At 34.1% G+C, this 1,153,433-nt stretch overlaps 1 protein-coding gene and 1 non-coding gene across 2 annotated transcripts; both read right to left on the reverse strand.

Annotated features, from left to right (window-relative positions):
• Positions 1 to 42,151: 42,151 nt before the first annotated feature.
• Positions 42,152 to 941,243, reverse strand: NAALADL2 (N-acetylated alpha-linked acidic dipeptidase like 2). The gene is made up of 14 exons (XM_069471997.1): positions 941,201 to 941,243; positions 722,987 to 723,488; positions 589,504 to 589,777; positions 568,865 to 568,984; positions 504,699 to 504,849; positions 379,727 to 379,870; positions 358,836 to 358,928; positions 355,988 to 356,193; positions 351,059 to 351,178; positions 267,917 to 268,063; positions 220,608 to 220,703; positions 106,713 to 106,806; positions 89,970 to 90,168; positions 42,152 to 42,426 (listed from the first exon to the last, which is right to left on the reverse strand). Exons 1-14 carry the CDS (start codon positions 941,241 to 941,243, stop codon positions 42,228 to 42,230), a joined length of 2,388 nt encoding a protein of 795 aa, XP_069328098.1. The 3' UTR covers positions 42,152 to 42,227.
• Positions 104,375 to 104,476, reverse strand: LOC138388634 (small nucleolar RNA U13). Its single transcript, XR_011234168.1, has one exon. It is a non-coding gene; the product is annotated as a small nucleolar RNA U13 (small nucleolar RNA).
• Positions 941,244 to 1,153,433: the final 212,190 nt, after the last annotated feature.

Below are 1,153,433 nucleotides of genomic sequence, written 5' to 3' on the forward strand. Positions count from 1 at the left end.
ATGTTTCTTGTATGGCCTGCAGACTACAAATAAATCTCTTTTCTTTATAAATCACCCAGCCTCAGGTATTCCTTTACAGCAACACAAACAGATTAAGACAGTTATCTTGCCTGTTTGGGCCTGAAGCTAAACAAAATCCTACTGGTGTTCAGAAATATGATTCTAGTACACTGTGACTTGCAACAACAAATTTTCTAATTGAATTATCAACTGTGGTCTCCTGGAGTAAAGCATCCTTTGAAAGGAAGGCTTTATAAAACTGAGTTGCCTCTGTTTTAGAACAATGAGAAAGAAAAGAGGAATTCAGAACAATGGAATTGGTTGACTATTTTTTAGGACAATGGACAGTTTAAAAGATGAGCATGGCAAGCTTAAAAATTCTCAGTGTGCAGCCTAAAATCCCCAAATTTTCTATGATCATGCTACAGCTACATTTGTAGGCCTGCAGAAGCCAAGAAGCAAACGCAGCATTTGAATCTCCAGTCTGTCAAATTATAAAAACAGTTGAATTCACTTAATTACCAGATCTCTCTGGGAAAGTTAAAGCTTTGATTAGAATAGATGATTACAAGAACTAGTATTTCCTAGATGGAAAGATTCAGAGGACGTGTCAAATCCTGAACCTTAAACTCCACAGAACCTCCCTTGCTATTTGAAGAAGTTCTTCTTCCCTGTCTTGTCTGATGTGGCTGTTCATCCCTAAGATGAATAAATTATTTTTTACAAAAAAGAGAGAAAGTCGTCTTTATTTCCTACCTCTTATCTCTAATTATCAAGATTTTAAATTTTTATCTACTTAATTTTAAATATGATAGGACAAACAATATTCTAGAAAAATTGTGCTCATTCTAACACCTGGACATATTTTAATTATATAGCTTGCCTACCAACACCTGAACTCAGTAGTAATACACACTAAATAAAGTTGAAATAAGATATTTTTCTTAGCATTATAGAATTAAAATATTTAGTAGTTCAAAATGATAGGGAACAGCTATCATTTGTGACCTACCCTTTTACTATATTCCCCAAGATTGCCCATAAAAGACAATGAAGTGTACACCAGAATTTTTGAAAAGTGCTTTCACAGCTCGTTTTTGTTTTGTTTCTGCCTTTTTAATAAATAAACACTATAAGATAGTGGGAGAAAAGGCAGTTGGAAATAAGCTCCCTGATAGGAATCAGAGACAAAATAGTCATGTTTACGATGGGATGAAGACAGTAATTGTGATGATTGGAACAGTCTGAGATCTATGATGGTCCCGGCTAGAAGTTGAAGGATAGGGATGGAAGATGCCAGAAATCCACTGAGTGATCCAGGCTTATGGAGTCTCTGTCAGCTTCCACAAGCAGCTTTCATAGGGGGTATCCTGGATTACTGTGGAAGGGGAAAGAATATTAAGGAGGCCATTGGAGAGGTTTAATGGGCCAGACCTGGAAGTGGCACACATAACTTGAGATACCATTCAGTTGGTTAGACTTCAGTCATGTGGCCACATGCAATTGTGGAGAAGGTTGGAACTGTAACTTTGCCACAGTCCAAGGGAGAAAAGTAAATCTATTTTGGTGAGAAGCTAGCAGTTTAAAAAAAGAGAGAGATTTAATGAGAGAAATCTGATTTGAAGCATAATGTTAGATTATTGCAGACATTCATCCCATTCCCATATCTGAATGAATACTAAAACCAAAGTCCCTTCCTGTAAGAAGAAGCCAGAACACTTTGGGAAATATTCTGAAATCACATCAAATACGTGCTTGGTTAATTTTTTCCCTATTCTTCTTTAAAGATCTGTGATAATTTACAAGGGAAACTCTGTACCAGCAAACAGAATATATCCAAACCTTTTGGAGATTACTGATCACTAGCTATGAACTAACAGAATTTTCCTGGAGATATAGAATTCCACTGTGATTATCCAGCACAGTGGGTGCTCACGAAGTTAAGTGATGAAAGGAGTGTGGCTCAGCGAGACCCTGAACACTTTTAAAAAATATTTCACCAGAGTAGCTAGTCAAGATAGATATCTTTAGGAAATACTTTAGGGGATTAGAAAAATCCCCACTTTGGCTCCCTGAGCTACGTGGTATATGGGGGTTAATTTGGTAGAAAAGATGACATGGGAATATTTTGCAGAAAATATCAAGTGGATACCCTCTTCTTACAAAAGTATAGTAAATCAAAAGCAATTTTACATTCCTACAATCTTATGTGTTACATCACATTAATTACATTAGTACTTAACACTATTATTAAATGACTACACAAAATAATGATTTCTATCACAATTATACTTTACTTAGACTTTGGGCTGAGTACAAAAGTGTATAATGAAAAATAACCTTGATTATAGTTACTTCATCAGAAAGTGAATCTGACTGTAGCTGCTATTTCAGGGTTTATTTCCTAATTAATACAACTTTAGATAAATTGTGCCCAGCTGTTCATTTGAAATTCATTTTTATCCCATAAGTAAAACATGCTATTATTTTTAAAAGCATTGTGCTTTTACCTGGAAAAAATCTTCATTATCCTTTTACCACCCTGCCTCAATGCTGTTTCAAATCCTCAACTTTGCAGAAAGCTCCGTCTTCTAATAATTTCACAATTGAATATAATGATCTCTACATTAATGCTATTACTCTGATAGTAACAGTAAAGCAGGTCATAAAAGTAGTATCCTGGGTGACTTGACATGACCTATACACAGGAGATGAAATTCTATGAAATCACAGGGCCCTTCAAAAACAGTGGAGTGATGGGAGAAATATGGAGACTATCAGAGTCCCCACAAAATGGAAGGACCAATTCATGTACTTTGCATATTTCACTATTTTTTTAGAAGAAATGATATTATAATATTTTAACTATGAGCTTCCAACTTTGAATATGTGGCAACCTACACCTCACTTGTGCTGATATGTCTTGCAAGGCCATCTGTAAATTAAGCTCAATTTTGTGTTTCTTTCTTAATCACCTGAGAATAGGTCTTCCCAGGAATAGTGCTACAATATTTTGGTGTGATTCTGAAAGATAAGGGATAAAGTTAATCTTTACAGTATTTTTTTTTTTTAAGTTTTGAGTTTTGCCTTTGGTTTTTGTTTTGGTTTTTACCAACTTTTTTCTAGAAGGAGGAATGGCCTGAATTAAGGATTCTGAACAGTTCATAAGCAATGGCTAAAGGTTTGGCCAAAGTCTAGGGACTTGGAAGAATTAAGGTAGATGGATTATTTACAAAAATGTGTGGAAATAGGTACATGGCTTTACCTTTTAGAGCAAGCCCAGAGTGTAAGAATATTTGGTCCCATGAAAATATTTTATTAAAAATATCTAAACCTCAGAAAATCTTGTTCATAATCAGAGTGAAAGTATAAGTTGTGTGTGGATATCAATAGGCTTCCTTCTCATCTCCAGGTTGGCCTCTATCTTCACTCGACAGGCACATGAACAGATAGCCACAGATAGCAAGGACAAGATCAGGGATGACATTGTTCCCACCAGCAAGTGTTCTCTGAAAGCAGCAGGAAACAACTCTGAATCTCTAAGGCAGTGCCATTCCCCATAGGAACACCTGGTGATGATAATGTGATAATTTGATCCTACTGGACTCATGGTTCAGTAAAATATTTTTTCTTTACTGACATAGGCACTGGGTTTAGATTTACTTTCCCTGCCCATCACGCTTCTGGCAGCCTTGCAATATGTAGACTGATTGAATGTCCTTATACATTATCCAATATGAAGAAAAATATTTCTTCTACGAAATAAATTTTAGCCATGAAATAAATAAAGCATTGTTTTGGTACTCATGGAAGCCACTGCTCTTTTCTTATATATTTCCTAGATTTCTCTCACATCGTATTTCCTAAACTTACAGAATGATAGAATAGCTTATTGCAGTCCTGTCACTAGCTTTGAGATTCTTATGTGAATTACTGTCGTGACAAATAAGACATATGTTCTTAATCAAGGAATAATACATGTTGTTTCTTCCAAAGCCATAATACCTATATCCGGAACCAAAGAATGTAAGTAGGGGTGTTGCTTGCCATAATTATAACTAATTTAGTATTCAACATCCTTGCATAATCCCTTTCCCTTGAGTGTGTACTGGACCTAATGAGTTGCTTCTAATGAATAAAATATGATGAAAGTGATGACATGCCATTTGCTACCTTAGGTTTCAAAATGACTCTGGCTTTAATCTTGTTTACCTTTCTTGCTCTCTCACTTGCTTCTGATGGAAGGTGGATGTCATGTTTTGAGCTGCTCTATTGAGGGGCCCGCATGGAAAGGAACTGAGCCTCTCAGTACAGCAGCCCATACAGAATCGAATTCTGCCAACAACCACATAAGTTAGCTTCAAAAAGGTCTTCCCCCACTAGAGCCTTCAGATGAGACCACAATCTAGTCAATACTTTGATTGCAGCCTTGTGAGACACTCTAAGTCAAAGTACTCAGATACGCTGTGCATGAATCCCTGTGAGATATGAGATAATAAATGTTATTGTTCAAAATAGCTACCTTATAGGATAATTTTTATGTAGCAATAGATAACTAATAATATTCAAAAGATATGCTTTCCCTGGGGCATATAACAATGGTTATTGGAAACCATTGTGCTCCCTCTTGCCCCTCATTCCTCTTCAGGGAAAAAAAAAAAAAAGAGAAAAGAAAACCATCTTGAGTTTGACATGACTTGAGACAAGCAGATGAAAAGAAGATTAGGTTTTGGCCAGGGTGATGTGAACATGGAACTGGTAATACAGAAAGAAAATTATAAATACTAACCATGATTAATAATTATACTATGACATGAATATACAAAATAAAACTATAGCACCAAACCATATTTTCTTTCTTACTAAAATATGCACATTTACATTTATTTATATAGGTAATTTTACTTTTCTCTTCCTCTCTGCCACTATAGAAGGTTTGTAGTGGTTAGTTTTACAGTTCTCCCCCCCACCCCACACACACACCCAGGCTTCAGAATATTGAGATGAGATCCCAACAGAGGTAGGGAAAGAATGGGGATCAAACTGGATGAAACATCAGGTGTCTCCCTTTGGGAAGAGTATAAATATTAATATAAATAAGATATGGTTACAGTATGCTGGAGTATAGAATTCTTTTTTGAATCATAATGTGAGATAAAAGTTATGGATATTGAGCAACAAAAAGAGCATATTACAGTAGGCATTTATTTTAATCTTCCCAGCATCCAAACATCCTTCTTATTTGATTGAGATTCTAAGAAAGTTTAAAGGCAGGTCCAGGCTTTCTGGAAATCAGAAAGGGGCAGACTGTCCCTCTTCCAGTTCTCTGGTAGCTGCAATGGGGCTTTTTGACCTACGCTCAGTCAGTCAGATATTCCTGCATAGGGTTTGAATCTTGAGCATGGACATGAGGCTCAGAGGAGATTTAAAAATTATTCACAAGCATCAACAATGCAGTCAAGAGCCTTTGAGTTTAATCAATGTTATTAGAGATTGTTTCTGATGTGATTTTGCTATATATTTCTGCCTTTATTTTCTACTTATTTTCTGACTTTGGCTCTGCGACATTTTTGTCAGTTCTGTATTTCAATATTCTCTGAATAAATTTATTTTCTGTTTAAATTGGCCAGAGATAGCTTCTGTTTTTTAAAACCACAAAATCTCATTGATAAAAACAACAAAGATGCTTACTCATCAGTCAGTATGAAGTATTGGTGGGAAATTTTATGTTTTAGAGAATGAATGTTATTGAAGAAGATTACCAAATACCTTTAATATCATGAAAAAAAAACAGTATAATGATGATATGTAGAGGTAAATAAAGAAAAAATCTGAGAGACTAGTTATTGAATGTTATAAAGAAATCTAATGGACACAACAACCCCTTATACACACACACACACACACACACGCACACATACACATTTACCATTTGCCAGGCATGATGATAGGTGCTGAAGGGGGTAGAGGCAGATGGCTGAATAGAAACCTCCAGCGATTATTTCTCCCCAAGAACACCACATTTAAAAACTATCCACGCAAGAAAGCACCTTCAGAAGAACCAAAAATCAGGCGAGTGATCACAGTACCTGCTGTTCACACTATAGCAATGAAAGAGGCACTGAAGAGGGCAGATAAGCCAGTCTTGCATTGCTCACACCCCCCCCTCCCCCACCCCCCCAGCAATGTCGCACCAACGCTCTGCTGTGGAGAGAATCTGCAGGACCCGGGTAGGAAGAGTGAAGTGATTGTGGGACTTTGCATTGGAAGTCAGGGCTGCCCTGTCACAGGAACACAGCACATGGCAGAACTCTGCCAGCACCCATCGAGGAAACATTTAGACCAGCCTACCCAGAGGGAAATTCTCTGCCTTGAAACCCACATTATGGCTAGCCCCACCACTGGCTGAGAAAAAGCAGCCTGGGGACTAGAATAAATTCATAAGGCAGTCAGATCACAAAGGCTGCACTCCTTGGACAATTCCTGTGGCCATATGGCTGTGCTGGCTGGGTGGACTTGGGGTGCAGGTGAGCCAGTGAGACGCCAATGGTGGCAGCCAAGCTAGTGCCTGTGTCACCCCTTCCCCAACTCCAGGCAGCATAGCTCAGGAAGAATCTTCTTCCTCTCAAGGAAAGGAAAGGGAAGAATTCAGAGGACTTTGTTTTGCAACTTGGAAACCAGCTCAGTCACAGTAAAATAAAGTATCAAGCAGACTCCTGAAGCCCCTGATTCCAGGAATTATTTCCTGGGTGGCATTTCTAGACCCACCCTGGGCCACAAGAAAATCCATTGCCCTAAAGGGAAGGGCCCAGTCTTGGCAGGATTCACCACCTGCCAACTAAAGAGCCCCTGGGCTTTGAATAAACATCAGGAGTAGCCAGGTAGCAGTCACCACCGGCTTTGGGTGAGACTGGGCTGGCTTCAGGTGTGACCTGGTACAGTCCTAGCTGCAGTGGTAATGAGGGGGTGCACACATCATTCCTCCCCCAACTCCAGCACCCCAGCACAGAGAGTGAAGGAAGAGAGTAAGAGAATATGCCTGGTAATATGGGAAATTCTCCCATATCTTGCCCAAGTCCACCAACAGTGTATCACCAGGAGTCTGCAAGAGTCACAGCATCACTGGGGTTGGGGCACCACCAGTGCTGATACGGCTACAGTGACCAAAGACTTGGATCACAACACTCAATTCCCTTTGAATACCTGGAAAGTCTTCTCAAAATGACTTCAAACAAGCACAGACTATGAAGATTAAAATAAATACCTCACTCTTCAATGCCCGGACATTGACAAACATCCACAAGCACCAAGAACATCCAGGAAAACATGATCTCATTAAATAAACTAAATAAGGTACCAGTGACCAATCCCAGAGTGGTGGAGATAGATGACCTTTCAGACAAAGAATTCAAAATAGCTGTCCTGAAGAAGCACAATGGTGGGTGCTTACTGATATATAATAATATTAATAACCATATGAGATTTATGCTATCACAATTTTAAAGATGCACAAATGGTTGTCTGAAAGTTTTCATGGCTTCCTTATAACCATCTGGGTGATAATAGAGTCCAACTATGTGATTTTGACCTTAGCACAGAATCTAATTTTTTTTAATATAAATTCCAGAAAACTCAAAAAGTGAGGTATTTTGCCACGATTAACATGATAGATTGATTGCATTGACAGTCCGAAATAATAGTCTCATGGTATTCTTTACGATAAAACTTTTTAGCAACTGCCATCAAAAGATGAAGTATATTTTTCATTTATTATGTTTAAGCTAAATTTGTAACTCATTTTGACACATAAAATGTGGCAAAAATGACATTGTGTTAGTTCCATACCTAGGTTAAGAGGCCTTGCGTGCATCTTTTCTCCCTTGGAGTCCTATGACCGCCATTTTAACAAACCTGTGACAGCCTCCTATAGGGTGAGACAAACCATGCCAGCTGAGACAATACTAGGGTAGCTAAACCATCTCCCAGTAACCCTACAGCTGACCACAAATACATGAATGAGCGCAGCCAAGTTCAGCCTAACTGACACTATCCAGCCAACTCACAGATACATGAGAAATAATAAACGGTGGTTGTTTTAAGCCACTCAGTTATGGAGTGGTTTGTTACAAAACAATAGCTAACTAATACAAGCAGTAATATTTAGTATTCATAAAAGTATTCTTAAAAGCATTAATATGCCTATTGGATCATCAAAGCAAGTTTATGGCCCTTGTAATTTTAATATTGTCCATTAAGCACATTGAGTTTTAGCATTCTATATAAAACATCTATACATCCATAATATTGTAATTAATCAAAACTAATTTAAGCAGCCTAACTAGCTTATTTTCATATTTCCGAGAATTAAGTTTAAAAGGAGGAAGAAGAATACTATATGCTGTCCATTGAACAACAGAAATATCACTAATTGGTAATATTTGTTGAGTGCTTTTTCTCTGCCAGGATCTTTGATAAGCACTAAGTCTTCATTCTCATTTTAAACCCTGAGTGACACTCAATCTGTACTTTCCACAGGGAATCCATACATCCTCAGGGGCTAGTCTGATTAAGGATAAACCCACAGAGCATGAGCTGTCACACCTCATCAGAGTCAGTTTGCAGACTGCCAATACCCAGAGCTGTTCAAGGATTTAGCAGTGGCTGCTTCTGCAGCACCTGTGAACCAGAAATTCAGAGAGCATATAGGCAGAGAATCTGCAGGATGAAGCTTCTGCAGTGACTTGTGCATGGGGGAAGTAGTATGGAGTATCAGAGAGTACATTGTAGGGATTTCTAATTTCCCTAAAAGCCCAAGGAAACAGCTCCAGGAAAGACATTTGACTGAGAGGCTTCTTCCCAGATTAGAGGAAGTTGAACTATTACTTAACAAGGTCCCAAGCTAAGACGAGTGGCCACTGTATGAAGCAGTTGTCCCCAAATCGGTGAAACAATCCTGCTTTACCCTCTATTCATGTTGTTCTCATTTACCTTCTTCAAAATCATCTGAGGAACATGTTTAAAATGCAGATTACTTGTGCTGATTTCCTGCACTTTCATATTCATAGGTTTGAGGTTGCTCTTAAGAGTTTGTATTTTTAATAAGCACCCTAGTTGAGCTTTATCGTTAAGCAAGTTTGGGAAACACTGCTTTAGAGCATCAGGATGTCTTGCAGCAGGCAGAAAGGGGGTATAACTAACTAGCAGAAAGGGAGTTATAACTAACTAGCAGGTTTGCAAGGCTGAAGTAGCATAAACACAGGCAAAACAGAACAAACTAGGAAGGGGGTGTTGTTTGAAAGAAGGGGTAAGTATTTCCAGGGCCAAGGTGTACTACTGTGAAACAACTGGTCTCGTACTTCCCTGTGTGACCTAAGTTAATGGTTTCCTTCCTTCCTTTCCCTTTCTTTCCCTCCCTCCCTCCCTTCCTTCTTTCCTTCTTCCTCCCTCCGTTCCTCCCCTGCCCTCCCTCTCTCTTTCTTTCTTTCTTTCTCTCTTTCTCTTTCTTTCTTTCTATATTGAGCATTATTGTGTAGCAGGAAGATTTATGAGTTTACCAAATTCAAATGTTTCTTTTTAGAAATTACCCCTGCCCTCAAGGGAATCGTAGTCTAATTATGAAAGATAGATATATAACCAAGTAACAGCCAAACTCATGGCTTTAATGTTGTAATGGAAGTATGAACAGAATGGGATAGAACTAGAGAAAGGAGTAATTAACTCCATTGAAAGAAAAGAAAGGTCAGGAATAATTTCAATGGGACTGGGTCTTGAAGGACGAATAAGGGTTGGAAGGTTTTCTCAATGAAAAGAGGTGGAAGGACATCTTGGGCAGAAGGAATGGTATGTGCAAAGGAATAGAAAAGATCAGACATTTTGAGTGTAGGGAAAAAAACACATTGTGGCTAGAGAGTAGAGTAATAGAGGGGAGGGGAGTATAAAAATTAAGTAAATTAGGGTCAAGTAGTAAAACTATCTTGTGTTCTTATGTTAAGAAATTTGGAAATTATCTAGAACTCTATAAAAATTCAATTCAGTCCCCAACACTTTTTAACAGAAAACAAGTTGTCAGATGTATTTGTGGGAATATTTTCTATACTTAATGCAATATCTGAGCCATATGACTGTGAGTATGTGCTATAGAAAGATTTGTATCCCTTCAAAATTTATATATTGAAACCATAACCCCTGATGAGATGGCATTTAGAGGTGAAGCCTTTGGGAATTAATTAGGTTTTCATGAGGTCATGCAGTTGGGCCCCCCCCATGATAGGGTTAGTGTCCTTATAAGAAGAAGAAGAGAAAACAGAGTTCCCTCTCTCTCCACCCTGTGAGGACACCATGAAAAGACTGTTATCTGCAAACCAGGAAGAATGCCCTCACCAGGAACCAAACTGGCCAGCATCTTGGCCTTGAACTTCCCAGCCTCCAGAACTGCAAAATATAAATGACTGTAAACAACAAAGTCACCCAATCTATGGTATTTTCTTATAGCAGCCCAAGCTGACTAATGTAGTATTCAAGTTTACTCTGTTTATATCTCCATGTTTGAAATAAATGCAAAAGTTAGGTAGGGAATCAGGAAAAAAATTAAGGAAGCCAAAGAGTGCCCTGACCTTGGTAGTCAGGGCTGGAAGCCTATTATTACTGCCTATCTGATTCTAGATCATAGAGGCATCACATTGGGAGATTTAAAAGATGCTACCATTTTCTCACCCCTCACTTTATCTAATTCATAGAAACATCATTACATGAATGAAAGAAGGTATGTGAAAAATTAGGATGCCACAGAATAGGGGAGTAGAAAGAAATAAAGCTGCAAAAGCCATGAATTAAAGTGGAAAAATATTAAAAATAAATACCAATAAGAATAAGTAGTTTCATGTTAGGTGAATAAGATTGTCCCATTGTGAGGATCAGGATAGCTGTGACAAACCCATCATAGTTTCATCTTTAATTCTTCCACTCTCTATTTCATTCTTACACAGATATTCCCATTTGAAGGGTGACCTATAAGGGCTATTTCTGTTCTTATAGTATTTCCAGTGTCAAGATTCATGAAGTCAGATGTGAAGATGAATTTGTTGGTTAAGCTGTTCTCTCCTAAGGACAAGAAGCTTAATCATTATTTTTTGGTACTGACCTTGTCCTATCTGGAGATGAATCAGTGACTCAAACTAAGAATGGTAAATTATGAATAAATGATTTATGCTTGTCTTGATCAAATATGATAGATTGCTTGGATTCCTGACTATTACTGTATATAAAGATTTATATAATGTACAAGTGACTGAAGTGGAGAAAGAACTGAGAGTTTTCTCCACAGATATAGTCCTGTGTAACACTATAAATGTTATTCCTAGTGAGTTAGTCAATGAGAGAATAGTGATTGAATATGATCAATTCAATATGATATTTTTCAATTTTTTCAATACCTTCTTATTTATTCCCTCCTTTTCTTTTTTGCCCATCTTTTTATCAGTTATTTTTCTTCAGCAGTCATACCAAAACCCTATAAATAGCCTATAATTCAAAATCCATTAGTAACAGTTAATTTTAACTAATCATCTCACCCTAATTTCTGGAAAGTTCTGTAGGGTCCTTGACCAGCAGTGAGCTAAGGGGAAATTCACTATAGTCACAAATGCCAACAGAGAAACCAGAGCTAAACCATTGAATTTACTCTGAATAAGATCTCATATGCCATTTGTATCTATTTATATTTGGGGTATAGCAGGGAGGGATGGAAAGGAGAGGCCAGGCCAAGAAAGCAAAGCTAATTCAACTTTTCAGCTTGAACTCTTCTGGAGATGATCCGACTTATGACCCAATCTCTTTTGCATAGTTTTTCACATTTTTATTTAAAAGAATAAATTAAGAAACTGATGCAGGGGGTCAGGCAGGAAAGGCAGGAAAGCCCCCCAAACTCGCCAAGTGGTTTCTTGGCTTCAAGGTGAAAGAATTCAAGTGCCAGTCAACTAGTGACAGAAAGCTTATTGAGACAGAGACAGACAGTAGATCCCACTCCAAAGACAGAGCGTGGGTAGAAGGGGTGCCTTATAGGGCAATGGTAATGTTTTTAAATGTGAAAAACCCCTGTTGGAAAACAGCCCCGTGTGACCAGCATTGTCTTGTTGTCAAGGAATAAAGGTTAATCATCATAAAAAGCTATCACGGTAAGGTAAGCGCAGTTTGTAAGGCATCCAGTTTAGTAATTCATTCATTTTCGAGGGGTCACAGGCCAGCAACTTGCTGGTGGCTTCCTTGTTCAGGTTGTTTAGAATCTGGTATCTGTCAAAATGGCTGTGCTCAGGCTCTCTCAGCGTTTCTTTTTTTGCCTTATCCCTGCATTAAGTCAATTGCTGAAATGATTATTTTACTCTGGAATTGAAAATGTATGTCATACAGGATATGTTGGAAGCAGAGGCTTAGAATGGGAAATATTTTGCTTTCCCTAATAATAGAAACAACTATCGTTCCTCATAAACATTTTTTTTTAAATTCAGTTATATTTTATTTTATTTTATTTTTTTTATTTCATCTTATTGTTATGGGGGATACAGAATTGCAGGTTACATACGTTGCCCATGTACCGCCTTTCCCCCCAAGTCAGAGCTCCAGGTGTGTCTGTTCCCCAGATAGTGTGCGTTGCACCCATCATGTAGGTATATATCCCTCCCTTCCCCACCCCCCCTTCCCGAGTCAGCACCTTCAAGTGTTACCATTCCCCAAAGGGTGCGCAATGCACTCATTGGTAGGCATACCCCCATCCCCTCCCCCACCCCCACCTCAGTCTGATATCTGATTGGTGTCGTTCCCAGATGTGTATTTAGGTGATGATCAGGGAAACCAATTTTCTGGTGAGTACATGTGATGCTTGTTTTTCCATTCTTGGGATACTTCACTTAATAGAATGGGTTCCAACTCTCTCCAGGAGAACCATAGAGATGTCGTATCTTCATCATTCCTTATAGCTGAGTAATATTCCATGGTATACATATACCACAGCTTACTAATCCAATCATGTATTGATGGGCATTTAGGTTGTTTCCACATCTTTGCTATTGTGAATTGTGCTGCTATAAACATTTGGGTACATGTGTCTTTGTTACAGAATGACCTTTTTTCCTTTGGGTATATGCCCAATAATGGGATTGCTGGGTCAAATGGCAGGTCTACTTGAATCTGTTTAAGATACCTCCATAATGCTTTCCACAGGGGTTGCACTAGTTTCCAGTCCCACCAGCAGTGTATGAGTGTTCCTGTCTCTCCACACCCACGCCAACATGTGTTGTTTTGGGTTTTTTTGATAAAGGCCATTCTCACTGGGGTTAAGTGATATCTCATTGTGGTTTTGATTTGCATTTTTCTGATGATTAGGGATGTTGAGCATTTTTTCATATGTTTGTTAGCCATTCTTATATTTTCTTTTGAAAAGTTTCTATTCATGTCATTTGGCCACTTTTTGATAGGGTTGTTTGATTTTTTCTTGCTGATTTTCCTGAGTTCTAAATAGATTCTTGTTATCAGTCCTTTATCTGATGTGTAGTATGCAAATATTTTTTCCCATTCTGTAGGTGGTCTGTTTATTCTCTTGACTGTTTCTTTGGCTGTGCAGAAGCTTTTTAATTTAATCATGTCCCATTCATGAATTTTTGTTGCTGCTGTGATTGCCTTGGGGGTCTTCTTCATAAAATCTTTACCTAGGCCAATGTCTGTAAGAGTCTTTCCTACATTTTCTTCTAGAATTCTGATTGTATCACATCTAAGGTTTAAGTCTGTTATCCACCGTGATTTGATTTTTGTGAGAGGTGAAAGCTGTGGGTCCTGTTTCAGTCTTCTACAAGTGGCTAACCAATTCTCCCAGCACCATTTATTGAATAGGGATTCTTGTCCCCAGAGTATATTCTTTCCTGCTTTGTCAAAAATTAGGTGACTCTATGAGGATGGTTCTATATTTGGATTTTCTGTTGTGTTCCACTGGTCTGTGTCCCTGTACTTGTGCCAGTACCAGGCTGTTTTAAGAACCACGGTCTTGTAGTATAGTTTGAGGTCTGGCAAATTAATACCTCCCATTTTGTTTTTGTTGCTTAAAATTGCTTTTGCTATACGGGGTCTTCTCTGGTTCCATACAAAGTGTATAATTATTTTCTCTACATCTGTGAAGAATGATGTTGGTAATTTAATAGGGATTGCATTGAATCTGTAGATCACTTTGGGTAGTATAGACATTTTAACAATGTTGATTCTTCCAATCCACAAGCATGGTATATTTTTCCATCTATTTGCAAGTTCTGCTATTTCTTTTCTCAGTGTTTCATAGTTTTCCTTATAGAGGTCCTTTACCTCTTTAGTTAGGTATATACCTAGATATTTTATTTTCTTTGTTGCTATTTTGAAGGATAAACATTATTATATGATAGAAAATACTACATGCCATGAAAGTTACTGTCATCAACAAAGTAGAGGTCATGGTGATGGTTTTTATTATATGAGTGGCAACCTGAGTACCCTGTAAAATCATCTCTCTCTCATTTTTTTTATCTCTCTCCGTCTTAAGAAATGTGAATGGTGTTCATTGGGAGATAGAAACCTATATACTACACCATTTCTTTTCATTCAACATTATAAAGAATGAAAGGATAAATACTTATTTTTAATGTATTAACCACCCCTTTACATTTTTAAAGGAGAATTAATTTGACAGGATATATTAAATGTATTCTGTACTGTATATCCAAAGGAGATTAAAAAACAAAACAAAACAGGAAAAAGTAGATTCACAGGGATTTGAGAGTATGTCATCTTGATGAAACCCTGAGGCTTCATTAGAAAATCACTGGGATAGTTGTAGCCCATTCCAAAGGAGAACATCTTGAACCCACTCTACACAGATCATAGAAACACTCTTTGCTCTAATAAATAGTTAAGAAGGAAAGATTTTTTTATTTCAGTCTTTTACAGAGTTTTATTTTATTTCTGATATTCTTATATTTCAAGTTCCATTCTGAGTATTTGTAAAGATCTCAAACTTTTGAGAGCCATTTTATTTTTGAAGCTCTCAGGCTTTCCAAAGTTTTAGTATCAGTGAGTCTTAAGACAGTAAAAGCAAAGAAGATGCACAGGACATATCAGAGAGGATCTAAAACAATTAATAGGGTTAAATAAGCAAAATTCTAAGATGGCCCAAAATATTGTCACTGTCTGAGGTAGAGAGTGGCTTGCTTCATAGTGGCTTGCTTCTTCAAGGCCAGCAGGAAAATGTCTCTGATGCCACGGAAAGGCTCACCGATCTTTTAAAAAGGCTCATCTGATTTGGTAAGGCCCACTAAGGATAATCTTCCTTTTAATTAAATCAATATAAAACTGCTTAGGGGCTTTAATTACATCTGCAAAATCCCTTCACCTTTGCCATATCATGTAACCGAATCATTGGGGTGACTTTAATCTTGTTCCAGGTAGTGTCTACAATCAAGGAGACAAATATATGTATAGAGTGATACATATGTATATATGTATACATATGTATATATATGTATAGAGTCATATGTATACATATATTTGTATAAATATGTACAAATATATGTATAGAGTGATACATATGTATATATGTATACATATGTATATATATGTATAGAGTGATACATATGTATATATGTATACATATGTATATATATATGTATAGAGTGATATGTATACATATATTTGTCTCCTTGATTGTAGGCACTACCTGGAACAAGATTAAAGTCACCCCAATGATTCGGTTACATGATATGGCAAAGGTGAAGGGATTTTGCAGATGTAATTAAAGCCCCTAAGCAGTTTTATATTGATTTAATTAAAAGGAAGATTATCCTTAGTGGGCCTTACCAAATCAGATGAGCCTTTTTAAAAGATCGGTGAGCCTTTCCGTGGCATCAGAGACATTTTCCTGCTGGCCTTGAAGAAGCAAGCCACTATGAATTATTCAACTATAAGAAAGTGAGTTCTACCAACAACCACAGGGGCTTGGAAAAAGACTCCAAGCTCAAATGAGACTGCAGGCCTGGTTTATGCCTTTTCAGAGCCTTTTGAGAGCCTGAGCAGTGGGAGTCAGTGTGTGTTTTATATACAGTGTGTGAACATATATATACACACACATATCTGTTCTGTTTCTCTAGAAAATATATCTGTTCTATTTCTCTAGAAAACATAGCTGGTTTTCTACATATATAGTAAGAGGACAAGGGATGTATCATCAGGAACTGGCTCATGTGGTCATGGAGACTGAGAAGTCCCAAAACCGGCTGTCACCAAGCTGGACACCCAGGACAGCAAGTAGTAATAAGTTCCAGTCTAAGTCCAACTCCTAAGACAAGAGGCCAGTGTCCCAGCTCAAAGATAGTCCAGCAGGGAGAGAATTCTCTCTTAGCCTTTGTAATTCTATTCTATTCAGGCCTCCAAGAAATTGGATGAGGTCCACCCACATTGGGGAGGGCACTCTGCTTTACTCAGTCTATGATGCAAATGTTAATCTCATCCAGAAGCATGCTTCCAGATGCATAGAATAATATTTAATCAAATATCTGGACACCACATGGTCCAGTCAAGTTGATGTGTAAAAGTAACCCTTTCAAGGAATAACAAACAGGATGACTTTGTGCAGTCATCCTGTGGATCTACTTTAGGACAATGTCCAATTCGTGGTAGAGAATGAGTGAGCAGTTCTCAAGTTTGTCTAAAAGTCTACATAGTTTACTCCATGCTTTCTTATATTAATAATTTTATTCTTTTACTAATTTTAGTATCCCTTAACACTTAATACTCATTCATTCTTTCAGATAAATAAATTACTGAACAACTATCTCTATAAGACTCTGTGGGTCAAACAAGGATTAGTCACTCAATAACCTCATTCTTCAAGATACTTAAAATACTCCATGTATAATATAATTTAAACAAATCTGAGTGCTTACTAGGTGTAAAATAATGTACTACGTGCTATTAACAACATAAAGAATTACTGCACTAAGACTTTATTCCTAAGAAGCTTGCTATCTAATGGGAACAGAGCAGACACAAATACAATAACACAAGAAGGCTAGAACAAAAGTCTTATAAAATTCTGTGAGATAACTGGAGAGGAAGAAATCAATTCTATAGGCGGAGATCAGTTCTAACTGGGTAACTGCAGGTTTCAGAAAAGAAGTAATATTTAAAATCAATATTGAGGTACAGAGAGGATTTTGAAATGTGGAGATATGGTAGAAGTTTATTATGTTAGTAGATAAAGGACATGAATGGGCCATATTGATTCTAAGTATTCTTCAAGGCACATGAACAGTAAAATAGCATGACATTTGAACTTGGAAAGTCATTTGTATATCACCCAGATTACTTATAAATAAGCTTAATTTTTCTAAGTCCAAGATATCTCAACCATAAAGTGGGGCTATCAATACCTACCTTCCTGTTCTGAAAATAAAATGAGGTCATGTGACCGATTTGATTAAAGTAAGATATTTATTTTTTGCAATTACTTCTTGTCACTGTGCTCTGTCATATCCCTATCAACAGCTGTCTTAGGGGCTTCCTAGAGAACATCTCTGTGTGACTTCATTTCTTTTACTTTTATTAAAACAATCTCATTTCAGTCAAGACTTTGTTTTCAACTTTTAAAAATTTCAATCTTACATTTGATTCAAAGATTTTCTCCTCTCCCCCAGCACATAAGCATTTGGCTCCAATAACATGGAGGAGAAGTTGGAGAGGGGAGGAAGTTTTGTGTTATCTCCTGGTCTCCTGTCCTCTATCTTCGTTCCTCTTCTTCCTCTCTTGGTACGGGTCCTGGGACAAGGACGATAGATTGATCAATAGATCAGCCCATAGATAGAGAACATGGGTTGTTTTCTACCAAATTTTCATAATCTGTTGGAAAATTGTAGTGTTTTTTGGTTCTTTTCCCTTCTTTTTATTTTTAATTAGAGTGTCTTTGTGTGCATATTCCTTTTTGTTCTTGTAAATACATCAGTTAGACTTTCTTGAATTCTTAGCAGATGCATTCTGGAAAGAAGCAGGGAGGAACAAGAATGGTTTTTCAGACTTCAAGCTCAAAGTCTCCCTGCTAACCATCTGTATTAATGGACAGTTTCTTTCTGATACCATGGCACCAATGTGTATACCCACTCTGATTCTCAGAACCTGTCTTGGTTCAGAAGGGCTTATCCCTCCAGTGCTTTTCTTTCTTGACTTTCTCACAAGCTGCCATCAACAAGTGACCCACATCTTGTCACATTTTTCTGATGTTTTCTGAGATCTACCTCCTCTAGGCCCCCTGAGCCATCTCTACACCAACTCTTTCTTCCTACCCACTGCTTAAACTGTCCCGCCTTGGCTGAGCTCACAGAACTCACCTCTTAAAATGGGTCTTCCTATTCTTTTGGGTATGAATATTTTCCAGATATTTCTGAGATCTTTCATTGATTAGCTCCCTTTGCAGTCCCCTTTTCCTCATAGTATCATTTCAATCTGTTGTGTAGGCTTCCTCCCAGCCTCTGACTTTGTACATGTAATTTGGAGCTTCTAAACTTTCTTGAAGTCTTACTAAACTACAATTTGGGAATACTTTCTTTTATTCTTTTCCTTTAGGTCAGATGGAAATGTGGGATTATTAAAATCTAAGCTTCTAACATGTTCCTACTAAAGGACACATCTGAATTTTATGACTGCAATATCCTCATATAACTCACAAATTTTAAAATGTATTTCTCACTCCAATAGTTTTGGTAGTTGATATTTCCTTTAATCCCTTCTGCCTCTAATAATTAATACATATAGACTGGGGTGGCAGAGTGAACAAAAAGGTGAGTTTGTAAGAATGGCAAAATACCAACATATGGAGGTACAGACCACATTAGTTTTCTGGGTACTCCCCATGTGTCCTTGGTATGGCCTATCTTCCAGAGCAATCTTCTGTCTCTCTGAAAAAATATGCGTCTTCCACTGCTTACACATGGAGGCACATCTCTCAGTTGGACCACGTGGGAAAATGTGGTTGTGTGGAGATCATGATCCTCCTAGAGGCTACTGCAGTTGAGTCCCAATTTTCACCCCCGTGGTTATTCTTGACTCTCCTCCAGCTCTGGTAGGGACTGTAGTGACCACATTTTTTGATACTGCTCCTCTCTGTGCAACCTTGGATTTCTCGAATTTCTCATGGTTTCTGACCCACTCAGGGATCCTCTTCCAGCCTAAGTAATTTTCACTTTTACTTTTGTTTTGTTATTCATTTCTTTTCTTACATTTTCGGGAATACAAAATGGTTATGAAAGACTATAATGTGACTTTAGATCTCTGTCTTTAGCTGGAAAATGACATGCCTCCTTCACGTCTCAACATTCTGGTTATGTTTCTTTGGATAAAGTCTGGTTTACCAGTGTTCTTTTTTTAAATTGGTGCACAGTGCTGAATAAAACATTCTATTTGTTCTGTTATGAAAAATGCGTGGACCACCACCTCCCTTGCCCTGCATTGTACTTCTATGAATACAGTATAAGATTGAATTAACACATTTTGACAGACTTATCACATTTGTTCTTACAGAAAAAATCGACTAACACCAGTAGGTAATTTTTTTTTGTAAATATAGTAATACTAAGTTAGTATCTTTTACCTGTGCAGTTGAATTTTTGTCTCATTTTACTTTTTTATTCCAGTCTTTTGGAATTTTGTTTCTTTTTTTTTTTTTTTTTTTTTTTGAGACAGAGTCTCACTTTGTTGCCCAGGCTAGAGTGAGTGCCGTGGCGGCAGCCTAGCTCACAGCAACCTCAAACTCCTGGGCTCAAGCGATCCTCCTGCCTCAGCCTCCCGAGTAGCTGGGACTACAGGCATGTGCCACTATGCCCGGCTAATTTTTCTCTATATATATTTTTTTAGTTGTCCATATAATTTCTTTCTATTTTTAGTAGAGACGGGGTCTCGCTCTTGCTCAGGCTGGTCTCGAACTCCTGACCTTGAGTGATCCACCCGCCTCGGCCTCCCAGAGTGCTAGGATTACAGGCGTGAGCCACCGCGCCCGGCCGGAATTTTGTTTCTTATTCAGCTTATTAACCATCACTCCTTGCTTTTATATAAATTATGATGAGTGTGACCAAAGGTAAAAATTTCTTCAAATATCTCTAGCAAAGGAACCCCTAGGTAACTGAATGAAGTGAGAATTCTACTTTGAAAATAAGCTAATGGCATTATGTACATCATAAATTGAGTTGCACTGACTAAGCAAATAGATCCAGTATGTTTTGTGCTTACTTTGATTCTGATCAAAACACCTGCTGACTGTTTTATCATGGATAAGCCAAATAATTTCATATTAGAGAAATTGAGGCAATGGTATAGATAGATAGGTGCTAATAGGCAGATATTAATAGATAGATTTAGTTGTCATTCCTGCAAATAATTACTTTGCCTTAGCAAAATTTGAAGAGAGTTCATAGTTTCAAAGCTATTTCCTTCATATTTGTTTCAAGTTCTAATGTTTTTTCAGATTTTGTTACCCAAGAATTATGGACAGGTGGTCTTTTCTTTAGAATCCCTTATTTGTAATATTCTTCTTCTAATCTAATACTTGCATGCTTCTTAGTATCCCTGTAAAATCTCTCCCCTTCCATAATTTTTCATTCATTGTCAGGTATGAGAAAAAATAAAGCATTTTTATTCACTCTCAGTTGCAGTAAAAATTGGTATTTTCTTTGTAAAGAAATTCAAAACTATTGAAATTTAGAATTCATGGAGATCTTTCATTTTGGATGGAAGATTAAACATAACATTTTTCTCCTTACCATTTTAAGACCTCATTAAAATGATGAAAACAAGTTAGAAGAAGGTGAAAATTCATAGCAATAAATAGATTAGGAACAGTACATTTCTGGACAAGAGCTTTCCACATGTTTCTTAAAGTAGAAAATGAAGTGGTTTCCAAGGAAAAGGTGCAGAGTCATCTAGCTCTAAGGATGGAAGTGATACTGGTGAAGATTAGAAAACATAGATACTCCTCCCTCTTACCTGTTACCTCTCTCCACCTCTCCCATGAAGAAGAGCACTACTGTAATGCCCAGTCTAACTGACACTTTACCTACTGTACAGGATAGAGCTTTCCCTGGGCTTTAGTGTTCAAGTACATAGAGGTGAGTTGCTCTCTTTCTCTTCCCTTCATCAGGTAGGGATAGTAGGGCAACCCAGACTGCTCCAAGAAAATTTTTTTTTCATGTTTCTGTTTCTTTTGACTGTTCATCAAACAAATATATATTGAACACCTACTTAGTGCCAGATTCATTAGTCATGTAGAATAAAATGGTGAGTAAATAGGAAATTGATACCACATTATGAAACCTACATTCTAGTGGGGGAATTAATTACCAAAAAGTGCAAAATAACAGCTACAATGAAAATAATTTGTGATGGAAAAGTACATGTTGCTATGAGAACAAACAATGGGGATAGTTAATATATCCTGGCACGATTTCATGAAAAGATGAGAATTTAACTGCAGCTTCTCTATTTGTTAGTTAGTAGGAGCTCTTGTCTTCTCTGTTTGCTAGTTAGCCTGCATCCCCAGTATCGGGAATGGCATGTGGAAAGCACTGTGCCAGGAAGTTGTTGGGAAAGTTCAAGATTATGACAGAAGTCCAATGAGATTAGAACACAGAAAACCAGAAATGTAGGCAAGGCCAAAATACATTGGGCAGCACAGGGAACATGTTAAGAGTTAATGGGTCATAGAATTATAAGATTAAATCATTTTTCCTTAAAACTGGGAAGAGATCATTAATAAATTTGATGCTGCGTTAGTGCTCCTTCCTTTGCAGAAAACCTGGTGTAATTTGACTTCTTCAAGTTTTGTTTTATTTTGCTTTACTTTCTGGAATTTTTAGCATGATCTAAACTTGGTGCTTTAAAATGTTACAGTATGTTGGCAATGACAAAGTGTTCACTCATTTGGCTGGGAAATCCACGGGACCTTAAAGTGACTGTCCTTTCACCATAGTAATTTAGTCCTCCATCATTTTTCTTTTCCCTCTGCTTATCTGTTCTTTCTTTCAAACCCTTGGTTGATGGTTTTAATTAGCTGTATTGAATTAAATTTTACATGGAATAAAATTCACCAATCTTAAACATACAATTTAATGAAGTCTGACAAATTTAAACAATCATGTAGCCATCACCAGAATCAAGATATAAAACATGCTCATCACCTCAAAAGTTTCCCTTGACCATGGTGCAATAAAACTCTTACCCCTTGTTTAGGGAAAATCCCAGGACAGTATATAAAAACCACTCCCCAAACTGAGATGGATCCTGGAGACCAAAGAATGACTCAGATAAGTTCAGCTTGGTAAAATTAGATGAGTTTATTAGAGGTTAATTATAAGGGCACTTGCTGCTGGGTGGCACTGGAATTTCTTCTGCAGGAGCTTTCTTGTATGCAAAATCCACATCTGCCCACCCTGTGTGGTGTTGCCTTAAATCCCTTCCCAGTAAATGACACAGGACTTTTACATTGTGTCATTGCTTGTTCACAGTGAAACAAACCAAGCATGTGTAATACCATCATCATGCTGTCATACAACCCCTACTATGTTATTGATATTCCAGTTTTCCACCAGGCAGGGATTTTAGTATTACAGTTAGCTAAAGGGCACTGTAAGACAACCAAAGCAGCTCTAAAGCAGTCAGGGCTGGTTTGATTTGTCTTTTTCAAGGCAGGAAACTGCTTAGACACCCAAGAAAGCACTGAGCACTTTTTCTGGGCCCAGTAGTTATCTTGCTACCTGATAGTCTACTTTGTAACAATTTTTCTGAGCACTCCAGGTTAGTACAGTGTTTCTGTTAAGTGGTAGTGCAGCGGTCCCCAACCTTTGTGGCAGCAGGGACCAGTTTCATGGAAGACAATTTTTCCACTGAGGGGGTTGGGGGCGGAGGGGTGGGGGCGAGTAGGCCGAGCTCAGGCAGAAATACCAGTGAGTGATGGGGAGAGTGGGGAAAGGCTGTAAATACAGATGAAGCTTTGCTCCCCCGCCTAACTCACCTCCTGCTGTGCCCCTTCCCCTGCCCCCATTGCCTAAGTTTCATAGTTTCATGGATGACAATTTTTCTGGAGGCAGGGTGATGGGGACGCGTAGGGGAGCCCTGTAGCAGATCCCTAACAGACTACAGATCAGTACACGGGTCCGCAGCCAGAAGATTGGGGACCTTCCTGGTAGGGAACCTGCATTTTTCCCTCACCCCTACAGCCAGCCCCTAGCACATTCTGATCAGGTTCTGTCACTACAATTTTTTCCTTTTCTAGAGTTTAATATAAATGCAATATTACATGATATAATTGTCAAGCAGTTCCTAAGTAGCATCAGCACGGTGGTTGAAGCTGCTACATTGGCTTGCCATACGCTCATAAATTTAACCAGTTAGCAGAGTGTCCCAATTGAATTTTGAAAGTTTATTACACATAGTACAGCAGGCAGTATAAGGTTCATGTTCTTGTCCGTTCACCTCGTCCCCTCAAGTCTCATGTGGGTGGTACAAAGCAGGCCCAGGAGGGTGCTACGCATCAGTGGTTCTGTGTAAAGCTGAGGAACCCTGAGCTTAGCATACCTCTAGTATTTTAAATGGGCTGTTAGCAACCTGCCCAACCTTTGCCCTGTGTGTGAGACAATATCTTTATTACAGTGCTTAGTAAACAAATCTCTTCCTTTCATGGGAGATACTATCTCTTCCTTCTGAGAGCTGTGCCACAGCAAACATCCTTGAAAAGAGTGTCTTCAATAAAAGCTGTCACAGTATGTAGAAATGCCATTGTGAATTGTCTGCCAAAAACAGACTTTTGCATATGGCTTGCTTCACTTAGTATACTTTTGAGATTCACTCTTCTTAGCATATATATCAGTAATTTCATCCTTTTTATTCCTAGATAATACAAGCATACCTTGTTTTATTGCTCTTCTCTTTATTGAACTCCAGAGATATTGCATTTTTTGTGTGTGTTTTTTTTTTTTGTTTTTTTTTTTTTACAAATTGAAGGTTTATGGTAACTGCATCAAGCGAATCTATGGGAGTGCCACTTTTCCAACAGTATGTGCTCACTTCGTGTCTCTGTGTCACATTTTGGTAATTTTTGCAGTATTTCAAACTTTTTCATGATTATTATATTGTTATGGTGATCTGTGATCAGTTATCTTTAATGCTACTATAAAAATTATTTTGCAGTGCCATGAACCATGTCCATATAAGATGGCAAACTTAATCAGTAAATGTTTTTTTATTTTTTATTTATTTATTTATTTATTTTGAGACAAAGTCTCTCTCTGTCACCTGGGCTAGAGTGCTCTGGCATCAGCTTCGCTCACAGCGCCCTCCAACTCCCGGGCTCAAGTGATCCTCCTGCCTCAGCCTCCCAAGTCTCTGGGACTACAGGCATGCACCACCACATCCAGTTACATTTTTCTATTTTTAATTGTCTGACTAATTTCTTTCTATTTTTAGTAGAGATGGGGTCTTGCTGTTGCTGAGGGTGGTTTTGATTTCCTGACCTCAAGTAATCCTCCTGCCTCGGCCTCCCAGAGTGCTAGGATTATAGGCGTGAGCCACCGCACCCGGCCAACTAAATGTTGTATGTGGTCTGACTGCTCCCCCAACTGGCCAACCCCTGTCTTTCTCCCTCTTCTGGACCTCCCTATTCCCTAAGACACAATATTCAAATTAGGGCAATTAATAACCCTACAGTGGCCTTTAAGTGCTCAAGTGAAATGAAGAGTCCCACATTTCACATTTTAAATAAAAAGCTAGAAATGATTAAACTTAGGCATGTCAGAAGTCAAAATAGGCTGAAAGTTAGTCCTCTTGTGTCAACCACTCAGCCAGATTGTGAATGCAAAGGAAAAGATCTTGAAGGAAATTAAAAGTGATACTCCAACAAACACACAAAGAATAAAAAGAGTGAAACAGCTTTATTGTGCATATGGAGAAAATTTTAGCAGTCTGAATAGATCACAGGAACCACAACATTTCCTTGAGCCAAAGACTAGTTCAGAGAAAGGTCTTAAAGTCTGTTCAATTCAACGAAGGCTAAGAGAAGTGAGGAAACTGCAGAAGAAGTTTGAAGCTAACTGAGGTTGATTCATGAGGTTTAAGGAAATCAGCCAACTCCACAACATACAAGTACAAGGTGAAGCAACAAGTACTGATGTAGAAGCTGCAATAAGTTACCCAGAAGATCTAGCTAAGATAATTGATGAAGGTAGCTACACTAAACAACAGATTTTCTATATAGACAAAAAAGCTGTCTATTGGACAAAGTTGCCATCTAGGACTTTCATAGTTACAGAGGAGAAATCAATTCCTGGTTTTAAATCTTCAAAGGACAGGCTGACTCTCTTGTTTGTGGTTAATGAAGCTGGCAACTTGAGGTTGAAGGTATTGCTCATTTACCGTTCTGAAAACTCTAGGGCCCTTGGGAATTACACTAAATCTACTCCGCCTGTGCTCTATAAATGGAAAAACAAAGCCTAGATGACAGCACATCTGTTTATATCATGGTAAACCCATTTTTGAGACCTACTGCTCGAAAGAAAAGATTCCTTTCGAAGTATTACTGCTCATTGACAATGCACCTTGTCAGCCAGGAGATCTGAAGGAGATGTACAAGGAAATTAATGTTGTTTCCATGTCTTCTAACACAATTTCTATTCTGCAGCCTATGGATTAAGGAGTAATTTTGACTTTCAAGTATTATTATATAAGAAATACATTTCATAGGCTATAGCTTCCAGAGATAGTGATTCTTCTGATGGATTTGGGCAAAGTAAATTAAGTTTCTGGAAAGGACTCACCATTATAGATGCCACTAGAAACATTTGTGATTCATGGGAGAAGATCAAAATATTAACATTAACAGGAGTTTGAAAGAAGTTGATTTTATCTTTCATAAATTACTTGGAGGAGTTCAAGACTTCAGTGGAGGAAGTAACTGCAGATGTGGTAGATCAAGAGAACTAGAATTAGAAGTGGAGCCCGAAGATGTGAATTAATTGCTGCAATCTTATGATAAAAATTGAATGAATGAGGAGTTGCTTCTCATGAATGAGCAAAGACAGTGGTTTCTTGATATGAAATCTACTCCTGGTGAAGATGCTATGAACATTGCTGAAATGACAAGAAAGGATTTAGAATATTACATACACTTCCTTGATAAAGCAGTGGCAGGGTTTGAGAGGATTAACTTCAATTTTGAAAGAAGTTCTACTATAGGTAAAATGGCATCAAACAGCATCACATGCTACAGAGAAATCTTTTGTGAAAGGCAGAGTCGATCAATGCAGCAAATTTCATTGTTGTCTTATTTTAAGAAATTGCCACAGCCACCCCAACCTTCAGTAGCCACCACCCTTATCAGTCAGTAGCCATCCACACTGAGGCAAGATGCCCAACCAGCAAAATACTATGACTCCATGAACATTCAGATGATTGTTAGCATATTTTAGCAATAAAGAATTTTTAATTAGGGTATGTACATTGTTTTAGACATAATGCTATTGCACACTTAATACACTACAGTATAGTATAAGCATAGCTTTTGTTTGTAGTAGGAAACAAAAAAAGAATTTGTGTAACTCATTTTATGTCAATATTAACATGGCGTGTGTGGATCCATACCTACAATTTCTCTGAGATATGCCTATAATCCATTATATGGATATACTACCATTTGTATATCATTTCTATAGTTTATGGACTTTTGGTTTATCTACAGTTTATAAAATCTGTTATAAATATGTACACATATGTTTTTTCTTTAGAAATATGCTTTTATTTATTTTGAGTAACTAGCTTAGGGTGGAATTGTTGGGTCACATTGTATGTATGTTTCAATTTATAAGAGACTATCAAATTGCTTTGCTGAGTGGCTGCACCATTTTGCTTTCCCACCAACAATGTATGAGAGTTTCAGTTGTTCCATAATCTTGCAAAAATTTGTTGTTGTTATTCTTTGTGCAGTAGTAACAGTATAGCCTATTTGGATATATTTTGTCATTTATACCTCTTCTTTAATAAAGTATTCATTTGAATTTTTACTTATTGAATTCTTTGAGTCATTATTGAAATGTAAGAGTTCTGTTTTTATTTTGGATATGGTAACTTTATTAGACATTCTTTGCAAATAATTTCTACCAATTTTTGTATTGCTTTTTCTTTCCCTTAAAAATGTCTTTTAAAGAGCAAAGTTTTAAATATTGGTAAGGCCTACTTAATTGATTTTTAAAGTTTTATGGCTTGTGCTTTCTGTTTCTTATCAAATAAATCATTGCGTAACTTATGCTTATAAAGATTTTTAGTATGTTTCTTCTATATCTTTCATAGTCACTGCTCTTATATTCAAGTCTATGATCCATTTAAGTTAATTTTTGTACAAGATGTGAGATATAGTTCAAGGTTCACTTTTTTCTATAGGTATAATATTTTTCATTTCTGGTCTGTTAACATAATGAACCACATTAATTGATTTTTTTTAAAATACTAAACAACTTTGGGAGTGACCTCAGCCATGATATACAGACCAAAATACTTTTAAAACAAGTCCAGAATCTAAAAGAAGTTGCAGTACTGCAGAAGAGCGCAAAATAGAGAACAGCCATAAAGAAACAGCCATAAAGAAACAGATAAGAATAGCAATTTCACTTTATCTATGTCAGCCCTTCCCCCAAGTGGCACTGCTCAGTGCTGAGAGTGATTTATTTGGTCCGTGATTTTATCTTAGGGCAAGGGAGAAGGTGGAATGTGTATCCAATACACTCATCTTCTCAAGATGCTGCCTGAGGGATTGGCTTCTATCTCACCTAACATAGAACACAGATGGCACCATAGTTCTGATGCCTCAGGGCAACCGTGAACAAAGGAAAGGGGTAAGAGATTTGTTGTAGCCAGCGTATCTTTAAGATTAGGGGAAGGTGCAGAATCTGTTGTTTCTCCCATAAGGAGAAGAGTGGAATGTGCTTCCAACATGCCAGCCTTTCAGAACACTGCCCAAGTGATCAGTTTTTGTCCTCAAGTCTGCTGTTGAACCCCTCTAGTGAATTTTCCCATTCAGTTATTACACTTTTCAGCTCTAGAATTTTTTTTTCTTTTTTATATGTTCTATATCTTTTCTTTTTGTTGTTGACGTTGTTGTTTTTTATTTTTTTTTTATTTCAGCTTATTATGGGGGTACAGAAGTTCAGATTACATACGTTGCCCATGTACCGCCTATCCCCCCGAGTCAGAGCTCCAAGCATGCCCATTCCCCAGACAGTGCGCACTGCACTCATCATGTAGGTATACACCCAACCCCTCCTCCCACCCCCATCCCCGAGTCAGCACCTTCAAGCTTGACTATTCCCCAGACAGTGCACAACACACTCGTCATGTAGGCATACATCCATCCCCTCCCCCCAGCCCCCACCTCAGTCTGATATCCAATTGGTATAATTCCCAAATGTGCATTTAGGTGATGATCAGGGAAACCAATTTTCTGGTGAGTACATGTGATGCTTGTTTTTCCATTCTTGGGATACTTCATTTAATATAATGGGTTCCAACTCTCTCCAGGAGAACCATAGAGATGTCGTCTCTCTGTTATTTCTTATAGCTGAGTAATACTCCATGCTATACATATACCACAATTTACTAATCCATTCATGAATTGATGGGCATTTGGATTGTTTCCACATCTTTGCAATTGTGAATTGTGCTGCTATAAACATTCAGGTACAGGTGTCTTTGTCATAGAATGACCTTTGTTCCTTTGGGTAGATGCCCAATAATGGGATTGCTGGATCGAATGGTAGGTCTATTTGAATCTGTTTAAGGTATCTCCATAATGCTTTCCACAGGGGTTGCACTAGCCTGCAGTCCCACCGGCAGTGTATGAGTGTTCCTGTCTCTCCACATCTCATGTATCATTTTCCTGATTTTGTTTAGTTGTCTATGTGTGTTCTGTTGTAACTCACTGAGTTTCTTTAAAACAAATATTTTTAATTCCTTGTCAGGTAATTCATAGATATCCCTTTTTTTAGGGTCAATTACTGGAGATTTGTTTTATTCCTCTGATTAGGTCATATTTCCCTAACTCTTCTTTTTCCTTGTAGCTTTGCACTGGTTTGAAGAAGTAGCTACCCTTCCCACTCCTTATGGACTGGATTCAATGAGAAAATGCCTTCACCAATCTGCCCAGCTAAAGATTCTGGGAGCCTCTCAAACTTTTTCTCTGCATGTGTCTTCTTTAATTTTTGTGCCTGTCAATTCCTAATTAGAAGGATTTAGTGTTTTTGTTTGTTTTGTTTCATTTTCAGGATCCTATATTCTCTTGTTCCCTCTGGTGTTTCACTGCTATTTCAGGAGTCATGACCTTTGCAGTATACTCCACTTCTCTCCCTGCATCCCTGGGAGAAGCTTTCAGTTATATGTCTTCTCCCAATGTCACTGAGCCATGCAGGTCAGAGTAAACTGCACTGCCCTTTTTTCTTTGTTCTTAGCTGCCTTTAGGCATCCAAACTATGTCAGTTCAATGAGCACTTCAGGTGAGAAAAACTAGGCTAATTAATACTATTCAGTGGGGTCCAAGACAAAATATTATTTTAAGGAAGTAGAAATGTCAAAAGACTTGAATGTCATTGAAGTAATGTAAGATGAGAATTGAAATATATTCATTACATTTAGTACCTTAGAGATAAAAGGGTGACCACACTTCCTAAGCCAGGATGATATTGACTCCTGATTTCCCAGAATAATTATTAATAATGTTTCCTTTTACTTCAAAAACTCATCCTAATTTGTACAATAAATTATAGTTTACCTTGCTTAGAGAGGTCATATAGCAATTATTTAAAATTGCATTGGATGGAATACTGAGAGCACAATTCAGATTGTCAAGGAATGAATGGGGCTTTAGTGGGAGATGAAGGAAGAACATCTGAATATTTAGTAAATCTGAAAAAAGTTTAATTATGAGGGAAGGCAAAAGATAAGTGCTTAAATGGAGATGTTGAATTGAGAAAGGCCATTGATTTTGTTATTGCTGTTGTGGTTGATATTCTTTTCCTAAATGGGATTAAATACGGTTATATTTTTATGATTAAAGGAGGAAGAAGTAAGATGATCTACTGAAAGTAAAGCAGAAAGGAGGAAAATGATTACCACATATATGAAGCAAACCAAGAAAGACTCAAATAGTCAATGAATTTGGGGTTTTAATGTTAAATAGGCAGAGCAAAATTTCAGTCTCCCCATCATTCAGGCCAAACAATGTGAAGTGAAGAATATTTCCACGGAGTCTAGCTGGTATGTTTAAATGAAAAAAGGATTTGGGGCTGAAGCCCCAGATACCAATACAGTGTTGATTTGCCTTGCTTTTTTTCTCAGCTTGTTATTTATTTTTCCAAGAAATCTGGTGGGATTTTACTTTTTCTTCTCTTTTCTTTTTGATTTTGAGAAAAAGAAAAACAAACCCAAGTAGCTTAATCAAAGACAAACCTACATACATGATTTATGGTGGCTCACAGAATCAATAAAGAATTAACTCTTCACATCTCAGGAAATACAGAACCCCATGCAATAAACTTGTGTGTTATTATGAATAATTTTGAATAATCTTCCACAAAAGTTTGAAATGTCCTTATTAATAAGATTTATTTTGTAAAAAAAGGGATGTATTTGATATATAAGTAATGGAGGGTTGTTCCACTGAAATAGTGAAAGCAGTCACAAAGGTATTGAGACATAAGAAAGCATGGCACATTTATGGAAAACTAGGGCCCTTCAGTTTGGTTAGGGTATAAGATGTGAGTGGGACAAGAGGTAAGCACTGAGGAAAGGCAAGAGTTGGAATCAGATATGAAAGGTCTTGGAATCATTCTAAGGCACATGGGTTTTATCTTGAAAATGGTGGTAAACCACTAATGTTGTGACTTTTACATTATGATGAAAGTTTGTTCTGTATGTTCTGTTAAGTTATTAATAGTTACCTTAAATATTTTATATTATCACTTATAATATCAAGTGGTGTCTAACTATAATACAAAATAAGCAGCCTGTAGCTTGCTCTTCCCACAAAAAAACATAAAAATCACAATCTTTGCTGAGGCTGAGAAAAAAGAAACAGAAATTTCAAAACAGAAGGAAATGCAAATCAAAACCACAATGAGATATCACTTAACCCCAGTGAGAATGGCCTTTATCAAAAAATCCCAAAACAACACATGTTGGCGTGGATGTGGAGAGACAGGAACATTCATACACTGCTGGTGGGACTGCAAACTAGTGCAACCCCTGTGGAAAGCATTATGGAGGTATCTTAAACAGATTCAAGTAGACCTGCCATTTGATCTAGCAATCCCATTATTGGGCATATACCCAAAGGAAAAAAGGTCATTCTGTAACAAAGACACATGTACCCGAATGTTTATAGCAGCACAATTCACAATAGCAAAGATGTGGAAACAACCCAAATGCCCATCAATACATGATTGGATTAGTAAGCTGTGGTATATGTATACCATGGAATATTACTCAGCTATAAGGAATAATGAAGATACGACATCTCTATGGTTCTCCTAGAGAGAGTTGGAACCCATTCTATTAAGTGAAGTATCCCAAGAATGGAAAAACAAGCATCACATGTACTCACCAGAAAATTGGTTTCCCTGATCATCACCTAAATACACATCTGGGAACGATACCAACTGGATATCAGACTGAGGTGGGGGATGGGGGGAGGGGATGGATGTATGCCCACATAATGAGTGCATTGCGCACCGTTTGGGGAATGGTCACGCTTGAAGGTGCTGACTCGGGAAGGGGGGGTGGGGAGGGGAGGGATATATACCTACATGATGGGTGCAACGCGCACTGTCTGGGGAAGGGACACGCTTGGAGCTTTGACTTGGGGGCACAGGTGGTACATGGGCAACGTATGTAACCTGAAATTCTGTATCCCCCATAATAATAAGATGAAATAAAAAAAACAACAACAAAAAAAAAAAAAACAGAAAACTATGGGACTGTTCTGTCCTGACTATCCTGTGTGATTTACATATGCCGTTCCTTTTTTTCTGGAATGCCTTTCTTCTCCTTTTGCCCCTGAAGAGCTTCTATTCACTCTTCAGGCTCAACTCAAATATTTTTGCCTCTGAGAAACCTTTCTTGGCTTCTACATTATTTAATTGTATTTACTGTTATGTCACCTTGTATAGCTCTCCATGCTAAGACTTAAGGCTAGGTGTTTACATGTCTTTTGCTCTCTCTTAGCTCTGCATTGAAGCTAGTTTCGTTGGCTAGAAAGTGATGTGGAAAATTACACCAAAGCCATTTAAAACTATTTTTTATTATACATTATATGGTTAAGTGACCTACATAGAATCAGGGAAAAAAATTCAAGGTATCTTGATATGTGTGGATGTATGAGTTAGGTATGTTCATTCATTCATTCATTTATAGTAAAAATGAGACACATTTGGAGATTGTGGTAGCCATGCTCAGCCCCACGTCCACCACATACATTCTCCCCCATCATGCCAGGGCTGGGAATATGAACATACATTTCACAGACTCTCATGTCAGCTGGATTCCAGTTGGGTCTGCCAACAGGAGGCACTTGCAAGAAATCAAAAGGCAAAAAAGTGTAGAAGATTTTTGTTTTGTTTTGTTTTCCCTACATCTGGTAAGGGAGTCTGAGGGAGTGGAGACTCCCAGACTTCTAATAATCACTGTGGTGGTTCTTTCAGCCTTGTGTAACAGTGGGTCCACCAGCAAGAGCAACAGTTTCCAGGAGTTTCAGTAGAATGCCAGCCCCTGGATTATTGCACATTTCTTCCTTTATGCTTCTCCAACCCTAAGGTCAGTAGCCATTTCTCTGAGAAACAGCAGTTTCACCTTTTTGTTACTCTAGCAGTTTCAATAATTTTGTGATCATTTTCCTGTGTTAAAATCCGTTTTGCTTGAAATACTTATAAAGGCTACTGTAATGTGAGAGAGGATGGTGGCATTGAGTAGGATGGGGTAGCAGTGGCGATAGAGAAATGTACAGATTGGAGCTATATTTTGCAGAAAGCCAATACAACTAGCCAATGGATTGGATGGAAGGAATGAGGTAAATAAAATGATCATGGATGATATTTATTTTTTGCCGGAGAATCCAGTGTATTTACTGAGATAGAGAGTAATTGAAGAGGAACAAATTGGGCCAGAAATATAACCACACTGAAATTATATCTACAAGAATTTAGAATGTCAGAAAATGCCATATAGAAAGTACCTTTATAAGATTAGCATAGTTGAAGAAAGGGAGAGGAAAGGGATCATGCTTATGAAATTGTGTCATTTAGAAAGAGAAATTAGGTTAATGGCTATAAGTGTGGGCTCCAGAATCAGACCATCTTATTAGGATTTTATGTTACTTTGAGGATTTTATTTTTAATTCAGAAAAGTAGTGAGAATTACATAACAAACACACAGGTGCCCACCACTCAAATTGACAAGGGAGGATATAAATAATCATGAACAATAACTAATCTTACCACCCCGCTGTTTTGTTGCATATACTTCCTTTTTGTGTATAAAAGAAATGAAGCATTGCAGTTAAAGTTGTACTCTATAGCCCATCTTAAGCACTTGTTCCTATCCCACTATCATGAATTAAATTAGGTATATTTAGTATTTTGAATACATATTTACACATTAATAAATAATATATAATTTTGTATATTGTTTTAATTTTACTGAGTGCAATTTTTTATACACATATATATTTTCCTCCCAAATGATTTTTTGAGTTTTCTTATATCTATGTGGGTATATGTGTACAGCAGCATAACTGTCACAGTTATTAATCTCCCTAACCCTTAGTTTTCTCATCCATCAAATGGGATGGATAATACCTATCTCATAGCCTACTGTAAAGATTAAAAGATATCATCCAAGTGACACTCAGCAACCAGAGTCTGACACAATGGTAAGCCTATAATAAATGCTGGTTATTGCACAGTAGGACAGTTGGAGAAGGAACACTATTCTTTAGTCTTAAAGAGCCTAAGAAAGGCCCAGTGAGATAGTCATGTGGTCTGGGCATATGGTTCCTTTAAGTTCTCTGCTCTGTCAATACGTTTACAATAAATTGCACTATCTGTGGGAATTACTACTAGTTAAACCTGAAGTGTTACATCCTATTTGACTATGAAGTCCTAAGGTAAAACAATGCTAATTATCTTTGTATCTCTAGCATCTAATACAGTGCCTGGCCTAGAAGACGCTCTTAGCAAATGTTTGCTAAATGAAAAAATGGATGATAGCTGCTATATCATGCAAATAGTGATCTCTTTCTGTGTGAAAAATAAATGACAGCATTTTTTAGAGCAAATTTGAGGACACAAAACTTTTCCTTCCTGGAGGTGATATAGATGCTGTTACTTGATGCTAGAACTTGTCACAAACGGCAAACCTAAATGGCCCAATATGAGATTAATGTTCAAGAAAAGAATGGAAGACAAAGATGATAAAACCTTTTAAAATGTTCCTTAAACAAGAAAACATTCTGTTTGAGTGTGGTGCACATTATGTAAAGATAATCCACTAATAAAATATACTAACAACTAATTCATTTTGCATATTTAAAATATACATCTTGTCATAAAAACACAGTATAACAATGATTTTTACCTGTATTTAATATTTTTGAAATGAATATTTTAAACATCACCATATCACTGTACATACTCATTGCATTAATGGTCAGAACATGTTTTTTAAAAGATGCCTTCATTTCATAGTACTAATGTTTTCAGTTATGTGCAAATATTTAAGGAACTGAAATATAAAATATTAACTCATATTATTAATGGATGTAGTGTCCCAATCCATTTTTGTCATTCCAGATCACAACATACTTTCATAAGTAAGCTGCATTTTAAGTCATGTAAAACACATAAAAAGTTATAAAATAAATTGAGATCACACAAGCTAAATATAGAAGGCACTAAAATTCTGATGGGCATCCACATATTATAGAAATGAGACATTCAGCCATACATAGTAATTAGAAAACAACAGGCACAAGCCTCTAAATCAATATCATTAAAAATCAATTACAGCAAAGACAATGACAAGGAAAATTTCTGTACAATGAAAAGATTTTTGAATCACAGGTAATAATGAAATTATTTTGAACAAAACACAAACAGATCAGTGCAATTAAGTAATTGGGACACTTCTTGAGATATATTTGTTTTTAATCAAAGCAAATTTATTTGGAGAAATTATCCTTCAAATTTTATCCCAAATCAATTTATAAATCTTCCCCTGCTCATCTCCATTCTTCATTGTGGGATATTTTTTAATATACACCACTGAGAAATTTTACTTATAAAATCTTAAAACCTAAATGTTGCTACATTGCAGACGTGATTAAAATATTAAATGCATGATGTATATTAACATTCAAAACACATATAAAACTATTATCAAAATGACATGCTGATTATCTAGATGTCTATAAAAACAAGTTAGCCCTTCAAAGTGTTCTAGAAAGGATTTTTTTTCCTTTTATGAATACTTTTCTACTTGTATTCTCCAAGCAGCAAGTTAGAATGTATGGGATGTGTTTACCACTAAACCTTTCTGTTTGAAATGTAAACACTAAATCACCTAATAGAGTCTTATCTCAGCTTCTAAATAGAATTATTTATAACATCTTCAGGATATAATTATGTGAGCTATACTTAACCATCTGGGCATTTTGCTTCCTGCAGACAACTTGCAACGGTATAGTAAAATATTTTTTATCTGTGTTTGTTTCTCATTAAACAGATATGCTAAATCGTCTTTATAGAGTGATGGCATTTTATTCTAACTTTCAAAGTAAGGTAGTCTATTTGCAGCAGCTTGATATAAAAGTAAACAAAAAATTATTAGTATTAATAAAATACTACTGCATACATTGAAAGCATCTAAGAAATTAAAAAGATAAAACACACACCAAATAGTGGTAACATATTGAATAAAGTTTCTTTGAAGAAGTTGGAGAACCATAATTACTGAGCAGGCTAGATAATTAAATAATTACACATTTTGATTGAAAAATATACGTAGTCCATTAAAATAGGGACTCTAACTCCACTTCTGTAGCTAAGCTTCTATTCAGATGCCAAGTTTGTACTTTAATTAGAACAAAAGACCGACATTAACTTCATTGCAACATAATAATTCATAATAATTGTATATTAATCTCTTGAGCTTGCAGGAATATAGCACATGACATATGGCATAGTACAGGCACCTGTGTGGTCCTTAGGGGACTGAGGTGGTGCATATTAATTAGCCCCTGGAAAATAAAATCTGTTTCCCTCTGAGAAAAGCTACCTTAGTGCTTATTGGCTTAAAACATCAGAGAAATTAGATGAAATACTGTTAGGCTCTGTCCACACTCATTAAAGCTCTGTGTAGATGTAGGCACTTAATCAGCTGCTTATGAGTTCATCCTTGACCGGAATCCTGCATAAGAAATTAGAGTAACCATACATTTCTTTGGCCTTGATGATTGGGTTTTGGCTGAAAATATCAAAATTACCATTTTGGTTACAGAAAACTATACAATTGTATAATTCAAACACAAACTAATCTAACCAGAAACATTAAAATTTGAAGCAGCGTTTTTTTCTTAAATGCTACCTGAAACTGGTTCAATTTAACCCTTTGCTGTGTAGATTCAGATCCAATCTGAATATGAGATTATAAATGTCTTTAAGAAATATGTCATCTTGCAACAAGGAAGGTATCAAGATTCTTGACAGTCTCACGTATGCTAAGGGCACTTTAGTGTACATCTTTGAAAGATAATGGAAAGGTATTATGGAGCTAAACCTCTGGCCGATTAACAGATATATTTGTACTGAGACAGGTAGGTCTTAAAATTACTTCTCAGGGGAAAATTTCCAATGTCAGAGTGTATCTAGAAAGAGAAAACAGAAAATTGAGAAGACATAGTGATGACCAGAAAAGGGTACATTTTACGAATTCTGTTTGCTACTCTTCTTCAAGTTCATGTCACTTAAAATTCTGAATTATATAAAATATTAAAATTCTTAATTACATAAAACAAACCCACTTAAATGAGAAGTATTTTTACTTAATGAGTTGCTTAGGACTTTGAAGTTTTTTAAGATCTGTCAGAATAACAGGTTCTTCTAATGAGGGAATATAAACTCATAAAAGAAATACAAATTCACTAATATGACTGGGCAGAATATTTCTTTTCTCAAATACCACATTATTTGTTTATCTCCTGCATCGCATCCATGGTCCTGTAATAAAACTGTCATATTGCTTATGTGTTTATTGGAATATGTGGACCCACTTCCCTTCCACTCAACATATGGATTGGCAGTTTAAAATAATTCCTTTCTGTTAAGCAAATGTGCGGCTAAGGCACATTTATTTAAATAGTCTATTAAACCAATGAGATGACAATGTGTTACCCTCAGAGAAAACTTAATTTTTGGAGTAATTAATTACACATATCACAGAATGTCTCATGAGAACATTTTTGGCTAGGTCTACCACTTTATTGTGCAAATAATTATAGTTTTTCATATGAGGCAAACATGTTGGTTCATTATTAGTAAGATGGTAACAAATCATCATTTATCTTATTTTTGTAACACTTAGTTTTCCAGTGGGGAAGCTTACTATATACTATATATTTATTTAATTGAAAAAGTCATTTAGTTATTCTGAGTTTTTAAGAATAATATAAAACTTTGGTTTTAAACCACAGCACCTATTGAACTGTTGGTTGTTATGAGAAAAATTAAAAAAAGAATAATAAAAAGAATAAGTTAAATCACAGCACCTGCTTTTTTCTCCCCCCAGGAAAATTACACAGGCATTTAGAGAAGGAAATTGTGACACTTGTGGCTTCTGGTATCTTTTTACTATTTGTAATCTAGTTGTCATGCTATTCCACAATGGTGCACTTACTTTTAATGCTCTTACAGATATCTTTAAAACTTACCTACACACGTACACCATTGCTAGAGTGAGCTACCATTACCAACAATGATATAATTTATTTCTTCAAACTCCTTCATTATACCAAAGGAGTGACACACTGCACAGTCTGACCAGTTTTGGAGAAATATATGAAAATTTTCAATTACATCACTTTCTAGAATCAAAAGATTGTTCTGCTGTTCTTTGCAGCACTCTGTGAAGAACACAGAACTGAACACCAGGGGGCCAGCAAAGAACTGTGCCTCACTTTTTGCACAAGTCTCCCAAACAAGGTTCCTCAGTTTTAAAATAAGTTGTTGTGTGGATTGAATTAGACAAAAACAAACAAACAAAAAACTACACGAAAAAAGTTTAGAACAGTGCCTGGCATGTAGCAGGCATAGATATTAGCTGGAACTGAGTCCTTTTCTGAGAGATTAAATAGGTCCTATTTTTTCCTTTTAATGGTTCCATTAATAGCAAAGCTTTAAGTCTTTCTTTTAGTTGTGATCCCTCAATTTATTTAGATATCTTGTCAACTAATGTTTTCTTGGGAGCTAGGATTAACGTAGATTGGAAATTCTTAAACTTCACCATGCATAAGAATCATCTGGAAATCTTGCTGAAGGCCTTTCCCCAAATTTCATGTTTTGAGAAACATTGATTTAGATTATTGACTTAATCTTGGGCTCCCTTGTCCTCTTATAAAACATTTTGCTTCGTGTCTTCTTCCTGACTTGGGATGTCATGTAGACACTCTTCCCATTTCCCCCCAAGGGTCCAGTCTTTTTGTCCTTTGTCTGGATTCCCTGGGACAGTTGTGTTTGTAAGGTATAGTCAATGAATGAGCTAGCCTTGAATTAAACGCAGTGTTTCCAGTCCATACAACATCTGATAGAATGGTTGGTTACTGCCAGGCGCGGTGGCTCACGCCTGTAATCCTAGCACTCTGGGAGGCCGAGGCGGGTGGATCACTGGAGGTCAGGAGTTCGAGACCAGCCTGAGCAAGAGTGAGACCCCGTCTCTACTAAAAATAGAAAGAAATTATCTGGCCAACTAAAATATATGTATACAAAAAATTAGCCGGGCATGGTGGCGCATGCCTGTAGTCCCAGCTACTTGGGAGGCTGAGGCAGTAGGATGGCTTAGCCCAGGAGTTTGAGGTTGCTGTGAACTAGGCTGATGCCACGGCACTCACTGTAGCCCGGACAACAAAGCGAGACTCTGTCTCAAAAAAAAAAAAAAAAAAAAAAAAAAATGGTTGGTTACACAGAATGCCCTGGAAAAGATAATTTGTAAACCTGTCTCTTCAGGGAGAGAGCAGGATATATTGCATGAGAAAGCAGAGAAGCTTAAGTTCCAGCTTTTGTTATTAACTAAATACATGACTATGGCCAAGTTTCTAAGTCACTTTGGTTCAGTTACTATATCTCACAGGGGTGAGAATGTCTTTTCTGGCTGCAGACAAGGTCCTAGGGTTTAGACCAGAATGTCCCTTAGACTTTCTTTCGACTCTAAGATCTATGCTTTTCCTTAAACGGCAGTATTCTATTTGTGAACTGCAGTATTCCTGCCTGAACACAAATGATGGGTCCACATTTGCCACATTTTCTTGGGAAAATAATCATTTATGATTCATTATTTCTTGACAAAATTCTACATATGAAGAGTTGTGAGACATAGCAGGCACATGATGTCTCAGCAATAATTTAAACCCACTACCAATTTCTGTAACACTTGCTATTAACTTGCTCAGGATATTATTTACTTGGATCAATTGGGGAGAAAAGTAATATAAATTTGGAGGAATCCCAAGGTAATAATGCCATAGCAGTAATGTTGCTAGTCAAGAGGTTTGTTGCAGTCAAAGATCTAGAGCAGCATCTATAGGATGATTGGACATCTGCTTGAATTATAATGTAGTTTCTTCACATAATCTCTTAACTAGACTAATACAAACATATTAGTCCATAGTCAACAGCAGCTTTCAAATAGCAAATACCATATAATTTGGACGTGAGGAATACAGAATAAGATTTTGCAATGTGATTTACCGGGGTACAGAATCTTTAAACAAAAATGAAGAAGAAAAATATTTTCTGCTCTCAATGCTATTTTAGGTTATGGGGGGGTGAATATATTTTAGGATCCTCTTCTAAAATGATAAAGTATCAAACTGATAATAGTCTGCCTTTCTTTGTTTTAAATTCAACTCCAAATAAAGAACTGGAATGAACATATTGACCTTTGATTAAATATTTAAGATCCTTTGGGCTAAGACATTCTACTATTCGGCCCACATGGGCCTGTATGTGTATTCTCACCTCTTTTCTGCTCCATCTCTGCAGAGCAAGAAAGAGCATTCGTGTCAAGGCAGGCAGGAGCCTGATCTTTTTAGACCTTTTCTATACACATTCTTCAACATGGCAAATATTTTCAAACAAGTACATTGGTTAAAAAAATAAAATTATAAGGTGGTTTCATTTCTCATGTAAAAATATGTCCACATGGGCAATTTAGATGAAAATGGATTTCTGCTTGAATTATCTAGCTAATTGCCTCAATTCTCTATTTTGCCTTGAGCATATAAACATTACTTGTGGTAGGAACAGTTGACCTTTATAAATCAATTAATCAATACTGATTAATTCTTTCCCCTCAACTTTAGCTTTTCTTTAAACTGCTATTAGGTTTGTGGTCATCCATAAAAAGTGAAGATTTAGACATATAGCAATTGTCTGCAATGTTGCTCTAGCAGTGTGTAATGGGGAAGTATGTTTGAGTATTGAGTCAGGTAGAGAAAATTTATATGAAACATTTGGAGAATGTTTCCTAAGGGGAATTGCTTTATCTAATATTAGAAGAACATTTTTCAAATCAATTTCTAAAGGTAAAATAAAAGTTTAACCTGTCACCCAATAAGCAGAATTTTAGGGTTTCAGGGAACAATGGATGCTAGTGCTACTCAATGACAATGTCAATATGAAAAGCTTAATTTTCCACATGAGAGAACTGAAGTGTGGAAGAGATACTCTCTCACGGCAACACTGCATAAAACTAGAAGCATGAGTATTTGCTACATTTCCATCAGAGTCACAATTAAGGATAAAGAAGAAAAAAATTTTAAAAGTTTCCTCACAGAATTAAGGAACTTTTGTTGATAAAAACAACTACTTCTTTCATAGTAACTCCTTTTTGTCAGAGACAGAAGTAGCAGTGTGAGGCTTTATGAGATATTGTGAGTTTTCAAAGAAAAACTTTGCTACTTTCCTGTGGATATCATACAGTATTCTGTGAAAACTGCCTCATAGCAAGGAGCTTCAGAAAAGATACAAGAAGAAAAAGCAATGTGAGATGCTTTCATTTTAGAGTAGCTTCTGTTTCAATGGTTCCAACACAAAAAAAAATATGAAAATTTTTTCGCCCTCATGAGTCATACATCACTTCTAAAATTCTTACAAAATCAACGGAGGCAAATTAGGGGTTTCAAAGCTAGTCACTTTATAAGTTGTTAGGAAAGAAATTTGCATTTAAATTGTTCTGTGCAGCTACCTTGAGATTTTTCCCTGGAATGTTTATGGCTCTTTTTTTCATTAATACTTAAAAAATACAATTTCATAACCAGTGTATTACTACATCTAGTTGTGTTAAGAATAGGAACTTCATTTCATAAAATAGAAACATTCAAAGTACTTTGGTCAATGAATCACTCAGAATACTTGAATTCTTCATATTGAACACTTAATAGTGAAGTTAACCTGAAACCATATCAACTCTCCATTTCTATTACAGAAACTAGGTCATTAATAGCTCTATCAAAGGGAATAACTTTTACTCCTATGTATTCTGCACATAGGAGCAAAGATTGTCCAGAACTTCTTGCAACTTTCCCCAAAAATAGTTTTTATATATATATATAAAAATACAGCAGATTTCTTTTCAATAGATAAATCTTAAGTATTATTTCAGTAACTTGCTTTTATATATTCAGAAATGTAGATATCAGAAAAATATTAAATGTGCAAAATGCTTTTTTTATATGTACATTTAAAAAATACAATGTAATAATATCTTTACACTTGTCAAAAAGCCATTGGGGGAAACAAGACTTCAATGTTAGAAAATCTGGTCAGATTAGAGCTTTTGCTTGTGGAATTGTAAACACAGTTTTTAAAATGCTGAGAGTTTTCTCAGTTCTTTCCAACCAAGACACTCTCGAACACATTAAGTCCTGCTTTGAAGTAAACCTGAGCAGAATTAATGCTGTTCAACACTTCTGATACGGCTTCTTTAAGGGTCTCATTTGATGCAAGTGGCTTGCAGTGCTCCCAAGCCTCCACAAGTATTGAAAATTGGCTTGTCTTCTCATCAAGGTGGTACAGGATATTTCTGAAAATAAATATAGAGTGTGTAAATTTTATGCACAATGCCATTTTTATATCAAACATCATAATGAATATTTTTAAGAAGCTGTGACATTTGCAATAAATGAAGAAGAAATTACAAAAATGCAGTATCACTATTTTTCAATCCCTAAGGAATGAATGGATTTAGATATTGATCATCAGTAGTTTTCCATCTTGATGAAAAAAAGAGAGAGAAGCACACATTATGTACCTCCTGATGGAAGTACACAACAGTATCTATGAAATAGAGTAAGTAATTTTGCTAAAAAAAATGTTGGATCTGAATCTGATGAAGATTCTAGATCCAACTGTTAATAAATACAAAATACAGAGAAATATGTTAAATGATACCATGGTATATCATCAGCAAAATACTGACTGTGGGAAATTTTACAGGACAAATGACTCAGTTTATCTAACAAATAAATTGCAATGAAAAATAGATGAAGGAAGAAAACCTATAGACCCTGGTTTCTCAACCTTGCCCTATTGATAGTTTGGGAAGAAGAGTTTTCTATTATGGTGGCCATCTTATGCATTATATGATGTTTTGCAGTATCCCTGGCCTTCACACACCAGATATCAGTAGCACACCTTTGTTAGTTGTAAAAACCTAAAACGTCTCCAGACATTGACAAAATATCCCTAACAGGGCAAAATTGCCGCCAATTAAGAACCACTGGTTTATACTAAAAAAAAAAAAAAAAAATCAGGCCGGGCGTGGTGGTTCATGCCTGTAATCCTAGCACTCTGGAAGGCAGAGGTGGGCGGATTGCTTGAGCTCAGGAGTTCTAGACCAGCCTGAGCAAGAGTGAGACCCCGTCTCTACTAAAAAAATAGAAAGAAATTAGATGGACAACTAAAACTATATAGAAAAAATTAGCTGAGCATGGTGGCGCATGCCTGCAGTGCCAGCTACTCGGGAGGCTGAGGCAGTAGGATTACTTGAGCCCAGGAGTTTGAAGTTGCTGTGAGCTAGGCTGATACCAGGGCACTCATGCTAGCCCGGGCAACAGAGTGAGACTTTGTCTCAAAAAAAAAAAAAAATCAACCAGTCACAAAATATAGAATTTACTGGCCCTTTATTCAAACAAACCATTTAAAATATTAAAAGTAGTGGAAAACTGAATACTGATTATTGGGTGACATTAAGATGTCGTTAAAGTTTTAGGTGTAATAGTAGTATCATCAATATGTTTTCTAAAAGTGTTCTTACCTTCTAGAAATACATACAGTGATATTTGCAAATTAAATGTTATTATATCTCAGATTTGCTTCAAAATATTTGGAAGGAAGAAAAAAGAATGGAGTTACAGACGGTGTAGATGGAACACAAATTGACCATTAGTTAATAATTATTGAAACCAGATAATGGAATTCATTATACTATTCTCTCTTTTTTTGTGTGTGTATGTTTGACATCTAGAATACCATCTTCCTACAAGTGTGGAACATGTAATAAGATAACTTAGCCAAACTGCTGAGAAAGGAATTTAGTCTGGGAAAGTCTAAGACCACCTTATTAATTGATAGAAAGTGATGCATTTTGAAATTCATGAAAGCTATGAATTATTGCATCCTTGGCTTATTCCCAACCCAAAATAGCTGAAATTCCATTTTCTAATAAAAGAAGCATGTATGTAAATAATTGAAATACATTTGTCTAATTGTCATAGTAGAGATTTAAGGTCTAGTGTTAACAGATGATGGATTGCTACTGAGAAAAGTCAGAAAAAGTTTGATAATGGAGAATATTTGAACTACATTTTGAAGGATGATGGGAGGTACCAGTTACAAAGATTTACGAAAGGAAAGGAGCTAGCAGAAGTGAAGACAGTTCCTACATGGTAGGAATGGCATATGCAAAGACATGAAATTATAAAACGGCATGATGTTCTTAATGAAATCAATATCAGCATTTCTGTATGACCAGAGTGTAGGGCAACTATAGAAGAGATGAGAGAGCAAATCATAGTTATATCATACAAGGCCTGGTAAACCAAGGTAAGGAGATTAAGCTTGTTCTTATGGGCAATACAAAACCAGTGAAAGGTTCTAAGCAAGAAAGAAAGGTGATTAGATTTTATTTTGGAATAATCACTTTGGTTGTAATATAAAGCCTGGAGAATGGAAGACCATTTAGTCCAGATGAAAAGTGACAAAGACCTATGTTACACAAAGATAGCTGAATTTCAGAAGATGGAGTGAGGTCCACAGCACAGAATTTAATTTACAATTTTCCCTAGCACTCACCTCAACTTTGCAGAGTCCTGGATCACTGTTTTCTCTGTTTCACTGCCCCTTAAGCACTACTCAGTATGTAGTGCTACACTACACACTACATATATTGTGTAGAATGAAATCTACCTAATCATTCAATCCAGAACCCTGCAAGTCATCCCTTTTCTGACATATCCAACTGGTCTCTGATATTCACTTCTCCATTTTGTCTGTATTTTTCCTGTCGTGGTACCCTGATCTGATTGCTTTACTGTTCATGGTAAAGAATATGTTACTTCTTTATCAAGCCGAATTCACTGCTGTGAACATAGGAGGTCTTCAATCATGGTTATTATTTACTTAAATTTTTATCAGGCTTAGTTCACTGCTGGGAACTTAGCAGATCCTCAATAATGTTGGTATAAATTACATCAACTTATTTTGCGTCAATTTATTAGTACATAAGTTTATTTTGCCTTTTAATCTTAACTAACTTAAGAACAGCAGATATTGCATCTTTGGAGAGAAATTTCAGTTGACAATGAGTACATGGTAAGTGGCAGTGGAAAGAGAAGATCCCTGAACAGAGATATCATTTCAATGATTTTTTTCAAAACAGATCATTTGAATGAAAACTATCCCTAATAATCCAATATCCTTGTATTAATTAAATAGAGCAGTGCAAGAATGATATTCTCTATTAATAGATTCTGAATATTCTTGAATTCAGGTTTAAACTTTGTATGAAGAAAAATATATTTTCTAGATATGGGAGGGAGAAAAATACTTTCCAAGGGGAGTAGCAAGTGGGTTGTGAGCAATGCTCTGACATGATCCTAATGGAGTGTAGAAGCTCTGTAGCCCATAGAAGCACAAAATGAACAAGACAAAACTGCCCCTGGCATTGGGGACAACATCTGCTTCATCATCAAGCCTGCTGGCTTGCCCCTATTTTGGTCACCTGGCCTGGGAAATGCACAGTCTGTGTCCATACACATAACTGGTCCAGGCCTCTGTTCCAGATGAAAAAAACATGTCAATCTTGGAAGAAAGTACATGCTCAAAAAGTACAAAATTGATTCACTATCGAGCACCAGAAAATGTCAGACTTCTTTACTCAGAAAATGTTGGCTGTACTTCCAGAAGTAGAACAATCTTTAGAGATTTTCTTTTTGCCATTCTCACAGTATTTACAAAATTAAAGAGATATTCAGAAGAAGCCATTCAACCAGGCAAAAGTAATCACATAAGCAATTATTTATGTATGTACATATACATATGTATACATGCATTTTTATGAATAAAAGTTTTAAAGGTGTTTTGATATCAAAATAACTGAAACTAAATAGGGAGAATTAATGAGATACCTTATGGAAATTTCCCTAAATATTAGTTTTATTTCATAAAAGTGAGATATTAAAGGGAAGACAAAGAAAATAATCCAAATAATCCAGAGAAAACTTGACTGGACTATAGAATTGTCCAAAATGGAAATGGAACTGCCTGAGAATATATTCTCATGTATTCTACTACATGACAGAACCTATACAAAAGCTTGTTTTTTCACGCTAACATAACCTTTCTTAATTGCCATTTAGGAAAGAGTAGATTTTTACTGCTAGGATATCTATCAAACACATTCATATTCATAGTCAACTATTTAAACAAATACATATAAGTACACAAATATTTATAAATTTATACAAATATATATAAGTATATATGTGATGAAGAAAAATGGTTTAATAAGATATTTTGGAGCTAAAAACATTAAAATATGTTTTAATTATTCAGTCATTTAAAAAGTACTTCTTTATAGACAACTTATACTGCTTTACCAATAAGAACAACTAAATTAGTACAATAAAAAATTTAATCATTTTTAGAATGTTTATAGTTTTTAATTCTCTTCACTTTATCAGTTTCATGTTTAATTATGAATCATTACATGGCATATATATTTCCAGAATTTAGGAGTGCAATAGATACTCTCAAAGGTATGCCAAATATTTTTATTCCTTCAGGACATAATGCTTAGTATTCTGACAAACAAAAATATTATAATCATCGTTACCAAGAACTACCTCTTTAATGAGTTATATCACTGTAATTAGGATACTATGGGGACCATGTTTAATTATTCTTAGACTGTTATAGTGACTTTTCTACATTTTCAAAATCCACTGGCATGAAGTACATTCCCACGTATACATTCTATGCTTATTAAATGTTAAATATTAATATTCAATTTAATGATAAGATGATATTAATAAAACATGCTCATAAAGGTTACAGATTAATCCCTGGATAGCAATTCATTTAAGCCTGAGCAGTCTTTAATATATTTATGTAAAACTTTAGCCATAAGTACTATAAAATATCTAGAGCGATAATGTGAAAGAATAAAAATACATCCTAAAAAGAATGTTCAGGTCTAAAGCACAAGAAATACAATGATTATTATTATTTCATTAAACTGAAAAGCAATACATATATTTCTTAAAGACCAATGCAATGGAGTCTGCAGTATGCCAACATTTGCTTCTCCTAACTAGTAAGCAACACAGTAGCATGCTTTTATAATCATTGTAAACAAGCCATGTGAATAGAAATGGATCTTTTTTTGGTTTGTGAAATTCTACAAGGAGCTAAACACATTTTCCATATGCTACATGATTTAAGTAGTAGGCTTGTGGCAAGCTATTATGGAAGATAAACACTCATATCCATTTCTACTCAAATTGGATACAAATCAGCATAAAACTGCAAATACTGAGATTCTAGTTGAATACAAGTGACTAGGATTCTTTCATCATAATTTGAGAGAAAAACCTTCATTTTGGGTAGCTGCTAGTGTAACTTAAATTAGCTGATCTTTATTATAATAGTAGATATACATTTTTCACCTTGATAAATCGCATTACCCTAAAAATATGTTGAGAATAACAAACATATCTTCTTTAAATTTTCATAAGAAAGATCACTTCTCCTGAATTTTAGAAGTAGCTCATCTTTTCCAATTTCTCTTTTGTGTACAGAAAATCATTTAGCTTCCCGCTTACATAAAATAAATTTCTGTATTTGGAACATTTTCTGAAAAAGTAGCAACATATTATTTTACTTTTAATATTTAAATGGAAGACTAAAACAAAACCCAGCCCATGTTTGTACATTTCATCACATATATTCCCATGTATTTTTTAGTTCTAAGAACTTACATATTCAACCATTAAATCTAAATATACCAGGGTCATCTCTGGAAAGGAAAAACTATTATTGTATCATTTTTAATATGCAAATGCCTCTTGCCTTTGAAATATTTCAATTAGATCAATGCTTCTGATGGAAGCTTCTAAGCCAAAAGCTCTTTGACTTCCCATGTAGTGTCACCAAAATTGAACCTTAGTCAAATGGGGCTAAAGGATTTCAACAACATATACTATATCAGAGTGCTCAAATGTGTTTCTCCTTATCAATTATTGACCCATGTTTTTCCGATTAGGGAAGACTGGTATCGACCAATACCTAGTCAAAAAGCATATATCTGGCAGGAAAGAAAGTGAGAAAATACATTTGAGTAGTTTCCATGTGGAGAGTCTGTCCTATGCAACCAGAAGGTCTTATATTCCTTAGTGAGCCATTTCTGCTCTTATATACACCTGCTTTGGTCCAATTTAGAAGAGTTTCCCTACAGAAAGAATGAACTGTTAGCATAGCTCTAATTCAATAAATCATCAACCTATTTGCATACATGCAACATGTATCTTAGTATGGCATGTAGAGACATCAGACCTAATTAAAACATTATTTAATTGAAATCATTTTTGTAGTTATTGTGTTTAAAATAACATTAATTCCACCCTCATACCTATCTTCCCTCATCTGTAATAATTTGGATATTATAAATGTAATTCATACAGTTATCCTGACCGACACACAACACAAAGAGACTACTAAAAGGAAAGTGTAATATATTATTGATGACACTAATGAAATTACAACACACATCACTCATTTTAATGGGTCTGTTTCAATGACACATCACGGTGACCAGGAAAGAGCAGCACCAAATTCAGAAACCTAATTAATAACTCCTGGCAGTATCAGTGAAGGAGATGAAGTATCTTTACTCAACTGACAAATCTTTCCCACTCAACTATGGCAAAAGAAAACTGAAAAAAAAAAAAAAGAATTTTGAAACAAAAGCATCTCAAATCTTCATGAGTCATTTCCATGTGTGTGAATTAGCAAATTAATGATGGAAATGATGACTCTCTTTCAAGTGTTCCTTCTTATAGTCATAAATGAGCACAGGGACGCCACCCATTGTAAATCTGAATTAACATTCATTATACCCCATGTTGAAAAACTCCTAAATGAAATCACACTAATAATAAGTCATATCTTTCAAAACGGATTCGGTATAAATGCTGAATGCATGGAGAAAAGGCCAGCTCAATTTCTTACAATTGTTACTAATTCTTTTAGGGATTATGCTAACTGTACTCCATAGTTAACAATAGATTACTGTATTTATATCCACACTGACAAAGTACAGTGTATGATTTGGATTTGACAGTTCTTTAAATGACTAGCAAAATTCAGAAGACACTGTTAGTAAATTGTACCAAATCTTCCTTACGAGGTCCGTGTTACAAAGTTAGCATATCCGTGCTGATACATTAAAATTTTTTAAATCTGCTTACAGAGTGACAGGAGGGATTTTTTGCATTACACAAAAAACAAAGTTAACTATTTTTATGGACTGAATGTTTGTGTCTCCTGAAATTCTTATGTTAAAACCTAACCCCTCCAAATGTGATAGTATTAAAAAGTCAGGGCTTTAGGGGGTAATTAAATTTAGATGAGGTCATAAGGTTGGAGCCACCATGATGAAATTAGTGCTTTTGTAAGAAAAGGATGAGAGGGCTGGGTGTGGTCGCTCACAGCTTGTAATCCTAGCACTCTGGGAGGCTGAGGTGGGAAGATCACTTGAGCTCAGGAGGTCAAGACCAGCTCAAGCAAGAACAAGACCTCCTCTCTACTAAAAATAGAAAAAATTAGCCGGTGTGGTGGCACGTGCCTGTAGTCCCAGCTACTTGGGAGGCTGAGGCAGGAGGATCACTTGAGCCCAGGAGTTTGAGGTTGCAGTGAGTTATGATGATGCCATGGCACTCCAGCCTGGGTGACAGAGCAAGTGTCTCAAAAAAAAAAAAAAAAAAAGAAAGAAAGAAAGAAAGAAAGAAAGAAAAAGATGAGATACCACAGCTTCCTCTCTCCACCATATGAAGTTGCAGCAAGAAGGCAGCCATTTGCAAGCCAAGAATTGTCCTCACCAGAATCCAACCAGGGTTAGCACCCTGATCTTGAACATCCCAGCCAGAAGAACTGTGAGAAATAAATGTCTGTTATTTAATTCAACCACTCTATGGTATTTTGTTTTAGGTAGCCTGACCTGACTAAGAAACCCATCACAGCATACTTTCCTTAAAAACATGGATGGATCACCTTGCTACAGTATAGCCCAAGAAATGGACAACAGTGATTCTGTTTTGTTTCCATTATGATTAAATATACAATAAAGCAGAGAACCGTAGGGAGAGTACACACTGTGCTCTATGTAGTTATTGGCGAGACTTCTGAGTCCATCTAACTACATTGTCTGTCAAGAGAAGTAAGAGAATATCTTTTAGGATATTCAAGGAAAACTCCCTTTCCACTGCACAGTGCTTTATAGTTTACCAACAAATAAAACTTGTATTTCTGCATTCAAAAACTTTCTACTAAATCAAAAGGAGAGACAGAAATCAGACAAAGGTTAACACAATCCTTAGTGCCTTCCAGAATTTGGGGAAGATGGTGATATAGTTGACTACTTTTTTTCCACACTCATTTAATTGGTTTCCTGTTCTTATTTATATTTTATCACTACGATTTTCTTTTTATCTTACCTCTAACTACACACATAAACTAAAATTAAATAGCTAGATAATTCTACTTTTCTCTCTTTATTAGGTACTCATTATCTCTTAGTATTTCAGCTCCCACTCATTAGGTAGGACCTGTCATCCTCCAAGGACAATTTTATTTGAACACCCTACATGCTCTTGGCAATTAATATAAGGAGGCATTCTCTTTCATCTCGACTCCAAATATTTGCATTTGCCCTTTCTCCATTGTTCTTTAGTTACCTCCATTACCTTTGGTAAACAGTAGTGCTCAGGCCACAGGATCAAACAAAATAGGTAATTCAAATTTTTTTTTTCATTTATTTTCTGTTTCCAAACATGAGAAGGATGTGAACTACTTCTTTTGGAAGTTCACTCTAAAGACAAAAGTTAATAATTTAGGAAGTATCTGCTTAAGCAAAGTGAGTAATTGAGCCAATATTGATTTTTTTTATTCTACTGAACAGTCCTTAATAAACATCTAGTATGAGTAAGTCACTGTGTTAAGAACTCAGGGATAGAAAAGAGAAGTTTTCAGTTTATGTTGGAAGCCAAGCATGTGATGAATAAATTTTTTTTAACTTGTCCATATAATACGTTTAAAATATTATACAGTATGAAGTTATTTAATTTTATATTTTATACATTTTAAATTGTATTCTATGTATATATAGACTGCTAGAAAATACTGCTTTGTTATAAATGTTTTTGTACACCTTATCTCTCTAACTATATCATACATTTTGTATCATCATGTAGTACAAAGTCTATAAATATTCTATGCAATGTTCACTGTGTACCTTATGGTTTGAGATAAAAGTTCCAGGGGTAGTTTCTGATGGTAACAATTTAACTTGGATCATATTCCAATTGCCACAATATTAATTCAGATAACACAATCCTAATTAAGCATAAGGTGCTTAATCTATTTAATCAAATGGATTATTTCAGAAATATACATATGACACTATCTTCTCAATTAAATATGAAGGGAGGTTTTCTGCAGGATTCTAAGAGCAGTGCTTCCTTGAATTTCTGAAAGAACCAGAAAAAGTTAATCCTTTTTCTCCTTTGGAATGGCATGGGTTATGAATATGAAACCTGTAAATACTGTATCTCTTTTTCCCACCTGAAGGAAAATCAGCCCTGAGATGAAGCTGATACCATGGAAGGTAGAGCTGAAAGATAGAAAGAAATTTATTCCTTAATGATATGATTTCAGTGCTTGTCCATACCAACCTAAAATCTGCTCTTCCTTTTGACTTTCAATTATGTGACTCAAGGTACTTTACCCATTAAGCCAATTTGAGTAGGGTTTTATGTTACTTTCAATCAAATTCATTCAGATATACAATATCAATTAGTTAGTATAGTTATTAAAACACAGATATATTTTCTTTAATAACTATAGATATGATTTTATTTTGACCTAAAGAATTTAAATAATTCATTTAGTTGACATCTAAAAATGACTGCTTTGGGATCAAAAATTCACGGTTTCTCTTGAATAGTGAGTATATCATTCAAGATGATTTGAACATTTCACAATCAACAGAACATTATAATGTTTGCTTAATTTTAGCTAGAAGGAAAAGTAAGTACAGAGTGGAGTAATTGACCTACTGAAGCTATGAACGTTGATCACAAAGGGTGAAGGTATTTAATGAAGGAATGTTTTAATGTAAAATTACTCAAAAACTGGAAAGATTACATTTCATATTACAAATAATTGTTACAGATGTTAACACAATAAATATTCATTTTGGAAATGTGACAAAAATTAATATTTTAAAGGAACATTCTGGTTGTTTTCTTTAGCTGAGTAAATTTGCCAACAATTTATTGGTGTATCCCACCTGTAACTATTTTTGCTACCATAAGGAAATGGAAATTTTGTGGTTTTAATCTATAAACAAAAGGATGCATAAACAGTTTACTGTACAAATATTTTAAAAAGGAAAATCATCTGATTTTGAAATGCCATTTTCTTAAAATGTAAATACCAGATAAGCAAATTGCTATCAATTATGTTGGCATTAATATTAAAAAAATTATTTCAGATTGTGAGTAAATAGTTGAAATGTCAGTTTTTTGCTTTGCAACTATAAAAAGAGATTCATTCACTCATTCATTCACACTCTCATCCATGAGAGTCAGAGGTCCTCAGGTACCCCACACAAAGTAGATGTGCAGTTGGTTATACCAGTCAGAAACTAATCATGTCTAATTTAAGAATAAAATAAATCTCTCTATATATACTGTATTCATAGTTTCTGTAAACTATGTACTAGGTTACAGAAGTGATGGAAAACATCGAGAACCAGGCAGTAACCACGGGAAGCTGGGTATCAGAGTACTGCCAAGACACTGTTAGAGGAATCGCCTGTCTAGAGCATTGGCGTTTGAGACACCACCACTGTCACAGCTGCACTGAGAACACGCCTCACCATGGCAGTATTGCTGTCTCTCCACATCTGCTATGCCACTGACAAAGTCTTGATTCACAATCTTGAACTGCCCTGACATCTTGCCTTCACTTTTTTCAGATTTAAAGTCCTGGGAGGGGCCATCCTATTGGCTAAGCTTAGGGCACATGCCTGGACCCTAGCTCAAGTACAAGATATCTGGACCCATTCATCTTCTGTGAGGAGACAGGGGACTTCCCCATGAGAAAAGAGGTTCTGATATCAGGCACTCAAGAATAAAATTGAAAACAGCAATATCCACTGCACTGGTGATGGGAAAGGAAAGTGTATTTCAACAGCATTCTTTTAAAATTATCCCGTAGGTTGCTGTCCTACTGCATAACACTATTATCTCCTTATATTATCTGCTAGTAAGTTCTCTATAATATTCTAGGAGTGGTTATCAAATTTAATGAGCGTAAGAATAACTTGAGAAACTTTTAAAACTGCTTAAGAGTTTCAGATGCAATGGATCTGAGATGCCTTATATGAGTCTGCATTGTTCCCCTGTTCCCTAACTTAAACGTAATGGGTAACACCCACATACACTCAGCAATTCCTCCAGTGAGCTTTACATCTACCAAGAGGTCTTGTTTTGTTCCCAAACTAGTTTCCTCCAGTGACTTGTGTAATTAAATACAAAAGTTACATGATTTAATTAACATTAGGTAAATAAGAACACATTAAGTGTGAAAGAAAGAATTATTTCTGTGAAAATGAATCTGAATGCTTTGGAAAGACTCATAAAGATTAATTGATAACATGAAGGGGTTGTTGAATTATATGTGGAGAGATAACTGAAAAGATTATTAGCAAGGGGAGGGAGGAGTATAGTGACAATGTAGAAAAAAATCTGCACTCAGATTGTTTTAAAAGTCTTGCTCCAAGGGGAGGAAACTGAAACTGGAAATCTTAGGTGATTCATCATATATGTGGTTTAAACAAGAAAGTAAATCTAGAATTCCAATTTCCAGAACAATACTCAAAGAAAAATCCTTTGTCCTATATCAAAAGGTTGGTGATGAATGTTTCAGTTAAAATAAACTGCTTTTGCAGCCATCTCAATATCTACTGGCTCTGCATGGGACATATAAAAGGGTATTTGCCCTTCAGACAATATTTAGCCAAAGCTTTACTCCTCAAAACTGGGAAGACAAATGGGCATCATCTTGAGTTCTAACTCTCATGGACTCGTGATGGTAGCCTGAAGTACTCAGTGGACACTGGATCTGGGGCTGTTAGGGGGCCCAAAAGAAAAGAGGTCTGTACTACTTAGGCTACTATTTACAGATCCCTGTTTCATTTAAGATTGCCTAGCCAATTTTCATGGTTATAATGCATAAGTTTCTTGAAGTAATCAATAAATGTATAAACCAAATTATCAGAATGAAGGGATAAAGTCATAATTATTTGGTTTTGATAAAGAAGTTAGTCAAAACAATAAATGTTGGCATGGATGGGGAGATATAGGAACACCCATATACTGCTGGTAGGTATGCAAACTAGTATAACCTCTGTGGAAAGTAAAATGGAGATATCTCAAAGAGCTACAAGTAGAACTACCATTGTATCCAGCAATTCCATTATTGGGCATCTACCCAAAGGAAAAACAGACATTCTATAAAAAAGACATCTGCACTAGAATGTTTATAGCAGCACAATTCACAATTGCAAATATATGGAAAGAACCCAAGTGCCCATCAACACATGAGTGGATTAATAAAACGTGGTACATGTATACCATGGAATACTTCTCAATTATAAAAAACGGTGGTGATCTAGCACCTCTTGTATTATCCTGGATAGAGCTGGAGCCCATTCTACTAAGTGAAGTATCACAAGAATGGAAAAACAAGCACCACAGGTACTCACCATCAAATTGGTTTTAAATGATCAATACTCATGTGCACATATACTAGTAACATTCATCAGGTGTCAGACAGGTGGAAGTGGGGAGGAGGGGATGGATATATTCACACCTAATGGGTGTGGTGCACACTGTCTGGGGGATGGACGTGCTTCAAGCTCTGACTCAGGTGGGGCAAAGGCAATATATGTAACCTAAACATTTGTACCCCCATAATATGCTGAAATAAAAAAAAATGAAGGTAGTCAATACCAGTAATTCCTATGAAATTTTATATTCTAAATCCCCTGGTTCTTCTGTTTATGAAATCTGAATTGACTGAATAATTGCTAAATTTCCCCTTTACTAGGCACTCTAGACTCTGTGGTCACTGTTTATTTAAATAATTTCCCATCTATTGTTAATCAGTTAAATTATACTTAGAGAAAACAATGAAAATTTAGTTGTATTTTTAATTAATAACTGTTTCATGGATGTTTAACTCTTTTGCAAGATATGTGTCACTATCTGAAATACAGGCTAGTTTTTAAAGTACTTGACTTTATTCAGTGGGCTCAGTTCTATTAATCTATAGCCTCCTTTTTTCTTGAAGCCTAATATTTAATATATGCAAAAAATGATACATGCAGTTCTTAACTGTACCCTTTGGAACTGTGGCCCTAAATAGAGAGGAAGAAAAGTAATGGGTTCTTTGCACTAGACATCTTGATACAAGTCACCTTGACATTTTGTTTCATGATTAATGAATGTTCTGGCAGACATGTTAATCCAATATCCTAAAAACAACATCACTCAGTGAATTCTGAGCCATACAAAAGCCAAGACCTCTAATAGTAGAATATGCTCTCAGTGAAAATTATGCAAATTTCAAGTAGTCTGTGCAATGATTCTTCAATTTTATAAAACACATTAAGATGATTAAGTCATATGTGATGATTAGATGATAGAATTTTGATATTAACACTTCACAAAGACATATTCAAAAGAGTCTACATTTTTATAGAAATGGAAGAAAGTGGTAACAACCATACTACTCTCATATCTATGAAAATTTAGAAAGAATTTTAAAGCAGTTGAGAGAAATTAAGGAAAAGTAATTACCTTGAGAGGTCACTCATCAAGTATTTATTAAGTGTCAACTGCTATGTGGGATACAAAAGAATTAGAAAAGTGATCTCAGTTCCAAGAGGATTTTTGAGCTGTAAGTTAATTTAAGTGGGAGAGACTGGATAGTTTCAGAGCTATTGTCTTCTGCATATTTGGCTAATATACGTACAATAAAATAAACCCTGATGTTAAAGAATTCTACCAGTTTTTCTTGCTCACAAAGAACTCAAAATGGAATTTAAATTTTGAATCATTTTGGATGTTTTATCTTCCCCCCCTCAGAAAGAGACAATTTAGAGATGTTGCAGATCATTTGTCTACAATGTAAAAATACTGAAAAGTGATAGGCTGATAAATATTTGAATGGACATAATAGCCTATTAGATAATTTTATATTGTTCTATTTTTCACAATTGAATTACATTTGATAATTCTTTGCCTTCATATAATTATTTTAGATGTCAATATTTTTTTCCAAGAAATATATTTCTATGAACAACTAGCCATAACTATTAGTACTAATGGCTAATAGCTTAAAATTCAACTACAGTCATTTGTCACTTATTGACAGGAATTTGTCCTGACAAATAAAATTGTTAGGTGATTTTGTCATTGTGTAAACATAAAGTGTAATTACACAAACCTAATTAGTATAACCTACTACACACCTAGGCTATAAAGTATAAACTATTTCTCCTAGGTTACAAACCTGTACAGTACATTGCTGTACTGCATACTGTAGGCAATTGTAACACAATGGGAACTCTCTGTGTATCTAAACAGAAAAAGTACCGTAAAAATAAAAAGATAAAAAGTGGTACATTTACATTGGGCACTTACTGTTAGCAGATCTTGCAGGGCTGGAAGTTGTTCTGGGTGAGGCAGTGAGCGAGTGGTGAGTGAATGTGAAGGCCTAGGATATTACTGTACTCTACTGTAGATTTTGTAAACACTGTTCACTTAGGCTGCACTAAATTTAATACAAAAAATAGTTTTCTTTTTTCAAGATCAAATTATCCTGAGCTTACTGTAATGTTTTTACTTATAAATTTTTAAAAACTTTCAACTCTTTTGTAACACTTAGCTTAAAACATGTATTGTAGAGCTGTACAAAAAATATTTTCTTTCTTTATATCCTAGTTCTATGAGCTTTTTTATTGTTAACATTTTTTTATTATTTTTTACTTTTTAAACTTTTTGGCTAAAAACTAAGACACAAAACACACATTAGCCTGGGCCTACACAGGGTCAGGATGATCAATCTGTCTTCTACCTCCATATCTCATCTCACTGGAAAGTCTTCAGGAGCAATAACATGCATGGAGCTGTCATCTCCTATGGTGACAATGCTTTCTTCTGGAATACCTCCTGAAGGACCTGCCTGAGGCTATTTTCCAGTTAACTTTTTTTTTTTAAGTAGAAAGAGTACACTCTAAAATAATGATAAAAATATAATATAGAAAATGTCTAAACCAGTGAAAAAGTCATGTATTATCATTAAATATTAGATACTGTGCATAATTGTATGTGACAGACTTTTAAATGAATGGCCATGCAGTAGCTTGTTTATACTATCATCACTACAAATACACGAGTTACGCATTACACTATGACGTTACAGAGGCTAAAAAGTCACTAGGCAAGAAGAATTTTTCAGCTTCATTATAATCTTATGGTACCATCATTGTATGTGCAGTTTGTAGTTGACTGAAACATCGTTATGCAGCACATAATTTTATGACATATATTTCCTTTTTTATATTATTTTAGAAACTCTTATAAAAATCCAACCAAAACCAAGTGGGAATAGTTTTTCTTTTTTTTTTTTTTTTTTTTTTATTTTTTTTTTTTTTTTTTTATTTTACAGAATCAAAGAGTCTAACAGTATATCTTGTTAGATACAGTATGTCCTCATAATGTATACATTATTTCTTGTACAATGATATGAAATAATATGGGAAATATTCATGATAAATTATTAAGTGAACAGTGCAAGTTAAAAACAATAGTTTCATATTTTTTTCCCCACCCCCCCTTTCCCGAGTCAGCACCTTCAAATGTTACCTCTCCCCAAACGGTGCGCAATGCACTCATTGTGTAGGCATACCCCCATCCCCTCCCCCACCCCCCACCTCAGTCTGATGTCCAATTGGTGTCGTTTCCAGATTTGTATTTAGGTGATGATCAAGGAAACCAATTTTCTGGTGAGTACATGTGATGCTTGTTTTTCCATTCTTGGGATACTTCACTTAATATAATGGGTTCCAACTCTCTCCAGGAGAACCATAGAGATGTTGTATCTTCATCATTCCTTATAGCTGAGTAATATTCCATGGTATACATATACCACAGTTTACTAATCCAATCATGTATTGATGGGCATTTGGGTTGTTTCCACATCTTTGCTATTGTGAATTGTGCTGCTATAAACATTTGGGTACACGTGCCTTTGTTACAGAATGACCTTTTTTCCTTTGGGTATATGCCCAGTAATGGGATTGCTGGGTCAAATGGCAGGTCTACTTGAATCTGTATAAGATACCTCCATAATGCTTTCCACAGAGGTTGCACTAGTTTGCAGTCCCACCAGCAGTGTATTAGTGTTCCTGTCTCTCCACACCCACGCCAACATGTGTTGTTTTGGGTTTTTTTGATAAAGGCCATTCTCACTGGGGTTAAGTGATATCTCATTGTGGTTTTGATTTGCATTTCCCTGATGATTAGAGATGTTGAACACTTTTTCATATGTTTGTTAGCCATTTTTATATCTTCTTTTGAAAAATTTCTATTCATGTCCTTTGCCCACTTTTTGATAGGGTTGCTTGATTTTTTCTTGCTGATTTTCCTGAGTTCTAAATAGATTCTTGTTATCAGTCCTTTATCTGATGTGTAGTATGCAAAAATTTTTTCCCATTCTGTAGGTGGTCTGTTTATTCTCTGGACTGTTTCTTTGGCTGTGCAGAAGCTTTTTAATTTAATCATGTCCCATTCATTTATTTTTGTTGCTGCTGTGATTGCCTTGGGGGTCTTCTTCATAAATTCTTTGCCTAGGCCAATGTCTGTAAGAGTCTTTCCTACATTTTCTTCTAGAATTCTGATTGTATCACGCCTAAGGTTTAAGTCTGTTATCCACCGTGATTTGATTTTTGTGAGAGGTGAAAGCTGTGGGTCCTGTTTCAGTCTTCTACAAGTGGCTAACCAATTCTCCCAGCACCATTTGTTGAATAGGGATTCTTGTCCCCAGAGTATATTCTTTCCCGCTTTGTCGAAAATTAGGTGACTATATGAGGATGGTTCTATATTTGGATTTTCTGTTGTGTTCCACTGGTCTGTGTCCCTGCACTTGTGCCAATACCAGGCTGTTTTAAGAACCACGGCCTTGTAGTATAGTTTGAGGTCTGGCAAATTAATACCTCCCATTTTGTTTTTGTTGCTTAAAATTGCTTTTGCTATACGGGGTCTTCTTTGATTCCATACAAAGTGTATAATTATTTTCTCTATGTCTGTAAAGAATGATGTTGGTAATTTAATAGGGATTGCATTGAATCTGTAGATCACTTTGGGTAGTATAGACATTTTAACAATGTTGATTCTTCCGATCCACGAGCATGGTATATTTTTCCATCTGTTTGCAAGTTCTGCTATTTCTTTTCTCAGTGTTTCATAGTTTTCCTTATAGAGGTCCTTTACCTCTTTAGTTAGGTATATACCTAGATATTTTATTTTCTTTGTTGCTATTTTGAAGGGTATTGAGTCTTTAATTTGGTTTTCCGATTGACTGTTATTGGCATATATAAATGCCTCTGATTTGTGTATATTAATTTTGTAGCCTGAGACTTTGCTGTATTCGTTAATCAATTCCAGGAGTCTCTTGGTTGAATCCTGGGGGTTTTCCAGATATAACATCATATCATCAGCAAAAAGTGAGAGTTTGATCTCTTCCTTCCCTATTTGGACTCCCTTGATTCTGTTCTCTTGCCTGATAGCTCTCGCAAGGACTTCCAATACTATGTTGAAAAGTAATGGAGACAATGGGCAGCCCTGTCTGGTTCCAGTTCTAAGTGGGAGTGCTTTCAGTTTTTCCCCATTCAGTATGATGTTGGCTGTGGGTTTGTCATATATGGCTTGTATCATTTTTAGGTAGGTTCCATCAATGCCTATTTTGTTAAGCGTTTTTATCATAAAAGGGTGTTGAATTTTGTCAAATGCTTTTTCTGCATCTAATGAGAGTATCATATGGTTTTTGTTTTTGCTTCTATTTATGTGGTGAATTACATTTATAGATTTACGTATGTTGAACCACCCCTGCATCTCGGGGATGAAGCCCACTTGGTCGTGGTGGATGACTTTTTTGATAAGTACTTGGATTCGATTTGCTAGTATTTTATTGAAAATTTTTGCATCTATATTCATGAGGGAAATTGGTCTGTAGTTCTCTATTTTTGTTGTGTCCTTTCCAGGTTTTGGTATTAATGTTATATTGGCTTGGTAGAACGTGTTGGGGAGAACTCCATCCTTCTCAATATTGGAGAATAGTTTATGTAGGATGGGCACCAGTTCTTCTTTGTATGTATGGTAAAATTCAGGTGTGAACCCATCTGGACCAGGGCTTTTCTTTTTGGGAAGGTTTTTTATTGCTGTTTCGATTTCATTTCTTGATATTGGTCTGTTCAGGTACTCTATTTCTTCCTGGTTGAGCCTGGGAAGACTATGTGTTTCTAAAAATTTGTCCATTTCCTCCACGTTCTCCAGTTTGTGTGCATAAAGATTTTTGTAGAATTCATAGATGATATCTTGTATCTCTGTAGCATCGGTTGTGATTTCTCCTTTCATGTTCCTAATGGAGGTTATTAGAGATTTTACTTTTGTGCTCTTGGTTAGTCTAGCCAGAGGTGTGTCTATTTTGTTTATCTTTTCAAAGAACCAACTTTTTGTTTTATTAATTTCCCTTATAGTTTCTTTGTTGTCCTTTTCATTTAGTTCTGATTTGATCTTAGTAATTTCTCGCCTTCTGCTGGGTTTGGGATCGTTCTGTTCTTCTTTCTCCAGTTCTTTGAGTCTATTCGTTAGGTTGTCTATTTGCATGTTTTCTGTCTTTTTGATATAGGCATTTATGGATATGAATTTTCCTCTCAGGACTGCTTTAGCTGCATCCCATAGATTTTGATAAGTTGTATCTCCATTGTCATTTAATTCAAAGAAATTTTTGATTTCCATCTTGATTTCTTCTTTTATAGAATAATTATTCAGGAGAAGGTTATTTAGCTTCCATGACTTTGAGTAAGAGTGAGGGTTTCTGTTTGTGATCATTGTTACTTTTATTCCGCTGTGATCTGAGAAGATGCATGGTATAATTTCTATTTTTTTGAATTTTTGAAGACATGATTTATGTCCTAGGACATGGTCAATCTTAGAGAATGTCCCGTGAGCTGATGAGAAGAATGTATATTCTGTGGACTTTGGGTAGAATGTCCTATAGATGTCAGCCATGCCCATTTGTTCTAGCATTCTATTGAGGTCCATTATGTCTTTGTTTATTTTCTGTTTAGAGGATCTGTCCTGTACTGTCAGTGGGGTGTTAAAGTCTCCAGCTATTACAGTATTGTTATCTATCATTTGGTTGAGATCTAGTAGGGTTTGCTTTATGAATCTAGGTGCACCTAGGTTGGGTGCATATATATTGAGTATAGTCATGGCTTCTTGATGAATTGTGCCTTTAATCAGTATGTAGTAGCCATCTTTGTCTTTTATTATTTTTGTTGGTTTGAAAGGTAAGTTATTGGAAATTAAGATTGCCACACCAGCTTTCTTTTGGTTACCATTTGCTTGAAATATCGATTTCCATCCTTTTATTTTCAGTCTAAATGCATCTTTGCAGGTTAGGTGAGTTTCTTGAAGACAGCAGATACTTGGATTGTATTTTTTTATCCATTGGGCCAGTCTATGTCTCTTGAGTGGGGAGTTCAAGCCATTCACATTTATTGAGAAAACTGATAGGTGAGACAGTTTTTTGTTCAGCTTGTTGGGTAGAACTTCATTGTGATGTTTTCTCTCCTGGGCCATTGTGGTATCTGGAATTTCATCTTTAGCTCTTGAGTAGTTTTACATTCGTGGATCTTTCTTGTGCTGATCCGTGTATAATTCTCTTTTGAGTACTTCTTGGAGGGCTGGTCTTGTCTTGGTGAATTCCCTCAACCTTTGTTTATCTGAGAATGTCTTGATTTCTCCTTCGTATAGAAAACTTAGCTTAGCTGGGTACAAGATTCTAGGCTGGGCATTATTCTGTTTCAGAAGCGTGAAAATGGGGCCCCAACCTCTTCTTGCTTGTAAGGTTTCAGCTGAGAAATCTGGCGTAATTCTGATGGGTTTTCCTTTGTAAGTTACTTGTTTCTTTCTCCTTACAGCTCGGAGAAGTGACTCTTTAGTGGATATTTTGGTCAGCCTGATGACTACGTGGCGTGGTGTTTTCCTATTTGCTATGAATCTCCCAGGGGTCCTTTGAGCTTCTTGAATCTGTATGTCTAGAGTATTGGCAAGGCCTGGAAAATTTTCCTCGATTATGTCTTCAAATAGCTTGTCCAACCCTTGCTTGTTATCTTCTTCAGCCTCAGGAATGCCAATAACTCTCAAGTTAGGTTTCTTCACATAATCCCACATTTCTTGAAGTCTCAGATCATTTCTCTTACTTTTTTGATCTATCTCTGTGACTGACTTATTTAGTTGGAAGGAGTTATCTTCAATTTCTGAGATTCTTTCCTCTGTTTGATCTACCCTGCTCTTGAGACTTTCCACAGTGTTTTGTAGCTCTCTGAGTGAATTCTTCACTTCTAGGAGTTCAGTTTGGTTTTTCTTCAATATTTCAATTTCTTTAGTGAATTTTTCCTCCAAATCCTGTATTTTTTGTGTGTTTTCCTTGTGTTGTTTATCCATTGATTCTTGTATATTATTCAGCTTGTTTATAATCCATAATTGGAATTCTTCCTGTGACATGTTGGTGTTTTGAGTCTGGTTTGTGTCAAATGGTTGGGAGCTGGTATTTCTCTTTGGGGATGAGCTTTCCATTTGATTCTTTTTGCTCTCCGTGTTTTTTCGCTGGGTCCTTCCCATCTAGATTTGTCAATGGATCTTTACTTATAGGTTTAGTCTGGTTAACAGGACTCTTTGTGCTCTATTCTTAGGCTGTGAAACAGTCTAGGTATGTTGCTTCTTTTGGCAAGAGGGGGAGACTGTTGTGTATTGTTCAGAGATTTTTCTGTTTCCGTTGGGGGACTGCTTCCGATGGGTCCAATCCTAGAGGATTGGAGTGATCCAGGACCGCTTTGGTGAGTTAGGACACTGTGTTGTGGTCTTTCAGAAGGCAGGCAGGGTCCACACTAATAGTAGACTGAAATTCTCTTTGTTTGTTTGTTTGTTTGTTTCCCTTTGGTTCTTCCTCTATAGGGGAGGTTTCTGACTCTATCTGCCGGCAAGATACTAGCTATGGGGAGAGGACGGTGACTTTGCTTGCTCAGCGCCCCAGTTGCTGTAGCTCCCACGGGCAAAAGTTTGTCTTGGCCCAATGTCCCCAGGGATCAGGTTCCACACTCTCGCTTCTGGAGAAGTATTCAGTGTTTACACTTGGGCAGGGATCCTATATAAGGTCCGTGGACCAGGGGAGAGGGCCGTCCGGGGAGCCTCTTGGTACCCTATTGCTCCGCAGTGACTTGGCTGTGGGCCCTAGAGTGGCAATTGCGTGCCCGCAGATCTCCGGCCCTGGGGGTGACTACTCAGGATCCGGTATGTACCAGAGCCAGGGACCTGGCCCGTTCCGAAGCTCACCGTGGGTCCCCAGTTAGAAGGCGAAAAGAGAGGAGAAAGAGAAGAGAAAAAAAAGAAAAAAGAAAAGGAAAGAAAGAAAAGAAAGAGGAGAAAACGAAAGAGAAAAGAAAAAAAAGAAGAAAAAGAAAGAAAGAAAAAGAAAAAAAAGAAAAAAAAAGAAAAAAAAAAAAAAAAAAAGAAAACGCAAAAAGCCAAACCAAAAAACACCAAAAACGCCAACAAAAATGAACAAAAACAAACTACATAGCACTTCGCCACACTGCAAGGCAGAAAGATACACAAATCTGAAGTATATAATTCAGCGACTCAATGTTTTTTTGTTTGTTTGTTTGTTTTACGCCTTAGCACAGCTCTGCCCCTTCACTTCCGCTCGGCTGGGTCCGGAGCGGCCATTAGATGTTTTTGTTTTTACGCCTTAGCACAGCTCCGCCCCTTCACGCCCGCCCGGCTGGGTCCCGGGCGGTTTCGCAGTGGATTTCAAGATGGCGTCTGCGCGCCCGCACAGCTCCGAGGGTGGTGGGGATCCAACCTCCGCGCTCAAAAAGGCGTGGCAGCCAGAGGCCCAGAGGGCAAAGGTGCCCGCCGAGGCTGTCCGCCGCCGGAAAAAAAAAGAAAAAGAAAAGAAAAGGAAAGAAAAAAAAAGAAAAAACCCCAAAAAAACCAAAAACAAACACAAACACAAACAAACAAAACCCAGAAGAAATTTACCAAGAATAAAATATACAGTTCGGCGAGCCTATTCTTCTTGTTCGTGTTGTTTTTTTTTTTTTTGCCTTAGCGCAGCTCTGCCCCTTCACCCCGAGCGCGGCCCCGGCATATCCCGCACTCCTGGCGTTGGTTCAGAGACCAGCGGAGGGCGCCGGGCAGAGAGAGCCGCTCGGCACTTTATGGCTCCCGAGCGGTTTCGCCCTCGCTTTCAAGATGGCGCCTGCAGAGCTCCGGGGCTGGAGGAGACCGGCTCCTCGGCAGGCAGAGACCACCACTGCCCGGGGGCTGGCGAGTAAGAACGTGCACCGGGGGGTCACCGGCTGGAGAACTGCCGAAAAAGGCAGCACGGGCAGAAAGAGCCGCTGGGCACTTTTTGGCTCCCGAGCGGTTTTGCCTTTGCTTTCAAGATGGCGCCTGCCGAGCTCCGGGCCGGAGGGGGCCGGCTCCCCGGCAGGCGGAGACCGCCACTGCCCGGGGGCTGGCGAGCAAGGACGCGCACCGGGGCGTCACCGGCTGGAGAACCGCCGAAAAAGGCAGCACGGGCAGAAAGAGCCGCTGGGCACTTTTTGGCTCCCGATCGGTTTTGCCTTCGCTTTCAAGATGGCGCCTGCCGAGCTCCGGGGCTGGAGGGGACCGGCTCCCTGGCAGGCAGAGACCGCCACTGCCCAGGGGCTGGCCAGCAAGGACGCGCACCGGGGGTGACCGGCTGGAGAACTGCCGAAAAAGTCAGCACGGGCAGAAAGAGCCGCTGGGCACTTTTTGGCTCCCGAGCCGTTTCGCTCTCGCTTTCAAGATGGCGCCTGCCAAGCTCCGGGGCTGGAGGGGACCGGCTCCCCGGCAGGCAGAGACCGCCACTGCCCAGGGGCTGGCCAGCAAGGACACGCACCGGGGGTGACCGGCTGGAGAACCGCCGAAAAAGGCAGCACGGGCAGAAAGAGCCGCTGGGCACTTTTTGGCTCCCGATCGGTTTTGCCTTCGCTTTCAAGATGGCGCCTGCCGCGCTCCGGGGCTGGAGGGGACCGGCTCCCCGGCAGGCAGAGACCGCCACTGCCCGGGGGCTGGCCAGCAAGGACACGCACCGGGGGTGACCGGCTGGAGAACTGCCGAAAAAGGCAGCACGGGGTACAACGCTATTTGCTGTCCGGGAGTCTTTTGTGTTTTTCTGCCCTGGGGCAGATCCGTCCCTCCTCGCCAAGCACTGTCTCAGCTGAGATCCCCCAGGTTCTAAGGTAATTTCTCAAAAAAAGCCTCCTGTCTCCAATGCGCCACGTATCCCTCAGTGATTCTGTGCTGGCCTGGGTCAGGGCTCTGTTCAATTGGGAGCGGAGGGCTAGCCGCTTTCCCGAGAGGCTGCACCCGCCCCGGCTGGGGGCGGGAGTATCCGACCCGCGCTCCGCTGGCTAGTGTCTGTCCCGCGTTCCCAATTTTCGTTCACCTCAGACCTCACTCGCTCTGTTTGTCCCACGCTGATTCTCTGTGGATTCACACCGCTGTTCCTGTGTGGGAGCGGTCTTCTAGCGTTGTGGCAGGTCCGGATCGATGCCTTCCTTCCCGGGAGCGCAGATTCAGGCCGTCACCACCACTCCGCCATCTTTGATCTCTCTCGGAATAGTTTTTCTAAAATATATTTTCTGCCATTTTGAGCAATAACTTGAAGGTATGAATATGTAAATTTCAAACAAGTGAATATTCAAGGTTATTTAGGTTTGCATTTTAACTGAACTGTCAGGTATTTAATCCCTAAAAAATCAGTGTTGATTACAAATTCACCTTACATATTTCAAAGTAAAAAAAAAATTACTCATCAGAACAAAGCATGCTAGATACTTGCAATAAGTAAGTAACTCCACCACTAATCTCTCACATATCCATTGAAAAGAATAAAGATTATTGAACAGTCGAACCCAAAGGCAAGGTAAACACATGGCCAGTAGGGAGCAAACATAATGATATTTTAATCCTTAAATTAAATAAAATAATTGTCGTGTAGATATATTTATCACATGATCTATTTAATGATGTCTAGTCTTAATCTGATAAAATCCTGACACGTTACATTTTTTAAAAAAGATTTCATTGAATTTCTCCACCCTGTCCCATACAGCTAGGTAAACTTTACTTTACCTTTTTTAATGGAATTCGAAAGTTGTTTTTTGCTTTCCAAATGGAGATGAGATACAGTGATAACAATTGTCATTGCTACTACTGAACAGCTGTGAATAAATAAAGGCTTTGAGGATAAACCATACCAGCTTTGCCCTCCTGTGGTTTTATTAACACATAAAGCATCAGCTCAGAGGAAAATCTTATGTCTGACAGTATTTTGGACCGTTTCTTTTTCATTCTTGATATTTTAGTATTTGTCACTTGTCTATATCTTTTTAAGATACATGTGCATACACATGTATGTTTGTATAAATACATGTATATATAAATGTATGTATGTGATGTATGTACATGTGTATATGAATATATATGTATACATTCATAAATAAATGTGTGTGTCAAATACAAAATGCTACATTTTGTACTAATACAAATCAATATGAATAAAAGACATTCCAAACCAAACAAATGCAATATATTTCAACAGACAAAGGACTGATTATATTGTTTATAGGCACCAAAGTAAACATGTGAAGATAGAAATACTTGTACCACTTACAGGCTCTAGAACATTTCCTGTCTTGGTATTTATTGTCAGATCACCCATAGTCTTCTTTTCATTCCAAGAATAATCTTCAAACATTAATTTTGATGATACTTGCTTTATCAAAATAGGACTTTATTTACAGAAATGCCAATTATGCCACTAATCATCCTACTTGGTTGCATAATATGAAGTTCACCTGGATACCTAAGTTTATATGCTTAATGCTATAAAGGAACCATTATGATCTTTTTCCTATTGAGGGAGGAAGAACAATTTAAAGAAGGAAAAACAATTTGAAAAGAAAATATCAATTACATCTAAAAAGTAATATCAACAAGAGAGATGGAAAAACAAGAAGGAAATACTAAATGGTCAGTATCAAAATCATGTCCATCTGAGACCAAAATTCATGCTCTTTCCCCTGTAGGATATCAAAATATGCCACCTAAAAATATGCTGCTTTGCTATATTGGTTACTTTGAGTTAAAAGCATTGAAAAATGCCACACACAAGAAGGACACTCTGACCTTCCTATTTCTTCCTGAAGGCAGGAGATAAAACCCCCAATGTGAAAGATGCCCTCCTTGTGCAGGAGGAAGAAGAAAGACATTCTTGTCACCAGAGATTAGGCAGTGGAGGCCAAAAACGTTTGTACCCCCATGCTGTCTTGAAATTAAAAAAAAAAAAAAAAAAGAAATCTATACAACCAAATCCTGTTAAATCAACTAACCCACTAACCCTATCTTCTTAGTAACTTTTCCAGAATTAACTGCTCTTGCCCATGTTCCTTTGTCTTGTCACATTTTCACTATTTACTATTCTTTGCTCAGTCTAGTATGCAAGCATTTAGCTCTAACTGTTTAAGTCTTCATTTTCCTTCTGAAGACGTCTATGTACAAAAAAAAATTTAATAAGTAAAATGTGTGTGTTTTTCTCTTGCTAATCTCTCATGTAGGTTTAGTTCTTAGGCCCAGCCAGAAACCCTAAGAGGGTGGAAGATAAATTTTACCTTCCCTTTCCCCACAGAAGAGGCTTCCTGATGCATCATTACCACTTTCTCATTCCACGATGTGGAGCACACTGAAGTTATTTAAGTTCTCTGACACTCTTTTACCTTGCCTGTAAAATGGGAACTATTAATCCTTACATTCTAGAGTTTTTATAACCACCGAATGAGATGAAACATGTAAAGTGCTTAGCACGGTTCTTGGCATATACAAAACAGCACTTTGTAAATGTTACTTGATTATTTGTTATTGTTATTATTTGATAATTCTGGGTTTTTCTTTCTTGGGCACAAACTCTAATACCTTCCTCCTTAATTCTCAATTTATTTTGCCCTTATTATCACTCAGCTGTGAGATCACCGGACAACTTTTCCTGCCCAGGAAAGAGCTATTATTTTAAAAGGAACTTCCAGGGAATAAGGGAGAGACCACTTCTGTGGAGTTGCCAAGGTATGTATAATGTCCTTCAAGAGGCTGTACAAATAAAATTACCTTTCCTTTTATGTTTGACCATACCATTAATATTAGTACCATGAGGTACTAATGAAGGGAAAGGTTTTTGTGGTCTAGATAATCTGGAGTATGAATTTGATGTAGTTCAGAGTCCAGCTACTCAAGTTTTGCCCACAAATCTAGGCAAAGTTTGCTGATTTCTCCTTCAGGCAACCATGGTGGCTGATAGTTGTATCATAGCACTGATCGCACACCACTGCAACTCTTCGATGGACACTTGTCTGTCCTCGGCAGAGCTCCTCAAGAACAGAAAGAGTTCCTTGTTTATTGTGTATCTCCCCAGGTTTCCAAGAAGTATATACTGAATAAATTTGATTACATAAATTAATAATGGTAATAGTAATAATTGCTGATACTTGTTGAGAATTTAGTATATGCTTGGCAATATTTCAATCATTTTGCATATTTTAACTTATATAATTCTAAAAATAACTTAATGCTATAGATACTATTATCATATCCATTTTACAGAGAAAGAAATTGGGCACAGAGAGAGTAAGTTGTCCAACATCACACAGCTCTTGAGTAGCAGAGCCAAGATTTAGAAAAGTACATGGTTGAAAGGGTGTTAATTTCAATATTTTATCTGCTTTTGGATTTATGTTAAAACATTATTCCAACAAGTACTAAACTTAAAACTCATGGCTGACAGACAGAAAGAGCTTCCAAAGGAAATAATAAAGTAGACCTTTTCCAAACTGTAAGAGTTTAGGAAACCCTAAACCTACGGTAATTCACAGCTTCATCAATAAAAGACAGCAAATAAATTTTCCTCCTTACTCCATGACAGTGGTTCCCTTTCAAAATCAAGTTAGAGATACTTGCCTGAAGATGTTTTCTAACAAAGGAGTCAGTTTATCACAGATATTAAGCACTTGTCCACCCACTCTAAACACTTAAAATCTTTATCTCTTTTAATGTAACAATATAGGGTTGAAACAGCAGGTATGTTTCTAGCATAATAAAGACATTGTTCTAAACGCAAGACAAAAACATAAAGGGTATAACCTTCAGTCATGTGCTTCATAATCCCTGGCTCTGTTCCCTTCTTACTTATTGTATCTCTGTAAATGCCTGCCTCTTTTCACAGAAGAAAAAAAATCACTAGCTGAAATTTTATCATTGAGAGGCTTTATATAAAATTTCTCGAAGAATTTATCTTAAGCAAATTGGGATATAAGACCAATCTTTGGGATGTAGATTTTGGGATAAGTATTTGTCAATTTAAAGGGAATGCAACAGGTAAATTGAAGGGAAAATCTGCTAAAATAAAAGTAAGCAATTGAACGTAGAATGGGAAACTGAAACAAAGTTGTGTCCACTTTACTAAGGATGATAATGGATAGTTTCTAAAAGAGAAATTTTCAACATCGTACAAATAAATAATAAATAAGGACTGGAAAAAAAAAAGATTGTGTGTTCTGAGTGGTAGTCATTGGTAATATGGAGACAATAACAGAAGTAGCAGGTTGCATGGGGGAAAAGGAGCCAATGTTACATAATAAATGGTGATGCAGAACAAAAGACAGCAAGTGAATAGGACTTTGGGAAAGTATGTCTAATATAGGAGAGTGTGGTAGTGCAGAAAAATTGAAGGAGAATGGTTTGTTTTAAGATAGGACTTGGGAGTATGTTTACAAAGCAGAAGGCAGAAATCACTGCAGCAACCAAAACTAATTATAAATGTGTAGAAATGAAGGTGGGAGCACTCATGAAAATCGATGGAGTAAGGCCAGGAGGCAGGAGAGGAAGGAATCAAGAAAGGCCATCTTTTTATCTTAGACAGAAGGCAGGGAGAAGAGGATACATACAGTAAAGAATAACTAAGGAATGAACAAAGAGTTTGACAGCTCCTGTGTTAGCACAGTTAAAGCATTTTTAACATTTACTCCCTCTTGTTCACTACCACTCCAGGTGTGGTAATGTCCTGCTCAACCACAGCTACAGCTCTTCTAGCTCACAGGGCCCCCTGGGATTGCTAACCACTGTTATTTCTCCATTGACTTTTGTGGTATCTGTGTATGATAACACATTAGGGTTAGGTTTCTGCGATTCCTTCTGATGGGGTGCCCAAAACGATTCCATGCATGATCACAGATTTAGATGAATTCAGGCTAACACGTTGCAAATTAGCAAAAGAATGTGAAATAACTTCTAAAGAGGTGAAAATGTTTTATCTTTGGATCGTCTAGTTCCAAGCAATAATGCCTAGAACAGAATAAACACATAAATGCTTGCTGAATTAATGAATTTATTAATGAAGCAAATAGCCAGTTTGTTTCAGTGAGGTTCTAGAGAAATCAGGTTACAATTGCAGAAGTTAAGGAGATATGAGATGAATTTTGAGTAATTTCCTAACCATTAACACTACTACAAGTAATTTGACCTGAATATATGTTTATATTATTCAAGGATAAACACAATATTCTTTCATAGATTAGCAATTTACACTTGAAAGAGCAAAGGATGTGACATTCTAAAATATACTAGATTCGTACATTGATTATTTTGGTTGGAAACGTTGCAGAAATTACAGTTTCAGAAAGAGCTACCTGACTTGTCTCTTCTTGCACTTGGCAAGAAGCCATAAAAATTTCTCTGGGAGGGGGACCTTCCAGTACCAACACAAGAAAAGAACCCTTATCACCAGAGACTGGAAGCTGGGGGCAGCAATGGAGCCGAATAAATATACTTAACGAAGTAACCCTTATCTTTCATTAGTTTTACATCCCCACCATATATCTCCCAGGGACTTCCCTAAAATTAACTACTTCCAGCTGGATTTTCTTTGTCCTGCCATTTCTTCTCAAATTTATCATCCTTTGTTTAAAAACTATAAAAGCATCTTACTTTGGCCACTTTGGACTTCACTGTCTTGGGAAGATCCCCATGTATATGTAAAAAAATAAAATTTGTGTACTTTTCTCTTGTTAATCTGCCTGGTGCTAATTTGGTTTCTAAATCCAGTCAAAAAGTCTACTTAAGAGCTAATGGGGGGTTGGAGGTGATCACTCACTTCCCTATACATTCAACAAATATTTTGAATATGAGTTTTGTTTTGCTTTGTTTTGCTTAATGCCTCACATATTCACTCCTATGAACCCTGGTATTTAATTTTTCTTTTAAAGTGCCCCTCTTTCCTTATTTGCTATTCATTATTACAGATACTCAACAACAGCGTCATCTACCATAGTTGGGGGGAAGAGGAATTTCTAAAAAAAAAAAAAAAAAAAAACGAAAAGGCCTCACTACTCTCTGATCATATCTTAGAAATATCATAGACAAAACACCCTGCTTTGAGTCAAATCAGTTGGGTGTTTTATCTATAAGAAAAGATGTGAGGCCAGACACTATAGCCATAATCCCAGCACTTTGAGAAGCTAAGGCCGGGAGCCCAAGATCAGCCTGAGCAACACAATGAGAACCCATCTCTACAAAAAGTAAATTTAAAAAAATGAGGTACGATTTTTAGGAACATCTAAAGTAACCCTATACAGTGGAACTATAATGTGAGTTGCATGTATAATTTTAAATGTTCTAGTAACTACAGTAAACTAAGCAAAAAAGAAACAGGTGAAGTAATTTTATTATATTTACTTAATATTATAAGTTCAACATGTATCAATATAAAAATTATTGTTATAATTTTCACTTCATTCTCGTCTTTTGTAGTAAATCTTAAAATCCAGTGTGTATTTTATACTTTTAATTTCTAAATTTGGACTAACTACATTTCACATTATCAATAGCCACATATTGGCTGAGGCTCCCATATTAAACAGCACAGAGCTAGAGGTTCAGATTACATAGCACAAGCTATTTTTAAACTAAACAGCTAATTGTTTGAGTCCCTGAAAAAAAACAAAAATTTCATTCAGGATATTTTTGTTTTCCTATGAACAACAAACCAATGAGTCAAGCTTACATCTACTTTACTGTATTCTTAGGTTCCATGTAGACATCTGATAAGGGAATATGAAGCAGCCAGGCATTTAAAAATATATATTACTTGAAAAATTTTTTGCTAGCTTTTTCTTTTAAAATGAATACAAGTAACAAAACTGAAATTTGAAATAACAGTTTAATTCTTAACATTCATATAAGTCAAGCATTTTTGGCTGCAATATATGTTGCCTATACATAGGTGCTCTTTATGAGACTGCTGAAGACTAGCTTACCCTAAATCTTATTGTTTAGCATTTAAATAGCAAAGAAAGCAAATAAATATCTTACAATCTTGTTAAAAGAACCTGAAGATGCTCTTCCACAGCTGAGGCCTTGTGTCACATAATTCAAGAAAGAGTAAAGATAAGTGACCATGTTGTCAAACCCTAAAATAATAGTGTATATTAGAAATGCTGACAGATCTTTAATTGTAGCAGCACAAAGTGTACCGCTAAATGTACCATACATCATCAATAAATAGAAATTTAGGATGCAGTTTGCTTCCTTGACCTTCAAGCTCCAACTGTGTTTCGATCATCAAGAGTCCATAAATAATATAATTTACAATCTCTGAAAAGAGACTGTGTGGACACAATAAACCACAATTGTTATATGGATGGGGAAGAGGGATATCTAGCTGGCCTCATAGTTTCAAATTCAGTCAACCTTCGTGACAAAATTCACTTACGTTAACATATTGCTTTTCAATCAGTGGCAAACAGTTAATGTTTATTGTTAGTTCTCTTATTTATGATCTTATAATGTGGGTTCATTTAGAAAACCTTAGATATTGGTCTAGTAAGTCTAAAATGTTTAGTTCTCAAAGGCCTCTCAGCAAACTTCTGATTATCACTCTAAGATGAATACCCCCGAACTACATGAAAAGTTAAAACTTCATTCTCCTGTACCAGCAAGAGAGCTAAGACAGAGGTGAGTTTATTTATGTACAATAACAGTCTTGCTTACTCTGAGGTCATGCTTCCAGCACACAGCAATCAAATTAAAATAACCTTAAATAGCACTTGGGTGGGTAAATAACTGTCACAAAGCGCAACAGACTAGCCTTTAAGAGAGGTGAAATAATACTGAATAATTGAGGCAATCACCAGCAGATTCTAGCAGCTAGACACAATGACATCAATTAGAAGTAACCAATAAAAAGAAAGAACTGAAAAAGGGAAACAACAAAATACTAAGCTATTCACTTATTTTTCTAGTCCTCAGCAGCACACTAGTTGTTTAGTCACAGGAGCAAACCACTCAACACTTTGAGGGCTTTATTGTACTACAAGACAATGCATAACATCGATGACCTTCAATCAACAAGAGAATGTTAAAGATTAAGTAGATTTTGAGAAACATAAAAACTGTGATCCTTTTTAGAATTTTTTTTTTTTTTTTTTTTTTTTTTTTTTTAGAAATGCCCTTCTCTCCATTTCCATTCCTGTTTCTTAAAGACCAAGGTCTACTAATGTACAAGATGCTGCTTAAGTACCACCTCCCCCGTGATGGTTGCCTAAATCCTAGTAGCTGAAGAAAACAATAACAAAAACCTCTCACTTCTCTGTAACTCTGTTTCTTTCACCTTATTTGGCAGTTATTTTTGAAGATATCTTATATCCATTTTAGATTATAAGGCACAGAGAAAACACTAACATAGCACAGAGGTTACAACAGCAGGAAGGGGCTACTATCTCTAGGGTTGGAGAACAGAAAGTTTGGAATTATTAAAACTTAGATGCTTAAAGGATGTGTCCTACTCAGTTAAAACTCAGACCTCTGAATAGGGACCACTGTTTAGCCATAATTAATGTCTCCTAACTCAGAGATGGGCCCTGTAAAGCGGGGACCCAGACCAATGAGGAAGAGACTCGAGTCAGCTGATGTTGCTATCTCTGATGAGTATCACGAGTCTGATTTAGCAAATGTTGGAAAGATTGCAAATCCAAATTCACTGTTACTACTACAATAAACTGTCAACTCTTGGGTGAAGAAGCATTGCTAGGGTGGCAGTAATAGAAAAAGGAAACAAAAAACAGGAACAAAATGCAAACAGGAGGAAGCATCTCTTTTTCCTCCTCCAGGCTTCCAATTTTCTTTATTGCTCCCTGTTAAAGAGCCTGGTAGCAAGTCATCTGGCAAAGCAGAAATGGAGTTTGTGGAGTCCCGGTCCTGGGTTCACATAACATAGTATACAGGATGGGATTGCAATAGAAAGACTAAAGCTTAATACCTGGTACATCTACGAAAATAAAACTTGTCTAATCCATACTCAAATCCCTTACATTAACTGGTGTAGTGGGCTTAATGATGGTCCCAAAGTCCCCATCTCTGGGACCTATAAATATTACCTTATTTGGAAAGTGTGCCTTTGCAAATGTGATTAAGTTTAGGATCTTGTTATAGGATATTAGCCTATACTATGTGAATGGTCCCTACATCCAATCACAAATCTCCATCTCCATCTAAAAGAGAGGCAGAGAAGATTATATAGATACACAAACGAGAGGAGAAGGCAATGCAAAGACTGGCTGAGAGGGATTGAAAACGGGGAATGTGCAACAGCCTGCAGAGAGGACACTTAGCATTTGGAGCCTAAATTACCTCCTCTCCTCTAAAACTTTTGTGTCTGACAAGGTTACTTTTATTGGCTTTTCAATGATATTGTGTAAAATTAGATTGAATTAGCATATCTTCCAAACTCCCTTGTGCAGCATATGTAAGCTTTGATTAGAAAATGAGACCTACTATGATTAGCAATAAAAAAATTGGAGACACTTTAGAACATTTGAAGCCTATTCCTTCCAAAAATATTTGGCCATGTTTCCTCCAATTTCACATTATTGCATAAAAAGTCGATAACTATTTGCAAGTAATTATTTCTGGATGAGAAAGAGAAGGCAAGGTGAATTTTTAGTCTACATTAGGATTAGCCAAATATAACCAGACAGATACAAACAGAATTTCTTGTCAAGACTATTTAGCCATTTAAGGTGCTTAACAAACGTAATCTGACATTGTCAATCACATTATTTTAGCTGAAATCAGCAGAATCCCTTTTTTTAAAAAGACTCTGTCTTCATCATAGCTGTTAAAATCCATTGCTCATAAGAAAGACCTCTTATTCTTGATTTCTCCCCTCTTCTTAAATGCACATCTAGTCCATCACTAAGTTTTGTAGATTGTACCTCCAAAATGTTACACATTCATCTTCTTCTCTCCATTTCCATTCCCACCAACATAATCTCTGTGATGGTTAATTTTATATGTTAACTTAGTGAGTCTATGCTTCCCAGTTGTTTGGTCAAATACTAGTTTATATGTTGCTATCAAAATATTTTATAGATGCAATTGACATTTATATTCAGTTTACTTTATGTAAAAGAGATTTTCCTTGATAATGTCAATAGGCCTCATCTAATCAGTTGAAGGCCTCAAGAGAAAAAAAACCAAGGTTTCCTGGAGAAAAAAGAATTCTGTCTTACGATTGTAATATAGAAATTCTAACTGAATTTATGGCCTGCCAGCTGCCTGCCCTATAGATTTCAGACTCAAAATAGTAACATCAACCCTTCTCTGAGTTTCCAGCCTTTTTACCTTATGAATTTCAGACTAGCTAAGCTTCTCAGTTACATGAGCTAATTTCTTAAGATAATATTTATGTGTGTGTGAGTGTGTGTATATAATAAAATCTCCTATTGTTCTATTTTTTCTGGAGAACCCTGACCGATAGACTTAGATTATTAAAAGAGCACATTTCTAATTTCTCCATTTCTTCTATTACCCTAAAATTCTTTCTCCACATAGTAGTCAGAGATATATAGGATACATGAGGAAAGATAGATTGATTAATAAATAGACAGATAAATTACGGTACTATCTGCTTAGAATCAGAAATTTAAAGCACTGAAAATGACATCTAACCCCCTCTCTGTGGCCTCTATGCCCTTGCCTAATTATCCAATCTCAGCCCCAGTAGAAGGTAAAGTCCACAAGAATAGGGTCGGTATTTCTATTTTTGAGCATTGTATTCTCAGTGCCTGGGATAGTTCTGCATATGGGGACAGTAAGTATTTGCTGAGTTAATAGATGTAATGAAATCAGTAGTAATCCTAGATAAGTACTTTGAAAAAGTGGTACCAATTTCTAACTCAGGTAAGAAAGATAATAAGATTAAAAAGAGAATCAGAGGAAATGCAAGAAACAAAATGTCACCCAAGGCATAGGCATTAATCTTACTGTGTAGGTTGGAATAGTGGCCAAGTGTTAAATATTTAGTTTTTATGAGATAAAATATATTCTGCTTCTCTTTATTTGTTCAAAATATGACCATTTTATTCACACTCGCCTTTTTTAAAATCTCCATTTTAATCCCACTCCTGTCTGTGAAGTTACTACAAAAGTAGTCACAAATTTGGTTAAAAAATAAAAGTCAGAATGGCTGCATCTAGGCTGTTATTATTAAACTATTTATACCATTTACCATCTCTGGTAACTTTGGAGAAAAAATTTAATTTTTCTGACTTTCAGAGCTCTTACCTACATAATGAGGAAAACATCTACCTGGATGAGTGATCTGACAGATCAGAAAAGGTGTATAGAGAAACTCGGGGGAAAAAATCAGAACTTCCATAAAGACCCTTGGAGAGCATGGCAGAGTAAAAGAAGAGAACATAGCTTTGAAGCAGGAAAGCCCTGGGTAAAACTACCAGCTCCAACAATTATAATGTATGCTGTTGTGAAGACTGGAGATAAGCATCACATGTATTAAGTGCCTGGCATATAATTATTATTTCATTTTTTAAAAATCTTATAGGTAGTATCCTGATTTCTAACCTTTGCTTGATATGGAAATGTATTATAGATTGAACATCCCCAATGAAACCTGGTCTGGGCTATTCCTCCACCAACCACCCCTGCAGTACCGGGCAGAACCCAGTTCTTTCCAGATCCAAGAAGAACAGCATCAAGGACCAAGGAAATTTTTCTGTATAAAGTAGTCAACCAATGTTTTTCAAAGCACAGAAAAAGGATACACAGCTTGCATCAGTCATCATGTAGGATTTAGAAGGCAGAAGAGGAAATGAATCTGTATTCTTTAGCAATGGTTGCATACGGACAGGGAGGCAGATGGCAGAAGGAAAGTCAGAGCATTGCTCAGAGAGCTCCTGGAAATTCCCTTTTTGAGAGCTATAGGCAGCTGGTACTGTCACTGAGATTTTCTTTCAGTCCTAGTAGTTCTTGATTCCATGGAATTTAGCCAAAGCTTCCTTGACCTTTATATCTCCAACAGTTCCAGTGCACATACTAACTTCCGATTCTGTTAAAACTATTCCTACTTTGAATATCAGATTGCCTTCTAGTTTTATCACTGAAATTTATCTGATAAATATAAATTTGAAAGAAAAACTAGAACCCCACCATGTGTAATTTGAGGGTTTGTTGTATTTTTTATTAGAACTACATCAATTATATATTAAATTTGGTTCTAATTATAGAGTATAGGCGAGTACTTCCTATTTCATCTTATATTGTCCCTATAAGTTTCCAAGTTGATGTCATCTCAATATGATTATTGGACCATGTTTTTTTTTTTCATTAGTTGAAGATGCTGGCGTGTTGTGCTTTTAGTTAGCAGACTGCATAAGCAACACAACCAAGAGTAGTGGTTAGCAAACCATGAAGGCCTTTCAGGTGACTATGAGGAAACGAGACATTTATGTCCCTTTGCTCCTCAACTAGCATAGCTTATGTAAGCCTTCATTTGAACAAAGGATGCTGCTGGGGGTGGTGTATAGGAATAAATATGTGTTGACTCAGTCATGCCTATTGGCTCTCGTTCCTTTCCATGAGCACCATCTTAATACACTGTAACCACTCCATAATTTTTTGTGCAGTAGAAAGACCTACTTTCTTATTGTAAGAAGAAAATGTTGCTACTAATAATCTAGATGTTGTCTAGTACAAAATAACTCCTGAGCATTTAATCTACTAAACATATGATTTATACAACAATCAAGTACTTTAGTTTCATTATGTAACAAAATGAAGTGTTAGGAGCTTCAGTTGGTAAAAAGGAAATACTGAGTGAGCATGATCCCTTCTCTTGATTTTCTTTGGGTCATATCAAATTGGAAAGATATTTATATACATGAAAATGTTAAAATATGTGGTTCTGATGAGAGATAAAATAGCAGTTATGATAAAGATGAGAGAAATAGTAAAATGTTTAACATGATTTCATGGAGAATTTAGATTTTATATTTTTTCTTCCCTCTTTGAAACGATTTCCTTGGCTTGCATTTTTAAAAGAACTCAGGTCAATTGGTGTTAGTTATAAATACTTTCTCAATTAATATTTTCTTTTTTCTTGTTTTTTTAATTTCAGCTCATTATGGGGGTACAAAACTTCAGATTATATATATTGCCCATGCCCCCCATCCCCCCGAGTCTGAGCTTAATTATCATAGAGATTCACTGTTAGTCATTTCTAAATTGATTAAAAGAAAGAAAGTTATAGAAGTTAAGTGACTTGTTCTAGAATGAGTTAATTAGTACCCCTTTTGGGTCTTAAGCCCACATCTCTACATTTCCCAGGCTAGTGATCCCTCATCTATACCAGACTGTTGTTTATGTAAAAATATTTTTATTCTAAGATATAAGATTTAGCAGAAGAATGTATGTCTACTTTTAATTACATTTAAGATTTATGAAAACTTGAAAGGGAAGGTAATATTTTGAGACAAGATAATTTTATTGATTCAGGACCATAGGGAGTATCGTTTTTTCCAGAAGTAGGGATAGATGCACAAATGCATTTTTGCAACCATCAGAGTTAGGACATGTAATTCTGCAAATATGAAAAATTGAATCTACATAATATTAACACCAAACAAGATTAATACCAAAATCTAACTAAATTTATCGGTAACTTCTGAGCAAACTAGAGATACTTTGGGTCGAATGTATACAGCACTGTCTAGTAGAAAGAGCAGTGGTTTTACAGAAAATAAAAACATTCAAACCCCAATTTGACACATATTAGCTTTTTCAGTTTTCTAATCTGTGTAAAGACCAATCTGACAGGACTGTCAGAAGGGTTATAGATTAACATATGGGAAATGTGCAACATGATGCCTATTACAAAGTAAATCCTTCTCTGTGACAAATATTGATATTATTATTAGACTTAATTATTAAATACACTATTAAATCACATCTTATCCTCAGAATGGCAATGTATCTTGACTTGCAAATATGACAAAGGTATTTTTTCTCACTTTAAATTGAAAGAAACCTTAAACCTGAAAGAAGTATTTTTATAAAATCTAAACAGTTGTGCACACATGAATTTCTATTTTTTACCAGCAGATTGAATTTCAGACGAATTAGCCTTATAAAATGTTCATTGTCAATTGAAATTTTTAAAACAAGTTTTTAAATGTCTAATTAAATTGCATGTGAATGCTATCTGACGCAATGGGATACGCTCTTTGTTTTAATATTAAAAAAATGAGTGATTGAAAAAAATGAGGCTTGAATTTTAGCATATTATTTGGTTTCTCTTAAAATTTGAGGGCTTTTCTGGCTCATTTTAGAGGAGGAAACTTTAAAAATATGAAAGGGATACATAATTATAAAGCTAATGTATGTATTTATTTATCAAAGCATAAAAGGGAATGTATATCATGGTCAACATTATAAAGATTTTTTGTATGAACCAGCTCTTCAACTCTCTTTTGGAAATTTTACATTGTGTAGATTATAAAATTCTATATTCATACGTAGATTCTTTTGTACAAGTGGCCATTATTAAAAATATTTTAAAAGCATTATGTTAATTCTTAATCACTAGTTATTTTTCATAGTCGGAAGAAATCAAAAGGATTGCTCATAGAATTAATGACAATAGAAACAATGGTGGGATTTTAGCTCCATTCAGACCACCCACACCTCGCTAAAAGAAAAAGTACAACCCGAACAAAGTAGTCATTATCCCAATCAAACACCGAACATGAGGTTCTATTAGTACTTATATAACTAACTCTAATTAAAACACCAGGAAAACTGTATAATGAGATCACTGTTATTCTGAAATGATTTGGGAGGTTTGGGTTTCACTCTCTTAAAATTCTTAAAATCAAATGTATATACTGAACATGTAGCTGGAAATGTGATCATAGTGTTATCTGAGAAATGTATTTTTTAATAGTTCTGTCTCATGTCATTGCTTGCCTAAATGTAAACTAGTTCTAACATCTTTGAAAATCAAAGTTGTGGGAGCTTATGTAGTTGAAAAGTACTCTTTAATGGATCGCTTGTTTTGTTTATTCTTGGTTTGAGGCAGAAGCATCTTGACATTTACATTGCTACTTTCCTGCATTCAAGGATGCTAACAAAAAAAATTGTCTTGGCTTCGATTAGCTTGAAATGGTCTTCTGAACTTCCACAGGGTCATTCCAGCAATCTCTGGAAGAACTTCCTTTACCATAAACCTGCCAATACATCTTTTATGAGGACACAAAGCCAGAGACACACTCATGCATATTCCAGCATGTACATATACATATACTGTCCCTCAACTTACAAATGGGCTGTGCTCCCTAAACTACTGATTATGGCCATTGTTTTGAATTCAGAAGTATTTTGCCAAAGAAATAATATTATAAATATAGTGGCTTAGATGGCATCTACAGTCTACTTAATCAAGATGTAGCTGAAATACCATATATTTTTAAAAGGACAATATTGGAGTACAATCAATGGTTTTCTTTTGATGATAATAATGGCCTTTAATTCCTCTCTAATGGTGGTACTTGATGATATTCACATTCTGAGAGTTCCATTTCTCTCTAGCAGCTGGCATTAGACACTGGTTCATGTTTGCCTCTTTCTCAATTCCCCACACCCTTCAAGTCAATACAAATGCAGTGTGAATCTCTGATTCTCCTTCCCAGAGCCACATCAAATTTCCTATCCTTTGGTAAAATTCCTGTATAATCTCATCTAACCACATTTAGTAATGCAGCAATGTGTGTGTGTGTGTGTGTGTGTGTGTGTATGTATGTACACAAATGGGGAGGAAGGGAAACTCTTATTAGCTTTTGCTGTTTGACTGCCATCTCTTTAATTGTATAGAGAAACTAAACATGGGATTTTATGCAGATATTCTATCCCAATGTATAAATGTGAGGTAATGTTGATATATTTTTCACTCATATTAGAGTTGCCTATTAATAGAAAACTTTTGCCAATTATATCTTTGATGAGAGCAATTTTGAAGTCTCATGGTTGTCTATTTGTACACTAAAGATTTAAACAAAGATCTTTCTATGTCTGTGCAGTTTAGTCCAATCATCTTAAATAGAAGAGATGGCAATAATTAGTGCTCGCCCATTTTTAAGACTATGTGGCCTGGTATATGGTGAGTGAAGAAAGAAGATAATAAAGACACAACAGCAGCTTCAAGAAATCATGCCCTTAACCATTGCAATAATTTGTGACAAGGCTGGGAATCTTGCTGAAATTTGCTAAAATAAGTTAGGAAGGATCCATTTTAAGAAGACATAAATTTCAATCACAAAATGGTTAGTGCTAAAATCTAAAAAGTGTTGCAAATGTCAAATCTTAAAACATGCTGGAGAATCTGCCCCAGAAGACTGTGATGCTTATAACAGAACTCCCTGAACACCTAAAGAAAGTGATTTGAGGGAAGCCTTTTCTACTGGAAAAGATTTGTCATTTAGAGTGCGTAGATTTATTTTGGAAACTAGTGCTATTTAGATATTTTATTTACTCTCTTTGAAACTGCATATTTAATTCCACACCCCCAAACTCTTTATTGTCTGTGGGATACTGCAACCCCCTCAGTTAGCAAGCAATTAGCAAATGTGTAATGAGGAAACAATCTATATGTTGAAATTGAAAATGAAATAACTCACTGAAGTGATCCTGAGGAAAGAGAACATGTTGTATCACTTATTTTTTAAATATTTCTCCATTGGTTAAGAGTGATATTGGGGGAGAGGTTTTGGAAATGAGAACACTATCAGAATCTAAAGTAAAAACAGCAGAACTGTATAAAAATATTATTTTGTAATGTTTGTATAGGACTTTATAAATTATCTTCTTATATTTTACAGTCATTTATTCTAATTTTATCCTAATATTAATAGTCCTTTGAGATTTTCTATTTTATAGATGAGACATGGATGTTCAGACATGCTAATTATCTTGCTGCAGATCATCCAAAGAGTAGAAGACAAATTTTCCTACTCAAACATCTTCTCACTTTTAAAAATCCTATGTCCAGTGCTCCTCCTACAATATCATTGTTACATGATCTTCTTAATTCTGAAAGCTATTCTACTGTAGGCAAGTGAGATTCTGATAATATAATAAAAGGAAATTTTATTAAAAGCATATTGTATGACAAAATAGAAAACAACGGAGAAAGGATAGTCTTTTTAACAAACAATGCTTCAAAAACTGGACATCCCGTATGCAAAAAAAAAAAAAAAAAAAATCTAGACATAGACCTTACACTTTTCACCAAAATTAACTCAAAATGGATCATAGATCTACATGTAAAACACAAAACTATTTAACTCCTAGAAGATAAAAGGAGAAAATTTAGGTGACCTTGGGTTTGACAATGACTTTTAAAATACAACACAAAAAGCACAACACAAAAAAGAAAAATCGGTAAACAGGATTTCATTAAAATTAAAAACATCTGCTTTATAAAAGACACTCTTAAGACAATGAAAAGACTAGCCATAGACTGGGAGAAAATCTTTTGCAAAACACATATCTAATAAAGAACTATTATCCAAAAAATAAAAAGAACCCTTAAAACTCAACAGTAAGAAAACAACCAAGTTTAAAAAATGGGCCAAATATCTGAACAGATATCTCATCAAAGAATGTATACAGATGGAAAATAAGCATATGAAAATATGCTTAACATCATATGCCATTAGGGAATTGCAAATTCAAATGAGATATAAACATACATCTATGAGAATAGCTAAAATCCAAAACACTGACAACAATAAATGCTGGTGAGGATATGGAGCAACAGAAAGTCTCATTCACTGTTGGTGGAAATGAAAAATGGTACAGCCACTTTGGAAGACAGTTTGGCAGCCTCTTATAAAGCTAAACATAGGCTTAGCATATATAGGATCCAGCAATTGTGCTCTTTAGTATTTATCCAATTGAATTGAAATGTATGTCCACATAAAATCCTGCAAACAGATTTACATAGCAACTTTATTCACAACCGCCAAAACTTGAAAGCAACAAAAATGTCCTTCAGTAGATGAATGGATAAACAAACTGGTATAGCTACACAATGGAATATTATTCACTGATAAAAAGAAATGAACATGCAGGAAATGTAATGAATATTGGCAAGTAAAAGAAACCAATCTGAAAAGGTTGCATGCAGTACTATTCCAATTATACGACATTCTGGAAAAGGCAAAACTGTGGAGACAGTAAAAAAGATCAGTGATTGCTAGAGGCTTTTTGGGGAGGGAGGAAGACGAATAGGTGGAACACAAGAGATTTTTAGGGAAGTAAAACTATTCTGTATGCTACTGTAATGGTGGATACACATCATTACATATTTGTCAAAGCCCATAGAATGTAAAGCTTAAAGAGTAAACCCTAATATAAACTATGGACTTTAGTTAATAATAGTGTATTAATATTGGCTCATCAATTGGCTTGTCAAGACAGCTCATTGTAACAAATCTATTAATATATTACAGTAGAGAATGCATGGTTCACCAGGTCAATCTCCTTCCTCTTCTTTCACAGAATAGTAACCATAAGGAGTAAAAAGGAATTCAACAACAATACACAGATGCTGAGAGAGCTCCTCTCCAGACACACTCAGTCCCCAAGAGTGGTAGAGCTGTGCCTCTCGGAATCACAGGAAAGGAAGGAGCGAGAGAGAAGGTTGAGAATTCTTAAGAGAATATATAATCCCCTCCCTACTCAGGGACGAGTCAAATTTTACATTGTTGGATCTGATAGTAGCGATATTTTTGCGATGCTTTGTACTTTTCAGCATAATTTCATTTACATGGTCCCTGACCATAGATGTTGTTTCACCTGCTCCCCACTGCCAACCAACCTCAGTACTCGTGGGGCACCTGCAGCTTTTTCATTTATGCCGTCACAGTCTATTATTGTGTTGCAATCTATTACTGTGTTCTCTCCCTCTCTCTTACTCAGGCTTAGAATAAGTCTCCTTGAAGATAGAGGTTATGGGGCTGAATAAAGTGAGTGTCTATTGAATCATCGTTTTAGAGATGGAAATGATTTTGGAAATTACCCACAGATTTTCATATAATGATGTGGAAACACTGCATAGCTTGCCTAACTGGCTGGAGAAATGGGACAGAGAGGAGGTTCTTTCCAATACTCAACCTTTCTTTGCCCACCTAACCCCAGGGGAATCCTAAAAACAACCTGAAATAAGACTCTCACAGTCACTGAATCCCTAAATCAATCAATTCTTCCCTAACATCCTGTCCCAAATTGGCTCTTTCCTCTTCATTTCTGATAGCAACATGTCAAACCATGTTCTTAGCATCCCATGCCTTTCTTATCCCAGAATCTTCCTGAAGTTTTCTGCTCTCTCCTGACTCCAGTGCACCCTGTCAAGAGCACCACACAAATCTTTCTAAAAACACAAATGTCTACATGGCTTTCTCTGTGTGTGAAAAACAAAGCCCATCCCTCTCAACAGAGCCTTTAAGGGACTCCATAATTTGATCCTACCTACCTTTCCATAACCATGAACCCAATAACCATTCAAACTATTCTACTTCTTCTTCTCCACTCTGCAGCATACCCCGCAACAACCACTCCTTTGTGTCTTGTCTTTCTTCACACTGTCCTCCTAGAAATACTCCCTAATTTAATGGGCACACTACCATTCCCTCAAGCCCAGATAATTCTCTCTCTTTCCCTATGAAGTATTTCCTGATTGCCACAGGATAATTCTCTATCTCTTCACTGAATTCCAAAAGCACTTCTTGGCAGTAGCATTTATAGGGTACTTTGCATTAGTAGTCTGCATTTTTATTTAATTTGTGATTTATGTATTTTACCTCTTGAATTAGAGAGAGATTAAGCTCCTTGTAGGTAGGGATCTTATATTGCAGTTTCCAGCAGTCTTGCACAGAGCAATGTTCAATGAGGGTTTGTTTATAACAATCGCAGTCAGCTTTAGATGTAACATCATAGGATTAAAAATCTTTGAATCATTTGGTGCAAAATTGTGGGGAAAATTCTTCTGCATGGTCCAAAAGTAATAATATATTTAATATTTAGTGGCACATTCATTGAGACAGTGTCATTTGGGAAATGATCCAAATAACAAATGCAGCAGTTGGCTTTATACAGTAAATTTCTGTTAACAACTTTCTTAAAAGGCAAATCACTTTTGACTTCTTTCTTATATATTTGATGAGAACTCTCATAATACCAATGAGATTCTTATGTGAATAACATCTCCAAAGACTGTTTAACATAAAAAAAATTGAACCCTGTTCACCAAATGTTCTTGTACAATGTAACAATTTTATCTTTTCTCTATAAAATTGTAGTTATAAATAATCAATCCACTTTTCATTTTCTTAAACTGCACATCATTTTTTCACACCCAAATTTTTTACTTTGAACATTCTACCCCCAAAGAATTGAGAGTAAAATTGCATTGTAGTTTTGAAATGAAGTGGGATGGTTTGTCATATATTTCATAAATGAAGTAAAAATTTGTAACAATTTTGAGACAATCTTCAGATACATCAAAATGAAATTACTTAATCTATTTACATTGCTTGACATGTATAAATTAATAAAGCTAAGGAAAAGAATGGCAGACATGTATCCCTTCAATAAAAATAGTAATAATTTAGTAAAATGGCAAGATATTGAGCCAAAAACTTTCATTCTAAAGTTTATTATGAGTTAGAACATTATTGTAATCAACATTTTGAAGCTTGCACAGCAAGAAAACAGTATCGCTAACAGGAAAAAAAAATCATTTATTTAATCACTATGTTGGGGACAGACAAATATTTACTTTTCCACTCAAAATATATAATAAAGTAAATTGAATTCATAAATATTATTGATGGGATAATAAAAAGTTTACTAGATGCAGAATTCAGACCATAAAGGATTTTCCATACCTAGTGCAAGTGCCAAGAAAGGCAAATGGGAAAAGTTTATTATATCATAATATATAAATGATTTTTATTAATTTCTGATGTTTTCTTAAATTAGAAGTAAAGGAAATAGAATAATTTACTAAATATATTTTAGAAACATGATTTACCTACTTTAAAACTTAATGCTTAATGGATTTAATAATGTTTGATTATTCTCTTTAGCAGCTATTACATGTGCCATCACTATATTTACTTAATTATCTTGTTCATTCTGTTTCCTCATTTCTATTACTAGAATATACCTCATCAGAGAATATGTTTTTAATGTCAGGTGACTACAGGTGACTACTATGTCTCTGATGCTTAAAAGAATATGTGGATCAATTAGTTCCAATTTAATGGTGAGTACAAGTGATGTTTGTTTTTCCATTCTTGTGATACTTCACTTAGAAGAATGGGCTTCAGTTCCATCCAGGTGTACAAGAGGTATTAATTCACTATTTTTGTTTTATAGCTGAGTAGTACTCCACAGTATACATATACCACATTTTATTAATCCACTCATGTATTGATGGGCACTTGGGTTGTTTCCACATTTTACGATTGTGAATTGTGCTGCTATAAACATTTGAGTGCAGGTGTCATTTTTATAGAATGTCTTTTTTTCCTTTGGGTAAATACCCAGTAGTGGGATTGCTGGATCACATGGTAGTTCTACTTTTAGTTCTCTGAGGTGTCTCCATACTACTTTCCACAGAGGTTGTACTAGTTTGCAGTCCCACTAGCAGTGTATGAGTGTTCCCATCTCTCCACATCCCTGTCAACATTTGTTGTTTTGGGACTTTTTGAGAAAAAGCCATTCTCACTAGAGTTAAGTGGTATCTCATTGTGGTTTTGATTTGCATTTCCCTGATGATTAGAGATGTTGAACATTTTTTCATGTTTGTTGGCTATTAGTCTATCTTCTTTTGAAAACTTTCTGTTCATGTCTTTTGCCCACTTTTTAGTGGGGTTGTGTGATTTTTTCTTGCTGATTGCTTGAGTTCTTTATAGATTCTAGCTATCAGCCCTTTATCGGATATAGAGCATGCAAATATTTTCTCCCATTCTGTAGGTTGCCTATTCACTCTAATGATTATTTCCTTGGCTATGCAGAAGCTTTTTAATTTGATCAGGTCCCATTTATTTATTTTTGTTGTTGCTGTTATGTGCACATACGGAAATAACATTCATTGGAAATCAAGCAGGTGGGAGGGAGGGGGAGGGGATGGGTAAATTCACACCTAATGGGTACAATACACACTATCTGGGGGATGGTCACATTTGTAACCTTAACTCAAATGGTACCAAAGCAATTTACATAACCAAAGTGTTTGTACCCCTGTAATATTCTGAAATATAAAAAAAGGAAATTAATCAAGAGAGTGGAAGTGAGGAGCAGAGGGGAATAAATCAACCTAAGAGGTAAAATGAAAACTATTTGGGGGACAAGCATACCTATAGCCATGACTCAAACATTATAAAAACAATTCATATAACCTAAAGCATTGGTACCCACTTAACATTTTGAAATTTAAAAAAAGTGGAAAAAAAAAATACATGGAGTATACAAAGTGCCTTAAAAAAAATCTACTCTAGTAAATGAATATTTTTCAAAGTCTTATAATACCGAATCAAAGAGTTAAAATATGTAAAATTTAGACTTTAAATGTGAATTTGAGTTTAAAATCATAAAGGAAAATCACCAAATATCAGATGTGAAAAAGGCCTTCTTACTAGGGTCATCTCATTTCATAGATGTAGACATTAAGAGATTATGTGACTTGTCAGATCACAGAACTTTGGTACTAGAAATCACCTTTAACCTCATGCAGTCCAAATATTCAGGTGTTTAGGGTTACTCAATCCATGTTTTAATATCTGCAGTGACAGTGCTTTCATTGCCTTGTAAAAGCATGTTAGTCTTTTAGGAACACTATTTGTTAGAACTTCTTTCTCATATGCAATTAGGATTTCTAGACCTATGCAACAGTTCGTATGTCCTAGTTATATCCTTTGGTCAAACACAGTATGTCTAGTCCAGGGTTTATCATGAGAAAAGGCAGGGGACAAACAGGTGTTTTTTCCTGTTTTGTGAAAGCAAGAGAATTGTTTTACCCACAACTCTCATTCATAAAAGGCCACAAATTTAGAATTTTACACTACATTAAAATTATATATATACATATATACATATTGAAATATATGAATACCTATACATGTATAAAATATGTATATATACAAGCACTTATATATTAAATTGTTACAGACATATACACACTATAGATACATATACAGGAAGGCGTATGTATTTATATTTTGTATCTTATAGAAGAATCAGTTAAAGAAAAACATTTAAAATATGTTATATTCTTTTCAACTCCATTTTCCCTTTGTTTATTTTCTACTATATCAGGAAATTCAAAACCAAAACCATGTTGTACTTGCCTCATCTTCCAAGAGTCTAAATGTAATCCCCCTTACATTACTAAATGTAATCCTCCCATGTGATAATTGTTAAAATGTTTTCAGAAAGCACTCCATTGTGACTCTTCAACCAAATACCCCTAATCCCTCAGTTGTTTCAAGATGCATCTAAATTACACCCTCTCTAAAATATTAAACTTATTTAATTCCTTCATAAAATTTAGTGAATTAAACACAACAATCTAGATGTGATCTTACTAGGACAAAATAGCATGGGCCTGTCTCCTGATCCATTCAAGAAAAGACATTTCTCTCAGTGCAACCTATAATTCCATTTGCTTTTTCATTAGCCAAATCACATTTGACTCATATTGAAATTAACGTAAAAAAAAGCTTAGCCATTTTCTGTATGCTAGTGCTAAACCAAGTTTCCTTTATTCTATATTTATGCAGCTGAATTTTTCTTTGGGGGAGTGAGATAGTCCACTATTGTAGACAAAACTTCTTTACAGTTTCCTTTTAAACAGTGTTATGTTCACAGAAGGTACACATTCTGAAAATTAAACATAGAAATGTAATTAAGGGCAAAAATATAAATTTTGAACAAAGTATCCTACCTATAAAAACCAGGTGGCACCTGCTGCACCAGGAAGCTTTTCTCCATGTCTTGGAGAATGTCATTCAGCATCCGGACACGGACAGGAGCTCTCTCCTTGGGATCATTAGCAGGTCGCATCTCATCTGACTGAAAGAGTTCCGCACTCTCCCGCAGGCGTGATGCCAGTGCTAGTAGTTGACGAGTGTTGGGTTGATCACCTTGAGAAGATAAATGAGCCCATTTCAAAGGAAACATTCTTAAAGGAGCAAAATAAGCATTTTATAATTATGACTCTAAATTATAAGCCAGACAGACCACTGAAGACAGAGGGGATTTTCACTGACAGTTCTCTTCTTTCTGTCACTTGAAAAAAACAAGAGGATAAGTATTTGAATCTTACCAGGAAAAAGATTCAACATCAACTAAACTTTAATAATATATTTATTCTGCTCAAAGTATTCATTCTAAACTTATTTTTTATATTCTACTGAATTCAGTTTACTGCTACTACTAATTATAATGTTAAATATGTACAATACTTATTGTAGAGAGATTGTTGTTCCAGGCACTATATAATAATGATTAACCTTGTATTGTCATGTCCATTTCATAGAAGCTGAGAATAAAGTAAGGTAAACCAATTGCCGTAAGTCATCAAACAAATAACAGGCCAGAATTAGAAGACTTGTCTTTCTGAATCAAAAATTCATGCTCACCATGGAGTATCCTGTATTTCAGAAAAAATAATGTAAATAGAGTTTTAAATTTTTTCTTCTGAGAACATAAAATATGTTACTACGTGTTGTTATGTGTCTATGGGCTCTTTGTTATTTACTAGAAATTTCCTGTAATGTGAAGTTAAATACATCTTTGACTTAATACACTGAAAACTATTCCAGGTAATGTTTGTATTGTTTTGTTTTGCTCTTGAAAACATTTTTGCTTGTTTTTGTTTCTTTTCCTTTTGTTTCTTGGTATAACTTACTGAAAGTCATTCTGATATGGTCACAAAAGTTCTACAGGATATTTTTTTGACTAAGAAAAAGGCAACGTTAGTGTAGCAGTCCACTGGACCCTGGAGCGAGTCCACCCAAGTTCAAATCGCTGCTCTGCTACTTTGCCTCTGTGTGATATTGGTAAAGTGACTGAGCCTCCATGTCGTCATCTGTAAAATGAATATAATAATGGCACCTACTTCATAGATTTGTTATTAGGATTAAATGATTAATATTCATAAAGCAGTTCCCAGCTAATGTGATTTGAGACCTTGCTTAACAACTATTCTTTCATCATACCATGAGAGGGGTATTCCCTCATCATCTTTTTCCACATATCCTACCATTAGAATCAGTCTTTAAGTGAGACAACATTTAGTGGTGGCATCAAGAAACCAGGTACAACTGGCTCCCACAAGGTCAGCACATCGCTACAGAAAATTACTTCAAGTCAAGGTAATGAATGAACACGGAGCTGGAAAACCTAAGTTGGCAGTCCTGAGAGGATAGCAGCGAGACAGGCAGATGGAGGAATGAAAGAAGGCCTTATGGGGCCTTCACTGGGGAGAGTCTTAGGCAAAAAGGAAAGATCACCAAAGGATGAAGTCCAAGAGTTCCGGGTTCCCAGTTTTCCATTATGAAAATACAGATTCCTAGACCTGCTAAATCTCTCTAGGGGTACAGCTCAAGGATCTTTATTTCAATATGCTACTCAGATTATTCTATACTTTTTAAAGTATAAGAAATACTATAGAAAGACAGTATGCTAAGAAAAGAAACACTAGATTATGTGGATGCATACCTATGCATTAAATGTGTCTGTCATCAAATTACCAAACTCTAATATAATGATCTTTATTATTTCTCACCTTCATTTGATGAAGACTGTTTTACATATCAATTTCATTAGATCTCAGCACAGTGCTGACCCTCAATAATTTTTTACTAAATAAATAAAGCAGATTTAATAAAGTATGATTAGAGAAAAAATCCAATAGCAAAAGAAAATTATGTAAAGTGATAAGTGCTTTATGAGGGCTACAAAGAGATGCACAGGTAGGCTTACACAGAGTGTTCTTAGAAAACATAATAATTTTTTCTAATTTCACATATCGACAAATCAAGTTAAACACTGTGGTAGAAAAAGAAATAATACTTGAAGTTAATATGTAGCTCCCTGGTCACTGAACTTCTTGTTTTTTAAATAATTTTAGAGATAGAGTCTCACTGTCACCCAGGCTGGTGCAGAGTAGCATGAGCGTAGCTCACCACAGCCTCCAACTCCTGATCTCAAGCAATCTTCCTGCCTTGGCCTCCCAAAGTGCTAGGATTACAGGTGTGAGCCAATGAGCCCAGCCCTGAACTTAACAACATGAAAAAAATCAACTGTAGAAATTCACAAGGTTTTGGCATTTGATGTTTCCAAAGTGCATTCCACGTTCATTAATTATCTTATTTGACAAGAAGAGGTATTTTTGTTCATTTTGAAAATCTAGCCCTTAAATAACATACTCAATGCCATTTTATGAAAATATGGTTTATCTTAAATTATGATGGTTCTCCAAAGTTAATGTATAGCGAACTTTGAGGGAATATCTTTACACAAGGAAAGAATAAGATGGATAAGGCACATTTAGATTACACTAAAATTGAAAGACTGAACAACAGAAAAAACGAGTTCGACATCCTTGAGAGTCTTCTATTTAAGAAAGAAAAATCTGTTCTGATCTAAAGTACACTACAGAATTGAACACATTACTACTGAATCAAGTGAGACAAATTGTACCATTCTACCTTATTTATCTTTAAATGAATTTATCTTTCATGGTAGTGCAGATGTAGAGAATTGACAGCTTTAGGAACCGGTTAGTTACAGAAAGGACCCTGATAGTGGAAACCTGCCACCCACCACAAACCATGTGCATTATTTCCAGGGTATGAGGTTAGAAATTGAAAAGTGGCTCCATTTTCAATGTTCACGCAATCATTTTGATATATAAATGATACTCCAAAGATTCCTATCAGCCATTTCTCTGCCAATTAGAGCTTGCTGGGCCCTTTAAATAAGACCCAGAATGAAATGCTACCTTCTCTACTTAAGCTTTGTGACTCCAAATGATCGATCCTTCATGCTTCTTAGGATCCCTAGAATATCAGCTTTGTGAGAGAATGGATTTTTGGCTGTTTTGTTCACCGCCATTTCCCTAGCACCTAAAAGTGCCAGGCATATCATGTAATCAATGAATGACTGAATTATGTATTTTTATCTCATAGCATCTGTAATATTTTTACCCAAATCTGTCTTGTCTCTCTTCTCTTCTTTACTGAAAAGAACCTCACAAGACCAGCAAATATGTTTTTATCTGTCTTTGTAACTTCAGATTCTATTACTAGCACAGTATCTGTTCTATGGCAGTTATTTACCAAAAAAATTGGCCGGGCGCGGTGGCTCACGCCTGTAATCCTAGCACTCTGGGAGGCCGAGGTGGGCGGATCGTTTGAGCTCAGGAGTTCGAGACCAGCCTGAGCAAGAGCGAGACCCCACCTCTACTAAAAATAGAAAGAAATTATATGGACAGCTAAAAATATATATAGAAAAAATTAGCCGGGCATGGTGGCGCATGCCTGTAGTCCCAGCTACTCGGGAGGCTGAGACAGGAGGATCGCTTGAGCTCAGGAGTCTGAGGTTGCTGTGAGCTAGGCTGATGCCACGGCACTCACTCTAGCCTGGGCAACAGAGTGAGACTCTGTCTCAAAAAAAAAAAAAAAAAAAAAAAAAAAATTGTTGAGTGAATGTTGAATTATACGATAATGTCTTTTTTGAGATGCATTATTACATTAAACAATGTCCACAAAATCATTCAGGGAGATATTTGGTGCATAATGAGCATCAGCAAATACTATTTCCTTTACTTTCTTGCTTAAAATCAATTATAATTGCAAACAAAAAAACTAAGAAAAAAGATTATTGTAGGGTAATAAGTTAAATTAAACTAAATTGTTAAAATATGCCCTACAAATCCATAAAATATAAGGATATATAAAATTTTACTCAAGTATAGAAAATATCAGAGAACAGAGGACTAACTGAGGCTGCTCACAGTTCAGGTTTAAAAAATAAGTCTATTTGACCAAAATAATTAACTGGAAACTAGAGACTTCTCTCATAGGGTTAATATAATTACCTTTAAGTTAAATACATGGAGTCCAAAGACAAGGACCTAATATCAAAAGATATATAAGAGCCTGTTCTACTTAATTACTATTAATGAATTCTTGAATAAGTTACTTAATACTACTGTTCTTCAGCTTCTTTGGAGGAAATAGTTACTTCATTTTCTAAGTGCACAAATTACTATAAATGCAAGTTACTATTAGAGTACACAAACTAAACACAAGTTACTACTAACTCATTTTTAAAGGGCATGGAAAAACTACTGTAGCAGGTTTACAGATGAGTTTATTCTCAGAGATGTCATTCCATATCATGTTCCCAATCTATGACCCCAAATATTTCACACTCCTCCCCATATATGCTTTAATAAGGATTTTCAATTTTATTTTGCAGTGCCTATGAATTTGGAGCTATTTGTCTTTCCATTGGCTGGTATCTCAAACCTCTGAAGAACAAGGAAAGGAATAATATAAAGGGTAAAGGTTTAAAACAGACAACTTTTAAAAATGAGTCCTTTATATCTCTGCTCCTGGTAAAAAGCTAACCATTAATAAATTTTTTATAGTACAGTAGAGCATACTGCTTTATCATAAATATTGAAAATCAAGCTTAATATTATACAAAATAATTGAGACTCCCTACTGAAATTATCTTAATATTATTTAAGAGACAATTGAAATGTACTTCTAAATTTTAAACAGAGTTTGTGTTTATTTTTTTCTATTCCCTTCATCTCAACGTTAAAAGCATTTATTCAGTAAGCACTTATTGAGCCCTATTTTGTGCATTATTCTGTAAAGTACTGAGAAAGAAGCAAAGACATATAAGATTAAATCTCTGATCTTACAAAGTTCCTGATGTAGTTAGAAATGTATATAATACAGCTAAATATACAATAAATGTCACATGAGATAAATGTTCGTGAAGATGACTTAAGAGTTCATTGTGTATAAAAACGTTCTGAGTAGAACCCATGGAAGAAGTAAAACTTTAGAGATAGATCACGGAATTGCCTAAAAATCAAGGGGATCTCAAGTGAGCTCTTAAAAATTCTGGCACTATCTACCCAAAGCACTTGAGTAAGAGTATTCCATTTGTAAACAACAATATTGATGTCTTCTCTTCCTCTTCCCTCAGTCCTCACCCTTCTGGAGGATGAATCTACCTCTAACCCAAACCTTTTCATTTTTCTAGATTGTTATGGAAAGAATCAAGGCAGATATTCTAAGAAGCATTAATGTTTTTTTGTGTGTGTTTGTTTTTGTTTTTTTTTTAATGGTCATTTCTTTTTTTATTCTTATTTCAGCATATTGTGGGAGTACAAAAGTTTAGATTACGTATATCGCCCTTGCCAACCCCCACCCCAAGTCAGAGCTTCAAACCTGTCCATCCCCTAGACAGTGCGCATCGCACTCATTATGTATATATACACCCATCCCCTCCCCCCCACATCTGCCGGACACCTGATCAATGTAAGAAACAATGGTGATATAGCACCTCTTGTATTTTCCTGGAAAGAGTTGGAACCCATTCTACTAAGTGAAGTATCCCAAGAATGGAAAAATAAGCACCACATATACTCACCATCAAATTGGTTTCACTGATCATCACCTAAGAGCACATTTAAGCATTAATGTTCATTGAATAGGAGGAAGGAAGGAAGGAAGGGAGGGAGGGAGGGAGGGAGGGAGGGAGGGGAAGGGAGGAAGGGAGAGAGAGAGGGTTGTTAGTCAATTGATATTGAAATGCATATTGAAATCTAGGCAGGACAATTCATGAAAGATTCTAAGATTTAGTAGAGAAAACAAATCCCTACCACTCAGGTAATTTCCTGCCTTCTAGCTAGCTAACCATCACCCTGCATCATCCTCCCCTCAAGACAGTTCATGAGGCAGTGTGGTGTAGCAGAAAGCATGGGGGCTTTGGAATCTGACAAATCTAGATTCAGATCCTGTTATAATAAATATATACACCTCGGTAAGACACAAAACCCCTCTGACATTCAGTTTATGAATCTCTAAATTGGACTTAATCTCCAGCTCAGGGCATGGAGGTAGAGTAAGGTAAAATATTACAACAAATGTAAGGCACTTAGCACCATAACTGGGGCTTGGGGGAGTGACTTCTAAAATGCCAAATTGCTTCCAGAAACTGTATTCCTCCTGAAAATTCTCAATGTAGGATCCCCACACACCTTCCAGTGGTAGCTCAGAAGCTCAAAATTACTTTGTATATGTCATATCTACTTAAGGACGCTAAGATTTCTGAGCAAGACCATTAACTACAATGCTGACTGCACTCACTGAATCTGTACATATTCGAACCTGTGAGTACCTGGGATCTACACAAACTACATTTTACTTGAGGTACTTCAAAACTTGATAAGTGCTGTGCTTTGAATGTTTGCACCGTCAAAAACTCATATTGAAATGTAATTGTCAACGTAATGGAATTGGAAGGTGGGGCCTTTAAGAGGTGGTTAGGCCATGAGGGCTCTGCCCTCATGGGTGGGTTTAACACCTTTTAAAAAGGATTTTTGGGAGTGGGTTATCTCTCTTTGCTCTTCTGTTCTTCTGCCACGTGAGGAACAGTGTTCCTCCCTTCCAGAGATGCAGCCATCCTGCAAGCAGAGGATGGGCCCTCAACAGACATCAAACCTGCTAACACCTTGACCTTGAACTTTCCAACCTCCAGAACTGTGGGAAATACATTTCCATTGTTTATAAATTAGGTAGTCTCAGGTATTCTGTTATAGTAGCACAAAACACACTAAGACAATGAGTTTCAACTTGGCATACACTCCTGTGTATTAAGTCTGTTCTACAACTTCCTGGACAAATTTATAACTTTCCTATTTTAAAGAGTGATTTTATTGCCTACTATTGCAATCTCTTCAGAGTTTCACATTCCAAAAACTTTTAAATGTTTTTGGTTTATTTCCATTTTTCTATCTTTTAGTTCTATTTTGTGGCTGTATTTTTAAAGACCCACTCAATTTTATTTTAAATGAAAAGAGAAATGTACTGGTCATACTCTGAAAGTACATTTTTGTATCAAACAAACATAGCATTTTTATTTAATAGTGTTTCACAGAACCTATTCTTCTATGGATGAGCTTATCACAGTATTAAAGGTGCTAACAATTGCATAATCACATCTTAGACTTCACTGATTTATGGTGACAAGAAAAAGTGTGATTTATGTTCCACATAATACTATGGTTAAAAGAAGAATAGAAGATTATTTTGGGGGGAAAATGTATGTTACCTAATGTCATCTTAAAAATATCTTGTGGTATCACTAAAGAGAAAAAGGAAATTGCTAATATGATTTCAGCCAGGGGAAACAGCATTCCTCTATGATCCTACATTTTCTATTCTTCATGCTGCCTTCTTTAGTACAAATCACAACCACTCATCTCAGCTGGCTATTTAAAAATATTAAACAAACAGAACTCAGGTAGAAAAAGAAATATGGGAGCTAGTTCATTATTGATACTCACATAATCTAACATTGATTTTATAATGCATAGATAGAAGTATATTACTTAAAGATGAAATATGCCAGAAGACAATGGAGAATTAGGGCTAAACTGAATGCAATAGAAACCCTATTACAAAGATGCCAAAGTGCTATGTTTACAGGTATTAGGTTAGCCACTTTTTAAAAATAGGCAACATATTTCTGCATTCTAAAGATTATCCAATAATCCAAGTAGCCAAGGCCTTTCAACAGGTTGCATGGAGTGGATTCTCCCTACAGTGTCTGTCTGCCTATTGCAGAAATAGAACCAAGGGCTCTTTTTATGACCTGCAGATACTCTCACTGCATTATGTTTCTAACCACAAGATCTGGCTACTGGCTGCTTTGAAGGGTAAGCCAAAGCATTCTTGAATGAAATAAATTCGCATAGAATTCATTTTTATCATTCCCCTAAAGCAGAAATTGGAACTATATACTTAATGACACACATGGTATTAACTATATATTGGCTAAACCAGGAAACTGAAAAAAAAAAGGGCTTAACTAAATTTAATCAAAATGAAGTCAAGGGTACTTTATGTTCTATTATAAGCCAAGATTAAAAATTATCTTTATAATTCAAACAAGCAAACAACTTTGAAAGTGTGTCAGTGAAGCAACACTCACAGAATAATGGATTGTGGCCCTATCCTGTCATGGGCTAAGGCTTTATCCTGAAAATACACCGCAGGAAAAAAAATTACAATACAATAGACTGTTACTATGATAGGAGAGCAGGAAAATGAGAAGTCACTAATAGATTTCAATCAATGTAGTGTCACAATAAGATGTAGGAAACAGAAAAGAAACCTCCAAAGGAATTTGAATAAAGAACTAGGAGTAGAGAAGGAAAGATTCACAAAGAGAGCCTATAAGAATAGCAACAAACTGTGAGACAGAATATAAACCAATAAAAACATACAATTCTGAGGAATACAAAAGGGACAATAATTAAGGGATATTATGCGATAAAATGAGAATTCAAAGAGAAATAGTGGGAAAGAAAAACTAGTTTTGGGAAGCAAACACTGACAATGTGGGACAATCAGATTTTCTTACAGGCCCAGCTACCCCAAATCCTTTCTTAAACTAGGTATGGATAATCAATAAATGAAATACAATCTTTAATATAGTTATGCAGTCAGAATCCATACAAAAATATAATGGAGACTGAGACTCAACATATTTTTAGGAATCTGCCCCCAGTAGATGGCCAGTCTCTTATCAAAGTACTCTATTCTAGCAAACAAGGTAAAGCATTTTTCAGAGAATGCTTTTGAGTTTAAGTCTTCGTTACACTAAAAAGATAAGTTTCAGAAATGCCGATTGAGGTCAAACATCTACAAATGTAGCATGTACATATTTCCCATGGGAACAAAATCTTCCCTTGGATTTGCTTAGATTTAGGCAGGCTGCCTTGGACTTCTCAGAGAGGGCATAGGACTGAGTGAGTATCCTTTGTACTTCATTCACTACCTGTAGGGCCAGCCCACAGATGGAATTGGCAGTAATTAAAGTAAAGATTGCAGACAGATGGGCTGAGAACTAGAATCATGCTATTTATATGCTCATAACTTAATTTTGGTAATTGGGAAATTCATTTTTTATTTCTCAGAAAAAAATCTCACACATTAGAGGAGTGTCAATCACTTATAATTGTACAAAAGAACCAAGTAACATTTAAAATTGAAACTACAAATCTAACAGGACACAGTAGTAGTGCCCTAGTAGTATCACCACCTTGAAATACTATCCCTCCTTCTAAAATGAAGTGATTGACACTAATGAATTATCAGAGCTAATAAAAAAAGGAAAAAAAAGATCAAATCCACATTGTCAGTTATTCAAAGAAGAGGAGGAAATGCTGCCAACAACTACTTTACATTTAGTGAGACAATGTGTGTGGCAACAAGCCACATAGTTCAAAATTGTATTTCCTGCTGAGTCTGGCTTGCACTAAATAAATGTACATAGGTAGATCAAGTGAAAATTACTTTTACTTTATTTGATCATATGAGGTCTTTACAATAATGCTAAATAATTAACATTCAGAATTCTGACAAAGAAAAATAGCAGACATGAAACACAAAGCATCAGAATTATATAGTCAGTTATTTTAAAGTGCTATTTTATACATAAAGAAGTGGATAAAGTGAGAACAGTAAACTGGTAAGACTATTAAGTGCTCACTCTTTAGTTTGCCTCCAGGTTCAAGGGTGTGGTAGTTCTTTATTTATTTTTGATACCTCCCTCTGCCCCTGCAAACTAGTACAACTGCATTATAAATGCAGTTTTGGGACATACAGTGAGACCTCCATATCTGTGGGTTCTGCGTCCATGGATTCAACCAACCATGGATGGAAAATATTCAGGAAAAAAAATTGATGGTTGCACTTGTACTCAATACGTGCAGACTTTTTCTCATCATTATTTCCTAAACAATACAGTATAACAACTATGCACACAGCATTTACATAGGATTAGATGTTATAAGTAATCTAGAGATGATTTGAAGTATAAGGGAGGATGTGGATAGGTTATATGCACATACTAGGCAGTTTTATATAAGGAACTTGAGCATCTGTAATGTTTAGTATCCATGGGGGGTCCTGGAATCAATCCCCCAAGGATACTGAGGGACAACTGTATTTTTCTTTGTCACAAGTACATCTGAAGTATATAAGCTATCTTATCAGTCACTATTTACACTAGATCTCCATACACCACAAATAAATATTCATTCTCTATTATGTGTTTGGCATTGGCCAAATATTAAGAGCCAAGGTCACTCAGTCAAAATGAGCTTTCAAGAACTATTCAATAAATCAACTCAAAAAAATTATTCACTGGTAAATTATCCTTCTTTCTGGTGGTTGTGAGAACGGCAGAGAATGGTCTGCTGCTACCATAAACTAGTGTAATAAATAAACAAGATGGCCGGTTGTCAAGTGGTAAAAATTACACCATTGAAAATGCAATTGGGTTTCAGAGACCTTCACACTTATACTGTTTGCAGTAAGGAGAAACAGTATTTTATAGTTCAGCCTTGAAGGTCAATTTTTTTTTTTTTACTGTAATTGAGAATTTAAGAATTAATCACTGCTAGCTGTCATAAAAAATAAGAAAATATATCAACAATTTAAGCTTAAATTAAGCAGTAAAATTATATGTTTTCACTTAATACGTACAGGAACTCTGTTTAGCTAATGAAATCATCTAGCATTGTAGCTAAAATTGAAACTGAAATATTTATTTAGGTGTTGAAAAGTGGTATCCATTATTCACACATTAGCAATTTATTTTATTTTAGAAATAAATTTACAACCAAAGTAGTCAAAATAGAACAGGTGCTTACCATTTAGAAAACATTTGAATAATCTTTGACCATGGTAATTTTAAGTCATGATGATTACAAGACAAAAATGTATGGTTTAAAGGTGACAAGTCCTATCACTTGTTCAAATATTTATACCCAGGATATAGTAAAAGAAACGGTTTTGGGGCCAAGTTTTCATTACATTTTGTTTTGCTTTGTTTTATTAATATGGATATATCATAAATCTGGCCTCATCTTTCTTGTGAAAGCGACAGGGAGAACCATGGAAACAAAATAAAATGAAGCACACACAAAAATCAACAACTATAGAAAAGGTTCTTCATTTATAGCAGAAGCAGTCTGTTATAGTCACAAGAAGCCAACATGCTCCTAGCTCACTCAACTGAGAACCTTGGATTTTGGGGACATATTCATCTAGACATAGCAGGGTCGGGCCTGGAGTAGAAATGTTTGTAGAATGAGTGAAGTTTTGTTTTGTTTTTTCCTCCTGTGATGACACATTCAGATATAACTATTAAAGAAAGAATTACTAATCTGTCCTGGTCTCAAAATATTTTCTTCACCTTTTTGCTTTAACTGAAACCTGGCTTTCCTCTAACGATATGGCTTCCACTGTAGTCCCCTGAGGCAGTAGCACTGTTTTCTTCCACATCCTTTGTACCATCACTGCTCATTCTTTGAAGATTTTAGCTCCTAACTCATAGTCACTCCCTCTTATACGACGCTTGTCTGAGTTCTTGGCAATTTTAATACCCACATGGACGTATTCTGGCTCTCTTTTCATTAGCATCTTTTCCTCCACTGACCACTTACCACACTTCTATGATTATATACTGGCCCAGACACTGTCAGTACCAATATCTGTACTCTTCTATGACCTTACTTTCAAGAATTCCATTTGTTGACCACTACCTCCTGCCTTTTCAGCTCATGCACTCTCAATTCTTTTATCCCACCAAGACATAATAAAATCTTTTGGTCTTACTTCCTTTTCACTTGTCTCATTCCCTTCATATCTTCATTTTATTCCATTCCTAGTTAAGATATTTTGGTCCATCATAATGCGTGCTCCTTTGCATACACACAGTTTTCTTTATTTTACCCAGTTCATTGACTCTTCCCAGAAAAGCCCTGGCCCTTCTTGAACTCAACTCTGCTTGTACTATGCCTCTGATGATGTTCAGGACAGTCTACCCCAAAATATGGCACACTGACATTTGATAGAAGCAAGAAGGTCTCTCTGACTTTCTCCTGCCCTGAAGCAAACCATAAAAGAGTGTATCATAAAAACCTTAATTTCTATACCTACAGGAAAGGAACATCTTATTCTCAAAGACACCAAGACATAGAGAATAATCTGAACAAAGAGGCCTTACAAAATTTGCCCCAGTTTATTAACATTAGATCATACCTTTTTGCCCTCCAATCATATTTCTGTTCTCTTCATCAAACTTAGCATAAAAATACACAGATTTCCCTGTTTCTTTGGGTGTTCTTTTCTGACGGCTCCTGTGTCATGTAAAATGTATACTAAATAAACAAATTTGAATGCCTTTCTCTTATTAATCTGTCTTTCATTATAGGGGCCTCAACCATCAACCTAGCAACAGGTGAAATCTTTTTTCCCCTATACCTGCATCCTCAGCATAGAAATAGACAATTATGCAGAATTATCTCATTTAAATTATACATTTCGTCTGGGCTCTTAATGCTGCCCAAGAAACTTATCACATTTTCATAGTTCTTCCCTTTCCCACCCTCCTAAACAATTATTTTACTGCTTTTCCAATCTAAAGGGACTTGCCAAGAGCTCCCACCATCACATGTACCCGTCTGCTATATGTTCTGCCTTCCTTCACATTTTTATGGATGGAATACTGTGTTCCTACTCTGGTCTGAATGTTTGAGTCTCCCCAAAATTCATATATTGAAATCCTAACCCTTGGGGTGATTGTATTAGGAGGTTGACTCTTTGAGAATTGATTAGGTCATAAGGCCAGAGTCCTTAAAAAATGGAATTAGTGCCCTTTTACAGGAAGCCCAAGACAGCTTCCTTAACCCTTCTGCCATGTGAAGCTGTAGCAAAAAGATGGCCATCTATGAACAAGGAAGTCACCAGACATGAAATCTGCCAGTATCTTGATCTTGGATTTCCCAGCCTCTAGACTATAAAAAATAAATGTCTTTTGTTTATAAACCACCCAGTCTATGGCATTTTATTATAGCAGCCTGAATGGACTAAGACAATTTCTAACTAAGGCAGAGTCCTCTACCCTAGTGTTTCTTCAACTCAAGAAAATTAGTCTAGCAATTCTCCATTTACTGTCTTATCAAATTTTATCTCTCCACTAGGTCAAGATAAAAACATGATCAAGATTCCTGACTCCATACTTCTTACCATCTACAATCACATTTCCCTAATTTATCACCTCCCATTCTTTTTTGAATCCTTCCAATCAAGCTTTTGCTTGTACCACTCCGCTAAAACTATTTTTTGCTGAGATCGCCAATGACTTCAACATTGCTAAAACCAGTAGTCGGTTCTCAGTCCTCATTTTTCTAGACCCATCTGTAGCATTGGACACAGTTGATCACTTCCTCTTCATTGAAAGGTTATATTCACTTGGCTTTGGGATATCACGTTCACTTGTTTTTCTATTACTCTTTGGACACTCCTTGGTCTCCTTCTCTGATTGTACCTCTTTTCTCAATTTCCAAATGTAGGTGTGCCACAGAAATCTTAGATCTTTTCCATCCTCTACACTCAATCCTTTAGTAATCTTACCTAGGACAACTCCCAAATTTATATTCCCAGGTCAGATCTCTCTATTCTCTGGATACAACTGCTAAGTTCTGCTATAACACTTGTTTTGAGAATGTAAATTTGTTCCAAAGTGACTGATATTAGGGTACAGTTTGAGCATAATGTTAATTTCAAATTTTTTTTTAATTATGCCAATTTTGTTTCACTATGGGAATGTATTTACATATGTTTCCTAAGAGCAGGGATTTTAATTTTATTTATTTAGCTGCTGTTTGATTTTGTCTTGTTTCTTTTGGTAATAGAACTATACCAGGCATGCCATAGATGTTTAATAAATATTTGTTAAATTAATGAATAAATGGATTCAGGAGACCCTGTGAAGTACATGGAGATTACATGCAAATTTTTTTGTATATACTTCACTTTCTGGGGAGAGAGACCATTGTTCTCTTCAGATTTTGAAAGTAATCACCCACCTTAATCACCCACAAAAACCATATTAATAATATAATTCTAGCAATGACCCAATAGGTCCTTTTTTGAGCTTCAGTAGTAGACCGTGTTACTTAAAATGTTCATACAGCAGTAATAATACTATAATATTGTGCCTATTTACGGATTTTTTTTTCCACATCAGACAGGTAATGTGCCAACATCCTAACAAAGTTTGAGGAGGAACATCTTACATATTGCAGGAAACCCCAGTAATCACACTTATGAACCACAAAAGCATCATATTTATGGATTTTTAATAATAAATTTGATTGTTTAGAAAAATAGAACTTAGCCTGTTAAATGACAGTATTGCTAACACTTCTGTTTTTGCTGGCTTTATTTCTTTAATCTATTAACATATAACTTCTCATATCTTTATTATAAAGATATATTTTTATCATAGAAAACTTGGACTCAGAAAAGTAATTTGTCTGTCATTTATAATTGTATTACACAATATTTGCATTTTACAGTATATTCTTTGAGGCTTCTTTCTGTGCATAATAGTTATTCCTTTATAGATGTGTTAGGTAGTTAGGTAGGGATTCTGGGTCTCCGAGGGACTAAAGTGAGTGCTGTTGCCCCATCTTGGTCCTGCCCTACCTTAATCTCCAGAGCGACTACCCTACCTGAGAGAGGAGGAAATACCCTATGAATCTGCTAATCAGAACTTAGTGATCCAGGTGCAAAGGAATCCAGAGGATTCTCTAGCCCAAGGGCCAAGCCTAATAGGTACCACAGAGTCTGGAAATTGACCTAGAACAACCCACATGAGTAGTAATGCAAGTCCCAACTATCCAATCAAAGTGGTTTTGTGGTTATGTCTGAGCCACCAGGGGGTTTCAATCTGGGCACTATAAAACAAGATGCAGACCATAACCAAACCCCTTTTTGCACTCTTTCTTTTGCTCTTCATTTGCTGCGACAACTCTCTGGTCGTCATCTGTGGTGTATGTATCGTGCTCCGTAAACCTGTATCTTGCTCTTGCCCTGTGATCCTATGCTCAATAAACCTCATTTTCATCCTTACCTTACTTTTGTGTGTCTGGTCATTCTTTGGCTATGAGTGCACTAAGAACTGACATTTTCAGACTGAAACCTGACATATTGACAAGTATTTACATAATGTAAAAAATAACCTCCTCCTCTGGCTCTCTGAAAGTTTAAAGTACTGTGTACAATACCGGTGGAATTTCTAGATGAAAATGAGAACTATAGAAAAACCAAAAGAGTCTACAGAACAAATAAAATAGATGTTTTATAAAATCTTCGAAGAAAAGATAGTTATAATTCACAGAACTATGTAGTCCTGTATTTATACCTGATCCATTCTTATTTTGTACAAGGTCATATGCTTGGTTACTCAGAGTGACTGCTACAGGTAGCCACACTGACAACAGTGAAATGAAAGTCTGATGAAAACAGGAAAGAAGAAAACTATATAAGCAGAGCAATATGAGGCCATTTTGTGTGGGAACAAATAGCCCCATGTGGCTCAATTATTCACAAGGTCATGGCTTTACAGCCACATAATAAAAATCATAAGAAACAATTAGGAAAAAAACTTGTGGAGTAGTCTCTAATCCAGGTAGTAAGAAACAATCTGGATAGTTAAAGGAAAAAAAAAAGTATTAAATTTTCAGCTACCAGAAACATTTGGCTTTTTAGAAGGATCTATTTTTGAAGGATTACTGTTTAAGCTTTATAGTTAAAATAATGGCATTTGTATTGAGAAGTAGTTGTCTACAAGTGACTCATTAAAGATCTGATAGGAACATCAAAGAGTGACTCAAAGAGAAGGAGGGTGGAATCTTTAATCACAATACTGCCCTTTGTATTTGATTAATGAAGACAAATTAGGAGCCTAACTGAAAGATTGATATGTAGATAAAGGGGAAATGAAGGTAATTATTAGGGTGGGGTCAGAATTCCACAAAAAGAAATATATTCAAACTTGAAGGAATTGAAACAGAAACTATAAAATGATTGCCTGGTTTCCTCCTTGTCATCTTTCATCTAGGATCTGAGCCAGTAGTTCAATCAAATAGGGTGGAGCCTATACCCCATAGAAACCAACCCCAAAAGAGAAACTTCTCTAGGCCAGTCTTATTTGGACTGAGTGGGTATTAGGTACAATGTTAAAAAGAAATGAGATCCTTGAACTATGTTATTCTATATAAAACTTATAAATAATAACAGAAACTTAGAATTATAAATCTCTTTAATAAAAGAAAGTAGGTGGGTCATCCTTCAAAATCTGATATTTTGCCTTATGTTCACATATAAATACATCTCATTTTTGTTGACTGGCAGCTAAAATTTTTCCAGGCCCTTCTCACAGTCACGCTCTAGAGGAAGAGAGGCATGGCATTGCCACAGCTAGTAAGATAGTAGATGATTTCATCCATTCCTTGTGCAAATTAGTTGCACAATTTTTTATTAGCTAACATTACCATAACTCAAAGAAAAATTACCTTTAAGGCTGTTTTGAACTTCTAAAGCTATATCGAGAGCACTATAGGGCAGAACTGGTTCGTTGGCAATTTGCAAAATCACTTCTCCTGAGAGCTGAAAGAAAACAGAAAAAAATGCTAGAATTCCATAATCAAGGGTTTTTGTTTTTCATTATTACACTTTATACATAGAAAGTAATAAAAATAGAGAGGAAAAACATATTATAAAATATTTTTCAAACCCCTTTTTCATTTTATCTTTCTATAAAGAAAAAAGCTTCAGTTTCTTTTTAATATCTCAAAATAATATAAAGAAATATAATATTTTGCTCTTCTTTTGAGCTAAATATTTAAATATTAACAAATGGGTTCCCTAGTTGAATGAACTGTTATATTTAGACTTTAAAACAATCCCTTAGAGTTCAGAACATCACATGATGAAACAGTAGAGAACTAAAAATCAATATCTGATTATTGAACTAAGTAATCAATCAAGACAAAATTAATAGTTGATTTATTTCATTTCAAATATAATTTAATCTAAAATTTCTTTAAAATCTTATGTACTATTTTCTTAATGATTTACTCTATTCCTAATCATCAAAATTCAAAGTTTAACAAATTTTGACAAATGATATTAACAAACTAATATCATTTATATATCTTTGAGATCAGTGCTTAAATTAAAAAATAAATAAAATTGTAAATGGCATCTCCAAAGCTCATACTTGGGATTTTTTTAGATGAACATCTCCCCACCACTCCACTCTAAAACTGTGTCTGAAAACCAACATATGCACTACAGCTGAACTAGCATCTGCTTAATGGGCTGAACAAGTTACATGCATTCACACACATCTCAAAGGACCCTAGGGATGGTATCAAATGCCATTGTTATCTCTCTCTCTCTCTCACAGTTGATATTTAATATTTACCTAGGCTTAACAAATGTCCCTACATCTCTTATAACCCTGAAGCCAGCAAACAAGAAAATGTGACTGTGTTGATATTATTAATGCACTATGAAATGTGGTTAGTGAATGAAAACATTGTCTTGTGAAACTACACAAGGGAAATTAGCACACTAACTTGAGACAATGTAATTTATGAGGAAATTATAGTGTTAAATATTCAAATCTAAATATTCAGGGGCCAAATTCCATTCAATATGTAAAAGGTATATTTCCCAATTGTTTGAACAATTCATACTATAATAAAAATATAATTCGTTTTGGTCTTCCATATGCTTGGGAAAATGTATCCCTTGAAATAAACAGGAGGAAGAATCACCTTTGATACCCCTTTATTACTTTGAGATATTTTTCTTCCAAATGTAGCAACCAATTCTGCCCCAATACCTAAGGTATTTTTGCAGAGTTTTATCCCCATTGTTGGGGCTCAGAAAACAAAGCCCCCAAATAAGTTGCTTTGATATACTGAGTTAAAGAAGCAGCCTCAAAGTCTCTCTTACCTTCTCTGCCTTCCTCAACCCTTTTGTCTCTCTCAGAGCACAGGATGAGGCTGTCTTCTGAAGTTCCATTATCTACCCCAAAACTCCAAATCCCCAAAGAGGAACACAATTGCCTTCCACCCCCTCCCTAAAATCTCATTATCTATCACAGAAAAGAAGATTGAGGAATGCAACCCCACTTGGATAGACTTTTTCAGATAGTGTCTGTCTCTTGGGCTAATTCAAATTATAAAGAGAATCATTTATGAGTTAACTTCTGTCTCCCAGGTCCATTCATTCTCCCCAACAATCATTTCCTGATTCTTTTCATTTCTGAAAAAAAAAAAATTATCTACATTCTACATCTTCCCCCTCCCCATGAAAAAGGCAATATAAGTTTCTGTACCCCACTGAGTTATTAGGTAACCATTCTCCTGGTGTTCCCCCATGCTATGCACATTAAAAGAAATATTTATGCCTTTTTCTTTTACTGATCTTCCTTTTGTCATTTCATTTTCTGGGAACCTTCAGAGGGCCGAGGGGGAAGTTTTTCCTTTGCCCCTACACCAGCATAGCATCCACAGAAAATACTCGGAAACTTCTTACTCTGATGATGCTATACTTCAAGAAAAGAAGGTTGTCTGCAATAAATGGATATCAATCTTCTTTCTATTCCCTCCTACCCCTTCTAAATCATGCAAAGAACCCTGATATTTGGAAATAAATTATTTGTAAAAAGGAATTTTGAAAGAAGATTAAGAAACATTATGGTTTCTTTTTCTAATTTGCACTGGATAATAGAAACTACAGAACAGACATGTTTTGTTTACACTTTTGGAATCTGAAAACCACACATTATAAAAGATTAAAATGAAAGAACTGGGAGGTAGGAAAAAGGCGACTTCTCTGTGTACTGCTGGAGAAAGCTGTTTTGTTCTGTTTTTTTTTTTTTTTAAGAGTCAGTTGGCAGCTCAAACAACTGGAACATAAGCCAAACTACCTTGCTATTTATTTCAAAAAGAACCTGGCAACCAAGATTGGGACTTCCAAGGCACCTGGCCCAGGATAGAATGCTTAGACTAAATCGGCTTCATTTGCAGCTTTATAAGCAAGAGTGAGATGTGTATACTCTTTGCCATACAGTGAGAAGAGAGGAGCCATACTACATATTCTTCTTACCCACTCTGAAATTGTCTTCCTCAAGCATGCCGGAAAAGCTTTCTCTTAAATTTGTATGAGACCTTCCTTTTTTAAAAATGCTTTATACCTACATATCTGACAACCCTAGAGACAGGTTGTGGAGAAATTAATATTCTGTATTTAAAACATTAAGAATCAGCCTCACTGAGAATACATAGTTAACAATAATGGCAAAGCTAAAATATCAATAACCAAAATTTCTTAATCACCTACTGGGTATCAGATGCTGTTCGGAAGTTTTCAAACATCATTCTCATTCATTCTCACAGCAGCTCAGCTAGGCAGACATTATTATGTTCATGTTATAGATAAATAAATTTAGGCTTACAGAGATTAGTAACTTGCTCAAGTCACATACCTGAGTATAACTGATTTGAAGGCCTATCCTATTCTTTTGCTATAACATGAGGTACATGTCAGAATCTAGCAAAAGTATCTCAGCTGGTTATTTGTAGAGAACTAAAGCTAGACTCTAAATCCTTTACTTCTAGTCTACTGTTCTTTCCACTACATTACAATATTTCCTGGTGGGAAAAAAAACCTATGTTTCTTGTAATACTGGCCAGTACTTATAATATCTTATCCCAACCCTGGATGACTATGATATTTAGATCCCTGTAGCACATAGCATCAACAAATAGCTAGTTTTAACATCTGTAAAATTCCATCACAATAACTTTAGAAGCACATAATCTGCCTCAGGACCCCTGTGTCCTCCCTTCTCCTCTCTTCGCTGACCATCTTACCCCTGATCAGAAGATAAAGGAAGAATGAATTATAAAGAAAAATTTATTGTATAGAACTAAAAATATTTTTAAAATATAAAAGGATTATTATACTGAAAAAATGAGTTTATGAACACCATATTACAAAGGCTTTCCTCCCTCACTAAATAATACTGATGTCCCTAGAGTTAGTGGTTTCACGGTGTTAGGCAAGTTCAGATTGTCAAAAGATAAAAACAATACATAAAACTTTTTTCTAAATTTTGAGAGTAATAAATACAAATTATATAATAATCGTTCCATATAAAAGTTTCTCTTTTTCTGGCTTGAAATAATTTTAGTTTTATTTAAAGTTTCGAAAGAGTATTTTAAGGAAACTTAAACTTAGTGTAGGGAGATATATACATATATATTTTTTTTTCTTAAATTTAGTAAATAGTCTGTTGCCTTGTTGCATTATAAGGGGGTATTTAAATTCTCTGACTTTGTCACAAATCTTTTTCTTACTCACCAGACCAGTTTAGAAAGAAAACAAAAAAGATTTATTTACTAAACTGTAAATATCTAGAGAGTAAGGTGATTTTTCTCCCCTTATTTATTGTAGCCCATTGTCCAGTACGGTGACTGTATTTGTAATAAATGATTTGAATAAATATATATGCTCACTAAAGCAGTACCAGTTCCATGGGTTTATAATGCAATTTCTCTTTAGTTGCAGGCAGAGTTGAACATAGTGTGGTTTGTTCCATTTTTATAAACCTACTAATACATTAAAGTAACCATAGTTGGCACCTTTTGCTTAAGCTGTAAGTTAAACTATCATTGTGGGACTGTTTTTATGTTCTCAAATTTAAAATGCAATAGAGCTCTACCATAGAAGTTGATGCTGTGAGATAATCATAAGATCTCTTTTATAGGTTGGCATGAGAGAGAAATTGAAAAAGACTGGATCACGATGGCATGGTGTGACGTAATACAACAAACAGGAGATGAATCATGAGCCACCCTATTGATAGTATTTATTGAGCCTTCATTGTATGACCGAACATTACTCTGCTATGGAGGAGAGAAGGGAGCTAAAATTTAGTAAAAGATAGTTTCTCCCCTTATAATGAACTTTCCTGTTACAGATAAGTCATATCACTTTTAAACAATTGGAAAAAAAGTTAACAGTATAAAATTGGTAAACATAAATCTTTAATTTCTCCAAAAGCACCATTTTCTATTCTACTTTAAACATACCATGTAATTATACCACTATAGTGTGTGTGTATGTGTGTGCATGTGTGTTTGTGTGTGTGTGTTAGGCTCAGGAATCTAGAGCGTAAAAGCAGAAAGGTATTCCAGACTAGAGGAATATAATGAGTAAAAACCTTGGGGTAGAAAGAAGCACTGACTTTTTAGAGAAACATGAAGAAACCAGTGTGACTGAAATGGAGTTCTTCTTACTGGGAAGTAAGTTTGTGTGTGGAGTGTGGGGCCAGAAGTCAGAAAACGCTGAAACTCAATCAAGCCATATGGCCATCATTCAGTGATCTGCAGGGAGTCCTTTCCACTTGTCTTAACTTCCAGAGCAGAGGCATTATCTGATAAATTATGGCCTGGTGAGAGTCTTCATAACAGGATTTTGTGGTGCATGGTGCCCTTCAGGCTGTTATGTTCTTCCTGACGTGACCGGACTCTGATTTATGTTACCTTATAGCAGAAAACCCCCGATTTGGCAACAAACACCCTGTGGATAACAAACCTCAGAGCAGCCAGCCATGGGCAAGGGGACTGGGGGCAGCTCCCTGAAGAGGAGAAGAACAAGAAGCAGCCTCCAGTCCTCATGATCCCTTTCCAAAGCGATGACATCAATAGAGGAGAGGGAGTGAGGATGTACTCCTGACACACTCAATCTATTTTCTCAGCAATATGAGAAATTAAACAGTACTATACAAAATTAGCACACAAAACATGTACCCCTAACATGGCTAAAATCTAGCGTTAAGACTCTCATTATCTCTCATTTGTAATAATCCACAAACTCCCTAATTGATCTAAATGTCTGCGTCCAACCCATTCATTCTCCACATTATAGCCTGAGTTATGCAGTTACTTATCCAAAATGTTTCTTGTGCACCCGCCAAAGACAGACCTGTTTGTCCCACTTCATTTCTATTGCTTCCCTTGACCTATAGGAAAATTGATGCCATCCAATGTTCAACTAAAAAGCCTATGATCTGGCAAGTCTATATATGAAAAAATTACTTGAAAGTAAAACTATCTTAGAAAATCAAAACCTTATATAATTCCCAGAGCTACCAAAAAGGATACTACAGACACAACCCATATCACAGAAACCAGTGAGAAAAATCTTAAATGCCACACCTGCTCCCTCAGCTCCCAAAAGAACTGCCATGTGAGCGTTGCATGTGGAAGTAGAGACATCCAGTCACCCCAAGAGAGCACCTACTTTGCCAATGGATGACTCGAGGATTTCTTTCTGCAGAAAGGTTTTGATGGGACACTTAGAAGTTCTTGTCAAAGACCTTATTTCCACTGCTTACATTTGCAAAAGCCAATAGGAAGAGGAAAAAGAGATAGGAAAATTGTTATGGAACGTGTAAACTTCCAGGAAAGAAATGGTTCAAAACTCCACCTTTCCTTGTTAAGGTTTAAAAAGTATTAGAATACTTTTGATGGACTAAGGTAATCTCCAATGAAAACTATCTTACCTGGTAGCAAAGATTACAAAAATCATCGAGGAATTCCAATGCCTCTGAGAGGGCCATTCATTTTAAGGAGAAGGGTTTTAACCAGGGAAATATACAGGATATCTGGTTCCCCAAACTCATGGTTGTTATTAAGAACTCCTGTGACCTCACCTGTCTGACCATGGGACTACCACAAGGAAAGTACATGTGAACTTAAAGACCTGTTTAAGCGAACAGTGGTAAATGTGGGAACGCATCAATCTTGGGCAGGGGAACAGCCATAGCTGTGGATACCTCTAGAGGAAAGAGAGATTTTTTTCTCTCCTGCATCCCGAGAAAATGCTGTTTCAGTCATCACTGTGCCTCCAACAGTTGCCAAGGGCTGAATAAAAACCCTGGGACACCTGGTTTGGGGGCGAGCACATGCTTTCACTACAGAGTTGTTGCAGCTGACAGATCATGCATAGGCTCTCTGGACCCTTTGGTAATAGTGGGAAATCCAAGGGCTATGAAGGGAAGAAAGGAGACATAAACAGGGTATAGCTCCACAAAAGTTTTTTGGATTATGAAAGAGATGGGCCCTTAATTTGTCCCCTAAACTGATAGAGATTATTTTTTTTTATAAATATACACTAATACCTGCCACAGCCAGGGCATTAAGGAAAAAGAAGACAACCCATGTTGTCAGGAAACTAATGTAGGAATACAAACGCCCTGCTTCCAATGCTTCTTTCTGGCTTCTGTTTTTGCTGTAAGCCCCATTTCCTCTCTATGTTCTCAGCCTAAACTCTAACTGTACAACCTGCAGTTTACCATGAGTCTTAGTCTGGCTTCCCCTCAAACTAGACCTTGAGACAAAATTTGAACACAAGCAGTTCATTGAGAGGTTAGGGCAGTGGAATAGGGAGGAAAGACAAGAAAGGGAAGACAGCCCACTAAAATATATTTGGATTTGGTAGTAGATTTTAGAAATCTACTACTAAAATGTAATGCTCACTTCCTATTCCCAGACCACAGAAAAGATAACTGGTGTAATTTTTTTCAATTTTGAGGTATCTTTCCTCTTTTGGTGACTGCCAGCACCCATCTGTTATTAAATTGTAGCAAAGAAAATATATTTACAGATTAAATGGGAAATAATCAAGTAGTTCATTGGTATTTTTTAATGACTATTTTTAGTGACGTCATGTTTTGACTTTTTAACAATAGCTGTATCTTCTGCTAGTCATATTGTTCCTAGAGAGGGACCACAGTATGTTACTACTTCTTAGTGCTCTGGAAAAAGAAACTTCAAGATACCAAATTTTCTTTTTTACTATGTTTAGTAGTAATTTGCGTGTGCTGATTAACAAATTAAAAATTAAGTATCTTCATTGTATTTCACTAAGAACCAACTTTAACATGATATTATTACTAATATAATATTACTAATAATTACCAATAATAGCAGCTAACATTTATTGAGCTCTTATCACGTGCCAGGCATTATTCTAAATTCCTTGCAAGAATTAATTCATTTGATTCTTACAATAGCCTTATTCTATTGTTCATGAGAACACAGAAGCGTTGCTCAGTTAATTAAATTTCTCAAGGCCACTTAGCTAGTGCACGGTAATTTTGAGATTTGAACCCAAGCATTCTGACTGCAGAATCTAGACTCTTAATTATTACACTAATTAGCAACTTTCTAAAAATTTTCCAACCTCTTTCCTAATTTTAATAATCAGGAATACCAATGGCCACTTAGACAACATTTATCAAGTGTGAAATTATGATTCTAAGGAATAATCAAAGGCTGATTACACCTGTTTAAAATAAAAACCTGAGCAAAAAGTGATCCTATCAGGGTTATAACTTTTGATACTTGCCATTGTTAATTTTTATGTTTGTAGATCCTGAGCCTATAAAAGTGGACATAGAGAGTTATGAATTAAAGCAATTCTCTAAGGTGCCCTAGTGAATATTTTTCACATTTTTCTAAAAATAAATAGCATTGATTAAACAGATATCAAATACACCAGAAGGGTGAGGACAATAAACAAGTGAGGTAAGTTGGTATGCATAATAATTGGTATTTATATATTTTAGTAGACTGTAAGTTATTAATTACTACTCCAACCTTAGGTTCTTTGAACAAAGTTCAGGGAAATATCTCTAAAAACTAGCACAAACACTTATCAAATGATTATCAGTAATCACCCATTCATCCACATTCATATTATTAAAAGGAATTTCTAGTATTAAATAAATAATTTTGGGGCAACAGTTATATGTCAGGGACTATGTTAAGTGCTAGGATTTTGAAGCTTTTCTCAAGAGAGGTGATAGGTATTGACTATGATTATAAAATGATTAAATTCTACAAGGTGCTATGAAAATATATACAGGGGTTCTAATTCATTTGAAAGCATCACAAAAGGCTTCCTTGAAAACTTTCCTTCTATGAGGAAGATGCTGTGCTAGGCTGCATAACATACAGGAAAAAATCAGAAGTAGATTTAATGCAAAAAAACAACCTCTTATATCAGTTTACACAAGGTTGCTTAGTTGAATTTTATGTATTTTTACACAACAATAAAATTTTAGAGTTAAATGTGTTTTATTTTTTATCTAACATATATTTCTTGAGAGCTCCTTGTAAAGGAAAATTCATGTCTTTGGATAGTTAGAACTAGCTGTTCTCACTACCCCCACAATCCACCCCCATCACTAGCAGCAACAGGAATCTAGTTCTCAGTAGCCGCAGATACTACCATAGCTGTGGTGTGACTAACAGGTAGAGGTTTTTATGTTTTTAAAAGGGTAATTGTATGTTTATTAAATCATTAATCAATTAATCATAGAGGGAAAGATTAGAGAATTGATTTAGCAGAGTTTGCAATAATGCTAAAGAAACATTCATCAAGTATACATAATACAGCAAGACATAAAAGGCCTTTTATAAAGAGCCATAAAGAGGATATATAGCTCTGTATTATCAGTTTTTAAGGATTATATTTTCTGACCATAATTCTGGGTACTTGTACATGCAAACTAATGTGGTTTTAGTTTGCTCTTTAGGAATTGAATAAAGGAGTGTTTTAGTAAAGGATAAAGATGGCATTTCTTCCTAACACCAAATCACTAAACAAAGGACCTTTTGGTAATAATGGATTAAATCACATAGAGAGTCAGTTGTTTAGTTGATAGATCAATATTATCATCTTGAAATAAATTGTTTGGTTTTGGTTTTTTTTTTTTTTTTGAGACAGAGTCTCGCTCTGTTGCCCAGGCTAGAGTGAGTGCCGTGGCATCAGCCTAGCTCACAGCAACCTCAAACTCCTGGACTTAAGCGATCCTACTGCCTCAGCTTGCCGAGTAGCTGGGACTACAGGCATGCGCCACTATGCCCGGCTAATTTTTTCTATATATATTTTAGTTGGCCAGATAATTTCTTTCTATTTTTAGTAGAGACGGGGTCTCGCTCTTGCTCAGGCTGGTCTTGAACTCCTGACCTCGAGCTCTCCACCCGCCTCGGCCTTCCAGAGTGCTAGGATTACAGGCGTGAGCCACCGCGCCCGGCCTAAATTGTTAATATAATTATTTCCTTCTATATATCCTAATTGAAAAACCAACAAAAACACCTTTATTTTATTATAGAGTTGGACAGCTAGTAAAATTCTATTTTTGTAAGAAGAATTTCCTCAGAATATTATTCCATTTTTTCACAAAAATATTAACACTGAAAAATAATGAAATCATGTTTCTATATTACAGAGGCAATAAAGGCAATAGAGGAGGTGGAGATATAGGAATGAAAAAAAATAAACATATTGTTCTTTTTTAAACTTGCTGCTTCTAACTAAAGAGACTTTGAATAATGGTCAAAATATATTGACCCTTTCTGTATGCAGTTATGGTATTAATACAGTTTCTTTTCTACCTATAAATGCAATAAATATTGTTGTAGACTGCATCCTACAGAGTGAGACTTGACATTTTAAAAATAGTAAAAGAATCACAAGGACTTTAGATTCTTTGATGAGTGATTACATTTATGGCAAGTTTCTTACAACAACTTTCTCTAAACTATTAATAGATGTTATTGTTTAGGTGAATCCAAAATATATGTATGTAAATAAAGAATTGCACAAACTGAGCATATTGTCAAGCTCTAGAATTTCTATGATGTATTGTTTTTTTAACATGTTGCCCAGTGATAGACAGGACTCTCATGGCTCCTTGCTTCTCAAACACCACAGAATGTCTCACAGAACAACACAAACCAGCAATACACGAATTTTTAGATCTTATTATAGTTGACCAGTTAAACTATGTGATATGACCCTATGCTTTTATTAGAACACTTTATCTTAGAGACATTTATCTTGATGAAATGTTTATAAAGCACCTACAATTCAAGAGTCCCCAATTAAATGCTAAAACTGTGAAGCTGTTCCCATGGTAAAGGAGCCTATAAGTTGAAAGCTAAGATATTCACAAAGAAAAAGAAAAAGAACATATAAAATGGTGCATCCAAAGAATTAAATGAGTAGGGAAACAGTGGTTACTATGGATAGCAATTGACCAAGAACACTTTTTGGAGGAGATTTCACTTCTCTTGGACATTAAAGAATGGATATATACAATTTAGAAAGATGGGGAAAGTTGAGGACAGCACTCTTAGTAAGGGCAACAGGTAACTGCAAATTCTGATTCCAACATTGAGTAAGTTGGTTTTGATGGAAGAAGAATTCTTTTAAGGGAGAAAAAGAAAATAAAGTTGGAAAAGATGAATATATTGTAAGGGATCTCTTTCCTTGTCAACAAAACCCTTGTTCATTTTATTTCATTATATTTAAGCAGAATTTTTGAATGACTCACAAAATCTGTTATTAAATTGGACTTTAGGACTTTCCAAAAAAAAAACCTTGTAAAGGATAAACATATTCCATTTATATTGGAATGTCTCGACTAGTCAGAAAAAAATTGTAAAGCAACACTATGTGATTACTAATATATTAATCTGGGAAAAGGTTTAAGCCATTCTATATATCATGTCAAAGCAAATCCTGATCTTGAAAAGTGAAGATAGGAATGTTTTCATGTCTTCATTTCATCTGATAATTGGTAATTCATGTTTCCATGTTATCACTATCACCAAAAAGTATAATATCTAAATGTACATTGTTGAAAACACAATGGCCTTTAATTTGAATATGTAGATTTAGTCCTTGAACCTGTATGAGCCTCAGTTTCTTTATCCTGAATCCTTACTCTCTAAAACCCAATCATAATATTCTCTTGAATGTTTAGCTTGTGATTGGTTATTGAGGGGCACTAAGAGTATTGAAGGATTCAGTCTAATAAGAAAAGTTTAGTACTATATAAAGAGCTTACTAATGTGACTATTTTCTGGAACCTGACATGGATTTTAACCAACTGCTGGAGCCCTGACAAACTCCATGTTTCTTATGCAGTTTGCTTGTATAGATGCTATGAACTGAGTAGTCTCCTCTATGTCCGGGGAAGCTTGTTGAAAGGCCAGAGCCCAGCAGAACCTGCCTCTAGGAGGACATCTGTCCACAAGCTTCACGAATCCTGCTTTCCTTTGCTGTCTGAAGTTTGTGATCTTTGTAATTTTAAGACCTTAGAGAAATTAGGAACATTACATTATCCATCATCGTATCATATGGCTGTTCACACACTTTTTGCAAAGAAACTAGCCCACCACTCCAGTGAAAAGGTTGTACGGTACATCTGTGGTTTTCGTATGTTTGAAAGGAGGATAGAGGAAAGAAACAAATATGAATTGAAAATCTATTATGTGTCAGACCTTTCACTGGAACTGTGAATACAAGATTTCATTTAATCCTACTAACAAACCTGTCAGATTATGTTAAGCAATGCTGGTATTAATGTAGATTGAGGCCAGTCTGTGAAGGGTCTACTAGGTTACAATTAATAGCTTATTTCATTTAAAATATAGTTTACTTAGTGGAAAACACCAAAAGAGACTATATTTAGTAATTTTCATGTTTTAGTTTCCCCCTCATCTATGGTAAGTTGCTAACTGTGTTCTTTGTTTTTAAAGGTGTCAGAGAGCTCATTGCTCTATTCAATTTATTTAGAAGACTGGGAATACATACCAGGGTGAGGCTCTAGTGAACCATCTCAATTATTTAGGCAGATTAAAAGGTGCCTGGATTTTATTACCTCAGATATGCATTATGCCATTCATTGAATAAATAACTATTTATCCTCATTTCTTAGTGGAAAAATTAATTCTTAGACAATAAACCCTTGTGAAATATATAATTTAAATATATATTAATAAGTAATGCCCAAAATGTCAAACATTTTTACATAAACTTATGGAGAAGCAAATGATAAAAGAAATCTAGCCTGTCTGATCTTATCACCTCAATTTGAAGATAAGGAAATAAGGGTTGAAAACTGAAATGACTTTCCAAACTTTGCATAACTGTTTAGAGGCAAAATCAGAACTGGGATTAATGTCTTCAAGCTCTCAAGACACTGCTTTTATAGACAAAAGAATGCTTGGAGTAGAGTCCAAATAGACTGTGTGTGTGTGTGGGTGTGTGTGTGTGTGAGTGAGATATGAATGTATGGAGTAAGAATGGAAAATTTGGTAAACACACCATATACACAAAAAACACACCAATGGAGGGGGCTATAAAATTTGTCCCTTGTATTATCACAGCACACCTATTATAATAAATTAAAAATAATTTCCTGAGTCCAGTATCTTCTCTCTAACTCCTCTAGGAGTAACTCAATCCCTCTCTATGACACCAACATGTCTCTTCTAGGTAAATTCTCTTACCTAGTTACCCCATCTCCCATCCCAGCTCTAGTCTTAAACCAATTTATCATTAGTTTCTCTGTAACTCTGGGTAATCTTCTATTTATCACTTTATGAGAGAAATGTATTAATAATCCTACATTATTATTGTGGATGTATTGATTCATTCCTATAATTTGATCAATTTTTAATTTGTGTACATGTTAGTTGGTATCTATATGTCCAGAATTGCTATAACTTCCTGAATAATTATTCCTTTTATCCTTATAAGATAATCCTCTAATTGGATAAGCCTGGGTTTGTACTTTGCCTTAAAGTTTACTTTGTCTGATGATGATTGGCACATTAGCTTTCTTTGGTTAGTGCATATCTGATACATCATTTTTTTCTATCTCTTTACTTTCAAGATTTCTGTCTCATAAGATTTAGTATGACTTGAAATTAATACATAACTGAATTTCTTAAAGGTCAAAACTCCAGCCTGAGAAATTTTTTTCAACTGATTTACACTATTTATAGTTATTATAATTGTAGACATAGTTGCATTTATTCTATCATTTTGTGTTTTCTAGACAACGAGCTCTCTGTTTTCTTCCTTTCTCTCTTTTGAATTCCATTAGCTTGACTGGTTTCTTTTTTCCCTCTTCTATCTTTTCTTTCTCTATAGATTTAGGAATTACATATTTTATATTTTTATAGGTACATTAAATTTTGGACAAGCTCACTTTTACAGCAATTTGAATGGAATTGGAGGACATTATCCTAAGTGAAGTAATGCAGGAATGGAAAACCAAATACTACATATTCTCACTTATAGGTAGGACCTAAGCTACAGATACCCAGGGACATACAGAATGGTACAATGGCCATTGGAGACTCAGGAGGGGGGAGGGTGGGATGGAGGTGAGGGAAGAAAAACTACCTATCAGGTACAATGTATGCTATTCAGGTGGCAGGTACGCTAAAAACCCAGACATCACTGCAATACAATTCACCCATGTAACCAAAAACCACTTTTCCCCCTAATCTACTGAAATATAAATTAAACAAATACATGATTAAGATCTTCAATAAATAAATAAATAAGTAAATAAATTTTATAGAAGCGTAGTTTACTAACAAAGTCTAAAGTTAACCAATCTGTCTCTCCATCTCCCAACTACACAGTACACAAAGTCCTTAGGATGAATTAAAGCCCTCCTTACTTCTCCCTCTTACATTACTGTTATCTGATATTTTTGAACTATCTCTAGTTAGTTATTCTTATTAGTGTGGTTTTCTTGATCATTGACAGTTATTTTTATTTGTCTACATCTTCATCATTTTTTAATAACATTGTTTCTTTTATACTATACCATACTTCAGGATTTAATTTCCTTCTTATTAAACTATAAACATCAGTAGTTATTTCAGCAAAGGCCTGTAAGTGGCAAACTTTTCTCAGCCTTTTCCTGAAAATATATTCATTTCTCTCTCACTTTTGAATAATTCTTTAGATGAATACAGAATTCTGGATTGAGAGTTTTTTTCTTTAACATTTTGCAGTTATTCCATTATGGTTTCTAAGTTTTTATTTTTTAATAATTTCAAAAAATTATTATATCATAGTTTATTCCAGAGTTAGTTGCTGTGTTCAGATTCATTGTTGTGTATGCTTATCATAGAGCTTTTTTAGTGTATGCATGTTTCCTGTCTATTAAATATCAGGTCCTTTGAGTGTGGCTGTCTTGTCTATTTGTTTATGGCTATATACCTAGCACCTATCCACAGTTCATGCCTCAAAGTGGGTACTAAATGAACATTTACTGAATGAATAAATAAAAGATCTGTAAAGCTAGTCATTTCTATATCTTCAGATATTTCAGTGTTTATCTTTTAGTCATTTGCTGAATTTTTTGACCCCCTAAAATTCTTTGAACAATTATCACCCAATTATAAGGATTTTGAAAAACTAATAAAGACATCTAATAATAATATTTGCAATGTCTATGCAAAAAATATTCAAGGTATATTATATTGATAATTTTGGTATTTTATAAATTCATGTACCAATTAGAGATAGTTCAAGGAAAGAATATGAGATTTTAAAGACACTACTATTGTTTCAAGTATTTTAAACATCCCCTAAAGAGGATCCATATATGACTGCACAAAATAGAGTAAAATGAACATTGCAGCAGCAGCCAGTGAATCTGTATGTTAACCTTGGCTCTGTCACTGTGCGTGTGGCCTTGGACACAAAACTATTCTAGACTTCTGTTCTTTTACTCCATGAAGAATGATGTGAGAGTAATTTACATAATACCAGAGATATGTTCTACATATATTTAAGACATTATTGCTGTTAACAATAATGTAAAGAATATTGGGGAAAATCTGATATACCTTAGACATTTGTAGTTGTTTTAAATGTGAATAGAGAATTTAAGAAAGAAAAAATACTGATTTTTTAAAAAGTCTGATTTGAACAGAATGTCAAAGTTGTTTAGGAACTGCTTTATCAATTATTAAATAATATCATATGTACATGATATTCTAAAACTTTACACTCTTCCTCAAAGCACTGTATATTAGAAGTCACAGAATTATTTTAGATATATTTCAGCTTTCAATTCCCCGGGAACACTATCATACTGGCTGTATTTCAGGGCAGTGGAAGGCATTCTGAAGAATTAATGGAGTTAGCTACTTCTCAGTAACAAAAATGTGTGAATCATCACAGACTATCATGAATATTTTATTCTTTTTCCTAAACAAAACAGCATAAACACTTAAAATGAATTGAATTCAGAATTGTTGATGAAAAATAAGTGTTGGGTGGGCAAGTAAAAACTGGCAAGGCCAGCTGACTTTAAGTTGTTGTATTTACTGTAATTACTAGGCATTTTATCAATCAATCCACTATAACATTGTGATTATTTATCTATGAATCTTAACCTTGTTATTACCACCTTGCAGTCAAATCTACTAATTCAGAGTTTATATATGAAAATGAAGTCAATGTTTGACTTCCAATTTCAGGCTGTAGGAGTAATGAAATCACTATTGTGTCTGGATTTTTTTTTCCTATTAAATCATAGCCACTATTACAGCATTTAGATTAAAAGCACAGACTTTGAGACTTTATTAGTTAGGTTGTGAGCTAGAGTTATGAACTCCATTATAACAAATAATCTTTGCTGCAATAACAAATGAATCCTTAAATCTTAGTGGCCTAACACAATATTGGTCTACTGAGTTTCTAACCCACATGGTCATCTGGGGTCTGAAGATACTTTAGGGTCCATGTCTTAGACTATTTTGGCTACTTATCACAAAAATACCATAAACTGGGTGGCTTAAAATGACAAACATCTCTTTCTCATAGTCCTGGAGGCTGAGAAGTCTAAGATCAAGGCACTGACAGATTTGCTGTATGGTGAGGCCCCATACTTCCTAGATAGCACCTTCTTGATGCATCTGCACATGGTGGAAGTGGCAAACGACTTCGCTCAGATGTATTTTACAAGGACATTAATACCATTCATGAGGATTCTGCCCTCGTGTCCTAGTCACCTCTCAAAGGCCTTTCCTCTTAATATTATCACATTGGAAATTCAGTTTCAACCTATGCATTTTGGGGACATCCAAACATTCAGACCATAGCAACCCACCATTGGAAGTGTTTTTGGTTTCCATGATTCCATGACAGGTAAAGCAAAGAGCTGGACTCACTGACTCTTAAGTGCTTTGGCTAAGAATTGGCATAGGTATTAGTATTACTTAGAACTAGCCACGTTTCTCTAACTAATTGCCAAAGGCCTGTGAGCAGTTGAGGAACACACAGGTATTTGATCAGCTGTAAATGTTTCCACCACATAGATCTATGTTTAAGTTCCAGCTATGTTCATTATCACCTATGCCAGAGTTAGATAACTTTCAACAAATTACATAACCTCTCCAAACTCCAACATTGTGGCGGATGATTAGAATGTATGTGTGTTTTTGTTTTGTAAAATGTGTTTGAATGAAACAATACACAATATCTAATTTTGTATCTAGTATTATTTAGCATTTGGGGGAAATGCACTATATTTTTCCTTAAAATTTTAAAAAGTAGAAAAATAGATTAGATAGATAAATAGAGATAGATAGAGACAGACGATAGAAAGAGCATTCAAGAAACGTGCTTGCATGAGAATCAGTGAAAGACCGATTCTTTGTCTAGACTATGAGCGCCTAAAGGTATGCACCATGTCTTCTCTTTATTGTTTCCTCAGAAGTTAGTATAGTACTTGAAATAGTGACTTTTGAACACATTTGTTGAACTTAAAGCTTTATACTTCATAATATGATAGGCAAATGCTGGTTATGATGTAAAGGAATTATAGTAGGCACTAGTACCCGTATCTTTAAAACTGTATTAAGCAGATAACGACCATCTTTGGCCTGAGTCTTTCTTGGTGGGCCCAGAGACCAATGGTTCTTTTGTCTTTATTGTAGTTACTAGGCTTTCAAGTTGTACAAAACCCATACTGATGCTGTTTGTTTATATGTACAAGAGGTATTCCTTCCTTCCCAACTCTTTTTAAAGTTTACCTTCTTGCCTCATGCTTGGATTTCCTGCTTTCAAATCCTGACTTCACTTCAGAAAGGAAGAGACAAGGAATATAGTTTAATATTTTGTGTATCCCTTTTATATTGCTTACATGGAAGATTGAATGTGTGTTTTTATATTGCCTTGCAGATTGATGACATAAATGTAACTTTTTTTTTCTTTCTTTTTTGAGACAGGGTCTTACTCTGTCATCCAGCCTGGAGTGCAGTTGCACAATCATAGCTCACTATAACCTCAAACTTCTGGGTTCAAATGATCCTCCTGCCTCAGCCTCCCAAGTATTTAATAGCTAGGACCACAGGCATGGGCCACTATACCCAGCTAATTTTCTTTTATTTTTTGTAGAGACAGAGGTTTCACTATGTTGCCTAGATTGGTCTTGAACTCCTGGTCTCAAGCAATCCTCCTGCCTCAGCCTTCCAAAGTTCTAGGATTAGAGGCACGAACACTACACTCAGCCTCAAATGTAACTTAATGATCACATTGAGTCGTAAATCAACAGGGAAGGAAGGAAACATTTTAAATTAAACCTTTCGACTAGCTTTTATATATTTATAATGTAATGATTTGATAGCATTGAGTAAATATTGTTTTTATCTCTTAACTCTACCTTCTGTTCTAGGCATACTGTATTTTTATATATTTTTTTTTTTTTTTTTTTTTTTGAGACAGAGTCTCGCTCTGTTCCCCGGGCTAGAGTGAGTGCCATGGCGTCAGCCTTGCTCACAGCAACCTCAAACTCCTGGGCTCAAGCAATCCTACTGCCTCAGCCTCCCGAGTAGCTGGGACTACAGGCATGTGCCACCATGCCCGGCTAATTTTTTCTATATATATATTTAGCTGTCTATATAATTTCTTTCTATTTTTTTAGTAGAGATGGGGTCTCGCTCTTGCTCAGGCTGGTCTCGAACTCCTGAGCTCAAACAATCCGCCCACCTCGGCCTCCCAGAGTGCTAGGATTACAGGCGTGAGCCACCGCGCCCGGCCTGTATTTTTATATTTATTCTAGCAAAAAAGTTGGCATTTCTCTGCAAATTCAAATGATGTTGCAATATAATACCCTTATCATTATGACAAATAGATCATATCATACGCTTCTCCTGAAAAAACATACATATAGTGCAACTTCTCAAGAAGTAAACCCTTTGTGAATGTAAATTTCTCTATTATGAAAGACACTTTGATAAAGTTGAATACTATATCTTACCTGCCTAGAGATAAATGCATAATGAAATTGTATTTAAAATAGATTTAAAAATAAATGCTAACCTCAATTTTTTTTAAAACTAGAAGCGTTTTGTTCTTGATGACAAATAAGTATATAGCATTTCATCCTGTAATACTTTATATCCCCTCACAACTAATCACCCTAGTTTAGTCTGGACTAGAAAACAAGAACAACAATAATCTCATTGAAATACCATGCAGTTGAATGCCTTAAACTAAACTAAAAATGAATTTTATAAAAAATGGAAAGATCAAGGTAAATAGGTTATGGATGATTTGGGCAAGTTTTTCTCTGCTTATGAGATACACACTAACTTCTGAGGCTCATTTCTCACTAATTATAAGGTTGACTGGCAGAGATGGTTGTCTTTTGTGAATAAATGAAAATTCTTTAAATCCACCAGTAATATTAAATCATAGACTGATTAAAACATATAATTTAATCACTCTTAAATGTCTTCCATTAATTTTAAGCTCTGTAGTCATTACATAGTAAACCACATTGCAGAATTTTTAAAAAACAAAATAGATTCTTTGATGATTCAAAGTATGATTCTGATAAAAATTTCTCTAATCATTCACCATTATTGAAATGAAGTTGATTTAATTGAACCTGTAAAAGAGATTGCATTTGCTAAAAATGCCTTATCTGTAGATGCTTGTTATTCAAAGAAAGCCATATGTATTTTCAAGCACCCTTAATTAAAATAATGCATATAATCTTAGGTGACTTTCTCCCTTGGTGATTATTCTGGAGTGATTCTAGTCTCTCTATTATTTCTTATGTATAGAAAATATTTTCTTTTTAGCATTGAGCAAAGACAAATGAAAATAATTAACACCTACACCAGTAATCTCTTGAGTAATATCTTCGTATGTTAGAGGTAAACATCAAAATTCAACATCAGGATGGAATTTTATGAAGGTTCGTAGAATTCATAGCAACACCAAGAATAATTCTGGGCTACAGTCATTCTCAAACAACAAAAATAACAAATCATGATATAATTTTCCTGATCAACTATATATAGATCAAGCCTATTTTTAAGAGATTACAACTCTACAAAGTGGGCAATAAATAATATACTTCAAAAGAATGGTGAGAGTACAGAAGAAAATATATGAATACATCTCATGATTTTTCATATATGTGTTTAAATATATACACACATCTCTCTACATAGATACATATATATAAAAAATAAAATATACATATTCTTGCATACTCTCACCATTCTTTTAAAGTATCTATATATGTTTATTATCTATATATGTATCTGTATAAATATGTATACCTGAGTACACATTTTTATACATTTTTACATATATGGACATTTATATATAATAGAAACTACTCACTCATCCTGTAGAAATATTTACAGAGAACATAGTAGTTGCCGGACACTTGTGCTAGGGACTGAATTACCTTAGAGGCAAGCAGATTTAATGCCCCTATTAATTCATGATCACCAATGTCTACCTGGCCTTTTTCTGTCTGACATCCTGTTGTCCAAAATGATTATCTAAATACTAAAACCTCGACTATCCTATTCCTTCACCGTACATTTTAGCTACTTCACAATAAAAATTTTCAGAGGGAAATATCTCAACTGCCTGACATCTAGCCTTTGTGTATATATACAATGCATTCATACTTTCCTACTTCCCTGTTGTTTCAAGGTAAGCAAAGGGTATTGTTTTTAACATAGACCCTCTGTTTCTTTCTTAGATTTCTTCCCCTCCTGCTTTTCCAGTGATCTCTATCATATTTCCTTCTCTCCCTGAATCTTCAAAATCTCTTCCTATTGGCTCTTTCATTTTCTTTTTCTTTTCTTTTTTTAAACAACATAATGGGTTTATATTTAATATAGTACTTCTTATCATGGGGTTTTACTCAATTAATGTAAAGGTTTTTTTTTCACATTAAATCTCTTGGAGATTTCAATGTCAATAGAAAGTTGGGTTTTTCTTTACATTAAATCTTTTCTCCATTTCAGTATTAGATTCACTAAATACATTTTTCTAAATGTTTTTTCCCCAGACATAAAGTCTCAATTTTTGGCTGCTTATTTGCTATCTAAATATAATATTAACTTTAGAGATAACAAAGCAACAACCTATTAAAGTATGAAGAAAAGACTCCTCAATGATTCAGGAGACAGGGATTATAACTAAACAGTGGCAATTTCCTAGGTTTCTGGGCAAGAGCTTTCTTCTTCCTATTTTAGGTGCTGTGAAAATTCTAAAACTATGAAATATTATTTTTGTAAACTTCAGCCATCTTACTTCTTTTACCCCCTTTCTAACCAATGAATAAAAATTTTAGGCTGCATTTTTCAGTGTATTGTTTGTCGTAAAGAAAACATTTTTTCTCACTCTTATATCAATTTGTTCCCACTAAGAGTGTGAAACTTCCCTATTTACTGTTTCTTGGAGAAACTTTCAAACACCAAAGCTTGGTTTAGCCTCGATAGCACAAAAGTTTTTAGAGCAAGCTCACTAGGAGCTCAGGGCTTCATAGACACTTCCACTTCAGGAGACCTTTCATAGTCACATTTGTCTCTTTCTTTATCGTGCATACACCCCAAGCAAGCCAAATGCTGAGAACCACACCTCACAGGAGAGCGATTGCATCTCCAGCTTCTACTGCTTCAATAACTGGCGGCATTGAAAGCAGTGAAATGAAAACTATGCAATTGTGTTGAAACTGAGGACACGATGTTGAAATCTTGAGGCTGAAGTTTCCAGAGAAGTGGTGTATATATAATTCTATCTGACTTGAAATTTTCCCTTCTCAGAGCTCTGAGGTTCCATGTGACAATGCCTTCCAGGAACCAGCCACTACCGGAATCTCTACTGGCTATTTTCTGTCACTACTGGAACATATTTGGTTCTCCTTCACTTAGACAAAAAAAAAAAAAAAAATACAGGAAAATAAGTAATAATTCCTTTGTCTCTTCCCTATTCCCTGTGGGCCTAAATTCTTGAAAGAGCTCTTGGACTCACAGTCTTGATTTCCTCACATCACACTTACTCTTGTATCCACTGCATCAGACTTCCAACCTCAGTATTGACACCATTTTGGTCAAGATCATGATTAACTCTGTTTTGCTAAACCAATTAGCCCTTTATGGAGCCTTTTGGTACAATATACCGTTGTGAAACAGTTCGTCCTTGGCTTCAGAGACTGCCAGCTCTAGACTTACCTCCTACTTCTTAGCTGCTCTTTCCCAGTTTCTTTTGCTGAGGTATTACTTTCACATCTCTCAAATGCTAACACTTTTCAAGACAGCTTCACTAGGTAATTCCATTTCAAATATCATATACAAACAGAATGATTGTCAAGTCTATTATCCACAGTCCAATACTCTTTCTTTAGGTTCAGACGAATATATACAACTGGTGAACATGTCCATTGGGGCTGAAGGCTTCATAGACACTTCCAACTTAATATGCCAAGAATTAAACTTAATGGTTTTACTCTCTATACTTTGTTTTTATGAAGATCTCTATTTGCTAAGTTTCTCCATTCACCTTACTAGAATACTTTGTAATGACCTCACCTCCTGCTCTGGAGTATTCTGGAAATACCAGTTATGAATACAGGTTTATTGTATGTAAAGAATATAACATACAAATTGTTAGTCCATCTACATATACACACACACAACATGGTATATTTACCTCTGGAAGTCATTTAAATTAAAAGCAGAATAATCATTAGCTAAAAATATTCTGAAATTGAACTATACCAATGAGTAATATATACTTCTGAGGAAAATTATTTGTGGTATTAACCATTTTCAAGGTTAGATTATAGAAAAAGGAGGTAGGATGGTGCCCTGTAGAACTGATAGAGATCTTGGTATCTTGATAAAAATCACCTTGGATGAAGAGCGTCACCCTAAGAACCCAACCAACTGACCATCAATGATATACTCAATTACTATAATATATAAAGTTCCAGGTACATTATTTTAAACTAGAGAATCTTCTACCTTTAAGAAAATGTCTATTATGGGAAGTTCGGGTGAAGCAGAGTACATGAGTAATTTTCCTTTGATATCTGTTTGTATCAGTGATTTCTGTACTTAATCTGTAGCTCCAGTCATATATTCCTTCTCTTCCATTTTTTTCTTTATTCTCTGGGTATAAAATGCAGAAGAAAGCTGAAAGAATAGTAAAACTGTTTTAGAGAGCCATAAACTTACTGTCTCTTTTTATTTTAGGCTCTGGCCCTAAATGTCTTTAGGGGGGAAATGTGCTAAGGAAGAGCTATAAGGAATTTTAGTCAGAGTTTTTAATCAACACACACCAAATATGTTTCTCTTGCTGTTTTTTTTCTCATTTCAGTTCATGTTACCACCATCCAAACAGCCGTTAAAAGCAAACACCTGGAAATAATCTTTTACTCTACATTGTCCATCATTTTGACACAAGGGCAGAGACGTTGGTCTGTTTTGTTGATTATTATATACCCAGAACAGTGGATGGCTAAGTAGACATACAATAAATATTTTTAAATGAATCCAATAACTTAGTATCTTTAATCTATTTCTCTTTATTACTTCTGCCACAACTGTAATCAGAGCCACTATCATTATTCATCAGTATCATAGCATCTACTTTTGAAATGGTCTCCCTGGACTATACTTGTCACTCTCTAATCCATTCTTCATATTGCAGTAGAATGACCTTTTCAAAATGCAAGTCTAATAATAGGTCCTCATTGCTCAAAACTCTTCAGGAGGTTTTCTTTGTTCTTAAGAACATATCTAGACTTAACATGTCTTTGTATGTCATCTTACTTCTCTAGCATTATCCCTGGAATTCTGTTTTATTTATGTCTTGAATTCTATGTCCTAGTACCATGTACTTCTTTGACTTTCTTAATTGGACAACTATTTCTCACCTCTGTAATTTATCTATAGCATTGCTTTTGCTTTAAATATACTTTTGTACCACCTTTTCACATCAGCAGATTGTGTCACAGCTCCATATGACACCATTGTTTTCCAAGAGGCTTTTCTTGAATCTGGGATATGCACTTGTGCTGTATTCTCCCTTAGGCCTCATTTATTTTTCCCATCAGAACTTCTATCACATTTATTATAACTTCTTAATTACTGAATATCTTAACAAACTTGATCATAAGATTCATGTGGCAGAGTCAAGATTTGCCTTATACACATTTCCTGAATGCTAGTACTTGGAAGAATCTGCAATTAGGAAGAACTTAATAGTAATTGAATAAATGAATTGTTTAATTTAATTTCCATAATATCTCTATAAATATATTTCTTCCCAGTGGACAAATCAAGCAACTGAGATTCAGAGAGGTCAAGAAAAACTCAAAGGTTTGCAATCACTTACTTTGTGATATTCAAGTCAGTTTAATGTCCCTGTATTCAGTTTCATCACATATGCAATAGGTATGATAAATCTTACATTGAAATAGATGACAGTTGGTGATGAGAAAGGTAAATGTCTAGAACAGAGGTTGGAAAACTATGGCCCATAGGTTTATCTAGTCCACTTCTTGTTTTTGTAAGGCCCATGAGTTAAGAATGTGTTTAAAGTTTCTAAATAGTTAAAAAAAATCAAAAAAAGATACATGTGGTTTTTATTTTTGAAAATTTGCTGAGAGTTATTTTATGGCCAACATAAGACCTATCTTAGAATATGTTCCATGTGCTAATGAGAAGAATGTATCTTCTGAAGTTTGGGGGTAGAATGTTCTGTAAATGTCTGTTAGGTCCATTTGTTCTAGAGTCCCTTTTAAATCTAGTGTTTCTTTGTTGATTTTCTGCTTCAATGATCTGTCTAGTTTTGTCAGTGGATGTTGAAATTCCCGACTATTATTATGTCACTATTTATTTCTTTTCCTAGGTCTAGTAGTATTTGTTTTATGAATCTGGGATCTCCTTTGTTAGGTGCATATATGTTTAGGATTGTTATATACCATGTATCTTCTCAGACCACAGTGGAATAAAATTGAAAATCAATTCCAAGAGGACATCCCAAAATTATACAGATTACATGGAAATTAAACAACCTGCTGCCGAATGATCTTTGGGTCAATGACAAAATCAAGAAGGAAATCGAAAATTTTCTGAATTGAATGACAGTGGCAACATAAGCTACCAAAATCTCTGGTAATATAGTAAAATCAGTGCTAAAAGGGAAGTTCATAGCATGCCTACATAGCATACCTACATTAAAAAGACAGAAAGATCACAAATTAACAACCTAAAGTCACACCTCAAGGAATTAGAGTAAGAAGGAATCAAACCCACAGCTAGCAGAAGAAAAAAAATAACAAAAATCAGAGCAGAACTAAATGTAATTGAAACGAAAAACACAATGCAAAGGATCAACAAAACAATAAATTGGTTCTTTGAAAAGATAAACAGTATCAATAGACCACTGACTGGACTAACCAAGAAGAGAGAGGATTCAAATAAGCTCAATCTGAAATGAAAAAGGAGACATTACAACTGATATCACAGAAATAAAAAAGATCATGTAAGACTAATATAAACACCTCTGTGCACACAAACTATAAAATATAGAGGAAATGGACACATTTTTGGAAACACACAACCTCCCAAACTTAAATCAAGAAGAAATAGAAATAGAACAGACCAATAATGAGTGGAAGCTAAACAATAGGTATATATGGTCATATAAAGTGGTGTAATGGACATTGGAAACTAAGAAGGTGGCAGAGTGGCAGGGCGGTGATGAATCAATAATTACCTATGGTAAAATGTATACTGTTTGGGTGATGGGTACACTAAAAGCCCTGACTTCACCACTATGCAATTCACCCATGTAATAAAAAATACTTGTACTCCTAAGTCTATTGAAATTAAAAAAAAATTTCATGACACGTGAAAATTATGTGAAATCTAAATTTCATGGTTCATAAATAAAGTCTTATTGGAACACAGCCATGTTCATTCACTGATGTATTATTGTCTGATTGCTTTTGTGTCAGCAGAGTTGAGTAGTTGCTACAGATAGAATGTGGCCCACAAAGCCAAAATATTTACCATCCGTCCCAGGTCTGGAACAATGCCTTTAGGCATTCAATAAGTTATAATTTTTACTACTGTTTCTAATTATAAAAATTATCACAGATGACATCCCAATATAAGCAACTTATAGCTCATTTACCAGTAAAATTTCTGGCCAATAAGGAACTATAATAACAACTTTGTTCTTGTTCCAAGTAATACATTACATACATATAATCAAGTAATTTAACTGTTTTGCCTTCAGCAAGATAAATCATTTATAATATAAATACATAGAATTGCATATCATCATTATTATGAGTGCCCTGGAGATGGAACTAAATTTTCTTTTCTTTTTCTTTTTTAGCTTATTTCACTTTCCACCTTTGTACAAGCTACTCAAAAGAATCCATAAATATTGATTACTCAAAGATATTCCTCCAAGATCAGGATCTTCAAGAAAGGTAGCTAAACACTGAAAAGCTAACTTGAGTATCCAAAATTTGTGAAGATGGCTAGAAAGACAGATATTGAAACCCTCTTCTCTTGATGGTGAGCAGTCTCTCAAAAACTAATGTTTTCCAGCCCAGGAGCTTGAATTAATTGCCCTCCCCTGCTGAAGTATCCATGTGTTCTAGAGTTCAGCTTGATCAGTAACCGTAATTTTGAATGTTTAGCTATTTGGGATTCTGGGACACAATGTGACCACATGGGACACTGATCCTTTGGTAAATACGGTAGTTCCCCCTAATCTGCAGTTTTGCTTTCCATGGTTTCAGTTCCCCACGGTCAACCACAGTCTGAAAATTGTTGATTACAGTACAATAAGATAATTTAAAAAGAAAGAGAGATCATGTTCACATAAATTTTATTACTGTATATTGTTATAATTGCTCTATTTTATTATTAGTTATTGTTGTTAATCTCTTACTATGTCTAATTTATAAATTAGACTTTATCATATTTATGTATGTATAGAAAAAACAAAGTATATTTAAAGTTAGGTACTATCCACGGTTTCAGGCATCCACTGGGAGTCTTGGAACATATCTCCATGGATAAAGGAGACTACTATATGGAGTAGTAGGTTTTGGGTGCATTTACAAATTCAATATAATTGGAGCAGGTAAATGAAGCCCTTGAGAACCAGATATTTGATATCCCCCTCTTATGTAGTGTATCTGTTTCAGTTTACTCATTGTTTCCTCTTCATACTGCCTCATGGCCTATTTTGTCATCCATATAGTCCCCTGATCTCATCATTCTCTGCAAATTTGGAGTCCAAAAGCTATTTAAAATGCCATGTTATTTATATGAGTAAGTTGAAAATGTATTTTTATTTTCTTTGTCAATGTATATCCTTTCTTAAAGACATTATCCTAAAATCTTTCCTTCATCAATGTTTAAGTTTACTGATTGGCCTTGTTTTGAGCCTAATGAACACACTCATGAGGATCACAGTTGGATAAGGTGATGAGATGCTTTTGGTCTGGGTCAAGCAAACCAAGATTCTAATGGTAAACTTGCTACTTAACTGGCTGCATGCCTGTGGACAAATTAATTGGGTAAGATTTTTATATCTGAATATCACGGTCCTCATCCTTAAAAGTGCATAATAATATCTAATTCACAAAACTCTTGGAGCATTCAAATAATATAACATACAAAATATCTATAAAAATGTAAATACATACAAAATAGTATAAAATCTGTGGCTGACAATATACATCCAATCAATGTTAGAATTTTTTTTGTTTTTGTTATTTGTTTGTTTTCCTTTCTTCCCTTTCTCCTCACCTCCAATTGCCTTAGGGTGGGAAAAGCACTGGCATACACTCAGGAAAACACTTCTTTATGTGTAAATGGAATATTGACTCACCTGTAAAAGGAACTCTGCCTAAAAGATCCCTTCAGTATCTGTTGCACTACAGGCAATGTCTTGTAAAATGAGGGATTCCATACTTCCGTTAAGGAAATCATAACTAGACATATACTGCAGCAGAAAGTGTGCAAGATAGGATTTGGGAGATCTGGCTCTGAATTTGGGCTCTGCTGTTTATTTCCTATGTCATTTATACTCAGTGGGCCTCATTTTCCTCTTCTGCAAAATGAGGATAAAATCAGCCTCTCCTGCTGGCAGGTTGATGTGAACTGCTGCCATGACCCCATCTCCTCTCTCCTTTCCAGCATCTTTCCTATTCCTCCTTCTCTCCAGCCATGCCAGACACAGTTCTCCACTAGTGTGGTTTCTGATCAAATGTCTCTGAAAATGTTATTAATATTTCCTCCATCTGAGATATCTTTCCATAGAAGGCTCTGATTCATTTTTCTTACATGGGGGCAAATAATCCTCATCTGGAAAATGGTTTTAGCACTAATTTCCTGAGGTTAGAGTTGCTCTTCCTTTCTTTGTTCCTGTAGTCATTTGTGCACAATGCTTTCACATGTTTCATCATAGTTAAATGAAATTATTAGTTCATCACAGACTCCAGACTTCAAGGACAGATTCTAGTGCTCATTCAACTTTGATACTTTGATATCTATGTAAGTTTTTATACACAAATTGCTGTGCAAGTAAGACAGGTGGAAATGTGAACATGGTTGGTAATCTTTAAAGTCATCAAAACATCTAATTTTAAAGATTGGGAGTAACAAAAGTATAGATCAATGCAGAGCATGTGCCTGTATGAGGAAAGATTCTGGATAGAGAGTGTGTAGTGAGGACATAGCTGGGATTTAGATGAAGAAAAGAGTCAGGACCAAGTAAAGGAACACAGAGGGTAAAGGAAAAAAAAAAAACCAAACTTTACTTAGCTGCCTGGTTTATAATTTTATTGTGTTGGCAAAACACTATCTGTCAAAGAATTTATAATGAGTTCATTTTTATGTACAAAGGTAAGTTAAATAGCCCTAAGAAAAGGGATTTGGTCAGAAGTACTATTGTAAGCATGGCCTTGAAGTAACTGTTACTGGAATTCATAGAATAGGAATGAACCTCACAGATTATATCTCCCAGGGCCTTTCAAATATTTATACCTAATGACGGAGGACAGGAAACTTCTTTTCCCACAGCCCTACTTTCTAGTATAATAGCTAATATTTATGTAGTCTTTAGTGTATTGTAAGCACGGTACTAAGCTTTTTACATATATTAACTATTTTAATCCTCAAATTATATTGTATAAGAGACCAAAGGAATTCTAGAGAGTCTTAGAAAGAAGGTATTTGGACAAAGAATAGAATAAAAGCAATTTTTCTTCATAGAAGAAAATTATTTTTTCTCTAAGCCAAGAATCCAAACCCATTTAGTTTTATGTCTTCAGTGATAACAAGATCATAATCTCATTTACTCCTGGAATCAATTAAGTTTTTAGATCAACTCATATCATAATAGTCAATATGAATAGATACATTTTGAGAAAACTAATGTAAAAATAAAAATATATTCATCATGTCAGAGAGATAAAAAGAAAAAGGAAAAATGTATGCAGGTTGATTTATTTGGCTCAAAGTTAACAACGTAGGTTAAATAATAAGGAAAAGAAGGTACTTAAAGAAAACATTAATTATAGTACATGTATTGAGGACTGTCCGGTTTCTCCTCAGACTAGTAAAATATGCCAACTCTGTCAGAATTACAGCACCTCGGGGAATCTCTAGACAGTTTGATGGACCTCCTGAAGTATTTTATAATTACTCTGCTTGTTCCCAATGTTTAATAATTCACTTGCAAAAGAAATTTCTCTCTACTTAAAAGAAAAATTTGTTCATGATTTGGGAAAAGAAGAGTCCAAGAATGCTTTATATTTAGGGTTATTTACAAGAGAAATGGTGTGAGTGCTAGTGCAATTTGATTAAGTGTTATTCTAACCCTAGATTAGATCTCCAGGGGAATGTTTTTCTAAGCTTTCAGAGGACATGTGAATGCTGGGACTACATTCAATTAAAATAATTTATATAGCAGGTAAAACACAGCAAAGCTACTTTGTAGCACGTTGGTGGAATTCCCATTCTCTTTTAGTTAAGAGAAACATCTCGATCCACTTTTATTTTGTTTTATTTTCTTTTCTTCAAGTGTATTTCTTTTTTTTCCTTTCTTTATTTCTATATTTATTTTTTTATTTCAGCAGATTACAGGGGTACAAATGTTTAGGTTACATATATTAAATTGCCTTTGCCCCACCCGGGTCAGAGCTTCAAGCCTGTCCATCCCTTAGACAGTGTACACTGCACCCATTAGGTGTGAATATACCCATCTCCTCCTCCACCCTCCCACCTGCCCAACACCCGATGAATGTTACTACTATATGTGCACATAATTGCTGATCAGTTAATACCAATTTGATGGTGAGTACATGTGGTACTTGTTTTCCCATTCTTGTGATACTTCGCTTAGTACAATGGGCTCCAGCTCTATCCAGGATAATACAAGAGGTGCTAGATCACCATTGTTTTTTGTGTCTGAGTAGAACTCCCTGGTATACATATACCACATTTTATTAATTCACTCATGGATTGATGGGCACTTGTGTTTTTTCCACATCTTTGCAATTGTGAATTGTGCTGCTATAAACACTTGAGTGCAGATGTCTTTTTTATATTAAAGGAAAAAAGTGTATTTCTTTTCAGATTTAAATATATGGCTTTTCTGCTGATAATTTAATTTGCTTAGCAGGTGAAGGGCGTTTTGGTGTTTAAGTACCTGAAATACAGATGAAGATGTTGCTTTTCTTTTCTTAGTTTCATTCCTAGAAAAGCTTTATTCTTAGAAGCTTTGAGTTCTAAAGTTAGGAACATTTTGATGACTTTCATCAGGATCTTGCATGGGTTGGAGAACAAATTTTATTATGTGTCTTAATAATAGACTATAACTTATATGCAATGGTTGCGTTTATTGGACATTTTTAATATAGTGCTATTTTTCCTTTTATTCAAGTATGTTTTGTTATTCTGTAACTTTGTGGGCAATGATTCTGTTTTAGGTTTTTTCCTGCTTTCTATAAAGCCTAGTAAGTCTTCCATAGTAAGTTCTCTGTAAAGATGTTTCGATTGAGTGACTTGGTAAAGAAAGTAAAATCAACATTTTTAAGGGAACCTGCTTTGAAGGAGACCCTAATGTTAATCCCATCTTCCAGATTCATCAGTGAGAATTTCTTTTAAAGATATATGGACAGACTGCCATTTTTGAATGACAGCGTCCTTAGTGCTTTGTGATCTGCAAAAAGAGAACACCAAAACTTTGGCTCCAGATCTCTGTAAACTACTGTTAGAACAGAATTACGAGATTAGCTTTGTATTTCTTTTCTTTAGTGCCATTTTATAAAGCCATTTGTTATCTCATTAAATGTTAGAACTAGCATTGTTGGCGTAGTCGTAATTTATTTTCTCAAGAAAAAGAACCTTAGAGGAAACTGTAAATAAATATTGGAGATAGGGGGGTCTGGCAAATTTAGACAAATATATTAGCTCTCATGGTAGCCAAAGTTCATTATTCAGCAAATTGAAATTTAGATAAATTAGTGTGGTATTCATCTAGTTTCTAAAAATAGAAGCACATAATAAAATTGAAGAACATGCGATTCAAAACAAAAGACAGAAAAATTGAATGTGGTGTTAAATATTACCTAAATGGAAAACGTAATTCAATTATAATAATGCCGTCATGTTAAATACATTTTCAGAAATATGAAACACAAATGGAGATATTACTTACAAGAAAAATTGGGCTTAAGAAATAGTTTTTTTTTTCTTTTTTAAAGCAAGCAGGCATGATATTAATATCATTGTTACCTATACAGTTCACTGGTATCGGCTTCTGCTGCTGTTTCATCCTGCTTGATACGTCTAACATGGTAAAATCATAGCCAACTAGCCAGTTGGTGCAGTGTTTCCTCCTATGCCCACAAGTGCAACTTTACAATGGAAAGCGTGATAGTTCTGGGTAAATACATGTGTGAAATCAGCTGCTGATTACATGCACACATAGGCACATCAGAGTCATGAGTCTGTAGTGAGAGACTGAATACAAAAATAGACAATGGCCAGATCCTGTATAAAAGTAGAAGTCTGACCCACAATCTGCAACAACCAATCCAAGAAGCCAAACCAAAACTTCTGTGGTTTGGCTGAAAAACAAGTTATTGATCAAGACTGAAAACAGCCAGTCTTAACCAATAACTGACAGCTTCTCCAATTTTCACCCTGATTTCCAACATAGGACCAACTAGAAAAAAATCATATATGCTCCCCTAACCTAGATAGGGTGCCTCACTTGCAGTTAGCCTGCCTCCAACGTCCCCCAGCCTACAGCCTCCAATCAGGGCAGACCTGAAACCTTCCCTTGTTTTCACTACAAAACTATTCCACTCCTCTACCCGCCTTTGAGTTTCTGCCAAATGCAAGTGATGGTGGGTGTCTCCCTAGCTATAGCGAGCTCTAAATAAATAGCCTTTGCTTGTTCTAATTTGGGTGTTCTTCATTTATTTCCATAGTAGTAAGCTTTCATCACCAGTATTCCTGAGCATGAAGCACCATAAAAGTCTCATGATGGCTCTTCTGTGATGCTCCCTTTGGCCTTTCTCCTGCCAGGTCAAACAGTATTGCTTGTTAGACTGATACAGCAAACACCACAATTTAAGACTCAGTAAACTCCATAGGTTTTATATACTTTTTCCTAGGTAAATATGCATTTCACATAAAAATAGAATATTAATAAACCATAATGGAGTTAAATATAAAAATACAAACCAAGGTAAGTTTAGAAAAAAATAATAAAAAGCAGACATTCCATCATTTATAATAACTTCCTCATCTAGGAAGTCAGGAGAGTTGAGAGATTTTTAAGGTTGCTCTAAAAAACAATAATCCTATACATTCACTTCACCTTTTCATACAGCCTTCTGTAAGGAACTTTAGATAGTAAAAGTTTTAACTTTAAAAATGCTATATATATTGCAAATCATATAGCCATTGAAAAGAGCAACAAGATCTTTAATACTTATTATCAGATCCTTCCATGAGTTTCAGAATAGCCAGTTACCTTTGTTAGAACAGCTTTGGTAACTCTCTTCCTAAGGAATACCTCTGTTTTTTAATTAAATTTTCTGCAGTAGTCTTTTTCTCTCAACATATAAGATTTTATGATCTCATATTTGATTCACAAAAAAGAAGTTTCCTAAGCTTTTCCTGAACTCATTATCCTGTTGGCCTGATGACAATATTGTTCCTTGTCAGTTTGTTCCAATCAGCTGCCTCAATTGAAGCTGGAAAAAAACTTGGCACTTAGTGTTTTTCAAAAGCCAAACTTATTTTTACATACAAAGATAAGTTTGCATAAACATAATTTAATATATAATATTTACAATCAAATACTTTCACTTCTGCTGTCAAATGAGCACTGTAGCACATAGTTGATTGCAAATATAAGGGAAGTAAATCCTTCTGGATGCAGAAAATTAGTATGACAAACTTTATCTTTAAAAGCAAAACTCAAAAATACAACTTGGAAATCATAAAACTTTATTATCTCTGGTATTCTAACTGGACTACAGAGAATGCCCTTAGACATTCTGCCCAGTCTTTGAATCTCCTGTCCCCTGACATTACAAGTAAAATATTGTTTAAAATGTCTTGAAAGTAAGTACTAAAGGATTTGGCATTTATCAATTATTTAAAAGGACCTATTACAATAATGACTATGCTGAGAAAAAAAATCCTATGATATGTATTATAGCATATAAAAATATCTTTCTAATTGTCAGTTAATAAATAGACTGATATTTTGTATGTGCATTCTATCATAACCTTGTTCTTAATTTGTCACGTTTTATAAAGGGTATACACAGTGGGTGTTTAATAAATGCTTGCTGAATAGAATTTATTGTGATAGACCAAGGTTTAGAAGTGTTAGTCTCATGTCAGATAACTGCAGTAGAATTGAATTTCTAGCCTCTCACGTAACATGAAAGGTAAAGGGTGAGTAGGATAGGAACACCTCATGGAATCTCAGAGGGGGTTCCAGACATGTTCGAGAATTAATGTCCTACATTGCTCCTGGAGAAAGATCAAGGTAAGAACTAGTGAATGTTTCATGTATGTTAGCAAACTTAAGACAGAGGATTACTCCTGAAAATAATGTACTTTATTTTTAAGCCCTTGCTGCCTGACATCTATATGGATAATATGAATAATAAAACAAGACTCAATTTAAAACAATTATGTATGTAGTGCTTTATGTTAACAATTATTGTCCTCAATATAGTTTTTGTAGATCGTTTATTTTCCTGAACTTGTAAGATAACAGATTCAAATCAGATATTTCCACCAAAAATTGGCACAGCTGGAACCTGTACACTTTGCCACAACTTTCCTTTGTTTATATAACCTGCTTTTAATCACATAGTTTAAAAATATCATTATTGTAAAAAATTAAAAATTTAAGAGAAAATATACTTTAGGATAATCTTTTTGGAATGCTTTTCTGTAAGACAGTGTTGGGGTCCAGAACCAGATGGTTCTGAATCTAACAATTCAAAATTTGAGCCTCACGTGTTGTCATATATTTTTGAACTCATGCCAGCTAATTTTATATGCATTTAGTACTCTTCTTAGAGTTTGGATTTCTTCCTTGCTGCAGGACTGTAAGTGTGTCTATGAAATAATATTCAAATCAATGGAATTTCAGTGTTTTATGGTCTTTGAGATCAAATTATTTGACTGAATTCTCTATTCTAAGATTATGAATCATATTCATGTGGCTAAAGGGTTATAATGTCTGTATCTTAAATAACTGGAACCTGTGGTACCTGACACAAAGACTTTAAAATTCCATGTGTTTTACTGGATCTGTCTACCCTTAATATATAATATCAGAAAAATGGGCTGTATTTAACTCCTAAAGGATATAGCAATCTTCCTCCTCTTTGCAGATCCCAAGTCATTAAAATTAAAATCAGTCTTCCTGCACTTTATTTTACATAGGTGTTTGCTTGGAGGTGTGTGTGTGTGTGTGTGTGTGTGTGTGCAGTTCTGCTTGGTTTTATTGTCTTATATATCAGTGAGAATTTCCTGTTGTTTTTTAATTCAGTTGACAACTTGGCTTTCAGACAATTATGATTTATGGAATTGGAATTGTTAAATTAGAATTATGGCCAGGTTAGCAGGTTAGCTTTGGGTCAAATCTTACTTTGAATTCCAAAGTTATCCTACTACTCTAACTCAATTACTACATCTCAAAAAAAAAAAAATAACAATGTACCCTCACAGATATTTTTTTGTGTGCAACTTTAGCACTAGCACACTGTAAGTAGTCATTCAGCAGAAAGGGGTTGGTAAGCCCTACCCATAAAACACAAATTGTGTGAAAATAGCATTCTCTATATTCTCCCTTAAGGCATGGGATGAATCAAATCTATTAGCATTCTACTGCTCTTACATTCTAGCTGCAGAAGTTCACGAGGGCAGGCAAAGTTACGAGCTACTGAGACCTAGTTTAAACCTCACCATAAGATCTAAATTTTGAGGCTTTTCTGGATGCTATTGGCTTCAAGTTGACTGACATATCCAAAATGTTCCTAGACAGGTTAAAATTGATTGGTGAAAGCTATAGTTTGAATGTCCCCTCTAAACTCATGTTGAAATTTAAATGCCATTATAATAGTATTAAGAGGTAGGGGAGGAGAGGCAAGATGGCTAACCAGAGACATCAGCTGCCAGATCATCTCAGAAAGAAGGAAAAGTTTTAGATGAAAAAGGGGGAAAAACATACATCGGGTATAATTCCAAAGGATAAGTGCCAGAACCTACCAGAGAGTCCATGGGAAGAAGTTGCAGAGCAGAACAAGAAGGAGCAAGATATCAGCAGCAATCAACCTGTGAGAGTCTTGAAGGCTGGCGAAAAGGGTAGATAGGGGGTTGTTTCTCCCTTCCTCACATCTCTGGCAGTCAACAGGCTCCCAAGATGCTGGAGAGCCTTTTTACCCTCATGAGCCCAAAAATGGCTGCCACCAGTGAACTGGTATCTTCTTGAGGACAAAGCACCAGGCTGTCAGCCCAATTACTGTCACTTCCCATAGCCGCAGACCTGAATCCAGACAGCAGGTACCATATTGCTTCTCCACCCACTGTGTGCCTTTGTCCTCCCTGGTGAGCTTCAGCCCCTCTGTTTATGTCTCACTCATTCTCACACAAACATTTCCCAACTCCAGCTCAGACTGCAGGAACCACAGGGTTCCAGGGGGATCTGTGTGACCCCAGAGCTTGGACATTCCAGGCAGGCTGCCTTTCAGAGAGAGGGACAGACATGATCAGAGTGCTAGCATTCCTCCATTCAGACTCTTTTCCTCCCCTTCCCCTCCCCCACCTGCAGCTGCTGAGGAGACTACTGAGCCAGGACTTTCAGGAGTAGAGCAGCTGCTTCCTCTCTATTGATGTGTACACCACAATGAGGCTTCCACAGAGTGTCAGGCTCAAACCTTTCCTCTTAAAAACCTACAGCAAACTAAGGGATACTTGTACCGTGAACTAACTCCCTGCTCACCGGCCCTCCTGATGCTGCTTGCCTGGCTGCTCCATCACAGGAGGGCATACCCCAAAGCAGAGGGACATCAAACCTGCTTGACCACCCCATAGGCAACTCAGAACCAGCACCCTTCTGTGCTTCTGCACAGATAAGGAAATAATCAGCAGAGAAAATACAAAACCTACAAAATGGGAGAAAATATTGGCACATATACATCCAATAAAGAATGAATAACTAGAATCTACAAAGAACACAAGCAAATCAACAAGAAAAAAACAAACAACCCCATTAAAGAGTGGGCAAAAGACATGAACAGAAACTTTTCATAAAAGATAGACATATGGTCAATAAACATATGAAAAAATCCTCAACATCACTAATCATCAGAGAAATATAAATTAAAACCACAAGGAGATATTACCTTACCCCTGTCAGAATGGCTTTTATTAAATAGTCCATAAACAACAGATGCTGGCATGGATGCAGAGAGAAACATTTATACACTTTTGGTGGGACTGAAAATTAGTAAAATCTCTATGGAAAACAGTATAGAAATTCCTCAAAGAACTAAAAGGAGACCTACCATTCAATCTAACATTCCCACTGCTGGGTATCTACCCAAAGGAAAAGAAGTCATTTTATCAAAAAGACACCTGCACTTGAATGTTTATTGCAGCACAATTCACAATTGTAAAGATGTAGAATCAACCCCAGTGCCCACTGATTCATGAGTGGATTAACAAAATGTGGTGTATGTGTATATGTGTGTGTTTGTATATATATATGCACACATATGTATATCATGACATACTATTCAGCCATATAAAAGGATGAATAATGCCTTTTGCAACAATTTGGATAGAACTGGAGACCATCATCCTAAGTGAAGTATCTACAGAATGAAAAAACAAATACCACATGTACTCGGTATTAAATTGGAACTAACCTATGAACACACATGTGCACAGAGGGAAGTAAAACTCAGTGGAAATCAAGCAGGGGGAGGGGATGGGCAAAAATCTAACAGGAACAATGAAAATTATTTGGATGATGGACACACTTACTGCCACAACTCAAGCATTATAAAAATGATCCATGCAACCAAAAACATTTGTACTCTCTTAATATTTTGAAATTAAAAAAACCAGAGATAGTGTCTTTAAGAGGTTATTATGTCATGAGAGCTTCACACTTATGAGTAAATTAATGCCATCATTGTGGGAGTGGGTTAGTTATCTTGGATGTGGGCAAAAAGGATATGTTCAGCCCCTATTTTCTCTCTGTCTCACATGAACACTCACCATATCCTTCCACCGTGGGATGACCCTTGCCAAATGCTGGTGCCATGCTGTTGGACTTCCCAGCCACCAGAACTGTGAGCCAAATAAACTTCTTTTCTTTATAGATTTCCCAGTTTGTGGTATTCTGTTATAGCAGCAGAAAATGGACTAAGACAGTGAGTGACCTCTAGGTCACCATGTTAAATGAGTATATTGAGCAAATAATCTGGCCCTAGCCAACACACCTTTTCAATATTACCTCCAGTTTTCCCCTTGATGTCCCTTACAATACAATGAAACAGCTTTTCATGTCCCACAAACATATCTCATGTGCTCACTTTTCTGGACTTTGGTTCACTCTATTATCTCTATCTAGAATGTCTATGTCAATTGTTCCCTAAATCTTTTCTCTCTAGCATTGGCTAAGTGGACTTACAAATGATCTCCCTCCCTAACTAGAGGGAATAAAGGCTTTCTCCCTGGAAGTTTCATTTATTTATATTTCTTTCATAATAATTAACTTGTTACTGTATTCTAGTTTGCTCTGTATACCTCATCTTTCTTCATGGATACTAACCTCCTCAAGGGAAGGATGGCCAATGTCTGGGTCATTTTTATCTTCACAGCATCAAGCAGGATGTTTTGTATGTGCTAGATGCTCACTAATATGTATTAAATAAATACTTTAGGATAAAAATATTTTCTGAGAACTCTGTAAATTGAATTAGTGTTCTAACAATGTTGGAATTAATCTGAATATTTGTCACTCTTGCTATAAAAATTAATGGCCAAACTAGAAAATGCTTCAGATCCTTCTTTCAGAGACAGATATAGGAAGATCAAGATCAGGGAATAACAAGAGCAGTACAAGGCCATTTGTTTTCTCTTTCTCATATTCACTGACATGGCCAGTTATTAACTTCATTTTTTTTTTATTTGTTAAGTAGGACATTGTATTACCACTCTAATTTCAGTAGGAATAGCCAGAATAATTATTACTAATAAAGTGTATCAGCAACTATGGAGTATTGGATACTAAATATTATTAAGTTTAATGATTATAAATTTGAGACACATAATTGTTTATTCCTCAAAGGATATTCCCCCAAATATCTCATATACAATGAAATCTATTTTTGGAAGCATTATGTCATTCTAAGGAAACATTTTGTTAACTTATTTAACCATTTTTTAGTACTATCACCTGAAAAAGATGGTTTCTGCTCATTACAGTAGATTTGACACTAAAAGAATAAATAGCACTAATTGCACCTATACAGGTAAAGAGGGTGATAACTGTGCCTACAGAAGCTCAGCATATGTCACTAGATAAAGAATGTAGCACATTTTTTCAAGAAGTATTCTTTTAAATATCACTTTGAAAATCACTTCAACAGATGCTGGAAAGTAAACAACAAAATTGCAATGTGGAGTCTACAATTTGAGAGTATTTGGATGGAAAGAGTAGGAAAACAGAAATGTCCCTATTCAAAATCTGAAGGGATCTTGTTGGAAACCACAATTTATGTACAATTGAAAAAAGAAAAACTACTCTACATAAAATTGCAAGTGTGTATTGTACAACAACGTCCAATTATCTTAGGGATTGGATTTTTTTTCAGGCACCTATATGGATCTCACCAGAAACAAATTAAATTAGGCAATGCAAACACACAAAGCACAAAAAGTCTAACAACAAAGAAGCTGAAACTGAGCATTAATAACTGAATACTGAATTTAATTTTCTGTTTGCCAATTATATTGTTGGAAGCCCACAAAAGCTTCACTGCCACACTACTGGCAAAGGCCTGTCATAGGATAAAATAACTTATTTACCTGAATTTCTATTTCTATAGCCTTAAAAAACTGATAGGAGAAATGGCAGATTGAAAAGCACTACTTTTATTAAATACTCACAACAGACAAAGGACCCAGAAATGATACCAAAAGAGAATCCCTAAAGTCAGAATTTCACTTTGCGTTTTTAAAATGGAGATGTCATAGAGGTGTCTTAAAAGTTCTTTCCCATCACTTTTCAATGTTAATTCCTTATTTATGTCCTGGAGATCATTATAACATTCTTTTTAGTCAATACTGTGACTAAGGGTGTCTGTGTGACATTGGAGTTTCTGTATAATTCATTGGCTATGAATGTCCACCAAAATTAATTTTTCCAAGAGGGCAACAAAAATTAAAAACTATACCCTATAGTTGTATTCTTTACCAATCTTCAGTCAGTATCTTCATACCAAAGATTCACTATTGTCATCTAGAACACACCTTATACATACTCAGTGTGATTTATTTTTTGACATCTTAGACACGCTTCCATTGCTGGAAATAAAATAATTTCCCTATTAAAAAAGGAACAGATGTTTTTAAAAATTTGATAAACTGTGCAAGTGTATTAACTTATAATTTTGGATCATGTTTGCTATGTCTACTGGACATTATGTTAATTTCACCTATTTCGGAAAGTTATAATAATGTCAATTATTTAATATCTGTTGTAGAACAACCCATATTCTGATCAGGTTCTTCTGGGTACAGAGGAAATATCCGATACCATAAAAAAAATTAATGCAGTACAAAAACATGACTCTACTATAAAGAAATACATTTTATACAGGGGTTTGTAGAAATTTTAATAACTTATAAGAAACATATGTCTAGACATTCTCTTGGTGATTTAAACAAAATAAATTGAAGTGAAATCTGTCACTTTCCTGAGAATGTTTCTTCTTTTGTATTTTCATAAATCAATATTTCAATTCTAGATAGAAGTACCCACAAAAAGAGTCAAATATAACAATTAATCTTATCAGTCTCTTCCCTAATATATATTTCAGTAAGGGCATATAACTTCTCACATTTCAAGAACTAGAACCCCACTTGTGCCAACCATGTAGTAAAAAATTTAACTTTGCCTAAAGAGATATCTGCCCTTCGCCCTTGAGTCCTGGTAGGTAATATCTAAGCCCTTGGAATGACATTCCTGATAGAGTATCTTTGTTCACCTGAGTGTGTTGGGTTATACCAGATTATCTAAAAATGTGATTTAGGGTAGGGCTTAGCCCTGTCAAATAGTTTAACAATGTGACTTGGGTCAGGAGGTTCAGGTCCATGGCATCAGTTGGACCTCTGGAGGGACTCGAGATGAAGTTCAACTACATGGGCAGTCAACTCTGCCTATGTGATGGAGCCCCCATAAAATCTCTGGATACCAAAGCTTAGTGAACTTCCCTCATTGACAATACTTCACATGTGTTCTCACACATCATTGTTGGGGAAAAATAGTAACACACATGATTCCGATGGAAGAGAAAATCTAGAGGCTTCACACTTCACTTAAAAATTTCCTGGACTTTGCTTCATGCATCTATTCCCTTGGCTGATTTTTAATATGTATTCTTTCACTGTAAAAAACTGTAACTGTATGTATAACAGTTCTGGAAGTTCTACTAGCAAATTATTGAACATGAGGTTGGTCGTGGGGACCTCCAGGCTTGTAATTGGTGTCAGAATAAATGTGGTCTTGCATACAACTCCCTAACTTTATATCCCTCTCCAAAAATAAACTGACTTAAACAAGAGTTATTAGCTAAAATTGATGAAAAAAAATAAAAATAAGGAGCACCTTACAGTTTGTACCCATAGTTCAATGTTGGCACCAAAAGCTTATTTTCTTTACATATTTCCACTTTTGCTCCAAGTTCTCAGCTCCATTATAAGCCTGACTTCTCCTTGTGGCTGTGAAATGGATGAAAACGTTATAAAAAAATTCTAGAAAGAGAGAAAATCACCTTCTCCACCACTAGATTCCCAACTACAAATAAAAAATATAATTGTATCTACTTAGGTCACATATTTTTCCTTTGGGAAAAAAATCACTATGGCCAGGAAAATGCTGTACCCTGACTAGTTTAGGCCAATTAGATCTGTGGGATCTAACTGGGATCTAATTGTGGGATCAGTCTATGGAAACTTCAGGATTGCTTCATAATGGGTAAAGGGTATAATGAATACTGAAGAAGTGACCACATATTCACTACATAATGCCATTGTTTATTGAAATTCATTTATGCACAGAGATGGTCAGCATTTATTCTAGTAAACTTCCACCTCTAGGCCCAAGCTGTACAATAAATCAAGACACAATTTAAAACTATTTATGAATGATTATGAATTAAGGATTAATCAATTTAAGAATGATTTATAGTTTTTATAAAAATGGAAAAAAAAAAACAAAAAAACCAAGGTGAATCTTGTATGAGCATGATAGTAAGTCCTGTAAATCACAGAAATGTAACAGTGAGGAAAAGCAAACAACCTGTGAAAATGTTTTTCAAAAGAATTCTGGAGACAAAATTTCAGATTCTAAAAATTCATATAAAAGGCATAAAATCTAAGATCAGGCAGAAGTTATACACACACACACACACACACACACACACACACACACAAAAGACAAGAGAATTAGGGACAGTAGTGAAAGATTCCAGCAGCATCTTATCTCAGAAAGTAGCAGCAAACCATAACTGCAAACCATAACTACTGTTTGCACCTTAAAATGCAAACACTATATCCTTTAAATGGCAGAAAAGTCCAGTATTGATAAACTGTCGGCACAGATAAAGAAAGAAAACTTCTAAATTATTTTTATGATACAAGTTTAACATTGATCCTAAACTTTAAAAAGATTAAATTATAAAATGCAAACCACTCTGATTCATGAATCTTATTGCAAAAACCTTAAGTAACATACTATAAAGCAGTGCCATATTTAATGGAGATACCCTGGAGGCATTCACGCTCAAGTCAGAAACAGGTCAAAATGCTTAGTATCAGCACTCTTATGTTTATATTCCTATAGCCATTAGGCTATACAATTAAGAAAGATATAAATTAGGTACATAAAAATTGACAAGGAAGAGGGAAATAGATGATAAAATCTTAAACCTGAAAAATCCAATATCAATTGAAAACATAGTACAAACAGTAAGAATTTCAATGATACCTTTAGGTACTAAATTAATAGTTTCATAAGATGAAATTCTGTAGAGACAGAAATTATATTTTTATATATACATTTCTATACATAAAACTAATCAGAAATTAAAAGCTATAACTAAAAAGCAAAGAAAACATAGCTATGACTAAAATTAATAAGAAATATGCAATATCTATATGCAGAAAACCTTAAAATACTGCTGAAAGACACAAAAGACAACTTGAACACACTGAAAGACCATGTTCTTGGAAAGAAAGATTAAAATAACAAAAACAACTGTTCACTCTAAGGTAACTTAACAGATTTCCTTTGATATCAAAAAAACTAATAAAAAGTTGGTTCTGTTTTTGCTTTTATACAACTAGATGTGCTGTGTTTTAAAAGTAGCCAGGAAAACATTTAAAATGCCATATTTTTAGACACACACATAATAATAGGAATTTATTAAACAATAAAGAGAGCACCTTAATCCAGTGTGTTAAATTTGATATTTAATTAGCAAAATTAGGCAGTCTTTTTTTTTAAACTCCCTAGTGTTCTCTTCTCTAGATAAGTATGGGTTTGTAAGACTGGTAGCATTTTAGAATAATGTGGAAATTAAAGAGAGGGACAGAGAAATTCCTACAAAACTTTGGAAGTAGGTCTGAGGTATGTTTCAGAAAGTGAAATTGAAAGTCTCTCCATGGAAACTGCATTCTTCACAGGGTTGGGGAAGGGAATACAGAAACAGAACTGTATATCTGTAAGATACAGCTAAATAATTCAGATAAAAATAATGCTCATTTTCTGAGTTCCATGTCACTGATCCAATTCATTCTCTGTATTAGAGGACCTGAAATTATACAGCTTAAGTTTTAGAGATTTCAGGGCCTCATGTTTCTCTTCAACAAGTTGAAATATTCAGCTCTTCCATTTGATGATTACCTCAAAGTTATTCAGTTAATTTCCCCAAGATTTGCCATCCTTATCTGCAACAACTGGTATAAGAAAAGGTAACATTAAAATCCCCATTCTGTAGAAGAGAACACAGAAATACATTGAAACCAAATAGTACTTGTAATTCATCCACTGAAACCTTCTCACAAGGTAGAGATTTTCCAAATAAACTACATGACTTTAGTCTAGAATATGTATTTCTACCCACTTCGCATTGCTTATCTAGTTATTCTGAATTGTAATAGACAGAGGAAAAGTGTACCACTGTGGTATAAGCAAGATTTGGAGTCAGTTTGGCTTGAGTATCAATTCTATTCTATGCATATGTAACATGTGATCAAGTACCTAAACTCCACTGACCCTTGATTTCCTCATTTGTTAAATGTGGAAAATAGTATTTATTACAGAATTGCTTTAGAGATTAAATAAAATAATGTGTCTAAAGTACCTAATTCATAGCAGTAACTCAATAAGTATAATTATTTCAAAGTGATTCAAGTTCAAATATAAAATCATGTTTCACAGGCAACTTATGGATCAATAATAGGCTTTTTCCAAATATGAAAAAGGGTTAGGATCTTGAAAAATTACTAACATAGGAGAACTGACAGTAGAGGTATTTAAGATTTTACAGAGAAAACAGAATTTGAGGTTTATGTGATGAACAAATCTATAAAAAGTCTAACACTATTTTTACACTAAAATAAAACAATAAGGACAGCTTGTTAAATAAAATACCGTGAATGACACTTTTATACACCTTAAATTATTATTAATATAATTAATTCTCAATTATCATACCTCAATTTCTAGAAAATGTTCTTAATTTCCTCCCTCTGTAGGTCCAAAAAGATTCTTAAACATCCATTTTCTGCAGATTCAGAGAATGTGCACATGAGGAGACTGCCCCCAGCACCACAACCCCACTCCCTGTGTTTGGCTCTCTATCCAGTTGTTCACAATCTTTCCGATTTTATGACTCAGGGTTATTGACTTCTGTCTCTTAGGCCCTATCGTAATCCAGGAAGCAATGTAATTGCAATGGTTGAGATGAAACAAAATATAAAACCAGCAACAGTAACAACTTGGGATGACTTTTGGCATGTTTGGCATAGCCAATAGATTTTTCTCAAGTTTGCTTTATGATGGTGGAATGATGTTACATGCCTTTGACCCTCTTACCATGCATTTCATCTCCCTCCACTCTTAACTGATGTGGGAATATAGTACAAAGGCCCTGGATATTTCCCCTCCACTTCCTGTATCCCCCTAAAGGCACATTACTCCTGTTCTGTCTGTGTTTTACCTTTTATATTCATAACCACATTTTTAATTTGGCCCAACATGAGTAATCCAGTCATCGAAGGAATTCTTGAATAAAAATTCTCCCAGGTGCCATGAAGGACTACAGAATTAAACCTTCTAGGCATATTTTTATAATATATATTTTTTTTCTATTAATATATATGTTTTGTGTATATACTAAAATTCCTCCTAAGCATAATGCTCAGTGCAGGAAATATGATGAAATCTCAAAGGTTTTTTTTAAGGGCATTTCAATATATTTGCTTAATAATGTAATTAAACTCAGTTAGTAATAGTTCCAAAGATGGAATTTACAGTTGGAAAGAGAAAAGGGAGTTAAAGGTGATAGGAAAAGAGGGTGGTATGAATACTGTTGGAAAGTAGCTAACAATGCCCACTGGGCAAAAGAGCATTTCAAAGTTGCTGGTTCTTTTAACTTGAAGCTGGTGGAAATTTTAAAGAAAGCCAGAGCAAAGAGTATGAATTTTCAAATAACGATTCTCTAAATATCAGGGATCAGTACAATTCTCCTCATCAAAAAGAAAGGAAACATTTAAGTCAGCTTATCTTACAAAATTACATTATTTGAGGTACAACAGGGTTCACTGGGAATATTTACAGTGGCTGAGGAGGAAAAATCCTGCATTTAGCAGATAACCATGTGATAGACACAGTCTGACCAAGCTTATATTTGAAATCATATGCGAGGAGTCAAGCTCCTGGTTAAAACCAATGTGTATTATCTTTCATCAATTATAGGAATTATTAGCAATTTTCACTTTCTTCCCTTTTTTCTGTTATTATAGAATTCCAATTATCTCTAGGTTGGAGCTTCCCAGTTTATCTAGCACATCTCTTAACTCTACTTTCATTTATAAAAATCTCTTTGTCTTCCTGAGATAAAATTTGTATGCTTCTCAGTTGTATATTTCAAATGATAAATCATTTTAATTGATTCCTGGCAAGACATTTTCTATATTGGAGATTTTAAGTTTTTTTTATAATGATCTATTTCACATTTAACCCTTGTATTAATTATTTTTTATATTCACCTATGCTAGTTTATTATTTTGTTTTCTAATGAAAGCCATTTTTTCACTTTTCTTGAAGTACCCAACATACACTTATATTAAAGCCTTTGTCAGGCATTTCAATAAAATTAACTTCATCCAAAAAGAACAAACAAAACCACAAAAATCTGTGTGATGTTTTAGGACTTATCATAAGCAATTATGAAGGCTTTACCTGGCAGACACTGGGGGCTAACTGCCCACTCTACACCACAGGTGGTGCACAGCCGGTGCATTGTAGTCTCTGAAGGGAATACAGCCAAGGACTCAGGCCCATGCAGCAGGTCAAGCTCTTTGCATAATTGCATTGTCAGCCCAGATCCCTTCATTCCTAGGTCTCTTTATCTGGGGCCTTGGGCAGAGGTCCTCTTCAGGTGCCTCTGCTGAGGCCACCTTATGGGAGATGGGGAAGAAGGAGTACACCTTGAAGACACATTTCCCCACTCTGACTCCATGCCCTGCATTTTCCACCCCTAGCCCCTCCCCTTCACTCTCCTCTCCGTGCCAGAGTCTATAAACTGCCTGAGGCTTTTTGAAGTTGGAGCCTTCCTCAACAGAGAGATGACCCCCATGTCTGTGCTGATCCACCTGACCCCTGACTGTGCACCATTCCATGAAGGAGAAAGGAAGAGGGGAAGTTGACATTTTCTTCCATTTTATACTCTTGCTTACATCATCACAGTAAGTGATTAAGGGCTAAATCTTTCCTTTTGGTCCTGTGGCTATAATGGGCTACTCTGACACTTGCCAGCCCAGCTCTTTCTCTCCCAGCTCACCTGAGCTCCTGACAATACGTTGTCATAAGATTCTACAATATTACTCAATAATTTTCTCCTTTTTTCAAAACAAAAATATAGTTAACCTCTTGAAATGATGTCTAATTCCTCTTAGAAAATGTATCAAATATTGAGAAAATAAATATGAAGAAAAACTATTATTTGGATCACTTTTCAGCACCAGCAAGAAGTCTTCACAAAGCTTTCATATAGGATCTTAACTTTAGGATTCCTAAATATGCAGAACACTAATTGGCACTCTGAGAATATTTGCTACTCTTCAGAGATACAGGTATTAAGGCAGTGTGGTGCATGGAAAGAGTGCATGCTCTGAACCCAATCTTGTGACTCTGCTATTTGCTAGGCACATAACCCAGGACCAGTCACTGATCACCACTGACTCTTTTCTACAACAAAAGATTCTTCTATATAAACTACTAGATGTTCTCATCAGAATTTCTTATACTCATAAAGCTGTACATAAACAATAACATATATAATGGATATTAGCAATAGTACATTTGCTCACCCTAGGCAAGGCTCACCAATGGCAGGATACCTACATCTATAACACTGGTATTGTTCAGAATACTTTTGGAACATACTACTTTGAAAATGCCTTCATAAGCTATGTAAGAAAAAGTTATTTTTATTAATTTATAATCACATTCTCACTCTTAAATATTTAATTTGCAATACCCAACTTTATTACCTGTTTTATTTACCAAAATTTATTCCAGATTATTTGTTATTGATTTCAAAGCTAGCCTCATTACCTAAGGATACCAATTTGCCAGTATTTAGGAGTTTATGGCAGCTTTATTAAAGAAAGATTTTCTCTGTCTCAGAGCAAATCATTTGTCTAGAACTTGATACAAATTCTGGCTCTGCCCCCTCATAACTTGTACCTTAGACAAGTTACTAAACATCTAAGATTTGACTTCCTCATCTGAAAATAGGATTAATAATAGGATAAACACCATAGGGTGATATTAAATAAGATAATATTGGGAGGCCAAGGTGGGTGGATCATTTGAGCTCAGGAGTTCGAGACCAGCCTGAGCAAGAGTGAGACACTGTCTCTACTAAAAAATAGAAACAAATTAGCTGGACAACTAAAAATATATAGAGGAAATTAGCCAGGCATGGTGGTGCACGCCTGTAGTCCCAGCTACTCAGGAGGCTGAGGCAGAAGGACTGCTTAAGCCCAGGAGTTTGAGGTTGCTGTGAGCACTCTAGCCCAGGCAACAGAGTGAGACTCTGTTTCAAAATAATTAATTAATTAATCAATTAAATAAGATAATATGTGCAGAAAACATAAAGGAGAACTTGCTCATAGGAAATGCCATGTAATTGAATTGTAGCAATTTTCCACCACTTCTGTTTTATTTTGACCTCTCTCTGACATTAAGCATCCTTCAAATTAGTATGTTTGAATAGCATAGTTTGCAAGTAATCACGGAAACACTGACATTTAATATTTTTAAGGAGCAAACATGACCAGGGCAGCCATTTGAAATCATTTTTTATGTAAATCTTTATGACCAAAATCTAAGCTAAGAAAGTAATCATATTATTTAATCAAAGTTAGACTTTTAACATTTTACCTGAAATAGTATTTAATATGTATATATGTAAATATTCACTAATATTCACAGCAGGGAGGTTTCATTAAAACATACATTAGAAATCTCTTTACTTGCTTGCTGAATTACTTATTTGTGTGTTTATAAATATTTGAATATTTAGTGTCCAATTGAAAATGGAAAACTTCTGAAGTCTGCAGGTAAATTTGATCAGGGTTTCGATTCTATTTTACAATATGGTCTTGAATTGAGGCATAATGTTATTCTTCAAGCTAAACTGTTAATAGCCTTCCCAATTAAAGAATGCGCATAACCCTACTTAAATATTTTTTATGGTTACTTTTGTAAACATCATCTAATCTCCACAACTACTTGTCACTTTATTATAGAATGACAACACCAAAAATATTTTTAAATCAATCCTCAGTAAGGTTCATGGATGAAGAACCACTAAACGTCTAAGAACAATGAGGGAGAATCTCATGGAGGAACAGTAGCTAAATCCAAGGAATACAGAAATGGTACTTGGGACAATTGTTTATGCATTATGATAGTTAATTTTCTGTGTCAACTTGACTGGGCCACACGGTGCCCAATATTTAGCCAAACATCATTTGCAGTGTTTTTGGATGAGATGATTTAAATGTTAATATATGTAGACTGAGTAAAGCAGAGTGCCTTTCCTAATGTGGGTGGGCCTCGTGCAATCAGTTGAAGGCCTTCACAGAACAAAAAGGCTGACCCTCCTCCAAGTATTTATTGCTAGTATTTTTATATATTTTGTATTTATAAAATAATATTATATGATGTAATTTTGGAGATTAGATTCCTTATAGTCATTACAAAAGTAATAATGACAGAAATGTAACTAGGATTATAATTATACTTGTATTGTGAAGGGTATTAATGACTGAATTACAAGCCTTGATAATTAATCTGATGTAACATGATACTGAAAATCCTCCATTTTGATATTTAAAAAAAATGACAAAAAAAGAAACTAGATGGTTTTCCTTCCCTTACAACACAGTATTCCTTTTTTTATTTTTGCTATTGTTTAATTTTTCTTTTTTAGTGATCATAATTTCCTAAAAGTCAGCTGACTCTTTAACTTTCAGTGTAATGCCTCTCCTTTACAAAAGTACTTTAAAGAATAGTTCATCATAAAATTGTTACTACTATAAAATGATCCATTCTGATTTCTAAGCTCCCAGTATTACAATAAACGGCTATACATCTTAGTTCTGTGGTCTCTGGGAATGTGAAAAATTATATTACCCACATTGCATACTACCATTTTATCATCCACTCTGTTTTCTTTCTTTTTTTTTCACCATTTTTGTTCATTTGTATGCTAAACTTTACAGTATTTGTTAAATTTTGAAAAAAAGTGGGAGGGAGAAAAACTACAATTTTATATATTTTAAATTTAACAGAATATTTCAACATGATAAAATAACAGAGATTCAGAAACCAAAACAAAGCCTCATTTGTAAATATCAAAATTTAGTTCATTTAGTAAAACAATATATAGTGGGTTTCCTATACATAAGGCATGGATCTGAATGTTTTATATTCTTATATATTTATTAAAAATACTTTTAATGGACACATGTATGTATCAATTACCAAATACCCACTCATTTGCTAATTGCTTCTTAATGCTCCTTACAATTTATTAATATTTAAAAAATTATGGCCTGTGTCTTTAAGTAACAGGAAGGCTTTGAATAGTTACTGAGCTACTGACCATTAATGGTATAAAAGATTTATAGCTTTATTAAGTTTCCCAATATTTATTAATGCAATTTTAGAGCTTGTTTTATAAATAGGTATTATAAATGTCCCTTAATCAGCATGATTGCAACATAAATCTCAGAATTGTAATTGTCTTTTATGGTTTTTGTCATATTAAAACCATAAGAATCTGAATAGGGATTAGTTTTGACAGAGCAAGTTCTAACCTGAAAGAACAAAAGATAGGTTATGTCTTACATCCCATCTGGGAGATGGACATGCTTGAAGCTCTGACTCTGGTGGGGCAAAGGCAATATATGTAACTTAAACATTTGTATCCCTGTAATATGCTGGAATAAAAAAAAGAAGATAAATAATATCTTTACCAATGTGCCAAATTTGAACAGAAATAATCAATTTTCTGGAAAAATACTATTGAATAGCAATCTAACACAAAATATTAAGAATTCATTTAGAAATTAAATTCTTCTGATAAATAAGCATTCAATATAAACTTTTGATAAATTATTGGATTATTGTTTCCTTTGAAAATTTGTGGCTATGTAGACATAGTCATTGGTTATAACTCATGATTTCAGTTATGTTTTCTAAAGACCTATTTATTCACTTCTCATAATTCTCTGGTCTTCCTATCAACATTTTATCCAGCTGTGTTCCAGCAAACACAAGGGCATTATGCTCAGCTTGTTGACTTTTATACTGATTTACTTTGACATCTCTCCTTTTGATTTTGTTATATGTTTTCCCGAGGGTATTACAAATTCAGCTCATACGGTAATATCAAATAGGCTAAATAAACTATAGGATTTTTTCTCATAAAAGAGTAAGAAATGTACCCTGGAATTTTAAGGATAAGAGTTATAACAAGCAATTGAAAATTATGGTAATATGAAACAATGCATTTCTAATTTGTACCTCTCTAGTTCATAGACAGATATAAATATGCCTATAAAAATTTTTAAGAAAACAAAATTAATGAATCCTGTCTTTTAAAGAAATTCTTTAAGGAGCTATGCATTGATTTCAAAATGTCATTTTTATATTATTTTTGTGTTATGTTTTCTGCCATTGTCTCCATTCTTTTTTTTGAAACTTGTTTGGTTAGATAATAGAGTTCCTCAATCTATTCTACAATCTTCTGTAAATGCTCTTTTATATTTATTATGTCTTCATCTCTCAGTTCTAACCTCTAATTCATTAATTCTTTCTGCAACTGTGCATACTCAAATGCAAAATTACTACATTTTTAAAATTTTAATGACTATTTTCATTCCAAGGTGTTTAAGTATTTTCTTTTTTAAATTTTTATCTACTTTTAATCCATTTTTATTTCTTAAATTCAGAATAAATGCATGTATTATTAAATTCCATAACAATTTTTCTATATAGAATTTATATTCTAAATGTTTTTTATCTGTCTTTCTCATAATTAGATTTCCTCTCATTTGAAATTTGTGTTTGCAGGTGGAAGTTCATTTCTGTGAACGTTTTCTCTCTCTCTCTCTCTCTTTCTCTCTCTCTCTTTGCATTGTCTACTCTCTAGACTCATCCAGTGGTAATATGGTTGGTGACACATAGCCCTGACCTGAAGTTTAATGGCATTTGGGCACTTTTGCCCCATGAAGGTATTAGAAAGGACATTCTTAGAAAAATTCAAACTCTCAGCCAACAGATAATTTGGTTCATTTACTAACTTCTTTATGCTTACAGTTTATGAAAAGCTATAGCTACAGGAGGGAATTGGTAACAGAGCTTGATTTTTTAAACCTACTTTTACTTTGAGCAGAGCTCCACGTCAGCCCTTCTTCAAGCCTTGAGTCAGATTTTGATTCCCAGGAAGAGAGCTGCATTTTCAGACTTTTACACTGCACAGGAGATAAACTCCTCCTTGTCAATACCTGTATTGGCAAGATTTTTAGTTTTCTATTGCAGTTTATGTGTTGTATGTTTGGTATAAAGAGTGTTCTTCAAAACAACAAAATGGCCATTTTGAACAAAAGTATGAAGTATTTTTGTAACACTTCTTTGAGAGTCATCTAAGAAAGCACAAGAATATATCTGTACAGTCTTAAGACTTTATAATAAAAGTTTTTACAAGTTTCAGATAAGGAAATATTATAGATCATTTGTTAGCTTATGATGGTGTTAAAACTATCACTTTTAAATTCTAATATTTAGAAAGTGTTGTGGAGGTTTGAACTAAACCAGTTATTTAGTTAAAATTAGAAATGCTATGAAGAATATAATAAAAAAGATATCTGAGATTGTAAGAAACTGGCTTTAAATACCCAGAGTAAATTATACTGTACTTATTTTGTAAATATTCTGTATCTATTTTAAAAATCTTGTAAATAAACATTTCTTGAATATATTGTACCATAACATATTAATAAAATGTAAGAAAGCAGATGACACAAATTGAAAATGAAAAGTAAATTTAGATGAGGATTATTAAGAATATTTTTATTGAATATTTACTCATACTTGTATTTGACATAATATGATTTTTCCATAAAGAAGAAATTTAAGCTAGTGATTAAGAACTTGAGCTCTGGAATCCAACAGGCCTGAATTGAGGCTTGGACAAACACTGGCTGCATGCATGGCCCTGTCTCAGAAATGCCACCATTTTTATCTTCAATTTGCATATCATAATATGAAGATACTAATGATATCTATCTCGTAAGAGTGTCATGAGAACCAAATGGGATCAAGTATCTGAAGTACGTAGTACCTCCTGAAGCTAGGTGAAGGCTCAAAAAATATTTTTTTGAAAAATGAAACAATAGTAAACAATTTGTTCTCCTTACCTCTACTAATATTTACATTTCTGAGTTTTAATAAGTATATACGCATTTATCACTGGCACTAGACCACAAGTTCCACAAGGAAAGAACATTTTTGAATCTTCAGTGCTCACACAGTGTCTAGGACAGATAAATAAATCAATGGAAAGCACATACACATTCCTTAAGAGAGCTCCCAAATAGGAAAGAAAATCTATTCACTGAAACATTAGACATTTCCCATGCAGTCAAAATAACCATGGGACGTTTTTATGTGTAACAGTGAAAGGCATTTTAAAAATACTAAACAATCCAAAAGCAAGACTTTCCTGAAATGGGATGTTAGGATTAAAATTCCTCTGAGCTTGTACCATCTCAAAGGAATTGCCATTAATATAAACTTCAGGGCACTCTAAGTTATTCAAAGCTGTCAGAGATTTGGTACCAGTAATGATAATTCCATCCAAAGAGAATCCTTTTTCCTCACCATTTTCTTTTTCTTTTTCAGGCAGGTGAAAATGTGTGAAGTCGTCTTTTTTTCCTCACATTTTCTCTCCTATCAACTTTATTCTATACTGTACTGTCCTGGGTTGTCTGAGCTCAAGTTCCAAATTCTATTTCTGCTTATTTGTTATACTCTTCACTGATAAATTTTTGCCCAAATTGAGTCTCTGAAATGCATGCCATAAGTAATTTTCATGGTAAGAAAATCACTAGCAAATATAACCTTCTCTCACTTCTCAGGCACAGCAGTTGCTGATGTTAATAAAAGCGAGTCATTTGTTTCTCACAGGTAAAATAGATTTCATATTGATTGATTTGACTCAGGATTATGGTATTCTAAGATTGCTAAAAAGAACTGTAGAATTAAACCTCAAGTTAAAACAAGCAGAGATGCAATGGCACACAGATATCTATACTCCGCTCCAATTCACAAATAATTCAACACTATAGACAATGTTTCAAGTTCATTCTTCAGAAGACTGTATAGAAGATTGAAAATGGGCTTTAGATTATAAAAATCACATTTTACTGCTGTAATTTTCTTTCTTTAGAATCATTCATTTATCAGCCATTAGCCTATACTGCAAATCTCACTTCTTTTTCTAGAAGCAATTTTATTTTATTAAGTGCATTCCTCCAAAAACAATAACTAGGACCCATGGCAGCAGATATTGAGCACAAAACTCTCTTAGTGCTGACTCTGAAGGCCTCCTTCTATAGCTCCTGTTGTGTTTCCCACTGTCAAATGATATCACAGGGTAGTAAATATGCAATTCCTGGGGTCCTGGATTCAGGGGACAGGAGAAGGCAATAAGCCATTATTTTTCACTTTAACTCATTTCTATTTTGATAGGTATCAAGTTTAGGCAGAGTATGGTGCTCCCTACTAAAAAAGATTCTTTTCTTATGTTTTCAATTATAAAATGTGCATCTTCAAGAGAAAAATACAAAAGAAAACACCCTAAACCCCTCAGGTAAGAATATACACTGTATTTGAAACCACAACAATCTTGTCATTTTGTTCTTTAGTGGCCCAGCTGCAAGGCTCTAACTCCTCAAATCTTCTAAATTCCCCATAAAGTCACTGAGAGGCTGACTCTTTCAGTCAAGTCTAATTTAAGTATGGACATATAGAGACAGTTGAAGACCGCCTACTAAAGTAAAGTGGAGACGTGAGGCAATTATCAGAGTAATTCAAGCAGAAAAATTTCCCACTAAGAAAGAGAGAATGTTTGCTTGAACTATTCAGATTGGCCATCTATAACAATTAAATTCATTGGCTCGCTCCTTCACTTCATTTTGACTATGAAGACACATCTTGTTGCAATTAAAAATATACACACAAAGCACCTCAAATATTTATTTATGTGTTTACAAAACATTCTATTGATTACTTGTAAAATAAGTTCACAGGTTTAATGAGCTATAGTTCCCAGTGAATAAGATGAATGAGTCCTTGATGAGGGTCAGGAAGATTAGGAAATGAAGGATAAGTCATCGATGAGCTGTTTTTGATTCTCTTAGGATCCATCCAAGTGGCCCAGATATAGATGAATCATGGACACACACACTCCATTATACTATATATCAGCCACCAAAAATCTATAATCAAATTTTAATTTAATAATAATAATGATAGCGAAAGGGGCAGCAATCCTTTATCCTTTAAGGCAACAAACAGACTTCTTTAAGCATGCAAGGATTTAAAGACAAATATACCTATAAACCCTTCTTTAAAAAATAATGTAACCTCATTTATTTCCACTGTCTGGTTTTGTCCTTGCTATTCTTCAGCTGTTTCCATCCCTTAAAACTTCACTATTTCTGAATCTACTTCCAAGGACTCATTACTTAATTCTCTCCAACTTTTTCCTCAGCAACCATAACCATTGACTTCATGTTTGCTTGCTTCAGTGAGATTTTGGCCAGGATATAGGTTTTGATGCACTTTGATTAGGAGGGAGTCAGAAAGGGCTCCTCACCAGAAACAAGTTTGGAAACTCTGGAGATAAACTGGTTAAAAAGAAGTGGAATCTTAGGATAACAGTCTCCAGTTCCATTCAAGTTGCTGCGAATAACATTATTGCATTCCTTTTCATGGCTGAGTAGTACTCCATGATGTGTGTGTATGTATGTACGTATACAACACGTTTTCTACACACAGGCACAAACAGGTGTTCAGGATATTGGAAACCCAAAAAAGGGGACGGTGAGGAGGATGAAGGATAAAAACTTAACCTGTTGGGAACAATGAGCACTCTTCTAGTGACAGGAACACTAAAAGTCCTGACTTCAGCATTATATAATTCACCCATGTAACAAAAACACTTGTACCTCCTTAATATTTTGATTTTTTTTTCCTTTTTGATGTCATTTTATTGACATTTGAGAAGTAATCTTTATATTATATGAAGCAAAGGACAGGCCAGGATAAGTGTACAGTCTTGGCTACACAGTTAAGAGCCTGGTGCATTTGGAAAGGATTCAGAAAAGAGGTATAAATTTTATCAAAAAGTAAATAAAAATCTATGGTGGAATAGTTAAAATGCAACATTAATATTGTTTTTTAAGGACAGTCAACAAGTATGTGCATTATGGTGACATTTTACTTGGAATTTATTCTTATCTACCATCATTCAAAGGTATTAAACAGGAAAGTTCTTTAGTCAAAAAACTTGAGTCTGGCCGGGCACGATGGCTCACGCCTGTAATCCTAGCACTCTGGGAGGCCGAGGTGGAAGGATCTGTCAAGGTCCGGAGTTCGAGACCAGCCTGAGCAAGAGCGAGACCCCGTCTCTACTAAAAATAGAAAGAAATGATTTGGACAACTAAAAATATATATAGAAAAAATTAGCCAGGCATGGTGGCACATGCCTGTAGTCCCAGCTACTCGGGAGGCTGAGGCAGTAGGATTGCTTAAGCCCAGGAGTTTGAGGTTGCTGTGAGCTAGGCTGATGCCATGGCACTCTAGCCCATGCAACAAAGCAAGACTCTGTCTCAAAAAAAAAAAAACAACAACAAAAAGAAAACCCAAAAAACTTGAGTCTGGACTTTATTCATCTTCTCTCACAATAACCCTTCTGGGTCTTGGACTCACTAAGTCAACAACTAGATTTGAAAGTATGATGTGAGGGAATTTGAGTGAACAATTTCTAATCAGAACCAATTGCAGTAAATTATAAATACTACCTTAGAGTATAACTCTGCTTTTTAAACTAGAACATTTTTCTAATTCCCAAGCCTTGTGGGTTGGGATGGACACGTTTGAAGCTCTGACTCGGGGAGGGGGGTGGGGGGCAAGGGCAATATACGTAACCTAAACTTTTGTACTCCCACAATATGCTGAAATAAGAAAAGAAAGAAAGAAAGAAAGAAAGAAAGAAAGAAAGAAAGGAAGGAAGGAAGGAACCAAACTGGTCTATTCCTAAGGTCCAAATGTGACAAGTTTTTACTCTTCCAGGACTAATATTAGTATCTTCCATTGAAACTGGAAAGTGAGAGCAAGATAAATTAATGAAATTTTAAAAAAGAAAAATACTTTAAAAAGTGGAATCTTGATGAGATGCTCAATTTAAGAAGAATTTTTTATCAAGAACACACTGGCTAGCAGCACAAGAGATGGAAGCACACAGAAGTAAGGATATTACAGTCAGAGGGCAAAACTATTTAAAGTCTGTTCTAAATTTTCATGAAGCAAACTACTCTGTAAATGTTAGGGATATAATTGCAAAATAGAACTTTACTGAACTGACTGTTGTTCAAGCTCAGGGGTAGCCAGTCGCTCCAAATGATTAGAGATTCTGATTCTGTAAGATCTATCCTCTACTTAGATATGATTGGAGTAGTTCAGACTGGATCTGGAAAATGTCTTATTTACTATCTACCATCATCCACATTAATCATCAGACATTTTTAGAGAGGGAGGGTGGTCCTATCTGCTTGGTATTGGTACCAACTCAGGAACTAGTCAACAGGTAAAGCTGCTGAATGCTATAAAGCATATCGCTTGTAGTCTACTTGTATCTATGATTGGTACCCCCAGGAGACCACAAATGTCATTAATATTTGGAGAAAGGTGTGGCAATCTGTATTGCCACCCGGAAGACTGATGGACTTTCAGTGTGTGAGAAAATCAATCTGAGCAACACAACCTACTTTGTCCTTGAAGTATCTAGATTATTGGATATGGGCTTTTGACCTATATAAGATTATGTATTACATAAGACTTGATAGGCAAACCCTAGAGGAGAGTGTAACTTGGCCAGAAGAACCAAGATAACTTGCTGAGTACTTTCTGAAAGACTATATTCATATAAACAATAGTACACTAGAACTAAAGAAAACCAAAATATTCTCCAATTGTGGATGTGTATAATGACAAGAATGGCTGAAAAAGTTAAATGTTTAATAGAAGAGATCTTGAGTGAAGAAAATGAAACTGTTGTTTTAGTTGAAAACAGAAGATGTGATGAGCTTATCAGTAAAATGAAAACAGACAGGCAGCCTTCATCAGTATTCATGGTGACAAGAGTCAACAGGAACATGACTGAGGTTGAAATTAACTCAAACATGGAAAAGTTCTTATTCTGATTGCTACAGATAATGGCTTTCAGAGGACTAGATGGGGAAATGTAAAATTTGTCGTGAATTGTGACTGCCTAACTCTTCAGGGGTTATATTCATCTAATTGGAAGAACTGCTCACAGTTCTAAAATAGGCACAGCATACACTTTCTTTACATCTAATAACAAAAAGTAAGTCAATAGCTTTATCTCTGCTTCATGAAGCCAATCAAGCAATGAATCCCAACTTGCTCCAGTTGGTCAGAGATAGAGGTTCAAGTCATTCCAGAGGCAGAGGAGAGAAGAAGGATGACTAATTGTACCGTTATTCACACAAAAGGGTAAAAATTATTTAATACCTTTAGAGACCAGGAAAAATATAACAGAGGTTACAATAGTCTTCTTAAGAGAGGTTTGAGAGCAAAAGTTTGGAATGGTTATATAATCAATAAGTACTTTGAAAGCACTTTTGTGTCTGTTGCTAAATAGACCAGTTTTAGAACTTAGAATGGTAATGACAGCACTTAGTAGCATGAAATCAATCTTCCAAATATGCACAGGGTATGCACCAACAGGCATATGTATATCCTGCTAACTGTGGCTGCAAGTATGATCAGTACCTGGTGCCAACAGGATAGTCTCAGGAAACATCGGTAGTACATGTAGACATCTGTTTTTCATAACTGCTCTTTACATTTGGTGTTATCACACAAAATAGTTATTTAGAAAACATGGCAAAAGCAAAAATAATGACATAGAGCACTAATATAGTTTGTTTTTAGGTTAAGTTGGGCATTTCTTTAAATTCCTAAAACAATTTTTAGTGTTTGTTTTTTTTTTGTACTAGAAAATACAGGTAGTGTTTTCACAAAAGTACATACACTTTTTGTTGTGTTTTGAACTAAAACAATTCAGTGAAATGCCTGGCCTTCTCATAAAAAATAGTTAAAGACTGATTTAAGTGTAATTTGTACTTTATTTTATAGATATGATGTCATATGAAACTCAAAAGATCTGCATTTTTAAACAAAAACTAAAGTGATTTTTAAAAAATAATTTTAAAAATCCAGAGAAATAAGAGATTACTTAAAATAAAACACTCAAAAATGTGCTAATAAAACTGGTGGTAAACATTGAATCCATTTCAATTTAAAAAAACAAACTATCAAAGAGTTGGTTGGAAGTTACTCTTACAAAACAAAATGTAAGGATTTTAATCATTGATAATATCAATAACAAAAATTAGCAAATATTAGCAATCAGAGTTTGGGGCTCAGATGAGGATATAGTAAGTATGCTATCTTTAACATCTTCCAACACAGCGATTAATTGGATTTTATCTTATATTGGAACAGGTAACAAAAGGAGCATAATAAATCCAAGCTCTCAAACTTTTTTAGGACTTTTTTTCTCATAATAGGGATCTTTGAAAACTGATATATCTTATAATGAAACAAAATAAAAAATAACTCTTTTCTTGATATAACATTTAAGTAATTATATTATTAAAATTTCTACTCATCTATCTCTATTTTACAATTGTATATATGCATTGAGAGATTATTAAAGTAATGTTCATAAATATTAATCATGGTTATTGGGAAGTTTTGATTAACTTTTTAAAATTTTAATCTTTATATTCCTTTGTGTTGATTGAAATTTTTATGATAAGAATCTATCAGAGGGTATCAGGAATACTGGTTTCCATAAGGAAAGGAACTGTGTGATTAGGGAACATGAATATGAGGAATCTGTTCACAGTCTTCCTATTGGTAACTTTAGAATTCTGAAGCTTGTGATATCTTACTAATTGATAAAAGCAAATTAAGTTAAAATTATTTTAGTGATTTAATCTAATTTACACACCAAAAAGATTTTAAACTGTCCTTAATATTTAAAGCCAGTTGAAATTTAAGGCCTAATTCTACTTCAAAGACTATGATTGTATTGATATGTGGATCTATCAACATAAAGCCCTTGTTTTATATGTTGTGTACTTTTGTGAAAACACTGCTTGTATTTTCTAGTACAGAAAAAATCCAAAAACTAAAAATTTGAAAAAAATGAATTGAAAATAAATTCTTATGACTAATAAAGGGCAGAAACTTTTTTTTTACATGAATAATGCTATATAGTTATCGATCTCCATTTAATTTGAAGATGATGCCTTGACTTGCTCTTTATTTAGCAGGCAAAGAATATCCACTTCAAAATAAGATGATTTTGGCAACCGGAGATGCTATAAATTTTTTAAGGACTTGTACAAAAGTCTTACTCTTAGAAGAGAGACTATAAATGAGTCTGTCTGCTAAAGGAATACTTTGTATAGGTAAGATAAACTTGGAAGGTCATAACAGAAGTAAGTCAGCTGGACATATAGTAGACAATAAGAGGTATTAAAGGCAAATAATCTTGTAAGATCAGATCTATGCTCAATATGAAATATTACATATGTTCCTACAAAACTCATTAACATTCGTCATGAAAGAACTATGGCTTGAGGTACCAACATAACATACAGTTGAGGAGATCAAAGATGACAACTCTCCAGTTTGAATCTGAGAATTTTAGGAAAATAATCTATAAACTAAATAGCTTATATATATTAGAATAGCTATATATATGTATATACTTAAAATAATCTTTTAAACATTTTGCTATATTTACAAGGCCATGATCAGATTTACAAAATCTAAGCATCACTAATTATGTTAATAAATTCTAAATTAAAAATATTTTTGATTTACAAATCTTTCCTAAGCACCTTACAAATAAAAGTGACAGATTTACATATCAGTGTTTTGTCACTTGCCATTATGATTGAATTTATATATCTTATTCATTGTTTTCGTTCAAACTCTTGATTTATCAATCCTAACTGGCTCTTTCTTCTATTGCTAGTTCCGTCTTTTGAAGTTCAGATTTTGTAATGAGCTCCAGAAAAGGTTATGCAATTTACTTTCCCTGTCTTTTTCTAAAGCTAACAAAACAAAACACCCTATTCCCTTTGCCCAGCTGCCAAGCGTAAGCAGTCTTGATCAGTGGTATTTTCATTTAACAGCACTAACAGCTGAGTTTCCTCCATAGACTCCACAGGATAAGAGGATCAACTTCCCATTATTGGAAAGATATCTCTGCAGAAGAATAGCAAAGTAAAGCCAGAATTGATGTTTATGCATACTACTCATTATCTGGCACTTATGATTTAGTCATAAACCAATGTTCCTGGATGGGGTTAAGATGGAAATGTGCTTCAGGCAGTTTCAACCAAGCACCATTAAAAAGCCAGCACAATTTCTAAAAATGATTAACTCTTGATTCCAGTTCAAGTTCTAATTCAGCAACATTTCCCTCCCTCAGCAATTCCTGCCCAGGCAGGAATTAAAGTTATTAATTAAAGTTATGTTTAAATTTTGAAATAGCAGCGTTTCAAAGGTGGGAAAAAAAATGATCTCTTTTACTAACACTTTAATAAAAGAAATCAAGGATTAAAAACTTAGAATTATTAAACATTGTTAAACATTGTCTTAGAAATTAATAAAACAATTTCATAAGAAATTTCATCGGAACAAATTTTTTGCATTGTAACAATACTGGAATGAATTGTAATAGTAATGAATTGTAATAGCAATGAATTGAAATAGCTTAAACTCATTATATAATCATTGATATTTTCAATAATTCATTCCAGAAGAAAATGAAAAAAAAAAATTTTTAAAAAATAGAAAATTACTCCTGTTATAGATGAGATCTTACAGTAATCAAAATTTGGTGACACAATTTTTGGTGTACATAATTTGACTTTTCTAATACGAAATTCTCTTTCTTTTTAAGTAATTCTAAAGGAATTTAGATATTTATTTCTAGCAAGCTGCCTACTTTTTTAGAGCCTTCTCTGAAATGGTTTAAAAAATTGAGGAGCAAATTTCCAGGGGATAGGCTACTCTTGAATTTCTAATGATTAATTAATTTGAGTAAATAAGAAACCAAGCTGAAACAACTAAACATTAATCATAATGGAATCTAAATATATAAAAGATATTGCCTTCATTATCTCAACATGTAACAATAGATATCACAAAGATTACTTTAACTACAAATTCCCAAATTGGAAAAGAGGAAGTCAAATTATCCCTATTTGCTGATGATCTTACATCTAGAAAACCCTAAAGACTGCACCAAAAAACTCTTAGATTTGATAAATGAATTCAGTAAAGTTTCAGGATACAAAATCAATGTACAAAAATCAGTAGCATTTCTATACACCAATAACAATATAGCCAAGAACAAAATCAAGAAGGCAATCCCATTAACAATAACTACAAAAACAAACAAACAAACATATTTAACCAAGGAGTTGAAAGATCTCTACGAGGAAAACTACAAAATGCTGATGAAAGAAATTGCAGATGACACAAACAAATGGAAAAACATCCCATGCTCATGGATTGGAAGAACTAATATCATTAAAATGACCATATTGTCCAAATCAATCTATAGATCAATGTAATTCATATCAAAATATCAATATTATTTTTCACAGAATTAGAAAAAACAATTCTAAAGTTCATCTGGAACCATAAAAGAGTCCAAATAGCCAAAGCAATCTTGAGCAAAAAAAAAAAAAAAAGTTGGAGGCATTATATTGCCTGACTTAAAATTATATTACAAGGCTATAGTAAACAAAACAGTGTGATAATAGTATAAAAATAGACACATAGATTATTGATTATTGGAACAGAATAGAGAACCCAGAAATAAAGCCACATGTTTAGCTAACTAATCTTTGACAAAGTTGACAAGAACATACACTGAGGAAAAAACACCCTCTTCAATAAATGATGCTGGGAAAATTGGATTGCCATTTGCGGAAGAATGAAATCGGACACATATCTCTTACCATATACAAAAATCAATGCAAGGTGGATTAACACATTGATTGCCACATTAGGAAAAAGAAATTTTTCCCTGGGGCCACAGTGTTTTATTAAAACAAAACAATCCTTCCTAATTTGTTATTTTTTATTGTTTTCTGTGCATGAGTTATATGTAACACAATCCACATTTTTAGAATTAAATTGTCAATATTAATTGTACAAATAAGAACATCAACAAGTAAGATTTTCATGAAACAATTGCAGGGTTTTGCTTCATGTGGCCCCCAGCTCAAAACTAGCCTGAGTTAAATACAACTCACGTGGAGGTCAATGTGTTAAAGACGTAAATGTAAGACCTAAAACCATAATAATACTAGAAGAAAACTTAGGGAAATCTCTTCTGGATCTTGTCCTAGGCAAAGAATTCATGACTAAAACCTCAAAAGCACAGGCCAAAAATCCAAAAATAGACAAATCAGACAAACTACAAAACTTCTGTAAAACAAAAATCAACAGCATGAACAGACAACCTGAAGAATAGAAGAAAATGTTTGTAAGCTCTATGTCAGACAGGGGACTGATATAAAGAATTTATAAGAAACTCAACCAACTCAACAACAAAAAAAAAACAAATAACCACATTAAAAAGTGGGATAAGGACATGAATAGATTTTTTTCAAAAGAAGATAAACAAATGGATAACCATATGAAAAAATGTTCAACATCACTAATCATCACAGAAATGCAAATTAAAACCACAATAAAATACCATCTTATGCCAATCAGAATGCCTATTATTAAAAAGACAAAATAACATACTGACAAGGATGCAGAGAAAAGGGAACTCTTATACACTGTTGGTAGAAATGTAAATTAATATAAACTCTATGGAAAACAGTATGCAGATTTCTCAAAAAACTAAAAATAGAATTACCATACAATTCAGAAATCCTATTATTGGGTATCTATCCAAAGTGAAATAAATCAATATATAAAATGATACCTGTACTGGTATGTTTATTGCAGCACCATTCACAATAGTAAAGATATGGAATCAACCTAAGTGTCTATTAACAGAGTATTGGATAAAGAAAATGTTGTGTGTGACACACACACACACACACAAACACACAATGGAATACTACTCAGCCATTACAAAGAATGAAATAATGTCTTTTGTAGCAACTTGGATAGAACTGGAGGTCATTATTCTAAGTGAAGTATCTAAGGAATGGAAAAACAAATACCTCATGTACTCATTTGTAAGTGGGAGCTAAATGATGGGTAGACATGGTCATATAGAATGATATGACAGATTTTGGAGACTCAAATGGGGGAAGGGTGGGAGGTGGGTAAGGGATCAAAAATTACCTATCAGGTACAATGTACAGTATTTGGGCGATGGGTAAACTAAAAGCCCTGACTTCACCACTATACAATTTACCTATGTAATATAAAAACCACTTGTACCCCCTAAATCTATTGAAATGAAGAAAAATTAACAAAATTTAATTTTTTAAAAGAAAGAATGAAATCATGTCTTTTGCAGCAACATGGATGGAACTCAAGGCCATTATCTTAAATGAAGCAACTCAGACACAGAAAGATATATACCACATGTTCTCATTTATAATTGGGAGCTAAATAACGTGTTCACATGAGAGCAGAGTGTGGAATGATGGATAATGGAGACTTAAGGAGGTGGGGGTTGAATGGGGCGATAAGTGTTTGATTGGTGGATACAATGTACTTTTCTCCAGTGACAGATGTACTAAAGGCTCTGACTTCACCACAACGCAATATTTCAATGTAGCAAAATGCAGTTGTACCCCATGAATATATACAAATAAAAAATAAATTTAAAAAATAAAGCAACAATAGTATTAAAAAAGTAAATCCCAAGATATCTGAAATTATCATTAAGAGGTAAGATAGCAGATGCTATCTAACAACTTAAAGAGAAAAGCAATGGGTTAAATTCATACAAATAAATACCATTGCTATAGCAACTATAAAATTTTTTCTTCCAATAAGGTAGAAGGCTATATAATGAACATCTAAATTTCAGTTATATCCAGGAATATAGTTCAGAGGATATTTTAATTTTAAAAAATTAACATTTTGCTGACATTTATAGAATACATGCAATTAAAAATAGTTCAAACTATTTTTTTCGCTTCCTCAATAAAAATTTCAAATTCATAAATTATAAGTCATAAAAAAACTGTCTACAACAAAATTAAAATAATATTTCCCCTGGGAGACACACTGAAAACATCCTTCTATTGGTTAGGTTTTAAAATTTCTGTTTTTGTTTTTTGCTTTCTAAATTTTTTACAACTAGAGGTCACTCACCATTCACAAGATCAAAAGAAGCTAATTTATATATGTACTAAGAATATTCAAAATTTTTCTCTAATTGAATTAAATTGCAATTCAATTAGAGTGACCAGTGACCTGAAAATTAATATGTGTCTTTCTAATTGATTTTTTAAATGGTACAGAAACACTTTTTATTTATAATATTCTTCATGTATGTTGTTCTTGAAAGAAATAAAGCTTATAAGGAAATGAAATTTGCCAAAATGTTGAACAATTTTGTGTGGCAATTTTAAAGTGCCTTGGGTCAAGAACAGCCAGATGTTCCTCCATTGTTTCACTTAAACAAAATTTGTAGGTTTTACAGGACTGAAAATTCCTGTAAATGGGAAAAAAAAATATTATATGCATTTAAAAATCTAATTGTGTCACTAATTTTGATTAAAATATAAAAATAGTTTTAAAGTCAATTTAATTAAGTTCATTTAATTATTCTTAAACTGTATTTCACAATCTTTATAAGGACAGTTAATGTACTTCCTACTTTACGAGGTTATTGTTGACTGTCCCAAGACATGGCTATGCACATAGACACTGGAACCAGATTGCTTGGGTTCAGATCCTAGCTTTGTTACTTTCTGGCTCACCACTATCTTGGGCAAGTTACCTTTTAGCCACACACCTTTACTTCTTCATCTGTAAAATGAAAGGATGATAATAAAACTTACCTCATAAAGTTGTTATGTATAGTAAATAAATTGATGTAAAGTGAATACTACTCAATAAGCTCTAAATAAAGTATTTGCTATTATTGTATTTTTATATTATTGATTATGAAATTATCAAGTACTCACAAGGGTGTTTTAAACAATGAACTAGGCCTAATCATTCAAATGAGTGGTGCCTGTCATTGCATCACTAGAGAAATTATTCGCTTACCTCAGATTGCTACTAATCAAAGAAATTTTGGATATTTTTCCTTTGGAGCTGCCTTTAGGGTCATTCCAAAGGCAAATATGGAACTCGGTCTCATTATTATCAGTGCTGCAAACAGTATTTCCCAATTTGGTCATTCAATGTAGTTATCAGGCATGGCTTTAATACATTAATATTAACAACAATAATAACAAAACCCAAATTTACTAAATATTTGTCTGCCAGGTATAGCTCTAGGATTTTATGTTATAATCTCAGTTGATTAACAGTTTGAAAAAAATGTTTTCATCCTCAATGAATAAAGATTGCATATCATTGGGACATTCTAAAGACTGTGATGAAAGCTTTGAGGGTGATTCCAAAACAAGAGAGCAGAAAAGGTTCTTCATAATGATACAACTCAGGTCATAATGATCACTGGGGCTAGGAAAGGAACACAACTCTGGATCTTGTATATTATGTATTTGCTTAAAATAGATTGTCATGTGATTTCAAAGTCAGAAGTCATCAGTACCTTTAACACATATGAAAATCATAATTAATAATGAATCAAAAACTGAAATAACTTGTATTTTGTTTAAGATACACATTTTCTTTTTGTTTATTTTCTTTGGGAAGTTAGAAGAGCATGTGGGAATATGCCGATAAATATGCTTTGGTACTAAAGACTATCAATGGCCCATAATAGAATAATCTGTTCTCTACAATGTTGGTTAACCCTATTGAGGTAGAATCTTCAAGGCTTTGTTGCCCATTGGTTAAATGGGGATAACAACTGCCAAAAAATAATGAATATAAAACACATGATACAGTGCCTGGCATATAGTAAATGCCTAATAAGTAACAGTTGCTATTAATAAATGTTGTTTAAGTCACAAAATTTGCAACTGAAAAAAATATCAAAGCACAAAGATGTATGACTGTTTCCCTATGCTCTTCAACTTTTTTGATTCTTAACTATTTGTCATGTCCAGTGAAAAACCTAAGCAATCTGATAATTTTGTTAAAGAAAAAAAAATTATGTACTAATACTACTAATATTGCCACCAAGGCAAAAGCTAAAAACTGATTAGGAGATAGTAATTGTTGCAAAGGGGGCAGCAATCACGAGAAAGAAGCAGAAATCATATTAAGATTTGGATACAAAAACAAACAACCCAAACTAACAAGAATGGCTTGAGGTATAATTTTCTTTCCTTTCATTATTGTTTCCTGGTACTATATGATTGCTGTTATTTATTCTGTGGTCATGTAAACAAGACCAAACTCATTCATATGTAGTACAGCTGCAGTTTTTAGACAGTCTCATTTTTGTGCTTGAAAAATGAAAACATCTGAAAATGCAGTAAGAGTTATCTGCAATACTAAAGTTAAATTACAATGCTATTCTTAAGGTTATTGTAATACAGCAAACAATAGCTTATAAAACAGAATCTGTGGCCATGGCATAAAACTTGTAAAATGCCACAGTGATTCGTCTTCTGATAGCTACATGGGCCAAACTTAAGGGATATTATGGCATTTTAGTAACTCTAGCAGCTACAAAAGTTCATTGTAAAAAATAAAGGTACTAAAAATACCAAGGTAATCAGTTTTCTCCATCTCTCCGAGTAATTATTAGAATAATAAACTCCAAGAAGAGGTCACATATTGCCTAATGAAATAGCTCCTCTGAAGAAGAAATGCAGTAATTCTTGCCAGTTGAAGGAGAATGTAGTATTAAACCAATGTAATTACTTGAAACCTATCAGTGCTGTGTGATGATGGGAATACTTTCCACGCTGCAAGCTGGACAGTCCATTATGCAGTGAATACCCAATGAATTAGTCAAATGATAAATGAGCTATATTAATAAGAATCATCTTTGAATAGAAACTATGGTATATTTCAAATATTAATACAACACTAAATATTAATTCAACACTAAAATAACAGATATTCTGAGTGTCCCCTCATGATAAACTCACAGGTAGAAGAAAAAACACATCCTTTGATCTAACTTCATCCTTTTGTAATAAAAAAACAGATATCTGAGGTTATATGAGTATCTAAGGATAGCAAGTAATTTCAAGGCCAAGTGAAAACCAAGGTGTATATTTCCTAACTTCCAGTTTAGTGTTCTGGTTACTAAATCTGATGCTATTTATACTACAGTTATGATACTGGATCTCAGTGGTCTACTCTCTCTGTGCCAGCATCAATAAAAGCAGTATTCTAAGAAACAAAGAGAATGATAGATACCACAGCAACAGAACACAACCTCATCCTGAAATTTCGCCACCGTCTCCATCTCCTAACCTCTAACCCACAGAAACAATAAAACAGTTTCTATAGATGACAAGATCCATTGAGATTTTAAAATATAGGACAATTTGGCTCTTTGCTTATATTGTCATGTTCTGAAATATTTGAGCTGGGGGTCAGTTTTGAGGTTTGAAGAATCTGACCCAGACGTTTGAGAAATTAATCAATTTAATCCCTTCAGATGCTCAACTATCTTCTTTATTGCCAGCACAGATTTAAGTTCCACAAATTTTTACATAAAAAGGAGCATTTGAAAAACTGGAATTTAGGATATTTACCACACAAAGCCATATTCATTAGTCAAAAATGTACTATGTACCAACTACATATGTCTGAAATCTACAGATGGCTATAGTAGAAATAAATAGATCAATTTACTCAAGTTCTATTATTTGAATTAAGTGCTAACATATTTAAGATCTTTGTAGTACTTAAACTTTAATTTTCTAAGCCTATCTAAAAACAAGATTTATTTTTAATTTACTTACGCATTTGATTTAAAATGTAATCTATACTACCAAGGTGCTAAAACTTCCAAATATAAGCTGAAACCAATATTTAAGGATTTCATATTCACCTGATGTAATAATATTGCTATGATAGTATAGTTATGCTCCAGGGACTAATTCTGCTATCTGCAAAGCTAAAGTAAAGAATAAAACAAAATTTGAACTTTTTCAGTGCTCATAGAGCATAATAATGATAATTTTCACTTAAATTTTAAACCATAAATTTTTCATGTTAGGTTGTTGCATGGATATGCACAAATTTTGAGAATGGGCCACTTTTTAATAAAAAGATCCATAATATCCCAATTAGTGGAACAGTTCTTTTAGAAAAATGTTGTCTCTATATTATGAGTGATAAAATAGAGAAAATGAATTCACATGCTCTAACATATGCAAGTATTAGACTGAATATTTGAAGAGAAGCATGGTATTCTAGAAAAGAATTTGACTGATGAATCAAAGAGCCTGAGTTCTCTTTTTAGCTCTGTTGCCTTATTCTGAACATCATGTTCTTATCTATAAAGCCAAATGATTTCCAAGTTCCATTTAAACTCTGAAAATCTGACGCTCCACTTCTTGCTATACAACAATATGTTCTGAAACATGTAAGTATCACAGGAGGTTGAATTGTGGAAGAAAGTCTTGGATTCTGAATATCTACATTTCTACTTTTGGAATTTTCAGTAGCCAGTTTTGTGATTTTGAACAAGTTTCTTAATCTCTCCAATTTTCAGTTATCTCATGTATAAAATGCAGATATGATCATCTGTATTCCCAGCGCTAATTCTGAGAAGTAAAATTGTGAAACTGGGATAATATACTAAAATACTTTTAAAATGTTAAGATGCTATCATAATAAATTAGAAAGATATTAATGTTTATTGTGTTAGGATTGAATAATATCAAAATTTATTCCAGCATTTACATTTTTTAAGGTCATGAACATGTGATGGGAATATAGAAACAATATAGAGATTTCTATTTGTAATTCACATTTCTATGTATCTAGGACTTAAAAATCACCTAGCCTATCATTCTATTAAGTCCAAGATTTTTTAAATGTTTCCCTCTAATTTAACTCACGTTTGTATGTTTAGAAATTATTATATTGAAAATCCATAAAATGTTGATTTGAAGCTATAATGTGAAAAAATATACTGAAAAGATATCTATTTTCAGCCTAACTTTAATAGTTAGATGTTGACAAATAATTGTTTTAAAATATGGCTTTGTAAGTATTTGTTCTATGTCACCTTGCATATAATCTTGATTACAGCAATCTCATTTTCTTATTGTAAGTTTCAAATTCCACTGAGCTTACATCATGAACTTTGATGGATGAGCTAGACTGTTGTGTCTGTCTGGGCAGGTGTGAGATAAATTGCTGGGCAGGCTATGATCTTTGGGCAAATTACTCTCCTTCACTACAATATATATCGATGAGATGTGTCAGTGTTCATATACACACTTGTCAGTTGCATTTCCCAGGTGATGAAAATACAAGTTAAGGGACCATCAAAATGAAGAGGGAGAAATTCACTGTCATAAGAAATTAGTAAAATAACCATCACCTTAAGCTGGAAATATGATGAGGTAAAAACCTTTGGTAGGATTTCATAGAAAAAAAAATTCAAACTCCTTAGTCAAATATAAATAATTATATTTTTTCCTCTCCATCCAAAATTAGTTTTACTCAATACAAGTGAAAGTGAACATGACAACAATTTAGGGTTTTTATGTGGGAAGGTGCAGATAAAAGGCTTATAATATCAATTCAATAAATTTTGACCACACATTCAAATTAAGAAATGTTTTGTTATTAATTTTGATTTAATAAAAAAAGAAATATTGCTCTATGAAAGGGATCTTTAGAATATATGAATAGATTATCTAGAATCTGTTCAGCAGATGTTCAAACTATGTGCTCTGAAGTCAAGCACTGTTCTAAGACTACAGATACAGGAGAGTTTTTGAAATTTAGTCAAGAATGGCTTTCCTAATGAAAATTACTTTTTATAAAATAGTCCTTGCATGTTTCTGCCCCTTAACAAAAACATGAATTTTGACTTCAAGAGATAAAGTTTTAGACATACCATACACACACACACACACACACACACACACATCTATAACTAAGCAATGAATCTTGGAAGGAAGGCAGCTGATTGCCAATAATTTTGTGTTTTACCAAACTAACTCCTAATCAATATTGTTGTATTCCTACAGCCTAAAAAGGTATTACTATGCCTCCACTACATTAGGCTATTTAGGACTAGCAAATTGATTTAGATAGACAAAGACATAACTATTTACGAGCATGAGTATTTAGGAGAAGGAATTGGAAAATACTATACCAAAAATATTATAACATACTTAGGAGTAGAAAAATATTCTAAATTCTTCAAGAATGCTCTTCCTATCCTCGTTGTTGTTCAACAAATTGTGCACTTCCATATCCCTAATTTGTTTCTCCCAGATAGACCCTATTCCTAAACCCTGGTGAACTATCTAGTCTCAAAAGAATCCTCACTGTCCCACAAAATTGCATATGCAAATATCCCCCCTAATGTCCAGTGCAAGATTAACAGGTGAGATCTATAGGAGGTGATTAGGTCATATAGGTAGAGGCCTCAAGAACAGAGTTAGTGTCCTTATAAAAGAGGCCCAAGGGAATTTGTTTGCCCGTTCCACCATGTGAGTATGCAGCAAGAAGATGTCATCTTTGAAACAGAGATGTGAGGCCTTATCAGACACCAAATCTGTTGTTGCCTTGATCTTGGACTTCCCAGCCTCCATAACTGTGAGCAATAAATTTCTGTTGTTTGTAAATTACTGGGTCCAAGGTATTTTCATATAGCAGTCTGAACAGACTAAGACAGATAGTATCCGGTTGAAAACTGAATGCAGTTTCCTTGGAAACATGCTGACTAACAAAGCATTAAAAGACAAAAAACCCAAATGATATATACAGAAATACAGCTTCTTTTTGACTAGGTAGCTGGGTGTGATACAGCAATTTCAAAACCAAATTAAATTTTACAAAATGATGAATTCATCTAATTTATTTTTAATAGTAAGAAAGATCTTGCTAATGGGATACTTTAAATCGAATACTGAATTTAATCAATTCAATTATACAAAGTTGAATTTTTTAATCATAAAATACTGAATTTATCAGAAAGACTTACTGATGTTCATTCTGTTTGCTCTATGGTAATCCAACATTTCAATAACTAGAAAAGCAAATAATAGTAAGTCATAGAAATTTGAGCAAATATAAAATAGACTGCGGTGTTGCTACTAATTACCAAGAATAATAAACACTTTGCATAGCATACTGCAATAATATCCAGGGATGTAATTACTTGATTGTAAAAATCTAAACACAATTCTGAATTTTCCTTAAAATACTATGAAAAATCCGATGACCCATTCATAAGAATTATCCTATAATCACTGAGAAGAATAGGGTCTTTATATTCATTGTCAAATTTGGGAGGAGTAAAAATGTTAAAGGCAAAAAAATGTTAAAGGCTTTATTGATAAATATAAAGAAATACAGTATACTGACATTTATTGTGTTTTTACTATATGTGAGGCATATGATCTTCCCAACACTATTTGGTAAATATTATCACTAATTTACAGATGAAGCAGCAAATATTTTGAGAGTTTAAATATCTCAAAGTGACTCGGTTAATAAACTGAGGACCTAGAATTCAAGATCACATCTGTGATCTGTGTCTAGACCATTAAGATATACACTCTTCACTCTTAGTATTGTAAATCCAGAATATAGCAAACACAAGTGTGTGTGTGTGTGTGTGTTGTGCCTAGTATCTCTACGCAAGTAGAATAATAAAAATTATAAGACCTACTAAAAATAATTATTTGTGAGATACCCTGGGAAACATTGCTTTGAAAAATGTAAAGTTAATGGAGGCAAATGTGCAACTTTACTTTAAAAAATAATAAAATCTGTTGGATTCAAGGTACAATGAACTTTAAAAATCAAGGTTGTGTGGATGTGTCCATAAATTTCCTAGTGGCTATATATATTTTATTTCTGCATACTAGAAATAGTGTATATTCAAATCAACTATGAAAACATACAAAACATTTCTGAATTCTGAGAACTTCTGATTGTATGTTCTTTGTTTTTCAAGAAAGAAGCAAAGCTATCGTATTCAATTTGTACCCTATTGTATATTTTATCCATTAACCTATTAAATGTTTCCATATTCCTTAATACCAGCAAATTACAACTTCTATTTAATACAAGAAAGAAAGCCAGTCAAGGGAGCCTCAGAGTATCAAGATAAAAATTAATATATCATTTTTAATGAACAATAAATAAATTTATCAGATAAAGTTCCCTCAGACTAGACAATTTCCCTATAGAGTAATAAAGCTGCACCTGATAGAGTCCTTTGATAATCTGAGGAGACTACATTGCAGGCCTTGTCATTTGAGTTGCATAACCCATAGCAACCACTACATCTGGATTACATAATCCATAGCAACTACAGCAAGTGTGGAATGCATACACAAAAAATATCTCCGAGGTCATGCTAAAATAATAAAATGTTAATTTCATTCCATCTAGCTATCCAACTACAGAAAGTAGTTTCATATTGTAGAATGCTAAGATATTTATGAACGGTCACATTCTTCCATAAAATCACAACTTTTACCTGTAAGGAATGAGTACTACATATATATATATATATATATATATATATGGATATATGTGGAGAGATATATATATCTCACATATCTATTAGATTGAGTTCTTTGGCAGATTGTAACCTGGCAACACTGGTAAAGAAAAAAATTCTAAAGGACTCACTAAAACCAGTAATATGAGTATTTCTTTCTGACTTGCTTGCCAGTTTCTCTTTTTATCCAAGCCTTAATTAGTAAACAAGTAGAAACATTATTCTGTTTAGTTGAAATCTTCACATTTTATTTTAATATTTTCATTATAAAAATTAGGTAAATATGGTAATAAACAATAGGAAAATAAGACTTCTATGGTTTTACAAAAAATAGAATGCTGGTTTTAGCTTTAATTCCCCTGACATTTATTTTACCTTTGGAGCCCTACAGTGGATTTTAGTACACAATGCATAGTGATTAAACCTTTGACTTAGATAGCTTTTTAGAATTCCATTATTATTTGTTCACTTAAATAATTATATAAATAGTGTATTCATACAAACAAGTACTTAGAATTCTAGTAGCACTTAGAATGAGGAAATAAGAGAGGGCTTGACACCCACAAGGAAAAAAAAATACTGGCATTGTAACACAAATTTTCTGAAGTCACCTGGAATCACTAGTTTGGGAGAACTTGACTAAATTACTCAATCTTATTGAGTCTTTAGTTTTTTCTATATTCAAGATGGCAAATCAACACTCATTCCTCAAGGTTAGTGAGATGGTTAAATAAAAATGATACATGAAGTTTCCTGGTCCAATATCTGGCACACAGTAGCTGCTCAGTTATGGTGGCCATTATTATGGTAACAACAAGATGCATTCATTTAAAATACCAATTCTTTTTATCTGATGCAAAAATAAGTAATGGGCATGTCCCAGGAAAATATTTGCTATTACAATATCAATTTTTATTAATATAAGAGTGATAATTAATGAATTTGGTTACCCTAGACTACTAATCATTCAGCTTTCTTTCTCTGGAAAACTGTGGGAAAAGAGTTCAAATTGCCATCTAGGTGTACTCTATTTAGTAGTTCTCTAGAGAGACGTTTTTTAAACATTACTTTCTAAATATAGTGCTATATGGTTAGTAAAACTTGGATATCAAACTATATATTTTTGGCAAATGAATATTGGTCTAAAAATAAAAAATAATTTTGAGAGATTAGTTAAATTTTATGACAGTGGATTCCCAAGAGGCATATGCCTTTTTTTTTTTCAAGGCTATTTATCTTAAGAAGATTTCAAAGCATAAATGAATTATACCTTAGTTAAATTGAAAGTTCTATTTACCAAAAATGTTCATTCATTTAAACTGAGAGACAATTTTACATGGACTCACATATCAAGTAACTACATAGATTTTTTAAAAAATCTTGAATTCTGAGACACATGTACCTGAAATTCACATAACTTGGAATAGTGGGACTATGACTGTTTCTCTCAAACTCTCAGATAGTTATTACTGTTAAAGAAAGCTTTGTTATCTAATATTTAAGTGGAAAGAGGCATAGCATACTAAATAGTAAATAGTGTAATAAACTAAAAGTCAGCATTTTGGGAGTTGCAGTTCAGCTACAGTATTGGCTAGCTTTGAGATGTCAGCCAAATGACTTTAGACAAGCCATTTCCAAACTTTGTGAGTCAGCCACCTCGTGTAAAATTAGGGGGCTGAATTGGACAGTTTTAAAGCTACTTTCAATGGACATAAGAATGCTAGTATCAGATATTTAAGACACACAAAGGACATATTATTTGCTTTCCTTTTTATATTAATTTTCCTTCCACAGAAAACCAACTGTAAATTCTAGCATCTATAGCAGGCATCTACCAAACTGTGAAAATGGAAAATAGAAAATAAAGAGGGGTAGTCTAAGCAATATAGCAACCTGATGTGACACTTTGAAGTACTTTAAAGTGGCTTTTTTTCATTAAGTACAACTACAGTGCTCTTTGTTTCATAATATTTAACTGCAAAGTATTGCTACATATTGTTGGGGTAAGAGGAAATCTCTCTTTCTGATGAATGTTTCTGTGATTTTCAAAAGTGATTTTCTAGTGATTTTTCAAAAGCACTTTCTTTCAGCAATCACAAAGTGCACACTACGTGATCCAAGACTGTAGCAGCATATGTGCTCTTCACTATTTAGGAAGAAATACACAAACACATTATAATAATTTTGCATTGTTTGACAGGTAACAAAGACATTTGGAGAGGGGGGTGTGTGTGTGTGCGTGTTGAACGCGCACATAAATATATGTATGTATATAAACACATATATACACACATTTTATATGTATGTGTGTGTATATATATATATATATATATATATATTTTTGACCCTTGAACAAGACAGGTTTGGACTGCAGTGGTTCACTTATACTCAGATTTTTTGCAATAAATATATTGAAAAATTTTTTGGATATCTGCAGCAATTTGAAAAAAATGTGTAGCATAGAAATATCAAAAAAATTAATTAAAAAGTATGTCAAGAATGCATAAAATATATGTAGATCCTAGTCTATTTTATTATTTACTAAATAAAATATACACAAATATTTTATAAAAAGGTAAAATTTAACAAAACTTACACACACTTACAGACCATACATGTCACCATTCACAGCTGAAACAAATGTAAACAAATGTAAAGACGCAGTATTAAATCTTAAGTGTATAAAATTAGTGCATACTGTAATATCATAATAATTTTGTAGCCATCTTTTGTTGCTATTTTGGTGAGTTCAGGTATTGCCAGTATCCATTTAAAAGGCAGTGTGATGCTAATCATTTTCAGATAAGCAGTTCATCTCTCCAGTAAATTGTACCTCATAGTAAAAAGTGATCTTTCACAGTTCTCATGTACTTTTCATTGTTTTTAGTGCAATACAGTAAATCTTGACTAACACCATGAGACCCATTCAAAGTGCCACTAGAAATGCTAGGTCAGAAGTGCTCCCAAGTAGCAGCAAAAAGTCATGAAATTACAAGAAAATCTTGAATTACTTGATATGCACCATAGAGTGAGGTCTGCAACTGTGGTTGCCTGCCATTTCAAAATAAATGAATCCAGTGTATCAACCATCATTTGAAAAATAAGAGGACATTTGTGAAGCTGTCACTACAGCTATGTCAGAAGTTGTGAAAACCTCGCTCTTTTGTGAAGTTTTCTTTTTTATCTCATATTGAAAATGAAGCTTTTTAAATGGGTGCAGGATCACTATTAGGAGGGCTTACCTATAGGCTCTAATATGATCTAAGAAAAAACAAAGTCATTACATGATCACTTAAAGCAAAAGGAAGATAAAGGATCTAAAGCCGGAGAATTTAATGCCAGCAAAGGATGGTTTGATAATTTTAGAAAGAGGATTGGCTTAAGAAAATGTCAAGATAATAGGAGAAGCAGCTTCTGCCCAACCAATAGGCAATAGATGAGTTCCCAGATGTCATTAAGAAAATCATTGAGAAAAAAGAGCTATCTGCCTAAATAGCTTTTCAATGCAGACAAAAGTGTCCCATATTGGAAAAAAATAACAAAAAGGATATTTATTAGTAAGGAAGAAAAGCGAGCACCAGGATTTAAGGCAGGATAACTATTTTTGTACAAATACTGTCAGATTTATGATCAGGATTACCCTTTTCTATAAAGCTGCTAACTCTGAAATAAATAGGTTAGCATTTATTTAGCCTTGAAGGGAAATGAAAAACACCAGCTGCAAATCTTTTGCTTGTACTACAAGAAGGCCTGGATGAGATCCTTTTTTTTTGGATTTAATTCATTAGTGCTTTGTCTTTAAAGTCAGGAAGTACCTTGTCAGTAAGAGATTGCCTTTTAAAGTTCTTTTTACATTGGTCAATGCACTTGGCCATCCAGAGCCCCATGTTGAACCCCCTGAGTTCAACACCAAAGGCATCAAAATGGTCTACTTGCTCCCAACACAACAGGGAGAAGCTCCTTGATGCAGGGAAACAGAAAGAGAGAAGCCCCAATGCTCCACTCTCTAAGACAAGCTTTTACGATCTTGACCACAAGAAAACCCTCTGACCCATGAGGTCTCGGGCCTAACACAGGGAGTTACTTGGAGATTGCACAGAAATGTTGCTCCAGACAGGAAACGTATATGGAATCCTACCAGCATCCAAGCCAGGAGCAGCCTAAGTCAGGTGCCATTATAAAAGTCTAGATACCAGGGAACTGCAGGCATCCTTGCAGCCACTGTGAAGCTCTGAGAAGGGATGGAGAAATCCAGGCTCAACCAGGCACACCTGGGAAGGTCCCCAGAACCCTGCTTCACGCTGCTGTTGAGACTGAGACATGAACTGACAGCATTTTTCATAGTTTCTTACCCATGCTGCTTAACTGGGTGGGGCCCCAACCTTTCTCAATGCAGGTCCAATTTACTACTGGGTTCAGTTTGAGCTGATGTGGCTGCAAGTCCTCACTGCTGGGGAGGGGCAGGGAAACCACACTCTCTAGCACACATCTGGGGTGTTGCCTACCATCCTGCAGGTGGCTGCTGTGGAACTGAGTCTTGAATGACTGCACTCCCTGCCAGTGGGAGTTTCCTGCCAGTGTACCCTACCTGAGAAAGGTCCTGTTCCCTCTGATCACAGGCCCAAGGTGACATTTTGTGAGTTTAGAGCTAAATGATGGCCCACACTCAGGCTGAGTTTGGGCTGATGCAGCTAAGGCCCACCCAGAGGAGGTACAGGGGAGCTCTCCCATGTACTCCTAGGACAATCCCCACTGTCCTTCTCCAGACTGCAGTGAAAACAAGACACAGGCAGACGGCACTGCCCCCAGCATCTTCTCCAAGCTATTTGTGTTGAAGGGGCCCCATCCTCTCTGGTCACAGGCCCAAGGTGACATTTTTTGAATTTAAAAAAGCTTGGTGGTGCTGCACTCTTGGGCTGACTTCAGACTAAAGCAGCTGCAGGTCTATACATCTGAATAAGGACAGAAGAGTCCAAGGTCTCTTATGCATACCTGGGACAATTACTACAGCCCTGTTACAGGCTCCTGTAAGTCTGAGACATGAACAGAGTGCACTCCCCATAGTTTCTTGTCCATGCCACTTGCACAAAAGGGGCCCTGCCCTCTTTGATTATAAGCTGTGGTGGGCACCATTTTGAAATTTTAACACTGGGATATACCGTACCCTCAGGCTGAGTTTAAGATGATATGGCTGCAATCACCACTTAGCCAGGAAGAGGCAGGGGTGAACAAGCTCTTCTAAGCACACTTAGGACAATACCCATCACCTTGTTATAGGCAACTATGGGACTGGGGAATAGCCTTCCTAGTCCATTACAGCTACCAGTAACATCAACATAGACCACTTGTGTTTTTGTAGGTGGCTCCACCAGTGCTACTACCATCCTCACATCGCATCAGCTGCTGAGGGGCCTGAGATTCCACCCAGATACCTACTCCAACAACTAGCTTGTGAGCAAGCTAGCTGAAGGCCCAAGACTTGCCCCCCAACCCCTTGACACATTAACACCACTACCAGCATAAGCTGCTCTGGGATCTAAAATGATGTATACCCAGCTCACTGCTGCCACAACTGCAGCCCAAAGACTGGTTCAGCTGGTGTTCAAATCCCAAGCAAGACTTTACCACAGCCTCAACTAATAGCTGTTTCCTAAACCACTGAGGAAATCAAAGATACTGTTGACTATGGGTACTACCTAAGAAATCACACAAAGATCATACTACCACAGGCACCCAAAATCAAAGTCAAAGTGTCCTAGACAACCAAAAACACATATACATATTAAGGAAAAAATTCTCTCTTTTGAAAGCAACACTACATGTTTTCTGAAAAAAACAAACTTCACCTATAAAGACACACACAGACTGAAAATAAAGGGATAGAAAAAGACATTTAATGAAAATGAAAACTAAAATAGGGCAGTGGTAGCTATACTTCTATCAGAAAAAATGGATTTCAAGGCAAAAACTGTACAAAGAGACAAAGTAGGTTATTATATAATGACAAAGTAGTCAATTTAGCAAGAGGATATAACAATTTTAAATATATATGCAACACTGGAACACTTAGATACATAAAGCAAATATTATTAGACCTAAAGAGAGAGATAGACCCCAATACAATAATCATTGAAGACCTCAACACTTAACTTTCAGCACTGGACAGATCACCCAGACAGAAAATCAACAAAGAAACATTGGATGTAATCTGTACTATAGATACAGTGGATCTAATAAATATTTACAGAACATTTCATCCAACTGCTGCAGAATACGCATTCTTCTTCTCAGCTCATAGATCATTCTCAAAGATATACCATATGGCAGGCCACAAAACAAGTCTTTAAAAATCCCCCAAAATTGAAATCATACCAAGTATTTTCTCTGATCACAATGGAATAGAACTAGAAATCAAAAGCAAAAGGAATATTGGAACATATACAAACATATGGAAATCAAACAATATGCTCTTGAATGACAGTGGGTCAATGAAGAGATTAAGAAGAAAATTTTAAAAATTCTCAAAGCAGATGAAAGTGAAAACACAACATATAAAACCTATGGAATGCAGAAAAAGCAGTAAGAAAGAGAAAGTTTATAGCAATAAGTGCCAACATCAAAAACATAGAAAAGCTTCAAATAAACAATCTAACAATGTATTACAAAAAACAAGAAAAACAAGAGCCAATCAAACCCAAAATGAGTAGAAGAAAAGAAATAATAAAGATCAGAGCAAGAATAAATGAAATTAAAAACAAAAAAATCAATGCAAAAGATCAACAAAATGAAAAGTTGGTTTTTTCAAAAAGAAACAAAATGTACAAACCTTTAGCCAGAATAACTAAGAAAAACAGATAGAAGACATAAATATATACAATCAGAGATGAAAAACGAGACATTACAACTGATACCGCAGAAATCAAAAGGATCATTAGAATGTACTATGAGCAACTATATGCCAAACAAGTTGGAAAACCTAGAAGAAATGGATAAATTTCTAGCAACCTACCAATATTGAACCAGGAATAAATCCAAAACCTGAATAAACCAATAACAAACAATGAGATAGAGGTAGTAATACAAAGTCTCCATCAAAGAACAGTCCAGGACTCAATGGCTTCACTGTTGAATTCTACCAGTCATTCAGAGAACTATTATCAATCCTACTTAAACTATTCCAAAAAATCCAGAAGGAGGGCATACTTCTAAACTCATTCTACAAGGCCTATCTCACTCTAATACCAAAACCAGACAAAGGCACAACAAAAAAAGAAAACTATAGGCCAATATCTCTGATGAACATAAATGCAAAAATCCTTGACAAAATACTAGCAAACTGAATTCAACAACACATTAAAAAAGATTATTTATCATTATCAGGTGGGATTCATCCCAGAGATACAAGGATGTTTCAACATACACAGATCAATCAATGTGACATAGTATATCAACAGAAGAAAGGACAAAAACCATATGTTCATTCCAATTGATGCTGAAAAAGCACTTAATAAAATTCAACATTCCTTAATGATAAAAACTAAAAACTGTGTATAGAAGAAACTTACCTGAACACAATAAAAGCCAAGTATCACAGACACAGCTAGTATTATACTGAATGGGGAAAACTGAAAGCATTTCCTCTAAGATTTGGAACAAAATAAGGATGCCTACTTTCACCACTGTTATTCAACATGCTACTAAAAGTTCTAGCTGGAGCAATCAGACAAGAGAAAGAGATAAAGGGTATAAAAATTGAAAAAGAAGAAGTCAAATTACCTGTGTTTGCAGATGATATGATTTTATATCTAGAGAAACCTAAAGACTTAACACACACAAAAATTAGAACTGATAAACAAATTCAGTAAAGTTGCAGGATACAAAATCAACATATAAAAATTAGTAACATTTCTCTGTAGCAACAATAAACAATCTGAAAAAAAGAAACCAAGAAATAAATCTCATTTACAACAGCTACAAATAAAATAAAATACTTAGGAACTTTAACTAACCAAAGAAGTGAAAGATCTCTGTAATGAAAACTATAAAACATTGATGAAAGAAATTGAAGAGGACATACAAAAAATGGAAAGATATTCCATGCTCATAGATTGGAAGAATCAATATTGTCAAAATGTCCATATTATTCAAAGCAATCTACATATTCAATGCAATCCTCATCAAAATACTAATGACATTCTTCACAGAAATACAAAAAACAATCCTAGCATTTATATGGAGCCACAAAAGACTCAAAAATAGCCAAAGCCATCCTGAGCAAAAAGAAAAAAACTGGAGGAATCACATTACCCAACTTCAAATTATACTGCAGAGCTGTAATAACCAAAAGATCATGGCACCAGCATAAAAACAGACATGTAGACCAATAGAACAGACTAGAGAACCTAGAAATAAATCCACTCATTTATATTGAACTTATCTTTGACAAAGGTGTCAAGACCACACAGTGAGGAAAGGACAGTCTCCTTAATAAATGGTTCTGGAAAATCTAGACATTCATATGTAAAAGAATGAAACTAGACATTATTCTCTTGCCATATACAAAAACAAATTAAAATGGATTAAAGACTTAAATCTGAGACTTGAAACTATAAAACTACTTAAACATTGGGAAAATGCTTCAGGACAGAAAATGCTTCAGGACATTGGTCTGAGCAAGGACCTCTTGAGTAATACCCCCAAAGCACAGGCAACCAAAGCAAAATTGGACAAATAGCACAATATCAGGCTAAAAATCTTCTGCACAGCAAAAGAAACAATGAATAATTTGAAGAGACAACCCATAGAATGGGAGGAAATATTTGAAAACTACCCATCTGACAAGGGATTAATAAGTAGAATATATAAGGAGCTCCAACAACTCAACAGGAAAAAATCAAATAATCTAATTAAAAATTGAACAAAGGATTTGAATAGATATTTCTCAAAAGAAGACATACAAACAGCCAACAGGTATGTTCAAAATGCTGAACAGCATTAGTAGAAAAATGCAAATCAAAAGTACAGTAAGATATCATCTCAACCCAGTTCAAATGGATTTGATCAAAAAGACAGGCAATAGCAAATGCTGGCAAGGATGTGGAGAAAGGGGAATCTTTGTATACTGCTGGTAAGGATGTAAATCAATGCATCCACTATAGAGAATAATATGAAGGTTCCTCAAAAACTAAAAATATAAAGTACCATATGATTCAGCAATCTCACTGCAGGGTATATATGCAGAGGAGAGGAATTCAATAAATCGAAAATATCTGCACTCCCATGTTTCTTGAAGCACTATTCACAATAGCTAAGATTGGTAATCAACCTAAGTGCCCATGAACAGATGAATCAATAATGAAACTGTGGTGTATTTATACAATGGACTATTATACAACCACAAAAGTAATGAAATCCTGTCATTTGCAACAACATGGAAAGAACTAGCGGACATTATGTTAAGTAAAAGAAGCCAAGCACAGAAAGACAAATCTCACATATTCTTACTCATACGTGGGATCTAAATATTAAAAACAATTGTTCTCATGGAGACAGAAAGTAGAATGATGGTTACCAGAGGCTAGGAAGTGTAGCAGGGAGGGGGAATAAAGTGGGGATGGTTAATGAGTATAAAAATATAGTTAGAATATTAGACAGAATGAACAATATTTGATAGCATGACAAAGTGACTACAGTCAATAGTAAGTTAGGGTATACATTAAAATAAAAGAATGGAATTGGAATATTCCTAACACAAAAAAATGATAAATGCCTGAGGTGCTAGATTTCCCAATTACCCTGATTTGATTAATTCACATTGTATGCTTTTATCAAAACATCACATAAACCTTATAAAGTTATACAACTATGATGTACCCATAATTAAAAATTTAAAAATAAATTAATTTTAAAAAAGATACCTTCATCTGTATACTTATCACAGCACAAATTCACAATAGCAAAAATATGTAATCAATCTAAGTGGCCATCAACTGATGTGTGGATTAATAAAGTATGGTATACATTTACCATGAAGTACTACTCAGTGATCAGAAAGAAAGAAAAAATTCCTTTTGCAGCAACTTGGATGGACCTGGAGGCCATTATCCTAAGTGGGTAACTCAAGAACACAAAAGTAAATGCCACATGATTTCAGTTCTCACTTATGAGTAGGAGTTAAACTATGGCTACACAAGCGCACACAAAGTGGTGTAATGGACATTGGAGACTCACAAAGGGTAAGGATGGGAGGGGCTGAGGGATAGAAAATTATCTATGTGGTACACCTTACACTACTCGGGTGATGGATACACCAAAATCCAGACTCCATCATTATATATACAGATAATGAAATTCAAGTCATAAGCCCTAAATGGATTAAAATTTAAAAAAAGAGAGAGAACGTCATGATAATCTGGAAGGATTGCACCATCAAAGATGCCATCATTGTTATAGAAAAAGCTATGAAAGCCATCAAGCTCAAAACAGTAAATTCCTGCTGGAGAAAACTGTGCCCAGATGTTGCACATGAATTCACAGGATTTACAACAGAGCCAATCAAGGAAATCACGAAAGAGATTGTGGGTATGGCAAAAGAAAGTTGGGGGGTGGATAAAGGATTTCAAGATATGGATCTTAGAGAAATTCAAGAGCTAACAGACACCACACCAGAGAAATTAACAGAAGACGACTTGATGGAGATGAGTGTTTCTGAACTAGCGCCAGAGGATGAGGAATAAGATATAGAAGCAGTTCCAGGAAACAAATTGCCATCAGACAATCTGGCAGAAGGGTTTCAATTATTTGAGCCTGCTTTTGACGTCTATTATGACATGGTCTCTTCTATGACATGAGAACTGAAACTAAAGCAAATAGTAGAGTAAGGATTAGTCCCATATAGAAACATTTTTAGAGAAATGAAAAAGCAAAAATCGGACAGAAATTATAATATATTTCTGTAAAGTTATACAAAGCGAGCCTGTCTCTTCTGCCTCCCCTACCGTCCTCCTTTACCTCTTTCACCTCAGCCACCCCTGAAACAGAAAGATCAACTCTTCCTCTCCTCCTCCTCCGCAGACTACTCAATGTGAAGGCTGTGAGGATGAAGACCTATATGGTGATGACTTCCACTTAATGAGTAGTAAATATATTTTCTCTTCCTTATGATTTTCCTTAACAACATTTTCTTTTCTCTAGCTTATTTTATAAGAATATATAATATGCATAGCATACAAAATATGTGCTAATTGCCTATTTATGTTATTAGGAAGGCTTTGAGTCAACAGTAGCCTATTAGTAGTTAGTTTTAGGAGAGTCAGTTTATGTGGCTTTTCAATTGCTCAGGGTGGTCAATGCCCCTAACCCCTGCTTTGTTCAAGGGTCAACTGTATATTGTATCTTTATAATCACATATACAGTCATAGTCTAGAGCTTATTTTTGTTATTTTGAAAGATAGTATGAACAATGATATATTGTTACTAGGACACACTTTAACAGCTCATTTCAACTGTGAAGCCCAAGGCTTCTACCTATATGGGATGTGTATTTATGTAGTCGTGAGGGCTTGCTGCCAACAAATCTTAAAAATATTTCTTAATTTAAGCTCATATACAAAATAAAAAACATCTTGAACATTTCATTCAACCTGGCATCTGCTTTTTCCTTCACAGCCTCCTCATGTAAATAAAGTCTATGTTGATGTCTAAAAAAGGGATATTAGAGAAACTAGGCTTTACTGCTCATGACAGTGGATACTCACTGAAAATAGTTAACGTTTTCAAAATGCTTTAGGTACAAGAGAAGCTATATAATTATCTCCATTTCATTACTTTAGAATTTTGGTGAAAGATAAACAAGCCAGCACCACATTGAAATTTGAGGTACAGTGTCTCACTGTTTCTGCTCATGAACCCTGCACTTTGATAGAATTAAGGCTTTTATGTCATGAGCAAACAGTAGTCAAAATCCAGAAAGAAGTTTTGCTTCTCAAGAGCAAGCTTCTCTTTTGGTTTTCTGTGTTTCTTTGCTTTGCTTTGTACAAAACATTTAAAAATCTATTACATAGAAAATGAGTAGCACACATTGGTTGTGCAGAGCCATATGACCCTTTGCTTGCTGAAGGATTCATATTTAATATTTTTGTACTAATACAAAATTAAGTCTGTGATAAACAAAACCCTGCACATGTTAAAAAATCTTAGCAAAATGCTAAGAAATGGATTGAAAACATTTCAAATATAAGTAGTATGTCAAGGTTAGTCTACATTATTGAATGGATAAAAACAAATTCAGACCTTACAAAATCTAGCGGATTGTGGGGAAAGACTTGTATAAACTCTTAATATTTGGATCCCTATTTCTGTTATGTTGTTCCTATAAATCCCAAGTGACTGAGGCTGTCCTATCTTTAAATAATACGAATCCTCTGAACTCTCTTTTCCTCAGGATTAGCTGTGTTAAAAACCTCTCTAAAATGAATTAGAGTGAAACCAACCAGTCATTTCCCAAAGGCTCACGTTATTAGATTGTATCATTTAATCATTAAATTCTATATGTTCGTTCAAGCTCATAACATTGAGTAAAAAGACAAAGCATACCACAGATATTTGACATGTACTGCCTTCTTATATTGCCCTTGAAAAGTTATTTTGATGTGCTCATTATGCTCAAAGTAACAGTTTTGTTGTTGATTATGTCACTATACTTTTGTCACTGGTTCAATAATTTTTTCCAACTATGCAGGGAAATATCATTAAGTTAAAGGCAATGTAAATTTGAATTAGTGAAATGTATGAATTACACACTGTCTTAAAGAAATATTTTCCAAGAATGAAAAAAGAAAATACATTTAATGCTCATAGGCTGTATAAACAATCCTACAGACATTGTAGTAAAAAATTATACTAATATTTTTTCATTTGTATTCCCAACAATCCTCCTGATGTCATCCCTATTTTAGAGATGAGGAGATAAGCTCATGAAGTTATGTATCTTAGATAATTTCACACAGCATGAAGTGGAGACAGGATTTGAATCCAGGATTTTCTGATCCCAAGGAACAGCCCAGGCAATTAGAGCTATGTCATGTTGCAGCACCCAGACTCTCAGAAATGTTCCCTTCCCTAGTGTGTCTGTCAGGCGGTCTGGATATCAAGGATCTTTAATAAAAGAAAAGAAAAAATGTTTCATGGAAAGAAAGGCTAAGAAATATAAGCTTGGATGCATGTTAAAATATCCTTTAGGGCAAAGAGATAGAGAGGAGACTTCTTCACTGGAAGCAGGATAGTTAGAGACAACACTGAGATGAGTTCCAGAAATCAAATATCATTTCAGGGGAATAATATGACTGACTCTTAGTGAAAACTGCAGGAATTTCATTTGATAGTACTAAAATGATATAGGATAACATACTTTATATGAGGGGGCTTTAGTTTTTTAACAGCTTTATTGAGGTATAACTATACAACATAAAATTCTTCCATTACAATTATGCAATTCTATTAAGTAAATTTATAGAGTTGTGCATTTAACTGCACAATCTAGTTTTAGAATATTTTGATCACCCCCCCCCAAAAAAATTCCCTTGAATTGCATTTGTAATCAATCCAGTGACAGTCTCACAGGCTCCCAAACCCAGCCCTAGGCAACCGCTGCTTTCTATCTCTATAAATTTATCTTCTCTGGACTCTTTATGTAAATACAATCATACAATATAAAGCCTTTTGCATTTGGTTTCTCTCTCTTAGCTTAATGTCTTTGGGTTCAGCCATGTTGAAGCACGTATCAATGAGTATTTCATTCTTTTTACTACTGAATAGCATTTATTTGTATGGCTATTCCATATTTTATTTATCCATTTGCAAAATTGATAGAAATATGGATTGTTTTTAGTGTAAAGCTATTCTGAATGATGCTGCTATGAATATTTGAGCTCATGTATTTCTGTGGATGTAGTTTATGTCGTTGTATAGATTTTTAGCAGTAGAATTGTTGGGTCAAAATAATAAGCTTATGTTTAACTTCTTTTTTTAAAAACTGCCAAATTGTTTTCCAAAGTAGCTGTACTATTTTACACTGAGAGAACTTTAATTTTTATTTTAGAATTAAATATACAAAACTCTTGTGTGAATATGAATAGTAAATGCCCTTTAAAAATCTAAAATTTAGGTGCTAAGCACACTGTTATGGACTAAATGTTTGTGTTCCCCCAAATTTACATGTTGAATCCCTCCGCTAGAGTGTGCTTGTATTTGGAGGTGGAGTTACTAAGGAAGAAATTATGGTTAAATGGGGTCAGAAGGGTGGGGCCTTGATGTGACAGGATTAGTGTCCTTATAAGGAGAGATACCAGAGACTTCTGTCTCTCTCTCTCTCTCTCTCTCTTCCTATGCACTGAGTGAAGGTCATGTAAGTACTCAGTGCCAAGGCAGCCATCTGCGGCCCAAGGGGAGAGCCCTTATCAGAGACCAACCCTCCTGGCACCCTGGTCTCCTAAACAGTGAGAAAATTAATTTCTGTTGTTTAAGCCACCTAGTCTGTGGTATTTTGTTATAGTGGCCAAGCAGACTAATGCCTGTGCCAACAATTTTTTTCAGAGCCACTTAAGGAACACTTGAGAGCTTGGCAGGAATCAGAGGGCCAGGAAAGAGTCTGTCTTCATTGCAAGTCTCTGATAAATCCAGTGGAGGCTTGGAGTCTAGAACTTCAACTGAAATGTGAGTAACTAGACTATTTCCTATGTTTCCTTTGTCATACTTCTTTCACAAAACTGTCTTTATTGTAATGAATAACAAGCAGTATTGGATTGAAGAGTTGATGGTCCTGAGGTTGGAGAACAGAATAAAGTGAGTTAAAATACTATGAAATAAATTGCTGATGCCATTATCTGCAGTTGTGGTCCATCTGTAGATTTTGTAAATAAATTATCTTTTCCTCACAGGCATCCAAGTCACTAATTACATGCAAACAGTAAGAATTAAACTTCTGCCAAAAGAATTATCTCTGTAGCCAATAGCAACTTCCTTTGGCAGGACAAATGTATTCACCAGCATTAAAAATACTTTATTTTTTATTTCGGAATTAAATACTTATAACTAGTTTCCAAAAGGGACAACTGAAGATATGAAGAGAGAAGACAAATGACCCTAGGCAAAGTATTTGATTTTTTTTATTGTAAAAGTAAAGCTTAACCTTATTATTTTTTCAGTTGAGATTTATAAGAGGAAAAGAACACCTTTTAAAAAAAGCTGTACTGCTTTCACGACATGCAATAAGGCTTAGTAATAATATTTTTGAAATAGAAAGTGCTTGGATCTAAGGAAAGTTCTGCAGAGTATACATGGATTGGACTTGATATCTAAGAGTGAAATTAAAAGAATCAATTGAAGCAAATACTCTGAAAGCATTTGCTGGCAAAGTATAAAAGTCTAAAACATATATGATATTGGCACATATTCAAAAGTAAGCTATCCTTTATAATTCAATAATGATTAAAATATGGAAGAAAACAAAAACAAAGAAAATTATCTGAATTTTAGAATGTTTCATTTGAATTGTTGCCAATAAGAATATAACAGCTCTAAATTCTCATTTAGTTTGTGTATTTTAAATATGAATCATATCCAGTTTTTTATATATTGGGCACAATCATGCCATAAACTTTCACATATATTATTTAATTTAATTATCTAATAAATCCTCCCCAAAGAATCCTTCTATGTCTCTATTTTATGCCCGTTTCTTACAGATGAGAAAATGAAGGGAAAATAGTGAAATAAGAGAAACTATCACCTGTTCTCTAGTCATAAAACAACAAAAGTGAAGTGAATATACAGTGGAAACTATTATAAGTGTTTACAGCTCTTATTACCCCCACCCCAAGGGTTCAATTGTGCTATCTTCCAGAAAAGTACCTAAAGCAAATCTCCAGTCATGTGAATTGGGACATGACAAGCTAGCATGAGACAGAATGGAAAGACAAAACATGGCCTTAGTGCTCACCACTTTGTGCTGAATGTTATTACAAAGCTCTACTGGGGGTACACCACATCTAGACCAAATCAACCTTGTAAAGTAATTGCTTTGCCTCTGATTGCTCTAAGGGAAATCCACAGACAATAAATACAGAACACTAACAAGTACAAAAAATGAGAGCTGCTGGCTAGAGACTTTCTTTTTGCCATGATGCCATAGTAACTGTCAAAGAAGTCCTCTGTGGACACTAATCTAAGTGCTGCACAGGCTCGTCTTACGCAGATAGTTCTTACATTTATACAGGGCTCCAGGTGCAAAGCACTTCACAAGCATTACCTGAAATCATTCCACTTCCCAGTAAATTGTGCTTCCTTCTGAAGCTTAAATAGAAGATACATCAACCAAAAACTTCCCATTAGATCTTAATCCTTATAAACTATTCATGGTTGTATCTAAGAGATTCCTTTGAAAATTATAGCATATGAAATCTATAATCAGATATTCAAACTGAATTTAATTGTCAAGACAAAATAATGGGAGAATAATCTGAATGTACTAATTATGGTCTGAAAGAAAGTTATAAGCATTGATATTTTAATGAAGAAGAATTCTCAACTGGAAAATTAAATTAATTTATATTCCTGTCTTTTGGCATAGAGTTTATTTTTGAGAGCTTAAATAATAGTCTAAAGAAAGGTACCTCCTTTCTCTTATGTCACACATGCCAGATATATGGGAACAATTCCCAATTTGCACATGCTATGTCACAGTTAGTGATAACACATAGGTAAGTTTGCATTTTTGAATTTTCAATAATTTATATGAAAAACTAATATTCATATTCAAAATAGCCTTAAGTGCCAGTTGCCTTGAAGAATAAAACTTATCAATATATCAGTTTTGAATCTTTTCAATAAATATTTTATAGCACTAAATGGTTAGTATTTTTGTAAATTATTATGTGTTGTATTAACATACATATTTTAATAATTAGAGCTAAGATTATTATTTAAAATATATTATCAAGAATATTTATTATACTTTCTACGTAGAAGTACAAATATTCATTTTATGTGGATGTATGTGTACAACTATATCTCCTTCAGAAAATATTTCTTTAATAAGAGAATAGAATCACACATTATTGGAAGTATGGGAAACCAAATTATTTCATGCGAGAGTAAATCCACAGCTATAGACTAGAAATTTATTACACTGCAAGAACTTTTCTCTAGACAAAATTACAAATTATTTACTTTCAGCTATCTTTTAAAAGATCTGTCCAAAGATACAGAAAACAATACTAACAACTATTTATAGTTTTCTTTTTTTTACTGCAGAGTTCAAAAAGCCTTATTGCATATTAGTTCATTCATTCTAACAGAATTTTTATTGCTTTTTTTCCTGTAATATAAAAAGTTCCTAAAAATCATTAGGTTTAAGATTTCATTTTTATGTGTTTATAAGACATCCAAGCTTATGTATAATAATAGAAACTCTTAACTCCAATGTATTCACTAAATTATGAAGGAGAGCCTTATCCTTAAACCTTATTTTACCTTGTATTTACCAAAATATATCCCATATCTATTTGGAAAATACTGATCTAAACAAAGTTAAACAGGCATCTTTACTTCACAGCTTTTGAAGGTCTCTGATTTAATAATGTGCTTTGTTACTATCTAGTAGTACATGTGATATGCAGCCTTCTCAAAAAAATTTTGACTCTAGATTCTCCTTCTTTTCCCCCTAGAGAAGCTTATATGCTCACTGTGTTACAGGGTCCACTTTGAGAATGCAACTGTAGGCTTTTGTGACTGGGAATCTAAAACATCATTACAGTAATGTTACCATGAATCATAATTTTTAGTGTAAAAAAGATAAAATTATTTTAAAAGTTAAGTAAAACATTGTGATGTTGAAACTGAGCTATGTGAATTTTTAAAATACATATTTTTTTAGGTCTGCCCATATAAATTTTAAAAGTAACATTACTCGACCAGCAACGATCACCTCAACTGGTCAGGAATTGCTCTCTACTACCATTCTCCACTGAAAGGAACCAGAGATCATTGAAAAAATGGTTGATTCATTTTGGGCAGGGAAAGTACAAGGTAGGTCAGAAAATCTTATGTCACGAAGCAAAGAAGCTGCTGATGATTAATGTGGGCAGGTCAAAAAATCTTAGGACAAAATTTAAAAGAGTTTTCTCTTATCAAAGTTAGGACAGCCTGAGTGTCTAATAGAAATGATTTTAATTAATGAAGACAGATTAAGTCTGTGAAAATGGAGATTGCAACTATAGGCTTTCAGATTGGGAATTTAAATATATAAAAACACTTAAAGAAAACCAAAAACATTTATTTTCTTACCACTTGTGGCAGCTGTTAAACTAACACCATGAAAATTTGTTATTAGAGAAAAATAATAAAACGTTTAACCTGCCTTTCCATAGAAACTGTATTTCAGGATCCTAAAAGAGTTTGATTTTAAAGAAGAATATCAGCTAACAAAGGCAGAATAAATGATAGAATTAGAAAATAATCATTTTACAATCTTTAGTAAAACTAGTGATTCTAGCAAGAATTATCAATTAGCATTAAATCTCCAGGGAAATGGATAATAGATGTGATTTGAGCTGATCAACACTATTTCTGCTTCTCCTCTGTCAGGACTGCATAGTAATAATGCATTTCCCTGTCCTTTGAAGTTAGGCAGAGCCACATGACTTGTTTTGTTCAACGATACATGAATAGAAGCAATATGTGCCACTTACAGGCAGAAACATTTAAGAGACACTGCATACTTGTCCATTTTGCCCTTTCCCTGCCTTGGTGATGATAAAGAGTATGTTTATATGGAGATATAATTCTGAGTCATCATATGCAGACTTTGAATCAATAAAAAATAAATTTTTGTTATTTTAAGCCACTGAAATGTTGAAACTTTTAGTTACTTCAGCATAACCTAGTCTTTTCTGACTATTATAATCATGATTGAACACTTGATTGTAATAGAGAAACACCACAGATATGATTTTCTGGTAACAAAGGAAAAAAAATATAACTGTATAACAGAGATCAGAATGTTATCACCTTCATCAAAGAGTCAGCTTTGGAATTACTGATGATGTGGCAACCAGGTAAGATGTGTCTCTGACGGAATGTGAAATGACATATATATACATCGTCTATTGTATTCTAACCAAAAATGCTTAAGATTAACATAATCAGATTTTTACCTCTAACTTCCAGTTTATAGAATATCATAGAGGAATAAGCTAAATGACTCTACAAATCCAGAAGGTAAAACTAATGACAGGACAATTAGCCTGGTCTCTTAAACACATCAGTTGTCATTAAAAAAAAAAATACAGAAAGAAGAGAAGCTTGGTCAAAAGCAATATGTATGTAAGCCCAAATTGCACCTGAGTTCGGATAAACTAGCCACAAAAAGTATATGGAAAACAGACAATTGGGGAAATTTTAATATGAACTAGATATTAATATTAGATAATATTGAATAATTGTTAGTAATTCCATTACATGTGATAATATTATTTTGAGTACTTAGGAACATGTTCTTACTGCTCAAATATTAATTCTGATATCTAGAAGTGAAATGTCACTTTTAAATATGTCAACATACTAAAGATAAGTCTTTAAAATGTCTACTATGAGTTACATACTTTGTGACAGAAATATCATTTTAAGCCTCTAAATGTAACAAATGTGAAATGAATTAAAACAAAGCTGAAAAGAAAAATATGGAGATTTAAACAATTTATATTTATGCTTTTAATTACATAAAAATTAATTTTAAGCTGGACCTCTAAAGGTTCTTCAAATTAACAAATATTACTTACTTTATACTGGATTTTCTTCACATCCTTTTCTTACTTTTTTAAATTTAATCATTGTCAGATCATTGAACCAATTACCACTCAGACAAGTCAGCTTTATAGTCTGCTGCTGTTTACTGCCAAATGAAAATCAATAGAATCAGTCATGATCATCGATTCTAAAGAGACTTTGAAAGCACCCAATTCATTGAGTTTTGGAAACCTTTTCATACTGTCTTGGAAACTTCCTTTCTTTCTCAAACAAAATGATATATCATGAGGTCCTATTGTGTCCCCTAACTCTCGTCTCCCTCTTCAGTCTGACTCATACCACCACTACCCTTGCTGTCTAGTTTCCGGTGACATGGACTTCTTTCATTTCCTAGAATAAACTGTACTCTTTATCTTCCCTCAAAGACCTCAGTCATGCAGATTTCTCTGCCTGACTCTTTTTCTTCTCTCTCTTTAAATAGATAATTTTTATATATATTTTAGATAAAAACTCAAAAATCACTTTTTAAGGAAAAATTTCCCAGACACCTCAGACTTGGTATAACTTCCCAAAGCTCTGCTCATATTCCAATGGTATTCTGTACTTTCTCTCAGAGCCTTAGCATAGTTTGTATTTATACATATATTTTTGTGCTATTTCTGTAGACGCTCAGCTCCATGAGAAAAATAATCATTCCTCTTTCGTTTACTGCTGTATCTTCTGCAACTAACACACAGCATCAAGCACTTGGAATGTATTTAATAAAGATTTGCCTCATGGCTATTTTGAATTTGGGGATGTGAGGCAGTATGAGATAAGGAAACACCGGGCAAGTATAGTTTCTTATCTTGTTCATTGTCATATCCCTGGATATACAGAGGTGCTAAATAAATATTTTTTGCATAAATAAAAGGGATTAGAGAAAAAACATTTTTATTGAGTCCTATTTCAGCTACGTACCATCTGTAATCATGATCCTCACTTCTGTGGGTATCAGTTAATTATCTATAAAATGAATTGTTTAAAGAATGACTTCTAAGGATACTTTGTGCTTAATGACTTTAAAACTAGGATTTTCAATTATTCACTTTGCTATTGCAATCACTGAATTTGATGCTAGTAATGAGAACAATCAACAGCCCTGGAATAAACAAGCATTTATTGGACAATTATATGTTGACTTTAATTCAAACCAATATCTCAGCAATGCTTTTGTGGAATTTGACAAGCTGATTTTTACATTTATATGGAAGTACAAATGACAAGAATAGTCAAGATACTCTTAAAAAAGAATTAGGTAGGGAACCATAAACTATCAGATAGGAAATCTTATTTTAGAATTATAAGGCTAAAACAATAGTACAGTTGTACAAAGATAGACAGAGGAATAGAATGGAAAGCCCAGAAACAAGCTCATACATACATGTAAACTTGATACATAATGCAGTTTTATTGTATAATCATTGGCATGATTATTCTCAATAAATTATGCTGAAAAGTGGAAATTGTAACCCTAACTAAATCACCACAATCATTATTATCTTCATGATCATGGTAGATTAAATATTTAAATGTGAAAAGAAAAATTATAAAGATTTATAAGAAACTATAACAATATTTTCTCAGAGTAGGTAAGAATTTAAGACACTCTGAGAACTAATCATAAAGGAAGAGTTTGGTAAACTAGATTATACTGAAATGAAGAACTGTTCATTAAAAAATATGAGGAACAAAAAAAGTAAAAACAAAAGTAAAAATCTAAGAGAAGATATTTGCAACACATGCAACTGACAAAAAGCTCATGGCCAGAATATATAAATGTTTCCTACAAATCAATAAAAAATGACAATCCAATTAAAAAATTGACAATGATTTTAATAGGCCCTTAGAAACATCCAGAAAACCCAAATTTCCAATACGCATATGTAAAGGCACTCAACTTCATTAACAATCAGAGAAAGATACATAATTCAAGACACAATTAGGCAGCCCTTACACATAGCAGATTGGCATAAACGAAAGAACAAAACAAAATCAAGTTTGGTAGAGGATCATACCAAAGAAAATTGTCATATGTGGGTTTCAAAAATTAAGACTACCTGCATCCCTTTAGCTCAATTATCAGGACTAAAAACTAAGATCCCCTCTGTGTCCATAACTATTTATTCCAGGAAATACTTACTTATGAAGACAAGAAAGGAAAGGAAAGGAAAGAAAGCGGGGAGGGAAGAAGGAAGAAAAAGAAAAAAGAGAATTTTCTAAGTGACAATAGGTAAGAGCTTTGAAGAAAAAGCTAGGTGAGAAGGTAGGGCTGAGGACTACTTTACATAGGGTCTCCAGGAAAAACCTCAGAGCAAAGTAACAATTGAATAGAGAGCTGAAAGAAGCCCAGGAGTGAGCCACCTGGATATTCAAGAAGGGAGTGTTCTAGAGAAAACTAGCCCTGAGACAGGAGGAAATTTACTGTGTCTGAAGAACAATGAAGAGTCCAGTGGGGCTGGAATAGAATGAGTGAACAAGAGGAGAAGTGGTAGCTAGAGTCAGAAAGGCCTTGGGTTTGAAACTTTGTCCAATGAAGTATGGGAGCCAATGAATAAATACATTCCTATTTCTTCCCCTGACTTTTGTAGGACCTGTCAGTCAGTTGCAAGGAATTGAGAAAGTAGTTGCCCACTGAAATGGCCAACTCAATGATGCATCTATGGATTGGCTCTCGCTGGTCCTGCTTAAAGGCCTCTGCAACACCACTACATGGCCTTTATTGTGACATTACTTAAACCATATTGTAATTTTTCTGGTTATATTTCCCATTAGATTTTAAATTTTGTGATATCAAAAACTATATACATATCTTCTTAAGTATTACATTATCATTAATTAGCACATAGTATGCATATTTATTTATTAAACATTTAATGTGTGATAGAATTAATATATTCTTCAAATAAATGATGGATAAGACAGTTAATGCTACTGTAAATAGAGAAAATTTTTCTATCTACTGTAACTATTTATGAAAAAAACAATATGGAGTAAAATGGTGACACTTCCTGAAAATCTGAATTAACCACTTATAATCTATGCATATCTCACCAAGTTACTTAATCTCTCTGAAACTCAGTTTTCACCTCTGTACAGTGGGAATAATAATGTTTTCTTCACAGACTTATTATGAGAATAAAGTGAGAATACATATATAACCAACAAATATTAGTCCTTTTCTCATAATTTTTAACATGAGGCAAAAACACCACCACTGAATACTTGCAATTTTTCACAGTTAAGGGTGCTGATAAATTAATATCATTGACATTTTTCTCTGATGGTTAAATCACCTTTCTACATCATTTGTGGTCTGTCACTTTTTTTCTTTACAATAATATATTGTTTTTTATTGTCCATCTATGGGTAATCTAGATGAAGAATGTTTTCTATATTTGACTTAAAAAAAAATGTGACCTGCAGAGGTTTAATAAAGCCCATATTGTTACAAAAAAGCAATAACCTTTCTTTGTTTTAAAATGCTTTTATTATTTCCTCAAGCCATATAACATAAAAACTATGGGTTTTTTTCTTTTCTTTTCAAACATATTTCCGCTTTCTAAGATTCTCATTAATCTCATGTTCATGCACTTACTACTTGGTCCCATGCTCCCAGCCATTCAGTATATCCATTCTGGCATATCCGTCTGTCTTCACACCCTCCTCCCACCGAGTAATCACTCCCCTTGATTAGTCAAGATTACTAATCACCATGAACAGACTTAATGAACAATAATTACTTGATCTGCCTTAGTCTCATTTCCAAACCAAGAGGTTTTAAAACATCCACTGTAAGCCTCAGCAAATGTTCATAGGGTGGGACAAAGGCAATATATGTAACCTAAACATTTGTACCCCCATAATATTCCAAAATAAAAATAAATAAATAAATAAATAAGTAAAAAGATTTTAAATGGAGAGGGCTTAAAAAATATTCAAGAACTGGTATATTAAAGAAAAAAAGACAGTAAGTAAAGGTATGGAGAAAATAATTCAGTTTATTAACCACAAAAATGTTCACTATTCTCTGAATAATTAAAAATAGGTTACATTTAAGAATAACGCTTTTGGGAAAACTGCCATGAGCAGAAGCCAGTTTGATAGTTCAGCCAGTGTGAACAGGTGAAGTAGTTAGTTACCAGGTCTAACTGTTTGCTAGAGAAGCTTTATGCAGGGCTTAATTCCTGTTACTTAACTGTGACTCCCAACTCCAGCTGCATGAGTGCAAACATGATGCTTGATCTGTAGCTGAAATATGGGCAAAGTACCTTCAAAGAAAAAGAGATTCTAGTTATTTAGCAATCACTGTAACCTCGAACTCCCGGGCTCAAGCAATCCTCCCTCCTCAGCCCCTTGAATAGCTAGCACTACAAGTGCATGCCACCATGCCTAGATAATTTACTTTCTATTTTTTTTTTTTTTTATTTTTTTATTTTTTTATTATATATATATTTTTTTTCAATTTAGTTTTACAGAATCAAAGAGTCTAACAGTATATCTTGTTAGATACAGTATGTCCTCATAATGTATACATTATTTCTTGTACAATGATATGAAATAATATGGAAAATATTCATGATAAATTATTAAGTGAACAGTGCAAGTTAAAAACAATAGTTTCATATTTTTTTCCCCACCCCCCCTTTCCCGAGTCAGCACCTTCAAGTGTCACCACTCCCCAAACGGTGTGCAATGCACTCGTTGTGCAGGCATACCCCCATCCCCTCCCCCACCCCCCACCCCAGTCTGATGTCCAATTGGTGTCATTCCCAGATTTGTATTTAGGTGATGATCAGGGAAACCAATTTTCTGGTGAGTACATGTGATGCTTGTTTTTCCATTCTTGGGATACTTCACTTAATATAATGGGTTCCAACTCTCTCCAGGAGAACCATAGAGATGTCGTATCTTCATCATTCCTTATAGCTGAGTAATATTCCATGGTATACATATACCACAGCTTACTAATCCAATCATGTATTGATGGGCATTTGGGTTGTTTCCACATCTTTGCTATTGTGAATTGTGCTGCTATAAACATTTGGGTACACGTGCCTTTGTTATAGAATGACCTTTTTTCCTTTGGGTATATGCCCAGTAATGAGATTGCTGGGTCAAATGGCAGGTCTACTTGAATCTGTTTAAGATACCTCCATAATGCTTTCCACAGGGGTTGCACTAGTTTGCAGTCCCACCAGCAGTGTATTAGTGTTCCTGTCTCTCCACACCCACGCCAACATGTGTTGTTTTGGGTTTTTTTGATAAAGGCCATTCTCACTGGGGTTAAGTGATATCTCATTGTGGTTTTGATTTGCATTTCCCTGATGATTAGAGATGTTGAACACTTTTTCATATGTTTGTTAGCCATTTTTATATCTTCTTTTGAAAAATTTCTATTCATGTCCTTTGCCCACTTTTTGATAGGGTTGCTTGATTTTTTCTTGCTGATTTTCCTGAGTTCTAAATAGATTCTTGTTATCAGTCCTTTATCTGATGTGTAGTATGCAAAAATTTTTTCCCATTCTGTAGGTGATCTGTTTATTCTCTGGACTGTTTCTTTGGCTGTGCAGAAGCTTTTTAGTTTAATCATGTCCCATTCATTTATTTTTGTTGCTGCTGTGATTGCCTTGGGGGTCTTCTTCATAAATTCTCTGCCTAGGCCAATGTCTGTAAGAGTCTTTCCTACATTTTCTTCTAGAATTCTGATTGTATCACGCCTAAGGTTTAAGTCTGTTATCCACCGTGATTTGATTTTTGTGAGAGGTGAAAGCTGTGGGTCCTGTTTCAGTCTTCTACAGGTGGCTAACCAATTCTCCCAGCACCATTTGTTGAATAGGGATTCTTGTCCCCGGAGTATATTCTTTCCCGCTTTGTCAAAAATTAGGTGACTATATGAGGATGGTTCTATATTTGGATTTTCTGTTGTGTTCCACTGGTCTGTGTCCCTGCACTTGTGCCAATACCAGGCTGTTTTAAGAACCACGGCCTTGTAGTATAGTTTGAGGTCTGGCAAATTAATACCTCCCATTTTGTTTTTATTGCTTAAAATTGCTTTTGCTATACGGGGTCTTCTTTGATTCCATACAAATTGTATAATTATTTTCTCTATGTCTGTAAAGAATGATGTTGGTAATTTAATAGGGATTGCATTGAATTTGTAGATCACTTTGGGTAGTATAGACATTTTAACAATGTTGATTCTTCCGATCCACGAGCATGGTATATTTTTCCATCTATTTGCAAGTTCTGCTATTTCTTTTCTCAGTGTTTCATAGTTTTCCTTATAGAGGTCCTTTACCTCTTTAGTTAGATATATACCTAGATATTTTATTTTCTTTGTTGCTATTTTGAAGGGTATTGAGTCTTTAATTTGGTTTTCCGATTGACTGTTACTGGCATATATAAATGCCTCTGATTTGTGTATATTAATTTTGTAGCCTGAGACTTTGCTGTATTCGTTAATCAATTCCAGGAGTCTCTTGGTTGAATCCTGGGGGTTTTCCAGATATAACATCATATCATCAGCAAAAAGTGAGAGTTTGATCTCTTCCTTCCCTATTTGGACTCCCTTGATTTTGCTCTCTTGCCTGATAGCTCTCGCAAGGACTTCCAATACTATGTTGAAAAGTAATGGAGACAATGGGCAGCCCTGTCTGGTTCCAGTTCTAAGTGGGAGTGCTTTCAGTTTTTCCCCATTCAGTATGATGTTGGCTGTGGGTTTGTCATATATGGCTTGTATCATTTTTAGGTAGGTTCCATCAATGCCTATTTTGTTAAGCGTTTTTATCATAAAAGGGTGTTGAATTTTGTCAAATGCTTTTTCTGCATCTAATGAGAGTATCATATGATTTTTGTTTTTGCTTCTATTTATGTGGTGAATTACATTTATAGATTTACGTATGTTGAACCACCCCTGCATCTCGGGGATGAAGCCCACTTGGTCGTGGTGGATTACTTTTTTGATAAGTACTTGGATTCGATTTGCTAGTATTTTATTGAAAATTTTTGCATCTATATTCATGAGGGAAATTGGTCTGTAGTTCTCTATTTTTGTTGAGTCCTTTCCAGGCTTTGGTATTAATGTTATATTGGCTTGGTAGAACGTGTTGGGGAGAACTCCATCCTTCTCAATATTGGAGAATAGTTTATGTAGGATGGGCACCAGTTCTTCTTTGTATGTATGGTAAAATTCAGGTGTGAACCCATCTGGACCAGGGCTTTTCTTTTTGGGAAGGTTTTTTATTGCTGTTTCGATTTCAGTTCTTGATATTGGTCTGTTCAGGTACTCTATTTCTTCCTGGTTGAGCCTGGGAAGACTATGTGTCTCTAAAAATTTGTCCATTTCCTCCACGTTCTCCAGTTTGTGTGCATAAAGATTTTTGTAGAATTCATAGATGATATCTTGTATGTCTGTAGCATCGGTTGTGATTTCTCCTTTCATGTTCCTAATGGAGGTTATTAGAGATTTTACTTTTGTGCTCTTGGTTAGTCTAGCCAGAGGTGTGTCTTTGAAAAGATAAACAAAATAGATACTTTCTATTTTTTATAGAGGTGAGTCATCACTATGTTGCGCAGGCTCATCTCAAACTCCTGGTCTCAAGTGATCCTTCCCTCTTGGCCTCCTAAAACAGACATGAGCCACCATCGTGCCTGGCATCCAAATGATAGATTTTAATCTGTTCAGGTTTCATGAAAATACGGATATCATTTATTTTAAAAGTAAAATATTTTGAATTTAATTGTGTAAGTAGCAATATTAAAAGATAAAGTGGCTGGGCACACTGGCTCACTCCAGTAATCCTAGCAATTTTGGAAACTGAGGCAGGAGACTCACTTAAGGCCAGAAGTTTAAGACCAGCCTGAGCAAAAGTGAGACCCCCGTCTCTACAAAACATAGAAAAATTAGCCAGTCATGGTGTGTGCACCTGTAGCCCCAGCTACTTAGGAGGCTGAGGCAGGAGGATCACTGGAGCCCAGGAGTTTGAGGTTGCAGTGAGCTATGATGACACCACTGCACTCTAGCCCAGGAGAGACAGCAAAACCCTGTCTCAAAAAGCTAATTCACTTGGATCCCTGTAACTAGTACCAAGAGAAGCTGTACCTGTGTAATCCATGTTGCCAATTGAGAGGATACAGCCATCCATCTATGGCAACTCTTAAAACTTAAAACACAAGATCTATGCAATGTGGCCACATTTTTTAAACACAACTTGGAATCAGTTTAATTTTGTGATAACTCACTGACATCAGGAAAATCTCCTAAAAATGGCAGCTTGATTGTCCCTAGGGTCCTCTGAAGGATGTGACTAAAATAGATGATGAACCATTTCAGTAAGCACATCTGAGTCTTCATTCTGGCTCTTTTTTATTTTATTTTTAATTTTTTTTAAAATTTCAAAATATTAAAGGGGTATAAATATTTTTGTTACATGGATACCTTGTATAATGCTTGAGTTGGAGGTTTTAGTGTGCCCATCACCAGAATAGTGTTCTTTGTACCTGATCTCTTTCTGGCTCTTTGCTGAGGAAATAAATGGCTAATAAAATGTGGAAAGGAATCACAGAATCCATCTTTTCTTTCCCTTGCCTTATAAATCAGTCAGTTATTTGGAGCAAATAACTATGGCATATAAATTGACTGACATTCAGGAGTTATGACTAATGTTTAATTTATTGTGTTCAGATAAGATTTATTATTACTTGAGGTAATAATCATATACTAATGGTTTAAATATTTTTTATTCATGTATTTTATAAAACTTTTTTTCATGTTTGCCACATATTCTTAATTTATCTGGAATGTATTTTTTCTCTTCTCAATTATTCTAAATGTCACACATTTCTTTTGTCTCTTCCTCCATTCTTCATATATGAAACTTATTGTTAACAGTCAAAACAAATAGCAACTAATGTAGTATCTCTATAGGTCCTAAATATACATCTATAATATTTCAATCCCTAACTCCATAAAATGTATTGTTACTAACATTTCAAGCACCTAACGAAAAGTGTATATTAAACTGCTAAATATAATGTCAACATCTTTGCTTTGTCTATGTATGACAAGAACTTTTAGGCTTTATAGAAGCTCTTATAAACTTCAACCAACATAGTAGTGGAAGTCCTAGCCAGGGCAATCACACAAGAGAAGGAAATCAAGGGCATCCAAAGGGGCAGAAAAGGTCTAACTATTGCTCTTTGCTGATGCTAGGATCTTATTTCTAGAAAACCCCAAAGATTCTGCCATGAGACTACTGGAATTGATAATAAATTCATCAAAGTCTCATGTTACAAAATCAATACACACAAATCAGTAGCATTCCTATACACTAACAATAATCAAACTGAGAACCAAATCAGAGACTCAAAACCCTTTACAACAGCAACAACAACAAAAAATACCTAGGAATATATTTAACTAAGGAGATGGGAGACCTCTACAGGGAGAACTATGAAACACTGAGGAAGGAAATAGCAGCAGTTGTAAAAAGATGGAAAACCATATCATGCTCATAGATCAGGAAAATCAACATTGTTAAAATGTCCGTACTACCCAAAGTGATGTACAGATTCAATGCAATCCCTATTAAAATACAAACCTCATTTTTCACAGATCTAGAAAAAAATAATTCTACGCTTCATATGGAATCAGAGAAGACCCCGAGTAGCCAAAGGAACCTTAAGCAAAAAGGACAAATTGGGAGGCATCAATTTACTAGACTTCAAGCTATACTACAAAACTATAGTCACCAAAACAACATGATACTGGCACAAGAACAGAGACATAGACCAATGGAACAGGACTGAGAACCCAGATATAAAACCATCTTTATATAACCATCTAATCTTTGACAAATCAGACAAAAATATACACTGGGGAAAAGAATCCCTATTCAATAAATGATGCTGGGAAAATTGGATAGCCACACATAGAAGACTGAAACAGGATTCGCACCTCTTACCTCTCACAAAAATCCACTTGTAATGAATAACAGAACTAAACCTAAGGCTTGAAACCTAGAATTCTAAGAATTCTAGAAAAAAACGTTGGAAAACTCTTATAGACATCAGCCTAGGCAAAGAATTTATGAAGACCCCCAAAGCAATCACAGCAACAATGAAAATAAATAATCAAATTAAAAAGCTTCTGCACAGTCAAAGAAATTATCATTAGCATGAATAGATATCCTATAGAATAAAAGAAAATATTTGCATGCTATACATCCAATAAAGGGCTGATAACTAGAATCTATATAGAACTCAGGAAAATCAGGAAGAAGAAAATTAAACAACTCCATCAAAAAGTGGGCAAAGGACATGAACAGAAACTTTTCAAAAGAAGATAGACTTATGGCCAACAAACATATGAAAAAATGCTCAACATCTCTAATCATCAGGGAAATGCAAATCAAAACCACAGTGAGATATTAAAGTCCTAAAACAAAAAATGCTGGCATGAATGCAGAGAGATAAGAATACTCACTCATACACTGCTGGTGGAACTGCAAACTAGTACAACCTCTATGGAAAGTAGTATGAAAATACCTCAAAGAACCAAAAGTAGAACTACCATTTGATCCAGTAATCCCACACCACTGGGTATATACCCAGAGGAAAAAAAAGACATTCTATAAAAAAGACACCTGCACTCAAATGTTTATAGCAGCACAATTCACAGTTGCAAAGATGTGGAAACAACCCAAGTGCCCATGAATACATGACTGGATTAATAAAATGTAGTATATGTATACCACAGAGTACTACTCGGCCATAAAAAAAATGGCGAACTATTGTATTAGCCTATTGTATTATCCTGGATAGAGCTGGAGCCCATTCTTCTAAGTGAAGTATCACAAGAATTGAAAAACAAACACTACATGTACCATTAAATTGGTACTATTCAATCAGTAATGTGCACATATGGGAAGTAACATTTATAGGGTGTCGGGGAGGTGGGAGTAGGGAGTAGGGGCTGGGTAAATTCACAAATGAGTGCACTTTTAGCTCTGACTCGGGTGGTGTAAAGGCAATTTATTTAACCATAGTGTTTGTACCCCCGTGATACTCTGAAATTAAAAAATAAATAAAAAATAAAAATAAAATAAAAAAATAAAAAGAAATTTGAAACTTTCATTTGGTAGACTTATCACTGATATGACCATGCCATGTATCAAGTACAAACATCTCTCAGACTGGGACATGAGAAATCTAATTGGGGCATGAGTAAATGCTGACAGCCAAGTTGAAGAATATTTAGAGTGCATAATGTCACAATATCTGTATGCTTATTTCATTACATTGGCAATTATGGATTATTAGTTAAAATATGGATCAATGTTGCAATGGAGAAATAGTAATAAGTGCAAATGAATTAATGATCACTTGTTCTGTAAACAAAATCTGTTAAATGTAAAGTCCTTGGGTAATCACTGAAATGAAACATTTAAATATCCTGCTATTATACTCTGGTTTCTCTTCAGAGCGTATAAATTTTTCACTTTAAATATACTGCTGTATACAGAGGCATACATTCAAACACTGATGAGAATACTAGCCTTTTAAGATCAGAAGGAACTGTGTCTTACAATATTTTATGTTTTTAGCAATGCCTCATATTTTGAATATATTGCTGTCCAAAAAATTGGTCATTTGTTAGGTACTTCAGTTAGCACGTAGGCTTCCTCACCATAGTGGAGCCTCTTAAATCAATGATTTCTTGAAGGTTCTAAGGGCAATCCACCTCTTTAAAGATAAAGGGTTATAACTAATGAGCATTTTAGATCCAGGTTGGCAAAAGGTTTTTCTCATCTGTCAAATCCAATCAATTTGTAGTGGCAGCATAAGGTGATACACTGAGCATGACTCAGTCTCAGAGTGAGTATTGTCATTACATGCAGATGGGCAGGAAAAGAGATTTACTTCATGAATATGGTGAGGTTTTCTTTAACCCTTCTTATTAAGCCCATTTCATACTCCACAGGATGCAATGAAACTCTGGGAATAAATGTAATTACCAAACTCATTTTATAAATACTTCCCATATTGTATTTTACTCGCTTTTTTCCATCTCCTGTTCCATTTCAAGTGGTTATGATGGCTAGATATAACAGTATATAGCAACCTATTAGAAATGTCTCCATTGTTTAGCACTGGTTTTGCATTTTCCAAAATACTAATTCTTACTCCTTTGTGGACAACAGCATTGCTATAATTTTTGGAAGATTTGGTGGTTGTCTCTGCAACACTATTGCTACTGTGCAACTCATGCTATTTTGCAGCAGCCACCTGTTAGGAAGGAATGAGGTTAACACAGAAAAGAATGATTGTCCTAAATTAATCAGGGTAACTTTAATTTCTTTTCCACAGTGATCACTTTATATAAACCAGGCCTAATTCAATTAGCATAATTATTTCCCTGGTCATAAGGAATGGTTTAAAATAGAACATGAGACAATTCAGACCACTAAGATGGAGGCCAATTTTGCTGGGGCTTTCTAGAAATCAGCATCATTGCTGTTCTGAAAAAGTCACCAGAAGAGGCTCTCTCTTGCTTTGACAGTATTAGGTACAGATGTGGTTCTAGGAACTGCTGACAGCATTCTTCTACTATGAAGAAATTCCACTGGAAAAATATCCAACATAGTGAAGGGCAGAACTGAGAGGATAACGGATATATGAATCTGGAGCTGAGTTTGGACCCTCCTGAAGCATGCTTCCTCTAGACTTTTTGGTTACATGACTCAATAAAATTCCTCTATTTTTATTAAACAAGATTGCATGTGGACCTTTACTAATAGCAAACAAAAACATTCTATTTACTTGTTTTTAATTTTTAAAGGAAATGTCTCTAAAGTGCACTACTCTCTTTTTTGCTTTCTTAGAAATCAGTAATTATGAGGATCATAGGTCTTTTTCTTAAAGACTTGGGAATATAACTTAAAGACAATTGTTCATTACTGTTTTATTGTAGAATGCAGAAATATTACTATTTGAACCTCCACTATGTGGTGTAAAGCCACTGTAATTTCAAATGTAATGAAATTCAAGGCTTTAATTTTATAAAATTAAATGCACATATTAATAAATAAACCCTAATTGGGCCAAAATAGATATTGTTTCTCTATCACATTTAAACACAAATATGCTTGATTTCTTCAAATTTAATTCTTGCTCAGTTCCTAAAATTCTATGCAATATCATAAAATGTCCATAGTTTGGGAATACATTAAATCAATCCTAAAATACCAATTTCTGTGAACTCTTCAAGAGACATTTCATTATTGAAATTTAGCATCTAATACATGCTAAAAGAAATATGCAATTTTGAACATTTTCTGCATTACACCAACAATAGGAGAATATACAGTACCAAAGTTTAGTAAAGAAAACCAAAGAAGAACAGTATGGTATTCAGAATTTCTTGGAAAAGAAGACAGCTAGATATAGAGATATGTAGATACAGCTATGGATATCGATACAGATATACATCTTCTCTGGCTTTACCTATGTCACACATACACACACACAGTTTAGGATTTTCCAAGGAACAATACTGAAAGTAATTAGCACTGAAAATCTGTATCATTAATTAGTTCATATCATATGGGGGGTGTGTGTGTGCATGCACGTGCATGTAGGGGAATCTTTTATTACAGTTACCATGGTGGCAATAGGTACTGTGTCCAGGACACTTAATATCAAGATCAAAGTCTATTATAACACGCTCCAACAGCCTTCTCATATACTTCTGTTATGTTGTTATATTAGATTTTTTTTTTAAAAGAAGTAGATATTGCCTGAAGCTTTAAAATTTTTTATTATCCCAAAAGTTTGTTTCAACAGCATTTTTTGGAAGGACATTTGACCTTTCTACCTGGAGTTAATCTGCTGTCCATTCACTATTCTGCCTTTTGCCTCTGTACTTCTATACTGCTTTGAGAATGGTATTATCCAAGAATGGCATGAAAAGATGGTCTTTTCTTCAAAATGATGGAATAATACACAAATTAACATCAATATTCTATTTCAAGTTATTGACAGAACCTTAAAATAGGAAGGACTTATATTTAGAGCATATAAAATTCAATTATCACCAAAAATGTTACTTTATGGAATGAGACTAATACTCCCTGAATTAGATGTGAAAATTTCTTTGAAGTAGTTTTACTGTATTTGTAAAAGATTGTCACATTATTTATAGGCGATCACAGAAATTTCTGTTGATTTATACAACTAGTATATTTATATTATGTAACAAATATATGTTAAAATAAGTCTTTATGTATATATAAAAGAAAAAATGTATGGTCAGAGAATAACCGCCTTTCTACTTTTTCCTATCTTAATATGCACTAATAACTCTTCGTATAAAGTAGCATTTGGCAAAATATCTACTTTGATGATTAACTTCAGTTTAAAAAGAGTCAAATTTTGACAATTACTTATTGGGTAATAATTCACTTTTGAGTAATAAAAACAAAGATAAACTGACAGTATAAAGCATGCATTTAGAAAGTATAATATTTGTGCAGTATAATGAAAAACAATAAACCAAACCTCTCTAGGCAAGAGAAAATATAGTCAGTACAATCTTCAATTTCAGTAAATGAAGATATTGAGTTTAATTATGCATTTATGAAGAAAATACACACCTATAATATTTCCTGTTCGAAGCATAAGGGGTTGGTTTTAATATACAGTTACCTCCCTTGAGTAGCTTCAACAAATATTCTTTATTACAAAATACAATCTCTGCATTGAAAATACATATTTGGGATATATTTTGGTTTAGCTCATGTCATGAAAATATAAAGTATAGATCTCTATGGAGACATTTGCATCTAGTAACAATAATTTGACATAGTGGGAAAAATTGCAAATTAAAAAAAAAGGCTTTAAATCCACAGCTTCAGAATAACCTCAAATGTGCACATATGCAGACTAAAGAACATCCTTAAACTTGCTTTCCTAAATAGAATACAATATTTTCATATTTTGCCCAAATAATATATCAACATTAGAGATACTTGGAAGACACTCAGATTTGCTCCTTCATATTACAAATTATAGCCAGATTTTCTAAGCATTAAAAAAAAAAAAAAAAAAAAAAACTGTATCAGAAATTCTAACCTAATGAATACAATTTGCCTTTGAAACTCAAAAAAATAAATAAAAGATATTTGGCCTTTTCTTTTTTCTCTTACTTTATATAAGGCTACAGAGATATATTTTTCAAAGCTATAGCTTAGAATGGCATTTCAAGGGAAACTAAATAATTCTATTTTTTAGTCTGCCTCTCTATTTTATAGTTATAAAATGAGTAAATTGTATTAAGTTTTCCTTTGTCACATTCTATGAATCTTAATATAACTGGTACAAACATTTTTTTAAATAATGTTTTAAAATAATTGCAAGTTTATATTTCACAAGTCATGTATTTAAAATGGTATATTAGCAAATATGATTCTATTAATCAAAGTGATCAAGGTTAATTAACTCTAAAGGATGATTGACAGCCAAATGCAATTAATATTAACTGAAATGGTTAAGAATTAAAATTATTTAAATTTTTTTATCATTGAAGACACCATCAATAACCTTTATTCATACCACTGTGAAATTGAGTTAAAATTTATAGCTATAAAGTAAGGGCAAATATAACTATTTTGCTAGAATACAAACTATATAAGAATTACTAATCTTGATTCCTAGGCTTTACATAAATATTGCCTTATTCTGAAATTTCATATCACTGTTACACTTTCTCCTCATTTATAATGAGAATCAATATATAGTATTCCTACTACTTTCTCTTTGTGATATTGTAATACTCAAACAATTTTAATAAAAAATTCTGTTTACATATTCCATAAGACAGGAAAAATGTATATCCATTTAAGAACAATATTTTTGAAAGCTTTATATTATTAATAGTGTATGTCCCATACAATTTAAAAATAAGGAATTTTTTTTCTTAAACAAGGTGGGAAAAGGAATGAAAGGATGAATAAACATATTTCTTGAAGAAATTCACAAGCAGAATTAGGTCATTTGCTGGTTTCCATGGTACCACACATATAAAGCATTTTTGTTTCAATGGATGTACCATTCATATTCAGAGATTTTTATATATAATATAGAGCATTTGAGGTGCCATATGAAAGGTACTATTAATCCAATAACATAATAGATAGAATCTTCCTCTGGCACCCTAAATGTCCTATATTCACATTTTATTTTAAAATCTTTTTCATCTTAAATGTAGCTATAGGATTTTGTTTAGTTTGTTTAGATACAAGTTATCAGTCATCATTAATTGAGTGTCTATTATGGACAGAATTTTAGCAAGAATATACTAATAAAATATATTAAATACAAAACAAATATAAAATAAATATAGGACATTACATTTGTTAAAAGTAAAGAAATAGGTAACAAGCCATGTGGAGCTTTTTATTGAATACAGCAAAAATCTGAAGATAAGGCATAAATGAAGAGGAAAATAGTCAAGAATTCCAAGTAATTGGTTCAAAAGTTATAGTGAGTGAGCAATTGATTGGGTGAATATACTTTTGAACATTTTCTCCTTATAATGTTTTTTTCTTGTGGATTGCATGAAACACCTTATCCTGAGTCTGTTCTCCTCTTTCTTTCTCTTCCTCTTCATGATTGTTGCCAGGGTAACGTCATCTACATCATCAGCGATGATGAAAATATTCTATAATCTATACTGTCAAATACAATAGCCACTAGCATACATGGTGTAAATTGTGTCTAATGCTACTGAGGAATTGAACTTCTAATTTTATTTAATCTAAATTTCTTTTTAATTTAAAACCACACATGACTAGTGGTTACTATATTTAACAGTGCATTTCTAGAACCTACTTATTTCTGAGTGCCAACCTCATATATCCCACTGCCTCCTCAATGTATCTGCTTAGATACCCTAGAGCACTCCAAAAGTCCACCGTCCAATGTCAAATTCAGTATCACTTTCTCCAAACCAGCCCCTAATTTAGTTAATAATTACTCAATAATATCAACTTTGCCTAAGATAGAACTATTGAAATTATCCTTCACTCTTCACTGTATTTCACATCCTATTTGTGGTATAACCTGTCATTCAGTGTTAAAATGGTCTCTCAAATGTCTTCTGTTTTCTAAAATACATATAATTATTTTTCACACACCATCACCAACTACCTGATCTTTAAATACTGTCAAAAGAAACTCATTGACATTAAGATAAAGTTGAAATTCCTTAAATTCCTCAAATGTCACCTCTCCAGTGAATTCTTCAAATCTCTTAGAGGCAAAGTTCCATTTTCCTTCCTTCCACACTTTGTTCACATTAATATCATCTCTTTTAGCATACTATATGATAATGATTTACTTACTTAGTTTATTCCCTTGAACCTACTCCTGTGTATTAATTGTCTTTGTATTTCAAGTGTTTTGCTGCATATTTGGCTTATATTAGACTACTAGGATGCTTAAACAACTAATAACAATTTATAAGCTAAATGCTGAAGATTTAAAACATAACAGAAAATTCCTGGGTGTAGAAGGAGAAATAAGCCTATTACAGAACATGAATCCATGGTGATTTTTATTCATTTATTAAAGGATTAAGCAGCTAGAACTGATATTGGTATTTAATTCATGTTTAGTCTTTGAAGAAATTATTATGCCTTCTATGATAATTAAAAAAAAAAACCAGATGCTACTTTTTAAAGGTAATTATGGAGGCTAAAAAAAAAAGAATCTTCAACATTGATACAGCATATGTCACCCTTGGGCAACTTTATATTGTATCACCTGTCATTGGAGCCATGATGAATTACACATTTTGACATCGATATTGAGCCTCATTCATTACTTTCTTAGGTTCTATGCTTTCTTTCAAAAAGACAAATGCCAAGACAAATTCAAACTTTGCAAAGTAAAACAAAAAGAACTATAGGACAACACTGAAAAACTACCTTCAAGGACTCACAGTTAATATCCTCCCTATGAAGATAGTTCATTTATTTATTATTTTTTATTTCAAAATATTAAGGGAGTACAAGATTTTCGGTGACATGGATGAATTGTATAATAATTTAAATTCAGCAAAGCCCCAATCACAAATTATTAACTTTCTAATACATAGGAATTATAATTTAATTTGACATAAAGACATACTTGTGATCCATAGCAAAGGCCTAGAATGCAAAGAGTGACTGACGTGGAAAGGACGATATATTGCATCACATGTATATACTTATATTAACTATGTATTTATTATATTTATTTAATTAGATAATATAAAATATGCGATTGTGCAATGGTGGTATGCCAAATACAAACTTTTATTGGGAGAAATAAAATCACTTCTAGTTTCTTAAAAATGATTTAATATTAGTATAATAATAATTTTGCTTCATAATTTTACCAAGTGTCTCTCATAATTCATATCATCTTGTTATAATTGAGAATTGAGAATTCATATCTAGCCAGGCTTTTTTATTCAAAGTTGAATGTTAATTCTGTAATATCACACTACTATACAGAATAGAAGTGTACTAAATGTGATATTCTGTGATAATACCACTATTATCCTTACTGAAACAAAGTATTCTAAAGATCTCAACTCTTCACAAATTAAGTGTTATTCTCCATCTGTACACACTATCTTAGTGTATTCTCAACACTTAATTAGTTTCATTAAATGTTTTTATATCTATGTTATAGATATAAATATATATGTAAAGTAAAAACAAAATTCAGAAAATGCAAGTAAGGGCCTACTTTAAAGATTTTAGCACTAGTATTTTTTAATGTGTCAATAATACCTAATTAAATACATACTATATTTCTAGAGAAAATGTATACATACATCTCTTTTAACTTCACAGAATCCTAGTGAGGAAGGGCATTATCAATGAGTTCTTTTTTGATGTAGAAAATAAAATAAAGTTCTACCAAATAAAATAACAATTTGGTAGCACAGATAAAACTAAAATCCATGCTCCTTATTTCCTAGTTATGCATTCGACCCCTGTATATTTAATAGGTGATTTTATTTTGCTGTTGGTAAAAGAAAATTTGACAGTAAAATGAAGTAAATACTTTGTTTTATGGTTCCTCAGTTCTGCAATTGGTGAAACAAGACTGAACTTATGAAGCCCAATTTCTTCCTTTGGCCTGTGTCTGCACCTTGAGTGCAGGTAGACATGATGATTGAGGACCAGAATCAACATTATATAAATGTATAGGGTTATAAAAAATCTCACAGAACTCTTCCTTCTGCACTTAAGCAACTTTTATTTTTTTTATTTTTTTTTTATTTTTTCATAGACATAGAATTCTTCCCAACATCTACTTAATGAGTTAACTAAATATCTGCTTATGCATCAAATATATTTGAAAACATATGTAAAATATGTACCAATATCTATGAATGAATTTGTTATCTTTTCTGTAACGGTCCCTTATTTTCTGTCTGCTTCACACTAATTTTTTTTTAATTGTGTATGTTTAATTGTGTATGTTTAATTGTGTATGTTTTTTTAATTGTGTATGTTGTGTACGTTCTATGCTCCATTATTCCATCCCTGCTTCCCATTCCTGCTTCCCAACATGTTCTCAGGAGTTATGGTTCTTAAATGTGGTCAAGACCTCAGGCATCTAAAGTCAGTGTGTGTTTATATCTCTGAAATCAAAAGCCTAGCATTTTCTCTGGCTGGAGATTTCACATGCTAGACACTATCATCTCATTAAATATTTGATGTCAGCACAGTCTCAAATTGCCCCTTCCACAAAAATCCTTGATTTGCCCAATCCACAGGACAGCAAAAAAAATGGAGAAAATATTACTATTCCATTGCTCTAAAATTCTGATATGCTTTGTTTAAAAATAAATAAATATAGACTTTAAGTATCAAGAATATTTGAATGAATATATATATTTATTGTGTATATATATTCATTTAAATGTATATTTATCATACATATATAGTCATCTGTATATATTCACATATATATAATCTCCAGGTGTTAGGAATGCAGCTAAGATTTTGAATACTAAAAAGGTATTTTGGGTCCACTTCTATCTTGCTACATCCAAATAATAATGGACGGTGGAGATATTAAAAACTAAATTAAGTGACAGGGATAAGCTTTGTGTTAGATGATTTTGCCAAGAATAATAAATGTATAGTTAAGATTCAGTTATTTTGAACTTAGAAGAATTTTAAGCAAAATGTAATTCAAGCTCCTCTTATTTTAAAGTTGAGAAAAAAGGCAAGCGGCTGGGGGGTGGAAAGTTCAGAAAGCGGCTTCTCTCATTACTCCGCCCTTTCAAGGGCAGGGTTTGACCAGCCTACTAGAAAGAATTTGAAGATACCTCAAAGAGCTACAAATGGAACTGCGATTTGATCCAGCAATAGCACTATTGGGCATCTACCCAAAGGAACAAAAGTCATTCTATAATAAAGACATCTGCACTTGAATGTTTATGGCAGCACAATTCACTATGGCAAGGATGTGGAAACAACCCAAGTGCAAAGAACAAAACTTTCCCAACCTGTTTATGAATGCATTTGTCCCCTACCTTGGTAATAGTTTCATGAAGTTTGAAAAAAGGATCCATTTCTTCAATTTTTGTTGCATGTCTAGGAAAAAGAGCCTCGGAGAGAAAACTTGGAGCCTGTAGCAAATCAAAAAAGAAACATTTAAAACTCCTTATTGATTTTGTTTTTTAAGTGCTTATTGAATTTTCTTTGAAGAGTCAAAAGGACTCTAAATTGCTTTAAAGGTTCTGTTGATTGTTGGACTTCATTCTACTGATCTAATTACCCATCACAGAATATTTATCAATTCAAATGAATAGAATTCTATAACACATTTGACATTATATGTATTTACAAAAGAATGTTTTCTTACCAAAAGAGATAATTCTTGACATTTCCCCTACTTTTTTTCCCAAAGTGCAGACTTAAATGTAGACACCTTGACTACAAAACTTGTATCTGAACTCCCTTCTGTATTTTAAATATTGTATTATTACAGCTAATAGAATAGAATGTTTTTGATAAACATGATCACCTAGAAAACCCTAGACAAAATGCTTATGATATTATAAATATTGACAAAATAACTTCAAAACAATAGTAAGATATATTATGGATAGAACTATCACATGGTTTTATATGCTGCCAACAAAATGGTAACACATTGTATCAAAACTTGTGTTAAGATAGTCGAAATGAATCAAAGATACTCTAATTAATTCATTTTGTACTTGCAAGTATAGCCAAGTCTCAGAATGCAAGAAGACATGGGATGCTAATAATGTTATTATCTAAAACAATATTATTGGAGTTATCAACATTATTGACATCAGAGAAAATAATTACTGTTTGCAGTATAAATATAGCTTGTATTCAAAAACCTGAAGGAGCTAGGTTATTTGTATTGAAAACAGAAGACTTGGAACAGGATATATATTAATATGTGTGTGGACAGATAGACTTATAGAAAGATAGGTAATCTTTTTGAAGACTCTCATGGGGAAGAGAGATGTAACTCAATCTTCACCAACAGTGATTGCAACAGGGTAAAAAATTTAATCTAAATTGATTTCAACCTGTTTATTAGAGTTATTGAAAAGCATAACAGACTACTTTAGGATATATCAATGATGGAAAAGAAAGTTCTGTTTTTTTCTTCTTCTTTCCTTTGTCTTGTCAGAGAAGAAAGTTAGAATGATGTAGTTGAAAGGCTTTGAAGTTATACAAATGAAGATGAAACCAACACAATTCCAATTTTTTTATAGTAAATAATTCTGTGACAAGATATACTCTTCCCTCCCTATTTTGAACAATTCTGAGATCAAGCAAAAGTAACCTAGCTGTTTGATTCAACATATGCCCAAATTTTGAATAAGACCATGAATCAACCAAAGGGCATACCTACCAAGACTAACAATTTGTTTATCATCACAAACATGTTTTGTGTACGTCTCTTCATTTTACCAACCAATGTAAAACTAATTTTTTAGAAACCCTGCTCAGGCCCAACCAGTACTCCACTTTGTAAGAGTCGCTATAAAAGTTATACAACCTAGGTTTAAAATCTTATAAATACTCTTTCCTAATTTTTTTTCATTTTGAGGACTTGCTAAGACTTGGTGTTATGGGTTGAATTGTCTCCCTCAAAAATTAGTTAGGTTATTGTCATACATAGGTATCCACGTTAGGTGTTGGGAGTCAGAACTTGAAAAATAAGTTGAAAATTTCAAAGATATTTTTGAAAGTATGTTGAAATCCTAACCCCTGCTACTTCAGAATGTGACCTTATTTGGAAATGTTCCATAGCAGATGTAACTATGTAAGTAAGGTCATACTGCATTAGCATGGGTCCCTAATCCAATACAACAGGTGTCCTTATAAAAAGGGGAAATAAACATAGACACAGGGAGTATGCCATGTGAACATGAAGTCAGAGAGTAAGGTAATGCGTCTCCAAGCCAAGGGACACCAGAGATTATGAGAAAACTACCAGAATCTAGGCAAGAGGCATGGAACAGATTCTCTCCCAAAGCCCTTAGAAGGAACTAATCCTGACAACACAACGAAAGATGAGATAAATTTCTGTTGAAGTTACCCAGCTTGTAGTGCTTTCTTATAGAGTTTCTACCAAACTAATACATTCTGTCAAGGTGGTATTCTCCCTTATTGCAATATGCCCAATAAACTTATTTTTACATATCAAGTGAAAATATCAGGTTTTTATGGAGGTATTTTTGTGCAGTCAACATAGACATAGGTAAAAATTTTGGGTTTACCCCTTAATAATCTGAAGTATATTATTCTCCAACGGATTAGTTACTTTATCTAAGAAACTTGGATAATACATTCTTCACAGAGATGTAGTGAACTATCCAATGTCTTACACATAGGAGACACTATGTCAATGGCATTGTTGATGTTGCTAAAAAAAATATCATAAATGATGATATGGCAATGATAGTGATGGTAATGTAAGTAATTTAGGCTTGTCAAGAATATTATACAGAAGGTTTCTGATTATGGTAGGATGTTGAATTAGAGACAATTGATGATTCTATAAGAAACAATAAACAGTTTGCACCAAGATATGTTTATTTTTCCAAATAGAGATAACTTTAAATCTACTTTAGTAAAAGTATAACATGAATAATTTGTTGCATTCATTTTAATTTAATAATTAATCTTTGAAGTCTTTAAAAGTTTGCTTTACAAGTAGTTTTAAATAAACTTCTTGGAGTAGTTTTACCTTATTAGTATACTCAGAAAAACAAAACTTCATAAATAGTGCAGAGGTAAAATATCAGCTAGCTTCAAATTGAATGATCCCATAAAAATGTAAGTTGGAAGTTATAATTAATGATATTTTAATTGAACTTTCAATAATTTAGTGGCAGAACATATTAAATTATAAATACGTTCCTTATTCTCCAATGTAATCCCCTTCCTTTTCTTGCTCCTTTAATGTATCTCTTGACATACAAGTCTTTGTTTTCAGTGCCTCATTTAATTCACCATTAAAAAATGCTCATTTAACACTATGTGACAGGTGCTTCACTAAATGCAGGACATGGTCCTTAAGCATATAAAGTTTAATCTAATTTGATTTGGACACATAAAGATCAAATATCACTTCTTTCAAAAATTTAAGACAACACACCACTCTTTTTCATATACATATGAATACAACAATCATGCTTAATAAACAGGTATTTATATAGCCTAATGTAAAAAATAATGAAAAGATTTAAAGAAAGAATATCTGTTTTCTGAAAGTTTTCTACTGCTATTATGCTGACTATAAATGATGGCTGTTTAATCATGTCTTAAGTATGTAGATGAAGAAAGGGAAGTAAAGCAATATTAAACATTTAGAAAGTGCTTTTGTTTAAAAAAATTATTGATAGGCCAGATGTGGTGGCTCACACCTGTAATCCTAGCACTCTGGGAGGCCAAAGCAGGAGGATCACTTGTGGTCAGAGTTTGAGACCATCCTGAGCAAGAGCAAGAGCAAGAGCAAGTCCCTACTAAAAAAAGAAAAAAATAGCCTGGGCTAGTGGCATGTGCCTGTAGTCCCAGCTACTCAGGAGGCTGAGGCAGGAAGATCACTTGAGCTCAGGTATTTTAGGTTGCTGCAAGCTAAGCTGATGCCACTGCACTCTATCCCAACCAATAGAGCAAGACTCTGTCTCAAAAAAAATTATTGATATATCAAAATTAAGCAATTCTTATATAAGCCAAGATATAGAAAACGTAACACTGAATGTCTGCCACTTGGAGATCATAAGAATATTACAGAAGAAGGGATATTGATAATAAACATTTATCCAGAATCTGTTATGAAATTCAACTTGGCTCCCACAGTTTCTAACTTACTGGTTTTTTGTGTGACATTAAACAGTGTTTACCACACTTTTCTTCTTTTAACTCTGTTGCCTGAAACCCATGATTTGACCCTCCTGGTTCTTCATGTGCATGTTATTATTATTTACCTGTAACTGGATTTTTTTTTCTTTTTTGAACTTTTACATTGTTTCTGGGTGGTCTAACCTCAACGTTCTTTTCACAGGCTTCCTAGGTGGTTTTGTCTGCTTTTTCTGGTTTCAACCACCAACTTCAGATTGATAACTTGCAAATCTGTATCTCTGGTCATGATCCCTGTTCTCAGTTTACCATTTTTGTTTGTCTACGAGACCTTTCAGACGCATCAATTTGTCATGTCCCAAACCATGATAATGTGTTCCTTCATTGTTGTCTTCTTTTACTATCTTGGATGATAGCATATCTCTATTTTGCCTAACTGTGAAATTTTAGGTCATCCTTGACTCCAGTTTCCTTCACCCTCTGTACCCTATAATGCACTAGCCAATTTCCTTCCAATCTAGTCAGTTGGGTAACTCTCCACAAGTTCTTATCTGTTGCCATAGTCCACTTACTTATTAATTTCACCCAAACTATGGTCACTATTGTCTAAAGGCCAAAGCTCACACTTATTAGTATGACACATTACAATAAAATCCCAATCCTTCTTTCTTCTTTGGGCTTTAAACAATTATTTCTTTCCCATCAACTCATCTGTACCATTTCCGTATAGTCTCTGCATATGTCACGGCAGGGTATTCACCAAATCTTGAATCTCATGTACATTTAACATCTCTTTCACTTTATTTATGCTATTTCTTTTTCTGCCTGTAATGTCCTACTCCTACCTATTTACCAGGATTCTTAATATAATTGTTTTCTCTCATCCTCACCAATCCATTAGACTAATTGCTCTCTTGTCAACGTGCCCTCATCACTTTATATTTACTTTTACTCACCACTTATTGCATTGTGTTTGTATTATATTTCTGTTTTTCTCACTATACTGTGAACTTTTTAAGATCTGGAATAATTTTCTTATTAAAATAATCTAAAATTGCCAGACAACCTTGGATAAGTCATTTAATTTTTCAACCTTAGTGTCATTATCCATAAAGTTGAAATGCAGATATACCTGTCCTTCCCACCTCAGAGAGTTCATATTAAGAACAAGCAAACAAAAATGCATACACAAATACTCTGAAAGAAGGAAAGGACTACTCTAAGAATAAATGTGTTAGACTTTTATCACACTTGTCAGGAATTACTTTTCTATGTGACAGAGAGTTACAATTATGAAATTGAAATTACTAGAAATGTCTTTTTATTTTGAACTCTCTGTGAAATTTCACTTTTAAAATGTATAACTCTTAAAATAAAATTTGAGAATCATTTTTATAGGTGGCAGAAATTTTTTGGAGGGTTTTATGTGGAGCAAGTGATATTTTCAGGTGTACATTGAGTTTAGCACATACTGATACATACATGGGGGATAAACTTCAGAAATATGATGGAAAGTGGCAGTTTAGACAGAAAGGAGACTAAGCTAAGACAGTGGGATTAGAAATAGGAGAAGATGAAATTGATAAATGCTTAAGAGATAAAGTTAGTTGTATTTGGTAATTAATTAGATGTTGGAGTCTTAAAAAGGAGTCAAGATTGCAAGTACTTCTAGATTTGGTAGAATTAATAGATAAAAATTTCATTAATTTAGAAATTATGGAAACACATGAAGGTGTGGGGCAGAAAATCTTAAACATATTAGGTGAGGTGTTTGTAGGACATTCAAATGAAATTATCTATAATGTGAGTGACTCCGTTGAAGTTTAAGACCAAATTCTAAACTAGAGACCTAATAATAATTTGAGAAACATGTACATGGTAGATAAAATGTAATGCATACCACATGTAGACTTAGAAATATATTGAGTATAGTACAGATCTCTGAGAGATAACAAGATGTCTGAGTGGCATCAATATTTAAGAGGTAGGAGGATAAAAACAAAGTCATGAAGATGTTATGGGGGAATCATCAGAGAAGTGTATGAGGAACTGGGTGATTTCAAGAAGTGAAACAACTAGAGACTGTCTGGGAATGAAATCAATGCAACAAAGGTTGCAAAGAAATACGGTAAGATGAAGATGAAAATTATCCAGTGGAGGTGACATTTCAGAGATCCCTGATGCCTTTTGTCAGAGAGGTTTTTATAAAGTTGTGAAAGCGGGAGACAGAATGCAATGAGTTAAGAAATAAATGTGAGGTGAAGTAAGCCATTAACTATGAATACATTATTCTTTGTAGGAATTAAGATTAGCTTGAGAAGTTAGAAAACTAGGTCATTAGTTAAAGAGAGTTAAAGAATCAACAAAAAGTTGATTTACTGTGTTTAAGACAGAATTGACATGTACATATTTTTAACATGAGAGAAAAGTACCCAGAAGAGGAAAACAGATTTTTAAAATACAAGAAAATTTGGAGGAAATTAATGGGTGATGGCCTTAAAGAAAAGAAATTCAAAGCTCAAAACAACCGTACCAAGAAAACCAGAACTGTAAGTAGATGAGCCAATGGAAATAAAGATGTTGAAATGAGGATGAGATGTAAAATGGTGGGAAATAGTATTTTTACATACACAGAGGTAAAGAAAAAAAGATTTGAGGGTCATGTTTAAGTTCTAGACTAGATTGAGTTGACTAAACTCCAACTGACCACCATACCAAAATATATCCTTTTGCATGTTTTTCAAAAATGATCATTTGAACTATTTGGTTCACGTAGCCTTAGTGGGAATTGAACTAGAGAAAAACATCCTGAACATGCCTTCTCTATAGTTTGAATTCAACAAGCATGGCCTGGAATAAACAGAATAATTATAGTGCTTTACATATATACCAGCACCAGGGTAAGTGCTCTACATTTATTATCTAATTTAATCTACACAAATAGCTATGAGATAGGAATTATTATTACCCTCTCTTTACAAATGAAAACTAACGAATTCCAGCTATTGAGGTCATACAATAATGATCTCGATAGTGGTAGAAACTCAGGTTTATCTGACTCCACAGCCTACATTTTCATTCCTATACCATGCAACCTCCCTACTGCCAAAGTTACTCATAGCCCAGGATTCTGTATGGTTAAATTAACAAGGATCATCTCCCCACCTTTTGCTTCAATTTCCTCTGAGCCTTAGTCTGCTCTCCATAGTAGCAAAAAACCTATGCACAGTTTAAATGATATAATCAAAGACTCCCTGCTTAGGCTAAATAAAATTAAGTCTAAAAAATCCCATGTGCACTTTCCTCATTGCAATATTCTCCTTGCTGTAATCAGAGAACATACACATCATTACTTAAATTTAATATATGAAATTAAAACACTTGCGGGCTTTGAATGGCACTGACATTCATAATGTGCTGGACTGAGGAAAAAGATAATTACAGTCATAATTTTTGAGACATAACATTCTCATCACTATTTAAAGTAAAGAAGACCTGAGATAATGTGGAGTTTAAATAGAAGTATAACCATCCAAGGGTCAAATGTGGAACAATATTAGCACATTATTTTTTGAATATACTCCTTTTTACATGACAATTATTTTTTTCAGGTTCTAGGATAGTCCATCGTATTGACTTTATTGAAAATAATCAAGGCACCTTTATAGTTCTATTCATACTGATTTAGTGTCCTCATTTTAGACCCGGAAGAGACAGTAGAAAACTTAGTTCATCCCAAATGTACAAAGTGAAACATGAAAAATCTAAATGAATAAATGATTTTACAAAGTCACAAAATAGTTGTTGGAAAGTCAATACCAGAAATCAGCTTTATGTGTGTGTGTTTCTTAAACATTTTGTCATTTCTTTTAAAATGAGGCTAATAATTATAATACAAACTTTAAAAATGTGAAATATTCCAATTAATCAAGATGTATTTCTAGTCTTAAAGTACTTAGATGCCAAGAAAATACTTTCATAGGATCCAGTATTCATATTTTAGACTTTTTTCAAGCTTATATATTTTGTCTTAATCACTAAATGTGTGTTTATCCTACCCATATAGAGACCACGTATCATTAGTTAAATGAAATATGTTTGTCATTTTTTTGAAATCACACTTTCTAGACATATCAGAAGGCTGGGAAAGCTCAGGAACAACTACAAAGAAACAATAAAAGATGCTCTTAGAGTATTTCACAAATGAGAGCATCTTGTAATAAATGCCTTCAGTTAGTATCTTGATGATGAATAATTAAGATTAAATGAATAGATGTGTTGTCAAACTATTAAGCTTGCTTGACAAATGTTAATTATTCCATGTAGTAAAACAAGTGACTAGAATTTGTTAATGTTTCCATATCTGTGCTGCCGTTATAAATAGAAGAGTACATTTGGCAATGCCTGGCATAAAGATCAAGCAAATGAGGAGGAGCTCCAGAAAGACTGGTTGTACTAAGTTGACTTAATAAATCACTGAACTCATGTCCAAAGTACTATTTATCATTCCCTACAACTTCTAAGATCTCATGGCATTAACTCTGTAAAGAGTTATTAAATCTACAAATAAGTCATAGAGATAGCTCATCTTTTTATATATGTATATTCTATCCCTTAAATTTTCTGTAGAACTCTGTTTTGGTTTTTGTTTGTTGGTTAATTTCCAATAAAATAAATGGGGGAGTCAATCAACATGTTGGCACCTGATACTATGCAAGTGACAAATGTCTAGCAATATTTATGAATAGTTGGTATATTGCAAGTTGCTGAAATTCTGTGTGGCTCAGCTTTCTCATCTATAAAATGCGTATAATAATTTTAACTCTCATATTAATAAACTCATCATAAGGATTTAAGAAGTTAATATATATAAAACTCTTAAAATAATGCCTAGAACTTTCAATACATATAAAAATTTTGTCAGAAAGGTATTATTTTTCCCAATTTGCAGATGAAGGAAACAGACTTGGAAGAGTGAAAAAATTTGCTTAAAGAAATACATTTACTCATTGGTAGGTTTTTAATCCGAATAAAGGCCTCACTCTCATTTAATCCTGTAGTCATTAAATGCGAGTTCATAGAGTGGTCCAGTACACAACAAAGTGAGAAAAATAGTAATAGTGCACAAAGTTAATGTTTTTCATAAAACTAAATATATTCTAATCAAAGAGCTGTCTTTTTTTCCTGGAAGTTGTGTTTTCAACTGTCTATTGATATTAAAATACTTTCCTTTTATGAAACAAATTGGGAAGTAATTTTTTTTTAATTTGTTTTATCCAATGTACTTGGTAAATTTTATGTTGGCACTCTAGGTCAATCTCAGCATTTTTATTTTATGATTCATTTCATGTGTCCTAAAAAAATTAAAATCTGAACAGCACTTACTAAATCCTGTAGACAAGTGGTCCCCAATCTTTTTGGCACCAGGGACTGTTTTCATGGAAGATAATTTTTCCATGGACTAGGGGAGCAGGGGGAGGTGGTTTTGAAATGATTCAAGCACATTACATTTATTGTGCACTTTATTTCTATTATTATTACATTGTAATATATAAGGAAATAATTATACAACTCACCAGAGGTTGGGGACCCCTGAAGACCTGTGGTTCCCAACCCCCACATCATGGACCAGTACCACTCTGTGGCCTGTTAGGAACCAAGCCACCCAGGAGGAGGTGAGTGGTGGGCCAGCAAGCCAAGCTTCATCTGTATTTACAGCTGCTCCTCATTGCTTGCATCACCACATAAGCTCCACCTCCTGTCAAAACAGTGGTGGCATTAGATTCTCATAGGAGGGTGAACCCTACTGTCAACTGTGCATGGGAGAAATCTAGGTTGTGCACCCCTTATGAGAATTTTAATGTCTGATGATCTCAGCTGGAGCTGAGGGGGTGATGCTAGCACTAGGGAGAGGCTGCAAATACAGATTATCATTAGCAGAGAGGTTTGACTGTACAGTAAATGTCATGCACTTGAATTATCACGAAACAATCCCTCTCACCCATCCCAAACCATGTCTAAGGAAAAATCGTCTTCCATGAAACCAGTCCCTGGTGCCAAGAAGGTTGGGGACTGATGCTTTAGACTTTCATTATGCCAGTTTTAGAGATTTAAAAAATTAATTTTCAGTAAATTTATGCAAATTTTCCATAATTGCATACTTTGTCAGAAATAAAATTTCAGTCTTGGTCACTTAAGTCTTATACTTGCATTCACACAACGCTGTATCCAAGTATGCAATTCTACTGCTTCAATAATATACAGCCTTAGAAGTTTAGGAGGCAGTTTCATGACTTGAAAACAATAAAAATAAACAAAACACTTACCTGAAACACTTTTCTACAGAAGTAATAGGTACATAGAAAAATGTCAAGATAATACAGATTTTCTTACTGGCAGGAGGTTTAACAGAGTTTTCAATATTTATGGTAAATACTACTTAGTAGAAGGCTGTAACTTTCTCAACACTTAAATATATTCTGATAGTGAAAGATGTCTTGTAATTTAAGCAGCGTTCCTGAACATTTTTAAGCCAAGTACCATTTAAAAATAAATATTGAAAATCTTAATTGTTTAAAAGATTCTTACATGCCTACTTTTTGTGGGTATAGTATTGGGAGGGATGTGGGGGTATTGTATATCTCTTTAATATCACTTATGTACAAAAGACATCTATATAGATATTCTCCAAAGAAAATATCTATAGATAGATGTATCCTAATGGACAGGAGATTACATCAATCTTTGTGTTCTGTAACATGCATTGAAAAAAAATTACATATTATGAATAGTATCCAATGCTAATAAAACACATTGCTTACTTAATCCTCATAAAATCTCTATGAAGTAAATATTATTGTTCCCATTTTATAGATTAAGAAACTGATGCACAGTGGGTTTAAATATCTTGCCCAAGCAGTAAAGTTGGAAAATGAACCCAGACAGTAACTATGCTCTTAACCATTATAAAATACATTGTCTATAATACATAGCATACAAATTATAATATAGTATAGTATTTATCCACATATTTTTGAGAATCATTTCAGATGAGAAAAAATAAATCCATGTTCATCTCATATAATTTTTATATATGAATAAAATACTAAATTGTGTAATATTGTAATTTAAAATCTTTACTTGCCTTGATTTTCTGTTAGCCTGGAAACTCATCCTTTCTTCAGTAATTTTAAATCCATGCACTACAGTATTATATTTCAGTTTTTAAAACAGAATATATGAAACTAAAACTCCCTAAAATATTTTGGATCCTTATACTAACTACTGAGTTAGGCAATAAAGATATCTCCATGTTCACATGAAGTTAAAATGACTGTTAAGGAAAGGAGCTAGTACCATAACTTCAAGTCATTGAATGGTTAGCTGAGGGTTTTTTTCTCTTTAATTTGCCTCCTTTCTTTTGTGAGATAAATATTTTCCTGCATATCAGATGCATGAATAGGTGATTCTAAAATTATTTAACAACCAATCAGCTAAATTCCTGGAGAAGGGTCCAGGAGGAGACGCTAGGGATGATGGAAGGACACTCAAAAGGGTCAGAGCTGCAGCTATTTATCAACTCTGCTAACATGTTTCATTATAACTGGTTCAGCTCTGCTGGAGGATCCTGGCTATACAGAGGGTAGAGATGCCACACTCAATGGCATGGTAACAAAGTTAATATTTTATGTATCATTGAGAATGTAGGACTTACACAAATAAGTTGCAAGGTAGAAAATGAAAAAAAAGACAACATGGTATTCTTAGATCTTGGGGGGAAAAGATGTTTTCTCAATAATAAGGAATCCAGACTTTAATGTGGTCTTTAGTAAAACCTTCTCTCTCTGGTAAGGGCTCAAGTCAGTTTAACAATAGCATTTCTTCGAGGTCAGAGCCTGTTAGCCCCCTTGAAAAGCATTCTGTTGAACAGTCAGTCAGTGCTTTTCTCAGGGCTGCATTTAATCAACTGTGAAAGAAATGGGGGATTTAAAGGTATTAAAGTTAAGGGCAAAAGAATCTAAACATCAGGTTAAAAAGAAACAAATACATTAGTCAAATCCTGGGAGAGACATTGTAACCCCTCAAAGTCCTCTGGCTAGGAATAGGAGGAGATTACCTTTATAGTCGTGACCTCATGTTTTATTATATAATCTGGGTGAAAACACCTAGGGAAATTACACCTGTCACATTAGTCTACATGTAATTTTACCATTCATTGTAGTATTCTTATTGTTCTTTTAAAATATTTTTTTTGTCAAAGACTAAGCCCAATGTAGGTAAAATTGTGGAGAAATCAGAGACACAATTCTAGAAATGACTGGTTGTTTAAATCCATCCCACCTGCTCCCCTTCTCCTTTTCTAGCCCACCCCACTGGTATTTCATTTAATAACATAGGAGTTGCTTCACATGAATACAGTCAGATGTCCCTGGGCAAATTATATATGCATTTAATATTTCTTTTCACGCTACTACTTACTAAAGGCTAAATAAAAGTCTTTATTTCCCTATGTATCCCAGGGAGTACAGATAGATTTAATTTTAAGGACTAAGAATGATTTCTGGAATATCTTTAATTTGTGGCAATGCTTTCCTTTAGCTAAATGCATTCATTTTAATCATTCTTTCCATTTATTCATTTGGAAATCAATAAAGGCACCAAATTAATTCTGCAATTCACTAAAGAAAAAAAATCCCATTTAATTGAATAAATAGGTGTTAAAGAAAAGAGCCACGATTTTAGTCCCAGTGGATAAAATATGTATGGCTACCTTTGTCTCTAAACAAGTGTCTCTAAAAATTCTGCTAAGCTCCACTTCAAAGAATTATCCAACCTCCAACATAGAACAGACTATTTTCTTTGGGAATTAAAACATAAAGAAAGAAAATATGCTTTTAGTTGATGTCTGATAGCATCTTTCCTTAATTTTCATTTGAGAATAATCAGTTATTTCGATTTTCCTCAGCCCTCATTTAATGACAGTGAAATTAAAAAGATATTGATGTTCTACTTTTCAAACATTGGGTCACTTCTGATTAAACTTCAATTGAACATTAAACTTGCAGACTTAAAACAAATTGCTTCCTTTTTCTTTTTTAATTTGGACCCAATTTCTAGCTGCCCTCAGGTCTCTCAATGGTAATTAATTGATTTATGAATCAATTGAAGGGGGATTTCAAGTTGAAAAAAAAAAGAAAACTGTTTCTTTTTTCTTTTTAAATTTATGACCAACATTTTACAAATGACTCAATTCTCTTTCAAGTTATTTATAATTTAGCAAATTTCACACTTATAAGGTATTTTTAGAAAAGTTGAGTATTCAAGTTTAATTTCATTTGAAATTATTTATAATTTGCCCTTGGAAAAGAGTCCCAGTTGAAGTACCACATCACATTATACAATTATTAAGTTATTCCATTGTGATTTGATAGAATAACAAAATCTGAAGGGCAGGAATTCTAACCAACCTCTCAATACAAGCAGCATTAAGTAAGAATTTTGGGCCTGGGTTTGAATTCTGGCTCTGCTATTCACCATTGGTAACTTTAATCAGTCACTTGAGCTCTGTGACACTCAGTTTCTCATGTATAATATTGGAATCTTGATATAATGTCCTCAGACTACTATTGTGTATTGTTATTATTATATTTATATAATATTCTATTTTAATAATATCTATATTAATCATAGTTATATAACATTAGTCAATATCATCAAATGAGATAAAACAAAAAGCAAAACACTTAGAATGGTAGCTGGCACATAGCTGTTCAATAAATGTTACCACTTATTATTATTATATTAGTGGATCTTATTAAATTCTATATTCCCAGTGCTTAGTATTATTTCAGACACATTGATAAATATGTTTATTTGAATAGACTGTCTTTGAATCTTTATCAGAATCACACATGGTCAAAAATTCCACACAAAAAGGAAAAAGATGGCTTTTTTATCACTCAAAAATCATGCCCAAAATATTTTAGAATATTTTTATAGTATCTGAGGATTAAGAATTCAACATAGTAAATAATAATAATTCATTGTAAGATTGGTAAGCAGGAAGACAAGGGCATAAGATCCTGTGACCAAAGTATAGCCATCTTTGTGACCATGGAAAAATTTCCTAAATATTCTCATCCTTTCTTTCTTCATTTGTGACAGTTCCACAAATGTTATTAAAGCACAGGCAATTACTTGTACATGTTCTAAGAAGAATACAATACAGTCGTTGACATTGTGAGGCAGACAAACAAGAAAGATATGAATATATAAGTACACAAAAACATGTATAAATGTATGTATGTGTGTGACAAAAAGAGGAGAAATATAATTTGCTTAAGCACACAATCTACTTAAGTACGTACACCTGTGTGTATATAATAACAATAGATTTGTTACTACTAACAAAATTTTTAGTTTTTACAACAAAAAACATGCATTATATAAATATGTGCATGTTTGTTTATGCACATATGAAGAGATAAATCTTACTTGAAGTAAGTGATAAAATAGAAGCATGCACAGGACGCTAATCCTAAATGATGGGTTAGGGGTTCAGGGAAGGAGCTTCCTGGGAGAAGTATTTTCTGAGCTTGATCTTGAGAGGTAAAATGTAGTCAGAAGAAAAGTGGTCAGCATATTCGTGCAAATGAAAAGCATGTACAAAAGGAGACATATGAAGAATACCCTGCTCTGAAGATGGATACTCTGAGTTTGCTGTTAATTGGCTAAAATGTCAGAGTTGGGCAGTGGCAAGGACATGAGATAATGGAGGGTCATTGAGGATCTTAATGCAATGCCAACGGATTTGGTTTACTTTATTTTGAAGATAACTGGGAGATGTTGCAAGGTTTTAAACAGCTAGTAAGGAAGCTTGATTGGAGTATTTCAATGTCATCTCAGTTCCAAGATTCAATAACTTTAGGCACTATACACTGGTATAGGACTTGAAAGATTTTTTTCAGAATAGTTTGTGCATATAAACTCACTCCAAAAAATATAACAGAAACTCATAGCCATATATATTTATCACTTTTATAAATTATGTCTGGGGCACAATGTGGTTATAAAATGAAAAATAAGTATTAGTTTTTACAGTTTTTATGAGTGTATGCTGGAAAAGATACTTGTTAAAGCAGTTACAGCCATGAAATAAACCGTATTTGACTTAAAAATTGTCAATGTGTTTCATCATTACAGCTCAATAATGCAAACTATCACAGACAGAATATGGGTATAAAAATCTATTTATAGCAAAATTCATCATAAATAATTTTTTTTTTTTACAAAACAAGGCTCTTTTCCTACATTAGCCTGACTGCAGTAGCGGAATTTTCTTTACATAGTTGTATTTGGTAATGTCCAAAACATGTAATCCAGTTGAACAATGATTATTTTAGTCATTATCCATATAATTATCCCTTTCTACAATGACATGCCATCAGATTGTATATTGTTTACAGAGCAACTCTCACTTCCTAACTTATTAAGAAAACTAGTAAAAATCTACTTGCACAGCATAATCTTCTGTTTTCCTTGTTTTTTTAATTAAATGAGATAATGTATGTTCGAGTCCCTAACATAATAAATAGATAAGAATAAAATCTCAACAAATACAAGCTTATTAACAACTTTTAGCAATTGATTTTCAGCTCCCTATCTCAAATTTAGAATTGGTATTTCAGGGCTGGAAAAGTTGTTAGGAATTAGGTGAATCATTTTTTATATCTGAAAAAAACCTGTGTCATAAAGAAGGTGGCCGATTTATCCAGTATAAGGAGAACTACTCAGTAGTACCACTAGGGACAGACTCTGAGGCCCTTGTTAATACAGCAGCGCTTGTTCTAGTCACCATACTACCATTTCTTATCACCAGCTAACTTCCTAAACTGCCAGTCAAAACTACCGGTCTTTCACAACAAAAAAATGACTTGCAGTTGGAAGAGAAATGGGGAAGTGAGGAATGTGTAAGTCAGTTTTCCCTCAGCTATGCTGTGCAGCATCTAGATTTTTGCCTATTGTTCACATACTTTAATGAAACAAAAAAAGGCTGAGATTAATAGAAATATGAGCTCTGGCAATGTGTTTATTGTAACAATATTACTCAAAATGGAAGAAGCATATACACACTCACAAATACCCATTCACATATATAAGTAAAGTACAAAGATTCAAAATAAGGAAAGAAGAAGAACATGCTCCATGTCTTCAATAAAGTTAATGCCATGTATACTATATATAGCTTAATTTTCTTCAGTGAAAATCTGAAACCATGTTTCCTTTTTTGGAACCATTATAATTTCTAAAGAGAAAAATATCCTTAAAAACTCTAATTTTTTTTACACTTTTCATTGCTTCTAATGTTTTAGACTACACAATTTTTTCCCTACTGTCAGGGTTCAGTTGAATTGTGACAGTGAAACCAAAGTTAGGGTTCAATCCCCATGTGGACCAATAGGGCTGTTACTGAAAACATTTCTTTTCTGGTTAGTGACCTTGAAATTATACACTGGGGCCCAAAGGAGAAACTGGCTCAACACAGGAAAATGGCTCAGTATAAACAATTACCACTACTAGAAAAACCAAGTCACATGGGGTCTCGGATCAAAAGGATTATCTTTTGGGGTATATGTATTATTGTGATGGCAGAGCATGGTGGCACACACAGCATTTATTTTGTTTTGTAAATATTTTAGAAATAATAGTCAATGATATAAACAAAGTCTAAGCTAGGCATAGTGGCAGAATGGTAGCATTTGCTACTTTTATTATAATGCCACTCTGGAAGCAATTTACACTTTGCATAGAAAAGACAATCAGTAAACTTGTGATGGAAAAATAAAAGATCTTTATAGTTTCTGTGAATTTAATCCATTATAAAGCCTAGAATATTATTAAATCAACCTAGGTTTCAAAGACATTGTTTCCCAAATTTCACACCCCGACCACAACTGCTATAAAATTGTTTAAAGGATTGTCTCATTTTGCATTCAAGGAGTATGCCAAAGTCTGTGGAAGCATGAAGGAGAAAGAAACACTGGGAGAGAAGATAAAAAGAAAAGTGGAACAAAAATACCTCTTGTATCTGCACCGCAGGCTCTCTCTCTTTATAGAATAGATTTCCTGTTCAATAAAGCATTGGATATGGGACACATTTTGCAGATGAACTGCTTGTAATAAATTATATATTCTGGAATTTTTTTAAGTATAGAAAACGTAGATTTAGGAGAAAGTGGAACTAACCTTACTTAAAAGATTAAAAGGGGAAAAATATTTTAATTGAAAAGGATATTTTTCATAAATTAGCCCATAGTCCACTCTGAAGTTGGAAATTGTATCTTCCATTAAGTGAAAAAAATAAACAAAACTAATAACATCTGTGGAACATGACATGTAAGTGGCTACATATTCTGGTAGCAATGGAAATCAGAAGATAAAATTCTAATCCAGGCTTTGCCACTGACATGGTGACCTTAGGCAAAACTCCTTAGTATTGTTGCACTTGAGTTTCCAATTAATGTGATGTAATTCTAAATTTCTCAGATTTTAGATTTGATATGGGTTTTTTGTCTGTTTTGTTTTTCCACACCACTTGCTCTTCTGACTCAAAACCATTGTTTCTCAATCCTGGCTGAGCAATAGGATCACCTGGAGAGCTCTCAAAAGTCACTGATGCCAGGGCTTCATCCAGGATGATTACATTAGGGTCACGGGACTGACCTTAAAAGACACCTTTTAACAAAATCTCTTTTATTAGGAGTGAAATTCTTCCCTCTTTTGCAGGTGTGATTGAAAAGAAAGCATAATCAAAAGTTTTTAATAAATATCAATTTATTAATATAACCAAGTTGAACTACATGGTAGTTATGATTTTATAACATTTTAAACAATGTTTTCCTACATTTCCTACATAAATATAAGACAAAAACTAGTAAATAATATGTTGAACTCTTTATGCCACATTATTTCTGCAGACACTATGGTTTTTGCCAACAAAATAGAGATTAGGTTCTCTTTATTGTGTATATGTGAATCTATCAAGGATTACCCAAAGATTATGAGTGGAAGAAGGTATTCAACAACAACAGCAAAAATGCTTTAAGTTAGCAGAGTGGAGAAGAAAAAGCATGGTTATAAATTATTGGTTTTACATGGATGACAGTATCTTACTGAGAAAAATATTGAGAAAACATCTGAGAGAGAAAATATAATAAAATTTAACAACAGATACATGATTATAAATTGATTTTTCTCTCTAAATTATTATTTGCTTTTCATTTTAAGCAACAAGTATTATATTATAAAAAACACAATTTGAAAAAATATATAATCTAAGTTGCAAGACAAATAAGCAAACATAAGAAGCCAGGTTTGCTCATTTCTGTTTGCCAGCAGAATTTCACAAAGCTGTTGACTCTGTGACGATGTGCAGGTCTCTCAGAAAAGATGCTTTGAAGACAAAATAGAACACAGCACATGGCTCCCCATATCTCTTGCCTGAGTCACTATATTCCTTAAAAGGTAGATGAACCTAGTCCTTGCCTTTTCTCACACGTAAGATAACACCTGCCAAGGGTAGCGATTATGCCCCCATGTGCTATAACCAGATACACTCTTACACCCAAACTTGGATGTGAGTTTGCATGTACTGAATCTTCACTGCCTGTACTTAAGCTATAAACTAAAACATTTTTTTGGAGGAATCTGACAGAACCTCTCTGAAAGACTCTTCCTGGATTCTAGGCCTCGGTCTATAGTCTTTGATAAAACTTCTGAATAAAACTAATTTTAATTCCTTAAAAGCTTGACTTTTTTTTTCTTTAGTCAACATAGAGAAACTCTCATCTGAAAACCATTTGGCTTAAAGCTCATGTTCAATAAAGAAGCCAAACTTCACATTACACCTGCTTTTTCTACTCTGTATAATTTTTTAAAATATATATTCATTGAATGAGCTGCAATTCAATAACTTTTGTGGTTTTCTCTTTTCTCTCCATTTGGTTGGCATAAAACACATTTCCAAAAAAAAAAAAAAAAGCATAAACAACTCAATTGTCAATTGCTTGTTAAATTTTATGTTAAGGATATGCACTGACCCAGCAAAATCACCATAGACAGCCACACATGCTGCTGAAATTTAAGGTTTCTTGCCCACCCACTAGCTGTTTACAGACAAAGCAGTTGGTGACCTGAAATTGCTTTGCTCTTCTCTGACACTTCAGCTAGAGAACCAGGAGAAAGCAATGGAAGTATGCTAGGTCTACCTTACACTAATCTGTTTGTCTTAAGTAGAGGCAACTTGTGATAAGAACTAAGACTAAATTAATCACAGTCTATTCAAGTTTCTGAATGCACAGCTGGGATTCAAAGAGAGTAGAGGCCATACTGTTGTGCCACAATGCCTTGCCCCACCAGAAAGATCCATTAGTGAACGTCCAGTGGTTTGAGGAATGAGGAGTTCTGCAATGCTATTCCTCAAATACAATGTCTATTTTAGCTGAATTTAAGATGAAAGAAAATATTTTTGTCCATAAGGTGACAAAATGATTTCCTTTTCTTATTTGCTTTCTCCCTCAGTTCTTTACTGACATCCCCGATAGCAAAGAAGTTTTCAAGGAAGAAAAAAGGACTAGCTCCTCTGACCTTACTTAGACCAGCAAATAAGAGAAGTCAGTACTTCCTGGTCCTCCAAATATTAGGCTTAGAATTTTTTTCTTTCCAGTGGCTCTACTTCTCTATGAAGCATCCCTAACCAAACTTCTAGTTACAGTGCTTGTTTTTAACCAAGGTGGTAGGGCATGAAATCACTGTTTTGAGTTCTTCTTCAGACATAAATCTTTTGTAACTTTAAAGAGAAATAGCTTAACATCCTTGGGAGCTGCAAGGCTTTACTTGTTCTGTTCCTCTTTGGTCTTTTCCCTCTGTCGATTCAGAGGAATGAGATATGATAGAAATGTAAAGAACAGTTGATAAAACTTGGGAAGAGGTCCAGGTGGCTAAGTAGGCTTTGAGGATGTGATTCTGGGCTTAGCACTCTTCCTTGCCAGCCTGTGTGGGAAAATTTTCCTTTGAGTTTTCTCTCACCAAAAGATAATGAGAGACAGGGCAACACTCTGAAGAGAGTAATTCTTTTATTCACCCTGAGGATATGTTCTAGTGATGTGCTTTGCAGTCCAATAATTTATTATAAAACACAAAGATAAGATAGGGAGCAATTCATTATTCCATCAAATTAGAAGTGGAGGCTATGCTGTAAAATTATAATTAAATGTCTAAATACAGGTAAAGAAAAAAACAATACACATCTAGGTGTCTTCAGTCTGGGCAGTAAATGATGGTTAGAGGAAGGAGCTTGGGTAAAGCACAGATCACACCTATGCTAACACTGGAAGAGAAGACAAATAAGCCTGTCTTTTGCCTTCCCTCAGATTTGAATTATCTTTTTTCTTAACAACCCAGTTTCCCTAACAAGGTCTTTGGTCTACATTATAACACATACCTGTATAATTCTATTTTCTCCTAAAATTTTCTCTACTTCCTACTGATGCAATTTAATATCTTTTTCATGGGAATAAAATCTTCCCCATCCACACCTAGAAATAAAGACTTAGAAAATATATGCAGATTTGAGTAAACATTAACTAAAAAAATTGTTCACACAGACTTGCTATCAGGATGCACAAGTGACTCATACAAGATCTCTGAACAGAACTCAGAAGGCAAGACTCTGAAGACTCTCTACTGAGGGAGGAAGAAACAAACAGCAAAGGGTCTGGTGGCATTGAGGTCAGACTAGATGATTCACATCAGATCGGTACTGATTCCAATGAAGCTGTGGGGACTAGAAAGCATGAAAGGGAGAGGGAAAGGGTTTCCCCTTAAGAAAGCAGTTAGGGAAGAAACAATTTTATGATTTGGGGATCCTGTCCTAATCTCCAACTCAATACGCATAAGCAGAACCTGTGAGACTGCTTAAGCCGTGGACTTTCCAGAAAGTTATGATTCACGCTAATCAGCGTTAACACCATATTCCCATTGTCAATGCTTTAGATCTACCTTCATTCTCTCTTGCCTGGAGTCCTGTAGTAGCCCTCTAACTTGTCGTGATGATTCCCATCCATCCATTTCAACACTGAAGTCATCTTTCTAAAATGCAAACCTGATAAGGATGTTTTCACATTTAAAATCTTTTAATTTTTACCCCATCATATAAAGAATCAAACCCCAAGCATCATGTAGATAGTGGTTCAAACAGGAATATATAACCTAAACCTAATTATGAGGAAAAACTAGACAAACCCAAAATGAGGAACATTTTATTAAAATAGTGAGATAGAGAGATGAGGAGACTTTAATGTTTAAAAATTTCATGTCATGAAAGATAAGGAAAAAATTACAACAAAATACCACCTCATACTCATTGGCATAGCTACTATTAAAAAAAAAAAATAAGTGTTGGCAAGGATGTGGAGAAATTCAAACCCTTATGTACTGTTGGTAGGAATATAAAATGAGGCAACTGCTATGGAAAACAGTATAGTGGTTCCTCAAAAAATTAAAAGTATTAATAGAATTACCATATGATCCAGAAGTTCCACTTCTGGGTATATACCCAGAAGAATTAAAAGTAGGATCTTGAAGATATATTTGTATACCCATATTCACAACAGCTAAAACATGGAAATAACCTAAGTGTTCATCCACAGATGACTAGATAATCAAAATATGGGGGGGGGTGTATATATACATATACATATATAATGAAATATTATTATTCAGCCTTAAACAGAAAGGAAATTCTGACAGATGTCAAAACATGTATGAACCTTATTTTGTATATATGAAGTGAAATAAGCCAATCACAAAAATATAAGCACTGCATGATTCCACTTACATGAGGTACCTAGAGACAAAATTACAGAGACAAAAAGCAGAAGGGTGGTTGCCAGGGGCTTGAGAGAGAGGGGAGTGGGGAGTTATTGTTCAATGGGCATAAAGTTTCAGTTTTGTAGATGAAATGATTTCTGGAAATGGATGGGGGTGATGATTACACAACAGTATGAATCTATTTAATATTACTGAACTGTACACTTAAAAATGGTTTAGAGTAATAAATTTTATATTATGTGTATTTTAGCACAATAAAAAAATGGAAAAAACATAAAAAACAAAGACAAATGTTACAGATTAATGAAAATAAAAAGGTTGATAACTAAATGTAATACTTAATCCTAGATTGGACCTTGTACTGAAGAAAAAAAAATCTATAAAGGATATTACTAGGTCAATTGAAAAAGCTCAAATGTGAACTGTAGATTAGATTTAAAAAATTGTATTAATATTAAATTTATTGGTTTTTACCTTATTGAGGTATATAAGAAAACATTCCTATTCTTATATAATATACAATGACATATTTAAGGTAAAAAGACATGATGCATACAACTTAATCAGAAATATTTCAGGATAAATCACATATATATATATACATACATATATATGTGTGGGTGTACACACACACACACACATATGCACACACAAAAGAGGGACGGGGAGGGAAAACAAATGATTGATAGATGGAGGAAAAATGTTAATAATAGGTGAATCTGGGTAAAGGGTATATATGGTTTTGAATTATTATTTGTATTTTCTATTCTTAATCTTATAAATTTTCTGAAAGCTTGAAAATCTTTCCAAATAAAATGTTTAAAAAGAAAGAATCAAGTTCCAAACCCTGCATATGGAATTTAAAGACCTTCACAATTTGGCCTTAGTTTATCTCTCCAGCTTTTTCCCAGTTCCTACAACACTGTGCTGAAACTGATAATTTCTGAATCACAGCATGGATTTTCACTCAAGCCCTTTAACTGTGCTATTCCCTTTGCATAATAAATATCTACTGATGCTGTAACGTCTAGCTCAATTATGATTTCCAAGCTTCCCAGTCAGAATTAAATGCTTATCTTTGGCCTTGTTGGGCTTTATTGGGCAGTGTATATATGCATAGAAATATATATAAACACACATATATATTACTTTTACATATGTCACACATATATGTAATGCTTATCACTGTGTTTTAGAGTTTAGAATATGGCACGTTTATATAATGCATTCAATAAATGTTGTTTATTGCTGTTACTATCACTCTGTAATGTATTCATATAGAAATAAATATAACTATATATACTTGTATATTAAACTGTATCATACCTCTCTGACTTGTCTTTTATTTTCCTATCTACTCTTTTCTCAATAGTTACTATTTATAGATAAGAAGACTTTCAAATTCATATTTTCTAAAGAGAATCTTATAGGCTATTACCACTGAGAAAAATTCCTATACTCATATTAACAAAGTTCAGGTCTACTTGAGTACATATTTGCAAAAATATACATATTTATCTAAATCCTAGTTTATAAAAATTTCACCTGTTTATTGTGTTTTTACAATTGATAAAAATTTGCTGACAAATTTCAAGGAATACAGAGCTTACTTTTGTTAAAGAGAAAATTCTATATCTGTAATTACCTCTGGTAAATATTTCTACAATATAGCTATGACCATATATCTTTACTGAAAGTATGGTTTATAGCTAAAGATATTACAAAACCATAATCAAAGTCAATAATCTGTTTTTTGGTTTTGATGTTTGGTGTTTCTGGAAGGATTGAATTTATGTGTTAGGAATAAAACCCTCTGTTTATCCTGGGTCAGTTACTGTGTGGGTGGGTGTATTTCAAGCCATTTTATCAACTGACTTCAACTTTTACCTAGAATGATAAATATTTTTACGGTATGATTCATTCTGTTCAATCTATTCAAAGTATTTTAAGAGTAAAATGTCTAAAATGCCAGATTCTGACACTCTGCATGTTAATATATTATAGCAAACTTATAACTTGCCCCAAATCACCAGATATCCTGTGCTTTTGACACATGCATTATATTCAATCACTTTATCAAAATAAAGAGGTAGTTTTCACATTGTATCCAACATTACAGAGCTAAAAAGAATGAAACCCATTTTACTGTTTGTTATAAGAAAGCATTGATGAAGTGCAATCATTTTTCCAAGTACATAAAACTTTAAAGATAACCTCTGAATATACATGTATAATATTTTAATATTAAATGATACAGTTAATATTTCAATCTTAATTATGTTAGAACATTATAAATAAAGGGTTATATGAACTTTTATAAGAACATTAAAATGTGTTTTAAAGTGAACTTCAGATACCTAAAAAACAAATAACAAAATGATAAGAGGGCATTTTAAGGTGTGAAATGAAAATGCTGTCCTTCATTTAGCCATATGCCTAAATTTGTCTTTACTAAAAGGAAAAAAAAAACCAACAAAAGCTCTTTGTTTAGCACAGATTTTTCTTTATCATAATTAGAAATGCAGATGGAAAGTTTAAATTAGGCAATGGCTGACAGGAGGAAAGACATTTGCTTTAAAACTGTCGGGAGTGATTTCAAGTTCAAATCCTTTGAAATGAAACAAAGTCCATTTGTCACAAAATATAATTCAATGGCACATGGTCTGCTTAGTTGGCTCCGGCTTGGTTAAGACTAAAATGCATTTGTGGGACAAAAGGCAAACGAAGAACAGACAGCAGTAAGGGATGTTCAGAAAAAATGAATTCATTTTAAGCTTCCACAAGCTAACATGTTAAGGCTTTCCAAATCTCTCCAAGAGCTCATCTAATACTTTTCACTGATAGTTTTTACCTTAAAAGAGGAAACATATGCTATGAAATGAGATGTGATTCTTTCAGAAACTTAATGAAATTTAAGATTATGTATATGTATATATATTTAAAAATGAGCATCTTGAGACTTAGGAGATAAAGAATATATATATTTTTATATATTGATATCTATTTAGGTATATAATAATATAGAGATATGATGATTTGAATTTATATATATAAATTTAAAATACTTATATATAATTTTTAATATAAAAATATGTATTTTCTATATATATATATATAAAGTCAATACATAATGATTATATATATAATGATATCTTCAAACTTTTCTTTCTAACTAGGGCATACAACTGAGAGCGTACAACTCTGATTTCTAATTCCTGCTTTGTGACTTGTCTCAATACTTTTTCTCCTTCCAATTACTTAATTAGCTTTCTTCCCTTCTTCCTTCCTTCTTTCCTTCCTCCTTCCTTTTCTTCCTTCTGATTCTGATACTTTACTCAATTTATACCATCAGGGTAGTAATTAGTTTTATTTACTTACCTAAATAATAGCTGTTTTTAGGGTTTTTTTGATGGTTTTATCCATTTTTCTGAATCATATACTAATACTACTCTTTATTAACTTATAAATAAAAAAAATCTGTTAACTTTTTGCTATAAAGATGTCTTAGTTCATAAATAACTATCAAATTCCTACTCCCTTATTCCAAACATAGTTATAAACACTATTCTTAGTTTCCACATGCTTAAAAAATATATAAGATATACTTAAATCTCTATTTATTGCTCCATCAACTATTGACTGTATTTCAATTTCTCCCTATGTAAGATTAATAGATTAGTAGCTTTGATTCTTTCACCTCCAAATTCATCACATTACTACTTTTACTTTTATATTGACAAAATTCCTATTATTTACATTCTATCGTATAAACAAAATTAAATAATTTACATACAGGTTTATTCTAAAAGTTGAAAACCAATAAACAATATGTTTAACATTTCTGTCAGGATTACGTAGGCTTCTTCTCAGGAAGACATATAATCTTATTCCACTCAAAGATGTTATTCATATACATTCTCCTTTCTTACTTATTGATCAAAATCAAGACATCTCTTATCAGCTTTATATTTTGATTATGGTTTAGGTGTTTGTTTTTTTTGTTGTTGTTATTCTTTTGTTTCTTCTCCCTAGAATTTCTGATTGTTGTCATTTCCCCCCCCATTAGTAGAAATATTTTGTCTGCATCATCTCCCAAATATCTGCCAGCTTATTACTTGCTCTATCCATTGTTTGAAATCTGTCCCATTCTTCTCAAAGTTCACTGATTTCATACTTTTATAAATTGGAAGCTTCATATTTGAATTATAACTTTCATTTACAAATTTTGGGTTTTCCTAGTGTTTCCAGTTATTTTTTTCAAATTTTTAATTTTTTATTTTTCTTTGTACCTCTAGGGGAGAGGGAAACTTGCCTTTACCCCGAAAGTTCGCTGAAATATCAACTCACAATTAAGGCAGATTAGGAAGAGAAAGGGTTATTTATCACAAGCATGGGCAGAATCACAGAGTGAATACCCAATATGCCAGTGAAGTTCAAATATTTTTACACCTGTCTTTTAGAAGGGAGGGGAAGATGAGCAGTAATAAATGGTTGCTAGGGAGGAGGAATGGATGTGGAAACAGACTGACTTGTAAATTAACCTGACAGACACGTATTATGTTTAAAACGATTTGGGCCATGTCTGGTTGCATTCTTTATCTTTTTTCTTTCTGCAATATATGGAGATAACAGGGAGAGGAAGGAAAGTTATTCTTTTGATCTTTTGATCAGTCAGTCCAATTTATGCAGATACAGGGAAAGCCCCTTTCAATAATTTTTGATCTGAAAAGGATCTATAATTCAAAATACTCTTTATATTAAGGAGTCATATTTTGAGGTAAAATATCCTGAACTCCTTTATACTCTACCATATCTTTTGGTCCTTTTGCTTCTAATTGAACCACTTTTTTTTCTTGGATAGTTGCATAAGTTCATTCCTATTTCTTCTATTCACTGCTATTTTGAATCTATATTCATAGATTTTGTGTTGATTGACAGATTTATCCTGATTTATCAGAGTCTTGATGATTAATAAACTAATCATATCATTTTTCTAAGTTGCTTCTCACTGGAAAAGATATTTTTATTTAGTTGCTAAAGGCACTCAGTGCTGAATGCACTAAGGCACTCAAAAATACTAATGAATTAACCTATTATTCTTCCAAGTTTATATATTTGCAGGAACCTTTGAAAATATCTGTGTCTTACTTTAAATAAGTGACATAATTATGGGCATTTTACATATCATATTAGACCAGTACTTGAAAATTTTGCAAGGGGAGATGAGCATACAGGCCTTTAGGCACCTCTGGAATTTCATGGTATAGGTAATTGTCTTATCTTAAAAACATGTAAGGCTGACCCTTCTCTAGTAGTCCTACTCTAACAAATTATTCCTAAAGTATTTTATTATTATCACAACAAACAAAAAGAAACATTTTAGGGATAATTTATTAGATATAGTAGTCAATCAACACAAAATCTTAAAGCCGGGCAGGCAGGCAAATCAACAAAGGAAGAGTGACGTTAAAACTATAAAGGGGGTGCAGAAGGCTGAATGTTAACACAAGTGGAATATAACTTGGAGGGAGAAGAAGAATTGGAAGATTTGGCTCAAGGTCCCGCTCTATGAATATACTATAGGGAGGAAGTGTAGGGTGGAAGTTAAAAGAAATCACTCTGAAATCAGATGCCTGGCTTCACATTTCTTCTTAATATTTACATGGCTATAAAAAGCTACTTAAGCTTTCTCAGAAACAAATGGATTTATTTATAATAAACAGTTTAACATAACACCCAGGATATAGTACTCACTCTATAAATGCTAGCTATTATGATTATTACTATTGCCATTTAATAATTATGAAACCTTGGCCAAGAGACTGAAATTCTGATCATCAATAATGTCATTGGGACCATGCAGTTAAAAATGACTCCTATGTGACAGAATTTCACATGAACATACCATATAATATATAAAATTTTTCATAAATGTTTGTTACCATACAGTACCTATATGTCAATGTAAATTCATTAGCAGTAATTTTTATAGCCCACATTTCAGAAACACTGCTGGAGTAGTGCTCGGTTTGCTAAGACATTGTCACTACTGAACCACACCATTAAGGGTATAAAAAAGATGTTCCTCCAAGGCAGCAAGTAACACCTGCACTCAAGGCCGCCTCATTTTTGAATGAAACAATCCAAACAATCAATTGGACTTCAAATGTGTTTCAACTTATAAAACATTGAGTCATTAACCTTAACAATGTCAGTGTGCTCTTACTACAAAACTCAACTGAATGAGTGTCCAGAGGAATATTTAAGAGCATAATTCATGCGGAGTAATGTACTAAAAGCATTACCAAAGCCTGTTAGAGGGAACAACCCTGAGTGCATCGTGAAGGATTAAGTCACTTGAAACAGTGAGCAAGAAAGGTGAATATATGGAAAAGGCCCCAGGAGTGAGAACATCATGTAGGTTTCTCAAAACAGCAATTGCCTATTGCAGTTGGAGTTGTGCTTAAGCATTGAAGACTTGTGGAATAATGGGGAATCTTCTGCACTTTGAGTCATAATATTCATCCCAGATCTGTCACTTAATAAGACTGTCTCAGTCTCCTCATTTATAAAATGATGACAATAATCCCTACCTAAATAGCACAGCTCAGGTAATTATACAGGACAAGAAAAAAAGGCCTTGACACATATAGAAAATTAAACAAATGACAGTGTTGTCATCATTTTGTTTTTACTTTTGTTTCTGTTTTTGTTTTTGTTTTTAGACAGAGTCTCACTCTCTTGACCCAAGTAGAGTGCAGTGGCATCATCACAGCTCACAGCAACCTTAAACTCCTGGGCTCAAGCGATCCTCCTGACTCAGCCTCCTGAGTAGCCGGGACTACAGACACACACCACCACATCCGAGCTGATTTATCTATATATTGTAGAGATGAGATCTCATTCTTGCTCAGGTTGGTCTCAAACTCCTGACCTCAAGCAATCCTCTTGCTGCAGCCTCCCTAAGTGGTAGAATTACAGGTGTGAGCCACCACACCCAGCCAAGTTGTTGTCATTATTGACATTAAGAAAATGAAATTACCTGAATCTGTTTTTACATTTTCACTTATGTTTACCATTTTAGGCTTTTAATGCTTCTCATTTTAGGCTTTTAGGGATCAAGTAGAATTTTAAAAATATATATTAGACCATTTTTTAGATCCAACTGTGGTGTTAGAGGAAAATTCCTTACTGTTCACAACTCATAAGATGTTGTACAATAGATAAAAATCTTTTTAGTCTATTGTATTTCATTTCTTATCTATGTATTTTACCTATAGGTCACATAGAAGAGACAGATAAATTGAAGACCATCTGTTTTGCAAAGTTTTAATGATTTGCAAAATGTTTAATGGCAAAGAGCATAAAACTAATAAGACTTGACAGTTATTTATAGATTTTATCTATTTTGCTATACATCTCATTTCTTTGAATAATAGTTGGAAGATAGATAATATAATGCATACATATATCTATATAAATGCATACATACACATATGTATACATATGTATACATATATAGAGAGAAAAGAGATAATGCTTATGTTCTTTAAGAGTATGGCTCTTCAGAGAAGGTATCCTAAATACTTTTTTATGTAAGATAATCATAGCTAAAGTTTACTGAGCATTTATTATGTGCCAGAAACTGTGCAAAGCTCTAACTCTAGATAGATATAGATATAGATATTCACGTAATTCAGTGATTCTCAACCGGGGGCCATTTTGCCCTCCACAGGTAGAGGATTTAGCAATAGCTAGCGACGATTTTGACTGTCACAACCTGGGGAGCAGGGTGACTATACTAGCATTTAGTGGGCAGAGACCAGCAATGTTACTAAACATTCTTCAAAGCAGAGGACAGCCCTCTATAACAAAGAATTAACTGACACAAAATATCAATAATGCTAAGGTTGGGAAACCCTGATATGATACTCAACCAGAAGGCATATATCATTATAATTCTCACTTTATAAATGAGGAGATCACAAATTAAAGAAGTTAAATAATTTATAAAAGGTTACAAGCCAGTAAGAAACAAGGCTGGAATTCAAATCCAGAGTGTGACTTCAAAAAACATACTTTTATTCATAAATTCGCATAGTAAAAGTTCTTAACAGCATACCTCATTCTGGGCAAAATTAGACATTTTCTTGCAATATTGATTACTGAGACTTAATAGGTATAATGGTTAAATTTCAACTTTTGTGTTTATAGTAGAGTTTTTCCTTCATAAATTAATAGAGTGGAAGTACCAAACAAGCAGAGAAATGACTGAATTGTTGATAAGTAAACATTCACTCTATTGAAAGTTTGGGTGTGTTATACCCTTTTCTTTCACAGAGATGCGAAACTTGCTTTGAAAAGTGCTAATAAGAGTTGAAAGTTACCTTCAAGAAGTTATGCATATTTCAGAAGAAATAAAAGTCATTATGCATTCGCTCTAAAGAGGATACAATCTCAAACTGTCAAAACCCTAAACTCTTCTACATATATTACATATAAATGCCATCTTTAAAAAACCTCTTTCCATTTTTTCTTCTAAATTAGCTTAGTGGGCCATGGTATTACAGTATCTTGGTCTGGACTGTGAATAATGTGACAGGTAATTTTTTTACTTCTTCTTGCCTGTAGTTAAGTTTGACTGAAGATATGGAAAACAACTTTTATGACTTAGGTGGTAAAAATAAATGTTCTGTAAGCCATACAGAGCTAAGTTCTGGACAGCTAGCATAAAATATTACATACTGAATTTATATCTGCCAATAAATAATTTAAAAAACTAGGGAGATTTTATACTAATGTACACTAAAATATTTTCTCAAAACAAATTGATAATGTTAGTAGTAATCTCAACATACCTGTCATGTTACTGGAGAGCAGACTTCTCAACATTGGAAAAAAGTACTCTGTGTGGATATGCTCAAAAGATAAATAGCAAATAAATAACACTCGAAACTAGGGAACACTAATTTTAAGGATTAAATTTTTCATGTGGTAAAGAGAATGGCAACATTCAAGGAAGGTCATAGTAATAATAGTCTATTCCTATCTCTACAAATGTGAGAGCCTATGGCTGCAAATAACATAAAAATTCTCTCTAAAATAGTATAATTTAGCTTCGTTTAGTTTATAATGATTATGATTAAATCTAAACTATTATAAGCAAACCACCATCTGGAACCATAGCAAATCAAGATTCTATTTTCTATGATGACCAATCATGGGAAGCTTATACAGACTTCTACTTTGCAATATTGTATAGTAATGTGATTAGATAATCATGCAGACCAATGAACCCAGCTAACTGGAACATAAACAAATGTACAGCATGTCACTTGGAAATACTTCAGTATTTTCTCAGGACCTCCTGACCCAAACTGCTAGAGTTACTTAAAAAAAAAAAAACAGAATTGAAGTTTGCCATCAAGTGTTCTGAATCTGTATTAAAAGACATTAAAAGGAGGTATGGAAGTACCAGAAAAGTTAGACACTTTTATGTGTAGTTTACAGGATCATATGAACACTTTCAGGAACAGAAGAAATAGTCAAGTCAGAATCTACAAACCAATTTCCTAAAAACAATCCTCCGCAGTCTACATGAAGGTGATACCTTATCGTTTGTTATGGATTGAATTGTACCCCCCTAAAAGATGTTGAAGCCCTAACCCCTAAAATCTGTGAATGTGACCTTATTGGGAAATAGAGTCCTTGAAGGTGATCAAGTTAAGATGAGGTTTTGAGAGTGGACCCTTCTTCGATATGAATGTGTCCTTTTTTTTTTTTTTTTTTTTTTTGGAGACAGAGTCTCACTCTGTTGCCTGGGCTACAGTGAGTGCCGTGGTGTCAGCCCAGCTCACAGCAACCTCAAACTCCTGGGCTTAAGCGATCCTACTGCCTCAGCCTCCCGAGTAGCTGGGACTACAGACATGCGCCACCATGCCCGGCTAATTTTTTGTATATATATATTTTAGTTGTCCATATAATTTCTTTCTATTTTTAGTAGAGACGGGGTCTCACTCTTGTTCAGGCTGGTCTTGAACTCCTGACCTCGAGCGATCCACCCGCCTCGGCCTCCCAGAGTGCTAGGATTACAGGCGTGAGCCACCGTGCCCGGCCTGAATGTGTCCTTTTAAAAAGGGAAATTTGACACAAAGACAGAGACAAGCGAGAACACCACGTGAAGACTGGAATTATGTTCCCACAAGCCTAGGAATGCCAAAAATTGCTGGCAAAGCACCAAAAGCTAAGAGGGAAATATGGAATAGATTCTCCCAACAGCCCTCAGAAGGAACCAACCTTACCTGCTGACATCTACATCTTGGATTTTTAGTCTCCACAATGGTGAAATGATAAATTTCTGTTAAGTCACCCAGTGTATGGTACTTTGGAAGCTCCAAGAAATTAATACACTGTTTAATTAAGGATTAATCTATTTCACTGTACTGTTTCATGGTTCTACACCCTAGGCACAGTGCAAAGATGGTTAGGAAAAAAAAAAAAAGCCTCTAGTCCAATTGGCATGTTTGCTGTTAGGGAAAAAACCACAGATAACTTCAAGACATTACCCTGTTACATGTCGTGAGAATAGTAATGACAATAGTTGTGTGGAAAGGAAAGATAATGTTATTTATGGTACCATTAAGACTTGTTCATGGAAACCATGCAAAGTTGCTAAGCCAAGAAAATAAAGGGAGGAGTGACATAGTCAAGGTGGCTTTCTAGGAGGTGAGTCTTCAAGCAGTTTATAAAATGAAGTGGTTGGTAAAAAAAAAAAAAAATGACCAAATTATAGATGTAAAAAGGCCAGAAGCCAGATGTGAGGGAATAATGAATGTCCTGAATGAGGTAACAATTATTGGAGATTAAATGATAGCTATTAGATTGGAAAAAAAAAATGAACTCAGTAGCAAAGTGGCTGGCAAAAATAAGAGTTAGAAGAATTAACTGGGGTGTGAAGAACAAAACAGTCTAAAACAATTTAGAGAATTAGAACTTGGGTGGAAGTACTTATGGCTATGTCTTGGGGAGTTGGTGTTCTGGCTTCTGAATTAAAAGAACGTTATTATACACAGACACCTTGGTAAATGAATTCTACCAGTGGCCAATCTGTGGATGATTCCAGCACCTGACCCTGAATATTACTACGAAAAAATGGTGCTGTCACTTTGATATCCAGAGAGGCACAGTGGTTTGTAGACCTCTAAGACTTGCTCTCCGCTAAAATTACTATCTCCCTGATTTATTATTTGAAAACTACAGCCTTAGATTTTATTTTTCCTCCACATTACCCTTCAGATTTACTTTATGATGAGTATATCTGTGTTGCATGAAGTGTCAAAGAATCTATGGCAATACTAAACTATTATATATTAAATATATATATTTTTCTAAGAAAATAAAAATGATTAAAATTTTAAATGAATCACTCAGTTTGATATGGCTCAGATACTCTTCCTATCTACAGAAATCACTTGTCACTGAGCCTTATCTTTCTTTTATTGCCATTTATTTGTTTATGTTCATGCTTGGAGGCTCTAAAGAGATTATAAATTGCTTAAGCACCAAGGATTTTATCATAGTTTTATCTGTTCTTAATGCATAGCATAGTGTTCTGCACATAGTTTGTGTTTAATTAAACTTAATTAATGATGATTAATATTTTTGAGGAAGAGAAATATTAAATTCTTTTCCTGTTATCAAACCATATTTGCTCCTTTCCATTTTTTCCCTCTCTGAAATATTTTTCACAAATGTAACATAACAAATGTTTCTAGGAAAATTCTAAGCGTATGAGTCTGATACCTCTTTCAGCATCAGAGTTAAATCTTCTGTTTAAAATAAGTTAAATTTAATTCTTCATTTTGAGAAAAAGTGCTTTGTTATATATGAAAAAATGATTAGAATGCAGTAATAAAAAAGATAAAATAGAGCTATCATGAATAGCATTTAGGTACAGAAATCGATACCTTCCGTATACACACTAACCCCATCAAGCCACCTACCCAAGTTAAAGTATCATTTTTCCCTATGGCAACTCCTAAAAAATATCAGGCAATGATAGAGTGCAGTGTGGTATGAGTCTATTTTTCTGTTGCCTTACAAGTTAATCATAGTGTAGTAACAGCACAAGCTATTTTGAAGGGGTGGCATGCCCACTAGACAGAAGCATTAATCATGTTCTGGGACTCTTAACAACCTGCACCCCCCTTCATCCCTAAGCACACATACATGCCTTTGTTCAGCACTAAAAGCAAATACCGATAATTTTAAACTCATGTCCTTGGAATCATTAAACCCTGATTTATGTATTCTTTTAACTCTAATTCTTTTCATCACCCCCTCTCTCTCACCCTCTTAAGAACTGCTATGACCTTGTTGAAGGAGTTCTGTATACTATATTCTTGCAGTAGTTTGAAACAATATATTGGGACTTTCATAAGCCAATCTTTGACACCTGCCAACCTGGTCATCACATATTTGCTATTTTCCACCTTCAATACTTCAAATGCTTTAAAGCTTCTTGAAGTTCAGCCTTCAAAATGTTAAGTATGTTGATTTGCAGAAAGATTCATGCCTTGGTAAACTTGAACATGAATTCCTTTAGGGATGCCATCGTGGCACTAATTACTAAATTAATTACAAATTCATAATTTTTATTGTGAGTCCTCAAGTTAATATCTATGCCATATTATTTCTATTTTTTTATCTGGAAAAAGATTTAAATATCTTGATCTGTGCCAACATATTCATTTCCAAATACACACTGTATATCGAATATCCTTTACAAAATATTTCAACAAGTCAGTAAATTAAAGTTAAATTAATATATGAGAAAATCAATTGAAACAACAGATTGATAAAGATTCTTTTTTAAACGTACACTGTTGGCACAGGTGACTTTAAAGAGCACTCTAATACTCTGCCATAAAGGCTTTTAAGTGTACCACCATTTAGAAAGGTCTTTTTTTAACATGTCAAGGGGCTTAAAATATTTATACTTTGACCCAAACTTTATGTCTAGAAATTTGTTCCAGAAGAACTAGAAAGAGGAACAAATATCAGCTCTGAAAATATTCAACAAAAGATTACTTACAACAAAACCATGTAAGTAAACTTAATATCTAATGACAGTTGAATAGTTACACAAATTATGATACAAGTATAAATAAACAAGTATGTTTTAAAGTAATATGAAAAGTTATATTACTATTTTAAATAGGAATAACATATATACAACATGACCAAAATTTGATTGAGGATAGAAAGAAATAAAGAGAGAGAAACACAAGAAAAGGAAAGAAAGAAAGAAAGAAGGAAGGAAGAAGGAAAAGAAGAAAAAAGGAAAGAAAGAAAGGGATTAAGATTTGTGAGCACATAGTAGCTATGATCAAAATATTAATAATAAATTATAACCACACATTGATTCATCCATTCATTTAACAAATGTAAAATTACCAATACCTATGATCCAAGCAAAGAGTAGCAATATTTAGTTTTTTGGTATAATATTTGATTTATATTATGCTACATAGCAGAGTTCTTTTTGCAAGACATAACCTAAAATACTGTGGCTACCAATAGAATATAAGAAACCTGAATAAATTCTGATTAAATTTTTAACCAATGCTTTTTACTTTCTTTCTCCTGCTTTATTTTAGAATTTACATTTTTCTCATTAAAACTTAAACACATAAATTCTAATGATCCTTTGTCAAAAAACATCCAAGATGTTTTTTTGCTCAAAATATTATGGTATGTATACACACACTGTTTGTGGCGCAGAACACACACCATTCTACTAACTTCTCACAATAGTATGTGGCCATAATCTCTAAAATGGAGTTTATGGCACTGATTTACCACTTGAAGCTGGCCAAGAGCTTGATCAAGGTTTGATTATGCATTCCTTTTCTTAGAAAGTCTAAAATTAACTCTTGCTTAAAAACACACCTCCCAGATACTGTGTCTTCTTAACTGAAGGTTCTCCATGTTAAGATAATTTCTTATTTCTTTTTTTACCCTTTAAGCTTCATATTTTGAAATGTATTTTCAATCATATTCTGGAAGTGATTTGCTACATTGAATACCTCATAGGGTCGAGGTCACGATCACCGAATAGTCACATCTTTAAAACCCAGTTTAGGCCAACACCCAGCTGAGATTGCCAACAACCCCCCATAATTGGTTCAGATCTCTAGGTTTCTTAGGGACAAATCTTAGGTAACAAACTTAAGGCATCTGAGCAGGTTAATTCAAGAACACAAACCTTTCCTATACCAGGATTATCCGTCATTTGGCATACGTAAACTTCAGGCTCTAGATTTTAGACATTTTTTTAATTCCAAGGCCTTTTCATCTTGAATCAACACAGACAGATATATCCACTCAGAGTCCTTGACTCCCCTTCTAGATCAAGTTCTAGTTACCCTAAGGTCTAGAATCTCAGAATTCCCTGCTCATGTAGCCCCATATCTGCTTCCAGTGATAGAGTATCTCTCTTCTCCAGGTCCATCATCTCCAGGGAAGATTATCCCTCCAGTGTGTGACCCCAGGGAGTAGGTAAGGTGCAGCTATTTGTGGGATAATGGACTGCTTAAAAATGCAGGGTGGGGTGTCCACACACGTATATACAAAATCCCTCATGGTATGAGACAGAGTCAAAGGGGGCAGAAAAGTAAGAGTAGGTCAAGAAAGAAGAATTAGGGGATGAGGGGCCAGTTCTTCCTCTGTCACCATATTTTGGCATGGGATTCTCAGGTATCTGAGAACATTAAATTTCAACCTGCCCTTCCCAGTCTACAGTAGTATAACAGAGGTAAAGATCTAAAAAAGGGCAACGAACTGTTTTACAATTGTCTCTTTAAAACCCCCATCCCTTCTGGGAACTAAAACCTGCATTCCCTCCTGAGGCCACTAATCAAGGGGGCAGAAAAATGTTCTTTGCTGTTTGTTTTCTAGTATTTTAAACTACAGGAGATGGCTCGACAGAATTTTTAGGACAAAGGTCACAAGGTCATCATCACCAGCGATAAGGTCAACCAAAACCACCAATTATAGTTTAACAATATTAGTGACATACGACACCAGTCACCAGTCACATAGACCCGAGCCCAACCACCAACCACTCCCCCTTTAAGAAGCCCTGTTTTTCTGCCTGAAGGCAGGATGGTCATCTTTTGAGACACAAGTCTGCAGCCCTCCTCATTTGCCAGCACATTAATAAACTTTTCTCTTCTTTTCCTCAAACTAGTTGTCCTTGTTCTTCATTCTCACTGATTTGGCCTCGGGGACAAGTACTAAATTTTTTGTAACAGTAGGATATTAGTACTTTAGTTATGAAGAGTCAAAAGTTATACATAGATTTTTTTACTGCATAGGGGGTCAGCACCCCTATGCCCTATGTTATTCAAAGGTCAACTGTAGAGAGAATTGGGGGAAAAGAAAGTGGGAATGGAAAAGTATATAGAGAAGACAAGGAGCTAATTAAGAAGGAAAAGATATAAAGAGTAAAACAACATGTGTAGAAAAAGTTGAAGCTAGACTAAAGAAAATAAACAGAAGGAAGGTAAGAAAAGAAGCAAGAAAATGAGTAAAACATATGGAATAGGAGTTGGGAAGATAGAAGCTATAGATAGAAGTACTGACAGGAGGGAAAACTAAGTCTGCAGTTAACTCTTTCTAAAACCTTCAGTCAATTTAATGAATCTCTCTAAGCTTCTATATCATTTGACTATAGAGTAATGGTTTAAACTACCTGGGTTCAATGATCAATGTTACTCTAAAAGTGAATGAATCAATGAGTGTTTTTTTTTTTTCCAGTCAGTCCATCAGAGGGAGTCAGGGCCAGGGACATCTGTGGACCCACCACTTTCAGGATCATCCTCTCACCAAAGAAGCCTCACATCTCATTTTGACTATTTGGATTGTCCAAAATCACCCATGAACTAGTGGGAATCTTCAAACCAATGGTAGCCAGTGGGACTTACATTCCTAACCTGGGCAATAGGTCTGCTACAGAGAGACAAAGCATCCTAAATTTAACCTCAATGCTTTTCCATAAGCAATGTCCTAATCCAATTTTATTATTTCTAAGCATAGGTCCTGGCATTATTCATATAAAATTTCTTTTTAAGGCAAGCACTCTCTTCCCCCCCCATATATATACCTGAGTCATAAACTAGAAATTATCTGTAAGCATGCAGTATATGTAAAATTTCTAATGCTCTGATAAGAATTATCAGTGAATAAAAGTAAAGCAACGAAAATACTGCTTTAAAGAAGAACTAAAAATGACTTCGTACATAAAGGTGCAGTTTATTTTTTCCTGCTTTTGGCAATTCTCAGTACTACATAAACACTACACTACTTAGACTTAAAATGTTCTCTACCAATAAGAGAAAATGGCATAAGAATACTTTCAAGGCTAAGGCTATTGACAAGAGAATGTAAAAATCAAAACACTGATAAATACTTTGTTCTCTTTCAGCAGAATTCAAAAGCCTCAAGAAAGGAGACTGAAGACAACTGTGACCTTCTTGAGACTAATATAAAAGCAGAACTTTCATGGGGCGGCAATATCGATCTTTATAAACCAAGTGGCCTTGGCTTCAGTCTGATTTTAATTTTTTAACATTTATGAGACTTCAAGGCCACTGTTGTGTCTGTCATTGTTTTATACAGAAACATTTGCTTATTAAAAAACAAGATAAGGTTCTGTATATGTAAGCTGTGAAACAGACATAGAAGACCTGCAATTCCAAATACAAAGAAAATAAGATGGAAAAGTTGTGGAGATTAGGGAGTGGACAAGGAAATTCATTTATGGCCGTAGTCATCATCCACAGCTGTTGGAGCTCCAAATATGCCACTTCCTTTTGGAGTTTATTGTTAGAGCACGTCAGTACCAAAACTGTTCTAAACATTTTAATTATACATTTTTAAAACTCATCTAAATTAGTTCCCAGAATGTTTTTAGACCTAAAAATATTATACTCAAATATCATCAAAATTAGAAGAAATTAACTTGGCCATCTCCTCATCTTCTCGAAAATAAAATTAGGAGACAAGTGATGAGATAAATGCAACATATTAAACCTACCAGCTATCACACTATATGGACAATTACCATGGAAAGAAAAAATAAGTAAAATCATCACCATATCTTTATTTTTAAAACTTAGGAAACTAAATACTCATATTTAGAATAGTTTGATTTTATCATATTTTTCCTATAATGCTTTGAATCTATTCACTTCTATTTGCTGGAAATGTAAACTTTGGGAAGCTTAGAATCTAATTAGAGACTCTAAAGGAATATATAAATTACTATAAGTGTTTCTCATTATATATAAATGATGAAATCACCTAACAACATATTTCTCAGAATATATTCCCATTATCAAGAGACATATTAGCTGTACTTCATTTTATCTAGAAAACCTTGAGAAATAGCATAGAAGTAAGTAGAGAAAAGAGCCCAGAAATATGATAATAGAATGCTGGGTTTGAATCTTAATTCAACCATTTAATTGATGTGTGACCTTGGCCAAGTTTCTTAATCACTTTGTGCCTCAGTTTTTTCATCTTTAATGTACGAATGTCTGGCAAAAATGTTATGAGTGTTTGTTAAATATAATTTTCCATGATACTACCCTGTCTGTATCACTTCACTCTACATTAGAAGCCCTCTTAGCCAATATGATTTGTTCCACCGGTTAATACGTTAATGAATTAGAAGCTAGTTTAGATAAATAAGTTAAAGAAAAGGAAATCAAGCATATGTAAATACTACATTTTAATTAAAAACTGGTGAGTGCATATTTATTGGCCAATATTTTGATAGAAACCCAAGGCCTTTTCTCTGAACAGCAGCCTGTTGAATAAAATTCTATTTCTTTCTTGCCCTATATATTATCTATATTTCAAGTTTCTTTTTATTTAAAGTGGAACTTTTAAAGATACTTGTGAAGTAAACTGATTGCAGAATGCATATAGATTATTTTAAATTACCCCCAATCTTTTAGTCACCTGGTTCTCTGAACATCAATTTTTTGTTAGCAGCTCACCTCCTAGAGTGTTATCAATATAGGTTTCTTAGAGGTAATTTCTTCATACTTATGATTCACGAGTTTATATAACAATTAAATTACTTAATCATGAATAACAAACGGAAAGGGCAGATACAGACAGTCCTCGAAATACAATGGTTCGACTTGTGATTTTGGACTTTATGAGGGTGCAAAAATGATAAGCATTCAATAGAAACTGTACTTTGAATTTTGAATTTTGATTTTTTCCCAGGCTAGGGATATGCCTCTTGCAATGCTGAGCAAAATCTAACACAAAGCCTATTTTATAATAAAATCTTAAATATGTAATTTATTGAATACTGGACCAAAGTGTTCTGAGCATGTTTAAGGTAGGCTAGGCTAAGCTATGATGTTTGGTTGGTTAGGTGTGTTAAATACATTTTTGACACAATACTTTCAACTTATGATGGGTTTATCACTAGGTAACGTCATCTTAAGCTGAGGAGCATATAGATAGATCTGGAACATAGCTGACCCAGGAAAGCATATATTAAACCTAAGAGAACACAAGTGTGCAAAAGTCAGAAAGGATCTTACTGTGATGAGTTTCAAGGATCCTTGATCATTAGTCATTACATTTTAATAGAAGGAAAACTGTCAGTTAATCCTGCAAGTTGCTTAAGTGGAAGTCAGCTATGAGAACTTCTATTGTATTACTCTATTTTATTGCTTGTATGAGTCTGAATCTAGACTGTGACTACTTTGAGGGAAAGGTAGCCTGTTTTATTCATCTTTGTATTTCTAACATAGTGCCTGGATCACAGAAAGTGCTTAATAACTGCTGGCTAAATAAATGAATAAGTTTGAAATAAAAAATATTTAAATAAATCACATTGGAGTTGCCCTATATTCTTAACTTGAAAGTTGCCAAATTTAAAACATGGTCTATCATTAAATCTACCTGCAAGTATTATTATTGAAACTATCAAAATCTTCATTATAAAACTGGTTCCCTCAAAACAGAGATGATCACAAGATAATCCCTGAAAATAACATTAAAGTTAAAATACAGTGGATGTGCTATATATTTTGATCCAATTATCATAGTCATTTAGAATAAATATCCTTATTTAGAATTCTGAGCAAGGACAACTGCTAGGGGAAATCTGTCCTCCTTGCAGCCATTTCAAAATATTGCGTAATTTGAAGTATGATCTTTTGAACGATCCATTTGAGTCTCAGTAGTATTTCCATTCTTCCCCCCGCCCAAAATCTGTCTGTCTCATATTTCAATTTCTTATATTTACTCCTCAGGTTCTTGGAAGCATATAGTAACTATAATAGTACTCCCTCTGTGACAGGCCTTTTATACACTGTACAATCAAGGTTTTCAAGTCTGCTCTGTAAGTGTTGATTTGTTGATTGGGGTTTAACCTTCTCTTCCAAAGGAATGCCACTAAGAAACAGAAATCTTTGTAGAACCACAGTTTATGTGAGTATTATATTATCTGCTTCATGCTGTTTGTCAGATGAATGGGATGGCAATACCCAAAGATGACTGGAAAAGACACAAACAGGTTTATATACAGTCACAGCTCAAATTCTTGAGTAAGAAGCAAAGTTGAACATCTTGTCAGACATTCCAAAAAAGGAAGTAGACTAGTTTAACCAAGGTCATTTCCCCAAATAAGCATTTCTTTAAGTGTGTTCCAGAGATCTTAAAGTATCCCCAAGATCAAAACTATTTTCATAATACTAGTGACATTATAGGCCTTTTTCATTTTACATTCACAAATGTACAGGGTACAAAAAGTTCACTAGTATGAATTCAGATTCCACAGTGAAACTAACCTTGAGGAAACTGACATTTGTCAAGTTTCAGTGTAGGATCAAAGAAAAATGTCTGTGATATGAAAAGAATATTAGACCAGATTTTCTTCATACATTTCCACCAAACAACATATTACAAAAGATTAAATGTAGAAATAGATAAGAAAATGCAGCTGTCTCATATTAAGTTATAATAAAGATATTTGCAAAAATGTAAAACAATGCCACTCTTCTCATTTATCTTCATGTGTACAGAAATATAATTATTTTTCATAAAAATACATTATTACTTTGTATTATATTTAATTTAGTTATTAAGTAATTATAATTTAACAATAATTTGATTATTTTTAATATTTTAAATGGATTAATAAATATACTTTTTCTCACTTTTACTTTTCAGTATGATAAATATTTGTGTATATTACCCACATGAACAAAATCTCTTTTTTGGGAATCTTTGCAACTTTTTGAGGTTAAATGGATTTTTAGACCAAAATATTTGAGAACTCCTGCCCTAAATGAAGCAAATCTGGTCTGAAAATAATGATACTATATATTATGATATCACATTGTAAGAACTTTTTCTAAAATACGTTACAAAGAAAGGGAATAGCTAGAGACAATGCCAACAAACCCCTTTCCATCCCGTTTCCAACTGTCACGTTTTGAGGTAGAAAAGTGACTTTTCTCATTTTTAAGTGACTTTACATAAGTTTTATAGATATCAGTATGAAAGAGATTCTATCAGACACTGCAAAACATCGGTAGAACTTGTACATAGTTAAATGTAACAATTTTGGTTACTTAAGTCAAGAAATTTTAATTGACTTTTGAACTATTACTATGTTAAAATAACAATGAGAGTGACTAAGTTCCAAACACAAAATATAATGAGAGAATAATCTCCAATTTAAGTAACAAATCTTCTGCCACTTAGAATAAAACATGAAGATTTAACATGTAAATTATAAGTTACTTTGCTCCAAAATGTGGATATGTGTATTATAGTACTTATCTGTATTATATCTGCACAAATGAATTATTTTTATCCCACAGAATTACCTCAATGTTAAGGTTTATATATATGCATACACACACACACACACACACACACACACATATATAAGTGCTGCTGTATAGCAGTTTAAGAATCAGAATTCGTATCAAACTTATCTAGTTTTAAAAGAATGAATAAGAGTTTCAAAACACCTATGCTACTTGGCTTTCTGTCTCTGGGTTATTAAATGATATTGAAACAATTATGCCATGACTCCTGCTATATAAAAGCTGTAATACCCTTTTATCTCATTATTATTTAAATGTTAAATGCTCCATTATAGAGGTAAATTGGGTTTAAAATAGAATGTTTCAAGCAGGAGAGCAAAAAATATAAGGTTAAACAGAGAGAAGAACCCCAGCTTCAATGTGTGGTATAAAGCTTGCTAGGGCATGGATTGATCTTTTGATATACTAAGAAGGCAGACCCTCTGACATGCCCTACTGAGAATAGATATACTGATCTGGAACAAAAATGTGAAACAGCTGTTAAGTGACAGAAGAAATGTGCATTGGACCACCAGCCTGTCATAAATGTTGCACTCTTAATCAGAAAGCGTGTCTTTTCATTTCCTTTTCAGTAATCTTTGCATTGTACTTAGTCTGTGCAGAATGCTTCTCCTAACAGGTGCAACAGTGTTTACAAATTTAAAACCTTATTTAAATGAAGCTTACAAGTAGAAATGTTTCAATTAACAGGGCAATATTTTATGAGAAGGAATCATTCTAACATCTGGCAAATCCATAGATTGCTTTGCATTTGTAAAATTTAATTATTGGAAATTTAGAGCATAATTGCCAAGCAAAGCTGAAGATGAAAGGTCCCTTAAGCAATTTTATGCAATATTTTTGTGTCCAGAGAAATTACAAGAAAAACTCACTGGTGGGAATGTGAATAGCTGGAAATATTGAGCATAGATATTATGAAATGTCATGTTTCATTAAAAAAAAAAGAACTAATAATGTCCCACGTGTCCATAAAATGTGGTTTCTATGGCACTAGTTTATTTTTCTATAGTTCAATTTTTTCCTTTTATCGTGATTCAGTTGTTGAAAGTGAATATAATAGATCTATAATCAATCTTCTTGGATAAGAAAAAAATATTGACTAATTCTAACATTTGCATTATAATTACCCAAGTAATTTAAAATAGATAACTTCTTCAAAAACACGAATATAATCTAATCATAAAAGTAGCTCACTTAGAAAACACAATTTTTAAAACGGAAGCAACTATAAAATTATTTACCTCTTTTACTCAAAATGAATGCAGACATAATGAGCTCAGTTACTACAGGGATCAGGCAGGCATTATAAGTGACACAGTCCAGTGAAACATGTGGCCCTTTAGGTTTATCATTAATTTTCCAATTTTTGATAGAACAGGTGTTGAAGAAAATATTCTTAACTGCACCTTGGACAAACAACATGGCAGATTCTGATAAAGAACATGGCAAGTTGGTGAGCAATGCCCATTTAGCTGTTTGTTTCCATGGAGAAAAAGAACCCAGTGTTTCCAGAAATTCAATTTTTCAATAATGTGCAGAACACACAATATATGGTTGGTAGACTGGCTCTTGCCCCTGGGCTTCCAATTTGCAATCTTTAGTGTAATAGTTGAAAACATGGGCTTACTGTCAAACAGATGTGAGGTCAACTTCTGTCTTGGCCATTTATTATCTTTCTAACCTTGGATAAGCTACTTGACTTTAAATTCTATTTCATCCTCAGCATAAAAGGAGTTAATAATAAAACCTAACTCATAGATATGTTGTAAGTATTGAACGAGATAAAAAGTATAAAACACTTAGCATAGTAAGTACTCAGTAAGTAGCACGTATTATTTTTTGTTTTATTTTGCTTTTAATTAGATACAAATAAGGAAATAGAGGCCCACAAACTAATGTAACTTGACCACTATTAATACTATGCATGAATTTAAAAACTCAGGCCTCCTGATTCCTGATCCAGCAAGCTATTTGCCTAAAAATTACATATAAAAATTATATTTTCAAATATAATTGCTATTTTATGAAAAAGCTCCAATTTCCTTATGTACTTTACTAACTGACATAGTCTAAATATTTTTTACATCATGGATAAAGCCTCTTTCCATATTTACAAGTCTTCTTAATAGCTGTATACAAGCATTTATTATAGGTTAACCCAGAAAGCAAAGGTTAATATCTGTTCCTTAGAGAGTTCACACAAAATTATCTCATCACAAGCATTCATACTCTGTGAGGGACAAATCTATTTTTAAAAATTCTCCCACTAAAGCAATATAAACAAAGTCATTTATTATAAAGCATAGGAGATACTCTTTTAATTACTTTTTGGAGACAAATATAATAGAAACTGATTTTGATGAGAGGAGTTAGATATTCTAGATGTAACTTGAAAAACTGATCCTTCAGACGAAGCCATTTCTATTAGATAGATTTAGCCTTGGGAATTTCCCAGTGACAGCAGTACCTTCTTAGAACTTCACTGGGTCGTGTTTCCAAAGCTTCTCCCTATTGACTCCTCATATTCTCTAGCTGCTCCTCATCAAATTCCACCTCTTCAGCCCAAAAAGATCATTTTCCTCAACAATTACCAAACTCCTCCCTTCCCCTAATGTATTCTTTTCTAAAAGGTTAAGAGATTCTCCCACTATTATGTTGGATCTACAATCAGACAATGATAATTATAATGACAGTATTAGGTAGATAGGGAGGGATTCCAGGTCTTCTAGGGATGAAAGTGTGAGCCGTTGCAGTTCAGCCCCACAAATGGGCTTTCAGAGAGGCTCATGGGAGATCCATGTGTATAGTTAAGACTCATTTATATAACTCCCAACTGTCCAATCAAAGCAGTTCCATGGTGATGTCTGAACCACGGGAGGTCCCTATCTGGACACCATAAAACAAGACTCACACCATAAGACCATAATCAAGCCTTATTTTTTTTTCTGTCTTTTGCTATGACAGTGGGTCTGGTGGTCATCTGTGGCATATGTATCTCACTCTGTAAACTCATATCTTGCTCTTGCTCCATAATCCTATCTTTCTTTCCTCAATAAACCTCATTTTCATGTTTACCTTTTCTTGGTATGTCTGGTCACTCTTCAGCCTTGAGTGCACAAAGAACCAACATTTCAGACTGCCAAAGCTGACAACAGCTACAGTTGGGGGGTGGTCCACCTTGTATGACTAATGTTAGACAAACCTTTTACCTAATCTCATTTAATCCTTACCATAGCTCCATAGATTCCATAAGTATACCAAAGTACCTTATTTGTAAAATAATTCTGAAAGATGTTAAATAGTTTGTCTAGTATGGGTCAGAGTCAAGACTTTAGTCCCATTCCCAAGGCTATGCTATTCTGACTCTCTAAATTCTTGGTTTAAAACTCAATCAAGATGCATTATACAGGCCGGGCGCGGTGGCTCACGCCTGTAATCCTAGCACTCTGGGAGGCCGAGGCGGGTGGATTGCTCAAGGTCAGGAGTTCAAGACCAGCCTGAGCGAGACCCCGTCTCTACTAAAAATAGAAAGACATTATATGGACAACTAAAAATCTATATAGAAAAAATTAGCCGGGCATAGTGGCGCATGCCTGTAGTCCCAGCTACTCGGGAGGCTGAGGCAGTAGGATCGCTTAAGCCGAGGAGTCTGAGGTTGCTGTGAGCTAAGCTGACGCCACGGCACTCACTCTAGCCTGGGCAACAAAGTGAGACTCTGTCTCAACAACAAAAAAAAAAAAAAAAAAAAAAAAAAAGATGCATTATACAAATGTTGAATAAAAGTTATAATATCTTATGAGTACTACACAGAAACATTACTAAAATATTACTAAACGCTATTAAAATTTAAGATATCACATACCTGAAGTGATGAGCCTATGCTATGCAAATATAATTTATTAATAAACACTCCTCTTCAAGGATATCTACATTTGAAGAGCAAAGCAGGTTTTACTCTATTTTCCAGGCTTTATTTTGTTAATGCAACAATTACCTCAAGCAGTCCAATCCAGAGCCTTTCAAATAGCTCCAAATAATGCATGAATAATTTATTATAGAAGGTAATATATTCCAACAGGTTTAGATGTATAGACAGACAGTTTCCTGTGACATAATTCTGAGAAAGCTTAAAAGGATTGAAGTCAACAGATGATGAACACAGACTTAATGAAGGTGAATCATGCCTTTGTGATATTCTTTGGGAAAAAGGCTTCTATCTTCACAAAAAAGTAGTATCTTTTTTTTAGGCAGGCAAACTATTGACAAACTTTGGGTAGCTAATCCACAGACTCACATTAACATACAGAACGTGAAATGCATTTTCCTTTGGGCAAGGAAAGGAGAATCTATTGCACATGTCAACTGTTTCTGTGAACACTGAAGATTACAATTATGTTTTGATGTTAATCCAACTACTGCAAATTTCTTATTGCAACGCACACTGGGAAAATGTGAGTGACAGTATAAATCTTTTTAAATTGAATTCAACACTATTGAAAAGAGCTGATGTTTTCAAATACTATTACAAAGCCCTGAACAACAGGAATAACTCTCTAAATGAAGCCACTTTCTACAGTGGCCTATTTGATATGAAAGATGAATAGCCAGGATAGAATCAAATTCTACACGTCTACTACATTATGTGTGTGTTTTGCATTTTTAGGAACAATCACCTCTAATGCCTTGATGTCCTCATAAGCAAACTGCACGGTGGGAACTCCAAGATGGTTGATGAAATAATCAGCATCACCTTGTATCTGCACAGAACTGACATTGGTTTCGGGGCACTGAGCTCTTCTGGTACAGTTGAAATTATTTTTCTGAAAAACATAATTTAAATTGTTAACACTATGCTTCTCAGGTCATGCCTAAATCAGTGCTACTCAAAATGTGGTCTAGAGATCAGCAGCATCAAAGTCATCTAGGAGCTTGTTCAAAATGCAAATGCTTAGGCTCCACCCTACCCTCCCTGATGGGGACATACGGGGGCGGAGCCCAGGAATTTGTGTTGTGAGGCTCCTCTTTGATTCTGATGCTGCTCACTGAAGTGTGACTAGCACTAACCAGAATCAAGCTTTGCTTTTTGTTGTTGTTTCAGAAGTATTTTTATCATAGATTTATTTTGAACTCTAATGACTCATTAATTTGACAACTGGTAAGTCTCTAAAAGGGTTTAAGGTTTTTGGGGTTTTTTTTAGTTTTCTCATAAATTTAAAGGGTGACTTGGTAGGATACAATTCCATTCTTCAAATGTCTATCAAAAGCTAGAGAAGGATTTCTGTCCATTTCTTCTTAAAAGCATATTCCCAGATATCTTATGAGTATATGCCAAGTACTACAGTGGGCCATCGAGAACCACACAGGTAAGTACAACCTCTAGGGAAATACAAGATAATAGACTACAATTTCCTAAACTAACAATTGTCTAGCAGGCAAAATAAATGACAGTAGCTTTATAAAAAATAAAATAAAACTGAAACAATTAAAAAGAAGCAAACTAAAGATTTTTATAATTAATATTGATTTAAAATGTCTTCTTTAATAACTTTTCCCAACATCTAGAATCCTTCTGAGATGCAGTTGCCTTAACTTTGAAACATGGAAGAACACCAATCTCCTGGGCAGTTGTGAGGAAAGTGAGACAATGAGCATAAGAACGTCACATCTAATGTCAGTCACAAAGCTCAATACATGTTTGCTGTTGAATCAAGACATCGACTTATCAACCTGTCATGCTTTTTGGCATGATATAATTTCAAAAATACTTTTAAATGTAACGTATCAAAAGACTTGAGAATATGTACCTTAATATTGAGAAAATAAATTATTCCAACTTTTTTCAACCACAGTGCTAGGTTATTCAAACATATAATAATGTTTCAATATCTATCCAATTTTCCTTGAGGACTTAATGGAAAGATCTTTGCAACAAAGTTAAAAATCAATTAAAATAGAAAGCCAGTATGAGTGTTTACAAACAAAGCAGGGTTTCAGCTTAATGTTATTTACTAACTATCTCGGGTGATTAAGCAGTTTGAAAATAGAAAGAAAAAGAATGTTTTACTATACAGTCTAATCAGGAGCAACCCAAAGCTTTTTATGGTGACCCTCATTAATTTGCTGCTTTTCAAAGCCTAATTGTCTGAAAAGGGAGGTAAACCTTTTTCACTCCCTAATACATTCTTGGAGCTTAAGACTCCATGTTTTATGTCAGCTTGGGACAGTTTAGGGAGGGTCTTGAATATTCCCAAAGAAGAACTACTCTTAATACTAGATAATAATAAACAAAGAAACTATATTATGTTAAAAATCGGAAAGTATTTTTGAGAGATCCCCAAAACTAGCACCTCTGAAGGGAATTATTTAGCCAGTAGAGGTTTTTATTCTGTGTTTGTTTGTTTATTTTTCTAGTTGAATTTGAATGTTTGGGCAGGCAACCATTCACTACACTACAATCACTAGAGTCTCACACCCAGCCTGCTCCATGCCTTCAATTTCACTGAATGGTGCCAGAGGCATTTGAATTTTGAAACCTATATTGTTGCATTATTTTAGGTCATTAATGAGGTTTGGTAGGACCTGGTTTTCACTTTTCCCAGAGGCCTAGCAAATAAAATTAAAAATCACTTTTTAAGTGGTCTATTATCTCTCTCTCTCTCTTTTTTTTTTTTTTTTACTAAAGTAACACCTATATCTTTTCAAGACAGCATATGCATCCTACTCAACACCAGTGAAATTATAGGCTTGGCTTTAATTTCGTTTTGCATATATAACTCTCAATATCCACCCCAACTCTCAGCCATGCTCCTTAGACAAAATTTTTTTTTTCTCAACAGAAGAATGACATAGATTAAAAATTAATAATTCTATATTCCATAATATGAGTGTGTTAAAGAATTATATTTTTAGATAAATGTACTTAAATATCATATTTGATATTTTCATTCAGTTATCATTAGTTATATAATCATCCAGTTATATAATAGCTGCCCTCTGACAAAAGGTGTTAACTTTTCATATAAACAACTTCCTAAGATGGCACAAATGACCCCACTCCAATCAATCCTTGCAATCTTTTTTATTTATTTATTTACTAGAGATGGGATCTTGCTATGCTGCCCAGCCTGGGCTCAAGTGATTCTCCCACCTCAGCTTCTTGAGTAGCTGGGACTACAGGTATGAGCAACCACACCCAGCTACTTGCAATCTTTCTTCTAACAGTTACACAGAGCATAGTTCTGACTTAGCTTCAGCATTTTATTGGCATAGTACATTCTTTTTGAAGTCAATACCAATTTTCTTCTAGTCTCTCTGTTCTTACCATGGCTGTTTTCATTGCATTCCATTTCCATGGTTCCTTCTTGGTATATCATTGTTTACATGTTTTGTATTTTTCAGGCAAATTAAAAGGGCAATATTGCAGTTTTCAGGATTACATTTCCCCAAAATACTTCTGCATTATTTTCCCTACTCTAGTTTGCTCTGCCTCATCTATTTATTGAACAGTCTATCTTTTCCCTAAAGGTTTGTATTGCTGCCTCTAACATATATAAACTCCTTTTGTAAACCAACTAAAATGGCAACAGAGTGAGCATTGTCTGAAAATGTTTTAAAATTATGTTTTGAAGGTTAAGATCTAGTAACTACATCTCTGGTGCTAAATATGGAGTATTTATGAAGAGGGAATAGAACACAGAAGAGGGTTGAGTGGCCCAACAGAGAGCTGGGAGCACTTAACTATTGAGCTTCATGTCAGAGTCAAGCACAAATGGAAGATAAAAGTTTCAAGAAAGTCAATCAAGATCGGGGGCTTCAGGGAACAGTGCCCTGAAGAGTTCTTCTGGGGCCTGTTCCTCACCTACTGAACCCAGACTTTCCCTGGCGGTCTTGCAGAAGATTCATTTTGACAATCTCCATTCTCTCCCCACCCTTCTCTTTCTCTCTCTACCTCACTCTCTCTTTCCTCCTCTCGGTGATTTAACCAGTGATGAGGAGAGGAAGCACATTACCCTCAAGCCTGTGTTCATTTTGTCTTTTCGTGCTTTTGTTCTTAACTAGCTTCAGAGTAAAACTATCAGATGAAAAAGAACCCAATTTGCAGATTGGAGCATTTTTCTCTCCTCAAGTTATTTTATCCAGGAATTCCCCTTAAGAGGAGAATATTCGTGGCACAGAAACACTATTCTCTAAATCTCTAAATCTTCATTATTCATTCCTTTAAAGTAATGGATTTAAGACCAAATTCACAGGCCTGACATGATCCTAAATCTATATTCAATCCTAATGTGAATTGTTTTTCCACACAGCACTTCAGTGGATTATAATAGATCTATACCAGGTAATAGACATTGATCTACTCAACCCCCATAAGAATTAATATCTGAGAGACAAGTAGCAAGAAATGTTAATTTTCTTCATTTTACTAGAAGTTAAGTATGCTGGGAGCGGGAAGGTTGGTAACAAATTTGTGCAGGTCAATTAATTTTTTAAATTTATTTACAAGGCTGAGTAAATTCATATTAAGAATTTCATCCAAGGAGTTAAAAAGGCTTCATATTTAATGTTTGATAACAAGTATTTTTATTCCAGTTCATAAAATGAGCAAGTTCAGGCAAAGACCATAGTTATATCACTTGTTTAATTTCCCAGCACTGATCTGTTGAAACCTGAAATGAAATCACCATCTCAATCCTGATTTTGTATGCTCTTTGTAAGCATATTTTTAAGATGAAAGGCAAAACATCATAATAAATGATTATATAAGTGAAATATAAAGAAATTCAATCAATATTTGCCTTAGTTAAATAGCGATGTCAAGACCCATTGACAAGTTTCTATAAGTATTTAAAAATCTGTTTAATAATTCAAACGTTTTATTTCTTCACGCTCTGTTTTCCCCTGCGTACATAAGCATTCAGTCTACATGCATAGGAAATTTAAGTTGATTATTTATTTAAACAGCAAGAAAAGTATAACATTCAAAATAAAAATACTGTATTCTACGTATTGTACTAAAATTAAATCACTTTCTTTTCATTTCAATATTATTCTTGTAACTTCAATTATGTAGAAACAGTTAATCTCACTAGTTTTCCTGTTTTATTTTTTTCATTATAGTAAGGTTCCAATTGGGATAATGATGCCTATGATATTAAAAAATGATTTCTCACTACAAGCATTGTGATGGTTAATTTTATGTGACATCTTAGCTAGGCCATGTGGTGCCCAGGTATTTTGTCAAATTTTATTCTGGGTGTATCTGTGAGGGTGTTTTTAAATGAAATTAACTTGTGAATTGGTAGAGTGAGTGAAGCAGATTGCCCTCCCTAATGTAGGTGGCCCTCATCCAATCAGCTGAAGGCCTAGGTAGAACAAAAGTCTGACCCTCCCACAATAAGGGTGGTGGGGATGCTTCTCCTGCCTGACTGCTTTGAGCTGGAATATTGGTCTTTTCCTTTATTTGAACATGAACTGATACATTTGCTTAGGCTTGAGCCTGCTGGCTTTTGGAATGGAACTTATATCATCAGCTTTCCAGGTGCTCAGACCTTTAGACTCCACGACACTGTTGTCACTCCTCGTTCTCCATCTTGCCGACTGCAGATCTTGGGACTTGTCAGCCTCCATAAACAAGTGATCCAAATTCTTAAAATAAATTTCTTTATATGTTTATTACAATTATATATTTATATATAAAAATATATGTAAAGATATATCTCAGCCAGTCTGAGCTGCTATAACAGAAGGCCATAGACTGGGAGGCTTAAAGAACAAAAACTTATTTCCAATGGCTCTGGAGGCTGGGAAGTTCATCAGGATGCCATCACAGTAGGTTTTAGTGAGGGCCCTCTTCCTGGTTTGCAAATGGCAGTTTTCTCCTTGTATCTTCACATAGTGAAAAGCAGAGGGACAGAGAGGGAGAGAGGGAGAGAGAGAGAGAGAAAGAGAGAGAGGTCCTCCATCGACCTCTCCTTTTATAAGGGAATTAATCCCATTCACTAGGGCTCCATACCCATGACCTAATTACTTCCTAAAGACCCTACCTCCAAATATCATCACATTGGGGGTTTAGTCTTCAGCATATGAATTTTTGGGGGGACACAAACATTTACTCTATAGCAATATATATCTTGTTGATTATGCTTCTTTGGAGAACTCTGAGTAACAGAGGCACTCTTAGATGGTAGGTCACTTTTTGTTTAAGAAATTTTCATCAGAACTAGTGAAAAATTAAACTTTAACTCCAAACAAATGGTAGTGAGGAGAGCTATGGTTGTCCTTCATTAGCTGGAGGTAATTTCACAAAATTTTGTTATAAGACTTTTAGTTTTGTTTAGTTTAGTTTAGTTTATATACATGCTCCTGGGCAATGTGAATATGTAAACAAGTGAGGAATCATAAAGAAATCGTTTACATTTTGAAACTGAAAAGAACCTACAAATCCTAAATCTCAAGTATTCTTATGCTATGATCCACAGAAAGAATTCAGGAGATGTGCAAACTTGGTGAGGAAAAAAAAAATTGTATTTTTATTTTCACTCACTTCTAACTGAAATTTAACATTTCATTCAATTATGAAGTAGGCCACAGACCCTGTAGTATTAGCAGTACCTGTAACTTTGTAACCAAATGAAATTAGATGTTTTCATATCACATTTTAGCTGTTGCCAATACCAATATATTAAATTCATTGCTAATTTGAAAAGATGGTAGTTATGAGACACTTTGCTGACTTTCGCTGTTTAATGTGCTAACTTTAAAAAGCCTATATATTATGAAAATGCAAATTTGTGTGTTTTAATACTTGGGTAACTGCAGTTTGATATAATTGCTTTCCTTTGCAATCCTGGTGTATTTTAATTTAAGCACTTAAAACATAATTTTTTAGAATGGGTTTATATAGGACTTGCCAGCCTGCCAAACTTGTCCACAGGGGTGGCCCTTTCCTAGTAAAATAGCTGCATTTTATAAATTAGGAAATTGAGGTCCCAAATCAACAGAATTAGGATTTAATCCCAGATCTTTTACTCCAATTGCAATGCTCTTTCTTACGCACTATGTTGCTATATCCAGCATACAGACCACATTAATGCATGTGAATAACCTAATCTTACATTTGCTCTTTTCAGAATTGTCAGGGTCTTTTTTTTTTTTGTCATGTTGGATCACTGCATCTAGTTATAATAAACTGTACATCTATTTCTTCAACATTTATTTAGTTACTGTGTGTGCTATGTATTTTTCCTTTATTTAACTTGCATTTTTAAGCCAACATGTCAATACAATTCCAAGTACTTAATAATGCATTGCAGATGTCCTCCGATAAACTTTGATGGGAGACAAGATGCTATGTTTACTGTCTTTCTTTAAGATTTCAAACTAGAAACTTAGTTATACTAAACACACACATCTAATGAGTTTCTCATACATAAAATATATTTCAAAATGGTAAAAATTTTGAAAAATAATATATCTTGTAATTTCTTTATTAAAGATTAAATAGAACAGAAAACAAAACCAGTTTTTATCTTATAAAATAGAAATTTTCAACCCACAAAATGGAGTTTTCAAAATCTACAATTTCTCAGGGTTTTTACAAAGGTTTAAAAACCTACTTACTGAGGGTTAACAAAGTTTTAGCTTTAAATTAGAAGAATTAGAAGAATATACTTCTAATCAATACAAGTAGAATTGCCAAATTGAAAAATACACTCCAACTCTCATCTCATTCTGTTGATTCTTAGAACTTTAATCTTGTTATCAGATGTAGAAAAATGTTATTTTATATTTGAAGCACTTCTAATTAGATTTAAAATATGTGTATGCACTAATGAATGCTTTAATGATCAATCTACAAGGGTATAGATGGAGAAGAATGAAAATATTTGCCCTGGTTTTTATTCTGTCTTCTAACTGCTATCTTCTTCCCCCTTTTCCCAACAACTGTACTTCATTTCTCCTTCCTCTTCAGCTTAAGGTCCCTGACCAATAATAGCCCTATGATGGCAAAAAGACCTATTTCTCCTTTTTTTTTTTTTAATCGCTTTTTTTGAGAAAGGGTCTCTCTCTGTCGCTGGGGCTGGAGTGCAGTGGCATCGTCACAGCTCACTGCAACCTCACACTCCTGGGCTCAAGTGATCCTCCTGCCTCAGCCTCCTGAGTAGCTGGGAGGAGAGGCACATCCTCTTCATTTTTTCTCTCTCCACTCAAGGCTTGTGTAACAATAAAAGCAGGTGTGTTATTTTAAAACTTGGAAAAATATTCACATTTCAATGAAACCGTTTTGTCTAAGTAAAAATCTCCACTAAAATAATAGTATCTTCCCTATGGTATCTTATACTCCAATACACTCTAGATGAATCCATCTTTTGAATATAAGAAATCTAAATTATAAAAGTATAGAGGAAACAATAGAAGAATTTTAATAAAGTGAAATCTCGAGTGAAAAATACATTTTTGAGTTTAAAAAATATTTACACATTTCACAAGCAAACGGCTAGTTTCTGTAACATATAAAGAAAAAACACAGCAAGATGTTAAAAAAAGCTAACAGAACTGGCATTTCACATAAAGATAATTATAAATGTCTTTTATACATAATGACTTTTACATTTACTTTTAAAAACCTCTGGCAAGTGTGATTGTGGAGTATGTTTTGAAGGATATGGTGAATCTGGTGCCTCATATATTACTAAAGAAAAAAATTGGTACAAATTCTACAAAGGTTAGTTAAATTTCATCTGTACAATAGAATAATATGTAGTCTTTAAAAAGAAAAATAAAGCTGTTTATGCACCAATAATGAACAATCTCCAAATACATTTTACATGCAAAAAATAATCTGCAGATTCTATAAGATGAATCATTTTTTATTTTTTAAAATTTTTTTTAAAAATTAATAATAAAAGTCTATATGCTCAAATATATATAAATACTGTTTGTCTCTGGGAAGAGATACTGGTGGGAAAAACAGGTTTAGAAGAAAAACTTCATTGTCTACTTGCTTACTACTTTTGAATTTTACATCTGTGAATAAATCACCTCTTCAAAAAACAAATCACATTTTTCAAATCTTCTCTTTGTTATGTGTTCCTAAGATTCCCTTGATTGTCTTGATTGTAAGATATATTATTAATTTTAAAAAGACTTTTGTTAAGTGTTAAGGAAGCAATAAACATATAAGAAATATCCCCCAGTTTCAGAAATGTTAACATTTTTAAAAAATGTCTAAGAGTGGAGACATGGGGTATTTAGAGATTCAGAATCATGGACAGAATCTGAGAGGATAGATTTAGGACCATTAAAAATGTATACCACTGGGGAGAGAACAGATGAGAACAGCTGCCACTTTAGTTTATTGGGGAAGCACAGTTTCTCTCACAGAGGATTTGGGAATGGCTCAACGGCATGAGCCCTCTGTTGCGACCAGGGTCACTGAAGTCGGAGGTTACTCCAGGAGGTTACTGGGAAAGAACAGAGAGCCAAGGGGCGATGAGGGAAGACTGAAAACAAAAATCCATTTATTTCATGATCATAATATCCTTCAGGACCATTCTTGTTTACGTGGTTTGTGTATATTTGCATTTTTTAGACAAGCATCCATTTATTATCAAAACATGCTAAATATGGACTATCTCATTTACTCCAAGGAGACAGTTACATACAGACCTACCATTTACAAACAATCATATTAGATCATAATGCAACCCTGCGAGATGGGGAAAACAGGTTATTATTACTCCACTTTATAGACTAAAGGGTTTGTTATCCCTAGAGACATAAGGATAGCAAATGGAGTGGCAGGCAGGGATTTCCAGCTTAGATTGTTGCCCCACCTACAACCTCCACTTCTGGCCTCATGATTTTTCTTTCCTCCCGTTTAAGGAAACAGGGAATGAGTTTGTACAGTTTGCGAAGAAAGAGCTGTTTGTACAGAAAGAGCTGTTAGGCTGCTGACTAATCAACTAAATTAAAATTTCCTTTTCAGTTTAAGAGAAAGATGACTTAAAACTAATTTACCACATAAAAAGTTTCCATGGATGCCTTCCCTATTTGGGCACTTCTTTAGTAGGTTTGATATCAGTCACTCCAACAGCTAAACTCATTTCTTCATGAATTGCAAACTATATATAGAATGACAAGCCCAGAGTCCTTCCAAAAAGTGTACTTTGATTATATCATATTGAAAAGGTACAGCAATACCAGCCATATTGACCTTTGACCAACACAGTGGGTAAATGCATGCTCCCTCTAGGTACAATTCCCATAGGACCTTTAATGACCAAAAGGATCAAGATATAGATTTTATGTCTCAGTGAAGGATAACAACTCTGGCCTCACAGTGCTGTTCCATGCTGAGGAATTGGCTGACATGACATAACTTCAGCCATTATTTCACCAGCCTTCTTGAGGTTTGTCTTAAATAGCTTCTCCTAGCCTCACAGGCAATGCTATTTTAAAAAATATGGTGTCAGCATTTCAGTTATGTAGTCTAGCTGCCAGGCATTAAAAAAATTAACTGAAAATCCTAACTGGTTTTCAAATCAACACTGTCTCAGGCTGCAAAATATGTTTAATAAAATATTTAAACAAAATTTTCTATAGATGAAACAGTTTAGTACCTTCCCTTCAAAACTTTCAGACATTAAAGAAAAAAAAAAATTGCTATCCTCTCTATGACCAGATTACAGGGCAGTTGTAAATCAGGTGGGTGCTCCCAGGTTTTTTAAAGGTAATTCATTTAGTTTTAGGAGGGCACAGGAGAGAAAAAAAAACTGAAAAATGCAGACTTGGCAAGCAGAAGGGCAAAGGATGTGGATGGCATATCACCACACATTACCATTTCAAGCACGTTAAGTGCTGAGAGTGAGAAATCGGGCAGAAGAAATAACACCATCAGCAGTAATATGTCCAGGTTTGACAGATGACAGCATCATCTCATCATCTTAAAACCCTGGGCCAAAATAACTGCTAGCCCTGGGATAGCTTTGCTGGGGTGTGCCCATTAGAGCTTTGTAGACCACCGCTGTATGTAAGGAGCACTGTGTATAAGACACCCAGATATTTCTCACAGCTCACATCTGAATGCCAATCCCAGCATGTTATGTTTCTTTGTACCAGATTTTAGGACCATTATTTTGGTCAGAATGTACCATGGAGTTTTTCACTCATATCAGTGTTTCAACTTGGTTCTTCTTTGTATTTTTTCTGCCTCTCCTACATGTTTTTTTGAGGGCAGAGAATTGGTTTTGTCCATCTTTCTATTGCCCTTATTTTGGTCAGCATAATAAAATACAAGAGTTTGGAAAATTGAAGTTAATCCAATGGTATCTACTTTTCCAGTGGCAGGGAATGGTAAAGAAGAAGAGAAGAAAGTAACTACACAAACACCATCTGGCTTAGCCAAGGTTTAGATTTGAAAATAATTGGACTCAAAGTGCCAAAGATGTTGTAGGGAGTTTGAAGTTGACTTCAGGTAATTCTATGAGTCATAACAATTCTGGAAAACAATTTCTTGTTGGGCAAAATCTGCTTTCAAGTGAACTATGTATCCCATTAGGCACCTGCAGGAAGTCAATAAGTATGTACAGACATCACAAAGTACATTGTAATAAGCAGGTGCTTGAGATAAATATTAAAGAGTAACCAAAGCCATGCACCACAAAAAGATTTCAGATGAGATAGACAATTTTGCATTCTCCCTTAAAAAGCACTGATGCTTCTTTTCAGCAATATAACCATAGAGCAGTTACCTCTTAAAGCCTGAATTTTCCAAATATATAAAGGGAATATGTTTATAATAGGAGAAAGATGAGAGGAGTAAATTCAATAATGTATGCAAAGGACTCAGCACCTATTATGTAAGTACTTAGTTTGTACTGTAATTATCATAAATTATCATTACTACTATACAACCAACATACACCACACACACACACACACACACACAAACACCAACTCCTCCTACATTTTTGGCCATGCCTTTCTACCAAATCTATGTACAACGGTATTTTTTCCTGTCTTCTAAGATGTGGAATGCTCATATTTAGAAAACTAAGTCTTTTCATGATTATCTAATGCACTTTTTCCTAATGAACTTTGGTTTTAAAGGAGGTTCTTTTTAATCTTTTTGTTTTTACTCTTTTTGTTTTTCACTCCTTTTCAAGTTATAATCTCTTTGATTTTTATAAGGGATTTTGTAGGACAGTATAATAGTTTTCTTGTTTAAATACTCTTACTAAGTGTATTAAAAGAGAATACCTTTAAAATGTATTATAAATATTAAATTCTGTAAAATATATTCCCCTTTTATTTTTCACACACTATAAGAATAGGGAAAACTTTTTTTTTTAAATTGGAGTGAGTGTGTGTAAAAGATGATTACCTACACCTGAGAAATCACAGAGTAATCATTACATAATTTTTCATTCAGTATCAAGAAATTTTCTATTAAGCATTTTTAATTTTCTAAATCAAATTATACTTTTTCTTAATTAAATTATTCTTTAAAGAAAAGAACCATTTCTAATACTATATAATAACAGAAATTGATATTGTAGATGCAATATATAAACTCATTACATGTTTTAATCAAATATAAATTGGATCAGGAAAAATCTGTGATAGTAAAACAAGAAAAATAATATCAAAATATTAATGGTATTACAACTAAAAATAAAAAAGTAACAATAGAGCAAAACAATAATGATTTAATATTAAGAACCCATATGTAACATAATATACATAAATCTATAATATGCACATAATACATAAAATACATTTAGATTTAACAGGTATGTACTGCATATCTGCTATGTGCCAAGTGCTTTTATATTGTTATCTTTATAACACTGTAGGGAAAAAATAATTACCCCTAAGCTCTTTTAAAGCTATCATTGCTGAGAGAGATTAAGTAAATCATCTGTGGTCACTCAGGTAGTGAAAAGACCAAAATCTTGACCATAATTTCCGTTTCTAAGTCTAGCGTTCTTTACTGTTTAACCCCATGCCAGGATTCCAAAGAAGTCAGCTCTCAAAATTCATCTTGAAAATCCTCTCTAACCTACATCTGGAACTCAAAGCACTTTGAGGAACTAGCACCTTCATCTTGGATTTCCCGGCCTCCAGAATTGTGAGAAATAAATGTTTGTAAAGCCACGCAGTCTATGGTATTTTGTTATGGCAACCCAAGTTGACTAATACAACGAGGTATCTGGAGTAGTCAAATTTATAGAGACATAAAATAGAATGGTGGTTACCAGGACCTGGGAAAAGGGGGAAGTGAAGTGGGGGGTTGGTGAGTTGTTTTTAATAGATATAAGGTTTCAGTTTTGCAAGAGGAGTAAGTTCTGGAGATGGTTATACAACAATGTCCATGTACTAATACTACTGAATTGTTACACTTAAAAATGGCTTAGATGGTAAATTTTATATTTATTTTACCAAAATTAAAAAAATTTAAATAAATCAAAGATTTAATTATTGATTCACCTTCTCAAATCAACTTTTTTCCCAGTGCTCTCTATCTCCATAAATGGTTACCCAGTTGCTCAGTTCACATCAAATCCTTGTTTTTCACTTTGGATTCCCTTTACATATAATCCAACGTTTTTTCAGATATTAACATGCAAGAGATCACCTGGATGACTTATCACAACATAGGTTTCTGGGGCTCATCTCTAGATTTCTGATTTAGCAGGTCTGGGATGAGGCTCAAGAATCTGCAGTTCTACCAAGTACACAGATGAAACTAACGCTGCTGGACTGCGGTTCACTCCTTGAAAACTGCAAATCTAATCCATCAACAAATCCTGACTGCTCTGCTTCAAATGTATTCCAAAATCAACCCCCTCTCGCTACATACATTGCTTCCAAAAAGTCCAAATCACCATCGTCTTTTGCCTGAGCCAAAATTATTTCTAATCTGACACTAATGCCTACTTTCTCCCCATAATCTACCCTCCAAACAGAATAATCCTTTTAAATTTTAATCAGATGATAACATTTATTTGCTTAAATTGCTCTAATGGTTTCCCATCACTCCTAGAATTAAGGCTCTACCATGGTTTACAGGACCCAAAGTGAACTCTGCTGCCTCTATTTTTCTAGCCTCATTTCATAGCACTTACTTGTTTTCTCCCTCACTGGCCTCCTTGGTGTTACTCAAATAAATCAAGTATTGCCTGCCTTAGGATCTTTGCATGTAACCATTCCCTCTGTGTGGCATACCTTCATCTCCTTTCCATTAATCCCTCTCTCATTTCCATCAGGTCTCAGTTCAAATATCCACTGTTCAGAATGACCTTGCCTGGCTCTTACCTAACATAACATCGATTCTTTCATCAGCTTTTTTTCCTTTCCTGTCCTGCTTCACTCATGCCCATAGAGGTTTTTCCAGAAGAAAACTCCCTCAAATATTCACATGTACTAGACTCTCTATCTCAAGGTCTGCTTCTAGGGAGCTGACCTAAGGCACTACCTTTTTATTGATAGGTACTCTAAGAACCAGAAAAGGGAGCTACCTCAAAAGTATTACTTTGTACCACTCCAATTGGAAAATTCAGAAGCTGTGTTTGACAAAGTAAATTGTGTTTTAGAAGTCCCAGCAATTTATTGAGCAATTCTGTGGGGATTCAGGATGCCATGCTGTTCATTTCACGTATGTTAACTTCTTAAATCTCTCTAAAACCCTCAGGGTAGATATCATTACCCTCACTTGATAGATGGGGAAACCAAAGCACAGAAAATCTGCTAAAATGACAGAGTAGAACATAAACCTATGTCACTCAGGTCCAAAATTCAAAACTAACTTTTTTAGTGGATTTAGGTTCCCAAATCCAAAAACATAGTGTTTTTTTTTCTTATTTTATAAATGTTATATGAGGAATAGCAACAACTTTCACAGATAGTGCTATCTATAGATATACTACCCATAAAATAGTATATGTGTGTAAATATGTATATAAAATTTATATATGCTATATATAATATATACAAAAGTATACACACATACATACACACACACACATACACACAGCCAGCCCTCCATATCCACACATTCTCCATCCGTGGATTCAACTAACCACAGATCAAAATATTTGAAAAAAAATTTTGTGTATACTGAACATGTATAGACTTCTTTTTCTTGTTATTATTCCCCATGTAACTTCTATTTGCATAGAATTCACATTTTATTAGGTATTATAAGTAATCTAGATATTATTTAAAGTATACAGGAGGATGTGCATAGGCTACATGCAAATGCTATACTATTTTATATCAGGGACTTGAGCACTTGTGGATTTTGTTAGCTGTAGGAGGTCCAAAACCAATCCCCCAAGGATACTGGGGAATGACAGTACAAAACACATGTAATATTATATCAGTTTTAAAACTTCCTATAAATTCATAAACTAAATTTATTTCCCAATAGGAAGCCTTAGTTTTCCACATTTTAAGGTAAGACAATACTTGGGAGAACAAGTTATTCAAATCATTTAAGGAAAGCAAAAAGGCTGTGTCAACTCTCCTTACTTTCTTTTTAGAACCCAATTCAAATGATATTAGAAAGAGTTAGGAAAACTCTTCATTTTACTGTTACTGTTTACTGTTTTGTATTAGTGGTGAAACCAAAAAATAGAAAAGTGAATACATTTTCTGTAGTATATTTTATAACAGTGATTCAAAGCAAATTTTGAGTTAAGAAATATATCAAAGATCAGTCTTTGCTCTCAAATCTAAGAGAATTGCATATGTAGATTTAGTCATACATACTTTCATAATACGTATTTACTTTCACTTGTTTCTATGTGGGAAAACTCTTTGCTATGGTCTGAATGTTTGTGCCCTCCTTCTCCTGAAAAATTCATATGGTGAAATCCTAAATTCTAAGGTAATGATATTATAAAGTGGGCATTTTGGGAGGTGATTAGGACATGAGGACCAAGTGGGTCATGAATGAGATTAAGGCTCTCATAAAATAGGGCCAAGGAAGCTCTTTCATCCCTTTCACCATGTGAGGACACGGCTAGAAGGTGCAGTCTATCAATCAGGAAATAAATCCTCATCAGACACTAAATCTGTAAGCACCCTGATCTTGGACTTCCCAGCCTCTAAAACTGTTAATAAATTTCTGTTATTTATAAGCTACCCAGTCTATGGTAATTTGTTAGAGTGGCCCAAATGGACTAAGAAACTCATTAACTAGTTTTATGTACATTTCCACCATATTATTTGCAAACTGACAATGGGCTGAATTAAGACACAGTTTTGTTCCCATTTCCAGATCTGTCAACATGAATATTAAGTCATTCTGTTTTGTGCTTCCAGCCCTGCAGAGAGTAGGGCTGAACTCAGTTCAGGAGGCTGAACTTTCCTGAACTATTTCCAAGAATGAGACAATTAAAACCATCTGAAAATTATTCCCCTTAACATCAACACCAATAAATATAGGATGAGAGATGAGAGAAATAAAAGGAATTACTACTTCTAAAAGCAGATAAAACATATAGAAGAAAACTTTATAAGATAGTTCTTAAAGTTCAGAGAAATAAAATGTTTTTCAAAAATAATAACTATATTCCCCATAGTCCAGAGTCTTCTTTCCTGAAATTTCTTTTGTTATAAGTTTGACACTCAGTGAAATGATGCCAATTTCAAATGCACTAACTGACAGTAACAATTTCATATAGAAATCTATAATAACATTCTACCTGGAGTACAATTTCTATCTTCTGAAATGAAAAGTATATCTTTTACTATTTTTTAAACTATTAGTTTGAGAGCTAAGTTTTTAAAAGTGTATTATCTCATTATTTAAGTGCTTTACACTTTATACAGGATTTTGACCTATATAATTTTATATTTACATAGCACTTCGAGGTAATTAGGGTATTAGAGTCATCTGATATGAGAAAACTGAGATACGTATAAAGATTGCCAAAAATCATATATAATAATAAGTAATAGAGACTCCAGTAAAACCTGACTCTTACTCCAGGTTGTTTTTTTTTGTTGTTGTTTGTTTTTTTTTTAATGTTACCTTCTTCATGACTTTTCAAAAGTTTATTTTTCCAGTTACTGCTTCAAAATTTCCCATTTGAAATTTATTTTCTTGGTGAATGTATGCCAAGGCAGAATCAGGAGAGGGGCTGTTACCATTACCTACCCTTATCCTGCACTGTGGGGATCACAGCTGATAAATGCCAACATGAGTCACTAACTAACCTGAGACTGTGCCTGTAGCTCTGAAGTCTGCTGCCTGCTGACCTGGCTGCATCAGCACAACAGTTTTTAAAGGTGACTGCTCAGAAGTTAAAAGTTATTTTAACTTTAAAAGAGATTTCTCATTTAAAATAGAATTAAGAGACTTTTTCTTTTTTTTGAAATTCAATTCAGTTCAGTTCTCAAATATTCAAGAAGTAAAATTTTCTACTAAGAATCCTGGAGCTCAAAAACCATAAACCTAGCATAACACTAACAACTAGGCAAGAAGGTAGGTGTTCCTCTCTCAAATAATATTAACTGATTCTTTTTAATCTCTCAGAGGTCTACGATATACATGCCAATAAATAATCAGAGATGTTTATGTTGTATACGTATATATATGTGTATGGGTATGTGTGTATAAATAATATCACATTTGATAACCATGGCACAATCAAAAACTATTTACTAACCATCTGCTAAGAATGATGTGGTCTGGAGAACACAAATTATGAACAAAATACATATTTTATATACTCAAGGAGCCTGTGAAACAGTTGGGTAGGAAATGCTTATCCATACAAAATGCTCAAGTGATGCAAAGAAAATACTATGTTTAAAGGGTGCTTTAAAGGGCATAGTATATTGGTTTAAAATTACTTTAGAAAGTTAACACAAATTCAATAGAGTTAAATATAGTCCACTGATAAGAAATCTTTGGCAACAGCAAAGAGGTTGGTAAATAATACAATAATATGTACTTATTGCTATTTGACAGAGAGGTAGGAGTTTTCAACAATAAGAATTGCTAGCTGAAAGATCCTTTGCTTGTTACTGAGCACAGTGGTGGATAGGCAAATTACTAATATGATCACTTTGTCAATTGCGTTTTCTGGGTTTCTGTCTCAAGTACATTGGAGCCAAGCAGTACTGTATTATTTCTTCATTCTTACATGGAACAACTTAAAGGAAGGCTAAAAAAAAAAAAAAAAAAAAAAAAAAGTTGGGGACTTACCAATAGATAGGCTCTTGGCTCATAGAAGTTAGAGTTGGAAAGTATTTAAAAACTCCTATCCCCAAAGTGACTAGCAGTATGCCAAATTATACTGCTCCCTGAGGCTCTGAGAAAAATCTGTAAAAGCCTTTCTTAGATGTACATTGCGAAGACTCAGGCTGCTTTCCAAGATCTGAAAGTAGCATAGTGTGTTTAAATTAGGCCAAGGTAAGGCCGACACGGGAGGATTGCTTGAGCTGAGGAATTCGAGACCAGCCTGAGAAAGGGCAAGAACTCATCTCTAACAAAAATAGAAAAATTATCCGGGTGTTGTGTGCTGCCTGTAGCCTCTTAGCTACTCAGGAAGCTAAGGCAGGAGGACTGCGTAAGTCCAGAAGTTTGAAGTTGCAATGAGCTATCATGACCCCACTGCACTCTACCAGGGGCAACAGAGCAAGACTGTGTCTCAAAAAAAAAAAAAAAAAAAATAGACCAAGATAGCAGGGTTAAAATAAGGTAAATAGTAATCGACAACAGGCAAATTATATACATTTCAGGTGTAAAAAGTTAGAGTTTATATAGAGATGTTTTCTATTTTTCTTACTTTAAGTAGCATTTCATCTTATGCTACATATGAAATATATGTAAGCATTTGGGGGGTTGTGCTTATTAAATTAACAGGTTGAGGGTTTTTTTGTTGTTGCTTTTTGTTTTTCTGAGACTGGATCTTGCTCTGTTGTCCAGGCTCCTTGTGAACTCTTGGGCTCAAGTAATCCCCCCTGCCTTTGCCTCCCAAAGTGTTGGGATTATAGGCATGAGCCACTGCACCCAGCCAACAGGAATTTTTAAAATAATTTCTAAAGTTGGTAACCATACAATAAAATATATTTTCATACATTACTAGTGAAAGCACAAATAAGTACTAGCCTTTTAGAAAGTCATTTAGCAGTCTGTATTAAGTGTTTAAAAAAAGATATTCTTATCCTTTGACCCAATGATCCTATTTCTGAGAAACTACCCCATGTAGTCTATCTAACAGAAGAGGAAAGATATTTACATAAAGATATTTACCATGTCATTATTTATATTATAATACATTATACTTTTTGAACATATTATAGAAGTAGGGAATATTAGAAATATCCTAAATACCTCAAAACATAAATTCTTAAATTACAACTCATGGTATATTATATTGCTATTATGTTTAATGTTTATAAAGACTAGCAACATGAAAAATGCTTTTGAAAAAATAATGCTAGACCAATCTTTAATAATGTAACCCTGGGCCTGGCACAGTGACTCATGCCTATAATCCTAGTACTCTGGGAGGCTGAGGCAGGAGGATCACTTGAGGTCAGGAGTTCAAGACCAGCCTGAGCAAGAACAACACCCTGTCTCTACAAAAAAAAAAAAAAGAAAAAAAAAAGAATAATTAGCCAGGCATGGTGTCATGAGCCTGTAGTCCCAGCTTCTCAGGAGGCTGAGGCAGGAGGATTGGTTGAGCCCAAGAATGTGAGGTTGCAGTGAGCTATCATGATGACACTGCACTCTAGTCTGGGCAACAGAACAAGACCCTGTCTCAAAATGAATGAATGAATGAATGAATGAATAAATGACTAAAATAGAAAATTTAAAAATGTAAATCCTGTCATGATCTTCTCTCCTACTTTAAACCTTCCAAGAGCTTTCCACTGTATTCAGCATAAAACCCAAATACTGACCCTGGCTTCTGAAGCCCAACCTTATATGGCTCCTGGTTACTTCTTTACTCTCCTCTTCTGCTCTCTTTCAGCCACTAACAACCCACACTTAGGAGTACTTGATTCCACACTTAGAATGCTTGCCCCCTGGTATATGTTTGGCCTGCTCCTTCGGTTCTTAATTTAAATGTCCCAGAAGACTCCTCCCAAAAGACTTCCTTGGCCATGCAATATGAAGTAGTCAACTAGTTGCTGTCATGTCACCTTGCTTTAATTTTCTACAAGGCACTCATTGTCATCTTACAGTTTCCTGTTCACTTCTTTACTATAATAACTTGCATATCATCTGGCTCCTTCCACTAGGATACATACTCCATAAGAGCCCAGATCTCGTATAACACAGCTGGTATGTAGGAGATGCTTGATAAATATTTCTTAAGGTAATGAATCAATCAATATTAATAATATTTTTAAATATTAAAATATAAATATCCTTTAAAAGAGAAATTAGACATAATTTAAAAAGACCATGTGGAAATCTTTAAATTATTACATAAAAGACCTAATTTTGAGATTATAAAACCCAGGCACTATTACCATCAGGGAACAGCTTCTGAAATTGGGGAAAAAAAGGGGGGGTTCCCAAGGAAATGAATCACTTTTATGAGTTGTGCTTTTTGAAGCAAACAAAATTTCATAATGTCAAATATTTACAAAAACTCAAAGCAATATATAATTAAGAAATAACTATTTAGTCCAATGTGTAAGTATAAGAGCCATATAGAGAAAAAAAAGATTCATGTAAGATATAGCTGTTCGGGAAGATTTCATGGAGAAGATACAACTTAATCTAAGAACAGATTGAAGGATTTGGATTCAGGGAAAATAAAAAGGATTCCAAAAACATTTTGGAGTTGAACAAATTTTTAGGGAACTTTTAAATGTTCTGATACCTTATGACTTGCTCTTTTAGGACATGCTAATGCTAAATTACCCTAATTTCAATCATTTGGCACAAAGCCAAGATAATAGAGGCCAAATAGGAAATTCCAAGTCTCCAAATTCTCATGCAGCATATAATGATTTATTCATTTTAGAAGTTTAAAAAGTGTCAAACGATCGGGAGGTATCTAGAATTTATAGAGTGTTCTTAGTTTTTTAGCATAATTTATTCAGCAGCTGCTACATGAAATAACTGATATAATAATTTAGATATGACACATGTTATTTCTGTTTACTTTCTGGGGCCTTGACATGCTCAGCAAATACAAACTGAGTTATCAGCATAAACTGAAGATCATTATTCAGATTTAAACATGGATATTTAACAAGCTGCCTATAACTCCTTTTATACATTGAGTGTATTGAAAAGCAAGAAAGTAAAAGGAAAATCTAAATCTTTAAGAGTACATTTAATTTGGTGGCATTTGATTCAGTCTATCAAATGAAAAGAAAGATAAAAATGTATAACAGTCAATTTGTCACTAGCAGTATCTCTTAAAGTGTGCCCACTTAAAATTAAATGAGATTATATTGAACTTTCTCCCTTTCCCCTATGGAATTAAGCAATTAATTCCAGTAATTAGTACCACAGGTGTATACTTAAAATCCCCCCCTGTGAAAAATATTGTAATGGATTATGTCTATGAGTGTTTTCCTAAGTCAATAAAATGGCATAAAATGCAACATAAGCCAGTAGGAAATTTTAATATATTGTGTAATATATGCTTCACATCTTGTTATGCTTTTATTAAATATTCAGCTGCTAACATAGCACTATAAGACTGTGCGACAAGAGCACACATATTAATAGAACATCTCTTTTACAACTTATAAAAAAGAAACAAGCAGATTTTTGACAAGCTCATAATGTGGTAAATCTCAGTAATATGAAAGTATAGCTGTGTATTTCAACATAAACTGGATGTTCAACATCTTAAAATACCAGTAGTGGGAATAAAATAGTTTAATACGCAGAATTGCCCCTAGTCATTTGCAAACTACTGAAAATTTGCATGTAAAATTTAATACTCTATTTTCTTTTTCACCAGAGGCCTTCTGGAAGAGAGTAGAACAGAGCAAATATGAAGAAATCATTTATTAATGAGTATATTGTTCTTCCAGAAACTTCAAATAAAGGAATAGCAACATTTTACCCCATTGCATTGCCAATGGGCTTCATATTTCCACTTAACAAATATTTTCTATACAATCATTTTGATACTTACTTAAACATTTGGTTATAAATAGTTATTACCCCTATGATTGTCTACACACACACACACAAAAAAAATAATTAGTCAGGCGTGGTGGCATAAGCCTGTAGTCCCAGTTTACAATACACAGTATATACATAGTTTTACATATTTTACATATTTACATAGTGTGTGTATGTGTGTGTGTGTGTGTGTGTATATATATATATATATATATATATTCTACACTTACCACAAACAGAATTATTGTGCTAGGAGATAACCTACGAAAGATTTCCCTCTTGTTAAATTTTATCATATATAAAGTGGTACAGCAGAAAATACTTCTCACTTTAAGAAGGGAGGCACTTCTCAAATTTTATGGGATCTCAGTTTAATTGTATTGAAGAATTTAATTAAATTGAAGATTTAATGACTAGGAATTGTTAACAATATGTGAAGCCAGCCAATTTTATCTCTCAACAGCTCTTTCATATACCCAACTGACGTAAAAATAAGAGATTAGACCAAGACATGACAGGTGATACTGTATTTCTATTGTTGTTATTGTTGTTGCTTAGGCTAAAGCCTCCTCACCCTACAACACTGACACTCCTGTAAAAGCCTTTGTTGCTGCAGTCTCTGTTTTAAGTCCAATCATCCATGAAAGGTCGTTCTCCTCCCCACATGAAGGATTCCATCATTATTAGCTTTTCTTTATTGGCCAGTTCAGATCATTAAACTTTCAAGTATTGCTTACAATTTAACCAAATTCATAACCACCTTGCCAAATGTGCCAATGAGAGAACTCAGTGGCCAGGACAAACACACACACACACACACACACAAACACACACACACAATCTCTAAATAAATTCCTGCCAAAAATGTTTTTTCAAACCTAATTTCTAATTATCCCAAACTCTACCTCAATGGAAAAATCCTTTTGAGGACAAGCTAGAGTCCATTAATATTCTTTCTCTTCTGTTTTAATATGCTATTGCTATTAAACCAACCTGGTGCTTTGTTTCTTCCAAACTAAGTGGAACTAGTCAAATGTTTTAGAAATATGTGAGCTTCCCCTCAAACAGCACATATCTAGAGATTCCTGATAAACAGAAAGTTTTTGTATTTGCTGCCTTATCTGAAGTTCCCACTCCAGAAATACTGTCTCATTAACCACTGTACAACTGGAGCTCCTTACTTCTTTGGCTCCCTTTGTTTTTTTAATCAGAACAAATATTTACCATATTATGATAAAAATTGCTCATGTTAGCTCATTAGAACATTTGTGATTTTAGATTTAATAGTAAAATAATTTGCCCCATTGTTTATTTCAAATGTTTATTGAGGTCAGAGCAATTTATTATGCTCAAACACATTAAGAACACTATTAAGACTCGTCCTAAACTGCCCAATGTAAGTCTATAATCAAATCTTTCATATAATAAGGAATGAAAATACCAATCAATAGCCTTATCAAAATTCTTATTTTATCAGTAAAAAAATTTGGCTATAGTTCTTACCTTTTTATAGGACTTACATGCAATAAATGTATACAGTATTTGCCTTCATGTTGGTTCAACCTAATTGAGTTACTATTAAATATTTTGTCTTAGAATCTTTTCTGCTATATATCTCAAGGTAGAAAATTCATGCTCTTCTTCCTTATATATTTCTCTCTTCTCTGAAAGTCACCTTTTTTTTTTTTTTTCCTGACACATGGTCTCGCTCGCTTGCCCTGGCTAGAGTGCAGTGGCATCAACATAGCTCACTGGAACATCAAATTCCTGGGCTCAAGCAATCCTCCTGCCTCAGCCTCCCAAGTAGCTGGGACTACAGGCACATGCCACCATGCCTGGCTAATTTTTCTTCTTCTTTTTTTTTTGTAGAGACAGGGGTCTCATTATTGCTCAAGCTGGTCTGGAACTCCTGACCTCAAGTAATCCTCCTGCCTTCACCTCTCTGAGTGCTAGTGTTACAGGCATGAGCCACTGCACCTGGCCAAAGCCATTGTTTATTTGCCTTTTCATATCCAGGTCTCCAGGGTGGTAGACTACCGTAGACTAGTAGATTACCATAGACTAAGCTTACATTAAAAGTCCTATGTTTTCCAGAGTCTCCCAGATACTTTTAAAAGATCCAGGTCTCCAGGGTGGTAGACTACCGTAGACTAGTAGATTACCATAGACTAAGCTTACATTAAAAGTCCTATGTTTTCCAGAGTCTCCCAGATACTTTTAAAAGATCATGTTGATAGCATATTTTCTAACCATCCTGCCCAAAATGTCAATGGCTATCTGTTAACCTCCCTTCAATAAAACCTCACAGTAAGACTGAATAGAAAGAAAACTTAGAATTTAAAACCATATAGGTGCAAATCTATAAATATAGTACACTTCAAAAATAAAAGCAACAACAAAGACCATATGATTCTCTCAATAGATGCAGAAAAAGCATTTGAAAAAGTCCAGCACACCTGTATGATAAAAACTCTAAACAAAATAGGCATAGACAGGACATACCTTAAAATTATTAAGGCTATATAAGATACCCACAACCAATATCATACTGAATGGGGAAAAATTGAAATCATTTCCTTTTAGAACTGGAACCAGACAAAGTTGCCCACTATATTCACTTCTATTCAACATAGGCCTGGAAGTCCTTGCTAGAGCAATTAGACAAGAGAGGGGGATTAAGGGCATCCAAATAGGGGCAAAAGATATCAATCTCCCACTCTTTTGCTGATGATATGATATCATAACTAGAAAATTCCCAGGATTCAACCAAGAGACTCCTGGAATTGATAAATGAATTTAGTAAAGTCTCAGGATACAAAATCAATACACACAAATAAGAGACATTCATATAAGCCAATAATAGCCAAGCCGAAAATCAAATAAAAAACACAGTACCTTTTACAACAGCTTCAAAGAAAATTAAATGTCTAGGAATATATGTAAGGAAAGAGGTGAGAGACATATACAGGGAGAACTACGAAACACTAAGAAAAGAAATTGTAGAAGATGTAAACAGATAGAAAAATCTACCTTGCTTATGGATTGGCAGAATCAACATTGTTAAAATGTCCATACTACCCAAAGTGATCTAAAGAATTAATGCAATCCCTATCAAAGTACCATCACCATTCTTTACAGATCTGGAAAAAATAATTCTACGCTTTTTATGGAACCAGATAAGAGCCAAAGCAATCGTATAGCCAAAGCAATCTTAAGCAAAAAGAACAAACTGGGAGGTATCAGTCTATCACACTTCAAGCTGTACTAAAAGGCTATAGTAACTAAAACAGCATGGTATTAGCACAAGAACAGAGCTATAGACCTTTTGAACAGGACTGAGAATCCAGAGATGAAACCATCCGCATATTGTCATCTAATCTTTGACAAAATAGACAAAAATATACACTGGGGAAAAGAATCTCTTTTTAATAAATGGTGCTGGGAAAATTGGATAACCACATGCAGAAGATTGAAACTGGATCCCCACCTCTCACCTCTTACAAAAATCAATTCACAGTGGATAACAGATTTAAACCTAAGGCAGAAACCTTAAGAATCCTAGAAGAAAATGTAGGGAAGACTCTTTCAGACATCAGCCTAGGCAAAGAATTTATGAAGAAGACCCCCAAAGCAATCACAACAGCAACAAAAATAAATAAATGGGACCTGATCAAATTAAAAAGCTTTTGCACAGCTGAGGAAACTACCATTAGAGTGAATAGACAGCCTACAGAATGGGAGAAAATATTTGCTTTCTACACATCTGATAAAGGACTGATAACAAGAATCTATCTAGAACTCAAAAAAATCTACAAGGAAAAATCAAACAACCCCATCAATAAATGGACAAAGGACATGAACAGAAACTTTTCAAAAGAAGACAGAATAATGGCCAACAAACAAATGGAAAAATGCTCATTTCTAATCATCAGGAAAATGAAAATCAAAACCACAATGAGATATCACTTATCTCTAGTGAGAATGGCTTTTACCACAAAGTTCCAAAACAATAAATTTTGGTGTGGATGCAGAGGGATAGGAACACTCGTACTCTGCTGGTGGGACTGCAAACTACTTCAACCTCTGTGGAAAGTAATATGGAGATACCGCAAACAGCTACAAGTAGAACTACCATTTGATCCAGCAATCCCATTACTGGGCATCTACCCAAAAGAACAAAAGACATTCTATAAAAAAGACATCTGCAATAGAATGTTTATAGCAGCACAATTCACAATTGCAAAGATGTGGAAACAACCCAAGTGCCCATCAGTACATGAGTGGATTAATAAAATGTGGGGTGGGGAGTGTATGTGTGTGTGTTTGTGCATGTGTGTGTATACCATGGAGTTCTAATCGGCCACAAAGAACAACGATGATCTAGCACCTCTTGTATTATCCTGGATAGAGCTGAGGCCCATTCTACTAAGCGAAGTATCACAAGCATGGAAAAACAAGCTCTGCATGTACTCACCAGTAAGTTGATATTAACTGATCAACAGTTAAGAGCACATACAGTAATAGCATTCATCAGGTGTCAGGCAGATGGGAGAGGAGGGGGGGGATGGATATATACACAGCTAATGGGTGCGGTGCGCACTGTCTGGGGGATAGACATGCTTGAAGCTCTTACTTGGGTCAGGCAAAGGTGATATTCATAACCTTTACATTTGTAGCCCCGTAATATGCTGAAATAATAAAAAAATTAAAAAAAACAAAGAATTAATTGTTAATTAATTAAATAGTACTCAATTAATGACTTGAATTCATTGTGATTGTGTGTTTAATTGTGATTCTGTGTTTTCACCTATCTGTTGGTGAGCCACCGGACAGGTGAAAACATAGAATCACAGACAGGCTGGCCTTTGTTTCTCCTGACTGAAGCAGCTTCCCCACCCTGTGTTTGTCAGAAGCATCTCAAAGCAAATATACTAGCTGTAGCCACCTGTGGCAAGGGATAAGAGTCAGGGCAAGGAGAGACAGGAAATTTTGGGAAGGAAGAGGCTGAGGAAAGAGATACATGGAGGAGTAAAGGCGGGGAAAAGCTCCTGTGCACAGCAGGGAATTAGAAGGCCATGATGTGCCCAGGGCTAGACACATGCTCGAGAAGACCTGAGAAGACCCTAAGCTTTCACTTCAGGCTGACCTTAGGTTCCCTGCAAGCAGGAAATGAAGGTTAACACAGTATTGCAAATGACCTGGCTAAGTGTTGAAGGAGTGCCCCCAAACAGAGCCAATATGCAAAAACTGGGAGAGCAGTTTCATTTTTCTTTCCTTTTTTTTTTTTTTTTCCCCTTAATTTTCCTCCTTGGCTCCAGGTGTTTAGGGATGTCTTTGTCAAATCTTACAAGCAAGAAGAGACTGGGGCCCTATTCTCACTCTTCTCACAGAATAATGCCCAGCTTAGAATCTTGTACCCTGAAAAACTAAGTTTCGTATAAGGAGGAGAAATAAAGACCTTCTCAGACAAGCAAAGACTGAGGGAATTCATCAAGACAAGAGCTGCCCCCCAGGAAGTACTGAAAACAGTATTACATATGGATCAGCACAATAAACACTTACCAATGTAAAAATCATCCAAAAGCTAAATGTCAAAGGCCAGACACCACAATGGCTCGAGGGAGAATGCAAAGCAACAAAGTTGAACTCAACGGGATGAACAGAAATCTGCCCCCGCTTATCAATTCTCTCAATAAATGTGAATGACTCGAACTGCCCACTAAAGAGACATAGGCCAGCCAAATGGAAAAATATACACAAGCCAAGTATCTGCTGTCTTCAGGAAACACACCTAACCCACCAGGATGCATTCAGATTCAAGATTAGGGGATGGAAAACAATATCTCAAGCAAACGAATGCCAAAATAAATCTGGCATGGCAGTTCTGATTTCAGATAACTCAGTCTTCAAATCAACAAAAATAATGAAAGACAAAGATGGTCACTATATAACGGTGAAGGGTACAGTTCAACACAAAGACATAACAATTCTAAATATTTATGCACCTAAACCAGGTTCACCCAGATTCATAAAGCAAGTCCCACTTGATCTAAACAAAATGATAAACAGCAACACAGTAATGGCCGGAGACTTCAACAACCCTCTGACAGAACAGGACAGATACTCCAAACAGAAAATAAACAAAGAAACAATGGTCTTAAACAGAACTCTACAACAAATGGGCCTGGCTAACATTTGCAGAGCATTCTACCCCAAAACCACTGAATATACGTTTTCGCATCAGCTCATGGGACATTCTCTAAGATTGACCATATCCCAGGCCACAAAGCATGTCTCAAAAAATTAAAAACAAAATAGAAGTTATACCATGCATCTTCTCAGACCTCGGAGGAAGAAAATTAGAAATCAACTCCAACAGAAACTCTCATCTCGACGCAAAGTCTTGGAAACTAAACAACCTTCTGCTGAACGATCATTGCATTAAGGAGGAAATCAAGATGGAAATCAAAGCACTAACTTTCTACTTTATAAAGATCTTAACTTTGATATATGAAATAGACATTTTAAGTCATCTACTCAAATGTCCTCATACCCAGCATCTTGCCATCCACTTGAGTTTGCCCCATTTGATAGGGGGCCCCTTCTGAAGAAATTCTGAAAATTCTGTTACAATCTCCCAAATAAGTACAGTGTGCCTTGACTTTTTGGATTCTTGTGTTTTTGCCTCCACTTGAAATTCTAGTTATGTGATCCAGGCCCTTGGGAAAAGAATTAAATCTTAGAATCTCAATTTCCTCATCACTATAAAGAGGAAAAGAGACGAGATCAATAATTCTTATCAAGGAAGCATTTCCTTTGAAAATCAGAACTTCTCAAGGTAAATGGGTGGGTACAGTTCTTTGAGCAATCCATACATAATATTAAAATATAATTCTATTTTTGAAAAATAAATTATCTTCCGTAATTAATGACTACCAGATGGAAAGTGTGAGAGGAATACAATTCCAAGGGGAAAAGCCTTACCAGAATTGCTCCACAGTTGGGCTCCAGAGGCTGCATCTAGCCAGTGTTTTACTATTTACCCTTCTCCCTTTCCTCTGTCTTCTGATGCACACTCACACAGCTTGCACATGCATCACAACTCCCTCCAGTCTTATCCACTTCTGAAGTCTCATGTCTGGACCACTGTTTCTCTTGTATGTTCTGCTGGGTTTCAAACCCTCTGTTCTGAAGACTGTATTCAGAATCTTTTTTTATTCTCCTTACCCCATACTTTGTTATGAACAGGGGAATATACTTGTTCAAACTACACTCTCACCCCTATACAGAATGCCATATCCTATATCTTGAGAATCAATAAGATTTTGAACCTCTGGGCCTTCAATCCCTAAAAGAGGCCATGAGATCTTTTTATGTTGTGCTAGAATATGAGCACAGAGAATTGTCTGTAGAATAAGTCCATATATACCATGTGTATAACTATTTTTCAAATGTGTAACATAATGTGTGTGTAACATAACAAATATGCATGTATAATGCATGTAATGAAGTATAAAAACTTAATATATTATAAAATGCTATTGGATACAAAAAATTAAAATTTATTTTTCAAATGCTATTGTACTTGATCTTAGCCAAAAGGCCAAGAAGTGATTATCTTTAAAATGCTACTGAATTCAGTGTATATCATGTATTGTGGCAGAGGGATGTTAAAATACTTCCTCTAACTCAGTGATTTGGAACCACTTGACTCTATCACTCATTTGAGTTCTGTTTCTGTACTATCTTGGATCATCTTTTTTATTGGTGGAATTAGAATTTTAGAAGGAGGTAAGGGGTTTAGAGACCAGCTAATCCAATAATGTTCCTGATCTATTATTTAATTTTTCAAGTATATTTTGGCTTAAATGAGTAACTAAAGGTATTTTATTATAAGAAAATTTTGACAAGTTATTGACTATTCATGAAGGAGTTAACAATCCATTTTTAGCCTATATTATAATTATAGATAGTTTAACTATCCAGGTATACCTATTGTTAGGTAGATAGTGAAGGATTCCGGGTCTCCTAGGGACGAAAGTGGGTGCTGTTGCCCCCATCTTGGTCCTGCTCCACCCTAATTCTCCACACCTGGGGGAGGAGGGAATACCCTACGAAACTGCCAATAACAACTTGGTGCACCAGCTGCAAAAGAATACAGAGGACTCTCTAGCCCACGAGCCAAGCAGCACGGGTACCATAAAGTCCGGAAAGTGACCTAGAACCTACATGCATAGTTAAGGCTTAGGTCATGTGACTCCCAACTGTCCAAAGTGGTTCCATGGTGACCTCTAAACCACAAGGGAAGTCCCTATCCGGGCACTATAAAATAAGACGAAGACCATAGCCAAGCCCTCTTTTTTGCACCCTTCCTTTGGCTCTCACTTTGCTGCAACAATGGGCCTGGTCATCATCTGTGGCATATGTACCAGGCTCTGTAAACCTATATCCTGCTCTTGTCCTATAATCCTATCTTTCTCTCCTCAATAAACCTCATTTTCCTGCTTGCCTAACTTTGGCATGTCTGGTCATTCTTTGGCCATGAGTGCACCAAGAACTGACAGTTTCAGACTAAAACCTGACACTGTAATGTTTATTGGTGGGCCCTCATCAGCAATGAAACCAGGAAAATATGCCACATTAAAAACAGCCTGCCATCTTCAAGTCAATGTAGCAGCAAAGCTCTGTCCATGATTTCACTCAAGAACAATTACTGAAAGCTCAGCACTTGTCCTCGAGGCCACATCAGAAGAATGAGAACAAATAGTCTGAGAAGGAAAAAGTTACTTTGCCAGCAAAGGAGGAAGATGGAGACTTCTATCTGAAAAATGCCATCCTCCTAATAATAAGCAGAAATGCAGAGCTTTTAAAGGGTGCTGTTCAACCGTAGTTGAAGATTCTAACCCTCCCATCTCCACTGAAGACAATCCCAGGACCTCCACCCAGGACTTCCCTCTGGCCAGGTCCCAGCTGAGCCACCTCCTGTAGCACAAAGAACAAAAGACTTACCTTGCTCCTCCCAACCACTAGCCTGAGGCAGGAATGCAGGTTTTAGTTCTCAGAAAGGAATGGAGGATGTTTTAAAGAGACAGAAAATATTTTTGCCATTTTTCAGGTCATTCCCTTTGTTACATATTCCCCACTGTCAATGTCTCCCTTCCAAATCTACAGGAGGAGGGGTGACTACTCTGCTACAACACCAAACCAAGCCCAGGGTTCCTCCCATCTAGGTTAGCTGTGGTAGGTACCATTTCTTCCTCAGATTAGCAGATTCCTCAGGATCCTCCCTACCTGGAGGCTCAGGTGACAATCCTCAGGCTCTATTCATTTTAAGGCTTTTGCTGCTAATCATCTTAAAGAAGAGGAAAATGACAAACATTGGGGAAAAGAATCACAAAACTTTGGAAATGGTTTTGTGACCCCAAGCCTAGAGTATGTGACTCCCTATTTGTTATGCTAATTGAAAAGCTAAGAGGTTTTTAGCTAAATGCTTTAATTTTCAAAAGTGGATTCACCCAAACAGTGCTTAAGAGTGAAAGTAATGCTTCTGGTTTTCCCAGGAAGAAAGTTCCTCATCTCTGCAGGTGGGCCAAAGAACCAATTAAGACAGAACAATAGTGGTGGGGTGTTGTTGTTGTTGTTGTTGTTGTTTTTAGGTCTTTTCTAACCCTGGAGATCTCCATTTGAAATTCCTATTTATTAAGTCTCTGCTTAACAGAGGAAAGATGCTCCTCTCTGGCAAATTCCTCATCAAACTTCCTATTTTGATAAGTTTTATATTTGTGTACTTAGATGATCTGAAATAATATGAAATACATAATAAGCAGACTTTGGCCTACAGATGCTATAGAAAGAAAAAAATATTAGCAGTAGAACAAGTTTTATTTCTTTAAAGTTTAGCTCTAATTTTAAGCAAAAAACCTAAATGATTTAATCTGTACAAATTTCCCAACTACTTTTGGAATGCCTAAAATGCTTAAAGAGCAAAGATAGGGGGTAAAGACTGCCAATTTCTCCTTCCAATTATTAAACCGTAAAATAAGGGTCACTTCTAGCCATCATTTATGCATACACTCAAAGATAATTGTAAAGCACAGCTGCATCAATTTCAAATGAATAAGGGTGATATATACCTTTTTGATAAACTGAAGCTTTCTAAAAAATGCATGAATCATTTTTACACTATTTTCCCCCTGTACTAACACTAGTTGCTACTGAAAAAACAGCAGTTAAGTAGTTCCAAGATTAGCATTTGACAAGAGTGTCCTCATTTTTAAAAAGGCTGATACTTTACATTTTAAAGGTACTGGTTGTGAATTGTAGATTATTCTTTTTAAAGGCTCCAGGCATTCTTTTTCTATATCACACAGTCCTGATAAATATTAAAATCTACTAGTGTTCTTGGAATACTTTCTCCACTCCCAACAGAACCTGGATAAGGGTTGGCTTTGATATCCCCGTGGAGAAAGGCTAATGTAACTTTTTGGAAAAGTAATTATAATTAAGTGATATCTCATTGTGGTTTTGATTTGCATTTCTCTGATGATTAGGGATGTTGAACATTTTTTCATATGTTTGTTAGCCATTCTTATATCTTCTTTCGAGAAGTTTCTATTCATGTCGTTTGCCCACTTTTTGATAGGGTTGCTTGATTTTTTCTTGCTGATTTTCCTGAGTTCTAAATAGATTCTTGTTATCAGTCCTTTATCTGATGTGTAGTATGCAAAAATTTTTTCCCATTCTGTAGGTGGTCTGTTTATTCTCTGGACTGTTTCTTTGGCTGTGCAGAAGCTTTTTAATTTAATCATGTCCCGTTCATTTATTTTTGTTGCTGCTGTGATGGCCTTGGGGGTCTTCTTCATAAATTCTTTGCCTAGGCCAATGTCTGTAAGAGTCTTTCCTATATTTTCTTCTAGAATTCTGATTGTATCACGCCTAAGGTTTAAGTCTATTATCCACCGTGATTTGATTTTTGTGAGAGGTGAAAGCTGTGGGTCCTGTTTCAGTCTTCTACAAGTGGCTAACCAATTCTCCCAGCACCATTTATTGAATAGGGATTCTTGTCCCCAGAGTATATTCTTTCCCGCTTTGTCAAAAATTAGGTGACTATATGAGGATGGTTCTATATTTGGATTTTCTGTTGTGTTCCACTGGTCTGTGTCCCTGCACTTGTGCCAATACCAGGCTGTTTTAAGAACCACGGCCTTGTAGTATAGTTTGAGGTCTGGCAAATTAATACCCATTTTGTTTTTGTTGCTTAAAATTGCTTTTGCTATACGGGGTCTTCTTTGATTCCATACAAAGTGTATAATTATTTTCTCTACATCTGTAAAGAATGATGTTGGGACTGCAAACTAGTGCAACCCCTGTGGAAAGCATTATGGAGGTATCTTAAACAGATTCAAGTAGACCTGCCATTTGACCCAGCAATCCCATTACTGGGCGTATACCCAAAGGAAAAAAGGTCATTCTGTAACAAAGACACATGTACCTGAATGTTTATAGCAGCACAATTCACAATAGCAAAGATGTGGAAACAACCCAAATGCCCATCAATACATGATTGGATTAGTAAGCTGTGGTATATGTATACCATGGAATATTACTCAGCTATAAGGAATGACGAAGATACGACATCTCTATGGTTCTCCTGGAGAGAGTTGGAACCCATTCTATTAAGTGAAGTATCCCAAGAATGGAAAAACAAGCATCACATGTACTCACCAGAAAATTGGTTTCCCTGAACATCACCTAAATACACATCTAGGAACGACACCAATCGGATATCAGACTGAGGTGGGGGATGGGGGAGGGGATGGGGGTATGCCTACACAATGAGTGCATTGCGCACCGTTTGGGGAATGGTAACACTTGAAGGTGCTGACTCGGGAAGGGGAGGTGGGGGGGAGGGACATATACCTACCTGATGGGTGCAATGCGCACTACCTGGGGAACGGACACGCCTGGAGCTCTGACTTGGGGGGAAAGGCGGTACATGGGCAACGTATGTAACCTGCAATTCTGTATCCCCCATAACAATAAGATGAAATAAAAAAAGAAAAAGAAAAAAAAAGTAATTATAATTAATACTGATCAAGTCATTGCCATAAGAATACCTGACATACACATATATATATATATATATATATTTTAAATACTATAAGCAGAGACTTTTTTAGGTATGACATCTTTTTAATTAGGTGTTCTATAGTCAAATGTTATAGGAAAACATTATAATACCACCCATTGAAGATTGTTCGTTAGCACAGTAAAGGCTCGAACAAGCCCACTAATTTAAAAATAAACTAATTCAGCTTTTCTTGAGTGCATTTGACCAAAAAGTATTAATACTTTTTAAATAATCATTGAGGAATAAAGTTTGAGAACAGTAGATTTAAAGAAGTCTAACAAAATTTTTTGTTTCAAATGTTTGGATTAAATGTGTGCTTATTAAAAAGTTATGAAATTGTACTTTAATTCCCATTCCTATTAGATGTGTCCACAGCAGGCCTGAGTCAGAGAATAGATATTAGTAAGTAGTGAGTGGGTGGAAAAATGCGAGGAAGAAAACAAGGGAATAATAAAATAGCTGGATCTACTGGGCAAATTCTGAGATTTGTCCTGCTTATCTTTATTAAAATGAGTTGGATGAGTTCCCTTACTTTTATTTTATTTTTTTTAGAAATATGTTCTCCCTATGTCACCCAGGCTATAGTGCAATGGAAGGATTATAGGTCACTACAGCCTTGAACTAGTGGGCTCAAGCAATCCTCCTGCCTGAGCCACCCAAGTAGCTGGGACTACAGGCGTGCACCATCATGCCTGGCTAATTTTTATTTTTATTTTTGTAGAGATGAGGTTTTACTGTGTTGCCCAGGCTGGTCTAGAACTCTGGCTTTAAGTGATCATCCCACCTCAGCCTCCCGAAGTGCTGGGATTACTACAGGGTTAAAAATTAATTAAATCAGAGTACTACTGTAATTTCACAGTAATAATGTAACAATCCTAGGAAGCTTAATTTGCAGATCTGTTTGTGCTGGTTTGTTCATCCTCCTCAATAGGAGGACAGTAGTTCTTTAAGACAGGAGTCTGCCATCCTCCTCATTTGCTGGCAAATTAATAAATCTTCCCATCCTTTCTCCTCAACCCACTTGTTCTTTTTTTTTTTTTTTTATTTGGCTTTGGGAACAGGTACCCAGTTTTCAGTAACAGGATTACAGGTGTGAGCCACAGCACCCAGCCGTTTCCTTATTAAGTGGGTAGATCACATATAAGTAGAACTAAGGTTATTAACAGAAGTGTTAAATCCAGGGAAAATTGAATAATTTGTCAAAAACAACCAGAACAAATTTCAAAATCAATTAGAACTTTCCTAAATATATCTATTATCTACAACTATATCTTTCTCTCTACCTATATCAGTTTCTATATTAAATGATTTTTTAACGGGGAAAAACAAAAGGGAATGTTCAGCTACATGCTCCCTTCTCTGTCCTTTGGCATCTATTGGATTTGATCATGCCATCTTTTTACTGCCATATATATACTTAGAGCATGTTCCTGTTATAAGAGTTGACATATTTCTCTGTCATTATTGATTTATGTAGTTATTTCTTTTGTTAACATGTAAGCTCTTTGAGAAAAAATACTTTATTCCTTTTTATATCTTCACTGTCTCTTAGCACAGTAAGAGTAAAAAATTTTTGGTGGAATAAAGGGAATGAATAAGTGTAACAATGGAAGAATCAAAAATGATATAGGGAAATTCATAGCCCATAATTTAAATAAGGAGAGCAATATGAAATGGTATTGATGATACAGAATTGAGTGGTAAAAGTCTAGAAACAGGAGAAATGCTGTACTATTTAGATGTTAATTTTTGTGTTAAGTCCTATGATCCATAGGCATTTATTTATTTATTTATTTACCTATTTTATTACCTCATTCCAAAGAAAAAGTACAGATGTATGAAAAATTACTTATGATAAACTTAAATAAAAAATTACAAATTAGTAAGTAAAATCTTGTGAAAAAATAGGTAGTAGAAAAATTAAAGTGAAGCCAGAATCAGATCATTATCCAAAGAACATACTAAAAGATGGTCTTCAAGTTGAGTTCATATCTTTCTAATGATGAAAACAAAAAAGAAAAACAAGATCAATGCTACTTCAACTTATTCTGAAGACACACTGCCACTGATTTTCCTAAAACTGAAATCTGAAAGAAACTCTGTGGTTATGTAAAACACGGCCAGGGTAGGATGCACCCTTCATAAGACCACAACACATAAAATCACTTTCTAGGGAAAGAATTTTATGACAAGCCTTGAAATTGGGAGATAACATCATGGCAAGGACATGAAGTATAACAAATCAAAGAGAAACTAAAAAAAATGAAGTTTAAGTATTTTGTACTCTGTGTTTATTTGTCTTAATTTTGAATGGGAAGGTGGAGAATATTACATTATCTAGAGCAAGATTTCTAAACTGTGGTATTAGTAATGACATTTTAAACAAAATACATTTTTATTTTGGGGGACTGTCCTGTCATTGTAGAATGTTTAACAGCATCCCTGGCCTCTTTCCATTAGAAGCCAGTAACAACTCCCATTTCCCAATTGTAACAACCTCCCACACCCTAGTTATAACAAACAAAAAAAATTCCAACTGAGAACAAAGCGTCCCCATTTGAAAACTACTGCATTGATTTTCATCATTTGGTGGAACCTCTAATTCCATTAAGAATCTGTTGAAAGCTATGGATTCTCTAACCAGAAAAACACCCATATGTACACAAAATGGTAAATGTACATGTAATTTTCAGGGCTCATGGATCCTCTGTGTTCTTAGGTTAAGAATCTCTCATTTATACTCATTCTTCAGATTCCAAAAAAAAAAAAAAAAAGAACAAGAAAGAAAAAAAAGATCTCTCATTTAAAGAAAATGGTGGGTTACATGTCTTTTAAGCAAATTTCATGAATTTTTATCAATTGCAATGGAACCTCATACACATTTGGATGGTTGAAGATTGTTCATAGAAATACTACTCAGGTCATTAAATATAAAATGTCTGATTTCAAATCAAAAGTGTAGTTTATTATATCTCAAACAAGAGGCAGTACAATTAATGAAAGCATATGCCTAAACTATGAACAGAGTTTTGCCATCTTAAAGATAGCTTGCTTATGCCAGCAGCGAAGAAGCCTGAAGAGCGAGTAGCCATGAAATTGTGAAAAGCGTTTCCCACAGCTTGTTTAGAATTGAGTATTTTTCCTTGAAAGAAGTGGTCCAAAGCCTGGAAGAAGTGGTAGTCTGTTGGTGCAAGGTCTGGTGAATATGGTGGAGGACAGAGTTTCCAAGTCCAGCCTCTGTAGTGTAAGCAGCATTGCTTGTGTGATGTGGTTGAGCATTGTCTTGCAAGAGACAATGTCTTGCCTGTCTTTATGGACCAATCTCAGCTGCTTCATCACAAGCATCCTCATCATTGTATACAATTGGTTGCAGTAGACATCCACTGTAATTGAAGGACCAGGTTTCATGAAACTATAATGGTTAATAACAGTGCTGGACCACCAAACAGACACCATTAGTTTTTTTTTTTTTTTTTTTTTGATGAATATTCAGTGTTTGGACCATGTTTTGGCATTTAATCTTTATCCAACTATTGTGCTCAACAGTTTTGATTGTCAAAAAGAATCCATTTTTCATCACACATAACAATACGTTGTAGAAGTGATTTGTCTTTATGTCGTGACAGCAAAGAAAGGCAAGCGGGGAGACGATTTCTCTTCTGACACTAATTTAATTCATGCAGAACCCATCTATCCAGCTTCTTTACCTTGCCTATTTGTTTCAAATGGTCCAATATTGTTGGAATAGTAACATCAATCCTTGCTGCTAATCCACATGTAGGTTGATATGCATTTGCTTCCACTACAGCTTTTAACTCATCATTATCCACGTTCGTCTCAGGTTGCCCACGTGGCTCACTTTCAAGACTAAAATCACCAGAACGGAACTTCTCAAACCATTGACATACTTGCATTTATTAGCCACATCCTTCCCAAACACTTCGTTGATATTTCACACTGTCTGCTTAGTGTTGGTTCCTCAATGGAACTCATATTCGAAAATAACACGAGTTTTTGACTTACCCATGTTTTCACAAAAATTGCTCTAAAAAGTTTTGAAAGATAATCACAAGCCAAACCATGCGTTTGAAAGAATGAGGATGTACCTTCATAATAAACATGAAGTGTCAATGTGAAATGTCAGAGATATCAACTGTCAAACTTAGTACTTAAGGAAATTGGACATTTCGTACTTAATAGCCTAATAAAATTGAGAGAAAATACTGCTCAACTAAAGCTCACCAAAAGTGATTTTCATAATTAAGATAAAAATGGCTTTGAGTGTTACTTTTCTTCTGGAGAGTATAGACATATACTAAATATTAAAACTAGAGGCTATGTTTCGAGTCTGTACTGAGAAGACATCAGAAGCAAGATTGGGTACAAGAACTATTTAATAAAAGCTGTTGTAGTTAAATTTGTTGTTTCTACATGACTGACAGCATTTCACCTTTACCTTAGTAAGAGCAGACCATATTTTCTTTGAGAGCTCATATCCTATCTCCCACTTTCATCCATGAGATTGGAATGGGCTCCTTCACCTTGTGGTTCCCTGAAAAGCACACTCCCCTAGGCCATGCCATTCCAGAGTGTGTCATTCCCCTACTCCAGAGATGATTTCAGGTATGATATATGACCTCAACTGAGCCCGAATAAGTCAAGCTAGGCAGCTGAAAACAACTTTTTTCCTTCTGTGTATGCTAAGCCTAAAGCTGCTGATATCCATATTTGTTACTACATTATAAGCATTCAACAAATATTTTTAATATTTACTATATATCCACTATGATTAAAACAACCAAGGCACCTATATTATAGTATTATAATTTTAAATAATAATATGTGCTCAGAACAGAATAAAGAAAGATATGGAGATGTGTATCTCCAAATTCTCAACATTTTATTAATAATTTAAAACATTTGATTATTTAATCAATAGTTTAATTTTTTAAGCTAGCATGAAAGTTCAATGCAATCTTGATAGCATGCTCTAAAGGAAACTAATATTAAATAATGGCCTAGTGTCAGAAAGTAGAAAAATGTTAATTATTGTTTTCATTACTACTGCTATCCTGAGGATTTTCCTATTTAATAAAAACCTATTGCCAACTATTTCCTTCTGTATTCATTTCCTAGGGCTGCTGTAATAAAATGCCACAATCCACGTGGCTTAAAAAAACACAAAAATTTATTATCTGAAGTTCTGAAGGTTAAAAGGTCAAATTTTCTCTCTGAAAGCTCTAGGCAAGGTTTTTCTTTGCCTCTTTCTATCTTCTGGTGGATGCCTACAATCCTTGGCATTCTTTGGCTTGTAGATGCATCACTCCAATCTCTGCCTTGTGGTCTTCATCTGGCCTTCTCCCTATTTCTGTGTCCAACATCTCTCTACTTCCCAGGACATTAGTCATTGAATTAGGCCCACCCTGATTCAATATGACCTCATTTTAACGTGATTAGATGTGCAAAGACCTTACTTACAAATAAAGTCACACTTACCAGTAATGGGAGTTAAGACTTGAACATATCTTTCTGGGGGACACATTTCAATCCACAACATCTTCTATAGATGCTTACCCATTTAGTACCAAAATAAAACATTGTGTTCACTTACTGAAAAAAAAAAAAACTACAACTAATTAAACTGTATATATTTTGAACAACAAAAATCCATTTATTTTGAGAATTATAGTGTGATGAGGCACAGTAATCACTATAGCTCTGTGAGCCACAGTGAAGCCATCTTGTGTACAGGCTCACTGCTGCTGTGTGATTCATAGGCCCATGACCTATGAGCCGAGAGAAAAATACATAAATAACAGAAAAAAAAAAATGAAGTGATTAACTTGTAAGTGATTGTTTAAAATCACTAGGTGTGTATAGTTACATTGTACTGTTCCTTGGAGAAATGTTCCTTGGATGTTCCTCAAAAAAATTTCCTTGATTTAACTGGTGCTATCTGCTTCTGTAAGGTTGCTTGCTTATGAATTATTGTAATCAATATGTTCTGAGCTGTATGTGTATTGTTAGTATTGTTAGTGGTGAAGGTATATAACCCCTGCCCACTTTAAGATCGGGGCCATTCTCTGTGTCTGGACTTTCCCAGAACAGGGGTGGTTGCTGGCCAGCTAATAAAGACTCCTAATTTGGCTCAATTCGGTCTTTAGGTGGTCATTTCTCGCATCTTAGACTATAACATATAGAAATATGCAAATGAACATTAACCACAAGATTTACTCCAAAGATACAATGCCATTTCTTTTTTCACTCAAGTTAAAATAGCATTGTTATTTTATCCAGATTATAAAAAATTATATTCACTTAAAAATTCAGAAAAAAGTATAAAAAAGGGAAAAATCCATAATCCCTTGAGACAAATAAAGCAACTGCAAACATTTTTATCATACTTCAACACATCTCTCTAGATGTATTAGCTTTTAATTTATAATGTTTCCAGAAATTTGCATTGTTAATATTATGAAACTGATATGTTTAGATTTTGGAAGAAGTATTCTAAATCTGTGTAATCTAGAGCTGAAAGGAGAGAGTATTAAATTTTTATATGATAGACAACAACCAACTCTATACCCAAAATGGTCAACTCATCATGAAATTTTAAATTCTAACCCTTGATTCTCATTTCACTTCCAATGAGAGGCCTCTTTTTAAAGTGGGACTTTTTTTGGCGGGGGGACAGTTATAAATGGCAGAGGGTTCTTCACTCTTCTTGGCCAATTAACACTCTCTTATAATGTTCCCATTGGTCCTTATTATGTCTTATTAAACTGTAAGACTACACCTAATTCTTTTGCCATATGTGAAGGCAGCTATCTAATCCATCCTAAATTCTTCCTTTTCTAAGCTTCCCAGCCCAAATACTTCAATTATATTTCATATAATGCAATTTCAGATGCATTTACTATCTTGCTCGATTTCTTCTGGGTAATATGTCTCTCTTAAATTGCATTCTTTAGAACTTATGCAAATTCTCCAGGAATGCTATGATAAGAATAGTAAAAAGTGACTACCATCCTATTCCTTTTTCTGAAGTTTATTAGTGTAATTTAAGGTAAAGTTAGCCTTTTAACAGTCATGTAACATCACTGATTCATATTTAGCTTGCTGCCAAATATAATCTCCAGAGCTTTTCCACATGTGCTATTACTAAAATACGTCTCCCCTAATTATCTATTATAAAGGGAACTAGCATTGGCAAGAATAATTAAAATCTGCAGATAATTCTCCAATTATATCGTATCCATTAATCTAAACTCTTTCTACCACTAAACCTCTATAGAATCACTAAAAAGTATAAAAATAAATTGATTTGGAATTTGGTGTCATTAATGGCATATCCTAGTGAAATGGTCAAGATTCAGAGATAATAAGACAGCTATAATGAAAAGCATTGTATTTTAGGTTTTTGCAATTCTAGTATTTTAAAGTTAATACAGTAGCTTTCATTTTCAAGCGTTCTAGTAACACATCTCATCTTTCATTTTGGTGAATACAAATTCAGTGGATTCGATTTTATTTGACTTTCTAACTATTTAGATTTCATCATCATGACTGATATACAAGTCAGATCATGTACATTTTAATGGACAGCTCCATAATGTATCTATTTATTAATTCAATAAATATATATTGAGTGACTTACATGTTTCAGGTCTCCATCTTACAAACTGAAATGCTTCTATGTGTATTTGTGTGCACACATTTGTGTGTACATGCTATGGTTTCACTGTCCCCTCCAAAACTCATGCTGAAACTTAATTCCCAATGTGGCAGTATTGAGAGGTGGGGCTTTTAAGAGGTGAGGATCATGAAGGTTCTGCCCTCATGAATGGATTAATGAATTAATGGGTTAAGAAATTAATGGGTTATCATGGGAATGGGACTGGTGGCTTTAGACAAGGAAGAGAGACCTGAGTGAGCACGCTCAGACCCCTTCCCATGTGAGGCCTTGTACCACATCAGGATTTACAGAGTCTCTACGAGTAAAAAGGCTCTTCCTAGATGCAGCCCCTTGACCTTGAGCTTCTCAGCCTCTATAACTGTAAGAAATAAATTCCTTTTAAAAGAAATTACCCAGTTTCAGGTATTCTGTTATAAGAAACAGAAAATGGACTAAGACAGTATATTACATACTTGTGTGGCCACATTGACTGACATTCTCTAAGAGTAGAGAAAATGCAAAGAATTAAGGGTGCTTTTCCAGTTTATGTTCTGCTTTATGAGTCTCATCAAAGGGAGGTCATGTGGCTTAATTGGTTGACAAATTAGGGAAGAGGATGGAGCTCATGAATTCAGTTCTTAGCTCTGTTGTCAACTCTAATTGTAGAATAGTAACTAGTTTCCTATACTAATGAAATAAAACCACTCTGGTGAATTTCAAATTTAAATTTAGAGAAAATAACACAAATAGCAAATTTATAATGGAAGGCATGCATATGAAGCATTGATATGTGTCTAAGATTTTAGTTTTAATTCTGCAGTATTTTTTTGAGGTATGGGTGGCTGTGAGAAAGGGTGTTCAGTTGCCTTGTTTGGTTTTGTTGAGACAGAGACTCACTCTGTTGCCCTGGGTAGAGTGCAGGAGCATCATTGTGGCACACTGCAACCTCCAACTTCTGGGCTCTAAGCAATCCTTCTGCCTCAGCTTCCAGGATAGCTGGGACTACAGATGCGAACTGCAACATCCAGCTGGATTTTTTTCCCCCTTTCTTTTTGGTAGAGACGAGGTCTTGCTGTTGCTCACTCAAACTCCTGAACTCAAGCAATCCTCCCACCTCCAGAGGCCTTCCAGAGTGCTAGGATTATAGGCATGAGCCACCGCACCTGGCCAATTTTGCAATTTTTTGCATTACATCAGAAATATGTCAGAAAAATATTTTATAAATTCACATGAGTAAAGAAAAAAAAAATTTTGGATCTTCTTTATTTAGACCCTGTCACACAATGAGGACTGTTCAGAGATAACAATGCATGATACCATGAAAAAATAAACATTTATTTAAAGTCCTAGCTGGACCATGTCCTTTTATAATACCGTAAAAACCACTGTGGTACATTTGTCCACATATTGATAAACTGTATTAGCAGATATGACCTATTATGTTTTATTAAGATTATGTGTTTAGAAGGCATAGAAACTTTAGATGAAGCATAAAGGGCATGAAATTGTTTTGGGTACAGCGTCATCAACCCACATGTTAAAATTGCTAAAGATTGAGTTGTTACTACAAATAACTGACAAAATTACAAATCAATACAAAAGCTAATAATAGGCATATCTGATTATTCTAGAGACTTTTCTGTTTGTTGGTGTTTCTCTACTCTTAACTCTTATGTATGTTAGTGACAACAATCAATGTTATAAATGACCTCAGCAAATGACACACATTTCATGTAGCTTTAAGACTTAGTTTCCTTATTGTCAAAGGAGCAAATGTATCACATGCTTGATTCAGCCAATGAACAAATAGCCAGTGGACATTATGAGTAGTGTCTGTCATAGATGTTTTCCCTAAAGGCTATGCATCTCCTGAACAGCCTTATTTTAAAAGATTTTTGAAGTAGAAGATGTTCATTAAAGCCTCATCTTCCTCTATAAAAACTGAAAGAAAGTAGATACTCTCTCTTGCTCTCACACTTGGGCACAGCATATGACTTAGGCTCATTTATGTGTCATGAGAGAGAAAAAAAATGCAGGAACAGTTGGGAAATCATTTACAACAGCAGTGAGAAGCTGTTGCAGAGATCCAGGGGTACAAGTGCCAGTGACAGCAAACCAGTCAGGCTGTTTCAGTGGATTTGATTTGTCTTTGTCTGCTTATCTGATGCCCAACTTGGTTTCTGCCCAGTTCAGAGCTGGGCCCTCCAGCCTTCTAACAGATTCTTTTAGAAGTTGTATATTTATCTAGTATGTTCCTTTTTTGGCTTAAATTAGCCATAATTCACTTCTGTAGCTTGCAACCAAGCTTATACAAAATTATATAATAAAACAATTTTCTTTCCAGTTTCACAAATAATATTGAGCTGATTTAAATAAAGACTTGCTAGGATCAAGAACCCTAAGAATCATCATCAAAGTACCAGCCTCTGAACTGCCTTCCTGGATGCATTCTGAGGACAGGATGCTAGCTTCTCAATGACTGCAGAGAAATGGCAAGAAGCAGGGGAGTCACCAGCAAGACTGTCTGTTGAGGCCCCCACAAGCCAAGATCCCAGGCTCTGTTTGATACTAGCTATTCCTATTGTGACAGAGCTTTTTAACTCTAATTTATAGCCTATTTTTGTAATGTGACAAGTCGTTGGCAATGATACTTTAGCTTTTTACAAATCCACAAAAAGAAAAAGTGAACTCATATGATTTGAAGAAGGAAAAAAAAATTAATCAAAAAACCTATGATAAGGATTGAATCCCTTGATTGTTTCATAAGAGTTAGGTAAAGAAGTCTGTGCTTTAACACAGAGACACCTCTACAGGCCTAAATAGGATACAAACTACCATATCGCAGAATTTCTTGGAGGTGGAGCTTAGCCATATATATTTTTTATAGCACCACAGGTAATTCAGATGTTTATTCCTAGTGAAGAACCAGTCTTATAGACTCTAGACTCTCAGGCAAAACCTGTTAAAAAAAAAATCAAAATCCTAGCTCCTGACATCTATCTGTACAAATAGAACTAGTATTTCCAACTTCTCTTCATTCCTTCAATACTAACTCTACCTCTCATTTATATCTGATTTTCATCCTTTTATTTGTCTCTAGTCTTGCCTCTTAATAATTGCCACAGACTCTGTGTGCCTTTGTGACCCATATTTCATATTTTACCAGCAGCGTTTTCTCAAAGACAACACACTCCTCACTGCCTATACGGAAATCGGATCTTGCACTTTCTTCATTTCCTGCTCCCACCCGTACTCTCCCTGCACTCCCACCAGAAGAGAGGACTACTCAGAACCAACCAGGTAAAGGAACGAGATCAGAAGTCAAAATATGATAACCTCATGATCATTGGCATAATACCACTGCAGTGTTTAATGCTATAATAACCATATATAATGTCCCCTAAAATGCCTTCTTACTCATAAAGAAAAGAAAAAAAGATGAAAAAATATGATGAAAATCTTTACATTTTTAGCATGAGTATAATCATTTTCTCTTTCATTATGTTACAGTTTATAGCTCATGAATGCTAATAAACCTGTACATTTTCCAATATTAATGATGATGTTCAGTCATTGAGCACCACTTAAATCTTCAAGTAAGAGATTTATAGGTGTGCACTCAGAAGAGTATGAGAGGTATGAGAGGCAAATAACTACCAGTGTTTATTAAGAAATTAATTGAATTACAAGTGTCATAGAAACATCCAATTATCATGCTGTAGTTGCCACGTTAATCTTAATCATGACCCCATACAACCCAAAGTTACCCATCGTGTTTCTGGAAAAGAGTGACATAGCAGGTCACTTGTAAAGTCTCATAGTCAATACATTTGTAAGAGGAAGCAAGCTTTCTGTTCAATGAAATCCATCTGGATTGCCCTGTGGTTGATTTCCTGCTCTCATCTGGGTCTTGAGCCTAGCTTTGTCTCCCAAATTTGCATTTTTGATCCTCTCACCCTTTGGAAAGGCAGATCTTCCTGTGACCACCTATTATAGATTTCTCTGCTAACCCTGCCAGTACTCCTTGACCTTGGAAAAACCTTGATGACATTTTGTGTTATTCTGTAACTGTATTGACCACTAATGTACATCTCTCTGAAGCCCTTGGGATCCAGGATGCTACACTCTGCTCTATATTATACTATGACATTGACATCCTTTAGATGCCCACTGTAAATCATAATTCTCATTGTTGAAAAGAACAATATTAATAAAGGATCTTTTATATATATTCTTTTACATATTTTATGTATTTAAAAGCTTACTGTTTACATATAGTCATCAATTATGTTTTCCCCATAATGGCTAAAATAGGTTGGACTGCTCCATAGTATTGCCCATTTCTCAGAATATGCAAATTATTGGAAAATTCTATCTCTGGACCAGAAAAGAACTTTCAACAATGAAAATATTCTTCTACACTGTTCTGTAGGTACATACGGTTATTGAGTACTCAAAAAGTAGCTAGTATGACTGAAGAATTGAATTCTTTATTTTATTTAGTTTTCATTAATTTAAATGTAAACTTAGAAATCCACATGTGGCTAGTGGCTACACTATCGAACAGTTCAGACAGTTCAGAGGCAGACTGTGTTCGGGTTTTTTTAGGACTTTTATCTCCTGTTTTATTTCCAGGATTGTGCCTGCACATATGATAAACATGTTCCATTAATAATATTTACTAAATAAGTAAGAGTGAATTATGATTGTGTACTATGAAATTCACTTCTAACTTCTGGAAAAACTGAAATAATAAGCATGCAGAAACTGGGACAGAACATTGAGCTCAGAACAGCATGTTCAATAAGTAATAACTGCATGTATATTTTAGAGTAGTTTTTTGTAAAGTTAGTTTTGAATATGTTCTTTCACTCTGCTATGCAAACAGGGAAGTCTGAACAATAGATGAACTCTGCAAACTAGACAATAGTGCTTCAACAGTGAATTTGAAAGAATGTGAGTTCAGGGGCTGCTGATCCAAGAAAACAAAGGCACATTGTTTGTCTCTGCTCGCCAACCTCTCAGGTCTCACCCAGGAGAACTGCTCAAAGAAAAAGAAACATGCGGAAGCAGGTGCTATATTTTTCATAGAAGTGACAACAGATAATATCTCACTTGGAAGACTGCTGGTCCTCTCAAGAAAATCGTACAGTAGCTCAGCTCCTACTCAGGAACATTTTTCACCACATTGATGCCACCATCAATTCTTGCTTTATCTTCTGTCTCTGTCTTTCATATGTTAAAAATAATTGTGAAAAAGCAGATTTGTTATCACCTGAAGTTTTAATTTCTTTCTCTCTATAAAGTATTTAAAAAGTTGGATTTAGTTTTCAAGAATTGGCTCTTCCTCATAAAATCTTATATAGAAGAAATGAAAGAGATTTGGAGATGTTAACAATGCTACATGAATGAAATGTATTAACAATTATAACTATTTAAGAGTTCAGTTATTCCTTTATTAAATTGGTGGTATCACTGACCCTGGTGTAGCTTCCTCAGGCTTGATCCAGGATCATTAACATTTAACAAAGGGTCTAATTGCTCATAAAAATCTTCCAAAAGTTTAAGGAAACTGTTTCTTAAGCCAATTAGTAGATAGGAGCCCACTGACTGAAGCTTAATCTAGACAAAATTGAACATATCCTAGGTTAAAACAGAATCGTAACAAGGACTAGCTCTTTTCACAGTAGGTTCCTGACATTTGCAATTTCCTACTGTATTTGAATTAATTTAATGCAGAAACACAAACTCGATCCCTGAGGTAGAATTTGGCACTTGTATGGCTCCGTCAGAATCTGTGATCTGAAACAAGTTACTAAATCCCTTCACGCCTTAGTTTCCAGCTGATTAAACTGTGGGATGAGAATGAGTGAGGGTGTCTGTACTAGTTTGCTTGGGCTGCCATAATAAATGCCACACACTGGGTGGCTTAAATAACAGAAATTTATTTTCTCACAGTTCTAGAGGCTAATGTTCCAAGATTAACATGTTAGCAGATCTGGTTCCTTCTGAGGCCTTTCTTCTTGGCTTACAGACAGCTGTCTTCTTGCTGAGTTCCCACCTGACCTTTCCTCTATGTCTGTGCATCCCTGCTGTCTCTTTGTGTGCCCAAATTTCCTCTTCTCATAAGAATAACAGGCAGATTGGCTTAGAACCCACCCTAACGTCTCAGTTTTACTTAATTACTTCTATAAAGGTCCCATTTCCAAATCTGGTCTGAGGCACTGGGGGTTAGGGCTTCAGCATATGAATTTGAATTTGGGGGGCAGGGATGCAATTCAGCCTTAACATCTGCTCCTAGTCTCTCTCAAGAGTTTCATGAGACTAGATTATGATTAGCTTGGGTCAGGTCATCTAGGAACCATCTATGCGGGAGTGATTGCCTTTCTAACCGTGTGTCCATATGAGTTTTATTATTTTATTATCATCTGTGGTATTTCCCAAACTCATCCTTTTTTTTGAATTTAGCCACTTAAATTAATTGTCGAGATGGAGAAATTCTAGTTATGATAACAATCCAGTACCTCTTTTATAGAGAGGATCTATAACATAGTATATTAATTAACATTTGCAGGGTATTAACTATATGACAGGCACTTTGCTAAAAGCTGTAGGTAGATTAAGTTCATTTACTCTTTATAAAGACCTTTGAGACAGGTAAGACTGTCAGCTTGATTTTAGGGGAGATAAAAGGGGGTAATCTGAATCCAGAGTGCAAATAGCAAGATGTAGTCAGAAATCCTTGGTGATTTCTTAGCTCTTTCCCTTTTTGGCTGTGCGCCCTTGAACACGTCCTTTAACTTCTGTGTGCCTCCCAGTAAAAGTGCCTATTCTATACAGCTGTTGCAAAAATAAGTCATTTAGTATTATGTATAAAGAAAGACTTTTTGAAAATTGTAAAACACATTATGGACAGTATTTTTTTTTTTTTTTTTTTTATCATTTTCAAATAGTCGGTACAACTGAACCAGCAGGTGGTGACGTTCTTATTGGGAGACTTGCAGATCTACTCGCAGTGTCATCAATGACACACTGGCCATGACAAAGCTGACTGACTTGTCCCATGCACGTGGGAATGAACAAAACTAGGCACAGAAGGAACTCCCATTCCCACTTATTCATTTATTTTCTTATTAATTAATTCATTTAATATTTAAGTACCTAGTCTGTGGTACTAAAAGAGCCAATGCTATAGCAAGAAGTTCAAATAGATAAAGACTTATAATTAATATGATGTGACTATTACTACAATAGAGCTCTTTATAATATACACACAAAAAAGACAATTCATTTTCTTCTTTTGTTAGGGGAATGAGCAATAAGGACAACAGAAAAGATCTCATGGGGCAGGTGATATCTATAGGATGAGCTGGGTATCCACAAGTGCGGAAGAGTGAGAGGGACATTCACATTGGAACGTACTACCTACATCATTGAAGGGCAAAGTATGTTTGTGAGCCAGCAAGTCCTTCATACAAGTTTGACTACAGGAAGCCTGGATAGGACCAGATCTGACAGGGAACCTGGGGATGGTTAATATTGAAGCTGTGATAGTTACCTAGAACTAGAATATGAATGCCATAACATTGAAAAAAATATTATACTATAGAAACAGGTAAGTCATAGGGGCTCTGCTTGCAGTTCTCTGTTCTTAAAAACAATATAATGTCAATATTTAGAAAACTCTCAAAATACAAGAGAATAGATCCAAAAGCACCAATTAAGAAACAATTGCAGTAACATAAATAAGCAATTAAGAGGTCTTGAATTATGGAAGTGGAAGTTGAAAATTGAGAAGAATGAATGGATTTAGAGACATTCTTAAGGAAAATTTATGGAACTTGGTGACTGGTAGGAAGACAAAAAGCAAAGAAAAATAATTAAGTTGAACAATATAAAAATTGCTGTTTTTGTATGTCAAAATGGTAGCATTTTGGCAATAAGATTCAACCTAATAGGATGATATCCAGATTTCTAGCTATTGGGTTAAGTAAATGAAGGACTCATTAACTGAGAAAGTACTTAGAGGAGGAGAATAAACTTTGAAAAGTGATGGAAGAGAGATGAACATTAATTCAAATGGAGCTGAGGTGCCTGGGAATATTCAAGTAGGCATATAGGCACTAAGAAGAGAAGTTCATGTGACCTCTGGGGTGTTGATGGTAGTTGACACCATAGGAATTAATGAGATCACCAGGTAGAGTGTGAAGAAAAAGAAGAAAAGACCTAAAGATAAAACTCTGTGTGCATGTGCACAGTGTAAGGGGGAAACATTTAGGAGATAAATATAGAAACAAGAGACCAGATTAGTGAAGTTGGGACAGATGTCATTAATAATGCCTTATAATCCAAAGAATAAGAGAGATTTACATTACTCTGGGTGGTTAAGAGCTGAAAAGGACACTTGGATGTGGGAACCAAGATGTCTCTGTTGGCTCTTGTGGGAGCCAAAATGTCCCTGTTGACCTTTTGTAATGCAGAAGCAATTTCCACGCAGCAGCAAAAGTCAAAGTTGGGTCACTGTAGAAGGACCAGATCAAAGACCTAGAAATGGACACCATTAGTAAAACACTCCTTCAAGGTATCTAGAGGAGAAGAGAGGATGAAACAGGGCAGTATCCACAGAAAGAGGCAGCATAGAAAGAAAGGTTCATTTGACTTTTGTATGAAGTTTTATTCTGAGCATAGGAACAAATACTGTCTACTTACAGGCCAATAAAAAAGATCCTAGTGATGAGAGAATTCCTAAACATGTAGGAGAAGAGGAAGTGCAAATCTACTCATGGTGTCCTCACTGCCAGACTAGTCATGGCAGAGTTGATTGTCATGCCTAATGCATATTCATCCTCTAAAGAAGAGGAGACCACAGAAAGTGTCATCATAGCAAGTGGGGATAGAAGGTATCAGGAATACCTTATAACTATGACTTAAAATATGTGAATGACAAAGTACAGAGCATTTTTATGACAAAAATATTTATGCATGGTGACTATACCTTAACATACACCTGCAAAGTGTATTTAAGCAGCCCAATAAGGGGGAGGTTATATGTAACAAGCTTCTACTTTATATATCCTTTAAAGAGAAAATTACATTTTTAAATTTGATTAATTCTTTCTTGTAATTTTTATACTGGAAGTGTTCTTTTTTTTTTTTCTTTCACTATCTTAAATTCAATGAAGTGTGACTGAGATGAATGAAAATCTGTTAAATAAAAGTAAGTAGAAGAGTTTACATTTCTCAGCCCATATTTAAATATGATTTTTCACAGCAAGGGTATATGCTCCCAAAAGGCTGGTAACATATTTTATCTTTAAAATTATTAGATCAAACATTTAGCGAATGAAAGTTGATAGCTCCTAAATGTTGTATAATGTTATCTAAAATGAACATAAATTGTATGAACCTTCAAGTTTTCGTCTATTATAAGATGACCTTCGGAAATTACTTCTGTGGCAATAAAACTAAACATTCAAGGATGATGCATGTGCAGTGTATTAAAGTTAGAAATGTTTACATGGCACACACTGCAAAAGATAAATTGGCAGATTTGCCAAAGCACCATTCTATATCTATGGGGTTTTTTTTCCCCATTTCACCTGTGCAAAAAGCAATGAAATATCTATGTTGAGGAAATCTTTAACTGCTACAGCTCGTAATTTTAGTGCCCCGAGGTAAGAGAAGAAGGTGATAATAGCCATAGTCAGAATTCTTGGGTCAAAAGGAAATTCAATAGTAAATGACCTGAAGCCTGCTGAGGCCTGTTTAAGATGTTGGGTTTTCATGTCTCCCACTGGTGTTGGAGTGTTTCCAGTCGCCAGAAACCAGGAAGAGGAAGCAACCTCAGGGAGGCTTTAAAACTTTAAAACATCCAATGATGTAAGTCTTTAGGAGTTGAGTCTAAAATGAATGGAGAAAATTTGTTGTTATCTTACATAGGTACCTCTCATAGTTCTTACTCCACCTCTCAAACTTTGCTCTTTCTCTTCCCATTCACTATTTCTCTGAGGAAGAGGTATATATCCTACTTGCCAAGATAATCTTCTTCCCCTAGGATCTTGAATACATTTTCTATTGTCTTTTCTAGGCCCTTGGTACATTCATTATCTGAAGTCTCTCATGTAACTTCAGTTTCTCTCTCTTCCAAATTTAAATCCTAAGCCTTGAATTTCAGGTCCACTTTCCAGATAAATCACGTGAAAACTCAAGAAAAAATAAGCCCCATTGTGCCTAGACTTTGTCATTCCCACAAGTAATGTTGATTCTCTTTATCTTTTGCTGTTAAAACACTATTCTTGATTAAAACAATCATTTATTATCATCTCTCATGGTTCTGTGGGTTAATGGGGTTCTAGTGAGAAATTTTCACTCAAGGTGTCTCATATGGTTTTTATCAGATGGTGATTGGGTCTTGCGTCATGAGAAGTTATCTTCACACACATGTCCTGTGTGACGTCTCTCTCTTCAGGCAGGCAGGCTCTTCTTGTGACTAGTTAGAGTTCTTTCATAGATGAAAGAACTAAAGTCAGAGTAATCAGACTTTTAGTTGGTGACAAGTTTTCCTTAGGGCAAACATTCTGAGAGACAGGAAGTAGAAACCACTGGGTCCATCTCTCAATGGGAAGAATGTCAAATAATCTTCTACATATGTTTCTTTACTTCCTTTCATTTCAAATATGCTTGTCATAATCCTAATTTTTTGCTGCTGTCACGTGCTTCCTACTCATTGTGTCATCCACACACACATAGCTAACATTCATTGAGAGCTTGTAAATTGCTAGGCACTATGTTAAGCACTTTCTGAACATTACCTCAAATGAAATCTATAAGCTAGATATTATTGCTGTTATTACCTCCATTTTAAGCATGAGTAAAAAAAGCTTTGAAGATTTTAAGTTTCTTGTCCATGGTCATTGTCTTACTCAGCTTGGACTGCCATGACAAAATACCATAAACTGGAGAGATTAAACAACAGAAAATTATATTCTCATAGTTTTGGAGGCTGAAAGTTCAAGATCAAGGTGCCAATATGGTTGGGTTTCTGTGAGGGATCTCTTCCTGGTTTGTAGTCGACTGTCTTCTCACTGTGTCTTCATAAGAAAGAGAGAGAGACAGAGACAGAGAGAGATACAGACAGAGAGCCATGTCTTTCTCTTCTCATAAGGCCACAGTTCTGTCAGATTAGAGCCCCACCCTTATGACCTCATTTCATCTTAACTACCTCCTAAAGACTATCTCCAAATACAGTCACATGGGGAGTTAGGGCTTCAACATATACATTGTGGGGCAACACAATTCAGTTCATACCATTTCACCCTTGGCACCCGAAAATTAATGTCCTTATGCAAAATGTATTTATCCAATCCCAATAGTCCGAGAGAGAGAGAGACAGAGAGATAGATTGATTTATTATTATATAAGGAATTGTCTTATGTGATTATAGTGGTTGCAGAGTCCCAAGATCTGTATGTAGTGGGCAACCTGAAGACCCAGGAGAGCTGATGTGTAGTTCCGGTCCAAGTCCAAAGGCCTGAGAACCAAGAGAGCTGATGGTGTATGCTCTAGGCTGAAAGCTAGAAGGCTTGACTCAAGAAGAGCCAATGTTCTAATTCAAGTCTGAAGGCCAGAAAAGACTTATGTCCCAGCTGAAAGCAGTCAGGCAAGAGGCATTTCCTCCTACTTGTGGCAGGGTCAGCCTTTTTGTTCTATTCAGGGCTTCAACTGATTAGATGAGGGTCATACACATTAGGTAAGGCAATGTGCTTTATTTAGTCTGTTGAATCAAATGCTAATCTCACCCAAAAACACTCTCACAGATACACCTAAAATAATGTTTTACCAAACATCTGGGCACTCTGTGGCCCAGTCAAGTTGAAACACAAAATTAACCTTCATAGTCATACAGCAAGTTATTTAGTAGACTGACTAGGAATTAATGGCCACTCTATTCTCCTTATTTACTTTTTAATTCCTCACAATGTACTTTTATTTTACATGAAATTGTTCTTATTAAGGTCACCACTGATTTGCTGTTCATCTATACCTAATGTATTTTTAATCAGCTCTTTCTTTATCTCACTGTAGCTTTTGATGTTGGTGACCAATCTGTCTTATTGCAATGGTTATCTCTTGGTTTCCATGGTAGTACTTGACTTTGGATCATGTTTTTATATCTGTGACTATCATTTTTCTTAATCCTACTAAAATTCACAGTTTCAGCAACCATCTCTCTATGTACTTGATTCCTAAGTTTTTATATTTGGCATTCACTTTTCTTCTAGAAGGAAGTTGCATAATTTCAAACCCTTCACTATCATTTCTATCTAAATGTTCAAATTTGACATGTCTCTGAATGATTAATTTTTATTCTCAAACTTGCTTTTGCTTTTTTTCCCATGTGCCTTATTTTAGATAAAGGGTATTCATCAGACTCCCAATCACTGAGGCTAAAAAATTGTGTGAAGTAATTACCTATTTGTTGCCTCTCTCATACCTCCTCCTTTTGGAAAACTGTTCTCTGTTTCTCAGTCCAAGGAATTCAAAAGGGGCTGACTCAACATCAAGCTCCAAGTGTGGACATCTGACCCAAGCTGAGCCATTAAGAATCACACTCTCCTTTTTTGTCTGGAACATATGAAAAAGATGTTCCCTTTTGATAGTGATCTTCTATTCTCTAGGATAATGTAATTCTGGAGGTGGCAGGAGCCCCCTTCACCATGACATATATAGAACCTACGTGAAGATGAAGCCAATAAAAAGAAAGCAGACCTGAGAAATAGTAAGAGACAGAACATCTTGATTCAAATATATGAACCAATAAATTTCCATTTTTGTTTAAACAAGTTTGAACTGGCTTCTTGTCACATATAATCTGCAGAGTCCTGAATGATGCCCTTGCCATTATATTTAACTTTTGTTCTCTTATGCAATTCCTGTTGATTCTACCCCTATGAAATTCTCTTCTGTGTATTATCACAGATACTGCACTAACTCAAAATGTCATCATCTATCATCTAGAGTAAAGCAATAGCCACCCACTTGTAAAACTTTGCTGCTCCAATCAATCTTACTCACTGTTACCACAACTATCATTCTAAATTACAGTTTTGATTTGGTCACACTTCTTGGCCTGTCATTCAAAGCCATTCACTATCTGTATTTATTGGTAGGGACTTATCTCTCAATCCACTATTTCATATAGCAGAATGCAGTGCTTAAGAGCACAGATTCTGGGATCAGATTCTCCAGTTTAAATTTGGGATGTGGCACTTCTTAGCTATGTAAATTGTTCAAGTTTCTTAACTTCTTTATGCATGGCTTTCTCCATCTGTAAAATGGAGATAATAATAGAACTCATCTCAGAATGTTGTTATGGGGATTAAAATAATTAATATTAGTAAAGTACATTGAGCATTCCTGGCACATGATAATTGTTATTAATAGTTATAGAAAGTAAAATGCTTGAGTGCAGGGATTTTATCTTGTTTTTGTAGCCCATTTATGCCTAACACATTCTGATACATGGGAGGCCCCCATTATTTGTTTTATTTCATAGATCTATTAACACTTAGAAAACAGGAGGAATGCTTCTTTTAATTGTATTTCAAACTTATTTTTCTTGCTATATCTTATAATGACAGTATAAATTTAGTATCTTCACTTAAAACAATAGTAAAAATTATTCCTAAGATTCTTAATATTTTCACGTGTGATTTAATAAAATTTCATAATTACCATCACAAAAATTCAAGTAGGTTTTTAGATTGTTTTAAATTCATCTCCATATAATGAAAAAAGATATTTTAAAAGCTCATTAAGTTAATCCAGATAAACTCATTAGCAGTGAATGCAGAATAATTTAATAAGATATTCTCCTGTTGTTGTTGTTTTTTTCTTTTTTTTTTTTCCTAGTCAAGTATAGTAGTGAAGAGGGATTCTCCTGGGGTTTTCTTGGTATTTTTTAGAAAATAACCACCAATAACTCTAAGGATATTAGGAAAAATACCTGTATTTAAATTAACCTGAGATATACTGGAGAATTATATTTTAAAGAGTACTTCAAGTGCCAACCTACTATAAATAGCAAAATCATGAAAGTGTTTGACAAGACAGTTCAGTTTAGATGGAAACATCTTTGTTTCCCAACTAATAAAATGGATTTACCTATAAATTGAGATGTAAAGGAATTATTTATATTTATATAAAAAGACAAAATTTCAAGCTTGATGTAGAATTGACTAAAAAATAAATTACTAAGAAATCTGAAGAAGGCAAAGCACTGTATTCCTTAATTTCTGTTATTTACAAGTTCTAATTTCTATTTTAGTGGGATAATGAAACTCTAACATTCGGTATCCTGGTTTCAGAACTAACATTTTTGCCACTAGTAACTGGCTTAGCTAGCCATTAAAAATAACATATTTATTTATCTCAGGGAAGAAATGCCATTTTTAGAATGTTTGAATGTGATTCCTCTGTTATAAACTCTGCTATTCTAATTAATAGCAGTTAAAATAATTCTTTATTGTGAATTCACTATAAAATCTACAAAATGTTCAAATAAGTGAAAAATGATTTATTGAATTCAAAGCATTTCAAGTTTCTCAGATCACAGCTTTACCCTTTTTAAAAATGTTTTTCTAGTACTGAAGATCTGGATAAACCTCAATATGATAAAGTTACACTGGGGAAAAAAAAGCTTACTGTCATACTTGGAAGTCAATCCATCAGTTTTGTTGAATTTTAAGAACTCATAAAAATCTGTTTTCACATATATCATAATGTCCCAGGAAACATATCTTCTTTTCTCAAACCACAACTCTTATGAAATTTACTTGTGAAGAAGTAGCAGGTTAGTTTTCTTTCTTTTTTTTTTTTTTTTAAATGGCATCTAATTTCAACCACAGATTAACTAATAAATGATAAAATATTTAATTAAAAAACAAATGAATGTTTTAGCTTCTTGATCTCTGTAATATAAATATTCTTCTGATGATCTAAAAACAGTGATATTATGTGCCAGTAGAAGAGCATATTTGAAGTTGCCAATCATTAGTGTGTAGAAATTGAATGAAGAGTTTGTGAAAATGATTTAGACTAAGACAAAAATAAGGAAGCAAGGACAGCCCTAGCAGAGGTTATGTTTATGAGCTACATAATTTAAAGTAGGATATTTTCTTAGAAACCATTCAACTCAAAGCTTCCATTTTAAATACTAAGAAATACAATGCCAGAAAAATTACATTTAAATTTATATAGCCAATTATCCAAAATTGATCCCAAATCATTGAATACTTAGTCCATTTTTTTTCTCTCAAGCCTGTAAAGTTCCAGAAGCTAGAGATCTTACTTGGGATCCTGACATAAATGCAAAGAAATAAAGTCATGGTAAAGCCTAATGTTTCCCGTCACATTTCTCCTCACTTAACCATACTCTTCAGCAGGTGTTGGTCATTATAATTTCACCAGACTTGAACTAGAAAGGAGCATATGGATTTTCATGTTCCAGTCCTTAGCATCTAGCAAATCATTTGTACTAGATACGTAAAGTATTTCAAAAGAATTTAATATTAATGTTTGTGAGAGAGTATAACTAGTGTAAATGGTGCAGACTATGACAGATTACCAGTTTGTGGCAAACTTTCTTATCTAAGCAGAAGTTTCAAATAAATACTAGGGAAGGAATAATAGCCAATCAGTTGTTTGAAAAATACATGCTTCCTCTCATTTTTCTGAATATTACCTGTACACTAACATGAACTGAATACTTTCTGTATAAGAGGCACTATACCTCTTGTATACATTTACAAACATTGCAACATTGCATTTGTTAACAAAACAAAATTATTTATCTCCAATTTATAGAGGAATAAATTCAAACTTAGTTATGATTTGTACTCAGGCTGTCTGACTCCAGAACCTATGATTGTAACATCTATATTGCATATGCATTTTTAAAACTAGGATTATACTTTCTAATTAAAATAGTATTTGAGCACCATCTTTGTAATGTGGTAGCCATTTTCACAAAATCCAGTTGAAATTAAGAAAAAAAAAAGAGGACTCATCTTGAGAATTTATATTAAGCATTTGGAAAAACTATCCACTGACAGCCAGTTATTCTAACCATGATTTAGCGACCATTTTCTATTCTGAAACTACTTCATAAATATTTACAACTTTCAAAATACTCTAAAGATTATATGAGATGAAATTTTATATGAATGACTGCAAATCAATACAATTACAGAAAACTGTGGTAGATATTTTCACCACTAGTAACTATCAAATTATTACAAATTTTGTAGAAAGTGAATTCAGCAAATGTGTGAACTCCTTAGGATGAAAAGGATTAGTAAAATTTTATTCATCTATTTAATAGATATGTACTTTGTGTCTGCTTTGTACAAGGAGGTACAATGTATTAATTAAGGGTAGGGCTTTAAAAACAGGCTGTCTGGCTTTGTACCCCATTTATATGGGCTATGTGATCTTCCGCAAGTTACTTAAATATTTAGCTTTAAATTTCCCATCTGTAAAGCAAAGTTATATTAATATTTATGTGATAAAGATGAAGGGGAATTAAATGAAATAATCCATATATAAAGTGTGTAGCATTGTATCTGGCATACACAAAAAATTCAAAAAATAGTGTCAGTTATTAACTTAAAGATATTGTGGAGTGAAAAATCCAAAGATGAAATTGGTGTGCATCTGGTTTGCAAGGAGATTAAGTTAATTAGTTGACTAAAATAATAATATAAAAAACTATATGAGTAAAGAAAGAACAAAAATTTAAAAAATAAACAAAACAAATTTCTAACTTTTAACTTATAATCAAGTGACATATGTTAAAGATGTGATAAATCACAAACAAATAATAGCAACTTATAAAACAGGTCTTAAAGTTGTCAAAACTTTAATCAGCTGTAGATACAAAAGGCATTTAATATGTAGGCTCTGACAAACCCTGAATTCTGTTGTTATTTACTGTCATCTACTTATTTTGACATCTAATTATATTGCATCTTGTTCTTATTTTTTACATTTATCTTTTATTTATTTGCATTATCTCATATTAATATGACTTAAGCTTCCTAAGGGGAGAAATTAGTGTCAAACATGTTCTGTCCCCTCACAGTAGATGTCACTCGAATAAATAAATGGAGGGATGAATTAGGTTAAATCATTTTAAAAAGCTGATGACTCATAAATAAAACATATAATTGAAAGGTATAAAATCTAGGACTGGCTATTAATTAGTACACTGGATAACAAATGTGGGTGACAAAGTAACATAAAGCTATTTTCTGAAAAAATATGTCAGTATAAACACATTTGCATATCTCTTCTCCATCCTAAGACACAATTAAAATAAAAAGAATAAACCATTGAGGACTCTCAAAAGAACAAAGGAAAAGAGAGGAGACATCAATATAAGAAAAATGAAGGAGAATATATGTTGCTTAAAGCCAACTCTGAAGAATTTTAGACAAAGATAACTAAGGAAATAGGGAGGAGAAAACTCTAAAAAAAAAAAAAAAAACCCACAAGGAAATTCACCAGAAATGAAGGACATGACTAAAAGGGCACACCACTGATCTAACCCCATGTGTGCACAAGTATCCTCATGAAGTCACATGGAACTTACCTCAAACATGCTACAATACCCCAAAAGAAAAAAAGTTTACTTTTAACAGAAAAACAACCAGAAGTTCACTGTACTCTAAACAGTAACATTGAAATCCAAAAGATAATGAAGAAATATCTTCAGAATTTTAATAGAACATAATTTTCAAACTAGATTATGTACCACATCAAACTAATAATCACAGATGGGGTAAAATTAAAAATGTTTAGACACTTAAGAATTCAATAAGTTTATCACATATGCATCCTTTCTTTGGAAGCTACTCTTAGATGTGCTCCAGCATAATACAGAAATAATCTAAAATTTAAAAAGATATGGGATTGCTCACACGAGGATTCAGAACAGAAGAGCAGTGATGAGAAATTCCAGGATGACAACTATACAGCAGGCTCAGCGAACGATTGTTCTGACTGAAGCAAGAAAACAGACGATTTCGGGAGAGAAAAATACTACAAATCTTGACAAAATAAAGTCTTTGAAGAAGTCAGTTATACATCTCCAGTAATAATATGCATGGCACATCAAAAGCCTCTTGGCCTAGAAAAGGCAGATCAACTAAAAAGCATCTATTGGACTTAAAGGTCTCAAAATTTTAAGATAAGAAGAAACCACAAGATACACGTATGAAGGCCTGTGATATCTGATTGCTAGGGCCAGTAGATGTTAAGTATTTAAAGAGGGTTCCAAGGTACTGATCTACGATTGCCTTGTTGGTATGGCTGAGTGGGCTTAACCTCACTTCCTTGCTCTTAGAAATATCAGTGTGGAACATCCTTCTCATGCTTTTTCCATAGCGAAAAAGCGTAGATTCTTGGGAGTTGGAGTACCCTGAACCTATGCTCTACTCTGAGGCAATGCTAGTACCTAGAAATGATAAAAATGACCTTCCATTCATCTCTAGCTTGTGAGCGGTCACTGGGCTGCTGGAAATCTGAAAGAGTCTCATTAGGAACCAGGGGGAATTTATAATTTTCTTGATGTCCTAAAGCTATAGATTTATTTTAAAGTTTATATTGTATTAAATTCCTAAAAATAAACAGACCAGTTACTCTGCCATTCTAATTCCTAGAAATCATCTGAAGTATGCACAAAGACATATATATGGATTTAATTTTTGAAAATTTTTTATTTATTCATCTATTTATTTATGTAGAGACAGGGTCTTGCTCTGTCACCCAGGCTGAAGTACAGTGGCACAATAATGGCTCTCTGTAACCTGGACTCAAGCATTCTTCCTGTCTCAGCCTCCCAAGTAGTTAGTTAGGATTACAAACTGAGCCACCACACCTGGCTAATTTTTTAAATTTTTTGTAGAGACAGGGTCTCACTATATTTCCCCAGCTGGTCTCAAACTCCTGATCTTAAGTGATCCTCTAAACTTGGCTATATGTATGTGTATCACCATAGTATAATAGAAAAAATTAAAACAGTTTAAATGCTTCAAAATATGTATACATGACAAATTAGAGAATACTAGTTAATAACATGGGAAAATAGTTAAAATATTAAATAAAAATTTAGGTTATTGAACAATATATATAGTATGTAAAAGATTTATGGGAAGCAAATATATATATATATGTATGTCCACTTAGATAAAGGACTAGCAAAATAATTTCTAAAATGGTGGAATTATAAATAATTTTTATAATTGTGTGTTTCTCTTCATTTTTAAATTTGTCTGTAAGAAGTATATAATACTTTTAACATAAGACAATAATTTTTAAGCATTTTATGTTACATGAAAAATAGAGAGGAAGAAATTACACCAAGAAATACAAGCTAATCCTACTTATTCCTAAAAGTTATATCTGAGCTTCCCAGCTCCCAGGGAAATGAGGAAAACTCAATAGATTGCACAGCTTTCAGTCTGTGTGTGTGTGTGTGTGTGTGTGTGTGTAACTCTATTAATGTAAGAGTTTTGATACTAATTGGTCAGGGGCACCCCAAAAAGAAATGCAAAGCAACATAATGATAATATTTGTACTAATATTGAAAAACAATTATATTTGTTATTATATATACTGGTCATTGGGAAAAGATACAGATAAAATGTTTTATAAGGGGAATCTTACATAGGCCAAAGTCAAGTGCTTTGTCCTATCTCCTGGTTAAAATATGCAGCTTTCATAGGCATAATGTTAAATTGAGTTTTGTAAAAGAAATATTGTGGAGGGCAAAGTTAAATGATTATGCTGTGTTGCTTTCTGGTGAGCTGGTGTAATGTGGAAATTGAGCTTGGATAATTTTGGGTTGTGAATGGTTAACATGTTCCATGGATGAATATTTTCCATATTATGTTTCCCTGAAGGGTGGAACATACTTTGATAGCATCAAATGATCCCTATTTTATTAGAGTTCTGATAACTTCAGTCTTGTTTTTCAGAGAAGCTGAATCCAAATAATATAAATGTGAGGTTGCTAAAAAGAGTAGGAGTAGCTTGTCATTTTCTTTTCTGAAATGGAATAGAGATATTTTCTGATGATAAAATGAATGTGTTTAGTACAGAAAGTAGAGGAAAAAAATACAGGAAGGAAAGTGTGAAATAGGAAGTAAAACATCAATAATTACATGACCCTACTGTTATCATTTAAGTGCATGCAATATTTAGTTATTAATATTTATATATATATTTATATGGCTATATACAAAAATATACGTGTGCCTAAATTATATCTGTTAACATATATAAGCACATAAATGATAATATGTTATGAAACATGATTTTTCACTTTAAAAATATAAATAGATCACGGACTTATCTTCCATGTAAATAAAAGCATATCTACAACATGTTTAATAGTAAAAAGAGGTCGAACATACTTTTAATTGAAGAAAGATTCATACACTCTAAATACTAGTCGTGTAGATGAAAAACAAGATGTTTAATTATGAAAATAAAGAGGATTAGGTGGTCTTGTTAAAATACAGTAAATATTTTTAAAGGAATTATTTACAAGTCGTAGAATGACATTTTATACAGCCACAATATATGTATATATCTATAGAGATGTTTAAGTATAGATGAACATACGTAATTTACATCTCCATATGACTGTGTGCACATTCATGTGTGCTTTTGTAATTCACATTTATGTAGACATGTATGTAGACATTCTTGTAATGTTTGGAATTATTCTGAACAAATGGGTACAGGCTTCCCTCACTGTACTCTTTCCTTGCCAAAGTCACTGGTATGTTGGCACAACTATCAGACACTCACAATCATCATCTATTATGTGGGTTTCATCTCTCCCTTTGAATGGTATTTATCATCTTACCTGATTAGCATTTTACACTCCATGTGTCTTGGCGTCTTTCTTTTCTTTCTGAGACACTTTAAGGACAATGATAAAAGTGAGAATGCAGATGAAAAGTATCCTGTCTCTCAAAACCACAAATTCAACTTCAAGGGCTTTATTTCAGCACTTTCAGAGCGGCCTGATTGACTACTCCATACACTAAAGAATGAGGGGCAATTGAGGCCAATCATGCCGAACTAAAAGGAGTTGTGGAAGGAAAAACTTTTGATGTAGAGTTCAACTGTAAGAGATAAACAGTATTATTTCACATTAAGAGGCAGCATTTTCTCATCTCAAAACTCAAAAGAAAATTTTGCCATGGAAATTCTTTTGAAATTCTTACATCATACTGCCTGCATTAAACAAGCTATGTAAGTCTGATACTTGATGCACTTTTGTTACTACTACATAGCTTTATTCAGAGGTTTAAATATGACCTTGAACGGTGGACTCATTCTAGGCAATGGATAACCTTGCTAAGGTCAGACAACATTGAAGGCATCATTTCTGAGTTTTTTTGATAGTAGATTTATTTGAAAATTATTGTGATCATAACTTAGTAAAAGGTGATTCCCAACCCTTTGCCATATTTTAGCATTGGATCACTGTCACAAATGTTTGTGTATGTCCATAGTTGGAGATGAGATTATAGGTACTGACAGCCGCAAATTCTCCATGCTCTCAGGTAACCCTCATGTGCAGTATGGCAGGGTAGCATGATCCATCAGTCAGAAAATTTTGCTCTGTCCAGGTGTGGTGGTTAATGCCTATGAGGCTAGCACTTTAGAAGGCTGAGGTGGGAGGACAGCTTGAGGCCAGGAGTTAGAGACCAGCCTGAGCAACATAAAGAGGCCCTGTTACTACACACACAAAAAAAATTAGCTGGGCACAGTGGCACACCCCTGTAGTCGCAGCTATCTGGGAGGCTGACAAGGGAGGATCACTTGAACCCAGGAGTTTGAGGTTACAGTGAGCTAGCTATGATTGGGCCACTGCACTCCAGCCTGGGTGACAGAGCCAGATCCCCTCTCTAATGAAAAAAAAAAAAAAAAAGAAAATTTTGCTCTGTAAGGATTTTTATATGGCAGTGAGTTTAGAGTACCTTGTTCACAGCTAATTAGTATAATAGTAATGTGGAAAGTAATTCTGTTATTCAAAAAACAAATTTCATGTATTTGAAACCATAAAATAACTGTGTATGTATGTGTGTGTATGTGTATATATATATATATATATGGAATAATTTTTAAACATTGGGCTGTGAAAAGTTTAACCCTAAAGTTAGACTCTTACAATGGCAAAAGTTCAAAAGCTCAACTATGTAAAAATTTAAAACATACTTCAAATGAAGAAAAAAATAACATACAAAAGGGATAAAATTTTAACAAGCTTTATGTATAAGCACAGAAGACAAATAGAAAAGTAGCAAAACAAAGATTATTGGGGATTAAATACAAATAAAATACAATAAAAACAAAAACAAGTTCCAATTAATTAAAAATCAAAGAAAGGCACATAGAACAACAAGTACTTTCTGAAGAAAAAGAAGAAAGCTTTTGCAGTGCTGAGGTACTGCAAGTGGCAGATGTAGAATGTTCTTAGAGCTTAGACAGATTGGTCTATATGCTGCTGTTGGAAAGGAATTCAATTGTTTTCAAAAAAATCTCTGTCCATTTTTGTGTTCAACTGTGCTTTCAAAGTAGCCTTAAGGCTACAAGATGTAGCCATTATATATCAACACACTGAAAAATTTTTTCTACCTAGTATGGTAACTGGTTTGAATTCCTACACATAAGGTGATCATTTATTCCACTACGATGTAACAAGACTTGCCTACCTCCCTGTTTGGTGGAGAAGGAGGGATTTTCATTGTCCTCCATCATACCTTTCCAATTCATCTACTGCCACATTTAGGGTTTTTTATTATTATTACCATCCTGCTTCTGATAGCATTTTTGAAACAAAGAATTATTTACCTTTCAAGTGAGAAAAAAGATTCAATTAAAACAATAAAGGGAATGCATCGTTTTCTTAACTAAAATTCTAGAGGTGGGCAATAATTGATCCAGCAGTTTAAACATTATCAGCAAGGACCTAACTCTTCTCTGTCTTCCTGACCTTTCTTCCATGCTCTGGACTTAGCCTCAGACTCCATACTGTTACCTCCTAATAACTCCAGGCTTCCCTACTATGGTTGTAAAATGACTCACAGTTTCACCAGACACCATCACAGAAAAGAAAGGTGATCTTTCCTAGCCACTCCCAAAGTAAAGAGAAAAAAAAAACTATGTCCTGTATGGCAGTCACCATCCCATACCTCATTGGCTCTGTTTTTGTAATGTGCCCATCCATGAAATGACCATTGCTGACAGAGAGATTGGTTGCGATGGTTGGGTTAAGTCAGTTAGAACCGACCTTTACAAGAAAGGAGCAGGACAACCCAACCACACTATCTGGTGTATGCCAGATGCAAGAATGGGGGGAGGATGTCAGCCCCCATCAAAATCTGGGTGTTATTTTCCTAAAAGAGGAGTGGATAAAAAGCAAAAATGGCAATCGTCTATCACATATTAATTTAGAGACTATTACTTATAGTAGTTTCATAAAGACTATGGTTCCATTTTTTTATTTTTTCTCGCTCTTTTGCCCTGTCTAGAGTGCCGTGGCATCAGCCTAGCTCACAGCAATCTCAAACTCCTGGGCTTAAGCAATCTTTCTGCCTCAGCCTCCCAAGTAGCTGGGACTACAGGCATGTGCCACCATGCCCAGCTAATTTTTTCTATATATTTTTAGTTGTTCCAATAATTTCTTTCTATTTTTTTTAGTAGAGACGGGGTCTTGATCTTGCTCAGGCTGGTCTCGAACTCCTGACCTCAAGTGATCCTCCCACCTTGGCCTCCCAGAGTGCTAGGATTACAGGCGTGAGCCACTGCACCCAGCCATATGGTTCCATTTTTAAAATGAGAGCTATATATGGTTTTGTAAAGGAGTAGGAGACTGTTTTATCCCATAGGACTTCATTATTCTGCCTCAACAAATTGCAAATCTAGCTTACTTCTAATAATTCATACCACACATAATCATTTCTACTCTTGGAAAAGAACTGTGAGAATTACCCTATTTCACATAACACTATGGTAATGAGTTTTGGTTTCTGATGACATGACATCTGTTGGATTCAGATCAGTGATCCAGAAATGAAAAGTTCTATCCAGTATTGTCCAGCTTCCTAAATCTAATGTGCCAACAACTTAGTTAAGTTTTTCTCCTTTAAATAAGAATTAGTTGAAGTAACTTCTGCCTTACTTGTTCGTTCTTGCTTCCCCCACCCCACTCCCAACCTCTCTAATCTTCTGGAAGATGGGTAAGAAAAACAGGCTCCATATGCATATGTGTCTGACCACTATATACCAGTTTAACTACTTTTATTTATTTAAGCAATTCATGTAAACAAATGTAAAATATGTGGCTTGATTTTCATTATTCCGCTCTAACTATAATCCATTCTTTCTTGAGATCATAGGTGTGAAGTTATTTATATAACAGCATTACATACTTAACTTGTCAAATATTCCTTTAATATATTTTTAAATATTTGTGTTACATCTTCTTATGCCACCCTTAGTTTTATTTGAAATTTTTAGGGTCAATTTATAGATTTATCTTAAAAATCAATCACCTTAATATAATTTTTCATTCTTTCTCAATGATAAGAGTTTCTAGATGTTAGCATGGAATCCTGGTCTGTTAATCCTTATCAACTGCTGCCATGGAGAAATACACAGGAAAATCCATCAGTCATCTTATTCTTGCACCAATAGCCGTTGTCACCAGCTATTCAAATTGGTTCTTCATTATATATCTTGCTTAGAGAAAATTGAAGTGTTATTCTACATGACTAAGTCCTCCAGCTCTTTTCAACCAAGCAAGAGATGTCCTGGCAGGGAGTTTGATCTAAGTACAAAATTGTTGTTATAAAATTTATGCTTTATTGCACCCATTTCCAGTAATTTAGTAGAAAAATATACTTCTGTGGAGCAGACATGCAGAGTGTGATATTTTATTTAATGAATGTTTTATTTACACATAGATGAATGCACACACACAAGCACACACCCACCAGTCAAATGGTAAAGCTGGCATGGAAATTATTTCTACATAATATTTAGCATATTCCACAAACTTTGGTCAAGTAATAGACTGCCTGTTGGTCTTCATAGTGTCCACATAGCCTAAATTATAGCCAGATTCAACACTAGTGTAAATGAAGGTCTAGGGCTTCAAACTAATTCATGGTTATCCTCTAATTCACGTTATGCCTGCCCACAATCTTTGTTCGATTTCATTTGAGAGATTTACAAAAGAAATCACTAATTATGTCAAACATTCAAAGAAACATCTTTGATATAGAATTAAACAAAAGTTGAAGTATTTCAGTGAAGAGCAATGTTTTTCTGACAAGTGAATATTTCAGTTATTCATGCTATTAGACTTTGCACTGTTTTCCATTTCAATAATGTCAGTTTTATCATGTTACTTTTCTTCTTGGCATTTCATTTCAGTAGTGTTTGCTTTGGTTTGGCCTATTAACACTCTCACTTAAATTGGTGCCAGTCTTTCCCAGACTACATGGTTATTTTACAGAATATCTTGATAAACAGTAAAGGAAATAAAGAAAATAATTTAAAAACATACATTTCTAACAATTCCAAGAATGACAGAAATTCTATACCTTTTCAAAAAAATTGTTTACCATATCTAGATTAGACATATTTTCTGCTCCATACACCCAATCTGTTAGGTAAACTTTTCTATTAAAATTCTCTTAATATTTAGAATAAGTTATTTAGACATTGTTTACATTTATTTAAGAAGATGCTGTGTTAATAATTCTGAAAATCTGTAATGACATGTGGACTGGGTTCCAGAAAGGGGCTTAATCTTTATGGTCTTCATAGGCTATAACGTGTGTCAGAGAAGACAGCTGCCAGGAATTCTCTTCATGTAAGAGCTCTGTGGATACACTGAGGACTAATGATCAAACCTGGAACTAAGGCACTTGAAGACAAGACAAAATCTGCCCTTAATTCCATGGATAATATTCTGGATAGGCAAAAAAATTATGCTTTATTCATTCACAGAACAACTATTTCAGAACCTACTAACTACCAGACACTGATTTAGGTTTCCAGGAATATACATCAGTGAACAAAACAGACAACTGTCCCTCCATGTCTTCCTGTGCCTTGCATTCTGGAAGGGAGAGGCTGAGAGTAAAACTAGTCAATAAGTAGATGATACAGAATATAGGTGCTATGGTAGTGCAGGGTAAAGGACTTGGTAGTGCTTGGGTGGGATGGGAGTTGCAGATTGAATAAGGTAGAGGGGCGGGTCTCACCGTGAAGGATGGCCACTGCAGCAGAGTGAGCCACGTGCTGGGGAGTAGGAGATGGGTTAGTCAGGTAAGAAGGTCAGATCTGTAGGGCCTGTTAGGCCATTATGAGGACTGTGGCTTTTACCTCAAGCAAAATGAGAAGCAGAGCACAGCATGATCTGATTTAAGTTTTTAAGGATAACTCTGGCTAGCATGCTGAGAATGGACTGCATGGGGGAGGTTGTTAGGAGGCTACTGAAATAGTCTTCTATGGCAAAGAATGGAGTAAGAGAAGGTGGTAAGATATAGTTGGGTTCTGGCTCTGTGTTGACAGTAGAGCCAACAGGATTTCCTGAGGATGACTCCATGGTTTTGGCCTAAGCAACTGGGTAAGGTTTAAGATGGCTGATGTAAGGGAAGAGATTTGATATGACTATTGACAAGAAAAATAAGTTTGTGTTATGTCACTCACATTATTTTTAAACCAACCTTCAAGAGAAATATTTTCACATTTAAGAGTTCCAAGGAATAATAGAAAGTAAGATCTCCCTGTTTGAGAAGCTATTTAAGAATTGTAGCCCCACAGGGTAATGAATATAATTACACACACCCTGAAAACTTCCAAAAACAGATGTATGAGTGCGAACTTTGAAAACATCAAACTTATACTCGATGAGGCCAATAATGGTGAAGAAATAGAAAGAAATGCTGTCTGGGCAGCAAAAGTCTTCCAAGTCACTAATATGTAGCAAGGAAGCACAGAACTAGAGGTGAATGCATGGTGGGGATGTGAGTTGCATGAGTCCTAGAGGAGACTCTTCCCCTTGGCCTGTCCCCTTCAAGAAAAAAGGGATTTGGGAAGGCTGGTATTTTCACACCCTATTCTGAGGAGCAGGGTAAAACAAATAGTTATTCCTTTTTGAATTGTACTCAATTCTGATATGATGCAGTCTTGTAATGGGAAAATAAGGTTCACATGTTTTGCAATTTTTAAACTTGTTCTGACATCATCTTTTTGACTCTCACAACTTTTTAAGTAGGTAAGACAGTTGTCCTAGTTCAGGCTGCTATAACAAAATAGCATACACTAGGCAGATTGAGCAACAAACATTTACTTCTCACAGTTCTGGAGGCTAGAAGTGTAAGACCAGGGTGCCAGCATAGTTGAGTTCTTGGTGAGGGCCCTCCTCCTGGTCCAATGATAGTCTCCTCATTGGATCCTCACATAGCCGAGAACAGAGAAAGAGAAGATAAGTTCTCTTCTGTCTCTTATAAAGATTCTAGTCCCATCAGTAGAGATCCACCCTCATGACCTAATTGCCTCCCAAAGGTCCCACCTCCAAATACCATCACATTGAAGATTAAGATTTCAACATATAAATCTTTATGGAACACAAACATTTAGTCCATAACAACAATATTAGTATTATTATTCCTATTTTACAAACAGACAAAATAAAACTGAGCTAAGAGAGGTTAAGCAATTGGCCAGATATCACAAGGCCCATAAGTTGTCAAGCCAGGATCCCTTTTTCTGGATATGCACTTATGCATACATCTTATGATCCCTTGCATTGCTACTGTTCTCCATTATTAACCCATACAGTTGGTAAAGCCAAGAATTATTAAGTCAACTAGCAACTGTATTCCCACTTAGAACTGGCCTACACAGGCAAAGAGCACACTGATAAGAACAGTAATTAGCAGTTATGTTATCTTAACACAGAGCCACAAAGTCAAGCTTTCTACCTCTTCTCTCCATATGACAAAAAAGCAAAGAAAAAAAGGTCAACTATTTATGCTACTGGGTAAGGTTGATAATTTCAGCAATATAATTTGCTATTGATAATGCAATTGCTAACTACAGCTACTATCAAGCATTGGCTTTGTTAGCCTCAATTCTAATCAATACCAAATCAATTATATATATAAACTACCTGTGAAAATGAGCTATATCACTCTACATTTTTGTTTTTATTGGGAACATTATAAAATGCATCATTACTATAATTTTTCTTAAGAAAGATTTTGATGTTATCAAAACCTAATTTATTTTCTTTACTAAAGAAACTGAGTTGACTTACATTCTTTTCTTAGAATGAGTAGCAACAATAACTGACTACATAACATCCTTAATTTGGAACATGCAATATAACTACAGAGCATTTTAGCTGAAATGACAGCAGTTTTATAACATGATTAAAATATATCTTGTAAACATCATTTATGTTACTTGCATAGTACTTGAAAATAATTACGTCTCTTAAGAAACATTTTCAAAAATACATATTTTCAGTGATTTGAAATTATTGACTATTATAATTTTGCTCAAACTGTGAGCAGTTTTCACAAATATGTATATTTTATAAATTTAACTGATAATTTTTTTCTAAATGTGTTTTCCTGACAGATAAACTTTTAAGATAACAGGAAACATTTTACTCTTGGTGAGATGGTGTATGCTATTCATGGTGAAGGACATTTATCTGTATTGTATTTTCCCTTTAAGTTCAGTCTTTGGAAGTGATCCTTCTGCTAAACTATCTTGCTCCTCAGTTAATCTGTTTGACAAAGAGATCCAGTTGGTTATAGTTTTTCTCCACTTCCAGGACTAGTTGCTCTAAACTGTGCATTAAGCCTGACTGTGTATTTACACATCTGCCTGTTCAATCTCATCTCTTTCATTATCAGTAACTCTTTGCTGAAAAACTGAGTAGATTCTACCTTCATTACCTGAAATTCCAAGCTTGTAGAGTTTAGAGGACACATGAAATGATTACTAATATGTAAGCATGTATTTGGTACAAGACCTGGGACATGCACACTCAATAATTACTTATTTTCCTTTCCATTCTTCTCAGCAAAACAAGTCTGCATTGCTTTCAATACCCAATGCTGAAACTTCCAATCACCCAAGCACACACTCAGTTATTTCTTCCTCAAACCAGTAGCCCACTGCTGTAAACATAGGACAGCTGTGTTTGAATTAATGGTCCTTAGCAACCTAGTCCTGAAACACCAAATGCACTCCTTTGAGATGATTATGAAAAGTAAAGAGTACTGAAGTAGTAGCCCTGAGGATGGCTGAGTTGAGGTCAAATGCAGTTATAAAGGAAAATGGATAGAAGTGGGGGAACATTTAAATGATAGATTAAAAGACACATTAGATAGAAACACTTGATTGTTTAATGCCTTGAATGGAAGAAAAAAAGTTAGAAAAATAAGACAAGAAGACTAATAAAAAAGCTTGGAAAGAAGAGATTTAAAAAGACAAGAAAATAAGACAAGGAAAAATTTTTTTTAAAAGTCAAAAAGTTAAGTCAGCTGCAATTAAACCTGTTTTATGTCGGGCACACAGCTTACTCTTCTTTCTAAAGATTAAATTATAGTTTTTTAAAACATTTCTCCATAAACTTTCTATAAATATCTTTAATAGAATAAGATGCAATTATTAGGAATTGAGGATGAAAATATATATCATAATATAGCAGAGCAACTTGGTCTATAATTATTTTGATCAACTAGTACCATTCCCTAGGTAGGTTTATTTTTTAAGTATTGATTTTGTGCATTTGTAAAATTCTGACTGTTTGTTCAGGTATGTTTATTTTAAGGAGAAATATCTGAATGCAGTGGACTCAAGCAATTTGTGTGTCCCTATCCAAAAGATGTCATTGAGATGAGCAGACAAAAAGCTTACAAATAAAATTCAATTCCCTACATCTAATAAAATGCTTAAGGAAACTACAAAAGGTCTGGAAAATAAGTAAACTCTATCAAATGTCAATCTTGAGAAATTATGTTAAATTTCTATATAGTCTTTCCTCATAAAATTTCCTGACCAATATCAGAACATCATCCAGATAAATTATGAGTCTGACCTAAATTTACTGTTTATTTTATAGCTGAAGGGAATCCATAATCTCAGATAAAATTAATAGGATAGTGAAAACACAGACATGAATAAATTACTTTTAATGAAGCAGTGGGTCTATAAGAACAACCATCTTTTAAAAACCTGCTTCAATTTTAAATATGATGAAAAGATCTTCTGAGAAGATATTTCTGAACACATCCACATGACAACTTACATAGCACTCTGAAAGATTCTCTCAAAGGGAGCTGAAAGTTGTATTGTTATAATAAATGCTTTTAAAGACACTGACAGATTAAAAGTCCATTCCACGTAGACCATGGCCTTCTTTGCCAACTGCACAGATTTCCTTAGTTACTTAAAAAGCTTTAGGCTAAATAAACTCCACATCTACAGCCTATGGGTATATATTTGAAGCTAACAATTTTTGTGATTTTATCTTTTGAGATACATTTGATAATTGGAAATTTAATACTGAATAGCAGCCTCTGAAAAACTTCAGATTTAAGGAGCCTCCTGTGCAAACTTAACAATGTACTGAACATGAAATTATAGTAATTTTTAGCAGGCTTAGAATCTAATGATTACTTTAACATTCATGCTGAGATTTTCTAGATGTTGGCTAATGTTGGCTAATATGTGTCTCTTAGATAAATATGTTTTAGTTTCTCTAATTTTTTCTTATTGGAAAGTGAGTAACTTTTAAGATTTTTTCCCAACTGTACTTTATGCTCAACTGCAGTACAATGATAAGTTTTTGTATCTCTAAACATGAGATGGAACTTTTGGAAGATGAATTGTTTTAGGAGATAAATTGAGTATACATGTATTAAAATTTATGTCTAATGACACTCCAGACCAAAAGTAAATACTGACTTCTTTTACCATAGATTAATTCTAGGGCTTTATATAAATGGAATTATAAAATGCATACTCTGGTGTCTAGAGGTGTTTGCAAATCACAATGTCTAGAGATTTATCCATGATGTGTGTGTCAATAGATTGTTCCTTTTTATTGCTAGGTAGTATTCCATTATATGGGTAAACCACAATTTACTTATCTCTTTCCCTTCTGATAGATATTAATATATGGGTTGTTTCCAGTTTGGGCTATTGTGAATATATATTTTTGAAATAGTAAGCTATTTATAGTATATTGAAAGAAAAAAATTGCAGATCACATTTCTTTTTTGGTAACAGTATATCTGCATGCATTACACAAAGAAAAATGTTCTCAGTGGTTCTCTCTGGATAGTAAAATTATAAGTGATTAATTATGTTTTTCTTTTTGCCCATATATCATTTATAATTTTTCTACAAATAGTATAATAAAATAATAAAAGGAGCTGTGTTAGTTCTCAAGGAAGTGTTTTGTAATATACATAGTTCTTTTACCTAAATTTCTGTTTCTAGGATAAAGTGAAAATGCCAATCACCTTAGTGAATCTTTACCAAACTAAAGCAACATCCCACCTCATTTAGCGATCATGAAATACCCTATTATTTTCTGAGCCTATGATTACCTACTGAATATTATTGAAACCTGCTTAATATTTTTGAAGTCTATATACAGCTAGAAAAAAATACTATTTTATTTCAAGGCTGACTAAACGTCATGTAAAACATAATTGACAAATTAATACTCTTCATTTAGTTTCTGAAATTTTAAAAGTAAATAATTTTGGATTACTTTACTTGAAAATGGGTGCTGTGGAGTAGGATACCACTGTGGTTCTAAAATAGATTTTTCTCTATAAACCTTTGTAGATTCATGTCTGTTTCAATCTTGGCTACTGTCATCTTAAACTTTTTTTTTGAGTTATCATTGATTACCAAAGATAAATGAGTTACAGCTGTGTCAGAGTGAAACCGTTATCATGGATAAATGTCTACAGCAACCCACCATGTTTATGTGATCACACACCTCAGAAAAGAGTTGTAAACATCAACACTGGACCTAAAATTTTCATGGTCTCTTGTATTTCACAAACTGTTATCCTATATGGCTTACACATTTAGAGCCAGAATTTGTAAAGGCACAACGTAGATAAATAAACATGAAAGCTGTTAGCCTAGAAACCAGAGGAGTCTAGGAACCAATTGCAGGCTCTCTTATACATCATAAAAGCTAAACAAACAAATAAACAAACACAAATAAATAAAAGATGAATTCATGAATGAATTACCATATAAATAAATATTGGCTAAATCGTTCAACCATAAAAATGTTTGCTCTCTCTTCACAACATCTGTACAGTGTTTGAGTACCCTAAAGTAGTTCTTCCTATTTAAGAATTCTTCCTTAGGCTGAATTGAAATTGTTTCCATACACCTTGAAGACAAACACAAAATTGCTATCATGACCCTCAGGAGGATTGTTGTTTCAGGGTTAAAATAGCTTAATGTTCTGCTATTCAATCTCTTTTATCATCCTCACCTTAAAATTATATTTTTGCAACAAAAAATGTGGCTACCAGTAGTAACTGTGAAGAGATTAGTGTCAGGTTGTAGGACATTTAAGCCTATAAATTTGCAGGTGAAATTCCAGATCAAACGGAAGGAATAATCAGTGCCTTCAAGTCTTACCAGCACTGTATATTGAATTGGGTTTCTGAAAAAATGTATTTGCACTGAAAAATGCAAATTGTGGTTCTTCCCATTTGAAGAAATTCATTTTCAAAGTGAAGGCATTGAACACTTAATTTAAGTTTCTGTAAAAATTCCAACTTCAGATACAATAGGGTTTGTTTAAAGCAGCATGTCTGTGGCCATTTTCACAAGAGGCCTGAAGGAAAATGTTCCAAGAATAAAACTAGTTTGGAAATGGCTGCATGTTGTTCTGCTTACTTCTGGATCTTTACAATGCAGGGTAAGCTACTGAAGGTTCTACTGTTGTATACCTTTCATAACACAGACTGGGAAATACTGGTTTAAAGCAAGTTCATTTGCATATTTATTAGTTTAATCATTTGTTTAACATTATTAGTATATTGATTTCTTTTTGTTTCAGTGAACCACATTATTTTGTTAAAGAACCAAGCAAACCATTCAGATACAAAACTGCTTGATCAAGAGACCATTTTAAAAGACAAACAACAAAAACTGCAGATCAATGATTTATATAATTTGTCAAAAATAAGTACATGCTGACAGATACTAAAATTTACTTGAAAAGGTTGTTCCATTTTTTGGCATAGACCTATGTCTGTTTAAATTTATTTCACGCCTTATAAAAATACTATATAAAATGTCATACGTCATAAGGGCAAAGCATCACTGTTGGGGTGTTATGTAAATGATTAACTGATAATGTTAATGATAGTTGTTTAACCAAAACGCGTTTAAGACCCGATTGATATTCAGGTGGAGAAAAAAGTAACAATTCATAACAGTAAGTTTCACTTTTAAAATTGAGAAGTATACTTGCTTCATTAATGATGCTGTGTAGATTAAAGAATTTTATCTAACCTGACAACAATGGTAATTCATTAATATCTGTCTTGAGAAGGTAGCCATTCTTTCAAGTCTCGTAGAGGGCTATGCCCAATATAACAGTCAAAAAATCACAGACAAAAAGTAACTCAGCTAAAGCCATTTTAAAAATGTAATACTAATTATGATTGTATGAATGAATTCAAGCTAAGTTTGTTAATATCTCAAGTTGTTTGCATTTCTCTTTGGCTACACAGTCCAAATATTTAAATCAGCTGCTTTCTAAAATTCAGGGTTTTAACCAGAATCTAAGACATTCCTTGATACCTAGATTTAAATAAAAAGAGATTTACATATTGTCAGTGTATACTGAACTGAAAACCTTGTAAAACAGTAATAAACTGGAGGGATTGCTTGGTTTTAACACAAAGCAAAGCCTTGTAAACCTAGGAGATAGATAAACCTGCCAACAGAATCGAAATTTTAAATGTAAGACTTTACTGAAGTGGTGAATTAGTGTAAAGAAGGGTTTTAAACCAGTTTATTAGTCTTTATGGTCACTTCTCTTGACTTGTAGAAGAAGCAGCAGAAAGAAAGATAAATTAAGGAGAATTCACTGAAAAGCTGAAATTCATGGTGAACAAGAAAGTGAAGAAAATTTCTCCCATAAAAAAACAAAGAAGCTCAATAAAAACAAACAAACAAAAAATCTATGTCATATGTCATGAAAGACAAGTTAATAGAAAAATGTTTCAAAGTCAATTTTACTTTTATATATTAACAGGAAGCAGAATGAAATGCAGTATTCTGCATTAAAAATATCAAGAGCAGAGAAAGAGAGAAAAAAAGACAGCTATTTTAATTCTACCACCATACCTTCTATAATCTGTTGCTCTTCATTTTAGTCAACAACATTTACGGGAAAAAAAAAAGATGTTGCAAGTAACCAAAGGAAGAATGAATGGGAAGAAAAGTCTAAATTATATCACAATGAAACAATATAAAATAAAACAAAAGATAATCTTTTAATAGCTATATTGAGGAAAATTTTAAAAAGTAGTAACATCTGTTCTAAAAGATTCTTGATTATTTATTTATATATTGATTTACATTTAAATAAATCCAAGAGACATAAGCATAGCTGCAAGCTACTTTATGGGATTCTGGATTTGGTGACCTGCGTGTTATTCAAGTTTCTCAGAAACTGGTCAGGTTTTAACTTGGCTCCCAAGGTTTTTGTGTTTGTGCACAGAAAGATGAATAATACTGCTTCTCTGATGCCTCATCTTAGGAACTCCTCTCTCATATTACAAACTTAGCTCAGCGATATTGCCTTGAGGGAATATCTATTTGTTTTCTCCCCTAAAGAACAGTGATGTGGTCAGGCAGAAGGAAAAATGGCACCATGACAGTTAGAGAAGCAAATGTACAAATGCCTCAGCCACAGCTACGTCAGTCCCCCTGCACAACAGTCTGTCCCCTGCACACACAAGAAGAAAAGAGCAGAAGCATAACAGTATTGCACTCAATTGAGCAAGAAAATGGAATAAACATTATTTTGTGTGATTTAAAAAGGAACATTGGTGGTTCAATAAAATAGGAGTTTGTTTACATGATCAAAGGATTGAGGCTTGAAATGATAGATGGCTAAATTCCTTCAAGATTCAGTCTATTCAAACTTTTTGCCATTGTCATACAATGCTGGTTTCTGAATTAAACCCATCACATTGACTCTTTCCTGTGAATTCCAGTCTAGCACACATTATACTCATTCCTCTATTTCAGCTGTCTATCCATGTCTTAAGTTCATGGTAAATCATAAACTCCTAGGCAACGGATGCATTTCATCAGCTTATTGTGTGCTCTACAACACTTAAAGCAAGGTCCTGAACAATTTGGGTTCTTTATAATTTGTCACTGTCTGGGCTCTGCAACAGACAGGATTATGCACAATGAAGAAGTACAGTCCAGTTCTCGGCTCAATGCTTTAACGAATGTAGTGATTTGAGGCATATACATTTTCTTGTAGGCAATGCTTGGTATATTAAAAAAGAAAAACATGAAATTAAAAAAATCTTTTCTACTTTGTTTCGTAGACTTAAAAAAACCAGTCTCTCCCCTGCACAGTTTTACAAAATTGATGCAATTGTTTAGCTTGGATCAGGTTTGCCAGTTTCTGGCAGGTGCTGCAAAAGCATCATTTAAGCAGAATATGGCTAGATTGTTCACTTTCACATGTAAGAATGCTACAGATTTTCCCAAAATAATCTCTTAGAAATTTCATTACTATTTATCTGAGACTTACAGAGCACTGACTAATATATGAATGATCAAATTATTTTTCTAAAGGCAAAATCAATACCCTTTTTTTTTTTTTTTTTGTGTGGCAGAGTCTTGCTCTGTCACCCCCTCTAGAGTGTAGTGGCGTCATCATAGCTCACTGCAGCCTCCAAGTCCTGGGCTCAAGAGATCCTCCTGCCTCAGCCTTCCGAGTAGCTGGGACTACAGGCATGCACCACTGCACCCAGCTAATTTTTCTATTTTTAGTAGAGATCGGGCCTTGCTCTTCCTCAGGCTGCTCTTGAACTCCTGAGCTCAAGGGATCCTCCCACCTAGGCCTCCCAGAGTACTACGATTAGAGGCATGAGCTACTGCACCCAGCAAAATCAATATCTTTTGAGATCTAGAAATGATAATTTCAAAAACTAAGGGTGAAACAGCAATAGAGAGGTACATATGTGATTGTGTTTTATTGCAATTTTTAAGACTATTATTTGGGGAGAAATCTCATATTTTAACTTCACAACTTATTTTGCATGAAGGCAGTTGTGTGTCATTAACTAAGAGGTCATTGGTCTGTGCATCTTTTTGTCCATTTAAGGAGTCAGTGGAAATAAAAAAGAAAGGGCTTTTTCTCCCAAGAAATTGGATCTTAGAGAGGATCACTTATTCTCTACTTAACCGGAGGAGCTGAGCATTCCATTAATCTCTACAGAACATCCTACAGTCTCCAGTGTCTGTGAGTGTGTGTGTGTGTGTGTGTGTGTGTATAAGTATGTATGTATTTGTATGTGTATATGTATATATTTCGTACACACACACATATACTTAAATATTTGTGAATCAAAAAATAGATAATAGAAGTTTATCTATCTCCTTAAATATCAATACTAGGTTAAAGTAAGTTCACCATGTTCTGTATAAGGTGCTTGAACAATAAATGCAGTTTGGAAAGATTTCCATAAAAATATTAATAGTTAAATTGTGTTGCTACTATTCAGAGAGTGAAAACTAAAGCCACAGGCTGAGAGAAGAATTCACAATATATAATCAACAAAAGAATTATTTTGAGAATGTATTTAAAAACTCTTAAAAATTGACAAGAAAAAGACAACTCTTGTTTGAAAAGTAGACAAAAGGCTTAAACAAGCACCTCATGGAGGAAGATATCCAAATGGCCAATGAGTATTTGAGTATGTGAGAAGGTGCTCAACACTATTAATCATTAAGAAAATTCAAATTAAAACTCCAAAAGATTTCAGCATACTCTCAAGAGCATGATAATGCCAAATGGTGATGACACGGAGCACCTGAAATATTCATTCATTGTTGGGGGGAGTGTAATTGGCACAACCACTTTAGAAAACTCTTTGGCCCTGTGACCTAGCAATTCCATTTATAGATAAATACTCAAGATAAAGTAGTGTAGCCATTCTACCAACACATAAGAACAATCATAGCAGCTATATTTATTATAGCTAAAAACTAGAAACAACCATTAAAATTCAAAGGACCACCAACCATAGAATTAAAATTAGGAAATTCAAACCTGAATCCTTTATGATACCATCTAGATGAGATTTTTTTTATTTAACTAAATTGTCAATTTTTGAATATTTTAGTGGATTTTTCAAGATTTTTTAATATAATTGACATGCACACTTGTTTGATGTATATAAGGCACACATTGGTATTGCCATCATAAAGACAAAAGTTATTTCACCATTTTTTTGCACAGTACATGGATGGAGTTAATATTTTCACAAAGAAGAGAGGTGACTTATGACTTGAAAATGTATGTCCGTTTTATAAATGTGTAGGAATTTTAAAAATATTGATATTTATATTTTAGTTTTTTCAACAGTTTTTAAATTCCAAAACTGGTAAGCTAATTTTAAGTGAAGTAATTATTTTTATGCTCGTAAAAATATTGGTACCACAAATGGAGTAGAAATGTGTATGCAAAATATTAACAGATGTACCAGAAAAATCAATTGTACAAAAGCCTTACTTCTTCCCCTTATTTGCCACTCAAAGTGAAAGTCATTGATAGATTATTGCTACTTTCAGAAAAAAACTAATTTTTTAGTTATAACATGGAAAAATATAGTATTTTTTCAAGTTATAATAAAAATTTATAAATAAACCCAAAAGAAAAGGGCACAATACAATGAACCCTCATGTTCCTATTAACCAACTTTGGTAACCATCAATTTTTCACCATTCTTTAGACAATTTTTTAATTTTTTCCCCATTTATTTTTTATTTGTATTTATTCATGGAGTACAAAGTGCAAGTTTGTTACACTAATATATTGCATTGTGGTAAAGTCAAGGCCGTCTGTGTACATCACTGAAGCCACACACATTCCAGACAATTTTTTTAAGGTCAATGTTTTATGAATCCTAAGAAAAACCTAAAATCATTAATATTAGATTCAGAATCATTAAATATTTCTGGATCTTCAAAAGTTTCCATCTTCTCTACTCGGGGTGATATAGTTCAATTTAGTGGACTGTCCTCAGGGAAATGACTTTTTTCCTCTATTTTAATTATTTAAATTCTCTTCATTTCAAAATCAAAGTTAGAATATTAACCTGGAGGGGGAGCTCCAAAGGTATTGATTGCACTGGTCTCTGCCCAATTATCTTCTCAGTGGTCTAGAACAGCAGTCCCTAACCTTTTTGGCACCAGGGACTGTTTCATGGAACACAGTTTTTTCACCGGCCGGGTGGGAGATGGTTTCAGGATGATTCGAGTGCATTAGATCTATTGTGCAGTCAAACCTCTCTGCTAATGATAATGTATTTGCAGTGCTAGCATGACTGCCTCAGCTCCACCTCAGATCATCAGCATTAGATTCTCATGAGGAGAGCAGAACGTAGATCCCTCGCATGTGCAGTTTACAGTAGGGGTCACGCTCTGATGAGAATCTGATGCCGCTGCTGAACTGACAGGAGGTGGAGCTCAGACAGTGATGCCAGTGATGAAGAGCAGCTGTAAATATGGATGAATCTTCACTCATTAGCCTGAGCTTACCTCCTGCTGTGCGGCCCAGTTCCTAACAGGCCACAGACCAGTACCAGCACCCATGGGTTCGGGCCCTCAGGTCTAGAAGAGGTCATAGAACTCCTGACATACGTAACAACATTGGTAAATCTTAAACATCATTATGCTAAGTAAAAGAAGCCACATATAAAAGGCTGCATACTGTATGATTCCATTATTTATGATATTCTGAAAGGAAAAACCATAGGAGCAAAAATGAGATCAGTAGTTGACATGAACTGGGGATGAAGGGAAGAGATTGAATGAAAAGGGAAATGATGGAACTTTTTTGGGTGGTGGAAATGCTGTATATCTTGATTGTGATGGTGTTTACATGACTGTATACGCTAATCAAAATTCATTAAGCTGTACACTTAAGAATGGAGAATTTTACTGAGTGTAAATTATACCTCAATACTTCCCATAAATCTGACTTGAATAATAAGAATACCATAGCAAGGTATTATGTGATGGACCAAATTCCTTGATTGGAATAACATACTATTAACGAAGTTAAAACTGGTATTTGATTTAGGGCAACCATTTCACATTTTTCTTTTATATCAAGCCATTAAAACATCCTATACATATCCAGATTTTTAAAGAAAATGCAGTATTATATACTAATCCTTTAAAGATTTCATCTAATATATTTAAATCTACCACATGAATTTGGCAAGATCTTTTGGAAACTTCATATTGCTATACAAAGCATCAGATACTCCATATAGCTTTGTGTTATCCAAAATTTAGTCAGCATGCTTTCTTTGTAAAAAAGACTGTTCTATGTAGAAAAATTATTTTGAATTTTTTTGTTTGTTTTGTACTGGATTATATGGGACATGTGATCTGTATATAGTAACAGAACCTAAATAAATTGATGAAATATCTTTGTCTTTGATAATTGATAAAATATCTTTGTCATTGTAAGTGAAGTTACCTATGCTCTGATGTTAAAATTTAAGTTCTTTTTATTTGAAAGAAACATTTTAAATCTTTCTTTTAAATGCCACTGTGTAAAATTATTTTATTTAAATTATATAAATTACTGTGAGGTTTTGTTTACTTCAGTTTTCTTAACCTTTATGTATTTAAGAGTGTTTATATATTTTAAAGAAAAAACTATGATATTGAATTTTTATATGCAAATATACCTTCATTAATAATATATATTTATTCCATAAATTTAATATATATGTAAGTATTCCTCTTCTTTTTAAATTACATACACAATTCTTTGTTTGAACTTGTGATATTCCTACTCTTCCAAATTGTTCCATGAAACACACACACACACAAACAAAATCTCAACTGAAAGGAATTCTGTTTCTATACAGATTCCAGTTCATTTTTTACATTTAAGGTTAGTTTTAAATATTTTCAATTATAGAACAAAAAAGTTTCATCTCTCAAAAAATAAGAAGGTATGTCATGCCATATCACCATTCATTATTAAGAAACCATTCTACACTCTTACATAATTAGCTTTAGATACTAAACTATTTTATGGCCCTGTTATATGATAAGCAAAGATATTCTCAGAAATGACATTATATAGATTTGATGCTCTTTAATAGCTTGCTATTTATATTTATCCATGAATTTCAATGATTACAAATCTTCCAAGATTCTTGAAATAGAAAAAAATTATAACACACAAGGAGGAAAAGACACATTTTTAAACCAACCCTCCCCAATTTCTGGATACTTGAGCATATACTTTCTTCTTATTTAACATTCACTTTATGCAGAAATATTTTAAGTTCCCAAGAGAGACATCTGTAGCTGATTTGCTCTTGTGAGTTTTTTCTAGGCAGGTAAAAGAGTCAGTGAATTCAAAGTATTACACGGAGCAGGAGATACTAACTTACAGATCTGGATATAACTTAGAGCATGCACATTGGCTGATCTTAAATGTACAGATTTATCCATTTCATCTTTCATAATGTCTTCTTTATTGTACTACATATGGAAATGTCAATGAAAACTATTAAACTAGGAAATACTTTATGAAAGTCATAAAATGTTAGTTTGCATTGCATTTCAGTCAAGAATTACGGCTAATCCAAAGCACTGTTCATTATCTCTCTCTTTTTCTAGTTCAGTTCCTGTAATACTTGTTGGAAACTCTGTGGGCATCTGAAAGGTTGTTTCCAATATACATCAACAGACATTGGAGCTGGTATGAAACCACCTCCTAGTGGTGATATGATTATTTTCATACTGAGAAATAGCACATATTTTATCTGTGGTGAAAGTCATAAAAAGAATGCAGAAATTAAAGTGTGAACACTACTAATAAACAGGACAAATGTTCTGCTAAATTCTTTGAAATAGGCTACAAGTGGCTAAATTTAAATAAGTAACTGTAGTTCAACACCACAAACTATATGATTTTTTTCAAGTTACTTAGTAGGAAAATACATACTTTTACTTTCCATATATATTTTTTCAAACAATATTTTCTAAATATTTTAAATTTAGTTATAACTATATTCTTGTTCTCAAGGAGCTTTATAATGTAGTTGAAAAGAAAGGATAGGTCCCAAATTTATGCCAAACATGAATGAAGGGGAAGAAATTCAGAAGTTTCCATGTTTACCCCAAAATGTCAAGATTGCAGAATTTGGAATTTGAGAACTAAATTCAATTTTTAAGAAATAAATTTACGTTTTTACATACCTTCTCTATAACTGCATGATTTGTACCTCCTACATTATACCATAAAAGAGTAGCATGTGAAGAATTCTAGAACATGAAAAACTAGCTTACGGATTTTAATTTTTAAAAAATCAGGAATAGATCATTTTTTAAAAAAATTACATATCATTTTATGCACATTTAAAAAGAAATTAAAAATCAAGAAATGCCAAGTTATAGAGAAAAAGAAGATTTTTATAATCATTATATGCAAAAGTGGTTCATCTTACCTCTACTACTAGCTGCTGAAGAGATGGTGATGCTACAGGATGGAGACTTGAGTTACCCCGTATGGGACTATGGAGACTAATATAAGCCACAACATTTTTCTGCAGAACCTTCTTGAAATCCTGCAATCCAAAAAAGGATAAATCTTTAACAGAAATAAAAATAATAGATTCTCCTTTATTAGTTAAATGTCGAATAAGAAACACTTCATACTTAAAATCATTACATTTCATAAGTACTTTTCAAGAAGCAATCCAATATTATTTAATAGAATACACAAAGATTATAAGAGGATTTTAAATAAAGGTGGTGAGGAATCAGATATAACATATAATTAAAAATTTTAAAACATGTTCCTGACAAAAGTCAAATTTTAAGAGAAAATGTTCTTAAAAAGTTAACATAGCATGAGATTCAACTACACAGTACAAAATGGAATATTTGCTCCAGTGATTGAATTTAATTTTATACTCACTGAATTAGGAACAGACCTGGATAAACTATTTCAGTGATTAATAAAACTAGCCCTTTTCTTTGAAGCAATGAGCTACTTTTTGCAGAAAGTAACTCTTTATTCTAAGCAACATGGGGCATACTACAATTGTGACTTTGCAAATATTACTTTAAATAAAACCTGATGCATATTTAGGGCATGTAAGTAGCACAAAATGATTCTGTAGAATAGTTTTTCCCTTCTCTGCTGACCCCTACCGTGCAAAATTGAAGATCACTGATCCTATTAATAAGATACCACTAAGAAGTCCTTCTGTTATTTTCCTGCATTCATTGCATAAATATTAAGTGGGTAATTATCATGGTAGCATTTCTACAGAAATGCCTAAAAATTACGTTATGTCATGTCTTGGGAAAGTATCTTTCTTCTAGCACCATGGAATAAAATCTACAAAGACTTGTATACCTAATAAATCAATAATGTTATCACCATTTTATTTTTATTTTTTATTGTAGATTTACAATTTATAATTATAAAAACTTATGAGGTTATAGTTTATGAATACAATGTAGAGTAATTAAATCAAACTAGTTACGGTATCTATTATATTACCTCAAATATTCAACATTTTTGTGGTAAAAACATTTGAAATTTACTCTTAGCAATTTTGAAATGTGAAATACTCTATTATTATATATATTCACCACGTGGTACAATAGAACTAAAAAAAAAATACTCCTCCTGTATTTTTGTACTCTTTGATCATCATCTCCCCATTGCCCCCTACCCCTAAGTCTCTGGAAGCACCATTCTACATTCTGCTGAAGATGAATGCATAAAGAAAATATGGTATGTATACACAATGGAATACTACTCAGCCTTGAAAAAGAAGCAAATTTTGTCATTTGTGACAATCTGGTTATAATTGGAGAATATTATGTTAAGTGAAATAGGCCCGGCACAGAAAGACAGATACTGCATGTTCTCACTGTTATCCTTATTTTATGTTGAAAATTCAGCTATATCTCTGTTAAAGAGGTGAAAAGATAATCATTTAAAATTAATAAATATTTCAAATGAACATAAATGATTAATTTTAAACTTGAGTAATTTCTCCATAGTATTACTTAGAAATGTTTATTTTACTTAAGTTCTATGAAAAAACAGTTTCTATTTGCCCACTACTACATAGAAACTGTCTATATATTAGTCCATGTAATTCTCATGGGAACCTCACAAGGTAGGCATTAATGCATGCATTTAAGGAATCAAGTCTTAGAGAAGTTAATCTTGCCAACTACTACCTATTTTACAGTAGAAAGGATTTGAACTCCGGCTTTTTTGACTCTAAAATCTGTAGTATTTCCACAATAGCCTATGACAAATGAAGATACTTCACAGAAGAAATGGTACTTTTTAAAGTAAAGAACTTATTTAGTAAAATGTTATAATTTTCTTCAAGGATCAAGATTAGTATTGAGTCAATTCTCTAATAATTCTGTCATAATACATCACATTTTTAAGTTTATTGACCAACATCACCTAATCCTCTTAACTACAACTGTGGGTTTCCACAGGTTTCTATGTAAGCAAATTTAAATAGGGTAACACGACATGTCAACAAAGGCTTTCTTTGTTCACCTTCATGAGGGAATGTATTTGGACCATAAATTTGTTTCAGTCTAAAAGAAAATGTTTCATTCTCAGAAGGAGTAGATTTGATAAGAGTAGAAAGAACAGGACAACTAACAGTTTTCTAAATTTCTCTTCAACCAGATGGTTACAAAATGGTATTAAGAACTGCATTGAAATAATCTTCTGAGACATAGTAAATACAGAAATATGTTTTATAAGCCAGTAATAAAGTGAACATTATTCACCTTTTTTATTTTTCATGTGTTTTTCCCATCCAGGCATATGAAAAGCCTAAAAGTAACTGAATGTGTAATCACTTGACAAGTATGCCCTATACATACAAGTATTTGAAGACAGTGGTACCTAATCTTTTTGAGTAAGAATAACCTTTTCTAGTAGTTTTTCTTGTGAATTCCCACATTGTAGTACTTGTACTTTTAGTATCTGTTGATTGAGAAAATAGAAAATCACTGAAAGGTACAATCAATTCATTAATTAACTAAAATTAAAAATAAATTTGTATTTTAACCACAAAAATATCACGTACTTTGAAAGAATAATTGCTCACATACATGCAGGGCCACTTTGATTAGTACAGGCTTTGATGCTTGATGCTCAAATAAGTTTAAGGCCTTTTTGCCATGAAATTTCTTATGCATTGGGATTCAAGATATTTGTTAGGACCTACTAAAGTTAGACAAGTCTACTTTAGAACATAGTTCAGTTCAGAAATACAAGTATTAATTTAGGACTAACATAAATTGTGAAGGTTATGAAATAGGTATCCAGAAAACTATGATATAGTGAAATAAATCTTTGGAATTTGAAAAGAATCTTTAAGACATTTTCTTTATACACATTTTTTTTGTTACAAGAAAACAAACATTCTTTTATTGTTTATGAATTACTAACAGCGAGTTCAGACATATTCCCTAACTAGTTCTTTAACTTGTTTACCAATCTTTAAAGTAAGTAATTTGAATAGAGGTTTGATTCAGCAATTATATTTCCATCTTACTTACAAATTTGTCAATTTAAAAAGGTCCTTTAAGCAACGAAATTTTTTCATTTGAAGCAGTTTTTTTGAATAGAGATCAAACATTCACACCACTAATTTGCATATGGAAAAGCATTCCAATATGCAATGTGTGAATCTTGAATTTTACGCTGAAAATTTTTCTCATCTTTAAGACTTTTCTTTCCTTCAAATTAAAAAGACACTTGCTATTTTCTTGTCTATACCTTTTTGATATTTTCTTTGATATTCAGTAGACATTTTATGTTTTTTGAGTGCTTAACTAAAAAGTGTAACAAGAGAATTTTCCGTTAGATACAATTTTTTTCCTCAAAGGTAAAGTAGTAACGAAAAACTAGAATATTAAATAACTTTACTTTCCTAGTAAATTTGTGTAGATTTTTTAGTCTGCATATTGCTGTTGAACCTCTTGTTTTCATTTTAACTTTTTATTTTTAATTATTTTGGATACATAATAGTTGTATATATTCATAAGGTACATATGATATTTTGATACAGGCATACAGTGTGTATTAATAAAATCAGGATAACTGAGGTATCCATCACCTCCTTTAAAAAAAGATAAAAGTGTCAGGTTTTAGTCTGAAATGTTGGTTCTTAGTGCGCTCATGGCCGAAGAATGACCAGATGCATCAAAGTAAGATAAGCACGAAAATGAGGTTTATTGAGGAGAGAAAGATAGGATTATAGGAAAAGTGCAAGATATAGGTTTACAAAGCATAATGCATATGCCACAGATGATGACTGTAACCATTGTCACAGCAAAGGGAGAGCAAGGAGAAGGATGAAAAAATGGGCCTGATTATGGTCTGCATCTTGTTTATAGTGCCTGGATTGGGACCTCCCTTGTGGTTCAGATGTCACCATGGAAGCACTTTGAATGGACAGTTGGGAGCTGCATGACCTGAGTCTTACTGTGCATGCAGACCTCCCATGAGCCTCTCTGAAAGCCCATTTTGGGGGGGTAAATCACAGCAACACCCACTTTCATCCCTCGGAGACCCAGAATCCCTTGCTATCTACCTAACAAAAGGAAATAGAATATCTAAACGTTTTACAATGTTTTCATTGTTGTTAATATAGCATCAATGCAATTATCCATACTCATGTTCTATTAAAAATACAGTGCATTTGTGAGACACAAACCTCGCAGAAGCATTTGAAACTTCAATACTCAAGTTGTTTTCTAATTGTGCCTCATTGCATGCTTGATTTCATTTGGACACAGGCTTCCTAAAGTAGTTACTAGAGAAGTAGGCAGTAGGTAGGCAGACAGGAAACAAAAGGTAGGGAGAGAGGGATGAAGGGGTAGAGCAGTAGAAAGAGGGATGGAGGAAGAAAGGTAACTTCTATTTTAAATCCAATCTCCATATTGTATAGATAAAATATAATGCTAAGATAATAAACATTTAATATAGGTGATTGTTCCCTGATTCCAGATAATTCCTAAAAAGATTTTTTCAAAATAAAGGTGCGGTATGTATCACTTGATTCTTTCTTGTCCAGTGCCTGTCAATTTTTCTTCTGAGAAGAAAATTACAATAATAAGGCAAATATTATTGTGGGTTATATTGTAGCAGGGTTTGCAGATCTGGTAGGAACAGGGATAAAATGCTTAAATTATACACGGTTCACTATGGTCTAACTCTAATTCCTTCCCCCTTATTCTTACAGATGATCTCACCAAATTAGCAGATATAATACCCTGGTTGAGAGGCACATTATTGTCTTCAGCTCCAACAATTTTATTTTGTCTACTTTGGTGAAAAAAGAAAAGCATTGTAATTAATGTATATTTTATTTTACCTCTCCCCATTCATATGAGCCAATATTGCCAAAAGCTGTTCCTCCCCATGAGCAGAAAACAATAGTGCGGTCTGGTCTCCACCCTCTTTTAACTCTTAACATCAAGGCCCGGATAAAAGCTGTGATTATCGCAGTGCTACTGGCCCATTCTTGTCCATTATAACTGTATGCAGTATGATGGTGGCTGCCAACTATAACATACCGGTCTGGAAATAGAAGGGAACAAGAACCATTAGAACAAAATGTAAACCTTAACAATAAATGTAATGACATTTACATAATCCTATTGTACAACTGAGCAACAATTAAGCAAAATTGTTCTAATAATTAAGACTACTTTAATATTTTTCACCCACCGTCTTGATTCACACATCTGTGTATATCAAAGCAGAAGCAGCTGCTGAACTCAATTATGAATACAAAGCTTAGATCCATATTACTGTCCTTTACAACATGAATATTAATTAATGAAGTATACAAATACACCACAATGAAACTCTTATCTAGCATTTTTCCAGAATCACAGTGGGAAGTGCCCTATAAACAATGTGTGTATGCTCAGTAAATATTAATGAACTATTAATACATTTGAGGAAGCAGTTATTCAGTAGCTGTAAATATTAAAAATGTGGTAGTCATGTATGGATTTTGCAATAAATTAAGTGTTTAGGGAATTAATTACAGCTTCTAGTCCTTTTCCTTTCTCTGAAGAAAAGAAATAAAATTCACCAATATCAAAATTCATTCAACTACTGTAAAAGTTGCCTTTTAACAGATTTTCTTTCATATAATTACCCATAATTGATTAGATACGCTATTAGAAAAGTCTCCATGACACATGGAGGTGGTCTGTTCAATTTACATGACTGACTTGTCAGTAAAAAGATAGGTTGAAAATGTATCTCAAGAGTTTTCTCTGATTTTGTTGTCAGTGAATGTTATTGGTAATAGTAACAGAGCTAAATTTCTTTGACCAAGTAGCCCTAGCCCCATATATCTGTGTAAAAAGTATTATTGCATTATGAGATATCCCATAATTGGATGGTAAAGTATTCAGACTCTGAATCCAGTCTGCTTGGGTTTTAATCCAGGCTTTGAAACTCACTAGTTGTATGACCTGGGAAAGCTTATTTAAACTCTCTCTGACTTAATTTTTTTCAGTTCTAACATGAGAATACAAATAGTACATTCATTGTTCAATTATTTTGAGTGTTATGAGTTACTATTTGTAAGGCACTTTGGACAATGCCTGACACAAAGTAGGTTTTACACACATGTGGAATAAATGAATCACCCCTTATAACATCAAGAAACTACTACCTTACAAGAAATGTCACAGTGTGAAGCAATTGTAGTTTTCCACACTAATTTTAGAACTAGCAATGGATTTGATCTGCCAATATTTTATCAAGATTTAATTAGTGGTATTCATGGTGGGTCTGCAAATGTTGAAAACCTGGAATTTACTCATGTCCCAGAAATATCGGAAAGTTCTGCTTGGGATTGTTTTTATTCTAAATAACTCATATCTTAAAAACTTAATACTAATTGATGATTGTTTCCAATTTTCAAAGTCCATAAATAAGAAAATCATCTGAACAAAAAAGATTTTTGTATAGAATTCAAATAAGCAAAATATGAGAAGCTTTGCATATTATACACTGAATAGTAATGGTAAATTGATTTTTTAAAAAATTCCAGGTTTTTTTCATAGATTGAATTTTTTTACCTTACAGGTAGTATAATTTTGTACAACTGAGTTTTCCAATAATAACTTACAAATGTAGCAATGATGATAAATATTCTAGTACTTCACTTATGTATTCTTGTGATGAAAATTTGTTGAAATGCAATAGTAATAATTTCCAAATTTTTAATATCTTATATTTGAAGACACTAGGATAAGAGGTTAATCAACACTGCTACTGTAAGGAAGTCAGAAAGAATACGTACTTTTCATAAATTTTGTAAGAGTTGGCCAGCAAGAGACTAAGAGGATATAAAATTTGATCTGAAAATTCTCTGAGTTAGCAATTAGTTAAATTTTAATAAAGTGATAGAGAAGGAAAATTTGAGTAAATGTCCCAACAAAATCAATAGGAGTAGCACAAGTGTAATGAAAAACTGTTGCACCTACACTATATAACAAACACGTAAGACAATAATATATGATTCAGCTTTACATGAATTTAGAAGTGTTATTAACTAATTTCTTTATTAATATATGTCAGTCATTTGCACTTTTTTTGGCCTATATAATATCATCTGAAAACTACCAGAAACCCATAACAAGGTATAAAATTATTTAAAATCTAATCAGGTGATCATTTTCATAAGCACCTTCAAAACCTAAAGCCATGCAAACATTTGGCAGAATTGGCAGTGGACCAAGGGTCAGGAATGGGACCTAGATTAACACTGAAAAATTATATTTGGAAACAAAAACTTATTTTTTAAAAAAACATTAAAAACTAAAATTTTTCTCTTTAAAAAAATTTCTTTTCTTGATAAAAATAAAAATTCCAATGGCATTGTAATGAATAAAAAAGAAAAAAAATCGGCTTTTACAGCACATGCCAGTTTAACAAATCTAAACCGTTTCTTGTTTCATTCACCCCCCAATCCCCCCAAACAAACACACTCTCTACGAAGATTTCTTTTTGAAGAGATGTGGTATGAAGGAGAATACAGACCTAATTCTTAGTTTCATATTTATGTACTCTTAGAGTGGGAAAAAATTCTGGTTACATCTAAAGTGGGGTATGTAACTATGATATTAAACTATTATACAACATATCTTGTGCAGTTTCACATAAAATGTAGATTGTAAATACTTAACCCCACTTACCTGGAGATGCCAAGCCCCTTAAGTATCCAACAACATTAGTAACTGTTTTGAATTTCGTGACTGTTTGAACTTGCATGCTGACAATTCTTATTTCTGAAAAAATAAAAATGTAAAGATGTTTGTTTCTCGATATTCTGTTATATTTAAAAAAAAACATTAAAATTTATTTATCCAATATCATCAGCAAAAGAATTCCACACAGTTGGAATTTTTCCAAATAACCAAAGTTATACTTTTTTGACAAATATTTATTCAATACTTTGTGCAAACTCTATTTTAGGTGTTTGTTATGCAATGATGACTAAGATACACTTGCCAGCCGCATAGAACTGCGGAGCCATAAATAGGCAATTCTAAACCTCACATTCAATGCTGCACTGGGAGTTCAACAGGAGAGCACATAGGAGATGTGAACAGCTCATATTTAAAAAAAGGGGAAAAATAGATAAAAATATTTTCAAAGAATAGTGAACACTTTTCTGTCTTCTGAGAAAGAACATGTGGAAGACAATCTAACCTTTCCTATATGACTCATTGTTATATTAACACTTTAAAAACTAAATAGGCCAGGCACAGTGACTCACGCCTATAATCCTAGCACTTTGGGAGGCTGAGGTGGGAAGTTCGCTTGAGGCCATGAGTTTGAGACAAGCCTGAACAATAGCTAGATCCTATATCCACAAAAAAAATTAAAAAAAAAATTTAGCCAAGTTTAGTGGCATACCCCTGTAGCTATGAGCTATGATGGCACCACTGTACTCCACCTTTGGGTGACAAAGCCATACCCTATCTCTAAAAAAAAACAAAAAAAAAAAAAAGGAGAAAAAGAATGAGCCTTCTTGTTAATATCCTACAGGTTCTAACAGTTAATCTATAAGGTTTTTATCTTTCTTTATTTTCAACGTAGACAATCCCTTACCAAAAAATGATAGTTTGGCTTTGAAATCTTTATAGCTTTTGCTTACTGCTCTTAGCCTATCATTTTGTCTAGTGCTGCCAGTGCAGTATGTAATGGAGGCAATGATAGTATTAAGTTTGTGGGGTTTCTTCATAATAAGCTCTAATTGGTCATGATATATTTTCTGCTTAGCTTCCCAGACCAGACGAGATCGGACGCCTTCAGGCCGGCGTGGCCTTGTGATATATTTTCTATATGTGGTTACTATATTTGGTTTTCTATATTTGGTTTAGGGTATTTGCATATATAAGTTGATTGGTTGATAATTTAACTCATCATTTGTTCTAGCCTGGTTTTGACACCTGGATTATAAAACTGGACAAATACTTTAGGGATCTTTGCTTCTTTTCCTAGAGTTTATGTAGCATGGGGATTACCTATTTTACAGAGCAGTGATAGGAGACAATTATAAAACTATCTAGTTCTGGTATTTGTGTGCGTGTGTGTGTGTGTATGAAGAGAATACATTTTCTCTTCCAAAAAAAATCTTTGTAGTGGTTATAAATTCATTCAGATTTTTAACATAAGATTAATTATTTCTTCTAAATTTATTTGCATTTAGTTGTTCATTTTACTGTTACACTTAAAAAAATCACTGCGATATATCTGTAATTTTGTCCCATTTTCCATTTCTATCATTAACTTATGTCTTTTTTTCCTTTATCGGTTGCTAGAATTTGGCTAATTTATTAATATTTTCACAGAGCCAGTTTTGAAGTTTTTAAATCTTCATTATTTGTTTTTCACCTCAATATTCTATTCTATGTTTATTATTTTCTTTCTTAAATTTTACCTGAATATACTGTTGTTCTTTACCTAACTTTTTAATTTAAATGCTTTGTTCATTACCTTTCAAACTCTCTGTATATACATATCCATTTAAGGCTACAGATTTTGTATGTTAGCTATAGTACACTAATTTTAATATATGGTCTTATTATCTTTTAGATTCTAAATTTTTACAATTTCTATTATGATTCCTTCTATATTATATGTATTAGTTCAAGTAATTTTTAAATAGCCACAGACAAGGTATGATTACTGTTTTGATAATGATATCCAACTTAATTTAATCACAGACAGAGAACAAGGACTTATACTACCAATACCTTGATATTAGATGAGATTTGTTTTGTGACCCTATAGGCTACTGCATCTGATAAACAAACACAGCAGGAACAAAAATAAATGAATGGGACATTAAATTAAAAAGCTTCTGCACAGCCAAAGAAACAGTCATGAGAATAAACAGACCACCTACAGAATGGGAAAAAATTTTTGCATACTACACATCAGATAAAGGACTGATAACAAGAATCTATTTAGAACTCAGGAAAGTCAGCAAGAAAAAAATCAAGCAACCCTATCAAAAAGTGGGCAAATGACATGAATAGAAACTTCTCGAAAGAAGATATAAGAATGGCTAACAAACATATGAAAAAATGCTCAACATCCCTAATCATCAGAGAAATGCAAATCAAAACCACAATGAGATATCACTTAACCCCAATGAGAATGGCCTTTATCCAAAAAACTCAAAACAACACATGTTGGCGTGGATGTGGAGAGACAGGAACACTAATACACTGCTGGTGGGACTGCAAACTAGTGCAACCCCTGTGGAAAGCATTATGGAAGTATCTTAAACAGATTCAAGTAGACCTGCCATTTGACCCAGCAATCCCATTACTGGGCATATACCCAAAGGAAAAAAGGTCATTCTGTAACAAAGACACATGTACCCGAATGTTTATAGCAGCACAATTCACAATAGCAAAAATGTGGAAACAACCCAAATGCCCATCAATACATGATTGGATTAGTAAGCTGTGGTATATGTATACCATGGAATATTACTCAGCTATAAGGAATAATGAAGATACGACATCTCTATGGTTCTCCTGGAGAGAGTTGGAACCCATTATATTAAGTGAAGTATCCCAAGAAGGGAAAAACAAGCATCACATGTACTCACCAGAAAATTGGTTTCCCTGATCATCACCTAAATACAAACCTGGGAACGACACCAATTGGACATCAGACTGAGGTGGGGGGTGGGGGAGGGGATGGGGGTATGCCTACACAATGAGTGCATTGCGCACCGTTTGGGGAGTGGTAACACTTGAAGGTGCTGACTCGGGAAGGGGGGGTGGGGAAGGGAGGGATATATACCTCATGATGGGTGCAATGCGCACGACCTGGGGAACAGACACGCCTGGAGCTCTGACTTGGGGGGAAAGGCGGTACAGGAGCAACATATGTAACCTGCAATTCTGTATCCCCCATAACAAGATAAAATAAAAAAATATATAAAATAAAAAAAAAATAAAGTGAGTGTTGACAATAAAAAAAAAAAAAAAAAAAGAAAAACAAGCATCACATATACTCACCTAAATACACATCTGGGAACGACACCAATCGGATATCAGACTGAGGTGGGGGATGGGGGAGGGCATGGGGGTATGCCTACACAATGAGTGCATTGCGCACCGTTTGGGGAATGGTAACGCTTGAAGGTGCTGACTCCGGAAGGGGGGGTGGGGAAGAGAGGGATATATACCTACATGATGGGTGCAACGTGCACTATCTGGGGAACAGACATGCATGGAGCTCTGACTTGGGGGGAAAGGCGGTACATGGGCAACGAATGTAACCTGCAATTCTGTATCCCCCATAACATTAAGATGAAATAAAAAAAAATAGAATTGGAAAAAAAAAAAGAATAAATTTTTTAATAAATATTCCATATAAAGATTATGCATTTCCTAATTAATGGGTATAGCATTCTACATAGTCCAGTAGATCAAACTTGAAAATTGTGTGGCTATAACCTTACTAATGATTCTTTATGTTTTCTCTATTAATTATTGAAAGATGTTAAAGTTTGTCACAGTGATATTAAATTTGTTAATTTATTATGGCAATACTATAAAATTTTTCTTGGTGTATTTTTAGATTAATTTGTTAGGTCTATAGAAGTTGGGAATTGCTGTATCTTTCTGACTAATTATTACGTATATATCTTTTATATCCCAATTTTATTTCCCTAAAGTCTTCTCTTCCTCCCTCACCCACTTGATAGTAACATAATTACTCTGTCTTTCTTTTGGTAGGTATTTCTCTGATATATATTTTCCCAGCATTGCATTTGCTTTTGCCAGGCATCCCAGGGGCATTTCTGGCCTGGGGTCAATTTTTATGCTAATTGTTTGGCTTAGAATTGCCATAGTACAATGGTAGTGAAAACTCTAAGCCAGGGGTTTTGATTTCTAAAAGCAGATTTTTTTTTTTTTTTAATCATCCAGAGCTCAAGCAGAAGAAAGCTTCCCTCTACCAGTGGGTGGGTTTCTTTCTACTCTTCCCACTTCCACCCCATGATCCTGGTTTTATATAGAGGTCACAGTTCCAACTGGCTGCCTCCATGGGCACAGGACTATATCTTCTGTCCTCACATGAGCGCTGTCTTCCCACTCTCATTTACCAGGACCCATAACCTTTCAATGTCAGGCAACCACAGAGGCAAATCTTTTGCTTATTTCTCTGATTTTTAATTCTTTTTTCATTTTTGCTTGTGGATATTTGGTTATATTTGACTCTCTTTTTTGATAGCTGCTTTTTAAAACAATTTTTCTTTTAATACCTTCAGCATTCCTAGACATTTACATGGAAGGATTTCAAATTGTTTTATTCTGTCTTGTTCTACATACTGGAATCTAAGACTGCTACTTTTTTAAAAAAGTACAGAAGTCTGATAAAATAAACCCAATCTTTTGCTCTGGAAAGGATGCTATATTTACATTGCATCCTTCCAACTGAAAGAAGGACTTCCATATGTATCACTAGGCAAAGATGAGGTCAAAATAATGACATATTAATATAGCAGAAAGTGGCTTTTCATCTATTTATTTACATCCTCACACGTGTTGATCCTAATATATATTGTTTTATATTATTCCATACCCATGTCTGAAAAAATATATACAGTTTGTTTTCCTTCATTAGAATCAGCACCATGATAACAGTATACATTTTAATAATGAATATCAGTAAAATCTAGGATAAACTTGCACTCTAAGGACACATCCACTGCTGCTGGCTTTACTAATTTGAAGAACTCATTGGCAAGGCAGTATTACTCTTCATAGCAATAACAATAGTAATCTTGTACTTTGGAAGTTATCCTACAGGAGTAATTCAATTCTCGGCAGTATCCTCTATAACAGCAATTACAGAAAACAACACAAATAACCCAAATAAGGAAATGACTTAGAAAATTGTGATAAAACGCGTGACTGTTAAAATGTGAAAAGAATATGTAGAAATATAGATACACTGTAAGTGAAGAAAACAGAACACAGAGAGATATATGTAATGATTGAGCTTAGGTAAAAACGTGTGTTTTTTTGAACAAACCGTGAAAAAGGAGAGATTAACATAGTAATCTCATGGTATAGAATTTGGTTTAGGCAAGGCTTCCCAAATCTGCTGGGATGAGGCACTGTGAACAACAGAAGCTTGGCCAAACCCGCACTCCGTGGCATTTATTCCTCTCTTGGATCCCCAGGGACGGTGGAATTAACACTTAAGGAGATTGCCTTTCTCCAGTGCTGCACCTGATAACATTGAATCCTTTTGTACTCTGGGAACTTTTAGAATTTTTGCCTTTTTTTATGCTTGTAAATTTAACTATAAAATATATAGGCTCTTTTTCCCTGGAAATAGTATTACTTTTTCAACTATTTTCTCTTTTCCATTTCTTCTGATGCTCTTTCTAGAACTCCTATTTTTATCCACTGTATCATTTAGTTGTACTTTCACACTTTCTTTATCTTTTTCTGTGGTTCTCTGGAAAAATTTTTTAATCTGATCTTTTGCCTCTTGAATTTATTCTTTACTTATATCTATTTTTCACTGTATCCATCTATCTATGTTATTTATTGGTATATTTCTTTCAATTATTCTATTTTCCATACCTATTATTTCCTCATTTTTAATGTTTTTTAGTTTTTTGTTTTATGTTGCTAATACAGTCCATTCTCTTTTTGAATTTACTTATAATTCTTATTTTAAATTCATATACTATGTGTTCCAACATAGTTACTTCAGGTAGTATAAGCATTCATCGTGTTAATTTTCTGCTGTGGTGGAGATGGACATCAGGATCTGGGTACTTTGGTCTGGAAGTTTATGTGGCTCAGCAGAGGGTATCGGGGCTGAAGCATGGGGAGAACAGTGTCTGTGTGTGTGTGTGTGTGTGTGTGTGTATTTGTATGTGTGTGAAAGCCTGAATATGAGGAGGAAAGCAATTGCCAGAGGGAACAGTGCAATGAAAGAAGTCATTGAAGCAGAGTGAGAAGGGCACCTACATTTAAGAACTGAACAACAGATAGTTTTGGAGCCTAAGTAGGGTGAGGAAGTAAACTACATTAGGGTAGGGGCAGGCGGAACATTTGATGTAGGGTGAACAGCTCATATAAGGCAGTGCCTGGAATGGGTGTTGGAGCCATAGAGGAGTGAGAAAGGCATCCTTGTGGAGAAGGGAGTAATGACATCAACTGATTACACACAGGGAAACTGTGTGTAACATTACCTATGAGAAGCACATTTCTGACTGTCAGAGAAGGGATTTACAAACATGGAAAGAAAAATATAACTAGGAGTTGAAATGTTGTCATGTTTTTAATATATACATACATAGATACAAAAGTAAATACCAATGTATTTACTGTGTGTAAAATCTGTGTGTAAAATCTGTATGTATGCATAACGGTATTTTATATACTTACATAAAATATAATATCAAAATATAACTATATTTTCCTAGCTTTGTTCACTGAGTAGTACTGAGAGAAGCAACACTCTAATAGCAATTAACATATCTAGAATGCAAATAGTGTTTTCTAGACACTATTCTCCACCCAAAGGAACTGGTCTCTTTGGAGAAATGGTTGATAACAGATGATTTGGTACATCTTACAGTGCCAAAAACTAAGAAAATACTTGAAGAATAATGAGTATATGCCAAAGGACACAAGACCCAGTGAAGTTGCTATTACTGGCTAACATTGGACAATTAGGGTACCAAAATATAAACAGTACTGGTTTATATCCCATAGAATCAATTATGAACATAAACTCTAAGCAAATAATGAATCAATATGGTATATATAAGTAAGGAAACATACAAACAAATGAACAGGAAAAAAAGAAATCTCTTTTTTACAGTAGAATGCCAACTAATAAATGTAGAAGGGATGATGAAATTAGAGGGTCACCACTGGCATCATCATGGTAATGACTAATTGTGCAAGAAGCATCAACAAACACTGAAACTAGCAGGTAGAAGTAACAGGATGTTTACATGATTTTAAATGCTTGTTGATTACAGAAGAAAAATGAAAAAGAGTAACTCCAATAAGGATACCTGGAAGACACCACCTTAAGTGGTGAGCAAGTGATCAAGGGTAGTAGCATCACCAGAGATGGGACAAATTGACATCATGTACCACCTGATAAAGACACCATGGGAAAAACAAAGTCTCACTTCTTATATTACTGTGTGATATTACAAAGATGCAAAGCCTGAATCTATTCATGGGAAAACATCAAATATATCCAGAATGAGGGACATTCTGAAGATAATTGGCACATAGTCTTCCAAGGTATCAAGGCAAAGGAAGTCAAGAAAAGACAGAAATTATTCCAGGTTGAAGGAAATGAGAAACTTGACAACCTAGTGTAACACATGATTCTACTTTGGATCTTTTTGCAATTTAGGACATTATTGAGACAATTGACAAAAGCTGAAAAGGGCCTGTGGAGTTCATGGTAGTAATGTAGCAAAGATTCATTCCTGGTTGTATCATTTATGTAGGAAAATGTCATTGTGGGAGAATTCAGATATGATAGTTTATGGTGTCTTTAGTTTGCTCTTGAGTAGTTGAGGAAAATATATTCTTTTTATTATTCTTGAAACTTTTCTGTAAGTTTGAATTTATTCAAAATAAAAAATTTCACTGTTGAAATTTGAAATTAGAAAATCCTGCAGAACAGTTAAGAGTAATTTATTATTTAAAAAAAATGGTGTGTGTGTGTGTGTGTGTGTATGTATTGCTACTTTAAAATTACATTTCCACCACACATTTACCAAATGGTTCTGTCTTTCATGTTGAAAATTTGATGACAGCTTTAAATATGACATGTGAACTTCAAAAGATTTCAAGATGACAAAAATGTGTTACACTCAGAGAACATTTGTATTCAGATAGGGTGAGGGATGTCAGAGCTAAGAGACATGAAAGGAGCCACCTCTCACTATTCCTTAATTTCATCATGTGCAGAGAAAAATATCTGCTACTAATACTGTGTTCCAGAGACAATTGTCTTGCATTTTCATTGCAATGATTAAGGCTTGACTGGTTCTCAGTCTTCTCATTTCCTGATAGCAAACAAAGCTATAACTATACCTACATTGTTAATAAGTATACCCAATATCTAGGAAAAATACCAATCTTATTCAGAGAGATTCGAGGAATAACACTTGCTATTAACTCTGAGTCCCAATTCCAATAATTCAGCTTTTGTTGAGTTGCTACACATAGTTCTTCCTATGGTCCCTAATTTTAATTGAATAATTGTCTTATTCTATACACTTAAATCTATTCTTGACTACCTGACTCTAGAAGAAATTCTTCTAGGACTGAGTTCTAAATAGGTTTTTTTTTTTTTTTCTAATTTCAAAGTATTGTGGGGGTTTAAATGTTTTTGGTTATATGGATCACTTTTGTAATGCTCAAGTCATGATTAAAAGTGTGCCCATCACACAGATGGTGTTCATTGCACTCATTAGGTTGGTTTTTGCCCATCCCCTCTTTGCCCCTCTCCTTTATTTAATTTCCTTTGAGATTTACTTCCCTCTGTGCATATGTGTGCTCATCAGTTAGTTCCAATTTAATAGTGAGTACATGTGTTGTTTGTTTTTCCATTCTTTAGATATTTCACTTAGGATAACAGTCTCCAGTTCCATCCAAATTGTTGCAAAAGGCATTAAGTCATCCTTCTTCATGGCTGAGTAGTATTCCATGGTATAAATATACTACATTTTGTTAATCTACTCATGAATTGATGGGTATTTGAGTTGATTCCACATTTTTGCAATTGTGAATGGTGATTCAATAAACATTTCCATGCAGATGTCCTTTTGCCTTTAGGTAAATACACAGTGGTAGGATTGCTGGATCAAATGGTAGATCTACTTTTAGTTCTTTGAGGAATTTCCATACTGTTTTACATAGAGGGTGTACTAATTTTCAGTCCTACCAACAGTGTATAAATGTACCTTTTTCTCTGCACCCATGCCAGAAACTATTGTTTTTGGACTTTTTAATAAAAACCATTCAACGTGGATAAAGTGATATTTCATTATGGATTTGCTTTTTATTTCCATGATGATTAATGACATTGAGCAGTTTTCATATGTTTATTGGTCATTCATCTATTCTCTTTTGAGAAGCTTCTCTTCATGTCTTTGTTTATTTTTTGATGGGGTTGTTTGATTTTTTTCCTTACTGATTTGCTTGACTTCTTTGTAGATTCTGTTTATTAGTCCTTTATCAGATGTATAGCTTGCAAATATTTTTCTCCTGTTCTGTAGATGGTTTGTTTGCTCTGTTAATTGTTTCCTTGGCTGTGCAAAACCTTTTTAATTTAGTAAAGCCCATTTATTTGTTTATGTTGTTCCTGTGATTTTTATTGGGGTCTTTTTCACAAATTCTTTGCCTACACTGCTATCCAGAAGAGTTTTTCCAACATTTTCTTCTAGAATTCTATGGTCTCATGCCTTACATTTAAGTCCTTTATCCACCTTGAATGAATTTTTGTGAGTGGTGACAGATATGGATCCTGGCTCATTCTTCTGCATGTGGCTATTCCAGTTTCCCAGCATCATTTATTGAATAGGGATTCTTTTCCACAGTGTACATTGTTTTCTGCTTTGTCAAAGACCAGTTGGCTATATGTGGATGGTTTTATATGTCTGGGCTTTCTGTTCTTTTCCTTTGGTCTACATCTCTAATTTTGTGCCAATACCACACTGTTTTGGTTCCTATGGCCTTATAGTATAGTTTGAAGTCTGGTAATGTGATGCCTCCCAATTTATTTCTTTTTTTTAAGATTGCATTGGCTATTTGGGCTATTTTCTGGCTCCGTGAAAAATTATTTTTTCTAGATCTGTGAAATGTGACATTGGTATTTTGATGGGAATTACATTAAATCTGTAAATCACTTTGGGTAGTACAGACATTTTAACAATATTGGTTCTATCAACAATGTTGGTTCTACCAATCCATGAGCATATGTTTTTCCACTTGTTTATATCATATGCAATTTCTTTCCTCAGTGTTTTGTAGTTCTCTTTGTAGAGATCTTTCACAGGATTGGTTAAGTATATTCCTAGGTATTTTATTTTCTTTGTATCAATTGTGAATGTTATTGTGTTTTTGATTTGATTCTCAACAAAGGGGTGCTGGATTTTGTTGAATGCTTTTTATGTATCTATTGGAATAATCATATGATATTGATTTTTGCTTTTGTTTATGTGGTGAATCACATTTATTGATTTACATGTGTTGAAACATCCTTGTGTCTCTGAGATGAAGCCCACGTAGGTCATAATGGATTTTTTTTTGATATGGTGTTGAATTTGGTTTGCTAATATTTTACTGATGATTTTTGCATCTATATTCATAAGGGATAGTTTTCATTTTTGTTGTGTCATTTCCTGGCTTTTGTATCAAGGTAATATTGGCTTCATAGAATAAGTTGGGAAAGAATCCCTCCTTCTCAATGTTATGGAATAATTTCTGCAGAATGGGTACCAACTCTTCTTTGTAGGTCTGGTAAAATTTGGGTATGAATCCATCTGGTCTGGGGGGTTTTACACTGGAATATTTTTCATTGTTGCTTCAGTCCCATTGCTTGTTATTTGACTATTGAGGAGTTCTATTCCTTCCTGATCAAGTCTTAGGAGGTTGTGTGTTTACAAAAATTTGTTGATTGCCTTTATGTTTTCAATTTTATGTGTATAGAGATTTTGATAATACTCACAGAAGACATTTTGTATTTCTCTGGTATCACTTGTCTCTTTTTTCATTTTTGCTTGAGCTTGAGTCCTTTCTCATCTATTCCTGGTTAATATATCAAGAGGTCCATCAATTTTGTTTATCTTTTCAAATAACTAACTTTTTGTTAGTTATTTTTTCATTGATCTGTATAATTTTCTTATTTTCAATTTTGTTAAGTTCTGCTCTGATCTTAGTTATTCCTTTTTTTCTGCTGTCTTTGTGTTTGGTTTGCTCTTCTTTTTCTAGTTCCTTGAGATGTGTTATTAGATTGTTAGTTTGTGATCTTTCTGTTTTTTTCATGTAGGCACTTAAGGCTATGAATTTTTCCCCTTAGGACTGCTTTTGCTTTATCCCATAGATTTTTGATAGCTTGTGTCCCCTTTGTCATTCAGCTCAAGGAATCTTTTAATTTCCATCTTAGTTTCATCACTGATCTTATAATTGTTCAGCAGCAGGTTTTTTAATTTCCATGACTTTGTGCAGAATTGAGTGCTTCTCTTAGAGTTGATTTCTAGTTTCATTCCACTGTGGTCTGAGAAGATACATGGTATGATTTCTATTTTTTTAAATTTGTTGAGACATGTTTTGTGGTCTAAGATATGATCAATCTTGGAGACTGTTCCATGTGCTGATGAGAAGAATGTATATTCAGTAGTTTTGGGGTAAAATGTTCTATAAATTTCTATTGGGACCACTTGTTTTGGAGTCCCATTTAAATCCAGTGTTTCTTTATTTTCTGCTTGGAAGATCTGTCCAGTTTTGTCAGTGGGGTGTTGAAGTCCCCAGCAATTACAATGTTGTTCTTTATCTCTTTGCTTAGATCTAGTAGGGTTTGCTTTATGAATCTGGGTGCTCCTGTGTTAAGTAGATAAATGTTTAGGATTGTTATATCTTCTTGTTGAATTGCTCCCTTTGCCATTATATAATGACTATCTTTGTATTTCTTTACTACTGTCGATTTAAAGTCAATTTTATCTGATACGGGAATGGCTACACCTGATTTCTTTTGGTTCCCATTGGCATGGAATTTTCTTTTTTTCCATCCCTTCACTTTGAGTCTGTGTGACTCCTTTTGGGTTAGATGTGTTCCCTGGAGACAGCAGATACTTGGCTTGTATTTTTTTTTTATCGATTCAGCCAGGCTATGTCTCTTGAGTGGGGAATTTAAGACATTTACATTGATAGAACTGATATGCGGTATGCTGTTCTGTTTATCATGTTGGGTAGTACCATATTGATTTGTTTTACCTCTTGTACTATTGTTTTATATGAGCTCTGAGCTTTAGCTTTTGAGTGGTTTTACTCTAGTGGGTAACCATTATGCTGATCCATGTATAATGCAGTTCTGAGTATTTCTTGCAGGGCCAGTTTAGTCCTGACAAATTCCCTCAGTGATTGCTTGTCTGGAAAAGTCTTTATTTCTCCTTTACATATGAAACTTAGTTTTTCAGGATACACAATTCTAGGCTGGCAGTTGTTCTGTTTAAGAAGACTGAAGATGGGGCCCCAACACCTTCTGGCTTGTAAGGACTCTTTTGAGAAGTCTGCCGTTAGCCTGATGGGTATTCCTTTGTAAATTACTTGATGATTTAGCCTTATATCTCACAGGAGTTCCTCCTTCCTGTTGACATTGACCAGTATGATGACTGTGTGTCTTGGTGATTGCCTCTTTGTGATGAATCTTCCATGTGTTCATTGAACTTCTTGTAGCTGGATGTCTAAATCTCCAGGAAAACCAGAAAAGTTTTCCTCAATTACTCCCTTAAATAGGTTTTCCGACCCTTGTGTGTTTTCTTCTTCATCCTTAGGGATGCCTATGATTCTTATATTTGGCTGTTTTAAATAATCCCATATTTCTTGTAGGCTTTGTTCATTCCTTTTAATTCTCTGTTTTCATTTTTGACTTAGTTAATTCTATAGAGTTGGTTTAAGTAGTTTTTTTCCTCTAATTTTTCTACACCTCATGGGGACTAGAATCTGCTTTAGGATCACAGTTATGATGATTAGGACTCTGGAATCTGCTAATGCCTTTCATAAATGCCAACTGTTTGCCTGCAAATCTGGTATGAACTGCTTCTAGAGTCTATGCCATTATAACTTGTACACTTTCAAGGCAATAGTAGCTATCCCCTGCCTCTCGAATACAAACACACACAAATTCACATCTATATGTGCATGTACTCATGTGAGCTTGCATATATTTGGAAAAACAAGTAAAGTTTAATTAAATTTTATTCTTTTTAATTAGTAAAATTATCTAAATAGAAAGATATTTTGATGAATATGAATCCCAGAAAAAATAACTTTTCCTCTTTGTATCACTGGTAAGGGTGAAAACTGGCAATTGATTTCCTCATTTTTTTTTTTTTACCAAACTCTTCCGCAAATCACAAATCATGAAATTAGTCAGCAGACTTATCACCTGTAACATTATCTGCACTGCATATTTTTCATTTGTCCATTCAGATCTATTTTCCACTTTTCACCCATCTCTGCCCCAGAAGGACCTCTATGGACTTCATCTACGTGGCTCTTTTATTCTTTGGCCTTAAGTTAAGTTTAGCCAATGGAAGGTATCAACTAGTAACCAGCAGGTTGTGTAAGTGAAGGATTGAAGTATTTATTCTCTGTCACTCTCCCTGGCTATTTATTTCCTGACATTGACTATCCTTCTTGACTGACAGCCATAGCTTCTCCCTCACAGCTAAAATACTTGCCAGTTCCTGTAATTACTCTCTCTTCTTGCCCCTTCAGGTTTACAGGTAGTAACAATTTCTACCCCTGGTTTAGAGGTAGTTGTTAATGCAAAACAAATCTTGTGAACAGCATCTAAGAACTAGCAAAAAATTAAGGAATTACTAGGTCAAAATTTAAGTTGTGGTGGGAACCCAGATAAGTAAAACAGTAAGTGTGTTTTCAAACTGAGGATATTTTCCGAAGTTGGAGAATCTGTTAATCTTTATGGCCTCATGTAATTCAAAGGTCAGAAGACAAAGTCCTTAGCCTGCCCAAATTGGAAAGAATGTGGTTCCATAAAAGGACTCTTCCTCTATAAAGTAGGAATTCTAAGAGACTTCACTCCCATTCTCTTCCAAGAGACTGCAAAGAGAGTTTCCTGGCATTAAGCAGAACAAGAGCAGGGGATCCCTAAGAAATTGGAATATCTAGAATAACTCCAAAAGAATACAAACAAAAAATTTATAACTTCTAAGGAGTAGAGGAGAAAAATATGACAAAAAATCTAAATCTAAAGAGTAAAATTAAGAATGGGGAACACATAATATGTAGCACCCAGCGGAAACACTAAGATGAAAAATATCAGCATAAATACATAATAATCACATTAAATGTAATGGGCCAAATGTTCTAGTTAAAAGATGATCATATTGTATTTAAAATGCAAATTATTTTCTACTAATGGTACATATATAAAAGAGAACAATACAGGAAGGTTGAGAGCAAGGAAGATATAGCATAACGATACTAATGAAAAAAAAGCTAGAGTAGCTAAATTAATATCAGGCCAAATAAAAATTAAGATAAGCATTACTAGACATAAAGAATATCACTTCATATAAATGATTGAGCTAACCAGGAAGATATGATGTATTTGAATTTATAAACACGTAAAAAATGATCTGAAAATATATAAAGCAAAATCTGAGAGGTGGGGACCATGATGGCACACTAGAAGCACCCTGCTTATACACTGTTGGTGGGGCTGCAAATAAGTACAATCGCTATGGAAACCAGTATGAAGATTCCTCGAAGAAATATATGTAGACCTACCATTCAATCCAGCATTCCCACTGCTGGGTATCTACCCTAAGGAAAAGAAGTCATTTTACAAAAAAAGACACCTTCATTCTAATGTTTATTGAAGCACAATTCACAATTCCAAAGATGCGGAATCAACCTAAGTGCCGCCCATCAATTCACCAGTGGATAAAAAAAATGTGTTGTGTATACATATCCCATGGAGTGCTATTCAGCCATTAAAAAAAAAGAATGAAATAATGTTGTTTGAAGCAACGTGGATGGAAATGGAGACCATTATCCTAAGTGAAGTATATCAGGAATGGAAAATCAAACACCATATGTTCTCACTAATAAGTGGGAGCTAAAAAATGGGTACACATGGGCACAAAGAGATATAAAGGACATTGGAAACCAAAAAGAGGGGAAGGTTGGAAGGGAGTTTAGGGATAAAAACTCGCTTACTGGGTACAATGAACACTAGTTTGGCCATGGGCAGAACAAAAATCCTGGCTTCAGAATTACACAAGGTATCCATGTAACAAAAATATTTGTACCCCCTTGATATTTTGAAATTAAAAAAAGTGAACAGAACTGAAAAGTAAACTGGACAAATCATACTCACATTGGGAAATTTTAACACTAATAAGATGTAGAATATTCGAACAACCTTAATAAAAAACTTAGTCTAAATGAACACACATAGAATGGACAACTATATATCACATATGCTTTTTAAATGCTCATGGACCACAGATCATACCCTGGACCATAAGGAAGATATCAGAAATTGAAATCACATAGAAATATAGAGGAAACAACATATTCTAATGAAAATCCAAGTTGTTCATGCTCTACTTGAGAAGAACATCACATCATAATAACAAGTAGCATGGCAGAGAGAGTCAGAAAGAGAGACTACTTCCAACCTGAGTAGAATTCTAAATGGATTTTTATGGAGGAGAAGGAATTTGCAGTGAGCTTAAAGAATTTAGAGGATACTGGGCCTTTAGGACTTAGAGACACAGATATGCAAGTCATAGTTGGATAATATTGAATAGAATCATAGGGAAAAAATACTGGATACATGGAGGGAATAGCAGGATATAGAACCAGCAAGGCATTGAGGAATCTCCGGCAGTTTTTTGGTTAGTAAATGACAAAGTTGGCCCATGGTGAAAAATAGATCATAAAAATATAAACATAGGGTATGCTCTAATGGATTTTATCACATATAAACTCCAAAGTTTAGCTGCATTTTCTTTAATTTATAAGGAGTGACAGGTACTTGAAAAGCAATATAAGAATATAAAAAGCTAAAAAAATTGATGAGAAACATTCAAAAATGAGAAAACACTTGTTAAAGTAATTTTGCTTAAAAGTGTACATCTAAGGTTGCCTTTAGGTCTTTTAGCAAACAAACAAAACCTCTAAGCCAAATCTAAGCTGAATCTTTTCTAAAATCAAACTGTTGAGACAGAAAGCTGGAAACTTGAGAAGTTCTGGATGAATGACAGATCTGTGTCACCCTGAGTAAGCCCAATCTGCACTCCCCAGGAAACAGAGAATTGACTCTACTTTCTGTGGACTTTGGACAATAGATTTCCCACCTATGTTCACTCTGCTTAAAATCCTTGATGAACAGTCCTTCAAAGTGAATTCTGAAGCTCTTTTCCCTTTTGTCCAAGGACTTCAGACTGGCAGCTCATGAATGCTGATCTTTAGTTCTACAGATTACTCTGTTATCAGCTTCCAGCTCAGACTCCTAGGTTCACTGTGTAACTGGCTGCTTGAAGAGCCATAAAATTGAGGTGTCATCATTGCACGGTATAGTAACTCTTAACACATAGCTTGCATTTGTTAGCACATGTGTTAGTCTTGTCTAAAGTGTTCTAGCTCACTGATTTTTTTCAGAAAAAGAGTAGTTACCAAATCTATATGCATGCCATATATAAGTTGTCTGCACAAATTCAAAATTTCCTCATTTTTTTCTGGACATTTCCCTGATGTTGGTGGCTGAAAGTTATTAAAACCCATCTTGCTCTAAAACAAATTTGCAGTTTTTAATTATTTTTTAGGCCTGCTAAAAAATTCCTTTGCTATGGCCAAAAAGGTTTATCACTTGTTACATTGAGACTTAAAGGAAGCTAAGTCGTATCTGATCCACACCACTCCATTGTCTACTGAGAAAGATAGGGAGGTAGACAGATACATAGACAGACAGGCAGGCAGATAGATAGATAGAGATAATCTCAAGATATTATGTGACCATAATAGCATAATGTACTCCTGGATCTTCTCACATGTAGCAACTTTGTGGCTAAACAGATTGATAGCTTCATCTGCAACAAAACATAATGTTGAATTCAACTGTCCTAACATTTTTTATTAATGTATATTTACTAGGAAGCTAAAATGAACTAGTTTTAAATAAATTTTATATTACCACACTGTGAATAATAATATGTTCAATGCATGTTTTTAAATCTCTACTCAAGAAATGCTAATAATGCATTGTTATAAGCAGCTACTAAAAATTAGAAAGATAGATCTTCACAATACAGTTGAAATATGTGAAAATTATAAATAAGATTATCAGTTGGATATTATACTATTCCAATAAAACTAATTTTCTTCCAAGAATATATAGATTTTTGAATAAGGATATAATAAAAAATATACAGCATATCTATTTAAAGAAACATATTCCAAGTTTACTTACACATGAACTTATCATCACTGATGATAAGTTTTGTGAAACAGAAACAGTCAATTTTTTTCAAAATAAGTAATTCATCAGACATATTAAAATGTTTCTTCTTAACTTGATTCATTTATATTTTTCACCCTAAATTATATTAATGGCTTTTACTTTTTCTCCTCTCCTTTTTCCCTACCATATTTGTAAATTTTAACCACAGGCTTAGCTTGATATTTGAAAATTCAGATTTCTATGTTTTGATTGAACCTCAACGACAAAGATTGATATTACCTTGGATCAATGGGTAAGACCTATAAAGAAGAAGACCATTAGAAATGAAATGGAGTTAGTATTCAACTAACTAATCAGCGTGAACAATCTATTAGTATTTATTTAGCTAAGTCCTCTTCTCCTGATTCTTTTTCCCTTCCCCATACAATTTTCTTAGTTTTCTCAGGGGTCTCCTTATAAATGCTCTTCTTGTCACTTTACTTTGCTTACCCTATTTCATAAATGCAGACATTTAATTCCTTTGTTTAGTTTAGAAGTTAAATAGCTTTTGATTACAAGTAACTGAAAACCAAACATAAATTGGCTGAAACAAAAGAAGCAATATATTGGCTCATACATGGACAGTTCAATAGATCTGGCTTCAGAAAAGGCTTTATTTAGGGCTCAAATGATGTGGACAGGGGTCTCTCTTTCTCTCTTGCTCTCTCTCTCTGTATGTACCTCTATCTCTCCCCTTTACTCACCTAATGCTTCCTGTGTTGGCTTCATTGTCAGGTAGGAAATAGTCTCATGGTCCCAGGATGACTATTAAAAGGTCCCAGAGCCACATGCTTTCTTGTTTACCTCTAGTGTTAAGGAAAGTCATTGCTCGAAGTTTAAAACTTGAGTTTTTTTCCTGCTAGGCCAGACTTAGATCATCCTTGAACTACATTTGCTTTCACAACATCCACTTATCCCTTCCCCTTTTTGAACTGTTGCTAACATTTCTCAGCAATATTTTATGAGTAGGTTTGACCAGATCCCAAGCTCTACAAGTAGTTCCTGATTGGCTCAAACCTATTGGCATATCACATCAACCATATTATGATGATTGGTTCAAGGATGATTCAAGTCTGACCAAACATTACCAAGATTTGATTTCTGAACTTTGAGCCATGACTGTCTTTAACACTACAGGTGTTAAATGTAGTCTCTGAACTTTTAGTAGCCAAATTCCTCTACATTTTAGAGAATTCTGATTCAGTGTATATATAGAGGGTTAAATGAGTAAGATAAGTAATTAATTGATTTGCACATTTATTCTTAATGTACTCTTGTCCAAACTTGTTGGGTAAAGACACTAAAGCTCAGGACTAAGAAAATTCAACAATAAGATATAATTATAATATGCTTTGAATTTTTTAATCCATAAACTATCAGTGTTGCTCTTATGATTGAAAGTACACCACCTTGTTCAGTATCCTTTTCACTTTCTATCCTGATATACATCATTGTGAGCAACTAATGCATGTTCTAAGTGTTTTTGAGAAAACTTAAAAGTCAATTATTATAAGTGAATCATAAGCATTACTGTCCAAAACATTGGGGTAAAGGGTCATTACCCTACATTTGAGATTTGTTTGACTACTCACTGAGACAATTAATATGTGGAAAATCTAACTGTAATAGTCTGTATTTTTTAAAATAAAGAACTTATACTGGTTATAACATGAAATGTCTTTTTAGTAATTTAAATGTTTCTGTTTGAATTTTTCTAAAACAATAATACTATATTCATGAGAAAAACCTGATATAGCATATAATTCCTTAGAAAGTAAGCCTATTTCATTGCTTCTTTAACAGGGGAGTTGCAAAGAGGTTTCAGCACATATTGCAACTTTTCATCTAGATCTCATATATGTTGTTAATTTTTTATGGACATATACCTAGAGAGTGTCATTTTGCTTTCGTAAGACATTATTGTGCATATAGGGAAGGATATTGACATGGTTATTTGACAAGGAAGATACTCGTTAATGTTCATGTAACATTGTACAGTACACAAAAGTACCGATACAACTTCTTGAGATGACAGAGGGATAGTTATCTTTTATAGATGCAGAAATAGAGGCTTCCAGTGGGCGGGTGACATATGAGTGGCTATGGAGCTAGCATGGAGACTATCAGCTCGCTGAGGGTAGGACAGCGACTGGAATGCATTAGGGGCTATGAATATGTATTGAACAAATTAATTGATTAAATTTGGGCTTAAATCTGGTCTTTTACAAGTCCAGTGCTTTCTTATAACTAAAGTAATACTGTGATGTTGTTTACATATTTTAAAAAATAGAGCCCATAATCAATTTATGGGGCTCAGAATAAATGACAGAAAAAAAAGCAAAATAAAGCAAAAGACTGCTCAAGGGCCTCTTCGTTCCTGCTTTGAGGATGCTGGCTTATCATTGTTCTCTACATTTCCCACATTGTTCAATTGTTAATCTGTTTAGGAGGCTCCCAGTCTACAGGATTCTGAAAAACATATGTTCCTAACAGAGCAATCCTGAATGTATTCAGATTTTTTAAAAGACTTCTTCAGAATATATATATATATATTTTTTGGTATGCTTTTGTTGTCAGGAGAAAAACAGATGAGATAAAACACTATAGTTGAGCCCTCAAGTCTCAACACAAAAAAACAGAGCCCTTGAGTTGTAGTTCATAGCAACTAGATACAAATTTAACAAAACGTAGAGTCTTTGCTTTAGAACTCTAATGCCGAGGCCGGAGGCAGGAATAAGATGCATCCTGTGGCTTTCATCCCACCACAGGTAGCTTAACTACCCCAGTTTGATCTTATGTGGTCCAACAGGGCCTGACAAACTGTGCCGCAGTACGAGAAGCATCTCTCGGGCGATGATGCGTATAGACAGAGGGATTTTTTAGTCAATTGCAGGAATTAGGCTTTAATGCTTTATACTAAAAGACTTCATACCCCAGATAGCTGTCTGCTATCCACTGAATCTTGGCAGGCAACGAGACTACTGAAGCTGAAACCAGGAAGCCGTGTTAAGCAGATTTTCATGAATGTACAAAATGCTTTATTTGTAAAGCTACTTTTCTTTGTAGCAGTTCAAAATGCTTTTTTTTCTTTTTTTAATCTCTTGTTTGGTCAGCTTTCAGTCTTTATCAAAATTTCTTTCCAAAAATGTCATTAAAGAGCCATAGAAGATATTAAATGCTCACCTCATCAAAAGTCAATGATTTTGAAAAGAATAATTTTAAGTATTGTCAGTTTGAAAGATTAAAAATGATCATGGTCTTTTCAAAAACTGTAATACATATAGGAAGACATTAAATACTTTACCATTATTTGGAAGTTCTAGAGGGCTACAGACATCATTTTTGGTTCTAGCTTTCGCTGAAGAGATCAGTGTTGCCACGAGGGATGCAGAGACGGGCTGCACTAACAGAGAGGTGAGGTTCGATCGGCTTTGTCTAAAGCTTCCATCTGTATTCAAAAGTGAAAGCGAGAGAATCGTTAAATAGAGATTTAAAACAGTGGAAGAGAAGTTCTCCGTAATAAGTATTTAAATTATGAATGGCAAGTTTATACTCATTCATTTATTTGCTTCTTAGTTGTACCCTATTTATTAAAAATGATTTGAGGTACTTCATAAAAATTTAGTCCAAATACAATTGTATAGCCTAGTTAAAGATTGCAGATTGTACACATCCACTTACCTTCATTGTCCCATAAAACTTCACTAAAATGACAACAAAGGAATAAAAAAAAAAAAATTCACGGGGGCCAAGAGATAGACAATAATAAAGATTCTAGAACTTGGAAAGCAGGTAAGTAAATTTCAGATGATTTACTAGAACTGAGGAGACCAAAACCTAAGTCCACAGTGGAGAAGCCGCAAAGCAACACAGTTTGTATGACAGAACCCAGGAAGGCATAGGAATTGTCAATACCACTACCTATTAAAGTGGGGGCGGAAGATGAGGTTGGGAACAGGAGGATTTGAGGAAATTCTGATTGTGAAGGGGTCTGTCCTCCTGAACCCTACACCCAGACAATGTGGGTGCCTGTTCCTTCCTCATTCCAGCAGAAAACTTAAAGTGAGCCACTGAACAGGGAGATACCAGATGCACAGAAACATATACTTAGAACAGGATGGTGTTATGAGTGCCAACACTCTGCAGATGTTTTACTCTCCTGGTGCCCAGAATCCTTCCTGCAGGTAGGGCAATTGAAGATTCACTGGCAGCAGATATGATGAGGTCAATAGAAAAATATCTAAAATTACCTACAATCAGGTCTATCAATAAAACACTTCACTCAAGACATCTTACGTGAAAATCCATCAGTTAATAAATCCCACCCATATACAGAACTTCACATCAACTTAATCTTGCCATTGTTAAGTAGCAGATCTCAGCCAAGGGCAGTCCTAGGGTGGCTCCTGTGCAGCAGACTAGTGAGGGTGGAAGCAGGAGGTCAGCAGGCTCAGGAGGATGGTCTCCAGGAGGACAAAATTCATAGAATGTCAGATGCATGCTAATATATTGAGAAAATATTTACAGTAAGATCAGAGAGTTAGGACCTGCAGAGTTTCTAGATACACAGAAATTTATAAAGTGAAACAATTAGTAGTGTAAAGGGATCAAAATTGTGCAAGAAATAAATGTAATCATCAAACGATGTGAATATTTACATAATCATAAGAATATAAATAATGACTGCTGATTTAACAAAAAATTGATTTGTTTAGGAAAAAAGGGCATAAATCAGGCAGTGGTATACATAGACTTGTGAAAGTTAAATCTTTACCTTTTAGAATGGTAAGTCAATATAATGGATAAAACTGAAAAATGGTGAAGTAAACTCAAACATGTTACTGAGTGACAGGGAGGTAAATATAAAAAAGTAGATAACAACTAAAGATGTTAAAATCAATTGTTTGTCCTGGAGAGATAAAGAGAGAGAAGTGGAGATATAGAGACAGGTGGGAGAAGGTGACATTTGTATAAATTAAGCCTCATTTAAATATTTGACTATTTAAATGAACTACATTCATCTATAACTTTGAAAAACAAAAATTAAATAGGAATAAGGAGAGAAAACAATTACGATAAAACAAGTAAAAGAAAAATACACAAGTATTCATCGAGTAAAGAGGATGGAGAGAATACACTAAACTGTGCTTAAGGAAATAACTAAAAAGGTACTTACTCAGTTTATATATTTTTACTGACTCAGAAAAGGAAATACACAATGGAATGATCCTATCAGACAGCCAATAATGTTTTCAAATGCAGTGCTATATTTTTCAGAATTTTTATTAGGGAAAATAATTGCTAATGGTTTTCTTAGAATTTAATTTGATAGGACCTCAGGGGTTGCAGAGCTCAGTGATGCTAGTGCCCAGGCTACAGGAGGCAGATTATAATGAGAAAATATGTTACAGAAGTGTTTCCTTAATTTATCATCTGGAAAACCATAAGACTATAAAATTATATTTAGCTTAGGCCTGTGGCAGCCATGGAAGTCATGGCCTTGAAGAAAAAATAATAAAGATTTAAGCTTAGAATCTGTTTTGTTATATAAACACAGTGTTGGTACCATAATTTCATAATGAATTATAGAGATAATTTTGTATCTTTATATAGATATATATGACAGTGCGTTCTGACTACATTGTAGTTCATTGTTTCCCAACCATTTTCATGTCGTGGTACCAAGACTGGCTATATGATTTGCAGGGCTCAGAGCTAAATGACAATGTGGAGGTCTTGTTCAAAAAGTATGAAATTTCAATATAGCAATAGCACAGCATTAAATCAAGTGTGGAGTCTTTATGAGAGGGGGCTCTGTGAGACTGCACAGGTGATAGACATGCCCACATAGAGGATGGTAATAGTCATATAGTCTGCTGGTAGAAACTGAAGAAAATTTTCCGCAGACCACAGTGGGGCTGCTCTTAGCCAAAAGTGACCAGTCCCATCTCCTACTGATCCAGGAGTGATTCACATCTGAAAGCACAGACAATGCCTGGGCACACTAGCTGGGAAGCCATGGGATGACCATCTGCTTTGCCCAGCATGTATTTTCTCCCTCAGTCATTACCTTTGGAGCTTTTAGTGTGCATGGGAAAATGAAATAATATTGATGTACAATGTGTAGTCTGTTACTCTGAAGGTTTCATGAATGTTGGGTACTAACACATCTCCAGTATAAAGTGAAACTTCTTAAAATGCTGTATGATTTCACCTCCTCCCAATTCAACTAATTAACTCTTTAGCTTGTCATTAAGGCCTTTCACATTCTCAAACCTTGAATTTCCAACATTATTTCCTATCATTCTTCCTCATACATTATATGCTAAAACTTAAGCTGTCCTCCTACATACTCTGATTTACATCCTCCATGTTTTTGCCTAAGCCATTCCTTCCACTTTGCTTGCTCTTCTCATATATCACGTCTAAAGTATTCACTTCCTTCAAAGCCCAACACATAAGTCACTTTGTACATGAAGCTTTCTCTGACACTCTCAGCTCTATGGGATATACCTGCACCCTTTTTGCAATGATTGCCACTTTTAATTAACATTCTCACTGTGTGAAAGCACTTTGTTTTCCCCCTCTAAACTCTAAATTCTTCAAAGACAAGGACCAAGTCATCTATATCATTACAGGTTACACAATGCCTAGCTCATTGTCAGAAACATAACAGGAGCTCAATAATTAAGGGAAAAACAAAAAGAATCAACAATTGTTTGAAAAATTCTCCCAATGCCTCTATCTTACTGGTTTTCTGAATGCCAACAAAATGGAGCAAGGGTACAACTGAGGTGTAAGTTATAATTCTATGTTTGCTAAACAATTATGCCTTCTCCCCAGCTAACTACTACCCTCCCCAGAAGATATATTAAATGAACTTTCAAAACCCATCTATCTCCATCAATTCACTGATTAACCTTGCTCTAAAATTATCTTTTGTAGATTAAAAACAGTATTTCAATAAATAAAATCATTTTTAAAGTGTATTTATCTGTTAATAAAAAATCAATAATGATATTTCATTTTTATCTCTAGAATGCTCTATAAAGCATATGAAACAATGCATTTAATAGTTAAATATGAGTGAACCTTAAACCATAATTGAACATACCCAAATCTTTGATTTTTTGTGCTGCATGACTAACAGACTTGCATTAGTTTAGTTTTGAAATATCTGAAGTAAGTGGTTCATTAATTTTTCACCTTCAGCTTAATGGAAATTTGACAAACAGTTCACTTCTGAGAGCAGATACTAAAAGCAGGACTTTACAGGACACAAAGATTAAATTATAGACAGAAGTGGGGGTTTTTTGTTGTTTGTTTTTTTTTTTAAACCCATCAATTGAAAAAGAGCTGAGCAAAGAATTTCATTTTCTTACATTATTAAAAGAGGCTTTGAATAAAACCAAACACGTGTACCATTTTTATTCAGTGATATTATAAAGCACATTTATGAATTATAGGAATCTATTAGATATGAGATGGAAATTGGGTGGATTATGTGCCTTGATTACAAAGTATACCATACAGAAAAGACTGTGACATTACGTTTTAGCATTCTAACTTTTAGATTGCTGCAGCATTTATATCCTGTCCTGTACATTGTTTATGTTCAATAAAGACTGATTGACACCAACTTTTATTTTAGTAGATAGCTAATTCTCTCTTCATTTTATGTACTCTTTGGAATCCAGATAAAGACTCAAATAGATTTATTACATCAATAGTTCAATCCCAGGTATAATGCCACATACATACAGTATAATGAGGAAATTGGATACACAGAGTCTTAAGACTATTTCTATCATTGACTCACTGTTTAAAGCGTAACAAATAATTTCACTATGATAATATTGTTATTCCCTCTACTATTCTTGAATGACTAAGGTGACACTAAAGGATCTTCCTTATGCTATGTTACTGAAATAAAAATAGTATAGTAGCTCAGAGACCTAGAGCCTGAATTACAGTGGATAAAATTTAGAAGAAATGAAGTTAAAAATAAGGATAATGCTTTCTAATTGTGCATACTTAATTTTACATTATGCTTTGTCAAATTGTTGCCCATTTCAATCACATCTGGTTATGTATATAAATAAAATATGAATGCTCTATTAATTGCCAGCACTTTTTAATTAATTCATTTTGTGATAAGACAGAATATTTTTAAAGGCAATTGAAAAGTCAGTGTATACAAGTGCCAATTACCTAAAATAGTACTGGGGAAGAGAAACCTTCATTGAATAGAAATCTCAGATACTGGTAGCCTCAGGGTTAAGGCACTAACAGGTTAGATAAGGTAAAGAATGTCCAGGTTAAATAAAAGAAGGGCCTTGTGTGGATTAATGATGGTGTGCCAGAGTTGAGGGGAATAGTACAACTTCCGAATTTAGGGGTACATATAACTCAACCCTCTACATCTGACTCTGTGTGTGTGTGTGTGTGTGTGTGTGTGTCTGTAAACATGAGATCCTTGCTACTCAATGTAAGCATAAATCATAGATCCTTCCTATTTAACGTGCAGTCCTTGAATAAGTGGCAAGTACATGATCTAGGAACCCATTAGAAATGCAGAATCGTAGGCCCTACCTCAGACCTTCTGAATCAGCACCTGTGGTCTAACAAGATCCCCAGGTCATTCATGTATATGTTACATAAGAACTGGCATAAATCATTATGCAGTCGTCTCTCTCTCTGTCTGCTGGAGAATGGTTCCAGGAGCTCCCACAAATAACAAAATCTCCACACACTCATGTGTAGATTCGTGTTCCTTATATAAAATGGCCTAGTATTTGCACATAACCTACACACATCCTCCTGTATCCTTTAAATCATCTCTAGATTACTTATAATACCTAATATAATGTCTACACATCATTTCATTTGCATAGATTCAACATAGTACTTGTTGCAGGGCACATTCCAGTTTTACTTTATGGAAGTTTGTGGAATTTTTTTTTCTGAATATTTCTGATCCACAGTTAGTTGAATCCATGGATATGGAATTCATGTGTATGGAAGGCCGCCTGTATATTTTTCCAGCACAATTTACATAATTTTCACAGCAGTAAAGATATAAGAAGTGGGACAAAAATATCAAAACTGCGTTTGTTCACCTTCTCCAAAATTAAAAATGACAAACCTTTAACTGAATCAATAAACTTCAAATCAATAGTTCTCTCAGAGAGACCCCTTCAAAATAGGTAACCCCTCTGCTCACAAGCTATTTCTAAATAACAAGGATAAAATGGACTGAGAACATTTTGTTTTGTTTTTTTCTCCTTTCCTCAAAAATAAATTTTGTGATTAAAAGATAAAGGTTGAATGTATAATACTTTATTTCAGTCCTGAATATATATTACAAAAACTAACTGATTTATTTTTTTCATTTTCAACTATTATAACTCATTACTATAAAAGACTGACAAACTAAAAGTGTAAATACTGCCCAATTACTGGAGAACCAAACAATCAGAGAGCTGAAAAAGCAGATATTTTAAAATACATTTTGTCCTGCACTTTTATGAAAAAGACTCAAATATCAAATGAGCAAATTGATAGCAATGATATTATCCCAGAATATTTGACTTGACTTTCTCAAGGGGACTGCCACTTTGACAGAAATCAAACCATTAAATAACTGACACAAATATTTTTTCATTTTTATTCTAGTCCACTAAATTTACAGTTATTTTCCTGAAATGACCAGTACACTAAATTGGCTAGTCATTTTGTTGTCCTTGTGAATACAGCTGATCCTTTATTATAGCAGTGTCTTATAGCCTATTGGTTGTATTAATAAATATCACCATCTTCCACTAAGCTAGTCAAAGACAGCAGTGTTGTTTAGGTTACTATTCAAAATGAAAACTTAACACTTAAACACACTTTGTGCTGTTCATTCTTCTCAGAGTAAAATGTAGGGGCTCAGTCAAATTTTTTTGATGAATGAATATACCAATGATTAAACGAATAGTTTTGCTCTGTCTAATCATAAGCCTAAAACCCATGACTTATGATATAAAATTTAAAATCACAAAATAATAAAAATGAAGACAGAGATGGTCACATCTTCTCATTTCATTGGTCCACTCTTAAGCAAAAGCATTCTGCCATGTTCTCTAGTAAATATCATAACATTTTTGTGCTTAACTAATGTGTTCTAAATAAGTCATATTTACATCTACATTAAAGGGAGTAGAAAGTAACATACTCATTTCCAAAGCAAAATAAATGTGTATTCCAATATCAAAAGGATGTGCAGAGTATAGTTTTATTTGAAACAAGTAGAACACAGGAAAAATCTTTGTGAATATTAACTTGGGCTTTCCCTTTCCAATTAATTCATTCATAGATATTGATTATGAACATGACACAGGCTTAAAAAGAGTTATACAACTTTCCCCATGATTAAAAATATCTTTCTCTTATGTTTATAGATAAAGACTGAAGATTTATATTGGTAAAGTGAAATTATTTGGGGACAAAGGACCATAATATATGAATTACTATCATTCTCTTCCTGCAACCAAATATGCTTAAATATGTGCAAAATTGTGCCTCTGCAGCCTTGGAATTTGTTCCACACTATATAAATATTCAATGAAAGAATTTTTACTGTTACATGAAAAAGTTTCTTTCTTTCTTTCTTCCTTTTATTTTTTTTTTGAGACAGGGTCTTGCTCTGCCGCCCCACTACAGTGCAGTGGCATCATCATAGCTCACTGTAACCTCAAACTCCTGGGCTCAGGTGATCCTCCTGCCTCAGTCTCCCAAGTAGCTGGGACTACAGGTATGCACAACCATGCCCAGCTAATTTTTTCTGTTTTTAGTAGAGATGAGGTCTTGCTCTTACTCAAGCTGATCTTGAACTCCCAACCTTAAGCAATCCTCTCACCTCGGCCTCCCAGCATTAAAAAGTTTTGATTAATGTGCAGTTAAGCAAGATACTATGCTGGATTTTGGCCATTATACAGGACATAAAAATAGTACTTACTTTATATGTTACTTGAAATCTGGTTTGTCCTATAATTGAACTGATTATTAATATTATTTACAGAATTAGGAGCATATATATTTTCATACATACTTTAAATGGTTTCCATTACTTTAGCACATATTGACATAGTTACTTCAAAACAAAGCTTTATCCTGTGTTTTCAGGTAGAGCATGGTAATCATTAACAATACGTTTTCTAAAGATGTCGTGTAGACTAATTCTTTCTACTTAAGAAACAGGAAATTTCTTTGGTGTAGGGTTTTATCTCCGAGTTTATATTAATACATTTGTCATTTTAAGTGACAATTTTGATTTATAATAGCAATGGTAGTATTCAGATATTGACAAATGTTTTCTTAATTCTATTTCAGAGGAATAATTGGATATATGAGAACTGATTTCCTACTACATATAATTCTAAAGTCTCTAGTCTTTTATTTTCATCATTTGTGTACTCTGGGACTATTTCATTCCCTAAAGCATTCCAAAAACATGAACATTTGGAGACAACCATAAACTATATCATAAGGAAAAACAAACTGAAAGGCAGATAAAATATCTAGTTTGATTTTTACTTCGAGGGAAGTAGTCTAGATTCATAACTGGAATAATTGGCCATCTGCACATTACATGTAATATAAGCAAAGTGATCCTCTTCAGAGGCATTCCCCTGAGAAGCTTTCCATCTCAAACTTGAAGGGTATAAACGTTGGAATGATTTGCAAAATTTCTAGTTTTAAAAAAAGTGTAGCTTGCATTTTTTAAAAGACAGCAAATAAACTGTGTGGATGTGTTTTGTTTTTGTTTTTATTTTTGTTGTAAAAGTATGCAACCATTAATTTACAATAAAATTCTTCATACCAGATTGTTATGAGAACACATTGCATTATTTTATGAGACTGATCAAATGAACAGACAGAAGACCAATACTTTATTTCTGGATTTACTTATTTTTTAGGTAATAAAAGTAGAAAATAATTAACCCTTGCTTCCCTGATATAGATGTTAGGATAAATGAGCTATCACATATGAAATATTTCTCAGCTCTTCATAGTTTCTTGTGTATTTTCTGTTGAACACATTGGCACAAGAAATGGACACTGGCCTAGAGTTCAGAGATCAATACCTGGACTTTGCCTCTAGGAAGTGACTCTGGGATAGTTTTTCACTTCTTTTGGGGCCTTAAACTCATCATGTGTACAATGTATTCTTGACATTAATTTAGCAGACATCTTTGCATCCTGATATTACAGAGGCATTCTATATTTACATGCTTATATCTAAATTCAAGGTGAATGTCCTACTGTTGTTACAGAAATGTCCCTCATGTTTCGAATGGGGAATATGAAAGACTTTAATTAATTCTCTTCCTCGTTTATCATTTTTCTTGTCATATTACTAAAATTATTTTTACTATTAATCATACATAGAATTGTGACCCGAAAAATACCACTATATAGTTTCTTGCTGTAGAAATGGTATGTATTGAAAGAAGATATACTTAAAAAAATGGATATTTTTAAATACTTGCCATGGAAAAAAATTCCCTCTGTTAATAAGCCACAGAGTCATCATTGAAAAGTGTCTGTATCTGTACCCAGAAGTTCAGTCAGAAATATTATATCATTAATTCTTCCTCTAAATCTATACACAGGAGCATTTTCTTAAAGCAAAGCTCTATAATGTGGTGAAAGTAATTTGGTAACTTTTTTTGGGTTATGTTTCCTCAAAGTACATTATGAAAGGGGACCCAAATTCACATCCCTCCCTCAAAAAAGACCAAGGATAAAAGTCTAAGGTAACACTTTACCTATTTCCTTACTAAGGAAATATTTTTTTTAGTGTATTCAAAGGTTATTTTGCTAAATAATAAGTCTTTTTTGAAGTCACAGCAAAGGCTGTGATGGAACAGTGAGACACAGCCATGCTGAGTAGAGTACTAACGGTCCTGTTAATAAGCTAGGGTGTTCTTAAAGGGTAGGAATGGTGTCTTTGTTAGTTTCTGTGTGTAGGACTTCCAACAGCACCATGCACAGTCATATTTTAAAAGCTTTTCCATGATAATGGAGCTTGAAAAAAAGAAATATTATTTACATTGGTTTAAATTTTCTTTTTGGCATTTTCAGTTCATCCTCGTAACAGCCCAATGATGTTATATTACACCTGATGCTCATTTGAAGACCCTTTTGTGTCACTCTTAGTCAATAATGTGAGTGTTTCTTAGAAGAGGTAGGAAATGAGTGGGATCTTAAATAGCTAGAAAAGGAAAGAAAAAGACCCCAAGAAGTTATTCCAGAGCAAGAACGGAATCTGTCTGGCAACTCTATTTAATTGTATTTTTGTGGCAACTGGGGAAAGGATCAGGGAGCAAAGCAGAAGAGCTGAGAGACAATATGAAAATCCAAAACACCCAGCTTCGTGATTGGAACTATTTAATTAATGAAAGGGGCACAGAGTGGCCAGAAACTTCAAGGTCCTTGACCAGGGAAAGAAATGAACCCACAAGGCAAAGAGGCTTCAGCAGGCCTGAAGGGACTAGCAACACCCAATAAAGAACAGATATCTGAAAAGAACTGAGGTAAAAAATATATTGCTAATGAGTAAGTGTCACAACAGTGTCCCATGAATGGTCAGTGTTCAGCATGTCAGAGCCTGGTTCCATGAAGCAAGTTTTCTTGTTTCCTTGCAGAAAAATAAGAGGTGCTTTTAAAGTAGTGGCTAGAGTCCTAAAAACCAATTAATAGAACTCTCCTCATTAGCTACATCTGGTATAGAATGATTCTGGCTTTGACAGGATTTTCCATGTAATATATGTTTCAAATTAAAAAGAAAATGACTATAGGAGAGATGATTCCAGGCAAAAGAATCAAAATGATTAATGAGCTGTGGTACAAAAATAAAGGTATGAAAAGGAAGTGGCAAATAGCCAAGGTTAACTGGAGATTATCACATATGTTGTTGATTAAGACTAGAATTATAGAGTCCTCATTGTGGTGGGTTTCCTATATTAGATTAAGAAGTGTGGAGAATATTAAATCAGTACTAGAGCACTTTCATAAGGTTTTAAGCAGAGAATTGGTACCATGAAAATGGATTTTAGAAATATTGATATGACTGATTTGCAGAAAGAACAAAACTGGGAAAGAGAATACAATGAAAAATAGATCCTATTTGTGCCAGGCTCAGAGCTTAATACTTGGCATATATTATCTCATTCCATTCCATTTCTACACTTTATATATGGTGCTGCAACTTTTCAAACTAATTATTGTTATCTCCATTTTATAGAAATAACTCCAAAGTGTAGAAACTTTGAGATGCTCAGTCATATGGCTGGTAAGCAACAGAAGTAGGCTGAAAGCCTTTTTAGATTCCAAAATTAAGATCCTGATGTCAATACTGTTAGAAGTTATTGCAGTTTCTCAACAAGAAATAATATATCTGTAAGCTAGAATGTTTCTGGACACAGAAAGGTAAATATCCAAGTGAAAAGCCTGTAAAAGAAAATTGTCAAGACTTTGCAACCCATTGAACAAAGTAGTGGCAATGAGGTAACAGAATAAGCAATTAACGTTTCAATCCTGGCTGAGTGGAAGAATAAGAGTCATATTTATTAATAGCACAGATTCAGTAGGAAAACTGTCCTGAAAGTAGAGTCAGAATATTTTAAATAATTATATTTAGTATTTGGCTTCATCAGACAATTATTACTAAAATCTCTATAAGTAAGGTAAGAAGTCCTGACTTGTTCACACAGAACACATCTACATACAAAGTTTTGACTTGTATTGCTTGGTCATAGTCCACACATTATAGTTAACCCTGCTGGCTGTTTTCTAAACACTTTGCAAATGCCTACACAATGACATTCCTTAAACTGCAGTTTTCCAGGCCATAAAGTGAGAACAAAAGCTGCCTAATACTTAGCTTATAGCAAAGCTTAAGGATTAATGAGAATCCTCATAAACTGCTTTGAGCTCCACAGAAGAACAGGTACACCATAAAAGAGCCATATTACTCCAGTGACAAATACTATCCATAAACTGCCCAACAGAACTGAAAAAAATCCAATCTCTTTTGTTCCTTGTGGTAGTGCATATTTTCCTGCTATCACTTCTTATCATTTCTTTTGAGGTTCCCACTGAAAAAAAATAAAAATTTCTGCTGTATTCTCAACTTGTGACGTGTACTAAGATACACAAATCAAACAGATAATAAGACAGTCTATGCTCACTTTCTCATAGTATCTTTGGTATAAAATGAACTAGAGTGACACACTTGCAAGGTGGCTTCAAAGAAAATATAAATCATATGAAAGCTGCATGAATATTTTTAGAATGTGCTATGTTAAAGTTGAATTCATTTTTCAATACAAAAGAAGACATCAACTATTTTCTAAAGGCATTCAGGATTTATTTGAACTTTTCAAAGATTTCAAAATTATTTCAAGCTTCAATAAAAATATCAATGATCTGCTAGATTTATAAGATCCTACATTATATCTATATAGCCTATGCTGATCTAATGCTGATTTTAAGACTGAATAGTTCTCCATAAGTGATAAGAAATTGTGAAAATATTAACCAATGTCAAACTAATGTCATAGCATTATATAAAGGTTCAACAATCCAAATCTGCATTTTAGTTATCAATAAGCAATACACAGAAATTTTAAATATAGCTATAACAAACTTTTATAAATAGACCTCTGTGCTAATCTTACATGTTGAACAATTTATGTAATATGAGGTGGGAAGAATTCAGTGAAGAAATATTGTTATTAAATATGAAATGTCCAATTCCCTTAAGTACTAAGTTTGACAGTTGATATCGCTGACATTTCATTTTCACACTTCTTGTTTTATTTTTATTGTGAAGGCACATCCTCATTCTTTCAAATGCATGGTTTGTCTTGTGATTATCTTTCAAATTTTTTTTAGAGCAATTTTTGTGAAACCATGGGTAACTCAAAAATTCATGTTATGTTCGCATATAGTTCTATTGTGGAATCAATGCTGTGCAGACAGCTGAAAACATCAATGAAGTGTTTGGAAAGGATGTGGCTAATGAACCCACAGTACATTGATGGTTTGAGAAGTTCCATTCTGGTGATTTCAATCTTGAAAATGAGCCACGTGGATGACCTGAGACCAAGATGGATAATGATGAACCAAAAGCTGTAGTGGAAGTGAATCCATCTCAACCTACATGTGAATTAGCAGCAAGGTTTGACATTACTATTCCAACACTATTGGACCATTTGAAACAAACAGGCAAGATAAAGAAACTGGATAGATGGGTTCCACATGAATTAAATGAGCATCAGAAGAGAAATTGTCTACCTGCTTGCCTTTCTTTGCTGTCACGACATAAAGGCGAACCATTTCTATACCATATTGGTATGTATGATGAAAAATAGATTATTCTTGACAATCACAAGCATTCAGCACAATGGCTGGATAAAGATGAAGTGCTGAAACACAGTCCAAAACTGAATATTCATCAAAAAAAAAGCTAATGGTGTCTGTTTGGTGGTCCAGCGCTGGTATTAACCACTATAGTTTCATGAAACCTGGTCCATCAATTACAGCAGATGTCTACTGCAACCAGTTAGACAAAATGATGAGGATGCTTGCAATTAAGCAGCCAAGACTGGTCAATAGAGACAGGCCAATCCTCTTGCAAGACAATGCTTGACCACATGTTGCACAAATAACACTGCTCAAACTACACAAGCTGGACTTGGAAATTCTGTCATCCACTGTATTCATCATTCCTTGCACCAACTGACTACCAGTTTTTTCAGGGTTTGGACCACTTCTTGCAAGAAAAAATATTCAGTTCTCAACAAGCTGTGGAAAATGCCTTTGGCGATTTCATTGCTACTCCCTCTCTGGGCTTCTTCACTGCTTTCATAAACAAGCTACTGTTAAGATGGCAAAACTTTGCCAATAGTTTATGCACATATGCTGATTAATTATACTGCTTCTTGCTTCAGATACAATAAATTAAACTTTTGAGTTAAAATTGAACATTTAATATTTAATGACCTAATAATAATGTGTAGAGAAAAAAAGTTATTCAGTGAGCCTACCTTTAGATAACAGATATAAGTAAGATGCAAGTTAAAATAATATCATCTGATTTATCATACTGATTTTAGCTGGAACACAAACTAGAGTTATATATAATTTAGTTAAAACACGAATGAGAATTAGAACAAAAAGATGAAATATTCCCTTTAATAATGAGATTGAAATCCCTAAGTTCTGTACTGAACAATTTCAATTACAGCGTATTTTGAAATAATGCCATAGACTTCTAAAAATTCTTCATTGTTTTTGAGTTTCCAAATTAACAAACATATATATTAACATATACATATATAAGCATATATACACATACACATATACATACATAACTCAAAGAAGAAAAAAACTTTATAATTTTTATAAAATATGCATGTTAATTACTGGAAAATGGTGAAACTTAGAAAGGTGGTTCTTAAAACATAATTCAAAGACCAAAGAATATAAAATGAGAATATTAAAGATGAAGGAATATATAGAATAATAATCCATATTTCTCTTTGGAGGGAATTTTCTTTATTTTTCATTATTTAAGTAAAATACATGGATCTATTTTTACTGTAAAAGCAGGAACATTGCAAATACAGCTAAAGGTTATTTTGACCATGTTCCACATTTCAGTCTCCCACACCACCCAGAGGCACTCTTATTAATATAATCTTTCCTAAACTTTATATTCTTTTCATACATCCAAATTTTTCAAATAATTGTGTAATATTACTTTTTCATTTTCTTTTACTTAAATGATATGTTAATAAGCACAATACTCTGTAGCATTCATTTTCACTCAGCAAAGATTCCTTAAGTTCTTTTCACTCAAGTTCGCAGAGATCTCTTATTCTTTTTGGATGTTGCAAAGTATTCCATGATTCTTATAGTTTTCTAATATATTTGGTTGATTCTAAATTATGCTATTGTAATCAAAACTTCCATAAATATCCTTGTACATAACTCCACTTGCAAATGTGTGAAGGTTTCTGTAAGGTTGCTGTGAAGAAATAGATTTGGGGTCAGAAAATACTCAAAGTTTTAATTTTCACACATCCCAGTAAATTGTACTCCAAAGTTAATGTACCTATTTTTTCTCTCATTAGCACTATAGGGTAAGACAAATATTCTTGAGCTTCCCAAAGTCTTCTAAGCACAGGAATTGAATATATGAAGGAAATAGATTAAGAAAGAATATGGTGTATTTGAGGAAACAAAAGAGGTCAAGCATGACTGGAGTGGTGCAAAAGAAAATCAGAGATTCATTTAGGGCCTTTTAGGGCATGAGACATACCTTATCTTTAAGAGCAATTTAAGTTAGGTTTCACTGTCCCCCAGGGCATTTCTGAAAAATTGAGAAAATTTAAAAATACAGAAGTGCATAAAGAAGGAATATGTATGTATGTGTATTCTCTCTCTCTCTTTCTCTCTCTCTTTTTCATATTTTTTTGGTCCAGAAGTAGTAACTTTTATGTTGAAATTGACATTTTAATATATATATACTTTTGCTTTTAAAATTACATAATATGAATAAAGTAAGAGTCTTCTTTACCACCTTCAGTACTACTGCCCTCTCTCCATCCCTCTCCAGAGAGAACCAGTATCATCTGGTTTTCTTAAGCCCTTTTAATTCATACTCTTTATCTTAATATGTAACCATAAGCAATCAAAACTGTTGGATCCCAAAACATGCTGACTGGGAACAAGCCAGATGAAAATAGATGTATAGAGTATGCTATCATTTATATAAATCTTAAAAATTAACAACAGGAAACACTACAAGTTTTACACAGAGCATCATGATGAGATTTGGGGTTTTGAAAGTTTATTCATAATATATCAGAAAATGGATTGGGAATTTATAAGAGAGGAAGCAGTAAGATCAGTTAGGAGGAGACTATAATTGCCCCAGTGAGAATTAATGTTGGTTTTGACAATAGTGGAGATAACTGAGATAGAAAAAAATGGAAATAATTGAGACTTATTTAGGAGGTCAACAAGACTGATTGAAAAGGCTCAAGAGTTGAGAAAGGTAGGAGTCTAGGAAACTTTTGGATTGAGAGTGCTGGTCAAATTCGCCTCATACTCAACATGCTTAGGTAACCCTGAGCTGACTCCTCAACCCCACCCCCAACAATCCCTCAGATATCTTTCCTGAGCTAAGAGGTTTTCTGTCTTGCTAACAAACAGGAGTAGGTGTTCTAGTGGGTGTTTCTAGTGACTGGCCATTTTACTCTTCTGAAGTGGAATGAAATCTTTAAGAAAATACACTGTAATAACTAAACAATTTTCTCAGTATTATGAAGCAAAGATTTTTCTTTTTGTTTTTTTCAAAAAATCTTTTATTGAACACCTCCCATATTCTAGCTTTATGCTAAAGGTACAGTAGTGAACACTGAAGTCAAGCTGCATGCTGTCAACTAATCAGGTAGTTTCTTTAAGATACAAAAAGGGTTTGGAAATTTGGGGGATGCTAAAAATGTTGACTATCTAAAACTGGGGGATGATCACACAGGTATAAACATGAAACGTCTAGTGATCTTTAAACTTCAGATTGGTATCCTTTATGCTCTTCATTAAATGCATGGTTTAAAAAAAAACAGTGAAAAAAATTGAGTCGGAAATGAAATGTTCCATATTAACACAGAAGGATAGTTAATATGTGAATATAATGGGTATTACAAGTCCATGTTTCTACAAACTCCAATCTACAAATCTAAGAATTTATAGGATACTATACAAGAGTATGAATCCAATAACATGAGGAACATTAAGCAATATCTAGGAATGGATGAAACTAAATTGAATTACTTCAATGTTTTCCTACCTGAGGAAAAAAAATGTATAAAAATAAATAAATTTAGAAGATATGCCTACAGGAAAAGGCTAAAAAAGTGTCAGTCATTTAGTCTGGAAAACAAGAAACCTAATATTTCTAAGGATATGAAATATACATCAAATAGAATGATAAGCTATTCAAAGACAGAAACAAAAGTATTTCAAGTTGTAAATACCAAGCAAATTCTTACCTGCCAGTGATGTGAAATCTTATTTGTGTTACCCAGGAAATTTGGCAACATGTTTTACAATTTTTTTCTTGAAGTTAATTTTTTTAACATATATGTGAGCTATGTCTGCCTTAGATCAGCAATTACTACTGTATTTGCTTATTAAATGAGTGAATTGTTTAATAAGTCCATAATTGTTTCAGAAAGAATGTAGGAAAAGAAATTCATTAATATTTGGAAGTTTCTTCATTTTCTATTTCCATAAATGTAGGGATTTAAGGTACTTAATTGTTAGAAGGACAAATGCCTTAGCAATATGCAATGTGAGAAACAACCCCCCCAAAATACTAGAAATATTCTGTTTCTTTCGTCTATATCTTTTATCTGTTGTGAATTTTTTAAAACAGGCTTTCAGAGTATTTTCAAGGTTGATTCAGCAGTTTGATCCTTTCTGAGTCCTGAAAGTGGTAAAGTAACTAGAGAGTAGCATATATTCAAGAAAGGGTCACCTTTTTTCTTCAACTATAAGCCTTAGACTACAAGAAGTGAAGTTTTTGGCCTTAAATGTCTGAAAGAGCTCAAAACCAGTCTGGCAATCTTTCAGAAACGATTACCTACCAAAACTCTTCATAAGTCTGAGCAGTCATCATGAGATTGTTCAGGTCACTTAGCACATTCTGTTTTTGCTCATCTCAAAACCAAGGATGGACTTTTATCTTTTACAAATGTGGCATTCTCCCTAACACCCTAATTGTCAGCTGCACAGCTGCCATTAGGAGTAGCCAGTTGCTAATTAGCTAATCATTTAGTTTTAAAATAGCAAATAATTTAAAGATATGAAATTCAGTAAAAGAAATGCTTTGTCAGTAGAAACAATAAATACATGCTTATTATATTAGAAATTTTGCATACTGAGCTTTGTGTATGGGAAAGTTTAAGTTGGAATATGGTTTTAGCATAGCAATAGGAGGATTATTTTGCAATGGCAACTGAGATTCAAATGTTAATCACTATAAACCAATTGCCATAAATATTTAAACACTACGTATCTGTGTGCACTCTTACAGATACATGCAATCATACTCATTTATAGTGTGTGTATGTGAGTGTTCAGATGTGAATCTATATGGAAATAGAAAGGACAGGAGAAAAAGGAATTCATAAACAACCTTGTCTCTAAGTAGACCTAACCTATTGATGCATAATGATGACAAAATATAAGTCATTATTGATCTGCAATATTTTTCACCTGTTCATTGAATGTCAGAGTAGCATTTCAGTTATCTATGACAGACTCTATGTTACTAATACTCGATAAAGTAAAAGTCTAAAGTTGTCAACCCCCAAATACTTTTTTATCAGTTGTATCTGTCTCAGGACTCATCACCACCCAGAACTCTTATTTCCTCAGATACAAAATAAGGGATTAGGTTAGAGGGTTATTTAAATACATTTCTATTCTAACAAATAAAATATTTTTAGTATCTCCATATATTTAGCCACAACACAGATAATCCTAGGTTTTTAGATTATTTTCAGTTTGGGATAAAATTATCTAAAACACACTGGAAAATGTGATTACTTTTAATATAACAGAAGTCATGTTTTGTCATATGATACAATTTTACAAATTTTTATCTAAATTATTATGATCTCTTATCCTAAAATATGAAAACAAACAGAAATGGAAATCACAGGTCACAAACTCTAATGTCCATGAGGCCACCTAATAACAAAGATGTATAAATAAGGGCCTTTGTAGGACCATGAGAAATGGTGGGGCCTGTGGCAACTCAAGTCCAGCGATCCCATGGAAACATTCAAATTCAATTTCAAAACAACATGCAGTCAACCAGACATATCTGTGGATTAGATTTGGTTTTAAAGTAATAATTATGAGGTGACATGCTTTTTTTTAATAATGAATGTGTTTCTTATTGTTTCCCATAGTAACTAAATACCCAAAGCAAAAACAGATTTGAGGAGCTTGTCATTTATATGGCTCTCCAACAGAGGTAGCTGTGAAACAGTTATTTACATGACATGAATAGTGAGGCTTTGTTTCTGGCATGGGTTTGCAATTTTATAACAGAGGAAATGGCCTGGAAAAAAAAAAAAAAAGGAAATAGCAAAGAGATTTTCTGTCTCCTTAAAACTTCCTCCACTCTTTTTGGGAACTACATTCTGGCCTGCATCCTTGAAGAAGATTAAGTCTTCTGTTAAAATTCCCAGGTGGTACCAGCCCCCCATGTGGGTGGCTTTGTCTTTGGTGGAGATGGGACAATTAGAATAGTTAACCAAAATAATTGCCTGAAGCCTCCCTTTAAAAGCTCTCTATTTCTGCCTATGTTCAAGAAATTTGGATTTTGAGATGAGAAGGTCTACCATATTTCCTCCTTTGCAAAGTAAACTATTTTTCCTTCCTCCCCAAACCACTTGAATGAGATTGAGGATTGAATGAGGATTCTTCCGATTCAGCTTTGTGGACAAGTGGCCAAATTTTTGGCAACACTTTCTTCACCAGAGTTAATGGCACTTACCAACAAGAATCGCATGCAAGCTGTTACAATTATTGTCATCACTTTCAAGCAAAAGATCAAATTGAAAGGTGTTACAAAGAAAATTGTTGGATGAGTGCGGTTACCAAGACTTACCAATATGCTTATTATTCAAAATTTCACTGCACATTCAATCATATGTGTCACCATCACTTAATGACCAATGAGATAGGTGTTCATATTTAGCTCACATATGTTATAAAAAAACCAAAATGCAGATGTTTGTCCTGAGTCAATTTATTCTTTCACCTCAATAGGAATATATGGTATTGCCATGACGAATGAACTGTTTTATTTATAATTATATTTCATAACTTCAGGAAGCAGTGCTGCTTGCTGGTAGAAGGGAGAGTCAGTGGCCAGCAGAAGAAATAAAGGCATCAGATTAACATGATAACCTATTAATATAGACCATCTTGGGCACAGAAGATTCACAGGAAATCATTATCACACCTGTACATTTACTTGTAGTCCTCTAGGACCTCACAACATATTTGAATTCATCTTACTTCCTTGCTTCACTCTTCCCCATGTTGAACCTGTCTCTCTTCCTCCACTGTTCCCGTATTAGTGAATGGCTCTACGAGGCTCTTAGTAGTCCAAGACAGAAACTTCTATATCATCACGTGAGCTATGATTTTTCCTTTCCCTTTACATCCAATCAATTCCCAAGTCTGATAGATTTCAACCACTAAATATCTCTTGAATCTATTTACTTCTTTCCATCCCCAGCTCCCTAGAGTAGTTAGGTCCACCACTATGTATCAGCTGGATACTGTATAATAATCTCCAAATTTTAGGTTGCAAAAGAATCACCTCAAGGGTCTACTTAAAATTACAAGCATTCTCCTAAATCCATAAGTAAAAGAAGATGGGATTACTATTATATGGCACCCAGATATTTAAGTGGCAGTACTTGGCCTTTCTACACTGCTCTGCAGTGAACAATGTAAAGGTACATACAAATTAAAAATAAGAAAAATAAATTCCCCCTTGTGTAAATAGAAAAAGAGACTCCCCTTTCCTCTAAACATTTATTTTAGAACACTTTTAATTATGAATTCATTCTCTTTTCCTTTGAAATGCATGCAAATCTTTTTGAAAGCTAAATAAGCCTTTTACCAGTTTTACAGCCTAGGATTAGGAATATTTTTCTCAAGGACCTGGGAGCCATCTCTTTGAAATGCAATCATCAAGGAAGATAGTACCCCCTTCTAATTCCTGTGACAAGTAGGAGGCTAAACTTCTGCTGGTGCCTGGCTCTAAGTTGCAAACCTACCTCCTGTCACAAAGATAGGAGAAATGTATTTTTCCTCTGGATAAAGGCAATTAGCAAAACCAGGTGGCTACCCCAATTACCAGGTGAATTTAGAATGAACTATGTGTGACAAATGGTGCTGTCAAGTCCTCTTACTCTAGGACTAGTTTTTGTTTCTCTTCAGCAAATGTAAGCAATGGTTTGTATCTGCTCAGCTATATAAAACGCTAATATTTTTTCTGTCTCTGCAGTCTCTGTAGCAGATTGGCTGTGATGCACATCATATTGGGTTTAATGCTTATTCAATAAATAAAAGGTTTTTTCCTTCTATCTTTGTGGAAAGGATTTCTAGGTTGGCAGAGGATTTTGTTTTTAATTATATTTCCCCAACAAGAAACAGCCTTATGTAAGGTTATTTTGCTACTTAAAAAAAAGGCAATTAACTGAAGGGCAAGACCATTACATAGAGTGGAAGGACACTGTAGTTTAATGCATCTGTATTCTATCTGCTTTAAGAGTATCCATTCCATGCATCATACACTCCTGGGACATGAACAAATTTTAAGGTTGGTCCTCAATTAATAACCTTTTTCAACTCTCTCTCTTCCCATGCCTCATATATCTTGGGAAGGACTTGTTTAATTTACTTACAAAATATTTTGAAATTTTTCTTTTGCCCTCATCACTCCATAAGGTCAACACATGATTTGCTGCCTTTTTAATCACTCCCATCTCCCTAGCATACTAAACTTAAATTCAAGTCTTTAAATATTTTAGGGTTAGAAGGAATCTTAAAAATCATCTACATGAGCCCTCCAGAGTCCTAGAGAGATTAAAAGACATAAAATAAAATCCTCACCATAGTTTATGGTGGGGTATGTCCTTCCCACTCCGAATCTTATTTTCTACCACTCTTTCACTTTCCTCCAGCTTTATTTGACTTTTTGCAATTCCTCAATCACAGCAGACAAGTTTCTGCCCCAGCATATTTGCATTTGCTACTCTAAGCCTATAAATACTTTCCTTTAAATGACTGTGCGGTTACTCCTCTATTTCGGCTCAGTTGACTTTCTGATTGTTATTATCTTCTCTATCAAAGGCTTCCTTAATAATGCAATGGAAGTAGCATGTACAATACCCTGCCCACCCCCCTGCCCCCTGCACTCTATTCTCTACTCTGCTTTAGTTTTTTCATAGTATTTATCATGATTGTAATTTGTATTTATCTGCAAATAAATGAATGAATGAGGCTGTAACATTAATGTGTGGCTATCCCAAAGTTACTTTGAATGCTTGCTTGCAATCTATATTTTAATTTTCAATCTATATTTTAATTTGTTTGCATTTTTGTATGTATTCCTTCCTAACACAACAGAATTCTTTCAAATAAAATAGAACAGGAATCCAAGAGTTAATCCGGCAGACAAAAGTTGTATTCTCACATTACAGTTAAGGATATAAAAGATAGATAGGTGAAATACAACAATGGTTCTCAAATTTTAAGAGTTTATCACAGTTACACGGATGACATATTAAAACACAAATTTCTAGGCCCCACTTCTGATTCCGTAGGTCTGGAGTGGGGGGCCTGAGAATTTACATCTTGAATAAGTTCCCAGGTAATGTTGCTGGTCCTGCTGCTTTATGAACTACAGCCTGAGAACCATTATAAAGGTAGAACACTTGCAACTTGGTATTTAGCATTTATAACCACTTTATCCACTCTAGGATATGGGTATTATGTAGAAGTGATGCCTATGTCTGAACTGCATATAGATGCATGCAGTAACAATATGTATTATATAAAATGATTTAAGAATCATTTTTGATATTTTGAAAATGTAATTTATGCAAAGAAAATTAAAATAAAAACTAAATTCTTGAGTGAAGAAACAAAGCACAAAATATTCCATTTCTGTTCCAGAAATATATTATAGATAATTTCTGATTAAATGCTTATAACCTTTAATTATGATCAGAACATTTCTGCTCTTAAATTTTGTGAGAAAAAAACTGAATTACCTTTTCATGTGGATGCAGACAGGCAAGGAAATATGCTAGAAATAAACAGTAATATTTGATATTTTAACAAAGATACTTGAATTTTTGCACAATTGAGATCTGATACTTGTTAGCTGTGTGAATTAGAGTAAATTTTTTAAACTCTCTATGCATCGTGTCTCCAAAAGAAACAAGAAACAAAATAGAAGAATGGTGATCCCTAAAGGTAGGAAGGTCTGGCCCATTTGATATGGGTGAGCTGTGGCAGGCAGGCTTGTGGTTACCTGCCATTGCTCTCACTTATGCAAAAATTCAAGTATCTTTGAGTCTCAACACAAGTTACAAAACCATAACAATTTAATTTGAGTGCCTAAAGCTGAACTATTATAGAATCTCTTCTTTTTCAAAGCAATATCAAGCCAAGTGGAAAAATAGCCTACTCTGATCTACATTTCTCTTCCTTTCCGATTTCCTGCTCTTTCCACTTTGACCATCACTGCTATTGACCCCACCATTTTTCATCAAACACCAATTATGCTATTACATAGCAATCACTTTTAAATTCAAAATGAAGGCCGGCATGTCATCTTCCAGGAGTATGAAGAAAGTGAACAACCCAGGCAACATTACAGATTTTATACATATTTATTTTATGTGTTGCATTTCTCAGAGGGGGAACAATTGTACTTGCCATTCAATCTGATAAAGATCTTGCTTCTAGGAACATTAGTGAAGGATGTGAACATTCAATATACTTTATAAATTCAATCCAACTGCATATTACTTGTAGGAAGATTACATTGAATGCAACTCCATGCATTGGACAATAACCTGACAAAAGATATATTACAGACTAAACATTTTTTTATGTCAGACAGCTCTAAAGTGCTTTTATAAAGGCCCAATTATAATTCCATTTTATGTGTTCCCTCTTCTTTATTTCAGTATTCTACGTAGAATTTTTAAACTGCAGTGCCAATGAGATAAAGCTTATGTTGGGGTGTGGAGAGCTAATCAGTTTATGTCTAGGAGAAATTCTAGAGCTGAGATAATTACTAGATTGGTTTTCCTACTCATTATCTTACTCAGTAGAAATTAATGTATCCTAATAATACTAATTTAACCAATTTTTTTTTAATATTTGAAGGCATCATATATCACAGTTGATAGCATTATAATGATGAGTTTTAAATGCAAAATACTTTAATACTGACTATAATATTGACTATAATACTAGTTTTTCTCCCAGGATTATTATTGAATTAAATAATTTATGGATGATGATTAATGCTGCTAATTATGTCCACTTTCAGAATTAATTCAATAATTATTTACTTTCTTCTGCTTCTGAGCAATTAATTAAAGTAGATGTGTTTTAGTTTATATTGCCTTGTCTCATAAAAAGGAGTTAGGATCATCTATTGAATATTTTAGTATTACTATATTTTGGACAATTTTCATTTTAGGCTGGATTATTTTTCTTTTTTCTTTTTTTTCTCTGCATTTTAGCTGCTGGTTTTCTAAATAAAACATTTTAATCCAATTTAACCAAATTTATGAAGGTTTTTATTATTTAATGTATCCTGAAAAAAGTGCTTACTGCTCCATAAAGTCCAACTTAACACTTATTTATCCTTCAGTTTTATATTTTCCAGGCCTTTTAAATTTCAAAGATACTATTATACAATCATTTAACATAACAATATAAGTGGCTCAGCCTCATATCCTTGTTTTCACATATTAAATCCACATACATTCATGTATCATAGAGTTGCAATCACAGTCTTTACAGTTTTTTTTACAGTCATCTCATTTAATATATTTTCCCTCCTGCATAACTAAAGTCTTATATTATTAGAAAATTACATAATACAAACTGTTTGGAGAAAAGAGACTTAAGGGCTATGAGTTTACATGCTAGTAATGATAACTTTGTTGAATTTTATATTAATAGCTATCTGTATGTAGTTCTGAAACCTAGATATCCAGCCTTTTATTATACTTTTTTTCAAAAGGAAAAAAAGGACTTCTTTTTCTTTAACATCAGTAATCTTATCATTAGCACAATACTTCTTATATTCCAATAACTGTTATCATTTACTGTTATAATAAACAAAAACTAAAGCTACTCAAACAAAACTATTGTGCTTGCATATAAATTTTATTTCCAGTAAGGAACTGCTGATTGGATCACAACAAATAGCAGTTTTCCGAATGCAAAGTATGTTTTAAAATTAATTTTGCCATATCTAATTATAAAAACTAGTGCTTAGGTTTATAAAAATAAATCTGCACCATTTTGTATTTTACTTTTAATCAAAATCTAATTAAACATATTACTCCATTGCTGTAACATTAAACATAGTTTGTTTCAATTTTTTTGCCATTTTAGAAAACCATTAGAAGGATAAATCTGAGCAAAGTTTTGCATATATTGATGTGTTTATTTGAAACATATTTCTGACTGAAATTATTTCTCTAACTGTATAAACATCTTAGTTTCCAGTTATGTATTGCCTTATATCTAGTCCGTAAAATGTTACATTTTTTTATAACATCTGAAACAATAATTTAGCATGCACATTTTAAAACAACATTAAATAATTTAGTGTTGAGGTTTTCTCTTTAGTTTTGTATTATGTTTTGCTACTTTAGTAATTTTTAAGGGTTATTTCAAGGTTGGATATAATTATATGAGTTCATGCTTTGTATGGGTACTTGTTTGTATTTCATATTTGTTTAGTCTTCTGTATTTCTCATTATGTTAATTATTAATATTTTCTCATTCTATATTTTCTGCATAATTTATGGTTAACCTGTTTTACTCTGTTAGCCATGTTATATGTTATTTTTTATTTTATAATTAAAATTATATGTATATATAAACATGAGTACATAGGCCTACTTTACACAGATATATAGTGGGGAAAGTGAAAGAGAAGTAAAGAAAGAATAGTTTATTTTATAGTTATAATCCCATAGGAAGACTTTTCTCCTTAAAAGTGTTTTCTTTTGATCAGTTGTAATGTTCATCATTTATTCTGAGTTTACTCTACTCAGTGTCCCAGAAGGAGAACTCATCAATATTTAATCTGCTAAAACTTTTCCCACACCTTCTTTTCTCGACAAAGTGAACTGTAAGCATTTTCCTCTATAACTTCACATATTTTTTTTTATCTTGTAAGTTGTAGATCTTTTACCTTAACCAATTTGAACATGATTCTATGCTAAAATCAAGACAACTTTGATGTTCGCTCTTTTGATATATCTGTACCTATCAACTCTTAGTTACCAGAGTTGAAGGAACATCACTGTAGCACATTTCAAAGTCACTATTGGAATAATGTACTTTTGAATAAAACTTACACTAAAATTTTAGCCCCTTTTTTAAACATGTCATAATCAAGGGAAGACTTTGGCTTTAAGTTTTGGAAAAGCATTTGATTTTGAGAATATTCGATTTTATTGAAAAAAGATGAATAAATTTGTTGTCCAGAAAAGCAAAAGTAAAACATTTGAAGGTGTTTTAAGTACAGATAAGTAATCAATAAGTAGACTGTGTGTGTTAAACATAGAAGAAGATGGAGGGACAAAGAGATACTGAATATTTAAGAGGCATTAAATATACATAAGGTATTTGTGCACTAAGTACTCTTAGTACTTAGTATACTAAAAATACATGGGTATTTAATATTCATAAGGCTTTAATTCTGCTACCCATTGTTGAAAAAGATTCTGGCTCTAGGTGTTCTCTGTCCAAGAAGCACAAATGAAACTTATGTCTGTCAGCAGGCTAATTAGCGATCTTACAGCCATTAGCCAAGTATACTCTCCCTGTGTGGCTCCGATAAAGCAATGTGTGCTATTGGTTAGTGCAAATCCCTCTCTATTGGCTCCTGTGCTTGAAAATACAACTCTGGACCTCATAACCACATAGCCAATGAGCAAACCAAATGTGGCAGAGAAATAGTGCCTATGAACACTGCATACCCCACAATTCAGGTATTTGGGCATTTCCAACCTACTTGTACCTTATCATAAATGTATTGACCTATCTCAACTCTCTTTTCCTAGCTTCCTCCTATGTGTTTTAAATTTATTTAAAAACTATGTGATTTGAGAAATTTAATTTGGTATATGAGCCTCTCTGTTCTGTGTCCTCCAGGATAGCTCACCTGGTAGTGTAACTGGAGACTGTCTTTGCATCAAGGTAAATGACAAATTTCATTTCAGTTAGGGGTAATATCCCCACCATTACCATATACTACATGTTTTGGATTTTTAATTAAAAATAAATCATCTTATTCCTGAGTCTACCAGAAATTAGAGTGTGACCCAGTATGTGTCAACACTTGATATAATCTGATGGAGTATTTCAGGAAAGGCTGATGTTTATAAAAAATTTGAGAAAAGGTAGAGAAAAAATGTGTATGTTTCTCAAGAGTGAATTTGAACCTTTTTTCTCTGATTTTGAGATATCTCATTTTAGTCTTATGTAGTGATGGGGCTGATCGATTCATCAATGAGAATGTTCACAACACCATCTATGGATCTTATTTTTTGTATTTTGATGTCTAAAAATGATAATGTCAAGCAATGAGGTATTTAAAAATAGCTCATTTCTTGAAAAGAATAACTAATGTCTAAGAGATTTCTCCCATCCTAATGATAACAAGCAAAACTACCACTCAGCTTGACTCAATTTTTCTGTAGTGAATAGCTATCCAAATACTATTGGTTTTCTTTCCTTTCTTCATCATATAACATACATTGAAATCATTTTATGGTAAAGCCTATTTTTTTTTTTAAAAAAGGCCAACAACCATTCATTCAATGTATTGTTTGCTTATTTAGAGCAATATAAATTTCAACACAACAAAATTATAGGAACTACACACATGCACTACACATGTGCATATGCATATACACACTCTAAATATCTTTTGTATCATCCTTAGCATAAAAAGGGGGAAAAAAACACTATAAGGATTAGGAAGGATGTTCCAACATTTGCTCAGACATAAAAGTAAAAATACAAGTTGAATCTAATTTAAATATGAGGAAAGTGTTGAATTGAGGCTGTCAAGTAACTGCTACCAGAATCAAGATTCTGACTCAGACAGAAGTTCTCCCTTTGGGCAGAGCCTTGGGCATTTGTCAGAAGCCTGCTATCTTGAACCACTACAGAATTTATCTAGTCTTTCAGAATTTCTGGCTATGTTAACTCATTATTTGACTTAGTCTTTCCTGCACTTGGGATATGTAGACCAAGTTCTGGCTTCTTCCCCACAATCTTCTCAGAGCCAATATACAGTCTCCCAGTGGCCCTGACAACATGCTCTCCTATTATTTGAACAAAAACATAGACCAATTAGTCAGTGATACAACATAGTTGTTTTAAAAATAGTTCATTATTGAAGAAAATTAAACTGCTTTTGTTTCTGATTTTGGACATCTGAGCTTGTGACTGGATTTCAAATAAACAGCATCATATTCAGCCTCCTCTCCCACTCCTATCTTTTATCATCAAATGAAATTGCTTCATGTGAATCATACTCTCTGAATATGGAATTTTTTCCTTCTGGTTTGCTTATTCAACTCCTCCCTTATATAATTTTATTATAAGTTGGAGATCCCCCAATTCTCCTTGTTAAGGCCACATTACATTGTAATTCATTTTTCACCTCTAAGACATCTCATCCCCATCTAGGACCTTAATCTGTTTGGTTGGTTGTTTGCTTGTTTTTTCTTTAATTTTAATAGATTTAGGGGATACAAGTTGAATTACATGTATATATTGTACAGTGGTGGAGTCTGGGCTTTTAGTGTACCCATCACCCAAATAGTAAAAATCCCATGGGTAATTTTTAATCCCTCATCACCTTTCATCCTCCCCCTCTGTGAGTCTCCGATGTCCATTATACCACTGTGTATGTCCTGTGTAGCCACAGTTTAACTCCCATTTATAAGTAAGAACATGTGGCATTTGTTTTTCCGTTTCTGTCTTACTTCACTTAGGGTATTGGCCTCCAGTTCCATCCAAGTGGCTGCAAAAGACATTATGTAATTCTTTATTATCAATGAATAGTATTCCATGGGGGGTGTGTTTGTGTGTGTGTGTATGTGTATATGTATATATCACGTTTTCTTAATCCACTCATCAGTTGATGGGCACTTAGGTTGACTCAATATCTTTGTGATAGTGAATTGTGCTGTGATAAACATATGCATGCAGGTATGTTTTTGATACAATTTTTTTCCTATAGGTATATGCACAGTAGTGGGATTGCAGGGTCAAATGGTAGATCTACTCTTTGTTCTTTGGGAAATCTCCATACTGATCTCCATAGAGGCTGTACTAATTTACATTCCCACCACCAGTGTATACGTTTTCCCTTTCACCCCATCCAGGCCAACATCTATAGTTTTTTGACTTTTAATATTGGCCATTCTGACTGGAGTAAGATGGTATTTCATTGTGGTTTTAATTTGCATTTCCCTGATGATTAGTGATGTTGAGCACTTTTTCATATTTCTTAGGTATTTTCATATCTTCTTGTGAAAAATGTCTGTTCATGTCATCTGCACATTTTTTAATGGGGTTGTTTGTCTTTTTCTTACTGAATTGTTTGAGTTCCTTATAGATTCTGGATATTAGTCCTTTGTCAGATACATAGTTTGTGAATATTTTCTCCCACTCTGTAGGTTGTCTAGGTACTATTGATTATTTCTCTTGTTGTTCAGAAGCATTTTAGTTTAATTAAGCCTGATTTGGCTATTTTCGTTTTTTCTTTTTTTGCATTTGTTTTTGGGGTCTTAGTCATTGATTTCTTGCCTTTGGAAAAGGCAAAAAAAAATTCTAGAAGAGTTTTTCCTAGGTTTTATTCCAGGATTTTCATTGTTTCAGGTCTTACAATTAACTCTTTAATACATCTTGAGTTAATTTATGTATATGGTGAGAGATAGGGATCCAGTTTCATTCTCCTGCATGTGGCTATACAATTTTCTCAGCACCATTTATTGAACAGTGTGTCCTTTCCTCAGTTTTTATCTGCTTTGTCAAAGATCAGTTGGTTGCAAGTATATGGTTTTATTTCTGGGTTCTCTATTTTTGTTCCATTGATCTATGTATCTACTTTTATGTCAGTACCACATTGTTTTAGTTACTATAGCCTTGTAGTATAGTTTGAGGTCAGGTAAAATGATCCTCTAGCTTTTTGTTGTTGTTGTTGTTGTTGTTGTTGTTGTTGTTGCTTAGGATTGCTTTGGCTATTTGGTCTCCTTTTTTCATTCCATATAAATTTTAGAATTGTTTTTTCTAATTCTGCAAAAAATGGTGTTGGTATTTTGATAGGAATTGCATTTAATCTGTAGATTGTTTTGAGCAGTGCAGTCATTATAACACTCTTGATTCTTCTGATCCATGAGCGTGGAATGTTTTTCCATCTGCTTGTGGTGTCATCTATAATTTCTTCCATCAGAGATTTGTAGTTCTCCTTGTAGAGATCTTTCACTTACTTAGTTAAATTTATCCTAGGTTTTTTTTTTTTTTTTTTTTCTTTTTGCAGCTATTGTAAATGGGATTGAGTTCTTGATTTGTTTCTCAGCTTGGTTGTTGATGTATAGAAATGCTATTGATTTTTCTATGTTGATTTTATAACCTGAGATTTTGCTGAATTTATTTGTCACTTCAGGAGTCCTTTGGAGGAGTCCTTAGGGTTTTCTAGGTATAAGATCATATCATCAGCAAGCAGAGATTATGTGACTTCATCTTTTCCAATTTTCATGCCTTAATTTTTTTGTCTTTCCTGATTGTGCTGGCTCGAACTTCCAGTACTATGTTGAACAGAAGTGGTGAAAGTGGGCATTCTTGTCTTGTTCCAGCCCTTTGCGGGGAATGCTTTCAACTATTCCCCACTCAGTGTGATGTTGGCTGTGGAGTTGTCATATATGGCTTTTATTATTTTAAGGTATATTTCCTTCTATCTTCAGCTTTTTAAGGATTTTATCATGAAAGGATGCTGAGTTTTATCAAATGCTTTTTTTGCATCTGGTGAAAGCAGGTTTATTGACTTGTGTACGTTGAACCATTCTTGAAACCCTGGAAAGAAACCTACTTGATTGTGGTGAATTATCCTTTTGATGTGCTGTTGAATTTGGTTGGTAGTATCTGGTTGAGGATTTTTGCATCTATATTCATCAGAGATATTGGTCAGTAGTTTTCTTTTCTTTCTTCCTTCCTTTCTTTCCTTTCCTTTCCTTTTCTTTCTTTCTTTTTTCTTTTTTCCCTTTCTTTCTTTTCTGCCTTCCTCCCTCCCTCTCTCCCTCCCTCCCTCTCTCTCTCTTTCTTTCCTTTCTTTATTTCTTTCCTTTCCTTTTTTTCCCTCTTTCTTTCTTTCTTTTTTTCTTTTGTCCTTCTCTTTCTTTCTTTTCTTTCTTTCTGCCTTGCCTTGCCTTGTCTTGCCTGGCTTTGGAATCAGGGTGATACTGGCTTTGTTGCATGAGTTAAGAAGGATTCCCTCCTTCTCAATCTTTTGTAATAGTTTCAGTAGGATTGGCACTGGTTGGTTCTTCTTTGTAGATATGTCAGAATTTCTCTGTGAATCCATCTGATCTTGATCAGGTTTTTTTGCTTTTTTTTTAATAGGAGTTTTTAAATTACTGATTCAATCTTGCTTCTCATTATAGATCTATTCAGGACTTTATTTCTTCCTGGTTCAATCTTGGGAGGCTGTAATTTTTCAGGAATTCATCCATTTTCTCTAGATTTTCTAGTTTGTGAGTATATAGTTGTTCATAATAGTTTCTGGTGATCTTTTGTATATCTGTGGTATCATTGTAACAACTCCTTTTTCATTTCTGATTATGTTTATTTGGATCTGTTCTCTTCATTTCATGGCTAGTTTGGCTAGTGGTTTATTAATTTTGTTTATCTTTTCAAAGAACCAACTTTTCAATTTTTAGGTCATTTGTATTGTTTCTTTTCACTTAGTTTAGTTTTGAGCTTTGTTATTTCTTTTCTTCTGCTAACTTTCCAGGCCTTTATTTTGAACATAGATTGAGTTCATTCAACTGTTTACCTCTAGTCCACACTCTCCTTTGAATTCCAGATCACTATATACAACAGCTACTTAATCTTTCTTCCTGAATATTTGCAAGTATCACACTATGTGTACAAATCAAATGAAAGAAGAGCATAATTCAGTGCTGCTGCTCTTTCTGTAGTTCCTCTTAATGAAATGTCATTTCAATTCACTTACTTATGTATGCCAGAAACAAAGGCATATAGGCCACTTCCTCTGTACAATTTAGTAGAGAACTTTGCTTGCCTCTTCCTGATATTTACCGGCTGATTCTATTCACTTGTTTAAATCTCTGCTGCTACCTCTCTATTCTGGGATGATTCTCACTCCTCCAGGCTACTGACACAATCTTCCATTGCCCTCACTGTATCTGTTCTTTTGCCCCTCTAATCAATCTTCAACACTGTATTCAAAATGACCTTTTTGAAACATAAATATCATCTCTGTAACATTTTAATGGCTTCTCATTGCACTTTGTTAAAGACTAGTATCCTAAGCATGACTTGTAAAGTCTGTCCCATTATCTTATCCTCCAATACTATCATGCTCTCCCTCACTCTCAGCAAATAGGATACAGAGGGTTTCTTTAATTTCATCCATTTTTCCATGTTTTTTCTGTCCAGAGCATCATAACCTATGCCACTTACTCTACATCTGAAACACCTCCTAAGTTCTCTAAAATAAGGCTTATCTATGCTTCAGATAATTTATTGTCACTTTCTCAGGAAAGTCCACCCTGACTGTGCCTACCCAGTCAAAACCTAAATTGGAGCCACCTGTTGTGTGTTCTGACTATGCCATGTAAATATGCTAAAGCTCAACATTTATTTGTGAAATTATTAGACCATCTTCTTTAGACTGGAAGCTCTATGAGAGCAAGAGTGTTATTTAATTTTGCTCATGTTTCACAGTGATTTAACAGAATTCCTGGCATAAGTAGGTCTTCCATAAACATATGTTGAATAAATCAGCAAATACGTATAGGAGAAGATGCTGTAGTGCCTAGGATTTTTCTTTGGAAAACTTGGTTCCACATAGGGCTTCTCTGTGCTGGTTTCTGGTGGATAACAGCTCAATCATCTGGGATTTTTAAAATAAAACTTAATATATAATTTTAAAAGAAACCAAACTTTCATGAAATATTCTTATCAAAATAGTATATGTACATGGCAGCAAATAAATGGTACAGTTGAGTTTATGATGGAAAGTAATTGGCTCCAATCCGTTCCTTTTGCAGCCCAAGCCCACTTTTCAGAAGTACTCTCTTTAACTATCTCTCCATTTAGTATTTCTACTAATTACATTCATAGAACCATTTTTAGATTTATAAATTATTTAGATAAAATAAACTGATTTCCTAATACACAAAATATGAGAATTTAACTTACGCTATTCTTTGCTATCCCTTTCCAAAGCTTAACACTTAGACAATTATGTTTAGTTCTTCTATTACTTGCCTTTCTGCTTTTAAATAATATCTGCCCCTTTTATTTCAAAAACTTGCACATTTCAGCCGTATCCCCTGAACCTTCCCTTTGAGAGATAAGTTTTACATTTAAAATTTTGTAGGCCGGGCGCGGTGGCTCACGCCTGTAATCCTAGCACTCTGGGAGGCCGAGGTGGGCGGATCGTTTGAGCTCAGGAGTTCGAGACCAGCCTGAGCAAGAGCGAGACCCCACCTCTACTAAAAATAGAAAGAAACTATATGGACAGCTAAAAATATATATAGAAAAAATTAGCCGGGCATGGTGGCGCATGCCTGTAGTCCCAGCTACTCGGGAGGCTGAGACAGGAGGATCGCTTGAGCTCAGGAGTCTGAGGTTGCTGTGAGCTAAGCTGACGCCACGGCACTCACTCTAGCCTGGGCAACAGAGTGAGACTCTGTCTCAAAAAAAAAAAAAAAAATTTGTAATTTGTGATTTTACTGTAATATTTAGCATTTTCCTGATAAAATGTATGTTAACAATTACACAATCTGATTATGTCATAGTATTCTTTCTGTACATTTGCACATAATTAAAATATGTATAAAAACAAGGAAAAAACTGTTATTGGTTAAAATGCACTCAATGGCTTATGCATGTTTACTTTTTTTAATAATTGAAAAATGTTACACTATGTAAATTAATGAATTTACAAGCCATCCTAAGCAACGTGATAGCTGCTTGTGAGGGAAGTTGGAGGAGGAAAGAAAAATTGTTCTTTTGTTTAAATAAGTAAATTACCACTAGGTTTGTTATAATCATATATTTTTCAAGTAATTTATAACAAATTCCACTTGAATTTAAATTTCACATATATACAGAATTTTTCACATGCAAGATGAGTCGACAATCTCTGGGTAAGATTCACTCACCTAAGAACTTATTGACACAAAATATTCAAAATGATAACTGCAAATATTTTTAGAAGTAAAAATAGAAGACATTCACAAATCATTCTGGACAGCTTTTAAAAGAAGTAGGTATACACTTAGCTCAATTTACATATTTACTTTCTTTAGAGTAACAAGTGAAAAAGACAATTTCTAATGCTTTTCAGAAAATTTTCCATTATACCTCCACAACTATAGAATTTAGGGTTCAATAAAATTACGCATTTAACATTAAATATGCAAGATTGATATTGAGAATACACAGAAGAGGAAACAGCTTAGAATTCATATGGAAAAATAACTTCATGTGTTTCTTATTTAAGAAAATAGAATATTAGATAAATACATTTTAAAGTAAGAATGCTAATGTAAACTACACAGAGAACTAAGTTTAGTTGGACAAAGATATATGGGTATAGGGTAAATACCTATAAATAAAATCTGAGAAAACAAATAACGCTTGGCTCTAGTTTATTAATAAATCTACTAAGCTTCTATTAAAAACTCCGCAATCCATTAACCTCAATTTTTTCACCTATTTGATTACTTGTTTTACAATATTATTATTTGTGCCCAATTTAAAATATCCATTAAGAATAACTTATTCAAATGAGGAGAAACATACAAAATAAAACAAAAACATTTTAGAATTTTGATGAAGACAATACAAAGTCATTGAAGAGAGATAACATTTTTATGTCCCCCAGAATAAACCAGACCAGTCCATTTTTACCATAAGTCAGTATCTATGATTGTTCAAAAGGCATAATTGCCCTGTTCATTCTAAAACATTATATATAATCTCAGTTTCTTTAATCTTTTAAAATTCTATCAGAAGTGGTTCCAAGTGTAATCTGGATCTTTTATTATTTCAAAGGCAAGTGCCAAAGAAAATGATCACCCCAAAGCAGTAAAAATGCTATTCTGGTTATAAGATTTAAACTATTTGTTAGTTTTTATATTTCTTTTATAAAATTTTAAACTTATTGTTAATATACAAATAACTTTATATTTATAAGGTATGATGTGATTTTTCATCTATTATGTATTATAGAAATATTAAATTAAGCTAATTAACATATTTATCACCTCAGTAACTTTTTTTTTGTGGTGAGCATCTTAAAAATCTATCCTTTTTAGCAATTTTGAACCATACAGTACTTTAGTATTAACTGTGGTCACCATGCAGTGTAATATATCACCAAAATTTACTCCTCTGGTGTAACTGAAACTTTCTTCCCTTCGATCAATATCGTCCCTCCTGTCATCCCTTCCCCTATGCCTGAGCCTCTGGTAACAACCTTTCTTCTCTTTGTTTCTATGAGATCAACTTTTTTAGATTCCATGTATAAGTGAGATCATACGGTATCTGTCTTTGAGGAAAAAAGTCATAAATTAGATATTATGAAAATTACCCTACTCAGATCTAGTACAAGACTAAAGTTATTTAAGCAGCCACCAAGGTGGCTTTTTACTGGACAGAGAAGAAAATCATTTCAACTTATTAGTTTTCCCTAAGTTAATTTCTAACTTGACAGAGTTGTAAAATGCTGTGCTTTAGTCAAGAATGACAGTGATCAAACAAGGATACTCTACCCCAGAGGTCATGCAGCTGTATCTAAATCCAAGTCTGGATAGTTGTTCTTATCCATGTTAAATCTAAAGTTTAAAGCTAAAATTTACAAGTTACTGAATAATTTGTTTCCTGCCCACTCTCTGACTACATTTCATGTCACTCTCTTTCTCATTTACCAGACTCAAGTCACAGTAGCCAATTTTTTTGTTGTTGTTCTTTGACAGTAACAAACTCATTCCTACTCAGTGTGTTTTCCCATGCTTTCCCCTCAGATACCCTCACTGTGTCTGCTCAAATGCTACTTTCTCAGGTCATCCGTCTCTGACCACCCAATCCAAAGTAACCTTACCCCTCACCCTTACTCCCTATTGTCATTCTGTAGCTATTACTTTACTTTATTTTCTTCATAGCAGTAATCATGACCTGAAATTATCATATTATTTATGTGTTTAACGTCTGTCCTGCAACTCTAGGATATAAGCTCCATGGGGGCAAGCACCTTGTCTGGCCTATTCATTACTATATCCTCAGCACTTGCTATGTTCCCAGCACGAATAGGATTGCCTGGCCTTTAGCAGGTGTTCAATATATAAATAAATGTAAATAAGAAATGTGCAAATAATCTTTTAATAAAAAAACTAAAGCAGAATTTTCTCCATAATAGTCATACATAAAATCACTAAGAAAATATTAAAATAAAGTTTGTTATAGCATAGTACTTAACCTCATAGGATTATTGGCAGATTAAATGAGACAATGCTAGCAAATGATTTAGCACAAGGCCTGGCAGCCTGGTAAACAGAAGGTGCTCAAAAAAGGTTCTTATCATGATTAATTGTTATTTCTCCAACAAAGTGTACGTAAAGGCATCATTAAGGCATTGGGATTGATAACTTGTAAAGTATGTAAAATATAAAGAACATATTAACACATTTTTTATGCATAAGAAATTATCAGAAAGAAAGTCCACAGAGTTTTTAAATATTCAAAATTTATGGCAAAGTTTCATATTTGCAAAAATGTTATAGCATATTAAACTTAAGTTCATCTCAGTAACTTAAAAAGTTTTGGCATATTTACTAATGTTCAGGAGAGTTAAACTATTGTTACATGTCCTCCTCAAAATAAGCTTACTAAAGTATGCATGACACATTTTTTATTTTGCAATTTTAAATCATGAATATCTTTGAACATCACTTAATAATTATTATATTGAATGATAAAAGAGTCTTATAAAAATACCTTGTCCTAAACATAAAATTATAAATCAAACACAGGAAATGATTAAAAGAGAAATCTCTCAACTTTATTTTTACAAAGTGCTTACAAGGTGCTTAAAGTTGCTTGTTAAATCTTGAAGAACACTATTTATATTGCTAATGTAGATATGTTGTACAGCTTAAAATGAACCAAAATATATATAGATATATATGCATGTGTTACAGTTAATTAAGCCCCATAGGATAAAGCTGGATTTAGGTGATTACATAGGTTGTAATATCAAGTAAAAACCTTTTTTTGAAAATCCATTTCTATTTCAAGTCATCTAAGTTGCTTAGTGAAATCTTAAAAGACATAATAAAATTAAAATATTTTCCTGGAAAAGCATTTTATTTAAATATTACTTTAAGTGATTAATTGCTATTCTCAGTAAATAAGATGTTCCCAGAAATGCGTGTTGTCAAAGTAATTTATCCTACGACATGGATAGCAATGAAGTGCTGATGGTCCTTGATATATGAAGCCAACTTCTACTTGGTTCAGATGTAGTTTGAATAAAATTCCATTTAGAAGTGTAACTTTAGATTTTTCTCAGCAGTTTACAGAAGGAGGGAAAGAAGACTTTACACTATACATTTCTCTTACTCATAATAAATACTGCTAGTATTTCTATATTAAAGGTTTCATGCCGCTTGGTAAGGATTTAAATCTAGTTACTGTGTTGCATGTACAATTACTAGTAGATTATATGTACTGTCAGTCAATATAGACCATCTCCGACTCTACATTACATTGCTTTTGGCACACTCTTGTTTGGAGAAAGACTTAGACTCACATGGCTTTTGCAACTGTTCTTCCTCTGTAAGCCGTGGCCATTAGATATTTGGGAATACAGATGGGGTGACAGTTACTTAGAGATTAAGAAGTGCTTTGCATTAGCAAATTATTAGATTCTATAAGCAGAGAATCATAGATATGAAACACATTTAGAGAAAATATAAGTTTATTTCCTGAAGAGCTGGGAGGTCAAGCCACTAATCCAGGATCATACAACCAGTTTTCTAGCAAAACCTATGAGGACCAAAACCCAAGCATTCTGGCTCCATCGCCAGTGCTTGCTGTTTCCACTACACTCTGTTACTTCAGATATTGACAGATTTCACAGATAACTGTGTAAGGAATTGTAGTTTTGTATGATTCAGACTGTGGCCCACAAACTAAATCAAGATATTTTAATTTATGCCATCTACTCCCCCAGAATGTTTGGAGAATGTAAAATAAAATGCGTGTCTACACAGAACTATTACAAACAAGGCTGAGAGAACCTGCACATTGTAAACCTATGTGCCCTTCTCTCATATACCCAGGACCTGAAAGAATGTTGAGCACATGTTTGACACCTTATAAATATTTGTTGCATAAACAAAAACATGAAATTTAAAAATTAATGAACTCATAGGATAACCTCCAATGCTGGCTTTCAATTCAGTTCTAATATTGTATGAGTTTAGGAATTCTGCATAACTAATCTTTACGACAGCCAATTTTTCTTAAGTATATCAACAATGTCTAATGAGTTCTTTGAAAATTATTCTTCTCTTCAAATTTAATAAAAAGAATAAATATATCCCTCATCATTAGTGATTTGAGTAGACATTTCTTTATTGTTGTCAAAATAACTCAAATATTTCATTCTTCTTATTTTAACTATATGAACGACTCTCTGGAATTTTAGACAAAGCCTACTGACTAGTAAAATGAAATGGTAAAAACAGAAAACATTAGACAATACTAATTTACTGACAAAATATATATTTTAGTACCAAAGTTTTAATGTTGCTATTTGTTTTCTTGTTGGCATTATCTATCTGGTACTGCATACCCACACACCAGCCTGACCTGATATTTTATGGCAATCAAATAAAAGTATCTCCTGGACTTCTATAAAAACAAATAATTCATCTAGCTCCAAGGGACAATTCACTTCTGTCTGCCTTTACTGCAGTTTCAAAGAATGACTCTGAAACTATAAAAGGCCTAACACAGGTCAAAGAGAAGGGGGTGCACTGGGGAGTATACACAAAAGTAAGATTGAAAACAAAGCAAAAGAGAAAAAGAAGGTGAAAAAAAATCTCACAGAAACACCCTAAGGGAAGTAACTCACACCAAATCTCCTTCTATCCTGCTTCCTGCATGCCCTGTTGAGTACATACACACGTGTGCACACACAAACACACACACCAAAACAAAATAAAGCAACAAAAAATTAGAGCTCAAACCAGAAACTAGAATGTGAGGTAATTTTATGAATGTGATCTCATTCATTTGTTTATTTCAAAAATATGTATAAACGATTTAAAAGTGTCAGGCTCTTTGCTAGGTGCTTACGATATGAATATGGCCTTATCCTTCTCTCAAATAACTCATAGTCAAGTAGAATAAACCAACCATTTGCAGCAGAGTGGTAAAACTGGTCAAAGAGGAATGCATAGAGTTCTGTGGGGGGCAGAGAGAGGGAGCCAATTCATTCAGAGGTGGAGAAGGAGAGGGAGAAGATTAGTACAATGGGTTTTCCAGAAGATACTATTAATAAAATCCAATTCTGAAAGAGTGGTCATTAGCGGGTGTAAATTCAAGAGACAGTGGGAAGAGCATGTTGGAAATGGTCTGAAGAAAGAAACAGAATGATATCTTTGGAAATTGCAAATACTTAGTATGGCTTATAGCTGGAACAAATTACACAGACTTGTTTAATTATAGATTATATTGTACAGATTAGGCTAGAAGTAAGCAGAACTCAGATAAAAAGAATCCTGTCTACTAACTTAAAATTTTTGTGTCATTATAGTAAGCAGTAGGAGACATTCAAAGATCTAAAGTAGTAGACATTTACAGTGTTCATTCCAAAAGCAGTTTTAGAAAGGATTGAAGGAGACCTAGTTGTGAAGCAAGAAGAAGCATTGTCCCGCTTGGTTCGAAGAATTGCTCTGTAGCAATCAGCTTATCTTTGTGATGTAAGCATGATTTGCTTTCTTAAAAAGTAATCATCTGTCACATCAAATTAATTTTGTCAATTTGCTTCTTATTGGCTTTATAATTTTGTTTGTATTTAATGTGTAAATTATATTTAGTTTTATGTTTCCAAGCTGGTTCCCATTCGGTGCTTCATATTACAGCTAAAGGTTCAAGATTAATTGTACCTAAAAACCTTAAATTTATATAGAAATGTTTTCCATCAATATATTACTTCAAATCATCTAACACCATAATTATAAGTGTTCAGACATCACAGGATAAGTTAGGTAGATTTTAATGAGAAAGAGAAGATGCAAGTGCCTTAGGAAGTCACTTCATGAGAAGTTAATCTCAATTAGGGTTTATAAAATCTCCTACCACCAAAATAATCTGCATTATCAAATGATGCTCCTTAAATACACATGATCATCTACTATACCTCCATGCTTAGAATGCCAGGAGATACACCAAGCAATAGCTATGCCCTAGGGAAATGCAGCACAGAGCAATGTATTCTTAGTCCAGGTAGAACCAGTTCAATCTCAGAATGAAAAATACATATATAGTCATATACATGACTGTGTTACATAAGGTTTCAGTTAATGACAGACCACATATACAACAGTGGTTCCATAAGACTATAATATTGTATTTTTGCTGTATCTTTTCTATGTTTCTATGTTTAGATACACAAATGCTTCCCACTGTGTTACAATTGTCTGTAGTACTTGGTATAGTAATATGCTACACAGCTTTGCAATCAAATAGCAATAGGCTATGCCATATAGCCTAGGTGTGTGGTAGGCTATACCATCTGGGTTTGTGTAAGTACACTCTATGATGTTCACACAACATTGAAATTGCCTAATGATGCATTTCTCAAAACATACCCCTGTCTAAGTGACATGTGTCTGTATATACAAAAACAAATATACATTTCATCTAAAAATATTATTAAATATCTTTTTATTGTGATTTCAAAAACTAACTGTTTAAGGCAACATTTAAAGAAAAGGAACCACCCATGTACAAATGCCTCTGACTAGGGCAGAATTGATTGGTCCATAATTCAAAGCAAAACTTTCCTTTTTTTTCATTATATGTATAGAAGATTATATGACTGGCACTGGAGTAAACAGACGTGGCTGCTATGGCTAGAAGTGACAGCCCAGGATTTCTGGCATCCTCATCCCCAAATGGAGTCCTCAGGGCTGAGAAATCAATTACTTCTATAAACATGTACCCATTTTGACCTACTGGTGTGTCCTTGTATTCGAGTTAGGAAGCTTTAGTTTAAAGAAGACTCATGAGCTGGGAAAGAAGGCCATGCCAGAAAGCTGTTGACTTTCGGAAGGATCAACTTGCTGCAAAGAAACTGATTGGCTTTTCTATGTTTAAGTTAATAAAATTGCACATGCCTCTAGCAGATGAGTCACGCACTGAAAGGGCAATAACTTTCAATTCCAATGCCGACTGCTTGATTGATAATGGCTGCTTAGAGAGTTTTGTTGAGAAATCATTCTAAGGCTTTCTCCAGGCCCAGTCAGAAATAATGCTGGATTGATTAATGACATTTATCATGGGTGCAGTAGGAAAGAATGGCATTATTAACTGACCCAGACCGTAAGGTTGATTGTACAACATAAAATATATACTCTGCAACCCTTTCTTTAACAGTATTTTATGAATTGAACTTCAAGCTTTATATCCTAGGTTTGTTGCACTGTTTTTGGTTATAAATAATTTCCCTGCCATACCTACCATAATCCTTTGTTGTAGTTCTTTTTGTCTGTGTAGGTGCTTATTTTTATTGTTTTATATCTTCGTATTGATCGAGTAATCTCTAGCTTATTTTATTTCCATTTATCTTTTACTTTTAAATATATATTAAGAAACAGCCTCAAAAGAGGACATGGATAAACACAGCCTTGTTTGTAGAGGAAACTGGAAATGTTCACTTTTCCTGCAAGCTCTGCATAGGAGTTTCTGGAACACAAAAGGATCACAAGGCCAGTGTTGATTTAACCCTTGATCCTATGCTTCTCACCTCAGAAAGACTGACAGTAACACCTGAAAAATCACTGTTTCTTTGACTTAGGAGAAAACAGATCAAATTATACTAGGATGAAATGTAGCCAAGAACATTGTAGGAGGAATGCAGATTAATTGTCTTTTTCCTCTTTTCCAAGTTTACATATGCATTCCTCTTTTAAACATTTATTTAATGCTCTGTTGAGTCCCTTTTCATGCAGAGAATGAGGACAATACTTCATTTGTTTGAAAATATGAAAAATCAGCCCTTTTATCTTTCTCCCAACATGTTTGATATCTGGAACATATCAATAAACACCTTTACTTTAGAGATTCATCAGGTTTAATGAGCATTACTGTAAAGGGCTGGATTGAGTAGTAAAAAAGATAGATATGCCAATAGGAAAATGGGCCAACATAAATAGTCAACTCATAGAAACAGAAATGTACGTGACTCATAAATTTAAATATTCCACCTTGCTAGTCATCAAAGAAATGGAAATTAAAATGAAACACCTTTGGAAATGTTTACAATAAAGCGATGATGTAATTCAGGGAAACAGGCATGCTCCTCCAGAGGTATAATCTTCCGGGAGGCTAAATTAACAGTATGTATCAATACCTTTAAGTGTCATATACAGTACTTTGAATCAGCAGTTCCTTTTCTAAAAAGGTATCCTAAGAAAATTTTCTCAAAATCCTTGCTTATAATTTTTGTAGTGGTCTCTCTAAGAGTAACTTAACCCTATAGCAGGTGATAGAGTTTGAAAACAATACAATGTGAATGATATGGTGGTTTCCTCATGTGGATACTGACTAGCTGAGGAGGGAAACTGGGAGATGGTGGAGGAGAGGAGTAAAGGTGCTTGGAAAGGACAGAAACACTAAATATAGCAGGAGCACGAAGAATGAAGAACGAAAGTCTCCTGGATGTCAGCTTCAAGTCATGCTGAGGGTCAGATGTGGGGCTGTCTTTCTTAGTTTCTTCTGTGTCTCTAATTAATTAGTGTCTTTCTCCTGTTCCATCACCAGGAACTCTAACTTGCATGTGTCTGCTGCACAGAGGAGTCATCCTTTGCTCTGTCAACATTGCTGCTAAGAAAGCATCATGATCACACACTTTCCTCCACTCAAATGGAACAGACTTTCTCACTGAAATAATTAACAAGACAAAGTCATAGTTTTGTTTGTTCGTTTGTTTGTTTTTGCAGGGATAGTACTGTAAGGGACATCCAATTCAAACTTAAATTATGTAAATGAAGAAACAAGACTAAAAAGGTAAACTGACTTTACTGTGTTGTTAATAACATGGCAGGAATTACAACCTGGGCATTTAGGGAAACTCCTAGCCCAATCCCCCTGTAAAGGAAAAAAGGCCCCTAACTTTCACCATAAAATTAATGCATTTCCCCTTTCTCATGGGTTGTGGGACTGTAAATAGTAAATTGTGAACTATTGTCCATTATGCTTACATAAGTCACATGAAGATATGTATGTACCTTACCTAGAAACTTAAAGTACACATATTACAATAAATAAAACATGGTGCACCCACAAAATTCTCATGAGAATATCTCTATTCAGAAATTATTCTCGCTTCAGGTTTTAATGTTGTTGTTAGAGAATGTGGAGAAACTGACCCAGTCCACTGAATCTACTTTCAACAAGGTAACAGAATTATGACTGGATGTCCTTACTGCTCAGCCTTTCTGTCCCTAGGGGAAATCAATGGGATCAGAAATACACACTCATCCAATGAAGCTCTGACCCTATTGTGCCCTCCAGGTTTGGCTATGGGTTGCAAGCAAATTTTTACCCTTCTCCCCTACATACTAACTCAAAAGAAAAGAAAGAATTTAGAACTGTTTAAAAATGACAGGTGGTGTGGAGGATAAAAGTATTTCACCAATAGAAGTTTGAAACTAAGATGAGCAATGAATACAGCTTAGCACTGTCTTGGATAAGGAATAAATAATACAGAGTACCCATTTACTCTTTGTGACTCAAAATTTACATGTCAGTGCGTATTATAATGATTCAAAACTAGATCTTTCTCCCTGGATATTTACAACCTGTTTGGGTCAATGAGTTCAGATGAACAATTGCAAGTACAGTTAATTCATAGGAAGTCCAGATGCTATTTGGGAATTTTTTTCTGAATTCTGAGGCGTCCACTATGATATTTCCATGTCGAGGCTGAACCTCAGTACCATCACAGCTGCTCATCAAGTCTGTTGCATCCCGTTTCCTTCTTGCAGTGCACAGAAACACTCACGTGAATACTTCAAAGTTCAAGGACGTAAGAAAGACAAGGTTGCAAGTCAGGAGAGGCTCTAATACAATGAAAATTCTCAAGTGGAGTAAATAGATATTTGGGTTTTTAATTTTTTTTCCATGAAGTGGCAACTGCATTATTAATGGCACAGTAATATGAAAATGCCATTGGGTAGTAAGGCATTATAATATTAATATGTATGTTTTTAAATGTAAGACAGGTCTTACATGTAATATAAAAGTCAATAAAAGTAATTATAGACCTAGAGTTCTAGATTTTCTAGTGCATGAAGACAGTTTCTTTGTCATGTACTAAGTATGGGACTTCGTGCAAGGAAAAAAATGTATTTGGTTATGTGTGCTTCAATCTACCTGGTCTAATAACTCTAGATCCCGATGGAAGTTCAAAGCGGAGAAGCATTAGCCAGAAGAAAATAATGTAATAAAAGATTAGTGATGTATCCCTCCATAACAAAAAGAAGACTCAGAATTTATGTGTAAGTGTCTTTGTGTGTATTTTTTATATACCTAACATTATTTGTCAAATATTAATCATATTAAAATCTTAGAATTTTGTGGCAAAATTGTAATATCTAAGAGATATGAATCCATTAAGAGAGTAAGAAATCAGACACTGAAATATTTGCTAAATTACAGTTTTACAAATGATATTATGAGATATAATTTGGTATACAGAAAGCAATTGCATCAAACCAATACTTTTTTAAAAATTTCTATAGAATATTTAGCTCAGGTGTTCTTTTCTTATTTGCCTGTAGCCCAAAGAAGTGAACTTCCAAAATGAACGTGTGCCTAACTCCTTATTGGGGGGTTAAAAAAGTGAACCCCAGTCATTCAAGTTTTTGAAGACATAGGATTTTGTGGTTTTCCCTCCTTTTCAGAAGAGGATATTCCTAAAGGTGACATGGGGAGAAGCATATATCAGAAGAAAAGCCAATTGTTCAACAAACAGTTTAATAGTTCTTAAGTTGAAGATGCTGATATTCAGACTAAGGTCATAGCAGGCTGCAATTCATAAAGTCAAGACAAATCAATATGACAAATATGTATTTATCTCCTACTATGTATCAGACTGGCCCTGGTGGAAAAAAAGGGTGGTTATAGGCTCAGTTGTTAAATTTGTGTATTATTGACCTATAACTAGGCCTCTCCATCTACCTGAGCTTTAGCAAGCATCCTCAAGATGTTAAGGTTTTTAGGATAAAGAGGATGGAATGTTACAAAGATTTTAAAAACACATTTAGAGTATACTTGCCAAAAGGTCAAAAAAACCCTAAAAATATAGTTTTTACCAAAATTATGCAATCTTATAATAATCATATTGCCAACATTTATTGAGAGTTTACTATGTGCTACATACTGGGCTAAATGTTTTATATGATTTATCTCATTTAATGCCCACATTAATCCTATGAGTAAAGTAATATTAAAATATATTATTATACTTAAAATATGTATCACAGAGAAGATTTTTCAGTCAATAATGAATGGATAAATTATTCTCATTTTAAAAAGGAGGAAAGTGACTTAGTGGTCTTTCTTGGTCAAAGTCGCCCAGCTAGCAATGGTTTAAGCCTTAATATAGTATGGTAAACAACATGGTAGAAACACACACATATTCACATAGGAGTATAGAGAAAGGATCCTTAACCTTGCTTGACTAGGGAGGAGGAGGAGCTTATAAAGAGGATGAAACTTCATATCATCTCTTTCCAAATAAGGACTGGGTTCTCCTTCTTCTCAGAGAGCATTTCCATAATAATTTGCATTTATCACACATGTCCTGTTGACATGATAGTCTGTTGACATGGTTTCTTCCCTAATTAAATTGTGAATCCCCTGAAGGCAATATGTCTTCATCCATCTTTATCTTTCCAGTACCTTGGATCACATCTTGCACAGTATAGGTATTGAATAAAAGTTTGTTGACTGAATAAATGACCAAAGGGAGAGTGCTCTTGTTTATCTAATAGATCAAATCTACACTGAAAGATGGCCTCCTAGTCTTGGTAGTATTTTCTAACAGTTTACTGAAAATAAACTACTTTGTATGAAGATCATGACTTACAACATCATTGTGTTTTACCCTGGATGTATAAGGTGGTAAGAAAATTCATCTTTTATATTATATATGATTACCTAGGAAGATGGTCATGGAATGAAAGATATTTGTCACATATATGGGTTTTATTTTATGATTTAATGACAAGATTCTATTGCTATTCATCAGCTAATAAAATTTACCCATCTATGCACAGTGAGTTGTTTATTGAATACAACAAGATTGATTTTAGCTGTTTGGGCAGGTGAAAATTAAAACCACGCTTGCTTTGTTCCAATGCTTGGTAGTATGCAAAGTAACAAAGGAACTAGACAAAGAACTAGAGCCAGAATCAGTTCATATATTTCTTAGGAGTCAAAGGTCAAGAATTGGTTCATACTGCCATTTCATTGCTCATAAAATATAGAACAATACAGAGAAGTATAACATGAGATTGTCAGCTGTTATTGTAGTGATTTATGATATTTGAAGCAGTAGCTTGTCTTTTTCAGAGATGGATTTAGCTGTGGTTATTATCTTATAGAAGCAAAAATGATACAGAAATCAGCAATTTATACTTAACAAGATTAAGTGGAAGTGGCAATTAAAGTTCTTCCTTGATCTTCACTGAATTAACATCCCAGCCATGTGGTCAACTTGAAATTTTAACTGGCAGTGATGGGTCAGTTTCCTAGAGACTCAGGCCTATTCTTGGGATCTTGGAATTTCTAAAGGAACATACGCTTAACGCATCATCTTCCCTTTCCATTAGTCTATTTCAATTTGTTAAAAGATAGCTACTGAGGAAGCTGGCTGCCCTTGCCTACAGTATGGCATTTTGTGGAAATAAATAAATCTTCAGGGCTTGATGAAAAAGATGAATAACATCTCTATCCACAGTTTCTCTTTCCATGGTTTCACTTACTCATGGTAAACTGCTGTCCAAAAATATGAAAAATTTCAGAAATAAACAACTCATACATTTTAAACCACGTGTCCTTCTAAATAGCGTAATGAAATCTTGAGCCATCCCGCCCCGTCTGCCCAGAATGTGAATCATCTCTTTGTCCCACATATCCACACTGTCTATATTACGTTTCTGCCCATTAGTCACTTAGTTGCCATCTCAGTTATCGGATTGACTGTCAAGATATCCCAGTGCTTGTGTTCAAGTAAACCTTATTTTACTTAATACTAGCTCCCACGTGTGAGGGTAGTGATGCCGACAATTCAGATATGCCAAAGAGAAGCTATACCATGCTTTCTCTAAGTGAAAAGGTGAAAGTTTTCAACATAATGACGAAAGAAAAAAACATCCTGTGCTGAGGTTGTTAAGATCTATAGTATGAATGAATATTCTATCCTATTCTATCCATGAAATTGTAAAGAAGGAAAAGAAATCTGTGCTAGTTTTCCTATCGCACTGCAAACTGGGAAAGTTACACCACAGTGCCCATTATGTGCTTAGCTAAGATGGAAAAGGCTTTAAATTTGTGGGTGGAACACATGAACAGAAACATGTTCAGATTGTCTGTGATTGGGTTTGGTACTACCGGGGGTTTCAGATATCCCCTGTGGATAAGGGGAGACTACTATAGTACAATCTAGGTCTCTAGGCTATCGAAAACATTAGATAACAAAACTTCCAGTTTAGAGGCTTGTGTCTAAATCTGGTTTCTGTTTCTTACATATTGTGTAAAAAACAATGGATCTCGAGTTGATATCAGACTCATTTTTTAAAATTTATCTGTAGGTTGTTTATTGATACATAATATTTGTATATATTTATGGGGTATATGTGATGTTTTGTTACATGCATAGATCATGTATCAAACTCTAGGTATCAATGATCAACTCTAGGTATCTAGTGTATTCATCACCTTGAATAATTATCATTTCTATGTGTGGAGAACATTTCAAGCCCTTTCTTCTATTTTGAAATATACAATTCACTGTCATTAACTATAGTCACCCTACTCAGGTATCCGATGTTAGAACTTATTCCTTCTATCTAATTATATGTTTGTACCCATTAACCCACCTCTCTTCATCCCCCTACCTTCAGTGGTTTTGTTTGTTTGTTTATTTGTTTGTTGTTTTGTAAAAAAATACTAACAGCTTTCAAAAAGAACCAAAGTGAAATTGATTTGTTAGAACTCCAAAGGAATATATACTACTTTTCCTTTTCCTCAGGAATAGCAAAGAGAATATTGGCTATCTACTTCTTGCATATCTTCATAAATAGCTTTAGAAATTCTATCCTAATACATTTCCATGCAGATATATAAATTAAGGCGCAGCATAAATGAGACAAATTGAGGGAGATTCTAAAGAAGAATTAGCTTATATGCTTAAAAAATGTCGAGATCATGAAAGACTAAAAACATTTTTAAAAGGTTGACACTCTTCTCCAGAAAGGGGGAATGGTAGGGTTGGAGAAGTAACTATAAAAGGATATTTTTTAGGAGAATTGTCAAAATTTGAGTATGGACAGTGAATTTAACTAGAGCATTATATTAATATTTAAATTTCCTGATTTTGATAATTTAACTGTGGTTAAATTAAAAAAAAAAGTCCTTGTCCTTAGAAAATACAAACTGAATTATTTAGGATAAAAATTTGGTATCTCCAATTTATTGTCAGATTATTGAGATAATTTACTTTCAAATACTTCAGAGAGAAAATATACCTGAGGAAGTGCATAGAGTGAGTACAAAATGATTAAATAAATTAGAATCACTAAATGTTAACAATTGATAAATCTAAGTAAAGGGTCTGCATTTCTGTATGATTTCTGCAATCCTCTTGTAAATTGAAAATATCTTGAAAAATTATTTAAAAAGGTAAATTTATATAATGATAAAATTAAAAATAACATTTTAAGGATAATCATAATAATTAAGGTAATTTGTATAAGAAGTAAGTGCTAATAAAGCTTCCAAATATGCTCATTTGACTTTACTCTTGAAATAACTCTTAAGATTTTAAATGTCTTTATTCCCATTTTAAAGATGGAGAAACTTGGAAACTCCAGGCTTTTAGTTCAAAAGATTTTGATTTGTAGTCTTTTCTGAGGTAACTATACCACAAACTGTGCAAATTGCCCTCATTTCGGTCATGAAGGCAAGCCTGTGATTTGTCCTGTGCTTTCTAACCAGCTGTCAAGCTGTAAGAATTTGGGTGGTTGAAGATCTGTAAGCAGCTCTATAATTTAGAATCAATCTTCCAAGCTGTCTTATCTCTATTTTCATAGCATGTTATCGGTTTTCATTCCAAAGTTGTGCTAGCTCTTCTTGGCATGATCGATGGTGCAGGTGCACAGTTTTAGGAAAGAAACAATAGGACACCCCATTGGTTTATGCTGCATTACAAATAGAAAAGGGAAAAAAATCAATATTAGAGGAGTAGAATTGAGAAAATCATGTGGGAAATAAAATTTGTTTTCATGTCTTCAGGAATTACATCATAGAGTAGATATTTTATTTGAAAAAGTAGAGGTGTTCTTTGGGGAAAGAAGGCAAGAAAGGGAGGAAGGTCTAGAAGTTCATATTTCCACAATTCTTATTTCACTAGAACATAAGAATTATCTTCTGAATTTAGACTGATTTTCTTTATTTTAAAATTACTTGACCTCTGGTTCTCTGTGTGTGGTCAAATATTTTTAAACAAATGGTATGTTCATAAAAATAATTTAAAGACCACAGCTTTAATGTTTGCTATATATTGAGGAAAAATAAAGGACACAGTTTAAATGTTAAATATGTAAGTTTAAGTGTTATATATGTGATCAGGTGTTTCATTCTATCATTGAGCAAATATTCACCAATTCATACAAAAGCAGAAAAGTATGATGGCTGAAAGAATGGATTCTGGAGCCAGAATATTTGGGTTCAATGACAGATTCTATCATTTAGAAACTGTGATTCTGGGAAAGTTTCTTAATCTCTATGGACCTCAATCTCTTCATTTGTAAAATGGACATAAAGACTGAACATGTCGGGATAATTAAAAGTATATATGTATGTAAAACTCTTAGAATAATGCTTGGCACATTGTTAGCATTCAATAGATTTTGATTTTTATTATTCACTGGATAAATCTGACAAATATTTATTGAGCATCTAGTATTATTCAGGTAATCTATAGTAAGCATGGGATTACATGGTTGTCATGTGTATCAAATTTATTGGGAAATAAAGAGGTGATTGAGAAAAAGATTCTGCCTTAGTATGTGCATTAGTTATCAATATTGCATATAACAAGTCTCCACCCCCACTACAGAACTTAGTACCTTAAACAATAGACATTTATTATCTTATAGTTTTGTTAGGTAGATAGTGAGGGATTCTGGGTCTCCTAGGGATGAAAGTGGGTGCAGTTGCAGTTCACCCCACACTGCAATTGGGCTTTCAGAAAGGCTCATGGAAGGTCTGCATGTATAGTAAGACTCAGGTCACATAACTCCCAACTGTCCAATCAAAGTGTTTCCATAATGACATCTAACCCACGAGGGAGGTCCCAATCTGGACACTATAAAACAAGATCCAGACCATAACCAAGGCCTTTCCTCTCTCTTTTTGCTGTGACAATGGGTCTAGTCATCATCTATGGAGTATGCATCTCACTCTGTAAACCTATATCTTACTCTTGCACTATAATCCTATCATTCTCTCCTCAACAAACCTCATTTTCATGCTTGCCTTATTCTGGCATGTCTGGTCATTCTTTGGCCATGAGCACACCAAGAACCAACATTTCAGACTGTGACCTGATAGTTTCTGTGGGTTAGAAATTCAGTGACTTAGCTGGGTGTCTCCACCTCTAAGTCTCTCATGAGGCTACAATCAAGCTGTCAGCTGTGTCTGAAATCTCATTTGAAGGCTTGACTCTGGGAGTATCTACTTTCAAGCTTTCTCATTTGTGCTGGTAATGTTCAATTTCTCACAAACCATTGAACTTAGGGCTTCAGTTTCCCACTGGGTGTTGGCTTGAGGCCCCTTTTAGTTTCTTGCTACGTGAGCTTTTCCAAACGGCACCTCACAACATGGCAGCTGCCTTCTCTTAGCATGAGCAAGCAAGAGACCAAGAGGGAGCCCACAAGAAGAAAGGTAAAGTCTCTTTGTAATCTAATCTTGGAAGTGACATCCCATAACTTCTACCATATTCTAATTGTTAGAATTGAGTCACTAGTCCAGCCCACAATCAAAGGGAGGCAAGTACATTATGGGTGTAACAGAGGTAAAGGTTGGAAAAAGGACAAGGAAATATTTTACAAATTTTCTTTCTAACCCCCCACCGCCACCTTTTTTAGTAATTAAAACCTGCATTCCTTCCCTGAGGCCAGTAATCAAAGAGCCAGGAAAATGTTCTTTGCTGTTTGTTGACTAATATTTTAAACCACCAGAGATGGCTGAACAGAATTGTCCAGACAAGGGTCATAAGTCCACCACACTGGAGATAAGGTCAATCAAAACCACCGGTTACAGTTAAACAGCAATAGCCCACAGCCTTGACCTGTGACACTGGTTATATAGACCCCAGCCCACCTGCTGAAAATCCCCCTTTTAAAAAGCCCTATATTTCTGCTTAAAGGCAGGATGGTAATCTTTGAGATGCAAGTCCACTGCCCCCATGTTTGCTGGCAAATTAATAAACTTCTCTTTCCTTTTCCTCAAACCACTTGTCCTCATTCTTCATTCTCATTGATTCAGCCTTGGGGGCAAGTACTGTACTTTTGGTAACAGGGGCCCTCCAGAATAGAAAAAAAGATATAGCTAAATAACCCCAACATGAAGTAGATAATGATAAAAGAGAGTCATAAAGGCTACACCAAACTAGGGATTCCTGACAAGCTGATAAAGGAACCTATATAGTAGACCACTATATTCTTTTGGGTTTATCTATATCAGTGAGAATTGCTGAACATACTCTAATAATCTTTATGACTCTATTGGAGACCATAAGTTTCATGTACCAGATGCTCTAAAAAGGTTAATATAACAGAAAACACACTCAGATAGAAATAGGCCTCATTGGGACATAATTTTGGCAAGGGTAACATTTATCTGGTTTTGCTTACTCCGAGCAGTAAAATTTTGCTAATAAAGGTGCCACTTACACTAGGTGAGGATTGAAGGGTACCAAAATATGCAACTCCAAAATATGTTTCTTTAGCATACAGATTATTTTGACTAAAAACAATTGAGAAATAGTAAATCTAGAAAAAGCTCTTTAGCTCCCTCTGACTTCCCAAATTAGAATGTAAATTTCCCCTTTTGTAAAGGAAATTTATACTTATAAAAGAAATTTCCATTTGTAAAGATGTCTTATTACCAAGAAGAAAGCTACTCAACTTATCACCTGAGAGACTCTTACCTGCATAAGAAGACAACCCTGATTTACCACATATATTCTCCCCTTGCCTTACTGTCATTTGCTTCCCCAACCCAGAAGCTCAAAAAGCTTTTCCCCATCTTTAGCTTAAACAAGGTATATAAGCCTCAAGGTATATAATTATCTGTCTACCTCCTTGAGTTTTCATTTCAATTCTTTGTGAATTACATATGTAGTAGTTTCATTAGAATATAGTTTCCTGAATCTATTTCAAACATTTGGCTTGTTTGTTATATTGAACAGTTACTGCCACTTCTTTCTCAATGGACTGATTTCCTATAGAATAGTCAGAATTAATTTTGAAGAAATCTTGGTATCTAATGAGTCATATATAAAACAGTAAATTAATCCGTGAAGTAAAGTCCATTTTTTCGGGGATCTCCTTGGGAGTGGCAAGACAGTATACTTTTTTATTCAGCATTTCTTACATAATTTTATATCTTGAACTAAAAATTCTAATTTTTGCCCATATTTTATATATGGGCATACGTAACTCTAATCCCAGTGAGTCTTATTCCTTATTTCCTGCTAACTTGAGAATTATTGGTAACCACTTCTGTTCTGCTTTGCATATAGTTCTGAGTTTACCATGAGATCTTAAAGATTTCATTCTGCTTTAGAATTCAGTTAAAGCCTTTAACTTTAGCTTCAGACAAATATATTCATCCTAGTGTTTTGTAAGAAACAATGTTCTCTCCTCTGGAACCACTCTGATGTCATAGAGTATGATCCTGACAAGCACAGCCTGCTCTTTCACCTGACCTCTGGAGACAGCATGGCCCTGCCCCTATCCTATCCTTTTCCAAAAGGTTGATTTTACCTGGCCTAGTCCTCTCACTTTCTGGCCCAAGGTTTAATACATTCTAGAATTGTGTTCTCAAGATAAAATAGGAAAGATTTATTTACTGTTTCTTGTTTACACAAATGCAAAAAGAGGGTAATTCATTCATTTACTAATGTTTCTCCTCACTCTGGGCATTAGCAATGACCTCTCCATCACAAAACAAAGTAGATTAATTCAAGCAGAAATAAAAACCCATTTGAATTATTTAGGTGAAAGTTTGAACTTTGCTTAGGTTAATGAAATAATATTTCAAGTCACCACTTAACTTATAAAGCCAGAACAAAAAAAAACAAAAAATAAGTTAAAAGAATGTTGATGAAGTTAGGGTGCAGTGTTTATTCCTTCTTGGATCTAAATATAGACTCCACCAAGTGTGATCTTTGCCAGTAAATAGATAATTAAAAAAGTAATAATAATTATTCCATTTAAACAAATCCAACCCAACCCAATATTATTTTGACTTCAATGTAAAAACACTATGTAGCCTGGTAAAATTCTAACATATACTATCTTTAACCCCAGTAATTTATAATTTTATGGTTTCTGTGCTGTACTTAAAATGTTGCTTACTTTAATTAGCTTATGGTCAACAGTATCTTTAATTAGAAATATTGGTAATCTGTCCCCCAAAGCATTTCACTGACTGTGTTTATGATTCCGGAATGATTATCCTAATGAACAGGATGATAAAAAGTACCATTAAGCAGAAATGAAATAGAATACCCATCAGGGCAAAAATAATTTTTTCCACAAAAGAACAATTTGTACTTAGTATACAATATTTAGAATATAGTATTCAAACTATTGATAAGTTGAGTAGTGTTTCTTTGAAATTTTATCAATAGCAAATATCTGATATTGTGATTTAGGTCTGACAATTCAAGGTAGAGTCTCTACCATAAAGGATCCAAAGTTATCCTAAAATATGGCCAATTCATTGAAAAATAGTTCAAATAGCATCAGTAATATTGCTGAAACTGACTAAAATTTATATGAGTAATATAGAAAGTTATGTGAGAAAATCACTGGTAGTCTGTGTTTAAAAAGAAATTCACTATTGGAAATAGAAGGAGAAAATCATCCTGAGGTTCATTCTTGGTGTGCTTGTCAAGTGCATACATTAAAACAGGTAGTGGTTATTTACAACCTTTATATTGAGATAGTTTTGTTTGCATTAGCAATCCTTATTTTCTGAAATATTGTAAAGTATTTCCTTTATAATTACATTCAACATAGATTTTTGTATTTCATGGTATTGACAAATGTATACTGACTAAAACGTCATGTCTAGAGTACGTCATGTCTGGCAATGTCTATGACCAAGTCTTATATGGCACCAGAAAAACATTTAAACTAAGGTAGGAGATATATTTGAGACCTTATATAAGTTTTCAGATATAAAATCATGTATATTTAAAAAATATATATCCAAAGGGAGGTGGCTAGCTAGTGCCTCTACTATTGGGTAGATCTATGGAATGTTTCTGCAAATAAAAATGACGAGATTCTCAATTCTCAATGTCTTAATCATGGTCTTGTTGATCAACTCAGGTATTAAATTGATTGCTGACTTTCTTGGGGGGACAAAAGGTCATAGGTTCCTTTCAAAATTTGGTTTAAGCTTTGGAAAGTCTCCCCAGAAAAATGTGCCTGCACATAGATAAGCAGGATAGTGGATATCCTGAAGCCATTCACAGATTCCCTAAGGACTTCAGGGGCTCAAGGTTAAACAGGGGATAACTACAATATAAAGTGTCACTTAGCTTTTCTAAGAAAACCAGATATCCTCATATGTAAAATGGTGAAAATAATCCCTTCTTCGTAGAGTTGAGACTATTCTTGAGGGTAAATCATGTCGTGTTTGGAATAGATCTTAGCATATCATAAATAAACAACTCACTGTAGATTTTTAGAAATATAATCATTAGTGGAATTTTATTGTTCTGTTGTATTTACTGCTAATTTTTTAGTACTATTAGTATTCTAAAAACTGGAGAAAGTCTGTTAAACAAATCACTCTTTTAGTATATTGGGCAAATCTATTTTTGTTTTATTCTTTTATCTTATTTTGCAACTGTAGATATGGTCTTGGTTTAATATTTTGATTCACCCTAAGACAACTAAATGTGAATGATTTTTACATATTCAAAAGTGAAACAATTCCAGAGTTTATAATGGCACCAAAACATAAATCCATTGGGTACTTTTGGAGGTTGCTAGAGAATCAGTTCATGGATCTAAAAATGGATAAATAAAAAGTAATCAAGCATTTAACCTGGCTTTCTCATGAAAACTGCACCACAGGGGAATTTTCTCATTATAGAAGCACTCTAACTAATACATGAAGAGGGAATGATAGAAATAAAATACCATTATTTTGTAACCCCTTGATGAAATATAGTATTCCCCCCTTCTCCACAAAGGATATGTTCTAAGACTCTCAGGGGATGCCTGAAACCTCAAATAGTACTGAATCTGATTGCCATCAATCAGAATATGTTTCTGTTCATGTCTTCCAACCACAAATTTAATGTCTTTTCTATCTTAACTAAGCACTTATTCTGAACTGCTGCTGTATCTTCTGCAGTTTGAGGTCAAACAGCTACACTAGCACAAATTTCTTTTTACTTCACTTTTAGCAATTTAAGCACATAATGCTTTGTCTCCCCTAATTAAGTTAAGAACTTTCATCTTTTCACTTAAAGCAAGCACTCTATGGATTCTCTTTGGCATATCTGAGTTGCCAGCACCATTACTCTTACGCTTTGGGGCTATTACTAAGTAAAATAACAATTACTTGAACACAAGCACTGGGAAACTCAAGAGTTGATATGATAACCAAGATGGCTACTAAGTAACCAACAGGCGAGGAGTGTAGACAGCGTGGATACATTGGACAAGGGGACAATTCATATACCAGGTGGGACAGAGCTGGATTGCACAGATGACATGAGATTTTGTCACACTACTTAGAACTGTGTGCAATTTAAAACTTACGAATTGTTTATTTCTGCAATTTTCCATTTAATATATTTAGAACAAAATGGACCTGAACTAGAACTGTGGAAAGCAAAACCATGTATGGGGGGGGGGAGTATTGTAATGACTCTATGTAATGTACAAAATGAAATCTAATGAGAGAGAGAAAGAGAGAGAGAGAGAGAGAGAAAGGCATTATGTGCCTTTTGATAGAAGTTCACAATACACCGATGAAATATTGTCATCAAAAATCTGAATCTAATCCTATAAGGACTATATATTTAATTATTAGTTTATGGGGAACAGAGAGGCCAGGTGAAGTTTTTAAATAATGCCATTAGAACACAAGTAGCAACAACTATACTGTCAAAAACTTTACTATAGAAACGACTAACTTCTTCAAAAATAAATCTCAGGAGAGGACAAAAGAGGTGGGAGACCTATAGAATAAAAGAGACAAATGATGACCTATCAACCAAATGCAAGGTGTAAATCTACTTGTTTATATGATTCTGATTTTATCAAATGAACAGTCAGGCAAAAAATTGATGATATTAAAGGATTATCTTAAATTTTTCATGAAACAATATAGAAAAATAGTCCTTATTAAAAGATGCATATTGAAATATTTACAGCTGAAATAACATGCAGCTGATCTTTGAACAACATGGGGGATAGAGGCACCAACCTCCCATGCAGTCAAAAATATGTATAAAACATTTGACTCCCCAAAAATTTAACTACTTTTAAGTGAAAGCATTACCAATAACATAAACAGTTAACACATATTTTGTATGTTACATAAATTATATATTGTAATCTTACAATAAAGTAAGAGAAAAAATGTTAAGAAACTCCTAAGGAACAGCAAATATATTTTCTAGTAATTAAGTGGAAATGGATCATCATAAACATCTTTATCCTCATTTCCACATTAAGAAAGCTGAGAAGGAGGTGTTGGTTTTGCTGTTTCTGGGAGGGCAGAGGCAGAAGAGGTGGAGAAGATGGAAAGGGAACCAGGAGAGGCAGGAACACTTGGTGTAATTTTACAGAAATATATCTAAATTTGTCTGACTTTTTGCTTTTTCATTTCTCTAAAAATATTTCTTTATGGTGCCAATCTCTCTTCCACTGTTTAGTTTCAATGCCCATATCATAGAAGGGTCCATGTCATAAAAGTAGTCAAAAGCAGTCTTGAATTATCGAAACTCTTCTGCCAGATTGTCTAATGTCATTTTCTTTTTTCTGTCATTGCTTCTTCTATATCTTCTTCCTCATTGTCTGGCACTGGTTTGGAAGCACTCATCTTCATCAAGTACTCTAGCATTAATTTATCTGCTGTAAAATCTATTACCTCTTGAGTTTCTCAATATATATATCTTAAAACTCTTCACACCTCCTTTTTTTTTTTTTTTTGCCATATTCACAATCTTTTTCATGATTTCCATGATTGGCTGTATTGTAAATCCTGTAAAGTCATGTGCAACATCTGGACACAGTTTTCTCCAGCAGGAATTTACTGTTTCATGTCTGATGGCTTTCACGGCTTTTTCTATAACAACAATGGCATCTTCAATGGTGTAAACCTCCCAGGCTTCCGTGATATTCTTTCTATTGGGGTTTTCTTTCCATAGAATACCATGTGTAATGAGCCATAAATGTCCTTATGAGCCCCTTATCTAGAGGCTGAATTACAGATATTGTGTTTGGGGCAAGTAGACCACTCCATACCTTCGGTGTTGAGAATTCATGGGATTGTGGGTGGCCAGGAGTATTGTACAATGTCAAAAGAACTGCAACTGGCACTCCCTTACTGACAAGGTCCTTCCTGACTTTAGGGACAAAGCATCAGTGGAACCAATCCAGAAAAAATTTTTGTAGTCCAGGCCTTCTTTTACAATCAAAAGACTGGCAACTGGTGTTTATCTTTTCCCTTCAAGGCGTGGGGGTTAGCAACTTTATAGAGAGGGCAGTCCTGATCATAAACCTGACTGCATTTGCATAAAACAGTACAATTAACCTATTTCTTATTGCCTTAAATCATGGTGCTTGCTTTTCTTCCACACTGGTACATGTCCTTTGTGGCTTCCCCCCCAGAATAGAGAACTTCCTTCTGCATTACAAACCTGTTCAGGCAGATATCCTTTCTCCTCAATGATTTTTTTAATGGCACCTGGAACTCGCCTGCTGCTTCTTGGTTGACAGAAACTGCTTCTCCTGTTATCTAGACATTTTAAAGCCAAACAGCTTTCTGAAATTATTAAACCATCCTTTGCTGGCATTAAATTCTCCAGATTTAGATCCTTTACCTTCCTTTTGTTTTAAGTTGTCATATACTGAATTATCTTTTTCTCAAATCATATGATAGCCTATAGGTATGCCTTTCTCATAGTAATCCTGTGCTCACATAAAAGCTACATTTTCAGTATGAGATAAAAAGGCATGTTTCAAAAAGTCCAAGGTTTTTACACCTGCTGACATAGCTACAGGGATGGCTTCATCTTTTTTTTACAATGGGTCTTAAACTGGATTCATTTATCTTGAAATGGCATGCAACCACAGTTGCAGACCTCATTCTCTTGTACATACCAAGCAATTCAACTTTTTCTTGTAATGTCATTACTTCTCTGCTTCTTGGGAGCACTTTCAGAATCACTAGTGGCACTTTGTGTATCCCATAGTGTTATTCAAGATTTACAGTATTTCACTAAACATGATGAAACATATGTGTGAGCAGAGAGATATCACTTTTTACTGCAATACACGATTTACTAGAGAGATGAACTGCTCATGTAGAGATGATTAGGATCACGTGGCATTTTAAGTGGATACTAGCAACCTTTGTGCTCACTGCAGTAGCAATAGGAGGTGGCTACAAAATAATTAGAGTCGTACAGTAGGTACCACAGTTAATTTTATGGAGTTATGATTTCATACTGTATCTTTAAGTTTGTTCACATTTCTCTTAACTGCAAATGGTGCCATATATGGTCTGCAATTGTTTGTATAAGTTTTGATAAATTTTAACTTTTTATAATAGATTGGTAGATATGTTATGGTAGCAAATGATAAAATAGACTAATATCTACATATATTTTATGCATTTATGACATACCTAATTTTTATTAATTTTCTTGATTTTTTTTTTATATTTCTAGGCTATATGGTACATGTGATATGTTTTTCAAATTTTCACAAATCTCCAAAAAGTTTTTCAATAAATTTATTCAAAAGAATCCACGTATAAGTAGACCCATGTAGCTCAAACCTGTGTTGTTCAAGGGCCAACTGTAATATTTGGAATTTGCTTTAAAGTAATCCAGGTGGGTAGGGCATAGATGAAAAAATAAATGTCCATAAATTGGTGAATTTTTGAAGCTGGGTGATGGGTATCTGAGGTTTTACTATCTATTCTCTTTTTATTTGTTTACATATTTGAAAATTTCCTTAATAAAATTGTTTTAAAGATGAAATAACACTAAATTTCAGACCTGTCATAGGGTCAATGGCTTCCTATGGCATATTGAAGCTACATGTTTATTTCTCATTAAAATAAGATTTTTTTGATGGGCGTGATATAGATTTGGAATTGTTTTGCTTTGTGAATATTTACCAAAGCTGTCTTAGTGACTGCATTTTATTTACTCAGAATACTGGGTCTACCTGGTTTATGGAGGAGTTGTTTGTACGTCTTTTTTTTCTTATTTAATAATAGGTAAATAACCATGAAGAACTAACTATTTAAAGAAATTATATGGTAAATAAGTCTGCATAATAATCGCTTATATATTTGCATTATAAATATAGATTATTTTAAATCTTATTGGTTAAAATCAGAGGTGACTATAGTAGTTTTGGGGGTTAGGACACCCCATTCCAAAATATAATTGTAGCAGACCAGTATATGCCATCCCAAAATACACTTTTGTGGCATATTTTGAGCTGGTTATTCTGAGAAACTGCAGACACAGGAGTAGCTCTAAAAAGCTGTCATTCTGTAAAAGAAATTTAATCTATAAAGGAAATCTACATTAGTAAAGTATCTGTTTCAGGAAGATGGTTGCTCTGAAATCACTTTTACTACCTGGGAGACTCTATTTGCCTAACAAGACAACCATTATTCACCATATAATTACTCCCCTCACCCTCCCATAACTTGTGTTGCCACCACCCTCCAGAATCCCCAAGGTCCTATTCCTTTAACTCATTTGTCATGAATCTTTCCCCAGGGAGTCTCATCACCCAGGAAAGCGTAACTTTATCTCAGGAGAGGAGATAGGAGGTCTTACCAAGTTCAGACAGACTTTATCACAGGTCATCACCTATTCTTCTGAGGGCCCATTCATCCTTTCCAAAAATCTTTTACTCTCCCCTACGTTGCTTACAGCCACCCTCCCCTCTTCCCAATGAAGAGCTTAGGTAACCTCCTAGATGTTACTGGGTTTTCCAGTATTCACTTTTCTTTCATGTGCTGCCCCCTTGCACATAATACATTTGTATACTTTTTTCCTGTTAATGATTTTTAATTTTTTAAAGGTTTAATTAACTTTTAATTGCTACATATTAGATTTATATATTTTCCAGGTACATGTGATAAATTGATACATTCATATAGCCAAACCAGGGTACTTGGGATACCTATTACCTTAAATATTCATCTTTTCTTTATGCTAGGAACATTCAAATTATTTTCTTCTAGCTAATTTGAAATGTACAGCTGATTAATGTTAACTATAGTCACTCTACTGATCTATTGAACACCAGGTCTTATTTCTTCTAAGTGTATATTTGTACTCATTAATCAAACTCTCTTATGTCAACTTAATTCATAGCCTAGTCAAAGAACCTAGAAGGGTAGAGGGAAGACATCTTTTAGTTCCTTACCATATGTAAATATGTATATGATTATATATTCCTAAAAAAGAAAAAAAAAGCTAAGAGTAAGGTAAGACAGAAATAATATAAAATTTCAGAATGTAATTCATTATAGAAGGTTTTCTTTAAATTTTAAGGTAGATTAGACAACAATGAAATTTTCTAGTAAAATTGGGGTAATTTGGGAGACATTCATGGTAATGATAGGTTGCATCTTTTTTCTTTGTTGTATGTGGTCTATTTATACATGAGTTAAATGATGAAATAGGAGTTTGGAGCTTGAATGTCAAGATTAGTCAGATTATAAATGGTCATTCAATGCCCACACTCGAAGTGTCCTGATTATGCATAGATGTGAGTTGGTGGGAGGTCCCATCTTGACACAGGACTCTGTCCTTGACTATGGTCTGCTCAACATGACCTAAATGAGGCCTAAGAGTAGCTGCTCATTCTTTTATTTCTTTCTACATAGTAAAAGAAACATTGTATTCCCCACTCCCATTCTTACTTATTCTTAATTTCTGGAAAATGAATTTGTTAATAACAATGAAGTATTTTATACAAACAAATTTAGGAAAAATTATGATTTAGCAATCAGGGTATGAATATTTCTTATTTGAAACACAATGCATGCACATAAAAGTTTTTTTGTACAAAATATAAGCCTAAACAATATATCACTACTCTTGTTAGGTAGATAGCAAGGGAGTCTGGGTCTCCTAGGGACAAAAGTGGGTGCTGTTGCTTTGGTGCAAAGGCAGGACCCCCGTCTTGGTCCTGCCCCACCCCAATCCTCTCCATACTTGGGGGAGGAGGGAACACCCTATGAATGAGCCAATCAGAACTTAACACACCAGCTGCAAAAGAATACAGAAAACTGGCCCAAGGGCCAAGCAGCATAGATATCATAGAGTCTGGAAATTGATCTAGAACAACCCACATGCGTAGTAATGCAACTCCCAACTGTCCAATCAAAGAGGTTCCCTGGTGACCCTTGAACCACAAGGGAGGTCCCAATTCAGGTGCAGTAAAACAAGAGATAGACCATAACCCTTTTGCACCCTTCCTTTTGTCTCCCTTTGCTGCAACAATGGGTCTGGTTGCCATCTGTGGTGTATGTATCATGCTCTCTAAACCTATACCTTGCTCTATAATCCTATCTTTCTCTCCTCCATAAACTTCATTTTGTGCTTGCCTAACTTTGGTACGTCTGGTCATTCTTCAGTCATGAATGCTCTAAGAACCAACATTTTCGGACTAAAACCTGACACTCTTTCTTTTGTTATCCAAGTCACAAAAGAAACTAAACCTGATTTATAATGATAAAGTTAAATCAATCAAGGAAACAAAACTATGATAATTCAAGACAATACTGATGATATAATGAAAACCAGCATCTTCCCAAATTGTGGGCACTTTTCATATTTTCCAATATAACTTCAAGAAAACTCCTCAAAAGAATACAGAATCTGTGTTATCAATATCTAGGAGAGTCTAGGAAACCAACAGAAACCTTTTTGCAACTCAGATTCAAAATGAGAAATTACCATTATAATATATAAGAAAATGCAGAGAATAGGAACATAAACCCTTATAGTAAAAAGAAGAATGCAGTTGGTGATCCCACAGAGATAATTCCTTCACTAGAGATGAGCTCTCTGGCAGAGGATAACAGACACACAGCAATAAGGAAGGAGAGAAAAGAGAGACTCAACATTACTAAGCTATTACCAAAATAAACAGGCAAAGAATAAGGATATCTGATTAGTTATAAGGGCCTTGAGGCAAGAAGCAGGCATTCAAGTGAAAACAGGATTATATGGAACAAGGATGATAAGAACCACACAGTACAAATCTGACAGAACTAGAATTACTACCTTAGTCACAGTGGTAAATGTTATTACCAGTTGATTACTGAGAAAGAACTCGAGAATATTAGTAGAACTCACAGTATATCTTTTATAGTTTGTTACATATAACTATGTAATAAACTGTATCTCTCTCTTTATTACAGAGTGAGGATTTGGTAATTCTCAACAAATTCTTCAAACCATCTTCATAATACCTTCAGTAAAAGAACTTGTCTGGTTTAATTAGCTGAGGGTATGAGAAACATTTTTCCTTCTACCCTCCTAGGTTCACTGGCTGGGCCCACAAATCAAAATGATAAGAAACATTAACAAGCAGAAATAGAAAATAGATTTAATTACATACTTCTAGGAGATATGTTGATCAAAGGATCCAAAGTTTTATTTAGGCAGGAAGAATAAGTTTTAGTGATTTTTTGCATAGTATGCTTACTATAGTTAATGATAATGTATTGTACATTTCAAAATGACTCAAAAAGTAGATTTTAAATGTTCTCACCACAAAAAAATAAGTATGTGAGGTGACAGATATGTTAATTAGCTTGATTTAATTAATCTATAGTATATACATATGTCAAAACATCACATTATGCCCCATAGTTATATATAATTGTTATTTGCCAAATAAATATAAAATAATATTTAAAAAAGAAAAGAAAAAATGCGATCTAAAACATATGAAATATTAATTTAAATGTGATCTTTTGAATAAATTAATAATATTATAATTTTTGATTCTAAGATGATTTACTTATAATAGTGATTTCTTAATTCAGGTATGTAAATCTTTGGATACCTACAAATATTGAAAGGCATTGTCAAATGTACATTCCTCTAGTAATAATAATAAAAAAAGTATATATCTTTAGAGCTTCCCCTTAGGTGAAAACAATATGTATATAATTAACCAGAGCTTCTGAAAATATCTCTCTCTAGAGGGCTATAATAAAAAAGACAGATAATAACAAGTGATGGCAAGGATGTGGAGAAATTGGAACCCTCACATATTGCTGGTGGCAATGTATAATTATGCAGCTAACTTTGGAAAATAATATGAAAGTTCTTCAAAAAGTTTAAACAAAGAATAGTTAACATATGATCCAGAAATTCCACTACCAGTTATACATCCAAGAAAGTTGAAAACATATATCCACACAAAGACTTGTACACAAATATTCATATCAGTATTACTCATAATAGTCGAACAGTGGAAAAACACAAAATGCCCATCACCTAATGAATAGATAAACCAAATATAGCATATCCATATAATGGAAAATTATTTGGCCATAAAAAATGAATGAAGTACCAATATACGCTACCACATGAATGAACCTTGAAAATATTATGCTAGGTAAAAGAAGACAGTCACAAAAGATAACATATTGTATTTTGAAATTTATATGAAATGCCAAGAATAGAGAAATCTATAGAATCAGAAAGTATATTAGTGGTTGCCAGGGACTAACGGGAAAGAGGAATGAAGAGTGACTGTTAAACGTATGAGATTTCCTTTTGGGTGATGAAAATGTTTTAAAATTAGATGATGATGCTGGTTGTACAACTTTGTGAATATACTAAAACACATTTTAAAGTGGTGAATTTTATGATATATGACGTATGTATCAATAAAGGTCATAAAAATTTACCCTAGAATAGTTAATTTTTTTTTTAATGATATTTTAAGCCTTCAGGGTTGGAAAGATGCCACTGTAAGGGATCTGCCAAGGCACCAGGATGACATCAGTATCAACACCTGTAAATATGCTCTGATTTTTCTCTCTATATGGTAAAATATGAATATGAAATAAGTACTAATCAGTGTCTCAGGAATACAAAAGAGGGAGTAATCACTGAAATAATTTCCAAAAAGATTTACATGACAATAAATCTTGAAAGCTAAGACTAGCAGAGAAAGAGAAAAGATATTAAGATCAAGGGAAAAGTATGCCTTAGCCCACAGAAGTAAGATGTTAGACATGCTGCTTAACCTTCTAGGAATAAAACTTTTTATTTCACCAATACAAAACATACAATTAACCTATTGAATGTACAAAGTACATTATAATTTTCAAATTTGAATGGACTTCAATATATATTTTTTGTTGCAGCTATAAAATTTTTCTAGGATGTAGGTTAGGAATTATTATCTACCTGGAGATAGCAAAAAAAAAAAAAAAAGACAAGAAGAAGAAAAAGAACAAGAGAAATATTAGTGCATCTTTTAAATACTAAACATTGTATAAAATGTAATTTTTATCAATACTTTAATTCTAGATAAAAATATGTCATGTATCTCTGCATATTCATTAGCCTTGTGGAGAGATAAGTAGGTATTTGATAGTTATCAAATGAATAAATTAATGAATGACTTAAAAATGAGAATTAAAATAATGCAATAATATGTTTCCATGAAGATATTTTTAAATTAGCAATTTAAAAATTTCATTTCTGTTTAATAGACCCAGATTTCAAGACAATGATTTTCTTTACTAAAAGTAAACATAAATGTATTGTAAGTATAAAAACTTGAGAGTTGGTACCCTGAAAAAAGTCCCTATTTAAAAATTTACAACTATCATAAAAAGAATTCAAAGTTGTTCAACTTTGGAGCCATTTTTATATTCAGATTTGATATAGGTTAAGCAAAAATTGAAAAGATAATTTGCCATTGTTTGCTTTACCTATTAAATTCTAATCTATAACTACATGTTAAAAGAGTCTTCCATTTCTCTTTTCTAAATGAGAGTTTATGTTGGATAGTAGAAAATGTTTTGAAGCAAGCTACATCTGTTTTTAATTCTGACTCTATACAATACTAGATGTGACCTTGGTTATATTACTTAACTTATTGTAGTCATCACAAATGAAAAATAAATGAAAGGGATGCTCAAATCAACATTACAACTATTTATTAAGATAAACTGGCATCAAAAAACTAACATGAAATGGATCACAGACATAAATGTAAAAGCTAAACCTATGAAACTTCTCAAAGAAAATATATGAAAAAATCTTTGCAAGGTTAGATAAAAATTTCTTAGATTAAGATCTAAAACGTATAAGCCCTAAAGGAAAAAATGGATAAATTGGACAAGGAAAATTTAAAGCTTTTGGTCTTTGAAAGTCACCTTTATGAAAACAAAAAGGTATGCTACGAAATGGGAGGTAATATTCACAATAAATGCATCTTACAAAAGACTTGTATCCAGAATATAGAAAGAACTTTGTAACTTAATAATAAGAATACAGACTATCCAATTTTTAAAATGTGGGCTAGGGACTTGAACAGACATCTTCCACAAAATATTAGAATGGTTAATAATTTCTTGAAAATATACTGATCATTAGGGAAACACAATCTATCACCCCAATGAGATAGCACTACACATTCATTAGAAAGGCCAAAAGTGAAAAAAAACTGACAATATCTAGGTTTGGGAAGCACGTGTGATATATAATGGGCTAGTGAGAACGTAAAATTGTATAACCACACTGAAAAATTTCAGTTTCTTATAAAGTTAAACATATATCTACTAAACCCAAAATTCCATTATAAGTATTCCTCAAGAAAAATGAAAACATATATCTACACTAAGACTTGTACATGTGTGCTCATAGCAGCTTTATTTTTAATACACCAAATTGGAAACAACTCAAATGTTTACCACTCTCATCCTCTGGGATTTTGTGCATGCTACTTCCTCTGATTTGAAAATGGTTTAATTCTTCCTTTCAACAGGAAATCTACTAATCCTTTAGGCATAAGCCAGAGTTTGCACTTTGCAAGGAGGCTACCCCTGGCTCTTTTCCTAAAATGTGGGTTAGATTCTTCCCAAATAATCTTACAGCTTTTATACTTACCTCCATTGTATATTTTCTACACCACGCTGAAAATGTTTGTTAATCTCTAAGCGATTGCAAGCTGGGACTGTTTGAAGTTTTGCTGCTGATTCTCCAGTGTTTAGAATCATTCTTTCATTCAACATAATAGTTTTGAGTAGCTACGACATGACAGGCAATAGGGACAGGGCAGTACATAAAACAAGATCTCTGTCTTGTGGAATTTAGTACAGTCTTTTAGGATACATAGTAAGTTCCCAATAAATATTTGTTTAATCAATGAATGAATGTGAAAAAACAATTTAGAGTCAATTGCCAATCCATAAAAGAATGGCTACATTTAAAATAAAATATTAAAATGAAGTACCTCTGTTTTACACTCATTGATGTTTATCAAATCCAATAATATTTTCGGTCAATACATGCATATCAGCTTTTTCACTAAATTTATTCCATAAAACAGTATTAAAAGCATCATCCTAAATTCAGTTAATCCTATTCATAAATAGTGATAAGAAGCATTCAAGCCATTTACATGAAAGTGATATCCTGGAGGGAAAATAAAAATCTACTTGGATTAGCTGCACAATTAAACTTATATAACCTCTAAAATAACAAAACATGTAGAAGGTATATTCAGTGCTTAGTTTTAAAGTAATCTGGAGGTAATTAGGAACTCATAAATATCCCATGAAAATTAATTACAGCACTAACCAATATAATGCAGTGTGAAAAACCACAATTGTTTCAGCATTTATCATGGCATAATGATGTCTCTCATCTCCAGAAAGTGAAAACAACATACATACCCAATCCATTAAATGCATTTCAGTAAACTTTAAGGTGATCATAATTAGCCATCTCTTATAAGTAAAATGAGATTCGCAAACTTGAATTAAAAATTTTTTTTTGTAATCTTCTGTTAAGATTGGGGATTGGATTAATTAAACTATAGGGCACCTTTAAGTATACAGTCTATGATTCTATGAATTTGATTCAATGAGGTACTTTGACCTCTTCACATTTTCAATGTACATATTTTAGGACAGCCACTTTTAATACTTTTTTCTGGGGAGTAGTAATATCCTATAAAAATATTAAAAATTGTTTTATGGTGTGAGAGGTCAAAGAAGTTTAGGAAATATTAGATGAAACAAAATTAAAGTGGTTAATTTATTGAATGAATCCTTCTTATCTTGCCATATTAATGATTCTCAAATAAAAGAAAAAAGAATATCTCATTTTCCATTCAGCTATAGAATGTTTCTTTTAAACTACCACAAATTTTTCACAAAACTCAATTTCTTATTCATTTGCAAAATTTCTAAGTAAAACATATTGAACATAAATATTTTACAATACCCATTCTTTTTAGAATATAATACATTGGGGATTTAAAAAAATATGGTTTTATGACTTAAACAGAAGTCAGCAAACTTTTTCTTTAAAAGGCCAGATAGTAAATTTTTTGTGGGACATGCAGTCTCTGCCACAACTACTCAGACATTGTATCCTGAAAGTATCCACGGACAATAAATAAATGAATGGGCATTGTTATGTTTGAATAACACTTGTTTTCAAAAACAAGCAGTGGGCCATATTTTTCCAATCTCTATTTTAGACAGTGGAAATAGGTTTCAAAATAAGAAAATAAATTTAAAACTGCTGTGAGAAACCATATTAAGTTATATACTGAAGGCGAAGAAAAAATTCAATTCAGATTTCTGGCCTTAAAATAGAATTTTTTAAATGTATCAATCTTACTATAACAAAGTGTTTGGCTTACAGAGTGACAATTTCTTACAAACATGGGGAATTTATATCATTGACTAGTGGTCTTTTCTGAATCCCATAAAGAACAGATGGCAAAGTTCTATACTAAATGGTTACATATTCTAAATTTGACATACACAGTGTTTAAAAATTTCCATTATTTTCTCAAAAAATCATATTAAAAAGTACCAAGCAGAAAGATTCTGCAAATATTTATTTCACAAGCATGACGATTTTTGCCTTAGACCACCAGGCATGTGTTTACCCTTCAAACTCTTCAATTTTTAACCAAGTATGAAATCATGTCATACTGTTTCATGAATCATTTGAAAAGGTTTCTTCATGTTTGACTTCATTTATTTATCTATTTTTAGCTAGGACTGTTTCCTTGAACCATTTTCAGTGCTTATCCAAACAGCATGCTTTTATCCTGGAAGGTGGGAAAATATAAGAGTACTTCAGTTCTCTAAGGTGCTCCCCTCCTGTGGTACCGATATCCTAAATTAAGAGCTTCCACTGAAAGTGTTTAAGATTCTGCATCAAAGATAGGACAAGACACAGCAGTTAGTCCAAGAGAAGGGCAAGTGAACAGTATGGTAGTAAGTGGGTTAATAAGAAAACTAGGGCACCAAGGACCATCCTTCAAAGAGAGCGATCTCATCACACTAACAGGTGGCATCAAAATTCCAGCCATCAGGACTGCAGCCTCTACCTGCTGCTGCTCTCACTGTCCCAACCTGCAGTCACTTGTTGCTCGAGACAAGACACATGTCACATAAAAACTTTCACTCAGCTCTTCTTTGAAACTTATTCACACCAAACACTATAAAGCAGTTGCCTTTCAAGACAAAAAAATAAATAAATAATTTTTAGCTATTTAAGCCAGACTATTTATATTTTTTGTGAGCTCTTATTTAAAGGAACTGAAACACTATCTATACTCACTGCAGCTCTATAATATCCTGATAGATATTTAGTAAACAAATATACTAAGAAATTAAAATAGATATTTTATTAAAAACATTTAAAGGCTATTAAATATTAAAAAGTAGGTAAATTCTACCATTTAGAAGATTATTATGAATCATCTCTAATAAATATAGATTTTTTTGAGACACAAAACAAATATAAAGATACAAATGTGAGAAACTTTTTTTTTTTTTTTTTTTTTTTTGAGACAGAGTCTCACTCTGTTGCCCGGGCTAGAGTGAGTGCCGTGGCGTCAGCCTAGCTCACAGCAACCTCAGACTCCTGGGCTCAAGCGATCCTCCTGTCTCAGCCTCCCGAGTAGCTGGGACTACAGGTATGCGCCACCATGCCCGGCTAATTTTTTGTATATATATATTTTAGTTGTCCATATAATTTCTTTCTATTTTTAGTAGAGACGGGGTCTCACTCTTGCTCAGGCTAGTCTCGAACTCCTGACCTTGAGCGATCCACCCGCCTCGGCCTCCCAGAGTGCTAGGATTACAGGCGTGAGCCACCACGCCCGGCCATGAGAAACTTTTAAAGGTAGAAAATATTTTTAGGAAAAAATGCTAAATTTATTTGTAAATGAGTTTTGTTATATGGGAGAAATGTATATTGCATTTTTATGCCTTTTCCCCTCTCCAATTAAAATTTGAATTGTCAAATAGAACTAAAATAATTGTTTTAGGCCAGGCGCGGTGGCTCACGCCTGTAATCCTAGCACTCTGGGAGGCCGAGGTGGGCGGATCGTTTGAGCTCAGGAGTTCGAGACCAGCCTGAGCAAGAGCGAGACCCCACCTCTACTAAAAATAGAAAGAAATTATATGGACAGCTAAAAATATATATAGAAAAAATTAGCCGGGCATGGTGGCGCATGCCTGTAGTCCCAGCTACTCGGGAGGCTGAGACAGGGGATCGCTTGAGCTCAGGAGTTTGAGGTTGCTGTGAGCTAGGCTGACGCCATGGCACTCACTCTAGCCTGGGCAACAGAGTGAGACTCTGTCTCAAAAAAAAAAAAATAAATAAATAAAATAAAATAAAATAAAATAATTGTTTTACATAGAAAATTAGTATAAATATTAATATTTTAAATCACTACCTGGGAAAAGAACCTCATAACTAAAATTACTTTAAAATCCAAAAGAAACAATTTATTCCATCCCTGTAATTATAGAAAGTTTGTAAAAATAGGTATGAAATTATATTTTATTAATATTATCTAAAGTATAAGATGATGGTGAAGTATTTATAATATGCAATAATATATGTTTTCACATTGTTCATTATGAAACCTTTTTTTAGCATTTTACATAACATTAAAAATGAGATACATTCTCATACCTAATGCCGTATACAGTAAAGGGTAACTTTTACTGATTCTTCTGCATCAATTTTTTCTCATAAATAAGAAATATCTACATAGAAAAAAGATCCTTGAAATTTTTAAAAAGAGTGCTTAAAGTTTCATAATTTAGTAATATTCAGATTTAATTGTATTCAGTTTCTTGACCCAGAGTTCCTGTACTCCATAAAATGGAAAATGTCATAGGCAAAGAAATGTAGTTAAATGGGGTCTATATAACCATGGACAATATGCCTTTAGCAGTTTCCTAAAACATGTAAAGCTCTATATAAAAGATGAAATTATTATTATAATATATTAATAAATACATGATCTCTGCATATCTAGAAAAAAGGATTGATTTCTAAAATACAGCATAGCATGGGCTCACTATGAATAAATCTGTTTTTTTTTCCTTTCATTTTCATAAGGATATTCAGTTGATAGCTTGAAAGGATGCTGCAGTTATTACATATAGGGCTTCCAGCAACAATTTTGACTTTTTTATATTGTGCATGTGATATCTTTGCAGACAAAATGGAAAAATGAGACCTAAATGATAAAATTTATATATTATTGAATGCCGGTGGAAAAATCATCAAACGGGAGAAAGGTCTTTGCTGCTGTAGTTCTTAATAGTGAAGAGAGAGAAAAATTCATATCAAAAACATACAGACATTCATTTCAAAATATACATTCTAGGGCAACCTTGTGGGGTATATAGGGAAGGTGGAAGATTGTGGTGGAGGGAAAAAAAGAGACATGGACGTAAGTATTTTGAAATACCTTTCTAGATAAATATTTACAACCTTCCATCAACCCCTCTGCTAACTCAATATGGCATTCTAGAAAGTTTAATTGCTGGTACTATTTGATTACACATGTTAATTAATAATTTGGATGATAAATGTAAAGCTGTCAGGATCACAGCCCTGATGACAAGCCATACCCAGTCAGACAAAACTTTGAGGAAGATTCACAAAACTGAGGGACTTATGACATAGACTGTGGACAATTGTTACTGGAAACCACAGGAGTTATGTATAAAAACAACAAACTAGAAACTGTCACGAGAGCAAACAGACAACCTACAGAATGAGAAAAGTTTTTCGCATGCTACACATCTGATAAATGGCTGATAACTAGAATCTATCTAGAACTCAGGAAAATCAGCAAGAAAAAAATCAAACAACCCTGTCAAAAAGTGGGCAAAGGACACGAACAGAAACTTTTCAAAGGAAGACAGAGGAATGGCCAAAAAACATATGAAAAAATGCTCAACATCTCTAATCATCAGGCAAATGCAAATCAAAACCACAATGAGATATCACTTATCTCCAGGGAGAATGGCCTTTATCAAAAAGTCCCAAAACAATAAATGTTGGCATGGATGCGGAGAGATAGGAATACTCATATACTGCTGCTGGGACTTCAAACTAGTGCAACCTCTGTGGAAAGCAATATGGAGATTCCTTAAACAGATACAAGTAGACCTACCATTTGATCCAGCAATCCCATTATTGGGCATCTACCCAAAAGAACAAAAGACATTCTATAAAAAAGATATCTGCACTCAAATGTTTATAGCAGCACAATTCACAATTGCAAAGATGTGGAAACAACCCAAGTGCCCATCAATACATGAGTGGATTAATAAAATGTGGTATATGTATACCATGGATTACGACTGAGCCATAAGAAACAATGGTGATATAGCAGCTCTTGTACTTTCCTGGATAGACCTGGAACCCATTCTACTACTAAGTGAAGTATCCCAAGAATGGAAAAATAAGCACCACATGTACTCACCATCAGATTGGTTCCAGTGATCATCACCTAAGAGCACATTTAGGAATAACATTAATCGGGTGTCGGGCAGATGTAAGGGGGGGCAGGGGATGTATGTATACATACATAATGAGTGCAATGCGCACCGCCTAGGGGATGGACACGCTTGAAGCTCTGATTGGGGAGGGGGGAGCAAGGGCAATATACGTAACCTAAACTTTTGTGTCCCCATAATATGCTGAAATTAAAAAAAAAGAAGAAAAAAATAGAACGTAAAAAAAACAACAAACTAAGTCAAAAATAGAAAGTAGATAAAGGTCAAAATATGGAGATAGTTTGTACTTTGGACAAGAATTGTTAATAATGATAATAGTTTAACTGTATGTAGCAGATGCTCTTCTAAGCACTTTGCATATATATTAACTCCTTTATTCCTCAGGACATGTCTATGAGCTAGCTGAAAATAATTGACAAAGGCCATTTTACAGATAAGAAAAGAGAACAGACAGGTTAAGTAACTTGTCCAAGGCCACAGTTTAATAAGCAGTGGTTCCAGAATTTGGGCTCAGGCAATATGTCCACAAAATTCACACTCTTAATCACAGAGTGGTGATGTTGACTTTTGGACTCAGCTGAGCCACTGTTTACACAAGGGCCTGTTCTCAAGTGGTAGAAACAAGGTGGACTCTTAAAAATATGTGGCCAATAAAAAGCTTGGAGAGTTAACTGATAACATAATCAAATGTAAAATAATGTGGACCTGTTGAAAAGATGGATTTCAACCTATAAGGTGAAAATTACTGAGATTAAATGTCAATTCCAGCATTTAAGTGCCTAAAGAATATCTACTGCTAGCCACCATGAAGAAACAGTTATAAGATTAGCCTTCGTATAGTAAACAACTAGAAAACTGGAAAGCTGTGGTTTTCAGACAGTGAAATATTTTGAACCCTGAAGAAAGGCAACAAACATGGTAAGCTTTATGATTGTCCAAGCTTTCTTCCTAGAAACACTTTCCAGTTGTGCTGAGCTGGAAGGATAGATATCAGAACTCAGGGAGGTTTCAACTGCTGGTATTTGCAGGACAGAGTAAAGGGAAGTATGAGCTTCACATAGAAAATGCTCCAGAAATGTGCATGAGGGTGCCGTTGAGAGTGCGGATGCCCTTGCACAGGGTGAGACTCAGCAAGGCCAGAGGAAAAAGTCACTATCAAGGAACACAAACTGATAAGACTACTAGTGTTAACAACTAAATGAACTACCTGCTAGTACAAAGCACAATGTAACTCTAAAGAAATAAAACAAAATCCATATATGCAACCATGTAACATTCACAAGGTTCAGCATCCAATGAAAAATAGTAGAAATATGATGTAGAAAAATGTAACATATAACCAGGAGAAACAAACCTTCAAATGACAGAGATGATGAATAGTAGACGAAGACTTTAAAAAAAACTATTATAAACAACTTCAAAAGAGATGAACAGAGTGAGCAGAGAAATAGAATCTATTACAAAGATCAAATGAGTCTCCTAAAACCAAAAAACACAAAACACAAAAATTAGTGAAAGAGCTTAACAGTAGATTAAAAACTGCATAAAAGATCAGTAAATTTAAAGTCATAATAATAGAAACAATCCAAACTGAAGCATGGTAAAATTAAAAAAAAAAGAAAGAAAGAAAGAAAAGCTGATACAAAAGAACGAAAGAACGAAGCCTCAGTAATGTGTGGGACAATATCAAGCTCTCTAACATACATAAATTGGAGTCCCAGACTTTCTAGTGGTAGGGCAAGGGAAAAATATGAGTATAAAAATGCCTGGAAAGTACCCAGAAATGATGAAAAATAATAGTTCACAAGTCTAAAAAGCATAAGGAACATGAAGTTGGATAAACACAAACATAACAATACTAAGCTATATTGTAGTCACATTGCTTAAAAACAATTAGTAAATAAAAATTCTTGAAAGTTCCCTGAGTAAAAAAGACACATTCCTCATACAGGAAAACAAAGGTTATAACAATTTATCAGAAACAATGAGAGCCACAAGTCAAAAGAACAATGTCATTAAAGTGCTGAAAGAAAATTAAGAAAAGAAGACATTCTACAGTTAAAAACATCCTTTAAAATTAAGGTAAAATAAAGAAACTTTCAGAGGGGGGGAAAAAAGAATTAGTCACCAGTAGACTTATGCTACAAGAAATGCTAAAGGAAGTTCTTTAGACTGAAAGAAAAAGTTACCAGATTAAAATTCAAGAGATAAAAAAAGGAATGAAGAGAGTAACATTGATAATGACATATGTATATAAAAAAAATACATTTACTCTTCCAGTTTCGTTAGAAGATAGTTGGCTGTGTAAGAATGATAATAATATATCATCTCATCTATAGCAGTTGCTGAATGATACAGTCTATAATGGCACAAAAGATGGCAGGAGAAAATGGAAGTGTATTGTTCTAAAGTTCTCACATTATATATAAAATGGCATAATTTTACTTAAATATAGACTGAAATAATTAAAAAATGGATATTGTAAACCACAGAGCAAATACTGAGGGTAAGGCAGAAAAGGGACATATAGCTAATATGTCAACAGAGGAGGTAAAATGAACACCAAAATATAATAAAAGTGGGAAAGGAGAAAAAAGAACAAATGAGAAAAATAGAAAATAGTAATATGGTAAATGTAAACCAAACACATCAATATTAATGTTAAATGTCAATGAGAATAACATACAAATTAAAAATCAGAGTAGATGAAGAAACAGGACCCATTATATGTTTAAGAAAGGCTTGTAAATGAACATTCATATTAGGTTGACTTATAATAGCTCCAAACTGGAAACAGCACAAATGTCAATCAGCAAGAGAATGGATTAGCAAACTGTGCTATATCCATACAATGGAGTATACTTAGCAATAATCAGAAGCAAAGTAATGATAACACACAGAACATGGATGAATTTAAAATCATGCTGAGCGAAAGATGCCAGATGCAAAAGAAGATATAAGTATATAATTCCATTTATATAAAGTTCTAGAATAGACAAAATAAATATATATTAATGGAAGTTAGACCAGCACTTAAATTAGGTGGTGGTAAACTGACAGGAAAGAAGCATAGGAAAACTTTTTGGGGGGGTGATAAAAATGTTCCTTATTTTGTTTGTGATAGTGGTTATACATTTGTTTATATTTGCCAAACTCAACATATTTTACATTTAAAATGGTGGCAATTACTATATATAAATTATTTCTCAATAAATTTGACAAAAAATGAATATGGGACAAGGTCATCCTAGCTTTGATTCATTCCATGTGAAAAGTTTCATATGACTTTGATTGGTTGCACATTCAAATGTAGTCAAGTAGTTACCAAAAATATTTCTCCATCTGAGGCTGCCTGAGAAAAACATTAAATATAGGTCAAGAGATAGTATTGCCAATGTCTACCCTCAAATGTAATACTACATACAGTTCTGTGTATCATATTTTAAGAAGGCACTTTACTTTGGGAAGATGGTGATGCTCATAATGAGGGATCTCAAAAACAATGTCCAAGGTGACTGGAATTTCTTTTAGCCCAGAAAAGAGAAAACTTAGTTGGGATCTTACAGCTTTCCTAAAATACTGAAAAGTTAGTCTGGCAGCGACTGCTCAATGCTACATGGATTTTCCCCTTCTTTCTTATTAACAGAATCTCAGTTGTATTGGGTAAGGCAATGTGTCCATGCACAAAATTTCTTTTATGAAACCTATTTTAGCTAAGGCCAGTGAGACATGTGCTGGTCAGGACTTTAAGAAAAGACCCTTAAAAGATCAGAGAGACTTAATGGGTATGTGCCTTTCTTCTCCCTCCAACTGGAATACTCACGTGATGGCTTAGCTTCAACCTCCACCAGCAACCATAGGGAAAAGGCAGACTTTCAATCTAATACCTTCAAGAGACTGAATTAACATGAAGCCTTCCATTAGACCTCACATTTTGTAAGAAAAACAACCCCTTATTGGGACAAGTCCATTGTAATGGATTTTTCTGTTACACTCAGGAAAATATAGAACTCTGATACCAGGTAGACATAAAGAATGCACAGACATACTTATTTTGACTCCAGAAGGCAGAGTGTGAGCAAGGTAAAGATACATAGGCAGGTATTTGGACAATATAATGAAAAATTTAATGATAGAGTTTTACAGAAACTGAATGGGCTTGCTAAAAATGTAGTGACTTCTGTACCACGGCAGTTCAGCAGAGTCTTCAGGGCAATATGTCAGCCATATTAAATGAGGTCTGCCTGTGACGCAGTGGGTAAGAAATTATGTGAGCTAATTCCCAAGGGTTATTTCTTTAAATGTGAAGATACTATAGCTGAACATTTTTTTTTTTAGAATAAGAATAATTGTATTTGCCTATTTCACTTTTTACAGAAATTTGACCTAAGGAAATAGAACTATTTTATGTGAGTATGGTAATATTTCTTCTAAAAATTATTAGGAAACTAGAAGGAACATCTTTTGAGGATATAGTTTTCTAAAGGCCACACAGAACTTCCAGGCATTACAGATTTTGAAAGATAAATGATAGCCATCTTAGTAGTTATCAAATCCTTTCAAAGGACTTGTATAGCACACAGAATGGATTCTAAATAATATCATCCAAAATATTAGTTGATATTAGTCCGTTCAGGATTCTAAATCCAGAATTCTACAAAGCATTGTAAACGGAGGGGAGTTTTTAAGATAAAGCTAAATACAGAAAAAAAAAGAAGTGAATTACTGCAAATGACTATACTTAATATAATTTGAAATTTTGTTAATATTGTCTGAGACAAATCTTTGTTTTGGGATAATTTGTGTCACACTTTTCAAACTACTGTTCATCCTATAACAGCAAATACGGCCTAATGATTCTCAGTTTTAATCGACAGTCTTGTCAGACATTTCAATGACTCCGGACATAATATTATGACATTCAGGGCCAAAGAGCAAGAGTTCTCTACTTGCTTTCAGTTGAAAGCAAAGAGGTTCTCAAAAGCTATCAGCCTTTCTCCTTTATGTTCTGAAAGCCTCCTGAACTTGTCAGTTTGCTTTCATTTTACTTTTATTGAAATAACGCAAGGAAAAAAAAATGTTATTGCTGCTGAACCTGTGGCCTAGGGGCTACATGTGCCCTTCTGGAACCTTGAGTGTGGCCTTTTGACCGAATCCAAACTTGAAGTTTGGGCCACATTTGCGGGTATGGAAGGCCATATGTGGCCTTGAGGCCGCAGTTTCCCCATCCTTACTTTACATTGGATTTCTTTTGAAATAGGGCAGAAATGTCACAGAATCATAGAATGTTAGAATCAGAAGAGTGTTTGAGATATCATTAAGTCCAGTACCCTTTGTTCTACCTAGGAGGAAAACTGGAGAGGACAAAGGACCTCTCAAAGCCACTCATGTGATCAGTAACAGCAGATCTAAAAGCAGCAAGTGACTCCTAGGGCCACTAGTCATCCTGCTCTTACTTAACATGCAAACGAGTGAAGCTATTTTTATAAAATCCCTCCATTTATTGGCCGTAATTCTAAATTCTAGTCATTTTTTCAACCATTAGAGAATAAAATTAGAAGGAGTAATAGTGAATGATGATAATAATTTCGATTTTGTATAGGGTTTTATGGTTCACAAATATATTTTATAAACCAAGTTTATAATATTTCACTTTCTTATATAGGGGCTTTAAAGAGAAATAATAACCAAAAACCCATTTTATTAAAATTTTGTATTTAAAATCATAGGTAAGAATAATGGAAGATTTTTTCCCATTATCTTTGCTCTATTACATAGTAACCAGATAAATGACTTCCCAGAGAAATGGATAGAATCACATAAGATAAAACTTTTTTTTTTTTCTATTTTGTTCAGGGTTTGACAAAGAACTATGAATGGATATTGGAATAATCATTCTTTTATCTTTTGTAGTCAGGCTTACTTTGTCCAGTGGCAACATGATCAGACAAGCAGTTCTCAGATGACATGTGACAATATTAAATTCAGTCTTAGCAAGCAGCTCTTCAATTTCACACTTGTGGTAGTTGGATTAACCCAATTATTTTTTGGAGGTTAAGGGAAACTTTTACATTTGCAGGAAAATACCATCCTTCAAAAACCATGAAGTAAGATTTTATTATTTCAACAGAATTTTATGGAGGCAGAAAGATCAGTTAGTATTTATTAAATTTTAGCACAAAATCAGATGGAGGGTTTAGAAAGAAGTAAATATGATTCCCTAATAATGCACTCTGGGTTCTTCACTTTGATCCTCTAATCAAAGGCAGATCATTTCATTTAGCACAACTGTCAGGCAAAATATTTCCATTATACCAGGTCTAGGCTCTTGGTTCTAGCACAAAACCCTTATTACACACACACACACACACACACACACACGTACCTCTGCTACATATATATGTGTGTGTATACATATATATGTACCTGCTATATATACACATATACCTGCTACATATATGTATGTGTATATATGTATATATTCACTATATATTTTATATATATATCCGTTACAAATATATACAGTCATGTGTCACGTAACATTTTGGTCAATGACAGGTCACATACATAAAAGTGGTCCCACACACAGCTTTCACCTCTCACAAAAATCAAATCACGGTGGATAACAGACTTAAACCTTAGGTCGGAAACTATTAGAATTCTAGAAGAAAATGTAGGAAAGACTCTTAGGCAAAGAATTTGCCTAAGGCAAAAAATTGGCCTAGGCAAAGAATTTATGAAGAAGAACCCTAAGGCAATCACAGCAACAACAAAAATAAATAAATGGGACCTGATCCAATTTAAAAGCTTCTGCACAGCCAAAGAAACAGTCACAAGAGTAAACAGACAACCTACAGAATGGGAAAAAATTTTCGCATACTACATATCAGTTAAAGGACTGATAACAAGAATCTATTTAGAACTCAGGAAAATCAGTAAGAAAAAATCGAACAACCCTATCAAAAAGTGGGCAAAGGACATGAATAGAAATTTTTCAAAAGAAGATATAAAAATGGCTAACAAACATATGAAAAAATGTTCAACATCTCTAATCATCAGGGAAATGCAAATCAAAACCATAATGAGAGATCACTTAACTCCAGTGAAAATGGCCTTTATCAAAAAGTCCCCAAAACAATACATGTTGGTGTGCATGTGGAGAGACAGGTACACTCATACACTGCTGGTGGGACTGTAAACTAGTGCAGCCCCTGTGGAAAGCAATGTGGAGATACCTTAAACAAATTCAAGTAGACCTACCATTCGATCCAGCAATCCCATTATTGGGCATCTACCCAGAAGAACAAAAGTCATTCTATAAAAAAGACACCTGCACCCAAATGTTTATAGCAGCACAATTCACAATTGCAAAGATGTGGAAACAACCCAAATGCCCATCAATTCATGAATGGATTAGCAAAATGTGGTATATGTATACCATGGAATATTACTCAGCTATTAGAAATAATGGCGATATGGCATCTCTTTGGTTCTCCTGGAGAGAGCTGGAACCCATTCTATTAAGTGAAGTATCCCAAGAATGGAAAAATAAGGACCACATGTACTCACCAGCAAACTGGTTTCCCTGAGTGCACATTTGGGAATAACACCAATTGGGTATCGGACAGAGGTGGGGGCTGGGGGGAAGGGATGGGTGTATACCTACTTGATGAGTGCGATGCGCACTACCTGGGGAATGGGCACGCTTGAAGTTCTGACTGGGGAGGATGGGGGTGGGGGGAGGGGATGGGTGCATACCTACATGATGAGTGCGATGTGCACTGTCTAGGGAATGGACATACTTGAAGCTCAGACTCGAGGGGATGGGGAGGCATGGGCAAAATATATAACCTGAACTTTTGTACCCCCATAATGAGCTGAAATAAAAAAAAAAAAGTGGTCCCAGAAGCTTATAAGGAAGCTAAAAAATTCCTATAACCTAGTGACGTCATAGCTATTGTAACATTGTGGCACAATTATTTAATTTAATTTTATAAATTTTGACTAGCCTACGTTGACAGTGTTTATAAAGTCTACAGTAGAGTATAGTAATATCCTAGGACTTTGCATTCACTTACCACTTACTCACTGACTCATCCAGAACAACTTCTGGCTCAGTAAGCTCCATTGATGCCCTATTAAGATGTGCGCTATTAAAGTATACCATTTTTTATCTTTTATACCATATTTTTACTACACCTTTTCCATGTTTAAATATGTTTAGATATACAAATACTTTTCATTGTATCATAACTGCCTACAATATTCAGTACAGTAACATGCTATACAGGTTTGTAGCCTAGGAGCAATAGGCTGTGCCACATAACCTAGGTGTGTAGCAGGCTAGGTTTGTGTGAGTACATTCTATGATGTTCATACAATAACAAAATCACCTAACAATGCATTTCTCAGAAAATATCCCTGCCATGAAGTGATGCATGACCATATTTGCTATGTATATGTATATATACCTGTTACATATATATATGTGCACATGTGTGTGTTTGTGTGTGTGTGTGTGTGTGTATAAACTACACCAAAACTTGTTAGAGACTCAGGTTTGTAAAATATAAAAATTTTCATTAAAATTGATGATAATAAATATATCATATTTATCAGACTATATATCATGAAATTATAAATTCCCTTTAAAATACATCAAGGCCTCAGCCTTAACGTTAAACATATTCTGTATTCTTTATATCTCAGATTATTTTAGACCATCCATTTCAAATGTTCTGTCTCATCACAGTCAGAAGTATACACCCTTTCAGACCTAGTATTCTGATTTCTGGACTGAGAAGGATGACTATACAATATCAAAAATATACTATAAGTCATGAATGATTTCATCTTTATCAAAAAGGAATATGATTTGGTGCCAAGAGACTTCTATTATGACTCTGCCATTTACTAGTGATGTGGCCTAAGGCAATTTACTAAAACTCTGTGAATAAAGATAAGTTTTCTGTTCTATAAAATGAAGATAATTATACTAACTGAGTTTTTGCAAAATTTAACAAAAATAATGAAATCATATCATCTGTAAGAATACCATGTCAACATTAATTTTATATTAATATGTAAAAACAAATTAGCATTATAACATCACTATAGTTTGCCCACAAATATATCTTTCCCTACATGTTCTAGACTAAAATCTAGAGAAATTCCTGAAAACATTCACTGCATAATTATCAGACATACTTGCTTTGCTTTTCTCTTTAAAAACACTGATAATGATGGCATCAAATATATCATCCATCCAATTGTCCCAGAATAAATTTTCAATTAGTGACTGAAGTAGATCATATGGACAGCAGTGTTGCTATATGATATATAAGTCTTTAGCAATTTTAGAGAAAGATTATTTTAGTGCACTGAAAACATTACATTTTTCAACAGAAATGTACTTTCTCTTTGTTACTAGATGAAGTCATCGAGAATATAAGTAAAAAATACCTGTTAAAAATTGTCAGTTTCATTCCCTCTAAGATGTGTCTACATTTCCCCCATTAACTTATAAGCTATCGTTTGAAAACAACCCCACTCTCATTTTATTGTCATAAATATTTTATGCCGACACAAACAGAAATTTATAATCTGCCCCAAATGTAGGGCACTACACTCATCTGCCATTTTATACTTGGCTCAAAAGTAGGTTCTCTTTGCCTTCACCAATGGAGGACTCCACTAGCTTATGCAAGAAGGAACTGGTGGGAGTAGCTGTGCTCTGGGGATATGAGCTTGGGTCTGAGCTGCTGCATTACAAAAATAATTTCCTTCACTCTAGGCTATGTGTTATTTGATTCAGGGGTAATATTAAAATGTTTGAGTAATCTGAACAAGAATTTCAAGGACAGTGGATAACTGATGCTATCACTCCCGAATCCACAACCATAGGGACATATAGTACCATATGACTTCTAACCAATTTTTCAGAACCTAAAATCTGCTACATTTCTCCCACCATCTTCTCTTCTGCCTTCCCATCACCCGCCATCACACTTGCTTGCTTTGATTTGGAATATTCATCATCAGTGTTCTTAAAATGAAGTTGTTCTTTTGCTTTTGTTTTATGCAGGGGATAAAGATGCATGTTTCTTGATCTTAACATAAAAGAGATGAGTCAGCTCTTCATATTTTTCTAAGAAAAGGAAATGGGGGTAGGGGCATGTGAGCAAACAAGTTAATTCTCAAAAGACTCAAGTTGAATGTCAAATCAGTCTTCAAAGCTACTTCTTAACTAAGGACCCAATTTCTAATAGAAAGGATATTTCAGTATGCACTGTTTTCCACTCACAGTTTTATTTGGTAAATATATTCAAAAGATTACATAACTCAGGGGAATGTCTTGAGTTAAAATTATAGCAATATTCTAGATAGGCTAAGAGACTTGTTACAGATTGTCTAGTTTATTAGTGCTCTTATGACAGATATATTAAAGAATAGTATCAAATACTTATTTTAATTAAAGAATAGTATCAAATACTTATTTTAATTGTATGATAAATTAGAATAAAAATAAGAATGATATAAAGATAATGTAAATATGATTTCATATTAAGGTACATACATATTTATGTGCAGGTGTGTGTGTTCACTTGAATCATGGAAATAATCAATATTTAACACTCATGAAACTTGAGAGAAAGAGAGAGACAAATAGAGTCAGAGACAAACAGCCAAAGAGAGGATCGTATCTCATAAAAGAAAAAAAAAATCCACTGACAAGCATCTTTTTTCCCTATGGTCATGCATAGACTCTAACCATATTTTTAGTATTTTATTTTTTAACATAAAGGCTAGTATAGTGTCCACAGGCATTGGAAGAAAAGGCACAATACAAAAGAAACAAAGCACACAAACAGAAGTAAAGAATGTGCAGAAAAGAAGACATTGCATAGAAAGGAACATACTTGTAATTAATATTATAGGGAAAATTTTCATACACTAAACAAGACATGGAATTATTTTAAAAGGATACATCAGAGTTCAAGAAAGAGCTCCTGGAAATTAAAGATATGACAGCAGAAACAAACATTAAATAAAAAGTTGAGAGACAAAGTTGAGAGACATATTCCAGAGGTAGAACTAAATGAAGCAAAGAGATGGATAATAGAAGACAAAAGACAAGAAACTTAGAGGTTAGTACAGGTGATCAAGCACTTAAAGGGGCATCAGAAAGCAGGAGCAAAGAAAATAAAGAAATAGATTTTATCAAATAAATATTTAAGAACATTTCTTGAAACTAAAGGAAATGTGTAATTATACTGAAACACACTGAGAGGGGTGGGAAAACAAATTAAAAAAAAAAAAATACCAATGAATGTCATCATATATAGAAAAAAGATCCTAAAGTTTCCTGGGGTAAGAAGTGCAAAACCAGTCAGTCAAGATCTGGTATAAAAAGAACAATCAGGAATTACAGCAGCATTGAACCTTCCAATTGTAACACTGTAAACTGAAAAGCATTAGAAAATTCTGAAGGAAAATTAGTTCTAACCTAACATTTTATACCTAGCCAAAATACCAGCCAAGTATATGGCTGAATAAAGATATTTTTCAACTGTGCAATATCTCAATGCTTTTATCACCTAACCACTCTTTCTCAGAAGTTACTGCAGAATATGTTCCTCCAAAATGAAGAAGTAAATAAAGAGGAATACACAAGATTCAGGAAAAGAAGCAAGAGGAGGCACTATAGGCTGTTTATAAAAAGGAGATGATAAAGGCAAAGAGAGCAGGAAGGTAACATATTTCAAAAGTATGTCTCCAGACTGAAAGAATGGAATGGAGAGATCATCTGATATGTTGGTACATATTTAGAGATTTCTCATCAAGGTTCAAGAGTTTGGGAAAGAATTATGACAGATACCTTGAAAACTAAACTAGAGAAACAAAGCAGTTATTAACTTTTGGAAAATTAAAAAGTCATACAAGAAATTAATGAAAATAGATTATAACACATGACTAATCTGAGAACAATGCTTACATAGGTACCAAAACAAAACAAAAAAAAACCCACTAAATACTTATTTGTTTAAAACATGGGAAATAAAATGGGATGATAGGGAGTAGAGGACGGAGTGTACTGAGTGTTAGTGACATAAGGATGCTCAATCATCTCCTTTCTTAAGAAAACATCAATTTAACATTTACAAAATATCAGTATGAAAATAGTAATTGAAAATACAGATAAATGACAAAAGATATAGTTAAAAGAATTTAAAATGATTCCCTTTAGGGAGTGGGCTGGGGAGTTCAGAAGAGGTGGGACAATAAATTGCTTTTCTTTCCTTCCTCCCTCCCTCCCTCCCTTCCTTTCTTCCTTCTTTCCTTCCTTCTTCCTTTTCTTCTTTCCTGGTCCTAGGTTTTATAGTACTAATTCATTTCTTAACTATGTACATCTATTAATTTACAGAAGAAAAATTACATAAAAGATAAAACCACACATTTAATTTAATGACATTTCTATTTCATGTATTTTAATGTTTAATTTTTTGAAGATCATAGTGCTTTACCATTGCATTATAATCACACAAAATGGAAAAAAAGAATGTTACTCATATATTAAGAAGTGAATTTTCTCAATGTTAAGTTATTAAACTAAAGTCATATAGCATTTGCAAATAGTTCATGACTTGGCCAAATTGAATTAATAATTTCATTATTTCTCTATCTTCCTTAGATAGTTAGTACATGGAAGGCAGAAATTGAATTTTAGTTATTACCACTCAATATTTTTCCCCAGTTGCACTTAGCACAATGGAGTAGTTTGTTGTTGCTTTTGTTGTTGTTGTTTTAATTAAAATGGATAACCATGGCACATTTTTCTAAGATAGTCTTGAAAAAATTGTTAATTCAAGTGGCTATTTGCCCTTGGCAAAAATGTGTAATGCTTCCCTGACGTGATTCATTTTCAGGGAGGTCATTTTAGTAATCCAGATAATTGTTAACTAATTATTTTAAATGATGATTGTGTATTGGCAAGAAGTGAATATTCAAGGAGAATGAGTTTAACTGATAGTAGGAGATTGCTACTTTAGAGATTATGCCATAACTGCTGGTGTCCATTTACTGCTTGCAGTGAACACTTTTGGATGGAAATTAAATCTGCATCATCAATATGTTAAAAATGACTGTCTCCTTCAACAGTAAGTGTTGAGACAGCATTTAGAACACTAACACAGGCCCTGAGCACGGTTGTTTTATAGTCCCATGCGTTGTCATTTTGACAGTCCTTGGCATTTCTCCTATCATTTGATAGTTGTGGAGCTCACTTTCTCCCAAGACCAGTTATCAAAGGCAGGGTCCTAAACCTTTTATATCTATTGTGCCAAATTTGGGAGGATAAATATGTTTTGTGTTGTGCACAAATCTTCATTTGTCACTTCAAGATGTGGGATTTAGGCTGGTGGCAATGAGCAATGAAATATGTGGCTGCTGGACTATCAGTTTGTCTTATCATGAACTGTTACTTCATTGCATTGGGAGCACACAAAAGTAAGACAGCATATTATAATATAGACGGAAATTGAGTCTGCCTCCCACCTCTGGAAATATTGCTATGTCTTAATTCACATCAGAGAGAATAATATTCTGGCACTTTCATCAGTTAAAAGACAATAGCTCAATCTCTGAGCCTCATTAATCCTGTTGGGGTTGCCCTTTTTAGCTTTATTAGGACACTTTAGCTTGTTGATTTCAAAATAAAATAAAATAAAATGGCTTCTTAGTCTAGTAATTTAATCTGATTCCCAAGGCAGTAATCATTTCCACAAAAAAGAACAAAAAATCCAAAATGCTAACATAATTATTAATGCATACAAAGATAAACTGGATATTCTAAGCCAATGTAACAAAATTAGGAAGATAAAGAAGAAAATGATTGCATTTCAACACTAAGAAAAAAACTGTATGTATATGTATCTAGAAAAGGAGATAGAAAGTAAGCCCACACATAGGAGTCTTATAGTAGATAAGATCAATGATCAATTTCCTTTATTGCTTAGTTCTATGGACTTTCTGAAAACCAGTCATTTTAAAACTTACATCACTTGGGAGTTTTGTGGTTTACATCGTCAATGACACACAATTCAGTTCCTAAAGTTCTTCATTTGACAGTTGGGTGAACTAAGCCCCTCTGCTGGCCCTGGGCCAGCTTGCCCTTAGGTAACCTCCCCACTTTTGCCAGGATCTCCTTATGTTGTCAGGTGGTTTCTGGCACTAATGGCTTCCTGTAGTTTCTAACTTCCTGGTTGGGTTTCTTCACTATCCTCTGTACTTGTCTCTACAAAATCAATCCCCTTTATTATAGTCCTATTGTTTAAAATACTTAAAGAATAGTCAAGTATATCTTCCCTGGTGGGCCATTATCTTGATTGATATAGCCACAAAGTTATCAATTTTTTATGCAAAGGGGACAGAAAATGCAACATCATAGGTATTGCTTTACCTCTGCCAGAATCTCAAGTTAGGCTCAGAACTATGAGCCATTCAAAATCTGGGTGTTTGTTTCAAATACTGTGTAACAGACTTGTTAGCATGAGTGATGGCCTGTTTATAGGGTGGCTGCTGACTGTTGGTATTTGAATTTACATCAAAATATGATACCCAAGAAGGAAAAGAGAAAAATCTGTGGTATAATTATTTTTTACAGGTAAGAAAGAACTTTCTTTCTAATAATAATTTTCAACCTATCTCTGAATGATCCTTATCTTCAGCAGAGAATAGAAAAGAAATAAAATGCAGCAAGAATATTGGCAGAAGTTTAAGTCTGATTTTCCTATAGGGAAAAAAATTCCTTTCTCCAATAATTTCTTAGTTTTCCAAGAAAAATGTAACCAACTTAAGATGAGTCAAGTCTACATAATACAGCAGCATAGCCTGTCACTTTTCCTCCATTGATCTTTGTGACCTATTCCTTAGTGTATGTTACTCTTGTCATTTTTCAGAGTAAGAAGAAAATGGATTCCATGTGGATGGAATATGTCTATTAAAGTAAGCCAAGTGGAATAAAAAATAGTGAGGAGAGGATATAAAAATGTTTAAAGGATGATTTTTCACTTTAAAAAGAGAAGGTTCCATCACTCACTGAGAGCTAAGAGAAATGATTGACTGGGGAAGCAGCATGGTTTGAAGGTACTATAAGCAAAGAGACTCCACACTGAACATGAGACGCCTGAGAAGGAAAGAATAACAATAGTAATAATAATTACATGAGCATGTTCAGAGCTCTTTCACATGTCAACAGCCATTTCAACAGCAGAGGACCTGTTAGGAATGAATTTAGTGGTTCCAAAAACAAGCTTGACCAAGAACCTACACCTGTCACAGGCCTTCATCGTGCATCACCACAAGTCACTTTTTGCATGAGGAAATTCTTCCTCATGAATCTATTCTCTCCTTGTCTTCCTTTCATCCTGTACTGTCTGCCTAATTTTTCTTCCATAATGCTTATAACTACTCAAGAATTTTCTTCATGGTCCACTATGTTTCTCTCTTTTGTATAAATCAAATGATGTTTTTTTTCCTTTGAGACAGAAGGCTATATATGCAATTGACATTAATTACAAATCTACTAGTCACCATTCTAAGGATTTCTGTCACCTGAAAGACCTTAAGGGACTTTGTTTTTTATGCACATTGACCACCTACTGTTCCCACCCCCAACTGGGTGGAGTGATGAGAAGGCATTTAGTAAATACTGTGTAGGTTCTTCTCCTTGGTTTCCAAGGTCCTCTATCAAAATGACCTTATATCTCTATTAAAATTATTTGTTGCTATCCTAAATGTGGAGTTTTCACTGCAGTCAGGCTGTTCTCAAAAATCTCATGCTTCCCTCACTTCTGCTAATACTTCACAAGATAGGAGCAATCTTTTAGTTATCTCTCTACCCATTTGTCAAGGTCTTCTTCAAGTTTCACTTGTTACATTAGGTAACACTTGTAGTAACTACTGCACTCACAAAAATTAAATTGTTAATTATTTTCTATTTCATTTCTGATGATGACAACAACAACTACCATTTACTGAACCCATGCTGGAAGCAAGGCACTGTGTTAAATTTGTTGTTCACATTAAATCTTCCCAGACACTTTCTGAATGAGGAAATGTTGTTGCTATTATTAGTATCACCATTTTACAGATGAGGAAACACAGAATTTCTGTGTTTAATTAAGGTTCCTAAACTCATACTGACTAGCAAAACCAGATTATAAACCTAGCTTTCTGGTGTCTAAACTGGGACTCAAGAATTTTGATACATTGCTTCACTTGATACATCAGTCATCCTGAAGAGTCAGTAAAGGTAGTTGTAACAGCATTATATTTTTCTCTTTATCTTCCATAGCGTCTAAAATATTGAGCCTCAGGTACTTGCTGGTAGATTGCTTGAACAGATATCACTTTCACAGTCAAAATTTTTTTGTGCCCTGTAAGTCAACTGCACACAAAAATAGTATATGCAGCCAGGGATGGTGGTACATGCCTGTAATCGCAGGTACTAGGGAGGCTAAGGCAGGAGGATCAGTTGGGCCAAGGAGTTTAACGTTGTAGTGTGCTATGATTGCACTTGTGAATAGCCACTGCACTCTAGCCTGAGCAACATAGCAAGACCCCATTACTGAAAAAAAAAAAAAAGGAAAAAGAAAAAAGTAGTTCATGCAAAATTTAAATAGCTCAAATAAAATGAAAAAAGTTAAACCAGTTTCCTTTTTTTAAAAACTCAAGTCTTAAGTTATAACATAGAAAAAAATATATATGTGATAGAATCATCTCTGAATGGGAATTGTCAACATTATTTTAAAGTGTCAGTGACTTTATAATTTAACCAGATCCTGAAAATAAATATATTCTTCTCTCTTTCCTCCTCTATTCCTTGAAGAGTACTAATAGTGTTAAGATTTTATCATCTTTTTACTATCAGTTGTAAGTTTATAAATGGATCCTGTTTCAAACATTTAATGTTTCACCAGAATTTTGGACAATCTATAATAAATTTCAGAACATCCTGTAGTCTGTTAAACAGCAATGGTTTCTGCATAATTTATATTTAAAGTTGGGTTGAACTATGCCACTAATCCTTTCCTACTTCAAAGCATCAGTCATTATCACAGTGTCATTGATAAGGTACATTACTGTTGCTCATTTTGTTGGACAGTTTTCTTTAAAAGTGTTTTACTACTAGACTTTTAACAAGCCAATGGAAATGAAGTGTGGAGAGTGAAGATTGGACATAAGTCTAGACAGAGCTGAGATGATATGTAAGGTTATAAGAGCAATATTAGCTCTATAATTTTAATTCTGAAAGGAAATTATAGGTATGCAAACAAAAGTTTTACATATATGATGTCGACCTCCCAGCTGTGGGACAATTCCAAGTGATAGAATTTCCACGTGATTCTTGGTTATCATGAATCATGTTACTGCATCTTCGGTAGTTTTAGTTTTCATTTGGCTGTCTCATAGACATAGAAGCTATTTTTACACACTGAAACAGTTTGACAACATATGTTGAGTGAAAAACCTGCTATATTTGGAAACTAAATTTGAGGGAATTAGATAAGATGTTTCAAAATAAGTGGTTGTTAGATTTCAAATCTTTTTGTTTTAAGCCAGCTTGCATATCAACAAAACCTAAATTTTTGGGGACATACTTTAAGTGTCTGTGACACTCAAAGTAATAGAACAACAATGGACTGTAAAGCAAAAAACTAGCTCCATTACTTAGCAGCATTTTGACCTGGGGTAAATGACTTAAATTCAACATGTCTCAGTCTTCTCACCTTTGAAATTCTTTAAAGCAATAGCAAACTATGATGTTGTTTTTTCTTTAGGTTTTTAGGGAATTTCAAATAATTTGGGGATCAGGAAATAACTCAAATGTAAAGTGAATGTATACTGACTGAATACTAATATTCTATTTTTAATTTTGATTTTTTTAGAGACACCTTCTCACTATGTTTCCCAATCTGGACTCCAATTCCTGGCTTCAGGCAATCCTCCTGCTTCAGCCTCCCAAGTAGCTGGGATTACAGGCATATGCCACCACACCCAGCAATGTTAATATTCTAATTCAAGCTTTCTAAAATTAAAAAGAAATAGCATAAAATCAGATTATTTACTCTGGAAATGAAATACATCAGGATTATGATGAATAACAGTACAGAGCCAAACACACATACATATACACGTGCATGCAATTGAAGTCTTAAAAGAAAATAACAGAAACTCCACAACATCATTCTTTTGAATTATTGTGAATGGCCTATCCTTCTGAATTCATTGATTTCAAGAAAACAGTAGCTGCAGAAATAATGACTGTCTGCTTGAGTCCAAGCAGGCCAGGAGTAAGTGTCAGGTGTACCACTCAGTTACCTGTGAGAGCTCATATTGGACTAAAACTTCTCTTTGTCTTTTTATTTTCTAACAATGTAATTTAGCAAAATTTTGACACAAATAAGACTTCTTTTTCTTTTGATTTTTTCTATTATGTCTTTGTGTCATCTCTTTCAGGCTGGTGCCCTATTCTCTCTGCTCTATCTTAGTCCAAAAACAAATTCTGAGCTTTAGTCTTTTGTTAAATTGCTCTCTATTAAAGTATCATTTATTGAGAAATATGCTTCTCTCAAGACTCTGATGGCTCTTGGGATAAATATTGAATGACAGCACTTTATATCTTATGACTGGCAGAAATGAAAATATTTGAGGATTTGATAGCTCAACTAACAAGGTAAGAAACTTGAAGCAATGCTTTAAAACCTGCTCTAACTCTGGACTAAATAATCTGCAATTTGGAATTTTGGGGTAGTGAATTTGACAAATGAGGTCTCAGTGTACTAGATATTAGGATCCCTTTGTGTAATAAAGAGTCCAACTTCATTTTTCAATGTTGCACTGCTGACAGCTTTAAAGCCTCATCCTTCCTTCTTCCCCTCAGCCCCACATATGGGCAGGCTGAGAAGAAAGCCCAAGTGCTCTTTCCTTTGGACCCAAGTGTTTAAACCACAAGCAGGAACCCACAGCTTGACTCCACGCCCTAGCCACCATAAAAACCCACACCAGTCTCTTTTCCCACTCTTTGTAGTCGTTTTACGACCTGCTTGAGAGCTACTTGCTTTCCCCAGAAAGCCTCAGTGTATGAGGAATAAGCCTCTTCATACCCCCTTGATGCATGCATGCCATTGTGAGTGTTCTAAGTATTGACATCTGAACCAAATTCTGGGTGGGGGGTCCATCCTGTTACTGCAGAGTGTCCACCACACCTTGCCAGCTCTTATAAACTTAAGGGAGGGTTAGTAGAATGTCTCCTTTATTTCTACGCCACAGTAGCTTTAAGTTCAGATAAACACATTCACCACCCCAAAATAGCTAACTGGGAATTTCCTAGGGAAACCTCCCTTGGTGTTTCCCCTCCTCTTTCTCCTCCCCTCCTTTCCATCTAGCTCATTGCCAGCACCCCTCAGATTTTATTGTTTGGATAAGTTGTACCACATTAATATTCTAAAGATGCCTCAACTCTAGTTGTGACCTCCTGACTCTGCATATATACAAATTCACCAGCATTCCTGCCAGTTCAGTGTGGGATAATCTACTGCAGTCAATGTTTTCTATATTCTCCTTCCTCATACCTTACATTTAACTTTCTCTCTTCTGTTGTCCAAAATAAAAGATAAGACTTTTGATTTATTCAACATTTTTAATCTGTAGTGCTAGTTAATTGTATGAGTGAAAAAATATTTTTACATGGAAAATACCTGTTTTGATGTTGTGTATGCCTATATATTTTAATGTAATTACATATAATGTGTATATAATTCATATATAAACTTAAAATCATACATACATATATGCACTTCAAATTTTTCACCACATACACACGAACATATACATGTCCTGTTTGCTAATTTATGTGACTGTATTTATACTTTTATTGAGAAAATGTACAGCTGTTTTTAAATAACAAAAAGTTATCACAGATAACATTAATAAAATGAATGGAGTTTTGCCAAATGGAAGCCAACACTTATTATATTTTACCTATGTGGCCTTGAAAAGTGAGGCTCACTGAAATCATTTTATGAGGCACACTACGATTTACAGGTTTGCAGAACATTTACTGAACATATTAAATCACATATCAAACTATGTGCAATTCACATTGTTTTTTTTTTTCTTCAGGAAAACTATTTATGTGCAATTAATAATTCTAAGGTCATCTTTTTCTATTTTTAAAGAAAAAGGGTACCAAGATTATTTGTATGTGTGTGAAAATAACCATCTTGAAAAAAAGGATTGGATTCATAGCAGAGATAATTTTATTTACAATTCACAAAATTAATCTTATTTTAAGTTGTCCTCTCCTTCCCCAGAGGCTGTAGAGTTAACTAGAGCAATAAAAGGGAGGGGAGACAATCTGTTCTAATACTTCTTGGCTGTCCAACACATATGTCTTAAATTGAGAGACTCTCCTCCCTACAAGAAATTCATGATGTCATCTTTGTCTTCCAACCCCTCTCCTTTCCCATTTATCAACTATAACTCTCACATGAATCCTTATCAGGAGGAAAAGAGATCCATAAGGTGGGTACAATGCACAAAGGAAGACGCTGGTAGCAGCAACGTCCTGGTTTAGAATCTCCTATCCCACCCCTCTGAAATTGCCACTCTGACTGCTGCTGAGCCCTTTGAAATATGTGTGCTCACCAGAGTTTCAGGGGTTCGTGTGAATTCGCAACACAGCATCCAAACAAGCAGGATATAGGAACAGGAGAAGAGCCCACGATCCATCTCCTTTTATCGTTTTCCTCCAGAGATAGATATCAGCCATCTGCTCCTCACTGCTTCTCTACCCCAACACAGGGGGCTTAAGTTGGAAATTACTTTTTTTTTTTTTTTTTTTTGAGACAGAGTCTTGCTCTGTTGCCAGGGCTACAGTGCTGTGGCACCACGCCAGCTCACAGCAACCTCAAATTCCTGGGCTCAAGTGATCCTCCTGCCTCAGCCTCCCAAGTAGCTGGGACTACAGGTATGCGCCACCATGCCTGGCTAATTTTTTCTATATAGATTTTTAGTTGTCTGGCTGATTTCTTTCTATTTTTAGTAGAGATGGGGTCTCGCTCTTGCTCGGGCTGGTCTAGAACTCCTGACCTCGAGCAATCCTCCTACCTTGGCCTCCCAGAGTGCTAGGATTACAGGCATGAGCCACCGCACCCCGCCGGAACTTACTTTGAATTGGTTTACCAGAATAATTTATTTGCAACAGAAGCATACTTTTATTGCTTTTTCTGCTTTATCTTCTCTAACATTTTAATAAATGAGTAAACAAAAACAGAGAGCAAGTAGTATCAAAAGAAAAAGGGAAAAGGATAAAAGAAAAAAGCAAGCCAGCCGGCTAAAATAAGAGATAAAGGTATTGCCAAGTATATTCTTTCACGATTGAGAGAAAGACCTAATAATGGATTGTTAAAGGTCTCTGTTTTTTTTCAATCAATCCTTAGATTTGTAACTATAAATTCTGAAACAATATATGTGCACCTGGAGTGCTTCCTGGGAAGCCACAAAAGTAGAAAAAGACCCAGGGATTAATGATAGTTATGTTTTTCTGAAAGTAGAATAAAAAGTCATCCTTCTTTCCAACCAATAAGTAATTATGTGCCAGACACAGTGCCAAGCACTGGGAACACAAAGATGAAAAACAAAATTTAATCCATGTCCTCACGAGCCTGGGAAGTTGAGCCAGGGGTTTCCCCTCCCAGTGAGCCCACTGCACTCGCTATTCAGGAAACAAGAAGGCAGATAGTCCCTGGTCATTAACCTTGATTTTAGAACTCAGCAGGTTCTTGACACAGTTTTTTAGAACGGGGTGGGGGAGGGGGAGTATTGCTTACTCTGGTGCAAATGAAGTGGGGTTTTGGCTTTCGATCCTTTTCCCCCCAAAATACATAAATACCTAATCTCCTTGATCTCCTCAAACTGTCTTTAGTTCATATTTCCTCACACCCCACAAACACACTTAAAGGAAAGAAACAAGAGAAGAGGAGGATGAAGCAAGTGGAGTCTGTTATCTCAAAAAATGAGCCATATTTTGTAAGAGCAAACTCTAGGAGAGTTCAGACTTCCCCTAGCTCTTGGGATGAAGCCAGCATTCTCTCTCAACATGTGCTACAGCCCTTTCCCACTTACTCTGGAGTCAACGTTTGTGCCTCTTTTCTCCGTCAGCACACTTCAGTCTCTGTGGTTTTCTTTGATTTTATTTTTTGACATACTACCTCCTGCCCAAAGGTACATGCTCCTCCCCTGCCTAGTAGGTCTCACTCATTCTCATTCACAGTTATTGCTATGCATACTTCAGGTCTGGGTTCAACTGCTTCCCTCATCTCCGTAACAGGCTAGGATCACACCAGGCATCTCTTTCGTAGCACTTGCCCTGTGGAATTATTTATGTATTTGTGTGATTAGGAGTTTCTGCCTTTCTCATTTTGACTCTGTGAGGATGAGGGCCATGTTCGTTTTTAGTCATCCCTATATATTCATAGCTCAACAAAATGTCTGGCATAAAAAAACTAATTTAAGAAAAAAACACAAAAACCCAACTATATATATGTGTTTCCCTATGTGTATGCATAGGAAAAATATAAATATTAAGAACAAGTATCAATTTAGTAAGCTTAAGAGGGATGCTTATTTTCTTCTTTTTGCTTCTTTTTCTAGATTTTATACAGTTATTCTTTAATAAGTCAATAAAATAAGTCACCTGTGAATGTGACCTTCTTTAGAAATAGTTTTTGCAGATGTAATTAAGATGTAAGTTATATATATTAGGGTGGCCCTGGGCCGGGCGCGGTGGCTCACGCCTGTAATCCTAGCACTCTGGGAGGCCGAGGCGGGTGGATCACTCGAGGTCAGGAGTTCGAGACCAGCCTGAGCAAGAGCGAGACCCCGTCTCTACTAAAAAAATAGAAAGACATTATATATGGACAACTAAAAATCTATATAGAAAAAATTAGCCGGGCATAGTGGCGCATGCCTGTAGTCCCAGCTACTCGGGAGGCTGAGGCAGTAGGATCGCTTAAGCCGAGGAGTCTGAGGTTGCTGTGAGCTAAGCTGACGCCACGGCACTCACTCTAGCCTGGGCAACAAAGTGAGACTCTGTCTCAACAAAAAAAAAAAAAAAAAAAAAAAAAAAAAAAAAATATTAGGGTGGCCCTAAGTCCAATCACTGGTGTCCTTAAAGAAGGGACATAGAGACAAAGTCACACACAGAAGGAAGATGGCCATGTGCAGATGGAGGAAAAAATACAACACCAAAAGCTAGAAAGATGCAAGGAACAATTCTACCCTAGAGCCTTCAGGGGGAGCATGGCCCTGCCAACACCTTGATTTTGAACTTCTAGCCTCCAGAACTGTGAGAGAATACATTTTGGTTGTTTTAAGCCATTCAGTCTGTGATAGTTTGTTATGGCAACACTAGAAAACAAATAAAAAATTCTATGATAATCTTTTGTAAACATCTTTCTTTAAATTAGGAAAATGGCTAAGTAAGAAAATGGATTTTGTGTATAGAACTGACCTTTTGAAATCTTCATTGGTCTGTGTAAACCATTAAAATCTTGCTGTGTTTGATCTGTGAGCTACTTAAATTTATTTCACCTTGTCAAGGCAATCTTGACATAAAGCCATGGCCAAGCAGGCACATGGAACAAAACATCATCATCATTATTGTTGGGGGGAGGGGTTACTTATCTATAGGACCGTGCTTGCTTGTTTTCAATCCTTCCCCACCTTAGCACAACTGTGTGACTGTCTAGTATATGCTTATAAAAACTAGAAGTAGCTGATTCAGTCACTATTTTATCCCTCTGTGCTCTGGGCATAATATGAAGCCTATGGAGTAGAGCTAGTATATTTAATTTTAAACACCCTACTTAAGTGCATAGTCAATAGTCAATTTACATTGCATCAATTCTGTTTATAAAATATGAAGCATAAACTTGCTTTACCAGCTACTGGATCCTGGGCTAGCCAACTGGAAAGAGATGAGACAATCCAAGGCCTATTTGGCTGAATTCACCACTTAACAAAAGGGAAAGATGTCAGCAGTATCAGTTGAAAGCTGAAAATTAATGCTGAGGGTAGCTTAACAAGCTCTGAGTCACCAGCGTGCTGGTTCCGGGTGCTGCTGGTGTTGGAAGACAGCCCAGCCTAACAGCGGCAGCACAGGCTTTGGAGTCAGGAGCTGCTTGACATGAGCAAATGACTTGCCTCCTGTGCACTTTATTTTCCTCACCTATCAAATGTTAACAATTTATAGAGTTAAATGTTGCAGGAGTAAATTTGTATAAAGATCCAACACAGTTTTTGACACCTAATAGATGCTCAATAAATGATTACTATTATTGTTATTTTTGTTTTGGAAAGTAGCTGTTCAACTCACAAAGCATATTTAGTTTCTTATATGGATTCAAAAAAGAGTAACATGCTCTTTGCTTCTAAGAAGCCATTTAAACTCAAATCATTTAACCCTCTCTATCTCAGTTTCTTCATCTGTGAAATGAGGCGGTTGAAGTAGGTTCTTGATAGCCGTAACATTGTATAATTCTAACCGTAGTACAAAGGAACTGAAAAATCTCACTTTTATTTCTGTTGTTCTGCTTTTGACTCATTGAACCATTTTGACATTTTTTTAACCACCCACATGTGTAAAAAAAAATTTATATATGTATATACATATATATATAACACACACATATATATATATAATGTTAACCTCACTACGATAATTAAAGAAACCAAAGAAACTTTTAATTTTCACTAGGCATCTTTTGTGAGGCAAATGCATATTTTGATTGAAATGAAAGAAAAAGAGAAAATTCCATTGTCTATGGTGGGGTAAGACTGAGTAGTTTAGGGTACTTATCTTGGGGGAGATAGGCAGAAGAAACACAGCATATGGAATGTATACCATTCCATTTTGGTAAAATACATGCATACATATATTTGTGTGTGTGTGTGTGTGTATTTCATATATAAAAATATATATATGGAGAGAGAGAGTTTGTATGCATAAAGATGCATAAAACATTGGTGTTAAAATATCCATGGAGGTTATCTCAGTGTGGTAGAATTGCAGAAGGCCTTTTTCCTTCATATTTTTATACACTGTTTGAATTTTTATAATGAATATATTTTATTTATATATTCATAAAAATGAAATACAATTACATCTTTGAGATAAGAAAAAGATGTACATACTACATTCAAATATGCAAAAAAAAGGCAGCTTGAATTTTTAATCTCATTGCAGCTGATATACACTTTCTCACGATCCTACGAACCTCCTTTGTCCCTGGACATTTGGAAGAACAAATTTGCCAATTAAAGAAATCTCAGTGTGTTTCTTTTAAATACTATTTTAGGTAGGGTAAATTTTCAAAGATGATGTTGGGTTCAATGAGGAGCTTTTTATTGTCCTTGCAGAAAATGGGTCTGGTATCCACATGAAGATCACGTTACAGTCTTTAGCATTTTGCAAACCTCAACAGCAATTTCCCTTGTGTCATCTGGTTATTAAATGTCTTACTGACAATTGCTTTGGAACTGCATGTTTCCATTCCATGCTACATAAATGCAATGGGAGACTTCTCAATGTCACACAAGGATTTCTCTTAGCACAAATACAGCACACTGCCATTTCTCCACTGTGATTACTATGTGGGATCAAATTGGACTATTGCCAGCTACGTGATTTCTTTCTAGAATCCAGAAGGCCAACCACACCATTCTAGAATTGCTACTCTCTCTTTTCCCCAAAATATAAGCTCCTTTTGTCTTAAAAGTACTTCCCTTATATCATATGCTTATTCCCTAAGAAGTGGTATTAGACACCCTCATTCCATGAGTCCAATATGGTAGAGCTGGTACTAGGAGAGAAATTGACCTAGAAAGGAAGATACATCAGAAGATACTTTAAATATATTATCCCTTCCATACTTCCCTTTAATGTTATTTAATTCAATAAACATCCACTGAGTACTTCCTAGGGGTCACCTGTGGAATCATGACTCAACCTAAGAGTTGAAGAAGAAAATGTATGGAGTACTAGTACTTTAGGAAAGTTACTCAGCTTACCTGAGCTTTAGATTGTTTTTTGCAAAATGGTGACAATAATATATGATTAAGCTTACTTTGCACAATGAGGTGGATAACAGCACACAGTTTGGACTTAAAATATTTGAATTCAATCTCAATTTTTCTACTTATTACCCATATTTGATTTGGGGTAACTATCTAAAATCTTTTTGTTCTGGTTTCCTCATCTATAAAGTAGAGATTTATAATGTTAATAGCAATAGTAATAAAACTACAGACCTTATATATTATTGTGAGGTTCAAAGAGTAAATATTTATACATTTATAAAAGTGTTTGGTACATAATAATTGTTTAACAAATGATTGTTTCTCAGAATTGTGTGAATATTAAAAATTAAAATGGAAGTTGTAATCCAGCTGTTTTTTATAAATCTAGTTTATGTTGCTACCAGTATTAATAATATACCATTCATGATTACTTCTCCAATATTTCTAGATAAGCCAGGAAAGAGTGTTTTTACTTATTTTCACAATAATCTTGTATGTCAATAGTCCATAAGTGTCAAGTAAATCATATACACCGAAATAAAAACACATAAACATTACCAAAATTTTAAAGTTATGTTCAATTTTTTTTCCATAATTCTAGTTAATTCATTAAAGCAGGAAGGAAAAAGTCCTCGCCAGAAAACAAGTTTCTTTTTTTTTGACACAGAGTCTCACTCTGTTGCCCTGAGTAGAGTGCCATGGCATCAGCCTAGCTCACAGCAACCTCAAACTCCTGGGCTTAAGGGATCCTCCTGCCTCAGCTTCCCGAATAGCTGGGATGCCTGGCTAATTTTTTTATTTTTAGTAGAGATGGTGGTCTCACTCTTGCTCAGGCTGGTCTCAAACTCCTAAGCTCAAGGGATCCTCCCATCTTGACCTCCTAGAGTGCTAGGATTACAGGCGTAAACCACCACACCTGGCCTAGAAAACAAGTTTCTTATAAATCCATCTATAGAGTTGTTTTGAGCAGAGTGCACATACTTTACTAGCAGACATCATATTGTGTAGTTGTAGAAACTAGAAGTAGAAATAGCATTAGTAGAAGTAGTATACTTCTACCATATTGTATAGAAGTAGAAAACCGCAGCATGGCTTCCCTTACTTTGCCCAACTGAATTCCAGGCATCTACAAAGATAGATGGAAGTAATCTGCCAACACTGAAATAGATTAACTAAAACGGAGTGCTGCTGAAGAGAAGTACTGACTTTTATGCACCTGGTAAAGAAACTGCCGATTACAATGGGATCTACCTGGATGCCAACACATAAACACTTTAACCTCTTTCTTCAGCACTAGTAGAACTCTAATGAATTTTACAAAATTAGTTCATGATCATGGGTGATTCTGGTAGAGAAAATAACAGATAGCTTGTCATTATTAAACCAGTGTTTTTTCAAAACTGGGTTTAGGAGACAGAAATGGAGTTATTTCAGAACTGAAATAAGCTCCAGAATCTTGTAGCACAGAAAGAAGATTTTTTTTTAACCTAAACTGTTCAATCTCCTTCTCTTTCCCTCCTACAGATGAAACATAGGTCACTCTAACAGCATTTCCATTCATTTTATCTTCCCATTCAGCTTGTTATTCTAACTCTTTCCTGCCCTGCTACCACCCTCTCTCACTTTTAATACTTTTTAAGAGAAATTTTATTTTTTAACATTGCCCTGCATACACTGTATATTTTCATTGTCAATCCTCTTTATTAATCTCCCCTGCCCCACTTTCGTAGTTTGATCAATGGGAAAGAAAGAAAAACATGATAAACACACATACAGCCTCCAAGTAGACATGTAGAAGATTCACACATCTTGCATGAAAGACCAGGTGGCACAGTGAACTAAACATCACCATAGAAATTTAAATTATGAAAGCATCTAAGTGTTTCTGCTTATTTTCCATAATTTAATCTTTTCTTGGTTTCTTGACTGTCAAACTGAACATCAACATATTTCAGAAAGTTACTTAAGCTATTGTAATTTGTATAGCAAACCACTTTAATAACTATAGAGAATTCGTCAAAAAAAAAAAAAAAAGAAGTAGAAAATGCATTGTAGGAGAAGGGAAAAAGTGTTCTAATGCATCCAAGCTCAATTTATTCACATGTGCAGTGGAGAAATTCTATACAATTCAGAGACTTTGCTGTTTCAAAATTTGAATTATTTGCCATGAAACAATTGATATTAATAGAAGGAACAGTGTTTACTATTTATTATTAACACAATTCTACTAAGAGCTTTTCAAGCATATTACAGAAAGTGTGTTATTGAACTTATAGAACTATTGTTCAATCTGGGGCATTAAAAAGAAATGTTGTGCTAAATTTTACTGCACTAAAAACATACATGTAACTGATTGTATTGCACTTTTCCATAAGGATTAAACAATAAGGCACAGCTTCCCTCACCCTGGGTGATTTGGGCATAATGAAAAGTTCTATCTGAGGACAATACCAGTTGTGAAGTTTTGATAAAGCAGTAAAGCAAAAGAAACCTAAAGGGAAGTTTGAAGATAAAAATGAAAGTAACAGGAAACATTCTCTTTTAATTTATTGTTATTTCTTTTGTCCTTGCCTATGACCATAATTTATGGAAGTCAGAATCACTATTATACTTTAGTTGAACAACACCCTTGGAAAATTAACCGTAAAATATCCAGAGCACCTCCTGATGTTTACTTTGCTTAAGTGCATCTCTGTATTATTTGGGAGAGTGAGGACAAGATTGAAAACACGCGTGCGCGCGCACACACACACACACACACGTACACATATCAGTAGAGAATTTCAGTGTTTGACAAATACCAGGAGGGAGTATTCAGCTTTACACTAGAACAACAAAGAAGAAATGCCATCAACTTTAATGATGCCCCACCACCTAGAAGATAAAGTACTGCCTAGAGGATCAAACGCTCTGGGTCTGACTCTGCTCATCATTCCATCCTCATCTCACACAACTTCCTATCCTCTATTCCACCCACATGTAATCACAAAGTACCTGCTCTTCCTTGTCTCAGTGCTTGTTATTGTGCAGTTCCCTGCCTGGAACCCATCATATGTTTAGATATAATCTCTTATCCTTCCTTCCTCTCTCTTTCTCTCTCTCTCACTTTCTTTCTCTCTCTCTCTTCCTTTCTTTCTTTCATCTAAAAAATTTGATCTCTTGCCTGGCTGACCATCTCCCACTCAATTTTCAAAATTTAGCTGAAGCTTCATATGCAAATCCAAGGGACCCAGATTTGTCAAAACATAAACTAAGTTAGAGGACTCACATGTCCCAATTTTAAAACTTAAAATTGCAGCTGCTATAGAAAATACTTTGGCAGTTCTTCAAAAAGTTAAATATAAAGTTACCATATGACCTAGCAATTCTATATACCCAAGAGAATTAAAAGCACAATATGTTCACACAAAAACTTGATTGAAATTGATTTTCTAGGCTGAAGAGGTTTCTTTCCTAGCCAAATTCCATTCCTATAATACTTTATTCTTCTAATCTGGACTCACTGTTACATTATATAACTCTGTCCCTTCTGGATCTTTAGCTTTTTGAATAGGGGGACTCTTTTTGCTTCCTTGTGTTTACTTATAGTCACTTGAGAAATGCTTATTGATCAAACAAAGGAGGGCACACTTAGGGAGTATAAATACATCCTGAGGAAGGGCAAAAGCCATTATCATGCTTGGTGCTTCTTCACTTGAGTAACACCAAAAGGTGTTGAGGAGCATCTTGAATAGTGTACCAGGGGATTGCTTTCACAACTCTAGGCCCACTTGAAGAAGCTATGCTGACACAAAGCTGCTCCTAACACTCCCTGCTGAGAAATGCCTTCTCTCTGTAGACCTGAGAAGGGGACACAGAGCTGTTCAGCTTCTCTAGGTCCCATAGGAATTCCTCCAGCAAAAGGACTGTCAGGAGGTACCAGTGGGCATTATCCAGCAATTGAGGGCTGCTATCTCATCTGTGAGCAGTAAATAGAGTGCAAATTTTGAGATATTGCACAGCTCACTTATCTCTGTCCGTGTTCACTATTCTAATGTAAATCAACTGGCCATCCTTGCACTGAAAAGTATGGCCTAGCCATATTTCACCATATTTCATCAACATCTACCCCATTATATTCAAATGTGATTTTATAGCAGTATCAATTATTAATATATCATAGTTGCCTTCATATTTATAAAATTTGCAGTATTTTTCTTATATTTGACCAGAGAAAATTTATTACAGTTCTTTTATTTCTTATATTATACTACCTACTAAATGGCAATATAAATTTTTGAGTTATATTTACAAAATGGTTCTTATCCTATCTTTTGTTCTTGGTTTAGACAAGAGAAAATAAAATGATTAGAAATTTAGTAGTGATTGTGGATATCATACACCATATACCTGAAACTCTCAAAAGACTAAAAATAATTATCCATGTAGCTTAATTATAGACTTTTAAATAATGATGTGTTGAGGGTACCTCTCTTTCAGAAAATGATACATCTCTTTTCTGAAGTATCATCTGAATGTGTAGATTTTAACACATTTCCTTGTTAGTTTTGAATCTTTTTCCCCCATGAGAAATTTATCCCCTACATTCAATTCTCCTTCTTTTACCTCTGAACATAGGATGTATTTAGATAGGTAATGGATGTGGTCAGAAGGGGTTTATCAAAAGATATTTTATTTAGGGGATCCATGAGTACTCCAAAATTATAGGCAATTTTTAAAATTATGTTTTTATGTACAGTTCTCTGAGAAGAGGGTACATTTCTCAAAGCTGTAAGCGTCTTAGGTAAAGATCACCACTTATATTTTGTGCCCATTCTCACATTCATTCTTTTGTTCAGTATTAGTATATCCTCACTATCAACCTAGATGACATAAGGAATTAAAGACAAATATAAGGCATCATTCATGGACTCAGGAAGATAATTATGCAGTTAAGAAGACAACTCTTTTATTTCTTCATTTTTATATGGAACAGAGTGCATTCATGGCCTCCAAGATCCCTTGCAGTAATAGAAATCTAAAATTGTGAATCACTATGCACACACAGCAGTGGAGTTAAAAAGAGAGAAAAAGCAAGCAAACAATGCAGGATCTCTGGACCTTTTCATATGGCACTCAGCCAACTGAACCTTACAATTCCAGGCTGGGAGATACCTAAAGTGGGATCATCCTGTCCAATCTCCTCATTTCACACAGGCTCTCTATTCTTTGATTAGTGATTGTAGTCAGCGTGTGATGTGACCATCACTATTTGCAACATAGACGCCAAGATTTAATGTTATCTTACTCAAGTTGGCTGAAGAACAGCTTTGAACTATATGCCAGACTAGCGTGTCAGCCGCAGTTGTTCCCCACACCCTTGGGGTTCTGTTATGTTACCGGAGGCCGTATTGGAGGCTATGTGTCAGGACTCTTTCAAACTACTCCTGCCCTCTTTCTAGTTAGCACTCTTCAACTCTGTACAACAACAGCGTGATCACCTTTCTCTCTTCCCTCGTTTCTGTGCAGCATTGCATGTCCTACAGCTGGGGTGGTGACTCACACATTTCCTTAAGTTCACCTCCCTGTTCACCTCACTTGATTTGACAGGCCCCAGCCAAGGGATGAGACCAATCCTAATCTTATTTTAGGGGAACTCAAGGAAGTCTCTTGCACTCCTGTCCATATTCTAGTGAGTAGGATTTGCCTGGGACACCAGTTCTGAAACTCAGCCCTTGTTTTTTTCTTTTTTTTTTCTTTTGTTTTTATTTCTTATCTTATTATCTGCCCCTTCTAAATTGATAACCAGCCTAGTGCCTCTATAGTGACTTAATATAGAGCTGCTGTCTTCAGTAGGTTTTTAAAGAAGATTTGAGATCACACATACACAAAAAAAAGTAACAATTTAAAATTGAGTATTAACCATCACTACACTTACAATGGATCAAATTTTTCCCATCACAGGGATTTTCATTCAATTCATATCCTCCCTTAGGGTCAACTAAACAACAACTATTCCACTTCTCTTTTCTTTTAAGAGCTCTCTTCCTTCTCTGTGGTTTAACTCTCAAATTCCCATGACTTCCTAAGGCATGACAGTTTAGTCCTCCACACGAGAATCACACTCCTGACATAGCTCTGTGTTTTAAAAACTTTACTAGTGCAGAAGCTGCAATAGACCAGTTTCTTCTATGAAGGAAAGGATCAGAATTAAATTATTAGGCAGAGCTCCACATACTTCTCTCATAAGAGCCAATCCCAGGGATAGGAGGTTAGGCTCTTACTGGTTGTACTAACTTGACCAAGTGAATGTCAAATCATTAGCCAAAACAGGTTACCCAGAACTAATCAGGAATGGAGACAAGTAAAGTGCCATAATAGTTGTTGCACTCAGAATTTTTTGTTTTTCTTCTTGAAGATGGTAAAAATAGAAGCATACTGAAAATTATTTATCTTTCCTCTGTACTTTTTAGGATGATAAAGTGAAAGAAGCTGCTTTTTATTTTAGTTTGCTAATGCTGCCATAACAAAGCACCACTGGCTAGGTGGCTTAAACAACAGAAATTTATGTCCTCACAGTTCTGGAGGCTGGAAGTTCAAGATCTAGGTGTTCTCATACACTGCTGGTGGGATTGCAAACTAGTGCTACCCCTGTGGAAAGCAATATGGAGATACTTAAACAGATTGAAGTAGACTTACCATTTGATCTAGCAATCCCATTACTGGGCATCTACCCAAAAGAACAAAAATCATTCTATAAAAAAGACACCTGCACCCAAATGTTTATAGCAACACAATTCACAATTGCAAAGATGTGGAAACAACCCAAATGCCCATCAATACATGAGTGAATTAGTAAAATGTGGTACATGTATACCATGGAGTATTACTCAGCTATAAGAAACAACGGTGATATAGAATCTCTTTTGTTCTCCTGGAGAGAGTTGGAACCCATTCTATTAAGTGAAGTATCCCAAGAATGGAAAAATAAGCACCACATGTACTCACCAGCAAATTGGTTTCTCTGATCATCACCTAAGTGCACATTTGGGAATAACACCAATTGGGTATTGGACAGAGGTGGAGGGTGGGGGGAGGGGATGGATGTATATACCTACATGATGAGTGCGATGCGCACTGTCTGGGGAACGGACATGCTTGAAGCTCTGACTTGGGGGGATGGGGGGGATGGGCAATATATATAACCTGAACTTTTGTACCCCTATAATAAGCTGAAATAAAATAAACAAACAAACAAAAAAAGATCTAGGTGTTAGAAGGGTTGGTTTCCTCTGAGACCTCTCTCCTTGGCTTGTAGATGACCATCTTTACCTCTTTCTGTATCTGTCTATGTCTTAATTTTTTCTTACGAGGAGGGAAGTCATATAGTATTGTGGCCCACCCTAATGCCTGCATTTCAACTTAATTGACTCTTCAAAGACTATCTCCAAATGCAATCACATTCTCAGGTATTTGGGGGTTAATACTTCAATATATAAATTTTGGGGATACACAATTCAGCCCAAAACACCTCTTGACTGAATATCACCTGGATTCCATGGTCAAATATATTGAGAAATCTTAGTTTGAATCTAAATAGTGTCCTCACACTACCTAGAAATGCCATTGTCTTATGTAATTATTCATAGCAACCCTTTTTATTCTCAAAAGTACCCTGATTGGTCTGTGCACCTTATTGTGACTCTAATCTAAGGCAAGTTTCTTGGCTTTGTCCAGTTTTACCTACTGTTCCAAAAAACATCCAGACTTCACTCAGAGTAGGGTTTATTGCATATTAAACTGGGCTGGGCTTAGCTGATGTAACCTTTACTATGGATTCCAAAGTTTTCTTGGCATATCAAAATGACTGAGACTTTCAAAGAGATACCATGGTTACAATTTAAGTGTGTTTGTGGAGTAGATAACAAAATTTCAATGAGATGTATTCTAGAAATAATTGCCTAAAGCACATTATCTCTTTAGCCTATTGCTTGAAAATGTGTCTATCTGTATTATCTTTAAAACTGCCACTTTATCATTTTTTTCCAGGATAAAATTGCATTTTATATTCTGTCACTGAAATGGGAAAAACCACCCGAGGGACTGGTTAGAGAGCACAGTTTAAAAATTTTGTTCAAATTTGTGTTTTAAAAACCAGATTTTTGAACATGGTTGGCAATGAACTGGAACAGATCATGCTGAGGAAAAGATTAGTTGGGATACGTTGATTTTCCAGACTCTAGACTACACCAAAAATTCAATTATAAATCTAATTACAACTTTAATTGTTAAACAATCAACCAGATTATTTTTTGTTGCTGGGTGTTTTGTTTCCTGCTGACTCATAAGCAGGTGCACCTGCAGGTGTTAACTTTGCCATCACATGTGACCTAAGCAGCCTGGCCTTTCCTACTTTCTGTATTACTTTTTGCATTATATCTTAAACTACAAAATCTGCAAAAGCTGAGGTACAAACCATACATTTCTATGCAGGGGCATAAAACTGGGGAAGGCTTTGTGGCAAGAAGGGGAAGGAGTGGGTGCTGCAGGCCAGTAATCCCGTAGTATATTCAAAAATAATAGTCCTTTTGAATGCTCCGCTAAAAATGGACTGCATGGTCAAACAAACTTGAGAGATCTTCCAGACTATACTGCTTTTAGAGGCTAGAAAAAAAGGTACAATAATAGTAGGTCTAAAGTTCTATAGTAAAGAAATCCGTGTAGCTTAGTTTGACCCTCCATTTCCTTAACAAATTTACTAAATACACTTTTCTACATGTTACCAACTCACAAGTCTGAGAAATTAATGGGAATGGGAGGGGAAAAAAGAGAATAAAGGCTTTCAGGATCCCCTGTGTGCAATAGAAAGCAATGAAGGTATTCAATAATCACGTAATAGTCATATGGGGGGTATGTATGTATTTAGTCACGATCTTTGTAAATATATAGGTGACATCACTTATTGTTACTTAGGTGTCAAGGAAACAAAGTTCATTACTTGACTTGTTTCCAGCATACAGAGCTATTTTCATATGCAAAAGAACAACCAAAGCCTAGCTTTTGACTTACTACAAAAACAATCCGTTTATACTCCTCAAGTCTAACACTTAGTTTTCTCTCAAAAAACATAATATTCCAAAGATTTAATTTTGTAATTCTTACTGAAAAATTTAGAACTGAGTAGCTATTGACAGACAAACAAAAGTAGAACACATTTTTTCATACAGGATATATCTCTCAAATGAAACTGTATGGAACTGAAATTTACAATGCCAGCAGTTTGAAGCAAATGCAATAACACTTTAAAGCAGCATTATAAGATTTATTTTTACATACTTAAAATTCAAAAACTCTTCATAGAATTCTAAAAATGGAAAATTTTTACTTGAGGAGCTCTCAACTATGTTTTGATTCAACATTAAACCATAAAAGAATTCATGAAGCATACCTAACATGCAATTCTTAGAGTCTGCTTAGTAAAGACAGTTTTCAAATAATTCAAACAATCCTCAATTATCAAGGTCATGTACATAAACCATCTCACAGATGATCTAAAATAGTAGATAACTACCAAATTTTATTTAAAAAATACACTGTGTTAGACATTTATTCTGTAGTTCTCATCATTCCAATAGAACTTTCTTTAATGATTAAAATTCTCTGTAAAGGCCACAATGGCTATTAAGCACTTGAAATGTGCTAGTATGTCACATTTAAGATTTTATTTCATTTTGATTAATTTAAAGATAGCCACATATGACTAGTGACTACCATATAGGATAGCACAACTCTAGCCCTTCTAACTTATGACCAAGAATGGAGTTAAAGTTCAATTTCTGTGGTAAACATAGTAATGTTTCATCCAGGTGTTCCATTGTGATGCTCCATCCTGTCAAGGGAGAACTGTTGCCCCAGCTGCTGTTAGTGCTGTTAACAGACAGCCTCCAGCTGTCAATATTTTCAAGGTTTGCCTTAGTCACAGATAACCACTTCACTCAATGGCATGCCATTCTTGGGGAGGCACGCCTCTAATGACTGATTATGGAAGGGCTATAAAAACTGGGCCATTTGGACCAAAAATGGAAAAGTCTGATAGGTCATATCTTCACGTGAGATTGGACTGTTTTGCAATTCCACTTCTCTCCCTACCTAATCCTGCTTTTGCTCCCTGTTTTCCACAGGTGTTTATCTCTAATAAAAATCCTATAAACCAAACTCTCACTCAGTACCTACTTTTGAGAACTCGACCATTGTCAATATCTAACAACTGATATGGAGTGATTTATAGAATAACTGTTAAGTGAGGGAAAAAAAAAAACTTCAGTGAAGTACAAAGGAATATTTATAGTATGCTACATATTATGTAAAATCAAAGAGCAAATAAGAAAATATACATATATCTGCTTGTTTTCTACAAAAAGAAACACAGGATATGCAAACCAAAAATGAATGAATGATTTCCTATAGGGAGTGGGTGAACTGGGGTGGAAGAATTGAGGGGGGAGAATGGGCAAATGAATAGAAATATTGATGACAATGGGAGACATGTCTGTCACAGTTGGTGATGGGAGTTACAAATATGGAAGAGGAAAGACTAGAACAAACTCTTTATGTGTCGGATTGGATTTGAAGCTATCAATGTCTATTTGTATTTATCTATCTCTATATTCATCTACCCATAATATATCCATATATTCCCCAGCTTTGTCCATTGAGAGAATTTAAAACAATGACCCCTAGGAACAGTCAAAAGATCTAGCCCTCAGATATTGACTTCTAAATATCTTTCTCCATTGAAAGGAACAAGGGATTTTGGAGAAATGGCTGATTCTAAGTCAAAGATGGAAAAAAATACAAGATAAGCCTAAAACATTGTGCTGGCTAGAATTGGTGTTAGTTCTCCTTTGTAAGTTTGGTAGAATTTGTAAGGAAAGCCATCTGGTCCTGGGCTTTTCTTTGTAGATTTTTTTTATTATGGATTCAATCTCATCACTCATTAATTGTCTCTTCAGGTATTTTATTTTATTTTTTATGATTCCATCTTGGTAGGTTGTGTGTTTTCAGGAATTTATCCATTTCGTCTAGGTTTTCTAGTTTGTAGTGTAGAGTTGTTCATAATAACCTCTGATGATCTTTTGCATTTCTGTTGTATCATTTGCAATGTCTCATTTTTTATTTCTGACTTTGTTTATTTGGATTTTTGTTCTTGGTTAGTCTAGAGAGTGGTTTATCAATTTTGTTTATCCTTTCAAAAAACCAACGTTTTGTTTTGTTGATCCTTTGCATTGTTTTTTCAGTGTCTATTTCTTTTAGTTCTGTTCTAAATTTTATTATTTCTTTGCTTTTACTCATTTGGGTTTGGTTTAGTTTTACTTTTCTTGTTCCTTGAGCTGCATTGTTAGATTGTTTATTTGAAATATTTCTACTTTTTTGATGTAGGCATTTACTGATATAAATTTCCTTGTTAGAGCTGCTTTTACTGTATCCCATAGGTTTTGGTATGCTGTGTTTTGATTTGCATGTTTCAAGACTTTTTTTATTTCCTTTTAAATTTCTTCCTTGACCTAGTGATCATTTAGGAGCATGGTACTTAATTTACATATATTTGTACAATTTCCAAGGTTCTTCTTGTTATTGATTTCTAATTTTATTCCATTGTGATCTGAGAAGATACTTGATATGATTTCAATTTTGAAAATATTTCTTGAGACATGTTCATTGGCCTAACGTGGTCTATTCTGGAGAATGTTCCATGTGCTGATGAGAAGAATGTGTATTCTCTAGCTGTTGGATAAAATGTTCTATAAATGTCTGTTAGGTCTATTTGGTCTAAAGTCCAGTTTAAATACAATGTTGCTTTGTTAATTTTCTGTCTAGATGACCTGTCTAACACTGAGTGTCGGGTGTTGGATTTTCTTGTTATTATTGTATTAGAGTCTATCTCTCCCTTTAGATCTAATAATATTTGCCTTACATATGTGGGTGCTCTGGTATTAGGTACATATATGTTTAGAATTGTCTGGCTGCAGTTGCTAGGACCAAAGCATAAGCCACCAGCAATTACCCTGTGGGGCTGCCATACATTTACAAGTTGGTGGGGCTGTCCTCAGAGTGCATGAAAACACATGGTACCTTCACTGTTGGGGGTAGCAGGGTCACTGCCAATGGCTTGTGCTCTGGCCTTGGTGACAGCAGCCACCAGTGGCAGCAGTTGCCAGCAGGGGATGTCAATGGGACTCCAGGAATGTGAAGATGCAGGGCCATTGGACCCCAGGGCAGGTTGCAGTCTAGTGGGGGCTGGGCTCTTAAAGTAGCACCGTGCTGTAGCTACTTAGGACTCAGGGGGTGTGTGGGACCCAGCATGGTCTCCCTATCAGGAGCAATGCCATCAAGCAATCTCCAGGCAGCTTCTTATATTAGTCTCAGGGACGGTGAGGGTCAAGAGGCTTTCCTGTGGCTAGGATTGTAGGAGTCTGTGGTGGAAATGTGGACCACTGTGGGGTCTTTCACTTATCCCTTCCTTGTATTGGAGACAGCTCCCTTCCAATCCCGGCTGAACATGATGCCCTGTTTCCCTCTCTTTCCTTGCTTTAGGTGTTTCCTGTCACTTCTATGTTGAATTCCAGTGTTCTCTCTTTGATGATCCAAAGTGATTATCTACTCACTATTTTGGTTCTTCTTTGTGGAGGAAGCAAGTATAAGATGCCTCTAGTCAGCCATCTTGAAGCCCCTTATATAGTTGTCTTAATTGCAGCATTTCAAGATAAGTGACATGCCTTGCAAGGAGCAGCTCTTGCTGTCTCTTAAGCTCTGCTGACAGTTCTTGCTGTTCAAGGAAATACGTTTGCCCCATCCACACATTAGTAAAAACTGATTCCACTTCCTAGCCAAAGCTGATTGACATATGACCCAATTAGAGTTCTTCTCCTGGAATTTTGAAAGTTGAGCCAAGAAAAATAGATCAGTCTCTTGCCAAAAGGCTCTGCTTGAAAGCATATAAACTTGGAAGCCCTTGACGGCAATATTTTGTCATGCCATCTTGGACATAGACCTGTTCACAGAGATCCGGGAAGATGCCAAAATCTTGGACAATTTTAACATCAAAATAAATACTGACTGTAACAAATTATAATCCACTAAATAAAATAAGATTCCATTAGTCTACTGATGTAAATAAATATATGAATAAAGAGATGGAGAGGGGAAAGCTCTTGCATAGAGTGCTGTGATAAATGATCCAGGCAAGATTCATCAATGGTTGCTAAAATTAATGGATATAAGTTTGAGGAAGAACAGGATATTTACATAGGCTAAAATTATATTCTTACAATTTATTTATTAAATAAAGAGAAAAAACTACTGTAGAAACCTCTCTGATACCACCTTAATATAAGTGATCAATAATGAGACCAAAAATGTCACATGTCTCCTGTTATAATACATTGAGAAGGAAATAGCATCACTTGTGGGCTAAAAAATACAAAAGAAGAATTTATTCAACAGAAACATCAAACAAATCCAAACTGAGGGAGATTCCACAGAATAACTGGCCTGTATTCTTCAAAAATATCAAGATCATAAAAGACACAGAAAATTCAATAAACTGTTCCATAGTAAAGGGGAATATCAAGATGAAACAGTAAAAGCCAGGCACATTGTCTTGAGCTTGGAATCCTAGCTACTTGGGATGCTGAGGTGGGGGATCACTTGAGGCCAAGAGCTTCAGACTAGCCTGGGAAACACAGAGAGATCTCATCTGTCAAAAACATTTAAAAATTAGGCAAGTGTGGTGGTACTCCTCCATGGTCCCAGTTACTCAGGAGGCTGAGGCAGGAGGATCACTTGAGCCCAGGAATTCAAGCCTGCAGTGAGCTATGATGATGCCACTACACTCCAGCCTGGGTAACAGAGCAAGACTCCATCTCTAAATATATATATATATATATATAAAATTTGTGTTCTCAAATCGATCCTGGACCAGGAGTAAAAATAGCTCTAAAGAATATTATTGGTATAATTGATGAAATTTGAATATGGACTATGAATTAGAGTATAGTTTTGTACCAATATTAAATTCCCTGATACTAGTATCTATATTGTAGTTTTGTAAGTGAATGTTCTTTTTCTTAGGAAATATACAATAACACATTCAAAAGTAAAGGGCAGGATGTTTGTTACTGTCAAATAGTTCAGAAAAAATATGTACACAAATACATATTATATAAATATAGATGCATTTATATATTTGTATGTATACTTAAACATAAATTCATATATTCTCTATAAGTATAAATCTACATATATATTTTAATGGAGCAAAAGAAAGAGAATTGTAAAGCACGTAGGACAAACAAAAAAATGGTGAATCAGGGTAAATGGTATGCAGAAGTTCTTTGTACTACTCTTGCAACTTTTCTTTAAGCTTTAATTATATTAAAATTAAAACATTACAAAAGTAAATTAAAAAATATTGATACCTATTGTTATGACTGCCTTTGGGAAATTCAGAAAGGTCTAATTTATATTATTCTGTCACCTCTGTAGTTTTCCATTACAAAGTGTGTTATCTTATGTAATGATATCTTACAACTCACAGTTATTACACTCCAGTATTTGCATATGAAGACTAACAAATAGGCTTTTTCATATCATGGTTTATTTAACTATGCTTCTTCTGAAGTTTAGATTTACAGAATGAATTTGAAATGAGGCTATAAAGCAAACATGTCTTTACTATAATAGGTTTTTCAAAAGAAGGTTGAAAATACACAAAAGTCAAATCCAATATGTATATATTTATAAAACAAAAAGTAAGCTTTTATTTGCATAATCAGCACAGATGATGATACATTCTAACATTCTTACAGGTACTGAAGGTAAAATAATTATAGGTGAGTTTTTGAAGAAATATTTTGGAAAAAAATGATTGTTAATGAAATTGAATATTATCAGCTACTACAATAATTTGGGGTTTTTAAAAAGAGATTGTTATTATCTTTATGTGGACTTTATCATTTGATACTGAATATAAATATAAATTATAGATACTTTTATAAGTTCACATCTGACATTAGTCATACTAATAATATTTTCTCTAAGGGAGCTTTAGTTTGTCAACAGAAAAATCTCCTGCTACTATAGTTTATAGGTCCAGTCCATGGCAGATAAAATGCATAAAAACTGGCTGGGAAAAGTGAAACTAAGTATGTTTTTTTTTTTTTTTTTTTTTTTTTTTTGAGACAGAGTCTCACTCTGTTGCCCAGGCTAGAGTGAGTGCCGTGGCGTCAGCCTAGCTCACAGCAACCTCAAACTCCTGAGCTCAAGCGATCCTCCTGTCTCAGCCTCCCGAGTAGCTGGGACTACAGGCATGCACCACCATGCCCGGCTAATTTTTTCTATATATATATTTTTAGCTGTCCATATAATTTCTTTCTATTTTTAGTAGAGATAGGGTCTCGCTCTTGCTCAGGCTGGTCTCGAACTCCTGAGCTCAAACGATCCGCCCACCTCGGCCTCCCAGAGAGCTAGGATTACAGGCGTGAGCCACCGCGCCCGGCCAGAAACTAAGTATGTTGATCAGCATGATTTGTTATTTTTCAGGCTCATTCCTATTCTTCTGTGCTATTTTAGCTAATATTTTCTGCTCAGCTACTGCCCAGTTCCTTAAAAAGATGGGTTGTGTCTGTGATTATAATAACATTTAGAATTTTTGCGAAAGAGTTGATTGCATTTTACACATAGTTTGAAGCTATTAAATAAAAAGAGTTTAATAAAGTTGGGGAAATGACAGATTTTGAACATATTCCATCAAAATAATCCATAAAATTTTATAGTTGAAAAAATAAACTCAGGATTTTTGGTTGGTTATTCCTCCCATTCTTTGGTTAGTTGTCTAATTTATTAATTAATTGTTTAATTGCTTAATTTATTTATTTTATAACATGCAGATATTTTTTAGATTAAAAAAGTGGCAGAGTATTGATAATTATATATGGATGGTATAATCAGTATAATCTAAATTTGTTCTGATATCATATCAACATAATCTAAACCTATGGGCAGGGTTTATAATTTGACCATTGTATTTTATATTTCATCCTCAATGTTACCTTTGTAAACAGCTCTATAAACAAATTTCAGTGACTTCTATATGTTTTTTAAAATCCTGTCTCTTTCATGATTTAGATTCTCAGGCCATGGGGCTTGATGACTAGAACCTTGTAACTTTTAACTAGCTACATGACCTTTTTGAGCTGTTTTCCAGAAATGGCAGAATCTCTACAAGACAAAGGAGTTGAAATTCTGAGGGCCCCTGGGCAGACTTCCTGATGCCAAGAGTCACCCTCCCTCACTAATCTGCCCCAACTGCAAGTAGCTTCTCCTTAAAAAGCTTTCACTCTCCTTTAGTCGGGAAGACAGATTTGAGGCTGATTCCCCTGTTTTCCCAACTGATATCTTTCGTATCAAAAAAAAGTTCCTTTCTTTGTTGGAAATACTCATTGTCTCAAATAATTAGCTCTTTGTGTGGCAAGCAACTAGACCTAGGCAGAAACGCCCCTGTGGTTTTGATAACACCTTTAAACGTGTTGAATATAAAACTAAATTGAAACTTCGTTTAAGCCCTAAATTGAATTATTTGTCTGATACCACACCAAACTGCAACTCTTATTTTCATAAATCTCATATTCCTAAATTGTATGGTGAATGCAAAAGAACAGTAGTGGAATCATTACTAGATTAGAAGCTAGACAACCTGGGATTTAAGTGCTGGTTATATTAATCAAGTCCCTTTAATTAAGGATCAGTTTTACTTTTTTGTAAATTGGGCCAGGTAAAGCTATCCTGTTGAAGGAACCAAATAAGGGAAAGAATGAGAAGTGCTATAAGAATTTCAAACTAATTCTATTTTTGTTTCAATAGCTTCTCATATTCATTGAGAAAGCAATTTATTGGTAAATCTTTTTTTGCCTTTAAGCAGTGGATTTTATCATCCTCTTAGAATTCACCATACATTTTTGTGGAAACTTTAGCTCTTAAATGAAGCAAACCGATCGTCTCTATTGATCGAGTACTTGTTTAATTTAAAGTAGAGAGCTGGGGGTACAATAATAAGTAAAAATCATTCTAAATGACAAATGTGCTATATGGCACACTGATTTCTTATGAACTATAACCACTCAAAAATGCTCTCTGTAGGCTATAATCTTAGATATTTCAACAGTGAATTGAAATTTCTCTGTGTCGGCCAAGAAAACTTATGTTATGAAAATTATTTTTCAAAACAAAATTTAGACTTTTTAAAGGAGCAGGTTGAATTTTAAAAATATATCTTTTCCATAAGTTGTGAATTAAACTTTCTGAAAAAGTTTAGTCTGCTTAACAATGAGCCACTCTTTAAATGGTTCTAAGAATCAAATTGAATGGTATTTCAAGTAGATCTGAAGCCTTCAGAACACACATAAGAACCATCAGTCAGTAACAGTGAAATAGTAAGAATTCAAACACTTTTTATTTTTCCCCAACCAAGTGACAAGCCACTTCATGCTGTGAATATCTAATATTTTGCTTTGACAACTAGGCACATATTTATATTTTCTGGTATTCTAGTTGGGGAATAGTTCAACATTGTCTCAGTTGATTTAGTGCCAACTTGAGTCAGTCTTTTGACATTTGTCCAGGTAACTGGACCAAGAATATCTGGTGAAGACTTGTCACAAATTATAGTGATATTCTTTTTTCTTTGAATAGTTTTGGTTGGCAGGGGTGATGTTAAACAGACAGTAGATAAACAACACACAGATCCACTGAATTGTAACACTGGGAATATTAAATAAACTGTGTCATTTGATATATTTCACTAGAGTAAAACCACTGAAAAGACTTTCCTCTCCAGAATTTAAAACAAAGGAAAAAAAAAAAGATTATAGCAAAAGAGAGAGAGAAAGAGAGAGAGAGAGAGACATAGATACAAAGCTTTAAATCAGGAAGGATTTCAGGAAATAGAGTATGAGGAAATTCAAGTCTAAGTCAAGATGAAAGAAATAGCTTGAATTTCAATTAACCAGTAGTAAATAGATTAGGCAGTTTTCTGGGGGGTAATACTAAAATTAAAATCAACACTGTAGCCAATAGAGAATTCAGAAGATAAATTATTAAAGGAGTATATGAAGGAAAAGGATTTATGACTCCCAACATTATTTCTAGTTCTTCAGAGTTCAGATAATCTTAATGCTTAGGAATTGGGAAAGCATTTTCTTTTCCATGTTCCAACACAGACTAGATGAAATATTCTTTAAAGATATCCATTTCTCACTTTCCTTTTCTTATGCTTACTTCCTATCTTTCTGATTTTCTCTTTGTCTTGGGCCTTACCCTATGTAGCTGATTAATGATTTTAGGCTAAGCACAACTCCAATTATAACTGATCACTGATGCTATAATTATGACTAATTACTATAAATATCAGTTCTTATGTCCCATTTACCTGAGCCTCTGGCTAAAACTCAAGATTCATGTGCTTCAAGGTTGAGAATAGAATTTTGCTATATAAACCATAAAATCTCTTAGAATTCTAAAATTACATGGTTCTAAGAAATGAGATTTGTTTGGACCATAGTTTAGTGTAATTGAAACACTTGCAGCAAGTTGATGAAAGCAGTTGTAAAGAATCAGAATATGCCATCCCAAAATATGTCACTTTGGCATAAGGCCTATTTGAACTAAAGATAATTGAGAAACAAAAGATGGCCTCCCGCAGAAAGCTCTCTGCCCTCTCCCCTACCCGTGTCCCACCATTTACCTAAATTCAAGCTAGATCCTTAATCACCAGAAACTCTTATCAACCCAGAGGAGAATAATCTACATAACACACTTTACTAAGGCAAAATTTATCTTCCATTAATTTTCCCCCATAAATTTATCTTCCCACAGTTTGCCACACTTGAAAGCCTAAATCCCTTTTCCTTTGTTTTTTTACTTCTCTACAAATTTATTATTCTTTCTAAGATGCTATATAAACCTCAAGCCCAACAAGCCCAAGCTACTCATCACTGAATTCCTCCCACATGTGCTACATGTGTTAATTAACTGTTTTTCTCTTGCTAATCTGTCTTTGAATTTGCAGGGCCCTAGGCAGACAATTTAGACTACAGAGGCAAAAGTAAGGTTTTTTTTTTTTTTTTCATCCCCTACCTACACTGTCATGATGATGTCTTTGATACATTGATTTAATCTTTGAAACATTTGATAAATTATCATGGGACTTAAGAAAACAGATAAGATCTCTAATTTATTAATATTGTAAATGAGAATTTCAAAAGAATTTCAAAACTTTTAATCAGTGGAATTTCTGCTATTTTGAGTGGCAGAAGATGTGAGAGAGTTGACAAAAGTATTCAAGGAGGAAAAACCATGTATTTTGAAAACAAAACTGCCAGGGGTAATGCTTATACTTTTTTAAAAAGCAGTTTTAATTAGGTTAACAATTGTCAGGGTATCGCCCAGGGTCAAAATTATTCAAGGCAAGCAGTCACGTTAAGGGAATAAGATATTCCTTTAATAAATATTTATGGATAGTCTATTGAGTGAAGGAACTGGCTGAGAATACAGATCATCTATGTCCGAATCCTGCTTGACACAGAGGCAGCAAATATGAAAGGTAGTAAGTAACACAAGATGGTACAAGAACAGTCACATGAGGTCACAAAGTTTAGGTCAGTATACCCCGCTGTCCAATTTAGATGTGGCAGATGAAGAAAAACAAAGTTTCTCTAGCTCTATGGTTCTCAAATTTCAGTTGTACCAGGATCCCCTGGAAAGCTTGTTAGACTACAGATAATCGGGCCCCTTCCTCTGAGTTCCTCTTTGAACTTGGAGTAGAGCTCAAAATAACTGATTTCTTTACAAACAGTCTTGTTGTCAATATATATAAGTATAATCCTAATTTTTATTGTGAATAACACTCAGAGTAGTTAACATGTCCAGTGAATTCAAAGGCTTGTTTTTGTTAAAAGAATGATCATTCTGTTCTGGGTTAAGTGGCTAATCTTATTTGGAAACTTTTTACTTTGATTCTATAATAATCAAGAGCTATTTGGATATGAATGAGACTGAGCAGAACTTCCATCTACGGAGTTGCTATGTCTTATTTGGACAATCCACTTGGATTATATGTTATAGAAGACTGCACTGGCATTCTAGTTTACAAAACACCTACTTGAATTAATACAGAAATGGTACTACACAGCAACAAAAGGGAAAAAACTTCAGATATATGCAACCATAAATAAATATCACAGACATTATTCTGAGCAAAAGAACCAGCACACAATATAATATATACTATATGCTTCCATTTTTATAAAGTTTTAAAAGGCTGTATGATGAAAAACATGAGACCAATGGTTAGCTAGGTCTGGTAATGTCAGATGGGAGCCCCTCAACCTTGAACTGCCTAGCCTCCAGTACTATATGAAATAAATTTCATTCTTTATAAATTGCCCAGTCTCAGGTACTCTGCTATAGCAACACAAAACAGACTAAGACATGAAATTGATAACTTAAGTGGTGTTTTGCCATAACGAATGCCTGGAAATGTACAAGTGGCTTTGGAAGTTGGTAATGGGTAGAGGCTGGAAGAATTTGGAGGAATAGGCTAAACAAAGCCTAGACTGCTGTGAGCAAATCTGGGAGCATTAATGGAAATTCTGGGGAGGGTTTGGAAGAAGATAAGAGTGGTAGGAAAAGTCCTAATCTTTATAGAGATTAAGTGGTCATGGCCAGAATATTGGTAGAAATATGTTGGATGGTAAAGGCCACTCGGATAAGGTCTCAGATGGAAATGAGGAAAGGGTGTTGGAAACCTGAGTAAAGGCCAGCTTTGTTATAAAGTGGCAAAGAAATTGGCTGAATTATGGCCATGCCCTAGGGCTCTATATAAGGTGAAATTTAAAAACAATAAACTAAGTTATAGGGCAGAAGAAATATCTCAGCATCAAGCATTAAATGTGCTGCATGGCATCTTTTGGCAGTTTACAGTAAAATGAAAGAAAAAAATGTTTTAAAGATGGAATTTTTAATTAAAAGAGAAGCAGAATAGAAAGATTGGGATATTTAGCGGCCTGGCTATGTAAAAAATAGAAAAGGTGTGGTTAGGAGAGGAAAGCAAGGGTGTATCCATTTGATAAGGAGATCAGTATGGATAGAAGCCAGGTGCTATTCATCAAGACAATGGGAGAACGACCCCTAATCATTTCAGTGATCTTCCAGGCTGCCCCATCTATCACAAGTCCAGAGTGCTAGGGTCTTGAGGGCAGAATACTTTTGGAGCATGGGCTTGTAGGTGCCCTCCACAGCTTGCTGTCCTGCGCTGCTTTGGGACTCTGCTGCCTAAATTCCAGTGCAGGGCCCCTCAGCCACCAGCTGTGGCTCAGTGGCCCAGGTATAGCCTAGGCTGCTGCTCTGGAAGGTACAAGCAGCAGGTCTTGGTGTTGTCCGCATGGTGCTGACTCTGAAGACATGTAGAATGCAAGAGTGGTGGGGTTATGGCGGCCTCTACCTAGATTTCAAAGGATGTTGCAGGCAATCTGGAAGCCCAGGCAGAAAATTGTCACAAGAATGAAGCCACTGCAGGAAGTTACTGCTACAAAAATGCCTAGTGGACCCGTGAGAGTAAGGCCACCACAGAGAGTTCCCACAAGGGCAATGCCTAGTGTGGCCATGGAAGTGGGACTACCCCTGAGACCCAAGAACCGTAGAACTGTAGAGCCACCAGCATATAACTCCAGCTTGAGAAATCTGCTGGCACTAGACTCCAACCCATGAGAGCTGCTGGGTGGAGGGAGTCAGTCCCAACGCCCACCCCAGTGTGCCCAGGATGCAGGACATGAAGTCAAAGGAGATGATTTTCTGGCTTTAAGGCTTAATGTTGTTTTCCCTATTGGGTTTTGGACTTCCTTGGGAGTAGTTACTCTTGTCTTGCCTATTTCTCCCTTTTCAAATGGGAATATCTATTTTATGACTATACCACATGTGCTTTGGAAGTAGTTACTTGTTTTGATTTCACTGGCTCACAGCTGGAAGGAAATTTGTCTCAGGACAAATACTGCCTTGAGTCTCATTCATATAAGATTTAGATAAGACTCTGGATTTTAGACTTTGGAGTTGGTGCTGGAAAGAGTTAAGACTTGTGGGGCCACTGGGATGGAATGAAGGTATTTTGCAAGTGACAAGGACACAAATTTGGGGGGCCAGGGGTGAAATGATATGTTTTAAAAATGTCCTCCAGAGTTCATGTGCTGAAAACTTGATCCTTAATGTAACAATGCTGAAAGATAGGATATTTGAGGAATGACTGGGTCATGAGAGCTCTGCCCTTGTGAATGGATTGATATCGTTTGTTCCAGGTGAGAACTGGAAAAGTATGTATGGGACACAATGCGGATAACGGGAAAACCCAGGTTTGTGAATCAATAGCCACAGGAGTCTGGAGAGTCCCCAGAGGTTATAAAGCTAACAGACAGCTGCAGCCAGCATTCCTATCCCTCCTGATAAGGACGGAACTACTCCCTCCCTTATCTCTACAGGATGAGAGTGACTCAGGGGTCCCAAAAAGTGGTTGTTTGGAAAAAAAAAAAAATTGCAGCAGCTGTTCTGGCCCAGGGACTCACTCCCCCATAAAAAACCCTCTGTAAAACCCAAGGCTTTTCCCTTCCTCAGTGTGGATGCTCTTTGGCCTCCACCCATCTGCACCCAGATGCCCAAAATAAACAGCATTTTGCTACGCATGAGGCTTAGTCAGTCTCTCTCTCTCTCTCTCTCTCTCTCAGCTCCGGACCTAACAGTTGTAAAAATATTTTAAAAAGTCAAAAAATGCAAATGAAAAAATTTCAGGAGGGAGGGATAAATTTGTCAGAAGCCAGAAATATAAATCACTGCAGTTAAGTAGAGCTTTTTAGCAATGAGGGTTATAGCTTTTCCTTTTCTGGGTATTGCATAGAGGTTCATATTTAAAAAAGAGATACCCCATTTCTGCCAACATTATATTTGTAAAAGAACTTTTCATGTGAGACCTACAAAAGTGACACTGAGTAACACAGAAGATAGTGTAATTTATTGCATTGATATTTTGTCACTGGAACTAAGGTCTGACTTAGAATTTTGCCCAATATGTTTATGTAGCCATTTCACCTTTGTTTGGAATGTAGGCAGCAAGTATAATTATTTATATTCTGAAAAGTTTCTTTAAACAGTATTCTAGGGGAATGATGGAAATAGGAAACCATCATTTGGCAGGCACTACAATAATAATTGCAACAGATAAGAATCTCGATCGTTGCTCAAATTTGTGGGGAAAACTATGACAAGAAATAGAATATTTACTGTCTCATAGTGTTATATAGGTAGGTAGTGAGGGACCTTGGCTCTCCTTGGTGCTGCCCCACCTTGATCCTGCCCTGAGCAATTACCATACCTGGAGGAAGGAGGAATGCCCTGTTAATCTGAAAAAGAATGAAGGAAATTCTCCAGCCTGAGGGCCAGAGAGCCCAGGCACAATAGGGTCTAGGAAAAAACCTAGAGTAACGTAAGGCTAATTATTATCATGTCAGTTATCTAATGTCAGTCAGCTAATTATTATCATGACAGTTATCATGTCATTAACTGTCTGTCCATCAAAGTGGTTCAATGGTGACCTTTGAACCATGAGGAAGGCCTAATCCAGACATCACAAAACAGGACCCCAGAACATAACCAGGGCCTCTTGTTATAACAGGGGACCTGTTCATCATCTGTGGCGAATATATCTTGCTCTTGCTCTGTAAACCTATCTTGCTCTTCCTCGATAAACTTCCTTTTGTGCTGGCTCTGCTATTAGTGTGTTTGGTCATTCTTTGGCCAAGAGAACACCAAGAACGGAGAACAGACTGCAAATCTGACAATAGTACCTCCCCACAAGATGCTCATTAATTACAAAGGAAAAACAATAATTCTACAACGGAGAAAACTGGCAAACACAACCAGAACCTTGGGATCAAGGTTAGCATCATGAGAAATGAGACATACCAACAATACGTACCTCCTGATATGCAAGGAGAAGAACACAACTCCTCTGCAATATTCTTTCTAAGAATGTATAACCACAATCTAATCACAAGAAAGTATTGGAAAAGCTCAATTGAGGGACATTCTGCAAAATAACAGACTGAGGAACTGTTTCAGATTGGGGCAGATTAAGGAAATAAGACAACTGAATGCAGTATGGAATTCTGGATTGGATTCTGGACCAGAAAAATAATAGTGGGAGTTATTGAACAAATTTGAATAATGTCTATCATTAGCTACTAGCATTGTATCAATATTAATTTTATGGCTTTGATAATTCTACTATGGTTATGTAAGAAGTTAATGTTAGAAGTTAATAGCCTCTAATGTTAATAAAGGTATACTATTCCATATATACTATACTTGCAACTATTTTGTAAGTTTAAATTATTTCAAAATAAAAAGTAAAAGAAAAAAAACATTTTGAGATTGCTTAAGACTCTGACCATCATTTACTAGATATGACTGAATTCAGCATTTATTAAAAGATCTGGGCAGAGAAAATGGTAAAGGTGAGTGTTGTCAACTGGACAACTTACCAACTTAAGCAGAATACTCATAAAGTGTCTGTTTTTGGTAGCATCGCAGCTCATTGACCTGCCACAAAGAGTTAGCAGCTGCCAAATGCAGCCTCCTAAAGCTGAGGAATTACAACCCAGGACAGTGAAAGCACTTGCAAATGAGAGAGGTGGATCGATGTTTTCGATGATGGGTAGAAAGTGTAGATGGATACCTATTAATTCTAATTTCAAAATTGGAATGACAAGACAAGTGACTGTGCACAGTATAGATCAGTGAAGTCCCAGAGAAAAATCTTATACAGATTATTAAAAGAGTACTTTTGTTGTGTGTAGAAGACAAAGCAATAATCAGTAGACTCAACAAAGTTCATAAGTTATAAATCATCTTTGACTCAATTTTCTTCCTATTAATACATAGAGAGAATGGACAGAAGGGCTTGAGTAAGATAACTAGTAAATTCCTTTGTGATATTTTGGGAGCATAAAGGAAAAATATTGGCAGAACACATGACTAATTACATAATTTTTTTGATTGGTTTAATTACTGACTGAAGTGTCATGGTTAATGGGTTAGTATCACCCTGGAAGACATTTCAAAGGACTTTTTCCTCAGCCAAGTTGTATGAACAGAAAATTCATCAGTGACATATTGGACAGAAATTCAATGATGCAGTGAACACCTGCCAAAATCACAAAATCTCTGCCACATGATCTTCAGTGTCATGAACACAACTTACCTCTATGCTGCCAGTGACTGGGCAAACCAATGAGGTTCCTTCCAGAGAACCAGAAAATTTGATCATGTTAAGTCCATTTCTCTCTAGCATCTACTCTTACTACTTTACTCACCTAGCTGGACCAGGTGTGGCCCTAGACTTTGAAATTAAATTTACCACAGTTGCCCCAAAGCAGCATTTCATGCTCCTGGGTATTTGTACATGTTTTTGATCTGTCTAGAGAGCCTGCCCCTCATAGTATTAATTTATCTTATCAGTCAATCAATAACCACACATAAAATGTTTGCCATCTCTACATGACACTGTAATTTATTGAGATAAAAATCTATCATAGATTTTTTAAAAAGTTTTATGCCAACAAATTGGTAGTCTATAATTTTGAGAATATAAAAAGAAAATCACCTTTTAAAATATGGAGTATTAAGAATTATATGACTTTACTATTCCTTGATTAATTTAGGGAGCATGTACTTATAAATTGCAACCTTGTAATGCTTACAAGAATAATAAAGATGAAAAACAAACTTACCAGCACTTGGGTAACCAGGCGTAGAAGGATCTCCTCCTGGATTCAGTGACACCATGAAGGTATCATGGCTAAGATTTGCAGTCTTTGGTAAATCACAAGGATCAATATATAGAAGGACACCTCCAAATCCAGCCTTTTCCAATAAGGAAAGCTAAGAGAGGGGAACAATCTATTAAAAATACTATCATACACATTAAAAGTTCATATACTGCTATTTCATGAATGTGGCTATGATAGGATGGCTTTTTTTTTTTCTTTTCAAATAAAAAAAAAAAAAACACTTCAGATTTTCTAACTGTCAAGTCCAGTCAGGGGGTTTTTCTACTTGCCTCTACCCTTTTTTCCTCTATCTCCACAATATTTAAGCAGCATTCCTATAATGTTTATACTTGATTTCAGTTGTCTGTTCATGGAATTTTTCACTCCATTTTTTAATTGTCTAAGTAAATTTTAACTTTCTACTTTTTGGAATTAACAGAGGATCTACTACACACAGGGCTCTGCTTTTAAAAGGAGAGTTTTTTCTGACCAATATTATGTCCTTCCCTATAGCAGAAATCACCTACAGTATTGTGATATATATTAAATTAATATTTCCTCCAGAGCTGAGCCTGTCATACCAGTTGCTAAAATTTTGAAAGACTTTCACACTGTTTGGAAAATAGCCACTGTCCTGAACCTCCCGAGGGTCCTCAGTATACTAGTCATCTTCATCTCTGCCAGGGATGCCCCAGCCAGGACTTCCAGATACAGCAACTGAGGGGGTTACATTACACATAACCCAATGAGGGGCCTCCTTCTGAATAATCAGCCCCCGCTCTGGCCCTGTCATTAAATGTTCTGAAAATAGTCCCCGTTTACCTCATTTGAAACAGCTAATATAAAGATTCCTTTCTGTTCTTTAGTAAAGACACAATAGATCAATATTATGAGGCAGATGAACCTGACAACATATCAAGTTTCTAACTCTTTAAATTGATTTTTTTTTTTTTTTGGTAAAGAGCTTAGTGTGAATTACCTGATATGAGAAATAATAATCATGATTTGCTAATTCTGTTTTTTCTGATGAGAGTAATTAGGGAACATTGAGAGAAAAAAGGAGAACATGACTACAGGTCATAATGAATATAGCTAGTTACTGCTCATTGTGTGACTCTAGTTAATCCCTATGTTTCACTTCCCAGTTGCTCCTATGTTGTTGATTGAGTTTTGCAGACTAAGCAAGACAGCAGCATGTGTCCCTGGCTACAACACCTCATGGGGGCTAGGGTCATGCTTATCTTCTCCATTATTGTACACCTTGCAATTAGCAGGCATAGAGTAGGCATTTGAAAGTATTGCTAAGTAAGAGAATGAATCAGAAAGATGCAAGCAAGGAACAGTATCTATTCTTAAAGAAAAGAGAGCTCTCAGAAAATACTTAGGATGTACTTCTATTGGGAAAAATAAAACATATAAATGTACATATAACATGATTTTCACTGTATAAAGAAAACAATGTGCAAACATAAAAACTGATATAGAATTTAAGTATGCCACATTAATGTTACTTTTCCTACTTCTTTAAAAATTCTCTGTACTTTCTAATTTTTGGTGTAATAAACAGCACGTATTATCTTTATTAAAAAAAAAAACTAACATTGAGAAACTAAGCAAAGTATAATTCACTCACATTTCCCTTCTGTAACAAAACACTTGGATAAGAATTCTGTCAGTATTTTCCCTTCAGTGTTTTAATGGAAACAAGGGAAGAATTTAAGGAGAGAGGGGGAATGAGAAATGGGAAAAAGAGCAAAGAATGTGTGAATAAGATTGGTAGATATAAGGCTTACTCTTCAAATCCTCACCACTGAAGTCCCTAGGGACTGCTTCTAATGTTTACATCCTGAAATAGCAATTCTTAAAAAGAATGATCAATGGAATAATTTTGAATATTTTGCTTACTGTAAAAGAATATGTCAAGAAAAAGTACAAACTTCTTTAGACAGCAATTTTTTAAATATTAAAAATAACTTTTTTATTTATTACTAAAGCAATTCACAATCATTAGAGAGAAAAAAGCACAACCAAAGGAAAAAATGTCCCATTATCCTATCAATCAATAAATAGTTAATGTTGTCCGGGCACGGTGGCTCATGCTTGTAATCCCAGCACTCTGGGAGGCCGAGGCCGGAGGATCGCTCGAGGTCAGGAGTTCGAGACCAGCCTGAGCAAGAGTGAGACCCCATCTCTACTAAAAAAATAGAAAGAAATTATCTGGACAACTAAAAATAGACATATAGAAAAAAATAGCCGAGCATGGTGGCACATGCCTGTAGTCCCAGCTACTGGGGAGGCTGACGCAGAAGGATTGCTTGAGCCCAGGAGTTTGAGGTTGCTGTGAGCTAGGCTGACGCCACGGCACTCTAGCCTGGGCAACAGAGCCAGACTCTGTTTCAAAAAAAAAAAAAAAAAGTCTAAAAAAAAAAAAATAGTTAATGTTAACATGTTGAAGGATCCAGACACTTTTACTAGGGCTTATGCACATACACTTATAAAATAAGACCATAATCATAAATGCTATTTTACAATCACTTTTCATTCACTTAATGGTGCATGATAAACTTTTGTGCATGTTGATAAGTGCACTTCCCTGTCATTTTAGTAGCTGTATATTGTTTTATATATATATATATGTACATGATATAAGTCATACTATAGAGGCCATAAATGTTATTTAACCAATAACTGTTGATCATACAAATTATTTTAAATTTTTTAAATATTATAGTGCAAAAAACTTCCTTATAGCTAAATCCCCACACAAATACCCATTTTCATGAAATATATTTCCACAGGTAGAATTTCCAGGTCAAAGTATTCCTTTTTTTATGTTTTTTGGTAAGCTGTTTTCCCTCCAGGGAAGCTAAGGAACCAGTTATATTCTTATCAGCTATATATGCAAATATTTGTTTCCCTTCACTCTCAACAACATTGATTATTATTTAAGATATATTTACTAATATAGCCAAAATATTTTTCAAAATAAATATTTTAATTGCAAGTCAAATTAAACCTCTTTCTGCATGATTTTGGCCACTTGTATATATTGTCTTTTGAGAATCATCTGCTTGTTAAAAATTATTTTGAAAATTCCTGGGCTACTTGTCTATTCACAATTTTATATTGGGTGTCACTTTGTGCAGGTAAAATGCTGGCATTGGGATATGGAGGTAAGTATGACAAGGTGTCTGCTCCCAGGAAGTTCAGTTTACCAGTGGAATGACCAAAAGTTTTCATTTTGAGTGCTAACTCCAATTAAATAGCAAAGAATGGCTACCTAGAGAAGGACTGTAAGTCCAGGTTCAAGGTCACTGTAAAAGTGATTCTATGAGTGATGTCTGCCATCACCACAAGGAAGGGAAGTGGTGATCCACACAATTTTTTCTTTTCTTTTCTTTCTTTCTTTTTTCTTTTTTTCTTTTATTTTTTTTTTTAATTTGTTGACCCTGCTTTAGTGGGACAGTCAAAATATCCTCTAAAATCCCTTCTAAAAAGGTCAGTACAATAACTATTCAGCTGTTTAATGTTCATGAAATCTAATATTTTAGATTTATCTTAGTCAAAAATAATACACTGGAGCTGCCATATTCTAGCACATACTCTTTTCTTGGTAATATGTTGTGACCCCTTTTATAATCAATATATAACATGATATTCTTCTATAGCTAATGGCCTATAATGAAGCAATGGGGTTAGATTGTGTACTGTCTTTGGCTAGAGTTGATTACTTCCCCACAGCCCTGAAGGGATAGGTCAACATGCAGTTTGGCTCCCTCCTCCATCCTCTGCCTGCAATGGATGTACCTGAGGTGAACACCTCTTCAATGTTGTCAGATTTGGGTCCTGGTGCCGTCTGTTGCTAACCATTATAGAGCTCTTAATTCAATAGCTTAATTCAGTAACTTTTAATTTCAGAAATTATTGCTGGATTTCCAGTGAAGTTAGCAATAGAGGACACTGACCTGACTATATTAAATATTAAATGAAAAAAAATTCCTCAGCATTGTTAACATTGCATTTTGAACATGCTAAGGTTGAGGGTGGTTAAAATGTTCAGGAAATCTCCTACTCTGGTAAGATTATACTTTTCAAAATGCATTCAAGTGCAAACCAATGCAAAAGGAATGAAGCCCACTGTCATTGAACTGTTTGCTTTTTCTGGTGGCACAGGTGAGATTGGTTAGCCCTGCCCAGCACCTCTCACAGACTGAGATAGCCTGAAACCTGGGGTGATGATTACACTGGGGGTATAATTCCTGAAAAGTGGGTTCAAATTGTACACCCAGATTTCCTGACCTGGAACTTTGACTATCACTTACTTATCCCTCTTAAATATAAATGTGACAGACTTGTGGTTCTTTGCCATGCTCAACTTTGTAAACATCTTGCTCAAAAGGTAGAAACTATGAACCTTCTAAAGAAAACTGGTGACAAAAAAGGAGCAGGCAGAGATAACAGAGATGACAGTGGGCAAGAGAGGGAATACCGTGTACAGACTCCAGGTCCATTTGTACTTGTTCCACTTGGACTGGGTAAGATTTTCTTCCCTTTCTTTGAGAGGACTTCTGTCACTTGCAAATAGTCATAACCAAGAAAAGTGAAAAATCATTAAAATAGGAAATGGTTCTGGGTTTTTGGTACCAATCTTGACAATAAAGAGCTATGTGAAAACACATATAATCTCTCTAGGCTTTGGTTTTATCAACCATAAAACGCAAAGACTGAATTACATTTATCTTCAAAGATCCTTTTTGCTCTAAATGAAAAACCATATCATCTAATCCAATGATTTAAAAATGTTTATAGGGATATATTTATTGTATTTTAAAATATTTTGTCACATATAAAATTTGGTTTTAAACTACTGGTCTGGAATACACTCTCCAAAATATCACAATTTCTATGATTATAAAGGACTTTTAAAATAGTTTTATGATGTGAATTATCAAAACATACAGTATGAATATTTTAATTTTGCATTAAACTACTATTAGGGACAAAATATAAAGAAAACTGAAATACTTAGAATATATACATTAAAATTCTGAGTAACTGAACAATTTTTTTTCTTCCTTTTCAGATCTAATTTAATATTACACTGTGAAGTGCACATTTTATCTCTCAAAGCTATTTCACAGTGTTTACACTCTAAAACGTACTGAAAATATATAACAATTGCATAATTATGCAGGATTAAATGAATACTATTTTAATGCAGCAATCAGTATTCTGTTTATATTGGAAATATTTCTACTGTAATAAGTACTTCAACCAGTATTTTATTCCCAAAAGAGAAGTTAAATATTATGTAAACTTACCAAACATGTTTATTCAAAATGTCCATCAATGATAATTACTAATCCTTCCATAACTAAGAATTACTCCTAAAATATATATATATATATATATACACATTTTACATGTTTTCAATGAATATAGGTATCATTAAATCAACCTCCTATGCATACGCCTCCCACCCTCTTTTATTTCATTCAAAGAACCACTAAGTGCTGAGCCAGCATGATCATTGCCCAAGTTTTCATGGGTGCTAACATTTAACTGTGACAAAGTGCCTAATATAGCTGTTAGACTAGTAACTGAGAAATTGTCCTTAGCCATCCTGTGACACGTTTCAGGTTCTATATCCAGGGTCAGTCAACTCCCTTCAAACTACACCACAGCTCCACCACCAACAACAAAAAAGCACATATCACCTGAAACATTCATAATGCCCCCAGTGCATCAAGTAAATTTTTTTTTCTTATTTCAAGTTCCTTTTTTTTAAATTTCAGAATATTACAGTGATACAAATGTTTTGGCTACATGGGTTGTTTTTGTACTGTTTGCATCAAAGTTATAAGTGTGCCCATCAACCAGATAGTGTACATTGTACCACTTAGGTATGATTTCACCTATCTCCTCCTCCCCCTTTTCACCTGCATAATTTCCAATGAGTTTCACTTCCATCTGTGCATATAAGTGCTGATTGCTTAGTTCCAATTTAATAGTGAGTACATGTGATGTTTGTTTTTCCATTTCTGTGATACTTCACTTAGGAAGATAGTCTCCAGTTCAATCCAGATTGTTGAAAAAAGTATTAATTCATTTTTTATGGCATGGAGTTACTCCAAGGTGTATATATACCACATTTTATTAGTTCACTCATGAATTCATGGGAACTTGGGTTGATTCCACATCTTTGCAATTGTGAATTGTGCTGCAGTAAACGTTCTACTGCAAGTGTCTTTTTGATAAAATGACTTTTTTTCCTTTGGGTAATCCAGTAATGGGATTGCTGGATCAAATGATAGGTCGACTTTTAGTTCTTTGAGGACTCTCCAAACTATTTTCCATAGGGGTTGCACTAGTTTGCCATCCCACCGACAGTGTACAAGTGTTCCTTTCTCTCTGCATCCACACCAGCATCTATTGTTTTAAGATTTTTTGATAAAAGCCATTCTCACTGGCATTTGAAGATATCTCATTGTGGTCTTGATTTGCATTTCTTTGATGATTAGTGACATTGAGTTTTTTTATATGTTTATTGGCCATTAGTCTACCTTCTTTTGAAAAGTTTCTGTTCATGTCCTTTGTACACTTTTTAATGGGGTTGCTTAATTTTTTTCTTGCCGATTTACTTGAGTTCTTTGTAGATTCCGGATATTAGCCCTTTACTGGATGTATAACATGCAAATATTTTCTTCCTTTCTGTAGGTTGTCTATTTGCTCCATTGATTGTTTCCTTGGCTGTGCAGAAGCGTTTTAACTTAATCAAGTCCTATGTATTTTTGTTGCTGTGATTGCTGTTGGGGTCTTCTTCGTAAATTCTTTGCTTAGGTCGATATCTAGAGGAGTTTTTCCAACATTTTCTTCTAAAATTCTTATAGTTTCATGTCTTAGATTTAAGTCTGTTATCCATCCTGAATTAATTTTTGTGAATGGTGAGAGATATGGATCCTGTTTCAATGTTCCACATGTGGCTATCCAATTTTCCCAGCACCATTTATTGAATAAGGATTCTTTTCCCCAGTGTATATTGCTGTCTACTTTGTCAAAGATCATATGGTAATATGTGGATGGTTTTATATCTGAGTTCTCTGTTCTGTTCCATTAGTGTATGTCTCTATTTTTGTTCCAGTACCATGCTGTTTTGGTTACTATAGCCTGATGGCCAGCCTAGAATTTTGTATCCTGCAAAACTAAGTTTCTTTTATGAGGGAGAAATAAAGACTTTTTCAGACAAGCAAACACTGAGGGAATTTGTCAAGACCAGACCTGCCCTGCAGGAAATACTATACATTATACATAGATAAACACAGTAGAAACCCACCAGTGTAAAATCACCCAAAAGCTAACGTTCAGAGCCTATATAAAATAATGGCTCATGAGATAAAACAAAGAAATAAGGTTTTACCCAACAGGATGAACAGAAATGCATCCCACTTATTAATTCCTTCAATAAATGTGAATGGCTTGAATTCCCCACTCAAGAGACATAAGCTGGTTGAATGGGAAAAAAAAAAAAAAAACCCACACCACAAGCAAGTATCTAAGTATCTGCTCTTTCCAGGAAATACATCTAACACACAAGACTCATTCAGATTCAAGATGAAGGGATAGGAAAAAATATTCAATGTAAATGGAAATCAAAAGAAAATAGGTGTAGTTATTCTCATATCATATAAAATTGACTGTAAATCAATAATAGTAAAGAAAGACAAAGATGGTCATTATATAATGGTAAAGGGAGCAATTCAACAAGAAGACATAACAATACTAAATGCTTATGCACTTAACATAAGAGCACCCAGATTCATAAAGCCAGCCATACCAGATCTAAATAAAGTGATAAACAGCAACACTGTAATTGCTATGGACTTCAGTACCCCACTGATAGAACTGGACAGATCCTCCAGGAAGAAAATAAATAAAGAAACATTGGACTTAAGTGGGATCCTAGAGAAAATGGGCCTAAGAAATATTTACAGAACATTCTACCCCCGAACTACAGAATATAGATTTGTCTCATCAACACATAGAACATTCTCTAAGATTGATCACATCTTAGGGCACAAAACACATCTCAGATTGATCACATCTTAGGCCACAATACACGTCTCAACAAATTAAAAAAAATAGAAATTGTACCATGTATATTCTCAGACCATAGTGGAATAAAATTAAAAATCAATTCCAACAGAAACAAAGTCATGGAAATTAAAAAAAAACTTACTGCTGAACAATTATTGGGTCAAGAAGGAAATTAAGGTGGAAATCAAAAGATTCATCAAATTAAATGACAAAGGGGACACAAGTTATCAAATAAAATTTTATTTTGTTTTTCTTCCCAGGAATTAAAAAACATTTCATAAGTAACTTTAGTGGCACTGGCTTGTGACCGGCTTGAAGCAGGAGTACTATAGCTTCATCTTATTTATCCAGTGTGTAGTAGAGTGCCTAGCACAAAATGACTTTCTTATTTTTGTTGAGCTGATGAATAAATTAATATTGTATTAACAAATGAATAAATGAATGAATGAATGAAAAACATAATGTATATCGTACAAGTATATTATATGAATATTATTTTGCTCTATTGTTCATACTCCCTGGCTGGAAAACTTATACAATACATTTAGTTGTGGCATCTTATATATATTGTTAGAAGGTGAGTGTAAGTATTAAGCCAGCTCGTTCTTGAAATTTAATAAACAACACGTTTAATTAAATGTGTTATGTTCTCCCCTTATTTTTCTGTAAAAATATATATAATTAAAAATAGTTTTATTTTGTTTTGTTACCCAGTAGTAGAGATGAGGAGAATGGTGGAGACTAGCCACTGGTGTTTGAACATGTGATTTTGTCTTGCTGACAGGGTCATATAGATAAAATGTCTTTGGCCACCTTCAAGATGACTGATCCCATATTTCTTGCTATGAACCATACCGACACATTCTCCTTGTGTATAGAATATAAACCTAGGTCCCATCATTTGCCAAATAATCACCTCTGAAATAAATGTCCATGGGCAGGACCTAGCAATCATTAAACAGACCTTATAAAACTCTATACTTCCTGGGAATTATTCACTTAGGAATAGCAGTCTGGCACCTGGGAATGGTCCACCATAAGTTTACATTTCCACTGCCCTGAACAGGCAGCATCTAGGCATTGGGTGGCTGCATGGTATTCAGATATTCAGGAAAAAACCATTTAAAGAAAATTAAAACCAGGGAGGGTAAGATAAGAAGGGAACCTTTTCTGATTTCTGCTACATAACTAATCTTCTTATTGACTTCGATTCTTACTTTTCAGCCAAAACATCTTTTCTATTCCAGAAAGAGAATACTGCTGTCATTGTCATTTAGACAATCTACTTATTCACAGTGTCTAGCAAGGGAATATCAGTTGAAATCCACAGCTAGGCTTTAATTCATTCACACATGCTCCAAAATTGTCAACTCACCCTTTTAAACCAATTAAATATTATCTTTTAATGTTTGCTCTTTCTATTGTTGCTAGCCAGAATGCATGGCATTCTCAAACTGTCACATATCAAGAACCAAATGAGGAAGGTTGTATTTTTTTCATTCTTTAGCTTCTTCAAGATATTAGTCCAGCACTAGAAACATTCATATGGTCTCCATACCTAGAAAAGCTCTCTGAAACTTAATGTGGAAAATAAGAGTGACTATAACAGAAAAATAAGATCTTATTAATCATTTGTTAGATTACAACTAGGGCCCGGTGTTATGGACTGAATGGTGCTCCCTACAAATGCATATATTGAAGTCGTAACCCCTTGTATACTTGAGAATGTGGCTGTAGTTGGAAATAGGACCTTTAAAGAGGTAATTAAGGTTAAATGAGTTCATATAGGTGTACCCTAATCCAATGTGACTGATGTACTCATAGGACGAGGAAGAGACACCAGAGATGCATAGGCCAGAGAAAAGGCCATGTGAGGATACAGTGAGAGGGCAGCCTTCTGCAAGACAAGGAGAGAGGCCTCAGAAGAAACCAAACCTGTTGACATTCTTGGACTTTTAGCCTCCACACTATGAGAAAATAAATTTTTGTTGTTTAATCTACTCTGAAGTGGTATTTTATAATGGCAGCCCTAACAAACTAATACTCTCACATAAGAGATATGTGTGCCAAATTTTATACAAAGATTCAGAAACATAATTGTGATTAGAATCTAGGTCTTCTGAGTCAGCTTAAAGCCAAATCATCAAGGACTTATTGTACATATACTATGGGCCAGGCACTGTCTCTTATTTGTTGATTTATATTCAGACCATTGAGATAATTCATTTCAATTTCCATTATCTACCTGCTGAAATTGTGCTTCATGAAATTTAAGGGAATTGCCCAGGGTCAGAGCTAAAAACTGGTAATTCCAGAGATCAAACTCAAGTTTTCTGAATTCAAGTCTGGTGATCTTTTCACTAAAGTACGCCTTTCCTTTCAATTATACGTCCATCCTTTACAGAGACAAATAGACTGGCTAAAGGGTAAATTTATAAAACACATAAGATACTTCTTGCTGTGATCTGGTTTCTGAGAAGACACTGAAATCAATAGAGAATTATATGCTTGTTTGTTTAGATTGTTAAAAGACCTGGAATTTTTACAAAGTCCTGTCATGGGGATTAAAATGCATTAAAACAATAGATTGCAACATTTTAGGTTAAAGGTTGATTCTTACAGTGAGATAAAAATAAAAATAAACTTAAAAAACATGAATTTAACATTTCACAGCATATTCTTTTGCATTTAAATTAAATAAATTTGGAATATGTGAAAAATAAAAATATTGGACATGTATGATAAATTCTTAAGCAGATACTTTTACTTTGGAAGCTCAAATGTTATCCTTCCTTCTTCAGTTTGTATTCCTATTAATAGGTTTGCAGTTTGGCCCTATACTTATATATTGTATTGTAAGGATGCCACTAAAAAGGTTTGTAAGATTTCTGTTTGCTTTGTTATGTTTCAGAAATAAACTCACCTTTCTTTGTTAGTTAAAAAAAAAGAAGACTATTATGGTGAGGCAAATTCACTGTAATCAGACTAAGTATATCCACGGCATAATCACATCACTCTTCTTCAAATTCACTGAACACCTTTAATTAGGATTTCAAATTGCTTTACTTGATGTACCCAAAGTTATTCAAATAATTCTAGTGAGATTAATAAGAAGCAATGACCTACTGCTTTTGTAAAGAAAAAAAAAATTGAAGTTATTTAGAAAGTTAAGGCTGCTGCAGAGTTCTGAAAAGAATCTTCAACTTTTTTTAGTGGAATAAGAGAGGTAAAAAAAATATATAGAGTTCTTTATTATTTAGTATTTAAATATTTACTATATTTTAATTTTTTATTATGTTATCAATATTCTTAACTAAAAGCATATTTAAAACTAAAGCCATAATGAATGGGGAGAAACCTGTGGAAAATAACTAATAAGAATGAAATATCTCCAAAGGTATCTCAGAAATTAGTTATTGGTTACATTTATTGACATAAAAAATTTCTGATTTTTCAATGTCTATAAGAAACAATATTCAATATTTCTATTTCTACTGCCTACAAATTATCTCTATAACTGAAATACTAAACAGAGCTCCTAATTTTTATACATATAAAAGAAAAATACTTGGTTACTAGACATCTATTTGATGTTCAATGTATGTAATTATGAATCATCCTATGAAAATAAAGAAAAAATAAAGTCAGTTTGTGGCAGTATTCTTTTAAAACTGAAATGTGTATACATAACTCTTCTCCAAGGTGGGTGGATATAAACAGAATATATGAAGGAAAATCAAATGAATATTAACATTAAAGGCATATGTCAAATTACTTTTAAAATTTCATCAGAGAAACTTTGAATCTTACACTGCTTGCAAGTGTCATAACATCATAATCTGTTAGCAATACATTTGAGTTCATCTAATTGCTTTTTTGGAGTTTGGCTTGCAAGCAACATGGCAGATGAAAAAGCACTGTACTAAGAGTAAAAGGTCTTGCCCTGGACAAGCCATTAGGCGAGGGATGCTGGGCATACCACTGAAAAGCTCTACAGTTCAATTTTCTCCTTCATAAAAAGGGATAACATTTGCCCTGCCAGTTATGTAAAATGACTGGGAGATTCGAAGGAGATAATATGTCTGAAGGATTTTGAGAAGTGTAAAATGCTACATAATGTGTGAAGTTTTTTTCCTCTGTCTTTTATTATTTACTCATTTATTTGGGCATTGAAGATAAGGAAGAAGAGGAGGAAAACCTGGTAGGTAATTGAGGGAATGTAATTGCTTTACATTTGTCTGGAGTGAGGAGTAATGTCAGGGAAGAAGAAAAAAAAATCTTAGCTGCCCTAAAAACAAAAGTTTCTTAAATTACAAAATTTCATGTGTTTATTTCCAAAAGTAAATATTCATATAACTTAAAGATACTCTTCCACTATTGTTCATACATTACCCAGCTCAGTTTGTATTTTGTTGTTCGATTGGAAGAATCATGAGTCCTAAGGTCTCTCAATCCATCTAAATTTTTTTTCCCCAGCTGCATTATGCTTTTAACATTTTTATAATTCTATAACTGTAATATTAGCTTATGTTTTTTAAAATTAGGATAATGATTTATTACATTTCCTTTACCAATCAGGAAAATACAATATTTGTTATCTTATTTATTTTCTCCATTAAAAAAGGAAGCAATCTACTTCATAATTTCTCAACCCCTCTGGAAATTAACATATTTAACTATATAATTACTTAGGATGAATAACTGGACATGGACAGCTACAAGATATTCTCACTCCTGGGTATGCTCAAGAATTACACGTACATGAACATGAATTATTTAAAGCAAATCTGGTGCATACCTCACAGAGAGAATTCAATTAGAACAGAAAGAATATCCCTGTTATACTTTCTAATTTCACTAATTAGAAAGATTTATAGTTGGAGGTCGAGTGTATGTCTCTTATGTATCGCTTGTCTCCACAGTTTATGGATCACCAATTGGCTTTGCAAGCCTATCTAGCAGAAATTGACAAGTTCTTTTTACAGTACAAACCTATCAGAGGTAACAGTTAAGAGTTTCCACTTCCCTGGCCCAGAAAGGCTTTTGATTTTCTTGAGCATCACTATTCCCTTAGGGGTGAAGAAAGAAATTATATATATGTATATTTCTATTCAGATTTTAGATATTATTTAAAAAGATACAGTAGCAAAGGTCCATTCTGGTTCTGACTTGCAATTTGAATACAACATTAACTGTTAAATCAACCTGCTGTATTTCTCTTCGCAGATGTCTAGGAGTACAGTTCCAGGTATTATTTCAATGGACTGTATTCCAGGTGACTGAGGCATCCACCGCAAGCCCTCCACCCCAACTCCTTTCTCTGCATCTAGTGCTGCCCACAGGGTGCTGGGCAGAGATCACATCCAGTCTAATATCTGAGTGCACAGCAATGACAAGAAAAGATACCTTAGATGTACAGCTCTCAAGTAGCCTCAATGTGATGAACAGCATTACAGTAATATGGGACAAACAAGATACAAAAGAGAAATGGGTATGAAAAACTGAAAGAGGAGAAACTGTTAGCACATCTAATCTTATGATTCACAGCTTCTTTCCTTCTGGGCTTATTGTAATGGAAAATATGTCTCTCTTCTCTCATGAGAGAATGGTTTCCTATGCAGAAATGTCTATCCCATATGACTACATCTATACTTGATTAAAGCAATAATATTTAAGCAACAGTGATGTTTCAGCCAATGTATCTACCTTTCAAAGGCATTTATAGAACCTTTATAAGCTATTGTGCACATCAAATGGAAGTAAGTAATTACTTTACTTTGTTTTCTCATTTAATTGAATCAGTTTTTCTCATGTTGTGATAACAGGTTTATTTGAAATTGAAAGTAATTTGTTATAGAACAGGAGCATTTATAAATGGAAACTTCTACAACAGAACATTGTGAGATGTTTAAATATTAACCATACATATTATTCACTCTCTACACTAAATTTCAGAAACTTAATACAAATTAAGTACATACTTTATTGCTAGATCTTGCTTACCAGTGCTAAGAAATCCACAATGTTCAATTCTAATTAAAAATGAAATTGAACTGCAATTCCCTGGAAACAAGGGCTGATCAGACTCAATAAGCTTTACTTAATTTATTTCAGAAACAAAATAATTGAATTGCTCATAGACAAAGACAAAAAATGCTTACATTGTTAAATAAATGCATGCTTCTAAATCTTTTGCAATTCCATTTTCAAATGTTCACAGCTGATTACATATCCCACATATATGTTTCAAGATAGTCAAGGGTGCAAGAATATATCAGATATCTTTATCTTTATTATTTACAATTTCTATATGTATACTTACTAGGGCTCCACCATACACTACATATATGAACTTTTTTATTTTGAAAGAGATATAAAAAGATTATTACTCTTCATTATAATTTATTTTTTAATTGGACTAGTACTTTTCAAAAGTACTTCCCCAAATGCTTGACTTATATCATTTAATTGTCACAACTACTCTAGGATTTTTTTAAGATTACTTATTATTTTTCTTATCTGTATTTTGTTTTATTTTGTTTCATTTTTAATTTAAGAAAAATGCACCCTGGGAGGAGTTATGATTTTTCCATGGTTGGTTATGTATTTCTTAATACTGATAATGTGAACATTCATTTTAAACTAATAAGAAAAATGGGAGAATAACCGGAACATAAATGAAGAATATACTACTGGGTAAAGAGCAGAGCAAATCTTCCTCTCTTTGTGCTTTCAATTCTTTTATACAAGGATTCAGTTTGAGCTCACATGGGCCTACCACATGTCTGAGATCTACAGGTTCAAATATTAATAGAATGGCTTCATCTTCAGAAAGAATGTCTCGGATACAAATTCAGATTAAGAAGTAATGATTGTAGGATAGTTCTAGACAGTATCTCTAAGCAGCTCTGAACTTTTATATAAAAAACAAAATTCAGGTAATTAAAGTTGCCTAGCAATGAAATGAGCATGAATACTTTTTCAGAAGGTAGAGTTTATGCAGGAGAAATGTCCATCTGTCAAGGAATTCATAGACGTCACCCTGGCACTGGGCAGAAGTTTAACTAAGTCCATTTTTCTAATAGTCCCTGCCTTATACAAGTCAAGTAAATATGATAAGATAAATGAGATAAAATTGGTTAATACTTTTAAAAAGGCATATGTAAAATAGTAACATTATCATCTTTAATCCTGCAATGTACTTTTTATTATAAGGTCTCAAAACTGTTAAGAAAATAAAAAAGTGCGTGTAATAAAGTTGGATGGAGAGATCAAATCAGAAAATAGGAAAGAAAAAGAAAGGTAAATACTGTAATAAACATTAAGTAAGGAGGAAGAAAAAAAAGCATATACATTTTACACTAAAAGAAAACAGATGAATTATTGTATTAAAATCAGAGATGTTTGAATTGGATCAAAGAGAATGTAACCTTAGCAAAATGTTTTTTTATAATAAACATTCCTGAAACAAAATAATAAAGATTGAAAAAGTAACCAAATAGACACCAGCAAATTAAAGACAGAGAGAGAGAGTGCGCACGTGCCAAATTCATATAAAATATTTGAACTTAAAAGCAATAAATATTGAAGGTGTATGTTATATAATGATTAAACATTAATGCCATAAACCTGAATGCACTAAACAAGCATAAAGGCAAAATAAAAATGTATTAAAAATTCAAGATAGAATTCCAAAATGGAATTACAAGGGAGATTTACTTTTTTCAGAATTAGACAAAATTGTGAAAGTCAAAAAAATGTAAGGACATACAGGATTTCAATAATTTAATAATAAACTTAAGTTAGATAATTACATTATTCAGAAAACACACACACACACACACCCCCCCCACATAAGCATTTTACAAAATATTTTATGAACTTGAACATAAAGAAAATCTTTAAAGACTGCAAAAACTATATTTTTATTGGCCATATTATTTGCCATATCCAGTCAATTAGAAACTAATAATAAAATAACAAATAAAATTAATTGATTACCAAATAATTTTGGATCACAAAGCAAATGAAAATCATAATAAAATACAATAAAAAGTAAATAGTGGAACTTATATTTAGCTAAAAATGTATAGTTTATATAGTTTACATAGGAATTTAGTTCTCATTTTAAGATTAGAAAATCAAATACAAAATTAAGTAGAAAGAGAAAATTATTTCATATAAAAGCAGAAAATAATAAAATAGAAAAGAAAAAAGGAGAAAGGCATTTACTTTTAGCATTTACAGGTCTTAAGAAGTATGTGCACATTGTTAATATCTGCAAACACTGAGAATGTAACAGATTTGTCACAACTGACAGCAAGCTGAAGATTTCAGCATCTGGAGAAATTAAATATTTCCAGAGTAGCCTGACCATGTCCCTAGACCCAAATCAGACAAAATATCCAGCAGTGGAGCATCTGGTCTGGCAGCTGCCCAGCACACCCTGCAAGTTGAAATGAGCACCGGCTTCACTTGGAAACTAAAGAGCAGACTGCCAAGTGGAAGGGCTTTGAATAAAGTCAGTAATGGGCAGAAACAATGCCAAATTAATATAGAAATTAGTACAGGCATGTGTCATTTTGTCTCAATTATAAAAGCCATATCTGTAAAGAGGAGAGTCATATCAGACTTTAACAGAAGGTTGCAATTGTTGGGTAGGTAAGTCATAAACATTTGGACATACTTGTACAGCTGTAACCACTCTAGATAGGAGATGCTAGAAAAGAAAGGAGGGCCAGTGTCTCCTATACATGGACAGTTGAAGACAAGATTACCCACACATAATTTCATTTCTTCAAATCCAAAAGCTCCTAACTCCTAATTTTATGACGGACACTGATGTGAAAGGAACCAGACAGATAAGTCAGATGGTGTCATTTCTCTTTAACCTCCCTTCCCCTTTTCTCCCTTCTTGAACAAATAATGAGATTTTTTAAATTCTTGAACTCATCGTGAATATGTATTTTTAAAATTATTACAAGTCAAATAAAACTAAGAAAATTACCATCTGCATTTGGTTATGTAGGTCTCTCACCTTTCTCTCTCTCATTTTAATGCAGGAAAAAATTTTAATTCTACCAAGCCATCCACTTCCTTCAAGTTAGTAACATATAATTTTGCAAGTTCTTCAGTCACAGAAGAAAAAGCCCAATGTAAATTCACAGCCTGTTGTCCGCTACTGCTTTATTGGCTGCAGAACTAATATCTAGAAAGGAGTATAGTAAAGCAATGCACTAGATCAAGAAATCAAATGAATGACAAACCACATCACTCAGACCTGTAAATATTTTCACTGCTATAAATTTTATGTCTAATTATGAAAGATATCTATCAGAGTCCTTGATTTTATCTAGCTTTTCTAGTAGTATGATCCCTAAGGAAAACTTGAAAATGGAGACAAATCCATTATGCAAGAAACACTGTGTGGAGTAGCTTGAGAAATATGATAACTTAATTTCTATACAAAATCTTAAAGAGAAACTATGATATATAATAATGAGATTACCTAATAAAGAAAGTGAGGTCAGATGTTGCTATACATTTTAGAAATTAGAAAACAGAAAAATCAGGTTAAGATGTGAAATATGGAAAATGGTTTTCTTGGTGGTACTCTCCTTTTTCATACTATACAAATCTCAAAAGCTTTCTTACAGTATGAAATTAGTTCAAAAATTATATTATTCTGATACAACTTAATTATCGGTGACTAGGTGTTACCCTTAGAAATAACCACCATTTATTGAATATTCATCTATATCCTGACATATACTTTGCAGTTGGATCTACACAACAATGCAAAAAGATGGGTACTTTTAATTCCCTTTTTACAAACAGTTTCTGGGGCCAAAAGTTTAAATAACTTGTGTAGTCACTTAGCACAAAGTAGTGGAACTGAGAAAAGAACTGCTGTTTTCAAAGTCCATGTCTTTTCCACCATGCCATATGACATAGGGCCTTTATGTCATTTGCATGTTATATATCCAGAAAAAAAAAAAGATTTCTCCCCAAAGCCATGTCTACAGATTACTCGCGCTATCAATGTCTTTTATTCTCATTAATTTTTATTGTTTTTAATATTTCTTTTCAATTAATCTTTGAAATACAATTCTCTTTCCTTTAATTTTCTTATTATATCCTTTCATTCTTTAACTCTACTCACAAATATTTATGGAAGTGTATATACACACACACACACACACACACACACATAGATACATTTATATTTGTGACTAAATTTAATTTGAGTAAGTACCAGACCCATTGACCCAGTGATTATGAAATCTCTTTAGTGCATAACACAGTATTCTCTAACATATAGGACTATTAAAAAAAATCTCATGTTAAATTATAAGATATTTTTAGTAATAGAACATATTTAATATATTTAAAAATATACATTTACCTTTCTATAATGTATACTCCATCAACTCAGCCTATATACAGGTATGAATGTACGTATTATTTGCATTTTCTTAGATAAGGCATATATTGAATATTCCATATTTCAAATAGTAAGAAAAGTTTTTCCAAAAGTTTATTACCCTAAAGAGTGGTTAATGAATCATAATTATTATTCTAAAATCCCTTAAGCCCCAGCTGGGCTATCATTAATTAAGGTGGACAAATAATCATCGTCTAAAAGTTAATCCACTGAAATGCATATGCCAGTAAGACAAATGTTTGCCTTTGATTTATTCTTACCCATCATTCACCGAAAAGAAATCATTAATTTACTTCCTCTTTCTCTCTTATGTATTACTTAATTCCTATAATATTATATAGTCCAAACTATAATTCCTTGAATAGTGTAATAACTTAGGCTTAGCAGAAAAAATTCTTACAGGAGAATTATAGATTAGATAACTCAGAGTACTTCAATAATTATCCACATTAAAAAATGAGAAATTATTTTTTGCCCCTCTTACTTTAAGATTGATTACTGCTTTCTGCATGCCCATGATCAAATTCATTCTATGCTTTATCTTCTTAAAGTAAATTAAACCATCCCTCATGGCTCTGGCTAACAGCTGGCCAGTTACAAGAGCAGATTTAATCAGTCAATGGTGTCCCCAACTGGAAGGGCAACTGAGTTTATCAGATATGCACATCTTTCTTGCTTTTTGTCTCAATTCAGATTTCAAGTAAAGAGCTGCACATCCTCAGACTAGGAAAGAGAAAACATTATTGAGTAATCCACAGTGAATATCCATTGCTACTGGTGTCATGATTCAGAGCTAGATGCCATTCTTCACTTAACAAAAAGGGAGAATTATTTTGGTCCAGTAGAATTTCATCCTTCACATTCTTTCTGGTATACGTCAGTATTTATCAATCCTGCCAAAATTCTGTATTTCGGTAATTATTTTCTTCCTATTTCTCTTCTGTGCCCATCATCATTACATCAATGGACTAAATCACAGCTAATTGAATGTGCTTTCTTATGAGTTTTCATATTCAGTGAATCAGAGATGTGTAATAGAGAAATTGGAATTAACAGTGTTTTAAGAATGCAAAATAGAAAAGACAGCTGCATGCATTTTTGTAGTAGTATTTAAGTTGTTCCACATTCTCTGCTGATGATTACAGTGGTGTCATTACTTTGATATAATCGACTTAAAACTTAGCTTCAAAATAAATATATAATGGCATGCTTCATTTTACTTGCACTTAAAAAATATTCTCATATAGCCCCAAAGGTAGTTTAAAGGAAACACAAAGATTTACCAAAGGATAAAAATAAGATTTGCACCTCATTAAGATATAAGGTATTTCACAAAAGTGCATTTTCCATATAAATGAAGGTTGATCTTCTAAGCCCCAAAACTGTTTTTCTGGTTAAATTCAAATGACTTAAAGGAACACAGTATAAAAATGCACAACACAAAACTGAGAGAAAGGGACTCCTTTCCTGAAGGCCAGACATCTGAAAAGGAAATAGGAATGTTGGGCTGGGAAACAGTGTGTCCCAACAGAATCGCAAGTGGGATTTAAGCAAACAGAGAGATTTGAAAATTTAATGGCTTTTTAGACTTAAAGGTAAACAATGTGAACCCAAGAAATATGAAGTTCAAAAAGAATAATACGGATTTCTTTTTTTATTCTCCCCTTTGGTGAGATACTTGCTTCAAAGGTTAAAGAAAGTTATTACTTTTTATAAGTCTGTTGATTGAGTTTTATAAGATTTATGAACAGTGATCATCTTTCTCCACAAAGCCATAGCTAAGATGCAACACTCTGAGATCAAAAGCAGTGAAATGAATGTGTGTGCTTAGGAATAGCATGTCTTTACATGCTTTACATTTACATGTCTCAAGAATTTACACTAGCAAAATAATTAAACAAGCTTCCAAGTCTAGGTTACCACACAGGTAACCACACAGAGGTGCTTTACCACAAGTTGATTTTGAATGGGCAACAGTTTCAATAAAAACCTAAACAACCCAACAGGAGAATGTGAAAAATTCAGTGGTTGGATATAAGTATTTTGCTGCTTTATTCCCCTCCCCTAAGTCACGTTTGCAAAAATTGTAAAATGAGAATGCATTGTTCATTATCTATCATTCAACATGTACTTACGGGGGCTCCCTATATGCTAGGTACTGCTCTAGGGTCGGGGATACAACAATTAGCAAATATTAACAAGTAACTATTTCCAGTCACTTTTCAACAGGAGACAATGTATTCATAGGCATTAAGTCTTCAGAATCCAGCCAGATGCCCTCTCTCATGCCTGTAATCCCAGAACTTTGGGAGGCTGAGGTGGGAGGGATTGCTTGAGGCCAGGCATTCAAGACTAGCCTGGGCAACATAGTGAGACCTCATCTCTACAAAAAAGTTTTTAAAAATTAGCTGGGATTGGTGGCATGCACCTGTAGTCCTAGCTACTTGGGAGGCTGAGCCAGGAGGACTACTTGAGCCCAGAAGTAGGAGGTTACAGTGAGCTATGATCCTGCCACTGCACTCCATTCTGGGCGACAGAGCAAGACCCTGTCTCTTAAAAAAATAAATAAATATTCAGATTCCATCATATGTGGTAATAACAAATTTTCACATAGGAGAAATTAAAATATTTATTATGTAAAATGGGAAGCGTGCATATTACTTCACTGCAAGATAAGTTACCCCAACCTGCACTGTCACGGGTATGTGCCACAGACAAAAATGCAACAAAGTCAAGTCTACAAGTGGATATGTTAATATCAGCTATCAAGATTCAATAACTAGTCTGCAATAAGGGCTGATACGGCAGTTTATAAGCAATATGGAGCAATTAACAAATGTGAATTACCAATGGTTAGTGGGGAGTACCACAACAATAAGTTATTTTTTTTAAAATGCAGCAAAACATGACTGAAAAATAGAGAGAATGCAATAGAGGCATACTATTCAATTTAGACAAATTTTAAAAAGGCAATTTTGCCACATAAATCACTCTTGCCTAGGATCCAATAGCTAGTTCATAAATGCTGTTCTACAAAGTGGTTTGTGAACTGTTCCCACAACACAGGGAAGTTTTTAGCAGCCCCCATGGTGAAAAATACAGCTTGAGGTTACAATATTCTTGGAAAAAACTATCCTTTATTTTGGTATTTTATTCTGATGATTGCAGCTGATAATTTGTTTTAATGTACTAATACGGCTAAATAAAAAGTAGGAGTACTATGTTAAACTGTTTTTTTTTTTTTTCTTCTGGAGATCATTGCTTTAGAGCAATAGTCAGCAAACTTTGTCTGTAAAGGGCCAGATAATAAATATTTTAGGCTTTGCATGCCATATGGTCTCTGTTGCAACTACTTGACTCTGCTGCTGTAGCAGAGCATACATAATACCTATGGGCCAGTGACTGTATTCCAATAAAACTTTATTTACAAAAACAGGCTGTGGGTCAGAATTGGCTCACGGGCCAACGTTTGCCAACTACTGCTCTAGAGCCACTCTGTGGCCTCTTACACAAGCCTGACAGGGGAAATATCCAAGAGCCCTAATAGCCGTTCTGAGTCATTTGCTCCTGCTCCTCTTCCATTGCACCAGCCTAATGCCAGTCAAAAAATGAAGTGTTTCCTTCCCTGAAGTGTTGCAAATAGCATCACTTCATTTCTCTTGGTAAACCTCTGAGAAGCAATAGTGAGCCCAATGTATATCCTCACTCAAATTCTTAATAAAATTTATTATAATTATCCTTACTATTTAGCATTTATACTGTGAGCACATTCAAAATACAGTGTGGAAACTTATAGAAGATACCCTAAGGGGACATGAGGGATAAATAAATCTCCCAAGAGGCGGGAAGAGATACTGGTCTTCTTAGACATTAAATCTGAGCTTCCTGTCAGCCAGGGTTAAAGGAGAAACAAAAGGGCTATATTAATGGCTTTTAAACAGGAATGCACATCAGAGTTACTGTGGAAACTGTTTAAACACATGCGTGCCTAAGACCAAATTGTTTGAGATCTGGTTTAGCAAGCCTGCAGTGAGATCCAGTTATTTTTGAGCCCTTGAGATAAATTGTCTTCTTGATTACATAGACTAATGAAGAATTTCTTACAGAAGGTATTAATGGTATTTTGAGTAGGACAGCTCTACTAATGGGAGACAGTCCCAGCCAACCCAGGAGGTAGAATCTCTTCCTCTGGCCATTAAATTTAATACATGTAGCACCTCCTAGTCATTATGACAATTGAAATTCTCCTATGTATTTCTAGTGGGATACTGGTGGTAGGCCACTGATTTAATTAATACCAAGAGAAGTTAGTTATGGACTATGTCTTCAGAGAGCTTATCATAGATTTAACATCATAGTCAAAACAGTGATAAAGATATGATCAGGGTTTTTATGAGAGAATAGGGAAGGGATCCCTAATCAGGCAGATAGGCTAAGGAAAGCTTTCTGTGATAGCTGCATCTAAACTAAGTCTGAAAGCTTTTAGTTACTGGGAAAGTACATTCCAAACAGAGGATACAACATTGCCAAAGACACAATAGTTAGACTGGCATGAATTGCCAGGAGAATTATAACCAGTAAGATTTCAACTGATGATGAACCGGAAGGCAGGGAATAATGACTGCTAAGGTTGGACAGATCAGAAAAAACTCAGATTATGGGAGATTATGTAAGTCTTTGTATGACTGCTTTAGGATTTTAGGTAATTCTCCCAAAGGGGTTTGAGAGTCATAAAAGAATGTGTGTGTGTGTGTGTGTGTGTGTGCATGCGCGTGCGTGCAGGTAATTGACAGATTTTAAGAAGGGAAACATCATTATCATATTGTGTTTTTAGATAACACTCTGGTAGCAGCATAGAGAACATGTGTGAATGAAAGAGGACTAGGGTCAGGGAAAGCTGAATATGTAAAGCAAAAGCACAGATAGAGAGGAGAGGAAGGATTAAAGGCATGTCATTAAAAGTTGTAAGCCTTGGTAATTTTTTGTACTAGGGCATAGAGGAAGGCTGAAGAATTAAGGGTGACATTGATTTTAATTTGTGTAAGGAGGTGTATTGCTGTACCACTCACTGAGGGAAAAAATACAGGAGTGGAAAGGGCACAGGAAAAGAAATGAGTTCAGGTTTGGCCATGTTGAGTTAAGGTGCCTCTGGAATGTCTAAAGCAGCTGTCCAGCACTCAGTGGGTTAAACTGTGATGGACAACCCCTCTTGGCTGACTTTGATGAAGCATTTGAAACGTCATTTAAACATGCAGAGACTGTACATGATCAGATAAGATCATTTTCACAGAATATTTTCTTATTCTCATGAATTTCTGGAAATACATACTAATGTTAACATTTACTGGACATTTACTCTGTGCCAGACACAGACACATGACCACATACAGTGACACAAGCAATCCTCACAGTAATCCTATGAGAAAGGTTCTTTTATTATCTATCCATATTTTAAAGATGGGAAAACTGAAGCGCAGAGAGATTAAGTACTAACTTCTATTCAGTCACAGCTGTTAAGAGGAAACCATGTTTTGATTCAGATAAACTGCAGAGGGTTTACCGCACTCTAGTGACTCACAAGCAGGGCAGGGCCTCCACTGATCCTAATATTTGGACTCCCAAATCATGTTTTCTGACAGCTGAAGAGAAAAGAGCGTTGAGCATTTCTAATGCTCTTGCCACGGCTGTCCTTAACTGTGCTCACTTCTCTCCATGAATTGTCTTTATCTAACTCCACAAAATGAAACGTTTGTTTTTGAATCCATAGATAGTTTCAAACTTTAGTGTTACACAGACTTAGCCAGGTTTGAATCTTGGCTCTGCAACCTCCAAGCTATGTAATCTTGAGCAAGTTGCCACAACCTCTCAAAGCCACAGTTCATATCTTTAGATGACCTAATGTCTCCCTTTTAGGATGGTTGTAAGATTTACAAGGGATAGTGTACTTTTAGCATATTGTTAATATATAAATTACCACTATATGAAAAACGTTTACCAGAAAAACTTTATAATTAGGTTGTTTTCCAGAAAACCAGGGAACTTTGCCCATTTGTCCCTTTTTTTCTGTACATAATGATGAATGCTAAAAACATCTTAATAAGTAAATATCACACCCCTTAGCTGGCCAGGCAAGTTTAAGAGCAAAGAAGTAGGCATTAAATCTGCAGGGAACAGAAGAACAATACATAAAGGAAATACAAATAGCAAACAAACAATGTACCATTTTGTTTTTGTTTTGTCTGGGTTGGCCTGGTGCCCTTTGCTCCACAGGCTAAGTTCTAGGAATTCACAGAACTTCTCCAGGATTCTCTTTCCACACTTCCTGTCAAATTCCTTAGCTAGAATTTCATGTCCCTGGGTTCTTCTCTTGCTTAGTCCCTGTTGCAATCTCCCTGCTCAGTGAATCTGGACTGAACTGTTAGAGAAGCTCTCCTGGCATGGTCTGGCTTTGCCCTGGGATATCTTCTTTATGACCTCCTTTGGCTTTGTGGTGTGAATACTAAAGGCCAATCAAGTCTAGCTCTGTGTTCAGCTTGAGCTATCACACAAGAGGTCATGAATTAGATTGTCATCCTAGTCCATTTGGGCTGCTATAACAAAATACCAAAAATTGAGTTGCTTTTATACAAGAAAAAATTAATTCTCATAGTTCTGGAGCCTGGGAAGTCCAAGATCAAGGTGCCAGCAAATTTGGTGTCTGGTGAAGGATTACTTTCTGGTCCATAAATGGTGCCTTCTAGCTGTGTCCTCACATAACAGAAAGGGTGAAGCAATTACCTGGAGTCTCTTTTATAAGGGCACTAATTTCATCGACAAATGCTTCACTCCCATTACCTAATAGCCTTCCAAATGCTTTACCTACTAATATCACCACCCTGAGAGGGATTGCAACACATGAATTGGGATGGGGGGGACACAAACATTCAGATCATAGCAGTTGTTCAAGAAAATACCCTGTTCTGGAAAATTTATATATAATCAGAGGTAAAAATTAGTTTGCCCCAATTTTTCCTATATCAATAGTGCTAACAATTGCTACTAATTATTATATTCATATCAACTGCTTTCTATGTGACATATTGTGGGCTATGCACTTTAAACATGTTATTTAAACTTTAAAATAAATTTGCAGCAATGTATATTATGGACACCATTCAGAAGACATGACTGAAACTCAGAGTTGTGGCTACTCTAAAGCCATGCAGTTAGTCAGTGTCAATGCCTGAATTTAATTCCATGTCTATCTGGTGACTACTGTGTAGCTCTGCCTCTGAAATGCTCACTTGCTTATAAAAACAAGTTCCACTGCAAGAGAATTAATTGGGGTTAGGGTCTTGACAAAACTATATCTGTTCATTCTGAACACAACTGCAATTACACTAAATTTTTAAGATTAGTAACTAAGTTTTCTTCATTGTTATATCCCTAGACCCTTACACAGAGCCTACCGTGTTGGTGATCAATAAACATATGTTGAAAGGTGACTGAGTTATCAAAATGACTCCAGAATGAATCTGGTCAACCTAGAATGCCCTCAGGTGTCAAAAAAGATTATTGAGGACCCAACTCTCAATTAGATGTCTGACCATGCATTTACAGAGACTCAATTTAACATGTGTCATTGACAGATAGTGACAATAGGTAAAAATATTATCCATGGTCCAAACCAAAGATTTAAGCATTTTGTAGCTAGAATATACCAAGATAAAAAATGGCAGCCCACAAAATCACTGTCTTCACAAACATACCAAATTTCTATCATTCAAAATGCAGGTATATTTTCAGGCTGCCACAAAGATAAATACTAGCTTATAGGCCCATGACCTAAAACTATGAATCAAGATAGTCCTCAAAAAATTTAGGCAAGTGGGGAGAATCCTTCATAAGGCCAGAAGGCATTTAATGAGATTTGTTTTTCATTTTTGTTCATTTTCATTTAAATTAATGTGAGAATTTATACCTTTGGCAAACTCAATATATACAGCTGATACACTGATGCTTGGTTCATTTATTCAAACGCTACAGGCATCAAAAGAAAGACATCTGATGGGGAAGAAAGACGTGGCACATTTCAAAATGTGTGAATGAAGTCAATGCAAATTCTGTTGCTCAAATGGCATTCTCTGAATAATTTTGTAAAACTAGCAGTAAAGCTAACATATAAATTATATTGGAGATAAATATGAGATTGAAAGAATGTAGAAATTGTATTTGCCTTGTACATATGAGTAAATGGGCCATTATTAGTGTATATTCTTAAAATATGTGTAAATGATAATTATCCTTGGCATTTTAATCATTGAAGCACATTTACTACACTGGGTAATTGCATATTTGGAACTCCATCAGATGTTTTAAATGCGATTGTTTTTTTTTTTTTTTTTTTTTTTTTTGAGACAGAGTCTCACTCTGTTGCCCAGGCTAGAGTGAGTGCCGTGGCGTCAGCCTAGCTCACAGCAACCTCAAACTCCTGGGCTCAAGCGATCCTCCTGCCTCAGCCTCCCGAGTAGCTGGGACTACAGGCATGCACCACTATGCCCGGCTAATTTTTTCTATATATATTTTTAGCTGTCCATATAATTTCTTTCTATTTTTAGTAGAGATGGGGTCTCGCTCTTGCTCAGGCTGGTCTCGAACTCCTGAGCTCAAAGGATCCGCCCACCTCGGCCTCCCAGAGTGCTAGGATTACAGGCATGAGCCACCGCGCCCGGCCTAAATGCGATTGTTTTTAACAGTCTTGGTTTGTGGATTCTCTTTCCTCTCTGCACTATGTCATTGCATTAATGTCATTGTGTTAATGGATATACTTTCCCAAGAAATTCTATGAGTACTCAGGACTCTTCATTCCCTGGGATGAAGTTCTTGTGCATCTCACTTCCGAAGCAGCTTAATATTATCATCATATTTCTCTGATATTTCAAATTAGACACATAACTTTGTAAAACACTTAAAATTTGCTCTGTTTTAATTATTTCCAGCTTGAATAACATATGTAACTCCAGGCATGGTTAGGTATATATGAGTTGGAATAAGTTAATCAGTTAATTAATATTTTACATTCACTTACAAAATTAGACATGCGATGTTTAATTACTTCCTAAAGCTTATCTTTAAGTAAATCAATATTGCAAGATAAATCCATTTATCATCCTTATTAGAAAAATATACAAATAAATAATAAAACTTACTAAGTGGAAAAAGTCTAATTTAGATCAAATCAACTGTCACTAGAATGTGCCTGTTATTAGAAAGAAATTACAAGTATTCAGTGAACACTTAAGTGCTCAGGAGACAATGTGTCTTAGGATTCAGAGCAAACCAGCAGTTTTGTTTGGTTCTGGAATAAACTCCTGTAAAATTATTTTCTACTCAATGGTTGATCAATAAACATTCATAATGGTAAACCAAATAGATACAGTTACACAGTTACTTTTAGTCTAAAGGAAAACGGCAGAGGAGAAATGGTAAAATAGTTTATTACAATGCTTTTATACAGTGATACACACACACACACACACACACACACACAGAGTAAATCGCATTAGCAGTACTGCCCAAGGAAATTTATATTGTTAATTTTTCCAATAAAATTATTATTTTGAAGAAATAGTCGTAGTAACAGGAAAAACCCCCACGAGACCTCTTCTTTCTTTATTTCCTTTGACCAAGAAGTCAAGCAGATACGGAGATCTTAGAAAAGCCTATGTGATTTAACATCTCCTGTGGTTACAATGAGGTTTGCAAAACTTCATTTTACTCTATATTTTAAATAAATTTTATATATGTAGGACTTCCATATGATAAAATTCACTAGTATATATTTCAATGAGTTTTGAAAAATATAAATGCCCATGTAACCACAACCACTGTCAAAGTATAGAACATTTCCCTCACCCCCCAAAATTTCCTTGTGCCTATTTCCATAGGCCCCTTCACTGTCATTCCCCAACTGCCAATCCTAGGCAGACACTGATCTACTTTCTGTCTCCCTATATTAGATTTGCTTTTTCTAAAGTTTCCTATCAATAGAATCATATAGTATGTGCTCTTTTGGATTTGTCTCATTTTCACTCATATTCCATTGTATGAATATCCACAGTTTGTTTATCCATTCACTTGTTGATGGATATTTGTATTATTTCCAGTTTGGAGCTTTTATGAAAAAGCTACTATGACCATTTGTGTACATGCCCTTTTGTGGATATATGTTTTCATTTTTCATGAATAAAAACCTAGAACTGGATATTATAGGTTATATTGTAAGTTTATGTTTATATTTTAAAAATTGCCGAACTGTTTTTCAAAGAGATTGTATCATATTGCATTTCATTCGCAATATTTGAGAATTCCAGTCACTTGAATTCTTATCAACATTTGGTATCAACAGCCTTTTAAGTCATTCTACAGATTTGTAGTGATGCCTTACTATGGTTTTTATTTGTATCTCCCTGAGGAGTAATCATATTGAGTATCTCTTCATAGGCTTATTTGTCATTTGTATAATCTATGAAGTGTTTATTCAAATTGTCTTTTAATTGACTTTTTTGCCTTACTAGGGTTGTATTATGGATATAAGTATTAATACTTTGTTGGGGTTGTGTATTAAGAATATTTTCTCACAGTCTGTGGTTTCTTTTTTCATTTTCTTAATGTTGTCATTTGAAAAATAGAAATTTTAAATTCTTATAGAATTGATTTGTTTTCTTTTTTGTTTTGAGCCATCTGTGTACTATTTAATAAATCTTCACTAAGGCAAAGTTGTAAAGATTTTTCCTTGTGTTTTCTGCTAGAATATTTTAATTTTAGTATTTCCTTTTAAGTCCAAGATCTATTTTGTTAATTTCTTAGTATAAAATTATTTCAAGGTCTAGGTTCACTTTTTGGCATCTTTTTGAAAATAAACTGACCATACAAGTATGGACCCATTTCTGGACTTTATCCAATGACCTATATATATATCCTTATACTAGTACCACACTGTCTTGATTACCATAGCTTTACAGAAGTCTTAAAATCAGGTGGTGCAAATCCTCCAAATTTCACTTTATTTTTAATAACTGTAATATATACTCTTGTAATATAGTATATATTGTAATATGTACTATTTTGAACCTTAATAGAATGCCTACTTGTTACTTAAAATCTAAAAATTACACAGAGCTATTTGTATCTTTAAAATTATAATTTATATTTATGAAAAGAGACATGTTGAAAGATGTTTATTTTTCTTGCTCATTATTACATAGCATAATAGATTTAAAATATAATATTTAATATTTGAGATGAGGGCAAAAATTCTTACAGAAACCCTATAAAAGAATTATGTAAATCACAATTTAGAAAAAGTCACAAATACAGCAATCCTTAAGCATATCACTTTTTACTAGGGTTTCCAGTTATCCTTATTTTGTCATGCTTGCTTTCAGAAGACCTATAAATCAGCAGTTTTCTTCCTCCTGACCTCCTATGTAGCTTGTTTTACCAAAATGAAATAGTAGAAAAAGCTCCTTGGAAGACATCCAGAGTTCAAATGTTTGATGAAAACAGTCAGTAGCTGATATAGTTTGGCAAAAATACAGCTCAGCATACCACAGTAATGCAACTATGCTACTAGACTATTATATAGGTTATATTTAGGGGTAATATGAAAAAAATATTTAACTACCATGCACCATGGGAACTGACAGATCAGAATGGACTCTAAACAACTGGCTCAGCAATGCTAGGGTATATTGGCTGAGTAACCAACAGGATATCGATCTACAGAAACACCCTTGACTGAGGAGCAGCAAGAAAAACAATGGATGAATGAATAAACAGATAAATAGGCAGATGGATAGGTAAATTGTAGAATCTTACAGTTTTTCTTCAAATACTTGATTTGGAGTGTTATGATGGGTAATTTTATGTGTCAAATTGACTGGGCCACAGGGTACTCAGATATTTGTGTGTTTCTGTGAGGGTGTTTTTAGATGATATTAACATTTAAATTGGTAGAGTTAGTAAAGCAGATTGTCCTCTCTCATGTGAGGGGGCTTTATCCAATCAACCGAAGGCTTGAATAGAGCAAAAACGTGACTATGCCCTGAGTAAGAGAGAATTCCTCATGCTTAACTGTCTTCTGTCTGGGATGTCAATTTTCTCTTGTTTTTGTGTTCAAACTAAAAGATTGGCTTTTCTTGAGCCTCAAGCTTGCTGGCCTTTGAACTGGATCTACCCCATGAGTTATCTTTGTTCTCAGGCCTTTGAACTTGAACTGGAAGCACACCATTGGCTCTTCTGGGTCTTTAGATTGCCTACCTGCTCTGCAGATCTTGGAGCTTATCAGCCTCCATAATTGCATGGGCCAATTCCTTATAATAAATCAATCTCTCTCTCTGTCCCTACATATATATAGATATACACACACACACACACACACACACACAAACACACACATATGTGTATATATATATGTGTGTGTGCATACTTACCCTATTAGTTCTATTTCTCTGGAGAACCCTGACTAATGCAGTGTAGAGATTATTCTAGGTGAGAGGAAAGAACAGAATTTAGGCAGGTAATGTAATTCCTAGAGCTGTTATGAAAACCTTGATTAAACTCTAAAAGTCTCACCTACTTCTTTTCCCTAAATTTGTGTAAGTAGAAAATTGAGTCATATTTAAATTCTAGTGAGTTAAATATTAAACTTGGTTAATTCTATCTGATGTATCATGAGATGCTTATATGATAATATAAGCATGCAATGTTAATATTCAAAGAAACAAATAATTAGAGTTGAGTATATAATAATGTCAATAGCAATTTCTATGAAAAATTTTAGGGACATGAACCAAATTTCTCTTCCTTTATTCATTTGCGATGACATAAAAAGGTTTGTTCAATCCATATTTACAAATGTACTCTGTTCTAGGTAGTGCCTTAGACACTGAGGATTCAAAGACAAATGTGTCCACTCCATTTAACATATCCAAAAGTATTTATAACAGTGCCTGTATAATAAACACTTAAAAATGTGTGCAGTCTTTATTGTTTGGGGTAGCTAAATATTTTCTGTTGCTGCATATATAGATGTTATTTATGCCACTTTTGTACATTGCTGGATGCTTGAAATATTTATTCATTATTTTTTAAAAATAAAAATATAACATAAAAGTAAATAATCAAACCATAAAGTATCTTTGAATTAATTTGAAAAATAATTCATAACACTTTCATGGGGAAACAGTTAACACTGTATTAAAAAAAAAAAATGAAGAAAAGCCTGAATAATTGAAGAAATATATCCTACATGGAATAAGATAACACAGTTAATATGGCAATTTTACATGCAATAAATTTTAAAATTAATTTTTAAAATGTTTTTAAAATATAGCTAAAATTATTTGGAAAAATAAAAAGACTGACATTATCAAATATAAAATACATATTACAAAGCCATGAAAATAAAAGGTGTGGCACTGTTACAGAAACAAACAATGAAATTAAAAGAGAACCTCCAGAAGTAGATCCACAGACATTATAGAGGCGACTCTACAAATACTGAGGAAAGGATGAATTTAGTAAACATTGCTAGGAAAGCACTATTTTGGATCTTAAGAACTTGAAATCCTCTAAAGCTCCAGATCTGCTGAGTCTCTGTTGTAAAATCCTTTCTCACTGCCTGGGTAAACATCAAGGGCTTAAATAGGTGCCTGTGCTAATATCTTGGTTCACAACACAACCTGGAAGTAACTGCCTCTGCCAGCTGTGGCCCATCAAGGCTCATGAAGAAGAAGCATGGTAAGTCTTCCTGCCAGCCTTCTCTTCCTACTTTCCCACTGCTAATCAGAGAAACGTAACAAAAGGCTTTATTTTCCCTCTGGTCAGAATAAATTTATCCTACTGCCATAGCATTTTCCACCATTCAGGACTAACATTTATATCACTAATATAGCAACCTGCTGTAGCTAAAATGCTTACAGTAAAGTTATTCTTTCCTTCTAACCTCAAAAGATAATCTGTATTTTACAATTACCTTTCATAAACCTACTTGTTTTCACATAACCTCAGCTTCAGTTCTCTTTCTGAATAAAAAACTCAAAACTTTTTGGAACAATTTTATACAATATATTTGGAAAAAAGTAAAATTACAAATAAAAAATGCAGTTTTAATCCTCACTTTGGCATAATATATTTTGTCAATACATAGCACCCATTTTCTCAATCAAGTTTAATATCTTTAAGGGTAGAAATCACTAGACTGATGAACCTATGTTAGTGATATAATACAAGGAAATAAATGTTTTTCATAATAAGATCCATATAAATAACATGTTATTGCTTGGCATTTTAAACACATAAAATAATAAATGATATTTAGATAAATATACATATAGACAGCATGGTTATAAAATATTATATGACACTTGAATGTAATTGCTTTAAATGTAATCCTTATAAAGTTGAAGATGCAAATGCCAACCTTAAAAAAAAAAAGAAAAACGAAGTTGAGGACAAAGCACAAATAGGAAAAAAAAAAAGCAAATTACATTATGTATTTCTTTTCTTAGTTAATTTCTTCCCATCAGGCTGCCACATGTGTGAGTCACACAAGCAAATTAAATACGAATTAGTATATACTACTTCATCTTGGAAGCTTGTAAAAAGTTCCACTGTAAATAGCTACATAACTATTTCTTATTGAAAAACAAGAAAATAATAAACAATGTTATCAAGAAGCTTTTTTTATCCTTGAAAAATAATTTAAAAGGACTGGTAATACCATTTTAAAATAGATTAAGAAGGTGAGATTTTCCTGTTGTAACATTAGAAAATATTATGTACAATGTACCTATTGTAACATGGTACAACAAGTTTTGTTGTAATACCTTTTTGTTTTTTTACCCCCCACTCCTTGCCGCTGGTAACCATCGTTCTACTGTCAGTCTCTCTAAGATCAATTGTTTTAACATTTAGCTCCCACATATGAGTAAGAATATGTGAAATTTGTCTTTCTGTGTTTGGCTTTTTCACTTAACATACTGTTCTCCAATTCCACCCACGTTGTTGCAAATGGCAGGATTTCATTCATTTTTATGGCTATACAACTCTCCATTATGTATACGTACCATCCATTTATCTGTTGATGGACACTCTAAATCTTGGTTACTGTGAATAGTGCTGCAATGAACATGAGAGTGCAGATATTTATTAAATATACTGATTTCCTCTCTTTTAGACATATACCTGGCAGTGAACATTGCTAGGTCAAACAGTAGTTCAATTTTTCGTTTTTTGAGGAGCCTCAATACTGTTCTTCATTGTGGTTGCACTAATTTACATTCTCACCAACAGTGTATGGGGGTTCTCCTTTCTGCACATCCTTGCCAGCATTCATTATTGCCTGTTTTTTTTTTTTTTTATATAAATGCCATTTAACTGGAGTGAGATGTTATCTCATTGTAGTTTTGATTTGCATTTCTCTGATGGCTAATGATGTTGAGTATTTTTTCATATACCTGTTGCCCATTTGTATGTCTTCTTTTGAGAAATGTCTACTCAAATATTTTGCCCATTTTTAATTGGATTATTTGATTTTTTCCTGTTGAGTTTTTGGAGTTCCTTATATATTCTAGTTATTAATCCCTTGTCAGATGGGTAGTTTGCAAATATTTTCTCTAATTCTGTGGGTTGTCTCTTCCATTTGCTGATTGTTTCCTGTGGTTTGGAGAAGTTCTGTAGCTTGATTTGATCTCATTTGTCCAATTTTGCTTTGGTTGCCTGTGCTTTGGGGGTATTACTCAAGAAGTCCTTGCCCAGACCAATGTCCTAAAGCATTTCCCCTATTTTTTCTTTTAGTAGTTTCATAATTTCTGCTCTTAGATTTAAGTCTTTAATCCACTTTGATGTGATTTTTGTATATGGTAAAAGAAGTGTCAAGTTTCATTCTTCTTCATGTGTATATCCAGTTTTCCCAGCACCATTTATTGAAGAGTCTGTCCTTTCCCCAATGTATATTTTTGGCAACTTTGTAAACAATAAGTTCCCTATAATTTTGGGGGGTTTATTTTTGGGCTTTGTAATCTGTTCCCTTGGTTGATGTGTCTGTTTTTGTGCATCATGCTGTTTTTGTTACTACAGCTGTGTTGTGTAATTTGAACTCAGGTAATGTGGTTCCTCCAGTTTTATTCTTTTTGTTTAGGTTCTCTTTGGCTATTCTGGGCATTTTGTGGTTCCAGATAAATTTTAGGATTATTTTTTGCATTTCTGTGAAGAATGTGATTGGTATTGTGATGGGTATTGCATTGAATCTATAGATTCCTTTGGGTAGTATGACATTTTAGCGATGTTTATTTCTCCAATCCATGAGCATAGAATATCTTTTCAATTTTTTGTGCCTTCTTCAATTTCTTTCATCAGTGTTTTATGGTTTTCATTACAGATATATTTCACTTCTTTGGTTAAGTTTATTCCTAGGTATTTTATTGTTTTATAGCTATTGTAAATGGGATTACTTTCTTGGTTTAATTTTCAGATTGCTTGCTGTTGGCATATGGAAATGCTATTGATTGGCTGGGCACGGTGGCTCATGCCTGTAATCCTAGCACTCTGAGAGGCCGAGGTGGGCAGATCATTTGAGCTCAGGAGTTTGAGACCAGCCTGAGCAACAGCGAGATCCCACCTCTACTTAAAAAAAGAAAAGAAAAAAGTAGAAAGAAATTAGCTGGACAACTAAAACTATATATATATATATATATATATATATAAAATTAGCCGGGCATGGTGGCACATGCCTGTAGCCTCAGCTACTCAGGAGGCTGAGGCAGAAGAATCACTTAAGCCAAGGAATTGAGGTTGCTGTGAGCAAGGCTGACTCCACAGCACTCTAGCCTGGGCAAGAGAGTGAGACTCTGGCTAAAAAAAAAAAAAAAAAAGAAAGAAATGCTATTGATTTTTGTGTGTTGATTTTGTATCCTGCAACTTTACTGAATTTGTTTATTAGTTGTCACTATGTTTTTGTAGAGTCTTTAGGTTGCTATATATATAAGAACATATCACCTGAATACAAGGATAATTTGACTTCTTTCTTCCCAATTTGGATGCCATTTATTTCTTTTTTTGTGTGTTTGCTTTCTAGCTACAAGTTCCAGTACCATGTTGAATAAGAGTGATAAAAGTGGGCATCTTTGTCTTTTTCCAGACTTTAGAGGAAAAAAATTTCAGAGGAAAGCTTTTTTCCATTCAGTATTATACCAGCTGTGGGGCTATCATATATGACTTTTATTGTGTTGAGGCATGTTCCTCCTATACCCAGTGTTTTGAGAGTTTTCATCACGAAGCGATGTTGAATTTTATCAAATGCTTTTTCAGCATCAATTGAAATAATCATATGGTTTCTATCCTTCATTCTGTTGATATGATATATGACCTTGATTGATTTGCATGTTTGCCTAGGCCAATGTTTGAAAGAGTCTTCTCAACATCTTCTTCTAGAATTCTTAATGTTTCATGCCTTAGGTTTAAGTCTGTTATCCATTTTGAATTGATTTTTGCAAGAGGTGAGAGTTGGGGAATCCAGTTTCAATCTTATGCATGTAGCTATCCAGTTTTCCCAGCACCATTTATTGAAGAGAGATTCTTTTCCCCAGTGTATATTTTTGTCTGTTTTGTCAAAGGTTAGATTACCATATCAGATAGTTTCATCTCTGGATTCTCACTCCTGTTCCAAAGGTCTATGTCTCTGTTCTTATACCAGTACCATGCTGTTTTAATTACTATAGCCTTGTAATACAGCTTGAAGTCTGGTAGACTGATACCTCCCAGTTTGTTCTTTTTACTTAAGATTGCTTTGGCTATATGAGCTCTTCTCTGGTTCCATGCAAAGCGTGGAATTATTTTTTTCTAGATCTGTAAAGAATGGTGATGGTACTTTGATAGGGATTGCATTAATTCTGTAGATCACTTTAGGTAGTATGGACATTTTAATGATATTGATTCTACCAATCAATGAACAAAGTAGATTTTCCCCTCTGTTTACATCTTCTACAATTTCTTTTCTTAGTGTTTCATAGTTCTCCCTGTATATGTCTCTCACATCTTTCATTAAATATATTCCTAGATATTGAATTTTCTTTGAGGCTATTGTAAAAGGTATTGCATTTTCTAATTAGTATACAAAAAAACTGTTTCAGTCTTTTCATTATTTACACATTTGCAAAACATATTAAATCCCCACTGTGTTAGTATTTGTTGTATTATAAAACTATTTAATCATAAAATATTTTAAAGTGGATTTTAGGTATCTAGTTATTTATTAATTTTAGTGGAAGGCCAAAGAGATAAAAAACAAAGGTATAAAGAAGTATAAAACATGATCCTTGTATTTAATGTGTCTTGTAAAGATGAAAAGAGTATGTATAAAACAATAACAAAAAACTAAAATTGGATTTTAAATAAAAAATCCAAGTCAGCTTAAATAGTTAGGGAAAGTTTTATAAGAGAAGTGTAACTTAAGATGAGCCATAAAGTATGGTGTTGAGTGATGGAGAAGAGGGAGAGCAACCCAGATGGAAAATGAAATAGAATATATTTGGGAATCAAGAATAAAAACAGATTCTTTGTCTAAACAAAATCAAAATATCCACAGGAATAAATAAAGGCTTCTTTAAGGAATTTTCAAACTCAAATTCTAAAAAAAAAAAAAATAATCACATACATTATGTAATGTATTATGTGAAGTCCCGTAATGTTGGAGACTTTTAAAGCAAACAGGATGTTCAACTCAAAGATGGCAATCAATTGTACAGATACACGAACAGTTTGAGCATGTACTGTCTTACTAAAAATCAGTTTCAATATTTTTAAAAACATGTCAGGTTTATCAAATTGATCGATAAATTTAGATAAAGTGGTTGAAACTTGAGAAATATGCACATTGCAAAGGCTTCTTACCCTATTATCAAAACCAATAGCATGTAAAAGTGAGACTGCTTATGGCCTACTTTAAGGGCTTACACATGGAAAGTGCTACTGGAACAAGCAATTAAATCTTAATTTCTAAGAGCAACTTCTAAGAATTTTCTAAGATAAATACACAAAAATATATACCACATAAGATCCTTTAAAATTGATTTATGATGCTAGAATTATAGACTGAAGATAACTTTAGAAAAGAAATTCTAAAATAACTAAATTGAGTTCATTTAAATAAAATAATAATCATCTTTCCACCAAGATATATATTTAACTCTTGTCAAACATATTTTTTAATTTGCATTATTTTAGAATTATTTAATTCTAAAGGAAAACAAAACTATGTTTCACTGCATCTCAAACTTTAATGTGCATGTGAATGACTTGGGGAACTTATTAAAATCCAAATTTAGATGGAAAGGGGCTGGGGTGAGCTCCGAGCTTCAGCATTTCTCACTCGCTCACACAGGATGCAGGTGCTGCTGTTATACAGACAACATTTTGAGAAGAAATGATTTATTTAATTATTTTGTCAAAGAGGAAGTTGGCATTTACTGAGTATATCTAAATTCTATAATTGTCTTCAGAGTTTAATATTTTAAATTAAGAACATCTGCTTTTAGAGTGAAAAAAAGTATTACAGGTAACCAAGTTTGAAAAAATGGCAAATTTCTCTGACCCTACTTTAGTTTTTATGTTTTTAATTACAGCAGAAAGCATTTTTTTCTTCACCAATTTAAAGACAGCAAATTAAAATTCTTCTTTTCTTTTAGAACTATACAATGATGTGGCATCAGGATAAAAATAATATAAAATTGTCAAAGCAGTCTATAAAACTTATTCCAAAAGATTTTCTCCACAGAAATCTAAGAGTAAATGATTCAAAATTATAAAATAATTAAATGCCTTAGCATTTATCTATAAAGATTTTTATGCATGGACATAGATTTATTCATATTCCAGGGAGAGGAATTATGAAACAATTATTAGGAGAGCATATCCCTGTTAGTACATGAAATTAATTTCCTTAAAAACATTTCTGATATAAAATTATTTTTTCCTTGACTATTCAATTAGTGTATAGTAAGCTGTGCTCTGTAACCAGAGAAATGTATGATCTAGTCTTTCCCTCAGAAATTCCTTGTTTGGTTGGGGACAAACATCTATTCATTTTTTTCAGCAAACATTTATGAAGGGCCTACTATGTACTCTTTTTTTTTTTTTTTTAACTCTTGTGAATCTCTGAATGATACACATTGTGTTTATGTAGCATAATGTGTTTTAAAGTGCATCAGGAACAGAAAAGGCCAATTTGGTTCTCTCAACCACAGGGTATTTCTCAATTTTATAGGAAGATTCCTAAACAAATGATTATAATTTTTCAGTGGTAACAATATATAGCTCAAGTAGTATCTCCTGTAGCTTTCACTGAGATGTAACAACCTGCCTAATCTTATTCCCTCATTATCTCCTAGCAGGGTGCAATAGGATTTTTTTCCAAACACGGTTTACTATGACTGTATAATGCAGTTGAGGAGGTTAATCACAAACTAACAACATTAAGCCATTTTTCCCCTGAGTATATTAATTTTTTCATAAAATCTTAAATGGTTTTATAGCTTCCAGTAAGGGAATGGGAGTTGGCAAACTGCCTTCTTCCTTGTTTTCTTCAAAGTTTTTTTTTTTTTTTAAGTAGAAAACATGTTTAAATAAAGGGTATAAATAAAGGCAATGGTGACAGAAAAAAGCGAATTAAAATAAAATTAAAAAATTAGAAAGAACAGCAAGTTGGATATCTAGTGGAATGGTAATAAGAAACAAAATTTCCTTATCTTTCCAGTTCTAGGAAGGTCCGATGCCTTCCAAGAAATACATAGTTGAATAAGTGGGTGTGGTTTCTTAGGATCCTCTCTAAACCAAAGGTAATTTTTAAAATGTTTTTAAAATTGAGGGGTGAAAGAAAAGGACAACTTTCTATTTATTTATTCCATCAACAAAGAAGAAAGAAAAATTTCTAGCTCCACATTTTCCTAACAAAAATTTGTTTGGCTCTTTGCTTCTAAAATTCTAGGAACGTGCTTATCAATTCAATGATTAATTCCCACAACCATATATTTTTAGTATTTAAATGTAGCTTGTGGTATACATCTTTATTTGTACTAACATGCAGGGGCTCTTATTCAGAGATTGTTGTAAAATTCAGAGCCCTTTTTTTTTTTTTAAATCATGTTGGCCTTCCTGACATTATCATTCTAGATCATCCGTCCCTCTCCAAATTTCAGGAAGTCATAAAATACTATGTAATATCTTCTGCCATAAAAAAATAAAGCCCAGATGGTTTGAACTAGGAATTAAAGTATGTGGTTTTGTAGAGACATAATATATGATTTTATGCCTAGAATACATTCAAGTTACAGATTTACTATGTGTTTTAAAACAAATGGAAATATTTTCCAGAAAAACCTCTTATGCTTTTAATTAAAGGTATATTTTCAACCAAAAGCATCACACTTTACATATGAATCTAAAATGAAAATTGACATTAAAATCCATATTAAGGTAGTTCAGCTTTCAGGTAGAATTATGAGCAGTAAATTCTTTCAGATGGTATGATGGGCTTTCTTTTCCTAGAATTGTTGCCAGAATATTTTAGTAATTTCAATGAGTACATTGGCAATGATAAGGATAAATCTCTTTGTTTACCCTAGATAAACTATCCACTTGCCCTAGGGTTCCACATAAAATGAATTCAAGTTTCAGAGTGCCTTTTGCATCTGACTTGTCACTGTATTACTTGCAGGGAGTATGTCTGATGACCTGTCTGCTTCTGTGAGAAAAATAAAGCACTAATTTCACTAGGAGAGTTGTACATGTTTGAAGAGTTAAATGCTTCTGAGGTGAAGGACACACCATGTGAACTCTTGCAAGAAAGAGGAAATGTATACTCACTCCATCTGGAATGTGGACCTGTTACATCAACAGCACAACAAAAACAGAATCTTACCTCTATGGAAATTGCCTTGTAAGAAGACAATTACATAGATAAATATTTCATAAATTTCCCGGAACACATATATGGCATCACTACACCTCAGAATAGGTAAAGAGCATGAGTATTCTAGTCCTGGGTTCCAATCCTCCAATCTAAGTTCTGCCACTTATTAAATGGTGTAACTTCAAAATAATTCATCACTGAGGGCCTCAGTTTACCGATCTGCACAGTGAAGATACTGCTACCTTAAAAATCGGGCTGTGGAAAGAAATGAATTTAAGTGATGTCACACATAAGTATATCACCTCTAGTGCAAAGCCACCTTCTCATCAGAAAAGGACTTTTCAAAAAGACCAATTTTCAGGCAAAAAAGGGAAGGTAAAGGGTTGCAAATCCATCCAAAAGTTGCTACACCATAGATAAATTTCTACTTTCAAAGTCACTCTGGTCAGTGTTTGGCTAACCATACACTGGCTAAGATTCCTCTTGTTCCTTTGAACTTCATGTAAGACGGTGAGACCCAGCTACTCAGGCAGCTAATATGAAGCAGTTTTGTAGTTTAAAATAGGGTTAGGTTTGTCATTTCTCTCTGATATATTAACTAGATGTATCCTCAAGTTATTTACTCATTAAACACATAATTCTTGAGAAACACCTAGTATGCATCAAAGACTAAGCATGGTACCATGAGCTGAAGATAGAATAGTGGAGAAGAATAGACAACATCTCTTCCTTTATGAATTTGTCATCTAGTAGAAAAGCCACATACCAAATAATATCAGACAAATACATTAAATTATAAACTGTTATCCTTGTTAGGAAAAGAATATGAAACGTTTACCCAGAAGGCCTGACATACTCACTGGCATCAGGGAAGCATTCTCTAAGAAATTAACGGTATGTGATCTGCAGGTCAAATAGAATTTGAGTAGGAAAAAGGGTAGGGACAGGAAGACCCAATTAAAGGACACTAGAATGAATAAATGTACAGAGATAGGAGGGCAAAAGGTATATTTTATAAGTTAAGTTGTACAAGATGAATTTCACTTCTCATTTAAGGAGTAGATAGCCAAGAAGTGATGTTGTAAAAGATGAATTATAAAGATATAATTTTATTAAAATATTGGTAAGTAACACTAAGCATTTTGTTCTTTATGTCAATGGTAATAAAAATCCACTGGAGCATTTTAAGTGTGGGTTGATATGGTGAGGTTTAAGTTAGGAAAAGATGACTCTGGTTGTTGGATGACGGGTAGACTGAAAAGGAAGACTGGATAAAGACACATATCTCTGGAACAATGGCAATTGTACTAGATTAACATATTGGTTTCAATCCTTCATGCTCCTGTATTGGTTTGTTTGGTTTTTTTTTTTTTTTTTTTTGAGACATAGTCTCACTCTTTTGCCTGGGCTAGAGTACCATGGGGTCAGCCCAGCTCACAGCAACCTCAAACTCCTGGGCTCAAGTGATCCTTCTGCCTCAGCCTCCAGAGTAGCTGGGACTACAAGCATGCACCACCATGCCTGATTAATTTTTTCTATATATTTTTAGTTGTCCAGCTAATTTCTTTCTATTTTTTTTTTTTTTTTTTTAGTAGAGACGGGGTCTCGCTCTTGCTCAGGCTGGTCTCGAACTCCTGAGCTCAAAGGATTCGTCCGCCTCAGCCTCCCAGAATGCTAGGATTACAGGTATGAGCCACAGCACCTGGCCTGTATTGGTTTTTAAATCTACAGCCTTACCATAACCTCACAGCTTTCAGAAAAAATGGGAGGTAGAGGAATAAATTAGGAACCGTGTCTTGATGATAATTCCATAAAACAATTTATTATCTATATGAAATAATTTAGTCAAAATATGGGCACTTGACACAACAGAACTAAAATTTTATCAAAATCAAAGAAAAATTCAGTGTCCTGAAAATTTTTAGTGCAATACATGGTAAATATATTAAAATATATTGGCTTCAATGGCTCTATACCCTTGGTCTTTGAGTGAGCACACTGGAAGAGTTCTTTTGTATAATTATCAGTGGGTTTTTTGCTAAGAGTTGCCATAAAGATGTCCACAACATCTCTTGACTAGAATTAGATCCAGCCACTAGAAGTGAGAATGGGGATTAGGTGGGGAGGTTGAGTTGGTAAATAAGAGGATTAGGCAAATTAGTTTTATTGCCCTATTGAGGTTGGAAGATGAAAGAAGTGGATCTCATCTTAAGGAAAACAGAACTTCTTCATTATCCTAAATATATATCTTTATTTATAGAAGTTCTATTTCTATCTACTCCAATTATAAAACTTCTGTTTGAAATTTTTCACATTTATTTAGTACTTTTTATTTGATTTGTGAAAACTGCTTCTTGCCAAAAACTGCTGAAAGCTATAAGGTTAAAAATACATTTGTACAGGGATCCTCAAAAGCCTGTTAGGGCAAGAAATATTTTTTTAATTATACTACAAATAGAAATGGAGGCCTTGTTAGTTGAATAAACTCGGCAATGAATCCTTTAATTCTGTTCAAACGATAGATGAAAAGTACTTTATCACAAATGTTGTTCTTTATGTTGATCTTTATGTTTACCCACCTTATATAAATTTGTCTAATGAATACTAATATTTATATGGGTATGATTTTCATAAAAATAAAGCAGTTTTTTCATGTGGATGTATTTTTGTAGAAATTTAATATTTACAATTGAAGAAAAAATAACATTAGAATTGTTTATATCATGTAAGTGCCATGCTAACTTCTGGTGGTTACCAGAGTTACAATCATGAATTCTAGAAAAGGTAATGGCCTTCAGAGTTTTTTTTATTGTCATGACTATAATGTTATAATTGTTATTATAACATCACTATTTATAATAATAAAATCATACTAATATATTTTGTTGAAAGCCTAGGCAGAGATAGTACTTAGAATTTTCATTTGTTACCCTATTTGATGTTTGTATTTTAGGGTTAGAAAATGTCATGATTTTATATCAGCTAAACTTTGAGCTCATACTAATATGCATAAAGACACCATATGGGCTAGAGGTACATATAAGACAAGTGTCCTCAAAACACTTGACTTCCATCTGGCTAAAATTTGTCATAATATACTGATTTTGTTAGAAGGAGACACTGCTGTCTGCTAGAAAATGGTTATAAAAAATATATAAATTTCTGATGTCTCTGTTATGACTGTTGCTCTATAAGATATGAAATGTATGGCACGTACAACTGTATGAAGTGGTTCTGGTAAAAGAACCCCAGACTTGTGTATAAATGGTAAGGCCATGTGAGATTTTAGTTTTTTGAAAATACATAAGAAAATTAATTTCTTGTTTAATTTTTGAAAATCTTAAGATCTTCCTAAAAACATTAAAAAAATAACTTACTTATTCTATAAGATTATATATTCTTTCTCAAACTACCAGAAATTTCAATTCTTAGAAATTTTCTGTTTTTTGTCTTTGTGTCTTTAATCAGCAAATATCTGTTTATATATAATGAAATTGAACTGTGGCCTTGATTTTCATATTTTATTTCTACCCCCATTGTACCTTGGCAGCTTTCTGATACTAGAAAAAATTCTACAGTGTGTCTTTCCTACTGCCATTTCGAAATGTAGGGGCAACTTTGGTCAGTAAAACGTACATGAGCATGAAGGAACAGTGTGGCTAATAAGGTGAAATATTTAATAAAGAGTCAAAAAGAGTAGTTGTTTCATGTTATAACTCTTACAATTTCATGAGTGTTTGTTTTGTAGTATTTGTCATTCTGACACGTTCTCAATTAAATGAATAATGACTTTCTATGAATTATCTTCAAGAGCATGGAAAGAATAATTACATCCAATGGAATGAAAATATAACTAAATATGTGAAAAGTGTGGGCCCAATTAGCCTACCTTTACTTGAGGAAAGGGGCTTGTATCATCTTGAAGAATTAGCTCACCTTCAATTCACTCACCCAATACTTTATGGTGAGTATTATTAAATTAATTTTACAGAAGAATAAATGAACTTGTAGGTGAAGTAATTTTCTTAAGGTCATAGGCTGAGCCGGGATTCAAGACCCAAAATTTCTGATTCCAGAGCCTATGCCATTAAGTATTAAGTTTCCTTGCCTCATTGGTTAATTTTATGATGCTAACTATTCTAAACAAGAGAAGGAAACTGTGGCACATTAAAACAAAATAAAGAAGTTCACATATCTTACTAATATTTTGAAATTTGACTACATAAACTCCGAGTAATAGGCTAACGATAAAGGTTTGAAATTCAAAATACTATCCATGTAATATATATTCTTTTTACTTTCAGGTAGTTTTTTATTGTAATAATATGCTATTTTGCATATTTTGGGAAACATTTCTATTGGTACTTAACAAAATTGCATTAATCAAAACCCTATTTACTTGAAATATTCAGAGTATTCAAAAACATTTCTATTACTTAAGGAACTTAAGTATTTTCATTTGTTGAAAAAATTAAAAACTATAACAGCAATACATGCTTGTTTATAAATTATTTTGAGTAAACCAAAATGTGAAAGGAAAAAAAATAAAAAAAGTGCAAATCAATGATTGATGTATAGTCAAAACAAAATGCAATAAAAATATCAATTCTTTAACATGCATAAACATACATGTACATGCTCTATAAAATACTCTTATGTTGGGTTAAAAAAGAGAATAAGTGATCTATTTTTCTCTATTATCTTAAAAATAACAATTTGATTTATACTAGTTTCTTAACTTTTTTATATACTATTTCAAAATAAATAATTTATTTTAGATAGATTTTATTGATAATCTTTCCTAAATGAATGAAAAATAGAAGATTCTAATATGTAAGATAACCTAGAGTAGCAATGAAAAATCCTTGGGATTGGTTTGGAATAAGATATTTTCATTATAATAGAATACTTTAAAATGAAATGCTTACAGAAAGATAAATTACCTTGCTTACCTGAAAATATGCTACCAAATTAAAAACTGGCAAATAAGGAAGGTGAATTTTTCATGTCAATAGATACATTTGTGGAGATAAATTTTAAGATAAGAATTTAAATACACAAATAACTGCAGCATTCTATCAAACACTTATATTACAATCTACAATAAGCATTCATGTTCATGTATATTCATGAAGCTACAGGCAAATTGTAAACAATGTTGCTCCTGTGAAACCTAATGTTTTGCAATTAAAATGAAAAATATATTAAAATCATTATGAGAATCTAATATTAAATTACATAAATTATGATTTTAAATAGGCAATGCTTAGTGCATCAATGAAAAATGTATACTCCAGAGATGAAATGTAAAATATGTCAAATATTGTACCTTTTTTATCTTGATTTGTAACTTATCTGCATATTATTATTGCTATGTTCTTGCTATATTGACATTTATATTTACTTGTCCCACATGCTGCTTCTTACCTTTGATTTTCCCTCCTATAATAAAGGCATATACTTAAAAGTAAAATATCAGTAATTTACATTAAATCAGATAAATAACCAAAGAGAACTGATTTAAATAGCCTATAGCATCAGGTTTCTGTAGACCTAGGATTATCCCATTTGATATGAGAAACGGGATGCATATGACATGATTTTCATATCCTCTAAGATATATTTTCTACATTAAAAAAATAATAATTTACACTGTTTCATGGGATAGAGAGGGCAGTTCCAGGAGTGACATATAGCAGAAGTAAGCCTCTCAAGCCTCAATATTTATCTGATGTCAAATGCAGCATGTTCAATATATCATACATTTATGTGATCAAGTAAATTGCTAGAAGCAAATTTCACATTAAGATGATAAACACAGCTATTAACAGAAATCAGGGTCTATGGTAATCAGATTCACTAAACCAATTAATCTTAGCTCTGTCACAAAGATTCCTTGGAACTGGAATGATAACATAAAGTATAAATGACACATTTCAAACAATTTGTCCTTCCATCTCCTCTGTGGTAAACATGAAATAGACAGGGCTGAGGTGACTAGGGTTAAATGTTCTCCCTTTTTTTAGGGTCTATTTTGGGAATTACATAGGAATACACTGTTAGGCCAGTTCCCTTTCAGATAGTCAGAATCAGGAAATTATCAAAATAACTGCCACCAGAAAATGAAATATGATCAATTTTTATTCCAGTAAAATTACACCTGACTTTAAGCAGAAACAATCAAATCAAGTCTAGGCCTATTGAAATTGTCTTGGCAGATCATGCTAAGAGAATACAGTGGTCAGGGCACAATAGTATCCTTCCTATGACATCAACACAGCCCAAACAGGGATTTTATCAGCCAGGGGAGCAGATAAACCTCACAAAAGAAAATAATTCATCCACTTTATACAGCCCTTATTTTTTTAGTAAAGGTTAATATTTCACATAATTTGCTTGAAAGTATGATAAAGTCATTGTCTTAGTAAAATACACAAAAATTTTCCTTTGATTTTTTTAAAATAAAGAGATGTGTTAAACTGGTGCATTTCTGGAGCAGACTTTAAAAAGCATAGAATTTGCCATAAGTTGAATGAAAAGGTCCAACATCTTATCTTTAACTGGTATACATTGAATTAGTTAATCAATGCCAAGGCTTCTGCTTCCAAAAAGGACAAATTCCTTTATCTCTTAGGTCAAAAAACTGTCACCAGTATTCGTTAACATTCTGGGCTTTCTTATTTTTTGTTTGAAAGTTTTCTTACCGGGGCTAAATTGGTGTAAAGAGAAGGGTAGATGGCTGGTATACAACATATACTAACATACCTCCATACCTAGTAGTGAATGGTCAAAAATGTAAAAAAAAATATATATATACACACACACACACACATATATATATATGTCAGGCATTCTAGAAGCTCTAGGAACAGATGGGGACAACCATCTTTAGAAGCTTTTGCAGTATTTAATGAGTCTTATTTTATTAAATTATTTATATGTAACCTAATATACTCTGCTACAATTTAAGCCCATGTTTTATAACTTTAACCTTGTAAAGATTAGAACAGCTCCTAATTTTATGACTCATGAAGCATCTTTCACACGCATGAGGACTGTTTTTTACTTTTTCCTCAGCCTTCATTTGTTTAGCTTTAATAACTTCCAATTAAGTAATTCACGTTTTCCTGATCTACCAACCTTTTTTTTTTTTCCATTTTTATTTCTTCTATCCATTTTAAAATAGAAAAAGAAAACCCCAAACATGATTACTATTAACAATGCTTGGGAAAGATTATCTTTCCACTTTTGCATACCTTTCTCTCTCTAAAATGAACTCAGTAAGCTTTTTTGTTTGTTTGTTTGTTTGTTTTAAGTGATATTGTTCTGATATCTCCTTCACTTTGTCTGCTATTCTTGGTCCAAACTATTCATATTCCCCTGTAACTGTGAAATTTGGTGAAATTCTCTTGGGATTTTGAGACATCAAACAGTAAGTAAATGCAACTACATAGAATCCCCAGCTGGAAAAAAAAAAAAAAAAAAGCATGCCTATTCATTAAGAACTACTTTGTTCATATAAGTATTTCAAAAATGTGTTTTAATAAAAAGAAACAGAACAAATCCCTGATCCTTAGTCCCAACCATATTTCTTATAGGTCTATTTTAGTGCAATAAAATAATCCTGTCGGTTTCAATTCATTAATTAGAAACTATTCCTTTCTGTGAGGATGTTGTTGACAGCCAACTAAAATCAGTACTATTCTGGAGGATATTCAAAGCAGCCCAGCAGGCACTTTTCACTTTTCCATTAAACATTCCATACCCATCCATCAAGTCATTACAATATTCCACATATCTGTCAACCTTTGCCAGGCTATCACACACAAGCAAGCACCCTAAGATGATCCTTATGAAATATTCATAAACATTTTCAAGTTACAAATTCTTCTCATTCAAGATAAGATTTAATGGCAAAATTTTCCCGAAGAAGTTAATGAGAACTCTTCGCTCATAATAAACGAGCTCAGATTTAGAAGTGCCCTATGGTTTCACCAGGCACTCTGGTTGGGAACAAATTGAACACCTATTCACATTCAGCATTCTTTTGTTTAGGTGCCTGAGGCTATGGCTTCCTGGCTGTCAGTAATCTGATAAAAATATCAAAATTCAGTCAATTTTGGATGAAGAGTGATTTAACCCTAATGACCATATCTAACCCACTGGTTGATTTTTTACCATACTTTGCAGGGAGAATATCAAGTGATATTTTTTATCCCTTAAGTCAAGTTGAATTCTGAACAGCTAAATTGGTAAGTCTGAATCCTCTGATTAGTATGCCTGATTGACTAAGGGCAGAGCTGAGGAAAAGACTCTCCACATAAATGAGGAATCTTGTCCAAATGGAAAGCATGTATTGTAACCACTCAATCATCTCCTATGGGAAAGGGGGTAAGTGAAATTAATGCTAAAACAGAGGCATTTTTAGGCATCTGTTGAGAATCTTGGTTAAGTTTTTTCCCCCAATATTTTTATTTTGAAAATGTTTACTTTAAAAGTGTCAAGAGAAATAAAAATATAGTATGATGAACACTCACATACTAATCACCAGACTTTCATTGCTTATTATTTTCTTTTCACATTCCCTTTATCTTTCTCTGTGTATCTTTCTCATTTTGAACCGTTTGAAAGTAATCGTGAAACATTGTTATTTAGTAGTAGCAAACCGTGATTGAGGCCACAGTGTTGTTAATAACATCTAATCCATCTTAAAGTAAAGTTTCATTCATAAACACAAATAAGCTAACAAACTGGGAGGATCAGAATGACTGCTGGGTTTAGAATAAAAACCCTCACTCTTCTGTGAAGTAAATGTACATCATTGGTTAAGACACTCAAACCCTGAGTCTTAGTTACTTATCATACAGTAGTGACCATACCTGCTTACACAGGGATTTTTGAGAGGATTAGGAGTGTTTACATGAGATTATGTATCTGAAAGAAAGCTACAGTGTTACACAGATACAGTCATGGTGCCACATAAGGATGTTTTGGTCAAGGACTGAATGCATATACAATGCTGGTCCCATAAAATTACAAAGGAGCTGAAAAATTCTGATTGCCTCGTGACCTAACTCATTACTCACATGTTTGTGGTGATGCTGGTGGAAACAAACCTATTGTGCTTCCAAGTGTATAAAAGTATAGTATATGCAATTATGTATAATACATGATACTTAATAATAAACAGCTATGTCACTGGTTTATGTATTTACTATGCTATAATTTTTATTGCTATTTTAGAGTGTACTTCTTCTACTTATAAAAAAAAGTTAACTATAAAACAGCCTCAGGCAGATCTTCCAGGGAGTAACCCAGAAGAAGACACTGAAATCATAGGAGATGACAGCTCCATGGGTGTCATTGTCCATGAAAACCTTTCAATGGGACAAGATGTGGAGGGCGAATGTAGTGATATTGATTATCCTGACCCTGTGTAGGCCAAGGTTAATGCATATGTTCATATCTTAGTTTTTAACAACAACTTTACAAATTTTTAAAAATTAAAAAAGAATTTAAAAAGCTGTAGATATAATTATATAAAGATATTTTTGTACAGCTGTACAATGTGTTTGTGTTTTAAGCTAAGTGTTATTACAAAAGGGTCAAAAAGTAAAAAAAAATAAAGTTTATCAAGTAAAAGTGTTACAATAAGCTAAAGTTAATTTATTATTAAAGAAAGAAAATATTTTTGAATAAATTTAATGCAGCCTAAGTGTACAGTGTTTTGTGAAGACTGCAGAAGTGTGCAGTAATGTCCTAGGCCTTCACATTCATTCACTATTCACTCATTGACTCACCCAGAGCAACTTCTGGTCCTGCAAGCTCCTCTCATGGTAAGTGCCATATATAAGTGTACCATTTTTTATCTTTTATACTGCATTTTTACTATGCCTTTTCTATGTTTAGATAAGTTTATAAAAACAAATACTTAACCATTGTGTTAGAATTGCCTACAGCATTCAGTACAGTAACATGCTGTACAGGTTTATGGCTGGGGAGCAATAGGCCATGCCACATAGCCTAAGTGTGTGGTAGGCAACACAATATAGGTTTTTGTTACATGCACTCTATGATGCTCACATAACTATGGAATCACCTAATGATACATTTCTCACAACATATCCTCCTTGTTAAGTGATACAGGACTGTATTATTCAAGTAACTATTTTTTTAATCTCCAGTGAAAGTAGGAAATGTTCTTTACCATGGTTACAACACAAATAATAGTGATAGTGAATGTTTATTGAGCATTTACTAAAGGATAGGTGATATGAAGACACTGTATTGGTTTTACAAGGAAGAAAATTAAGTCCTAGAGAGGTTAAAGGGCTTGACTACTGACTCACAGCAATTAAGTGGTACAGTTCAGACTTAAACCCCATATAACTAATCAGATTCTATACCATGGGATATGAGGCAGAAAATTTATAATAAGTACAAATAAGCAATTGATCCAAATGTACACATGACAACCACTCATGTCAGAATTGTAAAAGATTCAAATGTCTCTAGTTATCTCTCCCCACACCAGCCCCATTACCCCAAATATAATATTCTCATCCATTTTCCAATGCAAAGGATACTGAATTGGTATTATCCTGATATAAATTGCCTTTGTTAAAAGAAAAACTTTAGACAAAATAAATTTAATAGAGAATTTGAGCATTAAAGCATTTGTGAATCAGGCATCACTCAAAACCAGAGGAGGTTCAGAGAGCTCCACTTTAGCAATGCGAACAGTGAACGGGCTTTCATAAGGCTGAAAGCAGAAGTAATTACTTGATTGGCTACAGCTATGCATGTGCTTTGTTAGAAGTATTTATTTTTAAAATGAATTTATCTACTTATTTGTAATCAATTAGAGCACACAATTTATAAGGCCAGGCAAAATAAAATCAAAAAAATCTACATATTTAGCAAATCATACTAGGAATTTTTAAAATCCTCAGGAAAATGTTTCTATATATGTTTTGCCAATTATCAAAAAAAGAAGGTGTTTGTATCCATATTTCACTTCGTTGCTTCTGATAGAAGTTACCCTACTATTTTCTCCAAAACCCTTTTATTCCGATTTAACATAAAGTGCTTTCTGCCATTTAGCTTTGCTGTCTAAGAATGAAAGATAATAACAAATCTGGAATATTGTATACAATCTTTAAAACTTTAGAAACTACATTATTTTATATTGTATTAATGATCCCATCAAGAAATATTTTGATCCAATCAGAATTATGTGGGTCCTGTAGGTACCCATAGTTTTGGTTTATTCAAAATAGATTGTTGTCCATTAAAACATGTTGAAAGCAATAAATGGCAAGTATTAAAACATACAAAATATGTCAGCACACATATTGCTACAAGAAGCCAATACGGGCTGACTTGTTTGTTTGTTTACTATTTTACACAAAAACAACAATTAAATCTAGGTACATAATACATGTGTGAGTGAAAAGTTTAGAAAACATCCTATAGAATATAAAACTCAGTAAAGAAAGATTTGCAAGAGGTACAACAATGCTTGCTTTGCTGCAATGTAACTGGAAAAAGAACCAATTGCATTTTAATTGACCTAATGGTAAAATAGGTTTTTTTTCCACCAGTTTTACACCAAAGTTAAGAAATGTCTAAGCTTTTAAAATTTATAAAACCAAGCTTAAAGTTTGATTACACTCAAAATATAAGGCAAAACAGTGTCAAAATTATCCTTTTTAACAAAAAAGAAATAAAATTTTGGATTATATCACAGATATCTTAAGGTCCATAATGCTATTACCAGTCTGTACTATTATTTAATTACAGATATGCTATTATTAAAAGCAAAGAAATTTTATTAGACCAGTCATTAATTTGGGCATTAGAACAATATCAAGCAAGCATGGCATGTTAGAACTCTAAGAATTCTTTCTGCATTTCATTAAATGGCTCATTTTATACATGATGAAATTTACCCTACAACTTGCTTAAAAGTTGTCTTTGTGTGAGAATTATGAAAGAAGTTTGATGTGGGTAATTTATGTACTTTTGAAACACAAGCATGCTAGTTCTTTAAAGGTAGGAATAGTAATTTTAATAGCCTAATAAAGTAAGGATATTTAGACAAAACAAAAAAAATTATAACTGAAAATTGAAAAATACAAATTATTTCCTTTGAAGAATTTCGTTAACTGTATTAGTCTAAATTTAAGTCTGTTATTATACCACATATATCAAGATTATAGAAACTCTTCAATTTTTCCACATTTTCCCAAACAAAATTGATTTAGAATGTAAAATTATTCAAAGAATTATTGGGATTATTAGTATTGTGTTTTTAAATTTAGGTAGTAGATGATTATAATATTCAAATAATTATGTATTTTTTAATTTAAGAAAATTCATAAGAAATTTATACTACATGAGATTACTAGATGCAATCTAAAATGCAATCTGAGAGAAAATATGCAAAATAAAACTAGGTAAAGATTTAATGAAATTTGGAAATGCAAATCTAGTAAATAAAAAGTAACTTTTTTCCTATAACATAAAAGCTTTTTTCAAACTGCTCATTATTGAAACCACAAAAGCTTCATTCTTAACTATAATATATATGGGCTATAAACCTGTCCCAATAGCTTTTGAACAGCAAATGTATATTTTAAGTTAAAAAGCAATTTAATGAATATTTATAAGGATAAGTTAACATATATGTTAATAATTACTTATTAAAATAGTATTTTATTTGGTGTATATTGTTTTCAAAGTTCAAGTGAGAATATTTTATTCTTGTATATGGAGATTTAAGTTTTTATGGCTTATTAAAGGTTAATTTATTATAAAAACAGGACATCTATTGATTTCAAAACCAGAGCCACTACATTGTGCAGCTGTAATTTTATTTACATGAATTTTAGGGAGCAATGTTAAAGAAAATGTCAAATTTTCAGTAATGTTTCCTTCCAAAAGTAATTTAACTCTGCCCCCACATATTTTATAGCAAAATATTAGTAAAACCCAAATCACGACCGAGTACCCCTTACCAATGTGTTCCTGAGCATGATAATAATAATTAATCTCTTTTATCAAAAGACAGAATAAAAAAGAGAGAGACAGAACTTAGGACTATATATATAGTGACTAACAATTAGGCTTCAAGTGAATTCTTTTAAAATGTTGTTAGCATAAAAACCAAAGGTTTATTTATTTGTTTGTTTTTTATGTACTCTTCTTACCAATGAATTATCAATGCAAAAGCGAAAGAAACTATGCTAAATCTCAAAGTCATTTTTAGGGTATTCTAAATTCAAATACATAGGAAAATCATAAAAATTTTAACACCATAATTATTCATGAAATAAATCAAACCCTGAAGTACTGAGCTTTTACTTAAAACAAACAAACAAGGCTGAGGTTATAACACTTAGCAAATGACAAAAACTCAGATTTTTGACCACATAGAATAGTGACCACTCAAAAAATGAAATCCAAGTAGAAAATATAGTTCTCTTGATAAACCTTTTAGTGAGATTAAATTAAATATTAAATTACTTTTAATGAGTGCTTACTTAGTATGTGCTAGGCACTGCATTGAGTACTTACCTGTACTATTTAAATTAATTTCTATAAAAAGTTTATGATATAGGCAATCTCTTTATGCTCTTAGAACCACTTATGATACCAACTTTCAAAATAAATTTCAATTTTGTATTAGAAGTGTATACTACTATTTTAAAAATGTAATATAGTTCTAATTCTTAAAATAATATTATTTTCCTAATATTATATAATTCCACCACTTCAATAAAAAAAGTCTATGCATAAAAATAAACACTGAAAAATATAAAAATCTGAAGCTTGCAATATTCTCTTAGATCATTGTTTATATTCATCCTCCATTAAAAGTCAAGTTATATTTATTTTTGACATTAATTTCTTCATTTATTTATATCTTATTCCACAAAAACAATTTAAAGACTTAGATTTTTTTTTAACTCAAAGATTCAAATTATGCTACATGGTACCAACATAATTTTTATTGTTAAGTAAAACAAAAGTGCAATCTTGAGAGACAAATACTACTTCTGTAATTGATTTATCAAATAACTATATTATTATATTCAGTTCAGTTTTGCAAGTGTAGGTGAGCTATTACATTTCCCCATTATTAAATTCATGCTCTTCCTCTTTAAAACCTCCTATACAGATATTAAGAGCTTCATAATAATTATAATAATTGTTACCTAAGAATTTATCATGCTTGCATTTTCAGATTTAATCCTTACACAAACTTATAAGTTGAGATTATTTTTATCATCAGTGTAGAGGTTTCGTACAAAGAAAAAAGAATCTCCTAAGACTTCACAGGGGTTAGGTAATATTCTAAGGTCACAAAACCATCAAATAGAACGGGTTGGATTTGAGTTTGTCTCTTCCATTCTTGTGTCCTTCAATGTTGTGTTCCACTATTTTAAACAAGTTACCTGTTGAGCAGAGAGCAAATACAGAAGATTGGAGAAGATGGGAAGTCCATTAACAGCAGGAAAAAATGAATATTGTCAAACAGGCACAGGGGAAGAGGGGAAAGCAAAAAGGTACCAAAGTATGTCTAGAGCTTACTGTTTTGAATTTTAGAGCAATATATGATACATACAACAACATTTCTGAAACATGGGTAATTTTAGGGATTTAACTAGAATGGATTAGCTGCTTGTTCTTTCCCTCTCTTCCTTCCTACCTTCCTCACTGCCACTCTTTCTTCCTTTTTCCCTCTTTCCTTCCTACCTTCTTTCCTTCCTTCCTTGCTCTCTCCCTCCCTCCTCTTTCTCTCTCTCTCCTTTGCTTTCTTGCTTTTTAAAATTTATACTGTAACATTTAGTTAGGAGAAACAAAATGTTCAGCACCTTTTTATAATGGTGCTAACCTTGAATGAATACATGGGAATTATTTATACTAACTATATTACAGTCAGATATATGAAAAATCAACCCTTCTAATACATGACATCACTTGCTATGATGTCATAATTTTCAAATGGTCCAAAAAATAATTAAATTATATTATCACGTAGGTAAGATATATACGCACATCTAAATTAAGCAGTTAATTCATGACAGACTTCAAAGATTTGTAGACACACTTTTATTTGGAAAAAATACTTTAAAATTAGGAATAGAATCTGAAGCACTCAATTATTCTTGTTCTAAATTCACTTTTTAATGTATGCTGGCTAAATAGCAAAATAATGACATAGTCTAACATCTTTTCATTATAACTCATTATTTAAGTTGTATTTCAACAAAAATACTTTTTGTACATATAGTAATACTTGGTTTAAACCATTCAAAAAATAACAGTGGAAAATGGAAAGTTTTGTGATTAAAAAACAGCAGCATATTTAGCTTTCAAGTACATAAAACTATTATTTTCCAATTTTTTGTTCTAGTACTGACCATGTTTTTAATGACAAATGGAGTCTTAGAATTACAAAATATAGAGGCATTGGTCTTTTGTAATTACTTCTGAGAATTGGGTATAAAGTACCTCATTAAATCATTCAGTGGACAAGTATACCCTTTTCAAGTATCCAGATAGTGTTTGCTTTTTATTTTTGTTCATAAAATGCCTTCAAAAATTGTCTTAAGTAAAAGAGGCAAGTTTGCCTTACATGAAGATCATACATAAAAACATCATTCAATGATACTGAATTAAACATTTGTTTTCATCTGAAATATTCATAGAATGTCAATTAAAGAGATTTTCTTGGTTCATCCATACCACGGAAAATTATTACTATGATGCACCAAAAGTTTCAAGAGGAAAGGCGTCTTTCCCTTCTTTCCTGTCTTCTCAACCTCACTGCCACATCACATGACTATACCAGTGTGCTCACAAATGCAGCACACACACACACACACACACACACACACCCCCGTAAGTATTTTGTCTTAAAAAAAATGTTGATTTCCTTTTTTACATAAATTGCTGTGCTAGGCACCACATATTTTTAATGCTCATTAACTAAATGCATCCATAATTTAATTTTGGGAAATAAATTAAGTTTGAGTTTCACCATCTCTAAATTTCTGCCACAAAAAGTAGAGTAAATCTTGTTCTCTATTAATTAGAATAAAGACCACGATATTCTGTTAAGTGCAATTATTATATGGATTGAACAATTGTCCCCAGGGAGAAAAAAGGAGACTGAAAAAAAAGAAACAAAGTCTAGTTCAGTAAGTATGACAAGTATGAAATGCTTCACATGAAATTAGTTTTCACAATGTAGTTTTCTCAGCATTAACTTTAACTAGCTAGAGGATTTCTTATTGATCTTCCGGTTGTCCACTCATTGAGCATTGATTGTAAATCACCAATATCTACAGATATTTTCTCACTAGACCTCCAACTACATGTTTTTAAATTTAATTATTTGGTGAGTGAAGTTGGGTTTGAAATTCAAATAGTATAAAGTTTACTTTTCTTTAAATAAGACTATGGGCCGGGCGTGGTGGCTCACGCCTGTAATCCTAGCACTCTGGGAGGCCGAGGCGGGTGGATCGCTCGAGGTCAGGAGTTCAAGACCAGCCTGAGCAATGAGCGAGACCTCGTCTCTACTAAAAATAGAAAGAAATTATCTGGCCAACTAAAATATATATATAAAAAAAAAAAATTAGCCGGGCATGGTGGCGCATGCCTGTAGTCCCAGCTACTCGGGAGGCTGAGGCAGTAGGATTGCTTAAGCCCAGGCGTTTGAGGTTGCTGTGAGCTAGGCTGACGCCACGGCACTCACTCTAGCCTGGGCAACAAAGCGACACTCTGTCTCAAAAAAAAAAAAAAAAAAAAAAAAAAATAAGACTATGCTTTCCTAATTTACAGGAAGCAATCTAATTGAAAGCACAAACACATAATATTTGTACAGACACATAACAATTGTTTGCTGCCTCTCAATTCCCTCCAGGCTCTTCCCAAAGGCATTCCTGTCCAAGCCTGCTTTATGGACTTAAGTGGTGCTGAAGTTTATACACTGGCCAAACAATGTACAACCATGGGTGGATTCAAGACGTATATCTAAAAGCCATTTTCCTTTTGTGTTACTCTGTTTTGTGTTGCTATAAAGGAATACCTGGTATTGGGAAATTTATAAAGAAAAGAGGATTATTTGGGTCATGGTTCTGCAGACTGCACAAGAAGCATCACACCAACATCTGCTTCTGGTGAAGGCTTCAGAGAGCTTCCAATCAAGGGGGAAGTTGAAGAGGGAGCATGTGTGTCACCTGGCAAGAGAGGAAGCAAGAGAGGAAGGAGGTGGTGCCAGGCTCCTTTAAACAACCAGCTCTCACATGAATTAACAAAGTGAGAACTCACTCATTATTGCTAGCAGGGCACCAAGCCATTCATGAGAGATCTGCCCCCATGACCCAAACACATCCTGTCCCACCAGGTCCAACCTCCAACACTGGGGATTAAATTTCAACTTGAGATTTTGAGGGGACAAATACCCAAACTGTATCTTCTTTCATAGTTCCTATTTATGTTAAAGTATAAATCTTATCTGATGAATAGATGGAAAATGTTTTATTTGTAGGAAACTACAAAATCCTTTGGATTCCTGGGTCATTAAAATTATCATGATAAGGACAAAAATATGTAAGAATAATGAAAAACTAATTAATATTTACTAATATCTTACTACATGACTAAGAGTACGAGGAATGTGATGTGTACTATTGAATTTATTTAAAAAATCAATAGCATTTGTGGATTTTTATGTGAAATTTCATTATGCACAAATGGCATAATTAATCACGATGTATATTCATTTGGAATTTCACTGCATACAAAATTGACTCCTACCGGACATGGGGCTGATACATGGTATGGACCTAGACAATGACCCAGCCTCCATGATTCAGTGGGAGTTAGTTGGTTTCAAGTTGTCATGTAGTACACAGTAATTTTTTTATTACTGCTTTTTGTGAAAATAGCTCTAAAAGAAGTCAAATGCTTTTATTGCATTTGGTATAATAAATTTCATACTAGAGTGCTATTCAGCAATTTGGAAATTTGTGAGGGTTTCAGGGCCTGCTTTACTATGTCTCAGATTGTTACTGAGAGAGTTCTGAGTCCATTATGACAAATAAAAGACTATTTTGTTGGAAAATTTAAAGAATTAAAGCCCTCTCCCATAACATAAATTGCTATAAACACAAAACTAAAATGAATCTAAAGCCTCTCCTACAAGGTTTAAGCTTAAGGAAACTGGCACAAACAGTTCTGGGGAACTTGGTTCACTTTTTCCTGCAGCAACAACGTGTAGATGTCAAGGCATGTAACACAAGGGCATTTGTGTTTCATAGTTCCTGCTGCACAATGTGGGCATTTTCTCATCAATCTCTTCCTAGAGATTAAATTAACACATATATGGTATTTATGATAAAACTAATGAGATCATCACCCTCTTGGCTGTAGATTATTTTTCTTTTCATAGGAGTTTATCTAATAATTTAATATCATAACCATGCTTGAAAGCACATGGTTTGCCTTTCCTATCTCAGATGTACAGATTCCTTTCCAAATTTATTTTTGAACTACAATTTAGTAAATACTGCACAGCTAAAATAAGATGAACTTTTCTCTTTACTCATTCAGCTGCAAGTTCCCAACCAAATGCTCATTTAGAATTATGATTAACAGTTGTGATTCACAAAGAAGTCAGTTGGTCCTCTGCCTTTTTCAACCTAAATGTATTACTGTATTACCTCACTTTCAAATTTCGGCCCCAGAATGTATTCGATGGACAGGTGAAGCAGACTTGGCTGTAATTGTGTGGTATACACACACTTTTCTTTTCTTTCTTTCTTTCTTTTTTTTTTTTTTAACCATGTGAATGTGTATTAATAGATGTAGTATCAATTACTTACTCCAAATCTCTGGGACAATCCACAGAAAACAGAGATGGCTACTATGGAATTTAAAACGTTAAAGAGAGGACATCGTGTCTCCTCTGCCTAGATGACTGTCAAGTTTGTGGCAAGACTGCCTGAGGAGGCATTCTGCATAGAACTCTGTTAATTTATTCACAGGCCTATAAGGAAAATGATCAGGTAAAATGATATCAGGGTCTTGACAATTGTGTCCTATTCCAGATAAACCACTAATTCACTACTTTGTAGATATGGCCAAAGGGTTTCATAATGTACATATTCTCCATAGCAAATACAAAGAAACTTGTTTTGTTTTAACCCATTATGTACTGGTGAGGATTTTGAGTATTTGGCATATAAGCATTGTTAGAGAAAGATTTAAGTGACTTATTTCAAGCTGAATTTTTAAAGACATTGTTTCTGCTTACAACATTTAGAAGTACAGAAACATATGTATAAAGACGTAGAAATCATCTAAATTCTTTCTAACCAATTATATAATCAGCCCCTATCTATCACATATAACATTTTAGTTACTGGTAGGTTGAATAAGATTCATGTCATGCAGGGGTCCCCAACCTTTTTGGCACCAGGGACTGGTTTCATGGAAGACAATTTTCCCACAGACAGGGGGTGGAGTTGCGGGGCCGGGGCGATGGTCGGGGGATGATTCAATCACATTACATTTACTGTGCAAACCTCTCTGCTAATGATAATCTGCATTTGCACCCGCTCCACAGCACTAGCATCACTGCCTCAGCTCCACCTCAGATCATCAGGCATCAGATTCTTATAGGGAGTACCTAGATCCCTTCCATGCACAGTTCACAGTAGGGTTGGCGCTCGCATGAAAATCTCATGCCCCTGCTGATCTGACAGGAGGCGGAGCTTATGCAGTGATGCGAGTGATGGGCAGTGGCCATAAATACAGATGAAGGTTGGCTTGCTCGCGGGCTGCTCACTCCTGCTATGAGGCCCAGTTCATAACAGGCTACTTACTGGTACTGGTCTGCGGCCCAGGAGTTGGGGACCACAGATATAATCAAAATTCTACCCTTGATTTAACATTTCATCTTCTTGCCCCTCCACTAGCTCAGGTCTGCTGTTAGGGAGGGAGTATGGTCTGTTTTATTTCCTTCCCCATGTACTGTAACTATACTCTTACCTCTCTGGTGTTGGAGAGGGCTTAGAAATTAGAGGTTCAAGCAGAAGGATTTTTCTGACTTTATCCTGCCTGTCTTATAGGAGCTTCAGCCCTCTGGGGCTCACAGATGTTTAAGGCTGCCTTTGGACCTCGTGGGCACTACGTGAGTTAAGTGAAGAAGTACCTACTGCAGTTTCCTTGATCTGGACAAATGCAGCTCTAATCTGGCTAGTCACTGTCTCATGCATCACCACTCCAAGAGGCAAGTCCGTGCAGGAGTGAAGGCAGACCACATTGGCTCACCGTAACATGTGCCCATGTCTGGTCTGTGGGAAGCACACATATTTTTCTGCTTCCAACTATGTGGATGCAGGCCAATTCCAACACAGAAGATCCTTTTGTGCTCATTTATTAGATGCACAGCAAACTCATCTCTTGTCCTGAGGTTTCTCAGGTAAAATCAGGCACCAGTCCACCATGTCCTCCACATTGCAGGGGACATACACATTAATCCCTCTGTATGGTTCCACTGAAGCACCAGTCACCAGGCATACAGTGGAACTTACCATAGGTCTCTCCAAAATTCCTCTTCACAAAATTTTCTCCTACCAATCTCCAAACCTTTTATGCCCTAGATATGAGGGAGGTTTTTAACAATATTTCCAATTATTTCATTTGAAGCATTGATGTTTGGTAGCTCACTTTGAAATGTCCACTCTTTTATCTTAGAATCTCAGTTAAAAATTCTATTTTAAAACATTAATCATCTATCTACTGATCTATGCTAGCTACACACATACACACACAGAGAGAGACATACACATAAAAGACTCAGGATCCGAGATGAGACAGCCTAGGTAGATATCCCGATTGTTTCATTTAATGAGATTTTTGTATCTCTGAGACAGTCACTTATCCTTTTTCTGCCTTCTCATCTCAATTTGTAAATTGAAGATAATAATAATAGTCCCTACCTCAACAATATAGTTATTGTGAAGGCTAATGTGATAATATATTAAAAAATGCTAAGAAAATGTTTAGTCCACATTATTGACCATGTGTTATTAAGTATGCAATGTCTGATTTCCTTAAGTACTAAGTTTGACAGTTGATATTTATGGCATTTCACTTTGACACTTTTTGTTTTATTTTTATTGGGACAATACATCCTCATTCTTTCAAACACATGGTTTCACTTGTGATTATCTTTCAAATTTTTTTTAGAGCAATTTTTGTAAAACCATGGAGAAGTCAAAAATTCGTGTTATTTTCAAATATGAGCTCTGTTGTGAAACCAGTGCTGCACAGACAGCTCAAAATATCAACAAAGTGTTTGGGAAGGATGTGGCTAATGAATATACAGTAAGTACATCGACGGTTTGAGAAGTTCCATTCTGGTGATTTTAATCTTGAAAATGAACCAAGTGGGTGACTTGAGACCAAGGCAGATAACGCTTAGCTGAAAGCTATAGTGGAAGCAAATCCATCTCAACCTATGTGTGAATTAGCAGCAAGATTTGACATTACCATTCCAACAATATTGAACCATCTGAAACAAATTGGCAAGGTAAAGAAGCTGGATAGGTGGGTACTGCATGTATTAAATGAGTGTCAGGGCAGAAATCATCTCAAAGCTTCCCTTTCTTTGCTGTCACTACCTAAAGTTAAACCATTTCTACACCACATTGTTACATGTGATGAAAACGGATTCTTTTTGATAATTGCAAGCATTTGTCATAATGATTGAATAAAGATGAAGTGCCAAAACACAATCTAAAACCAAACAGTTATCAAAAAAAGCTAATGGTGTCTGTTTGGTGGTATAGCGCTGGTATTATCCACTACAGCTTCATGAAGCCTGGTCAATAGATCATAGTGGATGTCTACTGCAACCAGGTGGACAAAATGATGAGGATGCTCACAATGAAGCAGCTGAGATTGGTCAACAGAGACAGGCCAATCCTCTTGCAAGACAAAGCTCAACCACATGTCGTACAAACAACGCTGCTCAAACTACAGAGGCTGAACTTTGAAACTTTCTGTCATATACCATATTCACCAGAGCTTGCACCAACTGACTACCACTTCTTCCAAGCTTTGGACCACTTCTTGCAAGGAAAAATATTGAATTCTCAACAAGCTGTGGAAAATGCCTTTTGCGATTTCATTGCCACTCGCTTTCCAGGCTTCTTTGCTGCTGGCATAAGCAAGCTACTGTTAAGATGGCAAAACTGTATCGATAGTTTAGGCACATACTTTGGTTAATAGTAAGTACTGCTTCTTGTTTGAGATATAAACTAAACTTTGGATTCAAAATCGGACATTTCATATTTAATGACCTAAATACTATAACCATTAGTATTATAATTACTATAAATGTTCTCTTTATAACTTATTTGTTTTATTTATGAGGATTTTCACATGCCATTAAATATTCCCCTTTTCATTTGAATTGTTTTATAGCATTCAGCTGGATAAAGGCAGCATTATTCCCACTACTACACTGGACATAGATATCATTTCTAATATTTTGTTTCATCATTGGTTATCACTGTGTTTATCATCTCTTCCTTCCCACCCCTCTTAGAATACATTGATTGAACAGGAATTGTTAGGTCAAAATATTATTTTAAGGCATTTAATACATATTGAAAAAATAGCAAAAAATTAATATCACCATATATTATTTTCAAGACTATTTTAAAATTTTGGCCTATTATCTACTATTAGACACTGATTTAAGTATATGGGCATCATTGATAGATAATAAAAAATAGGCACGGGATGTTCTCTTTTTCCCTGATTGAGTGTGCTCACAGATTTCTGAAAACTTTTTTGGACCAGAGAATTAGCAAAGCCCATTTAAGGTTGGATGAGGAGAAATCTAATATATATTCAGAACCAGGGAGTTCTGGTGACATAGCTACACTAACGTTTTTTGCAAAAAAAAAAAAAAAAAAAAATAGAAAAAGAAAATGAAGAAAGAATGACCAGTAGTGGCTGGCTGTGGCAGTAGTTTGTTATCAGAAACATAGATTGGGCTGCTTTAATTATGTAAATACATCTATTGGATGAGAGTTAATAAACTTCTATTTAATTAAAATAAACAAAAATCCTGCTTCTCCTTAGAATATTATATTTGAATTAAATTCCTGAGTACAATCAGTAACTCTGAAGTTATACAGTTGACAAAATCAATCACTAAGGAATATAAAACTAACATAAACCCATGGTAATGTTTTGACAATAGATTAGAAGTTTCACACATGTCATGAATTAAGAACACTATGGTTTTTGTTTTTAGCACTCCAGATATGTACTATTATAAGAGTATGCCAATTTTATCAAGTTCCCACAAATACACCAGTACCTAGCTTAATGTATCTCCTGTATAAAGGAATAAGGACATCAATTTTTTAATCTCTTTGTGTCCTGCCCCCACTATCTCTCTCCCCCCCCCCGCCGCCCTTTGTGTGTGTGTGTCTCTGTCTTTCTCTCTGTCTCTCTCACACACACTGACACTCACAAAGGCATATAACTCCAAAGAAACAAAACAAAATATTAACCCAACCACCAAATAACATCCATTGGACCAACCTTATAAAGCAGTGGCAGATTTCCTAATTTCAGGAGTGCAATCTGATTTGTTACATTTTTCATTTTTTTAATCCTTTTTAAATCATCTGCAGTTCCATAACTCACATCAATGACTTCAGCCTGAAAGAGAAGAAAAGACAAAGAAAAATAAAGCCTTGGAGGAAGAATTATAGCCTATTTCCATTTAGTATGACAGAATTATTCATAGTAACTTGAAATGGTCAAAAGAGAACTAATTCTATCTCTTACTCTGTCCCAGTTACCATAAACATGATCTTTTTTTTTATTTCTGTCAAGGTACAATTCCTCTGGTCATGTGGGAAAATATGTGAGCCATTTTTGCTTTACCTCTCCCTTCTAAACAAATTACAAACTCAGTTCCTTCTTCCAACAGACCATCACATTTGGAATATTCTACATTCTTGTTTCTGGAATTTGAGCCATTTTACAAAACACTGCAAGATAAATTTGCATAAGGTTCAAAAGCAATCATAGTATTCTCAGGCTTGAAAAAATTCAAAGATTCTCTATTGTTATCCAAATTAAGTGTAATATCCTCTACTTTCACAGTCATTCATGCACAGCTGCTCAGATTGTGCATGTAGCCAGTTGTGAGTGACGATGCCTTGGGTTGTGCAGGATCCAACCTGTACAACTACATGTGCCAGCCTGGCATTCTAGGACTTTAGAATATGGTCCCAAATTACCATTTCTGTCACATTTCCCATTACCTCCTACAGTTATCTTATATTCTACATCAATATTATTCATTTTTAAAAGTCTTCTTTTGTTAATGTAAAAATTTCATGCCTTCCTGGAGATTCTAATAGGAGTCCTCTGTTGGAGTTACCCCTTTCCTTCTCCTTGAAAAATACTGAACTGCAGGTTCATATATTCCTATGAGCCTAGATGCTTCCCTTCAGCTATACTTTCTATAATTTCTATTATTAAAATAATAGTTGTTATGCTTTCCAATGATTATAATACAAAATGTGCTGTTTCAAACTGTAGCATATATACTCAGAGATGTTGATAAAAAGAGTTAGCGGGGGCAAATAGTGAAAAAAATGAAGATGGAGAATCCAGGCCTCTAATTTTCTGCCCTTCTCAGTTGAACTAATGCACTTCAACCAGTTTTATACATAGGACTTCCACAGAAAACCCATTTGAAGAAAGAATTCTGTTTCTAGAAGAACATGGGAATACTACCGAGAGATCGATAAATCTGCTAGAGAAAGTATTTCTGGCATAAAATATTTCTATAGTCATCACTTTCATCTGCATCTATAAAATATCTACTAACACATTAAGGCCCATCTCAAATGTGATCTACTTGATGAACTGTATTTTTCTGTTGCCCAAATATATTTGATCTCTCTCTGCTTCAAATCTCAGGGTAACCTGCCTCTCACTATCTTAAGGCCCTCATTGGACCTATCTTTTATAAATATATTTATCTAACAGTTTCAGTTTCCAGTACAAGGAAATTCCTTGGTGAAGGGGCCATGATGCACTCATTCTCACCCAGGTGTCTGGCATATGCTCTTGGCTCATTGGTCTTCAACTGAAATGATTATAGCTTGTACAATATCTCTGAAAAGTTAAGCTGTACTTTTAAGTGGATTTGCCAAGAAAACTTAATTGTTAAAAACACTTCTCTTGGAATGGTTTTTATTATAATTGTCTTCCTATTAAAATGTGATTAAATCAGTTCCTTTAACACAATTTTTTAATTTGCTGATACTATTACCATATAAATAATTGTTGATCTATGATTTTAAAAGCCTGATTAAATAAATGGTCACACAGTATTAATGATTGCATTGGAAAAGGGAGATCATTCATATTTTTCATGTCAAGTTTCTAAGCTACCTACTAATTATTTGTGATTCAGTATATTATTGAACATATTTTTCATATATAATAGACGGTGAGGAAAAACCTTACTGGTTTGAGAGAATATAGGACTGTGTGTGCAGGCATACCTCAGACATATTGCAGGTTTGGTTCCAGACCACCGCCATAAAGTCAGTATCACAATAAAGTGAGTTACATAAATTTTTTTGGATTTCCAGTACATATAAAATTAATGTTTACATTATATTGTAGTCTATAAAGTGTACAATACATTATGTCTAAAACAAAATGTGCACACCTTAATTTAAAAATACTTTATTGCTAAAAATGCCAATGGTCATCTGAGCCTTCAGCAACGCCTATTCTTTTTGCTGGTGGAGGGTCTTATCTAGATGCTGATGGCTGCTAACTAATCAGGGTAGTAGTCACTGAAGGTTAGTAGAGCTGTAGCGATTTCTTAAAATAAGACAATGAATTTCCATATTGATTGACTTTTCCTTTCATGAAAGATTTCTCTGCAGCATGCAATGCTGTTTGATAGCATTTTGCCCACAATAAAACTTTTTTCAAAATTGGAGTCAACCCTCTCAAACATTGCTGCTGCTTTAATCAAGCAAGTTTATGTAATATTTTAAATCCTTTGTTGTCATTTCAACAACGTTCACAGCATCTGCACCAGGAGTAGATCTCATTTCAAGAAAGCACTTTGCTCATGCATAAGAATCAGCTCCTCTTCTGTTCAAGTTTGATCATGGGATTGCAACAATGCAGTTACATCTTCAGGCTCCACCTCTAATTCTAGTTCCCTTGTTAGCTCCACCACATCTGCAGTTACTTCTTCCATTGAAGTCTTAAAACCCGCCAAGTCATTCATGAAGGTTGGAATCAATTCTTCCAAACTCCTATTAATGTTGCTATTGTGACCTCCTCTTTTGAATCCTGAATGTTTTTAATGACATCCAGAATGGTGAATCCTTTCCAGAGTGTTTTCTATTACTTCACCCAGATCCATCAGGGGAATCATACTATATGGCAGCTATAATCTTATGAATGTATTTTTAAATAGTAAGACTTGAAAGTTGAAATTGCTCCCTGATCCATAGGCTGAGGTCATGAAAACAACATTAATCTCCTTGTATATCTCCATCAGAGTTCTTGGGTGACCAGGTGCTTTGTCAATGAGTGCTAATATTATGAAAGGAATCTTTTTTTTTTTTTTCTGAGCAGTATGTCTCAGCAATGAGCTTAAAATACTAAGTAAATCATGTTCTAAATGGATGTGGTGTCATCGTGGCTTTGCTGTTCTATTTATAGAGCACAGGCAGAGTAGATTAGCATAATTCTTAAAGGATTGTAGGATTTTGGAATGGTAAATGAACATTGGCTTCAACTTAAAGTAACCTAAGGGGCATTAGCTCCTAACAAGAGAATCAGTCTGTCCTTTGAAGCTTTGAAGCCAGGTATTGACATCTCCTCTCTAGCTATGGAAGGTATAGATGGCATCTTCTTCCAATATAAGGCTGTTTTGCCTACGTTGAAAATATTAATATGTTGTTTAGTATAGCTATCTTCATCAATTATCCTAGCTAGATATTCAGGATAACTTGCTGCAGCTTCTGCATCAGCACTTGCTGCTTCATCTTGTACTTTTATGTTATGGAGACAGCTTCTTTCCTTAAACCTCATGAACCAATCTCTGCTAGCTGAAAACTTATTCTGTAGCTTCCTCACCTCTTTCAGCCTTCACGGAATTAAAGAGAGCTGGGGTCTTCCTCTTTATTAGGCTTTGGCTTGAGGGAATTTTTTTGGCTAACTTGATCTTCTATCCAGACCACTAAAATTTTCTCCGTATCAGCAATAAGGCTGTTTCATTTTCTTATCATTCATGTACTCACTGGAGTAGCACTTTTCATTGCCTTCAAGAACTTTTCCTTTGCATTCACAACTTGGCTAACTGTTTGGCACAAGAGGCCTAGCTTTGAGCTCATTTTGGCTTTTATCATGCCTTCCTCACTAAGCTCAATCATTTCTAGCTTTTGATTTAAAGTGGGAAAACTGTGACTCTTAATTTTACTTGATCACTTAGAGGTCATAGTAGGGTGATTGGCCCAATTTCAATGTCGTTGTGTCTCAGCGAATAGGGAAGCCCAGGAGAGGATGAGATGGGGGGAAATGGCTGGAAGAGTTGTCAGAACAAACACAATATTTATCAAATAAGTTTACTATCTTATATGAGTGCGTTTCATGGCACCCCAAAACAATTACAATGGTAACATCAAAGATCAGTGATCACAGATCACCATAACAGATAAAATAATGAAAAAGTATGAAATATTTTGAGAATTACCAAACTGTAACACAAGACATGAAGTGAACACTGCTGTTGGAAAAATGGCACCAATAGATGTGCTAGACATGGGGTTGCCACAAAGCTTCAATTTCTGGAAAACACGGTAACTGCAAAGCACTATAAAGTGAAGCACAATAATCCACATGTGCCTGCGTACTGGGAAGGTATGGCAGTTACAAAAATACCAATTCTATAAGACATTTACGTTATTGTAACATATCAATAGCTTGAATCAACAATGGCAATTTTAATTAAAGAGGTTTTTAATTTATCTTCTATAAATACCACATGTCAATAGATTAAAGTATTTTAGCATGTAAGTGGGTTTTTTACTTATCCAATAAAAATATTTCTCAACACAGGTATCATTATATCAATGTATTTTGGCTTATGCACTTTTAGGGTATGCGTTAAAAATCAATAAATACAGAAGTCCCAATGTTCTGACGGTTTGGCAGGCAATAATAAAAATGTATCCACTGCCTTCAAAGGAAGACTCTAAACCAGGACCTCTTTAAAAGTCTTTCCTATTTACCTTTAAGCAAACTGAAAATCACAGCTGCAAGAAAGCACATTGAATGTTTCTCAGGTACAAATCAATATATTAGACAATGATATGATAAAATGCCAAGCCATTTCTCTTCACATATTTTTGTTGCTACAGTGAACTTCTTATTTCATTTATTCTGTCACACTAGAAAATCATCTACTCAACCAGTTGGGGTACTATGTTTAATTTATGTCCAAATGCCAGGGATTAAGTCACATCTTACTGGTCTCTATGGGAAATGTCAAATGTCAAATGAGGACTCTAGGTACTTGTTGAGCTATTCACTCTGGATGCACCACAGTTTTTCCAATGAGGACTTCTTTGAAACATAGGAGTTATTGAGAGGTACAGAGTGAAATGGAAATTAATTCCTTCTTGTTTTAAAATTTTTTACCAGACATAAATATTAAAAAGTCTCCCTGTTACTTTTTCATTTAAATTTTATACATTAATTTTTTAACTCAGAACAAGGAATTTAAAACAACAGCAACAATTGAAAAGGAAATATTATCCCATGCTATTAATAAAAAAGGAATCAAAGTATTGGAATACAACAAAGAGTGGTGGGCCACATAGAAACAGCTAAGAGGCAGATTGGCACACTTCAAAAATTAACATTAAAATAAAATTATCTTCCATCTATAGTAATATATGTGATTAGAAGGAATAATAAACCAATTAGCAATAACTAAAAACCAAAACATGAAAGAGTAACATTTTTTTTTTTTTTTTGAGACAGTGTCACTCTGTCATCCAGGCTAGAGTGCTGTGGCATCAGCCTAACTCACAGCAACCTCAAACTGCTGGGTTCAAGCAATCCTCCTGCCTCAGCCTCTTGAGTAGCTTGGACTACAGGCAAGCACCACCACCCAGGTGAATTTTTTCTATTTTTAGTAGAGATGGCGGTCTCACTTTTGCTCAGGACTCAGGCTGGTCTTGAACACCTAGCTCAAGATATCCTCCCACCTCAGCCTCCTAGAGTGCTAGGATTATAAGTGTGAGCCACTGCACCTGGCCCAAAAGTATAATAACATTCTATATGTCAGTTGTTCTATGGTTTTCAATGTAAGTGCCATAGATGACAAAAATTATTAAATAAAATCATAGGAATCTCATTTCCCTCGTCTTGCTACTCTGAAACCAAATTAGGAAGGTTAACCTTCTCTTTTTATGAGTGCCATAATATGACAAAATAAATAAATCATTAAGACAAAGACGTTGTTTATCAGTGGCATGCTACAGGTTCCAATTTTATGATGAAGAAATGTAATGTTAAATAGATAAAGCTTCAGACTTATAAAAGAGATCTTGTGCCTAAGAGCAAGCAATCATTTAATGAGTCCCTCCTATGTGCCAGACAGCAATCCAGTATTGCTACCATTTTATAAGTAGAGAAAATGAGGCTTAGAGAGGCGGAAGAATCTGTCCAACTTACATGACTATAATTCAAGGGTAGAGCTAAATTTTTCTCCAATCACTTGCCAGAAGCCATTTCATCAGGAGGGACAATGAACATTTGGCAGCCTCTGGAGAAAGAAACTCCTCAGGGCACTGTTGGGTTCAATATGGCAAATCAACCTGCTGAGCAATGGCTCTTGTTAACATATCATAGTTTTTGTCCCATCCAAGATCTATCAAACTAGAATTTCTGAGAATTGGCCTTAGTCTGCTCAGGCTGCCATAACAAAATCCCATAGACTAGATGGCTTGAACAATAGAAATTTGTTTCTCACAGTTCTGGAGACTGAGAAGTCCAAGGTCAAGGTGCTGGTCGATTTGGTTTGTGGTAAGGGCCCTCTTCCTGGCTTGCAGACAGTCAGCCTTTTGCTATGTCCTCACATAGCAGAGAGAGAGAGAGAGTGTGAAAGCTCTCTGGTGTCCTTCTTATAAGGAAACTAATCCTCTCAAATCAGAACCCTACCCTTGTGACCTCATTTAACCTTAATTACCTTCTGGTAGACTCTCTCCAAAGACAGTCACATCAGGGGGTTTGGTCCAAACATATGAATTTTGAGGAAGGAGACAGAAAAGTACCCTAGAATATGTATTTCCTAGGTACACAAAAGCTCTCATTCTCTTCAATATAACACTTATATAGTGGGAAGAACAAAGTTATTTAGAAGTTAATAAAAAATAACTTCTAACATAATGGCTTTGGTTATTATTGAGATCTGTGTGAACTGTGTGAGGGAGAAATATCATAATAAGTAAAATAATTTAAATAAAAAACAAAAATATCTATTACTAGTAATAAAGAATAAATGCAAATATTAAATTTGTACCTTTTGTATAAACATAGGTAGAATATAACAATTCAAAGATATTTGCTGTCAAATTGTCTGATAAATGTGACACAATGGGAATAAAAGTATATATTTCTATTTCACATTAATTTCTCTAATGCTGATAATCCTTTGTTATTTTTAATATGAAACCTTCCACAAATGAAATATTCAATCTCTTACTAGAATTTTAATTTGGAAAAAAAAAAGAATTTTTTTGAGTGATAAATAAAATTTGGGAGAACATAAAGTATAATTCCAAGAAATAAAAATGTCTACCTTATTAATAAAGAAAAAAGTAGATCAATCAAAACTTTTAAAACTGATCAACCTCAACTTGCTTACATATGCACAGAAAAAATAAACAGGAGTAGCTATTTCCAAACTGGATAAATTTGCTAATTCCTATTCAGGTTTATTCTCTAAACACAATAATCACCCTAGATAGAAACAAACATTGAATCTAGACCAAAATTAATGATATCACAAAGTTAATTGGCATAGAAATTTATAATTCTGTTTGATATAATAGCTCTACAAAGTCTATGTCATATAGGTATACTCTTCACTGAAAATGCGATATCTATATAGTTTAGTAAAAAAAAAGACAACTAGGATTCTAGTGGATTCTCATTGCTGTTGACTAGAAAAAAATCATACGATAAAACTGTACAGGTATATATTTGAATATCTATTTAAATCTCCACACATACACAGATAAGGATACATATGAACCCATCCACACATTCACACATTGACAACAGTCACTCTTCATCTTCAGCACCACGCACTGTTCTTGGCACATGTAGGCACTCAATAAAATAAGTGAATGAATGAATAAATGAGTGAATATATGAATGAATATATCCAAACAGAGTAGATAATGCTGAAAAAGAGGGATCATAAATCACTTAAAGAAGAAAAAGTGTATTTTGTCCTGGAGTGAGAAAAAAATGTATTGACATTAACTAGACACTCCTTAGAAGCTGGTGCAAAGAAATTAATTATAAATATCAATCATGGTAACAACTCTAACAGATGAATTGCTAAAATTATCCCCATTCTACAAATAAGAAAATCAAGGTAAAGAAATGTTAAGTAGCATACTCTGGTCACACAGCTACTAAATAGTAGAGTAGTAATTCAAAGACAGACAGTCTGACTCTGTGGTCCAGACTCTCCCGCATAGTATGTGACCACATCATTATGATTTCTGTCTATCTTTGTAAGGGGATGGAAGGCGAATGGAAAGGTGGTGGCCCTTTTGAGGATTACATGGATAATGAGAAGCTGATTCTACAAAAACCTAGGAGTCTAACCTTAGATTAGTATATGAACTTTTCTGGATCTCAGTGTCCTCATTACTGAAATGAGGGCTTTGAGACAGAGCAGTGATTTAGATCAATGGGACCTAACATCAAGGATAATAAAAAGTCAAAATTCTTACATGGCCTATTATGCCCTGCATGATCCTCTTTCCATACTGCTCTAAGACCTGATCTCTTCTACCAGGGCTGGCTTCAGGGATTTGTGACCCGTGCTGCTGCACAAGGGTCTGTGCTTAGAAGGGCCTCCTGCCTGGTTTAATGCTCTGCTGTCATTGTCTTTAAATTCTTAATAATTTTTGAATATGGCATCCTATATTTTCATTTCATATGGGATCCACAAATTCTGTATTCAGTTCTGCCTACTATTCGCCGCTGTCCTCCCTGGCTCAACACCAGCAACTGACTGTGCCATGTATATACTGTCCCACAGAGTCTTGGCTTTAGCTATTCCTTTTTATTAGAAATGCACCCTCTACTCCAGATCTATGTAACTCATTCCACTGCCATTTTCAAGTCTTCCTTAAACTTTCAGCTGTCCAATTATGCCAACTATGACCATTCTATTCAATGCTGCAATCTCCCCAACTCAAGACAGCACTATCAATCCCTTTTATTCTGCTCTTACTTTTCAACAGCATGTTTCAATATCTAAATCACTATAACTAACTAATTAACCATATATATATGTCTGCATGTATACACATATAATTTACTTCTTTATTATGTTGATTGTCTTTACCCTCTATAATGTTTAAATTCCACTAGAGCTGGGATCTTTGCTCTGCTCATGGATTTTCGCCAAGCAGTTAGAACAGTATGAAGTACATAGTAAATAAATATTAATATTTGTTAAATTATTAATGGCTTTAACAGTTTACATAATGGTGTAACATTATCTCCAAAAGAAATCTACTGTTTAAAACATAAAATGGACAAAGTGAAGCAAAATTGTTCACAGCATTACCAGCTAGGGAATCCCATGCTGCAAAGTTCAGCATACTCTTCATCCCCCATGACTCATGTGACCTTTCGCAAAGGCACAAAGATTCCCTATGTTATTTTTCCAATAGATACTAAAATTTTGAGACTTTTAGAAAAGAAACAAATTTTCTCCCGCTTTCTCCTAATATCATAAGCAGTAAGATTTTAAAGACATCACCAAATAGGCTAGATGTTTGCTTCAGGGACACAAGATTTTGGAAAGTTGCATTCTTGCCTATACAGGAATGTAGAGACCTCCCTGAGCAGAAGCAACACAAGAGTGACTAAAAGAACATCAGAACTGTCATTTTTCTGTAGTCAGCTAAACAAACTAAATGGAACAATCATTAATAGTAACTATACCAGAGAAATGCCCCTGGGACGATCCCCCCGTGGGGGTGCTGGGCTCCACATTGGAGAACCTTCCTATACTGTGATTCTTCTCCACCGTGAGGTAGTAAAAATTATTCATGCTTATGATTAATGCTTTGAAATCTTTCAGACTTGACATTTCCAACCAAATCCATCACTCTGAGCCCTCCTAGTTCTTTTCTAAGAGAGATTCAGAATGTACAGAATGTTTGAAAAGCCTGTTTTGACTAAAACAGCAATTTTCTAGTCAGATTCAGAAATGATAAACCCAGGCATTTCTGATAATGACAAAATATAATATTATCACAAGTACTGTTCATCTCAAAACAAATTTTTACTTTATAAATTTACTACTATCTTATATAATCTAGCTTTGAATCCTCTTCAAATTAAAGTACTTAAGTTTATCAAAAACTTGTAAAATAAAAATGATCATCTAAGTTTACCTCCTTCATTTCTAGAAAGCATATTAGTATTTATAAAGAGTTCAAAATACAGAGATTATTAGAATTTTATTAGTATTTATACTTCTTTTTCAAGTTCGCTCAAGGGCTTTCCATCACAGACATTATCATGAAGACCACAATGTATTGAATTATGAAAACCAACATTGCTTTCCCCCACTCCTGTGGCAGACATCAGTAAGCAATCACCACTTTTTCAAACTCCTTCTTAAAATAGTATTCCACCTAATCAAGACCAATTAGATAAGGGTTGGCATAAGCAGGGGAAATATTCTAAATATTTAATAATTAGTACAGCACAAGTACTAATTAGTTAAGATGAACTTCCAACTAGAAAGGACACTTGCTAGCAGACTAGGTGCATTCCAACTGAATCCAACAACAAGCCCGAGACACGCAATCCATTTTACTGTCTTTGTTGTAAAAGATCAAAGGGCTGGCTTCTAAATTTTATCACTTTTTCTTTACTGTAATATATAAACTTGCTGAAAAAAAATATTTGCTATGATGATGCAGTGAAGACAATGCTTAATGGCATAGTGACTGTTTCAGTAGCAGAAATAACAAAGATAAACCAGAGTTGCTACTTGTCTTGGCATATAGTAATTGTTTTATAAATTTGTAAAATGTCTTCAGTTTTACAACCTAACATATAATGTACAGCCATTTAGAGATGAAAAATTTGAGTTAAAATGGTTTAATATAGAAGTTTAACCAAAGTGAAACACAGTTCTGTCAGGATTCCATTTCCATATTTTAAGTCTATATTTACCAAAGTCAATAGACAAAATAATGCAAGTTTAAAATAAATTGTCATGCTAGATTAAGAAAATATAGATTATCAGGAAGAATTTTTTTTTGAGTTTTCTAGAATTTAATAAATGTTGCCTTAGAGATTATTTAGCTTCTTATTTGTATTATTTGGTCAACATTAAAAAAAATTGGCTATCTTTCCTTTTAGCCATTTCATTTTAAAAGTGAAAAATATATCTTTCAAAAAATAAATTATGAAAAACATGTAGAGGAGTAGGAGAAAATAGCAGGAGCAAATAGAATTCTGGAAGCTCAAGGAAGAGAGTATCAAAGAGAGAATTATTTTATTTTTCAACAATATGTGTCAGACTATATTCTAGTTTCTGAAGGTATGAAGGGAAATGAGCTACAAAAAGTCCATTTCATATCGCTTACTTGCTCTTGCTAAGAAGTCAACAACAACAAAATAATTAAATAAACAAAGACTTTAACATTTCAGAAAACTTTCAATTGTGACCCTAAAGACAATAAAGCAGGGGTAACATAATAGAGGGTGAAGAGGAATTACTTTAATAAGGAAGTCGGGGAAGACATCGCTAAGGAGATCACATCCAAAGGATGAGAAGCCATGCACTGACATGGGGAAGAACTTTTTAGGCAGTGGTAAGTACAAAGTCATTAGAGAACGAGAAACTCTATCAAATGAAACAAAGACATCAGTTTTGTTAAGGAGTAAAACGTGACTAGTAGATTTTGAAATAGTTACTAATATTTTTTATAGAGGTGAGGTTGGATAAGAATAGAATTTTAGGAAATTTATCAATGAAAGACAGAACAACAGTTAGGTCACAAATCTAAGATAATGTACAGCTGAGCAAGGTGACAGTATGTTAGTTGGTTGGTCTTCATTTATCAAAAAAGATACCTAAGAATGTTTATAGACCAAAAAGAAGATTTGACCCTCTTTGGCTGATGAGTCCTAGAAATGAAGTAGTATAGAGAAACTGAATCTAGCCTACATTTTCTTAACATGAAAATGAATAAAATAAATTAATATAAAACAGGTTAGTTCCACTCCATTTATATTTCCATGAATGTAAGCAAAAACTCATCATGAGAGTTTTGCAACTTTATCATTTTCCCTTACTTAACCTATTTACTGTGTTTCCCTGCAGTAAACCCGGAATAAAGCTCTTATTAAAAAAACAAAATGAAACAAATAATCACCAACAACAGCGCTAGATGATTGCTTCAGAGACAAGCAACCCAGAATGAAGTTGTGAAACTCAATCATCTGTCTTGGGCGGTGGGTGGAGGGCAAGAGGGACACATGGTTGCTGCTTTGAAAGTCCCAGCAGAAAGGCGGTGGGCCAGTTGTTTGAGGAGCTGAATGGAAGATCAATTGCTGTTTTGCAAAATGCTCCAGGAGCCAGAAGTATCCCAGAAAGGGTTACATCACACAGATAATCTTAGAGAATTCTTGAAAAGAATTTACCTCTTGACCTTCTATTAGCTCTGTCAACAAGGTAAACTTTATGTGCCCATTTCAGACCTTGGGAAATCTGAAGGAAATTCTCTGCCTCTTTCAATGCTATTTTTTACTTTTGAGTGGCTTCTGTGGCCCTAGATGGAAGAGGTAGGGGATTTGAAGTGGACTCTAATCACATGCTCACTTTCTACCCCATGGCAGAGTTCTTGGCTTTGTCTATCCCACTCTAATATTGTGGCCCTGCCAAAATTGGCAATCTAATCCGTAGCCTCTTGCTGAGTACTGGAAGGTTGTATGGTAGTAAAATGTCTCCCTATGGTGGAAAGAAGTCCTGATATGTAGAATTTTCACGTTTCTGTGGTTTAAAGATTTTCACTATAGTTGATTTCAAATGACCAATAGGGCATTGCATGATAAGCAATTGGGAGGAGATCATCAAAATTAGGAAAAATGCACAAAATCAACTCTCACTAGATGGAGTGAACTGTCTTGAGCTATAAATAGCTCTAACACACCACTGGGATACTTGTGTGTGGCCTTCTAAAGTGATAGGACAATACATTGCTTAAGGTTTTGCTAGGTGGTTGAGAATAGAAAATACGTATGTGTTAGAGATAGTTGAAGATTGTGCTTAGGCCCTGGTCAAGGGGAAAGAGTCTCTCTAAAGGCACATGAGAGCAAAGGTGGATAACAGGAAGAGAGAGATAAGGGCAAAAGGAGGTTCACAGGAGACCGTAGCTATCAGGAAATTGAATATAGATAGGGTGTGTGTGTGTGTTGTGAGAAGGATTAAACTATACAGAACTGTTATGACATGATATAAAAGGAAAATAAAATCAATACTTAATCATTTATGTCCCCTGTGTTAGACATTTTACTAAGCAGATTGTTATCAATTGTTTTCAGTCTATCTTCGGAACATTTATATTTTGTAGATATTCCTGACCATTTCATAGGTGAAGAAACTGTAACTTAGAACTTAGAATATTTAAATAATTTGCTAGTATTCCTAGCAGTTTCAAGCCATGCAGTTTTATAATTGCTTACCTAAACGCCAGTTTCTCCTATTAGATTGCGAGCTGCGTGGGGCAGAGCCTGAAGCTTTCTTATTTATTACTGTGTCCCTGTGATTGGCATATAAAAGGTACTCAGTATGTATTTGCTGAATGTTGAATATTTCTTATTATATTAGTGAGAGCCAGCTGGCTAAATTCTATATTAGTTAGTCTCTTAGTATCAAAATATAAGGAATAAGAATAATCACAGGGCACTTTATTTAATAAATGATACTTGGATACTTGACTTACTAAGGTAGGTATATTGAACAAGTTGAAATTCATTCAAAAGAAATCTTCCTGGAGGCCATGCAAGTAATATGACAGAATTTTCTTTCTTCTAAAATCAGTTGGATTAGTGTGTTGAAATAAAGCATAAACCTAAGGATCAACATTTCCACAGAGCTTTCTATTTCTGAAAAGACTAAATTTGTATTACCTACTGAAATGAGGTATACCTTATTTGTAAGCTACGTATTTAAATTCTAACATTTTATAGAAATTAAAATATAAATGAAATCTTCTAAGAAAGTTACATCATCACTCAACTTTGTAAGTGGTATTATTTACATCAAATCAGACATAAAAATAAAAACTCTGTAATTCTCTGTCAAATAATAATTATGGTGATGCAAAACCTTTAGAAATAACTTTAGGCAAATTAAAAGTATGTATCGAAACACTTTCTCACTAAAAATACCACATTTGTTGTAAGGAAGTGGGAGACACAGTCCATTGCACTTTAACTACTTAGATGAATATAGCTATCTTTGTTTTAAAACTTTTATTTCATAAAATAGGCTTTTGTCCTCTTTCCCAGGTATAAGATGTAACTTCTTTAAAAAATATTTAACTATGGACAATATGTTGTGTTATATCATTTCTTTATTTGTAAATGCTTCAGTCTAAATTTTAAAGGCAGTGAAAAATATACCTTAAATATGTGAAAATTAATCCTATGGTTATTAAACTTAAATAAGAAAGCAGCAATTATGGAATTGTTTTGTTATTTCAGCTGGTTAGTGAAAACAGCTCATGAAACCAGAAACAGAAGGTCATATTGGGCCACGGGACTTTATGTAGATTTTAAAAAACAATTAATAACAGGTATATACTGCTGTGTTCGGGGTCATTTATCTCACACTTGTGTACTGTTGCCAAAAGATGGATTAACAAGAAAAAAAGGAGGGAGATAGATAATATGCAAAGTCATTCTCACCATTGAAAAGCTGTTTCAAGCTCATATATCTCTGTTGGTGAGACAGTAGCTTACTCTTCCTACTCAGGCAACAAAAGTTTAAATAACATAATTCTGTTCTAATTCCCCTAGCTCTCTGATACTTTTATCTTTAACAGGAAGCATTCAGAGCCAAACGCATATAGGTCTGCCTTTTCCCATAACCCTGATAACTTTGCTTTTGTTTGAAAATATTAAAAAGAAAAGAGAAAGAGAAAGTTTTTATAGCCATGAGAAAATAGACATCTGACTGTAAGTTATCCAAGGATTCCATGGAGTAGTTATATATTTTTTCTCTTTAAGATTTTCTGACAAAATATTTGATACAGTGTTCAGATTTCATGTGTTAAACAATTATGTCTTGATAGTTTACACAAAAAGACGGGCCCAACTTGACATGATTTATCATTCTGCATTCAAGAATAAAACATTTCATTCTAATTTCTTTGAGGTTTCAGTTTTAATTAAAAATATGATCAGGGTATTATGTACATTTTATTACGTATTCATACTTGTCAAGGCATCTTTCTCCCTGATGATTAATATTTGTCATGCTAAACAGAATACAGAAAGATTATATTCAGACAGTATGATAAATATAATAACAGTTTGTACTTCCAAATCTTGATATATTGTTCTGATAATTTCTCAATTTCTCCCATTTAAGTGTGTCTACTCCGTACCAAATAATAATAATAGCTAACATTTATTGAGTGCTTTCTAAATGCCATGGACTTTACATGATTTGTATCATTTCTTCCCCACAATAACCATTTAGGGTACTATTAATATTCCCCTTATATGGATGAGGACACTGAGTATAAGCAATTATAGTGACCACCCACATTTGTACAGCTAGTCAGGGAGGGTGCTAATTTGGGCTCTTGGAGCTCCACTCTCTGCAGAATAAGGTAGTGATAAATATGTTAATAATATGCCTTATGCACAGTTAGTGAGTTGTTGAAAATAAGATTCCATGAAATTGCATTATTTGGCTTGTCTTTCATACAAAATATAGTGCTTTATAGAAGGAAAAGATCCAAAATCCATAAAATATATAAGAATAAGAACAAATCCTCTTCTCAAAAAGAACATAGCAGAACCAATCTATTCAATGTTTATTAAGTATTAATGTGTGCTTTACTTTTCTACATCTGCCTGGCTTTCACAAAGGACAAGAGACATAATTGCACAGGAATTATATAAAAGCTCTATTTTCCATTTATAAAATTGACTAGACATTTTCAGCACTCAGTATCAATGTCTTTAACCTTAAGAAGGTATTATAGTTGATATTTACCTTTTAATAAAAATATAAATCACCATTTATTCTCTGAAGCTAAACTTACCATGGTAAATTATTTATGTATCTATTTTAATATGTGTTTTGCATCTGACAGGACAGCTCTCCTTAAGATCCTTTTACTGACCCACCTGTCCTTATGAAGGGGTAAACAATGTCACCTTTCTAGTGCACAGTGAATTACAAAGAAGTAGTAAAGTACACCATCCATCATGCTGGCACTAAGTAGGCTTTCGAAGTAGATCTCAGCTATCACAAATGTTATTTAGACTGTTACCAGAAAGCACAAATTGGAAGCTTATACAAAATGGTCATATGATGAATGGACATGACAGGTCTTCAAAGAAAAGGGGCACTCCTCTTCTATAAATGACCTTGTCAAAAGCAAAAATTTGTGAGGAGCTTTGCAAGCAGTCAGAGTAGAATAATTTAAGAACTTGTTAATGGCTCTGCCTGACAGAAACTCATGCAAACACAACGTAATCAAAATAAAAAACGAGATATACCCAAATCATTAGCAGTAACCATTGAAGCTTGATTTGAATTAGGGAATGGTCTGAAAAGATACAGGAAAATCACCAGTGCCTTATTTGTTAAGAGTATGTGACTTTCAATATTATATCTAAAACGTGTATGAAATACAGGCAAGTATTTTATATGCATATGCAATGGTCACCTAGAAATTGCTTTTGAAAATCATAATACTAATATACTCTGAGTTTAAGAAAATCAATATCAATAACTTATTATATGCTTTCTTGACATAGATATTTAAATTATTATGTACTTAGTATAATAGATTTGCATTATTAATACCATTTTAAAATAGATAATGTCTTCATCTAATTTGCATGATTAATTTCTCAAATTCTGTTCTTCAAATACAAGGTGTTTGTTTTATTCATATTGCATTTTAGTACCTTTAACAATCCCTTTTGTTTAGGCCTAATATTTCTAAAATGGAGTATATTTCTAAATGTATATTTCTATGTACCGTTAACTATTTTCTCCCTTTTAGTAACTGCTTTTTCAAGTCTTTTGCAATTCTTCTTTATTAAAAATGGCAGTTCTAATGCATTTACAAATGATGGAGAGTCCCAAATAAGGACTTAAGACTTCATGGACATGTGGATAATTCCATGAATCTGAGGTAGACATTGGTTTTCTTTTACATGGAAAAAAGGGAAATTTAAACATTTACTACTGATAAGATAAACATGTAGAAAACTGTCAGAGATAATAGACAGGAATATTAAAAAAAAAACAGAAAAAGAAAACCCTTAGTTCCATTAATGAAATAATTTAAAAAATAATAAATTATGTAAAAAATAAAGGGCTCTGCTTTGATATAGATAAAATCAGTGGTAGGTCCTCTAACTTTTTAATTTTTAAAATTAGCTGTTTCAATACAATGTCAAAGTCTAGAAATAGGTGGACATTGCTATAGCTGTGAAAGACAGTGACATAAGGGAAAGTCCTGCTGAACTCTGCCTTGTCCCACATATCTTGGCTTTCATAGAAATTGTTGTAAAACCTGTGCCAAAAGGCAAAATAAAAAGGCCAAAAGGCCATGGTTATAGACACATACACATGTATACCAGTTTGAAAGTTAAAATATATTGTTTTTAATTAAACTGGCTGTTTCATTTAACTAAAATGCCTTTTGTGTCCTCTTTTTTTTTTTTTTTTTTTTTTGGAGACAAGATCTCATTCTGTCACCTAGGCTACAGTGTGGTGGCATCATCATAGTTCACTGCAACTCAAACTCCTGGGCTCAAGCCATCCTCCTCCCTCAGCCTCCAGAGTAGCTGGGACTGCAGCTGTGCACCACTATGACTGGCTAATTAAAAAACTATATATTATAGAGATAGAGTCTTGCTATGTTGCTCTGGCTAGTCTCAAATTCCTGGTCTCAAGCGATCCTGATCCTCATGCCTTGGCCTCCCAAAATGCTAGGATTATAGGCGGGAGCCACTGGGCCTGGCTTTGTGGCTTCTCTTGACAAGAAAAAAAAAATGAGGGGAAAAAAGAAGAACGAGGGAAGAAAAAGAAGAGGGAAAGAACTACATGTTTGTATTTGGATAAGAAAAGTAACTATGTCATGCAAAGGAATCTAAAGAGAAAGGTATTGAACCTGTTAAACATGTAATTGAAATGCTGATAGTATACAACTAATTATTCTCTATAACTTATAATTCTAAATGGGTGAGTGGGTAGGGTTGAAGAACATTGTCAGTATCCTTAGAATTCAGATTTCTAGTTTGTAAACTCTAATTATATGAAACCGTTGAGGAAACAAAATGGCACTCAAGTAAAATTTATGGAGCCTAGAGTTAAAATTTATGCAAGCTAACCTTAGCCTCCATAAACAATGACTACTAAACTTGAATATAAAAAGCAAACATACAGTTATATGTAATACTCTATGTTCCAACATTTGCACAAATATCATAGCACAATGGATTTCCTGAACAATAGAAAGCTAGAGCCAAGTAGATTCTTCTAAACTACCTTTCCCTGTTTTAGCTTCCCCTACCCCATCTCCATGAGGATGTGGGTTTGCTGGTGGTGAGTGGCGAGTATGAATCAGAAATCAGGAGCACACAATGTCTGTTAATATCTCTTTTAAACCAAAGCAAACAGATTATTATTGAAGTGTTCCTCTCCCATCTTCTCCCCCTACTAAACAGTAAGATTTGAGTATAAAGGAACAGTGATATAAATTTAATTTTCCAGGTGCAGTGAATCTCTACCTTAGACAGCAAGACCAACAACTATATACTCTTATAAGGGACTTTGGAATCCAGGGGAAGCTACATAGACATATATTTCTTTCCTTGGTCTGTGTGGAAACTGGACTATCTCAGTATGAAAGAGCAGGGGCACTGAAGGAGATTTTTTTGTGGTGGACTCATATCTATGGGATTTATTTAATCTTATCATATCTCCAATCCACTGGGCTCAGTGGATTATTACAAAGGGCCACATGAAAGAAATGGGTACAGAAGTTGTAGTTTCATGGCTCTTCCATATGAATAATCAATCTTTGCCAGAGGAAACAGAAGCAAGGAGTTCGGAATGATTCCAATGACCCACTTGAGTTTGTGGTGCTTTGCAGTTGTTCTGTGTTTTAGACATGCTTTTGTTTAGGGGAGGAAATGACCTTGACTTGAGCCAATCGAGATGAAGAGGTGGGTTGAAAAGGTATGGGGCTAATGTAGGGTTAGGAGTCTGAGAGAAAATATGTGGGGTAACTTCAGGGCTTAAGGCCAAAGCTTCTGAGCCAAGGAAGGAGTGCTGGCTGCCTTCTTCTGTTTTTATTAATGTACAGGTGTGTTTCCATTATTGCTTCCCAGAAATAGTGTACATTAATCAAATCAAATTACTTGAGCCGTACACTAGAAATACTGCAGACATTTAATATTATATTAAATTTTAATTAATAGTAATACTTTCCAAGGTTGTAATAGTTATATATAGTCCTTCTGCTAAATGTCAAAGTACGACACAACAGAGAATAGAAACAATGCTAAAGCATTGGAAAAGCTGCCTCTCCTCACCACTGCCCCCCACCCCAGTTCCAGAAAAGAAGAAACATAGTAGGAACAAGCATTCACTATTGTCACTATTATATTGAGTATTTATGCAACGTAATTATAAAAGAATCATAGCTAATATTAAGTTAGATTCTTAAAAATGTGTGCCATTAACAACAGTCAGAAACATAATTTCATTTGTATTAAATGAGGCAATCTACAGTTTGATTAAAAAAATTAAATGTGTTTATTAAAATCATACTTTTATTTTGAGAAGAAAATTTGTCCATATAAAGAAAACTAATGACCAATATATGTTGCTGCATCTACTTTGTATATTGTTCTTACTATGGCTACACTCTGTTCTCTAGGGTTCACATGTATTAACTTAATTCTCACAAGAACCTTATAAAGTTGAAACTATTATTATCCCCATTACAGAGTTGAGCAAACTGCTCAAGATGGTTAAGTAACAGTAAGTAATTGGGGAACTGAGATTTAAAAGTAGTCCTTGTGGCTCTAGAAACCTTGCACTCAGTGATTATGCCAAAAACACTACATTATAAACCAGTTAACCCAGAAAAGGTGGAGAAATAATTCACAACTAGCTTCTTGTTGCATGTGATTTCCATCATGAAAGCAGAAGCACTCACTGTATTTCAAATCTTAAATGTGTGAATAATCACACCAATTTTCCGCTTCATTTCTTGTGTGTGTATACAATCTCAAAACAGAACCCTCTCATTTCTATTCTTTGTCTCCATAGCAGTGTATTAAAATTTGCCTTTTCAAAACCATAGAATGAAATAGACTTGCCCTCTATGGTCTTAGAAAATATGAATGACTCAGTCACACATTCAACACCTTCAAATTAAATTCTTCTAACAGGTTTTCACTTTCAAAATATGACAAGAAAAGGGCCAAGCAATCCGACTTCTTTCTCTTTCCTGGCACTTCCGCACTGAGAGCATTTAATGGTTACTTTTGTATGTTGCATCTTGCCAGTTAGTTCAGTTTAGATGAAAGCCGTTGTTTTTTAATTCCATTTCACTGAAAATGACAGAGACAAATGGTCATATTACCTTGAGAGTTCCTCTGGCAGAATAGGCTGCATATGAGTAGAGCAGATCTTGGCTGGTGTCTTTTCTGGCTTTTTCACTGCAAGGCTGGCCATTAGGATGGAAGCATTGGCCACTGCTGTTCAGAGTCACAGTGCTGGGAGAAGGGCCTGGCAGATTAAGCAGCACAGAGTAATTTACAAACTGTATATCTTCTAGGCCCAAAGAAGTCCAATGAGTCTTAATCTGTTTTGAAATTTCCATGTCATCTTCGCTTTTATACAGTTGTATGAAATTTCTGAAAGAAATTTAAAAAACATACTTTAACAAAAAAAGAAAATATTCTTTTGCAATATGACTGCTCAATATGTGAACAATTAATAATAAATGTTGTGGGATATTGAAAGATGAATGAGACAGGACCCTATTACAAGAGATTTACAGTTTGATAGAATGATGGACTTGCACAGAAATTATACTGAACCAAATGCAGGATGAATTAATTTCTTAAATTAAGAACTAATAAAGCACTACGGAACTGCAAAAAAGAGTGATTAATGCCCACTCGTTCTTTTATTAGTTCTAATCCTTCTATCAACATCAACATAATCCTTTTAAAACTCAGTTCCAAAACTAGATGTCATGCTGGTTGAGGCAATTGTGTATTATAGTTAATATGATTTCATATAAAATGATGTGATTAACATGTGGCTATTGCTTTTTAAAATAATACAAGAGCTCTTTAGATACAATTTAGATGTCAAATTACATGATGCTATGAGCACAATGATATTCAATAATACCACAATCAAATCACAGATTGACAAACCAATATGAAATTAATGTTTATGTTGTACATTTTGTGCTTTATGTATTATTCCTATACCTATTCCACAAGCCACACTGACACTATCTATTTTAGCTTATGACATTCCAGAAGCCAGAAAAAAATCTGTTTAAAAAATTTTTGTATAGTATCTAGAACAGAATCAAACATGAGAACATTATAAAAATAATTTAATCTAGATAAAGTTTTTTTTTTCTTTTGTAGCTGAAATGAAAAGGAATCATAAAGGGACCAGCTTCCTTCCTCGGCAAAAATATACCCTCTTATAGGAATTTTATTGTTATTCAATCTATTACCTAAGTGTTTGATACTATTGTTATTTTTGCCTATCACATTATTTTTCTCCCACATACTTATTTCTTCTTAGACCCTGTTTATTTAAGAACCCCTCACAAAAAACACACCTGGAAACGAAACAAGAAATAGATACACTAGTGTAGGAAAGTTTACTGGAGACAAAAATTATGTCTGCTGATACAGCTTAGAAGCTGGCCTATACAGGAAAGTGCAATAAGAAACAGTTTCCCAGTTGTTTTTTATCTTTTTGAAGATACTCTTATACATTTTTTTTTCTTTTCCTGTATTTTTTTTTTTATTTTAAAAATCTAGTTGGACCAGTCAACAGTGACACTTAAATTTTATGGAAGAGCTGATGGAAGAATCCCGTTTTTCATTCCTAATAGGACTGGTCTGCCTTCTACCTTGTTGTTTTGTTGCTTTTTCTCCTAGTTTGCCTACCAACTTTCTTTACTACTACTGCATTCTCTCCTCATATTGGGGATAGGGCTGGTAAACTGAATTAAAACTTAACACAATTTGATGAGAAAGTCATTTAGAAAGGTGAGTCAGTAATATTCTTTTAAAATACATATAAAGTGGAGTTTCAGAATACACATTTTATTTATGCAAATTTAGCTATATATAGTCAACATTAACAGAAAAAGAGAAGAAAAATGTGAATACTGCTTTAGATTTTGTTTGCTCTTCTATCCAGTTAACTGATGAATGTAAATCCACCAGGGAATGTCCAAGATATTTGATCTGCCATTCCTTTTATTGGTCTCAGTTCCAAACTGCTTCATGGTGTAAGCAACTAAAAACACTGAATGTTTTAAGATGCCTATGTTATACTACACAGCCTCAAAGAGCAAATCAAATACTTCTTTATGTCCTAAACTGAAAAATCAGTAAATTGTCCCAATTCTGGAGAATTTCTAAATATTATTCAGTACTAAGCTAAAATTACTTAGTGAAAGGATGTATGCATTCTTAACTTTTAATTGAATGAACATATACTTTCTTTATTATAACTTCATTTTTCATATTATCAAACAATTTGAACATATTGAAATCTATAACATATATAAAATATGAAGGAACAACCAGCTTATGAAGTGGAACATCTCTAATATTATCGAAGCCCTTTGTATACTCTTTTTAATTTATTCTGTCACTTAACCTGATCCCCAGGTTAAGCAGTCTGATTTTGTAATTTCCCATTGCCTTGTTTTTATACATTTATATATATGAATATATATCCTTAGTAATTCATTCTTTAATTTTGTGTGGTTTTACTTTTATATAATTATTGATTTATATATTGTTTGGAGACTTGGTTTTTTCACAATGTTTGTATATCCCCCAAATTTGTATGTTGACATCCTAACCAATGTATTGAGTTTCTAATATTCCTTTAAGTTTTTTTATCATTTCTCCTGACATATTAAAGTTGTTTCTAGTTTTTCATTATCATAAACAATGTCACATTGGACATTATTATTCATGTTTTTTAACGGACATATGCAAGAGATTCTCTAGGCAAGCAATTATTGGTCCATAGGTTATGTACCTGTAAAACTTTAGTAAGAAATGCCAAAAAAAAAAAAAAAAAAAGCTTTTAAAAGGATTTTGATTACACTCCTATTGGCTCTTCATGAGAGTTCTTACTCCCTCATTCCTCACCAACACTTGGTGTTTTCCATTATTTTATTTTATTTTATTTTGTATTTTTGCCAATGTGGTAGGTGTGAAACTGTATTTTAGTATGTGTTTAACTCAGAGGTACAATCACTGGATTGTAGGATACGCTAAATATTAATAGTTTCCCAAAGCTTTTTATACCACCCACAGTCAGTGTATCTAATTTTTACTATCCAATGAATGTTAAATTGTATCCCACTGTGGTTTTAATTTACATTTTGATTATTAATGAGGATATTTTCACATATTATTTAACAATTCATATTTCCTTTTCTGTGCAATAAGTTGCTTTCGTGTTTTGCTCATATTTATAGAAGATTTTGTATGTTGTGGATAATGCTTTTTAGGTCATATTGTGGCAAATATCTACTCCCAGTTTTGTCTTCTCTTTCCATTTGCAATGTCTTGTCTTATGATGAACAAAAGTTTATAATTTTAATGTACATAATTGTTAACATAGTGTAATGGTTTGTATATTTTCTGGCATGCTTAAGATATCCTTCTCAAACTTGAGGTCATAAAGTTATTTTCATTTTTTTTCCTAAAATTTTAAAGAATTGTTTTTCACATTTCAGTGTTTGCCTGGATAAGGGGTGTGTGTGTGTATGTGTGTGTTCATGTGTGAGGCAGGAATCCAATTCTTTTTCCCACCTGAATAATTGTCTTAGTGTTCCTTGTCAAATACTCCCCACTAATGTACAGTGATAACTCTGTCACATGAGTTTCCATATGTATATGGGTTTGAGCTCTCAAATCAATTCCATCAGTCTTTTTGATCAATTCATCATAATGTGCTGTTTTCATTATTATTACAATATCCAAAATAGTAAGTCACCCCACCATTCTTCTTCAAGAATATCTTAACTATTTTTCTTTTGCTCTTCCATATTAATATTGGAATGAGCTTATTAATTTCCATGTCAAGATTGCAATTGCAATTACACTGAGACTAAAGATCAATTTGAAAAGAAATGCCATCCTTATAATAAAATCACAGTTAAGTCCTTAATATTATTGCTATGGTCTGAATGTTTGTATACTCCCAAATTTATACGTTGAAATCCTAAGGGATTAGTGCCCTTATAAAAGATGCCAGAGGGAGTTTTATTGCCCTTCCCATCATGCAAAGACATGGCTAGAAGGCATTGTCTATGAGGATGCAGGTACCTCACTAGGTACCACAGGTGCCTTGATCTTGGACTTCCCAACCTCCAGAACTGTGAGAAATAAATCTCTGTTGTTTATAAGTTACCTTATCTAAGGTATTTTGTTATAGCAGCCTGAACATATTTAGACAATGATCAAATATCTGGTTAATGTTATTAATAATATAAAACTATGTTTTAAAATTAAAATATTTATCTGCTTATTGCTGGTGTAGAGGAATATTATTCAGATGTTCTATAAAATAATCTTGCTAAACTCTCTTACTAATTATTTTTTACCATTTTTGTTTTCTATGTAAAATATTGTATCATATACAAATAATGAGGGCTTATTACTTCCTTTATAGTCATTTATAGATTGTTTTGTATTACTATATAGGCTATGATTTACAGAAAATATTTAATGAAATATGTAATAAGTGTGATAGCAGACATCCATGTTGTATTGTAAATATCAGATTAAAAATGTTCCCTCCATTCTCATGTTCTTTAGAATTTTACCAGAAATTCTGATGCCTTCATTAAGACAATCATATGATCCTTTTCTTTAATATGGTAGATTACATTATTCCTAAGATAAACTCTACTTAATAGAATGCATTATAATTTTTAGCTATTATGTGATTTATTTTGCCAACATTTTGCTCATAATTTACATATCTATTTTGAAAAGTAAAGTTGGTATGTAATGTTCCTTTCAGGGATCATTTCTGTCTGATTTTGGTTTGTAATTACACAAACCTCATAAAATGAAATATGAAATATTCCCTCTTTATCTGTTCGCTGGGAGAGATGGAATAGGATTAGAATTTTTGAAAGAGAAACTATTCTTAAACTAAAAATTGTCAGCACTTGTTCTTACTATGAGAGAACTATGAACTGATTTAATGTCTTTAATATAAGATTTTTAAAAGTTCACTTAATAATTTATCATGAATATTTCCCATATTATTTCATATCATTGTACAAGAAATAATGTATACATTATGAGGACATACTGTATCTAACAAGATATACTGTTAGACTCTTTGATCCTGTAAAATTAAATTGTTATTAATGATAAAAAAATAATAAAAATAAAAAAAAAGAAAAAAAAAGTTTATTCTTTGAATCATAGCTCTTTAATTGCACTCTGTACTATATTCTATTAATTTTCAAATTTCTAGGTTTCTGGTTTTACCACAGTTCTCTTTCTTGGGTTTTGGTGCCCTTGGGGATTTCTCTTACTATTCTGTCAGCTCAGAAAGTAGTCTTTTAACGTGAATATATCATAATGCATACAGCATCTAGGTATTTTTCAGAATATATATGTCAAAAGAATACTCAAAACAGAAATGTACTAATGAGAGCCTATCTCCCATGTAATACAGGATTTCTCTGTATATATTGATTGCTATTTCCACAACATCCAAGGGAAAAAACCCTGGAGAAGTAGTTAATAATTATGACCTAAGTTGCTGCTTCCATAAACTTATAATGCAGATATTTGTTTAAAATTAATTGATGTGATATCATTTGGCATATTATCTGACCTTTTAGTGATTAAATTGTTCAAATATCCTATAATATGGTTGTTGAATGGATTCAAATGAATATGAAAATACCTTTTTAGTAATCTGAAAAATATCAGTATATCAATATAAAAATGCATCCTAAAAGACTATAGCAAAGGTTTTGAATGCACATGATTATAGAAATACTGGTCTTTAAAAATGATAGAGAAAATACCATTTCTTAATAAATGGTACCTAACATTCCAAACAGTTAATTATAAGTTAATAAACACCTAATCCATTTCAGTCTTCCTAAGATTACTTTTTAATTCTGCTACATTTTAAAATTGTCTTTTAAGTTTATCCAGTTGTTTGTTTATACCTATCTTGTTCTTTAAAAATGATTTAAAGAGACTATATGAGTTCATTGTTTTGAAATTATGTAATTTTTAAATCTAAATTGTTTTAAATTAATCAACAGTCATTAAAACAAAGTCTCTATTAATCAATTCAAATCATTTGGAATGTGAAAATGGATAGGTTTTACTGAAAATTTCAACAGTTTTTCTGATATTTTTCCCTCATGATAAATGTTTTGGGATTTATGGTGAACAGTTCTGCTATAATTAGGCAGTTTGCTGTATTAAATTAGAAATGCTATTAAGAATTAATTACAATATAATCTCAATTTACTAATTTCAGAGAAAGCTGCAAAAATAGGAGTGGGTTACCTAAAATCATAAGGTATTTACTTGACAGGAAGTTTTACTGTGCTTTAATTTTAAAAATAAGGGTTTCCATGGGCCAGTAGTTTTGGCAGGCAGCATAATGAACTGTCATGCCTGAGACCTGAATTTGGAAGTAACTTTGGCATTAACGTTCCATTGGCCAATGGAGACTAGAAATGGGAGAATTTTGGCTTTGGTAGACAAAATTCTGTTTATATCAATGTTTAACACCTGCCACTGGATGAGCCACAGAGCAACACTGATGTCAGAATTGGAGGAAGTGATGCATGTAGTATTCCTAGTACCAGGTTGAGTGCCAAGAGTATACTATAATTGAACAGGGAAAGCAAACATCTAAAGAAAGATACTAGCATTACACAGGGGGGAAAAAAGTACACTTACTAATGTCCACTGAGATTTTTTCATGTGCATATAAAATAAGATATGTAGACATTCATATACTGTATAAGTTGATATTTTTCATATATTAAAAAATCAAAAATTTCCCTAAAGTTGTTATTTGAGTTGATATCCAATGTAGCAAAATTATGTGTCATGTACTATATATGTGATGAATTTAAAGACTCTATAGCATAGAGTATAACTTTTAACTTTTAATTTTTAATTTTGTTTTGAAAATACTGAGACAAAACACATGGTAAACTGTTAACACATATAATATCAAGAAATTAAATGGTTAAGAGGGAAAGGCAGCATTCCATGACCTTCTCTTGCCACACAGCCAATAAATGGCATGCCAAATGAAAACATGATTCCTTGATCAACTACTTCTTAATTTCTAAAATAAAGTACTAACTGTAAATTATGTATTGAATGTCTGCTCTATAGAATTAAAACATTGTGCTTAATCATCACACAAAAACCACTCATATGACTACTATTGTTACCATTTTATAGATAAGGACATTTTTATGTAAAATGTCCTAGATTCAATAAGTCAGATTTCTACTATACTACACTGTACCTCAGGTTTCTACTAAATACGTTGTAGTTTAGAAGGAACTAGTAGTTTCCCAATCTCAGATGTTGCCCAAAGCAATCAAAATGGTGAGTGTTTAAAAGGACAGTATCTGGGTAAAATAATTAAAAGTTAGATAATATGCAGTTGGTAGAAAGAGAACTTTATGCTCATGAGAAAATGAGACTTAGGGAGATTAATGTAACTGTTTTAAGAATACAATAGACCAAATTTCAGAGTTTGGGAACCATCTGAACAAGAAAGAAGAAAACTGATCCCTTATTATATTCCATGAAAAATTTAGTACAGAAGTATACAGAAGTAGAGTATCTATATGAGATCTTAATACCCCCTCTCCTTGTGATCAAGGAGAACATGGTGCACAACTGTCTGGTCTACAAGTAATAGAAGGCAGGCCGATGGGCTTAGTGCCCTCCAGCTAAGTCCCAGGCATAATGCTGATACTCAATATTGTTTAAGTAATTTGATATTTATGTCAAACGTGTGGTCCAAATGACAGTAAAAGAGAAAACTTGATTTAAAAACAAGAGCACACAGAAATAAACTGTTAACACATCTATTACTACCTGTGGCAGAAAAAAAAAAAATTCTAGTGTTATAACTCTACATCTTTCACCCTTGCACACACTTGTACAAGAGATAATTTCAACTCCAATTAACATTGACTGAATATTTGGATTGTAGAAAAACATGCAATAGAGTATCTCATGGTAAGGCACTTAAAAATACATCTTAGAAAGAAGCAATGTTACTGAATAAAATGAAAGCTATCCAAGGCATGGAGACTAATAAGATTTTACAGAATGTACCAGTCCCACACAGGAATATTACACTTACTGTTAATAGTATCTTGCTTCTGAGAATCTCTCTGATTTTCAGAGAGTATAGTTGCCAAAGGTCACTTTTCAGATTAAATTACTTTGATTTATCTAAAATAAATCTAAAAGCAGACTCACAAAATGGACAAATTAATCCTATCAGTAAGACATTACAAGTCTTCAATTTCATCTGCTTGGTTCTCTAATGCAATGACATAAACTTGGATGGTGTCAAAACTTTCAGAGACTTTTGATTAAAAGAGTCACTATTCCAATGTTCTTTCAAGTAAGTGAATAGATTACTGAATAAATAATTGGGAGAAACTTATCCCATTTCAATAAGACTATTGAAATGACTGACCTTTATCACATTTCAGAATAAGCATATTTGTTGAGAATTTTCAAAAGTACCTAAGTACTAACAATGATTCCTTTTTCTTGTGCTTAACACAAAGATTGTTAATGTATTTTGCTAATCTTAAAAATTATACATTTTATTTATGTTAATTTCAGAATATTACAGGGGTAGAAACGTTCTACCACATAAATTGTTTTTGTACCATTTGAGTCAGTTATAACTGTGCCCATCTGCCAGATAGTGTGCATTGTACCCATTAGGTGTAAATTTACCCATCCCTTCCTCCCCCTCTCTTCCTGCTTCATTTCCAATGGATGTTATTTCCATATGTGCACATAAGCGTTGATCGATTAGCTCAAATTTAATGGTGAGTACATATGGTGTTTGTTTTTCCATACTTGTGATACTTCACTTAGAAGAATGGTCTCCAGTTCCATCCAGGTTAACACAAGAAGTTTTAGTTCACCATTTTTTAATGGCTGAGTAGTATTCCATGGAATACATATACCACATTTTATTAATCCATTCATGTATTGATGGACACTTGGGCTGTTTCCATATCTTTACAATTGTGAATTGTGCTACTATAAAAATTTAAATGCAGGTGTCTTTTTTATAGAATGCCTTATTTTCCTTTGGGTAAATACCCAGTAGTGGGATTCCTGGATGAAATGGTAGTTCTATTTTTAGTTCTTTGAGCTATCTCCATACTCCTTTCCATATAGGTTGTTCTACTTTGCAGTCCCCCCAGCACTGTATGAGTGTACCTATCTCTCCACATCCACGCCAGCATCTGCTTTTTGGGACTTTTTGATAAAAGCCATTCTCACTGTAGTTAAGTGATTGTGGTATTGATTTTCATTTCCCTGATGATTAGAGATGTTGTGCATTTTTCCATATGTTGGTTGGCCATAAGTCTATCTTCTTTTGAAAAGTTTGTGTTCATGTCTTATCTGCCCTTAAATGGATGTATAGCATGCAAATATTTTCTCAGAGAACCCAGATAAACAACCATCCTCATATTGTCATCTAATCTTTGACAAAGCAGACAAAAACATACACTGGGGGAAAAAATCCCTATTCAACAAATGGTGCTGGGAAAATTGGATAGCCACACGTAGAAGACTGAAACAAGATCCGCACCTCTCACCATTCACAAAAATCAACTCATAATGGATAACAGACTTAAACCTAAGGCTTGAAACCATAAGAATTCTATAAGAAAATGTTGGAAAGATTCTCCTAGACATTAGCCTAGGCAAAGAATTTATGAAGGAGACTCCAAAAGCAATCACAGCAACAACAAAAATAAATAAATGGGACCTGATCAAATTAAAATGCTTCTGCACAGCCAAGGAAACTATCATTAGAGCAAATAGACAACCAACAGAATGGGAGAAAACTATGCTTTTTAAAAGCAAATAGTGAACCTTACCCTTTTCAACACATCCTGAAACTCCAACTACAGTGGGCTTGCACTTAGTAAATGGTAACCATAACTGATGTTCAGTAATATTCTTTACTAAATACATATACCTTTAAGACTATATTGAAAATATAATTTTAATATGATATATACTTATTTTATTTTATTTTATACTATAGCAAATGAAATCTTGAGTACTACTGCAAGATCAACTAACACAGTAATGGTAATTTTATATAATGGTGCATACATTTTAAAAATAATTTTCAGATGCCATCTTTCTGTGACAATGCAAATAGGCTAAGGCTATGTCATAATAATGAATATAAATGCTTATGCCAGGACAACAATCAAAATCGATAAGAATCCAAATATTACTTGTCATTTTTTTAACCAAAACTACTTTCCTTCATAGAGAAACTCACTACAGCACCCAGCAGTAAAATCATCTTTATTAAATCATATGCATTACATAACAAGTTGCAAAAATCATGAGACAAATAATTGTTAACCCATCCATACTTACAAAATGCACTGAAATGAATCTGTATACATGGGTGGCTATTGGAAATAATCATAGTATGGAAACAAAAATGAAAACTATAAATGCTAAAACAATAAAGATGAAAAGAATTTTGATGGGAAAAGCATTTTTCACATTGTGATATTTGAATAAGCTATCATTTAAGTGCTTCATCTTTTTTGTATGCATGGAGAAAAGAAAAAGAGGCTTGTTGCTAGAATAGAAATGAGCAGCATTGATGAAGTATTTTTGACACATATTAATCCTAGTGGGCCAGAACCTAGTCTACTGAACCTAATAAATAAGCCATGATATTTGGAGAGCTGATTTTCAACAAAAATTTGGCAGGGGATGATAGGTGGATAGAGATGGGAGCTTTGGGAAGATCAGAATAAAGTGTGAAATGATTCTGGATTTGGGGTTCACCAAAAAAGGGCATAAATTCTGGTTCTGGCATACAAACTAGATGAACTTCTGCATATTAATATCTTTTGATCCTCAGTTTCAACATTGTAATATGTTGGAAGTAACATTTTATGGATTTTTTTGAGAGCATTAAATGAGATAACATATGTAAAGTGTTTAGCATAGTATCTAGCACCTCTAGGCACCTTATATTTGTAACTGTCCTTTCTCTCTTTCTTTCCTAAATGATCTGTCCCAAGTAATCAGTTTTCTATAAGGACTACATCAGAAAATACCCAGCAATCAATACATACAAAGAAATCATGTATTACATAGGAGATAGGCTCTCAAGTTAGTACATTTCTGTTTTGAGTAGTCTTTTGACATATATATTCTGAAAAATACATAGATGCTGTATACATTATGATATATTCATGTTAAAAGACTACTTTCTGAGCTGACAGAATAGTAAGAGAAATCCCCAAGGGCACCAAAACCCAAGAAAGAGAACTGTGATAAAACCAGAAACCTAGAAATTTGAAAATGAATAGAAGATAGCACAGAGTGCAGTTAAAGAGCTATGTTTCAAAGAAGAAAAATGTTAAAAAGACATTAAATCAGTACTTCATAATTCTCTCATAACAAGAACAAGTGCTGACAATTTTTAGTTTAAGGATATATGACGTAACAGTACTTACAAAAATCAGCTAAAGCAGTGCTTAAAGAAAAATGTATTGCCTTAAATAAATATATGAAAAGAAAGGACAAAAAAATTCAATGGTTTAGCTTCAATTTCAATAAATTAGAAAAAGAACAGTGATATAGACTCAAATGAAATTAAAAAGAAGGAAATAAAAATAAGAGAAAAAAAATGAATAAAATAGAAAGCAAGTGTACAAAAGAAAAACTCAACAAAGGCAAATGTTGGCTATATATTTGATCAACCCCCTAATAATACTATTCAAGAAAGGAAAAAGAGGGAGGGAGAAAACACAATTTATCGATCTCAAGGAGAGAAAAGGAGACATTATTATAGTTCTTACAGACATTAAAAAGATAAGAGTGTTTTTTGACAATAATTAGATCAATACATTTAAAATAGTGTATATTAGAAAAATGTTTTGAAAATGCCAAGTTACCAAAACGATCACAAAAAGAAAGAGAAAACCCAAATATCTAATATCTATTTAAGTATCTAGTTAAGTATGTTATTATATCCTTCCCAGACAAAAGAAAACTCAAAACCCAGATGGCTTCACAATTGATTTCTTTTATAATACATGTTTTAAAAAGAAATAACTTAGACTATATCTGAACATAAACAAATAGGAATTTCAAAACTTTTCATGAGGCCAACAAAGCTTTGACATCAAAACATGTCAACAATATTACAAGAAAGGAAAATTATAGTTGAATCTCCTTTATGAACATAGTTGTAAAATAAAAAAAAATTAGTAAATTGTACTTATATAAAAAGATAAGTGCATTATGATTGAGTGGGGTTTATTATAGTAAGGAAAAGTTGGTTTAACATTCAAAAATCAATCAAATTCACCACTTGAAAAACTGAGAAAGATTATTTCTATAAATTTAAACAAAGCATTAAAATTCTTTTTAGTTATTAAAAACTCAAAAATAGGGATATATGTGAACTTCCAATTTCAAAGGAAAATGAATTAATTTGTTAGAGTCTACTATAAATCCTTATTTTAGATCTTGGAACTATGGTTTCAAGCTTATTTTCATGATTTGGTTCAATGGTTAGCTCAAGACCACATAATACTTGAGTTGGTATATGATTAAAACCAGAGCTCCAATTTTTTTTATAGTCATTCACCATTCTTTTCACAGCCATAATAATATTACATAATTATATTGAACTCTGCTAAGCTAACCGTGAGAAATAAGTACCAACCCAGTAACTTCGGTTAATTGCCACCTTTAGTATTTCTTATCATGGATGGCCAGCCGACTATTTTTAGAGCCTTTAAAAATATATGCATACATTTCCAAATTAAATCATGATGTTTGGGAATACTTGAATTAATTTTTGGTTCATGTGAAATTAACAACAAAAACATTTAATTTGATTCCTAAGCAAGAAAATGGTGCAAAGAAGAGATACTTCTTTTACTTATTATTTTTGAAAAAATAAAGCTTCTGTGAGAACTGCAAACTGGAAATGAGTACATGCTGTTGTGGGGCAAGCTGCCCTTCGTGTTTCTCTCAAAGAACTGAAATGTCCTTATTTTTATATTCTTCTATATCTCCTGCAAGTTTTGGGCATATGTGCCTAGCTGGGCTATACTCAGAACATATATAAATAAGAGATAAATGAAAGGAACAAAACTGTTCTGATTTCTTCTGAATTCAATTATGTTGCAAGACATAAAATGTGTGTGAATCAAAATTTTAAATTTCAGAGGTTGAAAACTTGCTTTCTTCAAACTGCATTTAATGTTCCCATATCTTGCATTTTAATAACATTTAAAATCAGGGGATTCTAAAAATTCTGAATTTCTGCCACATCTTTTCCTCCTTTTTTTTTTTCTGGTCCCATTTTTAAATTTGAAAAGACAATATTACTGTTCTAGAATTCTTGCTTGTCAACAATCTGCTGGAATGAGAGAATGCTTGTCTGTTTTAGACAAAGCAAGAGCTCTGTACTTCACTATGGACTTCCATCCCTAAGAGTCTAACGCTTATCTATTATTTATTTACATTATCTATTTGTCCTGAGTAGGCTTTTGGTTTTGTGACCTCTGACTTTAGAAAAGTAGCGACTGGAAAGAATTATATAGTTTTCATGAATTTAATGCAACTATCTGTATCTATCTTTAAATGAAAGTATTTTATTCTCTTGTGAAGCTTATTAAGCCTGAGGAAATTCAACTTATTTCCTAAAAAATAGAACCAACAATTATGCTAAAGAAATGGTTACAGAAAATTTAATTTTGTTTTAATATTAATGAGACTGTTGTATTTGAAGACATGAAGGAATGGAAAAATAGGGTATGTACTATTCAAAATTGGTCACCTTTTTTCTTATGTCTGCATTTGCATTCTTTCTTGTTGTACTAAAATCAAAAAAAGAGTATTTTACAAATCAAATAAGAATCCAGGCAGTACCCTTGTGACAGATTATTGGCAGGTTAGAAAATGCATTTAAGTTATCTTTGGAAAGGATGATTACAAATTGGCACTAAAATTATTCATCCATTAAAGATCTGCTGACATGTCATCATGTCATAGAAATTAATAGAAAAGAAATCATTGTATTTAGAGATAATTCCATTTAGTCCTACATTTTTTTCCAGGAATATGTTTATTAGCACCCAGCCAGCCAGTTTGTCTGACCAGACCAGTCCCCCCAGTTGAACTTCCGGTACTATCCAGAAGAACTATGTTAATTATAAAAAGAGGCAACTCTTGACTTGATAGATTGTTTTAACATTTTTCAAAGGAATGAATGTAGACTGGCCTGTATAGCAAGAATTCAAGACATGAATTAACGAATTAGGTGTATGGAGACAGCCACTCCCCCTCCAAGAGTGAGGCAGGTAATCACCTAAAATGACTTCTGATCCAGTGGCTAGGAAGCATTGCCTGCAGAATTCATGAAACCAGGATCCTCAAAGGCACATTAAGGAAGCCATAAAAGTGGCCAGAAAGGTGTGCAGAGCCTGGTGATAAAAAAGTTAAGACTGAGCAATGTGCAAAAATCCAGGTAAATGATCAATTTTCAGGTAATCAGAGAGTAGGTAGCAAAGCTCCTGCACAGATTTATAATCCTGGGGAAATTTTTCAGTTTCTGGGCATAGAAAAGCAAGCAATAAAAGGGAAAGTGCCATTAGGGAAGGGGACAAGTGATGCATGAGTACTGTGATTCAAGTAGTGGGATCCTGTTAAAGGAGAAGAACCATTATAGTAACATGGGAGAAAAATAAGATTTTCTTGATGGTATTTCTCCAATTATTGGTGAACTAGCACTAATAATAATTACAATTTATAAATGTTCACATCAACCCTGAAAAGTAGTGGTATCAGAACATTAGAAATAAGAAAATTGAGGTTCCAGAAGATTGAGTTAATTAGAGCCTCTCATATTTTCCCTTAATAGTGATTGATTTCTGAAGCTGTGATGGTGATTTGACTATATGTAGATATCAAGTAACTTCATCTGGGAAACAAGAGAGAACCATTGGCTGAGAACCATTAAATGAGCTCATATACAGAAAAGCAGTTTGTATTGTCTAAAGTATCATAAACATGTAAAGAATTATTAAATAGTAAACTCCATTAATTGACAGGAATGCATTGCATATTTGAGCATTATGAAGTAACTACCACAACAAAATCAAACATTTATGTATAAGGATCCAACCTAATGTACAAGAATTTCTACACTGCTGAATTGCAGGTCCTAATGGTTAGGTCTTGAATTAACAATGAAGGTATGGAAATAAAATTATATCCTTATTAAACATTTTATTATGGTATCCACACAGTTTAAAGTTACTGGTTTAGTAAGAATGAACAGAATTAGCTAAAATTTCATTCTTAATACCTCTACTACCTTCATAGTTCTAGGAAAACAAGAATATGTTTGTTGTCTCTTGAAGAATCTAGTAGAAGGAAAAAAATGGTTTTCTGATGACATCTGATTTTTTATTTTTCAGGGGTCAGCAAAAGAAGACTGATGATAAGCAATACTTTAATTCACCTAAAGCTCACACAAGACATGAATAGATCCATCAAAACTAAATCAGTAACTGACATTTGTACAAAACATGCAATTAATCCAAAGGTTTATAGCCTCTCAAGATAAATAACTGTCAGGAAGCCATCCTTTACTGGAGTGTTTCATCTGAAAGACACAGAAGAATTTCTAGCTCTACTGTAAAAGTCAACACAGTAGCAATGACTAGTTTCCAAGAATTGTGTCTATTTTTTTATGATTTTCATGTAAATTATAAATTCAATACATTGATTTATTAGGCAAAAATTCTGTCATATAAGTGACAATAATAAACACAATCTCTATACATAAGAGTAATGTCAATATTTCTTCTTCAAATACCTTGATGTTTGTTTTGATGAGTAATTTCAGTTATTTTTCTATACTGGTATTTTGGCTCACATATTTCTTTTAAAATCTAATAATGGTATTCTGCCATACAAATTTTCACAAAGGTTTTCTTCCCATGACATTTATAAACCCATTATGGAGTATTGCATTTTGATTTAACCAAAAGAGATCCCTCTTATAGCATGTAGATATAGAGTTGTAAATTAAATGGTATATTCCATTTCTTATAAGAAGGGGGAATGCAGGGTATTGATGGGGATTGAAAGTGTGGTTCTGGAGACAAAATGTGTTCAGATCTCTACTCTGCCACTTACTAGCTGAATGACCTTGGGCAAATTATTAAAGCCCTTTAGCCTCAGTTGCTTCTTTGGAAAATGGAGAGAATAGTCCATACATTATCAGGTTGTTATGATCAAATATGATAATTCCTACAAAGGACTTAGCTGAATAACTGCTCAGTTTCCATTGTAATCTGGCTTCTGTACCTACTATACTACATAAATGCACTTACCTATCTAGACTGTTCTTGCCCAGGTCAAGAGCATATATGTCATGCATGGGTCTCCATGTTTTCAATAGTTTGGATATTCATTTGATTATGACGTATGGATTACCTGGGTTCCTGTGAATATCTAATTGCTGGCTAGCAGATAGCACTGGCTCTTCTATGACTTGATACTTGTGATCCTTGTGGTTGAAGGAAAGACTCCAGACACAGGGAATAAAAATTTTGTTTTGATTACATAATTTCATACAATCTCACTTACTGTCTATAGGAGAGAGACCAAACCCTATTTTTTCAGTATTTAGGTTTGGCTATAGTTTGTCTCCATTTTCATTTCTAATCTGATCTACTACAGTATTCCCACCTGTTGAATGATTCAGGGACAGACCCCACAGTATTTAAGAAAAGGTATTGGGAGCTAGCCTGGCATAGGTTCTCCTGTTGTCTAGATGTGAGACCTTAGACAAGTTATATAAGTCCCCGGGAGCTAGAAATGTCTCATAAAGTTTCCTACTTTACTGAGTTGCTGTTAAAATTTTTAAAAAATAATGTTTGTAGGCTGCTTAGCACAGTGGAGGCATAGCATAATCACTCAATGAGTAGTTTCTATTTTAAGCTAACACTTACTGTGGCCAGGCCTGTCCATCACCTGAGGCTGCCATGCACACACATGGCCACCACCATACTTGCTCCCTTCACCCACTCCAGGAAGCCATTTTGGCACAAGTCAGCCAAGCATCTACCTTGTAAAAGCATTACATAGTTTTCTAAGGTTATTTAAATATTTCACCTGAACTTTTTGAATCAGTAGGCCTTTTACTATTTCTATAAGTGTATAAATACATAGACTTTTACATTTATTTCATAGCAGCTAACTTCTTGGAAAGCTGACTTAAAATTATGCTCACAGTAGGGAATCGATAAATGAATTCCGAGTTAAGGGAAAGAGGAAAGAAGAGATGAAAAGAAATAGGGGAGAAAAAGAGATGAAGGGAGGGAAGGAGGAAGGAAGGAAAGATTAAAGGAAGGAAAGGAGAAGGAGGGAGATAGGGAGAAAGAAGGAAAGGAAGAAGGAAAGAAAGAAGGAAGGAAGGAAGGAAGGAAGGAAAGAGGGAGGGAAGGACAAAGGAAGGAAGGAAGGAAAAAGGAATTAATTTATGATGCATGGTCTTTCTTGATTTTTTTTTTTTTAGTTTATTTCAGCTTATTATGGGGGTACAAAAGTTCAAGTTATATATATTGCCCATGACTCCCCATCCCCCCGAGTCTGAGCTTCAAGCGTGTCCATTCCCTAGACAGTGCACATCGCACTGTATGTCATTATATATACCTGGAAAGATACATTGATTTCATCTATGATTTCTTTTTGCATATCTTCAGGAAATTTGATTTTATCATATAATTAAATTGTAACACAATTAAATTTAATATACCCTTTTAGCTTTGTTTTCTATGTTATGAATTAACAGAGTATGATTCATATTTTCATCTTACCATGACTTGATTAATGAACTCTTATAGAGCAATGTAATTGTCAATTGGGAGTTCCCTAGTGTATAGATGATCTACAAAATATATTTGAAATATACTAGCATTCATTTGCTTTCTTAATGGGCATAGACACCATATAGGAATCTTATTACTAAAGGCAATAGGAACAACTCAATTCTAGCCTAATGTGTTTTATCCATTGTACTTTTACTGCTAATATTTTTTCAGGGGAGAGTAATAAAATGTCCTTTAAATTACTCTCCCAAAAGCAAATAAATAAAAATAAAAAAGATGTGTCTGAATGATGTCAACTATCCTGACCAAAAAATAAGATACTTTCAGTATGTGGCTATTTCATTGTGTTTAGGCAGAACCTTTTGGTGAGTGATTGAATTTCCCCCTTAGCATCTGCATGTCTGGCATTACAAAATGGAAGGACTGGAAAGTCTCAGATGAGGCAAATATTTTTGCAAATGGACATGCTATTTTAAGAACAAAACTTGAAAATTCAAGCATGGGTCCTTGTGCATACTTTTCTATTAAGAAATGTAGTTGCACATCACTATGTGTTATCTTTACATTAACTCTTGTTTGTTAAGCAACTCCCAAAGAGATAAACATACTGGGTTCAGTTGGCACGAGAAGGCATGAGGGGAATACATCCACGATCTACTTTAATGATGCCAACATTTCAGGGACTATATGACTCTATAAAAACATGGATGATAATATAGTGAGAAATCTGTAGGAATGGCCAACATATCATTTTGTAATAAGTAAAGTACGTAAATGTTTGAACTACAGGGGTACTTTAGTATAAAAGAGAGGCATGTTTCTAAAAGTTAGGCAAATAAATTTTATCGAAATAGAATATATTATTTTCAATAGGCAATGTCAGTCTTCGATCAAATACAATTACTAAGATACTTCTCCTTAGATTCCTCTTATTCATTTCCATCTGGAATGCCTTTCCTCCTAAATTTGCACTCTTCAAATTCTGCCCATTATTCAAGTTCCTATTCTCCAAGAGCATTTTTGAGCATGTGTACAAAGTGTAATAAAGATTCTGTAGTATCCTTGTTTATTTGGTGTTTTTTCCAAGGCAGTTTCAATAGATTAAATTAAAATTTGTATCACTTCATACTGAAGCACTACCCCCACTATCCTCCATCCTCATAGCTTTACTAAAATAAATTGCTCTATTTCAAAGTTTTAATCCTTTGGCCTAATTAAGGAATTTCTATCCTGGTTAGAATATAAAGAAGGCTGAGAGCCAATGGGTCTTGTTGTTCCAAACGTTAGGTTTAATTTTCTGTGAGTAAACTTTTACAACATGGAAAACATTAGGTCTTACTGAAACACCAGTCAAATATGGTAATTATGGAAAATTCCTGTTAATAAATAAATAAATCCTGCTTGGCTTCGATAATTAGAGTAATTTTAAGGGCATATATCTTTCAAAATAGATGTTTTAATATGTCAGCATTTGGAAATGTAATATATTCTAAAAATGACATGGGTAGCATGGGACTGGATTAGGAACCACAGACCTAGGAGCTAATATTTTATTTTTTACTTGTATTATTTAATTTTATATACTTATATAACCAAGTAAAATTAGCCATCTCATATTATTTTGTGGGAATTTTCTTTTTGTTTTACCTTTTTTATTAGATTTATCTTCTTGAACTGCCTGGTACAATGAATCATGATGTTAATTTTCCAGATTCTGGTGTAATCCCCATATGATATAATAGATTAGACTTTTAATACACTGCTGGTTATCTTCTGTAACATTTTATTTAGAATCTTTTAAATCTATATTTACAGTAGGATTGAATTCCAGTTTTACCTTGTGTACCAGGGTTATCAGATGTTAGTATTACATGCTGGATTCATAAAATGAATGGAAAAGTTTCTCAAGTTTTCTGTGGTCTGGAATAATTTAAACAATATTGAAATGATAATTTCTTTAATGTTTTATCTAATTCAGCTGTAAACATATATGGTAGGGCCTTTTCTGTGGAAGATCTTAAAACACATTTCTATTCTCATTTAGGAAAGTTGAGCTATTCAACTTTTTTTAATCTTTGGCAATTTTAATTTTGATAAGATATCCATGTCTTCTGGGCTTATAAGTTTCTCATCTTAGTTTTATGCTCTGTTCTAATATGTGTTTTAATATTTCTTGTATATGTAGTTATATGTCCTTTCATATATGTAATCATAGCTTTCTTTGCTATCTTTTTTCCTAAATTGGATTTCTGAAGTTCAATCAAATTTTATTGATCTTTTCAAAGAACCAGCATTTGAATCTAGTTGTTTATTGACTATATTTTCCCTATTTCATTGGCTTCATTTTTTTCTTTTTAAATTCTTCCTTCTGGCAAACTATAATTTATTTTGGTATTTATCTTTTAATTACTTAAGATGAATAATTAAATTATTTTATTTATCTTCTTTTTAGTTTTATAATGAAAGTGCTTGAGACTATGATTGTCCTCTGAGTGAAGCTGTTGCTATGTCTCAGAGGTTCTGATAAGTAATAATCCCCTTTTACTTTTTTTCTGGATAATTATAATTTTAGTGTGAATTTCCAGTTTGAAGAAAATATTATTTAAAGAATGTAGTTTTGGTGAGGTTAAATTTTTAATATTCACTTGTAACTTTTTAGGTGATTTAATATATTATGATTAGATAGAAAGGCCGATTAAAATGTTTCTTTAAGAAAACTAACAGAAGGTATCCTTGCTGGCCAAGTACATGATTAATTTTTGTAAATGTTCTATGGACATTTTAAAAAATATATTCTCAATTTGAAGATTGTATGACTTCATATGTTTTAAATAAAATCTCTCATTACAATTATTATCATGTACAGGGTTTATGCCATTGTTAATCTGTACATTTAAAAGTACCATCCCATTCCTTTGACAGTTATGTTCTTCCTTTGTTAGTCTACCGTTTTATTTTACTATTCTATTCCCTGATGATTCCTATCCCATTTCAGACATATATGTATATAATTCTGCTCCAAATATTTCTTTATTTTATATGAATATTGTTTTTAGCATGACTGTATGTACCATCAAAATTTATATTCATATCATCACAAACAAAATTTTCTTTAAGTTCAACTTTTTAACTGAATATGCAATGGTATTCACAATGTCTGAGGTTTCACCTTAGCCATATTCAAACTCCAGGAACTTGATTTTTGACTTCATGAAGTGAATGCATATAGAACCATTATTGCAATTAACTTACTTCCCCTTGAAACCTCAGATAGCAAAGGTATCAAACTGACATCAGTCAGCAGTTAACTCTTGAGGGTAAAGGTCTCAACAGTTAACAGTTATTACTTCATTTTTCATAGGTGCATACACACAAAAAATTTGGATTGAAAATGAGTACATTTAATTTAGAAGAACCATCATCTGATCTACAAGAGCCACCATATGATTGAAATGAAAGATCACAGAGTGAATAGGTAAACACACCTCACCAGTTCTGAGTATAAAATTTTGACAGTTCTTCTCAAAATAACTGCTAATTTTTGAAGTAAATACTGATGTTTCTTTAACAGAGTTGTGTCCTGTTTTTATAAGGCTATCATATTACTAATGCTTTGATGGTAAATGTTGGCAAATGCATTGTGCAAATTACATAATCATCTCACTAAGTGTTAAATTTTTCACTAAAAGTGTTAAATTATTCACATTTAGTGAAATAAACTTCTGAAAGTTTATTGCAAAATAAAAAAAATTAGTGAATGATAAATTAATAGTTATATGTTTACAGAAAAGTGTTCATACCGTTCTACACACACTAGAGATTAACTGCTCAGCTTCAATACCTCCACTTATTCCAGATAGACCTTATTTATAATTCCCTACATTTCCTTCCTTCGATCCTGCTTACTGGTAGCCTACTGGCTGTGTACATCTCATAAACTGTAACCAGCAGGGATAGCAGCTTTGACTCTTTCTCCCATTACCACTGGGGATCAGAAAGATCCATCTGCTGGAGTCTTCTCATTTCATAGCACACTTCATGTTACCTATGTCTAAATGGGCTCAAAGAAAAGAGAGCTGTAATCCCATCTAACACATTTCACATGACCAAGTATGAAGTTGGAAACTCATTTTAATGTAACTGCTAATAATAGTATTTTGTGAAAGAGAGAAGGAAGGAAGGAAGGAAGGAAGGAAGAAAGAAAGAAATAGAAGAAGAAAGAAAAAGTAAAAAGATTCAGGATAAATGCCAAACTTGGCAAGATGCCAGGTCGAGAGAAACAAGTGGAATTGTTTCAGGCCAATGAGTATGTAAAGGTCACTGTATTATAGCAGATAGTCTAAACCTCCATGATCATACTTTTTGCATGATATTGTAAAAGTTTTCCTGACTTTCTTATCACATACATACTGAGCTTGTAGAAGAGAGGGAGAGTCTTGTTATTTTCTACAATCCCATCATCTATTAGCAGTCTAACAAAAATGAGCAAATAAACTTAAGGAGTGAGAAAGTTCTCCATATTGATAATATTTGCAGGCACACAAGGTCTTTAGATAAAAGATATAAAAATTTGCTTTCTATGATATAAATATTCATTACTATCATTTATGAGCAACGTGTGCTATTTATGACTACCCACCAATTATGTATATCCAAAATAACTACTATTAATACATGTTTCATTAACATGCCACTGTAAATTGGCAATATATATCATTTCTTGAAATCTATTTATGTGTGCTTAATCCTCTGTTGATCATGTGATGTAGTGATATGCATAAGACATCATCCAATTTTCCCATGATTAACCTTCTGAAGTTACATTTGTTCTCCTAAAACACTGTTATTCCTCATTACATAAATGATACAATTACCACAGACATTTGAAAAGTGGCTATTTTAAAGAAAAAAAATTTTTTTCTTTTTCAAGAATGTTTGTTACAATTGTAAAATAACCATGTACTAGTTCTGCTTCTGCTCTTTAAAGAAATGTACTTCTTTCTGACTAGTTTGGCAGTAATTGGATAGAAAGAATATAGCATCAATTCTAGACTCTCTGCACTGAACTAGATGCTTTTTTCCTGTTTTTATCTTCAGCAATATCTTTTATAGCTACTGAATAAATGCAGTACATCTATGCATGCTATCTTAAAAAGTCAGAAAACCAATTTTTTACCATTTTAAGTTGATTTAGGAATAGACAACATGTTTTCTTTTATGGTCTTTTCCCTACTACACCTTCTATTTAAGACCCACTAAAAATAGAGAAAGGAGATTAAACATTCAACAAAAATAAAGGCTCTTCAATTAAAGAACACTTTTGCTTTTTAATGTCAGAAGTCGCTTTGTAAACAATGTAATTTTGTAGACACTGCAATGGCAATAGATTTAAAAACAAAATAAAAACAACATATACAAGTTGTGTCTAACTGAAAAGGCAAAACATTGTAAAATGAAACCTAGACAGTACAATCTATGCCTGGACTGACCCTTATAATCCTCAAAGAACAAAAATGTATTCCAAAAGCAAAAATGATTCACAGCTGTTTTTCAAATAATATTATCTACTAAACTTGTTCTGGCCTTAATATACTTCCCATTTTCCATATTATTTATTTTCTCTCTATCTAAATTGAGTTTTAAAGTTCAACCTTATGGAGGCTTACGTGTGCCTAGTGAAAAAATACATTATTGTAAGAATGCAATATAACGCTGTGTCTCTGGGGAGTGAAACAGAATCATTATATTCTTCTACATTTCAGCCAAGTCACTGGTATTGGCTGTCAGCATTCCACTTCATAACAGGGTTGATGAATTGAGCACATGCTGACTGATCAGCTACTGCCAAGCGACAGGAGCAATGGTGGCCACCAAAGGCAGAGAGAACAAAAAGCCTTTGTTAGAGGCTGTCTGTATTCTGAATGGAAATATAAACAAAGCATACACACACAAAAAAAAAAGAGTCAAGAAAGAAGCTTGTGCATACTACCACATTATAGACTTTAAGATGCCTGGCGGGTCCAATGGCAGGGATGCCAGCAAAACAAGAGAGATTTAGACAAAAGAGATGAGACTTCAGGTAGACTTTTAAAGAATTAACAAACCCAAATTGGTGGAACAAAGGTGTGAAATGCCAACAGGTATAAAGCAAGCATATATGCAGTTTGGAACAGAAAGAAGTAAGTATCAGTAGGATAAGAAGATCAGGTTTAGTAGAGCTGAGGATGGGTTGAGTACCTGTGATTCTCTAAGGAACAATCAGATGAAGAACCATAAACAAACAAAACAAACAGTAGACATTTTGTTCTCAAGAGCTATGTAGTCTATTTTTGCTTCCTTTCCCTTTGTTTAGCTTCTGGAGTACATTATATTTCTTTACAATAAGAGTTTTTATGTCCTTGTTCAGTTAAGTAAATCTTCCTTGTTCCTTAGTAAATCTTCTCCACAAGTCATTGAGTCTATGTTTTCAAATTCAGTGGCCCAGTCAGGTTCTTTTTGCTCTGGAGACAAGCTCATTCCTTTCATCTATCAGGTGAAGGACAAGACATCATTGATCTGCCAGGGCATTTAATTCTGGATCCTTTTAAAACAGCCTCCCCGCCTTTTTCAGATAGATTTAAATGCTTAAATCTAAACATCAGGTAAAGGAAGATTTAATAAGCTTCACTCAGCTTAATGTGTCTCCAACACTCATCACTGAAGCTTTAAATGAAGGAAATAACCAAATAAGGCAAAACCGGAGAGAGAAAATGTGTGGATAAGCAACTAAGAAATGCAGATGTTGAGAAATTAAAATTAAGCCAAAAGATGCCCCCTAGTAACAATGTGTTCTAATGGGCAATTACCTGAATTGCCAGCCAAAATATACAAATAGGCCATTTTACTTTATGAATGTTTAATCCCGAAAAACAGATGTAGGAAACCATTGTTGTGTAGTAAGAAGAAAGTAAGGCATTCCAACATCCAGTATTAATTAAATCTTTGGAAACTAAAGCTGACTTGTAATACAATGCTTGGCATTAACTTCTATGTTATCATTTTTTTCTTTTTATAAAAAAGTCACTTAAGATCAAAATTCAAATTATCTATTTTGTATGTCTACCACCTATGATTTACTTTCCTTCAATTTCTAACCTTCCAAAGTCTCTAATACTTTCTGGAAACAGTTTAAGGCACCACCTGATACAAGTACCTACATTTAATCAGACATAACATTGACTTGTTCAACTAATTTAGTTATTTAACCGTTAATTCAACACATATTAATTGAGCACTTCAGTTCTATGCACTGTGTTCTCAAATGCAGCCAGTTTAATGCTAGTTACACTCCCAATAATTGATCTTTTCTGTTTCTTTTGAATGCTTCTTGTATTTTTTGTCTTGTTCTTGTTTTGCTTGTTTTGTATTTAAACATTTTCTTCTTTATTTCTTGGGTTTTCTCTTCTCTAACTTTGATTTTGTTTTTCTCATTTTGTCTCTATCTCCTCAGTCTTCTCTTCTCTTCATACATTTATTCATTGCCTTCTTGTCCATATATTATCTTCTCAAAAGTTTGCCCTTCTTCTTTCATTTAATGTTTTTATTCATTAGTTTTTATAAATTGTTCGCTATTCTCTTCTGTATATATCAAGGAGAATCTAGCATCTATTAATTTACTCACATACTCATTTATTTTCTAATATTTTCTGTTTCTGTGTATATTTTCTTTATGTGCTCTAAAATATACACACTACACATATATATATATATACCCTCTAATGCATACATAACATCTATCATTCAACCTATCTATATCTACCTCTTTGTATTCATGTAACAATTACATGCAAATGTATAAATATATATACGTATAATTATATATGTGTGTTTGTGTGTATATGTATGTCCAGTGTGTGAGTGTGAGTATCCAGTTGGTCTCACTTCCTCATACGATGTTTTGTTTCTCATTGTTTCACACTATCCTCTCATTAATAATGAAGTGAATCTTTGAAGACCTGCATAGGTCTACTGGGTGCTAAAAAGGAGGTGACTGAGCTGGGTCACTCCATCTCTAAACAGGTTGGAAAGGTTAGCAGACCTTAGCTTGAAAAAGTAGCCATGGCTCTACTCTTCTACTGTGCTGCTAATGACTTCTGGCATCAAGACCAAGTGTTGGTCCCCTCTAAGCCCTCCGAGTCCGCTTAGCTAAGCATGCTAGAATTACTTTTTCTTGGATCAGTGAGAAAGCTATTGGAATGTTGCATGGGACATTTCTTCCCCATTCCAATGCAGCACATTAAGCATTCTTGAACCCACTCCTGCATCCAGCATTAAACAGGCGGAGCATACCCCATCTCATTCAGACCTGTCCTTAAACTAGGGAAAGAGATGCATAGATCAGAGAGAATGGGGAAGAGAAGAGGGGTGTTGAAACAATGCCAACAGGACTGCCTGAGCTAGAGACCACGACCACCATTACCAGTTGGAAATGAAGCTCAATGTTGAGTGGATAAAGGAAGCTGGTCAGCTGTAAACGTCACTTTCTTATGAAAAATTTAACTTCCCAAGGATGAACCAAAGCAAAGTGTTTAAGAATATGGATTTGGAGCCAGACTGGCTGTGTTCAAATCTTCAACTCTGACATATTGGCCAAGGTACCCTAACTTTGTATGCCTCTGTTTTCCTATTTAAAAAATGGAAATGATAGTATCAGTACTGACCTTGTTAGAATTGTGGTACAGATTGAATAAGTTAATATCTGTAAAGTGTTTAAAACATGATTGTGTCATATAAATGATACATAAAGTTAAGAAATACATTGACAAAATCAAGTGCATCCTTTCTGAGAAAGAGCAGATTAATAGGTCTATTTATCTCCTTACTTCCTCCAAATCTTCCTCTCTGTCATTCCCTTTAGCAATAGTTTTGCGATTTTTTCCCTCAAACAACTACCTTCAATTAAATAACTAGCTAGCTAGGCAAAGCAATGACACTTAAGTGAGAGACACACAACAGATGGTAGGAGGCATACAAAAGAAATTAGAATACAAAATTAAAAGAGTATGGTTATTTAAAGAAGAATTAGAAAAAAGTCTAAATGAAGTTCTGTTTGTAGGGAAATAGTGTAATGTGACAAAGATGTAATGTTTGAAATGATTTAGATTTACTTTAAAACTTTATTAAAGTGTTTTATTGTTTTTCATAGGTAGAATCAGAAGCTGAAAAGGGAAGTGAAATTATTCCATGGGACTCATGATAGGTTGAATGATTATAATAATATCAGAATAAGAAATAATCTGGGGTTTTAACATGATTTACCATGGTGAAAAAATTGCTTAATAAACTTGTGGAAAACTATTAAATATTTGGAACATATTAATATTTTGGCTATTGATAAGAAGACTTTCATAAGTTTCGGTGTAAGCACACATACTCTAACATTTAATTTTTATCAACTATGACATGTCTTTTTCTCAATCAGGTATCTATTAATATTTTTGTTGTTTTCAACACAAGTTAGGGAGCACATATGATCTTCTCAGGGGTGGGGCTGGGGGAGGGCGGGCACTAGTGATCCACAAATTAAAGATGTAGTGCCAGCCCTCAAGGAGTTTTATTCCAGAGGCACATGGACATTCAAAAGTAGAAACACTATTATTAGAGAGAAAAATGTAGTATTAGGGGAGCACAGGAGAAGTTTACCTAATTCTGACTGAAAATAAAAGAGAGGTTTGAGCAGAGATTTCTTAGAGGAGGTGCTATCTGTGCTGTTTTAAAGCATTTGCAGAAGTTAGTGTGGGAAAGACCTTGGAGAAGGTCAAGGGCAAAGTATAATACCAGCATGATGTGAGCTGGGTGGGAGTAAAGGGCTATAGTAGAAAATCAAGTTGAAGAGGTCATGCTAAGTACAGTGTAGTCTGGAATTTAAATTTGCCCTTTTATAGGTAACGAGTACATTTGAGAGTCAAGACCTGTTTTGTATTTTAGAAAAAAACTGTGGAGAAGTAAGTTTGAAGGAAAGAGGCTCTCTTTAGGAACTTGGATATGAAATGCTGAAGCCTGAATTATGACAATAACAAAGGAAAATGGTAGGAGGAAATACAGTGGAAAATATTAAAGCTATCAAAATCATTAGCTTTAATTACTCATTGGATGTGGGTTGGGTTTAATACCTAGCATCCTGGCCCCCATTACTAGGAGGGTGATTGTTCTAGTTACTACTACAGGAAGTGGAGAAGGAGGAAGAGTTTGAGTCCAGCATTTCAGAAATTGATTCTAGAGATAATCATGAAACATTTAGGAAAATATTTTTGATATACATGTTTAGAATATGTACAGTTTTAGGCAATGGATTTTCTTTTATTCCCTCCTTACAAATTATGGGAATAATTTCCCCCTCTTATAGATTATAGGAAAATAATCCCCCTGTTGGTTTATATTTTATTTTGTTTGTTGCACCAATATTATGTTCTTCATTTTTCTTCACTTGAAGAAAGAGTGTGATAATTTAAAGAATAAAGACAAATTAGTTAACCTAGTGAGAAAGGATTTCATCCTATTTGTCTTATGAAATGTCAATCATGGTTCTGAAATTGAGTTGGAAACTAGCAACATTCCTTAGGCTAAAATCAGGATCACAATTGTGGCCCACTAGAGGCATAAGCTTTTCAAACATTCATTGCCCATTGAGCCATTTAAAATAATAAATGAAGACGCCAAGCTTAAGCAAAAGTAAAAAGAGCTTAATATAGCTAGTTTCAAACAAATTGATGGTGATAGAATTTGGGGAGGGTGAGGGAAGGTATAGAGAGCCTTTGATGGGGACAGAGCCATGCTAGGTAACCCAATATGCAGTAAGACTTTGGGAAGCAGTGGTCTGGAAGCTTATCTACTTCTGTGCTTATGCATTTGCTTTTGGGTTAACCTGTGTTATTGTTCCCATAGTCTCCTTGGAATATCAACATTGCATCAGATGGACTAAGGAGAAAAGAGATTTTTCTTTCCCCATACATAGGAAGAGATTGAGAGACTACAGTACTAAAGCACTGAATCAACCAATTGCCCCGGCCAAACAAGTAAGAATGCATGTAAGATATAGATCAACTGGGAGTAAATCTAAAGCCTAAAAGAGAGGCAGAGCCTAAAAGCCTGTGAATGCTGGTCCATCTGTGCATGCAAGGTGTAGCCCTTACCAAATTATTCATTCATCCTTCCATTCACTTAACAAATACGTACTGGATGCTTACAGTGTGCTTGCAACTGTTCAAGCAGATAGATTTACAATAGTGATGGATAAGGTATGGACATTATAACCTAGCACAGTATGTAAATTTTAGATAGGAGAAAAATATGGTATCAAGCTGCACCAGCAGCATACTTCCACCCCTACCCATCAAGATTTGCTGGATTTAAATTGTGAGAAAAATTAAGGAAAATGATAGAGGATGAAAATAAAGATATACTAAAAAATTATTGTGTGAAATTTTTTTCCTAGTATATAAAAAAAACTCTCCCAAAGAGAATAAAACAAAGTACAAGATGATAATTAGGAAGACTAAAGGTCATTGGAAGATATTAATACATCATATACCTTTTTTTGGAAATATATATTTGAATAACGTATGAGAAAACAATATAAATCTTACAAGAATGATGTAAGAATGAACTGAAAGCACTCAAAACCTAGGGGAAAAATGTCTCTTATGAAGTTGTTTTTAAAAGAATTTGTGGAACTAAGAACTTCATATGCTATAGATGACAATATAAATTAATATAATCTATTTTGAGAACAATTGGCTGTATTCACAAATGTAACAAAAGTACATATACCCTTAGTTCTATTGCATTTCTTTCTATGTCAAACATTTTTTAAAAAAATGACAATAGGCAAAGATGTTCCATGCAGTGTTATATTAATTAACATAGCAAACAAAATACCCAATAATAGGGAGGTAATTAAATAAATAATGGAGTCACATATTAGGGAATTTTGATGTTTATAAAAAGTTCTAATATCATAGAGAAACTCAATAAAAGTACTTAATGCTCTTACTTGTGTGTATGTGTACATGCAAACACATATACACAAAATTTATAGAAAAAGATTAAATGGAAATGTTTCAGAATGTTAACTTGGGGCTGGCTAATCTGAGCTGAAAGATCCTGAGTTATTATTAATTATCTTTTATAATTTCTAAATTTTTGGCAATGAACATACACTAATATTATATTAGAAAATTTAATTACACATTGAATAATTTGAGTTTAAAATACATTTTAGGTAAGGATATCAGGCAATAGATGACAAAAGATGTAAAGTCTTTGAGAAAAATCAATTCCAATATACTGATACAATATATAAAGAGATGAGATTTTTGTAGGCGTTGACATGAAATAGCAATATATAATTTTAATAAAAAAATTTTAAAAAGAAAAGGCTATTGAACAATTTCATCACATAAAAACAGAAACTTTATTGAAAATGTTTTCAGTTTTTAAGATGTTAGCCAATTAAGACACATTGTTTTCTTAAGAGTCATCTTGTTAAAGGAGCAATTTATTTCCCTTTGCTGCTGAGCCCCACGAAGAACAAAATACTTCACTCACATTTATATTTAATATAAGGCTGAGATCAGAATGTCCAACAAGAGTTATGTGTTGTTTCTAAAGATAGAATAAAAATAAGATGTTGAGAATATAACCTACTTTTCCTATCTTCAGACATATCTAACTACAGTTCCACTTGTCTCTTGCTAGATGAAGCACAAACCCAGAAAGAACAGCCACACTTGAGTTGAGGAGAACTATTTTACCTTCAGTGTCATTCAAAAGAGCCCTTGGAGAAAGCTCTGTCCTCTTGTGGCAGCAGACACTTCCACTTTTATCTTCAGACTTACAAAAACACATATAAGGCTATCCTGCTGGCCAATACAACCACGTTTTCAAAGGTAAAACAATTGTATTTCATTTAACATGATGGACACACCTGAAGTTCTGACTCAGGTGGGGCAAAGGCAATATATGCAACCTAAACATTTGCACCCCTGTAATATGCTGAAATAAAAAAAAATAAATTAAATTAAAAAAAAACATGATGCTTTACCTAAAAGTATTTGTTGAAACAGTGCTTAAATTTCAGTCTGGAATGTCCAAATGTAAATATGCACTGAATAACAAATAATCTCATTTCTGTGCTTCTGATGATAAAGCAAATAGATCCTGTTTTTGAGATGTATAAATCATTTTGCCTAAGGTTTGCACCTGGATTCTACTGAATTACTAAAGCTCACTGTATTTATATTACATAAACAATGATAGTGACCTTATGAGTTTTGGTAAAAAATATTGCCCTTAAAGCTAGAAAATATGGGAACTACTTAGCTTACAGGCAGATTTCCTATCAATATGACCAAACATTTCAGCCTAGAGAGCTGTGCAGAAGTCCTTTTGTTTACGTTTATTCCCCAAACCATATTTGCACATTTGTCATTGCAACCCTCCTCCAACCTTGCCACTTCAAAGTAAAGTGAATAAAAAACTCCAGCATTGTGGAGAAGATACCGACTATATTAGGAAATTATATGACTGTATAAATCCTATGAGTATGCAGGTACACTTCACAGATTTGTATATATACATATATATATAAATAATGTTTCTAATTTTATGCCTCAGTTGTAAAGTTTGGGAACTAATATTATGTGAAATATTGCACATGTGTACAATAGACTTTCATGACAGGTAAAGGTTATAGGTATGAAGTGAGATACAAAAATTTAAAAATATAGTTTTAAATATTATAAAATGACTTTCTTCACTTTTTCCATTAATATAATTAAAATTTTCCATAACTAAAGAAGCTATTGGATTCTTAGAATTTAAAATTTATCTTGATATAAATTTTATCACAATCCTTGCTAGAAGTGAAGGCTGGAGGACAACTCTAAAGCATATTCCACACTAGTGTTATTCAAAATATGTTGTGAGGATGGTTTGTTATTGATCCATGATTAAATAAATATAAAAATTGAAAGCAAGTGATTTTGAAAAATTTTATAGTAATTTTACAGGATAATTTTATTTATGTTGGATCTAATTTTAAAAGTATCAAATAATCTACAACAGATTAGATTCACAATTGCAAAGATTGGAATCAACCCAAATGTCCATCAATTCATGAGTAGATTAACAAAATGTGGTATATACATACCATGGAATACTACTCAGCTATGAAGAAGGATGACTGAATGCCTTTTTGCAACAATTTGGATTGAACTGGAGACCATTATCCTAAGTGAAGTACCTAAAGAATGGAAAAACAAACACTACATGTACTCACTATTAAATTGGAACTATCTGATGAGCACACATGTGCATCGAGGGAAATAAAACTTAACGAAAATCAAGCAGGGGAAAGGGATGGAGGGAATGGGCAAAAACCTACCTAATGGGTATAATGAACACTATCTGGGTGACAGACACACTGATAACCATGACTCAAGAATTATAAAAGTGATCCATGTAACCAAAAATACTTGTACCCCCTTAATACTTTGAAATTTTAACCTTTATTCATAAGGGACATTGGTCTGTAGTTTTCTTTATTTGTTGCATCCTTTCCTGGTTTTGGCATCAAGGTGATGTTGGCTTCATAAAACATGTTGGGGAGGTTTCCTTCCTTCTTGATGTTGTAGAATAATTTCTGCAGGATAGGCACCAGTTCTTCTTTGTAGGTCTGGTAAAATTTGGATGTGAAACTATCTGGTCCACGATATTAATTTTAGGAAGGTTTTCTTATTGATGCTTCAATTTTGGTACTTGATATTGGTCTGTTCAGGAATTCAATTTCTTCCTGATCAAGCCTAGGGAGTTTGTGTGTTTCTAAGAATTTGTCCATTTATTCCACATTTTCAAGTTTATGTGCACACAGGTTTTTATAGTATTCATAGGTGATATTTTGTATTTCTGTGGTGTCAGTTGTAATTTCTCCTTTTTCATTCCTGATTGAGCTTATTAGAGTCCTTTCTTAAATGGTGCTGTGAAAATTGGATAGCCACATGTAGAAGACTGAAACAGGATGCACACTTTTCACCTCTCACAAAAATCAACTCATGGTAGACAATAGACTTAAACCTAAGGCATGAAACTATAAGAATTCTAGAAGAAAATGTTGGAAAAACTCTTATACACATTTGTCTAGGCAAAGAATTTATGAAGAAGACCACAAAGGCAATCACAACAAAAACAAAAATAAATAAATGGGACCTGATCAAATTAAAAAGCTTCTGCACAGCCAAGGAAACTGTCATGAGAGCAAAGAGACAAACTACAGAATGGGAGAAAATATTCGCATGGTACACATCCAATAAATGGCTGATAACTACAATCTATAGAGAACTTAGGAAAATTAGCAAGAAAAAAATCAAACAACCCTATCACAGAGTGGGCAAAAAACATGAACAGAAACTATTTAAAAGAAGACAGACTAATGATCAACAAACATATGAAAAAATGCTCAACATCTCTAATCATCAGGGAAATGCAAACCAAAACCACAATGAGATATCACTTATCTCCAGTGAGAATGGCCTTTATCAAAAAGTCCCAAAACAATAAATTTTGGCATGGATGCATAGAGATAGGGACACTCATACACTGCTGGTGGGACTGCAAACTAGAACAACCTCTGTGGAAAGTAATATGGAGATATCTCAAAGAGCTACAAGTAGAACTACCATTTGATCCAGCAATCCCATTACCGGGCATCTACCCAAAGGAACAAAAGACATTCTATAAAAAAGACATCTGCACCTGAATGTTTATTGCAGTTTATTCACAATAGCCAGATTTGGAATAAACTTAAGTGTTCATCAACAGAGGAATAGATAAAGAAATTATGGTATAATACATATACACAATGGAATATTATACAGCTACAAAAAGGAATGAAATTCTGCCATTTGCTACAACATGGTAGAACTGGAGAACATTAAGTGGTATTAGTCAAGCACAGAAAGACAAATTTTGCATATTCTCACTCATATGTGGTAGCTGAATATTAAAACAATTGATCTCATGGAGATAGAGTAGAATGATGTTACCGGATGCTAGGGTGGAGTAGGGGGATAAAGTGGTAATGGTTAATAGGTGCATAAATATAGTTATATATTTAGATAGAATTAACAATATTTGATAGCATAACAAAGTGACTATAATCAACAAGTCAGCATATACTTTAAAATAACTAAAAGAATGTAACTGGAATGTTCCTACCATAAGAAATGATAAATGCTTGAGGTGATGCCCTGATTCAATTAATTCACATTTTATGCCTGTATCAAAACATCACATTTACCCTATAAATATATAGAACTATTATGTACTTAATTAAAAAATAAATTAAAAATATGATTTGATGTTCTCAATATTATAACTATTTCAGAATTATAAGAATGTGGTCCCTTAAGTAGAAAAATATCTTAAAAACTTGAACTAAATAAGATTCTTGAATGTATAAACATCAATAATATTTTAACTACACATCAAATGAACCATAATTATTACTGCCATGACTTAAAAAAAATCTCATCTGGGCTGCATAATAAATTCCTGATTTAAAAGTGAACCCAATTTCAACTCCAAAACAATTACAACTTTATAAAAGTTAATCCAATTATCATTTTATTTATAGGACCAAATATGTTTTCAAATATCTCTCAAAGAGAGATTTCACTTGGATTTTTTTTCTTACCACATCAGGTCTATGTTTCTATAGCCTACATTTCATTAAAAGTTGATGTGACTGATTGCTGTAATTTTCAAATTGCTAAATACTTCTGTCAAGCCCCTTAAGGCATTTTCAGAATTTAGTTCTTAGATTTGTTGGGATGATTTCCAGGCTCTTCTTTTTGGTGGGGATAAGGTGAGCAACAGCTTGAAACTATGATTCATCTCTGAGTTTCTGTCAAATACTTGCAGGAAAGAGAAAATGACTAATCACCTATTAAAAATGGCAACAGATGCCATAAGCAAAATTTCATTCAACCTGTTAACTTTGGTTTCAATGTAAAAACCATTTAATTAAAACTTTTGGTTTTAAAATGATATAATTTAAAAACATATAACAACTGCTTCTAAAATATGAGGTAATGAATTTTAGGCTCAATACTTTAACAAGGTTTTTTACAATGACTGTCTTCTGCACTTCAGTTTACACACACCAATGCACATGCATATATAGGAAATATTTTGCTGTCTCATGAAAAATATATATAAATTTTTATAATATCCTTTCTCTAAGAAAGGGCTATTAGCATTTTACAGACAAATTAAGCATTTTCATCTGTTAAAAGTCCTAATGTTACCATGTTTACCTCATTAAGGTCCATGGAATTGTAATAAATGTTTTTGTACAACTTTTTCTTTTGTATAAAAACATCTTTTATATTCTAAATAAGTTCTTGTTCAATGTCCTGTGCTGTTATATCTGAATAAAATAGACCCAGGAAACAACAAATTGATTTTGTAATTCAAAGTAGTAAATTGATAAAATAGCAAAAGAATTAAAAACTTTTCTAAAACCAAGCAGTGACCAATGGCGAGTTTTGTTTTGTTTTGTGAGAGAGTCTTTCTCTGTTGCCCAGGGTGGAGTGCAGTGGTGTCATCGTAACCCACTACAACCTCAAACTCCTGAACTCAAGTGATCTTCCTGCCTCGGCCTGGGACTACAAGCACAAGCTACCATGTCTGGTTCATTTCTGTAAATTTTTTTTTGGTAGAGCTAGGGTCTTGCTATGTTGCTCAGGCTGGTCTGAACTCATGGCTTCAAGCCTCGCACCCTGGCCTCCCAAAATACTAGGATTACAGGATTAAGCCACTGTGCCCAGCCAAGAGGTTTTTTTTGTTTTTTTTTTTAATTCAGTACTTTTGGAAACTTTGCCTCCAATTCTTTTTTTTTTTTTTTTTTTTTTTTTTTGCTTTTTATTCTTATTTCAGCATATTGTGGGGGTACAAAAGTTTAGGTTACGTATATTGCCCTTGCCCTCCCCACCCACTCCGAGTCAGAGCTTCAAACGTGTCCATCCCCTAGACAGTGCGCATCGCACTCATTATGTATGTATACACCCATCCCCTCCCCCACCCACATCTGCCCGACACACGATCAAAGTTATTCCTAAATGTGCTCTTAGGTGATGATCAGTGAAACCAATTTGATGGTGAGTACATGTGGTGCTTATTTTTCCATTCTTGGCATACTTCACTTAGTAGAATGGGTTCCAACTCTTTCCAGGAAAATACAAGAGGTGCTATATCACCATTGTTTCTTATAGCTGAGTAGTATTCCATGGTATACATATACCACATTTTATTAATCCACTCATGGATTAAATGCAAATCAAAACCACAATGAGATATCACTTAACTCCAATGAGAATGGCCTTTATCAAAAAGTCCCATAACAACAAATGCTGGCGTGGATGCGGAGAGACAGGAACACTCATACACTGCTGGTAGGACTGCAAACTAGTGCAACCTCTGTGGAAAGCAATATGGAGATACCTTAAACAGATACAAGTAGACCTATCATTTGATCCAGCAATCCCATTATTGGGCATCTACCCAAAAGAACAAAAGACATTCTAAGGCCGGGCGCGGTGGCTCACGCCTGTAATCCTAGCACTCTGGGAGGCCGAGGTGGGCGGATCCTTTGAGCTCAGGAGTTCGAGACCAGCCTGAGCAAGAGTGAGACCCCACCTCTACTAAAAATAGAAAGAAATTATATGGACCGCTAAAAATATATATAGAAAAATTAGCCGGGCATGGTGGCGCATGCCTGTAGTCCCAGCTACTCGGGAGGCTGAGACACAGGATCGCTTGAGCTCAGGAGTTTGAGGTTGCTGTGAGCTAGGCTGACGCCACGGCACTCACTCTAGCCTGGGCAACAGAGTGAGACTCTGTCTCAAAAAAAAAAAAAAAAAAAAAAAAAAAAAAGACATTCTATAACAAAGATATCTGCACCCGAATGTTTATAGTAGCACAATTCACAATTGTGAAGATGTGGAAACAACCCAAATGCCCATGGATCCAATTCTTGGTATAGGCAGAGTGGTGTGGAATGGTATAAGAATAGGTGGAGCTAGATTTTAAAAAAGAAGAAAGAAGGGAGATAATGGTGGGATTGTTTCTTATCTCTTACCTATGTCAGAGGAAGGAGGCTGTAACGGTATGTAATGAGTCAATGTCTATGTAGGATGTCCATAGCCACCACCACCTATTCTGGCACAAAAGGAGGAATAATGGTGGAGTGGCTATTTTTTCCCCTCTTCTGACCATGAAATATGCATAAGAGCCCATATAAAGGAATAGTTGCATTTTCCTTGAGATAAAGCCTCTAAAGTTAATATTTTCACATCTATCCTTATGTCTGCTGCCTAAAATAGTTCTTTATAATAAGAAATCAAGGCTCAGAGAGGATAAACAATTTGACAAGGGACATACAACTAATAAGTGCTAGAGCTGAAATCTACCTAAGGCTTCTGACATTTAATCTTACTATTGTTCTCCATATGTTCAAACACATTATCTCTGACATTTTGTGGATGAAAAATATAAAGATTACAAAATCTGGTGACTTTTAAAACATCAAAAATGTAAGTAAAGTAGGATTCTTTTATTATTTCAAATCTAGTGATCTGTATATCCCTTTGAAAAATTCCCTTGGTCTGTTTTAGCCTCATTTTATCTAAAACATGAGTTAATCCCCAAGGTCTCATCCAGCTCTAAAATGTATAGATTTTTTTATTATATTTTGGTCATAACTAAAATCTTAAACTCATCAATATCGTCAGAAACCATTCCAAATTGCCTTGGATAATGTTAAAAAATTACCAATATGTTAGAAAAAGCATTATTTCGGCCGGGAGCGGTGGCTCACGCCTGTAATCCTAGCACTCTGGGAGGCCGAGGTGGGCGGATCGTTTGAGCTCAGGAGTTCGAGACCAGCCTGAGCAAGAGCAAGACCCCATCTCTACTAAAAATAGAAAGAAATTATATGGACAGCTAAAAATATATATAGAAAAAATTAGCCGGGCATGGTGGTGCATGCCTGTAGTCCCAGCTACTCGGGAGGCTGAGACAGGAGGATCGCTTGAGCTCAGGAGTTTGAGGTTGCTGTGAGCTAGGCTGACGCCACGGCACTCACTCTAGCCTGGGCAACAGAGTGAGACTCTGTCTAAAAAAAAAAAAAAAAAAAAAAAAGAAAAAGCATTATTTCAATAAACAAAAAAACTACTGATTTGGGGAATATACATTAGACAGGAGCCAACAGAGATGGCTTCCAGGAATGATTGGCTAACATCAATGTTAGTGATAATTCAGAAAAAATTCAAAAGTAGTGACTGTCATAATTTAAATCCATGAAACAAATTTTTCCACTCAGAACAATAATTAATATTTTTTTCTCTTCTGTTTTTGATAGCCAATCCATTTGAAACACACAAGGCAAATTAGTGAACAGTCTACATTTATTATCAACTGAATTTTAGCTGCTAATCTCCTAGAAAATGATGACACAATACATTAAACACACTTGTAATAAGTTATTCAGACGTGAAAAGGTAAAAACCAACCTTCTGTTCAACTAATATGACTAAATAGATTTATGAATGAAATGGTAAAGCATATAATTCTATTCATAGTGCAAGAATTTTAATTTTAATTATTTTAAAAATTACTTCTCTGAATCTTGAAAACTTAAGAGAGTAAGTTTAACGTTCTTATGCTAAAGCTGTAGTTTTGTTAAATAAACCACTATTTTGGAAACTAGTTTTATTTTTTTTTATAAGTGCATATATATTAGTTCTGAGTTTTTCCTCTGAAATCCATCTTACCACAAGATGGAGTACACCCCTTGCAACAATTTCCAGAAACACTACAGTAAATCCAAATGTGTTAGCAATATTTGTTTTATATATTTTAGGGATAATATAAAGAAAATTAAAATGTGCAAAAGCTAAAGAAGGCTTATTACCAAATAAATTAATCAATTATTTAACTCATTGCCACTTTCAGGTTTTATTTTTAAAATGGACCTTAAAATTATTTTATCTTGGTGGAAACAAATGCATTTATTTGAGAGACCACCGATTGCACAATATCTCAATTATATAAAGTAAATCACTGTTGGAGAAGTAGTTTTCCATGCGGATGCTCTTAAATCCATTCTTTTCTTAGAAATGAATAAGAACAATCTTACCGCAAGTAAATTTTAGGTGGGCTTTAAGTAGCCTTGTGTTTTTCACCTACTTCTTCAAGAAATCAATGATAATATTTGTTACTTGACAGTTTTAACATTACACACCATCTCCTCAAAATAATGCTTGCTATAAAGTAAAATGAAAATGCACACGTTAGAGCTGTTATCTTTTCAGACTCATCCAAACCTTACTGTTGAGCAAAGCCTTTCCTGACATCTCTGAGAGAGTTAGGCTTCTCTCTTCTTTGCTACCATGGAATACTTTACCCGTATACACCAATATCATTTAATTTGGGGGATGCTTCCTGGTTTTATTATTGTGGATGTGCCATGAAGATGAATCCCTGATATCATTTTTAACAATTACACCTCTGTTCTTTCCTATCCTCCACACCCAAATCAGAACATTCTCATGACCAGCATATCCTAGGCTATCACTTACAATATTAATGACCTGTCCAGAGTCACCACTGTGGTACCTAATCTCTTGGAACTTAAGTTGCCATTGTGCCTGGTGAGCTCTGGGACCAGAATTGCAGTTGTGCCTTGGTCTTCAAAGCCCCAAATTCCAGATCACACTTTTCCCCCTGAGCCATGATTATTCTGTACCCTGGTCCCCAAAGTCAGAGTCATACCTATACCCCTACACCCCAGTCCTGAGCTGCTAGAGTGTGCTTCAGAATCAGACTTTGGCTTTGTGGGTGATCAGCATCCATCCACACCTTAGAAAGTAAGCCTGTGTGTCAAGTTTCAGGTGCCACAGTAATTTTATAAGACCCTAAGCCCTGCCCTGGCTTTATAGCTGCTCCGAGAACCTGTGCCCTGGATCCCAGCACCACTGGAGCTATCTGTGAGTTGTCTCAGACCTGCCACTGAGAGGGATCCCTTCAGCTAAGACTCCACTTGTGAGTAAAACAAGAACAATAAGACTCCTATAACCCTTGAAACCAAAGACCCTAACCACCTACACTGCCACTGCTGCTGCCACAAACTCCTTGCAACCTAGACCACTGAGGCAGCCATAGTCATCACTGACATTGATCACAGCTGAAGAATCTGCATAGAGACCATACCACTGCATACCTTGCCCAACCAGTACCCTTGGACCAATCTGCAGGTGAAAGGTTTTCCCTACGAAAAGCCATTCAGGAAAGTTTGGTAGAGCTGACTGCTCCACCTATTGCACAAATATCAATGTGGAACACCAGAAACATGAAAAAGCAAGGAAAGACGATACCACCAAAGGAATGCAATAATTCTCCAATAACTAACTCCAAGAAATGGAAATTGACAAATTGCCTGAAAAGAATTTCAAAATAATGATATTAAAGAAAGTCAATAAGATACAAAAAAAAAAAGTACAGAGAAACAATTCAATGAAATTAGAAAAAGAATTCATGAGCTGAACGAAACATTCAACAAAGAAGTAGATATAGAGAATAACCAAACAAATTTTAAAGCTGAAGAATTCAATGAATGAAATAAAAAACAGACAGCTTCAACATAAGACTAGATCAAGCAGAAAAAAAAAAAAAGTATCTGTGAACTTGAAGACAGGTCTTTTGAAATTATCCAGGCAGAGGGGAAAAAATACATACCTTACAAGAAATTCTTAAAGGAGTTTTTCAAGCAGAAATGAAAGATGATAATTGCCATCATTAATACACATGAAAATATAAAACTCACAGGTAGAAGTATTTACCTAGTCAAATTCAGAATACTCCCAACTATAAGGTATTCTGTAAATCAGGTATATATCTAGTATGAAAGCTCAAATTCCAAATAGCCAAAAATAATGATAGCTACAATAAACTGTTAAGGCACAAGTTAAGATATAAATTGTGACATCAAAAATAGAAATTGTAGGGGAAATAATAAAAGTCTAGAGTCTTTTTATGTAACTGAAGTTCAGTTTTCATGAGCTTAAAACTGTCTATTTTAACTATAAGGTGTGTTTTAAGACTCATATTAACATAACAAATATTAATAGAAAAACTATAGCAGATACATAAGTGATAAATGGAAATAAATAAAAGCTTAGCACAGTAGAAAATTACCAAATCATGAAGGTAGTCAACAAAAGGGGAAGAAAGAAAAAAAAGGGTCTATAAAACAATCAGGAAACTAATAACAAAATGGACCCTGAGATGGTGGCACATAGCAGTAGCCCAGGCTAGAAGGCCAAGTGCAACAGGAGCAAAGACCCAGGAATGGTGAGGTACAGCTGTAGTTGGGCCCTGGGTGGCAGGGAGCAGGTCAGTGCTGACCTCACTCCCTAAAGAGCCAGGGTGCCTCAGCAGCTTGGACGTTGGGGGGACTAGTCCAGTTCCAGGGAAGTAAAGTGCTTTGGCTATTTAGCCTGGAGCATGTGATGGCATAGCTCACCCAAGGGCCTGATTCCCTGGCATGTGAGGCACTGTGTCAGCTCAGCCCCAGAAGGTGCAGCTACATGGGTCGACCCAGGCTCCACCTCCTCAAGGAGTGGAGCACCACATCAGCTCAGATACTGTGGGTCACAACTGCTCTTCTTGGCCAAGGTTCTGGGTCCCCAGGGGAGTGGGACACTGCATTAGCTAAGCCTGGGGTGGGGATGTTGGGGCATAACTGCTCCACTCAGCCTAGGCTGTGGATTCCTGGGGGCAGGCACTGCATCAGATTGAGTGCCAAAAAATTTGTCTTTTAAAATCCTGCATAATTTTTGTTTGTTTCTTTATGGTGAGTTGAGCATCATCCCTTGCTGTCAGGTATTATGGGTCAAAACTGTCTATCAGAACTCTCTGTCAAAATTAATGATAGAGAGTTCATAACAGAGTCAACAACATGCATTGCAAATTAAGGAGAACACTGGATGTGTGGAGTGGTAATCTTTGCTGACCTAGAATTAGCAGTTCGATTTGTTGCATTAACCCACATTGGCTAAGATCATATGAATGCACTCAGATCACAGGAAAAATACATATTACCTGAGGAAAATATTTAAAAGAAAAATGAGGAAGCAATGAATTAGCATTAAAAGAGGGTTTGTGCAATTAAAGCACTAATATGTAACATTAGTAGTGCATTTATTTGCTCCTTGAGGGCAAGGACCATGTTCACTCATCTTTATAGTCCCTCAGTTCCACTTAGAGCCCAGAATGGTGCCTGGCACATGATATGAAAGGCAGTTGATGTTGAGTGAGTGAATATCCTACTGGTTAAACCATTCTCACATATCCTCATGGGATTGCCATACCAGAATTAATTACTTCCAGTTGCCTGGCATACTTAAAAAGTTTGTAAAAATTCAGTTAGTTTCTGTACAATTGAGGTGATATAAATACATAATAACATAATAATTCGGTAGCATTCTATTCTATAATCTACAGTGTGCTGGCCCTAATCAAAGACTTGTGGGAAAGAATAATAAAGATGGAAGAAAACAGATTCAAACCCAAAGCTTACAATATTTGGAAGAATAAAAGTTATAAAACATCATAAAAGTACAAGCAATATAAAGGAATTGCAAATGCTGGGATCCACAAGGATAGGCAATAATCAGCCTTGAGACTCTACCCCATTTCATCAATGCTTCTATTAGAATACTTCCTATAGTCACGAAATTGTTTGTATCCATGATTGTTACCGTTCTTGCTGGTTTGTATAGGGCGACAATTATAAGAAATACATTAGATACTTTAAAAAGTGTGAAATTAATGAATGATTGAATATATGTACTAATTAGTGAATAAATGAATGAACAGCTGCCAGTAAAATGTAGAAAGACACTCCCTAGATGACAGGTGATCCACTCATTAGGGTCTTGGCAATTGCAGCATCCAGAGTGCCTACCCAGAAACACCAGCTCTCTGACATCACCTGCTTTGTGAATTTACATTTTATTTATTAAAAAATAAAATGTCAGAAAATAAAATAATGAACTAAAGAACTTTTAAAATGATCTTTTGTCATTATATTATTTGCTTTCTCAACTTGAGGGAAATTCTCTTATTGTTTTCCTATTACATAAAATAACACTACTAATAGAGTAAACAGCAGATGCAAACCCCTGAAGCCGGCATCTGAAAGGCCAGGATGGCTGGATCAGAGAGATTGAACAGAAACAAGTAGTGAGCATGAAGAATATTAATCCTCGCGAGAGGTGCCATCTTAAACTTGTTCATGGAGGAAGGGGCAAAAAGTTTTGCCTGAAGAATTCAGGAAAGGTCTCTAAGAAGAGGGAATATTGAACTGTATCTTGAACAGTGAATTGTAGACATTTTCCAGTAGGCCTAGGTGTTGGAGGAACAGGCGTTGAGGAACATTCCAGTTGGGGGACACTGCATTGGCAAATGCAGTGAAAAAGCTTCATATTCTGTGAAAAAGCTTAAGATTTAGAGAAAATTTCAAAAAATTTGGAGAGTTCGGCAAGTACAGGTTTCATACAGAGAAAAAAATTCTGGAAAAGAGATTTCTAGGGAGATCAACCGCAGGTTTCCAGGGGTAGTTTATGCCACATACAGGGTTCTGTATATTAGGATGAACTGTGAGAAGTTCACCAGTATTTGAAAGAAGGAGAGAGCTCTCCAACAGTAACTTGGAGGATGGATCGGAAATGGGAGTGGATGTAAGGGGTGCAAATTACAGGAAAGAAAACCAACTAGGAGTTGATAGAATAATTAGGACTATGCTTGTGGTAAGTCAAATTCCAAGTCCATAATATAGGAGGGTTCTAGATGAACAAGCATCTCACGGGGCTGCTGCTGCTTTCACGAACACCATGTTCTCTTATGGAAGCATCCTTGCGGCTAGAGCTATTTCTTCATTTGTTTGTTTGTATTTTTAATTTGAGAAGGGTGTGCATGCCATCACAGTCAAGTTTCGTTAAGTTCAATTCAGTTGATTCTAGTTTTGACCACAGATTTCAAAGGATCAGGAGGGCTTAAAGGAGAGGAAAGCAGAGAAGCCTCCTGGCCCAGGGAAAAGAGAAGAGATAAAGGGAAACTTAACTTTCCTCCCTTTCTTGGAATCCAACTCAGTTTAACCTGACAGGCAAAAGACTGGGCCCTCAGAGCTGCAGCTTGGTCCACAAATAAAGATGGCTGGATTGTCCCAAGGACTATAGATTTTGGGATCTGGCCACGGAAGATGGAAGGGTTGGAATCTAGTACAGATAATGGAAGTCACACAAAGCTCCACGAACATAAAGAAAATGTCTACTAAGTTTTAACACAGGTTGCTGGGGATACAGAGGGAATAAGACATTCCTCTGTCCTCAAGGAGTTCTCAGTCTAAGAGATCACACTCCTCTGAGGCTACATTGGTCACTGAGTGTAAAGCTTGAGAATATAAGTCACATCTCCTACATAGGCTTCTACTATGTATGAAATCGACCAGCTGTCACTCAGACTTGGACTTAACATGTGAGTCTCAACAACAGACATCTGTGATGATGGAGAGTTCCTTTTTTGTTTCTTCTTATATTTGTATATTAATTTGTTAATTTATTTAACAATAGCAACTCCTTTTAATCAAAGAAGTTAAAATGAAGACAATGATAAATATCAGTGTTTTTTTTAAGTGAACAATAACTATTTTTTTAATTAAAAGAAATAGAATAAAACTACTAGGGCTTTGGGTACTAGAAAATAACAAAGTCAAGGCACTCTTTTAATTAGTTTAAACAAAATCTGTAATATGCATCACCTACAGGAGGTGGGACAGGGATAGGAACCAGAACCAGCTCTTCAGACAGACATAAGCAGTTCAAGGAATTTGACCTCAGGGTAACGAAAAGGTCAGCCCATTTTGCCATAAAACTTTCTGTACTTGATGCTAAAACTCAAAGGTAATAAAGGAAAAGCAAGTCATGTTTAACAAAGAAACAGTTTAATACTCTATGTGTCCATCTCTTTATCTCTTTTTATAAAGTAATATTTTAAAATAATGGAAAGTCAATGTTTTATAATATTAGTTGTTTTCAAAATGACTTAAAGGGACCATCTGGATGTTTTTTATTTTTATATTAGCTCAAAATCATTATTTTAAAGTCAAAGGAAATATATGAGATGAATGTAAGGAAAGGGTAGGTTAGGCATCTGATGAATGTTTTACAGTTAGCTCTTGACTGCTTCCTGAGTGATAAAGAGAAGGCCAAAGTTGTAGCTGGAATGCCACATGAGGAAAAGAATTCTCTCAGAACATAAAACGGTCATATGCAAGATTACTGTATAATGAAGAGCCACACTACAATTAAAGTAATTTTCTTCATTTTAGTTCTCTAAGTTCATCTCTTCAACATTTACAATATGTCAGACATGACTCAAATGGTCAAATATTTAAACTCATGCCTTACTAAGTTATGCCATTCAATATTGCAGGCTGACACCTCCAGCTGTTAAATAATTAGGTTGAAAGAAGTACAAAGATAGGTTACTAGGAGTGAAAATTGGATGACTCTTCTAAAATGTGATGCTGAAATCTCACCCAGTAAGTACAAAATAGAATTTTTTTAAATTTTCAAATTAAAAGTAATATATATTTGAAGTACTAATTGTTAAAAGAATGATAACATAGTAAAATAGAAATAAGAACAGAAACAACTAACAAGTTTCAAGGGCTTAATTTTGACTATGTATTTATAATTGATAAATTCCACTCCATTACTTTATTAAATATTTTAGATATATAAAAATCAAATAAATTATATAACAAATCTTAGCTTAAGAAATGTGACATTACTAGTGCCACAATCATACTCTTCCCTCTCCACCAAAGATAACCACTACCTTGAATTTCATATTAATAATCCCCACACATGGATTTATAATCTAACACATATTTCCATATCTATAACACAAATACACGTAATACTGCTTTGCATATTTTAAAACTTTATATAAAATATGATGCTTCATGCTTCCTTCTTCATATAGTTTCTTTTTCATTCAAACTTATATTTGTGAGACTCATCCAATTTACTTCAATATTTTCACAGTCATTTTGTGAATATACTATTACAACTTACCTATTTAGAGAGGAAATTTTATAAACTGCACTGTTAAGAACATCCTTGCACACATCTTCTTGGACATATGTAGACAAGTCTCTCAGGCATACAAGTACTAGCAGAATTGCTGAGTTGTAGGTTATATGTATCTTCTTTGTATAGATAACATCAAGTAGTTGCCCTAATTTACCAGAATGAATTAAAGTGTCTATAGTCTCCCAAATGCATCATTTAGTAGATTTTTAACATATTTCAATTGTTTTATAGGTTCTAATTATGCCTTACATGAGAGCCTCTTCCCAGCACGGCATGTGACCCTTTGCTTCATAAACTGAACATCACTCCCCAGAGTCAGGAACCAGCAAATAATTTTCCTATCCCTCATCCTGAAAAAGCTTGCAATCAAAAGGAACAACAGTCCTAAACAACAACCAAAATATACAAACTATCATACAATAAATACAATGACAAAATAGCCATTATTTTCTTGGGGCAATTATTTGCTAAGCACAGTCATAATTACTTAATTTGCATTATCCTATTTAGTTCTTGGAATAAGGCTGGCGATTAGGGTATTATTATCCTTGCTTTGTTCAAGAAAAAAATTCAGAAGTTGAATGAGAGGTTCTGTTACTTACCCAAGGCAACACAGCTAGTAAATGACAGTCAGCAAACTAAATTAGTCATGCTCCAAAGCCGGGGCTTTCTCCACTATACCCTAGCAGTAGGCTGCAGGTTAGAACTCTGAAGCACCTACTACAACAATCTATAAAGCACTGTAAAGAGCAGATGGCTTTAATTAACTTCACTTGTTTGGGGATTATTGAATGCCCCTGTGGGACTTTCCAACTTCCTGTTGTTGCTTTATTTAGGTGGAAAAAAATTTAGCACTCCTCAGGATTTCCAGAGAAGAAAAGAGACCGGAATATAAAATTACTTAGTTAAAATAAAAACTTAATCAATTGTATTAAATATTCACAACACTTCTACAAGCTGCAGTAGAGAGTAAACAATTAGGCAAAATGAATTTGAGCTATTATCTGTAGATTTAACTTATTTATAATATCCCTCTCACACTTACTTAGATAACTCAACTGCTCAATCAGCACCTTAGGCCTTGCTTGATATTAAAGAGAAAACATTTCATAGCTCTAAAGGAGAATGAATCTAGCAGAATTAAAGTCATTCTCTTGCAAACTGCCAGATGGTATCTGTTGCATGTGCCCTATGAAAAGAATTTTAAGAAACGGGTCACATAGGCAACTACAAGCAAAGAGGGCCAAAGGAACTTCCTAATAACAAGGAGAGACAGAACAAAGCATGGCACAGGAGACATCGACTTTTAAGGAGTAACAATAGTAGAAAATTGAACAATCAGAGGTAGGATAGCAACAGAGTAAAGAGAAAAACCTGAAGGAGTTGAAAAGGGATGGAAAACATACATTCTTATTTTGAAGGTAGCCACACAGTGACCAAAGCAGCACTTTCAAAGTTAGTTTCCTTCAATATAAAGGATATAATTGTTTAAAATACGTTGGGACTCATGCTCCATCAACAAAGTAAAACATAACTCAAATTCTATCGAAGTAGTTTCTCAGCTTGGAAAAGACAAAATTTAAGGGATGCGATTGATGAACATAGAAGCAAAAATCTTCAACAAAATCCCGGCAAACCGAATTGAACATCACGTTAAAAGGATAATTCACTATGATCAATTGGGACTTATTGCAGGGATGCAAGGATGATTTAACATACACAAAATTATAAAGGTTGTACAGCACATTAACAGAATGAGGAAGAAAAATCATATGAGCATCTTACTAGATACACAAAAATAATTTGACAAAATTCAACATCCTTTCATGATAAACACTCTCAATAAATTAGATAAAGGAATATACTTCAACCCAATAAAGGCCACACATGAGAAGCCCACAGCTAACATTATACTCATCAGTGAAAAGTTGAAAGCTTTTCCAAGTCAGGAACAAGACAATGATGCCAGCTTTCACCGCTTCTATTCAATATAGTACTGGAAGTCCTTGCCAGAGCACTTAGGCAAGAAATAAAAGGCATGCAAATAAGGAAGATAGTTGTGAAATTGTTGCAATTTTCCAATGACCTGATTTTATATCAGAAAACTCTAAAGACTTCACCAGAAAAACTATTAGGACTAATTAACAAATACAGTAAAGTTGCCAGATACAAAGCCAACACACAAAAATCAGTAGCGTTCCTATACACTGACAACAAACTATCTAAAAAATTAATCAAGAAAACAAATCTCATTTACAATAGCTAAAAAAATAAAACTTAGGAATAGATTTAACCAGGAGGTAAACGATCTGTATATTAAAACTATAAAACACTGATGAAGGAAATTGAAGAAGCTACAAATAAATGGAATGATATTCTGTATTCATGAATTAGAATAATTAATGTTGTTAAAATGTCCATAACCCTTATCTCACACCATATACAAAAATCAACTCTGCACATCGAAAGAAACTATTAACAGAGTTGAGAGACATTGTACACATTGGAAGAAAATATTTTTAAGCCATACATCTGATAAGGAGTTAATATTTGAAATGTATTAATGTAAGAAACAGTTCAATAGCTAGAAAACAACCCAATTTAAAAAGGACTTGAATAGATATTTCTCTGAAGAATACATACAAATGGCCAACAGATACATGAAAAAATGCTCAATGTCACTAATTATCAAAGAAATGAAAATTAAAACCACAAGGAGATATCCCCTCATACCTGTCTGAATGGTTATTATTAAAAAAGTAAAAGATAACAAGTTTTAGTGAGGACATAGAGAAAAGGGAACATTTGTGTACTGTTGTTGGTAATATAAATTTATACAGCCAATATGGAAAATGTATGGAAGTTCCTCAAAAAGCCAAAAAAGAATTATCACATAATCCAGCTAGTCTACTTCTGGGTATGTATTCCAAGGATTTAAAATTGGCATGTTGAAGAGTTATTTGCACTCTTATGTTCATTGCAGCATTGTTTACAGCAGTCAAGTTATGGAATCAACTTAAGTGTCCATCAAGAGATGAAGAGATAAAGAAAATGTATATACATGCAATGCAATACTTCTCAGCCTTAGAAAAGAAGGAACCTCTGCCATTTGCAACAACATGGATGAACCAGGAGCATATTATGCTAAGTGAAATAAGCCAGGTACAGAAAGGCAAATACCCACATGTTCTCAATTATATGTGGAATCTAAAACAAGCAAACTCAGAAGCAGAGATTAGAATGATGGTTACCAGAGTCTAGGGGTCAGGGAGAATTGGGATATGTTGATCAATGGATACAAAGTTTCAGTTAGACAGGAGGAATAAATGATAAGCATTTGAGGTGATTGATATGTTAATTAGCTTGATTAAATCATTCAAAAATGTGTACATATATCATAGCATCCCTTTGTATCCCAGAAATATATATGACAATAATTTGTCAATATAAAAATATTTAAAAATTTAGAAAAAGAAAATTCAAGGGATATGAAATTAGCCATTTTCAAATATGTATTTGTTTGGTTTTTTTGTACTACACCATGTCAGAAAACTAGGATCCCATCTCCCACCAAAATGCTAACAGACAAAGGTCTTAAAGACACATGGGTGCCTCCAAATGTCACGGGAGGTATAAAACACAGTAGAAATGTTCACTGTTCATATACTAAGATTGAGCTACCTCAATCACACAGAGGTAAATGGCATAGTTATTCACAAAGCTTTAGAGTGAAATGGATTGGACTTATACTCAGCTCAATCTCCTACTATCTATGTGACTTTGGAAAAATTATTCAATCTCCTTTCAACTCAGATTCCTCATCGGTAAAATGAAGATAATAATAGTATCTATCTGACAGATTCATTATAAAGTTTAAAGCATTTAAAGAAGTGCCTGCCACATAATAAATAATATATTTTGGAAACAATAATAATATAGATCATTATTATAAGTCATAGCTAAAATAATATTTATGATGATGACTAAAGGTGGTTGGAATAAATGGTGTAAGTCCTCTTTCTCATTCCATGAATTAATTGTGTACATTTAAAATTTCTATCTTCTTCCTGCTTATGACCAATCATTTACCAATAGATATACTGCTTGGGAGCTGAATTGAGAACTTTTCCAGAGGGATCACTTGCAGCCTTGATTTCACTATCTCACTAAGAATCATTAAGCCCTGGAAATTCTCTTATAAATTTTGTGCCCACTTTTATTGGGATTCTCTAATAGTAACAGATGATATATAGAACAACAAAAAGGTGGGTTTGGGGATATAGTTATAACAAGGATAGAATTATCTCCCTCCAACCATGTTACATGGTATTACAATAGTCAATATGTAATTGTATTAGACACTTTAATATGTCAAGAGAAAGAACAATTGATAGTGTTTTTGCTCTGACATTTTTATTTAAATAAATCTAAATCATCATTCCCAATACATACTGAGAGCATAATCATAACTGAACAAAATTCAGTTATTCAAGTCAATATATTCTAATATATTCAGTACATGTTAACTACAGGCTAAATATTTTCATTTTGTTTGTTTCAACTACCTTTTCCTAGTTCACTATCAGCACTTATAAACCAACACCTTATGGCCTGCTAAATGAGCCTCAAAAAGCTGCTCTGAAAAATTGACATAATTATAGAAATTGAAATGTGCTTAAAATCTGAGTTACTGCTGTCAGTGAATATGCTTAAATGCAAACAAAATCTATGCATACCCATACTGTGTGACATACTGATTGTCAGAAATAGTTTTTTCAAATCTCTGCTTAATCTAAAATGTGTTGCTTGTGATTCTGAACCAGTATAAATCAAGCTAAAGTAGCTGATAAAGTAATCAAAATGCAACAAAATAAACCATGATAAATATAAAAATAAAAATGTAATTGCTGTATTTTAAAATGCCAGAAACTCACTCATAATCCTTATAATAGTGACAGTAGCTAAGATTGAGTTATCTCTGGAAGTAACCCATGCCTATGAAACCCACAAATAACTATAAAGTTTTGTAAGTCCAATTTTTAAACTAAAGGTTTCTAGGCAACCAGGAGCACTAGAAAGATATTCATGTTACAAAGGAAGGAAATAAGCAAGTATTTTGAATTCCTAAGAAGCACCAGTGAAATTCTTTAGGCTATTTGTTCCTTCGTGAGGACTCCATTAATGTGAGATGACATTTCTTGAGTAAATAATAGTCAATAGTGATCTTAATAATGAGCAATCTGATAGCCATCCTCACTCTCTCTCTCTCTCTGTCTCTGTCTCCCTCTGCCTCTCTTCAACAAACGTCAGAAACTGTCAAAGTCACTAGGTATCATTTATTCACTTAGATATTCACCTAATATTTCTTTAGTGACTGTTACGTTCCTGGCACTGAGCTAATTGTTGCAATTACAAAGACAAATAAAAGCTCATATTCTATAGCAGGAACTACATGTGCAAATTAACAAATTAAACTATAACTCGGTATATGTATCAACAGAAGTATATTTTATGTGTTAGGAGACATCAGAAAAGTAAACACCTTCTTGTGGGTCAGAGAAGGCTCCCAAGAAACAAGTAATATTAAAAATAATTCTTAGAGACTGAGCTTGGTTAGCAAGGTAGAGAGGGTAGACATTTCTAGGCAAAAAAAGAAAAAAAAAAAAAAAAGCCTGGTGGATATTGGTGAAGAATGCCTGTGAAAATTCACACCTCCTTTTATTTTCAATCACTTAACTAAGTGACATTTAAAATTAGGCATTTATCAATCACAATAGCAAATCTAATGAATCTATAAACTTGATATTTCAATAGGTATTAATACATCTAAATCTAACCTTGTTTAGATAAATTAATAGGTAGTCTAATTTAAGGTTATTTAAAAATGGATTAAAGAAAACCATTTTAAAAAATTTCTCTCTCTTCCAAACAATTGGTTGTAATATGGATTAAAGATTCAAAGCAGTGGTTCTCAAAGTATAACCCCTGAACCAGCAGCATCATTAGCTGAAACTTGTAGAAATGCAGATTCTCATGCCCCTTCCTAGACCTACTAAATCAGACACTATGGGGATGCAGACCAGCAATCTGCTAGCCCTCCAGATCATTCTGATGTACAACAAAGTTTGAGAATCACTGACTTAAAGCCCTGTTCATTCCAGCATTAACATACTCATTTTTTGTATAAGTCTTCTGGCTGTCTACAGAGAGAAGGAAATGTTGACTCTACAATAGCCTAACTTGATCATTCCAGGGCACTAATTCTACTTTGAACCAATCTCAATTTTGTTGTACATAAATAAACAGTTGACCAGACTAGTTTGCCTAAGATTATTTTATTTAACATTGATTAAAGATAATGGGGATCAAAATGTACACTTGGGACAAGTGAAAGAAACGTTTTTTTTAGAAGTATGTGTATGTTTTCCCCTTATTTCCACGTAAATATTAGATAGCTTTACTTCTATTAAAATAATGATTATAATAGCTAACATTGACACAACACTTATTTGTATCAAATAATGTCCCAAAGTACTTCACATAGATTAACTCCCCTAATCTTTGTAATAACCTATTGTGACATGCAACTTTATTACCTCAAACAAATGTGACACAGAGTGGTGAAATGACTTGTCTAAGGGAGAAATGCTTTGAATTTGAGAACTGGAATTGAATGTGGGCAATCTGGCTCCTGAGTACATGCTCCAAATCACCTTATTATGCTGCAACAAGTACAAGAGATATTTTATTATTGTTTTTAACTCATTAACAGTCTATTATCAGACAGTATCTTATTTTATTAGTATATAATGCTATTTCTTTTAGAGTATTTTGTAGGTGCATATAGCACACACACATACATATATGCATACACAAATACAAACTCTATCCCAGCTCTGTCACTTGGCCAGTGACATACCCTGGGCAAATCACCTCACTTATTTGTGCTTCAGTTTACTCTTGTATTAAATGGGGACAGAGTGGTTGCAAAGATTAAATAAGTATGTATATGAAAATTACTTAGAACAGTGTTTGGTATATACTAGGTCCTATTGCTTTTGCTGTTATCTGAAATAAAAAGTCAGAATATATTAAATAGCATATACTCCTTTTATATTTTGCATTTTTATTGTTTGTACCAATGATTTGTATTTTATTGCAATTGCTCCTTTAAAATTTTTAATTAGTTGCTTTAAATAGCAACTGCTGTTTGTCTACCCAACCCATTCTTCAAATCCATTCCAATAGTTTCACATTCGCAGTAAGATGAGTGATAAGGGTGGGGTCAGTAAAGTCTGCTTACTCTAAGTTTTCTTTTTATAAGTAAGTGTAGATTAGAATTTTCTCTATAAATTTGAATTATCTTAATAGTAGGTTATAGAATAGGTATGAAGAGCCTGATAGCAACAGAAAAGTTCTCACGGAGAAACAAAAAAGATAGAAGCTTTATAATTTACAAGCACAGAGATCAAACGCAAATGAAGTGTATGGCAGTGGGGGTAAGGGATAGGTATGAAGGAGATGGTGGGAAAACACTAAGATATTGGGGGAAATTAGGGGAAGCTGGAGCAGAAAGGGGGAGATTTGGACAAGATGCCTGTGTTAGGGCATGGAGGAAGAAATGGTTGTTTCTCATCAGAGAACATCCAAGAAAAAAAGGGATACCTTCAGGGATGAACTTTGTCTGCATTATAATTAAACTTTGGCTTTTGTTTCCCACAATCTATAGTTCATTTTCCTATATACAAATGATGGTTGTATTAGTTTCTTATCACTGCTGTACCAAGTTACCACAAATTTAGTGGCTTAAAACAACACAAATGTATTGTCTTCACAGTTCTGGAAGCCAGAAGTTTGAGATGAATTCTGCAGGACTGAAATGAAGGTGTCAGCAGGGCTGTGTTTCTTCTGGAGGCTCTAGGGAAAAATCCATTTCCTTGACTTTCCTGCTTCTGGAGGCCACCTGCCTTCCTGGCTCTTGAACCCTTACTCCATTCTCAAAGTCAGCAATGTAGCAGCTTCAAATTTTCTCTCTGTCTCTCACTGTCACTCTTTCTGACCTCTGCTTCTAGTATCATATTCCCCTCTCTAACTCTTCGCCTCTCTTTTCTCAAGGAAAAGAGGGAGGCAGAGAGTCAGAGAAGGACCCACTCAGTTTATCCAGAATAATCTCTCCCTCTCAAAATCCATAATTAAATTACATCTACAAAGTCTCACTTGGCATGTAAGGTAATATATTCACAGGTTCAAGGATGAAAATGTGGCTATCATTGGAAGCCATTATTCTGTCCACTATAATTGTATTCTTACATCTTCTCTGACAATGCCTGACTTAAACGCAAACCTACCAAAGGACTAGGGCCTGCAATATGTCTTCTTGTGAGACTGTTCCAAGATTCACAGGACTATCAGTCAAGCTTATGCAAAATATTTCTAGTCTATTTAGTAAAACAAATGTTGCTATTATCATATAATAATTGATTATTATGTATATGTCTGACAAGAAATAATTCATTACAATGAAGGGAAAAGTAAATTCTAAAAAAAAAAAAAATGGCATTTTCTAAGGCAGAAGGAAATAAAGAGTTGCAGCTCTATCATCACAAAAGATATATTTACAATTATTTTACCCATGCAAACATAAAAATCATTCAGTATGAAATGCACAGATTCAAATAAACCAGTTCCTGATGAAAATGGGCTTTATAAAAATTGTCTTTTATACCATCAAAATAGAATGTTGTCTTTTCAAAACAATTTCCAGATGAATAGCATATCATAATGTATATTTGCTAGCACATAAATAACTGCCTGAATACAAAAAGATGGCAAGCATAGATAAAAATTGAAGATATGTATTACAAATAAAGAAGATATTTTATGACTCACTGCTAAATCTAATTTTGTGCCTGTATGCATCTCTTCCTAGTATGACATCTGAATATTAAGAGGAAAATTGCTGTATGTTTGGAACCTAATGTTAGATCCACTAGTACAGATTGAGTGAGCATATGAAAGAAATATATCATTGGCTAAAAATCAGAAAAGATAATTCAAATATCAAAACTGAAGGAGAAAGACAAATGCCTTCTCAAGTACTCTATACCACTTGATTAATTGTTGGAACAGCAAAAGAGCAGTGCATACTTTGGATGAAAACTAAACACATTTTTTAAAACCCACATATGTATACCTGCAGTAGGGTGTGATGTGAAGAATACAAAAATATATAAAATTTACAAAGACAACAGAAAATAAAAAATGCAGATGATTAAGATGTTGTCAAAACAATTTAAAGAACAAAGTAATTCAAACTTCAAGTAACAACAGTTATTGTTAAGAAATATAAGCAAATACAAAGAATGAAGTCATTAAGAAAAAGACTATCTTCCAAAGTTAGAAGAGTAAGATATAGTCATCCATTGGGCCACAGGAGACAATGAAAAATCTGTTTACATATTAAAAATATGTATTTAATTGTCAATTACTTTGTTTATGTTAGAAATTTGTTTTTTAAAAAAATCCTGTTTGATAAAACACGAATCAAAAATAAAAGTCAAAATGATGTGTACAAATTTTTTCTTCCATACACTAAATCATATCCAAGTATTAACAAAGAATGCTCGTGTCTGGGAGAGTAATTGATTAGTTGAGCTCTGCACATTTGTGTGTCATGGTATCCTACCCAACAACCAAGTCTTCTCTGGATGGAATTGGTATAAAATCAGTCTCATAAAACGGATTTTTATAATCTCTAGTCACTAAATTTTCAATAATATATCAAAAAACAAAAAAGAAAAAGTTATATGTTTTTAAAATTCTATACTGCTTTTAAAATTACCTTAATTGAATTTTCATCCATTTAACTCCATAATATCTTTCCAGTATTGTGCAAGGGTAATGGGCAAAAGTGGAACATTAGATTTACCTCTCTGGGATTCTATTCCCAGGTTTATATTAAAAATATATGTATTCACTTATATATATTTCAATGTGTATAACATATATGTTTATATAAACCTTCATTATATCTTAATTTTTAAACATAATCTCTATTGATACATTACTGGAATCTTGTGCATAGACTTTAATTTTTCTAATTTCCCTTCATAATTAATAATACCCATCATTTGTGTAAGTCTATTAAATATCTAACTGAGCCTGAAAGTATGTCATCCTTGGCATGCTCAATTATTTTCATCTTCGTTGTCTTTTATTAAGTACAAAAATATGCTTTTTATTTCTTGTTTCAGTAATATAATTTTTCCATTTTCATATTCTTAAATAAAATATTGAAGGCAATATGAAAAAATGCAATTAGGTATTCAAATATATTAATTGCATAAACATTGCTTTTCAAATAAAATAGAAATGCTGCAAATACTTAATTGTTGTCTAGCAAGATGTGTTAACATGAAGTAACTAAAAATGTTTGAAACAACAAACTTGTCATATAGAAAGCTGTTTAGATGGCCATGTATATGGTAATGAGTACAAGTGCTGGTTGAACAAAAGGGGACGTCTATTAAAAACTGGTTAACCTGTAATTGTAAGAAAGATTTTTAAAATACTTCTTATATGAATTGGTAAATAGTTTGCAGCATGCACAAAATAAAATAGTACATTAACATGTGTCCACATCGTATAGCATATTTTTGTGTAATATAGGTTTGTGAGATTAGGGATGTGTTACTGAAATTCATAGATCTTTCTAAAATTTATTATGTTCTAAACAGTGTTTTAGAGATGACTGAGAGTACAATGATATAATAATATCCCTTAGAAAATCATAACTACATACAACTGAAGGGCCAAAGGTGAAAAAAATTAGAAATGAGGAATCATTCTCAAAAGTACAATGTATTTGACAAGTTTGTTATTAAGGTATTAACAATTATTCTGACATGAGTCAAAATCAAAGAAAACTGTAAAAATCCATAAACAAAATTTTCAGAAGTCCAATTCAACACATTTACTGAATGGCTACAGCATGCAACAACTATGCTGAGATCATGGAAGACAAAGACGGAGGGATATAACTTTCAGTAATCAAGGTGCTTGCAGCTACGAAACTTGAATGCAATGAAAAAGAGGAAATCTAAACAGGCCAATAGAGAATATAAAAATGAAGTAGTGTTGCTAATTACTATTTTTCAACTAATGTAAGAGATTAGTAGAGGGCCCAGGAAGTTGGAAAATGTGTACCAAACATCATATGGTGAATAAATAAAGATTCAGACTTAAGATAAAATCACTCTAGTGTCTCTCAAATAAACTATTTGAAACATCTCATTGCATTATTTTTAAGACAACAGCATGGAATGACTATATTTGACAGCATACTGAAAAACTGAACTTCTGCTCCTTTACTTGAAAAGTTCTAACTAGCATCACATAAAACATCAAAAAATAAGTCTGATTCTCAAGCAACAGGGTCCTTAAGTGAAAACAGACAAACAGTATCAAAGCTCATTGAGAACTCAGGAGATGATTTTTGCCTCCTTTTCAATAATTCAAGCACGAAACGTCATTTAGAACTCACTGCCTTATTCCTTCAACTAAATTCTTTTACCAGTCTCAGTTTTCCAGTTCTTGTATTCATAATTATAATTAGTGTCTTACCATCTAGTATTTATGGGTCATAAATAATTCTGTGTCTTACTCAAGTATGCTTTTCTTATTTTACTTACAAGGTCGAACACTTCTCAAGGGTGAAAACTATTTTCGATTTGTCAAATTTCAATAGTTCTTTACAAAATGCTGGCAAATAGTAAGTACGTAACTGTTACATTATTAAGTTCAGATATTAATACTGCCTTTGAAAACTGATGTAGGACATTAAGTATTGAAGAACTTTAAGGGTTATCATTCGGATAATGACTGAGGGTTAGTCAAGTGTACTTAACCAGGGATGCATGTGCATTTTGTCTATGTAAGACAGCAATTTTTTTACTATTATTGACAGTGAGGATAACTTAATAGTCAAAGCAGTTGTTGGATCTGAACTAAATTTACTAGTGGTTTGATGAGTCAACTCATTGGTACAAATGACAAGACTTATGTATACATATTTTCTATCAATAATCAAACCATGGGACATTATTACATGTATGTATCTTCTTATTTCTTAATTAATCAGTGACTGAGTTCTTAAAAGAGAAAGAAACAAGGAAGCATGCATGTTTTCTTATTATGATTTCTGAACTTCAAAATATTGAATTCCTTGCTGGACTTGGCCCTTCTAAGTATAAAGGATCTGAGTATAAATATATAATAAATTGAGTTACAATGCTGGTTTTGTTTTGTTTCTTATCAGAAAAGATACACTTAAAGACCTTTGTTGATTTCTTAATTGTACACAGAGGACTACAAAGCTGGAAAATAGAGTGAATTTAGTGTTCTAAGGTCATTTAAACCATTTGATTTCCTCAGTGTTGTTATTAAAATACTATAGTCAGGATCTCTTAGGATGCTAACTGGTTGTACCATTCTTCCACAAAATACAAAGAATTTTCATCAGGCAATGTTTAGTGGTCTATTCAGTATCTTGAGGCAAACTGTCTATGTTATCTTTGACTCAGAATATTCACTATAGTGTTAAGTATGGCTGCTTTATAATATTTTTTCTTGTGCTTGAAATTACAAATATCAGATATCCCTTTACTCAGGTTCCAAATTGAAACTTGCATATTTCAGTCAGCACATAATGTCTTGAAATGCAGTGATATTTCACAAGGCAAATCTGGAACATAAAAATTCCTTCTTAGACATACATAAACTTATATTTCTTTTTCTTTTGGACCAGAAGATAATAAAAATTTTTCTCTAAAGTGTATATAAAATTTCTGTAAAAGATATTATCCAAAGAGAAACAAATATAGCACAGATAAATTATATTAACAGACAAATTTCCATTCTTTCGCTAGACTGCTAAGTCTCTTGAGCAGAGAAATAACTTGTATTTTTCACACTATTCACCACCTATGATCATGCCAGACCAATAACATTTTCACAATAAATACATTTTAAATGAGTGAATAAGTGAAGATGTAGTGAAAATATTTGACTGCCTACAAAGATCACAGTTAATAGGTCACAGGGAACCCCTTTTTAAAACATCTTCAAAAAATTAATTACAAAAAATTATAAATTAATGTGATTATCCAATTTACCTTATTTGCTTTAAAAATGAAACTATGACATAACACCTATATTCAATAAATATGGAGTAGGAAGGAAATCAAAACAAGAAGAAGTAAACAATAGATTACTAAAATATTAAAAAGGTAAAATGAGAACTCTGGTTTCCATTCTGCAACATAGAGCAGGGGATTATCAATACATGTTTCCTAGAAGAATGAATGAATAAATGAACAAATATGCAATTTTTCATACTCCCAATGCCTCCTATATGGGTACATTGGTACTGCAATATTTCTAAGCATGCATTTTGCCTGTTAAAAGAACTGAAGTACAATTAATGTACTATATACACAACTGCATTTGGAAGGCAATGGGATGAAATAGAAATCATTCCCAAAAGAGTGTCACGAGGCTTAAATCTGCTACTCATTTGTGTGTGTTATGGAACATCTCAGTTGTTTTGCATGGCAAAGTGTGAATTCCTAAGGAGTAACACGGTAATGTGATGAGTTACTTCTCTCCACTGCAGTCTCAAAATTGCCTGGTCTTTTGGTTTACAGTATACACTGCTTCTCTGTGATATATGTTTATGAAATCATAAAAGAGTGATTTCATAGAAATGCAGAATAGTAGCACCTGACCTAATTATAACCCTGAGATGTTAGAATTCTTAAGTCTCTGAAAAAGTTAGTTATCACACCATGTGAGCAAGAAAGAAACTATTCTGCCTACAAATTATATTTTGCATAATGACATGTGTCCTATTTTAAACTCCCACATTCATGATAGAAAAAAATAAGAAAAAAATACAAATAAGAATTTATATTATCACTCTCTAATGGTAGCCATTACTAGCATTTTGATATACTTTTCTAGTCTCTGATATAGATTATATTTTTTCAAATTTGGATCATACTGAATATACAATTTTAGCCTTTTATATTTGTATTGCCTTTTACTACATTCTACACATGTACCAATGAATACATGTCTTAATGGAAACATCACATAACGGTGTATGAATTTCCGTAATTTCTTTCTTTTCTAACATGGAGTGTTTATTTTGTTTCCAATTTTTCTCTAAGAAATATTCTAATCATCATCCTTATACATGAATCTCCATGTAAGTCCTTAGAATTAATTTTCTTAGAATACATTTATTTTCTTAGAATACATTTATAGAATAATAGTCATAGAGTCAAGGATTATAGATAATATAGTATTGAAGTGGCAAATAAGATGTTAAAGACATCTTTCATCTCTCTTCTGGGCAAATATTATGTATATATACACAATATATACTACATTTTAACTCCACTTAGATCACATATTGTCTTACTCTGTTTTTATCAAGTAACTGACAGGCAATTTCTATTATATAATGTGGTTGAAATGAATCATATGTATGTATATATACATATCTATTAGATACAATTTATTTTATCTTTAAAAATTTCAGCAAGGAATCCTTTTGCAAATCACTAATTTATTTCCATGTGCTAAAGTAGAAATAAAGAAAATTAACAGGAAAAATAATATGATTTTGCAATTATTATTCTAAATTCTTTTTTCTAGTACAAGAGGAAAAGAGAAATATAGTTTGGGAATTAGGAATTCATTTCAAGTGCTTTATATAACAGAAATTGCATATCAGTTACCTAATAAAAACAGAGCAACACAGTATGAAATCTAAATGGAGTTAAAAGTTGTCAACAAGTTAGGCTTATCGGAACACTTCTATTAGAATGAAACCCAACCAGGTAGTAAAAAGTTAAACATAAGGGAATAAAATGTGTAAAACTCACTCATATCAAGGAAATACTTTGAAATATTTTCAACTAGAGAGTTTAAAATGATGTTAAATTGTGTAAACCACCATCTGCAAGTGCAAGCTATATCAGGAAGTTAACAAATATGTCTCTCCAGGTATCTATTCCTATGCAACATGTAACAAATCAACGGAAGAGCCCTCATCCAACAAAATAGCTGTCATCAAAGTGTGGTAGAACCTATATAATGATATACTCTGGGATATTTCCAAACTGACAGAATAGAAAATGACAAGGGATACATCACAGACAGGATATAAAAGGCATTAAAGAAAAAATAAAAAGTACAAAAAGCCCAGAATTGGTGGAAAAAAACATAAAAATGAGAATATCACATTGAACTAAAAGCAATAAAATTTTTCAGCCATGTTTCTGGAATATCACAAAATAATTAAGCATTTACTATCATCAAAAATAACAATACCATTTATACATGTCAACGGATTGTATATATATTATCTTATTTGGTTTTTACAACTAACCTCTTACATATGCAGTCATGGACTTCTAAGACTGTTCCACATATAGAACTGAGATTCACAAAAACTAAATTATCTGCCTGTAGTGACAGCTAAGAAGTAGTAGAACCAGAACCTAAACTAGCTTGTCCAAACTCCAGAAATAATACTTTCTCTTGTATACCAGTTTCCAAAATAAAAAAAAAATATATAAGTATAACCACTTCAAAAGTATTTAGTAAATTGGTAGTAAAATCACTGAAAAGTTTATGTTTGAAGCAAGCATTTGTAGAAAGCATCTCTCTCTAATTTTCTTAAAAACAATTTTTGTATTTAATATAATATTTTAAAAATAGGCTTCATTAGTTGATTCAATTTAATCAATAAGATCAGCTAAAATGCCAACTTGACTCTTTTAAATTCAGTGAGGTTGGGTTTTAATTGTAACAAATATGAATCATAGAATTAATCTGGATGATCCACACTTATAAAAAGTCCATAGAGCTATAAAAATCCTCTTGTGCTCTTTCTTTAATAACATCTGTTTTTCAGGAGTATACCAAAATGTTTGATCTTATGTCAGAACAATAATAAAATTCCAACTCTTAAATGCTAATAGCAAAATAACAAAGACTTTCTGTGGGTCTAATATCTTAGCATATATTTTTAATAATTTAATAAGTAATGTAAAATGTCTATAATGTAAGCTCATGTTGTAGAAATGAAAACTAATTGACTTGAATACATTTTGTGGATCTTCATTTTTGAGTATTATAATAAATTGACTCATAAAGACAAAAAAACATTGATAGTATCAATTGATCAGTATCTCAGCCTCTCATGGAAATCACATGAAAATTTATTTAATTAAAATTCAATTAGAATTTAGTATGAAAAATTTTAGAATTTAATATTTTCAGAATTTGGATTATTAAAGCTAGCATAATACATATGAACAACAATTTTAAAAGTGTTTAAAAATTAAAACTGAAGATAGTGGTTGCTGTATCATATCATATTGTCCAGGAAATCACATGTATCTTATAAAAGGACTCTCTCAAAAATTTCTCATGCTAATGTTCCAGAAAAGTCTTTTGTGGAAGAACATATATATTCTTCCTGTTGTCAGAAAAATATTTATATAACCTAGGTTATTTATATGTAAAATTTTGCATTTATCATAAATGGCCTAATTTTTGTTCCTAAAAGCAATGATTTTCTGATTCCTTAAGATTGGCTCTGTTTTGGATTATCTTTAAATATATGTGTTTTCATTTTAGCACTGCCACAGATCCTTTCAGGAATAATTAAAACAAAGAATTTATTAATTTAATTTACTTGTCTAAGTTCTCTCATAATGGGTACAACTGACTTATTTAGCCCCCAGAGCTTGTTTCCTCCATATATACCCAAAAGTAACAATGAAATATTATAATAGAAATGTGGTTTGGGAAAAAATGAAGCAACCACTCAGAATTATTTTCATTTGCCATGGTAGGTAGCATTAATTATAAATTCATGCTCATTTGTTTTGGGTAATTAATACATGAATCAGTGATTATTAGCATATCATAATAATTCACTCTATAGGTCAAATAAAAATATATAATTTCCAATAATGACAATTACTGTAGAAGAAATGAAAAGCATAGTATGATTAAAAAAATCAAGGATAACTACTGAGGGAGGCTCTACTTAGAGCAAGGTCGTTAGAAAGGCCTGCCTGAGGAGGTGCAGTTTTTACACTGAAGCCTAAAAGATGAGAAAGAGTAGCATGGTTAGTGGGAATGGAGGCTATTATTCAAGGCCTAGGAAAGCATGTTCAAAGACCATAGGGTGGAAATACAGGATTCATAGACGTGCAACCTGTATAGTAGCACATGGTCCAATTTTCAGAAGAGTCTTGTGCTTGGTTTAATGGTCTGTTAATGTCTTGCTATTCTTAGTAATTTTTACATGAGGATTCCCACATTTTTATTTTTCATGGGGCCTTACAAATTATGTAACAAGTCCTAAGTGTTGCCTATGCTTAAGAAGCTGAAAGCAGAATGGTGATTGAAGAGGATATGACCTCAGATAAAGAGGGAAAGGGAGGAAAGGGCCAAGTCAAGCAGAGTTTTGAAAGCTACAAAAACATTTGGATTTTCTTTTAAATGTAGTAAGAAGTCATTGAGGGTAGGTGTTAAACCAAGAAGTGACACAATAATATTTGTACTTAGAGGTCTCACTCTAGCTGTAGCATGGCAGGGGCTCACTACCTGTTTTATAAATGAAGTTTTATCAGAACACAGCCACACCTATTTTTTACATATGCCTGTGATGGCTTTTTTGATACAATGGTAGAATTGAGTAGTCGCAACAAAGAGACTGCATGGTTTACACAGCCTAAAATGTTCACCATCTGTTACTTCATAGGAAAAGTGTACAGACCCCTGCATTAGAATGGTGCAAGAATGGACGTAGGGAGATCTGATGTGAAGCTTTAGCACTAAGAGAGCACTTATGTGTCCTCAATAAAGAAGTGGAAGAAAATAAGGCTGTAAGGAAGCAGATTCAAGACATATTTAGGAGAATTAACCAAAGAATTACATGAATGATTAGATATGAGTTAGGTGTTGATCCATTGGGTGCAAGGTGATGTAATATATTAAAACAGATAAGATTGGGTGAAGATTATGGCATTGTGAGGGGGAAATTGAGAGTTCTATTTCATATGTGCAAAGTTTGAGTTGCTGTGAGAGAGAGAGAGATCAATAGGTAGTTATATTTATGACAATAGAATCTGATTCTGGGCTGGGCGCGGTGGCTCACGCCTGTAATCCTAGCACTCTGGGAGGCCGAGGCGGGTGGATTGCTCGAGGTCAGGAGTTCGAGACCAGCCTGAGCAAGAGTGAGACCCCATCTCTACTAAAAATAGAAAGAAATTATATGGACAACTAAAAATCTATATAGAAAAAATGAGCCGGGCATGGTGGCGCATGCCTGTAGTCCCAGCTACTCGGGAGGCTGAGGCAGTAGGATCGCTTAAGCCGAGGAGTCTGAGGTTGCTGTGAGCTAAGCTGACGCCACGGCACTCACTCTAGCGTGGGCGACAAAGTGAGACTCTGTCTCAACAAAAAAAAAAAAAAAAAAAAAAGAATCTGATTCTGAGGAGAACAAAGGAAGATATTACATAAATATTGGAGTCATCAGCAGAGACATGCAACTAGATCCATGGAAATGTAGGAGATCATCTAGAGAGAAAAGAGAAGGCTATTCAGGTCTTAGTGGTAAAGGAAGGGACATGATGTCAACCAAGTCTGAGAAGTGGCCAACAGTGATGAAAATACTAAAAAAGTGTGTGGTGCTTTGGAAATCAAAAAGAACAGAGTTTCTTAATAAGGAAAGAGTTGCCAACAAATTTCACTGCTGTTGAGAGACAGAGTGGGATAAAGGCAGAAAAATGTCCACTGGATTTTCTAATAGGAAGGCAGCTAGTAATAGAGGTAGAGGACACCGTGTGTAGGGTGAAGAATGAATAGGAAGAAATAGAAGCAGCGTAAGAAATTTGGGGAAGTAGGAAAAATGAGGTGAGAACTGAAAGCACAAGAGAGGATAAAGGAAGTTTTGTTTGTTGTTTATGTGTTTGTACAATAGGTTTATGTGCAATTGAGTTGGGGAAAAAAGAGGAACAACACTGAGAAAGTTGTGTTTAAGGAGTTAAGATATTCAAGTCATGACTGAAGACAATGGTGGTTAAAAATCCCATCCTATGACAATTCAAGTGTGTATCTGTAATAGATAATTTTTTTTTTAAAATTACCTTTAGAAGAGTAAAAAAAAGGAAAAGTAGAGTCCATTGCATGCTGAAGATGGTGATATTAAAGGAGCCAAAAAATGGTAATAGAAGAAAGACTATGAGGCTTACGCCAAAGTCTGCATATTGTTGAATGAAAGAGAATGAACAGAAAGGCATCAGCAAACAATAATGAAAAGGAGAGGGTGGCTTAATCAGAGTGAAGGACACTGAGTAACAACGAAGACACTAAGCACACCTCTTGAATCAGAGTTGTCTCTGTTTGGGAAAAGTATCCACCAGAGAGAAAAATGCAGGAAAAGTAAGTCAGCGAGGGATGTGCATCTCACAGTAGAGGATGTGCAGGGCCTTCATGATGAACACTTCAACATGTAAAAAAGATTACATAACATACTTACCATCATATCCCAAGTTCATTAATTTATAGGGACACTTTTTGGAGAGGGGGATCTAAACCATTCCTGACAAATTTTATATTGATATGTATTATGGTCTCACCATTATATTTTTTTCCAAATTCCAGAGTTTGATACAGAAATATTAAGTATGCCTTCATGACTTTATAAACTTTTAATCATAACTCTTTTAAACCTTACATTTTAGAATATAAATTTTTAATTTTTTAGTTTGTTCAGTGGAAGGTATACTCTCTTGATTCACTTATCATTTATTAACTGATTGATTTACCCACCCACTATGTAAGCATTTATCAAGAATTTATTTGGGGCCAGGTACCCTGTGATGCACTGGAGATTCAAAGAGTAATCCAACAAACCTGCTATCAAGGAGTTCATGGTACAGTGAACAAGACTGATTTTAGAACATTACACATTAAAATGGTGACAATTGATAATTCTGTGAAGTACTATGGAAGCATGGGGAAAGATTATCTGTTTCAATGTGGGTGTTAAAAAGTCCTCATAGTGAGAGTAATATGTGAATTGAGTAATAAAAGATTAGAAGTCGAATGTAAGCTCCACGAGGTCAGGAACTTTGCATTTTCACCACTTCATCACCCATGTCTACAGGATTGCATGGGCCAGAGTGGTAGACAATAAATACCTGTTGAGGGCATATATGGCAAAGGGTGCTGCAGAAAATAATTCTAATGAGAGAACACAGCTAATCCAAAGATATAATACATTCATTTGCCTTTTTCTACTATTTACTTGCTTCTAATATTATGTTTTTTGTCAGATTTAATTGTAGTCCCCAGAGTTAATCACAGGGGGAGTGCTCATCATGTTTTTTAAAGTCCTTCCTTAGGGATGCCCCTAAACTCTATTAACTCTTTTTTTTAATTTCAAAATATTACAGGGGTACAAATGTTTTTGGTTACATGTATCAATTTTGTTATGCATGAGTCAGGGTTGTAAGTGTGACTATCACCCAGATAGTGTTCATTGTACCCATTAGGTAGGTTTTCACCCACCACCTCCTCCTCCTTCCCCTCTGCTTAATTTCTGCTGAGTTTTACTTCCCTCTGTGCACACCCCTGCTCATTGGTTAGTTCCAATTTAATAGTGAGTACATGTGGTGTTTGTTTTTCCATTCTTTAGATACTTCACTTAGGATAATGGTCTCCAGTTCCATCCAAACTGTTGCAAAGGCCTTAATTCATCCTTTTTGCATAGCTGCATAAGATTCCATAGTATACATACACCATATTTTGTTAATCTACTCATGAGTTGATGAGCACTTGGGTTGATTACACATCTTTGCAATTGTGAATTGTGCTGCAATAAACATTTGTATGCAGGTGTCTTTCTGATAAAATGACTTTTTTTCCTTTGGGTATATGCCAGTAGTGGGATTGCTGGATCAAATTGAAGATCTACTTTTAGTTCTTTGAGGAATTCTGCTAGCTCTTACAGTTATCATTGAAAAACAGGTTGACGTGCCTTCTTTTTATTCCATTAACACATTTTAACATTTTATGAAATACTCTTACTTCCATAACATATGTACAATTCTTCTCAGTTAATATTTTTCTATCTAGAGTAGCTGATATTATTGAATCTTATTGTTTATTTTATACAATTCAATTTTCAATACATACTTGGTTTTCTCCCAGGCACTTATTTTTACTTCTGAAAGAACTTTTAAAATGTTATAAATAAAAAATATCTTTAGAGAAATTAAATTATATATTTAGTCCAGTTTCTCAGCTTCTTTTCTTTTACTTCTTTGTTACTATTAGTTGAGGGAAAGAATTAGAAGAGAACATTGATGAAATAAGAATAATATGTGATGAGAAGATGTCCACCATTTATTGTTAACTAAAATGTTTACATATGTTTATTATGTGCTATATGTATACACACATGCATATATACATATTTGCATATATATCTTTTAGTGTGGAATAACAAATGAGATTATTGGTTCTTTTCCTTTTTTTTTTCATGGCTATATTATTTACATTTTCTTTAATACACATGCCTTTATTTGTTAATTAAAAATAAATGGCTCTTTAAAAAATAATGTTTTAGAATTGAACTTATAAGTTCTTAAAATTGATTAGATTTAAATAGGAAATGCCACCACACATGGTAAGATATGCAATCACATTTTTAACTGCCCACATAAGCTTACAAATCTGTATAGTATTTGTTTAACAGACTTCAATAAAAAGTAGAGATTTCTGGCAAAATGCCAGGATCAGAACCTGTTTCACATTCAAATTTCTGCATCATTGAGAATGGGATCTTGCAGACTATCCTCAAGAACAAACACAGTCTTTGCTCTTTCCTGTGTATACTCACGAATCATTGAATTTCCTTCCCCAGTGTGTGAGCAGCTGCCTTTCTGGTACTCACCCAAGGCTTGTACAAACCAAAAGGTGCAATGAAGCACAGAAAGAGAGCTATGTAGCTCTCCCACTTGTGTACAAATAGATGGATTGAAAAATAAATCAATTTACAATATAATAGGAAGTAAAAAAAAAATATCATTGCTATGGACCCAGGAGTCTCTTTATACTAGTCAAGTATGGATAGTTTGGATAATAAGCAATTAAAAAGAACAAAAAGCTATGTAGCTCCCCTACTCTCAATAATAAATGGTAGAATATTATGGTTTGTACTCTAAGCTTTATTTCTGTCTCCCCTCCATCTTCATATTTATTTGTTTTTCTTTGGCTATCCAATTTCAGTTTATGCTAAATTTCTGTATTTTGCCTATATATGTAAATTACCCAAAAGCCTTACTACACCTACCCTCTTTCCATTTAAAAGATGGTTACACAAAATTAAGCCTCTAGGGGAAAACTATCAGCAACTACATTTGCAAATGGCTACTTCATAACTTTTCATCTAAATGTCTCATAATAATGTGCCATTCCTCATCTGAAAAGAGTATAGATGTTTTCCAAAAAGTTTACACAATCTATAGGTAGAAAGGACATCTATAAAGAAGACATCTGAGCTAGAATGTTTATGGCAGCACAATTCACAATTGCAAAGATGTGGAAACAACCCAAGTGCCCATCAATACATGAGTAGATTAATAAAATGTGGTACATGTATACCATGGAGTTCTACTCAGCCACAAAAAAAAAAAATGATGATCTAGCACCTCTTGTATTATCCTGGATGGAGCTGGAGCCCATTCTACTAAGTGAAGTATCACAAGAATGGAAAAACAAGCACCACATGTACTCACCATCAAATTTGTATTAACTGATCAATACTTATATGCACATATAGTAGAAACATTCATCAGGTGTTGGGCAGGTGGGAGGGGGGAGGAGGGGCTGGGTAAAGTCACACCTACTGGGTGCTGTGTGCACTGTCTGTGGGATGGACATGCTTGAAGCTCTGACTTGGGTGGGGCAAAGGCAATATATGTAACCTAAACATTTGTACCCCCATAATATGCTGAAACAAACAAACAAAAAAAAAAAAACCATGCATACTCATTCTGAACTTTTTCTTGCATTAGGACTAAACTTTTTTAAAGTAGAAGACCGGCCAATTTTTTTCAGTCATTCAAATCTACTCAGTTATATCTTCTAGTCTTGCAACATCAGTTTCATTTCACATATACCCAAAGCACGGCTTCTTTGAACTAAGTCCAGACTAATTCACTAAGACACTTTCAGAAACAATATCTTTCATGATGATCAAACCTCAGAGATTATTTGTAAAAGATCTACGTTCACAATCTCTGAGAAAAGAAAGAAGCGATCAGTTCCAGACTATATAATTTTATCTAGGCTTTCTTTATATTTGATAGCATTTGCATGCTTTAAGAATCAGAGCTTATATATTTATATGATCAGAAAATGTTTTAAAACTTAAAACACAGATACTTATTTATAATATTTAAATAATACACAGGTATCTCAGTTAGCCTAAAGAGAGAAAAGACAACAAAGGGTCAAGCATACAAATTAACATGAACAAATAATTTCAAAATACACTTCTTTTGTACCTTCACTTTGACAAAGCTTCCTCTGAAAATAAAATCAACTCAAGCTCCTTGAATATCATAGAATATTAACATTCCCCTTGAGTGCTGGTTCCTGGCAAGAATCACTTAGAGAGTTTACAAACAGTATGAGGCTGTAGTGCAACTTTAGGTTCATATTATATACTCAAAAGGCACAATAATTTGAATTAGCTATGTATGAGAAGGAGATGCAATCAATCAAAGCTGTAGAAAATGAAAACCTCTGATATTCTTTCATAAACATGAAAAAATATGCCCCCACACCATCCTGCAACCCTGCTCATTAAACACCAAGATATGATTTCAACCTGCAGTTGCATTCTTTTCGATATCTATGCAAACACCATGACCTAGTGCAGTGTAAATTTTCAATATGTTGAAGTAGGTGGAAGGGGTACAAAATATAGTGGATAAATATAATGTGGGCTATCTTTGGAAAAAGGAAGGTCACAGCATTTAATTTAAGGATACAGGTAATATAATATAAATCTCTGGTTAAAAAACAGAGAAAAAAGGAAATTTAATAGATTTTTCCCAAAAACTAAGTTTATACTTCACACCAAACCTGTTTGAATATTATTACCTCACAATTAATATGAGGCCTTCGACAACAGCAAAAGCTACCTAATAGTCCAAAATAGTAAATGCTTAGAAAATTATAGGGTGAAATCCCAATTACTTTAAAATAGAAGACAGCATGTTTTCTGTAAAAAAGTCACACCCAGATAAGGAGACTGCAGAAATGTAAAAATATTATTAGAAATTAAGGTTCTGAGAAGGATGTTGTAAACTGCTTCAGTGGTTAGATAGTTATTACCAGCACGTACACCGACACCATCAGCATGATTGCAATAATTGATTGATAGCCACAGAGTGCCATGTCACTAATTTTCTCTTTCCTCATTATAGGACAACATAATAAATGATTAGGCCATATGAAGAATATAAAATCAATGCTCTGCACTTGCTTTAGAAGTTTGGGCAAATCAAGAAAAAGTAATTGCTATATAATGCACATTTGTTACTGTCCAACATCCATTCTTGGGGTGGGAGGGTGGTTTCTGATTAAGTCTTGGTGGAAGACAGACCCCTATCTACACTACTGAAGCTGAAGAGGTCTGATAATTCCCTGTCCCCCAATCCTACTCTTCCCTACTCCAGCCTGGAAATTTGAGACTTGAGACATGGAGATATTTAGGTAACTTTTTATAGCATTGCCCTGAGGGTTTTACATCATTCTTTGGCACTGCCAGGAGTGATATCCTAATAAAAAGTTTGCATAGCCACCTCTTGCCCCTTTTCCTGGCTTTTTTTGTTCCATACCCATCTTTGAAGTCCTTTCCTCCATTCTTCACATTGATTCTGTGAAGTATTTATTATCTGTCCAGTAAATGCTTTTTTTTTTTTTGCTTAAGTTAGCCAAAATTGGTTTCTGTTGCTCACAGACAAGAATCTGGACTCTTGCCAGTTCTATGATGCCTAATCATTACTTTAAAAGCCATGGAGAACACACACAGGCAAATTCATTAAAATTAAATGATGGTAGACAACATTAACCATTTTGTGGTTATGGTATAATTGAAATTCTGTGCTTTTATTTCCATTTTTTTTTTTGCAAAACTTTTGCACATACTTGACTCAGTTAATTTAATGAATTTCCCACCAAAACAGCAGTTCCAAAATGTATCTTATTTCACTATAATCATTTTTTTTAAATGTTAATGTGAATTTACTGTGTAAGAGTTAATCTTTGGAAATAAATATTAATTTCATGGACTAATTTTGATGAAATATAGGAAAATAATGTTCCAAATTGGCATGAATTCTTTTCCAAAAATTTTCTTCTCCTCAAAAGGTAAAAGTTTTTCAATTTAGAAAACTCTTAGAGATTATTCAAGATTATAATTCTTTCTCTTCATTAAAAATATTTTAAATTAACCATTGTTAATACTTCTTACAGATGATATGCAATTAAGCATTGCTTATACTTTTGTAAACAAAGATATATAAATATATACACATATAATTTTAAAAATTTTACTTGTAAGCCTTTTACAAAGAATTCCTATAATATTTAGTCATTGGTAAGGCAAATTTAAACAAAAGATCAATTCAAAATTGGTAGCTAATATCAATAACTACTCCCTATATGATCAAATCTACCACTGTACTAGTGACCTATGTGCAAGTGAATAACAATTTGATTTCAAAAAATCATTTGCTACATCCTTCATTACTTCAATACTCTTCGGAAATTAATTAGGTCCCATACTAACTGATGATTTCAAATATAGTCTCATGTAGTTTCAAGAAACAAAAGAATTTCCTTTATGTCATACCTCTGAACTATTAATACTTATAAGTATTTTGAAAAATTGCCAGTGTTATCCCAGATACATTGCATGAATTGAGCCCTAAAAATGATGAAAATATTAGAGAAATTTCAAAATTCTTTCACTTCCTGTCAAAAATCTCATCAAGGCTAAATCAAAGATGTACATTGTAGTGTGTGTGTGAGAGAGAGAGAGAGAGAGAGAAACAAAACTCTTGACCCTTGGCTACAATTCTGATAAAATTTCAATTTCTGTTTGTAGCATCTTTACAGGTCTAGACACAAAAGGTACTCAAATTAGCTACTTTTTGCTATGAAGGTACTTCCATAACCCTAGTTAAGTTTGTCTTTATATTCTCAATATTAATTAAACCTAAGTCTTTCCTTTAAGATTCTTTTTTACACTTTTGCAAGAATCTTGCAGATATAGATGGCTGATTTTTCATTGCTCTTGTAGGTAATTGCATATCTGCAAATAAAATTGAGAATATAGTAATCTAAAATAATTTAGGCATCCATCTTTATTAAGCTAGAAAATTAAGTTTGAACTTATATTCTTTTGTTGGAAGTCAAATTGAACCCTTAAATTAATATTCTTTTCCTTTATCTCTTAATTAGATTTTCAAAACTCAAAAATTTTAGAAAAATTCATCAATGACATAAATTTATCACGTTTACTCTAATTAACATATATTTCAAAAATAGAATATAGCTAACAGCAAAAATTCAATACATTTTCTTTTTACAACCTGTTTTGAATGAGCATGTAATAATTTTTCAGACTAGTATCATTACAAGATGGCTATTCACTATAAAATTGCAATGATTTCAAATATTTAACTTTATTCACATTTTCTGGCCATTTCAAGAACTTTGTTTTTCCTGATTTGAAATACTCTTTTCAAAGTTTTCTTTCTTTCTTGCTTTCTGTTTTTTTTTTTTTTTTTTTGTAAAACAATCTTCATTGCAAACCCATTGCTATTTATATTTTAAACACTGGAGTTCAGAGGAAAAATATTTTTTTAACACAATTACTGCCACATAAAAAAATCCAGAAACTTAGCCTTGGGGCCACAGCATTATATTACTAAAATAGAATAAAAACTTTGAGTGTAATTTAAAGATAAACATAAATAGAAAACCAAATTTATTGACTTCAATTCATTTAATTCACATGTTTAGAATTAAATTGTCAATATTAATTATAACAATAAAAACATCAACATGATTTTATTTATGCTTCATGTGACCCCAGGGTCAAAACTAGAGTGAGATAAATACAACTCTCATGACAGTTAATGTGTTAAAATAGTATGATTTGCTCTTGGAAAAAATTATTGAGATACCTTTCAATTTTTCTCACAAATTTCAAATAGTGATCAGAATTTTCTCTATATTTATATTGGAGGCTAAACATAATAAATACTGTGTTGTTGCTCTATGTGTATTATTATTTTGCAAATGTAATTTTTCTTAGTTTTTTGGTAAAAAATGATAAATAATAAAATAAGCTTAATATATATATTTTAGTTGCCAAGAAAGAAGGGAAAAATAACATGACTTTTATAAAAAGCAAGCACTTTGTGAGATAGGCAATGCAAAACCAAAGAAGTAAATATATAATCATACCATTTCACCTGGGCCAAAGATCTGAGTATAAGGCAAATATGAATAACAAAATAGTAAAATCACTGTTCACTGAATCATAATAAAATACACGCTTTTCGTTCTTTTGGATGAAAAATACACAATTTTTACATTGCCATAGAAAAATTAGAATGTGACTTGCTTTTAACAGTTTACAAAGAAAATGAACACTTATCAATTTAAAAACATTATTATTTGAATAGAGTTCAGTTTGTACCATTTTATCTCTGTCGTACAGTAATGACTTCATGTCAATACTAATTCTGTCCATATACAAAAAACAAGATCCAGCAGTTCTTTAGCAGCAGTTCGTAAGCCCGGCTGCAAAGCAGAAGCACTGAGGAATCAAGTTAAATGCTGACACTGTCCTCATACCAGCTCAATAAAATCAGAATCTCTGGCCATGGAATGAGGACATCAGTATTCTGAAGTAGTTTTCTAGGTGATACTAATGGATTGAGAACCAGTGACCTAGCCCCAAACTTTCATTTTATAGATAACAAAACAAATCTAAAAATAGTATACTTCTCTAAAATCAGTTACTAAGAGTTAATGCCACAGAGCTTACTGAAAGTCTTCTGATTCAAAAACCAATGTTATACATAAAGCTAACCTTTAATTTTTCTCACTGCTCTTATTTGTGATTTGACTCTTTCTCAATTTTAACCATTTGTTTTGATAATGACAAATATATCACCTCTATTTTTACTTCATTCTTTTTTCTTCTGATAAGAAAATAAAACTACTCCTCCCAGAATTTTGGAGAAAACCTGGAATCCAGTTTATCGCCCAGTTCTCAGACAGGTACAACATACCTCCATACCCCACAGCTAACTCACTGTGCCATCAGCTCAGGCTCCTAGTGTTGCTTCACCTGGCCATCTCTGTGCTAAACAGAGTGTGATAAACCACAGTGTTCCTGCTTTTACCTGAGGTGAAGTTGTCCTTATTTTGAGACAGGGATGGTTTCTCTTCTCACCAGATGAGATCACAAAATCAGTCACTCCACTAACATGTGCCTAAATCACTGAGCTATGGAACATTAAAGATGATGAGTCACCTAGAAGCTGAATGTCCCTTACCCATTATGGGCACACAATAAATGTTTGGTGACTGAGAACATAAATAATTTCTTCTGAATTCTGATCCATATCTAAAGAAAACTCCTCCAAACCTAAGAGATTTAGGTAAAGGAAGAATATTTGTCTCCCATAAAGTACTTTTAAAAAATTCCACAATGTTGTATAAGCCACTTGTATAACATTTTGGCTCTTGTGGGTGGGGTATTATGCTAGAGTATCAATTTTCATTTTTAATAAATTGAATTTTGATTAATTAAATGAACAGTGTATTTAATGATCTGGCATGAAATGGATTCTGTAGGTTGATCAATTTCAGTTTTTTTTAGTTATTTAGGAAGCTGTTAATCACTATCTGAAATCGCATAAAATCACAACTACCCCCCAAAATAGAAACTGCAATATGAGATAACCTTCCAGTTAAACATAGGGTGATTATAGTCAATTTGAAAATTCCAGTTAATGGCATGATTTCTTGTTCCTCTTCATTTTAAGCTAGCTTATTGTGGATATATTCATGCTAAGTGACAGCAAGCTGATCCTGTGACATTACTATATAAATATGCTTGGGAAAAATAGATGTCAAGGTCAAGTTTAGAGCCTTTTAGCCCTTCCTGATAATAAGGCTAATTCAGATTTGTTTACTTGCTAACATTACAGGTACACACAATTAAAACATTAATAAAACCTACAAAGATTTATTACTTAATCCCTAGTGTGTCAGGTTACTTACAAACATCATATTATTTAATCATAGCAACTCTGGTAAATATTATTCTTTCCATTTTACAAACAATAAAACTGATGCTTAGAGAATTGAAGGATATACAGGATATAAACACTTGAGCCAAGGTTTGAACTCAGATTTAATTCAACTTTGATTGTCACTTTTACTACTACACAATTCTGTCTTCTGTATTTCATGTTGTACTTTATTTAGATGTAGAGGATCTTTTACCATCATGGGCAGAAACTGGGGATAGGCAATCCCAAGGCTAATATTTAAAAAATTTATTTTAATGACTTTTGTAATTCAGTAGATCCCAACAATTTTCCAAATTTTATAAAAGGCTGAGAGACAACAGGTAATTTGATGACAATTTCTATATTTTCTTTCTTTTATTTTTTTTCAATGACAAAGATAAAGATAGAGATAACTTCAGAGATAGACAGAGACAGAGGCTAAATATGACCCTTACTGGCGGTGGCTTTGTTAGGTAAAGAAACTTCATTATGGTGTTAAGCAAATGAGTTGGACCTGACTTGATTAGCTCTTTTTATTGAACCCAGGCAGGTGGGATGTAACAGGTTAACCAATGTAAAACATATATATATTTTTTTAACTTCAACACAATAGCTCTGAAGGTCTTAGTACATTTCTCATGCTTTTCTGTAGGCCAGCTGTACCAAAATAAGTATGTGATACCTATGATCACATAAGAAGTTCTAAATTGTTAATGCTAGGTAAGAGCTAGTTCCAGCAGTCCTCTGGTCAGTACTTTTGAAGGATAGACAATCTACTACTTTCTCTACCACAAAATTAGTAACTTCATAAAGAATAATATTTAGTAATTTAACCCATATCTCATCATTGAATGTCATATTACAGTAACACAAAAAACATAGGACACATCAATTTATTACACCAAATTCTAGAGTCTCCCTTTTTTTAAACATTTCCAAGCAGTGATGAGTATGATTTCAACATAGTGTTCAAATAAAATGCAATGTAGGAAATAATAAGCATAATCAACCATTGATCACATTGTATGTAATTCAATATATACTAATCACATATTTCATTTTCAAATAATGAATTTCATTCATGCAGAAAATTATTAATACTATCTTCACTGAGGTAGTAGAACTATTTATCTGAAGATTTGTCTGGGAATAAAGAAGATGGATTCTAATGTGCACCAAACGGATTATGGTCTCATTTTAAATCTACGATTACTTCAGTATTTTATTCAGGTTTTGGGATAGCTTCAAAATGCTGAAGAACAAGTACTCCTGACAACCAATTAAATCTAAAAGCAAAAATTGTTAGTCCAACACTAACCTCAAATGGTCATTTACTCTAACTCTTTGAATTTTGACAGATCTGAATTTAACCCACTACTTTGTAAACAATCACCTATAAAGAGAATCTAGACTTTTTCTATAAGAATTTATTCTACTTTTTTTCCCTCAAAATGTTTGCCAAATTTTAATCTGCATTGTTTTCTTTTTCTCTTAGCATCTCATAGTTTTTGTTTTTCTGAATTAGTGCTTTATGTGTATCCTTAAATCAGTGGTTCTCAAACTTGGGTTTAGATTATCGTTATGTGGGGAGCTTTATTTAAAAAAAAAAAATATCAATGCCTGTGTCACACTTCCAAAGTTCTGATTGAATTAGTTTTGGGTGAATATCTTTTAAAATCTTTTCCAATGGTTCTAACGCACAGCCATTGGGGACACTGCCTAATATTCTAAATACAATACTCATCAATATCTAGAGAAATATAAAATTTATTAAAACATCAGTATGAATAACGATTTCAGTTTAAAAATTATTTTAAATTATTTCTAGACACAGCATAGAGCAAATAGAAAATAAAAAAGACAAAGAACCCTATTGTGTACTTCAAGTACCATGAACTAACTTCCAATATAAAGACTGTCATTAATCTTAATCTCCTATTCTTTCATTACCAGAAGCTCCATGAACTACTTTTGCTATGCTGAAGGCCTTCTAGCCTCTGTCCGCTAGCCAAGTTTGTTTCTGTCACTTTAAACCTGACAGCCTCCGGTGCCAAAGTTTACAGAATAAGATTACACCTGGTAAAGAAGAAAGTGTCAAAGAGGCAATTGCTACAGTTGTTGCAAAAGCAGGCACCCACTAGACAAGGAGCACTTGGAACACTTTTGTGATTTTCAGCCCCAGTTACACTTTATATTCTTCTAGGGAGCTTTGAAAAACTCTGATACCCAGGTACCAGCGCCCTAGAGATCTGAGGAGGGGTTTAGGCATCTTATGTATTACAACCTCTCCAGGGGTTTGTTATGCTCAGCCAGAGTGGAGAACAACTGACACAGAAAAGTTTTAAAAATCCTCAGGATCATATGGATGTAGTCAATTTGTAATATTCCCATGATAACAAAATCTGAGAGACTCCTCCCCTCTTCTTCATACACCTTCAACTCTCCTCTGATGTTTCCTCCCTTTGTATTTAATCAAAGTTTGTTCTTATTCATTTTTAGATTCTTTTAATTTTTTAAAAAATAGCAGAGGTTTACAGTAAAAGAATACTGTGATTTTCTACAAGTCCTCTTGCACACAGAATGGCTTTCTTCAGAGGTAAATAGATATTTGGGATTTTGATCCTTCAGTTATATTTTGTTTAATTTATCTTTATTTTCAATTCTTCACAGCTTATGCTCCAAAGACATCCTTCATTATTCCTCAGAAAATAGGTGAGAAAAACATAGCAAACATAAAGGGAAATGACAAGTATTCTTCTCCTTCTTCTCAACTGTCCAGATGTAAAAAGTCTTTTTTAAAAAGTTATATTATTAATAATAAAAGCAAGTGAGCACATATACACACTATTAATATATAGCACTATGCACCAGGACTATTCTAAACATTCTGTACACAATAATTCATTTAATCCTAAAAACAACACAATAACAAAAGTAATATTTTACCTCTGTTTTACAGATGAGGAAAGAGAGGCATGGAGAGAATAAATAAATTTTCCAAGGTCACCTAGCAAGTAGGTGGCAGACAATCTGTCCTTTAAAATCTGTGTTCTTAACTACAATGGTATGTTGCCTCTATGAGAATTAAGAATAAGCTTCCTGAGTAGACAGTTGACTTACCATATTATTATTATTATAATTAATGGATTCAATCTTCATAGTCCAATGGGATAATGCAACCGAAATGATATTTGGCTTGTATAGGATTTTGTTTGAGTGATAAAGGTAACAGAATATCATATTGAAATCACTAAAGGCAGCTTCAGGTCCTCAAAAAATAGGTAAATGCATGTTGGAATTACCTAGAAACTATTAGTTAGAAAATTATAATAATTTATGTTGGAGGCTCCTTCAAAGAAGGAGTTGCTTTGAGTAAACTCTGAGCAAACTGTCTCAGAAGAGCTGGTATAAATTGAGTGAGTATTTCCATTAGTTGGGGAAAGAGATGAGAATTAAAAAGTACTCATATTTTTAGGAAACTCTAATTGTACTATAGTTTCAGAACTGGTTTTAAAATTTTAATCAATCAATGACAGCTCCTTTCAGTGAACAGCCTCTGAAAGAGAGTCAGTCAGTGACAGCCTCACCCTTTCCAAGTCAGCCAATTAGTGGTAAACTCACTCTACAAGAAAAGCTCCTAAGGCCTGCGTCGACCCACTCCACGTCTGTAATTCACATGCCAATGATGTAAATAAGAGCAGAAGTTTGCCTGGCTCAGCAGTACTGTGCCTGATGAACATAGCTCTTCACTTTTTTGGTTTCCAATACCAAGTGGTGATCTCTTCTTTCAACGCAGGATACAACTGTTTCTGTATTAAATGTTTAAAACTTAAAGCTATCTGAACCCTAAAATGCATCCAGTGACAGTAGTTCTGGGTGTATGATATGGGACGAGTTAGAGCATTGCTGATCCAGTGCCCCTGAAGTAGAATGACACCCATGGACATGGCTCCATAGGCGAACCAAAAACCTACATATGAAGAGTTGCATCCCTGAGGACCTGTGCACAAGGCAACCTCCCTTGTTAGACTGAGACAGTACAAGTGTACTTTTGTGGAATCAAGGTGGCCTTTAAATGGTCATTGGTAAGGTAGGCCTCATTGCACCAGGGAACATCATTTGCTAGATGGGCAATCCAGTCTTCAATAGTTACATGATGCGGTATAGAAAAGCCACAGCAACTAGAGACTGGGCACAGCAGGCTCCCATTTCTCCTCCCCCCACTTGGGTGAAAACGTTAGACTCCTTTTGAAATGTGTAAACCTTTGAGGTTTGGAGAAATTCAGCAGTAGAATTTTAAAAGGTAGATCTTTAAAAGGAGAGGAGATCTATAAGAAGTAAGTGGTATACTTCCTCTTACTAAGGCATGCAGGTTCTCAAACAATAAAGTGGAAAAAATAGATACACATGCATCTGAAGCTTGGAAGGAAAGTTATACTTATGAATGTACAATTTTTCTATTTTATTATAAAATCCTATGGCTTTTCTGGGTAGTTTCTATAATTTTTTCACAAAGGGATCTGACTTGGGAACCTATTTTGCTGTGTTGGAATTTTATATAATGTAGCAACTGTTTATTCACGTTATTTTTGACCATGACCGCCAAATCCTTATTTCACCTCTATATAATATTTTTGATGTGCCCGTTTTCTTTAATCTTTCCTAACAATTATGTACCCACAAACTATGAGCACCATAGTCCTAATTTCTCATGTACCATTGCAGAAAGAAACAATCAAAAGCTTTCTAAGTTTTTATTCACAATATTTTGATGGTTCAAATCATAGAACAAATTTGTATTAGGTTAACTTATTTGCCATGGCATGGCCCATTAGGAGCAAAGGCAAATAACTCTATCTATGATTTTAGAAACACTGCTGACTGTTGCTATTTGTATTACAGAAACCTAGATCTCTTCATCACGTTATTTTTTGTCAAATTTTCTGTTCAAAGTTTTGGAAATTACTGCTGATAACTTTCTATAATATAATCATACTTACAAAGCTTGGTCAAAGAAAATCAAACTTATACTAGGAGACTTATCAGGCATTACCCAAATGATATTAGTTATTAAAAATACATACAAACTATAAGAAAGATATTACTTTTAATCTGCTAAACAATGAAAAAGAATGACACTAATAGGGAAGACATTAACAGTTTTATTTTATAATAAAATAAGTTAGAAAATATATTTGGCAATTACTTTGTTCTATTTCTCTGATGTTAACTGTGTCTAGAAGGTAATAAACACTCAAATAAATGTTAGCATTTGCTATTTTATTGTTGTTGCTTGCTACTGTTTATTATTATTTATCATTACTACATTTAATTTGTAGCTTTTGATGTGTGGCATATGGATGACCAGATTTTAAAGTGTGTAAAAAAATTAAGATATTCCATCCATTTAAAAATTTCTATTTTTACATAAGTTTTGTAATTCACATAAAATATAGGAAAGTGGTATTATATATATACACACACACATATATGGTATATAGTCAAATCGTTATTTTTGTTTTTATTTATTTATCTTTGTTTTTTAAATTTTACTGTGATGCTCAACCAAAACAGTGTGGCGACTTCTGGCCTATAGGTAGTCTGACCTGCATTCACATTAAAGTAACCTCATGACAGTTCACCCTTTAGAAAGCAATGAAACTATTTGCTATGTATTAAAAGACAATTCCTAGTTTATAAGATGGTAAATTGGATGTTAACGGGATAAAAGCCACTACCAATAAAGTAAACCAGCAGATCAGCCAGAGCTGCTGGGTCTGACCTGGGCAGACAGCAGTCCAGTCCAGCCAACACGGGCACCAGTCAGCAGCAGGCCATCAGTGCCTAAGGCGGCCGCCCAACCCGTTACAGTACGGTTGCTCTGTAAACAGGAACTGTAAAACTCATCCTGGTTTTCAAAACTGACTTCTCCATGGTGCATGCCTGCCCATTGTTGATCGTATGATATATGGCACGTGAGAGAACCAGCTTGTGAATGCACACACAGATCTCACACCCTTGGAGCATCCCTTCTCTAATTCACGACCAGAAGTTCAAGCTCATGGAAGGAGAGCCAAATAAAAGTGCTCAAACCACAGGTGTGTCTTTTTATTTTAAGGTATGAGTCATTGTTTAAACAAATTTTGAATTTCAATTCTATCCAGTAGAACACTCACTCTCCTTTAGCCACATCCTCCACCCCTAATTATAGGCTTATATTCACAGCTTCATTCATCATCTTTACCTGCTTGGCCCTGAAGACATTTGAATTTATATTAATAACTCCTGTGACTAAGCTGTAAACTACAGGAGGGGAGGGATTATGTCCATTTCATTCACTACTTGCATTTGACACTTACCAGAATGCCTTACACACTGTAGGCTGTCATTAATATTTGATGAAACAAAGACTGTATAAATCAATGAATGGCAGCCTTGTATTCAGATTTTCAGAGTGAACAGCAGAGGAAAGATAAAATTTGTACATACCCACTATTATAATCTTTATATCCCTTAATAATGACTGTTACTTCTTCCCATTAACTATGTCAAATGGATGCAAATTAAGGCAGGTTATCTAAACTGTCTATACTGTCAAATTTTAAATGTCAGTTTCTGAGTCATGGAGGTAAATGTTACCAAAAGACTCTAGACCATTATTTTTGTGGTTGCACTCAGCATATAAGATACTGCTCTAAAAGACAAACAACATATAGATGCACTGGCACCTGTCATATCCTTTTTAATAATAATCTGTCTGAGAGAGAGAGAAATGGGAAAAGGGAATTCTTAACAGCTGAGATAAACAAAACTAAGACAAAATTCTTTCATTGGTAAAAAATCTGACAGTCTTATTTATGAGTGGCTCCAGGATACAGTGTGAAACCAAGAGAAGTTATAGTCATCAACTTTTCTTTGTGATAGGTTAGCCTATGAATTTTTGACACCTAGCTCAATGGCTTTTGGGCAGGCATGTGGAGACAACAAAACATTTTCGTCACATCCTTTATGCTCTTTTGAAACCTTTCTGTTGCTTAAAAACACAGAATGATTCTTAATCTCAATGTTGTACATGATCTAGAAATTTCATCTGCAAAACTGAGAAAACATATGCTGGCAGGGATGTACAAAAATGATTGCCTCTTTCTAATACCTGAGGTAGTAGCATGGTAATAACTGTGTAAGACAACTTCTCCCTTCTCTCAAAATAATCATGGTTCTCTAGAATTCAGCATCTGTGCTACCAGATGTTACTGTCAGACACGTAAGCAATGGGTTTGAGCATTGCACAAACCTGGCCTGCTTCTAAGAGTCTTTGTCTGAATACCTCGGCAGAATCAGGAGGTTTTCTGGAGTCCAAGATTTTAACTACCATACCTCAATAAACCAGTTCCATGAAGAGAAAATGGCTTTCTCTAATGATGGATTGAATTTGTTCAGGTTCAAGTCACTATTTTGGTGCTGATAAACACTTTTATAGCTATGTTTTAAATGGAAGGAACAAAAACTCTAAAATTGAATATCAATACTAAAAGAAGAAAAATAATTATAAACTAGAAATGTGTTACCATTTTTCCTCAAATATATGACAGACATTCTGCTGTTATGGCAACTAACCAAATGATTTTGTATGAATGGGAAGAAAATATTATTTCTTAGAAAAAAGATACAAAGTTAATGTTTTAGGTAGGCTGTGATAGGTTAGTTATATAATATATTATATAATGAAGTCAGTGTTAGGAGCCCATTAAAATGTTGATTAGAAGATGTGAGTTTTAATAAAGTATTTAATAAACCTAGGTGCAATTCGTAAAATTTGAGATTGTCCTTCCTTTTTGATGTTAAAATATGCCTCAATATATGAAATGGTAATAGTGTAACACAGTTTCATCTTTCTTGTCTTTAGTAAATTAAAAGTTGACAATCACAAAAAATTTTAAGGAAATTCACTGCAAATATCTATGTTTCACTAACATTTAAAAACAGGTTTGTTTTCCTTAACTCCAAAATTACTTCAGAAGCTCTTAGTTGAACTTTCCTAAAAGAATGTCACAGATACAATCAGTTTTTACCCAGAAACAATGCACAAATGCAGATAATTTGAATATATTAAAATAAAGCCATTTACATCATATGCATTTTTTTTTCATTAAAATAAGTGATCCATTTCAGATCCTGGAAGAATAATATGTATCTGCATAATTCAATTACGTAAAAAAAAATCCACCTTTCCTTTTACAAAAAGAGAACAATCAAACCAGAAATTTTGCATACAGAAGGCCAAATAGTCAAGTAATTGGTTTTCATACTACTATTCTGTCATCAAGTAATTATAGTGGAAAACATACACATATGATAAAGGAAAATAGTAACTTTCAGTCTTTTTCATTATTTTTCTATTCAGTTCATGTGATTGAATCCATTTATTCTTCAAAATCTACTTCATCTAGCACATTATTAGTAGTAAATGTTATATGCCTTACTTTGCAAAGATAAGCAAGACTCTGAATCTTATTTCATCTCTGATTTGTGTATATTTTTCTTCTGCATTCTCTCACTATTAATTATTTTAGTTTACCAGTTACTTATTAGTAGTCCCACCAGAGGGCAGACAGGGGAAAGCTCAGACTACAAAATTCAAATAAACACAATACTATATTTATTCATTTTTCTATAAAAGTTGTGGAAGAGGGGACTGTGTATATTTTATACTTATTTCAGACTATTTTGCATTCTTTTCCATAGTTCTTCTCTTGTCTCTGGGTAGACCAGAGATTCACTTCATGATCTAGTAGTTGCCTAAAATAAATTTTAATGGAACTGAATTTATTTTGTATGAAGAAGATTATTTGAATCGACTGACACACATGGGCCAAATTTAAAATTCAAGACAATTTACAATAATAAGCCAATAGGGAGACTTCAATTGGTGAGATTTTTCACTATTCAATGGGAGCCATGAATCATACTTATTACCAAATACAGTATGTGTCACATTTTCTACAATGAGAATTCTGACAAAGGTGAAAACAGAAAATTATATTAATCTAATCTGTATGCTACAAAAACATAGAAAACAATTTCCACATCCACAGGAGTCATCTGCTGTTTGATTCTAGCTATATGTCTGAAATGATTTTAAAAAAGGAGGTTTATTCAATTTGTCAAAAGAGAGAGTACACTGCAAACAACTTCAAAATTCTTTGAGATGGTAGAAAGAATTGTTCTTGAATTTTTTAAAAAGATTTAAATTGTATAATTATTATATGGAACAGTAAATCATTATTGCCAAAATAATTAATTCTGTGCAAAATTAGTAGGGAGTATGATTGTTGCAGTAGTAATAATTCAGGTGAAAAACTGCAGAGGAGTGTCAAGACAGCAGTACACAATTTAATGCTGAGGTTATCACCAAATTAGCCAAGAACTACCTAAGTTCCTTTGTTCAGTACTACTTCTAAACAGCTTTATCTTTGAGCCTAAATTCATTAATCTAGGTTCAAGAAAGTTCACATGAAAGAAGAAAAAAAATTATATGTTCTTTCTGGTAAGTTTTATTTCTCCCCAAGCTCATAGAAATATAGAAAACTGTTAATATTGAAGGCAACTGGTTCAAAGTCTTTAACATTGAGATCTCTTTGTGGCTTTCTCTTTATTGAATGCCATTGCTAAGTAGGTGCACCAGGAGGTAGAAATTTCTCTAAATCCTACTGGAGGAATAAGAGCAATCTACAAAATTAAAACCTCAGATTACTAAAGGAAGTGTTATCACCAAGTCAATGGGTACAGCTGATACTACTATAGAGGAGGAGAGTGGACACTGATTTTTGTTGAGTCATCAAAACATGATATATGTTTACTAAGGAAATTTTACCACCTCCTAAGTGAAGAAGGGGTCCAAGGAAAATTACTCTGCCTATCAGCAAATGGTAGAACCTTCCAAACCCTTCCCTAACTAAGGATAAATTAAAAGATTTAAAATTTGATATGTATAAAAAAGTAATATAGCAAATTAAGGGAAGAGGAATGTGGTGGTAAATAAAGAAAGGAAGTGTTTTTGGAAAAAAAAACAAAAAAAAACAAAAAAGATTTGTTACCAGGAAGTGAATAATAATTCTGAAACTATTTTATTGAAAACAAGGTTTCTTTGAAATCTTGTAACCTTGTATGAGATAAAGAGGCAACAGGCTGAGATTTAAAGATTGTGTGTCGAAATGAGTAAAAATTACAGAAATCTGAAAACACTACAACAAAGTTAAATTCAGCACTGGAGGCATTAAATACCAGAATTGGCACTGGAGGAAAATCAAATCAGGGATTTAGAGAATCAATCTGATAAGCTCTCCAAAAACATAAAGGAAAAATATGAGTGAACCAAGTAGCACATGAAATTTTGTGTATAGCATGATCCTGCATGCGTGGAATACATTTACTGAAAATAAACAGAGAAAACATTCAAAAATGTTAACAGTGGCTATATTTCTGAATTGCACAATCATGAGAGAGTTTCACTCTTATTCTTTATATCTTCTCAATATAGTTCTGACAGCTAATAAGCACTACTTTTATAATCAGAAGAAAATAAACACATAAAAGCTCAACTTGACTTATTTATATTTCTAGGAATATCCATTGATGTGGATTATTTTTTATATAATAACCGTTTCCTACTATCTAGTCAGTCTTACACTGGAGCCTTTGTAAAGCTGCTACCTTTAAATTACAAGAATGAAACTTAATTAACCTAAGTATTCTCAGTGGCTTTTTCTATTTCTCCTTTTCAACTCTGTACATTTTAAAATTCCATGAAGCTGGAATTTAGAATTAATTCTAGCTTGTAATATAATGGCGTGCTGACTGATTCTTGATTTATACCATTCAAGGTGTTTTATAGGCTTCTTTAATAACTCAAGAGGAAAAGAAATAGAATAATCTAAAAAAATTAGCCCCAAGGTCTAATATTTTTATTATTCTTTTAAATTATTTTAAGCTTTTTTTAAAAGTCCTCCTTTATGTTTTTGTTTAGTTTCTCCTAATGAAAATTTAGGATAACTTCATTTAATTCAATTATTCATGAAGATAATAAAAATCTTGGTTCTACAATATTATATTACATACAGCAAGTTTGCATGATGAAGTGGAGGGAAGACCAGCTTTGAGGTTAAATAAATTGCAGTCAAATCTCAGCTCCACTATTTACTGACTATATGTCACTGGGCAAGAAGATAATCATTCTGAGTGCAGTTTCCACACCATTAAAGAATAAGAATCCTAACTGCTAATATATTTATTCCCCAAATCCTGTGGAGTGTTTTCACGTGCCAGATAATGTTCTATTTACAGTGATTTGGGGATTTAATGAATTATTTTCCATAAAGTATATTTACCAGTTTTAAAAAGCCTTTCTTAGTCTGCATTAGCCTCTCTCAATAAAGATGGCTTTTAAATGTGAATGGTAGGTTAATTTTTTTCTTTCTTTTTCCTAACAATTAAATTATTTTATATTAAGATACCAAAGTCATGTTGTTTTTGTCAATTGTTAATGGCTGGCACAGGACAGAGTTAGCAGTCCTGCCACTAACCTATTTTCAGAAACGGCAGAAAGCATACTCTGATTAAAAAATTTTCAGAGAACAAAATTGTTTTTCAGAGTCAAAGCAAATAACCAACACTACTGTGTAGCATATTTCATTGAAATTGATCTTTGTGTTAATTACATAGTTAGAAAATTTAAGTGCACTAAAATGTGGAGAACATTTATTGAGCACCAACTGTAAGATGGAGAGTATCAGGTACTATATACATGATAGAGTGTGTGTATGCATGTGTGTGTGTGCACATGTATATAATTGTTAAATTCTTGCTATGATCCTTCAAGGCAAAGATTATATTTTTATGGCTGAAGACAATGAGGCAGGTACCTTGTCAAAGTCAAATAATATATTGTGGTGATATCAAGTGTCAGAATTTTGCAGTCAAATATCCCAGGCTCCAAGTCCTATATTATTTCCTTTAGGAAGAATAAAATTATCCATTTTAAAGACAGATTTTTAAATAAAGACTTTTCAGTATATACATGATCATGCATTATTTAAAAAGCTACAATATAACAGAAAGTACAATAATATTCTACAGCACAGATGAAAAGATATACTAATGACAGGTATTCATATCCCTCTTCAAATAGAGTTTTACAAGTGAAAATACATTTCAAATAGCCCAAAATCATGTGAGAATCAAATATTAACAAAAGATTTATCATCCTTATAGAATGAAGTGAAGACCCAGTCATAGAACCAACTTGTCTCTATAAAATACTGAATGAGATAGAACTGAAAATTTTATTTGACATAGGTTACAGTTCAGTAAGTCTATGAGATATTTTTTAAACTATATTTTGAAAAAAGAATTGAGGCTATAGAGCATGGTGGAGAAAAGAGAGGGCTATGGATACAGACTCCTAGGTTCAAATCTGAGTTCTGCTCCTTAGGAACCTCAAGCAAATTACTTCACGGACATGCACTTTAGTTTTCTCATTTGTAAAATGAAGGTAATGGTACTACTTCACAGGGTTGTTGAGAGGATTAAAACAAAATATATGGAAACATGTATAGTAAGATTTCAATAAATGTTAAAAGTTAGGGTAGTATGTTTGTAGATAAGCAAAAGCATAATATTTGAAAAGTAAACCATGATTGATTCAAAAGTCACACATTATTATAAATGACATAGTAATCTAAACATTTTAAATTTAACAATGGCATTTGCCATGATGTTTAATTCACCTGAGAAAATTTCTCAGACTTAGATGCACAGATGAGAAACGATTAAATGATTTATTCAAGGAGGACAATAATAGTACTAGACTAAATACATTGCCATAGGTATAAAATATTGATTTCTCAAATATATATTGAGAGCTTAAAATGTGCCATCCATTGTGCTAAGGCATGAGGGGTGCAACAGGGAGAGTCTAAGAATGAACAAGACTTCAGGAGTTCATAAACTGATACTGAAGACAAGAATGCAAACATCTTTGGTGTTTTTCATTGATGCTATGCTTGTACAACTGCAGAAAAACAGTGACATATAAATGTTCTTTAAAGTCTGTTGAAGATTCTCCTGACCCCCTAAATTACATCTCCGTCTGCTTCTGCCAATACCTAAAATACCTTAATCATTTGAAGTGAAGTCCACTGTTACACAATAAACATTCTCTGAAAGCAGAACATATTAAACCATTAAATTCTTAGCTCAAAATTAGTTTATTTAATTGATTGGTTAGGCTCTGAGAATCCTAAAGAGAGAGAAACTAGGATAGATACCCTCAACATTCTAGTCTCCGACGAGTCTGTGCAAGCATGCCTGCTACTCAACCTGAGCACTGATGTTCTGTAACCGGTGGCAGCTTTGCTGTACTTTCTTATGACATGTATAGATTTCTACCTTGTAATAAATGTATAATTTTTTTAGCATAGTTCATGTCCTGTATCTCAGTCAAACTTTGTTACTCCTGCTGTTACTTCTAGTTCATGGAATCATCTGGCCCTCTACTCTCTTTGTTTGACATCTCCCGTCTTTGCTTCTCTTTGACCACGTAGATTATACATCCATCACGTGAATCTGCCTCTTGCCTATATCCTCAGTGTTTTTCTGCTTCACCTGCCTGATAGATCCCCTCCCACCCAGATTGGAGCAGTGGTCTGCCTAATCTGCATCTGAACTTGGCCTGTTGAGAACTGACACACACACACACAAGTCACAAACATTCTCAGGTTGTTAACAAATTTTGCAGCACAGGTTCTCCAGAAGCAAAGGGAAGCAACGTGGTTATTAGAGAGGTGACTTTTTGTAGCTAAAGCCGACTCTGACCTAGCTGACAACTGTAGGCCATGTGCTGAACACACTCCCTCTTGGACAGTGATCCTTCCTTGAAGGGGAATCTATGTGGTATACCTCTATATCTACCACATCACATATTTATAGATTCTAAGTTCGACTTTTTCCTCCACGATATCTTGAAATCTTTCTACAATCCTATAGTCAATTCAAACCCTACTGTAGATATTTACGAAAATTCACTATGCTAAAACCTACCAGCCACATGGTGCCAAAAAGGTTGGGGACTGCTGCTGTGGAGAAATAAAAGTTGAAGCCTAATGCTATATTCAACTATGAGAATAGATATAATTTGATGAAAAGCCCCTAGTCTTTGTTTCAACTGAAAATAGGGTTAGAAGTAATGAATTTAAACTATAAAAAGAATGAGTTAGGTTAAAAGCTGAACAAAATTCTCTGAATATGAATAATAAAATGGGAGAACATGATACCAAGGGAAGAAGAAATATGAATCACCGTCTATGTAGCATTTGAGAATAATGTTGATAGAGAACTATCTATTTGAATAGCAGAGACATGGGAAATAAATTCTAGGCTTATGATTATGATCCCATCCTTCTTATCTGATAATAATGACCTTTACGTTTCTAAGAAAGATCAAGTTGTATGTACAAAAAGGAGAAAAAGAACATTTCCACTATACAAATTACAAAGTAAAAAGGAATCCAAACTTCTTTCTTCCAATGAGTCACTTTTTCAGGTATAAATATCCAAGGTTACATTTTAATTTTTATGATTACCAGAACAAAGAAAAACTTTGAACAGGAAGAAGAAGCAATAATTGTCAAAGAAATGAATAAATCTGAGGAAAAATCTATCTTATCTTCTTTCTAAATATCATAGTTATGCCTTCCAAATATTTAATCAAATATTTGCTTTAAAAATATAATTTGCACCAGGAGACTTTTCAGACAAAATACCCCTGATTGTCTTAGGGTGAGATTTGTATGTGTTTTTAATACATCATTGGATAGAAAAATTCAGAGAGAGAAAAATATTCAACAAAATATATTTAAAATACCTAATTTACACAACCTTTGGAAAAATATTTGTAAAAATAAACAAAAGGAAACAAATAAAATCTCTATTTTTTTATATATGAAAACAGGCTGAAAAATCTTTTTCAACCCCTTTAGTGCAATATAAGTACTCATGCACTACAGCTCTAAAAGTAAACTGCCAATAATAATACATAGTCAAAATTTCTTATCTGTATTTCCTAAATCCAAAAATACTCTGTAAATCAAAGCCATTTTTTGTAAGTTTACAGCAAACTCATTTGGCAGCAAGATCTCATCTTTACTGACATTAATCTTAAAGTATCTCAAGAGTCAAATGTTTGACTACAAAAATATTTACATATTTCATTACTTGTAACACCCTCTTGGGGTGCTATGTATTATATTCCTATTACATGTAACAGTAAAAAACAAACAAACAAAAAACTTAAAAACCTCAAACATCTGGATTTAAAACATACCCAGCCCCAAGGATTTCAGATGAAAATTTATATAGCTGTACCTCTAGGTGATTGCTTATGACCTATACTAGTTCTTGTTCAGCATCAATTCACTGTTTGGTTGGTTCTCTTAGTCTCCATGTCTCTGTATCCAGTTACCTAGGGCAGGCACCATGACAATCTGCTAGATTCTCTTTTTCACATCTTGAACCTTGGTGTCCCAATATTCTCTCAGAATTACTTTCCTTTCTGACATTGGTTTCCCACTCCCTCATCTGCCTTGAATTTCCTTTCACTATCCCCAAGCAACTTGAAATCCTGTCATTATGGTTCCTAACATCCATGGCCAGACATTTGGGGAAGGAGAAAAATTGCTTTTTTTTTTTTTTTAATTGAGGGAAATGAATAAAGTGATAAAAAGCTGTTTTGGGAAGATGGTGTCAATATTACTTTTATCAAGAGATTTAAAAGTTGAGTCAATCTTTTGTCATGTTAATCCTACTTGGGGGAATCTAGTCTAAAAAACAATCCTAAATATGGAATATATTTATGCACAAGGTTTTTTATAGAAGTATTATTTATAAAATTGGAAAAAGTGATGATAGTTTGCATGCCCAAAATAAGGAGGGGTTAAATAAATTATGACATGTTACTTTATAGTATACTATAGCATGCAATCATTATAAATTGATAATTAACAAGGATAAGTAAAAATATAACTGGGAACAATGTGTTATAAAATTCTAATGATATAAAGTTAGGTTAAATAAACTGGTTAAAATAGTATGTATGTATGCAACTTTAAAAAAAAAAGGTATGCATACTTGTGCAAACGAAACTTATCAATATGCTAAATGTGATAGCACTAATACAGATATCTTTTATTTTCTATATTTGTGCATCTTTCAACTTTTCCATAATGGGAATTATTGTGTAATGAGAAATACTTTTCTTTAATATAAAAGAAAGAGACAGGCTTAAGACTACTAAATTTTATCATACAGATCTTTAGTACTACTTATCAGCTTGCAAGGGGACAATTTCAGTGAATTCTATTATTAAGTTTCCAGAACAAAAACTTAACTGTGGGATTATGGAGGAAATTATGTAACATGGACATTTATTTTTGGCCACCAATGATATAACTACCTTCCTCCCCCCCAAAAAAGAATATTAGCTTGCTAAGAGCTATTTTTAAACCAAAGCCTTATTTGATGAATCATTTCAAATAAATATCGTAATTTTTATTGACTTATGCAAACACAAGGTCACTGTGACCTCTTAACTACCAAAGCTGGTAATCACACCAGACTCTTCAGAAAGTAGAAGTCTGCTAAATAGTGTTGCCCTACATCAATCAAGCCTTTAATTGGTAGCAGATTTTAAAGTATGAGGTCATTTTTGAAGAACAGCCTCATTACTGTGAAAATCCCACTTAGCATCTTCAGGGTAAAAAAATGCTGAATTTTGATTTTTCTCTTCAAGCATGCTTATAAAATGTACATCACAATGTCTGCAATACTAGATGGATTAGAGAGGCACAAATAGTTCTCTCTGATCCTCTCACCGGCCTGCCTGACTCTTGGCCCCCTAATGAGTCCTTCTACCAATACCTGGGACCACTTATCTGCCACCCACAGCCCTCAGTACCACCCTAGCCTGTCCTCTTTGGAAAAAATTTGAAGCACTGGAGTAGTTGAGCTTTATTAATCTTATTGAGAGATGTCTAATGACATTAAAGCTAGACACACTGACACCAAGTGTCCACCAGACCGTGATAAGTACCCAGAGATTTCTGCCTCCTCCAAGTCAATGCCAAACTCTGGGCTCCACACCTTGACTTGTATCCTGCCTCAGCTTCAGTGTTTGTGTTTTTTCAGCCTTCTTGTCCTCTTGGACTGCCACGATGTAACTTTGGCTCCTTCAGAACCCAGACACTTTGGCCCCTCAGATACTCTGGCTCCCCATCTCACCTTATCTTCCTTCTCTTCACCCTGAGGAGTTGGTTCACATCTAAAATAAAAGACGTGCTTTCCAGTCACCTTGCTTTTGCCCAGTATTCCCATTCCTTCTCCCCACAACACTTGAACTTTGGGTCTGCAAATAATTTTCAGTCATCTTCTATGCCAGTGTGCTTTTGCTGGTATTTAATAAGCTGCTATAAGGAGCCTCTCAGGGCTTATTCCTAATGTTTTGCTCAAGAACTGATGTTCTCTTTGGTTCCTAATATCGTGCTCTCAGACCAACTTCCAGAATTTTCTGGTGTGTATTACCTAAATATGTATTTATTTTCTTGGTCTCAGATTTCTTACCAAGATACCTGCCTTTCTCCAACATTAGCTCTCTCTATTCTCCAGTTACAGTTCATATGACCTTCTAGGATTACCTGCTCTGCTCTCAGAGATAGTATTGTCTCCAGATTCTAAATGCCATTACTATGTGTCTTTTATTACCATTTGAATCCAGGTTTTGAAATCCACATCTTTGTTTTTGATCAATTTTTTCACCAGCAATTATTAATCACTTTATTTGACTAACTTGGTGGTGTTTATTAAAATTACCATATGCCAGCAAAAATCCCACTATAAGGTGTATAGTGTTGGTTATTTACAAATGCTTACTATACAAATCTCTGTTTATACATGTTTGTGTGCATATCATTCCTTGAGAGGAGCCTAGGGATATTAGAAAAAGAAATTCAAGGATTTTTCATTAATTTAAAAGAAAATATATGCCCCCCTTCACCTTCCCAACACAATGGATTATCAATTTTCTTGGCAAGTATGTTAAATGATTTTGAAATAAACCTCTTACAGGTAATGATGATGCTCTATCAGAATTCATCACATTAACTAAGAATTAACTCATTCCTACCACTGGGAAAATCTGCTCTCTAAAACATTCATGGGGATTGTAATCATAAGAGCTTAAACTATCAAGGATATTATTTTTTAACGAAAGTGATTATTTGCATTATCAGTAGAACAAGAGCCATCCATTAATAAAAAGCTATAAACAACATAAGGAATCAATTACTCTATTAGCTCAATGATATGAAAAAAAAGGTCAAAACTTACTAATTACTAATCAATTTATGTAGGATATCATGTTTTTACTGTGTGTGGCTATATTTTACATCTTATAATTTGAACTATAATATGTTCAAACCTATATAACAATTACTTTAGTTAAATTGATTTATGCCTTATTATTCTGATGAAATTTATAGGTTTTTTTAAAATCAATTATCCTAGAGCCAGTATAAAGAAAGTAGACAGGTAGGTATTCATGATCTCATTTAGGGTAGAAGTGGTAGAACAATATTTAAGAACAATGATTATACTATTGAATTTTAAGTGATCCCTTGCTCAGTATCATACATTATTTCTATTACTAAATAGTACACCCTCACCCTAAGTCTTCAGAACAGTTTATTTACTATTGAAAATTGAGATGGCATTTGTACTCCCCTGTATTTTTTGCTTAGCATGTCTTCTAATGCTATAAATTGTGAAAAATAATATTTAGGTGTCAGGGTTATTTGAGGACTAGAAATGATGTACACAAAATACCAGGCACATAGGATTAATACATTGCTGTTGTTATTCATTTTTGAGCTACAAAACAGTCACAAAGGGAACCAAAAGTAAACAGGGTGAAATAAATGTATGATTTATGACAAGCATCATCACTTTCAAGAGATACAATAGAAACGTGTGCACAAATCACAAATAACTATTCAGTTGGAAAACTAAAGTGGCAAGCACAGGTTAAGTTTTGGCTACAAATTACCCTGAAGCTATTTGTCTAAGATCATTCTCCAAGGGAGCTCAGTTTCTTTATTGATATGTCATAAGACACTTGAGCTCATTTTATAACATATCAGAGACAAGAAACCAGATAAGAACAAAAGAAGTAAACTGTGATTGTAGACAAATCATGCACACATGGAAGACACAGTCACTGCAAATAATGTGTGTGCACAGATCCAAACTTCACTCTGCATGGAACTATAGAAATACCCAGAAAACCACTAGTCAGATTCCAGATAGATGATCATCTGGGGAATTAACAACTTGCATTATTTGCCTAAAGATGATGCCAACTAGTTGTTTGATCCCAGGAAAATCATTTAATTTTTCTCACCTGTGTTGCCATCATCTAAAAGTAAAATCATTCTAGATCAAAATACACAAATCAACTGTATATCTATACACTAACAACAAATTGCCCAAAAAGGAACTTACGAAAAACAATCTCATTAATAATAGTATCCAACAGAATAAAATACTTAGAAATAAACTTAATCAAAGAGGTGAAATATCTATTCAATGAAAACTATGACATTGATGAAAGAACTTGAAAAAGACACTAATAAATGGAAAGATAGCCCATATACTTGAATTAGAAGTAATAATATTGTCAAAATGTCCACATACCCAAAGTGGTCAACAGATTCAATGTAATCCCTATCAAAATTACAATGGCATTTGTCACAGAAATAGAAAAAAAAATGTCCTAAAATTTGTATGGAAACACAAAAGATAGCAAGTGGCCAAAGCAATCTTGAGAAAGAACAAGCTGGAGGCATCACACTTTCTAATTTCAAGCTATATTACAAAGCTATTGTAATAAAAAACAATATGGTACTGGAATAAAAACAGACAAATAAATCAATGAAACAGAATAGATAGCCAAGAAATAAACCCACACATATATGGTCCACTAATGTGAAAAGGGTGCTAAGAATACACGGTGGAGAAAGGATAGTTTCTTCAATAAATTGTGTTGGAAAAACTGGATATCCATACACAAAAGAATAAAATTTGACCCTTGTCTTACACCACACACAAAAATTAACTTGAAATGGGTTAAAGACTTCAATGTAAGACCTGAAACCATAAAACTCCTAGAAGAAAACAGGAGAAGGCTTCTGTGGCATTGGTCTTTGTAATAATGATAATTTTAGATATGACACCAAAAGTGTAGGCCACAAAAGCAAAAATAAACAAGTGGACTACCTCAAACTAAAAAGTTTCTGCACAGCAAAAGAAATAATCAACAAAATGAAAAGGTAACCCACAGAATGGAAGAAAATATATTTGCAAACCATATATCTGATAAGAAGTTAATACTCAAAATTTATAAAGAACTCATATAAGTCAATACCAAGAAAACATATAATCTAATTTAAAAATGGGCAAAAGACCTGAACAGACTTTTCTCTAAGGAAGACATAAATATGGCCAACAGGTATATGACTAGATGCACAACATCACTAATCATTAGGGAAAACCAATCCAAACCACAATAAGATATCATCTCACACCTGATAGGATGGCTATTATCATCAAAAGAAGAGACAGTGTTGGAGAGGGTGTGGAGAAAAGTACACTGCTGGTGAGAATGTAAATTGGTATAGCCATTATGAAAAAAAATGTGTAGGTTCTTCAAAAAATTAAGAATAAAACTATCATATGATTCAGCAATCTCCATTCAGGGTATATATTAAAAAAATAAAATAAAATGAGTATCTCAAAGAGATATCTCCACTTCCCTGTTCATTGAAGCATTACTCACAATAGGCAAGATATGAGAACAACCTAAATGTTTGCCAATGGATGAATGGATAAAGGGAATATGATTGATGCATATGAAATATTATTCAGCCTTAAAAAACAAAGAAATCCTGCCATTTGTAACAAAATAGATGAATCTGAAGGACACTATGCTAGGCGAAATAAGCTAGACACAGAAAAGACAAACATTGTATGATCTAACATATGTGCGATCTAAAAAAAAGGACAACTTGACAGGTGCAGTGACTCACACCTGTAATCCCAGCACTTTGGGAGGCTGAGGTAGGAGGATGGTTTAAAGCCAGGAGTTCAAGACCAGCCTGGACAACATATCAAGACCCTATCTCCACAAAAGAAAAGAAAAAAGAAAATTAGCCAGGCATGGTGATGTGCTTCTGTAGTCTTAGCTGCCTGGGAGGTTGAGGCAGGAGTATTGTTCCAGCCCAGGAGACTGAGGCTGCAGTGAGCTGTGATTGTGCCACTACACTCCAACCTGGGCAACAGAGAGAGATCATGTCTCTAAAAAAATTTTTTAAATGAATAAATAAAATTAAAAAGCCCAACTCATTAAAGCAGAGAGTTGCACAGTGGTTGCCAAGAGTTGGTTGGTGGGGGAAATGGGGAACTGTTGGCCAAAGGGTACAAAGTTTTCACTTACAAGATGAGTAAGTTCTGGGGATCTGATGTACAGCATAGTGACTATACTTAATAATGTATTGCTTACTTGAAATTTGATGAAAAAGATTTTAAGTGTTTTCATCATACACACACACAAAATGGTAATTTTGGGTGGTGATGGATGTGTTAATTATAAATCATCATGTTGTACACCTTGAATATATACAATTTTTATTTGTCAATTAAATATTTTAAATAAAAATTAATAATAAATTAAATATAAGTAAATAAAGTGAAAACATTAGATCTGATAACTTTTAAAGTTTCTTCTTGTTCTAACATCTTATTATCATATAGAAATAAAGAATCCAAAATGAAAACAGTACACTGGAGCTTTATAACATTTCTCTTTCTGAAATTCATTCATGTCTAAATCTTGATATTGAAAATGCACTTCTCCTTGTATTCCTCCATGCCTACTGTTCAATTTCCAAATGAACTGAAACAATAAAACAAGACATTTTTCTAATCTTCTGTGCAATGATGAGAATACAGAATAAAATGTAAGAGAGAAAATCTTGGCAGGCTTTATGGTGCCTACTAAAAAAAAAGAGGGAAAAAAGGTAAATTGGAAAAAATATATTAATCAAATGACCTTATGATTCTTTGAAGTAGCTAATATGTAATTATTGACAATTCATTTATTTCAAATGTTGAAATATTAGACAACTGTGCTCTTAATATATCTAAGAATTTATAAACCTTTATGTTAATCCTATGTTTTTCTTTCTAAAGAAAGATTGAAATTAATTTCACTAGCAAGCACTTTCTTCACAATTAAAATATCTTTTAAATGTAATATAGTTAATAACATTAATTTTCTAAACTATCCTCTAATATTCTCCTGTGTTTATGTTTTGCTTTCAAATATTATTATAATTCTTGCTTCCAGGAGAGAAATCTTGACAACACCCAGCATTTCTTAGCAGAAGGATGGTAACATTTATGGATGTGTACTATACACCAACACAAAATCTATTACTATTCATATGTTTGTAATTACAAATACACACTTACTGCACAACAAAGAAAAATACATAAAAGTATAAAGAATTTAAATTGATGACCTGTAATTATACCAGACAACTTTTACCATTAATATTTTGTATTTTTATTTACATATTTTTTGTATCACATATATTTCAAAATATTTACTTATTTTTGAGATGAGTGCCTTACTAAGTTTCCCAGGCTTCTCTCAAACTTACGAGCTCAAGCAATCCTGCCACCTCAGCCTCCCAAGTAGCTGGGACTACAGGCATGCAGCACCATACTCGGCTAATATTTTATGTTGAAAACATAGGCCGGGCGCGGTGGCTCACGCCTGTAATCCTAGCACTCTGGGAGGCCGAGGCGGGTGGATCGCTCAAGGTCAGGAGTTCGAGACCAGCCTGAGCAAGAGTGAGACCCCGTCTCTACTAAAAATAGAAAGAAATTATATGGACAACTAAAATATATATAGAAAAAATGAGCCGGGCATGGTGGCGCGTGCCTGTAGTCCCAGCTACTCGGGAGGCTGAGGCAGTAGGATCGCTTGAGCCCAGGAGTTTGAGGTTGCTGTGAGCTAGGTTGACGCCATGGCACTCTAGCCCCGGCAACAAAGTGAGACTCTGTCTCAAAAAAAAAAAAAAAAAGAAAAAAAAAAAAAGAAAACATAGCATGAAAAGTTTTAAATAGTGTTAATTCAAATTAGTGAATTTAAGTGAGTGTAGTCAGCATAAATGTAACAATGTAAACAGTACTTAATATTTCCAGATAAGAGTCATTAAAAGGTCAATTAAGACTATAGTTTATCTGAAAGAAACTGACATTTCTTCCTCTTCAGATTCTATTAAAACTATGGTCAGCATCACAACTGGAATAAGTCTGCTTCTGGTATGTCTGCAAAAGCCCTCTGATGAACCAAGTGAACATAGTTTGTAACGTCCAAAGTTGTCCCATGTCAGTCCTCAAAGTGAATCCTTCTGCTATTCAAAGATTTACTATGTAAACTTCGTGAATCTTTAGAAATCACCACGAGGATACCTTACAGGAGAAAGGCAGATTCCCAAAGCAGTTCTAACTCATCTTAGTTACCACTGTCTGGGATGTAATCTGTGACCTAAACCAAAAAGCTTCTGTTTCTTGGGGGAGTGGGGAGATGATGAAGTGGAAAGAAAATTATTTATTGTATTTACCTTTTCTGAATGACATGCAGTGATGTCCAGGAATGTGTTCATGAGTGCACCTATGAACAGTGTCCCAGAGCAGTGGCCAAGAGACCAACATTTTTGGAGATTTAGTTCAAGAGAGGCTGCGGTCAAAGCTTCAGCCCTGGGTTCCTGAGGCTGCTCTCAGCAGATTCACTTAAGCAAGCTCGTTCTTTATCCCTCAGCCCCATGTTAACTGAAGAACGTTCTACTTTAGATGCTCACATTAACTGTGACATTTTAACAACACCAACAACTCACATTCAATTTTCAAAATGTTCACAAGACAAAAAAAAGTTTTCTTTGAACAAGTTGAATGTCCTTGGGCAAATTGTTTAATCCCTGTGAGTTTTGATAAATCTAGACTATCTTTGAGATTTCTATTTGAATATTTATGTATCTATCTGTCAACTTTAGGAAACTGCATTTTTTATTAATTTATGTATTAAATACATTTTCCTTGATGAATTGCTCTGCTTAACAGCTGAAGAAAAAACTTTTTTCTTTTTTTTCCCTTACACTAAGGCTTTCCATTATGATATATAATTCTTACATATTTTCTCAAAAAATAAGCTACCATTCTTCATTTGAAATATAAATATTTTCCTTTAACATACCTTTGAATTAAGATTGAATCTTAAAATGGAATTATTCAGTTACTTTTGAAATGCCAGTTTGATAGGCTGATAAAGTTAACAAGACAGCTGTAAATCAGTGAAATTGCCAATATTGTGTGCAGAGAGTGAGACAGCTCAGCTGATCCCAGAACCAATAAAAGGAATTATGTCTGCTTTAAAATGTACTCTTTTCACTTTACTTCTATCAAATTAAAGCCTATATCCTGTACAATCAGAATTTATTAGAACTTAAATGTTTTTTTCTAAATCAAGCACCTCTTTTACCTAGTCTAATTATCTCCAATTCCTCTCTTCCATTCTTCTTGAATTCACTCCAATTAGGCTCTTGCCCCACTTACTCCCCAGAAACTATGTTTGCTACAATCCCCAATTACTCCCACCCTCCCCATACACACAGACCCACATTTCTAAATCCAATAATCAGTTGCCAGATCTCATTGTTTTATGCATATCCAGGGCATCTTGACAAAGTCGAACACTACATAGTCCTTGACTTCCAAAACTTTCACTGCCCTGGTTTTCTTCTTACTTCACTAGTTGTTGCTTCCAAGTCTCTTTGCTGATTCTGCCTCATTGAACTATTGGAGTGCCTCAAGACTCTGTCAATCCTTATATCTCACTTCTCTTCCATTCATACTCAGTCCCTTGGTGATCTGCACTACTCTCATGACTTTAAATGCCACTGATATGCTGACATTCTAAAATTTTTATCTCCAAAATAGATTCTGGTGAACTATACACTCAACATATATTCTTGGATGTACAGAAGGCTCAGCCTTACTAGATTTCAGATATCAGCTTCTACTTGTTTATAAAATAGCTGCCTCCTTTAACCTTTCCCATCTCATTTAATAAAATTTACATTTTTTAGTCACTTAATTTTGTAGGCCAAAGGTAGAACTCTTCTCTATTGCTCATTTTCTCTTACATCCCACATCTAATCCATCAGAGAATGCTGTTGATTTGATCTTCCAAATATATACAGGATCTAGTCTCTTTTTACCACCTCCATTTATACCATCCTGCTACAAGATACTGTCATCCACAACCTGGATTAGTGCAGTAGGCTCCCTGCCCTCTCTCACTCAACATCATTTTCCACAAACTAGTAGAGTGATCCTGTAAAGACGTAATTTGGATCGTGCCGCTCCTTTGCTCATTAATCTCCAGTAGCATCTACAACTGTCTCAGAGTAAAAATCGAACTCAATTTACAATGGCCCACAATGTTCTACACTGTACTGTTCAGTATGGTAACCAGCAGCCACCAGATGGTTTAATTGAAATTAAAACAAATTAAATTGAAATTAAGTAAAATTAAAAATTCAGCTCTTCCTTCAACAATAGCCATATTTCAAGCGTTCCACAGCCACATGTGGCTAGTGGCTACCATATTGAGCAATGCAGATGTAGAACATTTTCGTCACCACAGAGAGTTCTATTGGATAACACTCCTCTACACAATCTACTACTCCCCATTATCTCTCTGTCTTCTTTCACCCAAGTCTGCAGGTTACCCACTAGATCAATCTCTAAATACAAAGCTTTACTACTCCTCCTCTTCTCTAACATTTTGCCTATTCCATTTTCTGCCTGTTGAAATTCTATTTACCTTTAAGTTCTAGAGCAGAGGATACCATATCATAAGCCTTCTCTGGAACACAATACTCTCTCCAATCACTTGTAATCTCTCATTTTTGAAACATCCATATTGCTCTGTTTGGATCTATCATATGACACATATATTTTTATGCTGCCATGTACGATAAAAATACATTCTTAATCCTCTACTAATATGAGACACATACTCTTGTTTAACATATCACTCTTTCTCAACTCTTCCTTCTTGCCACATTCCATAAAGAGGTTGGAAAAGCCTTACTTCCAGCTACCGCTGCCTTTCCTCCCTTGTCTCTGCCTACACAACTAGCTCCTCAGTGGCTTTCTCATAATCATAAGGTAAAAAGCATAAGGATAAAAATCATGATGCTGACACTGGCAAATAATGTCACAATGTGCTTTAGTCTCTGATGTCAATAATGAGCAGCTGAACCAACAACAGCAATTGATTGGCTCCAAATATCTTGTTTTGTTTGTCTAATTCTGTTACTTGAAGCTAAAACCAGAACTAACTAAGACATAGATTGTAAGATTTGATTGTGACCAAATCACTTCAGTACTCTTATTGAAAGTGGCAGAGACCCCTACACACAGAAGAAGTCAAATATTTAAACAGAGTGGAACCAAATTAGATAGTCCATTTAAACTCACAGACAAAGACATTATAAGACAAGAGACAGGCAAAAACAACAAAGGGAACCACAATCTGATTTAGAAAATACCTTAGATGGTAGCTCTGATGTTCTTTACATTTTCCTTGAGAGGAAAAAAATCCCTTTATGAGTAAAAGTATTATACTATTAGATAAAAATAAAATAAACAAAAAATGGATGATGCACAGCTCTTATTCTTAAGAAACTTACAGTCTGGTTGAAGAAAACAAAATTGATAATCAAGAATGTTTAAGTGCACAGCACTAAACTGATAGATATACTATCTAACACATTGTTAGAGCACCAAATTCGATACGGTCAATTCTGTTTGATAGAAGATTGGTAAGGGTTTGGAAAAGGTTTCATAGTATAGGAAATGCTTGAGCTGATTCTTGAAAGATGAGTAAGACAAGGGCATGTGAGGCAGAGGCAGGAGCTTAAGCCACAAACACAGGGAGAGTAAACAGTAGGGCACATCCGGACAACTGCAGGTAGACCAGCTGAGAGGCACAGTAGAAAGAGAAAGTCAGAAATAGAAAGAGGAGCCAGGTGATGACCTGAAGCCATAATTAGGAATTTGGACATTTCTCTGTAATTAATATGGGACAATGAGGTTATCAAGAACATTGTCAAATTTTTATTTGGGCAGATCATCCAAGCACTGGTGGGGATAGGAACTATGCCAAGCACTGGGAACCTAAAAAGGTTTCATGACAGAAATCATGACTTGGGACCATTGCCCTAATGTCTATTAGCATCACCATCCATAATCTTTAATACATGTCCTGAACCACATTAGTCATTGGCACAATTCAAAAGTCTGAGCATTTTATGATCAACAAAAATCTCCATCTTCTGGCCGGGCGCGGTGGCTCACGCCTGTAATCCTAGCACTCTGGGAGGCCGAGGCGGGTGGATCGCTCAAGGTCAGGAGTTCGAGACCAGCCTGAGCAAGAGTGAGACCCCGTCTCTACTAAAAATAGAAAGAAATTATATGGACAACTAAAATATATATAGAAAAAATTAGCCGGGCATGGTGGCGCGTGCCTGTAGTCCCAGCTACTCGGGAGGCTGAGGCAGTAGGATCGCTTAAGCCTAGGAGTTTGAGGTTGCTGTGAGCTAGGCTGACGCCACGGCACTCACTCTAGCCAGGGCAACAAAGTGACACTCTGTCTCAAAAAAAAATAAAAATAAAAAAAATAAAAAAAAAAAATCTCCATCTTCTAATTTCTTCTTACTTTAAGGCTTTTCCAAATGATTTTTGTCCTTCCTATTTTAAACATTTAAAATGTAACTTTTAAAGATGTCTACTAAGGTTTGAATGTCCCCTCCAAAGCTCATGTTAAAATGTAATTGTCATTGTAACAGTATTAAGAAGTGGGACATTTAAGACATGATTAGACCATGGAGGCTATGCCCTCATGCATGGGTTAATACCATTATCTCCAGAGTAGATTCATTATCACAGGAGTAGCTTCCTTATAAAAGGATGAGTTTGGCCCACTTTTGCCTGTCTTTTGCTCATGCTCTCTTACCTTTCTATTTTCTGTCATGGATTGATGCAGCAAGAAGGCCCTCACCAGATACCAGACCCTTCATCTTGGACTTCCCAGCCTCGAAAACCATGAGAAATACATTTCTATTGTTTATAAGTTACTCAGTCTGTGACATTCTGTTATAGCAGCACAAACAGATGCAGGTGATATTCATATAAATTTTCCCTCTAACTGGATAATGCAAAAGGCAAGTATGAATTGCAAAGATGTGGAATCAACCCAAGTGCCCATCAATTCATGAGTGGATTAACCAAAATGTGGCATATGTATACCATGGAGTAGTACTCAGCCATAAAAAATGAATTAATACCTTTGCAACAACCTGGATGGAACTATAGACCATTCTCCTAAGTGAAGTATTGCAAGAATGGGAAAACAAACACCACACATACTCACTACTAAATTGGAAGTAACCGATCAGCACTCATGGGCACATATGGAAGTAAAACTCAATGGAAATCAAGCAGGTGGGAAGAGGGAGGAGCAGAGAGGTAAAATCACACCTAATGGGTATAATGCACACTATCTGGGTGATGGGCACACTTATAACTTTGACTCAAACTGTAAAAAGCAACTCATGTGGCCAAACCATTTGTACCCTTGTAATATTCTGAAATAAACAAAAAAAGAAAGAAAAGAAAAAGCTAAGTACAGTGTGTGTGAAGGGTGGAGGTGGAGGGTGGAGGGGAGTATAAGGGAGAAGATAATACATAGAAAACTGCTCAGTCAAATGCCAGATGGGAGCAAGCCAAATTAAACAGGAAACACTCAATTTATAACCTAAATTATTACTAGATTATACTTTCTAACAGTTCTCAGGCAGTAGTGCTCATAGTTCCTGTTTTTTGCCTAATGGTAAGCTGATTAGTTTTCTTAGTGAAGCCCTCTAAACAACCTTTGCTGGTATTTAATATTTGATGTCTCATTATACCTATTCATAAACATTTAGAAGAATATACTTAGTATCATACTTTCATGTCTCACTGTACCTTTCAGGAGCGTTTAAAAAAAATAAAATAAGACCTAGGCCAGAAACAAAGCTTGCTTTAAGTCAGGTGAAATAGGGAAGTCAACTGGTGCAATAAAATTTTCCCACTGCATAAATCAACCCATCCCATACCCTTATCAGTGTTGACTGCAGTGGCCCAGTGGCAATCAACCAGGGTGCAGAATGGGCATATGTTTCCCCCCTGAAGCAATCATGAACACAGTTTACATCGGTACAGGCAGGGGCCTATTTGTGACAAAAAAAATCCTTTGTAAAAGTGGGATTCACAAGATGTGTTCCACCTCTTTACTGTCTAGATCCCCTAACATTACAAAGCTGAGTTTAATCAACTACCACTTGAGGACAGCATAATTATTTTTTATTCTTATTTCCTTTCCACTGTTGCAATGTGTCACCATTGTGGCAGTAAGGACAGAACAGGAAGGAAAAAGCAATGCGGAGATCACAGACAGGAGAATGAATGAAATCAGTGAAAAGCAGCAGGAGCTTGTCCTATCTTCTATACACCAAGTCTCTCCCAAATACTGGCCTCTGTTCTGGAAAAGACTAAGAAAAAAAAAGTGCTTTTTAGTTAAACTGAAAAGTCATACCAATCTGTGACCAGAAGGAAAGCACAAAAAAGCCTATCGTGAGACTGTCCTGGCTCAATGCTTCATGGAATGAGGATCTGCCTAGGGAGGATGCCCAGAGTAGTAACTAAAATAGAAACCTGTTGGCCCAAAATTGTAAACAAATTTATGATGTGGATGAAAATGAAGTTTTGAATTTTAATTGGATATTGGAACTTCCTGGACCCTGCCCATAAGGGCAACAATTGTTTCCATCTAGCTTCATGAAAGGGGATGTTCTGGGCTCTCTCACTCCAGGCAGCTTGAATCAGGAGGGACATTCTGCAGGTACAGCTGCATGAAAGTCCTGTCTCTTCCCTGTCCAGAAGAGGTCGCCAAAATAAGTTGTGCTTTTCTCCCTATCCATTAGTTTGCCCGTTCTCTGGCTATGAAACTTCTTATCCCCCACTTTGCAAGCCAAGAGGCAGCCACAGGCATCCGTAAAGTAAGCTCGAATGTTTAATCATTTGCATACATGTCCGTTCTTTGTTAAAGCCTGAAGCTAAAGAACCCGAGAGCAGTCACGTGCCAAGTACGTAACTAGAGTGATGACCCAGACATCGCCAACACACTCATAAATCTGTATGGCCATGTGGCCAGACCTTCAAATCAGCATAAAGCACATTTGTATTCCTTTGTGCTATGTAAACAGGTTCAACCTTATTACTTGTCTTCAGTCAGGATCAGAGAAAATATTAACGTCAACTAGAAGGAGTGAATTTTTAATAACCTTTCACAAAAATGTAGGATACCATTTAAAAAGTAGAGGCAAAAAAGGGATGATCAGAGAAGCGAGAAATGCTGTCCATGACATCATTGATAATTCTTTCAGGGAATGAATTTATAGCTTTATGAAAGGCTTATGAATCAAGACACCATTTGTTGGATGATTGATTTCTAATTAGCTCACATTAGTCTTCTTGTATCTGATGACTAACTTTTAAAAGTTAGATCTATATAACAACAAAACAAGAGTTGGTTTGAACAGCTTTATCAACCATTTAGCCAACTCAGGTTATGTTTGGAATTTGCAAAAATTAAAAAAGGAAGGGGTCAATTATGAAACAAATTATGCACAGGTGTTGAAAATGACTACACTTTTCACCAGTTGTGTTACAATCATGCAGACATAGCTTAAGTGAACTGGATTGAAGATAACAGCCTTTTTATTGCAAGACCATTGTAACACACAATTATTAAAATTGATTAATACTTGGGCCAATGCAATTTCATTATCTCTGATCGATTTCAAGCATTACTTTTTAATGGCCATCACTCTTGTCATTTCAGTTAGAACTGCATGAACACTAGCTTAGTGGAACAACACACAGTCCTTTTTTTTATGAGATTAAGTTCTCTGCTTTAATAACAGATCCCAAATGAATAAACTGCTAAATACAGAAGACCAGATGCTTCTACAAACATTGTTTAGAAATCCATACCTTTCAGAGAATTTGTTTAATAGATTTTTGTTTTTAATGCCAGAAAAAAAAAAAATAGCACGTTAAACAGGGGTTTACTCTTTAGCATTAGGCTTTGCTTAATGTAAGCACCCAGAAAATGGTTGCTAAATGACTACATGGAAAAGATGGAAAGCAAATATTATCTGACTTACATCATCTTTTTCTCAAGAAAACACGGTCAGGAAGAACTAGGCTCCTTCTTCATCCACTTTTAAAGCAGCAAATGCTGTTCATGCTACCTCTAAAATACCATCAAAATCCATTCTCTTGCTTTAATTTCCATGGTCTTTGCATTGATTCAACTTTCAATAGCAATGCAAGCAATAATTTGAATCCTTGCAACAGTCTCCTTACTTCCTCACCCTAGTTTAACTTTTTCCTCGTATAGTCCATCCTCAGTGTTGTTTCCTATTCTTGTTTCAAAATATATATCTCGTTAAGTAACTCCTCAACCTTCAGGTTAAAAATAAAAGTTAACAATCAAACCAAAGACATTTTAAAATGGCATACAAGGCTCTTCATAAACTAACTTTGACCTATAACTGTTTCTCTCTTTTCCTTCTTCCCTTCCTTCACCTTCACCTGCTCTTCTCTTATCTTCTCTCTCTCTGTCTCTCTCTCTCTCTCTCACACACACACACGCACTACCCTATCTGCCTTTATCAAATCATCTTGCCTCCACATATCCCACAATCCAGCCACACAGACATAAAGGCCATTTGCAAATACTACAAATAACTCTGTACCTTTATACCATGTACCTGGAATACTCTTTGTACCTTTCTCTACCTGAAAACTCCTTTAAAAACTCATGCAATATTTTATTACTCCTCTGTGAATCCACCTCTGTTTGTGAAAATTTTGTCATTAGTTCCTACTTATATGTTTCCATGTTTGATTATATCACAGTTTTATGCATATTTTACCATTTCATCAAACATTCCCACCCCATACTTCCTAACAGTTTCTGAGGTTTTTGAAACCAGGAAACCTAATTTTTGCATTTTTAAATTTCCTATGCCCAATATTTTTTATACTGTAAACATTTGCTCAGTAACATCCACTGAATGAATGTGTAAATACAATTTAGGAATTTGAGTTTATTTTGCAAATAATACAAAATAAATCTATTTTAATTGTGAAAAATCCTCAAGCATTATAAGCAATAATGTAATTTTTTTGCTACCTATTGACTAGTATATCTTACCCAAAGAGGTAAAAATGGAACCATATTAAGAACATACTTTATGAAACTGATATCTCTGTACCTGAACTATAATTTTGAGTATAAGAAGCCACGGGAAGAATCAATATCATCAAAGCAGTAATCTTAGGAGATAAATGGGCAGCTGGTGTCATTCTCCATTCATCATGATATTGTTACAGCAGAGATTGTGCAGAACTATAATCTATCCTGACAGTGCTCACTGATCCAGAACTCTACTGCAGATTTTTATAACTTGCATTTTTTAAAATGCATTAGAAACTTTGATTTAGGCATTATAAAAGGATTGAATAAAAGAGACAACAGAGTAAGTCATCGTTCTCTTGTGTGTGGTACCACTATACCATGTGCTGACTGGTCTATTCACAATTTAATGGTTTGTTTACCACCTCCTGCCTGCTGTTCTCATTAAAGCATATCATTTGGTGATTACAAAGTGATAATTCATTGTTTTTCCCAAGGCTAGTTTTATTTTATTTATTCTTTATGCTTTATTTAATTATTTTTTTGATGATCCAAAGCCCCAATAGCATACTCATTATTGATACACAGTGGTTAGGTGATTCATTTTAGCTCTGTGATCTTTCGGTAGCCACTGTATAGACTTAGGAGGACAATTTGAGCTATTCAGAATGTTGAAATTCTTAAATCTGACTGGAGAGAAGCAAAGTAAGCAAATATCTTATCCAAGCAGTAATACCATCCACTACTTCTTCCTCATTTAATGACATTGAGAGTTTCACAACTCATATGCCAAGCAAATACTTTCTAAGTGGATCATTTTTAACCCATCAAAATATAGAAGAAATTTGTATTTGCTGCCTAAAAGCATTCTCTTTTATGCTAACATTATGCTTGTAGATTTGGTAAGAAAGTATTATTAGGACAAGCATGTTATCTGTTATTTGCAAATGTTTAGAGTTTTATATGTGACCTGTAAAAATGTTTTATTAGTGTCTTTTATTTAAAAAAAAAATAAAGGGGTGTGTGTGTGCCTGTGTGTGTGTGTGTGTGTGTATAAATATATATATACACACACACTAATTTCCATGTGATTTGGAGAGATTTTGGTGCCAGCATGTCAAAAAAACTATACCTAACCTTTGTGACATCTATGATGGAGCTTGACTGAAAAAAAATCACAAGCATTTTTTAGATGCAAACACTAAATAAATAAGTTTTTGTTTGCTTGTCAGAGCTATGTGAGACAAAGCAAGCTTTGCCTTCAAGAGCATAAATTCTATATCTAGAAGTCAGAGTTAATTTCAAGAACTAATAAAGAAATAGGCATTTGTTTCTGAAAACATAAGTCTAATATGTAATAAATATGACGACAGAACAAGTAGATTGATAGAAACAGAAATATTTTACTATTAAGTCAATGATATTTTAATATCTTTATTTTTCATTTAAAACCAAGTTTATTAGTGCTTCAATTTCAAAAATCCATTTTAGTTTACCATAAAAATTTGGGAAGGGAAACAAATCAGTTAAACCAATAAACAAATTGTTAAAGAGAAAAAAAAAATTCTAAAAGTTTTGTGACTTGAATTGGCTGAAATGAATTACTATGGCCACTACTTGTCACCAAGAATTTTTTTCATTGCTTGTATACCATAATTGGTCTGAGCCTCTCACCCCATGAAATAAACATAACAAATAACATCTCCATATTTTCAAATTTTAGGCACAATTTTTCACTCTAACATTTTCTAAATCCCAGTGTATTATTGTGACATTCTAACCATGGCTAAAAGCTTTAGGTTTTAGAGCGTATCCTAGAATATCTATCTAGTTCTAACAGTCTGCCTTTCTGTTTTAATTGCCCCCTGGTGCTTAGTAATGCCTCATCACAGTATCATAAGGCACCACTAGCTAGTTTTTCAATGCCCAAAGTAACTCTAAGAAAAGTAAGAATATAACACATTTATAGTATATATTTAGAAAATGAATATGGATTTAAAATAATAAAAGATGAATTAGATTCACCTAGGCATAATATAATAATATCTTTATATAATAAAATAATTATTAATATATAAAATATATAATAATAATATGTTTCCCATAGACTAAACAAGGTACCTTATATCAAAATCCTATTTCCAACTATTGGTATTCCTTATCCCTCACAGACTGTCCCAGATTTTTTCTCAGATTTGGTTTGATTTATCAGAGTTACTTTTTCTGTGATGCTAAATCCAAGTGTTAATCAATACTGCCGCACCTATGTGATTTAATATTCCTCCAATGAGAATCCTTATCTTTCTTTTTATTGCACTTTGTCTATATCTGTATTGGTTCAATTATGATAGTCAGCCTCCACTACAGGGGCATATTTTTCTCTCTATCCTTCATTAAGATTTTAAGCTCTTTAAAACCAGAGACTATACTGTACTCCTATGAGAACTCCATTCCTACCATCTAACAAATAGTACTTGCATAAAGCAGGTATTTAATATATTTAAGTAAATTACTAAGACCTGACGAATTTGAGCCAAAGACAAAACTTGATTCTACATGAGGCTTTCTCTCACTTTTCTGCACATTTTGTGATCAAAGGCATAGACTGACTTTAGTCAGGACTATCCAAGAATGTGGATGTAACAAACAGCCTTAGAAGACAGAGATAGTGTTTTCTCCAGAGAAAGGGTAAGGTTTATTTACAGCCTTGAAAAAATGAATACAGTATCTCCCTCAAGAGCAATAGGCAGGTATTCTTATTGTCCCATATAAAAAATTTGGCATCCTGAAGCTCAAGGTTCCTCTCTTGTAAGACAACCACCGCGTGCTTAAGTGCCAACCAGCACTCTTTCCGTTACCTTGTGGGAAATGAGGCTCAAAACACTCAGGCAAACATGATGCTTATACTGCTTGTATTGCTGTAATAAACTATGTCTTACTTTTGACCCAGGAGTCTCATGTCTTTTGCAAGTATTCATGAAACTATGGCAAGCTGACTTGTTTGCTTGGTAGGTTGGTAAACCCTCAGACCTTTCACTGATCTTGACAGGTTCTTGGTAAGAGCTGATATAGATGCTGTCATCCCAAAGCCTGAGAATTTCAGTTTTAATCAAAATTGGGCAGGAGATTTTAATTAAAATCTAAAAGCAATTTCGTGTACTGTGTCCCTCATTTTAGCAGCTGTCTTTATGTATACCCCTCTCCACAGATGCACCATACTTTACTGACCACACATTTGACAAATATTTATTAAATGGATAATATGAAAGGGACACCTAGGCCGGGCGCGGTGGCTCACGCCTGTAATCCTAGCACTCTGGGAGGCCGAGGCGGGTGGATCGCTCGAGGTCAGGAGTTCGAGACCAGCCTGAGCAAGAGTGAGATCCCGTCTCTACTAAAAATAGAAAGAAATTATATGGACAATTAAAATATATATAAACAAAAAATTAGCCGGGCATGGTGGCGCATGCCTGTAATCCCAGCTACTTGGGAGGCTGAGGCAGGAGGATTGCTGGAGCCCAGGAGTTTGAGGTTGCTGTGAGCTAAGCTGACGCCATGGCACTCACTCTAGCCCGGGCAACAGAGTGAGACTCTGTCTCAAAAAAAAAAAAAAGAAAGGGACACCTGTAACCATCTCTGTAATGTTCTTCTTGTTTCCAGACTCCTTCTGCCTCTAATCTATCTTTCAGAGAGTTATCCTCTGAAAAGTCATGTTTGATCTCATAATTTCCCTGCTCAGAATCTTTTCATGATCTCTCATTGTATTCAAAACCAAGTTCTAACCATCAACTTTGCTCCAAAACTTTACATAAAATTATTCTAACCTACTTCTGGAAGGCTGATCTTTTACAAACCAATCTTTTCTCAACAATTTGCATTCACTAGACAAGCTAATTTATCTTTTTGTGCTTTCTTAACTCCATGCCTTTGTTCAAGCTTTCTAGAAGTCATGTCTCATGTTCATATATTAATTTATCTGAGCCCTCTTCAGCCTTCAGTGCCCATCTTTTCTGGAAAGCCCTAACAGGCTCTAACCCACCAGAATTCATGTCCTACCCCCCCTACACACACGCACACAATATTTGCACTCTTTGTATTCACTCCGTTGTGCCTTATATACAGTTATTTACACATTTACTCTTCCTTGTAAGAGTGTATGTTCCTAGAGGATCTATTCAGTTTTGTATTTGGTAAATCTTATGTTTAAGAGAAAGCCATGTACAGAGTAGGCATTCAATACATTTTTTAATTAAATTGTTTAAGATTCTATAACTGGCAATTTCCATCTCTAGGTAACTTCTGGATGTTTATGTGCTTTTACAGTATGAATCAAGAAGAATGGATTTCTGCTTCTTACCTGCCTAATGCCAGATAGGAACTATCTGGCTAATGTCATGATACAGCAGCATGACTCAGTAGGCGGGCTGAATTTTACCTAAATATGTATTGGGACCTAAGGTATCTTAATTTACTTGTAAGGCAAAATAAAGATTTACTTTACAAATATGATTGTGTACTTGGTAAAAAAAAAAAAAAAAGAAAAAAGAAAAGTATTGTCTTGGCTGCCATCAAAATTTTTAGAAAGATAACTGTTTAGGAAAATACTAACATGAATTTCGGAGGAGAGTAAAGCTGAAAGGAGAAGAAAGAGATAGAGAGGAGACATGGGCTGGGCAATATTCCAAGAAGCCAGCCCACAAAGGACAGTGGTCAATAGGGAGTGACCAGTGAAGAATGGCTAAAGACCTTGTACTGACAAACAGAAAGCAATAATAAATAGCAGGTAATATTGTTTCCTATGTGCCAGGTCCTCATCTAAATCTGGTTTATATATTTATGCATTTATCTGAAGGTAGGACTATTATTAGTTGCATTTTATAAATGAGATAACTGTGTCATCGTAAATAAGAAAATTGTTCAATATCATACAGCTGAATGTAGTGGAGCTGGGATTTGATCCCAGGTAGACTGATTTCAAGTCTACGTCTAAGTTGTTTGTGTTGCGGTGATATAAACTCCCCTGACTTCAAATCTTCACAAGAGCATGAAATGCCCACACAGAAATACAGTACTGGCAACTGCAGGGAATACTGATATTTGTGGAATGACCCTAACTTACCCTTTACTGACCTTTTGACTGGAGAAGGCAGCACTGGATTGTAAGAAAACTAAGAAAATGTTCCAAGAAGTAACTCATGCTAAAGTCATGTGTGTAGGTCACAGCTGAGGCATGAGCCATAGTTTTTAGTGTAAAACTAATTCAGGAGCAAATGGAAACCAAGTCTTTTTTATTTTATTATTTTATTATTTTATTTTCCCAAATATACTCTTAGCGCTACCTGAAATCTAGATTATTACTTTAGCACCTGAGTTGGTATTTCAAAAATAGTTGTAGGTGAATATTTCTGTTTCCCAGCACTCTGGGGATTTTAAAAAACACCAGACATAAATGCTCCTATGAGTTATATTAAGTAGTTTAATCCACAACAAAAAATAGTATGACCTCTATCAAACACTGAGTGTACAGCTTAAGTATAGATTCTGGAAAGGCTTGGGCAACTTTCCAAGGTCAAGTGAGATCTAAAAGTGTGTTTGGTTTTCTGCTAAGTTGTGCAGCTTTCTTTTGATTCCATTTCACATTATTACTTCATTTCCCAGCGCCTGGACATAGCCCCACACAGGACACGGAAGGTGGAACTCTCAGGTCTGAACAGCTGAATTGCCATTTTTCCGCTATTGCTATTGACTCTTTCTCCCATTAGTTTACACTGTAGCCTTTTTTATTCCTTTCTAAGAATTTTCTAAACCAGATTCTTACAGCAGTGCTGCCTTCCTAGATTACTTTCTGACCTAGGTGTAGTCATTTCTGGAACCCTTCCTTGAACCACCAGGCAGAAAGAAAACAATTCATTTTGTTTCTCTTGTCATCTTGTCTCACCCCAAATTGTTGTCTAGATTTCCTAATTTTTTTCTTTTGTCATCTTATCTTGTTTTCACATCTTTTTTTCTACAACCAATCAGGAAGTTATTTTCTAAGTGACAATCCCCACAATGCCCTAACTTTTTTCTTGTTTACAGATTATTGTGGCAATACTTAATATCAGTACTGTTTGTTATTTAGTTTGCCCCATCCCCAAATAGGAAAATAATTTTATTTCTGGAATGAAAATTGCTAGCAGCAATCACTATCTTCTCTGCCTTTATGATTCCCACAGAAATACTAATCTCTCAATTATGAGAACACATTCCTTGAGTCTCCTCAAATCCTTTGCTCCCAACTTCTTCTTTCTTTGGCCATATTTTGCCAAAAGGGCAGCTGAAAAAGGCTACAGCAAAACACCTACCAAAACCCTGTTCCTATACACATAAAGGACTGAAATTGTAGAATAATTAGATGTTAAGAAAAGCCATGTGAACATCTTTGTTTAATTTCCATGTCTGTAAAGGGACTCTCCTCACCAATATTGCCTACAGTCAAAGTTAACATACACCAATGGGTGTCAGACCATAATTGTATATAATTAACAATGTGCCACTCTTTTAAAAGATTGCAACTAATTAAAGAAAACCTAAGAACTGAAGAATCCAGGATTAACATATCATTCTTAAAATGGTTCTTTTAGGATAGGATGGAGCTATAGATAGATTTTTCTCTTATTACTCATGTCATACCAGTTCTGTATGCAATATGAAATTTATGGGTGAAAGAATCCCCCCAAAACAATAATTGAAAGTGATGAGGCAATCCTTAGAACTGAGACTATTTTGAGAACAAAAGCAGAACTTTAAATAAGTTACACTACCTTTAGTATTTTCAAAGAGAGGTAGGAATGGAGTAGTGGTTCTTATTTGGAAGAATTACATTCCATGTCAAATAATACAAATGAATAGAAATTCAAAAAGAATGGGAAAAGTATCACCATTTCACTCCCTTATTCTGCCTTTTCTGTTGAACTTAGAAGTGGGTTCATTTTCTTTGTTTTTGTTTTGATGTTTTCTGTTTGTTTGCAAATGTGATGGCAAAAAAGCAAATAAACTAGTAGGGGAAGAGCTCTATGGCAGGCAACAAAGCTAAAAGGTGGGGCAGGCTCTACCAACTAGTTAGCTGCTGAGGAATCCTAGGCAAAGGGGGGCTGGTCCATCCTCTTGGAACACAGTTAAGTGACCATCTGGTTGAACTGACACTTTACTCAAAATTATCAGCTAGAGACCCTTGAAAGTTATATTCAATCCCTCCCTTCTTTCCTTCCTTCCTTCGTACCACAATGTGTAACGATGTGTCATTATATCATACCTTCTGTATATAAACAAGTATGTTCCTATTGCCTAGGTCTGGCCAATAGGCATATAAACACGAGGAATGCAGTTATTTTGTGTATTTTATTTGCCACTCTGTCTCTAGTACCTAGCTCAATGCCCAGCACTCAGTAGGCCCTCAATAAATAATCATTAACATGAATAAATGTACTAGCATTAAGAGGCAACTTGAATAAGTCTTGTGATGGCAGGCTATTTTTAAATTGGAATATAAATTTGATTAAGAACAATACAAATTCTCAAATTAGAAAGCTGAGGTGTCTTCTTTCCTTATAACAGTGTATTGCTTTGACCTTGCTTCTAATTCCCTGGTATTGTTCTATATAGATAGATGATTTGCTGATGTTTGTAATTTTAATTATTTGACTGAAATATAATTTAAAAATCAAACCAGCAGAAACATCTTACAGGAATTTAAGTTCTCTACATAAAATAAGAAAGGTGGAAGGAAGGCTTAGATCTAGACCACATGTTTTGCCAAGCAGCAACTGATTCAGATCCAGCTATGGTGAGCAAGAACAGAATACAGAAGTTAATCTTCAAGGGCTTCCCCGACGAGAAAAACCTCCCGTAAGCCACAAGAAGTAACAGCCTATGAAAACCTGATACAATTTATCTTGGCTGCCCCAGTGGACTCAAATATTTGTCTTTCTTTGTTCTTTGCCCACACAAAATAGCAAGACACATTTTAAAATATCCAGTTAAATTAAAACATGCCATCCAGACATGCTTAAAGTAGTTATATTAATAATAAGGGAATATCTGATGTGTTTCATAGAATTACAAAAATTATCAGGCTAATAAATTAGAGCTTTTAAATCTATGTAGCAGCTTAAACTACAATATTGGTACAAGCTGATCTTACAAGTTGTTCCCTACAGAATAGAGTTAATATGATGAAACCAAGTGAAGAAATAGAAAGAAAACGCCCACACTGGTTTTATTTTTATTGAAGGTAAAACCACCTGCACATATTTCTGTTCAAAGAAAAATGTTCAGTTCATTTTTCTCCCATAGATAGAAATGTACTCCATAGAACTGGAACTGCTTCTTTTGTTTCTTGTTCTATCAGAATTTGATTTGAATATTTTGGGACATGTTAAGGTGCTCTCTGTGATTTAGAGAGTTTATAAAAGGTAATTTGATCTCAAATCATAGTTTTCTTTCTTTATTTCTAATATTGAAAGCTGCATACCCTTCAGAGAAGTGAGCCATAAGAGGAAGACATTAGCTTGCCTTGTATTAGATAATAAAAAACTTCCACAGGGGACAAGTTACATATTATGACATTGTGAATATAAGGCTCATTTGGATTTAATTCATTACTACATCATGTTGCACAGGAAAGCAATTTTTAAGCAATAGAAGTGCACTTCATTTGTAAAGGACCCAGTTATAACACACTATCAGTTATTGAAGACAGAAACTGATTTCCCAAATCAGACATATAAAATTTAATATATTTTCTTCAGTTATAATGAAAGGAAAGAGAACTTCAATATTATTATTTTTTTTTACAGATAAGAATGACACTTTGTAAAATTTAGAAAGTGAATTTTTGCTTGGGGAGTTGATAACATTTTGATGCCACAAACTGAATAAACTGAAGAAAATAATTAAGCACCTTTAGTAAAATATTTGAAATATTTTTTAGATACATAGAATATAATTTCAAATTCTACCCCTCCATAAATTTAATATTACTACATTAAAAATAAAATATGAAGTTTATTAATTAATGAAATAAAGCTAATAATAAACTTTGGCAAGTTTTCAAAATTTCAGCATTCATTTTCCATATTATCAGTTTCATTCTCAGGACTGACTAAATTATTCTAGAATTTTTAAAATGCAGCCAAATTATATTAGGTTATTTAAGTTCCCTAAATCTAATCAGTGTTGTCTGGAGAAACAGAACCAATAGGGGTGTGTGTGTATGTGTGTGTGTGTTTGTGTGTATGTATGTGTGTGTAAGTATGGAGAGAGATTGATTGATTTTAAAGAATACGCTCATGAAAATGTGAAAATTTGGCAAGTTCAAAATCTGCAGCATAGGCTGGCAGACTGAAGACCCAGAGAAGAGCATAGTTTGAGTTCAAAAGTAGTCTGCAGAGAGACAGGAACACTCATACACTGCTGGTGGGACTGCAAACTAGTGCAACTTCTGTGGAAAGCAATATGGAGATACCTTAAACAGATACAAGTAGACCTACCATTTGATCCAGCAATCCCATTATTGGGCATCTATCCAAAAAACCAAAAGACATCCTATAAAAAAGACACCTGTACTCGAATGTTTATAGCAGAACAATTCACAATTGCAAAGATGTGGAAACAACCCAAGTGCCCATCAATACATGAGTGGATTAATAAAATGTGGTATATGTATACCATGGAGTACTACTCAGCTATAAGAAATAATGGTGATATAGCACCTCTTGTATTTTCCTGGATAGAGCTCCAACCCATTTTACTGAGTGAAGTATCCCAAGAATGGAAAAATAAGCATCACATGTATTCACCAGCAAACTGGTTTCACTGATCATCACCTAAGAGCACATTCAGGAATAACATTAATCGGGTGTCAGGCAGATGTCGGGCAGGAAGGGGATGGGTGCATACAAACATAATGAGAGCAATGCACACCGTCTAGGGGATGGACACGTTTGAAGCTCTGACTCTGGGGCGGTGGGGGGGGGGAAGGGCAATATATGTAACCTAAACTTTTGTACCCCCACAATACACTGAAATTAAAAAAAAATTAAAAAAAGTAGTCTGCTGGTAAAACTCCCTCTTCTGGGCAGGTCAGTCTTTTCCTATTAAATTCTTAATTGATTGGATGAGACCCACCCGCATCATGGATGATAATCTGCTTTACTTAAAGTCTACTCTTGCAAATATTAATCTCATCTTTAAAATACCTTCACAGAAACATCTAGAATATTTCACCAAACATCTAGGTACTCTGGCTTAGCCAGGTTGCTAAGTAAAATTAATCATTACATTGTAGTTGCATAGCATCTACAATTCGGAAAATAAAATCACCTATCCATTCAGTGATAGTTCCCAGGACGGAGGCAGTGGGTGAGGGTGTTCATCATCTATTTTGGAGATCTGAATTACCCACCAACTTTCTCTCCCATCAATTAGAAAAATCCATTTGACACATTTTTATGTAACTATAATAAAGTACTTTATTTGACTTAGAAAGCTTTACATAAATAATCTATTTAAAATATTTTTTAATTTAAATTCCCCCAGTAAACCTCTCTTATGACATTATGGAATTAGTATTTTTAGGTGAAGTTTTCACATATCTTGTTTAACTTCTAAGGCATGAATTAGGACTTTCAAGTTGCAAATCTCAAAGAATCACGCCTGCCATTTAAAACTTGATTTCATTGACATTAAAGAGGAACATGAAAGAAAGAAATTGGCAATCGGTTCCCAACCTTTCCATGTTTAACTTATACTTCACTCTACTAAATGTGATCATTACCAAATTTTCTATAGCAAGAGTGTGGGGAAGTCAGGTGAATCCACAGGAAACTGGTATATCTGATCCTCAAAGTAAAAGGTTTGTTATTGCTTTGTATTACAACTGACCGATCTTGTTCCTTTTTTAGAATGAATAAGATCAAGAAGTGAATGGATGGAAAAGCATATCATAGTCAATGCAGGAAAATGATACCAAAAAAAAAAAAAAGGGACTAGCCCTAAGGATGATCAATTTTCCTGATAGTCAATATATCAGCACATATGATCTTGATATATCTGATGGAAACATTTCGTTGACAGTTAGACATCATCACTACTATTATGTAAAATATATCCCTCTCACTAAGAATACAACAAAAATTAAATTAGAAAAATTAAGGGTTCCTACATTTTTATTTTTAACAATCTAACTTGGTCCTGATGTTTTACCTCAGAGTCAGTGAGAAAGATAAAGAAAAGCAAAAGTGCTTATGAGAAAAGTAAGTAACCTAATCTCAGTATGTAACTAAGTGTATAAAATAATTTGTATGCAGGTGTGAGTGCATGGGGGCTGGGGTGGGGAGAAAGAGAGAGGGAATCATTTGAACTACCTTGAGAAGGAAGAAAGCAAGCTTTTAGGCAGAAATGGCCCTAGACTGAGACAATCCCTTCCTGAAACTGAAACTGGTGGGCCATAAAAAGACCCATGAGGGGATCTACTTTGTACTTCCTTAAAACCTGTGATCACGGAAATACCTTTTCGTGAAATTTTTACTTTCATTTCTTCTTTATAGAAAGAGATACTCTCAAGATTAAACAGATTTAAAAACTGTAAAGTGACTAGCAGAGTGCCTGGATTATAGTAGACATTCAGCACATGATGACATAAAAGAAAAAAAACCTCTACCTTCAAAACCAATTTTTTAGTATATACTATGCGCATGTAGATAAATCCATTAAAAAAAATCAAAAGTCTATTTAAACATACACAAGGGATCTAAATTTAAAATTTAGATAAGATATACAAATAACCAGAAAAATCCATTCTTTTCTTTAAAAAAAAAAAAAATGATACCCCACATGGAAATGAAGTTTTATCAAGAAGGTCTGTATTCTGGGTTCATTCTCTCATGTAGTAAAGATTTACTGAGTACCTGAATGCTATGACTCAGGAACTGTGCTTAACCCATAGTTCCTTCTCCCTGCAAAGTGGAAAGTGCTTGATGAAACAGAAAGAGAGGAAATAAAATGCTGAGAGTTGCAAAGAAAGAGAGAGAGAGAGAGAGAGAGAGGGAGAAACTCAACTGGTGGGAGATCAATAAGTGTACCATGAAGGAGTTGGCACCTGAGCCAGACCTCAAAGAAAGCACGATATTTGAGCAGGTCGCGATGAAGAAGATCATTGCAGTCAAAGTCCCCTCTGTCAACAATCCTCATTCATCCCATTGGTTGGTGCTGTTCTGAACAAATACCCAAGAATTGTGAGGGACATAAACTTTCATCTGTGAGTTGAATCTAGTCAGTTAGGAGAATTAATGTCATCCTGCATAACAGTGAGAAAATCTGAGTTAAGCAGTTGCCTTATTTAAAATTCAGAGCAATGAAAAACTATGCATAATTAAATCAATCTTATACCATTTATTATTTTTGTTATTAAATTTAAGATGATGTACATTTGTTATCTGGAGAGATCAATGATAGAATAGCTAATTACTTCCTTTAGAAGTCATTACTCTACTACTATTAAATTCATTCTATTATCATTTGCATATATTGAATTATGTGCACTGTTGTTATACATTTACATGGTTTTCTTCAATTAAAACAGCAGTTGCTTTATGGCTTTCCTCATTTCTCTCAACTTTCCTGCTCTCATTTACTCTAATACAAAATCAGAGAGGAACAAAAAACATGAAGGTTTAGAGAAGAGAAAGACTGAAAAATATAATAAGATGAGGAGGAGCAGAAAAATGGTTGGAAAGTAATGTTGGAGACTAGAAGAGAACAAACAACAGCAAAACCTTGCATTTGTATAAAAACATAACAGCAAAAAATATATTCCTGTAGGATCAGAGGAGAGACAAACCTCTAATTTATAACAGACTTTCTAGTGCTGTGATAACCATGAAAACACTCTGTGAGTCTCATGAACTCCACAGCCAGCTTACCTTTAGACAAGGACTACCTTGCGTCCCTCATTGAATGTGTAGCTGCCAATTTACTTGAACAGAAAACTAGGTCAGTCAGACATTCCTTGGTAAAGGAAGTTAGTGGTTCTTCAACAGAAGGACATAAACATGGGTGGTAGGTGTGGAAAGAGAGGGATGAATGGAATGAGGAAACTATGTGAGCGTAGGTAAGACAATAATACTATAAAATATAAACAAACCTAATGGCTGAGTTAAAAGCGGGCAAAAAAGCAACACAGCTATTTACTTTTTTATGCCATGTGATGGTAAATTAAGGCAGGTGAGCAAAGATGTGGGTGAAAAAGCAAATTATATATTTTGTTTCTAGAGAGCCTGAACAGAGATTTCCTCCTTTCAGGACATCAACTTTGTATGGGAAAGATCATAAAAATAGAGCACATGTTAAAGAACAGGGTTCTAAGATTTTGGACTCCTTGGCATTATAGAGTGGCAATGAGTCTGTGGTTCTTGTTGCAGCAAGTTGCCCTGCTAAAAGTACAGAATTTATCTTTCCAGAAAGGAGAAATCAATCCCTACAATTTAAATGAACTTAATTCTTACCTGTGATCCAGCATGGGAATTCCATAGGATAAGGATGGCAAATCCTTATCTTGTGTACCTCTGATCAATTAGTAAGGGCTGCCAAGCATGTTGGGTTGAGAAGGATTCTGAGGCAAAGTCAGGAAGGAACATAAAACAGGAAGTGGCAGTATGTATGCAGCAAATTTGTGATTCCCTTAGTTTAATGTCATTAAAGCCACCTAACCTAACAAAACAGTATCAATGGTAAAGTTTAATTGGTACTGCAAAATGTACCACTCATGCTATACATAAGATAACTAAATTTACTATGTAGTTGACTAAAGGAAGTAAAGGAGGAGGAAGAGGAGAAAGAAGAAGAAAAAGAAGAATGAGAAAGAAGAGGGGGAGAAGATGAAGGTTATCTTTAAAAGTACATTCAGAAGAATAGAAAACAAACTATATTTGTGAATCCACTTCAATTTATTATATTAAATTAAATAATTACTAAAATATGCCTATATCTGAAACAGCATTGTAATCTAGGTTTCCATACAAGGTCTCATTTATCATGGTATTGAAGATAATTTATAATATTTCCTAAATTTTTGGAAGAGTTAATGCTCAGCTAAGAAAATATTGTATCTAATTATGTTTACAAAGAGTATCTGATAGTATAACTTAACTCATGTTTAATTACTTGTACCAAGCCATATAATGATGAAAGATATCATTCAAATCATGCAAACATTTAAAAATAGATACACCTCTGGAAGTTGTATTTTATTATTCATTTCACTTTATTTGTTCACAAATGATAAAGAGTGCTGTGATTCAAGGACACGGAAGGAACATAAAACAGGAAGTAGCAATATGTGTGCAGTAAATTTGCTATTCCTTTAGTTTAACGTCATTAAGGCTTAACTTAACAAATAGAATGAAATCAATAATAAAATATAATCACTTATAACAATAAATAAATGTGTCTGCTAAGCAAAATCCAGAAAGATGAGGTTTCATACATAAGGTTATTGACTATTTCTCTGTTATAAAATTTTAGGTTCTGAACCTAGAAAAGCCATGGGAAACAACCAATAAAAGCTATAGGGAAAATGCTTTTAGAAGTAGTTCATACATACAAAAAGAAACAGAGTGGTCAATTAACATGAAAAGTTTATCAACATTATTTTTGGCCTATAAAAAACAAATAAAATTAAGGACCTCAAAGGCTGGTGTTTCTGCAAGGCAATTTGGTGACACAAAGCCAACACAAATGTAAACTCCCTGAAGCTGTGATTTTGCTTCTAGGTATTTGTCAGAAGGGAATAATTAAATCAGCATACAAGGATTTATGTAGAAGAATGTTTATAGAGGAAACTTAAATGTCCATTTATAAAGAACAGGTAATATAAATTGCATGACATGTATATAATGGAATACCAGTCGTATTTTAGTGCAATGATTTAAGTCTATACTTATTGGCTTGAAAAGTGATTCTAAATATATTTTAAGTGAAAAAAAGAACTAAAGCAGATGTCAAAAGAATATAGATGGCATAGCACAATTTTGCTGATTGGTAGTGAAACATAGAAAGAAATAAAATGATTTTTTAAAAGGTGAGACAATTATAGATGGTTTTTACTTTGTTCTTTTTTGAAATTTCAATAGATTAAGGGGATACAAGTGGCTTTTTTTTTACATAGATGAATTGTATACTTTATTCCTTATAACTTTCTGTATACACTGCACTTACAATTAGGAAAAACAATAATGTTATTTCCATTACAAAAAAGAAACTATATTAGCCATAATTAGAATACAACACATTTTCTCTTTTTATGTCTCATCATTTCACAGCATCTACAGCTGTCAAAGGCAAACATATTCCTGCATTCAGAAATAAGCTTAACCTCATTTGTTCATTCATTTTAAATGTTATTATTACAGTATTATGTTTGCTAACTAATTTTGAAGTTTTCAACATATTTTATTCTGTTCAACAATATGCTTGTGATCTCTAGAATATATATGTGTGTATATATATATGTCATCTCTTTAAAATATATATAATAAAGTCTCAGTGACTTTATTATATAATAGAAATAAAACAGTGTACCTATCACTTTCAAGCTACTTCTAAGTGAAAGAGCTCTCTTAACAGTCTTCAGTAAATATCTTTCATATGAAGGTGCCCAGCCTCCCACCTGGGAGAAGCTGATTAGACTAGGGAGAAGCACTTGATACAATCATAAATGTCTCTGGCCCCAGAAAGGATAATAATCACATTTCATCCTGAGGAATAGGACTAGAGGAATAATGTATTGGGGAAAGTAGCAGTTGGTATTGAGAGAAGATGAAAGAATAAAAATAAAAACTAGTGTAAATGGAAAGGGCATTAAGTCACTTTGGTGGTCAACACATCAGTGAAACTCAGAGAACTGTGGCTACTGAGGTCCCTGGAATGGTTTGGATCCATATTTTGTATCAGCAAGGCCTGATCAAATGAGTAATTCTTATTCATAGATTAGTGTGTGAGCCCACCCCTCTCTTTTGATGCTTACAATAAACTTGCATTATTTAAGTAGTCACTGCTCAAAGCCACAAAAAGTATACATTAAACAACTTTTAATGACCTATTTTGAATGTGATGCATATACCTTCTGTGCAGGTGAAGAATATATATCCACCTACATAGAAGATATATGAAAAAGATAGACCAGCAATTTAGAAAATTGAATGCATTTTTCAAATAGTAATGAGTTAAGCATAGGAAGAAGTGATCAAGACAATCTTACTAGATGATTCATTAATACACACAAACACACACACACACACTTACCCATATACTAACATAGTCTTCATATCTTGATGCTAACTTTGACTATATTGACAAATGTCATCAAGTGTAACTAAACTTCTGACTTATTTTCTTTATTTGGTCAATATGATGCCAAGTACTTGGGTTAAGTGAACTTACTATATGGGTTTTATTATTGGGAAACTAGGTTCTTAAACTGGGATATGTAGTCAATACAACTCGGAATGATTCTGTATGAATCAACACATTACTCAAATATTTTCTTCTTCATAATATTACATAAAAATAACACATTTGTAACCTCTAATTCGAGCAAGTGAGAGTCAGTGAATGCAATCATAAAGCATGATTTTTCTTCCTCATTTACATTTATTCATTGGGGCTAGTTCTTTTTTTTTTTTTTTTTTCCTGTTCCTGGATAAAAACTCCAGCAATTCTTCCTGCTGGGTCAATACTCCAGAGTAGGACACAAACGCATTATTTAGGGACCTCACCTTTTTCTCACTAAGTAGAAGACTTCTCAGAAAAGGATAACAGTTGATCTGCAAATCTATCAGCACTAAGCTGAGAGAACAAGTTTCAGATGAGAGGAAACCAGCAAAAAAAAATATCTGGCAATATTAAAAAGAAAAAAAAAAAAACAAGCTAGTTTGACACCCCCAAAGGATCACGATAGAACCATAGCAATGGACCCCAACCAAACAGATATTGTTGAAATGTCAGAAATTAAACTGAGAATAGGGATGGCAAACAAGACAAATGTAACTGAAGAGAAAGCTGAAAACCAACACAAAGAAGCCAGAAAAAGTTCTCAGAACATGAATGAAAAAAATGAAATTCTTGGTAAAGAGATAGACAACATAAGAAAGAATATAACAAAATCTAAAAAGTCATTTAGGGAATTAAAAAGTACAGCAGAAAACTTCAACAAAGGACTAGACCTAGCAGAAGAAACAATCTCAAAGCTTGAAGTCAAGGCTTTCGAACTAATCCAGTCAGTGAAAGATGCAGGGAAAACAAACAAACAAACAAACAAAAACAGAAAAAGAAGGAAAGAAGAATGAACAACACTCATAAAATTATGGGACTATATAAAGCAAGCCAATATACAAATTACAGGTATCCCTGAAAGAGAAGAAGAAAAAGGAAAAAGCATGGAAAACCTATTCAAGGGAATTATTGAGGGAACTTCCCTGATATTGCCAGAGATTCAGATATCATGACCATGATTCATAGCAAATAGGACATATCCAAGAAACATACTCACCAACCTAGCCAAGATCAAAATGAAGGAGAAAATTCTACAAGCTGTAAGATGAAAGCAACCACTAACCTATAAAGGAAAACCCATCAGGCTAATAGCAGACTTCTCAGCGGAGACCTTATAAGCCAGAAGGGACTGGGGGCCAATTCTTAACCTCTTAAACAGAACAACTGTCAGCCAAGAAGTTTTTATCCTGCAAAACTAGGTTTCATAGATGATGGACAAATAAAGACTTTTCCAGACAAACAAACACAAAGGGGATTTGTTACTTTTAAACCTACCCTACAGGAAATGCTCAAAAGAGCATTATACACGTAACAGCACAACAGATACCCACCAGTGTAAAAACATTCAAAAGTTATAGCCCACAGTACTTATAATACAATAACACAAGAGGGGAGAAAACCCAATAAGATATCATCCAACATGATAAACAGAACAGTATCCCACATATCAAAACTAATACTCAATGTGAATGGTCTGAATGCCCCACTTGAAAGACATAGACTAGCTGAATGGATGAAAAAAAAAAACAAAACCTAAGCATTTGCTGACTCTAAGAAACACATCTAAACCACAAGAACTTATACAGACTCAAGATTAAAAGCTGGAAAAATATATTCCACATAAATGGAAACCAAAAGAGAACAGGTATAGCCATTCTCATATCAGATAAAATAGACTTTAAATCAATAATGGAAAAAAACCACAAAGGTGGTAATTATATAATGGTAAAGAGAGCAATTCAACATCAAGATATAACAATCCTAAATATTAATATATACTCACCTAACATAGGGGCTCCTAATTTCATAAAGAAAATTCTTCTAGATCTAAGCAAAGAAATAAATAGTAGCATCTTAATTGCTGGGGACTTCAATATTCCAATGACAGAACTAGACAGATCATTGAAGCAGAAAATAAACACTGGATTTAAATGGGACTCTAGAACAAATGGACGTAACAGACGTTTACAGAAAATTCTACCCAACAACTACTGAATATACATTTTTCACATCAGCACATGGGGCATATTCCAAGATTGATTATATCTTAGACCACACAATAAGTGTCCATAAATTCAAAAAAATCCAAATTATAATACCATGTATCTTCTCAGATCGCAGTGGAATAAAAGTCAAAATCAATTCCAAGAGAAGCATTCAAATCTACACAAACTCATGGAAATTAAACAAACTACTACTTAATGATTGTTGGGTCAATGAATAAATTAGGATGGAGATCAAAAAATTTTAACTGAATGACAAAGCGGACATTTTCAAAATCTATGCAATAAAGTAAGAGCATAGTGGAAAGTTCATAGTCTTAAATGTCTACATCGAAAAAACAGAAAGACCACAAATTTAAAATCTAATGTCACAACTCAAGAAACTAGAAAAAGAAGAATAAACCAAACCCAAGGCCAGCAGAAGAAAAGAAATAACAAAGCTCAGAGTACAACTAAACAAAATGGAAACAAACAGACAGACAAAAATACAAAGGATCAATGAAACAAAAAAATTGGTTCTATGAAAAGAAAAAAAAACTGATGGACCACTAGACAGATTAACCACAAATAGAAAAGAAAGGATTCATATAACCTAAATCAGAAAAAGAGAAGATTGGAAAAAGAGAGATTACAATGGAGACCACATAAATACAAAATATCAATACTACAAAAACCTCTACACAAGAAAACTAGAAAACATACAGGAAATGGATAAATTTCTAGAAACACACAACTTCCCAAACCTGAATCAGGAAGAAATAGAAAACCTGAACAGACCAATAATGAGCAGCAAGATTGAAGCAGTGATAAAAAATTTCCCAACATAAAAAAGCACTGGACCAGATAGGGATTCACAGCTGAATTCTGTCAGAGCTACAAAGAACTGGTACCTATCCTACAATAATTATTCTATAACATCGAGAATGAGGGAATCCCCCTAACTCATTCTATGCAGCCAGTATCACTCTGATTCCAAAGCCAGGAAAGGACACAACAACAAAAAAAAACATTACAGACCAATATCCCTTATGAACATAGATGCAAAAATCATTAACAAAATACTAACAAAGCAAATTCAACAGTATATCAAAAAGATAATCCGCCATGATCAAGTGGATTTCATCCCAGGGATGCAAGGATAATTCAACATATGCAAATCAATAAAGCCTATTCACCACACAAACAGAAGGAAAAACAAAAACACATGATCATCCCAATAGATGGAGAAAAAGCATTCTAAAAAATTCAGTACATGTTCATGATAAAAAACCTCAACAAACTAGGTAAAGAAGGAACATACCTTAAAATTATAAATGACATATATGACAAACCCACAGCAAACATCATACTGAATGGGGAAAAGTTTAAAGCATTCCCCCTATGAACTGGAACAAGACAAGGGTGCCCACTGTCACCATTTCTATTCAACATGATACTGGAAGTTCTAGCTAGAGCAATCAAGTGAGAAAAAGAAATAAAGGGCATCCAAATCAGGAAAGAGGACATCAAACTATCCTTGTTTGCTGATGATATGATCCAGTAACTAGAAAACTTTAAGGACTCTACTAAAAGACTCTTTGAATTGATAAATATATTCAGCAAAGTCTCAGGTTACAAAATCAATATGCACAAATCAGTAACATTTCTACATATTAATTACAGTCAAGCAGAACATCAAATTAAGGACTCAATACTATTCACAACAGCTACAAAGAAAATAAAATATCTAGAAATATACTCTACCAGGGAGGTGAAACATCTCCACAAGGTAGACTACAAAACACTGATGAAAGAAATCTCAGATGACACTAATAGAAAAACATCTGTAGCTCATGGAGTGGGAGAATCAACATCATTCAAATGTCCATACTGTCTAAAATGATTTATAGATTCAATGCAATCCCCATCAAAATACTGCCTTATTTCACAGATCTGGAAAACATAATCCTAAGTTTCATTTGAAATCAAAAAAGAGCCCATATAGCCAAAGTAACCTTAAGTAAAAATAACAAATCTGGAGGCATCACATTACTGACTTCAAATTATACTACAAGACCACAGTAAACAAAACAGTATGGTACTAGCATAAAGGTAGGGACATAAACCAATGAAACAGAATATAGAACTCAGAAATAAAACCATGTACCTACAACTAACTGACCTTAGAGCAGACAACATACGATAGGAAAAAGAAGTCCTATTCAATAAATGGTATTGGGAAAATTAAATAGCCATATGCAGAAGAATGAAAAAGGACCCCATCTCTCTTAATATACAAAAATGAATTCAAGATGAATAAAAGACTTAAATGTAAGGCATGAAACCTTAAAAATTCTAGAAGAAAACATAGGAAAAACCCTTCTAGATATTGGCCTAGACAAAGAATTTACGATTAAGACTGCAATGGCAAACACAAAAAGAAAATGAATAAATAGAACTTAATTAAATTAAAAAAAAAACTTCTGCGCAGCAAAGGAAATAATCAACAGGGTGAACAGATAATCTACAGGATAGGAGAAAATATTTGCAAACTATACATCCAACAAATAACTAATATCCAGAAACTACAAAGAAATCAAACTAATCAGTAAGAAAAATACAAATAACCCCATTAAAAAGTGGCCAAAGACTTTTGAAAGTTTTTTGACAGAAGACAGACAAATGGCCAAGAAACATATGAAAAATGGTCAACATCACTAATTATCAGGGAAATGCAAATTAAAACTACAATAACATGCCACCTTACCTCTATCCAAATGGCCATTATTAAAAACTCAAAAATACAATAATGCTGGCATGGATGCAGACAGAAGGAATGCTCATATACTATTGGTGGGACTGAAAATTACTACAACCTCTATGGAAAGCCGCATGGAGATTCCTCAGAGAACTAAATGTCAACCTACCATTCACTCTAGTAATCCCACTACTGGATATTACCCACAAGAAATGAAGTCATTTTACAAAAATGACATCCACACATGGTTGTTTATCATAGCACAATTCACAATTACAAAGATGTGTAATCAACCTAAGTGCTTATCAATTCATGAATGGATAAAGAAAATGTGATACATATAACATGGAGTACTACTCAGCCATAAAAAGGAATGGAATGATATTATTTGCAGCAACATACACTAGGATGGACGAAACTAGAGACCATTATCCTAAGTAAAGTATCTCAGGAATGGAAAACCAAACACTGTATGTTCTCACTAATAAGTGGGAGTTAAACAGTGGGTACACATGGGCACAAAGCACTCTAAAAAACACTGGAAATCAGGAAGTGGGAAGATTGGAGGAGAGGTGGTATAAAACTCACCTATTGTATTCTGGTGACAGGCACACCAAGAGCCCCAATTTAAGCATTATATAAGGTATCTATGTAACAAAAACACTTGTACCCACTTAATATTTTGAAATAAAAACAAATAAATAAAATTAGAAGCTAGTATATCCTCTGAGTAATTAAAATATAACAAAATATTATAATTATAGTATATATAATATAAATAAATATTATGTTCATAATATTTTTATATAATCATAATATGAAAAATCTAAATGGTAAAATGATTTTCAAAATATTTAATGTAATTGATAATTTAAACATCTGTTTCTCAATTATTAATGCATTCATTCCTTCTTTCTAAAAATGCTTATTCAACATCTGCTAGATGATGGGAGTCCCATGGTGAACAAACAAGTTTGGTCCGTTCCCTCATGGAATCTGCAGTCTAATATATTATTAAAAATACATCTTCTATATTGGACAACTGTTAGGATATTTGACAAGAACGGATATAGCCTTAAAGTATGGGCAGGAATGGAGAACCAATAAAGAAGAAAGAGAGCAAACGATGAACAAAATAGTGGGCCAGTGAGATAGTTCATAAATTGATGAACAATAACAGTAGGAATCTTTGATGTAAAAAGTTTAGGCTAAACTTACTTAGTAAACGCAGGAACTCATAATAAGTCATGTGGTTAGCATGTCTATTGAGATTTCAAAAAGTTGTCTTTGGATGAGGAGCTGTTATCTGGACAAAGTTACTGCAAACATATTCATACCCAATATACTATTTTTTGAAGAAAAAAGTCTGTCTCAATAAAGAGAAAACTATGGCTATGTGATGGAGCACAATTGTGAATCTATGTCCAATCATGGAATACTATCTGAAAATATAACTGCTGATGGTTATGTTTTAGTAGCTAGCTTTGAAATATATTTCGTGTTGGTGATTTTTGAGTTTAAGAGTGGTATATAAGCCTTACCATCATGCAACTTCCATTCTGGGAGAAATAATGAATGCATTTTTTTTTTTTTTTTTTTTTTTTGAGACAGAGTCTCACTCTGTTGCCCAGGCTAGAGTGAGTGCCGTGGCATCAGCCTAGCTCACAGCAACCTCAAACTCCTGAGCTCAAGCGATCCTCCTGTCTCAGCCTCCCGAGTAGTTGGGACTACAGGCATGCGCCACCATGCCCGGCTAATTTTTTTCTATATATATTTTTAGCTGTCCATATAATTTCTTTCTATTTTTAGTAGAGGTGGGGTCTCGCTCTTGCTCAGGCTGGTCTCGAACTCCTGAGCTCAAATGATCCGCCCACCTCGGCCTCCCAGAGTGCTAGGATTACAGGCGTGAGCCACCGCGCCCGGCCTGCATTTTTAATTATATATTTTAAATTTTAGAACCACTTGCCTATTTGCAAAGAAGACACAAGTCAGGTTTTAAAGATGACTACACTGCTGAAAAAAAACCAAAACAGGTAAGGCAAAGAAAGCCAAAGGAATATAAGGAAAGAAAATAAATACACGGCTTAGTACACAAAATGCATGTGTGAAGTTCCTTATGAACTTACAGATACAGATTTGACTCTAAACTTACTAAGAACCAAAGTAAAGGGAGCAGGCTAGGTTATGAGATTCATTGTGTCCATAAATTAAAAACTATACAGCAATTACTCAGGAAAAACATAATTATCCTTAATATTAAAAAGAAATTAATGCCATGGATCCTCTTCCAGAAAACGCTTTTGTAAGAGTATGGATGTTCACAATGAAGTTATAGTAAACATAGTTTTATAGGGTTCTTCTATCTTCTTTGTTTTTTAATATCATCCCTGAATCAGCTAGGTCTAATTGTGACAGGCCCCTTGCCCTTTTCCTGCTCCAGCCTATGTTGCAGAGACCGAATCCACTCAGGATGAGTTTTCCAGGCTCTGTGTGAGCAGCCTCCTGCTGAGATCAGCCAATGGGACAACTGTTAGGACAAACAGGGACAGGAAAAAGTTGAAAAGCTGGGATATTTCTATATTCAGTGGTGTCTCCAGTTAAAGCTATGTCACCCTCTGCACTTGCGTATGCAGAAAGTATCAGCTCCCACCATGTTGCCCCCACTCTCTTTGTCCCTCCAACCTAGGTTTGGGAATAGTTTCATTTTGTTGTTAAGCTTTAGGCTGCCTCAGTATTCCCTGATCAGCTTCTCAGTTCTTCATCACAGATGGAAGTATTTCCCTATTTTCAGTGCCCTCTGCTGTAAATATTCAGAGAGTTTTCTGTTGTCTTCATCGGATCCTGACTGATAAAATCATTCATTATAAGACGATGGTATATTTTTCACCTCAATTAAATATAAACACTTTACATTGGGAAATATCATAGAAAGTGTTATTACCTGCATGGTATATGTCTGGGAATGCTTATACAATATTGAATATAAGACACAGAAGGGTGTAGGAAATACATTACTATCAGTCACCCAGGCATGAGCTTCAGGAAAAGCATTAGAATTCACCAACACCAATACACTTGATATTTCAGTACGTTGAATTAAATGATGCCTATTCAGTGAACATGGTTTCTTGAGAAAATCCCTAGACATGCACACCTGCCAACATTTCAGCTGTAATAAATCCGTATAACCTTAAAAAATATCCTGGAGAAGTAGTACATCTACTCCATCTACCTGTAAACAACATATATGATTCACTTAGTACCGTCCTTTTTCTGAAAATATGGAAGATATATGTGGAAGGTAATATCCAGTTTTCCCCTTCCACTTCCTCACTTTGCTAAACATGTACTCTAATAATATGACAAACATTTACAAGTTATCCATCATTATATGACATCAGTGAAGCATTTCCCCAGGAACTCAGCTTAAGGCATGAATAAGAATATTTTCTTATAATTTAGCTTAAAAATCAACACATTTTGGTTAAAGAGGTCACATACAAAGTCACCTTAAAGAGAGAGATGAGCTTTTGCAACTGTCCAATGTATAAAACCCAGTATGTTTAAATAGAAAGCACTCATTGGGAAGCTCGGGGATGCAGGAGACCAAACACTATCTGTGCACATCTCAGTAACTGTAGACAGTTACTTCAGCCCATAAAGCAGGTTTATTTTATTCTGACATCATTAAAATTTTCAATCATATGGCTAATGCCCTAGTTTTTATTACATGTAAATCTGGCAATCTTTGCATCTCAATCTGGCCTAACTGGGCTTCCCAAGAGGGAGAGAATACATTGGCTGTAGTCTTTTAGTCTTTATAGTATTTATGACTCTTACTATTAATTAATAAAATTGCATCATAAATTTGTATTGCAGTACCATAAATCTAAAAATATGCACCCCATCTTTGAAGTTTCTATTCTTGGTGTGCTGGAAAGTTATGTTTCTCAGCTTGCAAAATTGATTTAAACCATGCCAAAATCACCAGTTCAATACCCCTTATGAGACATCTTTCCCAAGAAATGCATCCAACCAACAGCCATTTCTTCTACGCCTACCTGAAAGACTTCTTAATGTCTTCTGCTTGGATTGTCTTGAGAATTTCTTGGTATAGCTGAGGATAAATTGTTCCTGAAGATGTTGCATCTGAAGGGCAATTTTTATGTGCATAGTAACCTATCACAGTTCCAAAAATAAATAAAATAGTGGCTGTGCAAAGTATTTTTAAAAGGTAGCATAAGTTGCAGCGGTTGCTCTTTGGTGCAGGTCTTGCATAATGGGTAATGTAGTCAGATTCTTCTTGAAGTCGCTGGAACCTTCCTTTTGGTGAAATTCCTGGTTGAATGGAATCAAGATTGAGGTCTGCAGTCTCTGAGTGCCCCAGGTTCTGATTCTCAGCACTGTCTAGTTGAAACTGGTCAAAACCAGGCTCCTCCAGTTCCTTCTCCATGTCCCACTCTAAGTCAAGGGCAGTAGCTTGAAGGTCATCATTGTCTAAGAACTGTGAGTGTCCTGGAGCTCTTTGATCTGCATTGACCTTCTGATAGGCCATCTTCTTACCTGTGAAAATAGAGAAATATATTTTCTTAAAATAAGCAATTAAAAAAAGCTCACAAGGTTAAAAAAAAAAGAAAAAAGAAAACCATATGGGTGCCCATAAAATTTTAGTGATTATAATCAGAGGAAATACGTTCTCTCTATAGAATGTTACATTTTATTTAATTCTTTAATCCTATGATTTTCTGTAGATATTACTATAGGAAAGGAAGACAAAATAAAAGTAGAAGGTACTTGGTGAAAAAGCTATGAGAAAACATAAAATTATATACACATACATACATACATACACACAATCTCTGAAGCTCAAGAGAATACCAAAAGTTACAAATACATAGTTGCACTGGAGAATAATTAATGTATTACAATCAAGGCAAAATTAAACTTACACATTTTCAAAATAACTTTAAAAAATTAATAGCAAAAGCAATAAAGCTATGATTTGGTAAGTTAAAGAGAAACAATGAAAGACCTTGAGATGATTACATTGCCAAAGCTAGTTTCAAAAATTCAAATTAAGGATAAGAATAGACAGAACTAGTAAATGAAGTACCAAAACTACAGAAATACAAGAATCAAAATATGTTATGTTACATAGTCATAAATTACTAAAAATATTGGAAAATTTTAAGACTATTAAAGTGAATCAAGATGTTCCACAGTAATCCCAGCGCTTTGAGAGGCTGAGGCAAGAGGATCATTTGAGGCCAGAAGTTCAAGACCAGCCTAGGCAACACAGTGAGACCTTGTTTTAACAAATATATATACACACCAGGTATGGTAGTGTGTACCTATATTCCTAGCTGCTCCAGAGGCTGAGACAGGAGGATCTCTTGGGCCCAAGAGTTCAAGGCTGCAGCAAGCTATGATCATGCCACAGTCTGAGTGACAGAGCAAAATTATGTCTCTTAAAAATAAAATTAAAATTAAAAAAAAGGTGTTCCAAGGAATTAGTGACAGGAAATGGCCTGGCTCAATGAACTTTAAATAAAAGTCTGAGATGGCATCAATCCAAAGAGGAAAGCCTTTTGCCAGCCTGGGAGAGTTTAGCTTCATAACCTTGCTACAGGAGTGGCAGATGGAGGTTCTTCTCCCCTACCCAGTTTTGGATGGCAGTTCGTTGTATCCTGCAGAGTGGTATTAGGATAACTGGGCTAATTAACTGCAAGTGGTCTTAAGTCTGTATTTAGGAACACACTGGTGTATTACAGCAGCAGATTAAGAGTATTTATATTTAAATTTTCTGTGTATTAGATTTGTCACCCCAGCTGGACTCTAAGGTCCTTCACTATGTTCTACAATTTTTTGTATCCCACTGTGGTGGGTAAAGAACAGAACCCAACTGATAATTGATTAGCTAATTGCCTTAGGGATAGTGGTTGACAAGTAAATTCTGATGAAAAAGATACAACCAAGGACTTCATGAAAGGCAGTAGAATTATGCACAGATTTATGCCTATACATAGGTCCAATTCTGGCTAGCAGAGGCCCATAAAATTAAAGTATTCTGAATTTTTAAGATAGTTAAAATATAACTAAATATTAAATTCTGTCACATAAAAATTAAAATTCTGACTAAAATTTTCATACACTACCTAATGATATCCTCTAGGATTGGTTCTTAACTAGAGTTGACTCAATAAAGATAAGTATCTAATATATATCAGGCAATGGGATAAGCAATAAAGGCAAAGATAAATGGCTCTCTAATCCCCAAGCAGGGAACAATTCAATCAGAAAAATAAATATATAAACAAATAAGGAAGTCAAGTATAATACACAAAGTACCAGGAAAATTCAGAGGTGATTGATTCTAGCAGATAATGTGAGAAATGATTATTCAAGAAAGAGATATTAACACAAATGCCCATGAATTCATGAGTGGATTAACAAAATGTGGTATATGTATGCCATGGAATACTACTCAGCCACGAAGAAGGATGACTTAATGCCTTTTGCAGCAATATGGATGGAACTAGAGACCATTACCTTAGGTGAAATATCTAAAGTATGGAAAAACAAATACTAGATATAGTACTAAATCGGAACTAACCAATGAGCACACATGTGCATAGAGCAAAGTAAAATTCAATGGAAATCATGCGTGGGGGAGGGCGGAAGAGGAAATGGGAGAAAACCTACCTAATGAGTACGATGAACACTATCTGCATGATGGGAACACTTTTTAACCCCGATTTGAGCATTACAAAAGTGGTCCATATAACCAAAAACATTTGTACCCCCGTAATACCTTGAAATTAAAAAATAAGTGATCTCTGAGTTACTTCTGTTAAGAAAGAAGAAAAGTGAGAGGAGGGCACCCAGGCAAAGGAAAGTTTACAAACAGGAAGAGAGAATAAAAATGGCTCATTTGAAAAAGCTAGAGTGGTATGCTATGGCTGAGGATGGAGCACATGGACCAAAGATGCTGAGAAAAAGCTAGGAAAAGATGACATTAGGCAAAAAAGTTAACTTCTCTGCAACCCAGGGTCTTCATATGTGAAATGGGCATGATATATTAATATAAACCTCATAGACCTCATAGTGTTGTCATTAAGATTAGTTGAGACAGTGAACCTAAAACATATATTGCATAAACATGTATTGGATAGGCTGTATGAGTTAGAAGGGACATTTCTGGTATTAGAGGAGCTAGAACTATCAATGATTGTTAGAAGAAATAAAATGAGTTCAATAATGGAGAAGATATTACATAATTCTGTGAGAATTGTGGTGAAGGTGAGGAGGTTGCATAATATTCACACACACACAGATACTATAGTTGTTAATTTTTGCTTTTTTATACTTAGTCTATACATAGAGACTAAAATATAAAAATCACCATGAATTACTAAATGTTATTATGCAGGTGTTATTTTGTTTGTGTTAAAACATTAGAAATGGCTCTGCATACGATTTCTTTTTCCCTCCCACCCTCCTTCCCTTCCTCTCTCCCTTCTAGCTTGCCCCTGTTTCCAAAATTGTTCAAGAAAGTGCAGCATTTGAATTCTATCTTTGGTCACATTAAGACAAGAGAAATGGAGTAACATATGGAAATTAGTGATAAATATTCAGATAGGTTAGGTGATGGCTGATGAACTGAAAGAGAAAAAAAAAAAACAGAATCACACTTGGCTTAAAGAAAATGGTTAAGAAAAAATATGAGAGGAAAGGAAAAATTGAAGGTAGTAAAGCATCTCTAAAATACATGATTCTAATTCTGTCACATTACAAAAGAGGAAACTGAGGTCCAAATTTGAATAACCCTGTTAGAATGGAGGAAAGAGATGTTTACATACTCCTTAAATGACTTATGTTTTTTAAAAAAAATGACTAAAAAGTTGGTGATAAACTAATGTGAAATATCTCAGAAATCCATTTATTTTAATGTGCACTATAAGCTGCAAATTCCTAACACTAGTCAATTCTTCCCTTCTTTGGCTGCTACCTTGACATGATATTACGGTATTTATTTCTTTAACTGTTCAGCTATGCATTATAGATTAATTTACTCAGATATTGTCCCAATGAAGTTCTCGAGATTTTTTTCTCTCACTTTAATGAATCAGTGTCTCTCTAAAGTTTTCTTTTTTTTTTTTAATTAAATTGTAGAGCATGGTTTATGCTAAAAGAAGACTTGGCACACAGAAGTGACTACAGAAATGTGAGATCTCTAATTCTGACCTCTAATACAAACATTCAAAGTCATTTCTCTATAAATCATTTAAAAACCAACTGCAATGAGGAGGCAGAGTTTTCATCTTTAGCCTGACAATAGGCATTCCATCACATGCACATCAGCAATTTAACGCTTTTCAAACATCAGACAGAGCCATCAATTAGAATGTAATGCAGATACAGATATTAACTCCTCAGCATGATGGATATCTGCCTGACACCCTTACTACCACTTTTGGTTTCATTACATATTAACAAATTTTCACTAAATTCTATCTCCCAGTAAAGTAGTGTCTGGGTCAAAGGTAGATGAAGTAACTTGATATGACAAAATTCAAAGTATTAATATTCAGGAATATTACCAATGAAATGAGTATGTGATAACATATACAATGAAGCAATTTAATTATTTACTTGGCAAATCAATTATATATATATTAGATATATTATATTTTACATATTAAATGTATGTATATATGATAAACCTACATATATAATAAATAATTATAAATACATAATATATAAATATATATTATTAAAACAATTTAGTCATCAATACCTTTAAAATTATCTCACCTTAAGGAAAATATTATAGTTTTTGCAAAAATATAACATAAATCTCTCTGACAGTTTTGTTTCACTTAAAATGTATATATAAAATGAACTCATCAAAAATAAAATGGAGTAATAAACTACCAAATAAGTAAAACTTTAATAACATATTCAGTTTTGAGACACTATAAATTATTCTGAGTCCCACAAAGAAAGTAGTTATCTTTAAAATACCTATACTCTATGACACGAGAATATATCACATTTCATTTTATCAGATTTTTTAAATTCCTTAGTAAAATAAAAATTTTATATTATAAAAAGAAATCTTCAGCAAAATTGGCATGTCTTTAGATATGATAATATAATCATGCCATTCACATTTCATATATTTTCTATTACTGATGCACAGAATTCAGTTAATTTATATTGTCAAATATAAAGGCTACCCTGTGTGAACTTGAAGGCTATCCCGTGTGAACGATTAAAAAAAAGTACATGCAGTAGATTTTAGAATCTACAACATGAATCATTCTCTAAAAGAGATGTACTTTGGTGTAGACAAGGTCATAGAAACTTGTGGCATTTCTTCAAATGGAAATATCTGTAGTACCCTTAGATTCTATATTGTGCCACTTGGTCTGTTTTATAAAATATAATTATTATAAAAAGTATAATATATCCTTCATGTTTTCAATAGATCTTATTCACTTATGTGATATCTCTTCCCAACTGGGCCTACATCTGAGGGCCAAATTGTTTTTAAAAGTCAACATACTAAAACATGTATATACACTTATCCCTATATAAGGAAAATAGAGCAGATAAAAGTTGAACAGAAAGGCATTTTTCTAGACTATGGCGAACATAGATCAATAAAAATGAATTTGCATCCATATTGAGCATATGATTAGTTTAAAATGAATTGATACTTCTGAATGCTATTTCTTTCACGCATTCTAACTGGCTGAAATGAAGTAAATTAATAAAGAATAAATAAAAGATTAAAGAAATAGGCTGAAAATTTAATATGTGAAATATAATCTATGGCTGCTACAGACCTAGTCTAACACAGTGGGTGACAAATATTTTAGATAGCAAGTCAAAAGATTCACTTAATAAATTAAATATTACTAATTTCACTTAGAAATATGATCATAGCAATATTTCTTTCTTGCATAGCAATCACATTGACAGAATTTATTACATGAATGTCCTGACCTGATAAATAACTAAATTAGTGGACTTTATAGTGAGACCACCTGGTTCAAATCCTAGCTCTGTGATGCAATTTAAGCCAGTTACTTACTAGCTTTATGCTTAAATTCCATATCTGTAAAATAGAAATAAATAATAATAACACTGAATGTATAGAGTTATTATGAGGAAAAAATGAGATAAATTATTTAAAGTGCTCAGAACAGGGTCTAACACATTGAAAGTCATCCACTAACAATAATAGTTATTATAGTGATCTGCTAATTTTTTTCAGAAATTCTGTAGAGTCTAAGAAAATAGAAACATTTGGAGCTTATAATTTTAAAATACAGGCTTAATTTAATTAAATTATGACCAGAGACCTCATGTTATAATAACAAGGACCTGGAGATTAGGAGATATGAAGTTGTGTACCCCAGTACCTTTGAGAATGGAAAGCATCCTGTTAATCATTAGCTATGGTTCAGATGTATAAGGGAGAGGTTTGGCTAGTGTTCATATAAAAGTCAGTATACATGTTATTTACCACCATCAATTCTATTTCTTGTCATTACAAAGTTGAGCTGCTTTTTTAGTCTATTTGCAAAAAGAATAACAGAGCTTTTCCATAATGTTAAAAAGTTCTGTTTAATAGTTCCAGGAATTAGTAATATGTAATAATGAAAATGAGTTATATATGTTTGTTGTAGAACATCATGTTTATCATAGATGGTTGACTTGATTCATTGACCATATTATTGCTAATATTTTAACTCAAACAATATAAAAGACTGTGCAGACCTCATTAAAATTAGGAACACATCTAAAGGCTTTCCTACTTGTAAAAGTTATTTCACAAGTAAAATAAATGAATAACTCTAGCAGATTAACTTTAAAACATAAGGCAGAATCTCAATTTCCTATGACAGTTCTATGATTGAATCTTTATTGTACAATGAGAACAATATTCATGTAGTGTTTCCCAAAGCTTTGAATGTCAAATCGTTTGCTGGTTTGGGTGGATTGATTTGAGGCAAAGGCATTTCTTAGAAATGTCAGTGCATCATCAAAAGGCATTCATTATGCATCTCCGTGAAGTGTGACTTTAGGAACTGTAACAGTAAACTATATTAGTACCCAGAGGAATTTATAAAGCTAAATTTAAGAATATTCCTTATAGGCAAAAAACCATTTGACATAAATTTTTCAGTATGAATCTAGTTTGTACAAATAAAGTCCATGTTTGTGGAATAAATTTTTGTTGTTGGAAGCTTTAATGGTCTCAATTTGAGAACAGGGCAAAAGATAAAACTGTAAAAAGAGTAATTCAAAAGACTCTGTTCCCTGACTTAATTTTTCAGTATAATGAGATTTTTTTTTCCATTTGTGGTTTTGTGAAGTGGCCTTGGCAATTGCTATAGTGTCTGTAAATGCATCAAGAATTCCCTATTTAATTACAATTTTGTATGTCAACTGCATAAAAGAAACGACAATAATTATTTCTTGTTCATGCTTCACTAATTGAATAAACAGTACATATAAAGTAAAGAAAAATCATCTGTGCTTTATTGTTAGGAAAAAAATCCTGGTCAAAGCCCACTTTAAAATGAGTAATAGTATACTGAATTTAAGCAAAGCAGATAATGAAGTTAGAGAATATAGAACTAAATCTTTACTCTGAAGCCTGAGTTACCTTGATCACAAAATGACATGTACAAGGTATGCTTATAGGATGCCAAATTAATGAGTTATAAATTACAAAATGCAGTCAGAACCATTTGAAAGAAAATTATTTGATGAAATCCAGCCCAGTTTGTGTAAATTTGTTTTAAATCACTTGCATATGCATAACCATCTGCCAGGTCCCTGAGTGGGCCAGCCTTTCTTTGGCGACCAGTGTGCAGCTGCAGTTTGTGTAACGTACCCTAACTGGAGGGTTGGTTGGGCCCACTGAAGTTTCCGTATTTATAAAAAAAAAAATATTTTATTTTACTCTATTTTTTTTTTAGAGAAAGAGTCTTGGTCTGTCACCCAGGCTGGAGTACAGTGGCTCAATCATAGTTTACTGTAGGCTCAAACTCCTGGGCTCAAATGATCCTCCTGCCTCATCCTCCCAATAGCTGGAACTACAGGTGGGTGCCACCACACTCGGCTAAGGTTTTGAAATATCAGAATGATATAATTCAGTTCAAGATTTGGCAAACTGGCTGGGCATGGTGGCTCACGCCTGTAATACTAGCACTCTGGGAGGCCGAGGTGGGCGGCATGTTTGAGCTCAGGAGTTCGAGACCAGGCTGAGCAAGAGCGAGACCCCATCTCTACTAAAAATAGAAAGAAATTATATGGACAGCTAAAAATATATACATAGAAAAATTAGCCGGGCATGGTGGCGCATGCCTGTAGTCCCAGCTACTTGGGAGGCTGAGGCAGGAGGATTGCTTGAGCCCAGGAGTTTGAGGTTGCTGTGAGCTAGGCTGACGCCATGGCACTCTAGCCCGAGCACAGAGTGAGACTCTGTTTAAAAAAAAAAATTAAATTAAATTAAATTAAGATTTGGCAAAAAGAAGAGTTAATTAAAACAAACCAAATAATACAAAGCATACTCTGTGAGTATCCTGCATGGGTAGTATAAGCACTTAATACTGTTAAAAATATCATGTGAGTTTAAGTCTCACTAACATTGCAAAGTGCTCTTTTCTTATGGATGTGTAAGAAATGTTCCTGTTCCAGCCATGGGCTCCTTCTTTCCTAGTCCCTTTTTTTTTTTTTTTTTTTTTTTTTTTGGTGTTTGAGTCCAGCTCCACATAGATTCTAGAGTATGTTTTATGCCTGATCATCATTTCCACTTATAACTCTCTAGAAGTATTTATTGTACTTCCTTCTACAGAATTTACATCCTCTATACCTTCAGAGTATTTCAAGCAGTTTACATTAGAAACACATGCACATGAGATAAATATAACCACAAAACTACAAAATAAGTGGAGAAAAATTCTAATATTCTGGCTAAGGAAAGCCACTATAATTGAGTTTTAATGTATTAATAGTTCTAAGATTCACTGCAGACAGGGCAAAGAGGGGTCCCCTACAGCAGGGGTCCCCACCTATCGTGAGTTGTGTAATTATTTCGTTATATATTACAATATAATAATAATAATAGAAATAAAGTGCATAATAAATGCAATGTGTTTGAATCATCCTGAAACCATCCCCCTGCACCCCCTGGTCCATGGAAAAATTATCTTCCATGAAAACAGTCCCTGGTGCCAAGGACCTTGGGGGTCTTCATGAGTTCCATCAGCCCTCACCTGATCTTACTTGCTAACATAGAAAGATGTCAGTCTTAGCTGAGGAGTTTGTTTTTAATTTTATTTTTTCTGTGTTATCTCTTTTTGCAGCTACAGATTTCCATGCTGGGAAGACACTTTTCTCTATTTTGTTAGAGAAATGTATGAGTCGCATTTATATCTACATTTAGATTGTTACTTCTGATACACAGAAGTAACAATACCCCCATGTTATATTATCCAAAATAATATGCTAATAGGTACTTTATGGAACCCTTAAAATAAATCAGGACCTGCATTATGTCATTCAATCAAATAATCCTGTATGTTAAGAGCTATTATGATCCCTATTTTACAGATGAGGTTGTCTGAGGCTTAGCAGATGAACCATTTCCCAAAGTTCTCACAGCTAGTAAGAAGAAGAGCTGGCCTGTCAAATTCTAAAACCTACTTTTTTAAACATTACAATATTCAGGCTTTCTAAGAGTCCCCAGAATTAGCATATGTTAACAAATGCATACATCTTATTGGTTTATTAATCCCTCGTTATGTCACCAGTGTGACTAGAAGCACTAGGAGTCTCCGTGGCTATTCAATCTTAATGGTCCTGCCTGGATCCTTAGATCTTTGGAGGCTGCTCTGACTCCAGCACCTAAAAGATCTCTGTTGTTTGTTCTCCACAGCACCCTGGTTGGCATTTATGTTTCCAGGCTCTGAGGTTTTGAATAAGGGAGAATCTCTTCCAAGTACAGTGCACTGAGGGAAAAACGACAACCTCTATTTTATTGTCTCTTCTTAGCAACACTCTCAAAATTTCTCTGTTCCCCTGCTGCTGAGGGACAAAGAGCAAAACAACTCTGCTTAGAACTTGACAGTTACAGTTCACATTCAACCTGCTGCTGACCTGTTTTCAGACATTAAAACCCTTTGGCTCATCCTGTCCACTTCCTACTATGTGTGGTTTACACTGGCCTAAGAGGGCTTTGAGGGTGTCAAGAGTTAACACATCAATACAATCACCACTTTGGCTCTTTGAGAGCTGTCTGCCAGGAGGCGCCTCATAGCTTGATAGACGCACCACAATTTTTTATCCTTTCAGTCAGTGTAAATGATCTTAAATTGCTGCTTTTTGACTATAGCTTTCAGATTTCCAAGAACAGACAGATGAAGCTTATATCTACACAAGGCCACTGGGCACTCTATTTTATACATTTTTCAAAGGTACTTTATTGGTTTACTTCTTAAATAGCTTTATTTTTCAAAAAGTAACAACAGGTGTCTACAAACTAGAAGTGCTTTATTCTAAAATTTGCATTACTATATTTCCTAAAATCATAACACACAAAGATTATTTGAGGCCCTGAGTGGTGATCCAGTATACCTAGATTCTGTGCTTTTAATTTTCTGAAATGGCTTTTTTCATACTTGTTCTTTCAGGAAACTGTTAATATATCATGATACCATGATTTACCGGTGGGAAAGAAGGAAGTAGCCCAGAGAAACACATTTGTACTATATGTTTATGTTTATTTAAAATTCTGTCAGTATGAACATCATATGAATCTTCCCAAACGATATTGGGTAAATTCTGAAAAATCTATTCTTTAGCTAAAGATTGAAGAATAAGATTAAATTTTAGTCTTCAGCTCCTTTCAAACTGTTAGGCCACAAGCTAAAGAAAATTAAAATTGGTGATTTAATCCAAAATACTACAATGAATGATAGGAATTAGTTCTAGATTAACTGCATGATATGCTCCTTATAAGACAAAGGTCATGTATATTAATTCACTTAATTTTATGGCTAAAAATTAGTTTAAGTGAATTATTATGTTTTCCTAAGTAATAGGAATATATTAATGGTAAGAAAACTATGAATTATGAAGCTTAAACATTACTAAGAAAATACAAAAGTTAACTTTCAATTGACAACTGATGACAGAATCAAGATTAAAATGCTTTTCAAGAATTATGTAAGAAACATAAGAAAAGAGAGAAGCAAATTGCCCAAGATTTTGCTATTCTTTCTTACTTCTACCATGCCATATCCATAAATATACACATAGCTGAAGCTAAACAAAGATACATTTTTACAGTAATACTTTATATTAATATTTTCTTCTAGGTCTCTCACTGATATAAAAATGGAATTTTATCAGGAAAAAGATGCCAAATTTTAATTTTAAATAGTACAAAATTCACGTTCTTTCTATAAGTGGCCTTTAGTATGATATACTAATAACTATTAACCTTTTTAATAAAAAGATATGTTTGAATACGAAGAAACAGAATGAGAAATACTATACCAGTATACTACATCTGTATGGCAGTTTGACATTGAGAAATTAATTTTTATTACAAATATATAAACAAGCTTCTTAATAGTTTGGATTAATTAAAGCCACTAAACAATTTACCAAAAACTATATTAAATACTTATGTCATTTATATTTTATTTATGAATAGGAATATTATTAAAAATGAAAGACCTCCAATGGCACATAAAAGTAATGCTGACATGAAATTAAATGTCAGGCAAAAGGCATAAAAATGCAGTAGTCATAAAGACATTAAATGTAAAACATTTAATAGAACTTTTATGTAATTGACACCATTGAAAGGTGGTTTATTGTCATATTGTATGCAAAAATTTAAAAATTCACATAGCATTTCAATTTTAAAATGTCAAATATTACTTATCAACATAAATTTTAGCTTGTTTTCCCATTTCTTTTATTTGTTTCCTTAATGCATCCTCTTTTTATTTATATATTTTGCCTCCCTTCAGCCTTTCCCATTATTTTATTTCATCTTTACTTTTCCTTTCTTATTTATTTCACTATTGATGTCTCAGGGACCCATTTCAAAATAAAATAACTGACCATATAAAGATCATTTTATTCTTTTCTATACATTCAGAATTATATCTTGAACTTAAAGAACCAGTGGATGTTTTATTTGAAATGATTACCAAACCAAAGATTATGTTCTGCTCTACCATTCCAAATACACCAAATCTTGACTCTTCAAAGTAACAGTAAAACCAAACTTAACCTTCTGTTTTAGGGTTATAGTCTCTATACTCAGTATGAAATACTAAAAACCCTTCTCTCTAACACTTTTCTGCACAGACTCCCTTGAGCTATTGTGTCTGGTGAGACCTACTTTAATCACCCTCTATAACTATAACCTGTATATTGCCCCCAAACAAAATACCCATATCTTAACCATATGCCTTGGTAACCAGAGTATCCATTTTCTTTTCTTTTTTTCTTTCTTTTTTATCATTTCAATTGTGTAAAGTGTTGAGGACTTTGTTTCCTGAGTAATTTAAAACACTTGAAAGCCCGCCAAATGGAAATGTTATGGTTTTTGCAGAAAAAGGAGCATAATCTTCTTTAAGAATGTAGAAAATGAAAATTAAGAGCAGAGTAAAAATAGGAACAAACATTGCAACCCAAGTTGTAAATAGTAGATAACCTTAACTAGATTCACTGTACTAAATAGTATAGTATCGATAGAAAAAAAACCCCACATAATTATGTAGCACTGTATGCCCTCTACTTATATTAATTAATTTAACATCAAAACAGCACCATAAAATTATTAAGAGAGAGAGTTGAAGTAACTTGGCCTCAATTATGCAAGATTTGAACGCAAGGAAGTGTGGTTCTTAACCATTCTGCCACAATAACAGAGAGGAATCACACGAAGGCATATTTGCAATTCCTCCAAAAATAAAATACATAAGAGAACATTACCCAATTTCCCCACAATCAGTTGCTAAAAAAATTTTGACCTTTTCTTATAATCTCCATCACTACATAGCCTCCTTAGAGTCTTTCAAGAAAAAAGTGGGAAGAAGATAAGAACTCACACGTTCACACACAGATGTAGCCTCTATACTCTGGCTTCACCACACTGCTTGTGGTTCCCCTAAACACACTTCACATCCATCTACGTGGCTGCTGGCTGCCTGTGGTCATGATTTCATTTTAATTAATTTTTAATTCTTTTCAACCAACTTTTCCTGTCTGGTCTGCCTCTAAGAATTAGGTCTTATTCACATTTTTATTGTCCATAGCTTTTACAATAATACTTTGACATGTAAATAGGTTTTTAATAAATTCATGACTTTGACAACCCCCAAATAATTCAACAATTGCCTCATATTTATATCTGTGTTGTTTAAGAAATACATATATTCCTTAAGATCAGTCATTTAAATTAAATGTAACAGTTCCTGAAGAAATAGATTGAATGATATTAAAATACTTACTTGTTGAACTATCTTATGAACACTTCAATTAAGGCATGAATAATGTTTACAGAGAAGGAATTCTTGGAGTTGTGAGTATCAAGAAGTCAGACTACCTTGCTGGAGAGACCATGAGGGGAGGCCTTAAGACCATAGGGAGAAGAAGCTGAAAGTGGCATCCAAACCAAAGTGCCACACATATGAGTGAAGCTATCTTGGCCCTCCAGATCAGACTAGCCACCAGCTGGTTACCACCAAGTGACAAGCAGTCAATGCCCTCTGGAGCAAAAGAATAGGCCAGCTGAGACCTGCCTATATTTCTTTCAAATAAGGGGACATAATAACATGGTTATTGGTCAAAGCTACAAAATTTGGGAATAGTTTGTTACACAACAATAAATAAGCAGATCACCACTCAACCTAATTTTCCAAATCACTAACGTGATCATATCACTTGACTGCTTAAAATCCCATGAGGCCCTTTCTTCTGTTCTGACAGGAAATTGCACAGACACTTTTCCAAAGCATATGTGGTCTTTATTCCCTGGCCTACACTTCCATTCTGATCCTTCCCTCTACTCCTTGCTTTCAAGCCTCTTTTAGGTACACATAGTACCTGTTCTTCCTCAGCCTGATTTCCCCTCAGGTTCAGTTCTTGATTATAGTTCATTTGTTTAATTATCTTTTATTTTTGCAGCCTAGCACAGTATGTGGAATATGGTAGCTGTTCAATAAAAAAATAGGCTCCAAATAGGCATGGCATATTACAGAGAGTATGAAATTTAGGTTCAGATAATTGCCATTTTACCAGCCACCCGTCTTATAGTAAATGCTTTTGTTCATTTGGCCTTCAAAAGAGAATAGTAATACCTAGTCTATGTACTTCTAAGAGTTAATTAATAAATAAAGTTAAATATTGTAACTAAAGGCATTTGATAAACTGTAAAACCTTATGTAACTGTTGTTGTTTCAATTATAAAATAATTATAAACTATTAGGAATCAAGCAAGCTAGGTTTGAATTCTGGATCCAAAATTACTAGCTAAGAACCCAGGGCAAGTCACTTTTCTTCATAGGGAAAACCATATTCTTTTGGTAAAAATTAAATAAGATAATTTTATAAATGTGTGTCTTATATACTATTTATCAATATTATATAATTACTGAAATATCACAAATGATGAATAAAAATTAATTCATACTAATTAAATGAATCATTCACATGGATACACACACCCAGCCACCCCAATTCCTGAACATTGCAGATGTAGGGAGGGAAAGCCAGAAGGAAATCTGTACCATGAGTGCTTAAATTTCTCCTTGGAAACGGTACCAACATCTGGAATGAGGAGATGACCAGAAAACTCTCAGACTGAGTGTCAGATGTGAAGATTATTGCCACAGGAATGAGGTACAGAGGAGCAGAAGGAAGAAGGAAGCAGCCTCTGGAGAGGTAGCCCCTGGAAAACACATCCTAGAATTCACCAACTTCAATTTCCTTGGACACATTAAAAAGTTGTTTTTTACATATACCTTTCAGAACTGGTAGTTGTTATGTGGGCATCACAGAGTTAAAAACTAAACCATGTCATTTATCTTGAGGGGGGAAATGTGACGACATCTATGGGAGAAGATTAATCCAACTCCTTTCCTGCACATAATACATTTTGAAAGGAATCTATCCAGAAAAATCCATTTAGCTATGCCCAGAACAATCAAGACTGACTGTGTAGAGATTGAAGTGCCTCAGTCCATCTGCTGATGATATTTATTGCTTTTTGGCACCTTCTACATATTTACCAAGCCTATGTAAAAGAAAACCATGCTTTCTATTTCTAGGGCAAAAACAGATGGTGCTCCAGCAGGTAATAATTTAATTAAATGGCTCCTAAAGCATGAACAAATTGTTCCAAAGAAAAGAAAATATTTTTATTTATTCTTTAAATATAGGGAAGGGGAGAAAAAACTAAGTCGTTTGACTTTTGTTAATACAGTAAAATTAAGTTTTACTAAATCTCCTGTTCTCAAAAAAAGTGATTTTCCCTCTCTGACTTCCTCCTATATTGGAATCAAAATTGTCATAAGTAATACTGACATTGTTCATTAAGTGTCATTTATCATCACTAAGAAATAATTTCTGTGAAATGAATAAGGAAGAAAAAAATAGAGAAATAATTTCAAGCTAAAACAAAGAATATTTTAATAAAGCTTGAATTCAGATATTTTTGGATTAGAACTAATTTTATGATATTCAAGTTAGGTACATAATGCACTTTATGGACAAAACAGGACAGAAATGATGAGCTACATATCTCAAATGCAGATTCTAATAACCAAAAACAATATTCCATTTCAGTTAAATCCAGCAGGCCCTTTTAAAACCTCTATTATACATGGATTAAACATGTCATTATTAGTAGAAAACAATAACAATTTTGTAGCATAATATAGTAAAGATCATGTACTTGGGTTTAAGACAGAAATGGATATGAATCCCAGTATTGCCACTTACTGGTTGTGTGACTTTACGCCAGGAATTAATCTTTTTAAAATCCTATTTCTAGTCTGCTCACACACACACACACATATACAGCGAATGACGATAGTTACAGGGTCACTGAGAGACCTTAATGGATAAATTTCAAGCACTTAGCACAACTGTTAAGACACAGTAAGCATTCCACAAATGGCTCTCAATCATCATTGCCTTTAAGATTTATTAAGCAGTAAGAATATATATTCAGTATTGGGACTATGAGAATGTAAACCAAAAATGTATAAAAAATTATTCCAAGTAAATTACAATCTATCAGCAAAGAAAAAAAAAACTAACTTATATATACACTTCAAAGCCTAGTCAGTAAGTAAACTGTGGGATCTAAAATGAGAATTCAGGAATGTTTAGATTAAAGAGAGCTTCAACAGGAACTAAAGCTGAGCCTTGAAAAATACATAAGGCTTAAATAATGAGATAATGAAGATGAGCTAAGCAGGAAGTCAGGAATGAGCATCTGTAGGTCTTAGTTAGTAAAGGGACCTCCCTTAATGGAGAAAAGGTACATACCAGAGGCCATTAGGAAATAAGTTCAGAGTGAGTGGGACAGGAAGGGGTCTGTATATGTCACTGCAGTTTCTTCCAGGACAAAGACACCATGAAAATTGAGTTTCACAAAATGATGATATAGAGTAAGGAGAAGCTGGCATCAGGACATTAACACGGTGAACCAGGATAACCAGATGACCCCAGAAATATATACAGATAGATACCAGTGAAGATTGAAACCATTTGCACTAAACACTGGTGCCCTTTACTTCAGTTGAATTGGATAGTACTCAAAGGGTATACAAGTGGATTAATAATTTTATGATCATTTGCAATTATGCTATATTATACTATAATATGTTATATTTAATAACATAATTATATGTAATATATATATAATTATGTATAACTAACTTGTATATGATTATTTAGAACTATAATCATATTTGTAATATATAATAATATAAACTTTGCCTTGTGCTTAGAGATAATTATGACAGTAGTGCATTTTCCATTCATATCCTCAAGCATCCACTTCCAAGATGTTTATTGAAAACTTGGTGGAAAAGAAAGGAAAATTTATATTGGTATTGCTCTGACAGCTGTGAAAACCACTTGCTGACGGCTGGTGTACCTCTTCCCACCTGTAGACCCTGGGGGAGGGGCTGAGGGAGATAAAATATGTTCAAGGTTCTACTATTGACTTTACTTACACACCTCATCTCCTCCCCTGAAGGATTCAGCACTACTGACACTAGCTACAAAGAGATTCCTCTAAAGGCATAATTCAATCTTATATATTTTCTCTTGAAAATTATACAACATGTTAAGTGATTTTATGAGTCTTTATTTACTTATTTATTTATTTTTAAAGTTCTAATGACAGAAGTTAGCAGAACTTATTGCACAGAAGAGATTTACTAAGCACTGGACCAAGTCAGGTCTTGGTTAAAAAAATAAACACAGGATTTTCAAGGTGTTGAATCCCATTTTAATTTGTTCTTTCCACTCAAATAAGTAATAAGCCGAATGTTTCAGTATGCAAAATGTTTACAAAAGTAAACATTCTCATTCCCTATAACCAATAATATATTAGACTTCAATGCCTTGTATGCAAAAACCATAGTATCAGGCAGCTTCAATTCTGCCTAGATAAGCTTTTGTTGTGATACATAAGCAAAAGCTGCTAACTTTGGGAAAGCATCTATTTTATAAAGACACATAATTTAGTTGTTTTATTGATACAGTAGACCCCCACCAACATGGAAAATTAGTTTAGAATTAAGGTAAATTTGGAAATCTGGAAACTACTTTGTTCGCAAAATTTTCAGTTTAAGAATTTAACACCTGAAAGCAAAAATCAGAGTTATATCAACTATAATATCCACATAAATAATCCCTTAACAGTTATCATAATGAAAGTCAGTATATTTCTGGAATATGTTTAACACAACTTTCAGATTACAGAAATTCTTATATTCACTAAAAATCAAATGTTAAAGACAGAAAGCTAAATTCAGAGCATGTCACACCGTTACAATTCACACCACTAAGAAGACCACAGGGCTAGGAATAGAGAAAGGGTTTCAAAGGCCTCCATCCTCTCTCATCAAGGAGAGACAGGGAATCTGCCCACACACATAGCTTACCATTGCTATAGCCTACAAACAACTAGCAACCGAGAAGAGCAATATACTAAGGCTATCCATAACTTAAGCATTTGTCTGAAATCTAGATCACCATCAAAACACCCAAAATCCAAGCCAAAGTTTCTTCCCCAACATATGCTACAAACACTCCCATACATGTGAGTTAGAGGAAACAAACAAAATAAAATCCAAAATTAAGAAGCAACAACTACTCCAGATGAGAAAGAATCAGCAATAGAACACCAGAAGTATGAAAAATCAGAACAAAAGATCTCCCACAAAAGAGACCACCAGCCCTCTAGCAGAGGATACTAACCAAAATGAAAATACTGAAATGACAGAGAAAGAATTCCAAATATGGATTATAAGGAAGCTCAACAAAATCAAAAAGAAAATGGAAAACCAACTTTAAGAAAACAATTCAGGAAATTAATGAAAAATTCACTAAAGAAATCAACATATTAAAGAAAAAAAACAGAAAGGTCTTCTGGAAATGAAAAATTCATTTAAGGAAATACAAAACACAATTGGAAGTTTTATGAATAGAATAGATTAGGCATAAGCAAGAATCTCAGACCTTCAAGGCAACTCTTTTGAATTAAATCAGTCAAAAATGATGAACAGAGAAGTAAGAGGAATGAACAAAGTCTAAAGAAATATGGGATTATGTAAAAGACCCAAATATAAGAATCATAGGCATCCCAGAGGGTGAAGAAAAAAATGCACAAGGGCTGAAAAGCCTATTTGAGAGAGTAATTGAGGAAAATTTCCCTGGCCTTGGTAGACATTTAAACATTCAGGTACAAGAAGCTCAAAGAACACCTGGGAGATTCACTACAAAGAGGCAATCACCAAGACACATAGTCATCAGACTGGCCAAAGTCAACATGAAGGAGGAACTTCTATGAACTGTAAGGTAAAACATCAAGTGATTTACAAATAAAAATCCATCATGCTAACTGCAGACTTCTCAGCTGAGAACTTACAAGCCAGAAGGGATTGGGGTCCCATTTTCAGTCTTAAATAGAATACTTCCAGCCTAGAATTTTGTATCCTGCAAAACTGTTTCACAAATAAAGAAGAAATAGACATTTCCAGACAAGCAAACAGTGAGGGAATTTGTCAAGACCAAACCTGCTTTGCAGGAAATACTAAGAACTACATTATAGATGGAAAAACACAGTGGTCATTCTTCAGTGTAAAACTACCCAAAAGCTAAGGATCAGAGCTCAAATACAGCAATAATACAAGAGGTAAAATAAAACATATGATACTAACTAACAGGATGAACAGAACAGCATCCCACATATCAATTCTATTGATTGACATAAATGGTTTGAATTAACCACTCAAGAAACATGGCTGGCTGAGTGGATAGGGAAAAAAAAAAAAAAAAAAAAAATTAACCAACTATCTGCTATCTCCAGGAAACACATCTAACCGACAAGGACTCTTACAGACTCAAGGTCCAGGGATGGAAAAAAATATTCCATGAAAATGGAAACCAAAAGAAAGCAGGCATAACCATTCTCATATCAGATAAAATTGATGTTAAATCAACAATAGTAAAGCAAGACAAAGAAGGTCATTATATAATGATAAAGAGAGAAATTCAACAAGACATAACAATCCTAAATATTTATGCACCTAACACAAGAGCACCAAGATTCATAAAGCAAACCCTATTAAACCTAAGTAGAGAGATAAACAGGAACATTATAATTGTCGGGAACTTCAGCACTCCACTGACAGAACTGGAAAGATCATCCAAGCCGCCTGAGGCCTCTGCCCGTCTGCTACTCTCATTACTCCCCTCTTCCAAGGGCGGGGCCTGCTCTGCTGGGCAGGACAGGGCTTTGCCTGAGACCATTGCCTGAGCCTGCCCTGCAGGGCTGGGGAAGGGATGATGCCCAGAACCCCAATGCGCCACAGCGTTTCTATGCTACGGACCCCCAAAATGGCAGCTGTCCACCCACGGAGAGCCAGCACTGGAGGCAACTGCTCTGGGGGCAGCAGGTGCTGGGTTTGGCAGCCTATCTCAACAAGCCGCGAGCTGTCCCCACAGCTTTCCTGTCCCACTGTCTCACGTCAGTCCAGTAGAGGGTCCTGCACTCTCTGTCCTACCCTGCACCAGCCAAATCTTTGGCAGTTTCCAGGGGCAGAGCTCCCTTTCAGCATTCATTTCCTTTGTTCTGGTCTGGCTGACTGCCTGAGGTGAGGTGCTTGTCTCCAAACTCCGTCCTGTGGACCAGGGAAGTGTCCACTCAGATCAGTCCCTTGCCCACGCAGTGTGGATCTAGCACAGAGCATCGGGGAATTCAAAATGTTTCCTGCTATTGTCTCTTCTCCACATAGCCTGTCATCCCGTGCCACAACTTTGCACTGACTTCAGGCGCTTCCCTGCCTGAGTGGATGCGGAGGTCGGTGGAGGAAGACTTGTCCTCTTGTGATCAGATCACACTGCCCTGGCTGGCCAATGGAGGCAGCTGTCCCACGCTCTGTTTCCTATTATATATCTCTCACTCTCCAAACTTTGTGGTCAATTCTCCAGTCACCTCTTTTTTTTTTTTCTTCCCAGCACTGCTTGTCCCACGCTGCTTCTCTGCAGATTCATTATACTGTTCTTGTGGGAGAGCAATCACTCCTGTGTAGCTGTCCGCATTCTTCACCTACTACTCTGGGAGCAGAGAGCGAGGAGGTCACCACTGATCTCCCATTTTCCCTCCCTGATCAGTCCCAAGGAAATAATTAACAGAGCAAATAGACAACCTACAGAATGGGAGAAAATATCCACATGGTATACATCCAATAAAGGACTAATAACAAGAATCTACAAAGAACTCAAGAAAATCAGCAAGAAAAAAAATCAAACAACCCCATTAAAAAGTGGGCAAAAGACATGAACAAAAGCTTTTCAAAAGATAGAAGAATGGCCGAGAAACATGAAAAAATGCACAACATCACTAATGATCAGGGAAATGCAAATTAAAACTACAATGAGATATCACCTAACTCCAGTGAGAATGTTCTTTATTAAAAAGTCCCAAAACAATAAATGTTAGCATGGATACAGAGAGAAAGGAATGTTTATACACTGTTGGTGGGAATACAAATTAGTACAATCTCTATGGAAAACAGTATGAAGATTCCTCAAAGAACTAAAAATTGCCCTACCATTTGATCCAGCAATCCCACTACTGGGTATTTACCCAAAGGAAAATAAGTCGTTTTATCAAAAGGATGTATGCACCTGAATATTTACCATAGCACAGTTCACAATTGCAAAGATGTGGAATCAACCCAAATGTCCATCAATTCATGAGTGGATTATCAGAATGTGGAATACGTACACAATGGCATACTACTCAACCATAAAAAAAGGATAACTTAATGTCTTTTGCAACAATTTGGATGGAACTGGACACCATCCTAAGTGAAGTATCCAAAGAATGGAACAACAAACACCACATGTACTCACTACTAAATTGGGAATAACCAATGAGCACACATGTGCATAGAGGGAAGTTAAACTCAACAGAGATCAACTAGGGCAGAAAACTTGCCTTACAGGTACAATGAACAACATATGAATGATGGGCACTCATATAATTATGACTCAAACATTATAAAAGCTATTCACATAACAAAAATTATTTGTACCTCATAATACTTTTAAATTTAAAAAGAAAAAGAGCATTGAAGGGCATCCTGAATGATTTAGAAGAATAGTAATTTGTGTGTGTGTGGACATGCACACACACACACAATCGGTTCTCTTTTCCAGTCTTTGCTTCTTCAGGAATCCCTCCTCTAGAGTTTCATAAAAATGTTTGTATGTTGGTTTTACATTATTCCAGAAGATATGTTTATAGTCACTTTCCCTACCCTGTATCTTGTTCCAAAAGTTTTCAAACCATTCTTTGTTTGATGTAGAGTCGTTGACTTCCACATCTCATCCCTCACTTTATACCTAGACAGAGTAATGTGGATGCTTGTATCTAAAAACACTTTTTTAAAAACTTAAAAATATATATACTTAATATCCAGTATATTTTTTCAACATTCTGTCTCTCAAAACTTTATTGCAAATCGCATGAGCAATAAAAGAAAAAGATGAATGAATTGGACTTCCTTAAAAGCATATTTGTGGTTCAGAGGACACTATCAAGAAATTGAAAAGGCCACTTAAAGATGGGAGAAAATATTTTCAAATTCTATATGTGATATGGGACTTGTGACCAGAATACATAAAGAATTCTTACAACTTGATAATAAAAAGACAAATAACCCAATTTAAAAATTGACAAATGATCTGAACAGACATTTCTCCAAATAACACATACAAATGGCTAATATGCACATGAAAAGATGCTAAATAACATTAGTCATTAGGAAAACACAAGTAAAACCCACAAGAAAAGACCACTTAACACTCACCACGATAGTAATAATCAAAAGATAGAGAATAAGTGTAGGCAAGGATGTAGAGAAATTGGAACCCTCATACATTGTTAGTGTGAATGTATAATGGTGCAGCTATTTTGGAAAATAGTCTGACATTTCCTCAAAGAGTTAAATATTAAGTTACTATGTGATCCAGGAATTCCATTCCTAGGTACATACCCAGGAGAAATGGAAACACATATCTATACAAAGACTTGTAAACAAATGTTTCAAAGCAGCATTATTCATTGTAGCCAAAAAGTGAAAACAACCCAAATATCTATCAACTGATGCAAGGATAAATAAAATGTAATATATCCATATAATAAAATATTATTCAGCAATAAAAATGCATCGAGTGCTGATATATGGTATAACATGGATGGATCTCAAAAACATCATTCTAAGTGAAAAAGTCACAAAAGAAACATCAGACACTGTATAATTCAATTTATACGTAAATCCAGAATAGAAGACTAGCAGCTTCTATTAGGAAATATCCATATGCCACTGAAATTACATTTATAATATTACTATATAAATGGCATTGTCCTTATGCTTGTGTTTAATTATGCTATTGGAATAGTAAGTATATGGAAAAGCTCAATTTATGTTTAAGTCCAGAATAGGCAGATCTTTATAGATAGAAAGATTAGTGGTTGCACAGGACTGGACAGGGGTATTGGAGGAAATAGGGAGTGACTGTAACTGCTAATGAATGGAGACTTTATTTTAGATGTGATGAAAATGTTCTAAAATTGATTTTATTATGGTGATAATTATACAAGTTTAAATATATTAAAAAACCATTACATTACATATTTCATATGGGTGAATTGTATGGGAAATAATTTATATGTAAATAAAACTTTTTACAAAGAACAAAATATTACATATTTCTGCAATTCTTTCTCTGCCTTTTGCTACACTTTTCTTTCCTAACCCCAACACAAAGCTCATTCATTTTATAATTATTGCCAGTAAGAGTGTAGGTAGTCTGTATAGGCTAAAGCCAAAAAGGTGTACAAAAGTAAAACTATATATTCCAGACTAACACCAGGCAAAGTTTAAGGTAGGGAAATATTTTTCCTTCATGATCTCTTTTCCACCGGTAAAGTTAAGGACTCCTTCCATCTCCATCCACGTACTTGCATTTGCTCATAAAAGAACCATGCACCCCCACACTGATTTTTTTTTTTTTTTTAAGGAAAGTAAAGCCTCTTCATACATATGATGTCAGAATCACAAGCAAATTTTATGAAAGACTAGCAGCTTCTATTAGTAAATATTCATATGCCACTGAAATTGCATTTATATTACTATATAAATAGCATTGTCCTTATGCTTGTGTTTAATTATGCTATTGGAATAGTAAGTATATGGAAAATCTCAAATTCATTACATTTTTAATATTTTTAAATGCCTTCTTGAAACCTTTAGGAATAAGAATCAAAGTTAGCAATATTTCCCTGTCTGTGATTTTCCTCTGACTCCCCATACATATTTTAAAGCATAACTCCTTTTTTACAAGTTTAAATGCTAGCTGGAAAAATGCAGGGTGCTGCAAATGTTTTGTTTAATTCCACTGCATACATTATTGTTGCTTTCCTTTCTGCTTTGCTTTGCCTTTCACACACCAGAACATTAAACAAAACCATACTAAAGGTCACTTTGGTGGAGAAAGCCAAATTTCTAGAGCTCGTCCCAATTATTTTACACATTTAAAGCTTAAAATATTAAATAAGCTGAAAATAAATGCTCATTTTTAAATTTCCTATACCACTTCAAATACTTCAGGCTAGACATGTCACTTGAAAAACACTGAAGAGCAGATCTTACTAAAATCCATTTAATTTCACAGTACATCTGTCGTTTGAAAACATTTTTTTTTTCTTCTGAACACAGCTTAATGAACCTTCAGTTTACCTTTCATCCAGTATCCACTGAGGGTCATTAAAAGACAAAGTCTTAAGTCAATGCACTTAATTACAGTCATACCTTACTATGTACTATTATATAACACCATATGCCAATTATCATGGGACTTTAACACTGAATAATTACACAACTGCACACACATATTACTTGTACTATAGACCTACATTTGAACAATCTCTGAACATATCCAGTTCCTTTAAGGTATTTGCATTTGAGATACTACTGACTAAATGCTTTATAGATTTCAAAACTAAATATTGTATTAAGTGAAACTGTCAATTGTTCCCTAGTTATGTGTAGGTATTGGACTGGATTATAAATTGGATATGTTCCAACTTATCAGAACCTCTAAAATAAACAGATTTATCTTTTCATGTAGATATCAAAACACATTGAGAACAAAGTAATGTATTTTAATATTTGACTTTTAGGAAGGTGAGGTAAATAACAAGCCGGATATGCCCAGTATTTATTCATAAAATATTAGGCAGTTTGTCATTCACCGCGTCCACTGCCCCGCTTTGGACTGTCAACCAAATTTACCCTGTGCTCTGTCCCCTCTGTGTTTGTCTTAGATTTTAATGCTGCTTCCAGCCAGAATTAGTCTATATTATACATGGATATCAGAGTTAACTTTTAAAATTCAGCATATTTGGTTTAGTCTCTGCTCTTTTTAAGACCATCTTTAGATACCCATTCTCCTAGAGGATAAAGTTTTTTTAAAAAATTTCTTTAGCATGCAATATAGGTTTGGCAGAAACAACTCCCCACCTACTTTTCACATCTCATCTATTCTTTTGTTATGACATATTTTATACACACCAATGAACACCTGTGTATATATTACCCAGCTAAGAAATTTATCTTATTTCATCTATTTTGAGACATGTACATTCTCTTACATTTTAATGTTACATTCATAGTGTTTCTTTACATTCATCATAGTCCAGGTGGAAGTTATGACATATTTTTAGTTGTTTATGTATGTGTTAACTTGGTTATTATTCTAGACCTGACTAGACAACTTCAGTTCCTTTATGTATCAAGTTATTGAACCATTTAAGGATCATTTTTGGAAAGACTAGGAGTTCTGGTTGTTCTTAAAAACCCTCCATTCATACTTTTAGTAAGTTTAGAAAAATGCTGACATCAAAACATGCATATTGGGTATCACTGGCTTGGAAGAAAGTACCAGAGACATAATGGAACATTCTTTTAAGAAACATTGCATCACTACTTTCTCTTAATAGCACAGAGGGTAATATTGCATTGAGAAACACAGGAATTAATGACTATAAGTCAATAAAATGGGGATCTAGTTAAAAAAACTATAAAAGAAAAAGCAAAAAAAAAAAAAAACAAAGGAAAAATAAGTTGAGTCAAAAACATTTGAATGAGTCATCCTTTGAATGTGAAACGTTTTAGAAAGAGCTTAATTTAGTTTGTTTGTATTTTCCTTCTTATATGTGAACAAGAGAAATATATAACCAAAAAAGCTTTGTGTAAATAAAACTAAAAGAGTTATTATGATAACTATAAAAAATTCTAAGTTTTTCTTTCTTAGAGACACATAAAATAATAGTTCAGTGACATAAACAGTTTGACAGCTTCACCACTGAACATTTTGGACAAGTTGCTTAGCTGCTCTGAATTTCAATTTCCTTATCTAAAAAAATGGTGATAATGATAGAACACAGCTCATAGGGTTATTGTGAAGATTACAGGAATTAGAACAGTGCATGGCATATATTAATAGCTCAATTATATTAACTACCTCTGTCTTATCCATTGTTTTATACAGAATTGTTTATATATCTCTCCCAAAGCCTGCTCTATCCCTTCATAAATACTTTTGTCTTCTTTTCCACTCTTCTATTCTATTCCTCCTCCTCTTTCTCTTCTCCTACTCTTTTTCATTTTTCTATTATGGAGAATATTTAATACACAAAAGTAGAAAGAATAATATATCAATCACCAACTCCTGGTAATCATCCCTAGCACCAATGAGCATTCATCAGTGTACCACCATCCATCCTCACAACCACTTTCCCCTCATATTATTTTGAAAAAAATAAACAACTTTGAACATATAATTTTATGCATAATTTTATTATGTCATTTTAAACATAAGGACTATTTTTTAAAATAATCACAATATCATTATCTACTTAAATTAATCAACATTAATTCCCTAATATAATCAAATATCCAGGGATTGTTCAAATTATAACATTTTTGAATAAATTATACTTGATATACCCCAGTAGCAAAGGCTGGAAAGTCAATGTATATACTTCACAAAATCGTTTTGAATAATAATCTAAATTATTTATTGGGAGGAGGAAATAAAAACCAGCAGTATGCAGAATGCTAGATTTCCCTAACTTTCGTGGATGGTATTTACCAGCTACTAAAAGTGTGACTTTGGGAATATTTTTGATAAATAAAGTAAATCTGGCCTAAAATACTTTACATGTCACCAGAAACGCTCTTTCATTTTAGTAGCTTTGATTAGCATTATGTTAGATTGCTATATCTGTAAAGGAAGATGTGAGTAAGTTTTGGTAAATTTTTTCAGTAATTTAACAAACAGCTATTGAGCACCTTACTACGTGCTGCCAGTCACTTCAAGACACAGGTAGTAGAGCAGCGAAAAAAACAGCAAAAATCTCCGCCCTCGTGGAACTTACTTCTAGTGAGGCGAGAGAAACAATAAACTAACAAACAAACAAAAGATTGATTGTATACGGTGTGTGAGATGGTGCATTGAGGAAAAAACCCTGAAAAGAGATAGGAAATGGGAGTGTAAATGGAAGGGAGTGGTCTTTTAGTTTTGACAAGGTGGTGAAAGGATTCCTAACTTAGGTTCTTTTTTTGTAAGTATCATTCCATTCCAATCACTGTCTTATATAAGGAACATATCAACTAATAAAATAATGAGTATTCAGCACTATGATAACCATTAGCTTCTATTCAATTCTTCTCTTGAGTAACGATGAACATAAACGCTAAAATTTAAGTGAAGGTCAAGCAGGCCAAAAGGATTCATCTGACATAAAACTGTAGACCTGACTTCAAATACATTCTTCCCAATGCTTCAAAATAAATAAAAACATAATTCATGACATAACTAACAAGGTTAAAAAAATAACACTCAAACATTTTCACTTCAATTCAGACAAGTAATTGTATTAGTACAATAAGCCTAGGAAGAAACCTCTAGTCTGATGTTCCAGGTAACCGTGGTAACCTCTCTTTAGAGCTATTGAATTACAATGTCCATATGACTACCTTCCACATAAATTAGGATGATGATTTAGAAGAGAAATATAGAGCTGCTCTATACCCACAATTGATCTCAATGTTGTAAGATCTCCACTCTTGCAATTACTTCTTTGCTACAGAACCAAATAAAACTTTTTCAAGGTAACTCTAATAACAAAAAATATAAACCTTGATCCTGCTTAACCCTTTCAAATATAAAGCAAACAAATCTTATTTTAGCATTAGGAGGGTAAAATATAATTTTTCTCTTCAATTTATAAATTTGGCCTCAAAAAGTCATTAATGCAATTTAAAAGAAAATCACTGAGTGTCAATGAGTTTGTGAGGAGGCTAGCTTTCTCAAAACACTGAGTATAAATAATCACTCCACTTTAGGAAAATCACTTACATGTATCAAATGTCTATATCAATAGTCCATTTCTATAATCTAGTCTAAGGAATTAAAAGGAAAGAAACAAAATTACATGCATAAAAATTGTCATTGCAATTATTTATAAAGAAGTGGAATAATGTTTTTGCCTCTTTAAACCTTTGTTTACTTTCTCAATTTTCAATAATTGGCCTAAGCTACAGTTGTAATCAGTAGAAAGAAAAGCAATTGGGGATCTTTTAATTATACATGTGACAATGGCCATCTAGTAGCAGTGTCTGTCCAAGATGGATAGGCCATCCTCCACGTTAAGTTGGAGAGCTAACTCATACAACAATATAGAATCAAGAAAAGTAATAGAATTCTTACTAAAGGTATTTAATATGACCATTTTTGTTTTAGACATGCCTAGATAATTTGACATGGCTTCAAATGTTAATATTCAATTATCTAGTGTCTAACCTAATAAAAATAACTATAAAAATAACAACAGCTAGCATTTATTGAGAGTTTACACCATGCCTTTAGTCTCAATAAAATCCTTTGAACGTGGTTCTTTAATGATCCTCATTTTTACAAATGAAGAAACCAAGATTTTAAAAGGTTAGGTGCCTTGCCTACAGCCATAGTTACTAAATTGCAGGATGAGGATGGGAATTCATGATACCTGACTCTCTGGTTCCTCACCGTAACACAAGATTGTGGAGCTCTCTGGATGTTCCTGAATGGCAACTGATGTACATTCTCCATGGCAAACTCTAGAGCCCATTTTGATATTGTGGCTTTTATGTTGCGACCATATTTTCTGAACCACAGAATGTGCCTACATTCTGACAAGTTCAAGTATATTTACAGGAAAAAGAAAATATGTGAAGCGGAAATAGTCCTGGAAAATACAGAATGTATGACTGCTGCACCATATAGTTGAAAACATAGCAGTGGATATGAAAAGATATCAGAAAGTTAGTACTGAAACACTAGTGAGGTCTAGACTTAAGAGGCCAGCTGGGACTCAAATAACTAGTTATTTCATCTCTTTTCATATTTTGCATTGCTCAAACTTCCCTTCCATTTTTTCTTTATCACTCTTTCGTTTCTGTTTCTCTCATTTTTCTTTTAACTGTTTTACAAATCTCATTTCCTTCAAACAAATGCCCTAATCAGTATTGCTATAAGGCATTGATGGCCATGCACATTTTGGCTATGCACATTTTGACATTCTATAGTCAATTGATAAAACCAATTAATTAATACATGTGCACACGTGTACACACATGCATACACACCAAACTTTTCAAGTCTGTTAGGCATGAGATATACTTTAAATATTTTAATATTTCATATAAGAGTGTTATAAATGTAAGGTATGTAAATGTAATCTATGTAAATAGATATACTTTATTGAAAAACTATATACACATAACTGACATAGATATAAAATGAGGAAAAAATGACTTCCTTATTAAATAATAATAGAATAGAAACAGATGGAGACAACTTAGTAAAGTAGCCTTTGAAAAGCAAAGGATAAGTTTATGTTTCCAAAAATCAATATAAAGGAATTCATGATCCTTTGGCATGTGTTTAAAAGATCTTAGCTAAATCAGAATTAAAAATAGAGCTGAAAAACATTTACACTAAAACAAGTTAGACTCGGTTTGTGAAATTAGTCTGTGGCATTGATTGGCAACTTTAAGAGACACTTGCATTTATTTAGAAAAATGAGAAAATGTATATTTGTGGTTGCCCCTGCAGTACACTAACTAATTGGCACCCCAGGGACCTAAGAGGTTTTTTCCTAGCAGGACTGTGACATCAGGAAAAGCTAGCTAAGTCATCAGCACCAGCAAGTTACAGTTTTTAGATACATCTTTGACCCACAGACACAGCATCTTCCTGCATGGCCTTTGTTTTAAGACATTGATATTATATATCTTCTTAAACAGGGTCTAGAGCCATGGTTCAACAAAATTGGCAAACTCCTAACAGAGCAGCAGAACTACTGCAAGAATTGTTTCATCAGCCAGGTGTGGTGTTGGCTTATGCCTGTAATCCCAGCATTTTGGGGGGCCAAGGTGAGAGTATTGCTGGAGGCCAGGAGTTTGAGACCAGCCTGGGCAATATAGTAAGAACCTGTCTCTACAAAAAAAAAAAAAAAAAAAAAGTTAGCCAGGCATAGTGGCACATGCCTATAGTTCCAGCTACTCAGGAGTTTGAGGCAGGAGGATCCCTTGAGCCTAGGAGTTGTTTTATTTTATTTTTATTTTTTGCATTTTCATGTGAATTTAATCAGTAAATGTTACTCAGAAGGCAGTTCTTTACAGGCATTCAGATCTTTAGCTGTTTATATCATGAATAATTATCAATGGTTGTATCTCTTGACTTGTCAGATTTGAGAATCAACCTAATGGCATACATATAATATGACCAGGATTTGGGGAATCCCAGTGAAAGTTTTTTTTTTCTTTTTGTTTTCCAGAATATTATGGGGATACAAATGTTTTGGTTACGTGGGTGGCTTTTGTGCTGCTTGAGTCAAAGTTTTAAGTGTGTCTAGGTGTTTTGAGGTCGCAGTGAGCTACGATTGGGCCACTGTATTCTAGACTGGGCAGCAGGGTGAGTCCCTGTCTCTAGGACAAAAAAAGAGAATTGTTTAATTACATATATATACATACATATATATGTAAAATACATATTATAATATTAATATTTTTTATACTCATTTTTAAATTAATAGAAGTACTATTTACATTAATAAATACATATTTACTCTAAACCAATACTGAATTTAGAGTACTTTTTCATCGTGCTTTTTCAATCAACAAACATTAAAAGACCAACTACTATAAAAAGGGATCTTCATATTTGAAATGTTTATGATTCATTTACTACAGCATGATTTTTCTTTGAGAGGTAAAGACTCACTTTAAACACCTTAGTCAAACCGAATGTGCTACATGTTAATAATTATAATAGGATTCTCAATTTTAAAAAGCCAGCCACTTTACTTAATCAATGAACTAGAGCAATACTAGAAGATTAAGAAAGCTTATCAGTTCAAGACACTTTAAGACAAGTCCAGTGGTTATAAAATTAATTTTTAATGATTTCTACATCATTTGGGAGATTCTTATTATATGCAATAAAAGCTAACCTAATAGTGTTTTAAAATTGCCCATTTTACCTAATCATTCAGAGAGATCTAATAATTTTATGTTGAAGTCCTAATAATAAAAATTTATACATTTGAATAGAATTATATAAAATGTTTAGGATAATATTTTAAAAAGTTATAGATGTAAAAATCCTTTAATAAAGATTTTGGAAGTCTCTTCTCGCCTATCCCAAACAATTAAAACATATTTGGCATATGGGGAATTTAGCCAACACATAAAGTTGCTGACAATTCTCTTAATGGCTGATCTATTTTAGAGGAGCCTATGCTTTCAATGGAGTTTTGCATGGAAGATATCAAGTGCATATGTTTCCAAAGGTGTTCTGATTAAAAATTTTCTGTATTCTCTAGATGGTTATTCACTGAGTTGAAATATAACTAGGCCTACATTTACTAGCCAAGGAATCATAATTCTTATCTCTAGGACTATTCATAAGTTTTCACTTTAAGTTCAAGTACTAGAGTTTGCATTCTTTGATGCTAAATTTTCCAATTCATTACCAAGTAGACTTGGTAACAAGAACTGAGTTAAACTTTGAGCTTGCCCTCAGACACAGAGAACCCTCTGTAGCCCTCCTCCCAGTTTGGCATAAATAAACTGGCAGGAAGAATCTCCTAATCTCTCACAACTTTCACAAATGCCTTTCTTGTGAGGTGTTCTATCACTACCTTTTTTGTTTTGTTTTATTTTTAAAGATCTTAAGTCTTTGAATACTACTCATCTATGAGAAAGTTCTAAAGTTGCTTTCATCATATTACTCATTTATTTCTATAACTTTTTACATATTGCAGATAGTGTCCATGAAAAACTTTCAAAAATCATCCACTTCTCTGAAGAGTAAAGAATGCAAGGGTGCATTTTATAAGGTGAGGAAATTGTCATCACATTTCTATGTGGATCTTTCTTTTCCCACAAAACCAGCATCCAACAACCTCCTTTTATCAATCTGAGGACTCAGTGTTGAGTGTTTAGGTTATCAAAGTTTAAACATCAAAGGGAAAAGTATCAGGTGGGCCTTGATGGTCACAAAGATTTACAGGATCCCTGCAAAGTTCCTTTTAATTCTTTGATTTTTGGTGAAATGACAACATAGGTCTCAGGAGAGCTTTTGGCTCTGATGTGGGCAAAAACTAGATTGCCTATAGGAGGGTTCCGGTGAGCTCTCTCACCTGTTCTTGGAAGACTGCAGCCAGGTATGGAAAAGCCTCGTGAGGTCTTTGCTGGGGCAAGAATTAAGAATAAACTAGAATGGACACACTTCCTTCCTGTCAGAATCAACTCTAGATGCAAGAGTTTATTCTCCAAAGAAGCATTTATTAACACTATCTTTCAGGAAGAGAGTCCAAACTAACCAAGAAACAATTCCACCTCATCATAAGCCAAGCAGGGTAAAAATGGTAGTCATATCAGTCACAAGGGCTTCTCCCTCTTTTCCACTTATAAGCACTTATGGTTGTTCCTGTTGTTCAACACATACTGAGCATCTACTTTGTCCCAGTTTTAGTGCTAGGCGCTGGACAGAACACTGAAGAGGCAGATAGTCCCTGCCCTCATGGAACTTTCAATCTAGTGCATGATTTAGATAAGCAATTACACACAACACAGCATGATAGTGATATAGTACTACAAAAGATCCGGGAACACTCAGGTGAGTTGCCTTACCCATGCTTGGAGGACCAGAAAAGGCTCTCCAGAAAAGGTGACAGGTAATTAAACTGCTTCTTTCCTTGTGGTGGCTGTGATGTGATTTTCTCTTTGCAAAAACTGTAACTTTGTGTCTTTCTCTGAAATTTGGATATTCTCTCAACAATCTCCCCTCCTACACTCCCATCCCTAGAGAGTAGTAGAGTAACCATCCTGTTTCAGTGATTACAGGGTGGCTACACTTCAGGATTTCCACTTGTTTTCTGGAGTGCAGTTAATACAGGCAGTCAAGGAGCTAACTGTGGTTGAATTTCCAAGTGCATTCTGTTACACTGTTCCCTGTTGCATATGACTTCATTTGGGGCTGGAGCGTGATAAAAATATTAAGACCAAACACTGCGATGTAGAGGGTTTCTGATCTTGATTCAATTCTCTAGTTCTCTGTTACTCACAGCTATATGGAAACTTACATAACTAAATTCAGAATCAGCTTTCAGTTCACTCTACATTATTGATGAAAGGGATAGATTTTTCCTTGGTTCAGTGAATACAGTTTATAATGGTGTAGTTTCCTGAATGTGCTTTTCAAGTACAAAGCCACTTCTGACTCTATGTCTTTTTGTCTCCATGACCTTTGACAAGGATTGGAGCCAGCTGCAGAGGAAGAGCTTACCATATGTTGAAAACTGTATTCTGACACCTGCTCTTACATTCCTTATTTCAAACACGAACATGTGTCTAAAATGACTTGCTTTACACAGGCTTGTTCTCGTCACTGATGACAGGGATGGGTCTGATAGGGAATCATTCATTTGAACTGGGGTTACCATACTTTGTAGTCCTTTTGGCATGTTTTTAACAAGGTCAGTGAATCTGATCATAACTAAGAAAGAATATCCCTTTGCAAATACTATGTAGAATTCACTAACTTCATTTTTTACTCTGAAAAGAATCTAATAATAGGCATTAACAGTTTCAGAGCAGGATTACAGGGCTCAATAGTATACTAAAATGGATATTATTTGCATTCCCAGTGATTTATAATAAAGACTTCTGCAAGGGATTCTTGACAACAACAAAAGCACTAGGTTGTTAAGCACCTGCTACATGTGAGAGTCCATCAGGCAGCACAGTACCCGATTGTTAAGTAAATGACAAAGGGTCTCAGTAGTAATGCCCCAGTCAGGATTCAAATTCAGTTCTGACATCAAAATCACTTGAATTTCCAAGTCTCCTCTCTGCCTTCACAATGGCTCTTTTTTCCTGTTAAATATTGGTTAGAAGATTTATAATTTTATTCTCACTTTTTACTCTGATATATATTGTTAATATATTTAATTGCTGAAAAGGAATCTTGAAATCAACAACTGATTAGCAGAAGTACTTTTCAAACTATACATACACACACACACACACACACACACACATTTAAATCATATGTTTAAGGTAAAAAAAAAAAAAAAAAAAAAAAGCTTCCTTCCACTTAAACCCAAGCCAGTTTAGTTTAAGCTCCACCAGGAAGGGGTTTCTATGCAAAAATTTTCCATTGGCCTCTCCAGATTGACATTCCATGCTTCTCTAGCCTGCTTTGTGCCCAAAGAAGCTGATGTGTGTGGGCTGCATCAACAAGATCGCCATCCTTTTGGTTTTTGGTTGGATTTGGCCATGAGAGGCAACAATAGATCATTGGGCAGGAGAGTGAAGCCAGAGTTTTTGTTCCCAATCTTCTTCAGGTAACAGTAGGTTGGTCCCCTCCCTTGACTGAAGACCACAGAGACTCTAATATTGTCTTCTACATAACTCTCTACCTTCAGACTGTGGCTTCATCCTCCACTTGCCCTCTAGACATAGGGCAGTCAAGGTTCCCTTGATGCTAGCCCTGGAGGACTTTCCCTAAACTTGCCTACACCTTTACCCCACCTGAGTGTGCCATTTGTTTCATGACTGATACAATTCAAAACAAGTAATATATTCTGGACTTGGACTTTAGAGAAATGAGGGTGACTAGCACCATTACTTTAGTATGTTTGTGGACCAGAAGAAAATATTTTGTTTGAACTTGTTGCTTTGATTGCTGACCACCCCCCCACCTCCCCCACCCCCGCCTAGAGTTTAAACAATTTTCTTCATGGCAAATCTCTACCCTAACCCCAACAACATCACTATCTTCACAACACAGTGCTATTCCCTGATTTGCTGTTGATTACTATCTCCAGAGAAAGTTCATGTAAGATTCAGAAACTTCAGGTTGAAGAAAAAACCTGGGATTAACTCTGGGATGAGCCCAGTTCCTGGGTACACAGGATTTCTGACCTTCGTCTCTAACAGTCAAGGAAATTTGATTATTAAGTGACAGCTAAGCTGCTGAGATGTCACAAAGTAACTCAACAGAATTAAGGATTATAAAAGCATTTGTATTACTCATTAGTTAAAATGTGTTTAAAAATTAAACTTACTGATTTGGATAAATTTGCACTTAGTTGTTTAATATAGATAATTTTTTAAAGAGTTGTTTTAAACCACTGAAAAGCTAGAGAATAAATTCTTCAAAAACCGGACTGTTTATCTTTGTGTTATAATTCCTTTGTTTCCTTTCCCTGAACTCTTACCTACTTACTAGCTTGACTTTCTCCCTACTGTATACTTACACTGTTTCCACAAACAAAAACCTAGCCAGCTCCTTTTCACAAAAATGTTGGTAGAACAAAATAATTTTAAAGTAAGAAATATATTTTTATCACAAGGTTTGTAAGTAAAAAAGTTTTCCAGTAAATAAAGTTTTCTAGATTAAAAAAATATGACTGCTAAATAGTTCTTGCCAAATAATTAAGATTGAGCTTATGAAATCAAATGAAAAATTTAGCCCCTTTATAGCTCGGGATAGATAATTCAATAGCATTTTCCTTCCCTAAAAAATGAAAATGCATTTATAGTTCTACGACAGTAGTAATTCCTAACCACTACTTTGGGAGAAATAGCTGGGCATTTCACATGTCATTCACAGTTGGAAAAAAAAGCACATACATAGCCAAACTTCCTTCCTTCCAAACAGCATGGAGAGGCGCTGATAACAATCACTACAAGTTAAGTAGTGTCACAAGCCCAATTCAAATTTATCTTCCCAGCATCTAGCTAAGAATTAGCTAAGCCAATAATCTCCAAAATTTAAGATTTCCATAGCATGAGAAAAACATCAAGGGCTATGACAATAATCTTGTCAGGATGGCAAAAGTACATTTTTTTAAACTAAAACAAGGTCCTGCAGTTGTCCTTTATGATAAAGTTACTCTCCTTATTACCTCATTCAAAAAGTAAGGCTAAATTAGAAAAGATTCAAAGAACTCGACATCTATCATCTTTTCATTCAAAGTTAACACAACCCCAACTCTTCCTACTATTCTAACAATAATTAATTTTTTAAAAATTCTAAGTAGAAGAAAATAAGACTCCTTCTCCACTTTCTTTCTGAAACTTACCAAGAAACTCTGGGCCTCCTTTGCACCTGTGATCCAGTGCCTCTGCTATGATGTATAGTGCAAGTTGTGGTTAAAGCCCATCTGTTTGAATCCAGTTGGAGACTTCTATATTTACCCAACTGCATCTATATATCTCCTTTAATGGAAGGCTTTCATTAGTACAACTTAGCACTGGCCAAAACAGGCAAAATTACATGGGCACTAGCTCATGGATTTTCTATAATATATAATTTTGTGGTTTTAAAAAAAATACTTTTGCACAGTTGGCCAGATGAAACTGAATTACTGATTTTATTTCTTATATTTGGGAAATGAATGGAAGACAAGAGAAATCATCTAACTTTCCTGAGACTGAGAAACTGTCTAAAGTGTAGATGTCTCTTGACTTAAATGTGGGCACCACTAATACCCTTATTTCTACTCATATTCTCTCCCCATTCATGAAACAGTCTCCAGTGCTTCATTTCTTTTGCCCTCATGGTAGGCAGCCCTAGAAGACCATAAGGCTGTGCATTTGAGGTGCTTGTGAACAAGGACTTTAAACAGGAACACATATACCGCATATAACAGCAATGGTCATCTGTAATTAGACAGATTTCCCTGTTTAAAAGTCTAATTTAGACTTATTTTCTCATATTTTATTTTCATAGAATAATAAAACCAGCTGATCATAGTCCTGCTTATAAAACACTTTCCCTGCTGCTTAAAATGATTATTGACTTATGAAGAAACCATTAGCTTTTTCATCTGCACGTGAACTAATGCCAATTCATTTAGGCTTTTCCCATTGGTAATATTTTCTGGAATTTTAATGAGTGTGGTTGCCCTGCTCTACTCTTTTCTTAAATATCTCATATTCTATTTTTTTTTAAAAATGAAAGAAAAAATGAATGATGACTAAATGAATATGTATTTATAAAATTTTAGAAATATTATGCCTTTTCAAAGAATTTCTTTATAAGCTCTTAGTTAGCAACTTGTGGTCCACTCTGGCTCCCAGATCTTGTTCTAATATACATACCTTGAAGCTAATGTAATACCTAATACAGTGTAACTATTAGATTTTAAAGATCATTTTAAGTTGTATATTTTTAGTTATATTACCCATATAAATATGAACAATATTAAATATCAATAATTAAGCACAGCATATTACTAATAAATTAAGATTAATTTAAAAGAACCACCCAGAGCAAAAACATTAATTTTAAATCTTTAAAACAATGCCGATATGTCAGATTTAGCATTTGCCATTTGTGGGGTACTTGACAAATTGCTTACACACTCTGTAACCTTTTTTGTAAGTAAAGTTTATAAAACAGAAATCATATCACAGTATTTTGGGAACATGTAGATGAAATCCTAAATCTCTTTGCACTTGCAAAGTTTTCTTCCTTTCTTTCCCATATTTTTATAACTGAAATATTTGGAAGGAAGGTGAGTTTAATATATTAAAGCCCAAGTATAATTTCCCTTGCAACCTACAAGCATGGTTTATTTTTCTCTCGAAAAGAGAGTCTGTGAGTGCTTGATAAATGCAGTGGAAGGTTGTATGAGTGTGTGTGCGCATGCGCACATGTGTGTCTATCAAACTAAAACTAAGTAAACCCAGCCCAAAGTCCACTATTGACATATATAACCACCGAAGGAAAAAAAAAATTATATAGAGAGAACAGAATATTTCATTTTCTCTGAAGAATTGGGGGAAAAAACAGGGCTTAATCAAATATGTTTGAAGAAATGAAAGAAATAAGCAAATACAGAAACAGGTTAAATAGCTTTGAAAAGCTTTGACTTAACATAAAGGATTGTTATTTTATTTAAAGGTTAATACCAATAATTATTTCTTGAGCCATGCATTTTGATACACCACTAGAAAAGACTCATCGTAAAGCAATGCCACTGACAATTCCCTCAGTTCACAAGGATTATAAAGCTGCCATAGATAAACTAGTTTAAGATTAACAAGTCTAAGTAGACTCAGAAAACCTTTCCTTCATTTCAATCCCCCTTCCTTTCTGAAAATGAACCTTACCAGTCTTCTTACTGATGTGCCTTGCTTCCTAGACTCAGAGCATCTTCATGCGCTTTTCCTCTTTTCAGAAGGCTCTCCCTGCCTGTCTCCCACAAATGTCGTCTAGGTATTACCCAATGTATTATTCCTGTCTGTGCACCAGATTTGACCCATGTGCTCAGTGTTGACATCTCAGGGATGTAGATATGTCTATTTGTTGTTGTGACTGTATTTTGTTTTCACGGTTATTTGAACAGCCCTCCCCCACTAGAATGGAGACTTGCCCAAAGCCTATTTTGAGTCACCATTATTTTCAAAGCACCTAGCCCAGGGCCTAGCTGAAGGGAAATGATCAATAAATGTTAATATTTAACAAATGAATGAATGGAATGAATGAATCAGATGATGGCAGAACACTTAATTCAGCCAAAACTATTAGAGTTGGTTGATATCTTCTCATCATGGTTCTGTTTCTATTAATAGATTTGGAAAACCCTGAGTTGACATTCTGCCTAATGATGTTTCTCCCCCCTTTTGTTCAAACTAGTGATAGATAGAAAATGTTTATTCAGTAACAACCAAACCATTCAATTGAGAGGCATTCTTCTTACAATAGAATTTCACCAATTTGACATTGAAAAAGAGACCATCATTCTACTTCAATCAAATATATCTAGAGAGCAAACAATTCAGCAATCTGTCCTCAGAGAATTTGATTAATTATATGCATTTAATTATGGTCCATAAAGTAATTTCAGTATTGGGTTTGGATAGTACTCTACAAACACTATTGATTGGTTTTGACAAGAAAGTTAGCCTGAATGCCAGACCTGATGGCCTAGGGGTTAGAAGATTGTCAAACAATACAGCAGTGACAGCTGTGAATTTAGTGGAGGATAAGTTAGTGTCTCAATTAACTATGGAAAGTCCCCTTTAAGGTGAAATCATTGATAACTTGGGTTTTGTAGCTAACCATCTGGATTCCCTTTCTTGTATTGGGAATAAGCAGAAATCTTAGTGACCTTGACATCTGAATGCATGGAGTCATGGATTTGTTACATAGCCACCTAAGGCTCTCACTGCCTGAATCCAGCCGACAGCCTAATTAAACAGCAAGAGTTCCTGGAGGGGAATGTTAATGAGTCTACTTGGCAGCCAACAGTCTGTTCCCCAGATGGTGCAGGGGTTATAAATTGTCAATAGGGTAAGAGTAGTGAAGTAAGTCGGGGAAAATACAGAAAGCCTCCTACATCACTGGAACTTTCTGAGATGCTAGCTCCATGATGAAGATATTTGGAGATTTGGCAACAGGGGTGAATGCAGAAAAGTAGTAGCATATTCATTTTCCATTGAGCTATAACAATGCATCTAGAATTGCTTTGGCTTTTCAAATGGATACCACTCTGTATAAACTGAATGTTGGGATGATCATTGCAGGCACTTTTGTCAGGTTGATAATGACTGAAAACAAATGACAACATGATGAAAACCTTACCATGTTTGTAGTTGGTATTTATTGCTGTCTGTCTATTTTTTTCCCTAATAGAATCTAGAGTATGAAAGTTCTCGCCTAATGAGGTTATTATTGAATGAGTCATATCTTGATGAGAAACAGTCTACTATGACCTTCAAGTCATGTCCTCCCTATTTCTAAGTAGTCAATGTCAAAGCAACCTAAATTATCTACAATTAGAAACGAAAATGCCTCTTCTGCTTTTGTTAAGCTTCCTTCTTAAATGTTCACTTGATTCTTAATTAAGCTTTGGAGTCAAATGGATATCTGAAAGCTACAGTCAAGTTTCACCTTCATTGTACTTCAAAAGTCAATTCCAAGTACCATTTGTGGTAAACAGATCCCAGGGTAACTCCAAGAAATTTTACCTCCTAAAGTCCACACTTATTTGTAATCCCTTCTCCATGAGTGTGATTAGCTTCTAAATAACAGAATATGACAAAGAATGTCAGTCCTATGCTTAGGTTATGTTAGGTAAGCCTCTATCTTGGCTGACTGGAGTGAGGGATTCTTCTTCTGACCTTGAAGAAGCAAGCTGCTAAGACAGTAACTGCCTATGGACAGGACCATGGGACAGGGGACTGAAGGTGACCTCTAGGAACTTAAGGCTTCGGTTGTATAATCAAAAGGAACTAAATTCTGCCAACAACCACCTCTAGATAACTGTGAACTCCAGAGAGAAATGCAATCTGGCCAAACTTGATTGCAGCCTTGTGAAACCCAAGACAGGGGACTCCTCTAAGCCAAGTCTAGACTTCTGACCCATGGAAACAGAGATAATAAATGTGCATTGCTTGAAGCCACTAAGTTTGTGGTAGTTTGTCATGCAGCAATAGAAAACTAACACATTATTAAAAAATTATCTATTTGTGGCTATACTTATAAATGGAAAGAATCTTCAAATCTTAGGGTTGGAGGGGAATGTACTCATCATCTATGAGAATCTCCCATTCTAAATCCTGCAGGACCCAATAAATTGTTATACCATTTCTAATTGAACAGAAATAGGAGTTTATAGCCCTAGTCCTTAGGAAGTACCTTTATTCTGACCAAAATCAGTCTTCCTTACTGATGCTTTGTTAACCCAAACTAAATATATTTCGCACTTCAAATATTTGGGTAGCTCTTATGCTTCTACTAAATGTTATCTTCTCCAAGTAAAACAGTCCTATTTTTTTTTTTAGCTCTTTCTTACATGACATTCTCAATACAACTCATATCCTCCCAACACATTTTGAAGGTCCATTAACTCTTATGTGCATTCAGAATTAAAGATAACACTCTCAATTAGACGTGGCCATAATAAAATATAATGGCAATATTAACTCCTTTCAACTGAGTTAATACTATTTCTAAAACTTTAGTATGTTAGATTATAGAAACTTTATGTATATAGTACAATAAGTCCTAACTTAATATTGTCAGTAGGTTCTTGTGACTTTATGCAAAATGACATATGAGGTCTGTCCGGAAAGTATCCAGCCATGCAATATGAAAAGTGAGACATTTATTAAAGAAAATACAAGATACAAGAAACATTGTACATAAGGCGATGATGCCTCATTCCCCTTCAAAGTAGGCACTTTGGGACCTCACACAGTTCTCCCAGTGTCTCTTAACGTAACCTGTACATGTTCAGAATTCTCAGGTGTTCTGCTTGTTGCAAGCCTTCCAGAAGAGGGATCACTTTCAACAGATTCTCGACCATCTTTGAAGTGTTTCTGCCACACTTTTATTTATGTGGCACTCCTTGTATCATCCCTAAAAGCCTTCTGAATCCTCCGAACAGTTTCTGTGGAGGAATGTTCAAGCTTAACACAAAATTTGATGCAGATTCATTGCTCTACTAGCTCAGTCATTTGACTGTGACGGCCACACAGTACACATGCTCACTCAAGGGTGTCTAGCGCCCCACTGACTAGTACAGTGAAGTTGTCATTGTTCACACATGCGCATTCCAGTCCACTTTCCTTGGCTGCCAGATTACATCGATGTTGCACAAACTGTTCTCATTCTATAATAGTAACAATGGCTGGATACTTTCTAGACAGCCCTCGTATAATGAAACCAATTTTACCATAGGCTAATTGATATAACCAGATTTAAGTTCCTCAGGCATATTTCTCATCACAAAAACATCACCAAACCTCTAAATAAAGACCCAAAACTCTTCTAATATTAAACATTGAAATAAACGTGAGATACACATACATTTAAGAAAGATTAATAAACACAAGTAAAATAATATTATTTATTCATTTATTTCAGGGCAGGACCATGGGTGGCCAAAGCCCCTCTGGGCAACTGAGGGGGAAAGGTGGGCGCCAACCTGGGGTAGGGCACCATTCCATCACAGGGTACACTCACACACACACCTGTACTCATTCAGACTGGGATCATCTAGACATGCCAATTACCCTAATGTGCACATCTTTGGGATCTGGGAGGTAATAAGAGTACCCAGAAAAACCCCACTCAGATATGGAGAAAATGTACAAACTACACATAAACAGTTGCCCCAGCCAGGAATCAATTTTTTTTTTTTCCTCAACAGCATTATGATAAAACAATGTTGAATGAAATGACATTATTCAAGGACTGGCTGTATTTAATTATGGCCCATATTATAGGTTAGCTTAATCAACACTCCTTATCAACAACTTTCTCCCTTGTCTTCCTCTATTATACAGTCCAGTGAGCTAAATGCTTGATTTCCCAGACTCTCCTGCAGCTAGGAGAGGTTATATGACATAATTCTGGCTAATGAGATACAGAGAGAAATCAGCTAGGGATAAATCCCCTTTTTTATTAAAAAAATAAAACCTCATCAGGAGAAAACTCTTGTGTTTCGTTTCTTCCTGCCTGCAGACATTATGGAAGTTTAACAGCTATCTTATGACAATGGTGCTACAACCAGAAAAAGAAATAAGACAGAAAGGAGTCCTTGAACAGAGCCTTGGCCAGCTGGAATACTGGCACTGCCCATACCTTGTCTTCTGCTCATGTGAGAAAAATCAACCTGTATTTTTTTAAACCACCATAGCCAGGTTTTCTGTCACAGCAGTCTCCCCTTATTCACGGTTTTCCTTTCTGTGGTTTCAGTTACCCATAGTCAACCATGGTCTGAAAGTACCAAATAGAAAATTCCTTAAATAAACAATTCATAAGTTTTAAGTTGTACATTATTCTGAATATTGTGATGAAATCTCTCTTTGCCCCACTGTGTCCTACCCAGGATGTGAATCATCCTTTTGTCAGGTGTATCTGTGCTGTATATGCTACCCACTTACTAGTCATCACTATTGTCTGCTCCTGACATCAAACCATCAATATCGCCATGGTGCAATAATCCAGGAACACTTGAAGAAGATCCTCCTTCTGCCGGTGTATCAGAAGGTCAATAGTAGTCTAATGTCACATCGTAGTAATGCCTACGTCATTCACCTCGTTCATCTCATCACTTAGGCATTTTATCATCTCACATCATCACAAGAAAAGTGAACATAATACAATAAGATATTTTGAGAGAGAGAGAGAGAGACTACATTCACATACTTTTTATTACAGCACATTGTTATAATTGCTCTATTTTATTAATAGTTATTGTTAATCTCTTACTGTACCTAATTTGTACATTGAACTTTATCATAGGCATGTATGTATAGGAAAAGACAATATATATAGGGTTCAGTACTATTTGAAGTTTCAGGAACTTACTGGGTACTGGGGTTCATGGAACGTACAACCATGCATAAGGGGGATTATTATACTTGCAACTGAGTATATCCCTAACTTAAACTGTTGTTTTTCTAATGGAAAAACTAAGGCTTAGGAAACTAAACGGTTTGTCTAAAGTCCCACATCAAGTAGAAGAATCAAAAGCTCCCTAGTCAGCTTTCTTGACATGATATGGTTCTGCCATTTGACATAATACAGCCACTTTGAGGGTATAATATGAACGTTCCATTTCAAATATATTAAAAAGACAATCTCACTATTGCAATCACCAAAGATGTGATAAGAAATACATGTTCTGGCACTTAAGAGTATCTACATATTAAAATAGAAACAATACTTTACTGTAAATACATTTTAAGATATGCAAGTGAAATACTCGATTCTGATTATAAAATTCAATCCTATAAATAAACTAAATGATACATAATGGTTCATGAGAAATGCTACCTCTGGTCTTTAGAACAGTCATTTCCTTTTCTCTTTCCATGAAATTGCTTACTTTGACTCTGCCATAAAAATGGTTTTGGAAGTTAAATCTCTATTCTCAAGGATGTCTTCGAATGAACAAACAATTTCAAGTTACCACAGCAAGCTGACTGAAAACATGTTATCTCACTGTCATCACAAAATAAGAAACAAGGCTTTGGGGCCCCTTCTGAACTTTTAAAAAATGCAGTAGAAAAAAGAACAATTTTTACTTTCTTCTACATAGCCATTTTCTCCCTTTCTTCCTTTCCACAATAGGCATAAACTTGCCAATTTGATTTTAACTCTAAGAGACATTTTCCTGGCAGATAATCCCTAGTTTGAACAAAAATCCTTTACCTGACATTTTTTGCCATTTTAGGGGGGAAAAAAAACCACACATAATGTATAGCTGAAGTGAAATAAAAAGCATAGCTTTCAATTACTTTTTATTTTCAACTTATCAAAAAGCTACAGAAATTAAAGTACAAATTCCAGTACCAAAGACATAGTAAAAGGTTGGAAGAATATTCTAAAGGTCACATTATCTTAATGAAGTGCCACTTCCTGACAACATGGCTATGATATTGGAGTAATATACTCCATTTAGTAGGAAATGCTCTGTGAAATCCATGCCCTCTGCACTCTAAACAAAGACATTGGTAATTTTCTTAAAAGGTCACACACAAATGTGTTATTTAAAACTAGGCATTTGCCAGTTGTGAATATATGAAAGGCGAATATCAGATACAGGAATTGGGATAGACTGTAAAATGCCAGAGTTTTTCACCTATGCTTTAATAATATAAAATTTTGTCAGCTAATTTCATTCTTTGATCTATATCACTTTATCAAAATATTAAAGGAAAAATTATGCCGAAGATTCTATTAAAATTTCATCTAAAACTTTCTTTTCTTTTTTTTTTTTTTTTTTTTTGAGACAGAGTCTCACTCTGTTGCCCAGGCTAGCGTGAGTGCCGTGGCGTCAGCCTAGCTCACAGCAACCTCAAACTCCTGAGCTCAAGCGATCCTCCTGTCTCAGCCTCCCGAGTAGCTGGGACTACAGGCATGCGCCACCATGCCCGGCTAATTTTTTCTATATATATATTTTAGCTGTCCATATAATTTCTTTCTATTTTTAGTAGAGATGGGGTCTCGCTCTTGCTCAGGCTGGTCTCGAACTCCTGAGCTCAAACGATCCGCCCACCTCGGCCTCCCAGAGTGCTAGGATTACAGGCGTGAGCCACCACGCCCGGCCGATCTAAAACTTTCTGACTCACTAAAACTTGAAAGTGAGTTTGGGTAAATATACAAAGTTTGTGTTACATTTGCTTTATTTTAGCTTTTTTAGGGGAAAGTTTTATTTTTTTTATATGTCACAATTAACTTTTAAAATACATAGTATTATTAGAAAGTGATTTCGCAGTATCAGGAAATCCCCTAATGTGATATCTTTCATGTAAGTACTTTCCCAATAAATACTTGAAGAATGAAATTATCACAGACCTATCAACCACAGGAAAAAAAAAAAAAGAAATTTTACTTAACAATGTCCCTGACTAAACAGTAACCATTGTCACACTACTAAGGGAAATACATGCATTTTATTATTTTCAAAAACTTCATTTAGCTGGAAAGATCAAATAATGGCAAGACAATGCTATGAGAATGTTGCTACTGGGCGACTCCAAAGCAATTGTTTTCCCTCCAATGGCTGCGCCACAAATTGAGAATTTGTGAAATTCTGACCCCCATGTGATGCTATTAGGAGGTGGGGCCTGAGGGAGGTGTTAGGTCACGAGGATGTTGCTATCATGATGGGATTTCTGCCCTTATAAAAGAGACCCTGGAGAGATCGTCACCTTCCACCATGTGAGGACACAGTGAGAAGAAGACCATCTATGAGATAGGAATCAGGCCCTCACAAGACACTGAATTTGCTGGCACTTTATCTTAGACTTCCCAGCATCCAGATCTGAGAAAACTAAATTTCTATGATTTACATGCCACCCAGTCTATAGTATTTTATTGTAGCAGCCTATATAGACCAAGACAGACTGCTAGACTGTTGGCTTTCATTGTGTTTACAGGAATGGTGGTTTTCAGAGTTACCACAGAGCTGGGAAGAAGGTGATGAAAATAGGGCAACTTAAAATGCCACAAAGCTGGCTCTTGTTACAGAAATGCAGCTGTTTTTCTTGAATAAATGTTCCTTGGATTGTTGCAGGCCTTTGAATATGTTCATCTGAAAAAAAGTTGAATTTGATAGTTTTTGCCCATGTGCTTTTTGCTCTTATGGAGAAACAGATTTTGGGGGGTCCTTACTTCATCATTATCCTCTGTGAAGTTTTTCTTTTCTGAGAAGGAATCCAAAGTCAGTTCTCCCAGGGAGAGGGCTTTGGTGAGTCCACCAGTGCTTAGATAAACCATAGTCTTCCTATTATTTATCTGAGAACTCTATTCACAAATATGAACAACATTAGATTTATGAAGAAAACAAAGTATGAAAAGTTAAATTAAGGTAAACAAATAGAACTGGTTCCTGAGGAAACAAAGACAACAAACCCCTGACAGTCAAATTTATGCCCAAAGACCAACAGCATTGCATTGCCAGGATCTTTTTAGAAATTTCGAATCTCAAGTCCCACCTGAAACCTACTAAACCAAAATCTGCATTTGAATAAATCCCCAAGGTTACACATGCACAAGAAAGTTTAAGAAGCACTGACCTAAAAATAGAAAATAGCTCTCAAAAGTCACCTTAGAGATAATATTGTACTTTCCCACTCCCATCAAAAGCAGGCTTGTAAAAAGGAACCAAGCAGAAAACAAACATCAGATTCTAAAAACTAAAATATATTATTTCCAAAATTGAAAAAGTTAAAAGCTGGATATAATGGCTGGGAGATTCTTCTTGAATTTCTCATATTTCTGAATATCTTGTGAAGCAAGGTACTGATTACCTTTTGTTTCAGATTCTCTTTCCAACGATATTTAAATAGTAAGAAGCTTTGGAAAATAGTGATAGTAGTTTGTTTTGGTTTTTTTGGTTTGTTTGTGTGTTTGTTTTTGCCAGTATCTTGTTCTGTCACCCAGGGTGGAATGCAGCAGCCTCCTCATAGCTCATTGCAACCTCGAACTCCTAGACTCAAGCAATCCTCCCACCTCAGCCTCCTGAGCAGCTGGGACTGTCGGTGTATGACACCATGTCCAGCTAATTTTTCTTATTTTTTGTAGAGATGGATTTCGCTATATTGTTTAGGCTGGTCTTGAACTCCTGGTCTCAAGTGATCCTCTCACCTCAGCCTCCCAAAGTTCTGGGATTACAGGTGGTGAGCCATCATGCCCAACCAGTGATAATGTTATCCCTCAGTGCAAAGGGTAGGTTTGCTTATAGCCTTGGAAAATAGAGATGATGTTTACCTCTGGAGCAGAAAGTAGGAATGCTTAATACCCATTTTAAAAGATTTATGTTCTCTAAGCTTGGAATTTCTTACTTGCAATGCTTGAGCAGATACACTGAGCTCATCCATTAAAGAATTAGGGGCAAGAGAACTGACACAAATATATTGATTCTCATGCTGCTTGCTACACTGTTAGTAATAAATACCTTTTCTCTGATGCAAGAGTCTCATGTCTTCTGCCAGTATCCATGGAACTGTGGTAGTCTAACTATTACCCTGAAAGTAAGTTAAAATCTTAGACCCTTCACATTTTTTGACAATAATAAAATGGACACTAGTAATTAGCAAACTAGTAACCTTGAAGATAAATGATCAAGACGATAGCCCCATATTTTGGAGAAAAATGATAACAGAAAGACTATGTAAATGAAAATTAAAAGACTTGGGGATCCCTTAGATATAACAGGAATACTATGCCAGGAGATAACAAGGACAATAAAGGAGAAAAGAAAATAAAAGAAATAATAGAAAGAAATTTCCATGAAAGGGACATTCATGTCTTTAGATTGCGTATGCATGCAGAGTGTGACATAGTATGAAAGTAAGGGTCACATTTAGTTATATCCCTGTGAAACTTCAGAAGTTCATGGAAAAAGAGAAAATTCTAAAGGCCTTTATGGAAATACAGATTTTTCTACAAAGTAACAAGAATTCAACAACTAGTAGAGTTCTTATTGGCAAAGTGTTATGTATGAAGATAATGTCTTCAGGGTTTTAGTGGGTTGGCAGAATAAAGTATGAAGTGAAAAATCTATATAAACATCTAAAACATCAGCTTATTATAAACGGAAAATAATTTTTAGGCATTAAAATATCAGAAAGTTTACCCTATGACTCTGTGTGACTATAATTACTCCAGGAAAAAATTCACCAAAATAAAAATAAAATATAATGAACAGAATGAATTGGGCAATAAGAAGCAGTACCAAATGAGTAAGACTCAGAAGTGAAAAATACTAGAAACAGATTAAAACCAATCTGTTAGGCTTTGATACTTTTAAAATTCTCTTGCTAACATACATTCTATGAATCCAATCAACCTACATGATCCTAAAGAAAATAATAATTATATAAACATAGTATCATAAGGTCTGTTAATTAGTTTTCAACAGCTAAACACAAAGCTTACCAATTGAACCTATGAAAAATATCTGAAGTGATAAAAAATCATCTAGATGCCCATGGATGTTTTAACTGAGTTGTACGTAGCAACTCAAAACTCTTATGATTAATGAGTTACCAGCAAGATAACAGTCGCAGTGCCTCCTTGCAATACGCAAGATAGATAATGAGAAAGAAAGATAATAAGTACATTTATGGTCTAAATATTTCAACAAATGTGATGTGACAGCAGAGGCAACACAAACATCAAAACAATGGGATGATTTCAGACTGGAGACGAGAGAGGGAAAGCTTTCCACTCATTCTTCTCATTTCTAACATTTGATTCCAGTTCAAGATCTGATATTAAACCTAAAATAGATAGAAAAACAGCTATAAAATATAGTGTATCCCTTACAAAATTAACATACAAAATATAGCTGTGTTTCTACACATTAACAATAAACTATCCAAAAATGAAATTAAGAAAACAATCCCATTTACAATAGCATCAAAAATAATAAAATACTTGGAATAAATTTAACCAAAGAGGTGAAAGATCGGTGTAATAAAAACTGTAAAACATTGATGAAATATAGAAATAAATGGAAAAAAGACATAAGTAATTGGAAAGACATAAATAAATGTAAAAATATTCTGTGTTCATGGATTGGAAGAATCAATATTATCAATATGTCCATATTACCCAAAGAAATCTACAGATTCAATGCAATACCTATCAAAAGTCCAATGGCATTTTTCAAGAAGCAGAAAACACAATAGTAAAATTTGTATGAAATGAAAAAAGACCCTGAATAGCTAAAGAGATCTTGAGCAAGAAGAGCAAAGCTGGGAGTGTCACACTTCCTGATTTCAAATTGTATTACAAAGCTATAGTAATCAAAAAGCTTGGTACTGACATAAAAACAGACACATGGACCAATGAAACAGAATAAAGAATACAGAAATAAATCTACATATATATGATCAACTGATTTGACACAGGCACCAAGAATAAAAACGGTGAAAAAGATAGCCTCTTCAACAAATGGTGTTAGGAAAACAGATATCCACATGCAAAAGAACGAAATTGGATCCTTATCTTACACCATACACAAAAATCAATTCAAAATGGATTAAAAATTTCAATGTGAGACCTTAAACCATAAAACTCCTAAAAGAAACATAGGGAAAAATCTTCATAACATTGGTCTTGGCAATGATTTTGTGAATTTTGCACCAAAAGCACAGGCAAGAAAAAACAAAAATAAACAAGTGGGATTATATCAAACTAAAAATTTGCTTTCCATTGAAAAGGAAATAATAAGTAAATTGAAAAAGCAACACACAGAATGAAGGAAAATATTTACAAAACATATATCCAATAAGGGTTTAATATCCAAAGTATACAAGGAACTTTAACAACTCAATAGTGAAAAATAGTAACTTAAAAATGGCAAAGAACCTGAATAGACATTTTTCTAAAGAAGATATAAAAATGGTGCACAAATATATAAAAAGGTGCTCAACATCACTAATCTTCAGGGAAGTACAAATCAAAACCACAATGAAATATCACCACACATCTGCTAGAATGGCTACTATCAAAATGGCAAAAGATAACAAGAGTTGATGAGGATGTGGAGAAAAGGGAATCTTTATACATTGTTGGTGGGAATGTAAATTGGTATAGCCGTTATGGAAAAGAGTATGGAGGTTCCTCAAAAAATTAAAAATATAACTATCGTATGATCCAGTAAACCCAGTTCTGGTTATATATCCAATGAAATAAGACCAGTGTTTCAAAGAGGTATCTGCACTTCCATGTTCATTGCAGCATTATTAACAATAGTCAAAATGTGGGAACAACCTAAGTGTCCATCAATGGATGACTAGATAAATAAAATGTGATGTGTGTGTTTACATATATATATATATATACATAAAAATATAATGAAATATTATTTAGTCTTTAAAAAAGAAGAAACTCCTGCCATTTGCAACAACATGGATGAACCTAGAAGACATACTAAGCGAAATAAGCCAGCCATGGAAAGACAAATACTGCATGATCTCATATATATTAAATTTTAAAAAGTCAAACTCAGAAGCAGAGAATAGAATGGTGGTCACCAGGACTAGGTAGTAGGGGATATAAGAAAATGTTAGTCAAAGAATACAAATTTGTAGTTATAAGATGAATAAGTTCTGGGGACCTAATGTATAGTATGGTGACTACAGTTAATAATGTTTTATATAGTTGAAATTTGCAAAGAGAGATCTTAAGTATTCTCATCACGTATGTAAAACAAGGGAATATGTGAGGTGATGGATGTTAATTAGCTTGATTATGAATCATTTCACAATGTACAACACATCAAAATATGTTGTACACCTTGAATATTTACAATTTTATTTATCAATTTGTCAATTACACTTCAAAAAATCTGAAATATATAAATATAGATATAGGTATAGATAATATACCCTTTATTATCAATTTATATGTATTTCTAAAGCCTCCAAGTGTATATAAAGTTCAGACAGAACAAGGGGAACATCTAGCCAAAGCTACAATATCATCATGTAAATAAGGTAAGGAAATGCATAGAAACATACTTCTAAGGATGTATCTCTCTTTCTCTCTCTCTTTTTGTTTTTGTGGGATGCTTGCCTGAGTGTAATGCATGAGCAAAAGATTACTAAGACCTATTAAACAAATGAGGTATAACTCTGGCCTTAACTTTGGCTTCCAGTGATTTTAACAAAATCTGAAAGATCTCAAAGTTTTGTTTAGTTGGTGATTACTTAACATAGAGAAAAGAAGAAAGAGGCTGTTCTGAGCAAACTCCAAGTCATTCTACAAACACATGTTCCTGAAGTCAGCAAACTTTTAACATAGTTTCTTCCATCTTAGCATGTAAAATGTAGATTTTCTTATAAACCAACATCTTAGAGGTGTAAAAAGTATTAATTATACTCGATATATTTTTAAGGTCTTTGAAGATAAAAAGCGCCAAATGAAGAACAGTGTACTTTAAAATGTTGTTAATAATAATGTATTTCAGACACTAGACCTAGAAAACACAGCATCAGCATGAAAAGTGAATTTTCAGACAGAAAAGTGCTATATCCACAATATGCAAAATATCAATAATAATATATTCCAAGAGGCAGTTGCAGAAAATAAGGCCATGGCATGAATAAAAAACAACTTTTCAGGCTGACAGAAAAATTAAGGCAGGAAAGAGAGAATGAATGAAAATGTACCGTAAATATGCAATGGCATGCAAGCACTGTATCTACAGTGACTTGGTGTGTGCCCAGGCATGAACTCTGGGCCCTGAGTTGATGCGTGTTTTTAAAGATGGGGTTTCGCATACCTTAGTGCAGAATAAATATTGTATATCTTGAAAAAACTGAAGGATGAACATCCTTCACGGAGACTGAATATTATGTTATAGACTTGTCTATAAAAAGTATGATAGAAGATTTTACAAATAAATGACTTCTTTTATATAGGACTTCATAGTTTACAAAACACTTTCATATTTACTATCTCAATTGATCCTTGAAGTAATATACTATGGTAGATGGAAAAGAGGTTATTAGTGCTATAGAGGTATAAAAATGATACTCAAAGTTCTCACTCAGGTGAGAAGTGGGGGTTGAGATGGGGCAGAGTAAAGCTCAAAGCAAGTCTCCTGACTACTAATCTGGAGCATTTGTCCCTACACTGCACTAACAGTTTAAGGAAATGGCACCTGTAAATATTCTACCACAAGGCTAGAAGTATTTCAGGATAGGTGAAATTACATGTCTACTCCTTTTTTATGCAAATATGGAGTGCCTATTTTGTGTCACTATCATAAATGCTGAAGATAAAATGTTGAAGGAAAAAATTATGGACCCTATTCTATGAAGGTTATAGAGAAACTATAACAAAATTAATAAGCGGATTTCTGAGGCTCAGTATTCTGATGGATGGTGGTGCCAGTTTATCAAAAAGTGGTACAAAGGAGGAGAAGCAATTTTAAAAGGAATGATTACACATTCAGGCCTGGACATTACATGTTTATTCAGGAATCTGAAATATCCAAACGAATATGTTAAGTAGTTAGACTGACACAAGTCTAGAGCTCATAAGAGAAATGTAGGGTGGGGTTGAAAGTGTGTGTGTGTGTGTGTGTGTGTGTGTCTGCATGCATTACATATGTATGTATGCATGTATATATCTTTTTATAAGGATAAGACCTACACAGCTTTGTAAAGGAAAACTAAAAAATGAGTACTGTCAGTACAGAAAGTTAGGTATAATCTTGCACAAATTTATATATTCAACTGTAAAATTGAAGGAAAGAAAGAATGCATGAATAAATGAATGAAAGAACAAGAAGCTAGCTAGCTGGTTAGATAGATATAGATATAGATAAGCCAAGTTTTTAAAATTGGATTGGTATGGGAAAATGAAACATGGCTTTCCTGCTCTATACTAAACTCTTGGTACTCAGCAAACACTTCACAGATAGAATTTCCTATACTTAGGACACCATGAACTATTTTTTTTTGCTCACCTTTGTATTAAGTTTAAAACTAGCAAAAAATGGTAAAGGGTTGAAATACTTCAGCACAAAGAATATAAAGTAGAATACTTTTTTTTAATGATTCATGACATCCAACTATGAAAAATACATACATATACTACATATATAATTAAAGACTTAATGGCTCTAGGTAATGTTTGTAGAAAATTTATTTTTAAAATATACTCTAAGATAGCTGTGTGAAGGAAAGCAAATATATTTTTCTTTCCTTAAAAGAATGTTCAGTGTTTTCCTTGGCCAAAGAAAAGGGGCTGTTCTAGCCCACGATAGCAAGTGATGTCACTACATGATTAATTTAACTACTGGAGAGTTTGTTTATTTTTTTTGTTTTGACTAAGTAGCATATTTCAGTCCACTAGATAGAATAGCCATATGTTTTGGTTTGGACGGTACCAACTTATACCTCTTGTACCAATACAATAGTAATAGCACCCTCTTTCACTTTCAAAGTGTTTCAAGTTTTCATGATAAATTATATGGTCACCATATAAGCAAAAATTACAAAAACATAAAATAAAGAACAGTAGTTCATCCCTAAACCCAGATATTCTGAATAAGAAGGTCATGCAGTTTGGAAACGATGACTTTTTATTTTAAAGGTCCACAAGTGTTTCTGATGCATACTTCTAGTTAAGAATCACTGATCTAAAGGTCATAAAGAGTTATTGAAAATTTAAAAAACACTTAATGGAAAATATTTATATTCTGAAATCACAGTAGTCACAAGGACAACTAGCTGGCTAGTCTAAAAGTATAAATTTTGTGGTATCTTTTTGGATGTTTACCTTTGAGAATACACAATTTTACTTCATCAAATGTCTACAGCCTGAAGGTGTGTATGCTGCTTCAGGTGTGAGCAGGTAAGTGGTGCTTTAGTCATAATGATGTAGTTCAAATAATAAGCTTATGACTTAGGTGTGTCTTATCTAAAATGTCAGTGAATTCACTTCTCCTTATTGTATTTATTTCCTCAATATAAAGCTGATTATTAAAGCAATTCCACGTAAACAAAATTATTAAACCTTTTTTACTCTAAAGTGTTTGATAATGGTTTTCCAAGAAAATAAACACGCTTTTCATTTAGCATTCTTCACACCAATCCTTAAAAAAAGTTAAGCATTCCACTTCTTGTTTGTTTGTTTGTTTGTTTTTAATTTTATTGTAACATTTATTGGATTTTACCCTAAAAGAAAAGTCTAGGTTCAAGGTTTGGGATAATCAAGACAACAAAAAAAATTGTTGTCTTTCTTCTTATCTCCTGTGAAAATCTACATTCTGGGTTAATCATTGGGTCAGAGTTAAGAAAGGAGGCCAAAAAAATCTTTACTTTGACTTTTTTTATCCTCCTTCCTTAGGTTTTATCCCCCCAGGCAGTAGAACCTCCGTTCATTAGCACAGTAGGATTCTCACTTAGTAGCTCTGTCCAGCACGCTGAGGGGCCTACTTATCTAGGCTCTTTGTAGACTCACCCAAACACCACACCCCAACTGCCCCTTAGGACTAGGATGCCTTTACCAGCATACAGGCACCTTGGAATAATGGATCTAGGAAACAGGCTCAAACAGGATACAGAAGCAGACATGAGACTATTTGGGCAGGGAATTCCTACAGGTCCAGGTACCTACAGAGCTTGATCTGGGGGTAAGGGAACTGTGGGATCCCCACAGGGAAATCACTTTGCCATGTGGTAACCTTGCACATCTTCATACAGGCCATGTACGCCAGGCTTAACCCCATCCAGTCGAAGTCTTGACAGAACACTCTGTAATTCTCCCAAAACATGAGGACATGGGAGGATTATAAGGAGATGCTGCAAGGCCATTTTTCTCCCATCTCCTTATCTTCCAGGGATACTATCAGGAGACAATTTCTCATGTCCTAGGTTCTGCTGAGGTAGGAAACTTTCTCCCCCCGTTGTCCTCCTCCACTTAGGGTATAGCAACAGATTGCCAAATTGCTTGGTTGCATCCTGGAAGCAGCATGTCAGTAATAAAGTGCCCCAGCACCCATGTGGCTTTGTCATATTGCCCAGGCCCTTTCATTTCAGTGTTGTGCTGGGGACAAGGCAAGTAGGGAGTTGGTACCTTTACTCATCTTGTTTTTGTTCTCTATGTAAACTTGCAGAATCTTTCAGCCTTGTTGGACCCCATGAGTGAGAAGTGTGGCTAGAGGAGGCCCAGGCAGGGTCCTAGAGCAGGGCCCCTACTGCCCAGGTCTGGGGAAGCACTACCTGCCTCATGCACTACAGAGTAGCTCTGAGTAATTGGGGAGTATCTGGGTACACAGATGGTGACTATGTGTGTGTCCAATCAGAAATAGAAGTAAGGGAATACCTCGGCTTTGGCCAGGAGAAAACAGTAGTTATTTGAGGGCATTTATGTTGTTGTTGCGGTTGAGTAGCAAGTGAGGAGAGGCTAAAGAACAAACTGAAAAATATGATATTGGCCAGCAGGAGCAATAGGGAAATATTTACTATGGCAGAAGACATATTTTAAAAAGTAGTAAATGAAAAACTGCAGGTTACAAAACAGAATGTCCTGTGTGATTCTGATTTTGTAAAACAAAACAAGCAAAAAACAGCACAGATTGGAAGTCAGTATTTTTTTTCATTTAAAAAATATCCCTTACTGTCTAAAATAACCATAATTACCTTTATAATTAAAAAGAGATTTTTTTGTTTAAAAATGATCTGAAGACACACCAGAATAAGAGAAAGATCAACTTAGTTATACAAGCAAAATGTTGAAAGGTAATTTTGTGACATCTTGATTCTAATTAAGATTTTTAACATTTACTTCAACTAGTGCATTTTAGTACAAATTAAATAAAAAATAAATTAAAATAATTTATATGCTTTCCAAATTACTGAGCTAGTGAAATTGTTGAGTATCCCTTCATCTTTAAATATCTTCACTTTTATCTGTGTCTACCTGCTTTACCTGTCCTATATAAAGAAGTTAATAGCATGCATTCTCAATTTTAGTAAGTAAAACATGTTGGAAGAGAGGAGGGTGTTTCTTAAAATGCAGACACATCAGGTACACCTAGATATTCAGATTTGGTCAGTCTAGGGTGGGACCTAGGGCTGTACATTTTCCATAAGCTTGCCAAATGATTCTGATAGTCTAGACCTGGGGAACATACTTGGAATGATTTTGAATGAGCAGAAAAAATCCTAAGTAAACATAAATATGCATAATTCGTTACCATTCGTTTAACAAAATGTCTGATCTCTGAACTTCTTAAAGCCATATACTTCTAACCAGAGTCTTTTCCAGTTTTTTCACATTCTGATATAGTCCACCTTAAAACATGCCCATTTCTAAATTTTCTTTCTTGACAAAGGGAAATAATAGCATCAACCACACATACCCTTCCTCTTGCTTGAGTCTTAATGCCTGCTGAGCCACTTTGACAAACATGAGAGCATTGTACCACTCAGGCACATAGAGGCAGGAAAAAAGGTCCATAGCGTACAGTAATCAGACTCCTTTATCCCCTGGGCCAGGCTCTCCACATTTGGTCTTATCCTGTATTGCTCTCCTACTGAAAGCTGACTAACTGACATTGGAGTGGCCTTGCACATGCCCACACTGTTTCTCCACTTAAAATTATCTCCATCCTTCTAATCCCCATACACACACCAACATTTACCCTCATTTAAAGTTATTTTAATGTTTGCTTTCTTCTTAAAACTTGCTTATCTACCAACTCGAATGTCTTTCTCCTACACCTGAACTCTATTATATTTAATAGCAACTTCTGACATAGGCATAGGTCATATACTCAGGTAGACATCCATGGGTCTAGTTGAGCCTGGGGGGCTGTGGGGAGGGTTTGGTCATGGGGCAAGTTATATATTCCTCATAACCTTCATTCATTTATTATGACTACCTTTATTACTTATTCTTTTAACTATTCAATAAATATCTCTTGAGCACCTACAATATGCCAGGGATGTTTCTGGGCACTGTGAATACAGAAGTAAAGAAAACAATCAAAGAGCTTATATTTTAATGAGACTAACATTAAACAAAGAAATATATAAAAGATAATGATAATAATTCATATTATAGTTATTCAATAATTAATACTTATTGAATGCTTACTAATGCCAGGTACTGTTCTAAGTGCTCTGTGTTAACTCAAAACAATTTATGAAGTAAATACTATAATTATGTCCATTTTATAGATAAGGAACTCAGGCAAGAAAAGTTTTAGGAACTTGTCCAACGTCATGAAGTAAACAGTGGAAGACAAAGATTTAATTCTAGGCAGTCTGGCTCTAGTATTCACTCTCTTAAGTCAGCACCGTGCCTTATTATCAATAACAAAAATACATGCTATGAAGAAAACAAAGCATAGTTAAGTGGGATAGAGAGTGATTGAGAAAGGGTGGTCAGGGAAGTCTTCTCTGATAAGATGTCATTTGAATAGAAACGTGAAATAAAGTGAAGAACCTGGCAATGAAGATATACAGGGAAATAATTCTAATTACAGAGGATAACAACTTTGTAGGCACAAAGTTTCCAAATTATTAATAGATTGTGTTTGTTATCATGACCCTTTACCATGATACAATTTATTTAAACTTGAGCCCAAAGTAATTGAGCTGCATTTAACTTAACTGAAGGACAAACAAAACACCTGACTTTGACAGTGAATATGCACATATGCTGTACATTAAAAAGGTTGGTGTGGCTAGAGTAGATTGTATGAAGGAGTGGAGAAGTGAAAGACCAAATTAGAAAAGTAGCAGAGAAATGATATGATCTGACTTCAGTTTTAAAAGGAACATCCTCACTACTGTGTGGAGAATAGAGTATAGGGCTGAAGAAAGGGCAAAAGTGGAGACAAATTAGGTCATCATTTCAATAGCCGTGGAGGACTTATTAGGTGTGGCAAATGTATACATAATAAGATGAAATAAGATCCTAAATATGCTTGGAAAAGAAAACCAATAGGATTTGCTCATGGATTGGACGTTGTAAGAGAGAAAGAAGATTAAGGATTCTCTACAGATTTTACCTGAGAAGCTAGAAAAATGAAATATTCTGAAATGGAGAAGACTGCAGGAAGAACAGGTTAGGCTGTACATGGTGGGGTAGTGAGGCATTACAAGTTTTGTTTTGGGAATGCTTTGTCTGAGATACTATTTGATATCCAAGTGGTGATGTCAAATAGGCAGCTTTATATATGAGTCTCAAGATTAGCAAAGAGGCTTGGGCTTGGAATATAAATTCAGATGGTGTCAAACTCTAGATAGCACTTAAAGCCATGGAACTGGATGAAACCATATAAGGAGTGAGTGTAAAGGGAGAAGAAAAGAGTTCCAAGGAGTGAGCTCTGAGATATTCCAGTGTTGACAGGTCAGAAAGAAGAAAAGGAACAGCCAGTGAAAATGTGGTATCCAGGATGTTAGGCAAAGAAAATGTTGCAAGAAAAAAGGAGAGATCAGCTGTGTCAAATGCTACTAATAGGCTGAAGTACATGAAAACTGAGATATAACTAATGGCTTTGGCAACTTGGATGACTAATGACCTTGACAAAAAAATGAAGGGACTATCCAGTTGGCTTCTAGGCCAGAAATGGGAAAACTAATCAACAGAAAGCATTAAGATCATATATCATCGCTGAGGTTAAAGATCTTTTAAAGTGATGGTGGTAGGTTCCTCAGAAAATGAAGGAGCTAGGGTGAAACCACTAACAAGACGTTCACAGACACCATCCTATATCATTAGAGCCATTACCATCCAACAGAACCAGATCTAAAGACCCTTCCCCACCACCAGTCTTGCTGCCTCACTTATCCCTCCTCGCTGCTCTCAATTCTAGATGAACAAAGGATGTGACATATGACATGATCACATCACTGCTTTTCCTTTTGAAGAAACTGTAGGCCATAGTCTTAGCCTGTGCTGGTTGGGAAGGAACAGGAGAGTCTCAAACATTGAGATGGTATTAACAAACAAAAGTGACAGGAGAGTTACAGAATCTTTTTCAAGAGAAGATTAGAGGAAATTCTAGAGTTGAAATCAGTGATAGGAAAAAATAAAACCCTATCTAATTGCCCAAATGAATTGAGCCTCCTACGTAACTTGGTGACACAATTAAACAACTATTTTTTTTCTTTTTTGAGACAAAGTCTCACTCTGTTGCCTGGGCTAGAGTGCTGTGGTGTCAGCCTAGCTCACAACAACCTCAAACTCCTGGGCTCAAGCGATGCTTCTGCCTCAGCCTCCCAAGTGGCTAGGATTACAGGCATGCACCACCATGCCCGGCTAATTTTTTCTATATACTTTTAGTTGTCCAGCTAATTTCTTCCTATTTTTAGTAGAGACAGGGTCTCGCTCTTCCTCAGGCTGGTCTCGAACTCCTGAGCTCAAACAATCCACCCGCCTTGGCTGCCCAGAATGGTAGTATTACAGGCGTGAGCCACCGCACCCGGCCAACAACTATCTTTTTAATAACATTTCTGGTAGTGAAAGTGCTCTGATGAAAAATACTGGATTAGAGAATGGTTGAGTTGGGGATACTATTGTTTTAATTTTGTAGTCAGAAAAACCTCTGGAGAAGAGAACTTTGAGCAAAGACATTTGAACATAAGAAGTAAGACATGCAAACACCTGGGAAAGAACATTCCAGGCAAAAGGCAAAGATACAGCATTAAAAAAGTGACTTTCAAATAACTAATTGACTGAATTATATCACATGTGTCTCTGTGAGATAAGTTCTATATGGGTGATGCATGTGTGTTGACACTGTAATGTGAAATGAGGTTTTAGTGAGCAATTGGCATATAGTAGACATTCATAAACAATGAGCAATGGAATTCTTGATATAAAAATAAGAAATCGCTGAATTTACTCAAAATGTAATAAAAGCTCACCATATGGATATCATCAGCACAAGGATTTGTTAAAAATTATAAATTTTTGCAGAATAATACAAGGTCTGTCAAGAAAGTATACAGTCATTGGTAATATTATATAACGAGAATGGTTTGCATGACATCAACATAACCTGGCCACCAAGGAGAGTGGACTGTAATGTACATGTGTGAACAATGACAACCCCACTGTACTAGTCAGTGGGGTGCTAGAGTGAGCATATATACTGTGTGGCAGTCACATTCAAAATGACTGAGCAAGTAGAGCAATAAATCTGCATCAAATTTTGCGTTAAGCTTCAACATTCTTCCACGGAAACTACTCAGATGATTCAGAAGGCTTTGGAGGACAATACAATGAGGGCAGCTCAAATAAAAGTGTGACACAAAACGCGTTAAAGATGGTCAAGAATCTGTTGAAAGTGATCTATGTTCTGGAAGGACTGAAACATGCAGAATACCTGACAATGTTGAATGTGTACGGGCGGCAATCAACAAAGATCAGCGACTGACAGTGTGAGAACTAGAAGCTGATCTGGGGATTCCAAAAAGTACTGTGTCTGATATTTTGAGGCAGGCTTTTGCCATGAAATGTGTCCTAGCAAAATGCGTTCCACTCCTTCTAATACCAAAGCAGAAGGAATATTGTGCTGTATTTGTTAATGACTTGCTTCAAACCTCTACCAATAAACTAGATTTCCTTAAGAAGATCATAACTGGTGATCAATTGTGGGTCTATGACTGTGATTCGGAAACAAAGGCCCACTGTCCCAGTGGAAGTCACCTGGTTCTCCACGCCTGAAGAAAGCATGAGGCAAAGTCCCAGCAAGATCAAGGCCATGTTAACTGTGTTTTTTGAAAGGGAAGATGTTGTCCATCACGAATGCTCCTCTAGGCCAAACAATAAGGAGTACTACCTCAATGTTCTTCCTTGGTTGAGAGCTGCAATGCGACAAAAATGGCCGCAGCTATGGGCAACTGGTGATCGGTAGCTTCATCACAACAATGTGCCCACCCCATGCATCATGTCTCTTGCAGTGTCTCGTGAGGAGGGTTTTGGTTAAACATCAAATCACCCACGTGACTCAGCCCCCCTACAGCCCAGATTTGGTACTCTGAGACTTCTGGCTTTTCCCAAAAACTAAAATCACCTTTGAAAGAAAGAGATTTTAGACCATGGACGAGATTCAGGAAAATACGAGGAGGCAGCTGATGGCGATTGCAACCTAGGCTTTTGCAGAGTGTTCTGAACAGTGGAAGAGATATTGGGAGAACTGTGTGAGGTCCTAAGGTGCCTACTTTAAAGGGAACTGAGGCATCATTATCCTGTGTACAATGTTTCCTGTATCTCATATCTTCTTCAATAAATGTCTCTACTTTTTATATTACATGGCTGGATACTTCCCAGACAGGCCTCGTATAGTAAAGATTACAGAGACACAATAGTATCCTTCATATAAAATATTTCATTTAAAGTTATAATAAACATTTTGTTCTAATGTACTTAACAGTCTTATCATGATATGTGATTTATAACTATTTAAAATTATCAGTTTGATAGAATATTTTGAAGTTATTAATATCACATATTTGAAGAATATTGATACGGAAAAATACTGACAATATATTTATTAAGAAATTAAGACAAAAACTTACAAATGAAGAAAAATGAATGGAAAAATATTAACCATCGCCTCTATGATCTGGGAACCTAGGAAATTTTGTATTTTTTTTTATTTCAGAATATTATGTGGGTGCAAACATCTGGTTACATAAATTATATATTTTGGCACTTTTCAAATTTACTACAATGAGTTTATATTATTTCTATAATTGGGAAAAGCACAATATATGTGTATGTCTATTGTCAGAGTTCAGAACATAAGGCCACAAAATATGCCATCTTGGCAATAGAAAAAACATAGAAGAAAGTAATTCTGACCCTTTTCCTGCCTTTCTTCCCTGAAGCATGGACATAAGGGAATTCTCTGACCCATTTCTACTGAAAGTAAGTCATGAGACCTTCATTCCAGAGGCATCCTGCCCTATACTTGGAGGCCAAGAAAAATATGAACAAATAGGACCTTCTAAATTCCCCCAAGTTTATTATCATTAAGTCGTATCTCATTTTGTCCGATCATACCTCTCCATGATTGTATATTCTTCATTAAACCTAAGCATAAAAATGCACAGTTTTGCTGGGTCTTTGGGTCTTTGTTTCTGAAGAGTCTTATGTCATGTAAAACTTTGGTTGAATAAATTTAAGTTTTTCCCTCATTAATCTGTCTTACATTATAGTGGTGTCAACTGTGAATCTTGTGATAGGTGACGAAAAAATATTACTTTATCTCCTCTACAGCATAAATATATATGTTTATATTTACAGACACACCTTGGAGATATTGCGAGTTTGGTTCCAGACCATTATAATAAAGTGAATGTCATAATAAAGTGCACACAAATATTTTGGTTTCCTAGCGCATAGAAAAGTTATGCTTACACTATATTGTCGTGTATTAAGTATGCAATACCATTATGTCTAAAAAATGCATATACCTTAATTGAAAAATATTTTATTGCTAAAAAATGCTAAAGATCATCTGAGCCTTTAGCAGTTTACAATCTTTTTGCTAATGGAGGGTTTTGTCTCAATGTTGATGGCTGCTGACTGATCAGAGTGGTGGTTGCTGAAGGTTGGGGTGGCTGTGGCAATTTCATAAAATAAGACAACAATGAAATTTGCTACATGGATTAACTCTGCCATTCATAAAATATTTCTCTGTAGCAAACGATAGTGTTTGATGGTATTTTATCCACAGTAGAACCTCTTTAAAATTGTAGTCAATCCCTTCAAACCCTGCACCTGCTTTACGAACTAAATTTATGTAGTATGCTAAATCTTTTGTTGTCATTTCAACAATATTCAAAGCATCTTCACAGAAATAGTTTCCATCTCAAGAAACTACCTTCTTTGCTTATCTGAAAAAGCAACTCCTCATCCATTCAAGTTTAATCATGAGATTGTAGCAATTCACTCACAACTTTAGGCTCCACTTCTAATGCTAGTTCTATTGCTATTTCTACATCTGCAGTTACTTCCTGTACTCAAATCTTGAACCCCTCCAAGTCATCCATAAGGACAGGAATCAATTTCTTTCAAACTCCTGTTAATGTTAATATTTTTAACTGCTCCCATGAATCATGAATATTGTCAATGGCATCTAGAATGGTGAATCCTTTCCAGATGGTTTTCAATTTACTTTGCTCAGATCCATCAGAGGATTCACTATCTATGGCAGCTATAGGCTTGTGAAGTGCATTTCTTATATAATAAGGCATGAACGTCTAAATTACTCTTTGATCCATGGGCTTCAGAATGGATGTTGTGTTAGTAGTCATTAAAATGACATTAATCTCCTTTACTACCCATCAGAGCTCTTGGGTGGCCTGGTGCATTGTCAATGAGCAGTAATATTTTGAAAGGAATCCTTTTTTTTTCTGAGTAGTAGGTATCAATAATGGGCTTCAAACATTCAGTAAACCATGTTGTAAACAAATGTGCCATTATCCAGGTTTTATTGTTTCATTTGTAGTGCACAGACAGAATAGATTTACCATAATTCGTAAGGGCTCTGGGATTTTTGGAAAGGTAAATGAGCATTGGCTTCAACTTAAAGTCACTAGCTGCATTAGCCCCTAACAAGAGAGTCAGTCTGCCCTTTGAAGTTTTGAAGCCAGGCATTGATACCTCCTCTGTAGCTATGAAAGTCCTAGATGGCATTTACTTCCAATAGAAGGCTATTTATTTCATCTATATTGAAAATCTGTTCTTTAGTGTGGCCAACTTCATCAATTATCTTAGCTAGATCTCCTGGATAACTTGCTGCAGTTTCTATGACAGCATTTATTGCTTCACCTTGCACTTTTATGTTATGGAGACACATTACTGGCTTCAAACTTTTCTACTGCAGGTTCCTCACCTCTCTTAGCCTTCATAAAATTGAAGAGAGTTAGGCCCTTGCTCTGGATCAAGCTTTGGCTTAAGTGAATATTGTGGCTGGTTTGATCTCCTATCCAGACTACTAAACTTTCTCCATATTGGCATATCAACAATAAAGCTATGTCACTTTCTTATCATTTGTATGTTTACTGGAGTACTGATAATTTCCTTCAAGAACTTTTTCTTTGCATTCACAACTTGGTTAACTATCTGGCAGAAGAGGCCTAACTTTCTGCCTATCTTGGCTTTCAACATGCCTTCCCCACTAAGCTTTAATCATGTCTAGCTTTTGAATTAAAGTGAAAGATCTGGGACTCTTTTTGTTCTCTTGAAGACTTAGAGGCCATTGTAGAATTATTAACTGACCTAATTTCAACATACTGTGTCCAAGGGTACAGGGAGGCCCCAGAAAAGGGAGAGAGACTTGGGGAATGGCTGGTTGGTGGAGCAATCAGAACATACACATCATTTATCGGTTAAGTTCACTGTCTTATATGGAGATGGGTTAGTGGCACCCCAAAACAATTATAATAGTAACATCAGAAATCATTGATTAAAGATCACCATAACAGATAGAGTAACAATGAAAATGGTGGCAATGGTTTAAGAATTATCAAAATGTGACCCAGATATAAAGTGAGCACATGCTGTTGGAAAAATGGCACCCATAGACTTGCTAGATGCAGTGTTGCCACAAACCTTCAATTTGTAAAAAACACAATGTCTATGACATGCAATAAAACAATTTATGCCTGTATATAAATAAATAGGTATATATTTATATAAATATTTATGTAATTATATATATATTCCCAATTCCGTTAACTATCCACACACAATCATTTAATTTTCTGATGAAACCAAATATGTTCAACAAATATAACATCTTGCTAATAGTAAACTCTGCAACTTTATGCTTTTTACATTAAGGATTTGTACTACTATACTTCATTTTTCCCTTAAGTTCCTTAAACTCTAAATTTACACACTAATTTTGCAAATTCTACACAATCTTAATTGTAAATCAATACTCTTATCTTAAAGAAGTAGAAGCAGGCTGTTTTAACTCTTGGCTATGTCCTTGGAAATGTAAAAACTAAAATCCCACAAAGACTTTTAAATTTGCTTTTATATTTGGCTCCCATTTTATCACTGCTAATCTACATGATACATAACACCACTGTCAAAATAAATTTCTATGCTTCAGATAAGTCATATGCCTCATTGTAAAATGAATTTACAGGAATCAAAATTCAAGATTAAAAACACAAACATTAGGAATATATTTTAATTTTCAGGAAAGCAACAAAACTTTTTATATAAGCAATATATACACAGAAGTAATGTCTATAATGGAAAACTTAATGGTACTGAAGTACCTTTCTCTTTAAAGGCACATTGTTAAATCAGAGGAAAGTATTATATAACTACCAGCAAACATCTTATTAAACAACAAGTGTGCAAATGGAAAAGGCAGAGGCCTCTAGGGCCATGTTAATTATCTCAGGGTCAGAGGCATTAAGAAGACTGTCTGGCAGTTTCTAAGGCAGTCAGATGGCAGTGCCAACACACAAGCATCCCTAAGGTCTTGCAGTTCCAGCACTGTCATATTTCAAATGACAGGTAATACTTATGAACACGCTGACAGTAACCTCCTCAATTATAGTCAATGTCAAGGTTTTACAACTGGAAGAACTGCTAATTTCTAACATATATATTGCCTGACAAAAACTACTTTATAAAAAATAAGTGTTTAAAGCACCTATTGGATGATGCTAAAAAAATCTTTGGAACACACACATACAGATAATGTCCTTTGGGCTGTTGCCTCTTGGTGAACAAAACATACATTTTCTTTCATAATGAGGATCATTTCTGTGGCGTTTATGGCATACGGAAATTTCAGAGGCATTTGGCAGGCCTGAGTATCATTCATTCTCCTTGCCTACAGTGACATTTTTTCACAGGATATTTCAAGTTGGCTTACATCATTTTTCAATATAATCATCATATTAAATTACAAATTGCAAACTTGTACAGGCTTATTGTTATTTGGTCAAATTACATTTTTCCTACTTTTCACTGGGATGCCTTTTTCCATTTTTCAGTTTGTTTGTATATATTTGCAAAATGATGTGCTAGCTTTGTCAACGCCCATCTTCTGAGTTTTTCTTTTACTTATGAGCCCCATGATGGACCATAGAGAGTTATTCAGATGTCAGAGTGTGTTTTTAGTAAACCTTGTCTGGTGCAACTTTTGACAAGAAACTAGAAGTCTCACCCAGGCTCAAGATTAGTGTCTCATATTTTAAAATTAAAATCACATGTTTAAGAGATTACATTATAATGAGAATTTCAGTTCTACTTGAATGTAGACTGTTAAGGGAAACAGTTAGGCAAAAAAGAAACATGGGGGAATGAAAGAGATCCATGATCTGGTCCAGGAAGGATGAACTACAAAAACAAGTTTTAAAATTTGGATTAGTAGCTCTTCCACTGTACATCTTTTGTCCTCCATTAAAAGTTTTCAATCATGGATTTGTGGACTATTAGCTGTACAAAATTAGGGAAGCTTGAAATTGCATGCAAATTTTGATTTTTATATACATATGTGTGGTTTTCTGGGGAGAGAGTACATAATATTCATCTAATTCTTAGAGAAATATATAACCCCACAATTTAAACCACTAAAATATACAACCTCTGGAAATTTGTATTCCAAAAAAAAATGTCCATTTACTAATGAAGAACATAGAAACACAATGAAATGAGAGATTCATTTAAGATTCAACTAAAATTTTTTGTTTGATTTGCAAATAACAGAATTAAAAATAGATTTTTATTTTCCAAATTTTAGATTTTGACAAAAAGTGTTGAGAGTTAGAATAGTTAAGTATCATAGTACCATATTCATTTACATACTGAACATATGCTTATATGTTTTTTAATGATTTATCTTATGAATTTAACATTATGTAATAAATATCATTAATATTCCTTTGGTCACTTATAAGACATTCCAACTTTTAAATGTATAAATATTTTTAGATCATAGGGAAAACATTGAACTTCTGAGGTAAAAATGTCATAAAAATCTTTAATAATGTTTACTTATTAATGCATTTAAAATGTATGAAATTTTGGTTTGAGTTAATGTACATATACAATTACTTCTGGGCATGAGAAAAATTATGTAAAAATAGCTTCCAAATCTAGTTTTCCAGGGACATATTAGAAATCTTAACCCTTACTTTGATTCTATGTTATGTGTATAACAATTTTCCTTACCCGTATATTTACAGATTTTCATATTTTAGAATAAAAATATAACGAAAAAGAGGGAAATTGTTAAATCATAGCTGAGTGTTATTTTTGTTTTAAGTATTTCTACTGGTGTGGTACATGTTTCAGACCAACTTACCCCTCCGATTAAACGATGCTTTTAAAAGTATTTTGATTTGTTGAAGCAAAAAGAATCAGTGACTCAAACACATCAAAAGAGTATGTTAGGATCACCTAGTCTTATTTACTTTTGACTGGCATAGGAAACCCTTTACTCCTGCTAAGCGATAACTGCTCAACTTGCTGATATGGAGCAGTTCACGTCTGCGTTGAAAGTTTCTGAAGGTTAATTTCAGCTTCTAGCTAAAATGCCCTTGCTTGTATTGACTTGCATTGCCTTCTTACAGGTGAATAATTCCAGATATAGTTTTAGGTCAGTTCCATCTAGATACAAGATAAAGGGTTTAAAAACAAACAAATAGAAGCCATTTTTCTTTAGCTAGATGTTCAAAATAAATGCCTGATCTGACCTGAAAACTTAAAAAGCAACCATTTGCCATTTCAAGGTATTGAATATGAGCCTGGGTCACTGCCAAAAATATAAAAATTCTAGGTAAGGGTAAGTAAAATGCTCTCTACCATGTTTTATATCTGTCTCATATCCTTCTTCTTCTTCTTTTTTTTAACCTAGAAAACATATCATACTAAGGCTATGTAACTGCGAATAGTATATATCTTTTATTGATGAGATAAAGAAAGAACATTATGAAACCAAAGAATTTAGGGAAGAGCATATGGAATGCTCAAGTCATTCTAATTTGGAATTAAATGGTATCATCAGGGTTATCAGAGCTAATTTTTTTGGCATTTAAGTATCTGGTCACATAGACCTTTTTAATTGAACTGATTATATTACATAATAAAACCATACCATTATATGGCATGGTATATGAACCATAATAAAACCATTGCTTTTACATAATGGTTCTGATTTGTATAAAATTTGTGGGAGATGTGTTTGCAGTTGAATGTGGGATGCAGTTTTGTACTTCATATAGTATTTCTTCACCTGTGGTGCATTTAGGAAGTTACTTGTGTGTACTTCATTTTTCATCCATTGGAATTAATTCTATTTTTTACTAGATATATCTGTACCTGCTATAATCCAGGTAATTGGATTATAGCAATCCACATTAAATAAACAAATGAAGGTTTTGCTTCCTGGAGGAGTGGGGTATGTGTGTGTGTGTGTAACATTAGCATTGTTTCCAAGGATGGCACTTGAGGAAATAAAAAATATACAAACCCAAATCCACTAAATCCATCCATTCATCCATTCACATCCTTTACTAAAACAGATGACAGAGATACTGCTGAATATGGAGGTTGTTATTGATATTGTTGCCATATGCAAAGGATCTTGATAAGCTAGGAACAGAGGGAAGATTGCAGGTCAAATTCAGCCTGCAGAAACGTTTGTTAGGCACGCTCATGAGTTTTCAAAATAGCTCATTTGAATCTCTTTAGATGTGCTCCCTAGTGCACCTCAGTTGCCTCCACTGCTTAATGCCACATATCAAGCCTCATTTGTTACTTGGGCTGCCTAGTGCCTGAGGGTATCAGAGATTGGGATTTCTGCAAGACAGTCTTTTTCCCTTATTTTAAATCAGAGATGCTTTTTCATCTGTAATAGGAAGGTACTGCTTCCCACTAGGTCAGAAATTTGAACTTTCTAGATACACTTTCTGGTCTTCTGCCCACTTATGGACAAATATTTTTATCTCTCCTCCATTCTTCAAACAATTTATTGGTCTCCAAAGTGCATGAGATTATATCAAAATATGCCTAGATGGGTGTATTTTCTCATCAATATTGCTTGAAACTTTCCATACCCATTAAATATACAGAATTAAGCCCTATTTTAGTACAGGAAAATTTGCTTTTGTTGTTAATTTAATAATTCATTTATTAGAATTATAAACAGAGATGAAAACCAAGATGGAGAGATGGTGAATATAGATTTGTATTTTTCACAAATCTTTTCAGATTCTATACTTTCCCCATTAAAGATACTTCTAGTGTTATTATTAAAATAACTTTTTGAAATCTTATGTTCTCTATATTTACGACACTTTATCTTATGTATTTGAGGGTGCCTCATGACAGAGTTTGTAAATGAATAGTTATTATACAAAGCTGTTAGTAGGTTTCTATGATAATAATAGCAGTTGCCAAAATTTTGTACTTTAAATATTTCTTTCATTTACTACACACAGTGTGTGTAGTACATGTTATTGTCTATTTTTCATTGATGAGGAAATAGAATCAGAGAGTTTGTGTAACTTGATCAAATGGCTAGAAAATGGTAGAGCAAGGAATTGTGCATGATTGACTTTAAAGTTGATTCTCTCAACCACCCATTTTCCTGTCCTTATCATTTAACAGCTTTTCAGTAGGCAGTATTGGCCAGTATCACCCATCACTGGCACAGCATAAAATGTATACACTTGAAAACATCTTTTCATGTGACTGCTGCTCATTGCAACCTAATTTGAGTTCACACATTCTGCTAGCCTCCAATGGAGTTCCTCTAACATAATTTTAAAAGAGAATCGCCAGATTATAGTTTGAATACCTAGAATCAAAAGCAGTCCTTACTAAAAATCAAAGTAAAAGAAATGAGAATTTGGTTCAAATTTCATTTTTGAAATGCAGTGTTTCAGTTATCTATAATAACTTAAATTATCTCAAAAGGTAACATGCTTTTAGACACCCTCATTTTCTCTCACTTTTACATCTATTAAACATTTTTATACATGAAATACTATTTGTATGCCTGATGTGGATGGTAATATCAGCCTCATCTCCCTTATTGTTGTGTGTCACTTAGAAACTCAGCAACTTTTCAGTTCTCTGAGGTGTATGTGTTGCTCTGACAAGGGAGAGTTGCTACTCTCTGCTCCAGTGTATGTAATGTAATTTTGACAACTTGTATGTAGCTTATTTAGATGTAAAACTGAAAAAAAATAAGATTATTACTGCTCTTTTCACTCTAATATCCTGTTCTTCTACACTACTAAATGAAATGTCTTGGATTTTTTAAAGATGCATGTGTTTCACTATAATGCACACAATAATATTCTGAGAACAGTGAACACCTTTACACATAAACCATTTGGTTTTTTTCATCCCCTCTTACCTATTACTTATAACAAAATTTACTCACTATAAAGAAAGACAATGATTTTGTATTTTCTCTTTAAGATATCACTCATCTAACAGGTATCTCCCATTTCAGGTTAAGATATAAAAAGGATCCACTTTGGCCATTTTGCATTTTAGCAGTCCACTCATCTCTGCTACTTAGTTATTGCATCCTTTTTAATTTTTTTTTTTTTTTTTTGCTGCTTTTCTATCACTTGAGATTTCAGTGACTTTATACAAAGCACAAACACATTTATAACCACACATAGACTGTCACCATAGAGTACTTGGGCAGTTAGAATTTTAATACAAATTGATCTACTTTAATGATAATATTCTGTTATTATATAAACATAATATACAAAATAATGTGTGGTTTATAAAAATCATATGTATATGAATTATTTACCTTCAACTTCATAAACTTATATGACAGAGAGAACTTGTATTACTATTCTCATATTTTTAACAGAAAAAACTGAAGGCTAGAAGGATGTACTAGTTTACATGAATATGACCAAAAATGGTGAAAGCAAGTGATTTCTGGCATTAAAGGATATTTCCACTGTTATCCCATAGTCTTGCAAAATTTTATAACCTTCAAATTCTATGTTACTTTTACAAGGTAAACTTTATATACCTAACATTTTATTACCAAATCCTATCAATGAACTGGCTAAGATAAATTACATTTAGAAGATATAGAAAAGAACATGGAACTCAAACACACATCTCAGAAATCTGAGTTATATTCCTCAATAAAGTTATAATAGTAGAAAGTGCCACACTCTATCCACAGTAGCTTGGTCTCTTGTTGAATCACTTTCATTATCTTGCATTTCAATATGAAAATTTTCATTTTCATTACCAATATCAAGAAATACATTTGTTATAAAACTATTTTGTCAGACAATAACTATTATGTCATTCAGTATCTCTGTATGATAAAGTCTAAAGTATGTATTAAAATGTTTTCTCCAATAAACCTGAGAAATTGATAAGCTTTGTCCTTTCTGATAATGAAAGCTCTGCAACCATGATGTTTCTTATTTTCTCAAGATCAACAGGAAGCTTCAACTCAGAGTAGTTTCTTAATCATGAAAATGATACTAAGTTTTTCATAGATAGACATATTTTCTTTCTCCTTTTTCCTAATAGTTTATTTTCTGTCTTGTTGAATGAATGCTAATTATATGACACCACAAATAATTTTCAGAAACGATGAGGCATAAATGCAAATATGAATAAATTACACTACAAAGAAAGTCTAATATGTTTGATAATTTTAAACTCTATTTTATTTTTTGTTTATATATTTTTATCCCAAATGGATACATATTTATGACTTGAGTGCTGATCTGGATCCTTCTTATAGTTGAGAGATTATATTTATAATCTATATCTTCCTAGTGCCCAGACTGGTATCTTACACATAGAGGGAGTTCAAAACAATACCTCATCTGTTGGTTATTTTATTATTTTTAGGAGATTCATTTTGGAGCATGTAGTCAAATATTCTACTTAGTTTTAAGTAGCAACAAAATTTGCCATATTTTTAGCAGTCCTCTCAAAGCTTCAGGAAATTTATAAAGATCATAATAAGACTTTTTTTAAGTAAATGAAATGTTATTTATGTATTTACACCTTGAAAATATCTTAACAGAGCAAAAGATCCTAGTGGAAGACTTTCAGATAAAAATAGTGACTTTAGTACAACTATCTTCTAACCAAACAAGCAGAGAAAGAAAATCCCACAATACTTCTAAAAGTCATAACAACCAACTCCAGGAAATCTGAGGTTCTTAAAAAAAAAAAACCAGAGGGTTCTTTCAGATCAGAGATAGTGTCACACTCATGTTTATATCCCCAGGTTCTACTACAGTGTGAGACCCAAGGTAAACACTTCACAAATTTCAAGCAGATGGATAAATAGGTCACTTAAGATGACACAGGTGGAATATGTACTTTGAGATTTATTAATAAATAATAAACTACTTATTTGCTTAAGATTACTTAATATTACTATGTGCTTACTATGTAATATTACTATGTGCTTGCTATGTATTATATAGTATATACTATACAATAAGCACATAGTTAAGATTTATTTTGGTTAATCCATCAATATATTCCAAGATAATCTTCCTCAGGGAAAGCATGCCTTTAAGAGTTAAGAGTTAGTAGGCACAGATTTGTTGACTAGTCTTAGGCCAGGAATAGAAATGAAAGATAACTGGACCACAAAGGGGATTAAACTCTTAACCCTGGCCTTGCTAACTCTGTGTTTCAACTGAGTTTAACCAGCCATGGCTCTAGGGAGCAGCAATGTCCATAACCTTTTATTACATCATTTTCTCTAACTGTCTAAATATTGTGGACTTGCAAGAAAAGCACATTTGAAAAGATAGTAATGGTATGACATATGCTACATTGTAGGTTTATACTCTAAGCCAAAATCAGAACTCATTTTTCAGGTAATTGTCCAATGCTCTATTCTCTAATATAAAGTAGACAAAGTCCTTGAAATTTCTCTATTAGAACCTGTAGCCCCAATCTAGGAACATCCTGTAATAGTTACAAAGTACTTATTAGTGGTCTTATACTATCCAAGTTCTTCAAATGCATCACCTATTATTTTGCAATGTTTAGACTTTGCAGCATTTAATCTATCAAATAGAAAACGATGATCAAATACTATGATCAAGGTTTTCTTTCACATGCCCCCAGGGATACAAACAAATTATGACAAATAGTTGTTGCTTTCAAAATATTTACAACTTTTTACAATCTGAAAAATAGGATGTAATACAGAAATATAAATATTCTTTTCCCCTCACCCCTATTAAAAGGCAATGCAACATGCAAGAAAGTATAGAAGATAAGAAGAGCTGGAGTCTGAAGATGGCAAATGAGAGGGAGAGTGTGTGGAAAAGGTTTGGCAGTTTTATTTGTCCATAAGTTGAATATGAAACTCCTGGGGGGGAAAGACAGTGAGGCCACTGTATTCTGTACACACCTCTTTTATAGCACTCACATTAATTTGTAATTTTTCACAAAATAGGTTTGTTGCTCCTAACACCTTGTGAGCTACTTGAGTATCTGAGTTGTATGTTTTTGTTTTTTTTTTTTTAATCTTTATATCCCCAAGATGTAGCCTATATGGGCACTGTGTTAGTTCAAAAAATATTTGGTCATTCAGATATTTATTTAACATGTATACTTTGAGCCAGGTACTGGAAACACAATGGTTAACAGAATAGGCACAATCGCTGCTCTCAAGGAGTTTAACATCTTGTGGAGGGAGAAACGATTGGAGGAATGAATGGATGAAATGGGCATGTTCAGGGAACAGCAACTAGACCTTTGAATCAGGAGAGCAATCTTTTACAGCTTTTTCTCTTAATAAATTTCATTCACTTCCTGCAGATGCTGGTACGCCATCCTCACATTGGTAACCACGTATATGTAGAAGAATTTGTCCTCTGCTTTTCTGTTTATTCCTGTAGCCCAGAAAATTTTGTCAGGTTTTATGTTGTGTAGTCAGTATTCATATTCTGAAAATGATAGTGTCTCCTCCTTAGAAGACAAAATGCCTTATAGTACTGAATATGTTATTGCAAACCAAACTTGCCGGAAGTGTTAGTATCTTTGCTGGAGGCAGACAGCCCTGGCAAGGAACTCTAGAGGCAGAGGAGCTGTGGAGAGAGAATTTAAGAGACAGACAGGAATGAGTCTATTGTAATGGATTGCAAATGCAGGTAGTTTGGCTATTTACCCTGAAGGTATTGAAGAGCCTTTGGAGATTTCTGAACTGGGAAGGGGGAGAATCAAAGTGATATTTTGAGATAATAACCCAGCAGTTAGACAAAGCCTATTCTGTTATTGAGATAAACATAACAAAATCAAAGTCATTAAGAAAGATACTGCCATAGTTCAAGCATGAACTTTTATGTCTGTAAACAATGGTGCCAGCGGTATCTGAAATGTAACTGAAGACTCCAGTCTGGTGATGATGGGGAGAATGGTTGTGCCACTAATAGGATCACATCTATCAGGAAAAGAAATCAATTTAGAATTAGGAAAAAGTAAGTGAATATAAAAATGATATAGTTTCAAGTGTAATTCACTGCATTTGGGTGGAGATCCATGATAAAATCTTTAAAGAAAGATGAGTTTGACCCTTGTAGACATAAAGTGTAAGTATTCTTTTCATCTTAAGAAAATTTCTCACAAATGTCATCATACATCATAGTAACATTAGTGTCCTTTTCTGACTGTTGAACAATTGAGAAGTAACTTCTGGTTTTCCTTGAAACCAGCAAGAAGCAGGAATACCGATCCTTCATGTATTACTACAGTAATGCAAACCATAGCTTTGGGAATCTGGTAAGATTAGTGCCTGGCCCGTGGCAGAAAGAGGTCCCTCAATACTAAATACTGTGCACATCTCCAATGGAATATATGAATTTCCAATACTCATTCATCCATCCATTTGCTTATCTTTGTTAACTGAGTGATTATTACGTGTAATATACTATGACGGCTACTGGGATTCAGTCAAGAAATGGGAGGGATCAGGTCACTGCTGTCATGGAGGTCACTTGTTATTCCTGAAATGAAAACGAGCTCCTTCCTTCCAATGGCATAACCTCGAAGCTTCTACCTACAGATATCTCAGGCCGACACTGAAGAATTTTATCAGGCATGTAAATTTTGGAGGTGACTAATTGAAGTCACATAAAAAATATGTTTATAAATAGAACTGAGTAATATTTGATACTGAAGAATGTACTCCAAGCATTTTCAAGTATAGAATAAGGGATACCGGATTAATGTCATTCTTAAGCAGGATGTAGTTATGTTCAGAAATTGCTTTACTTAGTTCCACAGGGGAAAGAGAAGGAAGGAAGAAGCCAAAAGTGGGAAATGAAGTGTAATTAGATCACTGACTGATAAACTCATAACTTAGGCTCATACCATTTGGTCAGTTTTCTAATGGCTATAACTTAATGATTCAATTAGTTTCCTGGGAACAAGGATAAGTAAAAGTTCAATGTTCTGTATCATATTACTGATTAGAATCTGCCAAAGCCATGTCTAGCTTAATCTTATGAGCAATGAAACCAAAAATACTTTATATTTGTTATAGTTACATTATGAGTAGCTGGATGAATACACAGCTGCTCACAATAAAAACAAATAAGTAAAACAAAATTAGTACATGGATTTATTGTCAAATATTATTTTCTTAGTTGATTTTAATTTTCTTAGTAATTCATTCAACATTTGGAATGCCTACCATGTATAGGCAGTCTGCTAAACACTGTAGATGAAACAAAGATGAACTTTGGAGATGTTTTACATGAACACCCTCAGGAGGCAATAAACAATTTAATAAACAGCAGTGTAGATCACATAATTCATGAGAAAATTATTTTAAAAGTATAAATCACAATATAAATGCATGTCAGTAGGAGTGGTATAATATTATGCCATACAGTTATCATCAGTAATGATTGAGAGTATGATAGTAAACTAATTAAACTATGAAAATTCACAAAATACAGAATAAGCAGGAGATGGCCTCTCTCAAGAAGATAAAACAGCAAAAAGAGTTAAATTCTTTGGTAAGAACACTCATAAAAAGAGAGTAAACCACCATGAAGATTCTAAAGTTTTAGTGGCTAGCCTTCATGTTGTTGCTTTTCTATGTCATAGTAAAGCTAACTATACCAATAGGTATAAAACACTGGTTACATTATTTGCAATGGAGGTGCTATGTAAATGTATCATGTTCTTTGGCAGTGTTGTGGCCCTTAAATGTGAATAATCAGATTTTTATGAACAAAGAAGACCACATAGTAAGGTGATACCCAGCACTTTTAATAGGTCAAATGCCATATAAGTTATGGTAGTAAAAATATACCCCAGCTGATAAATTACTTTTATAATCATTAAGGTATTTATGTACTTAGTGAGTTGGGAGAAACAAGAAATAGGGTTGCTTGACTTCCCATTTTCAATTGGTCAGCAACCAATAAGTATTTCACATCTGTTTATAAAGAGCCTGTTAAAAGTACTGTGTCTGAAGACAAAATGAAACTATTTATGACAGTTATAAACATTTCCAGGGTAATTCAGAAATTAAAGACTCTAATTTCTGGATAGGTATCCTAACAGAATTCTGAGCCCATGTCCTGCTACTTTTTGCATCTTGCTTAATGAAAACTGGCCTGGCACCTATTAATTTTCCTGCCTCCAGAGGGACCTGAAAAAGCCTACTAAAATCTCAAATATACAGGAATTTGTAAAAGGCATGACCAATTCATCTTGTGTATGTATTTGACGGATGTTTTATATACTAATTTTGACATTGATATAAGAGCTCTGAACATGGAGGAGTCCACCTGGTACATCTTTACTGAAAATGGAAATATTGCTGCTAAAAGACAAGCTTGAGTCAGTATTTAGAATGATTGATATTTTTAAATATAAACATGGAGACCTCTCCTCAAAAAGGTGGCATGACTGCACTAGATGCTGATATCATTTTTGACAGGTTTTATAAGACCCTAAACCAGTGAGGGATGGTGTTGAAGGACTACCCTTCACATACTTTCTATTCTAATTTCCTGCAGTAATGAACTTCAGGGCCTCTGCTAAGTAGCAAAAGCCATGAAACTCAAGGAATGCACAATGCTCCTGAGTCTCAAAGCTGCCCAGAGAAGTCAGAAGGGGCTGGTCAATGCTCTAATCTGATTTTTTTTTCTTTATTCTGAAGCAGAGGAAAAAGTAGAAAACTGCTTCAGTGTCAAAAAAAGAATAATTGGATATACCATTTATTAATAATTGGACATCACCCAAGGTGGGGAAAAAAGAAATCAAAAGAGAATATTATTTTGGGAAGAGACCTGCATATTTCTTTTTTCTTTAATTTTTTTTTTATTTCAGAATATTTCGGGGGTACAAATGCTTCGGTCACATAAATTGCCTTAGCATCACCCTAGTCAAAGCTACCAGTGTGCCCATCCCTCACACAGCATGCACCGTAACCATTAGGTGTGAATTTACCCATCCTCTCCTCCCAATCCCACCTGCCCGATCTCCTGTGAATGTTACTTCCATATGTGCGCATAAGTGTTGATCAATTAGTACCAATTTAATGGTGAGTACATGTGGTGTTGGTTTTTCTGTTCTTGTGATACTTCACTTAGTAGAACAGGCTCAAGCTCTACCCAGGATAATATAAGAGGTGCTAAATCACCACTGTTTTTTGTGGATGAGTAGAACTCCATGGTATACATATACCACATTTTATTCATCCACTCATGTATTGATGGGCACTTGGGTTGTTTCCACATCTTTGCAATTGTGAATTGTGCTGCTATAAACATTCCAGTGCAGATGTCTTTTTTATAGAATGTCTTTTTTTTTCCTTTGAGTAGATGCCTAGTAATGGGATTGCTGGATCAAATGGTAGTTCTACTTGTATCTGTCTAAGTTATCTCCATATTGCTTTGCACAGAGGTTACACTCGTTTGCAGTTCCACCAGCAGTGTATGAACATTCGTTCCTATCTCTCTGCATCCATGCCAACATTTATTGTTTTGGGACTTTTTGATAAAGGCCATTCTCACTGGAGTTGAATGATATTTCACTGTGGTTTTGATTTGCATTTCCCTGATGATTAGAGATGTTGAGCGTTTTTTCATATGTTTGTTTGTCATTCCTCTGTCTTCTTTTGAAAAGTTTCTGTTCATGTCCTTTGCCAACTTTTTAAAGGGGTTGTTTGATTTTTTTCTTGCTGATTTTCATGAATTCAATATAGATTCTAGTTATCAGCCCTTTATCAGATGTATAGCAAACAAATATTTTTTCCCATTCTGTAGGTTGTCTATACACTCTAACAATAGTTTCCTTGGCTGTGCAGAAGCTCTTTAATTTAATCAGGTCCCATTTATTTATTTTTGTTGTTTCCGTGATTGCTTTTGGGGTCTTCGTCAGAAATTCTTTGCCAAGGCTGATGGCTATAAGAGTTTTTCCAACATTTTCTTCTAGAATTCTTATAGTTTCATGCCTTAGGTTTAAGTTTGTTATCCACCATGAGTTGATTTTTGTGAGAGTTGCGAGGTGTGGATCCTGTTTCAATCTTCTACATGTGGCTATCCAATTTTCCCAGCATCGTTTATTGAATAGGGATTCTTTTCCCCACTGTATGTTTTTGTCTGCTTTGTCAAAGATCAGATGGCAATATGAGGACAGTTTTATATCTGGGTTCTCTGTTCTGATCCATTGGTCTATGCCTCTGTTCTTGTGCCAATACCATGCTGTTTTGGTTACTATAGCCTTGTAGTATAGCTTGAGGTCTGGTAAATTGATGCCCCCCAATTTGTTATTTTTGCTTAAGGTTGCTTTCACTATACAAAGTCTTCTGTGGTTTCATACAAAGTGTAGAATTATTTTTTCTAGATCTGAGAAAAATGACGTTGATATTTTAATAGGGATTGCATTGAATTTGTAGATAACTTTGGGTGGTATAGACATTTTAACAATGTTGATTCTGCCAACCTAGGAGCATGGTATGTTCTTCCATCTGTTTATATCCTCTGCTATTTCCTTTTTCAGTGTTTCATAGTTCTCCCTGTAGAGGTCTTGCACCTCCTTACATAAATATAGTCCTAGAGATTTTATTTTCTTTGTTGCTAATCTTAGTTTGAGTCTTCATGAAGAGTCTTAAAATCATTTCATTTAGATGAGAGTATTTTCAGGAAAACAGATTACCAATCACATGAAAATAGGCTGGAAGACTCCTGAGAACTTTGGAGAATCAACTAGGACATTTCATCAATATAATTAGGTTCCAGGAAGGAGGAATCCTTGTATGTACAGAATTGCATGACCTTTCTCCTATTTCTACTCACATCCAAACAGTGCCAGAATTAGGTTGGACAGATTCAAATCCCTGGTCTGCCACTTAGTGAGTAACCTTGGGCATATTACTTCCTGGATGGTTGTAAGGATTAGCTACAGAGTGTATGAAATATTTAGTTTAATGGTTACCATTCAGCAGGCACTCAAAATAGTGGCTGGCTATATGATTTAGTTCAATTCCACTATGGCACAAATCTGTTTTATAAGACATAGGGTATAAGTTCCGTTTTGTGTCTATGTAAGTTAATGTGAGCAAACTATTTTAAGTCATCCAATAAATTATTTTTCTGCCATACCCATTTTGTGGGGTAAGTAGTTATGTGGTATCTTTAACTAAAATATTCAAAGTAAGTAGTTGATTAATGGGTACAAAAATATAGTTATTAACAGATAAAATAAATAAGACCTAGCATGTTATAAATCAGTAATATAACTATAGTAAACAACAATCTATTGTATATTTCAAAATAGCTAATAGGGAATAATTTGAATGTTCTCAGCATAAAGCAAGATAAATGTTTAAAGTGATGGATATCCTAATTACCCTCACTTGATTATTGCACATTATATGAATGTATTAAAATGTCACATGTATCCTGAAAATATGTACATCTATTATGTATGAATAAAAAATTAAAAAATACTCTAAGGAGGAAACATAACTCTGTTATGAGTCACACAACCATTCATACAAAATAGCTATTTTACTTTTCCAGGCGATCAAATGCAGCATTTAATTATTAAAAATATATGGTCTAATAATACTAAAAAAGTTTACTTCTCTTATTTAATGAAGTTTGTCTAATTTTTATATATTTTTTTCAAAAAACACATTTCAGAAACACAAAAAGAAACCTCAGAGGTAACCACTTTTAGCAATGTCTCAGTGATAACCACTTTTGCATTGTGATCCTAGTTCTTCCATATACACTCTTATACAGAACTAGAGTATTACAGTGTACGTTCTTTTATAATCTTTTTTTTCTGTTATCAGTAGATTCTAAGCATATTTCCTTGTCAATAAATACATTACTGCCATGTTGTTTGAATGAGCTGCATAATATTCTATTACATGGATGTGCTATATTTTATTATTAAAAATTGCTATTGTTAGATATATAAATAATTTATCTGAGAATGAAAGCTCAATGCAGATGAGGTCTGTTTTATTCACTAGTGTATGTCTAGCTCCTAGCACCATGCCTGCCACACAGAAGCAACACTTATTATTGGTTAAAATTTTCAAAAAATAATTTTTGTAATTCTATTTATTCAGAAAATAGTCACAAAGCATTACTGTATGTGAAAAAACATGCTAGAGCCTAAGAAAGCAATGTGTATGATTGATAATGAATTACTGAATATACATAAAATTCACTAAAATGTTTCAAGTGTTAATTTAAGAGTGGCTTTCTTGTAAAATTTAAGAATATTTTTAACCTAAAATAAACAATTAGTAAGCTCTTGCTTTTACTATATCCCCGGCTCTATTCTAGGCATTGCAGATAAAGGAGTAAACAAAATAGAAGAGGTCTTTCTCTAGTGCAGAGGATAGATATTAAACAAGAAATTATAAGTCAGATTGGTATTTTTTAAAGGGTGTGGGTTGAGTATAGGGAACTTTCTAAGCTAAGAAAAATGAGCTGAAGAAGGGTTCCCCAAGAACACAAATTTTAAGTTGGGATTTAAAGAATGAGTAGAAGTCATCTAGGTAAAGATGGTAGACATGAATAATCCAGGCAGTGGGAAAAATGGGTACAAAGATGAAGATTTAAGAAACTATCAGGTAACGAAGGAACTGAGGAAACTCTAGCATGAATGAAGCACAGGAAAAAGAATGAAGGGTGGCAGAACAGGGGCTGGAGTGGTAGTGAGCTCACAAAGCACTTTGTAAGCCATGTTTACAACCTTGGACATCATCATCTTTAGGATAATGGAATCAATAAAGGGTGAAAATGCACTGAAAGATACAAGAGTAGAGAGGCAAAAAAGACTGATTACAAGGAGGCCATTACATTGGTATAAATAAAAGACGTAGTCAACAGAAATTGAAAGATCCTTGAGACACTCAGTTGACAGAATTGAGAGTTCTTCTGGTTGTGGGCAGTTCATTACATTTTGTAGCTTACTTTGATTTCAACTGCTATCTCATAAGGTAGAAACCATTTTTTTTCTATTAAAGTTTGAGCTACAAAAGAATTTGCTTCAGTTTTGGATTTGTTCATGTGGCATAGACAATTGGTAGTCCCTACATCCATTCTCCTCTCTTTTATTAGTAAGAGAACACCTGATGTTTAGTGAGGCACAGATCCATTGAGAAAGAAGGCTACAGTTTCCAGCCTACCCTGAAGCAAACTGTGGCCATGTGACTAACTTCCAACCTAAAGAACAAAAGTGTTATCTGTGGCTTCTGAGAAATATCTGTAAAGGAAGAGGATGTGACCTTCATCTCCTTTCTTCTAACTGACAAAATGTAGATGCGACAGCTGAAGCTCAAACAGTGATCTTGATTTAGAATGGAAGCCCTGTGAGAATGATGGGGAGAAAAGACAAACGGAGCATCACTAACACTCGCCTTCCTACCTACCTCTGGACTTTGTTCTGTTACAGTGAAACTTCTCTTCTGTTGAAGTTATTGTTATCCTTATCCTAAGTGTTACATCGGGATTTCCTATTAATTTTATAAACTTATTTTATGGCTAATTTTTTCCTGAAATGAAAGTGTCTCATATTTACATCTTTTGGGATTTTCAATATAAATTTAGTGAGATTCTTCTTTAATTGATCACAAGGGGTTTTCTCTAATTTGTCAGAGACTTGCTGTATTAGTTTCCTGGGTCTGCTATAACTAATTATCACAAACTTGGTGTCTTAAACCAACAGAAATTTATTTTCATAGTTGTGAAGGCAAAAAGTCTGAAATCAAGATATTGGTAGGGTTGGTTCCTCCTGAGAGTTCTGAGTGAAAACCTGTTCTATGCCTCTTTCTTAGATTTTGGTGGTGGCCAGCAGCCCATGACATTCCTTGACTTTTGATGCATCACTCCAGTGTCTGTGTCCATCACCACATGGTTTTCTCCCTGTGTGCCTCTGTGCCTCCATGTGGCTTTCTTATAAGGATACCAGTCATTGGATTTAGGGACCATCCTAATTCAGTATGACCGCATCTTAACTGGATTAACATCTATAAAGACCCTATTCCAAATAAGGTCACATTCATAGGTACTGAGTGTTGGCACGGTCACAAGTACTGAGCAATAGGATTTCAACACATCTTTTGGGGGAGAGAACTCAACTCACAACCCTTACTATATTTTTATTTTTATATACACACACACACACACACATATATATATATCAATACAGTTTATGGATTCCTAATATTTTGCATTCTTTAATTTTTTAATTTCCAAATGTATATGATACATAGCTAAAGTCAGATTGTCTGGAAAATGTCTAACTAAAACCTATCATCTTTCTATATTTCCTAAGAAAAATATTACAAATTTAATATTTTAAAATTTCTGACATCCTTTAGTTATTTTAAATGACTTTGATAGAAATTATAATATCTTTATCAAGTCCCCTTGATAAGATTTTGGGAAAAAAAAAATCAAAGCAAAACAAATTTTTATTGTTTTCCCTAAAAATTCCTAAAATGAAACAAGGAGATATTTCTAAATTAAACTTGCATATGGTAAGCACTCTATGTTTTTTGTAAATGAAAGAATGAGTGTGAAATAGTATAATTTGGTCTTTTTATTTATTGACATGTGTAATATGTGATATAAATATTTGTTTCTGCTTAATTCAGAAAAATTAAAGGAGTTTCAGGTGAATATTATACTATTCAGAATATCAGTTTTTTTCTCCCCAAAATATAGATGAGTTCCTGAGAAGCAGGAATTTATAATGTAAACAAAACCTCTCCCCTACCCTCACCCCCCAAAAAGAAAAATTGACTAGGGGACTGATTATCTAGTATTTATATCAACAAACTGAGAACTTAAATACATGATTTATCTTATACATTTTTAATGTTATAATAGTGTACTATACTGGCATTATATTTTAAAACCCTTTAGTCCTTATAAAATTACTTATTTTTATATATTTTAACACCAAAATATAAGGTATTGATTTTATTACAATATGAGCAAGTTTTTCTTCAAACTAAGTTAATTATTCTATCTAATTAGCAAAATTAGAGTCGATAATGTTAACAAATAACTTGATCTAAATTTACTTTTAACTGTGCTGTGCAAATAAATGGTGTATTTATCATTTTCCTTCCGTTTTCTGTAACATATCATACTTCATATAATTTCAATAAAGCAAGAAAAGGCACAGACATTTCTTAGTACTTGAGCTGTTATGAACAGATATCATCATAAGTGCTTCCTAAAATTAAGTATGTTTATGCCTTATCAGGTTTCAGGCAAAGAAGATAACAAAAATCAGTCCTAAAGTGTGGCATGAGAGTGACCACTCAAGCAGCAACTGTTTAATGCACTGCTCTAATGGCAGGACAGGCTTTTCCCTAATGCTCGAGCAGTAGTATTTTGAATATGCTTCACACACTCTTTTAAAGAGCTTTTCAAAAATGTATGCACATATATACATTGATTAATTGAAAAATCTGGAAAAATGCCTTCAAATGTTGTTGTCATAGTTCCATTTCACATAGTAAACAGTAAAGCTGAACATTATACTGAAGTGTTAAATTTACCAAATGGTGTGTTTTTAAGCCTACTCACAAAATATAATGGTAGGATTTTTAAATTCAGTTTTCCTTGTACCAAAGCATGACTTTTATAAGTCTATGATTCTGTGAGATAATATACAGTTGATCTATTTGTAATCACACAAGGTTAGCTGAATTGATATACTTTTTATTAAAAATAAACTAATATGCACATAACTAATATTAAATTAATAAAAACATAAAAATTAATCTTTTAAATTTAAAAGTAGCATTCCTAAGCTATATGTGAAAGGCAAGAGGTACAGGCATGTGAAAGAAGAGGTCCAGGCCCCTTCTGAAAAGAGGGAAGGAGGAAATAAAAGAGAAGAATGAATAGAAGGACAAAGAGAGGGAGGAAGAGGAAGGAAGAGAGGGAGAAAGAGAAAGGGAGAGAGAGAGAATGTACAACATGAATTTTATACATCCATTATTATAAGCATTGTGGATTTAAAATCTAATTGGATAGGATTCAGTGCCCTAAGAATATACAGATGGTTAGAGACAGAATTTAAATTATAAATCTGAGTAATAAAATCGTTGGCTACATTTATTCTTGTGAGCTACCCTAATAGTGCAAAAATGTTTTCTAATGCTAGAAAATGCAAGTAACTTTGAAACATTTGCAATAAACTGGAATAGGAATCTGCTATTTTATAATTTACACACATTTAATGTATACCATTCACATTCATTTCAAATGGCATTCATTCATTTCCAAATGGTTTGTGTCAACTATTCATTTGTTCAACTTATATTTTATGAGAAACTTTTGTTCTAAGTATAATACAAGGAATACATCATGGAACAAAATAGTCAAAAATTTCTGAAGTTAAACTGGCTAATTTCCAGTAGTCAAACAAATAAAATGAAGCAGTAAAATGTATTTATTTAACATCAAATGATATTAAGTGCTGAAGAAATAAATAAATAGGGGTAGGGACTGTGTGTAGGGTCAGGGATGCGAGTTGTATAGTTTTCAATATAGTTCTCAGGGAAAGCATCAAGGCTATGAGAGAGTAAATCATACAGATATCTAAGAGAATGCATCCCAGAGAGAAGTGACATCAGGGGCAAAGATCTAGAGGTAACAGCAGCATACCTATCCTGTGTAAGGAGCAATAAGAAGGGAGAGAATCATTGTAGATGAGGCCAGAAAGGTATAATATGGACACCCGCCATTATACACGTTTGTATCTGTGTGTTAATCATGTAGAGCCTTAAGGCCACTATAAATGTTCAATGACTTGCCCAGTAGCAACCCTTGTAAATGATGAGAAGTGGGATTTTAACCTTAGAGTGTGCCCCCTATGGCTGACACAGTGCATGCACCTTCAGTATCATGGGATCAGGGCTTAAATCCTGCCATGCCTTAACTTGTGGCAAATTCTTAATCTTAGGGTGGTTCTGAGAACCAATGAAAACCTAAGGAGTGGAAATCAGCATAAGTGAGAGGAGGGAATTTAGGAAAATCTCCTCTGGTCCCAGAGAGCTAGAGTCTCAGGAGACCAGGAGAGTTGTATATAAGTAGGGCCACTTCCAGAGACACTAGAAAGGTAGAAAACATTCAGTGATGTAATTCAAATTCAATGAGGTGATTTATCACACAAATTTGTACATCTAGGCTGTACTGGACAAAAGGAATACAAAATTTACACATTTGTTTCTACATTTACATAGTGGTTTTGTTCCTGAAAAGTTGAGGATTATACAAATATGTTTAAATCACAATCAATTTTCTCACATGAAACAGAAAAGGCATTTTTAGCATATGGGTCCACAAACTTTTTTCTGTAAATCGCCAGGTATATGTGCCTTGAGGCTTTGTAAGGCAAATGCTTTTCTTCACAACTACTCAATTGCCATTGTAGTGTGAAAGCAGCCATGGACAGTACTAAATGAATGGGCATGGCTGTGTTCTAAAAAAAGCTTTATTTACAAAAACAGGCAGTAGGCCAGATTTGGCCTGAGGGCTGTGATTTTTCCACCTTATTCTAGAAGGATAAAAAAATAATGGCTATAACACATTAATATGAATCATAAAAATTATTGTACTGAAGATAGTGACTATATAAAATGTTAGTTCAGAAATAAATATTTTATTTCTGAATTAACTCACAATGTCTCAAAGAATATTAGCCTACAACATTGGCCATATTCTCCCAATTTTCTCCTGCATAGGGATTTTTGCTTAGACAAAGTCAGTGTGTTCCAGACTTAACATATTCATTAATTTTACTGATGCTGCTGCACATTCTTTTTCCTGTGTTTTTCCTAAAAAGTAGTCTTTCTCAATGAAACTGATAACCTTCATATTGACTGTAATGGTGATAGCTTTTTACTGTTCTTTATGCTTTTAACATGTTACCAATTATGACACTACTTAAGTTTATTAAAATAATCCTTAATAAACACACTGATTCACAAAACACAATATTGGAGTATCCAAATAGCATAATCCGCATAAAGGATGCTGAAGGGGACACAACTTTGTAATATACTATAAGTGGCATTGGACCAAATCTCTTGACACACTTCGCACCTTCAGACTTCTGCTATCCTCATGTATTAGATAAGACTTTCTTGTCTATAACTAGCAGCAAACCAGCTCGGATCTCATAAAACAAAATAGTAAAACTTTGAGAAGGATATTGGGGTATCTCATTGGACAACCAGGCTGATGTATAAGCCAGAATGGGACATGGCTTCAGATACAAATGGAGCTACAAACTTGAATACTATTAAGTTTCTCCAACTCTCTTTTTTGCTTATCTGAACATCGGCTGTACTCTTCTTTCTTGCTATTAATATATATTATATTTCTCTATAGAGAACAAACTTTCTTAGTTTTTATATGGGAAGTGGTCCAAAGACCAATAAGCTGAAACAATGAAATGCTTTCTCCAGCCATTAAACTTGGAATAATCAAAATCAGTCCCTCTCTTGAATTGCTGAATCCGTAAGATTATATTAGAAGCCCTTCTGTGGACCCCTCAACTATGGCCAAGAGAATAGGGCCCTGTATACATATGGATGACCCAAACTATGGATCAAGGGGTGGGGGAAAGTTAGTTCCTGGAAGAATGAGAGGTGAGTTATGCAGTAAATCATAAATCAGTGAAAATCTCAAGAGCAAGACATTGTGATAGAAGTCAAAATTTGATAATTCTGAAATTAGTACTTGTGTTTTTTTTAAAAGATGACAATCTTTTTATAACAAACATTGTGTAATCTGATTGTGAATAATTTTAAAAGTGGGTGAACATGTAGGTTATATGTGGGAAACTAGCAGAAGATGCACAGTCTAGTAGAATCTGAGAGCTATGAACTATCCTATAGTGAAAGAACACCCTCGTCTGCTATGATGTTACACTATACCAGTAGACAAAGTCCTACTAAGACTAGAATAGACGGCTAGGATAAAGCCTGCCAAGGGAATTACCAAATCATTTCACTAAAAGACACTAAGCAGCAAGATCTCCTCAGCAAAATTATTTCAAATTTCTCCTCAGCTGGCCAAAAATTGTTGGATGAAAGCTGGTGAATCCATGACTTCACACAAAAAAAGCCATTATGTTTCTCCATTTTTATGCTTTTAGACAAGTATTCTTTAAGTTCAGATGGAAAATAGGACCACTTAACAAAGCTATATTTAGAGCATTTTGCAAAACAAATATTTTGAAGAAGTAACATGGAAGAAAGATGGTGATACCAGAACCAGTTATGGGAACAGACTGCAGATGTCAAATGAAGGTCAAGTGTTTAAGGCCCTTAGAAAGTTATATTCTCTGCAAAATATTCCCCAGTGTGCACTTATCCCTTTGGAAAATGTGGCACAATCGACTTTGAGTCAATAAAAATAATGCTAAATAGTTTTAGACCACATGACTGTTATTTAATGTTTTACTTGAGTTAGACTATAGATAGCCAACAAGATCCTTCTATCACTCCTTTAGTTCATCTTCAGGGAATAAAGATTAAAAGTAACATTATTGGCCAGGTTAAAACTAGGTGCTACATAAGATTAGTGTACAATAGTATTCTGTGTGGGGTTAATCAAGATCCACCCCACAACTTTAAAGACACCAATTCTAATTGCTGTCCTTCACCATTGCAGGGAAGTGTATTAAATTCCCATCAAATAAATATATTCATCCTCGTATGAGTAAACTCAAAGACAGTCAAGAAACATCTTATAAATAAGTCAATTTTAAGCATGATTTTATCACCATTTATTTGTTTTGTTTCTTCCTGTTATATGATATTTTATAAATACATTATTTTGATATGAAACTAATAAGTAGAGTCGGCATAAAGATAAAAATCAAGAAATATTGTGTATGTTGTAAACAAACCTAGAGTTTGCTGTAAAATATTAGCTAATCAATAGTGCCCTTGAAGTGTTGGCATCATTGAATTAAAAAAGAAAGTATTTTGAGACTACCTGGTGATAGTCCTACCCCTTAATTTATCAGTAATGAAACTTAAGATGACATTAACTTATTTTACTGACCATCAGTCCAGAGGTAAATAAGAGTTAATTAATCTTTTAGTGTATGGTCTGCAGGTATCACTTCAACTTCCTCCAAAGATAGCAGAGTAAATTTGAAAAAAAATTTAGGAAGGCCAAATAGTTACATGAATAATAATGCCTAATCTGTCAAATCAGCATATACTCTTACTATTTTTCAATAATTCTATCACTTAGATCTGACTATCTTTTACAGTGGTGTATTAACATATTAAAATTTGAATGTGGCATCTTCAACCTTTGGGCAATACTATCACAATAATTAAGTACTAAAGTTACTACATACTAATAAACCCTAATGAAAATTGTTCCCTCCTCTCTTCTCACTGTACTCTCTAGACAGTGGTTCTCAAAGTACCTTGGACCAGCAGCATCAACATTTTGAGAATTTGGTAGAAATGAAAATTCTTATGTCCTACCCCAGCCTGAATCAGAAAATTGGGAGTGAGATTCAACAAGCTGTGTTTTAATAAGCTCTTCAAGTGGTTATGAAACAGCTAACGTTTGAAACTACTGCCCTAGAAAGACAAAATTTAGCATTAGCATCTGGTCATCAACAGATTGATTTTACATAATAGATGGATATCATTAAAATGTGACAATTGGATTTGCCCTCTTTTACAAAATACTTATTTTTAAGGAATGATATGAACATATAGCACTTATTTAAAACAAAACAAAAAAATTTCCTTTCCACCTTAATGAACTTAGAGTACTCACTTTCCTCACACTATATAGAATATAATTTTCTAGTAACTCTCTAAAATAACGATGGCTTGACCAGACATGAAATTGAAAGGAATCCTAGAAGGTTGATTAGCTTGAACCCCCAGTCTAGACTGGGGCTTCCTTTCCTCTACAACATAAAGCCTGAGCTTCTCAAAATGGAACACAAAGCCACCACTGTTGTAAGATCTGGTTTTGCCTGGGCCAGTGGTAGACTGAGAGCCTAATTGATTTTCTTTAGTTCAAGAAACTTCTGCCTGAATGCCTGGTCCCAAAGTTGGCTTGGGACTAGGCCCCTTGAAGTCTTAGGAATCATTACAGTAGTCCCCCTTTATTCACAGTTTCAGTTTCCTCAGTTACAGTTAGTCACAGTTGACCATAGTCCAAAATTATTAAATGGAACAGTGCAAAAATAAACAATTCATAAATTTTAAATTGTGCACCATTCTAATGAGAATGATGAAATCTCACATCATCCTGCTGCGTCCTGCCCAGGACGTGAATCCTTCCTTTGTTCATGGTGTTCTTGCTGTATAAGCTCCCAGCCTTGTTAATCACTTAGTAGCCCTCTTGGATATCAGGCTGACTATCCCTGTATTGCAGTGCTTGTATTCAAGTTACCCTTATTTTATTGTACTTAATAATGGCCCCAAAGTGCAAGAGTAGTATGGCATAGTATCATAGCTGGCATAGTATTATAATTGTTGCATTTTATTTTGGGCATTGTTGTTAATTTTTTACTCTGCCTAATTTATAAATTAAACTTTATCATGGGTATGTATGTACAGGAAAAAACATAGTACATACAGGGTTTGGTTTAATACACAGTTTCAGGCATCCACTGAGGTCTTGGATAAGGGGTGGGGGGGGTACGGTACTTCTCAAGCTTAGCCAGTCTTCCAGATCTCTAAAGGACTGCTTCTTAAATGAACTTTCTCAAATCTCATCCCAGACCTCCAAAATCTGTAGCCCCCAGAAGCCTTTCTGATGATCAGCTAGATACTATTTTTTGGCCCCACCAAAAATTGAAGTAGTATATTCACCAGATACCTCTTTTTCCATCTCCCCAACTGTATTCATATGCCTGAAGGTAGCCTGTATGGTTGTTTTTCTTCTAGATTTTTCTACTTGGATTAGCTTCACATATTCTCCTACAGTCTAGTAGATAAATCTACTTTCAGCACAACTTTTTTCATTCCTCCCAGCTATTCTGGCTTAAAACAGCCCACTTCTTGGCTAGAAAGATTCCATAGAAAAAGGCAAAGAAAAAAAAGGGGGAAAAAAAAACAGCCCACTTCTAAACTCTCCATCTGATACTTGTTAACTTGTAAATTAACCAAAAATTTCCTAGGACTGCAAAATTGGTTACGTATACATCTCTATCTTTTTCTGGCCCCTAGGGTAACATTTTTTTTATTCTATAAAAGAAATTAATTAACATGTGTAAGACTTGTGAAAGGGAAGAGGCATCACAGAATGTTTAATTTGCATTAATAGGTTATTTACTTACCTTTAGAATCTAGTTTTCTATCAAGATAATGGGCTATGTAGAGGATTAATCTTTGCAATAATTGTGATTAAATTTAAATAGATATTTTATAATAACAAAATTAACGGTGCCAAAAATAAAAAAAAATCTATAAAGAACTTGTATACTCTTCCTTACAAAGCTACACACAAATAATGCATATGCTCACAGATTCCAAGAAGAAAAGCCTTAATAAAAATATGTTTTGTGTTTTGCTGAATGTAAAATGCAAACAGTAATAACAATTTGACAAAGAAACATTTCAATATTTCAGAAACTACATCCCATCTTTTAGTGAAAATATTTGTTCAATTGATTTAGAGGTGGCTGTTAAAAGCCCCAAGGGCCCTATACAGTTAGAGGAAGATGAAATGGTTTCTTTCTCTCTGCTTTCCTTCTTCCTCAGACTTCCAGTTACAAGGAACTATATTCTATGAGGGAAAAAAAAAAAAAAAACTAAAAGAAAAACACAAAAGACTTCCGCCAGCTATAACTGTGTTTAGAAGTAGGTTTAAGTAGCTTGCAAAAGTTCTGGGATAAGTAACATTCTTCATAACTCTCACAGAAAAGATAACATAGGTAAATTTAGATAATTTTCAAATCAAATGAACCATTCAATGAGTATTTACTGTATATCTGATATGGGTACAGTTCTGGCTTTGGTAAGACATATAAAACACAGTCCTTGCATTCAGGAAAGTATGATCTAGTTACACAAACATGAATTATTCTTAACACAAAAGGGAATAAGAAAAGACCACTCTACCCGGAAAATGAGTCAGCAGAGGTTGCGACAGAGGTGAAAGTACTGGAGGACAGAGGAGGCAATTGTCAGGGCAGCTGGAGTCCTCTTGAAAAGCACCATCGTGTTGGGGCATTTTAGGTGGGCCTTAAAGAGCTTCAAGGTTTCAAACAGACCTAGTCAAAGGGAAAGGCATTCCAGGTGGAAACAATAAGGAACAGAGCTAAAGAGGTGATAATCACAAGGAGCCTGGCAAGCTCCCAGCACAGGATTTAGTTTCAAAGCAGCAGGAAGTATTTAAGGCTATTACTCTGCACATCTTAACCACAGTAAATATTTCAAATTGTATTGGAAACTCAGTTTATTGCTTTTAGCAAAATGCTGTTGCAACATCTTACAAATTATCATAAGAAGCATGATTTTTAAACATTCAGAAGATGGCTCATGGCAGCAACATTATTTCCAAATAAGCCCAAAGACATCTTAAAATGAAAGCAAGAAATGACTATTTTAATTCCTTAAACCTAAAATAAAATGAAATATATATACACCAAATAATGTATTTATAAATTCTTAAAAAGCCCTAACTTGCTATTAACATGGTGACATAATTGTCTCAGATGGAGGACTGATCAATAGATGCTGTGGCAGTGTCAATTCAGCATCCAAAGTCACAACATTTCACAACATAGGAGTGGAATACCCAAGTCCTGTAGACTGACTTATCTTTTTTTCTCTTCTACGCTTTCTTATACTTTGCATGTACATAGATTACAAATCTTACAATATTTGTTTTGTTTATTCATTCCTTTCACAAATATTTAGTGGGCACTTAGTATGTGTCAGTGACTTAAAATACAATAGGGACACAGACAAACATGATTCTTTTCAGAAGGAGGTTTAATTTTGAGAAGAAGGCAAATTGAATGTAAAAATAAAAATGAATAACTATAAATTGTGGTCAGTGCTATGAAAGAAATTAAACATGAGCTGAAATTCCATCTGCTCTCAGTGTGGTGGCTGAGAGCATTTGCAGTGAACTTGAATTGCTGGCATTCATATTCCTGACTTGACCACTCATTAGCTCTTTGACCTTGAACAAATTATTAACCTCTATCTGCTCAGCCACTTCACTTGAGAATGGGGTATAAAGGTACTATCTACCTCATAAGGTTTTTACAAACATTAAGAGATCTAAAATGTAAATTACTTAGAACAATGCTTAGCATGTAGTGAAAACAGAAATAACAGCTGACAGTATATTTTCTATACCTTTTCATTTCATTGCAGGCAATACCTTAGCAAAAGGAAGCACCTATTCCAAATAAATTTCATTGTATTCACTCTTTTTTTTCTGGTGCCTCAGGGGAGGAATTTTAAGACAGTAATTTACTATTGCCACAATCTTATATACAGATTGAGTATTCCTTATCCTAAATGCTTAGGACCAAAAGTTTTTGGATTTTGGAATTTTTGGGGACAATTTGCATATAAATAATGAGATATCTCAGGATTGGACCCAAGTCTAAACGACAAATTTATTTTTTTCATATATACCTCATACACATATCTCGAAAGTAATTTGATATAATATTTTTAATAATTTCGTGCATGAAACAAAGTTTCTGTACAAACTAAACTATCGAAAAGCAAAGGTGTCACTATCAGCCACCCATGTGAACAATCTGTGGTTGTTTGACATCACCACTATTCCTGACTCTGAATAAACATGTTACCAATAAGCAATCATTTTCTTACATTTATTCATACAGTACTCAAAACTAAAAAATATGACATATCATTAATAGAGCAAAAACATAATGTGTTTAGGGTAATTATCAGCAGAGTAGCATCATTATCTGTATCAGCTGTTCACCAACAGCAACAACAAACCACGGCAGGCTTTCAGTCTCGACCTATAGTGTTATATTTTGATTACAAGGTTACTGTACATTGTATTTTATTTTTTTAGGTGAGAAAGAACATTAGAGGCAGCTGAAAGACCAGGAGATGAGTCCTCTAGTAATGAGGAGGCATTCTGCAGCATAGCTTTCTAAAATGTGAACAATACCATCTTCATCGTCGCTATTATCATGATCACCTTGATTCAGAACCATTTCAGCTATTTCACCATTGATCAATCAGTGAACAAATAGACCCTTATTACTTCTTCAATAAATACTTTTTCCAGCTTACTGACAGATATGGAAAATATATGTTTTGCATATGTAAAGAGGTGACACATCATTTTTTTTTGTCACTTGACATATGGAATCCTCCTTTAATGTAGTCATAGTCATAGGCTAGAGGTTGTCCCCAACTGTGTCTTTAGTTACTGTGTTCCAAATGTTGGCAAGAGTATATATGGCATTTTTCATGCTAACTCCTTTTGAAAATCTTCCATGCTCAAGCCTCAGTTCACTGCTGCTAGCATGCTGTTCAAGAAAGTAATTTTGTATTTATTCTTCATTGATCTAAGGATATCCTGATCACATGGCTAAATTAATGAAGTAACATTTGGGGTAAAGTACATGACATAAACATTATTTTTGATGAGAATTTCAGCTGAAGAATGAGCAGAACACTTTTCAAGGAATAACAAAATCTTGCAGTCCTCATCCAGTCCAGCTTCCCTGCAGTGAGCATGAGCCACTGGTGTACAAAAATTTGTGAAAACAATTAGAAAATATGTCTGTGGTGATCCATGCCTTTTGGTCAGCATAGTACTGGACTGGTAAAAAATTCATGCCTTGAACACAGTGTAGATGCAAGCTTTTGCCTACCATAGCATGTCTATAGGTATGCATGACTGCTGAATCAACATATCTCAGCACAGTTCTGTTCTTGGCATCCTCAATTCCTGTAGGGGATGTCTCATCAGTATAGTCAGTGTCTTTCTGAGGGGCTATCACAAAACAGTGATGTTTCATCAGCATTATAGACTTGTTCTTATGTCAGATTTTTATCACTGATGACCTTGGCAAATGTATCAATGAATTTCTCTGCTGCTTCCTAATTAGCAGATGTTTTATCAATACAAATCTTTAAAAATTTAATGGGATGTCTTTTCTTAAATTGCCACAATCTGCCTGTTGGATATTCACTGTTCTCTCAATTGTCAGTTCATCATAATAGATTTTTGCTTATTTCGTGATCAGCATATCTTTAAGTAGCATGTGTTCACTGTAACACTGATAGATCCATCTTTCGATACACAATAGAGATCTTCATTTTTAGCCTTAAGCACTGTTTTCCTGTTTTTCAATAACTTGCCTTTATCATTTTCAGCATAGAATTTCAACAGTCCAACCTTCAGTTTCTTTAGGTAACACGTGATGGTCATTGCAACACCATACTATTTTGTAAGGTGTTTCACAATTATACCACTGTCCAGTTTCTCCAACAGGTTGCCTTTCTGTGCTATAGATAAGTATAAATGCTTCCTCTTTTTCTTATCACTGTTACCCTAGGGGTATCTTCACACCTTTGTGACATTTTCAATAACATCTTTACACCACAGAGAAGAGAATAAGCAAAAAAAAAAAAAACAAAACAAAAAAAAAAACAGTGAGTAATGAATGCAGGTCTTGGACACATGTGGGGCATCATGAGGAACTTGCTGTTGGCATTTCTGGCATGCACATGTGCCATTTTATTACACTTTATGGGCATGCTTGTATAGGGAATTTGGGTGTGCATGGAAAAGATATATCACAGCTGAAAGGAACTGAGGAGATCTTTTTTTCCCTCAGAAACACTGAATGAACTGCTGTGTGCCTACGTTTTGGCTGTGACACATCACATGAGCTCTGCTGTGAAATTTTCCACCACAATCAACACACAGGGAAACGTGCAAGAAAAGCAATATCCAAACTCCCAGAAAGATGATATAAGGCAGATTAGTGAAAGCATTTGTTCAGTTTTATCTAGATTTCAGGGAGGCTCACTTAAACCAAAAAAATATGTACAGGTGAAGATTATTTTACTACAATCGGATGTATACTATAACAGAGTTCCTTAAACTTAAATGTGTTAATCACCTGGAGAATCATGTTAAAATGCAGATTCTGACTCATGAAGTCTTTTCTGAGCCTTGAGACTGGGCAAGGATACTTTGCTACTAAAAATGTAAACAGACAGTTTGACCTCTTCTGCCCCCATTTGGCTGCCCTTGATTTTCTTCTTTTGTCTGATTGCTCTGGCTAGGACTTCCAGCACTATGTTGAATATAAGCAGTGATAGAGGGCAACCTTATCTGGTTCCAGTTCTAAGCAAGAATGCCTTCAATTTTTCCCCGTCCACTATGATGTTGGCTGTACGTTTGTGTTATATGGCTTTTATCATTTTCAGATAAGTCCCATCTATGCCTATTTTGTTAAGTGTTCTTAGCATAAAAGGGTGCTGAATTTTGTGGAATGCTTTTTTTTTTTTTTTTTTTTTTGCATTTATTGAGAGGATCATACGGTCTTTGTTTTTACTTCTATTTATGTGGTGAAATACATTTATAGATTTTCATATGTTGAACCATCCCTGAATCTCTGGGATGAAGCCTACTTGGTCATGATGGAACTTTTTTTTTTTTTTTTTTTGATAAGTGATCTGGATTTGGTTTGCCAAGATTTTATTGAGAATCTTCACATCTGTATTTACAAGGGATATTGGTCTGCAGTTTTCTTTTTTAGTTGCATCTTTCCTGGTTTTGGCATCAGGGTGATATTGGCTTCATAAAACGTGTTGAAGAGGATTTCTTCCTTCTCAGTTTTGTGGAATAATTTCTGCAGGATAGGCACCAGTTCTTTGTAGGTCTGGTAAAATTTGGGTGTGAAACCATACGGTCTGGGACTTTTCTTTTTAGGAAGGTTTTTTATTGCTGCTTCAATTTTTGTACTTCATATTGGTCTGTTCAGCAATTCTATTTCTTCCTGATTGAGCCTAGGGAGGCAGTGTGTTTCTAAGAATTTGTCCATTTCCTGGATGTTTTCAAGTTTATGTGCATAGAGGTTTTTATAGCATTCACAGATGATATTTTGTATTTCCGTAGTATCAGTTGTAATTTCTCCTTTTTCATTCCTATGCAGCTCATTAGAGTCCTTTCCTTTCTGCTCCTCCTTAATCTAGCAAGAGGCATGTCAATTTTGTTTATTTTTTCAAAGAACCAACTTTTTGTTTCATTAATCTTCTGTATAGTTTTTTTTTTTGTTGTTATTGATTTCATTTAGTTCTGCTCTCATCTTTGTTATTTCTTTTCTTCTGCTCAATTTGGTGCTGGTTTGCTCATCCTTTTCCAGTTCTTTGAGACGATTCATTAGATTGTTGATTTGTAATCTTTTTGTCTTTTGGATGTAGGCATTTAAAATTGGATAGCCACATGTAGAAGACTGAAACAGAATCTGCACCTCTCCCCTCTCACAAAAATCAACTCATGGTGGATAACAGACTTAAACCTAAGTCATGAAACCTTAAAAATTCTAGAAGAAAATGTTGGAAAAACTCACATTGACATTGGCCTAGGGAAAGAATTTATGAAGAAGACACCAAACGCAATCACAGCAACAACAAAAATAAATAAATGGGACCTGATCAATCTAAAAAGCTTCTGTACAGCTAAAGAAATTATCACAAGAGCAAACAGACAAACTACAGAATGAAAGAAAATATTCACATGCTACACATCTGATAGAGGGATGATAACTAGAATCTCTATAGAACTCAGGAAAATAAGTAAGAAAAAATCAAATAGCCCCATTAAAAAGTGGGCAAAGGACATGAACAGAAACTTTTCAAAAGAAGACAGACTAATGGCCAACAAACATATGAAAAAATGTTCAACATCTCTAATCATCAGGGAAATGCAAATCCAAACCACAAGAAGACATCACTTAACTGCAGTGAGAATGGCTTTTATCAAAAAGTCCCAAAACAATAAATGTTGGCATGTATGTAGAGAGATAGGAACATTCCTACACTGCTGATGAGATTGCAAACTAGTACAACCTCTGTGGAAAGTAATTTGGAGATACCTCAAAGAGCTACAAGTAGAACTACCATTTGATCCAGCAATGCCATTACTGGTCATCTACCCAAAGGAAAAAAAAAGATATTCCATAAAAAAGATATCTATACTCGCATGTTTATAGCAGCACAAGTCACAATTACAAAGATGTGAAAACAACCCACGTGCCCATCAATACATGAGTGGGTTAATAAAATGTGGTATATGTATACCATGGAATACTCAGCCATAAAAAACAGTGGTGATTTAGCACCTCTTGTATTATCCTGGATAGAGCTGGAGCCCATTGTACTACTTGAAGTATCCCAAGAATGGAAAAACAAACACCACATGTACTCACCATCAAATTTGTACTCCTGTAATATGCTGAAATTAAAAAAAAATGTAAACAGACAAGCAGCATCAACATCACTCAAGAGCTTCTTGAAAACACAAATTCTCAGGCCCCATCTATCTATTCAATCTGAATCTGAATCAGAATCACACTCACAGAATCAGAAGATCTGCAGGTGAGTCTTAAGAACATTAAAATTTGAAAATCACTGGAATTGAGGAGCTGCAGCTATTGATAGTGTGACCAGATTTTCTTGGTTAGCCTGGAACCTTTCTCGTTTTAGCACTAAAATCTCCTGTGTGGGGAAATCCCTCAGAAAAACCAGGACAACGTGTGGTGTTTGGTCACCCTAGCTATTGATCCTATAAACAGGACTGGAGTTTTCTGTGCATGCTTCAGTGTTTTAAAGGTCATGACTGTGATACAGTGCAATTAACATATTGGTTGTTGTCTTTTTTCAGCTACATAATGTTGTTCCATGTCCCCTCTCCAAGGCCTACTTTCTTTATATGTGAATGAATATGATATCTATCTCACAGGGTAGTTTTAAGGATTAAATGAGTTATAACATAATTGAGCATGCTCTCCATACAAAAAAGTTTTAAAATGATAGCTATTACTATCAATGGATAGTTCTACAAAATCAGTGACTCACATCTGTTCTTAGGGCTATAAGCATGACTAATTATGATTATGGATTCCAGCTTCAACTCAGCATGAAAAAAGAATAAGAAGAAAATAGAAAATAGAAGAGAAAAAATAAAGAAACTATGCATGAAGGGAAGGGTAAATAGGTTTAAGGTACAGCCCTAAGCAGGAGGTACTGATTATTTATACCAGGGGGTGGAATTGCTCACCGTGCTCATTCCTTTATTTATTGTATATGGCTGCTCTTGAGCCACAATGCAAGAGTTGAGCAGTTGTGACAGAAATTATACAACCAGCAAAGTTGAAAATATTTACTATCTGGCCCTTCAAAGAAAAAGTTTGCCAACCCCTGATCTACAGAATCTTAGCAATACTTCAAAAAGGATCACCTGACATATTCAGGCTGAGCATCAGCTTGCATATACTTCTGTTGCAGCCCCACACTGTATTGACATTATGTGCTTATTGATCAGTTTTTCTTTGATGAACTGAATGATCCTCAAGGACAGGAATCATGTCTTATTTACCTTTTTGTCTCCAGAGCCTAACAAAGACCTTGGTCAATAGATGCACGTTGAATTGAACTGAGCAACAACCTAAAGTTTATATATATTTCATATTTTAGATTTAGAGTAGATCGGTGAACTTGGAAGAGTTATTTATATTTCTTTTAATAGATACTAGGTCCTTCTGATGAAAGCTGACTTCTTAGCTAGGAGCTAATTTGCTATTTTTAATGTTTTTCAAATATACCTATCTGGCAGACCAGTGAAAGGTAATTAAGTCTAAAACAAGTAGTTCTTCATTTGGAGTGAAAGTGTTTTTTGCATCCTCCTGCAAAATCTAATAAAGTCCACAAAGGAAAAGTTATATATAAGGATAACAGTTGATAATAACTTTAATATTGAAAAATGTCAGCATCTAAAGCTTGAAAAGCCTCAGTTAACATTACATATGCACTTTCAGTAGCTAATCAGCCAATGGTACTGTAAATACTTGTAAGGTGCCTAAATTCCAAATGTATTTAGTATTCCACAAATAAATTTTAGCCTCAATTAAATTCCTTGCTGTTTTGATAAAGCTACCATACTGTTTTAGTAACAAAGAATAATATGGCCAGTGGCATTAATTAAGGGGTTATCCTTTGAATAACTGATACATTTATGAGAAGCACTGCAAGGGACATGCTTTCTTCAGTAAATTGAAGTGCACAAAATCTAACACATTTCAAATAAATCTAAGAAATGTCAAGGCCAAGTCTGCTTAAGAAAAGCATGTACAGTATAGAAAGACAATTCTAAAAAATAAATCTTTGTACTTTGTAGAGAAAACTGAAAAAATATTCACCTTTTAAACATGATTTTCTCCCTATTAGCTGCTATCATCACCTGCTTTTAAATGTTAATAAATTTAATTTTGGAAAACTTTTATAATGCCAGACCATTAGACTTGAGAAAAATATTTTATACTTATGTTAAATTCCTAGATACAAAATAGAATAGATGCTTTATTAGCTATGTTATTTTGCTCTAATTCTAAAGAAAAGAAATATGGACAGTGCTCCCTAAATGGTAGAAAACTAGTAGTAATTTTATTAATAGCAGGTGTGTTTACACTTTTATTTTTAATATTTAATTGAATATTTGGGTCTTTCACAGTCATCAAAAGTTATAGTCTTTAACATTATTTTTCTCAGGTAGGATGAACTGTATAGATATTATATTTTCTCATAAAATTTCAATATTTTTAGTGTTGATAAATGGCTTTACTTCTTCTAATAGATGATTATTCTTCACTGCTGCTAACATAAGCAGATATTATTTGATGCTAGTACTACAAACTAGGTTTTAGCCATGACCTATATATGCAAACAGATTAAAATATAGGTTGTGCCTGAAATGGGCCAGATGTCCTTAACAAAAAATATTTGTGCTATCTCAAACATGGGAAAAATTCAGGCCAAAGATGAGTTTCTTATGTGTTGAAATGTCAGTTTGCCTCCAGCTATTGTAAAAAGAATCTGTTTCAACATGCAGATTATTTCCAGGATTCACATGAAAGTTTGCAAGCTGGAAATTTGCAATTGTTATATCAATTTGAATATGAAGTTAAAAATGTATCAGCGTTTTGATTAAGGTTCTACCGACCTGCCCCAATATTCAGTGAGGGAGGGCACTAACCTGCAGACCAGAAAACCTATGAAGGACCACCATTCATTTTCTGCCAGTGCTTGAGGAAGTCTTTTCTCATCTTTGAACCTGAGTTTCCTCAGGTGTAAAGTGAGATCTTTGGCCCAGAAGACAAATAAAATCCAAAAGAATGTGTTCTCTGCAATTTGAAGTTTACAATAAAACCTGATTGGTGTGTGTGATGGGATGAGAATATGCGTTTCCAATGTATAGGCCCCAGTGTTTGGCTGATTTAGTTTTCTCAGCCATAAAATGAGATTATAATAGAGCATCCTCATAGGTTGCTGTGAGGATCAAATGAATTTACATATAATGCAGAAAACATAAAGCCTGACATAGAATTAGTGCTACATAAATGTTAGCTATTATTATTACAGAAAAAAATTAAGTAATTTCCAATGCCTAAATGCCTATTCACTTTTAGAGAAAATTAGAAATAAAAATAAAAGGAGTCTTTGGATAATGCCACTCACACTGACCAGAACTTTAATGATGCCAGAGTAAAAACCATAACGGAAAACTTAATCTAAGGAAACATGATTACACACACTGGCTCTGTTATTTTCACCAAAATTCACCATCTTTTTCATTTGTTTTACTCTTTTCTTCTTTGACTTTTGTTTATTCACCCCCCTCTTCTACACTTTTTTCACAATTTAACATTTTCTCTTTTTGCTATTTTATATCCATTTGCAGGATCGGTGATCTTTACCTGTCTGCCATTACTGCATATAATTGCTTGAGGGCACAAATGTAAACTAGTAAATAAAATATTCTTTGGAATGAACACTTAATTATCAAGCTTCCGCTGGTTTTCAGTAAGATCGGAAGCTGGTAGGCATACAACTCAAGAAGTGGGAGCAGCAGTGCCCACGTAGGGAACTCTGAAAGCATTCAATGTGACCAATCCTTAATTCAGCATGTTTTAGGAAAAAAATAGAGAATATAGGTATATTGAGCTAATTCGTTAAAGAAAGATTGTTCAACAGAACTTACATTGCATAAAACCTGTACTGTAACATCTGGTTTTATTAAAATTCAATGGGCCTAATACTGAGAATATCATTTGCCATGTGCTCTACTGTGAAGAGCAACTGCATCGTGTTCCTTTTCCTTCCCAACCCTCCTTATTCCTGGGCATATAATAAGCTGAAACTGTCTCCAGATCAATATTTTTTATATGTTAGTAATAATCATATAACATTGTCTCTTGTCTAGATGACTCACTCAATCCAGACAGCATTTGTTATTAGATTTTAAAATACATTACTGCATTTCTGTATTTTCACTGTTTTTATTTTTAAAATAATAGTATATGTGCAATTTAAAGGTTAAGATTTAAAGCATGGACTTAAGAAATTCCAATTGATAGACAACCTTGATGAATACAAGATGTTCTGGTAGAAAATTCTATAATATATTTTTATCTCATTCTTTAAATGCAACTTTAAAAGCTCTGTGAACAATTCCATTATTCATTACCTGCTGTATCCTGAGAAGTATAATTGAGGTCAGAAAATTATGTGATGAAGTATACAGTCTAAAATCCTGCAATTCATCAACACAAAAGAACAGAGAGCCAACCCAAACAATTTTCCCTAAGTGAATGATTTGCTTGTTCATTAGGGGAAAAGGTTAGCAGACGTTTTCCTATTTTGAGAGAAAAAGGCTGAATTCTTTAAAGCTATAAGCTTGATTTTTGTAAATTTTAAATTTTCTAAAATGATAAAAAAATGTGTTTATGATTAAGGAAATTATTTCCATTACAGCATTGAAGAAAGAAATAATCATCAAACTGATGTTTTTACTTGTTAACCAATTGTTTTAGCTATGTAAATTAGTCTAAAATGATTTCTCTAGGAAATAGTCACTAAGAAGAAAATTATGTAGTCTGAGGCATCGTGTTTTCTCATTGTATTTTTTGCCATTCTTTTTCTAGTTGTTTTTGGTTTATCTCCTCTTCCTTTTCACTCTGTCTCTAAATTGTCAGAATTGGTAAATGGTATAGGATATTGTAAACGTGGCCTTCTAAACCCTGAAGCACAAACAGGCAAAAAATCACCATTCGGTGTGATCTCTCCACTTTACTATAAAAGCAACTTTGACACAGTGCTTACCATTGACAACTGATGAATATTGTGATGAAACTATGAAAAGAGTGGTTGACCAACTGAAGCAGATAATAAAACAAACATGTTTTAAACAATATAAGTTGCCAATTTAATTCTTTGAAAAGTGTACATTAAAAACAATATCTGTCTCTAAATCAAATTAAAATTTTGAGAATTTATAAACTTAAATTAACTAAGACTAATGAAATCACAGTCTGGTTAAGGAAATTCATATTACATTCTTATGTATTAATTATAGAACAGCTAGATGATCTCAATGTAGATAAGATCCTGTAATTTTATATCATCAGATCCATATCTTGTGGGTCTTCCCACTATTTTATAAAGGAAATTATAACTAACTGATCCCTATTATTCATTTTTTCTGTACTCTTACATATTGGTCTTTGTCATTTGAATTTTATTATGTTCTGTTTTGTTGATCTCTAAAAGAATAAGAGTTTAATTTGTAGAAGAAATAAAACATATGATGGTAATAAAATTCAGAAATTTGAGTATTGAGCAAAATATATGTATACATGCATATGAGGTAATTATTCCAAAAATTATCATGCTATCAACTAAAAATAAATAGTACATTTGATTTTTTGGGTGTTATATTTAAAGTGTTAAGAATGTTTAAAGATTTGAAATGACATGGAAGGCAGAGTAGCAAGTGAGTTGCTGCTTCTGATTTTATGCCCAGGACATTTTTTTCTTTCTTCCTCTGAGAGCCCTCACATCGCTCTGCCCCTCTTTATTAATATATACATGTGATCAAGTTTTCACAAACACCAACCCAAATATTATTTCCAGTAACAATGACACCCAGATAAAAGATTGGATACTGACCTGCTATTTTAGCCATTTTCTGTGTTTCACATTGTACTGAGTTTAATAGTGTCCCTACTACCACCACTCCTAAATTCATGCCTGTCCAGAATCTGCAAATGTGACATTATTTGGACATAGGGTCTTTTCAGATGTAATCAAGTTAGCAAAAGGTCATAGTGGATTAGGGTAGACTCTTAATCTAAAATATTTGATATCCTATAAGAAGAGATAAATTTGGACGAAGAACACCATGTGACAACAGAGAGCAGAGATGGAAGTGATTTGTCTGCGATACAAGGAATGCCAAGGATTGCTAGCAATGCCAGAAGTTAAGAGAAAGACAGGGGACAGTCTCCCCTAGAGTCTTCAGAGAGAACACGAACCAGCCAACCCTTGATTTCAGACTTCTAGCCTACAAAACTGTGATAGAATAAATTTCTGTTCTTTTAAGCTAGCCAGTTTGTGGTACTTTATTTTGACAGTCCTAGAAAACTAATATACACAAGAAATTCCTTATTTTTCTTATCTCTTAACAGCAATGACTTACATATTTTCTATGCAGGCTATATTCTAATACTTATCTATACAGGCAAAAATCCTTAGCAGAAATGGAGTTTTCTCCACAAAGGCCAACTTGAATCACCTACTGTGAGAAGCCTCCCCGATCTCTGTGACTTAGACAATTCCGCTCTCTTAGTCTCTCATATCATGTATACCTTCCTTTTTTAACATTTGTTACAATGCAATTTTATACTTGTTTATTTAAATGTCCCACTCACTTGAAGAGAAGCTCTATGAGAACAGGTACTGGATCTGTTTTTGCTCATCCCTATGTCCCCAGCATCTACCACACTTTTGGGCTCATAGTAGTGGAGAAAATGGTGAAGGAATGAACGAATGTTAACATCTTTCTGGTGTCTCCAATTATATATACTCATTTCCCCTTTGAAACTTCATAAACTCTTTTTTTGAATTTCTCTTATTTATCATTTCTTTTTTACAGCTCTTATTTGACATCCCAGGGATTCTCACCAAGAAAAGTTAGAGGGCATTTGTTTTTTTAGTCTGTCTGAATTCCTCCCCCAATGACCCCAGATTGATTTTCCTGAGGGTAAGGAACACAGATGTGTGCTTGCTTTTTTTTTTTTTTTTTTTTTTTTTTTTAGCTTCCCTATGTTCTTGATACGATCTGCTCTCTTCTTCTCCGGACAAGAAGAAAGAAGACATGGTAAAGAACCCCAGAGCTCCAACACTGTCTAGTCAAACAAAATAAGGCAGAATGGTTCATTTACTGCCTCACTACATTCCCGTATTAAAGAACACTAAGACTACACAATTCTATATTTTAAAAAAATATTTCTTTGTAATGTGATACTTAAATGCACGAGTGATTAGATTTGTTATATTTAACTGTCATTCCAAAGTTGACTAATATGCTCTTCAATCAGTACATTTCATCCAGTTCCTAAATAGCAACTTATCATAAATTTCCATATTTGAATGTCATTTTTTATAAGAAAACTTTTAGGAAATTGATTATTATTTTAGGGCTATCAGAAAATTGATGAAGGAATTTATAAATTTAAGGAATACTCTGAAAGAAATGAAGTAAAAATGAAAAAATTATATCTCTGAAATAAATTTCCTTCTTTGTTAAAATAAATATAAAAATATGTTGAGTTAGTATGAATGGAAATGTAGTAAATAAAAATTACCTAATAATAGATATCATCTATACCAAAAAAAGTATTACCTTTTGAGTTTAAAATATTTATTGGACTTGGAAACACACAAGAAATGTTCTTGAGAGATTCATTGTTAGTAAATCAAAAAATTACACTGCTTAAAATCAACAATGAACTTATCACAACTTACCCTCACTTTTCTTCAGAATTTATTCTATAATAACAAAAACTTCAATCTTCAAGTCTGTCTATGAAGAGTGGTAGGTCAAACTCAATGAGTTTAAAGGTAGTTCTTAGAGTACTAAATATAGAAACAATAAAACCCTAAATCTTGATTGTTCTTCAATTAATTTGCATCATATTCATTGCCATATCTAGAGTCACAGGTGTATTTTGTTAAATCTTGAACTATATTTTAATGGGTCACTAGATATTGAAAAGTAATCACTCTATCAGATCATTACTAGGAAACTATGCCATTTAAACCATGGTATTATTGCTTAATAAAATAAAATACTATACTATGATTTATTTTATAATTTGCATGTATTAAGGTCAATTTTAATATTAGTTGCTTTTGGATGATTTAGACCTACTTCCAGGTAAGGATTTACAAAAAAATCAAGACTAGAAGCACTGTATTCATATAGACATTACCTTTCCTAGAGGTTTTATTTAGTCATGTGTGAACACACACAGTAATCTTACACATGGAACTTAATCTGAATGCTAATGTTTCCAAACATAATACTAACTCATAGTAAAGATCATTATGTGCCTATTCTCTCAAGTGAACAATAAGACTTGTGCTCCACTGTTTCAAATCAACATATTCTCAAAGACAGCCTTTATCACTTCTATCTGCACATAGAAGCATATATTAATTGTTTGTTCTCTTCTGGCTTCTTTCTCCTTCATCTGTCTTCCAGCTTTTGGTTGTTTTGCACGTAGGGTAATGAGTTTCAGAATAGGATGCAGGACATATCTGATTGTACTGAATAGAAGCTAATGTTCTTATACAAAGTTTAAATAAAACATGCTGAATGAAAAAATTAAAATGCCTCTAGAGAATATACTTTCATAAGTATAAGTAAAATTTCCAATTATATCTTCTCCCACATCTTTGAGCAAGTAAGCTATTTCACTGTCCACATATTGGTGCCAAGAATGTGGCCAAATATCTGTCATTCATGTAACATTTTCATAATTTTGACATATCAAGATATTACCTGGATTATTGATTACTTTCATCAGAATCTATTTTGAAATTTGAATGTTTATTTTAAAAAGGAATTGCATATCATTACAGAAAATGGAAAGTAAGTAACCTACAAAGAAAAACAAGGAAAATGAAATAATATCAAATGTCGAATGAATTTTAAATCCCCATAACTAGAAGGTAAGCTCCATTAGGGCAAGGGATTTTGTCTCTTTTATTTACTGTGCTACACCAATCACTTGCAATAGTACCTACCATATAGTTGTACTCGCTAAACATTTATCAAATGAATGAAGACTAAATATAACAGGTGGTGAATTGAAAATATTAATGTATTATATTTTTCTGCTCCACAAAGCTAATTTCCTATCAAGGTTCTTTTTTTAAATAAGTTCCCGTTCATTTCAAGGACAAGAAGGTTCTTGTAAAATATCATAGAAACTGGTATTTGCATACAGTACATACATAAATGCTTATATTTTTATCCACTGTAATATTATTTTGATTGCTGATATTGAACAGCATTCTCTAATGGCTTCAACAGTGCAATTTTCAGGTTGACAAATGCTCTAGGAGGGTGCCTTTCACTTCTGACTGCAAATAGAATCATTTGCAGAGATATAAACAATACTGATGCCTGGGTCCCATGTGCCCCAAAACACTTAAATCAGAATCTACTGAAAATAGAGCCAGCCATCAGTATTATTTTTAAAAGCTTCCCAAATAATTCAAATGTGGAGACAGTGCTAAGAGCTACCAATCTAGGACAGCAGTGGAAACATACTTGTCTATGTCGAATATACCTACATCTGTCTCGATCTTTAAAATTTTTTTCCTATCTATATACAACTCAGCGTTTCCCTGTTTTATCAGCTTTGAAAAGTTCCTCTTAGCTTTCCATATATACAAGTTTTAAAAAGCTATACTTATTTAGCACTATCTTCAAAAAATCAATTCCTCACTTTAATTTGCTTTATAGAACTTCTATAAAAACTCTCCAACTATATCTAATATTTTTGGAACTGAAATCTTCTGAATTGATTTAGAAAATATTATTTCCTATGAGACAGAAGGCTTCATTTTCTTATTCTTTTTTTCCTCAGGATTTGTAATGGATGCCATGTAAATTGTATACTGTATAACAAATCTGATAAAATATATTTCAGATGTGATGATATGACAGCAGAGTAGCCAACAGTCATGCCAACATCATCAGATAAGACAGCAAAAGATACTTTAGGTTTCCAATGACTTAAGATACATTAAATCAATAATTTCAATTTAGGACCAAAGTGGATATGAGGATCTAATGGAGGTGTTTATCAAAGGGATGTAGTACTGCATTTGCAGAAATTCAATTCTCTGACATGAATTCCAAGATTCATCCTATGGATAACGCTCTGTTCTATCCTCACGCAAATTGATTTACTTACATATAACACCATGTTTTTTTCAACAGGAAATCTGTTTTTATGGTTTCCCCAAGGAATACATAACCTAATGTTATTTATGAACACTAAATGAAGCAGCAAAGACATTTACTATACTAGGACAATGGGAGAAAATCCAGAGATAAAATTAAAAACAAAAATTAAAACAGAAAGTAATATTTCCTTACTGTACATGGAGATTACTATTTTCCTTGGTAGTCCAGGCAGGTCCAGGCATGAAATCATTCCTGATTCTTCTATGTCCACATGCAATTAACAACCAATTCTTACAAAATACAGCTTTCCAAAATAGTCTTGCCTGTTCCATGTTCACAGTCTCACTGCACTACTTCCTTTGAGTCTTATATCCTCGAATTTAGATTTTAGTTACAACCTCTAAACTTGTCTTCTTGTGATCAATTTTTCTTTCTTCTAATACATCTTGCATATTAATATTTTTAAAAGCCCACTCTTAATAATTGTCTTACTAAAATCTCCTCCTATCTGCCAACAACATGAAAGTCAAAATCCTGCATCAGACATTACAAAACTTACATGATATTTTTCTCCAGTAAATTGTTAATCACAACTTTCCTTAGTTCTCTTTTCTAATTCATTAAAAATTGTAACACCACATTAAATTGCTTTTTGTGAAACAAAATGTAAATTTATTTCTGCCATAAAATAATGTAAAATACGGAGCACAGAAATATTTACAATTAAATGCTAATTATACTACCAACTTACTGGTTGTGTCCCCTAAAAACTCATATGTTGAAATTCTAAACCTCAGTACTTCAGAATGTTACTGCTATAATTTGGATGTTTGTACTTCAAACCTCATGTTGTAATTTAATCCCAATGTTGGATGTGGGGCCAAATGGGAGGTGTCTGGGTCATGGAAGTGGATCCCTCATGAATGGCTTGGTGTTGTCCTTATAGTAATGAATGTGTTCTCACTGTATTAGATCCCATAAGAGCTGATTGTTAAAAAGAACCTGGAAACTCCCTCTTCTTTCCCTCTTGCTTCTTCTTTTGCCATATTATCTCTGTACATAATGCTACCCTTCACCTTCTGTTACCACAGGAAGCAGCTTGAAGCCCTTACCAGATGAGAAGCCATTGTCATGCTTCTTGTACTGCCTGCAGAACCATGATCCAAATAAACATCTTTTCCTTATAAATTACTCTGCCTCAGGTATTCTCTTATTTGGACAATAACCTTATTTGGAAATAGGGTCATTGTTGATGTAATTGGTTAAGATGAAGGCATACTGGCATAAGGTGGGCTCCTAATACAATGTGATCAGTGTTCTTATAAAAAAGGGGACATTTTGACATAGACATGCACACAGGGAGAACACCATGTAGAGATTAGAGTTATGCTGCCACAAGCCAAGGAAGTACAAGAAGTTGGGAGAGAGGCTTGGAACAGATACTTCCCTAGTGCCTTCAGAGGCAGCATAGCTTTGCTGACACCTTCATCTTGGATGTCTAGCCTCCAGAACAGTGAAAAAAATAAATTTACATCATTTAGTACACTTAGTTTGTGGCAGGTTGTCATGACAACCCTGGGAAACTAATACATTGGCTGAATAAGTATTTTATATTTTTTGTTCAATTTTTTTCATGTAAAAATAGGGATTATAACATCTGTATCACATGATTGCCATGAGGCTTATGAGACACTATTTGTTAAGTAATACAGGGCCTGACTATAGAAGTTATTTTCCTTACTCATTTCTCACTGATTCTAATTTATGTGAACTATGGGTACCTGGGCAAATTAAAGCTTTGCTGGATCTTTGCTACTTCAACTGTAGAATGGTAAAAATAAATACATTTCCTGAAAGTAACCTATATTAGAGAGCATATGCTCCTTCTGGCTCAGAGTTTTATGATTCATAATCAAAATATATATGCTTGATCTTGTCTTAACTGCTTATCTCCACTGACAATTTTTTTTTTCATGTCCTCAGAGATCACATAACCATGACGGATACTAACAGTTTTTATTCTTCACATGCTCTTAACTTATTTTAGTTCATCAAATACAATTTCATGTCCTAAAAAATGCTAATAGTGTTATCTCATGGTTATAGATTTTTATAGTATTAAAAGACAGATGTTCTGTATGAATTCTGAAAGTCCATATTTATCATTCTTTTTTTTTTTTTAAATTAGGCATGTACATATTTTTGGTTACTTATTTTATCATAGTTGACAAAAACCTTTTAGGCCCTACATTTCTGAATTTACATTGTTGGAATGAAAGATCATCAATGAATGCATTTGTAGTGGTTAAAATACTCTAACAACTATATCCCATTCATTGCCAAAATGGTCAATTGGCAATGAATTAAGTTTGCAAATTTTTAATCAGATTACCAAGTGTTCAGTCTGAAAGATCAAAGGAAACTCTCTAATTCCACTCAGAGGGTTAAAAAATTGGTAAATGCTGTACTCAGAAAGCGTGAGACCAATATCCTTCAGAAATATAGATGTAACAATCCTCAGTAAAATACCAGAAAACCAAATCGAACAGTACATTAAAAAGATAATTCACCATGATCAAATGGGTTTCATCCTAGGGATGCAAGGACGGTTCAACATACACAAATCAATAAATGTGATTCACCACATATACAGAATTAGAACCAAAAACATATCATCATCTGAATAGTTGTGGAAAAAACATTCGATAAAATCCAGACCCCTTCATGAAAAAAAACCCTCAACAAAATAGACATTGAAGGAATGTGCTTCAAAATAATCAAAGTCATATATGACAGATCCACATGCAACATAATACTGAATGGGGAAAAGTTGAAAGCATCCCCCCTAAGAACCAGAACAAGATAAGGATGCCCACAGTCACCACTTTTATTCACCATAATACTGGAAGTCCTAGCCAGAGCAATAAGGCAAGAGAAAGAAATATAGGGCATCAAAATAAGGAAAGAGAAGGTCAAACCATTCTTGTTTGCCAATGATATGATCTTATATCTACAAAACCCTAAAGACTCCTCCAAAAGAATTATGTAATTGATAAATAAATTCAGTAAGTCTCAGGTTAAAAAATTACTGTACACAAAGCAGTAGCATTTCTTATACACTAGTAACAGCCAAACTGAGAGTCAAATCAAGAACTCAATGCCATTCACAATAGCTGCAAAGGAAATAAAATACCTAGGATTACACTTAACCAAGGAGGTAATGGATCTCTGCAAGGAGAACTATAAAACATTGATAAAAGAAATCATAGATGACTCAAACAAATGGAAAAAAAAAAATCCCATGCTCATGGATTGGAAGAATCAATATTGTTAAAATTTCATCATTGTCCAAAGTGATTTACAGATTCAATGGAATTCCCATCAAAATACTAATGTCTTACTCCACAGATCTAGGAAAAAAAAAAATTCCAAGCTTCATTTGGAACCAAGAAAGAGCCCAAATAGCCAAAGCAATCTCAAGCTAAAAGAACAAATCTGGAGATATCACATTACCTGACTTCAAATTATACTACAAGGCTATAGTAACCAAAACAGCATAGTATTAGTATAAAAGTAGGCACATAGATTAATGGAACAGAACAGAGAACCCAGCAATAAAACCATAGACCTACAACCAACTGAAAAAAAGTAATGTCTTTGTTGTCGTAATTTCAAGTTTTTTCACAGAATTTAGAATTTACCCTAGGGCTTTATAATTGTCTTTTATGAACTAATGAATAAATAAATTTTCAGTCCTAAATACACTTTAATATCACTATATTTTGTACTAGTTGTGATAGCTACAGCTTTTTAAAAATGCAATTTTGAAAATATAATGAATGTGATTAGAACTGTGCAAATATTTAATTTGAGAATAAAGGACACATATCATATTAAATTAATAATCAACTGGGGAGCAATTTTTTATAACATATAGGACATGTCTATTATACAGAAAAATGTGTCCCTAGAAACATAATACATGATTGCTAGCCTCATAGATCATAATTTAAAACACTATATTTCATTAAACAAATATTCTAATTAACAAAAGTCATTATATTTATCCTAAATATTAATTGGTATATTCATAAATAGACTAAAGAAGCACATCCATATTGTAACTGTAACATGTAATAATTTGATCTTTGTTTTTTGATCTGGAAAATATTCATGATTCCTGAATGCTTTGAGTTACTCACTATAGTCATTTTTTTAAGAGATGGTGTCTTGCTATGTTGTCCAAATTAGAGCACAGTGGCTATGTTCACAGGCATAATCATTGTGCATGCAAACTCCTAGGCCCAAGCGATCCTCCCACCACAGCCTCCCAAGTAGCTGGGAATACAGGCAAGTGCCACTGTACTGGGCTTTATAATCACCATTTTTTAATTCATGCATCTAATCAACAAATACTTACCAAATGCTTCCCAGATGGCATAATTATAGTAGATTCTGGGAAAACAACCAGGAATAAAATAGTCTCTGACTTAGAAAATCTTACAGATCTGCTGAAGAGGCATGTAATTAAACAGAAATTATAATATGAAGTGATATGTACTATTAAAAGGATATGTTAGTATAGCTTAGAAGACTAGTGATGGCTTCCAAAAGGAGGCAGCATCTAAACTGAGTAAGAGTCGAAAACATTCTAGGCTACAGACTCAGAGGTAAGAGACAATAAGCCTGGCTCCAGGGATGTGAAATAGTGACAGTATATAAAGTTAAATAGGTCACAAGAAGTCAAATAATAAAGGACTTTTTAGACTGTGTAGAGTTTAGACATTATCATGGAGGTAATAGGGAATCATTGAAAGATTTTCTTCAGGTATGTAAAGTGACTGATATTGTTGAATGTCAAAGGCAGACCATTGCTTAATTAAGATTTATAGAATCCCAGATGCCAGAAATGTATCTATTCAATAGTAAACAAATATTTTTTCAATGACATGATATATATATGTGTGTGTATATATATATATAGTCTATAATGTCATTACTGTTCATTAAATATGCAACATTTTCCTTTGTTTTCTTAGGTAAATATATATAAATTGACTTAGATTTCTATTACATTATGTATTTATGTAATTGGAAAAGAAATGCTTATATAAGACAGAAACAAAATTTCAATCATAGTGCCCACTAGTAAGTCTTTTATTACAATACTGTGATCAGTTGAAGAATATACAGATTTGAACAAATAAGGAAAATTTAGAGGACTCCAGAGGAGAGGATAAAAACTCTTTGAAGAAAATAAAACTACAAAAAAAGGTCAAGAGAGCCAAAATCAATTTGCTAAGAAATTCTGAAGAATATTTTACAAAGTATCTTAAATCATACATTTTATATTATGGATTAAATAGGCAACATCTCTTCTGAGAGATCATAATTGCCACTTTCTATCTCCTTTAACCTAAAAGGAAATTAAAGAAAAGAAAAAAATATTTCAATAATCCATGTGAATTACTTCCTAACTCATGAAGATAGCCTGAAAGATCGTATAGCCAAATATTTTCTGGTTAATTTTCTTTTTAAAATAAATTAGACATTTGCCTACATAAAATATATTAAATACAGGTACCTCCAGGGAAACTACTATATCATTTCTTGGGATCTTCTTAATTCTCTCAGATCTAAAATACAATTGGTTTCTTTTTGAATTAATAATTATAATTTGTTTTAATAATATTCTAGGACAATTTATAACTAAATGTTTAATTAAATTTAAGTATTAATGATAATTTTTAAGACTTTTATCTTGGCCACATTTGGAAAAATAAATTCACCTTCCCAAGTTTATACATGACAATTATTTTTTTTTGTTATTATTGGAAAACATATTTTTTAAGTATTCATGGCATGGTTCATAAAAATTAACAGTTTCCCTGTCCATTACCGAGTATTATCTATAGAGTGGCAATTAGCAAATGCCTTCTCCTACTTTGTCACAGGCATTCTGTTAGCAATGAATCTCTAACAACAAACATCCCTTTTAATAAATTACATTATTGAAAAGACAGAGTAAGCTCTGAATAAATTATATTTTGCTTCTGCTGAGATTCACTGACTAGCATATAGGCCTTTCTTCAAGTCTTTCAACCATGAATAAATAATTAAAAAATGACATTAAAACTGACTAAACAATTTAAAATATTATATAAACTGGAGAGAGAGAAGAGGAATTTTCAACTTAAAAATTTTTAACTCCACCATATTTTCTAAACAGACTGGCAAGCTTGATGCTAAACATAGTACAGCACAGTGATAAGAGCCCAAACTCTAGAGGAAACTTCCTGGTTTGAATCCTGATCTCCCCACTTACTGATGTGTCCTTGCATGAGTTTATTTATCTCTTTGTGCTTCAGTTTTTTCTGTGTTTCAGTTCCTCATGATGGTGAGATATATGTAAAACATTTATTAATAGAACAAGTTCTGGCACACACTAAAACAATGTAACTATTAAATAAGCTTTCTTGGTATCTCAATGTTTCACAGAAATCTAACATTTTGACTATATATAATAAAATAATTCTAATATTCCCAGAGTAAAATCTTTCATTATAGGCAGGGCTGAATTTTAACCCCTGAGTCCCAGAAGAGCCTTATGAGATGTTTAGAGCTGGCACATATTCCGAATGCTAAGTATTCATGCTCTGTTAATGGTTAAATATTTTAAATATCATCCCTGTTTATAGGTAGTAACTATCTTCCAAGTGAAACTGGATTATCCTGGGCCAGTATTTTCATCTACATTCCTTAGGTCCCCCGGGGTTCCACCTACATAGAAAGGAAAGGAAGCTGGGGCAGGTTACAAACCTTTGTCTTATATATTGGAGTTAAATAAAAGACTCCATCTAAAGATGGGTTCTCATAGCCTTAAATCAAGCTGAAATTCATTGCACTAGAAAATACTTTGCAAAGGCATTTTGGACAAAATTTGTCAACTACTCTACAGCAGTGTCTTTACAAGATCCCTATGGCCCTCCTATTCTGAATAAGACTAAATTCCTATTCCCTGACCTCCAATCTCAGATTTTTCTATCATAGGCCCACCATAATATCTAAAGCTATAGTTAGCTAGTTATCTGTGAATAAAAAAAACATTGTCAGCTGAACAGTGATTCAGCTAAGCACAGTGATTAAGTTAAGCATCCATGTCTGGGATGCCCAGCAAATTAGTAGTTAAGTGCTCCAATATTGATAGCTATTTCATTTTTATTACATTGTTTATTAAATTATTTCATTTACTTTCCCTAATAAACTTCTAGGGCATTGTCAATTTCCATTCTATAGAGGAAGCTGAAGTTTAAGCTAAGAGGTTAGTAAGTATCCTAAATCATACCACTAGCATTTGAGACCAGCAATCTGCTCACTATGATCCCATAGTACTACTTAGTCTTTCATAAATAGGGATAAGGAAGTTTCCCAAAGATACTTAAGAGACAGAATGAAAAGGACATAGTGATCATTTATATGGGATATCCAAGCTTCATAGCTGTGGATATATAATCTATCTCTCCTCCATTGAGGAAAATATTGCTAAAATCCAAAACTTGAATTTTGAAAAAAAGTAAACATCACATTTTTATAACTTTATAAGTTATTTTGCCTTAATTTCTCTATTCACAGGAAAGCTGGCATATTCAAGAATGAAGTTTCTGTTAAATCACCTCATTTAAAGTTATCTTTAATGCAAAATTTTTGCATTCTGCTTCTTCTTAAAAGAGAAGGATTTGACTATAATATCCATCATTCCATTACTACCAGTAATAAAAAGAGTTAATAGCACTAAATGACTACATAAGATATACCAGGTATTGAGCTGTGTACTTAAATTATTATTTCATTTAATCTTTACAACCACACTAATTTACAGATGAAGAAACTGAAACAGGAAAAGGTCAAGTAACTTGAAAAGTCACAGATCTAGTAAGGGTTCACCTGGGATCCAAACCCTATTTGAGCTCTTATTTGCCATATATTTTTCTTACTTCTACCTGCTACTCACTCCTCCCTTCAGATTAAGTATAACCAAAAGTTTGCACAGACATACACATAAATACAGTGTGTGATAAGTGTGATAAGTGATACACATTAACATAAAAATAAGTGAATATAAATAAAGTTGGACAGCTATACTAAGGAAGATTAAGATTATGAATATATACGTAAATATATACATTCATATATACATAGTGGAAAATACATAAATGTTAGTACTGGTTAAAATCAGGTAATGGAATTATGGATGGTTTTATTCTTTATACATGTACCATTTTCAAATTTCCTTTAATAAGCATATGTTACTTGTATAATTAGAGAAAAAATTCTTTTAAAAAATTCTATTTCTGTTACAAATATGTATAATTTACTTTTATTCTACTTTTTTGGTCTTTTATGAATTTTCTCCAGTAATATGTACTACAACTTTTTTGTGGAATCCACATGTTTACTGAATAAGGTTCTATTCTCTCTTGATGTTATTAACTGATTATCCCAATTAGAGCACAAAGAATGGATTCATTTATTCAGACTTACTAGTTATATATATGTTCACATATTTTTAAAGATTTCATGCTAGAGGTGTATAAAAAATTTGAAGGTATCTAAATATAATCTTATAGTATAAAAATGCAACAAAAATATGCCTAAGCATAATGATCTACCTATAAACAATATTCTAAAGTATCTCTTTAGAATATTGAGAATTAATTGCTAAATTCAGTTGTGGCCCACAATCAAGGATCCAGGCTTTGGAATGTGGTGTCCACTTTGGAGCTCAGTCTCACAGTCTCAGGGGAGTCTGTCCCACTTTCCCATCCTGTTTCTTTTCTCTTTGCATTTCCTGTTGGCTTATCAGTCCACCCACATCTCAATTTGTTTATAAACAAAAGCAAAAGAAAAGTAGTAAGTAAGAGAAAGAAGAAATTCCTTCTTATTTTGTTCACCTCAGTCTCATTGATCAATATTTCTCCAAATTCATACTGTTACGGAGAAAAATTAAAGAGTAAAGACAGGAGAAGGAGGGGGGAAAAGGAGGAGAGAGGGACGAGGAAAAGTATTTTGTACCTTTCTCATCCTTCATAATAACATATTTCCAACTTTGAAACAAAAGGGGAAGAGGATGAAAGTTTCATGTTTAAACTCAGATGTCTTCATAAACTTTATCACTCTCCCTAACATACTTATCCATTCACACTCTACAAAAATCTCATCATAGTCATAACACATTTATTTAAAACATAATTCAGAATTGTTATTGAGTCAGTTGATGTTAATAGAGAAATTGACATCTTAAATCACAGGTGCTTCTCTATTATAGCCAAAGGGCAAAGCAACTTGGAAAACACAGGAAAGTGTAGATTAAAGAGAAGGAAGGAAGGAAGGAAGGGAGGGGAGAAGAGAAACAAGAAAGAGAGGGCATAAAAACACAAAATTGAATGTAAAACCTCATAGGTAAGAAGTGCTATGAGCAAAACACTGTATAAGTTAGGCTTTATGTTTTAATAGCATATTTTATTAGGTAGCAGCTATAGTCACATAGAAGTTTTTTCCTTCCTAAATCTTAATGTTACCAAGAATTGTCAATGAATGTGGGATGATTTTTTTTAATTACAATTTGATTTAAAAGAAAGCTAATGTGTTGGTTATCTGTGTCTGTATATAGATTTATGTTATATAAATGTTCCTGGAAAAATAATTTATTCATATATCTAACAATGCCAAGTAAGCATAGTTCAAATCATTCAGTGTTCTCTTAAGGTTCTTCAAATAGCCACTGGAAAAACCATAAGCATATGTGTGAACACTTTTTTTTTAATTGACACATAATAATTCTACATATTTATAGGTTACTGTGTGATATTTTAATACCTGCATACAGTATGTAGTGATCAAATCAGGGTAACTGGCATACACATCACCTTAAACAACCATCATTTCTTCATATAGGAAACATTCAAATTCCTCTCTTCTAGCTATTTGAAAATACAGAAGAAATTAATGTTCACTATAGTCACCCTACCATGCTATAGAACACTAGAATGTTTTTCTCCTATCTAGCTGTAATTTTGTACCCATTAATTAATCTCTCCCTATCCACACCTCCCCCCACCCTTCCTAGCTTCTAGTTACCTCTACCCTACTGTCTATTTCTATGAAATCAAGTTACTTAGTTTCCATGTGAGATTGAGAATATTTATCTTTCTGTGCCTGGTTGCTTCACTTAACGTTAATGTCCTCCAGGCTCATCAATGTTGCCACAAATGACAGGATTTTATTTTTATTATGGCTGAATAGTATTCCATTGTGTATATATACTACATTTTCCTTAATCAGTCATCTACTGATAGACACTTAGGCTAATTCCATATTGTGGCTATTGAGAATAGTGCTGCAATAAACACTGGAGTGCAGATATCTCTTTGACATACTGATTTCCTTTCCTTTAGCTATATACCCAGTAGTGGAATTGCTGGATCATGTGGTAGTACTATTTTTAGCTTTTTCAGGATCCTCCATACTGTTTTCCATAATGGTTGTACTAATTTACACTCCCACCAACACTACATTAGAGTTCCCTTTCTCTGCATCCTCATCACCATGTTATTTTTTGTCTTTCTTTTTTTTTTTTTTTTTTTTTTTTTTTTTTTTGTTGAGACAGAGTCTCACTTTGTTGCCCAGGCTAGAGTGAGTGCCGTGGCATCAGCTTAGCTCACAGCAACCTCAAACTCCTGGGCTTAAGCGATCCTACTGCCTCAGCCTCCCGAGTAGCTGGGACTACAGGCATGCGCCACTATGCCCGGCTAATTTTTTCTATATAGATTTTTAGGTGTCCATATAATGTCTTTCTATTTTTAGTAGAGACGGGGTCTCGCTCAGGCTGGTCTCGAGCTCCTGACCTTGAGCAATCCACCCGCCTCGGCCTCCCAGAGTGCTAGGATTACAGGCGTGAGCCACCGCGCCCGGCCTGTCTTTCTGATAATACACATTCTTACTGGGGCAAGATGATATTTCATTGTGGTTTTGATTTGTATTCCCTGATTTTGAGCGAGGTTGAGGATTTTTACCTATACTTGCTGATTATTTGGATGTCTTCTTTTGAGAAGTGTCTTTTCAGTTTATTTGTCCATTTATAATTAGATTATTTGGGGGTTTGGGGTTTTTTGTTTTGTTTTTTCTATTTTTTTTTTTTTTTTGCTGCTGTTTGAGTTATATATTCTGGATATTGATCCTTTGTCAAATTAATAGTTTGAAAATATTTTCTCCTATACTGTGGGTTGTCTCTGCACTCTGTTTACTTTGCTGTGCAGAAGCTTTTTAGCTTGATATAATCACATTTGTCTAATTGTGCTTTGTTGCTTGTGCATTTGGGGTTTTATTCATAAAATCTTTGCCCAAACCAATGTCTTGAAGCATTTCCCTGCATTTTTTTTTCTAGTAGTTTCATAGTTTCATGTCTTACATTTAAGTCTTTAATCCATTTTGATTTGATTTTTGTATATGGTGAGAGATAGGAGTCTAGTTTCATTCTCTGCATATGCATATCCAGTTTTCCCAGCACCATTTACTAAAGAGACTGTCCTTTCTTCAGTGTATATTCTTGAAACCTTTATCAAAAATCACTTGGCTGTAAATACAAGGATTCCCTTCATTCCATTGGCCTATGTGTCTGTTTTAATGCCAGTACCATGCTGTTTTGGTTATTCTAGCTTTGTGATATATGTTTAGGGCAGGTAGTGTAATAACTCTAGCTTTGTTATTTTTGCTAAGAATTGCTTTGACTCTTCAGGGTCTTTTGTGGTTCCACACAAATTTTAGGATTTTTTTTTTTTTCTCTTTCTGTGAAGAATGCCATTAATATTTTGACAGGGATTGCAATGAGTGTGCAGATTGCTTTTGCTAGTGTGGTCATTTTAACAATATTTATCTTTCCAATCCACAAACATTGCATGTTTTTCCATTATTTGTGCGTGTCCTCTTCAATTTGTTTCCTCATAGTTTTATAATTTTCCTTACAGAGAGTTTTCAGTTCCTTGGTTATATTTATTCCTAGGTATTTTCTTTTCTTTACAATAAAAATGGAATTGCTTTCTTGATTTCTCTTTCGGTTAATTTTATTGAATTTGTTTATCAATTTGAAATGTTTTTGTGTGTGTGTGTGGAGTACGTAGCTTTTTGTATATATAAGATCAGGTTGTCTACAAAAAGGGGCACTTTGACTTCCTTCTTTCCAATTTAGATGCCCTTTATTTTTTTCTCAGTCTAATATTCTGACAAGGAAGTCCAGTACTATATTGAATTAGAGTGGTAAAAGTGGCCATCTTTGTCTTGTTTCAGTTATTAGAGAAAAAGCTTTCAGCTTTTCACCATTTAGTATGATGTTAGCTGTGGGTTTGTCATATATTGCCTTTATTGTGTTGAGGTAAATTCCTTCTATACCTAATTTGTTCGAAGTTTTTATTACAAAAGGATGTAGAATTTTATCAAATGCTTTTTTGCATCTATTGAGAGGATCATATGGTTTTTGTACTTCATTCTGTTGATGTGATGTAGCATTTGGATTGATTTGTACATATTGTATCATCCTTCTATTCCTCAGATAAATCCCACTTAATCATGATATATAATCTTTTTGATGTACTACTGAATTTAGTTTGAGGTTTTTTCATCTATGTTCATTAGGGATACTGGCCTGCAGTTTTCTTTTTTGTTGTTGTTGTGTCTTTGCCTGGTTTAGTATCAGGGTAACTCTGGCCTCTTAGAACAAGTTTGGAAAAATGCCCACTTTTTCAATTTTTTAGAATACTTTGAAGAGTACTGATATTAGTTCTTCTTTTAATGTTTGGTAGAATTTAGCAATGAAAGCATTTGGCCCTGCACTTTTCTGTGTTGGGAGATTTTTTATTACTGATTCAATCTCATTACTAGATATTAGTTTGTTCAGGTTTTCTATTTCTTCCTGGTTCATTATGGATCAGTTGTATGTGTCCAGGAAGTTATCCATCTCCTCTAGGTTTTCTGATTTGTTGGCATATAGTTATTATAGTTATTCACAATAGTCTCTAATGATCCTGTATTTCTGTGGTATCAACTGTAATCAATTGTCTCCTTTTTCATTTCTGATTTCATTTGGGTATTTTGTTTTCTTCTTAGCCTAGCTAATGGTTTTGGACTCTGTCTGTCTGTTTAAAAAATAACTCGAATTGGGAGTTGTAGAAAGGTCAGTTCACAGAGCCCAGGAGGGTGTAAGACTGTTGTTGCAGTGGCTCCACTGGTTGCGAGTGTAGGTTGTCCGTAGTGGTGAGCGCTGAGCTAACTCTTGGTCTCTGGGGTATGCATGGAGCACAGTGGCTCCACATCTAGATGGGGCAGGGTCAGCACCAGCAGTGGGCCTCGGGTGGGCTGCTCGTTGGTCTTTGGGGAGTGTGCATGGCACGTAGCAGCCCTTCCTCTAGAGGGGACAAAGTCACAAGGCGGACTACTCATTGGTGTCCAGGGGCAAATGTGGATATGTGGCAGCCTCACCTCTGAAGAAGGCGGGGTCACTTATGGTGGTGGGCAGCACTCAGGCCAGTCTTTGTTTTGTAAGGCAGGTGTGCACAGCCAGCAGCATCTCTGCTGCTACAGCGAGTGAGGTTGCAGGTAGTAGTTAGTGGCAGGTGCCAGGTGTTTTGCTCTGGGGCTCTTGGAAGCACAAGCATCGATTGCCTCCATCCTGGCCGCATCATGGACCACGTGCTCCCTGAAGTATATGGCAATGCATGGGTTTGGGAGCTTGGATCATGGCTGTACCTTTGAATGTAGCTGGGATCACATCACTACAGATTTCTGTGTGGGTGTATTGGAAAGATGGCAGGGCCCCAGATGGTATTGGCCCCCAGGGCAGGATACCCTCCAGCAGTTGCTTCACTCCCAAACTGGAACCCTGCCACAGCAGCTTGCATCCTGAGGAGTGGGAGGATTCAGTATTTGTTCCTTATCTGGAGCAATTCAGCTGCATGGACTCTAGGCAGCACCCCCTATTCTGGGATCAGGGGCTGTAAGGACTGTGAGGCTCTCCTATAGCTAGGATTGCAGGCATCCTTGGTGGTAATGGGGATTGCTAGAAATCTCACACTTACCTTTTCTACACAAAGGGTAGTCCTTGGCTGCAAGCTTAACCTGAGCCAGGTGTCTGACTCCTTGTCTGTGTTGCCCTGTTGAGTTTCTGTGCCTCAGAGGCTTTTTGTCACTTTCTTTCTAAATTCCAGTGTGCCCTTTAGTCAGCCTACTCAAAGTGCAGTTATTTATCTAGTGGGTTCATCTAGTCAGCCATCTTGCTCTTCTTTTTTTTACACAGATTGCTTTGTTGTTCTCATATGTACTTTTCTAGCTGCTTATTTAGGTTTGCAAATGCTAGTGCTAACCAAATACCAGAGAAAAACCAATCATTCCTCTAAAAACAAAGAAGTCATTCAGTAATGTAGAAGTAACAGATTTTTTTAAGGATTGGTACATTAAACAAGAACCATAGAAACAACCCTAGATCGTATATAAATTTTCTTCAAGAGCCTAGAGCTCCTATTGGCAAAACTTGTGTTATTCGGCATTTACCCTTATTCTGCATACTTTACAATACAAAGGAGTAGACAAAGTTTAAAGGAGGAATATAACACATCCAGTTGGAAGTTCCATAGCCTGGAAGACTAGAAAGAATTAACTGGGAAGAAAATAAAAACTTGGCATTTTAGACAATATCTGTTTAATTTACATAATCTTTCATCCCCCTTCAAACCTATAAGAATGCCTTATATAGAGGAAGTATAAACATGCTTCTTAGATAAAATTAAGACACAAAACACAAGAATGATCACAGTACAGCCATTAGGCCAGCACTTTTACATTGTGTTCTATCTGCTATTTCATCTGAAGGAGGAGCCACTACTATAATTCAGTTTTTTGCTCAGTAAATATTTATTAGCCACCTATGTATTCCAGAAATTTCCTGAGTCCTGGGAAGACAAAAATGAAAACAATTGATATGGTCCCCATCCACTTGACACTCAAAGTTTCCACTTTTATTTTGTTGGTCACAATTTGGTAATAGCATTTAATTCAAAGAGCAATAAAATTGTCTACTTAGAAGCTTGCCCTGGGACTGATTAAAACTTCAGTTTTGGGATTTTAAAAATTGATTTATTTTCAATTGGCATATAAAAATTATATATTTATAGGGTAAAATATAATGTTTTGGTGTATGTATAGATTGTGGAGTGATTAAATTAAGCTAATTAACATATCCATCATCTCACATGCTTATCATTTTTTGTGGTGAGAACATTTAAAATCTACTGTCAATAATTTTTAAGTATAATTAGTATTAACTGTATCACTATACTATGCAATAGTTCACCAGAACTTATTTTTCCTAGCAAACTGAAACTTTTGGCCAACATCTCTCCCCCAACCCCTCAATCCAGCCCCTAGAAACCACCATTCTACTCTCCACTTCTATGAGTTAAACTTTTTTAGATTTTACCTATAAGTGAGATCATGAGGTATTTGTCTTTCTAGGCCTGGCTTATTTCACTTAGCATTATGTCCTCCAAAATTTCAGGTTTTTACATCCTGTTTTGTTTTATAGTTTACCATGTTATCTATCAAATTGCCCCAAATCTCATGCATACCTACTTGACCCCCATACTAGAATTATTAATGCAGACATTTTCTGGATGGCTGCCCCAAGATATTGGTAATTGTCCTATCTGGAAACTGGATTAAATTTCCAAACATATTGAAACAATATGTATTGGACCCTCCAAAGACCCTTGCCACATCCTGGAGTTTGACTGAAGTGAGAAACTGAAAACCTGAACATCTACTTATTTTTATATATGTCTATCATGTTTATACTACATAATTGTATTGGTTTTATCTTGTTGCATAACACATTATCACAAACGTAGCAGCTTAAAACAGCACATATTTATTATCTCAGTTTCAGTCAGTCAAAAGTCTGAAGTTTGCTTAGCTTTATCCTCCCCTCAGTCTCATAAAGTTGTGATCAAGCTGTTAGACACACTGAAGTTCTCATTTGGAGCTAGGAGTTCTCTTCCAACCTTATTCAGCTTGTTAGCAAAATTTAGTTCCTTGTGGTTATAGGACTAAGGTTTCCAATTTCTTGCCAGCTTTCAATCAGGGATTCCTCTCAGCAAGAAGCTGCCTACAGTTCCTTCCCATATGGCCCTAAGAGTCAACTCACAACATGAATGTTTGCTTTCTTCCAGCACAGCAGGTAAGCCTTTCACTGACTGCAAATTCTTCTTCATATATCATATGACCATCACAACAACTAGACCATCTCCATTTTTGATATACAGTAACCTAAACCAGGGAGTAAATATTCCATCATATTTGCAGGTCTTGCCCCACTCAAGGGGAGGGAATTATACAAGGTATGTATACCAGAGGATGGGAATCTTGGGGACCATCTTAGAATTCTGCCTACCACAACAATGCTGTCTTACTTGCAATATGATTGGAAATAGTGTAGCCAATATGGATGCCTTTTAGGACTTCTTTCCATGAATACTTTATAGAAGTTATTGTTAATATTTTTCCCAATAACATTATTGCTGTCATAGTCAACAATCATTATTAACCCAACCTAGTGAAAGAAGTGACAGAAGCAGAAAGATGTCAGGTCAGCATTTAGAGAGCTGTTAAGTCACTCAGGGAAGGCAGGGGGAAACCTACCCAGTATGCTGGTGTGCAGTCTGTTTCCCTCGCTCTGTATTATGGCATGAGTCCTATATTGAGAAAAGACAGATGGCAACTTGATACTAGTGTATCACTTCTGAAGAAAACTGGCAAATAGTTTTCTTTTAAAGGGCAATTAATTCATTAAAACCAAATTGACTGTAAAGAAAGTTTCTATAATTTCCCAAATTAGTGAAATTTCAAAAATTAAGCTATTTTGAAAATTGAAGTGTCTTTTCTTTAAACAAAGAGGAAAAAATACCCCTGAAACCTGAATAATTAGGCATTTGACCACATCATAAAAGTCCCCAGAAAAATAATGCCAATATATCTCAAACTTTTTGCCTCTCTCTCTTTCTCCTCCCCTCCCCTCCCCTTCTCTATCTCTCTCTCTCTATTTCTCTCTCCCACCACCCTGCAATAACCAAAAAAAGTATGTGGATAAAATTAAGTAAATGTTTCCCAGCTGAACAACTGTATCCCCTGAATAGATCAGCTCCATTTTTCAGGTTCTCTAAAAAGAGGAAGAGGAACAATATTATTGCTAAAGCATCCTCCAACTTTAAAGTTGTAAAATTCTGTTACTATAATTTAAATTCCAGACAGCCACCAGTAGTAGTGTACCTTATGGAAGCCAGGCTGGAAGGAAGGAAAAATAACAATTGATGGAGTCCCTACTATGTGCCCAGCCCTGCTATAAGAGTTTTCACAAAACTATCTAATTTGATATTCTCAGTAACCATGAAAAATATTAACATACCAACTTACAAGTAATAAAACCAAGGCCCATTAACCAAGTTCAATGACTTGTCTAAGTCACACAGCTATTAAGAAGCATTGGTTGCACCAGGAGACCTTTGATAAAGGTTTGTTGAAGAAAATGACTAAATTAACAAATAATAATAATAATGTAGGTCTCATTCTAATGGCCATTGAATTTCCCTTACAACATGCTCTTAAAGGCTAAAAGACTCATAAAATGTTCATTTTTCAAATGCTGCAAGTTTAACTGAATAGTAAAAAGCTGATATCTTCAGTTATTGTAAAGTTATTTTTATAAATAGCCCTGCAAAGTATTAGTAAGGGAAATGTATGGAATTGGTTGACATGATATTCAAATTATTACTATGCTTTTAAAGTAATGCCTCAGCCAAATAGACAATGAAGAAAAGCTACATTTCCATATATCTAATTTTCTTCTTTGTGATGCAATCAATTTGAGAAAACCTGTGAAAACCTCTCTGGAAAAGTCAGTTCAATGGTAAATTAAATGCATCTTAATATATACAAATTTTTAATACTTTTAAAATTGTGTAATTTTAGAGAAATTCACTGGGTGGTCCAATTTACTTGGATACTGGCAAGATCATTCCTATTTTGGTTTCTGGAGTGAAAAATTAAACCTGAAAGTTGTTTTTCAATGAGGCAAAACAGATATACAGTCATGTGCCATATAATTATGTTTCAGCCAACAACAGACCACATATATGATAATGGTTCCACAAGATTATAATACCATATTTTTACTGCATATATTCTATGTGTAGATACACAAATACCATTGTGTTACAATTGCCTACAGTATTCAGCACGGTAACATGCTGTACAGGTTTGCAGCGTAGTTGTAATAGGCTGCAGCATATAGCCTAGGTGTGCAGTAGGTTATACCATCTAGGTTTGTATAAGTATACTTTATGGGGTGAGCATGGCAAAATGGCTTAATGACACATTTCTCGGAACATATCTCATCATTAAGCAATGAATGACTGTATGTTAAGTTAATAATATTTTTTTACGAATATAATAAAATGAAATAAAATTTTAAAATCTGGATATCTGAATAACAAATATCAATTAGAGTATAACATTAATCTTACATAAAAGTAACCACATAAAAATAAACTTGATACAAACACATGGAACTCACTGGAATCAGATATTAACCTCAATTTTATTAAGACTTACATAGCCATATAGTTTCTATCTCAATACTTTAGACTAATTTAACCATAATTCTTTCTTCCAAAACAAGTACAATTATTTAACTCAATTTTCTTTCATGCTGAAGTACAAGAAAAATGGACTAGTGAGTGTTAAATTGAAATTAAAAGTGTTTTTTTATCAAATAATTGCTTCTTTAAAATTTTATTGTATAAAGGGCACAGAGCTATAATTTTTGCCCTAAAGATATTTACACTTTTTTAATAAAGATAAAACTAGTATGTAAATTACTGAACTACAAAACAATTCCATAATGGAAGTTAAAAACAGTGCCATGGGCTTTCTAGGGAAGGGCAGTCCCAACCACTTCAAATAACATTCTCTTATTTATTCAACCAAAACTCACTGTTACGGACTGAACTGTGTCCCCATTGAAATTTATATGTTGAAGTCCTAACCCCCAGTACCTTAAAAAAGAATTGTATTTAGGCATAGGACATTTCAAGAGGTAATTAAGGCTAAATAAAATCATATGAGTGGCTCTAACCTGATAGACTGGTGTCCTAAAATGAAGGAGACACCAAGGATGCACTGTAGAGAAAAGGTCATGTGAGAGCACAGAAAAAAGGTGATCATCTGCAAGCCAAAGAGAGAGACCCCAGGAAAAACAAAAACTGCTGATACCTGAACTTGAACTTCTAGCCTCCAGAAAGGTGAGAAAACAAATTTCTGTTGTTTAAGCCACAGTCTATAGTATTTTGTTATGGCAACATTAGCAACCTAATGCACTCTTCATCACAGGAAAAGATTAATGGTAGGTTTAATACACTGAAAGTCAATGAATCTTGAACCTCAGATTCTATTTTCCATGTAGAATTAATTCATTTATAGTATTGAACAAATCTCTAGATTAGGCATCACAAACATAAGACTTACAGGGCTAGGCAGATTAATGAATGAAAACTGCAAGTAGGAGAATAAAGAGTGGCAGAAACTTTAGCCAACTAGGGCATTAATGGCCAGAATAAAGATGTTAATGCTACTCAATTTTAATATGTTATGTACATGAAAGAAAACATACCTCTCTGGACATGACTTAAGGGCTGCCAGTTGCAACTTTTGCCTAGAACTCAGTTTCTTCATATAGACCTCTTAATTAAATAATCTCTAAAGTGCTTTCCAGCTTCAACTTTTTCAAAGTCTATGGTAATAACCTTTCCACATTTGAAAGCATTAAAGAGAAGACAAATTAAGTATTCCCAAGAAAATTTTAGCTTGCATGTTATAAGTATTGCAAACAACTTAGAAATCCACAGTTTAATCAAATTCTTTTCTAAAAATTAATTAATATTGAATGACATGAAATATTAGGGCCTTTTTTAACAATATTCCATACTTGGTAGCATACCTCAGTTTTACACTTTCATATGCATTTAGGCAGTTATTATCATCTATAATTTACAAATAAGCAAATCTGGATGTCCCATAGGTGCTTTATAATCAAATGGTTTGAAAATTGAGTAGATGGAAGGCACTAGAAAGAGCATAGGCATTGGAGTCAGGTTGAATCTTCTCTCTGACACTCATTAACTTTTTGACCTTTAGCAGTCTCATTTAGCAATATTTAAATCTCACTGGGCCTCAGTTTACTCAGTACAAAATCAAGATGAACATTTGTCTTACAGGTTTGTTGTGAATACTGCAAAGAAAATAGACACAGAGCAACCTATCCTATACATATCCTATACATAGCTGCAAATAAATGTTCAAAAGTGGGGGATCAGCAGTAGCAGCATTACCAGTAGTAGTGATAGCGGAAGCAAACAATAACAACCATAATGACAGGAACGTGCCTACTACATCTCAAGAAACACTTAGGGCCCCTTTCAGACTGTCCCCATGCTATTAAAAAGAAATGGAAACCTGAAATGTTTTCTGTTTTCTCAACCTGCTTCTTAGCCTATGTTCCTTACTTCCATGAATAGCAACATCATGCACCCAGGTGACCAAGCCACAATTAGGAGACATTATGTAACCACACTCTGTCCCTTACCCACATCTGTCCTCACTCCCACACTTGTCTGCCACTGAGACCTATTGTCTTTCTCCCTTTCAATATCTCTGGAATCCATCCCTTCTTCTTCCCTTGCTGCTACATCCTTATTCCCTTTTGCCAGTATGAGCAATGGCTTCCTAATTGGTCCCTTGATATTCAGTATCTCTCTCTCTTTCACCTTCTCTCTCTCTCCTCCTCCTTTCATCTCTCCCTCCTTCCAATTCATCTGCTGTTTTGTGGCCACAATAAACAAACAAAAATGCTGATTCTATGATTCCTGCATTCAAACTTTGCTAGAACCATAATGTTGTTTTTATTGTCTTTAATGAAGCCCAAATGCCTTTGAAATTGCAGTGTGTTTTAATGGGAAAAGTACGAACTTGGTCCTTTGAAGTAAGTTCAAATCTCAGTTCTGCCTCTCACTAGTTGCATGAGCATATCTCATTACTGTTTCTCCATTTAGACTAAATTTTTTTTAAAAAGAGACCTTGCCATGTATGACATCCCCAAAGAGATTCTCAGTGCCCAGGACAAAGAAGGCAGTAAGTTTTTTTAATAACTGTGAAGAAGTTAAGAATATGCCATCTCAAAACATGTTGCTCTGGCTTATTGACTATTTCGAATTAAAAGCACTTGAAAAACAATAGGTACAAGAAGATCACTCTGACCTTCATACTGTTTCTTAAAGCAGGAGATGAAATTCTCTTGTGAAAAATGTCTTCCCAACACCAGAAGGATAGGAAGGTTAGGCTGAGAGAAATCTGTACAAACTTTGTTACTCTAACCATCTCTTCCCAGTCTCCTTACACCCAGTTAACTTCCTTAGTCCAAGCCCTTCCACACTGTCACATCTTCATAATTTACTACTCTTTGTCTAATTCAGTATATAAGGCTTCAACTCTAACTGCATATTTGGATCTCCATTTCCTTAAAAGGGCTCCCATGTCATGTAAAATTTAATGTTAGGTAAATGTGTACGCTTTTCTCCTACTGACCTTTCTTATGTTAATTTAATTCTCAGGCCCACCCAAAAAACTCTAAGAGGGTAAAGATAAAATTGTGCCTTCCCGACAAATGCATGAGAAGATAAGCCACTGCAAGTCCATGCATCTAGTAAAGTTGGAGTCAAAAAATTCCCAGGTCCAGGGAGTTGTTCCCCTCTCCCCCAATTTAATGAGGTTTCCCCTCTGATAAACAGATTTGAAAAATTAAATTCTCCTAATGAGGAAGACTACATCTCTCAACTAAACAAAATAAATTTTCTAAGGCCAAATCCCAGATTATTTTTTATGCAAAAGGATAGTGTGGTCAGATTCTAGATTCTAAGATCAAACAAGTTTTTTTATAATTTATTTTTTGCTTAAGTATCACAAATATAGTGGGTCACTCATTTATTCACCTATAACTATTCATTGGGCATTGCAATGTATCTAACAAAGTCATAGAACCTGGGAATACAGTTATGGTTCCTGCTCTCAATTTTCTTACAATCTAGAAGAAAAGAAAGTAAACTAAAAGCATGGTACTGGCACAAGAAAGGAGACATAGACCAATGGAATAGAACTGAGAACCCAGATATAAAACCATCCTCATATAGTCATCTAATCTTTGACAAAGCAGACAAAAACATACACTGAGGAAAAGAATCCTTATTCAATAAATGGTGCTGGGAAAATTGGATAGCCACATGTAGAAGATTGAAACAGGATCCACACCTTTCACCTCTCACAAAAATAAACTCACAGTGGATAACAGACTTAAACCTTAGGCATGAAACTAGAAGAAAATGTTGAAAAAAATCTTATAGACATTGGCCTAGGCAAAGATTTATGAAGAAGACCCCAAAGGCAATCACAGCAACAACAAAAATAAACACATGGGACCTGATCAAATTAAAAAGCTGCTGCATAGCCAAGGAAGTTATCATGAGAGCAAACAGACAACCTAAAGAATGAGAGAAAATATTCACATGCTCCACATCTGATAAAGGGCTAACTAGAATCTGTATAGAACTCAGGAAAATCAGCAAGAAAAAAAATCAAACAACCCTATCAAAAAGGGGGCAAAGAACATGAACAGAAACTTTTCAAAAGAAGATAGACTAATGGCCAACAAACATATGAAAAACTGCTCAACATCTCTAATCATCAGGAAAATGCAAATCAAAACCACAATGAGATATCATTTATCTTCAGTAAGAATGTCCTTTATCAAAAAGCCCCAAAACACTAAATGATGGCATGGATGCAGAGAGATAAGAACACTCATGCACTGCTGGTGGGACTGTAAACTAGTACGACCTCTGTGGAAAGTAATATGGAAATACCTCAAAGAGCTACAAGTAGAACTATCATTTGATCCAGCAATCCCATTATTTGGCATCTACCCAAAAGAACAAAAGAAATTCTATAAAAAAGACATCTGCATTAGAATGTTTATAGCAGCACAATTCACAATTGCAAAGATATGGAAACAACCCAAGTGCCCATCAATACATGAGTGAATTAATAAAATGTGGTATACGTATACCATGGAATTCTACTCAGCCACAAAAAACAATGGTGATCTAGCACCTTTTGTATTATCCTGGGTAGGGCTGGAACCCATTCTACTAAGTGAAGTATCACAAGAATGGAAAAACAAGCACCACATGTACTCACCATTAAATTGGTATTAACTGATCAATACTTAAGTGCACATATAGTAGTAATAGTCATCCCGTGTCAGGCAGATGGGAGGGGGCAGGAGGAGATGGATATATACACACCTAATGGATGCAATGCGCACCATCTGGGGGATGGACACACATGAAGCTCTGACTCAGGTGGGGCAAAGGCAATATATGTAACCTAAATATTTGTACCCCCATAATATGCTGACTAAAAAATAAATAAATAAAAAATAGAAGAAAAGAAATTAAATAAATAATCTCAAAAGTGAATATCAATTCTAATGTTTAGGTGCTACGAAGAAAAAAAATAAAAGTTGAGAAAAAGACCATAAAAGGAGGATCTAATTTACACAGTGTTTTCAGGAAAATCCTTTCTAGGAATATCTAAACAAATATAAAAGCTGAAGAAGTGAATTTATTTTGGCATCTTTAAGATATAAATCAAAATTTGAAATTAGTTGTGTATTTTTAATTATATCAAACCAATCCATAATGTCTTCTGGACTATGATTTCTGGGAAGACGGGGATGCCTTTTATTTCTTTTGTATTATGCTTTTATATCTAATTCCAAATTTCATGAGTGACTATTCCATAAATGCTTGTTCAAAAAATATGTGATAAAGGGTTAACGCTAATTAGACAATATAAGTATGTATGATTTAGACCACACCACAGCAGTCACTTAAATTAAGAGGTTTGTATGCTCATTAACCAATTTGAAGAACCATTAGCAACAGAAAATAAAGAGAGTGAAAATAAGTATTGAGGAACAACATATTACAATCAAATTAATGGGGTTTAGGGAGGATCCAGGAAAGTTCCCGCAGCTTCTGCCTCTTCTTTATAATGTCATCGTTCTAATTTACCTCATTTATATTAATGAACAGAGGATTGCACAACTATTAGCATGATTGAAAATTACACTAATGCTCAGTAAATCTACTTCTAATTATTATGATTAATGAGAAGTTGATCATCTTGGACCAGATTAAGAACCTAAAGCAACTGAAATAGAGCAAAGGAGCTTTTTCTTGCTAACCCAGGTCTTTAGTCTTTTTTATTTAATGAAACTTTGAGCAATCTATTCAGTAATGTTATATACTAATTCACTATAACTATCATTTACATAGATTTACATAAATTATATTTTTGACATTTATTTATTTGGTATAATTATTTCCAAGTGCATTGAAATGCAGTCTTCTGATTGGCCTTATGCAGTGTTAATATCCCAGTATGAAACTGAATAAAATCAATCATATTTTTTCTCTAACCGGTTCTAAGTCATCTGGTTAAGGGTTATCTCCCTCACAGAGAGAAATTATTCATCCTTGTATTCATCAGAATTAACCATTAGGAGACAGATATTTCACCTATTTACTTATCTAAATATTACTAATTTCCAAAAAGAGCTTGAAAGGATAAAAGGAAATGACAGAGGAACTCAAATTTATATTTATCAGCTCAATATTCAACTTCCTTTCTTGATCGAGACACATGAGGTATTTTTCTCAGCCTTGATTTCAATTATTTTTTTTTCCTTATTCTGTTTTTATTAAGGCTGTAATATGATATCAATGCATTATGTTTTGGTCTCATTTATTTTCTATCTTCTGCTACTGATAGGTGCCCATGGAAACAAATCTATAGTCAATGCTAGATTACTTGAGTGCAGTGGCCTAAGATGTGCTCTTTGACAGCACAAGTAAAAAGCCATCAAGGATAATATTTCTGTGGGATCCATAAGAGGCTTTTAATGAAGGAGAGAGAATTTCACATTATCATGGTCTTTATGTACTGTAAGTATTGTCCCATCTCAAAGCTATATGTATTTGCTCTTACTATCAAGATTTTCTTAATTTATTATGAGATCTTGGCCAGGCATGGTGGCGCATGCCTGTAATCCTAGCACTCTGGGAAGCTGAGGCAACAGGATAGCTTGAGCTCAGGAGTTCAAGCCTGAGCATGAGCGAGACCTGGCATCTACTAAAAATAGAAAGAAATTAGCTGTACAACTAAAAATATACAGAAAAAATTAGCCGGCATGGTGTCACATGCCTGTAGTCACAGGTACTCAGAAGGCTGAGGCAGAAGGATTGCTTGAGCCCAGGAGTTTGAGGTTGCTGTGAGCTAGGCTGCCACCATGGCACTCTAGCCAGGGCAACAGAGTGAGACTGTCTCAAAAAAAAAAAAAAAAAAGAAAAGAAAAGAAAAAATCTTAGTTATGATAAATTTAAATACACAAACGTCATTTCTCTAGGCCTGCCCATAGTCTAAAAGTTCACAAATTATTTACTGAGAGACAGCTCTATGCCACGCTTTTGCTAGGACTGGAGTTTTAATAGTGCAAAAACCAAAATATTCTCATCTTCATGGGTCTTCTAGTTTAGTTGCGGAAACAGAAACAGAAAAAGTTTTATGAGTAGCGTTACAAAAAAGAAAGAACAGGTGCCTTAGATGTATGTAACAGGAAAGCAATCTAATCTGGGGACCAGGAAAAATCTCCCTAACACAATGACATTTAAGATTAGAACTTGAAAGATGGAATAGTTGCTAGAAGTTCATCTTGAGAGGAAGAACTAGGCTCAAGGAAATAAAATGGAATTCATCAGTGGATATAAATTAAAAAAAAAAAAGGCCAGGTAGCATAATAGAAAGAATTTTAGGCTTAGGACCCCATAGACCTGTTAGGTTCTCAATATTACCAGTTCTAGGTTGTAATAACCTTTGAGAAATTATTTAATCTCCCTGTTTTATGTGGCATAAAAGTGGAGATTATATGCACCATATAGGATGGCTGCAAGTGCTTGGCACAAAAGCATGTCCTCAAAGAATGGTAATTTTCTTTCCTTATTTAAAAAAAAAAAAAAAGTGGTCCAAAAATCTTTAGCAAGTTCACAAAAGGAAATTTGGGGAGCATGTCATGAAAGTTCTTTTAATGTACAACTAAATGACTTCTAAAACTAGTTAGGAAAATAGCCTGTAGAGTCATTCAAACCTGTGTCATTACTTTCCAGACATTTAGTAGTTGTACATCTTGGAACAAGTTACTTTATCCTTTCTGAGCCTTCAAAAGAGGCTATAATAGTTCCTAGACCACGTAACATTAGAATAAAATGAGATACTGAAATCCACGTTCATGGGAGGCATTCTGACAAACAGTAAGTCAGTTCAATGAAGATTAGTTGTTTATATTACTATAATGGTAGTAGGGGGAAAAATTAATTTATGAGGCATATGACCCAGGCATTTTTTTAAGAAGGTCCCCAAATGATGCTAACAAATAGTTATGACTGGGAACTCCTGTGTCTAACTTGTCCCAGTTGTTTAAAAATATAGATATTAGTGAACCTAAAAATCTCCTTTTTGTACTTTCTGTGATACTCCTCCCTATTTTAATTCTCTTACCCTTCTGTCACTTTTTTTTTTAAAGACAGAGTCTCACTCTGTTGCCTGGGCTACAGTTGCCTGGGCTGCCATGGCGGCAGCCTAGCTCACAGCAACCTCAAACTCCTGGGCTCAAGTGATCCTTCTGCCTCAGCCTCCTGAGTAGCTGGGACTACAGGCATGCGCCACCATGCTGGCTAATTTTTTCTGTATATTTTTAGTTGTACAGCTAATTTCTTTCTATTTTTCAGTAGAGACCGGGTCTCGCTTTTGCTCAGGCTGGTCTCGAACTCCTGAGCTCAAACGATCCTCCCATCTCCGCCTCCCAGAGTGCTAGGATTACAGGCAGGAGCCACTGCACCTGGCCTGTCTGTCACTTATTATTCTCCTTCCTGGGGCATCTCTTGCTCTACTCTTGAAGTTTTTTTTCAGGGATCCATATACTGCCTACTTCTCTAATTCTATATATACACTCTTAGTGAATGATGACAAACCAATCTATGATTTCAATGCTAACGATTCCCAAATTTGGATCCCTAGTTTAGAATTCATGCTTAAACCTCAGACTTGCACAACCCGGTGCTTCCTAGACATTTGCATATGCATGTTACTTAGGTATCTCAAATTTAATATGTATTAAACTGGACTTTTCTTTCTCCTCATCTTGTTTCTCCCTTTTCTGTTCTCTTTCTCAATAAATGTTCTCACCAGCTATGCAATCATGTAAGAGACAAACCTGTTTGTCATTCTATATGCCTCCGTAACACTTTATCCTTACATCCGAGTCAAGAGATTTCACCTTCCTAGTATCTCTCCTCCGCATCTGCTCACTTCTCTTCCCACTACTAATGCTTTGAGGCCATCATCATATTTTACCACAAATAGAGCCTCCTTGCTGGTCTTTGTGAATCTGGTGATGCCTTATTCCAATAGGTTTGTATACAATGGTGAGAATGACGATTCCAAACTACAAAGCAGATCATGTTACTGCCCCGTAGAAAACATTTCATGGTTTGTCATGGTTGGAGATTCAGTCCATGGTCCTATTATGACAGGTCTAAGGAGTTAAATCTAAGTACTTGGCCTTCTAAATCAAGGAGAAACAATAAAAGGTTTTGGCCTAGAGCTCAATTTATGCATAGTGTTCAGAAGATTGATGTGGCAGTAGCAGAGGAAACCTGGGGGAAGGAAGATCAGTTGGGTAACTATTGTTAAAATTCAGGCACATAGTAATAATGATTTGGCCTAAGATAGCCATAGTCCCACAAATGTGCTGACTGGACTCATTTATATTTATGATCATGAATTTCAAATGGGCACTCACAAAAGCCAGACAATCCTACTATAATTTCCATAGTAAATTCATTGTCCTAATGATAGAGTTTGGCTAGTTGGCCCTTCCAAATCTCATGTTAAAATTTGATCCCCAGTGTTGGAGGTGAAGCCTCATGGGTGGTGTTTTGGTCATGGGGGCAGATCCCTCATGAGTGCCCTCCCTGTAGTAATGAGTGAGTTTTTGTTCTATTAGTTCATGCAAAAACTCATTATTTAACGGAGACTGGCACCTTCTCCTCTCTCTCTTGCTCCTTCTCTTGCCATGTGACATGACTACTCTCCCTTCACTTTCTTCCTTGATTGACAGTTCCCTGAAGCCCTCACAAGAAGCAGATGCTGGTTCCATGCTTCTCGTACAGCCTGCAGAATGGTAAGCCAAATAAATCTCTTTTCTTTATAAATTACCCAGCCTCAGCTATTCCTTTATAGCAACACAAAATGGACTAACATATTGACTATCGAAGCTAACCCATATTTTTCATTTCTTGTTTCCTGAAACCCTCAGGTCCCCATACCAAACAAATCCAAGGAACTCAAGGTCTCCTTTCTCTTCTTTATGTCTATTTTTCATTCCTACAAGCACAAAATATGCCATAACATTTTCTCTAAAAAGAAAAAAAAAATCTTTCATTCCATATCTCATTTCAGTTAACTTGTCATATCTCTGCTGCTCTTCTCAGAAGAAAATTCTCACAATGATCGCATATATTTGGAATCTTCATACCGGTACTATTGAAATAGTAGATTAAAATATTTTCCCGAATTCTTTGATACTCACTTCAAAAGGTGGAGCTTAATTTTTGTAGGAATCTCCTCAGTGACATACATTTAATGAACAGAATAGGACAGAAGTGACAGTATGCAACTTCTGAAAATGGGTCATAAAAAGCATCACAATCTCTCCTCACTTGTCCTTGATTTCTTGTGCTGTGGGAGAACCTCATGCCATGTTGGGACTAGCACTGTGGAAAGGATTGGGTGCAAGGAACTGTGGCCTCCTGCCAACAGCCAGTGAGGAACTGAGATCTCCAACTGCAGCCTTGTGACTGAACCATATTACATAAGAATCTTTCGGGTCCATGCAAGCCTTCAGATGACTTGCAGCCCCACCCAACATCTTAACTGCTACTTCATGAGAGACCTCGAGCCAGAACCAGCCAACTAGACACTTCCTAATTCCTGATCTAAAGGAATGATGAGAAAATAAATGTTTGTTGTTTTTAAGCCACTAACTTTTGAGGATTTTTTTTTAACATAACTAATACAACCATCTCCCATTTTTTAAGCCCAATCCAATGAGATATTTGCAATTATCACTCTAATAAAGTGGTTCTTATATATGTAAATAAAATTGCTTACTACCTGTTAGGTACATAGAACAGTGTCTGGCCCCAAGAAGTGCTATGTATGTGTTTGCTATTAAAACTGGTATTACAACAGAAATACATGAGTCACTGAGGACTGCCATCTTATAAAACCCAATGGTTAATTCTCTATTCTTGTCCTCTCTACCTCTCAAAGCACCAGGTATAAGCAGCTACTCTCTTCATATTGAAATGCATTTTTCCTTTAGACTTCTTGGTATCATCCTACCTCATAGTCTTTTACATGAATTATTCTGCTCTGCCAGACCTTTAAATATTGAAGTGTCCATGGATCTGTCCTCTGTTCTCTCTTTTTTATTTATACAATCTCCATAGGTGATTTTATTCAATACCAGGGCTTCATATATCATTATTATTCTACATACCAAATCTTTATCTTTAGGCCTGATCACTCCCCTAGGCTCTATAAGTATATGTATAGATTTAGTATACATAAATATACATTTAATGTATATATTTATGCATAAATAAATACATTTCCTTAATGTATTTATAGATATCTATTAATAGATATCTATTAGACTTCTTAAATATATCATGTTCAAGCAAGATCTGTTGATTCCCTGTATACTTCCATTTTATGACTCTTGCCACTAAAATGTAAACTCTATGAGTAAAAGAAGTTTTTCATACTAGGCACAGCTTCTGGGAATTATATGCTTTCAACAATGTATATAATTATATGCTTCTAACAGTGCATATGCTAGAAATTTGTATAAATGAATAAATATTTCACTATATATGAATAAAAGAAGGTTGAATAATTTAAAACATCATGAAAACTATAAATAAATATCTATTTAAAAATCCCATTTAAAAATTTCATGTAGTTTTTTTGCAACAAATTTAATAACATGCAAAAAAGTATGAAGAAATAAAATTATTATGGTACATTCCATGCTTAAGTCCCTTATGATAATTTTGACCTTTAAAATTATTTGTATTTCCAGAAAAACGCAATAAATGATTATTTCCTTTCTTCATTTAAATGTTTTGGAAAATATTATCAAATACTTCCCTGCCCTTGCTAAGATTTCTACAAAACTTAGCAGTCTCTAACAGTGAAAATTAAAATGTATGAACCACTATCTTTTCTGAATACTATTAATATTTTTTTTAATTTCATAATATTACAGGTATACAAAAATTTGGGTTATATAAATTGCTTTTGTAGTGTTTGAGTCAAAGCTGTAAGCGTGCTCATCCCCCAGTTAGTGTGCATTGTACCCATCAAGTATGAATTTGCCCATTCCCACCTCTCCCCTCCCACCTGCTTGATTTCTGATGAATGTTACTTCTAATATGTGCACATCAGTGCTGATCAATTAGTACCAAGTTAATGGTAAGTACATGCCGTGTTTGTTTTTCCATTCTTGTGATACTTCACTTAGAAGAATGGTCTCCAATTCCATCCAGGTTAATACAAGACGTATCAGTTCACCATTTTTTATGACTAAGTAGTACTCCATGGTATACATATACCACATTTTATTAATCCACTCATGTATTGATGGGTACTTAGGTTGTTTCCACATCTTTGCAATTGTGAATTGTGCTGCTGTAAACATTCAAGTGCTAAATACTATTTTTTTTAATATGTATTTCAATTGTCTAACATTTTGGTGAACTCCTAATATGTGCCAAGCACTATCTATACACATAGTGTAATATAAAGATAAATACTACCAATTCTTGCCAGCACACAAGACCATGGCAAAGGCAGACAGGAAACCAAAAATCACAATGCCGTGGGAAACTTTAAGGACATGTACATGGAGATCAACATGACAGATCAACTAACTGTGCTAAGGAAATCTTGGAAGACTTTCCACAGGTAAAACGTATCTCAAATGGTATAATTTCTGTAAAGTCTTCCCCAAGAGAATTAAAAATGCATCTAACTTGTCATAATTTTTCTACTCTATTTTTTTTCTATTTTGATAAAATATCCCAACAGGCTATAAAGTTCACATTTTTCCATACCAATATCCTTGATGCAAATTTTTAAATATCTTTCTTAAACCACCACAGGTATAATGTTACTGATGTATTTTTATTAATCCTATAAAAGTTCACTATGAATTGTTTTTCTCAGTCATCCATTCTGAAATTTTTATATCTAAGTCAGATGAAATTCACTAAGTTTTCAAATATCTTCAGTTGTAGAGTATCAGTAATTAAAGCCAGATATGTTAAGCTAGACATCACCAGAGCAAAATAAAGACAATGTACAGCTGGCCCTCCATATCTGCTGGCTCCACATCCATGAATTCAACCAACAGTGGATCAGAAATACTCAAAAAAATAAAAAATAACAGCACGACAATAAAAACAATACAAATTTTAAAATACAGTACTATTCATATAGCATTTGTATTGTATTAGGTATTATATGTGATCTAGAGATGATTTTAACTATACAGGAGGATGTACGTAGATTATATGCAAAAACTATGACATTTTATGTAAGAGATTTGAGTATTTGTGGATTTGGGTATTGGTAAAGGGTACTGGACCTGATCCCCCACTGATACTGAGGGATGACTATTAATCCCAAGAAAACTGATATTTTCTCTTTGTCCACTCAGCAATGAAACAAAAACCCTTCAAATCATTTTACTTTTGACTACTGAGCATCAAGTCCCCTGTAACCAAGGAAACAGCTTTTAGCTCCCAGTTTAACAGATAGAGGCAATTATTTTCTGAGGTTAAGGTCCATCTTCAGTACCCTTCTTCCCAGCTAATGCATCCCACTCCTTCACCTTTCTTTAACTTCTGTGCACCAGCGACATATCACAACTCTCTTCTACTTCCTCTTATTTCTAGTCTACTTGTGAGACTGCCCTAATTTGAAATTATACACAATAGCCAACTTTCTTCCACAGTTGTAATAGACTCTAAACTGCAGACTTTTAAAACATATACATCATAGAAACTAGAAACAATGAATGCCATTACACAACACCAACACCTTTAGTGTTAATATATCTGGAAAAAATGACCTTAATACAATGTAGGAACCTCTGAGCAGCTTATGTAAGTGGTTCTGGCTCAGGATAGCACATGAAGTTGCAGTCAAGCCATTGGCTAAGGCTGCCATCATCTGAAAGCTTGACTAGGGCCCTAACGTCTACTTCTAAATTTACTTGCATGGCAAGAGGTCTCACCTCCTCACTCCATGTCCCTTTTCAAAGCGCTGCTCATAACATGGCAGTTGGCTTCCCCCAGAATGAATGTTGCAAGAGAGACACAAAGAGAGAGAGTGTGTGAGAGTATGCACCAAGACAAAAGCATGATGATCTTAGCCCAATCTCAAAAGTGTCATACCATCACGCATCGCACAGATGAACCCTGCTACAGTGTTGTAGGGAGCTACACAAAGGTCTAAATGCTAGAAGGCAAGATCAGTGGGACCTAATTGGAGGCTGGCTACACCAGGGTTGTTGTGAGAACAAGATGAGTTAATATCTGTCAAATATATAGAACCTTATCTGGCTCATAACAAATATTATGTAAGTTTTACATACTTATCATAATCATCATAATCAGATTAGAGTTGGGATATAATTCTCTAACTGTGAGATGGGGGCAAATCCCTCCAGATATCTTCTCATCCCCTCAAATGGCCAATAATACACAGAACTATAATCCTCCTACTGCCATTGATTATGGGACCTGGGCTTGTTATTTAATCTCTTTTCCCTCAGTTTCCACATCTTAAAAGTAGGGTACTTGAATTCAAACAAAATCTTCTAGTTTAAGTATCCAATGATTCTACCATTTTTCCTTCCCTTGCCCAATGTTTCCAGAATTAATTAAAATGGGATAAATATATTTTCCCCATCTCATTCGAAATTTTTAATCAAATTGTTCACTTACTATTTTCAAGGTCTCTCTTTTAATTCCTGCTTTTAAGATTGCTTTTTAAGCACCATTGTAAAGAATCCACAGATTATTTTCTGAATTTTGCATAGAGAAATGTATTCTAAGTTAGATTTCCATCTAAGAGATCTTTCACTTTTCACATTAGAAAGCAATTTTCATTATAATTTCCTTACTTTTCCTGCATATTTATTTACCTTCATCTATTAGGCTTATCCTAAGCATCATATTCAAACATTATTTGCATATTTATTTTTATAGTTTTCAGATTTCTTCTCCCCTTAGTAAATACTCTTCAGTCTCTTCTACTGTGTCCACTGTAGCTGTTACTGGATTCTACATCATGTAAATACTCCCTCATGCCTTCTGCTCTGCTGCATACAATAAATAAGATTCCCAACTAATCTGCATTAAATTTTGCTCTATAGTTAGCTTAAACTAATGATGTACAGTTGAATTAATTAAAATGTATACTTATGAGACCAAAACACATGGTAACCTAGAGCATTTTATTTTATTCTTTTAAAAGGCAAGTCCTTCCATTTAGGTTGGTTGGAAATATAATACTTTTAACATCTTGTGCTATGGATGGTTTCCAGAGAATCTGTTAAATATTTTAGAAAAAAGTAAATTTTAGAAAAAATATAGTATTAAATTCCTTAATACCATCAAAGATTTTGTTTCCAAAACGTATAGAGTCTATTCACTAGCTGTAATGTTATTCCATAAAGGCTACTGATGTCTAGACAGAGGGGTAAAACAGAGAAGGTACTTTATTCTCACATTTTCATATAATTAGATAGTTCCAAATTATTGGTAGGGTAATAATTTATCACAAATACTCAAATCTCAATTCCTTCTCATTCATATTTAGTCCAAACTGAGTATTCTTGGTCAACAGGCATTTTTTTCTCCAAATGGCGATTAAGATTCCATTCCTAGAGCTCAGTGACATAATCACGTTTAATGCAAGGAAAACTAGAAACTATAGTCTAGCAATGTTCCCAGAAAAAGAAGGACTCAGAGTTGTTCATCAACTATGGTACTATGTATGCTAATTCTGATTTATAGAAGAATAGAGCTAAAAGGGACTTTAATGATCTTCTAAATACCTAATTTTATAGGTGGGGACCCTGATGACTGGAATAATTAAGTAGTTTATTAAAGTCAATAATATAGTTAATGTAGAATCTAGATTCTACCACTTATTGTCTAATAGTATGCCCAGTTCACTCTGTTTGTAAATGACCTTGTGGAAACAGCTCTAGCTACTCTAAATCGTCAACTGCAAAGTCTGTATCACTTTAGTAGCCAACTCCACCCTGCAAGACTTCCATCATCATTATCAGTAGACCTAAAGCCTATTGCCGACTGGCAGGGAAACTCACCTAGAATGAACAGGCCCTTTAAGGGGCAATTAACCTTAAAATTTTGATGCGAAAATAGGAATAAATCTTGTCCAGAGAGTGAATATCAACTCATACATAAAACAGCACAAGATGTCTCAAAAAAATCTAATTGATTTGCCTTTAAAAATGATATAATCTAACTAGAGGATGCATACTTAAGCCCTGCATTCTGTTAAGTCATTTGGACTAAAGGTCTTACTTTGGGCATACGATCACTGAAATTTAGAACCTTCATTCTCAATGCTTATGCAACTTCACTTTGCCTGGAAATAACAAATTACCACTAACCAGGCAACAGATATACTTCTAGAAAAACATGTAAACTTTTTCAATTTCTTTGTTTTCCCTAGATCATCATTTAATGAACATATTTACACTGCATACTTTGGTATCTCTGGCAGGAACCTCGCTGATTGTCAATGTATCATGCCCAGCAATACTGTTAAAGTTTGGGGAATTACCACAGTAATGCCCTCTGTGAGATAATTCCTCAGAACAATTGCCAGTTGTACATTTCTAGGGCCTGTGTGCAGCAGGCAGAATCTGCTTTGCCAACAAAATAATAAGCTCCAAGAATAGGATCAAATTTTACTTGATTTTAAGGTATTTACAATGCCTATTTTCAGGTTGTCTATATTCCGACATGGCCCTGTGAATAGCTATCAAACAGTTTACCAATAACCTCATGCCAGCTGAGTCCCTAAGGGAGCAGAACAAACACATATGCTACTGCAAAAGCAGTTGAAAATTGGCCTGGTTTTCACAAACTAAACTTGCAGTATTCTAATGTCACTAAGTATACTACCATGAAACAGTTTTTATAGAACTGTTGTCACAGTTACTCTCAAGGCAGATGTCCACCAAATTCATTTCACAATTTCTTGAATTAGACTTTTTTCCCCCCCAGCATTAAAACGTGAATAGGAGACTATGTGTTACATGTCAAGAGAACACACCAACACTCTGGAAATAATTACTTTTTGAAAGATAGTTATTGCATAAGTAAATTGATTGTACTGGTAACTGCTTATAAATGTCTCATGAAACAAATTGAATATAAGCAATCGTATTATCTACAAAGCAACAACTGATATAATTAAATTTACTATGACTGTACAAGATAGTCTTTACCAACTTCACACTGATCGAATGTAAGCAGTCTAAATATTGAAGAAGCTCATCAAGAATTAAAATTTATCCCAGATTCAACAGTCTATTAATAATACAAGAAGAAAAAGGGAAAACAATGAACAAAAGAAATGTACAGATGTAGCAGTTTTGTTATTTAAACTACATAACCCTACTAATGCTAGCACTTGTTTCACATAAAAGGTTCACTGAAAAAAAATAAACTAAGAGATAAATAGATTTGAACTACACATGCAATAAGTAACTGAATGACTCCATTTAAATTCAAATTTCAATGATTAATAAAGTAATAGAGTCTTTGAACCCTGGGGGATTGATAAAGGTAGTCATGTAACAAATGTTAGCTAGTCTGGGCAATAATATCTGATCTTATTCATGCTTAATATTCCTGATACTTTGGTCTCCTCTTAATTTGAGTACAAAGCCACTCTCTAAACATATTCATTCATTTATTCAAAAAATAGTTATTGAGCATCTAGTATATTCTAAGCATGATATTAAATTTTAGAAATACAAATATACATATGATAAGGTCCCTGTCCTTAAGAAGCTCACAAATTGATTAGACAAAGGCAGACTTGTAAAAAAGGAAGTTGCAATAAAGCAATAAATGGACTCTTGAAAAAGTCTGGATGTTTGTCCAATGCTGAAACAAAAAGGAAGCAGTAAGTTTTGTCTTGGCAAAATAGTAGACTATGGTATGATGAAAGATTACATGGAAGAGGCGACACACATTATGAATAGGTGTTTTTCATCTGTCAGGGAGAGAAAAGCTGTCCCAGAGAAAGGAAACCACATCAGCAAACTACATTGGCACACGGAGAAAAATTAGTTTGCCAAAGATGATGCAGAGTTTACAAGTTGGGGCATGAATTAATTAGACAGAAACGGAATCTTGGCCCTAATGTCTTACTCCTCCTGCTCCTTTGATCTAATTTAGACACACTGATCCTCAAAGCCTCCTTTATTCAAGTCATTGAACTTCCTTATTCTTTTGAAAATAGCCAGTAGAATGAACTATTAATCTGTCATCTCTTAAAGTTAATATGCTATTCATTTAAAGATTCCATTACAAGCCTAGAAATAAATCAGAGAACCAAATATTACATTGGTCAATGCATATTTCTTGGAATGGACTCAACAAGTACAATCAAGAAATACTTAAAAATTTTTCCCACTATGGACTAAAACTTTTTCTTCCTTCTCAGCCTCTAGATGCTATCTGGGGCTTCAACCGATTACTGAGGTTGCTTTTAAATTCTCTAACCATCTTTATTTAAATAATAAAATGTCCAGTCAAATCAAAATCAAAACATGGATCCCACAAACAAGAACAAGCTTTTTGCCTTTCTGTAGCTCGGGCCTGGCCTGGGCTCAACAGACAGCAGTGAGGAACAGAGGCTTGGTCCGTCCTTTTACTCTCCATCCTCCTTTCCTCCTTCTGACTCACTGTGCTGCTTCCCGGTCTTGCAGCACAGATGTGAGAAGAAGAACGAGCACAAGCTGATGTAGCTCTCTCCTGGCTGTCAAGGCAGTCTCAGGGTTGCTTTAGAGCTCTCTTAGTAGGCCCAGATGCTTAGAATGAGGAAAGGATATTTTTCACATATTGTTATCAGTTTGGTGGCCCAAGCTAATGGTATCAGGAAAAAACAAAAGAAAACAAACAAAAACTATTAAACATCCCTTATACATAAAGTAACAGAACAGGGAGAGCCACAGCAGAGAGTGACTGAAGCTACAGAGAGAAGGAAACAATAAAATTGCTAAATCTTTGAAAAGGAGGAGAAATGGCTTATGTCAAAGCAAAAAGATTTAAATTCTCCTTTATCATTTCGTTTGATTCCAGAGAATTGCTACCAAATACTATTCTGTTTCTCCTGAGTAATCCTCATTTGAAACTTTTTCTGCTATGAACCTGTGCCCGGAGATTGTCCTCTCATCCCACACTCTTGTCACAATCTCCAGCGGGAAAGGACCTCTGCTCAATCACCTTGACTTAACTCCAGTCTGCCTCCCCACTCCAGGCTCCCCCAGAACTGCCAGGCCCAAAAAGTGTTTCTAGATCCCCCAACAGGCAGAGTCAGCTTTCCCAGTTATCTGAGGATTATGCCTAAAGCCTAATGGCTAATAGTAATTGAGTGCTTGTTATGTGGCAGGCACTCTGCTATGTGATTTATATGAGTTAATTAATTTTATCTCACTGAGCCCTACAAAGGGTATGTATTTTTATTTTTTTTTATTTTATTGTCATAAAAGTGAGGCCCATAGGGGCTAAGTAAATGTCCCCAGGTCCAACTAGAAAGAAGCAGAGACAGGAAGTCTGGCTCTCATAAATGGATATGTTGCATCCCGTATAAAAATTCCTTTATATTCTTTAGACATTATTCTGCTTAATAAAAATCAAATTGACAACATCATCTATTATGTTTGCTTTAGTAAGTCCATAGAGACTACAAGATTACTGTGACAAGACTACTTCCAATTGTGGCAAGACAATGAGATATGTAAATTTATTCTAGTTCTCTACTGATTGTTGAGGGCTCTCAAGGCTGATCTGCAACTGACTCCCTTTAAACTGCCAAGAGGTTTGAAGAAAGTGAGCCCAACAGGGTCTAGAAAGAATAATTCTTCAGAGGTGAGTGTCCCCTGTCCCTGGAAGAAAGCTAAGTTCATCAGACAGAAGTATCCTAGCTATCATATATCATATTAACCACCCAGTGCTTTTGTTTTAAATATTAGACTTTGTGAATTTCAACATCAAGAAACATTCCTCAAGAGCCTGAATGAATTAAGTGAAATGAGAAAGGAGAGTATTTAAACCAATCCAATAATTGGTACCAACACCCGGAATGCCTTAAATAAATCACAAGTTTTCAAAGTGTGGCCTCTGAAACATTATCACTGGAATCACCTGGGAACTTTTCTTTAAAATCCAAATTCATGTGCACCACCCCAGGCAGACCTAGTAAATCAGACACTCTGTGGGTAGAGATTGATCATTGGTCTTTGAGAAAGCCCTCCAGGTGATTCTGATCTTCACTAAAGTTGGAGAAACCCTGGACAAAAGAACTATTATCCCGCCTCCAAGCCAGTTGCCTCAGGCTGTGATATCTCTATCAGTCTTTACTTACCTTGAATACCATTTAACCCTTTTGTCTACACACCACCCTCTCTGGCAACGATTACTGGACAGGCGTTGTTCCAAAGTGTCTCTATTTGAGGAATATCATCATTTTTGTTGATCGTTAAGTAAATTTCTGATACCCATTTGCAGATCATTAAGTAAATTCCTCTTATTAGATCCTCAAACTTTTCACAGCTTTCCAAAATTTAAGGACAAACCTGAAGACTATCCAAACAGGCATCTGTTATTTTAGAACACAGAAACACCCTTAGGAGCCTCAGAAAATCAGTCTGGAACCTTCTCTGAACTTGTTTTATTTGGCACTAAATGTGAAAGTGATTGTTTTTAAAATAACTGTGGAAATTGGTAGAATCTTCTGTTATAGTACACTTGCCAACTTTGGAAACGTGTAGTGAATTATATTTGTAGTTTTATTTCAAGAAAAGGTAATGTATAAATAGAAGACAATGATGGCCTATGGAGGCCATAATTTTTCATAGTACCATTTTCGTTACTTGAATAACCATTTCAATCTTTCTGGGAGTAAGAAAAAATATTTCCAATTACATTTCATAAAGGCAATCAATTTTACCTTTTAAATTACATTTAGATTCATGAAGCATTTTTAAAAGGAGCCTTTTTAAAATAGTATATTATTGTTAGTGAATGTAGAAATTTCAGAAATCTACACTAACCACAATTGAAACTGCAAATTCAATGAATTATCCAGAAGATGCATGCCCTAGCTCTTAAGTTAGAGAAACTTTAATTACACATATAAATGTTTTATGAACTTCTCTTACAAGGTCTTTTAGCCAGCACAGATTCCCATGACAGAAGAGTAACAGCAAACCACTCAGGTCATCAAATTTTCCCATTTCCATTTTACTAGGCTATTCTCTATGTTCACATCATTTTAACATTCTCTATTGTGTTCCTGGATCTGCGTTTACATGGTCCTTAAATTCCATTCAGAGGACTATGTCCTGAATATACTAAAATTATATCCCATTGGACTAAAAGAACAAATACACCAGCAAATATGTCTCACTATAGACACACACAATATACTCTCTTAGCCAAACTTAGCCAAAATGTCAGTATCCAGATGGCTCGACCTCCTCAACTTTTTGATTCTTTGTGATAGGATCTTCTGATATTTATTTGCTAGAATTGTCTAAATGTGTCTAAGTCTCACTGTCAATCTACAAAACGGGGTTTTGTCAATCACATTATAATTCACTCTCAATATAGTACAGTTCTCATTTAATGAATTAATTTTTATGCAAATTTAACCTTTAATGGAGCTACAAATGGTTGCATTCCAGTTACATCTGCATAACATTTCTCAAATGGTTTAAATGTAGAGGGGTGCAAAATAACTAATTTTTTGGAAATTAAAATGCCCCAAACATTTCATGTCAAGTTTAGTAAAATTCTCTAGTGTGCATATTTATTTGTTTTGTCAGTACTCAAGTTGCCTGATTAGGGCAGTGGGCTTGATCCCCTTCAGTGCCTGTAGGAATATTGCAAATAGACTTCTGCTAAATGGACCATGGCCAATAGGGTCAAAACCCCTGGTAGAATATGCCAAGGCCATATCTAAATAGACTCCAAGGAACAGTGACATTAAAATGTACCTGAGAGCTTTTCTCTCAACACGATTATGTAAAAGAGTAAAAGCCTTGTTAATAATTTAGCTTTAAGTACCTTAATATTCCAGAAACCTAACCTCTGAGGACAGAGAGTGTGTTGTGTGTGTTTCTGTGTGTGTTTTCTGTTGGTCAAGAAAAACAATAAGTAATTTAAAAAGTGATTAATTCCACTTAGAAATAATAGAAATACAGAGTACACATGTACCTCTCATCTTGCTGTTCTGAGAGTGACATGGTAGCTTGCTCTGGGGGAAAGGTTGCCACAGAGCCTGGCACATGGCAGACACTTGATAAATGTTTCCTGAATTAAATGAATGTTCAATGCCAAGGCCCACAGTAATATACACTGCTAATCAACTATGTGTAGTGTATTTGTGGCTACATCCTCCCAGCTACCTACCCAGACAAATTTATTTTGCATTATATTTAGGAGGGAACTTTAACTTTCATCAAAAATATCTTCAAAGGGGTACCATGAAAATATAGTATAAACTTCCAGTTCCTGAGATTTATGTGAACTCCATGAGAGCAGGGATTTTATTTTGTTTACTGATGCATTCCTAGTGCCTAGGACCATGCCTCACATGTGGAATGTATTTTCTATTTGTCTTTATATCACTTTAATACTATTTAACCCTTTTGTCTACACACCACCCTCTATGGCAATGATATGAGTTATTGGACAAGCATTGTTCCACCAGTATCTCTATCTGAGGGGTATTGTCATTTGTGCTGATCTTTAAGCACATTTCTAAAACCCATTAGCCAATCTTAAGTAAATTCTTCTTATCAGATCCTCAAACCTTTAACTGTTTTCCAAAATTTAAGGACAAACTTAAAACAAAAAAGATTTATTGAAGGAAGGAAAGAAGGAAGAAAGGAAGGAAAAAAGATAGGAAGGAAGGAAGGAAGGAAGGAAGGAAGGAAGGAAGGAAGGAAGGGACGGAGGGAGGAAAAGGAGGGAAAGGAGGAAGGAAGGAAAGAAAAAAAAGAGAAAAGAGGAAGGGAAAGAGGAAAGAAGGAAGGAAGGGAGGGAGGAAGGATGGCAGAGAGAGAGGCAAGAAGAAAGACAGATCTGAGTCCTAATGACCTAGTTCTCCACATTCTTTTGCTACTTGAATAAAACGGTTTTAATCAGGAGGGAGTATGGCATAATAGTTGAAATTATAAGTTCTCAAATCAGACTTCATTTAAATCTTTCCTGTTATACTTATTAACTGTATGACTTGGGCACATTTCTGGACTTTTTTGTGCCTCAATTTCTTCTTCTGTAAAACTGAGATCATTATAATAATGGTAACTTCCTAGGGAGTTGTTGTAAGAATTAAATGTGAAAATATATTTAGCTATCCCAAATGAATATTAACACCTACCATTATGATTTCCTATTATTAATTTCCTTTAAGGAGATGGCTCATCACCAATATGATGCATAATCCATCATCCTCACTGGGACACTTTCAAAAGTGAAAGGGGAGGACACTAAAAGGATTAAAAGTCTTCTTGTGTCCTGTTGTATCCTGAACAACAAATGTGAACTTGGACAGTACCAAGCAATCAGTGACATATGGTTTCCCTACCCATTGCCCAAATCCAATATCAGGCAGGCTTCTTTATACCTAGACATAGATAGAAATCTTTTGAACAGACTGTGTTGTTATCACTTTAAAAAGCAACACCATCGACTCCAATTTAGAACATTAAATTCAGTGGGTCACAAATACAACCACCTCAGCAACCTCCTTAAGTGTCTTCCCATTACCGAGTTCCAGTCAAATATTTCCCTCTATTATCTGTGCATGTCTGCCTTCCTCACTAGATTGAGGGCAGGGATCATCATTTCTAGTAATGTGTAGCTCAGAATAAAAGCAAGTGCAATCGGGAGGGCATACCAAACTCAATATTTAGGACCAAACACCCCTGGCTTTTCGTCTTTATTCAATTACCTCTGAGATGATAGGGAAATTGCTGTTACATGCAATTCCTGTCTAAAATAAGGAAAAGCAGCAATTGATCTGAGCTGTAGTCTGAGAATTGTATAATTAGCTCAGAATGTTTAATGTTAAAAGGATTACGAAGGGGGATATAGATGCATTCGTGAGACAAACATTTATTGGGTGCTTATTAGGTGCTGAGTGCCAAAGATTCAAATACATATACGACAAAGACCTAGTTCAAGTGTCATACAGAAAATTAGTGCAATATAATGTGATAAGAACAATGTTAGAAAGAGGAACAAATTATAATAATGGTATCAGAAATTAGGATAAAGGACCTGGAGAATTAGTGGTACCTAAGAAGCTGTGTCTAAATGATGCAGTAAAGAAAATTTTACAGAGGAAGTGTTTGATCTTTGGTCCTAGAAATGAATATAGCATTTGACAAATAAATTAGGCAGGGGAAAGGCAATCAAGAGAAAAAGCATGTTCCAAGGCATACAATAATGAAAATTTATCTTGGATTAAAAAAAAAAAACTGAAAATAATTTGGTATGCCTGGGATAAAGGGTTTGATATAGGGGAATAATAACAGAGAGAGCTATGAATCAATCTTGAATAACATAGGACATCACTAGTGATTTTTAAGGTAGGAGAAACTAGCAATAAAAATGATGTGGAGTAATAATATAAAAATAACAATTAACCAACCATTATTTATAACATACTTTGAAGTGTTTTGTTACACATGTTGAGGCAAGAATGATGTAATACAAGTTTATATTGATTAAAACATTTAAAGTTGAAGGTATATTTATACCAATAAGTAAAAAGAAAATAAAAGCTACTTAAATGCACTTTTTACTTGTTTTATTACCTAAACTCTTTATACTAACTTTATGTAAAGATATATTGTCTCACCATCCACCATCAATTAAAAATAAAAAGGTTTAGAGGAAGAAGGGAAAGAGAACATAGATTAGTGTTAGCATAAAATATCCTTTCAAGCATAACCTCCCTCCTCTACACCCTTAGAGATAATAAATTCAATCAACTCATTTTTTTTTGGTAATATCAATTGGGTCATACCTGTCAGCATATTGGTTCATAATGTGAGCTTGCAGATTCATTTTACCATATCATTTACAAGGCTATCCCTAGTTTGCTGTTCTAATTGGAAAAGCTAATGTTTTAGTCATGTCTCCTGTAAACCACATTAGTACCTCAACTTAATGTGACCTATGAAGGTATTTTTACCTATTTTGAATCTTTCTAACTAAAGTAGAGTTTTATAGGTCTTCAGTTTAGGAAATGATATAGTTTGAAATTTGAAGTATTATTTCCTTTTTTTATATTTACATTCTTTTTTCTTACAGGAGTAGAAATACAAAAAAGTGCAGATTGGCAAATTTGCTACTAACACTTTGGTATATCCCTCTATCCTTTATCTGAAGAGATAGGTAAAAAGGAATGTAGATAAATAGACAGATGGATAGATAAATAAATGAATAAAGAGACAGATACAAACATACAGATGTACATAGCTAATTGGAACAAATGAAACTATGTTACATATTATTTTATAACCTACTTAAATTTAACTTTCAATATGAGCATCCTTTTATTATTTTTCTATACCACTATTTAATGGCTGCTAAATATGCCATATTATGAATATATTATAATTAGTTTAACTAATCTTTTATAGTAGCATGCAAAAATTGTTTCAAAATCTTGAAAATTAAAACAAAGTTGTGACAAAGTTGTACACAACATTACTATTTGGGGGTATTACTTTCTGAAAATATTATTAACTATAAAAGGGCTTTGTAGTCTTCAAAAATACTATATATACCTCTTCAAAAATGTCAAACATATCAAATCCCAAATTTAAAAGGGATCTTGGCTCTCAGGAAAAGAGTGCTCACTTAATTATTGATTCAGTGTTTCTTGGCTATGATACAACAAAATCCGCTGTGATGAACAGAATCATGTATATGTTTTACACAGCAATGTATAATAATAAAAATCAGTTAATTCATCAAGTTGGTCGAATGAAGTTACGTTTCCACAAATGTTTGTAGATAAGAAAAATTTGTGGTTCTCAAAATTTTCCAGACATAAGCAATCTTTTGGGAACTCCCCAGAGACATAGATTCCCAAAATCTACCCCCCATCTTCAATTTATATTCACTAGGTCTGTGGTAAAACTGAGAAATCTACATTTTCATCAAGTATGTGAGATCTGGGGCCCACCAAACTTTCTCTGAAAAGGGCCAGATAATAAATATTTTAAGCTTTGCTAGTCACTGTCTCATATTTTTGTTTTTGTTTTTGTTTTCCTGTCATGGTGTGTGTTGTTTTGTTTTTTATAAGCCTCTAAAAATGTAAAAGCCATGCTTGGCAAACTGTGCCATAAAAAACAGACACCAGGCTGGATTTGGCTTGCTGCCCATAGTTTGCTGACCCCTGCCCTTGATTATTCTGATGCAAACAATCAATGGATAATAGTCCATTGTTGTTACAGGAGCATTGAGAATGGATGCTCAACACCAATGCACAAGGAGGAGCACAGGAAACCTGTGAATGGGATAATTACCTCAATATGCTATTATATGGCACAAATTAGTATTATTGTTGCTCAATACTTCTCCTTCTGGATAGCAATGAAGACATATTTAATGTTATTCTGTTGAATGTTTAGCTACTGTAGCTAAGGATGACTTTGTTTTGTTTGGCCAAGTCCTAAAAGGACAGAGCACTGATCATTTGTATACATTGAATTGGAAGATCGTATTTACATTATTCCATTGCAAAGGGCACAGAGCAATGATACTCTACGTTTATGTTACAGTTCATTTGAGATGTTAGTCCTGGTCCAACTCCTGAGGTTATTTATGGAACTATCGTCAATGTACTGCAAAATACATTAAGAACCAAGAATGGCTGATTATGGACTTTGTTCTTTTTTCTACCAATACAGAAGATTGTATTTTTGAATGATGGCTACAACAATATCAATCATTTCACATGCTCTTCTTATAATGGGACTTTGAAATTCCACCTACTAAGAAGTGGTATCAGTAACAACCCTCATTGCCCCTTGAAACTGGAAAGGCTTGTAACCATGGCAGAAGTGACATTATGTGACTCACGAGGATAGTTCATAATAGGTAATAAAGCTACTGACTAGCTTCCTGGGGATACTTTGCATAGGGAACTTTGCATAATATAAAGAAGCTCACATGAAGAGGTCATGAGTTAAATGCTATGGTATGAATGTTTATGTCCCCCAAAATTCATATATGGAAATCCTCACCCCTAAGGTGATGGTATTAGGAGGTGGGGACATTGGGGAGTTGATTAGGTCATGGGGATGGAGAACTCATGGATGGGATTAATGCCTTTACAAAAGAGGACTCAGAGAGACCCTTCCTTCTTCTGCCATGTGAAGTTTGCATGAGAGAACAGCTGTTTATGAGGAAGTGGGCCTTCACCAGATACCAAGTTGAGTAGCACCTTGACCTTGAACTTCCCAGCCTCCAGAATTGTGAGAAATAAATTTCTGTTGTTTGTAAGTACCTAGTCTATGGTATTTTGTGATAGCAGCCCAAAAGGACTAAAACAGTAAGTGTTTCAACTGACAGCCCAGGTGAGGACTCAGCCTAAAGCCAGTATCAATGCACAAACATATGAGTGCAGATGCCTCTAGATGATTCCAGCCCCCAGCTGTTGAGTCACTACAGCCATCAAATCTTTCCAGCAGAGGCCCCTGACATCATGAAGGAAAGAGCAGCCCCATTCCCTACTCAAAGTCATGACCCACAGAAACTATGAGAGATATTACTTATTTGTGTTGTTTTGTTTCAAGGCACTCAGTTTTGGGATGATTTGGTAAGCAGTAATAGTAACAGTAAAGGAGGAGATAAATGTTATCCAATGTTATTCTCAGTGACATTTGATGAATTCAACATTTATAAAAAAGTAGAATTCTGCATGAGAATCCATGAAGATGGTTATGTAGAACATACTCCAGTGAAATTTTAGGAAACTCTAAAATAATCAGTATTTTGTTTTTTAAAGAATTAAATTTAGTTGAGGATTTGGCTGGAAAAAAACTAACAATATGTCAAGTCTCATGTCAAAGATGTTGGATGTCTAATTAAATATAATTGTATAAAATATAAAAAATAGCATTTCATAACTATATTTCCACATAGATATATAGGAAAAATGAATATTAGTCACTAAAATGGCAGTTAGTTCACCAAAATAGAACATATCTGCTATTAGAAAATACAACTCAGCATGTTTTTAAAATGATTTAGAGAAAACTGACAGCAGAATATATATACACATAGCAGTTTGTATGTATATATGTGTGTATGTGTATATATACATCATATATATTATATAAATCACTATCATCTGGAATGATAACATAAAATTCCCTGCAAACTAGAAGAACAAAGAAAATAAATACAAGATTTCTTAAAAGTTCCCACTGACTTTTTCCAAAAATAATAAAATCATAGAGAAGAACTATTTAACATCATTCCTAAATTCCATTTTCATTAAGAGTCTCACATTCTGCTTATATCTTGGAAAGAAGAGTAACTCCCAGGGAATTTTTAAAAAATCAAATTACAATACTACCATTCCTAGCCATGGTCAGCATTTAAGGAAGGAACTGTTAATCTTAGAGAAAGGTCATATTTAGATTATGCCTATAAATTTCATCGAAGTGAAACCATAAAATAGCAATCTTCAATTCTGCTTTTCCAGGAAGCCTTATAAATATTCCCTTGCAAGGGTTGGACTAACTGAACATGTAATTGTGTGTAAAAAAAAGCACTCATGGTGCATTTGAAAGAAGACAATGCTGAGAGTTGCTTTTAACCTACAACCTGGCCAAAATAACTATAATATAGAAAAATCAGCATCCTGTGGCAGAGAAATTATACATTTGACCCTTCTGGAGCTAAATGTACTGTAGATAAGTTATGATGCTCTAACTGAGCACAAGGCAATTACCCTGTTTAAGCACAGTTATATATCAAGGATTTTATATAGCTGGGAGCTGAGGTGAAGGGTTGGGTAAGTGACAGTTCTAGTTTCACAACTTTTGAATGTTTGCTTTTATTAGTAAGTAACAGATTCCTTTATTAAGTCTGTAAGCTGTAGTAGCAGAGCAACTTACCTAAGAAATATCCATACATTCAATATGAGTGAATATAAGCTTGCAAGAGAGTATACAGAGTTTTCTTTGTATGTCAAAATAGGTTAGAACTGGAAAAGACCTAAGTGCATTCCTAATTGACCTTCCTGCTTCACATCTATCTCTTTTCCATCTTCTTTCCCTTCCCGTTGCCTCCCACCTTCTTTCTCTCCCCCCTTTGCCTATACATTTCCTTCTTCGCTCACTCTTTATTCTTTTGTTCAACAAAAGTGAAAAAAACAGAATCACAAAAATGTTTCAAATGCATATTAATGAAAATGATTAATAAAAGCAAATATATTGAGAACTGACTATATACACTATATCACACACTATCCTAAGTATTTTAAAAGTATTGTCTTATTTAATTTTCAAAGTAATCCTATATGAGACAGGGCCATCATTATCCCTATTTAATAGAAAGGAAAACAGAGGCACACAAATGTTACGGTTTTCCCAAAATTACACAATTAGGTTTCATGAAAACAGGATTTAAGTCTAAGCAGTATGACTCCAAAATCTGACATCTTTGCCATAGATTCTATTACTGAATTGTTGCCAAAAATTTTATTTACACTATTGGGCTAAACATAAAGTAATTAACTAATTTTTATAACATGGAATTCAATCGAGAAACATAAGTAAAAATGGAACCACCTGTGAGCTCAATTCTCATTAGGTTTTGGAATCCGAGACAAGAATTAGAGAAATACATGGAGAACCAAACCAGATCATTACTCACTTTGCCTGTCATTTTGAAAAGTATTTTGAGAGTAAGAGGAAATCTTCAGGGGACCTCTCCAATTGCATTCATCTAACTAATAAAAATCAAAATCCTCGCTGGCTATAAATTTCAGAAATTTTATGGATAGATCTTACAATTATTTATAGAACCAAACCATTTTCAGTTCTCATTTACTGAGTCTTGAAGTCTAGCAATGTAAGTGCTCCAAACACTTGAGAATTCTATTAAAGAATATCTTTGGAAAACCTCACTGAATCCAAGGAATTCAGGATTAGAATTTTAAATTTGGTCAAAACCTCAGATACTAGGCAGTACAGTATTGCAGAAAGGGCGAAAAACAGCATCAAACAGACCTGAGTGAAAATCTGCGCTCCTCCACTTACCATTTTTTACACAAGACTTTTGTAAGCCTCAGTTTCTTTATCTGGTACTAACCTTTTAGGTAAGTTATAAGGATTAAATTAAATTAGTAATATATTGGAAAAAGTGCTTGGCTCAAAGCCTGGTATATGGAGTCTGATTAATTCTGGTTTACCTCTTGGCCCACAGATGCAGAAATACACACATCTATCTATATCTATTGTTGCTAAGTGTCGTGTGATCTTTTCAGATTTCTGTTTTGTGGAAATCTAAAAACTAGAAGATATTTTTTTACTTTGCACATTACCATGAAAATTACAGATAATACATATTCAGTGAACTTAATATAGTAATTAATTACTAAAGAAATACATATATACTTTATAGAAATATTCTTCTATTTCACAAAGAGTACGGTATATCTATACAAAACAAATATTTGTCTGTGGCATACAGATAACCTGAAAATTATAACACTCGTATAAAGAGAAATTACCTTTGAATTTTGCAAATATTTCCTATAATACTAGTTTAGCTTTTTAAAATTAAATGACTCACATATAAGCAAATGTTTTAAATCCAGCCTTCAGAAAGGAATCATAAACCACCAGGAAATCAGCAATAGTCACTAACTACTATATTCTGGCAAGTTGCTTAGCAACTCTGCAACTGCAATTTTAGGGCTCTTTATTTCAACTAGCAAATATTTATTGAATATCTACTACATGCATGTTGCTGAAAGACACAAACTGCTCTATGAACAGAATATTATTTTTATCATTTCCTCCTATGACAAAACTGGTTCTAAGCAGTTTCATAATTTGCCTGTAGTCTAAAAGGAGTTTGAATCTCAGCCTGATAGCTTCCAAAACCCTAAATCACTGTCACTGGAACCACATCATACCTGTCTTACACTGTTATGTAACTGTTTCTTTGTTATCCAAATTGTAATATCCATAGGAATAGAGATCCTACCTTAGCTTTCTTTTGTATTTCCTGGATCAGCGCTACTCAATGAGTGTTTTGGGAAATGCTAATTGTCAGTGAAAGCCTTGATACTAGTCCCTGTTGAAATAGGTACAAACATTAAGAGTATTAAAATTTTTATGGCAATTTGACAGAATCATTTTATGTCTGTTGGATCTAATGATAAAATATTTTGGGTGTATAATTTGTATGCTTTATTTTTAAAATCTGATACTTATTTCTTTGGCTCTTTTTAAATTTTTTTGTATTTTTACCGGTATACATGAAGAACGAATAGCATACTGCACATATTTAAAATGAACAATTTAATGTTTTAACATATCTGTACATCCATGAAATCAACACCATAATCAAGATAATAAACCTTTCCATCATCCCCACAAGTTTCCTGATTCCCCTTTGAAAGTTATCTTTGTCTCCAGCCCCACAGGCAATAAAAACAAATAGGTGTGACTGTGTTCCAATAAAACTTTATTTACAAAAACAGGCATCAGTACTGATTTGGCCTGTGAATCATAATTTGCTGACACTTGCTTTAAAGAGTAATTCCATTGACCTTGAAAAGAACATTTAAGTGAATTAGAAACAAAAAGAAAAACAAAACTACTGGATTTTTGGTGCTAAAATCATACAGAATCTGACTAAACTATTGTCAGAACAATTCTAATAAGAGATGGCCCTTCACTTAGGAACCTTCATTTGGGTTTAACTTTATCAAGCAATCTTTAGTAACATAGCAAGTAAGTAGCTCTTATTATGTCTGCTTGATTCCAAAATTAATTTATTTTTTACTTTTATTTGAAAATTAGCTATGTTAAATAAATGACTTTATGTAGAAGAAACAAGCCATAAACATTTTACAACAAAATATTCCAAGTCTAGGAGGAGGCATTTTTGGAACAGATCTAAAAAGATCAAGATCATTATATAAAGAATAATTCTCTTTCAGTGTATGCGTAGAGTACAAACCAAATAATCCTTTAGATTTTCCTGAAATGTAGAAAACACCTGTTTTAAAAATAATGTCAGTTCCAAAGTACCATCTCTTTGGAAATGGAAAGCATACATATAAGAATGTCTCTGTCCCCCAACTCCTCACCAAATACTCTGAAATTGTGAACCATACACACTGGTGCTTAGGTTTAATAGAAATTTGAGTTATCGAGGTATTAATTAGCTTTTCAACCATCAGAGCACTGTTTCCCCCACAACAAAATTCATTAATCACAATAACATTATATTACGCAACATTGCTTTTCGATATATTGTTTTTGCAAAATGAATAATCACTGCCTTGACATCATTATGCTAAAAGAAATACAGCAAATGGAAAGGAGCAATAATATGGCAATGATCCAAACTATCCTATCTTTATTTTTTTTAATTTGAGGTCATCATACTTTTTGGACCCCTATTTATCTTATACAATAGAGAAAAATACATATTAGAAGAGTGATTATAAAACTTGAGATTCAAGAAGAATGCCATCTCCTAACTTTTGTTAAAATATTATCTCCTATTAGCTAATCTGTATGTCAGAAGAACTTTATTATACAGGGTATTCATTAGAAAAACTTAAAAGAACACAACATACCAAAGCTTTACAACTGGAAATCTTATATTTATTGTATAATCAAAAGTTTTCAAGCCACAAATTACATGTGTGTGTGAATCTGTATAACCTATAAAAGTTAAGTTTTTCCTAGTTCTATTGCCCCCATATAACCTCCATCACTACCAATCACATGCAAATTTTGAAATAAGTGAATGAAAAGGCAAACAGACAGATCAAATAATTCTACAGAAAATAATTTAAATAGTCAATATATTTCTGAGGTCTGTTTTGTTTTTCTTTTTGATTGGTCACAGTTTATGTCAAATATACATGAACCAAAATTTTTATTATTAATTGCATTTTCACTCCACCTAAATATAAAAAAAATTATGCATCAGCCAATGGTTCTGAACATCTGCAAAGAACACCCAAGCAACTACAAGATAGTCCCTCATTAATACTGTTATAGAGCCACAACTTTGGAAGGGTACTTGTTCAGTCAAGACATTATATATATGAAAGTGAACATCTTTTCCAGTTGATTTTCCAACCCCTATATGAATAATCATATTAAATTAAATTTACAGAAAGCTCTTTGAATATGTAGACCTTCTCTACTTTTGAAATGTCTGAAGTTGAATAAGCTAATACCCTAGAAATAGAAAAGCAAGACCTTAATCTTATGCTAGGCAGGATAGTGCATTTGCAGTACTCATTTCAAAAAATATATTAGAATTCCTACACAGTGCATAGATTATATGACTTTATGCAGGTAGGCTTTTTCATAAACCCTGTCAGTGCTCCACCAAAAAGGATGGCAGGTAAAAAGACTTAAGATCATAAACAATATGCCGTACTTCCTCTATCGTAACATTCTTCAAACTATTTTTTATTACTTTTAGTTTTCTTTTCCACCACATTTGTGTCCTTTGGGACAAGGATAGTGATTTTTTGGTTGAGTACTATTTCCCTAATGCTTAACACAATGCCTGTCACATAGGTGGCATTTAATAAATATTTTTGAATGATTAAATCATAAAGCCAACAATATCTAAAGCTTGTGTTGGTGATGTTATTAAATAAGGAATTGAAAACATTTCATAACTATTCATATATTACTTCCAATTCAGTTTCCCAAAGTGAGATCTAAGGGTTACCATTACAAAGTCATCTGGGTTAATAGTTAAAAATGACTACTTGTTTACACATTTCACATGTAATCAGTCTTAATCACTTGGTGAAGAAATCTCTACATGTTTTTAAAAACAAAGTCCCAAGAGATTCTGTTGCACAGTAAAGCTGAGAAGTTCTAATTTAGGTGCTAAAATAGGAAATAGTTCATTATCATTGTTGTCAGTTGTAGTAGTACTAGTAACGGAAGTGGTAGTAGAACTAAATACTTGTTGAATAAATGGGTTAAATGAATCATTGATTGTTGCAAGCTTATGTGACAGAAACAATGTTAAGTAGTTTACTGACATTATCTAAAAATAATGTCTTAGTTCTTATTTCATCTGTAACATATATATTTTTCACAATTTTAAGAATTAGGAAATTGAGATGCAGAATAGTTAAGAAACTTGCCTAAAGCCACATACCATAGAAGAGTAAGGAGGTTAAATATATGGTCAAGGCTACAAAACCTTTTAAAATCTAGTACCCACTTATATCTAGTCTCAAGGCCCAAATGTTGTTCACTAAAGTATAGATCAGAATGGGCACTATATCTATTAATTTGGTATGTTTATAACTGAAAGCAAACATATTCATGGAATTGAGGAGTGTAGCAAATACCTTTGAATAACATCAGTTTTCCTAGAGCTAATAGGGGCAAAATGGTCACCTATTTGGAGAAGATATATAACAAGCAATCAAATTTTAACTGAGCTATTTTAGCAGTTATTTATTTATTGCTAAAGCTTAGTTACGTAGACAATTTTGCCTAAAGAAAGAAACTTTGTGATGAAGCTTTCAAAAAGAACACCACAGTTGGTCTAAAATCTATGAAAATTAACTAAGTATCAAGATCTACAGTGAAGAGACATGATTCATCCTTTCAAAAAACTGATTTGGTTTAATAATTTAATGCTCCCAAGCTCATAAAAAGATTCCCAGAAGAAACTGGAAGACCCATCTGTAACCACAGCTCATGAAACACAGAGTAGCACAAGGTGGAAGAAAAACATCTCAATTGTCAAGGATTTGAAAGGGAAAATGTGTCTATGCTATGGGAGGGAGTTGACTTTAACAAAACTAAAGTGTCAACTCCATCTTCAGAGATAAGCTACTTTATTATTCAATAGAATATCTTTAAGTAGAAGGGGACAAAGGCCTTCTATGTTCAACAAAGTTAACAGGCAGATACACTTTTCTATTATAAATTTTGAAGTAATGCTTTCTAACTAACATATTATATTAAAAGTGATCTTAAATATATTAGTGTAAGTCATAGTCACAAAATTAAATCCAGGGAATTTTAAGCAATGTTAAGTTTTGTGTAAAATTTGTCAAAAATGTAGAACTCTACAGTATTTTGTTGCTTATGGACCATGCCAATGGAGTATTTAAGACAGTCTGGTGTCCAGCAGGACTTACTAAGTAAGAGGGAGGCTAAGGAAAGCCCAGTAATTCTCCAATAAGCACTGAAGCAATATGCCCAATGACAGTTCATTTTAATACTATTAAATTTCAGTAGGTATAATTTCTGTTTCAATCACCTCTGCACATATCTTGCTGAAGCCAATGGTTCCCATATGTGGAAAAATATAGAGAAATAAAGCCATGATAAATAAAGTTAACAATCTAATATTTGGAAATACAGGAAATTAGTCCAGGCTTTTTGTGTTGTTGCTACTGTCTTGATTTTATATAGTGTCACTTTACTTATTATTAAAGTAAGAACATCTAATTCAGCTTCAGCAGTTTCTTTGTTTTGATGATCTGATGGTGCCTGGTTAATGATATGCTGTTAGAGATATCCTAACTGGTAATGTAGCAACTCCTGGGGAGAAAGCAATGAAACGTTATGCTTTGCAATTCTGGTGAAAGAAACACTGTAAGCTGCACTGCATGCCTCCATCAGGGGTCAAAATTACAAATATAATTTTATGACTTTAAAGTTTCCAATAAATTGTGAAACTTTGACATTGGTGAACATGTTGAAAGTGCTACCAAAAGAAAAACTCATCTCAACACAAAACTCTGCCACAACTGGATTTATTTCATCTATTAAAAACACATGAAAATTGTTAAAATTATTTGAATCTGCTCAATCATTTCTACATGAGAAAAGAAGCCTAAACTTTTGAATTACAAAATTCAAGGTGAAAAGAGTTGACAAACCATCATGCAATAGAAGTTATCTTATCTCACAGGCTCACCATTTGTTCAAACCTCAATTCCTCACAACATAAGGTCTAGTCAACTGGTTTTCATACCTCTTTTTGCACTAAATGCTTGAAGAATTTTCCATTCTATTCTAATTAACAATCTCATGGCATCCCAAACATTTCCTAAATTTCCACATCCACATCTTTGTTCTTAAAACACAACAAACTTGGATCTTTTCTACCCTTGAAGAGGTAGTTAACATTCTAGTACTGCCATGAGAATGTCTCCTGATGATTTGTTTCTTCCCTCTCAATTATAATAATAAAGCACTCATATCTTCTATTTGAAAAAACTATATAAATGCTTAATAATGACAGTAAATGTTACAAGTCCTTTACCTTAATAGCAAAAGCTATTGTAAGTGCTTTACATTATTCAACTCATTTAATCTTCATAATAATTCAAAACAGGCCACTTTTATTATCTTTCCCATTTTATGTATGGAAAAGTGAGACAAAGAGATATTAAGTGACTTCCTCTGGGTCACAAAGCTCTTGAGTGGTTAGAACAAGTAATCAACACTAGCCACCTGGCTCCAGAATCATGATCTCAATCCCTACTCTACACTGAACTTTTTTTTTATGTTTTACATGAATATATAATTTTACCAACTAGATATTATTTTCCAAACTTTGGGATGGGCACTTAATCATAGGATGATCATTACATGGTTTTAGGTGGTACACCCACATGGAATTATAGTCAACAAATGTATTTTAATTAATTTGGCTCCACAATAGTGAAAGAAACATACTTCATTTGTGTAAAACCAATGTTCTCTTCAGGGTATAAGGAAAGAACTCCCTTTCATCAAGAACCCAATGGCATGCCCAGTGTTTTGTTAGGTCATAAGTGATTCTATTTAATTCAATCATAATATATGTAATATATGTGAAGAGCATGTAAAATATTCACCTTAATTAAAGGAGACACCAAATAATTATTCTTTTTCCAGTATAATGTAACTTTATACTTTTCCAAAGCTATTTATTCACAGTATATTTTGATTTTTCCATTTTGGTTAAAAGTCTACAGAAAACCTTGTTTAAGGCTATCTTCAAGACACACAATGAGTTTTGATAAATATTCAAGTAATGAAAACAATAGAAATAACAATAATAACTACTCTTGCCTCTCCTGTAAAGCATTATTGAAAACCACTGAAAGTTAAAGTCCACATATGTAGCATAAATAAGGCTACACTAGGTGCATATTATACAAATAAACATATTTTTTAAAAAATTACATAGAACAAAATCTAAAAAATAAAACTACCAAATTTATTCTTCCATGATTTTAAAAATTACCCTAATTAGCATTGCCCTTGGACTTAGAAATTCTAATATACATATATATTTTTTTAATTTGGGCACTAAAGATAATGTTATTTAGTTGATTTTCTTTTACATTTATTTTCTTTTTTTAATTTCAAAATATTATGAAGCTACAAATGATTTTGGTTACATGGATCACTTTTATATTACTTGAGTCAGGGCTATAAGTGTGCCCATCACCCAAATAGTGTTCACTGTACCTATTAGGTAGGTTTTTGCCCATCTCTTGCTCTTCCATACCCCCTGCTTGATTTCCACTGAGTTTTACTTCCCCTTTGTGCACATATGCACTCATCAGTTAGTTACAATTTAAGTGACTACATATGGTGTTTGTTTTTCCATCTTTAGATACTTCATTTAGGATAATGGTCTCCAGTTCCATTCAAATCATTGCAAAAGGCATTAAGTCATCATTTTTATATGGCTGAGCAGTATTCCATGGTATAAATATACCACATTTTGTTAATCTACTTATTAATTGATGGGCATTTGGGTTGATTCTACATCTTTGCAATTGTGAATTATGCTGCAATTAACATTCGAGTGCAGGTGTTTTTTTGTTTTTTGTTTTGATAATATGACTTCTTTTCCTTTGGGTAAATACCTAGTAGTGGGATTGTTGGATCTAATGATAGACCAACTTTTATTAACAGTTCTTTGAGGAATCTACATACTGTTTTCCATAGAGGCTGTACCAATTTGCAGTCCTACCAACAATGTACAAGTGCTCCTTTCTCTTTGCATCCATGCCAGCATCTGTTGGTTTTGGACTTTTTAATAAAAGCCATTCTAACTGAGGTAAGGTGATATCTCATTATGGTTTTCATTTGTATTTTCCTGATAATTAGTGATGTTGAGCATTTTTTTGGATGTTTATTGGATGGCTACTTGTCTATGTTCTTCTGAAAAGGTTCTGTTCATGTCTTTTTGCCCAGTTCTTAATGGGGTTATTTGTTTGTTTCTTGCTGATTTGCTTGAGTTCTTTGTAGATTCTGGTTGTTAGCCCTTTATCTGGCCCCACCCAGCCAGAAAGTCTGTTTGTGGGTGAGGGACCATCAGAGATTCATGAACTGGCTGTCTGGAATTGCTCTTCTCCCCTTCTCCCTGCTCCCTTGCTCTGCGGTCTCCCTCTGGTGTCTAGAGGTAGGCAGGAGTTCAAACTAGCTGATCTCCCCCAAGATGGCGCTACAGGCTGGGAGTTTCCCTGTCCAGGATCCTGCCCTGGGCTGAGAGTGTGGCCTTTCTGTGAGGGTAGGGGTGTTCCATAAGTACACTGTGGCTGGGACCATGCTGCACTGTCTTCTTAGTTCTGTCCACGTGGGCTTCCCTGCTTCCTGAGTATTTTCACAAATCTCCCTTCTGTGCTCTCAAGCAACATCATCAAGTCCTAGGGATACAAGATCTGGCCTATGGACCTGTCCCCAGGTCCCTGAAGATCAATCCCTGACAGTTCCAGGGAGTATTGATCCTCAGTTGGCTATGGGGTACTCAAGCAAGTTTGATATGTCCCTCTGCTTTGAGGTGTGCCCTGCTCTGATGGAACAGCCAGGCAAGCAGCACTGGGGAGGGCTGGTAAACAGGGAGGTCACAGTTCAAGCACCCCTTAATCTGCTGCAGACTTAGTTTCTTTAAGAGGAAATGTTTGAGCCCCATTCTCTGTGGAAGCCTCAGTGTGCTGGATGTACCAACAGATGAGAAGCAGCTGTTCCTGAGAGCCCGAGATCCATCCTCTCTCTCAGCAGCTGTGGGTGGGGGAAAAGAGTCTGGATGGAGGAAAGCTAGCACTCTGGTTATGTCTGTCCCACTCTCCGGAAGGCAGCCCGCCTGGAATGTTCAGGTTCTGGGGTCACACAGATCCTACAGGACCCATCAGCCACCTGTTGCTCCCACAGTCTGGACCGCAGTTGGGAAATGTTTGTATGGGAACAAGTGAGACAAAAACTGAGAGGCTAAAGCTCCCTGGGGAGGACAAATGTGCACGTTGGATAGAAAAGCAATATGGTGCCTGTCATCTCAGCTTGGGTCCATCTATGATTTTTGCTGGACTCCAAGCTTCTTGGGGGTTTGATCTCTGCTGATATTTTGCTCCTTCTTATTCTGCTCTGCAACTTCGTCCTGTGGAATCTCTGGTAGGTTCTTTTTTCATTCAGAATTACACCCGATATATGTTTGCTTGTTTCTTTTTCATCTAAAACTTGTCCTTCTTTCTGAGACAATCTGGCAGCTGGTGTCTCTGGTCAGCCATCTTGTCTCCAAATAAATCTCATTTTACATTTCAAATTGACATGAGCCTTCCCTCCTTATGTCCTTGCTGGATGCTATATGTAGCCTTTTCTCAGAATTGTATGCAAAGATCCATGCAAAGTACACTAAGAGAGAAATTATGGTGGCTTTGATAGAAGCAAAGACAAAACAGAGAAGATTCAAGTTAAAAGATCTCACTATTATTGAGTACACACTATATGGTAGGCATAATGGTTAATTCTTTCCATACGTTGTTTATTCTTTACAAAATTCTATTAGGTAGGTGCCATTTTACAGAAAAAGCTAAGAAATCTTAAAGAAATGTGAATTACCTTGACCAAAGTCACACAACTAGTAAGCAAACAGGGACAAGATTCCAAGTGAGGTTGGACAGCTCATTCACATATATATAAATATTTTGTAAAGCAAGGAAATAAATAAGATTAAGGACAGTAATGTCACACCTATATATATTCCGATCATATTAACTGTAGGAATTATTGAAAGGGATCCTTAAATCCATATGCATAAAAGTATTTCTTCAATCAAAAAGATAGCAAAAATAGAATAATTTTATTTTCAGAATATATATTAATATATATAGCATAGCATATATTTACGTAATTATAGTATCATATATGTACATGAACCCACAACCATATTTACACATATTAATATGCTTAATTTTAATTAATTAATATTAATATCCTTAATTTTAATGCTTAAAAATAATCTAAGGCCATATAATTCTTCAACCACAATTCTATAAGCATAAATCTACAATTTTTAGAGGAGAAACATAAAGAGGGAAGAATAAAAAAGGTGAAGAAAATATCAGAGCACTTTTATTGGCTTTGTCATTCATCATTATTTCCCTAGATACAACAGCGAGAATCATTCTTTAAAACATATTCCTAAATCAGACATTTCACTCTCCTCACTAAAATCCTTCAATGATTTTCCATTATACTTAGAATAAAATACAAACTCCTTGTTGTGGCTTTCTACAAACATACAAGCCCCCTCTCCTCTGCTCCTTGTGTTCTTTCTAGCCTTAGTGCTTTTGTAGAAGCTGTGGCTCTCCATGTATTCTCTGACTCCACTTTCACTTGATGGGTTCCTTTATTTTTTTCAGTCAATCTCAGCTTAAATGTCATCTCCTAAAAGAAGTAATGTCTCCCATATAATAGCTTTTAAAAATCAAAATTAAATATATAATTATCTGTTTCTTAATAGTTGTCCTCCACTACTGAGAACTTATAGTTCTACATGGACAGCAGATCCTACGAGTTTCATTTTCTGCTGTACATGTGAACTAATCAATGAGTTAAGGAATCTACAAAGACAATGATATTTGGATTTAAGCACTATTATCCCAAACTATTGCATTCACCAATGCAATATATGTCTTTCCCACAAGTACCTATTTTTAACTCCTTTTTATTATAATTAAAATTTTATAAGGTATGAATATTTTAATTTATGTCTTATAATTCAATGAGGTAAATATTAAAATACGCTATAATAAAATTATCATTAATTTGTTAGCAATTTCTGTTTGCTGATAACTGATTTTGAAAACAAAGTTGTACATTTCTTCTAAACAAGTAAATGTCTTCAATCATGATTAAATAGCTACAAACCTCACAGAGGAGTGAGATAATAAATTTTGCAAGATCCTTAACCTCTGTGCTATAGTTTTCACACATGATAAACATGTTGAACTGAATGACTTCTAGTAGCCTTCAATTTATATTTTCTGATTCAATTTTTTACTTACATTTTCCAATTTTTTTCCTCCTTAACTGTATTTACATTCCCTACTCCTACAAAATACATAAAGAAAAGTACATGAAAAATGAAGAAAGTGGCAACAATTATCTGTCTTTAATTTTTCAGATATTTCTACTAATGGTTTCTCAAGCATTTTGGCTAAGATCAAGTATTAAGGTATCTATACCTGTATGCTATTCTTATGCTCTGTTATGGAAAAATATGTAACAGAGCATAGACTTTTTTTGGAAGAAATAAGTGTTTTTCTCCATTTTAAAATGGAGAAATGACAAATCTAATCATATGCCTCAATTCCATTTACAGCTGATGAGATTTATGAATGTCATTACAAGATGTCTTCTTTTAATAATCACTCTGCCAGAGGACAGGGCATGGCTTTTTAAACAGGTGAACTTCCAAAGAATAACACAATTTGGGGTTTTGTATTCTACTCCTACAGTGTCAAGCTTACAAAACTACAGAAGGTATTGAGAAGCATCAAGAAATCTGATGTTTTTGTTCTATATCCCTGTGCCTAGACAAAGACTACAATAAAGGAAAAAAAATTACCAGTTTAAATGATTTATTTTTCCTCTTTTTCTTTAGGATAGGATATTAAGAAGTGATGGCATCTGGATGTGTAGTAATAAAACTACATGGTGAAAGAAACAGTGATACATTCTAGAAAATTATTTTTACTTATTTTAAAAATCAAAGATACTGTGCAAATCCTGTTTCTCCTCAAACTTTTGCTCATTAATTTTAAAATATATCAGTGGACAAACTGTTGTTTGTCCACTGATAACTGTTACTACACTGCTGGCCTAATAGTGATTTTCTATTTTCCTCTTTTCTTCTACATTTATTAATTGGAATTCTACTGTAAAACAGTATCAGTCCCTTTGCCATCTGTCCCTTCCCCATATTTATAGTGAAATAAATAATTTACTTGATTATTTATTTGTATAACTATGTACTCATGGATATCTATTTAATTCTATAGGCTAAAATCTGAACCTGACATTTATTTTGTTGTTGAAATTGTATCAGCTTTAACCAATCAGCAGCTTCTTCTGGTTGGTTTCTGTGTTTTTTCATCAAGCCCCCATCTTTTTTTATTTGACACTTCCTTAAACTCTATCACTCTATCACCTATTTCAGGTTCATCTTTTATTTATCCTGCCCCATCTGGAATCAACCACTTTTCCAAGGAGTCCTTGTCTTGTTCCTTTTATTGCAGAATGATGTTTAGAAACTACAAATTTGGGTTTGCATGGCCTCAAGTATGTCTCCAAAGTTATTTACTAGTGTAAAAGGGAAAGATAATAACTTCATAATGGAGAATCCTTGCAGACATCTGCTTCACCAAGTAATCAGGTTATTATCACCAGCACTAAGACACACTGACATCATAAACCCTTTGATATGATACACTGAGCACACAGCATCATTTTAGTGATACTATTGTGAAAAAATACACCACTTCATTCCAATCATGAGAAAAAATTCAACAAAACTCAAATTGAGAAAAATCCAACAAATTCAAATTGTACAAAATAACTGCTCGGTACTCTTCAAAAGTGTCAAATGCAAGGAAAGACTGAGGAACTTTTGCAAACTGAAGAGAATAAGAATAAATAACAATTATATGCGATGGGGGATCCTGAATAGGATCCTGGAACAGAAAAATCGCATTAGGGGAAAAGCCGACGAAATTTGAATAACAGCTGTGGTTTAGTTAATAGTGTTACAGTAATGTTAATTTCTAGGTTTTGAAAATTGCACTGTGGCTACATATGTTGTTAATATTACAGGAAGTAGGGTTGGAGGAATATATGGGACCTGTCTCCTACTTTTGCAACTTTTCAGCAAGTGAAAAATTACTACAAAATAAAAAAGTTTTTAAATAATCATAGATAATTTATCTAATGATTAAGGTCACACCATTTATATTTTATTACATACTTTGTTCCACCACAAAGGAAATGAAGGGACAGATACTAATAAATGAATGGAACAATGGAGAGCTCCATACCATGCCCAAACATTCTGAATGAAAAAGTATTTGCCTGCCAAATGGAAGCTTTCACTTTTAAAATTCTGAGGGGATATTTCTACTTCTACATGAATTCTTATAAAATTTTGCCATAACTGAATACCTTTACATTTGAGTCTGGTTACTTTAAGCAGTTTTAGAAGTAGAATTTGCAAATGATTAAATGATTAATCATATAAAGGTCTTGTAAAAGAAAATAAAAACAAAAAATTATGAGAGTTTACATGGCTTAGTGGTAAAATTCACTTAATTAACTTTTTAGGCACATATTTTCTGCCAAATATTCTTCTAGATATATAGGCATACATTGTTTTATTTCACTTCACTTTATCGTGACTCACAGATACTGAGTTCTTTACAAATTAAAGGTTTGTGGCAATCCTGCATGAAGGAAGTTTATTGGTGCCATTTTTTCCCCAACAGCTTGTGCTCATCTCATTTCTCTGTGTCACATTTTAGTAATTCTCATAATATTTCCAGCTTTTTCACTATTATTATTATATATGTTATTGTGGTCTGTGATCAGTCATCTTTGATGCTTTGATGCTACTATTGCAATTGTTTTAGGGTACCATGAATTGCACCCATATAAGATGGCAAACTTAATGGCTATCTGCTGTGTGTATTCTGATTGTTCCACTGACTTGATGTTCCCCCATCTCTCTCCCATTCCTCAGGCCTCCTTATCCTCTAGTACACAAACATATTGACAATAGGCCAATTAATTACCCTACAATGGCCTCTAAGTGTTCAAGTGAAAGGAAGAGTCACACGTCTCTCACTTTAAATGAAAAACTAGAAATGATTAATCTTGGTGAGGAAGGCATATTGAAAGCTGACAGGCCAAAAGCTAGGCCTCTTGTGCCAAACAATTACCCAGGTTGTGAATGCAAAGGAAAAGTTCTTGAAGGCAATTAAAAGTACTGCTCCAGTGAACACGTGAATGACAAGAAAGCAAAACAATGTTATTGATGATAGGGAGAAAGTTTTAGTGATCTAGACAGAAGATCAAATCAGCCACAACATTCCTTTAAGACATAGTCTAACCCAGACCAAGGCCCTAACCCTCTTCAATTCTGTGAAGGCTGACAGGTGAGAAAGTTGCAGAAGAAATGTTTGAATCTAGCAGAGGTTGGTTCATGAGGTTCAAGGAAAGAGGCTCTTTCCATAACATAAAAGTGCAAGGTGAAGCACCAAGTACTGATGTGGAGGCTGTAGCAAGTTATCCAGAAGATCCACTACCATAACTGATGAAGGTGGCTACGCTAAACAACAGATTTTCAATGTAGACAAAATAGCCTTCTATTGGAAGATGGTGCCATCTAGGACTTTCATAGATAGGAAAAGTCAATGGCTGGCTTCAAAGTTTAAAAGGACAGGCTGACTCTTGTTAGGGGCTAATGCAACTGGTGACTTTAACGTGAAGCCAATGCTCATTTACCATACCTAAAATCCTAGGACCCTTAAGAATTATGCTAAATCTAGCCTGCCTGTGCTCTATAAATGGAACAAGGCCTGGGTGACAGCATGTCTGTTTTCAGCAAGGTTTACTGAATAGTTTAAGCCCACTGTTGAGATCTACTTCTCAGGAAAAAATAATTCCTTTCAAAATATTACTGTTCATCGACAATGCACCTAGTCACCCAAGAGTTCTAATGGAGTTGTACAAGAAGGTTAATGTTGTTTTAATGCCAACTAACACAACATCCATTCTGCAGCCCATGGATCAGAGAGTAATTTCAACTTTCAAGCCTTATTATTTAAGAAATGCATTCTGTAAGTCTATAGCTGCCATACATAGTGATTCCTCTGATAAATCCTGACAATGTAAATTGAAAACATTCTATAAAGGATTTAGAAATCTAGATACCATTAAGAACATTCATGACTTATGGAAGGAGGTCAAAATGTTGACATTAACAGGAGCTTGGAAGAAGTTGATTCTAACCATTATGGATGACTTTGAGGGGTTCAAGACTTCAGTGGAGGAGGTAACTGCAGATGTGTGGGAAATAGCAAGAGAACTAGAATTAGAAGTAGAGCCTGCAGATGTGACTGAATTGCTGCAGTATCATGATTGAAAGGATAAGGAGTTGCTTCTTATGAATGAGCAAAGAAAGTGGTTTAATGAGATGAAATTTACTCCTAGTGAAGATGCTTCAAACATTGTAAAAATGACAATAAAGGATTTAGAATATGATGTAAACATGGTTGGTAAAGCAGTTGCAGGGTTTGAGAGGACTGACTCCAATTTTGAAAGTTCTACTGTGGGTAAAATGCAATCCAACAGCATCACATGTTACAGGAAGAGTCAATCGATGTGGCTAACTTGGTTGTCCTATTTTAAGATATTGCCACAGCCACTGCAACCTTCAGCAACTACCACCTGATCAGTTATCAGCCATCAACATCAAGGCAAGGCCCTCCACCAGCAAAAATATTATAACTTGCTGAAGACTCAGATGATTGTCTGCATTTTTTACCAATAATGTATTTTTAAATTAAAGTATATACATTGTTTTTTTGACATAATGATATCGCACACTTATAGTGTGTAAACATAACTTTTATATGCACAGAGAAACCAAAAATTGACTTGCTTTATTGATAGATTTACTTCATTGCAATAATCTGGAACTGAATCTGCATTATCTCTGAGGTATGCTATGCCTGTAATATTAAAATGCTAGATAGGGACTGTGGCATCTTGTGACAATGGCCACAATTCATTATTCTTTCCTTGATCCACACACTTTGCAATGTAACTCTATCGCTACTCTCATCAAAAGGTAGAGTCTATTTCACACTCCTTGTATCTGGCCTAGTTTCATGACTTCCTTTGTCCAAAAGAACATAGCAGACTTGATAGTGTGTGTGTTCCAAAACATCTTTTGTGCTTCCTCTCACTCTCATGGACCCCTATCTCTGCCATGAGAATAAGCCTGGGGTAACTGGATGGAAGGAAGAGAGAGCTTAGTTGTTCCAGCTGAGGCCATCTTATATTTTCTTAATTAATTATTATTATTATTGTTATTTTGCTATCTCCAGAAAGATGGTATGGGACCATCTTAGACTAAGCTTCAGCCAATCAACAACCAGATTTTTAATTAGCACAATCACTTACCTGATCCACACAACTGACTGCAGATGCACAAGTGACCCTACCTAAGTGTAGGCTAGTAAGTAGTAATGAATCCTTACTGTTTGGAGTCTCTCAACTTGGGAGTGGTTTCTTATGCAGCAATAGGTAACTAATATAAGGATTTGTTTTTTTGTACAGAAAAGTTAAATAAATTCCCCAAGTTTGCACCAAGAGTAAGCGCAAAGTTGAAATCCTACATCTGTCTGACTCCAAAATGTGTTTTCTTATATGTAGTACTATCTTCCAAAATCTAGTGTGTTCTCAGTTTTGTTTCTGTAAGCATACTCAGTACCTTCCCTAGACTCAACTTATAAAATTATTAGATCCAATTACTAGTGAATAATCTATTCTGAATACCTACAAATATGCTTTCTTAATCATCCCCAAAGCATCCCAATGATAGGTTTTTTTCTAATATGGAATCAAATATGCTACAGAGTAAAAATTATTAAGTATTTTAATGTATGCTTTCAAAATATGCTTCTTTATTTTTAAATGGCATATTTTCTTTCATCACAAGTATTTAATATGAAATTTACAGTATAATTATATAAATATTCTCAAAGATATTTGACACCTATTTTAATTTTTAAATACACAAAGTAAATTATCAGCCAAGCTTAGAAAATTGTGATAACTCTGGAAGATCTTTATTTCATACATCTATTACACAAAAATATCTTTGGGGTCAAATTGCAATTGATGCTTTTCTTTATTTTTAATTTCCTAAAATTGATGGTTCAAAAAGACAAAGAGTAATAAATAGACCTAAATTAAATGAAAGTGAGACTGAAGTGTAGCTTACTTTTAATTAAATACTAAAGTAAAAGGTTCCAAATAGTTAATCTCATTTGATCTAGAAAAGATTTTCCAAGTAATTAATAAACAACTTGAATTGGACAAGATAATTACATAGACTGTGTCTAACCAAGGTTGTGTTGTGCTAGAGGTATTCAAGTAAATAATAGTATTCTGGAGATTCTGAAATGAAACCTAGAGGATATTTTCCAGACCACCTGTTACTATAATTAAAAAACATCTTAAACAATATTAAAGCTGAAGTTACACTTCCTTTATGTTCAGTTTCAAGTCTTTGTTGAATGTCATTGAATTAAAGTTATGATCAAGCATTTTAAATATACATTTTAGCCTTGAAATGTATAATTATTTTAATCACAGTAAGCATAATGCAAATGTGCTATCTTTGATACTGTTTCTTTTCATCAATAGGCTCTTCAGTAAATTTATGATCATTTAAGAATTGGAAATAAAGAAGCATTTGAAGAATACAGAAGTAAACTTTATTTAAATAGACTGTGAAATTCAATCTTCTTTGCTCCTTTTATGGATTGATATTAATTTACATTTTGAAAATTATAAGTAATTGCTGAAAGAAAATGAAATCAAATTCTTAATTTTAAAACAGCTCCCAACATGTAACAAAGTTTCAAATGAAACAGGTGTACTAGGGATGGTGAACAGAAACAGTGTTAAAAATATCACATATGAAATCTAACATAGGTAAAAATACTAGATGCTATGTATTAGACACTATAGATATATTTTGCATATTCAATCTCTTTGATTTCATGAACTATAATATGTAGTATACACTATGAAATATAAACTAATATTGTGAGGTTGATTGAGTCAAAAGTTAGCTTACATTTTTTTCCTAATTTTATTAAAGTGTTATATGATACCATTCAATTTTAAAAACAATTGAAATGATTCACTTATTTTGTTTTTCTCTTTCTCTAATGAAATACTCCGAATGTATCCTTTTTAAACAAAATACACCTTGAACATCTGACATATCCACCAATAGCACGAGTCCTAGAACCAGACAGTCTGGCTTCAAAACCTGTCTCTACTACTCACAACAGTTCTATGAAGTCGTCCTTACTTTAAAGTTGGGGAAACTAGGTTTAGAAAGTTACCTGATGGGCCGGGCGCAGTGGCTCACGCCTGTAATCCTAGCACTCTGGGAGGCCGAGGCGGGTGGATCGCTCGAGGTCAGGAGTTTGAGACCAGCCTGAGCAAGAGCGAGACCCCGTCTCTACTAAAAATAGAAAGAAATTATCTGGCCAACTAAAATATATATAGGAAAAAAAAAAAATTAGCCAGGCATGGTGGCACATGCCTGCAGTCCCAGCTACTCGGGAGGCTGAGGCAGTAGGATTGCTTAAGCCCAGGAGTTTGAGGTTGCTGTGAGCTAGGCTGACGCCACGGCACTCATTCTAGCCAGGGCAACAAAGCGACACTCTGTCTCAAAAAAAAAAAAAAAAAAAAAAAGAAAGTTACCTGATGTTCCAGTGTCAAACTCTGTTCTTTGACAAAGTTGAAACAACAACCTCAGTCTGTCTAATTCCAAAGCCTAGCTCTTAACCACTAAGCTATAACAACTTAGTATGAGTAATCTCAAACATTACCTGAATGAGCTTTATCACTGGGATAACACAGTATGATACCTGTTCTGCTGCTATTCCTCAAAATAATTACCACTCCTCCCGACACACATACTCACAAGAAATAATCCATCTGATTCATTGCTAAAAATTTTCCTAAGCTTTATCATTAGACCATTTGAATTTACAAATATTTCTATTGTAATAATTAGCAGACAATCAGATACCAGGTTTCCAATATTGTCTTATTTTCTGAAACTCTAACTTGTCCCTACCGAATAGTTTGTGGAATTAAAGTTTATAGTAATTTTTTATTATGCAAGTCTATCAAGTAGCAATTAACCTTTAACTCCCTTCATCATTTCCCATCTCAAAATTCCAACAACTGAAATAAAACTCTGCTAAATTCCACGCTTTTCATCAAAACTTATACATAAAAACATCCAAAAATGGAGAGAGAGAATTGTAGGGTTGTGATAGGTGTGAATAATATTTTACCTTTATTCCCTTATTGCATGTAAAGCCCTTGACACTCAGCTACAAAGACTCTGGGCATCAGATTTGTTTTGTCTACAAATCCCTGCAGATTGCGGATATTGATTCTCTAATAAATCAATCTTTGATAAAATGGCATTAATAATGTCCCTTGAAGTTTATTTATAACTTAATTTTACCTATATTTAAAAATTTTCCTTTCTAAAGAAATATCTGTGATATTAGAGGAAATTATACTTATTTACTACTTGTTCTAACTAGATTATGCCTGACATTTTACATACATTATTGCCTTTTAATATTATTAGTTTAATTTTACCTATAAGAAAATGAGGCTCAAACAAGCAACTTAAAGTTTCACAGCTAAAGATATTCAAACTTATAGATTCAGATCCATCAGCTTCTCAAGTTCATGTCCTTTGCACCCCATATGATACCACATGTCCATTATCTAATGCGATTTTTAATGCAATAGAATATAAAGTTAGAAAAAGTGGATGCTGCATATGAAATATGTAATCTCTTGCTTATATAGATTATAAAATTATTTTTAAAACTAATTCTAGAATTTTGCTTTCCTCAATCTGGGATTTATAATCAACTGCTTTAGTTCTTCAAACCTTCCAATTAGACAAGACTAATATTTCCTAATGATATTTTTGTGATATTGGAAAATATTAAGAATAGTAATGATAATTTCAAAATTATAATACATAAAACTATTTTTCATTAATTTTGTACAAAAGAAAAATTAATTTGATTGGCATCTAAAGAGAAGGAACAAAGGAAAAAAAAGTCATTTATTGAGTACCAGTCATGGTGCAATATATTATCTCACTTGGTTTAATATTCCAACAATTTAACCAAATCAGTGAAATAATTATTTATCCATTCTTTAAGATGAGAATTCAAGCTTGAGAGAAGTGAACTGACTCGCCAGGTGCCACAGCTAATGGGTATCTGGATGTGGCGGCAACTGCTTCCAAAGGCCACCACAACCTAGAGCCTCTACACTAGGCCAAGTACCTTGTGAATGCATTTTACTTGTTAATAGGATTCTGGGGCACAAGACTAAGGCAATAACAATGAAAGACAGATTCATAGCAAACATGATTTTTCCTCCATACTGTATTCAGAGTGTATCATTTTGTTAACTGCTTTAGAATAGTGAAGCATTGTTTGCATAGGAAGATAGTGAGGAATGAACCTGTGACACCTAAATAAGCCACTAGAACATGTGCAGGTAACGTTTATGTCAACAATACTGCCATGACAGCTGAGACATGGTTTCTTTAAATAAGGGTCTAGAAATTCAGCAATGTATTGGTTGGTAAGACAAGTTGAAAACAACTTATAAGAAAAAACTCTTTTATACCAGTAAGTCAATACTATCTTTCATCAATTCTATAATACCATTGATTATAATATGCATTACAAGATACTTTAAAATGTAAAAAAGTCTCCAATAGCAATTTTGAGGTACTATCAATTGGAAGATGCATCCTAATTTCTGGGATATTAGAATGTGAAAATATGTGCATCTTAGAAACCATGAAATATCACAGATATTATCTATGTATTTTAATGTCAAAATGCACTAGGATACTTTGAAAACAAACACAGTTACTGATTTATCATGTTCAAACCATTAGTCTCTAATGTCAAATCTTTTCATAAATAATCCTTCCAGGAGAGTGATGAAAGATTAATGATGCCACACCACAAGGAAACCCCAGGGAATATCAAAATTGTGCTGATCATGAAACAGACCATTGCCAACAATTAACCTTGTCTTATTTTATTCTATCTAAAAATTTTCTATGTTGGGCCTCATTCTTAGGAACATTGACAGCCATTAAGTTGCATAAAATTAATGAAGAAAGTAAGGCTGCCAAAGCTTGAAAAGGAGGGGTGAATATGATTTTATCCATTTGCATTAAATTGCTCAAGAGACAAGTCAGATTGACAGCAAAAACATCTTTTAGGTGTCTTGCCTCACATATTGGTTACCTAGGATTCCAATGAAACATCTAGGTATTGAAGCCTTGGGGCATCCATGTATTGACAATTTACAGAAGTTTTCTTCACCTAATTTGTTCTGCTATTCCTAAGAAGGAAAAAAAAAACAACACAGTTACCTTAGCAACTGCAAGGTTACATTTTATCTTGAAGCTGCAGAGCTGTTTTTTTTTAAAAAAAGTGTATTCATGCTGACATGCCATTCTGGTGAGGTGATGGCTTTAGTAGTCAGGTTGAGAATAACATGCAAACACCTATATCTTCCTGCTGCCCCACCCCCAATAACAGCATTCTGCATTGATTGCTTTCCTTTTTTCCTTCTTTTATGGAAATTGAGAGAATTATCAATATCAAATATGAGTATAAAGAAATTGTCAGACAGAGGCTACAGAGAGTGTAGTTCATCACAGCTGACCTTCATTATTTCTGGGAGAATAGAAATTGGTGGACAATTGGCAATTGTTATAACAGGAAAATAAACATCCTGTCAAGTGTCCGTGGCTAAAAAGTCAATTTCCAGCCCTAATGGAAGATAGCTGTAAGCCTGTCTGCAGGAGAATAGATTTTTCAGAAAGTACTAAGTTAAAAATACATTTTAACAACTTAATTCGAAAATCACTCTAAAGGCCGTGGTTCTTGCAGCTTACATACTTGAGACTACATAGTAAAGGGCACTTGTCATATATTAGCCCGTGACTTCAGCAATGCCTGAGGTTTGAATGACTAAAAAAGAGACTCAGGAATAAGGGAAATGGACAGGAAAATGAAATATAAAGTATATTAGTCACTAAAAATGACTGAATCCCAAATTGAAGTAGTTTAACAATAAAAAGGAACATAAACTCCAGTGACCTTGGCTTCCCCAAACTCCCAGCTCCGTCTCCTTGATGCTGGGAGAAGACCCTGTTCTGCCCAAGTTTCCCCTTCCCTGCGCCATGGCCTGGAGTCTTTCTCCAGGCAGTGAGCTGGGGCAATCTTACCAGTCACCTTGTTCATTTCCCATCTCTCAGAGATCACTTCCATCCATTGCCTGATGCCAATGTCTTGAGTGCCATTGCTTCATATACTGCATATAGTTTTTATTTGTTTCAGGCAGGAAGGTAAATCCAGTCCTTGCTATTCTGTTTTAATCAGAAACACAAATCTTTTCTCTTCCTCAACATTTAAATTACCTCACCATCCTTCACTGAATAAAACTCAATTGCTTTTATTTTTACTGCCTGTCCCTCAGTTCCTGCCCCAAAGCCAAGAAATAATTTTCTTTTTTCTTTAGCTCACTCATAAGACCCACATTTAGTAAAGTGGAAATTTTTTATAAAATAATGTTGAGTGGAAAAAATTATAACAAATCTCTACATAAAAAGTGATGAAATATTATTTGAAAATACATAAAATTATACACACCCACAAGGACCATAAGACAATATGTCAAAATATTAATAGATTTTTTAAAATCTTGGTTGTTAATATATGGGTATGTTTATTTTAGTCTTCATACTTCGTTTTATAAACTTTTAATAATTGGCATGTTTTATATATAAAATAATAAAAACAAAGTTATTCATAAAACCAACCTTTAAAAAAATCATCTATCTTCTGATCAAAATCTTCTCTGATTAGCTCAATTTAATCAAATGCTATTATTTTATTTGTGCTACAGTATTGCATAAAGAATTGCAAATATTGATACACTGTATATGCAATTATTTAATATCTCTGAATTATATGATATTTGAAGGCAGAAATATATGTTTAAAAAAATCTTCAGATCCTTAATTTGTTCCAAGAGAGACATTAACCAAATGACTTCTACAATTGTGCATTTCTGACCTGTGAATCATGAAAGAAATTCAAATAATAAAAATAGCTGACATGTATGGTGTTTATACTATGCTAGGTTCTGTTTTAGACAGTTTTATATGTCCTATCTCATTCAATCCTCAGAATAATCCTTTTATAGTTTTCACTGTATACATTAGGAAACTCAAATGTAGGGAGAGATCAATTTATCTAAAGTTTCAGAGCTAGAAAGTGACAGAACCAGTAGTTGAAACCAGGTAGGTAAACCCATAGTCTGAGTGCTGAACTACCACACAAGGAATGATTTGCATGCTTCAGCAATGTTAATAATTTTCTTGAAGCAGGGATAAAGTGTTAAAGGAGGTATTTATTTATACAGCTTGTTTAACATTATTTACTCATAAGAATAATTATAATACCTATGTCAAAAGACTGTTTTAAAAGTTAAATATATGACCATGACTTTACAGGAGTTCCTGATGCATAGAGAATGCATTATAAATGTTAACTAATATTAATATTGTTACATGTATGTTCTAGCTAGTGTGAATTCAGTTAGGATGGAATAGCTATAAGGCTAAGCAGACTTTTCTTAAGAGCAGGATGAATTAAACGCATGCCCGCACTCTACAGAAATCTGTTTACTATAGGCTTTTCTGTAAAACTTTTCCTATATCATTAAGGTTACTGTAGACATTTCTCTTTGATATTCTTCTTTTATTAAAAATCAGAGGCTGTGTTTTACATTCTTATGTTTAAATGAGTAGATACTGCCATAGGATTATGAATTGGTTGTCATAATCAAAAGACACATATCAACTTTTAATTTTTAATTTTAATCACATTTCAAACAAGTAAATAAACAAAAACATAAGAAACCTGGTTTAAATATTGCCTGTTTTAGTAAATAGGTCGAATTTTGTTTAAGTTAACTTCAGGTCCTACCATGTATGGAAACAAGGAGTTATATTTCCAGGGCCTACTAAAATCTGCCTAGAAATTCCTTCTCAGTTACTCTTTTTTTTTTTTTCCTTAGACATACCTGCATACAGTGACCTCAAATTCAGCCCACTTTGAAAATAAATTTCTAAGGCTCAGTGAAAAAAAAGACTAATTTCTGTAGTCACTGGCCTGTTTCTGGAGCCATAGTTGATTGATGGCTTATAAAGCTTTTTTATACAGCAGTGACATTTTAAAGATACTGGCCAGTCTGAACTTTCCATCTGGCGTGCTTGATTTCCTTTGTCCCACTTTCCCATAGTGACTTATTCTGTCCTTGAGCTTTAAAACTACTTTGATTTAATTTAGGCCTGGGGGTGTGAAGAGATGGTGAAATTTATTTAAACAAGAGACAAGAGTAATGCCTACAATAGTGCATGGTGATAGGGAAGCAAATCCCCGACTCCCTGGCATTTATTTGTGTAATAACTCTACTACCAAGTGCAACTAGAGAAATATTCTGGAAGCTTCTATGCACTTACATAAAACTATAGAGAGAAGTGGTCAATGCTTGCAAAATGAAGTGAAAGATGGAGGAATTATTTTATTTCAGGTCAAAAACAACTTCTGTCTTTTGAAAAGAAATAATTGATGTAAATAAGAAATATACTACTTAATGCTGGGAAGCAGTTGATGCTTTTTAAAACATTCTCTTACACATTGTATCATTAAATAATCATTCATAATAACACTGTGACATAAAATACTTTTCTGATTCTTGCAGCTAGTCAACTATTAAAGACCTGGAACTTTATGCAGGGAACTTTAGTGTCTCTGTTTCAATCTTCCTGCCATTTGTTTATTTAAAAGTAAATTAAAGTATCTCCTAGACAATAGATCCAAAATGTAATCCTATTTGTGCTCTTAATTAACACTATTAATGTTTTGCCTTAGAAAGCTGGCGCTGCAACATCTTTATAGATGTCATTGTAGAAAAAGAAAACACTAGAGACTCAGTCAAATGTTGTTTAGTAGTCAGAAATACTCACAGGTAACACTACCTTTTAGGGAAGTAGTTTTGGCCTATATAAATCTCAATATTTTTGTAACATGCCTCCATGGTATATTTGAGAACAATTTTAAAATATTGGCACAAATAGGCTATCTCATTTTGGAAGCTACTCATGACAATGTTCAAGTCCCAGGCTAGATATTTCTCATCTCTCAAAAGGCTTCTTAGCATCTCCTTCCACCATCCAGTAAGTTTATGGTCATGGAATCAAAGAAGCACTGGAAAAGAGTCACCAGATATCAGATCAAGCAGTAGCGTCACCTTGGGTAACTTGTTTCAACTTTTCTTTAAGACCTAAGATTATCCATCAATAAAACAAAAGGCCTGATCCCCAGAATATTTAAGATTTATTCCAGTGCTAGTAGTCTGTAATGTTATGATTTTGGTTTAAGAGCTAGATAGGTAATTCTGCTGAGAAAGAATATTACGAATTCTGAGATCAAATATAAATGAGTTTGCAATTATGATTCACACTAAATGATAGAGATTTCTAGATGAAGGGTGACTCACTAGGCACAAAGAGTTATGAGTTATCTGTGATTTTTTTTTTACTACTAACAATATTTTTTAAGTGATTTGAAGCAGTTAAATATAAAAACTCACCTGTGATAACTCAAATAAAACTACTTAAGAAGAAAGATTAGGGACCACATAGAAAGCAAAAAAGTTAAGATACTAGAATCTGAGGTGAAGTGATTTAATGAAGATCTTAGTTTCAGTATTATTATCTATTGCTACATAACAACTTACTCTAAAACTTTGCAACTTAAAACATCAAACATGTTATGTCACATTTTCTGTAGGTCAGGAATCAGAGTATGGGTTAGCTGGGAGCTTCTGGCTCAAGGTCTCTTATGAGGTTACAGTCAGGAAATTGTTAGGGGCTGTGGTCTAATATGAAGCACAACTGGGGTTGATTCTGCTCCCAAGCCCATGCACACGCTTGTTGGCAAGATTCAGTTGTTTGCAGACTGTTGGAATGAAGATCTCAGTTCCTCACTACTTGTTAAACAGAGGTCTTCCTCAAATCTTTGCCATAGGGTCTCTCCCCAGGGAATTTTACAACATGGCAATTGGCTTCTCAGAGCAAGCAAGAGAGAGCACCCAAGATGAAAGCCACAGTCTTTTTGAAATATAATCTCAGAAGTGGCATTCCAAACTGTTAGTCAGTTTTACTTGTCATAATGCTTATAGTGTTTTGTGTCTTAGAAAAGGTTTATCCACAAATACAGTCTTTAATACCTGCTATCATTTCATTGTACTGATGCCAGTTAACTTCAGGAATATGCCATTGAAAACACATGAATTGGAAAACTTATTCTCAAATTTATCTAAATTCTTATTTAATTATAACTTTTTAGAGGTGAGAATATCCACAAAAATCAAAAATTACACCTTTAAACAAATTATATTCTAAGAATAGGTGATTGATTGGTTGTGCTGCAGCCCAGAGCAATCAGCATTTAAATAAATACTAAGTTAAATAATATAGCATATGGATAACAATTGAAAAGGTTTTAGTGTTGTCAGTTGTATAAATCTTTATAATTTGAAAAAAAATTGCATGGCTTTGTGGAAAAACTAGAATTAAATGTATTACAGTAAATTTGGAACATCTCAATAATTATGATTAAACATTTGTACCCCCATAATACTCTAAAATAAAAAAATTATGATTTATATCTATTAGATATATAAAAATTTTACTACTGCACTAATTCTAAATTCTGTCATTCTAAAATAAGAAAATTGCTTTAGAATGACTAATAATGTCAGCTTTAAAAATATCCACACAGCCATCCTGTAAGGAACATGGATAAAAGTTTTAATGTTAAGTTTATGACTTCCCCTGAATTTAGATGATTTAAAACTGAAACTACCTTTATCTCACGTAATGCAGAAACAAAATGCTTAATAATTAAAACAACTTCACCAAACCCCATGAAAACATATAGAGCAGCGAAATTGGTGATGCAACTATTTCACATAACTTGAGTGAATTATTGCCTCAAGCTATAAAGAGTATGGAAACAACAAAATAAAAGTAATGGCAGCTCCAGCTGTTAACATAAACAGAAATAGGATGCTCTTTCATTTGTAAAAGGAAATGACATGTTTTCTGATCTCTAACAGACAAAGCATGCAACATTTTCTCCCACTTAAATATTTATAATCTATTATTTTTACTATTATGTATTAGATTACTAGTCTGTTCATAATGTTTTGGGCATTGGTAAGCCTTCTATGCAATTAGCCACATTCTACACATTACTAACAATCCTAGATTGTTAGTAGTGTAGGCACATAAAGGATTTCAGTACAGTCACACACTCAAAAATGACTATTAAAATATAATTATATGTGATGATGATGAAAAATGTCTCTAGAAATATAACTAACTTTCTTAGTCAGTCATCACTTAATCTCATTCCTGGATTACTTGAACATTTCCCTTACATATACATTCAGTGATGTACAGGGAACACTGCACCCTTCCAGCTAGTAGTGATTTGGGAATGTATCGATGACTTCTATTGTCTCACTTCTGTTGTGAGTTGTATGCTTATCAAAATCAATTGTATTTATTCTCAAAACATTCATATGCCAGTTATATTTAATATGGTAACTACATAATTTTTACAAATACTAATGAAAGATGAGTACAAAGAAAAAGAGTTGTATCTATGAAAATCAAGTCAAAACCTTTAGAATGACTCACTAAAGACTAGTGAGGAAAAGGTAGGATTGACAGATATTGGTTCATTAACCTAACATCCATTTCCAGGCTCTTCTCTGTCCTGAGCCTTCACTATAAGGTTAGGGTCAGCTAAAACACTAACAAGTAGATATGGTCATCTGGCACAGTTTTGACCAGTGAGACATAAACATTCATTAATTAACATTGTCTTAATCTGTCTAGGTTGCTATAACAAAATACCATAAAATGGGTAGCTTATATACAACAGAAATTCATTTTTCACACTTCTGGAGGCTGGAAAGTTCAATATCAAAGTACCGTCAAATTCAGTGTCTGGGGAGGGCTTGCTTCCTGGTTCATAGAGAGGTGACCATCTTCTCACTGTTTCCTGACATAGTGGAAAGGGTGAGGGGGATCTCCAGGGCCTCTTTTATAAGGGCATTAATCCCATTCCCCCATTCCTGATGGCTCTGCTCTTATGACCTACTCACTTCCCAAAGGCCCCATCTCCATGTACATTCACATTGAGGATTAAGTATCAACATATGAATTTTGGGAGGACACAAACATTCAGTCTATAACAGGTGGCAAATAGGAACATTTTGCTTTCCCCATAAAGAGGAAAGATGTCCGAACATAATTTGATATTTGGGTATGTGGCAGCCATTTGTGACTGTAAGGGAAAGGCGAAGAGAAGTGGGGAAAAAATGTTCCCATCCTAATGGAACCTGCCACTTAGCTCCACACTTCTTATTTTATGAGGCACAAAAAAGAAGGAAGGAAAAAAGGAAAGGAGGGGAGGGGAGGAAAGGAGAGGGGAGGGGAAAGAAAGGAGGAAGGAAAGAACAGAGGGAGGAAAGGAGGAAAGGAAAGAATTTACATAAGCCATAGGAAGATCCTTTTGGTTATTTGCACTTGAAAAGCATTCCTAACTGGTAATCCTAGTGGTGATGGGGCAGGGAGGGGCCCAGAAGCATTTTTCATTCAGATTGCTTCATAAATTACTTGTTATGCCCTATGAAATTAACAAAAATTGTAAATTGCATGAATTTGACTGATACAAGGAAGATGGACTGTGTGGAAAACAAATCAATGGACACAAAATATTAGTGAATAAATGTACATTGATCCATATAGATACATATAAAATTCAGGTATATATGCATAGGTATATGTGTTTGTGTGCTTTAAAAGTGACATTCTTGCTGTTGTGATTTGCATGACTTTGATAGTCGTCTAGGTTGAAGACATTCACATGCTTTTTCACTCCTTGTATTTTCTCTTTTGTTAATTGCTTTTCACGATCTTTATTTATTGGTTGGTACATTTATTATGTTTGTCACTGAGTTTTTGAGAAAAGGTTAATTTTTCATATATATTAAACCTTTTGTCATACATATGAAACTTTTTGATCATTTGGTTATTTTCTACCTTTTAATATTATCAAAATCCAAAATTTATTTTTAGTCTGTTTCTCTTTTGTTTATGGTTTCTTATATTGCTTTGGCTTTAAAAGGTATTTCTTCAGCTGTCCTTCCCTGTCCATAAATCAAAAGTTCATTGTTATTGTAATTTTTCAATGGTTTTAGTATAAATTTCCTGATTTCAGAAATAATATGTCCATTTAAAAAAATTACATGCATACAAAAATATGTTAAGTGATTTTTAAAAAGTCAGTTACTCCATCACCAATGTAATCTTTGTTAAAATTCAGGTTTTTTATTTCAGTTTTTGTCTAGAATTTTTAACTTGTATGAAAACATATGGTATACAATATTTAGATTATAGTACAGATAATTCTATGATGTACAAATAAAGCCATCCTGCATATAAAAGTTCATTTCTGAATTAGGATCTTTTGTTAGATCTCAGAAGTTACTAATTAATACTGACATACAATCTTAAGGTTTTTGATATATACTATGGAACTACCTTTCAAAATGATTGCATGAATTTACATTCGTGTAGAAACATGTGCGTGTTTCATTTATCCTGTTTACCATCAGTGTAGTCTATCCTTTGTATTTGCTAATGTGACAAGCAAATATGCTAATTTTCTTTTTATTTTCATTTGTATTTCTTATTTAAAGTACCCTTAACTCCTTAATAAGTGTAAATTTCTTTTGGTAAAAATATTAATTGAAATTGCATTTCAAAAATATCTAGCCAATTTTGTGATTCTACTTTTGTCCGTTTGATCTAAAATGACATCTAATTCTGAGTAGTTTATAATTTATAATTCTACTGTTTAGACTGTTCTTGTGCCAAGTACCTAATATTTTAATTGTTGGTACTTTGTAAATGTTTTAATATCTGGTAGAACTTGTTTCCCCTCAATATTTTTTCCCCTTAGTATTTTCCCTAGTTTTCTTATCTTCTTTTTATTCCAAACTTCTAATCAACTATTGACACTTTGGCTGAAATTAAATACCTAAAATATAAATTTTTAAAATTTTATTTAAAGAATCTATACATATCTTGCTAAGTCATGTCTAAATTGTTAGCTTTTTTAATAGAACTATTTTACCATCAAGATTTCAAGGATGTAGGAATGCTTTTAAATTTTACATTTTGTTGATGTTGTTCTTTTCTGCCCACTTAAGCATATGACCTTGGACTTCCTCGAAAAAATTCCTAGAAATATTTTCCTACGAAAAATTATATTATATGCACATAATCATAATTTTACCTCTTATCTTCCAATATGTTAGTTATTTCTCTTTCATGTCTTATTTCCCTAACAAAATCTATAAAACTATTTTTATTATTAATAGTGATAATGAACATCCTAGTTTAGTTCTTACACTTTGTATGTAATATCTTTATAGCTTTAATGTTGGTTGAAGATTTAGTATGTATCTTAATATGCCAAAAAACTATTTCACTATTCCCAATATTATTGCAATTTGTTATTAATATTAATAGACTTTTCCCAACTAGTGAAATACAGCATTACTGATCTATTATTTAATAAGATTTATTTATTTTGAAGATATCATTGCATTCCTGGATAAAACTCTAGTTAGTGGTATCATGGAATTCATTTACAATATTTCTAGTTTCTATTCACTAGTATTTTTCTCTAGTAATTAAATATCTATGATATATTTATTATACCCATGATAATAAAAAATAATTTTTTATTTATGTATTATTATGTCTAAGAGATAGTATCAATTAAGTAATGGCCAGAAAATACCTTTTGAATATCTGAATTCCATAAGTGGTCAATTTCCACATATGAAAATATCAATCTTTATATTTACTTATTAATTATTATTCACAGAATCAAGATAAAGTAGGAGTTAGTTAATACATAATCATATATAACCTGCTGAATGATATATAAACGAGCACTAACTGATACAACACATGCTCTAACTTAAACGATTGATTGGTGGAATATAAGGGTTTTCACAACTTTATTTTGGTCTTTTCTTACCATTCCTTCCCAGGCAAATTAGTTTCAGCCATAGTGAGCAATTTGTCATTCCCTCAACCATTTTGCCTTTCACATTTCTCGGCCTTTATTCACACCACACCTTCATTCTTAAGTGTTCTTTCTATATTTCCTACATGGAAAGCCACGTCTTTTTATCTCTAAATATCTACTACAATAGTTATCTCTTCAGCTTTCTCAATCAAAATATTTTTTTCATACAGCTCTTTTGTGTTATTATGTACATGTCTTTGACACTAGATTTTGAACTCACCTAGGCTAACAGTGTCATGTTTATTTTATATCTCTCAGAGCACATTTCTTTGTATATAATACTTGTAGAAGCCCATCAACTCCTAACACTCAATGAATGAGTGGTATGAGATTTTCCATTTCAAATTTATCCTACTCCTCATAGTTCTAAATATATTGTAGTTTCAACTAAAGAATACTAAATACAGGAAAATCATTTTTCTTTGCTCCCATATATAATCTGTTTCATTAGGATACTATTATAGAATGCTACAGTCATTGTCACAGTGGTTATAGATAATGTTCCAGAGAGTGAGGATACTAATAATCGCTCAAAGACATTCCATTCATGATTTAGCTCATCTATAATATGGAACCATGACCTTTACAGTAAACCTCTCTACTCACTTCTTTTTAGAAACATTAAGGGGTAAAAAAATTCACATGACCACACCTAAGCTGCCAGTCCCCAGGGAACCTGCTTTTCCATTTTTCATAAACTGAAAAGAAACTTAAGTCAGTTGCTTTATCATTAAAAAGAATGCCCTTTTTATCCATTTGACAGAGAGTTCTCAAATAATAACAACAGATGTTGACGTTAGCTTAATACAGATATCATGGAGGAAGAGAATCATAAGATCAGAAAAACAATTAAAAGAACCAGTTGAATTCCTAGGAGCTTTCTTTTCTTCTTTCATGAAAATGCAAGGCACTTCATTCACGTCTTTTCAATTATAAATTATATGTTTCTTTAGTGCATGGATCATAAGATGAGATACTCTGTCTTCTGGCTCTCAATGTTGGATCTGATTTTAGATTTGCCCTTTTCATTCACTAGGAGCAGAGAAGCGAGGATGGAGAATGAGATATAAGGGCACACACAGGGTAGACAGGACAGCTGGGAAAAAATAGCAATGACGGCCAGCAGGAGAGGAAGCAGGAAACTAAAGGCAGTAGGTAGAATCACATGGCTAAAGGAAGCAGGTGTAAGTCCCACATCCTTTTGTCTGTCTTTATTTAAAACCCTAAAGAAGAAGAAGAAAAGAGAAGTAGTTAAAAGAGGTTACAATATAAGAAAGGCTATAAACAATTTTATTGCCTAATAAACTAATAACAGTTTAAGGTATGATTGGGTTTTATAATGAAAACTCAAAGTAAAAAAACATTGTAAGGAATATTAACTTTTTAATAGAAATACCTCAAAATTTTCTCATGGTAAGTTTGACTTTGTGTATATTAGAAGAGTCAGAGGCTTAGGCAAACAGAAAAAATACTTTGGAATTTAACAGAAGTTATCAACTACAAATAAGCCACAAGTCATTATGGGAATTATAAAGCATGTTTAAATAGTTATGTGGGGCCCTGCATGGTGCTACAGAATATATCTACTGCCTCCTCCAAAAGTGTACCTAATATACTATAGGAAGCAATTACAAAGTTTTTGATATTTGAGCATGAACAAAGAGAAACAAATGGTTTTATTGTCCTGCAACATTTTGAAACTGAAAACACTGTAATAACCTATAGTTTGCAGTTAACCAAGCAAATAATTTGACTCAATTTATATGTTTATGCTGATATAGTAAACACAATTCAAACAGCACCATAATAATAGAGTATTTTGAAATCTGTTACCAACAAAACAAACCATATAATTACATATTTATGCTAGTTACTGCTAGACAATAGAACATAAGCACAGAATACAAATGCTCAGAGAGCAAGTTTGGTAAGCTTGATAAAATAAATGCCCCAAATGATAGGGATCATTTCTTTAGATTCCTCAGATACCAGGCTCTCTCTTAGGATCACATCCTAAGAGAAGCAAGTCCATCATTTTTTCATGTGGAAACTGGAAATATTGGCTGCAATAAAAACTACAGAAGAGCAACTTTGGAAGAAGCAGATGGAAGGTATCTGACCAACTTTAGTGAAGTGAAAGTCTACTATTTGAACTGAAGACTACTGCACTCACCACTAATAGTAGCCTACTTTTACAACAATAAGTGAGCAAGTTCCTATTTTATCTTTATACTCTTAACTCTATCATTTTTCAGTCCAGCTTGCAACTAGACCTTCAAATATCAATCTGATTATTATCATGCCATAATATCATGCTTTCAAATTTAAATCAACTGGGCTGGTTTAACAATAAAATATCAGCAAATACAAACTTAGTTTTGTGAAATGTTAAGTTCAAATATACCCTGGAATCATCATAGCACATTGTGTGTATGTGTATATATAAATGTTTATTGGTTTTCATCCACAGTTCCTGGCTCATAACTCCTATAACCCTTGTTTGTCTTTTGTTATAATGTTGGGGCACTTTAGGCCTCAGAAGTAGGTTTCAGAAAATAAAATCTCTCTCTCTGACCTTCTCCTGTCCTCCTTTCATCTGTCCAAAGTAGGACTGTGGGTCCAAAGACCCTTGTTCCAGAGAGGGTCCTGCCGCATACCATGGAGGAAGGAATGCTACACAGAGAGGCCAAGAAATGTCTAAACAGACAGGCCTTGCTAGGTTTAGGTTATGCACTTTTTGTTCAATTACATTTCTGAATGATTGTCAATCGTGACTATGTAATGAAGCCTCCATAAAAACCCCAAAGGACAGATTCACAGACCTTCCAGATAGCTGAACACATGGAGGTTTCTAAAGGGTGGCATGCCCGGAGAGGGCATGGAAGCTCTGCACCCTTTCCCCTATACCTTCCTTTAGACATCTCTTCATCTGTATCCTTTGCAATATCCTTTATAATAAGTTAGTGAGTGTAAGTAAGCATTTCTCTGAGTTCTGTAAGCCACTGAAGCAAATTAATCAAACTGAAAGAGGTGGTTGTGTGAACCGAACTTGAAGCCAGTTGGTCAGAAGCTCTGGAGGCCTGGACTTGTGACTGGTCTCTGCAGTTTTGGGGACTGAGTCCTTAACCTGTGGGATCTGGTGCAAGTGGGATCTGGTGCACTTCCAGGTAGAAGTGTCAAAATTGAATTAGAGGACCTGCAGCTCAAGTCTACTGATTTGTGAATGGGGAAAAACCACCACACATTTGATCACAGAAGTCTTCTGTGTTGATGATTGTTGTGGTTTGACAACAGAGGAAAAAAATGGTTTGGAATTTTTTCCAAATACCCATAAAATTGCAAAACTACTACAACAGTACTAACAATTCAGCCAACAGATACAGAGTGCTAATGGACAAAACGAAATCAGCCAATGTCTAAATCAGTTTGGGCTGTTATCACAAAGTCCCATAGACTGGGTGGTTTATAAACAACAGACATTTATTTCTCACAGTTCTGGAGGCTGGAAGATCAAGATGCCAGCATATTTGGGTTCTGGTGAGGGGCCTCTTCAGGATTATAGACCACTAACTTGCTTGTATTGTCACGTGGAAGAAAGACAGTGAGAGAGCGCTCTGGGTCCTTTTTACAATGGTATTTCTATGACCTGAATGTTTGTGTCCCTTTCAAAATTCTTACGTTGAAACCTAATCCCAAAAGGTGAACGTATTAAGAGGTGGTGGTACCTTTAGGAAATGATCAGGTCATGAGGGCAGAGCCCTCTAAATGGGATTTGTGCTCTTATAAAAGAGGCTTGAGGGAGCCTGTTTGCCCTTCTACCATGTGAGGACTCACAGAAAGTGCCCTCTATGAGGAATAGGCCCTCATCAGATACTGAATCTGCTGGCACCATGATCTTGGACTCTCCAGCCTCCAGAACTGTGAGCAATAAACTTTTGTCTTTTATAAATTACCCAATCAAAGGCATTTTGTTATAGCAATCTGAACTAAGAAAGCACTAATCCCATTCATGAAGGCTTCTCCCTGATGACCTAATTCCTCTCCAAAGTCCTCACCAGTAATACCATCACATTGAGATTAGAATTTCAACAACATTAAGAGGACATAAGCATTCAATCCGTTGAAGCCAAGTTCCTGAATGACTCCTTTCAGATACATTATCCTCATTACCAAGCTCTGTACAAGTGTAGTACCCACTGACTGTGCCTGAAACATCAGTTACTCTTGCTTGAAATTATATTCCATGAAGAATAGGAGGTCATAGGTGATCAATATATTCTAAAACATCACTATTTCCTTTGTATTTAGCATCATTTAAACATCAACACACTGAAAATTTATAAGAGAAAAAGGCATGATGCTTCTAGATTTCATGAAACTATCCCTGAACATTAAGAAATAATGCTTCCTAGACTTTACCATATTATTTCAACATCTTAATTGGATTCTGTGATAATTTTAATGCAAAGATAGTGTATTAGGCAATTGTGCCTCTTGCTAGATTTTTAATTTGAAAATGAATGTTTATATTAGTAAAATTAATTCATATAGAGACTTCCAGATGTTGATATATGAGCACAGGTATCTACTCTCCCCTACCTCATATGTCCATTAAAAATGAATGCTGGTATGTAAGGATACAAGAAACCTGATATGTGCTTGGAACTAGGAAATGGTGTTACTTCCATGCTAGAAGCATCAAGGATTTTCACCAGTAGTGGGAGTAGGCCAAAAAGAACAATGAGGATCAATCATCTGAGCCCCTTCTGAGTAAAGTTGTTCTCCCTGAGAATGAGTGGAAGAGCTTCTGGTTGATTCCTGCAAAAATGACTTCACTCAAAGAGGCAACAGGTTGGAGGTGAGAATAGATAGAACCTGAATCAGGTCCCGCACAAAATGGACTTTCTTTCATTGTTGCTGATTGGCTGCACGTGGAAGTAGCTATTCAGGAAACTACCAGTGATTATTTCAAATGCCAGTGGCTACAGCAAGCAGATGCCAATACAGGGTTGGCAACATGCCACAGTGCATTAAAGTGCCACCATCAGTGAATAGAGGCACCATGGCATCTTTTCTCTAATATGGTGAATTTGTCATACAATTGAAGGGAGAGCATCATAGGAAATTTGTCATGGTTAAAAGAAACAATTTAGAAGAAAATCATCTGAATTTTCCCACAGTTTTAAACCTATACCCATTTTCCACACTGTTAGAACTAAAAAATGCAACACAAACAGGTAACACTCCAATCTTTGGCCAAACTTACTAACAAAAAGTCAAATATTTGAAAAGATTCTCCAATGTAATAAAAACAGCCAGGGACCAGTCTGGTGAATCAAGGCAACTGGATATATCTGAAGCATTTACACCAAGAAATAGGAGACAAAATAATAAAATTTTGATTTACAGTTAAAATAAGATTTAAGAGAACATTGCACCCAAGAAATTAAAGCAAGCAGTAATAGAAATAAAATAATACATGATCAAAGATAATTAATTACTTGGGGGAAAATATGATTTTCAAATTTAAAATTGGAATAGAGGCAGTGAATAACAGATTAGATACTACAGAAAATCAAATCAATGAACCAAAGACAAACTCAAGAAGTTCTCCCAGAACTCACAGGAAAAATGATAAAATGATATGAAGAAATTATTAGAGATTCAGAAGGTATCCAATGAGATCAAATCAACTTAAAATCAGAAATTCAGAAGAACAATGAAAAAGCAAAAGTTGATGAAATCATTCCTCTTTAAACTGAAGAAAGACCCAAGTCTGTAGATTTAAATGCCTGTCTTCCCAGAAAAATGAAACAACAGAATGTAAAACCTAGACATATCAAAGTGATTGTAAAAATTTCAATATGAAAGAAAATTCCCTCCAATTACCTATGCTTAAAAAAAAAAAACAGGCTTACCTCAAATTTCATTACTGTGTTATTAAATACCACAAAGCAATTGAGTTTGTCTTTAAAGTTTTGGGCAAAAAAATTTATTACTCAAAGTATTTGTATGTGAAGGTAACAGAGTAAATTTCTAATACATGCAAGGTATGCTGAAAACATTTGTTTTCATGATTAATACTTAAAGATATTTTCCAGCTACTTGGGAGATAAAAGAATTAAACTAAGAAAATTATCATCATGGATATATTAATAAAACTATAAGTTGTTTGGTACTGAAATGATATTGAACAAAATACAAATACTTATTGTAGGTTTAGTTATAAACCCCATGTTTATAACAAATATAACTACTGAAAGAATAGATGGAAAAATGAAAAAATAGTTTAATAAAGTAAAATAGATTTAACAAGCAAGACTACATGAAACAGAACAGAACAGAAAGTAATATGAAAGTAATATGACAAACGAAGGGAAAGACCTTTAAAACTTTTACTTAAGGAATAATCGATACATTTGATGTAGAAAATAACAATGATCATAGCATGTAGCAAAATTGCAAGTGAGATTATCTTTTTAAATCTTTTATAATTGTAAGTATAAAAATTATGTAGAAAGAATAGCAAAGAAGTAAATTACAGGAAGAGAAACACAAATATTTTCACATTTTGTTACAAGATAAAATAAGAGAGATCAAACAAATTGAGTAAAGTTAGAACTATTCTGGGTTCTCTCACTTAAAACTGAACCTGTCAAAGAAGTACCAAGACAATTAAATTCTACATGTAATGTCTTATATCTTTAAATATTATTCAAAGCAAATTTCTGTGACCATCTAGTTAGGTTGTTAATATTGATAAAATAAATAAATAAATTTTACTGGAGTAACAGAGACAAAAGATCTTCTTTTTTTTGCAGCCTTTGAATTTTAAAAAGAAGTTCCTTGAAGGAAAAGTTCATATCTGATTAATCTTTTCAATTCATCACAAAGTATGTAACATATGCTAAGCATTCAAATATGTGAGGGAGGTTAAATGAAATTCATTATAATAACAATTTAAATTTATTTCATGTGCTTCTTTACAAAGATGAGTTTATAATCTAAGAAACATTGCCATTTGAATTCATGTTAAAACTGGTCATGCATTCTTTCAGGGTATATATTCTTAAAAAAGAGTCAATTCCTTGTTTCATTTAGAGACGATTAGTTATATTAATATTAACTGAAATGCTTACCAAGTTATAGACCTAGTGCTAAGGGCTGAATCCCTTATATCCCGTGAATATATAGATTAAAGTTAGTCATTGTGTTTTCAACATATTATATTTCAAATTACAAACATGGCATATTTTTATGAGAAAATCTTCCTGTATTCCTCCATGCTCCATACAACAGCCAGAGTGATCTTTTCAAAATGTGAATCAGCTCATGTCACAATTTTAATTTTTAGATCTCCTAATTACTTCTCATTATACTTAGAATTCAATCCAAAGTCCTAACTAAGGCTGCAGAGCCATCTAATACCTGGTAACTGCCTACTCTTTCACTTCATCATCTCATAGCTCTCTTCTTGCTCACAACATTCCAGACTCCTTGAAATTTTCCTCTTCAAAAGGTTTTGGCACCTTGTTTATTGCAATTTTCTCTGCTTGGGATACTTTTTCCCATGATCTTCACATTTCTGGCCTTTTTCCACCATTTAAGGATCAGGTCAAATACTATATCCTCCAAGAAGTCCACCTCTATGATCCTGCCTAAAAAGATCACCCCTCACACGCTCCCTCTCTATTCTTATTGTGTTTTTTTTCTTAACACTGATCATCAGGTGATATAAATTCATGTTTGTGTAGTTTTATTTGTTAATTGTCTGTCTCCCTTCCATTACATTGCATTAAAATGGTGGGGGAGGGGATGGGTGTATGCCTACACAATGAGTGCATTGCGCACCATTTGGGGAATGGTAACACTTGAAGGTGCTGACTCGAGAAGGGGGGGTGGGGAAGGGAGGGATATATACCTACATGATGGGTGCAACGCGCACTACCTGGGGAACAGACACGCCTGGAGCTCTGACTTGGGGGAAAAGGCGGTACATGGGCAACGTATGTAACCTGCAATTCTGTATCCCCCATAACAATAAGATGAAATAAAAAAAAAAAAAATTGCAAGCTCCGTGAGAGGAGAGATATACGTATTTCTCACCATTATATCCATACCAAAATAACAAATGGTGCTCAAAAAATATTTAGTGGATGACTATGTCATAGTGCTCTTTAACCTTAAGTTCAGAAAATGAATGCTAGGGATGAATATAAGGTAGATTACTAATAAAGATATTAATGTCTTTGATTTATATATCAATAATCATATATATGCAAGAAGCAACCTTTCAGTATTTACTTAAGTAATGATGACAGTGATCATGAGATTGACAAAGATCATCTAAATCATATTGAATCAGTTAGACATCTTTAGGGTTCAATGTTGTAGAGCAGCCAAAGAGAAATATGTCTGTAAGAAACTTCTTACCATTAGTGGCCTTTTCCATGTCAGCACCAACATACTAGTAAGTAGTAGTGAAAATCAGGCTGTAGATTGCTCAGGCAAAGAGCAGGTGAGAAAACAAAAGCTCTTTATTTAGGCCACAAAATCAGAGTTTTGGTACTAATTGAAGATAGACATATAGCTTGATAATTAGAGTGGAGATACAGCTCAAAAACGTATGTTTATCTGTTTTTATTTGGTTGGTGGGTTGATTTGTTTGCTTACATGTAAATGAAAGAGAGAGGACCTGTAGTACTTTTTAAAGACAAGGCCAAAGAACCCTATAGAAATGAAATGTTAATATGAAAGGGGAATTAGAAGAACATTGCTCAGTGTTAGATGGAAACCAACTGAGATTTACATTTGAAATATAGGGTCAAATTTCCACCACTCATTTTGACTATTATCAGCATTATCTAATAGCAGTCATCATTTCTAAAAAGTCTTTCAGATGCATGGGGGAAAATATGAATACAAAAATGCACAATCAAATGTATATTTGTATTTCAAATCATTAAGATGGATCTAGCACCAGAAGAATATGGCCATTCCACTAAAAATACTGATAAAATGAATCATTCTTAATTCTTCTTCCCTAGATCATTACCAAATACTTACATTATGTAAGAATACCTATAGCAAGTTAAATATTTTGTGCCTTTTTATAATTGTTTCATGGACTTCTGTTACTTAAAAACAAATAAACGAACAAAAAAAACTCTAACCTCCATGTAATTAGGGACTAAAACCTAAACTGTGTTTGCACAGTTTTGCATTTTTATAAAGGAACCCCCATATAGAGACAAAGAAAAAGAGTGTTTTGATTATGAAAGTCAGTAGCAAATTATAAGGCTGAAAAACTCAAATGTCATACTTAAATATAAATAGAATATCATGTGTTCTGTATCACCTTAAATACAGGGAGAAAACAGTTTTTTTTTCTCAATGATTCCCAAAAGGTACTAAAGCTTTTCAAAAAAAGAACTAAATCTTGTTTTCATGCCCAAAATCTATCACTGTAAAAGCATTCTAGATAAATATAAATGATTAAATCATCCAGTTCACAAATTATGACTCACCAAAGGCCTTCCCCCAAATCTGGCACATTGGAAATGAGATATAACCGCAGATCTACAAGATATGTTAAACTTTATTTCTCCTTCTATCTTTTTTGAAATCTTCTTTTCTCGTGTTCTCTGCACATTCTTCTCTGACCAAGATTGCCAGAGAATACTTCTCAGGTGAGCAGCCTGAGGAAGTACTCAAGCATTCACTGAGCACCTGCCATATGCCAATGAGTATTCTAGGAGCCTGGAATACATCAGGGAATAAAATAGACAAAAACTGCCCTCATGGAGTATCAGCTGGATAGATGAAGACAAACAATAAATGACAGGCATAATAAACAAGTAAATAATAAACCAGCAAACATAAAGTCTTGAAAGTTTTCCCATAAGTTTGACACAACCTAGTTGGGAAACAAACCCAGACCTGAACTGACATAAACCTGTTTACGTACTTCATTTTTCCCATAATGCAAATATCCATATGTTTCACCACAGAAACATTAATGTGTATGATAATGGTGTGATGCCCCAAACCCCACTGAGACTATTACAATATGTAGTGTGCACCATATAATCTCCCCAAAATCCCCAAAATTCTAAATTCCAAAACACAAGAAGTTCAAAATGCTAAAGGTTTCAAATAAAGAATTAAGGACTTAATGGAAAAAAGTAGAGTGGGGAATAGAGATTGCAATGTTAAACAGATGGCCAGCGTAAGCCTAATGATGTGGGTTCAATGGTGGCCTCTCAAAAGATATGTCCACCTGGAACCTATGATTGTTGACCTTATTTGGAAATGGATTATTTTCGGAAGTAATTAAGGATCTTGAGTGAAATCATCCTGGGTTGAGAGAGGGCTATTAACCCAATGACAGGTGCCCTTATAAGTGAAGGGCAGAGGGAAAGTTAAGATACAGATAAAGAGGCCAGCTTTGTCTATACAGCTGAAGAGACTGGAGTTATGCAGCTATAAGCGAAGGAAGGTCAAAGATTGCCAGCAGCCACCAGAATCTAGGCTAGAAGGCAGGAGAAAGATTTTCCCTCAGAGCTTTCATAAGGAACCAACCCTATCAACACAAGACTTAATGAAGGTGAAGGAGTTAAGCCACGTAGGTACATGTGGAAAGGATAATCTAAACAGAGGAAAGAGCTTGTTTAAATTCCTAGAGCCGAAGCATGTCAGTTGCATTCTAGGATGGTCACTGTGGCTGTCTGTGTTAAGGATAAGCTGTGCAGGGACAAGGGAAGAAGTAGGGTAGTCATTTAGGAGACTATCCAGATATTGCAAACAAGAGATGATGGCAATTGAGACCAGGATGGTGTTTGTAGAAGTGGAGAGAAATCAAAATCTGGATGTACCTGAAGGCAGAGATATTAGCATTTTTCAATAGACTAAAAGTAGGCTGTGAAGAATAAAGATGCTTTGATTTTGTTTTTTTTTCTTTTTTTGTGGTTTTTTTTTTTTTTTTAGGTTGAACAACTGGAAGATAAAATTACTTCCAAAATGAAGCCAAAGCAATTATGAATAACATCTTATTCACTTGAATTTATAAATATTGACTTTTTTCATTCTTTTGAAGCAAGCAGTCATGAAAAATACATTGCTAGATTTATAAAAATCTAATGCATTGACATTCAAAAATCTTATGGAAAAGAAAATTTTTATTTCAAAATAAGAATAAAGTGTTTACCTCAAGAGGGAAAAATCAAAATATTGAAATTTTTTAAAATTCATGCTATGAGACCACAACCAAAAGCCATTTAAGAACATTTGTTAAAGACAAGGTCATTGAAAATAAGAACCAATTCTTTCTGCTTTTAGATTGAAGACAGTATTGTGCTGATCTACAATGAAGGGGATTAACTAGGAAATCTGGCTTTGACAAGATTAAGAGGGAGCAAAATTGGGTTTCTTCTTTATCTTTACAATTAAGACTATCTATAGTTAAGGTGTTCCTTAATAAAATAGATTTATCTTAATTCTCCTTTCCATATTAACAAAGATGAATAAACTAAATATAGAAGGACATGTATTTGGGTAAGAAAGAAATACCTTGAAAGCTCTATTTGTGTGCTGGAAGGCTACCATTTATGCTTGTATAAACTCAAAAACAAACAAACAACAACAACCATGAAAACAATGCTATTTTGTCTTGTCCTGTGCTGGAAAAGCTATAAGATCTTTCTAATGCAGAGCTATGTAAAATAACGTTAGCTAAATATGCTTACTGCGATTGAAAAAAGATAGTAATATAGGATTTTATATTAGTATTGAAGCAAGAAAGCATGGCAGTACATCTTCTAGTTAGGCATTCTTTAAAAAAAAGATACATAGCCCCTTTTGAACTGGCCATTTTTTAAATCTCATGTGTCTTCTGAAATACACTAAGTATGGGAAAGAGAGTTAGAGATCATATGACTTCTTAAATGAATAGCAGGAGAGGGGGTTAAGGAAAATCAGAAGGGGGCTAGAAAGTCATTTCATCCCCATAAATGGATTAAACAACAATGACAGACTCTAGGTGTAATTTAAGACACTTAATCCCAGGAAGCAAAACCTATAAATTAAGGTACTTTTAAAAACCAAATCCGAACCATGTAGATTTTTGCAATGGTTTGGAATTCTCACAGCAACATGTTCTCTCATGCAATTTTAAGCAGTTTTACCTGGCTAGCCCATAAATTTCCTCAGAGGACAATAATTCAAGTGAGTAGACCCATTAAGGTGAAGGAAAAAAAAGTTACTTGGAAAAATTATTTGCATTAACTAATATATAGAAATTTCTCATCTAAGTTCTCACTTTTCTAATCAATAATCTTGCACATGCATTGTTTATAATCATGTAAACACTGTTTTTTCTCAAAGTGAAATTTCCTTATTTTCAAAGATCTTGTTAGATTTTGTACACTTTATTATATAGTTAGAGTTAGTTGTAATGCTGTTTAAAAGTCAAACACTAAGTAATCAAATTTGAGGGGTCCAGTATATCACTTCGTGCTCTTCATTAAAGTTCATTCCATGACAAATGCATACATAGAAGCTAATATTTGAAAAGTACACTCTTGGTTTTGGAAGGGCACTAAAAAAATCACCATATCTAACTACATGAGTCTCCTCTATATCATCCTTAACTAGTGGTTATTCAACTTATACTGGACTATTTCTGTTTATAAGGAATTCACTGTCATATTTTGATAGTAAATGTCTATTTTTCTTATGAGGAAAAATAATGCCATCTTTAAATTATACATGTAAGTACTTCCTTACGCTCAGCTAAAATCTCTTGACTTATAGCTGCTATCTATTGGTCTTACTACTTCTCTCTTACAATTCTACTTAATTCTAATCCATATTCTACATTACATATCTTGAAACACTTTAAAAATAGCTATAGACATGAACAGTTATGGTTCTTTAACCTAAGGAAAATATATTTATAATACTGAGTAGAAATAAAACTCAAATGAATCCACAAAATCAAAGGTGAAAGGTAATAAAATTCCTATAATTAAATGGCTGTATTCAAATGGCTGACAAATGGCTGAAAAATGGCTGACATTTTTCTTTTATTGTTCAAGTTTTTGGGGGTAGAGGGAAAGGAGAGTCTTTTCTGGATGCCTGATATTGGCAGAGTTGAGAATTGAGCAGAGACTGAGGAAATCTCTATCAACCCCACATGCTGATTTATGAAAGAAGGCCTCAATTAAAGATAACTGAAGAACTAATTCAATTATATCTCAGAATACATTGAACAACTTCATAAATTTATTTGTTAACTGTCTGTACTGAACTACCAAGATCTGAAGTTTGGTATGGAAAGGGGAGAAAGAAATATCTACATAGATACAAAATATATGAAAATAGAGCTGAAAGGTAAGACTAAGTAGCTTCCTGGAATGACACACATTGTGGACTGAATGGTTGTGTCCCCTCAAAATTCCTATTCTGCAATTTTAAGCAGTTTTAGCTGGCTAGGCTAAATGTGATGGTATTTAAAGGTGGGGCCTTTGGGTGGTAATTAGGCTTAAGTGAGGTCATGGGGGTATAGCCCCCATGATGGGAATAGTATCCTAATAATAATAATAAGAGAGACCAGAGCTTTCTCTCCTGGCCAGGTGAGTACACAGCAAGAAGCTGGACATCTTCAAGCCAGGAAGAGAGCCTTCACCAGATCTGCAACTGCTGGCACCTTGATCTTGAACTTCCCAGCTTCCAGAACTGTGGGAAATAAATATCTGTTGTTTAAATCACCCAATCTATGGTATTTTATTATAGAAGCTCAGTCCAACTAAGACAGCACACAAGAAAGATTCCCATTGAAAAATACTTCCCCTTCAGATTATTCCACCAAAAAAATGGCTGTTAAATTCCATGTAACAGATGGAGATAATAAATCATTAAAACGATCAATAGAATGATTTTAGCTACATAAACATTCTCAGGCTGTGTAATTTCACATATGACCCAGTGAATGAGGAAAAATTAGGGAGATGGAATAGCAAAACCTCACAAACTTTAAATACTGACAATGTTATCTATATAACATTTTTGAAGAACACAGAACAGGTGATACCATGCAAAAATATATTTTCAATTTATGTTTAAAATTCAATCATTACAAATATTTATAAGAATTTACTGTGAAGAATTTTTTGGTTTATTTTATGCCAAAATATAATAAAAGGTTATGTGGTAGGAGGGACAGAGGGGAAAGAAGCTAGATGGTAGTTAGCCATGGAAGAAAGGAAATGTAGCAAACAAGATGAATAGTAAAAACAAAAACAAACTTCAACTACTTCGCAATTTTTTTCAATGGGTCCTTTCTCTCTCTCTCTGCTCTACTGGAGCCTTAGAATAGGAGTCCAGATCTTATTAAGTATTCTTCCCTACCTTTTCACATATAGTAATGAAGAGACAAGATTCTCATTGTATTTTTGTGCAAATGTATCATGCTGCTACAATATGATATCCATGATTGGAATAAATCTTGTTAAAATGTTAGGTTTTTGTACAATTCTCAAAGTATGTATTTCATTTTTCCCAAAAGAACTCAAGGTTTCTCTTTTACCTATCTTTTAAATATACTAGTAAAAGGAAATTTTTAAAAATTAAAGTATTTACACAAGCAGTATAGAGAGTATAGAGGTATTATTATTTCTCCTAAGGATTTATCTCTATATTAGAAATATAGATGTCGCTTTCATATTTAGTTTTAATGATCCATGTAAAATGAAAAATAGGCAAATAACACTCCACCTTATTCATCACTGGCAATATATTGCTTTAATTTGAGATTGCTTTTACAAATTCAAAAAATGTCAAAAATTCTTTCCTATTACAATATTTATAGGGCAAATTATAGTTATTTTAATCATAAATTAAGGGACACATTTTTTTCTTAAAAAATAATACATCTGTTTCCCTGGATAAAAATTAGTATGTCTTAGGAATATGTTAAAATATAAAATGAACTATACAATTTTAGATATAGAAAAACTTTAGAAATCGTCTTAATGGTGTTAGAATTATTTTAAAAATCTGATGATATCTATAAACTTCCTTAAAAATGTACAAGAACACAAAAATACTTAATTTGGGGTCTGTCAACTGGTTGTCTACAGAGGGGTTTCTGGAAGTCCATATCTCTCCCAGATTTCTATGTAAGTGTGTGTGTGTGTGTGTGTGTGTGTGAATGCCTATTTTACCTACCATCCAAAATCTACTTTTTTCACTCCTGCTTTTTTATCATTACTGAAAATTAGTAAGACAAAAATATCTATACTAAGTTTATTTTGTTAAATGTGAAGTCAGTCAGACATCCTATTAATAGAAATGGAGAGGTTGATACCGAGGGCTAAATGTGTTCTTAAAATGAATTGGAAGGTGTTGGAATTTTTCCTCCACCCATGAATTTTAACAAAGCAGGCTTTCACTGTCCTCTTGGCAGCTGAATAAGTTGTTCAGCAGTCAAAAAATCACATTATCTAAGACAGATGCTTATTGCATCTACTCACATAAATAGAACATTTGTAAAATATTTAAGTGACAAAAAAATGTAGCTTGCATTGCAATGTACTTCATTTATGTAAAAACTCACAGTCAAGGTTATTTTTCTTTGAGCACTCACCTTCTCAATGATGCTTTTATACACATATAGATTGCCCTCACACCCCGGAGCCCCAGGTATAATCTCATGAGGCCAATACTTGCCATGACATGTCATTCACATAAAACACTCACAGTCATATCACACATGTTCTGTCAACCCTTACATTCTTAATCGCTTTGCTGTGCACCTGCTGCAATGCAACCTGTCAATTTGGCAGGAAAGAGGGCCAGGAAATTCCTATGCTGCCTTCTTGTCCACTATGCAAGTATTTTAACTTGGCACAATAAGTATCAGTAGGGGAGACTGGAGTAAAGAGGCATTGATATTTTGTTCTCGGATAGGAGAAAATTCATGAAGAGAATCTGGCGCTTTCCACAAAAGCAGCTCACCCAAAATGTAGTTAACATCTATAATGTGAACATGTGCTCACGTGCAATCTGGTGAATGGGCACAAAGCCTTAATTATTTAGGCACCCATGTGCTGAGATGAATTAAAAACAGCGTACTACCATCCATTCTGTTTAAAATTAGCTAGCCTTATTACTGCACTACAATCAATAGCTGGAGACATATTTTATGCCACCTAACGTTTACTGGTCATGTATTATGAACTAATGTTTGAAACTCTCCACACACACTAGTCATGACAGTATGCTTTTGTACAACTGGTTTCCTATCCCTATAACATCCTTTCCATTTATTTAACTGCAGAGCTCTTCATTCTTTGAGAAGGAACCAGATAACATGTATTCTGCTTAAATTTCCCTCTTTCCATTTGTTTGCTTCCAGGCAGAATGACCTGTACAAATATTGTAACTTAAAAGCTAGTGATACCTTTAGATGTTGTTGTGAGAATGAAATGAGGTGACCAAAATAAAAGTCCCAAGATCAGTACCTTGCACATCATATGTTTCCCATATGTCATTTTAAAAATGTAAACTTTTATAAAATGCTTAAATCCCAGGACTAGTTTCTACATAATCCTAGGCAAGTTACTTAATGTCATGGACCCTCCGTAAAATGGGGAAATGAAGGGCCATTTCCACATGGTGGATGTGACTCTTAAATCCGGCCATATATGTAAATATTTATAATAATTCCCATTCCCTAATAAAAATTCATCAGATAGTAACTATTCTTATCATCATCATAATCATCGTTACAGATGTTAAGATATCTGCTTAATCTTAAGAGTGAGGTTTTTAGCCATATTATTGGTTTAAGGATGAAAATTTATGAATTATTCACTTCTAAAATGATAATCACAATGTTTATCATTCTATATAAGCTTGGAGAAACTTTAAAGTATGTAATTAGAAAAAAAGATTTCCTGCTTAGTTCTGTTTCTATATTAAAATATTAAAGATCATCAAGCGTACCAGTAGAGAATATCTTTTTCTTAAAACAAGGGAGTATATTTCTTAATGCAAATGTCTATGTTTCTAGTTTCCAACAGAAAAATGCTTAGAGGAGATAATCTTTAGGTCCCCTAACATTTAACATACAAAAAAAATCTTCCAAAATCCTTCATTTTTAGCCTATATGGAAAACTTTCACTGGCTACAGAACAACTTTCTGATGCCAGATGCTGAAGATCAATAACTATTTCCCAAAGTTTATAGCATAATTAAAATGTGTAACAGGAATAATTTTCTCTTCTAACCCTAAGGCTAAGCCTAGAATTATTGACTAAGTCAAAGTTATGTAGTGTAACATTTTTTATTATGTTTATGGTAATATAAAGGAGTTTATGGCTTTTACATGTAATTTGTCAAGTTAGAAACACTAAACAGGAAATATCCTTTACATCAGCAAAGCATCAATTCTTTAAAAACCTCTTTAAAGTATATTCCATAGAGGTAAATCTATATTTCTTTATACTAGTTTGTGGTCACCTAAAACTTCAAACTGAAGGTTAATGGTCAAAACATTCTTGAATTTAGTAGAACCCATTTACTTCCAACTACTTCTTCTGAGCTTTATCACCTTCAATAAAAGTGTCATGAATGTAGGTATGATGGAAATATCATAAGGATGTAAGGATAGGTAAGACAGGAGGAATCATGATGCATCAAAATAGAAAACACTACATTGTATGCATAAAGTCATGTGAATTTTTGTAAAATACAGTTTCCATAGGAAAGGAAACACATCAGCCATAGAATGGATGTGAATAAAATATTATTCTTTTTAGTACTAAAATTTAACAGTCATTAATTTTTGCTTGTGGATATAAATGGTAAATATTAGAAATGTTCTCGTCAAACATTCTATTCTTTTTAAAGGTAGCTCTCTTAAAATGGTAGACCTGGAAACTATAGTGGTCTAGAGGCAATTGAGTCAGATACTCTTTGATTTAAATCCTAGCTCTGCCCCTTTCTGGCATTTAGTAATACCTAATTGTGTTCCTTGTTTTTATCACTATAAGTAATGATGGTAATAATAATATAACAATACAATCCCCAATGTCAATCACTAATTATCCAAGTGTCTTCAAATATTTGAGGGGACAAACAATGACCCCAACCATATTTTGCCTTTTTCAGAGTCAAGTGAAAATGGGTCCCCATCATTTTGAAGTCTCATAGGTCTGTCACATTCATACTATTTAGCCAGCAGTACATATGGATGCTTTTCTAATGTTACACAGATGAGAATATACTACTATAAAAATTTATTGGCAGTGAAACCTGGGTAGTTCCATTTTTTTTTTTTTCAAAGGCTGGATAGATTTGTAATGAAATGTGCTTTCTCTTTCTCTTCTAGTTCTGCAACAGTCCAGCGGCACACAATCTGAAGATAACTGGCTGGAGTAGGCTTTGCGGGGTGGTAGCACATGATGAAGTTTAAATATTTCAGAATAACAATCTCTAGCTAAATTGCAGAAAAGCCAATAACACACTCTACACATACTCTCTACACACACACTCCCATAAACTCACATGTCTCTGAAAACTGGCTTAATAATCAGCTTGCATTTTTTTTTTCCTGTTGCTTTCCTACATTCACTGACCCTACCTCTTGTCTAACTTCACTGCAGCTGCTGCGGGCCAATCCTTTTATCTTTCATGAATTCAACACTCCACATGCAGCTCCACCTTAACTCTTGGCTGGAAAAACTCATCCTTTGCTTCAAAGATGTAGGCCATTTGGCATGAGCTCAATCACCCAATCTTCTCTGTAACTCAGCGAATTTGTCATTATACTCACTCTTCTATTCTTCCTTCCAGAAAGAGAAATCTACACTTCTGCTCTTTACAGTTACTCTTGTGTTCCAAGTCTTCATCTTCCTTACCCCTTCTATTTCAGCACCTTCATTCATTCTTTTCCTCATTGAGATTCATTTGGTTTCCATCGTGAAAGGGCAAATTACATTTACTTCACAGAATTGTTTCGATGTAGCTATCCTCTTTTTTTCACTATTCTTTCTACCCCTCCCTAACTATGGTCATTTCCCAGGGTTTTATTATAGAACTTCTACTATTTTAAGCTCCTTCAAGTTTCATTCTACAATTAAGTCTTCTCCTTTCACCTTATTTCTAATGATTCTCAAATTGTGTTTCTCCTCAATTCTCACCTTAATTCCAGGCTTGAATCTCCAAATCCTAGCTACTTGACTGTTCTGTCATTTGATATTTTTTACACATTTTTTATAGAAATTCTTACCACGCATTTCCCCCAAAACTCTGTCATCTGTATCTTCTCTCTCTCCCATGAACTTATCTCAATTTCTTTCACTTCTGCTCAGACTTTAGACTCTATCATCATTCTTCTTGTCTTCTTACTCTAACATCCATCTTTGTATAGTTTCACCTATGCACAATGGCATCTACCATTTAACTCTTAATAACTTCCAAAGTTTTAATAATCTTAGCTCTCACTCCCAGGGTCTAGCCTCATTTTTATAATGTAAGTCTTGGATATTTTCATCAAAATATACCATTATAGTTCAAAATAATTTGTTTAAAGAAGTCTCATTATATTTCTTTTCCTAAACTGTTCCCAATGTTATGCTCTCTAAATCAGTTAAGAACACTATTCTCTCTGTCATCCAAGAAGGAAAACTACGAGTTTTCATAATCTTTTTCTACTTTCTCACTCAACACAGCAAATACCAACTTAACTCAGTATGCCTCAAATTTATTTTTCTTCAAATTCTATCATCAGTACATGAATTCAACTCTTCATCAGTATGAGATGATGGATAATGATGAGAATAAGGGTGAAAATTAAAATGATGATGGTGCTTGTGGTGATAAGGGAAAACACTTATTAAGCGTAAACTGTGCCACAGACTGCTTGCTCTGTGTTTGACACATATTAGTGTTTAATCTCTATAACCACCCAGTAAGGAGTGTATGCGTAATACATGCAAATATAAATAATCATATGACTATATCTCGCAAAAAACTGAGAACTCATCAAAGGCAAGGACCATACCTTCCATGTCTAAAACAAAGCAATGATGTAAAATAAATTATAATAAATGAAGACATTAGTATTTAGATCCCTCACTATTATTTCAAATACAATATATCCAAAGGTTAAACCATGACATTTCTCCTTCTTCCAAAACAATCTTTTTTCACAATTTATCCAGGTGATTATATTAGATGCACAGCCAAATAGTACCTTAACATCACATTTCAATCCTTTCAAATTAGCCTTCCATCACCAACAAGTACCACCACTTTGACTCTTGGATCAGTTTGTCTTCTTAAATTCTATTGCTTTCAGTTTCATTTGTTTCCTTGTCTTTTCATACTTAGATTCTTTAAGAGCTCATCTAGGTAACCCCAGTCAGAGCCACTATGACATAGAACTAGACGAAATGAGGAGGAACAAATTCTCTAATTTTGAATAACAATGCACTGCTTCTAATCTCTTAGAATAAAGAGATTCTATGTCAACTGCTATTCTGCTAGGAAAAGGTCTCTTTTAAATTTAAGACAATTTTCATTTGCCAATTTTTTTTTTTTTTTTTAGTTAAGGCTTTTTTTTTGTTTTGTATTGATCATGTTAAGTGCTACATTATGCTCAACTAATCTTCATGTTAGAATAAATGTAAATTGCATAGACACATAGGAATAATAGCATGCATTTTATGTTTGTTTCTTTCTGAACATATTAAACTTATGCTTGTTGAAAACATAGTGCATGTTAGCTATGGATCTAGGTACTAGAAATATCACAATAAACAAGCCGGCTATGGTCTTTCATCTCAGAAAGAGAACATTTTATTGCAGAGATATAGGCAATAAACAAATATACAAAAAAGGGAAAGGGCTTATGGTGACATATTAAAAGAATTTAAATCACACATTAAGACGGAGACTGGCTTCTTTAGTTTGGGATGCTAGAAGTGGTATCACAGAGATGATATTTAATCTGATAAATGAATGATAAGAAGGACCATCATACCATAGGAAGTTCAGCAGCAACAACTAGTACATAGAAGTTTTAGTAAGGGATCAGCTTGGTATGTTTGTTAGATGAAGAGAGAAGGGCAGGATTGTTGTGAGATTCAAATATGCTTAGTAAATTTCTTCCTTAAATTAGTACCCAAATTACTAGTTTTTTCCTTTTTTATTTATGTGATTATGAAGATATACCATTTATTAACTAATCAATTCAGATGAATGCAAATTTCATATGAAAACTATTTTTCCAGAACATTCTATTACATAGATACCAATGTTATTGAAGATTATGCTATTAAGTCACATAAATGCATTTTGTGACTTAACAGTATTTTGATAAATATTGTTTGGTAATTACTAATTCCTAGAAATCCAGACAATATTGTGAGTTTTCTAATCTAGGAAAAAAAAATGATAACCAAAAGAAATTTACATAGGTCAAATGGGAAACTGGAAAGAATATAAAATATGATCCTAAAACTGATGAGAAATCAGATTGAAGAATGAAAACCTTAGTATTTTCTTATTACATTTTCTTCTTTTATTCCAAATTCCTATCTATATAAAAAATAAAAACTTTTAGGCAGCATCATTACTTCATTGCATCTGAAGGTCATAAAGTCCTTATCATCAAATGCCAATGTGCTCTTCTTTATTTTGACTCTCTAATCTCCTCTTCCCCATATCTGCCACAATGACGGTACTAAACTCTTCATTAACCAAAATGAATGCACAACTCCTATATACGATCCAAAAAGAACTCTATAAGAGACACTTTAGTATGCTTATAAACTATATATAGAAGCCCAATTTTCAAAATGACCTATTTTTATATTCTGAAATTTTAATAGTGTGAATTACATAAATACTTAGATCCTACAAAGTCTGTATTTCTTAATTATTCTTTTGTTTTCTTTTTCTTCCCTTTTATTTCCAGATTTATTACATGTTCAAAATTTTTCTGTATATTTTTCTTTTTCCTGACAAATATCTGGTAGGATGTTACAGTTAACTGAAATCATCTAGCTGGGCACGGCAGCTCATGCCTGTAATCCCAAGCAGCTCTTGAGGCTGAGGCATGAGGATCACTTGATGCCAGGAGTTTGAGAATATCCTGGGCAATACAGCAAGATCCTGTCTCCACAGAAATAACAAAACTTAGCCAGGCATGGTGGTGTGTGCCTGTAGTCCCAGTTACTTGGGGAGGCTGAGATGGGAAGATCCTTTGAGCCCAGGAGTTTGAGGCTAAAATGAGCTAGGATGGCACCACTGCACCCCAGCATGGGTGACAGAAAAAGACCCCGACTCTAAAAAATGAAAGAAAGAAAATCATTCATTCATGATTCTGAGATGAGTTAAGTAACATTATTTTCCTTCTTTCTATAATTCTTTTAGCTTTATTTCTCAGTGTTGTCTAATAAAAAAACCTCTCTTCTAGTTAGTCTTACCTCCTGTCATCTATAGAAATGATTCTGATTTCTGTTGCCATGTTTAATCAACAAATCTATGCATCTCTCAAATGACTAGCACATTTCTACATAATTTGAACACCATAAATCTTAAAACCCAATTTCTTACTTTCTTTTGGCTGCCAGAAAGCTTGAAGACAAATTTATGACCTGTTTGGTAGTTGTTCAGAATGTTCTGGCATATATTTTGTGAACAAATTTTAACTATCATAATATTTTAACCTTATTTTCTATTATGTTTGTTTATTTGTAGCTTATTGAAATGTAGACATTTAAAAAAAAATTGATTGTTTTCAATGAGAGAGGAAATAAAGCAAGCAAATACCTAGATATATACAATTTTTATGACTTGCCTCTGCTATTTTTTTGGCCAGGAAAGACTTTCTTCCTTCTGGCCACTTATTCTAATTTATCAAAACTGCCCAAGTCAGCTCAAATTATATCTCCTCTATGAAGCTCCCTATAAATGCCTAGATTCCTCTATAATTTTTTAGGTACCTGTTTGTGCTTATAACAATACCAAGAATCAGCAAAAGTGGAAGCAACTTCCACTTTTTATGGCAAAGTGCATTTCTCCATCTCTGAAACCTGCCACCAAGAAATGTGGCTGTGATGAGGAAATTTTCAAGATTTATCAATAGTTTAATGGAAAATAGACTTGTCTGTGATTGTTTTAAAGGTCCATAAACAAAGAGGAAGATAAAGCACTGCAATCCTTCAATCCTCCCTGCTTCTCATGCCCTGTTTTCAAAAGAACTCATTTTGAGAAAACAAAAAGAATCACAGAGATGGAATGGACTTCAAGAGTTTAGTCGGTCTCAAAATAAATCATCCACCAAGATCCCAACTCACACAGCCAAGTTGATCGTAATTGTTTAACAGGTGTACACACACACCTTTTGCATCTTTACTATGAATTGCATTAACTTTAGTAGTTAACTTTTCAAAGCATTTCTCTTTTCAATTTTTTTTTAGTAGGCAGAATTTTATACCTATTCTCTAAGTCATACTCATTTTTTTAGTATACAAAATACAAGCTGCGTTACACTGAGCAGGGGTTTAAAGAGGGCAGGTAGATTGAATTTCAATATAAATTACCAAAAGCATTAAAGAAAGTGCCTTCTAAAGTGTTCAACCGTGGAGATGGATAAACATATCTATCAACAGAGCAATAAAATAGCCCTGTCAAATAAAACTATTTACACATACTTTTCCTGAAGAGAGATGAGAAGCTCAAGGGATCAACTGAAGCTCAATGCCTTTTTATGTGTTTTCATCCTAATGACATTTTCTTTGCAATCTTATCAGTTACCTGTTTTTCCTTCACTTATGTATCAAGTATAATGTTTTCCAATAATAAGTCAAGTATATGCTTGGTTAATAACCTTCACCCCAAAAAAACTGCAATAAAAAGAAGGTTGGCTTACTGTCCTATTCAATTAGCTAAATTTGTTTAAACTCTTTCCAAAATCCAGAGAATAGCATATAATGTCATAATTATATGGTGTTTATAAACTTATAATCATCAGATTATTACTGCATCCTTTGTTCCATTTCTTTAAGAAAAAAAAAGCAGATTAAAAGACAGATCCAACCTTTTAAATAGATGGAAGATTTTTAATTGCATCATTAATAATAATGTTTAAACAATCATGTCATCCCTTAGGTATGTATCACCTTTTCTTCAAGAGGATTTTACAGTGACTTTAATCGAAACTTAAAATGTTTCCCTTTGAAAGAATTTCATCACCATAAAATATCATTTAAATCAAAGAGGATTAAACTATGTCTTTCAGATCATCTAAAAGTCCAGGAAAAAACTATATTTCAAAGTGTTTGAGCATTGGCTTTTCCTACAACAGCAGATTTTAACTAAGTACAATATTATTAACCACTTTTATCTCATGTTCCATTCAAGTACATTCCTTGCCATTTTATTTCTAATAAAGACTATATTTCCATCTAGAAAGCCAAAAAAAAAAAAAAAAAAAAAATCCTCAGCTTAGTTACATTGATTTCATTAACTATTTCTTATGTTTTACTTCATATTTCACTTCCCAATCTCATTTGCCTGCTCCAAGGATTTGGCCTTGTACCTGCAAAATGTCCCCAACCCATTTTCACATGCACCTTTGCCTAACTCAGTTATTTAGGTCAGACTCACCTGGGACTTCATGCCTTGACATTTTCGGCAATTTTACTTGCTCCAAATGTGCTTGATTTTGCTCTAAGATTGTGAGATCTTTTCAGCAAAGCTTCTGGAAATTTCACCTCCAAAATGTCCTATTAGCTCAATATCTAAATTTCAACTCCAAAATTCCTCAGGTCTTCAAGTTTTTGAGCCTATCACTCAGGGGTAGGGAAAGCCTTCCTCATGGAACACAAATAGGTTAAACAAGAGCTCCTTGCACTTCTCTTAATTAAAAATGCTGTTAAAGTTCTATAGGCTGGGAAGGAAGAGTCACAAACTGGTTAGTCCTCTCTGCAGTTTTAGAAAGATTTCAAGGCACTCACAGGCATGGTTTACAATGATGAATGCAGAGATATTTTTCCCACCACAGAAAGTAAACATGCACACCAAACCAGTATAACAGGTTGGAGTAGACGGTACTGCTACCCTGGGGCTGCAACTAAAAAGCAGACACTCAGGCACCTCTTGCCTAGATTTTTTCTTTTACTTATTTTAAATACAATTAGTATAGTTTCTAAAAAATGACTCATTATGAGAAACACTGCATGCATGTGCCCACGAACTTTCAAGCCAACTTCTCCTGGTAGTAATGAAAACTAACGAAATGTCTTTTAAAAGGTACTGTAATTTTTATGCAGTCAAGAGAAAACCCAAGCCTGGATGGACCAGTTCAATAATAGCTTCACTGAATAGCGAACAATGTTTTCAAAGCCATAAATATAGAAACTAAAAGATGTCAATGTGGAAAGAGTTTATAAGACCGGTTTCCCCTTTCAAAATAGGAAAACAAATGCCTCTAAAACATAATGCACCAAATTCTTCCATAAAATTACAGGTTCTGGGTGGCAGGACGAAAACCTGAGTTATGGCAACTGCTTCTGTGAAACCAAGGACATTTTTTTTTTACTTTTGTAAGATCTCTGCTACTCTACAAAGTGAAAACATTAGACTTGATACACTCAAAGCTCTTTTCTAGCTTGAAAATATCAAGCTGATCACTGATTTTTTCTCCTAACTCTGACATCCAAATTCTCCTTCAGTGAGTTGAAGAGCTCTCTCCTCCCGCTGCTTACTATCTTGCCCTGCATTCCGCAGGGTCTAGTCCACTCCTCTATATTTACAACATTTTTCCCCCTGAGCCATAGTCTTTTGTAGCCTTTAGAGTAGGCATCTTCTAGAGCTAGAGGACTAAGAAGAAGCGAAGCAAGAAGGAGAGCTGTTATTAGAAGTGCTCGAAAACATCCAAGCAGCTAAGTTGGCTGCCTGAGTACATAGGGTGTGTTGAAAAGCCCAGGGGAGGCCCCCACTCAAAGAGAGCTTCTCTCACAAGGTTGTCCCAGCATTGAACTCAGAAATAGCTTTTATTCAAATAATCCCAAGGACAAATTAGTATATCAGACCATTTACAAGGAGTTGTGTGGCCTTGGACACATTTAGACCAAGGATGAAGAGAAGAGAAAGAAAATGTTAAAAATTCATGGGGACTGGGTTTCTGAGGTAGGAAGGACTCAGTGGGTGAGGCCCACAGCTGGATGGTGATAGATTCTTTCCCCTTCTTACAATTCTTACTAGGACTTACTCTGCCTGTCAATAATAATCTGGGGGAAGTAGAAAATGCATGTCCTTCCTGGCAGAGAAGAGTTACCTTATGCCCAAGGGTGGACTCTGAAGAAAGCTTAGCCTAAGGCATGCTCCAGGTAGTTGCCTGTCAGGAGGGGAGCTGAGACCCTCCCATCACCCCAGCCATGTCCCTCCACTTCTGCACAGACTGACAGAGTTCCACTTGGTGCTACATGTGAGTTTGCAGAGATTATGCAAGGAAATGATTCTTCCTTTCCTCAGCAAATAACATTGCTTAAAAAACACTTACCCCTATTCTTTGTGCCATATTATTTATGTATTTTTATTCATATATTCAAAGTTTAGGGAAAAAAAATTCTAGCATTCTATCCTACCCTGGATATTTCATTTTATAAATCCGGACAATATTATGAACCTTCATGTATGATATCTTTACATAATTCTCTGTGGGGTTATGTTGTCATTGGGACTGAAAAGGACAGATTGCCTTTTATGTTTGAAAAGATAATAGAGATCAGTTACATTAAGCTGAAGGTGAAATTGGAATGACTTCACTTTCATTCATACAAAAAATGGGTTCCCAATACTACTGGAAACATTAAATATTGACAGCATACGAACCCCACTAACCAGGGCACATGCAGCCAGCTTCCTGAGTGTATAATTGGGTCAGAGACATAAAGGAAATGGCACTAAAATGAATAATCTTAGATAATGTCTATGCTTAGCCTTCCAAATTGTAACTAGAGATGGTCCAATGAATACAGACAATGAATAGACAATACACATACACGACCTTAGAAAAATCATTATTCAAAGCAAATGATGGAGTTTCAGTGATAATCTATATTATAATCTAATATCCTCATAGCCAAAAAACTTAAGCCATCCACATGTTTAATGTATAAAACATAGTACTTGAAAATAGTTATTTCTACTAAAGAACATCCATTTGTAAGGACACCTGACAATAATTAGTATTACTTCAAAGAATTTCAGAATCTTTTTATAAAAACTCTTAAGTCAAAGGCAAAATTAAATAACATTTCAAAATAACTTTTTTATTTACATTGACCATTTTGAAACTCAATATCAATATAAAATAAGGTATTGTACAGAGAACAGAATAATACTATGACATTCCATAAATTAAGACTCAGGATATATTTGATTTGCTTTATAAGATAGTAAACAAATTTATGAATATCTCTTACTTTCATGCATACAAATAAAGTTGTAAATTATCCTCACATTATAAACTTCTTTATAATTTAAAGAAACCCAGAAATAATTTAAAACCAACTGAAATACTTTCATTTCTCACCTGATTAATAGGTGCCCTTAATATTCTTAATGCAAATACTTGGAATAGAAGCATTTCAATATTCCAAGAACACAGAGCTGAAGTTTTTGTAGACATACCAACGGTACATTTCAACTCTGATAAAATCAGAAGTATTTTTAGTGAAAAGTTTTCCCAGAGTGCACAAAGGAAAATATCCTAGCATAGAACTGATCTCACAAGTGTTCCCCAAATATTAATACAACAGGTTTATAAATCAAGGCACATTGTTCTTTACCTTAAACCATGACATTCAAATCATTTATTATAGCACTTATTTTAGATGCTGTGCATGTTTTTCTGACAACATGAAGTTTATTTGGGGATTATTCCACAGGTAATACACCCACAGAGCCTAGAATAGGCTATTCAGGTGGCTGCCAGTCACAGACATTTTGTAAAAGATCATTATTATATGAACAACTGTAACTATCTAGATGCTTCCCATATACTTTTCTAGGGAAAAATATTAGAGACAATTAAGGTATATGTTTATAATCATGTACATAATACCATTTTGTCCGTAAGACACATATAAATAAATAATTTACATAGAATCATGCGAAATGAGCCTTTTACCTTGTTTTTCTTCAATAGAATTAATTAAATGACTTTTTAATCTCTTAAATTAAAAAAATGCTTTATAATAGCATTTTAAACAGTATGTCAAAATTTTTTAAGGAAACAAATGGAGATTAAAAAATAAGATTTTGGGATCCTTAACCAGGTTAAGTAGAGAAAAGATTAAAGAAACTAAAGAAAAAATATAATAATTGAACTATAAGATGGACGATATACTTCTATGACCAGGCAGGTCTATGATCATCTTATGTTATTCTCATGCGTGTTATATTTCATAGGTGTAGTTATGTGTTTGATTATGTGCATTTAATGGAAAACTAGGTGGTTTAGAAATTTTCTTGGTGGCATATTGTTGGTAACTTCAGAAGAACATAAACCAATAAAAATGTAATTATCAGGTAGATTTTTAAAAAAAATGCTTGAATCAAAACTTTACTTATAAAGGTGGTAAATAATTCACAAGAGAATAGACAACTAGAAATCACTGCAATAAATATACATTAGGCTCAATTTCTATCTTTTTCTTTATTGAAAGAACTTTTACTACTCAAAAACATAAAATGTGTGAGCCACCTTGTATTTGTTTCTATTGATAAGCCTACCCATGGATGCCTAGTCAAGCCAATGTCAACAAAGCCAATCCCTTCAAAGGACAAAGGTGTCTGATTAAGTAAGACCTGTAAAATAAACTGCACTCTACAACTGATACGCTTTCATGTGAGCCCCTGTTTTCTACCTTTAAAAAAGTGACTGTATTAATTGTAAGAACACTTAGCAGGTAAACCCCAGAGATAGCAAAACTTCATTACAAATAAAAATTCCACAGATAGAGACAAAAATCAATATTCTGTCAATTTTGGAAAACATTCAACACAAAAATTCATTTGAAGTTGGTTGTACCATTTCTCCAGCATTCCATTGGGTAAGGATAAGGCTTTCCATACTTCCCACCAAATTTGTCATTCTTTGTTGGTTGAGTTGTTGGACGAAACAGTGACAACATGCTTTTTCTAAATCAACAGCAATCTCCACCTCGTTTCCCCACCCCCAAAGAACATCCTGAAACAGGACAGGGCACCCGTGGGCACACGCATGCATGTACACATACACACATTTCGTAATCAATACTGCTTAAATTTCTGATTGGGAACATTTCTAAAGCTGTTGGCACTTACCTTGCAAAGACGGGTTAGGTAAAGTTGCTTCATTCTCTCCCATTTTATTATCTCTTTTTAAAGGGGGCCAAGCAGTTTCAAGTTGAGGCAGTTACCCTGCAAGCTTTGTGACCTTCTGACTTTCTACTGTAGTATTGTAACAGTATACCACCTGCTTTCTTCTGTGAATAATTACCATTCTGCTTCCTGAGTTACCTGGGCTTGCAGGACCTGTTTTACTATGAAGTGAGATCACATCCTTTGATCCAATGTACTGCTATTAAGGTGTGTTTCACAAAACATGGCTTTGTTTCAGTTTTGATATTAACTTTTAAATCCCTACTTTCCCTTTAGAACAGAACTGCATTTCTATTTTCCCCTGAAAGAGTGTCAATACTATCAACACACCATGGTTCAGAGCCAGTTTTGTTTCTTTCTTCCTTAGTGTTCCCAATCTATTTCTCTTAGAGAGCTAAAAGAAAACTTAAAGTAAATTAAACAACATCCATTTTTTAAAAACATAGGGAAATAAGGAATAGCATGGGAGTTAGTTTTGTGCAGCGGTATAAAGACAGTTTTTGGAAGATCTCTGATACTCTTTGTGTGACTATAAGCAAATATAACAACTTTGAGACTTAGTTTCCTTAACTGTAAAATAAAATAATATCTACTTCAGAAGGTTAGTATGAAAATTGAAAGCAATAATGTATGACTGTGCTAAACATTTTGAGTGACAGATAATAAAACAAGTGACTCTCCCATTCCTCTTCTTTTTCTCCTTCCTTTTCCCCCTCCTCTTGTTCTGACGAGTGGAAAGAATGCTGAACTGAAGCACTGATATAACTGACCATGTTCTGACATCAGTTGCACTACTTATTAACTAAGACCTTAAAGAAACTGTTCAATCCGATATTGGAATGCCTCAAGGTCCTCATTTGTAAAAGGAGAATACTGATATTTGCATTGCCTTTTTAATAGGAACATGGTGAGTATTAACTTAGATTAACTGTTGTGCCTCAAACAAAAATAATCTCCAGCAAAGATGAGCTACAAATTGGAGATTTATTTTTAAATATTCATTTCCAAGTGAGAAAGGAAAGAGATCACAAAATTAAGGTAATTTATTTAAGCTTCGTCTTCCATAAGGTACCTAGAATAAAAAACAATCTCCATTTTCTCCTTCTAGAATTCCTTAACTTTTGGTTTTAGTCAGACTATTAAAAAAAAAATCTGAAGCTCACACTGTTCCCTTTATAGTTATGTACTTTCGATTTGAAAATAATCTATATACCAAATTGGTTACATAAGTTATGTAAACAACAGAAATGGCAAACAGCTACAACCGGTATTTTCAAAAGTATTAGAAATAAAGACAAACATGGCATTAAAAAAATCCTCATCAAGGCCGGGCGCGGTGGCTCACGCCTGTAATCCTAGCACTCTGGGAGGCCGAGGTGGGCGGATCGTTTGAGCTCAGGAGTTCGAGACCAGCCTGAGCAAGAGCGAGACCTCATCTCTACTAAAAATAGAAAGAAATTATATGGACAGCTAAAAATATATATAGAAAAAATTAGCCGGGCATGGTGGCGCATGCCTGTAGTCCCAGCTACTTGGGAGGCTGAGACAGGAGGATTGCTTGAGCCCAGGAGTTTGAGATTGCTGTGAGCTAGGCTGACGCCACAGCACTCACTCTAGCCTGGGCAACAGAGTGAGACTCTGTCTCAAAAAAAAAAAAAAAAAAAAAGAAATTATATGGACAGCTAAAAAATATATATAGAAAAAATTAGCCGGGCATGGTGGTGCATGCCTATAGTCCCAGCTACTCGGGAGGCTGAGACAGGAGGATTGCTTGAGCTCAGGAGTTTGAGGTTGCTGTGAGCTAGGCTGATGCCACGGCACTCACTCTAGCCTGGGCAACAGAGTGAGACTCTGTCTCAAAAAAAAAAAAAAAAAAAAAAATCCTCATCAAATTCAGAATTGTATCTGTCACTTACTACTTCCCTGGCTCTCAGTTTTCTCATCTGTAATACGAGGGAGCTGGACTATTCATTATTGAAGGCCCATTATATCATCATAATGCCAGGAGCCTGTGATTTTAAATCCAGGTTGTGGTTTGTTCCAGAAAAGAATAATCCTTTGCCTAGTACAACTGCATATTCTAACATATAAATTAATATTATGCTACATACTTTACCAAAAACAACCTGAAATTGAATGTTTGCCAATAAAACACTATAATCATCACATTCTGACTTCCCCATAAGAGGAGTAATACACAGATCAATCCTCACTCATTATGGAAAACTTGGAAATGTATTTGCATACCTGCCCCAGGCACCTAAAATTAGTCAATAACAGTTATAAAACACTCATTATCTATGAGCCAAATTATGGCATGTGGGAAGTTACAATGAAAGTAAAATAAAGAAGTCCCATTCTTGAGCCAAGAAAAAAAAAAGTAAAAATATAGACACCAGAAATGTAAAAAGTTTTTGCAGATGCACAGAAAGTAACATAAATACATATTTAGTAATACTGAACCAGTTGCAATACTAATAAAGTACCATGTACATACACATTTCCTCTCTTCCTTTTGGGCCTTTATACAAGTCTGGAAATTTTTCCAGGATGTTTTTAAAAATATTTCTGGAAAGTTTCGTACATGCCTGGAAAACTTCACCTCACCTTTGCCTGACTAAATCATATGCAGAAATTCTTAAAACCAATCTGGATTGAGACCCCTTCTATGCATGCTCACATGGCTCTCAGATGTTCCTTAACAACTCTAAACTTTTCCTTTCAACATGACTCTTATTGCATTGTATTGTAAGTATATAGTAGTCCCCTCCTATTTGCTGGGGATACTTCCAAGACTCCTACCAGATGCCTGAAACTGCAGATAGTACTGAACCCAACTGCCATCCATCAGAACATGTTTCTATTCATGTCTTCCACCCACAAATCTAGTGCCTTTTCTAACTAAGAACTTTGCACACACTGTGGCTGTAACGTTTGCAGTTTTTTGAGGTGTGGCAGCTAAACTAATACAAATTTTTTTTCTTTCTTTACAATTTCACAGATAGAAGATTTGTTCTTACCATAGATCTTGGCATTTTTAGCGTACAATTTTTTTTTCTTTCTTTATTAAGTCAAGAACTTTCACCTTTTCACCTAAAGGAAGTACTTAACAACTTCTTTTTGGCATGTCCAAATTGCCAGCATCCCTACTCTTGCATTTTAAGACTATTAAGTAAAATAATAATTAGTTTAACACAAGCACTGTGAGACTGCAACTGTCAATCTGATAACTAAGACGGCTACTAAGTGGCTAACAGGTTTATACAGCATGGATATACTGGACAAAAGGATGATTTGTGTCCTGGGTGGGATAGACAGCGTGAAATTTCATCATACTACACAGAATGGTGTACAATCTGAAATTTTCTATTTTTGGACTGCATTTGATCACAAATAATAAACTTTGGAAAGTGAAACTGCAGATCGGGGGGACTATTGCAATGCTTAAATATTTCTGTCCTTGTAAGTTTTTATTCCTGAGACCCTTTCTATACTCTTGGCCATATCCCTAGCACCTAGCACAGTTCCGAGCACATACTATGCCTTCAATGAATTATGTAAAAATGAATAAAATTATCTTTATCATAAAGGGGAAATCAAAGGTTTTCAAAGGAGGACAAGGATTAGCAATAAAGATTATAGAGAAGATGATAGATTTTTTCCAGAAAGGAAAAAATGACAAAGTTCAAAACTAAGGCTCCTCTGTTCCCAGAGACCCCAAGTGGCTCCACAGCAGCCTCTCGTCTCTCTGTGGCCTGCAGGGGCCATGGAAGCCGTAGGGAGGACTCTTGGACAAACCAGAAGCCAGGAAATGGTACATACATGGGAAAGATTTGAGACACTTTTATTAGACACCCACACAGCCCCACACAACAATCAATGGAAGAAGTCCCCTAGCCCTGTGCACCGTGCTAAACCCCCATGGACCCTAGCAGAGGTCCACACTCACAGGTGTCATTCCTACAGTCTTGCATACCGGCCAGTGGGCCATGCCCCTGTGTACCTGCACATCAGCTGATGGGCCATGCTCCTGCAGACCCACACAACATCATACCCATGATCCAGCTCTACACCATGGACCTGATAGCCAGATACAGCCCCCTGCTGCATACCACCCTTACACCTAGACCTGGGTAGAGCGAATGCCCATAGCCCTGACACCTGTGGCCACTGCCTAGATTGCCTGCCAAGCATCCACTGCCAATGCCACAAGGAGCCCCAGACAGAGCAATCTCCTGCAATGCCTGCCTCTGTGAAGAGGGACTTACCCAGCCCCCTGCCCAAGCCATGCAACAGTGGCCAAATCAATCCTGAGCAAAAAGAATAAAACTAGCGACATTACACTACTTGGCTTTAAAATATACTACAAGGCTGTGGTAACCAAACTACCATGATACTCGCATAAGAATGGACACATGGAACAATGGAATAGAACAGAAGGCTTAGAAATAATTTCATACAACTACAGCCAACTGATTTTCAACAAAGGTGCCAATAACATACATTGGGAAAAAGATAGTCTCTTCAATAAACGGTGCTGGGAAAATTGGATATCCACATGCAGCAAAATGAGACTAGAACCTTACCTGTCACCATTTACAAAAATCAACTAAAAATGGTTAAAGACTTAAATGTAAAATCCTACAAAATAAAACATAGAGAAACACTTTAGACCATTGGGGCTGGGCAAGGATTTTTAAAATAAGACCTCAAAAGTACAGGCAACAAAGGCAAAAATAGACAAATGGGATCACATCTAATAGAAAAGCTTTTGCACAGCAAAGGAAACAGAGTGAAGACACAACCTTCAGAATGGGAGAAAATATTTGCAAACATACATCTTACAAAAGGTCAATATCCAGAATATATAAAGAACTTAATTTTATAACAAAAAGCCAAATAACCTACTTGCAAAATCAGCAATAGACCTTAATAGACATTTTCCAAAAGAAGACACACAAATAGCCAACAAGTACATTAAAAAAAAAGCTCAACATCACTAATCATCAGGGAAATGGAAATGATAATCTGAACCATAATTAAATATCACTTGACTCCAGTTAGACTGGCTATTACCAAAAGTCAAAAGAAAACGAGTGAACAGGATATGGAAAAAAAGGAATATTTACACATTGTTGGTTGAACTGTAAATTAGTATAGCCACTAAGGAAAACATATGGAGATTCCTTAAAAAATTAAAAATAGAACTACCACATTATCTAGCAATCTCATTACTGGGTATAAATCCAAAGGAAATGAAATTAATATGTCAAAGAGATATTTGCACTTTCATGTTAATTACAGCACTATTTATATTAGCCAAGATATGGAATCAACCCAAGTATTCAACAATGTATGAACAGATAAAGAAAATGTGATGTAGATACTCAGTGGAATAGTATTCAGCCATAAAAAGATGAAATTCTGTCTTTTGAGGCAACATGGGTAGACCTGGAAGACATCACGCTAAGTGAAATAAGCCATGCATGCATGCATGCATGCTTCCATTCTTATGTGGAACCCAAAAAGGAAAAAAAGAAAAAGAAAAAGAAAATGGAGTTGCTATCAATAGAAGCAGAGAGTAGATAGAACAGCGGTTATCAGAGACTGGGGAGGGGAAGAGGTAGGTTGGTCAATGAGCACAGTTATAATTAGATAAGAGGAACAGTGTTGGTGTTCTGTTACACACAGTAGGGTGATGATAGTTAAGGTATAGTATATTATAAAATAGCCAGAAGAGAGGCTTTTGAATGTTCTTACCACAAAGAAATGATAAATGTATGAGGTGATGAATAAAATAAATACCCTGATTTTATCATTATACAACATATATATGTATCGAAACATCAAATTATACCCCATAAAGATGTATAATTACAATGTGTCAATTAAAACATTTTTAAAAATTAAAAAAAGAAAGTAACTCAGTAGTAAGGATAATCAATTAAGAAAATAATATAAGTTGATTAATGGCAAGAAAGTATTGTCATTTGAATGTTCTTTCCACTGAAATTTTATTAAATAAAGAAGCTGAGGAGCTCTACAAATTACATGTTACCATACACACACATACACACACAAAAAACAGTTGTTTAACAATTACTGATGGTTTGCAAGTAACTTCACATAATTAAAGCATAAATGATTCATCTAATAATAACAGACATGTAGAGTTGCCAAGTTGGAAGTCAGGTAGGAGCGAAACTACAAAGCATTCTAATTTGCTTCTGGGAAAAACACTACTCCAGATTCTGGAAGAGCTATGCAATGAGACATTGAATACAACCCTATAATCAGAGTGCACAGTGATGTAAACCGTTTTATGAGGATCGCATGAAATCCTGGGATCTAAGAACTTAATGCCAGAAAATTTTAAAGTAATATACTCTTATAAGCTATCTCCACCTCATCTATGTAAGTCCCCTGATAATGGGAAGGCTAAATTCATTTCCATAACACAAAAACCATTCTTCGACCAGAAAACTCATTTTCTAATACAATGCTCCCCAAAAGAGTGGGATGTGGCTAAGGTGGGAAGATCCCATGAGGCCAGGAATTCAAGACCAGCCTGGGCAACATAGTGAGACTCCAGCTCTAAAAAGTAGTAGAAAATTAGCTGGGCATGGTAGCACGTGCCTGTAGCTGAGGCAGGAGGATTTTTTGAGCCCAGGAGTTTGAGGCTGCAGTAGGCTATGATTGTGCCATCACACTCCAGCCTGGATGACAGAGCAAGACACCCCAAAAAGAGGGAGATGTGATAGCCATCTAAGTATTATCTGAAAGAGGGGGAAAAATGAAGTACAATTTAAATCTTCATACACACATACACACACACACCAAAAATTATCTAGTTATATATAATGACTAATTGTTTAGCAAACTCTGACAGAACTCCCTCAAGAGGAAAGCTAAGGAAAGCAATAAAGGAAAAGAATATGTATGTTAACTGCTTGATGCAAGTATAAAATGGCAAATTTATAAATTTGGGGATTTTAGGACACATCAAAAATCTATAGCTGAAACCCCAGAACACCAAGGTTTAATAGGAACACTATGGTGATAGGATGATTTCTCTCTCTTATTTTTAAAAGTTCAATGAAAATGTTTAAATGGTATTGTTATTGGCATGAAGAAAAATTTATTTCCTCAGAACACCTTTAAATAAAATGACCAACCTTGAAAATAAAAATTGCATCTCCATAACCTAAAATGATTTAATACAGCTTTGATAATGTTTTGCAAGTAGAACCTAGTCATTCATGCTGAGAGATAAAAGATCTTCCAAGCTTCGGCATTTTCATGATAGTTTTAAAAAGAAAGAGAGAGAGAAGGAAGGAAAGAAGGAAGGAAGGAAGAGAAAGAAGGAAAGAAGGAAAGAAAAAAGAATGCCAATTGTAATGCAGGAATTTGGCAAATACTAACTCAATGAAAACAATGTTTAAAGCTGTTCACCAGGCAACAGCTTTCTCTACCACTAGTAGACAGATGTATCAAGGTGAAGCTGAGGTAAAAGGTGAGGTTTCATATCATCTTTAGATACATTCTATTATTCTCACTTAACATCCTAAAATATTAAAAACAGATGAACATGTTCAAAATAAAAACAGTAACTATAACATTCACTTAGTAAAATTAACACTAAGTGCCTCAGTTTTAACTCATGAAGTAAGGACAAAAGTAGGTGTCAACAATGAGAAATAGTTATAAGAAATCAGAGAAAAATAGTTTATCATTTTGTCACATTAGGTTTTCTTTAATTTTTATTTGTTTTTATTATTCTTTCTCTTCTTTTTTTCCTTTTTTCTCTTCCTTCTTTTCTTTACTTTTCTTTTTTTTCCTGTCCAAATAAAGTCAAAGTGACATAACATGCTTTCCTAGAAAATGATTCCAGGAGAACTACTTTTGTTCAACATTATAATGGGCCACTACTTTCTACTGAGAATGTTTTCTTTCTGAAATCTGCACTTCCACTTTCCCGCTGACTACCTGCCAGCTAGCATTGTTAAAGAAAAGATGGGGGATTAAAGTCTCCAACCTTCCCCCAAGCAGCTAGTACTTAAAATAGACTTTTCTCTAAAGTGAATGGCTGCTGTCTTTCCTAAAGTGTCCAGATTTACAAAATGAGAAGGAAAAAAAAGAGAACAAATAAAGAGAGAGATAAACATAGCATCTCTGCACGGACTTTTCAGGATAATAGGCTGAATGGGGAGATAACTATGAAAGAAAAATAAACCCAAGATGATGTTAGAAAATATGATTTCTTATCCCCTTGGGCAATGAGGGGTTCACAACATGTGAGCAATTTTAAGAATGAATAAATATAAAAATAGAGACAGAAATGCCAATGCTATAGTTAGCTTTACTTATTTCATTGTCTTCAAGTCTCTTCTAAAATCTTTAAGTCTTCTTATATGCTAATGTATCCGTTAATTTTTTTCCTTAACATTTAAAAAATGCAGGGCAAACATGGCCCTGTCTTCCAACTTTCAAGGCACAACTTTAGAGCATTTCTTAGTTACTGTTTTTAAAGATCTGCCAGATTCATAAGCATTTAAAAAATATTTGATGATTGATTAATGAAAAATATAACATAATCATAATTCCTCTTTTTCCCAAAATCTTTATAATAAAAGTAAGAAAAGGCATAAGTGACATTATTAATTCAAAATGTTTCTAGTATTCTTGCTTCCCTTTCACACTCTCTTATATATTATCAAACTACCAGTTTGAGAGAACTGTTAATTTCTTTGGTTTTCCTAAAAACTAAAATATCTCATTATTTACCTCAGAATTGATGACCAATTTAACATTATAGTTTTCTGTGTGTGTATGACAGAGTCTCATTCTGTCACCCAGGCTAGAGTACAGAAGCCCAATCATAGCACACCGCAACCTCAAATTCCTGGGCTCAAGCAATCTTCCCACCTCAGCCTCCTGAGTAGATGGGACTACAGGTGCATACCACTGTACCTGCTAATTAAAAAAAAAAATTTTCAAAGACAGGGTCTCACTATGTTGTCCAGGCTGGTCTCGAACTCCTAGCCTCAAGTGATCCTCCCACTTCAGCTTCTCAAAGTGTGGGATTATAGGTGTGAGCTACCATGCCCAGCCTAAAATTATAATATTTTAAAATTCACAATAGTTAGAAGAAATTAACTAAGATTGAACTACTTCTATTAGCCCCAAAGAAGTAAAAAAGTTAAAGTTTCATCAAAGATGATACTATAAAATACATCAAGAAATTTAGAAGGCAATTTAAATCATTGAAGTTAAATTTGAAGAGAATTTTCTACTTTTTAATTCAATGGTTAGGACATTACAAATTCTGGATTTATTAGCCTTGAGATAACTTTTGTTTTTTGGAAACTTTTTTTTAATGTAAATCTGAAATGATGAGTTATTCATTTTCTAGGTCACTACTAGGTCGAATTCTCTCTATACAGTCCTGCTCACTTTATGTTACTTGCCTAGCCACTTAAGTATTTAAATATATGACCCTTGGCTTTTTAATAACCAAGTCATTAGAGCTTTCCTCCCAATTTCTGTGTCCAAATTTTGCAATGTTAATGTACAGAATTATATAAATATAATAGTAAATCTTTATCATCAAAAAAGCATATTAGAACTGCTTTATTTGAACTTCAAATTGTTAATAAATTAGAGATGATTTCATTTAGTGGCCAATTTCAAAGCTAAATTCAGAAATCTTCTGATATAAAGAGAAACTTATCTGTATCAATATAAGGAAACGATTTTTTAAAAATATTTATCATACTCTTTGATTATTGATGGCAAAAAAATTGGTGTAATTTTACTTATTGAGATTAAATTTACATGCAGAAAATAACCCCATTTTAAGTACACTATTACATGAGTTTTGATAAGTGTATTCACCCTTGTAACTACCACAACATTCAAGATACAGAACATTTCCATTTTCCCCCCTGAAAAGTTCCCTTATGTTCTTTTGCACTTAATCCCTCCCCCTATTCCAATTCTGGCCACAGTGAACACTGGTATCCTTTCTGTCAATATGCAATCATTTTGTCTTTTCTGGAATTTCATATAAATGGAATCATACTATATGTACTCTTTTATCTCACACAGTTTTGTCAGAAATCCAAGAATGGTTTAGCTGGGTAATTCTGGCTAAGGGTCTCTCAAGAGGTTGCAGTTAAGATATTTGCCAGGATTGCAGTTTTCTCAAGCTTGACAAGGGCTGGAGGATATCCTTCCAACATTGCCTGGAAGTTTCACTTCCTTCTTGGCCGATGATTCGATGCCTCAGTTCCTAGTCACAGGGACCTCTCTAATGAGCTGCCTAAGTGTCCTTAACACATGGAAAGTACCTTCCTCCAGAGAGCACTATCAAAGATAAGAAGCAAGGGGGAATCCACAATGCCTTTTATGACCTAATCTCCAAATCACACACCCACACTTCTGCTTTAATGTATTCATTAGAATGAGTCACAAAGTCCAGCCCACACTGGAGAAAGGGGACAGGAATTAAGCTCCATCTATTTAATAAAGAGGTATAAAAGAATTTGTGGATACATTTTAAAAGTACCATACAAACCATACAAATTGTGGGCTATTATGAACAAGGTTCCCATGAGCTTTATTAACACACATTACATTTATTATTTACATGAGCCTCATATAGAAGCACTTTTGTTTTTCTTTCTTTCTTTCTTTTTTTTTTTTTTTTTGTGAAAAATAGGCTTACATTTTCTTTGGGTAAATACCTAGGAGTGAAATTTCTGGGTCATATGGTAAGTGTACATGTCTCATTATAAGAAACTGCCAAACTCTTGTCCAAGGTGGTTGTACCATTTTAGAATTCCACCAGCAATTGATGAGAGCACCTGTTTTTCCACATTTCTTTCTAACAGTTGGTATAATCAGTCTTTTCAATTTGATTCATTCTAATGGATGTGTAGCAGTATATCATTGTGGATTTAATTTGCATTTATCTGATGATTTTGAGCATTTTTTCATGTGTTTAATGGTCATTAATATAATTGGTTTGCTGGATGGTTTTTCCTCTTAATGTTAAAATGTAAGAATTCTGAATTAGCATGTGACTGGGGCAAGATGGCTGGCCAGAAATACTGAATGTGAAGGGGTAGAAAACAACATTCCATGTAACTAAAAACCAAAAAAGGGCAGGAACAGCTGTACATATATTAGATAAAATAGACTTTAAATCAAAAACTGTAAAAAAAGATAAGGATGGCCACTATATAATAATCAAGTGGTCAATTCAGCAAGAGGATACAATTATAAATATCTATACACCCAACACCAGAGCTCCCAAGAATATAAAACAAACATTAACAGATCTAAAGGAAGAAATAGACTGCAAGACAATACTAGTAGGGAATTTTAACACCTACTCTCAGTAACAGACAGATCATCCAGACAAAAAATCAACAAAGAAACAGCAGAGTGAAACTACACACTAGATCTAATAAGCCTAATAGACATTTATAGAACATTTCACCCCCCTGCTGCAGAACACATTCTTGTCATATTAACACATGGATGAAACACAGGTCCTTACAAATTCAAAACATAAGCCTTTACAAATTAAAAAAAAATAGAAATCATATAAAGTATCTTTTCTAACTACAATGGAATAAAACCACAAATAAATAACAAGAGGAACCTCAGAAAATACAAAAAAAAAAAAATGGATATTAGACAACATACTCCTGAATGACCAATGGGCTAATGACGGAATTAAGAAGAAAATTTAAAAATTTCTTGAAACAAATGAAAATGGAAATATAATGTACCAAAATCTATGGGTTACAACAAAAAGGGTACTAAGGGGGAAGTTTATAGCAATAAGTATCTATATCAAAAAGGAGAAATACTTCAAATAAACAACCTAATGATGCACCTCAAGGAAGTACAAGAGCAAGAACAAAAATACATATATAACCTGAACTTTTGTACACCCATAATAAGCTGAAATAAAAAAAAACACAAAAATTTGGATGAATAAATAAATAAAGATCAGAGCAGAAATAAATACAATTGTGGCTAAAAACAATACACAAGATCAACAATAAGAAAAACTGGTTTAATGAAAAGATGAACAAAATCAATAAACCTTTAGCTGCTAGACTAATAAAAAAAGAGATAAGACCCAAATAAAATCAGAAACAAAAAAAGGAGACATAACAACTGAGACCTCAAAAATACAAAGAATTGTTAGAGACTATTAAGAACAACTATGTGCCAAAAAATTGGAAAAGCTAGAAGAAATAGATTAATTCCTGTACACATACAACCTACCAAGATTAAGCCATAAAGAAATAGGTAAACTTGCCAAAAAATACTGAGTAATGAGTTCAAAGCTGTGACAAAAAGTGTCCCATCAAAGAAAAGCCAAGGACATGACAGATTCATGCTGAATTCTACCAAATATTTAAAGAAGAACTAATACCACTTCTACTCAAACTCTTCAAAAAAAAAAAAAAAAAATTGAAGAGGAGGAAATATTTCCAAACTCATTCTATAAGACAAGTATTACCCTGATACCAAAACCAGACAAAGACACAAACAAAATAAGAAAATTAAAGGCTAATATCACTGATTAACACAGATGCAAAAATCCTCAAAAAAAAAAAATACTAGCAAACCAAATTTAACAACACATTAAAAGATCATTCACCATGATCAAATAAGATTTGTCCCAAGGATGCAAGGATGGTTCAACATGCACAAATCAATAATGTGATAAATGACATTAACAGAATCAAGACTAAAAACATATGACTATTTCAACAGACACAAAAAAGCATTTGAAAAAATTCAACATCCCTTTATGATGAAAACCCTCATCAAAATGGGTATAGAAGAAACATACCTCAAAATAATGAAGGCCATATATGGCAAACCCAGGACTAACATTATACTGAATGGGAAATAATTAAAGGCCTTTCCTCTAAAGAATAGAACAAGACAAGGTTGCCCACTTTCAATGTTAATATTCAATACAGTACTAGAAGTACTAATCGGAGCAATTAGACAAGAGAAGGAGATAAAAGAAAGGTAGAAGTCAAATCGGTTTTGTTTGAAGATCACATGATGTTATACTTAGTAAAACCTAAAGATTCCACCAAAAACTGTTAGAACTGATAAACAAATTCAGTACAGTTGCAGGATACAAAATTAATGTACAAAAATCATTATCATTTATATACTTCTACAGCAAATAATCTGAAAAATAAATCAAGGAAGGAATCCCATTTACAAAAGCTACAAAAAATAAATAAATAAATAAATTAATTAAATAAAATACCTAGAAATCAACTTAACCAAAGAAGTGAAAGACCTATAGAGAGAAAACTATAAAAATGATGAAATAAACTGAAGAGTACAAAAGAAATGGAAAGATATTTCATGCTTATGGATTGGAAGAATTAATATAGTTAAAATGATAATACTACTAAAAGAGATTTGCAAATTCTATGCAATCCCTATCAAAATACTAATGACATTCTTAACAGAAATAGAAAAAATAGTCCTAAAATTTATATGGAACCATAAAAGACCACAAACAGCCAAAAGAATCCTGAGGAAAAAGAACAAAGCTGGAGGAAACACACTATCTGACTTCAAAATTTATAAAGATACAGTAACCTAAACAGCATGGTATTGGCATAAAAGTAGACGCATAGACCAATGGATCAGAGTAGAGAGCTCAGATAAAAATCCATGCATATACAATCAACTTATCTTTGACAAAGGTGCCAAGAATATACAATGAGAAAAGGACGTTCTTTTCAATACATTGTGCTGAGTAAACTAGAATATTGTATAGGGCAGAATGAAACTAGACACCTATATCTCACCATGACAAAAATCAAATCAAAATAGATCAAGCACTTGAATCTAAGACTTGAAACTATGAAATTGCTAGAAAAAAAATCATTGGAGGAATGCTCTAAGACATTGTTCTCTGAAAAAAGATTTTATGCATAAGACCCCAAAAGCAACCAAAGGAAAAACCGGCGATTGGGATCATATCAAGCTAAAAAGCTTCTGCACAGCAAAAGAAATAATCAACAGAGTGAAGACACCACCCACAGAATGGGAGAAAATATTCGCAAACTATCCATCTCACAAGGGATTAATAAAAAGAATATATAAGGAACTCAACTCAACAGGAAAAAATTAATAATCTTATTGAAAGATGGACAAAAGATCTAAAGATACTTCTCAAAAGATGGCATATAAATGTCCAATGGGTATATGAAAAAATGTTCAACACCACTAACCATCAGAGAAATGTAACTCTAAATCACAATGTGATATCATCTTACCCAAGTTAAAGTGGTTTTCATGAAAAAGGGAATAACAGATACTGACAAGGATGTGGAGAAAGGGGAACTTTCTCACATCGTTCATGAGAATATAAATTAGTAAAGCCACTATGGAGAATAGTATGGTGGTTCCTCAAAAAACTAAAAATAGGACTACCCTATTATCCAGAAATTCTACTACTGGGTATGTATCCAAAAGAAAAGAAATCAATAAATCAAAGAAATATCTGCATTCCCATGTTTATTTCAGTACTATTCACAATAGTGAAAATATAGAAACAAGCTAAATGTCCATCAATGGATGAATGAATAAAGAAAATGTGGTATATACACAATGGAAGATTATTCAGCCATAAAAACAATGAAATTCTTTCTTTTGCAGCAACATGGATGGAACTGGAGACTATTATATTAAGTGAAATAAGTCAAAGCACAGAAAGACAAATATCACATTTTCTCACATGTTGGAGCTAAAAAACCAGATCTCATGAAGACTGAGAGTAGATTTGTGGTTACCAGAGTCCAGAAAGGGGAGAGGGTGGTGAGGATGAATGGGAAAAAAGAATATAAATGTATTTATTATCACTATACTGTATACTTGAAAGTGGTAAAGATCATAATTATATTAATATGCTTACTTCATCTCAATAATTTTTTTTAAAGTTACACCTGAACCTCTTTGCATGGTTGAGGTGATAGTTCAATATAATGCAAGGCCTAATTATAATAGGCTCTCAATAAACTTTCACTATTATAATGATTATTGTTTTGTTTTATTGCTTTCAAGATTATAAACTACTATGATTCACAGTTTTTGTAGTGTTTTCCTAAATCACAATGATCCTCCCTAATCTACAAATCCACGAGGGTGAAGCATTTTGTTCTATGTAATATATTAATAGCTCATCCCACAGGTTATAAGTGTGTGGCCCCATACGTACATGCAGCTACAACCAAGGAAATCAGAATTTTTGCCCCCTGGAATTTTGATTTTGGACTGAGATTAATAAAGGTGAGACTTATAGCATGTAAACTCAGGCGCTATGTGCATAGCCATGTTCATCTATGAGACCAGGGACCAGAGAATAGCTACTCACAGAAGAGTTAGTAATGGAACTGACCTGTAGAAAGAAACAGAGATAAGAAATTAAAAGTGAAATTAGTTCGGATTACTGATGGCTTTTTTGTTAGTTGCAGTCTTTCCAAGGCCTGTCATTTGTATTCCAGGATACAGCAGCTTAACTGTAGGTAACGCAATACACTGACTCTTCCCTCAATGAAGGTGAGAACATCTCTTTGATGCTATATCAATTAAATTCATAAGGAAATATTTTTAGAACCTGTTCTGTTACTCTCAGATTCCTTACCCTGACCAATGATATTGATAGTGATCAGGGATTGTATAAGAAAACATTTGATGATGGAATTGAAGAACACCTTTCTTTGTAGATAGCCATACTGTGTTGTAACATTAATCTATCTTTTGTGAGGAAGATTGGGAGAAGAGGGACTTAGAGCTCTAATTCTGGAGAGGAGAACTTCAAGGAGACCAAAGACAAAATTTGTTTGAAACCATTGGAAGGTAAAAAGGAAGGTTCTTAGCTTATATCTGATAAAGCTTAATCTATTGCAAATCTAGAAGTGTAGATCTTTTAATGTCTGGGTAGATATGGTAAGTGGTATAATGACCTCCTCCCCACTGCCCAAAGATGTCCACATCCTAATCCCTCAAACCTGTGTACTTATTATGTTACTTAACAAAAGAGAATTAAGGTTGTAGATGAAATTAAGGTTAATACTCAGGTTATCTTGAGATGAAGAAATTACCATGGTTTATCCTAGTGGACCCAATCATGACCTTAGTCCTTAAGAATGGAAGAGTAACAGACAGAAGAGAGGGTCAGAGAGATGTGATATGAAGCAGACTTGATCTGCTGTGGTTTGTTTTGAGGATGGAGGAAGAGGCCACAAACCAACGAATGTGGGCAGGCTCTAGAAGCTGGAAAAGGCAAGAAAACAGATTTTCCTCCAGGCTTTCATAAAAGAAACTTGAGTGGGTTAAAGGATGACCAGATAGCCGGCAAAACATTATTTCTAGGTGTATCAGTGAGGGTGTTTATGGAAGAGCCCAATTTTTGAATCATTAGGCAGAGTAAAGAAGATCCTCCCTCACCAGTGTGGGCAGGAATCATCCATTCTATTGAATGTGTAGGTAGAACAAAAGGCCATAGGAAGGGCAAATTCTCTCTGTCTTCTCAGGCTGAGACATCCATCTTCTGCCCTTAGGCACTGGAGTGCCAGGTTCTTGGGTCTTCAGACTTAGGACTTAAACCTATCTCTCCACCCCTCAAGTTATCAGGCCTCAGGCCTCAGGCCTCATGCCACAGACTGGGAATCACTCCATTGACTCCCCTGGCTCTCAGGACTTCAGATTCAAACTGAATTACACCACGAGCTTTCCTGGGTCTCCAGATTGCAGACAGTATACTGTGGGACTTCTTGGCCTCCATAATCATGTGAGCCAATTCTCATAATTCTTCTCTCATAAATGTCTATACATATCCTATTGGTTCTGTTTCTCTGGAGAACCTTGACTAAAACACTGGGCAACATGAGAGAAAGCCTAGAGGTAGAAAAGAACTTGGCCCTTGCTTGAAATTGAAAAAAGGCCAGTGGTCTGAAGCAAAGCTTTAAACAGAATTAAACAACGATAACTGCAGACTAAATGGGCAGATTTAAAATTTGGTTTATATTTCTTTAATTATTGCTTGAAATAAAATTTCTCAAAATTAATAAGAATCATCAATCAAAAAGTCTTATTTTCACAATGAATTATGTATATTATAAAACAAATCATTTCCAGTGTCCTCCATTTATTTGTTTGGAAGAACAGCATGGCTATTTTGTCCCATAAGTGACCAAAGGACAGCCATAATGGCAACTATTCCAGTTGCAGAACTAAAGGCCTCCTTGGCATAAATAATCATTAGGTGGTTCACTTAATGAATTCACTCCTAATGTACTCATTCATCCGGTCAGGTTTAGTTCATGGTTAACAAGCTAAACTAACGTTGTCATTTTCATTGTTGGTTATGAGTTAAATCAATTGTGTTGATACATGATATATAAATGCTTTTAAACATAGGTGGATGCGTATAACTCAAAATTTCACAAAGTAACCAGTCATATCCTCTAATCCATTTGTAATTTAATATTTGTTGCATATTTTAGAAACTTTCTTTATTTGATTATATTTAAACATGATACATAATTCATAATCAAAATTAGAACATTCCTCACAAATTTTGGGAAAGGAAATGAATTATCAGTAGTAGTCTATTGTTAACATGGGCAAGTGTGCACATTTACACTTAGAATGTCTTTCTATTAATTATTATAAATAAAATAAAATAATTCCTTATATCTACTAATATTTAATAAATCAAAATATTAAATTATATGCAACTTTTTCCATTGTTATAATAATTTGTAACAGGTATTACAAATGACATATAACTAAATAAAATTATAAGCAATTATTATCCTAATAAAGTATAAGCCATAAATAAGTTTATGAAACTCAATTTTACTTAATAGTGATCCATTTAAATTAATATGATGATTATACCCCTTTAACCCTGATTCCCCAAAATAATAGGAGGTATTAAAAGTGGAAGACTTAATCCATCTGGTTCATAGAGGATATTAAGAATTTAACAGATTTTTAAAAATAACTATTCTTCAAATTTATTTTATAGAAATCACTGAGATTTAAAACAAAAACAAAAAGGCAGATCCTAAAGTGATATTGCAAAAAGAATAATTTGTGTTACAGAGAATATTAAGTTTTCTTTCCTTATATTAAAGAGGAACAGGACCATATAAGAATGGAATTGTTCTTATATCTACTAGAAGAGTGCACTCTTGGTTAAAGATGATACTGAAGTACAATTTCATTTTTCCAAAGTGATATCCATAAAATCTGTTGACCAATGCATTCCTAGTTATTAAAAATTTCTGGAAGAATCTATATTTTAAGATACTGGAATAATATATGTTGCTGTATATTTGGGTTCAGTGGTCTTTTACAAATTTGTCCTCCAGGAATACTGCAGCCTATGCTCCAGCAAGAAATATAAAGCATTTGCTTAACAAGAATTTGGGTTGGCAAAAAATCCTTCAAATGGAACATTTTAATTAGGATCTCACAATGAGAAAAAGCTAAAAGATTTTTTTTAAGGAAAATAAGGACTTGTGTTTTTGGGTTTGTTTTTTTTTTTTGTAAAGACAAAAATAAAAAAAAAATGAAGAAGAAAAAAAACAACCAAGAAACAAAAAAAGGAAAATCTAGACACTTCAGAGGGAGGGCAAACCTGGTTTTAAATTATATACACTTTGATGACAGTAAATTCTTCCAAAAGCATGCATATATAAAGATATAAGTTACTTTAATGTTTTACATGTATTTAACAGCATTAGCATGAATTATTTTCATAAAGTATACCTAAATATTATAATCAAGTGAAAAGACAGCAACAGAGGAATTCTGTATGGTGTTTTTCACACTTTTTTTCCTATTTATTTATGTGTGGAAAATTATGTCTTTCCACTGCAAATAGGTCAAGAAAAAATATTAAGTACTTTTGACAAGGGGACAGGAACAAGAATTGAGAGTGTAAGGCAAAACAAAATACAAGAGTCCACATGGTACATTCTCCAACAATTTAGGCCACCAATTCTCTTCCCAGACCCTCAGTGTTCCCACAGTGACATTCTAGGTTGAATATCTGAGAACAAATCATACCGTCCACACCTCCCTGCCTTTGCATATACATTTCCCTGTACCGAAGATGCACCTACACATACTACAGGTAATATATCCATATACACATAATAGACCATATGTCATTCCAAACCCAGCTCAGCTAATAGATTGCTCCTCAGAGCTGGTTTTCTCTGGCATTCTCCCTCATTCCAAGCCCAGTGCCTGTCTCTGGCTATGTGTTCCTCTAAGGTTTATGCAGCTCATTTGTGGGTAGAGGTTACAAATGTCTATATGCATGAGTCAGATCAGCCCTGTCAAACTTTATATTTGGACCAGAGGTGATTTTTTTTTCAAACTTGTCCAATAATTTTATATTATCTGATTTGCCATAAAATTCCAGATTTCCAGATTTGCTGGAGGAGAAAAAAAATGATCTGGCATTTTTGCATGGCAAAAATTCCTGAGCATGGAACAACTCCTATGCAATAGGCAGGAACTGTTGGGTTCACCACCCTCCTTCTTGTTTACTCCATTCTGGGTCTGTCTGCTCTGACATGGTGTTATATATGCATTCTGTGTGTGTGTGTGTGTGTGTTTATCACAGAGGTCTATTTCTCTGTACTTAGCCCACTCTCCACACTTATTTTTGTCATCCTAGCCTGTTAAAAATCCCCTCCCTGCTGTTCTTCTTCTGTTTAATGTGTTAAACATGTAATGACTAAAAAAGAGACTGTCAGAAATAAAGCTATTGATAATTCTCAATCTGGATAATTAACCCACAAATAAATAAATTAGTTTAAACAATGTCCTATGTTCTTATCTTCCTTCCAGATAATTGGCTCCCTGCCCAGGATTAAAAACAGAAGGCCCAAAGAAGCACCAGAAGTTCTACCATAAGCTTCCGGAGTCAGCTGACAACCACAAAGTCCTCTGGGAAGTCAGAAGTCTGTGTAATTGCCTGAAACTCCTCCAGGCCTAACTAGGCTTGATTTCAGTGACTAGTGGTTCATTTACTCAATCTGTCTGATAGCTCACCAGGGGAATACAGGCTTTTCATCACTTGTAAAATGAGAAACATTGCATTTTAAAAAAATGTAATCAAACTTTTTTCCAGTCTCTATAAAAGGTCCAGAAGGGTGTATGTATTTCTGTTTAAACACTAATAAAAACAATAGCAAGCATTATCAGGTCATCTACTGTATGTCAAGGACTGAGTTAGGTGACATGTAAACCTTTTTTGTTGCACTGTACCACTCAATTTCAAGCCAGGTTTTGTCATTCACAGTTTTGTAGATAAGGGAGCTGCATCTTAAATTACAGGGGAAATATATTGCCTAATATAATAGAATTAATAACTGAAATTCTGGGATGCAAACTTATATAGGTCTGATGCCAACCATGTACTGATTTTAATAAGCCATGCTGTGCCTTCTATGAAGTATTCAAGTCTGCTTATTCCTATTCTCTATAGGGGAGTAGGGACTTAGCTAATGAGCAAAATGGCCACGAATCAGTGGTTGATGACAAATCTGAAAAGCATAATCATACTGGAAAGCACCTGAGGATGTTTACCTGGGGAAGAGAAGACAAAGACCTAATCACTGTTTTTGATTATTTGGAGGATGAATCTAGTTGTTTGAAGACCTAAAGTTCATGAAATTTATGAGAGAAGGGCTTTCTGTGAAAAATAACATCACAAATGCAAAATCATTCATGAAAGTGAATAAGAAACAGTAAATGTCAAGTTTTTAGAAAGCTGACATATACTACATGCATCAAAAAATCCTGAAAAAAATACATTAATTAACAAACTGGTATACCTTTATAGCACTCTTTTCCCTACATTTTTGGTTGCATATTTTTTAATTTCCCCTTTAATCATCTTGTGACAATGATTTTGTAATATTTTCTATAGAGAGAATAGAGAGATAATGAGTGCTTTTTTAATCATGACTGAAATTTGTTTTTTATTAATTATATACTAGAAAATTTTCATTCAGTTTTACAACTCATCATTGCAAATGCCATATAGATTTTTAGGACTATTAGCAAATTAGGAAAATCTTCTATCAAGTTTCTTTCATTGATGAGCTGTCACAGATGAATTTAGTGTATATAGTACTATTACAGTATCAGGAATTCTGATGAATTATATTTTGTGCCATTGCTATCAAAAACAGAATAATATATATGGTGTGTTTATAATTGTATATGCTCTATTACCTAGTACATTCCTGAGAACAGAAAAAATTGGCTAGAGGAATTTCCACTTAATTTTACACATCTGATGATTAGACAAATTTTGATAAACTAATTTCTAACTGCATACATTAAAACCTCCACTACCTGTATACTTCTGGTGTGAGACATCTTAGGATGTGTTCATATTATGATATGACCTCTAGCCACATACCTATGTATAGCAGAGTGAGCAGTAGCAATTCTCTGGAATCTATTTCTATATATCAGAATGGGTAGCAATAACTTAAAAATACACTAAAATTACTGTGAGCCACATAAACATACCCCACTAAACCCAAACTAAGTTAATTCCCAACTGAGTCTCCTAATAACTAGATTTACCCATCTCTTTAACACCACTTAATATGAAGAGGATTGTAATGGAGAAGTTGAGGTGGGAAGAGAGAGTTGTCCTAATTGATTATGATAAAAATATCTTATTTTTGATAATTTGGGAAAAAAAAAAAAAAAACAGCTGCAGAACTGTTGCTGGGGCCCCTCACAGAGCCTTGGAAATGGCTCATGTACACGAGTATCTTGAAGTTTAAGCTTTGTTAATTTCACAGTAAATCCACTTTTGTTGGAGGATTATTTCATAGATAAGGAATACTAAGTTCTGTGATTTTCTGTATAATGTGGGACTATACAGTTTGATGCAAAAATTAGAGGGAAGAGTTTTCTGGTTCAGTTTTAGGAAGAACTTGCTAACAAGGAGAGGTGTCCAATGATATAATAGGCTGTTTCAAAAAGCTGTGAACCTCTATTACTGATGGTAGTTGAACAGAAAATCTCTATGACATCTGGTAACGTTATAATTGTGTATGAGAAGTCAGACCTAGAGTCCATGCATGGCTGTTTCATAGCTCTAAATCACTATGATATTTTCTTTTAATACATTAGTTCCTTTTTGCTGGTCATTTACAAGAATTTTGATAGAAAAAAGAAAGTCAATATCAATAATAAATATCCAATAAAATAAAGAAATTTATTTTATTCAAAGGAATCCAAAATCGTATGTCAAACTGCATTACTTCCTCTCTCTAACTTAGTGGTGCTTTTAAAAAAAGAAGCAAAAGTAGCAAGCATAAATTAAAAACAAAATCTTAAAATAAAAGCAAATGGAATGAAGCTACTCAGCGTGAAGCAAGGGATAGAAGACCAAGGGCCTGGCTAAGTCCCCCCACCCTTCCCCTTCACCCTGCAATAACCCTGACAGACTTCAACAGGAATTTAAGGGCCCATGAAACTCATTGCTCTGTCCCATAAACCAAGGCCTCCTCTTGAGTTTGTCTATGTGAACTTCTATATCTAAGCCTTTTTACAGTCAACCTTAAAGCAAAGAGACTTTTGTGAAAGTTCTCACCAGGGCTTCTTAAACTGGGGCATGCAAATTCCAGGGTGTAGTCAGTGTGACAGGTAGAGGAAGGGGATAATAGGAACTGCAAGACAAAGGTGGCACAGCTTCCTGGTACATCTGTTTTACTTGATGCCAATTATATACATGCAATATCATTTTTTATATTCAAGTAAATACAACAAATACAATGTAATATTTACATATTTTTTTAGATAAAATATATATTTTTTAAAAATTCAGGTAGCCCTAAGACAGTTGCTGTTAGGAGCCCAGGCCCCACACAAAGGTATGCGTTTCATTCATCTCAGCAGTTAGGGATATTTCAGCAGAAGCCCTGCATTAAGTTAATAGGTTCAGAATTGGGCTTGGAAGCTAGAGATATGGTTCCTAATCTCTGCTCCAGGAGTGTCTGACTGTCTTAAAGTCAGAGGAAATGGCACCTGTCCCCCATCCCCCACCACCACCCCTGGCTGCAAAGCTGAAAATCAATCAAAGTGATTTTTATTAAACAACTTTAGAGTTCTTGGCATTTCAAAGGACACAATGGGGTAAAGATGTATAACAGAGCACACAGTCTGTGTCCTTTAAGAGCCTGCAACCTGGTACTGACAACAGAGACAAATCAATGACTAATCTGAAATGGTTATCTGATGAAGGAAGCCCAGGGGGTTGCACTTTGAAGAACAAAATGCAATCATAAATTTTCCGTGGAACAAAGTTATCATAGAAATATAGAGAGCTATTTTTATTATTGACAGTGAGCATGTAGCTATCCACAATCTGAAAACAAACAAGTTTTCTGATAAGACTATTTTAAAAATAGAAACATGGACGAGAGCTAGAAAATAATTCTGAAATGCTGATTGACAATGGAGGTAAACTGATAAACTGAGGGCTTATAAGAAGTTAAAAGCTATGCTTATAAAACTAAAACTCTAAATGCATTACTCTAAGGAGAGTGATAAAAATATTTTTAATCCTGTTTAGAAAGTATTTGGTTTTAATTTTATTACCATGCAGTCCTGTCAATTTTTACTTTAAAGAGCTTTTGATAAGAATCATATTATCATATTTTTATATAAGGTATTTGCAGGGATATTTTGCTGAGTACCCTATAACAAAATAACCAACTTAGTACTTAGAAGACATTAAGATTGTGGGTGATTTTGACATGTTATTTGATTCCCGTGGGTTATCTAGTCACTTGATTTGTTTCTCTTTCTTTTGGATATCATTTGCCATATCCAAACACTCTAACACTTCCACCAAAGGAAATAAAAAAGAGCTAAAGTCAATTTAGCTGCTTTAAGGTTCTGTCTCTTGTAAAATGCCTAGTGACCAAAGGTATAGAATAAAATAATACCACCACATTTTGTATTATCCATGATAGTTTTCTCCTCAAATATGAAGAAGCTTCAGATATTCCAATACATGATTTGCTACCAGATAAGTTAATACTATGAGATCTGTGGCATAGGCATACCAAGGTACTTCTAGTCACTGAGCTGGTTTAGAAATTCCAGTGCTGTCTTGCAACAACAAATATTATAAAATGTAAGGAAAGGACTGTCAGGGCTAGGGGAAAAGAAGCTTGAATGAGATAAAATCAAGGACCTGATAAAGAGTAGTTAAGAGGCCTGGAGGGTGACTCACGCCTGTAATCCTAGCACTTTGAGAGGCCAAGTCGGGAGGACTGCTTGAGGCCAGGAGTTCAGGACCAGCCTGAGCAAGAGTGAGACCCCCATCTCTACAAAAAATAGAAAAATTAGGCAGGTGTGGTAGTCCTGTACAGGGGCAGCCTGTAGTCTCAGCTACTCAGGAGGCTGAGGCAGGAGGATCGCTTAAGTCCAGAAGTTTGAGGTTACAGTGAGCTATGAAGATGCTACTACACTGTATCCTGGGTGACAAAGTGAGAACCCAACTCAAAAAAAAAAAAATACTAGTTAATAACAAGAGAAAAAAATTATATATATACACATATATGTATATAGAGAGAGAATATGTTATATGTGTATACATATAGAAATTATACACATATCTATTCAGAGTATATATATTCTCTCTATATATTATATATTGATTCCAAAGCTCCCACAATAGCACAAGACCATATAAAATTCTTTGAGAGGGCATTAACAATATATTCTACATCTAAAGAGAAACTTTATATTCTATCTATCCACATGTATCTCTCTCCCTCTCTCCGTATACACACACACACACACACACACACACGTATCTCTCTTCTAAGAGAGAGAGAAGAAGAAGGACGAGGAGGAGGAGAAGGAAGAGGCAGCAAAATGATAGGGGAGGGGAAGGAAAGGGACAGAATAAATCTATCCCCATTTATACATATCAATGAGGTACATATATGCTATGCAATCTGAAGGCATATATAATCATAATCTATGGGCATATATTTTTCCAGTGAGTCAATAATTAATAGGCCCAATGTTGTTGTTGTTCTAAATAATTTAAGTGTCTAAGTTTCTGTTACAGGCTGCATGCTGAATTATGTATCCTCCAAAATTAATGTGTAAAGTCCTAACCCCCAGTACCTCAGAATGTGACTGCATTTGGAAATGAGGTATTTACCAAGGTTAAAATGAGGTCATTAGGGTGATCACTAATCCAATAAGAAGAATAAATGTGGACACAGACATGTACAGAAGGAAGATGATGTGAAGATACAGACAGAATACAGCCATCCACAAGTCAAGGAGAGAGGCTTAGAACAGATTCTTCTCTCATAGTCCTCAGAAGGAACCAACCCTGCCAAAACCTTGATCTTGGAATTCTCACTCCAGAACTGTGAGAAAATAAATTTTTGTTGTTTAAGCCACCCAGTCCGTGGTAATTTGCTACGGCAGCTCTAGCAAACTAATGCATCATCTAAACTACATCCTTGCTAAATGGATGGTCACTTCTATAAAGAAGTGAGCCCAAGGATACTGTAAAACTAGCACCAGGACTCTTAAAACAGTTTGTTTCCCCTCTAGCACATGAGCTAAAGAAAACTCAGTTTTGTATTTTTTACCTATTAATAACAAATTACATAAGACATCCAACATATGATAGAAATACATGTTATGAAATATCATAGAGCATGCCTGACATTGTTTTGACCTGGATAATTATTAAACTGGAACCAGTAATTTATCTAAGGCATAAAAAATTCTGAATAATGTACCCACAGACCACCTCTTTGTGAACAACACAGCTTTGTAGTCAAAGTGCCAGAATGAATTAATTGCAAAATATACCTCTAAGTAATGAAAAGAGTTGGCCTGATAAGTGGAATGATTATATGTAAACCAATTAAATTTTGGAAGATATCTGCCAAAAATAATAACTTTTGTTTCATGGTAGTGGATATTAAATAATTATTTCTGATAGTAGTATTTAATCAAACATTATTAATTATTTGTGCAACTCCTAGACAAAAAGAAAAATAAAGCATATCACCAGGGTATAGAAGAATTTTCACTTATTTATGGCAGATGAAAATACTTTTATCTTAATATGGCTCATTTTGAGCTGAAAATGCCATCTAAATTTGGCTACACCAAATATATTTTCATTAAACTTCCACAAGAAATACCCATCATTATAATGCAGTATAATGGGATGAAGAAGCATTTGTCTGTGGAACTGGGTGCATATGTAATGCCTTACATATATTAGACATTAAATATTTATTGCAGAGATATCCAATATTATACACTTACATAAAAGTTTGAGAGCTTAAGTATTTATTATTTCTTTTTTAACTGTACTTTTCAAAAAATAAGGGAAGCCAGGCATGGTGGCACATTCCTATAGTCTCACGTACTTGACAGGTGGATCCCTCCAACCCAAAAGTTTGAGGCTACAGTGCGCTATGATCATGTCATGAATAGCCATTGCACTCCAGCCTGAGCAACCTATAGTGAGACCCCATCTCTAAAGAACACCACCACCACCAACAACAAAATGTAAGGGGTAGTAACTATAGATATATTTAAGTTACAGTTATCCATGGTTTAATAACAAGAATATGTTCTGAGAAATATATCATTGGGTGATTTCATTATTGTATAAACATCACAGAGTGTACTTACACAAACCTAGATGGTATAACCTATTACACATCTAAGCTATATGGTATAGACTACTGCTCCTAGGCTACAAACTTGTATAGCATGTTACTGCACTGAATACTGTAGGTGCATGTAACACAATGGCAAATATTTATGTATGTAAACATAGAAAAGATACAGTAAATGTGATATAACAGATAAAAAATTGTACACTTATAGGGTACTTACCATGAATGAATCTTGTAGGACTGAAAGTTGTCTGGGTGAGTCCGTGAGTGAGGGGTGAATGAATGTGAAGGATATTACTGTACACTTCTGTAGACTTTATAAATACTGTATACCTAGACCATACTAGTATAGACTTTATTAAATACTATATACTTAGGCTATACTAAATTTATAAAACATATTTTTCTTCAATAGTAAATTAACCTTAACTAACATACACAAACAGATACATTAACCCAGGCCTATACAAGGTCAGTATCACTGTCTTCTAACTCCACATCTTGTCTATTTGGAAGGTCTTCAGGGGCAGTAACATTTATGAAGCTGTCATCTCCTGTGATAATAATGTTTTCTTCTGGAATACCTACTGAAGGACCTGCCTGAGGCTGTTTTACAGTAAGCTTTTTTTTTTTTTTTAAAGTAGAAGGCATACACCCTAAAATAGCAATAAAAAATATAGTATACTAAATACATAAACAGGTAACATGGTCATTTATTATCATTACCAAGTATCATGTATATTTGTATGTGCTATACTTTTATACAACTGGCAGCACAGTAGGTTTGTTTACATGAGCATCACCACAAGCACATGAGTAATATGTTGTACTATAAAATTATGACAACTATGATGTCACTAGGCGATAGGAATTTTTTAGCTCCATTATAATCTTATGGGACCATCGTGGTATATGTAGTCTGTCATTGACCAAATGTCATGTGGCGCATGACTATACCTAGCTAGAAGTAAGATCCATACAAACAGACTAATGAAAATATGATTCAGGAACATAAGCAATTTTATAAAGTTAGTAGAGAGGCTCAAAAAGTGTCAACTAACTTAAATAGTACTATTTACCATATTATCTATTTACCATGAAGCAATTATTATATAATAAAAAGGTCAATCTATTTCCCAGAGTATTTTTTAAAGTTATATATCATACCACCTCCTTGAGTATGATGTCATGAAAAAATTTTTTATAAATACAAAAATTTTGAGTCAATATAAATGCTTGCCCAAAAATCTTGGCAGCTTTACAAGCATTTGGTCACTGTAGAAAAGTCAATTGTCACCAAAGCTTTTTATTGTGCTATGACAAAGTGAAATTGGTGAAATTTGAACATATTAATACTTCCAAGAAGATAGAGCCCTAGATTCTGGCCTGCGTTATTTGAGGTTACATCCTAGTATGTTGTATGGAAATTTCATTGTCTGTATTTCTTCTGTTACTTTAACATAATGTGGTCCATTTTAACAAAAGCTACTGTTACTGTATTCTAACAACCAAAAAGAAAAATATAGTCTGGACACTAGACTATACAGAACTATGCATACAGAAATTAAATATACATCCCCAGTACTTTTTCTATATCTTACTGCATGTTGCCTATTTTATTTCCTATCTGCTTCAGGTTTACAACATAGGTTTCATCATGGTTTTCTTTTTCAATTCATTTCTACACACCAATATTTATTTATTAATCATTCAGCTTTTCAAAATTACTGAGATCCCATTAGGTAAAAAGTTCAACTGAGACAAAACAAAATTGATTATATAATTAGACAATATAGATGAGAAAATGTTTATGGAAAGCTGTGGTTCTATAAATTATACTTTTAAATGTGACTGTTAAAAGGTATTTCATATTACATAAGCTGAAAATTTCAAAATTTAAATAGATTACATAAACATAGATAAGTATACACATATGCATACACATTCCATCACCCCAACATATACACACACCCTATTTTTTTTTTTAACATATTGTTTGATAAATACAATTTTGTAAAGTTGACTGTAAAAACTTTCTCTAAAACAAATCTTATTTTCCCATCATCTTCCATTAGACAATCAGAGATGCTTCCTCTCTAGGGGAAAATAACCCACCATGTAAAAATATGTAATGATAAGCATATTAAAAGTAGTAGCCAGGTTCTTGAAAAGATAGAAATTTCAGCATGCTAAATTTATTATGCCTGTCAAATGAAGGTAGCTTCTTGTCTGAGTTTGTTTCTACAGCATTTTATCACTTCTATGATGTACTATATATTGAACGTGATATCTAGCTCATATAGTTTGATAAATGGGAATATTCTAGAATTTTTAAATTGTACTTTCAAGTCCACTGGAGAGCAGACTTCCAAGTTTTGCCTCCTTGTTCTCTTTGCTTTATTTGACCATTTCCTTCTGGGCATATTGTGTTAGTAGAACTGAATAGCCACATAACACAATGTGAGGAAGTGTTTCATCAGATACAGGGAGTCCTTACTTAATAATTTTTTCAACTTTAATTTTCATATTATAGAGAAGAAATTTACATTCTACTTTCTTATTTCATAATTGTTAACTCTTCAGAGTGATGTTTTAATGGCAAATGATATATATATGTGGGCATCTTCATTTGTGTGTATATTTTTTAATACTTAAGAGATTTAAAATACCAAATTATTCATTTGTCACTGATAAATTTCCACAATTCTGAAAACACTACAAATTTTAAGTAAATCATATTTATTTTTATGAATAATGCAGCAATACAAAAATTCAAAAGCCACATACCTTTAGTGAACAAAATATGACATTCGGTGCCTTAAAGGAGATCATATATTAATTTGGGCCTTCTACTAGAGATAGATTTGACTGCTGCCACTGCATATTTTATGTATGTACATATATAACATACACACAAAACAATGAAAATAAAACTGATAAGCAAATAATAATTTTTTAACTTTAAGGCTATATAGAAATAACTCACTTTTTGATTTTTTTTTAAATAGAAAGTACCTTTATGTAGATTGAATATCACTAATTACTTATACCCCAGCTAAAAATGAAGCAAAAAATAAGACCAATATAAAAAAGCAACATATGAAAACCCCAACATATGAGAACAAGGGAAATAAAGAAATAAATATATTTATCATTCAAGCCTGTTCTGCTCATTTCTACTTCTAGTATTTGCAAAATTTATATAAACTTGTAAACTACAAATTCATGGAAGAAAGACTTGGTGAAGCTGTTAGCATGGCTACATATCAAACAAGCAAATTACAAAAGAAAAATATCTACAGGGAAAAAGCAAAACAGAAAAAGAATAGTTTAACAGAAATTAAATTTTGCATCCAGTGAATGTCATATCTGATAAAATGGATTAGCTATTATCCTTATACTTCAACTTGGACACAGCTGAGTGCATTGTATGGGTATGAACCAGAACCTATTACTAGGAAATGTAAGTCCTACCCAATGGAGTTATCAGTGTTTTTTTCACTTCACTGTGCAAGTGCTGTACACATTTTTGTTAACTAGAAGTAGAAGTTGAAAATATCAAAAGCTAACTATTATAGTATTCATGAAGAAAAAAAAAAAAGCCTGGCAGTAAAAATGCTGATGTAAGAGATAGATTCTTATTCAATTAAAGTAGCACTTCATAAAGTGCTAGTACATGAGCTAATAAAATTTCAAATCCTCTAAAGCAGTGGTCTCCAATCTTTTTGGCACAAGGGTCTGGTTTCATAGAAGACAATTTTTCCATGGATGGGGGGTAGGAGAATGGTTTTGGATGATTCAAGCACATTACATTTACTATGCACTTTATTTCTATTATTATTACATTGTCACTTGCCACTCATTCATGGGGTTTTGATATGAGTTTGCAAGCAATTGAACAACTGATTTATTAAGGTGACGTCTTGGGTGTTCACACCCATTGAGTGACTTACACAGAAATAAAAAGGCTTGCCTCTGTTGGCCCAACTCTCAAGGGCCATTCAAATTCTGAATCTCCCTGCATTGTTAGCTGGGGCTGTCATTGGGATTGTGGCACAGTTTGACTTTTCCCTTAGCCTACTCCTGCTTCTTTTTCTCCTTCTGTAAGTATTTATCCTGAGGGCACTCCTTCGCAAACATCTTAAATTTCATGTTAAAATCGGTTTTGTGAGGGGTCCAAACCTGTGACAAAGGATTAATGATAACATATAGAAAGGGTCTAATAACTAATTCATCATCCAGTAAGTGAAGGCGTCTATAACTACCCACAATCATTTTAAACTATAAACTTCCACAACAGTTATTAATAATAATAGTAGCTGCTACAGAGGCAGAGAAGATACTAGTACATAGTCAAGAACAAAGTTAGTTTGATCATTTTATTATAGAATAATTCAGGCCCAATGTAGATTAATAGAGAACTATGGAAGCCTCACGGATAATTTAGACTAAAATATACTTTCACATAAAATGCCTACATAATTAAGACAAAATTTTTCTTGTATATTTATGAATTATCTCATATTTTCATTTGTTTTCAAATTGTGAATGTAATCTAAGATGGAAAATTTTGTCACCTGGCTAATTTTTTCTATTTTTAGTAGAGACAGGCAGGGTCTCACTCTTGCTCAGGCTGGTCCTGAACTCCTGACCTCAAACGATCCTCCCGCCTCAGCCTCCCAGAGTGCTAGGATTACAGGCGTGAGCCACCATGCCCAGCAAAGATGGTAAATTTTGATGAAACAGTTCATCGGGTTCTCTAATGGTCTTCTCTAAGTGGTCTCTATTTCACAGAAAGTTGATTATGCTTTTATAACAAATGCTTAAGGAAAATTAGTGAGTAAAGATTTTTTTTAAATGGCACAATAGAGATTTCACAAAATAGATTCAAGCTAACCCATATTAATTCCTAAAATGTTAACATGACATCTTACTACTGAAACAAGAAAAGACTTGATAGGTATCAGCAGTTAATAAGATAACATTTAATAGTGCTAAAGGTTTATATTTTTATGCCAAGTTGTTCCAGGAAATACTGTACATCAATCAACAAGTCATATTTAGATGTGCTACTCTCAAACAAACAAGCAAAAACAGCTAATCACCATAATTTTTATAGCAACCTATTCTCTGAGGTATATCTTTTTTCTTACTACTATCCAAAACAGTAAAAGGGGAGATAGAAAGCATATATTAATAAATCCAGGAAATTCATGACATTCCTTAAATCTCATTTTGGCCTATCCTATATTCATTAATGGGTAGGAAACAGTCACTTAGTTTTTTACCTTTTCTAAATTTTCCCATTTAACAGCAAAATGATACCCAAACTATTAATAATTAGTAGTTGAAGAAGCTAACATTTATTGAGTCCTAATATATGTGCCACTTGTTTTGCTATATAATTATTTAGATTATCTCACTTTAATACTAACAAATATACTACGACACAAGAACTCTGCTTATTCCTGTTTTACAGGAAGAAAAACTGGAAAAAATAGAAATAAATAACTACTTGCCCAAATGGCACAGCCAGAATCTGAACCTCTCTTTTCTATAATTAAAGAATTTGGAATTTAAGCCAAATTATAGAAGAGCATAATATCTTGTTTAATTTCTATAGTATATAAATCTACTAAGTATGTTAACATGAACTAGTTTAAATATTAAATTTTTAAAAGAGTAAATCCTTCAGGAAATCAGGAATATTTTAGAATTCTCTAAGCATATTCTTTTTACCCTATGGATTTTAGAATCCTTTCTTTAAAATATTCCTGCATTCACATATACATTTCCACCTTATTCCTTTATTTAGTCAAATTCAGTGTCCATGTCATAAGATTCCTGTACATTATATACAAAAGTCATGTATATCATATTTTACAGGCCATTTATTAGATTTTCAAGGGTAATTATGAATGGTAAGCATATTTCATTTCCTCTCCTATATTCCATCAGACTTAATCCCACTGTTTCCTATCCTGTATTTTATTTAAGGTACTTATTACAAACAGTAATTAAACATTTACTTTTGTACCATTTATTTAATGTTTGTCCCGACACTATTGTGTAAACTTCATGAAATCAGAAATCCTTCTGGTTTTGTTTACACTATATCCTCAACACTTGGCATGGGTTTGTACGAAGTAAAGGAATAACAATTATTTGCTGAATGTTAGAGTAAAAGTCAGAGACTAAGAAGGTATTCACATTATAACTTCTGTTAAAATTGGTGCCTGCACAACTGAGAATTCATTTTGTACATAATAAAGATCAGTATATATTATGACATATTTAAAAAGAATATATCAAATCTAACAGGTATGAATATAGACTTTTATATTGAAAACTTACAAGACATTTTTTAAGAAAAGCATAATCTCATTTTTGAAAATGCCAATTAAATATTTTTTTAAATGTGGGCAAAAATATTCACAGATTAAATTATTCATTGGTAGCAAAGATATGAGCTTACAGAACTAATTTTAGCATTAACTTCTGAAACACAAATCATAATCCATTAACCAAATTAGAGATGTCATAGTAGAGGTGCAATTTTTTGATGACCTCTTAAGCCATCTTTATAAGAATCTCATTAAATACATACCTCAAAAATTATATCAATTCCAAAAATGAATAATGTAATATACCACATTAGTAGGATAAAAACTAAAATAATATGATATTAATAAACATAGAAAACATTTGAAAAAAATTCAGCAACCTTTCACAATGTAATAAAAATGCTCAAAACACTAGGAATAAAAGAAAACTTCTTGAAACCTGTAAAGGGCAGTTATGAATAAAACACAGCTAATATCATCTATGAATAAAGCAAAGCTAATGTCATACTTAATGGTAAAAAAAAAAAAAAAAAAAACCTAACTAAATGTTTCCCTCCAACAATCAGGAACAAGGCAAGGAAGTCCACTCTTTTCATTTATGTTCAACATTGTACTGGAGGTTCTAGCCACAACAGTTAGGCAAGAAAAAAAGTATATCCACATAAAAAATCAGAACTAATAAAATACATGAATTCAGCAACATGGCAGGATATAAGACCAAATGTAGAAAAATCAATTATATTTCTAACATAACTAGAAATCAACTCTGAGAAAATGAAATTAAAGAAACTATTCCATTTAAAATAGCATCAAAAAGAATTAAATACTTACGAATTTTTTTTCAAAAAAAGTAAAAGACTTATATACTGAAAACTGTAAAATATCATTGAAAACCTTTAAAAAGGTATAAATACATAGAAAGACATCCCATGTTTACTGATAACAAGTACTAATACTATTAGGATGGCAATACTCCCCAAATTGACCTACAGATTTTACTTAATTTCTATCAAAATCTCAGCTGCCTTTATTTTTTGCAGAAGTTGACAAGCTGATCCTAAACTTCACGTGCAAATTCAAGCGATCCAGATGAGCCAAAACAATCTCGACAAGGAAGACCAAGGTTGTAGAACTTACACTTCCCAATTTTAAAACTTACTACAAAGCTACAATAATCAAGACTGTGTAGTACTGGCATAAAGATAGTTAATAGATCAATAGAATGGAATTGAAAGTGCAGAAATACTCCCATACATTTATGGTCAATTAATTTTTGATGAGGGAGTCAGATAAATGGGGGAAATGATATTTTCAACAAATTATCCTGGGATAACTGAATAGCCACAGACAACAGAAAGTTGTTGGACCCCTGCTTCACACAATATATGAAGTATAAAAAGAGTATATTTTTAACTCATTTGGATTATAGACCTAACTGTAAGAGCTAACACTATGAAACTCTTAGATGAAAACATAGAAGTAAATCTCCATGATTTTGGATTAAGCAATGGTTTCTTAGATATGATACCAAAGGGACAGATGCCAAAAAAAAAAAAAAAGAAAAGAAAGAAAGAAAGAAAATTGGACTACATCAAAATTAAAAACTCTTAAGCTTTAAACAATACATGAATATGTATTACAATCCATAAAATAGGGAAAAACCATTTGCAAATATTATCTGATCAAGGATACATTAGTTTGCTAGCATTGCCTTAACAAAATGCCATAAACTGGGTGGCTTAAACAATAGAAATTTATTTCTCACAGTTCTCAAGGCTGGAAGCCCAAGATAAAATCTAAAAGGGTTGGTTTTTCTGAGCCTTCTCTCCTTAGTGTGTACATATCTGTTTCTCTCATGATCCTCACATGGCCTCTTCTAAGTGCACATGCATCTCTCGTATCTATCTCTCTCTTCTTATTTGGACACTAGTCAAATTGGGTTAGGGTCCATCCATATGATCTGATTTAACCCAAATTATCTCTTTAAAGACCCTATCTCTAAATAATTCATATGCTGAGGTGTACTAGGGATTAGGACTTCAGCACAGAAATTTGGGGGAGACACAATTCAGTCCATAACAAGGAATGCATATGTAGATATATAAAAAACATTTACAATTCAATAAAAATAACAATCCAATTTTAAAAATAGGCAAAGGATCTGAATAAGTATTTCTCCGAGAAGATATACAGATGACCAATGAGTACATAAAAATATGCTCAAATGTCAATAGTTACTAGGAAAATGCAAGTCAAAATCATTATGTCACTTCATATTCACTAGGATAGCTATAAAATCCAGGTCTTACAATAGCTAGTATTGGTGAGGATGTGGAGAAATTGGACCATTGCTGGTGGCAATATAAAATATTACAACCACTTTTGAAAACAGTTTCACAGCTGCATAAAATGCTAAACATAGAATTACTAAGTGACCACACATTCCATTCCTAGTCTTATATTTAAGAGAAATAAAAATATATGTCCATACAAAAATCTTTACTTAATGTTCATATTAGCATTATTCATAACAGCCAAAAAATAGAAACATTTCAATTATCTGTCTGATGGATGATATGAACGGATAAATAAAATGTTTGGGGCATTAGACTACTCTTAGCATATAAAAATATTTCAGGAAATTATGCAGTTATACTCAATTAGCTATACTATTATAGCACATTAAATAATTATATTAAAATGCTAGACTAGAAATTTCAACTTTTAAATTAAATAAGATAAAACTTCCCCAGTATTATAAAAAATCTATTATTTTTTCTTTTGCTGGTACATTATTTAATTTTTCCATGATGCATATTTTCTCATGAGAAACATGGTATTCTATAGATCATAAATTTTTTATAACAATAAGTAATAAATCATCATATGGAGATAGAATAAAATGGTAAAGGATCAGCAATATTTTAATTATCATGCTAAAACTAAGATATTCACAGTAACTTATTTTTCAACAACTCAGATATATATTCAATTTTTTGTTAATAAAAATAATAAAAAATAAAAATGTTTTTAAAACAAAATTTTTAAATTGGAATGGTAAACTCCACAGGAGAAGGACCATAATGTCTAACATTTGATAACTTCTATGCACAACATTTTTTCTGTGATGGTTAAACTTAAGTACAGAAAAAGATAGCCTGAGTTAGCAACTAACTAATTACGCTAGAAAGTAATTGTAACCAGCCTCTGGCAACTGGGTATCAATGGATGAAGAAAACTATTCATTTTTCTTTGTTTTATTCTTAATTCTTCTCTGTGCTCTCTTATTTCCCCATTCTTCATTGATAGGGCTAGATTAGAATATAAAGCATTTATATGAGAGAATATTACAATCCTATATTGGTTTGGATTTATATAACCAATAATTCTATTTTGTGAAACCATAAGTTTATCTAGTACTTCTAAAACCAAGGAAAGAATAAAGTAAAATAGTTTCAGCTATTTAACACAATTTATTGAGTAAATATTAGAGTAATCACGTTGGGTAGAAAACTGTCACTCTGAATCTAACCTATTTGCATCAGACATTAAATATATTTAAAGGACTCATAAAACTAAGTTTTTCCATACACTGTACTTTGAAGAAAAAGAATAAATCCACAATTACTGAAAACTGTGTTTTGTGCTACTCTAGAGCTTGGACTTCTCACATTCTCCCCAGTTGCTCAGCAACTGCAATTGTATTAATAATTTATAGTAGACATTAGACATAAGCTTTATTTTTCTTTCTTATAAAAGGAAAGCTATTGTTAAACCAAATTATTTCTTTGAGGATAAAAGTAACAGTATTTTGAATCTAAACAGGCTCAAATGTATCTTCCAACCTGCATAATCCAAATCACTTCTATGCAGATATAAAAGCATCCAGTTAGATTGTGTATTTTTGTGTCGTACGTGATACGATCTGAAAAAACTCAGGACTAATATAAATCCTTTTTCAAAAACAGTAAACAGCATTTAGTTGATATAATTATTTAAATGACATTCTCTTTATTAAAGAGCCAGGCATAGGAATAAATTCATTGTAAGACAACTAATTTTCAATGATACTTATATTTGTGGTTTGTTTTGTTTCCTTCTGTAATGGGGAGAAGGACTATCTATACTTATTGGTAAAATAGCCAAGGATTTTTGGATAGCCTCATTCAGGAATACCATATAACTTACTGCTACTCGCAACTACCAATGTACAAGTGATTTGACCCTAGTTTTGGTGGTGATTTGTGTGTTATTTAAAAGATTTCCTAAACACCTATCCTCATGCCCACCATATAGTATTGCCCAGTAAATAACTCTTTCTGAATCAGAATAAATGAAGTAATCAATAGAATATAACTTAATAATATATCATTAGATACCCTGAAATAACCTAACTCTGGCTAGAGCTTATCAACCATGACTGCTCTATAGCTGACTTGTGTTGTTAAAAAATAAAAGCCATTTTAATTGAGTTCTTTAATATACAAAGACCAATAGAGAGGATTTAACCAAAACCAAACTCAAATTACCATATAATATATATGGTTATTATGATAAATAATCTTATATCAGTACAAATAAATTATCCCATTTCATAAAAGAAAAGAACATAGCAAGACAAAACAAATTGGGATATTACTGATTTCTCTAAAATATTATATCCCATCACAATGCACCAAGTGCTTACGTACTTAAGGACACTGTTATCCTTACATATACCTTGTAAGTGCAGTGGTTCCATTGACTCAAAATGAAGCTTCATATTTCAGTGCTTATGACACATTTTCTAGAAAGATAAAGTGACTTTTTTATCTTACATAGATCAATTCAAAACTCTGCTAAGTTTAAAAAAAAAGTACATTGCCAAACCCTTTAAAACTGGCAATGAAACATATTTATATTCTAGACATAGAGGACTTATTTTAGGAAGGGCAGCTCAAAATGAATATTCTATCTATGCTTGCTACTTCCCTTTAGAAGTTATGAACCCAGACTTGATAGCATCTTATTCTTTATATTGTCAGATTTTTGTTTCTGACTTTAAAATTTTAACTGTTTTTTCCCTCAAGAAGAATGTACTGAAAATAAAGATAACTGATTTGAAGTATCAAGTAAAGCTATAATATAATCCAATGCCAACTTCATTAAAAATCCTAAAATTCTTGGAAAACATAAAATTGTACCGGGGATGGAACTAGCTTTCTTTTTTAAAAAAAGATTAGAAGGAATACACATACAAAAAGATTATGGAGTCAAACCAACTACAGGCCATTTGCTATGTTGGACTGTTACCTTTTAGGTGGATGTTTGAAATGGGGCCAGAGGGAAGTGTAGAGTGGGGGCTACACTGTCTCCACCACACCACTCTGGATAAAAAGAGATTGAGCAAATGGCAAGAGAATTGTCATACAAGATGGGTCATTCACTGTCAATCTAGACAATCTAGACAGAACACACAGGAATCATATATAAACAGGAAGTAATGACTCAGCAATCACCTGTATGCAGGAGAAAAAATAAACATGGGTAGAGAGTTTTTACATTTAAAGTTGGTGTTGAAATTAGACAGTGGCACAGATAATGACCATGACAAATTTGCAGAGTAGGCAGCAAACAGTGGAGCCTTATCTGGTTTTAAGACAGTGTCTGAATTAAAATGAAAATAACAATATTAGTATGGGCTACCACAAAAATATAAAGAGCAAAATAGTCACCGCATGTATTTCACTCAACAAAGATTTATTGATAGGCACAAGATACTTCAATGAACAGAATAAAGATTCTTGCCCTCTAGGAGCTTGCATAAATCAAGCTTACTGTTCAATACTTTACAAAAATCCTAAAGGATATGTATTATATACATGAGGACATCAAAGTATTCAAAATTTTTAAAAAATCTATGCAACAGAAAAATGTGAAGAAACAAAATTCTTAGCCCTAATTTCTGATGTAGTATTTAGTCCTGGGAATGCTATATTAATGCAAAAGAATTCTGGAGAGAGTAATTTTAAATGTTATTGTCTTAGCCCATTTGCATTGCTATCACAAAATACCATAAACTGGGTACCTTAAAACAACAGAAATTTATTTCTTACAGTTTTAGAAACTAGGAAGGTCAAAATTAAGGCACATGCAGATTCTGTGTCTGGTACAGTCCTGTTTCCTAATTCATATGTGCCTTATTACTGTTCTCACATGGTGGAAGCATTGGTGGTCTCTCTGGGGTCTCTTTCATAAGAGCACCTATCCCATTTATGAGAGCTCCCAAAAGCCCATTGACTCTCAAAGGCCCCACCTCCCAATACATTACTGTGCAGGTTCGGATTTCAACATATGAATTTTGGGACAACACAAACATTCAGACCAGTTACAAAGGAGGAGGGCCAGCGAGGGGTCTGGAATGAATGCAGCCTAAGGCAGGGGCCTGGTTGCTCAAGTTTAAGATGGATACTGACTGTATTTCATGAGGATTTTTAATTGAAAGAGTTCAAAATACAATGCAAACCTATATTTGGTAACACTTTGGAAAAGTGCTTTGTATCTTCCCATATTATATTTTTGTTTCTGTGTAAATTGCATCTTACCAATATCTACACGGAACATATATGAATAAATATAAAACTATGGTTAATAATTATAAAACTGACAATAAAACCTCCATTTAAAAATAAGTTATCAATATTCTTTGAAATATCTACTGGGTATTCATTGTTGTATTGGGGTGTTAATGACTTAAAAATTATTATTTTTCCACACACTGTATAATTATAGAAAAAAATTCTGTAAGACATAAAATGATCATTTCTTACTTATGCACATTTTTGACAGATTGTTGTTTTTTAATAAACCACATAATGAAGAGGAGAGAAAGAAATCAAATCAGGTGAAAGGTTACATAGGCTTCACCTGAATTGTCATTATTATCATAAGCTATAATACTAATATTAGAAACAGGAAAAAAAAAAAAACAGGGAGATTTTCATGATTTTTGACTCTTTCCAAGGCTACATCCTCCACCAGGAAACTGGGGACCAAGTGTCTATGGCTGCCAGGAAACCCCACTTCGCAAGAGGTTTCCTGGTGAGAACTACAGATGTAGTTAGGGCATTTCACAATTTTTTTTCAAAGAATTTCTTTTTAATAATTTGCTTAAAATTCTTCTCAAGTCACAATAAGGAAGCACGACTCAGTAATACCATGCAGGATCTGTTGACTCTCCCTTCTCTACCTACCCTACCTCACTCTCTTCTGGTGGTTTCTTTTCGTGGAGGGAAAATGCAGGGAAAGTAAATGAAACAGTACAAACTGCCACAATAGGTAGCCACTTCGGCCATTCCCAGAGTCCACCACGCCAATATTGTAGGCTATGCTCTCTCCAAGTCCTGGGGTTTCTGCTGATATATTATTTGCCAGCAGGCAGAACAAATGAGGCAAGAAATTAATGAAAACTCTTAGTTTTCTTACCAGTGACAATGCAGGAGACATAATAGATCCTAAGCAGATCCCAATCCCACAGGTTCATTACAATCCCTCTATTAAAGACTCAGCTCATCCTTTTGTAACATTTTCTGTTTCCTATCACAAACCTCTCTCAAATTCCTCTCCAAGGTGGACTTAACAAGAGCATGATTACTTTTTTTTAAATGATTATTTTATTTGCTTTTGGCTTTTCACCTTAGAATACTCTGAACATGAGGAGGGGGCCCAGTAATCCAGGTAACCAAGAGTGATGCCTGTACAAACTGGTCTTAGTTGGGACCTCTGTGTTTGGTTCACCTCAATTTGGTGAACTTGAAAATGTAAGCACTCTACAGCCTCATTTTCCTTACAATCATCCTATTATGGGCCGAATTGTTTTCCCCCAAAATTCATATGTTTAAGTCCTAAATTCTAGTACCTCAGAATATGACTGTATTTGGAGATGGGACCTTTAAAAAGATAATTAAGTTAAAAATGGGGTGTTCAGGGTGGGCCCTCATCCAGTGTGACTTGTGCGCTTATTAAAAGAGGAGATTAGGACACAGACAACAGGGAGGGGAGACCATGTGAGGACCCAGCAAGGCGGCAGCCATCTGCAAGCCAATAAGAGGCCTTGGAAGAAACCAAGCTGGATGACACTTTGATCTGGGACTTCCAGCCTGACAATTGTGAGAAAATAAATTCTGTTGTTAAAGCTACCCAGTCTGTAGTATTTTGTTATGGCAGCTCTAGCAAACTAATATACATCCCTTTGTCTTTTTTTTAATAAATAGATTTCGCATCAATACTACCCAATAATGTCACAATCAATGATGCCTCATTGCTATATTTTGCTGGACATAAGTGATTCCAAATTCTGTTGAGATTTCTCTCACTCAAGGCAACCTCTTAGAATCTCTAATTGTCCCCCACAGGATGTTAAAAGAAGAGGTTATCAGTCTCTCATGATAGGTTCTGAATGCATAATAAAGATCTTAGCAAAAGGCCCTAATACCTCTATTTGAGTCTTCTCTAGAGAGTAACAAGGATATTTATTCATATGTACGTATCATCCATTCATCTAACTACCCATTTATTATATAATCTCCATATCACAAGTACTATAAAGATGACTCTGAACTGCAGAATTGGTTATTAACCCACTAAATCTACTTCCTCTTTTTCAGTTCTGGTGGGGAGAAATATTTAAGGTGTAAAAGTTACTGAAAAACACTTGAAGTTTCAGCTTACATGCAACATATTGATCCTTAGGTTGAGACCTGACTTTATGAAAACAAAGAAAAATTTATTTTCCATTTACCATTAATACATCTCTCTCCTTTATTTCAAAAAGTCTAGGTTTGAAAAATATAGTTGAGCCCTAATTCAAAGACGAAATGGAAATTCACAATTATAATTGTCCCATAATTCTGTAATTTTGTTCAGTGAGTTACCTTTGACTTATCTGAGCTGAGAAGGTACAAACTTATTTTAAATTATTTAGTCTTTGCTGATTTTCTAATATCACTTATTTATTCATTTATAGAGATCACCTTTTTATGCATAGTACAAGTTTGCTTCTAACATCCCACTCCTGTTGCCATAGCAATCCTTTTCCCGTATTAATGTGTACATTGACTTCTTTTCTGTCTCTTTCTGGCTGCCTGCCCAAGACACTTTTGCTTGCAGAAATCTATAATAAGTCACCTTTCTCTGTGGTATTACTTAAACCTTAATGTTTAATGATTCTTAAATCTGCAAATGCAATATGCATCTGCTGTGCTGTTAGTTTACCCATTCCTCATTTATCTGCAGAAATAATACACATTTATCCAAATCAATTTAGCAGCTGAAGGAGATCAAATTGATCGTGGATAACCCTAGATAAACAGAGGCGTAATATACTTAAAAATTCCAAGACTTTGCAAACTTCAGAATACAATGTGCTGTGATAGGGTCCTGCAAATTATTGAGCTAGCATCATGGACAAGAGAATAGAGCCAGCTGGCTCCAAGGGAGTATCTTGTGTTAGTTTGGAAAGATTTGGGAAACAAAGATGATTTTGTCATTCAATGTACCCACTCCAATATTCATTAACTCACAGCTCTTTCCAAGTTCATAGGTCCCCTTCCTGTATTCAATTCTTTCTTTTTTGGTAGTCAACTCTTATCTTCTGTGTCCTTTCTCATAATTATACGACAGTAACTATTTTAGTAGCTATTATGTAGTCTTACCATATTTTATAGTACTGAGTCTTCTGGAATTCTTCAAAATACTATCAAATCTGTAATTTTTTAACACTTACTGAGTAACATTAAATAAAGATACATACATACATATATATACTAATATATAATATATAAAATAAAATATACAAATATACATATATAAAAATGCCTTATTCCTTGCTCTAATAATTTCTTTCTGGATATGATCTATAGACAACATAAGGGTTAAATAACTACAGAAAGCAACAACTTAAGAAACACTGCAAGACCCTACATGATTAATTGCTTGAACAATTGAACAACTGCTTCAACAATAAGGTTCATGGCAAACAAGAAACCAGACATTTAGAAGTTCTGAGTTAAAGGATTATTCTCCCAGCTGAACAGAGAAACCTCTGCCAGAGCATAAAAAACTGATCGCATTTGATCTAATTGATAAAGATTATTAGGTGACACCTGTGATTCTCTACTATGAGACCTTCAATACACTGAACTTTCCAACATTTACTAGAATTGCTCAATGACTTCAATTTTGATGCTTTATTCCCCTCATAACCAACTTTCAGTATGAATTCCAAGTTTACTATTACATCTTTAATACATTTATTCAACAAAAGATTATTTTATTCCATCCAGCACTATGCTAGTTATTTAAGTACGTGGTATATAGTAATCAGATCATGGATGGCTTTAAGTAAATATGATTTGTTAACGATGAAACAAAAAAGTAAAAGCAAAAATAGATTCTTCAGCCAAAAGCTGAGCTCTACTGCAAAGACTCACATAATGAATAGGAGTTTTATAGACAAATACACCTTTGATAGCACCCCAGCAGAGCTCCATATTCATATGTATACTTTTTCCTACCCTAAGTTTTTAAAAAGTCAACATCTGGATTCAAGGCAAGAGAAGTCTTTATTTTACAAGTCAGTGATATTATTTTACATTAATATAAATAAGTTAATAATAAATTAGCCAACCAAAAAATTTACGTGCTCTAGAATAAGACAATGGGTAGATGAATAGTGATTTATGTATTTGTAAAAATATAAATATTTATCTCCCTGTATGTGGTGATATATTTCCTTCTTCTATTGACGTACTTTAAAAGTTAAAAATAACAAAAATAATCCTTAACAAATATTGAGGTCAAGAGAGCAAGCACATTCCTGGTACACCCTATGTTAATTGACACATATTCCTAGCCCTCTGGTCTTTGTAGTTCCAACTCTATTTAACAGCACTCTAAAAGAAGTATTAGATTACTTTTCAGCATGCTTCTGTCAAAACAATGAAGAAATCCAATAATTTAGTTTTGTAAAATCTAGAAATGTAAATAAAATGAGATGCATTTATGCGATCTTGGGCATTGTGTTTTCATTACACTTTTAATGTTTCCCTTAACTTGTGAAATATTTTGTCAGTTTGAAGGGAGGAATAACAAAACTAAAAATTTCACCATGTCTGAAGAATTCAAATCTAACTCTAATCCCCAAAGATGTCATCTAATCTCTTCATGGGTCTTTGAAGCAATATAAAACCCAATATATTATATTAATCAGTTGAAATTGAACTTTAGTTTTTTACTGATTTGTAGAATTGTTTTTAAATATCACATAACAATAACAATTACATGGCAAGCGAGATGTTCTAACTTCATATTAGAATATCTATATTTATTTTATAAGATACTAGAGAAGTTAATTCAATTTTTATATCCTAGGGGTAGAAGAAAGGAAGCTGAGTGACGTTTTCCTGGTCTTTATTACTATAACAGGCCATAACCCTTATCTAACCTTCAAACAAATCTTGTGTTTCCTCTTCAATCCACTGAAGACCTATAGCATTTATATAACTTTATAATTCAGTTTTATACCTGATATTTCCTAGCCAGCATATCTTATCCATCTCTAAATTTCACCTCCATTATTAGCAAAAAGTTTTCCTAGAGAAAAGAAAAACACCAAAAATTTCAGGGTTACTTATCATTAAAGGAGGGAAAAAGGAGGGTCTGGGAAGGAGATAAAGAAGAGATTTATCGTCCTCTCTACTCAGGAATAAGAAGCAAATTTTACTTTTTCCGTAAAGCTTTTTGCTAAGCAAGGGATCACGAAAAAATAATCAGATGGCAGCTTGATGCTAATTTAAATAGAGTTCCTGGCTGTGCTGTGGCATTTTGGTACCAGTTAACTAACTAGAAGTTGGTATAAGGATGCAACAGCTAATCATGTAATCCCTGTGCCCTTACACAATCACTTGTTTTATAATATACATTACATTAGGAAAAAAGAATCAATATCAATTGAGAATAGACTGCTATAATCCGCAGAAAACACAACGGTAAAGAGGCAATGAAGAGGCAAACCTGAATAGGGAAATAGAGTACTCTGACAAGTTTTAGACCCAAAATTCACATTTGGAACCCATTATAAAATCATAAACACTTAATTTTAATTTTAAAGACTTCAAACAGCATAAGACAAAGTAAATAAATATGACAGGAAAACAACATGATGTAGTCTGTGACTTGTTCTCTCAGAGCCTACTCACTAATATCAACTCAATTGAAATGTGTAACAAGTCAAAGTCATCTATAACAGCCACGGGACCAAAGTAAAGGACCAAAATAGCATCAAACCCGTATCGGTCTGGAAAGAAAATATCAAATTCTATAGCTTTACATAAAATCATATTCAAAGGACAAAATAAAGTCTATTATCTCAACAAAGGAAAAATAAAACAGATCTAAAACAACTTGTATATTTTTGAGAATAAGCTACCATTGGAAAAAAAAAATAACATATTATGCAGTGACCAGTTACTTCCCCTTTGTAAAAATAAAAAGCAAAAGGCCATAGTGTCTGCTAATGTATAGAGATAAAAAGGGTAGTAGGATGTAGTATGTGGTTGAGGAAGAAAAGTACAAAAACAGCAATTTATCTGAACAGTCAAGATAAATAAGTAAATAACTGTAAACAACAAACACAAATTGCATTTTTCACATTTGAAATGCACTTTAAATACCAAAGAAAATGTGTTGTCCCTCTCATTCTGTCTGTTTTGTAAACATTAATTAATTAATTCCCCAGATACACTTATGAATGTGAATAGGTATTTTCTCTCTGTGTTTTACAAATGAAAAAAACTACAATACTAATTATGTACATTTATAGCATTCTTTTTCCCTTAAGGGTTCAGAGTGCTTTACCATTTTAAAATCAAACATATTAGTTATTATAATACTTCTGTGAGGTATGTAAAGCTACCATTATAAGTATGATTGGAAGTTTAAAAATGAGGAATGAATTTTATCATGAATTTTATTCTTCTTAAAATCACCCCTATATACTAGAATCATTAAGGTTAGGTGATAATACTACAGTAATATTGAGATACTGTTCCAGAAATACGAAGATGTACAGTTTTTCTTTCTTTAAAGGCACTAAAATTTGGCCACAAATTAAGTCCTAGAATTTAATAATCAAAACAAAGGAAAACAGAGAAGAGGAAATAGGAGGTTAAGGATAATGATGAATGAGTAGACATTAATTCATTCAACAAATATCAATTGACTTTTGTTGATAGAACAGTCACTATTCTAGGTTCATGGAATACAGAAATTAAGAAAGGCCTGTCTTCATGAAGTTTACATTCCGGAGGAGGAGAAGTATAATAAAAAAGTTATCAATACCCTTCAAAATAGCAACAAAGAAAATAAAATATCTAGGAATATACCTAACTAAAGAGGTAAAGGACCTCTATAAGAAGAACTATGAAACACTGAGAAAAGAAATAGCAGAACTTGCAAATAGATGGAAAACTATACCATGCTCATGGATCGGAAGAATCAACATTGTTAAAATGTCTATACTACCCAAAGTGATTTACAGATTCAATGCAATCCCTATTAAATTACCAACATCATTCTTCACAGACGTAGAGAAAATAATTATATACTTTGTATGGAATCAGAGAAGACCCCATATAGCAAAAGCAATTTTAAGCGATAAAAGCAAAATGGGAGGTATTAATTTGCCAGACTTCAAACTATACTACAAGGCTGTGGTTCTTAAAACAGCCTGGTACTGGCACAAGTGCAGGGACACAGACCAGTGGAACACAACAGAAAATCCAAATATAAAACCATCCTTATATAGACACCTAATTTTTGACAAAGCAGGAAAGAACATACTCTGGGGACAAGAATCCCTATTCAATAAATGGTGCTGGGAGAATTGGTTAGCCACTTGTAGAAGACTGAAACAGGACCCACAGCTTTCACCTCTCACAAAAATCAAATCACGGTGGATAACAGACTTAAACCTTAGGTGTGAAACGATTAGAATTCTAGAAGAAAATGTAGGAAAGACTCTTACAGACATTGGCCTAGGCAAAGAATTTATGAAGAAGACCCCCAAGGCAATCACAGCAGCAACAAAAATAAATGAATGGGACATGATTAAATTAAAAAGCTTCTGCACAGCCAAAGAAACAGTCACGAGAATAAACAGACCACCTACAGAATGGGAAAAAATTTTTGCATACTACACATCAGATAAAGGACTGATAACAAGAATCTATTTAGAACTCAGGAAAATCAGCAAGAAAAAATCAAACAACCCTATCAAAAAGTGGGCAAAGGACATGAATAGAAATTTCTCAAAAGAATATATAAGAATGGCTAACAAACATATGAAAAAAGGCTCAATATCCCTAATCATCAGGGAAACGCAAATCAAAACCACAATGAGATATCACTTAACCCCAGTGAGAATGGCCTTTATCAAAAAATCCCAAAACAACACATGTTGGCGTGGATGTGGAGAGACAGGAACACTCATACACTGCTGGTGGGACTGCAAACTAATGCAACCCCTGTGGAAAGCATTATGGAGATATCTTAAACAGATTCAAGTAGACCTGCCATTTGATCCAGCAATTCCATTATTGGGCATATACCCAAAGGAAAAAAGGTCATTCTGTAACAAAGACACATGTACCCGAATGTTTATAGCAGCACAATTCACAATTGCAAAGATGTGGCAACAACCCAAATGCCCATCAATACATGATTGGATTAGTAAGCTGTGGTATATGTATACCATGGAATATTACTCAGCTATAAGAAATAATGAAGATACGACATCTCTATGGTTCTCCTGGAGAGAGTTGGAGCCCCTTATATTAAGTGAAGTATCCCAAGAATGGAAAAACAAGCATCACATGTACTCACCAGAAAATTGGTTTCCCTGATCATCACCTAAATACCCATCTGGGAAAGATACCAATCGAATATCAGACTGAGGTGGGGGGTGGGGGAGGGGATGAGTGTATGCCCACATAATGAGTGCATTGCGCACCATTTGGGGAATGGTCACGCTTGAAGGTGCTGACTCGGGAAGGAGGGTGGGGAGGGAAGGGATATATACCTACATGATGGGTGCAACGTGCACTGTCTGGGGAACGGACACGCCTGGAGCTTTGACTTGGGGGGAAAGGCGGTACATGGGCAACGTATGTAACCTCAAATTCTGTATCCCCCATAATAAGATGAAATAAAAAAAGTTAACAAATAAAACAATTTAACTTGAAAAATAAATTTCTATGAAGCAAATACAACAAGTAAGGAGGAACAGACTGAGGGCTTTGGTGTGTGCAAATGGTAGGAGAGTGATACCAAGAAGATGAAAGCAAGAAAATGTTCCATTAGTGTGAAAACTAAAGAAAATAACATATATGAGGTGTTTAGCATACAGTAATAATTCAATTTTATTTTGTGGTTTTGTTTATTTGATAGTTTTTCTTTCTTTGAGAGCTGCTACAACAATCTAAACTTTGAATTAGTGTACATTAGTTAGTTAACATATCTAGCGAAGCAAATTGCTCCTTTCATTTAAGGAAGTACTATCACAATGGTCCTCAACCCTACCTGTACATCAGTATCACCTGGGAGCAATTTTTTTAAAAAAGACTCTTGCCCTGGAAGCCTCTAAACCTTCTGATGTTAGAATTCCGTGGTTGAGATTGAGAATCAGTTGTCACTTCTGCACTCTTCTCCAACAGACCTCTCTAGCCAAGGCTGGAGACTCAACCATCAATCATGGCCAGAGCGAAAATGTTGACGCTCCCAAATTACAGCAGCTTAAGAAACAAGCAGGGCCAGGTGCAGTGGCTCATGCTTGTAATCCTAGCACTCTGGGAGGCTGAGGCGGAAGGATCACTAGAGGTCAGGAGTTCGACACCAGCCTGAGCAAGAGCGAGACTCCATCTCTACTAAAATAGAAAGAAATTATCTGGATAACTAAAAATATATATAGAAAAAATTAGCCGGGCATGGTGGCGTATGTCTGTAGTCCCAGCTACTGGGGAGGCTGAGGCAGAAGGATCGCTTGAGCCCAGGAGTTTGAGGTTGCTGTGAGCTAGGCTGACGCCACGGGCACTCTAGCCCAGGCAACAGAGCCAGATTCTGTCTCAAGAAAGAAAAAAAAAAAAAAGACTCTTTAAAAAAAAAAGAAAGAAAAGAAACAAGCAGGAGAGTTGTGATACTTGGTAAGGTATTTGAAATAAAAATATTAAATCCCTGTGGAGATTTAAAGAAGCAGTTCTATGGGCTGAATTTGGCCTAGAGATTGGCAATTTACCCCAGCTGCAAAATGCACACTATTTGATTTCACCAAGAACAAAGGACTCCAATCCTAGTGATGAAGCTCTGCAAATGGGCAGAATTGGCTAGAATTTAACCATAATTTTTCTGTGCAAAGTGCAATACCCCTCAACTCTGGCACAGCATCCATTAGGCTGTTCATGCCAAGAAGTAATCCTCATGTTCATGGAGTATACACTTGTAGTAGAAATGCAGAGAAGTCTGGAGGGGACAAGCCAGGAAAGGAAACAAAGACACAGTCATCTGATAAACTCTAGTAAATATCTCCATCCAGCTGAGGGCCTCAAGTGAGAAATCACACAAACTGTATTTTCCATTCTACACTTAAACATGTGAGTTTCAAAAAACTGGTAAATGTTTAAAATAATGCAAATTATTTGTAAAAATATGGATGGAACTATAATCAACAAATAGTTAGGGTGTACTTTAAAATAACTAAAATAGTGGAATTGGAATGGTCCTAATACAAAGAAGTTATAAATGCCTGAGGTGATGGATACGCCAATTACCCTGATTTGATTAATTCACGCTGTATGCCTGTATCAAAACATCACATGTATGCTATAAAGATATATGACTATTATAAACCCATAATAATTAAAAAATATTTTTAAAAAATGGATGGAAAGGAAAATGCTGACTCCATTAGACAGCCTTACAAAAGTTTTTGGCCATCTGTATGTTCAGCTCATCTTTACATGAAAACCAAATATGGATATAATCTAGGAAATAGAGGAAAGCCAGCCAAGAGATGCCAAGTGCCTTCACTTTACAAAGGACAGTATGCATTCACTTCATTGCTTAATTTAGCTTCCTTATTGGTCTGTTTGGTGAGTAGTTCATAAAAATTACTACATAACATTTAATATATTTACATCAATATAAACATATACAGATACACTCAGAGATTTATACATAAATTTTCCTCTTCCTGTTTCATTTGTGTTAATGCAAATATTGGAATTATTTTTGCACATTAGACAACTGTGTAAAAGCCAGCATGGTAATAAAATACCACGGAGACCTACTTTATTAAAACGCACACATATACACACTACTTTTGCATTGGTTCTTTATCAGTCTTCTAACTATTTGAATTCTGTTGTACTGGGAGAACACCCTTGATTGAAATGTAACCTTGTACACAGTAAGGGGCAATGTCATTCTCTGGATCATCTATTTATTACTTAAACCCTGTTTTTGACATAGTACTTTAACAGCTTGAATAAGAGTAAACTGTTCTCAACAGTGAACCCCAAACAGCAGCCAACAGTCAAAAACAATGGATATCTATTTTCACACTTCCCTACAAGGAGAAAAGGCTCAAGTACATTTATAGTTTTAACAATGCTAGAGAAAGAAAATAGTGATCCTGTTCTCTGTCTCCTGTGGCATAAAAATCTTGTATTAAGTAATAGAGGAACACATGGGATATTCCTTTGTATAATATTTCCATCGATAAAAGAGAGAAGCATTCCCTCCCCAGCTTGCAAAGACCTGAAAAGTTTCTGCTTGCTTCGGCCAGGCATGTGCTGCCTCCACTGCACACACCTTGTTTATTTCTCCAATGTTAAGCCCTCATTATTCCTTTATAAAAATCATGACTGTCACCAGGGTGCTCAATATTACCCCTCCTGAGCACTTCAAATATTTGTATCTTCAACACTTTTAATTCCCCCTTCCTACACCATTTATTTTCTTTTACACTAAGTCCTATCCACCCTTTAAGTCCTACTTCAAATTCCCTCCTTATCATTATTTAGCCTTAAAAAGAAATTATTTCTCTCCTAAACTATGGCACTGAGATCAGGGTTCACCATTCCTCTGAACTCCTAGGAAATGTGAATGTCTCTCCACTTTGGGCACAGTATAATATCTAGCACAGTACCAATATGCAATAGTAAGTATCCACAAAGTAAAGTTGGGAATCTGTGTGATTATCTCAGCATTGGAATGCCAATACCATGTCATCCCTAAAAGCTATGTATATTCATTCCTAATGATATCATATTCTCTGTGTATTTTTTAGATTATTTTCTGACATTCTAAAGACTACTTTGATTTTCCTTATAGTTATCTGCTACCTTTTCACAAGAAAATTGACGGTGAAGACTGTTGAACCACAGAGAAGGAGGATGGTGTGAACATGCATGCACATGGGGAAAGGAGAGGTTCCAATTGCAGAAACAATGATGGACTAGGCTCCATGTTCAACAGAGCAGATTCAGAGTTGAGATATCTGTTGCTATATTTTTCATTCTTTTAACTTGCAGTCATTCAGGAAATCAAACCTCTCATCAAGACATAAAGAACAATGCAATTCAACAGCCAAGTTATTGTGTTCCCACAGGAGATATGTAGCATTACTCAGGTCTACATTAGATTGTTAAGTATATTTGACTTTCATCATCTTCAAGATATGCACTTTTCATTAGCTACTTCTAACAGTTGATGATCTTTTAAATAAAAATTGTAGCAAGGCCTCCTGTAAAGACCAGAAATGTTGATGACATATAATACATTCAAAAGTATCTTAAAACCAATACAGTTAGGTCCCAACTATAAATACATTTTTTCAATATTTTCAAACTTTTTAATCATTTTAGGGGCTTGAAATCCAGTGTTACTTATAATTTTCACCACCTTCTTATATCAGAACAGAGAAAAAAGGACACTTGGTGGCAAAAGGTGGTATGAGTTTTTATACACTACCTATATTTTAGTTAAAATAAGCTGTAGAATACTTGCACATTTCATTCAAAATACTCTGCTAATTTAATGTATAATTCAGAGAGAGGGCTTCCTTACAAGGAGGCAGGACAGTGATTTCTGGGCTGGTGTCCCAGGATCAAGGAGGAAATTGCTGTATTCTGTCCCTTGAAAAGACTGTGATAGTTGACAAATGCACAGTCACTTTACTTATTATTGTGGCTGAAATTAAAATGTATGAAGCAATAAAGTTTAGTTAATTAATGACTCATTATGTACAGTGTTATACTATTTTTCAATGCTGTTTTCATTGATTTTACCTCAAATAAATTTAAGAGAAAAATTTTAGAAAGGCTTTCTCTATGATCATATGGTGTGCTGTGCACTCTGAAATTACCAGTGTCTTTAAATACGTAGACTATATGCAAACAAAGACATAGGTTTATCATGTACAGTGAGCAATGAAGTCATTCATAACTGAATCAATGGAATTTTTAGATTTTACCATGCTGCCACCATGATTCATAAAAAGTAAAGATCCATCATAGAAATAAGAGAAATCTCTTCCATGTTCAATAAGTAAAACCAAAAGCAATACATGCCTAGAATTAGATCATCTGTCAGTTACAATGCATCATTACAGGTTCCCAAATTATGAATATGTAGTTTCTCTGAGTGGCAAATTTCATGGCTGAGAGAGTACAGATTAGTTTCCCAGTTCACAATGAGATATGTGGAATTTAGGAAGGTTTTGGGCAGCTGGGGACTGGATGGAGCATATGGCTCAATGTTATTCATAAGAAGATTTCAATAAGAAGTGATTCTGGAGCTGTGGAGCTGCAGTGTTAACAGAGGTGTAAGTTTTTAAAGGCTATTACCTAGACAGGGCCATTCACTGTTGGATGAGGTTTGTCAGTGTGCTGAGTTGTAGGCACTGCACAGAATCATGATTTCTATTGCTGGTATCGTTACCCAAATCATATACCCTTTGGGAAGTCAACCAACTGTCTCTTGGCAATTTTCATACACACTTTGTAATCCTGTGAAACTTCTTAGTATGGAGTTACAGGCCAGGGAGGTGTGTGGCTCCTTTACCCCATGCCACAAAAGAATTACTTCAGGTTCAAATAAGAAATATTTGTCTTGCTTGGCTAGGTCTGTCAACCAACATTTATTGAACTCCCATTGTGTATAAAGATTCTTATTTGAAGCAAGTTGACTCAAAAAGGAAAATGGTGAGAGCCTCCAACCTCAAAGAATTGCTGAAGGCATATGAATATGCAATGATGGCGTATTTTAAATTCAGCATCCTCAGTGTGTATGTCCAGATAACTGAAGCTCTTTTTAACAGATGCTTATTTTAACCATATTAGCTACAAAGATACAACATTCAGATTACTATTTAAGGAAAGACTGTTCAGCTGCAAGAAGTGTGGTTAGGTAACAGCTGTTAGCTTTATTTGGTTCTGCCTCAGCCTTCCAGCCGAGCTCACCATGTTCTCAGGACAGTTCCTGGCCAATGACTGAGCAAGGCAGTGTGGCACAAGAGCCTCGTCATTTCCTCCCAGTGGAGGACTCCTTCAATGGGCAATCTTTGCTCTGGAGGACCCTGTTGGGAGAGCTGCACTGTGGCTTGCCAGATCCCTATACAATCCTGCTGCCACTCTGCCTTTCACAGGTTTGTACCAAAGGTTTATCAATAAACCTTTTGCATGCTTAACTCCATGTCTACATTTTTTCATGGAGAACCCAACTTGAAACAGAGAGCTGTTTACAATTTACATGTAATGTTATTCAGCAATGAAATTAATAAAATATTGATACATGCTACAACATGGATGAACCTTGTAAACATATGCTAAGTGAAACAAGCCAGTCACAAAAAATTGCATATTATATTACTATTCCATTTTAATGAAATGTCCAGAATGAGACAGAAAGTAGATTGGTAGTTGCTAGAGGCTGAAGCTTTGGGGAAATAGGGAGTGACTGCTAAGGGGAATGGGATGTTTTAGGGGAGGGCTGAGAAAAGTGCTCTAAAATTAGATTGTGGTAATGGCTGTACAACTCTGTGAATATAGTAAAAGCTACTGAGCTGCACACTTTAAATAGATGAATTTTGTATTATATGAATTATCTCAATAAAGACATTTTAATATATTTCTAAAATATACTTTCCTGTTTTTATAAACAATTATACTCATAGCAGTGGCACTCAGGAGCTGTGGGAGGATTTATGTCCAACCTTTACTGACAGTTGTCATTTCTCAGTGTATAAGCACAGAGCAGCCTAATGCTTCCACTTGGGAGAACTGAAGTAAAAACAACCAATTTTGTAAGTTCATTACAGTAAATTTACATATACTGTAATTTTAAGGTTTTAACCTGAAGTTGGACAAAGTGAAAGGCCAAGGTTCTCTGAGAGTGTGCTCTCTCATTACTTAGAAGTTCATGTTTTTATTACTTTTGTGTTTAATATAGCTAAGAATGTCAAGCCCACATATACTTATACGCAGGTGTGTATATAAGTATGTATTCACAACAGGATGCTATATGGGATTTTTGGTGCAGAATTGCCAAAGATTCTAAGTGCCCCACGTTTAAAGAGAACTGTCTATGAGCCACCCACAGTAGGGAAGAGACAACTGCTTACTAAGTAGAGGCAAAATTGGCACTGCAACTACCAAACATCCCTTCACCTCCTCTGTAGAATCTGTGAAGGAAAAGGGTTTCATCAAGTTTTCTGCCTTGTAGGGAGTATGTGCTCACTATAAAAGGCTGTTGTTTCTTCTTGACGCAAAGAATAATACGTGAAGGTACTACTGAGAGACATTCAAGAAAGGGATTCAGGTATTTCATTCCCTAATGAGATGTCTATTTGGGCAGCTAACCAGCAGATCTGCCTCCCAGCCTACCTAAGTAGGGAAAGAGGATTGGAGAGAAATGGTAGAACTAAGACAAGGAATATTTTCACCATTTGGAATGGCAAAAACATGCGAGCTTCTGATGAGCTCCATAAATGCCACAGAAGGTAGCTAGAGTTTTACTTACTAGCTATAATTCCGTATAAGAGGGCCACACACGAAGGGCAAAGAGATTCCAACAGCAAGGAGCTGTGGGTTAGACGAATAGTATTGGGAGCCGGGATAGTAAGACTACAGTGAGGAGATAATGGAAGCGCTTGTGAAGAACTCATAAGAGCACCCAATGAAAGAGGTCTTATTTAAGATACTTGCCTCATAAGGCAGTTATGGAAATTCAGAAATAGAGAGGCAATACAAACTGATAAAGAGAGAATTTCAAATTTACCCAGTTAAGAGACATTTACCCATTACTCCTCTCATCCCTCAATCTCCATCACTCTAGCAGTTAGAGCCAAGAGGAGGGAAGGAATAAAGGAATGATCATTGTTGGACTGTTCAAAATAAATGCACCTACCTAATGTGAGGCTCTCAAATGAAAGAACTTTAAAAATACTGTGCATCACTTAAAGCATTTGGTATTCTAAAATGCTATGTTAAGTATTGACCAGAAAGCTTCATCTTGGCCTATTTACCCCTAGTTTCTCCCACATACAACTCCTGGAAATATTTGATAAATGAGATAGGCACTTATGTCTCAGAATTCTCTAAATAGAAATTTAAGTAATATTTGGAAGGTACACATAAAAAACATTAAACAGATATGTTCATATGTCTACCCAACCACCAGTTCAGTGAAGTCTCACCACTGGCCTGAGGCCACCTCACCCTCATTGAAACAGAAGGGGAGTCTGTCTTCTAAGGGATTCCTCTCCCCCTCAGGGCCTCAGATGGCAAACTCCAGCCCAGTACTTAGAGAATTCATAGGTAGGTAATTCTATTGTCTGTCTTTGACTGTACACTTTGCTCCCACTGTAACATTGAATTTAGAGTTCACACCTTCCAAATTATTTAACAAAAGGAAAAAGAAAAACTTCTTTACTCTGTGGGATATCATCTTTATTCCAATGGTACCTTATTCTTCTCTTCCTCTATACTTTAACTGGCCTAAGAGTCACTTTTGGTTTCTCCAAGGGCTTCTATCCTCAACAGGCCTCCAAAGATTAATCTGTCTTTCCACTCAGTCTCTATCTCCTTCCCCTCTCTTTCCTTACTTTCTGCCTGACTGTAGTCACATTATGTCTACACATGCAGCTTTCATAACCTTCCACTGCCTCAGCATTGTTTTTGTTCACACTATTCCCAGACTATATGGCTATTTCTCCTTACAGATTTCTCCATAAGTGCATATATTAGCCACCATTCATATCTGCACTGATAGCATCTCCTTATTCTCAAACTCTTTTAACTCCTTTTAGGTTATTCTCTATAGTGTATAACATCCTAATGTTTAATTTGGCCCTGTCCTCTATCAGATTACACTTTAGAACTTTGTATCAGTAGATGAGATTGACACAAAGAATGTCATTCCATATTTTTTTCATCATTTAACTCTTGTGTTCCTACCTTAACTTTAACCTGCTTTATCATTTTGTATCTGTCTGTGCCTACCAATACCAGAATGCAGAATTCAAGTCACACAAATTAATGAGTTAATATTTATAAAAGTACAACAGAGTTAGGTCAGAATTATCATGTATTAAGTCTTGTAATTATTACCACCATTTAAGTCTGGTTTATCAGAATAGAGCCTGCAGTTAAACAATCAAAACTGCTTATTTTACTCAATCAATGCTCTCTGCTACTTGGATCAGTGCATTAAGAACACTACAGTTTTCAAATTGCATTTCCTTAAATTCATTCTTTAAGGAAAACACCAATTAGCTTCCTATTATAGACAACTTTAAAAATCTGCACACTAATTAACATCCTCTCTACTCAATTTGAATCTACAAATATTCAAAAGAAAACTGCAATGAAAATCTGGGGGGGGTAACATGTTTCTATTTCTTTCTAATACAGTAATAAATTATTCTTGAAAATCCCTACACACATATTAATATTTCCATTCTCTAAATCATTTAGGCAAAAATAGAAAGTATCATCCCACCCCAATAACATCAAATATATTGAAGAAAAATGACCAAAGATTTCAAGAAAGCAATAAGAATTAATCCACTGATTTATTTCTGTATTTTAAGAAAGCATAATCTTATCCTATGTATGAGAAAAACATGTATGGATTAATATCATGATCATCAAAACTAAAACCTCCATGGGAGAAACACAAAGCAATGAGATTTTCAAGGGCAAAAAAAATGTGTCTGATTTATCTCCGTCCCATACCAAGAGCAATGCCTGATTATGTGTATTCAGTAAGAGTATGGGTGAACACTTGGGTATGTACATGAAGTGAATAATCCTTTTCTTATTTCTCCATCACTCTTTAAAGCCAGTCATGAAGTGTTGTCAGTTCTACCCTAGAAATGTCCCTGAAATTTCCCAAATCTCTTAAAGCTCCCTCCAAAATTCCATCAGAGGTTTGTTCCCTCTTACATTCTTACAAAAATCACTCCAGTAGTTTCTTCCCTTGTACCATTATTGTGGTTACCTTCCTAAATAAAATGTCAAAGATATCACTCTCCTACTTCCAAACGTCCATTGGCTTCAGTTTGTGTGTAGGATACAATTTAAGCATCTTCATAAAACACAGAAATACCTATGATCAGGCTCCAATATACACCTCTATGTGCATTTCTGGCCATTCTTTCACCAAATCTCATGCACCCAATGCATTAGCAACACCCAGTGTCTCTCTACACCCTAAACAAACCATGTTCATGTATGACATCATATTTCAACACATTAACTTCCCTATCTTTTCATTCAGTAACAGCCATGTCCTTAGCACTGCATTGGGTGTGGGATAGAACCTTATGTTGCACTCGATAGAAACTAGTTATTTTATATCAGTACATACTCCTAGTGTCACCTCTAGCTTAAAGGCTTACCCCCCTCCTCAGATAGAGGTAGAGGTATTCTTATTATACTTTGATTTTTCTCTAATTTTTGTGTATTTCAATTAAATATGTATGTCTATGTCACCTCCACTAGAAATCAGGTACTTTGACTATCATCTATTTTTTTTTTATTTCAGCATATTACGTGGGGTACAAATGTTTAGGTTACATATATTGCCTTTGCCCCACCTGAGTCAGAGCTTCAAGCATGCCCATCACCCAGATGGTGGGCACCGCACCCATTAGGTGTGAATATACCCATCCCCTCCTCCCCACTCCCACCTGCCTGACACCCGATGAATGTTACTGCTATATGTGCACATAAGTGTTGATCAGTTAATACCAATTTGATAGTGAGTACATGTGGTGCTTGTTTTTCCATTCTTGTGATACTTTACTTAGTAGAATGGGCTCCAGCTCTATCCAGGATAATACAAGAGGTGCTAGATCACCATTCTTTTTTGTGGCTGAGTAGTACTCTGTGGTATATGTATACCACATTTTATTAACCCACTCATTAGTCTACGTATCTATTCTCTCCAAATACTTAAATAATGCTAATAGCAGCAACTGATTGAGCATATTATTTGAGTCATGTATTGGAGAAGATGCTTTACATTATCTGACTTAATCCATAAAACATCTGTATGTTAGATATTAAAATTTCCATTTTATAAATGAAAGAACTGGGCTCAGTGTTTTATTATATGCCCAAAATTGTCAAAAATAACTATTAGAGCTAAAACATAAACCCAGTTCTATCTCACTCAAAAGTTCTTTTTCTTCAACACTAAACTGTACTACCTCCCAGCTAAAGATATTATCATATACTTATAATATTATCTAATTATATTTACTTATAAAAGAATTCATGATATGATTTCCTCACTGAGTTATCTGTCAGGCAAAACATCTCCTCTCCAAAATAATTTATTATCTTCCAACTCAAAGAAAGCAAAATGAATTTGCTAACACTAAAGTAAATAAATAGCAACTTGCTAGGACAGTCTTCTGTATACTCTGAAACTTCTCTTTACTCCACCTCCACCAACTTCTTTGGGCAACTTACTTTTCCCAGGACTGTTATTTAACATGTCTGTGTCAAAATGTCCCAGGTTAGAATTGAGGCAATAGTTTCTAAGAGGCCTTCTTACTTCCATATTTATGTTCCATTGTTAGCTACTTTATTTGCTGGCCCAGATTTTAACCACAAACTTTTCAATTTTTATCATGGCCAAAACCTTTGTACTTCACTCCCAATGGAACAAATTCTTTGCTTATCCACTCAACTCCATATCAGAAACTTCACTGAAAAAAATATAAGAAAAAATGGAGAGTTGTTCTAACTGAGTTTAGATATTCCTGACAATCTATGTTTGGAGGATTGAGAAAATAGAAACAAAAAATAAAACTCTAAGGGAACATCCACCCTTGGTCATTTATGTGAACATATCCTAATGTCCAGGCACTATATCTTGTGGGTAAATGTGCTAAGCCATGGCCAGGCCTGCCAGGTCAGTCCTTCTGGTCTGTGTAAGCCAGAGCACGTCTTCCTGCAGAACATCATAACATCAGTGGGCAGTGACTGGCAAGAGCCTCTCTAGTAGATACCACATAGCATTTAGTTACTACAGCATGATGTTATTTGATGGACAATAAGAAATTCTACTCAGAAATTGAATATTAGATCCAGGGGATATGATCTGAAAAAGACAGTTTTTGTGAATTAAGATAATTATGCTGAAGTTTCAAGTGATGTGTTTTGTGGTAAAAAGAGCTTGGTAACCGTAACTAGAAAGATCTCATGCTAGACAGAACAATTATCCTTGCCACCAGCTTGACCATGTTTCCCAACAGAATATCGGAAAAATAAAAATTTATGATATTCTCTGATATCATTTGTTATTATATCAATTCTTTGTGCTTCATTACAGTCAACTCTTCTGTAAGTTGCAGCCACTGACGAGCTTGTATGTACTAATTTTCACCAAGCTTTAAACCCAATTCTTCAGAAAATTCCCACTCTCAAGAAGCCATATAAAACTGAACCAAAAGCTATTGCCTCTGCCTAAAACTGGCCCAACACCAGGACTGCCAACCAGGGCTTCGTAGGTTGTACATTAACACAAAACTAGGGAGCACCATTCACACTGACAATAGGGAAGTGTCACTCCCTAGAGTCGTGTAGTGCATAAAATACACAGCTGTCCATGCAGGCTTTGCCCAAGACCCACAAATAGTGAAGATATTTCAGCCTGCTCAGTCTTCAATATATTATTTTATATGCAACCCCTGTTGGAATGTAAGCTCCTAAAGGTCAGGGATTTTTGTTTGTTTTGTTCCCCGATATGTGCCAAGTACTTAGAACAATTCCTGCTCCAAAGCAGACACTCAATAAATATTTGTTAAATGAATGAGGCTAAATAAAAGAAGGAATCTAAATCTAGAGCAGATGAGAAGATTTAGTGTTTAAATAAAGATGATGGTAGAAAGAAATCATGACAAGAAAAGGGACCCTAGTAGCAGCCTAAGTGGTACAGGTACTCCTTAAGGCTCTTTTGAAGAAGGCACCCTTTGATGTTGCCTGGAAAAGAAAAGATTAAGTTCTCATAGCTTTGCTTCTTGACACATAGTGTGCACACCAGGCATCCTCCCCTGTCCCTCACCTTTATTTCATTTCTAACTCACACCTCTTGAAAGCTTAAGAGATAAACTGAAGAAGTGACGAACCTCAAAGATCCAGTGAGAGATAAGGTAAGATCAACAGTGCCAGTCCTGTGAGGACACATCAAAATGGCTACTTCAAAATCCCATGCCTCCTTAGTTACGAGCCCCATCACAGGACATTATAGTGGCTAACTTCTGAACGGCAAACCTGATCCAAGAAGGTAACATGATATTACAAATGAATGCAAACACTGAACAATGACATCCGAATAGGATAAGAAGAGAGTGGTGTAAGAAGGCATTCCCTGGAGAAAGCAGAAATCTCTTTCCTTTAGAGCTGCCTCTGAAATAAATTAATAGTTCAACAATTTGTGGACAAAATGCCCAAACCTTTAAAACCGTTTAGGGGTGTTTGTGAAATGCTCCTGAAGTATATCCAGCAGTGAAAGTAAGGTTGCTGTTCCAGAGGGTTTTGTGTATGAGTGTCATTCAAGCTGGCAACACTAATTTACTGACAGAGTTTGGTACGTTTTACCAGGGGAGCTTTCCTCTACTCTGATTACTTCTTTTACCATCACACTGTTAGGTGAGGATATCACATTCATTTTGGCAGGCAGGCGTTGTATGATGTGAAAACTCAAGTGATAGAAAATAATACAATTTCCCATGTTATCATTTTGCCAACAGATGGCATCTACTGAATAATATAAAAACCTGTGTCATCTGCAAAGCTGCCCTAAATCCTGTAGTCAAAAATAAATAACAAGGATTCACCTTTCAGGATCTTGAGCTGAAAGCAACATTGTTTTCAATTAACTAGAAAAGACACAGATACCACTGGTATTCACTGCTACTCTACTCCTTCAGGACCTATAATAAAAATGGCAAGTTTCTAAAGATTTCAAAACCACAGGAAACTGCCCACCTACTATAAAACCTAGTGCAGGGAGGCAAGGACAGTGGGGAAAAGGGGAATGAAAGGAAGAAAAAGATGCTATTATTATTCATTTATTTAGAACTTCAAAAGACAAACATTTTTTCTGTATGCTGATAATGAAACTTATTATTACTAGACTTCAGATGACACTATAAGGTCAAGTATTTCACAAAAATATGCGTATTGTTCATTGCAATCATTTAAATAACCTCTCCCATTTGGTGCAGTATAAGGTATGTTTAAGTGGGTTCTGGTACTGAGTTTGTAAATGACCAAACTCTGTGCACAACACACACACACGTCTGTGTGTGTGTGTGTATTTTAATCCAGTCCAAATTAAATCACTTGGTTTGGTTTTTCTTTTTCTGGCCATTTAATATCTCTTTGTATTATTTTCAGGCTGCCACAGAAATGCAAGGAAACAAAGACACGCAGAAAGTCTTTTGTACATGTATAACTTCCAAGTTCTCCATAACAAATTTTGTCTATGTTTGCTTTAGATTATCTTTCAGTAAACAAATAAATTTTCCCTGGTTGTTCCTCGTTATAAGATCTATACTGTATGTAGTCTACCACTTCTACTTGTGTTTAAACACTGGTCTTATTTCTCCCCTACTCTCCATTCCCCCAGCTACTACCAGAGTATGGGTTCCTTTCCTTACCTCATCTAATTCAAAAATTACTGGTAGCCAATTTATTAATGATCAATATTTCTCTAAATCCACCTTTAAGAACCAACTATCAACCTTGACCTTCTTAATATCACTGTGATACATGTTTTGTTTGCTTTTTATTTCTATGGCTCAGGGAAGGGAATTACTAGAATACACAAAAATTGCCTAACTGAAAACTCTAAAATGAAGCAAAAGATTGTAAAGTGTAGTACACATAATTATAATAATTATCATTTGGTGGTTCTACCTAGGATTCATCAGGTGAGTGAATAATAATGTTTAATCTTAACTTTGATTTAAAAATATTTAATAGTAGAAAGAAGATGGCCAGTGGATAGTCCTGACTCTCGCAGTAATTACCTCTACCTTTCAATCTCTCTGGTCACAGAGAGAGGATTAGATTATATGACTTCCACTGTCTCTCATTCTCAGCCTCTGTTTCCTCATTTAAAATAGAAGCGGAGGGGATATTGATTAATTTCTTTTAAATTCAACAAGCATAAACTTCAAATTTTTTTATTTCAAAATATTAAGCGAATACAAATGCTTTAGGTTATATGGATTACTTTTGTAATGCTTGAGTCCTGCCTACAGGTATGCCATGACCCAAATAGTGTTCACTGTACACATTAGGTAGGTTTTTGACCTTCCTTCCTTCACCCTCCCCCCGGATGATTTTTACTGAGTTTTACTTCCCTCTGTGCACCTGTGTGCTCATCATTTAGTTCTAATTTAATAGTGAGTACATGTGTTTGTTTTTCCCTTCTTAAGATATTTCACTTAGGAGAATGGTCCTCAGTTCCATCCAGATTGTTGCAAAAGATATTAATTCAGGAAGACTGATTAATTAAGTACTCAATCATCTCTAAAATATATGGCTCTAAAAGTGCTTGGGATTTTAATATTTTTTTAAAGATTTTTAGTTTTCTAACTAGAAGAGAAAACAAGAAAACTGATATATAGAATTTAAAAATCCAACTTCAAATTATTTTCACTCTATAATTTTCATCAACTTCACCATTTTTATGAGTATTTTTCATTTTCTACCCCATTAACACTAGATACATTGCAAATTCACTGAACTTTCTCTGCTGCAGTCAAAGAATGAGTTTGTGATAAATGCTACTTCAACATTTTTCTCTCTTAATAATCTGCTTCAGTGCATAAAATCCTAAGATTTCATTGCATTAATTATTATACTCATATATCCCTCTGAACAGAATTGGAAATTTAAATTCATGAATATTTTCATTATATAGTCAAATCTATAGACTGATGCTGAAGACTTAATTTCATTAAATAAAGTCAATCTAATATTTTAGTGAATTAATTCATAATGAGATCAAATGAAGTATCTTAAACATTAGAAACACAACTAGGAACAAACTAATTGCTTATCATTTAATTTTCACTGACATAGTGGCTATATCTTCCTTATTCACTGTTACTATTTGTAACCTCCCACTTATAGCAAGGCTTCAACTATTACATTGCGAATAATACACATTATGCTGTAAATTATATATTAAAATGATACATCTCAATTATTAAGAAAGTACTCCTTTAAAAAACTCTTTATTATTTTATTTTTGAAAGCTATGGCATTAAGATATTTTTCCATTAATGACACTATTATCACAAATAATAAAGTTATAACTTGCTATCTAATGAACAGTATCCATCAATCTGATTTATTAAATAAAAAGTTTCAATATGCTAGGATCTGATGCTGCAGAATTGCCTCAGGATGACTCTGGGACAATGTAGGAACACCCTGAAGTATGTTACCCATTATGGGGCCCCAGGTCTGACTTAGAAAACTCTGACATTCAAAGCATTTCAGTAAATTTCTCTCCACTCCTTTATTTCCTTAAATAGCTGAGATTGACCTAATCCTAGCCTAGGGAAAAGGGAAAGGAGCAAATTTAACTTAATCGACTGTTCAATGTCAAGTATTGCTTCACATGGAAACATAGTAACAGGTATATTTTAAGAATACTGAGCTCTGGAGTTGGCTAAACCTGAGTTTGAATCCAACTTCTGTCATTATGTGAACTTGGGCAAATTACATTAAACTCTAAACATCAGTCTCCTAATCTGTGAAATGGGAACAAAATACTATCTTTTAAAAGGATTGTAGAAAGGAAGAAAATGATTTAGTGCATCTGAATTACTTAGAAGAGTACCTAATGTCAGTAAACAAGAAATAACAGAAATTAATATGAGTGTTTTATGCTTTATTTGACTTAAGTTATTTAATGCTTACAATTATCCTCTAGGTCCTCATTTTACAAAATCCACCACCAATATTTAAAGTTCAGAGGTTTATGTAATTTGTAAGACTTAGGAGGCAGCATTAAAAATGACTCACACTTCCTCAAATCAATAATGCCTTCCAAGGTGTGAGCCAGGAAGACCACTGATGATGGAACAAGAGCAAATGACAATATGTTTATGTACTACTTTCAGTACCTACAATTATGCCTGAAAATGTATACAGTTGTCCTTCACTCTCTGTGGGGGATTGGTCCCACAGATATAAAATGGCATAGTATATAAACTATGCGCATTCTTCTCTATACTTTAAGGCATCTCCAGTTTACTTACAATACGTTATACAATGTAAATGCTATGTAAGTAGTGTTATACTGTATTGTTTAGGGAATACTGACAAGGAAAAAAAATCTGTACATGTTCAGTACACTGAAACTTTTTTTTGAATATTTTCCATTTGCAGTTGGTTGAATACACTGATGTGGATGGAATCCACTGATATGGAAAGCCAACTATATCTGCCTGATGATGAGGATTCCTTATCCTAAGTGTGGCTATATTTTAGGCTGTCCTCATTTTAAACTGGTACATTTTTTCTTTACCCCAAATTAGCTGTACATCCAGCTAATTGCATCAATAAGTGACTAATTGGTAGGTAGCTGTGTGAGCAATTATCTGATTTGCACATGTAAGTAATGTTTATTTCAAGTATACTTGTCATGCCAAGCTTCAGGAATTTGGCTCAAAAGTTCCAGAAGACAAACTGAATTGAGGTTATGTCAATACTTGTTTAAAAATCATAAGTGAATAGAGCATAAATAAATTATAGATTATGATACTCTATCTTTAGTAATATAATGGTCTCCAAATATCTTCAGTCTACTTTCTTCTTAGTACGTTCCAAGTATTTATAAAAAAAGAAAAGAGAAGCCAAATGTCAAATTTTTACAAACATCAAAAGCTTCAGCTGAACTTTGTCAGATCATTTAGCCAACAAAGATAAGTGGCAATAATCTGTCCGTGAAATTACAGAAGCTTGAATAGCCATTTCAGTATTTGAATGAAAGAAAAACTACCTTGTAACCTGGTAGTATTACTATAATCACATAACAATGATCTCTCTCAGGATTTAAATACTGGGCAAATATAACAAGAGACTTGACTTAATTCTAATCTTTCTTAAAAGGGCATTTCATTACAAATGGTTGCAATGGTGAATTTCAGAATTTTTTCAACTATGTGACTCTTCCTCTCTCTCTTCCCAATTTATCACCCTCTCCTTCATTACTACCTTCCACAAAATAGAAAAACAGCATGAGGATGTTTTATAAGAAGATACTGAATTACAAATTCTTTTCTTTCAAAAATATGCCCCAGTAGTTTCTCTTTCTAAATATAATTACAGAAGATTTATTTCCTAACTACTACATATTAAATGTCAGAAGACTTTTAAATGAAAAATGCTTTTCATGTAAGTCACTTTGGAGTCATTTTAAATTTTTCAACCTGTGTATATGAGGTGATCCCAAATAAATTGAAAATATGTGTATAGAAATGTCATTTGCAAAAAAAAAGAAAAATCATTTGCCCCATATACAATGTTTCCTTCCATTTAAAAAAGAACAATTTAATAGAGCTTTAAAAAATCCATGATATATGTGACTATAGATTTGGAAGGCAGGACATTAAACATATAAGCTCATATATGTGAAACTTTCTAACACATGAAACATACGATTTGCTTATAAAGAGCAACAAAGATCAGAATATTCAAATGTAAGATCCTTTATACTCTTCTCTGTTAGATAAATATAACATATATGGCATTTATACATGATACTCTAAGCAGCACATGCTCCTGAAATTTTCTTCTAGAACATTGTAAGCAATGCATTTCTACCTGTCATACAATATAGTAAATTTTAATTTTCCATTTTCTACTGTAAGACATTAAACATATATTTTATTTTACATTTAGGACCTTCTTTTAAAGTAAGAGCTTACATTTTCCAGGTACTATTCAAACTTGCAATTGTTAGTTTTTCCAACTGTCATCAATGTGAAAAAATATCAAAAACAGCTTTAAAAAGATAATCCATAAACAGGGGTTCCATGAAAATTTTCAAATCAGAATAATCAAATTCAATTTTCATTATAAGGTAGATATTGCTAAGCACTTGAAAATAGATTCTGGCATAGTACCATTCACTTGGAACAATGATTTTCTTTAGAAGTAAAAGGGATTTAAGACAATATGACATGCGAAACTAGGTGACAAACTGCAGGGTGCACTATTATGGAAAGGATTAGGATCAGAGATGGGAAAGAGAAAGTTAGGTTTAAAGGGCCCATGAAGTACCCTTGGGTATTGCAACAGCTTTATGAGGATCATTTGGATTAGAAGATCACGTACTAGGTTTATACAAAAAAGAAATAATTTCTTTTCCCTTTGTCCTCCATTTACTAGACTTGAACAATCACAAAGAGCACAAGCTGGAAGTAGAGAAGACAATTTAACAGAATTCAAAACAAGTATGTAAGGTTTAACTAGCTATGACAAAGAAAAATTTCTTCTCAAATAAGAATAAATGCTAATGCACATAACATTGCCATCCCCAAGTTGTAGCCAGAAATACACTATAAATAGCTGCATCATAAACTTAACCCATGCACTAAAAGTAGCAACAAGGACAGCAAGACCCTAACAGAGGCCATTTAGTGCTCACCCACATGTTAAATGTGGAGCTGCCTTCTTGACAAATCTCTGCTGCCTGTTCTCTGTGATATTATCACACATGAGTAATTAAACTTTCTACAACAAATAAATCTAAATATAAATCAAAGAATCCCACTAAATCTAGGACTCACTTATCTCTTTTGCCCATAGTCCCTATTGCAGTACCCTATTGAATGAATGAATGATTTCTTTGTGGGAGCAAATCCAGCCCATGTATTCAATATTGACTGACCTGGAAAATTTACCATTAGGTTAGAAAATTCAACTGACTTTTTAATATTTTATTGCAAAATCACTATCACAGCTCCTTGATGAGAAGGCTTCTTTGCAAACAAGAAGAAAAATGATTGCCAGTGTGGTACCATGCATAGGCTTTACCGATATAGAGATGTAGGGGACAAATCAGAATAAGGCCTATGAGTACCAATTGCAACTCTTCCACTATTCTCTGCCACTTCACAGTTCAGAGAATCAGGTTACTTGCATGTACAATGAGGAGAAAATTATTGCCTGTTCTATCTACTTTACGGGGACTGGGAAGTTTAAATAAGCTCCACATTAAATATGGTATAGACTGTAAAACACTAGACAAATAAATGTTATTAGTATTGTGTTTCATAGCATAGGAGAAGAAATATATTACTGGATTTGGTCTGGCATAACTTCTAAGCTTCTACTGACAGCTATTTATTAAAGATAAAAATTTATTTTAATTGAAAACTAATCCTTAATGAAACTCTAATCCATCAAAGAGTGTGTAATACACATAATTCCTGCTTCTAACTTTTGTATACTCCTCTTTTCCAAGAGCTAACAAAAGCTCTTTAAGCAGGAAACACTAGCATCTTTACAACTGCATCTTTACCAATTAATAAGGCAACATACCATGTTCAAATCAATCTGGGTGGGAAATGAGAATTTTGTCTTTTAAAAAGCATATGAAGAGTTAGCACAGGCAAATAAAGTATAAATCAATCTGAGTGGGAAATGAGAATTTCGTCTTTTAAAAAGCATAGGAAGAGTTTGCACAGGCAAATAAATTTGTATCGAGATCTTTCATGTAAATCGTGAAAAGAATACATGATCTTTTATTCCTATCTAAAAACAAATCCATTTAAAACATGTGAATAACTTCAGATAAACTGCCTGAATGCAAATTAACAACACAGCACTGAGTGTAGCCATTATAAAATAATGCAAATAGTAGACTAATCCCAGCTGCCAAGATACACAAATAATTTTGGTAGCATAAATGCAGAACAGATTTTTCTATTTAATTCTAAATTTCTGAAGAAACAAATCTTATGCTTTCTACTGACAAAAGAAAAAAATATGTAGATGAAACTACTTCAATCATAACCAGAAATAATGTTTGCTGGCATAATTACTTGCACATGCATATTTTTCTCAAACCTGTTATAAATTATAGACATAAGCATTTTAATGATTAAAAAATGCCTAGATAAGGCTCAGTAGGAAAAAAGTAATTAATCTCATTATAAAATGTTTAATTTTTTTAAGCTAGTAATGCAGGAGTATGAAAAATTATGTGCTTTCTCATGATCCAATGAAAGTAAGTTATTAGCCCCATCCTAGAAGGATTGAAGATTCATCCACATTATAAGACTGTTAAGCCATTCAACAACCTAGAAACATCTCCACAGTTTAAGCAAAGACTTGAAAAGCATAAAGTTCTATTCCTGGACAGGTTTCCTTCTGCTACCCCATAGGTGATTACAACAACGCAAAAGGCTACTCCAAACGCAAAGCCCTAAGACAAAACTGGGAAAGAGGAGAATGTTCATCTTCTAAGCCTGAGGCTTCCCTTTTATAATCACTCATCCTATGACTGGGATGCCATTTTCAAACACTCCTGCTACATATACTTCACCCACTCTATCGACATTTTACCCTTTGGAATATTGCTGATGACTACTTGTTCCAAGGGTACAATGACAAATAGGGGAGGAGAGAGAAAGACCATTGAGCATCGACTATGTCCCTGGCTCTACGCTAGTTTTATATGTTATTATTCCATTAATTACTCTGAAGGTAATTAACAAAGGTGAGAAAATGTTGGCACAGGGTTCCAGACATATGACCTCCACTGTCTTTTGCTAAATCATACTGTCTCATTGAAAAGATAAAATGCTTTACACCCTGGGGAGATCAGTGTTTCACCCAGAAAGAAGGAAAAGATTCTAAAATGTGGAACTGAGAGGCTATGGCTTTCTCTTTTTGAGGACTGAAAAGTGCCAGGACAATTGTCCTTGCTGGACCTTGCTATAAGTTGTTTAGGATCTTGAAACAAGTGGTTTACACCCATGACCTGCAGTCATCTGCTTCCTACAGCTGCAAAGAATAATGGTAGTAACTCTCCAGGCTCTTATGTGCCTTTCCTCTCCCTTGTTAATTGTAAAGACCTTTAAATCGCTGTGAAAAAAGTTAAAATCATCTACTTTATTTACTCCTCCTGCACTTTGATAAGTGAATGAATCCATCATTTATTCCTTTATTCATTCAGTTATTGAGTACCATAATGCCCCAGGTATTTTACTAGTTCTGAGGTTTTCACCGTAAACTAGATGTCTGGCTATCACCAGACACGTTATCTCTGTTTTCATCCTGAGTCAACCTTGAGGAAAATCATAGCATCTCTTTTTGTTCCCCCAAAATATCCTCTAACAGCAAAACCACTGATGTAAACAGCTTGTGTTGTGCAATATTTTATTTCAGAATAGAATATTTTGTAGAAAAGTCAGAGAAGCTGAACATCTCACATGTCATAGCATCCTACTTTTGAGATTGTTCCTTCTTCAGGTGTTGTTGCCAAAGTCTATGGCTGAGCATCTAGACAAAGTACACCTTCACCTTGACATACCCTCACCTCAATTATGTCCCAGTCTTGCCCATTGCCTGCCTCAGCCATGGTGTCCCTGCACTTGATCTCACTGCCACTATGTACTCAAAATCTTTCACCTATTTTTTATGAAGAACAAAAGTGCTTTGACTTAACTTCTCTGGACTTGTGTGCTTACATCCCAGCACTTCGCAAGCAAAGTGGTATCCAGGTATTGGGAATCCCCTCTTTAGCAAAGGCATTTGATCATAAATAACAACAATAACAACATCAACCATAAAATTCTGTTGCCTTTAAGGGGTTTAGAGCCTAGAAGGAAAGGCAGATATATGCACACAGATAATATTTTGTGATTAATGCTAAAACAAAAATAGACTGGAGTTATTATAGAAACATAGAGAAGAGAGCTTTTTTTCTGCCTAAGAGTGTCAGGAAACATCTAAAAGTCACTATCAGAAATCCTGAAAAAATGGAGAAAAGAGTTTTCCAAGTAAAGATGATGAGAAAGGGGCTCTATAAGAAGGAAAAACATGTGCAAAGGCAAGGAAATATGAGAGGCCAGTGCACGTATGGGAACAAAAAACTCACTGTGGCTGTGAGATCAGGGATGAGAGCAACTCAAACACTGCAGATCTTCACTGTGTACCAGCTTTATTTCAAAATTCACTTACTTCTCTGCTTTCATGTACCAGCTTCTCCTGCAGCGAAAAGCAGATCTCTATCTCTCCATGACAAAAGACTGTGTCAGCTGCGTATATTTGGGCACAACTGAAGATAGGATTAATTTAATAGTTTAATCTTAATTCTACTCTGGGGTTTCTCAATTTAACTAAATAACTTAATGCTCTTTGGCACCATGCTTTGGAGAAACTTTTAAAAAATGCCACTATAAAAATAATGATTTTGCTAAAGAGTGTACATAGGAAAAATCATTATTCCAGTAGATGGAACAGAGGTGACATCAGAATAGCTGAACATTACCTGGCCCAGAATATATAGCAGAAGTCCAGACACTCCACAGAGCCCCAAAATGGAAAAGGTACTTTTAAGAGCAAAGGCTGAACATTACTGAATACCGCTTGGCTAATCATCTAATTTGGACTTAGAAAATTTCACATCCTATTCAAAGTGAAGGAGAAAACAACCTGAGGCAAATACCAAAATTACTCCTTAAAGAAACATTTATATTTTAGAACAAGAAAGCTATAATTTTGATTTGTTTAAAAGTCTCACTGTGGTGCTTCACAATCATAACATAGATAAGGCTAAAATTCTCAGTAGAGCCTCTAAGTACATGGCTCCTTCAATCTCCTGCCGATGGTAATGTGTGTGTTTCTTCCCTCCCAGACCGTTCCTGAATCGTGTGATTGCCTGATATGGAATTATTAAGAAATAGATCAATAAACACAGCAGGGTATGGGCTTAAAACCTCTGCCTACACAATGGCCCTATGAACAAAGTTACTGCTTAGAAATTGCAACAGCAAAGAGCTAGCCATGCAGGTTCATATTTGGGAACATATTAGCAAATAAAATTACAGACATTGAAAGATAACTATGGAGAAGTAGATATTTTTAATAGAAATTCTAACTATTATGTATCAGGTAAACATCTTGAATTTGATTAAATCCCTAAAGCATTATTGAAGTCAAGGATGAACTATTCAATTTGTGGTTTTATACAATAAGTATTGTAAGGAAATGATTTCTTATATTCATTGGAAATAGGAGATATACAGTTTCTTTCCAGCTACCATATTGCTTGCTCTGTAAAGTTCTTTGGCTATATGAAGAACTGGATTATTCAAAAGGCAGACTATGTATTTGTTGAGAATACAAACAAATGGACGTGGTGAGTGTTGTAGAGGGGAAGGGTATGCCTCTAATTTCCTCTTGGGTGAGGCAAAGTCATACAATGTAACCAAAATGTTTATACCCTTATGATATCTTGAAATTTAAAAGAAATTATTGAATAGTGTATTTGGTATTTCACACAAAAAGTATCAAAGGGAAAAACAAAGCTTTGTTGGATCTTAATTTAACCAGATTTCTGATCTAATGGGGAAGTTCATTAGCCACATACTCATAAAATCTTAATTCAGTGGTTAAGGGTATGAATAAATTTAAACCTCAGCTCTGCCACAACTACTTATATAAACTTGAAAGAGGCACTTACTCTTTCTTACTCTCAGTTTTGTCATCGCAAAATGAAAATAATAAAACCTCTCACAAAGAGTGGTAGTGAGCACTAAGTGTTGTAAACCATAAAAAGCATCTTTAGCTACCATTATTAAGGAGAGTGTCATATCTCTTGAGTGGGACAGGACTGAAAAAAAGATTAAAAACCACAACTGTAGGTGTTAACCCCAGAGTAAGCTACTTCTAATAATATTCTTCTTCCAACTCAACCCATTATGAAGTACATCTTAATGTTAAGCAAGCAAATCAAAATTCCAAACTTAAAAAAATAGCTCTACATCTTTGCAATTGTGAATTGTGCTGCTATAAACATTCGGGTGCAGGTGTCTTTTTTATAGAATGACTTTTGTTCTTCTGGGAAATGCCCATCGATTCATGAATGGATTAGCAAAATGTGGTATATGTATACCATGGAATATTACTCAGCTATTAGAAATAATGGCAATATAGCATCTCTTTGGTTCTCCTGGGGAGAGTTGGAACTCATTCTATTAAGTGAAGTATCCCAAGAATGGAAAAATAAGCACCACATGTACTCACCAGCAAACTGGTTTCCCTGAGTGCACATTTGGGAATAACACCAACTGGGTATCGGACAGAGGTGGGGGCTGGGGGGAAGGGATGGGTGTATACCTACTTGATGAGTGTGATGCGATGCGCACTGCCTGGGGAATGGACACACTTGAAATTCTGACTGGGGGGGGATGGGGTGGGGGGAGGGGATGGGTGCATACCTACATGATGAGTGTGATGTGCACTATCTAGGGAATGGACACGCTTGAAGCTCAGACTCGGGGGGATGGGGGGACATGGGCAATATATATAACCTGAACTTTTGTATACCCATAATGAGCTGAAATAAATTAAAAAAAAGAAAAAAAAAAGGAAAATAAAATTAAAAAAAAGGCATGTAGACACAGGAAAAAACAAACAAACAAAAAAAACTGTTAAGTCTTTTGTTAATGGTTGCAAAATGACAATGAGCAAAAAAAAAAAAAATAGCTCTATAATCTTGCATATGTGGAAATATGCTTTCCTTATTTCATACTTTGTCAACCTTCAGTCCTAGGGGAATAATGAATTTCCAAGAATTTACTTAAGCATATGTAATAATAATTTCTGAATTGAAACTAGATAGATATTTTCATTATATTTTACAAATGCATATTTTTATTATACCTCTGTAAAGCCTTCCTGTTATGCATTTTTAAAATACATATGCACATTTAAAGAAAATATAAAAGGAAACCTATTTTCCAAATATTTCCACTTTCTCATTATAATACTTACCATGGTAATAACCACAATATTTTCATTACCTTAAAAAAAGACACAATAGTTAGCAGAAGCTTCCATACATGAAATATAATGTCTTAGCTCAGGTTGCCATAACAAAATACCATAGACTAGGTGGCTTAAAGAACAGGAATTTATTTCTCACAGGTCTGAAGGATGGAAGTCTCAAATCAGGGTGCCAGCATGGTTGGATTCTGGTTAGGGCTGTCTTCCTAGCTTAGAGACGGCTGCCTTCTTCTAGCTGTATCCTCTTATGACACAAAGAGAAAGAGAGAGAGAGAGAGCACACACACACATACACAAGTGCATACAAGCTCTCTGGTCTCTTTTCTTACAAGAGCACTAATCCTTTTATTTTTTCCCAAAAAGTTTAATGGGTACGAGTATTTTATATTATGTGGATAAATTATATCATACTAAAGTAAGGGCTTTCAGGGTACTCATCACCAAAATAGTGTATATTGTACTCAATAGGTTGATTTTTATTCCTCACCCCGCCTCCGAACTTCCTCCCTTCTTAGTTTTCAATGTGTATTACTGCTTTTTATGGCCAGTTCTATCTACATAGATTGTAAGTTCTATCATGAAGGCCATGCCCTCATCACCTCATCTAAATCTAATTACATTCTAAAGGCTCCATATCCAAATACCATCATATTGGGAGTTAGGGCTTTAACACATGAATTTTTTAAAATTTCAGTATATTATGAGAGTCCAAATGTTTAAGTTACATATATTGCCTTTGCCCCACCTGAGTCAGAGTTTCAAGCGTGTCCAAGCCCCAGACGGTACACGCCGCATCCATCAGGTGTGAATATACCTATCCCCTCCTCCCCCCCACCTACCTGACACCCGATGAATATTATTACTATATGTGCACATAACTCTTGATAAATTAATACCAATTTGATGGTGAGCACATGTGGTGCCTGTTTTTCCATTTTTGTGATACCTTACTTAGTAGAATGGGCTCCAGCTCTATCCAGGATAATACAAGAGGTGCTAGATCACCATTGTTTTTTGTGACTGAGTAGAACTCGATGGTATACATATACCACATTTTATTTATCCACTCATGTACTGATGGGCACTTGGGTTGTTTCTACATCTTTGCAATTGTGAATTGTGCTGCTGTAAACATTCTAGTGCAGATGTCTTTTTTATAGACCGTCTTTTGTTCTTTTGGGTAGATGTCCAGGATTGGGATTGCTGGATCAAAGGGTAGTTGTGCTTGTATCTCTTTGAGGTATCTCCATATTGCTTTCCACAGAGGTTGTACTAGTTTGCAGTCCCACCAGCAGTGTATCAGTGTTCCTATCTCTTTGCATCCATGCCGACATTCATTGTTTCGGGACTTTTTGATAAAGGCCATTCTCACTGGAGTTGAAGATATCTCATTGTGGTTTTGATTTGAATTTCCCTGATGATTAGAGATATTGAGCATTTTTTCATATGTTTGCTGGCCATTAGTCTATCTTCTTTAGGAAAGTTTCTGTTTATGTACTTTGCCCACTTTTTGATAGGGTTGCTTGATTTTTTCTTGCTAATTTTCCTGAGTTCTGTGTAGATCCTAGTAATCAGCCCTTTATCAGATGTGTAGCATACAAATATTTTCTATTCTGTAGGTTGTCTCTTTGTTCTCATGATAGCTTCCCTGGCTGTGCAGAAGCTTTTTAATTTGATCAGGTCCCATTTATTTATTTTTTTTGGTGCTATGATTGCCTTTGGGGACTTATTCATAAATTCTTTCCCTAGGGCAATGTCTGTACGAATTTTTCCAACATTTTCTTCTAGAATTCTTATAGTTTCATGCTTTAGGTTTAAGTCTGTTATCCATCATGAGTTGATTTTTGTGAGAGGTGAAAGGTGCAGATCCTGTTTCAGTCTTCTACCTGTGGCTGTCCAATTTTCCCAGTACCATTTATTCAATAAGGATTCTTTTCCCCAGTGTATGTTTGTATCTACTTTGTCAAAGTTTAGATGGCTATATGAGGATGGTTTTATATCTGGGTTCTCAGCTCTATTCCATCAGTCTATGTCTCTGTTCTTGTGCCAGTACCATGCTGTTTTAGTTACTATAGCCTTGTAGTGTAGCTTGAAGTCTGGTAAATTAATGCCTCCCAATTTGTTCTTTTTGCTTAAGATTGCTTTTGCTATACGGCATCTTCTCTGGTTAACATATGAATTTTAAAGAGACACAATTCAATCTATAGCAGCCACTTTGCTGGAACAAAGGATGACCACTGGCTAGGGGAGAGGAGGTGTAAACCATTCTAAACTTTCTCCCACACATACCTTTTAATCCTGCCATCCTGCCCCACCCCATGGCCAGAAGTTGCATAGCTATCCAGTCTCTCAGAGCACAGCTACTTATAAAAAGTGTCATCTTGGGATACAATACTGGCCCATTTCCCAATAAATCAAAAGAATTAAACTATACATCTAAAACTCGGAAATCAATTTAAAGACTATAAATAGGAGGGAAATGTATAACTACCATGGTCATTTAATCTTCCTTACTAACTTTAGAATAAAATCCTTAGAGGAAAAGGGGATCAACAAGAAAGTAAATTTGTTAGCCAAATATTAGAGATACACAGATACACCAAACATACATATACAAATACATAAATTTTAATTAGACATCACAAGTATTACATGCATGGAAAAAGTTAATATCAGAATATATACTGTTAAATGTGTAAAGAGGCTGTCCATAATCTGGTTCAGTTTAATCTACCATTAGTATTCGATTCAAATGTCCTGCTCCAGCAAAAGATGCCATGCTGTTTTATACCTCCATATATAACTAAATGTTTTGTATGCAATATATGTGACTCCTACATATGTAAAATGAAGTTCTTAAAAGTTAAATACATTGCTCAAGGAAGAATTACTACTCGTAACTATTTTATCCTTAAAAATTCAACAAAAATATTATGCAACTAACTTCAAGAGTTAGAAAAGGAATAGCAAATTACACTAAAAGAAAGCAGAATAAAGTGCTAAAGAGAGAAGATAATAACAAGAAACTGAAGAATACTAGAATAATAAATAAATTCAAAAGCTGGTTATTTGAAAGGAAAAAAATGACTGGTGAGCTTAATTTTTTTAAAAAAAGAATAAAGCAGAAAGACCCAAAAATAAATGATAAAAGAAAAACTACCACAGTGAGTTATAATAGATTATTTTGCTAAACACTGCAAATACATTTGAAAGCCCAGACAAAATGGATACTTTCCTAAAAAAACATAATTTTCAAAACTGATCTCAAATGAAATAGAAAAATCTAAAGACTGATTTACATAGGAGAAATGGAGAAAACTGTCAATCCATAAATCCAGTAGTAGTAGTCCCAGGTAGTATCATGGGTAAATTTTTTTAAACCTTTAAAAATCAGATAACTCCAATGCTTCTAAAATCTTTTCCAGAATATGGGTTAAAGAACAAAACCTTATACAACAAAGATTGCACGCACATACAAACTGTCAAGTCAGTATCACTTATAAATAACACAGCAAAAATCCTAAAGCAAATATTATTAGCAAACACAATTCAAGTGTAAATGAAAAGAATTATATACATCATGACCAAGTGAGGTTTATTCCAAGAATCTATGAATTTCCATCATGGGAAATCCATTAATACATTTTATGATAATATTAATAGATTTCAGAAAACATTATTTCATTCTCTTCATAGATGCTGAAAAACCATTCGTCAAAATTCAATAACCATTTTGGATTAAAATAATAAAATAGAACTAAATGCTAATTTCCTTTATATAATATAAATTATCTAGATTAGCCCCAAAGCCACTATCATACTTAGTGGAGCAACACAAGAGGAATTACTGACAAGTCAGAAACAAGACAAAAGCTCATCACTAGTATTATTTAACACTGTACTGGGGATAGCAGCCAAAAAAGATAAAATAAGAAAGTAAATTATAAATATATATTTTGAAAAGGAACAGGCACAATTGCTAATTGCAGACAACATAAAAATCTAATTGTATACATAGAATATTCAAGAAAATCAACTAGATTTGGCATACGGAGCTTATGGGAATCAAACACACTATGGGAAAAAAGGTTTTGAGAGAGCTGTATTTGCAAAGAAACTGACTGTATGAGACACATAAAAGACCTCTAAGCTCCCAACTTTCTATTGGCAGGAAGCAGGCTGAGAAATCTGCTCAGACACCAATGAGTGGATAGTCTCCAATGCTTTCTTTATATAACTAAGAAGGATAATGCAAAGGGAAGATCCTTCAAGAGAGTAAAGGCAAGACCCATGATGCATAAAAACTGGGAAGCTATACTCAAAGAGTAGAACCTGGACCTAATTCAAGGTAATTTTCCTACCCTCAGGATAGTAGGCTAGCAATGTTTACTGAGAAAAATTTCAGAATTTCTGAAGACTTCTGACTGCTACATGGTGCCCATTCTTCTCTTTTTTAGATGGCAGTGATTATTGCCAAGGGGAGCAGAATAAAAAACAATATCTTATTTGCACATATATCCATAAAGATGCATATGAAACTAGTAACAGTAATTACTGCTTTACCTTGGATAGAAACTGGAAAGACAGGGCAGTGTGTGAAGGAAATAAGCTTTTCTCTGTATGTCTTTTTATATTTATAATTTATTGTACCATAAGAAGGCAGTCCATGTTCAGAAAATGAAATGAAAAATGAAAAAGAATTTAAAAATCTCATAGGACTTAGTTAATTGCTAGAAAAAAGGTTAAGAGAAAGATATAAATGATGACTTCCATGTTTCTGGTGTGATCAACTTAGTGTAATATGGCAAGACAGAAAATACATTTTAAGTATAAATATAGAAAGAAGATTATGTAGGTATGTCAAGTACTAATTATATCTAAAGCTATCCATTGGTCTTAGGGTAAGGTTTGCCTAGCACTGTCCAGATTTTAGGACTAAAATTCCCACATCCTGGGAAACCCATCCTCAAAATACAGAATATCCTGGTTTTCAGCAATGGATGCAGAAGGTAAGGAGAAAGTACAGAATCCATATAACAGACCCCAAAATTGCACTCTAAAAGCAACACTCTATTTAGCTTCAAATTAATATGGCATAGATTATCCACATTTTGACTGTCTTTTCCCTAACCACTAACATTTGCAACCATGATTTGCAGTTCATCATAACGGAACATTCATTGTTACATCATTGTGAGTGTTGTTACTTATACAAGCAACCAAGTGCATTGTGATCAAGAGCATTAACAGTCATCTTAGACTTTGCCTGTGGATTAACTGTATGCTTTGTATTGAGGTGATGCTAGTTAATTTTAACATTGTGAATATTGTGACTATATTTTCTAAGAGTTCAAATAATGAAAATGAGAATGATTATAATACCAATGCCAAACAACTGGATTATTTTGATGACATATGGAAAGACATATATGACTTTAGAGAGGCAAATAACCAAAAGAAAGCATTCTCCAGAATAGATAGACAAGAATTTGGGATTGGGCATGGTAGAAGAAGGGATGTGAAAGCACATAGGGAGACTAAATTTTACAAGTACTGGATAAAATAGGCAAGTTTTCTAAATCATCCAAATGTTTTTCATTCTCCAAAAGACACCAATGCTCAGTCAAAAATAGCCACTATATTAGATTATGGGTACACCATAAGAACAAACACACTTGATTATTCTATGAAAATGAATAAAATTACGTTTCCTGATTCAGAGGCTGCAATCATGTAGACAAGCAAAAGGGAAAATTTTTATAATAGATGTGTTGGCCTACTGCAGTGTAGATCTGATTTAGTCAGACCTTTTTACACTATATCAAACTACATGTCAACAATGAAAAAAATGTTCCCTCTGATTCTTAGGTGCTCTGATTTGAAAAATAGTTTCAAATCATCTTCAAGATTTTCATGGAAATTTTATGAAACTACAGAAAACATAAAATAAATGTTGATAATCTGTCTACATAAAAACTAGACTTTGTTCATTGTATTAGTTTCCTACTGCTGCAGTAACAAACTACCTCAAGTTTAATGGCTTAAAATAACATAAATTTATTATCTTACCCCTTCTGGAGGTCAGAATTATGAAATGGTTCTCACTGGGTTAAAATCAAAGTGTTGGAGCTAAATATCAAGGTATCAGGAGGGCAGAGTTCCTTTTTAGAAGATGTAGGGGGAGAATCTGTGTTCTCAACTTTCTGCTTCTAGAGGTCACCTCCATTCCTTGGCTAGTGATCTCCTTACATCTTCTAAGCAACCAATGGCTGGTTGTGTCTCATACATAACTTCACTCTGACACTGACTCTTTTGCCTCCCTCTTCTACATTTATGGGCCCTTGTGATTACATCGGGCTTACCTGGATAATCCAGAGTATTCCCCTATCTTATAGTCAGGTGATGAGCAAGCTTAATTCCATCGGCTATCTTAAGTCCTCTTTGTCATATAACATAACATATTCATAGGTTCCAGGAATTAGGACTTGAACATCTTTATGGGACCTCTATTTTGTCTACCACACTCATCTATCTTCACATATTGCAGACAGTATGAATATAAATTTTGACAAATTCCAGTCAGCCTATAAACTTCTGACCAAAGCAAATGCAAGAATATTCCCTGCTCTGCACTCCTTATATACAATACTGCTAAAAGGAAGTAGGATTTCCTCACCTGTGATATTAAGGATTTCATAATGAAAGCTATTATTCATATTTCAGGTTCTTCAAAATGTGCAGAAGTACTTAATGCTATTCTGAACTTTATAGAAATGGAAAACATACCTTCCTTAAACATGTGCCTACAAGATGGCTACCATTGTTACTACCTATAGAAAAGGTGTTAAAATGTTGACCAGCCATAAATTCATTTTCAAAGCATGGGACTAAAATAATATTTTAATCTAATTTGGAAATACATTGAAGATGATAATGAAGAAAAGGATTAAAATAAAATAGACATTATATGCTGTCTCTCTAAAACAGTTCAATAAACCGAATAAAGGAATCAATAAAAAAATGAACTGACGGCACCAGAGCTAATTTATCTTAAAACTGTGGCAAAAATACACATTCTGATTCAAAATTGCTATCAGAAGAGGGTAGCCAAGTTAGAAGAGTTTTTCTTTTCTTTACTAAAGCTATAATTTTATTTGGAATCCAATTTTGATTTTACAAGTTCAAATTACCTCTGTGCTTTAAAATCATTTTCCCTGAGAAAGAGAGATCTAACTTATGATGGCATACAATACACTGTGGGGATGGTTAAATAATGGATATTTCAGATGTGCATAGTCTACATGATAAACTTATGGAAGCAAAAGGCATGGTTGACAAACAGCTGATCTACCAAAACAATCTTGTAGATACAAAGTAGGTAGGCAAATCTGGACTCTAAGTCTAAGAAGTCTAAACATCAGCCAACGGCAGGAAGTAAAATCCTAAGTAGTCAAATGATTTTGTTGACAGGATATTTATTTACTTTGATGTTATCAAATCAGGTTAATACCAAGAACTAGTGAAATGTGCGCTCAATAAGAACAGGCTAAAAATCAAAGTGAATTTCACATTTGACTATATTCAGTTTTATTATTACATAAAAAGAAAAAAAAAAAGATAACCCAAAGGCTACAGGCAGTTCATAGAAGTATTATTGGAAAAGGAAATAAAAGAGTAAAAATATCCCATGAGACAGAAAAAAACCACATCATTGTTATTTTGTATTAAACATTAGTCATTTTGAATTTACATTCTCTTTTTATAATCTCACAATTATATCTTAAAACCTAATAGTGATATACCCTACAAAATTTCAATATCCAATAAAAATTTAAAAATAGTTAAAATAAATGGTGTATTCAGAGGATGGAAAAAATATTAATATATTGTTATATTTTTCTCACACATATTTGTTTAATTAGTCCTGTTAATTACTACTTATTGCTACTACTTAGTGCTGCTTTGTTCAAATGTTAGCAATTATGTGACAAAAAGTAAATAATATGAAATAATACATACTTTCAAATAAATACCTATTTTTCATATTTTAATGTTAAAGTAATATACATGTGTATAATTATTTATTACATGTTATGTGATATTGTCTTTTTTGGTCTGGCATGGTAAGGCTGTGTACCAGGTTGGCTCTTTAAAAAATTGATCACCCTAGTATTTGTACATGAAGCCCGAGATTGATCTAGGCTGAAAATAAATAATTGAGAGTTAAAATAATCATCCTAGTTTTGTGCTAGTTTTTACATGCTCACAGTATTACAGGATCACTCTATATTGTAATTTTTTTTTATCCCCACTAAACAGTGAACATCTTGAGTAAAAGTACTGCAGCATATTCATTTTTCTTCCCCCACTACCCAATATAGTATCTGGCATATAATAGGCTCACCATAAATAGTGGTATGAAATTGTCTTTGAAAAATTTTAAAGGGTATTTTTAAAAATATTCACATGTTACATACAGTGGAAATATTTTATAATAAAAGAGTAAGAGAAATAAGAGAATGAATTTTGCAAAAGCACAAACAACTTTTTATTAAAAGGTGAAGATTCAGCTTGAAAAAAAATCAATTTCAGAAATAGTTCTCTTGGAAAGAAAAATATAAAAAAGATGTTCCAAGGACAAGAAGGCACTTCATACACACACAAGTATAAAATCCATACCATGTAAGTTAACAAGAGACCATATGTCAAATTTGCAAATGAAATGTTACAGATTTATTCTAGTTATATAAGGAAATGGAAGCCACTTGTGTAAAGATCATTTTCAGCATCAAGTACTAAATGATTTGCTGCCAGCCCGATTAATATGGTTAAAAGTGATGTCTTTGAAATTTATACCAAGAAGTATATGCAAAGAGCTTCAAAAAACTTAGGAAATTAGGCAAGAGACAGCTAACAATTTATCTATATAAAGCTAAAAAGTTAATGAGTTGGGGTTCTTCCCCTTTAAAATATTACTTAGCTATTAATGGCTGACTTTTTATTCACCATATGAATGTTGTTCTTTTCTTTTATAAATGCAATATATTATATTATATATGACATATATAATATAATATATTATATATGTTATATATATAAATATAATAGCATCTTTATAAAAGACACTATTACAAGTTTGTCCTCTGAGAGGAACACAACATGACGAAGTTATTTTATATAATCTCAGGTTCTACTAATACAAAAAATACATTTCTACATGAAATGTAACAATATAATTTAAATATTTATTTTAGCTAAATATTTTTATACTTTTTATGTTAGTAAAGAACATGACGTTCCTCGAGCCAAAAATATTTCAATGATTTTATCAAAATGCATTTTAAATAAATAGATTATGAGTCTTCCCAATAAAGCCATGATGAGTAGATTAACTAAAACAACATTGTTTAGAGGAAATTACATTAGAGGTGGGATGAATGTAAGGGCAGATTATGGAAAAGTACTTCTTGATTTGTGCCATCAGTTTTCTTCCCTATTTCTCCCTTGGATGGGACTTACAACATCAGTAAGACTATTTAAATCCATTGGGTCGGAAACATACAGATCCTGAGTGTTATAAGACTGTGTATGATACCAGGTTTTATTTTCTCATTCAATTGTTGCTATTAGATCATTTAATTGCCCTAATTTTTTTTATTGGTTTTATGCCCAAAGCAAAGCCTGCCTCTTAAGGAAAATAAAATAGCAAAGAGTAAATTCTGGGATAAATCACATTTATTAAATAGTTTAGTGAGAACTTTTCCAAGAAAAATAAAAATTGTGATAATTGCATCTACTCTGGTTTAAATAGACTCAAGAAGGGGCAGAAAATCTCAGGCAACAAAAAATGCCTTTAACTAGCCCCAGCATCCAGACACTCACTAATATGTGATTTCTAATTACTTTTGTAGTTTGTCACTGTTGAACACAATCAAATCTAATTGACCAGAAAATTTTGGTTAGATTGTACTTAGCTATGGCTAAATTTTTACTGTTATTATTCTAGTTTCTTTGTGAATATCTCAACTTTATTGCCTCATTAAACTTTAAATTAGATTTTGATAATAAGAATATTTTATAAAATTTTTCAAACAACTGCAATATTCACACAGGAGCTACAGTACTCTTAAAGTCATGGTCATATCTTTTTGAAAAATTTAATTCATACCCATTCTTTATGGGTTATTAAAAACAATAGCACTTTTATTTTAATTAAACATTTTATTGGAAAGCCATGACTAATAATGTCTAATGCTAATGGTGAACTTACATTAAGTGGCTATCAGAACATCTTTCATAGTATCAAAGGAATTCAAGTCTGAGGGTTCTTAGTTTCAGAACCACTGATAAGGAGTACAGACAAGAAAGTTGGAAATGACCTCAATTTAGGTGATTGTATTACTTCATTTTTACATTGGGAATTACTGATCTAACAAAGGGTTAGATATTCCCATCACTAATTCTCTACACCTCAGAAAATAATAAAGAAACAATTAGGTTTGTTTTTAACTGTCTACTTGTCCGTATACTCTATGTATTACCAAGGCATTGAAAATAAACATATATGAATTTATTCCTAAAGAGAATAAAGAAAATGCTTAATCACACTAGTACTTTATTTTATGAAATGTTTCTTTAAAACAAGATAAATAGGATACAAGGTGGCATCACTAGAAAGCCTTCTCATACAGCTTTACCTTAACTGCTAACTTTTCACTTACATGTTTCTTCTTATTTTCTATAATATGTAGAACCTTCAGAAGGCAAAACTGATGTTTATTTAAAAAAAAAAAGAGCTGATACTTTTTGCTAATACAACATTTTGCAGGTCAGTCCGGAAACAAATTTAACCAATTCCAATCAGTTTGAGCATTAGCATTCAAGCTCTTCAGCTCTGAGTTGACTATCAAAGAACTGGACAGAAAATACTCCAAATCATTACAACATAGCTGGACTACAACATCTAATGCAAAAGCCTCTTAAAATATTTTGAAATATGTATCATAAGTCAGTAACAGTTTCTATTCCCTTTCTCAAAATGGATCACACTTGGAAGTAACTTGACTCTGTCTACAAATGCATATGATCATGAAATGAAAAACTAAGTGAGTAATAAAGGTAAGAAAAAAAAAGATATTTGAAGGTTTCAAATAAAGGCATAAAGATTCTAGTTCCTTGTAATTTTCCTTTTATTATTGGGATAACACATCATTCCCTACAGTATTGGTTTCAACTTTCTTATAGACATAAATTCTGATTTAAACTGAGCCAAAGAAAATAGACAAGACTCCAAGAGTACATTGACTTGGCCCACTGCCCATCTTCCTAGGCCTGTTGCCTAATAGCCATTAGCATCTGATAAAATGTACTTATTTTCTCAGCTATAATATAGGTTTGCAAGGCAGCAAAAAGTGATAAAAAGGAATAAATATATGCTATTGCTGTAAAAACAATGGTATATATTTTTACCCTGGTATAAACATATCAAAATAGAAGGGTAATAGCTGATGACAATAGCTAGAAAAATTATGCTAGGAAATACACTTATTTTAACAATTAATTCCATTTTTTCCATATGAAATAACATTTTAATTAAAATGCTAGTTAAGATATTAATAAAAAGAAACTAAAACTTTTAAGTACTTCTTAAAGAATCATAAACTAGACCCAAACAGAGGATATAATACTCCTGTGGGGATTTATTATACATGACTATTTTGTGACAATATGAATTAAGAAAGCAGTTGCTTACCAATAATTTATGGTGGGCTAGGTTTTATTCTTAGACTTCAATACTAGATCCAAAGTCCTTATTATAGATTAATAAATGAAAAAAAAAAGCCTTGGAATTAAAATAAATTGATGAATCTTGTAAGTATGACATTTTATGGCCAAACAAATCACATTTTTCCCCAATTTTACTGTAAAATATGGAGAAATTCAAACCAAAAAGGTTTTTTTTTATTTCACTTACTTCTTTTTAATTACTTAGAACACATACAGAGCCCAACAGATGAGGCAATATGTGTTTTATATAGTAACAAAATTTATAGTCATATATTGAGTTGAGAATGACCTTAGAATTTATTTGATCCAAGGGCCAAATTCAACCCTCCTCCTGTCTCTACCCTTTTCTGAGGCCCTCCTCAATTCGTTTATTTGTCCACTTCAAAGTACTTGAATCTGAATGTCTTCATAAGGGGCACACCCTCTTGCCCCACAGACCCACAAATCTCTACCGTCTCATGCTCAGCCACTTCATAAATTTTCATTGTCTGCCTGACCCTTCAAGACACATGAATTGTCACATTCTCTGATTTAATCTAACACTTAAATTTGGAAGCAAGGAAAGACTCAGAAAGGTTAAATGATTTGTCCACGTTCCTAATGTATGTGGGTAGTCATCCTGAGTCTGCTCAGACTTCCTAGCTCTTAGTTCTGTGCTGTCTTCTGGGCCTTTGCATTATCCATGCCATGTAGTTTTATACATAGTAAGCCATAAGGCATTAATGCAAGTTCACAGTCTATGTATGGCCATGTACAGAGAAATGTTCTAAAAGGCCAATAAATCTGCATAAACTTGGAATAAAGAAGTAATGTACAGACATGTATCATGGCCCAAACCGCATTGTCATTTTTAATAAGATCAGTAGGCAGACAAACTAAAAAGGAGACTAGTTTGATTAGTTATAATAACATTTACAAGTATATAAAACAAATTGATACACACAAAGGCAAGAAGGTTGTACCAATTTCAACAACCACACAGAAATTAAAATATTTATAAAATGCTATGCAAAGAAAATGGGCTTGAGTCCACAAAATAAAAGATGAATAGAAATTGGAATACATAAAACTTTGCCACAGAATAATGCTGCTTGCATTCTTCTTCTTTTTTCAAAATTAGCAGCTACTGTCACACTATAGAAATAATGCCAAGTCACTTTATTAAAACTTAATTCAAGAGTAAAATCTTACATTCTAATTTAAGTAATTGGGGCTTACTTCAATTGAGTGATCCTAGTGCAACCAGAAGTTCTTTGCAGGTTAAAGGAGACCGATAATCTCAACCCAGGGCTCTTCATCCAGGTGCCTAATAGTCAAAGCTCATTTCCTGTTCATAAATCAAAAACCAGAGGTGATCAATTTAAATTGAGAGTTGCAACAGATAATTTATCAGTTGTCTCTTGAATTTTATTCTTTAGTTAATGCTCTTTAGCATTATTTTATCAATTCTTTTTATCGTAAGCAAACAGAAATTTTTCATTGCTTTTTGAAAGTCAAGAATGTATGAATAGATTTTTTTTTAAGCACAGAATTTTATTTCAAGGAAAAACACACAAATACTTTTCTCTCTTATTTTAACTTTTACATGTTTACATTTGTACCTTAGTTCAGCAATAAGAAATTGCACATTTACTTTGTGCTACATACTACTGAGCGTAATATTAATAAAAGATAAAGCAGTACTAGACACTAGACATGAAGTGACTTATTATCTCTTTGGGGAGAAAGGATTAACCAAAGGAAGAGATGTATATTAGAGCACATCTAGGACTAAAAGCCTTGCTGTTCTATTGAACACCTATGTGGCCTTGAGTAATTTCTGAAATTCTTTAAGTCTAAATTACTTTACCTTAAAATTATAATGAAAATAGGTAACTTGTAGAACTATTATGAGGATAAGAGTGCTTAGTACATTGCCCAACTTGTATTAATGTTAGGTGCTCAATAAGTAACTGATACCATTATATAGTTTTTTAAGACAATGAGTCTTTTCACCTTATTTTATATCTTCTAATGTTAAGAGTGGTTATTCTACATTTCATATTAATGGGCTATGATATTAAGTAATAATGCCATTAATTATGAAGGTGCTTAATTTTACTTCTCCTTCATTTTTACATTTCATCTTAGTTTTGAGATACCTGAAAGCTATAAAGTGTTCTTAGGCCGGGCATGGTGGCTCACGCCTGTAATCCTAGCCCTCTGGGAGGCTGAGGCGAGTAGATCGCTTGAGGTCAGGATTTCAAGACCAGCCTGAGCAAGAGCGAGACCTCGTTTCTACTAAAAAATAGAAAGAAATTAGCTGGACAACTAAAAATATGTAGAAAAAATTATCTGGGCATGGTGGCACATGCCTATAGTCCCAGGTACTCGGGAGGCTGAGAGGCAGAAGGTTTGCTTGAGCCCAGGAGTTTGAGGTTGCTGTGAGCTAGGCTGATGCCACAGCACTCTAGCCCGGGTGACAGAGTGAGACTCTGTCTTAAAAAAAAAAAAAAAAGCTATAAAGTGTTCTTATGCTCCTTTCAAAATTAACTCACCCCAAATAAGCTATTATTTTCTTCTATCAGTGTCAACTTGCAATATTGTACAAGTTTGTGACTAGGAAAAAAAATTCTTGCCCTTAGGTTAGGTTAGTTTACTTTCTCTTTGCTCTCCAAACTTTTTCTCTCTCATTTCAAAATTGTACATCTTCCTTAACCTTTACATGATAGGAAATAATTCGTCATAAATTCCTCAACTACCAAAATACATAGTAAAAAAATATTTCTGAATTTTTCTCTTAAATCCCCTCTTCTTTCAAAAAAAAAAAAAATGCAGAAGGTAGATCCTACAGATTCACTAATCTGGAATTACCATCCAAGTCTTCTCTTTTCTCACAAATTTTAGAGTCTCTTGATAAGAATAACTTAACTTGGTTAACACATGAATTTATAAACATCCTGGATGCATCTATTCTCATATGTTATGGACTGAATGTTTGTGTTCTCCCAAAATTCACATGTTGAAGTCCTAACCTACAATGTTATGGTACTTGGAGGTGAGTCCTTGGGAAGTAATCAGGTTTAGATAAGGTCATGAGGGTAAGGTTTTCATGATAGGCTTACTAACCTCAAAAAAGAGACCAGAGAGCTTGCACACTCTCGCTCTTTGACATATGAGAACACAGTAAGGAGTCAGCCATCTACAAAACAGCTATCACCAGGAAATTGAGTGGCACCTTGATACTGAACTTCTCAACCTACCAAACTGTGGGAAATAAATTTCTGTTGTTTAAGCCACGCAGTTAATGTTATTTTGCTATAGAGCCTCCCAAGCAGACTAATACATCAAATAACCTTTACAGGTCAAGAATTAGTGATATTACATAATCAGTACAGACATACATACACACGCACATGCACACACACACACACACATTTCAGGACATTTAAGAATATCTCATTTGTGGAGAATAAAAGGGATATGGAATGAGGAGAATTAAAAGTTACTACTCAATTCCCAACTTTTATTTAAGTTCCTCAATATTCATTTATTGGCAAGGGTGTCCAAGAAATCAGTTATTATCTTAGTAAAATGTGGGCTTCAGCTCTCCCTCAACATTGAAAATGAAGAAAGAGCCAAAACAAAAAGAGTATAGGCATGTTCACAAAAAGGCTTAAGTCTTCAAGCTACAAATCACAAGAAATGCTAAGCCATGTGAGAATTTCCTCCTAACCTTCTCTTGGCATCTAACTGGATAAAAATGGCATGCTGCCATCTGTATCCCTAAACTTGATTAAAAATCAAACTATATAGATTGGGTTAGATAGTTTAGAAGTCACATGTCATCTTGTCTAACATAATGCCTTTGACCGATCCTTGCTTTTTCTTACACCAAATTAAAGATTCTATTTACTGAATGAAATGAATTTCAGTTTCTTGTAATGAAATGTATTGTTAAAGATGTGATTTCTCTCAGGTTCTCAGGGAAACTTACCTGAATTAGTTCCTTGTGGACTTTGCAAATATTATCTAAAGTCAGAATATTGGAACTAGAAAAAAGCTTAGTGATTATCTCACTCAAATATCACTCACTACAACACCTACTACCAGCTCCCACGAGATGTTTTATTTCATAACAGACTCCATCCAGATCCTGTATCCAAAGTTTTAGCAATAAAAATCAGAAATGAAAGCCCCATTTGCATATATGGAGTTTTTTCTCTACACAGTGTTTTAAATGATACATCCTTGTATCAGAAAAAAATGACACAACACTTTGGAAATTCTGATGGTGGCTTGATACAAACATATTAATACCATAATTTTGGATTTTCTAAGCACAGTATGTAAAAGAAAAAAAAAAATCCAACCCAACACATGCTATTTCCAAGGTTACCATTTTATTGGCTTATAGAGGATGACTGCTTACTTTTCCGAAAACAGTTTTCTTCAAGATGCTCTACTAATCGAGAACAAATAAAAATTCCCTATTTTCAATCACATAAATTGCACTTTTAATTTAATGTTTGTTGAAAATATACCAAAAGCTAAGCATATCAACTTTAAAGACTTGTATTTGGTTTTGGGATACTTTAATATCTTGATACACCTCTGAGCCTTCTGAAAATAAAGTCTATGCCTCGGTTAGCCATGTCCCCAATACCTGTCACAGTGCTAATATACAGAATATGCACTATAAATGCTAGTAAATAGCATTTGTGACTCAATATTTATATGGACGTACACAATCGTTTTCGTATCAGGGATACCCTTACTATCCTTTGGAAAACACATTGTGTACTCTCTTAATTCTTTTTCTCTTGTTGTCCTTCCTAAGACATTTATTCTGTTTTCTTGCCTAGTTTCTACCCACTTTCTAAGATTCATCTATCTCATGAAATCTATTACAGTCTAGGCCTTTAATTTCTCTCTAATTGTGCCAAGACTCTACTACAGTAAACTCTATTCTCTTGAAAGACAGTAGAAAAATCAGATTTATACTTCTTATATATTCCCCACAGATCATTACTCAAAGTTGATCACATAGTTGCTGGCTGCTATATAGGGTAGGAACTATATAGTTTGTGAGCTAGGAAAGATACAAGTCTCTGGATGAATTAGATCAGGGATTGGCAAACTATTGCCCATGAGCCAAACTTAGCCTCCTGCCTACTCTGAGAAATAAAATTTTATTGTGACACAGCCATGACCATTCATGTATGTATTGTCCATGGCTGCTTTCCTGCTATAACAGCAAGTTGAGTAGTTGCAACAGAGACCATATGGCCCACAAGCCTAAAATATTTACTATCTCGTCTATGACAAAATAAATTTGCCAACCAGTAGATTAGATCAGCGGTTCTCCAGTGTGGGCCTCAGACGAGATCTTTGGCCTAGTCACAGCCTTAAGCACTGTGATTAGAAAATACTCCATAATCCAGTGATTCCTGAAGGGTGGTCTCTGGACCATCAGCATCAGCAACACCTGAGAACTTAACAGAAATGTAAAATCTTAGCTACCACTCTAGACTACAGATCAGAAACTTTGGAGATGGGGCCTAGCAATCTGTGTTTTTACCAGCCCTCCAGGAGATTCTAATGCACACTAAATTTGAGAACCACTAAATTATATAAATAGAGGAATATTTATTAGCACCAGGTCATGATGACTTGCCCTGGTTATGGCAGATCCATTTTCTTCAAAGATATTCTAAGTGACTGAAAGATATTAATTATGTTTCACCTGTCCTGAAATTGACACTTCATGTTTGCTCTAAAAGAACACTAAGGAGCAGGATTACCTTGATGTGGGAATTGCTATAGTACTTTCAGTAGATGCTGAAATGCCACCAGCTGTATATCCAAAGGAAAGACAATATACCAAGTAGCAAAGTGTAAAACCTATCTCAAAATAGATTGAAATATCAAAGCAATATAGCAGATAAGTTCCAATTTTTATAAGACTGCCTGTCAAGACAAACCTTTGCACAATAATTCTCAGCAGGGCCACAGGAGAAGCGGCACTGCAGCTCAGTATGGGACTCTGATGATCAAGGATTTGTTCCAACATGCATACCCCCAGCTCAAAATCACAAATGTGACCAGAGAGATCTTTCCATGATGGCGTGTGGATAGAAATAGAAATAATCACCACCAAGCCTTGTGGAAGGTAGTAACTAGCTAGCACTCTCTATTAAAAAAAAATTATAATTCTATGCCATGATACATACAATTTTCACAGACAAATGTATGTTCAAACTTTACAATAAATTTCCCCTTCTTCATTGTTTCCCTCTAAAACACAGACTAGCACCAGCAGGTATGGCTATAATGTGAAAGGGCTGTAGGGTTATAATATACCAAAAATAGTGGCAAGGTATTGATAAATAACAAGAATAAACAGCCTATTTCTTCTTAAAAGACTCTTGCCTCTATGTTTTATATTTTTAATGGTATAAGCTTGACAGCCACGTCATGAAACAAACAGTAAAATTATTTAACCTATTGAAGAGGATTTGCGTAAAGGTTAAAAGAAACATATGTCAATCAATAAGAATAAACTATTGACTGACAGCCTCTAGAAAGTTCACATTATTTCCTAGTCTTGAAAAATTATTATGTTTCCACACAATAATGTAACTATTATTTCTCTTTTGAAAAGTGGCACATAGATTCCATATGCCTAAAATCTATATAAACATTTTATTCAATACCTGTTTAAGAGTTCTTTTATTTTGACAAATATTTATGGAATATAGGAAAAGTGTTCAGAGCTGCTGTGTAATAGAATAATTGGAAAATACGAGCCTGGATTTTACCTCTAAGAATTTAGCAAATGATTGACCTCTTCTCAGATGCTCTGTTAAAATTCTGATTCAAAAACTTCCAATTCACAAATTTAAGCCAAAGATTAATAAATATATAATGTGATACACACATAACACAGACTAATTCAAAGAGGAAGAATGCACAATTATCCCTTTGTATGGTAACTACCAGTCCATGTAAACATGAAGACTATGTTTCACTCAGAAATAATTCATAGTGGGGAGAAAAAATACCTATCTAGAGGGAAAGGGTCACAAACAGCATGAAACAAGGAGGCAGTAGAGGTTGCAAAGGTTATAGAAAGTAATTAGGAGCAACGCTCTGAAGTTTTCAGGAGTGGAAAATTAGGCTAAATGCTATAAACCTTGCATAGCAAGTCTGTTAGCCTCTAGAATCCTCCAACAGTAGCTTCTTCAATTGAGTCATTTAAAATTAGACAAGAGCCTGTCTTTGCCAAAATACCATAGGGAATTATTCAATACTAGTGGGATGCACTAAATGAACTATTTTTTTTCTTGTACTCATCTTTTGCATATCTAATTGCCAGGATTTCACACACATTAAGAAATAGAAGATGAAAATGCTCTGGAGGTTATGCTTACTATTATTATATTACACCAATTCTTTTTTTAAATTTTTTTTCAAAACAAGAGGAAGTCGATAGGATAAGAGAAATAATGAAGAGGCAAAAACTCTTGAATAGTCCACTCAAAATACTAAATTCAAAGAAAAGGTATATTAAAAGAATGTACGTTTGTAAAATTTGCATAGGTGAAACCATATTTAATTACACCACAGTGTCCTAGCATGATGTATAACACAGAGTAGGTAATCAATGAATACTAAATGAATGAATAAGTGAACTAGATACTGCCTCTTCTAGGCTTTATATCCTTGATATGTAGGCTTATTTATTTGTTAAATAAATAGACCCAGCCCAGTCTGCCTAGACTCAGTTGGACTTTGCTACATACTAACTGTGTGTCCTTTATTAAGGTGCTTAGCCTCACCACTTCTCAGTTCTCACATCTGTAAAATGAGGAGTGATTACAATAGTATCTGCCTCCTAGACTTTTTCTAAGTACTAATGAGTTAGTAAAGCACAGAACTTTTTTACATAGCACGCACTCAGTAATAGTGAGCTATCATTCTTCTTCTCGGCCACTAGTGTGTACAATAATCAATAGAGTAGGAGATTTTAGGAAATTAGCCTAGAAAATGTCAGGCCAGTTGGAATGACACAGATTGTTAGAATATGACTCATTTAGGAATACACTGCTAAAAATCAGCTGATTCATAAGATTGACTATGGAAATAAATGGTTACTCAAGTTAAAAGAAGCCTGGCTCTTCCTTCACAGAGTACTTTCAGTCTAGTGATGGTTAGACAGCCTTTGTCTTCTAGCCTTGTTGTATACGTCAAGTTCTTGATCTTGGCAAGGCAGTCCAATAAGTTGTTAAAGTAGTTGTTGTAAAGTGTTGTAAAGTAGTTGTAAAGTAGTTGTTAAAGTAAACATTAGATTACTTTGCTTTTCTGGATTTCATATTTATAATGCCAATATTCCTGCCAGCTGTCCATAAACGTAAACTCATGTGTGATTTTAGAAATAATTGCTTCTTGGTCAAATAACTCAAAAAAATGTTAGATTTAAGTTATAAGTTAATTTCTCTGGGTTGCAACCCCAGCTCTACCATGAGCTTTGTGGTCTTGAGCAAATTAGTAAACTTCAGGCTTATTTCCTCATCTGTAAAATGGGAAAATTATATTAATCATACCATCTTATGGGGATATCAAGGATTAAAAATTAAGTAACTCATGAAAAATATTTTCAAATGCACTGAGGACAGACTATCTGAGTTCAAATCTTTACCTTGATAGTTATCAGCTATGTGTACTAGGTAGGGCACCTTACTTAGCCTCACTATACTTTAATAAGTGTGTAGAAAAAGGCTAGCTAATACTATTTTTAATGGCATTACTGGAATATAATTTCTAGTCTGTCAATATGTACCACAATATACATCTTTTTTCCATCCCTTCCAACTATTGGTGCCCTTTCAAATTTATGACTAAGCATTCCCTTGATGCTTTCTGTGGCTCCTTGGGACAATTCATACTCTCTTTGATCCAGAAATCCTGCTACTTGGTATTTATCCAAAGGAGTCAAAAATTATTTACACACAAAAACTTGAGCATAGATGTTTATAGCAGCTTTATTAGCAACTGCCAAAACCTAGAGGCAACCAAGATGTCCTTGAATAGGTGAATGTATAAATAAATGGGAGCACATCTGTATAATTGAATATTATTTATTGCTAAAAAGAAACAAGATATAAAGCCACAGAAGGACATGAATGAACCTTAAATACATATTACTAAGTGAAAAAAGCCAATATGAAAAGGATACATATTGTATGATTCCAACTATATGACATTCTGGAAAATGCAAAAGTATGTAGATAGTAAAAAAGAGCAGTGGTTGCCAAAGGTTTAGAGGAAAGTAAGGATGAAGAGTGGAGTACAGAGAATTTTTAAGGCAGTGAAATATTCTGTTTGATACTATAATGGTGGATGTATGTCATTATATCTTTTTCAAAACCCATAAAATATACAATACAAAGCGTGAACTTAAATGCAAACTGTGAACTTTGGTTGAGAGTGAAGTGTCAATGTTGGTTCATCAATTGTAAGAAATGTATCACACTGGTGCAGGATGTTGATGGTGGGGAGGATGTGTTCTGGGGTGGGGAAGAGATAAATGGGAACTTTCTGTACTTTCTGTTCAATTTTTCTGTGAACCTAAAACTGCTAAAAAAAAAAAATAAAGTCTACTAATTTTTAAAAAAAACTGAATAAAATTAAAACATTTACACTGTGTGAGCAAAACAAAACCTGTCACCAGGATGGATTCAGATTTTTGACCAATAGACTACAATTTGTTTATAGACTTTGGTAATATACAGGCTCCAAGAATTGAGATAGAATTAGTAATATGTGTAAAAACATATTCTCTCAGAAATAAAGAAGACAAAAAAGGGTTAATATTAGATGCTCTTCTACCTGTGGAATGGGAAGGAAATCCTAATTACTAACAAGTCAGTGGGTGATCATATTCATATCCTTAATGAAAGATGATTTTTTTAGAAAGCAGAATCCAAGCTTCCATTACTTCATATACAGGTGATTGAAAAATTTCTCTCCTCAAAATATGAGAAATGAGGAAACAATGTTCTTCTCTCCCAAATCCATTGTGTGAATATATATTTAGATAAAATTATACATTACCCCTAGAATAAGGCCATAGCAAAATTCAAATAAAAATTAAGATATAAGTTTCAGAAGAGTGTGGACTTTCTTTTATTTCCTGATTTATCCCTAGAATCTAAAACAATGACATAGATAAATATTTGGTTAATAAATAAATGAATCACATACTTACTTTGGAAAAAAAAAATCATTCTGCCTGCATTGTGAATAGGAGAGGGGCTAGCATGGCGGTAAGAGGAACTTATTAGCAGCCTATTGCAACTATAGCCATGAACTAATGAGGGTGTGAAATACAGAAATAGCAGTGGAAATGAGAGAACACAGCCAGGAAGAATGTAAACGATGGCATGCAGAGAGCAATGAGGATGGGCCACTGAGAACACCAAATCCTGAGGGGAAGGAAGAAAAGAAGAATCTAAGAAAGATACTAAGAAGGAATATTTGGTGATGAAGGAAAGGCATTCTAAGACATCAATGTCACACAAGCTCAGAGAAGACAGATTAAAGAGACAGAAAGAACAGTATCAAGTGCTACAAAGAAGTCAAGTCTTGTGAGCAGAGCTGAAAAATTAGGAGAGAAGTGAGTAAAGCATTCACCTTGGGCAAAAAAAAGTTTAAAAGGAGCATCAAAAAAACTCAGTAAAAAGATAAATAATATTTAAATATTATTTTATTTAATAAAATTTAATAAATTAAACAAATTAAAATTTAATAAATATTTATTTTAAATATTATTTTAAAATCAGTATTAGTGCAAAAGAACCTATAGTGAACAAAAATATCAATATTTTAAATAAAGTCAGGTTGCTGTTGTTTGTTTTATGACCCTCCCTGTGTACTGTGCAACACAATAGCCTGTAGTTGTTGGACCTGCACGGCCTTTGCTTTCCCATTAGGTATGTTTATGGGGTTGACAATGGTGTGCCAATAGATTGTGCAACCTGGAGCTTTATATGTATTTTTTGATTGTAGACCTTTTATTAACTTTTCCCGCTTGGTTCAAAATAGCGGAGAATTTTTTAATAAGTATATGTAGAGGCACGCCTTTTTCCTTTTACCACAGTTTCTGATATGAGTTGGCACAGCACTGACTGAGAATTGGATAGCTTCCTTTTGGTTTAGCAATTAGAAAGCCATTGGTGACTTCGTGGGAGTAGCTTCAATATGGTGGTGAAAGGAGAAACCAGATTGCAGTTGATTAAAGAGAGAATAGGCTGAAGGCAAAAGACCAGAAAGGGAAATTATTGAGAATAGAGAGCAGATAACCCATGGGTTAATACAACTTCTAACTGCTCTTTTATTCAAATGATCTCCTCCAATCTGTCTACAGGAAAGCAAAAATAGAGTTTTTAAAAAGGGAAAACATTGGTCATTCTTACTGTGATTTAGAGACAGCGATCTTCATTGTGGCATTACATCAATTACATACATATTGCTCTTTGCCGACTAACCAGTATCACTATGGTTTCAATTAAAACATTTTTGAAATGTTTCTGGCAACAGATATGTTGATGTATCTTTCTCCTAAACATACAACATCCCAGGAATCATCTCCGTAAAAAATAGAAACTTGGATGATTGGTAGTAAAAAAAAAAGTGATTTTGCAATAATATTTAGATTTAGTTTGAAACACACAATAGATCTCCACTGTTGACCTTTTGGAGTCACAGAAATCTTATGGGAGAAATTCCAGATTGGTTTAAAAATGTAATTTCAGGTACAAAATGATCCCTGAAACTTAATTATGTCTTTACCTTTAGAATTTTAAAGGATAAATATGCAAATACAGATATATACCTGACGACCCACTAAAAACAGTCTCCAATGTCAAAGAAAGGCAAAAGAGTACTAGATAAATAAAAGTAGGAAGGTTTCTAATTAAAACAGAATTAGATAGTTCAAGCATTTTTTTAATTGTTTCGTGGTATTTATCTGAAAAGGCTAACATCTGATGAATTAGGTTATAGTTTTGCCAAGCCAAAGGTCCCTCCCAAGACTTATCTTTTACTCATAGAAAAGTAGAGAAGAAACTTTCTACTATGGGAAGTGGAACTGGAAGAATACTTACAAGGAACATGTCTAACAAGATGGCATTAAAACAGTATGTGTTCCTTAAGCAGGAGAAACACATATTACAACTTAGCAAATGACTTTCTCTTCAAATATTAAAGAGCAGTGCTTCTCAATGTAGGATAAAATTACCTCCATAAATCATCTCTGGGTTTTTTGAAAAGTCAGATTCCTGGTCCCACCTGTATAAGAATCTGAATGGGTGGGTTCCAGACTCTGCATTTTTAACAAACTTCCCCAAGTAATTCTCAAAGGTAGCAAATTTAAAGAAGCACTAACAATGATATACTATATACTCTTCCATTTATAGTATATACTCTACCATTTATACATGGATTTAATAGTGAAAATTTAGTGCAAAATAGATCTACCATTCCATCAAAAATATATAAATGCTGTAATAATTATTCAAAACAAACTTAGTGCATTAGATACATGGGGCTAGCAAAAATAATCAATGAGTTATTTGTTGAATATTTACTATGTGCAATAAATAAATCTGATATAAAAAAATACTCCTTATCCCTAGGGAGCTTATATCATTAAATATGATTTTTCTAAATCCCTAATACTTCAAAACTCAGATATTTTCCAGTCTCTTGTTTGCCTATTCCTAAAATAGCAATATTCCCTTAAAAAAGTAAAATGCATATAAATATGAACACAGGGTTACCATGTTAGTGTATCAATATTTGTTTGCTCAAATATTCAAAAGGGCTTGCAGAGTTTTTCAGAGATTATCTCAAAATTGCCCCACTGCTTATCATACAATCTATTGCAAAATATAAGACCTCATGGCTGCAGTCAGCATACAGCATATTTTCAGGCACAGGATCATCTATGACCACATTGTGAGAAATTCAACCTTGCCCTGTAGCTATGAGAGAGGTGAATTTCCAAAAGGTTAATTCTTATTTAATAGCTCTTAGTTGAAACTTTACATCCCATGCCTTTTATTTGAGCAAGGCTTTCATATTTTGTTTTTTTCTTTTATATAACAGACAACTCCCAGAATCAGCATTAGAATTACAAAGACACATCCAATCTTAGAGAAGGAAAAGGACACTGGAAAAGAAATTTTCTAGTGAACTAGTAATCTCCAAATAATATTCTCATTGTTTTAAGGGAATTTCTTCTACCACTCAGAAAAGCCTATGAATAAACACATACATATTTGCTCAAAGACCTCATCAAGTGATTGCATTTTTGAGCAATGAGCATGCATACTGATCGTAGCCAAACTTTTAATTCATTTAAGATGTACTTATAAAAACAAATATTTTTCTACCTTCTTATTTTACCATAAACCCTAAAAACCTCCAGTATAGGATAAGTTATACTTCTATCTGTTTCTCTTCCCTTTAATGTTTTCTTATTTGTTGAACTACATTAAGTAATATCAGCAGCCATTTATTAAATACCAAGTAGGTCAGTTATTAGGTGCTTGACACAAATCACATCTAATTCTCAAATATTATCACCACAATCCTATGAAATATTTAGTTTAATTTCAGTTTTATAGATTAGGAAATAGGCTCAGAAAGGTGAATTAACTTAACCGAGGGCACACAGTTATTACAAGGCAAAACTTTAAATATGATGCTTATTCAACCTCCCTCAGTTGACTTAAGATAAAATCAGAAGGCAATGAGTCTCTCTCTCTCTCCCTCCTCCTCCTCTCCCTCATCTTCTCTCCAGTTCACTTGCTCTTTCTCTTGCTACCATATGGAATTTATTTTCCATTTTCTTCTCCGTGAAAAAAGACTGTGTGTATAGACATACACACACACACACACACACACACACAGTTGCCAACCTCTGGACCACAGACCAGTACCAGTCCGTGGCCTGTTAGGAACTGGGCTGCACAGCAGAAGGTGAGGAGTGGGTGAGTGAAGCTTCATCTGTATTTACAGCAGCTCCCCATCACTCACATCACCGCACAAGCTCCATCTCCTGCCAGATCAGTGGCAGCACTGGATTCTCACAGGAGCACGAACCCTTCTGTAAACTGCCTATGCAGGGGATCTAGGTTGCACACTCTGTAAGGGAACCTAATGCCTGATGATCTGAGGTGGAGGGCGGCAGTGATGCCAGCACTGGGGAGTGTCTGCAAATACAGATGATCATTAGCAGAGAGGTTTGACTGCACAATAAGTGTAATGTGCATGAAAACCATCCCCCTGCCCCCCACACCCATTCCATGGAAAAATTGTCTTCCATGAAACTGGTCCCTGATGCCAAAATGGTTGCAGACCACTGTGTGTGTGTATGTGTGTGTGTATGTGTATGTGTGTGTGTGTTGAATAAAGGAAAAACTTTCTGTTTTAGGAAGATCTGTCAACAAGTCAGGGACTTTAAACACAATACACACATAAATTGATGAGGTAAAAATATGATATCTACCAGCCTTGTGAAGCAGTCAAATTTGTCTTTAGAGTGTCACAGATGATCCCAGTTCAAGGATTCTTTCACTTAATTGACTGAATTAATATTCTTTGCTCTTTGATTTTAATAGCAAGTTAATTATACATTTTTAAAAATTTAAAGCCAAAGTAACAATTTTAACTAAATTTAATTTCATTATATTTTCATGTGCCAACTGATTTTATTAATAATATTTTGTATTTCCATTCTGCCTTATTAATCACTCTTTATACAAGCAAAATGTGGAAGAGTTGAAGTCTGAATTATTTTTTTTTTATTCGAGTTCCTTAGAAAGAAGGGAAGTGAAACAACACAGTGGGCATGAGCAACACACTGCACACCTCAGAAAATGTTAAGAATTCCTCAAACCAACCCACACCTCCATGCCTTCAAAGAGAAAGAGCACAAATGTGAGTTAAGGTCCACAGCATTCCTGGGAGGATGGAGGATTTGGAGGTTTTGCCCTTATGGGGGATGTAAATGAAATGAGTGATGGAGCAGATAATGTTACAGGTAAAAAAAAAAATATATGAAAGCACTAGATAATTAAAGAAGAAAAGTGTGGCAAAGCAGTCCACCATAGGCCTCTCGTGCACCTACCATCTTGCTGAGCTCTTTCAATGAGGCCAGTTTTCAGGATTGATTATGAAATTGAGCTCAGGGAAGTGTGATAACACAAGACTGAATGCATCAAGTAGTCCCACGATACAGCTGGTCTCCCTCTGGTATAAATACAATCATGCTTACTGATTGCCATAGAGTGGTGGGTCTCCCAAGCTCAGGTGTCTTCTCTAAAGGTATACACCCGCTGTTTATGCAGGTTTCAAGTGGTGCTCCATGTCACCTTGTGGTATTTTAGGCTTGAAGAATAAGCACAATTATTCTGGCTTCTGCTTTTCCTGTGAGTAACCCCAGAAGTTTTTCATCCTCTGTCAACATCCATGGAACTGAGATAGACTCATTCATTAGCTGATGTAGTTGTGTCAGTTAGAGTTCTGCAGTGTCAAGCTCTCATCCATACCACCAAGCTTATTTTATTCAGACCCAAAGGTTATTATATTAAATATGCCAACAAGGAGCCACATCTTCCTTTTAGGACAGTCCTTATTATTTACTAATAATTACAGAATTCAGGGTTTTGCTCACTATACTCTTGCCTCACTGCCTCACAATCTTTACCTCGCTTACAATAAAACTGAATTTTCAGGAGAGTAAGCTGTTCATTAACATAGATTTTAAGCAGTCTCTTTCATCTGTTTGATGAAATAAAACATTTAGTAGAATATATGTAGAAATACTCAATGTCATGTAGAATGTACATGTAGAAATGTAAATGTAAAAACATCACTGTAGAAATACTCAATGTCATATTCCCAATGCTTTAGTTTAAAAAAATGTATTTTTATAACCTCGTAAAAATCCTTTGACAGAATATTCCACATAGCTCTTCTTAATAACTACTCTAACTTGTTTTATGATAAATTGGATCTAAAGTTATAGCCTGTTTCACATAAATATTGAATTCATAATTATTAGCATAACATGTTGATATGGGGCACGCATCTTATTTTATTATTAAAAATACTACCAAGAAATTGAAAGAAAAATTTTACTGAAAAATGACATACTATCTCTCTCTCTATCTGTCTGGTTAAATATTTCATAATCATTTAAATTCAACAACACTTTGCTTAAGTTGAAAATATTGAAATTAGTCATGTAAAAAATCGTTTTAAAGTCAAGCACCAGAAACACACATTTTGCACACTTCATTTCATTTTATAGTCTTTAAGAACTATTACAATTTTTAATAAACTTGTATCTTGGATCTGAACCCAAATACTTACACTCAAAAGGCAAAAATTTATTAACCAAAAGACACCCAAAGTGGTGCTAAAATGTATTCCTTAGTGGTATTTTAAATGAATTGTAAAAACTGCATTTTATTAATCTAGTCACAATTAAGGAACAGCAGCTGTCCCATCTGCATCTCCAACTCTGGCTTTGGTAATGATGACAATTTTTTTCATTTACACATTGCTGATAAACAAACATCTCATGGCTGAGTGCCCAAACCTTAGTTACATTGCTGTCATTGCAAATGTTTTATTTTGTCTCAAGCTTTAAAATATATAGTGTTACATAAGTTTAAATTAACAATGGTCTAGATTATAACAAAGTACTTTCCCATCTATGTCTTTATTTATATCCATATTAGTATTTACATATACCAATATATAGTGTATCAATTTATATCTCTCTATATAGACATCACATACGATGTATAGACAACCTGTTTATCTTAGATTACTTATCAGCAATGAAAAATAAATTACGTTATAAATTTTTCTGCTAAGAAATGTTTTATTAATGGCCATTTCAGTGTCTTTTCCTTTTAAAAACTCACAAATATATTGAAATTTACTTTGTAAAAAAGATAATAATTGAACACCATGCCATAAAAAAGTAACAATAAATTGCATTTCAAATGTTACTTTAATAAAACCTTACATCAAAACAGATCTGGTATCCATTGTTTAAAGTAAAATGAAAACTGCTTAGGCTTTCATAAAGCAAATTATTTCTTGATATTTTTAATAAGATTACTGTCAAATTCAGTCAGCTTTCCTGACAGAATGTATTAGCACATCATTCCATTGTCTAAATGTAATATTGCTTCAAACATCTCAAATTCAGGAGGATATTGTTGCTTCTGTCTCACTTTATCTCTCAACTACATTTAGGGTTAAAATTAAAAGTTAAAAATAATCAAAAGATTTAACAAACAGTCATAATAATATACTTAACACCTGAAAGCTAGTATTAGGGAGTAGACTTAAGTTATATCTTATGAAGTCTTTTTTAGTCACTTAACCTCCTCAGTTGCTAAGCCCTTCGTTGACAAAATACAGGAAACATAAGAACTCATGAACATGTAGCACATAGGCATTAAAAGTTATATACCTTTTCCAACATTGAGAAAATCAACAACTTTTAAAATCACAATTGTAATAAATTTATGGCTTAAATAAAAAAGAAAAACTGCACAGAACCATTTATAAACAGAATATATTTTATTTGACCTCCATATTTTTAACATAAAAGTATAAAATGATGTGAGATTTTCAAGAGAAGGTTGATGGTCTGCTAATATTATCTAGTGTCAATGGTATGAGAAGTGGTACAAATGCTAATATCTAAAAATAACCTAAATATTTTAAAATATGTTTTAACATTCTTATGGAATTGTTTTTAAATAAATTGCATTATGTTACATTAAATGAAGTGTGATGAATATAAACTACCTTTCTTAATGGTTCAAGTCATCTTTGCAGCAACACTCTAAACAGTGATAACATTAGAGATTTCTCAGGTGTACATGGTTATTTTTCCATGTACCGAATGGCTTCCAGAACATCGAGAAGCAGAAACATTTTTTTACAAAAGACAAAAAGAAAAGAAAGAAAGAAAAGAGAAGAAAAAGGAAAAGATTGTGTTATTTTTAATTATTTTCCTTCCTATCCTTTCTTACTGCACTCCTTGGATCGATCCTACTATTATAATCTGCTAACATATTTTTTTTTATTTCAGAATATACAGGGGTGCAAACATATTTAATTGGCCTAAAAGAATATCACTTGTTTTCATCTGCTAATATTTGTGCTGACCACAGGGCCCTGAAAGTACTATGACTGGAAAAGCAATACATTCCATAGGCTTTGGGAAGAGACAGACCTGGATTTAGAAAGGGGATCTAATCCAAATTCTGAAATTCACCTTCCTGGGAACCTTAACCAAGTTTCTTGAACTCTCTGCACCTCAGTTTCCTTATCTTGTTAAATAGAGGTAATAATGTCAGTCTCCCAGAGCAAAAATTGGACCCTCAGTAATATAGTTATGTCTCTCTCTGCTACTTTTTGGAAGACGGTTTCTCATCGTAATTCTGCTATAAATTACCGTGCCACCACAATTTCACCTTTCTGATTCTCAGTTTCTGTGTCAATAAAATAATAAGGATATGGACTCTTGACTCTAACTTTCCATGATTTCATTTTTACCTGAACAAATCAAAAATAAATCAGGGCTGTAACTTCTTATTTCAGCTCATAATCTTTTGTAAATAAACTCAAAGAAATTACTGGCAAATGGTCTTCAGTAAGGGTCAATGATATAAAGTATTAAAATAATAGTAAACATTTAAACAATATGTGATCCCTTCTAGATAGGAAATGGGAACAATAAATAAACCCCAAAAGTAGAATACATCATTACAGAATTTTTCAATGGCAGGTCTTATAATGAAAGAAAGACCATTCTTATAAAAAAGTATTTTTTACATTGAATTGGATGCATATCCATAGACTCAGGAGAAAAAAATCCTCTTAAATTTTGAAAAAAATACTCTAAATTATCATTTCTTACTGCATATTTAATATTCCAGAAAGAAGTCACAAGCATTTGGAAACATTTGGAAGGGGCAGTTGCTAATGATACATGAAATACAGATCCTTAAAATTTAATTACTACACTGAGAATATATTTCAGAATTGTGGGAAAAAATCTCAGGCACCTTTTATCAATGGGTCTCTGCAAGCACACATTTGGCCTACTAAACTGAAGAATTAAATGGCTGATCTTTTTCCAATCTTCTTCTAATTAAGATCAGTTTTCTTACAAATGGAAGGTATTTTAAAATTTGTATACTGTTAGGTGTGTACAAAAAGACTGGCATGTCATTTCTCCCTCCTCTACCTTGCAGTTCACAGCATTATTTTCACACTTCGGCAGATGAACTGAAAGTCTCTGGTGCATCAAAACCAACATCAACCTTCCTGAATTAATTACTCCCTTCAATCTCAGCTTTATAATGAGTCTCTCTGGGAATTGGCACAATTAAAAAAAATGGACAGAGTCACCAGCAAGACAGAGGTAGATTATGTTTTAAGGCCTGTTCTCTTTCCTCCCCTTTCTACCATTAAACTCTTCAGGTTAGTATTCAAGAATAAAATCTTCTAAAGATCTGTGTTTTAAATAGTTTACATTTTCAGACCATTGAGGAAGAAAAGTCATTTTCAACTCCCACATTACAAAACCAAATGTACCTGTTTTTATATAAAACAAGGTATTTGAAAAAAAAATATTCTAAAATTACACACTTATTTTCTGTACTTGTGTCTCAGGAAATACTGATATGTTTCAAATATTAGAGAGCTACTAATATTTTTCTTCAACAATTCAGAGATGGAGCTATCTTCTGGAGCTAGGTTTCTAATAACATTTTTATTCTATGTTTTGACAAGACATTATTAGGACAGTGATTCTCAAACCTAGCTGTACATTACAATCCTCCTTGGAAATTTAAAAATGCATATACATATATATACATATTTTATACTATATATTATATATTTTTTATATTATATAGAAAAATATATATGTGTGTATATATACATACACACATGCATGTCCAGGCTATACTTACAGAGATTCTGATCAGATGGACCTGCATCAGCCATCTATTTGTCTTATTGGATGAACTTTGGCCTGGAATCTTTTTTAAATAAAGCTCCAAGGTTGAGAATCACTCTATTAACATATTAACCATTATTATAATGCAATGAAAAATATATGTGCCCATATTTTGATTTAATCGCTATATATTTATATGTACCTAGAAATATAACACAAATGTGGATTTCTCTTTTACTAATCTAGACTGTATTGATTTAGAACACTGGACTTGCTATATCATCATATTTGGAAGTCTATATAAAGGAGTCGTTACTTAGAGTGTGAGACAAGCCCCCTTCATGGAAAAAAGGAAAAAAAAGCAACAAAGAAACCAATACCATGAACGCTAGATGGAGTAGTAGTGTGCCTTAGATATATGGATAGTTGGCTGATCTGGCTGGCTAAACAGATAAGCCTTTCTAACTCACCTATTATATATATAGGTAGTAGAGCTGTGTCCTCCATCAGAGGAGATGACTTTTTAAAATAGAGGAGAACTATTTATTAATTAAAGATATTCTATATGATGAGACAAAAAGTGAATGAGGAAATGGGGTCAAAGGAAGAATAAAGGTAGAAAAAGTCAGACACTAGGACTAAGACTGGTAAAAAAAACATTTGGAGTAAGATACATGCAAAGGAAAGGAAAACTAAAAATTAGACTCAGTATTTCAGAAATCAAAGGAAAGAAAGAAACATGAAGAATTATGCCATTCATATTCCCCTCGAAATAAAACAAATTAATTACTTAGGAAAACTTCAGATCTTCCTGGAACTGAAATCTAAAGAAATATGTCTAACAGTCCTCATAGAGAGGCCATAGTGGTGTGGAAAGCTTTATCCACAACATTCCTATCCCACCCCCCAGTTCCAGACCCAAAGTAAGTACAGTGACATGTTTTATTGGCCTCTTTATTATAATGCCTTCTAACATATGAATCATTAAAGTATTGGGGAGGAACAAAAGTAATGCAATGCAAGAATGTTTTCTGTAATCATGTGGCTTAATTCCAAATTGTTCCATGAATGGATTAAGTAGTATTGATGATTTTATTCTATCGTGGAAAATACTGAAAGCACATAGAGTTAACACACATAAAATATTTTGTATCCATACATTTTCTGACTTTATGCAGCATAACTTCTGGTGAATCCTCTAAGATAAAACAGTTGTAAAATGCATGGCTAGGTATCTAAAAGAACCAGCTTGCTGCAAACATGTGGTAGCTAAAATTCAGTGAAACATTAAAGAACAATTTCCAAAACTAATTTGGATTTGGGATAGATTTATCTTAAATCTTTTTTTTTTTTTTTCTGGACAGTAATCAGATAGCAAAGTCAATTGATAATAAGAGCCATTTCCAGTCTCTGACCTTAAAAAATTGTCACCATTATAAAGGCAAATTCTATCTTTCTCTTTTATGTGGAATGCTCCTGGATTAAGGGTAGGAGTGAAACTATTAATAGGGGCCATATGAGTAGACCTCATTTGAAATTATTATCATAACATTGTGATATGTTAAAAAGAGGGCCAGATATCCTTGTTTATCCCATTAGAAATTATGAAATAATTCATCAAGAAACCATTCTAACCAATCCAGTTTCTCAAAGTAGTTTTAAGATTATATAGAGAATCAATAACTCATACAGCCTAGCTAATAATGAGTTTATGTCTGGGGACAAGGGTGAGGAAATAAGTCAATCAGATCTGCAAAAAAATTCTTATGTTTATCCTGAAACATTCGACACTTCTTAATAGAAAAGAGAGAGATACTACCTCATGCAGAATATTAGCCTGAGAAGCACAGACTTGTGATTTACCAAGAAACAAATATATAGTCTGCACAGAGTATCTAATAAGCTAAATGGTTTATAATTTTGGGAGAATAAAAGTTGCCATTGAAAAACAGAATGGACTGAAGGCTAATGCTAATCTGAAATAAGCATACTTTGGAAGTTTATCCTTAATGGGTAAACAAATTGGGCAAGATCAGAGGCTAGTATAGAAATATATCTACACTTTCCTGGAAGTAGAAAATCTGCATATTTTATTTAATTAGCCATAATATGTGTAGAAGGAAGTGTAGATGGGAAGCATAATTATACTGTTGTTGAGGACTTAGAAAAAAAAAATCAGGCTTCTCTCACAAGAACTGTGTTTTCCCTGCATGGAGGCAGGTGGGGGAATAGAAAATTTTATATAAAATTTGATATAATATTCCTCAAGTGTCCTTTCCAAAATTTGGCTTCCAATGTTGTCTCATTAATCCATGGGCATTTTTCTCATTAGTTGGACCACTCTTAATCATCAAGGTGGCCTGAGGAATAACATGTGTTGAATATGTGAAGAGGCTACCTCTTTGCTTCTGGAAGGTGCAGTATATGGATTTGAAACTGGACCTGCTGTGGCCAGTTTTTTCCCAGGAGCAAAACATGGAGGCAGAGTTATGAGAATATAAGAGGAATGGAGCCAGAACACTCATAAATTACATCTGAAGATAACCCTACCACTAGAATTTTCAATGATGTGGCTATATTAGATTTTCATCGCTGCATAACAAATGACCACAAACAGTGGGTTAAAACAATACCCATTTATGAGCTCATAATTTTGTAGGTCATAAGTTCAGCACACACATGCTAGAAAAACTGGATACCCAGTTTATATACAGTATAAGAAGAAGAATGAAGAAGAAGAAGAATGAAACTAGACCCTTATCTATTACCACATACAAAAATCAAACCAAAACAGATTAAAGACTTAAATCTAAGATGTGAAACTATGAAACTACTAAAAGAAAACATTGGAGAAATGCCTCAGGGCATTGGTCTGGGCAAAATCTTCTTGAGTAATATCCCCAAAGCACAAGCAACCAAAGCAAAATTAGACAAATGGGGTCACATTGAGCTAAAAAGCTTCTGCACAGTAAAGGAAGCAATCAGCAAAGTGAAAAGACAACCCACAGAATGGGAGAAAATATTTGTAAACTACCCATCTGACAAGTGATTAATAACTAGAATATATAAGGAGCTCCAACAACTGAATAGGAAAAGTCAAATAATCCAACTAAAAAATGGGCAAAGGATCTGAAAAGATATTTCTCAAAAGAAGACATACAAATGGCTAACAGGTATATGAAAAGGTGTTCCACACCACTAGTCATCAGAGAAATGCAAATCAAAACTAGAATGAGATATCATCTTCCCCACTTAAAATAGCTTTTATTAATAGCAAAAAGACAGGCAATAAAAAATGCTGGTGAGGGTGTGGAGAAGGGAGAATCTTTGTACACTGTTGTTGGGAATTTAAATTAGTATAAGCACTAGGGAGAGCAGTATGGAGGTTCCTCAGAAAACTAAAAATAGAATTGCCATATGACCCAGCAATCCCAGTGCTGGGTATATATCCAAAGGAGGGGACTTCAGTACGCTGAAAAGATATCTGCACTCCCACATTCATTGCAGCACTATTCACAATAGCTAAGATTTGGAGTCAACCTAAGTGTCCATTAATGGATGAATGGATAATGAAAGTGCGGTACACATACACAATGGAATATTGTATAGCCACAAATAAGAAAGAAATCCTGTCATTTGCAACATCATGTATGGAAATGGAAAACATGTTACGTGAAATAAACCAAGCACAGAAATACAAATCTCGCATACTCTCACTCAGATGTGGGAGCTAAATATTAAAAACAATTGATCTCATGGAGACAAAGAGTAAAATAATGGTTACTAGAGGCTGAGAAGGGTAGTGGGAAGGGGGAGAAGTGGGGATGTTTAATAGATGCAAAAATATGGTTAGATAACTAGATAGAATGCATAATATTTGATAGCACAACAAAATGACTATAATCAACAATAAGTTAGGGTATACACTGAGATAACTAAAAGAGTGAAACTGGAATGTTCCTAGCACAAAGAAATGATAAATTCCTAAGGTGGTGGACACCCCACTTATCCTGATTTGATTAATTCACATTGTATGCCTGGTATGAAAACATCGTATGTGTACTATACAGATATACAGCTATTGTGTACCCATAATTACAAATAAAATGAAATTAAAAATTATTTTTTAAAATGGCAAACACTATTTCTTAAAAAAAAAGTTCAGTTCAGTTCAGCAACAGACATCAAAATCAGGATATAACAAGGCTGAAATCAAGGTTCTGGCTAGGCTAACATATTCCCTGGAAAGTATAAGAAAAAGTTCATTTCATTAATAAGAAGCTCATTCTTGTTGTTGGCAGGATTGTTCCTTGTGGTTGTAGGACTAAGGTCCCTGTTTCCTTTCTGACTATCAGCCAGGAAGTTCTCTGAGTTCTTAGAGGCTGCTGCATTCTTTGCCAGATGCCCCCCTCCATCTTCAAGCGAGCAATGGAGCCTCAAACTTTTTTTACTCTTCAGATCACTGACTTCTACATCTGCAACCAGCCAGAGAAAATACTCAACTTTTAAAAGGCTCATATGACTGCTTCAGTACCACCCAGATAATCGTAAGGTCAACTGATTTGAGATATTATTAATAGTTATATCTGCAAAATCTTTTCACAGCATTACCTAGATTCATGTATGACTGATTAACCAGGAGAGTGTATATGCCAGTAACTAGGAACTGTGGGATATCTTCTTAGAATTCTGCCTACCGTACAAGCCAATAAATTCACTTTAATATTTAAACAAGCTTGAATCACATTCTCTGTTTTTTGTCAAACAAAAGCATTGTCAATGATATACATCTTGAATGAAGGGACACACATATTGAGGTTAAATCATATTCAATTTGTGAGAACACTAATTCGTTATGAAAACGAACAAATTCCCACTATACAGCCCTCCCACATTTGAGAAATGACAGTATCAGTGCATCTTAATATGTCCCAATTGTCACAGTCTTCTATAGCTGGCTACTGAAAAATTCCAGGAAGTAAATATGATTGTTAATATCTAGTACTCTTCATAAAATAATAATAATAAAATAATAAAACTTACCAGAATATCTAGCACATCAAGATTTTTACCTATGGCTTCAGCTTAAAAAAAAAAAAAATCTTGATCCCTCTGATAAATTAAGTTTATAAAAAATGATTTATAGAAACTAAAATTTAGCCACTCTTCTATATATTCTATGTTCTTTGGATCAAACCAGATCCAAACCAGATCACCATAAGAATACATATTTGGATTATATTAAATTTAGAAACCCAGAGTCATCTTCTTGGAGTTGTACTTCAGTGTTAGGACTTCTTTAATTAAAGAAATTTATCACTATGAAAATTTCATTACCATATAATTTGCCAGTCTCTATATAAAGTTCTCTGAGAAATTACTTGAAGAGCCAGGAATGAATATATTTTTTACATTATAACAATGAATATGATGGAAGAGACCTTCTTACTTTCACTGTAAGGAAGGTTGGAGCCAAATTCAACTACCAACTATAATGAAAATGTATAACCTCATGACAGCAAGTTTATATTTTTCTTTTTTCTTGTTTTTATTTGCTATTCTACTAATATTCCTTGTTCTTGACACTTTGTACAAGATATCTCAAATCTTGTAGCAAATAAGGCTATATTTAAATAAATTAATGAATAGATTACACGTATCAAGTACACTTAATCTTGTACCTGTATTATGAAGGCCTGAATTTTATTTGGAGAATATAAAATAATTTGGGTCATGTTGGTTTGAGAAGTCAATATTAAATAATAGGTCTTCCCTATAATAATGAGAAAAATATCCAAAAAGACATGAATCAAAGAATGTACTTATTTAAAAAATAAAATAATTCCCATGCAAAAAAAAAAAAACAAAAAAAAAACAGAAAAAAATAACCAAAAACCCACTGGATTAAAAATTCAAACATGGAAAATTCCTTTTCACTTCAGTATTTCTAAGATGCCTCTTCTAAAGTTCACATTTGAAATCCTTTAGATTCCTAGGCCTAAAAACAAGAAAACTACATAAAATGCAGTTAATTCAAGTGACCCTGAAAAGGTGATTTGAAAAAGAGATTTATATATGAGGTAAGTCAAACCCTGTTCCTCTTGAGTAACACAGATATATCTGAGTAACAAAATCTACAAATATAAAATCTCTTTTCAGCATTTGGCTCATAAAGTTCATAAACTTGGATTTCACCATTTACAAAATGGTGCTCATTTTGTACAAACATAATGGCCACTAAGGGATAGTTGCCAAGGTCAAGGAAAGAGATAGGAGGATTAAAATTTCTCAGATTAGCCTTACAAATTTAAATTTAGCATATTTTGCATGACATTTTTATTTAAAAAAATGGAAGAGGTGATATGTCACTCATTAATTCTTTAGTTCTCTAATGGATCAGGCATGTAAACTTCAAAGAAACAAACATATTGGCAAGTAATAAACTGTGGTTGGCAACAGCTTAAATAATATTCTGTTTGGCCAAGAGGAGTTTCAAAGAGACTTGACTTTGCTCAAATGAGCCAAATTTCCATTTTGTCTCTTCTATTTACTATATTCACAGCTTTCCATAGATAGAGAAAGGGGAAGTGGGGAGGTAGGTAGAATAGAGACAAGAAATAATGAGTCAAACCATACAAATGAGTTGTAATCTCTGATTTATCTATATCTTTCCTAAGGCAATTGTTGGCAGATTAGCTATGGCTCCTTAGATTATGAACAGTGTTAAGTTCTTAGAAGGTTAAGCTAGAGAATTTTGGTATTTATAGTAAAAGAAAGTGATGAAATACATCTAACATCTGACTAAATATCTATATTTAGACATAGATATTAACATATTCACATATACGAACATATTTTTATGTAAATATATTTTTTCATATTGCCTTATAAGACATATAATTTGCAAATATTTTCTCCCATTCAGTGGGTTATCTTTTTACTTTCATGAGAGTGTCCTTCACAGGACAAAATTTTTTTGATGTAGTCCAATTTATATATTCTTTCTTTTGTTGCTTGTGCTTTTGTTTTCATACCTGAGAAACCATTGCAGAGCCCAAAGTCATGAGGAGTTACTCTTATGTTTTCCTTTATGTGTTTTATAGTTTTTGCTCTTAAATTTAGGCATATAATCCATTTTGAGTTAATTTTTATGTATGGTATGAGGTAGAGATCAAACTTCATTCTTCTACACATGGATATTTACTTGGCCCAGCACCATTTGTTAAAAATACTATTCTTTTCCTATTAAATACTATCAACATCCTTGTCAAAAATCAATTGAACATAAATGTAAAGATTTTATAACAAAATTGTAACTGCTGTTTTACATGTGTTTACATTAACTGGCCTTTTACTGATACCAATTATTCTCACCTAACAAACACTTCCTTTGGCTAAATTTTAAACTTTATTGAATTTATTTGTTGATTAAGTAGGGAGAAATTATTAAAGTGGAATCATGGTTAAGTAGAATTTTGGAAGAATATTGTAATGAAAAGAACATCAAATTAGGAGTCATGAGACCTGAATTTCTAGATGTGCTTTTGCCAATAGCCATATATACACGACCCTGGGAAATTACTTCACCTATCTGTAGTATAAGAAAGAATGGTCTTTCAAGCTGGATCACATATCCACCTCTCACTCCTTATCCAATATTGTAACAATTTAATAGACCTAGAATTTGAATTTTTAAAGGAATCCTTCTTTCATGGGAAACGTGTCCTGAAATACATAAGAATTCTGTAACAATAAGTTATATACATAGACTTAGATACATCATGGAACAAATTATGCTCTTCAGAAGATAATTACAGCAGGTCCTTGAATAATGTTGTTTTGTTATAACCTTGATGAGAAAAAAAATCGATTCCCATCAGAGTCTACTATCTGTGTGGAGTTTGCACATTCTCTTTTCTCCCACTACTCTGGTTTCCTCCGATATCCCAAAGATGTGCACATTAAGTTAGTTGGCATGTCTAAGTTGTCCCAGCTGAGTGATTGGGATATGTGTGCAAGTGTGCCCTGCAACAGAATGGCTTCCTGTCAAGGTTGGTTCCTGCTTTGGACCCTGAGCTTCCAGGATAGGCTCTGGCCACTCATGACCCTGACCTAGAATAAGTGGATTAGAAAATGAATGAATAAATGAATACCAATTATGTCGAAAGAAAAATTCATAAAGTATATAATAATCATACGAATGCACAACAATAAATGACATGGTACAAAAACACTCAGCAAGCCAGTCATATTTGTGGTTGTTTTTGAACAGCCTGGTTGTAGGAGGTGCTCCCAGGTACTCCTTACAATTTTTGTTTTGCAAACATTTACTCCTTAATATAACACCAATACCATGACCACAGTCACTGACTCACCAAAAACTGGGTAAATAATTATCTTACTTGTTTTTATTAGTCTTCCTTAAATGTATGTACAGCTCACATTTCTTCCAGTGTTTAATATGAGAAGTGCTTTGGTCTTTGTTTAGAAGTATCGTGATGTTTTTGTGACCAGAAATGTACTGTAGGAACTTAAATCTTGTTTATATCAATTAGCCTATGGTTAAATTGATTTTGTTGTATGTCATCTCATTTAAAGTCACAGTTTCCAAAAACCTATTGACAATGTTGAAGGAGGACTTCTTGTACTATGAAATGAGTGGCTCTGATATTACCCAGTATTAATCATAGGTTATGATTAATATGATTAATATGATTCATAGGTTATGAATTGATGATTTTTCCTTACATTGTTAAGCTTTTAAAATCTATTTTCAATCATATTGTGTGTGTGTGTGTGTGTGTGTGTCTTTAACCTTGTCTCATTTATCCTCCTGCATGGTTGTTTTGGTTTATAAACAAACCTATCTGTATAAATTTATAATTAATAATTCAAAGCATATGCATATGAATTAAAAACATTGAAATGAATATGTCACTTCTAATAAACATTCTTCTTTTGCTCCAAGTGAATATTCTTCATTTAATTATAATAGAATTACCTTGTCATATTAATATACTATAGAATACTCTGTGATTTATAATCTTTTTAAATCTGTATTTGAAATTTCAGAAAAATGGAGCTATAAGCAATTGTTTCCTTCTATAGTTCATTCTTTCAAGGTCCCATTTTTGTACTAAGTTGATAGCACTGTAACACTTTATCACATCACCAAAAAAAAGGATGAAAAGTAAAAACAAACAAACAAACAAACAAAAAATTATATATTAGTGAATGAATGATCTTCAGACTGAAGCTTCCACATCTCCTAGCCCATTCCGTTAGAATAAATACTATCAGTAGCATATATCCAATGTCCTCTGACTTTCTGAACCAATAGATAAAGTGGACTCTCCTTTTCCAGCCAGTTTTAATTTAAAGCACTTAGCATTCAATCCAGCATAAACCATGCATAGACTTTAAAAATTCTCCTATCCTAAGAGGGCAAAGATCATACTTCCCCAGCATTTCAGAGCGTTTTTTTAGCTGTTACTGTATGAAGCAAAAGAAAAAATAAAATTTCTAGAGCAGAGTAGAGTAGAAGGACATCTGTAAGGTTAAAAATAATAAACTTTTTAGTGGGAAACTCATTTCTCTGTGTTCTTTAGTTTCTGTGCTGAGTACTGCACCTTTACTGAGGTTATAGAATCTACAGTATAACCTTGTGTTACTAAAAGTCCCATTAAGCTACTAAAAAATTTCCAGGTCATGCATTCATAGGTGATGATGATTTCTGAGAAGACTAAAACCCTCTAATTATAAGCTTTACTAATAAGTCTTTCATAGGCATCTATGATCTGAAATGAGACAACGGCTTACTTATTATCATGTCTGTGCTCAGGATAACACTGTTTATCCTGAACTCCCATGATTCCCAGGATACTTGTCAGCTCAATTGGCCCAGCATTTTCTTGCTCCTCAAAAATTTAAGCACTATTGCTGCTCCTCAATTCACTAATCACATCTCTTTGTAATATTCAAATATTAAAATCTTAATTCCTTAAAGCTAAAAACTTCTACAACCTCTAGGAAACCATCTCTGACTATTTAGAGGGACATTTATTTTCAGTACTTTCTATTTGGAATTTACTTTCTGCTACTAAACTTTTTAGCTCTCTGTCTGCTTTCCCAAGGGTAGTGTGAACTCTTTGAAAGCTGAGGCAGAATCTGATATACCTTAATATCATACTTATCTCTTAACATTGTCCCTTATAGAAACTATCCATATAAATGAATCATAAACTACAAAGTCCTAAGCAAAGGAAACATAATTATAGTCATGATCCGCATAATGATGTTTTGGTCAACGATGAAACCACATATGCAGTGGTAGTCCCATAATACTATAATATCATATTTTTACTGTACCTTTTATATGTTTAGATATGTTTATATATACAAATACTAATGTGTTGCAATTGCTTACAGTATTAGATATAATACAGTAACATGCCATACAGGTTTGTAGCCTAGAAGCAATATGTATATAGCCTAGGTGTGTAGCAGACACCACCATCTACGTTTATGTGAGTACACTCTATAATGTTTGTACAATGACAAGATTGCCTCATGATTCATTTCTTAGATGATATCTCTATCATTAAGTGATGTATGACTGTACATTGGATTTTTGATTCACAATTTTTGGACCTGCTAATTGAGAGTAGGTACAGAATCTCACCTTCATTGTATCCCCAGTGCTTGGAACTTGATAGATGCTCATTTAACTCATGTTGAATGGGTAGATTAATGAATAAATGATTTTCAGAGAGGAAGAGAAAAGATAAAATTATTCTATTTCTGTAATATGTGATACTAAGCATTGCATACTGATTAAAACAACAAGAAGAAATGATTTGGACAGATATCTAACCCAAGAAGATTATGTTGATAGCAAATATGCACATGGCAAAATGATCAACACCATTAGTCAATAGGAAAATGAAAATTAAGTGACAATGAGATCCCACTACACACCTACTAGAATAATAGGAATTAAAAACACTGGCCAGACCAAATGTTGTTGGAATTAGAGAGAAACTGAATCTTTCATATACTGCTGATGAGAATAAAAATGGTACAACTACTTTGGAAAACAGTTTGTCAGTTTCTTAAAAAGTTATGATTCAGCCATTCCACTCCTATGTATTTACCTGAGGGAATTAAACACATATATTCAAAAAAATATTGTACACAAATATTATGAGTATCTTTATTTGTAATAGCCAAAATTTGAAAACAATCCAAATATCCAACAAGTGGATGAATAAAAAAATTATGATATACTCTTACAGTGAAATACTACTCAATGACAAAAAAGCAACAATCTACTGATACTTGCTACAACATAGATAAATGTGAAAATAATTATGCTGTCCAAAGGAGCTATACTAAGAAGTACATATTGAGTGATTCCATTTACATAAAATTCTAACCTGTAGTGCCAGAACCAATCAACAGTGACAGTAAGCAAATCAGTAGCAGACCAGGATTAAGAAGGGAAGTAAGAAAATGGGATTAAAATGAATCATGAAGTAACTTTTGTGGGTAGTGGATATCTTATTACTTTAATTGTGATGATAGACCACAGGTGTATACATATGTCAAAACTTGTCAAATGGTACAATGTAAATATGTGTAGTTTATTGTATATAAGTTTAACTTCAATAATGCTGTTCACAGATAATAATTGGCTGGTCCAAGTGCAGTGGTGTTTACGACTCATGGATCACAACCAGTAACACATTTCTTTGTTCCGTGTCCACTCCACTACTTCACTTGACTAGCTTTTAAAAAAGAAAAAAATAAAAACAAAAAAAACCAAGCTAATGGATTCTTAGGATAATATGTCTATACCTATTTTTGATGAAGATGAACAAGAAAAAGATACCATTTCAAGTTTCTAATTAGCTCACTACCTCCCTTCCCTTTTCTCGCATTTGCTGACAATTTAAGTCCATGACAGTCATAATTTGCTATAATATTTATGAAAAATATTTATGAATATAATTTATATAATTTTATGCAATTTTAGAATAATATAATTATTACAAGTTTAAAATGTATCAAAATGTAATATGTAATTTATAATTATGAATTATAATATAAATAAATATACGAATAATATAAACATATAAATTATCACTCATATTGTTGACACTCTGTAAGATCTTTCCATTGCATTTAAAATACAATCGAAATACTTTACCGTGGCTTTGAAATCTTCCCTCATTCATGTCACAGCACTCTAACAATAGCTCACCATGCTGCAGTCCTAGTGACATTCTTTTTGTTCATCTAATATGCTAAGCTCCATCCTCTCTCAGGGTCATTGCACTTGCTGAAACCTGTGTTTAAAACTCCCTCCCTGAGGTCATCATCTCAACTTCTACCTCCTCAGGGAAGCCATCACTCATAATACAATACAAACAGTCAATATACTCCCTCTCATTCACTCTCTGTCATACCACCCTGTTTTATTCTCTTCAATTCATATATTTCTAATTTGCCCTGTTTATTGATTTATTTACTGGCTATTGCCTGTCTTCTATCACTAGAATGTAAGTACAATGAGGCCATTGATTTTCTTTGTCAACCTCTGTAACCACAGAACTTGGAGCATGTCTGGCACACAGGAAGGTATTCAATAAGAATATATATATATTTTAATGAATAAAAGGTCAAGTACTACAGCATATATTCAGTGTGGTAAGCAAGCCTGGTTACCAGTAAATAGATTCCTTTCTCATGGCTGTCCCCAGAGAGTAATAAATTGATTTTAAATGGTTAGCTTTGGAAGCATATTTCCATGATAATTTTGGGCATTGAAATAGATTGATGCTAAGCTTACAATGACTACATGTCAACATATTTCAAGTGGAATATAAAGTTGAGTAAATTGAATTTTAGCAAAGTTATTTTCAAAGTAGTGGTATTTTTAAAATGTGAAATCTACCAATTTATTTCTACAGTCTTACAGTTAGTAGTTTGCTAAAAATTGAAACTTTTTGGCAAAAACTCTATAACCTATGAAATTTCCAAGTTCAACCATTTAGTGAATTAAATAAATTTCCTCAGCAGAACAACTAGATTTTGCCCCAAATACCATTTTTTGTCAGATCAGTGCTTTCAGAATAAGTAAGAGAAACCCTCAAATAGTCAAATAAACCAACAAGTAAGTAAACAAACACAGTAACCAGTCTGGAAAAAAAAAAGAGGGAAAATTCAACATGACACTTCCAGCAATTTCCAGCCTGTGCAAGGGGAAGAATAAAACCTGACACTCCTAGATCTTACTTGAAACCCTAAGAGGGGACTAAGTTTTCCCTAAGTCAGTAATTCCTCAAAAGTCTCAGCAGAAACAATGCAGTCTTCTCCAAAGAAAAGCATCTTCGAATTATGGTCCCACATATTAACACTAATCCCACACATAAGCTCATAAATAAAGCTCAGAAACATAACAAAAATAAGACCCCATGGATGATAATTGGTAGAAGCAACAAAAATTGACTTATACAAGCAAGAAAATTATATATTAGAATTCAGCTAGATACAAGAAGATAAATATGTATGAATATGTTTATATCTTCTGGCATTCTGAAAAAAAAAAAAAAAACTAGCAACATTTTATTATCAAAAATTTCCAGGAAGATAAAACGAATCAAATTTGAAATCAACCTTAGGAATAAAATATATTTGTTCAAATTAGAAATGTATGGCTAAGCACTAACTTAGACTCAATTGAATTCAGAATAAAAGAATTAGATGAAAAAGCTAAAGAAATTACCCACATGCAGCAAAGAAAGCAAAGATAATGAAGAATTTAGGAAGTTTCAAATATTTGCAGAGTTAAATGTAAAAGTCTATCATTCATCTAAGTGGAGTCACAGGAGAAGGGAATGAAGAAAAGGCAATATTTATTTATTTATTTAATTTTTTTTTTATTTCAGCACATCACGGTGGTACAAATGTTTAGGTTACATATATTGCCTTTGCTTCACCTGAGTCAGAGCTTCAAGCCTGTCCATCCTAATGGTGCGCACTGCACTCATTAGGTATGAATATACACATCCCTTTCTCTCCCCTCCCATCTGCCCAACACCCGATGAATGTTACTACTATATGTGCACTTAAGTGTGGTCAGTTAAGTCAGCTAATACCAATTTGATGGTGAGTGCATGTGATGCTTGTTTTTCCATTTGTGTGATACCTCAGTTAGTAGAATGGGCTCTAGCTCTATCCAGAATAATACAAGAGGTGCTAAATCACCACTGTTTTTTATGGCTGAATAGAACTCCATAGTGTGTGTGTGTGTGTGTGTGTGTGTGTGTATGTGTGTGTGGGTGTGTGTATACCACATTTTATTAATCCACTCATGTATTGGTGGGCACTTGGGTTGTTTCCACGTCTTTGCACTTGTGAATTGTGCTGCTATAAACATTCTAGTACAGATGTCTTTTTTATAGAATGTGTTTTGTTTCTTTGGGTAGATGCCCAGTAATGGGATTGCTGGATCCAACGGTAGTTCTACTTGTAGCTCGTTGACGTATCTCCATATTAATTTTCACAGAGATTATACTAGTTTTCAGTCCCTCCAGCAGTGTAGGAGTGTTCCTATCTCTCTGCATCCACATCAATGTTTATTGTTTTGGGACTTTTGGATAAAAGCCATTCCCACTGGAGATAAGTGATATCTCATTGTGGTTTTGATTTGTATTTCCCTGATGATTAGAGATGTTAAGTATTTTTTCATATGTTTGTTGGCTATTAGTCTATCTTCTTTTGAAAAGTTTCTGTTCATGTCCTTTTCCCACTTTTTGATAATGTTGTTTGATTTTTCTTGCTGATTTTCCTGAGTTCTATATAGATTCTAGTTAGCCCTTTATCAGATGTGGAGCATGTGAATATTTTCTCCCATTCTGTAGATTGTCTGTTTGGTCTCGTGATAGTTTCCTTGGCTGTGCAGAAGCTTTTTAGTTTGATCAGGTCCCACTTATTTATTTTTGTTGTTGCTGTGATTGCCTTTAGGGTCTTCTTCATAAATTCTCTTCCTAGGCCAAATCAGTAGCATTCCTATAGGCCAACAACAGTCAAACTGAGAACCAATCAAAGACTCAATACCTTTCACAATAGCAACAAATAAAATAAAATATCTAGGAATATATTTAACTAAGGAGGTGAAAGACCTCTACAGGGAGAACTATGAAACAATGAGGAAGGAACTATCAGAGGATGTAAAGAAGTGGAAATCCATACCATGCTCATAGGTCGGCAGAATCAACATTGTTAAAATGTCTATACTAACACAAAGTGATTTACAGATTCAATGTAATCCCTTATCAAACTACCAACATCATTTTTTGCAAATTTAGAAAAAATAATTCAATGTTTCATATGGAACCAGAGAATACCCTGTACAGCAAAAGCAATCTTAAGCATAAAGAACGAATTTGGAGGCATCAAGTTACCAGACTTTAGTAACTAAAACAGCATGGTACTGGCACAAGAACAGAGACATAGATCAATGGAACAGAACTGAGAACCCAGATATAAAACCATCCTCATATAGCCATCTAATCTTTGACAAAGCAGACAAAACATAAACTGGGGGAAAGAATCCTTATTCAATAAATGATGCTTGGAAAATTGGCAATGCCACATATAGAAGACTGAAACAGGATCCACACCTCTCACCTCACAAAAATCAACTTATGTTGGATAATAGACTTAAACCTAAGGCATGAAACTATAAGAATTTTAGAAAATGTTGGTAAAACTCTTATAAACATTGGCCTAAGAAAAGGCAATATTTAAATATCCAGGTTTGAATTTTCTATAACTGATAAAAAAATGAATTTATATATGTATGTGTGTATGTGTGTGTGTACATATACACACATTAAATATGAAGCACAACAGGTTCTAAACAGGATAAAGAATAAATAGAAGTCTAGAGGCAAAATAAGAAAACTAGAGAATCCCAGAGAGAGAGAGAGAGAGAGAACATTTACAAGCCATTAAAAGGAAAAGACAGATCTACAGTAGTTCAATAATTAGACCACAGACTTCTATGACAACCATGATTGCCAGAAGACAGTAGAATAACATCTTCAAAATCCTGAGAGGAAATAGCTCTCTACCTAGAATCATAAATCAGTAATCTTTCAAGAATGAGGATAAAATTAAAACACTGTTAGATAAAATAAAATCTGTGAGTTTGCCACCAACATGTGATTATAAACAACACTATTTGTGGTAAAAAATAGGGAAACATTAAATAAAGAATCCTACCCAAGACTATATTTTTCTAGTATTAAAGTCAATATTAATGACTTCTTTTCAGGAAAATAACATTATATATTACATAATCAATTTAATTTTAATGGTATTGGTTTTATATTTATTAGTATTTTGTTTGGTGGTTATATAAAAGCTATAAGGTTAGAAAATGTATATTTAGTTCCAAGTTTATATATACATATATATGTTATTTTTAATAAGAAAAATATAAGCAAAACCCAGGAGTCATGATACATTGTATTAATATTTAAAGGAGCCATTGAAACAATTTAAATATGATAAACACTGAACTAGATAAATCCTTATATCTCCTTCTTCAGCTCTAAAATTGTATGATTTCCTTTCTGTATCAATCATATTATGTATCACTACTTTGTCAGCTTCAACTTACTCTTGTATCTTGCTGTCATTAAGTCTGTTTACTGAGTGTGAAAAAAGAAGCATCCTTCAACTTTTTAAGAACCTGAGCTAAATTGATTTATTTGGAGTCTTCTAATATGATACATCTTCATTAGATCTTCTAATGGGTATTACACTTCTGCAAGCGTAACATTCTATTTTTAACAGAATTCCAAACAAAGGAAACATTTAAGTGATTGTACCTTTTATGCTGCACATGGAGCTGAAAACTCTATGTAAGTACTTGCTTGTTTGATAATCTTTCTAAGACAATACCATATCCTGACTTCTTCTCTCTGTCCTACTCACTTTCTACAAGATGCAATGACTGCTTGGTAAGGAAGAACTCTTTAAATATATAGTAAAATAATGACATTGCTATCATCAAGAAGCTGTATGCTTCTATGTGTATTTTTTTGCTATGAAGTCAAAACTATGCAAAATATTTTTTAAATTTGTTTATTTATGCATTTCATAGACAACTGACAAATGAGCAATGCTTTTACATTTTAAAATATTTTACATTTTACAATATTTCAGTTTGTAAGAATCTACTTGATTAGAAGACTAACTTTGTTCTTTTTATGCTTAAAAACAGCTGCTTTGAATTCTCTTACACCTGCTGAAGCAGATTTAAGCAAGACTTTCCACAAGGGCTACTTTTATTACCCTCTAAAATCAGAAGATAGACCATGTTGAACAGTTAAATTTTAAAACATATTCAGAATATTATTTTTTAATGTCATGGCATGTTTAGTATTTTTCATCAGGAATATCTAGATTTCATATGAAATCAATATAAAAATATGCAGTTTTTTTTTTTTTTCAAAAAAATCCACACACCATGGTTTAATAAGCCCAGATAAATAATGGAGAAAAAACATCTTTGTACTTCAAGTCTGTCATTAAATAACTAAATAATTTTTTTTCAGGTAACTATACCTGCGTGATCCCTAATTTTTTTTCACAGGTAAAATAATGGACAGAAGGTAAGGAGAAGGTCATGCAATTACTAAGTGATAGCTCTTTCAGTCAAGAATATTTATTAGCACATGTATCAGAAAATCCAAGTAATAAAGTTTAAACAACAATGGTGTTTAAATTTTCCCCACATAACAAGAAGTCTAGCACTCGTATAACAAGAAATATTAGTCATGCTGATCAACAGACATGCAGGTGCTACCATATGTCTACTCTTCCAAATTTGGCCAGTGGCTTTGGTCTTCTTTGTTACAAAATAGCTACCACAGATCAAAGTAGTATATATATATTTGAGAAAATAACAAGTCATATCTGTCTATTTTATATGACAGAGAAAATTATTTTGTCCTGAAGCCTCTCATACAAGCCCCCTATAGAAAACTTCCCCTTAGATCTCATTATCCAGAATTAGGTCATATATCCACACTAAGTAAAAAGTAAGCTAGACAAAGAGGGCAATGTGATTTTCAGGACTGGGTCAAACCAATGTTTCTTATTGGATATCCTAAGGGCATTTTAGGCTGAAAAACAATATTATGCAGGAAAGTTTTACATATTCGAGGACATTTAGCATCCACAACCCAAGGGCACTGAATGTCAGTATTATCTCTTGGTCCTTTTGACACTCTAAAATTTACTCAAATATTTCTAAATGCCCATTGGAGGGTACCTTCCATTCACCTCTGCGATCTGGTTATTTTTGCAGGGTACTGGACCCTGCCCCTTTATAATGGAAGTTAGGAATATTTCCACCCTGAACAAAACTGGAATTCTACTGTAAATTAAGAAATGCTTAATTAGGCAATCACAGTGCTTACTATGAATTCTGAGTTCCTTTTCAGTTTTAATGCCTACAGTTCTATGACAATGCATTAGGTTTAGACAAACTCATTGCTTATAAAGACATTTCGATATTCCAACATTGCATTATCCTCACCAAACAACCCTTTTATATACTTTTTCAATACAAGCATAAATATTTATGTATTTTAGTTTCAGTACAACACTATTACACCAATCTAGTGATATAAAGTATAAAAATTTCAGACATTTTGCCATTTTGGGGGCAAAATCAATGTTTCGTGTCCTACTGGAGAATGGAAGAGAAATAAAAAGCACCACAGAAAGCAGAAGAGTTAGTGGTTATACCAAAATCATCTTATGTCTGTGGTTCAGAAGAAAGATGAGAGTGGAAGAATCTGAATTCTACTTACCCTGAATATTGAAATATGTGCTAGTTCCTTTCCATTAGTGGTTCTAAGCACGTTGCCTATTTTATAGTAAGTATAATCTAAAAAAAGTTATCATTACATACAACTCTAACATATACTCTGGACACACTCTTCTTATTCACATTTTTTATGCCAAGTAAAGAATGTGGCAAACAATGCTTAGTTAATGTTTATTGAATAAATAAATTTCTGCTTTTGAATCTTGTCCCTAAGTAACTTGGCTGCAATCGCAAAAAAATAGACAATAAACCCCTTTCTATGTTTTAACAATATTTTTACATCACATTCTTATGTACTTAAAAGTATAAATATATTCAAAAATTAAGCAAGTTAGACCATAAGTTTCTTCCTTCTAATCTAAAAGCAAAGGTTTAAAAATCATGTTCTCTGGAGCTCTTGTTCTATAGAGGTACCTCAAGAATTGGAGGATGCATGCAAGAGAGAAAGTTAATGGGCAGCACTTTGCCTTTTATACCTGCTATAAACATGTAATCCATTTTTATATATTTTATTTATTTGTATTTTGTGTAAAATTTTGCATAAAGCACTACTAAAAATGGGTTGGGAATTGCTAGTCTACAAAAACAGATAGGTGGTCCTATCATTACTGCTCCAATCCCAGGTATGGAAAATATCTTCCAACTTTGCTCAAAGAAGTACACTTTCCAAAAAAGATTAACAATTGCTCCAAAGCAAAAGTTACCTCGATGATATCCACCAAAAAGAAGGCACTGGAATCTTTTATTCATTTCTGTTAATAACAATGTCCTCTGGAGGTACAAATTCAAATTGCCCTCCAAGTGAAGAGCTTTTATTCACTACTCCTTTTAAAACTGCTCAGGGTTCTGGTAAAAGAAGTTATTAAGACATGATCTCTTCCCTAAAGTTTACTAGATGGTACATAATAGATACGTAAATATTTCTCTCTTCTTAGAGAATTAGTTCCATTTATGACCCTCATAGGAACAGCCAAATATAACATAGACTTCTTCCTCTCGGCTATAGTAATTAGACTAAGAACAGACAACTTTTACAAATTCACCCAATTATATTCTCTCTAGCTGGAATTTGGAATTAGGTCACTGATTCTGAGTCAATGAGGTATGGAGAGAAAAGCCTGGGGAAACGTGAAGCAAAAGAGGGATAGTGTTGGCACTTGGGCAAGATAAAGCCACATGTGTGAACTAAAATTGTTAAGGGGCAGGGCCTGAGGGTCATGAAAAGATAATCAGTTTGCAGAGGTGAATGGAAGAAATGTGTAAAAAGAGACACAAAGAGGAACGAATATCTGACCCCAAAGACAGAGATAACAAACAACAGCTATCCAGGTCCCATGAAGCCCAGTGATAATTCTGGCAAGTTGATTGTATGATATTCCTCAGGATCCTTATAATGAATCCCCTTTTCATTATAGCTAGTTTGAGTGGGTGTGTGTTCCTCTTTCTTCTGCCAAACGATCCGTGAATAGGAGAGGGAGAGTGACAGGCAAACTATTAATATATATGCACGTACTCTATAAACCATGCAAATATTATCATTATCCATGCCATATTAGCTTTTAAACTTTCCTCCTTATCTTTTGTTGCTTATTCCCTGTATCCCTTTCCTCCTATCTCCCTCTCCCCCATACTATTAATACTAATGATCAGTTTTATTCCCTTTCTTACTTTTTGATTCCACCTCCCAATTTCAAGTAACTATTTGTATAGTGCTTAAAGGCAATTCAAAGATATGTTACATCAACCTTTCCAACATATTTTCAATTGTATTGTTTAGTGATATTTTTGCCAAGAAGGCATAAAATAAAAGTTGTATTAGTTTTCTAGTCATAGGACCTGAATACTAGACGTGGAAATTTCTTGGTAGTAAAATAAAGACTAAAAGATGAGAAATTTCTTTTCAAAAAGTATTTAAGAAAATAATCATCCATGGTGCTTCCAGATAAATTGTGTTTTAAGAAAGACTCAACCCTAGAGTCCACATCCACCAAGTAAAACATTTGAAAGTTTAATATGAATTAAGAAAATGAAAGGTCTCCATGTCATAAAAATAGCAAGCTTTCCTACAATTAAGCTGTATAGAGTGTGGCATTCATTTCTAAATGGACTCAAATTAAGCAACAATAATTAAACCCAAGAATATCCTGGTGAATAATGACCAGATTTTAAGACCTGATGGTCCCAAACGAAGTGCGAGGCCACTACTGCCTACTAGATCTTAATCCTCCTAAAATATCATGAATGGAGGCTTCTACTTTGATCATAGACTTAAAAGGATGAAGAGACATTGATTTTCATTTATTATTTTACTTGTTTGTACTTTTATATTATATGTTGAATTTCAAGGAAGGTATGTGTTTACATGTGTCCCTACAAACAGGACAAACTCTTACCATTCAGATTGAATTCAGGAGCAAAATAGAGTAAAATGTGAAAAGTTATTTAAAGGCAATAATAATAATTATACTATTTTACACAGCATTTTTACATATATTATATAGATTCTCAGAACAAACATATAAAATATAAACAAAACATAGTGAAATTTGATATTGGTATCTAATGTATCAGGATTTTTCATTTAATCTCAAAACCATCATAAAAGTGTACATTATTATCTCTATGTAAAAGATGTAAATTCTGAGACGTGAATAGGTTTAGTAACTTGTCCTAGTCCACAGGTTCCAAAATATTCTCTGTTCATGGTACCTCTAGTATCTCAAGTTTTTCCATAATGCCCATTGGCCAAAAGATATAGGTAACAAACAACTTCCAAAATGGCATCATGAGGAACTCTTTAGAATCTCACCCCAATGATACAACCACAACAAGTGAAAAATTACAAAAACATCCAATTCAAGTTTATGGAAATCATCCTATGTATGTCTAGCAATTAAGAAAATATTTATTTAAGAAAATGTACTAAATCTTAGTTAGAACATCAAGAATCTGTTGTACTTGAGCCATGACCTGTTCTTTCTCTTACCTCCTTCCAGCTCAGTATGCTAAATCCTAAATTTCATATGGAGCCTCAAAAGACCCCAAATACTTAAAAGCAATTATAAGTAAAGAAAATAAATCTGGAGGTATTATACTACTTGATTATGAAATATATTACAAAGATATAGTAATCAAAACAGTATGATAATGGCATAAAAACAAACATATAGAACAATGGAACAGAATAGAGATCCCAGAAATAAATCCACACATTTATAGTCAATTGATCTTTGACAAGAATGTAATAACACATAATGAGCAAAGGACAATTTCATCAATAAATGAAGTAGGGCAAACTGAATATTCACACATAGAAGAATGAAACAAGACTGCTATCTCTCACCATACACAAATCAATTCAAAATGAATTAAGACTTAAACTGAAGACCTGAAACTGTAAGACTACTAGAAGAAAATGTAGGGGAAAAGCTTCTTGACATTGTGGTCTGGGCAATGATTTTTTGGATATGACCTCAAAAGTGCAGGCAACAAAAGTGAAAACAGACAAATGGGATTGGGTTACACTAGCTTCTATGCCATAAACAAGTGGGCTACAACCCAGGGATGCAAGGATGGTTCAACATATCAATAAATGTGATTCAGCACATAAACAGAAGGAAAAACAAAGATCATATGATCATCTCAATAGATGCAGAAAAAGCATTTGACAAAATCAGCACCCTTTCATGATTAAAATCCTAAACAAACTTGGCACAGAAGGAACATATCTGGAAATTATGAAAGCAATATATTCAAACCCACAGGCAGCATCTTACTGAAAGGGGAAAAGTTGAAAACATTCCCACGAAGAACTGGAACAAGACAAGGATGCCCACTGCCAATACTTCAATTCAATGAAGGAAACAATCAACAGAGTAAAGAGACAACATACAGAATGAAAAAAAAAAAAAAAAAAAAAAGACTGAACTATGTTCTGATAATACTTTAATATCCAAAATGTATAGGGAGCTAAAACAACTCAAGAGCAAGAACAAATAACCCAATTTTTAAAAACAGGCAAAAAATGCAATGCAATCCCTATTAAAATACCAACATCATTTTTTGCAGATCTAGAAAAAATAATTCTATGCTTCATATGGAACCAGAGAATACCCTGTATAGCAAAAGAAATCTTAAGCAAAAAGAACAAATTGGGAGGCATCAAGTTACCAGACTTCAAGCTAAACTACCAGGCCATAATAACTAAAACAACATGGTACTGGTACAAGAACAGAGACATAGACTAATGGAACAGAACTGGGAACCCAGATATAAAAGCATCCTCACTTACCCATCTAATCTTTGACAAAGCAGACAAAAACATACACTGGGGAAAAGAATCTTTACTCAATAAATGGCGATGGGAAGATAGAGTAGCCACATGTAGGGGATTGAAACAGGATCCACACCTCTCATCTCTCACAAAAATCAACTCACAGTGGATAAAAAACTTAAATCTAAGGCATCAAATGTTGGAAAAACTCTTATAGGGACTGGCCTAGGGAAAGAATGTATGAAGAAGACCCCAAAGGCATTTACAACAACAACAAAAATAAATAAATGGGACCTGATCAAAATTAAAAAGCTTCTGCACAGCCAAGGAAACTATCACGAGACCAAACAGACAATCTACAGAATGGGAGAAAATATTCACAAGCTACACATCTGATAAAGGGCTGATAACTGGAATCTATATACAACTCAGGAAAATCAGCAGGAAATCAAGCAATCCCATTAAAAAATGGGCAAAGGACATGAACAGAAGCTTTTCAAAAGATGATAGACTAATGGCCAATAAACATAAGAAAAAATACTCAACATCTTTGATCATCAGGGAAATTCAAATCAAAACCACAATGAAATATTACTTATCTCCAGTGAGAATGTCCTTTATCAAAAAGTCCCAAAACAATAAATGTTGGCATGGATGCAGAGAGACAGGAACACTCATACACTGCTGGTGGGACTGCAAACTAGTACAACCTCTGTGGAAAGTAATATGGAGATACCTCAAAGAGATACAAGTACAACTACCATTGGATCCAGCAATCCCATTACTGGGCATCTACCAAAAGGAATAAAAGACATTCTATAAAAAGGACATCTGCACTAGAATGTTTATAGCAGCACAATTCACAATTGCAAAGATGTAGAAACAATTCAAGTGCCCATCAATACATGAATGGATTAATAAAATGTGGTATATGTATACCATGGAGTACTACTCAGCCACAAAAACAGTGGTGCTCTAGCACCTCTTGTATTATCTAGAATAGAGCTGGATCCCATTTTGCTAAGTGAAATACCATAGGAATGGAAAAACAAGCACTACATGTACTCACCATCAAATTGGTATCAAATGATCAAGGCTTATGTGCACATACAGTGGTAACATTCATCGGCTGTCAGACAAGTTGGAGGGGGAAGAGGGGATAGGTATATTCACACGTAATTGGTGCAGTGCTCACCGTTTGGGGTTTAATGTACTGAAAGAAAAAATTTAAAAAATAGAAATCATAAACATAGGCAAAAGACCTCAATAGATATTTTCAAAAAAAGATATACAAATGTACAAAACGTATATGAAAAAATGCTCAAAATCACTAATCACCGGGGAAATACAAATTAAAACCACAATGAGCTATCATCATCTCACACCCGTTACTGCTACCCGCTACTATCAAAGAGACATAAGGTAAGTCAAAGGTCTGGAGAAAAGGGAACACTTGTACACCTTTGGTGATAATGTAAATTGGTAAGGCTATTATGGAAAACACTATGAATGTTCCTCAAAAAATTAAAAATAAAACTACCATATGATCCAGCAATCCCTCTTTTGGGTACATATATGATAAAATGAAAAAAATATTTCTAAGTGATACCTGCAATCTTGTGTTAATTACAGCGTTATTCACAATAACCAAGATATGGAATCAACCTATCTATAAAACAGATGAATGGATAAAGAAAATGTCTCTCTCTCTCTCTCTCTCTCTCACACACACACACACACACACACACAGCCACATAATGGAACATTATTCAGCTTTTAAAAAGAAGGAAATACTGTCATTTGTAACAACATAGATGAAACTGGAGGATCCTATCCTAAATATAGAAAGGCAAATACTGTATGACCTCACAGGCAGAATCTAAAAGTCAAACTCATAGAAGCAGAGAGTAGCATGGGAGTTGAAAAGGGATGGGGTATGGGAGAAATGGTGCGATATTGCTCAAAGGATACAAAGTTTCAATGATACAGTGAATAAGTTCTGGATATCTAATGTACAGCATAGTGCTTACAGACAATAATATTGTATTACATACTTCAAATATCCTGAGAGAGTAGATATTACATGCCCTCACCCCACACACAGAAAATGGTAACTATGTGAGGTAATGGGTATGCTTATTACCTTGATTGTAGCAATAATTCCAACAATTTACTCATCTATCAAAGAATCACATTTAACACATTAAACAGGTATAATTTTTATTTGTCAATTCTAATTCACTACGACTGGGGGGGGGGGGGGCGGAATACAACCACAGCAAATCAAGTGAGATTTACCCCAGAAATGTAAGGTTGGTTTAGCATCTAAAAATCACTTAATGTAATATAATATAATTATATCAACACACACACACACACACACACACACACACAAATCATTTGGACAAATCTAACACCAATTACTGATAAAAATACTCAACGAACTATGAATAGAAGGGAACCTCCTCAATCTGATGAAGGGTATCAGTAAAAAAAACCCACACCTAACAACATAATTTAGTGATAAAAGACTGATTGCTTTTTCTCTGAGATCAGAAACAAGACAAAGCTGTCTGTTATCAACATTGTACTAGAGTTTTAGCCTGGGCCAATTAGGCAATATAATGAAGTAAAAAGACATCCAGATGTGAAAAGAAGAGGTAAAATTATCTTTATTTAAAAATATATTATGTCAAAAAATGAAAATCTAAGCAATCTATTAAAAATATTAGAAATAATAAATGAGTTCAGCAAGGCTATAGCATAGAAGGTCAATATGAAAATCAGTTGTATATCTATATATTAGCAGTGAACAATCTGAAAACAGAATTAAGAAAACAATTACGTTTACTACAGCATGAAAAGTAATAAAATAGGAATGAGTTAAAAAAAAGTACAAACTTACACTGTGAAAACTACAAAACATTGTTGAAAGAAATTAAGAAAGATTTAAAAATGAAAAGAAATCTGCATTCATGAATTGGAACTCTGAATATTGTTAAGATGGGAATACTCCCCAAATCAAAAGACCACATACTGCATGATTCCATTTAAATGGAATGTCCAGAATAGGCAAACTATGGAGACAGAAAATAGATTAGTAATTAATTGCCTAGGGTTGAGGCCTGGTTGGGGGAAGGGAATACAGAATGACTGCTAATGGATATGGGGTTTCTTTTGGGGGGAGATAGTGATGAGAATCTTATCAAATTGATTTTGGTGATGTTGGCACAAATCTGTGAATATACGTCATTAAACCATATACTTTAATGTATACAGGAAAAATTATATGGCATGTGAATTATATTTTTTATATTTTATTTAACATAGATATGAAGTAGGTGACAGTTCCATATTTAAATAGTTATGTGCACACTATAAGTATTTATGTCCTAATAATCTTAGTAGCTGCTTGAAAAAACACCCATAACTTTAAAGCAAAAGTAATACTTTTTATTTCATTCATAAATAACCACAATTACTTATTAATGGGATTTGTGCTCCTGTTGGGCACCACACAACATTTCAAACCTTGAAATCATATTGGACACCACCACCCTCATTTTCTGTTGTACAATGCTGTTTGTGTGGTATTACTTTTTATCAAAGAAACTTAAAAAGCCTAGTTTTATAAAGATATAGTATCATCAAAAGGAATGCAACATGATCTAATGTTTAAACTTGAACTACTTTGAGCTAATAGCTCACACAGTGTCTGATGAATATCCTACAGATGTCAAGTATCTTTGTGTTTTCCTTGAAAAATTAAAATATCCTGTGATGCTCCTCTGGGACCCTCCTATGAATTTTGCACCTCTCTGTTTGGAAACAGTTGCTCTACAAGATACACTTTTGTAAGTGATAGAACATGGATTCCCATATCTAATCTTATGAATGCTAATTCTCCACTTAGCTCATAAAACCAAAGTACTAAATGCCTTAATCAAAATGATTTAATCTCCAAAATAGGTTGCAACATCATCTAAATTCAATATATTATAACTTTATCATATTCAAATTAAATTCAAAGGGTAAAATCAATCTAGGTTGACAAAGTGAAGAAACTGTTTAAATTTAGAAAGAAAAATAATTTCAGAAAAAATTAAGTTTTAGAAAAGAACTGGGTAAATTATTAGTATTTCCTTTCTAAGAACCATTTATTTAGAGAATTACCTGTTCACATATAAACACAAGTCTATAGGTGAGAAGCACAATTATATTTCATAAATGGCTTTGAAAATTTATATACTTTTGTATTTCAAGCAAGTGTCTCAAACTTAAATCACACGTGGTGATACCAAAATTAGAGTCCAAAGTTCATTTCAGATACAACTCAAAAGAAAAATGGTAAATTTTGTAGCTGTTACTCTGTCACTGCAGTTTCTAAAATAAAATTAAGAAACCAGTATTTTTAGTGAGGTATTATACCCTATTTGTTAAGAATACTAGAATTGGCTCTATGCTGGTAGGGAATTAAATCTCAACTTATTTCTTTACTAGTTGTCGCTGAACTTTCCTGAGGGTGAGTTTCATAATCTATGAAAGGAAGATAAGAGTATCATTCCCACATGGTGGTTGTAGAATCAATTAAAAAGAAAAAACCCTAAAATACTTAGTATAGTTCCTGGCATAAACTAAGAACTCATAAATTGTGGTAAAAACAATACAGGCATAGCTCGTTTTATTGCACTTCACAGATACTGTGTTCTTTACAAATAGAAGATTTGTGGCAACTCTGCATCAAACATGTCTATCAGGGCCATTTTTCTAGCAGCATATGTTCACTTTGTGTCTGTGTGTCGCATTTTGGTAATTCTTACAATATTTCAAACTTCTTCAGTAATATATCTGTTGCTGAATCTGTTATCAATGATCTTTGATGTTGTTATTATAATAGTTTGGGGGCAACATATACTGGGTCCATACAGTACAGCAAACTTAATAAATATTGTGTGTTTTCTGATGGCTACACCAACTGGCTGTACTCCCATCTCTCTCATCTTCTCAGTCCTCTCTATTTCCTGAAACACAGTAATATTGAAATTAAGCCAATTAATAACCCTACAATGACCTCTAAGTATTCAAATGTAGGAATAGTAGCATGTCTCTTACTTTAAATCAAAAGCTAGAAATGATTAAGTTTAGTAAGGAAGACACTTTGAAAGCTGAGACAGAGTGAAAGCTATGCCTTTTGCACCAGTTAGACACATTATGAACACAAAGTAGAAGTTCTTGAAGGCAATTAACAGTGGTACTTCAGTAAACACATCAATGATAAGAAAGTGAAACAGCCTTATTTTTGATATGGAAAAGTATTAGTGGTCTGGATGAAAGATCAAACCAGTCACAACTTTCCCTTAAGCCAAAATCTAATCTAGAGCTAGGCCCTAACTCTCTTTAATTCTATGAAGGCTGAGAGAGATGAGAAACCTGCAAAAGAAAAGTTTGAAAGTAGCAGAGGTTGGTTTATGAGCCTTAAGAAAAGACGCCATCTCTGTAACATAAAAGTGCAAGATGAAGCAGCAAGTGCTAATGTAGAAGTTGCAGCAATTTATTCAGAAGATCTAGCTAAGATAATTGATGAAGGTGGCTACATTAAAAAACAGATTTTCAATGTAGACAAAATGGCCTTATATTAGAAGAAGATGCCATCTATTCCTTCCATAGCTAGAGAGGAAGAAGTCAATGCCTGGCTTCAAAGTTTCAAAGGACAGGCTGACTCTCTTGTTAGGGGCTAATGCATCTGGTAAGTTTAAAATGAAGCCAGTGTTCATTTACCATGTCAAACATCCTAAGACCTTTAGGAATTGAGATGGAATCTACTCCTGGTGAAGATGCTTAGAAAATTGTTGACAGGACAACAAAGGATGTAAAGTAATGGTAGCATTTGAGAAGATTGATTCCAATTCTGATTAAAAAAACTCCATTGTGAGTAAAATTTTAGCAAACAGCATTGCATGCTACAGAGAAATATTTTACGAAAGGTAGTGTCTTTATCAATGTAGGAAACTTCATTTTTTGTCTTATTTTCAGAAATTGCTATAGTCACCTCAACCTTCAGCAACCACAACCCTGATCAGGCGGTGGACACCAGCGTCAGGGCAGGACCCTCCACCAGCAAAAAGATTACGACTCACTGAAGATGATTGTTAGCATCTTTTAACAATAAAGTATATTTTAATTAAGTTATATACATTATTTTTTCAGACATAATGCTATTGCACACTGAAGAGACCACAGTATCCTTAAACATAACTTTTATATGCACTGGGAATCAAAAAAATTCGTGTGACTTGCTTAATTAAGGTATTTGCTTTATTGTAGTGATTTGAAACCAAACCTACAATATCTCTGAGATATGTCTGTAATTTTCTCATACACTTACTGATCTCTTTAAATTTTCCTTTGTACCCAAATCCTAAACTAAGTGGCTATTCTTAAAACAAAAAGAAAGGAAAGGAAATCACATAGGCAAAGTCAATTTCAATTATCCACATCAATGGAAAGGGGCAGTGATGAGAAACATGAGATAATCCCCAAAGCCGCCCTTCTATTTATGATTTTCAAGCCCTCCACACACACATCTGGGGATCTTGGTCTGGAGGATGGCCTGGGATTCTGCATTTCTAACAAGCTCCCTGGTGATGTCCCTACTGCCGATTCACAGATTACTCTGGAGAGGCAAGGGATAGAGAAGCTGATCAATTAGGGTATAGGTTTGTTAATTTAAGAAATTATTTTAAGTAAAATTGAATATTTTACTTAATATTGAATAAGAATTAAGAATTCTACTTTAAAAATCTATTCTATATCCAAAATGGTAGGAATAGATTGCTCCTATTCTATCCCTTTATTAACAAATTAGGGAACACAAAATTAAATGAAAAGCTCATGGGCATCATTCAAGTCTTTGTCACTTGCATTTCATAAAAATGTCATTTCCATTAAAATGGCATTACAAAAAAAAGGGATTTTGCTGGGGGTATTTTTCAACAGATTAGCCTTCCTAATTACACTTCGCTTAGACTAATGTTAAATTAGTTTCTGTTCCCTAAGCATGTATCAACTGATGGCAGAGAGGAAAACTTGCAACTTTCTAGGCAATGGAAAGAAACCATCTACAATTAAAGATGTGCTTTTTTAATCCACAACAACAGTGTATATAGGCAGGTAAATGTTAATTAATGGTACTCATAACTCTTTTAAATTTTTGATGAATTTCTAGATAGACAATATCTTGTGAATTAAATATGTAAAAGAAAAATATACCCATTGATACAAAAATCATACATTGGAAAATAAAATACTTTACATTATGTGATCATCTTATTTTAATTGTAAATAAGAAATTGTTGCTTATGGCTTTACTCACTATTCTCTAGAAGCTCAAGACAAATGATGAATTGATCTATTCAAATAATTTAATTAAATCACATCTTGATATTTACCCATCATTTTTGGATGCACAATGCCTTAAAGTTCTGTCATGACTTCTAATATCATATATTAAATATTTACAAGGATGACAAAGCAACCACATTTTGATTCAGTTATCTAAATGAATTCTTTGAAGGTGAAGGTTAGACACAAGATCTTTTTTTTTTTTTTTACAAGATCAAGGATCTATACTAATATTTTATGCATGAAAAGTACAGTAGTAGTTGATGACCAAGAAATATTGATTAGTTCATGTGAGTAGCATCAATAATGAATAGCTTTCTTCTTGCTCTGACTTTAGAACATCCTTTCCTAACATTTGAGTTTTCCTAAACTGGATTTTCCTGGCTTAGAAATACTGAAAGTAAAATTCAATTCAATTTAACACCCTTCAACTGAATACTTAACTATGTGCAAAGCATTGAATGATCCCAGGCCTTGTAGAGGGTACTGAGATAAGATAGAGCATCTCTCCCTTCACCATGTCCCCACATTCAAGGAATTTATGATTAATTGGAACGATGCCTCTCAAACTTTAATATAAATAGGAATCACTTGGGGATCTTGATCTGAGGGTATGGCTGCGATTCTACATTTCTAACCAGCTCCCCAGTGATGTTCCTACTCTAATTCACAGACTGCTCTGGAGCCAAGAGATTCAGAGGCTGAATGGGATAATTAATAAGGAAAATGGGAGAAGATTCATGACAGGCAGAAGAGAGAGAGCTCCAACTGATAAAGAAGGTGGGAGTACTGAATTGAAACAGTAGTTCGTGGAACAATTGGTATTCTTATGGATCTTGAAGGCTGAGAACTATTTAAATTAACAGAGATAATAGAAAATCCAGGTATCAGGAAAAGCATAATAAAAATATCAAGGCAGAGTGAGCATAAAATGTGGCATGATTGGAAAGAGTACTAAGTAATATGGATGAGCAGAATGTACAGATCAAGAGAGGGAAATAAAACAAGTTCATAATTAACAAAAAATAAACAGTATGCTTATTGTTTTCATTATTCATGTTAATAATCACACAAGTCTATTATTTCCTTGCCATTCATAAATTTTTTTTGTATCTGTTATCGTCAAGGTGTTCTTGTAACCACTCTACGACACAGATTTTTGTTTTTGTTGGTGTTATAACCTGTTCACAGATGAATGTTCTGAAGATAACACATTAACTGTCTTGACCAAGGTCAAACTGCAAGTCAGTGCCTTGTCCAAACTCCAAAATTAATTTTTCTGCCCCACAAAACACTGTCTCCAGTGACCATTTATAGAGTAAGAAAAAAACATATTTTAACCTCTACTAAAGTAAATCTCTCCTTGTCATTTCTCTTTATCTTAAAAGAAGACTTTTCATAAGTTTATTCTTCTAGTCTCTCTCTAAAAAAATACCATTGCTATTTTTATTTACATTTTTAGATTAATTTGTAAAGTTTCATCGGTACACAACATATAGTCCTCCCTTATAGAAACATAAAATACCTTTTCATTTATTTAAATATGTATTGAAATTTCTTAGTTTAGTCAGTTTTCTACATTTCTTAATGAAAATAATCATAATACCTAATAGAAAGATATCACTTTCCATTTACCAGATATGTTAAAAGAACTTTTAACATATTTAACTCATTTAATGTTCACAATAACTATATGGGATATATTCACCCACTCTTTACACTGTCTCTCATATTTGCTTTGGTCTGTGTGACTGATAGAATGATTATTATATTTTCTATATTAATTTTAATGTTAATGACATAATTCCAATAACTAAAATTTACTAACTGCTTACTTATGTATCAGGTCTAATTGCTTTAAATTATTATTTGCTTTGTCATGATAATCACCCATTGAGCTGGAGACTATTATTAGGCCTGTTTTACAAGTGAAAAAACCAAAGAACAAAGCTAAATTGGCTTAGTCAAGACCAGAGAGTTTATCATTGATGGAGCCAGGACTCAGTAGCAGGAGCTGGCTCACATCAGTTTATGAAAGCCAATAGTTCAATTTCTAGGAATTTTGCAAACTAGTTGTTAAATTCTGTTACTAAAATTAATAAACATAAAATTATATTCACATAGACAAAATTAAACACATTATATTAGAAACAAAGGTGAAACATACTCAAATCTCATCACTTCTAATTATTTCATTGCACCTTATCTACACCGGCCTACTCCTCGCCAGAAATCTAATTGTTAACATTTACGAGGTCACTCCTGTGAATGACTACCTCCTTCCATCTCATTAGTTGTATACGTGTTTTCAGTAGTAGATCCTCTAGTATTTTGTAAGCACATGAACTGTAAACCCAATAAGGTGAAACATAAATTACAAATAAACAAGCAAACATTTGATATGCCAATGTGCTGAGTGCTATAGAGAAAAACAGTAGGGTAAGAGGGATATGGTGTTTTGAGTAGGGGTGTGGGTCACTTTTTAATGCAAAGGGTTAAGGGAAGCACAGATATCTGAAGAAGGTGAGAATACAATTCATAAAGATATAAGGGGTAGTGCATTGCAGGCAAAAGAATTAGCAATTACAAAAAGCTCTGAGAAAGGACGGTGCTGGTAAGTTTTAGGACCAGCCAGACACATTTAATCCACAAATGCCTGTCATATGGCCAGCTACCATTTATGGATTATAGAACACAATCATGAAGGATAGTTTCTCTCCATAAACTGTGATATTAGTCCTAGAAAAATACTGAAAACATCAAATACTGATTAACTTGATTACGGTTTACTTAAATAAGTACAAAAATAACTCACTAATCTAGGGCAGGATGTTTGGAATAACTGAAAAGTCTGAATATTTCAAACAAATTCAATTGTATTCATTATAACCACATGCAATTACTCAAACTAGCTTATAACACTTAAATTCAATTTTGTAAAAAGATTAAGACACCTGTGGGAATAATTTCAATGAATAAATGAACTAAACTTATAAATGACATATATTAGTAAACTCATATTTTGAGAGGGTTTATGCCTACTTATTATTTTAATAATTTTGAATATCCATTCAGTTGTGTTTAAACAGTTAATCTACAATTTCTATTGATCAAGGAAAAGTAATATATATTAGTTACTCCACATGAATCTCTACAAATTCTAAAAGCATGAAGTACATGGGTTCTATCATTGTGTTAGAATCATTTTTAATTTCAAGATTTTATTACTAGAGAGAAAAATGTGAATCTAGTATACACAAAGAAGTAAGGAGGATGTATGACTTTAACATGAAAAATATTGGCTAAAATGTCAAACCTTTTTTAATAAGTATCTGCAGATGAGAGAATAAGGAAAAAAATGAAGCTTATATATTCCCTAAACATAATACATTGAAACCTAATAAAAATTAAATTAAAAATAAAATGAATCTAAATGTTTCTTTTAAAACTTTTCCTAATACAATCTTAAAAACCTAAGCCATTTTAAACATCCTAAGTATTGTACACCCTATAGTTGTGAAAAAAAAATGGATTCTCATTTTCACTTTAAATTGCATGCACAGTATGATGAATATTAGTCTCTAGTATTAAAGCAAGATTAAAAATTGACAAGTTGAACTAACATTTTCTTTTGTAAATGTTATTTATATTCTTCTCATTCTTCTCTTTTATATTACCAGGGCAAGGTTCATGAAATTCCAAATTAGTTTATATGTATACACACACACACACACACACACACACGTGCACACACACATATAATTATATTAAGGAACTAAAGTTTGTATAGTACTTGATACCTTTTTGTAGTTTTTAAATTAGTTTTCTTTCCTTCTTAGATTATCCTGATATTTGTAACAGTTTTGAAACAAATCATATTAAAACTAAAGAAAATAATGTGGTTATAATAGTTTCAATTTGGCATTCTTAGCTCTGATACAATTTCTATTTGTCTTGAATTTTTTTATTTAAGTGGACAATAAGCTTATTTCTGAGTCTAACACCAACTAGACACACCAGAATAAATCGAATATATAAGATTACTGAAATTTAATATTTGTTTTTAATGTTTGTTTTTACAATGATAAAACACCAAATTTAAAATAGAAAATGATTTCTCAGGTCTGCACATGATAAAGGAAACAATAATATGATTAAGATTTCTAAATAGCATGAGTATACTCATTAAATCTGCTTTAATATTGCCATAGGTACTTATCCTATTAACTGTGCTTTCCCCTGACAATACAAGAATCAGCTTAATGAATGAATATTTAAACTTTGGACCATATATACAGCATTATGATATATTGAGATTATTGATGGTGCTTCTAATTTTTACCCAGAACAAAACCAATAAACTGATGCTGGGAAAATTAAATGGTCTGTAATAGAAAACAGGAGTATGCCTAATTATCAAGATAATAATTGTGTTTGGTTTTAGAACTGAAACAATCTACAAATAGGTTACATTTAATAATGAAAATAAGAAGAACAGGGAGGAACTATTTTTAAAAGGAAATGGGGGATCATTACTTGGGAGATGGAAAGCATTCTGAAGCCCCAACCCCTGGTAAGTCCTGCTCCTAATAAGTATGGAATTCTTGTGTTCAGTAACAAATGAGCTTATTCAAATGTGAGTTGGCAAGATGTCCAGCATTTCTTTATGGGCTATAAAAATTAATTGTGGCCAATACTTAAATTTAAATTAGTCATTAATTTAAAAATGAGAGAAATTAATTTAATATTCTGCCATGGTACCCAAAGTACAATCGGATTGTTGATATCATGGAGAGGTAGTTAAATTTTAACATAAAAAGTGAGGTTTGGGTTCATCATGAACTGGCTAGCTAAAATTCTTGTTATGTTTCTAAGAGAGAAAAAGGAATGAATTAAAGGCTATTTAAATTTATACCTCATAAAATAATTATGTCCTTAATCAGTATAATTAACAAGGCTTGTTTTTACATTTTTACATGTAGCAGTATATGTAAATGTGCATGTGTGTAAGGGTGGGGGTGTGTGTGTGTGTGTTTGGGTGCTGTGTATACACACAAACCCCAGGTAATAATTAACTGATTATTGGTGGATGTTATTGACAAAGAAAAGGAATTCAACAGTTAGTCCTTTATTGCAGGTTTTGGTTGTCCTTGAGGCATACTTTTAATTTTCAGCGAGATGGTCTGGCCCGTTTACCTCTCTCAGCTCTCTCCTTGCTCCCTCTTCATTTTGTGCTCAGTTTACTCATTCCCTCAGTGACTCAGTATCCTCTACTTACTCTCTCCTTTCCTCACAATATTTGAACATTTTGTTCCCTTTGCCTGGAATATACTTTCCTCTTCTCACTTGTTAAGTCCTACCCATCTTTGGACTTACAGGGAACCTGATCTATATTTGCATTCCCATTAAAAATCCACATCCACAAAGGTAGACACGCGGATTCTATGTCTGTTTTCCCTCATGAGTGTAATTACAGCACCTAGTCTTGGGATTTAAAATACATTTCTTCAATCAAAGAATGATCTTTTTGCAGTTTATCAGTCTTTTTTTTTTTTGATCTCATGACTAAAATTCATGTAACATCATCATATTATTTTCAAACCAGCATGCCATTATGTAATTTTAAGTCTTTACAGAAACAAATTTGAACATGGCACAAAATATCCAAAAGCAGAGATTTTCATTTTAGTTTCAACTTCCAAATTTAAAATAAATTAAAGAAAATTAGATTAACTGTAAAAATTATACTTTTTTCGTAAAATGGTAGTGAAGTAAATTACCAAACTGTAATTCTCTAGCCAAAATTAAGAGCTCTTTACAGAATCTTTGTTTTCAGACAACTGGGAAAACAAAACAAAAAAAAAGAAATAAAAAACGAAAAGAAATATACTTAAAGTAGTGCAATTCCACATGAGGAGTGAGCTTCCTTGTGATAACAGACACTGCAACAGGCTTGGGGAATGAAACAAGAGAAGGCATCGGGCAAAAAAATTATCATACATGGCAGCCACTACAGAGCTCTCCACATCCATGACTTCATCTTGCATTTGGAAACTTGAATTACAAAAGGAGACGTATTCCTTGCAAATGTTGAAGCACTTTCAAATGTGAAAATTAACTTTAAGACTAAACATCTACTGCTAATGATACAATCAAAAGCGTATTTAAATCTATTGAGAGGAAACAAAAGTTTTAACACTTTGAGAAATTGTAAAAGGAATTTCTAAAAAGTGTTTTTTAATTATTACTTTTTTTTATTTTTTACAAAATTCCTAGTTATCTTCTCAAGTTTTTAGTGTGCATCAAGAACAAGACATTTTGAAAAGAACAAAAACACTCTGTCAATGTTGATAGAGTTGATGAAGTCAAATATGCTTGTGGCCCATGACCATGTCCTGAAGATTGAGTCCCCTCAATTTCCACACTTTTCAAAGATAAGAATCATGATTATAAGTATGTATTTCAACAAACCATTTTGAACAAACTAGGAGTTACTAAGAGATTGTATCTTTTCCCTAAAGAAATTTCTAGACGTAAGCAGGAATATAATTTATTTTAGATAAATTATCAATAACAACTCATAGAACTCATGCAAGTCAAGAAATAACATTTCAGCTCTGACAGCTTGATTATTTTAACAAGTATTTTGTAAGTGGTCACAGATGTAAATTTGTCAGACTGCCTATAATAAAAATTTGTGAAAATGAACTAAATAACAGCTTGGTCATCAACCATTTTTAAAAATTATTATGTATGTAGCATTATGCCAACTCTACATTCAAACTTCCCAAGTTCAGTTCTCCATGCGTTTAGGACCCAATGTCCTTTTCTCTACCTTAACTATTAAATAGACATAAGCAGGTTGCACAAGAAGCATTATCAGAACAAGGATCCTTTTATCAAAGACAGAATGGCTTCCACTTACTAAGTGTTTATACTCAGCTAACCTATTTATGCGCTTATCTTTCTTAATCTTCTCATCAACCACCTGGAGGTAATAGCCATTATTATTCTCACTTTAAACATGAAGAAATTGATGCTTATATAGGTAAGTGAGTTTGCCAAGGAAATTCAGCTAGTAAATAACACAACAAACACGGACAGATATGGAATCTGTCTCTAAAGCCCACAAATACTTAACAAATTTCTTCTGTATATTGACAAAAATGAAAAGCTCATTGAAACTCAAACAATAAAAAGCTATATAAAGCGTAAGTACCAGACCCCTTCTGATACTTTTAAGTAACTAGTGTAAACACTCTGCTATGTCCTCTCATGCCTTTCTTAAGTTCAAAAATTGGGATCATATAATACTATAATAATTGGGCAATGATTTTAATTTTAATATTATATCACTCCACCAATCAAGCATCTACAATTAATAAAATAATTTTCTATCCTTTAATTATATTTTAAACTGAATTTTGTGATCCTGGGCCATTTATATGAAATTTTTTAAGGGTTTTATAAGTCTTTTATTATTAAAAATGAGATTTTTATTTTCCATTCTAATTCTTAAGTGATCATGATGATAAAAAGGAAAATGTATAGATTTTTTACTATTTTCCCCTGAATCTATTTACCTTTTGTGTTTACTAGTTCTAACACATTTTTAGTTTTCCCATCATGCGATTGAGTCATCTGCAAATGAATCTGTTTTTTCTTTCCCACTATTAATACTACATATTTTTTTTTGTATATGTGGTGATTGCATGAGCAACAAAGTAAAAAAAAAAAAAACATGAAATACAAGTGATGATGGTTGACCTTCATATCTTGGTCCTCCCCATCACAATAGCAAATGCTTTAATATTTAGCTAGAAAAATGATGTTAATGCTAATTTTTAGAGAAAGTCTTTATCCTATTTCGGTAGCTTTTCTTGATTCATATTAAATTTTTAAATTCCAAAGTGTTTATATATTTTATCAAATGCCTCCCAACTTCTAGACATTAATTCCTAAGTGTTCCATATGTTAATTTGATGTTATGATAGACTATACTGATATATTTCTACTTTTCCAATATAAATTTATTCTTCCATTACTGGAACATACCCTACTGTCAAGGAAAAGAAGCCAAACTCTGTAAAATAATTTTAAAGAGATTTATTTTGAGCCAAATTTGAGGACCATGACCAGAGCCATGCCCAAGAAGCCTTGAGCAGTGGATTTGCTGTGGTTGGGTTTGATTTTATACATTTCAGAGAGGCGGGAGTTACAGGTAAAGTCATAAATCAATACATGGAAGGCATACATTGGTTTGACCTGAAAAGGTGGGCCATCTCAAAATGGGGGCTTACAGGTTATAGGTGGGTTTAAAGATTCTTTGACTTGTAATTGGTTAGAGACATGAAGCTTTGTCTAAAAGCTTGGAATGTTTTAAGAAAGTCTGTTAATCAGAGACAAGCCACTGGGCATATATTTGTTGTGTAAATTGAGGACCTGCAAGCTTGTCTTGTATACCCTTAGGCCTGTTAATAGGTAACAAGGGAGATCTCCAAGAAGGGAGGGGGGCATGATGAGGTATGTCTGACCTCCCTCCTCTTGGCAGGCAATTTAGTTTTAGGATATCCCATTGGCCAAGACAAGGTCCATGCAGTCAGCTCATGGGGAGAGCCTTAAGATTTTATTTTAGTTCACACTGCTAAACTTGATTTTGGTTCAATATCTTTTGACTTACTAACATTTCATTACAAATTTTTGCAATTTCTCTGAATTTCAACTTACCATTATTAAAATATCTAGTATAATATAATAACTATTTTAAGATCTTCTGTACTATATTTTTTGCTCCTTTTATGGCCTGACTTCATATTTTCATTTTGTGCCTTATTTTTTAATAAAGCCTATTAGATATTTTCAAATATTTTCAAGTTTGATTATATCTATCCTTTCTATACATTTAGTTTTCTATTTAGTGAATTTTAGTTTTATCTTTGTCAATTATTTATACTTTATTTTTATTGTACTTATTCTAGCTCATTATTACTTAGAAAACCAAGATTACTTATTTTCTGTCTTTCAAAAACTTTTCTTTGTTTTAATAGATTTAGGGGGTACAAGTTTAATTCCATTATATATGTATATATTGTATAGTGGTTGAGTCTGGGCCTTTGGTATACTCATCACCAGAGTAGTGTACATTGTACCACAATGGTAATTTTTCATCCCTCACCTATTACTCATTTTTTGTCACTTTAAAAATAAATATATAGGGCTCTATATTTTCTCTCAGTACAGTTTATTTATATTCATTGCAAAATATATTTTGAAATATATCATTTTTGTCACTTTTTTTGTTATTCCAAATTCCTCCTTAAAATAAGGGTTATTGATAAAATGTTTTGTTACTTTGTTTCCTCTAAAGTGGACACAGGATTTTATTTTTGGTGGCGTTGGTAGGATTTTTTCTTGTAGGTTTTGCTTTTGTTTTGGTTTTTTTGGATGTTGATTTTAAGTTTATTAAATTCCAATATATACATATGAACTACCAAATTTTTTTTTAATTTTTTTCATTATGTCCAAGATCTATATTTTGTAAAGATTGAGACATAATAAAAGGATGTTGTTATCTGTGTGTGTGTTTATGTGGTATATACAATTTTGCAAAGCTGAAAAATGTGAGCATACTATGAGAGTCTGTACAGTGTTGTATTTTCTTTTCTTTTGTGTTGTTAGTTTGTTCCTCTCACCACAAATGATTCATGTCAAAAAAGCCAACATATAAACTCTATGCTTTTCTCTCTGGTGATAAAATAAAATATATATTTATTTTTAGATTTATATACTTATTCATTTTTATGAATTTATTATCTTTTTAAAAAAAATAGGATTATAATATACACAGTTTTCTACATCTTTAATTTCTCACTCAAAAATACCACATGGAAATCTCCTATATCAATCATTAGGACTATATTTCATGTTTTGGGGGTGGTATAATATTACATGATGTAGCATATTAATATAATCTGCCACACATTTCCATGATAGACGTATACTTTGTTTCCAAACTTCTGTCATTAAAAACACTGCCACAATAACCATCAGTACACATATATATTATATATCAACATACTGACTGCCATTTCCCTATGTGATAGAGTCCCTGAGGTGGGAAAGTGGAGCAAAAGTTTATGTATTTTTAATTTCAATAATTACTTCCAGAATCCTTTCTCGAGAACTGTTACAATTCACACTTCTAGCACTTCTGCTAAAGGGTTATTTTTTCCCTACTTCTTCATTGCACATGCTATTCTATCTTGCTACAATACTCTCCTTCAGATAGTCATGTGACATCAACCTCACTTTATTCAGATTTCTACAAAAATTTCCCTTCGCCAGAGAGACCTTCCCTTAGAAACTTGTCATAAACATCCATTTATCTCTCCAATTATTCTCTATCACCTCACCTTGGTTTATGTTTCACAGCATTCACTACAAACTTGATAGTTTACTAGTTCAATATGTATTTATACATTTACTGTCTGTCCTCTCCTACATCTGCTTCTCCCCTATATGAGAGAAGATTCTATATCAAATAAAACAAGTACAGGGGAGTTAATTTAGACCAGGTTCTTGGTCACAGGTTTTAGAGTCCTTCTCTCTTGTTCCTTTACCTCATGGTCCAAGAAGGTTGTTCAGTTGCTACAATAGCACTATCCAATAGAAATATAATACGAGCCACAAATGTGAGTCACATATGTCATTTAAAGTTGGAGTCATCAGATGCAGAATACAAAGGCATAAGGGCACACTTGTAGCTCTGGCTTGGGCGAGGCAAAGGCATTATATGTAACTAAAATGTTTGTACCCCCATAATATTCTGAAATTAAAAAAAAGAATTAAAAATAAAAATACCTTTCAATTCAGCAATCCCACTACCTTGTATCTACCCAAAGTAAAAGAAATTAACATACAAAAATGATACTGGCACTCATATGTTTATCACAACATTATTCACAATAGCAAAGATATGGAATCAATCTAAGTGTCCATCAATGGAATATTGAATAAAGAAAATGTGGTATATATGCACAATGAAATAGTATTAAGCCAAAAGAAAGAATGAAATCATGTCCTTTGCAGCAACATGGATGGAACTGGAGGCCATTGTTTTAAGTGAAACAACTCAGACACAGAAAAGCAAGCAACGCATGTTCTCACTTAGAAGTGAGCTAAATAATATGTACACATGGAAGCAGAGTGTGCAACAATAGACAATGGAGACTTGGAGGGGTGGTTGGTGGTTGGTGGATGATGGGAGGTTGCTTGCTGGGTACAATGAATGTGCTTTGCTTCAGGGATGTATACCTTAAGGCCATAACTTCACTACAATGCAATATATCAATGTAGCAAAATTGCACTTGTACCCCATAAGTATACACAAAAAATAAATGGAAAAAAATATAAAAACAAAAAATCTATTATGCATCAGCATATTTGCAAAAATACCAAATAGAAATTCTAGAACTAAAGATATAATAATTAAATTTTAAACTTCATAAGTTTCAATGAAAGTTTAGACAAAGTTGAATAGGAGTTAGTGAACTAGAAAATATATATGAAGAAATTATCCATTGTACAGCTCAGAGACAAGGAGATGGAATATGCAGAATAGAAGTTATGACATAAAAGAAGAGAGAAAGTCAAATAAAGTTCTCTCGGAGTGACAGATGGAGAAGTGAGAGAGAGTGAGACACAGGCAGTGTTAGAAGAGATAAGTAAAGAGGATTTTTCAGAACTGATCAAAGATACCAATGCAAAGATTGTGGAAGCTCAATGAAGTCTAGCAATATAAATAAACAGAAATTCATATCTACACAAAGCACAGTAAACCTGCAGAATAACAAAGAGAAATAAATTATCTTAAAAGCAGCCTAAGAGAAAAGTAGATAAATTTTAAATAAATAGCAGTTACAGTGATAAATACCTGACTTTGCAAGAGCAACAAAAATTGATCAATGTCTGTGATATGCTAACAGAAATAACTGTCAATTCAGAATATATGACAAGTAATATTTACTACACATAAAGAAGGTCAATATATAATGATAAAAGATATAATCTACTTAGGAGATATAACAATTCCAAACTTTTATGTACTTACTAACATAACTTAGCCCACCAATAATAGCACAATGGTCAATAGGAAAAGATTTGCACAGGCATACCATACAAAATGAATGTATAAGGCAAATAAACATAATGGAAAGGTGATCAACCTTTTCAGTGATGAGTGAAATGCAAATAAAAATCAAATGACTGCCATAAATTAAGAAGTCTAATTACATCAAATACTGGTAATAACATGGAACAATCATAATACTGCTGATGTGGAATATAAATTTGTACAACCGCTTTGGGAAAACATTTGGCATCCTACATATAAAGCTACAGGTAAACATAAAGTATGACCTGCCAATTTAGCATAACCTTTGAGCTGGCAATCTCAAGGAAGGTATTGTATACCTTAGATAAATGCTATACCCGTTTACTAAGAGAGTTCTGCAAACCATATTCCATAATCTGGCATTATCATCAAAAGTGGGTTAGAGGTGCAAATTTTCTCAGGCCCCACTCCAGACCTAAATCAGCATCTTAGTGGGTGGGGCCCAGGAATCTGACTTTTATCAAGTTCTTTGATTCTTACGCAAGCTAGTATTGAGAAGTAGTACACTAAGAGACATACAGTTGATCCTCATTATTCATGCTGTATTTATGAATTCACCTACTCACTAAAATTTACTTGTAACCTCAAAATGAATACTTGCTGCACTTTTGCCATCGTTTGCAGATGTGTGCCTATGCAGAGTGGCAAAAAATTTAAGTTATCCTACATTCCCAGTTGAAGTTAACAAAGAAATGTTCTGCCTTCTGGGTTTAGCTCATATTACAAATAAGTAGCAGCCTATTAAGTGCCATGTGTTTTGCATATTGTTTTTTTTTTTTAATGATATTGCTACCTAAAGTGGTCACGGATAGTGCTGAAGTGCTGTCTAGTGTTCCTAAGCATAAGCAAGCTATGATGTGTGTTAGATAAGCTTCATTCGGGCATAAATTATAGTGCTGTTGGCTATAAGTTTAATGTTAATGAATCAACGCTATATATTAAACACGAAGTCTTTAAACACAGAAACACATAAAACAAAGTTATGTGTTGACTGGTTCACAAGAATATTGTCACCAGAGGTACATAAGAAGCAAGCCCTGTTTTATTCACTAATTCAGTGTTCTCCTCAACTTTATAGAGCATAACTACCATAAGTATTAAGAACCAGCTGTATACAATTATGTTCACAGAAGTACTGCCTATATTAGAAACACAAAATGGAAAAATACCAAATGCCATCGACAGGTTAAAAAGTAAATCAATAACAGTATAATCATATGATGAAATATAACACAGTGGTGAAAATTAACTACAGCTACATGCAATGGTATGAATGACATAATGATATAACTTTGAATTAAAAAAAAAAAGTCCCAGGGCAGGAGCGGTGGCTCACGCCTATAATCCTAGCACTCTGGGAGGCCAAGGCAGGAGGATCACTTGAGCTCAGGAATTGGAGACCAGCCTGAGCAAGAGCTAGACCCAGTCTCTACTAAAAATAGAAAAAATTAGCCAGGCCTGATGGTGCATGCCTGTAGTCCCAGCTACTCAGGAGGCTGAGGCGAGAGGATTGCTTGAGCCCAGGAGTTTGAGGTTGCTGTGAGTGAAGCTGATGCCACAGCACTCTAGCCCAGGCAACAGAGCAAGACTCTGTCTCAAAAAAAAAAATAAAAATAAAAAATAAGTCCCCAGAAAGGACATCAATATGATGTTAAAGTCCAAAAGCATGTAAAACTAAATAAAATCTTGTTTATAGATACAAACAAATGTATTAAAACATGATGGATAAAGTCAAACAAATTATAAATGCCAAATTCATAATACAGTCACTGCAGGGCCAGGAAAAGGTAGAGAGATATAACAGAAGAGAAACATTTATACAGATATAAGCTGAATAATGGGCACAGAAGTATTCAGGATAACATAGGAACAAAAGAATGGATGGATACCTAGCTAGCTAGCTAGCTAGATAAAAGATATGCATGAAAAATGATGACTGTATGTACCATCAATCAAGAATTTTGGTGAATCTATTTCTATATACCAGGGTTTTTAAGAAGTAATAGAAATGCCATACTTATCAAATTCAGTTCATTGTTTTTATAAATATTTTTTCTTATTGACTTACTACATGATAAAAAATGTAAAACTGAGTTACAAAACTTTCAAAACATTTTGTTTGGAATGCAAATGTGAGAATTATTAACTTGAGGTTAATGTTAATAAAGACCTTTGCTGAAAGATAATGACCATAAATATAGGCAAATATCATTAAAGGATAATATATTGATCTTGTGATTTAAAGTTTATAAGACTCTTCTACATAAATTGTCTCACTTAAATCTACTCAGATGTTGTTACTTATAGAAGAAGAAAAGATCTTTAAGAGGTTAAAAAAAAATAAAAATACAAAGATGAAGGACTTTAGATTCCAAATCTAGTGCTCTATCAATTATATAATTGCAGCTATTATAATTCCTAATGTTAGCATATATCATGGTTTACAAAACATTTTAGAATATATTTAAACGATGCTTGATTTATATGATCCAATAATATAAAGCTCACATAGAGTGAATACTGGCTATGACCAAACCAAAAATAACATACACAAATTGGTCATATGAAACAGTTGAACTAATTGCAAAGATTATCATCTTCCCATCTATTGACTAAAGCCTTACCGCAATGAAGCCACCAATGTTCCCACTTATTCATCCATTTTAAAGAGTTTTAAATCATTAAAGATTTCATCTAGCCATGAAACTTCGATCCAGTGAACAGCACTTTGAGTGATCTTCACAATTGGTCAATTACCAAGAGTGAACTTTCAACTGTGTTTTACATGTGGTATAAATCTAAGATGAGCTTCAAAAACCAAAGTGGCTATCAACTTGATCAAATAATTAGATCACAATTCTCTAGCCCATCATGAATCAGAATGCAAATACATTGCTTTGAACACATTTGGCATGACCAAACAATTATACTTGAATAACAATAAAGAAAATTTTTATTTCTGCCTGAATTAAAAGAAACATAAAATAAGGAGTCATTCAATACTTCCAATTCCTTCCTTTTCTCCGAGAATGTCTGTGGACATTGGAATTTACTGTGCTAAATAGTATTGTTCTAAGTAAAAGACTCAGTAAATTGCTGAAAACATTGGAACATAAAATGAAACTCAGTCGATTTACCGAAAATATTTTTTCCTACACTTAACATGGTTATACAATGCGTCAATTATCTACTCACTTAGAATTCTTAGGAAGAAAGAAACAACTTTCTCTATAGAGAATCAGTTGGCTTTCATAATACTCAGAGAATATTTGCATAATAACACCGCTACAGCTGCAAGGTTAAATCCATTAATTTATTGGAAACAGAACAGGCTGTTCTGGTTGGCTATTGGAAAAATTGCTTTTTGCACTTGTCTTCTTCACCGTCAAGTATTTGCTGTGAGTACACAATTACTGCAGCAAAGCCTATGTTGCCAAATGAGGAACCTTATTTAACATGGAAAGTGGTGAACACTTCACTTTCTGAAAATGAAAAAAATTAATCTTGAAAAGCTTCCTAATTAACATTTTCTCCTTCACCACTTGTTTCATAGGATAAGGTAGAAGATGGAAATTTGAATGAAGGTTAACTAGATGAATCCATTTCAGCAGCAGCTCTCAAGTGCAAATGTCATCCCTAAACAATTTCTTTTCATAACTAGGAATAATCTCAAAGCTTATTTAGGTATTTCTCTCCCTAAACTGATAAACTTAAAAATAGAATACTTATTTCCAGAAGTTACTAAATGAACAAACCTTCTCTTGTAGTTCATGTTATGTACTCAGGAATGGCAGTATAACAAAGGTAAGACAAATTTATAGCATTTTTGTGAATTCATAGCAGAAATCATTAAAACAAGAAAAGGTTAGACCAAAAGTTAAATCACATCTTGAAAACCAACTGTATTCAGCCAAGTATCAACAATGTGTGTAATCTATAATATAACTAAGGTGAGAAACTTTTTCCTATCTAGGATTATTGAATGAAAAATTGAGAACACTCACAATTTTTTTTAAAAATTAGAGAATTTATCAAATGTTTACCTTGTTCAAAAAAGAATTAAAAAGTCAGCTATAAACACAAATAGTAATATAGATTTAAGTATTATATTCAGGTCTTTAGGTCATGGAGTGAATTCTAGGGTGAGAAGAGAAAAACAAAATAGCAAAGGCAGAGAAGGAAGAAAGAAAGGAAGTAAAAAGGGAAGGAAATTGACAGCATAAAAAATAAGCCCTCTTCCTTCATCAACCCCAATAATTTGCCTCTTATTACACCTACTCTGGGTCCAAGAGAAAGACAGATAAGTTATGCAAAGAGAATTCTTTGAGTTTTTCTATGAAAAACTAATATTCCACAAATATTTTCAGTATTATGTTGGAGAAACTCTTTTAAAAGTACAAAGGCTACATGAAGATAAGGGGGAGGAAAAAAGGGGGTAGTTGGGTAAAAATGGGACATTATTCCTTGAAAGCAAGAAGCTCAATTTCACAGTATTTGTAGGTCTTCATAACCTTCAATAAAAAGGCATTTTGGTGACTTGGCTTGGAATTCCTGTCTCACCACCTTTTATACCTGCCATTTTTTTTAAAACTGATACATAGTATTTGGACAAATTTATAGTACATGTGATATCTTGATACATGCATACAATGTGTAATGATCAAATCAGGGTATTTATCCAACACCTCAAACATCTATCATTCCTTTGTACTGGAAACACTTCAAGTCTTCTCTTCTAGATATTTAAAATCTTCAGTATGTTATTGTTTACTATAGTCACCTTACTGTACTATTGAACACTAGAACTTATTCCAACTGTAAGTTTGTACCCATTAACCAAACTTTTTCCATCGCTCAACCCTCTCCGCACCAACATACCATACCCTTCCCAGCTTCTGGGAGCTATCATTCCACTCTCTTCCTCCATAAGATCAACATTTTTAGCTCCTACATATGAGTGAGAACATGTAACATTGTCTTTCTGTGTTGACTTATTTCACCTAATATAATGATTTCCAGTTCCATCCATGTTGCTGCAAATTACAAGGTTTCATTCTTCTTTATGACTGAATAGTATTCTATGGTGTATATACACCACCTTTTCTTAATCCATTCATTAAACCTACCAATTTTCTATTATTTCTTCAAATATAATATCATATAATCCCATCTATGAATCTGTCCCAGGTTCCAGTGTAAAATAAATATTTCTTCTTCTAAGTTCCCGTATGATGTATCCTTACTTCAATTAGGAAACTGAAATTATATTACAGTTAAATCATGAGTTCCTTGAAACGAGGAGATGATGTCATTTACCTATTAGTTCCAGGACCTTGCACAATGTCTTGCATAAAGTGGGCTTGTGAAAGGTATTTAGTGAATACCTTTTCAATATGTTGAAATTACTCCAGCAAAAAGATTGTTGGACTAATTCTCATACTTTAAAATGTCTCCTTTTCTTTTTTTTTTTTTTACTAAAACACACATCATTAACTTAGACTGAACTTTGCTTATATGGCTTCACTGAATACAGCAGTCAGAGTGATTTTGTGAAAATATATGTCAGAGTGAGCCACTCCTCTGTTTATATCCCACAACAGTTACCCATTTCACTTAAGAGCATGAGCCAGAATCCTTACAATGGCCTGTGATTTCTGTGACCCCACTGACTTTCTTTGCTTTCACTCTCTTCCTCACTTGTCCATTTGAGACACACTGATCTCCCTGCCATTCCTCAAACACAGTAGGCTACTCTGACTTCATGGCTCCTGTACTTGCTGATCTTGCTGCCTAGAATGCTTTTCTCTTAAATAACTACATGGTTTATCTCTTGAGCTCCTTCAGATATTTACTCAAAAGTCAACTCAAAATAGCCAAAAACCATACAAAAAAAAATGTTTGATATCACAAATCATCAGGGAAATGCAAATTAAAAACACAGTAAGATAACACCTTACCTCTGTCAGAATATCTGTTATTAAAAAGTCAAAAAACAATATATATTGGCATGGAGGTGCTGAAAAGGGAATGCTTACACACTGTTAGTAGGATGTAAACTAGTGTAACCTCAATGGAAAACAGTATGGAGATTTCCCAAAGAACTAAAAGTAGATCTACCATATGATTCAGCAATCCCACTACTGGGTAGCTACAAAAAGGAAAACAAGTCATTGTATTAAAAAGACACCTGCAATCATATGCTTATCACAGCACAATTCACAATTGCAAAGATATGTAATCAACCTAAGTGACCATTAATCAAGGAGTGAATAAAGAAAACGTGAGATACACCATAGAGTACTACTTGGCTATAAAAAAGAACGAAATAATATCTTTTGTAGCAACTTGGATGGAAATGGAGGCCATTATCCTAAGTCAAGTAATGCAGAAATGGAAAACTAAACACCACATGTTCTTACTTGTAAGTGGGAGCTAAGCTGTGGTATGCAAGGGCATACAGAGTGGTACAATAGACATTGGAGATTCAGAAGAGGCAAGGGTGGCAGGGGAGTGAGGGAAGAAAAAACATCTGTTAGGTGCAGTGCACACTATTTGGGTGATGGGTACACTAAAAATCCAGACATCAGCATTATATACTTGATCCAGGTAACCAAAACTCACTTGTACCTATAGATCTATTGAAACTTTTTAAAATGTCATCTCAGTTGGACCTTTCTTAGCTACCTTATATAAAATCATGCCCCATTACACTTCTATGCTACTCCTCATTAACAAGTATTTCTACCTCACATATAATTCCCACACCTAATTTTTATCATCATATATGCATATATTATATATGTTTATTTATTTATTAATCTCACTAGAACATATGCTCCAGAAGGTCAGAGATTTTTATCTGATTTCCTCACTGTTCTATTCCTAAAGGAAAGGATACACCCTGACCCATGATAGGCACTCAGTAAACATGTACAAAATAATGACTAAATCAATAAAATTTTCTACACATCTTTTGGCAAAGTGAGCGCCTTTGAATAAAGAGATTTTTACTGGCATTTGTAGCCCTTTTCTACTTTTAAACTTTTTACAGAAATAAATAGCCATATTCTAAGGCTCAAGGGTAGAGAATCAAAATTTAGCTATTGTCCCAATGTGGGAGAGAGGAAAAGTAGACACTGGCACACGTTGTGCTGGGTAGCAGAGTCACTCAAGTACAGAGAACATTTGAATGACAGGTGTCTCTTGGCTTACCTTAATCAATAAGGATATTTATAACATCTTTATATTAGAATTTAGGCAATGTATATCCAAACATTAGGTGACTTACAGACTGATCTGGGATTGTAGAATAACTTAAAACAATACCATTATTACCATTGTCTTCATCATCATCAGGAACCAAACCTGTCAACACTTTTCAGATGTCTAGACTTCAGATTGTGAAAAAATAAATTTCTGTTGTTTTAGCCAATTTGTAATAATTTGTTACAGTATCCCTAAGAAATTAATATAACACACACATGTGTACAAGGGATCAAAATTTGCATGAAGGAGCATGGGCATTCGAGTTTTGCAAACCTGGATTCAAATCTTGCTCCAGTGATTACTTGCAGTGTTATTCAGAGCAAGTTAGTTATCCTCTCTTACATCCTTTTTCTCCTGCAAAACAGCCTTAATTGCATTGTGAAGATTAAAGGAAATAATATGTAATGACCAGAACTTGCCACATGACAAGAGTTTTATAAATGATAAAAGTAACAACTTTTAGCATTAGAGCTAAGGTTGCACACAGTACACTCAAAAGCACCATACAAGCGAACTGTCTTTACTAAAGTCAATCAATAGTTAGAGGCAAAGCCAGACCCAGAACCCAGGTACCTGACTCCATGTCTAATGAGTTCTCTCTACCTTGGAAATCCAAGATTTTCCCATCATATTGCCTATTTTTGATAGGGCTATTTGTTTCTTTTTTTTCCCTGCTACTGGCAGAAAATCTCTGCATAATGTTCTTAATAATTCCAAGGAAAATGCTTTTCCCTTAATTTGTGGCTCAATCAGATATAATTTCCTCTTTCTTATCAAGTCTGCTGTGAAGTACTGCATAAATGTTCACACCATAGAGAAAATTTGCACCAGACTGAGTTTAGAGCCTACCTTGAAATAAAAAATGGAGCTGCTACTTAGAAAATGAAAAATAGTGAGCTATCCTTGTGCCTGAACAACCAAATGTTTCCACGATGGCACAAGTTGCTTGGTATGCTGTAAATTCTTCCATCTTAAGCTTTGAAAGACAGTATAAAGACCTGGGGGACTTTGTTGGTTCCAGTGATCTATCAAGTAACTTCAGGAAAGCTGAAAAATTTGCATCATTTGGCATGTATAATGCCAGACACATTCAAACCAGTGAGATAGTAAATCAATAGCCCCCTTAAATTATGAGACAAAACAGCAAGCACAGGAGCACAGCACCTGCCAAAGATAAAAGCACCAACCAGAATTATCATTCAACCAAAATATCAGAAACTAAACATTCAGACCATTAAACTGCCCACTCTGACACACTGAATGGATAAGATGTAAAACATATGTAGGTATACACATTTAAAAATACATATAGTATTTAACTGATGCCACCAAAAAAAGCACTCTATTTTCACACAATGTCTAAAAATGAAATATTTATGACAACATCAATTGATGCTATTTGAAATTAGTCACTAAAAAGTCATTAATTACTTATTGGTATGAGACTCAATGCTCCTAAAAATCCCATAAAAAGGTACTCAAAGTTCATGATTTATGACTTAATAAAGTGTTACAGTCAATGTGAGACTATTTGCTTAACCACAATCTGGCTATCCTCCATGCAATATGTCAGATAGCTATAAGGATATGTAATAGAAGACTATGAATTTTTTCATAATAAAATATTTCAGAGATATGAATAAGATTACTATTTACTAATCAATTCAAATTTCACAAATATTCCATTTAATTACAACTATTTTTGATTTATGATATTTTCTGAGTATATTTCTTATTTGTCACATTGCAGAGGGGTTGACAGAATCACAGTTGGCCAAGAAATACCAATATGAATATTTCATTCGAATATGGCAAACGAAAGTCTCTATTACTATTTAGTGTTATTTTCATAACTGTATACATAACTGTATACTATACAGATTTATAGATCATTTCATTTTATTTTCATATTATCTGCTTTTCAAAAGAAATTAAGATAATGTCAACGAAAAAACATGGTCTTCTCCAATGATTCACCAGTATATTTAGATAGACATTTAATTTTCACTTTTTTAAAGTAAATTAATATTAGTTCTTTTTAAATGGCAATGTTATTTTTAAACAACAGTGATTTACCTTCAAAATTATACTTTGTAAACAATTGTTATAATAACTAATACTAAAATTTCCCACAGAAAAGCAGCTACATAATACCAATATTGACTTTACATCAAAAACCTCCATACTTTGTTAGATGAGTGTCATCTATGTAAAACACATAAATGTCAGGACATAATAAATACACAACCACTTACAAGGTCATGAAGATTGTGCCTTGCACAATTTTAAGGGGTGCTACTTACTTCCTGGCTTCTATTAATAGCCCAACTGTAGTAGCACAGAGCATAACATGGCCATATGTAGTGGGCCCGAATAAGCATCACAGCAAATCATTAAAATGTAATAAGAATACCACAGCCAAGCTGAATTTTCCATGAAAGGAATTTTTGCACACATCATAAAATGAGATTTGTTTGACTGTTTTCCTACAGACCATCACATCACACTATTTTCATTTATCTATTCCTAACTTTTCTCTCAACAGGAATGCTTTTATTAACTCTGGTCAAGTTACTTTGCCTCACCCTTTGCATCTCAATAAGCTTCAGGACAGAACCAGCAAAATAATTGATATTGTTAATAACCATGAGTCAGCTAGAAAAGTTTAAATTATGTTTTAAGTTTTTTGAATAATTAGGAAAGCAAGTTCTTAATTAAGTTGTTCGAAGTTTCTCCTATGAGTTTTCATAAAGGAGAAACTATAATTTTGGTAATATCCTTAATAACTTTTATATAATAAGCATAGAAGCAAATTTAATTCTGCTTATACTCTTCATTTCAAGCCATGGTAAGATCCAGGAGTTCAGTAAAAGTGTTTTTAAATGAAAACAGCTTTATCTGTGCTAAAATTTAAAATAATATTAGCTATAAAATAATAATAACTGATAGTGTGGAGTGTTTCCTACATACAATGTCCTGTGCTAAGAGATTTATTACTAGATAAATTACTTTATTTACTCTTCAAAATAACTCGGTAATTTTGTTTTATTTTTATCCCCACAGTAGAAATGAGAAAACTGAGGCTCTCTCTGAGGTTGAACTATAGCCTATGTCATTGTAATCACTATGTCTTTATTACTTCTTGACTTTGGGAGAAGTATAAATACCAAGAAGAGGCATCAGGGTCTTTGTAGGAACTACACATGCACCCAACATTTAGATATGTCCTGTCCAGGCTGGGCTCCTCCTGGTTCCCAGCCATTCTAGGAAAGAGTTACTAATTGGAGAACGCTCTGTCCTTCAGGTGTGTCATGTAAGAAAAACGTTTAAATTAGCACCAAGAGCCAAGAATAAGCAATAAACTATAAATAATTTTCAAAGATTTTTTAAGCTTCAAATAATTTTCCTTTAATATTAATTATAAAAATGAGCTATTCACAAAAGCTAAGTAGTTATCAGTTGAGTAATAACATCTTCCAAGAATAAAATGCAGTATTCTGAAAACTCAAGTAGGTGGACTCTGGTGTTGACAATAAAGACATTTAACCAAAACTCATCTGGAATAGATATCATCTGAGGAAATATCCATGGATAAGGCTAAGATTTTCCTCAGAAAATAATTATAGGTATGTCCCAATCTCAAACAAATGAACAATTTACTTGTCAAAGATGTAAATGAAGCTGAATCTTTTAATTTAAGCACACTTAATTGAGAGTGAGACATTTATACATGTAATGGTTATATTTTTCCCTACTAAATTACCATTAATAATTATACACCATTTTTACTCTGTATATAAGTGTTTCAATATTGATTTTCTTGAGAGTTCTAAATAATGCTTTCCTATTAAAAACCTTGAAAGAAATTACAGGCTCAAACATAATGTTTCTTTTAGGATAAACTAATTATATTTATAAAAGGGCACCTAGGTCAATGGCTTTTTATTTAACACAGAATATTATTGCCCTTGCTCCAAAAATGAATACATTTTCTTAGCTTTAATAATAAAGCAAAATTATGTTCTTATTTATTAAAAAAATACAATTTATTTTCTTTATTTAAATTAGAACACTCATAAGGAAATTACTATTCATTTCAGATGAATTTTCCATAATAAAGGCAGAAATAAGGAATGTCTAATAATTAACTTTTAAAAGTGTATAAAACATTTTTGGTCAATCATCCTTTCATTTTCTCAGAAATTCAGTGATTATCATACTAAAATGGGAATCAAGATGTTTCAAAACTGAGATTCAAAACACATCTACAAACTTTTGAATAAATCACTTTATACCTTGGTGATTTAACTTTCTATATCTAACGAATAACCTGACTTTCCAACATAAAGACAATGAATCATACAATATCTGGAAATTCTGTTAAAAAAAAACAAAACCAAAATCCTTAATGCATATTTTAACACTGAATAAGGTTAACTTATTCAGTGAAAATTGCATTTTTTCAGCCAAAAAAGATAGCAAAAACATTGGAGAAGTTGACACATCTGACTAGCTTAACTAAATTCACAAATGTAATCACTACAATAAATTTTCTTTCCATTACATTTTTTAATAAAAACATATTTTTCTATTATAAACATATACTTGTGAATATAAAATTGGAAAATATTCTAGAACAGTAACTACATATTAAATTCTCAATGGCTTATAACACATGGCATGTGTTCTAATATCTTTTTAAAATGAAAGTCTTTATTGTATTTTGTACATTCAGATTCTTACATTCAAGCTTCCTCAAAGTCATTAGGAAGTTTGTTAAAACAAGTTCAACAACATGCACAATGCATGAATAAATCATGCTAGACTGCTTTGAAATGTATTTTACCTATTCTAAAGGGATTTGGAAATTTCTCTCTCCTTCAATTCTGTTTCTCTGTGCATTATGGGTCATTCTTTACTATAACCTTAGTAACAAAATTTAACAGAGCTTCACCTACTCCATGGTATTTTCCTTTCCTGGTCTATGTAAAATATTTAATACTTGATTACCGCCTTGCAAGAAAATATGAAGTTGTGCTTCTTTCTCCAATGATATTTGCTTCATTGATACAACATGTATGCTCAGTCGCTCTTTTGCCAGCACTTTCTGTGCACACAATAACTTTTCATTTCAATGCCAAATCATATTCTCATATTTCTGAAGACATTTTAAACAATAATTAAACTCAACATGTGTAAAGTATCACTAATACACATAACTCAGTTGAAGTGATGATAATATGAATATCTATGACAAGTTTATGCAAGTATCGGCAATAACAACTACATTGCCACCCCTGCCTGAATGCTAGGGATTTTAACATACCCTTGGTGGCAGGGCATGTTCTGATGTCAGAGATGTTAAAATGTGTTTTAAAACACTACATTTTAAAACGGATAAAATAAGGTAGATTAAATCTTCTTCATTAGTTAATGGTATAAGTTTAGTAGCTAAACATACAAAGTACGTTTCCAATATAAAGCAAGTCACATTAAATTATCTGACTTGTTATTCTATTTTTCACTTTAAATAAAGGTTATGTTCTAGTTCATTTTTATTAAAAATTAGAGATTTTAATAATTTAATTTGGAAAAAATATTCAAAGGGACATTTTAAAATAACAGCTAATACCTACTGATTATTTATTTGTCAAAGTGCTTCATCACTAACTTTTCACCATATAATATTTACAGAATATTCATTAGTACCACATGAAGAAAGTTCAAATCATCTTTGATAGGATACCTATTGAGGTTTATCTAGTTTATGGTAGCACTCGAAAGCAAATATTCTCCAACAACAACAATGATTTGAATGACTGCAGTTATTGCTGTAAATATTTATCCAGAAATCTAAGAACTTACTCCTCTTAGTCACTACCTTTTTACAATGTCTTCACAGATAATGAATTACCTTTAAATTCCATCAATTTTTTATTTAAAAAATAATATGCATGCAATCAATACTAGTTTTGGTTAAAAGTAAAGATAAAATCAAAAATAGGTAACTTTGTTACAAGACTCATAAACTGGTCCTGGGATCAATTCAAAAGTCGCAATTTCTATAAACATTTGAGCTAAAGGAACAATGGTAGAATAGAAGAGCAGCTTATCAATTTGAGATTTTTGAAGGATAACTCTTGCTTAGATATACGTTTCTGATATGCTTACTAAAATATCAGGATCACTTTTTTTTGCCAGATCTCGTGTATCTGATAGTTTTTTTGCTAGTTATTTCTGAGGAATAATTATAGTACTTGAGAAAAAGAAAACACTCTAGTAATGCTCTTAGCCCCTTCCAATTCACTGCCAGGCAACAAAAATTCTTAATTTTATGATCATTGATTTCATTATCATAATCTCTGATTAATCTTGATTTTTAAAATCAGAAAATAATGAACAGCTTTGAAAGGTTAAATGTTCTTTATAAATTTTTATTTCTGATAGTAATTTTAACTCTTATTATGATAATATTTATTGGGCACCCAAATGTACTTTAATAACTTTAGAAAAACTGTGGCATACACTGAGACCTTGACAAAGTTTTTATGATTTATCAAAAGTATATCAGAGTATAATGCAAATAAAAGGATTTGACCACTTTCTCGTTTTCTGTATGGCAAGAGAAATTTAGTCAAGGACATAAATGATGTAAACCACATTTCTAACACACAAAAAGAAAACTAAGCTATTAATAAATATTTTGACACACCAAGAGAGGAAGCAGCCTAGACAAAATAAATCCTGAGAAAAACTGCAGCTGTTTTCCTGGAAATAAGTGAGTGGAAAATGTTTGTGTATATTCAGTGCATTTCTCAGATTCACAGAAGCTCAGAATTCTAAAGCATCTATGAGATTAGGTAGAAGAACTGGGAAGGAAGAATAAAACATGGTTTTATGCATATGCCTTAAAGTTATAAATTAGTTCTTTCTCAATATTATCAATTTACATAAGTTAATGAGTTTTTCTCTAACATAACATTAAAGACCTTCCAATATTTGTTCACAAAATATTTGTCAAGCTTTTTGTTGAACACTTCCCTAAACTCTAGCCACTCTGCTATCATCCATATATAAATGCTATTAATATTATTAATTCAAGAAGCAGCTCATATGTTACCTCCCCTATGAAATCGTAACCTAGTGACACCACTAAGAAAATTACCTCCTGTGCTGAAATCACAGAGCATGAGTTTCAGTCTCTCTCTTAACACTTAATGCATTATACTTGATATTAAAGTATCTCTTTTACATGTTTTGCTCTCCTACTAAATTGTCAGCCTCCAAAAGACAGAAATCTTTGCATTTATTCCACTCCAATGCCTGTTCTATCGATTAAAAAAAAAAAAAGATAACACAAAAATGAGGAACAACAGCCCAAAGATAGTAAACAGAAGAAAAGTATGAAAGAAGCACTTGTTTACTTTTTATTACTTGTAGAATTCTATTATACAAGTTACCATTATTTAGTTATTCATTCTTTTTTTTTTTTTATTTCATCTTATTGTTATGGGGGATACAGAATTGCAGGTTACATACGTTGTCCATGTACCGCATTTCCCCCCAAGTCAGAGCTCCAGGCGTGTCTGATCCCCAGATAGTGCGCGTTGCACCCATCATGTAGGTATATATCCTTCCCTTCCCCACCCCCCCTTCCCGAGTCAGCACCTTCAAGCATTACCATTCCCCAAACGGTGCGAAATGCACTCATTGTGTAGGCATACACCCATTCTACTTTGGATTGATGTTTGGGTTGTTTCCAGCTTGAGGCTATGACAAACAATGTTACTGTGAACATTCTTGTACATAGCTTTTAGGAAAAATATGTATGTTGGGGCTCAGGGTATGTGTATGTTCATTTATAGTAGATATTGCCAGTTTTGCACAATGGTGTTATTAATTTACATTTCCATCAGCATGTATAAGAGTTCCTGTTTTTCCACATTTATGCCAACATTGTCATTTTTAATGTAATCATTATGGTGGGTGTGTAGTAGCATTTTAATGGGCTTTTACATGCATTTTCTTGATAACTAATGGGAATGAGCACATTTTCATATGGTTACTGACTCTTTAGACATTCTATTCTGTAAAATATCTGTTAAGTCTTTTGCCTATTTTTCAATTGGGCTGTTATTTTTCTTTTTGATTTCTAGAAATACTTTATATTTGATATATATGTGTCCTTTGTGGAATCTGTATTATAAATATCTTCTCTCATTCAGTGCTTTTCCTTCTCATTCTCTTAATGATGTCTTCTGATTCATATAGGGTCTTAACTGAATGTAGTATGATTTTCTACTTTATTTTCTTTATGAGTTTTTGTTTGTTTGTTTGTTTGTTTGTTTGTTGAGACAGAGTCTCACTGTGTTTCCCTGGGTAGAGTGCAATGGCATCATGGTCATGGTAGCTCACTGCAGCCTCAACTCCCTGGGCTCAAGCTATCCTCCTGCTTCAGCCCCTCCACCCCACCCCAGTAGCTGGGACTACAGGCACGCACCACAACAACAGGTTGATTTTTCTATTTTTAGTAAAGATGGATCTCGTTCTGGCTCAGACTGGTCTCAAACTCCTGAGCTCAAGCAATACTCCTGCCTGGGACTCCCAGAGTGCTAGAATTATAGGCATGAGCCACCGCACCCGCCCTATAGTTGCTGTGTTCTATGCTCTATTTAAGAAATCTTTGTTAATCACAAAGTCATGAAAATATTCATTTGTGGCATTGTCATGGCCATTGTATCTCCAACTCTGGGGAGCATAATTTACTGATGTCCAAGCTGTTGCACTCTGAAATCTATCAATCACCATATTTAGAGAGGCCAATGATTGACACTAAAACAGACCTGCTCCTGGGAGATGGGAGACTCCTCTGATGAGTGGGTTTGGCTAAAGGACTCCATCAATCTTGCTGAACTTTCTTAGCAGCACACTGCAGTCTAATATTCACCCACCTAAATGTTCATTCTTCCCTAGATCTAGTGACTGGGCCTGGTATAATAAGATGAGCTTCTAGGGTGCTGGTAATATACTCTATTTTGACTTGGGATTACATGATTGTGCTCAATTTGTAAAATTTCATTGAATTTTAAACATAGGGGTTTTTTCACTTTCCTATATACATGTGTGTTATATTTAATGAATAAGTTTAGTTTAAACTTTCATTTAAAAATAAAGAAGTTGGCAAAAGCCACTAATTCAAACTTTGAGTAGGCAGTGATTAGAAAATAGAATATACTCTTTGCATATGATTTGAAAGACATGAAATCCTAACTTATGTATATAAACAGGAGTTCAGAAAAACTGATTCAGTCTGAGCTCTGATCTTTTATTATACGCATGATATTTGGTTTGGTAAATCACTCAGCATTATCAGTGGCCCAGTTTCTTCTTCTCAAACAATGGGATTAATAAAGCCTAATTTATTGCTTTAATTTTTTTTTTAAAAAGAAAGCAAGCATTTATGTAACCAGGTTTTAAAGAGTGCTATATAAATACAAAGAACTATCAGTAGAAGATGCTTGAAAACTACTTTTCAAATTTCAATGCCTTTTCCTATCATTGTTTGTCCATATGCAGTACTGACTTTATTACAGGTTGCATATATCCATCTAAGGGTTAGTTTGCCTCTCACATAGACTACATAATAAACTTAGCTGTCTCCCTAATTATTAACTTTCTAAAAGCCAATAACTGCCCTAGATGAATCTAAAATAGGCATTAAGCAGCAATTATTGTGTTGGTTACCAAGGAACTTAATTACAAGCCCTGATGACAATACAGCAGCAAATTTTGGGGTCAATGACACCACATGAACATATCAAATTTCATGAACAATAGTTTTTAAATCATGTTCAAAATGGTAGCACAATTTCAAAGTGATAAAAAGCTAAAGAAAAAAAGAACAGGACATATGAGCAAAAGTTACATAAGGTTGGAGGATATTTATTATTCCTGAAAAAGGTAAAGAAACACCAAAAAACACTATTTCATTTCATTTCAGTTCATTTCTTGAGACAGGGTCTCACTCTGTCATCTGGGCTACAATACAGTTGCATCATCATAGCTCACTGTGACCTCAAATTCCTGAGCTCAAGCGATCCTCCTGCCTCTGCCTCCCAAGTAGCTAGGACTACAGGCAAATGCCATGACACTCAGCTAATTTTTCTATTTTTTGCAGAGATGGGGTCTCACTCTTACTCAGGCTAGTCTCGAACTCCTGACCTCAAGCGATCCTCCTACCTGGGACTCCCAGAATGCTAGGCGTAAGCCACTGTGCCCAGTCCCAAAAAAGACTTTCATTAAAGAACCTGGTCAGTTGTTCCTCTAGTAAAGATGAAATACGTGAATAGGGCCAAATGCAGGGGAAAAAAAGAATTAGGCTAAATGTAATAAATTATTTTCATACAGAGTTACTTTTATAAGGCATCATAAATTAGTCAATCAATGCATAAATCTGTAAAGGAAAACAATTTCATTGAAGCCTGGCATTTTAAAGCCGTTCTGTTTATGTCTCCACATATTTTTCATGCTAATTTTTGCATTGCTAATTTCTTCTACAAATAACTGAAATTTTCTCTATAACATAATCTCATTTTTCAGCAATAGTTGGCAATTACAACTGTGACTATATTTTCTGTTACAATAATACTGAAAAGGGAAAAAAACTTTCTTAAGAGAAATTTCACATCTTCAAAACTGATTTTTACTTAGTGTCTTCTGAACACTAGTTGTAAAAGATGTTAACACAGCTTAATGGTCAAATAATGTGGGGGAATATTGGGTTAAACTAAATTCAACAGCTTTTTAACATACTGGTGAGCATACTGAGATACATTAACATGCTTACATGAGCTGTGAATTTCTAACAAAGGAAATGCATATACAGTGTTTTGCACATTTACTTGATCATGTTTTACATGGAACATCTTGAAGAATTTTATTTGAGAAATAATATTTTATATGGATTTAAAGTCCCTCACAGCAATTTCAAAGATAAGAATACATGCACAAATAGGTTCTTAATAATAGAAAATACTTTTGGATAAATGTTAAAATCCACCACCAAATCCCCAGACCACGTTCTACCACCATCGCAACATTCAGTTCATTGCACAGAATGAATTAAAAAATACTTAAAAAATGTTTGTTATCATAGCAATTACTGTTCTCTAATTATATTGAAATAGCTTTATCACAGTGGATTTATACATTTTCCTCTTTCTATGTGCTTTCTAATGCATCTAATTCTCAGAAAATGTGCAGGCAATGTTTTGTTGTATATAAGACAGATATGAGTAATGTCTTGCCAGAAAGAAATAAAAAGTTTTTAATACTCAGTCTAAAACAATGTAGTATTTATGATCAAAAGATATGGGGAGTGGGAACCCTAGGTCTCACATTCAGCTCACATATGAACTCATTCTGCCATTTGAGAAAAACTGGACTAAGTTATACTCCATTCAACTATCTGTGTGTGTGTGTGAGTGTGTGTGTATGTGTGAATGTGCCTGGAGGTGGTATATTTCTTCCTGTTATTCTTTCCCTGTCTCCCTCTAGCCTGTTTCCAATAAGAATATAATGGTGATAACAACACAGATACACATAAATTCTCAGAGTACTGAAAATAAAACTTAATCAGAGTAATCAAAAACTATGCAAAGCAAAGATTTTCTGTATGTTGGGTATGTATAAGCATGTAATGCAAAGGTATATGATATAAAGGTGTATATATAAAAATATAATTAGAAAATCAGGACCAAGAAGAAGAAAACCACAGATACGTCAATCTAATTACTAAGACTAAGGCTCTGAACTCTCTGACAGAAGGCATAGACAGAAATACAATCAGTTACACCAGGTTTTTATCACTGGACTCAATGCAACACATTAATAGATATAAAACTAACCCATCTCTCTCTCTCTCTCTCCACACACACATGTATGTGTGTATCTCTACATCTACAAGCATGCAAGAGTTTAAAAATATACATAATTTCAATTTTTAATTTATCATACATTTCATATCTTCACATTTTCAAAGAGCAAATTTGTCTTGCAATGAAGGTATATGTGTCAAAGCCATTTGTGGCATCAAGTAATAAAAAATAATAAAAATATGATTAGAAAATACACAGATTCAGAAAATCTAGGTAGTGATTAAGTACCAAATGTTCAATCTCATATTATTCTAATTGCCTAAGACAAGGCAATACTATGCTGGAAACCATGTGTTTTAATAAAAAATAACGTGACATTTTTCTTTTTAGGATTGTCTGTATGAGGAAGAGTTTATGGAAACATAAAATATATGTTTAGAGTAGATTTTTGTTTACAGTAGTTCCCCTCTTATCTGCAGAGGATATATTTCAATACTCCCAGTAGATGTCTCAAACGGTAGGTAGCATTGAACACTATATATTTATAGTATGTTTTTTCCTATATATACTTAGTTATGATAACAATAACTAATAATGCAATAATAATAAAATAAAATTATAATAATAAACTATAATAAATGTTATGTAAATATAGTCTCTCTCTCTCTCTCTCTCTCAAGATATCTTATTGTATTGCACTCACACTTCTTGTTAACTGTAGGTAACCGAAACCATGGAAAGCAAAACCACAGATAAGGGACTACTGTACTTACACACCCATATACTACCCTTTAACCTTTGTGTAAAGGGGGTATGGTTTACACAGGAAACATGTATTTTCAAATGCTACCTACCCTATGAATCTTTCCATTTTGCTTGCAACACCTCTTGTTTATAGACTTGTATTACCTACTGGAATGTTCTAAGATGAGACTTGAGGGCAAACACTACATGATATTCTTCTTTGCATTGCAGTGGCAGGTACATGGTTAGCATGCAATATATTTGGGTTAAACACATGAAAGAATAAACAGTCTATCAAGGAAGTCAAGTTATAAAGATTGTCACTAAACACCTCCGTAGGCCATCGATGGTGAGTCAATCCTAGAAAATGTGATTTAGATCTCTGCCACTTCACACTAGCTTCCCCACACACACTGTAAATGGGCAGTGGCAACAGCTGTCAGATATATATGGCTTTGACCGTGTCTTTTCAACTTCAGACTTAGTTGCCAACATTTAAAACGAAGGCACACCACATAAAATTTGGATGTAGAGCTTCCCTTAAAAAATGAAAACTCTGGTAACCTTATGCCCAGAGTTGCTCAAGGCAAAAAGACTTACACTGAAATCTTGTTTGCTCCCTTCAGATAAGACATATGTTTTCCAGTTTACCACTTCACTCCCCAATGTCATGTGTCAGTCTGCTTCACTCATTCACATTCACTCCCAGGCCACCGGAGGCATCTGATTTTATAACTTCTGTTATGCACAAATCAGTTCTAATAATGAGATCAATGCTCAATTTTGATAATTACTAGCAATGTAACTATGGAGTCTAATTTCAAAAATGTATAAAACTGTGAAAGTAATCCCTTACCACATCACAGGGTGGCTGTGAGAAGTAAATGAGATTATATATGAAAGACTTTGCAAATTCTAAAGGCCACATATACATAAAGTAGGATTATTTTAATTAAATCTCCAATAAGTAAAAAAGTAATCATCTATAAAGCATAATATGTTTCTAAACAAAATTTAAAGTCCTTAGATTTATATATAGGGAAACAAACATAAATGTTAATAGCGACTTAGATGTACCATTAAAAAGTGGTGAAAATTCAAATGCAAGCAGAGACTATGTCTGCAGACTTGGGGTTATATTTGCCCAATCCACTTATGCTAAAAATAATTTAAACATATGTAATGCTATGTAAGGAAAAATAAGGTCAAATTACTTCGCTAAAATAAAGGATACAGAGCAGGTAGAATGCACAAATATTTTCATTAATTATTCCCAGCTTGTCTATAAAATAAATATTTGCTTTCAGCATAAAATAGTAATAATTAAGTTTAAACACATTAAAGTGTCATAAACAAAAGCAACTATGCTTAATTTTAATGATAAAAATTATAGAATTAAAATCTAAATATCACTCTGTGACTTGATATTTTATCTTAAAAGAAGTCTTATTTTTAAATGCATTTTTGTACTCTGTATACATATTGTCTTCATTTCAGCCAAACTGTCCCTTGACTGTATATATACAGTCATGTACTACATAACAATGTTCCAGACAAACTGATATATGATGGCAGTCCCATAAAATTATAATGGCGATACCATACAACCTAAGAGTGTAGTAAGTAGGCTACACCATCTAGGTTCATGTAAGGACAGACAATGATGTTCACACAAGGAAGAAACTGCCTTATCTCAGCCATACCCCCATCATATACACATACATAATCTTAAAATTGGACTCCTCTCTAAGTAAATTTTCCAAAGAAATCTTATACATAGCATAAAGGCAAAAATTCTAATTTTCTTCACAGTTCCATATCTCCTATTCATTGACCTTGTTTTCTTCCCTAGTAATGGTGATGGTTACCCAATTTTGAATCCTTAGTATCTCATGCTAAATATATTTGATACTGTAGTGCTAATATCACACACAGTATGCAAAAATACCACATTGTCATATATTAATATATTTCTCACAAAAAATAGATTTCCCTTTGGATAATTTTTCATTACTGATTACATAAATATCACTGGGGTACCTCATTTACTTAATGAATTTTATTAACTAGATCAAAATCCACTGCAGGAGTAAATCCTTTAGTTTCATTAATATATAACAACAAATCTCTTGTACTTTTTTCTCTAGATCCTCACTTACTTTAGTCGAGCATGATTGTGCCTTCAACAATATCTGATTTTTATTATATACGTATAAAGGGTGCTTTTCATATCCCCCATAGTTTACTATGATATGTTGCTATTTGAATGTTAATAAACTTATTGTTATTTTTATTTTTATTAGCCATAATAATTAGCATGGATTGAGTGTCTAGGTTGAGCAGGGGCCTCACATATTAAGTCACTAAATGCTTGCCATAACCCTCTGAGCTACATATTGTAACATTAGTTTACAAACAAAGAAAATGAAAGATTAAGGAACTCTATCATTGCCTCATAGCCCCTAAGCAAATGGCAGAGACAGAATTACAACCTAAGCCCTTCAGACCCCAAAGCTCTAAATTCTTTCTAAGCCATGCTTCCAAGCAAAGCCCCAAATGCTTTCTAAGCCATGCTTCTAAGCAAAACCCCAAATGCTTTCCAAGCAATTGCTTTCCAAGCAATTTCCACTGTCCTCAGGGATGAATAAACTCCCTAAAACTGATAACGGGCAGAGATCCTTACATCAATAGTAGGTGCTGAAAAAAATCTCTATACAATTAAGAGACCATTATGATGACAATATAAATTATGAGTTGAGACAAAACACATAAAGATGACTGGATTCAATGATTGATACATGCTTCATTATCATTTTTTATAAAGTAAGAAATACTATAACTTAATGTATATACTATACTATATTTAACACTATACTATAGTATACTATACTATACTTAAATACTATAACTTAATAAATTTCTCCGAATTCCTTTATTTAACTAAAAATAGAAGAGAGTAATTTTATGATAAAAGAGACATTTTTCATATCCTTATGAATTTTCCCTCCCAGTATATGCTTATAGTGACAAATAGAATTTCATTTAGTAAACTAAATCCAAAAAACTAGATTTATTTTACTATATTTGGTCTTAGAAGCATTTTTATATTATTTTATTTATTCATAAATTGAGAAAGAATAATGCCTAAATCAAAGAGCTTTAAGTTAGTCATAAATATCATTTTTTATGATTATACAAGGGTATACACAAAAGTATAAGCTAGTAACATTTTTCAAGACTATACATTCTGTAAGAGTGTAAATTCTAAAATCTAAACCCAAAGCCTAACATACGACATTGGTCCTGAGGTCTTGGCTATCCTTATAGGCCTATACATTCCAAAATTATCCAAAGTTGGCAATCAAGTGAAAATATAGATTTTAGAAAAAGCTATATAAACTATATAACTGTTTATATTTATGCTGTGGTTTATTTCATTAATTGATTTGTTTTTATATATTATATTTGCCACAAAAAATAATTTTTGATTCCTAATTCCATATGTTAGCAGGCATGCAAACAATAAGGTTGTTGAAATTAAAAAGTAGTTACTAATATTGAATATTAAATTTATCTCTGAGGCTCCTAGTAGCCACAGAAAAAGGGAAACACAATGATGACAGGTTCTATGCAACCATAAATATCTCTTCAGCTTGTCATTGTCATTATAATCCAAAATATTTTTCAGTATTCTGTAACTGTTCAAAATTTACATTTTTCAAGATTTAGTGAAATTGCTTACAAAACATACACACAGACAATATTTAATGATACATAGTTAATATATAAAAGGCATTACAAGAAGTAGTAGTCAACATTAACACAAAAATGCTTCCACAAATGTGTCGTCAATAGAAGTATTCCAATTTAACAGTGATAGATAAATTCACCTCTCTTTGTTTCAGAATAATATTTGACTTCCAGGCAGTGCTCCAACAGTAAATTATTACACTTTGTGTAACAGAGGGAATAGCCTAAAAAAGGGTAAAATGTTTTACAAATTGTCTCTTTAAACATCCCGTCCCCAATACTTTTTGGAATTTTGGGGGAATTAAAACCTTCAGCCCTGCCCAAGACCAGTAATCAGAGGGGCAGGGGAGTATCCTTTGTTCTTTGTCCCACAGGAGATGGTTCAATGGAATTGTCCAGACAAAGGCCATGAGATTGTCTTCACCAGAGATGCTACAGTTAAACAGCAATAGCCCAAAGCTGAAAACTCCCTTTAAAAGCTCTGTGTTTCTGCTTATAGAGAGGACTGAGGTATTTTAAGATGACAGTCTGCCATCCTCCTCATGTGCCAGCAAATTAATAAGCTTCTCTTTCCTTTTCCTCAAACCACTTGCCTTCATTCTTCTGATGTGGCCTTGGGGACAAGTGACAAACTTTTGGTAACATTTGAGTTTACAACCACATAAATACTCTGCATTTGAGTGAAGGTAACCAAATAATAAGTACTTGTTAGTTTTCAGCCTTTGTGAGGTATTTAATACGTAGTAAATACCATACCAAGGCTTTAAGGGGAAAAGTACAAAAGAACCAGAAGATAGTTTCTGCCAAAGGGTTAATATGTTATTTTAGAGCTAAGAAGGCTTGGTTCATCTTGTGCATTGCTGATGAGGATGTAAAATGGTAAAGCTACTATGGAAAATAGTATGACAATTCCTCAAAAACTAAACTTAGAATTATCACATGACCCAGGAATCCCACCTCTGAGTACATACCAAAAGAAATAAAAGCAGGGACTCAAATAGATATTTATATGCCAATGTTCATAGCAGTCTTATTCACAATAATGATTTAGAAACAATCCAAATAATCCAAATGTCCATCAACAGATAAATGGATAAATAAAATGCAGTGTATATATACAACATAATATTATTCAGCCTTACAAAGTAATGAAATTGCTTATACATGCTATAACATGGATGAAACTTGAAGACATTATGCTAAGTAAAGTATGCCCAAGACAAAAGGACAATTATTTTATGATTCAATTTATATGAAGGACCTAGAACAGTCAGACTCAGAGACAGAAAGTAAAATGGTGGTTGTCAGGAGAAGGATAGGGAGTTATTTTTTAATGGGCACAGCTTCAGTTTTGGAATAGGAAACGTTCTGGAATTAGATAGTGCTGACAGTTGTACAACAATGCGAACATATCTAATGCCACTGAACTGTGTACCTAAAAATGGTTAAAATGGTTAATTTTATGTCATATATATTTTACCACAATTTTTTTAAAAATAATACAAAAAGAACATTTGGTTCACTCTTATCATATTTATTTTTTTGCTTATATTAATTCTGATTTCACCATGCTTAAAAATGTCACTTAGTTTTTTCATGTGTTCTTTCAGACAAAATAGAAAGCAAAATAAACAGGAAATTTCCTATTTCTATGTTCTATTATATTTCTATTTCTATTGTATACTACTTCATGACCTAATATAGCAGTGTTTCTCAAACTTGGTTTTATTTTAAAAAAACAGAGTTCATGGCCATACCAGAATTACAGAATCAGAATTTTTGAACGGTCTTGCTCAACATTTTTTAAAACTGCCCAGTAATTCTAAATCCTTTTGGGAACCATTTTAGTATTTTATTTAGTATGTTGGTCTCAGATGAATGATGACAGATAAACTGATTTTCCAGGACTATTGAAATACCACATTCTAACTTTCTCATTAAGAAATAAACATATTTAGGAATAGGGAAAGCATCTAAGATTCCTTTTGACACTGAGCAATGTAACATGAAAAACTGTATTATCTGTCATCCACTATGTAGACCCTTGCGGTTAGTAAAAGGAAATAACATATTCATTCTATACCTAAGGCCTTTATAAGAACAGCATGGTTCCAGAAAGTCTAATAATCTCCATTGATCCATAAAATTTGATGGCAATATCATTATGAATCCATATTAAACAGTAATTCCCTTTAATATATGCACGAATTATATATTCCAGTCACAGTACATATGATTGAAACTCTCTTAGTCAAGCTCACATTGGAAAATATACCTATTTAACTTATGAAGGTCTTGCCAGAAGAATATGTTTAAATCAACCCGAGATCTTCTAATATATATGAGAGAAAAAACTTATAAAAAACAAATTACCTTTAAAAGTTCTAGAGTGCATTAGAAAACTGTCTATAGGGAAAATATTGCCTCTTTGTAAGGGGAAAATATTACCAATTACATGGGCACAGGCTCTGAAGTTTTTTCTCCTCCAAATCCATTTTTCACATAAACATCAAATAAGTTTTAATATATTACTCTGAGCAAGTCATTCTTGTGATTCGAAGAACAGCATGAAGAAAAAGTACCAATTCCTCAGGACTTTTATCTGTTAAAACAAAGCCCACAGTCCTATTCTAGCATTTAAATTCAATAAAATCTGACCCCAACTATTTTAGAGACTACCATGGCCACACTGTATTTCAATTGTTTATTAAAACAAAGTCAAAATGTTAAGACACCAAGAGACTGAGAGATGTTCCACTGTCCATTTATTTCTTCCTCAATGTGGTACCTACCCAGCAATGCCCAGATTTCCCCAGCACCTTTCCTACCTGCTGCCTGAAGTTGGTGTTCTTCACCTGCATAAAAGTGGTCCCAGAGCTGGAGCTGTTCTCTCTGCAATCAGGAAATGGCCCAGGGCTGCCCTTGCTTTATAATCCTGCTTCTGCGACCCTGGCAAGGTAAGAGAGAAGATATTCTCTCCTTTTCATTACTTTCCTGATAGCAGAGAAAGTGGTCCCATCACGGTACCCAGTCATAACTCTTATCCTAGGTCTCTTGTTGTGCTCTTTTAGAAATATAATTTTTAAACATAATCTTAAAAGCAAGCATAATTTTTAAACCAACAAGTATTTTCAATAGGGAATTTACAAATCGTGTTTATTCTACTGTCTTTTTGCAGGTGTGCAGTTTATCTTTGAGAGGAGGCACAAATATCTATATAAACCTTGGTGAAAAACAATAGATAATACTCATAGCTATTTAAATCCTACCTGTATCCCATAAGAAAGAAAAATCACTATATAGAGGGTCTCAGGCTGGACGTATGGGTTATTCCAGAGGACTCTGACAGTATCAGCTGACCTTTCCTGGAGTTTTTCACACTGCAGATGTAATGGGTTTGAACTGTGTGGCTCCATTCATATGCAGATTTTCTTCCACTTCCACTACACCTGAGAGCAAGACCAAACCCTCCTCTTCCTCTTCCTCCTCGGCCTACTCAATGTGCAGACAATAAGGATAAAGACTTTTATGATGATCTGCTTCCACTTAGTAAATATATTTTCTTTTTCTTATGATTTTGTTAATAACATTTTCTTTTCTCTAGATTGCTTTACTGTAAGAATACAGTATATAATACATATTATACAAAATATGTGTTAATCAACTGTTTCTTATCAGCAAGGCTTCCGGTCAACAGTAGGCTATTAGTAGTTAAGTTTTGGGGCAGGCAAAAGTTATATGCAAATTTTCAACCCTTAGCTCTCCTAGCCCCCGCGTTCAAGGTCAACTGCTTCTCCTAAGCTCCAGTCATTGTGGCCTCGTATGTACTTTTTAAACAGACTTACAGCTTCCTAAATGCACACTTATACTCCCTTTACATTTTCAACCTGGACACACTTTACTGCTATCTCTACCTAAAGGTACATGCCTCCTTTTAAGGTTCTCCTCAGTCTCTCTCTCTCCATTTTATTTGTGCCCCTACTTTGAGCCACATAAACATAATCTTCCTTGCACCAAAGAAGTTTGAATACAGATAACATACCTTTTGTCAGATTATAATCTCACTGAAAGCAGAAATCTTGAAACATTTAACTTAGTCTAACCCATACCAATAGCTCATCAATATTTTTTAATGAATAACTGAATGTTATTTGAAAATGATTCACATCTAAAAGGTGAATTTTATTAAAATTATTTTTTAACATGAATAGAACTCATTGGTCAAAACTAAAACAAAAATTTATCATGAACTATTGTGGTGACAACTTTAAATTTGATACATTTTCATAAACTGAGCTAAAGGAAAGTCTACTGTTTGTAACAGAATAAAAGAAATATAGAATCTCTTCAACCCCTGCTCGATCTTCTTTCCATGTATTCTTTATTATGTATTCTGCTTGCTTTAACTGCTGTTAGGTTCAGGGTCTACAATCATTATGCCTGCTATGACTTCACTGTTATATCTAAATATCAACATGATATTACAACTCTTAGATAACAAGAACCTGGAATTGGCTTATTTTGATTATGCATGCTCAATAATGGTATTTCCAAAAACAATGTACAGCAAGGAAACTAAATCATCATATAAAAATTTTCTAATATTCCAAAGTCAACATACTGTGGTCATTCTCTGTTTTCCCTTCTTCAGGCTACTTCAGTATCTATATCATTATCTTATTCACTTAATTGCCTAATTGTATATTGTTTCTCTTCAATAATATCCGCCCAGCCATCCCACTGCGACTAAAATGTAAGCTTTATGAGAGCAGGGACTCTAATCACTGGGCTGAAAACAGTGTTTGGCATAACAAGAACCACTGCATAAATCTTGCATGAGTGTATAGTGTCATCAACTAACACTTTTCTTTCTTAAAAATTATGTTTTCATGGGATCTAAATGATATTTTTCTTCTGTAGTTACACAATATAAATGTATTTTATTGAAATAAGCAATCCAAACAGCAAGAAGTCTCTGACAATGGCTCTTAACCTAGGGAAGAGAAGGAGGAAACACAAGGAGTTTGCAGTACAAACTGTGCAGGTGATCCTTACTTAGGGAGGCTAGTTAGTGGGCTGGATGTGGTGTGTGTCAGCATGCATTTTTTAAACAGTTCCTCCTTAGGTGACTCTTTTTTTGGCAGAGTCAGAATTTCAATCCAGAGTCCATGTTCTCAACAATTAAATGCATTCTCCTATACACTAAATCACCCCAGGCTTTAGTCTACCACTAGCAACAAGCAATGCCAGCCCAGCAATTATATTTCCTATGTCTGGAACCCATATGCAAAATCTAGCACATGCAGACTCAAAGGCCAAGCCCTGGCATCAGGAAAGCTAAAGGCAAGAGGTGCCCTAAGAGGACCAGACACCCTGGCTAGGTTGGTTATTTCCAGGCCCTGTTGAGGGACCTCGTTCTGAAGGAGCCCTGGGCAAGCACATGCTGGCTTGGCCTGGCCTGCTGGCCCACATTGTCAAGGCTACGGGAGGAGAAGGGAGAAACAGCCCATCCTGTAAGGCTCCTCTGGGTGAAGGAGGACCCTCCACCATTTCGCCATCCCACACTGACCAGTCTTTTAGAAAAATGATCTGAGGGGCTTGCCAGTTTAGAGATATCATAGACAGCTGGTGAGCAGCTCTTCACACACATACTCTACAAGGACTTCCTGTGACTACACAGCCTTTGAGGGCTAGACAGCCCTTAAACTCTTTCTCTGAAGCAGCACAAAAGAGGGACCAATTCTCCCTTTTCTGACTGGGTACTGTGCAGCAAACATTTGCCTACATAAGACACATTTAAGGGCAGGAGCTAAGAACAATTGTTTGGAAGCCAGGCTGCTGCTCAGGGGATTCTGATGGGCACCTACGACTGAGAAACGCTACAGGGTCTTTGGCATTTCTACACTAAATCAGATTGTATACCAACCTTTCCTACCCCTAACATGGTTTTAAAGAGTTACAAAAAACTAACTTTGGGAGGAAGTTAAAAAGGGGCAGCCTGAGAGGGAACAGAGGGAAGTTAAGTACATATGCTTCAGGACTTCTAAACACCAGTTGCCTAAAGTGAGTTCTAGAAGAAAAATTAATTATGTACATTTTCTAATTGTTAAAGAAATTGATCAAATATTTTTGCACAGGTGGTGGTTGGTGTCAAATTATTATAATATTTATATTCCACTGGATACAAGTAATGGCAAAGTTTTGATGTGAATTTTAAAATGTGCAAGAAGGTACATAATTTTTCAAAATATTTTTTAGGGTGTAGTGGGAAAAAATAGTTGGATATCACTAGACTATATGATACAATGTTCCTTTTCTTCCTGCAGGCTGAGCCAAAGAATCAGGGTTTGAAAAAATCTACAGAAAGGCAAGTCCCGTGGTGTGTGCCGGTAAAGGTTTAACCTCAACTTCTCTGGCTGGAGTGGAAGGGCTTGGGGGGATATGGGGAGGCAGGAAGCCCTGATTTGGAGCTTTTGCAGTGATGTAATTACTACTGCCAAAGCTGATTTCAAACTACCAATATGATGTCATTGAATATTCTAGGCATCCCATGAAAAGTTGGGGAAAGACTCACGTAGTAAGTTCTACCCATTTGTTGCCAAACCGTTCCCATACACCCCTGGGTCCTAATTTGATTTCCCTCTTACTTCATGATATGGAAAGTTCCATAATGTGAAAGAACTCAATAATATATAAACTTATCATATTATAGAGGTGAACAGAGTTTTTAAAAGAGTATTAAAATTATCTAGAATTTGTGTATGGCATAATACCACACAACCTTAATTAAGCTAAGCAGAAAATTAAGTGACAAAGATTTTTAACCAGCCAAAGGAGTTATCAAAAATCCCAAAGTTCTAAATTTCAAAGTTGTTAAGTGAGAGAAGGGCTACTAGAAACAGGTACAGAGCTCCTTACCAGGAGGGAGACAAGAGAAGACAAAAGAACAATCAAAAGAACTATAAAAATCAGAGCAATCTGTGGTATTGAAAGAAAGGGTAAAGAGTTCCAGCTATCTATTAATAAATAGTCCCAAAAGACATGATTGTGTTAGAGCAAAGAGCACAACTGATATTTGTTAATTATACCACCTTCAAAAATTCTAAAAGAAACCAAACAAAGGGGAAAAAACACATTCTTTACACTGCGTGTAATGAAGCAAAAAATAGTGAAATACATTTTTATCGAGAATAATGTGTCCCTCCCTAAGCATTTATCATAAAATTATATTCATGTGGAAAAAATCCTTCCCCAACTTTTCCGAATACTGTTCATATGCAATATGCAAAGCATATCTGATATTCTTAGTCTCCTTAATTGATTATGCTCATAGTGTTAACATAATATTATCAGTTTTTTTAAAAGCCTGATCTTCCTATTCTGACATCTCCTAGTGCCTTAGTTATACTTCTTCTCATGCCATTTTCTATGCACAAAATGCCCTTTACCTTCTCCTTCCCTCTGACTTCTATTTCCAGCCTCAGCTCAGATGTATCACTCTGTTTAGCCTTTGACAAACCCAGCCAGAGTTAGAGTCCTTTGTCCCAAAGCTCTCTATATGTACTTTGCTAATAATGAAATACTATATTGTAAAATGGTCTTAACTAAATTGTGTTTCTTAACACAAAAATATTTCTCATTATTTTTTATTCTCCATGGCCTACCAAAAAGCCTGATATAAACTAGAGAGTCCATAATTATCTACTGAGTAAAAGCTAAGAAGAAAAGCCTAAAATCTTGTCATTGTGACTAAAATAATGCAATAAACTCATATTGTGCATTTTAATAAGCAGAAACACAGCAAATATTTTTATTTAAATTTCATCTATATGGCAATAAAAGGCAGCCTGTTTGAAGGTGTGAAATTCAATCATCACCCTATTACTATGATTTTATTTGAAAATGCTGCTATTAGTATATTTCAATGATACTTATTTCATTTTAATACATATAAGCACTTTGAATATTTAGTAATTTAAGGATAGACTACCCATTTAGATTATTTCTGACACAACACCCACAGAAGAATCACCAAGATATTGCAAAAAAGCCATATTATTTGTAAAAAGGATTTGAATAAAATAAAGTATTGGCAGAGGAAATAAAGTAAAATTTGGCTTTCTGAAATCCTGAAATACAAACATGCACATGTGTGTTTGCTTGTCCATATTTCAATAAGTGAAAATTGGATCAAAATGAATAGAGTTTTGTATTTTTAATGTAGCATTATATTGTGAACATTTCCTCTGTAATAAACTGATCGTATGAAATAATCCTTAAAACTTGTATAATATATGGATATACTATAAATTATTTAACTGTTCTTATGTTGTAAATTATTTAACTGTTCTCTTATATTTGGACACTCTTCACAAATATAAATCTTCGATGAACATTATATATAAATTTTGTGTACCTTTCTGTTTATTTAGGCTAAAAGATACTTTCTCTTGTTGTTTTATCTTTTTTTCTAATCATTGATTATTTTTTTCAGATCAGGTTCTTTATAAAAAAATGCCTTCAACATGGAAAAAATAACACTTGCATTTCCATATTTTGCTGGCTGTTTTTTAGTCATGGTATGAATATTATGAACAGCAAAATAAATAATTTGTATTTTTGACCATTAAATCATAGAAACTTCAGGCAATAGAATTCTGAGGCTATTATCTAAATCCTTCTATGAAGATCTCTCAGATCCCCATATGAAAATGTCATCAACAGGTAAAGACTTCCTAAAGAAACTGCAAACAATGGTGTTCCTTGGTAAACAATAGAAATGTGAACATCAAAACGTAAAAGTGCTTCAAATAAACTACTTAATTTCAAATAACAGCACTTAATGGCTAATAACTTGTAAAAGTAAATTAATAGATAGTGCTCAAAAATGTTTGAATAATTATATCAAGACACTTTCAAAGCTACAGAAAAGAAATAAATATGATCCTTACCTTTTTAGAGCTTGCAATACAGGGAACTAGTATTTACTCTGAAAATAACAGTTTGGGTTTATGATATAGGATCAATACAGTCCAATTTCCACATGATCCCAATGATTTTACACCTGATGTTCAAAATTGAGATGATTGTCATGGAATGAAATATGCACTAAACTTGGAATCAGAATACCATTACACATAAAACAATTAAAATAAAATTTTTCAAATGCTCACATTTTCAAAATAGTCATGATATTTGGAAATGTGTAATATAAAACAACTTACAGCAAGATTATGTTTTGTCAGTATTGTTTAAAATATCAAAATAGTATTAATAGAAAAACAAATAAATATATCTTTATAAAATCCTGCTAATTAAAAATTCTATAGGTGATTAAGATTCTAAATAAATATAGAAAATAATACTTTGTTTCCATAACAGCTTGAAACACTATTATAAATACTGTCATATTTAAGTTCACATCACATCAAGAAAAATTACAAACTTATTTTAATAAAAAGTAAAACCTGGAAAAAGACCCAATCATCAATGAAAATTTATCTATCCACATTAAATAAATTAAAAAGTAAAGAGCACAACTAATTTCATTTTCTATTCATTGGTCCACCTTGGCCTATTATCCTATAGAACAAAATCATAAACACTTCTATAAAGAGATGACAAAAGTCTTATATTCTGAAGTTATGATGGGGAAGTATCATGACTGCCATCCAAAAGTAAGCAAATCAGCAATATTATATTATAAATGAGTTTATTTAAGTGTAATTTATATTCAATAATGGATTTTTTTACATAAGTACAATTATTCAATTGAATAGAAGTTGTATTTTAAATATAGTAGCATTTAAATAGGTCCAAACAATGTCAACCAACTCTATCACTATGCACAAGTGTGTTGATTGACATACAACTCTACTTTCTCATATTTACCAATTTCTTTAAACTGGACAGACATCTAATACACAAGATTTGTGTAGGTGGAGACTTAATATACAGCCTTCAAGTAGAACATGATCTTCTAGGACCACAAAATATTTATGATAAACAAATTCAAAGGAAGAAAAGGAACAGGAAAGGATACTAATATTTTTGGGTGCCTTCTATAACAGGTATAGGAATTGCAACACCTAATTCTTCAAATTCAACAGCTGAACACTTAAATATTGATTTTGTAACTTCTGATCTTTAACTCATCTGTAAGTAGTAAATATTGATTTATTGACAACAAAAAATAAGGTCCAGATCTTTACACATTATTTAATTTAATCCTCTCAACAATTCAATTAAGTTAGTATTACCATTTCCATTTCACAGGTAAGAAAACTGAATAATTCTAGGACATTAGGTAACTTATCCAGAATCCCACAATTAGTAAGTACTTGAGTCAAATACAGCTGCTGTCGCCAACCCCAGTACCAGTCCACGGCCTGTCAGGGACCAGGCTGCAGAGCTCCACCACACGCCCACGCTCATCTGTGGAAAAATTGTCTTCCACAAAACTTAGGGAGGTGGGTCAGTGTGCACAGCAGGTGAGCAGTGGTGGGCTAACAGCAAAGCTTCATCTGTATTTACAGCCATTTCCCTCCCCATCACTGGCATCACTGCCTGAGCTCCACCTATCACCGCCACCCCACCGTGGAAAAATTGTCTTCCATGAAACCAGTCACTGGTACCCAAAAAGTTGAGGATCACTGAAATACAGATCATTCTAGCTTCAAGTCTGTGCTCTTTATAATGCACCCTGCTGCCTTCCATATGGAGAGCTGCACTTGGCAAGACTCTCATTTAATGATGAACGATGGCCAGAAGCTTTAAAGGAAACTCTTTCCTGGTAGGTAAAGCATTAGGGTTCAGTAGTCAATCACATCACATCAAATCTAACAGCGCCAGTCTTTCACTGAGGAAACCCTGGCTTCTGAGGGTAGGGCAGCAGATACCAAAGTAATTTGCCTCTAAAAGGAAGTAGTCTATTACCTTGCCTTAAATAATGCAGCATTCAGTTATTACTTCCTGCCAGAGTGACAGTTTAAGCACAAGGCATTAAAAAACTGTTTTCTCCTGTTCTAGCTGTCGGTTATTTATTGCCTCATATACTACTTGTCTGGAAGTGATGGATAAATATTTGAAGGGAAAGATGCATCATTCTGGATGCTCCATGAAATTCAAGATGGATAAAAGTCAATGTTTCAGGCTCATCTATTTTTAGCTTTCTTCCCATAATAAGGTAAAAAGAAGCTTTACGTCTTTTAACAGAGTAGAAACAAAACCTGGCTCTATCAGTTTCTCTACCAATTTTTAAAGAATAATTTCTATTCCAATTTTTTTAAGGATGAATTATTTCAAGTTTAGGAAAAAATTGTATCTGAAATAATTAGGTTATCTTTCTGTGCACAAGATTTTGAGACTATGTCTTATTCTTTGGGTTGTATTTTCACACGTCAGATGACAAAAAAGAAGCAACCAAATACTGGTAGTATCGACTCAGTCACATGCTACTTCTGTGATCACAAAGTGAAACCACAAATTTTATATCAAAAATCTCTTCTTAAAACCAAGATTGATTTATTTTTAACAATAAACATTCATTAAGCACTTACTGAACTTGGAAATAGCAATTGTGCTGATTTTTTATTATATATAAATTGTAATTTTTAGTATGATGTTTCTTCCCCCAATATCCATTGCCTTTCCTCACCTCTCTTAGGTCTTTGCTCGAAATTACTGCCTCAATAAAGCTTTTCCTTATTATGTTACTTAAAATTGCAGTCTCCTCTTTACAGCATTTTCTCTCATCCTTCCTTTATTTTTTGTTTTTAAAGGATTTATCACAATCAGGCATAATATATATTTTACAAATGTATTTGTTTATTGCCTATCTCCCCAAACTTGAATGTAATCGCCGTGAGGGCATGGATATTTTAATTATTTATTATGGATTTATACCTGCTTTCTTCAGTGCTATGGCCCCAAAGCCTAGGATAGAATCTGGCCTATAGTTAGTACCCAAAAATACTGGTTTAATGAATGTGTTTAGTCTTTGCAAACAATCCTCTGACATAGTATTAACCTATTTTGTTGAAGAAACTAAGGCTGAAAAGATGAAGTGACTTACTAAACTTATTAAAGCAAGTAACTACTCAGACAGGACTCTGAACTCCCAAGGTCGAGCCTTTTTATTCACTGCATTACTTCTAAAAAAAGAACTCACCCCAAAAAGTTTGTCTATTTGTTCTATAGATTTATATATATATATATTTGAATAAATTATAAACATGTCTAGAAATTAGAGCAAAGGAATATACCCTTTAAATACTCTTCATGAGTGGTCCTCTATCAGAAGGTCATTCACTCTGAATGAGCATGTAGCTTTGGAAGGGACACAAATGGGGTCGTAAGGGAGATCCGAGATCAGCTCAGACCATCTGCATCAACCCTGGAAATCAATGTGTTGACAGATGTCACAGCCAGTTTCCCTTCATATCCAGTAACCTGAATGTCATGAAACATTTGCTAAGAAAATAAGTTAAACACAATATTTAAGCTTATGTAAGGACTTTATCTGAAAGAAAAAATACTGAAAAACTACAGATATTTGAAGTCTTCATAACTCATACAACACAAACTTAATAATACACACATTCACTCTGCAACATATTAATATAATCTTGTTTATTTTTCTTTCTTCCTCTTTCCCATTTTGAAAATAAAAGCAATTAATTCCATTTCCCATTACACACAACACATACACACACTTTCATTCCTTTTTTTTTTCTTTTGCTGCTTTCAAACAATGGCAGCCACAGAGATTAGTCAGCATTTGAGAAACTTGATAAGGAGAATGTATTTTGCCATAGCCAGAATAGAAATATTTGGTTAAATTCAGAAAGCACCTGGTTCACAAAAAATATCTTAGTCATAAGGAATGGGTGAACATATCAATAATCATCCACCTGCTCCTACTTCTCCTGCTCACTTTTTTCTTCCCACCACTCCTGTGGACTATAGTGACAAGGTCATAATAATGTTGATGGGTATTTTAAGACTGGAATTTTATAGTTAATATAGTTGAATAACTTTTAAGAAAGAGAGATTGCTTGAATTATTTTGTCTATCCTTTTGTATATATTGCAAATGCTTCTTTTATTCTTCATGATCTATAGAATAAATCAGAAGAACTGACCAGATACTGTAAATAATATGTAACCATGAGAAACAGAAGATGACCAATAAAGGATGTTAACAGGAGATGTGGAATCTACATGAAGTAAAAATGGCTACACCCTAGACTTTATTAGTCATGCAAAAGAGTATCCTGCCATTATAGGCTCTTCTGGAGTGGTGAGCACAGGTAGCCCCAAAATAGCCCCAAACTGCCTTTTGATGGTAAAAGGAAGTTGAATGAACTTATTCTTTACCTAGAGAAACTGGAAATTATGCAAATCAGCCCAAAGAGGTTCTACTAGGAAAACTCTCGTTTAGCTTTATGAGCTGGCAGATCTCACCTGAAGCCCAAGAGACCCGATTGCAAAATATGTAATGTAAGTGCTGGGCACAGTGGCTTGCACCTGTAATCCCAGCTACTGGCAAGGCTAAGGCATGAGGACCACTTAAGACCAAGAGTTTGAGGATGCAGTGAGCCATGATCACGCCACTGCTCCCTAGCCTAGGTGACAGAGTGAAACCCTGTCTCTAAAAAAAAAAAAAAAGAAAGAAAGAAAAAAGAAGTGTGTAATGTGAGGATTTGCTAGATATAGGTTATGGAATTCATCTTCATTTTTCTGTCTAAAAAATTCTTTAGTAAAAATAGACAAAGCTATTGAAGTGATAAATGTAATTATTCACGTTCCTTTCACATTCCCATAACTGACTTGTTTCTTTACCAATAAATTTAAGTAAGTCAAAACTCTGGCAAAGATGGTGGCTGAGAATATCAAAGACGCATACAGGCTGAAATGGGAACAGTGAACCATGATGCAAATGTTTGAATATTTTCTTCCAGTCCTGTACTTTCAAACAAGAAAAATATTGGAAAAGGATAAATTTTTTAAGCATAAATATATCACAAATTTATACAGAAATCATATAAACTTTCAAACGAGTTTCTAAAATTTATTGTCACATTATGATATGAGTGATTGTAAAATTGTATGACCCAGGTTTTCTCCAAAAACGGGAACCAAAGTGCTCTTATATACTCTAATTAAAGAGGTATCCTTTGCACCTTCTCAAAAAGGCAGAGTACCTACTAAATATCTAAGTAGTGACTTAAGAGAAAGTCACAATGATAAATAATGAAAGCCATACCTTAATGGTGTCTTAAATAATATTTTATTTTAACCAACAAAATGAAAAAATCACAATAATATTTATGTTTCAGAAATACATAGTTTGGTTTTTAAATGAGTAAGCATTATAGATATAATGCATTACCTTTGATTTATACTATAGGAAAAGATAATTAAAAAGTAACCACTATACCATAATATATATAAAAGCTGCCCCAAATGGTATATAATATCGAAAGTTTTAGAATGACATCTACCACATTCCTTATGCATAACATTATGTTAATAACTACCCTTTCAACTTCAGAATTCCAGAGCTGATCAGTCACTTGTGGTCCAGGGTGAAATTGCTCATTTTCTTGCCCACTTATCAAGAACTACATGCTTAGTTGAATATTGGTTTTGCATACATAGAACTTACCTAGTCTCTATAAAATATACATACATAAATGGTAAGAGTGAGTGAAGAAAAGAAAATCTAAGCCCCTAAACAAAAGCTCACAAGGGAGATGAGCAACAGCCCCTGAAGAAGTAAGCTATTTATTGAATACAAAAAGATATACTGGCGTCAGATTTAGGATCTGAGAGCAAATACATTCTTGCAAGATGATTGTTTGAAATGTTTTATCCTTTATTAAAAGCATATTATAAATATTCTATAGTATAAAGTTACAAGTTCAAAAGTATTATGATTATAGTCACTTTCACACTCTTCACATATTCTGTGCAAATTAAAAGAGTGATTCTGTCAATGTCCTTAAAGAATTACTGAGGAGAATTAAATAGAATAAACCTCAAAAGTTAAAAGATATGCTTAAGCCAAGGATCAAGCTATTTAGTTTTCTCTATTCTGAAACACTGGTGCTGTCTTTAAAAGATAACTGCTATTAAGCACTTGTTCAGCCCTCATCTTAAGGATATGGTAACTAAAATTCATAACTCTCTACTTAATCAAATAAAGACTCATTTAGGACCCTAAAAACACAGTTCTATGTTTCTAGTCTTTCTTCCCACAGCAAGGAAGATCAACTTGTTAAATATAAACATAGCTGCTCCTAAGTCGTATTATTGCCTCATATATGTATGCTCATTTATTTATGTGATAAGAACAGTGTGCAGTTCATCAGTGATATCTAGTGATTGACTGAAGGAGGCTGCCTTGTGATGATTTTTTTTAACTTTGTACAATTTTTATTTAGTAGGATTAAACTCAAGTTTAACAACAATTAAGTCTGTAATCCTGTCAATGCTTTTCTCTTTTCTTCATCAACCATGCAGATATTTTAAGATCAGCCATCAGAAATCTGACAAATGCCCATAGGAAGAAAAGAGCAAATGAGTCATCTGTCTCTACACATATCCCTACAAAAGATCCATGATCAGGATATACATAAGGTAAAAAAACTCACCTGACAGTGAAAAGAACCAATATGCCTAAAGAGAAAATCACTGAATGAGAACAGAGGGAGATAAGCACTAAGAGTTTGTTATAATGCACACACACACAAAAAAAGGTTCATTCTCAAAAATAGTGCAATAGTGTTATAAAAGTTTGTATAAGGAGGAAACAATAATAGCTCTGTCACCATGAATTAGTCTTCATACTGTGAGAATACCTCGAAAAGCCAAAATGCAAGAACTATTTGGGAATCCAACAATGAAGATTTTTAATTCAACCTCTGCAATTACCTCAGAATATGATCTTGATTAAGCCACTTAATCTCTTTGGGTTACAATTTTCCTATATGTAAAATGAGGCAGTACAAATAGATAATATTTAAAATCATTTTCAACTCTATGACTCGTATCTTCAAAAATGTGAGGAATGATACTTTCTTTTTTAACAAGAAAGTTTTTTAAGGAGAAAATATTTCCCTTTACAAACTTTTTTGAAATAATTTATTCACTGCTCCATGATTTCAAAATTCTATCACACTAGATATCTGATAGATTCATACTTACTGATTTAATCATAAATATAAATGACCTTAATTTTGAGATCCCTGAGGTCAGAGACAAGAAACCATGAGTATCTAGTACTGAAAAGGCTCTTAATAAACTGGTACTGCATAAATGAAAGAATAAGAGTAAAGGAAGATGGGCACTAAAGAGTTCTGTGAATGAACGAACCATCTTTGTTAATAACATTTTAATAATCTGGATTCTTTTTTTAATTATCAAGTATATAAGGAAATTATCAATGATAAATTTTGTGTTTCAGATCAGCTGGGTTAAGATGGTTATTCAAAAATTAAGAGTCCTGGATATCCACTGGAAAATAAAAGAAAAAGCAGCACTTTTCATTTCTCGCTAAACTCATTTTGGCCAAATAAATTCCAGAAAAATCAAAAGTTTAATTGATCACAGTAAAACTTTAAAATGCTAGAATAAGTTAGTAAATATTTTGTATATTCTTTGGTGATAAAGGCCCTCACCAAAACCTGCTCTACAACTATGAAAAGTGTTGATACATTTAAGTGCTTAAAAACTATAATATCTATATGGGAAAATGTTAATATATATCCCACACAGATGTATAATATCTATAGAAAATGTTACTATATATGGGAAAATTTTTTTAAATAAATGGGGAAAACTGAGCACACTTGATAGAAAGGATTATTATTTCTAAGACAAAAGAAACTCTTGTAGACCAATAGATAAAAACCCAATACACTAATACAAAATTAGGCAAAGGCATAAATAGGTAAGACATCAAAAAATTCTGGTCAACTGATTATAGTTCAACTTCATTATATCTGAAGAAATAGAACTGAAAATGTGATTAATTGTTCTATATCAGGCAGGTACAGATGAAAAATATTACAACACTCAGAATTATTGAGGGTGTGAAAAAATCATCCACAGTTGGTAAAATTTTCTGTAACATTGTATAGTATGTTCAAATTTAAAATTAACTTTAGCCTGTGACCCAAACCACATGACTAAATCATATTTTAAGAAAGTAATCTCACAAGTGAAATAACAATCAAAGAGAACTGAATTGGGTAGTAAGTTTTAGAAACATCCAATGTAATGCATGATCCCCATCTTGGTCAGACTACCAAAAAAAAACAAAAACAAAACAAAACCATAGCTACATACACACATGCACAGGAATATCAGGTAGTGCACAGTAAATATATTTGAATTAATCAAATTAAAACTTTTTTATTTTTGGCCGGGCACGGTGGCTCACACCTGTAATCCTAGCACTCTGGGAGGCCGAGGCGGGCAGATCATTTGAGCTCAGGAGTTCGAGACCAGCCTGAGCAAGAGCGAGACCTCATCTCTACTAAAAATAGAAAGAAATTATATGGACAGCTAAAAATATATATAGAAAAAATTAGCCGGGCATGGTGGCACATGCTTGTAGTCCCACCTACTCAGGAGGCTGAGGCAGAAGGATCACTTGAGCCCAGGAGTTTGAGGTTGCTGTGAGCTAGGCTGACGCTACGGCACTCACTCTAGCCCGGGCAACAGAGTGAGACTCTGTCTCAAAAAAAAAAAAAAAAAAAAAAACTTTTTTATTTTTATTATATATTTGAATACATTTTAACTATAGAAAATTTTTAAAATATGTAAAAGCATAAATGATAAAATGACCTAACTTCTATTTCGCCACTTAGAGACACTGATAATGCAGGGAACAGTCTTCCAGTCTTTTTCAAATAAAGTATGTGTGTACATACATTTAAGTGCTTAAAAATTCTATAAACCACAATTACAGTTAAATGTATATATAGTTTTGTACCATTTTCCAACATAACATATTGTGGACATTTTTTTGTTTGAAATATTATTTAAAAAATTATTTTTGAAAGTTGGATATTTATCATATAGATTTACTGTCAATTATTTAATTATTATTCTCCTATACTTGGACATTTTTCACAAGTCTAAATATACTTCAATAAATAAAATGTAGGCATCTTTGTGTACATTTCTGATTATTTAGGATGGAAGACGTGTTTCCAATTTTTTAAATATTTTCTTTCAAATATTACTAAAATGTTTTGTACCACTAGGAATTTTTCTTCAAGTTAGTGTTGTTTTATAAAAATAAAATGCTCTCAACAGACTGTGCATGGTGCCATTAGCAATCAAGAGAAATGTTAATAAATTTAAAGATGCAGTATTAAACCATAACTGCATAAAATTAACTGTAGTACATACTGTACTACAATAATAACTTCAGAGCCACCTCTTGTTGCTACTTCAGTGAGCTGAAGTGTTGTGAGTATAAACTTAAAATGCTGCCATGTGATTCTAATCATCATTGTTCCAGTGAATTGCATATCACCGTAAAGAGTGATCTCTTACAGTTCTTGCGTATTTTTCATCAATACCGTAAACCTTGAAAAACACCATAGGACTCATACGAAGTGCCACTAGTAATCCTGGAAGTGCTCTCAGGAAACAAACAAAAGCCGTAACATTACAAGAAAAAGCTGAATTGTTTGATATGTACTATAGATTGAGGTCTGCAGTTGCCTACCATTTCAGACAGATGATTTATCTTGTAAACAGATGAAGTAAACTTATGGTATTGATAAATACAGTACAGTACTGTGTATGTATTTTTCCTTGTAATTTTCTTAACATTTTCTTATTTTGTTATAATAATACAGTATATAATACATGTAACATACAAAATTTGTGTTAATCAACTATTTATGCTATCTTTAAGTCTTCCGGTCAATAATAGACTATTAGTAATTAAGTTTTGGGGAAAAAAATGGCGGAGTGGCCTCTTGGCTCACTGCTCCCAGGGAGAGACGTGAAGAACTCGAACGGCTACACACGAGTGGATCACTCCCTTTCAAGAACAGCATTGTGAATCTACAGAGAAACAGTGTGGGACACACAGTGTAGGAAAAAAAAAATGGTGAAAGGGAGATATGTTCACAAAGACTGAAGAGTATGAGATGTAGCACAGGGAATAGAGCGCAGGAGGGCCATGCTCTTCCAGCCAACCAGCACAGTGCAAGCTGACCCACAGGAGGCTGCCCAGCTACCCCACAGACAGGAAGTGTATGGGAGCAGATGGGAGATTAAATGACTGTGATGCAGAGGTGACAGCCGACAGCCTGTTGATTCAGCCCACCATACAGCTGACAGCCTGTTGATTCAGCCCACCATACTTCCATCTGCCAAATCCTGCGTCATTGACCCTAACACTAGCTCTCCAGGGCAGATAGCCACCATCGTAAGGGTCTCCAGCCCAGAGATGCTGCGGCCCGGCAGTTTGAGACAACACCCTCGCCCCAGCCCGGGGACTTTCATGCCAGGCATGGAGGACTCTGCCCTTGGAGGTGGGAAGAAGCAAGAAAAGCTGCTTTCTCTGTGCGACCGGAGTGAATCTGCGGGGTTTTGGTGCTGAAAAATAGTCAGCGGCCTGTTTTTTAGGCTCACCAGACCAGCTTAGGTCATCTAGTAAGAACATAACTCCAGGGCTAGCTCTCCAGGTATGGGCAGCTATCAGCATTGGGGTTTGTGGACAGGGAAGGAAAAACCTGGCCAGAGACCTCAGCAATTACATCAACTGACCACTCCCACAGGAGCAGACTTTCAAGTGTGGTGAACAAACCCTGAATAACATATTAGCAGCTCTTCTAGCAGCAGATCAAGCAACCACAGAAACACACACTCCCAGGCTTATGCATACCACCTGCGATCTATCTTGCCCTTACTCCCACCTTAAGGAGGAATAGGGTACAAATAAACCTCCGGAGTGGCAAGGTGCCTCCCAAAGATTGGGACATTCGTATACCTCATCCAGGGGACCAGAGCTTACCACAGAGATATCAGATTACCTCGATAACTGGCACTTCCACACAAACTACAATCAATGACAGAGAGGGTAACCTCATAGTTTAACACAGTGCCTTCCACCTCAAGCTATTAGAGGGCAGTGGAGTCATACCCACAAGTGCAGTCCACCAGCTGGGAGCTTAAGCTGGAGGATTAAACTCACTAGTCTCCATTGGCAAGAGGTGAAGACAGCAGGTCAGAGGTAATCCAACTTGCTTAAAAATACCCTTAAGGCAATATAGGACCAGCTTGCCTCTCCCCAGCACTGTCAAGGAATCACCCTTGGGGACATGGAGATAGGACTATAAACAAATGCTAGCAGCCCCAGTTCTCAACCAAGTAGCCTGATGAGAAAGAATCAGTGAAAGAATGCAGAGAGAAAAGTCACCCCCAAAAGAAATCATTAGACCCTCAAAAATGTACACCAACTTAAATGAAATGATTAAAATGACAAAGGAAGAATTCCAAATATGAATCGTAAGAAAACTCAATGAATTAAAGAGAAAATAGAAACCCAACACAAAGAAGCCACAAGAACAATACAGGAAATGAATGAAAAATTCTCTAAAGAAATTGATGTTTTAAAAAAGAACCAAACAGAAATACTGGAAATGAAGGAGGCATTCAAGAAACTACAAAACACAGTGGAAAGCCTTAAGAATAGGGTAGATCATGCAAGGAAAGAATCTCAGAGCTTGAAGATAATGCCTATGTGCTAAACAAATCAGATGAAGAAAAACAACACAGAAGTAAGAGACATGAACAAAACATACAAGAAATGTGGGACTATGTAAAGAAACAAATATAAGAATGATAGGCATCCTACACAGAGAAGAAGAAAATGCACAAAAGTTGGAAAATCTATTTATTGGAATAATGGAGGAAAACTTACCTGGCCTGGCCAGAAATCTAGATCCCCAGGTACAAGAAACACACAGAATTCCTGGGACACTCAATATGAAAGGCAATCAACACGTCACACACAGTTATTAGGCTGCCAAAGTAAACATGGAAGAGGCAATGCTTCAAGCAGTAAGACAAAAACAGCAGATAACTTACAAAGGAAAATCTATGAGACTAACTGCAGACTTCTCAACTGAAATCTTACAAGCCAGAAGGAACTGGGGACCCATCCTCAATCTTCTAAAATAGAATAATGGCCAACCTAATATTCTTTGCCTGGCAAAACTAAGCTTCATTTATGAGGGAGAAATAAAGACTTTCCCAGACAAGCAATCATTGCAAAGACCAGACCTGCCTTATATAAAGTACTCAGCCCTGCATTATACACTGAATACTGCAACAGACACCCACCAAAGTAAAATCACTCAAGAGTTAAAGTCCAGAACACTGATTCCACAATGGCTTGAGAGGTAAAACAATAAGAATTTTTTCCAACAGTATGAACAGAAATCTACCCCAAATATCTATTTTCTCAATAAATGTGAATGGCTTGCATTGTCCACTGAAGAGACATAGACTGGCTGAGTGGACAAAAAAAAAACATAAACCAAGTATCTGCTGTCTCCAGGAAACACATCTTACCCACAAAGATACTTTCAAACTCAAGGTGAAGGGTTAGAAAACCAATTTTCAGGCAAATGGAAACCAAAAGAAACCTGTGGTAGCTATTCTTATATCAGATAACATAAACTTTAAAATAGAAAAAGTAAAGAAAGACAAAGATGGTCACTATATAGTGGTAGAAGGAAAAATCCAAAAAGAAGACTTAACAATTCTTAATACTTATGCAGCCAACACAACAGCACCCAGATACATAAAGCAAACCCTGTTTGAACTAAGTAACATGATAAGCAGTAATGCCATATTAGCTGGGGATTACAACACCCACTGACCAAACTGGACAGATCCTCCAAGCAGAAAATAAGCAAAGAAAGAATGGACTTAAACAGAGCTCTAGAACAAATGGGTCTAACACACACCTACAGAACATTCCACTCAAATAAAGCTGAAAATACATTCTTCTCATCAGCTCATGGAACTTTCTCTAAAATCGATCACATCCTACGCCACAAATCAGATCTCAACAAATTTTAAAAAATAGAAATTATATCCTGTATCTTCTCAAACCACAGTAGCATAAAATTAGAGATTAATTCCAACAAAAACACCACTTCACAAGGTCATGGAAATTAAACAATCTATTGTTCAATGACTATTGGGTCAAGGGGAAGATCCAGATGGAAATTAAAAGATTCTTTGAACTAAATGATAATGGGGACATAAGTTATCAAAATCTGTGGGATACAGCAAAAGCATTCCTGAAAGGAAAACTAATAGCATTAAATGATCACATCCAAAAGACAGAAAGTTCACAAATGAACAAACTAATAAAGCATCTCAAGAAACTGGAAAAGGAGGAGCAAATCAATCCTAAATCTAGCAGAAGAAAATAAAAAACTAAGATGAGAGCAGAATTAAATGAAATCGAGAACAAAAGAACTATAAAGAAGATTAATAAAACTAAAAGTTGTTTTTTGAAAACATAATCAAAATTGACAGCCCTCTTGCTAGACTGACAAAACTAGAAAGGAAAGGACTCTAGTAAGCTCAATTAGAAATGAAAAAGAGAAGTCACTACAGACATCATGGAAATAAAAAACATTATATTTGAATACTATAAAAATCTATATTCCCCAAAACTATAAAAATCTATATTCCCCAAAACTACAAAATGTGTAGGAAAGGGACAAATTCCTGGAAACACACAAACTCCCTGGGCTCAATCAGCAAGAAATAGAATTCCTGAACAGACGGATATCAAGCACAGAAATTGGAGGAGCAATTAAAAATCTTCCAACAACAACAAAAAAATCCCAGACCAGATAGGTTCACATCTGAATTTAACCAAACTTACAAAGAACTCCTACCTATTTGGCAAAAATTATTTCAAAATATTGAGAAGGATGGTATCTTTCCCAACTCATTCTACAAAGCCAACATCACCTTGATACCAAACTCAGGAAAGGACACAACAAAAAAAGGAAATTGCAGACCAATATCCCTCATGAATATAGACACAAAATCTTCAACAAAATCTTAGCAAATTGAATCCAACAGCACATCAAAAAAATAATTCATCATGACCAGGTAGGCTTTATCACAGAGATGCAAGGATGGTTCAACATACACAAATCTATAAAAGACATTTGCCAGGTAAATAAAAGTAAGAACAAAGACCACATGGTTCTCTCAATAGATGCAGAAAAAGAATTTTGTAAGATCCAGCATGCTTTTATGATAAAACTCTTAATAAAATAGGCAAAGATGAAACATACCTTAAAATTATTAAAGCCATATACAATAAACCTACAGCCAATTTCATGCTGAATGGGTAAAAATTGAAAACATTTCCACTTAGAACTAGTACCAGACAAGGTGGCCCACTATCTCCACTTCTATTCAACATAGTGCTGAAAGTCCTTGCCAGAGCAATCAGACAACACAGGGGAAATAAGGGTATCCAAATAGAGGCAGAAGAAGTCACATTCTCACTCTTTGCTGATGATATATCATATCTAGAAAATCCCAAGAATTCAACCAAGAGACTCCTGGAATTGATGAAGGAATTCAGTAAAGTCTCAGGATACAAAATCAATGCACACAAATCAGTGGCATTCATATATGCCAATAACAGTCAAGCCGGAAATCAAATCAAAGATGCAACACCTTTCATAGTAGCATCAAAGAAAATTAAATATTTAGGAATATACTTCATGAAGAAGATGAGAGACCTATATAGGGAGAACTATGAAACACTAAGAAAAGAAATTGTAGAAGATGTAAACAGATGAAAAACCCTACCATGTTCATGGATTGGCAGAATCAATATTGTTAAAATGTCCAAACTACCTAAAGTAATCTATAGAATTAATGCAATCCCTATCAAACTACCATTATCATTCTTTACAGATCTAGAAAACAATGATTCTATCCTTCATAAGGAACGAGAGAAGACTTCACATAGCCAAAGCAATCTTAAGCAAAAAGAACAAATTGGGAGGCATTAGTCTACCAGTCTTCAAGCTTTACTACAAGGCAATAGTATCAAAAATAGCATGGTACTGGCACAGGAACAGAGATATAGACCTTTGGAATAGGACTGAGAACCCAGATACAAAATGATCCTCATATTGTCATACAATATTTGACAAAGCAAACAAAAATATACATTGGGGAAAAGAATCCCTATTCAATAAATAGTGCTGGGAAAACTGGATGACCACATGCAGTAGATTGAAACTGGATCATCACCTCTCACCTCTCACAAAAATCAACTACAGTGGATGACAGACTTAAACCTTAGATGTGAAACCTTAAGAATTCTAGAAGAAAATGTTGGGAAAACTCTTACAGACATCAGCATAGGCAAAGAATTTATGAAGAAGACCCCCAAAGCAATCACAGCAGCAACAAAAATAAATAAATGGGACCTGATCAAATTAAAAAGCTTCTGCATAGCCAAGAAAACTATCACTAGAGCGAGTAGACAACCTACAGAATGGGAGAAAATATTTGCATGCTACATGCCCGATAAAGGGCTGATATCTAGAATCTATATAGAACTTAAGAAAATTAACAAGAAAAAATCAAACAACCCTATCAAACAGTAGGCAAAGGACATGAACCAAAACTTTTCAAAAGAAGACAGAATAATGCCCAGCAAACATATAAAAAAGTACTCAACATCTCTAATCATTAGGGAAATGCAAATCAAAACCACAATCAGATATCACTTAACTCCAGTGAGAATGGCCTTTATCAAAAAGTCCCAAATCAACAAATGCTGGCATAGATGTGGACAGATAGGAACACTCTTACACTGCTGGTGGGACTGCAAATTAGTACAATCCCTGTGGAAAGTAATTTGGAGATATCTCAAAGAGCTAAAAATAGAAATACCATTTGATCCAGCAATCCCACTACTAGGCATCTACCCAAAGGAAAAAAAGATGTTCTATAATAAAGACATCTGTACTTGAATGTTTATGGCAGCACAATTGACAACTGCAAAGATGTGGAAACAACCATCAAAATGTGAGTGGATTAATAAAATGTGGTATATGTATACCATGGACTACTACTCAACTACAAAAAACAATAGTGAACTGGCACCTCTTATATTATTCTGGATAGAGCTTTAGCCTATCCTTCAAAGTGAGGTATCACAAGAATGGAAAAACAAGCACCACGTGTATGCACCATCAAATTGGTGCTAACTAATCAACACTAAGGTGCTTATATAGATGTAATATTCATTTGGTGCCAGTCAGGTGGGAGGCAGGTGGTGGGGGTGGGTAAACTCACAACTAATGGATGTCATGCGCACTGCATGGGGGAAGGGCAAGCTTGTAGCCCTGGCTTGGCGAGGCTAAGGTATTATATGTAACCAAAATGTTTGTATCCCAATAATATTCTGAAATTTAAAAAAAATAATTAAGTTCTGGGGAAATTAAAAGTTATATGTAGATTTTCAAATGCACAGAGGCTTGGCACTCTTAAACCTCATGTTGTTCAAGGGTCAACTGCAGAAGCTAAATGATACCTTAGAATCTAAAAGTTATTGCTTTATATTTATTCAACAAATAATTACTATGATATAAGCACATATAATCTCAATTAATCCTTTTATCAATTCAAGACAATAGATAACTCAGTTTAGAGGTGAAGAAATATAGACTCATGTTAAGAAAGTAATATTTAGACCTTATGTCAGAGACCATAAATGGAATATTCTCCTCTTCATAATATTAGGATCCGTTTTATTCCAGAAGTCCATATGCCCAGCTCGGGGGCAACATTTTCTAGACTATCTAGACATGGCCAAGTTACAGCAAAAGAAGTGCAAAGTTATTGGATAGAATCTTCAGGAAACTCATCTAAAGGGTCATAGCTAGCTGTCACATGTCTTTTTTTTCTTTGCCCCCTTCTTCCTTCTTCCTGCCTCCAATATGAATGTGATGGCTAGAGCTTGAATCAGGATGAGGTCTTGGGAGTCCTTTGCTAAGGAGAGTAAAGCAGAGAGCTGAATGCTAATGAACTTATGAAGCCACCTTACCAGATGATGACTGCAACTTCCCAGATTTTTCTTACAATAAATAAACAAACTTCTATTTTGTATATCTTATTAGTGACTTTTTTACTAGCAGTCAAATGTGACTGATTAAGCTTATTATATACAAGGCTCTGCCCTAAGTATTTTTCCTAAATTGTCTCATTTTCTGCTTCCTACAATGTTCTTTTCTGGTTGTGGAAACAGAGGCTTAAGGAGGTTAACTAATAAGTTTAAGGTCATGTTTCTAAATAAATGGCAGAAACAAGGGTTGAGTCCAGATTCTTTTCTCTTAATTAAAGTGATCTTTTTTATAATGCCACCACACTCTTCACACACGCATATACAGACCTTAAGTGCCATCATTTATTTCATGAATATTACATTCTCCTATATATATTCTCCCTGATGGATCTTTCATATTTTCTCATCCCTTACTCCTTCATTAGTGATATGAAAAGTATAGTTAAGTCTTAGCTCTGAGATGATGGGAGCAAGTCCCCGTGGTAATCTCTCTAATCTTTCAGAAAATGATCCAACTGCCTCTTTCCATTGATTCTTTTTTTTTCCTTAGAAGCAGACTTGTACAATAAAAGTTCTCCCTCTTGTCAACAAATCCTCTTAGCATCACATAATCATCTTTTTATGAAAAAGTAGTTAGAGGAACACTGCTAGCAATTTAAACATGCTCCAGGCCTCAAATTATTAGAAAAGTCTGTGGCAATTTTGAACTAGAGATAACTAGAGGTGTGTAGACATTGGACTGTCAAATGTATCTCTCTCTCTCCCTCAGATTTACAGTTATTTTTCTATGAGATGTCTACCCATCCACTGCGATGCTGTAATTATATATTCTTAAGGTGACAGCATAATGCTCTCTTCCCATTCAGTACATTTGATTTGCCTAAGGTTAAAAGCAGTAGAATAAAACATCAGAAATGCCATCTTCAAATTAACGAGATTGATAACCCATTATATTTTTTATTATTTAGACATAAGCCAAATCATGTAACTCACAAAAAAATTTTGACCTATTTGCTAAAAATCTTTTATAATGTGAATTTAAATTAACTATTATCCTGAAGCCACTCAAGCTCATTTAAATGAGATTCATTTAAATATCTTTGTCAGCAAAATACACAAGTATTTCTGTGTACCCAAGTGGATATCACATTTATAATAAATTTCATAGTCCCATATTGTTCTCCTGAACCCTGAGTTCCTATAAGAGTCCCTAGTTCAGTTTTGTTTTGGGGTTCTGTAAATCGCTCTGATAAAAATATCAAATGGCCTTCTTTAGGCCAGAGATTCTCAAACTTTCTCTCTTCATGGTATCCTTAGTAATGTTTTTGTAGTATCCTAGGCCAAAAGAGATATGTAACATTTCTATTTATTAAATAGAAGGGACTAAACAACTGGAAAAGTATATATGTCTGATCAATTTAATAACCATTTGAAAAATATACACATAAATTGAAAGTCATTCATGTAGTAACCAGTAGATGTTGCTGTTTTTTTCCATAAAAATATTAAATATTTTGCAGCAGCCCTGTGTATTTGCTGTGGTACCTGGAGTAATGTGGTGCCCATCTTGATATCTATGGTTTTAGACATTGTTAATATTTTATTTAATTCTTCTGAAGGACAGGAAATGAACACATTCAGGCTTACATTCCCAGAGCCTTGCACAATATCTGGCATATAGTGGGTGTCAACATTTGCCAGATGACTTCATCCCAGAGATGCAGGGGTGGTTCAACATACATAAATCTATAAATGTAATTCACCACATAAATAGAAGCAAAAACAAAAACCATATGATACTCTCATTAGATGCAGAAAAAGCATTTGACAAAATTCAACACCCTTTTATGATTAAAACGCTTAACAAAATAGGCATAGATGGAACCTACCTAAAAATGATACGAGCCATATATGACAAACCCACAGCCAACATCATTCTGAACGGGGAAAAATTGAAAGCACTCCCACTTAGAACTGGAACCAGACAGGGCTACCCACTGTCCCCATTACTTTTCAACATAGTATTGCAAGTCCTTGCAAGAGCTGTCAGGCAAGAGAGCAAAATCAAGGGAGTCCAAATAGGGAAGGAAGAGATCAAACTCTCACTTTTTGCTGATGATATGACGTTATATCTGGAAAACCCCCAAGATTCAACCATGAGACTCCTGGAATTGATTAACGAATATAGCAAAGTCTCAGGCTACAAAATTAATATACACAAATCAGAGGCATTTATATATGCCAATAACAGTCAATTGGAAAACCAAATTAAAGACTCAATACCCTTCAAAATAGCAACAAAGAAAATAAAATATCTAGATATATACCTAACTAAAGAGGTAAAGGACCTCTATAAGGAAACGTGCAAATAGATGGAAAAATATACCATGCTCGTGGATCGGAAGAATCAACATTGTTAAAATGTCTATACTACCCAAAGTGATCTACAGATTCAATGCAATCCCTATTAAATTACCAACATCATTCTTCACAGACGTAGAGAAAATAATTATACACTCTGTATGGAATCAGAGAAGACCCCATATAGCAAAAGCAATTTTAAGCAACAAAAACAAAATGGGAGGTATTAATTTGCCAGACCTCAAACTATACTACAAGGCTGTGGTTCTTAAAACAGCCTGGTACTGGCACAAGTACAGGGACACAGACCAGTGGAACACAACAGAAAACCCAAATATAGAACCATCCTCATATAGTCACCTAATTTTTGACAAAGCAGGAAAGAATATACTATGGGGACAAGAATCCCTATTCAATAAATGGTGCTGGGAGAATTGGTTAGCCACTTGTAGAAAACTGAAACAGGACCCACAGCTTTCACCTCTCACAAAAATCAAATCACGGTGGGTAACAGACTTAAACCTTAGGCGTGATACAATCAGAATTCTAGAAGAAAATGTAGGAAAGACTCTTACAGACATTGGCCTAGGCAAAGAATTTATGAAGAAGACCCCCAAGGCAATCACAGCAGCAACAAAAATTAATGACTGGGACATGATTAAGTTAAAAAGCTTCTGCACAGCCAAAGAAACAGTCACGAGAATAAACAGACCACCTACAGAATGGGAAAAAAATTTTGCATACTACACATCAGATAAAGGACTGATAACAAGAATCTATTTAGAACTCAGGAAAATCAGCAAGAAAAAATCAAACAACCCTATCAAAAAGTGGGCAAAGGACATGAATAGAAACTTCTCGAAAGAAGATATAAGAATGGCTAACAAACATATGAAAAAATGCTCAACATCCCTAATCATCAGGGAAATGCAAATCAAAACCACAATGAGATATCACTTAACCCCAGTGAGAATGGCCTTTATCAAAAAAACCCAAAACAACACATGTTGGCGTGGATGCGGAGAGACAGGAACACTAATACACTGCTGGTGGGACTGCAAACTAGTGCAACCCCTGTGGAAAGCATTATGGAGGTATCTTAAACAGATTCAAGTAGACCTGCCATTCGATCCAGCAATCCCATTATTGGGCATATACCCAAAGGAAAAAAGGTCATTCTGTAACAAAGACACATGTACCCGAATGTTTATAGCAGCACAATTCACAATAGCAAAGATGTGGAAACAACCCAAATGCCCATCAATACATGATTGGATTAGTAAACTGTGGTATATGTATACCATGGAATATTACTCAGCTACAAGAAATAATGAAGATACGACATCTCTATGGTTCTCCTGGAGAGAGTTGGAACCCATTATATTAAGTGAAGTATCCCAAGAATGGAAAAACAAGCATCACATGTACTCACCAGAAAATGGTTTCCCTGATCATCACCTAAATACACATCTGGGCACGACACCAATTGGATATCAGACTGAGGTGGGGGTTTGGGGAGGGGATGGGGGTATGCCTACACAATGAGTGCATTGTGCACCGTTTGGGGAGTGGTAACGCTTGAAGGTGCTGACTCAGGAAGCGGGGGTGGGGAAGGGAGGGATATATACCTACATGATGGGTGCAACGTGCACTATCTGGGGAACAGACACGCCTGGAGCTCTGACTTGGGGGGAAAGGCAGTACAGGAGCAACGTATGTAACCTGCAATTCTGTATCCCCCATAACAATAAGATGAAATAAAAAAAAATATTTGCCAGATGAAAGAGTACAGATATAAATGAATGACCAAGGTGATTCAGTAAAGAAGATTAACTTAAGTAAAATGGTTACCTGTGGATGGGGCAGTTTGTAATGTAGGGTAACACAGCATAGTGGTATAGCAAGTAATAGAGAATGTGGGCTCTATCACTTTTTAGATATATGATTAGGCTTCTCTCATTTATGAAATGAGGAGTAATAATAGTATCTACTTCATAGGACAAGGTGATTAAATGAAAGATACATGTGATTCACCAGGCAAAGTGCATAGTACATAGTAAGTATTTGGTAAATACTATTGTTTTATTATTTTGATGTTTTATGCTTTATATTATAGATGGGAAGACACACAAATCTGGGATTGGTGGATAGAAACGAGAATAAAACCTGAAAACACTAACAAGACAAATCAGGAAATAATTATTTTTAAAAAGCAAACTATGATTTCAAACAGAATAAGAAAGCACAGTTGCTATGCTTGGAAAACACATTTGAACAACAGGCTCTTTGTGGACAGACTCAGGAAGCCACAGTGTGACTGAAATTTGCCGTCTGCCAAAAGTTGGGCAAACTCAAATCCCTTCGCTTCATGGCTTGAAATTGAAGACCAAAAGCGTTTCCTATTTCTAATCATATTCCTAATTACAGAAACACAGACTAGCACCCCTGTTGTATAAGGGACTGCCAGTATTTCCATTATCAGTTCCCATTTTCAGGGCTTATTACTTAAGCAAACACTCCAGGGAGATTGTTGGCATGTAGGATCTCAGCATGGAAGAGAACATGTTTTATAAAATCTGGCATCAACTTTCCAACTGTAAATACAAAGAGATAGAAAGGCAACAATGAAAAGTCAAGAAAACCCAGGGTGCTGGGATTGAAAAGGTTGTTCAGCTAATTTCAAATGTAATATATAAATGAAAACACTGCTCTAAGCATTTAAAGACAAAACACATTTTTGAATTTAAACAATTTCACCAAATATCTGTAACAAGACAGTAGAAGCAATGGGACCTACCCATCTGTTTCCCATTAGTAAAAACTGGCATAAATCTAATGTCAATATCTACGAGGAATTGCTTCTGCTTCAATCTTGGCCAGACTGTTGAAAAGGTAACTTACGTTGTTGTTTTGAACCATCTCTGCATTAATTTTTTTGAAGAATTAGACACAATTATTTGTAAGCTTTCTGTCCTACTCACTGAATGGTTGATGTATCTATTTTAGTTTCTTAAATATCCTTTGCTTTAACTTTGGTTTTCCGAAAATTTGTTAGCTTTTAAAACTCTTGTTAGTACAGGATGTTGTTACAATTACTTAAGCCACTGTGCACTTTCCTTTTAATAGTTGTTCTTATAACCAAAATAACACTTATAAAATTAAGTCAATGCAGATGATGGGAGAAAAGATATATTTTAAGAATTATATTGAGTCATTTGACTTGTATATAACTGCTTCTGAACATATATTTGGATATGATCACCAAATAAAGTATAAGCTATAAAGAAAACTTCAGTTTGGGATCAGAAAAAGAAAGATATCACTCTTCCTTAGCCTATAACCCTGCAGAAACTTTTATGTGCTTCTTGATACCTTTCCGTGGATCACCCAAGGTTGGTCCTGAGCTTGTTGGTTCACATAGTCCAGAGGAAATAACTGCTTTAACTCAAAAGCCTTTTCTTCTAGGTGCTTTTGTGTTATAGTAAACATAATCTTATATATCTGGAATACCTAATTAAGCAGAATAAATAAAAAAAATTGTAAAGCCCAGTCAATGGAGATCATAGAGAGTTGACAGGATTTAATACTTTGATACTTTACTCATACATTTCTGCCACAATGCAATACCACTGAATTTATGAGAATGTTTATTCAACTTTCTCTTTAGGAAAGACAGCAATTTACTAACAGTGGACAAGCAATTTATGGAACAAATTTTACAATGAGTAATGAAAGCACAGAATTATGGAGCAGTACTGACCTCTAGACATAATTTTGTATATATCCTCCAAGAAATGGCTATACCTAAACCATACATATTGAGCTACACCTATTAAATTCTTAAAAGGAATCCAGAAAAAAATTAAACCCCTTTAGATAGCCAGTTCTGGATTTAATGCTGTCAAGAATTTCTCCTTTGTGTCCAAACTAGTTTCCTCTTTTTACAATTTAAGATGCTTTTCCCTTCTTTTAAGCTCAGTGAAATTGGAAAATAGCTATTTATAATCCTTTTTAGAAGGACAAGTTCACATATCATATATTCCTGTTTTACAGATTGTATAATATAAGCTAGATCAGACTTTAGAGTGTATAAACATAGCTATACTGATTGCTTTTTTTAAAATTGTATTGAGAAAAAGAAACGAGGTCCATTCCCTACCCAGTTTATAAATCATTCTTGGCAAATAGCCCTGATTCTTGCACCTGCTAAATTAGTAGCATTTTATACAGCACCACAAATGCCTGTTTCTTTTAACCCTTCAATTACCAGTAGGCTTTATTACTATCTAACATAGAAGAAAACCTGCTCTGTAGATGTAGGTCTAATTAACAATGTCAGGATAATTTCTTTTGGACTTTGATCAATTCTATTATTTACATACAGTTTGTCTTTATTACTTTCCAAAATTGAATTGACAGATCAAATCAATCCTATGCTGGATAAAAATTCTTTCCAGTAAAGAAGCATATTTTACTATCATACATTTTCTGACATTAAATTATAAAATTTGTCTGAAAATGTCCTAGTTTTTCCTATTACCTATAAAACCTTAATTAAAAAGGGACCTTTATTGAGATTCCTATGACTAAATTTATGATTTATTTTCTTTTAGTGTTTTTAAAAAATACACAGGTAGCACAGAGCTTGGAACCTAGCATGCATAATTTGTTTTTGCAATGTTAAGTGAATTGCTTTTGTAGGCATACAAAAATATTCAGAGTTATATAAAAAAAATTTGGACCACATTTTGTCAATCAAATTTACCTACTCAATGAGATAAAATGGTTGACTAACAACCTTTCCCACTATATTTAATACTCTAAAACAAGAACTATGTCTTATTCATCTTTGCACTCCTGGGGCCTATCTACTACCCCCAAAAAAGTTGACTAAGTGAAATGAATTCAAAATTCCAAATTATATTATTTTTGTCACTTCCTTAACCTGGATATTGAGACTAACTAAGCTTACTCTTTTTCATACTGAGTATTAAAATGTAATGAGTACTAAAACTAGAGCACAGGTACATATAAGTATATATAATTAAGCATATAAAATATAAATGTATATATATTGAAGTTTTAGCTCTTTATACGAGTAATCAAGAATAACAGATATCAAGAATAGAAACCAGATATATTCCTATCATAGGGGACTTCTAACTGTTCTATTACATTCAACTTCTATGAACCATTTTACTTAACAACCAACTTCTAACTGTTATATTACATTCAGATCTCTGGAATTCACTTTTCCATCCTAGAAGCAGCTGGCTTTTACTGGATAGGCTTTGCTAGTGAGAGACTCATTAGTATTTTTTGGCAGTCCCTAAACAGCAATACAATGGATAGGAAACTCATCGATTTTTGCTTCAGATTTAATACCCAAACAGTATATTATCTGGTGATTAAAAAACACAGAGCAGAAGACAGCTTCCTACTTCCTTCTATGAGGGAGTAGGCATACACCTCAGCATGCTAGAAATTGCAACTGTCAGCTTAATTCAGAGTGGCTCTCAATGAATGGTCCCAGAATACCATCAAAAAATCTACCTCGATGTATAAACAGTTGGTCAACATTCAGGGCTTGTGCCAAAAATGTACCTTGCTATTCCTAAGTAAATAGCACATTAAATTTACAATAAGGTACAATATTACAAAAGTCTTCATTCAACTAACTCCCAACTTCACTCTAAAGTACCCTGTATTTATATGTGTTTTGTTTCTTTCTTAAGTATAATCTAAAGTGTTTGGATAAATCCCTCAATAAAAAGCAATGTTGATGATCATTTTATATTTCCCATCTGATCTATTATGCCTCTAACAAAACATGTTCTCCAATACATTTGCAACATCAAGTACTGTGTTATACACCCTGTGGGTATTCCATAAATACTCTAAGACTGACATTTGGTACAAAAGGGCAAATTAGGTACTCTTTGAGTAGAAAATATTTCCCTTGCATTCGCATGTAATTTATATTATGTTATTAAACAATTGATGTAAGTGCAACATAAGTTGTTTAGATTTACTTCTATGCTTTGGGGTTACCTTCTACAGAACAATTTCAATATACTGTATAAGATTTTAGTTCTATGTGGTTTAAATAATTTTTATAAGGTAGCTAATTATAATTTGACTTAATAAAACAGAAACTATGGATTTGTTTACTCAGTTGTTTAGGAAATTTTAAGTGCCTACTACATGTTAGGTGTTTCTCACACTTTAAAATGTATATTTAAACTCCTAGAACAGATCCCAAATGTGACTAACAGTAAGAGAAAAAAAGAAAGAGAGAAAGAGACAAGGAAGAGAGAGAGAAGGAGAGAGAGCGAAATGGAGGGAGGGAAAGGAGTAGTAGGAAGAGGAGAGAGGGAGAGAGAGAAAGAAAACATACACAAAGATCAGCTTCAGGTGACACAAGCTTGGCTAAAATAATCAATTATATAGATCCCTTGGAAAAACAAACCAGATTCTCCTGCAATTTTTCCCTTGGGTTCATAAGATCAAAAAATAATCTTTAATACCCCAAAATATTCTCTTCTAAATGTCAGTGATAGTTCTACTGATTTTGTGACTATTTCCTGCATTCTCTCACTCTGACAAACCACTTATGGTAACAGAAAGAGTGTAAGCAGAAAAATCACCTCTATCAATTGCTGACACAACTAAGATTTCAAAATGAACCATCAGCAGAAAAGCTTAGGGCAAAAAGATTTGTAAAACTCTGTCTAAACCATCATCAGAAGATAGCTTTCTAGATCTGAAAGAAGGATGCTGAAAAAGCATTCAGTAAAATTCAACGTCTTCATTATAAAAACTCTTCAAAAAACTGGTTATAGAAGGACTTTACCTAAAAATGACAATATCCATATATGACAGACCCACAGCTAATATCAGACTGAATGGGGAAAAACTGAAATCCTTTCCTCTAAGATGTGGAACAAGACAAAGTTGCCCACTTTCACCACTATTATTCAAAATAGTACTGGAAGTTCTAGCTAGAGCAATCAGACAAGACAAGGAAATAAAGGTCATCCAAATTGGAAAGGAAGAAATCAAATTATACTTGTTTGCAGATGATATGATCTTATATCAGAGAAACCTGAAAATTCCAACAACAACAACAACAACAAAAAACTATTAGAGCTGATAAATTCAGTAAAGTTGCAGAATACAAAATCAATATATAAAAATCAGCAGAATTTCTATATACCAGCAATAAACAATCTGAAAAAGAAATCAAGAAAATAATCTGACTTACAATAGCTACAAATAAAATAAAATACTCAGGAATAAAATTAACATCTATAGTGAACTTATCTTCGACAAATGTGTCAAGAACATACCGTGGGGAAAGGATAGTCTCTTCAATAAATGGTGCTAGGAAATTGGATATCCATATGCAGAATAATAACACTAAACCCTTATATATCACAATATATAAACATCAAATCAAAATGGATTAAAGACTTAAATCTAAGACCTGAAATTATGAAACTACTAAAGGGAAACATTGGGGAAACACTTCAAGAAACTACTAAAGGGAAACATTGGGGAAACACTTTGTCTGGGGAAAGACTTCTTGAGTAACACCCCCAAAGCACAGGCAACCAAAGCAAAATTAGACAAATGGGATCACATCAAACTAAAAAGCTTCTGCATACCAAAGGAAAGAATGAATAAAGAGATAACCCACAGAATGGTAGAAAATATTTGCAAACTACCCATCTGACAAAGGACTGATAACTAGAATATATAAGGAGCTCTAACAAGTCAATAGGAAAAAATCAAATAATCCAATTGTTAATAAAAAATGGGTAAAGTATCAGAATATACACTTCTCAAAAGAAGATATATAAATGACCAACAACTATATGAAAAATGTTCCACATCATTAGCCATCAGAGAAATGCAAATCAAAATTACAATGATATATTATCTCACCCCAGTTAAATTGGCTTTTAGCAAAAAGATAGGCAATGAAGAACGTTGGTAAGAATGTGGAGAAAGGGGATGTAAATTAGTGCAACCACAATGGAGAACATATGGAGGTTCCTCAAAAAAATAAAAATAGAACGACCACATGACTCAGCAATCCCACTGCTGGGTATCCAAAGGAGAGGAATTAAGTGTATTGAAAAGATATCTGCACTACCATGTGTATTGCAACACTATTCACAATAGCCAAGATTTGGAATCAATGTAAGTGTCCACCAATGGATGAATGGATAAAATGTGGTACACATACAGAGTGGAATATTACATAGCCACAAAAAAGAATGATATCCTGTCATTTGCAACAACATGGATGAAACTGGAGAACATTATGTTAAGTGAAATAAGTCAAGCACATAAAGATAAATCTTATATGTTCTCACTTATATGTGAGAACTAAATATTAAAACAATTGCTCTCATGTAGACAGAGAGTACAATGATGGTTACAAGAGGCTAGGAAGAATAGTGGGGAGAAGGGATAAAGTGGAGATAGTTAATGAGTGCAAAAATATCGTTAGGTAGCATGAACAATATTTGACAGCACAACAAAGTGACTATAAACAACAAGTTAGGGTATACTTTAAAATAACTGAAAGAGTGGAATTGGAATGTTCCTGACACAAAGAAATGATAAAAGCCTCAGGTAACAGACACCCTAATTACTGTGATTTGATTAATTCACATTATATGCCTATATCAAAGTGTCACATGTACCCTATAAAGATTTACAGCTATTATGTACTCATAATTAAAAATAAAATTTTTTCAAAAAGAAGGATAGATTATACCCAGTTCACAGTCTCTCTTAAATGTAAGGCTACACATTTCAATTTTTGAAGTAATCTAATAACTTAACTAAAATGCAGCTGTACCTGTGGGCAAGCCTTTCTGGGTCCACTTTCTGATTCAGTAAAATCTTCTTTTCTCCTACAATAATAAAGATAATTTTTCTTGCCCTGTGGAAACCATACCTGGAAAGTGGCCAACAGAAGAAAAATAGTCACCTGTGTGAGGTAAATGCCCTATTACAGAGCACTAGGTTATTTGTAAAATTATTGCTTTTAGGTTTCTAATTGTCGGCTCTATAGTCTGAAGAGTTAATGAACTCCGTACTGGAGAAAAGTTTATTATAGAGTTAAATTTCCTCAACTCAGTTGACTAAAATTCTCTCTTATCTTTAGAGGACTAACTCAAAGAGTTTATGTCCTATAGGACAAAGATAACAATACACTAAGAATTCCTCAAAAAGAAACAAAAATGTACTTAAGCCCTATGCTGAGATTGAAAAGCTTTGGGGATAAGAGCACAGCTTAATTTCCAAATCTATATAATCAGTAATATTTACAACAATTGTGTTCAGAAAACATACTGAAACTTTCTTATTTCACAAAGTTTGGTGAGGCATATGATATCTAAAGAGGAATTTAAAGGCATAAGTTAATTTTTTTGAAAAAAAATTAGAATACTATAAAGAAGACTGTAAAGAATATAAAATACTATAAATAATTCTATTCACCACATGCAGTTTCTTTCAGCTAGCACCGAATTCTTAAAATTTCTATCAAGATTAATGTTCAACCTTGTAAACACTTCTGTCCTTATTTGTCCTCTTCAAAGACTTACTCCATTATCACTAATGCCCAGTGATGACAGATAGAATATAAAAGCTGCCTACAAATGGAGCACTAAGGCTTTCTTTCATTGGCTTTTCAAGTCAAATTCAAGGTATATGTTGACAAAAGTGGTCTGTGTAACACCTAGAGAAGAATTATCACACTTACACCTTTCTTTTTGGTGGTGAGAGAAGGAGGAAAATAAAGAGGCAGATGAGTTTAATACAATGCATAAATGTAATAAGAGATAGCCTAAAGGAATTATTATCCATTTAAAGTGGCAAACTAGTTGAAAGTTATATTTTCTCCATATATTTGTAAACAATCAGGTATCAGTATTTCCAATGATTAGTTTTGTTTAAGAAAATGAAGAATACTCATTTACACTTTCTATTAAACATACTTCCACGTATTAAGGAACACGTAGCTTTTTTTGGTGCACATAAACCTGCATGTAGACTGTTACTAAGAGACACACCCTTCTCATATGTGTCTTTAGTACCAAGAGCCTATGAATAATTATGTGCTGGGAAAGAGCCATCAATTACTTCACCATCTAGAAAGTCAGTTTTCTCCTAGTTAGGAACATATTTGCAGGCTAATTTAGAGTAAATAGCCACTAAAAAAAATCTACTTAGAAATAAATTATGTCTGCCTATCATAGCTATCAACACTGTAACCACTCTACTAAAACTATGAGATCTACTACCTGTCGATGAGTGAAAGCACTCAGTCGAGCAATCCACAACTGGAGAGGATTAGCTTACAACTGCTGCCACTATCAGCAAAACAGCAAGAAGCAGACAGTTCATTTTACAGAAACTTAATGGAGTGTATGGCTCTGGCTGTTTAATACAAGCACTGTCAAGGCATCTAAGCAAAAAGTCTCGGCTGTCATCACTGACAAGCTGAGTAGAATTATTTGTCACAGAAGACTGGATAAGGCACCATTAGAATGGTACATAGGGCTGCTACCATACATCTCCATATTGTACCCACAGAGACAACATGCTTATGGCTGCCACAGACATATGAAAATGGTATGTCCCCAAAAGACTTTCCATCATGTAATATATATGAGAGTTTAATATTCTAATCTCAGCATTTCAAAAGTGACAGTAACACATGAAGGCTTGATAAGATCTTCCTAAAGAAATCTATTTGCTAAATAATCTATATATTAATTTTATATTTATATAGAGAAATTATTATACATACACATATACACACACTCATACACATATTCACACACATAAACCAGCAATATCTGTGAATCATCTTCTCTTTGGTTAACTTTTGCTATCCAAATCTAATAGCCCTTAATTTTACTATTATTAAGAACATATACACAAATTAGTACCAAAGACCTGATAAACACTAAAAATTATTTACCATAAACAAATTATACATTCTCATGGTTCTCTTTATCAAAACACCTAGAGTATATATTTTGCTTAACTAATAAAAGAAATCAAAATACCACCTCAGAGAATTAAGTTCCAAGAAATAATACAGTTTTTTTGGCTGAGCAGAAATCCACCATTTTCACTTAATGTTAAAAAATAAGTTCTGTGTATATAATTTAGCACAGTCCTAATTTAGTGACAACTTCCACTGAAATGTGGTTTTGGAGGAAGAAAATGAAAATAAAAGCTTCTAAATACTTAAAAACTGATGCAAAGAAAAAAACAAATGCACTCAATTCTCGTTTCACTAACTCAAAGTATAAAACTATATCTTTAAAAATAAGGACTTGTAATTAATTTCTTCTTAAATTCCTACTAAGTTTCCTTTAGTTTATTAGGATTTTTATTCTGAATAATATTTACAAACGGCTACTCAGAAAATTAAATAAGTAACTTTTTTGGAATAAAGTATAAATCACTATTTTTCACTTTTAGTCATTTACTCAACATATTTATTGAATGCTAAGCACTAAATATTGGGCTATTCAGAATTAATTTGAAGAACAAAGAGAGACATGGATTATTTCTTCAAAGAGTTTATAATACAGAGATGAGACATGCACAGAAAAAAACTATA

Source organism: Eulemur rufifrons, chromosome 7 (assembly GCF_041146395.1).
Source record: "Eulemur rufifrons isolate Redbay chromosome 7, OSU_ERuf_1, whole genome shotgun sequence".
Lineage (NCBI taxonomy): Eukaryota > Metazoa > Chordata > Mammalia > Primates > Lemuridae > Eulemur > Eulemur rufifrons.

Excerpts from the sequence above, each read along its gene's own strand:
- NAALADL2 (XM_069471997.1), bottom strand. The coding sequence starts at position 941,243 with ATGGGAGAGAATGAAGCAACTTTACCTAACCCGTCTTTGCAAG. Across the intron at positions 351,179-355,987 it reads GCTCATATGAATGGGGAGAG|GATTTCAAGAAGGTTCTGCA; the intron begins GTAAAATAAAAT and ends TTTGGATTGCAG. Across the intron at positions 268,064-351,058 it reads TTCAGCAGCTAGTAGTAGAG|AAAAATAATTTCAACTGTAC; the intron begins GTAAGATGAACC and ends TATGTTTTTCAG.